We start from the raw sequence: 1,000,040 nt of genomic DNA on the forward strand, positions 1-1,000,040 counted from the left end.
TATGGTTTACTTTATAATAAAAAATATTAAAATAAAACAATAAAACAAAAAACTTAACTATAAATATATTAGACTATATAAAATTAAACGAAGAATCTCGAAAAATAATTATAAACTAGACTTACCACCGAAAGTTAAGCTCTATCTAATCATTTACATTTCATTACTTAAATCAGCAAAAAACACTATCTAAGTTAAAATTAGAAACGAACTAAAAACTAAAGTCGACAGATTAGAAGAATATATCATAGAAGCTATCCTTAATATGAATAAAATTAACAGCAAAATAATATATTTCGTTAAATAGAAAGACTACCTAGACTTAGAAAATACCTAGGAACCCCTAGAATACCTCACTAGTGCATAATGCCTTTTAAAGAACTTCTACTAATAACGCCAAGCATAGGCTCGTCGAGACCAATGGCATTTTAGTTAATCAAATTAATAGCCCCGAGAGAATGCGCTTCTATAACCGCGGATGACTCCTCCTAGAGCTCGCCTGAATCCTCTAAAGCGCGCAAACCATACTTAAAAGCCTTATTACCTCGCGCTTTAAGTAGTCTTTTCTACTTCCGGATACGAGCGAGTTTAGCCATCGCCTCCTTAAGAGTAGCCTCTGCCTTAGCCTCCTCGTCCTCTAGATGCTTGCGCTCCCGGATATTTTTAGCCACTACTAGGATTAGTAAGGCCACTATAAGAAACCAATATACACCTATGGAAAGAAGCCACTCTAGCCCCGTCGCACATAACCTTCGCGTCGATATAATTAGAATAACGGTTAGAATGGCCAGAAACCACCCTGCAGGTCAGACCCCAACGGAAATAGCGAGTATAAGGCATAATTTTAGAACCAAAAGCCTCGATATAAGAAGAAAGGCCTTGCGCTTCAGAAAGTTTACGAAGAGAAGTACGTTTAGAAACTCGGCCTAATATCGCGTTAGCAGGAGATAAAGATTTTTATAAGTCAAAGTTACTCACCGATAATACCTAGTCGCCGAAACTAGTCTTGAGGATAAGACCAACGGAGGGGAGACCTCGTGTTACGGCCATGATATAGGCCAGGCGGTGAAGCCTGGTAGAACACCCTGACTAAGCAAGGGACCGTAGGGACTGAACTTCGTTCCTATTGGTCCTAGGACCGAAAGATAAAGACGACGGTCCTACCCTGGACCGAACATCAGAATGATCGGTCTAGATAAACTATAACGAGTATATAGAACACACTTATTTGCACTTCCTTATGTAGTAGCTACCTTAGCTATTAATACAACTTGGTTATACTTAATACCTTTGAGCATATTACCAGACGTGATACCCCCCTTGTTTAAGCACAGCGCGACTAGTCTATCTGCCAATATAAACCCAGCACGACCGGTTTATCCCTTGGGAATATACATGATCGTCACATTAATAAACTTTAGGAAGACTTTAAAAATCTAAGATTTATCCCTTATTATAATAAGAGTATAATTAAGAAAAATATTTTAAAGTATACTAAAGTAATTACTAAGGAATAAATTATAGCTTAGCTAGAAAAATAAGGGATAGACCTAGATATTTAGTATATTAGGTAACTCTATAGGAGTTTTAGATAGCCTTATGCTTTTTATAAAGGTGAGGCTATTAAGGCGATTAACTAATTAATAAAGAAAATTAAGGATAAATATAGTAAATCACTATTTATATAACGTATATCACAAGCGAGTAGGCCATATAAGCAAGTGGGCCAAAAATCTTAACCTTTAAGATAGGATTCTAGATAAAAATATAGCAAAGTATTTGATTAACTGAAATTAATTACTATCCTCTTCCCCAGATATATAAATAATAATCTAATATATTCTTCTATTATGACCGGCCTTGCCGTATATTCCATAGCGGCCTTCCTTCGGTCGCGACGACCCGCCTCGACTACCACTTCTCGACGATTTAGCCTATACCTATATATTAATATCCATTTGATTAATTGCTTCCCTTGCCTCATCTACAGTCATCTTCCCTCTATCTTATAGGTAGGTTCTTTTTGCTCTACGCTGCTTACTAAGGGCCTTATTTGACCGTCGAAGGTTCTAGACCTTAGACTCTATTAAGGTTATCTTATGTATTATTGCCTTTGTTCCCTTAGTTAATGACTTAAGAGCCTTAAGAATAGATTCCGGAGAGCTGCTTTGATGCCTTCTGATTCGTCCTTCGAGGTATTTAGACTAAGAGCTAGCCTCAAGGACTATCCTTAGGGTCTTTGAGACCCAAGGGTTAGGCTAGCTAGCCTCCTCCTTAAGGGGCGTTGGGGTCCGTAGCTGCATATTAAGCTTTAATATGACGCTTTTAGGGTCTAAAGGAACAAGCCTGGCTCCTCTGAAACCCCCCTTGATATTGCTTATCGTTATAGTAGCCTAGTAGGTGGCGTAAAAGGCTAGGAAGAACTCGGTCTTTGAAATATAGGTAATAGAGCATCTGATTAAATGCTTAATCTCTTGACCATATGCCTTTTTGAGAGGCCCAAAGTACCTAATGTTAAGGGGCTAAAGTAGGTGGGATAAATAAGGCGGCATATAAAGCGTGATAATCTTAGTATCCCTGTAATACTTCTCGAAATCAACTAAATAGTAACTTTCATGGCTATTAAGGATTAGAAGATAATAGCGACTATTTGATCGGTTAGTTATATGCTAATTAAAATACTTTAGCCATTTAAGACCTATCTCGTTATTAGTCTAGCCATTGTGAGTCATAGCGATAGCCCAATCGCCCGGGAGGTTGCTTTCTCGGTACCAGTTAGCGAGGTGATATTGGCCTATAACCATGATGAACAGCTGGATCGCCTAACCTTCCGCATTGATTACCTAAATGACCGTAGCCCATTCCTGGTTTCTAGGCTGGATTAATTTCGGTCTTCTATGCCTTTCTACACCTATAACGACTATTCCGCTTGTAATCATGCCCATCATAAAGCCAGTCTTATCAAAGTTATAGATATTAGCAAGGGTAATACTATATTTCGCGATTATATTTACTATAAGCGCGAACCAATTACAAATAATAATCAGGTCTTTATATTTAGCCCTCTAATAGTTATACTTGCGAAAGAAACGCGTCTTAAGATCTTAATGCCGCTTGACGAAGTTAGAAGCCTAGTTCTTGCCAATGGGTAGCGCGTCGCGGTCGGCGAGTAATTGGTTAGCTATTTCTTTAATACCACATAGTCACGGGGGAAATCCTCGTGAATCTAGGTCGAGAATGAACTGAATAATGATCTGTTCCTCTAGATCAGATAGCTTGCGTGATTTAGGGATCATATCGCATTAAGAAAGAGTGCCTTTTTGCCGGCGACGTAAGGTATTATAATGCATATCATAGCTCTATGCGGCGCTCTAGATACTTAATTTTAGATCATTTTAAAGTGCTTAAAGAATAAGAAGGATATTTACTTCTTTATTTAATTAAGATATCTTTAGTAGTTAAGAATTAATTAATTAATTAAAAAGAAGAGAGATTAAGGGATTTTTAGCCTACTCGCTTATATGGCCCACTTACTTATGATATACGTTATAGCTTTAATAAGGGTATACCTTATTAATTATTATCTAGGTAAAGTAATATACCTTAATATATTAATAATAGTAGAAAAAGATATTAAAATAAGTATATTATATTAATTAAAGAAGAAAGATTAGTATTAATTACTAGAAACTATTAATAAGAAGGTATTTATATCCTCGCTATTAATAGATTAGAATAGCTATTAATTTATTAAATAATAGATCTTAGTAAATATAAAGATAGCCGGCACTGGGATAGCGCTATTATCCCTGTGGTTAAGGACTATAAGGGCTTCCTCCTCTATTGACTAGCCGTCCTTTTATCTATGCTCGGAGATAGAGATGCATAGCGGCGACCTCTGTTCCTTTTGGAAACAAAGGGATGCCTCGATGTTTAGGTTCTAGCGGTTTCTATTTAGTAGCGTCACTACCGTGATGCCTGACTCCCATGGGATCTGCCTATCCTCCCGGTAATAGGTCTTATTCAGCAACTCCAGGTCTAACTGGTCCTATACACCCTGGCGCACTCGCGTCAGCAGCCGCTATAGTTGTGGATCGCCGGCGGCGCGGACTTGTTTGATGAGTATGACTGTTGAGATCCGTTGCTTTGACGGATTAATGGCTATTCCGATCCATTGGTGGCTGGGATGTGGATGTCTTCTTATCTATAGGTTTCGCTGGTTAGCGCTAGTCTTTCTTCTTCTTCAATCAACACAACATGCTCATTTCAACAGGCGGTGGTGGTTGTATAAAATATGCATTGGGGTCTTCGTCCTCGCTATTATTCCCCTCCTCTACCTCCACCTCCACCTCCTCCTCTTCCTCTTCCTCTTCCTCTTTCTCTTCCTCTTCCTTCTCGTCGAGTAGGGATATATTCTCGAAACTATCGTATTGTTCCCTTGCAGGATCATCCCATAAGGTCCCCAATGCCATCCTCTAAGGCTTAGAGGGCATTTATTAATATAGACGCCTAGTTAATATCGGGGGTAGACGCCAGAGTCAAAACCAGAAGCATAGACACTTTTTAAGCAGTTAGTAATATCTTCATTCTATACTAGGCTTAATAACTAGCTCAAATAGGCATTTATAGAGTTAATTAAGATATATACCGCGAAGCTATCGCTAGAGGGAAATATTAGTATACTTAATAATATTATTAGAGTATTTAAATAGATAATCAAGGGCGGCCATTATCTAGGTTAGCTTATATTTATCTTCTTAACTACTTATTAAAGCCTCGTCCTTATAATTAGCAAGCCATAAGGGCCCTAAGTTTTCTTTAAGAGGGCACTAAGCTATCGCGACGATTAGGTCTTATCGCGTATTATAGAAAGTCTCCTCCTAGCTAGTTCGCCGCATCTAGTTTATTATAAGGGCTAGGTCGGTTATGCTTATTATCTGGCCAGTAGGTTATAGTAGACTACCCTATGCTTATTAAGAGAGATATTATTACTCTCTAACAAAGAGTTCCTTAGCAAATACTTATATAGCTTCTAGCGCCTAGTATATAGTAATAGGCATATATAGTCCCTAGGGCTAACCGCGGTATAGATAAACTATCTAGGAACGCCTAATATAGCTTATAGTCTAGGCCTAGAAGCTAAGTTAGTCTAGGATATAATCCTATAGCTAGTGACTCTCAGGGAAGCTACGTCCTCTACTATACTAGATATCCTAGGGGTTAGACTTTATTTAAGTACTAAGAGAGAACCTTAAGGCTAGTTAATTAAAGCCTATAATACTTATAGGCGGCGCCCTGCTAGATATAGAGGTGAGGGTAAGGTAAAGAGCCATCTAACCGCACTAGTAGTATCTTTAGGTCTAAAAGGCAAAGGGTTTAGATAAATAGGCTAAGCCCTTAACGAGCTAGCTTAGAGATGCCATGCCGCTCTCCGAGGTGCCGCGAGATATAATCTCTATTGGCCTTAAGAGCAAACTTATATTAAATGCATAAGATTGCTAGCTCTGGCTGGTTAAGGTAAAGTCCGAGGCGATTAAGCTACTTAATTATTATTTACTTTGGCGAAGAGGATAGCTAATTAGGAAGAGGATTATTACTTAATATTAGGCTATTTAGGAAGGAAGGCTCTCTTCTCTCTTTGACTTACCTCCGCGAGAGAGAAAGGGGGAGGGCATAGGTAGGGATCCCTTGCTCTCTTATGGGGTCTACTTAACTACCGCGATGGCTCCTATGCCTACTCTAGACTTGAACAGAGTGATGATTAGCTGGATTAGTCTTACTAGGGAAAACGGGCCTTATTCCCAAATAATCCCTAATAATTTAGGAAATGAGATAGATTTTGGGAATAGGCCCCATTCCTAAGGCAGTAGTATACAAGGATGGTTAGGGATAGGTGATTGGCGCAGAAGCGGGAATAGGGCGCGTTCCCGACTTGAATACTTGGTAGGGGAAGCCTTAGGTATATCTGCGCCACAAAAGAGGGTTCAAAAATGGGTAGTATGCCACGAACACAGTGCTCAATAGTCAGAACGGGGTGCTTGATAATTTGGCCATGTTGATATTCCAGTTTGTTACATAGATAGGTAGGCTTAGCTCTATTTTGCTGTGTTATTAGAGACAAACACGGACAGGATTGCTGCGTATGCAGCGGAAACAATCATCATTTCCAAGTTAGACGCCCTTAGCATGACTGTCACTACGCAAGCGAACATCACGATAAACACCGAAACCACAGCGAGTTGAACCGTCTCACTGGTTTCCCGGGCCAGTATAGCGAGAGGAACTATCAAAAACAGCACCAAGGCGATGGCGACAATGATGCGGCCCGTGATGTCCGCCAGGAGAGTGGTGTTTTGAGAAGATGGTTTGGACACTGGCCCTCCCTCCTTGTCCGTCGAAACTGCGGCAATCCTCCTGTATTGGAGCATCCTGAAAAGTTTATGGATATACCGCTGAAGGGGATCTTGTCGGGCTCGGGAACCTTGGTCAACTCTCAAGAGCCGGGTCTTGTATTTCTCGTGCAAAGTCAGCTCTGTTCTGAGGCTGGCTTGCTTGTGATCGTCCAAGAGTGACATTGTGTCCATGGACATGATCGAGTTGAACGCGATTAGTGCTTCGTCTGGTCATATTAGTAGAGTCTTATTTATGAAAAGGAGTCTAACATACCGTATTCTCTCAATAAGCGGCGAAGTCTTTGGATCAAATCACGTGTCACCGTGTCGTCGATAGAGGGAACACGGTCGTCTTTTTGGCAGTGTTGTAGGCCTAGCCTGTGACCAGAACAGCCCTCTAATTCCAGACTCAGGCCGAGTTGATACATAAGGTGATCGATCTCATCAATCTCGGTTTCAAGGTATCGTAGGTTGAGTAGATGGGTTGTCTTGAAACGACGAAAGCCGTGGAGGGTGAGGTTACTGTCTGCCGTGCTTATTCCCCAGTGGCGGGGAAACTGTGCAGCCAAGCTTTCCGGATACAGGGTTTCCATGGTAGTGACGGAGACGAAACTGTCTAGGCATTGAAGAGCAGTCGCTGAGCATACTCAAGATATAGTGTGCGCTGAGGTTATGTGAATCATCTGATCCGGTGGCCGCTGTTGACATTGTAAATTACAATGGGTTGGTTGCCTTGTGGGCTGCCTCGTAGCAGCACCCTTGAGATTTCGTGGCAGTGGAGGCTCGGCGATGTTCTTCCTACCCACTGTGCCCAACACACTCACTTGATGAGGAGGAAAGTGGAGTGACTAAGCAAGACTCGCTTGGCAATTCATCCATCTACAGTGCAGCATGCGTCATCAAAGGGGGCAAAGTTGAAATTAAAGGGCAATGAAGCCGTGGGGCAAAGCGGCCATGGACTGCTCTGGGGTTGCCAGTGGATAATTCCTCTTGTCTCTACAGATGGGTGGCCTCAAAGGAGAGGTCTTGAGCACTGCGGCCGGGCTGCTGGGCGGCTTCGCTTCCTCCCCTTTAGTCAGTGGCTGCATAGAGCTGAGCGCAAGATGCGCGATAACAGGGCATAGCGGCTGTGAAAATGCATCTCATTCGTCAAAACCACCATAGCTCACTTGAAAGTGCAATCAGCTGAGCGGAGGCGCAGCATCAATGCCTCGACAAGACCCCAGTGAAAAGCAACGAAACCACAGCCTGATGGAAATGTGACACATTGCCAAGAAGAGGCAACGTAGAGAGTGGAGAGGAGCTTCATCTCTGCTGTCCCCCTTGCTGCCCTCTTCTTCTCTAAACGCCGCTTTTTTTTCTTTGACTTTGCCTGTTGATAAATGACTGATTCCCTTACCCCCTCTTCTTGGCCCGCGACAAATTTCCCTTGCGCTATTTTCGTCGCGTTTTCTGTTTTCTCGGCCTTTCTCATCAATCGTCTCTGAGCACCCGGCATGATGTCGACGAAAAAGAAACTGTCGAGTCCAATCTTCTATACGGTCGCATGGATTTCTGCTTTGCCTATAGAGCGCGCCGCGGCTACTGCGATGCTAGATGAACACCACGACGAACCCGATGCCTTCGAACGAAATGGCAACGATTCCAACGCCTACGATTGGGGCGCCATCGGCCAGCATAACATCGTCATCGCCTCTCTTCAAGCCGGAATCTACGGAACGGCCTCGGCCGCGACCACTGCATCTCAGCTGCTGTCCTCGCTGCCTCACATTAGGATCGGTCTGATGGTGGGCATCGGAGGAGGTATCCCCCAGTCAGACCGAGATATCCGACTCGGGGATATCGTTATCGGCCAGCCTGATGGATCAACTGGTGGAGTGGTGCAGTATGACCTGGGGAGGGCAAAAGCGAACCAAACGTGGGAGCAGAAGGGCGCTCTGAATATGCCTCCCCCAGTTCTGCTCAATGCGCTTTCAAAGTTGCAGGCAAACCACGAGATGGACGAGCCGATGATCATGGGTTTACTCGACGGCATGATCAAGAAAAAGCCTCGAATGAAGCAGCAGTACAAGCACCAGGGAATAAAGAATGATCGACTCTTCTCGCCTGATTACGATCACGTTGGGGGCAACACTTGCGATGGGTGTGATTCGAGTGGCGAGGTGAAGCGCCCAGAAAGAGATTCAATCGATCCTGAGATTCACTATGGCATCATCGCGTCTGGGAACACACTGGTCAAGGATGCTGCCACCCGAGACTCTCTCGTACAACGTGTTGGAGAAGAGTGCCTCTGTTTCGAGATGGAGGCCGCAGGTTTAGCGAACACCTTTCCTTGCCTTGTCATCCGAGGCATCTCCGACTATGCCGACTCGCACAAGAACTTCCAATGGCAGCGTTATGCTTCTGCCACAGCAGCGGCATTTGCGGTAGAGCTTCTTGGATATGTACCTGTCAGACAACTTGAAGAGACACCACGGGCTCTCGAGGTGATGAATACAAGTTAGTCCCTCCATCGCATGTAGTAGGAGTATATGTGGGCGTACTAGACACTTACAAGTCTATAGTTGACCAAAAAATCACCAACTTGAAGTAAGGCCAAAACACCCCTCATTAATGAGTCGCCTTTCCGCCAAGTTGTCCCTGTGCTAACTGGTGTCGCTAGCGAGTCATTTCAGGCTTTCGTTTCCAAGACTGTCCTTAGTCGTCTTCCGGCTGCACGAGGGGCCGCCTATGATTCCTCCGATGACTGGCTTGAAGCGACCTGCATGAAGAATACTCGAGTCAGCATCCTCAACGAGATCCATGAGTGGGCCAACGACCCTACCTCAACCACACTCTTCTGGCTGAATGGTATGGCTGGGACAGGGAAATCCACCATATCCCGCACTGTGGCCCAGCGTTTAGCCGCCGCAGGCAATCTTGGTGGGAGCTTCTTCTTCAAGAAGGGTGAGGCCGATCGATCCAATCCGTCTAAGCTCTTCACTACCTTGGCTGCTGGCCTATTGAGGTGGCAGCCGGCAGTCTCTCGCTATATTGAAAGGGCCATTGATGAGAACCCACAGATCTTCGATCAGATCTACGAAGATCAGTTTGAGAAGCTCATTTTTGAACCTCTTTCAGAAGCCACACCGCCTCCAGAACGCCCAATTGTGATGGTGGTGGACGCTCTGGATGAGTGCCAAAACGTTGTCATCACCAGAATCATCACTGACATCTTGCCTCGCGCCGCTAGCTTACAGCACATTCGTCTCAAATTCTTCCTCACAAGTAGGCCAGAGATGGCCGTCCAGGCGGGGTTCTCGAAGGTTCAGCCTAAGAGCACTTATCGGGATTTCTTACTGCACAACGTATCTCATGACGTGATCAAGAAGGACCTTGAGATATTTCTCACAGCCACCATTGCCCACATCCGAGACCGTTTCAATTCCCTACGCCACGGTTCAAGCATGATCCCGCCAAACTGGCCTAGTCAGGATGTAATCGATAGGCTCGTTGATATGGCGATCCCTCTGTTCATTGTTGCCGCCACTGTTTGCCGTTTTGTGGATGACCAACGACTCGGAAATCCCAAGAGGCAAATAAAACAAGTTCTCGCTCTCCGAGATCGAGAACATGAGTCGATGCTGGATCAGATGTATCTGACCGTTCTCAATCAACAATTTGGCGACGATTACAGTCTTCGGAAGAAGCATCAAATCATCGAAGAGTTTCGCCGTATCGTTGGGTCTGTCATTCTGTTGTCGAGTCCTTTAACGATCCCGGCGTTGGCACGGCTACTACGGAAAGATGGCGACGACGACGACTTGCAATCAACAATAGAAGACAGGCTAGAAATTCTTCACTCAGTTCTGAGCGTCCCACAGCCGGAAGAACGCCCGTGCGTCCCTGTGAGAGTACTCCATTCATCTTTTCGAGACTTTTTAGTGGACCCTCAACATCGAGCCAGCAATTCCTTCTGGGTGGACGAGGCCAAGACACACATGGCCCTTTGGGAGAGTTGCCTGGGGGTGATGAAAGCTGCCTTACGGCAGGACATGTGCGGCTTGGGACTGCCGGCGACCTCTCAGGCTAGCATTGAGCGAGAGGCGGTGGATGACTGCCTGCCACCAGAACTTCAGTATGCCTGCCTTTACTGGATTGACCATATTGAACAAGCAGGAGTTGATTCGGCCACTGGCCTCTCAATCCTCACGTTTTTCAAGGAGAATCTCTTTCACTGGCTCGAGGCTTTGAGCCTCATGGGAAGAAGCTACGAAAGCGTGGACATGATCGAGAGATTGAAGGACATCAGTACGGTATGTTTACAGAACTAGTGCTAGCAAGGCTAAAACCCCCAGCTAACATACAGTAGAATGCATCATGTTCCCAGCTGTCCGACTTTTTGGATGATACGACCCGGTTCATTGGCCACAACAGCCACACAATTGCCACCACTCCGTTGCAGATTTACTCGTCGGCGGTCGTTTTTGCCCCAATGAAGAGTATCGTGCGCGAGACCTTCAAGGCGCATGTTCCTGATTGGATCCTTATTCAGCCTAGTGGAGAGGATCGATGGAACCCCTTTCTTCAGGGACTAGAGACCTGGGGGGAGACGTTTGTCTTTTCGCCGAATTCTAAGTTCATTGCGTTACAGGCCGGCAATATGGTGCAGATTTGGCGGGTTAACACCGGCAAGTGTCTGCAGGTTCTAGAATGCTCCGGAAGTTCCCTGGCTTCCCCCCTCGCTTTCTCGGCCGATTCAAACATGCTAGTCACCCCGTTTGAGAACTGGATACAGGTCTGGCGGGTTGACACGGGTCAATGCATTCAGCAATTCGAGCACCTTGAGAGTGAGGTCTGTTCAGTGGTCCTCTCTCCTCGAGACATCATTGCTTCCGGGTCGAAGAGCGGGGAAATCCGAGTTTGGGAAGCAAAAACTGGTCAACTTCTTTCTGAGCTCAAAGGACACGGACACGAGAAAGAGGTTAGAGCATTGGCCTTCTCGCCTGATCTAAGACTACTGGCTTCTGGATCAGATGATGGAACAACGCGGATCTGGCAGACGGACACTTGGACCCATGTCAGGACCTTGATGGCACCGGAAACCGACTCGCCTGAAGATGACTCGCCTGAAGACGGCGCACCTGAAGATGATTCGTCAGATGATGACTTGTTTGATCGATTCCCCTGGATGAGAACTCCCTCGCGGAAAGAAAATTGGATTATGAAAAGGCAAATCTCTTCCATTGCGTTCTCGACTGATTCAAGATTGATCGCTTCCGCAAAACCCGACACGATTGTCGTATGGGCATCTGACTCGGGTCAGCTGCTTCAGGTAATAACCACTTCCGCGGACAAGGACTTGAAGTTTCTCACCGAATCTACATTGGTCTCGGGTAAATCAGGTAGGAGTGTAGGATTATTAGCTTGGGACGCTGTTACCGGCGAATTTTTGCGTGGGGCATGGGGCGACATCGACTCCTGTGTCTTGGCGCCGTCAGGTTCAATGATAGCGGCATCCGATTGCGGAAGTGGAATGGCGCATATTTTGGAGTTCAGCGATTCCTACGGAGACTGCTTGCAACGTGTCGGTAGACACATTGACGATGTTCGACGAGTTGCGATATCAGCTGATGCAAAATTCATGGCGACTACCGCGAATGAGGGGCTTATTAGGCTTTGGGAAGTACATCTCGACAAGGACGCTCGCCACCTGGATAAATACCAGTTGTGGGCTGGGCCTCGAGCCATCTCCCCGGATCTGAGCCTGGCCGCATCGGCATCCCGCAGCATCTTGATGATATGGCAAACAGCAACTGGAAGGTGTCTGCACGAACTTCAGGTTCAACAGGATAGTATCAGTCGTCTGTCGTTTTCGCCGGACTCGAAACTTTTACTCTCAGTGGATGGCGATGTATTGATCTGGAACCCGGAATCGGGCAGGCAGATCGCAAGAATGCCAGGAGGCTATTCGGCAGCCACATTTTCACCAACCTCGGAGCTGATTGCAGTTGGCGGCGGAGGGGTCATCAAGATCTGGCGGGTTGCCACTGGTGAACGGATTCAGACAATCCCGTTGCCGTTCCAAGAGGACCGCATTATATCCCTGGCCTTTTCGGCTGACTCGACCCAGATCGTATCAGGAACTGTATTTCAAGACAAAGTCATGTTATGGGACATCCCCAGTCGCACGCTTTTACTTTCCATAAGCTGCCGGGATTTCGGTCAGCCAAGCGCAGTAGCTATTGCGACCGACTTGAGCCTCATGGCGGCGGCAACGACTGAAGGGTTATTCATCTGGAGTGCCACTACTGGTGACCGCCTGGAGACGGTGGCCAGATTTGAGCATAACAAGATGTTCTCTCAGCTATCTTTCAACGCTGATAAAACTCGACTCCACACGGATATGGGTGTCTTTGCTATGCAAGCCCCCGACTCTCCCACGCATGGCGTGAAAGAGATTGCTCCAGGGGATGAAGCCCAGCTGGGAATGGGAATAAGCGAGAATGAAGAATGGATCACATGGTGCGGGCATCGTTTGCTTCTACTCCCCCGTGGGTTTCACGATTGGGCGCGGTTTGCAGTACGAGACTCCTTGGTTATGTCTGTTAACAACGTCGGGCGGGCCTTGTTTGTTAAGTTTGATCCCGACAAGCTGGCCAACATTTACCAGGGTTGTGCACAGTAGTGGCAGTTGGATTTCGTTCTTCTGGCTCAGTTAACCCATCAAGGGCCGGGCTTCAACTACAACAAAGAACACATTATCAACACGTCATGGCATCATATCCCAATGCTAAAACAGTGACCTTTTTTTTTTTTAGCCTTTCTGCTGCCTGCAGCAGAAGACTCATACCTACTACTGTACTAATGTTGATCCAAATCGCGCCGCATTATTCAATTTTCGTCCGTGCCAACCCTGACCACTATATAATTCCCCGGTGTTTTCCCGAAAAACCACCCCCAGATTCTACAATTCTTGTCCGTGCACATTGACACAGTAACCAGGTTCGACAAAAACAACCTTTTATTGGTGACCTTACGCAGTCAAGAGGGACAGAGTGTGTGTAGTTTGGCCGCAACAGGTCACCTATCACTGCGGTCTTATGCGTAAGCGTGTTAGACCGCAGTGTCAGAGAGGGCCCAAATGACCCGGGCCAAACTAGGATGGTAGAGGGGACGGTGGTTAAACTAAAGACAGCGGCGCCGGCGAGCCCGTCTAGAACTAGTGGTTAAGCTGATATAAGACTGACGTATTTATCGTGAAATAAACTCTAAATGCCTCCGAGGTCTATCTCCCGAGTATCTAAATCTGGTCGTTAAGAATCCTACTATTATGCGTATATTACGCTATACCTTTCTGAAAGCTATGGCCTAAGTACCTATCTATTTATAACCTAAGAGTTCTTAGTTTAATAGAAAGGGTAAATAAGAAATTACTATAACTAAATAGTCTTCTATGGAAGGAGAATAATGGGGCGTTATGCTCCTTAGGGTCGAGGAGTAATAGCTTTTAAAGCATATTAACTAGGTATACTCTATCTCCTATTCTCGCGAGGATAATCTATACTCTTTCGTAGCGGTAGTCTATCTTATTCCTCTTAAGTATAAGCTAAGTATAGTTAGATAAAGATAAGAATCTAATATCTAAGCGTATTAGTTTTATTGCTAAGAAGATAGAAAGTATACTAAGGTCTTCTCTCTTATATATAAATTCTCTAACATAGAGAAATCTAATAAATACTACTTAGTAGGTAACTATGAAGTTTAGATTATCCCTAAGGTTAATAGTTATCTGCGAGGGCTATAGCGGAAGTATATCTAAGCCCGCGGATAGCGCTATAATAGCCTTACGCAAAATTAGCTTTCTAACTTATACTTTGGCTATTAGGCTAAGTCTTCTCGCGCTATTAATAAGATAGTAGAAATACTTATTATTAAAGAGTTTATTATTAAGAAAGTTATTAATATAATAGGCCCAGAGGGCAGCTAAGTCTGCTAGGGCTATATCTAGCTTAATTAATTTCTAGCTAGAATTATTAAGGAGTTATAAGGTTAGCTATGAGATTAATAAGTACCTTAAAGCTAGCCATACTAGTAAGTTTTATAGCGCATAGTATCTCTCATAGTTATGCTAGGCAGAGAGGTATATAGAGTATGTATTAGCGCTAAGCCTGTTCTAGAGTAGCTTTAGGTGGCCTACATTAAGCTAATAAGCTTATAAGGAGAACCATGTAGGCGGTTTAATACTAAGAGGTCCTACTAGTAAGGGCAAATATTAGTAATCTATTAAAGGTTATTACGCGAGAGCGCGTCTATTAATATATTTTCCTTAGAGGGTAGCTAATATAGCGCGATTTAGATATCCCTCGCCGCGGCTAGGATAAGCAGGCTCTTTAGAGGTATATTAGGCGGACTATAAAAGAAGCCTTTACTTAGTCCTATATGCGCTATAGAGCTATCCATATAGATCACGAGAGTATAATAAAGCTAATATTAGCTAAAGAGTAGGAAGCCTTATAGGATAGCATTTACTTTATTAGTATTAATATATATATATATATCTTAAGTAAGGGCTAATATGGTAGTATTACTTGCATAAAGCTAATAGCAATAAGCTAGTTAGTAGTCTAATATAGACTTAGAAGAAAAGAAAAAAAGCCCCTAGCCTATAGTAGAGGCATCTATATATAGATATGTAATATAGCGGCGGCAAGGGTTAATTAGGAGTATATTATTAAAGAGAGATAAGGAGTCCCTCTATTACTCTAAATCATTATATACCTCATAGGGGATATAGTAGCGCGCGCTCTTCTTATATAGGAAGGCGGCTTAGAAGGTATATAGAGACTATAGCCTTATTCTTCCTAGCCGGATAACTTTTAAGTAAAAGGCTAGTAAGCCTATAAGACTCTTGGTTTACTTAAGGCTAAGACTTGCTATGTTTAGGGCAGCTATGGCGTCTAATATAACGCGGCATAACTTCTCTAGTAATAGGTAAGCTTCTATCGCGATAGAGTTAATTTAGATACCTAGGACTACGATATATGTCCCTTACTTATCCTTTTTAGTATTATAAGGGATGCCTAGGCAGTTAATTATGGTATTATAGACCTCGTCGAAGGTACCTATAGGGTTAAATACTAAGGGCAATCTTATAATAGCGATAAAGTTATCTAGGTAATAGTTTATATAAAATATAAGGAGGAGGCACTAGAGTATCTAGTAGAGAGCCTTTATAAAGAGGTTAAATAGAAATAGGGCTATTACTAGGCTAAATAGGAGGTAGTACTTAATATAGGTAGAATTATTTTACTAAAAGGCTAGGAGGTACTAGTTATCCTTAGCAACGGGGACTATTTAGAAAGCGTCCTTAATATCCCTTTTGATAATTATATAGCCTAGGCCGGCCTATATAACCTAGTTATATATATTATTAATATTTATATACTTAATAGTTAACTAGCTATCTAGTATACCCTGGTTAAGGCCTCGGTCAGGGGGCTATAATAGGTCATAGATATAGTGCTATCCCTTATCCTATTTAGGAACTAACCTAAGCGGCGAGATAAAGGAAGGTTTAGAGGTTAATCTAACCTAATAGAGCCTAAGATCTTTTACTAATTTTTCTATAATAATATTAGGTTTATATATATAGTAGTTAGTAGAATAGTAAAACTACCTCTTGCCTTTATAGCCTATCTAGATACTATGCGTTAAGATGCCTATAAGGGTAGGCCTAAGGTTTCTAGGATAATAGTAGAGGAAGTTATTTTAGCTTTATATATATAATAATAAAAAAAACAACTCTAATTTTAGGAGTTCTAGGTTAAAGACAAGGTACTAAGTGGCTATATTAGGCCTCGCCGGTTAATTATATAGTATTGCGCCTATCGCTAATAAGTAGGAGGCTATCTTATTATTTTCGCTAGGGCTTTTCCTTACTACTTGGCTAGCTTATTATTTCTTCTTGCGATAAGATAAGGCACTATAGTCGCCTAAACCGCATATTATATACTTATAATATCTCTTATAGCCTTCCTAGAGGCACCCTATTATATTAAACTTATCGCAAACCTCTATCTTATTATTTAAAGATCTAGCCTATCTTACCTATTAGGGTCGGGCTATTAGGGAATATAGTAATAACTTAGCTAGTAGGGTAAGGTTATAGTAGAGGTATTTCTCGTGGAATTAGGCTATAACTAAGTAGCTATCTATTAATAGCTCTCCCTTATCTAGTATATATTAATAAAAATTAAGAGTAAATAAAAATACCGCTTTTAACTAATAATAGGTCTAAGCAAAGTCTAAGATCTACCTTATAAATATAAGCATATTAGGGACTACCTTAGGGTACTTATCGCCAAAGAGGTATCCTATGGCTACTAGGTAGGTAAGGAAGTAGCCGGTTTATATTTAGGGGTTAGGGCCCTAGTCCTTAAGTAATAGCGCTATTTTCTTAAAGCCTACTGCTCTTCCTAACTCGGTTATCTTAAAGACCCTATCTTCCTAATCTAGATCGGTGACTAATTTTTCTTTAAGGTATATAAGTTTGGTTACCTTTAGCTTTCTCTTAAAGATATAAGTAAGGAGAGCAGCGAAGACACCTAGGAATATATCGATAAGTAGTTTTACTTTAGGAGGTAGCTTATAGTATTTATCTTAGTTATCCTCATTAATTTATAAGTCCCCCTAAGGCCTCCTCCAGCAGAGGTTAGTCTTAGCTATATCTAATTCTAGACGCCTAGCCCTATCCTGCTATATTTAACCTAGCTAGCTAGCGCGGTCTACGGCGCTTATGGTCTCCTAGATGTGGGGTAGAGGCTATGCGGAGTCCTATGGGGCGGGCGCGACGGTAATAGACTCGCTAGAGGGCATCATCGTATAGCGGGGGGGAGGGGGCAGAAAGGGGGATATATGTAGCCTTATTAGTGCTATAGTTACGAGAGAATGACTTAGAGACTAAAAGTCGAGTCTCGACTGCGTGAGAGATAACAAGATACCTGCCGAGGCGAGCAATTAACTCCCCGTGAGGCAGTTGCAAGAGGGAAGAAAACCCCTTAGTGAACCTTCCGAGCCGGGAAGTCTATTATGCAGTGTGGTCATCACGTGAGGCAACCCCAATAAAACTACAGGAGACCAGTCCCTGCGGGCCCGCCAATGCCTTTCGGAACAAGCCTTAGGATCCTCTGATTTCCCTATAGCTCTTCGATCACGGCTTAGTATATAGATTAAGAGTATATAATATTAAGTGGTCCTTTAGGAGGTAAATAAAGGACAAAGATTTTATTTCACATTATTATGGCTTACTGCCTAGAACCTTATCTACTGTGTAATATAGGGATTTAATACTATTAGGAACTTTAAGAACTTAACTTATTAATTCTCCTAATAAACTCAAAAAGCTTCTAAACTAGTAAATTTATATTATATTCTTATCTTTATTTCTTTAACCGCCTTATCTTCCTTAGGTTATAGTACTAAGCTATTCTCTATAGCGCCAATTAATTACTCCAAATAGGATAACATAGATACTAATTCCGAGCCATAAATGCCCACTAAGTGGGTGCCTCTAGTCAATATAAACCCACCCGCTCTAGCCACCTCATAGTCAACTGCATTAGCATCGATAGCAATATATAGCGCGTTAGGGTCTATCTAAGCCATTATTATCCGGTGCGATATTAAGAGACTTAAATTTATGCCTTAGTCTGCCACGACGATCTAAGTAAATTATCCTATCTTCTTATAGCCTATGCCTCCCGTCCTAGGGCTCATCGAGGTTCCGCTGGTCCTCTAATGCATAGGCACTTAGTCTATAAACCATGCCAACCTTAATAACTAGATCGCCACGTATCTTAATATTAACGCTAAGTCTGGGTTTACGCCCCCGGAGTAGCAGTCCTATGTCGGCACTATAGTAGTCACGCGTAAGGACATAAAGCTATTATTACTATACTATCTTAAGGGCATGTAGATATATTATGACTAAATTCTAGACCTTTTTAGAGAGGGAAAAGGCGTGCTAAGAAGTCTATATAATAGATAGGCCTTCGAAGAGTAGTAGAAGGATTATTATTAGGCATAGAAGGAATTCTAGCTAGGGAAGGGAGGCAAAAAGGATCTAGATAATTAGCAGGTAGTAATATCGCCTTATGAGATATAAGGGTCTTATTTCGCCTTAGGCATATATCCTAAATAATAAAAATATTATATCTCGCTATTAGGCAATCTTTTAGATTAATTTTATATTGCCCTTGGCATAGCTTTATTAACTTTTAAATATCTATCTCGTTTTTAGACTATCTTTAGAATAATCTCTTATAATATTTCTATATAGGGCGGCCCTAACCTTTATATATTTATCTAGTTTTTACCGCTAGGTTCTTAAGTCTCTATATGCTATTAACTATAATCTAATCTAATTTATTACTAATAAAATCCTAGCATTATATAGGACTAAGAAGCCTAATGCCTCGAAGCATTATATACTTAGATAGCTATATATAAAGGCTAATAAAATTATATTTAAAAGGTTTTTTATTAAAGATATAATATCCCTGTAGCTCTAAGAGTATCTCTATAAATATTTTACTTTAGGCTTTATAATTAGTAAGGGTAAATACTAGAATAATAAGTAATCCGCGCTAAATATATTTAGCTAATAAGAACTTAAAGCATAGGTTAGCTAGATTAAGGGTTTATAAGATTAGCTAGATAAGTATTATTCCTACTAGGAGGGTTAGGATAGTTAAGCTTTTTATATCTCTTGACTATAAAAGTATAATAAGAGGAGGGCTAAAGTAAATAGTAATATTATTAGTAAGATAATATACTAGGTATTTATAATTAGGAATAATATCTATAGTAATAAACTCCGCTTTATTTATAATCCTTAACCTAATATAAATATTCTTATTTATAACTATAGGTATCCCCTAGGCATAAAAGAAAATACTAGAGAGATTATAATTAGAATTATTTCTTTATTTAATAGTATAGGTAATCTCGCCTTAGGATAATATGCTCTTTCGCTAGCTATAGGTTAAGATAAAAATAGAAATATATCTCTTATTAAAACACGCCTAGTCTATAATGGCTTCTATATTAAGGCTCCAGCGGTTGCGGTTTAGCGGCGTTATAGCGCATAAGCTAGTATAGAAAGCGATTTAGGAGCGGTTAATTAGCTTAGTATTAAGTAGGTAGAGGTCTTGCTTTGTCTAGAGGCCGGCCTATACTCTATTAAGAAGAGCGCCTAGCTATGGATTATCCTATATATAGACTTATTCTTTAAGAAGGATAATAGTTTTAAACATATATTAAAGAGTATAGCCCTAATAGTAAGAAATAGACTATTAACTAAGGGGGGCGAGAGCGGGATATATTAGTTTACTTACAAGGAGGCTTATCTTATACACCGGGGTAAACTAATAAAAATCTCTTATTAGAAGGATAATAAGAATGCTGCTAAATAGCTTATTAAAGTAATTGTAGAGAGACTAGAGGTAGTGGCTAATATTATATAGAGTAGCTCCTCTTAATATACTAATTTTATTAATAATAAGAATAAGCTTTTACTTCTAGGCCTATTTCTTAGCTTCTAGGAATAATAAAGGTTACTTCCTAGAAGAGTAGTAGGCATCTAGGGCATAAGCTAAATAGACTATTATCCCACCGATCTAGGTTATAATACTACCTAATATACTAACAAGCTAAAAAAAATATAATTAGCCTCTCGTTATAAATATATCTTTTAGAATATTAATAATTCTTAACTTTCTTATACTACCTAGCCTGCTTATATACTAGAGATGCTAGCTAGCTAAGTTTAGATTAGTAGTATATTTATCTAAGAAGCTATAGATAAATTAGAGAGCTATGCTCTAGAGATAGTTAAGTATATAATTAGAGGTAGTAAGGCATCCTAGTTCTATAAAGCCTATTATATAACTAATATTAATAAGGATTTAAGGTATATCTATAGCTATGTCTTGATTTTTAAGCGAAAAGGGAATTTCTATATTATATTGCTGAGCTAGGATATTATCTATGTTGGTATTGCCCAGGGAGTGCATAGCGCCTTAGAAATAACCCTTAATCTCATCTAGTATTTAGAGATATAGTATATCCTAGGCTTTTGCCATAGCTTAAATATCCTCTCTAGAAAGAGTTAGATATTAAGATAAGAGATTACCTTAGTTATAGTAAATTTATTAGTAAAAATCTTCGTAATATTAAATAAAAGGCTAACCCTCTTTAGCATGGTTCTCCTTATATAGGTCCCGCATAAGGCTATATAAGACTAGGGAGTCCCTTATAGTATTAGAATCCCATATAGCATTTTAAAGAGTTAAGAGTAGAGCTATATAGCTTTAATAGCACTTAGCTATTATTACTATGTCTTTACTATAGTTATCTTTATCTAAGGGGAGCTCTATATTAACTATATTATTACCTTTTAACTAGCTAGCCTAGAGCTTTATGTCTTTATATATATCTTTGGCTAATTTTCTAAGAAGAGAGATATTAAAGATATAGAAACATAGGCAGGGAGAGAGAGCTACTTTATAATCTAACCATATATTAGTAATATCGCCCTATATCTTTAAAAGAAAAGCCTCCTAAGGCATAAAGAGAGCTAAGTAAAAGATAGAGTTATTATGCTAAAGGTTAGAGCTAGCTTAGAGCTAGAAGTATAGGACTTAAAAGGTACTATTTAAGGTATACTAGGTGCTTGTTATTATACTCGTCGCTAATAAATCCTTAAAAGATCAGCACGGTATAGTTAGGAGGTTATTAAAGCTTTTATACCTAATTATTATATTCCAGAGAGGGCCCCTTAAGGAATATATAACTTTTATTTTTATCTCCATTATGGTAATATACTAATTTAATTATAGATATATAGTTATAGAGATATAGATCTTTTAAAAGCTAACCTCTATAGGCATAAGCATTTAGGTATAATAGGGTCTAGCTGCCTTCCCTAAGGTATACTATTTTAGGAGGCTTCTTTGTGTCTATTTCTATGCTGGCCTAATAGCGAAGGTATACCTATTGGCAGAAAATAGCCTAATATAGTGCGGTTAGGTTTAAGAAGGATTAATATAGCATATTTATAAAGTCTATCTAATAGCCAAGGAGGTAATAGTAGACCTCTATGGATAAGAGCTATTTCTTAGAAAAGATTTAGTTTATAGCCCTTATTAAAAACTAATAGCTCTTATTCAGCACTGCCGGGCACTAGGCATTATGCTTGGTAGAATCTAATACCTAATGACTCGGCATATTAGATTTACAAAGCTATTAGAGGACTTTAGCAGCGAGGATAATATGTTTTTATATTAGCATATTTAGTTTAATTATATAGTTTATAATATAAAATATTATAGCTAGGCCTTTAGTCCTTATTAAGATTATTAAGATATTATAGTTATACTAGAGGCTAATTGCTATTACTTTATTATACTAGTTAACTAGTAGGTAATTTTAGCAGATCTTAAGTAGGCTATCCTTAGAGAATCTTATTTCCTTAATAATCTTCTAAGGCGCTTTAAACTAATAAGCTATTTATTTATACTTATTTATACCTTATTTAGTAAGTCCCTTAAGAGAATACTTAAGATAAGTAAAGGTATAAAAATAAACCTAGTAATAATATATAATAAAGTTAGACTTATTATTAAATGCCTTAATAAAAGCCTTAGTATTATTTATTATCTCCTTAATAAGGTAAATTAGCTTCTTTTTTTATTAGATAACCTTTTTAGTAATTTTATTTAAGTACTTATAAAAAACTAAGTCTATATACTAAGTTACTTAGGCATAGTATTTTTTTTTATAAGGTTAGCTAGGTTATTAATTAGGGATAGTAATTATATATTATTATATAATTAGAGGAGTCTATATAAATATAAATTACCTTAGTTATTTATCTCTATTATTATATAATAATAGCTAATCTTATTAAAAGCTAATTCTTAGCTTATTTTAATATATTTTTTAAAAAATAAAAAGATTTTTTTATAAAAAAAGATAATAAAGCTAACTAGATTTATAATATTAAGGGTAATTTTATTATACCTCCCCTAAAGATTAGCTAAGAGGCTCCTTATAGTATTATAATTATAAAGCCTATAGATAAAGAGCCTTATCTTTATTAGGTTATTAATATTATTAGGGCTAATAATAAACTAAATCATAGGCATATTAGTCTAAATATTAAGTACTTATATCTTTCTTTATATAAGTAATTAGTTTTTATTTAAGAGCGGCTATATATAGCTAAAGAGGGATAGCTCTTAGAGTAGGAATACTATATTAGAGTTAGTTATAGCCCTTATCTCTTATATCTCCTCCTTAGCTATTTTTAGGCGCTCTGCTATTAGGCTTTTATAGACCTATTCTAGTCTATTAAAAGAGCCCCTTGCTATATAGATTATGCTAATATGGCGATTAGAGGACTAAAGGAAGATATTAAAGACTAAGAAATAAAAGATAGGATAAGTAGTAAACTAGCCGCTATATCGCTATAATATATATCTAGCCTAGTAATTTAGCGAGTGGTTTAAATAGTGCTTAGTAGGGTCCAAAGTGTATTATTAATCGCGGTCTAACCCGCGCAGTGCCTTTAGGCTACCCCTCCCCTATGGGAAAAGCTTTAAGAAAGTTCATGGGAAGAAGTCCTTATATAGGTTATCCGCAAAATCCGCGCCACAGTCGACCTAAATAAACGGTTAGTCTCCCGCCGTGTGGATCATTATAGCGGAAGGTTTAGCATCATCGCTATGTCTAGTCTAGCTCGTCCGCATAGCCTCAGCTAGGAAGGACAGCTTATCAACCTCAGCAAAAGCGGCAGGCCCGTCCAGAGGAAACATGCCAGACGTTAACGTCTCATATAGGATATCATCGCTATGGCTAACACTCCCTAGACCAAGAGCAGATATATAGATATCCTCAGGTGGTAAGTAAGGCTATTCCATCGACGCATTATCAGCTAAGATAAGGGTATCATCGCTTAGGTCTACTCATAGCGAGGTAAGGAGTTCTTCAATGCTTATAAACCTATTCTCCTCTAATCCGCGATCGGTATTCAGGACAATTAGGTTAATATATATCTTTTCCACCGCCGAGGGTTCCTCCCTCTACATCCGCTCCATAAGAACGGCGGGAACTATCAAGCCCTCCGCGTACTACTAGCCCTATATTTCATCTAGGTTAATTTCAATATCCCTATAAAGGGGATTATTCCTCTATAGCCATAAGAGGGCTATGGTTACTTAAGACTTATATACCTAAAGAAGCATCCCTACTTCCGCCGGGCTAGGTCTATTAGCGCTACTCTAAGATATATAGATATTCTTGATTATTTAAAGAAGCAGGTACGAAAGCACCATGGCAATTAGGTCATCTACATTATTCGGAAATACAATAATATAACCCTTCACGTGTTTCTAGTAACTAATACCAGACAGCGTTTTATTATTAATAATAAACTTCATAATATAGCCAAAAGAGGCCTAAAAAGCAATCAGCCTCTCCTCAATAAGGGAGAGGCCATTAAGTTCACGAGGATAATAATACTTATACCTAATATCCATATTGCTAACCAAATATACCTTCGGTAGCTTTTTGTTTTTAAAAACGCCACGGCACTCAAGGCAAATATTAACCTCTATATTACCGCCCTATAAGAGATACTTTTTGCATTTCTAAAGAGCCATCATAGCCTATAGCAACGCGGGGGTTAAGTATATCCTCTAATGGATAGTAATAATATTAGCTAGCGGGCATTTTCTATAGCAAAAAGTATAATAAGAAATAAGTAATATCCTCTTATTAGTAAAGGCCTTATAGAATAACTTCAAAGTCTTAACTTAGAGGGTAAGGGGGACTTCTTTATACTAGGATCTTAATAATAATATATCCCTCTTAGCATAAAAGCATGACTTATAGTATTATAGAATAGGCTTAAGGGACTTTTATTAGAGTTAGGCAGTCTCTTGCGACGGCCTCGGTCTTTTCCGGGGGCAGTCTAGCCTCGTGGGCAGCGGAGTTAGAAGTCCTTCCAGTGATTACTCTCTAAGGCGCTTTTGAGGAGGCGGGGTATGCGGGATTACCTATCTAGGCGGCAGAGGTTAATCCCTCCGGCGGTTCTAGGGAGACGGGACTTATAGAGCGCAGAAGATCCGCTCGGGAGTAGCCAGTGGCTATGTCTATGGCGCCTCTTTAGCTCCTTAACGATCAAGCTCATTAGCCTCCTCTTCCGCTTATAGTTTTGCGGCTCTTACCTATAAACGCTCCTCTGTGTATTATTGCATAATAGCCGCAATTATACGCATAAGTTTATCTTCTAGCACTGTGACGGTATTACGCCGGGCCACTACTTACCGTCGATGGCCTCAATCTTTAGCGCGCTGGCGTTTAATATTAGTATTTCGGCGTACTTTTAGTCTAGATCCTCCAACATATGGCGGGCTTTGTTAAGCGGGATTCTCACCGGCTCCTCTTGGGGCTTGGTCCTAGGCTACTGAGATTCTCTATGTCTTCGAGGGGTATGTCCTCTAGCATATCGGCGGTCTAGGTCTTCCAGCGTACATTAGACCTCGTCAAGGGGAACTCTAATCGGCTATTGACGGGGCTAGTGGGTGTTCTAATATGCCAATGAGCCTAGAATAATCGAGTGAGGCGGTCTTAACCTTCCTCCGGCTCCTTTTCAAGTGCATCGACGATCAAGGTCTTCCAGCATGCGGCGGATTTCATCAATCGAAACTCTAACCAGCTCTTCGCGAGGCATTATATAAGTGGTCATCGTAAGCATATACATTGAAGTAGGAAGGAGAGGGGCAAAATAAAAGCTGCTATGCTTTATATGAACTTCGCTCCTTTAGGCAAAAGGGCTAGACGCGACAGATCAAGTATCCGCAAACGAAGCAAGGAACTAGGAGATAGCAAAATAGACACACAAGGCAAAACAAAACCTATCATATAGGCGGCAACTTCGCGAAGTATACGCTAAGACTCGCATAGCTATTTTTAAGACAAAGAGGCTAGTTTAAGATCGCCCCCCTTCTCTCTCGCAGAAGTAATACTCACGATAGGAAGGTCGGATAGATCGCATCTGGCCGAAAGGTAGAAAGATATAACACACGTAGATATCGCTACGACCAAAGGCCCAGAGAGTAACATAGACCAGGCCTCTGATATTAATATAGACAACGTCGCTAATAGCGCAGAATTCCAGCTACCCTATTTTAGAACATATCATCGCATGGACGGCGACAGTCGCAAGGCAGCGCCTATAACTATGGCAGCTTCTTCGTCATCCAACTAATACTAGGAGCAGATATCTCCGAACCATAAGTCCCAAAGGCAAAACGGGGGGGAATATAACCTCATTTTCCCCCGAGCTATTATGGCTCTTCGAATGTGGCCTACCGATTGTGGCTTAGAAGGATTAGATTATTGAGTGAACCGAGCGTTTGCCATTTTGGGATCTGAGAGAGGGCGCGGAAGAAAGAACCTTTTCGTTCCTCAAAGGCACAGGAGACCGGTCCCTACGGGCCCGCTATCAAACCTTCGGAACGAGTCTTTCACTTTGTGGGTTTGATGAATGAATGAATGAATGAATGAAGTTTATGACGCCCGGGCTAAGCCTAAAAGGGCACTCTTGCTTAATTACATACACTCTTCGTGTCAATTTGCCATGGTCTCCTAAAGCCCGTACATAGATCTGCTTTCCGCACTGCTATTGCTAATTTGGACGTTTTATGCAGGTTCTCGTGGTGTTAGTAGCAAGTGAACTTGAAGACGACTTCTCCAAGTGTTTAGTGTCTTATCTTCAGCGGCTGAAGCGGGACTTACTGTAGTTAGCACGAGGGTGTTAGTATAGGTTAGTCGAGGATGAGTGTTGTGGAGGTGGTGGTCACGATGTTCGCTATCATTCGTCAAGACGGCCTGTAGCTATGGCGTATCCGACGGTTGCTCGAACGGCCTCTACATCAGGTGCCCAGTTTTGGGGATCTGATGTGGCTTTTCCTCCAAGGTAAAACGATAGGTTGCCTCGTCTTATGTCGGTGCATTGCAGCATTTGTGCGCGGTATGACGGGGTTTGATGAAGGTCTACAGTTTAAGATATCGCGGGCATCATGGTTGTGGCTAATAAGCGCACGGACCATTAAAGTGTTTTAAAGATTGTATCTAGCGCACAGACCAAGGAGATTCTCTTATCCCATCTCATCATCGTGATTCCAGTTCAATTCAACAACCATTAATGATATTGAGATAAATACCCTTAAGAACTACGGAAAATCCAAGCAGTAGGCATCACGCTAAACCCCCCCCACAACGCTGATTACCCATCGATCCATGGACATGCATCACATACCGCCGATTCCGAGCTATTAGGATTTCAAGAGATAGCATGGTCCTATGCATCACAAACGCTGGCCCTTATAAATTCATTTCATCTCTACCGCTAATTTCTTAAGCCTCTACGTAGCATCTACCATAGTCTAGTCTAGCCTATTACCAATGAAATCCTAGGGCCATATAGGGCTAAGAAGCTTAATACCTTAAAGCATCTTATACCTAGATAACTACACATAGAGACTAGTAAAATCGCATTTAGAGGGTTCGCTATTAATTATATAATTTCCCCTTAGCTCCAAGAGAACCTCCGCAAATATTTTAGACTAAGACTTATAGTTAGTAAGAATAAAGGTAGGGATAACTAGTAATCCCCGCCAGGTACATTTTATCAATAAGAACTTAAAGTAGGGATTAATTAGATTAAGGGTATATAAGATTAGGCGGATAAGTACTATCTCCGCTAGGAGGGCAAGGACCGCCAAACTCGCCGTCTCGCTCGACTATAATAAGATACCTAGTAGTAGGCCAAAGTAGATAATAATATCATCTATAATATAATATCCCAGGTATTTTAAATCAAGGATAATATCTACTATAGTAAATTCTGCGCCATTGATAACCTTTAATCCGGTATATATATTCTTATTAATAACCATAGGTATCCCCTAGGCATAGAAGAAAAGGCCTAAGACCTTATACCTAGAGTCATCCCCTTGCTCGATCGCCTATGCGATCTTATACTAAGATAGGCTAGCTCTTCTCTAGGTATAGGTTAATACAAAGATAGAGATATACCTCTCATTAAAGCGCGCCTAGTCCATAATAGCTTTTATATTAAGGCTCCATTAATTGCGATTAAGAGGTATTATAGCGCGTAAGCCATTACTAAAGGTAATATTAAAGCGGTCAACTAGCTTTATATTCAGTAGGTATAGATCTTACTATATCTAGGTGCTGTGTCGCACTTTGTCCAGAAGAGCCCCTAGCTCGGGGTCATCTCGTGCGCAGACCTGCTCTTTAAGGAGAACCACGGTCTTAAATATTAGCCAGAGACTAAAGCCGCGGTAGTAAGAAATCATAGCTTAGCTCATAGGGGCAGAGACGGGATTCGCCATTTGGTCTACTAGGAGGCTCATCTCCTATATGGGCGTGAATTAATAAAAGTCACCCATTAAAAGAATAATAAGAAGACCGCTAAAGGGCTTATCTAAGCAGTCACGGAGCGACTAGAGATGACAGCTAGCCTCATATAGAGTAGCACCTCTAAGCATACTAACTTCATTAATCACAAGGACTAGTTTCTACTTCCATACTTACTTCTTAGCCTCTAAGAAATGTGGGAGTTGCTTATCAGGGGAGCGCCAGGTATCTAGTCCATAGGCAGAATATAAGGTTATGCCACCGATCTATGCCGCTATACTCCCCGAGGTTCCCATGATCTAGAGAAGATATGATTAGCCTCTCGCCAAAAAGACCTATTTCAGGGCCTCAATAACCCTAGATTTTCCCATACCGCCCGGGCCCCTAATATACTAGAGGTATTAACCCGCCGATTCGGGATCTATAGAGTATTTATCTAAGAACCTATATACTAGTTAGAGGGCCCTCATCTACAGAGAGTTAAGGGCATACTCTAAGATAATAAGGCGTCCTAATTCTATGAAGCTCGTTGCTATATTAATATCGATAAGTATTTATAGGCCCTATGTAGGTATGGCTTAACCTCGCTATAGGAGGGGGATCTCTGCACCATAGTGCCGGGCAAGCATATCATCTATGTCGTCATTAGGCGTATAATATTAGCCACCCTATAGACCTGCCTTAATCTCGTCTAGCATCTAGAGATAGAGCATCTCCTAGGCCTTTATAGCGGCTTAGACATCCTCTACGGATAGGGTCTAAAGGTGGCATAAGGGAGCGTTCTAAGCGCGGCGGATCTACTAATAGAAGCTATTATAATGCTACATAAAAGGCTTATCCTCCTCCGCCGAAGTCTCTTTTAGAAGATCACGCATGAAATTCGTTAAGACTAGGGAGCCTCTCGTGGCATCAGAACCTCGCACGGCATTCTATAGAGTATAGAGCATAGCCGCAAAATTCTAGTAATACTTAGCGATTATTATACGCTCTTTACTATTATTATTCTCATTAAGAGGGAAGTCTATATTAACTATATCGTCGCCTTCTAACTAGCTAGCCCAAAGCCTCGCGTCTTTATGCGCATTCTTAGCTAATTTACTAAGAAGGGAGATATTAGAGATATAAAAATATAGCTAGTAATAAAGAGAAGCTTCATATCTAAGCTATATGTCGGCGATATCGCCATAGGTATTAAAAAAGAAGCGCTCCTAAGGCACGAATAGGGCTAGATAGAGAACTAAGTTTCTACTCAGTATATAAGAGGAGGCTTAGAATCACCAGTGCGGACAAGCAGTATACCATCTAAAATATACTAGGTGCTCGTCTTAGTAATTATTACTAATAAATCCTTAGAAGATTAGCATAGCATACTCGTGAGGTCAGCAGAGCTTTTAGAACTAGTTATAGCACTCTAGAGAGGGCCCCTCGAGAGAGATATAGTTTTTATCCTCGTCCTAGCCATAGTTATAGACTAGACTAACTATAGACATATAATCATAAAGGCATATCCCTCTTAGGATATGGCCTCTATAGGCGTAAGCGTCTAAGCACAATAGGGTCCGGCCGCCCTCCCTAAGCTATACCATTTCTAATAGCTCTTTTCCCTCTGTTTCCTCGCTAGCCTAGCGGCAGAGGTGCCTCTATCTCTAAAAGATCGCCTAATATAATGCGGTTAGGTTCAAGAAGGACCAATGCGGGACATTAGTAAAATCTATCTAGTAGCTAAGCATATAGTAATATACCTCCACGGCGGAGAGCTATCTCTCGGAAAATATCTAATTCGCTACCCTTATTAGAAACTAATGACTCTAGTTTAGCACGGTAGGTTGCTGGGCGCCTTGGTCGCCTATTGCGGATATGTCATGCCTCGACGCGGCATCTTCGCGAAGCTATTAGAAGACTTCGGCCGCGTGGGCAATTCGTCTCTATATAGGCATATCTAACTTCATAGCATAGTTAATAATATAAAATACTATAGCCAGGCCCTTGGTCCTTATTAGGATTATAGATATATTATAGTTATGCTAGAGGCTAACCGCTATTGCTTTATTATACTAGTTAATAAGTAGGTAATTACGATAAATAATAAGCAGGCCATTATCGCTTAGCCCTATTATATTAATAATCTTCTAAGGCGCTTTAAACTAGCAAGCTATTTACTTATATTTATCTATATTATAATTTATAAGGCTCTTTAAAGAATACTTAATATAAGTATAGGTATAAAAATAGACCTAGTAGTAATATATAATAAAGTTAGACTTAGCATTAAAGGCTATAATAAAAGCCTTAGTATTATTTATTATTTTTTTAACTAAGTAAATTAGTTTCTACTCTTAATAAATAGTTTTTTTAGTATTTTTATTTAAATACTTATAAAAGACTAAGTCTATATAATATATTACTTAGGCATAGTATTTTTTTTCTTAAGGGTTAATAATATTATTAATAAGTAATAATAGCTTTATATTATTATATAACTATAGGAATTTATATAAATATAAACTATTATAATTATTTATTTCTATTATTATATAATAATAGCTAACCTTCCTAAAGATAGATTCTTAGCCTATTTTAATATATTTTTTAAAAAATAAAGATATTTCTTTATAAAAGAAAATAATAAAGCTAACTAGATCTATAATATTAAGGGTAATCTTATTATATTTTCCTTAGAGATTTATTAAAAGCTCCTTTGCTAAGTAATAATTATAAAGCCTATAGATAAAAAGCCTTATCTTAATTAGGTTATTAATATTATTAGGATTAATAATAATTTAAATTATAGGCATATTAGCCTAGATATTAATTACTTATATTCTTTTATATATAAGTAGCTATATTTTATTAGAGAGTAGCTATATATAGCTAAAAATAAATAATTTATAAAGTAAAAATACTATATTTATATTTATTATTATTTTTATTTCTTATATTTTATCCTTAGCTCTTTTTAGCTAGTCCCCTATTAGTATTATATAAACCTATTTAACCCTCTTAAAAGAGCCCTTTACTATATATACTATACTAATGCGGCGGTTAGATAAGCAGAGGAGGATATTAAAAACTAGAAAATAAAAAATAGGATAAATAGTAAACCGCCCTCTATGCCGCTATAGCATATATCTGGCCTAGTAGCTAAGCGAGTAGTTTAAATAGCGGTCGGCGGCCTCTAGAGCTTGCTATTGCTCGCGGTCTGATATGTGCAGCGCCTTTAGGCTATCTCTCCCCTAGGGGAAAAGCTTTAAGAAGGTGCGCGGGAAGAAGTCCTTATATAGGCTATCCGCAAAGTCCACACCTCGTTCCACCAGGATAAACAGATGCCCTCTGGTTCCTTAGACGTACATAGCGCAGGGCTTAGCCTCATCGGTACCTTAAGTCTAACTTATCTAGAGAGCATTAACTAGGAATAAAAGCTTATTGGCCTCTTTAAAAGCCGCCAATCTATTAAGGGGAAATATTCCAAATGATATCATCTTAAGAATAATATTACTATTACTATTGGCATCCTCTGGTCCTAGAATAGAGGTATAAGGATCCCCGGGCAAGGGAAAGTCCTATTCGTTTGGCAAAGTGCCCTCGGGAAGGCTAGAGTTATTACTAGAGTAAACCTGCGCCGACGCAATAATCTCTTTAATAGTTATAAACCGGTTCTCTTCTAAACCTTAATTGGTATCTAAGACTATATAGTTTATTTATATCTTCTCGGCAATAAATAGCTCTTCCCGCTATATATTATCTATAATAAGGATAGGTATATCTAAGCTATCTATATATCGCTAGCCATTTATCTCGCTATAGTTAATTATAATATATTTATAAAGTAGATTATTTTCCTAGAGCCACAAAAGCGCGGCCTAGATATAGGACTTATGCACTTAGAAAAGATACCTAATATCTATAGCGCTAAGCTTACTAAAGTTACTCTAAGAGATATAGATATTCTTAATAGTTACTAGAAGAGGGTAAGAGAGGATTATAATAATAAGGTCCTTAACTTTATTTAGAAAGATAATAATATAGCCCTTTATATACTTCTAGTAACTAAGCCCTAATAGGGTCTTATTATTAATAATAAACTTTATAATATAGCTAAAGGAGGCCTATAATATAATTAGCCTCTCCTTAATAAGAGATAAGCTATTAAGCTCTTAGGGATACTAATGCTTATATCTAGTATATATATTATTAACTATATAGGTTTTTAGTAGTTTCCCCTTCTTTAAAGTAATATAGCATTTATAATAAACCATGGCCTTAGTATTATTACTAATAGGGAAATAGTCCCTATACTCCTAGAGCGCTATAATAGCCTATAGCAAGGAGGGCATTAAGTGCCTCCTCTATTAGATCTTTATAAGCTTAGAAGGAGGTTACTTCTTATAGTAGAAGTTATAATACGAGATTAATAATATCCTTTTATCTATAAATACCTAGTAAAAGGATTATATAGTCTCTACCTAGAGGGCAAGTAAGACCTCTTTGCACTAAGATCTTATAATTAATTCCTTTTCCTTATCGCAGAAATAAGATTTATAGTATTATAAAATAATCTTAAGGGACTCTTATTAAAGTAAGGCGGTTTCTTACGATAGCCTTAGTCTTTTCCGGGGGTAATCTAGCCTTATAGGCAATAAAGTTAGAAATCCTTCTAGTTATAGTTCCTAAAGGCGCTTTTAGGGAGGTAAGGTCTATAGGGTCTATGGGATTGCTTAGGGAATTAGGATTTATAGAGAACTAGAGATCTACTTAGGAGTCGCTAATAATTATATCTTATATACCTTTTCTACTCCTCGATAATTAAGCTCACTAGCGTCCTCTTATAATCATAGTCTTATAGCTCTTTCCTAGAAACGCTCTTCTATATATTATTACATAATAGCCATAATTATCCGCCTAAGTTTATCTTCTAGTACCATAATATTATTATACTAGGCCATTACCTATGCCCAGTGGCCCCATTCTTTAGCGCGCTGGCATTAGATACTATCCCATGTATAAGCAACCTTATTAGGCCGAACTCTTATTAGCTCCTTCACGGGCTAGGCAGGTATCTAAGATGCTAGTTACTTAGCGATAGTAGGGCGGGATGATTTTTATCTTTTATAAGCTAGTATTTCAGCATATTATTAGTCTAGGTCTTCTAATATATATTAGATCTCATTAAGTAGAACTCTAACTAGCTCTTAATAGAGCTAATAGGTGCTCTAGGATGCCGAGGAGTTTAAGATAATTAAGTAAGGTAATCCTAATCTTCCTCTAGCTTTATTTTTAATATATCTATTATTAAGATCTTCTAGCATATGGCGGATTTTATTAATTAGGACCCTAACTAGCTTTTCGCGAGGCATCTTATATATAAGTGGCCTTATTATAAATATATATACTAAAAGCAAGAAGTAGAGGGCTAAACCAAATATAGCTATACTTAGTATAAAAAGGAGCTAGATAAGGGCCTAGAGAAGATATTAATATAGTTAATATTGCTTATAACGCGGAATCTTAGCCACCCTATTTTAGACCATATCATCACAGGGGCAGCGATAGCCTCATAGTAATACCTAGAGCCATCCTAGAACCATAGTAGCCTCTTTATTATCTAAGGCTAGGCAAGGAGTAAGATATTATATTAACTAGATCCGCGTGCGGTATATTAAGATTAGCTTCTTTTTATAATAAAGCGGGAGAGCTTAGGGAACCCTTTAGCTAGATTAAAAGAGGAAAAAAAAAAAAAAAAGGAAAGTATAATAGAAAATCTAATAAAAAGTCTGATAGAAAGTGTAAGGATTCGTAGTCAAGAAGAATCAATTGCTACTAAGGGTTGCGTCCTAAATATATAAGACGTAGCGCAAAGAGGTCAAAAAGAAGGCTAAGATCGGTCTGCCCCTGGCTCAGGGGGAATATCTAATACCACGTGATGCCTCACGTGGTACCCTTGGCACGAGATCACGTGGATTCGTGACAGAAAGTGTGATAGAAAGTTGGCGGCTGACTGAAACCAAGTAGGAATAGAACCTGAACCTGAACCATGAACTAAAGTCGTGGCGGCTCTGAAATTATGGCTCCTTAGATATGGCTCGTAAACGGTGGCGCATAAAAGGGGCTTAGAAGTGCTCAGATCGCCGACCGAACCGGGCGTTGAGGGGTTAGAAGGCGCGGAAGGAAGATCCTTCGTCTCTACGTTCCTCAGGCATAAACTCTCCTCTACTCCAACTACTACCTTTCGCTCTTCTTAAACCACCCCATCCTCTCCATGATGAATAGTGGCGTCAACCCCTTATTATCTCCAGTTTTGGGATCAGATCCCTTCTCAAGTAAGAGTTCAATGATACCTTTAAGCTCGTCCCATGCCTCCCGGTACCGCACATACTTATGCTCATCCTCACTGTAGCCCTTTAATTGGATCATGTTCCTTCCCGCCCCATGCCGCTGTTGTACCGCTAGTAATAGCGGTGTCTGACCAGAGTTGTCCCTGGAGTGGACATTAGCTCCTCCCTCCTCGACAAGGATTCTTACCACAGCCCGCGTTGTGGTCTCGGCTGCCCATGATACGGCCGTCCGACCGTTTTCGTCACGTGTTTCGGTAGTAATTCCTGTTGTGCGGAGCAGAAGCCGTACCAATTCCTCCCGGTTCTCCTGAGTTGTGAGTCCATGTAACATTCCTTGCTCATACAGGGGAAATTCCACACCAATCGCCCATACCAGCGGCGTCCGTCCATTGATGTCCCTCGAGTTCACATCCACGTTACCCTGCTCAAGTAACAGCTTGACCAGCGCTTGGTGACCACTCTCGGCCGCCCATGAGAGAGGTGTCCGTCCATCATGATCAGCTGAGTCAATATTGACTGCGTACTGGGCAAGTAGCAATCGAACCACCAGTTCATGGCCATTTCCTGCTGCCTTCGATAGAGGTGTCCGTCCACTATTGTCTCTAGAGTCTGGATCGACTCTTTTATCCGCGAGAAGCAGCTTGACTGCCCCTGCGAGCCCTCTCTCTGCTGCAGTTGCCAGTGGCGTCGCCCCGAATTGACTCCTCGAGTTAACGTCGGCCCCCTCCTTGGCCAGCAGTAGCTTGATCACCCCCTCGTTGCCTGTCTCTGCAGCTTCCAACAGCGGTGTGCTTCTACGGTCGGCATCCGCATTCACGTCAATCGCATGATTCCCGAGCAACAACTCCACCACCGTCTCATGCCCCCTCCTAGCGGCGACATGTAGCGGCGTCGAACCCCACCAGTCGGCCGAGTTCACATCGAGACCATCTGCTGCAAGAAATAGTTTGACCATCGGCGCGAGTCCAAGGTCTGCAGCGAGCCATAGGGGTGTTTGGTCCTGTTCGTTCCCGATGTTGACGTCCGTCTGGTACGTGTCAAGTATGAGCCTTGCTACTTCTACATGCCCATTCTCAATGGCCCACGATATTGGTACCTTACCAAATGCATCTTGTGAGTTTAGAAATTTTCCATCCTCCAGAGTCTCAAATGCCTTCGAAATACCAAAATATGCTGCCAAGTGAAGTGCCGTCATTCGTGTGGGTTCGATTTCATCACCAAAAGTAGGGTGAAAACTCTCAAGTGCTGATGCCATCAGTACTTGGCTGGACGCTTCAACCTTTGCCGTCGACTTCAGAAACTGCCAAGCCTCATGAGGTAAAACTGATGCTTCGCGAGCGTGGTATCCCCAGTTCATTGCAGCGTAAGGATAGAAGAGGTTCCTCTTACATCGTTCGCGCAATTCGCTCCGGGTTTGGCAGTTTCCGCCCGCAAAAGCATCAAAAGAAAGATAGGTAACACAAATTGAGGTAATATAGTCTTGCGCCACTGGTAGTCGCTGTTTCTGTGATCGTTCGAAGTATTCTTGGACAGTGTAGTGAACCAGCCGGATGATGTTGCGTTCCCGATCCACAGTGACCAACCCATGGCACACGCTGATCACGTCTTCGATCTCAGAGATATTGGATACATCAAGAGCTGCGAGGCCGACCTCAACGGCAAGTGCATGTTGAAGTTCTTCTGTTGCCAGATGTCTCCTCGCGCAGGCAATCCAAGAGAGAACCTGAATGGCAAGCTCGCGTTTGTTTGGATCCTGACCTTCGATACGGTCCATCGCAAGATCGTACGCATGACCGTAAGCATGTGTGCCAGTCGGAAGGCATTTCAAGGCGTTTTGAAAAGCCTTTCTGGATCTCGCTCCAACTAAAGAATCGAGATGAAGTTTTGCGAGCAAGAACCTATTTGAAATCAGCACAATCCTGCTTCTTTGGGAGTATTCACATACATGCCGTCAACAGCTTTGACGATACCAATTTTCATTTCCTCTTGCAGGTCTGGACTCCTAGTGACAAACCTGGGGAGTTTGGTCATGCAGCTGACCACGTAAGCCCGAACGTCTTCCTCTTTTGCGCGAATTTCGAGAGTTTGAGCCCCCCCGAACCTGTCGTGAATTTCTGGAATGTGTCTTGAGGTCGCAAAGAGGTTTGCTCCGCCTTTCTGTTGGAGACTGAAGATGCCGGAAAGAAGCCGGTCTCGGCAGTGCTGATTACATTCATCCAGTGCATCAACGATGATGAACGTGGATGCGGTTGATGCGGTTGATGCGGTCGAAATGACAGAATTCAACGCCTCTAATATATCGGAGATTGATGGATTCCGCGATCGCAATTTGCAATCTTCGTGAAGGTTTTTCACTTTTTGGAGGGCAGAAGCATCGTTGGCAGCAAATTGCCCAAGAATGCTGGCGAGAAGTTGTTCAGGCTCGTACTGCTGCTTGAAATCGCAATAGATGAACGCAACACCCATTCTTCTCCCTTTCTTGCGAAGCCAGTCACTCTGCATGGCCAGTAAATAGTCAACTACGACTGATGTAAGAACAGTCTTCCCTGCACCGGGTATCCCAGGGCAGAAGAGCGTCTGGTTGCTTGCTTCCAACCACCCTTGAAATTCTGGTGACTCTAGAAGCCACTGACCGGTTTGCATTTCCGAGTTCCGATTGCGGGCTTTGTCAATCTGGTGCTTGGTGTGGTTGATCGGGGTTAACCACTCCAATAGCTTTTCCTCGTCTTGACTGCGGTGATGATGGAGAACTTCGGTCAAGTTCTCCTGGAGGTCTGCCATCTGGCTCACAACTGCAAGACATTAGACACATAATTCATGCAAAACACGACCTTTATTGCCAGTCTTATGCAGGAACAGAAAGAATACTGTAAATAGCTACTTACGAGTGTCACCCCACGATGGTTGAGACGCCACCCTATGGGGCTTCACAACATGCAAAAGCTCTCTCGCATATGCTGCTGCCGCCAGAGCCGCATAATTGTGCCATTCGGAATTCTTGTGCGAATCCGAATAATCACATATCCCGCGAATTACCAAGGTGGGTAACGTGTTCATCAAGCCCGCCGCTTCCATTTCAAAGCACAGCACGTTCAATGCTCCATCGTGGGCATAGCGATCTCTGTCCTTGGCATCTTTCATCACAGAGTTGGCAGATGCGATGGTGCCGTAGTGAACAGTGACAGCTCGGCCCGGAAGACGATCCGAACGTTGTATTACCTTGCTGGAATCGCAGCTTTCGCATCCTTCTCCGCCCTGATGTTCGTAATCCGGGAGGTAAAGCTGGTCAACCTTCGGACGTGCATATTCAGGCATATCACCCATCAAAGTCAAATGCTCGGCAATTCTGTCCGGTTTCCTTAGGTCGTTATGCCGACGCTTCATCTCCGTAAGCGCCATGAGAAGTGCCGATGGCGGCGCGTTTAGTTGCCCCGTTAGTTCGAAAAGGCCATTCGATTGTCGCCTGCCCAGGTCATACTGAATAACGCCTCCGATCCTCTCCTTTGGTTCGCTAACCACAACGTCTCCTAGCCGAATATCCCTTTTACCTGTCGGAGCGCCTCCTCCAATGCCCACCATCAGTGCAAACCTCAGCTTGGGGAAGGACCGGATCATGTCCTTGGCGACACCGGTAGCAGAGGTGGTGCCGTATCGGCCACCTGGAGGGGATCCGATCACGACATTGTGTTTGTGGATGCGCCCAAAAACGTAGGTATTGTCGTCGTTTTGCTCAGCTGTGTCGTCACCGTCGAACTCCTCGTCAAGCATTCGACAAGCAGCCTCGTACTCTTCTTGCAGAGCACATATCCAGCCAATGGTGAAATCCTCAATAGCTGGATCTGCCATTGTCGCTTGAAAAACCTGTGGTAGCAGGTTCCGATGCGAACATCGAAAGGCAGGCTTGTTGTCGGCGGTATAATATGGCGACAAGAGGGCATTCGACGCCTGGCCGCCCAGAAGGAAAATAGAATATTCAGCAATTGAACGGTAAGCAGAGAAATTCTCAGATAGTCTCAGTATTTTTACTGAACTGTCTCGAAGAAAGTCGGGGGTACAATGGTGCGCAAGGATGTTTCACAACTAGGAGTGTCAGTGAGGTTGAGCGGTTAAGGAGGCTGAAAGAAAAGTATGAGAGAAATGCCGACAGAAACAGGACTCCACGTCGCCATAGGCATCAATGCATCAATCAGGCGGCCCGCGGGCGCGGGGCGCCCCATAGGTTCACGCCTAGGCGCGATTTTACGTGGTCACGCGAAGGCGCCCAAGGATGTATGAGCGCCCGGGCGCCCATCTATCAGTCGCGCTGTGTTGAGACCGTATGACTAAGATGGTCCGATCTGCTGGTGGCTGGGATGTGGATAATATGTAAGGAGCTGTGCCCCTCTCAGACACATGTAACTCAGACCTTTCAAGAACAACACCTTCTACTCTCGCAGTATTGCTTCATCACGCTGACGATAGCGGTGATTTTGCCCAGCGGGTCCATTTCCAGAACAACATTGGCGGCCCAGCCCATAGCTTGGCTCATGTACTGCATGGTGACCCTTTTCCCGAAGAGGGCCCGCAGCCTAGATAGGTGGCGCCGGGCCAACTGGGACACGTGCGGGGCTAGGTCGGTGAACAGGTTGTTGTTGAAATCATCGCCGGCATCCATGGCGATGCACGGGACGAAAGCAGACTCCGATGAGGAGCTGCAAGTTGTTCGGCGGTCAGCATTTGGCGCTGCAGGAGTCTGATTAAGATATTGGTGCCTGTGCAGGTGTTCTCTCATTCTTCAATGCACTCGGTTCGAGAGTAACCGTGGTTTGGTCGTGCGACAATGACTCGACGTCCAGTCTTGTAACCTTGGAGTGCCCAATTCCAGCCCCATGTTGCCGCACCCCTAATCCTCGGTCGGCGGGCCTAACTCCTCAGGGAGTGCCCGCGCTTCTCAAAATTCGGGGCGCTTGCGAGGTTGGGGCTGCTCGTCGCATCTGGCTTGTCACACGCGTGGGCCGGGATAGGTACGGTCCAGTGCGATTGACCGCCTGAGGAGAACATGGGCTGTGGAGCACTGGACGAATGACAAGAGAGAAACGAGTTGCCGATATGGTGGCGGTAGCCTCGTTGAACAGCAGTCGAGGGCTTCGGCACAAGAATCTGTCACAAATGGAGCTGACAAGCAAGGTGGGGGATAATAGGCGGCAAGAAAAAGTAGCACCGCATGAGGACAGTTGGCCCGCATTTATGCATGCTGATCAGACAGAAACGAAGACGTGAATGGACGATTGCTGGAGCAGCTGAGGGTACAAAGCAAGACCCACTGGCCTGCGAAGTGTGACAAGGTGCAAGACATGGGAAACGCCGCGATCGCCTCTGGGGGCGCGCGTTCAATGGTAAACACGTCAAGCTTCAGAAAGGCCAGCCGTGGGGCTCTGCCATGATTATCCTATGGCAGTTAAAGTAAGGTCCGAGAACAGCTCGCGCCGAGCCGTGCTTTGCGGTCAATCCAAATTGGATTGGGGCCGTCTTCAAATGGTTCGGCCAATCTGAGGCCAGATCGCCAGCGGCGCGAATGGCGATACAAGCAAGACCTGCCAACCGGGCAGCAATATCGTGCTCCCAATGTGTTCAGCCCATTGTAATTCGAGTTTCTTAATCTCAATGCATCGGACAAGGACTGAAGGAGGGAACATCGGTACATCTTTTGAGGTCCTAAGCTCAGCTTTACCTCAAACTTGGGACTTACTGTCTCCTGCAGGGCCTGCCACGTCTCAAAGAGGTTGTCGTTACAATTTATTGTGATGCGTGGCATGAGCCACTTGATCGGATCGATTGCTAAAATGGAAGAAAATTTACTGGGCGATGACCCCACAGGGATATGATCAAATTAAATCCAGTCTACAGATTACACGCCTCTTGTTTCTAATCAAAGACAAAAGCCAGAAACGGCCTTGGTTAGGGTGCATTGCTCTCACATTCGTAACATCGCTCGAGTGCCCTTTGGCCAGCTTCTGAAGCTCTTTAGGCATGGCTTCGACGGGGAGCAGGTGGGTCAGGGACCCTGAGGGGGATGATCTACGTTATCTCCTCTCTGGGGAAAGAGAAAACTGCGTCGATCCATTTCCGTTTTTTGATTTTGATGGAAACCCTTGTCCAAGACAAGTCGTGGTGGGGACACATGGGTATCAGACCTTCCGTTGCGCTTGATCGGCGGGCGGGTGTGGGGGTAAGCGATCCCGAGGCCGGGGAAGCGTTTGTTAGCTTGTGGGTCTCTGGCTGATCGCTTAGAGCCTATTGGATGGTCTGGGTTATCTAGTCGCCCTCAAAGCAAAAAACTTGCTGCAGCATTGCAGGTGTTGGTTGTAACCGAGCCTCCTGTCTTACCTCTCAGAAGACCCATGAGTTTCTGGTCTACTGGCAGCAGCCAAGGCGGATAAAACCGGCAGGATGCGGTGTTTTCTCAGCCAACATTGCCGGAAATGCATTGACCCATTGCTGCCTGATGCTCAAACCTGCAGCAACACCAAAACAGTCATGCACTCTGCCGTCCGAACTGCGCGTTGCTTTGGTCGAGCTGAGGTGGCTTACTGGGGGGTTGCGGGGGCGCGTGATCGGCCATGCTACATTTGAGGGAGGCCCGAGCGGTGGTCAATGATCAAACGACCCTCTTTGCGTTGCTCAAGACGTGCATCCTGACGAGACATTAGATCCGGGAGGGAGACCCTTCCGTCGTTATTGCAGCCTGACAGCTCTTGGTGTTGTGGATAGTTGTGACGGTCAAGGTTCCCAACGTAGTAAACCGTAACCTGATTTGGTTTATGTTGGCAGTTGCAACGGGGCGTGGCGTACTGAGTATAGGGTGGCGAATCACGTCTGATAATGTCAAGGAGTATTCTTGAGTAATCAAGTTGTATTGAAAGCTGAGGTAGCGAGAGTGTCTGTCTACGGGATGTTGTGTGGTTTTTTATAGGTAGGGTCTGGGGAGCATCTCACGATGCCCATCGTGAGATAGTGTTACATTCTCACTTGCCCGGAGTGAGAAAGTAGGTCCCGCTCACTCGCACCGAGTGAGCGGAATACGTTGATCCATACCGTGTGGCGACATGCATTCGATCGCGGCATGGGCCGTGACAGTTTTACACCTTATATTGTGATTTTAAAAAAATCTTTAAAAATTCAAACTAAGCCTAAAATAGTTGTAATTTTAATTATAGACTTATTATATTATTATCAACGAAGACAGAATTTCCTAGAATTTAAAGAAAATCATATATATAGTTATTTAGAAAATAGTTATTCGCACTGTTTTTTTTTTCTTAATTTTATTATTAAGACATTTAATAAATTAATTAAAAATCTAAGAAAATTATTATTTTATGACTTTTTCTTTAAAAAGGCCAAAACTAATTTTTTAAAAATCCTAGAGTTATATAGCCCATTTTGGAAAATCTAAAATATGTACTTTTAGCTGTACAGTATAACTGATCCACTCGCTTGTCTGATCCACTCGCATATCATATACGTTAACAGGAAATGTCTTGTTTTAGCATGAAGAAGAGATGAGTTTCCTATAGAGTGTTCCTTGGATGCGAAAACAGTGACAGTTGTTTGGCTGTGTATTTTTTGTCCGGGCAGTCACAAGGCCGCGACCGCCCCCAAGAGGGATTTTCCGGGGGCTCGATGCCCTTTGTAATACAATGTTTCCTCGTGTGGATATTTCAACGTTTTCCCATCCAGCATATCATCGGCTTCCATGGCTAGCTTATTGCCCGTCGGTGGGAGGTGTAGGCGCGCCAGTAAAGCCGCCATATTAAGCAGACTTTGTAAAGGGACCAGACAGAGAACCTTGGCGCAGGCTACAAAATGAAACCTCAGATAGGTAAAACCCACTGCTCGCAGCTATAACGAAGAAAATATATTATAACAACCTTCTTAATAGACCACGGAAGCCTCTATTCCTTGTCTTCCTGGGTATTAGAACCTGTCTAGTTGCTGCCTCAAAAACATCTCTTACACCCTCCCCTGTTTTTACAGAGCATTCAAAATATTCAACCGCTGCGATTTTTCGTGCGACCTCTTGTCCCTGCGAGAATGATCAGCCGCATAATATTGCAGGAATTAGGTAGATTACCTCTTCCCAGCTTACTGGCTGCTGGTTGGTTGCCTTGAGATCCTCAATCGTTTTTACATCATTGCGAAGCTCCTTCTTTAGCCCAACGAGAAAATAAGGAACGTCTGGGCAAAAGTGCATAACTTCACCGATCCACTGTCCATTTATAAGCGCCATTGCCGGCTTTTGAACTTGTGCCTGCATACCTTTTCTTGTATGTTATGTAGCGAGTCAGGGTAGTCGATCGCAAAGCATATTAGTACGATGTCCGAGTCAGGATAGACAAGCCTCCGTAAAGGATCATAGTCGCTTATACCACTAGTGTCCCAAAGAGCAAGCTCGACATGCTTCCCATCGACCTCTACGTCGGCAACGTAGTTCTCAAACACGGTCGGGATGCATAACTAGTAATATAAATAACGGCCATTTTGAGATTAAAGATCAATCTTACCTCTTTGAAGATGCCCGTTAAAAAAGCACTAATACAGAAGGTAGCGTTAACATACTATCACTTGAAGCATGCAACGGTCACTTACGAAAGAAGGACCGATTTTCCACAGGCAGAGTCACCGACAATTAGCAGTTTCTTCAGGATCTTAGCCTGAGAGCTGGCCCGAAGGGTTTGCGTAGATTCAGCTATAGGTACCACTTTGGCCCCATCCTGGGTGTCGCTTTTCAATTCGGATTTAGTGAAAGATGTAGTTGCCCTCAAAGAGGACAGAGGGCTTCCTGATTTTGTTACGTCGTCTAGCCGGCCTTGTCGAAAAATCGTCACCTGCTGTTCCACGTTTGGAGGGTTGGGAGGTTTGGTTTTGGTAGCTTTGCAGTCCATGCTTAGCGTGTGTTGAGGGGCTCTCAAATAACAGCAAGGAGAGGATTACCTGCTATAGAGCTTGGATCCCGGAAGGCTGCTGAGTCTAATGCCGACTGCGTCTGCTCTAATTCACCAGAAGAATTGTGTTCATTGGATAAGATAACGACTCTGGCGGGTGATGCGACTAGGTTGCAGGGTTTGGGTGTCAACCTATAGGGATCATGTTCCCCTATTGATACTATGGCAGCTCGGGGGGTGTTCACTAGTGCATCGGTGTTCTGGAAAACGGTATCATCAGGCGAATGGGAAACACTGAAGTTTCGTTTCTGCCGGTGGGTATTCGCTGATGCCTCGACAATTGTTGGCCGATGGGGAGGGTCAAAGTTGGTGGGTGTTCGAGAACCTGGTAATGGTGATACCACGGATGAAGTTTCCAGTAGCGCTCGTGAGAGTGAACTGCCGGCCAGTGGTGGTGCATCAAAGCAGACCTCACTCTCACCTTCTTCCATACATGGACTCTCAAAGTGTTGTGCTAAGGAGATGGACTCTGCTACCGAAGCTGGTTCGCCACTGTCAGATACATGGGTGAAAGCACCGGCCTCGGTAGTCGGAGTAGCATCTACAGCAACGACCTGCGGGATGGCCTCGTCGCTGCTGGATTTGGTCGGCAGTCTGATGAAACTGTTGTTGCCTCCCCGCTGAGTGTCCGATGCCGACGGCATACTAGTCATGTCTTCGCGGCTCGACGTACGGGAAATTGCGTGGACACTGCTGTCCGAGTCCCATACAACATCGTTGCAGACCGTCTCCGCATACGAAGTCAGGCCGTCGAGATACTGCTGAAGGACATAGTTCTGACCGCTGGTAGCCGGCAGGATTTCGCCAGCAGCAATAATAGCCCGTAATCTCGTTAACTCCTCAATGATTTGCGGAATATGACTGGGTGTCTTGTTTGATGTCGTGGATGCCGGTTCGAATGGCAAGAGTATCGTCCTTTACTGCCTTGGACAAGGACACCGAAACCAGCTCAAGTACCAGACTCAATGAACCGCGATGCGCTTCTAACGACATTCGTAGACCAGCAATCTCAGACTTCCCGAAACTAACCCATTTTATTACCCCAGCCCTGCCAGCGTGACTCTGGAGTACTGTGTTGATCTTGACAACGACAGCGGAGCAATTCTCAATGATGGACAGGATTTGGACCTGGAGTGATTCAGGTATGATTCGATCGTCGCTCACAGCAGCGTCGTCTTTGAGTAGTTCGAGTACGAGATGTAACTGGGAGAGCTCGCCGGTTATGGCTGCCAGGTCAGACCGCGCTTCGCGACAGTCGCGGACGAAGTCGGTGACGGCCAACGTCGTCTTGCTAACGGCTGCTAGAAGCGCCACGCAGGCAGTGGTAATGGATAACGGGTCCATCGGTCTTGGAACATGCGCTCGTGATGCGCGCAAAAGGTGCCCACAAATGGGATGGATGCAAAAGGGAGAAGAGGCTAAGCGGTGCTGGACCCCTCACACTTGCACCGTGGCTAAGCCGAAGATGAACCGGGTTCTCGCACTAGCAGAAACGCGCCCCGTTTCCAAAAGGCTAGCAAGATGCCAGACGCGTAACTCCTACCATCATCATTTGACTACCAACAAAGGTCACTAAAGGCTCTCATCACACTCTCTTCTCCTAGAAATAGCGTCTCTACCTTCCTACTTACCTGCCCTATGATGGATTTATCACGTAAGGAGCTTCGGTGGTTAGAGAAGCTTGGCCTACACTTCAATGAGCCAGAGCACGCCATCCTCTGTACCAGATGCGGGTTTGCCCTTAACCCCCAGAGCGACCGCGTATCAAGGCATCTTAGGGAGAAACATGATATCCCTAAGAAAGAACGCTGGGGGCTTAATTAGTTTATCTATTCCCTGCAGCTACATGATCCTGCTTTGCTTCCCCTCCGCGTCGACGGCTCGAGGCCTCACCCGCATCTTGCCCTGCAGCGTGGCTCGGCATGCAAGTACTGCGGCCTCCACTCAGTGAGTGAGAAGGTACTCGCCGATCATTTAAGAAAGGAGCACGAGGACAAGGTTCGGCGTATAGGTCGGCAACAGACACGCCACTGGCTGCACGACCATATTCGGCAGGGCATTTCCTTCCAAAGCTAGGCCGCCAGCGATATCAAGAGGTCATAGATCGTGGTCATAGACGATCCGCTCGAGATTAAACGTCACAATACTAACGTCCTCCTGCAAGCTAGCCCCGATGTTATTAGGCATTTCGCAGAGGATTTATTTGCGTAGGAGCGTGCCAGGCTAGAAGGCGAGGAGAATCACCGCTTCAAGCTACAGAGAGCAACTAAATCTATGCCCTCGACTCTGCTAACGAACTGGCTGCATCGCACTGGCTGGCCAAAGCTATTTAAGAACGCTCGGCGGGATGTCCTCGTCTCCTTGACCGAGCTACTCCCTCGCGAGCCTACTTGGCCCTTATCTCTTAGTATCATCGACGGGCAACTCATAAAGAGTCCAATAAGTGATAAGCGGAAGCTAGCTTCTATAATACCGGCAATAAATCGACTACTAGACCAGTGTGGCGAGACCGCTAGAAGCACTGACGTCTGCTTAAGGAGGTGGCTCCGCAGCAGATTTCCAGACCAACCTTATAAGGCACCCTTTGAGCTGGTTTCTAGGCTATCTTCGGAGAAGCTTTATCGGAAAGAGTTAAAACGCTTTGTCTGCTTTTGGCTACGTCTATCCCGCATTTTACCCGCGACGGCAAAGACTATCATGGGTCGACGTCTTGGTCGACACTAACTCAGAGCCCTGTTAGACCTCTGGGGGGATGATATCTGGGAGGTCGAGGATGCTGATGATGATAGAATGAGCGTGATTGATGGGTATGACGAATATGAAGACGAAGCGGACGATGACGAGGAATGTGAATATGAGGACGAAGGCGAGGATCAAGATCCACTTGAGGAGGACGAACTGGGATATGGTGAAGAGTATGAGTCCCCAGACGAGGAGGAAGGCGCCCAGTCAGACACGGATTCAACCTCGACGTGGTCATCAGACGCTACCCAGCAGAGACAACACGGCCATCAGGCAGTTGATCTTCTGCTCCGCTTCTGCTACTTTGCACTTTGCGAAGAATTCGAGGATGGCCTTGCAGGCTCGACGATGCTCGTATACTTCAGTGCAGTCCGTGGGTTATCGGCTCCCAACGGTGACGAATACCTCATGCCTCACCGGTTTACTCCGATATTATCACGGTTTATCTATTGCTCGCGATTGATCTTCCTCGAAGCCGTGCTGCCTCGGTTCTCGCATGGTTACATCGGCATTCCCCGAAGACCTCGCTATGGGCAGTTGACAAGACTTTTGGCTGCCCGACGTCGATACATGTGCGATGGGACTTTGTCAGTTATGGGCGAATTCCTAAGCCTGTTATCATACGGCTCTGCTCTTCGACGGTCCCAGGGCGCAGTATTCTATTTCCATTAGAGCGAGGACGGCAAAGTCCTGTCTTGGGATGGGAATGAACATCTATCGATGGGGAACTTCCGTAGCCTGGCTCGAGGGGTGCTTCAGTCAGCTATCGCTCTCTCCGCTCGACTCATGTACGACTGGGAGCCTCCTGATATTGATATGGCCTCTATTCGGGACAGCATGGCCACGAAAACTTCAGGCTACTCCTTTGTGTCTGATCCCACCAACCAGCTGACAGATGCCTACCTCGAAGTCCTGCTAAGGGCATGCATCTCGCCTGTTAATGGGCTGGTTCGAACACAGGCTAGAACTCAGGGCGCTTGGGATGCCAAGGCTGCCCAGGCCTATCTCGAAGCCCATGATGACTTCCTGAAGACACTTATGGTTCTCTGCAACCTGGATGGTGGCCAATGCGCGCGGATCTCTGAGCTGCTGACAGTGGAGTACTCGAATACCTCGTCGAGGTCTCGGGGAGTTTATATCTGGGGCGGCCAAATATGTTCGGTCACCCGACATCACAAGGCCCGTCTGGCGACGAACCAGGAATTCTGCGTCGCTCGCTTCTTCTCTCAACCTGTCTCTCGCCTTTTACTTCACTATCTAGTCTATATCCGACCCTCATATGGAGAAATGGGGGTTAGGGATGACGGGTGAGTTCCGAAAACAAAATTTGCTCAGAACAGAGAAAAAATGATATGGACAATAGAGCAAGAAAAATGCAATCGAATGAGACTAGTCCTATATTTTTCACTATCTTGTGGAATAAGTTATGGTAGTTTGGAATATTAAATGGGTTGAAGTTTGACAAGTGGGGCCCCATAGGGACACGCCTAGGCGCGCCTCCACTCGCGAACGCATAGGCGTGCAGATTATGTCAGCCCCGCATAGCTGTAATTCCGAGTTCTAAGGTGGTTCTTAAAATCCTATAAACTCTATTACTACTATTGAGTATTAAAATCCTATGATCCCAAATAGTAAGGAATAATTGATTATCTACTTAAATAAATAGCCTGCTGGGCCTCGCTATCTGCCGCTGCCGCCTCCTAAATATCACACATACCTCTTCTACTAGAAAAAGGGATGCATTCCATCTCCGTAGCTACCTAAGCCTCGACCCAGTCATCTTCTACTTTGCTCCAATCTAGGTAGGCCATCATCTCCTCTTTAGTCCAATCTCTAGAGCCAGTTGGCGTATCGCAGCGCTTGCCCATCTATTTCCAATCGAGACACCACTAATAACTTGATTTATCATACCGCAGAGGTAGACCTAGTGCCCTCCGATATTGCTAGTTAGTTTTAATACTGCCACGAGGCTACGCCTTATACTAAGCATCTCGAGCAGTAATATATCTCTAATAGATAGCCCGCGGGTCATTATACCTAGGTGGCAGCACCATCCTTGCCTGAGCCGATAGTGCTGATGATAATACTGCTAGCACTATACTATCTGTGTCATCGATACTAATAACAATGTAGCTAGCACTATCCCTAATTGGCCTTTCTTGCCCTAATAACCCTGAAGATATTAGTCTTAGAGCTTCCCCTGCCTGTAAAGATAGTGCTGATAAAGATGTCGTCGGCACTGATCGTACCTGCCCTGATAATGCCAATGGCAATGCCGCTAGTATTGCCCCTATGTGCGCTGATGATGCTAATAACTATAAAAGTTCTCCGTATCGCTAAGGGCATGCCTTTAAAGTCATTCTATGACCTACTTGGTGGCATCTGCTATATTTGGGTTATGCCTTTGGCCATACTATTGCCTGAACTGCCTTGAATGCACTTGGCTCTCTCTGGGTGCTTGATTGCGGTTTACTAGTAGTTAAACCGGCGATTATTTGATTAGGTTAATGCCGAGGCTCTAGTAGTAATTAATGAACGCTATGGCGATTAAGGTGCTAATGCGTATGAAAATGCTCTAGGCGAAGGGCTTAACCTTATTCTTATAGAGCCTTGAGAGTATGGGCGCAAGGGAGGCTATGAGATTAAGAGAATACGCTGGTATAGCTAGGCAGGTTTTCTTTTAAGAGTAGCTTTTGCTATTCTTTAACTTTATATAAAGCCTCGTGAGATACTTAGCTATGTATAGCACTATATAGTAATCTAGAGAGCTTAATTAGTATTCTTATCTATTGGCTCGCTTAGTTAGATCGTAGTTTAGCTAATTAATTAAGAAGCGCATGCTTCATAGCCCTCTAAGCCTTAAAGAGATCTAGCGTAGATTTCTTAAGGTAGCTCTTAAGGAGCCTATGGATACCCTTAACCCGCGAGGTAATTATATTACTAAAATAAGGGTGCTAATCAACCTAAGCCTTTACTAGCTTTTCCTTATACGGATCGAGCTAATTGGCCTTGATATAGCTAACCTCTTTAATGTATTGCGGTAGGTAGCACCTTTTAAGCTCTTATATGCGCTAATTAAAGGCCTTTTCGTCTGGTGACTTTATAATTAAGTGCTAGTGGTTAAAAAACTTACTCTAATCGCTTAGACCCTACTAATAGGCCTTTGATCCTTATTGGTAGCGCATGAATGTCGGCTAGCAATAGCGGAGGACTGCCTTATTTGCGTGCCATAGGCATAAGAGAGAAATTAAAGATAGGAAGTAGATCTCTGCGGCATTCATATAAGCCTTATCGCGGTCTATTAAGATAACAGATAGAAGCCTTATATTATAGAGTTCATATAGGGACCTAAGCCGGTCTAAGGCCTATAGGTAGTCCTACTTAGTCTCGCTACTAAGAAATGCAAAGGCAATATAAAATAATCGCTAGCAGGCATCGACGCTAATTATATTAAGCAGTGGCATCCTATATTTATTTATCTTATATGTATAGTCAAGGAAAAGTAGGTTTAGATAAGCCTAGAGGTATGCTAATAACTCTGGGTAGGCGAATAATATAGCCGTGACTCAGTTATCTAAATCGAGCTATATCTAGCTCTAGAACCCTTCCTTATCTATCTGGTTAGCAAAGGCGTATATAGTGCTCTATCCCTTATATAGCTCTCATTTGCTATCTACGATATAATTATAGATATCTTACTAGGTTATAATAGTATTTAAGTTCTAATAGATATATATCCTAATATCCTTTAGCGCTACCCCGGCATTTATAAGGCGGCTAATTATTAACTTATCCACATTAGAGAGCTACTAATGGACTAGATAAGCCGATTTATACTAGCTTAGCTCGTAGTTATATAAGGAAAATTAGCTATCTAGACGATGCCTTAAAGACCAGGTCGCCTTATCTAGGGATTCCTTCGCAATAATTAAGAACTAATAATTGGTTTCTTATATAATAGTCTTGCGCTAGCGATCTTTTAAGGCGCTAAGTAGATAATACCACTAATTATATATATATATAATAATCTGCCTACTACTAGTTAATCGCGAAGATCTCTTAGTTATAAATACATATCCTCTGGGTGCTGCCTATTTATTAATAGCTACGAGTAGAGCCTCTCGTGAATTATATATACCCTCTAGCGGGAGTATATCATTAGGAAATGTTACTTGGGCCATAGCGGAAGCCCGCTCCTAGAGACTATAGTTATGTTTAGCAGTAGCAGCAATAGACGGAGCCCCTAAAAACTGCGACTATGGGGTTTAGGCCAAATTGAGGGCTGACATAATCTACACGCCTACGCGTTCGCGAGTAGAGGCGCGCCTAGGCGTGTCCCTATGGGGCCCCCCGTGCTGAGCGACATGACGTCTGAAGCGGGGTTCGCCGTACCAGATAACCGGAGAGATCAAAGGAAGATAAATAAAAGGAGAGATAAAAGGAAGATAGATAAAAAGAAGATAGATCTGAGGGAAGCAGAGCCCCTGCTTCAGATAATCCTCTGAAATAAAATATGCAATGAAATCGGCGTTGTTGAGGCATGGCGGTACGTGTCTCTGAAGCCGCGCCTCTATTTAGGAGCGTTTCAGGCCAATCAGTGGCTAACCTGATTAGGAAATTGTAACGCTCGCTCCAGAGATGGGACTATGCTATAATAGGAAAGTGTAACGCCTCACTAATCATCCACCACCAACAGTATGCCGCGACAGCAATGTAGATCTAATGATAGTAAGGCTTTTTTCTTACTCTTCTTGGGCTACTTAACTATATACTGAGAGTATACTAGACTGCGAATCTCGGTTGTGGTGTTGAAAACGTAAGTGCTTATTGCCCTCTGGAAGCCTGAGAAAAGGAAGAGCAGAAGATCTCATGCATACTGGGAGCTATCGATTGATGCTCGATCGATGTGAGCTCACCTTACAACATACCAGTCGCTTCCTCCGTTGTTGGATCGTCAGCTCCAAACAGGGGAATTATCAGCCAAAGCCATTTGCCCTGATGGCTCAAGAAAATACTCGAAAGGAATACCGAACCCTTTGGAAACGCTTTATCGCATTTGTATTTTGAGCATACTTGATGCCGGTCACTTTAAGAGAACGAGAACTGAAAATACACCTCTCCCTGGAACTGTTGCGACAACTGGGTCGTTTATGGGTACACAAGGCATGGGACTTTACCGATGCCTCCCGATCAAGCCACATTCTGCCATCAAATATCCAGCGGAAAATCTGAACACAAGATTATGTCCGTATTGAGAAACTACAGTAAAAATATATGAATGAGTGCTCGCCAAACGTCGAACAGTGCTGCCAAAGATTGTCCCCTCCCATATCATGAAGGTCAACGTTCATGCGCCTTGGATGCCTTAACCGCTAAAAAAACTTGAATTCAGACACCTTGCCGCCCTCCAAGCAACCCTCTACTATCAAAAGTCTCCTCCCAAAATGGGCTCTTCAGTTTCTCGGCAGATTGCTCTTCTTCTCCAATCATGGCAGGCGGGAAAGCTCGCTGCCACAGGTACCACAGCCCGGAAGTTGCAATAGTTACAGGTATCGCGAAAGCCCAGTAAACCCAGAACTTATCGGAGACACCCCATTTCCCAGTCCCTTCATCGATCTTGAAGAAAGATGTGCTGAAGACCGCCGAGATGAATGTCGCTGGCAGGAAGGCCAAGGTTGCAAAGGCGATGGTCTTCATCGCTGCGCTGTCTGTCTGGGTTGCGCGACCGATCTGGACTGAGATGCGAGAATCGTACTGTGTGACGGTGTTGAAAGTCAATTGGATCTCGTTGAGTAATCGCTCCTTATTGGATGATGCTCGACACTGGAGGCTCTGAATGATGTGCTCGTACCAGAGCAACCGTTCGTGAACATATCGAAAATCAGCTCTTCCCAATCTCCCTCCAAACAGAGCGTCTTCCATGAAAGTATTGTGATGATGTACCATCGACGATACCGTCTTCTCTGATACATTGAGTGTCTCATGGACATGGATGGCGTCTTTGGCAAGATCGTGCAAGCGATCGTAGTCAGGGTCCGGCTTCCCTCGTGGTTCTCTTTCGCGTTCAGCTGTCCGAACGCCATTTCTAATGGTCCAGACAGCAATGTCCTGGAGGCGAGCAAGCTCCTCGAGTAGTCGAACGTGGACCCAGAAGGGATCATTAAGAGGTGCTCTATGTGAGCCGTCTAGTAGGTTCGGAAAGCTTTCTGCCAACTTAAACTGCTTTGGGGACTCAAAGGCAAGAAGGAAAGTCTTGCGAGAAGACGCGATCCATCTGGTGAAGACGTTGAACTTGTACCATTGATGGTAGGTTTCGCTTAGCTGCTTGACCAGGAACCGAGACCATGTGTCTGGACAGGTTAGCATTACTGGCATCAACAAAGCCTGGGCTACATACTGAGCGCTGTGACTTTCCCTTGATCATCTCGAAATGTTTCGCATCCAAAGTAGCCGTTCGATCTTTTAGTGTATTTAGCCCACCAGAGCTCAGGCATCTGGAATTGGTCGGTGAAGCATCGTTGGCAAGACGGACAGTCGCGGACCTTGTCGGCGTCAGCAAAGCTAAAGCATGGTAAGTAACTTGTTGAATCAACAATCCATCAAGTCTCATCAAACATTACTACTACATGAGAGTTGGTGCGTAGCAAAGGATGCGGTTTTGAAGACTCTTCTGTGCTGTAAAAGTCCGTCGGGCGGATCTGGTCTTGGTGCCAAGTGCTTTTGCCTGCAGATGGTCAGCGTCCCGCCAGAGGTTGCTCAAAGCATGGATTGCGTACTCTTGTTCCAAAGCAGTACCCGTAGCGGTACACAGTCCTGGTGTTTTTCTCGTGTCTCTGACATTTGTGATGAAACTGGAAAGCCTTGAAACGGCCAAATCGCGCAGAAGCCCAGGTTCACCCGCCCGATCAGGCGGTGAGGCCCGACGTGGGGGCTCGGGCTGTGCGAGGCTCTTCTTAAGGCGAAGTACATAATGAGGCTCTCGTTTCCAACAGGAAACACGGCGCGGATGTGCAAACCATCAGCTAAAAAAACGTACTCATGCAAATTCGGTCCCGTACGATTATGGATGGGTATTTAAAAAGAATACACGGCCGAACATCTCGAAGCTGAGGACAACGTTGAAGGAATCTGCATATTCATTATGCTTCTCAGGAGTTTACACTCATTCAGTTCCTTCTAATGGTCGAGGCTAGAGGACGAGCCGTGCCTACTCAAGCATGTAGAATGGAAATGCGGCACATTTCCACTTCTGCTCCAATCACAGCCCTCAGATCTCTACCCCCCGTTTCGCTTCCAGAAATGCGCCGCACTTCCAGTCTAGGCATGTTTAGCGAAACGCGAAATGGGGCGCGTTTCTTGCACGGCGGCCTGTGCCAACCCTACTGTACCAATTACCGCTGGTATGGCACCCGATACCATTTTTATTTTTTCTGGTCCGTCACGCTTCTCGGATCTGATATTGGGTCTGACTACAAGAAAACTTGGCCCATGCACCTTCTTCACCAGCTTCCATGCCCCCGGTACTGATTCCCTGTCGCCTCAAATAGGAAGTTGCTTGATCGGCTCGATTTCTAAAATGGAAGAGAAATTACCGGATGATGAGCCTACGGAGAGATGATCAAATTAAACCCGGTATACGGATACATGCATCTTGCTTCAACTCAAAGCTAAGAGTCAGAAACGGCCTTGGCTTGGAGGTCAAACCCTCACCTTCGTACCATCGCTCAAGTCCTTTTAGGAGTCCTTTGAGGGATGATGCACGTTATCTCCTTGCCGGCGAAAGAGAAAACTGCGTCGATCTATTGCCGTTTTTGGTTTTGATGGAAACCCCTGTCGAAGACCCTTAAAACCGCTTGATTGACCGGCTGCAGCCATAATAGGCCGTCGTCGGGCCTGAGTCTGACGGGCGGGGCGAATATGGGCACGAGCCAGGTAGGTGCCTAATTACAGGCAACTGATCAAGTCGTGGCGGGGACACATAGATATCAGACCTTTGGTGGCGCTTGATAAACAGATGAATGTGGAGGTGGGCAACCCTTGAGCCAGGGCAGCGTTTGTTCGGCTTAGAGGGTCACTTACCGGTGCGAGAGGGGTAAGACGGAGTTGCCTTGAAAGAAGATATATGAGAAATCGTGATGGGGAAGTAAGAGGAAGAACTGTCAACTCAGCAGCAAGTGCGACCGGATCGGGAATCATTGGCCTGGTATCTTTGCCTTAGTTTGAGGTGGCACGGAAGGTGAGGAGCTGAAAGTGTGTCGCTTACCCCGCACACCCCTGTCAGCATCATATCGTATAGTAGGAGGAGGGGTAGACCGGTCTGCTCCGCGCAGATCGCTTAGAGCAGATAAGATGATCTGCGTTATCTATCTGCCCTTAGAGGAAAACCTTGCGGCTGCATCGCAGGTGTTGGTTGTAACCGAGCTTCTTGTCTTACCTTTGTCTATCGGCAGCAGCCAAGGCGGATAAAACTGGAAGGGTGTGGTGTTTCCTCAGCTAACGTTGCCGGAAATGTATTGACCCATTGCTGCCTGATGCTTAAACCTGCAGAAACACCAAAACAGTCATGCACTTTACTGTCTGAATTGCACCTTACTTTACTTTGGTCGAGCTAGGGTTGCTTACTGGGGTTGCGGGGGCGCGTGATCGGCCGTGCTACGTTTGAGGGAGGCCCGAGCGGTGGCCGTTGATCAAACGACCTCTTGTGTTGTTCAAGATGTGCATCCTAACGAGACATTGGGTCCAAGAGTGGACGCCATTCCGTCGGTGTTGCAGCCTGATAGGTCTTGGGGCGTGGACCACTGTTGTGGGCCACTGTGGTCTGGGTTACTGAGGCAGAGACAGCCCGAAATGGACAAATAGGATTCTGATCGAAAACAGCGCGCCCGCGATTAATGAGGCCAGACGGCAAGTGGGGCTTAGATCGCAACAGCGCATCCGCGATTACTCTATAATCTAATTAATTAGACTAAGTTATATGATTTTTTTTTATATTAAATAATTCAAGATATTAAGTTAGTAAGTATAAAAGATAATATATAAGCTTCTTACTAAATAAGCTATAAAACAAGGATAAAATAAAATGAAGATTTAATAAAAAGTTTATTAATATAGTTTTTAATAAATTCCTAAGACAGAAAAATAATAAATATAATATATAAATATAATAAGTAACTTAATTAAATTACTAGGAATTCTTATTATTATTAGTACTTTTTTATTAAAGAAATATACTAATTATAGCTAAACTAAAGACATAATTCTCTTTTAATAACTTTTAAAAAGGGGATCTTATATACTTTCTCATAAACTAAATACTATATAAGATATTAAGGGCAAAATAATTAATCAATAGTAATAAAGATCTTCTTAAGAAAGGGAACCCTAAAGCTCCCCGTTCCTAATCTAACCGGTAAAGAAGAAGATCATAATGCTGGTCCGAGCCAGGTGCCCTTGACCCTTTTTCTACGTACAAGAAATTGCCCAATGGCCCAAAATGGCCTAGCACCGTTTCCCACCGACTCAATGAAATAAAGTCATAACTTATCAGGTATTCTTTACTAGCATTATAATTCTTAATTTATGCATAAACCGCCTTGGATGTCCTGCTGCATGAGCCACTCCGCAGGACACGTCACAGGGCATTTCTCAAGGCTTTCTGCTCAAAGCAGGATTTTCTGAGGTTACATAAGGATTCAAAGCTAAGCCGCCATAATAAGTATTTAAGTACGCCGAACCTAACGTGCCTCCCCCTAACTTAACACTGCTTTTTCTTAAGTTCATGCACGCACAATGTCAGACTCGCCACCATTAGCCACCATAGAATTGGGCAGCATTCCCAGCTCCCGTGCCTATGCCCCCGATATGGATAGCCTACAGAGTTTAAGGTTCGTCAGAGTGCGTGACCACGAGCTACGGCACAATCAGATGTTCCTAAAATATCATTGCTTTTCTCATGAAGGAGCAGGTAAAGTCTCTTCCCGACATGTGACAAATGATAATGAAAAATTGGGAGCTCAACTGATGTCAAGCAGAACTTGAAGTTAAGAAGTTCATTGTGAAAGAATTTGAAGAGATGAGGGAATTTCTAGCTTCGCTCGACGGCGAAGACATTCACATCCTGTTAGCGCCAACCTCTTCAGATCATTCTTACATTCTAACTGTAGCACAGAAATGCAACCCATCGTACTGTTTTCTTGCTCTTTGGAAGCGAATTTCGGGAACTATGCAATAGCCTCAACTTCGCGCCATGGGTACCAAGCCGGCTGGATTCCAATGTCCGCAGAGGGTTAGGGCGACGCCTTTACGGCTCATACTACGGTAAAGCACTCCTAGCATGCTCATGAAGGGAGCTGACCTGGTGGTCTTGACAGACATTTGGTTCACTGTGCCATTGATTAATGCCAGTGCGAGGATAGATGATAGTCACGCTCTTAGCCAGGAGCTTTTGGCCCTGCCAATGCACGAAGCTGGAACAACTACCCATTTTCTTGACGACATGGGCATGTTCTACCTCAGTTTTAACACTGATACAAGACAAACTCGGATTCTCTATTCAGACACTACTTCAAACGGCTCAATAGAGCAAAAGTTGCTTGCGACGTGCGAAAGAGCAGCTGAGCTTGGTGTGCGGGATGATCCATTTACCTTTCTCATATGTGCTCTGAGCTCGGTTCTGTACGCACAGAGTTTGTATGCACAGTTGATTTCTCATCCTATTCCCCAATTGGTAAGTGCTTTCTCAAGTTAGAAGGAGAGAATTATATCTGACCAATAATTGGCTAGGAGGACTATAGCAATTCCCTCAAGTTTGAGATACAAGAAAGTGAAGAGAAGAACGTCAAAGAAACAGCGATTAGATTGAGGAAAACGTTACCCTATCTGGAGAAAGTCTTTGAGGCGGTGGAATGTATAGGCCAGGTCATCGAAGATACGCTGAGTGAACACAAGGAGTGTAGAGATCTATTCTCCATTCCTCCACAACAATTCCTCCGCGTTGAGAAGAATTTGCAAACTCTCCGCTCCCAGGCCATTGCGTTCAAAAGCCACCAAGTTTCCCGCATCGGGAGAGTAAACGTCAGCTTGTCTACGGTATGTCTTCACTCTCTTTTGTCTATGAACGATGCATGTTGCTGATTATCTATTGTAGCTCTCATCCCTCTTGAGCCTCAGAACAGATAGTGCTATCAAAGCCAGCACAGAAGCAATGACTAGATTGTCCGAAGCGAATCGAGAAGACAGCTGCAAGATGAATGACATCGCAATGGCCACGAAACTCGATAGCGAGGCAATGATCACCATTGCCAAACTCACCATGTTCTATCTCCCATCAACGTTTGTGGCTGTAAGACGCGTCATATCGGCCCAAGTTAACAGAGGAGTTACTAACATTGATAGACCTTGTTCAGCATGGGAATCTTTAACTTTGACTTCGACAACGGGAAGAGTGGACGTCTCTACATGTCCAGCCAATGGTGGCTGTATATCATCTTTGCGATGCCACTCACTTTGGGGACATTTTACTGGTTTCGTGCAGTGACGAGATCACACAAGAAAGCAAGCGAGAAAGCTGAACGAGAGGCCAAACAGCCTGAATAGATGTCACATTTCTTTATTATTAAGAACAATATAGGCGTTACATAATCATTAAGCATTACAACCCCCGAAATACCAATAACGTGAGAGTTCTCTATTATGCCCTACTATATAATAACTATTAGAACTATAGTAGAGTTCTTTTTTATGCCTTGCTTTATAGGGGGTGGGGTTTATTTAAATAATAGGGGTAGAGTTTATTTACCTTTTTACTAATTATAGCCTTATTATATTTTATATAAGGAGCGTAATATAGTTAATATATTAAATAGGCTTAAACTAAGATAGGATATTTTACTTATATAAGCTATAATAATTTATATTAATAAAAGATAAATCTTATATTATAGAGCTACTTATTTACTTAAAAAGCTATTAGGTATTAGTTTACTAAAAATATTACTGTGCCTATATCTTAGATAAAGTGCCTATTTATTTATAAATATAATATTGAGATATAATACTAGTAGAGCGATATAAAGTAATAAGAGATATTATAAGAATTCCTAGAGTTATTAAAAACTAGCTTATACTAGAGTGGTTTTAATTTCCTTTATTTATAATAAGTAATATCCTTTATCTAATCTTACTAGAGGTAAATAAGCTAAAATATTAAAAATATCTATATATTACTAAGTAGGAAAAAAAGATCTATAAGTATTACTACTCTTATTAAGGTTAGAAAAATCCCTAAAGTTAAGAAAGACCTAAGATGTAATAATGATATATTTCCTAAGGGATAAACCGGTTATACTAGGTTTATATTAGCAGAGAGTACTAGGCATAGTCTAAGTAATAATAAGTATAAGTCACGTCTAGTAATATACTTAAAGGTATTAAGTATAACTAAGTTATATTAATAGCTAAGGTAGCTATTATATAAGAAAGTATAAAGAATATATTCTATATATTAATATATATTACTTAGACTAATTATCCTAAAGCTTAGTCTAAGATAAGATTAATATTTTTATTATTTAATCCCTAGGACTATTATAAATAAAGTTTAGTCCTTTTAGTCTCTTACTTAGTTAGATTATTTTATTAAGCTTCTCTACTTAGCCTATATTATAGCTATAATATAAGGTTTCCCCTTTATTAATTGTATTCTTAAGACTAATTTTAATAACTTAATACTATTAATAAGTAACTCTAACTTATAAAAATTTCTTTTCTTATTAATATAATATTAGGCTAAGTTTCTAAGTATATTTCTTTATAAAAGCTTTTTAAAATATAAAGTCTTTTTATTTATATTAAGGCTTTTAAATCTAAAATTATATCTTATATTTATTATTTCTATTAAGGCTTATTTTATAAGGTAATTTCTAATTATTTTAATTATTATTTTAATTATATTAATATAAAAGTTATATATAATAAGGCTAAGATAGCTTCTTTTTATAAATATATATTAGATATTTCTTATAGTAAATAATTAATCTTTTATAATAATAAAAAATATTTAAGAGTATAAATATCTAAAAGATTAAGAGGCTAAGATAAAGGCTACCCTTAAGGAGGTAATAGCTAAGCTTACTTATATTTAAAAATAAAAGAAATTACTTAAGGCGCAAAGTAATAAGGCCTTTAAGTATAGCTTATATGCTTTAGATAAATTAAGTAAGCTCTAGGAGAAGTTATTTATTATTATAGAGGTATATTCTCTTAGGGCTATTAATTTAATTAATTAAAATACTATTAGTTTTAATAAGTTTATATTTAGTATTATTAATAAAAGTTTTTTAAAAGGTATTATATATTAATAAGGTATTTTAGGGGTTCTTATATATTTTCTAAGTCTAGATAGTTTTTTTATTTAATAAAATATATTATTTTATTATTAATTTTATTTATATTAAGGATAACTTCTCTTATTTATTCCTTTAATCTATTAACTTTAGTTTCTAGTTTATTATTAATTTTAATTTAAATAGTATTTTTTATTAATTTAAATAATAAAATATAAAAAATTAAATAAAGCTTAACCTTAGGTAATAAGTCTAATTTATAGTTATATTTTAAATTTTTTTATTTAATTTTATAAGATTTAATATATTTATAATTAAGTTTTTTATTTTATTATTTTATTTTAATATTTTTTATTATAAGATAAATTATATCTCCCTCTAAGAAGATTAATCCCTTAATTTTTTTCTTATTAGCATAGTTTATTATTTTATTTCTAATAAATTTAAGTTTTATTTATATTTCTTTATAGAGGTTTCTAAGTTAATTATTAATAAAGATTATTTTAGGGTTAATAATTATATTTCTTATTTATTAATAGGTATCTAAGGTAAATTAAAAGTTAATATAAGCTAGTATAATTTTTATATTTTTATTTATTACTATATTATAAACTAATTATATAGCTAATAGCCTTTTAACCTAGTTAGTTTATTTATAATTAATATAGTATTAAAGGTATTATTTTAGTATTTAATTTATATATTTAATCTATTTATTTATCTCCTTATAGTATATAATAAAGAATTTATAATTAATCCCTAAGTATCCTATAAGGCTTTACTAGAATTTTAAAATAAATAATAATCCTTATTTTATAATAATTTTAAATAATATATTATATATTTTTATAATATAAAAATAAAAAAAGTAAATAAATTCTTTAGCTATTATTTATTTTCTATAAGGTATAAAATAAGAAAATTTTATAAGTCTATTTATAATAATAAAAATATTATTATAAAAGTTTCTAATAGCTAATTTTTTAATAGGGGTAGTTTTATAATAAAATCTATAGTAATTAAGTCTTATAATTATTATATAACTAAGAGTAATTATAATTTCCTATAGGGCTTATAGTATTATGCCTTAGTTTTTATATAAAGGTTATATTATTTAATAATTTATATAATAGTGTTTTTTATATTAGGAAAAATAAGTATTATCTTAACTTATTTTAAGGTTTTATTAATTCCTTAGTATCTATATAATAAATAATTATATATTTCTTATATAAAGTTATATTACAGTTTATCTAGGACTTATTACTTTTTTATTTTTTATTTATCTAAGAGTTACCTATTATATTCTAAGATTTATTTTAATAATAAATTACCTTGTTTTATTATATAGGTTATTTTAAGATTTTTTTTATTATTTCTTAATATATTAATAAATAATATAATCCTTTATTTATTTATAGTATTTTTCTAAGAAATTCTCTTTAAGGAACTTATTAATATATATAGCTAGTTATTTAAGATCTCTATATTTATTATTATAAAAAAAGGCAACTATTTATTTTTTATATTTTCTCTCTATAAGATAGCTTTATTACTTAGCTACTTATCTAGCTATTTTATAATATTTCTTATATTAAAATATATATCCTTAGATAATACCTTTAAGTTAGTAGTTATTATAATATTATTATATAGCCTAAGTTATTTCTCTTAGGTTTTTATATTATATAACTTAATAATAATAATAATTAAAGATAATTTAAAACACTTTATTAAGGATAAAGAATTTTCTTTTATATATCTAAAGTCTATCTTTCTTTTATTAATATCCTTATATATAGTTAATAAAATCTATTATATATTAATTATATTTCTTAATAAATATAAGATATTTTAATAAAGGCATTAATTATTAAATTTATGTAATTACTCTTTATCTTAGGTATCCTTTTAAGGTATAATATAATAATTATTCTTTTATTTTAATCTTTTTAGTATCTAAGTTAGGTTATTTATTAATAATATTAGCCTTATTATTCTTTAATTCTTTAATATAAATAATAATATAACTAAATTCTAAAAGGTATTTAATATATTATAATTATTATCTACTAAGTTCTTATATCTTAGTAAAGTAAGTAATATTTTTATAATCTATATATACCTTAATCTAATATTTATTTTTAAAGAGGTAATATTAAAAATTTTTAAAAGTATTAATAATTATAAGGAATTCTTTATTATAAATAAGGTAATTAAGTTTTATTTTATATAGTTTATAAGAATAAATAGTAATAAGATATAAAAGTCTTTTATTATCCTATTATTTAATCTAAGCGCTTAATATAAAGTCTAAGGTATTTATTTTAAGTTTAATTTATTAAGAGGGGTTAAATATCTTAAGTCTTAGTTTACTTAAAATAAGTTTCTTAATAATATTAAAGTCTTTTATATCTTATTATTAAATATAAAAACTTTTTTTTTATAAGGTCTATTAGTAGTATAGCTATCTTATAAATATATTTTATATATTTTTCTTATATTTTAGAGAAGATAAAAATATTATTTAAGTAATATATAATAAATATATTTAAATGTTTTTATAGTATATTATTAATTATTTATTAAAATATAATAAATATATTTATAAGTCTAAGAGGCATAATAAGGTACTTAAATAGTCTAATTTTAATATAAAAAGTAGTTTTTTATTTATATCTTTTCTTAATTTAAATAAAATTATAAGCTCCTTTAAGGTTAAAAGCTATAAAATATTTTATTTTAAAGAATTAATCTTTTAACTTATTAATAAGAGGTAGTAATATTTAATATTTAATTATAACATTATTAAGTATTTTAAAGTTAATGTAAAATTAAATCTTTTTATTTTTCTTTAAAATAAATATAATAAGATATCTAATAAATAACTTACTTTTTTTAATATATCCTTTTTATAATATATCTTTAATATATTCCTTTAATATTAATAGTTATATTTTATTAAGTAAATAAAATTTATTAAAGTTAGGTTACTTCTTATTAATAAACTTAATTTCTAAGTTATAATATATATATTTTAGTAGACTTATTTTAAGTTCTTTCGCAAAGAGTTTCTTATAAGTATAATATTATAATAATATATTTTTAAGTTATTTTTTTTAATAGCTTCTTAATCTACTTAAGGTTTTCTTCTAATTAATAGAGTTATTATATAATATATAATTATCTATTAATTTAATTCAGACGCCAGTTCCGCGTACGCCGTTGTTGTCTCTAGGAGTGGCTAGATTCCCTATCGAATAACCACCCGGGCTACCGAGATATTACTGTCTGCTAGAAGCGGATATCAGTGCTGCCTGAAGATGGTAATGTACTTAATTAGGTTGCTACTGCGGAAGCCACTGATCCTCTTTCGGCTAATTTGGGTACTATGGAGAATGACGATGTTGAGCCAGATGAGGTTGATTAGTCTGTAGTGCTAGATCTACTACTAGAGGATATAGAGATGGAAGCATTATATTCGCACGTTCTTGGCGAAGAGCGTGATGAATTGCTTTCTGTACGACTATCGACACAACAACATTAGCTTGAAATGCCAGACATTCGGAGAATACCGATAAATGAATTCAATTAGTTATAAGCACTCCTGTCCCTAGCCTTTCTAATACTATTTCCTCGTGGTTAAGCTGATTTTATTAAGCCAAGGTTACGGCCTATTAAGTATGCGGACTATATATAGTGTGCCCTTTGATGGCATGATGGTAGATTTGCCTGTTATCTTATATTCCGGTTTGTGGTTTTTAATACGCTAATGCGAGCATAGGTATAGGCGAAAAGTAGCTATTTCGTTAAGTAATACTAATAAAGGCAGGGCCTAATAACGCGAGATGATCTACTAGAAGCTTTCCGGGACTCGGAATCTGCAGAAGCCTAGTAGTTGCTTAAACCGATTAACCGCTAGATAGCATAGCTTCGCGGGATATGCCTATATTGGTACCGAAAGCGTTGAGAGCTTGAATCTTATGCTTATAACCTTGACTGTCTTAGTGCTTTATTACATTCAGCGCGGCAGACTTACACTAGAGGAGCCTCTATTAATATTTGCCCTAGTTTCAAGACTGGTAAGATTTGCCCGAGTAATAATAAATGGGGATGTCTAGTAAACTTCTTAGAGATAACCCATATATTATAGCCTGGCACTTCTATAGGCGGTTTGGTTTATTTAGAGATATCGTCCTTAAGCAGAAATTCAATATTACTAATTTTTGGAATAGGTATAAATAGTAGGGTCGTGGAGGTAGCTATTACTATGGCCTATTCTGGATGGACGGTGCGCCTAGTGTTGACTTAGAAAATGAGCATATATATAAGGAGTTCGCCCGTATCTGGGGATTCTATATCATAGCTTTTAATCCTGAGCCAGCCTGAGTCTAATAGTAAGGAGAAGGTAATCCCTTGGCTATAAATCCCTTATAGCATCCCTTGAGGTTCTAATGGCTCTCATAGGTTCTAAACCGCTGCTAACGCTATCACTGCAGTGAGACATATTGCCTACGAAAGAAGAAGGGTTTAGAAGAGATTTCTTGCCGCTTCTTCTTCCTATGGGATATGAGAGATACGGCTGATATTGTTTAATGATAAGGATAATCCTACTTCTCCTTCGAGGCGGCCAGGAACGATAGCCTAATGAATCACTATAACTGGTATCTTAGTCTTAGCTAGTTAGCCAACATTGATATTTCCCCCTGCACCAGCCTTCAAGCTGTGATTAATTATGTAGCCAAGTATTGTAGTAAGATGGAGAAGCGGACTAATAGTTATGGTAACCTGGGGCGGCAAATCTTGCCCTATGTCTCTCACTAGAACCTACTTCTATCTTTTGCCTCGCGTCTTATGAATAAGTTGCTTGCTAAGAGGGATTTCTCGGGGTAAGAGATCTGCTATGTCTTGCTTAATTGCGAGCTGTAGGAGGGTACTCATGTTATCAGAGCCGTTGATTGCCGTCCCTATGAGCAACAGGGATGGTATCTTCGCCTCCAAGGTGATCACGATGACGCTGAGGTCGTTGGGATATATGATAAGTATCTTTCTTGCCCTCCCCTTTATAAAGAACTTACTTACCTTGATTTCCTAGCTAACTAGAATACTAGTAAGAGGGATAGGAGAGAGTAGATATGATAGGGTCGTTAAGCTAAGCCTCGTGTATTATACTACTTCCCGCGGTATAAGTCTAACCCCTAGTATTACTAATACGATGATTTTTGTCGTATAAAGCTAATACTGGCTTATCCATATCGCGATCCTAATGAACTATGTAAGATTAATGGTGTCGAGTATGACTTATATGCATCTGCTGCTGAATTCTGTTATAGGAACTACTGGCACCCTGATGCTTACTATGGCATACCTAACGCCGAAGAACGTCGACCAGATCCGGATGAGTTCGAGGAAGAATTTCATAAGCCTGACCTTCTGGAGGAGGATTGGCTTAAGCTTGCCCGCTAACTTCCCAACTGCCCACTAAGCCAAGAGGTAATAGATCTCCTGGGTAGATGGGATATTAATATCTAATATGATTAGATACCCTATGTCGGCCGCTATGCTGACCTAGGAATCGTTTAAGGTGATTATTAGCGCTAGTGGATTAAGTAGAATTGTCTTAATATAGATATTAAAGACCTGCCTTTAGAGGTCCGCGATATACTTAACCTAGAGTAGCGGATAGTATATAATATATTTATTAGATACTTTTAATGCGGTAGCGAGGAGTAGATTTTACTTTATATTAATAGTAGTGGCAGGGCAGGCAAGTCCTATATGATTAAAGTCCTATCTTCATATCTTTAGAGGCTCACTAGTAATTAGCTTAGTTTAATCTAGAGAGCTATACCTATGGGTGTTATAAGCAATTAGATTATAGGGATAATATTATACTCTCTCCTCTGGCTACCTATGGATAGGGCTTTCACAGAGCTATCGCCAGTAGATGCTAATGCTCTTCAGAAGAAGCTATAGGACGTTAGGTATCTTATGATTAATGAGAAAAGTATGCTAGGTCTATGTTAGCTTTTGTGGATCGATAAACGCCTCCGCTAAGTCTTTCCTGCTAAAGTAGCTGAATTCTTTGGCGGCATAAGTATCATCCTCGTCGGTGACTTCTTTTAGCTCCCGCCGATTGCGAATAAGCCCCTCTACTTTAATAGGCCACTCAAAGACCTGCATGAGGTTTCTGGCTAGATGGCATATAGGGCGTTTAACCACACTGTCTTCTTGAAGAAGGTCCAGCGGCAATAGGGCGACGACCAGGCTGGCTTTTGTCTTGCGCTTGAAGAATTACGTGGTCTAAAGTTATCCATCAAATCATGGAAACTTCTGAGCCAGCGTGTGCAGGTCAAGCTAAGCCAGCGTGTGCAGGTCAAGCTAAGCCAGCGCGAGGTAGATACGTTTGATGCTGCTCTTCGTATCTATAGCAAGAAGGCTTGTGTTAATGAGTACAACTACGAGCACCTCGTCCGTCTGAAGCACCCAGCAATCCAAGTCATGGCGAAGAACATTGGTAACGGTGCTGAGAAGGCAACATCTGAACAAGCTAGCAACCTGGCTAGCCAGTTTCCGGTATATATCGGTGCTCGTCTTATGCTAACCCAGAACATCTGGCACCCAACAGGCCTAGTTAATGGGGCCCAAGGGACAGTATATGACATCGGTTGGTCCCCTGGCGTTGATGCGCATCGTGACCCGCTATCTGTCATTATGATAGTGATGGATAAGTATACCGGGCTATTATATCTAACCATGGATAATAGGCGCGAGGTAGTGCCTATACTCCCAGTAAAGCGAGACTTCTTTCTTGGGATATCCGCGTATATATAAAAGTAGTTCCCCCTTATAGCATTATATGCTATTACGGTTTATAAGTCACAGAGTATTATAGTGGACAAGATGGTGATAGATCTCTCTGAACGGGACTTCCAGATAGGGCTTAGCTATGTTGCAGTCTCTAGGGTTAAGATGTTAGACGGGTTAATGATTGATGCCCCATTTGAATGGGTATCTCTCCACTATGAGAAGCTACCTGATGGCAAGTATAGTTTAATAATCTATGATTCATGCTTGAGGCTCTTTAAGTCCTAATAATTAGCAGGTGTTTTGATGAAAGTCCGCGACCAGGACCGGCGCAAGCAACAGCAACTTGACCAGCCACTATTCTAACCTCTTTTTTCTTGATGAGGTCGCTATAGTATACAGAGAGGGCGAAAAAAGGTCACAGTCACTCACGAACGCAGGAGAGGAGCATCGTTCACGGAGCACCAGCGCACAGCCAGACTTTTTAGTATGAAATATCATGTCATAGAGATACATCCTTCGGACTGTATTACACCCTCCCCACCGCCGGTGAGGGTGTCAGCATATTTTACGGAGTGATATATTTATTGACCCTGGTACCTTGGGAGATATAGTTCGTAAGTCTTACTACATTGACGAGCCGAAGCCATATGTTCGCTGACTTCGGTTGCCTTACGGTATAGAATGTAATTCTTGCCATTCCTACGAGCTTGAGTAATATGTTCGCTCACCCGGTTGTTTTTCACAATATAGCGTGTAAGTCTTGCTATGCCAAAAGATATGTTTGCTGACTTTGGTTATCCTTGGTGATATAGGAAGTAAGTCTTGCTATGCCGACGAGACGAAGTGATATGTTTGCTGATCTCGGTTGTCTGCTGTGATATAGAAAGTAAGTCCCCAGGCTAATGCAATTACCCAATCAGCTAGCGACGATTATGCCAAACAAACGATCGAACTGAACGTCCTTTTTATATGCATTGACCCAGCTAGACGACAACATCACAGCCGACTACGTCGACGACGAGAATCTAGGAGAGATCCCGATTACGAATACGTACGTGGCTCCTTCAATTGAACGGACGACGGGCTGACCCGGCTCCGGGCTCCCAAAAAGAAGCGGATTGTCTTCATATGGTACTGTTGCTGCTGCCCTACTGCTGGGATGCGTGTTTCGGTTGCCAGCTGCCCGGAATGTGGTGTTCCCCGGTGCCCCCGCTGTCCGGTGGAAAAGAAGACAGTACGGGAATAGAGGTTTTCCGTCAACAATTGGCCTCGGGTTAATTATTGTTAGGATGTGAAGAAAAAAAAGTTTTTTTTTTTTTTAATTTGCCTCCAGTGTTTCTGTTTATGCCCTGTTTGCGTCGAGGAACAAATGGTTTCGGAACGCAAGGTTCTCCTTTCTGACCCAGCGCTCGAACCGCATAACGCCCTGATCCTCTCCAGCCACTACACCGCAGTCCAAGCCGTACCTCGCCCCACATGACCCCTGTCATCACCGAGCGGGGTACCAAAAGCTTTGTTCAATGAAGCATTACAGCTAAATACCATGAGATCGGTCCCGCCAATGCCTTTCGGAACGAGTCTTTCGCGTCCCCCGATTTTCCCCGTTTCAGTGTACTGATTGAGGGTATACTGCGTCTGGTGGTCCTTTGAGAGGAGACTTTGGGAGGACAGAAAGGACGAAGGTTTTCGTTAGGTGTTTGAGATACTGTGCACTGGCCCTGTGGCTTACAGCCCATATATCCACCTTGCTATGTTATTCCCGGACCGTCTTCTTCTCTACAGGACAATAGGCGCATCGGGGCACTCCACACCCCGGGCAGTTGGCAACTGAGACCCGCATCCCCGTGGTAGGACAGCAGCAGCATGACCATATAAAGACGAGTCGTTTCTTCTTGGGACCCTAGCATCAAGTTAGATAAGGCTGCAGGTTCTCAAGATGGATGGTAGCTCGTTTGGATGAAACATACAAGCTGGTGGAAAGGGATCCCTGCCGAATTCTCGTGGTCGGATAGGCTGCTGTCTGATTCGAGCGCCTCAGTCTGTTGTTCTTCTTCGATAGCCGACAGGTGATTGATTGGCTCCATTAGCTCAGGGCTCAATGCTGTGACCTGAAAACGCGTGCCGGTTGAACTGGGACTCATGACAAAAGACTGAAATAAACATCGATATAAATGTTCAGCTTACTTCATTCAACCCACCAGCCCTTATAGGTCATGCCAGAGTCAGGCAGTCAGGGGAGATGAGTGTGCTGCGGACGCTCTCAATTAAACAGGGGTATAGTACTTGCTTTTTCTAATGAAACATTGCAGTTAGCCCTCATCATCATCCGTAGGCACAGCTCGAAGCTCGTTAAAAGCCCACTTCAACTGGCCTGTATTATCAGCAGCCTTGGCTACAACAAAGGGGGGCCAAATGCCGCTATTTGCACGAGCTGTTCCCGTAGCTGCCACGCCCTTTTCTCGTAAGGCTGTAAGCAGCTGTGGTGTCGAAAATAGGTTATCGAAGAAGACGTGATAACTAGCAGTTGGCAGTTGTAGTACTAGGTCAAGGACCACAGCTTGTGTTTCGGCAAGTTCCTTGTCTTTAGCCTTTCTAGCTGCTCGAAGGCCACGAGGCCTTGCAGCAGCTGGAATGTGGTATTTCCATCGTAAAAAGTAGCCTTGTTGGGCTACAGCCCAGATTTTGAAGCCTGTTGGTGTAGTCTTCCTTGGGATCGTAACCTTTGCTTTAGTTATTCCTTTGAAGCGGACCATACACTCATCTATAGCAATAATAGTGCCTGGAATGAAGAGGTCTGTAGAAACGGCTTGTATGTGGTCAGACCACTCAGAAATACGTGAAACCATTCGTTCCATAGCATCTTGAGAGGCCTCAAAAGGCGGAAAAATTCGTATATGCCGAAAAATCAGTTGGAAGCGTGAAAAAGTCATCCATTTGAGGATTGGATGTGTTGGGTGGACTCCCCCCGGCTTAGAAGTCACCCAATGGTCCTTAATCCTTTTTTTGGTATGAATTCCGATAAAAATAAGGACCGAGAGCCAGATGTATACTTCTGCAATAGAGAGCGGCTTCCATCTGCGAATTCGGGCCTCTGGCGACGGGTTTTGTGCTAGCAGATGCGCAACCCAGTTGTTCGCCCAAATAACCCATTTTTCAACTAACGTACATGATAAGCAGATCTGGGCTTGTTAAGAGAGCCTTGCTCAGAGGTATTTATGGGTCTAGCAGATTTAGCCTAATCAAGTGTTACGAAAAGTCATGCCTCCCTAAGGGCCCTGCCCACGTATCAAACCGCCATACCCCCCTATCAGTTCCCTTTGAGAATGGCCGAAATGCATCGTAATATTCATTTTATCAGGTAATTAACGCACCTACTCTTGGAAATAATGAAGGCGATCAGTAGGTTGCCAAACAGCAATGTCTGATACACGACCAAGCACGGCTAAGACCGAGACCAGAACACCTAGGCGTCAGTAATCGGTCTTGCGGGTGCTCGGTTAGATTGAGGTCGAGGGTAACCGTGAGAGCCTACGGAATAGCGAGTCTAAGCTTTCATCGATTGAGAAGCTGTACTGGCTTCGAAAGGAATTATTACGTTCAGGAGCCAATAAGTAAACACCGAACAGTTCATCATGCTCAACCATCGCCTGCTCTCTACAATGAAGCGGCTTTCGGAAAGCTCCGATAGAAGTAGGTCCTTCCCACATCGAGACCAAGATTTGTCTGGTCTCCCTCCCAAGGCTCTCCGCCTCGAGAGACTTGGAATTTGTCAACAAAAAGGGGGTCGCCCTCCTCAAGAACGACATTGATTTCTTCCTTGTCGATGGAATCGATCAACTTGTTCAAGATATTCTCGAGGAATTGGGGTTTCATCGCCATAAATGCATGGCAGATCTCACTCCGTGTTAGCGGGTTGAAGAACAGTTCCGAGTCTGGACTTACAAGTCATGCCATGGCTCCCGATATACGGGGGGCCGAGAGCACCAATATTACTGGTGATACCATGTCGCTCAAAGCAGATTGCTCATGGTTTCGGTCCCGGTTAAAGAATCCGAGAAGGATGTGCTGAGAGGAACTGCTGGTTGAAGAAGTATAGAGTCGCATTCCTGAGAAACTTCATAGTCGACTCGTACGAGATACGAGCTCCTAATCGACCCAAGCTCCTGGGATCCTGTCTTTGAGCTTCAGCGCCTTGAACCCGTACATATACCCAGCTTTGCGCAACTTCTTCGTCTGCTTTCGCTGAAAGCGGCTCTCCATGAGGTCGCACGCATACGTAAACCCATCGACGAGTCTTCTGTCCCTTTCAGTCAGAGGATCCCGGTGCCAATTCAGGGACCACCGCTCTAGAGGGCAACGAACGATTCCGCCGCGGACTTGGATGGGATTTTTCCAAGATCGATGCGGTTGCGGTCCGCCATCTTGAAGGTAGATGTATCCAAAAGATTCCTCTTTGACCAGGTGAGGGAACTCGGAAAAAAGCTCGGGAGCAGCCAGAGCGGTGAACGAGGTGGCCCAGGAAGGAAATTTCCTGCCTTTATACTGCTGGACCCTGAACTCTCTGCGATAAGACGTTTCATCCGGATCGCTCTCGAATTCGTCCCAAATCGAGGCGATGTTTTTGATTTCTTTCTCGAGGTACCGATCAATATCGATGCCAGCTTGTTGTAGCATCTCAACCCAGTCGTGGGCCACACGGAGATACTCATCTATGTCACCATAAATATAGAACAGATTTTGGAGAGCAGACAACCTGTTCTTAGTCGAGACATCGTCCATAATCGAGAAATCATCTTCATACGAGGAAAAAATATCCAAAACGTTGCTGTGGACATCAACTCCATCCGAAATAGCCTGCTTCATGAGAGAAACCCACATGTCGCGTTCCTGGTCACGGAATAAGCTACTAACCTAGCTTATATTATTTTTATAGCCTTAATATAAAGGTAATTATTAAGCTTTAAAATTATAAACTTTTTATATATTTATAGCTTTAATAACTAATAGTATTATATAAAATACCTTAATACTTTAGATATCTTTATATGTTTTTATACTATAAGAAATCCTTTATTACCTAAGATAATTAACTTAATATATTTATTTTTTATAAGTTAGGCTTATTACTTATAGAGCTTAATTATTATATTAATATTATATATTAAGAGCTATTTTATCTTATATTAATTCTAATTTTTTTAAGATTAAAATTATAAGAAAGAAAAAAAAAAGTATTAATTCTTATACTTAGTAGTAATAAAGGCTAGAGCTATAGCTATAGCTATAGTAATAAGATCCCTAGTATTATATAATTTATTAATTATTATTTTTCTAGGTATTATATTAATAAATATTATATTAAGAGATTATAGTCTTAAAAGAAAATAAAAAGAAATAATTTTTCATATTTTTTATATAAAAATTAAAGTAATTAAATACCTTATAAAATAGTTAATATTGTATAATAATTTAATTAGGTATAACTCTTTAATTATTAATACTAAAAAACTTATAAAAAAAAAGCTATTATATTAATATTAAGAAATAATACTATAATATATATATATAGTAAGTATACTAGATAAATAAGTATATTAAAAATCTTAGCCTTTTTAATAAAAATCCTAATAAAAATACTATAAATTATTAAATTAATTAAAATTATTTATTATATTTTTCCCTAGATATTTTAATTATTACCTAATAAGTCTTTATATTATAACTAAGCTAGCTATAAATATTATAATATTAAACCCTTAGTTATATTAATTATTCTTAATTATTATATCTTAATAATTTAGCTATTACCTATATATTAATATTTATTTAATTAATTACTTATTTTTTTTCTTTTATTATTATTATTTCTCTTTTCTATAATTTAATCCTTTTTGCCCTTTAGCGCTAACTTAATATCTTATTTACCTCTTAAAAGTCTTTAATCTTAGCCCTTAATAATATAATCTTATATATATTTCCCTTTATTACTTTTATAAGAGACTTTATAGCCTTTATAATTAACTCTAAGGAGCTATTATAATACCTTTTAATTTATCTTTTAAGGTATTTAGACTAAAATCTAGCCTTAAGTATAGTCTTTAGGGTCCTTAAGACCTAAGGGGTAAAGGGCTTAATCTCCTCCTTAGTAGGTATTAAAGTCTATAGCTATATATTAAGCTTTAAGACTATAGCTTCTAGGTTAAGGGAAATAAAGCTAGCTTTTTTAAAAGCCCCCTTAATATTTCTTTTTATTATAATAGCCTTATATATAATATAAAAGGCTAGAAAGAACTTAGTCTTTAAAATATAAGTTATAAAGTATTTAATTAGATATTTTATTTCTTAATTATAAGCTTATTTTAATATATTAAAATACTTAATATTAAGGGGCTAAAATAAATAAGAAGAATAAAATAATATATAAAGCTAGATAATTTTTTTTTTTTTATAATATCTCTTAAATTTAATAAATTAATAACTTTTATAGCTATTAAGAATTAAAAGGTAATAATAATTATTTAATTCCTTAGCTATATATTAATTAAAATACTTAAGCTATTTAAGATTAATCTTATTATTAATCTAGCTATTTTAGGTTATTATAATAGCCTAATTACCTAAGAGGTTATTATCTTAGTATTAATTAATAAGGTAATAATATTTTATATTAATAATAAATAATTAGATTACTTAGCTTTTTATATTAATTACCTAGATAATTATAATCTATTTCTAGTTTCTAGGCTATATTAATTTTAGCTTTAAATACCTCTTTAAACTTATAATAATTATTTTACTTATAATTATACCTATAAGAAAGCTAATCTTATTAAAATTATATAAATTATTTAATTAGATATTATATTTTATAATTATATTTATTATAAATATAAACTAATTATAAATAATAATTAAATCTTTATATTTAGCTATTTAATAATTATATTTCTAAAAAAAATATATCTTAAGCTCTAAGTATTATTTAATAAAATTAAAAGCCTAATATATATTAATTAGTAATATATTATAATTAATAAGTAATTAATTAGCTATTTCTTTAATACTATAAAGCTAGGGCGAAAATCCTTATAAATCTAAGTTAAGAATAAAATAAATAAAAATCTCTTTCTCTAGATCTAATAGTTTATATAAATTAGGGATAAGATTATATTAAGATTAAATACTATTTTAGTAATAATATAAGGTATAATAACTAACTTAGTAAACCCTTATAGTTATTTAGAGCTTTAAACTTAGGTTATTTTAAAGGGCCTAAAGTATAAGAAGTAATCTAGCCTTATAATTACTAGATAATATATTAAATAGTTAGGAATTAATTAATTAAATAAAGAAAATAGAGATTAAGGGATTTTTAGTATACTCACTTATCCGGTGTACTTACTATATATATATATTAATATATTAAAAATATATTCTTTATTATAGTTAGAGCCCGGCCTTTAATGGGTTAACTAAGCTAGAAGATTGTGTCCTCGCAAATGAGCTCGTAGTCCTCCTGCTGAGTGATGATCTGATAATCGTTATTGCCAATACTTGTCCACTCCCCCCCCCCCTTTTTTTTTTTTTTTCTGTCCAAAAGGGGAGATGAGTGTTAGAACGGAATTTTCGAGGCCATAGCTTCAACAAACATACCTGGTAACGATCGCGAGGGGGAGCATTGAAATGATCAAGCAACACCTGCTGAACCACATCGGCAAGCTTCTTAACTTAGTCGGTGACCGCACCCCTTTCACGATATCGATTCTGACGCGAGGCATGGTTAAAACGTACGATAGTGTTGGGGATAAGGGAGTACGTCAGATGCGCATCGAGCTTGCATCAAGACGCCCAGGAAGGTTGTCAGCATGGTGTTCGAGGACTCAAATAGTTTACTCCCCTTGCTGCTGTCGGCAGTCTATCGGACTCACTGGACAATGGCGAATGTCCTTGGCGCTCGCATCTGTGACACGGAGTGTAGCATGCCGTAAATGCCAGGCTTATGCTAGCAGCAGCCAATAAGGTTGGCTTTGGAAACGCTTTCTTGGAAGTTGTCCCCACCAGCATGCAGCAAGCTGAGTTCCCTCGAGTCATCCGCTATTGGTCATTGACAGAATGCCGAGCTTTGACAGGTTGGCCTCGCTGTGTCTAAGCGCTTATCCACATGATGGTATCATAATGCTCGAAGCTGTTGTCGATTCATCGACTTGCCAACGTCTCGCCCCCTTTGTTAACGTTTATTCTTCTCTGCTATTCACGCCCGAGAATCCTACAGTTTTCACGCATCCATGGGTGACTCTTGTTACCAAGTCACCATATCTCCCCGCCCACGCGCTTCACCATTTCGCTGAAATGGCCAACTTACCAAATCCTTCCACGTCCCTCATGCAACTCGACGATGTCGCCAGGCTTCCCACATTCCAATATTCCGCTCTCTCCTCTTCAACAAGCGTCCGTCTCGTTCACATTCTTTCCTCTCATCCCGGAGTAATTCGCTGCGAAATGACGAGTATTGATATTGGCAACGAACACAAGCCACACGACTCTTCCTTCGTCGCACTATCATACACGTGGGGAAATCCGATTACGATCCACGAGGACCCAGTGTCTTTCCCTGATGCAGCTGGATTTTCTAATTGGAGTTCGGAGCTACCATTTGTCTTCCCGACCATAGGAGTGGGGGAAACGCGCGTCTTCAACACAGATTTCGCCATGAAATACTATGTTGAGAGGCATCCATGGGTTCCTAGACGCAAGACTCCGGAATCAAAGGAGGAACGAAAGCTGATCGAAATCAACGGCTGTTCTTTGCATGTGCAGCAGAACCTCTATGATTTTCTTCAAGACTTTCGTTCCGCTACGTTCGAATCGTCACGTGGATCAGCATCCCAAGATGACGAGGATGAACACTCCCTCAAGTCCCCACCGATATGGATTGATGCCATTTGTATCAACCAGGACGACCTACAAGAAAGGGCCTCCCAAGTACTGTGGATGGGTCGTATATTCAGATCTGCGTCTAGGGTGCTCGCCTGGCTGGGACCGCCTGACAGTTTCACCGATGATGCAATCCACGGGCTGGACACACTTTTCCACTCCGATCTTGGCCTAGACCCAGGAAATGTGACCATAGAGTCATTTCCCGGTATCGACCTTATTCACTGGGTTGCTATTTTTGCCTTCTTCCAACCCTCCTGGTTTCGGCGGGCATGGGTGACGCAAGAAGTTGCTTTTGGGAGAGAACGGCTAGCCATCATCCACGGCGGTTACATGAGAACATGGCACTGGCTCACTATCGTGTGTGTAACGCTGGAGAGTTCTGGACTTCGTTCCAAGATATCGAAATTAGGCTACTCTCTCCTGACCGGCGCACCGCTGTCCGATGGCAATCGACGACTTCGAGTACTGGTCCAGTATCATGACGATCTGCGTGCCATTCCTCTTCCGAACACTGCAGAATGTCTCGACGAAGGTCAAGATGGTGTAGCCTTCATTTCCTCAGTCCGGGCCGTTTTATGGCGTCTCAGGGAGAACGGCAATGATTTACTTGCTGCCTTCCCTCCGCTTCTACGCGTTCTGCAGCTCTTCCGAGGAACACAAGCCACTGATCCACGAGACAAAGTCTTTGCATTTCTCAATCTCGCCTTGGATAAACGTGAGTTGGGTTTGGTGCCTGATTATCACGCCAGCGTACAGTCGGTCTTCAGAAACACCACCGAGATGATCATGAAGACGACAAAGTCACTTTCCATTCTATCCCATGTCCAAGAACCTGGTGACACTCGGATTGAACATCTTCCCGGATGGGTACCCGACTTTAGCGCATGGCTTCGTTATACACCACTAGACACGGGAGACGACGATGTTGTTTATTGTGCGTCCGGACCCGGCACTGCGGCTTGTTTTGAAGTCCTCGATGACGGCACGCTACGGATTCAATCAATCAGGGTAGATGAAGTCATTACCTGCCTGAGATTGGATGGCGACTTTGATGATAGAGTTCATTCAGTTTTGAAAGCGGTTCTCAGAGTACCCCATTGGTATCCAGTTGACAATTTTAAGACCGAGCTTGAGAACTTTAATGACGACACCTGGTGGAATTTTCCAACTGAAGAAATAAAGTGGACCAGCGATAGTGAAACCAAGGACAAGATATTAGATGAGCATGACGAAACCGATGAGGGTACGGAGGAAGAGTATTCCCGTCTGTCGCCGCCAATCCTCTTAACACAAATGTCGTTATTAACCCTTTCATTAGATATCAAGATGTGTCCTAGAAGCAACTTTACCGACGAGGATGGCTTCGATGCCAGTCAAGTGATCCTTCAGCAGTCAGAAGAAGCAACAGAGGACCTGCTTGGCCATGGTGACGGTCTTACATCACTTGAGCATGACGAGATGGCCAATGAGGCTTGTCAAAAAGAGAGCAATGTTGATCTGCAAAGGTCAGGGGATCCTCTTCCCTTCAGTAACGCGTTGGCCATAGCAAGCAACCCTAGTTCAGACAACAGCTCGGGTCCCAGGCCTCCAGAGCCGAGCCGAGCTAGCCCTGATATCCCGAACTCTTCAGTACGACAAAACACTGGGGCAATAACCAGAATCGAAGCTCTCTGGCGTTCTCTAGTAGGAGACGCGCTCCCACACTCGGGTTTTGGTTTCCGCGTCGGATCCGGGAGCACGACCTATCCTGCACCGGAGTCCTTAGGCCGTGGTTTCTCGAACTGGATACTGGCTGGGCTGCTTGAAATGTTCTATTCATTACGTGATTTGTCCAGCTGGACAGACGACAAGGAAAACCCCATCACCGAGGCTGCCGTACAGCGGCTGTTTGGCACGCTCGCTGTTTGGGGCGCACTATACGAGGAGGTGCACATCCCCTTGGTGAGAGATACCCTCAATTTTAATCTCAAAGTGCCAGATATCTCACAGATGGCAGAGATGGAGAGGGAGGAGGCGGAAGGGGCTACAGATCGGACCAGATGATGTTCCTTTTTACCCTCTGCGATACCTGTGGAGGAAGCAATGAACAAGCCAAGGCCATCTGGGGAGCTGAAAGAAAGAATGGGGGAACCACAATCAGCCATTGATGGACTGTGGCGGGACGAGGCCCTGATACAATTCACGGACGGGGAAAGGGCTGAGATCAGCTTGTTTGAGAAGAGAATAAACGCCATGCTGAAGGGGAGATGGCTGTTCTTTACCCATAACGGCCTGATGGGGGTTGGACCTCGGATTGACTTCTCGGAAGTCGGATGCGAATACGAGGTTCATGTGGTTAAAGGGGCTAAGGTTCCATACGTAATGGCCAAAGCCGCTGATGGGAGGTATCGTTTGGTTGGCGAGGCATATTTACATGGTGTCATGAATGGGAGTGTGCCTGGAACGATGTGGCATCAGGAATGGTGCAAGTATGAGGAGGTTACGCTTATTTGAGCCATGACTGTAGCAACTGCAATTTATCATTTTTTTTCCTCGCCCCTTCTGTGGCCCTTCCAAACAGGTGAGCGTCTCCTGTGGAGGGTACTGGAGTCTCCTTGGCAGTCGATATTCTTCACCTGCGCCCTCGAAATATCGGTATTGCGAGGATAACAACATCACCACGCTTTGTATACCGCCTCATTCGTCTCATCTACTCCATTCTCTTGATTCCAGATGCTTTAGACCGCTTAAGAAGGCCTACGGTCGAGAAATAGAGTATTTGGTCAGATGATCTATAACCTACGTTTCCAAGATCGAATTCTTTCCGGCCTTTTACGCCGCCTTTTAAGCCGTAAGGATAGAAAGTAATATAAAGGGGGGTTTTCTAATCCTCGAGAGGAATCAACCATCTATTAGCCGCATTATGTTCCTCTGGCTCTGTGGTACCACGTAGTGTCTTGTACCTCTTTATCTGTTGGGATTGCTCTGTTTCCTTACCCTTTAGAATCCTTATAATTCGCTCTCTAATTTCTTGGCCTTCGAAGTAAGCGCTATGTAAATATCTAAAAAACTTTGCTGAATTAGCCTCTCTAGCGAACTATAACCTATTAATGTTTGCCCGGAGATTCTAGTGCTTCTTAAGAATTATCCCTATGGGCTAGTTACTATATAACCTGTATGACCACCTAAGGCTTCTTATTAGTTGAATTTATATTAAATAAATATAGGTTACTTACTTTTCTATAGTCTAGCGGGGGTATATGAAATCTATGGGTTTAGGGATATATTTATCCGGAAATATAAGATATAGCACCTTTATAATCTCTTTCTTAGTCTTTTTATTAGATTAATGCTTAACCTTATAAGCCTGTTATCCCGTTATAATACTTATAAGGATGTTTAACCCTAGGAAAAAATAGGGTATGCTTAAGGATTAAAATAAGGGGTAGTATCTACGTTGCTCTAGGTCTATATAGAGAAAGTAGTATATATCCTCTGGCTAAAATATCTTATTAAATTATATGAAGATCTTAGTGTATGTTTCTATTTGGAATTGTTTAATAGCTTATCTCTTCTAATAAGGAAGAGTAGGCTTAAAGTCGATGGTATTATTTTATAAGACGCCGATAGAAAAAGTGCAGATAGTATATTCTGCCTTAACATAGCTATCTTCTATATCGACTTTGACTCTTTTAGTATTATAGTAGATCTTCTTAATTATTGTATTTAGGCGAAGTCTTAGGTTATCCTCTCTTAAGAACTCCTTAGCCTCTCTTTTGACCTAGGTATTAAAACCTCGCTAATTAATAATAAGATTTATTTTATCGCTAAAGTCCTTAAAAGTAGTATTCTCTCTGGTAATATTATACTTAAATCTACTTTGCTCGGGGGGAAAAGTAGACTCGAAGTCCTATTTGTACTAATTAATCATAGCTATCTTTATATCCCTTATGGGTTTCTAGCCTGCTAGACTAAGGCCAGTATGTACCGAAGTATCTTGTAGGTTTTCGGTTAAGATATAACTAGTATCCTGTGAGGCAATCTCCTACTTCTTATTAAAGAGATTAATTAACTCGGTATAATCTATGAAACCGTTTTAGTCGTGGGTGAGGATCTTAGTATTATTTATATATACGTTTTTGATCTTATGCTTTTGAGTAAGACGCCAGATTGGATTTAATTTGCCTAATTTGTTCTTAAGACCTTTGACCTAATTGGCGCCTAGCTTAATGGTAAAAGATATACTATCTAATATCTTTTTAAAGGAGGTATGCTTAATATGGCCTCTGATATAATTATTATGCTTGAGGATTAAAAAGTTATTAATAGAGGCATTATATAATGCCTATATAGCTATAATACCCGCTATACCAGTACTGAGGATAGTAACCTTGGTCTTAGTATAGGTATCCCGGCGCGGTATAGTTATTATTTATCTAGAGCCTAGTAAAAGGCCAAAGGATATTAATAAGAGATGAGAGGATAATTATTGCATTCTAAAAGAGAAAAGGCTAATAGCTTAATATAGGTAAAAAATCGAAGTTATTAGGTTATATATAAAAATAGTATTCTTCTCTTTGATTTTAATGGGGATTTATTTGGTACTTATATTTCTTAACTATGCACTGGCCTTATTACTCTCGTTCTTATTAAGTTATTAACCATTAACCATACCATATTTATTTTTGCTTCTCCTTATTATCATAGAGTTTCTTAATGGGACCAAATCGCTATGCCTATTTTCTTTCTGTTTGCGGTAGTTATCCAATTATTCTTAATCACGCTTACCAGGGTTGGCAATTAGATTGCTATGATTATGTGGCGCCCGCCTCTGTCCAGATCCGCTCTATCCTCTCCCGAGATCTCCGCGGAAATCATCGAACCATCAGCCCACTGTTGTAACTAACCTCTACGGTACAACTAATCAACGAATCGCTAGTCCCGGCAGAGCATCGTGTCGGAACTGTGATGATTGTTAGGATCGTTAGACATGTATTGAATAGTGCTTAGGTGTTACGTCGAAGCAGGGATACTAAGATTCCGTGGGGAAACAGTAGAATAATAAATATAGTAATCTGCATTAACTGACCGGATGCATATAGAGTGGGGCACCTAGGTCTCGCTATAACCCCCTTTTTGTTAGTATAATAATTAGTATTATACTACCTCTTACTAAAGAAGGGAATAAGGAAATTAATTATAATATTATTAATTCTTTAATAAATTAAATAAAATCTTTAATATATCTTCTTAAATTAATAAAGATTATATATATCTAATTAAAAGTATAATTATATAAACTAAATAAGATATAATTAAGTTATTAGCTATAACTTATAGTATCTTATATTTAACCTTATATAATTAACTTTAAGAATATATAAATATCTATAAAGTAATAAAATTATTTAAAAGACTATTAAAAAAAATAAAAAGAAAACCTAATATATATAAGATAATAGGCCTTAATAGCTAGATTAGGGTAAAATCATAGATTAAAGGTAGGTCTTTATTATATATAAGACTTTAACTTACTAAGCCTTTTATAATAGCTTAGCTATAGAGCTTTTAAGAGGTCTCTATATATAATAATTAGCTAGGGTTACCCTAATTAGTTAGTAGATTTAATAGCTACTTTATATCTTTATAATTACCTTTTCTCTAGAGATTTTAGTCCTTAAGATCTTTAAGTAAATAAAAAAGCTTTAAATAACTCCTTTAAGTTCCTTAATTTATAGATAAAGCCTTAATAAAAGCTCTTTATTATATTACCTTAAATATTTAAAATTAATTTTTATTCCCTCTTTATTATAATATAAATAATTAAAATACTTTATTAATCTTTTAATATTATTAGCTTTATTAAAGCCTTATTTTTATTTTAGCTTATTAATATTTATTAAATAAATAATATTTATTACTTAATATATTTTATTTTAATTTTTTTTATTATACTAATATTTTATTTTTTTATTAAGGTTTTTTTATATATTTTATTCCCCTTTAATAATATATTAGCTTTTTTCTTATAATATTTATTTTTAATATTATTATTTATATTTTTAAGCCTTATTATATTTTTAATAATAATATTAATTTTATTAATTAATAAGCTAATAATTATTTATATTTTAATTATTTTACTTATATTTATAAAAATATTTACCTAATATATATTATTAATATTAATAATATTATTTATATTTATTATAATTATTATACCTAGAGATATAATACTATAAGTTCTCTTAGCTAATTTATTAGCTTTATATTATTAATTTTTAGCCTAGATTCTTAATAAGCTCCTTAGTATTACTTAGTAATACTAAAACTTTTATATTACCCTCTAAGAGTATTATTTAAATAATATTAACCCTCTAATAAATATTAGCTTAATAATTTCTTATATTATTATTTAGTGCTATATTATTACCCTAAATAATTATAATATTACTTAGAATAATATTAAAAATTAATATATTAACCTAGCTAAGAATACTAATAATTAAATAATAGCTAGCTATTAGCTTGCTAAGCTTACTTTTACTTATAAGCTCTAATTTATTTATATCCTTATAAGTATAAATCTCTTTTTCTCTTACCTTATATTTCTTATTAATTTAATATATAGGCCCAAGTCTATACTAATAAGACTAAGATCTATAGTTTTATTAATATTACTTAGCCCGCCTATGCCTATAATAATATTAAGCCTTATTCCCTCTATTACGTGCTAATTTGCCTTTAATCTACTAAGATTATAGCTATCCCTAATAAGGGGAGAGCTTATTCCTTTTATTATAATCTATCCTAGCCGCTTATTATATATGCCCTTATTAGTATTTTAGCTAATATTTTAGCTATTACTTATATTATAATATATATTAGTATTTCTCTTATTTCCTATAGTATAAAGCGCCCTACTAATAATAATAATAATAATAATAATAATAATAATAACTCTAATAATAATTTATTATTTATTCTTTTTATTCTTAAGAGAGCTTATATTACTTATACTTTTACTTATAATAAGGCTAAGGCTAAGAGTAAGGGCTTAATAAACCCTAGGCCTATTAATAGCAATAAGTTTAATATTAGTCTTTTTAACCCTTAAGTAATTATTTATAATTATAATTTTATTTTTTATAGTTTATATTTTATAGTTTTTAGCTTATATTTAATAATAACTTAATAATACTTAATTTCTTATAGTCTTATTAAATTATAATTTTTATTATTTATTTTTCTTATTTAAGTTTTTTTTATAATTAATATTCTTATTTTCTTATAAATATTTTAACTAAGTATTAACTAGTTATTATTTTATTTCTTATAATTTCTCTTTATAACTTTATAATATTTCTTAATTATTACTTTTATATTTTCTAAGTAATAATTAAGCTCTTAAGTATTATACTTTATTAGCTAGCCTTTTTATTTAATAAGATAAAATAATACTTTATTAATAAGCTTATAATTTATTATTTTTTTAACTTCTTATTTATTAAGCTTAGTCTTAAGCTTTAATAAAGCTTTTAATATTATAATATTATTTAGCTAATTATTTTATAATTTAAGGAATAATATATAAAATAAATTATATATATATTAGTAGATTTCTAATAACTCTATAGTATAGGCTTACTTATTATACCTTATAAAGATTCTTATTTTAATAAATCTTAGAGCTAATTTAAGGTATTTAAACTTTTAATTCTTTATAAATATTTTAATATATTATCTTTAATAATATACTTATAGGTTATATCTTATATTATAATATTTAAATTAGGACTTTAAAATATAATATTAATAATCCCTTATTAGCTTATATACTTAGCTAAGTATCTCTAAGCACTTAATAATACCTTAGATATTTATTTTTACCTCTAAGGGGATATATTTAATATACCTTAGGTAATATTTATATAATACCTTATTAAGAAAGACCCTAATTATTAAATATTAGCTATTATTATATATAAAGGTAGCCTCTAAGAGTTATATTACTTAATAAATAAGCTTATCTCTTATATATATTCTTAGGTATTTCTTTAAGGTTTAATATATTTATTTTATTTATTTATTTATTTATAGGTAATAAGTAATTAATAATTAATAAAATATTACTCTTTTTTTTATTAAATTTACTTAGAATTTATTAATAATAAGTTTATTTTTATTACTTATAATACCTTTAGGTATATTAAAGTAGCTTTTTATATATTTATATAATAATATTACTAGGCCTATAGCCTTAAGTTTTTTTATAATTAAAATAAATATTATATATTTTATTATATAATATATAATAATTAATATAGCATTATAGCTCTTATTATTATTATATATATTTTCTAATAAGCTAATTATAAAATTAAGACTTATCTCTTAAAATAAATATAATAAAAGTAATAATAATTAAAATTTAATATATAATTTATGCCTTAATATATAAATACCTTAATATATTAAGTAGCTCTTAATATACTTATAGATATTATTTATTATACTTAGTTAATAGAATTTCCTTTTTATTAAGTCTAAGGTTTTTAAAGTATTTATATATCTTACCCTTAGATTATTATAATATTAATAAAATATCTTTAACCTTAAGGCTCTATACTCTAAGATAATTAACTAATCTTTATATTATAATAATCTAGGTCTATTAATAATATAGCCCTTATATTTACTAATAGTTTTATATATTTTATTCTTTAGCTTTTTATATTATTAATCTTAGCTCTATAGTTCCTTAATTAATACTTTAAGCTTCTCTAAGAATAATAAGAAAAATATTATTTTGCCTTTTATAAGTTATTTTATAATAAGGCATAAGATATATTACTCTAAAATAATAACCCTAGCTATAAATAGTTCCCTAGAGACTTAATTAGAGCTCTTTACTTCCTAAGTAGTCCGCGGTATAATAATCTCTTTTTACTTAGCTTTTTAGCGCTTAGTAGTAATTATAGATATAATATAATAAGTATTACTCTTTAGTATATACTTATTATAAGGGATAAGGCCCTTTATTATTACTTTAATAATATATATATATATAGTTATAACTTAGGTCTTACCTTTAAGGCTAATAATAATATACTAAAGCTCTAATAATAGCTTATATATAAGAGCTAGCTTCTTAGTTAATATAAGAAATATATCTTTATATAATATTTCTCCTTTTATATAATTTAGTTACTTTAATAAGCTATTAATAAGGTTTTTACTCTTAGGTTAATATTATATATTAAAATTAAAAGTAAAGAGTTTATAAACTTATCTTATTAATTTACCTCTTAGTTCTTTTAGTAATACCTTTATAATACCTATAAAGGCTTAATAATTAATAATAATTAAAAATTTCTTTAAGAGGCCTTATAGGTAATAACTTTAGTATTTAAGATTATTAATTATAGCTAATAACTCTTATTACCTTATAGCTTAATATTACTTTATATCTTAAAGCTTTTATAATTAATAAGTAATAAATTATTATTAAGAGTTTATTAATTAAATAAAGATACTTAAAATTACTTTAATTAATATATTTATTTTAATTTTAATTAATTTTAATAAGTCTTAATAATAAAAAATAATTATAAAATAAAAGATATATTTTAGGCTTTTAAAGATATAATTAGTCTCTATAAATTAGCTAAAGTCTTTTTTTTTTTTATTTTTATTATTTTTTAATTATTTTATTAAAAGATTTATTCTTATTAAATAATATATAATAGATTTTTAATAAAAATTATAAAATCCTAAGAAGACTTATATATCTCTAAAGGAAATTAATATTAGTTATTTCTTAATTAAGTTAATATATAAGGGTTTTATTTAAATACCCTCTTATATAATAATATATCTAAAAAACGTAATATTTTATTAATAAAAGTTATACTTAGATAGCTTTTTATAGAGCTATATTTTAGTAAGCTATTATAAAACCTCTTATAAGTAATAAGTATATTCTTCCTTAGTCTAAGAATATATAAGGCTATTATTTATATATAAGATATAATATATATTAAGTAAATTAATAAGTAATTAATATATTTATTAGTCTAAATAATATAATAATATACTTAAAGTAGTTATATCTTATATAAAAGTAGTCTTTTAATTATTTTTTTTATTAATCTTAATCTTATAATAAGTATTATAAATATTAATCTTAGATATATATTTAGCTCTATAGAGCCTATTTAATAAGTCACTAATACATAAAAAGATATAATAATTTTTAATTATTACCTTATTTAGTCTTTTATAATTTATATAAAGTCTTAGTCTTTTATTTTTCTTAGGGATAAAAAGTATTAAGGCTTTTATTTTATTTATAAAATATTATATATACTTATTTATTAAGTTTTTTATAATATATTCCTTAAGGGCTTAATATTATACCTTATTTATAATATATAATAAACTATATAAGAGTTTTTTATTGTTAATTAAATTAATTTTATATATAGCTTTTATAAGTATTAATATATTTTTTATTATTTATTTATTAAAAAACCTTTTTAGTTTTTTAAATTTTAAGAAGAGCTGTTTAGGTATTTTTATAAATATACTTATTTTATTTTTAAATATTTATTAAGTAACCTCTCTTAATATAAAGAATACTATAATATATAATATATATACTTTTTTTTTATTTTTAATAATCTCTTAAGTAAAAGATATTAAATTAATAATAATAATTATAATATAATATTATTTATTAATAATATAATTAATTATTATACCTTTTTATCTTTTTAATAATAAAATAAAATAATATTATATAAATTATTTTAAACTCTAACTTAGTTAATACTTATTATATTTTTTATAATTTATTATATAAATTAATAAGGAAAAAGGTTAATTAATAAGTATTTCTTAGGTATACTTTTTCTCCCTTAAAGGACTTAAGCCTAAGGGCTATATAATTTCTTATTAGCTTAAGGCTAAGCTTTTATATAAGCTTTATATTAATAACTATAAAGACTTTAATTTTTTTTTTAGTTATACCTTAGAGAATTAATATAAAAGCTATAATTACTTTTTTAATTAATATTTATTTTTATATAAATAAAAATACAAGTTTAGGTTTAACTTTTATTTTCTTTAGTTTTTTAATAAATTAAGCTCTTAGGCTTTAATTTTATTAACTTTTATTAATAACTTATTTTTACTTCTAAGGGGGGTTTAATTTATAAAGAGATTATTATTATTAATATATATCTTAGCGTAATGTACTTAGGTCTTATAGCCTAGATAGCTATACTTAGTATATTTTAATAATAGCTTATTTTTTCCCCTTCCCTAATATAGCGCTAATATAGGTATACTTAAACTACTTATATTATAATAACTTTATTTTAATATAAGGCATAAGAGATACCTAGTAAAAAAACTTCTTTTAAAGCTTTTTTTATAACTTAAGCTATTAAGAGAATAATACCTCTTACTTAGCTATTTAAGATTATCTTAGAATTATTTCTTCTTAGAATAATTATTTTAATTAATAATCTAAATTTAAAAGTATTTAGCTTTTTATATAATATAATAAGGCTTATATAAAAGATATTTTTACTTTTTAAGCTCTTTTTTTAATTTATTATATAAATTATAAAAAAAATAATAAGTTATAGCTTTATTATTTTTTTTATTTTTTAATAAATTTTTATAAAATATATATTAATAAATAAAATATTATATTAATGCCTTATTAGGCTTTTAGCTTATAATTATAAATTAATCTTTTATTTATTTTTCTTAGAGCTCTAAGTTAATATATTATTTTTATATAAATATCTTAAACTCTTTTTATATAAGATCTTTTATTAAGCCTATAATATAATTATATTAATTAATTTATAAATAATAAATAAATTTATTTAATTTATTATTTTAATATTACTTTTATATAAAATTAATTACTTATATTCATTATCTTAAGCTAATTATTAATATTAATAATAATAGCCTCTTAAGTTAAGATCTTATAATTATATCTAAGTAGCCTTATATAGTCCCTTAGCTAATTATTAATTAATTAATCTATAAGGTATTTTAAAATCTTTAATAAAAGGTTTTCTTATTTTTTTTTCTTTATTTATTTCTTTTATTTTTATTTTTTATACTTATAGCTCTTTCTTAATTTATTTAATAAGGTTAAGGCTAAAAATAAAAATAAAAAAAAAGTTATTAAGATTAATTTTTATTTTTTTTTTAATAAAATATCTCTCTTTATATAAGATCTTATTAATTATAATAATTTTAATATTTATTATTAGCTTATATTAAAGAAGTTTATAATATATACTTTATCTATTAGGGATAAGCTATTATGAGATTAGCTTATAGGTAATAATAAATTATAATATCTTTTAATCTCTTAGATTAATTCTTTAAGGTCTTTTAAGTTAAGAAGGTTTAATAAGGTATTTCTTAGGTTACTCTTAGTTATAGCCCGCAAAGTAAATAGCTATCCCGGGGAGTAATAAGGTTCTCTTAACCCTTTTATCTTAATTTTATATTAATTATTTATTAAGAAGAAATTAAAGGATTATAAGATAATAGGCCTTAATAGCTAGATTAAGGTAAAATTATAAATTAAAGGTAAGTCTTTATTATATATAAGACTTTAACTTATTAAGCCTTTTATAGTAGCTTAGCTATAGAGCTTTTAAGAGGTCTCTATATATATAATAAGTAGCTAGGGTTACCCTAATTAATTAGTGGATTTAATAGCTGCCTTATATTCTTATAATATAATAAATTATATAAAAAAAGTAATTAATTAAGCTCTTTTAAAAATATATATTTAAGGATTTATATAATTAATTATATATATAATTAAGAAAAAAAAACGTATTAAATATAAAAAGTATTTTTTAAATTATTATAAAGATATTAAAATAAAGTTAGTATAATTGATTAATATTTAATATATATATTTTATAATAAGAAAAAAGTTTAAAAAATATATAAACTAAGTTTCTTATATTTTTTAATTTCTAGAGATTTAAAATAATAATACTTATAATATTAATAAATATAGGCTTATAAAAAGAGAAATATAAGTTAATAAAATATATAAATGTATTTTTATAAGATATTTTAGTATTATAAATAGTAATTCTTATACCTAGGCTATAACTTTTAAGTATATTAATATAATAGGTATATAATTAACCCTTACCCTTATTTTAACTAATATAGATTTCTAAGGATAATAACTTTTAAGGAAAAATATATTAAATTAATTTTTAATTATTCTCTTATAGGTTAATCAAATATTATTATCTTTAAGAAGTAATTTATTAAATTTCTTTTAAAAAGACCTAATAATTTAATATATATTTATTTTAAATAGCTATTATATATATATATTATAATTAAAATTATATATATAATATAAATAAATATTATTTACTTTATATACTTATTAATATAATTATTATATATTTCTTAGTTATTAAATATAAGTTTATTTTTATTTATTAAGTTTTATTTATATTATATAATTAGGGAATTTATATTATTTAATATTATAGCCTTAATATAAAAGTAATAATTTTCTAAAGCCTATAAATAAGTATCAAATTAAGCTTTAATAAGCTAGAATATATAATTAGAGTTCTAAGCTATAAAAATATTTTTTTTAATAAAAAAAGATTTTTAAATTAAGCTATTAAAACTAAAAAAATATTATTTTTAGTTATATTATTATATATATTAAAAAAAAGGAAAATTAATAATATTAAGCTTTAATATATATTAAAAAGTAAAAAATATTAAGCCCCTAGCTAAGGCCTATCTATATACCCTATAGGGCCTAACTAAGCTATAATCTATTAACTAAGATAGGTATAGCAAACCTTTCAGCCTAGCTAGCTAAGGGTTAAGGTAATTAGGGCCTTGTTTTACTATTTTATAATAAAAAAGATATAAAAAAATAATCTTAATGCCTAGATTAAAATTATAATATTTTCTTATAAGACTTATAAGATATTATTAATTTATATATAAAGAAATTAAATAAAAAATATTATAATTATAGCCTTATAGCTTTATAAAATATTTCTTAAAAAGAAAGTAAAATTAAAAGAAATAATTAAATATAAGGCAATTAATTATAATCCTAATAAGACTTTTATATATATTTTAGAAATTATAGTTATATATTTTAAAATAATATAAATAGCTTTATATTATAAAAAAGCTTATAGTTTTAATCTTTATAATAAAATAATAAAAATTATATAAATACAAAAAGAATTTATATATATTAATTTCTAGCTTTAATTATTTAAATTAATTATTATTTTATTAATAAATTATTAATTAAATATTATAGTATTAACCACCGGTGAGGGATTTAGGGATATCAAAACTGGGGTTATGGCGAGACCTGGGTGCCCCACTCTAACCCTTGCGGCCTATAACTTCGTCTAATAGGGCATGTCGTTCAAATTTTTTCAGCGCCCATGGCCCAATCGTCGTCCATAAAGCTCCTCGATTGGAGCATAATGACTCGACGGGATTTCGGGTTACGAAGCAGCCAATCGCAGGCTAATGTTCAGCTCCATCGACTTCGCAACGTTGCTCGGCATCTTACAAATCAGCGTCTAACAAACTCTGTCAAAGATGGACCATGAGATGCAAGTTTCTTTATTCCTTTGCGCCTAATTGCCGTAGTTAGATTGGCACATGTCGCTAGGAACCCATAAAAGCCTTGGTGATTGCCTCATAACTTTTTCTCTCGGTATCGACTCAATTCCTCGGTGCCCTGAAGCTCTTCTAAGAGTGATATACTATTCTTTACTCTATTCTGCTCGATCTTATCTGCAACCCCGAGTCTTAGTAAAGTACGTATTAGTTTTCCTTGCCCTCTTTTAACCCCTCATTGGTCTCCTATCGCTTTGCCTCGATCATACATAGCCCTGGCTTGCATTCGACTCATGAGCTTCGAAGTGCCTTTCGAGCCTGTGTCCTATGCACAGGCCTTTTGAGGGGCGCTCGGTTGTCTAATCAACGACCGGTCTTACATTGTCCCCGTGTTCCCATGGGCACCAGTTCCGAGCCGTCATTGACTTGGTTATTCGCGGTTCTTTTTTTTTTTCTTCTCTCATTTATACCTGTGGGCTTTGAGATAACCATACCCACTCCGGGGACTCTTCCGCCTCACTTTGCTGAGACTCCACACGCTCATCTCCCCCCCCCCATCAAGTGGTGCATACATATCCTCATGATTTTCATCTTCATGGTGTCCAGCCCGTTTCGAGTTGTCATTTATTCTCCGAGAACTTTGGTAGCCAGAAGCTAATTTTGTCTGACACAACTTTAACACCTGGCGACCTGCTTGTCAAATTATGAAGCTTATATTCCCCGGCTTCTAGACTGCTCTGTATTCCCCTGCCCTATTATATCTTTTTGAATCTCTACATATCTCGACCTTTTTCTTCTTCTACTGGAAGTCCAGTTACGCTTTGTTGCAATCATTCAATACCCTTAACTACACATATATTTTTCGATAAATTCATGTTAACACCTCAATACGGATGCTGACTTAATATATTATACTAGTCCTGCCGCTCGGAATACTTTCAATATCTACCAGGATCTTTGGTCTACTTATCCGTATACTCAGGTTGCATTTAATTAAGATAAGCTCTTAAATGTTCATTATTATAGATAACGCGAAATAGGTATATAAAGAGTCATCTCTAGATAGCTAGTAGATATAATATTATCTTATTTTATTAGCGCCATGTATAGCGGTCTACTATGGCAATAATTCTTACCCTTAATCTCTTATATGTTTTAAATATAATGCTAATTATTAAATTCGTAGCGCTAGAGGGATAATCTTACCTTAAAACCATATATTGCTATGGTCAGTGCTAGGCTTGTTAGTCTTTGATATATAGATATTCTTATCTAAAATGGCTTTAAGGTTACTATTATTAAGGCGCGTAATCGTGTCGGTAGCCACTTATATTAGGAGATCCTCCCCAATAGAAATATAGCTGATATTGGGCCTAATTAGATATATGGCATTAATAATAACCCTATATTTGACCTAGCTAAGCAGCTAAATATTGCTATTAGTAATTGCGATTTAGTGTCTTGTGTTTTTAATAAGTCTGGCGAGCTCTTATTGCTTAAGGATAGCGAAAAGTACTCTAATATTATATAGGAAATCATTAAAGAAGCCTTTAAGTATTCTAGCAGCTACTCTTAAGGCATTGATTCTAAGTAGAGTCTTTTTAACTTCTTTATATAAAAGATAGAGAAGAAAGTACTTAATATTAAGGCTAACTATAAGAATAGGAGGAAACAATGTATTATTATGCAAATATCTAAGACATAGGGTACTTATGTTGGCAGTTCTGCTAATAGATAAAGTTTAAAGTTCTTTTAGCTTAAAGAATGCCTTAAAGAAGGTATATAGAGAAAAATTATTCTTAAGAATAAATAGCTAGTTGACTCTTACTAGAGGATCTATTCTGTATTAGTACTTTTAAGAAGGTTCTAGATAAGGTTATAAAACCTACTTTTAAGGGTACTAAGATTAAGTTCTAAACCAAGGTAGATAGAATATTATACTAAATAAACCCCGAGGGAAAGGTAAAGGTCTAAACATAGAGTAGTTAAGCCTTGGACTTTAATAAGGTTATTATAATATGTAACGAGCGTGTATATTCCCAAGGGATAAATCAGTCATACTAGGTTTATATTAGCAGATAGAGTAGTCGCGCTGTGCTCGAACAATAGGGGTATCACGTCTAGTAATATGCTCAAAGGTATTAAGTATAACCAAGTTATATTAATAGCTAAGGTAGCCACTACATAAGCGAGTACAATAAATATATTCTATATACTTTAATATTAAGCTAGATCGTGAGGATTACCGAGTGATCCTATTAATCTAGATCATTTAGATTACGATGCGATCTAAGTAATCCATCCCTAATTAGATAGCCTAGGGGGCCCACTTATATTACATACTCGCGACCTTTCTTAAGGCCATAATACAAGGTTCCCCCTCTGTTAATCTTATCCTTAAGGCCATATCTATAGCCTATTATTAGTAAGTAACTAACTTAATTCCTTAAAAATTTCTACTAATAGGATATCAGGTTATATTTCTAAATCAAAGAAATCTATATAGCGCTCCCTCCTAGTTTCTTATTTTAATACTAAGGGATTTAATGCTATGCCTTACTTATCGTATTTTTAAACTAAAAAGGTCTATTAGATAATAGCAGGTTCTACTTATTGCTAAGAGTGCATTCATCGCAGCTAATCTTATAATGGTATTAATATATTATCTTTCCATGAGTTACATCTTCTGCCAGTTAGCTTTATATTTAGCTAATTCCTAGGGGCCTAATTTCTAAGAACCTTAATGCCTAGCGCAAGGTGGATATAGATATTGAGAAGGCCAAGGATAAGTTATAAGAAACCTTGGCTCATTTGGCTCATCTTAGGAAGCAGCGTTATCTACTTCGCAAGTGGGGTTCCTAGTTATTTTCTCGTGGGATAAGGGAGTTAGATAAGGATGACGGGGTTTATTCCTAGGAAGAGGCGCTTATCGCCAAGTAGTAGGCGGTAGGTAGCTTATAGGCAGATAGTATATTTAGCGTTATTAATTAATCTACCTTAGGTTTAGATAAGTTAGATCCTATTATTACTAGTAGAAGTTCTTTAGAAGGCATTATGCACTAGTGAGGTATTCTAGGGGTTCCTAGGTATTTTCTAAGTCTAGGTAGTCCTTCTATTTAATAAAATATATTATTTTGCTATTGATTTTATTTATATTAAGGATAACTTCTATAATATATTCTTCTAATCCATTGACTTCGGTTTCTAGTTCATTTCTAATTTTAACTTAGATAGTGTTTTCTACTAATTTAAGTAATAAAATATAAATAATTAGATAGAGCTTAACTTTTAGTAATAAGTCTAGTTTATAATTATTTTCTGAGATTTTTTATTTAATTTTATATAGTCTAATATATTTATAGTTAAGTTTTTTATTTTATTATTTTATTTTAATATTTTTTATTATAAAGTAGACTATATTTCCCTCTAAGAAGATTAATCCCTTAATTCTTTTCTTATTAGTATAGTTTATTATCCTATTTTTAATAAATTTAAGTTCTATTTTTATTTCCTTATATAGGTTTTATAGCTAGTCGCTGGTAAGGATTGCTTTAGGATTAATAATAATATCTTATATTTATTAGTATATATCTAGCATAAATCTAAAATTAGCATAGGCTAATATGATTTTTATGCTTTTATTTATAGCTATATTATAGGCTAGCTATATAGCTAGTAGCTTTTTAACCTAGTTAATCTATTTATAGTTAATATAGCATTAAAGGTATTATTCTAAGGTCTAATTTATATATTTAGTCTATTTATCTATCTCCTTATAGTATATAATAGAGAGCTTATAGTTAATTCTTAAGTATCCTATGAGACCTTACTAGAATTTTAAAGCAAATAGTAGTCCTCGATCTATAATAATTTTAAGTAGTATATTATATATCTTAGCGATATAAAAGTAGAAAAGGTAGGCGAATTCTTTAGCTATTATTAATTCTCTATAGGGTATAAAATAGGAAAATTTCATAAGTCTATCTATAATAATAAGAATGCTATTATAGAAGTTTCTAATAGCTAGTTCTTTTAATAGGGGTAGTTTAGTAATAAAATCTATAGTAATTAAGTCCTATAGTTATTTCGCAACTAGGAGTAGTTATAGTTTTCTATAGGGTTTATAGCATTATGCCTTAGTTTTTATATAGAAATCGCATTAATTAATAATTTCTAAGATAATCTTTTTTATATAAAAAAAGATAAATATTATCTTAACTTATTTTAGGGTTTTATTAATTCCTTAGTATCTATATAGTAGGTAGTAATATATTTCATATATAAGTTCATAGCGTAGTTTATCTAAGACTTATTATTTATTAGTTTTCTTATTATTTAGAAATTACTTATTATACTACTAGATTTATTTTAGAAGTAGGTTACCTTATTTTATTATATAAGTTACTCTAATAATTTAGTAAGATATCCCTATAACTCTATCCTATTTATAAATAGCAGGTTTAGTATTAGGGTTATAGTCTATATAGTTTTATATCTATTATTTAATTTTCTATTTAAACTAGTTATTATTATAGATATGGTTTATTTATTTAAATATTAGCTAGTAGTTTTTATTATAAGGAAATAGATTATAGTAATATTTAAAGATTTCTCTAAATGCTTAGTTAGGAATAGTAATCCCTCTATGGAATATAAAGAGTCTATCTTCCCTTTAGTTATACCCTTATGCGTAATCTATAAAATTAATAATTTATTCTCTATAGTTCTTAATAAGCTAGAGATACTCTAGTAGGGGCATTAGCCTATTATCTCGCTTAGTACTATTAGTCTTTCTTATTTTTTTAATTTTTTTATAATATTTCTTATATTTATATATCTCTCTTTATATCTTACTCTTAAGATTATAGTTATTATAGTACTATTATATAGCTTAGGTAGTTTCTTCTAAGTTACTATAGTATATAACTTAGTAATAATAATAATTAAAAATAATTTAAAATACTTTATTAGGGATTAAGATTTTTCTTTTATAAGTCTAAACTCTATTACTCTATTATTAATATCCTTATATATATTTAATAAAGTCTATAATTAGTTATTTATATTTTCTAATAAGTATAAGGTACTCTAGTAAGGGTACTAGTTTCTATATTTACCTAATAAACTTCTATTTAAGGTATCCTTTTAGTATAAAGTATAGAAGTTATTTCTTAGCTTTAATCTTTCTAGTATCTAAGTTAGGTTATTAGCTAATAGTATCTACTCTATTATTCTCTATTCCTTTAATATAGATAATAATATAGTTAAATTCTAAAAGGTATTTAGCGTATTATAATTATTATTTACTAAGTTCTTAGGTCCTTGCGAAGTAGGTGATATTTTTATAATTTATATATACCTTAATTTAATGCTTACTTCTAAGGAGGTAATATTAGAATTCTTTAAAGGTATTAATAATTATAAGGAATTCTTTATTATAGATAGGGTAATTAAGTTTTACTCTATATAGCTTATAGGAGTAAAATGCGATAGGGTATAAAAGTCTTTTATTATCTTATTATCTAATCTAGGCCCTTAGCGCAAAGTCTAAGGTATCTATTTTAAGTTTAATTTATTAAGATAAATTAAATATCTTAAGCATAGGTTTACTTAGGATAAGTTCTTTAATTATATTAAAAGCTTCCCTTGCCTTATCCCTAAATATAAATAGTTTATCTTTTTTTATAAGATTAGTTAATAATATAGTAGTCTTCCTAAATTTCTTTAAGAACTTATAATAATAATTAATAAAACCGAGGAAGGATTATACTTCCTTAATATTTATTAATTCCTTTTATTCTTTAACTACTAAGACCTTCTTAGGGTCTATATATATCTTATTATAAGAGATAATATATCTAAGGAATTCTACTTCTAAGGCATAGAATTTGCTTTTCTTAGGTTCTACTAGTAACTTAGCGTCTTATAGTATTTATAATACCTTATAGATATATTCTATATGTTTTTCTTTTATTTTAGAGAAGATAAGAATATTATCTAGGTAATATATAATAAATATATCTAGATATTCTTATAGTATATTATTAATTATTTATTAAAATATAATAGGTATATTTATAAGTCTAAAGGGCATAATAAGGTATTTAAATAGTCTATATTTAGTATAAAAAGTGGTTTTCTATTTATATCTTTCCTTAATTTAGATAAGGTTATAAGCTCCTTTAAGGTTAAGTACTATGAAGTACTTTATTCTAAAAAGTCAATCTTTTAGCTTACTAATAAGGGGCAGTAATATATGATCCTTAATTATAATAGTATTAAGTATCCTAAAGTTAATATAAAATTAAAGCTTTCTATTCTTCTTTAAAATAAATATAATAGGGTATCTAATAGATAACTTACTTTCCCTAATATATCCTTTCCATAGTATATCTTTAATATATTCCTTTAATACTAATAGTTATACTTTATTAAGTAGGTAGAGTTTATTAAAGCTAGGTTACTTCTTATTAATAAACTTAATTTCTAGGTTATAATATATATACTTTAATAAACTAGTTTTAAGCTCTTTTATAAAGAGTTTTTTATAGATATAGTATTATAATAGAATATTCTTAAGTTATTCTTTCTCTAATATCTTTTTAATTTATTTTAGGTTTCCTTCTAGCTTATAGAATTATTTTATAATATATATAATTATTTACTAATTCTATTATTTCTATTTATTATAGTATTTATATTATATCCCTTTAGGTAAAGAGGTATCTTATATTTGCCTCTGCCTAACTTCTTTATCTTTTCTAATAGAAGTTTAAGATCTTATATTACTCTTTAAGTTATTATTTATTATAGAGGGTATCTTATTATAAAAAGAGAGCACCTAGCTAGTTCTCTAATTAAAATATAGGTTAAATCAGCATAATTATAAGTACCTAAGTATAAGATTATATTACTTATTTAGTATAATATTAAATAATATCCCTTAGTTCTTTCTTTTAATAAAAACTTTAAGGTAATTAATCTTACTATTAATAATATTATTATTATAATTAAAAGGGGTTCCTTCTAGGTTAATAACTAAGTAAGGTATCTATTTATATCTCTATAATAGCTTAAGCCTATTTACTATTATTAGGTTAAAGTAGTTCTACTTAGCTCTATTATTTACTAAAGCATTTAGCTATTCTCCCTTGACTTATACTTTTAGTTCTAGGCAATATCGCCTATATATTCTATTTATAAAGTATAGGGCCTTCTAGGGTAATATATTCCTATATTTATCTATCTACTGCCCTATATTAGATAGGCTATCTAGTTTTTTAATACTATATAGCTAAAGTAGTCAAACTTATATTTACTATTTATATAGGCTTTATAATTATATATATTATCCTAGCTATATAGCTAGTCCTAGTACTACTATTCTTATTTAGCTCCTAGGTCCTCTTTATCTCTCTAGCTAATTATCCTTTATTAATCTTTAATTTTATAAGTAATTTATTTCTTTTCTTAAATAATATAATAGAATTCTAAGAAGTATTATATATTCACGATGCTAATAGATTTATATTAATATATTACTTTATATCCCTTTATCTTATACTATAAGTAGGGCTTATTATTTAGCTAATATAGTAATACTATAGGGAAGTAGTCTTATTCCTATTTCTCTTTCTAGTATATTTTATACTAATAGTATTAGTATAATATCTAAGAGATACTAATATACTCCTAGTATATTAGGTATATTCTTATATTATCCTATAGGTTAAAAGATACTTCTAGGTATTAGGGGTTTTTAGCTAATTCCCTATAATAGGCTTAAATATAGATTTCTTACTTATCTGCTATTTCTATATATTCCCATGCGGTCTAGATATACCTTTCTTATAGGCTATTTTAGTACCTATGGTTATTTTTATTATATAGTCATAGGTAATTTTTTTCTTCTTATAGTTCTTTATTGCTCCTTTAGGGCTTCTTAGAGCATACTTAGCGTAATTCCTTCTATAGTTTCTAAGTATTATACTTAAACTTAGTTTAGTTAATATTACTTTTACTTACTTTAGTAACCTAGTTATTATATAGTAGTCTACTATATTAATCTACTTTTTATTATTTATAGATTTTATTATATTCTTAGGATACCTTAATCTAATATTAGGGGCATAAGGTATAATTATATCGCGCGGGGTTATCCTATTAGTAGTCCCTACGATAAACTATAGAGGGCATCTAGGTTTACTTATTATATCCTATAATCCATTTCCTATGATTAAAACCTTCTATAGTGGCTTCCTAGAAATTAGCTTATTTATTTACTATTAATAGTAGTTACTAGGCTAAAGCCAATGCTATAGGTTCTTTTATCCAGAGTTCTATGCGTTTAATTATAGTAATAATTCGCTGCTATAGGAGGCTATCTAGGTTTCCCTTCCTACTATCTAGTTCTAATAAAGGGCTCTATATATCTAGGTTAATAAGGTATAACTAGTTAGTTTTTTAGGGTTTAATAGGTTTATAGAGTTATTCCTTTATAATATTACTAATTATATAGTTACTAATAGCTTATTCCTTTATTAAGTAGGCAGCTTAGTAAGGCATAATAATTTCTCCCTGCTATGCGCTAATATAATTATATCCTATCTATATTATCCTAAGTATCTTAGTAATATAGATAGCTATTTAGGGCTTACTATCTACTTAGGTAAATCTTACCTATTTCTTACTTTCTAGAAGGGGCTATTATTAATATAGCTAATAGTATCTTTCCTTAGTATTTTATTATTTCTTTTTATATTTATTAGCCTTATAGCCCTTCTTATAGTAATAATAGCACTTAATATCCTTAGGTCCTTATTAGGCTACTCTTAGTTCTATAGGCCCTAGGTTAGTGCTATATAAGGTATTATTCTACCTTTTCTTGCCCTAGTTAGCATCAAAGCATAGATTATTAGCCTTATTATTATTAAACTTTAGGTTCTATAGCTTCTTCTATAAGAACTATTAGTTATTAATCTTAATTACCCTACTAATATATTTAATAAGGTTATTAGGTTATTCTTCTTTATAAAGTTCTACCTATACTTCTTTCTTAAGCCTATTAAAAAATAGGGATATTAGGGGTTCTTAATTCTAGCTAAGCTTTAAGGCAAGTTAGAGGTATTTTATTTTATACTCTAAGGTAGACTAGGTCTATTAGAGCGCCTTAATTTCTCTCTTAGCTTATGCCTTCTTATTAATAATTCTAAAGGCTTATTAGAGTACTACCTTAAAGGCTTTATAGTCTAAGTAGAGGTAATAGATATAAGGCAAATACTAGCTAGCTAGGGCTATAAGGTATTCCCTTATAATAGGTTTAAACTATATAATAGCATAGTTCTTAAGTCTTCTTATAATATACTAGACCTTACTAGTAGGTAGGGTAAACTATATTAGGTAATATATTATAAATGCCCTTAGCTAAGTAAGGAATATAAGTAGCTTATAGGTAGTCCTATTAAAAGGTTCTAAGGGGTTTAGCTTTAGGATTTCTCCTATATCTCTCCTATTTATAGTAGTAGCTATTATATTAGTAATATTTTAAATATTATCTAGGTATTTTATATTTTAGATATACTAGTTTTCGCCTATCCTCTTAATAAGTTCGCAGAGTCTATCTATCTCTGCGCTTATAATAGTAATTTAGGCTTATAATTATTTATTTTCCTTATTATTAGAGCTATCTATATTATCTATTTCTTTATCTAGGTTAACTAAAATAGGTATAAGTAAGTAATTAATAAGTAGAGCCTACTAGTAGTTATTTATAGGAGTTACCTAGGTAGCTATTATATTTAATATTATTTAAGGTAATATAAGTAATCCTCTAAATAAGAGCTATTAATATATAACGAGCATATATATTCCTAAGGGATAAATTAGTTATACTAGGTTTATATTAGCAGATAAAGTAATCGCGCTATGCTTAAATAATAGGGGTATTATATCTAGTAATATACTTAAAGGTATTAAGTATAACCAAGTTATATTAATAGCTAAGGTAGCTACTATATAAGTAAGTATAATAAATGTATTCTATATACTTTAGTATTAAGCTAGATTGTAAGGATCACCAAGTGATCCTATTGATCCGGATCATTTGGATCATAGTGTGATCCAAGTAATCCATCCCTAATTAGGTGGCCTAGGGGGCCCGCTTATGTCACGTGCTCGCGACCTTTCTTGAGGCCGTGACATAATAGTACCTCTTAGTTAGCTTAAATAGAATCTTAATGCCTTTGAGCCTACATTACTAGCTTAAATAACTAAGGTAATCAATGCTATTGGTTATAGATGCCTTAAGAAGGTTTATATTAATTTTCCTAATACTTTCTAGCTTAGAATAGAGAGTAATAGCTAAAAGGCTAATAGCTTTATGTAATAGCTCTGAACTATATTCTTAATTTAAATCTAAAGAGGTAGAATTAAGAGGCTATAGAACTAGTAAGCCTTAACCCGGAAGTGTCCTATCTTATACTTCTCTTCTATACCTATGGTAAGCAATTATAATATATTACTAGCGAGATATCTAAAATCTCGGATCCGCAAAAGAAAAATAAGTTTCTCCTTAACTTCTTTAAACCTTACTATTTATAATTACCTTATTATTTAGATAGTAACCCTGACTACAAGCTATCCGGATTCTTAGCAATAGACTGGCTTTATGATAAACTTTCCGGTTTTAGAAGCTATAATAATTTCCAGGTTGGCTTAGAGGAGGGTAACGCTGATATCCAGACGATGCGAGAGGGTCTACTGGACTACGGGTTGTGGCTAGCAGGCGAATATATGGCGCCGTTGGCGGGCCTAGGCACGATACAAGGAGCATACTAGAGCGGTAAATCGGTCGGAAAGAGAATAGCGGAGGCTTATAGCCAGGCCAAGTAAGGGATTAATATTTAAAGATGTCTTTGAGGACTAGGCGTCAGGTATGCTATAGATAGAAGAAGTATTACTACTGTTATATTTAGTTAGTATATCTCAGTGATGCAGGAGCATTGCCCTGCCCCGCCCGTCACCGGAACCCCGGTTTACGTAGAAAGTGTGCCCATGCTCGGATCCAAGACATACAACCCATCGACTCACTTGTTCCACCCCGTCCTATGGATCCTAGTAGAACCTTGGAGTCAGATTCAGAAGATACCCCTTCAATTGTCGAGGACCTCCCGCCAGGTCACGGCAGGGGAGAGCAGCCAATTAAAATGCATCAGATCGAAGGTACCTAATCTCCCACGTATTTAATCCTCTGATAGAAGTACCAGCAATCTTTCGAGTTACAAATCGCTACATGACACCGCTCATATAAGTGGTGATCAATGACGTAACGTATGGTTCCCCTCATGTGCCTATCTTCTTGATGACAGGGGTGGTGTGGGGCACGGGAGGTCCTCAACAATTGAAGGGATAATCAGTAACCCTGTTTGTAATGCGGATATCTGATAGATATTTAGATCCTGCAGGCTTGATTAGCTACTCAGCGGCTAGGTAATGGGCCCGTAAGACGCAGTGAAGCTCTTGAATGCTAGGATATTTGCCATTACACATACAGTACTAGATAGGGTTTAGACTATTTTTAGCGGTTATAATCACTACTACATAAATAATAGGACCTTTTATCTGACTGGCATCGTTCTATTCTGATTTCCAGGCCCGGAAATGTAATTGCAGCTGAAAAAGGATTGAGAGGCTTGGATACGATAAAAAGCAAAGTTGCAGGTGGCTAATAAGGGATGCCCAATCAATAAGTTGCATTGGCAAGCCATGGCGTTCTCAAGTCCAGCCAACTATTGGTCACATGGCATCAGGATGCCGGTTAGCCGTGAGACTTTGAGACAAGCTTGAAATTGAAAATCAGCCATAGGAAATGCCTGGAATGTTGGCAGATCAATGGTGCCTTTCACGATAAACACAGAACTGTTCTTATTAAGGACTTTTGCGCCAGCCACAGGTGTCCTTGGAGTACACAGCTTCCGAAACGAATCTACCTCTTGATTCCCTGTTCCTGTACCTGAAGAGCTTCTGTCGTAGTCTTTATCATGGCTGAGCTGGCGTTGAGCATTGCTGGAGTCGCTGGTACTATTGATGTCTGTATCAAGTGAGTCAGCAATCAGCCAAGGAAAAGAATGAGGCTAAGCTTACTGCATCAGGTTCGGGAAAATATTGGTCCAGGCATACAAGGACTATGGCCAGATTGATACAATCGCCGACGAATTGTCGGTCAGAATACAAATATGCTGGTCACGACTTGCCAGTCAACTCGAAGTCATGAGGGAATTAGAAAGTGGAATGACTGATGACCAGCGAGAGCTTCAGTCACGCATCCTACGTATCCTCCAGTCCAAACTAGAAGCTGCTATTCTCGTCATCTCGAAGCCTGACAAACACGCAAACTCCAGAAAGTCAAGGCTCTTCATTTCCTGAATCTCCGGGAAAGCTTTCAAAGTACAGTGGCCGATCTTGAGGCATGGCAACAGCGATTCGAACCATCTTGGTTTCAAATCATCAAGACGAGCCCTACAGCTGTTGATCGGGTGCTAAAAAGTGTATCTCAAGCGAAAGCTCGAGACCCCGAGGAACCAGCCCGCACGGGCTTGAAATTCCGTCAATCTTTTGATATCACTGAGTCAGTCAAGCTTGCGGAGAAAGTACTTGAGAATCTCGAGAGAAGAGCCATCCCATATTGCAAGGCTCAAGTTGGTATCAAACGAAATGAGAACAAACACTTTATCGTCGACACTGTTTCCCGGGATATCGTCGCATTGAGAGATGCTCGGGAACTTGCATCCCGCCTTCGAGACTCAAGCCCCTTTACGTTTGGGACTTTGAAATGCAAAGGAATCGTGCAATCGTCAACAGACCTATCTCTTACCTTTGTATTTGGGGTCCCAGAAGGTTACTCTACCATTCGAAACTGTAGAGAGCTTCTTCTTTCGGGCAGCATTCCCGACTCGCTGACGAAGCGACTCAAGATAGCTCGACAGCTCGTTACCGCAGTCTATTACGTCCATCTGTACGAGTTCGTCCACAAAAACATTACACCGGAAACTATCCTGACTCTTGAACGCCCCGGAAAAGGTTCTGATGAGCTGGTTATGTGTCTAGTTGGATTCCAGCTCTTCAGATACGCAGAGGGACCAACAAATGCTTCCAAAGCAGACCGGAAGGACATCGTGTACCAGCACCCATCACGTATGGGTAGCGAAAAGGTCAACTTTGTTATGCAGCACGATATTTACAGTCTTGGTGTCTGCCTTCTTGAGATTGGCTTATGGCATTCGCTTGTGGATTATCAAGATGACGAGGCGACACTGCGAGGTAATCAAGGTCTCTCGCAGAACCTTAAGCCTGATGCTATCAAGAACCAGCTGATTTTGATGAGCCGGACCCAACTTAGAGCTACCATGGGTGATGTATACAGTCGGGTCGTCGAGACCTGTTTGACCTGCTTGGATGAGAGTAATAGAGACTTCGGTGATCCCAGGGAGTTTGAGGTTCAGGATGGTGTGGAGGTTGGGTCGCGATACGTTAAGAAGGTCATGGACGCTATGAGCATGATATGCTACTAGATGCATTCGATAGGAGAATATCGTATGTCCTGACATAGTTTTAGGACCAATATTTCACCGAAGTCGATATGCCTAATTAGTAAAGCAATACACCCTGGTACTCACAAAGGCGGCACGGCTCACATTTTATCAGCTGAACAGACCGTTCTAGCCCTTCCCCTTCTACGCCAATGAGTTATGAGACGCCACGAAGGGCTAAATAAAAAGTGGCTTATGCAATTATCGATTACTTACGCAAATAAGCAGCCAACCTGTTACAGTGTATTATTTAGTTCAGATTCAGCCCTCGAGGCCAACTGTCTCCAAATGCTGACATCCATTGCTCAAATCTTTCTCTGGTCTCCCTCCTGATCTAGTCGCCACCGTACAAGACTAGTAGCCTAATACTCATGACAACATGGAAGAACATTTGTCTGACATTGTCCGAGACTTGAGATTGTCCACCCACTCCAACGGAATATTTACCATCCACCTCCATAATGACCCTGATGCACCCCCCTCTGCTCCGCAACGACAGGAACATTGGAAGAAAGTGCGCAACATAGGCCATGGTGGCCAAGGCGAAGTTGTTCTAGAAACTTGTGTCAAAGGAAGCCGACACTTCACTGAACGCGCCGTCAAGAAGATTTGGCTCCAGAATAGCGATTCGAAACGTCGCTATGAACGCGAGCTTGCAGCTATCGTCAAATTTTCCCATGACAGAGTATGTAAAGAGCAATTTAATCTCGATATGTTCAAAGATTTTCGTGGAAACTCACCTCCAAGTTTAGTATTCGAAGTATTTTGTAAAGTCGCTGGGTTGGTATGCATCATCAACAAGGTTGTACATCGCCATGGAATATTTTCCTGCGGGCGATCTATCCACCTACGTTCGGAATCTACAAGGCTTACCCGAAGACGAATGTCGACAAATCACGAGTCAGATCCTTTCGGGTATTGCGCTCATGCATGCTGAAGGGTTTGCACATCGTGATATAAAGCCCCGGGTAAGTACGCCATGACACAAAGTAAATCGTATCTCAAGAGCTTGGGAACACCTGACCAACGGTATAAGAATATTTTGATTCACAGACATCCGCGGGGAGTTCCTCCTAGCGACTGGTGGATCAAATTGGGTGACTTCGGCATCAGCAAGAGAGTCGGAACAGATACGAACACCACAGATCTCGCCATTGGTACATGGCAATACATGGCGCCTGAGCTCCTCACTACCGATCAGATGAGTTGCCCGACCAGGGACTACCAAAAGCCAGATATCTGGGCCTTGGGAGTTACCGTCTTCTTCATCCTAACGAATACCGTGCCGTTCTCGAGTTCATCCTCAACGATACAGTTCGCAACAAACCTCGGTGAACCATTCCCTTGTGCTCCTCTGCGCGACCGCAACGTGAGTGAAAAAGGTCAGGCGTTTATTCGTGATGCAATGAAGCCAAAGGCGGAAAGCAGAATGAACTCAGCAACAGCTATGCAACATCCTTGGATTCAGGCCTGGCTGCCCAATTGTCCAGTGTCTGGTACCCACAGTCGGTAGGTTTCAGACCTTTTAAGACTATCGAATGCAGTGACTAATCAACCTAGGACCTCGACAATATCTTATCGTCAAAGCTCCTTGGATGACATGGAGGAGCTCACAACCGAGATCTCCACTTTGGCTTCACGACCAACAACACAAGTACACATGGCGGGACTTACCAGCAATCTTGACTTTCTTCCGCCAACCCCTCGGGGCAAGAGCGTGCCACGACCCGCTGAATACCCAATCCAGATTTTGCATGACGATAACAATGCAACTATTAAGTACGTATTTGCCATCGAATGGCCTCGAGATTTCTAACCGTCATTTAGCATTGCACCTGTGCATGGGCTTGCCACGAACCTAGAGGAATGCTGGGGCTTGCTCGTTACACCTAACAAGGCTCCATCATCCACCTTTGCCGACCTCATTTGCTCGATCTTTAATAATTTCGATAGTATAAACGCCGGCATGCTCTGACCTCATGAACTCTGCGCATTTATGCATGCGGTGGTCACCGCAATAATTCCCACCAATTTAGGTGCTTCTGAGTGACTGTCCTCACCCATGGGGTGCTCTATACTAATGCGATGCCTTTATAGCAAACTGTTATAGGCAGTTCCCATTGGATCACCGGATGGGAACGCGTGAGCTTGCTACAAGCACGTGCCAAAAGTCTGGAATGGCCTCACGGCAACCCCGCTTTTTGCGAAAGTGACTGAACAATCACTCAATCTTCAACCTCCAGATATCAGGCAAAAATGGCACCTGAAGATCGCTCTTTTGGTACTGAAATAAGCAGAAATCGCGTTTCTAACCATGAATTTACTCCCGAGCAAAGAGCAGCGATGATGGCCGAGCTACGGGCCGGCAAATCTCAGAGCCAAGTTACGCGCAATTTTAGCACCTCGCAAGGCACGGTCTCAAAGACCAAGAGACGATGGGAAAACCACCAAGACCTACGATCAAGGCCCCGAAAAGGGCGTCCAAAGAAGCTCTCAGCTTTGCAGATTATGAGGATCAATTCATATATTAACCGGCATCGCGATCTCACATGGCAAGACGTCTTAATTAAGCTAGACTTAGATGTCTCTATTCGCACCTTAAAGCGCCGTCTTCATAGCCATTGGCGCCGCAAATGGCGGTCAAGAAGACGGATCTTTCTATCAGAAGAAGACGCAAAAGAGAGGCTTAAATACTGCCAATTTTGGGTACATCATCTTGACGATTATATCAAGGTTTGAGGCGTCAAAGATAGAGTCTTTTTCCCTTCCTGATATCCCTCGCAGATCTGCTTCACCGACGAAGTCACGGTTCAAAACGCGCCCAATAACCCTGACGGCTAGGTCTTTCGACGGCCTGATGAGAAGTATAGGAAGGATTTAGTGAATATACAGTCTCATGGAAAGCCTTATCAGTCGATTATGATATGGGGAGGCATCGCCGGGGCCAAGAGGACACATATCATCGCTATGACGAGAGATCAACTGGCCAAGAGGAAGGGATATTCATCTTGGAGCTATAGAAAGGCGCTGACAGAAGGTCTCCTTCCTTTCCTCGACGAATTCGAGCTTTTCCAGCAAGACAACGCCCATATTCACACAGCCAAGGGGTCAATGGACTGGCTGCTTTTGCATGGGATCCGGCCCATCCACTGGCCGGCACACTCGCCGGATTTGAACCCGATTGAACATATCTGGAAGGCATTGAAGGCTAAGCTGCGAAGGTTATACCCTCAATTTGTCAGATTACAAAGTAGCAAGGCCGACAGGAAGTTGCTGATTAAATGGATCCAAGAAGCGTGGGAGGCCTTGCCTGACCATCTGATTTTGAAGCTGACGACTTCGGCCCGCAACAGGCTGCGAGCCTGCATCCGGGCGCACGGATGGTATACTAAATATTAATCTACGGAATTAGGGCTTCAAAATGGTATAGCTTTTATCTCAATCTGATTTCTATTTATTGCGTAAATGCGGTGTGAAGATGAAGGTTGAAAATGAGGTGTGTAAGTGGTGGGTGGGGCCATTCCAGACTTTTGGCCTTTAATTTTATATTGGTCCCCATTTAGCCGCACGAGGGTCGCATTTATGCGCGGGACCAGTTTATACACGGACTAGTAAGCTTACTAGTTCTAGTAGTACTAAATGGGATGCCGCTGCTGACATGGCGAGTATTTGAGTAGTACTTTATGTTTATGGCATTGAGAGGCCCTGATGATCTATTTGTTCGCCTTAACTACCTCCTGGGCACCCTGGGTCCTTATCTTAAAGATCCCACGACGGGTCGCCCGTTCGAGGCATATATCCCGCGCTCGTGCTTTCCTCCGGCTCCAGGTCCTGGGGAGCAACAGTGGAGGGTAATGATGGAGACACAGGCGGCGCTGTGGCGAGCAGAGAGCCCTGGTCGCTAGTCCGCGGCGGGTTCACGCTGAACCACAGATCCGCGCATGGAAGTGTGGTCGGGTTGGCGAGGTCGCGTGGGACTTGGTGAAATCACAGACTCGGTAAAAAAAAAAATCTACATTTAAATCCACTAAAAACCCGAAAAAGCTTACTTCACACAAAAGAATAACTTTTTAGGTATAAAGAGAGTCGCTTTGTATGCTCGATCATTTAATTCCTATTTTAATCCTCTACTGTGTGCATTATGCTGGTTAAAAGATCGAATCTGCTGAGGGAATCTAATTCTGGCTCTGTAGTGCAGCTCTTGGGCTACCGGATGTAGTTAGATCCATCTTCGCCAATGAAACTTGCTGTTCGCGGCAACAGTATCCCTGTCAAAGACGGTGGTCCAATGACAGGAGAGGCAAGCCGTGGCTTGCGCATAGAGCCTTGAGGAACGAAGAATGGCTATGGCGCCATTGAAGGCCAAGAGCCTGGTATGGAGATTTTCACAAGCAAGAGATGTGGTCGGTGTAAAGTTGTTGGATACTGTGGGAAAAGAGCACCAGAAGATTTGTTTTCACAAGGCCGGTTAACCTGGTTGAAAAGGCATGCTTGTCACCGTCCTTTGGAGAGACATCGAGGCATGGTGTGGCTGCCCTTGGCCCGTAGGTACGTAGGCCCCACTCTCGGCATCGCTATTGTTGTCTACGATCCCGAAGTAAAAAGCCTCCCGGCTGCCTCGGGATTAACATGATACTCTCGAGAGAATCTTGAGTAAGGGTACCAAGAGCTAGAGCAGCGGCAGGAGAGTTCATTGTTGGAGGGCAGTTTACGAGGGACATAAGCCGAGCTCCAGCACAAGTTCACAACTGACTCGTCCCCTTTGACAGCTGCAAGGCTTGCCCAGCCATCGGCCTGACTCTCTCTGTCGTGTCAACCGCCCCCAATACCCAACCATCAGCTTCTGCTTCTGTATAGAAAGAAGGACTGAGATGAACCCGAAGCCATCTGTTGATAGACTCGTCTGAACGCATTCGACTATTTCACAATATCGCCATGTCTCTGACAGGGAAAGTCGTATGTCCCCCTCTGGTCTCTCCTGGTACCCTGGTGCTGACGAAGATCTTGCCTGCCAGATCGCCATCACGGGCGCCTCCAGCGGGATTGGCTTGGCTACAGCTCGGCTGTTGGCATCTCGCGGAGCGATCCTCTCGCTGGCTGATCTGAACGAAGAAGGCTTGAAGCGCGCTGCCCAGGAGCTCCCAACCACTGGCGGCCAAAGCCACCTGACTACCGTAGTAGATGTTCGCAAGGGTGACCAAGTTGAGGAGTGGATTCGCAGCACGGCTACTAAACTGGGAAACCTCAGCAGTGCCGTCAATCTAGCTGGCGTTGTTACCGACGGCGTGGTTATTACTGAGGAGACCGACGCACACTGGGATATCCTCATGGACGTCAATGCCAAAGGGGTTTTCAACAGCATGAGGGCTCAACTAAAGCATATGAGCAATGGAGGTTCCATCGTGGGTTACCTTGGACTCACGGCCGACCTGGTGCTAACGCATGCAGGTAAATGCTGCCAGTGTCGCTGGCAAAGTGGGAGGCCCGACCTGGTCCATCTATGCGGCAAGCAAGCATGCAGTCATTGGCATGACAAAGTCGGTGGCCAGAGAGGTCGGTTCCCGGGCCATTAGAGTCAATGCGATTGCCCCTGGTAAGGACGACGGTCGTCTCTTTCTTTCGCATGTCTAATAATCTCTTCCAGGAGCTATCAACACACCCATGACGCAAGGCATGGAGCAGCGAGGGTCTCAGGTTCCCACGTCTGCCCAGGCCCTCGACAGAAAGGGGGACCCAAAAGAGGTGGCACAGCTGATTGCGTTTCTGGTGAGTGACGAGGCGAGTTTCATCACCGGAGCGACGTATAATGTAGATGGAGGCCATCTGTGCTAGATAATCCGTAGCCATATCAATTCCAGCCTCTTATATCCTAAATGATCGGTCATTCCTGAGCAATTCCGCCACAGGCTGAAGTAGGGACTCTTTACCTAGGCACGAGATCTAAGCCATACGTCTCTGACATGACTTGCTGAAGAGTCCCATTCCACTTGGGAGCTTTGGGCCCAGATCATGCGAGTGATTGCAACGCAAACCGTCAATGGTACGTTCTTATGTCCAAGAATGATGCAATCTCCAGGTTCAGGGCCTCACATTAATGAGATCTGTTGAGGGAACTCCTTAATTGGCTCTATTGACACTATGAAACCTGAAAACACTCCAGTTCTCTATCTCGCTAGGCCGTCCCTCCCTTTGTCTCAAGTTCTGCCACAATCTCCTGGATCGCTCTCACAATCGGGCCATACGTCGGTTCAGGCTCAAAAATGATGCCCGTATCCATATTGTTGTGGCAAATGGCCACCGAAACATTGTCCCTCAAGTCAGCCCAGGCATAGGAACCCCCGGCTCCAGGGCTGTAGATCACGTCCGGGTGGTTTGGCACCAGAGGTGACGAGGCGCCAGGCTGCCCACCCAGGAAGTATCCGGCTTTGCCACACCATACAGGGATCGGGATAACCTTGTCCGGGTCCCGGGCCCCCTCGCGAGGCTCGGTGAAGGTCTTGATGCGGTCTTTGGACAAGATCCGCACGCCGTCGAGCTCTCCGCCCTGCGCAAGCAGTGCAAAGACACGTGCCATGGCTGAAGCAGTGGTCACGATACCAGCGCCGGGGTGTATCGACTGCTGGACAACTCTCAAGTTGTGCACAGGGGCAGCCGGAAACACGGCTTCAGGGCTGGTGTAGTACTGGTCGTCGATAGGGGCTCCCAGTCCACCCTTGAGCACAGCAACCCTGGGAAGCTCCGAGTCGGGCACTCCCAGGAAGATGTCGTGAGAGATGCCGAGAGGTTCAAAGATTTCCTCGACAACAAATTTGTCAAAGGGTCTCTTGGCAGGGTCCGTGCGACGGACTAGTTCGCCAACGATCCAGCCCCATGACAAGACGTGGTAGGCGTTGACCTTGCCTGGGGCAAACAGCGGCTTCAGGTCTGCAATCCCCTTGACCATCCAGTCCCAGTCCGCCATGAGTTCGGGAGTGACCCCCTGTGGCATCTGGGGGATTCCCGCCCGGTGAGAGAGGGCATCCTCGACCGTCGTGTCTCCCTTGCCGTTGGCCGCGAACTCGGGCCAGTACTTGGCTATCGGGGCTTTCACGTCGAGAAGACCCCGCTCTACTTGGAGATGGGCTGCGAGGGCTGTGACGCCTTTGGTGACAGAGAAGACGGGGAATAGTGTTTCATTGTTGACGGGTTTGTTGTTATCTGGGTCTGCAAGGCCAGCGTATGAGTCGATTATCAGTTTGCCCTTGCAGTAAACGGACACCGCAACGCCCTCTTCCCCTCGGAGTCTAGACTCCTCAATCGCTGCAGAGATACGGGGATCCATGTTCAAGGGAAGTTGAATGGCTCAGAAATTGTGACCTAGCAATTATCCTATAAAGAATTATCAGTACGGCGCCATTATGTACACCAGGTCTCATCATTAAGGAATGACTGTCTAGGGTAAGTCTCGGGCCGAAAATGTTGTTGACTCGCTCCCCTTGACTCGCAAATGCGGGGTTTGACTTGGCCAAGACATGTCAAGAAACGGTGGGAATGACTCCAATTTTGTGGCAAATGACAAGATGGCTGTTATTTGAGGACTTTCAAACTCAAAAGACAATGCTTTAGCAGAACATTGACCACCACCAGCACAAATCAAATCATCATGCCCTACCACGTTCTCATGCTGGCTTACCGGAAGCCTACGCTCTCCCCCAAAGAGTTTTACCACCACTACGAAACCATCCATATACCTCTCGTCAAGTCCTTGGCCGGTGTGAATTTCCCCCTCTCTCACACAAGACGCTACATCCAACGGTCTGGGGCCAAAGAACAGGAGGGGGAATTTCCTGCCTTGCTGCTGAGCGGCAGCCAACAGGACTTTGATTACGATGTCATGATCGAGCTCTCATTTGAGGACGAAGAAGCATTCTACAGGTTCGGACGGACCATGGGGGAGCCGGATGTGCAGGCCGCCGTGGCGGACGATTGCGCCAAGTTTATGGACCAGAATAGGTCGAAGGCTGTTGTACTCGGTAGCATTCAAAGCACGGCGCAGAGTGTTGGCTAGGACTCTGGGAATGAAGAGGAGATGGAGATTCACAATTCAACACGCGTGCTATTATAGTATGGGCTGGGAGGCAACGCCAAACAAATGCGTCCAGTAGTGTAGTATACCGTGCCTGTACAGTAGATCTGATAACCTCGGGAACTGAGCCGCGAGGCGCTACTGTAAAAGCCTGCCATGCTATGATTAAAACGATTCCCCGCATTCTTCCCCGCGTTGTGCAAGTCCATGGGTCCATCGTACCGGACAACTGGTACTCGGTCTCATCTTCCTCCCATCAGCACACCCCCACAAACTTGCACCTCATCTCAACAACTTGACACTGTTCTTATACTAGCCCCATATCTTGGAAACAACTGAGATGCGTCGGCAAGAAGTGTCTGTAGAAAAAACGGCCGAACTCGCGTCGAGACCCAGCGCGGAACAAGACACAATGGAGGAGCAGGCGCCCAAGACTCCCGCGCGAGACGACCAGGGACGTGCAGAGAAGAAGCGCCAGACAGACCGCATTGCTCAGCAAAAGCACCGCAAGCGCCAGCGAGAGCACATTGCGCAGCTCGAAAAGCAGCTGCAGGTCATCCAACAGGGAGGAGAATCCGAGATTGCCCAACTCGTTTCCGAGAATGCGAAGCTTCGGGAGGAGGTAAGCTAGACTGCCTCCGGTATCTGCGTACATGGCGTAGCTCACTATCCTCCGCAAAGATGCAGCAGCTCTACGAACTTGTTGATCGGTTGCAAGAAGTCGTACAAATTGGTTCCGAGATCAAAAGTCGATTCGAGGCTCGCCGCAAAGATCACCATCAGTCACCGGGCCAAGAATGGGCCCTGCAGCATGGCTCGGGGCCATCAGAACAGCTTGTGGTCGACGACAGAGCTACTCTCGACGTCGACACGGAGACCTTGGGAGCGAGTGAGGTTATGCCAGCCACTGGCATGCCAAACTCTTCAACGGAGCATGTCCTGGGCAACATCGATATGATTCTCCCAGACATTACTACCGGCAACGATACTCATCTTGAGTCAACATCAGGAGTTTCAATTGTGAGCTCAACAGGTTCCTCGTCCGACAACAGCCTCTGGAGTCACGGCTCAGCCGTGCACGTGCTCGACCCCGTCGCTAACTGGTGGCTTGATCCTCACCACGGTACGTCCGGCGCCCGTGTCCAACGGCCTCTTATGGCTTCAAGCTATCCTGACCCAGATATCTGCAAGACAGACGTGTGCACGGCCGAGTGGGAGGAATTCCACACCGACGACTCGGGAGTACAACCTGGCGATGGCGCCTCGAACCGAGAGCAAGTCTTCAGGACCTCAAGAACCACGCCCGCCGGCATCAAGGGACTGTACACCGGGAGCCTCGCGTCTGTCTTCTCTGTCCATCCTTGTTCAAAACTGCCATGCTTCATATCGCCGCCGCCGCCGCGCGACGCTGAGATGCACCGCATCCTCAACATTGCCCGCTCTCAGATTTACGATATTGGCCCCCCTACATTCACTGACTTTCTGCTAAGCAACCCAAAGAACACACTTTCCATCGAGCTCAAAGTATTCACCGAGCCGATGAGGCTGATGAAGAAGTCCTCCGAGTTTTTGGCCGCCTACTGGATACTCTACCTACTCTTCCGGGTAAGAGCCGTCTGTCCGCGATGCATGGTCCTGCCTAACGTTAGGGCTTAGTGGCAAGCTACGCTAGACGAAAAGTCATATCACGCTCTGCCGACGTGGTTACGTCCGACACCGTTGCAGCTCGAGGTTGAGCACCACGCTGTTCTGGACCAGGTTCCATGGTGAGTTGGATGTGCTCCGGTTAATGGTTCTTGCTGACTCATCAGGCCCGACTTGCGAGAAGAACTGATTCGGCTGTCCATGAATGATATGAACAAGGCGTTTGAGGTCATGAAGGATATTGGCAAGCATCTTGTCGTGGACTTCCAGGCGTCCCAGAATCTTTTGGATGGGGACATAGGGCGGCTGGAAAGCAGTATTCTGGACTTGTCTAGATGGAAGTTGGAGGCTGAGTTTTTCCGCAAGCATCCGCAATGGTGGTGGCTTGAAGCGCGACAATGATGTTGTCTGAATTTAGAGGTACTTGTCGCTGGCCGAGGCGGCAGAGCGTGCGTATGTCACTTGGGATTAGGTAGTATTACAGCGCGCCCAAGGTAGCCAATGCAGTGCGTGAATCCGATTGGATAAGAGCATCTCCGACTAGTAACCGGCTTCTCACCCTTCTCCTCGCTTCCCCGCTTCTGTCCTCCTTGACCCTGTATGCGGAGTGCATAAACCGCCCATCACCACCCCAGCTGCTGTGTTGCACTCTGCTCCGTGGCCCATGTTCTAAGCATGAAGACGGCACAGAGCAATGCAGCCGGGGAGTCGCCCGGCCAAACCCAGGACGCCAAGAAGCAAAGAAAGCGGGACGCCGATCGACTGGCCCAGAGAGAGCATCGACGTCGCCAGAAGCAGCACATTCAGGATCTCGAAGCCGAGATAAGGCTGCTAAAGGAGCAGCCGAGCCACGGCCAAGTAGTGCAGCTGGTTGAAGAGAACAGGCTCCTGAAAGAAGAGGTGTGTCCGCCGGTGACCTACTAGGACGTGGTCTAACACGCTTGTTTGCCTCAGCTTGCGGCTCTTCGCGGTGTCCTGGAAAGCGTGCGCTCTCTATTGGACATATTGCCTTCCAACAGTCCCGGTATTGGGGCGTTGACGCCTCGTAGGGCTTTAGGTGTCTCACCCTTCGCTGCCCGAGCGCACTTCACGTCGGAGGATGCCCTTCCTGGCGTTGAGCCTGGTACAGCTTCCGGGCCTTTGGCATCAACTCTTCCGTGCCCGGGCACAGCATTTGATTTGCTAGCTGATCAAGATGCTTCATTATTTGCGAGCTTTAGCGCCCCGTTCACACTTCAACCTTCCACAGCCGTGCACCAGAACCATCTCAGTCTTCCTTCTCATTGTCCTTCGAGTCCCGAGGATCAACGCATCGCTACCCTCATCCACAGGGTCAAGTGTGGCGAGTTGCTGCACGCTGCTGACCCTCCGGGTCTGATGGAATACATGCTTGACGGCTCGCGTGATAGCCTGGCCGGCTGTCTCAAGGATTACCTGGAACCACTTAGCCGGGCACGAAAGAGCTTGGAGCTCTTGGCAACATACTGGATTGTCTATACTATGGTCATTGTAGGACTCTCACAACGCGCAGATGTACTGTTCCTGATGATGAGACAGTGGCAGGCATACCAAACCCCAGAATGCTTCGAAAGGCTTCCGCCTTGGCTTCGTCCAACCGAATGTCAGATTGAGGCACCGCATCCAATGTGCATCGACTTCATACCTTGGTAAGTTGGGTAAGGGACATTCTCTCGTTCTGCTAACAAACGTAGGCCGCTCCTACGGGATGGACTCATCAGGATGTACTCGAGCGACTGGAGCAAGGCCTGCAATGTTCTAGCAGCCCTCAGCGAGCATATGGAGTTCACTGCCGATGCTCTGCTCCATCATGACCTCTCGGCTAGTTCGTCTCTGCGCTTGGTTTTTGGTGCTATTGATAACTGGAAACTCGGTGAAGGATTCTTTCACAATTACCCCGAATTCCAAGGGTTGTGCGAATGGTAGTGCCGATGCATCACGTTTAAATAACCATTGGTTAGACGTATGTAACTACCTGCTGCCGTGATATCCTAGTCAGAAGCATCCTTCATGAGCTCAAGGTTCCCTCCGTTAACCTGGATATTTGCCTTTGAAAAGTGTCTTGGCTTCACCCCTTCCCTGAACAGTACATCCAGCTCGTCAACGCCTCTCTTTCGCGTCTCGGGAATGTAAATATATCCAAGTAGAAACCCGAGAAACGTAAGTCCTCCGTAGATGAATCCGACTCTGCCACCGAGATTGGCGGCATCGGGGTTGAAGAGGTATGGAAAAGTAAATCCGATGACCCACTGGATGAGAGACAGCGAGATGTTTGCCAAGGCCTGTGTTCGCGACCGAAGACGGAGCGCGGGAACCTCGGCGACAATGGTGAAGCCGATGGTGCCAATGGTCAGCTGGAAGAAGAAAGCCTGATACCAGTTAGCGAGCCCCGAAGAGCGAAAAGAGCAGACCTACCCAGACAAAGATAAAGGCCACAGCAGCCTTGTACGAGGCTATGCTCCCGTCGATGGAACAGCCCCCGACGACAAAGAGACAGCAAGCCGTGACCAGCTCGCCCCAGACAAACATTGGCCGGCGTCCTGCGCGATCAAGCAGAAACCATGAGAGAACCGTGCCGACGAACATGACAAGGTTGCACATCATGCTCAAGAGAAAAGACGCCTTGGTCTCGTACCCAATCAGCTGGTAGTAGTACGACTGGTAGCCTAGGACAAAAATGCCGCCCGACGCCTGGACCATGGTGAAGGCAAAGACGGCGATAAAGGTTCGCTTTCTGTTCTCCCTGCTGAAGCATTCCATGTATCCCCGGCTGTCGACGGAGCCCTGGCGTTCGTGGTCGAGTGTCTCCTCGATCTGCGCGTACAGGCCTGAGTGGTCGATGATACCGTCGGGCCCGTAGAGCTTCCTCATAGCCTTCAGGGCCTTGTCGCGCTTCCCCCATCGGATGAGATAAGTTGGAGACTCGGGCCAGGCCCAGACGGTGAGCAGCATGAGCGCAGGGACAGCCCACTGCAGAGCCAGGGGGAGCCTGTACGCGAGGATAGAGTCTAGAGGTCCGAGCTCGTAGATGACGCCGTTGAAGGTCAAGAGGCCGCAAAAGAGGAAGAAGTTTGTCATGGCCGTCAGCCAGCCTCGCAGCGGGAGGGGCGCCACCTCGGAGGCGTACAGGGGCGCGAGGACGATCCACGCGCCGATGGAGAAGCCGTTGATGCCCTTGCCGACGGTGATGAGGGGCATGGACCCAAAGGATGCATACTGGAGAGCCACACCCGCCATAGCGTTGACGGCGAAGATGACCTGGGACCACTTCCTCCCGACCTTGTCTGCCAGGTACCCGACGCTGAAGCCGCCGATGATGGCCGTGATCTGGGAAACGCCCGCCCAGATGGAGAGCCAGTCGGCGCTGATGATGTGGCTAACGCTGGTTCCCGTGTCAAATGGTTCGCCGTAGTCCTCTCGGAACTTGGGCGTCGACGTGAGGGCCCCGGCCACGACGCCATCGATGCCGTAGCCGATGATGGTGAGCTGGCAGTAGCAGATCCAGAGGATAGCCCGCCAGTAGAGCTTAATAGCTTGCCTGACCGTGAGGTTCTTCTCAAAGGATGAGTAGCGGGCAGCGAGCTCAGCGCGGGACTGCGATTGCTCCGACCACTCCTCTTTGGCCTTGATAGAAGAAGCGTTGTCAGTCGCCATGATTCGAAAATAGGTTGAACAAAAAGTGGCAGGGAGTCGGTTGTCAGCGGATGGATCTCTGGAGTTGATGCTACTCAAGAAGTGAGCTGAAGTGCCATGATTTAAGGCCTGTCAGACGCGCAAGATCGCCGCCCATGATGGGGCAATAAGCCATGTCACCCACTCTGACAAAACCTAGTCCCACCCTTGCCTCTTGACAAAGCTATTGCGAGTCAATATGTCTTGTACATGCAGGGTGAAAGCCCTAAGTGTTGGGGAAAGTCTGGGGTAGAGAGCTCTAGTCCCCAAAAGGAATAACTCGTCGTTCTAGACCTTGATCTCTTGGTCGCTGACATGAAGGCAACTGTCAGGTCTGAATTGTGTGAGGGGGATAAATGGATGTGAGGGAAGATAAGCGTCGTCAAGAAATGGACGCAAGGAAGCATAAGCGCAATCGCACTTCACCAGCGCCTCATCATGCCTTTCAAGGTCAACGCTGAGCTCGCCGCTGTGCTAGGCAAACTCAGCGGTGGTATTGATCCTCATCCGCCACCAAAGCTCGGCGACGTCAATGCAAGACGTACCCTCATCGCCCCTGGCATCAAGGCCCTCGTAGGGCCCAACTTTCCTAGCGATGTGAGGACTAAAGATTACTATACGCCGAGTCCAGATGGTCATGAGATCCTGCTTCGTTGGTACCACACGGACGAGCAACCACAAAATCCAGCCGTCGTCTACATTCACGGAGGAGGCATGATCTTGGGCAGTGTAGATGACTATCATGTCCTCGTGGCTGGCTACGTTGCCCGAACCCGCGTTCCATTCCTGTCCGTCGAGTACCGTCTCGCACCAGAGTTTCCCTACCCAACTCCTCTGAACGACATCTACGCGGCGGTCATGTGGCTCTATAGCAAGGCGAAGCACCTTACTGTTGACCCCCAGCGCATCGCCATCATGGGGGATAGCGGTGGAGGAGGTCTTGCTGCCGCCACATGTCTCCTAGCACGTCAAAGAGGAGGCCCGAGGCTGGCCAAAATGATACTCCTGTCTCCGATGCTTGACGACAGGACCATCGTGGCGGATGAGCACACCTCGGCCCTAGCCAGCTGGACTGCAATCGATAACGAAACGGGATGGTCAGCCTTCCTTGGGCCAAAACGTGGGCAGCAAGACGTTCCTGAAACCGCCTCTCCAGGACGTATGAGAGATGCCGCTGGGTTACCGCCCGCATTTGTTGAAGTGGGTGAACTGGATCTGTTTAGAGACGAGGTGATTGAATTCGCTGCAAAGTATTACAAGGCTGGCGTGGGCATGGAACTGCACGTGTACCCGGGATGTACTCACGGGTTTGATCTGTTCTCCCCCGAGAGTAGCAGTATTGCAAAGAGAGCATTTGAAGTCAGAGATGCGGCCATCATGGCGATAGAGGCCATTGAATAGTTGGGGACTTGAGTCATCTGGTCTGTAGCTGGTGTTAATAGAATCATGTTCAACTTCTTCCAGCTCTCCTACAGGTGCCTCCAGACGATGGGCCAGGTTAACACGGTACGATCATGGGCCGTCTCGTTCATATCGGATGCTAGTGGATCCCGTCGGATCAGAGTCAGCTTTCAGCTTCTTTTTAGTCTGGATATGCCGCAATGTCCACGTTCGTTGTTGAGTTCAATGACAGCTCCGAGAGGAGTTGTCAGGTACAATATACAAGAACACGTTGATGAACACATAACAGCATTAAAGCTCAATGCTGTGAAGCACCGTTCTCCACGTTCATGTTCGAGTACTCCATGGTCCTGTACTAAACAGCCTCCAGACCCTAGTGGCTAAACAGAGGCCTCTTGATCCAGTCAGGATCCAGGTAAAACGACAAGTCTTGCCCATCAACTTCCTTCTTGGTAAAGCCATTCCCCATAAACTTGAACCTGTTGGTGCCCCTGTACCTGATGTTGTAGTCCTCAAAACGAGGCTCATCCATCATCTCTCTCCAATGCATCAATGAACCGGGGTACTGAGCTCTGATCTTCCCGGAAGGGTCTCCTCCGTTGAACCATGAGCGACATCCAGCTGCCCAGACGCTAGGAAGGTCAGCTAGCACACTAAGTAAAGGAAAGAAACATACGTTCTCTGAAGCCACTGGTGAACATGTTGGTTGTACTCGTCCACGACTTCTTTCTTGACATCCAGGCTTAGGATGTTCTCAGTCTGCAGCTTGCGGATTACTTTGCAGACGTAGTTCTGGGCCGATTCGAGAACAGTGACGAAGGAGCCATGGCCGGCAGGGCAGTTAGGGCCCAGTGAGCCAACTGGGGGCGTTAGATCTGGGCAACTGCTCGTGGGTGCAGCACTCACTGAGGAAATTGGGATACCCCGAAGCAGCCAGGGCGAGGTACGCTTCAGGCTCAGCGCCCCACTCATCGCCTAGCACCCTTCCCTCTCGGCCGATCAACGCAAAGGGCGGCCTGAAACTGACATCAAAGCCAGTGGCACAGATCACAACGTCAAAGTCGATTGTAGATCCATCCTTGCACTTGACTCCGGTTTCAGTAAAGACTTCAATGCCCGAATCGGCAAGAGAAACCTTGGGCGTGTTGAGGGCGTGAAGGAACTCTTCTCCAAGGCCGAGCCGTCTACAGCCCATGGCAAAGTCTGGCATCACCTTTTTCATAAGAGCCGGATCGTTGTTTATAATGCTTGCCATGCGCTCCGCTACTTTCTACACATGCGGTCAGTCAAGATTCTCCCGGGGGGCTGTAGCGTAACGCACCTTACGGCCCACGGTCTGCATGGGATGATCCTTGAGCATGACAGGGAAAGCCCTGTTGATATTGTTTTCCATCTTCTTTCGACATTCCAGGTAGTAGGCTGGGTCATCCCTGAACTTTTTCTTTTGCTCGTCGGTGACTATCCTCAGTCAGCTTAGCATCAACTCTGGTATAGCAGCAGCAGCATACACGCAATGTTGGAGCCATCCGTCAGGCCCTCCACCTGCATTCCGGAGCTGATCCACTGCGGCGTTCGGTAAAAAGATACCACGTGAGCTGCCTCGTCCTTGATGGCTGGGACGATCTGCACAGCCGAGGCGCCAGATCCGATCACGGCGACCCGTTGATCCTTGAGGTCGAGAGAGGTGTCGTAGTTGGCGGAGTGGGTCATTTTTCCCTTGAAAAGTTCCCGTCCAGGAATCGAGGGCCATTTCCACGTGTGCAAGACGCCAATGTTGCCGACCAAAAAGTCGACTCTGTCCTCAAAGACGCGTGTCTCGCCTGACGATAACCTTTCAGTGACGCTGAGGATCCACTGGCCGTTATCCTCGTCCCACACGGCTTTATTGACGGAATGCTTGAGCTTGATGTAGTTGTCGAGGTATCCTCGGCTTTCGGCAAAGTCGCGATAATACCCCTGGATGTCTTGGGCGGACGAGTACATCATCGGCCAGTCTGGCTTGGGGGCAAATGAATACTGATACGCAGGTGACGGGACGTCACATCGGCAGCCCGGGTACTTGTTCGTGTACCAGACACCTCCAGGCTGGTCGTGGCCTATTGACAGTCAACTCGTCTCCGATAGCTCCAATAGCCGCGGTTGGTGGACTTACGTTCGTACACAACCAGGTCGATGTCGTTTCCAAACTCCTTTTCCTTCTTGTAACACAGCATTATGCCCGACGCACCTGCGCCAATGCATCCTACACGGATTCTTCTAGGTGCCCAGAGGAGATGCTCGCCAATGGTATAGTCCTGGGCTAGTTCAATGGCGCACGAGCTATCATTGTGATTGTATCTCGCAAGGGGATCTTCAACTCCGAGAGCAGCCACGGGTGTCGACTCAGCCGCCAGGCTTGGAGGCTCACTGCGAATAGCCATGATGTTTGGGGTTGTTCAAGGAATGCCAACAAACGAGGGATGCTAGGCTGATGCAGGCAGCAGATTGACAGGACGAGTTTGTGTATCCTGTACGATCTGGCTTCATGGTCCGGCCAAATAGTTTGGATCAATGCAGGCGGTTTGGCCAAGCCGGGACTCGGATGCCTATGAAACCCCGAATTGGAGGTCTTGACAAAGGTATCTTGACTCGGATCCTTCCAGACTCTCCCCCACCTTTCTGACTCGGACAGCCCCGCCAGGCTGGCTCGCAATCATGCCACGAGGGGTTTCTCAAGACAAAATAACCAAGGATAGCAACTTGATTCAAGACAAGACTCTTTCTATCCAGCTGCTTGGCCTGTCAACATGGCGCCTTCGTTCCTCATCACCGCGGCTACTGGCAGACAGGGCGGCTCAGCAGCTCGCGTCCTCCTCGCCCGTGGCGCGACTGTTTACGCGCTTGTTCGGAACCGCAACTCGCTGGCTGCTCTGGAACTTGAAAGACTTGGCTCGGTTCTTTTCGAGGGTGATTTCGACAATGTCCCGGCCATACAGGCGGCTGCTGCTGGAGTCACGGGCATCTTTTTGAATCTCTGGCCGACGCCCAACCCAGAAGATCAACTCTCCCAAGCCAAAAGTTTTATCGATGCTGCAAAGCAGGCCAATTCCTTAACAATCGTCGTGTCCACGGCATTTCTCACCGGCCGACCCGAGCTATGGACTGGCGTCGATGGACTCGAGCCCTATTACACCGGAAAGGCCATGGTCGAAGATGTTGTGCGTCAGGCTGGTCTCCCTTCATACTCGATCCTCCGCCCATCGTTCCTGATGCACAACTACCTGATCCCCGACTCTCAGTATCACTTTCCGGAGCTGGCGCCAAAAGGAATCCTCGCTCATGCCTACAAAGCAGGACGTCGCATGCCCCATCTAGATGCGGCTGACGTGGGCAAGTTTGCGGCCGAGGCGCTTCTCAATCCAGGCGCCTTTAACGGACACGAAATCGAGCTCGGATTTCAGAACCTGACCCCTGAGGAGGCAGCTGAGACTATATGCCAAGTTAGTGGGCGAACTGTACGGGTTCATGGGCGCACTGATCAAGAGATCACATCGCAGCGACATCTCCTGCCCACACTGCCGTTTCAAGTGTTGGCGAACGAGCAGGACTTGACAATCGATGGAGAATATCTGCAAAACAAGTACGGGGTCACTCTAACAACGTTTGAAGACTTTTTAAGCAGTGAAGCCGTCCAGCTTCTCAAGTCTTTACCAGAGGCGTAGACTTTTGTCACGGCCACCTTAGAAATACGCGAGGAATACGAAAAGTCTAATTCTAAGGGAAAATGATATAGTTACGCATATGAAACTCTACGCTCCTCCTGAACCAGGTTCCTCTTGTCGAAACACTAGAAATGATTAGTAAGGTGTTTTGCTTATAAATTCTTTATGTGGTGAACTATGAGTGCGACGATCGTAGTATTTCCCGAGGGATAAACCGGCCGTGCTGGGTTTATGTTGGCAGAGGATCAGGTTGCGTACTCTGAGGCGGAGGGTGTAAATCACGTCTGGTGATGTGCTCAAAGCTATTAAGTGTAACCAAGTTGTATTGATAGTTGAGGTAGCTGGTGCATATGAACGTGAAATGAAGGCGTCCTATATACTTTAGTTCGGGGCCCTGATCACTCTGTCTATAGGTCTTGATCACGGTGATCGTGTGAGTGATCACCGTTCTGATTGGTGAGGAAATTTGTGGGTTCCATTGTGCACGTGACAAGTGCATGTCAGGTCGTGACAATGAGTGCTCGCTTATATTTTAGTTATCGCAAGGGATGAATCATTTCTATGGTGTTTTGGACGTACTTACTTTCAGAGAGACCTTTCTGTACCCCTCTTGTACTCACATCATTACGCCGCGCAAGCAAAGAGATAGCCAAAAACGGCGGATGGCCCCCCGAAGTCTAAGGCAGGCCTCTGGGCGACCTTGCCGGCGACCTGGGCCACGCTGACGCCGGGGCGCACCTTAACCCACACGCTTAACTCTGCGCGGTTCATGTCCGTGTACTTCCTCATGGACATGTCGCATGCACATGCTGATTTCAAAGGCGCTGACCGTCCAGAGTGTTGACTTGGCGACATTGAGTCAACGTCTACCCTCACATATCAATCTGCAGGGCCAACAGCCAGGACGGATCCTTCCGATGACCAGGGCTATCTGCCATACTGCATGTACCTCTTTAATACCGTGGCTATCTTGAATATGTGCTAACAACGGCTAGACGAGGGTGTGGCATCTGATCAGAGACGTTGATCATGTCGTTCTATGATATATTTCGATATTCAATACGACGACCATGTCAGAACTGCTCAGCCTCGATCCAATAGGTCATCGTTCAATGGCCCCCAGAACAAGGCAGCTGGCACATAAGGTCTGACCGCCCGTGGCTGCCTCGTAACCATCTTGCAAGACGGTACGCCAAGTCATCCCTCTCGTGTGCACCAACATTCAGCTACCCACCCAGCTACCCCACTTTACTCCACCCTGCCTAACTCAGTTCTGTTAATAGAGAAACATGTCGTTGATGTGGCCGCAAGAGAGCTCAACCTCATTTTGGAGCAGCAATGGGCTTCTCTATACCGGCCGAAGGCTAAGAGCAGAAGCATATACGGAGGCCGCAGGATATGAAGATGAGGCTATGATAGCTAGAGCTCCTACATCAGTGCACAGAAAGTCCAGACCAAGCCATCGTCATAAGGGAACTCGATCTTGGAAGCCTTCTGCATTGGATAATTGCGAGATCACGAGGTACAGGTTGGGTGTGGCACACCGCCTCCACGATTTTAGGTCCTGATATTCTGGAAATCTTGCCTCGGAGTCATCGTCTTATGTGGTAGCATCGCGGCATGGCTGTCAATGTTGATTGAACTTTTGAAGACAAGCCTCTGTGCCTGGCTAGCCCAACCGTTGCGGGTGCCATTAACGCGTCCACCCCTCAGCTGAACACGATAAGTGGCCTATGTTGGAAGCAGGAACTGTAAGGATCCATTACGACCTTGCTCCAGGCGCCATCACTCAGCACGTAGTCTCAGATAGGAAGGTATCTGGAACGTGACCGGCACCCATAGTCCTTGGCCCATGGTAAGCCATAGGTTGAATTGTACACTGGTTCCACATTTTCGCATTCTGAGACTTTTAACGCGCGTAAAAAGCCCTTTAAATAGAAAAAAGAGATTTAAGAATAGCTCTTAAATAAATAATTTATTTAATTAAGTTATAAATAAAATTAAATAAAAACCTAGGTAAAATAAATAAAAGTATATAAATAAATCTTAAAAAAGAAATAATACTTATAAGCTTTTATAAGCCTTTATTAAAAATAATAATTAAATTTTATATTTTTAATTTTTTAAGTTTTAAAAAATTAAGATTTATATTAAGATATATTAATAAATAAAAATTAAAAATAAATAATAAGTTTAAATAAATTAGTTTTTAATAAAAATAAATATTTAAAATAAAGAAAAATAAATATAATAAAACTTATTAATAAAAAAATAATAAAGTTTTTTTTTAAAAAAAAATATAAAATTAATAAAAATTTTATAAAATTTTATAATTTTTTTTAATTAATTTATAATTGTCACGGCCCATGTCACGGGTGGCCGAAAGGACGGCCACACCAAGATGAGTCAGCAGGCACGGAGAATAGTGGACCCGATGATCGGTTTGATATATCCCATATCGCACATATCGAACGTGATCAGTAGTGATATATTCCATATCACTATGATCACACATCGGAGGACAAGTATATAGGACACATTCATTGCACTTTCTTATGTAGTAGCTACCTCAGCTATCAACACAACTTGGTTACACTCAATACCCCTTGAGCACATTACCAGACGTGACTTACACCCCCCCATTGCTCAGACTACGCCCAGCACTCCCTGCCAACATAAACCCAGTACGACCGGTTTATCCCTTGGGAAACACACGATCGTCACAATAATAATATATATAATAAATAAGTTTTATAATTATATAAGTATTATAAAAATCTTAATTTTAAAAATAAAAATTAAAATATTATAAATTATTTAATTAATTAAAATTAATTATTATATTTTTCTTATTAAAATTATAGATATTATTTAATTAGATATTATATTTTATAAGTATATTTATTATAAGCTTAAATTAATTATAAATAATAATTAAATCTTTATATTTAGCTCTTTAGTAACTATATTTATAAAAAGAATATATTTTATGCTATAAGTATTATTTAATAAAATTTAAAGCATAATATATATTAATTAGTATTATATTATAATTAATAAGTAATTAATTAATTATTTCTTTAATATTATTAAGCTAAGAGAAGAATTCTTATAAATCTAAGTTAAAAAAAAATAAATAAAAATCTGTTTTTTAAAATTAAATAATTAATATAATTTCTAAATAATATTATATTAAAATTAAATATTATATTATTAATAATATAAGATATAATAATAAACTTTATAAATAATTATAATTTATTAGATATTTAACTTAGAGTTATTTTATATAGCTTAAAAAGTAAAAAATATCTTAGACTTAATAAAAGCTTATAATATATTATGTAATTAAAAAATAATTAATTAAATTTAAAAGATATAAGTTAAGAGATTTTTATAATACTTATATAACTATAATACTTATATATTATATATATTAATACTTAATAAAAAATAAAAAATATCTTATAATATATATATTAATTACGTTTTTATATTTTTTTTATATTTTATATATAATTTTAAAATAAATATAATATTTAATATTATATAGCTTAAGGAAAGAGCTATTTAATAATATAAACTATATAATTATCTTATAATACTAATTATTTTTAAAATTATTTAAATATATTTTCTTTAATTAAAAATTCTTTTTTTAAAACTTTTATTTCTCTTTAACCTTTATGTGGTGGAATCCCTTGGGCACCACGTGACGAGAAGGGCCGAGGAATTCCCCTACTAAGAGACCTACTTTTCCTAATGGAATTCCCCAACTAAGAGACCCACCTTTCCTAAAAGGGATTCCTAGGGAATTCCTAGGGAACTCCCTATAAGAACCCTTAGATTTCCTAGGTAAATAACTGTTGAATTTTAACCTTAGTTTTCTTCCTTTTAGAAACCTATAACCTATAGAGGATTCGTAATTTCTAAGAGGTGCCTTAGAGGATTAAGATTAAAGGCTTTTATTGCTTTTTCCTTATAGTTTATAGTTTCTTATAACTAATCCTAGTACTTAGATAAATAGTTATATACCTAGGAAGATAATTATAAGAAATAATCTTAAGAATAAATACTAATATAAAAAGATATTATATTATAATATTAGTCTTAGGTATATATACCTTTATAAATATAGCTAATTATAGTTAATAATTTATACTATATATTATAAGCCTAGCTAATACTTAAAATTAAACTTATAGCTTATAACAAGTTATACCTTAGAATTATCAGCTATTATAAAATATATAAAATATATTTATTTATACTTTTTTATATATTAGCTATTATAGGTATTAATATAATTTAACTATATTTAATACTTCTTTTTAATATATACTTAATATAAGTAATTAATCTTTTAGAAAAAATATAATTATTATACTTATAAAAAGATATAACTTATAAGATTTTTATATAGCTTACTTATTTATATAGCTTATTTATAAAGTTTATTAATATAAATTAATATTATTTTATTAATTAATATTAAAGAAATATTAGTTTAAAAATTTAAATAATTTAAATATTTTTTAAAATTAACTTTTAAACCTATAATATTTTTTTTAAAAAAAATAATTATATATTATATTATTTTATCAATTATTTAAAATATATTAAGCCCTTAGCTAAGGCCTATATGCCCTATAGAGCCTAATTAAGCTGTGATCTATTAACTAAGACGGGCGCGGCGGACCTTTTGGCCTAGTTAGCTAAGGGTCGAGGTTATTAGGACCTCTCTTTATAATTATATAATAAAATATAAACCCTTAAAAATAAATAAAATATTTAATTTATATGAAAAAAATAAAAAATTTAATTATTTAAAAAATATTTAATACTAAAAGTTTTTAAATTAAATAAATATAAATATATAAATAATAATTAAAATATTAAAAAAAAATACTTTAAAAAAATATAATTAAATATTTAATATTATAATATTAATAATAAGTATAATTATAATATATGTATTTATTAAGTAATAACTAAATATTTTAAAGTAATAATAAAGAATTTTAATTAATTAATTAATTTATAATACCTTTATATAATTATTATCAATAAAATAAGGATTTTAATAATATTTACTTATTTATAATATTTAATATATATATATATATTATTATTTAAAGTAATATAGAGACTTTTTTATATTAGACTTATTAATATATAATAATTATATATTATTTAGAAAATAAAATAATTATATTATATTATATTAATATAATATAATATAATTATCTTAAATAAGAGCTTATATTTAATAATATAATTAATACTATGTAATATAATTAAGTTATATAAAGAGCTAAGGTAAGTAATATATAAAAATATATATTAAATATATTTTATATACTTATATAAATTACTTAGATTAATTATAAACTAAAATATTATTATATTTAACTTTTAGTAATCTTAGATAAATATTATTCTTAGCTTATAGTAGTCTTAGATTAATATTATTTTAGTATAGTATTAATTTAGTGCTTAATAGATATATTAGGGTTAGGGATTTATAGAAACTACATAATATAACTGCGAGGGTTATAATATAGTTTGTGCAAGAGGGTAAAAAGGATCTAGCTATAATATAAGAACTTATTAAATAATAATTAAGATATCTAAGGAAAAATATAATAAGTAATTTTAATTAATTAATTAATTATTTATTTTTTTATTATTATATTAATATAAAAGATTAAGATTTTTATTATACTTAGTCTATTATTATATGTATTATATATATCTATTATATTATTAATATAAACAATTTCATTTTATATATATTAATAAAATATTAATAACTTAATTAATATATTTTAAAAATAATAAGGCTTTAATTTATACTTTTAATTATTATATAAGTATCTTAATATTCTTATCTCTTAGTATAGTAAAGTCTTTTAATTTAAAGCAACTAGCTATAATTCTTAACTCTATATATAAGAATAGTAACTTATGCTATTACTTATTCCCTGATTGCTAAACGCCTTTCTCTATTTAAAGCTATAAAATGCATTATCGCAGAAAGGAAAGAACAAGTATAATTACCTATATACAAAGCGTTATATAAGCCTTGAGGTACTCGTGTAAGCTAGGCTAGCTACTAGCTGAATATTTACCTTAGTATTTAAATAAAGGACGATGGGAAATTATGCTTTAGTTTTTAGACCTAATTGCCCTTGTCTTATCTATAGAAATAAGGTAATACATAGGTAGGCACGTTGCCTAACACAAGCTTCAGGTTTATTCATTGGAAATCTGAATTCTCTTCTCAAATTTGGTCAAGATAATATGGGAAAGACAATCCAGGAGTTATAACAAGAGGCATCGAGATAGTTACCAGTAATCCTTCGAGCTGGAGCCCCATCACTCCCGAACTCAACTATATAACCTCCATGTTTCCCCTGGGAGTTAAAGGTCGGCCAATCCACAGTATACACCATGTCGGTCCCGCTCTTGAGAAAAGCGAGAAAGTAATCCTGCATAGTAGCAGATGTTTCGACCTCAGCCTGAGGAGTGTCGCCGACCATCTTCATATATGTCCCAAAAATCATGAGGAGATCTGTCCAGTGATAGGCACCCAGCCACGGCTTGGGGCTGATGTTGGAGTAGTTGCCTACACACCCCATTAATGAGATGAAGTGTTATTAGGCATATAACCAAGACATACCAACGTAAAAGTAACGGAAGCTCTCTAATCCAGCAGACTCACGCAGTTTAGAGTCGGCCAAGGCGAAACAGTTAAAAGCGCGGGCAACCTCGGCAGTATGAGTCAAGTTGGGCGAAGGTTCCAGTTCGGTTGCTGTGGTCGAGCGTATGGCAGGTCCCTGTGCCACAAGGTTCTTGGCATATCGATCAGATTTGTTGGAAAAGATGTATACCTCGTCAGCTAGAACAATGCGGCAAGTCAGCACAGACTTTTCCAGTCAACGCCAGATGTTACAGACCAATATAGTTTGCAAAGTCGATGCCTGGCTTCTTGTCATATCTGTTTATGAATTCCTCAATTTGTACCCAAGAAATCTGTCGCATACACTCAAGCTCCGCTTCGTAGTCATCACCGTAGTTGCAGCCAAGACTCCTGGCTACAACGTCAAAGTCGGCATATGGATCCGGGATTTCGGTGGTGTTGATGATGTAATTTGGGCCATTGGAAATGATGCCGAACTTGGCAACGAGTGGTTCTTCCCAAAAAGCCATGCTATACATGTCGACCAATCTGGCACCTTGGGATTCTCCCCACAACTGTACATGCATGTTAGAAGAGTCGAATCATGTTGAGCTTTTGAAGATTACTAACAAGAATATTGTCTTTGGCGCCTCCAAAATACTCAATATTCTCGTGCACCCATTCGACAGCAGCTCTCACATCGAGCAAGGTCAACGACGTTTCTTTCAAAGCACGGGATTTGGGATCTGGTAACAAATTAGCTCGCCAGCCATTAAACCGTGCAGTGAATGAAACCAGCTGAGGCTTCTTACTTCCAAATATGTTTACACGGTAGTTAATGGTGACAACCATGTGCTCCTGAGAGCGTGATACCCACTGCTCCGGCAGCTGCGAGGGCACATTGATCCCACCAATGAGACCACCGCCACCCGTGATAAATAAGGCAACAGGAAGCTGGGACGACTTGTTCGCGTACGAAGGAGTCCACACAGCGAGGGTGAGGCAGTCTTCAGACGAGGACCACGCAACAGCACCCTGATCACGCCGCTCGCCCAGACTCATTAAGGGGTTTGGCGGTGCGTACTGGTTCCAGAAGACGTGCTGCGAGGAGACATACTGTGGGCAGGCTACGAGTGCCCCAAGAGCTATGTTCAGCGATACAGATCTACCGAGAGCTCGATAGGGATCTATTGGACGTACCAGGGCCGATGTGAGTGGAATCGAAGAGTTTAGATGAGCGGGGGAGCTTCCGAGGTGGCTCAAATCGAAGATCACCAATTGGTGGCTACTGGGAGTAAGTAGGAAATGAAGACCAGGTGCAAGAAAAGATATGGTATTGGTAATGGTTTCTGGGACTTATTTCTTCACGTACCTGGGCAAAGGGGATGCGCAGGAACTGGCGCACGTTGGGATATGTATCATTATACATTCCGATAAAGGTTCCCGTATTCGTTTCAACAGTGAGATTATCCCAGCCATGACGTATGGAACGTGGCTGCTGATGGCTAAAATCCGCAAGATATGCGTCAAACTGTTTTGCCTGGGCGATGGCCCACAGCCACAACGCCGCCAGCAAGGTGTAGGATTTCATGGTGAAAAGAATTGATCAAAAATCGAGTGATGTTTTTTAAGCTTCTCGGTTCACGAATGACCATCCTAACGACGTCTAATTATACTACAACGGACCGCCAGCGTGGTATAACGATTTCTCCATTCAACGTCCTCACTGATCCACCCCCAGCTTTGCTGATTCCCCCGCAATACCAAGTCCACGGCTCACGACCACCTCCACAAGAGTTTTCGGTCCGAATATATAGGCTAATCCTGAAAATGTCTGGAGGAAGTCTTCGTGATAGGGGTAGTTCAGTCCTGATCCGGGCCAATATCGGTGTTACCGGTGCAACAGATTAGTCTAATGTATCCATGGTCTTATTAACACCGCTTCCCAGCTGGACCATGTCCTGATCTAGTCGTGTGGTCTAGCCAAACGGCCCGTTTACAAGTTTGTTCGTTCATGAAAGTGGTTCTGCGGAGCGGGTATATCGGGTACAGCGGCTACAACGGTGCGGCAGAAATCGAATCCCATGTCCAAGCCCCAAATCATGCGCATGATTGTGGAAAGTTTGAATGGCTCATGAAAGATATCTCCGCGGAGCAAGTACGTAGTTCTGGCTTCCGACCTGGGGTACTAATGCGCCAGGCTCATGCGAAGGACTTGGAAGAGGCTGAAGAAGTTGAGGATGTATATGATTAGTACGAACAAAACATTCACAAGTTTGGGCAACTTGTTACTCCTGGTCTTCATCTTTCGACCCTTGAGAATGAGGTTTATTACTACTGTTCTGAGTCCTGGGGCTTTACTAGCATCAGCATTGATCCCTCCAACTACCTCATGCCATACTTCTGATCCTGGGCCCCCTACTGTCGACTTATCCAAAGGCACATACAGAGGCACCTACAACCAACATTACCATCAAGACTTTTTCTCGGTATGCCATACGCCAAATCTCCCGTCCATGACCTCCGACTGCGGGTTCCACAGCCTCTTAACAGCACCTGGACAGACGTCCAGGAAGCAACGGAATACTCACCGTCGGGTATTGGCTACGGAAGCGACACTTGGGTCCTGGGGAATCACGTGTCTGAAGATTGTCTGACTATCAATGTCGTTCGCCCAGCCGGCTTACCTGATGGTGCCAAACTCCCAGTGCTGTCTGGATCCATGGTGGTGGCTGGGTGAACGGTGGAAGTTCGGATCCCCGATACAATCTCTCGTTCATGGTTGAACAATCTGTCAGGAAAGGCATGCCCATCATTGCCGCGAGCATGAACTATCGCCTCCACTCTTGGGGATTTCTTCACAGCGCCGAGCTTGCTGCCGAAGGATCAACAAACCTTGGTTACCGAGATCAACGACTGGCCCTACACTGGCTCAAGGAAAACATTGCTGCTTTCGGTGGAAATCCAGAACGGGTCACCATCTTGGGCGAGAGTTCAGGAGCTTTCTCTGTTGGGTCCCAGCTCATCGCATACGGGGGCCGAGATGACGAGCTCTTCAGTGCGGCCATCCTCCAGAGTGGATCACCTTTAACCTTTGGGCTCAAACCTCAGACCTCAAAGACTTGGGAGCCATATTGGGCTAAGCTCCTGCATGCTACAAATTGCTCTGGAGCAGAGTCACTTGCATGCTTGAGAAAAATTCCCACAAAAGAACCCAGCGCGGTCTTTAACAGCTCGTTTGCTTCGCCGCCAAGTTGGGGCCAGGTGGTTGATGGTGACTTCATCACGGCAAGCGGAAGCACACTACTGAAGCAGGGCAAATTTGTCAAGGTGCCTATTCTTATTTGGACTAACTTTGACGAGGGCACGGAGTTTGCTGCTCAAGGTATCAACACAATGGCTCAGTTCGCCCAATACGTCAGATCCGTTGGTGTTTCCAAACAGGCAGTTCGCACCATCGAGAGGTTGTACTCTGATGACCCTACAGTCGGCATACCAGCTACACTCAAGAGCAGACCTGAAAGAGCCCTTGCGCATCTCGGAAAGCAATACAAACGTGTTGCTGCCTTCAGTGGTGATGCATATCAGCACGCCGGTCGAAGATTTACGACAATGTCGTGGTCTAGACGGCATGTACCTGTGTGGAGCTACCACTGGAATGTTCTCGTGGAGAATGTTTCACCAGCCAGGGGCGCAGGCCACTTCCAAGAGGTTGTATTTGTTTTTGATAATATCAACGGCCGAGGCTATGAAACCGTCATCTCCAAAAACCCAATGGCTGGAAAACCCGCCAAGCTGGTCCAGCTGGCGGATGTCATGTCGACAGCTTGGATTAGCTTTATTGTTAATCGAAATCCCGTTAGCCAAGGTAACAGTGGCCTATTCGCGTGTATTTGCTGAGCTGACCAGTTCCCTTGGTGTAGCTCAATCTCTTACCTGGCCTGAATATCGAGATGGGCGTGAGAGAAATCTGGTGTTTGATGTGAACGTAACAGGGCTGGCTTATAGCGAGCCGGATACATTCCGCCAGAGACAAATTGCGTATATTATGGACAACCTGTATTGAACTGGAAACTTGTCGTTTTTCTTTACTTGGACCTTGTCAACGAGACACTGATTTAGCTACTAAAAGAATAGTCAAACAGAAATAGTCTGGTCAAATCAGAAGGAGTAAGTGGGCAGCCCGAGGTGCCCAGATGGAATGACTAGAGCATCAAGTGCGCTGACAGAAACGCTGACCACATGAACGTGATTCCTTCTCCCAGACAGTGGTTAAATCTGACCTGACGCAGACTCTACCAGAGCCATGACTGAGTAGGAGCCGCATGGAAGATCTAATTCTATCTTCCACTTCTGCCAGCTAAAGTCCTTTCTTGTTTCAACTTCAATTGCAATCTAGTTTTTACCATCATCAAAAGAAATGTGAACAGCTGTCACTGCTTCATATCACCACGCCCCACCCTCTATCGCAACTTTTGGCCCCACGAGCACGGCCTTAGGCTTAGGCCGCACAACGATTAAGTTAACTATAACCTCCTAAACCGGCCGTTTTTTTATCCCTTTAGGGTCTTCGGGATTAATTTCTTTATAGAAAGTCGTAGTATATAGTTTTTCTGCCCTTTTATCTTCCAACGTTAACCGGCAAAGCCATTTCGTAGAGTTGGTGCCGAACCACCTAGGAACGACGAGCCTAACCGGGCCTCCTCGCTCTTTCGTTAGTGGCTCCCCGTTTATCATATAGGCTACCAGAACTTCTGTACTTTGGGCTTTGTCTAATAGTAGGTGTTTCTGGTGGCGATCTGCTGCAATATCATAGAAGCTACCGTGCTCGAGTCCATCTAACCATATAAAACGAGCCTCGGGGAGCGGTGAAGCAAGTAATGAAAAGGATACAAGAGGGACACCTATCTAGATAACGTTCCCTATACGCTATACTACCTCTATTGGAGGCTTGATTGGGCTGCCGTAGCATTCGTGAAACGATATAACCGATTTTTATAGTAGGCGTTTAAGCTGATCTAGTCAAAGTGCGAAGGGATTTTTCACTAGTCTAATGACTATTAGGGTCTATTTGTGAGGGTCTATGACTGCCGCGCCCATGTGAATAGCATGGAAGAGTAGGTCGTCTGGGGTGATAAAGTTATTTAGTATATATGGTTTCAGAGGATGCCATATATAAAATCCACGAGGGCTAATGGCAACAAGAGCATGGCGCTCATCGCCTTCTGCTGGCACGGAAGATATGTCGTGGTTTTCCAGCGGCAGCATGATGTTGTTCGATTTGGATTGATTGCAGAGCATTGTGTATAAGGAAAGGGATTAAGGGCCATCAAGTTGCAACGGTTTCCCGAATAACAGCGAAGCCCGTCAAGGTATAAATGCGCCGGGGATGATTTGTGCCTCATGTGCTGGCTTTGTGGTGACAGGCTTGGGGCCACTCCGGTATCCACTTGTGAAGGTCGAACGCCCGGCTGAGTTCCATGCCACAATTCAAGGATTAGATTCTCCACTTTTCGAGTGCCCAGTGTGTTGACGGACTGCAAAAGTGTGTACTGACTAAATTACTCCGGACACTTCCAGCTCTGCTTCAGGGTATATAGCGCGACATTGACACATCCAAGTAAAGATCTCGCTCACTCGACAATGTACTTTCTACAAATGCACTTATTGCATAGCTCTCTTTGGCAGTTTCTTATTTAACATGAAGCTCTCCGGTCGTGGCCAAGCGATAGCATCCAACAAGGGCGGATCCCTCCTATAGGAAGTAACGGCAAACCTTTGGGACGCTATAACAAACCCTTTAGGCTATGTCAGCCTGGGCATGGCTGAAAATGTTCTTATGCAAGATGAGCTATTGCAGCGTATTATTAGTAATATCTCCCTTCAGCCGCAAGCTTTAGCCTATGGCGATAATACAACGGGATTAAAACGGTCAAGGCTTGCCCTTGCGCATATTTCATCAAAAAGCATTTAAATCCTCACAAAGAAATCAACTTAAGCCACATCACTATTACCAACGGGTATAGCGCAGCTATCGAACATATCGCCTAGGCAGCTAGAGATAATAGAGATGGTTTCCTTATCACCAAGCCTTTTTTTCGCGCCTTCATTCCAATCTTCGGCCTTCGCGCTGATATAGAGGTGATATAGGTGCTACGCTATAATATCGACCCTTTCTGCGAGGATATTATCGAAAAGTATAAGGCCAGGCTATAAGAAGCTAAAGCATAAGGAAAGAAGATTGCCGGCATTCTTCTCTGCAACCCTTATAACCCCCTTGGGCGCTATTATCCTAAGGGTGCCTTAGTTTGACTCATGGAATTTATTAGAAGCACTAACTTTACTTAATTAGTAACGAAGTCGATGCAATATTAACTTTGATAAACTATGAGTCACTAAGTACGCTATTTACCTCTTGTCTATCTATAGACCCTATAGGAATTATTGACCCGTCTTTGGTAGACGTAGTGTAGGGAGTCTCGAAAGATTTTAGATTTAATAGTATCTGACTTAGAAGTATTATTTCCTAGAGTAATCCTCTATTGCATAATGCACTTATTCTAGCAGCCTTATATAGCATATATTCTTCCCTCGCTAAATACGCTTTTACGAATATATTTAAAGACGATGCCTAGGTTGATAGCTACCTAGCCAAAAATAGGGCAAAGCTCGCCGAGTATTATAGGCCGATAATATCGTGGGTAATAGAGCATAATATCTATTACTCAAGGGGATTAATTGCGGGCTTTTTCTTATAGGTTAATCTTGGAGAGACCTACTGCCGAAACCATCCTGAATAGGAGCATCTGTAAGCTGGGGTCGGGTAATGAAGCTACTCCTCGAGCAGGAAGACTTTATAGCTCCTAGAGTAAGTTTTGGAGCTAAAGGCAGTGGATGGTTTAGACTTATCTTTTTAGTTGATAAGATGACTCTCTTAGAAGGGCTTACTAGAATTAATAGCATTTTATAGTAGGGCATTTTTCAGAATATAAAATGAACAATTTCTGGAATAATACTGTTTTACTAGAATCTACATATGCTAGTAAGTGTAGGAGACAAGGTTCTATTAACAAGTTCTTATTACTAGGCCAAGGTTCTTTTACACGATCAAGTTGTTATTGTTAAGTAGGAAACTGTAAGACGCTATAAACAGAATCAACGGGTAGGACCGGGTTACACAGCTAAGACAGGCGACACGGGTAAGGCGGTTGACACGGGTAAGGCGGTTGACACGGGGAAGATAGGAGAGATGGATGAGACGGATGAGACGGATGAAATGGAAACGGTGCGAAAAGACGCCGGGGAAGGACCGACAACCAGTAGTCGGCTTCAAAGGCTAATGCACAAGAAGTTTACATTATCCTCGGAACATTTCTTGGGCCACCAAGTTGAAGCGTTATACAACCTCATGGCGGAGACGAGGATAATATAAACAGTTAGTTTCTTGATGGGCAAAGGCATTATCATCCTTTTCCATATACAAACTCAATTCATTATGGCATTATCTTTTGAACTATGGCTAAATGAAGACATCAAAAATCTCGATGTCCCGTCAATAGCAGCTGAAGCTATACGGCGTGATGGTAACTGCATCCTTCCCGCAAGCACCTACCAATCGCGGCTCATATATCGGTTGAGGATCTCGAATCCTTTCCACGTATTTAGGATCGCCTTCACCACTATTCACTTCCCAAAACGCCATCGGGAAGAACACTCTGTTCACCTTGGCTTCTTTGACCAAACTTCCTACATCAATTGCTGCTCTGCAAGTGGTGGAAAACGGCACCATTAGTCTTGGCGATGATGTGGCCGACTTACTCCCAACCCTCAAGCGACAGCGCATTTTAAAAGGGTTCAAGACAGATGGAGAGCCGATCCTCGAGGATCGCATAAGTCCCATCACACTTCATCATCTGTTGACCCATTCGGCAGGTACAGGCTATGATTTTTCAAATGAAGTACTTCGCAGAGTCCAGTCCTTCCTTGGGGAACATTTGAGTTCCAAACCAACCATCGAGCAGCGTTTCAATCTGCCGTTATTGTTTGAGCCTGGGGAAAGCTGGAATTATGGCTGCTCCATTGATTGGGTGGGAAAGCTTGTTGAGGTACTTACGGGCTTGAAGCTCGAAACGTACATGTCAAAGTATATATGGCAGCCACTCGGAGTTACAAGCTTCACGTTTTGGACCCATCGACAGGACGTCGCAAAGAAAGAGTTGGCAATCCTGGCAGAACGAGACGAGGAGACAAAGAAGCTGAGACCAGTTCCTGAAGGTCTCTCTTTGAATATTGGCGTCACTGACTGTTTCGGTGGGCAAGGCGGATATGCCACAGTTCAAGACTTTCTCCAACTCCTCTATTCGCTTCTGGTCAACGATGGTCGCATACTGAAACCTGAGACAGCGGACCTTTTGTTTCAGGGCCATCTGACCTCAACGAGCAAATCTGTGCTGAACCGCAAGATGGAAGATCCATCTTGGGCAGTCGGCGCCTTTTACCCTGGAGAAACCTACAATTGGAGTCTAGGAGGATTGCTCATCGAAACAGCTGGCCATGACTGCCCGCCGTCGCGGGGCTCTAATACACTAGTTTGGAGCGGAGCTGCGAACTTGTTCTGGGTAACGAATCTCGGGCCTATTTTGACTTCAAGGCCAAGCAATGCTGATTTGGAGAATAGTTCATTGATCGTCAAAATGGCTTATGTGGATTATTCGCCACTCAAGTCATGCCTCCTGCTGACCATGTCTCGCAAGGGTTGATCAAAGCATTCCACGAGGAAGTGTACAAACATATTTCGGAAGATGCAGCGCGGCAATGTTAGTTCCCAATCAATTAGCTAGAATTTCATCAAGATCACATCGGCGCAATTGGTGCGTTCCCCAAGCCAGGAATTTTATCTGGAGTACATCAATGCAATGGAAATCTCGACTTGCATCGTTACCAACCGTTGGTCTAATGGGGTCCTTACAAGACATGAAGCCGTGCACTTTCATGCATTGCGTCCTTGTATCATAGATGATCCTTTAACCACGTTACCAACGCTTATGTATCAATGCACCTTGTTCTACATAGCCGTCGCTAAATATCTTTAAGCTTCAATCTTCTGATGTGTCGAGTTCAAGGAAGATTCTCTGGCTTGAAGGCCGCGTGACTTGAATGCTAAAGGGAGAGCAGAGAAATCCTGTTACAAGCGTCTAGGAGCCTACTAAGGACTGGATTTTCGAAGCCACACCGAGAGGTCGTTATATTTCATAAGTTTTCCAACTATCTAGTTGCTTATAGAACACGTGTAAATTACTTTCATCGTCATCGGGCCTTTGTCGCGTTCCAATGAGCCATCGAAGTGGACGATCTCGATGGCCGCTGTGAGACCTGAAGTGAACGGGTAGTTGACAAGTCAATACCGTGGGAACGGATATCGTGGGGGAAATCTCCACCTATGACGACCCCGGCTGCAAGACCCCAAGTTTTGGCTAAGGATGTAGTACTTGAGCATATAAAAGCAATCTTTGCGGAAATAGCAAGATGATTTCCACTCCCTGTTGTCCCAGCTGTGGCGTCGATGATAAAATCGGGGGTCAAAGCAGAACGAACGATTTAGGGTGCGCCACCTTAAAACGCGATTGTATAGAGTTTTGAAATAAGAATAAGTAGAGAAATAAAATAGCTAAAATAAATGAAAAAGAGGCATATATAAATTAATAGTAAATAAATGACAGATATTTTTTCTAGAATTTTTAGGTAAAAATTCTTAGTTTTATATATTTTCTTATAAAGTAACTAATTTCTAAAAATATAACCGCTATAGGTTAGTAATCTCTATATTAAGAATATAAACGCCTTAGCGCTAGAAATATCATATAATAACTTTTTTATAGCGCTTATTTTAACTTTATATTTATACTTTAAAAATAAAATTCTTTTAAAAATAGTATATAAAATTATCTTATTTCTAGTCTTTATCACAGCCTAAGAAACCTCTAGACCATATAACTAAAAGGATCTATATTACCACACTAATTAAAAATAAATTAAGGCAGATTATATCCTACAAACCATAATCCCCCCTAATCTAGCAATAGGATTATAATAGCTTAGGCCCTATAAATCATAATCTATTATAATCTATCCTATTATATAAAGTACATAAAATATACTTAATATATTTTCTTATATAATAATTACCTTAGCTATTAATATAACTTAATTATACTTAATACCTTTAAGTATATTACTAAATATAATTTATACTTACTATTACTTAGACTATGCCTAGCACTCTCTATTAATATAAACCTAATATAACTAGTTTATCTCTTAAGAATATATATAACTATCACATATTAATAGCTCTTATTTAATAATATATTATATACTCTAAGTAATACTATTACTATAGCACCTAATACTAAATTACCCTTTACCTCTCGCAGCAAACTACCTATTACCCCCCAATAAAGATAACCTGCGACTAAGCCAAAGAAACTTAATATCCTAATAAATATAAATAATAATAATAAAAAATATATTATCCTAGCCTTATATAAAGATAAAATCTATAAACTTAAAAATAAATATAACTACCTAACTACCTAGCATAATAGCCTCTTAAATAATATATAAAATAATACTAAGATTACCTAAGAATAACTTATAAGTATAGAAATATTTATAAATAATCTATAAAAATATTTTTACTAAGCTATAAAATAATAATAATAATAATATTAATAAACTATTAATAAATAATAAGACTAAATTAATTAACTTACTATACTTTAAGTATAATAAAATAATCTAGCATAATAATAAGTCTATAACCTTAGTAACCTAATATTTAAGCATAATACCACCGGTATAACCCATAAAGATATTAGCGAGATTATTAAGCTTAAAGACCTAGAGCTATTTAATAGATAAGCTATTTATATTAGGACATTTCTTATATCTCTTAGGGCATATTAATAATACTTCCTTACTTAAATAGCTAATATTAAAAATATGGTCTTATATACTAATAAATATCTTATAAATAATATACTTACTTAATTTAAGCCTAAGCTATATAACTTTCTTAAAAATAAGCCTACTAAAGAAACCTAACTCTTTTTTATTAAATATAAAAATTTTAAAGATATAATTAAATAAAACTTTAAAACTATTAATAAAAAATAATAAGCTATATAAAAACTTAAGAACTTATAATAAATAAAGGCCGCCTTAACCTATATAGCTAAATTTATATAAATTACTTTATTCCTTAACTAAGAAATAAATACCCTTTAAATTATATTTTATAAAAGACTTAAAAATAAGATTAAAGATAAACTCTATAAAGTAGAAAAACTTAATAACCTCTAAGACTATATTAATATAGCTATTAAAATTAATAACTAATAATTTAAATAATATATAAAAAAATCTAATAAAGGATAAATCTAAGGCAATAAAAATAATACTAATTAGTCCTAAAAAAGGGAATAAGCTAAGAGTAATATATCTTATAAGACTTATATAGGACCTATAGAACTTAAAGTAGCCTATAAAGATAATAAAGATATTAAGTATTATTATTATTATAAGAAAGGCTATAAGGCTAATAAATATTAAAAGAAATAATAAGATATTAAAAAAAGGTATTATTAACTAAAGTTATAATAAAACCTCTTAGAAGGTAAAAAATACCTAAATATAATTAATTAGGATAGTAACCCCTAGATAGCTATTTATATTACTAAGATACTAGGAATAATATAAAAAAGATATAATAAAATAAGACTTTAACCTAGAGAAATTACTATACCTTACTAAGCCGCCTACCTAATAAAAGAATAAGCTACTAGTAATTATATAATTAATAATATTATAAAAAAGTAACTTTATAAACTAATTAAACCCCTAAAGGTCTACTAGTTATACTTTATTAACCTAGATATATAAAACCCTTTATTAAAACTAAATAATAAGAAAAAAAACCTTATTAATAAATAATAAATAATTACTATTACTTAGCTAAATAGATAGTATAAACCTATTAATTATAGCTAATACTCCGCGGGAGTATAAGCATAGTAGGAATAAAATGCTATATAAACCCGCCGATAATAATATAGCTAATTTATAATACTTTAAGAAGATAATTATAAGATATTAATTTATAAAAGGACTAGTAAATATTACTAGCTAAGTATTACTACCTAATATATCTAACTAGCTAAAGAATAATAAAATATAAATAATATAAAAGATATCTATATATAGGTATATTATAAGAAAATAGCTATAAACCTAAGATAACCTAAACATTATTATAACCCATGGGATAACCTATATATAATATCTATATACCTATAATATAAAAAAATCTCTTAGGTATTATATAAGGACTATTATTATAATATATATATTATAAATAAATAATAAAATAACTATTTTCTAGTCTAATTAACTTAACCTAATATTAAATATTACTTAGCTTATAAAACTTTCTAATATAAAGTAAAAAAATAATATAAAAGACTTAATATTACTATGCTATAGTTTTATCTTACTAAGGAAAGAGCTATTAGCTTAAAATAATAAATTACTATTGCGATATAGTAAGCTATAATAAAGTAAGAGAAAGCACTTAATAAAAACTACCTTAATATAAAAGCTATACTATGCTATAAAGAAATATACCTATAATATAGATAATAAGTCCTAGCTACCTATGAATAAATAAAATATATAGTAAAGAAAGGATTTAATTTCTTAACCTACTAAAGAAATACTATTAATAAAGAATAATATAAAGGCATTTAACTATGCCTTAAAAAAAACTATAGACCTATAGATAAAGTCCTATAAAAATATACTAACTATATCTAATATAGAGACCTTAATAAGATCTATCTAGAAACCTAATAGCTAGATTATACCTATAATAATAATAAAGCTATAAAATAAAGTTATTAAAAATAAATTAATAGCTAGGCAGATAATTATAACTATAAAGCCTATATAGATAGTAAGTATAAATTTAACTATTATAGCTATATAATATTAAAAAATTAGATACCTTATTTAGTATAGGGCAATAGATAGATAAGCATGGGAAAGAATTACCCTAAAAGGCCCTCTACTTTATAAATAAAGGGCATAAGTAAAAATACCTAGAATTAAAAGTATAAGTTAAAGGAGAATAATTAAATACTTTAGTAAATAATAAAGCTAAGTAAAAATATTTTAACCTAATAATAATAAATAAGCTTAAGCTATTATAGAGATATAAATAAATACCTTACTTAGTTATTAACTTAGAAAAAATCCTTTTTAATTATAATAATAGTATTATTAATAGCGAGATTAATTACCTTAAAGTTTTTATTAAAAGAAAAAACTAAGAGATATTATTTAATATTATATTAAATAAGTAATATAATCTTATACTTAGGTACCTATAGTTATAATAATTTAACCTATATTTTAACTAAAGAATTAGCTAAGTACTCTCTTTTAATAATAAGGTACCCTCTATAATAAATAATAACTTAAGATATAATATAAAATCTTAAGCTTTTATTAAAGATATTAAAAAAGTTAAGTAGGGATAAATATAAGATACCTTTCTACCTAAAGAGATATAATATAAATACTATAATAAATAAAATTAATAAAATTAATAAATAATTATATATATTATATAATAATTTTATTAATTAAAAAAAAATCTTAAGTATATTAAAAAAATATTAAAAAAAAAATAACTTAAAAATATTTTATTATAATACTATATCTATAAAAAACTCTTTATAAAAAAACTTAAAATAAGTCTACCTAAATATATATATTATAACCTAGAAATTAAATTTATTAATAAGAAATAACCTAACTTTAATAAACTCTACCTACTTAATAAAATATAACTATTAATATTAAAGAAATATATTAAAGATATACTATAAAAAAGATATATTAAGGAAAGTAAGTTATTTATTAAATACCCTATTATATTTATTTTAAAAAAGAATAAAAAGCTCTAATTTTATATTAATTTTAGAATACTTAATACTATTATAATTAAGGATTATATATTACTATCTCTTATTAATAAGCTAAAAAATTAATTTTTTAAAATAAAATACTTTATTATACTTAACCTTAAGGGAGCCTATAACCTTATCTAAATTAAAGAAAGATATAAATAGAAAACTACTTTTTATACTAAGTATAGATTATTTAAGTACCTTATTATGCCTTTTAGACTTATTAATATACCTATTATATTTTAATAAATAATTAATAATATATTATAAGAATATCTAGATATATTTATTATATATTACTTAGATAATATCTTTATTTTCTTTAAAATAAAAAGAAATATATATAAAATATATCTATAAGGTATTATAAATACTATAAGTGGCTAAGTTAGTAATAAAACCTAAGAAAAGTAAATTCTATGCCTTAGAAATAAAATTCCTTAGATATATTATCATATATAATAAAATATATATAGACCTTAAGAAAGTCTTAGTAATTAAAGAATAAAAGGAATTAATAAATATTAAAGAAATATAAGCCTTTCTTAGCTTTATTAATTAGTATTATAGATTTCTCTAATAATTTAAGAAAATTACTATATTATTAATTAATTTTATAAAGAAAAATAAAATATTTATATTTAGAAATAAGATAAAAAAAGCTTTTAATATAATTAAAGAACTTATCCTAAGTAAACTAATACTTAAGATATTTAATTTATCTTAGTAAGTTAAACTTAAAATAAATACCTTAGACTTTATATTAAGTGCCTAGATTAAATAATAAGATAATAAAAGACTTTTATACCTTATTATATTTTATTCTTATAAGTTATATAAAGTAAAACTTAATTACCTTATTTATAAGAAAGAATTCCTTATAATAATTAATACCTTTAAGGAATTTTAATATTATCTCTTTAGAAATAAATACTAAATTAAGGTATATATAGATTATAAGAATATTACTTATTTTATAAAAACCTAAGAACTTAATAAATAATAACTATAATATATTAAATATCTTTTAGAATTTAATTATATTATTATTTATATTAAAGGAATAAAAAATAATAAGGTAAATACCATTAGCTAATAACCTAACCTAAATATTAGAAAAATTAAAATAAAAAAACAACTCTTATAATTTATATAAGAAAGATACCTTAAGCAATAAATAATTACTTATATTAAATAATAATTACTATTATATTACTTAATAAATAAATAAAAAAATAAGATTATTATTAATATTTCTCTTAAAAAACTTAAAAGACTTATAATTAAATAAATAGGCTAGGTAGGAAGCTAATAAGGAATAATTATATATTAAAAATATATCTTTATACCTTAGAAATATATAAAAGAATTTATTAAATATTATTATTAAACTATAAAATATAATAAAAAACTTAATAATAGAGATTTCTAGGAAATAATATACTAATACTTTATATAAGAAAACCTTAATATAATACTAAATAACTACCTTAACTATAAAATATACTATAATAATATATAGCTAGGGGATAAAGACCTACTAAAATTATATAAATATAATTAAGCTATAAGGATATCTTATATTACTATTAGAAGTACTTATACTATAAAATAAAGTAATTTACTTTTAAAGTAAATCTAAGAATAGAATATATAACTCTTAGATAATAAAAAAACAAATAAGCAATAAATCCTAGATAAGCTATAATATAACCTTATATATAAAATATATAATTACTAGCTATATAAATACTAAGGAATTAATAAAACCTTAAAATAAATTAAGATAATATTTACTTTTCCTAGAATAAAAAAAAATATCTTAAAAGTTATTAATTAATATAACTTTTATATAAAAACTAAGGTATAATGCTATAAACCCTATAAGAAACTATAATTACTTTTAGTTATAAAATAACTATAAGACTTAATTACTATAGATTTTATTATAAAATTACACTTATTAAAAAAACTAATTATTAAAAACTTTTATAATAATATTTTTATTATTATAAATAAACTTATAAAATTTTCTTATTTTATACCTTATAAAGAATTAATAATAGCTAAAGAATTTATTTATCTTTTTTATTTTTATATTATTAAGATATATAATATATTACTTAAAATTATTATAAATTAAAGGCTACTTTTTACTTTAAAATTCTAATAAAGCCTTATAAGATACTTAAGAATTAACTATAAACTCTCTATAATATATTATAAGGAGATAAATAAATAAATAAAATATATAAACTAAATATTAAAATAATACCTTTAATACTATATTAACTATAAATAAACTAACTAGGTTAAAAAGCTACTAGCTATATAACTAGCTTATAATATAGCTATAAATAAAAATATAAAAATCATACTAGCTTATACTAATTTTAGATTTACTTTAGATATATACTAATAAACTAAAGATATAATTATTAACCCTAAAGTAATTTATATTAATAATTAATTATAAAACCTATATAAAGAAATAAAAATAAAACTTAAATTTATTAAAAATAAACTAATAAACTATGCTAATAAGAAAAAAATTAAGAGATTAATTTTCTTAAAGGAAGATATAATCTACCTTATAATAAAAAATATTAAGATAAAATAATAAAATAAAAAACTTAATTATAAATATATTAAACCTTATAAAATTAAGTAAAAAATCTTAAAATATAACTATAAACTAGACTTATTACCTAAGGTTAAGCTTTATTTAATCTTTTATATCTTATTACTTAAATTAATAAAAAACACTATCTAAGTTAAAACTAGTAATAAACTAGAAACAAAGATTAATAAATTAAAAAAATATATTATAAAAGCTATTTTTAATATAAATAAAATTAATAGCAAAATAATATATTTTATTAAATAAAAGGACTACCTTAACTCTAAAAATATATAAAAACCCCTAGAATACCTTACTAATATATAATACCTTCTAAAAGACTTCTACTAATAATATTAAAAAGGGAAATAAACTTAAGGCTAATAACACTTTAATTAATAATATTTATAGCGCCTATAGACTACGCGGTAATCATAGCCTCTAACTCTGCCTTCTTAGTTGCCTCTAGCTTATCTAAGAAGCAAAGTCCTTAGATAGTTATCTTAATACCCTTAGTATATAATTAATACTTTTAATAATAAAGTTAAATTAAATAAGCTAAAACCTTATTTACCCTTACTTAAGCTTCTTATACCTCCTGCTATAAATATAAAAAATCCTCTTTAATATACTCTTTCTTAGAATTTAGATAATTAAACTCCTAATAGATATAATTTACTTAGAAAATTATTAATAATAAAAACCCTATAAGTAAGAATATATAAATAAATACTAGAGATATTTACTAATATATTATATAAAAAGCTATAATAAGTATACTCTCCGCAATAATTTAATTTTTTAAGTAAGGCTATATAATTAAGGCTATAAGAATAATAAAATAAGTAAGGCATAATTTTAAATCTAAAATAATTAATAATATTACCTAATTTAGTAGTAATTAATTACTTCTTAAAAAAAAAATAATTAAATATATTAATAAAAAGATTTTTATAAGTTAGAGATTAATATATATATATAAAATAACTAAGGTTATAAATAAAGCCTTAAAGATAAGACTAATAAAGAGGAGATATTATATTATAGCTTAAAAAACCATAATAATTATATATATTCCTAAGGGATAAATTAGTTATATTAGGTTTATATTAATAAATAAAGTAATTATATTATGCTTAAATAATAAGTAATATTATATCTAGTAATATACTTGAAGGTATTAAGTATAACTAAGTTATATTAATAATTAAGATAGTTATTATATAAGAATATATAATAAGTATATTTTATATATTTAGGCTTCCTTAAGTAAAGCTAATTGCGAGAGGGCATAATATTATTTTAAGACTAATATAGTCTAAGAATAATATTAATTCTTAATATATTAATCCCGCTATAATTAATAGTTTAATATTTAGGATTTATAGGGAATATATAATATAACTATAAGGGTTATAATATAATATCTCCTCTCTATTAAGTCTTATCCTTAAGACTTATATACCCTTATCTCTTAGTTTTATTCTTAATATATCCTAACTTAGACTTTTTATTATTATATCGCGTGATATTTAACTATATCTCTAAATAGTCTTCCTATAAGGATAAAGAAATTAATATACTTATTCTTTTTATTAAGTTTATTAATAAAGAGGCTAATATACCTTATACTTATTACTTTTATTTAAGTAAAAAATACCTAATATCTATAGATTTTACTTATTATAATAAGTATATTTATAATAAAAAGTCTTATAATAGTACTTATATAGTATTATCTTATAAGTCTAATCTTTTATATTTTCCTTATTATAACTCTTATTTCTAATATTATCTTATAGTTATTAGCTTAATAAAGTAAGAAAGGAAATTAGAGATAAATAAGGGTAAGGCTTGTAATAATTTATTAAAGCTTTATAAGGAGATAGCTATATTATAGTCTTATCTAGCGGCTACTATAGGCTATTTATTACGCATTTATAAGATCTAGGCCTAGGTAAAGGAAAAGCATTTAGAAGCTACCTATTAAGGTCTTTAAGAGGTAGAGTAATAGGATAATATCTTATTTATGCTAGATACTTATAAAGATATTATTATTTATAATCTCTAAGTTAATTATATCCTTAATAATATTAATTAGGTATCTCTTAGTCTAAGTAATAACTTTTTTAATACTTTGCTTTTATTTAGTCTTAGTATTATTAATAGAAATTTTTTAAAAGGCATTATATATTAATAAGATATTTTAATAATTATTATATATTTTTAAAGTCTAAGTAATCTTTTTATTTAATAAAATATATTATTTTATTATTAATTTTATTTATATTAAGAATAGCTTTTATAATATATTTTTCTAGTTTATTAACCTTAGCTTTTAATTTATTATTAGTTTTAATAATAATAATATTTATTAATTTAAGTAATAAAATATAAAAAATTAAATAAAGCTTAACCTTAGGAGGTAAATCTAGTTTATAGTTATATTTTAAGATTTTTTATTTAATTTTATAGGGTTTAATATATTTATAGTTAAGTTTTTTATTTTATTATTTTATTTTAATATTTTTTATTATACGTAAGATTATATCTCTCTCTAAGAAAATTAATCCCTTAATTTTTTTTTTATTAATATAATTTATTATCTTATTTCTAATAAACTTAAGTTTTATTTTTATTTCTTTATATAGGTTTTATACTTAATTACTAGTAAGGATTGCCTTAGGGTTAATAATTATATCTCTGGTTTATTAATAGGCATTTAGGGTAAATCTAAAATTAGTATATATTAAAGTAATTTTTATATTATTATTAATTATTATATTATAGGCTAATTAAGTAGCTAATAGCTTCTTAACCTAGTTAGTTTATTTATAGTTAATATAATATTAAAGGTATTATTTTAGTATTTAGTTTATTTATTTAGTTTATTTATTTATCTCTTTATAATATATAATAAAGAGTTTATAGTTAATTCTTAAGTATTTTATAAGGCTTTATTAGAATTTTAAAGTAAATAATAATTCTTAATTTATAATAATTTTAAATAATATATTATATATTTTTATAATATAAAAATAAAAAAAATAAATAAATTCTTTAGTTATTATTAATTCTCTATAGGGTATAAAATAAGAAAATTTTATAAGCCTATCTATAATAATAAGGATATTATTATAGAAGTTTCTTATAGTTAGTTCTTTTAATAAGGGTAGTTTTATAATAAAGTTTATAGTAATTAAGTCTTATAGTTATTATATAACTAGGAGTAGTTATAGTTTTCCGTAGGGCTTATAGCGCTATGCCTTAGTTTTTATATAAAAGTTATATTATTTAATAACTATTAAAATAATTTTCTTTATATTAAGAAAAATAAATATTATCTTAATTTATTCTAAGGTTTTATTAATTCCTTAGTATTTACATAGCAAGTAGTTATATACTTTGCGTATAAGTTTATAATATAATTTTTTTAGAACTTATTATTTATTAGTTTTTTTATTATCTAGGAGTTATTTATTATATTATTAGATTTATCTTAGGAGTAAATTACCTTATTTTATTATATAAGTAATTATATTAATTTAATAAGGTATTCTTATAATTCTTAACTATTTATAGATTAATAGTCCTTATATTAATAGTTAGGCTTTTTTATAGTATTTTTTATATTAATATATTTTTCTTTTTATTTTACTTCTAAGGTTATAATTATTATAGTATTACTATATAGCTTAGGTTATTTCTTCTAGGTTATTATAATATATAACTTAATAGTAATAATAGTTAAAGATAATTTAAAATACTCTATTAGGAATAGAAATCTTTCCTTTATAAGTCTAAACTCTATTACTTTATTATTAATATCCTTATATATACTTAATAAAATCTATAACTAATTATTTATATCTTTTAATAAGTATAAGGTATTCTAATAAGGGTATTAGTTTTTATATTTACCTAATAAACTTCTATTTAAGATATCCTTTTAAAATAAAGTATAATAATTATTTTTTAATCTTAATCTTTCTTATATCTAGGTTAAGCTATTAGCTAATAGTATTTGCTTTATTATTTTTTATTCCTTTAATATAAATAATAATATAATTAAATTCTAAGAGGTATTTAATATATTATAATTATTATTTATTAAGTTCTTAGGTTTTTATAAAATAAATAATATTTTTATAATTTATATATATCTTAATTTAGTATTTACTTCTAAGAAGATAATATTAAAATTTCTTAAAAGTATTAATAATTATAAGGAATTCTTTATTATAAATAAAGTAATTAAGTTCTACTTTATATAATTTATAAAAATAAAATGCAATTAAATATAAGAGTCTTTTATTATCTTATTATCTAATCTAAGCTCTTAGTATAAAATCTAAGGTATTTATTTTAAGTTTTATTAATTAAAATAAATTAAATATCTTAAATATTAATTTACTTAGGATAAGTTTTTTAATTATATAAAAAGCTTTTTATACTTTATTCTTAAATATAAATATTTTATTTTTCTTTATAAAATTAATTAATAATACTATAATCTTCTTAAATTATTTAAAGAATCTATAATAATAATTAATAAGACTAAGAAAGGCTTATATTTCCTTAATATTAATTAATTCCTTTTAGTCCTTAATTACTAAGACCTTTTTAGGGTTTATATATATCTTATTATAAGAGATAATATATCTAAGAAATTCTACCTCTAAGGCATAAAACTTACTTTTCTTAGGTTTTATTAATAAATTAATATCTTATAATATTTATAATACCTTATAGATATATTTTATATATTTTTCTTTTATTTTAAAGAAGATTAAGATATTATTTAGGTAATATATAATAAATATATCTAGATATTCTTATAATATATTATTAATTATTTATTAAAATATAATAAGTATATTTATAAGTCTAAAAGGCATAATAAGGTATTTAAATAATTTATACTTAATATAAAAAGTAGTTTTTTATTTATATCTTTTTTTAATTTAAATAAAATTATAAGCTCCTTTAAGATTAAATATTATAAAATATTTTATTTTAAAAAATTAATTCTTTAGCTTACTAATAAGAGATAATAATATATAATCTTTAATTATAATAATATTAAATATCTTAAAGTTAATATAAAAGTAAAGCTTTTTATTTTTTTTTAAGATAAATATAATAAGGTATCTAATAGGTAATTTACTTTCCTTAATATATCCTTTTTATAATATTTCTTTAATATATTTCTTTAATATTAATAATTATACTATATTAAGTAAATAGAGTTTACTAAAGCTAGATTACCTTTTATTAATAAATTTAATCTCTAGGTTATAATATATATATTTAGGTAAATTTATTTTAAGTTCTTTTATAAAGAGCTTTTTATAAATATAATATTATAGTAAAATATTTTTAAGCTATTTCTCTTTTAATATCTTTTTAATTTATTTATGGTTTTCTTTTAATTAATAGAATTATTATATAATATATATAATTATTTTTTATTATTATTATTTCTATCTATTATAATATTTATATTATATCCCTTTAGGTAAAGAGATATCTTATACTTACTTTTACTTAATTTCTTTAATATCTTTAATAGAAATTTAAGATCTTATATTATTTTCTAAGTTATTATTTATTATAGAGGATACTTTCTTATTAAAAGAGAATACTTAGCTAGTCCTTTAGTTAAAATATAAATTAAATTAATATAACTATAAATACCTAAGTACTAGGTTATAGCCTTCTATAAGTATAATATTAAATAAGATTTCTTAATTTTTTCCTTTAATAAAAACTTTAAGGTAATTAATCTTATTATTAATAACTCTATTATTATAATTAAATTATTTCCCTTTAAGGTTAATTATTATATAAGGCTTTACCTTATACCTCTATAATAGCTTAAGCTTATTTATTATCCTTAGGTTAAAAAGATTCTACTTAGCTCTACTATTTACTAAAGCGCATAGCTATTCTCCCTCGACTTATATTAATATTTTAAAATATCTTAAGTTAATACCTCTTTTTATAGTATATAAGGCTATTTATAGCATTATAGGTTATTCTTCCGCCTATAGCCCTTTTATAAGTAGATTTCCTACTTTTTTAATAATATATAGCTAGTATAATTATGCTTATATTTATTATTATTACATGCCTTATAGTTATATATATTGTCTTAGCTATATAGCTAGTCTTAGTACTATTATTTTTATTCCTATCCTAGGTTTTCTTTATTATATAACTAGGTTACTAGCTATTAATTTTCTAGTTCTTTTTATTCTTCTTAGCTAACTTACTTCTACTAGTCTTTAACCTTATAAATAATCTATTTATACTTCTAGATAGCGCTATATAGTTCTTTTTTATACCTAGCGTATATAACGCTAATAATATTATATTAATAAAATACCTAATAGCCTTCTATCTTATACTATATATAAGGGTTATTATTAGGTTATGCTAATAAGGTAATAAAAAAATAATTTTATTTTTATTTTCTTTCTTAATATTCTTTATATTAATAGTATTAATAGGATATCTATAAGATATTAAGATATTTTCTATGCATTAGGTATATCTATATATTGTCTTATAGATTAAAAGGTACTTCTTAGTATCGCGGGTTCTTAGCTAATTCCCTATAGTAGGCTTAGATATAGATTTCTTATTTATATATAATATCTATATTAATTATTATTTTTATTATATAACTATAGGTAGTTTTCTTTTATTTATAGTTTTTTCTTACTTTTTTAGCGCTTTTATTATTAAGAGTATTCCTTATATAGTTCTTTTTATAGTTTTTTAGCTTTATATTTAAACTTAGTTTAATTAATATTAATATTATTTATCTTAATAATCTAATTATTATATAATAGCCTTCTATATTAATTTACTTTTTATTATTTATAGATCTTATTATATTTTTATAATACCTTAATCTAATATTAGGGGCATAAAATATAGTTATATCGCGTAAGGTTATCTTATTAATAGTCCCTGCGATAGGCAATAAAGAGTATTAGGAATTACTTATTTTTATTATACCTTATAATCTACTTTTTATAATTAAAACCTTTAGTAGTAGCTTTTTTAAAGTTAGCTTATTTAGTTAATATTAGGGGCGCTTATTACTTTTGCCTTATTAATACCTTCTCTTCTTTTTATTTAAGCTTTCTAGTAATTATAATAATAACCTTTTATTTACTTATAGTATTTAATATTAGGTCTATTTATATTACTAGTTCTAGGAGTAATTACTATTAGGTATCTTTACCTATCCTTAGTAGCTTAGCGATATATCTTACTTAGCTATAAGTTACTCCCTTATTACTTAGTTCTTAGTCTAGTTTTATTTATTTAGGATTATTTTTAATTTTTCGTATTAATATATTATAACTACTTTATAATATAGTAATAAGTTTAGTTATTTAAATTGTAATTTAGGGTTCCTTATCTTTTTATTAGACTTATTATATTATATTTATATATTTCTTACCTTCTAAGAGGGATTATTATTAGTTTAGCTAATAATATTTCTCCTTAATATCTTATTATTTCTTATAATAAACCTTTTTAATATAGTTTATTTTATAATAATATTAGTATTTAAGGCTATAATAGTCTTATTTGCCCTTTTATATAGCTCTAAGTATTATAGGGCTAGCTTTAATACTATAGAAAATATTATTACTTTTTTTTTTTATTTTAATTAGTATTAAACCATAGGTTATTAGCCTTATAATTATTAAACTTAAGGGTTTAGAGCTTCTTTTATAAGAATTATTATTTATTAATCTTAATTACCTTATTAATATACTTAATAAGGTTATTAAGGTATTTTTTCTTATAGAGTTTTATTTATACTTTTTTTTTAAGTCTATTAAAAAAAAAAATATTAGGGGTTCCTAATTTTAATTAAGCTTTAAGGTAAGTTAAAAGTATTTTATTTTATACTCCGAGGTAGATTAAGTTTATTAAAGTGCTTTAATCTCTTTTTTAGCCTATGCCTTTTTATTAATAGTTTTAAAGGCTTATTAGAGTATTACCTTAAAGGCTTTATAGTTTAAATAAAGGTAATAAGTATAAGGTAAATACTAACTAGTAGGGACTATAAGGTATTCTCTTATAATAGGTTTAAACTAAGTAGCGATATAGCCTTAAAGTCTTCTTATAATATATTAGACCTTATTAAATTCTAGGGTAAACTATATTAGATAATATATTATAAATACCCTTAGTTATATAAGGAATATAGGTAACTTATAGGTAGTTTTATTAAATAATTCTAAGGGGTTTAACTTTAGGATTTCTCTTATATTCTTTTTATTTATAGCGGTAATTACTATATTACTAATATTCTAGATATTATCTAGGTATATTATATTTTAGGTATACTAGGTTTCGCTTATTCTCTTAATAAGCTCGCATAGTTTATTTATTTTAGTACTTATAGCAGTAATCTAGGCTTAGAGTTACTTATTTTCCTTATTATCTAAGCTATTTGCGTCCTTTATATCTTTATTAGTTAGGGCGGCTTAGGCGGGCATAGTAAGTAGGTTATTAATAGGTAGGACCTACTAATAGTTATTTACGGGAGTTACCTAGGTAGCTATTATATTTAATATTATTTAAGGTAATATAAGTAATCTATTAAATAAGAGCTATTAATATATAATAATTATATATATTCCTAAGGGATAAACTAATTATATTAGGTTTATATTAGTAGATAAATAATTATATTATACTTAAATAATAAATAGTATTATATCTAGTAATATACTTAAAGGTATTAAGTATAACTAAGTTATATTAATAGCTAAGGTAGCTATTATATAAGAAAGTATACTAAGTATATTTTATATACTTAGGCTTCCTTAAGTAAAGCTAATCGCAAGAAGGCGCGATATTATTTTAGGACTAATGCGGTCTAGGAATAATATTAGTCCTTAATATATTAGTCTCGCTATAATTAGTAGTTTAATATTTGGGATTTATAGGGAATACGTAATATAACCGCGAGGGTTATAACAAAAACCTCCAGACTATATAACTAGAAAGATCTATATTACTATACTAATTAAAAATAAATCAAGGCAAATTATATCCTATAAACTATAATCCCCCCTAATCTAATAATAGGATTATAATAACTTAGGCCCTATAAGTTATAATCTATTATAATCTATCTTATTATATAAAATATATAAAATATGCTTAGTATACTTTCTTATATAATAGCTATCTTAGCTATTAATATAACTTAGTTATACTTAATACCTTTAAGTATATTACTAGATATAACTTATACCTACTATTACTTAGACTATACCTAGTACTCTCTACTAATATAAACCTAATATAACTAGTTTATCCCTTAGGAATACATACAACTATTATAGTCTTAGTATAATTTTTATATTATTTAGCTTAGATACTTATTTATTTTTATTTTTATAAAGTAGATTTTAGTAGGTTTTACATAGCATACTATTATAACAATTATATATATTCCTAAGGGATAAACTAGCTATGCTAGGTTTATATTAGTAAAAAGATTAGTCGCGCTATGCTTAAATAATAGGGGTTATTATATCTAGTAATATACTTAAAGGTATTAAGTATAACTAAGTTATATTAATAGTTAAGGTAGCTACTATATAAGAAAGTATAAATAAATATATTTTATATACTTAGGTATAACTCATAATTATAAGTCGCGGCTCACAGTGAGTTATAAGTCCTTCTATAAGTCTAGGTCAGGCTCATAATATATACCGTGAGTCGCTGACCCTAATTGGTTGTTTTTGTGGAGGCACACGTGATCCGCGTTGGTGCCATAACAACTGTGATATGTTCGTTGTGTTTTGGACCTAAATTTTGCCGGCAAGAAGCTGACAGGTGATCATACTAGCTGCTCCAAGGAGAATGAAAGGACGTCCGCCAAGCCTTTCGATAGCCCAGAAAGATATTCCAAAAAGATATGTTGTATCCCTCTTCGCCCATTACAGCCTGGATGTCCGATTGCAATCAAGTAACCCCTCGGCCTGCTTCCTTACACGCCGGACAATCTCAGCAGCGGGAAGTACTTCCTTCACAAGACCGACGGCGGTGCTTGCAAGGGTATTCATTCGACCATTGACACCATACTTGACCTGTGCGTTCTCCAAGTCTTGCTGATATTGCGAGAAGCTATCGGCTTCAGCCACCTTTCCTTGTGCGAAATCGGAATACGTCCTGTTAATGACGCCGCGTGCCGCGTATTTGGGGGGCCAGAAAATGGTGCCGCGTGCTTTATCGAAGATTGGGGAGCGGATCGTGGATCTACCGCCATCTTGGGTGTCGACAACTGCCTTTTGGTATTCTTTGGTGATCTCTGACTCGAATGACGCTAGAAAGCGCGTGCCCATGGCAACACCTTCAGCGCCAAGCATAAGCGCAGCTGCGATGCCACGCCCGTCCACTAAACCTCTAGCTGCGACAATTTTGGGAATAGGAGCGCGGAGTGGATCGTCGAGATTCCTTGCCACAAGTTTGTCCACCATCTCTGGCACAAGCGCCAGGATACTGGCAGAGGTAGCGAGTCCGTGGCCCCCTCCATCAGTGCCCTAAAGAACCAAAACGTCAGGTTAGAGATGCTTCATAGTATCAGTCGTATCTCTAATATCTCCAACTATAACCTAGATTAATATATCGCCGTCTATCTAGTCATAAATCTATTATACCTATAAGTATTAATTAATAGCGCTATTACGAGGGGTAAAGAGCTATACCGCTATGGGGCGGTACTTAATAATATATAGAAGTATAACTTTAATATTAGTACCCTAATTAAAAAAGCCTACTCTTATAAGAAGTATTAATCTAATATAGAATAATAATATATTATCTTCTAGGCTTTTAGACTAAGCCTTTTATTAGGTAGTAAGGCATTTAGTTACTTTAAATTTACCCTCTAGGGTTAAAATATCGCTGCTAATAATAAACCTAAGCCTATTACCTATAGATATAGCAATAGCTAGAGCTATATTAAAGATGCTATATATAGGCGCTAAGTATATTAATAGTACTTATATCTAAGAAAATATTTATTATAAAGTTAAGCTTAATACTATAATAAGATACTAGCTTTATAAAGTATAATAAATATAAATAAATAAAACTTAGCTAATTTTAATTTTAAAAAATAAATAATTATTTATTACTAAGAGGGACTATAGGGAATAATAATATAATTTATATATTATATCTTATATATTATAGCCTAATATATATTATATTTTATTTAAAGAATAAAAATAAATAAAGTAATTAAATTAATATATAAGTACTAAGGGGATTATTATTAATACCTAAGGCAATAAATATATATATTATAATTTCTAAGTAATCTTATATTAATAGATATAAGTAACTATAAGAGATCTAAACTAATAATTTAATTATATCTATTAGTATTATCCCTCTTTAGGCTCTATAGGCCTCTATATTTAATTTAATATACTTATAGTTATATTTCTATAAACTAAGGAAATATAAGAGAAACTTAAGCTAAGTAAATATATTAATATTATAATAAAAATAATATATTAAAATATATTAGATATTTTAATTAAGTAGTTTTATATATTAAATAATAATATCTAAGAATACCTTTTATCTTTCTTAGCCTATTTATAAGCTCTTTATATCTTATCCTTAATATTATATTTTATATATAAAAACTAATATTATATATTTATTTATAGTATTTTACTTATAATATTATAAATAGCCTATTAAGAACTAAGCCTCTTTATTCCTAAAACTCTAATCTACTTATATATTCTCTAAATAAGAAATAATAAGATTATCTCTAGATACCCTATAGTATTAAAATAGACTCTTAAATAGATACTTATATATAGTCTTCTTTTACTCTTTAGTCTAGCCTTATTAGGAGATTTAAATAACTACTAATTTGCGAGATCTTATAAGACCTAGATTTATATCCTTGCAAATAAGCTTATAGTCCTTATACTAAGTAATAATCTAATAATTATTATTATTAGTATTTATCTACTTTTATTCCCCTTACCTTTATTTTTTTTTTTATCTAAAAAAAGAGATAAATATTAAAATAAAATTTTTAAGGCTAAGCTTTAATAAATATACCTAATAATAATCGCGAGGGAGAGTATTAAAATAATTAAGTAATACCTACTAAACTATATCAATAAGCTTCTTAACTTAGTTAAGTAACTATACCCCTTTTATGATATCGATTCTAATAAGAGGTATAGTTAAAATATACGATGGTATTAAGATAAGAGAGTACATTAGATACGCATCGGGCTTGCATTAAGATGCTCAGGAAGGTTATTAGCAAGGTGTTCGAAGACTCAAATAGTTTCCTCCCCTTGCCGCTATCGGCAGTCTATTGGGCTCACTGGACAATGGGCTACACGGGCAAGTCGTGATATCATTATCATAGCGTCTAGAAAGTACACATAGATCCATTTTGAACGGGTAATACGGCTACGTCGGGATTTGTGTGGCTAGGCTTTGACCCCTCATTATCCCATTGGGTAGTTGTACGTAGTCACTCGAGCGGGGTATTTCTTATCCATCGGGTACAGGCACCAAGCTTTCGGCCACCCTATCTCCTGAGTGCACGTAGCCCATAAAGCAGGGTCGGCGCAGGGCATTATCAGACTTTTCGCACGTGATTTTAGCACTACTATCATATACAGGCACTTGCCTCCCTCCGAGGGAGCGCGGACGGGCCCTCTCTGACGCTGCGGTCTAACACGCTTACGCATAAGACCGCAGTGACAGGTGACCCGTTGCGGCCAAACTACATACACTCTGTCCCTCTTGACAGCGTGAGGTCACCAATAAAGGGGAATTTATTGGTAGTATTAGAACGAATTGATGGTGTTTTGGAGGGTTTCGTACCCCTCACGTACTTCCGGGGTTACCGCGGTCGGGTGGGTCTCGTGACATCTTGGGAGGGCTACGCGCACTTAGGAGATAGAATTTTTACCCCATTCACGTCCATGAGGGGAGACGAGCAGCTTGATATGTATCACACAGTAGCCAACTGAAGTTAATTATCAGGGCCAAATGACGAATGCGTGACTGGTTCGTATCTGCATTGGAAACCTTGAGCCTCCATTAGACAACTTTTAGACTCGAGCTGTCGACAGGGCCTTGTCACTACAGAATCACGAAACGCGCACACGATTTACCACTCTAACCACAAAGTATCCCATCAATTGTCGAAAGGCTCCGCGAAGTAACTTGCCCCAGTGTTATATTACTATCTCCTGCAGGGTTTTTAAGCGGCGATAGCATGCCTATCTGCTATGATCTTATCATTCGACGACTTAGGGGTCGAGCGAAAATTAGTGCTGAAAGAGGTATAGCCCAATGGTGTGGCTGTGATTGGGTTAAACCCCTGGGGGTGACGGCGTCGGAGCCTTTCGACAATTGATGGGATTGTCCTTGGATGTTTGATTCTAACTTGCGATTTCAGAAATAATGCTCCTATTCTTCAGCTAAACTAAAAGGATCTCAGGACGATCTAATATAATTATATACCGGTACTACAAGTGGCTCGTCGTAATTGCCAGGGCTGTTTCCACAGGACGGCGAGGCCTCGGGTTGGCAGAACCGCTAGAAGATATACCAATAACGCCTATGAGTTGTTATAAAAACTCAATAACACGAAAAATGACGTCTGAGTAAGGTTCTCACCACAAGCGGGCCTTCCGCCAGCATTCCCCGTAACTTTAGATTCCTCATTGGGCCCCTGTCCCAGGTCGTCGGTCCCAGCATGGATGACGATGGCTCTCTGATGGCTTGGTCAGTCAAGCTTTTCCTAAACTATAGTTGTGTGAAGGGGGACGTACACCGAGAACGCTCTCTGGGCCGATGAGCTTCACCAAATGGTCTGTCATTGTACCGACTGAGGTGCCGCTCGAATCGGCCTGGAAATTGCCCAAGTCGCCAACATGTCGCTCATGATGAGATGGAGCGCCATGAGTACGCCCGAAAGGATTGACTTGCCCAATGTCAGTCGCCAGTCAGTACAAGGTAGTCAATAGTATAGTCGCAAACGTACAATGCGGTCCAGCAGAGGTGCATCCGTTGGTGTTGTCACCAAACTCGTGGATATGAAATGCTCTTTGGCTATTGGAATCGTTGCCGCGGAGGTTCCAGGAGATTTTCGTCGGAGAACTTTCGTCGAGCTGCTCGAAGGTGATGGTGCCGAAGACGGTGGAATCACCTCGGACAGTAGCAACTGCCCGTCACGATGCGATTTTAGTCATCTGCAGGCTCGAATGATTGTGTGAATCCACTTACTTGCCTTGACCATTCTGACGAATGAGAATTGTTTATGCGATTAGCCGGGCGATACTTTTGCGAAATCTGCAGGTGCAAAAGTCCATGCTATATGATGGACGATTCGGACAGATGGGTAAGTAATGACGTTGTTGAGCGGCTAATGCGGCTATATCGGGATTATAATTGCAACAACTAGGATTGGTCCAGGAATCGGCATCACTCGGTACTTCCTGAATTGTCCCAGATGCAATGCTACACACTTACTGTGCCGGCGCCCTGACCTCTCCGGAAGTGCGAGACTTTGAATCGAGAAACTTGCTCAACCCACTCTTGGAACGGGTATCACGGGGAAGGGGTGTTTGTAAGGGGTAGGGCCCAGATCGTTACCAGAAGCATACAGCTGACTCGGCAGATGCTTTCCGTTTGATTGAAAGTTAAAAAGGCCCAGCTTCAACTGTGCACACCGGTGCTGATAAGGAACATATAGAAAAGAAAAGAAGAAAACCAGCCAATAAAGGCGCGCAATCACAAGCTATACAGCAGATCTTTGGTGGTGATGCCTTCGAAACCATTCCAATACCAACAGTTGCCGCTACTTATAACTGTGAGATGAATCATGTTGACCGAGGCGATCAGTTGAGGGCATATACAAGCTATGAGCACTGATTTCGGCGTGGCCCTTGGCATACACTCCTTTGGGGTTTCCTTCTTCAAGCTGCCCTTGCGAATAGTTTCATTTTACAGCTCAAAACGCCGTGCCCATATTGGAAGCCCTACACAACTCTCAAAGTCTGGAAGAAATGCACCTATAACGCGATTTTTATCACATACGCACAAGAAAGCTGGGCAAGGAAGAGAAATCGCACAGGGAAGGAAGAGGACACTGACGATCTAGCAACACGGCAAAAGCACATACAAAGAGATATCAAACATGCCTATAGGGGCCTCAAATCGGCTTGCCTAGCTTGCAAAGGCGTCAAGCAGGGGCAGCCTCGACCTTTTAAGAAGAGGAATACAAAAGGAAACTATTTACAGCCGATAACGGGAAATACGCAAAGCAAGCAACGAAGGAAGCAGACCCGATACGGCTGCAAAGTGTGTGAAGTAGCGATTTGTAATAATCAAAACTGCGGTGACTTCTATCACCATACAAATTAGTATGTGTAGGGAAGTACCGCTGAGTTCAGTCATTTTGATTGGCCCTACACCCTTGTCGTGGCCTCACTGGAGCCTTGTGCCACTCAAAGAGATAAGTTAGGGCCCGCAGCACATCCCAATTGAGGACAGATTTTTCCTTCCATCTCTCCCGAGTTGATACCAAGTTCTGTACAACCACAGCCCAGAATTTATTTGCACGGCTAACCAACTTAACCAATATGGAACAAGCTCAATCTGTTCCGAATTTGAGGTATACAAAATCGCGCAACGGGTGCACTAGGTGTAAGAAGCGCCGCGTTAAAGTTAGTCTCACTTATTATCATAAGAAACCCGCCCCTTTTCTGATATCCATGCTGAATTCCCAAAGTGCGATGAGCGCGTCCCGTGCACGGCATGTATCCGACATCAAGTGCCCTGTAGTTTGTCTGACGGCCCGTCGGGTTCGGTCGAGCGAACAGTGAGCGACTCAACATTACCCCAAGGAGTAAGCAATCACGCCGCTTGGAAGAGATGCTTGAGGCTAATCCTACCTAATCGGAAAGAGAGGTCGTAGCAGTGCAAGTAGCACTCCGAAGGCATCGATATCCGTGCCCTTACAGCTACCCTCGTCCAGCTTTAGCGATCACGACTGCTTCGTCTCCGTGTCGGAGTTCATGACTCATTGGACGACAAAGGCTTACATGTCCCTTGGCCCTTCATCGGAGCCGGCTAGCATGCAGGCTGTAATACCTCAAATCGGGTTTGCCCATCCGTTCCTGCTACGAGCGATTCTGGCCTTTTCAGCCTTCCATCTTGCATATCTTAACCCATCAGAGCGAGTTGCGTATCGCTATCGGGCGTCGCATCACCAGTATCTGGCTCTACGTGGACTGAGGGAGGCGCTCCAGCACGTCACTTCTGAAAATTGCCATGCCTTGTTTCTGACAGCAGTTTTCGTCTCGGCCAATACCTTCGCTGGATTTCCTAGCTGCGGCCGTCACCCGAGTCATGGCTGTTGTTCATCGATCCAAAACCTTATCGAAGTCTTCTCGGTGTGTCAAGGGGCAAATACAATTTTCGCCATCTTCAGCGAAACCATCGCCCGTGGTCCAGCAAGTTTCTTATTTAGGAAAAGCAACGGCTTTGATTCAGCTGCAAATAGGCTTCCCCTCTTTACAACGCGGCTGGCGGACCTCAAGATGATTGCACAAACCCACTGTGACGGATCTATCATCGTCGAAACTCTGGATGCGTGGATTGCCGCATTGACAAATTTACTGTCGCGGGATTATCCTTCATCGCCTGGCGAGCTGTCACTTCTTTTCGCCTGGCCAATGGTTACCCAAGCTGGTTTTGTAGACCTGATCTCAAAGCGTCATCACGCCGCGCTTTCGGCTATTGCTCATTATTATGTCCTCATCGAGTGGGCTAGGAGGGACTCGTGGTGTTTTGAGGGATGGGCGGGGTCGCTAATGGACGAAATTACCTCAGAGCTGCGGGGGTCGCTATGGGCGACCACCTTGAATTGGCCACTGCAAATGATAGCATAACAAATATCTCCTTAGGTGCGTTAAGGCTACAACTAGTTACTCAACCCACATAATCTTAGTTATGACATAGGTACGGGAGGGGTATAGCATAGTGCTCCATTAATTATTTCTACCTAAAATACTATATAAATCTTTTTAAAAATACTTATAAGCTCCCAATTAATCCCTAGTCAGGCACGAAGGGCCTCTAATCCAAGTATTATAATTATAAAAGATAATAGCCGCCGCGAGCAACTAGCCGATTTTACCTACTGACTTATATTTAACCCGGTCCCTAGCTATAGCACTAATTTCCTCCCAGTAATAATGCCTAATCGCGACCTCGAGGTTAAAGAGCTACCCCAGCAGCCTCTTAACCTCTTCTATTACTTTATGCCTTTTTTCCTAGTCGCTAAATAGGTTAAATATACGAATGAATAAGTTAACCATTTACTTCATAGTCGCAGCTAAAAGCCACGGGCTTAAATTCATAATTAAAAGCTAACCACCGCGCCATAGGTATATCTATAGCTTGCGCTTCTAATTTATATAAGAATTTATAAGGAAACAATAACCTAAGTCTATTAAAAGACTTCCTAGCTAAGGCAATAAGGTTCTAAATATTTAATCCTTAAAGTTATAACTTTTAATTACTTTTAACTACTTTATTAGCGGCTTTAGCTCTTTAACTCCTTTAGCCTCGCTAAAGAGGCTACTAAAGCTAGCTTTATAAATATCTTCGCTGCTATTAATAATTAATCTTAATACCTATAATATATATTAATTAAATTCCTTAAGCTAAGTATAAATTGTCACGGCCATGACATGGGCCAGGCGGTGAAGCCTGGCAGAACACCCTGACTAAGCAAGGGACCGTAGGGACTAAACTTCGTTCCTATCGGTCCCAGGACCGAAAGATAAAGACGACGGTCCTACCCTAGACCGAATATTAGAATAATCAGTCTAGATAAACTACAACGAGTATATAGAATATACTCATTTACACTTCCTTATATAGTAGCTACCTTAGCTATTAATATAACTTAGTTATACTTAATACCTTTAAGCACATTACTAGACATGACACCCCCCTTATTTAAGCATAGCGCGACTAATCTATCTGCCAATATAAACCTAGCACGACCGGTTTATCCCTTGGGAATATATACGATCGTTATACATTAATAGCTCTTATTTAGTGGATTACTTGCGTTACCTTAGATAATATCGAACGCAATAGCTACCTAGGTAACTCCCGCAAATAATCACCAGTAGGTCCCACCTACTAACCACCCACCTGCCGCACCGGCCCTAGCCAACTAGGATAAAGATATAGACGACGCGGATAGCTCTAACGACGATGAAGTCAAATAACTTCGGGCTTAGATCACCGCTATAAGCACTAAAATAGATAGTATACGCGACCTAATTAAGAGAATAGGCGAAATATAGCGAACATAGAACGCCCAATATATAAATAACGTCCAGGAAGTCAATAATATAGCAACCGCCGCCATAAGGGGCAAAGACATAGGAGAAATCCTAAAGCTAGATCCCCCGGAGAAGTTCGACGGAACCGCATATAAGCTACCTATATTCCTTACATAGCTACGCGCCTTTATAACCTATTATCTAACGTAGTTTAACCTGGCGTCTAGTAAGGTCTAGTACGCCGCTAGGCGACTTACTAAGTATACTACGGCCTAGTTTAAACCTATTATAAAAGAATATCTTACCACCCCATTCATCGAACTCTCACCCAAGACTACTAATCTCTATTCTAGCTTTAAGACCTTTAAGGCCACGCTCCAATAAGCATTTAGGATAATCGACGAAAAGGCATAAGCCAAAAGAGAAATCAAGGCACTTAGACAAACCCGCTTAGCCTCGGAATACAGAACAAAGTATCTCTAACTCGCCTCAAAGCTTAACTAAGATTAGGAACCTCTAATATCATTTTTCTTCAACGGACTCAAAAAAAAAGTCTAAGCGGAACTCTACAAGGAAAATCAACCTAATAACCTCATCGACTACATCAGCAGGGTAGTTAAGATCGATAACTAGTAGTTCTCATAGAAGAAACTATAGAACCCTAAGTTTAATAGTAACAAGGCTAACAACCCCCGGTTTAACGCTAATCAAGGAAAGAAAAAAAGTAGCAATACCTCCTACGGCACCAAAGCCAGCCCCATAGTACTTAGAGCCGCACAAAAGGGCAAACGGGATTACCATGGCCTAGAATGCTAATACTACCATAAAATAAACTATATTAAGAAGGTTTATTATAAGAAACAGCGAGACATCAAGGAGGGACGCTACTAGCTAAACTAATAATAATCCCTCCCAGAAGGTAAGAAGCACATAAACATAGCACAATAAGTCCAATAGGAAGATAAAGAACCCCAAACTACGAAATAAATAACCAAGCTCATCGCGATATCGCGAAGTAGATACGACATGCCAGTAAGAAGGGATAAAGATAAGCATAAATAAAAACCAGACACCAAAGTAGCCCACAGTTAGGTAAGACAAACAAGGGAATAGCTAAAGAACACCTAAGACGCATAATAGTAACCACTCCTAGAACCAATAGAGTAAGGAAACCCCCTGCTAGATATAATAAATAGCAGAAGAGTTACTATCGCGGTCACTAAGAAACTTAAATAAAAAGAAAAAATAGTGCTAATAGGGCAAAAGCAATAAGCACCCCTAACGATAAGCAAATAAGCTAACTTCTAGGAAGCCGCTATAGAAGGCTTCCCCCATAAGAAATAGGTCATAGGATATAAAAGAAAGGAATAAGTTTTAGTACCCGCCATAGTCCACTAAAGGGACTATAGATAAGACGACCCCACATAATATAACTATACCCTATGCCCTCGACGCTAGGTTAAGGCATTATAGGAATATAATAAGATTTGCGAAAAGCAAAAAGCAGACCGACGCAGCAGGCTACTACGCAGCGACTAGACCACCAAAGCGAGTAGTAGCGGTATAAACTAAACTAAGTTCGAACGGGATGCCCAGAAACTACAAAAAGAACTACGCAAGGAACGCTCCTAACGGCAGAGGCGCTAAAAGAGCAATAAAGAACTATAGGAAAAAAAGAACTACCTATAGCTCTATGATAAGAACGACAACAGGTACTAGAACAACCTACGAGAAAGGTACATCCAGACCGCACGAGAATATATAGACATAGCACATAAATAAGAAATCTATATTAGAGCCTACTATAAGGAACTAGCTAAAAACCCGCGATACCGAGAGGCACCATTTAACCCCCAAGACGATATATAGACATACCCTACGCATAAGGAATACCCTAGCATCTCATGGATATCCTATTAACACCACTAGTGCGAAGAATACCGAGAGGAGAAACAAGAGCAAGACTATTTCCCCGTCGCCCTACTAGCTTAACCCAATAATAACCCCTATATATAGTATAAAACGGAAGGCTATTAGGTATTCCATTGGTATAATGCTATTGGCGTTATATACGCTAGGTATAAGAAAGAACTATATAGAGCCATCTAGAAGCGTAAGTAGACTATTCACAAGGTCAAAGACTAGCAGAAATAAGTCAGCCAGGAGGAATAAGAAGAACTAGAAGACTAGCAACTAATAACCTAGTTAGAAGGCAAAGAGGACCTAGGATAGGAATAAGAACGCCGATACTAAGACTAGCTATATAGCCAAGACGATACACACGACTATAAAGCATGCGACAATAATAACTACGAGCATAACCATAGCGGCTATATACTATTAAAAAACTAGGAAACCCACCTATAAAAGGGCCACAGGCGGAAGAATAGCCAACGATGCTATGAAGGGCCCTATATACCACAAAGGGAGGTATAAACCTAAGATATTTTAAAATACTAATACGAGTCAAGGGAGAATAACTACGCGCTTTAGTAGATAGCGGAGCTAAGCAGAATTTATTTAACCCGAGGACAACAAACAGGCTTAAGCTATCATAAAGGTATAAGGCAAAGCCCTATATAATAATCAACCTCGAAGGAAAATAATTTAACTATAATAACAGAGTTATCAATAGCGAGATTAATCACCTCAAAGTTTTCATTAAGGGAAAGAACTAAGGAATCTTATTTAATATTATACCCATAGAAGGCCATGACTTAATACTCGGGTACCTATAGTTACGCCGATTTAACCCATATTTTAACTAGAGGACTAGCTAAGTGCTCTCCTTTAATAAGGAAGTACCCTTTATGATGAATAATAACTCAGAGAATAATATGAGATCTTAAACTTCTACCAAAGACACTAAAGAAATTAGGCAGAGGCAAACATAAGATACCTCTCTACCTAAAGGGACATGACATAAATACCATAATAGATAGAAATAATAGAATTAGCAAATAATCGCATATATTATATAATAATTCCATAGGTTAGAAGAAGACCTTAAGCATATTAAGAAGACACTAGAGGAAGAACGACTTAAGAACATTTTACTATAATACCGCATCTATAAAAAACTCTTTATGAAAGAACTTAAGATAAGTCTACTAAAGCATATATACTATAACCTAAAAATCAAGTTTATTAATAAGAAGTAACCCAGCTTCAGCAAACTCTACCCACTTAATAAAGCACAACTACTAATATTAAAGGAATATATTAAAGATATACTACGGAAAGGATATATTAGGGAAAGTAAGTTATCTATTAGATACCCTATTATATTCATCCCGAAGAAAAATAGAAAGCTCTAACTTTGCGTCGATTTTAGAATACTTAACGCTATTATAGTTAAAGATTATATATTATTGCCCCTTATTAATAAATTAAAGGATCGACTTTTTAGTATAAAGTATTTTACTATACTTAACCTCAAAGGAGCCTATAACTTTATTTAGATTAAAGAAGGACATAAATAGAAAACCGCTTTTTATACCAAGTATAGACTATTTAAGTACCTTATTATGCCTTTTAGACTTATAAATGCACCCGCTATATTCCAATAAATAATCAATAACATGCTACGAGAATATCTAGATATATTTATTATATACTACCTAGATAATATCCTTATCTTCTCTAAAACAGAAAAAGAACATATAGAATACATCTATAAGGTACTACAAATACTATAAGACGCTAAGTTACTAATAGAGCCCGAGAAGAGCAAGTTCTATGCCTTAAAGGTAGAATTTCTCGGACATATCATCTCTTATAATAAGATATATATAGACCCTAAGAAGGTCTTAGTAGTCAAGGACTAAAAAGAACTAACCAACGTCAAGGAAATATAAGCCTTCCTTGGTTTCACTAATTACTATTATAAATTCCTTAAATAATTTAGGAAGATCATAGTACTACTAACCGACCTCACGAAAAAAGATAAGATATTTATATTTAGGAATAAGGCACGAGAAGCCTTCCATATAATTAAGGAACTTATCCTAAGCGAACTAGTACTTAAGATATTTAACCCATCTAGACCAATAGAACTCGAAATAGATGCCTCAGACTTCACGCTAGGAGCTCAGATTAGATAACGAGACGATAAAGGATTCTTACACTTAATCGCATTTTACTCCCATAAGCTACATAAAGTAGAACTTAATTACCCTATCTATAATAAAGAATTCCTCGTAATTATTAATACTTTTAAGGAATTCTAATATTATCTCCTCGGAAGTAAATACTAGATTAAGGTATATATAGATCATAAGAATATCACCTATTTCGCGAAAATATAAAAACTTAGCGGATAATAATTACGATATACTAAATACCTTTCGGAATTCAACTACATTATTATCTACGTCAAAAGAACAGAGAACAGCAGAGTAGATACTATTAGCCAATGACCTAATCTAGATACTAGAAAGATTAAAGCCAAAGAACAACTTCTATACTTTATACTAGAGGGATACCTCGAATAGAAGTTCATTAGGCGAATATAAAAGCTAATACCCTTACTAAAGTACCTTACACTTATTAAGAAATATAGACGACGGGTTATAGACTTTATTAACTATGCGCGGAGATACCGACAAAGAAAAAATAGATTATAGACCTACGAAGGAAAACTCTCTATCCCCGATAAAGTATTTTAGACTATCTTTAACTACTATTACCACTAAGTTATATATTATAGGAACCTAGAAGAAACAACCCGGGCTATATAATAACACTATGACGACTATGAGCTCTAGGCCAAAGTATAAAAAAGAATATTCTAATGCAAAAAATATCACAAGGTAGCTAAATAAGTAAGCCAGAAACGGACCTACCTCTCAGAAAAAGAACATAAGGAACGAATTATTAAATAATTCTATGACGTGAACCATAGACACCTAGAAAGATTAGTAAAACATATCAATAAGTACTTCTAAGGAGACTTCTTAGAAGAATACCATAGATAAGCCTAGAACTATACTATCTATAAACATATCTAGAAATAAGGAAAAATACTAACTTATGAATAGAGTAAAATCACAGGGATATCCCATTAGATTAACATAGCCACCTATATAATAGAATAAGGTAATCTACTCCTAGAATAAATCTAGTAATACAATAAATAACTCCTAGATGACAAAAAGACTAATAAACAATAAGTCCTAGATAAACTACGCTACGAACTCATACGCGAAATATATAGCTACCCGCTATATGGACACCAAGGAATCAATAAAACCCTAGAACGAGTTAAGATGATATTTACCTTTTCTAATATAAAGAAAATAGTCGCAGTAGTCATCGAATAATATAACCTTTACGTAAAAACCAAGGCATAACGCCATAAACCTTACGAGAAGCTATAATTACTCCTAGTCACACAATAACCATAGGACTCTATCACCATAGATTTCATCACTAAACTACCCCTATTAAAAGAACTAGCCACTAGAAACTTCTATAATAGCATTCTTATCATCGTGGATAAACTCATGAAATTTTCCTATTTTATACCTTATAGAGAATCAATAACGGCCAAAGAATTCGCCTACCTTTTCTACTTTCACGTCGCCAAGATATATAATATACCACTCGAAATCATCATAGATCGAGGACTACTATTCGCTTTAAAATTCTAGCAAAGCCTCATAGGATATTTAGGAATTAACTATAAACTCTCCACTGCATACCACAAGGAGACAAATAGGCAAACAGAACACATAAACCAAACGCTAGAACAATATCTCCGATACTACATTAATTACGAATAAACCAACTAGGTTAAGAAGCTACCAGCTGCACAGCTAGCCTACAATACAGCAACAAACAAAAGCACAAAGATCACACTAGCTTACGCCAATTTTAGATTTACCCTAGACGCCTACCAACAAATAAGAGATATAATTATCAACCCTAAAGCAATCCTCACCAGCAATTAACTAAAAAACCTATACGAAGAAATAAAAATAGAACTCAAATTCGTTAGAAATAAAATAATAAACTACGCTAATAAGAAAAGAATCAAGGGATTGATCTTCTTAGAGGGAGATATAGTCTACTTTGCAACAAAAAACATCAAAACAAAACAATAAAATAAAAAACTTAACTATAAATATATTAGATTATACAAAATTAAACAAAGAATCTCAAAAAATAATTATAAACTAGACTTACCACCGAAAGTTAAGCTCCATCTAATCATTTACATTTTATTACTTAAATCAATAGAAAACACCATCCAAGTTAAAACTAAAAATAAACTAAAAACCAAAGTTAATAGACTAGAAGAATACATCATAGAAGCTATCCTTAATATAAACAAAATTAACGGCAAAATAATATATTTCGTCAAATAGAAAGACTACCTAGACTTAGAAAACACCTAGGAACCCCTAGAATACCTTACTAGTATATAATGCCTTCTAAAGAACTTCTACTAATAACGCCGAGCATAGGCTCATCGAGACTAACGGCATTCTAATCAATTAAATTAATAGCCCCGAGAGAATATGCCTCTATAACCGCGGATGACTCCTCCTAGAGCTCGCCTAAATCCTCTAAAGCGCGCAAACTACGCTCAAAAGCCTTATTACCTCGCGCTTTAAGTAGTCTTTTCTACTTCTAGATATAAGCGAATTTAGCTATTGCCTCTTTAAGAGTAGCCTTTGCCTTAGCCTCCTCGTCCTCTAGATACTTATGCTCTCGGATATTTTTAGCTACTACTAGGATTAATAAGGCCACTATAAGAAACTAATATATACCTACGAAAAGAAGCCACTCTAGCCCCGTTGCATATAACCTTCACGTCGATATAATTAGAATAACGGTTAGAATAGCCAGAAACTACCCTATAGGTCAGACCCCGACGGAAATAGCAAGTATAAGGTATAATTTTAGAACTAAAAGCCTTAATATAGGAAAAAAGGCCCTATGCTTCGGAAAGTTTACGAAGAGAAGTGCATTTAGAAACTCGGCCTAATATCGCGTTAGTAAGAAATAAAGATTTTTATAAGTCAAAGTTACTTACCGATAATACCTAGTCGCCGAAACTAGTCTTAAGGACAAGACCAATAGAGAGGAGACCTTATATTACGGCCATAACATAGGCCAGGCAGTAAAGCCTAGCAGAACACCCTAACTAAGCAAGGGACTATAGGGACTAAACTTTATTCCTATCGGTCCTAGGACTAAAAAATAAAGATAATAATCCTACCCTAGACTAAATATCAGAATAATCGGTCTAGATAAACTATAATGAGTATATAAAACACACTTATTTGCACTTCCTTATATAGTAGCTACCTCAGCTATTAATATAACTTGGTTATACTTAATACCTTTGAGCATATTACTAGACGTGATACCCCCCTTGTTTAAGCATAGCGCGACTAGTCTATCTGCCAACATAAACCCAGCACGACCGGTTTATCCCTTGGGAATATACACAATCGTCACATAAATATTACTATAGATAAGTATATAATCTGCTATATAGGAAAGTTATACTAAATAATATACGTCCTAAATAAGCTTATCTCTATAGGCTTTAAGATCTAAGCTATAGCATAAAAAGGCCTTTTCTTATAATAGTTCTAGTATAAGTTAAAAAAGAGATATAATTTAATTAGCCTTATAATATAGCTTTAATCTTACAGAAAAAAGTAACTTTTTATATACCTTATCCTAATATAAAGCATAGTTATTATACTTATTAATAAGCTACTAAAAGCTATATATTATATCTTTCTTAATAACCTCTTCTTATCTACTAGCCTCTTTAGAAGCCTTTATTAATATAGCTACGAGGCTATAAGCATAGCCCGCTATAACTATAGTATTTATACCCCCTTTGCAAAGCTTAAAGAAAATAATTCTACTAACAGGAGGCTTCTTTAGATTAATAAGGCTAGAATAGCTCTAATAGTTAATAATAAGCTAGTAAGCTAAGTTAAATTTACTTATAAAACCCCTACTAATTTAACTTAGTCTTTCCTAGGTTAACTAAATAGCATAGAAAGATAACGCCCTTATGCTCTTCTTATTTATTATATTTAAAGGCAATAAGCTTTATATCTAGAAGAGAAAGAGGCTAAATATAGATTAAGCTATGCATAGCTAATATAGCGTTTTTTTAATAATAAAGCTATTAAATTATTTATAATCCCTTCTATTATTGCTATATATAATAATAAGATACCTTATATAAACCATAGTAACTAACTAAGGGCATTACAAGGCTATTATTATTAAATTCGTCGCAGTTCTTAGTAGGCTATAGCTTACACTTTTCTGCTTAATATAGCTCTCCTTAATAGCTATCTTCTCTAGCTTTATAGGTAGCTAAAATAAGAGAAAATATAGTCTTAGAGTAATTAGCAAGGCCGCCTTATAGATAACCTTATTGCGGCTTATTAGACTAGTTATTCTAGGAAGTTATTTTAAGCTAGTAATAAAAAGCTACCTATAGAGCTATATAAATATATTAAAACAAGGAAAAATAGCTATTACCTTACTTATTAAGACTTCTATTATAATTAAATTAAGTTATAAAATAAGAAAAAGCTTTTAATTAGTATTAATATTAATATAAGAAAAAGAAATAAAAAAATAAAATATAATTAATAATACAATACTACCTTTTATAATTAATAAAATAATTAAGACTTACATAATTATAGAAAATAAAAAATAATTAAAATATTTTTAATTTATAATATTTTAATAAAATTAAATTTTTATTTATAAGCTAAGTATAAGCTTAATATATTTAAAAAAAAACTTTATTTTATATATAAATAAAATTATAAATATTTTTAAAAATAAATATATCTTATTTATTAATAAGATTATAAATATTTAAAAAGAAATTATTTTATATTAAAAGTAATTATTAAGATTTTAATAAAAAATTAAATTTTATAAGAATTTATAAAAAAAATAATAAAAATTCTTTTAAAAAGTTTTAATTTAAAATTATTATTTTTAAATTTAATAAATATTTATATATTAAATTTAAGATTTTCTAATATATAAAATTAATTAAACATTATTATAATAGCTTAATAAGAGGCTTATTATAATTAAAAAAATAATATTTATAACTAATATATTCTTAATATATATTTAATCTAAATATATATATTAATACTTAAAGTTATAAATATAATAAATAATTTTTTAAAAACTTATATTTAATTTATGTTTTATATATATATATTTTTTTATATAATATTTCTTTTAATAATACTTTTTTTATATAATACTTTATATATATATATAGTTTTTTTAAATATTGCTTTTTTTATATAATATTTTAATTATATATATATTTCTTTTAAATAAAATTAAAAATTATAATATTTAAAATATTTTTTCTTAATAAAAAAAACTAAAATAAACATTTTTATAAGTTTTTATTTAAGAAAAATAAAATTAAGTATTATAATATTAAATATATAATATAAATCTTATTTTATAAAGAATTTAAAAATATATTATTTATATAAAGAAAATCTTAAGTATATTATAAAAATATTTATTAAATTTAAATAATATACTTAATAAATAAGTTATATAAATAAATAAGTTATATATTTTTCTTAGCCTATAAGATTAAGATTCTTATAAAAATATTATAAATTATAAAATTAATTAAAATTATTTATTATATTTTTTCTTAAATATTTTAATTATTATATAATAAGTATAATAATTATTTATTTCCTAAGAGATAAACTAGTTGTGCTAGGTTTATATTAGTAAATAGTATTAGGCATAGTCTAAGTAATAATAGGTATAAGTTATATATAGTAATATACTTAAAGATATTAAGTATACCTACGTTATATTAATAGCTAAGGTAGTTATTATATAAGAAAATATAATAAATATATTTTATATACTTAGGCTTCCTTAAGTAAAATTAATCACGAGAGGGCATAATATTATTTTAGGATTAATGCGGTCTTAGAATAATATTAGTCCTTATTATATTAGTCTTATTATAATTAGTAGTTTAGAGCTCGGGATTTATAGGGACTATATAATATAACCGCGAGGGTTATAATAATAAGTCTTTATATTATAATTAAGCTAGCTATAAATATTATAAGTTTAAACCCTTAATTATATTAATTTTTTTTTATTATTATATCTTAATAATTTACTTATTTTTTATATATTAATATTTATTTAATTAATTATATATTTTTTATTTTTTATTATTATTATTTCTTTTTTTTATAATTTAATTTTTTTTACCCTTTAATATTAACTTAATATCTTATTTATTTCTTAAAGGTCTTTAATTTTAGCCCTTAATAATATAATCTTATATATATTTCTCTTTATTACCTTTATAAAAGATTTTATAGTCTTTATAATTAATTCTAAAGAGTTATTATAATACTTTTTAGTTTATTTTTTAAGGTATTTAAACTAAGATTTAGTCTTAAATATAATCCTTAAGGTCTTTAAGACCTAAGAGGTAAAAGGTTTAATTTCCTTTTTAATAAATATTAAAGTTTATAATTATATATTAAACTTTAAGATTATACTTTTTAGGTTAAAAAGAATAAAATTAGCTTTTTTATAAGTTTTCTTAATATTTCTTTTTATTATAATAATTTTATATATTATATAAAAAATTAAAAAAAACTTAATATTTAAAATATAAATAATAAAATATTTAATTAAATATTTTAGTTTTTAATTATAAATTTATTTTAATATATTAAAATATTTAATATTAAGAGATTAAAATAAATAAAAAAAAAATAAAATAATATATAAAACTAAATAATTTTTTATTTTTATAATATTTTTTAAATTTAATAAATTAATAATTTATATAATTATTAAAAATTAAAAAATAATAATAATTATTTAATTACTTAGTTATATATTAATTAAAATACTTAAATTACTTAAGATTAATTTTATTATTAAATAAATTATTTTAAGTTATTATAATAACTTAATTACTTAATAAGTTATTATCTTAATATTAATTAATAAGGTAATATTAGCATATATTAATAATATATAATTAGATTATTTAGTTTTTTATATTAGTTATTTAAATACTTATAATTTATTTTTAGTTTCTAAGTTATATTAATTTTAGCTTTAAATATCTTTTTAAATATATAATACTTATTTTATTTATAATTATATCTATAAAAAAGCTAATTTTATTAAAATTATAAAAATTATTTAATTAAATATTATATTTTATAATCATATTTATTATAAATATAAATTTCTTATAGATAATAATTAAACCTTTATATTTAGCTTTTTAATACTTATATTTTTAAAAAATATATATATTAAGCTCTAAGTAGTACTTAATAAAGTTATAACCCTAATATATATTAGTTAATAATATATTATAATTAATATATAATTAATTAATTATACCTTTAATACTATATAGCTATAAAGGAAATCTTTATAAATCTAAGTTAAGAATAAAATATATAAGAATTTATTTCTTTAAATTAAATAGCTTATAAAATCTATAGATTATATTAGCTTAGGCTTAGATATTATTATATTAGCTATAGAATATATTATAATTAACTTAATAAATTAATATAGCGCCTTAAAGACTAAGTTTTAAGTTATTCTAATAGGTATAAAAAGCTAAATAGATTCTAGCCTTTATTAAATTATAATATATTAGGTTAACATACTTAATAAGTAAACTAATTAGATAAGTAAACTAATTATAAATCCTAAACTACCTTAATAGAAATTATAATAAAAATACTATAAATTATTTAATTAATTAAAATTACTTATCTTCCTTCCTCTATTATTATTACCCCTTTTTTCTATAGCTAGGTCCTTTTTGCTCTCTGGCGCTAGCTTAGTATCTTATTTGCCTATTAAAGGTCTTAGACCTCTGCCTAAATAAGAGCTATCTCATATATAACTACCTTTGTTCCCTTCGCAAGAGACTTTAATGCTTTAAGAATTAACTCTAGAGAGCTACTTTAGTGCCTTTTAATCTATCTTTTAAGGTATTTAGACTAAGATTAGGCCTTAAGCATAGTCTTTAGGGTCCTTAACGCCTAAGAGGTTAATTAATTAAAAGCCTCCTTAACTAGTATTAGCATCTATAGCTATATATTAAGCTTTAAGACTATACTTTCTAGATTAAGAGAAATAAGCCTAGCCCCTTTAAATAATACCTTAATATTTTTTTCTATTATAATAGCTTAAAATATAGCATAAAAGGCTAAAAAGAACTTAGTCTTTAAAATATATATAATAGAGCTTTTAATTAAATGCTTTATTTCTTAACTATAAGCCCTCTTAAGTATACTAAAGTATATAATATTAAGAGGCTAAAGTAAATAAGATAAATAAGGTAATATATAAAGCTAGATAATTTTTTTTTCTTTATAATATCTCTTAAATTTAATAAAGTAATAACTTTTATAGCTATTAAGAATTAAGAAATAATAAGAATTAATTAATTAATTAGTTATATATTAATTAAAGTACTTAAGCTACTTAAGACTAATCTTATTATTAATCTAGCTATTTTAGGTTATTATAATTACCTAATCGCCTAGGAGGTTACTTTCTTAGTACTAGTTAGTAAGGTAATATTAACCTATATTAATAATAAATAGCAGGATTAATTAGCCTTTTATATTAATTACTTAGATTATTATAATCTATTCTTAGTTTCTAGGCTATACCGATTTTAGCTTTAAATACCTTTCTAAGCCTATAATAACTATTCTACTTATAATTATGCCTATAAGGAAGCTAGTCTTATTAAAGTTATAGATATTATTTAATTAGATATTATACTTCGCGATTATATTTACTATAAGTTAAAATTAATTATAAATAATAATTAGGTCTTTATATTTAGCTCTTTAATAGTTATATTTCTAAAAAAAATATATCTTAAGCTCTAGGTATTACTTAATAAAATTTAAAGCCTAATATATATTAATTAGTAATATATTATAATTAATAAGTAATTAATTAGTTATTTCTTTAATACTATAAAGCTAGGGGGGGAATCCTTGCGAATCTAGGTCGAGAATAAAGTACTTAAGGATCTCTTTCTCTAGCTTAGATAGCTTATATGATTTAGGGATAGTATCAGCTCGGGCTTAGATACTATTATATTAGGCGTGAAGGGTATTATAAGTAACTTAGTAGATCTTTATAGCGTATTAGAGGCTTAATTTTAGGTTATTTTAATAGGCCTAAAAGGCAAGAAGGACCCTAGCCTCTTTATTAGATTATAATATATTAGGTAGTTAAAAATTAATTAATTAAATAATAATAATATAGGTTAAGGGATTTTTAATTAGTTTACTTATCTAATCGGTTTACTTATTAAGTATATTATAAAGAATTAATTAATTAAATATAGAAGATATAAGTTAAGGGATTTTTATATAGCTTACTTATCTATATAGCTTACTTATTAAGTATATTATAATACTCTTAAATTAATTTTTTTTTAAAAAAGCTTATTATTTTTATTTATAATTCCTTATAAAACTTAGTTTTTTTAATAAAATTTTAATAATTATTTTTTATATAATAAATATATTTATTTAAATATTAATAAGTTTATTAATAAATAATATATATTTATCTTATTTCTTTAAATATATTAAGGCTATAATTAAGTTATAAATAAAGATTTAATTTAATTAAAATATTATAAATTAAAAATATTTTCTTTATTTTTTATTTTTTATAATAATAATTATTTTAATAATTTTATTAATTATGTAAAATAATATTATATTATTAATAATTATACTTTATTTTTTTTAGACTTTTTTCCTTATATTAATATTAACATTAATTAAAAGCTTTCTCTTACTTTATGACCTAATTTAACTATAGGATTACCTTCTTAATCACTGCGATCACATATATAACTCCCGTGATAAAGGTCGTAGAACATGGTGATCCAACGGTATGTCCCCAAGTATATCGTATACGCTCGTTGCACTTTCTTATGTATTAGCTACCGCAACTATCAATACAACTTGGTTACACTTAATACCATTGAGCATATTACCAGACGTGACTCTGGCGCAGGTACTGATGGGCCATGAGGATTAAATGAGCGCTTGATTCTCTATCTAAAGGAGCAATGAGAGTCGGTCTCTTATACCTATTTTCAGTCTGCCGATCCCATAGGCAGCACGCTGTTGCCTGACGCTAATGATGGTGTAGCGTTCACGCTGACCGTGAAGCTATTCACGATGGTTTTGATCCTTGCCCTTGACAGACTCACACCCCGTTCAAGACAACGCCAGCATCCCCTCTGCCAATATAAACCCAGCACGACCGGTTTATCCCTTGGCAACCCTACACGGTCGTCACAACCTGCCGTAGTGCAATCTGACTGCCCTGGTACTCGCCTCTTTCGACATGACTTCTGATTTGCGCAGGAGTCGGGGCCGCCATGTCCTTGGCTCTACCCAATCGGGGAAAGAATCGAGCTGGATGAAATGCGCAAATTATCGTGACAGCGAGAAGAATCATGGCGCCGTCCAGGATGTAGAATAAGGCCTCATTCTGCATCAAAGAACTGCCCCATCCCAAGGCCATCTCCGGAACCCTAAAGCGATAAGATTAAATGAGCTGGAAAGAGTGGGATATCTTGACGTACCGATAGATGCAGCGAATTATGATCAGGATGTATGCGGCAAAAATCGCCCACACAAACCAGCGAAGGTTTCGATATTCAGTGCTATCCACTTGACCATCTTGGACAAGCACATCTCTGCGTTCAGTCTTTGTACCGTCATGTTTCAAACGCTGGTAGCGCTTCCAGAAGATGACCATGAGTATGCCGCATCCTAGCATATTCACGAGCTGAAAGCTCACACCTCCAACAAGAAGGCCTGTGCTTAGATCCATTTTGTCGCCGCCTTGCCCAGCCATCACGGCACCAGCGCCCTGTATAATAATGGCGATTATATCTGTCCCTACGAACACGAAAGGGTACCACCGTGGTCTTAAGACGGACAAATCCGGGCCGTAGTAGAGCACAAGGTGTTTGAAGGCAACGGCGATGGAAGCAGCGATTAGGGTCGGCGCTAAGATGAGCAGCAGCAGTTGCTTCTGGAATGGATCCTTCTTCCAAGGATTGTCGACCATCTCCATCCGAGAGGAGTAACCCACCATCTCGAAGACGGTTCCAAGAATGAGCCATATAGAAAACCCCCAGGCCCGAGACTTGAAGGTGAACCAGATCTGGTAAAGTAAGAGCAAGCCGAATGCCACAGCGAAGAAGATTATGGGACCCTTGGTAAAGTAGTCACCATACAGAGTAGCTTCGACTGGACATTGGAGAGTTACTTCGTCGCACGTCTCGTATCCCGGTTTGAAGTTTGAGTCGGCCATTTCGAGTGTTCGAGGAAGAGATGTGTCGCAAGGGAAGTCGGGGAGAATTAGTTATTTCCAACGAGCTGTGTGGCAAACAACAACGCAGGCGCCGAAGGCTCTTATATAGTTTCTGACGCTCCACTTACGATTGCAGAAGAGCTCGTACCGAGCCTTCGATAGCTCGGCGCGAGTAAAATGAAATCTGCGCTTCTAGAGTGTAGCGCTTTTCTGCAAGGCCGTGGCTTAGTCGGCCAGTAAAAACCTAGACGAGGAGTGGACGGTTCGGTACGAGCACTTCGGTACGAGCATCTCGGTGCGAGTGTCTTGGCACTAATATTTTCGAGGTGGCTGAGCCGATTGATAATACGCCCCCCGCTACTTTTGCAGATCAATGACGGGTTTAGGGTGTTGGATTTCGCTTGTGTTTGGGAGGGCTTAGCTAATAAGATTCAATACTAAGATAATATATATAATAAGCATGCGCCGCACTCTTCTTATACTCTTAAGTTAAAAACCATAATAAAAACATAATAAACTAACTAATTAATTAAAACTAAGTACTATACTCTTTGCTAGAAGTCTTAATTACTACTTAATAAGCTCTTATATTATAGCTAGTCTTTTTATATATACTACAGCGCTAAACCCCGGTTATACTAACCTTCTTTAATTATTACTTTTTAAGGATTTTATTACTACCGATATATTACTATTGTTACGACCTTCGCGGCTTACGTCACGTGGTCCCCACAAATCCCGAGTTCTAAACCACCAATCACGATAGGACCGACATACTAAGGACCGATATTATTCCTAGACCGCGTCAGTCCTAGAACGACATCGCGCCCTCTCGCGATCGACTTCACTCAAGAAAGCCCAAGTATATAAAACGCACTCATTGCACTTTCCTATATAGTAGCTACCTCAGCTATTAATATAACTTAGTTATACTTAATACCCTTAAGCATATTACTAGATATAATACCCCTATTATTTAAGTATAGCGCGACTACTCTATCTACTAATATAAACCTAGCACGACCGGTTTATCCCTTAGGAATATATACGCTTATTATATATTAATAGCTCTTATTTAGAGGATTACTTATATTACCTTAAATAATATTAAACATAATAGCTACTTAGGTAACTCCCGCAAATAACTACTAATAGGCTCTACTTACTAATTACCTACCTATACCCGCTCTAGTTAACCTAGATAAAGAAATAAACAACGCGGATAGCTCTAATGATAAGGAAAACAAATAATTATGAGCCTAAATTACCGCTATAAGCGCAAAGATAGATAGACTCTATGAACTTATTAAGAGGATAGGTAAAAACTAGTATATCTAGAACGCAGAATACCTAGATAATGTTTAGAATATTACTAATATAATAGCTACTACTATAAATAGGAGAGATATAGGAGAAATCCTAAAGCTAAACCCCCTAGAACCTTTTGATAGGACTACCTATAAGCTACCTATATTCCTTACTTAGCTAAGGGCATTTATAATATACTACCTAATATAGTTTACTTTACTTATTAATAAGGTCTAATATGCTATAGGAAGACTTAAGAACTATGCCGCCGCATAGTTTAAACCTATTATAAGGGAATACCTTATGGCCCTAGCTAATTAGCATTTGCCTTATACCTATTACTTCTACTTAGACTATAAAGCCTTCGAGGTAGTACTTCGATAAGCCTTTAGAACTATTAACGAGAAGGCATAAGCTAAGAGAGAAATTAAGGCGCTCTAATAAACCTAGTCTACCTCAGAGTATAGAATAAAATACCTCTAACTCGCCTTAAAGCTTAGCTAGAATTAAGAACCCCTAATATCCCTATTCTTTAATAGGCTTAAAAAGGAAGTATAGGTAGAACTTTATAAAGAAGAATAACCTAATAACCTTATTAAATATATTAATAAGGTAATTAAGATTAATAATTAATAGTTCTTATAGAAGAAACTATAAAACCTAAAGTTTAGTAATAATAAGGCTAATAATTTATACTTTAATGCTAACTAGGGTAAGAAGAGATAGAATAATACCTTATATAGCACTAACCTAGGGCCTATAGAACTAGGAGTAGCCTAATAAGGACCTAAGGATATTAAGTACTACTATTGCTATAAGAAGGGCTATAAGGCCAATAAGTATAAAAAGAAATAATAAGATACTAAAGAAAGATATTATTAGCCACGCTAGTGATAGCCCCTTCTAGAAAGTAGGAAATAGGTAAGATTTACCTAAGTAGATAGTAAGCCCTAAATAGCTATCCGCACTACTAAGATACTTAGGATAGCATAGATAGGATATAACCATACTAGCGCATAGCAGGGAGAAATTATTATGCCTTATTAAGCCGCCTACTTAATAAAGGAATAAGCTATTAGTAACTATATAATTAGTAATATTATAAAGGAATAACTCTATAAACTAATTAAACCCTAAAAAACCAACTAGTCGCACTTTATTAACCTAGATATATAAAGCCCTTTACTAGAACTAGACAATAAGAAGGGAAACCTAGATAGCCTCCTATAGTAGTAAACTATTATTATAACTAAATGCATAGAACTCTAGATAGAAGAACCTATAGTATTAGCTTTAGCCTAGTAACTATTATTAATAATAAATAAATAAGCTAACTTCTAAGAAGTTACTATAGAAGGTTTTAACTATAAGAAATAGATTATAAGATATAATAAGTAAACCTAGATGCCCTCTATAGTTTATCGCAGGGACTACTAATAGGATAACCCCGCGCGATATAATTATACTTTATGCCCCTAATATTAGATCGAGGTATTCTAAGAATATAATAAAATCTATAAATAATAAAAGGCAGATTAATATAATAAACTACTATATAATAACTAGGTTACTAAAGTAAGTAATAGTAATATTAATTAAACTAAGTTTAAGTATAATACTTAGAAACTATAAAAGGAACTATGCTAGGTATGCTCTAAGAAGCCCTAGAGGAGTAACAAAGAACTATAAGAAGAAAAGAACTACTTATAACTATATAATAAAAATAACTATAGGTACTAGAATAGCCTATAAGAAAGGTATATCTAGACCGCATAGGAATATATAGAAATAGCAGATAAGTAAGAAATCTATATTTAAGCTTATTATAGGGAATTAGCTAAAAACCCTTAATACCTAGAAGTATCTTTTAACCTATAGGATAATATAAGAATATACCTAATATATTAGGAATATACTAGTATCTCTTAGATATTATACTAATATTATTAATATAAAATATACTAGAAAGAGAAGTAAGAATAAGATTACTTCCTCGTAGCACTACTATATTAGCTAAATAATAAGCCCTACCTATAGTATAAGATAGAGGAATATAAGGTAATATACTAATATAAATCTATTAGTATTATAAATATATAATACTCCTTAGAACTTTATTATACTATTTAAGAGAAGAAATAAATTACCTATAAAATTAAAGATTAATAAAGAATAATTAGCTAGGGAGATAAAAAGGACCTAGGAGCTAAATAAGAATAGTAATACTAGGACTAGCTATATAGCTAGGATAACACATATAACTATAAAGCCTATATAAATAATAAATATAAGTTTAACTACTTTAGCTATATAGTATTAAAAAACTAAATAGCCTATCTGACATAGGGCAATAGATAGATAAATATGGGAATATATTACCCCAGAAGGCCCTATACTCTATAAATAGAATATATAGGCGATATTACCTAGAACTAAAAGTATAAGTCAAGGGAGAATAGCTAAATGCTTTGGTAGATAGCAGAGCTAAGTAGAATTACTTCGACCTAATAATAATAAATAGGCTTAAGCTATTATAGAGGTATAAATAAATGCCTTACTTGGTTATTAACCTAGAAGGAACCCCTTTTAATTATAGTAATAGTATTATTAATAATAAGATTAATTACCTTAAAGTTATTATTAAAGGAAAAAACTAAGGGATATTATTTAATATTATACTAAATAAGTAATATAATCTTATACTTAGGTACTTATAGTTATGCTAATTTAACTTATATTTCGACTAGAGAACTAGCTAGGTATTTTCTTTTTATAATAAGATACCCTTTATAATAAATAATAACTTAGGGAGTAATATAAGATCTTAAATTTCTATTAGAAAAGATAGAAAAGTTAGGTAGAGATAAACATAAGATATCTCTCTACCTAAAGGGATATAATATAAATATTATAATAGATAGAAATAATAGAATTAGCGAATAATTATATGCGTTATAAAATAATTCTATAAGCTAAAAAGAAACCTAGAATAAGTTAAGAAGATATTAAAGGAAGAATAACTTAAGAATATTTTATTATAATACTATATTTATAAAAAACTCTTTATAAAAAAGCTTAAAACTAGTCTATTAGAGTATATATATTATAACCTAGAAATTAAGTTTATTAATAGAAAATAACCTAGCTTTAGTAAACTCTACTTACTTAATAAAATATAATTACTAGTATTAAAGAAATATATTAAAGATATATTATAGAAAGGATATATTAGGGAAAGTAAGTTATTTATTAGATACCTTATTATATTTATTTTAAAAAAGAATAAAAAGCTCTAACTCTATATTAACTTTAGGATACTTAATACTATTATAATTAAGGATTATATATTACTATCCCTTATTAGTAAGCTAAAAAATTGACTTTTTAGAATAAAGTACTTTATAGCACTTAACCTTAAAGGAGCTTATAATCTTATTTAAATTAAAGAAGGATATAAATAGAAAACTACTTTTTATACTAAGTATAGACTATTTAAGTATCTTATTATGCCCTTTAGACTTATAAATATACCTATTATATTTTAATAAATGATCTATAATATGCTATAAGAATATCTAGATATATTTATTATATATTACCTAGATAATATTCTTATCTTCTCTAAAATAAAAGAAAAATATATAAAATATATCTATAAGGTACTATAAATACTATAAGATACTAAGTTACTAGTAGAACCTAAGAAAAGCAAATTCTATGCCTTAGAAGTAGAATTCCTTAGATATATTATTTCTTATAATAAGATATATATAGACCCTAAGAAGGTCTTAGTAATTAAAGAATAAAAGAAATTAATAAATATTAAAGAAATATAATCCTTCCTTAGTTTTATTAATTATTATTATAAGTTCTTAAAGAAGTTTAAAAAGACTATTATACTATTAATTAATCTTATAAAGAAAGATAAAATATTTATATTTAGGGATAAGGTAAGGGAAGCTTTTAATATAATTAAGAAACTTATTCTAAGTAAACCTATATTTAAGATATTTAACCTATCTTAATAAATTAAACTTAAAATAAATGCCTTAGACTTTACGCTAGGGGCCTAGATTAAATAATAAGATAATAAAGGACTTTTATACCCCATCGCATTTTACTCCTATAAGCTATATAGAAAAGAACTTAATTACCCTATCTATAATAAAGAATTCCTTATAATTATTAATACCTTTAAGAAATTCTAATATTACCTCCTTAGAAATAAGTACTAAATTAAGGTATATATAGATTATAAGAATATTACCTACTTTATAAGGACCTAAGAACTTAGCGGATAATAACTATAATACGCTAAATACCTTTTAGAATTTAACTATATTATTATCTATATCAAAGGAATAAAGAACAATAAAGTAGATGCTATTAGCTAATAACCTAACCTAGATACTAGAAAAATCAAAGCTAAGGAACAACTTTTACACTTTATACTAGAAGGATACCTTAAATAGAAGTTTATTAGGTAAATATAGAAACTAGTACCTTTACTAAAGCACCTTATACTTATTAGAAAACACAAACGACTAGTCATAGACTTTATTAAATATGCATAAGGATATTAATAACGGAGCGACAGAGTTTAGACTTACAAAGGAAAAATCTCAATCCCCAACGAAGCATTCTAAACTATCTTCGACTAAGCGTTTAGAGAAATCTTCAAACACTACCATAACCTATTTCCTTATAATAGAAACCACCGGCCAATATTTAAACAAATAAACTATATCTATAATAACAACCAGTTTGAATAGAAAATCAAATAATAGATGCGAAACTATATAGACTATAACCCTAATACCAAACCTACTATCTATAAATAAAATAAAGTTATAAGAATACCTTACTAAATCATTAGAGTAACCTACATAGTAGAATAAGGTAATCTACTTCTAAAACAAATCTAGTAATATAATAAGCAACTTCTAGATAATAAGAAAACTAACAAATAATAAGTCCTAGATAAACTATACTATAAATTTATATATAAAATATATTACTACCTATTATATAGATACTAAGGAATTAATAAAACCTTAGAATAAGTTAAGATAATATTTACTTTTCCTTATATAAAAAAGATTATCTTAGAAATCACTAATTAATATAATCTCTACGCGAAAACTAAGGCATAATACCATAAACCCTATAGAAAACTATAACTACTCCTAGTTATAGAATAACTATGGGACTTAATCACTATAGATTTTATTACTAAACTACCCCTATTAGAAGAACTAGTTACTAGAAACTTCTATAATAATATTCTTATTATTATAGATAGACTTATAAAATTTTCTTACTTTATACCTTATAGAGAATTAATAATAGCTAAAGAATTCGCCTACCTTTTCTACTTTTATATCGCTAAGATATATAGCATATTACTTAAAATTATTATAGATTAAGGACTACTATTTACTTTAAAATTCTAATAAAGCCTTATAGAATACTTAGGAATTAACTATAAACTCTCTATTATATACCATAAGGAGATAAATAGATAAATTAAATATATAAATTAAATATTAGAATAGTACCTTTAATGCTATATTAACTATAAATAGACTAACTAGGTTAAGAAGCTACTAGCTATATAGCTAGCCTATAATATAGCAATAAATAAAAGCATAAAGATCATACTAGCCTATACTAATTTTAGATTTACCCTAGATGCCTACTAATAAATAAGAGATATAATTATTAACCCTAAAGCAATCCTTACTAGCGATTAATTAAAAAACCTATATAAAGAAATAAAAATAAAACTTAAATTTATTAAAAATAAGATAATAAACTATGCTAATAAGAAAAGAATTAAGGGATTAATCTTCTTAGAGGGAGATATGGTCTACTTTGTAATAAAAAACATTAAAATAAAATAATAAAATAAAAAACTTAATTATAAATATATTAAACTATATAAAATTAAATAAAGAATCTTAGAAAATAATTATAAATTAGACTTATTATTAAAAATTAAGCTCTATCTAATTATTTATATTTTATTATTTAAATTAATAGAAAATACTATCTAAGTTAAAACTAGAAATAAACTAGAAACTAAAGTTAATAGACTAGAAGAATATATTATAGAAGCTATCCTTAATATAGATAAAATTAATAGTAAAATAATATATTTTATTAAATAGAAAGACTACCTAGACTTAGAAAACATATAAGAACTACTAGAGCACCTTACTAGTGCGTAATGCCTTCTAAAGAATTTCTATTAATAATGCTAGAACCAAATAAAGGCGAAGCGTCAAAGAAGTCATCGCCTAGACCAAGAGACGCCTAGTTAATATCATTAGAGATATAATTAACCTAGAGATCATAAATAATAATATCCTCATAAGCATCTAGCATAGATAAGATACTATCTTATTGCTCCACCTTTTAAAGACCCCAATAGGTAGCCTCTAAATATTTCTCCTTTACCTAGGCCTAGATCTTATGAATGCGTAATAAATAGCCTATAGCAGCTGCTAGATAAGACTATAATGCAGCCATCTCCTCGTAAAGCTTTAATAAATTATCACTAGCCTCACCCTCATCCATCTCTAACTTCCTCTCTTACTTTATTAGGCTAATAACTATAAGATAATATTAGAAACAGGGGATACGGTAAGAAAGACGCGGGAGATCAGACTTATGAGATGACGCTATATGAGTACCGTTATAAGACTTTTTACTATAGATATACTCGCTATAGCGAGCAGAATCCGCAGATATTAGGCACTTTTTGCCTAAATAGAAGCAATAAGTATAAGGCATATTAGCCTCCTTATTAGTAAACTCAATAGAAAGGGTAAGCGCATTAATTTCCCTATCCTTACAAGAAGACTATTTAGAAACATAGTTAGATATCACGCGATATAATAATAAAAAGTCTAAGTTAGGACGCACTAAGAATAGAACTAGGAAGACAAGGGTATGCAGGTCTTAAGGATAAGACCTAATAAAGGGGGGACATTGTATTATAACCTTCGCGGCTTACGTCACGTAGTCCCTATAAATCCCGAGTTCTGAACTACTAATCATAATAGGACTGATATACTAAGGACCGACATTATTCCTAGACCGCGTTGGTCCTAGAACGATATCGCGCCCTCTCGCGATCAGCTTCACTCGAGAAAGCCTAAGTATATAGAATGCACTTATTATACTTTCCTATATAGTAGCTACCTTAGCTATTAATATAACTTAGTTATACTTAATACCCTTGAGTATATTACTAGACGTAATACCCCTATTGTTTAAGTACAGCGCGACTATTCTATCTGCTAACATAAACCTAGCACGACCGGTTTATCCCTTGGGAATATACACGCTCGTCACAACTATCTATCTAATTAATTAATTATCTTCCCTCCTCTATTATTATAACCCCTTTTCTTTATAATTAGGTTTTTTTTACTCTCTAGTGCTAGCTTAATATCTTATTTACTTAGTAAAGGTCTTAGACTTTAGCCCTTAATAAGGTATTCTTATATATTATTATTATATTCCCTTAGCAATTTGTTATAGAAATAGAACACACTAACCGCAAAGCCAAAAGTTTCTAACGCGTCTTTCTTTTAGTGACTTTTTCAAAGAGGGATTTCATACACTTTCCCGTGATCTCAATATCATAGAAAATAATAAGGGCAACTGATCAATTGATAGTAATGATAATCACGCCGGAAAAGAAAGCCCAAAGCTCCCCTTTCTCAACCTGACTCGCAAAGATGATGATGGTGGTCAAAGGTCCAAGGCCTCTGACGCCTTTTCTATGTACAAGAAATTGCCCAATGGCCCAATACGGCTTAGCACCCATTTCCCCCAACTGAGCAAGGGCCTTAAAACCTCTTAGAATTAACTCAAGCAGGCTACTTTAATATTACCTAATGTATTTATTAAGCTAATTAGACTAAGATTAGGCCTTAAGTATTATAACCTAATATATACTTATTCTATATATAGCAAGACCTACTACCCTATTAGCTAATTAATAAGTAACTACTCTTAGTACTAAAGTAATTATAATAATTACTTTCCTAATTACTATAATTACTTATATAATTACTATAATTAAGATATATAAATAAGGTAATTAAGGCTAATATTCCTAAGTATATAAAATATATTTATTATATACTCTTATATAATAATTACCTTTGCTATTAATATAACATAGTTATACTTAATACCTTTAAATATATTTTTAAATATAATACCCCTTTTAGTTAGAAATACTATATTTAATCTCTCTATTAATATAAACCTAATATAATTAGTTTAATTCTTAATAAAATATAAAGTTATTATAAATAAATAGCCCTTATTTAAAGTATTACTTATATTACCTTAAATAATATTAAATAAAATAGTTACTTAAGTAATTCTTATTTATAATTACTAATATGTTTTACTTATTAAATATTTACTTAATATATTTATCTTAGTTAACTAAGATAAAAATATAAATAATATAAATATCTCTAACAATAAAGAAATTAAGTAGCTCTAAGCTTAAATTATTACTATAAATACTAAGATAAATAAACTCTATAAACTTATTAAAAAAATAAGAAAAATATAATAACTATAAGATACTTAGTATATAAATAATATCTAATATATTAATAATATAATAATTATTATAATAAAAGATAAAAATATAAGAGAAATCTTAAAGCTAAACCCCCTAGAGAGATTTAATAAAATTACTTATAAGCTAGTTACTTTCCATATATAGCTATATACTTTTATAACCTATTACTTAACATAATTTAATCTAATATTTAATAAGGTCTAATATGTTATAAGGTAGCTTATTAAATATATTATAGCTTAATTTAAACCTATTATAAAAAAGTACCTTATTACCGTATTTATTAAACTCTTACCTAAGATTATTAATTTTTATTTATACTTTAAAGCCTTTAAAGCTATATTTTAATAAGTATTTATAATAATTAATAAAAAAGAATAGACTAAAAGAAAAATTAAGGTACTTAAATAAACTTAATTTACCTTAAAATATAAAATAAAATATTTTTAATTTATTTTAAGATTTAATTAAGATTAAAAACTCTTAATATTATTTTTCTTTAATAAACTTAAAAAAAAGGGTTAAATAAAATTTTATAAAAGAAATTAATTTAATAAGCTTATTAATTATATTAATAAAATAATAAAGAAAAATAATTAAGAATTCTTATAAAAAAAAACTATAAAATCCTAAGTTTAATAATAATAAAGCTAAATAAGATTAGCTTTCTTGTAGCTATAATTATAAATAAAATAATTATTATAAGTTTAAAAAAGTATTTAAAGCTAAAATTAATATAGCCTAAAAATTAAAAATAAATTATAATTATATAAATAATTAATATAAAAAATTAAATAATTTAATTATTTATTATTAATATAAGTTAATATTATTTTATTAATTAATATTAAAATAATAATCTCTTAAATAATTAAATTCTTATTATAACTTAAAATAATTAAATTTATAATAAAATTAGCTTTAAATACTTTAAGTATTTTAATTAATATATAATTAAATAATAAAATAATAATTATTATTATTAAATTCTTAATAATTATAAAAGTTATTAATTTATTAAATTTAAGAAATATTATAAAAAAAAGATTATTTAACTTTATATATTATATTATTTTATTATTTATTTTAGTCTTTTAATATTAAATATTTTAATATATTAAAATAAATTTATAATTAAAAAATAAAATCTCTAATTAAATATTTTATAATTTATATTTTAAAAAGTAATTTTTTTTTAACATTTTAAATTATATATAAGACTATTATAATAAAACGAAATATTAAGGGGGTTTATAAAAAATTAATTTTATTTTTTTTTAATTTAAAAGCTATAATCTTAAAGCTTAATAAATTATTTTAAATTTTAATATTTATTTAAAAAACATTAAACCTTTTATTTCTTAGGTCTTAAGGACCTTAAAGATTATACTTAAGGCTAGATTTTAATTTAAGTACCTTAAAAAATACATTAAAAGGTATTATAATAGCTCCTTAGAGTTAATTATAAAGACTATAAAATATTTTATAAAAATAATAAAAAGAAATATATATAAGATCATATTATTAAGAGCTAAAATTAAAAACCTTTAAGAAATAAATAAGATATTAAATTAATATTAAAGGGTAAAAAGAATTAAATTATAAAAAAGAAATAATAATAAAAAAAATAATTAATTAAATAAATATTAATATATAAATAGTAATTAAATTATTAAGATATAATAATTAAAAAAAAGTAATATTATAATAATTATATATATTTCTAAGAGATAAACTAATTATATTAAGTTTATATTAATAAAAAAATGAAATTATATTATACTTAAATAATAAGAGTATTATATCTAGTAATATACTTAAAGGTATTAAATATATCTAAGTTATATTAATAACTAAGGTAATTACTATATAAAAAAGTATAATAAATATATTTTATATATAGTTTCCCTATATTAATTATTTTAAGATTTAATTTAAGATAAGATTAATATTTCTATTACTTAGTCTTAGGATTAAGAAAAATAAAATTTAATCCTTTTAGTCCCTTATTTAATTTAAGTATTTTATTAGGCTTCTTTACTTAGCTTATATTATAGTTATATTATAAAATCTATTTTTTATTAATATTATCTTTAAGATTAATTTTAATAATTAAGTATTATTAATGAGTAATTATATTTTATAAAAATTCTGTTTTTTATTAATATAATATTAAATAAAATTTATAAGTATATTTTTCTTTATAAGCTTTTTAAAATATAAAATCCTTTTATTTATATTAAGGCTTTTAAGTTTAAAATTATATTTTATATTTAGTATTTTTATTAAGGCTTATATTATAAGGTAATTTTTAATTATTATAATTATTATTTTAATTATATTAATATATAAATTATATATAATAAGACTAAAATAGCTTTTCTTTATAAATATATATTAAATATTTCTTATAATAAATACTTAATTTTTTTATAATAATTAAAAATATTTAAAAATATAAATATATAAAAGATAAAAAGACTAAGGTAAAGATTACTCTTAAGAAGGAAATAGCTAAGCTTATTTATATTTAAAAGTAAAAGAAATTATTTAAGGCGCGAGGTAATAAGGCCTTTAAGCATAGCTTATATATTTTAGATAACTTAAGTAAGCTCTAAGAAGGATTATGTATTATTATAGAGATATATTCCCTTAAGGCTATTAATTTAATTAATTAAAATATAATTAATTTTAATAAACTTATATTTAGTATTATTAGTAAAATTTTTTTATAAGGTATTATATATTAATAAAATATTTTAAGAATTCTTAGGTATTTTCTAAGTTTAAATAATCTTTTTATTTAATAAAATATATTATTTTATTATTAATTATATTTATATAAAAAATAGCTTTTATAATATATTTTCTTAATTTATTAATTTTTATTTTTAATTTATTATTAATTTTAATTTATATAAGATTTTTTATTAATTTAAAAAATAAAATATAAAAAATTAAATAAAGCTTAATTATTAATCATAAATCTAATTTATAATTATATTATAAAATTTTATATTTAATTTTATATAATTTAATATATTTATAATTAAGTTTTTTAATTTATTATTTTATTTTAATATTTCCTATTATATAATATAATTTTCTTTTTTTAAAATATATAATTTTTTATTTATTTTTACTAATATAATTTATTATTTTATTTTTAATAAATTTAAGTTTTAGTTTTTTTTTTAAAGATTTTATAATTAATTATTAATAAAAAATATATTAAGGTTAATAATTATATCTCTTATTTATTAATATTTATTTAAAGTAAATTTAAAATTAATTTAAGTTAATATAATTTTTATATTTTTATTTCTTATTATATTATAGGCTTATTATATAGCTAATAGTTTCTTAACTTAGTTAATTTATTTATAATTAATATAATATTAAAAGTATTATTTTAGTATTTAGTTTATTTATTTATCTCTTTATAATATATATTAAAGAGTATATATTTAATTCTTAAATATCTTATAAGGCTTTATTAAAATTTTAAAGTAAATAATAATTCTTAATTTATAATAATTTTAAGCAATATATAATATATTTTTATAATATAAAAATATAAAAGCTATATATATTCTTTAGTTATTATTAATTCTTTATAAGCTATAAAATAAAAAAACTTTATAAGTTTATTTATAATAATAAAAATATTATTATAAAAGTTTCTAATAATTAATTCTTTTAATAAAAATAATTTAATAATAAAATTCATAATAATTAAGTCTTATAGTTATTATATAACTAAAAGTAAATATATTTTTTATAAGATTTATAGTATTATATCTTAGTTTTTATATAGAGATTATATTAATTAATAATTTTTAAAATAGTTTTTTTTATATTAAGAAAAAAAAATATTTTTTTAATATATTTTAGGGTTTTATTAATTCTTTAATATTTATATAATAAATAATTATATATTTTAAATATAACGTTATATTATAATTTATTTAAGACTTATTATTTATTTATCTTTTCTTTATCTAAGAATTATATATTATACTCAAACATTTATTTTATAAATAAATTATTTTATTTTATTATATAAGTTACCTTAAGGTTTTATTAGTATTTTTAGATATATTAGTAAATAATATAGTTGTTTATTTATTTATAATATTTCTTTATGAAATTATTTTTAATAAACTTATTAATATATATAGCTAGAATTTTTAAATCTTTTTAATTATTATTATTAAAAAAGGTAATTATTTATTTCTTATTTTTTTTTAAAGAAATAGATTTATTTCTTAATAACTTATATAGTTATTTTATAATATTTTTTCTAATAATATATATACTCCTATACCCTATATAAGAGCTTATAGTTATTATAATATTATTATATAACTTAGGTTATTTTATTTATATTTTTATATTATATAACTTATTAATAATAATAATTAAAAATAATTTAAAATACTTTATTAAAAATAAAGAGTGTTTTTTTATAAGTTTAAAATCTATTTTTTTTATTAATATCTTTATATATAATTGATAAAATCTATTATTTATTACTTATATTTCTTAATAAATATTAAATTTTTTAATTAAGGTATTAATTATTAGGTTTATATAATTATTTTTTATTTAAGATATCTTTCTTATATAAATTATAAGAATTATTTTTATATTTAAGTTTTCTTTATATTTAAGTTAAGTTATTAATTAATAATATTAGTTTTATTATTTTTTATTTCTTTAATATATATTATAATATAATTAAATTAAAAGAAATATTTAATATATTATAATTATTACTTATTAAGTTTTTAAGTTTTTATAAAATATATAATATTCTTATAATCTATATATATCTTAATTTAATACTTATTTCTAAGGAAATAATATTAAAATTATTTAAAAGGATTAATAATTATAAGGAATTCTTTATTATAAATAAAGTAATTAAGTTTTATTCTATATAGCTTATAAGAATAAAATATAATTAAATAAAGAAATCTTTTATTATTTAATTATTTATTTTAAGCTCTTAATATAAAATCTAAGGCATTTATTTTAAATTTAATTTATTTAGATAAGTTAAATATCTTAAGTATTAATTTACTTAATATAAATTTCTTAATTTATTTAAAAGCTTTCTTAGCCTTAGTCCTAAATATAAAAGTTTTATCTTTTTTTATAAGTTTTATAAGAAATATTATTATTTTATTAAAAGCTTTAAGGAATTTATAATAATTATTAATAAACCTGAAAAAGGTTTATATTTCCTTAATAGTAATTAATTCTTTTTAATTCTTAATTACTAAGACTTTCTTAAGGTTTATATATATCTTATTATAAGAGATAATATATTTAAGGAATTTTATCTTTAAGGTATAAAATTTATTTTTCTTAAGTAATATTAATAATTTAATATTTTATATTATTTATAGTATATTATAAATATATTTTATATATATTTTTTTTTATTTTAAAAAAAATTAAAATATTATTTAAGTAATATATAATAAATATATCTTAATATTCTTATAATATATTATTTATTATTTATTAAAATATAATAAATATATTAATAAGTCTAAAAAGTATAATAAAATATTTAAATAATTTATATTTACTATAAAAAGTAATTTTTTATATATATCTTATTTTAATTTAAATAAAATTATAAGCTTTTTTAAGGTTAAATATAATAAGATATTATATATTAAAAAAATAATCTTTTAATTTATTAATAAAAGGTAATAATATATAATATTAGATTATAATAATATTAAATATTTAAAAATTAATATAAAATTAAAGCTTTTTTTTTAAAAAAATAAATATAATAAAATATTTAATAAATAACTTATTTTCTTTAATATATCTTTTTTATAATATATTTTTAATATATTTCTCTAATATTAATAATTATATTTTATTAAATATATAAAGTTTATTTAAGCTAAGTTACTTTTTATTAATAAATTTAATTTCTAAGTTATAGTATATATATTTTAATAGATTTATTTTAAGTTTTTTTATAAAGAGTTTTTATAGATATAATATTATAATAAAATATTTTTAAGTTATTTTTCTTTTAATATCTTTTTAATTTATTTAAGGTTTTTTTTTAATTTATAAAATTATTATTAAATATATATAATTATTTATTAATTTTATTATTTCTATTTATTATAATATTTATATTATATATCTTTAAGTAAAAAAGTATCTTATATTTATTTCTTTTTAGCTTTTTAAATATCTTTAATAAAAAATTTAAATCTTATATAATATCTTAACTTATTATTTATTATAAGAAATATATTATTATTAAAAAAAAGTATTTAATTAATCTTTTAATTAAAATATATATTAAATTAATATAATTATAAATACTTCGGTAAAAGGTTATATTATTTATTTAATATAATATTAAATAATATCCCTTAGGTTTTTTTTTAATAAAAACTTTAAAGTATTTAATCTTATTATTAATAATATTATTATTATAATTAAAAGAAATTCCTTTTAGGTTAATAACTAAGTAAAATATTTATTTATATCTCTATAATAGCTTAAGCCTATTTATTATTATTAGGTTAAAGTAATTTTATTTAGCTCTATTCTTTATTAAAGTATTTAATTATTCTCCCTTAATTTATACTTCTAATTCTAAGTAATATTACTTATATATTTTATTTATAAAATAAAAGGCCTTTTAGTATAATCTTTCTTTATATTTATTACCTTATATTAAATAAGGTATTTAATCTTTTAATATTATATAGTTATAATAAGTAAATTTATATTTATTATTTATATAGGCTTTATAATTATAATTATTTACTTAGCTATTAATCTAGTCTTAATTACTTTATTTTATATTTTAATTATTTTTATTTAGTTAAGTAATATTAGGTTTTTCTTATTCTCCTTATCTAACCTATTTTTCTTAATTCTTAATTTTATAAGTAATTTATTTCTTTTCTTAAATAATATAAGAAAGCTTTAAGAAATATTATATATATATAATATTAATAGATTTATATTAATATATTATCTTATATTCTTTTATTTTATATTAAGGATAAGGGTTTTTAGTTAATTAATATAAGAATATAATAAGAAAATATTTTTATTTTTATTTTTCTTTTTAGTAAACTCTATATTAATAATACTAGTATAATATCTAAGAGATATTAGTATATTCTTAATATATAAGGTATATCTTTATATTATCTTATAGATTAAAAGGTACCTCTAGGTAATAAGAGTTTTTAGCTAATTCTTTATAATAAGCTTAGATATAGATTTCTTATTTATTTATTATCTTTATATATTCTCTTATTATCTAGATATATCTTTCCCTTAAACTATTTTAATAGTAATTATTATTTTTATTACATAATTAAGGGTAGTTTTCTTTTTTTATAGTTTTTTATGACCCTTTTAAGGTTTTTAATATTTAAAAGATCTTTAATATAATTCCTTTTCTAATTTCTAAGTATTATACTTAAACTTAGTTTAATTAATATTATTAATATTTATCTTAGTAATTTAATTATTATATAGTAATTTACTTTATAATTAACTTTTTATTATTTATAGATTTTATTATATTCTTATAATGCCTTAACTTAGTATTAAGGGCATAAGGTATAGTTATATTATATAAGATTATTTTATTTATAGTCCCTTTAGTAAACTATAGTAGGCATTAAAAATTATGTATTTCTTTTATATTTTATAATTTATTTTTTATAATTAAAACATTTTATAATAACTTCTTAGAAGTTAGCTTATTTATTTACTATTAATAATTACTAAGCTAAGGCTAATAATATAGGTTTTTCTAGCTTAGCTTTAATATATCTAATTATAATAATAGTTTATTATTATAAGAAAGTATCTAGGCTTTCTTTCTTATTATCTAGTTTTAATATAGGGTTTTATATACCTAGGTTAATAAGATATAACTAATAAACCTTTAGGGATTTAATTAATTTATAGAATTATTCCTTTATAATATTATTAATTATATAATTATTAATACCTTATTTCTCTATTAGGTAGGCAGCTTAGTAAGATATAATAATTTCTCTAGGTTAAAGTCTTATCTTATTATATTCTTATTATATTATTCTAAGTATCTTAGTAATATAAATAGCTATCTAGGGATTCTTATCTTAGTTAATTATATTTAAGTATTTCTTACTTTCTAAGAGGCTTTATTATAACTTTAATTAATAATATCTTTTCTTAATATCTTATTATTTCTTATAATATTTATTAGCCTTATAGCCCTTCTTATAGTAATACTAATATTTAATATCTTTATTATCTTTTTAAGCTACCCTAAGTTTTATAAGTCTAAGACTTATATTATATAAGGTATTATTTTTTTTTTAATTTATATTAAAATAAAAGTTATGAATTTTATTATTATTAAACCTAGGGTTTTATAGATTTTTTTATAAAAATTATTAATTATTCATTTTAATTACCTTATTAATATAATTAATACAGTTATTAAGTTATTTTTCTTTATATAATTTTTTTTATATTTTCTTTTTAAGTTTATTATAAGATAGTAGGCCTCAATGGCTGGATTAGGGTGAAATCATAGATTAAAGGTAGGTCTCTATTATATGTAAGACTTCAACTTGCTGAGCCTTCCATGGTGGCTCGGCTGTAGATCTTTCAGGAGGTCTCTGCACACGTAATAACTAGCCGGGGTTACCCCGATTGGTCGGCGGATTTAACGGCCGCCCTATATCCTTACATTTATTAAAAATGAAAAATATTTAGGGTTTTTAATTTTAATTAAGCTTTAAGGCAAGTTAAAGGTATTTTATTTTATATTTTAAGGTAAATTAAGTTTATTAAAGTACTTTAATTTCTTCTTTAGCCTATGCCTTTTTATTAATAATTTTAAAGGCTTATTAAAATATTACCTTAAAGGCTTTATAATTTAACTAAAAATAATAAATATAAGGTAAATATTAGCTAACTAAGATTATAAGGTATTTCCTTATAATAGGTTTAAATTATATAGTAATATAGCCCTTAAGTCTTCTTATAGTATATTAAACCTTATTAAATTTTAAGGTAAATTATATTAAATAGTATATTATAAATACCTTTTGTGACGATTATGTATATTCCCAAGGGATAAACCGGTCATACTAGGTTTATATTGGCAGATAGACTAGTCGCGCTATGCTTAAACAAGGGGGGTATCACGTCTGGTAATATGCTCAAAGGTATTAAGTATAACTAAGTTATATTAATAGCTGAGGTAGCTACTATATAAGGAAGTGCAAATAAGTGTGTTTTATATACTCGTTGTAGTTTATCTAGACCGATTATTCTGATATTCGGTCTAGGGTAAGACCGTTGTCTTTATCTTTTGGTCCTAGGACCGATAGGAATGAAGTTTGGTCCCTATGGTCCCTTGCTTAGTTAAGGTATTCTGCTAGGCTTTACCGCTTAGCCTATATTATAGCCGTGATATAAGGTCTCCCCTCTATTAGTCTTATCCTTAAGACTAGTTTTAGCGACTAGGTATTATCGGTGAGTAACTTTGACTTATAAAAATCTTTATCTCCTGCTAATACGATATTAGGCCGAGTTTCTAAATATATTTCTCTTCGTAAACTTTCTAAAGCGCAGGGCCTTTCTTCTTATATTAAGGCTTTTAGTTCTAAAATTATGCTTTATACTTACTATTTCCATTAGGGTCTAACCTATAGGGTGGTTTCTGGCTATTCTAATTGTTATTCTAATTATGTCGACGCGAAGGTTATATGCGACGGGGCTAGAGTGGCTTCTTTCCGTAGGTATATATTAGTTTCTTATAGTGGCCTTATTAATCCTAGTAGTAGCTAAAAATATCCGGGAGCGTAAGTATCTAGAGGACGAGGAGGCTAAGGCAAAGGCTACTCTTGAGGAGGTAATAGCTAAACTCGCTTATATCTAGAAGTAGAAAAGACTACTTAAAGCGCGAGGTGATAAGGCTTTTAAGCGTGGTTTACGCGCTTTAGAGGATTTAGGCGAGCTCTAGGAGGAGTTATCCGCGGTTATAGAGGCATATTCTCTTGGGGCTATTGATTTAATTAATTGGAATGCTATTGGTCTCGATGAGCCTATACTCGGCGTTATTAGTGGAAGTTCTTTAGAAGGCATTATATACTAGTGAGGTATTCTAGGGGTTCCTAGGTGTTTTCTAAGTCTAGGTAGTCTTTCTATTTAATAAAATATATTATTTTGCCGTTAATTTTATTTATATTAAGGATAGCTTCTACGATATATTCTTCTAGTCCGTCGACTTTGGTTTCTAGTTTGTTTCTAGTTTTAACTTAGATAATGTTTTTTGCTAATTTAAGTAATAAAATATAAACGATTAGATAGAGCTTAACTTTCAGTAGTAAGTCTAGTTTATAATTATTTTTTAAGATTCTTCGTTTAATTTTGTATAGTCCGATATATTTATAGTTAAGTTTTTTATTTTATCGTTTTATTTTAATGTTTTTTATTGCAAAGTAGACCATATCTCCCTCTAAGAAGATCAATCCCTCGATTCTTTTCTTATTAGTATAGTTCATTATCCTATTTCTAACAAATTCGAGTTCTATTTTTATTTCTTTATGTAGGTTTTTTAGTTAATCGCTAGTAAGGATTACTTTAGGGTTAATGATTATATCTCTTATTTGTCGGTAGGCGTCTGGGGTAAATCCAAAATTGGCGTAAGCTAGTATGATCTTTATGCTTTCATTTGTTGCCGTATTGTAGGCTAGCTATGCAGCTAGTAGCTTCTTAACCTAGTTGGTTTATTTATAATTAATATAGCATTAGAGATATTATTCTAGCGTTTAGTTTATGCGTTCTGTTTGCCCATCTATCTCCTTATGATATGCAGTGGAGAATTTATGGTTAATTCTTAAATATCCTATGAGGCTTTGCTAGAATTTTAAAGCAAATAATAGTCCTCGATTTATGATGATTTTAAGTGGTATGCTATATATCTTAGCGACGTAAAAGTAAAAAAGGTAGGCGAATTCTTCGGCTATTATTGATTCTCTATAGGGTATAAAATAGGAAAATTTCGTAAGTCTATCCACGATAATAAGAATGCTATCATAAAAGTTTCCAGTGGCTAGTTCTTCTAATAGGGGTAGTTTAGTGATAAAATCCATAGTGATAGAGTCCCATAGTTATTATGTGACTAAGAGTGGTTATAGCTTCCTATAAGGTTTATGGCATCATGCCTTGGTTTTCGCGCAAAGGTCACATTATTTAATAACTACTACGACTATTTTCTTTATATTAGAAAAGGTAAATATCGTCTTAACTTATTCTAGGGTTTTATTAATTCCTTAGTGTCTATGCAGCGGGTAGCTATGTATTTCGCGTATAAGTTCGTAGCATAGTTTATCTAGGACTTATTGCTTATCGGTCCTTTCGTCGTCTAGGAGTTATTTATTATATTACTAGATCTATTCTAGGAGTAGATTGCCTTATTCTACTATATAGATAGCTGCATTAATCTAATAGGATATCCTTGTGATTCTGCTCTGTTCATAGGTTAGTATTTTTCCTCGTTTCTGGATATATTCACAAATAATATAATTCTAGGCTTATCTATAGCATTCTTCCAAGAAGTCTCCTTAGAAGTACTTATTAATATGTTTTACTAGTCTTTCTAGGTATCTATAGTTTACATCATAGAATTATTTAATAATTTATTCCTTATATTCTTTTTCCAAGAGGTAGGTCCATTTCTGGCTTACTTATTTGACTACCTCGTGACATTTTTCGCATTAGAACATTCTTCTTTATACTTCGGCCTAGAGCTCATAGTCGTTATAATATTATTATATAGCCCGGGTTATTTCTTCTAGGTTCCTATAACATATGACTTAGTGGTAGTAGTAGTCGAAGATAGTCTAAAATGCTTTATCGGGGATAGAGAGTTTTCCTTCATAGGTCTATAATCCGTCTTTTCTTCGTCGGTATCCCCGCGCATAGTTAATAAAGTCTATAACCCGTCGTCTATATTTCTTAATAAGTATAAGGTACTCTAGTAAGGGTACTAGCTTTTATGTTCGCCTAACGAACTTCTATTCGAGGTATCCCTCTAGTATAAAGTACAGAAGTTATTCTTTAGCTTTAATCTTTCTAGTGTCTAGATCGGGTCATCGGCTAATAGCATCTACTCTGCTATTCTCTATTCCTTTGATATAGATAATAATATAGTTAAATTCCGAAAGGTATTTAGCATATCATAGTTATCATCCGCTAAGTTCTTATGTTTTCGCGAAATAGGTAATATTCTTATAATCCATATATACCTTAATCTAGTATTTACTTCTAAGGAGATAATATTAGAATTCCTTGAAAACGTTAATAATTACGAGGAATTCTTTATTATAGATAGGGTAATTAAGTTCTACTCTATATAGCTTATAGGAGTAGAATGCGATTAAGTGTAAGAGTCCTTTATCGTCTTGTTATCTAATCTAAGCTCTTAGCGCGAAGTCTAAGGCATCCGTTTTAAGTTCTATCAGTCTAGATGGGTTAAACATCTTAAGTACTGGTTCGCTTAGGATAAGTTCCTTAATTACATAGAAGGCTTCTCGTGCCTTATTCCTAAATATAAATATCTTATCCTTCTTCGTGAGGTTAGTTAGTAGTGCTACGATCTTCCTAAATCGTTTAAGGAATCTATGGTAGTAATTAGCGAAACTAAGGAAGGCTTATATTTCCTTAACATTGGTTAATTCCTTCTAGTCCTTAATTACTAAGACCTTCTTAGGGTCTATACATATCTCGTTATAAGAGATAATATATCCGAGAAATTCTACCTCTGAGGCATAGAACTTACTCTTCTTAGGCTCCACTAGCAACTTAGCGTCTTATAGTGTTTATAATACCTTATAGACGTATTCCATATATTCTTCTTCCGTTTCAGAGAAGATAAGGATATCATCTAGGTAGCATATAACAAATATATCCAGATATTCTCATAGCACATTATTAATCATTCGTTGGAATACAGCGGGTGCGTTTATAAGTCCAAAAGGCATAATAAGGTACTTAAATAGTCCATACTTAGTACGAAAAGCGGTTTTCTATTTATATCCTTCTTTAATCCGAATAAGGTTATAGGCTCCTTTGAGGTCAAATGCGGTAAAATACTTTATACTAAAAAGTCAATCCTTTAATTCGTTAATAAGGGGCAATAATATATAATCTTTAACTATAATAGCGTTAAGTATTCTAAAATCAACGCAAAGTCAGAGCTTTCTATTCTTCTTCGGGATAAACATAACAGGGTATCCAGCAGATAACTTACTTTCCCTAATATATCCTTTCTATAGCATATCTTTAATATATTCCTTTAATACTAATAGTTATGCTTTATTGAGTAGGTAGAGTTTACTAAAGCTAGGTTACTTCCTATCAATAAACTCGATTTCTAGGTCATAGTGCATATACTCCGGTAAACCTATCTCGAGTTCTTCCGCAAAGAGTTTTTCATAGATGCGGTACTATAATAGAATATTCTTAAGTCGTTCTTCCTCTAGTGTCTTCTTAATATGCTTAAGGTCTTCTTCTAACTTATGGAATTGTTATATAATGCGTGTGATTATTCGCTAATTTTATTATTTCTATCTATTATGGTATTTATATTATATCCCTTTAGGTAAAGAGGTATCTCATGTTTGCCTCTGCCTAACTTCTCCGGCGTCTTTAGTAGAAATTCAAGATCTCATATTGTTCTCTAAGTCATTATTTATCGTAGAGGGTGCTTCCTTATTAAAGGAGAGCACTTAGCTAGTCCTCTAGTTAAAATATGGGTTAAATCGGCGTAACCATAGGTACCCAAGTACTAGGTCATAGCCTTCTATAGGTATAACATTAAATAAGATTCCTTAGTTCTTTCCCTTAATAAAAACTTTAAGGTAATTAATCTCGCTATCAATAACTCCGTTATTATAGTTAAACTATTTTCCTTCGAGGTTAATCATTATGTAGGGCTTTGCCTTATACCTCTATGATAGCTTGAGCCTATTCGCTATCCTCGGGTCAAATAGATTCTACTTAGCTCCGCTATCCACTAAAGCGCGTAGCTATTCTCCCTTGACTTATACCGGTATTTCAAAATATCTTAGGTTTATACCTCCCTTTGTGGTGCATAGGGCCCTTCATGGCATTATTAGCTATTCTTCCGCCTATAGCCCTTTCACAGGTGGGTTTCCTAGTTTTTTAATAGTGCATAGCCGCTATGGTTATACTCGCAGTCATCATTATTACACGCTTCGTAGTCATACGTATCGTCCTAGCTATATAGCTAGTCCTAGTATTAGCGTTCCTATTCCCATCCTAGGTCCTCTTTGCCTTCTAACCAGGTCATTGGTTGCTAGTCTTCTAGTTCTTCTTGTTCCTCCTAGCTAACTTATTTCTGCCAGTCTTCGACCTTATGAATAGTCTACTTGCGCTTCTAGATAGCTCTGTATAGTTTTTCCTTATACCTGGCGCATGCGACGCTAATGGCGTCGTACCAATGGAATACCTAATAGCCTTCCGTTTTATACCATATATAGGGGTTATTATTAGGTTGAGCTAGTAGGGCAATAGGGAAATAATCTTATTCCTATTTCTCCTCTCAGTATTCTTCGCACTAGTGGTATTAATAGGATATCTATGAGATACTAGGGTGTTTCTTATGCGTGGGGTATATCTGCATATCGTCTTAGGGGTTAAACGGTGCCTCTCGGTATCGCGGGTTTTTAGCTAGTTCCCTATAGTAGGCTCTAATATAGATTTCTTATTCATATGCTATGTCTATATATTCTCGTGCGGTCTAGATATACCTTTCTCGTAGGTCATTCCAATACCTATTATCGTTTTTATCATAAAGCCGTGGGTAATTCTTTTCTTCCTATAGTTCTTTATCGCTTTTCCGGCGCCTCTGCCGTTAGGAGCATTCCTTACGTAGTTCTTTTTATAGTTTCTAGGCGTCCCATTTAAACTTAGTTCGGTTCGCACCGCTATTACTCGCTTTAGTGGTCTAGTCGCTGCGTAATAGCCTACTGCGTCGGTCTGCTTTTTGCTTTTTGTAAATCTCGTCGTATTCCCGTGATGCCTTGACCTAGTATCAAGGGCGCAGGGTATAGTTATATTATATAGGGTCGTCTTATCCGTAGTCCCTTCGGTGGACTATGGCGGGTACTAAAACTTATTCCTTTCTTTTATATCCCACGACCTATTTCTTATAGGGGAAGCCTTCTATAGTGGCTTCCTAGAAGTCGGCTTGTTCGCTTGTCGTCAGGGGTGCTTATTGCTTCCGCCCTGTTGGCGCTACTTCTTCCTTTTGTTTAAGTTTCTTAGTAACCGCAATAGTAACTCTTTTGCTATTTATTATATCCGGTAGGGGGTTTCCTTGCTCTATTGGTTCTAGGAGTGGTTGCCATTGCGCGTCTTAGGTGTTCTTTAGTTATTCCCTTGTTTATCCTACCTAACTATGGGCCACTCTAGTGTCTGGTTTTTATTCGTGCTTATCTTTATCCCTTCTTACTAGCATATCATATCCACTTTACGATATCGCGACAAGCTTAGTTATTTATTTCGCAGTTTAGGGTTCCTCGTCTTCCTATTAGACTTATCATGCTACGTTTATATACTTCTTACCTTCCGGGAGGGATTATTATTAGTTTAGCTAGTAGCGTCCCTCCTTAATATCTCGCTATTTCTTATAATAAACCTTCTCAATATAGTTCATTTTATGGCAGTATCGGCATTCTAGGCTATAGTAATCCTATTTGCCCTTTTATATGGCTCCGAGTACTATAAGGCCGGCTTCAATGCCATAGGAGGTATTACTATTCCTCTTTTTTCCTTAATTAGCATCGAACCGGGGGTTATTAGCCTTATTACTACTAAACTTAGGGTTCTATAGTTTCTTCTATAAGAACTACTAATTATTAATCCTAACTGCCCTGCCGATATAGTCAACGAGGTTATTAGGTCGATTTTCCTTATAGAGTTCTACTTAGACTTTTTTTTTAAGTCTATTAAAGAAAAATAACATCAGAGATTCCTAATCCCAGTTAAGCTTTAAGGCGAGTTAGAGATACTTCGTTCTATATTCCGAGGCTAAGCGGGTTTATCTAAGTGCCTTAATTTCTCTTTCGGCTTATGCCTTTTCATCGACCGTCCTAAATACTTACTAGAGCGCGGCCTTAAAGGTCTTAAAGCTAGAGTAGAGATTAGTAGTCTTAGGTAAGAGTTTAATAAACGGGGTAGTAAGATATTCTTTTATAATAGGTTTAAACTAGGCCATAGCGTACTTAGTAAGTCGCCCAGCGGCGTACTAGACCTTGCTAGACGCTAGGTTGAACTGCGTTGGATAGTAGGTTATAAAGGCGCATAGCTGCGTGAGGAATATAGGCAGCTTATACGCAGTTCCATCGAACTTCTCCGGGGGATCTAGCTTTAGGATTTCTCCTACATCCTTGCCCCTCATAGCGGCGGTTACTATGTTATTAACTTCCTAGACGTTGTTTATATATTAGGCGTTCTATATTCGCTATGTTTCGCCCATTCTCTCGATTAAGTCGCACATGCCATCTATTTCGGCGCTCATAGCGGTGATCTAAGCCCGAAGTTATTTGACTTCGTCGTCATCGGAGCTATCCGTATCGTCCATATCTTCGTCCTAGTTAGCCAGGGCCGGTGCGGCAGGTAGGTAGTTAGCAGGTAGGACCTACTGGTGATTATTTGCGGGAGTTACCTAGGTAGCCATTACGTTTAATATTATCTAAGGTAATGCGAGTAATCTACTAAATAAGAGCTATCAACGTATGACGATCATATATATTCCCAAGGGATAAACCGGTCGTGCTAGGTTTATATTGGCAGATAGACTAGTCGCGCTATACTTAAATAAGGGGGGTATCACATCTAGTAATATGCTCAAAGGTATTAAGTGTAACTAAGTTATATTAATAGCTGAGGTAGCTACTATATAAGGAAGTGCAAATAAGTGTATTCTATATACTCGTTGTAGTTTATCTAGACCGATCATTCTAATGTTCGGTCTAGGGTAGGACTGTCGTCTTTATCTTTCGGTCCTGGGACCGATAGGAATAAAGTTCGGTCCCTACGGTCCCTTGCTTAGTCAGGGTGTTCTGCCAGGCTTCACCGCCTGGCCCATGTCATGGCCGTGACACCTTTAGCTAAGTAAAGAATATAAGTAGTTTATAAGTAATTTTATTAAATAGTTCTAAGGGATTTAGCTTTAAGATTTCTCTTATTATTATAGCTTGGTTACCTGTAATAGCGCTGTAAGCCTTTATATAGGTAGCTAAAGTACTACTATGATTGCTATAATAGCGATTATAGCCTAATCTTTTGCCCTGTGGTGTGATGACTAAGGTGCACTGTTGTATTTATATTTTATTTATTTATAGTAATAATTATTATATTATTAATATTTTAAATATTATTTAAGTATATTATATTTTAAATATATTAAGTTTTATTTATTCTTTTAATAAGCTTATATATATTATTTATTTTTATATTTATAATAATAATTTATATATAAAGTTATTTAATATCTTTATTATTAAAGTTATTTATATTATTTATATTCTTATCTTAGTTAATAAAGATAGGTATAATAAGTATTAATAAATAATTAATAAGTAAAACCTATTAGTAGTTATTTATAAGAGTAGCCTAAGTAACTATTATATTTAATATTATTTAAGGTAATATAAATAATCCTCTAAATAAGAGCTATTAATATATAATAATTATATATGTTCTTAAGAAATAAATTAGTTATATTAGGTTTATATTAATAAGAAAATTAATTATATTATACTTAAATAATAAGAGGGTATTATATTTAATAATATACTTAAAGGTATTAAGTATAACTAAGTTATATTAATAGCTAAGGTAATTATTATATAAGAAAATATAATTAATATATTTTATATACTTATATAATTTTCTTAGACTATTTATTTTAAGGTTTAATCTAGGGTAAGATTAATATTTCTATCGCTTAGTCCTAGGACCGAGGAGGACGAGGTTTAGTCCCTTTGGTCCCTTGCTTAGTTAGAGCGTTCTGCCAGGCTTCCCCGCCTGGCCCATGTTATAGCCGTGACATTAAGGAAGAAAGAAAAGAAAGTGTATTAATTCTTATATTAATAAGTAGTAATAATATTATATAAATTAGTAATATCTATTATTTAATTAATTATAATTCTTAGTATTATATTAATATATATTATATTAAGAAACTATAGTTTTAAAAGAAGGTAAAAAGAAATAATTTTTTTATTTCTTATATAGAGGTTAAAGTAAGGAGTAATTAAATACCCTATAAGAGGCTTAACCTTTTATAATTATATAACTAGGTATAACTCTTTAATTGCTAGTAGTAAAAGGATATAAAAAAAAGAGGCTATTATATTAGCATTGGGATATGATGCTATGATGTATTAAAAATGTATTCTTTATTATAGTTAGAGCCTGGCCCTCGATAGGTTAACTAAGCCAGAAGATCACGGCAATAACAGCAACAGAAGCAATAACGATAGCCACGATAAGAACATTCCCACCCAAGGTCTAAATAGGGACTCTGATATTCATAACGCAATTAAATAGGGAAGGGATCCTACTATACTTATTGCGGAGAACTCTGCCACTTATTATCTAAAAGCACGTCGGGGAGAGGATAATAATTAAGAAACCAAAGACACCTAGCTTTACTTAAGGCATATTACTATCTCCCGGGACTAGATTAAAGCTAGGGTTTCCGAGAAAGAAAAGCTTACCGCGCTTAATAAGGATATTAACGATTTTAGCGCTAGCCTAGTTTCTAGCACTAGCACTAGCATAGCTATCAATAAACTAGACCTTATTAAGCTGCTAGATAACCGGAATATCTTAAATAACTTTAACTTTGACTTATTCCTATATAATAATAATAGAGATAGCAGAATATTTAGTTTCCTAGAGGCTTTCTTAATAGATAATAAAAGAGCGAGCGATAACTACTAAGGAGAGGGTTATAAGACCCCGCCGATAGTAAGAGACGATCATCGAGGAGTAGGTCATAGAACCCCATTGGTATCTACTAGTAACTCTTATGAACCAGGAACATTCGAAGAGTCGTTAAATGCCCTACGGATTATCCAGCTAGAGAAGAATATTTAAGAATTAAGAAAGGGACAAAGGTCTCTGAAATCTACTACCTGGCTTGTACTTCACAAGATCATGGGCGATGAGCTATGTTACCTTCTCGAACCTTCCTGGACATTGGGTCAGGAGCGTCGGCTACAACTCATCGGCAACTCGCCACTCGCCAACGAAGGCAGATATCTCAGAGAGAGACCCGATCTAGCCTTTGTAGTCTACAAGCACTATAAGACGTACGATGATCGGGCCGAGGCCGGGAAACAGACCACAGTCGAAGGTCCTATGCTGGATGCCCCAGTCCCAGCTGGGAAGACAGTTCAACTGCTGTCCGAGCAAATGATCTTGGCGGTAGACGAACTTGTCAACACCCAACCAACCTTCGAGGACTGTTTCCCAGACTGGGACTCTAAGGAACCTATCCACTCCCCCTTTCTATTCTGATACAATTATCGCTCGATGGGCTGCCTGGAGGCAATGCCAGAGCCTCACAGAAGCCAGATGCGGCTGCTCACAGAGTGGATTGATCAGAACTATGATGGCATCTACGCCGAAGCTGAGAGAAAGTTCGAACGTGGCCACGTATCCTGGTCAACGATGCCCTTCTTTGTGCGACCTGGAGAGGTTTTGGTAACGAAGGATGACAAGGGCATCCAGGGGTACATTGCTGAATCGTGGGCCATGGAAAAAGCTGCTCCTCAACCATTTCGATCGTCCTTGCGAGAGGAACATCACTTTGCTGGTAGCTGGTCCGTGAAAGCATGGTCCTACGGATACGATGGTCAATTTTTCCGCCAAAATACTATCCTTGACATCAACCTCGAATTTGATGATATTCACCGTGACATTGACATGGCAGAACTCGCAGTCTTGCCAATACGATTTGTTGACGATAAGTTACGTGCTAAACTCGACTACCGTGGACGGACCATGTGGGCATGTCGAAAAAGGAAACTGATTGCATATCAAGATAGTTTAGGAAATGGGTTGTCAGGAGTGAATTTGAACAAATCACTTTTTGGTCCGGTTAATATGCAGCACTAACATAGAACAGGAAGGCGAAAGATACATGATCGACTTCGGCACCTATAAGCAGTTGTACTCGGAGTCGCCCAAATTCAAGGCCTCGTATCCGTCTTTGACAAGTACTGACCGCAACGAAATGTCTGCTTCGGTCATGAAATGCGAGACTCCGCCTGAAGGCCCCGAATTATTTGTCTTCCCGAGCAAACTCATTGGCTACAATCTCAGGCAGAAACAGTGGCGTGTGTATAACTCATATGATTTATCTTGAGTAGCCCAGCTTGATGATGCTGACTAGATGTTTGCGCTACAGGAGACCTTGAGGTGGACCTGGTTCAGGACGTATGTTGGAACAAACAAGCGTTCGCTCACCTTGTCATCAACGACGAAACTATGGACCCCATCCAGGCTCTAGTCACCAGCAAACTCGAAACTGAAGAGAGAACAGATCTCATCCATGGAAAGGGCAACGGATTAATCATCCTATTGCACGGGGTTCCCGGTACCGGCAAGACATTTACTGCCGAGAGTGTCGCCAAAATAGCTGAAAAGCCTCTTTACCGTGTTACCTGCGGAGATATTGGCACTAAACCGGAGGTAGTTGAGAAGTATCTTGAGTCAGTTCTCTACCTTGGTAAGATCTGGGACTGTGTCGTTTTGCTAGATAGGCAGATGTTTTCTTAGAGCAGCGAACTCTCATGGACCTTGAGCGTAACGCGTTAGTATCTGTGTTTCTGCGAGTTCTTGAGTACTATGAAGGCATATTGGTCCTAACCTCGAACCGGGTTGGTACGTTTGACGAAGCCTTCAAGTCTCGCATTCAGCTCTCTCTGCATTACGAAGCTCTGAGCAAGTCAAAGCGCCGCATGATCTGGAGCAACTTTCTCTGCCGGCTGAAGACACTCGAGAGGGACAGCACCAAGATGAAGCCCATCGGACAAAGGAAACGGAAGTTTGAAGAGCCCAAAGGCATCAACTTTGACAACATTGAGCGTCACCTCGGTGATCTAGCCGAGCATGAGATGAACGGGCGGCAGATCCGCAACGCCATCACGACGGCCCGGCAGCTAGCCAAATTCAAGGGCGATGAAATGGAGTACCGGTATCTAAAGCACGTTATCGAGACTTCTCGGAAATTTGACAAGTACTTGGAGAGTGTTCGGGAGAATTACACAGATGATCAGATTGCACGAGGAGAAGGGTTCCGATGAAGTACGGTTGGGTCAGTTTTATCTTCTGTCTCTTTGGTATCACGGATAGTTTTTATGAAAGCGCCCGTAGGACTTTGGTGACACTACTCGGTGATGGAAAATAACCCTGTTTGCTTTCAGGGGTCGTGTTGCTGAATGAGAGGTTCATCAAATTAGTGAGCATGTCTTACCAGGGGTCGCAGAGTAATAAGAGCATTACTCTGATGATATCAAAGAGCAAGGCTACTCTTGTTGTTGCATTGATCGTCCTCGGACGTTAAACTGGTATGCAGTGCTTTTAGGATAAGCATCAAATCGAAAAGTCACAACGCGATGTCCCGAAGAACTTAGTAACGTCAATGATGTAAAACGAGAACAGTGATTTAGATCTGAAAGAGATTTCCAGGATGCTGTGGGAGATGGATGGCAGAAATGGAGGTCAGGTTATGAGTTGGGACTCCGCTTCCCGCGCAGATCCTGCGGCCAACTAACCAACTTTGGGCGTCCGCGCTTGATCAGTGACGACACTGACTAGGGTTAGCCATCAAGCTTTTTTGGTGCGTTTGGCACATGCCAGCCAGCCCCTGCCATCGTGCCACCCCGTTCATCTGGCTGCGAGTCAAGCCGGACAGTCTCAAGGACCATCCAACAAGAGTTCTCATAGCACCTTCGGTTCGGTCTATTATCGTCCAGGCGGTCTATTATGGATAGGTACTCTAAGACAGCCAGTTACAACATCGACATTAACAAAGGAGAAGGAAGCCGTCAATGACTTCTCCAACGGTCCTGTTGCGGAAGGAAAATCGCAAACTTGGCCGCAAGTGTCATTGGAAAGCTTCTAGGTGAATCATCTGGCAGTCGTCAGTTGCAAACGAGATAATATGCATAGTTTCTCGCAAGACATTCATAATGTTAGACTAACCCTCGATGCAGCGCCATCTCAATCGATCCCCTAGGCGGTATTTCCCGCCTCGACATCCTTTTCTTTGCTACAATTTCAGTAGCGAAGGTCTGCAAAAGACAGCAAAGTCAGTTGTTGCTTGCTGCGTTGTGAATTCTTCCGCCGACATCAAGGAGGTGGACGACAACACTCTTCGGGTGCTGGTTAATCAGTTTTTCGAGACATCGGACCTGAGCTTGCGAAAGGCTATCTATGGTGAGCTCCGAGATGCTCTGTTTTACAGCAAGAACCCGGAGTACATTGCGTCCTTGCGAGAGGCTCAGAGGGAGAACCAAGAGAAGATGAAGGAATGGGCAATCCCAAAGACTGTCACTACTTGACTTTAGGTCCATGCACCACTAGCTAGTTCTCATTATTACTCTTCCTGTATTAACCCCCGTGCAGCCATTCCAAAAGTGCGTCCAAGTGATCCCGCTACCAAAGTCTTCTTGACGGTGTCCTTGATGTCTGTCAACATTTCCCCTCAGCTATTCTAGTTCATGTCACCAGGGAATCTTGCCACAATGTCAACATACTTTTTGTAATCATGTCTGCTATCAGATGGCCATCTGCCCTGAGTTTGATGCTATACCTCGGTATTTGGGAGTTGCTTGAGAACAAAATCACTGATCAGGTTGCATGGAGATTATCGAGAAAGGTGTCAGGGCACTTGGAAACCCCACGATTGTAGGATTTCTTAGATGCCTTGAGATTTCGCCCGGAAACCTAAGCTAGAATACAGGAACCATTCCCTCTAAGAAAGCTTAAAGCCCCCAGGCTGCAAGGTCTGAAAAACGCCCTCTGGGTCATACCTAGAGGCTACCTGCTTTAGGAAGGACACACTCTCCTCTCCAAAGCTTGCGACAACATCCTGTTCCTCGTTTGCGTAGTTCATATACTTTAACGGAACAGACTTGCCGTGCTGCTCAGCTAGGGCCTCAATCTCCCTTCCCAAGCTCTTCAGTAAGGCTGTGACCTCCCTGTCGTCAGCCTCGTTCTCCCACACGATGGTCAACATTATATTCGTCAGTGGTTCATTGGCGCCTTCGAGCCCATACAGATTACCCCTTTCTTCCCTCGCTGCCTTGTTTCTCATGGCCGGAGTGATATGGTTGACATCCAAAGTCAGCTCGAATCGAGAAGCGTGAGGCTTCGTAGTCCGCGCCCAGAGCTCATACACGGACTTGAGCAACTCAATATCGTATTCCATGGCCAACGTCCAATATGTGTTACGCTTTCCTCGCGAGTCAGTGACCTCGGCAACTTCAGTTGCCAGAGAGCTGCAATCACCAAGACGAAGAGTGCTGAAAAGGCTCGGAATGAGGCGCAATCCATCAAAGATAGGAGGGTTGTCGACGGGCTCTGGGTACCCCATGGACAGACCAACAATCAGCCCGTTGTCCCTCCACGTAAAGTCCATAATCAGGTGAGCTTTGCCGTCCTTGATCAATTCATGCGAATACCGATCATATTTATCAAAGACGTCGTCAAAGTGACTTTCGGCAATGGCATGCACGCCTCCCCACATGCCTGTATATGGGTACAGTCTCAAGGTGAGGCTTGTGGCAATACCAAAGTTATGGGCACCGCCTCCCCGCAAAGCCTTGAAGAGTTCAGGGTGAGAAGACTTGTCTGCCGTCACCGTGTCACCATTTGCCAAGACCAGGTCAACGGAGACCAAGTTGTCAATGCCCCAGCCACGTGGGGCGGATAGATACGAAATGCCGCCTGCCAGTTTCATGCATTAGTTATGTTCAACCTTGTAAATACGATATGGAACAAGACTGACCGCCAAAGATGAATCCAGGTACGCCAACGTTGAAGTCACGACCTCCCACGGCCATGACACTGTTCTTCTCAAGGGTTTGGAACAATGGGCCCCATTTAACGCCAGGTCCCACCTTGACGGTTTGTTTGTCGTCTGAAATCTCGACGTGATCGAGATTGGAGAGATCAAATTGAAAGCTGCCCTCACTGCTCGAGCCTTTGCTCGCTGAATGGCCGCCGCCCTTTATCCCAAAGTGGGATTTAGCGCGAACCACCTCAATCAGGGCGGCTTTCACTTGACTCGCGTTCGTTGGTTGAAAGAAGCAGACTGGGGCTCTCTCTCGCTGTCTGGCATCCCAGAACGAATCCTGGGCGGCAGCAAACTCTGAGGAGGATGTTTTAACGACCTGGGCAGGGTAGAGTGCAGCCACGGCGTTACACTATACTTGATTCAGTATTATTTAACTTGACATGATCAATAGAGTGTTTAACTGACAGCTACAACCGCAGGGTGCAGAGTGCTCTGGTTGTCCGTGGCCATGGTGGAAAAAATCTGGGTGCTAAAAATGAGAAAATTGGTAAAGAGCATTGGTTACTGATGGTTCGTGACGTTTTGTGTAGAAGTAGTTTACGAAATCTATATTGCTTACCCAGGCTCTTCTTATATAGGTCTTGAGATGGCCGGATCTACTGGAATCTTTTGTGAGAGAAGGCAATTCTTGGTTCCTGATCTGCGATCTATCGGCCGCCGCGGGTACCCGAGAGCACGTTGTGAAGTATTGTTTGACCTCTCCTTTCATCGATTTACCAAGTGCCAGGCTAAGCCCGACGGCCGTGACGTTGATCGACACATAGAAGACGAGAACCCGAGTGCGAATCAGAGCGCGTGGCAAGACCGGTCGCCGCGGATGCCAGAGCCAAGACCTTGGGTTCCATCTCCGGATTTCCAAGAAACCGGAGGGCCGATCCATATCGGGCAAAGCGTTGAGCGGCCTACCATTTCGGCGTTTCCCCGCCGCTCGCGGCCCGCTCTCTGTTCTCCCCCTTTCATACACATGCCTCCAGTCTCAATCCATTACTGCACTCCGCTGCCCGGTGTATTAGGCAATTAGGTGCAAGGCTTGATTACGATTGGACGCATTTCGGATGGATTCGTTCCAGGAAGCCGGCCGCAGTACGCCGCCGATGAGCGCCCGGCGGACCCATGGACTGAGGGCCAATGTTTGCACGCAATGCCGACGTCTCAAGCGAAAAGTTAACATACCCGCCAATCCGATCACTGAACAGAGACTGATGATCCCAGTGTAATAGACAGACCCCATGCTCAACGTGTATACACCGCCAGATCCCTCATCTCTGCCACCTACCTGCCCCATCATCGATGGGAACATCGCGTCACCGACAAATGCCTTCCCCGCGACATCATGATGTTCATACCAATGACCCCATCGCGAGCATTCAAACGCCAGCGCGGACAACAGAACCATCTACGACCTCTGGGTCGGGCTTCCATTCCTCCCGCATCGGACATCTGCTCAATTCGCGAGGGGCGCCGTCGTATCATGGGGCATCTTACTTTGGTTACCAATCCGCCGCGTCCTTGATATCCATGGAATCACCGGAGTTACCGATAGGCATGTCCTGCATGCCCAACTCCTCCACAAGACCGAACCCTCATTTCCACCGAGATGACAAAAGCCCTTACTCGCATATCTGGGAGCTCGTCGGGTATCTGCCGAGGAGAAAAGAGCTGGTCGATTATCGTGTTGAGAGATTCTTCGCTGAGCTCAATCCGGTCTACGACGCTGTCCACCACGAGACTTTTCAGACAAGCTACGATGCCTTCTGGAACCGCAAGTGGGGTGACGATGACCTGACGGCCGTGGACTTGCGATGGCTTGCAGTCCTTTTCATGATGCTTGCCTTTGCTGAGTTGCTGGACTGCTCCCCTGACGCGTCCCCCGAGGCACAAAGAAGCTGCGAGGAGACTTCAGTGCAGTTCTTCTGGGGATCACGAAAGGCCATCGTTCTCGCGCCCACATTGTCAGGTGAGAGTCCTGACCTGGTACGGGCCGGCATCTTGGTGTCGCGGTACTTGATGTTCTGGGGACGCAAAACTGAGAGCTGGCTTACAAGCTCCTTCGCCATCCGTATGGCACAGGCCCAAGGTATGCATGTTGATGGAGAGTCTTGGGGACTCCCACCAAAAGTGCTTGAGACGCGACGACGATTGTGGTGCACACTCTATTCGATGGATCGGTCAATATCACTCGCGACTGGTCGGCCTTACACCATTAACAGCAAGCACTGCATGGAGATGAAGATACGGAATGTGTGGATTGATGACAACTCGCCTGAAGATGCAGCAGCTGCTGTGGAGAAGCCGATCGAAGACCCAACACAGAGCATCTACTATAGATTCACTCAGCAGCTTGCGACCATCTTGGGTGACATCCACGACGACTTCTTCGGCCTTGTACCAATGACGGCATCCTATCAAACTTATGAAAAGGTCATGGCTTTGGACCAGATCCTCCTGGACTGGGCCGCCGGTCTGCCGCCCTACTTCCGCCTGGACGATGCTGACACCTCCCTGGATTCTGAGCGACCTTTCTTACGGTGGCAGAGAATGTATCTTCACTCGTCGTACCACTTTGCGCGGATTACGCTGCACCGTACTTATGTCCTCCTGGAATCGATTACAGACCGCTTCCAGTATTCACGTACGGCATGCATCTCCTCAGCCTGTGCTGACCTCCGTCAAAAGCTCTCTCTCCGAAACTCGTCCATGACAGATAGACTCCTTGCTGGAGCTGCTATGCACAATCTTTTCAACTCGGCACTCGTCCTCGGCATCATTGCCGTCAAGGAACCACACAGCCCTCGCACAAACGCTATACTGGAAGACCTGGCTGCCTACTGCGAGAAAATGCGCGCCGACACCTGGGCCAACGAGTTCGTCATGGCAGAAGTCAAGGTCATTGAACTATGCATCTATACAGCGAGAAAGACAAGCGGAGGAGGGTCAGAGCGCTCACACTCTACACAGCGCCCAGATCTCGGCAATGCGGCCTGTCAGGATGGCGATGTGAGCTATACTGATGAGCTTGATGTCCATGCCCCCTATGAGAGTTGGCTGGACAGCTGGCTCGGACCCACACGCACGTTTCTCGAGCCGCTAGACTACCAATTTTGGGAGGATCTTGTCGGCACATTGGAGGCAAGATGATGAACTTGGTATTGGTACAACCCTAAAGCTTGATAGATGACACGATCGGGTTTTTGAGCGTGCCGATGCCATGGGAAATGGTGATCTGCAGATCACTGCCAGCCTTTAGATACCGCGGGGGTTTCCTCCCATGCCCAATACCCGATGGTGTTCCGGTCAATATCACCGTGCCCTTTGGTAGGGTACTATCCCTTGAGAGATGCTCAATAATCTCACCCACAGAGAAGATGAACTCATCCGTCTTCCCGTCTTGTAGCACCTCGCCGTTGAGGGTTGACTTGAGACACACGCCCCGGTTGACATCAGTAAACAGCTCACTCCTGACCAGGCAGGGTCCGAGGGGACAGAATCCGTCGAAACCCTTACTGTATCCCCATTGTGAGGTCTTGGACTGGACATCACGGGCAGTCACATCGTTGGCGGCTGTGTACCCCAAGATGTAACGCCCTGCATCTTCACGTCTGACGTTCTTGCAGTCTCGGGCGAGCACAATGGCGAGTTCGACTTCTGCGTCGACCATGTCTGGCGCTGAGCTGGGGAGAATAATTGGCGAGGACGGGCTTGTGAGTGTTGTAGAGGGCTTGGTGAAGACTTCAGGGATGCTGGGGAGGGGGCAGTTGAGCTCTGCTGCGTGATCTTTGAAGTTGAGGCCGATACAGCGGATGGTGGTGACCTCTTGGGTTGACAGTGGGGACAGGAGCTAGCTAGTTAGCAACGAGTGATTCACCGAGCGAGGCAACGTACCGTCTTGATGAATGCAGTCTGGCCAGTGAATTGGCTTTCGTCTACCGCAGAGGGACGGTCAAGCAAGCGGACCTCGACTGACTGGCCTGCGGCGATGGCCAAACCGACTATGACTGTCAACCTTGGCCCCCAAGATCACGGGATATGTCTCACCATCAACATTTTGATCAATTGGCTCTCCGCACAATTCTCGGTCGTCTGTTGAGATGAATCGCACAAAGCGCGTCCATGTCTGTGTGCCGTCAGTACAGTTGTTAGACTATCAGTCTATGAGTGAGTCGGCTTACAGCTGGCATGGAACCCATCTTGCAAGAATCACACTGAGCCACAAAGAGGAGAACACAATCAAGGCATGATAAAGAAAGAGACAAGATAGGAAGTCAACTGATCTTTCGAAATAAATAATCGAGGACTGGAATCCCGTATCACTGCCATGCCCATGCCGATCAGCTTGCCCGCTTTTTCCTTGCCGCCCGCTGCCGCTCGCCGCCCTCTTAGTCGGGGGCCAAACTCTGTCCGCCGATATCAAGGCCCCATCTTCGCCGACGCCAGAGCGTCCAGACTGACTCGCCGCCCACACACACCCTAGTCATCGTTGGTCTAAGCGAGGGATTCGCCGCTTCGCCGCTCGTTATCCGTAGTCTGGTGCCAGCCTTATCGTAGCGTCGTGATCCTAAAGACGGGCAAGGTCTTGATAGGCTTATCGCTTGCCCGCCTCCACAGACCGTTGGTCTTGTGTTGATCTGGATCTGGGGTATAAGTGTCAGGTGTTTCCCCAATGTGTCAAACCTTACCATCCAGGCCATCAGCTCTCGAACCGACTTCCCTTGGTTTGTTTCCTTCAGCTAATAACTTCACGTTACGACAAGACGAGATGGACAAGTCTGAGAAGATCATCGACGATGAGGTCGGCCGGCTTAGCGAGAATATCCAGGATTCCAACTTGTTTCTTGATCCACAGAGTGAAAAGAAACTTGTTCGGAAGTTGGATATTTGGATTGCGCCGGTTATGACCATCATTTTTCTGACAGCCTATCTCGACCGCGCCAACATTGGCAATGCAGCCTCGGCGGGCATGACGGAGGATCTTGGCATGACCAGCGGCGAAATTGGCAGTAAGCATCCTATTCTAACTCCAAAACGATATGAGCATCACTGACGGGACCAGATGCTGTTACCCTCTTCTACGTCACCTACGTGGCCGCCGAGGTCCCCTGCTCCCTCGTCCTCAAGAAATTCCACCCTTCTCGCATGATCCCTCTCCTCATCTTTTGCTGGTCTTGCGTCCTCATTGGCACGGGCTTCATGCACAATGTTGGCCAACTCTACGCCTCGCGCCTCCTCCTTGGTCTCTTCGAGTCGGGCATGTTCCCCTGTCTGGCACTGTACCTCTCGACCTTTTACTCTCCCGGCGAACAAGCTCTGCGCATCTCATACCTCTTCGTCTCCGCTGCACTGAGTGGATCCTTTGGCGGCCTCTTCGCCTACGCACTTCTCAAGATGGACGGTGTCGGTGGTCTCGAGGGTTGGCGCTGGCTGTTTATCATCGAGGGCTGTGCATCGGTCCTCGTGGCGGCGTTTACATACATGATGCTCCCCGACGACTTTGAGCACGCTCGGTTCCTCAACGAGGACGAAAAGTCGATGATGCGGGTGCGCGCCGAGATTAATGCGCGATACAACGGCAAGCCGGACTTTGATTGGGAAGAGGTCATGCGCGCTGTCAGGGATCCGAAGCTCTACATTTCGTGCTGGTCTCAGTTCATGGCGGATATCTGCTCGTTTGGCCTGAGCTCTTTCTTGCCGCTCATCATTCGCAGCTTTGGATACGGAGTTGTTACGACTCAGTTGTTGACGATTCCTGTCTTCTTCTGGGCCAGCGCGGCGTACATCGTGGTCTCGTACCTCAGTGACAGGTGGAAGCAGAGGGCGTTGTTCATGATGCCCGCTGCCTTGGTCACGGCTATCGGGTATGCTGTCAACATCGGTGTGTCCATGGATCAAAGGGGTGTGCTGTACTTTTCGACATTTCTCATTGCGCCTGGTGTGTACATGATCGTGGGATTGAATTGCGCATGGCTGTTGAACAGTCATGCGCCGTACTACAAGCGTGCCATGGCTATCGGTATGAATCAGTCCATTGGCAACACCGCTGGTATTGTGGTAAGTCCTCCTCGTGCAAATTTCCAGAATCGTCAAGCTCACAATTCTAGGTTGGCCAAATCTTCCGCACGAAGCAGGATGGAAAATACCTCATGGGTCTCAGCGGTTCTCTTGCCGCCGCCTTGCTGGCAGTCCTTGGCCATGTCTCACTCTACATCTATCTTAGACGCGAGAACACACGGCGCCAGAATCTCACGGAGGAGCAACGGGAGGCCGAGATTACCGCTGGCAAGAGTGGCGATTTCCACCCTGATTATCGCTATGCGCTGTAGGCTTGATATTCCTGCGTCTGTGGCCTCTATTGATATCTTCCTTACTGAGATCCTAACTTATGAGGGGTTACCTAGGGTTCTTTCAAGGTCATTTTCCTACCCTATCCCCATAACCTCATCCAAGTGTCCGCTTGACCACTGAGATAGACACAACGTATCGCAAGTTGACGGGGAGGGATCGAGCTGCATAGATTTAACTATACAAACAGATAGTTAGGTTAAAATGCATAATTATTACGTGTTACTTCTTAATTAGCTTTCGTGCACAGTGGCGCAGTATTACCATTTTTGAACTAGCTATGATGTGCTTGCTATCCTGCTGAGTTTACCCACAAAGCCTCCACAGCTGCCTGAACCGACTCAATCTAAGTGCTGGGACTGGAAGTGGAGCAGAGGGCTGTTCTGCCATCAGAAGACGCTCTATAGCTGCCCAATACTCACTCCCCGGCGGCTCTTGACTTGGTATCTTGCTCTGTACTACATTGAGGATCGGTATCTTGCCATCAGAGGGCCAATGAAGACACTCCTGGTCTGGAGGTGCTCCACTCTCTAACAAGAACTCGACAGTGGCCAGTCTCTTTTCCAGCGGAATCTGATCCATGTCACTACCAGTTTTCCCAAATATCGCGTTTTCCAAGGGGGAAAGGCATCTTCTTGAGCTCGGACTTGTCAAGATCTGATCCGAAACCTTGTGCTTCAGATACGGCATCACACAGAACCGTGCAGCCAGACCAAAAAAAGTACTTTCATATACGCCACCTTCAATATGCGTGATCCAGGATACGTCGTCTTCGTCATATGCTTGCTGTAGCATGTCGTCGAAAGCGTCGAGTGCCGACATTAGTTTTGGGCGGAAAATTGTAGAGTCCGCAACCCGAGATGCATAAAGCATTGTTCTCTCCGTCAGGCCCTCGCCGGACAGACGCAAATATGCACTAGAGCGTTTAAGGATGATATTAGTCCTCAGAAGAACAAGATTGGGATCGAAGTCTTGAGGAATGGTGAGATTGATCCGTGTCCAGACTTCAGGCTTCGCTGCCCAATCTCGAGCCGTTCGGTGAAGAAAGTCGACAATTCCAGAGGAAGACAGCTCCAGGATTCCCCTTGTATTGCTGCTCAAACGGCGTTTGATGATGTCAGAAATTCTAGACCTTGCACCGTCTCGAGCCAGCACAGACTCTATGTCGAAAGTGAGAGGAAAGCTATTATCAGCCAACCACACCATGAGATCATCTGGAGGCTCATGTGCTGCGCGTACAATCGCCAGAAGCTTTGATGAGTCCGACACAATGTCATCTTCAATGTTGCTCCAGATAGAAGAATACAGATCGGCGATGTTGCTCGGGAGGGCGTTGACAAGGGCTTGAAGGTGGTGCAGGCCACGACCCTGACTGGCAGCATGGAGGAGGCTCTTGACAACGAGGGTCAACCAAAGAAAAACACCATTAGCCTTCCCAAGCAATTCGCCTATGAGAGCTTCAGTCTCTCCGGGAAAGATGAATTGTAGCTCCAGAAATCCGCGAGTAGCTGCCAGTCTCGACATAGCATAATGCTTCATGTCAGGAAACGTTAGGTCTTGCATTCGAAGCTTTGGGTGTTGATGGAGTGCATCATCAAACTCGCTCCACTCACGACTTGCCACGCATACCTTGGTCCCCTGCTGAGTATAAATGACTCGAAGAGGGTCGAGAATTTGCTTCTTGATCTTGACGGGCTCAACTTGGAACTCGTCGAGACCGTCGATGAACAGAGCCAAGGCCATGGTCTTCCCGCATTCACTGAGCAGATATCTCAATGATTCCTCCAGCTCCCACATTTCCCACTTGGGCTGCTCGACGACCCCCCGCGAAATGCGGAGCAAAGACCACCGCCGAGGAGTAACCCAAGGTACCAGTGCAGGGTTGAGTTTGAGTGACTGGAACAAGATCGTCCTGATAAGCCCTTGGCGGGATTTCTGCAAGTCGGACCCAGCATTCCAGGCATAATAGCTTAAAGTCAAGAGAGGGAGCTTTCCAGACCAGTTTTCAAGCTCGCTTGGAAGCTGTGGGTGTTGGAGGATGAACTTGAGTAGCGTTGATTTTCCGGACCCAGGCTTCCCGGTGATCCAATATGGCTCGTTGGTCTTGTCTCTCAGCCATGTTGGAAAGCATGACCATGGCGGACTTCTTCCATGCCCCTCGGCTTGTCTTTCAAAGACCCAGGAGAAGGTTTGCTGATGTGCTTCAGGAATAGCATCCTCTCGGCTTCGAATGTCTCTGAACTTGAGACTGTTGATGATGGCATGGCAAAATGACCAGTCCGTTTTGAGGCGTTGACTGAGCCACTCTTCTGTTTGCACATCATGCCTGGGTTTCCAGTCCTCATCCCATAGGTACTGTACCAGCTGGTCATGTACACGCTTGCCACCCAGGGTAGACGTGTTAAACATGGCAAAAACGGCGTCCATTCCAATATTTCTGGTCGCAAATGCTCCGTGACCCAGATCTTGGCTCAATCTGGTTGTCGCATCCCCATCTGAGTGTTGAACGAAGCGTCTCAAAACCCCTGTCATCTGGTCCAAGAGTTTATCAAAGCGGACGATCCTTGATGGGCCTCCCTCTGACTCTGCCCTGGCTGTGTGTTAGCGCCTCTCGAAGTAAGGTGCTTGAGCGAACTTACCACAGTGAGAAGGGTGTAAACATCATCATCCGGGAGCGGACGCTTCGAAACTCCTCAAGCGCATTCTCCCTCTTCTCAGGGGTCCAAATATTTAAATAGGTGAGTCTCTTTGACACTAGAGAGTTAAATACGGCTAAGAGTTCCCCTACCATATGACTGATGTCCTCCGAGAGGTTGGACATGTCCTCTTCTGTTTTCAATGGGGCCTCTACCTGGCGCTGTGAAATAATATTTTGTACCCATTGGGCGGCCTTATGTAATTCCTTTGAGTGTTCCCTTTCTGGAGTAAGTATAGAATCAGAAATCGACTTATCACAGGTATTAACTTGCCATAGCAGGTAGAAAATCGTGAAGATAATCACTCGACTTTGGACACACTCGAATCGCCCAAAGATGGCCTCGTCTATTTTGCCCACATCATCCCCGATGTTGGACTCGGAGCACAGAGGGTATAATGCGGCCTGGGTCTCGTGATAAATCTGGTCAACTTCCTGACCCAGGCTGTCGATAGCTTTGGTTGCTGTAGTGTGAAAGGTTGACCGAGCTTTCGATCTAGCACTTCTAAAGACGTTTGATCTTCCCCTACGCAATGGTTAGAGAATGTCGATGAGAGGATTCATTGGACCTACTTCGAGTCAAGAATGGCTAGTGAAACGATGCGATGACGCAGTCCTTTCACGTGCTGAAGCAGGATAGTCTTGTTATCATTGCCCAAACGCTCAGTACTCCACATGGTAGACTTGAAGTCGCAACAGACATCGTCGAATTGGATACACAAGTCGCACAAGTCTTTGCTGGCATCAGAATGCGCCGAGCCTTGTTGTATCACATACTTGATCAGCCCAGTTGATTCGGCCATGTCGCCAGGGTTGGGTGCCGGTGGAATTCTGGTGCAGTGTAGTGAAAGAATGCGGGTACCAAAATCCACAAATTCAACCACGGCTCTCAATGGTCCTAAAGCGGGTACTATCGCTTCGGACGATGAGACTACGGCATGGGATGGTTGGTAATAGTTGAATTCTAGCAGTGGCCCAAAGTCAGTTTGATCTTTGATACATTCTCCTCTATGGGTTCTAGCTGGTCGTACCAAAGTTCATTGTGCCCCCTTGTGAGTTGTACTGGTTTGCTCCAAATGCGTTCAGTTGGCTCTGTCCTTGGTTCACCGCTTGATATCCATGCCCTCCTTGGGCGATATGTTGGGCGGCCCCGAATGCCCGTGGGCTGTCAAACTCTGAGTCCCGCACCGATGGTTCAACTTGGGACATCTGATTAATGGAATTTTCCAGTCGACTAAGCTGGCTCTGGGTTGCCATTTTGAAGAGCTGGTTAACGGCCAAGCTTTCCAGCCCCTTCATCAGGTCTTGCATTAGACTCTCGACCTGGTGGCCTTTGCCTAGTCGCAGAACTCTTGCGCGATAGAATTCCACAATTGACCCATTCTTTCCATTCTTGGACTGCTTTTCGATATCCTGGAAGATTTGTAGCAGTGAGTCGGCATTTGTTTTACATCTGCCCACAGTGGTTCGAACTGGGATGACTGCTGATTCGTCGAGAGTGCTGTCTTTCAACTGCTGTTGGACATTCTCCAGGGTTTCTTGTACCAGAGGCAGATGGTGGTGTACCTCCTCGAAGGCTTTTGGGAGCCCTCGGAGGTGTCGAATGGCGTTATATGTCAGAGGAATTGCTTGAACGACGGTTATTGTGGATGCAATGATGCTCAGAGGATCCATTGTCGCCAAATCAACTCGGCTGGCCGTGATGGGTGGGTGTCTAAGTAGCAAGAGAAATGATGACCGTGGACGAGGGAATATATTGTGCCAAAGTAGAGCATCACGAAGATATTGAACTGATCCCTCCAGCCCCGACTGGGCGGGGCGTGATCTTTTTGTAATTTCCTGTCTGACGGTTGAAAATAAGGCTGTGTAATAAAATGGTTGGCCGCCAAGTGTCAGCAAGACGCCACAATATGCACTTCAAAATGTGTTTGCTCCTACCAAAGAGTAGCCCCAACCACAGCTAGCCTAGACTCTGCTGATAGCGGCAAACCGCGGGTTTTTATTGGCACTCTTATTTTAGAACCTGTCGGCTGTCCGAGGTTCGCTAACGCGCTCGTTGGGCAGTAAGTGTAAGTAGTCATTTGATGAGTTACATTCACCTCCCTCCCATGCAGGATGTGACGTGCTTGTGAAAGGCCTTAGTCACATTAGGCTCAGGACAATTCCCTAGCAGACGAACCCTTTACAAACATCATGCTTTCTCCTCATTATCACAATACGGGGACTAGAAAGGGCTTGCCCAAGTGCAATACCCTTACGCAATGAGAGAAACAAGCCTTGGTGGACTGATTTTGCGGAACGAGTCACCGCTCAGATCCCCAGGTCTTGGCATACTCCCCTGCTTTCCAGGAAAGGGGGCATGGGGCGGCTGACTTTCATTATTCTTTCGTTATAGACTGGAGAGTAAAGGCAGGCTTTCGTCCTTTAAGATGCCAGTTGTAAAAAATAGCATGTTTCACAATCTCACATCTTTTTGTAAAAATCAGGTTTATCCAATTACATCCGTCTCTGAACAGAGTTTGTTGAAGCCTCACTCACTCAAGTCCCAGACTAAAGCGATATCCATGATGTTATGAGGTAATACAAAGGCATCGCGCCCCTCTGTTTCATCCCTAGACATCTACTATACAAATCTATATGCTTGAGAAGGTAGATCTACAACTTGCCACATACCCTCAATTTTATCTTAAGCAAAAGGTTAACATACCTGGGAGTTTAATCCCCGACTTGAGACGGCCCAGTTTGTTTTCATATCTCACCAGGGCAAATAAATAACTCAATAGACTTTATAAGCTCTCCTCCACCAGCAGCATGTTCGATTCATTTAAAACCCTGGAAATCACCCTTCTTGCAAGTCCTGCTCCAAGATGCGCCACCTGGGCGTTTCTTGATCCTGCCCACCTAAAGAGAGGAGATTCCAGCTCCCCGTGCAAAGTCAGATGCTAGTCATTCCTTACTCCTTGGCGATTACAACAGTGGTGACTGCATATTGTTAGCCAACTGTTCCACAACCCATGACTAGTTTACCTACCCTCTTGAGAAATGACTGTAATCTGAGGGACCAAGGACTGATCAATAAACTGGGCCAGATCGACGCGGCCAATATCCCGAATGAGGCCGAGTTCGACGCTGCCGAGCGACAGTCTGGACAGGTCCAACCTGTCAAAGATGCCCGTGCTGGCGATCGAGAGGAGAGTTGAGAGTTGCTGGAACTGCAGCAGCGACTCGAGGCTAAATTCCTTGGCAGTAAAGAGGTCCTGGAAGATGATCACGTTAAGGTTGTTCCTGCGTCCGAGGGTCTGGAACAGACGCAGGTCAAGAGAGTTGACCTTGAGCAGGTAGTTGAGATCAATCTGGCCGAAGGCAAGCTCGTTGCCACGTCCGCCCTCCCGACCGTCGCGTCCGTCGCGTCCGTCGCGTCCGTCACGATCCTCATCGCCGTCACGGCCTCCACGGCCATCGCGGCCATCACGGCCATCGCGGCTTTCGTTGAGCGCGGCGCGGCTCTGGAAGGCGGGGAAGCCTGGCGCGGCGGCGGCAAGAGTGGCGCAGGCGGCAACAAAGATGGTGGAGAACTTCATCTTGATGATTTGGGTGATAGCTGAGCCGGGTTGTGAGCGAGTGGGTATCGTTGGAATTAAAAGAATAATTTGACAAGTCGAGCACAGCTCAGAAGATCAGAGAATGTTTGTTGTTGAAGGAGTGGAAGCAAATAATGAGCCCAGCTGGACAAGTCAGTTTTCTTGCGTTCGTCTGATGGTCCGATAGATGGATCTAACTTACCTCGAGAGAATGAATGGAGGCGTTCGACACAAGGCAGATGATGGAGTTGTAGTTCATTTCCAAGACCTCAGGATGAACATGGCATCTTTATATAGAAAGAATCCCGTGAAGTGAATCGCAACATTCCTTGCCCAGTTGAATTTCATCCTCACGTCTAGCACATAACTTTGGTCGATCGCAGGGCTGCGTCAGAAAACGAGCCCCCTCTTACCGGAAACACCAACTCCCGGAGGGGCCCAAGATGGACTACGTATGAGAGATGCACCTCGTCACACTAACAAGTGCACGCTAACAAGGTAAGACACATGGCTACGGGAAGTTCAGAAGCCGAACAAGAAAGTAATTAACCTTACTTGGTGGAGTGCGGCTGGGACGGGGGCACTCGAGGGTTTGGTGGGACGTCATCGTAAGTTGATGGCAGTATCTGATTGCCCAGCCGTTTCACATCACTTCCTGTAATTCATCGGATGGCCGGAACGTTCTGCACTCCACGCCTGCATAATTGTAAGCCGTCGATCCAACAACGGGACGGCACCGGAAGATTGATGTGGTCTTCCCTGAAGTCCCCAGCTATTCCTTGTCTGTCAGCAGGGGTCAAGTCGCACAATGACTCGTCCCGTCTTGGATTGGACGGTTCGCGTTTCGGCACATCGATGGAGAAGCACGGATTGACGCGGAGCAGCATCGCGTGTCTCAGAGCCGCACCAGATGCGACGCTAAGACGGGCTAGGAGTTACGGGTTGGAAATGTATGGGAGTTTTACTCATCCATGATTGCCCACTTACCAAGCACAGCCAGACATACCAGCCGAATAAAGATGGTTCGCCACAACGCGACAATGCGGGTCAAACGCATCCCCTCTGCCACTATAAACCCAGCACGACCGGTTTATCCCTTAGGAATCGTCACGATTGTCACACGTTGATAGCTCTTATTCATGGGATTACTCGTGCTACCTTGAACAATATCTAAATGCAATCGCTGCGCTACTCTCCCGGCGGCAAAGTGTGAAGTAATATGGAAGCAACGCACCCCTGTTCTCATTAGATATCTACTAGATAAACGTATACACTTGAGAAGGCAGGTCCATGATTTGCCACATTCCCTTGACTTTGTTAAGAACTTGGTAACTTGGTTCTTCTCCGTTATCACGTTCGGGCTGGTCTTGATGCTCAGACTTGGCTCTTGTCGTGAGAATACCGTCTCCCAATGTCTGCCCTCCAGCTTCACCAAGTGTCACGATTGGTGCTTGCAGCGCATCGTCACTGCTGTTATCAAGTGGGAGTTTCTCCCTCCTTCGTTTTGTCAGCTTCATCTCGGATTCTTTAGCTGTGGAGCTTGATTGAGCGGCTGGAATGCTGTGTGACTGCGCTTTTTGGACCACCCAGCATACCCTCATGCTCCTCATATCTGGATGTGGCAGGATTTCTCATCCTGAGCTGTAGACAGTCGATACAAAACACGGTCCGTCCCCGTCGAATACAGATACCAGAGTCTCAACACGGGGTTGCTCTTCTGAAAAGTTGTGTACTCCGATACCGGAACAAATGAGGAAAGCCGTCATAGAGCCGGGATTGATGATTGGGAATCCTCGTTGAAGTCCTCCTTCCAGGTAGCTAAAGATGATGTTGTCTTGAGCAATGAAGCCCATCGCTTGTCGGCTCAATTGCTGGCCCAAAATGGAGTCGGCACCCTTGTGCCGGTCCACCCTGGCTTCTGCATTCGAGGAATCCGGATCGTCACTATCTTGGTCTGCCATCATTGTGATATGGTTGGTGCTGCGTTGATAACGACCAACCCAAATTTATCCGTCTGGCATGATGCGGTCAAACAACCAGACTTGGTGGTATTGCATGTCGGGACCCTTGTCCGATTTCAGGGTCTTCAGTGAATGTAAGACAACATCGGGGTGATCAAACAATGCTTCAGTGACTTCATCTGGAAGAGGGGGGCTATCCTCAAGCTCATCGACACGCATGGATTGCCAAATGCTGTTGGCTGTACGGATCGCGCCCGGCATGGTGTCCTGTTGGCCCATCAGACATCGTAGGATGTCAAAGAAGATCCTGCCAATACATCTCTGCTTCTCTGGCTCCGCTTCAACCCGCTCGGCAGGTAAGAGCGAAAAGGCATGGACCCCTGTATGGTTCATTCCATTCCAGATTTCAGAGTCATCAGCAAGAGAGCCTCTCTGCAGGATCTCAAGATTCGCTCTCCTGATGATATCTGACCTCGCAAAGTGCGCCGAGAGTGAAGCACGACGAGATTGGTACGCTTCATCCGTTTCGTCTTTTGGCTTATCGAAAGCCAATGCACTTCATGATTGCGATACGGTCCCTCACATCTCGGCAGCCCCTGATCTTGAGAAGCGTCAATGCCCCAACTGCGTCTATCCGGTATTGTGTGCTCTGGAAACCACTGGTGTGGAAAAGTGAAGCCTTGGTCGGAAGACTCCTCCCAATCATCACAGGTGGAAATAGTTGCCCGGTCTTGTCCAGGACTATCTCGTTGCGCTCCGCGGCAGCTGGGTATTGTCGGCTGACACCAACAGCAAGCCAACATGAACGGCACTGAATGACTTGCTGGGCAGACTTGACGATTTGTTGGAACTCAGTCACCTGGATGCGGAGGACCCTGGACTCAAGACCGCGCTCTGCTGAATCTAGGGAATGCCTCGTGCTTCTCAGGCGGCTGTGCCAGCAGTACGACACTGCAAGGAAATGATAGCAGTTCTGGTTCAATCCGAGCCATGACTGGGGAAAGTGATCCCTCAGCCTAAAAAGGTGGAACTTTTGGGGTTTCCATCTGTAAGGAAACTCTGGGCACCACAGGCAAGTCGGGCACTCGTCATCCTGACTCGTTGTTTGAGTCTGTTTGCCTTTACCCTTGACGTTGATGACTTCGTCTCTCCGTGATATCTCAGAAACATGAACTCACTGTCGTTGTCACCGTTATCATTTGTGTCATCATAGATCAAGAACTTGTAATCTCTCAAGGCCCAGGCGAACGCATCGAGCCTTTCAACTCGAAACTGGGCGATCTGCGAGATCACTATCGATAGCACCATCCGGGTTTATTAATCCCCGGAGGACAGGTCCGTCGCGGTGTATGGCGTCGAAAGACATAGGGACGCTCAAGCCTTCCGTGCATCCGGTGCGCACTAAAGATACGGGGATATTGCCAATGTCGTTCGGTATCAAAGGTCCTTCCGTAGGCCCCAGTATTTGATCCAAAACAATGAAGACGGCCTTGAAGAGAGGCTGTAAGATATACCTCCGGTTAAAAGCTGTAAGCAGCTCGGCTTTCCCGCTCTGTCCCTTCTCTGAAGCCTCTCTGGAAGATGATAAACACCTGGCATCTCGCAGATCGTCTGGGAGACGTCTGAAGATATCTGCTGATATATCTTGACAAAGATTTGTGTGGAAGCCAGCAACATCCGTCAATATTAGTCTAGTTGTGTCTGTATCCCATACTAGGGCTATACCTTTAGCCGCACAGCGGCCGTATTCGATATCAGTCTCGTATACTTCCAAATGCCGTTGAAAAGATTTGATCCTTGTCGTTGAGGATCCAATATAGCGGTGGATTTGTTGTGACAGTCCAGAATGCGTCAAACAGCCAGCCTCTTGACTGGGGTGTTTGATCAAATGACCAAGATATGGGATTTTGTTCTCCAGCTCGTAGTCTGAAACACGGAGGCTCTCCAGAAAAGCATTCGAGCACTACCGCTAGATGTCTCTTTTCTTCCATACCACGAAGCTGATGCAAGATCTGGCCTCTAGTCTTATGGGATCCCTGGGCTTCCCCAAGCCGGAGGCGCCGAAGAGTCATGTAGATGACAGACTGAACTTCCCTGCGATCCGGGGTTTGGGGTGCGTCTATCTAGGCTCAGAGAGATGATGATTTGGGATTCAGTTTGGCATGAGACAAGGCCTAAATTGCAGGATCATATTGAATACATCTCTAGACGGAATGTAAGCCTTGGTCTCACAAGGGGCAGCTTAAGCTGTGGATTCGAACCTTAAGAGCGTCCGAAGGGTGGACAGGAGACGCTTTGCATAGTCCAAGGTTTACTTCCTATGGCTACTGTAAGCATAAGGGTTATCAGATCGAATCTGCTCTCAGGAACCCGATCTACAAGTTGTTTTATCCAGTCCGAGCCCTAAAAAATCACGTGTCGGGGGACAAATTGCCAGTCCAAGGTGATTCAAAATACTACATGCATTTAAAGAAATTGACACAATCCAAGCACCCCCCGACTCGTGTGCGTTTAATTCCTCCAGGTGCGTATTAATTAGAACCAAGTAGATCCACCCGTCTATTGTCGAAGGGAGGTATAGATCTGACTCCTTTAACCCATCAAAAAGTCCCTAAATCTCCTGTCCGAATGCAGGGTATCGAGGTGCGACAATGCCATCGCACGAGTATCGAACGACATATGGGCTAGAAGTCGCCTCGTTGCTAGCAATCACTTGGCCGTTAGGGGTCGTGATAGTGAAGTAGAAGCCACCACCGTACTGGGCTTGGCCGTAGACAAACCGAATGGGCACATAAGTGCCAGCGGGCACATCAACACTGAAGGATGCTGACCCAGCGATGTGATCAGGCTGGTTGTAGCGAGCCTTGGCATCGGCATTAGTCTCAGTCCAGCCAATATAGGCCTTAGCACCAAGCCATAGGTAAACAGCGTCATTGGCGTAAGGGATGTTGAACTGGTACGTTCCTGTTTCACAGGCGTAGATGTAGCCGTGATGGTTCAGGGCGAAGTAGTCCAGGTTAAGGTCTGTCGCTGAGCCGTAGATGGGACCAGGAGCATTCTGAGAGCCGGGTTGGTAGAGACCTCCAACATATGGTGTGGTGCCAACGTAAAGCGGGTTTACTCTCTTGAACGAAACAGGATGAAAGTTCGAGTAGGTGGTATCAGTATTCTGGGCCGGGTTGCTGTAGTAGGCCCAATCGAAGCCGAGGTTGTTGCAAGAGATCGGGGTAGGGCAAGCCGTCGCGGTCGTAGCGGTTGACTCTGCAGTCGTGGAAGCCGATGATGTGGTCTCCACAGCAGTAGTGGTGGTGGTGGCTAGCTCTGATGTCGAGGAGGCCGCAGAGGTAGAGACCTCAGTTGTCGAGGTCAGCTCGGTCGTGGTGTCGGCAGAGGAGATCACGGTCGAAGACGCAGACTCGGTTGATGAAGTGACCGCGGTATCAGTGGACTGCGTCGTGGACGGTCGGCAAGGCCCAGCCTGAACTGCTGTCAAGCTGGCACAGGCCAGAGCGGCGATGAAGCTCTTGGCATTGACCATCATGAATGAAAAGAACGAAAGACAGTAGTTGGGTTAAACGAAAGACGGAAGTTGGTTGAACAAACAAAACGGAAATAATAGGTCCCTTCTCGCAGCTCCTATTTCATCTGGCACAGCCCATCAGAGGCCTGTTGAATTTGATGCAATAGCTTTTCGATAGTGGGGTTGCAATTTGGTCTCCGCATGAGACTATTGAGATTATCGATTTGGGCCGCCTGTAACCCCATCTCAGCTAGGTTACTAACACTTTTTTGTCCTGGTGCATCGCTAGTGTTCAAGCGCTTATCCACAAGAAGACAGCGCTGACTGCTCACCGCTCGCTCTAATTTCCGCCATCGCGCCTGTTGAACGTTGATCTTCATCATGAATACGAAGCTGGCCCAGGCGCTTCTGCTCCTCCACAAGGTGTGGGCAAAGCCTTTGAGTAAGGCGTAGGCGCCCACAAGAACATTCTCAAAGGGTATAGCCTCAACCGTCCGGGAGGCCCGCTGCTTACAGTGAAGAGAAAGAACGGAACAAATAAAGATGAGGTCTGACATACTCACGCGACGCTACATAAAGCTGGGCTGAAAGATGTGATTCTGGCTTGGGTGGATTACATTTGTGTCAAATTACTTTCACGTCCATGTTGTTCCTTTTCTTGTTAGCTTTAGAGTGTTGTGGAGACTACTCCAGTGTGCGGCCAGTCTACAAGCCGTCTTAGTGACTGCCTCTCTTCAGAGTGAGAGACCTTGGCCTCGATCTCGTTGAGTTGTTGCTCGTAGTCGAACAGGCTTGTGACCTGGGAGAAACGTCTTAGGACACGGAATAAAATCACAACCCATCACGACGTAAGTCTGCATGATTCTTGCATTATGAAGGTCACCACTCCATGACTAGAAGTTAGAGCACCAATGTACCGTATTTCATGCATCTAGGCATCCCTACTGGCGGTCAGATCCTACATAGGTTGCTCGGAAACATATCACAATATGCAAACCTTACATGGCTTATCAAGTGATTTGGTGTTTTATCTAGGTTCAGTCTCTAATCGACGCAGATACAGCGCCATAACCACACTCCGGTTCTAAACATTCTTTACCAAAGCCAGCCTACCAGCATCGTTCCTCTCTGCTTGATGGGAACCCCTGGTAGTGTCACCCTATACTCGCTAGTGGTTGTCGCTTATCGTGAAAGTTTGGCAATCATATCTCCCCTCATGGCTCTCGCTCTCACCGCACGCTTACTTTTGGATGGCCGGTTCTCATGATGAAAATGTATTCCATGATCATGAGAGAAGTATTCAAAGGTATTGATGTTACACCCGGCCAATGAAGAAGAATGAGATATGTACACAAGTGGCATCACTTTACAAGACCCAGCCAAGGAAGATCCAAACCATCAAAAGCTTTTTATTAGGAATATCCCTTCCAAAAGCTTGATCACCAGTTTAGTATGTCTGATATGCCGACTCGCCACCTAACAGCCACACCTAACCGTGAGTCTTAGGGCCCCGAGTTCGCTCAGCGCAACCTGATACCCGCTAGCTAGTCCCTCCGTATTTTCAGGTCTAATCACTCCCTCCGCCGACGCGAGATGCACATGCTGTCCAATCCACGATGTCAGTACCGGCGGTCCAATTGCAACGCGCGCAACAGCGATCACGATCACAATGGAACCCAGAACCGTGAAGTAGTCGACGACTTCGTAATAGCTACCCCTCCGTTTCGCATACCGTGTCCCGTCGAAGAAAGGATAGTCGATTGTAGACTGGGTGAGCAGCGAGCGCCAACTGTCATCGGTGTTTTCTGGGCCGAACGGCTCAGTATCCGGCGGTGCGTGGCCAAGACGGATGTCGCTGACATCCAGTTCAGCCAACTGAGCGCCCCAGCCTGCCATCACACCATGAACGAATGCGCTCACACCCTCACGCGGACCGACTTCGTCGCTGGATAGGATGGTATCGAGAAGTTTGTAATTCAGGGGCACAGAACCGTCGGGGTTTTTCGTTCTGATCCGCATCGAGCTGGTCGACAAAATTGTGGGATTGGATCTACCATGTTCGTCTGTTAGGTGCGAGCAAGAGCCGCCGGAAACAAAACGGTGAACCTCTGCCACAACGTAGCGCATGTCGTAGGTAAGTCGCCTCACAACCCGTTGTCGCTCAGTCCCGGAGCTGTCATTTATCCACGACCCCATTTTTTCCCACTGTATCTGTACCTGCCCTGGCTCAACGATGCGGTATTCGATAATGGCCCGCGATCTGCTCCCCTTGATCCAGCCTGAGCTGCCCTCCGTTCTCGACCAGCCCCCCTGCTCTGACGTCACAAAATGCTCGTTGGTATCCTCCGTCAGGTTTGCAACCATAACGATCTCTCGTGTTAACACAAATCCCTCGTCAAGGACATGGAAGGCGCCGCTACAATTCGCCCACCCAACCATGGAAATGTCAAACGGTGGTTCCAAGGAGTCACCTATTTCGTACCCCTCATCGGTCCAGACAGATTGGGTATGAAAAAATGCGCGGTTCGTCCCCGATAGCGGGGTGTCGCCAACCCAGGGGCTTGTGCTGCCATTCTCCAGCAGCCCGCGCACAGGCGGGAGCTGGAGACGCACTTGGTTTGTTTCGACTTCCTCGGATGCCATATATGCTACCTCAATCACAACAAACTTGTACCCGATTGAAGCCGCGATGCCGAGGGTGGCAATAAGGTAGCGACACACGACGAAGACGGGAAATCCGTGACGCAGCCCAGTCAAAACAGGCGCCTGTGGCTGCGAGTTGAGATAGCGTGCATAGTTGAGGCCTGGCCCTGCCACGCGCCGGGCACGCCAGCTGCACCAGTAGTCGAAGATGTGGACGACTGATGTGGCCAAGCCATAGGATAGCGTGCCAAAGATTACACCCAGCACAGCGAGCCAGGACTGCACGCTGAGCTGCGAGCCGACACGGAAAATTGCCTGACGGTAGTCGTTGGGTGCCTCATCGGAGTTTCCCCTTCTGGCGGTATAGATGTTTTGAGCGAAGAGGATAAGGGCGATGCCGCTTGCAAGGAGGGAGGTGAGGGAGAGGAGGCCGACGCGCTGGATGCGGATAATAAGGCTAAGAAATAGGGCTGCCTTGTTATTGCGGAGCTGAAGGTTCCATGATTGGCCTGCTATGCGAAACTGGTTCTGATTCTGCATTAGGAATAAGTATAGAGCGTTAAAAGGCTGGAGCAAATTGATGTATTATTCTGTCCTCGTGCCTGGAACAATAGATCGGTACACGCCTTGACTGCTTCGAAAGCGGCTATTCCTCCTTCTTATCTCAGTGCCCAGAAGGCACAAAAGTGGGACCAAAGGTAGACGGGCTAATGAGAATGCGCAAAAGAAGGGATACATTAGCTGCCACCACTTTCTCTTTAGTGATATGTGAACCAGCACTTGTCACTACTACACAGAGGGACTTAGCATACATTGCTTTATTGATCTAACTTTTCGTACCCTGCTTGTACTGTTATCATCACTGGGGTTATGTGGGGCAGGAGATATTTTTGTGCCTTGTGAGCACTGAGGGGATAAGGTACTACGCAGTGGTTTATTAAATTTCCCGAGCTCTGAGTGGACAAGCTAGGAGGGGACTTCGTGGGGACAAGACGCCACCAAGCCACGTTACCACGGCCAGTGACATTAGCAAGAAAGGAGATCATGCGAAGGAAATTTAGGCGAGGACATCATCACGGGCGATGAAAGAAATAACATTAGTTAAGCTACGGAATTGGCAGAGCTGAGATAAGAAGAAATTTAGTCGAGAACCGCATGTGATTACTACTACTGCTTAGCCGTTTTGGGTCATTGGGCAATTTCTTATCTCTTCGAGTACGGATGAGCTTGTGGGTCACACTAATATAGGGGTTTAGATTAATGTTACGGTTGCGCCGTCTAAAGACGTGATTCCTAGAGGTGCAGGGTAGCCGTGATATACCGCGTTAGGCAGTCATGACACGATACTCTGGTGTTTGGAACTAGCACTTATGGGTATGTTTGCTGCTTCTCTGACTTTGTCGAAGCTAACGCTACACAGTGCTCCCGCTGTGGTATCTGAGCGGTTGCCCAGCGGCACTGAGGCCATCGACGCCATAGATGGGGTGTTGCCATACTTTGGGATCGACAAACCTGGTGCAGTGATTGCGGTAAGCCTGTGTGGGGCTGTGCCATGATCTGACCACTAAGATGATTCATGCAGGACGAGATTGGTGGTATGAATGGCTTACGACCGTTACTGACGTCGATACACTATGACGTTCCTACAATTGACGGCGACTACATGGGCCGTGCATACCCACGCATCTATCACAGCACCACCTATGGTATGTTGCTGTTCTTTGTTGGGATCTCTACTAACCCTGGTTAGTCAACAGGCTCTCTATTGTCCCCTGCGCACAAGCAGACGGTATGGGAAACACAGTGGCCGTGTCCAAATGTGAAGACCCTATTCGACTAGAAAAGCTGCAACGGAAGGCTGCTCTTGAGCTCGGCCTCTTAAGCCAGATGTCCCAGTCTGGCATGCGAGTTGGGGACCTCAAGAAGTATGCTGTTCTAGGCTCCACGTCACTCGCCTGGCATATCGGACATTCCATCTATCAAGCGCGACAGGAAAAGACAAGCATTGTAGACGCTATTGTAAGTACTTTCCAAGAGACATTTGACGGAACTAACAGCTGTCAGCTCCGAGCTCACCATTGTGGACGCCTCTTGTATACTGGAAAGATCATTGACGTCCGTCGTTTTGTCTCTGATGGTGGCTACACTGAGGGTTCCGTCCGACTTCGAGCTATTGGAGTAGAAGAACGCGAGGTAGGAGAGACTGTGTGTACCGAGACTCGAGACATGGCGCTGCCATTCCAAAACGAATACCTCTACGCAGCACTTCAGGATGGGAAGCAGGAAGAGGTGATCTGCACAGTCCCAGACCTCATCAGCCTCATTGGAATGGATGGATACGCTCTGGGAACTCAAGATATCAAGTACGGGCTCAGAGTCAACGTGATGGCGTTTGTGGGACATCCTCATTGGTAGGTTATTCTGATGGCTGATTATTGGCTTTACTAACACGATGATCCAGGTATACTGAGCGCGGTCTTGAACTGGGAGGACCCAAGGACTTTGGATATACGGAGATGAAGCATGTGTCTGTAGCGCCGACGTATTATGACCCTCCAAGAGTTACAGCTATGTTTCGGCCAGGGTAACCAGAAAGATGAAGTAAATACTAGATCTGACTGAGAAACAAGACAGAACAGAGAGAAGAAGGTTAGATTTAAACCCCCAATTGGTGGGATACTCGTGTCTTCCTTAACAAGCTACTAAGCTATCTATCAAGAGTGACACACGTCTCATGTCTTGCCGAATAACCTCAGTCTTGCAGTAAGATACATGCTTGTCATACAACTAGATGGTTGCTATCTTGCTTGAATGCTTATATCATGTAAGTGAACTGTCTCCGATCCTCACGCACCCCGTATGTCTGGGCCAAACATGATCTCGACACGAAAGAAAACAAGCCTCCAGTCACACACTCAAGCCCTGACAACAACAGCTTCAAATAATATACTGGTTGAACGCACGCAGAGAGCTCTGAATGGAAGGAGATCAGCCTCAGCACTCTTTCAGTCCAGAAGAGACATTCCAAGATACTAAATGGCTTTGTCCCTCTGCCACCGGTTTGACCGGCGGGGGGAAGTTCAACACGGACCTTTAAGTAGCCCGAATACGGTCGGTAATATAGTAAAGAGAGTAATTAATAGTGAAAGCCTCAGATTGGCTGCAGGATACAAGCTGGCTGACGTGCCCCCGACCAAGCCCGCGAAGGACTACTTAACTGGGGATGGCAATGCCTGCATTTGTGCTCAGCACGTTAGATCGTGAAAGGTCCGCCACGGCGTTCGTTAGATACAGCTGCACTGCCAAGTTAGCTTCAGTGGTAAGACAAGGCTTTTTTGCGTACTGTTAGACCAATTCTTGCCGCCCCTGCCTTGATCTAGACCCAGCGAAGAGATCACCAGACCTATGTGCCGACAGCGTTTACAATAAAGATCGTCAGTGGTAGTCGCACGGCGCCCAGCTGCACCGGTTAATGATTCCCATGATTAGACTAATCTCTTATCCAGAGGTGTATTTGTAGCATGTCGCTAGCCTAACAGGTCGAGAAGGGACCACGGTAAAGCCGTGATCTTCAAGGCTGCCAATGAATTCCAATGTGTATGTAGCCACGCATCGCGGTGCCCTTGTTGCCAGCTGGAATGAAACTTGGCGGCCCCAAGGCCGGATAGTTTGATCACCGACGGCCCAGGCTTGTTAGGAATGCGCCTCGTTGCCACACCGGAGACCGATCCGTAGTCCTGGGCCCAGTATGATTCCACAATCACAGCCAACCTAAAACATGCATGGCTGCTTGGTGCTTTAGTAGATCTCGGACTTTTTGAGACGTGGCGATCACTGCTATATTCGTACATGTTGAATATTTAGGCAAGTGATTTGACCCTCTGCTGCCATGTCTTTTCGGCCTTATGACTGTTCAGTCCCGAAGCCACGCCTATTGAAGGTGTCATATGACATGAATTTACCTGGGTCTCGAACGGTAAAATTTCAAGAATGAAATGCCTGGCTAATCCCGAATTGGAACCCATGAGCCTTGCGGCAGTGCCGAATTGGCCCCTGATTTCTAGAACAGGGGCGCCCAGGAGAAGCTTTCCTTAGCCGTTAAAAACAGCAGTGGCTGTGCCTAGATCATTCCTGTGATAGATCACATCTGGACTCTTCCCCTGAAAGGTTGAACGCCACGAACTTTCAGATTTAAGCTTCTGATAGGGCTCATTTGTCTCGCTGCTTTGGGCTTAGCATCGCATCAAAGATGCCCATCTCGGCCAATTCCATCGCTATTGGCCGCCACCACAATCTGCCTAGCAATCTATGGCGGTCCTGGTATTGAGAAGTCTTTATCCAATATCTGAATAAATTCATCTGGTCCCCGCACTCCAAAGAGCTCATCACTCAACTTCGTCCAAGCCCATCACAACATGCACTTCTCATCGGTTATCGCTGCAGCCCTCTTGCTGCTCAGTCAGCCGGCTTCTGCCCAAAACATGACGGAAATCTGTGCTGGTGCCCCCGGCATCCAAGATTGTACAGGGGCGTTCAAAATCCCTGTTAAAGCCCAGTTGAAGACTTGTAGAACCAAGTACTACTCGGTATGCACAGCTGTTGACTCTACTAGACCATGGCTAACTTGGACGGAACAGATTGATCCCTGCAAGACCAAAAAGACATTCAGATATCCTTGCCCCACTTGGAGCGACCCATTCAGAATGTGTGATGGCACGACTTGTTTCCCTGGTATGTGTATGCTTTGATGGCGGACTGAACCCGTCAACTCGAGGATCAATCTAACGATTTCCCAGGCCCGGTTGAGAAATGGACAGATGCTCCATGCGGAATAAACGTCATCACGAAAACTATTTCTGTTTGCCAATCCATCCGAGATACGTTGGGCGGCGCCGGAAGCTCTTTTATCGACAAAGCCAACACCTTGTGCAACTGTCTCCCCCAAATGCTCTGGTTAGTCAACTCGGGGAGGTACGACAGCGCATTTAGACCAGACGGTTTGCTCAAGGTCGAGTCGGATGTGGTTACCAATGTTATTCGGCTGCAAAATGTAAGTTTCTCTGGAGACTTTGGATCATTCGACTAACTCTTGTAGTGTTTCCTTGAAAAGGAACTTGGGGTCAAAGACAATCGAAATGAAGTGTATGCCAATGAGCTCACTTCCAAGGACGGCTGGCTAGTCTTTACCGCGCCTGAGGTATGATTTCATCTCCCCCTAGAGTAACACTTGCTCACAACTAAACAGATCACTTCGGCAACCTATGCAGAGTTGGCCGTGGCTATTTCTCCCTGTCTGACCGGTGTTGGGTGCAATCCAATTGCCGTAACTGCCTTTTTTACTAGATATGTCAAATCTGCGGCACTCGGTATGGGTTTGCAAGTAGGAAACTTGCTTCTCGGCTGGGTAGAAACATTTGGTTCCATGAAGACAAAAGTCTCGACGATTACAGGTGCGGCCAACACTATCAAAACGTCCGTTGGTGCCCTTCCTGGCAAGGTCGACACAACCAAGAAGACTGCTTGCAAGGGAAAGCTCTGCTCTGGCCCCGGAGTTTCTGCTTTTTTGAGCAAAGGTATTTGCTGCCCAATCACTTTGTGAATTCACTAACTGTGGATAGTTAACAAAGCTATTACTGCTGCACAATCTTTGCAGAACATCCGACAGTCAGCTGACAAGGCGGCGAGCGCTATCCCGGAGATGATCAGCATTGCCGACAAGGCCATCGAAGTCACCAAGAAGGTTCCGAACTCGAGCTTCTTCATGGACCTTATTCAAAGCGGTTCCTTCACAAAGGTTACAGACATATTGGAATCCATACAGATTGTCAAGAAGCTGCCAGAATCGGTCAAAGAAATCGAGGCTACTGTTGGCCCTATCCAAGAGCTTGTTTCCAAGTATGAGCCCCTTGTCAAAACAGTTTCTGCAACCGTCAAAGAGGTTTCTTCATTCTCTTGGACTCCGTACACCAAGGAACTTCAGGCAGATTCTTCGGGCAAGTTGAGGGGCTTGTTAACTGGGCTTCAAAACACGATCCAATTGCAACTGGGCGAGTCACTTGATGATCTTACCACAGAGATCAAGAACTTGAAAGATGCTTTGGCTACCTTTCCAGTCAGCAAAAGCAAATTCGATTACGACGCTGATGTGACCTACTACAGCCGGTGGTCTGAAGTCTCGGTACCTGCGCCATGCTCCAAGCAGAACAAGGTGAATTTTGAGCTCTCTGGATACAAGACCTCTTATAATTACCCTAGCTTTTACCGTTGCGATTATGGACCTCAGCCAGTTCCGTGGCCCAGGCATTTTGTTCCATATATAAAGATTAAGATGAGTTAGATAGAATAAATGACTTGGAGTTTGTTGTTCTTTGAACCTTTGGCAATCTGCACGTGGAAGCTTTCACAAAACCACACTCACTTGATGCTTCATTTCTGTTTTAATTGAGATCTTGAATTCATCGGTCTCGTCCTAAGACTGCGGCTTGATTACGCTTCTCTCTCGGTACAAGGGGGGCAAGTCCCCAGAAGTGGAAGTTGTGAAACGAGAAAGGAAGAAACATGACTTATTACTTGAATTAAATCAGAGCTTAGCTAAACCAGAGACAACCCCATCATATTCGCATTCTCCAGCCAAAACGCCATCTCCTCGGCACACCGTGCCACAGTCGCACCATCGAGGACTCTGTGATCTGCACTCCAGCTAAACACAGCCTGTTCCTTCTCAATCAGTTGCCTTGTTCCATCCTCACCTGTCTCAAATGCAGGCACCTTTTGTGAACGACCGACGGCCAGAATCATCACCATAGGCGACAAAATGATTGGTGCCACTACTTGTCCTCCGATACTGCCGATATTGCTTACCAGCATGGTTGCACCCTTCATGCTATCAGGGCTTAACCGGCCATCTCTTGCTAGAGCGCTCAGACGTTCGATTTCTGCGGCGAGAGAGATGATGGAATGGCCCTGGACGTTTTTAACCACAGGAACAACCAGCCCTTTTGGAGTATCCATAGCAATGCCGATGTTGTGAGATCTCTTCAAAGCCAGTTGAGGCTTCGCACCCGTCTCGTGTACCAATGAAGAATTGAGCATGGGATACCTGGTAACTGCCTGTGACAAAGCCTTGATAATAAATGGCAAAGGCGAAAACTTCTTGGCACGATTTTCTGTGAGCTGGGCCAATGCCTTGGGGTTGCTGAGAAACTGCTTGCGAAGCGAGGTCAAACCTGTCACGTCGACAGTCTGAGTGTATAGAAAGTGCGGAATTGACAGAGATTGTGTCATGGACTGGTACATCTGATTCTGAACAGGAGTTAGGGGGACAATGACATCCTCTGGTGGCGTCGTGGTACGTGTCTGTTGGATCCCTGTCGAACCATGCGAGGGGCTCTTCGCTGCCAGATGCTTCTGGACATCTTCTTTCAAGACTCGTCCGCCCTTTCCAGTCCCTGTCACTTCGGAAAGGTCGATATTGTGCTGTTTGAGTAGATGTCTCACAGAAGGCAGCATGGTGCCACAGTTCTTAGGTATCGAAGATTCAGACTGGCTTCGATGTTGTGTTGCTGGGTCTGGAGTTGAGGAGGATGCAATTTGTTCGGTCACAGCATCCAACTTCTCCAATATTTGGACAGATCCTGCAGAATTTACCTCCTCTATAGGGAAGCTGGAGGGTTTCGTGTCGTTGGCGGTAAGGTCATCGTGATCGTCGACTTCGATATCCATGAGAGGCTTCAAAAGGGTTAGTACGGTGGCATCTTGAGCACAGGCAGAGTTACTTACTGCACCAACTGCTGCCATGTCATCCACTTCGTAATTAATCTTCTTAATTGTTCCATCGTATCGAGAAGTGATCTGGGCTTCTATTAGCCATTGTTGGTGCACCTAACCCATAATGCTTACTTCGACCGAAGCCTTGTCCGACTGGACCTCGCAAATAGGATCAAACTGCTGTACTTTGTCCCCTGCTTTAACAAACCATTTGATGATCTGGCACTCGGTAATTCCTTGGGTATCAAGTTAGCTCTCCTAGATGGTTGTCTACAATGATTCAGAGGTCTTACCTTCGCCAATGTCGGCGAGAAGATATGGCTTCACCACATTGTGTGTAAGACTTGTGTGAAAGAAGCGCCCTGGGAGAGAAAGACTACCAGCACTGTAGAGTATGCCACGGTGTGTGATCAACCTGCTTGGGAGACTAGTAACAGAACGGCGCAACATTTTGGCACTGAAACCAATTGACGATGTGTAACCAAAGAAAAGTTTGGAATATTTCCTCAATACTTTAACATAGCCAGCTGAATTGATTATGACCTTCTCAAGATCAGCCTCTTCCCGGAAGACCAAGCCAAGACTGACTTAAGCCGCCAACATATGCCACCGCTAACCGTCGGCGCTTTTTTTAATCACCGTCTTTCAGGGGTCCAGGGATCGCGCAACTACCACCGGGAATAACGTCTCGGAGAAAGATATGAATGCCGCAGATTGTTTGATCCTATTACCGGCGCTCCGCATATCGGAAGACATGGGAATTCGCATTGACATGTTGACATTGACATGACAGGTCCTTCTCAGCCGATGTGACCCGCCCTAAGCCGAGGATGACATTTGTAGGGCATTCTTTACAAGTGGAATAAGTCAAGCTCAAGCCGTCTTGAAGTCCAGTTCGTAATATTTGCAGTTGGAACTAAACATCCCAAAATGATAGTCTTGATACGTCGATGCCGTAGCCACTTGGCGAATAGAGGATTGTCAGCGTATTGTCGGACCCTCAACGCGCCAAGATCAGCTCGATGGAGTTCAACGTCGACTTTCACTCCCCAGGATGGCCAGTAAGTGTTGTTCCATATCTGGATTTCCCAGCTTGTACTTTTTGATGATTGACGTTGCAGGCCACGATTCCCCGGCGCCATCAACAGCTCCTTTGTGCGGACAATGCAATGGACCGAACCATCCACGATCCCCACGATTCCGACGTACCGCATCATGAACTCCAACAGCATTATCGAAGATGAGAGCCAGGTTTCATCCGAAGTCACGCCAGAGCGAGTACTCGGATGGTACAAAAACATGCTCACAGGTATGCCTCATCGGGATTCCGCAGCATACGCTAACCATGTAGTCAACATCATGGATGGCATCATGTTTGACGCACAGAGACACGGTCGTCTGAGCTTTTACATGGTAAGTATATCGCGCGTATGTCGCTTCTATGCTTATCCTATTAGGTCTCACATGGCGAAGAAGCTCTCATGGTTGGGTCCGCAGCCGCCTTGGATGCCGCCGACGTTATCACCACCCAGTACAGAGAACACGGCGTCTTTCTGCAGCGCGGATATGAGTTGAAAGACTTTATGTGCCAGCTAGCAGGAAACCACAATGATCCTGGAAAGGGACGTAACATGCCAGTTCACTATAGTGGAAAGAGCAAAGTTAATATTGTGAGTCTTCAAGCCAGCCCCGTTTGATGAAGAAGCTGACGCCCTTGTAGCACGCAGTAGCCTCTACCCTGGGCACCCAGATACCCCATGCCACCGGCGCCGGATACGCTCTGAAGATGGAGGCTCTCGAGAACCCTGACCAGGCGCCAAGAGTAGCAGCGTCATACTTTGGTGAGGGTGCTGCCAGTGAGGGTGACTTCCACGGCGCACTCAACGTCGCTGCTACACAGGATGTTCCTGTCATCTTTATCTGTCGTAATAATGGCTTTGCTATTTCGACCCCAGCATCTCAACAATACCGTGGAGACGGAATTGCTGGCCGCGGAGCTGGTTACGGCATCGAGACTCTCCGCGTTGATGGCACCGACATCTTTGCCGTCTACCAGGCAACGAAGGAAGCTAGAAGGCGAGCGCTTAAAGGAGGCGGACGACCGATCCTCCTAGAATTCATGAGCTATCGCATCTCGCATCACAGCACAAGCGACGACAGCTCAGCGTATCGTTCTAGCAGTGACGTGAGCTATTGGAAGTCCGATGATCGCCATCCCGTCGCTCGGCTACGCAAGTGGCTGGAGCACCAAGGTGTTTGGGATCAGACAAGAGACGCCAAGCTGCGGGCGCAGCTTCGCAAGGACATTATCCTGGAGCTTTCAGAGGCAGAGAAGGAAAAGAAGCCTGCGCTTCGTGCTATCTTTTCTGATGTCTACGCCGAGTTGACTGAGGAAGCGGAAGCACAACGTCAGGAACTCAAGAGGATTATGCTCAAGTACCCTGAAGAGTACGATTTTGAGGAGCATGAGGGAGGAATTGAAGGTTTATAGTTGACGCACATTGTGTCCATAGTCTCATGTTTGTTGAATAGCCTTTGTTTCACAGAAGAACATATCATTTATTTCTCTGCATCAGCCTCACACACCTTCACCAGTCGTTAATTCACCTCCGTTGATAGAAAACTTGGAAAGCCTCTAGTGATGCTCGCATAAAACTCTATTGGCAGCTGTACATATGATAGAGTTGCTGCATTCCCTGCCCGGCCGCAAACTTGGGAGTCTGAAGATTAGCAGTGCACAATGTCTATAAAGGTTCAGTCAGCCCAACAGGGATCGGTGCACGCATGTGAAAAAGCCTGGTTGGATAATTTGAGATTCTGTATCTACAACTAATGAATCGCACGCATTCTAAGAGCCCAAAGATCGCAATAGCCATCAATGCCACTACCAGCCTGACCTACTTCTCGCTACACATTAGTTCTACCGTAGAGCACACTCTAATAATCGTTACTCTCTAGAATTGCATCATATACCCCTGAGAGGCTGTGTTAGTTCAAGCATAGCTCAGAACGAGGGAGAACTTACTGGCAACATCTGGGAAGATATACTTCTCGTAAGCTAGTCCTGTGTGTGTTGTCCATCCCGCCACTCTCTTCACGGGTGCCTTCATTTTTAGTAGATTGTGCTCCTGTATCGTAGCTGCAATTTCAGAGCCGACTCCAAAGTTCACCATACTCTCGTGGACCACCAGAGCACGCCCGGTCTTGGCAACGCTGTCGAGGATTGTATTTCGGTCCCATGGGAAGATGGTTCTCAGGTCAATGAGCTCGATGCTTAGTCCAGGACGGTCTCGCTCGGCGGCCTCAATAGCTGCCATGCAAGTGTATAATGGCCGTCCGTACGAGATGATTGTGACATCGTTGCCGGGCTTAACAACCTCGGCTTTGCTAATAGGCAAGGTGTACGACTCGTCGGGAACCTCTTCGACCGCGGCTCGGTACAGGATCTTGGGTTCCATGAAGATGATGGGATCTTGGGACTCGAGGATCGCCGACAGAAGCAGACCCTTCGCTTGCGATGGGGATCGAGGCACCACAACTCTGAATCCAGGGACGTGGCCAAATAGAGACTCGGGTGATTGCGTGTGGTAGCTGATAAACTCGGAGTCAGATCTGGGGGCCGAGATGTCGCTAAGCTTCAAGTCAGACTTACAGCGCGCCATGACCAACGCCACCACATGGCATGCGGATAACGAGGCCGCCGACATTGCCACCTGTTTTACCTTCGCGATATCGAAACTTGGCTGCCTCGTTGACGATCTGGTCAAAGGCTGGAAAGACGTAGTCGGCAAACTGAATCTCAACCACAGGCTTCATGCCTTCTGCAGCAGCACCAATGGCGGCACCAACAATACCCTGCTCGGTGATAGGAGTGTTGAACACGCGATGTGGCCCAAAGTCATTCTGCAGACCAGTTGTGCAGCGAAAGACGCCACCAAAGGCCACATCCTCGCCGAAGCAAAGAACCTTGTTAGATGCGCCCAGGGCAGTGCGCAACGCGTCGTTGACGGATTGGAACAGGTTCTTGCGTGTAGAGGGACCGTCAGTCGGAAGACCCGGGGTTTGGGAAAGAGTTTCTCGGTTGTGATGTAGTAAAGGGGTCTTTGCGAAATCGATTGGAACATTGAGCCTTCGAGGTTTGGCAGCCTGTGAAGCAAAGCGACGGACGTGCTGAAAACCCATCTTGCTTCGTGACGCCCCAGAGATTGAAGTCATGTTGAAGGTGAATATCAGCCAAGATCAGATTGCAAAAGAAAATATTCAGGAGCTTGGATGATTGTTAACAAGCCCGCAAGTCACACAGCAAGAGTACCCTATATCCATAACATTTCCTGCTTCCCTGCCACCATCCTGTATCCTCATCCTCGGTCCAAGTGATCGGACAAACACTCACATAGCTGTCTCCGAAATCACACTCGTGCCCGGCTCGTGATGGCTACCGACGGTCCTAAGGCCGAAGGCCGGTGTGATCTGCTTTCGTGGCAGCCTTGGTATGTTGGGCCGATTGTCGGTTGTAGATTTACAGATAACATGAGTTGTAGATGTATATAGGGCGTGAATGACAAGCCGGGGAGAGTGTGCGCACTCCGGAGATGACCAGGGTTTAAGAGTGCATATGAGGTGAACCACAGCGACCCGCCCGTGAGACTAGTCTAAAGGCTCGTCCGTGTTATTGGAGCCGACTAGTGGCTGTCATTATCTCGGGACGATGTTTGTTCCCCGAGAATCCTAGTTGACTCACCATCCCTTTCTTGGACTGCCCCGGCATCGGAAGAGAGGAAGTTTATGAGCCTGTTTACTAGCAATCTTTCCTGGAGAATGACAGTTTCTGAGTTCATTGTCATTTTGCCGAGTGCACTCAGTCTTTCATCCCTGCAGCTCACATTCACACTGACGCTTGAGCCGGCAATTTCCACTTTTCACCGACCAGGTCACTTCCCTCCCAGAGACAGAGTACTGTTTGCACAATGATTCCTGGCCGTTGGTCTAGGGTGGCAGCGCGCTCGCCCACTGCTTGGCCCCCGAAACGCCTGCTCCGAGCGCGCACGGTTGCAACTCAAACAGGCAGCACTAGGAGCCCAAACAAGCGCGAAGGACGGGTATGCTGTTCTACTCCTCAAGCCTGGCAGCTGAAAAGATTGTATTGGATTCGCCACTAATCTTGAATGCCAGTTGTTTGAGCATAAGAGAACCTTGGCTTCTGAAGCAACAGCACAAGCAATCCCCCAATGCTATCATCCAAGCAGTGAACACCATGTGGAATCTCTGGACGACTCGTGAGTACTATAATATATAGATGATTCTTCTGGGCTGTAGCTAACCATGACGCCTTAGGTTTATTGGAATGTCCGGAGCCCAAATATTCCACGAGATGATGAAAAGACACAACGTTGAGTGCATTTGTGAGTTAACCTCCAGTCTCAAGTATTCTCCTGGGCTAGTCACTAACAGGTATAGTTGGATACCCCGGAGGAGCCATTCTCCCTGTTTTTGATGCAATTTATCAGTCCGACTACTTCAAGTTCATTCTGCCCAAACATGAACAAGGGGCTGGACACATGGCCCAGGGCTATGCTAGAGCCTCCGGCAAGCCCGGTGTTGTGCTGGTCACTTCGGGTCCGGGAGCCACCAACATGGTCACTCCGATGCAGGATGCGCTCTCTGATGGTACGCCGCTGGTCGTCTTTTCAGGACAAGTCCGAACGACCTCTCTTGGTAGCGACGCCTTTCAGGAAGCCGACACGATAGGCATAACGCGAGCTTGTACCAAGTGGAATGTTATGGTTAAGCACGTTGATGAATTGCCCCAGCGGATTAACGAGGCTTTCGAGATTGCTACGACAGGGAGACCTGGACCTGTTCTGGTCGATCTGCCCCAGGATGTCACTGTCGGTATGTTGCAACGGCCAGTCGCTGCGAAGGCTCATGTGCCATCAAGATCGATTCGACATCAGATGGCGGCGATGGCAAGGGATCATGAGCTTGAGATTGACCTCAGACGCGTTGCTCGTCTGATTAATCTTGCTCGCAAACCAATCATCTACGCTGGGCAAGGTGTCATTCTTTCAGAAGGTGGTCCAGAACTGCTGAAGCAATTGGCCGACCGGTGTTCTATCCCCGTCACAACGTCACTGCAAGGTCTCGGTGCGTTCGATGAACTCGACGACAAGGCCCTTCACATGCTCGGTCTGCATGGAACAGCATACGCCAACATGTCGATTCAACACGCCGATCTCATCCTGGCTCTCGGTGCGCGTTTTGATGATCGAGTCACCATGAACGTGTCCAAATTTGCCCCTGCTGCTTACGCTGCGGAAAAGGAAGGACGAGGAGGTATCGTTCACTTTGAGATGGTACCGAAAAACATCAACAAGGTTGTGCAAGCTACCGAGGCCATAGAGGGCGACGTTGGGGCCAATCTGAAGCGACTATTACCGTTGCTAGATCACTGTGCACCAGAGAGCGAGAAGCGTAAAGACTGGCTGCAACAAATTGATCAATGGAAGAAGCGATGGCCCCTATCCAGCTTTGACCGCGACTCCCGTCATGGCCTCATCCAACCGCAGGTGGTCATCGAGGAGCTGAACAAGCTCGTCGCACATCGGAAGCAAGACATGTATGTCACCACTGGCGTCGGGCAACATCAGATGTGGGCGGCTCACCATTTACGGTGGCGGAAGCCTCGCTCCATGATTACGTCTGGTGGCCTCGGCACTATGGGCTTTGGGCTTCCAGCGGCGATTGGTGCCAAGATGGCACACCCAGATGCTCTAGTGATAGACATTGATGGCGACGCCTCGTTCAGCATGACATTATCTGAGCTATCCATGGCGGCGCAGTTCAATATCGGTGTCAAGGTGTTGTTGCTCAACAATGAGGAACAAGGTATGGTGACGCAGCTCCAAAACATCTACTACCAAGATCGCTACGCACACACGCATCAAGTCAACCCAGACTTTGTGACGCTTTCCGAGGCGATGCATGTGCAAGCTCGGCGCGTATCAGACCCAAAGGAACTGGTAGAGGGTTTGGACTGGCTGGTTCATTCCAAGGGGCCGGCCCTTCTTGAAGTGATAACCGACAAGAAGGTCTGCGTGTTTCCTACCGTTAAATCGGGAGGAGGGCTCGATGAGTTCATTGCATATGATGAAGGTAGGGTACCCATCCGTGCGTCTTAAGACCCTACTGACAGGTGTTTAGAGCAAGAGAAACATCGGAGAGAGCTCATCCGTCAGCGGACGAGTGGTGTACATGGCTGAGCCTGGGCATATGGTAGTGCTGGAACATGAGGGATTGGGAAGATCTGTGCTTCCTGATGCGCCTACACTCTAAATCCAACATGATGGCGCGGAGATTGCTCTAAAAGAAAACGGGTGGGAATTCATTTACTCGGATGTTAAATAGCGATTGAGCATTTAGGAATCACTGATATTTTTGTGGGAATCTGGCACTCTATCCTCATATCACCCCAGGGGAATTAAAGCAGAAGAATGTACAGTTTGCCCAGAAGAGTCGCCGTGGTGCTTTGCTCTGTCATACTCGAGGCTTGACTTGTCAACATCCCCGGGCGACATAGGCCGTCCCGTAATGTTGTCAACCATGAATGTAGGTGACGGGTTGCGACTCTTCTACTGCAGGCAGCAGAAGGTTAAAAAAAGAAAAAGAAAAAACAAAGGCTACTGTGTTAGTATTGGGATATGATGCTATGATGTGTTGACAATGTGTTCTTTATTATAGTTGAAGCCCTGCCCTTGATGGGTTAACTGAGCTAGAAGATCGTAGGTGACGGGTTGGTATCTGGCAGAAGTGTGTTGGTAAATAAGAGCTTGACAGTGGCTGTAGAGAGTTGCGAGATGAAACATTTCAACACAGGATGCAGTCGATAGAGTCTGGCTTAAATAGATAACTGTCAAGTCTAAGGCGGAGGATAAGGGGTCATCTCAAAGCCTGGTCCACACAACCCAAGATCCCAGGATCACATGCCTTCCCGCATTTTGGATTGCCAGCGACAATCCTCGCCTCTAACCTTGTTACTATAGCCCATATGTGCTAGATGAGGCAAAGCCATGGACCCAATTGTTTTCTGCTGGCTAGAGAAGGGGCGAGGTGGTGGCCAGGGTTTCTACATCGTTCGCGTGGTGGCTACTCAAGATGAACCGTGTAGCTAGATATGAGCAAGCTTGCCTAGGATGTCAATTGATATATGGACATGCCTGGTAAAAAGGCATAACTATTCTTGCACGGCACTAAGATACTCGCGGAGATGTAGTGCAAGACAGGTATAGCTAAGAGAAGCTAGCTCACATGACCCTCCTGGCATCACGGATAAGCCCTCATCCCTTGAGTCAGTCCTCCTTGTCATTCTGGGGCAAATATATGTAGATGTGCTCGGCCATCAACGTGATAACAAAGCTAACCACGGCTCTAACCTGGCCTGGTCAAGGTTGGCAATTCCTGGCTGCATTTAGTTCCTGATAATCAGCTTGGATAAGACATATTTATCGTGCTATGCAATGTCATGATTGCAACAAAGAATTCAGTACCAGCCAAACTGGCAAAAGGAGCCCGGGATTGCCAAAGATTCCCAACTTAGCCGTTAGTAGGTTATCTGTGGAAGCAGCAGATTAGTCGGCTATTACTTGACTCGGCGCAAAATAAGTTCGGGGTATTGTCATTACGCCGTCGTAGCAAGTAGGCGCAAGTCTCGGCGTCTTGTTTTTTGCCGAAGCTAGGAAACTGAAACCGCCTAAACCAAGAGAGGTCAGAGACGTGCTTTATTGAAGAGATGTTGCTTCTTACATAATTAAAAGAACTGCAATTATGTCTGTATTGTATAGAAGACCTAATAAATATAGAAATATAGCTTATAAGCATTAGAAATCTCGTTATAGAGCAAACTTGGGATCAGCTACATATCTAAATAGTACTCTATAAAATAGCTACTTTGCATTAGTAGCCTAAACCTAACTAGGTAAAATACCCCTGCTCCTCTCATTCCCGTCTCTTCTCAGCTCTGTTCTCTATCTTTCTACATCCTCTCGGCCAGCTGCACAATGTCGCGATCTTCTGGTTCCAGCAGCGAGCGACGGCTTCGCTCAGCCACCCCATCTTTGCCTCAGAAGAAATCTGTTGCGTAAGATTGCACAACGACAAAACAGACATCAAGCTAACTCCATTGCCCAGCTGTCGCCCATGTCATATCCGCAAGATTCGATGTTCAGGAAGTAAACCATGTAACAACTGCACTCGCGAATCCGAATGCATCTACCCAACGCGAGATCGTCAAGTCAGAGTCCACCAAAGGTACCCTCACCTGTCCGATAGCTCCTCCTATATCCACCCCCATCGGTGTTCTTTGTCATTCCCCTGGGTTGGGCAGTGAAAAAGCATCGAGAACTCCGTTAACATCACCAAGTTTCCTCGACCGCATTCTTCAGGAGAATGCAGAACTACGTGCCCGTTTGCCCCCATCCGAGTCGCCTCCCGTCAAACCTGCCCCGACCCTCTCTCATCATGACCCGATGCCGAACGATGACGAAGACGCTGCTCAGAACCAGATCCTAGAAGAGAGCGACTGGTTTGCTCACACCAGGAGTTCCGACACACCCATATGGATTGGCGAAATTGCTGATGCCGCGTTTGCCACTCGCTTTCGCCAGTTTGCTTCCTCTTCCAAGGCACCGAGTCATATCCCTCGCACTCAGTTTGCTTCTGACGATGCTCTACGTGGTCTCGCGACCACAGCCCCGCCATGGCCTTCGCCTGCTTGCGCCAGGCTCTTAATCGAAACAGCACTCCAGTTTCTACGTCACAACTACCATATTGTACGACGGAGCGAGGTTCTCGCGTTGAGTACAGGTGGCTTTGACCATGTCGGCCACGGGACCAGCCCAGCCTCTACAGCCAAGATGTGGGCGCTGTTTGCCATAGGTGAACTGCGATCAAGCAAGTGCCTAAATATGAACAATAACTTCCCCGGTTTGGCTTACTTTGCGGTTGCGAGTGATGCCGTTCGTATGATCAATGAGAGGCCCCAGCTAGAGCTTATCGAGACTCTCCTACTTCTAGTGAGCCCTAAGCCCTTGGCCGACCATCCCTTGCTGACTTGTATTATTGGCTGTATACTCCCTTGAAACTAACCGTCGGCATTCAGCATGTGCCTTTGTAGGCTCTGCCTTGCGACTTGCGACCATCATGGGCCTCCATGTCAACATCGGCCATGCCTATGTTCCAGATCCCGAGCTGAGGGAGCACCGTGTTCGTATCTGGTGGTCAGTCTACGTTCTTGAAAGGTTTCTATCATCAAAGATTGGCCTACCACTACTTATATCAGATGATGATATCTCGGTCGACCTGCCATCGATGAACCCAGCTCTCAACTCTTCAGACTTTGGTGACCACCTCCATTTTATGGCCGTGGTGCGACTTGCTAAAATCGCAGGGAACATATCCAGATCACTCTACGTCCGAACACCTCAGCGTGGGACGTTCCTTCAACGGGTGGAAAAGATTCGAGAGGAGCTTAGTCAGTGGAGAGACCAGCTTCCCGAACACATGAAGCCCTATTTCACTCGTGGGGGTGGCAGTAACATGTACTCTCAGCCTGTGACGCCTCCTCTACAACTCACATTCAACCAGGTAACTGCTTGAGCCTGTTCTTCCACCCATGCACATTCCGATGCTCGTCTTTGCTATTGTTGTGTATTCTCATATGCTGACCCTTCCAGTTGTTTATCCTAGTAACAAGACCAGTGCTACTCTTCGTATTCCGACGTCACATCGAAGGAAGTGTCGCGGCTACAGCAGACAGCAGCCTTCCTGGCCATGCATTAGAGATTGCTGACGCTTGTATTCACTATGCGAGACAATCCTTCCAACTTTTGTCTCAGTGCTGGGTGAACGGCGACTTTCACGTCTTCAATTACTCTTATGTACAACATCTCTTTTCAGCCGCCGTCATCCTCGCAATAGCTGGTGCTCTAGGTCGACAAAGTTCACAGAACGACAACGATGAGTTCAATCTTGCATCAGACTTCCTCCAACAACTGGAACAGAATGGCCATTTCGCGGCGATGGAGTTTTACTCTCACATCAAGAAGATTCGATCTACTATGGAGACATTGCGTTCAACTGAAGGTCCTCTTGTTGCATCCGACAACTCTGGGTCACAGCCCTCAGTACAAACTTTCCAATCGACTTTCAGTGAGCAGACCATGGCATCAACTTCACATGAAGATGGTCATAGCCTTCAGTTTGTGGATGATTTGCCTTTAGATCTATCGTTCCTTGATGATTGGATTTACGAAAATGCTCTTCAACAACTATGTTGGGAGGAGCAGTTGCCAAATAATGATTAGCTTTCATACAAAAGATGAAGTTTATAGTCTTGGTGTTATCTTTTATTTGAGGTATTTCATGGTGTCTCACCCCCTCCTTTTAAGATGTCCCATCCAAGAGAGCGTCGTAGAGTGGTCGTATTGGCGTGGTCCGTCAGCCGGGTGGATGGTTTCCTCGTGATTGGGACTCAACTCCAATCTTCTATCATAATTGTTCCTTCGTACTGTGCCAGATACTCTCTCTGTCTACGATCTTCTGGCTCAGTTAACCCATCAAGAGCCGGGCTTCAACTATAATAAAGAACACATTTCTCTCTGTCTACGAAAGGTAAAGCGGCCAATGGACAAGACGTTGAAGCGAGGATGGCTTCCAAGGGGCCACTTCGATCACACGACTACCACGACCCAAACCGAGGGGCAAGCAGCAAGAAGCTCTACGAGTGCTGAGAAAGAGATCTCTTGAGAAATGGATGAGATTTTCTTGAGTAAATGAATATTCCCCATCTAAACCCCTTTTCTCTGTTGCTGCATTACCCCTTTCGCTGGAGTGTGTGATAACCAAGCCTCTCTCTCGCCTCGGCAATTGTAGAACCTTGAGATATCATTGATCTGATGCCCTCCTCACTCTTCTCAATTGTCTTTGCAACGGCAGCCACCTCACGAGCCCGGTCCCGCGGCACAATAACAACGCCATTCGCATCCGCCACCACAATATCGCGAGGACTAACTCTCACATTGCCCACACCGATAGATTCATTGACACCTCCAACTTGAATTCGGTCCTTGCCCGTCCGCATCCATCGTCCAGCAGTAAATATCGGGTAGTTGTCGCTAATGGCACGATCGACATCGCGGCACACACCATCAATGACGGTTCCCGCAATGCCTCGCAGGCCGGCGTACTGGGTCATAATGTCCCCCCAGACGGTACAATCAGTGCGTCCACCGTTGTCAATAACAACGAAATCACCAGGAGCCACGTCGTCGATGAAATCGCCAACACTACTGGGAGGGCTGCTGGCGGGCACGTAACGCACCGTGAAAGCTGGTCCAACGGTGGTTTTTTGGTAGTTGGTCAGAGGCATGATATTGAAGGCCTGCCCTGGAATTCCAAGCTTGTCGAGGGCGTCCGAGACTCCAGGGGTGTCAGAATCGGCAAACAGGGCGACAAGTTCTTGGTCCTCAGGGGCGGGTTTCTTTGGATTCCCCTTGGGCGTGTCGTTGGTTGTCTGACCACCCGAAGACGTAATGGCTTCGAATTGCTTGTCATGCATGACTTCTGCCACTGAACGGCCAGTTTGAACTTCTTGAAGCATGTTGGTCTGACGACGATCGATGCGTTCACCCAAATCCAGCACCTCCTCGATACGGTCGGCAGGCACAAAGACAGTTCCGCAATTATCAGCAATGACATAGTCGTCTTGGTTCACCTTGACGCCTCGCATCTCAACTTCGGTTCCAGAGTCAAGCTGGATGAGTCGATTTCGAGCACTAATCATGGTAACGCCACGACCAAAGACGGCGTAGCCAATGTCTCGGCTGCCATCAATATCACGACTCATGCCGTCAATGACAGAACCACGGATCTTCTTGGCCTTGGCTGCGTTGGCAATGATGTCTCCCCAACACGAGATGCCCTCAGTGCCACCGGCAATGACGAGGACACGGTCATCTGTCGTTACCGCGTCTATCACGGGTGTGATCAGATGCACCGTAGGTTGGCTGCCCTCAGTCTTGGGGCCAACTTTGATGGTGCTGGCGCGACCGACAATCTTGGGACAGTCCCAAAGGGGGCGCAGGCCATAAGTGGCTCCAGGGAGGCCAAGAAAGTCTAGCGCATCGGACACCGTGTTGGTGTCAAGCGCGGAAAGACGGTCGAGAGTGTTGGTTGTCATTGTGGACGAGGAGAATCGTATGTTAGTTCGAATTAGATATAATAAGACATAGAAGGCCAAAGGTTTACAACCTATCATCACCTTATATGTCAAACAAAACACATGAGATGGTTCCTGTACCGGGCAAAGGAAGTTAGCCGAATAGTTCAGGTCGGTCAAAAGAAAGTGGCCGATTGGATCGGCGTTGGAAACTAGACTTGGCCGAAGTTTCCACTCACATTCCCGGCGAGCACCATAACTCGCCGCTTGGTTTATCTGAAAGAAATTTTAAACGGCTACTTACCAAAGCCGTATTTCGAGTTGAGTAGCCATCCTACTATAATTCTCCCTATTCAAACATCCAACTACCATGATGCTTCGTGAAACGACGGAGATTGTTTCAATCGCCGTTTCCACAGGGCTTCAATCAATGCCTATAAGAGAAACCCCGAGCTTTTCTCATCGTGGCTTTCAAGCATCTGGATTGTTTTATCCCCCCTATATTCTGTTGATACCCTCCTTACCTATTCGTTTTCACCAGCAACTAAAACCAACGACCCCAGTTACTCCTACAACAGGAAATATTTCCCGGCTGATTACGCTCCTGGACTAACTTCACAATCTATATTTCAAGTGCTTGGACTGAATAAATAACCATCCATGTGACTGGCATTCCACAGCCAAACGCGTCAAGATATTCGGGAAGCCTGGCTGCACCAAGTTTAGCAAGCTCAAAACCGTTAACCTTCAGAGGCATCAGGGTCAGGGTTCTCTAGGACTACACAGACGAGATGTTTTAGTCATTGTTACTTTGAATATACTTCTACTAAACTAGCTTTAACCGACTACCCAAATGTCATCCAAGACTCGTAGTTCTAGACCATAACTCTGCCTATTCTGAGCCCAGAATATCATGCAATGCGGCAGCAACGCTCTCCACATTGCTTCTTGTCACTGAGAAAACGTCAGGAACTAGAACCCTAAGTATAAAGCAAGATACTTACAACCCGTCACAGACAATCTTCCTGATGGGAGGAGATAGATGTGATGCTTTTCTCTCAACTCCATGACTTGGGCGCGAGAAAGTCCCGTCATCGAGAACATCCCGATCTGCAAGTGTTAACGCACTGCTGCATTCTATAGGTAGCCAAACTTACAGCTGAAAGAAGGTGTTCCCAAGATCCCTGCACCGTTCTGCGTTCGAGTTCCTGATACAAACTCAATCGCATGCTCTTCATGCGTTCGCTCATTTCTACTAAATCTTTGAGCCACTGCTTGAAAAGGATCGGATCTCCAAGAATCTCAGCCACGATTCTCGCACCATAAGAAGGGCAAGAGGTAATCTCAGCCCGTGAAAGCTGAGTCAGTAATAGCGTCGTGTTTGCAGCGGCTTTGGCGTCTAGGGCAACAACATGGAGAACCCCTATTCTCTCGCCGTACAAGCCAAAGTTCTTCGAAAAGGACTGCGCAATGGCAAATTCCATGTCCAAGCTATCGTAAAAGTGAGTTATGGCAAAAGCGTCTTGCTCCAGGTTTCCAGAAGCAAAACCTTGGCTGCGAAGGGTCAGCTATCAATCAGGCTTGAGTGCTTGAAGAACTTACTATGCCATATCAAACACGGCAAACAGCCCAATCTCTCTGCAAATGTCGGCAACAATCTTCCACTGGCTCTCTGTAAGGTCGGCCCCAGTTGGATTGTGTGCGCACGCATGAAGTATGACTACATCTCCTTTCTGGGCATCCTTGCGAAGAGTTTCCGTCATCCCTTCAAAGTCGACCTTGGAATTTTTCGCATCAAAGTATGGGTAGAATCGCTGTTGAACATCTGGGCCAGCGAGCTTCCAAATCTCCGTGTGGTTGATCCAACTCGGGTCAGAGATCCAAACCGTCTTGGGCTTCAGCCTGGTCGAGAGAAACAGGGCGGCAATGTGATTAGCCCCCGTGCCAGAAACGGTCTGAATTGAAGCGACGCGCTTCAGGTCCCTTGTTGTGCCAATAGCCAACTCCTGGGCACCTCGAATCAAGCCTGGATGGCCAGTCAGGGGCAGATGTTCATGGTTGAGGCTGGGGTTTGCGTGTATTCGCTCCTTAGCCTGTAGAGGTGAGCCTGGTCCCAGTTTCGAATTATCAGTCAACACCGCACCTGTGCAACCGAGGGTAGAATCCACGGCTTTGCGTTCTCGTCGCGGTAAAACCCTGGGCACAGGTCAACCTTTTGCTCGCATATGTCCGCTTCGTAGGCGGCTACAAGCGAAAAAGCCGCGTCGGGCTGCGTAGGTGGAAGCTTGTCAAGGTACGACATGTCTGCGACTGATGAATGGGTGTCAAGCTATACACAGATGAAAGCTCGCATTGAGACAGGAGAGGTCCAGCGCACTTATACAGAAAAACTGTCCCGGTTGCAAATTCTCGACGCCGAGGTCGGCAGCGAAGAGTAACGGTGATTGATCGGCCACCAGCAGGACGCCGGTTGTCGGCTCGGCCTTGAGCAAGATGCCGACTGGTGGAGTTAGGCAAAGTCAACAGCCATTTCGTCAAAGTTCTTTATTAACCAGCGGCTTGCCCAAGTGTTGTATCAAACACGCACATTATTTCCTGCAATTCAGTCCAATCCAGCGTTGCCCAACACTCAAGATGGACTACCACTCACCCCTCACAACCACCGTTCACAACCCACAATTGCGGCTCCTCAACGCCCTCCGCGCCGATTCAGGACCAATAATGACCTTTCTTGGACTTCCATCCTCTCGTACTGCTCAACTAGTAGCCTCAACCGACCTAGACGGCATCATCATCGATTGTGAGCATGGGCACATAAGCGACGACTCAATGCACAACTCCATCACGGCGATCTCTTCACAAGGCGTCTCCCCACTTGTTCGTATTAGGATGACCCACGCAGATCTGATCAAGCGCGCTCTGGACGCTGGTGCTCATGGAATCGTTGTTCCCATGGTCAATACTGCCGACGACGCCAGGGCTGTGGTTCAGAATGCCAAGTTTCCTCCTCAGGGTATAAGGGGGCAAGGCTCAGCATTTCCCGGATTCGCACTTGGTATTGATATCCCGACATACATGAAGACTGCCAATGAGACTCTTATTACTTGTCTACAAATCGAGTCCAAGCTGGGTGTTGAGAACGCTGATGCCATCTGTGCAGTGCCCGGCGTCGGTAAGAATTCTCCCTCCTCATTCTGTTCGGTTGCCTAATATGACAAGACATGCTATTCATTGGGCCTAATGACCTGGCCCTGTCTGTTCTCGGATATGTTCCAGCCAAAGGAGACGAGCCCGAGTTTGTGGAGGCGATTGAAAAGATTGTCAGTGCTGCCAAGAAGCATGGCAAATGGGTTGGTCGGCTGTCAAATGATGGAGCTTCAGCGAAAAAGCATCTAGAGGTGTTTGATACCGTAGCATTAGGCTACGATGTTCGCGCCATTCAGAATTGGTACAGAGCGGAGCTTAAAACAGCGCGATCATAGAATACACACATCAAGTTAAGCCTCCCATGCATCACCTTGCAGCATGCCCATTTCATACACACCTGTCCCTTAGGTGAAGCAGCAAATGATATCACATAACCTTCTCAGCGGAAATGACGCCTGCGGAGAACAGCCCAATCACCCTTGAGCATGTGAGGTGCTTGGAACACGTGGTACAAGCTCCCCCCCTTTCCTGGATCCCGAAAATTGGTACTACCAGTCTCGGGTCCTCTTTGGGACTCCATAAGACCAATCTCTAGATAAGGAGCCAAAGAGGAAGTGCGGACACTTATGAGCGATGGCCCCTTGTTACTCTGAACCTTGACAAAGAAGGCGTTGGCCTCGGTGAGCGACTCTGTCTTGAATGGCACGCAGAAACCCTCGTTGTTTGGGTCAGCATTTTTGAAGATGCCTCGTAAAACACACTGGCAGAACTCGAACGGATGCATGTACAATAAAGAACGCCCTACGTATTCTTTGTTGGGGACAAGCTGGAGACCCTGGTTTCGCTATTGAATCTAAAGCAGGTTCTGGAACTGGCAACTGATAGTGTCGGGGGCAAGGCTAAGGACCAGGTGCAAAGTTCTATACAGAGGGTGAGCGGGATAGCTCAGCGGCATCAGGATGCCGTCTTTTGACCGGTATCTATTTAGCTTGGATAGGCCCATGTGACTACTGTTTTTCTTTCTCGTCGATCGCTTACCTCTCAGCTTAATTTATCCATGAGAGCCTTTTTATTTATGTGATTCCTCTACCAGTAAATGGCTGCCCAGCAACTCCAAGATGAGGGCTAGGCTGAAACGGCAGGCCTGTAATGAAAGAGATTCTGAACCAAGCCACTGTAACCCCCACCCCTGTACCTTCTCCCAGAGCAATAATTGCAAGACAGTAATATTTCTGCTGACAATACACATTCCATCTTCCTTCTCATTCGCCGAGTCATGTGTCACGGCTGACCCGCATGGTGCTCAGAGTCATGACATCAACGACTCTAGAATCGACCTAAACAACGCCCTAACTGATTCAAACTACTGTACCGCGTGTTCAGATTGTATCAACTGACTGTCTGAATCTTTTTAATCGTCTGACCGTTTATATCTCGCCTCCTTTGCCGTGTTGAAGCGTAAATCATCGAGCGTCATTCTAGAGACCCTTCATCGCACAAGCACGCAAGGAACCACCAGAATGCCCGTCACGCGAGCGATGAAATCGCTCAACACTGGACCAGAATCTGAGCCGGAAGCAGCGAGCAATCCCTCAAATCATCCCTTTCTCTATGGCCTTGATGGCCTTACACTCTACGAAAAGAAATGCGTTCTGGTCAACCGCGAGATTGATGCCCAAGGCATGGGACGATATCAGTGGTACATATGGGGTCTTTGCGGCTTTGGGTATATGCTTGACTTGCTGTGGGCTCAAGCCTTTGGTCTGGTACTCAGCCCCTTGCAGCAAGAGCTGGGGTTTGGTAACGATGAGTCGGGCAACATTTCAACCAGCTTCAACGCCGGACTGACCGCCGGAGCCTTTGTCTGGGGTCTTTTAGCAGACATTATTGGTAAGCCTTCCGGTCTGCAAAGGGACTCAGACTGACTGTCCCACTAACCGAGCAGGCCGCCGTTGGGCTTTCAACCTAACCTGCCTCATCTCATCAGTCTTTGGGCTATGTTTGGGCGCATCCAACAGCTACAACACCTTTCTCGTCTTGACCGCATTTGTTGGCGTCGGTGTCGGCGGCAATATCCCCATTGACACTACAATCACGCTCGAATTCATCCCTCAGGTTGGTGTCCAAGCACCAGCGCATTGAAAATGTTAACCTTTCTAGAATAAACGCTTCTTGCTGGCGTGCCTATCCATCTTTCAACCTATTGGCGTCGTGGTCTGCAGCGCCATCGCGTTTGGCTTCATTCCAGTCTATTCGTGCTCGCCCAACTTTTCAGAGGCCGAGCCACTCCCTTCTTGCAACGATAACGTAACGCAGACACCATGCTGTTCACGTGCTGACAATATGGGATGGCGATATCTCCTGTTCACCCTAGGGGCAATCACGCTGTCTATTTTCATCCTGCGGTTCTTCATCTTCAAGTTTCGAGAGACCCCAAAGTATCTCATTTACCAAGGACGCGACGACGAGGCGCTACAGACTCTTCAACACATGGCCAAGACAAATGGGAAACAGTGCGGCCTTACGGTCGAGATGTTTGAGTCTCTAGAATCCGAGCAGAGTTCCCTTGACAGCAGCTCGAGTGCGAGCCCTGCTCTAGGTGGAACAAGTCGGCACGTCGAGTGGAGAGAGAAGACCAAGTCTGAGCTTTCCCGGTACAAGATGTTGTTTGACGGCTTCCAAATGACACGCCTCACGATCTTGACTTGGTTGACATATATAATGGATTTCTGGGGCTTTACAGTGGCTGGTAAGTGACGATGTCCCATTTTGAACACCACTGACCCAGATAGGATTCTACCTACCACGCATCCTGGCTCTCAAGAATGGCTCCGAGTCTGTCAGTCTATCTTCAACCTATGCGGCGTACATATACACATATGCTCCAGGAATCGTCGGTGTACTTTTAGGTGCCATGATGTATCGTATTCCTGCCTTTGGGCGAAAATGGACCATGGTATTGTCTGCCGCCTTGATGGGCACATCGATCCTTCTCTTCTCCACTGTGGACACGAGGGCCAAGAACGAAGGGCTTTTCGCCATGGAATATTTCTTCCAGTCCATGTTTAATGCTGTTTTGTACGGTTGGACTCCTGAAGCATTTCCAGCACCAGTTCGTGGCACAGCCTGTGGCATTGCAGGATTCTGGGGCCGATTGTTTGGTATCGTCAGTCCTCTCATTGCCCAGCATCTTTACGGTCGATCAACTGGATCAGGAGGCGAAGGAGACATCAACAGTGTTTTGTATCTAGCTGGAGGTGTCATGTTGGGCTGTGTTATCAGCACAGCACTGCTTCCAACAGAGCTGATGGAAACAAAGGATGAGCGTTCTTAAATCGTTGGAGCATTTGACCTTTCTGAATAAGCATATGCTGCGGTTCGCACCGTTATACACAAATGGCTAGTATAGCGGAGGAGATATAGTCTTAGTCGTCTTTTTCTGTGTTATTGCAACTAGGATGCAATCATTTCTCTTTCAACGTTCATGCCGCCGGCTTGAGCATTGGGTCCTGTCATTGCCACTTACGTTTGCAGGTCAGCGCCCCTACCCCTGAACGCGCCGCCCAGCCCATGGTTTCAGCACCACGGACGCTAAGCTCCTGGAATATGCCGGGTCTAGTTCATTCCGGAACGGAATGACTCGAATACAGGCCGGTGCCTGGTGTTCTAAGGAATGGTGGCGCTGCTGGCTTGCTCTCCGTTTTATTGTTGGTCCCTCTTCTTGAGCTACTCTGCACCCGGACAAACTTTGTTTGAAGCTTAGCTGAGGAGTAAGATAATATTGGACCTAATTACAGAACAGATTTCCCCTCGTGCACGTTCCCCTGAGCTACCTCAGCTGTCTCCCCACTCCAATATCATCGCCCACTCATCACCTTTTAACAGAGTATTCATTACATAAAACATCTTTTCCAACAACAGCGCTGCAATTGACGGCTGGAAGTGCCGTCTTCCGGTCGGGATGGGCGATGAACCTCCAGTTCCAACTCCGGTTGGATTCATGTCCCATACGCAGGGAGGCAGCACCAGTCTATTCTATACTGGCGTTTTCATGCCTGTCTTTTCGATACCTATAGTGCTGCTACGCCTATGGACTTCTCAACACGTTGTGAACAAATGGCATAAAGACGACAGTAAGCCCTTGGTCAAGTTGTGGCAGCAAACCGATTGACACCTTGTTTCTAGTCTTGGTCGTTATCGCTACAGTATGTTGACCCGACTTTCGGATTTTTTCTGATCATGATATAGATCCTTAATCTATGCCAATCAGCTCTGGTTTGCATCTGTATGCCTTCAGTTCGAAATCCAGAGGCGCGAGCTAATGTCGTATACAGCAGCTCGGCTCGGAAGTGGAGATCATATCTTCAACGTTTCACCAAAAGAATTCAGCCTGTTGCTCGATGTACGTCAATGGAGAATCTCGACCGACTCTTGACTAAAGCATTTATCTACAGTTAAGCAAGTGGGCAGGTGTTCCCCTATATGCTCTGAGCACACTCGTCATCAAAGCCGCAATCCTGCTCTTCTATTTGCGATTCTCCGTGGATAGATCCTTTGAATTCTGCACGTATACCGTGCTATCAGTTGTTGTTGTCTACTGTTTGGCTCAGTGTATCGGACATATGGCCATCGATTGTTACAAGCCCACTGACTCAGGCTGCCAACCGCTCGCCATTCTGTTTATTGCTTGCGCTGCGTGTAATGTAGCAACTGATCTCGCCATTCTATTCCTTCCAATTTGGATACTGCGTCCAATGAAGGTCCCTACGGGACGGAAGGTTGGGATTGCTTTGATCTTAATGGCGGGAGGCTTGTTAGTCTCCTCTTCCTCGGTATTTCACCTCCCGCACGCTGACATCTTCTCAGTGTATCTGCCGTCAGTATTGTCCGTTTGATATCAACTATATACGTCAAGACTGAGGATCTTACCTACGAATGGGGAAATAGCATTAAATGGAGGTAAGGTGTACGGTTTGTTGACGCTACTAGCTAGTGCTAATCTGCGCAGTCTGATTGAGTGTTGGTCAGGGCTTATATGTGCTTGTTTACCTTGCATCAAGCCTTTCTTCACAAGATACTTTCCTTCCTTTCCTCTATGGAGTTTACTACAAGACAGCAGTGGATCGATGCGACAGTTGAGAACGATAGATTAGTTGCTCAGCCACGGGGAAACAGTTGTGCCAGTGTTACTATTGGAGGGATGGTGGATAATTAAGCTTGAATCCTTGTTTGAACTAGGTCAGAGTCATCTGTTGAGGCGATGGTGCTTTGGTATACGGCTCACTTTCTTGTACAAGGCCGGCAGTTGATGGTGATGATTGAGAGTAACTTTGTCATTATACTGGCCAGTGTCGTAATCGTGAATCTGGCCGAGAGTGTTTCTCATTTATTGAACGCGAAGCTTGTCTTTAAGGGAATTGCTGTCAATGGCACTTTGAAGGGTCAAATTTGCTCACGAGACTATACACCACGACCGAATGATGTCTCAATAGTTCATGTTCTATTTGCTTCTATCCTTAACTAATAAGAATTCCAACTTAATCCTCGCTTTGGTAAAAGTTAGGAAGCTTGAAAAGCTTCTTGGCGTTGTCCTTTGCAATCTTCCTCTTGTCCACATCGTTAATCGCAAGTGCATCGTACCAGGTGCAGGCATCCGAGAATGACTCGAATGGGTAGTCGATCGAGAAGAGAATCCTATCAGCTCCAACTTCTGTAAGACAGAACTGAAGAGTAGATGTCGAAAAGTGGCCGCTAGTCGTGATCCAAAGGTTGCGAGCGAAATATTCTCGGATTGTCAACTTGCAGTCAAGGCCAAGTGGCTTCTTAACATCCTCAAACCAATGGTTGATACGCCACATATCGAAGGGAATATGCTCTCCCAGGTGACCCAGGACAATCTGAAGCTTGGGGTGCCGATCAAAAACACCATTGGTAACCATGCCTAGAGCGTGAAGGCTGACTCCTTGGGCAAAGCTCAGGGGAGGGCCAATCAACCACTTGCGCTTCGCCCAGAGCTTTTCATGGATACTTCCAGTGGGATTTCGGGGATGGAGGTAGAAGGGGACGTCTAGTTCGGTCACCGTGGACCAGAAAACGTCCCATTCCGGTCCGTCATAGAAGATCATATCGTCGCCATCAGAGCCAGCTCGCTGGGTATCGTTGACCAAAGCGCCCTTAAACCCATACTTTGTCACGCATCGCCTCAACTCCTCTGCCGCTTCTTTAGGATCATGCATTGATAGAGTGCTGCGATTGTCAGCGGATGCTTCCAAACAGGTGTGACAAACTTACGCGAAAGCCCCGAGCCGATCGGGATGTTCCTTGATTGCACCAGCAATGTAATCGTTGACTTCGACGGCTAGTGATTGAGCCTCCTTCGGATCATACACATCCTGCACGCCAGGGGCTGTATAAGAGAGAATGGTGTATCCAACGCCATGCTCGTTCATGTACTTGATGCGTTGCTCAGTAATGTCGTTGATCTCGGCAGCGTGCTTATCAGGGTCGACTGCAAAGAGGCCGGCCCACCATCTTGTGCGCTCCTTGAATCGGGGGAGAGCAAAAGCTTCTTCCAAGGCAACTTTTCCGAGCATTGTGATGAGATATAAGATAGATGTGTAGGATATCAGTGGTTACTATGATAAAGCAAACTTGGCACTTCAATCAAGCCTCTTTATAATATTACTTGTTAACATTAATGCCTTCTCCTCACCTACATCGCCGCGTGGTCCAACCGGACAATGCACCAGATGGCGGCACGGATAAAGCAAGGATCGGAGCGGATAATGCACCAGGAGGTCCGGGATTCACCCGCGACCCGATCAACTGCCCCAGACTTTGCGGAAGCGGGGTAGATCGACGCTACCGCTGCCGAGGCGCCACCTTGACACAGACTTCCGATGATGTCTCGGGAGTCGGCAACCGGGATACCTAATGCTTGGTGTCGCAGTACGCCCACCTTTGCTGACGGCCACAACTTTGACCCTTTCAAACCAGGCGTACAGTACTTGACAGTCAAGATGGATGGTTCCTACAGCGTACAGTGTCCTCCGGACCAGTCGGTTCATCCTGACATTGTCGCGTTCCTTCAATCCTTTTACAGCGTCTCAGATACGCCAGGGGAAACCGAAAAGTATGTCGACATGTTTACAGAGGATTCTACTTTTGTCCTCGCGTCCAAAAAGGCGGCCGGTCATGCAGGTTAGACTCTCTCTGGTAGTATTGGGGTGATATTGACGTTGCAGAAATTACAACCTTGAGACAAGGGATGTGGGAGGCAGTAGCTTCGCGTAAACATCAGCTCTTCCAAATCTTTCCTTTTGGCAAAGGTTCCGACGAAGTAATGCTCTACGGCACGGTCGCCCTCCAACTCAAGAATGGTGGCTCGGCCGAGATTGACTGGGCAGCGAGGGCCGAGCTTGTGAGATCGGCTGCCGGCGGAAACTATCGGTTTAAATACTACCAAGTTTATCTCGTGAGTTTTTTACAACCACATGACGTCACTGTGCTGAATTATGCGTAGGACACGGGCGCGGCAGCGGCGTACAAGAAGTAAACAGGATAGCGGCGGTGCAGAGTGTCTGTGTGTGATCCTCTGTCAAAATGCACAACGTTAGGGTAATGCTTGAGTAATTCTCGTGAATGAGCAACATGTTGCTGCAGGCTTGGTTCGCATGAGTTGGCATGGCAAGGCCTCTTCGGAGAAGTTAAACAAGTATAACACACAATACATTGCTCAAGTTAAGCCCGTGCTCCCTGGTAATTAACGCTGGTGTACCGCATTGCTTTTTCTGTAACGAGGTTGTGGCTACGTTTGAAACGGAGCCGAACCTACCCTAGATCTGAGGCGGCAGTAAACTATTTGAGGTGAAAAGGAGCTGGAGAACCCAAGGATCAAACTCGCATATGGAATTAAGTGAAGAAATACTTCGACTTTATTTTAACGATGTGAGCCCATTGATCTCGTTCGAGAAACCTTCACGGACATCCTGGGGCATTGTAGATGATCGAAATCGTATAACTCAACCGCCGCATAATTGTAAACGGTTAAACAGGTGGCATAATTTTCATTACACATACTGTAAGTTTGCCTTAACAGTGAGTGCCCATCAAAAAGATGGCTTCTAGAGTGACCTATCCGTCGCTTTATCAGACAGGCATCCAGCGTGCTCTGCGAAGAGAGAGCCTGGCCTGTGATCTTCCCATCACCCAAATCGGACGATTACCCGATTGGGACAGACCCATATTTACCCCGGATTCTCGGTGGGGCCGGGTCGGCAACGGGCATGGCCGATCGGAGCTGTACCTAAGGCTCAGGATGGCAAAACTGACTGCACCTCGTGGATGATATGGAGGCGGTGAGAGACGGGAAGTAGGAGTATTTGATGTTGGAACTGGCTATTCATTCCTTGGAGCATTGGCAACATTTACAAGCATGGCCGCTCGAGTTATAGCTGGTCAGGCAAACAATGGCGACCTGTTAATGAACAAGCAAGACATGGACAAAAGTTGACTGGATGGGACAAGTGAAGTATGCCGCTTTTATTAAATAATACATCATGACCTAGGAACCAATAATAACACCATTCGGAAGCTCCATTCCAAGAGGGAGACCGCATAGGAACTTGCCCAGATACTTTTCGCCTCGCTTCTTGGCCAACTTCTCCTCAACATCCTTGTACATGTCATACCTTTGAGGGTTAGTCGATTACTGGAATGATAATGATAGATTTCACTTACGCATTCATCTCCTCAATAGTCAACACCTCCTTCTGGTTCTCTACCTTGTAAGTAGGGCAGTCCTTGTTTACGGAGAAGCCTGAATGAGAATTAGCTTGTGAATATAGCAATTGTTAGGAAACTCACCGATTCGCTCGTTGATGTTGTAGGCAGCCTTTGCAGCAGCTGCCTGAACTCGAGTAGCTCGAGGCAGACGAACCTCTTCATAAACAGCAAGAGCCTGAGAAACGTCGCCGTTAAAGTAGCGCTTGTTGAACAGAATACCCAGGGCGGCAGCATCCTCAATAGCCATACATGCGCCTTGGCTTTGATGTGGCATCATCGGGTGTCCAGCATCACCAAGCAGACAAACATTGCCCTTGTGGATGTAAGGATAGGGCTTGTGGACCCAAAGTCTCCATGGTTGGATTTCCTTGCCGATAGCAAGATGCTTGACAACTTGAGGGTCGAGGTTGGGGTATGGCTTCAGGAGCTCCTCAACTGGTCGATCCTCTGCTCCCCAGGCCTGGGTCGTGTAGTCGCCTTGTTCCCTGGGGAAGAAGCAGTAGTAGGATAGTAGCTTGCCACCGTTGCAGGGCGACAGCACGATCTTGTCCCACTTTCCTTCTTGACCACCCCAGTACTCGAGAGCGCTGTCCTGAGAATAGTCGACAAGACCAGCCTTGACAGCATCCTCAGTCATGACGTTGCAGTGAAGGCAGCTTGAATCGGCGGGCTTCTTCTCAGGGTGGATGCCCAAGATGCCTCGGACTGCCGAGCCGATACCATCAGCGCCGATGATCAGGTCGTGCTTGGCAGTAACTCCATTCTCAAAGGTGATTGTGCCAGAGGGGATGTCGATTGAAGAGCACTGAAACCGTTAGTGGAGGCAGGGTGAATGATTTCCATCACTTACACGATGCTTGACTTTGAGCGTCGCAGGTTGGCCTTGTCCTTCTCCCATAGCAGTATCCTTGAGCATGGCATGCATGTATTGTCGATGAAACATGTTGTACACATAGCCCCACCGCTGTTCGTAGTCATCAAGATCGTAGACGCTGACAGGCTCGCCGGTCTTCCAGTCACGGTTGATGAGCTTCTTCAGGATGACAGGGTCACCCTTGGAAACATCAACATCCCACTCGTGAAGCCATCGAGTTCCGTTGGCTGCGCAAGAGACCGAAGCGCCGACTTCTCCAGCAAAGTCTGACCTCTCGTAGATGGTTACATCATGGCCAGCGCGTCGAAGGGCAATTGCTGTTGACATGCCACCGATGCCGCCGCCAATAACTCCGACACTGAGGCGCCTCCAGCCAGGCATGGTTTCCGTATTTGTGTCCTTAATCATGGTGATTGATGTGTGTCTTGATGAAGCTGATCTTGAGGTTGAGTGTTGAGTTGGTGTAATTGATCTGAGCAGAGCATGTGCTCTTGTGTCTTATTTAGCTTTGGCTCGGAGCCATCTCACAAGCAGGTAGAGGCGGGATAAGTTGACATCAATCCGGACAAGTCCACGCGCCGCCCGACCAACTGGAGCAGATCTGACATCGACGCCCATCATGCGCCAAATCCATCCACACCACTTGGTATCGCCAGTCGTTGATCGGGTGCTGACCAGATCCGCTATCACCGGGTACTGTACTGAATGGGTTCTTATCCGCTAGTGTCGGGTAATGCACCAGAAATTTGGCAGGCCCTTTGCCGCCATATCTTTGGCTTGGTGGAATGGCGGCTATGCCCAATAGCGTGGTCTAGCCTTATCAATGCTATCATTCACAGCGGGCTGCTGATCTCAGCGGAACATGAATCTTTAACGGATCAAGTTTATAGTGGTTTATTACAGTCGGCAAGGGTATCTAGATCACGATAGGAATGGAAAACTATCCCACTGCGAAATGTTCAAACTCTCCCAATCCAAGCAGAGATCAGCTCCCTCCAGTTGTGGAAATGACCAGTCTTGTGCTGCCTCATCATCTAATCGCAGGAAAAATTGGCCATCGTTAGGAGTAATCAGTGGCCAGGTTGACTCTTGTGTGCTGGATTCGCCTTGATCCCCTGATGAATCAAGGCTAAAGATCTTGGACACGTATCGACTTCTGCCTGACGACGTCTCTTTTGAGCGACGCTTTGCAATGGCACTAGAGAGTGTTGTCAAAATCTCCAAGTAATGTGCCGCTTGTGGACTTTGCTTGGACAGATGTGTGAGAACTTCTTTGGCTCCTTGAAAGGCAGTTTCGATATCGGAGTCGACAGGGTACTTGGCAAAGATCTCAAACCCTAGAACCAACCCTGCCGCGAAAATGAGAGCCCTAAAAGGTTAGAATAGCGTAAATCGCGCGATATGATCACTTACTTCATGATGCACATGTTTCCCTGCAAGAGGCCGGAATTCAGGGCCTCAACGCATGTCTGAGAGAGATACATGGCAGCGTCAAGACAAGCAGCAGCTAGTTGAGACGGCAAAGCTCCTCTTGGTGGTCGAGAGGTGAGCGCAGAGATAAGAAAAGGCCTCGATACAAGCATCACAGCAAGGTAGTAGAAACAAGAGACATGTACTCTGGCGACTGCCCCATGTTGAGGAGGCAAAGACCCTGGGCTGGCCTGTTCTGTGCACACCGTGTTTCGAATAGAATCAGGTAGATGTCGTTTCCAGTTCTCAATATCCTGCATCAGCTGTTCGACAATCGGTGTTGTGATCTTCTTTTGGTCGTACAGTGTGTCTGTGATGTCGTTGATAATTGTGACAATCTTGTTTGAAGCAACAAGGCAGTCCGTGATGTGATCCCCTGGTTGAGCAACGTCATCGAGGTTATTCCTGTCTGAGCGGATCCCAGCAGTCGCGGATGGCCGGCCCAAGATTGAGTTGACCAGTTTATCAACGATACATATACTCATCCATATCCGTAGTCTGATATATGTTAGCACATGTCTAGATATGATGCTTTAGGCTCACCTGAGCTGGTCAGCAGGTCCAGGCTTCTTTGCGTACGAATCCCGACTGTGCAGACCCAAAGCAAGAGCGGCCTTGGCAGCGATGCCCAGATACATGAAAGCAGCGTTCCTCCGGCACTCTCCAAGCATGTAAAATGCCATGAGAAGAAATGTGCGGACCATATCTATATCAGGATCTTCAAGGAACCCCATAAAGGCCTGGCGACGGGCGTTACGAAAGGACGCCTGTCCGATGCTCTTTGCGCTTGCAAGAGAGTCACACTGAGCGCCTATGGCAATAACAAGGTCAATCGAGGTTTGTTTGAGCGATGGTAGACTACTAATGCCATCGGGGGTCATGATCTTGTCCGGAGACATGAGTAAAGCCTCAAGCTCCGACGGATCAAAGACGTGAATCAAGGCCTCAGTCTAGACTGGTTAGCAAGACCTGCAGTGCTTAGGGATGTAAATGCACTTACGACAGCGTAGTAGGACCTCAAATACCTGAGTTTTTGTTCCCCGTCTAAGTCCATGGCATTGACCTCTGGCTCTGGCGCGTTTGCTTGAGGTGTTTCAACCTCAAGCATTCTGTCACTCTTCTCATTGTGCGAAAAGGCTGAAGGACCGATCTGCTGCGATACCAAGTCCCGTACAATCTGGAGGAATGATATTGACGCAGCGCCGCCAATATAGACTGTTCATCTTAGCAAAAAATGCAATTCTGGGTGCATTTTGCCCGTACCTCTTTCCCCGCGTGAGTTGAGCAGCATGCGTGGGGGATTGGTCGAAGAAGCATCAGTCTGTTCGCTCTGACTGCCCTCGCCATCTTCCTGGCGAGAATCCGAAGGTGACAGTGGTTGAAATACTTCGACTGTGTCGGCATCACTCTGTTGAACCGCATGATTGCTGGCGTGTCGCCTTGGACTTGTGGGTTCTTCTCTAGTCCATGAATTTGTATCGCTTGCAGCTCGGATTGATGCCTCTGCTCTCGCCCTCGCCCTGGAGCCCCGGGGTGCATAGGTTATGAAGCACTGATGCTCCAAACCCCGGCGGAGACACTGAGTGCAGGGAGCCGAACCACTGCACCTCTTCTTTGCCTCACGACAGAGATTACATGCCTCCACAGCCCTCTGACGCTGATGTGCGGGAACTTTGGGACGAGGCATGTTGACGACTGGGTCTCACTGGGGCATGTTGCAATGGTTTTCGGGAAGTGTGATGGCGACTTGGGGGATCTCGGTTCCAGATCAGTTCCCGGCCGAACCTCTAGCCGCTGCAGATAACGAGGTCACGCCAATTGATAAGCAGTGCCACTGAAGCACCATTTTGCGGGGTAGACGTGACCAGGCCAGGGATCATCCAAGTAAGCCATTCCTTCTTGGGAGCAAGCCACGAAGCCAATGTCTCAATTGATGATTGATTGGCTTAGAGTGCGATTCTTTGCCGACTGAGCCCACATTCCGAGTTCCGAACTTCCGTCAATGAATCTGGACCTACTTCCAGCCTGTGGCCTGGGACAGATATGATCTCGTAGCCTCGACTGATACATAGATAAAGCCTTGATTTCAGGATTACAACCATATTTGTAGGCTGTATATATACTGAAGCCTACGGTATCGTCTCACCCATGAAACTGTTGTAGATCCGACATTTAAGCCCGAGTATTTTCAATGATCGGTGCCATTTCAAACACTGTGAGCATAGGTACAATGTTGTTAAACATGATGCACTTGTATCTTGGGCGATTTGTATGTCCTGGCTGCTCGAATATAGATTCTTAAAGTGACAGAGTTATCACTGTCGGGTACGGGGTTCTCCCAGCCGAATGTAACGCTTGGCTTTCTGACTTGCCGAGGTTTCCCCTATCAAGCTTATCCGGACGAAACCCCTCTTTAGAATGCGGAGTAGCTTCGAATGCCCACTTTCGAACCCAGAGCTTCACTGACGCACTAGCTTCACAATCACTTAATAATGTACGCAGACATCACGAAACCTCCTGCGCCGCTGCCAACACCACAGCTGAAGGATATTCGGCCTGGTATATTATTGCTGCCTCCTCTTTCACGCCGTGGTCATGGTCCTGGACTCATTCTTCTGGCCCGCCCCTCGGCCGATCCTTTGAGAATTGACCAGGGCGTCCCATCAGAGCTCGTCAAATGGGCTGAAGAGGGCTATACAGTGGTTAAGCTTGAGCCGAATGCATTTGAGGGCGCTGAAAGCCTAGATGTGATTAATGAGGCTGTTAGGGCTCTGAACCGATGTGGAAAATGCGACAAGGGGAAAATTGGCTTAGTTGGTATGTCAAACACTGTACCATGTTGCTAGTCTAACATCTTGAAGCATATGCCCCTGAGCTCTGAAATAAAGTTGCATCCAGATTGCCTGAGATCCCAGATATCATCTCTGCCATTGTGTACGGAAATGAAGCCGACTCAGCAAGCCTTGCTTCTACAAATGTTCCACTCCTCCGACACCTGGCTGGACAACCCGTAAAGCCTGCCCCTAGCCAAGCCGCCGGCGTTGAATATCACTATCCCAAGGCCCAGAGCTACGCTTTTGCTACACCATTCCATGAGCACTTCTCCTACTCACTGGAGTCTTTGTCCCACACAAGAAATCTTCAGTTTCTCAAACCTCGAATGGAAGGACCGTACTTTGACCTCGAAGCGATTTGGGAGGAGCACACATATTACGAATTCGCTGACCGGTCTGTTGAGCATACCATGAGTACAATGGTCCAAGAACCATACGTTAACCATGTTCCAACAGTAAGTGTGGCGGTTTGGGTAGTTTAAGATGCTAACCCTTTACAGTTGACTGGCGGAGTCGGTCGAGAGAAGCTAACACACTTTTACCGGAACAACTTTATCTTTAACAACTCTGCCGACACTGAGCTGGAGCTTATTAGTCGTACAGTTGGAATTGATCGTGTAATAGACGAGTTCATCTTCAAGTTCACACATGATCAGCAGATTGACTGGCTGTAAGTAATGCCATGGCGGTTTACGATGTAAACTGACCACTTCAGCCTCCCTGGTCTTCCACCCACAAATATCAAGGCCGAGGTTCCCTTTACCGCTGTGGTCAATGTCCGCGGAGACAGGCTTTACCACGAACACATTTCCTGGGATCAAGGAACAGTTTTGCGTCAACTGGGTTTACTCCCAGAGTATCTCCCTTTCCCATATGCCCTTCCTGATGGTCGAACTGCAAGTAACGGCTCGTGTTTTGAATACCGCGTCCCAGTTGGAGGATCAGAGACGGCGGACAAGATGAGGGATCGAAATGGGGTGTCGTCTAACGAGATGTTCAAGTTTGAGATTCGAGAGACGAAACAGTCGACGAAGGAGTGAGACAGATACAAGGTTGTTTGACATAATCCTTCGATAACCGAAAACCCTCTCGTGGCATGCTGGCAAGCGAAAGGCAGTTTAATTTGCAGCTGCATGATCGATCCAGCTGATGAGAAAGGATCATTGCGCTGTGAGCGCGTTTCAGAACGACTTATTCGGTGAATTAAGATTATAGAGCATGTCCACGTGACATAAACTGCAACACTTTCTCATACAGGGTGCTCCTCAACAGCTGAACATTTCAGCACTCCGATCAACACATTATTTGTGCTCGAGGGATTTCTCTTTATGAGCAAGTTTTTAATTATTAACAAACGAATTGTGCTAGTTTACTGCCCAATATCTACCATCGCTTCTTCAAGTAGCACTTGAGACCCTTCTGTCGAGGGAACCAGCTGCCAGTGACAACCCAAGGCTGGTCTGGATCAACCAGTGAGATCTCATACTTTCTAATCAGAGTGGCAACAATCTTGTAAAGCTCAAGCTGGGCAAGATTGCGTCCAATGCATACTCGAGAACCACCTCCAAAGGTAAGGTCTGCAGCATTGTAAAAGCGGAGTCGCTCCTTATAAGCAGCATCAGTCTCGCCTTCATGCTGAAGCCAACGTTCGGGACGATAAGTGTCCGCATCCTCTCCCCAGATGCCCTTGTTTCGACCAGCGACGTATGGGTTGATGCCCACAGCGGTACCAGGAGGGACAAAGCTACCATCAGGCAGCTTCAGGCCAGTCTCGGGCACATAACGTTCAAGGAGCATGCAGACACCAGGGTGCATACGCATAGCCTCGCGGGCACAAGCCTCCAGGTCTGTATTGTGTCAGTGTATCGCTGCAAAGAGGAGGAAAAAGATGACTCACATGGCAGAGCACGGGCAGAACTGAAAGAAGCAACATCGGCTAGATCCGCAGCAAGAATTTCCTCTTCAAGCTTCTTGTACGCCCTGGGGGTATGAAGAGCGTACCAAAAGATGGCACGAATGGTGATGGCAGTAGTATCAGCTCCGGCGAGAAGGTTAACCAGAAGATAGCTCATGATGATACCATCATTGACCAGGTCAGGGTGAGTCTCCTTGGACTCGATGAAGTGCTGCAAGAAGTCGGGGACCTTGGGGTTGTAGTTGGTGTCCTTGCCCTGAAGACGGGAGATCAAGTGTTCAAGGGAAATGCGAGTAATATTACCCAAGTTGGGAGGACCAATTCGCATGACTGGGTTCTTATCAAGGAGGAAATCCAAGAAGGGCATCTGACCGATAGCGGCGAAGCTGAAAGTGTTAGAGAGAAGACATTGAATGAAGGAATAGACATACTAGTCAAGAGCCTTGTCGGCAATGGAAATGGTGTTGTCATAGTCATAGCCCTTGTCCATGTACCCAAACCGTTGGCTGAAGGAGGCAGCACCGTTGGTATCCCAGGAGTCTTGATAGGTTAGCCATAGTCAAGCAAAGAAATGACGTAACCTACAGAAGCCAATCCACTCTCCAAGATCACATGCTGTAGGCTCGGTACCGTTCATGAATCTGTTCTCAAGGTGACCGCAAAAGTCGCTGATGAGCGAGTCAAAGAGGGGCTCGAGGCCAATGACACTGCTCTGGGAGTAGTATTTAACGATGGGGCGCTTCATACGAGCATGTTCGGCCTGATCAGTGGTACTGAAGAGATGGTAGGTGATCTTGCCATTGACGACGGCACTGTTGTTGTGATAGAACTCGGTCTAAAGGTGTCAGCACTTGGCTATTGACCAAGGGACAAGACTAACCTTCTTCCATTTGCCATCGGTGCCATAAAGAGTCTTGATCAACGCGGGAAAGTCAAAGTCCAGAGTGTTGGGCCCGATTCGAACAACAGGGCCATATTTGTCGTGAAGCTCCTTGATCTTGATGTGATAGCTTCCTTTTCTGACCACGGAGAGACGCCAAAGGTTGGTCCAGCCTTGATTACCGAGTTAGTTGGCATTAGTCAATGGATTCCGTGGGCATACCAGCCAGAGTCGGCCCAGGATACTTTCGGAGGGGAGAAGTGAAATATGACACAATCCACCAAGCAGTGATGCTAAGAATAGGCACCACGACAATGGCAGTGGCAAAGCTCTTCCAGTCCAAGCCCTGGATGAGGGCCTCAATGAAAGAGGTATCAATGGAACTCATCTTGGAAATGGGTCCTACTGAAGATCCAAGTTCCAAACTCCCGTATTATCACCGCATGTCAGGTAGAGGCAGAGGACATGCGCATCATTTAAACCCCTCGGAGTGAACTACCCGTGTCAGGTTGGCCAGGGATCAACATTGCCAGTTCTTCAACGTGGTATTAGAACCAACAGAAACGGATGATGCATGCTGTGCCTGTCACGCCCCTTACCTTTTACATCTATGGTGTGAGAATGAAGACCCAAATCAGGAGTGCTTCGCAAGCCAACGCCGCCCAACGCCGATTCTACAGACTTTGAGACTCTTTTTTCAAGGAACCTTGCTTCCACTTGCCCGCGATGTTGCTCTGGGTGGGTTCTGGTGGATCTCTGTAACCGTCGTTGGTTTATCGGGTTAGACAGTGGGCTCCTGGGTCTACTCGTGTAGTCTCGACAGCCGTATCACAGAGGCCGTTTTGTCATCCATGCTAGAGCAGCAAGGTCTCGATCCACAATCAACGGCTCCTAGTAGATGCTCTTGCAAGCCATCGACCTAGGCTAGATATAACCCGGCTTCCGATTGGTGACGACGCGGTACGGACCGGTGCCGCCGCGAAGCCCACAGGGACTAGGGCCCAAGCGAAACAAGCGATGAAACCCTGAACTGCCCAAGGCAGGTTTACGTAGTATCGTGAGGTTGGCCAGTTTTCAGTTCTGACGGTGATTTCCCGGGCCATAACTTGCATTAAAGCGTAGCTGTCAGCCTTGAGGCGTGCGGAGGATTCATGACCTTGTCTACTCTGCGTACTTCTCAGAGGATTGTGCAGAATGCACAGCCGATATTCCATTAGTAGCAGTCATACCTACGTTTTGGAATCTGATCCACTCACGCATAGCAAGATGGTAGACGAGGCCTGAGGCGAAAGCGAGCGAGGCGCAGCCCTGGTCAAGAGTCGAGAACCATGGCATAGATCTTGTTTGCTTCTTGGAGATTAATGATCTGGCATAGATCTGCGGTGGTACCAGGTATTGGGTTATGGGTAATCGAAGCAGAGCAGTGCCATGAGTGATTAAATGCAAGATAAAGGGGGTGATCCATCAACATGGACATGGTTCTTTTGGAATGTTGGCGAATTACCTCCCGCCGCCACCAAAGACTACACAGAATAAGTTTTCTCATCACCTCGGTTATACTGACCCTGTTGAAGAATGACGAGGATAAGTTGAGGCCGGGCTACTTGAGGTAGCAGGTCGCCGAACATCGTATGACTCGTAAGACGCAGGGATGTGTTAGATAAAAGCCCCTTTCTTTTTGTAAATCCCCGCACATTTGAGCGCCAATCTACTCGGCAGTTGGGCCTAGATTCTCCCTCGAGTCCAAATCTTGAGCATGGTTCAACCTTGCTCCGAGTAGGAAGCCAACACGCCCAACGTTCTTAAAGGACATTGATTTTCTGTGAAAACTTCTTCGTTTATGACAACATGATCTAGGCAAGTTGTTGCCGAAGCCCATAATAATTAGGGTTCTGACACACCGTAGACGGGAATAACCGAGTCATCCACTGATGAGCACACGAACGGTTACCCCGGCACCGTTGATGTCTCTTTTCTCGGTCGTGATATGAACAGGGTTCCCTGGTATTACTAGCTTCTTTGATCAATGCCGACGCCGATCATCTGTTCGGGTAGCGGGTCCAACGGGCCTCTCCCGGTAACGTCGCAACACGCGACAGTGTAATAATTCGTCAACCCTTTGTCAGGATCCGTTCTCAGTGTCACTTTGAAACAATACTCCAAAATGGTACAGGCTTGGTGCAGGTCAACGGGGCTTCGCAACACCAGCCTAACCGAGATGGAGCGGCTGGTTGTGGAGTTGCCTCCTGTGGCAAACACGGCTTCAAGAGCATCAGCCCAGCATATGAATGAGTGAGTTACAGAAACGACGACCTTGTTACCCTACCTGCCTCTCGAAATCACCGTACCTGCGCCGGTGGAGTTAGGGGTTTGGCTTTCAGCCTACAGCACCGGCCACCTGTTCCACTGCTAGACGGTTCGTCTGAACTGTAAGACAGGCTGAATCTACTTGTCAACAGGTTGCAACAGTTCCATGCTTCAAATCGACCATGCCTTGATAGAAAAGTACATCTATGCCCGCCAACACCGACACAACGGCTCCGCCGGTCAGCTGACGAACGAATCCGTCTGGTCGGTAACTTGACCCACGATCTCTGCAGAACAACAACTTGATCCCAATCGCAGTGCACCACAGCCACGGCTATGGGAGGGGATGGGCCGTGGGCCATTTCTGTCATGTGGTCATTGACTGCAGTGACATTGATCTTTGTTATACTGAGAGTCTATACTCGAGTCTTTGTTGTCAAGTCTTACGGAGTCGACGACCATGTCTACAATCTTGCATTTGTGAGTTGATTCCTTGAGTTGATGACGCGTTCTGACCTTGTAGGGCTTCCTCTTCTTCTACACCCTCTTCACGACGATTTCGGCGAAATATGGCTTTGGCCAGAACATGAGCGATATCAAAGACCTCGACGACACGGCGCATGCGATCCTATTCGAGGCCATTGGCCAAACATTTGCTGTGGTGGGCATGGCTGTTGCTAAGTGGTCTCTTGGACTGTTTCTGCTTCGACTTGTCAAGGCTCAATGGCACAAAATTGTTATCTGGATATCCATGGGAGTCTTGATGGCCGCGTCTATATCTGTCTGCTTTGTCTTTTGGTTACAGTGCTCGCCGCCCAAGTATTTATGGGACCGTCGCATTCCAGGCCGTTGCCATATTGATTCAACACCAGTGTCGATGCTTCTATGCAGTAAGTGATGGTGAACAGTTACTGATGGCATTGACTGACTGGCTAGTCTTGTGTGTCATTGTCGACTTTTTCTACGCGCTGTTCCCTTGGCTGTTCATCTGGGGTCTACAAATGAATACGAGGGAAAAGATTGTCATTCTGTCTAGTCTTAGTCTTGGAGTCATGTAAGACATGCCATAGCCATCATCGATGCTTGCTGACACCTTCTAGTGCTGGAGCATGTGGTATTAAACGGACCATCGAAGTTCCAGAGCTTTCAAGCCCCAACTACCTGAGTATGTCTTATAAGCGCTCATTTTATTTCTACTAACACCCTCCAGAGGATACAGTTGGTCTCATCGTCTGGTCCGCTGCCGAAATCTCTGTCACCATGATCTGCATTGGCATACCCGTTTGTCGACCTCTTTACAAGAAGTACTTGGAAAAGTTGACCTCTCGCGACGGCAGCAAATACCGCAATTACCAAGATCGAAGCGAAGGAGGATCATACCCGCTAAAGACATTTGGGGGCAGTACAATGAGGCCTGGCCAGGATACCAAGGATGGAGACACCTCTGATGGTGAGGATTCCATCACAAAGGCAGAGCGAAAGCTAGGAATCGGTGGCCCTTTTACAAAGTCATATGTTAGAGGTGGAGAGCGTGTGCGTGGTGACAACCAGAGCGACGAGCAGATTTTGGGGCCTGATTTCCGCCGAAGTCAACGTGACGATCTTGAATCACAAGACAAGGGGATCAGGGTCACGTATGAGGTGACAACTTCGAGGTTGGATATCTGATGTAAATCTGTTACTTCTATGGTGCCTTGGTCTTGGGATAGCTGGCATCATGGTCAATTTAATCCGGTGCCATCCGATCGGTTCCAGCGCGTCTTGGGTTGTGTCATCTGCCAGCTGCTGTTGATCATTGGGCATTGCGACGCGTCTCAAAGACAATAACAGAATACAGCCTACATACGGCATTAAACCCAATGCCCCAAACGCTGTAACCTGAATCTTATTAACCTTCTCGTGGCTTGGCCTGTATGTCACGATATGGCTGTCGTCCTTGGTATGCCTGAGACTTCCCCGCTTCGGACAAACAAATTCCCCTCAACAAAGCTATTCGGCAATCTCTCGGTCCTTTTCGCTCACAATGCCTTAATAAATTTGACTTTTAAGACCCTGAAACATCTGAGCGCATGATCCATGTGTCTTTTCCGCCTGTGCTTTTCCGCATGGTAAAATGCCATCTAAATTTCCCACCAGCAACGTCGCGTTGTTTTGTGGGTCGAATCAAGCTTATTGTAACTCCACTTCCCCGGACTTCCTTTTGGAGGTCTTTGATGACGATCCCTTGTGAGTGAAGAGTCTATCGTCGTTATCAAAGGTGATCCGACCTCTTGATCTCCTGCCAACATTCGGAAAAGCGACTTATACGAGCTCTCGGTATATCTTCACCCCGGAGAAGGATGGATATGTCATTGCCGAGCTGTCGTGTATTTAAGTGCCAAGTTTGCCTGCAAGAGTAGTTGCAGCAACCAGTCTCGCTACATCCATCATGAAGGGATCCCTCTTTGTACTTCAATTCATTGTCAGCGCGGCACTAGCTGCTGTTCAACTTCCCCGTGGGTGGTTCACCATACAACCTACCGAAAAGATCAAGCCTGGCAAGTTTCAAGGCAAGCCAAGATATTTAACATGGATGGCCGACTCCCAAATTCAACACGGCGTTGAGCCCACGCTCGCCTATACGGTGTCTGCCTTTTACTCTGGAGTACTTTTAGCCTATGAACGAACTGGCGATAAAAAGTACTTTGATTATGTCAAACACGGAGCCGACATTCTTCTCTATCCAGAGCATGACGGAACAGTGCTGTTTTACAACAACAGCAACTCAATCGACGATATCCGGATTGGTCATACATTCCTCGACATGTTCAATGCTACTGGCGATGAGATCTACAAGAAGGCTGCAACCCACATGAGGAACCAAATTGACCGAACCGGCCGCACTCCTGAGGGAGGATTCTATCATCGATACCCAGGATACATCGACCAGATGTGGTTGGATGGAATCTACATGTTGGATGTCTTTTATGCTCGCTGGACATATGAGTTTGAACCCGACAACACAACCGCTTGGGATGATATTGCCCTGCAATTCGATATCATCAACAAAGTCACCACTTCAAGTAACCATACCAACGGATTACCAGTCCATGGATTTGATGCCGGCAAGACACAGGTATGGGCTGATCCTGTTACGGGAGCTGCTCCTCATGTCTGGGGTAGAGCTGTTGGGTGGTATATCATGGCCCTGGTAGACACTCTGGATTACTTTCCTGAGAGTCACAGTGGACGAAAGCGTCTAATTTCCTACCTCAAGTCTCTGATCGATGCAATTGTCGCAGCGCAAGATCCGAAAACCAAGGGATGGTGGCTGATCATGGACCCTGAGCTTGCTGGTGTACATGGCAACTACATTGAAAGCTCAGGATCGGCCATGTGCGTCAATGGGCTGCTCAAAGCCCTCCGAATGGGATACATTAGCGGTAAAAAGTATACCAAGGCTGCTTTGGACGGATACGAGTTGATGACAACCTCGTTTGCACAGCCTAGAGGTCATGGGGCTTTGGCTTGGGAATGGACTGTGCAGACAGGAAGTCTGAGTTCCAACGGTACATTTGAGGTGAGTTTATCATACCCGAGGGGAAACTTTCTAAGAGGACACTTTCTAACAATTCCATAGTACTACGCCAGCATGCCGCTCTTCCAAAATGATTTGAAAGGAGTTGCTCCATTTCTCTTTGCTAGCTACGAGTACGAGCTGTTTTCCAGCAAGTCGTAAGCATATGAGTCTTGTTCGTGGCAAGTGCTAACGGGCATTTTTTAACATGGTCATGCTGAAACATTTCTTATGTTTGAACTGCACTCTATGTTGAGACTCATGCCGAAAGCTTGATTGTCCAAGTTTAGGCTGAAATACTGGAGGCCTAGCACAGAAACATTAAGTTTGTTGAAACTTTTACAGCCTTCCCCTCAACAAGAATAGTATTTTTTGTGTTGTTTACATTGAAAATTCTTAAAAAAGTCTATTTTGAAGATCCATATAATGCCAGCCCCCTCCCACCAAGGCGTCACTCCAATTTCTCCATCAACATCAACCGTTTTTCCCGCTCATAGACAACAATTGCTGCTCTCGTCCACTTTCAATCGCTTTACTAGCTTAGCAACATCAATTTCTTCTCTTACTGTCTTCCGTCACCAATATCAGTTGTTTCTCATCATCAACAATCAACAATTACCATCTCTCATCCACCAGTATCAGTTGCTTCTGTTGTTGCCTCTGGTCACCAACATCGACTGCTTCTCCACATTACCAACCATCATCTACACCTCTCGTCCGCCATCAGTCCCGCTAGCTTGCTAACAGCAACTACTTTCTCCACCAACGTTTATTACTGCTTATCAACATTCATTTCTATCTCTCCTCCACCGACATCTCTGATCTATTGCAACTAAAGAACACATATCAACATCAGTCACTTCACAGAGCAGACAGGGTCTCGAACCCTTAGTCTTAAGAATCTTTGTTCCTCAGCGCGACGACTCTTGACACACCTCAGCTCTGCGAGACACCAGACCCAGTATTCGGATGATGCTCCTTTTCTCATTCACCAGCATTACGAATCTTATCATTCAACAATGTCTGAGGAACTCGCAAAGATCTCTCTCGAAGAAATGGTCAACGAGAAGATTGAACTCATCGATAAATACCAGCAATTTCAGCCAGTGACCCTGACCCCGATTCTCTGGACTCCCGCTACCCTCCAAGCACTCCCGAGGGAAGTGTTGATCAAGATTGCCACATACTTGAACGTCATTAACCAAGCCTGCCTTGCTTTCACCTGCCGTCATACTCATCAGGTTTTGAGCGGAGCTTTGAGACTCAATCCAGGCCATGAGCGATACATATTTCTTCGCCGTCTAGAACGAGGCGGAATGTGACTATCCGAAATTCTATGCGAAACCTATTCGAAATTCCACCTTCCAAGAAAAGACAGGACCTGGAATGAGTACGAAGGTCCCAGAAGATGTATCCAGTATGGCAATGGACGGACGCTCGAATACTTGCAGTCTCCCTATCTCCCAAGGCAGGTCCACTTTGACATTGTGGCCGCCATCATCCGGTCTTATCGATTCGACTCGGAGCTGTACGACATCAATTACCTTCTTTCGACTGACCAATACACTGCTGGAAGGGCTAAGATAACCAGTAATGTGTCTACAAGACTTTACAAGGGAACACTTGTTCTGAAGACTGAGCTGGTGCTCTCTGCTGGCAAAATGGCTTTCGCGTTGGAGAATGTGGCGAAGCTAGAGAAGATGCTTCAAAAGAGTACTAAACTCGAAAATGTTTGCCAACATGTAAAGTGGGCTGAAGTTTTGCCGTTTATCTTTCGGCCTCAGCTTCGTACTGTTCAAAAGAACGGTCAGTCGTGCATGGGAAAGCACCCCAGCCAGGAGTGCAAGATTTCCGGCAAAGACCTACACACATGCCTTTGGACCCATAGTCAAAAATGTTGGTCTCGTTGCGATGCATATTCGAGACTGGGGTCTGACCTTCAAAGGCTATGGTTTTGCAATTTGTGCTCTACAGACTACAAAATCAGCCTTTCGCGTAAGCAAGGCAAGAGTTCAGAAACGAACTCTTTGGTCTTTACTTCATGGAAGAATTTGAGTCGATGCACTAGCGTCTACAATGAAGACTGGACAGCTCATATGAATCTTGGCCTGCCTGATTATCAAAAACGGGCAACTGAGCTTTACAATGTGGCAAGGTCATTTGAAAATCCTGCGAAGGGTCTTTTCGATTTTGAGTACTATCCTTCTGTGTAAGCCAGGAGGAACCGTTACTTCCAAAGATTGGGGTAAAACGAAGGACTTTGATTGGGTTAAAACTTTCCGTCAAGACTTAGAAGCAAGAGTTTAAGCGGGGAGAAGCTGCAGGTTTTGTTTATTCTAGTATTATCAATAGACATGAACCATTCGGGATGCAAGAAAGAAGCAGGACACAACCAGTTGTTATTCGCCATTCATGGCATTGGTTTTTAGCCTCCTTTTTATTGATCATTTGGAATGCATATTCAATCCTAAGTTGTTAATGGCACATCTACGAACTATTATAGTAGACAATCTTGTGATATGGTTGGGGAACCCGCTCCCTGAGATCAACCCTGACCCATGTATAGAATCAATGATATGACAGTGATTTTTCTGTCATACGTGGCATTCCTTTTAAAAATCATTGGTGGGCGCAGAAACTCCCTTAGTATACTAGTGGTTTTGGCAGATGTGATCGGGCCTCAGCACCGAGATAAACATAGCCTCACTTGTCTTTGTCTATCTGCGTGAAAGGAATTCACGAAAGAATGAACAACCGCAAGGTTTCATAAGTGGAAATAAGGTTTTGGCCGACTTTCCGCATTGGGAAGTTTCTCGTAAGGCCAGGTTAAGCTTATTGCAACCCCTTTCCTTAGAGCTAAGGGTTAGGGACAGCGACCAACCCCAGCCAGGCCTGTAGATTCCAACTAGACTCACGATGCGAAGAGACCTTCTTTGGAGAGTCTGAAATTTGGCTCAGGCTACTGGTTTGACTCAACGTGCTGATTGTGAGGTGAGATGCTTGCTGTTCTTTTGTTCGGCATCATTACGCGCGTAGAGCTTTCATTCTCCCCAGTACAGCCCTTGTCAAACGATACCTAAGCCCAATACTATAAAGCACCGTATGCTTGATGCTGTTAGAAGTAGGGCACCGAAATACAAGGAACATGACTTTCAAGATGAAGTAATGACACTCAAGGCGGTGATGTGTTGATGGCTGTATGTTGATCCTTCAAGAGAACTTCATTGTCAAAGACCATAATGAGGCGGGTTTCCTACAAACATAACCAGCAACTGTGAATTCTCAAGCTAGATGCTGCTTCGTAGTTTCAGAACCCCGCGAAGAGTTTACAATCGAACTCTACAATAGCCCCATTCTAAGAAGTCGCGTCCCAAACTCAATCAAATAGTAGTCAGCATATACCAACCCATGATCCCTAATCTGTACCATCCCGGCCGGATTATTTGAGACTGTGGCATTCCGCAGAATCGACTCAAAAGTCCTGCCATCTACTGAATCGACTCCAACTAACTCATCGCCATGGATTTCAAGTTCCGCCTTTTCCTGCGAAAGAGAGTATGCCAGAGTGTCCTCGACAATTGTAATAGCAGCTTCGAGATACCTTGAGCTCAAAGATCTGTTTTCCATTGCTAGTGCTTGTGACAGAACAAGCAAACCATTCGCCGCACATACCCCAGCCGAAGTGTCCCTTAGTGGTGGAGAGAACTCTTCTGATGGTGCTGAAAAGTCCCACATTGGTACATATCGCCCGGCCTTTTTCAGACTCCCGTTCGGCCCCTGAATGTCTATCTCAACACAATCTGGGGCTGTCTCCATTTTTAGGAGAAAGAACTCAGCCAATCCGCAAGCCACTTGAAGAAATTCGCTCTTCCTGGTCCACATATAGGTCTGAGCGTATCCAAGGATAGCCCAGGCCTGACCACGCGACCACGTCGAGGTTGGGCTATGACCTTGCGCCGTGAGTCTCTCCAGGACCTCGCCAGTTGACCAAGAAAAGTTAACAACATGGCCGCTGCTGTAGAGCATCCCACCATAGCCATTGCGTGCCGAACCGGGCTCAGGCCGAATGTGAGATTTCAGCAGGGTCCGAGCATGGGTCTCTGCAACCTGTGCCAAATAGACATCGCCTGTTTGCGCGGCTGCGTAGAAAAGAAGGTCAAGATTGCACATGGAGTCAATGATTACAATGTAATCACCCAGTTTCCCTCTACCAGAGGTCACCAGCAACCAAATATCTTCATCCCAAGAACGAATGGCCCCCACTGCTAGGCTAAACCGAGTAGCCAAGTTTCTTGCTGATGTGATGATGCTTTCAAGGGCTTTTTCATCATGATAAAGTTCCCATCTGGGTCGCATATGGGGCAACATGATGAATCCCATATCGTGTGTATTGGTGAGACGGGATTCTCCGTGGATCGGGTCCGACCAGGTACGGGCTAGAGCTTCAAGCCGACGTCGCACAGCGAAGAGATTCTTGCCATTGCTGGTGCTTGACTTCATACTCTCAGGATGTTTGACGAATCGCTCCAAAAGTGAATAAATGCAGCCAGGGAAAAAGCCGCAAGTCCAAAAGTCGATGTCCCGCAATTGGTAGCGGCCATAGTTGGAACCATCCTGGGGTACAACCTCGGGGTACTTTGTAGGAGGGTTCTAGGCTTGTAAGCTATGGTCACTCACTTGAACAAAGAACTTACGTTTCCTTCAAGATGCTTGACTGCAGTTCTCAATATTTTGGCAGTGATACTTTCGTCAAATAGCTCTGGGAGACGCTCTCGTATCCCCTGGGGATTGGTAGTACCGAGACCAAGCAGGTCACTAGGAATTGGATCAATGCTGCCCATTGCGACTGTTGGAGTGGGATAGAGGAACAGACGTACCGGTACTCCTGAGAAAGTCGCGTATGAATCCTTCATGTTAACGTTCGGAAGCCAACCCCGATAACTCTTCCGAACCCCGAGATCATCGCTCCATTCTTGGTTTAGCGGTCAACCACGGCCGAGAGCTCTCCGGGACTGATGAACTTGACAACTTCATCTTTTCATCATTGTATCAGATCCCATTATTGCGATACGCATAGGCCCAAACGTACCAGTCGAAATGCCTCCTCTTTCGGGTTTCAGCGACAATTCGTTCGAGACCCGAGATGATGTCATCCGGGCGGCGGAAGCCCTCATTCGACCACTCATGCAGTACATGTCACCTGGCAAAGGCCGAGTCCGAATCCCCCACTCAACAGGGACGCACTTTGATGAGACTGCTGCGCAACTTGAAGGCTTTGCACGACCGTTCTGGGCCATCGGTGCTCTCCTTATGGGGAGGACTGGCAATATGGAACTCATTCAGCCTTGGTTAGATGGTTTCGAAGCCGGTACTGATCCCGAGAGCCTAGATTACTGGGGACCCATCAAGTCTTTTGATCAACGCATGGTTGAAGCTGAAATGATCTCCTTTTCGCTCTTGGCTTCACCACGGGAGTTACTTTGGGAATGCCTTAGCCAAAAAGCACAGCAGAATCTGATCGCCTGGCTATCTGGCCTCCATGGCAAGGATATGCCTCAAGCCAACTGGCTGTGGTTTCGCGTGTTTGCCAATCTCGCGCTGCTCAAGGTTTGCCAAGTTGATACACCTGCCCTTCGACATCATCTCAAGGAGGATTTGGAACGCCTGGACGAGTTTTATATCACTGACGGATGGTCTGGTGACGGTCTCTGGCGATCTGCAGAGCTTGATCTCCAAGAGTACGAGACATACAGAGAGACAGGAAAGGCAAACACAGTCCGAAGTAGTAGAAATGCTTGTTACTACTCGGGTAGCTTTGCAATCCAGTTCAGTCAGCTTCTATACACAAGGTTTGCCGGAGACATGGATCCTGAGCGTACCAAACGATACCGGCAGCAAGCAAGGGATTTTGGGCGTGGGTTCTGCCGATTCTTTGACAAAGCCGGTAGGTGTCTTTCAGACCTAATGGCCGAGTGCTGACTCTTTGAGGTGCCGCTATTCCTTTTGGGCGTTCATTGACATATCGATTCGCCTGTGGTGGTTTCTTTGCAGCACTTGCTGTTGCCGACGTCCCAGACATGCCCAATCCTTTGGGTAGCCCTGGCGTAGTCAAAGGCTTTCTTCTACGGCACTTGCGGTGGTGGGCTAGACACTCGAGCGAAATTTTCTACACAGACGGCGTCTTGAACTTTGGGTGGATATACCCGTGAGTCTCCGCTTCTACTCTCTTCGCAATTGCTAACAGCCCAGGCAAATGTACCTCACAGAGGACTACAACTCTCCTCAATCTGTCTACTGGGCTCTCAAGTCCTTGATAGTTGTTGGACTCTCAGAAAACAGCGCTTTCTGGAGTGAACCCGAGGCTCCATATCCCGAAGCTCTTCGAGGGGAACCCCTGCGTGTCCTTCCAGCACCTCGTCAGATCCTCTGCAATCACCCAGGAGGAAACCACCATTTCATGCTATCCTTTGCGCAGTTTTTGGCGATTCCATTCAAGGGCATCATGGCAAAGTACAGCAAATTTGCCTATTCCTCAGCTTTTGGCTTTTCCGTCCCATCAGGGGGCAATGGACTGGCCCAATTGGCACCCGACAACACACTTGCCTTTAGTCGAGATGGTATGGAAACTTGGGCTGTAAAATACAAGTGTGCTGAGCCCGAGTTCAAGACGGCGACAGTTCATGCTGCTGCACTCCAACAGGTCCCAGTAGCAACAGTACAATGGTTCCCTTGGACGGACCGCTCTGTGTTTGTCAGTACTACTATAGTTCCTCCAACAACGCGGTGGCCAGACTGGCACATCAGAATTCACCGTGTCAGTGGATATTTGAAGTCGGGCAAAGCTTTTACGGCAGAGGGCGGTTTCGCCATTCACGGTCGTCATCAAAAAGACACTCTTGAGTTGAGACAGCTTGATTCAGCCGACCTACTCACAGGATGCGACTTGGGTGAGGTGGAAGGAGTTTTACAGGATGAAAGATCAGTCCTGATCCTCAGCGAGCAAGGAGCTTCAGGCATCACAACAAATGTCTTGGCTGGGACAACCGTCAGCCCCTTGAAGCCTGAGCCAAACACCAACTTGATGAGACAGCGCACTCTCATTCCTACGATTGAGCACACCATTGATGGGAGCGAGAGCGGGGAGATTATTCTGGTTACAAAGGTATTTGCCATCTCTCGGGAGGCCAACGGAGGTTGGAAGAATCAGGGGGCAAGCCTGAGAGAGCGATGGCTAGATGAGCCAGTTATCGACATGGGAGACACCAAGTCGGATGGTGATTTCATCAGTGTATCATACTGAGTCCGCGTCCAACCAGGGCGTCTAACTCACAGCACTGTGTGCTGCAAATCTCCCGCAGCCATCATATCCTCAAAGCTGATAATTCTGTCCATCTCCAAAAAGTCATTGTCCATCAGAATCTGTGATATTGCAGACAATTCGTCTGCTCTGGCGCTTGATGGGGATATAGAGTCAGCAGCTCTCCACTGATTACCTTGCCCGACAGGGACAGCTGGCGCTACGGCTGAAAACTGCGATGCCAAATTTGCCTGGGCGCACGGTTGGTAAGTATTTGTAGGGTTTGGGATCTGACGACCCAAGGCCACGTCTGTCGACTGTCTTTGACGATCAGTGCAACCCGGTGTGGCCTCTTCAGCCCCTTCAAACTCATAGTAGAGGTTGCTCAACCGATCAGATAGCTGGGAAAAGAAGCATGACTGTTGGTCTTGCATTCTGTTGCCATGCCATCGTCGGGACATTTCTTTCAAATTATCCACCAGTACACTGAATTCTTCAGCCAGAGCCGTCTTATAGTAGCGCCAATGAACTGCAATAGTTAGTTCTGTTTGAACGAAAGGGTGTCACTTACCTAGAAGAACCCGTCCACTAACAAAGGCACATATTCCCAGTTGAGGCGACACAGGTAGTGTTGGTGATGAGCCCTCCAGATACTTGGTCGTCATATTTGCCGTCTCCATTGCAGCATTGTAACAAGTATCAGCACTGCAAAGACTTGGCAGTCGAATGCCACTCAGTTCAGCATCTGGGTAAGCGATTCTTTGGTGTAGAAGAATCAGGGATATGTTGTGGGTTGCATTGGCTACAGTCATATTTGGATCCATGACTCCAGGCATTGTTTCTCGTGAAATTCCCGAATCTTTCCATTGCTGGGGGAGATACATTTTCCAGCTACTTGTGTTAGACCCTTGTCAGGATTGTATTTGGCGGGATACCTACTGTACTAAGCGGAGATCCAGTTCTTTGAACCTCGTTAGCCAGCTTGAAACCTCTTGGCGGTTGTTAAAGTCAATCTTTGTCTGCAGAAAGTAGGTTGTGATCTGGCTCAGTGACTCGATGGACTCGACATAGTATGCAAACGCGCCAACCATGGACATATCCACGGTGCTTGAGCCTTCCTGTCCATGGGACGAAGACTCTGTGCCAGTATTCTCTGCGCCTGCTGAGTGAGAAGGGCTTGGGTAATGTCCTGGAAGAAAGGTGATGGAGTTGCCTATCTTGGCTCTTGAACGATCCCAAATGCCAAAATACGGCGTGACTGCAGGCTCATCTTCAAACCATTTACCACCGCAGATAGGTAGTCTACGACAGACATCTGCAGCAGTCAGGCTCGTGTTCCATCTACATGTGTCAGCGGAGTTAAACGGCTGGACTTGCTTCCTACCCTTTGACGACAGATGAGAACCTGGAAATGTTAGCTGCGTCCCTCATCAAGGGGGGGTTCCTACCTATCAAGAATAAAGATGTTCCAGAAAACCCTCCGTCTTTCTTCTTCCTCAACCCATTTGAGAGGCGGAGGTAGGCAAGTTGTAGACGGTAATACGGCTGGTCGCTGATGACGATCTTCGGCCTCAACTGATAGTTCCATGTACTCAACAGTCCTAGTAAGTGAACCAATTATGGGCCAGGCCTTGTCCAAGTTGCCATCCCCAATCTGCCATGTAAGCGCAGCACAAGCAGACCAATTGTTATTGACTTACATCGGTAAAGGCAATAATGATAAGCGCTTGTAGGTTCTCCACAGTGAGGCCATCCAAAGCGTCCAATAGGACGGTTCGTCTGAGTTTGCAAGTCTCATTCTTGATAAACCCCGGTGAAAGGGGTTCTCCATCAGGCTCAAGATATCGAAGAGTGGCTACAGCCATGGCTTGGAGAACAACCTTGACCTGTTCCCTATTGTTCTGAGCCCGTGCCCTGAAGTCTCTCATGTTGATCATGGGGATCCACGGTTGTACATGAGAAAAGTATGCATCTATCAAGTCGTCAAGGGCCTCATCAATCACGTCATAGCTTCGCCGCGGCTCCTCATCCTCCAGGGGCTCATGTCTTCTTCTCTTCCTGGCGGATGTTTCTTGAATTTGTTCCCTGTTTGGTGTCATATTCTGGTTTAGTTTCTGCAACTCTCCAGCCAGGGTTGAAAGCACAGCTTCAAGGGGAGATGGAACATTCGCCCTGTGAGCAGGCTCAATGTCAGGAAAAGCGGATTCTCCTCCATCTTCGGTATGAGCTTGTCCAAACAAGGCTCTCTCTACCTTTTCTGTCTCTTCATAAGCCAAGGGCACACAGTAGCATAGCATAAGGACATACCTAGCCGTTGATTGAGACCCTCCACGGCACCACTCTTCAACCCTGGCTTGGCCCGCCGTGCTTCATAAACGCATGTCGTTTCTAAACCGATTAGTCATGCCATAACCGCTCCGATAAGACTTACGTAGTCGCTCGCAATTGGAACAAGCCGGTTTCTGTCTCGAGCACTTGAGCTTACGCTTCCTGCACCCGCTACATGATGGGAGCTCGGCCTCGGAGGAAGGGTCGTACGCGGAGTCCATGATGCCGACTTGTCAAGCATGAGGTATTTCCACATCAAAATGGACGCTGATGTTTTGCGGTTCATGGCGCGATTCATTCTCGATTCTGGATCCCCACAAACCGAATCAGTCAGACGTCACTCCACTTGACTCTGATTGGGTGCCTCTCTCATGGGTCGATGATCACGAGGTGAGTGTGGGGAAAAGATGGTGTCGGAGCTCGGATAGCGGCCGTCCGAGACTTGGGCCGAGGTCCGATCTGGTCAGAATCAGGGGTTGTCCAAGCTGGACGGAGAACGGAAGGATATGGACAGTCAAAGTTAGTATCCTTCAGATCATTATAGCAAGCTTGTAAGAAACGAGTGCTCAGTAGAGTGAATTGTCTTGGGTGTTCAATCTCGTGTTGAAGGGGTGGATAGTTAAAAACACATGCGCCTGACAAGTAGCCTATCGCCATTGTTCATCCCAGCACAAATCATCCTACGAGTTAACACTACCATGTATCAGCATGACACGACGGCCAGATCTCCGAGGAAAGGTCCATATCATTCTCCACCAAACTCACACCCCACCCTAAACACGAGGCCAAATGGGCTTTTATATCAAACACCGCTCAATCAAGTGCAAGCGACCAGTCTTCTATCATTCCATTCTTTGTCAATCTCTCAAAATGCTCAAACCTCAAGCCAATGCCTACCGGGAGCTTGTCTCTCTGGATGGCATCTGGAACTTTTCCCTTGCTCAATCCGTCGAGCTAGAGTCTGAACAAGCCTGGAAACAGGCGATCCCACCAACCCTCCAAATACCGGTTCCAGCCAGCTACAACGACATATTCGTGGACCCAAAAATCAAAGACCATGTTGGATGGGTTTACTATCAGAGAAATGTAACCATTCCTCGAGGCTGGTCTGGGCAACGATGTGTTTTGCGATTCGACGCGGCCACCCACAAAGGTCGCGTCTACATCGATGACCAGTTCCTTGTTGAGCATATTGGGGGGTACACACCCTTTGAGGCTGACGTTACGGACCTTGTCGCCCCTGGACAACAATTCCGCCTCACCGTGGCTGTCAACAATGAGCTCGATTGGCACACCATTCCTCCTGGACGTGTCGAGACACTTGAGAATGGAAAGCGGAAGCAACATTATCAGCACGACTTTTTCAACTATGCAGGACTCGCACGATCTGTGTGGCTGTATAGTGTGCCTGAAATCTCTGTAAACGACATTACCGTGGTGACCGATGTTCAGGGGAGCACTGGGACTGTCAAATTTGAGGTGGCGGCCGACGTCCCACTTGGTCAGCATACCTACAAGATCACACTGCTTGACGAGGAGGGCAATGCTGTTGGTCAATCATCAGACCCCAAAGGCTCCATCACTGTTGACTCAGTTCATCTGTGGCAACCTGGAGCGGCATATCTATATCAGCTTCGCGCTGAAATCATCTCCCAGGGTGAGACAGTGGATGCATATGACCTCGCTGTTGGAGTCCGATCCGTCAAAGTGTCTGGCAACCAATTCCTCATCAACGACAAGCCATTCTACTTTACAGGGTTTGGCAAGCACGAGGACACCCCAATCCGCGGCAAAGGACATGACCCTGCATACATGGTTCATGATTTCCAGTTGATGAACTGGACAGGTGCCAATTCTTTCCGCACCTCTCACTATCCCTACGCGGAAGAGGTTCTGGAGTATGCCGACAGGCATGGCATTGTGGTAATTGATGAGACAGCAGCAGTCGGTCTCAATCTCACCATTGTCGCTGGAATCTTTGGATTGAAACCCATTCCAACCTTTTCGCCAGACACAATGAATGGCAAGACGCAAGATGCTCATGCACAAGGCATTCGAGAGCTTGTGGCTAGAGACAAGAATCACCCTTCTGTGGTTCTATGGACCATTGCCAATGAGCCGGCGGCTAGTGAGCCAGGAGCCCGTGAGTATATGGAGCCGCTGGTGGCCCTGACCCGCAAGCTGGATCCTACTCGCCCTGTCTGCTTTGCAAACGAGAAGCAGGCCAGTATCCACAAGGATCTGATCGCCGATCTATTCGATGTTATCTGTCTGAATCGTTACTACGGCTGGTACCTAAATACTGGAGATCTAGAGGCAGCTGAAGAGGGTCTGGAACAAGAACTACGGGAGTGGGAGGGAAAGTATGGCAAGCCCATCATCATGACGGAGTATGGGGCCGACACCCTTGCAGGTCTACACACGGTCGGGGACGTTCCTTGGAGCGAGGAATACCAGAGCAAGGTTCTCGAGATGTCCCACCGCGTGTTTGATCGAGTGGAGAGTGTGGTTGGTGAGCAAGTGTGGAATTTTGCCGACTTTCAGACGCCTTCAACATTCATCTTTAGAGTTGATGGTAACAAGAAGGGCGTATTCACTCGAGATCGTAGACCTAAGAGTGCAGTCCAGGTTCTCAGGAAGAGATGGACCAGCATGGCTCAGAATCGAGCTTCGAAGTGATGATAGCAATAGATTGTGTCCTTGCTTCACAATTCGCCCGTCACCGTGATCGCACTCATGCCTTTGTCATTTGATTGCCGATGTGTTGCCGATGCTGCTGCCGATGCCCTAACATTGCGTGATCCTTGTCGAATGGTTACCCCTGGTCCCCTTGTCCGATCCATCATCTTCATCCCGCGTGACCTATTGACGCTGCAAACCTATCCGGAGTTTGTCCGTACCCTTGGCTCTCGAACACGAGTCGTGAAGAAATCTTGAGTTTAGCTCAGACTAAACCGTGAAGGGTTGGTCGTCCCACACCGGCTCTGGAGCAATGGCCGGCCGACCACTACTCCGAATCCCACACCTACCAACGGGCCCGTGAAATCCTTGTTCCCCCAATAAGCTACATGCTCGAAGCGACGTTAACCTGGGTACTGACAGCTAGTCCGGGGCTATTGACCCATTCCCCACGTTGTTGAATGAGGAGAGAACCCGCCAGGCTCTCCGCAATCAGCTCGTGGCGACATGTGGAGATCCGGGGCAAGTGACTCTTTTGACGAACTTGAACCGTACAACAGACAAGGTCTGTTCGGTCTACTCTCCGAGTTTTTGTGAGTTGTTGAAGCATATAAACAGACCTCACCTCTCTTGAATCACACACTATCAACCTTTGATCCTTCAATCAGCACCAGCATCAACATGAATAAGGAACAAGCAGACGTTGTCCAGGAGGAGCACGGTGAGAAGGGGGCCCATGAGGCCACCGCTGTCACTTCAGCCTTTGCTGGCTTGACCCGTGCCCAATGTGTCAAGAAGTTCTGGAGACTCTACATCACTGGTCTGGGCGTTTCCTTGGCGGGAATGTAAGTTGATCACTACAATATTGAGCCATGCTGACCTCATAGGTATGCTGGCTATGCCAACTCAGTTATTGGTAGTATCATTGCCAATGAGGGCTTCATTCAATACTTTGCAACCGTCGAGGACCCAGACACTGGAAAGCCTGCTCTCAACGCTCAACATATCTCCCTTTGGTCTGCCTGTTACTTTATCACGTCGATTTTGATCCAGACTATTGCCCCTGTCACTGCTGATAAGTTTGGGCGCAAGTTCAACATGTGGGGAGTTACCTTTTTCCTCACAACGGTAAGTTTACAATCAGATCTTTTGACCAGTGCTGATTTGTTAGTCTGTTGTTATCCAAGTTGTTGCTCCCAACTGGTGGGTTTTGTTGATTGCCCGACTTGTGGCTGGCTGCGCTGGAGGCATGTTGTCTACAAGCTGCATGGTTTACATGTCAGAAGTTGCCATGCCTCAGTTTCGTGGTGCCCTACTCGGCAGCTTCTCCCTTTCATTTGCACTTGGCCAAGTGTTTTTAGCTGTGGCTCTCAAGGTCCTTGAGGAGACTGACCACATGGCTTTCCGTCACATCTTTTACTCCGAGTTTGTCTTTACCGGACTATGGCTATTCCCTATGCTCTACCTCCCCGAGTCCCCTGGTAAGTGCCTCGACGGTATATCGATCTCTGCTAACATAGGTAGCTTGGTACGCTTCTAAGGGCAGGGATGACGAGGGTAAGAAGGCTCTTCGAAAGCTTGTGGGAAACGTGGAAGGTTATGACTTTAATCACGAATACTCCGTCTTCAGATACGAGTTTGTGGAATCGTTGTCCATGGCAAAGCACGGCGATGAGAACTCTGACTGGAAGGCCCTCTTTACCAGCAAGACCAACTTGAAGCGTGCCGTCATCTCTACACTTCCTTTCACCTTTCAGAACATTGTCGGCGTCCCGCTCATGTTTGGATATACCACCTACTTCTTCCAGCTCGCTGGTGTTGACGATCCCTTCCTTGGCAACATTGTCAAGCAAATGGTTCTTGTTGTGGGTATTCTGATCTCATTCTATACCGTCGACAAGGTCGGAAGAAGGACTCTAGTCATTGCAGGCGGCGCTGCTATGGCAACCATCTGCTTTATCGTTGGTGGACTTGGCTTCATGAAACAGACCAGTGCATCCGGAATGGCTCTTGTCGCTCTTTGCTCCCTTTGGGCGTTTGTATATGCAAACTCTCTCGCTCCAATCGGTAAGTTTATAAGATTTTTCTTGACTTTTACTAACTGTTCAAAGGTTGGATCAGTCTGGTTGAGATTTCCAGTCCCAGTCTGCGAGCCAAGACGACCTCGATTGCCGTTACTATTCAGTACATGACAGGCATTCTCTTTGTGAGTAATCTCCAAAATATGACTGCGGCATCTAACTTCTGTAGAACTACACTGTTCCCCTGATGCTGTCAAACCAAGGGGCTGGATGGGGTCAGAAGATTGGTTTGTTCTTCGGTGGCATCACTCTGATCTACCTCATTCCATGTGTTTTAATGTTCCCCGAAACCAAGGGACGAACCTATCACGAGTTGGATGAGCTCTTTGAGCAACGTGTCCCGGCTTGGAGATTTGCTTCCACAAAAACCTCGCACCAATTGGAGCTTGAGGCCAAGGCGGCAGGGACTGTGAAGTCTTGAGCAGGTGAAGCAGTCCAGCTACTAGATGGGGTTATGGAAGCAGTAGCTGCTATCAAAGAGTATGGAGTCATGATGACATAAGGGGTAGAGACCGGTCATCCAAGAGGCAGGTATCTCTGATACTCGACTACAAGAGGCCGTTGAATAGATCACGCGATGTGATACGCTTATTAAATGAATAGTGACTGAGTTGAGAAATTAGTTGCGTCATGAGGCATGACAATCTCTATGGCATCAGCCTCAGTGTCGATGCCTTCTTTTAAGAAGTGGTTGATAACAACGCCAGCTTATTCAGTCGCTGACTTCCCCCATGTCCTTAATGTACAGCTTTACGCCCTCATAGCAGCCAAGATACAATCCACTTCCAATTGTAGCCGCCACGCAAGTAAGAGTAAATCCTCGAAACAAACCGGGCATACCATCTGTGTGGAGGGTCTCTTTTGCGATGTTGAGAAAGCTGACAGAGGGTCGTCTAGATCTTTCGAGCGTCTCAACGCCATGGCCTCCAGCGGCAAGTCTCATCCTTGTCTTGATGACATCAATAGGGACTAGGAAACATGAAGTAAACCCACCAGCCAGTCCTGCGCTAAGCGTGCTCACTTGAACCTGCATCGACGTGCTAACTGCCAGTTGAGGGTCCGTTTCGCTTATTTTCTCCAGTATCTGTGCTTTGACGTGTTCGTAGATGCCAAATGTCAAGCAAGTTCCTGGAAGATGACTGGCCAGCAACGCAGAGTATCCCGTCCATAATCTTGCAGGGTGAGCTGAAAAATGCCGGATGGCCTGGACCGTATACCAACCCCACGGTTTCCTTGGTCCTCCGAGTTGGATCTGGGCATTCTGCTTCAGAACTTCTGCAGGGTTTGAGATTGCACAGTTTACAAGCTCAGCCACACCACTGCTGGCTACATGAACTGCCCAAGGGGGGACATGAAGGTATCCTGACTCTTGAAAGGCACTTTTCATGCCTTCGTATATGATAAAGAATGCAGCAGACGAGGGTATTCCAGTGAGTAGAGTAGGCCCAAAGCCTTGATAAAGGCCTCTAAATAAATTCTGTTTGATCCGGCCATTTGATTTATATCGGATGGTATATAGTGGGGATTGAACGCGCGTAATGATTGTTTCCATGGGATGAACGAACAAGTCCGCGCTTAATCCGGCGACGACGGCAGCCTAAACTTATGAGCGTGGTAGATTATCAAGGGGGGCTACTTACCGACCAAACCTCTGCACCAGTGCCAATTGACATGATTGTCTGGCGCTTGAGGACATTGGAGTGATGGTCAATGATCTTGAGAAAACCTGTTGTCGAAGGACACGGATGAGGGATCGGAAGCCGCGGACTCCAAGTCTATTATTAGAAGCTGGAGTAGTCTAACCGAGAATGGTATTTGTCAGACGCACTTTATGGTAGTTACCCGGGACCTTGACGTTTGAGGGGGTTGAAGGAGTTGGTCCCTACCAATAGCCAGAAAGTCGGAAAGCAGCTTATTTCGAATGTTGGGTTAATAGTAGCTTTTTCTTAATCCTACAATCAAGCCTGCGCGAGAAATCATCGTCTTAAGAAATGAAATTTGGACTCCAGAAGGGGTAGAAAGCAACAGCTTACCCCTAATCAATTCAAGCTTTTCCCTTGCCGTCAAATACCCGCTAACTGACTTTTGATCAATGGATACGCTACAGCCAATCACTTTCGGTACTTCTTGATCGTGTCTCCAATGCCCTCTCCTCGCTGTAACGCCTCCAAGGTGTGAGCATCCATCTCGGCACGTTCCTTGCAAAGCTCAATGACTTGATCCATCAAAGATGGGGGCACCACGACAACTCCGTCAGCATCTCCGACAAGAACATCCCCGGGGTTAATCCATAGATCGTCCTTGAATTGGAGTGGAACGTTGATTTCGGACGCCCGAGTAAAGGTATTGGACCCCAAGGTCGAGGTTTCTCGTGCAAAAACCTGAAATAAGCTTAGAACTTGTGAGTGACAAGGGACTTACTGGAAATCCCAGCTCACGATGCTCATTAATATCGCGAATGCGTCCATCTACAACTGCTCCGCCAGCCCGCAAGGCGCTTGCTCTCGTCGACATCAGACCACCCCAACAGGCAGAGTATAGCCCCTTGGGTTGCTGGATATACATGATCTTTCCAGGTTCGTTGCAGTCGGCAAAGTGTCTCTCAGGCTTTGGAGCATCGGTATCGCTCATAGTCACCATTTTGACCGTGATGGCTTGCCCGATGGTCCTGTGTGGCCCAGAGCGGTGTGCGGGGGACCACATGTGGATGCCATCGAGGAATCCTCCGTAGGGATACTTGAGTTTTACCAGCGCATCTCCGATCTAAAAGTGTTAATTGCGTCCTGTATAAAGACTTTGACATACATCGCAAGACGTAAAGACGCTCAGCCGCTTGATAGACGCTTTGAGGCTCATTGTGATGGTTGGTGATTGAGCCAAGTTTGTGCGCGGATTTAGCGATCGGCTTATTCCGCACTACGTCACCATGAATCGCTTTTGATGCGGAGCTTCGGACTTATCCGATCAGCACCTTCACTCCGCCTCTCCTGACAATGTTGAACCCTCGCGCGACAGGCCTCACAAGAATGTCTTTCGAGAATGACGTAGTCCTCCCTCCGATAATTGAGTCGGCTCCAGCCGGTTTTGAACCTGCCGACTCGCCGTCTCCTCGTCGCGGGCTCAAGAGAATCTCTGCTGCCTGTCAGAGATGTCGCCGAAGAAAGCAAAAGGTATGAACCTCGTCCATTGACGTGCCACTGCTTACCATCAAGTGCGACGGAAAACTCCCGATCTGCGGGTCATGCGCCGCAGCCGCAGTCCCATGTCTCCCGTCAGACCGCCTGGTGATCAAAGTGGATAGAGATTGCGAGTGCGATCACCTCAGGAGCCAGGTAGAAAGCCTTAAAGGTCGCGTGAGGGAGCTGCAATCCCAACTGGCCCTGCACAGGGATAGGGCTAGTTCTCATGATCTCCGACAGCCAATTGGCGTGTCTGCCGATGGTGTAGGTAGCTTGGAAAAGTTCTACCGAGGCCGCATGCTTCTCCCGACGTTTCGAGGATCAAACGCTCATAGCCCAGAGGTTGGCTTTATGAGCAGTCCCTGGCAACTCTGGAATGGATTATCAGCGAGTGACGCTCCAACTGTCAATCCGGCTTCATTTTCTCTTCAAGATGATGGCCCAAGCTTGGTTGATGTGTTTTTCGATCGGAGATGGCCTCAATTCCCTGTTCTCCACCGGCCAACCTTTATGGAACAGCATTATCTGCCGTTTGCTAGCGGGCATCCCACGAGCAAGCTTTCGGCTTTTCAAGTCAACATTGTTCTTGCAATTGGGGCTTCAGAAAAGGCCAGGACAGGTTGTAACCCATCCGTGTCTTTTCAAGGATTCTTCAAGGATGCAGTGCGCGAGCTGGACAACGTCCTAGCAGCTGATGACATTGACTGTATTCAGTGCCTCTTGTTACTCTGTATCTTTGGCAGCAATGAGCCTCAATCTGTCAATCTGTGGCAAGCTGTTGGCTTGGCTTTACGGCTTGCAGTCGGCATTGATCTGCATCGACGAGAGGCCCTGGCTGGCAAGTCTCTTCTGGAAGCAGAAATGTGCAAGAGGCTGTTTTGGAGTCTCTACACGATAGATCGAAGCATATCAATCTCCCTGGGCAGACCAATCGGCCTCCAAGACGCCGATATCACCATATCTCTTCCCCTTTTGCTATCAGACGAGAAGCTGTCTGGACCAGCGGAGCAAGCAGTCCCGAACGTTTGTCCAGACGTTACAGACATGTCTGCTTTCCGTCACATTATAGAATTGAGACGAATCAACGCCGATATCTACAGAGCACTTCATTCTGCGGCCGGAGTTAATATCGAGAGTTCCAACTTGGATTCTATCCGACAGCAACACTATGCACTCCTCAATACGTGGCTATTATCAGCACCGCGATATCTTGCACCAATCTCGATGTACCAGACATCGGAATGGTTTCAAATCGCATACCACCAGGCTGTCATCAATGTGTATCGACCTTCACACGCCTCTCCTGTCAGCAGCGCCCATGCTATCCGGCTTTGCGCAGACTCTTCCATCAGTCTGATCAGTTGCTACAACGCATTATATGCCAAAAACAAGATCATCTACACGTTTGTGGCACTTGATTCGCTGTTTATGGCCGCTGTTACCATGCTCTACTCGATAAGAGCCAGCGCTGCGGTACGTCACGAACTTACCAAAGAGGTCGTCGAATCCAATATCGAATCATGCGTTGGACTGTTGTCCAAGATCTCTCACGGTCGAATAGTTGGCGAGAGAAGCATTCAGGTCATCCGAAGACTAGGAAATGCAACTCTCGCTGTATTTGACACTGCATCATCTGCTGAGAGCGACATTGACACAGAATTCATGTCTTGGTTTGGTGTCAAATGTCAAAACCCTCCAGGGCCAGAATATCCTACGCCTAGTATTGACATTGCTTGGAATGATTTGTTTGAGCACGGGTATGATCTCAATGGGTTTTATAATGGGGACTTGTTACTTTAGGATGAATCAGTTAATTGATCAGCATCTCTCACATGAGGTCGGTACAGGGCTGCATCCTACAACCACTTCATTGGGAAGAACTTTAGCAGCAGGTGTCACGTTGTTAAGCTGGGACTTGATAACAATCACAGAAATGGAATTTCAGCATATGGCACTAATCAGGTGGTGCTCATCATAGAGGCGCCCCCTATCTCACGTGATAATGTTGGAAACACAGGAAAATATGGGTTTAGCATAATAGGACCACTGCCCATGCTCATTGCCATAACGGAGTGATGATTGGGTACCAGTTACATCTCCATTACAGGCTAACCCTTTCCACCTATACCTTTCAGATCCACTGGCCATTACCAAGGTGTTGTCATCCTTACAGAATGTCGACACAGTTGAGGAGGGCGACGTTGATGAGAGTACCCTACAAAGTCAGAAAAGACTCAACTGCTTTAGAAGAAAACATACAACAGGGGCAGAGGTTTGACAGCAGTAGGCGCTGCCATCGCAGTTCTTGCCGAGAACCTGGACAGCACAGCTGAGGATGCCGTTACAGCAGACCTGCTGAGCGTTGGCGTTGCAAGAGCCAGCAGAGCCGCCGCCGCGAGTCTCAACCTCGGTGGGAGCGGCAATGGCAGTAGCGGCCATGGCCAGGACGGAGGCGACAGTGGTGAACTTCATTTTGAAGGTTGAGTTGAGTTGCTTAGTGTTTGTTTGAAGTGGTGGAGTGGTTAAACTGAATGGAGATGCTGGATGCTGATGATTAGTGAGTTGAACGAGGAGACGAGGCCTCTTTATAGTTGAGTTTTCAATCATCTCCCGCCGCAAGCGCCTTCATCTTCACCCTCTCGATAACCTTGAATCATCCTTGACTCCAGCCCACTGTCCAACATGAGAGCTCACAAAGTCCTTCCAGCCTCCTATTAGAGATGTTTTACCAGCAGATCAAGGTATCTGTAGTCTTCAGTTAAGCCCCACAAACAATGCAGATCGCCCGAGATCCGGTCGGTAGTTGATGTTCGTAATGTATGGGCGCAGCAAAACCGGTTAGATGCATGCCGGATTCTCGGCATCTTGGACTGGCAAATCCTTACGCAGACGAATCAAACTCGGGGCCTATCGAGCAAAACATAGAATGATAGTTATCCCAAAACCCAAAGAGGATGTACACCTACTCAATAGTCTGGAGGAGGCTTGACTAGCACAACGTTGATCCCGGAGTAAACGGCCCGTCCCTTGGCTCCGCAGAACCACTCCTCGTCATCGATTCATCTCTGTGTAGTACCCAGCGGCTAGTTGCAGAATTCCCTGTCAAATACATGAAAATGGCAGCGGCAAGCTGAGAAACAAGGGATAGGCCCTGAATGAGTGGATTCAAGAAAGTGGGCTCACATGATGTGTAAGAAGGGTCTTGTCAGCCACCTCGTCAATGAAGACTTGGAGTCGCCTCACTTTGCCCCTGCACAATATCATAGGCCAATACCGCGTGGCCTGCAGGACATATCATGCAGGAGACTGCACACTTCATTTCACATACATACGAGACCCACTTGCAAGGCTCCTTGAAAACAGCCGCGCGTGACTGGGATCTAAGTTGTTGCCGCTGCAATGTCGATCACAGTAGGCACTGACTCGTGATGCCGACGGTCCGGGGATGGTGCTTGTTGTGAGTGGCCTTGATCGATTGCGTTGCATTCAAGTCTTGACGAGAAAATAATTCCTTGTTTGACGCATTATTGAAGTTTACATACAGCTGCAGAGCCTTGAAATGGTAAGCCAAGCGATATTGTGGAGAAGGGATTGTCGTTGCATGAAGCTCAACCATCTGATCAGATCCTTGACTTAAGGGCCATGTTGAGGAGAGGTAGGCTGGTAGCCAAGAATCCTTGGAGATGCAGAATCAAGCCAGGCGCAACTGGAGTATCATACGGCCTGCTGGCTGAAAAGTTCTCCTTCCTCGCAATTCATAGACAATCATTGACCTACGGAATCGGCTTCAAGTCGGCAACTCCTGAGATGCATGAGAACCAGTAATCTCGTATCCGGAGAATGCGCGGATGCAAGTATTTGGAACTCAGGGATCTTCACTTTGAACAGGGTATTCAAGCCACTTTGACCACAGCTTGAACTATGCCCTGTTGTTTAGTACGTGGCATGAGCGCCACGCCAAACTTGGCGACAAGTCCTAGGCGTGACGCTTGTTGAGGCCCCGTGGACTATTGCTTGGCAGCCAGTAGCTGAAAACGCACTGCAATAGTGACAGCCACCCTCCTTACTTGGAGATGATCCTCATTGCAGCGTGGATCAGCTTCTTGAGCTCCGTCTATTCACGGAGTTCGGAGTACCTTCTGAGGTAATCCAGGCGGCAGGCTCGGAATCACGATGGCCTCGGTCTTTGGTAGTCTGTACTTGCTCTCAATCCCACAATATTAACATCAACGCAAGTCTCATAGCTGCGAACCAGCTGTTGCTGTAGATACAGTTCTACTGCGCATGTCGGATCTGCCGCTGTATTTCCTATCACATCTCAGGTTTCATCCAGTCTCATCCAGTCCACACTGGTGGGCCTGCTGTGTTTTCAAGTCTCGGCAAAGCGGCAAAGTCTAGGTAGGTCGACTTGGATCGTCATGATCTCCGTGTTCAGAGTTGTTTCGTCTCTTATAATTGTACTCGGCTCATGGAACTTGTTATCCGTCATGTTGTACTTAGGGGCTGTAGTTACAAGCTGCTGACGCCACATTTTGGGGCCGATTCCACCAGATGACTGCCTACAGTGCTGCAGCATGTCTCCAGAAATTGAACTTCCGTGGCTTCTCTATTTCCAGTCGTCTATTGCAGATGAATCATGACTATTTGAAGCACATCAGCTGCCGTTTGGTGTAGCCATGACTATCAAGGATGGCATGCTTCAAATCCGGTAGATGACGCGACGTTGCAGTGGCGTCTGCGATTTTAATACTGGGGCTCGGTTCGACTTGCTCACCGATTAAAATTCTTTGGCATTTGAGTTGAATTTGTAGTTCAAGCTTCCTTCTCGAAGTCGTCATTTAGCGGGTCTCGCAACAAGTGCGTGTTTGTTTACATTGGACTTTGGAGTTTCCAGTGGCACTATAGCCCGAGGTAGTGGTCAAGGTAATGTGGAAGATGAACGGATTTATGACTATGTCATCTTGATATATGAATTTCTACACTGATAATCAAGCAATGGAAATACTGCTACTAGCAAAGAATTCTTCTTCCTCTTCTTCCATTTCTTAACTTGAGACCTCGAACAAACGAGAACTTGAAGCTGCATCTGTCACAAAAGCTTCTTAGTATCTGCTCATCCGAGCCTCATGTAGAGTCAGCCAGCACCAGTCACACCAAACCCGAAGATCCAAACAGCTCGTGCAGTTGGGACTACCTAGAGCCCAATGATTTAGCATATTCTCCATAGTACTTCAATCACAGAGAATTCAGATCCAACGTGTAGGGTTACGGAACAACCATCTTCCCGCTTCTCATTCACCAGTAGTGGGGTGTCAAGAAGCAAAAGCTTACAAGCCACTCAAGAGCCTCGACGCTCTACAAGCCGTTCCCTCTGAAAAGAAGAGAATTTGCCGTATCATCAGTATCATACTTATCTAGTCATCAAGGGAAAACTTTCCATTTACGGAAATTCCTATTCTGGCATGTGGGGCCGGACGCTTAGAGAGCCAATCGTGTGCGTCGCTTGCCGACCGCGGTTATCTCTATTTCGACCGCACAGCGCGCTTTCACCCACTAATTTACAGTGGACATAGGGCATCTGGCCGCTAAGTTACAGTGGACTCTTCCTGTGGCCTGGGCCTCAACATCAAATGCACTTGTGATTGAGAATGAATGCCTGCTTAATCCAGTGGTCTTTTCGTATTGATTCATCATGCTAGACACTCTTCTCGAGTAATAGCGTAGGAAATTCAACGTCTTTAAGTAGTTAGGTCCATTTGCCACATCTCTCCCGTCATCTTTACACCCCATGAATCGTGGTCTTCCTTTTCAACAAGCTTGAATCCTGCCTTCGAGTACAATCGACGAGCGCCCTCCAACATGCTTTGTGTCCAGAGATTGATGCGTGTGTACCCAGCCTCCTTGGCAAAAGTAATACACTGCTGTATTAAGCTGCTCCCCACACCCAGCCCTCTAGCCTTTTCTTCCACCAGCAAAAGTCGGAGTTTGGCAACACCTTGCTGCTTGTCGTGAACCAACATGACGCATCCAAGAAACTCGTCATCTTTTTCGGCAATCCAGCATCGCTCCAAGTTTGGTTGCAAGTTGTCGATAAAGTCTGCCGTAATTCTAGCGATCAAGGCTTCAAAACGCTGATCAAATCCGTATTCTTTAGAGTAAAGGATGCCATGTCGGTGAGTTATAAGACCCATATCTCCTGCTCGATGGGTTCGTATGATTACTTGAGATGAGGGGTGAAGGGAGGTCATTTTGCTGGCTTGAATTGTAGCTGAGTGTATTGAGCGAGGTTATCTCTGGGCACAGTGCTTTATAGCATTTGTTACGGTCAGCGACAGGGCGCAACTATCCTGGTGGGTCCCGCATGTCGACCACAGGGCGTAGGCTCAAATGCCGTATTGGTTGATGTTTGGCCGCTGTGGGTTGAGTGAGACTTGTTTCAGATCACTAGTGACATGGGAGAAAAGCATCAAAAGCGGCAGAAATTTATTCGACTCAAACACTGCATGACCTAGGCTTCACCAAGAGCCAACACATCCTCCATCTTGACAACATCCACAAACTTTGGCAGAACTCTCTTCATGAGAAATTCATGAACCTCGGACTCATCATCAATGATTCCTTCTTCCACACAAATAATGTGATAGTCTAGATCCGCGCCAGCCCTCGCGCTTCCCAAGATGCTCCCCATGGTCGTAAGTCCAACCAAGACAATATGTTTGATGCCACGAGCTCGCAGATATGCAATCAGATCAGATGAACCGAAACAATTGGGCTGTAGCTTTCCCAAGACAATTTCATCCTTGCCACCCCAGCCTTCTTCAGGAACGAGGGCTTCAGGAACAGCGTAGTGTGGATGATTCGGGTCCGAAGGGGCATTGGCGAATGCACCACTGGCTTCAAGTTTCGCAACCCACTTTGCTAGCTTGTTGTATGGCGATACGAATGCATTTGAGTTGATATTGAAGGGCAAGGTATGGTGAATGATCATTGGGACACCATCGTAGAGGCCCGAGTTTGGCTGGGTCCTTCGAGATTTAATCTCTGATCGGAAAAAGGCGACAATCTTTTGGACATTCTCAAGGTAGGCGGCTTGATCAGTTGGAGAGAAACGACCCAGAATTTGGGTCTGCACATCTGAGAGTAGAAGAGCAGTGTGGTTCAACGAAACCGGGACATAGAATTGAGAAGCCATTTTGGGATTTGGTAAGAAGCAGTGATGAGATGAGGAAATGGGTGAGAGAATCTTGATTTTTATAGAACACCCGGGATTTCAAGATCCAGCACTTTTGAAGAAACATATTTGCATCATTGGCTCTGAATGGCTCCAATGCTGTGTTTCGTCAGCTTTTAGTTCACGGATGAAGGCTTATTAGATGACCGCCCGCACAATCAATCCGAATTCAGCGACGGCAATTGCGGGCTTTTGCTAGCGCAGAAGCCATAAATTTTAGTGACTGCAGGCACCTAGTCAGACAGCATTCATTTGGTGACATTCGATTGGCTGATCCAGCTTCTATTTAATCCGAGCATGCTTCGAGCATCTTTCATGGCGAATGAATGCCAAGGGCAGGTGCGAGACTCGGTCTGAGGACACACAGTGTTCAACAGCAGATTACAAGAGAACAATGTAACCGGCTTAGTGGATGCAATATGAGGCAATCGTAAATGGTGCCTATTAGGCTACGGAACTGGGCAAAGCCACGCAGGCAGCAGACCAGGACAACCAGGAACCCCGAGGTTGATCGGGGTGCATGTCGGCTTCAAAGAAGGACCTTGCCCCGGATACTCCGGGCATTGTTTCGAACAAGGATTCTGAATGCTTGGCATTGCCACACTGGATACGAACACTCGGGAACGCCGCCAAAAGCATCACTTCATGAGATGTAAACCAATGAAATTCTACTACCCTAATAATATAAATACATCAAGTTGCTGAAAATGACCAAAATCTAAAACTGAGCGTTGCTACCACAAGAAAACACACCCCGGATCGAGCTGTCATCGGCATTGAAAAGGTCCAAAAGCTCCGTAATAGAGGCCCACAGCCCAGCTGCGTTCATAAAGAGCGAGATGATGATAAGGAAGGCGTTGAGAAGGGTAAGACAGATCTTCTTCCAGTCGCGGAAAAGGTTGTTCCAATTCATGTGGAACCAAAACACGGCACTGAAACCGTAGGTGAACCAAGAAATAGTAGTTGCCGAAGTAATTGAAAGGATAGAATCAAAAATTGGGATGGCGTTGGACAGGATAAAGACAATGATCCAGAAGCCAACAACAGAGGCGAGCCAGACAGACCAGGACCTGACAGTATCGGAAGTGACCTCGTGGACTGCGCCCATCCATCTCATGACGTTGACAAAGATGTATTTGGCACCAATGTGACCATAAGCTAGACCAGTCGAGTAGATGGCAGGGAGAACCACACCGTAAGCCGCCTTGGCAGGGGTGCTAGAGGTTGCACCAAGGATAGGAGAGGTAGTATACTCGGCGCCAAGACAGTAAAAGATGATGGCAAAGGCAGAGTACAAAGTGATGCAGCTACCCTCGAGGAATGCGAGACAGAACTTGAAGTCCTTGATGGGATCCTTCATCTCAGCCATGTAGCCGACGAATGAAAGGTTGGCGGCATAAGCAAAGACAATCTTGAGACAGGCATTGAGACCATCTCGAAAACTTGGGTGTCCAATAACCACGATATCCCTGTGCCAGTCGTCGATTGAGTCAACCTGCCGAGGGCCCTTGATACCCAGGCTGATCATGACCAGGATAGAAGCGGCCAAAACACTGACAGCGTTGGGAACTCCCAGGTTTGAGACAAATTTGGTAGTGCGAGGCAAGCACAAGAGGAAGCAAGCCGCACAAGCCACAAAGATAAAGACAACAGTACAGGTGGCATGGCTGCTGATGGTGTTGAGTGCGATAGAGAGCGTGACAATGGCTGAAGCAGCAACAAAGATGACCTGAATCATCATCATGACTCCAGCAACTCCTTCAAGCCAGGGTCCGCCAACAAATCTCGTCATCTCAACGACATTGACCACCTGTGGGTGGAGTCGATAGTATTGTAGAAGCTCGTATGCTGTGTACCAAGATAGGACACCGATTCCGATGAGGGCGATAAGACCAGGGACGATTCCCAGTGTCATGAGGGTCGAAGGGAGCGAAAGAATACCGAGGCCGATCTGGTTGGCAAAGAGGATAAAGATGGTGTCCCATCGCTTGAGAGTGCGAAAGTTCTTGCCTCCCTGGGAGTAAATGTTGGCATTGTCATCAGACTCGGGAGGAACAGTCTTGAAGTCTTGAGAGCCTTGAGCATTCAGCTCGGTCTTGATGGCTTCACTATCAGAGCCAGAGTCAGGCTGGTTGCCCTTGATAGTGTGGATTTCCTTGGATTCCATGTTGTAGTAAAGAATGATGTCTGTAAGTATAAGAGGATGAGGATGATGGATAAGACCAACTCAAGGCGGACTTGAGGCTTTATATCTAGCTACGCATTGTCCAACATATCATGGTCTGACGGCACTACAATGATTGGGGAAATGGGGTAGAGGATCCGCAAAGTCAGCTCCACGGTTATCACCAAGTCAAGACTCGATAAATCGTGTCAGAGTCCATTTCTCCAATGACCTAGGCGGAGCGGAATCGCGCTCTCCGCTACCAAGACACGGCCCCATGGGGGTTGCCTTGGCGTTCCAGAAGGATACCATTTCGCATCATCATCCACCAGGAGCTTCTTGTTCGGGAGGAGTCGCCTTACTCGGGCCGTGGTGGTGAAAGGAAACCCCTGCACCGCGATGCTGGATACCGTGATGCTTCAACAAAATCCACAAATGGATGAGATCCGGGCCAGTCGGAAGGTTACGAGAAGCGCGTGTCCTCACTCCACTTGTTCGTTTCACTCGCCCCGGCATTTCTTGGCAGGCAATTTCACGACCAACGTGAGGCGGTTAGCGGCTCTGCATTACCTGTGCCATCGGCCTCGCCGATTGACGTCACAGTCCCAGTGCCGGACTGTCGGTGTTGAATCAGCCTCATGAACGCCACCGATATAGCTGCATCGTCTTGAGTCTGATTGAACCGCATTCATGTCTTGAGACATAAAGTCTCGTCTCTGTAACGTGTTATCATCTTTCGATATACGGGGTATATCTTGGCCTACCATATTCTTCTGATTGCGAATTTGATTGCGCGCTTTTCCAACCCATTACCTATTTATTACCCCTTCAAAACCATTTCATTACCCCTACAAAACCTTTCCATTACCCCTTCAAAACTTATTTATTACCCCTTCAAAATACTTCCCTCTCGCCTCTGTCCGAGATTTGTGGGGAGAAGCGGTCCGAGTATTACTATGACTAAAAACTTCCCCTTTCTTGGCTGTTGACAAAATGATCCCCATAAATACCCACAACATGAAGGTCCCTGCATTTGTGCCTCATCATCAGACACGGGGACGACCGGTCTCCAACGGAGTGATGCCGATTTCGAGCCGCGTTGAGTATAACCGGTCAACCATGTTGGATGTCTAACATGCCAGTTCTTGACCGAGCCGGAAAAAAGTGAAGCTGAAGCTCGGAGATTTACATTGCCGCTGGCAGATGGTGGGACGGTCTGTCCGAGATTAGGCTATATGGTCATGGAATTCGCTCTCTCGGTTTAGCGTCTGTTTATATTTCACCTCAATATATGGAAGATCCTACTCTCCCCAAGATCTGGTTGACTGCGGGGAGACACATCGTCGACTCGATTCATCGCGTCTGAAGAATCTCTTACGTTGAGAAACGGATATATCCAGGATTCAAGATTCCAAGTGTAATGAAAACTGAATTCTTTTTACTTGATACCCCAGGAATGATGCAAACTGCCGGGACCATAGCACGCTCCTATTTAAGATCCCGACGTGATACCCGTAGTTAGAAATGGCGTCATGCGCTATTTTCTTCTGGAAGGTGGCTTCTACGCGCGGCCAGCTGTTAATGCCCGATGTTGGTGCATGACAGCTGAGCATGACGCTAAGGCGGGTGGCCCCATTTCTCTGTCAGTTTTACTTTTATGGATTCAGATTTTGTCTGGTGGGCAGTATAGGGTAGCTATGACATGCATTCGGAGTCAATTGCGAGATGGTTCCAAAGGGCGCTTCAAACAAAGGTCGATTTCAAGATGAATAGTTAAACATCTTGAGGTCTTGATACAAAGAGCAATCTTTCCAAATTTCATTGAAGAGGGGAATTTGAGAGACCTAACCAGCTGTCACTGTATCTGGTTGCGTCATCAAGCGAATGCTGGCCATGAAAGAAAAAGGTCAAAGAACAATGAATAGCACAATGAAATAGAACGTCATCATTTTCAACTTAAAGAGCAGTATTAAGCCAGGGTAAAGTTTGCAAATCGAGCAACTTGATGCCCCAACTCTTGGCTTTCAGGGGCCATTGTGGTTCATTTCAAAAGATGCATATCTCTCTTTGATTCATACCCTTGTCCGCTGAGCCAGTGAATGCCAAGACTTTGTGGCTGAAACCCCCAGACGACGCGTCGCGTTCTTCATTTCGCAATCGCGTTCCAGCCTGTGATTGGCCGCGTATTCCGTATTCCGTATCTCGTATCGCTCGGGCTGATCCTCAATGGTGTCTTTCGACATCGGAAACCCCCTCAGTCGGGGTCTTCTTGAGGATTCCAAGACAGTCCTGTAAAAGAATTTCTGATGTAAATTTCTGAGTGGAGTGTAGACACGCTTAGGAACCATCACCGTAAATCATTCCCATCCGTTGCCTTTCTTTGCCATGGGTCTATTGTCAGGACCAACCCTGGGCGTCCACAAGGCATGGAAGCCTTTGGGCATCTGCTTTGTTCCGCCACACCGTTGACACATCTCCTTCACGCCTGGCCTTGTCCATTCTTTGTTTGTCGTACTGAGCGTTTGCGTTGGGCCTTGTAGCGAAACCACTTCATTTGTTCCCAGCATTCGTTCTTCGATGAGATTTCGACTGTCAGTAGCTTTGGCGACAGCTTCTCCAGCCAGGATGGCCAATACAGGAAGGCCTCGCATGAGAGGAGGAAGACCGCCTTGGACGTTGGATAATTTGGCGAGCTTGGCCACTTCAGTTTTGAGACATGAGTTTGAGTTTGACATTGTGATAGAATGGGGTATTGTGGAGTGCGTCTTGCTGGACCAGCGGAGATGAATGAATGAGGAGTGTCAGCAAAGACATGATCTTAGGCTGACTCCATTGAATATGCGGGGTGAGGACCAGGCACACTGCGTCATGTACGGTCGCATGCTACTGTTGAGCTAGGGTGCCCTGGTCAGTCTAGATCAGCTGTGGCTTGGATCATAAATCATTGTTGGCAAGTGACTCTTGTTGTTAATTTCTTAGAAGCTTTAGCTCCTTTGTTCTCATGACTCTCTGCTAAAGTGTTTGAACAAAGACGTCTAAAACTATCTGAAAGACCAGCACCCAAGGCGCCAAAATGGTTAAGACCCTGCACTGTGCGTGCGAGAACAGGAGGGTCATGCTGAGCAGGCTTGTTCGCCAAACTTATTAATGCTCGCCAACCTCCCGTCGCTGTCCAGAAGAAACCGATGACCGAAGCAGTGCGACTGACAGCCATGCCACCGACACGCGTCGTATCAAACACAGAGATGGGGATTCGCCTTGAAGGTGACCAGACTGAGTACGCCCCTGGGGACACAATCGTTGGATACGTCTTTCGCAGGGAACATCTTGTGACTCAGATTTCCTCGTTATCAATTCAATTGGTCGGAAGGACAGTATCCAAAACGGTTATCATCCGCGAAACCGGTCTCTCGAGATATCATGGTGGGTTCAACTTGATACCCCGACATGCCAAACAGAAACTCCATCAAGGGCCACTTCATGTTATGGACGGTGATAAAAAATCCTGGCGTTTTGCTATCACGATCTCTAAGTACGTCGACCCAGCAGACTTCAACGGGGAGAGCCCGGACGAGAGTTACCTGTCGCTCAAGGCGACAAACAATCCTTTGCCCTCGACTTTCACACTCTTCGGCGGTGAACGGACTGAAGCGTTTGTCGAATACTTTGTCAGAGCAAGCCTACGGAGAAAGGGTGAAGACCGTGAGAATAGAGGGCTTGCCAAGCTCCCTATCGTGGTAACAAACCACAGTCCTCTCGTGGGCTCTAGACTCCATACACAGAGCTACTTCTATTCTATCATGTCCTATCGTCTTACTCCTGGGATGGAAGAAACCAAGCTTTCGTTGCCTCAGATCGTAAAGCAAGCCATGGGGATCTCTAGTGTACCAAGATTTGGGTTCAACTTGCAGGTGGATATGCCAGAGGTAATTCAGATCAATGACCCTTCTCCGATCCCTGTTCGACTTCGGGCTATCGTGAACCGGCATTCTACAAGTGACGAGATCAGGAACAACCCCCCAAAGATCAAATTGAAGTGGATATCGATCCAGATCATTGCGACTACTGAGGTCATTTGTCAAGGTGCCCACACGATGGAGGAGGAATCCGAGACGGATCTTGACATCATGAACCAGATATCCATTCAAGGGCAGGATGTATACATTCCGTGTACGGAAGATGGCTCATTCATCGATATTGGAGACCTGATTGATCTGCGGCTGGGTCGATATTGTAACGTTTGTCCCCAGCATCAAGGGCCTGCACCTTTCACGCCGAGTTTTGTGACTTACAACATTCGTCGCTTTCATCGACTAAAGTGGATGGTGGCAATGGAATTTGGGGGCAAGATGATTCAAAAGACGGAAATAATAATGCTTACAATCTTGGGACCAAGTCGTGGGCTGGATGGGCCAATGCCAGGATCGCAAGATACGCATGAATCATGGAGTCAATCGTCCGACACTGACGGGAGAGGCTCTTGGGTTCAGAAGGAAGATTTTGGAACCGGGAAAACACCAAGGATCGCGTGAATATGGATTTGTGATGCTGGTATGGCAGATGGGTTTCGGACGGGCATCAGAGGAGTTGCATGAGTAATATATATTTTTTTCCTACCCGAGTTGAGAGCGTATAGGACATGGCCATGTCTGTAAAATACTCAATGGTTTCTATCTGATTCGTGTTGATACTGGTCTCAAGTTATGGATGGTGGTTTCTATCCAAGGATCACATCGAAGAAGCGGTGCATGACAGCTGAGCATGAAGCCGAGACGGACGGGTGGCCCCACTTTTCAGCCTGGGCAAATATTCTCTGATACATATATCGCTTTAATCCCGCAGCCCAAGTCGCTTCCAAGTGCCACGCTTTACCAGGAGCAAGAATTAGTGGGCGGTCTTTTCCTCAAATACCTCCCGAAGAATTCGATCCTTCTTGGAAATGTCTTGGACGCCGCTCCTGTCGTTGAAGACCTGATCCATCTCTTCCAAAGTCTTGCCGTTGGTTTCAGGGACAGAGAACCAAACCCAGATGAAAGAGAGCAGACAAAACACGGCAAAGAATACATATGCGCCAAACCCCGTCTCACGAACCAGCGGAGGCGTGATAAGGCCAATAATAAAATTATTGATCCAGTCTAGATTGTTAGCTAGGTCATACAACTAGGGTTATAACTTACTTGAGCACGTGGAAATAGCCACACCCTTTGCTCGAAGACTTGATGGAAACACTTCTGATGGCATTGCCCATGGAACAGGTCCCCAGGAAGCACCAAAAGCAAGCATGTAAAAGAGCAGGAAAGCAACGCTCGTCCAACCCTCTGCCTTGTGACTTGGCCAGTTGTCTGAGAACTTGCCAACAAGAGCAGCAATGATAACGTGAGCAACAAGCATGAGGACGCTGCCTAGGAGTAAGATGGACCTGCGGCCAAACCGATCGAGTGTCCAAAGACTCGTCAAGACGCCGATCAACTGCGTGACATTGAGAACGCCCGACATGGTGAGTTGCATGTTAAAGTCGAGACCCATAGTGCCAAAAAGCGTGGGTGAATAGTAGATCAAGGCGTTGATTCCAACAAACTGCTGGAAAAACATGATCCCAGCACCGACAAGGGTACGGCGCCAACAGCCTGGCTTGAGACAATCTGTCCAGCTCACAAACTCGAGACGCATTCTTCCTGAAATATCGGTACGTTGTGTGAGCTGGGGATGTCGTTCCTTGAGGATACCAGTCTGGAATCGTGCCTCGGCAATGATTTCCATCCATTCTCGTTGGACTCGGGGATCTGTCGCAGGGAGAGCTCGCAATTTGGCTAGGTTGGACAGTGCTTCGTCCTCTCTGTCTTTGGAGGCTAGCCATCTTGGTGAATACGGGAGGAAAATTGCTCCAAAGCCAAGGACGAGACCAGGAAGGATCTGCAGGAGGAAAGGAAGCTGCCAGGACCAATGACTGGAGATGTATCGAGTACCATAGGTGATGTAAAAGGCGATGACAATTCCAGCAACAATCGACAGTTCTTCGAAAACGAGCAGTGTGCCGCGGATCTCTGGGGGAGAAATCTCAGAGATGTACAGAGGAATAACCATTGAGAGCCTACAAAGTTAGCTAGGTCAATCATGTATCACATCACTTACTGTCCAATGCCGATGCCACCGATGAACCGACCAACAACCAACATGGCGTAGTTAACTGCAGAGGTTTGCAGAGCTGAGCCAATTGTAAATACCACGACGGAAACCATGATAGAACGCTTCCTGGAGATCCAATCGGCAATCCAGCCTTGATTTATGGCTCCAATAAACGCCCCAAGAGTAATCATGGCAGTCATGAGTCCTTTCTTGAATCCAGCACCGGGTGCGTCATCAGAAACCTCTGGGAATCGATCGAGAAAATGATCCATGACCAGTGTAACGCTAATCACACCTTGGTCATATCCAAAGAGAAGACCGCCAAGGGCTGAAAAGGCAGCACAAAGGGCCACATAGTGAGAGTTGAAGAGACCACGGAACCCTACAAAGTTAGTCATTGAAGCACACAGATCGATCAACATACCTGATGGCCCATATGGCTCAACTGTCAAGCTCAAGCCAACATTTTCTTCAGTGGCGACGCCATAGTCAAGATCATCCTTGACTTTTTCGAGTGTCTTAGCCATGGTAAACAAATAATGGCAGATGAATGTCAATGATTTGGGACGTGTCCCTTAAGCAGTCTTTATAGTTTATCCCGCATAACGGCGTCAACAAGGTTTCATCATAGTACCTGCGCAACGACCAATTGACACAATGCGATTACTTGTTTCTCCACGTCTCCATGGCGGGGAAAATCTGGGGTCTGGGGTATGGTTGGAGTGCATGAGTCAGGTTCCATGAAATGGTCTGCTTTTTTGTCTAGTCACGTTAGTTGGAGAAGACGGGACTGATTTCCGTCGGTGGATACATGTTGAAACATGGATTCGGGCCTTTATTCCGATGACGCTGTCATACGACACGTGGGAGTATCGGGATTACCCGTCCGATGACTACGGGACAAGCCCCGACGCCTCCACTGGTTCTTACCTTATACGCGGAGAGAATACCGTTAGAGTGTAGGATTTGGGCTCGCGGTAACTGAAATTAAGGTTGCTTTGTCGTTGATCTTTATCGTATCTTTAAAGGCTTCTCACGCTGTGGTAATCAAGCTCACTGGCGTACAAAGACAACTCCTAGTCTATGTTTCAAGACAGGTCACTAATAACCATTATGCCAGTATCCTCATGAATATATAAACCTCAATCCGCCACGATGTAATACGCAGCGTGTTATAAAACTCCCCGAAGAGAGCCACATTCCCAAAGCCTTTATCCCCTTGGGCAAATTAATACTGGCCTAGGCCAGAAGGGTGCACCGGAGAGAACTCCAATCAACCAAGCCTAAGTCTAGTGCCAAGCGCTTCCCTTTCAACAATTTCACGTACTTTGGCTCTCTTTCTAAAATTCTCTCATCTTTTAATCGCTAATCATGCACTGTCGGCATTGTCTCCGACAATATTGCAGCCCAACGTCCCGTGGCATGTTGGGGTAAGGCGTGAGGTAGTAATTGCAACGATCAGAGATTTTCAGCGTCGGGTCCGCATGAGAATATGGTGGATCTACATGTCGAGGGACGTTTCGGGCGACCTTGCTATGGACAGGGATGGATACGTTAACGGCGGTATTTTCAACGGCTTTTGGGCTGCGGGTAGTGTGTCTGCCTGCTCAACTTTACATACAGGTAGTGACCTGTCACGCGAGTCGAGAAATAAACGAGACACCAGAACATCAAGGGGATTAGTTATCTAGCTCCTCTTAAGGATAAGAATTAGCTGAAATAAATCATAATATAGGTAAAGCTTTAGATCTTGTTTCTCCATTCTTACTCTTCTTTACTTATTACCTTTAAAGGAGGATAAGCCAAAGGTTTATACCAAGGTTTTCCTCGGTCCCGGTAGCCTACATTCTTTTGGATTATTCAAGTTTTCTCCTTTTTGGGTCTATAATGGCCTACCTGTTTACAACGAGAGGTCCGGATTCTTTATAAATAGTGGATATGCCACATTGTGATCATGCCAACCATCATGTGATTGTTGTGATTGATAACAACGGGGCCCAATCAAGGGCCCTGGACGCCAGTCATGATAATAAGTGTTTTGACACATGCCAAGCATGTTGTGCGGGATGGCTAGAAATCTCCGACGATACAAGTCTTGGAAAGAAACCACCATTCATAACATGACACCAGCAACAACAAGACGCAGATAAAGGTCATTAGGCATTTCAAAGACATAGCCGCGCCCTGTAAGCCCTGAACACAGAGTAGGAATGAGAAATGTACTTGCTCTACGGACATAGCTGAATACCGTCGATGAGCGCCCTTCACCTGATCTACTTCAGCTTCTATATGTACCCAGGCATAGTGGTAGACCTGAGTTGCATTCGCGTCACCTGTTCGCAATGAAGACTCTACAATGGCCTGCGTCATCACGTTGAGAAGGAGAAAGAGTTCCAGAGCATGTATTGCTGCATCCTAGTCCTATTATGAGCCGAAACGATCTATCTTCCCACCAGTATACCTTTACAATCTTCTTATCCGAGCTAGTCTCCTGTCCCGATATTTCTTCTCGAGCGAGACATGGGGGTTCCGCACGCCACGGTCTTCCGGATCAAACTGACGCCGTATACAACCCTCAGATAGGGGCGTGGGAAGATCCTGAAAGCCGTCATAAGAGCGCCCTAGGTCAATGCTATTAAGGGGGGCGTCGCGCGAGTTATGTGCAGTATCCTCGGGGGCCGGTGTAAAGTCGGTCATGTGTTCGTCGTTTCCATCTAGCCTTTCGTCCAAGGGCTGTATTTCCGGAGATGGAGAGCGAGGGGCAGGGGTGGAACCGCCATTGAGGAAACTTGGTGTGGCAGACACGTGTCGCTTGATACGGCCTACGTGTTGCAGTACCTCTTGTAACGTGTCTTCGTTCTTCTTCATCGTGTCCTCGTTCTTCTGCATGTTCTCCGTCATCAATTTGGTCAAGGACTCCATCTGGCTATCCATATAGCGCCTAAGTTCCTCAATTCTGACCTCGGTGGGTTCGGCGGGAGGGGACTGGGGAGCCCGGGTCCGCGACTGAGGGAGACTCGATTGGACCTGTGATGACTGCAGAGAAGTATCCTTAGTCGAACCGGATAAGTATTGGGTAACGGCACGTCGCTCATGTTGCGTTTCGCCGCGCCTGTGCAGTTGTGTTAGCACACGGCGCTCCCACAACGTAGCCCGCTCGTACAAGCCCGAAAACTAGTTGGCTTTGGGCATGTCTAGTGGATTGCTCGCATCTTTGTAGACCTGGTAGGCCGAGGAAACACTACATAAGACCGGGCATCCCTGCCGGCTGTAGGTGTTGAGCGCCGTGATAAGAACATCAAGGTCCTTTACGGTGACGGGGTGCACTTGCATCCCAAAACACTCCATCTCGATCGAGGGCATGGCAAGGTACGGCGCTTTCCCGGCAGTATTGCCGAGGTGCTCAAGGAAATCGGGCATGGCGCTTGAGGGGCGGCTTGGAACACACCTGGACCTGGCTTCAACGTGCATCTCGTGGATCGAGTCGAGCAACTCCGGTGGGGATTCATCCATGGCAGCTGTGAGTGCTCGCAGGGCATCACAGAATCCGGGAACCTGCCAGTGTCTCCGATCGTCGAGGCAGCAGATGACGGCGTACTGGAGGGCGAGGATTAGTCTCACGATCTGAGACTCCCAGAAGGGATGGGACAAGATGGATGCGAGGTTCGTAGAAAACGCCTCCGAGTAGATGGGAGGGCTGTAGGATAAACATGAGTGCTGTGAATCATCGTTGGTGTTTGGCTGTTTGGCTGCCTACGGTGTCCGCCAGCTGCCCAGCAAAGCACTTTTTTTCTTATGATTTTTCAGCAGCCCAGAAAACTCTTTCAAAGAAAAACACACAACATCAATCTCCTGGTGAGTTCTCAAGGCCGCAATCACTTGAACCTGCATTATCTGATGTTACCGTAGGTCGTACGAAGTCACGCGCCCTGTCACGATGGAGTCCGAGGACCTTCGCAAGAAGCATGACCTCGTTACGCAAGCCAGGTCCGTTTCTTGGATCCTGAATCTTCGACTGCCCCCCGTTCCCGATGGGTTGCCTCCGACGTCAGGGCTTGACTGCCTCGTTGTGGCTACCCGCCGCATCTACAGCGCGGCACTGATCGCCGACGATTGCCTCGCCAATCTCAACGGGTTCAAGAAGTCCGAGGCTCAGAATCCCATTCTCGCCTTTTCTTGGCTCATGTTTGGGGAGCCCAAGGGAGCTGAAGCCTGTGCCAGGGCTGTCAAGGTCAAATGCGCTCTCCTCGAAGCCATTCCCGAATCCAAGGCGAGTTTTGAAGCTCTGTGGACGTCCGATATGATGAACCAGACTTGGTGGGGAAAGCAGCTGTTCCACCTATATACGGAAAAAATTAACCTTGCCCTCCAGCCGGGCAGACTTCGTCAAGCCGATCGAGTGGACACGCCAAGAGGTTGCCGAGGCCAGCATCATCAGGCTGGACCGGGCCGCGAATCCCCAACTTACGCTGCAGGAAGCTGTCGACAACTGTTTCGGTATCGAAAACAACACGCTCTTGGTCCCTTACCGACCCCGAGTCATTCGGGTCTGTTATACCCCCGGGATGCGTGACCGTCTTCCTTTCCAGGCTCTGCGCGAGTTCTTCCTCCCACAGGGAAGTGTGCGCACTGTCGACGGTCGGGTTAGGTACATCCAAGACGAGCTGCCTATGCGATACGCCCTGATAGCCGTTGTTCGCATGCGGTCGGGTCCTCACGAAGGCGATAACGTCAGGACTTATAGGGCATGTGGAGCGAACATCGCGGCCCAGTGTGAGCCTCGGTCATACACGTCAGGCACCTGGCTCATCGGGGAGCCCTCTCCTCACAACTTCGCGTTGTTTTTCTGTCTGGCGGGGAATGAACTTCTCATTTCTGAGTACCCTGAACTGCAGAAACCTGCCCGAATGATCGATCCAGAAGAGGAATTGGCAGTGGAAGAGGAACTCGCTTGTGCCCTCCAACGGATCGACTTGGAGGCGACGACGGGATGGGCACCCCGATTCAAAGACCCCGGAACCGAGTCACTTCCCTCGGACCCCCCCAGATCGGAATCCCGAGCCCCCGGGCACCCCTCATCTTCATCGAGCCTACCGCAGGCCCAGGACCCCGCCGCCGAGACTCGACCCGCCGTACCTCCGTTGTCCTCATCCAGCCTACCGCCGGCCCGGGACTCCGTGTCCAAGATCCATCCCCCGAGTGGTCCGAAAGCACGGTCCACTACAAACCCACAGGGCCAGTCGTCGCAAGACGAACAAGTGGCTTCTGCCGAAGACTCGGCTCGCGGGAATCAGACGGGCGCCAATCCCAAGCGAGCACGCCCAAGGGGCAAGGGGAAGAACGCTGCACCTGGCGGCTCCGACCGATCGAACCATCAACACCGCGGTGGTGGCCAGGGGAAAAACGGTTCTGGGCGCGCCAGAAATGCCAGGCATTACTCGCCTCCCCCTTCATCACGAGGTCAAAGGACAAGGGGTCCAGATCGTCAAGACGACTCGAGGCGTGATCGCGATCAGAGCCGTTAGCGAGATCACAGCCGTAGCGCTCGACGTCGCAGCCAGAGTCCTCGACGAAGCCCATCCCGCAGGCACCGTGACCCAACCCCTCGATACCGCAGTCGGACCCCTCCTCGCCGTCGAAGCAGGAGCCCTCGACGTGATTGTTGAGGAGGCAGCGGACAATAGTTGAGGAAGGCAATTGAAGGCATGGATTGGGTCAATAGGGTGTGCAATAGAGTTAATACATTGCCGTTCGGAACACTACGTGGTGACTGTAAACCCTCTGTATCTTTTGTCTACTGGCTACAATCTCTCTTCTTGACGTAGACAGCTCCAGAATTCCAAGCTGTAACCGTGATTGTACTGTAACTGTGAATGGAGACCTGATGACTCCAAGTTGGCAGGGCATCCACTCTTCACCTCGCACAGCTGTAGTATTATATTAAAGAGGGTTGGCTATTCGCATGAGCATACCCCTTGTAATCTAACACTTTGAGTAGTTATTTCTCAAACGAAGCATATGATTAACTAAAGTATTCCTAAGAGAGATCAACTTGGACCCTCTGACGAGGGGACGAGCTTGGAGTAACGGCAACATATTGCATTACTACACCAATGCCAAACATGCACTATGTGATGACTGTATATACTTCACTAATTGCTCTCCTTCTTCTCGATATAGAAAGCTCCAGCCTTCTCCTCAAATCCCGCATCCAGTCGCTCAACCGTGGTCTCCTTAAACTTGCGTGCGCTAATGTGTCGCTCGAAAAGAATGTCCAGCTCTGCATATGTACGTCCCTTGGGCTCAGGCAGACGGAAATATGTCCAAACAGCACATACCAAGCAGGTTCCAGCCCAGAAGAAGCCCGCCTTGGCTCCCCAGTTCCACGCCGATGGGTTAAGCATGCGAGGAGTTATGATGTTAGTGGCGATACCTGAAATGTTGTACAGGTTCCTTGCCAGCACCACAGACTTTGTTCGAAGACGAGTCGATGTCAACTCTGCAACCAGGGAATAGCAGACCGGTCCAACAGTGCAGTCATAGGTAAAAGTGTAGACCAGAAGCAAAGATCCGATTGCCCACTGAGCAGCCACATTTTCGCGACCAGCAAAGGCCACACAGCCAATGGTCAGGAGGAACAGAGACATGAACAGTTGACCGTAGAGGTACAGAGTTCGACGACCGAACCATCCCATGAGGAACCAAGAAAAGACAGTTCCAACAGCACCAATGGCATACTGGCCGAGAGACATGCTGAAAGAGTTCTCAATAGCCATACCGGCCTGCTGGTAAAAGTAGGTCGAGTATCCCATAAAGGTCGAACCACAGAGGGTCTGAATCATCCAGGTAACGCAGACAATCTCGGTTCGTCGCAGACTCACTCCCTTGAAGAGATCAAGGTAAGTGGTTCCTGCCTGGGCCTCCTTTTCCATCTCGTTGGTGTGAATCATCATCGAAATCGTCTCGTCGGGCTTAAAGTCGGCGTTTTCGTTGCGGACAGTAAGGCGCTGGAGAGAATGCTTGGCCTCTTCGATGCGACCACGTCGAACAAGCCACCAGGGAGACTCGGGGGCGAGCCAGATTCCAATGATGAGAGGAACAGGCCACATCCACTGAAGCGCAAAGGGAATCTTGTATCCCCACTTGTCATCGCGGGAAAGCATGGCTCGGAGGACTCCAGAGGCGATGAATTGTCCCATGACCCAGCAGAGGTTGACGTAGGTTGTGAGGTAGGCTCGGAGGTGAGTCGGGCAGACCTCTGCAGCGTATGTGGTGGTCAGGGTCTGGAACACGCCCCACGGAATGCCGATGAGAATCTCTCCAATGAGAAGTTGAATCAGTGTCTCGGAGAAAAAGATGATGAAGATGAAGGCGATGCAACCAATGAGGGCGCCGATGAGTGTCTTGCGGTAACCGAAACGATCGGCAATGATGCCATTGAAGAAGAGACCGAGGATCTGACCACAGAGAGTGCCATTGGAGAGTCCGGATTGCCATGCAGCTGTGAGTTGATAACTGCCGTCTGGCTGTTGAACTCCAAACTTGCGCTGAAAAGGGGGATAGGCGTAGAGGTTGTTCAGGAGGGCATTGTCGAATCCCTCCATGACAATACAAATCGAGATAAACACCGACCAGAAGCAGGCCTTCTTGTAGAGTTTCAGAGATGCCAGCAACCCCATGCCACGCTCAGCTTCAGCCGCAGCTGCAGCCTCGTGAGCGACAGACACATCGACGGCGATGGGTGCGATGGCAGGGGCGATATCGCCTTGAGTCTTTTCAAGGTTGGAAGCCATTGTGATGAGGATGAGTTGGTGAGTTGATGAGTTGAGACCTCACTTGGGATAGAGGGGACATCTTATACTTGAAACAAGGCACTGTTGTACGAGCTACCTCGTCTGTATCACGAAGGCACAACGGTGGCGGCCAGGATAGAGGCCGCAATTAGGCCGATTCCCCAAGCTAACCACAATTTGGTGGTTAGTGTGTAGTTAAAGTCGTCGGTCCGGGCTCGAGCATGTGTTGCTAAACCGCTCAACTGGTCTGCCGAGGCTAGACCCCCGGATTCTCCCCATGGGGATCATGAGATCTGGGGAGGTATCGGGCCGAATTACTAGTTAAAATTTAACGGGTGTTGACGGCTCGATTCAACGACTCGCTTGGCTCAAGACATGCTAACTTGTTTGAGCTGGTGAATCCAATGTCTCGGACCGACCAAGGGCCAATCAATGGAGGGAATTTCTCGGTCCGACGATTGACCAATCGGCTGAATTTCCCATACACCATGAATCTTTCTGCTGACTGAAGGATTAGATTCCACTCGTCGGCCCGACGAACCTGCAGATCACTTGGTATTTAAGGCTCCAAAGGTGCATGGACTGATGTTCAGCAACTCACAATGACGGTCCCCAAGCGTATCAAGCAGTGGTGGAAGCACGCCACCATCTACCAAATCTATCCCGCCTCTTTTTGCGACTCCAACGGCGATGGAGTTGGCGATCTTCAGGGCATCATCTCCAAGCTGGACTACATTGCCAGTCTTGGAGTTGATGTGATCTGGATCTGTCCCATGTACGATAGTCCTCAAGTCGACATGGGATATGACATTTCCAACTATGAAGATATCTACGCCCCTTATGGTACACTTCAGGACATGGAACAGCTGATCCGCGAGACTCATGCCAAAGGTATGAAGATCATGCTGGACCTGGTCATCAACCATACTTCCGATCAGCACGCTTGGTTTAAAGAGTCCCGCTCAAGCAAGGACAACCCCAAGCGTGACTGGTACATTTGGCGACCAGCCAAGTATGAGAACGGTCAGAGAGTCCCTCCCAATAACTGGCGCTCCAACTTTGGAGGCGGCAGTGCTTGGGAATGGGATGAGTTGACTGGAGAGTATTATCTTCATCTCTTTGCCAAGGAGCAGCCTGACCTCAACTGGGAGAGTCCAGTTACCCGCCAAGCCATCTATGCTTCATCTATGGAGTTTTGGCTCGAGAGGGGGGTTGATGGATTCCGAGTCGACACTGTCAACATGTACTCGAAGCTTCAAGACTTTCCAGACGCCCCTATCACCGACCCCAAGGCCAAATATCAACCTGCCGGACTGTTGTACTGCAATGGTCCACGCATGCACGAGTTTCTCCGAGAGATGAACGATATTCTTACTCGATACGGAGCCATCACAGTCGGAGAGCTCCCAAACACGCCCGATCTGGAACGCGTGCTCCGATACGTCAGCGCCGATGAGAAGCAACTCAACATGGTGTTTCAGTTCGATGTCGTCGATGTTGGTTTCGGCAAAACTCACAAATACGAAACGACTCCGAAGAATTATACACTTCCCGACTTGAAGGATGCGGTTGGTCGGACTCAGAGTCTGATCCGTGGGACTGATGCTTGGACCACTGTGTTTATGGAGAATCACGACCAAGCTAGGTCTGTTTCTCGATTCACAGACGACCGCCCTGAGTATCGAGTCGCAGGGGCCAAGCTGCTTGCAGTGCTGCAGGCCTCCCTGAGTGGAACACAGTACATCTATCAGGGACAGGAGATTGGAGCTGTCAATGCACCAAAGACAAGCTACCCTGCCGAAAACTACCTCGATCTGGATAGCTACCTCTTCCTGGACATGGTCAAGGAACGAGATGGCGACTTTGACAAGGCATTCAGCGCCCTGCAACACCTTGCCAGAGACCATGCGCGAATTCCGATGTGCTGGTCCAAGGGAACGTTTGGAGGCTTCTCTGATGGTGCTGAACGGGCTGGAAAGGCCGTCCAAGAACCCTGGATGAAGGCACATCCCCTGGCAGGCGAGATCAACGTTGCCTCGCAGTTGGACGACCCGGACAGTGTTTTGGCATTCTGGAAGAAGGCTCTCAGATTCAGACAAGAGTTTGCTGATCTATTGGTGTATGGAGATTACAAGGTTCTTCGACCCGAGGACCCTGATGTCTTTACTTTCCTCAAAGAGTCTCCTCTGGATGGTTCAAAGGCGGTGGTTGCGCTCAACTTTAGCACAAAGGAGACGCCTTGGAAAGCCCCTGACCGCGAGCTGGGACTGCCAGAAGGAAAGGATGTTACACTGGTGCCCATCATGTCGACGCACACAGGCAAGAGAGGCCAGGAATTGGCTCCTTTTGAGGGACGAGTTTATCTAGTTACGTAGATTCAGCTACAGACCCGAGACAAACGAATGCCAACGTTCACTTGAGTCAAATAAGAAGCCGCCTTCAAAAGAGCCGAGGTCTGATGTAGGATAGAGGATAATCGCCCCACACGCCTGAGTAGCTAGACCATTGATCGGGCCTACGCTGATTAATATCTCTGAGTTCGGCTGCCTAAAACGAAAGAGGAAGATTATATACTACTTGTTGAAATAGCTGCCGAAGAGTTAGGAGACGCCAAGCCTCAAGCTGGTCGCTCCGACAAAGGGTTCGATCATGGTTCTGACGGCCTCTTCCTTGTTATACCGAGAAGTGTGACACAACCCAACAGAGTATGCCACAACAACAAAAAAACATTGTTGCGTCCATCCCGGCATTGGAACTCAATTAGAAAACATCGCGGCGAGTTCTTGGTCGTGAATGGTGTATCGGAAAGTGGACAAAGGCCACCACAGCACAGGATGCGGTTCTCAATAGAGGGCGGTAATAAAAGTATTCTTTGTTATGCAGGGTTAGACCTTGAGCCTCAATCGTACAACACACCGTCCTTAGCCACATTGTGTCGTCAATTATGTCACCAGGAATGCCATCAGACAGAACAGCAAAAGACACAGGTGTTCTCTTCTTTTTTTTCTTTTATTATTACCTGCAATGATGACAAAAGCCGTCAGCCACAACAGCAGAGGACACGGTTATTCTCCTCTTCATTATTATCATCTGCAATGATAAGTCCACGATAGGCCGTTAGGTACAATAGCAAAATGGTATTCTATTCATTTCCGGTAATGCAAATGACGCTTCAAGGGGGCTTATTCATGATGGTCATCAGGATTGCTCACCTCGCTGCCTTGCCAATAACCCTGGCTGGGTCTACGTATAAAGTATTCAGCAACAATGCAATTCACTCCTAGAACGTGGCAATAATTGTCTTCCTTATTATCGCGGCTGATGGCCCTTTTAGAGACGCCATTGATAAGTACAGATGGCCTCTGTTAAATACTATGATTCGCATGCACAATAGTACAAAATATATGGTTTCTTCCCATGTCCAAACAGCTCACTGTGACAATCTTTGCATCATCAACTGAGATGATTTCCACCTTTGGCCAGCCGACGCGGAACCAGCCTCTGGCGATCAATCCTCTCGTGATAAGGTGAGGTGCAGGAGACAGTTCATTTGGTATTGATGACGCAATTGCAACATGAGTGTCAAGTGTGCTTGGCTTTTTCTGTAGTATTTTCTCAAGTCGTAGAGCCAGCATCGTCTTAGTCCAGCCTCAGTGTCGGAAGTCGGATGTTTCTGGAGTCCTGGCTAGCTCTTAGGCATCAGCAACACCGCTGACAACGGGCCGAGAATCTGACAGTCCCGTGGAAGACTGAAAGTCCACCTTCGCGGCAGAATATAGAGCAGCCGAGTGTCGAGCACCCCAACACGTTTGTGGAGCCATTCTTGCGCGGTGAAGGCTGTGTTGACATGGCAAAATTCTTGTAACCTCGGCATTAATGAAGATACCGATGCGTTTTTGCTAGTGGAAATGACGGTACGAGTGTTATAACCTATTGATTGGTTGTGCCAGATATAGAAATCAACTATATCATGTCTCGGGGAAGATAGAGAAAGAAGGTTTTATCTAGGTTTATGATAATAAAATAGAGGGAAAACGTTACTCTGAATAAAGGCCATTGTATAAGATGAGTACTTTGAAAATTAGACAAGGTTAAGCATATCTGAATTGACTTTAGTTATTCTAATATAGATTCATATTATTCTTTATTTTAGTCAGCGTTCTATTACCCCTTCTCCTTATCGCCTATTCACTGTCTATTTAATTCTCATCTCATGAAGTTTAATCATGGAGTTAACGAGATTCTGTTCAGTTGGGACACTCTGCTCATGAGCACTCCGTTATGGCCATAATTGTTTCAGGACTACACGAATTACTCTTTTGTTTGATAAACTCCTGAAAGGGATAAGAATTGGCGTAAGCTCTCATTGTATCTTGGCTGAATCCGGGCCTGACCGGGCGTTCCAGGGAAGTGGCAAGGCTGGTAGTGCAGCTACAGCCTAACATGTTGCCAGACCTCCTCTCGATACTAATCACACTTGCGGCAATTTAATGATACAGGAACATAACCTATAGCAGTCTGGTCATTTACAAAACACACGATTTATGATCGTGCTCTTTATAAGGAGAAGTGAAAGATTGCGAAGCAAACAGAAAATATGTGGCATGGCAGTCCTTGAAGGGAGCACGGCTAACGGTAAATCTGATGCGATTGACCAAGCTTTAGGAGCGAATTGGAGTCCACTCGGCCATGCGATTAAGTCAATCAGCTCAGTCCAGTAGCCCCGCGAATGGCATCAAGGAGAATATTGTTGTAGTCACCGCCAGCTTCGTACGTTGCAAACCCTCTGAGACCATGCTCAATGACAAACTTGCCCTTCTCCCTGAAAGATCGAGCATCATCATATGAAACCCAGATGTTGCTCGTTGCGTTGTACACAATAGGCTAGAGATTGTTAGTCAATAAAGGCAGTCAAGTTTGGTATCTCACCGTCTTGCTGCAGTCATCAAAAGCGTGCGCGATGCCGCGTGCGGGTTTGCCTTTCCTATCAAGGAAGCCGGCCTCAGTGATCAAGCTCCAGAAGGTATAAGTACCTCCAGGAGGCTGAGGGTTGCCACAATCATCCACAGGGGGGTCTGAATCCCAGCTGCTGCCCTGGAAGCGGTGAGATGAGTTTTGAGGAGGGTACTCATTGAGCTTCCCATTAGCTCCAAAGGCGGAGGTCTTGTTGACCGAGAAACCATGCCCGTATGCAGGAACACCGAGAACAAGCTGCGACGAAGGGATGCCGGCTGCTGACCACTTCTCAACAGCCTCATCGCCTGCACCCTGATTGTTTCGAGAGTCACAGGTCCGAGAGAGGGGGGCGTTCGGTCCTCCCGTTGGGGACCACGCGCCGTAAAGGTCATAGTTCTACATTAATTAGCGATGAATGTCTCAAGAGCCAAGGGACTAACCATAATCATAATGTAATCAAGAACGTTGGCAAAACCGTCGAGATCAGTCGATGCAACTCCTGAGGCATTGTTCCAGGGGAACAGAGATCCAGCAGCAGTAAGGTAGAGGTCCTTGCCCTCGGGCTGCTCGCGAAGCTCCTCAAGGAAGGCGAGGAAGTTGGCAGTGTCATCATCGTTGATTGCATTGCAGCCGAGGCCCTGTCTGTTGGGGTACTCCCAGCTACGTCTCATCAGCATCTCACGGTTGATACGGACACTACCACGCACTCAAAGTCGAGGCCATCTAAGCCGTGCTCCTTGACAAGATCGAGGCAAGTGTTGACAAAGGCGGTTCGGTTCTTGGCAGACCCAAAGCTGGTAGAGAACCATCTGCTACCAGTCCAACCGCCGATCGAGATGAGTGCTTTCACACCCTGAGCTAGTTAGCCTGGGTCTCGAAAAACATAGAACACCAACATGTTTCTTTGCGGCACCGACAAAGATGGGGATCTGGTCGGGCTCGGAACGTGAAAGATCCAGGCTTCCATCGGGGGATGTCTCCCTGCTGTCGTCAGCGTTGATCTTCTTGGCTGAGAGGTACATACGCAAAGGCATATTTGACGTCAGTGAACTTGTCCCATGGCATATCCGAAACGGGGAACCCGCGATTCGCATGGAAGCCCGCAAAGTAGGTGGATGCAACAAGACTCGGGCTGCTCGGGTAGCTAGCAGCGCTGGCTCCCCCAAGGCCAAGCAGGCCTACAAAAGAGTGAAGGAGTGTCATAAGTAATGTAGTTGAAGAAAGGAAAAGAAGAGCACGAGTGACCAGTGGTTGTTGGATCTATCCATGATTTAATACATATCTGAGCCATGTCGGAGAGATCAGTTGATCACAATTAAAGAAAACGTACGCGTTCTGCATAAACTGCCAAGGTTTAATGACGTCCGAACAACCCGTGCCTTGACACTTTTATTCAGAGTTTCCTAGCGTGTTCCAGAAGCACGGCATTTACCAATCCCACTTGCGTTTCTCAAGTGCCGGAGAGCACAGCCGGTTGTGGGGTTCTTTTAGGTTTGACACCTTGCTTCTAGAAGACCCCTTAATTTCCGAATGTCCCGGGTAATCTCTTTGCTGTTCGATACTACTGTTACATCTGAGCAGCGTTTCACAGGATTTTGGGCTGAAGTAACAAGGCCCCTTACCCGGAAGACGAGTGATTGCTCCTGAGTTCACGTAGATTCTTCTCACGTACCACTCTGAGCTGATTCATTATTATCGCTTCCACTGACCTGCAAACATCATCGTGGCGCAGTACAGAACGCTATCGTTTCAGATGTATGAGAAATATTGACCGTTATATACAGGATATCACAAATCCATCACCCCTCAGTCAAAAGTGTACGCTGCTAAACTATGAAACCCTGATGCATGCTCCCTCTGCACGGTGTTCACCTTTTCCTTCAGATACTCCTTCTGATTCGGGGGTATTCTCTCAAAACTGAGTAGAAACTTGACGAGAAACAAGAAATCCTCGATCCTTGACTCGGCATCCTGCTCATGACCAATCGGTAGGGCCAGCACATCAGCTACCGTGCTTGTTATGTCAAACAGCTTCTGAAGAATGCCAGATCCGTGAATCCCGATGCTCTCGACTCTGTCCAGTCGCCCCACTAGATTCCGCAGCTGAGCAGAGAGACGTTGCGCCGGAAAGTGCATAGAAAATCCCTCGTGAGAGTTCTTTGGGGGTACAGACTGCAAGAGTCCTTGAGACAGAGCAAGCTGCCAGACCAGAGTTCGAAGCCAGAGTCGAGTAACAAAGAGATCGGCATGTTGCAGTTCACTGAGACCTCCGTATCCTCCAGATACGAGCTCCTTTTCAGTTTCGGCTGCCCCAATCTCATCTTCATCCAGCTGAGCTTGCTTGCTCTCGATCCAATCTGCCGTTATCTCAGGCACTTCGAGGTCTGCGTCTTGTAATGCTCTCCAATGTGACAGAAAGGTATCATCCATGATGAGAAACAGGTGAATGAGTCGATCAAAGCCTGCTTTGACATGTTGGGGAATGCTCGAGTCTGGCAGCGGGACTCCGGTTCCGAGAGGAGGGAGGATTGACGGATAACCTGGCATGATTGTCAAGAACCGCTCATGGATGAATGCTTCCCAGTATAGACGCTGCCTCCTGGCCAACTCTTGATCATCAATCCTGCGCTCGCAAACATTTTGATCAACTTGGAGCATTTGAATCATGGCAATGGCCTCCCGCAGAATAGCCAAGCTTCGATCGAATCGCTTCAAAGCCATGAGACATATCTCGAGAAATATGCACGTCATGATGCGTTTGACAGTTACTGGTAACCTGCTGTCGATCTCGCTGCCGAGTTCTGCTTGCCGATGTGCCCTGAAACTGTGGTGCATAAGATCCGTCATGCGAGTGGTGATATCGTCGTTGAGGCCTTGGGATATCTCTGACAGATTGATGGTCACAGCGCCGAATGCATATACAAGGGCCGAGTCTTCAAAGCTCCGCTCCATATTCTCAACAGCCGCGACAATCTCTGATGACAGAATAATCGGGTTGACAGGAAACACGACCTCCTCGTAGGCAGTCACGAGGTTGAGAAAAAAGTCCGCCGTATACGCCCCTAAGCTCGAGGGTGAGTCTTGGACTTGCGGGGGAGTTGTACTCAATCTCGAATCAGTCGTGCCCTGACGTAATTGGGCAAGTAGACGGCCACGAACCCCAGGTTTCCTCTTAGATGGGGCTGTAGAGTAGATGCAGGACAGGTTGAGGTGGGCACATTGAGAGCAGGGGGTTGCCCCATTGCACTTCACCTTGCGAACACGACATGGCTCGCATGCTCGCGTAGCTCGGCTGCTCATTGCGGAATACCGGGATGAGACTGGTTGATCGCGTTCGCGTTGTCGTCGAGTCGGAGAAGTGGAGTATCACGATGATCAAGTGAGGAGTAACACGTGACATGTTTGTGGCTTTAATTCGCCAATTACGTTATTTCCGGGCGTAACTGTAACTCATGAATGGGTCAGTGGGGAAGAACATGGTCGATGCAATGATTGTCTTACAAATAACAGGTTTCAATGTCTTCATGTATTGATAACTATATCCTTTGCTGCTGTGGCTGATGGTCTCTTGTGCACTCATCATTGGACATATTAATAAAGTAACAAAGGCGAGAAAAAGAGATGATTCTGGATATACTTGTGCTAGACTCAGCCGATACCATAAGACCCAAAGATGGTGAAATAGGGATAGGTAGGCAGATCGAACATCGCGGTTTGATGGATCAAGCGATCTTGGACGTCCAACGGCGCGAGACGCCCAAGGCCCACTGAGCAAGGCCAATCAAAGCCAAAGCACAATCAGCCTGGAGGCTTAAATCGAGCGAGAGGACAAAGATCATCCTGTTCGGAAACACGTCGTGTTCGTTCCAGCCCCCAGGCCAGGGCTTGTCTACGCCGCCCGGTATCCAAGCATGAAGCTATGCCAACCAAAAAAGCCACAGGAAGGATTTGTGGTCTGTCGTTCATCATATATAGCCGTCCAGATATCCCCACGGACAGCGCTGGAAGGGACGGGATCAGAGGGCTGAGGCGGCAGGGCGTCTGGAGCATCGACCGGTCGGGTCGCCGAGATGGCGAATGCACTGGGTGCACGCGTTCCTGGGTATTCCTAGATGTCGGTCGCGTAACTTGCTTGTGCTCATTCGGCGCTGTCGGAACGTCGCATCTGGCCTATATACCCTACATCTGTTAGCAGGCTCGATGCCCATGTCTTTCAGATGACACTCAAGGTGGAAGTTGGCAAGTCATTTCCGTCGCTAATATAAGGGATGGTAATCTCCAATGATCGCAGGCTATATAGAATGTTGCTTGCTCAAAGAGTCATGATCACTGGAGATGGAATAATATACCTACAACATAACCAGCTATTCCAGATGTCGAGGTCGACCAGGAACTCGAAGTACCCGTGGCTGACCCTGGTCTGGTTGTTGTTACAGGGCATGCGAGAGACGCTACGCTTCGCTGAAGCTCTATGGGCGGGGGCTATGGCCTCGTCGTACGTGCCATGCTGCCCAAAAATCAAGCTCATCGCAGTGCGCCTGCTGTGAATGAAGAAATACTGCGTGGAGCTGGAACTCTGGGGGAGCTGGTTGCTGGAGCTCATCTTGGAAGGACCTGCGTGGTTGTGGTTGTGAAAGTTGCAAGTTGAACTTTTGTGGAGCAGGTAGAGAAGTTGTGAGCCTTTTTTTCTCGCAATTGATCAGCCAAGCGCCGCCTACCGCTTGATGGAACGCTCCACTGCTGATTTGGTTAGTTGTGGGCAATATTTGCTGCCAGCTGGCGAGCAGTGACGGATCTGTGAAGGGCTAAAGTAAATCAACACATTGTCCTTGCAGGGTATACTTGTAGATGCAGGGCATACTTTTACATGCAGGGCATACTCATACATACAGGACATCTACCCTGCGCTGTGTAGACATAAGTCACTAGTATTAGAGATAACGTGAATGACCAGGTTCAGGTCTTATGAAATGACTCGAGGACCCTTTTGGAACTAGTCAATGGGATATAATAAGACCCGGGATCTGAATTTACCAGCATATGGCAAGGCGGTAGGAGTCTCCTTGGGCTTCTTTGCATGACCTTGACAAGAAGAACTCAACTTCGACGGTTCCGAGATTATCCCCGGGTGTGAGGCCTCTTGTCTGTCAGGGGCACGTGGTATCAGGTGGTCTATTGAAGAAGTCACCCCGAGATATACCTTTCTTTGGTCTGGTTTTTGGAACTATTCGAACCAAACCGCTTCTCCCTCGAAGCCTGAACCCCGAAAATGAGAGGAGGCTTGATAACTTTCTGGTCAACTGCACGCCCTCACCAACTCAACCACAATCCAACTAGTCCGTCGAGAGCCGGAGGCCACAGTCGCCAAGCCAATTCGTTCTCGTTCTGCCAATTCGTCAGTCAAAGCCTAGTACATCGACTGGAGCCCGAAGACTCCCGAAATCATCCAATTGAAAATCCATTTCGGTCATGAGATCGACCAAGAGTCAAGGCTTACTCGTATCATCTCTCAAGGCATGCTTTAAATGCCATAAACTAGAGAGAGAGCATTATAAACGATCTTCCAGCTCAGTTAACCCATCAAGGGCCGGGCTTCAACTATAACAAAGAGCACGTTGTCGACGGAGAGCATTATAAACAACAATGACAACCATGGTATGGATGGCACCTGGGCATTCAATTTCCTTGCCGGCATCAAACACCAGGGATGAAGAAAGCACGTGCACCGTCGTCGCAATAAACTACACGCCTCCATCAACATGGAATAGAAATAACTTTTCTAGCTGAAATACTTGTTGATCATCACAAGGGTTGAAGAGGGATGGAGGTAGAGGGGATCGGGGCCTCAGCAAAATGAGCGGACGCGGCGTTCATCCCCTGTGGACTTTGTGGGGTTCTCGTTCGAAGTCAGGGGGCGAAAGGGACCGGGCGGGTGAGACGTCCCCAGTCGGCGGGATGCTCTCCGCTCCGCCCCGTCCGAGCTCCGGAATCGGGGGTACCCACCGCTGTTCGGACCTGAGCCGTGCTTATCTAATCCCCTCGGGATGTCCAACGACAACCGGAAACAAAGAAGTCAAAGACACACTGGGTTTCTTTGTAGCCGTAAGTGCTTGAAAAGCGGTGGGCAGGATGGGTCTCGCCAAAAGGAAGCGTCAGACGCCGTTATGAAAACGTCGGAAGCCAAGTCCTCTACCCTCCATCATCTTCAAACCCTGGATGCGCAGGGACGCTCACTTGCTCCCACTACTTCCAGCCCTGGTTCCCTCTTGCGTTCCCTGCGGTGGATTAAGCAACTTAATTTTGCCGCATCATCTATCACATCGCGCTAAGAGGTGTTGAACAGTAATTCTTGGCAGCACGTTTTCATCAAAGTTCACTCAAGGTAGTCTAAGAACCCAGCCCGACCCTCGCCTCTTCATCTCCCCACTCACGTACATTATGATGGCATGATCAAGTATTTAAAATGGCGTCACGAGCAAAGCCTCCGTCGTAACAACCATCGCGCCCGGGCCCGCGAATCCGCGCCAAGTTCCAATGCCAACCCCGACAACATGTCCTAACCCCACCCTTGTTGTCCATCCTGACGTGCCTCACCCCTCCGGTCCTGGGCCGCCAGCTTCTCCTTGTCATGCTAGCTTTCAGGCCCTCTAGCTCTGCGATGCGACGGTTGATCGACTCGACATCTCTCTTGAGAGCTTCGATGCTCTTGATCAGGGCCTCTACGACGCGCTGGTTGTTGGGGTCTCCATTGTTGCCTTTCGGTCTCAAAGGGCTGGAAGGATGGGAGTGGTGTGAAAAAGCGACGCGGGTAGGTGGGAAGGGCGCTATGGATGCCAGCTTGGAGCACTAAAGAGCTGGCTTTGTCGGCGTACCTTGTGCGTTAGGTGGAATGTGTTATTGTTGGAGGTTTACGAAGAGGAGAAGTGGTTGGGCTTGGCTGCGGCGAAAAAAGAAGCTTGTTGGAAGATAAAAACATCGACCTTTGTGGCGCTGAAAAGAAAGAGCCAACCCATCAGGTCAATGGAAGAAAACAGAAACGGCTAGAAAACGGATCCGGTTCTTTTGTCAAGAGTGACGTCGCTGACAGTGAATCACGATCACTCTGTGCGGGTCCCATGAGAATTTTCTCAACAGAGGGCCGCGTTCGCAACGATAAGAGCTTTCTATTACGGCTATCAGTCGCCTGCGCGTGATCATCAAGAGCTAGCTGTTTGAGATTGTGTGCGAGGATCGCCATCCGCATCAAACTGAGGACCAAGTGAACGTTGGACCTCGTACCAAAACCTTTGAGCGTCAAGCAAAGCTGAACACAACGAGAGCTGTCAATCGTTTCTTTCAGCCCCTTGCACAAGTGACCAGGCAGCTGTTATTCGTTTCCTCTTCTCTAAAAAATCTATCGTGGCTAAACGTGGCTGAGTTTGTGACAGGCGTAAACCGTTCTTTGAGGCATGGACCTCACTCCTGGTAACACTGAGTCACTGCGCGCGTCCCTCTCGCGCGTCCCTCTCGCGCGTCCCTCTTTTATCTTATCTTATCTACCCCGCCATTCACTTCTCACTCTCTTGCATTTCTTTGTGCAGCCTGTCTCCTCCTGCCTCATCTCCATCCACAACAAAGCACACCACACCATGGCGAGCGCAATCATCGCGCGAGGGGTAGAGCCTCGCTCTGGCATCTCCCTGGTTTCGCTCAGGTGTGGCTTGATGCTTGAGAAACCAAACAACCCTGGCGCCTTGATGATCTTGACGTCCAACAACTCGCTTTCTCTATCGCTCGTCAAGGAAGGCCCCGAGAACGCCGAGGCATATGTTGGCCTTTGCCTTTCCGTCCCTCGTGATGTCGACACCAAGGTCCGCGCATGGTACTCTTCCAACACTCGCATGAACCCCTCCCGGACACTCGAAATCATTTGCAAGTTCCCCAATCAACACTTCACCATCAGTCATCGCTCTCTCAACGACGGGGAGGCCAAGCACCTCGAGTACGCATTCCCGTCCTACAAAGCGGCCGAGTTCTGTATCGTCTCTGTCAACCTTTCATGCGACCCATCTGTCACTGGCTTCGGCATCCCGTTTCATGGGGAGGAGACCATTGACGGCTGGATCAACAAAGACGAACCGATTCATGGCACCATCAAGCTCACTCAGCTACTCCAACAAAGAAGTTTCATGCTTCTCGTCCAGGCAACCGGAGAACGAGCCGAAAAGTTCTTTGACGTCACTGCCTCGCCTTTCAAGCCCTTTCACTACGGCTATGGTAACAAGTAAGCATTCCTCCGTCTCTACGCGTCAGCCTACTAATACCAATCAGTCACACCTGGGACATGGATCGATATAACCACCAAATTCCACGAAACCGAGGCCGAGAATTTCTGCCCAGGGTCCACTACGATGATTTCAACCAGAGAGACACCGCCCTAACTCAAATGCACGTCCAAGATGTCTGGGACTTTCACGCTGCTCTCAAGGAGATCGAGAAGATGTGGCTTCCTGCTCTGATCTAGAAGGTTGGAGACGAGCCTGCTGCCACCACCGAACGTTTCGTCTGCCTTCTGGAGCCTGAAGGGATCTTTGTAAGTTGTGTCCAGTCCCCTAAGTTTCGGCCTCTAACTTGGTAGTTTCGGAGACATTGGCGCGCCACCCGTCGCGCTCTGAAGGGAGACTTTGCTCCAGCTCGCGTGGAGTTTAACGTACTCATAGAGAACCCGGACGATTCACGTGAACCTCGAAACGTCACCTGGACTGTCGTTCAGCTCACGTACGGCTCTGATCTTCTCCGACGCGTGGATCTCAAGAATTGTATCGCTCTCGGTCTTATCCGACCAAAGTTTGGGAAAGATCGAAAATACACCCCAGCAGCGTCCGAGAACTACAATTCGGCTCTCGAAGAGGACAGAAAGACCTTGAAACTCATTTGTGAATCCGGCATCGCAAACGAGAGGAAGCGCATCGATGCCGTCAACCGACTGAGCAGTTCTGGCACATGGCCTGCTGTGATGTATCAAGACAAGCTCTCAAAGGAAAAGAGAGCGGCCCTGAATGACATTCTCATCGGTCAAGGCCTCTGGGGTGTGGTGAAAGCAACACCGTCCCCCCGCTTCCCCCACTTCGATGTCTTTGACGGTGTCACCGCTGAAGTTCGCGACGCATGCCTCGACTTTGTCTTTGAAGATGACCGTGAGCGAGCCCAAGAGTACTTCGGCAAACTCCATTTCGGTATTGGTCTCGTCTCAGCTGCTCCTGGAATGGGCAAATCACACTTGGCTTCGATCCTCGTCACGCTCCTGTGTTTGAATCCGTCCATCCGAAAGCTTTACGTCAGCGCCGCGTCCAACATTGCTACCGACAACATCCTTGAGAAAAGTAGCGACATCGCCGACTCCATCGTGGAGACACTCGCTGTCGCTGGGCACCCTGTCAAGCGGCTCATGTTGGTTCGTGGCTACAACGGCAAGATGGAGCGTGAGAACTGTCTGAAGGCTTTACTGGGCACTCCTTTCGAAGAGATTGGCATCTGGAATTCTTCTCCTTGGCGGTTTGACCATTCTCTTTGCTGGTGGACCCTCCGCGCCTTGGGTTCAGCGACTGTACCCCCTCTCACCACCAATGATTGCACTGAACTCTGGAATCTTCACCACCACCTCGGCGCCCTGATCTCTAACCCCCAAGTTTTCCATCGAGATTACGCCAAATTTATCCCTCTTGTACGTCTTGCCCGTGGACTAATCACCCCCAAAGGGTACGTCGAAGGCTATGGAAAGGATGTTCAAAACACATCACTCATCGATCTCATGGCACACGTCGTTTCCTGCGCCAACGTTGTTGCCACCACTCCAGCAGCCTCTAGCTACGATCCATACCTCACTTTCAACTCGAAAATGGCGAAAGCAGTTGTCTTTGATGAAGCAGGAACCCTGTTTCGCGCAGACGGGCTCGTGGTATTCGGCAACACCCCTCGACCCATGATTGCCGTCGGAGATCCCAAGCAACTGGCCCCAGTTCTAGCTACAGCGATTGAGAGACTCGATGTTCGACGCGCTGACCGCCACCGAGACCATCCTGACTTGCCAAACAACCGCTTCGTTGGTGAAGCCGAGATTTCATGGCTGTCTTGGTTCATCCACCTCGGCTTTCCGGTTTTCCACCTCCATACGCAGCATCGGATGGCAAAAGGCCTCTTCGATATGATGCTTGAAGCTTCTTACGATGATATCAAACCTTACTTCAATTACAGTCCCCTCTGCCGCCCAATCGACTTTCCCCTCGGCATCAAGGTCGAGCAATATGTCAAGCTCAACCACCACCTCCCATCTGATAGCCCAGACAGTCTCCTCCCCGTGTTTTTCAACACTCTCAGATGCCCTTGCCGCAACTATCCAGACAATCCTTCGAAACTCAACCCAAGACAGGCCCACTGTATAGCAAAGTACCTCGAGCCAATGATGAAGGAACTTTCCATCTCACCAGCTGATGTCGCTGTCCTCACACCGTACCGAGCGAACATGCGAGATCTTCAAAAGAAATTCAGAAAGGTCAAGATTCTAGAGAAGGTCGTATGCACCACAATCGATACTTTCCAGGGACGAGAGGCTGAGATCATCATCGTCGCTCTTTGCTTGACAGGAAGCAAAGGATGGGACTTTGCCGCCGATCCACGTCGCCTGAATGTCGCGCTTACCCGACACAAATCTAGCCTCTTCATCTTTGGAGACATCAATAGCATACCACAGAGTTCCTTCAATGATGAGAACGTCCCTTCGCCTAACGAGGGGAAGACTCTTCTCAACCCAGACACCATAGGTAGAGTGATCGACATGATCAGAGCCAGCCGTCGAATTGTCCCGCTTCTGGGCGACCCAAAGCATGATCCTGACAGCAAGTGGGCCTAGTTTAATAGGGGAACTGATAGGGGATTGCTGGAGAATGGGCGAGTCAACACGGTTAAGGGGGTCTACGGGGACTTTGATGAATTTTGGGTCGAGGATGTACGGAGCAATAGATTAAAAACATGTATTCAACTGATTCCTTTTAATCCCATTGTTACAGTTCACTGTGTTGTCTCTCGTCTGCAGTCCTTGAATCCCATGTCGTAGGCCTGTCCCAGATCGCCGTTGCCAATATCCTCCGCCAGTTGTCCATACAGAGGGGTGAAGTGATGAAATACAATCTTTATCGCCTCATAAATTGTATTTACCAGTATCACTCTCTTTTTTATTTGTCTACACCCTTTACGTTGACAGTCATTAACCAGTAAGACCCCACGCATAAAGTAAGACAAGATAATCGCGCCCAGTCATAACACCATGACGGGATATGACGCTCCCGAAGAAATATCTGGAGCAATAGCAATGGCTTTAATCTGGCCCCACATGAGCTTGATAAGGACACAAATGAGTTGAAGGCTCCAAATCTGTTGCCTGATTGACCACGGCAATGACAGGACGCATCCCTCTATCATGCTCCGGCTCTTTTAACTTCAGTCTAATAACATAAGAAATGTCCAAACCTTGGAGGTATTATCGTAATTTCACGTTAATTTTAACAGAGGATGATAGAAGGCCTCTATCGTGTGTGCCTCCTCCGCAGTCTTACTTTGTTGCATCGCGTTGTTTACGCAGGATGGCATTGCCCAACAGCGCTTTCAATCTGTTATTTGCTCAGCAGCAGGAACACAGCTTGTTGATTGACATTTCGTTTGTGGAAGGCCAACGTACGGCCAAGCATCCTTTGTTCAAACCACGACATGGCCGTGTATGCTGTCTTTGCTGAGACGCGATTGATGTGACAACGTTGACTCTGATGTGACTGTTTCCGGCAATCGCCATCGCAGTCAGGCCTGTTTTCCCACGCACCTGAAAACACCAACACTTGGTGCGTTTGCCGTTGCTGGCACAGACATACAAACCCCCTTTCCCCCACGGTCCTTTCACTTCTCTCCTTCACTAATACTTTCACACATACCAACCTAGTTCTATAAGTCCCCTTGTCGTTTCTTGCCTCCCTCCATACAGGCTTCCATGTACCTATATATAACAGCAGCCTAAGGATCGCAATACTGATGCCGATGGCTGGCCATACGGAGATTCTTTCTCTTGCAGAACCTGTCATACAAACGACCTGCACTCGCCTCAAACCCCTTGCCTCGATGAGAGATAGCGCATTCACGGGCGACATTCGCAAGTACGATATCTTCCCTGCTACTGTATGTATGATCCGTATTGCTTTGTCTCGAAGCTAACGGCAACAAGATATAGAGACCTGAGGCACCAGTCTGACAGCTGGCGTCTGATCTCTCTTGTCGAGAAACACATGGAGAGGTATTCAGCGCCACTGTGCATCTTGAAAGTCGCATATATATACGGACTCTTTGGCGCTGTCCCAAGCTCGTATGTCGGATGACAGAGTTGTTCCATGCTTCGGTCCGACGTCGAAGCCATGTTCTCTTGTATTGAGCCGCCGCTGCAAGCAGATCCGCATGCAAATGCGAATAAGAGTCCAAAAGGCCCGCGAGAAGCACATGGAGAAGCGGTTTGAGAAGATTGAGGCACAGCTCGATGTATGGTCTAGGAGATTCAGCATCTCAAACTTCAGAACCAGGCCCCCCAGGGCATTATCGATCATCTCATGGCTGAGCCATAAGCGCCCGAGACTTCGATAGGCTAACTCGCCGACCTACCTTCCAACCTGCCTTGGGGCATCTGCGATTACAGACATTTATATAGAACAACAAGAGATGTTACGGGGGTACCATCCACCCAAAATCCCCGAGCATAACTTGCAAATTTACGCTGGAGTCGATGGCCTGGAGGAATGCCTTGACGCTGCACCATCTCGCCGTCTGTCCATGTCCAGAACATCCAGGTCGTTTTCGACATGGCTTCATGGGGTTATGGAAGAGAGCTTGCACTCATCTGGTCAATGGCTCATGCTTGGACTATGGAAGCACTCCGCGATCGAGACCAATGAGTTTGAACTTGGCGAGGACTCTGAGTCTGTCCCTGGAGAGCCGATGAGTAGCTACCTGATGCTGGCATGGCTGAGGAAACGACTCCGCTGACCCAGCTGCAACAACACTTGCTGGCTTCTTTCGATTTCGACAGTGGCATAGCCGGCCTGAAGCTTTTGGTAAGAAGATGCATCATATTGCCCAGCCTCTATCCTTGGACTAGAGCATTCACAGTCAATCTTGCTAGAGTCACGGCCACTATCGGCTCTCAAGACAAAAGAGTCAGCCGGTTGCCAAGAGACCCAACGTTTGGCGAAGACGACCTTTGCGTTTATATGCTATCCGGCCACAAGTAAATATATCCCCAAAGACGCCCTCGATATTGTTTCAACTGGGCTCACTCTCCACGAGCCAGATTCGTCTCCCTTATATAGTACGGCAATCATGGCACTTGACTTCTTGTCTCATCAGTGTCAGCTCCTGGTTTCATGCATAACCACAGTATGACCGACTAAGACACTTTAGGAGAGCCTTCGACAAAGGTTTACTGACACCATGGGTCATGTTGCTGCTCGGATATCTATATGCCTTTGTATAAACCGTTACAACGCCATAACATGCATGTCTGACAATCATCGGCTTTATTCGGTTGAGACTGCTGCCCTGGGACTTGTTCTTCGTCCTTTGACTTCATTCTAGTCCTTGGATCTATCATTTGCCTCCCCCACGCGTTTGTACTCAGATTGTTCTCGTCCCTCACCACTCCCTTTAACCTCTGCTCAATATTTAGAGAATGCATAATCTTTCTTGCTCTATATTCCATTCATCCTCCTTCCAGGACATGCCTCAGCCAAGATATCAAGATCCCTCTATACCACATCATTGCTCCCCTGTTGCTTACCTATGCATTACCCATCACTTACCTATCCTTTACCCTTCCCTTCGGTACCTATTACTTACCCATTAATTACCTATTATTTACCCATTGCTTAGGTACCTATGGCTTACCTATTACTTGCCTACTTCTTACCCACTCCTTACCAACTGCTTAGGTATCTTTTGCTTACCTATCACTTACCTACTCCTTACTCGTCACTTAGGTGCCTATCCCTTACCTACTACTTATCTCGTGCTTACCTTTGAACTAGGGTGGAGAAGGGCTAGACGGGATTGTCGGCAGGTCCAACAATCTTAGTCTTGCGCCTCATCCATCTACATCGTCAAGCCAATCCACAAGCATCCCAATGTCCAGATGCGACAAAGAGGACATACGCAGGAGGAGAGGTCACCACCTGACGCCCCTATCGACACCAATGTCTCTGCTCAGGGGTCTTTATCCCTCGCAGAACCATAGACCCTAGCTGGATGCGCCACGGCCTGAAGTGAGTCCGAGTTTGAGCTAGACCAGCCTGAGCCTGGAGATCAGATTGACTCTGTCCGTGGGCCCAGCGATAAGTTTGAGACTGCATCCGTCCTTGGAGATGAGCTGGACGATGTTCTCTATTGATGATGCTAGTGTGAATAGGTGACCCGTTTGTTGACCCCAGTGATGGTAAGGACAGCGATACCATGTCTCTGTTGCTCCACACCTCGTTCGCTATTATCCTGGCGGCCTGATCCCTCCTCCCACTTGGATAGCTATATCACCTCTGCTGGACGCGCCGGCTGCCAAGGCATCCTGCGCCTTATGGAGTTTTGCGATGTTAAGGTATGACGCTGCCATGTATTCATAACTACCTACTCTTTGCTATTGTGGCTCATAGCCTCTTCCAGGCATGCCATTGTAGGCAACAAAGGTAGCGCCCTTGACCGTGCCAAACAGCATCGTCAGAAGCCCTTTGGCAGCCGTCACAGCAAAGTCCATTCAGCACGACGAACGGGAACAATGACGCGCGCTCCTTTGCATCTTCGGGCAACAACAATATGCTCCTGCAGCGAATATCTTGACAGCAACGCGACATCACTCGCCCCAGTAACGCAACTGGATGCACATCCGCCTCGATCACGCCTCTTTCCAAGTTCTCTACTACCATTGTGAGTCCCCACCCATAGTCGCATCCTCTCCCCCAATCATCTCACCTTCTAAGCACTCTAAGATCCGAACCAGCCATGGAGCCTCCTACCGACATCGAGACCCTTGCCGAGAAGGTGGCAGCCCTGAGCGATGAGCTCAAGTCTGCTAATCGTCGTATTGCGCAGCCAGAGCGTCGACAGGAAACCATGCTGACGACTCCAACGAACACGGTTCTCGAGAACGAGGCAAGGAGACATGCCCGCCACCGAGAACGACCCTCTGGCAGCCGCAGACGACAGTTGCTCTCCCGGCCCCGAGATGCTGTCTCGTGACGCGAGGACAAGTCCAACAAGAGAGCGAGTGACCCCGTCGATGGTCAGCTTACTGGGTCATTCCGCCTTGTGTTGATTATTGTGTTATTTGATATTCTGCCTGATTTCTTTCTTAGCGACTTCTTTAATCGCTAAAACAACATGCGAGGGTATTAAACAGTAAAAGGTCATTATACATGGATTGGCCTGTATAAGACTGAACTAGAATTAATATATAAGCCAGCCATATAGACTACCAGGGCTAATAATAAACTACGGCACCTTAATGATTATAAACCACTACTTAGAATTTAAACCGTAATATCTAAATCGCTATGTTTACTAGCAAATAGTGGCAGTGAGGTCACTATGGCATAGACTTGGGCTATGCCGGCTAATGTAATCTCATCACGTGATAGGCGCAGCGATCTTGGTCTATTTACCACCCAGCAATCCGTCACGCCCATCTTTAACTTCGTTTCTCCATGAATTACGCTTAAGAATTCACATATCTCCCTTAAGTAAAGCAACATATCCTCCTCACAGTAAACCCCCGCGAACTCTAGCCATGGCCGATCCAACGGCTCCACGAGCCATACCTAGGACGGAGCCGACGCTCCTCAGGCCCACGGCGAGGCTCACCAGGCCCAGAACGGGGCCGCTCAGGCCCAGGAAGAGGCTCCCCTCGGGCAGGCCGACCAGATCCAAGGCCGGATCGATCAGGTCCAAGGCCAGGTCCAAGGCCAGGTCCAAGGCCAGGCTCATGCCGGGCACCAAGCCCATGGAACAGACCCCGACCGTGCTCGTGGGTCTGTTGTGATGCCGACTCTCGGCGGAGGCTTCGCGATCAGGAGCAGCAACGCCGAGGACGCATAATGCCTCATCGAGAGGCTTCTCTCCCCTCCCAATAACAGGCCCGAGAACTCGGGACCTCGCTGATCTGTCTTCTAGATACCACCCTCGCAGTCCTATTACAGGACTCAAGGTAGCAAAACCCTTCGGTAATTCTCAGTCACTCGATAGGCCAGATTCTCCCGCTATATAACCGGCGCCCCGCTTACGAGCTACACACTCAGTGGCTTTTAAGGAGACAACCCCTCGGCCCTTAACTAGCAATGGGCAAACCCGCCCTATTTGGTATATCAACAATACTTACTTTGACGCGATTTAACTAATATAGTTAAAAACAGGTTTTAGCATTCCTCTATGTAAGCCCCATTTACTAAATGCTTTATTATAAGACGGCATTAACGAGACGGATTAGAGGTATAGGTCAGGTTATTTGGGGTTAAGGTCATATTTATGAGCAAATAAGAATACTTTTGCCTATATGCCGGAATATAAGTAATATAAATAAATGTTTAATTTTAGTGACTATTTTCTTAATATAATACTACTACTCTTATTATTATAAGTTCCTAATAATACTAATACTTAGTATTTGCCTTTGCTAACTAAAGTATAAACCGCCTTCCCTTTCCCTTCCTTGCTCTAGTATACCCTCTAAGTTCTCCGCCCCATGTCTAAGCCACCTGTTACTCAAGGCATCACCTACTATATCACCAATGTTGGTAGCGACTAATATGAACATAATTGCAGCAAGAACAATTATGAACTTGCTCCTTTTTATGCCAAAGCTTCTGCGAGGGCCTTTATTAATGAATTCTGCTGACTCTCTACTGCTGGTCTCTATACCGGCCATATCTTTCTGTCATTTTCTCCTCCGTCAATCTCTTGCGTGTTATCATATGTCATAGAGAGACTGTTTGTATGTTGAGAGTGCCGCTTACCCTAATTGTGACATCTCCCCAAGAGTCGTCGGCTCACAAGAGCTGAGCAGGCTAACCCAGCCCGACCTCTCAACGACTTGAACAAGGGGTATTTACAATTTATAAAAGCGTAAGGTAGTTGACAAACAATAAGTCTATTAATTGATGCCTGTTTCTGTCAACTGAGGTGCATGTGTGATCACGTTGCTCATGGCCCGGCGAAACAGTTTTGCCGCACCTGCCAATCTTGACAACGACCGAAGCATCTTCCACCAACACAACAGCGCATCACACGACTCATCTATCCAATACCCTTGAGACCGACCGATAAAATGAGTTCACTTCGCGATTCCCGACCCCCCGATCCGACTCCGTCGCCGGAAAGACTGGACCCGGCTCCGTTGGTAGATCCCGCTGCCCGGACCGCTGAGATGCCGATGCCCGGTGGGCAAGAACAGATGGATCTGATCAAGATCTGCCAAGAGGATGGCTCTCTATACCCCATGTGTTTAGAGCTTCAGAACCTGGCCGATCGCCTTGAACACAACCAGATTCTCAGCGACAATCAGTTCGCTGTTGTCGAGACGGTCAAGGCTCTCCGCCGAGGGAGGGGTTGGCGGATGTACGAGCTGCTGCACAGCATGCCTCACGACATCATCCAGAGCATTGTACAAGGCACCGTTGCGTTTGACTATTTCAACGACAGTGCAACCTGGCTCCGTACGCCTGACTCGGACGACGGACAGGTCCCAGGCATTTATGTTGTCGGTCTCAGTCGCGTAGACAAGCGAGGCTGGTTCCTAAACATCAAGGAGGTGAAAAAGCTGATCAAAGGCATCAAGCGCTACATAGCAGGTTACAAGACCATCTCCAAGCACATCTCATCCGTCAATGACGGCGCTGTTAGTTTTGGAAACCTAGCAGCCTTCTCGGTCCAAGAGAGGGATGATGTTCAATTTGTTGCCCTTGTTGACGGTGACGCAGACAAGTTTAAGCCTGGACACTCAACGACCCTTCCCAAGTGGGTTACGAAAGATGATGAGTTGCCCAGGTTCGACGCTTTGCTACGAACCTATGAGAGGATGTGCGATGAGGAGCTTGACCCAACCGGACTGGTCCGAATGAGGCAAAGCCCCCTCTACGTGGGCTGTTCCAAAGACCTCCGGAAGCGAATGAGGATGTACAACCGAAAATCCCTAAAGGGAACCAATAGGCATCTCGGGTTGACAATCGACGTCCTTGCCCAAATCTCGCTGAGTGTTGTCGTCCATGTCAGGCCAGTGCTCCTCATCTGGAAGAAGGACCAGCTGCCTCTGGCCGAGCAGCTCATCACCACGATAGCCGGGTCACTGGTTTATCAGTACGGCTTCAACGCCATTGAGACAGGTGGCACAGGTTCAAACACGGTCGTATCAAACGTGAACCTGGCATCCAACGCCAGGATGGTCATGAGCGCTCTGGATGACATGCGCATCAATGTGCGTGAGACTTTGACGAGGCTTGAGGGCCGAAAGCAATTTCTCGGAAGACTGAGGGAGGCCCAGCAGGAAGCAACCACTATAAGCGAGACCATGCAAGCTTGTGTGCGTCAAGTTAGTGGTTTCCCCAACGATCCCAAATGGAATCACATCATCGATGAGATGAATGAGATTGCAGAGAGGATGCAGAAACGACTCGATGATAGAAAGGAGGCTCTACGGCAGTGGCAGCTACTTCTAGAAATCGAGAGGATGCTGGTCTCACCCGTTGGGAGAAGCCATCCATGATGGACGATGCCCCCTCCACCTTTGGATATTGAGCTCCACGAGCCCGGCCTTGCCGCATCCAATATAAAAGTATCCGTTCTTGGAGATCCCGTACACTTGATTCATTGCTTTGACCCAAGCGCGAGCAAACAACGCTGCGTGGAGACCGTCCGTGAGACCCATTCAGTGACAGTGATTCATCGTCGGTCGTGACAATTCACCCGCTCGCAACTGAAGAACTTGAGAACCCGACTGTTCCAGCGTTTCTGTTTTCTTCCATCAATTTCTTGTGTGGTCTTTTCTTCTCTTCTTCACCAAAGTTTCTTCTTCAGCCGCACTCAAGCCCAACACCCTTCTTTCCTACTTGCCCTCCGACCGACGATAACGCTCTCCTCTTCACGTCCGCCATGTCTTCTACCCTCCCCCCCCCAAGGCCGATTCTGACTCCACCGTCAAGGGCACCAACGCCGAGCTGCTTAAGGTTGACCAGTTCAAGGCTGAGCTTGAAGAGGAGCGCCAAGCCAGACTGCAGCAGGTGAAGCGCCATAATCAAGAGGTCATGAAGAGAGTTGGTTGCCCCAGCGCACGGATGCCACGGCTTTCTTCCCCACGACATGTCGAGCTAACGTCCACCACGAAATGATTCCTTGTCTCCGAGACAGACTGGAGCCGCTAGACGATGATTGCTGTGCCAACTGTGGCAGCCTTGACCACAAGATGAATCATTGCCTCCAAGTTCCCGAGGGACTTCTCCATGGCTGCATCCTCTGCAACAACAGGGACCATGACACCGACGCATGTGCCGTATTCACGGCCATGCCTTTCAAGGACCAGGTCCAGCTTCTTGTCTTCCAGCGTGGATCTATGCCAGCGCTGAAGACTGAGAAGCCATGGGCTGAATGGCTTGGAGAGTGGTCTTCCCGACCTGAGTCTCGCGAGGAGGATGGGTCCTTCAGCATGCCCGCCCGTCTCCACTGGGGCAAGGCCTTCACCATCGACCTTGCCTGTGGATCCCACGGTCGCGAGTGCCAGGCCCTGCAGGAGGACTACGACCAGCACAAGGACACCAGTCGTCTGCCAATCAACCCTGTCAGCGTCTTCCTTGGCTTCTGAGAGACTTTCCCATCAGTATGTCGCACCAACATCGAAAAGACGCAAAGGATCAGCCTTGAGGCTCGTGTGGCTGGTCTTGTTGTAAGTTTTCCAATGCGTCGCTCAGGATGATCACTGACTTAGCAATAGAGATACTTGTCTATCACTAAGGGGTACTTGTGGAGATGGTAGAGATGAGGACGAGTGGTAGATGCATAGGTTATACATTCAACAGTAACATGCTATAACCACGTTAAATAATACTGTGCCTTTAATATGTCTTCTTTAAGACTTAGTAAATGTGATATTAAGAATAAGATTTAAAAAGTAAAATATTTTATATAAAATATTCTAAGTAAAATATTATAAAATATTCTAAGTAAAATATTCTACTTAGAATATTCTTAGTAAAATATTCTAAAATATTCTAGGTAAAACATTCTAAGTAAAATATTCTAAGTAAAATATTCTAAGTAAAATATTCTAAGCAAAATATTTAAAATAAAATATTTTAAGTAAAATATTATAAAATATTATAAAATATTTTATTTAAAATATTCTAAGTAAAATATTATAAAATATTCTAAATAAAATATTTTACTTAGAATATTTTAAATAAAATATTAAAAATAAAATATTAAAAATAAAATATTAAATATTAAATATTAAAAATTATATTATATATAAATTTTTATAAAGCTTATTTAATATTAAGTCTTTTATTAAAAGATATTAAGTATAATAACTTAATCATATATAAAATTATATCTCTTTAATTAAGTTATCTTAATTTACTATAAAATATGCTCTAAGGTTAAATTACTTTTTAATTAAAAATTACATCACGAGATATAAGATATTATACAACTTATTATATTGTATTACCACTATCCCACTGCTTCACAACTATCTACCCTCTACCTGCTTAGTTCTCTCGTACCACGCGAAGCCCAGAGCGAAGGCAATGGGCCCAGTGGCTCCCCTGGGCCATCTTGACAGGGTCACTGACAGACATAGCCCAGACTCGCTCAGCGACCGTGATCCGAAGATCCATGTCATGGCCGCTGGCCATGACCCAGCCATCGAGTCGCTCAGTGGCAATCTCGATGGGGTTCTGGAGGATCTCATGAACCTCACACTGCCATCGTTCCATGGCACACTTCTCCTTCCTGGCTGCTTGTTGAGCAGCAAGGGTGTTTTCCTGACTCTCCTTGTAGAGAGCACGGACAGGGTTCCTGGGACCGCTCATGGTGCCGATGACAACAGCATCCTGGCGCGCCTGGTTGACTCTCAGGTACTCCGCCAGAGTCATCGAGGTGCCGATGTGGGCGAGACCAGCCCAGCCAGCAACACTGTTCCAAAGGGCCAGCAGCAGAGATTGGTTGGCTCCATGGGTGTGGTCAACACCCTTGGAGAAGCCCACAATGAGCTTGTATGGGCGGCCCTCGTAGTCCACCGACAGAGGCATACCCTGCCCTCCCTTGACAGAGGTGGGCTTCTCATCTTCCCACGAGATGGCAAGGTCTCTGTGGATGATATCCCGGACCTTTGCAAAGATTTGGCCGTTATGGCCCCAGATGAGCTCTTCAAACTCAATCCAGCAAGGGATGCGGACCTCGAAGGGGCCACAGAACGGCTCGTCTCTGAGCCCATCGCCAAACGTCGCCTTCCACGCATGCTCACGGGCGGCCAGGGAAGGGACTGGTGGGCAGACCATGCTGCCGCGAGGGATGGGAGGAGAGCCCTTGGGCCGCTGGGCGTCCGCAGCGACAAGGAGGGTAGGGGGAGGGGCCCATCGAGACGAACTCAAGCCTTGGGCGGGCGCCCGAGTGCGCTTGGCCTCAGTCTTGGGCCGGAAGACGACCTCATGGGAGGCCGGCACAGAGGGGGCGGAAGCAGGCTCAGGCTCAGGGCCAGGCATGTCTTCGGCAGCGATGGTCTCGGGCTCGGCAGCGTCGGACTCATGCTCGAGCTGGGACTCGGCAGCAACGGACTCAGGCTCGGGCTCGGGCTCGGGCTCGGGCTCAGCAGCAACAGGCGGCTGCTCAGTGGATCCGGCAGCTGGAGTCTCCGGGGCCTTCGAGGCCGTCTTCTCGTCGCTTGCGAAGGCTGGCGCCTTGCCGTCGTGCTTCTCGTCAGGGAAGTTGTCCCTGAGCCACTGGGCGTAGATGAGCGAAAGACCCTCACTCATGTCAGAGGGATCCGGCCTTATTTCAGCCCATGGGCACTCAGGGAAGGGCACTCCAGTGCCTGGCAGCTCGTTGTCTGATTTCTTAGTTAGCGTGACTCAATAGATAGGAAAGTTCAATACATACAAAACATCCAGTTATCCCAGATGGTGAGATCCACCAGGTACTCAAAGTACACCTGGCTCACCCTGATCTTCTTATACCCACGGAGGGCAAAGCAGATGGTGCGCACCGCCTTAGCTCTGCTGGCGGCCATCATCTTCTCGGTGTACGGCCCATGCTGTCTAAAAACGACATCCATATGGGCACGCCTAGCCGCAAGGCTAGGAACGTCGTTGGGGCGGGGGGGGATTTCGTCGCTGGAGCTCATCTTGGAGGAACTTGCGAGGTTGTTGTTGTGAAGATTGCAAGTTGAGCGAAGGAGCCTGTAGAAAATTCGTTGGTATTGTTTTCCCCTCTCAACTGATAAGGCAATCGCCGCTTATCGCCTGAGCGCTGTGATTCTGATGTTTGGCTGGTCATGGGCAATGTTTGCTGCCAGCTGGCGAGCAGTGAATGCGCATTGACATATTCCACTCATTCACACATCAACACATTATCCTTACAACATCCTACTTTCCTCATACCAAACTCTCTCAAAGTATTCTTTCAAGTGGACTACGTCAAGACCATCGCTAACTTACTCTCTGCTACAGGTACTCACCATGTCCTCGTCTGACAACCCAGTCTCCGGCCAAGCCGCCCTCCATCGAACCCCCCCCTCCTCCGATCCGACCTCCGAACGCATCCTTGGTGCCCTCAAGCCTTTCATGGCGTCGATCTGTGGGCCACTTCCCGAGGCTGGAGCCACACGGGCGCGGTTTGGACATATCAAGATCCCGCCCTACCGGCTGCGAGAGCCCAGTCTGATGGAATTGATAGCCACGGCAATTCCATCGGCGGGCTATGCGAGTGATCTGCGTCCGTTCTTTGTCGTTTCTGACTTTGAGCGGAGCGTGATTACCCAGGAGGTACAAGCAGAGCTCAACAAGCGTACTTTGCCACCGGTTATCGCTACTTTTGCCGAAGTCCTACACGCGTTGCGAGGCAGCAGACGTCGTGAGGGGAGTGGTCACGTCTCGTGGGTCCCCTTCAATAATCCCATGGGATGGGAGAAAAATAGATGGATTCCCCGGAGGGCTATCATTGTCATCCTGCTTGACCCGCAGGTCTCTGCTGATTGCGCGCTCGCCCTGATTGGCCTCGTAGAATGGGTGTTTGATGTATGCGTGAACTCAGCAACAAGTCTCCACGTCTTGACAATGTCAACCGACCCCGGTTATAACATTGTCCCAGCCCTAGTCGAGCGTCGATACCCAGGTATCGTCATTGCCGAGCTCAACTTGGCCGCCCTCGCAGACCAGGACCCGTTGGCCGCTGCCCGGGTCATCAAGGACCAAGATATCGCTTCTAGGATTGACGAAGCGATGGCCCGAGGTGCCGGATGCCCTATCGCCGTCATAATGATCGGAGAAGTGCCTGTAGGTCAGTTCTTGCCTCAATCTGCGTTTGTTCAAACAATTCTTCGTGATACACAACGCATGCCACAGTTCAACCAGTTCTGTTACCGGAAGGAAGGTCTTTCAAGCATTTGGGTCCTTGATCTGAATGCCAATTGCCCTCTTCTCCCTACGGCCCTCGAGGGCTATGATGAGGTTCACGTCGTTCTTGGCTCCAGTTATCAGGATGTTGCCTGGCACCACGGCGTTGGGCAGCTTGCTCTCTTCAACCGTGTCACTGCCCGCGATGAGCGAAGAGACCAGCTCTGGTGGGCTCACCAGCCAAATGCAAAGGCAACCTACGTTTACACCGGTGGAAGCAGCATCGAGGCCTTCCTGGAAGCAGGGTACTATCGTCATCGGCTGATCGAGGATGCCCATCTGGGAGGTTTCATAGCCTCAGTCTTCGATATGCAGTCTTGGGGCATCGATGCCAAGAGGGTCGTGAGACGCTGCGTGCGAGCCCCAGCTCTTCATATGACCATGGAGATGTTAGATCGGCTGAGTGTGCAACGCATCATCTCCCAAGATCGGTTCATCCTTCCTGGTCTTGATGCTAAGGCCTTTCGCGCCATTTTGCCCATGGTCAACTACGACCACCGCCTTGCCCTGTTTGTGGCCCTTGATTCTGAAAGCCCAGATATTGTGGTGAAGATGGTGAAGGTCCAATTGGCAGCCCTTGCTACGTTTGGACTTGAACGTGTTTTTTCGCCCAAGTCCCTCGAACAATCTCTGTTGGAGCTGACATTGGCAGATGAGCAGCTATTCTCACTGCTTTTTGAGGCATGCAGGGGGTACGGCCGCCGCCTGGCCCAAACGGGAACTATGTGGCTATCTCTGGGTCTCTGGAAACATTTCCTCAGTGTTCAATCTGGTCTTGACAATCCCAGGTTCAAGGCATTGCATGACATCATTGGCATGGACATTGGGGTTGCCCAGCTGGCAGAGAAGCGGGTGACCGAGATGTGCCGTGCGCTTCAGGCTCAGGGCATCAAGATATCCCCAGCTATGCAAGTGTCCGATGAGAGCACGGACATCGACAAGGATGAAGTGAGTCAGCTTCAAGCTCATCTTCTCCGATCTTTCCTGCATCAGCTCGTTGGGGGGTATTGTCCCAGGGCAAGCTCCGAGCTGGCTCACAAACTGGTTGCCACGGATGCTCAGGTCCACCAAATTGGCTACGACGAGTCCATCACAGGCATCCTCCCTGTCGATCAGATACATGAAGAAGGACCGACCCGATGCCTCTTTGGTATTTGCTACCTTCTGCGCAAGGTGCCGGGGAAAGCCATAATCTTGGCTTGTGACTGGACACAAATCCCAGTCAGCGCCGTCTCCGAATGGAGGGATAAAAATGCGCAAGACACAGGCTTATGTGACGCACTCGCATCCGGCGTTCAACGCCCGCTACATAACCTCGATGAGTGGCATCCCTCCGAGGACCCTCAGAGCGAGTAGACGGGCTGCAAAGGACACCAGGGAGGCCGCAGGAGTATCAGGAGCCAGGAGTTGAGTTGCCGTCATTCAGTTCTCTGGCATTCCGATTACTGAGGTAGCGGACCCTAAAGATGAATTACTATGAATATTCGTCGTGATGAGGTCTATAGGTTGATATGGAGGCTTGAAGACGGTATCAGGGGGGATTGGCGAACGGTCGAAGGATGGGGGTAGAGTTCAAAAACCTTCCCCAAGTGAGCAACTGTCTGGATCTTTATCTAATTCAAAATTGTTCAATCAATATTTATCTTTTCTCTTTTTTGATGTGATTCATTGTTTTCCGTTTTATAAATGAGGTCGACTATATTATTTTCCGTATTCTTAGAATATCTATCCTAACGATATTCTTACTCTGAAGCTTTGCATAAGATCTTCGTAGAATACCTCTACATAAAGCATTCCCAGTCCTTAGAATCCCATTTTCTCATCAAGCTTAGTCCATTGACAGGCCAAATAAAGACTCGATTTGCAAAATCACCTCTGTCTACATAGCCTTGTCGTCGCTGTTTTCTTATTGATCATCTTAGAAACTAGCCATTGCTAGCGTGTCCATCGTTGCCGGCGGTCTTACTTGTAGGCTCTGATTTATCTGATTGATCTGGGCGCGGAGCCAGTCGTTCTCCTGCCGGAGCTGGCGGACCTCGGTCTCGAGTGTACCGACCTTTTGCTCCATCTTTTCTTTCCAGCCGGCCATCACCTTGCGCCCCATCTGGACACGCAGGCTCCCAGTTTGCCGAAAGCGAAAGAGCTCCTCTCGAAAAGCGCAGACGGAGTCGGTAGTCTTGACGGCAACCGTAGAGGCGCAATCCAGCGAGGGGCAAGGAGCAAATTGACGGTTCTCCGCGCTGGAAGGCATGATGAGACCGTGGCTGAATTCATAGCCGGGGAACCTGATATCGGGCCTGAGTCAGCCGAAAGACGACACGATATGCCGATCTCGTTGCCTCTGCTTGCGAGCCCGAGCAATGTCATCCTTGTGTATCGTGTTATTCATAGCCACGTGGCTAGAGGGGTCGTTGGCCATGATGAGGCGGGCGGCGTTATCGGCGATATTGCTCTTGATCACAAAGCCCATCGGAGTAGGCGCGGCGAGGTTGCTCGGAAGGTCTCCGCTGAAGCCGGGGTTGACGGCACCAACGACAAGCCAATCAGTCCGCTCCAACTCAGGTACCATGTTCAACAGAATAGGTGCCATAAACACCGACATTCCCCAAAGGGCCAGTTGATGCTCGCTAGCACTGGCCCTCACGTTGAGGTGGTCTGGTCCATCTGAGCACGAAGCTCGGCGTCTCCAACCGGAGCTGTCGGATCTTGGCCTCCATCGATCTTCTGGCTCAGTTAACCCACTGAGGGCCGGGCTCCAACTATAATAAAGAACACATTTTTAACACATCATAGCATCATTTCCCAATGCTAACATAGTGGCCTTTTTTTTTTAACCTTCTGCTGCCTGCAGTCAAAGAGCTTGGCCTCTATCTCTCTGACCCTTCGGTCCATCTTCTCTCGCTGTCCATCTCGGACATTGTGACCCATGTCGAAACGCACCCTCATCGCTTCTTGATGGCGAGACAACTCCTCTAGAAACTCCTCCCGAAGGGCGCTGACGGCAACGTCGAGGGCGGCCTGAAAGCCGGAATCCTCCGAGGGGGCAGGGGCCGATTTGCGGGGACGGTTCTCAGCGTTGGAAGGCATTATGAGCTATAATATCGTTAGCTTTGCTAGAACAGGTGCCAAAACAGGCCGGTGGGATCCAGCCTTACAGAGTGTTGACCGAGAAATGAGGAGATGTGGAATGGAGAGGATGCAAGAGAAGAGTTTGGAGTTAGTTTCTCTTTGTTTTTGGAACCCAGCTGAATGATCACAGGCGACATTCTCTGAGTGCTCGAGTCCATAGTATGGTATATATAGCCAATTTTTCAAGAGGCCACTACGTCCGATCTGCCCCATGACATCTACAGCTCGGCTGAGGGCTCCAAGGGCGACGGTCGTCAGTCCGACAGATGACGGAATACTGCAGCGCCATGGCCAGTCGCTCAGGGGAGCCTTGCCAGGTTGGATACGTTACTAGAGGTGTAAGCAAGTTGCAGAACTCTCTAGACAGCGTCCCAGGCTGGCTGGGCCGAATCAAGGGCTGATATCGTAGGTTGTTCGGTGGCCAGTTTATATAGGAAGCTGAATTAGCTTATCTGTCTCAACCACGGGTCAATTCTCGTTCTTCCGCGCGGAGACTAACTCGCAAGGAGCTTGTGATATCAACTTACCCGGATGGCTGCGATATATTATTGAAGAACAGTGTAATCTGACCCTTAGCCACCTTGGTAGATATTGGAATGTGGGAGTGAGAAACGAGGGAGAAAGTGTGAGGGAAAGGGGGTTTATATACCTGGCTCAATCAAGACGAACGCGTCAAGTAACGGCGCCCTCAAGTTTGTGGCAGTATCCTTGTTGTTGTTGTGTCGATGCGTGGCTCCCGGCAAACAGTCATAAGATAAGAAAACAAGCCTTCATTGCCACTTCACTTGTACAGTCAGGGAAACGAATTGTTGTATTCCTCGTCACGTTTCAACGGAGCGTATCTGCTATGATAACAGGAAATGGAATCATCCACACATGAGAGACCTTGTTTTCAATGGAGTCTCCAACAAAGCCCATCCACGTTGGAACAGCTGGATGATTGCGCACACAAAGGCTTCTCACTTGGCACCACATGGAAGTTACCTGTTCACATTACATGTTTACCAACCAATCTTTCAGTGATATCAACATGTTCAAGTGCTTTCTCTCTAATGACAAACCGGGGAACAAATCATACAGCCAAGCACTCCCAACCACTTCCTGTCCAAGTCGCCAAACAGATCCATTGGCCGCCTACATGCCAAGTGAATTAAACACCGTTGCCCATCCTGTTGCCTTCCTTGCCGCCTGCCGATTCCCGTTCGTTGATCAATACCGGGACTCCCGTAAAATCCGGAATGACTGCTCCGTTGTGGGGCACCGCCGGACATGGTACCGATGCACGTTCCGGCCCAGGGCAAATTGGCCACCCCAAAGGATGGAGGGCCGAACGCCACAGCACGAGGTCTACCAAGGTTAGCGACAGCCCGCATATGAAAGCCTCTAACTCAACAATACCTAACGTTTTCATCAAGCTAAGAACAGTTAGGTGTCATTCTTTGTGTCATCGTTGCTTCCATAAGCCTGTTTCATGGCACGCTGGGTGGCTGATTGGTAGGGTGGGACGACACCAGAGTCGGCAAGAGGATGGCGGCTGATCTTGGACCCCCTGGGGGTGATGCGAAACTTCTTTGGGCCGGGTAGAGAAACCTCCATTGGAGGTTCCCAACCAGGCGGTGTGTTGAACTCTATATACCCATCTTTGCACACGGGGATCGCGGGTCGGGATGAAACCGTGCTCTGGCTCTCCTCATTCTCTGTGGTGGGAAAGCGAGGTGCAAGGACTCGGCCGTCCGCAGGTTCGCTGTCGGTCTCTCGTGCTCCTTCGTGGTGCTGGTGCATGTCACGCTCGGCGAATGACGGACCGACATCAGGGGCCTGAGTCTGCTTGTTCCCAGCCTCGATGGCCTTGTGGATGGCCGCCATCTCCTTCTTCAGGTCCTGGAGCGCCTTGGTCTGAGCCTCTAACACAGCGTCCTGTGCATCTAGACGCTTGAGTATCTCAGCCGTCTCGAGTTGGACAGTGCCTCGGAATGATGCAATCATTTCAGCTCGTTCCTTATCGAAGCGGTCATTCATTGCCCCAATGACTTCCTGCATACCAGAAGAGGGCACAGGAGTCGTGGGTGCGTTCACCAGAGACGGTGCAGTCATCTGCGGGAAAGGGGAGGTCAGCACGCGGTCACCAGCTTGTTTCTTTACCAGGGTCGGTAGTACCTCCTCAGTGTCGTTTTTGTCCGTCGAAGACTCGGGCTCGTTGGTTCGGGCTGCCTTTCGGGGCCTGGGATGGACTCGATCGCTCGGGCGCGAACCGTCTCTTCGAGTCAAACCCGTTCTCTTCATCTTGTTGTCGTAGGAGTGGAAGGGAATGTTCGGGTATCCGTAAAAGACAGGATGTGTTGTGACAGGGTCCAAATGCAAGAGAAACGCCAGGCTGTTTTCTTTGTTTTTTCTCTGCCGGTGACGGCCGCATCTTGACTGGGACAGTGAATCATAGTCTGCGTTGACAAATGAGAACTGCATCCATTCTAGGCAAATATGACATCACTGAATTGAGAACCTGTTCATCGAGGCCGTCAACACTGGGATTGAGCGTGGCACCCTGGATATGCTAGACCAGAGCCAATCTTGATGATATCGCCTGATACACAAAGCAGGAGAGAACAGCTTAATCTGGTTTATTTTGAGACAAACTGCAAGGCTACTGTCCGTATCTACCGCAACGTCATTACTGCGACGCTGCATACCTGGGCATGCCATGCGAGGTCAATGAAGGCGCCACGTGACCACAATCTTGCGTGAGCCGCGTTTTTCACCGTTTCACCGTTTCACCGTTCCACCGCCAGGCGGAGAATTTATCGACCGACTGATGTTTAATTGCGAACAAAGGTGGTAGCATCGAAGACAAAGTCATCACAGCGGGAGCGGTGTGTGGGTCATGCCGCCTTGTGTTGATTATTGTGTTATTTGATATTCTGCCTGGTTTCTTCCTTAGCGACTTCTTTAATCGCAAAAACAATATGTGAGGGTATTAAATAGTAAAAGGTCATTACACATGGATTAGTCTATATAAGATTAGACTAGAATTAGTATATAAGCTAGCCACGTAGACTACTGGGGCTAATAGCATATTATGGTACCTTAATAATTATAAACCACGGCTTATAATTAAAACTATAATATCTAAATCGCTATATTTACTAGCAAATAATAGCAGTAAGGTCACCATAGGATAGACTAGGGCGCGGTGCTGCCTAATGTAATTACATCACGTGATAGGTGCAATGATCTCGGTCTATTTACCACCTAGTAATCCATCACGCCCGTCTTTAACTTCGTTTCTCAGTAAATCACGTTCAAGAATTCATATATCTCCCTTAAGTAAACTAATATGTCCTCCTCGCAGCAAACCCCCGCGAACTCTAGCCGTCGCTAATCTAATGGCTCTATGAGCTATACCCAGGACGGAGCCGAAGCTCCTCAGGCCCAGGGCGAGGCTCACCAGGCCCAGAACGGGGCCACTTAGGCCCAGGAAGAGGCTCCCATCGGGCAGGCCGACCAGATCCAAGGCCGGATCGATCAGGTCCAAGGCCAGGCTCATGCCAGGCACCAAGCCCGTGGAACAGACCCCGACCATGCTCGTGGGCCTATTGCAATGCCGACTCTCAGCGGAGGCTTCGTAATCAAGAGCAGCAACACCGAGGATACATAACGCCTCATTGAGAGGCTTCTCTCCCCTCCTAATAATAGGCCCGAGAACTCAGGACCTCGCTGATCTATCTTTAAGATAGATACCACCTTTGCAGTTCTATTATAAGACTTAAGGTAGCGGAGCCCTTCGGTGATTCTTAGTTACTCGATAGGCCAGATTCTCCCGCCATATGACCGGCGCCTCGCTTATGAACTATATACTTGGCGGCTTTTAAGGAGACAACCCCCCGACCCTTAACTAGCAAGGGGCAAACCCGCCCTGTTTGGTATATTAATAATACTTACTTTAACACAATTTAACTAATATGGTTATTTAAAAACAGGCTTTAGTATTCCTCTATGTGAGCCCTATTTGCTAAACGCTTTATTATAAGATAGCATTGACGAGATAGATTGGAGGTATAGGTCGGGTTATTTAGGGTTAGGCTTATATTTATAAGTAAATAAGAATACTTTTGCTTATATGCTAGAATATAAGTAATATGAATAAATGTTTGACTTTAGTAATTATTTTCTTAATATAATACCATTACTTCTATTATTATAAGTTCCTAATAATACTAATACTTAGTATTTACCTTTGCTAACTAAAATATAAACCCCCTTTCCCTTTCCCTTCCTTACTCCGGCATGCCCTCCTAGTTCCCCGCCCTATATCTAAGCCACCCTTTACTCAAGGCGATACCTATTATACTACCGACGTTAGCAGCGACAAATATAAACATGATTGCAGTAAGAATAATTATAAACTTGCGCCTTCGAGGCCAAAGCTTCTATGAGGGCCATTATAATCGATTCTGCTGACTCTCCACCCCTGGTCTCTACACCGGCTATATCCTTGTGTCCTTTTCTCCTCTATTAACCTCTTGCGCGTCATCATATGTTGGAATCATCCCGGGGTCTTAGGTGTCGCTTACGACCTTGTCACAGCCGTGGGGTCGACGTCATGATGTGAGATTACAATCTTTATGAATATCAGCTCCGGAAAAGACATGCTTCCACCCTGAGTGTTATCTGAGCCACAGGGATATGTACACTGCCAATAACCCAAGGTATATATACGAAACACAAGCTTCTGCAGAGCATCGACTCGGTGTTTCCCGGCAGATGAATTAGAACACGCGGGCGTACCCGGCCATAACAGGGCTGCGTACGGGACATATGGCATACCTTTGCGACATCCAAGCCTTCCAGAGATTTAATCAGAACCAGAATATAGCCCTCCCAGGGACACAGCCACAGCTAACTACAGAGCTGCCTATGAGACATACGGCGAATACCATGTATATCCTAATAGCCCAATTTAACCAGCCTGCCCTAATCTCTCCTTTGAGACTCATGGATTCTAGACCCAAGGGAAATAGACCGAGGTTTCTCAAACTGGTTTCTCAAACTGGTTTCTCAAACTAGTTTCTTAAACCTGGTCTGTCAAGCTCAGTTTAACAGACTAGGTTTCATAGACTAAAAGAGTTTGATAAACTGGATTGGGTTTCTCAAACTGGTTTGACAGGCTGGGTTTGGCAAACTGGAGTTTCTCAAACTGAGTTTGACAAACTGGGTTTAATAGACTAATCGGGTTTAACAGACTGGGTTTAACAGACTGGGTTTGACAGACTCGAGGTTTGACAGACTGGGGTTTGACAGACTGGGTTTGACAGACTGGGTTTGACAGACTGAGTTTGTCAGACTGAGTTTGACAGACTGGATTTTCGGGGTTTGACAGACTGGGGTTTGACAGACTCGAGGTTTGACAGACTCGAGGTTTGACAGACTGGGGTTTGACAGACTCGAGGTTTGACAGACTCGAGGTTTGACAGACTCGAGGTTTGACAGACTGGGGTTTGACAGACTGGGGTTTGACAGACTCGAGGTTTGACAGACTGGGTTTGACAGACTGAGTTTGTCAGACTGAGTTTGACAGACTGGATTTTCGGGGTTTGACAGACTGGGGTTTGACAGACTCGAGGTTTGACAGACTGGGTTTGACAGACTGAGTTTGTCAGACTGAGTTTGACAGACTGAGTTTGTCAGACTGAGTTTGACAGACTGGGTTTGACAGACTGAGTTTGTCAGACTGAGTTTGATAGACTGGATTTTCGGGGTTTGACAGACTGGGGTTTGACAAACTTGACTAGGTTTCTCAAACTGGTTTCTTAAACTATAGAGCTTAATAAACCTAGCTTAACATTCTCGACCTGGTTTTCTTAGGCTTTGTTATTTTAATTGCGATATTCTTTACTATTTTGCAAGTTGTCACCTAGGTATCTGCCGATTAAACAGCTCTTCTGTATCCTTTCGCTATCATCGCAACTCCTCCCGTTCCTGGGGATCCAGTCTATCAGGGATGTTTACTAGGGCCCCAGCTGTTGGGTTCTAAAGCAGCCTCTCCTCGTCCGCAACTTCACTTTGGAGTGCACATTTCCAGAGTTGGTATACCCCATGATCACGATACTTTGACCTGAACGACTGCTCTTCTTGGATAAAGACGGGCGCAGCGCCGAGGTTGGCAAGCATGCTAATGAATGATCGCTGTTGTTTTCGGTAAAGTCCAATTGGACGAGGCAAGGGATGATTCCTCAGTCCGAAATTGGACCTCATAACATTCAAATCGACTGGCCATCAGGGAGCGCTAATGAAGATGCATTGATGCTGGCTCCCCTTGACAGCAGCTTCTGTATCATGAGAGGGTGGCTGATGTCGTAAAACTTGGTGAAAAGCTCAGGAGGGCAAGGGTCAGGAGCCTCATAATCCGACATGGGCCATCACGAACGCTATGTATTGGCCCGTCATTGAAACAAGCATAGGCTGCCTCGACCCCGTCGTGCAAGGCCATTGCGAAGGAATACGCACCTTGTCTGCTAGGAAGCTCAGACATGTCCAGCAGTTAGCTCTCTGGATTCAAACTAATGGCCCTCGAATCGATACAAGGAAGCAGTGCAGGAGGTAACAGCACGGACAGGGGCAATTTAGAGACCCGGATAAAGAATGAGTTGGACGACAACAGCAAAAAAGAGGTGCTTGTGACACCCGACGGTCGTATCGCAGGATATTGTGCATCGGTAAAAAGGTACTTTGGGGAGCTATACCAACAAATCCAGGCGGGTCTGAAACACTCCATGAGGATGGCAATAAATGCTGTGAGTGGTTGCAGGCTGGCATATTCACAACGAGAACGGACGATTAGACAACTATTGAGGCGCGCTTCACTTTGTCAACTTATAGTGACTATTGTAGTCAGTCTCGACGATTAAATGGTTTGATATTGAGAGGCGTAGAGTGGTGTCCAGGCCGGACAAGATAGCGCGTCAAGCCGTCTCCCACCACCGGAAATAAACCAAGGGCGTCCCTTATCCTACGTTCCCTGGCTTAGTAAATGAAAAATGATAGCTACACATAGAGGGTACTTACAAAGACCCAATGGTATACATGAGAGCCACATTTGGTCAGCTTTCTAGCTACACCTAATGGCCTTGCTGGTTGCAATCAAGGTGTAAACTTGAATGCTGGGTGATCATGACCAAGGCCTTCGTGTTCCCGTGCCAAGCGACTGTCGCGCAACCCCACAGAACGCTTCTTGTTCTCCCTCATAGCCCACAAAGAGTGACAGCCCACGGCGAGGAACAGCACACAAGCACATGCCATATTGATGCTGTGGCCAGTTGGGTATTTCGGAGCTTCCGTGGCAATGTAGGTCCACGTCGAAAGCAACTGACCGAATCTGGAACAAGGAACTCATGTCAGCCAGATGTTGCGCAGAAATCAACAGACATGTTCCTTCTGTGTGGAAGACTCACCCTCCAAGACCAATGACATAGGCAGAAGCAATAGCCTTGACAGCAGGCCCGGAATTGTTATCGACAGACCAACTGAGCAGCAGAGGGCTTGAGCTGAATCCGCCAGACACAGCGAGAAACAAGCCAAAGTACCGCACAGCTACGCTAGAAACGAAATGGTTGAGCGTGAAGCCGATGAAGATGCAGGGCGCAAGAAGGCAGATGAAGAAAATGCCTCTTTTACGTAGGCGGTCTGAGAGTGTAGCCGTCGTGATGCAGACAATGGCCCCGAGCACGTAGGGGGGAACGGACATGAGCTGGGCCTGCTGACCGCTATAACCCATAGACTGCAGCAAGGTTGGCTACATTAAAATGTCAGTTGAACAGTCAGGCAGAAGAAGAGCTCATGCTTACCGTGAAGATGTGCAACGACCCCATGCAGCACAGGGAGCAAATCAGAGCCACGGCAACCAGCTGAGTGGGAACATGCATGATGGCACGCTTGAAAGTGACCTTGTTCATCTTCTCGTCAGGCAGGGCTTTGGCTTCGTCAATCAGGCGAGAGCACGCGTAGATGCGCTCCTCTTCAGTCAGAAAGCTTGAAGTGGCAGGGCTGTTAGGTAGAAGGACAACGGAGAAGCCAATGAGGATAGTGATCAGGCCCTCGAAGAACAGAACATGTCTCCACGTGTGCAGAATCCCGGAGGGGATGCGAGAGAACCCAGTAGCTAGCAGACCGCCAAAGGCCCCGGACAGGGACACGACAGCCGACAGGTAACCCATTCTCGTCGTGAGCTCGTGCCGTCGGTAAAAGCTTGCAAGCGTGAACATGATGCCAGGGAGGACACCGGCATCACACAGCCCGAGCATGATCCTGACAGCTATGATGCCGTGGAAGGAGATTGCGAAAGCCTGACACATGGTGACAATGCCGAAGGAAGTGGTCAGAAATGATAGCCAGATTTTTGGGCCGATTCGCTTGATGACCGCATTGGCCGGGCTAGATAATGTTTAGCACTGGTCTCTGACATTTGTGTTGGTAAGGAGATTCACATCTCAAGGAGAATGTAGGTAATGTAAAACAAAGACATTGCAATGTTGAACCTGTTTCCCGTAAGGTGCAGATCCTCCTTCAGTCCCAAGACTTTGGCGTTGCCCATGTTGGCTCGGTCAATCATGGAGCAAAGATGCATGAGGATGCAGAAAGGAAGCACTCGGCGGTCAAATTTGCGGCTGACAGCCTTGTCCAGAGCAGCACGCGTGTCGTGGGAAAGCGACTCAATGTGTTCCGTGGCGGCATTGGCTCCTTTGGCCGCATCGACCGACGGCTCTTCAAGAACGGCAGCGCTGGTGGGCTTTTCTGAAGCAGAATCCATGGTTGTCTCTGCCATCGATGCAATGAAGTGCAGTGAGATTCGCCGGGTTGATGTCAAAGAGGCAACGAGGATCAAAGGATGCGATGATGGCAGGTGGAAAGGCAGACAGGAAGACTTGGGCGGAATGGCCATGATATACTTTTTCCAAAGCGAATGAGCTCAACTAGCTAGTTCATCGTACCCATTCTCCATGGCTTCTCTTGATTGGTCTCCGCATCTCAAGGACAAGTTCCCCGGATCTCAAGAGTCCCCAGACTCCGGTGTTACCTCCGCATTGAGAAACCGGAAGTCATGTCTATTGGCTCGGAAAGTGGCCAGTGGAGTAAATTTTGGTGGCGACAACGAGGACTGTCCTTGGCCTTCATCAGGCTACCCTGCTTCCGTTCCCCAGCAATGGACAAGCTAAGAGTAAAGGCTACTTTGAGCGACGTGGAATCCGATTGGTAATATTTCGTTCAACACAGGATAATTTTCAAGTTCTCCGCCTCTGTCAAGAGGAAACAAAGAGTTATAGACATTAATCTAATCTCGTTAGGCCTCCCTTTCGTTATGTTCGAAGGTTCTGGATAGAATTCTCCAACTTCTGAACTCAGGGGTGAAACAATATGAGAATTCCCAAACATGTTTGAGGATAGCAGTGATGCTGTGGATTTAACAGTTTGACCAAGATATCTACGGGTCTACATCGTCCCTTTTAGCTCCCAAACATGCCGTCCCCGAAAAGATTAAAGGGATCATCGCCGAAATCCAGGATTGTATCCAGATCAATATTGTTCAAAAGCTGGTAATCTGGTTGAAGCATAGCAAAACGGCCGAAGTCGATTTGCGAGAAGCTGTTGGCTGTGCCATCATTGCACATTGTCAAGTCCATGTTAAGCTCATCCACGCCAGAGCCATATGTGTCTAGATGCAGTCCCGTCTGGGCCTTGTGCGCCAAGGCTTGAAGAATGCAAGACAATTGCCCAGCCCAAGCACTGATCGCTCCGTAGTGTCGGAATAGATTCAACGCGAGGTTCCACGACGCAATGATGGTCGACTTTCCAAACCGGTCGACTACTTCGTCGCAAATGCAGGCCGCGATGAGAGCAGTGCCTGCGCTATAGAGATACAGAACGTTACTCCACCAGGTGTTTGTGAGGTCGCAACCATGCGTATTGGTTGAGGAGTACCCTATAACGTGCGTGGAGATGGTGTCGATAGCTTCGCATGCAGCCGAGGCGCAGGATATTGCGCACTCAACTGCGATCTGATGCGAGAGGTTGGGGTGGTCAATGGGCGGTTGATCCATTCCAGACTGCTGCTTGACTCTGACAAGGTGAGAGAGAACGGGTCGGAGGAGTATTATACGTGACTGTAATGATCTATTCCAAGTTGGAGAACGTCAGTTTGGAGAGACTGAAGTTTTTGTAAGGTGAAGTGAGAGTTCTAACTAGAAGAACGAACCTTTGATGGAAAATAACAGCATGGCGGTTGGAAAGAGAAAACTTCGACGACTCTGTGATGCTGGGCATGGCAAGATGTTCTGGTAGAGATCGTACAAGGGTAGACAGCGACTTCTCATGCATGAGGACACGGTCCAGAGCCACCGAGTCTAGGTGGCCGTTTGTTGAGGGATCCGTTTCCGGTGTTCCCAGGTCCCAGATAGAAAAGTCCTCCAGAGCACGAGCCACGACCGAGTAGAGATCCACTGATCTAGCTAGGAAGGAAGTGATCAATCCCTCATCAGAGCCAGTCCCTGTGGTACAAGACCCAGGTGGTGGGATAAAGTCGAGCAGTGGGACAGATTCGGATTGCTCACGACTGACCATCATCGGTCTTCCGTATGTCATGCACAGGATGCGGTCCCATGCGACGCACAAATACCAGACCCTTCGCAGCAACAATTTAGCTCGGTCGTTCTGAACTCTGGCGCTCAACCTGGCTCGTTGGAGGCCTAAGGATTGTGCCGCCCGAATGGCCATGCCCACGTGCATCCAGCATTGCTGAGGGTCAATAGGGTGAAGGTACTCGGATATGAGAAGAGCTGCTTGAATCGACTGAAACGAGACGCATGGAGCTCGTTGATAGTTCAGCAAGGCCAACGCGCGGCCGCAATACCTGGCTGATGCTTCTTCTCTTGCCTCTGAGCCTATGCCGGTGTCGACGCGCGAGGCCAGGGCAAAGACAGCATTAACGATGGAGAGAAAGATCCTATTCTGGGGGCTAGGGCCTTGACTAATCCACAGCCGAGTGTAAGCTTCCTGAACCTCGAGCGGGTCAAGGGTGGGAAAGATAGGGTGAAAGACATCCCAATAAATGCTAAAGAGTCTATCAGCCTGCGCCCGGCGCGGAAGCTCAAAATCTGCCTCGCTTAGGGAGGGATGGAGGGATGGTTGGAAAATGAGGTCCTTGTGACGGTCAAGCGCGCTGGCAGCAAAGGGGACAACTGATCGCTGACCAGGGGCGCTGTCCCCTGCAGAAGCATTCCGGATGTTGTCTGCCAAGGGCGCAACACTCGCAATTCCGAGAGTGCCCTGCTGTGTGTTTCTTCCTAGTACTTGGTCGATTATCTGGCCAATGTTGCCGTATGACGTGGGACCTTGCCACTTCCCAAAACTGGGAGAGCTCCCACGCTGGTTCTCTCGCGGGCCGAGTTGCCCACTTACACGAGGGCCGCCAATCCCCTTCAAGGCAGAATCTGAAGGGGTAGGCGGCTGCGGAGCAACGCTTACAGGGGAGCCCGTGGAATCCGGGGCATTCTCGTGACCGGAAGCGTCAAAGACATCACCTGGGAGTGGGATTCTCGGTGGCTGGCTGTTTGCCGCAGCTCGCACCCGGGCAGCCGAAGACCTTCCATCGATCCTGGAGTCCCAGTTGCAGGGTAAAGGCGAACCCTTCGGCCCAGGCATTGCACATCGAGAACAGGTCGGCCGCTTGCCATCGCACTTGACTTTCTTTGTTCGACATTGAAGACAAGCAGTCGTGACCCTGGAACGACGGGGGTAGGCTGAACCACTGCCTGCCGTGCCAGCATCGAAAGATGCGGTCGGCTGCTGCTCCATGAGGGGAGGGGAAACGGAAAATGAGGAGATAGCGGAGCTTGCAGCAGATGATAGATCCGAAAGGCTGGAACCGGAATTCAGGGACATATGCGCTCGGTTTTGACGGTTCTCTGCGTCTCGAAAAACACGGAAGTTGAGATGCAGTTAGGCGGGAAGAGGCCGGAAGTGGGGAATGGTGGAGTGGTTCATCGGCAAAGCGACCGCATATATCCGAAGTCCGGGGCCGACGGGCTGGAAGTACATCCGATTGGCTGAAAGACGCCACCTATGGAGACCAGTCATGTCTGGGAGCACAGGACGTACATGGTATATGATACAGAGCTAGGATTGCTACGTGAAGATTGAAACACTTGGAGGCACATTCCAATACCAGTTCGCTCCTCCCTCTTACCCTCTTTTTCTATCGACTTTCAGGACGAGATTGATACATCACAATGACCGTCGTCAAAGCTACAGCTGGGGTCTCGATGGCCGACCTGGAAGATTCCAACACACAGTACGATGTCATTGTCGTGGGAGGAGGATTCGCTGGTGTTGGAGCTGCCATCGGTGCGAGACAAGCATTGCCCTCGGGACGCATTCTACTTATCGAGTCGGAGAGCTGTCTCGGTGGAGCGGGCACTCACAGAGGTGTCTACTCGGTCTGTGGGTTATACACCTGTACCGATAAGCCTAGGCGCACTGTTGGCACCATCTGGGACTCTTTGTACAAGCGCTTGTTGGAACTTGGTGCCACTGACCCGAACCCCATCCGACATCGAGGCGTATTTCAGGTATTAACTCCCTTGGACTTTGACCACGCAAATGCTGATATGGGTAAACTCAAGGTCTTTGAGCCGGAGGGCATGAAGCTCGCTCTCGAGGAGGTTATGGACAGCCACAAAATTGAAGTCCTGCTGCATTCGCCTGTCGTCAGCGCAGAGCGGTCCGCCGATAATACCGTGACATCGGTAACCATACAAGAACGCCGTGGCACGACAACGTTTAAAGGACGGGCTTTCGTGGACGCTTCCGGCGATGGAGATCTAGCGTATCATGCAGGCGCCTCGGTGAGATACGGGAACCACGGTACCATCAACCTAGGCACGCTCTCGACTCGCTTCGGTGGGCTCAAGCACGCCAATCCATCGTCTGCCTTGTGGAGAGACGCCATCATGGAAGCCAAAGCAGCAGATCCCAAACTTGCCTGCAAGATTCAGAAGGTGTCGAGTGTTCAGCTCCGACTCCCCCAGTCTGGTGACATAACGACCTACCTCGCATCCGCGCCGTACGATGCCCGCGATGCTCGGAGCATCACTCAGGCCGAGAAGGAGGGCAAGATGCAGGCGCTTGAGTATCTCAAGATCCTACGAAGACTGCCTGGTCACGAGGACATGTATCTCGTGTCTAGCGGCCCCAATTTTGGCACTCGGGAGTCAAGGCATGTAAACGCAATGTACCAGCTACGTATCGAGGACATCGATGAGTGTACCCACTTTGAGGATGTCGTCGCCATCTGCGGCTGGGGAATTGAATGGCATGACGAGACGGCCGAGAACTGGGCCTCGACGTTCCGTCTGCCTCCGCACCAAGTCTTCGAAATTCCCTTGGGCTGCCTCCGCAGCGTGGACACGGGCAACCTGCTAGCGGCGGGGAGATGCCTTGATGGTGATCGTCTGGCTGGCAGTGCTGCTCGTGTCATGGGCACAGGGCTGGCAACTGGCCAGGCTGCTGGGGTTGCAGCAGGCCTGATTGCTGAAAGGGGGGTTTTTCCTGGGGCTGGGGAAGTTCAGCGCATTTTACTTGAGAATGGTGCTATATTGAATAGGGAGTCCCTACCAGACGGTATCCAGTTATAAACAGGCTGGAAAATTTATCTACATCTGTCTACCGGCGCCTCATGTAGATGGTGTTAAAATAAGCATGTTATATTAATTAAAGAAGAAGAGTAACTAGTGCTAACCAGCGGAAGCTACTAAGTACTATGCCACCCCTTGTCACGGCCTGCTCGATAAGCGCCCAACATTATGTATATCCTATAAACTTTCCCTAATTATATAAGGACCCTTTATAGCTTACCCGCTAAGGGCATAACTTACTTATAAGCCGCTAGAACTTATTATAAGCTTAAATAAAATTACGTATAAGCGTAGGACAAACTCCCCGGTGAGTCATGAAATATATTGTTGAACCTTTGGTGTGTCTGCACGGGGTGAGCTTATTGCGGTAGAGCTAATGAGTTCGGCTCGATGGTGAGATTTGACTCATACTATTGAGTCTCGTGATGGAAACGGTCGACACTAAAATCAGTTCATTCTGGACCTCGTCTTGAATAATGGGAGCAGCAAGGGGTGACTTCTGTTACGATAGGCTATGGTTTGGACTCGAGATTGTCCCAAAATGTGCCAGCTTGTGCTAAAAGGGTACAAGAATGGGCAATTTTAAGCCCCCCAAGCAACCAATGGAACAAGAAAGTCATCTTTCGAAGCAGAAGAGTCATTCGGCGTGGAGGTTGACAGAGTTCAAATGTGAGATGCTATCGACTGGCGCAGTTATCCCATGAAGGGCCGGAATTCATTATAACAAAGAACGCGATATTAACACTAATCGGGGCTCGTTATCTCTATCCATTGCCGGCCGTTATAAGAGTCTTCCCCCAGGTATGGAAGTCCCATTCCGAAGCTATACATAGAGAGCTGATGAGATAGCTCTTAGAAAATGTTGATAGGTTCCTAGAAGAGACTCATTGCCGTCCTCAGGAGAGGTGCATGTTTGGAGCATAGTGGGCAGGATGGCTGCGACGGGCCACGGCTTGACCGTCGTGGATTCTATCTACACAAATTGAAAGCGAATTGTCCCTTCTAGCCACATACAGGCAATCAGATCATTACTGATAGCTTGGAGGCTATTTAATCTGGTTACCGCTAGGAGCATTAGCTCCTGTAACTTCCACGCTGGCCCTCTGTGTGCTAGGGGCGGTTTTATTGCGGCGAATTCCCGCCTTGGTTTAGATGAAGGGTTTACTGGGCAGCCTATAGCGTTCATTTATTTCCTGGGCTTTCAACAAGGGTCTCAATAGCCATTCCGATGCGTTTCAGCACATGACTGGGCTTTCCCTTCGTCCAGAGTCCCTCCCCTTGCAGACACCCATGTTCACTGACACAAATTTCAGCCCACGTGTGACAAGGCAGAACAGGAATGAGGCCCCTACCCACGCCTTACATCTTAGCACGGTGACCTTATCGGTCCTACCACGATCTTTGTGGTGTAGGGCCCCTGACATCTCTCTCGAATCCCGCTGTCAAAAGGCGGAGAAGTGCGGGGTGAAGACGGGAGCGATTCCGGTTTCGCTAAGCGGAGGGAACGTCGCCGTCGGGCGATGAGCTATTTACGGCATAGAGACGCATGCATTGACATATGTCCTGCCCTTGTAATAATATCAGATGCTGGCAATAGGGCCGACTGCGCCAATGGTCTATGGCTAGTCTATAATCTTGGCAACGTTGTGAACATGGCGGATCACAGGATGTCGAGACGGTGTTCCTCTTTGGGAGCTTACTCTTTGCATAAAGTTAAGGGTTTATGAAATCAATGCATTAGACCATTGTGTCTTCCAGACTTGTCATTCGGCCCGTCCCTGGTCAGTGTCACCGAGAGCTCTCAGTCCTGTGTGCTTTAGCGCCTGAGCAACAGGAGACTCCGCCTTCACGATGCTTTCATGGAGTCTGGGTGCATGTGAAAAGAAGAGGTGAAAAGAAAAAGTCATAAAAGGGCCATGTCAGTCTGTCTTGTAGGAGAAAATATCACCAGTCTTCAGCTTCAACCAGTCCATCAGATCGTGCAGTCAAAATCCCAGATCATGAAGTATTCCCAGCTCCTTGCCATAGGCTTCGCCGCTTCAGTCGATGCCCACGGCTATCTAACCATTCCCAAGAGTCGCACTCGTCTAGGCGCAGAGGTATGCACCGTCTCTCCTTACCTAACTTCCTAACTGACTCAAAAGGCCGGCATCGACTCTTGCCCCGAGTGCACCATCCGCGAGCCCGTGTCAGCATGGCCTGACGTAGAAGCCGCGACAGTCGGTAGAAGCGGCCCTTGCGGCTTCAACGCCCGAGTCAATGTTGACTATAATGTACCCTCGAGCAACTGGGGCAACACCCCAGTGGCCACCTACAAGCCTGGGGATGTCGTCGACGTACAGTGGTGCGTCGACAACAACGGAGACCATGGTGGCATGTTTAGTTACCGCATCTGCCAGGACCAGGCCATTGTCGACAAGCTTCTGACGCCCGGATACACTCCTACCGATGAGGAGAAGCAGGCCGCCGAGGATTGTTTCCAGGATGGCCTGCTCCCCTGTACAGACGTCTCGGGGCAGTCTTGCGGCTTCAACCCGGATTGCTCATCTGGGCAACCCTGCTGGAGAAATGACTGGTTCACCTGCAATGCTTTTGGAGCATCGTCCCGCCGCGGTTGTCAGGGCGTGGACAACGCTCCTCTTGGATCGTGTTATACCTCCATCGCTGGAGGATATCCCGTCAGCAAGAAGATCAAGATCCCAAATTACGTCTCGAACCACACACTTCTGTCGTTCCGTTGGAATTCATTCCAGACGGGTCAGGTTTACCTCACCTGCGCAGATATCGCCATCACCGGTAGCGGTACTGGAACACCCCCTCCCACTACGACTGAGAACCCTAGCACGGGCTGTAGCACAGTACCTGTCACCTTTGACCATGTCGTCACGACTAATGTGGGCCAAACAGTCAAGGTTGTGGGATCCATCCCCGCCCTTGGTAACTGGAGCCCATCCTCCGCGCCAGCACTCTCAGCTTCAAAGTATACCTCTAGCAATCACCTTTGGACCACGGCTTTGAATCTGCCGGCTGGTCAGTCATTCCAGTACAAGTTTGTCATTGTTGAGTCGAATGGTGCGGTGAAGTGGGAGAGCGATCCTAACAGGGCTTATGCTGTTCCGAGCAGCTGCCAGGCCGTGACTGTCAGTGGAACATGGCGTTAGGGAGTCGTACGATGTGTTGAGGCCAATGTTTGCATTGGGATATGATGCTATGATGTGTTGATAAGGTGTTCTTTGTTATAGTTGAAGCCGGCCCTCGATGGGATAACTGAGCTCGAAGATCGTGGGACGTGTTGAGTGGGAAGAGTCTCAAAGAGGAGGGGAGTCGGGCTAGTTTTCCAATTTCTGTGTAGCTGAAAATATAGTTGTTGATCTAGAGAATACTGGCGTACAACTAAGTGGCGTATTTTAAATATTATAAGCAAGCTGGAACAACTCCGCCATTTCGAGGCAAAAGAGTCATTCAGCGTAAAGATCAACTGCGAACGTGAGATTCAAAGCCAAGTCTTTTCTCGATAATTAGGTATCTACTGTCACTCAATTCCAACATCCCTCTTAAAAGCTTCCAGCCAATCCTTATTCTCTGCAATTGTCTGGTTGAAAGGGTCATCGCTATTTGTGTTAGTCAAGCTCGTTCCTGGGCAACTGAACTTACTCATTGTAGCTGATCCATCTGGCGTAATGTTGAATCTCTTCATCCGACGGAACGCGACTCGCTGGGTTGTGAGGTGACATGATTGCAGCTACCCATCGACGGAGTTCTTCTGTAAACCATCGCCAGTAGTTATGATCGTTGAGAAACGAAGTACTGGTTTTCATGACGAGTGATCGAGCAGCCAAGAGATGAGCATCTGGCCTCATGCCAGTTTGCGGCCCCCCTATTGGGGCATGTCGTTGTCGAAAAGCTGACAACCAGTAATCGTCGTCTGCTGCAGTGTGAAGTGTCGTATCTGAGCCATGAATTATGACCCGAGCTTGTCGACGGAGATCCTCATCATCCGGTTCAATCCCAATGACCCTCTGCATCTCCAAATATGCGCTCATCTCATGTTCGAGCTTTGTATAATCTTGAATCGTCGCTTCCAGGTTCAAAACTTGTGCTGACGGCAACAATTCGATACCAGCTCGTTGACGAAACTCTGAAAGCCAATCTCCTGGCGAATGAATAACTTTAATCAGCCAGTTGGCGATAAAGTCAGATGGAGTAGCCGAGACTTCTTCCAAACGACCAACAATCCTACAGCATTCCTCCTTCAGTTCGTCGTCTCGTATGCTCATCCCGAGGAGCTGCTTTGCTTGAACAAACTCGTGCAGCTGTATCTCGAAAGGACAGTCTTCAAAGATCTTGTTCTTTCCACTAATCATTAACGCAGGAACTCTACTCTCTGCAGTTGATCGTATAGGACCAAATTGAGCCTGTTGCGTAATGGTAGGGTTAGAAAGAACCAGATCTCGTAGCCATGAAAAGTAGACAAAGTCATTCTGTGACAATGTCTCGGACGCAAAGATGATTCGACAAGCTTCCAGCTGCATTTCTTCATCGCTCGGCATTCTTGCGTTGGTATAAAAGTGATTCTGCATAAAGTATGCGAGTTCAAGCTTTAGCAACTCGTATGCAGTTTGTGGTGTCTCAACAAGAGTCCTACTTCCTTCGAAAGGAAACGGACTATTCCGTTCAGTCTCGATAAAGTCTACAATGTTAGAAATGCAGCACATATGGGAAGATACATACATGGTGGGATAGAGTTTTCACAAAGCTCTAGAATATGCGGCTCAAATCCCCAGTCACCTGTCCAGTCGGCCATTGTTTTGCCAGCTTTAAAGTGATCTGCAAGGTGATGAACTCTATCAGTCCAAGTCTCCAAGGCAAGGTTACAAAAACCACATCTTGAACGGATTGCAGGAGATGGTGCTTTCCACTGTCTCATCGGCCACTCGGTAAACTTGGCATTGTGTACAAGTCGTAGATGCTGGTTCAGATGGTCTTTTCTGTTAAAGGTTCGTTCCTGGATTGGTCGATTCCGACAGGCAGAGTAGTGATGACTTTCAACATGTGCATCATCAGGATCAATTTGACCACAGAATACACAACAAGTATCTTGTCCCTTGAGACCTCGAGGTCCTTCAGGACTACAAACCCATCTCTCAAGTGGAAGATGAAGAGAGTTTTCATGTCGTTGCCAGTCGTGCTTCGCTCGGAATGTCTCGGTGCAGAATGTGCATTGGAAAGCTTTGCGTGGAGTTGCTAGAGACCGCCTCTCTTCTTTGTAGGCTCTTCGTCTTCGTCGAGAACTGCCGCGACTAAACAATTCATTAAGCCCAAACGACGATCGGCTGGTATAGGAATTGACAGAACTGATTGAGCTAGATCGTGAAGTCTCTCCACTTCTAACAGACGGCGTTCGAGAGAGACGAGTATACGGACTCGTAGAGCCTATCACGTTAGACCCTACCCATGTCATTCAATTCGTCACTCACCAGACAACGGTCGTGCACTAGACACGGCTCTCGCAATCGCAGTCACGGCTGCAGGTTCATCTTCTGGAGGTGAATCAACCCATCTCTGCAGAGGATCCATATCCGATGTATTTCTGACAGCCGGAGTCCCTGGCCTTGCAGGAATGTCCATTGCCCTGGATTCCCCATGAGGTGATGAAGCACTCGACGGAATCTTGCCTCGACGACGGGCATTGGCCAACCAATTCGAGATTTGCGTCTTTGTAAGACCAGTCTGCTCCTGAAGCATTCGTCTCTCGGCCTCCCTGGGATAAGGATGACTTTGGTGGGCTGCGAGCCAGTTTTTCAAGATACGGACTGATTCCCTGGTGAACCTACCGCCAACCTTGGCAGGGCGAGGCTGAGGTTGAAGGGGCAGAGCCTCTGCCTCAAAGGGATCAAAGAGCCCTTCGAACAGATCCATATCTGCAAAGCCGTTTTCATTCATGTTGATGCTGATAGCAAATCACTGCGATGGCAAACAAAAACTCGGTCACGATGTCATGGTTAGTCACTGCTGATTGGTCGACACGTTAGCTCAGGTTGTCATCACGCCCTATTATGGGTCCAGGTGAGGGGAAGCAGATTGTACTGTGATAAGCTACTGAGAATTCTTGAGGGTCATACACTCGTGCAACTGTCCGAGCATGACCGATACAGGTCTCTTGTTGATGTAGATGTCGTCAAACTGTTTGAGAATGTCTGGATATCCCTTGAGACAGTCCCTCGCCTCCATGAGGTACTTTTCCGCCTTTGCCAGGTCGCCAGTGTTTTGAAGCATCAGAGTGATTAAAGACTCGTGCTTCTTTCGAGTTTCTTCTTCGACATTTTCCTATTCTGTTAGCTGGTTCGCTACACAGTCAAAGACCATACCTTGATGTCGTAGGTCAGGTTCATGGTTGGTTCAATGACCGACTTGGTAAAGTCGACCTCAGGATGCTCCTCCTGGATATGTCTGGTTCTGTCGATAAACTCTGCAATCGATGCCTCTCGAGTTTTGGGCTCGAGAGGCTTTTCCTGTGAATTCACAGAGTTCATGATGATGTTGATGGAGAATCAAGGAGGCACAGCAGTGACGTAAGAAATTTACTTTTACCGACCGCCAATCCTTCCTCCATTTATCCTGCGAATTACAGAGCTCCCAGCAACAGGCCCTGCAACTCGTCAATGCTCTGCTGACTTGTCTTTTGACTGGCCATGACATAAAACACGTTGCCCAGGACTCTGCTGTGAGCGTTCCACTCCCCAGTACCTTGTCGAAGATGAGCCTGAAGTTTCTTGGCCGCGTTACTCTTGTATCCCACCTCTTCATCGCGAAGACTGATGGCCAAGACACTGCCAAGAGCCCAAACTCCAAGAACTTGAGGGCTGTGTGACACCTTGTTGACAAAGTCACGGGACCAAACAGACCAAGCCGTCTTTGCGTGAGAGTCATCCCAATCAGTTTCTGCTTGTTTCCACACTCCTTGGGCCTCCATTTTTTGCATTTCTCCAACAGATTCAACAGCCACCTGACATCCTACAGCGTGTGCAGTGTAACTGTGTCCGTGAAGTAGTGCATCACTCTTGTCATCACTCTGGAATGCATCAAACACAGTCTCAGATGCCATGGTGGTGCAGAGCGGGACCAATCCTCCAGTAAGGAGCTTAGCGTTGACGGCGATATCGGCATCGGCTCCGAGGAATGAAGCCGAGGTAAACCGGCCAAGCCGGTACAAGCCGGTAAAAACCTCGTCAAAGATGACCGGGAGTCCGGTCCATGAGAGTGGGTCTGTTGGGGTGGACGCGTCTCCGAAGAGATGAGGGGATCGGCGGACAACGTCGATGAGAGCACGTTGGAAGAGGGGATCACTGATGGTCAGCGGAGAAGGTCAAAGGATCAGGGAACTTACACTAGAATCATGCCTCCAGCGCCGAGGACGACAGGTTCCATCATGAGGGCTCCAAACTTGCGACCGGCGGATTGCAGCTTTTTGAGGACGCTCTCAATGTATCGTGCATACTTTTGGTAGGCTTCCGTTTCGAGTCTAGACTGTAGATCGAAAACGTCCGAGATGGAGTCAAGGTTTGCGCCAGTCAAGTCGTCATGAAGAGATTCAGGGACGTCGACAACCCATTTGCCTTTGACGCATTGGACAGTAGGATAGTCGAACCAGTACCCTTTACCTTCATACCATTCAATCTTTTCGTTGTAGACGCAAGGCTCTGCGCAATCCATGGCTCCAATGGTGTCTCCGTGATAGCTTCCTTTAAGGCCGAGGATGTTGACATTGTCGTCTGGTCCCCATCCGTATCGGAGTCTTGCTGCTCTTAGGGCCATCTTGACAGCAACCTCGCAGCCAGTACTTCCATTGTCAGAGTAGAAGACGCGGGAGAATCGGGGGTTCTCAGCTCCCTTGAGAAGCATCTCGGCCAGAGCCAAAGCAGGCTCGTGAATAGCCTCGGCAAACATGACATGTCCATATCGTCCAGCAGCATACGCAGCAGCCAGCGTCAGTCGAGAATTGGCATGCCCAAGACCTTGACTCCACCAAGAAGCAGAGCCATCAAAGGCAGGCTGCAAAAGCTGGTCCGAATTCTTGTTGAGGACCTGAAAGTAATCGCCATGGGCAGAGTCGATGACGGAAATGGTGTCTGCCGTGACAAATTTTTGCTGGGTAAATGGATACCAAATACTCTTGCTGGCCTTTTCAGACATCGACTCGAGACGGTCGATGCGGTCTTTTCCTTTCTTGTCTAGAGTCTCAAGGACTTGTTGAATGTTGCCATTGTTGAGAGACGCATAGTACTCGGTCATTTGCTCGGTTTCCTCGGTTTCATCCGGCTTTCGAGGAGGTGGTCCCGGGATTGTCTCCACGAGGATGCCCTCCTTGGAAAAATAATCCTTCAGGTACTGATAATTCTCATACTGCATGTCCTGGAAAAGAAGAACCGTTTCAATGTTGTGTCCACGGATTCTCAACGATTCATACGCAGCAATTGTTTGAGAGATACCCCCAAGCTTGGAGTCCCCAACTAGAATAACTGGAGACCGCAAGGGGGCATAAAGATCGGCCTGGGGCGTGCCGGATGGACCCGGAGAGTGGACACCACCCGCCGTCTCTAGAAATAGCCACCCTGGACCTTCGGAAGCTCGCCGAGAAACATGGTCATGGATTTTTGCTAGGACAGCTTCATCGGAGGGGATGGGCTGAAATGTTAGTGAAATTCGGCTCGACATGTGAAAACACACCTTGCCAGAAGCTTTAGCAGCCGTGTGTGGGCTACAAGGAATATCGTACTGAAACAATGTCTCGTTGGCCGTCAAGGGAGAATATTTTTGAATGTGACTAAATTGTCAGCGACAGAACATCAACTCTCCAGAATACTTACCAGCTGTCGGCCTCATGGGCTGCCCCCGTAGACACAGGCTTCAAAAACGACGTCTTTTCACCTTTCCAATGCTTGGTTGTGCCATTGCAAAGCACCGTGGTAAAAATCGTCTTGCCCACATCGGTATTCGCCCCGTAGACTTGGTGGACGCGTAGGGATCGCCGCAAAAGAGCAGGCACGGGCGCCATTTCGAGTTATTCCTTTCTAAAGGGGCTTGGGCTGTTTAAATACCTATAAACAGCCCTTAGTCCCGTCGGCATTTCGCTCCGTCCGAGCGGGGAAATATCGCGCTCAACAAATCCCGCAGTGAGAACAACAACAATGTCCAAGTTGGAGGAAGCCCTTGCGGCTCGTCTGAAGGCGAGAGAAGAGAAATCTCAGCTTCGTCGGTTGACTACATTTCCAGCAGATAATGTCGACTTTTCTTCAAATGCCTACCTTTCTCTTTCTCTAGTCCCAGAGATCAGATCCGCCTATCATTCCCTTCTTGAGAAGCATGCATCTCCCCCTCCTTTGTTGGGGTCGGGCGGCTCACGATTGTTGGACGGCAATTCGACATTGGCAGAATCTTTGGAGCGAGACATTGCAGCGTTTCACAACGCCCAGGCTGGACTCTTGTTCAATTCGGGATTTGATGCCAATGTGGGGCTTGTGAGTTGCCTGCCGCAGCCAGGGAATATTATTGTTTACGATGAGCTCATTCATGCGAGTGCTCATGATGGGATGAAGTTGAGCCGGGCGGGAAAGAAGATCCCGTTCAAGCACAATTGTGTTGAAGGAGAGGGAGGTTTGGATGAGGTTCTCAAGGGATTGGCAGATGAGTCTGTGTTTATCCTTGTTGAAGGTGTCTACAGCATGGACGGAGATGTTGCACCGCTTCAAGACATTGTTGCTTGCGTCAAACGACGTCTGAACAATGGATACATCATTGTTGATGAGGCACACTCGACTGGTCTGTATGGAAAGCAGGGAAGAGGTCTTGTGTGCGAGCTGGGCCTGGAAAAAGAAATCTTTGCTCGATTGCACACTTTCGGCAAGGCAATGAGTTCATTTGGAGGTAAGTTGCTTTGCCATTGACAGTTTGGTTCTAACAGTTTAGCCATCGTCCTTTGCTCTCCTACGACGCGAGAATATCTCATCAACTACGCCCGAACCCTCATCTACACAACAGCAATGCCATTCCCCTGTCTCGCCAGCATCGGATTGTCGTATCAGTTTCTTGCAAGTGGCAAAGCAGATGCTCTTTTGAAGCATTTGTGGCAACTCGTCAACCACACGCATAAGCTTTTGCAGTCTTCGACTCTTGGTGTCAACAGAGATGCACCCAAGTCTCCAATTATTCCAGTATTCACGTCGCAACCACGAAGCTTGGCCCAGTTCTGCCAGGAGAGAGGATACACAGTTCGTCCAATTGTGGCGCCAACAGTTCCAAAGGGTAGCGAGAGGATTCGAATCTGCATCCACGCTGGGAATACCATGAAGCAGGTTGAGGGTTTGGTCAAGACGATAAAAGACTGGGAGCAGAATTTGGAGGGGAAAGCTCGTTTATAGGCCCCAGAGAAGCCTGTATACAACGGTTGTCGTGTTACCAGCTTGTTCCCTCATTTGTATTCTATGAACCACTATCGTCCTTTCCCGTTGCTTGACTATAGTCCCAAAATAGACAGTCAACGGCTCAGGCACAGCCTCATTCTACAATTACCGGTGAAGCGTTGAACAAATTACGGCTGTATTGCTTGACACCATCTTATCTGCACTGTTCAGCTTTTGACAAGGGTCTACCCGTTCATCTCTCTCCATTTCTGCCACAACAGAAATACCAAGCTTGTGGCGTTCGTGTTAACTTTTGACCTATTACAGGTCCTGATCGTCTTTGTCATGGCGAATAACAGCTCGAGTTTGAGTAGAGGCGCACAAGATGCAACTCGGATGCATGCACATCGCCCCCATCTCAGAGCCTGATTCTTAAAAGTAGGGTCTCCCGCCTCCCCGTTCTGTTCATCAACCATGCTTGTTCCCTTCTTTTTCTTACTTGGGCTCGCAGCAGGACAAGATTTTGCCATTACTGCTGCACCTACGTTTCTTTTCAAGCGACAACAGCGCATCACTGATTGCGATGGAACGGATCATGCTCTGTGGACCTGCCCGAACGGGGAGTGCTACTGGGGCGATGATGGTTTTGTAGGATGCTGCTCAGTGTAAGTCAATATCTTCTTGGTCGACTAAACTAACTCGGCACAGATCTAGTTGCGCTCCTCGGACCCGATGCATCGAGTATGACGATCTCGAAGACGATATATGCGATCACAACACTGGAGGATGCGTTGTTTGGTAAGAGAGATGGCCGTCTTTGGACGTGGCTGACTCTTTAGCTCCAAATCCGAATCCCCATTATGCGTTTTCCTTACGAATCTCGCCATGAAGGAGTACGGCTATTACTGTGATACTTTACGCCGAACCGGGTCCAGCTCGTTCGAGTACGACCTGCCGAGCGGGGCGGTCATCCGTACAATCAAGGACACCCAGGAGCCACCATTGACAACTCAAGATGCGGAGACTGACTCTGACGATACGGATACCACTGACGACTTTACCATCAAAGGCGATACTGAATCTGAGACCGGGACTGGGACTGACACTGGAGCTACTGCTACCGACGCAGATGATGCTACTTCATCAAGGGGTACCATCGATCCAACTGCTACAGATACAGCTGTAGCAGATGAAAGTGAGCTCACTGAGACAAAGGGCAAGCTTAGGTCAGCCATTGCAGCAGCTGCAGCCCTTGGAGCTATCGTCGGAACCCTCATCATCCTGGCCATTGCATTCATCTGGTACAGGAAGCGTACTAAACGTCAAGAACATGCACAACCGACAAGCCAGCCTATGGTACACTCTCAGCCGTCTTCTGTACCTGGGTACTCGCATCAGTACTATGAAACCGTCTCAAACCCACCTAGTGCATCAGTGTCGCCGCCGAATACATCGTTTGGTGGATCTGCTGCAGCACCTAGTCCAACTTCGAGGGCAGATGAGCAGATGCCTCACATCCCAGAGCTTGGGCGTTATCGTTACTAGCGAATGTCTGTAGGGGATGTCAGTGGGCGGTCGGTTGATGCCATGGTGGCGAAGGAGACAAGAGAATAATACACGATCCGATGGTTTTCAGGGGTTGAAATAATGGCAAGCTTGTGAGATAGTGCTAAATCAATACATGCAAATACACGCACTTGGGAGACAGAGAAACACGCCATTTTCCGCCATCACCAAGTTTATCTATTCGCTCACTTAGCCCCCCAAGGGCTGGGCAAACAACACAATCACCAAGCCTAGATGAGTTAGCTAGCCAAGCGTGGTAAAAGATGGTAGGTAAATATATCTTACCTCTTATTGTATGTTATAGCCTGGAAAGAAAGGAGGTAATGGCCTTAAAAAGAATAAGATAAGTAATATATAATTTAAAGTTACCTATCAGGATAGCCCTGCTTTCTACTGGGAGAAGCCCTATAACTCCCTCTTATTAATTATATATTCAAAACCATACCTGAGTTACTATCTGTTTCCGGGGGAAGGTCCGCACACATCTGACGATAAGAAAAGCATACCTGACATCTTAGACCTTTCTCCAGTTCCTCCTTTTTGAACTTTCTCCTTGTTAGGAAGAATGCCCTTTTTCTCTCGTACTCGTCTTTCCAGGCTTGCCCACGAGGGACCAAATCCCACCAATCCAAGAGTTTCCATTGCGCATCAGTAAGTTGCAACCACACATAAAGATCCTGGCGGCCATCTGACTTGAAGTCCCTCGGTGTATCCAAGGTCGAGATGCCCAATTCTTCGTGTGGAGAGTTGTGTTGGAAGAGGCTTGGCCATAATCGCTTCCTGAGCCCTTGTGATTTTTCGAGCGGCTGAAGATCCTCCGTCTGTATCTCCGACCTCATTTTCCTCTCTGCGTTCATCTTGGCCTCAAGTCCGAAGGTCTGGCAGGGCTTTGGCCACCATGACCATTGTTCTGGATACACGGAAATGGTGGCTTCCAGCCGGGAGCTCACCCAGCAGGTGCGCGAGAAGCCGTCATCTGCCTTACGAGAGCTTCTCAAAGATGCCCAGATCTTGGAATCATCGCATCCAAACTTGTAGCAGGTGAGAATCGTAGCCGTGATGATCAGTACAACAGTAATGATCTGAGTATGAAGAGCCGCAGATCCGATAGTTAGAATGTGGACGGCGAAAGCCAGCCAGCCAATCCAACGGGTAAACGCGTACAGTCGAGGATTTGGAATGTCAGGATTCCGTGTAAAGACACCTCCCATCAGGTAGGCCGGTGCTCGGACGGTGACGGCTTTGGAATCATCTAGAATGACGATGGCTTCTGAAAGTTGGTCTGCGTCAGGTTTCCTTTTGGCCATGGCAGCGTTAATTCGACCATTGATGCCAGCACAGTTTTGCTGTACCAGGATATACCTGACGACGACCGACACAATCATGGAGATGACACTGGTTAGACCGAACCAGTCTCCCGAAAGGATAGTCAAGACGGTTATCATGATGTTGAGAGCCAAGCCAACTGTCAAGGATGGGATCCAGAACTTGGTGGCGCGAGATGGACGCTGGTGCACCTTCCATGTCACAATACTGCGCGTCTGCTCAAAGTCCTGAGCCTTCATCCACCGTGAGAACCACCCGGCAAGTTCGGTTGTCATGATTCCCGCGGTGATGTTGTGCATCTTGAACCCGGGTTGTTTACCGGTGAAGCGATCACCGGCAATCACGAAAGCGCCCAGGAGTGGCAAGAATTCGATCCATGAGCTCTGGACCAAGCGACCTACACTCGCGTTGACTTCTTCCGCGCCTAGGAAGGTCACCAATCCGAGGGCATCGAACTCAAGCTTATTGGATTCTGCCCAAGAGGTGACCCTGGAGAGGGATTCCTTCCAGGGGTACATGGCGAAGTGAAGCTTCAAATGCTGATGGACGAGTGGATGTACCTCGCCTACCATGGAGGCCTGTCCTAGAGCGAGTTTGATCAGCTAACAAAGGTAAGGCTGCCTGTTGTTAAATAACGAAGTGCGTGTTTTAATGCGAACGAGACCAACTGCGGCTCTATGGGCTGACGGTGGAGAGTTGAAAATGCCCTCTTTGGTCAATCCTGCAGGAAGCCCTCAGGGCTATGTTATCGCTTGGTGCAGAGACATGTTTTGTGGGAAAATTGTAATTGTAACTCTGGCTCAGCCCAGGCGCCAAAGCTCTGCAGTGACATGGCATCTTGCGGTTGGTGGACGCTCATGCAGATGCGTCAAGACAAAAGCGTCGAGCTGAAAGGCAACCCTGCTTCCTTAAAAACTGTGCTAGTGGTGACTTTCCGACAGGTGTCTTGCAGAGGAATACATAATAGGCTGCATCGCACTCGGCATGTCTAGTCATAGAGCTGACGGGGAACCAACCGGTGACGAGCATTTAAGGCAGCTGGGTCCCCAGAAATGACTGAGTACCTGGTCGCATTCCTCCCTCTGCAGACGCGAGGTCCCACCGCTTGACATGTCGACATTTGTAGCCGATTGGCCAGAGGCTGTTGCGTTCTTCACAAACTCGGACAGCCCTGTCACCGCCGAGACCTTTTTCTGCATCTCCGACACCCAAGTCATCGAGCTCATTGGAGAGGGCTTCTCTGGGGAGCTAGCCCGCCTCACGAGAGCCTACTCGATTCGAGACCAGGCTTTCACAGTACCTACTACGCCATCGCCTTCGAGGATACTATACCAAGCAGAATACGACGAGGTGAATCGAACGATAGTCGCCGTGCTTGCCCTTCGTTGGATATACAACAATGATTACGCCAGTTTTGTGGGAGCTCAACCAGAGGCCATTCGGCTAACAAGAGCCTCGTTTGACTGGGTTCGGGGACGTCTCGCAGACGCCCTGTCAGAACCAACGGATCTCCACACACTCATCACGCTAGTGCTTATCAACGACCTCGGCAAGGATGCACAGCTGGCCACTGACTACCTCAGCCGCACAGGCAAGGACATCTCGACCCTGAACCACGACGCCATCCTGCTTCGGGCAGCCGAGGCGGGGATGGTGCCCTGCCTGGAGAAGATATCCTCACAACAGCGCAAACAGATCATGGCTTCGCTTGAGGTGGGGTCCGAGTTCAACTTTGGCCAGTTTGCCCAGGCAGAAGATGCTCCAGCGTGCATAGCTAGATTGCAGCAGACTGAGACTGACAAGCACGTATTCGACTTGCACTTTGCGGAGCAATTGCTCGATGTCTCTGGAGCTGCGGGGCACATGGACTGGACATGCGCGAAGAAGCTCATCGAACCCATCCTGGACGCCTACCGCAACGTCTACGGCGTGGCGCTGCAAGTGTTGGCAGGCCAGCTCGAGCCCCAGGCTGCCCGGGATGTCATCCTCGTGCGTCGCGCGCGAAAGCTCGAGGCCAAGGGATTCCGGCAATTGAGCACACAGGAACCCAGCGAGCGGGCACTGATGAGGTTACTGTGTCTAGGCGGCGTTATTGACCTGGAGACGGCTGAGCTGTATGGCGAAGTCTGGGACAGCTTCGTTTCCCACGAGAGATATGGCGCAGGGAGCCTCATTCACGCACTCAACCTTGGTGGCTCAGAGGCAGAGCCAGCAGTGCAACCAACCTACATGCCAGCGTTGCTCGCCCAGGCGCTGGCAGGGGAGGGGCCTGGTGGTGGGCGGTCCAAGACCACGGTTGAGCGGCGGATGGCATTGGAGAGCGCGATGCGGTATCTGGACCGCGTAATGAGTGTGGACCCCGGGGGCTTGACAGGCCTCAGTGGCAAAGCAATAGTAGTGGAGCGGAATGTGGTAGACGTGGTCAAGGGTGTAATGCAGAGCCGCCAGTTCCGGGATGACCCCTCGGTGTTGGATGCGGTAGATGTGCCTGACGCTGTGGTTGTGCTGTAAGGCTGCGGGACGGGTCGGCACGAGCGGGGTTACTAGATGTTAACCTTGAAGGAATCTTAAATTAATGTATCTAAATATTCTTGTCTCTTTATATTGCTTCGGTTAGTGTCGTATTTGCATGAAACGACTCATTTTACCCTGCACCGACCCGCAGTCACCAGCGATGGAGTCCGGCAATGCAGCCCGTGACCATATCGATGAAATCAGGCAGGACAGAAGCCCAGGGCCCAACAAGCGAAACGTCGAAGATCTGGAGAACGCGCTGAACCTGTAAGGCCCTGCTCAAGCTGTCGATATCATAACGAAACTGTCACCGACACATACTCAGGCTCTCTGTGGAATTGTATACCAGCGACACCCACTTTTTACTCGAACTTCTCCAGAATGCCGACGACAATCAGTACGAGGCCTCAAAGCCAACCTTCTCCCTAACTCTCACAGACGACGCCCTTATCACCCACTGCAACGAAACAGGCTTCACTAAACGCAATGTCGAGGCCATTTGCAGAATCGGAAAAACCTCCAAGGTCAAGTCCTCGGCTGGTCGAGGGTACATCGGCGAGAAGGGCATCGGCTTCAAGTCAGTTTTCAAGGTTGCCAGCACCGTCTGGATTTCTTCCTGCGAGTACTCGTTCAAGTTTGAAAAGGAACATCCTCTCGGTATGATCACTCCGATTTGGGAGCAACTGCCCGAGGATCAGCTCTCCAAAGATGCACCAGAGGGTGGCACGTCGATGCGACTTCAACTGTCACATGACTGTGACAGAAGACGACTACGGGAAGAGATGACCTCTTTCGACCCCAACATCCTCATCTTCCTCAGGACACTGGAGCAAATCACACTGACCGTCACCGACTCGAATGGATATTCAAAGAGAGTGCTACGTCGAGTGAGAGAGCCAAACGCCATCAAAATCTTGGAAAACGACAAGGAGATTTTCCATTATGCCACATTCACACACACCGTTCCAATCATGCCTTATGAGCCGAAACGTGAGGGCATCACCCAGTCCGAGATCTTATTGGCATTCCCAGTACAGGACACCCCAAGTCTACCCCCAGCACATCAAGTCTACGCTTTTCTCCCAATCCGTAACTATGGCTTCAATGTAAGAACACGATACTCCGTAGCTACGGCATGTACTGACAAATGATTCAGTTTCTGATTCAGGCAGACTTTTTGCTCACACCCAATCGCGAAGACCTGAATAGCTCGTCTTGGAACAAGACCTTGCGCGATTCGATCCCAAAGGCCTTTGTTGCGGCAGTGAATCATCTCAAGGGGACAAGTCTTCGCTATTCATGGCCACGGTACATTCCCTCATCCCTTCAAGGCCCATTTTCAAAGACTTCTCAGCAGATCGAAAAAAGGCTCAAGAACAGTCATGTGTTGGAATCCGAACATGCATATGGTGGCTTCAAACAGCCATCCTCACTGACTTTTGTTCCCGACTTGTTCACTTTTGAAGACCCCGAGGACGGAATGAAAAAAGCCTTGACTCTCAACGAATGGACTCGATCAAAGTATCTGTCTCAGAAATACTCTCATGATGATGTCCAGCATCTGAAGCGTATAGGCCTGCTCGAGTTAGACTTCCCGACGTTTGTGGAAGACCTGAAAATGCACCTTGACCGGCGAAAAGACGAGGAGAAATACCAGCCAAAGATATGGCATTCTCGATTGGCCGAGATTTTTATCCAGCAGCCCATCGTGTCTCGGTATCCGGCGTCGGTCTTTGACCTGCGGATCATACCGTTGCGTGGAGGACAGTGGATTTCGGCCAACGAAGCCAAGGGCATGCTTTTTTTCCCGTCTCAAGACACAATCGAACTGGACTTGGGGGACACGTCGATCATGGAGATAAACCCGGATGCTTTGGAATCTGAAGCACGGACTGAGCTATTTCGGAGGCTAGGAGCCAAGCAGTTCAACGACCAAGAAATCTGCCAAGCCATCTTTCAACTACACGAGTCCTTATCATCCACAAGCCACCTTTCGGTCGAGAGCCTTGTTTCTCATATCCTCTTTCTCTTTCACCATTCGTGGCAAATCCCGAACACTACTGTGATGTGGGTCGTAACGCAGATGGGACAACGGGTCCGAGCCTGCCAGGTATACACGCTTCTGTTGGAAGTGGGTGACGAGGTTCTTCCAGCTCTACATCGGAGTTATGTCGACAATGTTGATTTGAAAGACCGAGAAAGATTGGACCGCTGGTTTACGGATGGACTCGGTATTCGGCGTGTTCCTCCTCTTGTAGAAGGCTCCACCAACAGATTTTTGCTTTCCAGGGATATGAGTCTCGTAAGAGACAAGTGGGCTTCAGCCGACTTCTTGAAGCTACTGCGAGACAACATGGAAGAGTACTCAGAATGGTTGGAGATGGGCTCAAACAAGTCCAGGGAGTGGATCAACTCCAGCGAAAAGCTGAAGGCATGCCTGGCGAAAACCAAGGTGCAATGCCGTGGCGAGCGCCCCTATGCCCGCCTGAATGAAACCATTCTTCTACCAGCTGGGCAGGGAAAGTGGTCGAAGCTGGAGGCTCACTTCCCCGTCCTCGATGTCCCGGAGCCAGAGAGCTCGTCCTGGTCGTTTCTGCGGCATTTTGGTGTTCGTGACGGAACTAACCTAGAACTCTACCTGGAAATTCTGAAAACTGCCCGAGACGACAAACGGTCGGGGGACTACACATGGGTGTATGAGTCAATACAGGATATCTGGTCACAAAACGATAGAGCTATCGGGTGTGTACTTCCGCAGTTTTGGCAGTAGATCAGGCACTAATTCAGTTCTTACAGGCAAGCCTTCTCAAGACAATCCATCATCTTCATCCCGGAAACTAAATTCACCGAGCCGCAGTGGGTTACTGCTGATGAATGCGTCTGGGCCGGCCCCGAGCTCCTCAGACGGATTCCAGTCTTGAATAGGGTGTATGGATCCTGTGAAGCACTCTTCAAGGGGTTCCTAGGGGTGAAAGGGACGACTACAGAGATTCTAATCGCCGAGGCGAAAAAGATTCGGGATGACGACAACATTGGGTATATTGCCGCTCTGTTCTCGGTCATTGATGCATATGCTCGCCGCGACGAGGAGAGTCAACAGCTAAAACAGCGGTCGAAACATCAGAAACAGCGGCCGAAACAGCTAGCTAAGATGATAGCATCTCTTCAAGACTACCCGATCTTCCCCATTGAGCTCGAGCGTTACAAGGAGGGGGCCCAAGGACGTCACATGCTTCGTTCGTGGACCTCGAAGACTTGGTTCATCGCGGACCGCCCTCACCTCCGCGAGTCCTTGGCAGATGCGGTTCTGCTGCTTGCCTTTGACATAGGTCAGTTCGATCGTATGGAATGGATTCGACATCTGCCGGGCATCGAGGAGCGGCTGCTGTCCAAGGTGGCCTTTTGCCGACCCATGCCTGGACTGCACGCTGTACAAAACGATGCTTACACGAAACTATTCCGGACCAGGTCCAAGTTCATTTCATGGTGCGTAATAACCATTTTCTTTAAGAACCAGCAGTTGAACTGACACTTCATGCCTCCATATCAGGCTGATACCTCGCTCCTGGCCCGAGAGAGATAACAAAGTGAAGCAGCTGAAGTCTGCGGTAGTATTTTGTGCTGATAGGCTGGAGGTGACGTGGGTTGTGAGGGATGGCTCTTACGAATATTACAGTAAGCCTGCCCCTAGCAGGGCTCTGGCGATTCAGGGTGACGATGGCATTCATATCTACATGAATTCCCAAGACGTCATGTCAAGTTCCATACCCCCAGAGGTTGCAGAGTCGCTGTCGGCGGACTGTGGCATTCCAGACAAAGCAATGACTACACTAGTGGTCTTGACCTACAAGGAAGAAACAATCGAGGCCGAGCTGGCACGCCGGGGAGTATACAAGCCATTCGAGGATGATCCTTACGCCGATTTTGGTGAGAACCATACCTATCATGACAAACTTTGCTTCAGCAACTAACGTGCTGTGGTAGGCGAAGACGAGGATGGCGAGGACGAGCAGTGCAAAGAAGGATCGGCGCGAAATACCTCGGTCGAGAAGCCCAAGGTCCAACCGGAGAAGAGGCCGAACCATCCAAATGAGCATCCCAAACTCCGTACTGCAAAGGGGCCTCTGAAGGAGGTAAAGGTCAATGTGTTGGTGCCCTCACCAGCAGACTCAGGTTCAACGGCAGAAGCCGTTGACGAGATGCCATCCCAGGCACGACGCCACGGAAAGAACAAGAATCGCGACTCTGAGCTAAATAACATGTCAGAAGGTCCATCCAAGCCTCGGGAACGAAAGAGTACGTCTCTTGGCGCTCAGATGGAGCCTCCAGTAGGAAAGGAGAAGTCGTGGGCGATCTTGGCATCTCTCAAAAAGAGCATCGGGTACAATATCGACTATGGTTCCCAACATATGACGGAGCAGCATCTGTCTCCCGCCGATACAATCACACGTTCGATGGCCTCGCTTGGTCAGAAAACCGATGCAGCTCGCTCTTCGCGAGCCCTAGCTTACTCGACTTCTGTGGGCAGAATCCCACATCCGCCCAGTTCAAGCGTGCCACCAGCCAAGACGCTCAGCGAAGTTGTAGAATCCTTCTCCCAACCAGCCAATACTGTCAAGATCGAGGACCTCGCCCAGCTGCCTTATGTCCATGGAATGGACAACAAGTTCAGCCTCACGGGTCAAGCCAACATGATCTTCGTTCCCAACCCCCAGGATCTACCCCAGCTCAGCTCGACAGCAAGATCGAACCCAAATGGCTTCACAGTTCTTCCAGCATGTTTGCAGCTCGCCAAGGATGGAGACCGAACAATCTTTATAGCCCGGAACAACCTAGGGACCGACGATCATGAGTTGGCCTTTCTTGGACAAGCACTTGTACGGCTTTACTAGAACAGTGATGATTGTTCCGCTAATGTTGACTGGTTTAGGTTTCAAACAGGTTAAAAGAGCTCCTTGGAGACCGCTACATCGAAGAGAAACACTGGACGAGCCCTATGCGTTGTCGTTTAACCCAGGGCCCATTCAACTTCGAACCAAAGCGTGCCACATTTACTATCACCAGCGATGATGGAGCCAATTTCACAGAGTTCTTAGTTCGTAACTTATACAACGAAGCCATGAAATGGAGAGAGGGGTGCCCGAACTATCACATTGAGGTTCACGCTACGGCTGGCAGCCCAGGATCCCCGTTGGTTATGAGGACGTCGACGATGGAAATGGTTCGTATCTTTCCTACCATGCTGTCTACTCTGACTCAGTACTATAGGCTCGCAAGTACCGTCTAGGACAAACCTCTGCTTTGCCAGATAATGTCTTTATCCTCATTTGCATTTTCAACTCGCAGGCGGAGCCCGAACTACGGCTCTTTGTCGACCCGTGGGCACTCTACGCGGCCGGGGAGCTGGAGCTGGAGGCCAAGGCCGACTATGCGAATTACCATCACGTTATCATCAACCGTAGGAGTGGCATTAGGGACCCCGAATGGACTGGCGCGCCGAGACGCAAGCAAGGATATGCTCAATTGGTTTGGGACTTTTTCCAGAGAGACGGTCCTTCTCGTAGCCTGCCACCACCGGCCGAGTCGTATGTCTGGGAACCATTGAGATTCTCGACAAACACAAGACTGCTTTGTCTTAAGCCGGGCAATGACATTGACGAACTCCGCGGTGAGCTCAAGGAGATTTCCCTAGACCCCAACGTTGGCGTCGAGTATTTCGCCATCTCGTACGCTTGGGGTAGCAGCCTCAAGCAATTCTCCTTACAGACCCCCCAGGGACGCATACCGCTAACTGCCTCTCTATATCTCGGGTTAAAGCGCCTGCGGCGGAAGCATGACGAGATCTGGTTATGGGCGGATGCGATATGCATCAACCAAGACGACAGAGAAGGCGACGACGAGAAGGCGCGCCAGATTCGCCTGATGACCAACATCTTCCAGTCAGCCGCCCGTGTCTACATCTGGCTGGGGGAAGAGGAAGATGAGAGCGACATAGCAATCCAGTTCTTGGAGAGGATTACACCGATAGCCTCGGCAGAGATGGACGGTCAGGACCCGAAACACCTCCCTAACATTGACTTCCCGAAAGTAGAGGACCCAACATGGAGCATCCTAACCAAGCTTCTCGAGCGCAAGTGGTTTCGGCGAGTATGGGTCGCCCAGGAGCTCGTTCTTGCTCAGGAGGCCATTGTGGTGTGCGGTTCCCACCAGATGCCCTGGGATACGTTCCACGCTGCAGTAGAGCTATGCTTTGCAGTCGTCGAAAGCGAGGGGTTTGGCTTTCTTCTGCCTCGGCAGACCAAGGTCGCTGCCGTTCTACACCTGGGAGCATTCCGCCGGTACTACTATAGCGACCGTGTCGGCCAAGACCGTGCCCCGCGTGACGAGCTGCTAACGCTTCTTGAGCGCTTCCAGATGGCAGAAGCTACTCGCCAGCGTGACAAACTGTTTGCTCTGCTGAGTCTGGCCAAGGATGGCAAAGACTACACCCCAGACTACAAGAAGCCCCTAGAACACATCATCTCCCACTTTGCGGGTGTGCTTGTCGAGAGAGGCAGAACAATGGACTTGCTGTATCGGGCAAGGGGTTATTCGGAGCAATTCGCCCAGTTTCCCTCCTGGATCCCCAACTGGATGTCCAGTCCGTTCCCAGACACCATTTCCAGGTGGCCTAGCAGAACCGGCGGCAAGAACTTTGCGGCTGCCACTTCGGTAAACTCGGACACACCGAAGCCGCGGGTTAATGGATCAGCCCTCCACATCCATGGTTACAAGCTGGATTCGATCAAAAAGCTCGGGCAGTGCCGTTCAAACACCAACGAGATCAGATCCTACCTCAACGAGATCTTCAGCACCGTTGACGAGGTGTACTGGGAATTGGCAGAGGATGAAAGGAGAAAGATCAAGTGTCAGCTACCTATCGGCAACGCCAGCAAGGCATCCAGGGACAATTGGCACAAGGGAGATCGTCATGCATCATTCTTGGCCCTGATGGATTACCTCAAGCGTCACAAGGAGCTTGACAAGGCCGAATCCCACAAGCTCCTGAGTCTGCGGAGACCAGACATTCCTACCGTGTCGGACGCGCAGCTTCGCCAGTTGCAGCCTTATATGTTTACAGTTTTGGATTTCGCAGAGCTCTTTTCGTCGGCCGTCGTCGCTGTTACCAACAAGAAGCGGTTGGTGGGAATCGTTCCCGCCACGGCCCAAGAGGGAGATTTAGTCGTCATGTTTGGTGGGAGTGAGGTCCCTTTTCTGATCCGCAAGGGTCTTGAACCTTTTCAGTTTTACTTTGTCGGTGAATGTTATTTTCATGGTGTCATGTACAGGGAGCATGGCATAGGCTCACAAATCAAAGAATTCCAGGTGTGTTAGCTATGGCGTTGGCAGTGGCTAGATAGTCTTTGATCCCTTCCAATTCTTGTTACAAATGTGGGATTTCCTGACTCTCTAGTGATAATCTCGGGTCCGCATGCTGCATCAGTTTCCAGCTTTAGTTGTGTTACGACTGTGTTATTTCCGTTGGGTTACTCAGAAACTCACCCCCCTTTCTTCGAGCCCTTGACCAAGCATCGGTTTCCAGCGGAGCTCCGGTGGCAAAATGCCACGGATTTAAATTCCGACCCCGCAGTCTAAACCTCAATGGTTGAAGCCACATAGGCTAACCTGCCATGTGATAATATTACTGCCACGCCAATACGGCAAACAGAGATTATTTAAGTCGCTTCGAGAATACGAGTTTACTTGTTTTCACTCCATCTCAGACTTGAAGTACAACGTAAATACTAAAGCACAACATGCCTTGGCAAAAAATTGATCATCAGTTCACCCATCCTGAGTTGGATTACAACTCTGACCCCAACTTCCAACCTTGTATCAAAGTCTCCGTCTTTTTCAGAAAAATCGATTCAATCGACTACGATACTTTTTTCGGCCACTGGCAGACTGTGCATGCTGATTTGGCTGTGGCCACGCTTGCATTTCGGAACCACATCGTTCGATATGCACATGTGACGATCGTGTATATTCCCAAGGGATAAACCGGTCGTGCTAGGTTTATATTGGCAGATAGACTAGTCGCGCTATGCTTGAACAAGGGGGTATTACGTCTGGTAATATGCTCAAAGGTATTAAGTGTAACCAAGTTGTATTGATAGCTGAGGCAGCTACTACATAAGAAAGTGTAATAAATGTATTCTATATACTTGGTGGTTGATCTTTGGACCGATATCCTTTAGATTCGGTCCAGGGTAGGACCGGTGTTTTTAATATTTAGTCCTAGGACCGATATGAGCGATATTTAGTCCTCTTGGTCCCTGCTTAGTCAGAGTATTTCTGCCATGCTTCCCCGCCTGGCCTATATCATAGCCATGACACGAGGTTCCCCCTTCGTTAGTTTTATCCTTAAGACCAGTTTTAGCGACTAAGTATTATCGGTGGGTAACTCTGACTTATAAAAATCTCCCTTTTGCTGACGCGATGTTAGGCCGAGTTTCTAAGCGTACTTCTTTGCGAAAACTTTCTAAAGCGCAGGGTCTTTCTACCTATATTAAGGCTTTTGGTTCCGAAATTATGCCTTATACTCGTTATTTCCGCCAGGGCTTATCCTGTAAGGTGGTTTCCGATCGTTCTAACTGTTGTTCCAATTATATAGATGCGAAGGTTATATGTGATAGAGCCGGTATGGCTTCCTTTTGTGAGTGCATATCGGTGCCTTTTCGCGGCTATTAGCTGATCTTCTATAGTTGCGAAAAACATCTAGGAGCGCAAGCGCCTAGAAGATGAGGAGGCTAAGGCAGAGGCTGCCTTAGAGGAGGCAATAGCTAAGCTTACTTATATCTAGAAACAGAAGAGGTTACTTAAGGCGCGTAGTAATAAGGCCTTTAAGCGTGGCTTACGTGCCTTAGAGGAGTTAGGCGAGCTCTATAAGGAGTCGTCTACTGTTATAGAGGCGTATTCTTTTAGGGCTATTGATTTGATTGATTAGAACGCTATTGGTCTTAACGAGCCTATGCTTGGCGTTATTAGTGGAAGTTCTTTAGAAGGCATTATATACTAGTAAGGTATTCTAGGGGTTCCTATGTATTTTCTGAGTCGGGGTAGTCCTTCTATTTGATAAAATATATTATTTTGCCGTTGATTTTGTTTATATCGAGAATAGCTTCTACGATATATTCTTCCGGTCTATTGACTTTTGTTTCTAGCTTGTTGTCAGTTTTAACTTAGATAGTGTTTTTTGCTGATTTAAGTAATAAAATATAAATGATTAGATGAAGCTTAACTTTTGGTAGTAAGTCCAGTTCATAGTTGTTTTCTGAGATTTTTCGTTTAATCTTATATAGTCTGATATATTTGTAGTTAAGTTTTTTGTTTTATTGTTTTATTTCGATGTTTTTTATTGCAAAGTAGACCATATCTCCCTCTAAGAAGATTAGTCCCTCGATTCTTTTCTTATTGGCGTATTCTATTATTCTATTTCTAACGAATTCGAGTTCTATTCGCATTTCTTCATGCAGGTTCTTTAGCTAGTCGCTAGTGAGAATTGCTTTGGGATTAATAATAGTATCTCATATCTATCGGTATACGTCTGGTATGAATCCGAAATTAGCGTAGGCTAATATAATCCTCGTGCTTTTGTTTATAGCTATATTATAGGCTAGCTATGCAGCTAGTAGCTTCTCGACCTAGTTAGTTTGTTCGTAGTTGATATAGCATCAAAGGTATTATTCCAGTATCTGGTTCATGCGTTCAGTCTAACTATCTGTCTCCTTATGGTATACTATGGAGAGTTTATGGTTAATTCTTAGGTATCCTATGAGGCTTTACTAGAATTTTAAAGCGAATAGTAGTTCTCGATTTATGATGATTTTGAGTAATATGCTGTATATCTTAGCGATATGAAAGTAGAAAAGGTAGGTAAATTCTTCGGCCGTTGTTGATTCTTTGTAGGGTATAAAATAGGAAAATTTCATGAGTCTATCTATGATAATAAGAATGCTATTATAGAAGTTTCTAGTGGCTGGTTCTTCTAATAGGGGTAGTTTAGTGATGAAGTCTATAGTGATAGAATCCCATGGTTGTTATATAACTGGGAGTGGTTGTAGCTTACCGTAGGGTTTGTGGCGTCGTGCCTTGGTTTTTGCGCAGAGGTCGTATTATTCAATAATTATTGCGATAGTTTTCTTCATATTAGGAAAGGTAAATGTCGTCTTGACTTATTCTAGGGTTTTATTGATTCCTTAGTGTCTATATAGTAAGTGGCTATATATTTTACGTATAAGGCTATATTATAATTTATCTAGGACTTATTACTTATTTGTTTTCTCTTTATCTGGGAGTCGTTTGTTATATTCTTAGATCTACTGCAAGAGTAGATTACCCTATTCCATGGTATAGGTTATACCGATGATTCAGTAGGGTATTCTTATGACCCTATCCTATTCATAGGTAACAGATTCAGTATTAGGGTTGTAGTTTATGCAATTTCGCGTCTATCATTTGATTTTTTATTTGAACTGGTCGTCGTCGTAGATATGGTTTATTCGTTCGAACGTTGACCAGTGGTTTCTATCGTGGGGAAATAGGTTATAGTAGTATTAGAAGATTAGTCCAAACACTTCGTCAGGGATAGTGATTCCTCCGTAGAACATAAGAAGTCTATCTTTTCTTCGGTCATATCCTCGTGCATAGTCTATAAAATCGATGATTTGTTTCTCATAGCCTCTAATAAGCTGAAGGTGCTCTGGTAGGGGTATTAGCCCGTCGTCCTGCTGGGCGTCGGCGGTCTTCCCTTAGCATCCTCTATATCGATACATTTTTCCTTCTATTTTGCTTTCGAGGTTATGGTCGTTATAGTATTGTTGTATGGCTTTGGTTATCTCTTCTAGGTTACCGTGATATATGACTTAGTGGTGGTAATAGTCAAAGATGGCTTGGAGTGCTTCATCGGGGATGGAGATCTTCCCCTTATACGTCTAGACTCCGTCGCTTCGCCGTCAGTATCCTAGTGCGTACTTAATGGAATCTATAACTAGTTGTTTGTGTTTCCTAATAAGTACAAGGTGTTCTAGTAAGGGTGCTAGCTTCCGTGTTTGCCTAACGAACTTCTGCTTAAGGTGTCCTTCTGGTATAAAGTGCAGAAGTTGTTCCTTGGCTTTAATCTTTCCAGTGTCTAGGTCGGGTCGTTGGCTAATGGTATCCGCCTTGCCGTTCTCTGTTCCTTTGATATGGATAATGACGTAGTCGAATTCCAAAAGGTATTCGGCGTATCGCAGTTATCGTCCGCTAAGTTCTTAGGTTTTCGCGAAGTGGGTGATATTCTTGTGATCTATATATACCTTGATCTAGTGCTTACTTCCGAGGAGGTAGTATTGAAATTCCTTGAAAGCGTTGATGATTGCGAGGAATTCCTTATCGTAGATAGGGTAGTTAAGCTCTGCTCCATGTAGCTTATGGGAGTAGAACGCGATGGGATATAGGAGCCCTTTATCATCTCGTTGTCTGATCTGGGCGCCTAGCGCGAAATCCGAGGCATCCGTTTCGAGTTCGATTTATTAAGATAGATCAAACATCTTAAATACTAGCTCGCTTAGGATAAGTTCCTTGATCTGGTTGAAAGCTTCCCTGGCCTTGGCTCCGAAGAGGAAAGCTTTATCTTTCTTTATGAGTTCAGTCAGTGGTGCTACGATCTTCCTAAATCGTTTAAGGAATCTATGGTAGTAATTAGCGAAACCAAGGAAGGCTTATACTTCCTTAACGTTAGTTAGTTCCTTCTAGTCCTTGACTGCTGAGACCTTCTTGGGGTCTATGCGTATCTCGTTGTGAGAGATAATGTGTCCGAGGAATTCTACCTCTGAGGCGTGGAATTTGCTTTTCTCGGGTTCTACTAGCAACTTGGCGTCTTATAGTGTTTGCAGTACCTTATGGACGTGTTCTATGTGTTCTTCTTCCGTTTCAGAGAAGATAAAGATATCATCCAGGTAACATATAACAAATATATCTAGGTGTTCTCATAGCATATTATTAATTATTCATTAAAATACAGTAGGTGCGTTTATGAGTCCAAAAGGCATAATGAGGTACTTAAATAGTCCGTACTTAGTATAAAAAGCGGTTTTCTATTTATATCCTTCTTTGATCTAAATAAGGTTATAGGCTCCTTTGAGGTCAAGTGCGATAAAATACTTTATACTAAAAAGTCAATCCTTTAACTTATTAATAAGAGGTAATAATATATGATCTTTAACTATAATAGCATTGAGCATTCTAAAATCAACGCAAAGTCAGAGTTTTCCGTTTTTCTTTGGGATAAACATAACGGGGTATCCGATAGATAACTTGCTTTCCCTAATATATCCTTTCCGTAGTATATCTTTAATATATTCCTTTAACACTAGTAGTTATGCTTTATTAAGTGGGTAGAGTTTGCTAAAGCTAGGTTACTTCCTATCGATAAACTTAATTTCGAGGTTATAATATATATGTTCTAATAGATTTATCTTAAGTTCTTCCGCAAAGAGTTTCTCATAGATACAGTATTATGGTGGAATGTTCTTAAGTCATTCTTCTTCTAGTATCTTCTTAATATGCTTAAGGTCTTCTTCTAATCTATGGAATTATTATATAACGCGTGTGATTATTTGCTAATTCTATTGTTTCTATCTATTATGGTATTTATATCGTGTTCCTTTTGGTAGAGAGGTATCTCGTGTTTGCCTCTGCTTAACTTCTCCGGCGTCTTTAGTAGAAGTTTGAGATCTCATGTCGTCTTTTAAGTTATTATCTGACGTAGAGGGTGCTTCCTCGTTAAAAGAGAGCACTTGGCTAGTCCTCTAGTTGAAATGTGGGTTGAATCGGCGTAACTATGGGTACCCGAGTACTAGGTCATAGCCTTCCATAGGTACAACATCGAATAAGATTCCTTGGTTCTTTCTTTTAATAAAAACTTTGAGGTGATCAATCTCGCTATCAATGACTCCGTTATTATAATTAAACTGTTTCCCTTCGAGGTTGATTATCATATAGGGCTTTGCCTTATACCTCCATGGTAGCTTAAGTCTGTTCGCCGTCCTCGGGTTAAATAGATTCTGCTTAGCTCTACTATCTACTAAAGCACATAGCTATTCTCCCTTAACTCATACTAGTATTTTAAAATGTCTTAGATTGGTACCTCCCTTTGTGGTGCGTAGGGCCTTCTGTGGCATTATGAGTTGTTTTTCCCCCTGTGGCCCTTTCATAGGCGGGCTTCCTAGTTTTTTGACATTGCCATGGTGTAGCTAGTGTGGTTATGTTCGCATTCGTCGTTGTCGCATGCTTCGTAGTTATGTGTATTATCCTGGCTATATAGCCAGTCTTGGTATTATTGTTCCTATTCCTAACCTGGGTTTTCTTCGTCCTCTAACCAGGTCATGGGTTCTTGTTCCTCTAGTGCTTCTTCCTGGCTGACTTACTTCTGCCAGTCTTTGACCTTATGGATGGTCTACTTGCGTTTCTGGATGGCTCGGTATAGGTTTTTATGGTATCACGCGTATGCGACGCTGATAGCGTCGTACTAGTGAAATACCTAGTAGCCTTCTATCTCGTACCACATGTAAGGTTGGTTGTTAGGTTGAGCCGGTAGGGCAATAGGGAAGTAGTCTTGCTCCTGCTTTTCTTCCCTATGTTCCTCATACCAGTGGTGTTGGCAGGATATCTAGGAGATGCTAGGATGTTCCCTGTGCGTTAGGTATATCTATATATCGTCTTATGGGTTGAATAGTGCTTCTCGATATCGCGGGTTTTTAGCTAGTTCCCTATGGTAGGCTCTAATATAGATTTCCTATTTGTGTGCTATATCCACATATTCTCATGCGGTCTGGATATACCTTTCTCGTAGGTCATTCTAATACCTATTATCGTGCTCATCATAGAACCATAGGTAGTTCTCTTCTTCCCATAGCTCTTTGTCGCTCTTCTAGCGCTTCTATCATTAGGAGCGTTCCTTGTGTAGTTCCTTTTATAGTTTTTTGGCTTTATGCTCGAATTTGGTTTAGTTGGTGCCGCTGCTACTTGCCTTGGCGATCCGGTCGTTACGTAGTAGCCTGCCGTGTCGGTCCGCTCGTTGGCATTCATAGATCTCATTATACTCCCATGATGCCTTGACTTGGTGTTAGGAGCATAGGGTATAGTTACATTATGTAGGGTCGTCTTATTTACAGTCCCTTCGGTGGGCTATAGAGGGCATTAGGAACTGCTTATCCCTATCGTATCCCATAATCCACTTTTTATAGTTAAAACCTTCCGCTATGGCTTCCTTGAAGTCTGCTTACTCGGCTGGCATTAGGGGCGCTTATTACTTCTGCCCTATCAGTATCACTTCTTTTTGTTTAAGTTTCCTAGTAACCCCGATAATAACCCTTCTGCCATTTATTATATCTAGCATAGGGTTTCCTTGCTTTATTAGTTCTAGGAGTGATTGCCATTATACGCCTTAGGTTCCCTTTGGTTATTCCTTGGTTCGTCCTACCCAGCTATGGGCTACTCTGTTATCTAGTTTTTATTCGTACTTATCGTCGTTCGTTCCTACTGGTATATCATATCCGCTTCGGGATATCGCGATGAGTTTAGTCGTTTAAATCGCGGTTTAGGGTTCCTTATCTTCCCACTGGGCTTACCATGCTATGTTTATATATTTCTTACCTTCTAGGAGGGATCGTCATTGGTTTAGCTAATAACATCCTTCCTTAATGTCTCGCTGTTTCTTATAATAAACCTTTTCGATATGGTTCATTTTATGGCAGTATCAGCATTTAAGGCCATAGTAATCCTGTTTGCCTTTTTATGCGGCTCTAAGTACCATGGGGCCGGCTTCTATGCCATAAGAGGTATTACTACTCCTTTTCTTACCTTAATTAGCATCGAAACGTAGATTATTGGCCTTATTGTTGCCAAACTTGGGGTTCTATAGTTTCTTCTATAAGAACTACTAATTATCGATCCTTACTGCCCTGCCGATATAGTTAATAAGGTTATTAGGTCGATCTTCTTTGTAAAGTTCCGCTTAGACCTCTTTCTTAAGTCCATCGAAGAAAAAGGACATTAGGGGTTCTTAGTCCTAATTAAGCTTCAAGGCGAATTAGAGATACTTTATTCCATATTCCGAGGCTAAGTAGGTTTATCTGAGTGCCTTGATTTCCCTTTCAGCTTATGCCTTCTCGTCGACCGTTCCAAATGCTTACTAGAGCGCGGCTTCGAAGGTCTTAAAGCTAGAATAGAGGTTAGCAGTCCTAGGGGAAAGTTCGGCGAATAGGGTAGTGAGATATTCTTTTATGATAGGTTCAAACTAGGCTATGGCATGCTTAGTAAGTCGCCCTGCGGTATATTGAACTTTGCTGGACGCCAGGTTAAATTGTGTTGGATAGTAGGTTATGAAGGCGCGTAGCTATGTGAGGAATATAGGTAGCTTATAAGTAGTTCCGTCGAACTTCTCCGGGGGGTCTAGCTTTAGGATTTCTCCTACGTCCTTGCCTCTCATAGCGGCGGTTACTATATTATTGACTTCTTAGACGTTATTTATGTACTAGGCATTCTATACTCGCTATGTTTCGCCTATCCTTTTAATGAGGTCGCGGAGCCCATCTATCTTAGTGCTTATGGCGGTGATTTAGGCATGGAGCTACTTAATGTCTTCGTCGTCGTCATCATTATCCTCCATTTCCTCATCGGTTAGGGTGGCCTAGACAGGTATAGGTGGGTGGTTAGCAGGTAGGACCTACTACTAGTTATTTACGGGAGTTGCCTAAGTAGCCATTGCGTTTGATATTATTTAAGGTAACGCGAGTAATCTACTAAATAAGAGCTATCAACGTGTGACGATCATATATATTCCCAAGGGATAAACCGGTCGTGCTAGGTTTATATTAGCAGATAGACTAGTCGCGCTATGCTTGAATAAGGGGGTGTCACGTCTAGTAATATGCTTAAAGGTATTAAGTATAACCAAGTTGTATTAATAGCTGAGGCAGCTACTACATAAGAAAGTGCAATGAATATGTTCTATATACTTAGTGGTTGATCTTTGGACCGATGTCCTCTGGATTCGGTCCAGGGTAGGACCGGTGTTTTCAATGTTCGGTCCCAGGACCAATGTGAGCGATGTTCGGTCCTCTCGGTCCCTGCTTAGTCAGAGTGTTTCTGCCATGCTTCCCCGCCTGGCCCATGTCATGGCCGTGACAGCACAGGTATGCTATTACATGACCAGAAACATTGAACAGACGAACTGATGGTCATGTAGCATCATCAAACGCCTGAGATGAAGGAGCGAGCTAGAAGCCTGGGAGAGGGTGTTTTGGATTATGATGGTTGCGCCCAGCTTTGGGTCAGAACGTGGGACGATTGGCTGGCCTTTTACAACAGCAAAGAATATGCTGCGGCGTTGAGTGATGACTGTAATAGGTTCATGGCGCTACCAATGACATACATGATTGGTTACGAAAACCTCGTGGTAGGGGATGCTTCCAAGTGGATAGGCGGCAAGGATGGCATGGATGTTGAGAAGCTCAAGTAGTTTGTATTGTAATCGGACAACTATGATGCTATGATGTGTTGATAATGTCTTCTTTGTTATAGTTGAAGGTTCGGCCCTCGATGGGATAACTAAGCCAGACGACCGTAATTAGAGAACGACAAGAAGACTTTTTTGAAAAGACGAAGAAATGGCAGTGACTTAAATTTCTAGCAACATAACCGAGCAGCTCATGTGTAGGTATTAAGAAACTATGACTTTATGTATAAAAGAGTCGAAGATTCATCCTGATGAAGAACCTAAACGCAATTTTACCACAGCACATACGCATCACACGAATATGTTCCTCAGGAGATGAGATTCTGGAAACCATATTGACAGAATGTATAAATGTGTTATCATCATAAAAAACGAGAAGCAATAATACTGGTCTCGAGATTCATGAACAATCAGCCATTTGAGACTTTCCAAAGTACCTCGTCGTGCCAGTGTGCCTCATGCGATGGAGCCTCGCAGGGGTCTCGATTTGGTGCCCTTCATCTCTTACAAGTCATAGCTTAGGATTTCTCGACATGCAGCGATGTAACTTCCCCCTTCTCTGCCGCAGCATTGCTTTGCATGACCAACCGTTCCGCCAAGATGGTGTGCTTGACATCTTCCCTGGCAAAGAGCACGTCGATCTCCTCCAAGGTCTTTCCAGTAGTCTATCTTGTGGTTAGTCTTATCCCTTTTCCAGGGCAATGTCCAAATGCTTACCTCGGGACACATGAAATAAACGAAAAAGATTGCCACAAAGCAAGACAAGGCCATCCAAATCCATATCTTCCAACCGACATTCTGAAGTGCGATACCACCAGCAAATACGGTGATGAAAGAAAAGAGCCACTCGCCAAAGGCTCCGGCGGCGGCACCAGCATGCCGAAGCTTGAGAGGCGCAATCTACATTAGGGTGTTAGCGAATCGCATAATGAAGCATAATGACGCCTTACCTCCGGACCGTAAAGCCAACAGATTCCGATCCATCCGTAGCCGAATACTGTATTGTAGACAAAGATGGCGCCGACCGCTGTCCATTGAGTGGCGAGGGTAGGGTTAGAAATGCCAATCATTGCAACGAAAATCACCATGCAGATTGTCAAAACAACTGCGGACCACATGAGAATACTACGTCGACCAAACTTCTCGACAGTCCAAACGAGTGGAACCGTTCCGAGTGCAAAGGCAGTATTCATTATTGCAGCCAGGAGCTGAGCCATGAAGGGTGACAGACCGATTTGAGCAAAGATGACTGTGCTGTAGTAGACGGAAAGATTGATGCCTTGATTTGAATAGATTAGACTTTAGAATCCTTTATAGGCTAGGAGACTTACCCATCATCTGCTGGATGGCTAGAATAAGAAAAGAAATTCGGATGCGACGCCCGACTCGAAGATCGCTACGATCCCAGATAAGATCCAGAAGGTTGAATCCCTTATCGCTCTCAGACTCGAAGGCGATGCTGGTCAGAATAGAGCTCTTCATGTTCTGGACCCTTTCATCGTGGACCTCGGCGTCAAAGATTTGACACAAGGTCTTGTCGCCTTCCGCCTCATAGCCCTTTGCGTAGTACCATCGGGGAGTATCTGGAAGCAGAAGCACGATGCTGCCGGCGCAAACGGCGAATAGAACCTGCAGAGCAACCGGGAAGCGCTGCGATATTTGGTCAGATACCTTTGGAATGGACACCATGACGAGCCACCACTTACCCAGGAGATTTGGTTGTCCATGCGAGTGAACCCAAAGTCGACCCAATACGCGATAGCGGCACCTGAAACCAAGAAGATGCAGGTGACAGCAACATCAGGCCCGCGTTCTTCGTGATGGGTGCTCATTTCAGCTTGGTAGGTAGGGATAGAGCAGGAAATGAACTAATCGAATCAGCGATAAATTCGAGGGATTGGCGTCTGTGCGAGGGCAGAAGGGATACTTACACCAATTCCAATACCCTGCAGAGTGGTCAGTCTAGGATCATGAAATGCAACAAGGGCGTACTCACACAAAGGATACGGCCAACAATCATGTGAGGAACGGACCATGCTGAGGCCTGGAGACTACCACCAATAACAACAAAGAGATTACCCAGGAGGATACAGTTGCGTCGACCGAGAGGCATGCCAATAACCGTTACTGCAAGCGAGCAAACGGTAGCGGCAAGAGTGTAAGCTGAGGCGATCATTGGAATGACATAGGTTCCGGTCGGGTACTGGTGATCATGTCAGGTTAGCAAGGAATCTTCCACTTGATCGGGTTGGAATGGCCACTCACGCCCATGGCATGCAGGAAAGGTTCGGTCTCCTGGATGCCACCAAGGACACCCGCATCGTAGCCGTAGAGGCAGAAAGACTGTAAATGATGTTAGAGTATAGCCTCAGCAAGGTCGCATAGGGGTGTATCATACGATAGCGCAGCTCGTGGAGAGCAACCGCTTGATCGTCTTTCCCCGGATCTTGGACTTTAGACGGGCAAACATGTTGAAGATATCGTACGCAAGATCAAAGAACAGTGTGTTGAGGATATATCTTGTAAAGATTTAGATGGATGTCTCGTTTGTGGAATGCCAACAGAACAGTGTCCTTGACTTGGTCGACCATAGCTGGCAATGCTTGCTGTACTTATGGTACTGCTAAAAGACGCGAAGACGGTCTCGATCTTAACCCTAAACCTGCCAAGACCCACATCCCCAGACGATGAGAGGATCGATCCCCGCACGTTATCTCTCCCCACAATTTCCCCAGACCCAAAGCTTTGCGCCCACACCTGAGTTAGGTCACCTGCCGTGCCTCCCGGCAACCGTAAAGTTTGCTGTTGAAAAGGGAGTGTGCGTTGATTTCCACGGAATCCTTTTCCGTTAGATTACGCAATTGGCTGTTCATGAGTCAGTTCCTACCTCTCAAGAAAAGCTTGACCCCGGACATCACAAGCATGACACATGTACAATTATCGCAAGTACAAGATCTTTTCATTACTTTTACTAATCAAGTTGATGCTCCAAATCTGCGAGTTCTGGGTTTTTTGAGGGGATCCGCCGAGAGCCAAGCTATATAACGTCCCTTGAGGCCTCGCCACTTTATACACTGGACTCGTTATTGGCACAGCAATTCAAGCCAAACAAAATGACAGCAATCACGAAATCCGTTCAATCAGTTCAAGGCGAGGCCAAAGCCTCAAATGGTCTTTCCGACTCTCGGCTTTTTAAACCCATCAAGATTGGCAACATGATGCTTCACCATCGCATTGCCATGTGCCCTTTGACTCGTTATCGAGCCTCGGATGAGCATGTCCCTACACCTTCTTTCCAGGATTATTACGGCCAAAGAGCATCTGTTCCTGGCACACTTTTAATTTCGGAAGGGACCTTCATCTCCCCGGCACATGGTGGATTCGCCAATGCACCCGGTATCTACACTGATGAGCAGATCAAGGCGTGGCGACCTGTCACGGATGCCGTTCATGCAAAAGGAGGATTCATATTCTGCCAACTCTGGGCACTCGGTCGAACTGCTGAGCCCGACGTCGCAGAGAAAGAGGGCATTGAATTTCGCAGCTCTAGCGACATTGCCCCGGATTCAGTCCGACCCAGGCCGAAACCATTCACCATCCCCGAGATTCATGAGTGTGTTCAGGTTTATGCACAGGCCGCCAAAAATGCTATTGAGGCTGGCTTCGACGGCGTCGAACTCCATGGAGCAAACGGATATCTTATCGATCAATTTATCCAGGATCGATGCAATCAAAGGACCGACGCCTATGGCGGTAGCATTGAGAACCGTTCCAGGTTCGCTGTCGAGGTGGTCAAAGCAGTCTGTGATGCCATTGGCCCCGAGCGAACAGGCATAAGGTTCAGTCCTTGGAGCGTTTACAACGACATGCGGATGGAGGACCCGATCCCACAGTTCTCAGATCTCATTGAGAGACTGAAGCCGTTCAATCTTGCATATCTTCACTTGATAGAATCCAGGATTGCCGGCGCACAAGACGTCGAATCTGGTAGCACCGACAAGCTGACCTTTGCCATTGACATCTGGGATGGACCACTTTTCATCGCCGGTGGGTATACTCCTGAGAGTGCACGAAGGCTTGTGGACGAGGATTATCCCACTAGGGATATCGTGGTTCCGTTTGGGAGATATTTCCTCTCTACGCCAGATCTTCCATTCCGAATTCAGAGAGGCCTAGAGCTCAACAAGTATGATCGCGCAACGTTCTACACGCCAAAGGAGATTAAAGGCTACACCGATTATCCTTTCAGCGAGCAGTTCTTGGAATTCATCAAAAGCAATGGTAGTTAGAACAGTGATTGAGTAGAGGTAGTGGAATGAGGAGCTCACTTTCAAGTACTGCTAGTCCCCAAAGGTGTTGACAACTGATGTCATGTAATGTGGTGCATTTTTCACTTGGAATCTCATCAACCAAGAGCTGTACAAGAGAGTTCGGCCGGCCAGCGAGACATAGAATGTTCTACGACCACGCAGGCGCCTGTCCACTCCACGACGCGTTCACGTACCATGGAGTATCTACATCAATCGGCAATCAACCTGCCGGCCTCAATTCTACCTTGTGGTATGGGGTTGAAAATGTTGTAAACGAGTATATGACTTCCTACTTGTGATGGTACGAGGATGACCAAGACGGGTCGTCAGGAAGGTCAAAGAAACCCCCAGTGTCAACAGGCTACATTTGCTAACAAAGACCCTCTAACCCTAAGTGTTTGGCCTTGTTGACGTGTGATAGGTTGGCATGGCCTAACTGCACCGAGGATCTCGGGCCGCCTTGTCCCAGAGGAATCTTGATGCCGCGGACTCTAAACCCGACATTCGATGATCACGGAAGTAAATTCCGCCGGAAAGTGATGGCGAACACGCCATCTTGGACCCCAGATTTCCCCGCTTTCTGATAGCCAAGCGTGTAGTCTATCAGTTGTACTTAAACTATGCCGGCTTGGAACAAGTCTGTCATGGCAACATTAACTGCGTCGCGCAAAACCAGTTGCGAATACTCACCTCCTTGCCCCCATTCTGTTACATATTCAGCCTTGAAGCTTCTCACGATGTCGACTGAGAAAGTCATCATCATCACTGGCGGTGCTTCGGGGATGGGTTTGGCTGTTGCCAGATCGCTAGCCTCAGCCGGTTGGAGAGTTCATATTCTAGATCTCAACGAAGCTGCCGGTGCAGTTGCCGTCCGCGAGAACCCAGAATTGCGGTTCACTCAAACTGACGTCAACTCTTTCGAATCTCTGTCTTCCGCCTTTGACAATATCTTCAAAGCTGAAGGTCGACTTGATGTGGTGTTTGCCAATGCCGGCATTCTTCAGACCGACAGCTTCTACGAGAAAGCGAGCTCCTTGCCCCCGCCAGAACCACGTCAACTGAGCATCGACATCAACCTGAAAGCCGTCATCAACACTTCGTATCTTGCACGACAGTATTTCCTAGCCCCTGGAAACCTTTCTCAAGGTCCCGTTCTAATAATGACAGCCAGCATTGCAAGCTTTGTATGTACCTCCTGACATCAAAGGTTAGAGTCACGCAGAACTGATATAATATAGTATGCTCAAGAGTTCAATCCTCTGTACACAGCCTCCAAAGCTGGTGTTCTTGGATTCATGCGGTCGGTGGCTTATCCGTTTTTCAAGGATGGCATCCGAACATATGCCATCTGCCCGGGGACTATCCGCACAAACCTGTTGACGAGCGAGATGTGGAGGGCGTTCCCGGCTGAGCACCTAACCCCAGTTGAGACTGTGGTTTCCACTGTTCAATCTCTTATCGATGGCGGAAGTATCATTGATTCCAAAGGCAGGGAAGTAGCCGAGGATGAAAATTATGGGTTAGCGGTCGAGATCTTTGGCGAGAGTATCTTTATCAGGGACCAGATGGAATATAGTCATGATGGTATAAGGTTGTTATGTGAGGCTGCAAGTTTAAAAAATCAGCAGGCTAGTCTAGGAAGTAAGAATTAAAGAGGTCTTATTATAAGATAAAATAATACATTATAACTCTTATAAAGATACAGAATTATATATGACTGGTATTTACTTCGTTCCACCGTCTTGATCATCTGGCTGTTCATCCTTTACTTCGTATGCCTTCAACTCTTCAGGAATATCCTCGTACTTGACTTCCTCATCCTGCCAAAATAGTGCATCTAGTCTGTCAATAATATTTTGAGGCACTCCATCATTAATACGGAATCTATGCCCATCGAGACAAACGACATCAGGTTTGACATTTTCCAATTGCCCTCGCTTTTCTATCACATCCTGAGCTTGGTCTATAGCTTGCTGATTGGTGGACATGATTTATGTACTGATAGGTGAAGCCTATTTTTAATGTCTTATGAGTAACTGCATGAATTTTAATGAATTATACTACTCACTGGTTGTTTAAGAATTGTCTTGCCCAGATTGTAAAGCTTACAAGGGTTTGAAAGGGAATCATTGCAGCCTTGTGAGTCCTGGGATTGGTTTTAACGTGAAACTATGCTGATATAAATAAGCTTAATAGCTGACGAATAGCACATACTCCTAACACTGCCACCGCCGCCTGGTCATGAACATGAGTTATTAGAGCAACGTTACGCTTGGATGACGGAAGAGGAGGGGTTCAATGTGGCGAAGCAAGCAACAAATAGGCTGATTTGTACTGGGACGTTCGAAAGGATGCCACCGAAAGGGGAAGGAGGAGGCATAGCAGGGGTTAAAATGTACATGATACGCATGGGAGCCAAACAAGCATGTCCAAAACCCCTCACCCTACAACATGTAATATCTGATGCCGGAAACACCGACCAAGTAGACTGGTAATTCAGACTAAGCGGTGAAGGAGATCTTGCCCTTGGACCCAGCGCTCCACATTCTCTGCGGTTTCAGCGTACCAAGTATTCATCAAAGCCTCATCAACATATCCCATGTGCGGCGTTGTAAGAAGAGCAGAACGTCCGTCTCGACCCCAATAGTTAGCTCGTCTCCACGGGCTAGTCAGCGGCAGTGGCTCAATATCGAAAACGTCCAACGCAGCTCCTCGAATCCCGCCCCGCTCCAGCGTGTTTAGTAGGGCCTCTTGGTCAATCAGTGGCCCGCGTGATGTGTTGATAAGCAGCGCTGACGGCTTCATGTGCTGGAGTTCCTCCGCGCCGATGGTGTTGCGTGAACGGTTGCTCAGCACGTAGTGCATGCTCACGACGTCGGCACTGCGGAAGAGGTCTTCCTTGCTCACTGCCTGGAAGGTTTTACTGCCCTCGATTCCACCGTCAATGGGCAACCCGACGGAAACGGCCATCTGGTCAGCCTTTTGCTGCGTGAGATTCTCGCTCCAGCATACGACGCGCATGCCCCAAGCGAGGTGGGCGACACGGGCCACAGCCGCGCCTAGACGGCCCAGCCCGACGACGCCTAGGGTCAAACCAGGGAGACCAGTCGCTAGCCCGCTCTGCCAGCCAGTACCGGCCTTGAGCGCGGCGTCATCAGCGGCAACGTTGCGGGCCAAGGCCAGGATAAGGGCCCAGGTGTGTTGTGTTGTGGGATGAACTCCGCCCTTCTTGATGTTGGGTCGTACGGGTCCGGTCTGATCAGTGCGGCCGAGACCAGGAGCAGCGACAACTGTGATTCCCATTTCTTTGGCGGCTGCAAGATCGAACATCTCGAACTGCGTGCCAGTGGCCAGGAGAAGCTTCAGGTTGGGCAGCTGGCGAAGCAGAGAGCCTGGGAAAGCGGTTCGTTCGCGCACTGCAGAGATGAGGTTAAAAGTACGGAGCCTCTCAACTAGACGCGCTTCCTCGGCATCATTGAGAGGGACAATGGTGTCATTGAAAGTGGTGATGCGTAGCTGTGAAGGTGGTATGTTGGCGAAGTGCGGTGCTGATGTGTTCAAGTAGTCGTCGATAATGGCAAGCGACGGGGTTCTTTGCTGTGAGGCGCCCCGTGTAGCTATGCCCCGTCTTACGAGAAACGGCTTTAACAAGCGTGAGGTCCTAGGCGCCATGATAGCGATTTGTGAGATGGTTTTGCGATGAATGCTGTGGTTGTCCGAGATGTTTGAGGGCGCGATTTGGCTGCGGGGTAAATTATTCTTTCCTCAGGATAGGAACAAAGGCAGTCATGGATGAACCAACCATTTACAAAGAGCTGTTTCGGAAGTCTGACGGCGATCAGCACCTGAGAATGCCTACCAATCACAGAAGTCCTTCTCAGTCAGGTTTTCGGTAACCTTCCTTCCCGCCTTGAGGCCATCTGTTAATGTATCAAAGAATAAAGCAGACATGTCTCAAAAGCATACATAGTATGGCACTAGCTTGTATGAACATGCCCCTTTAGCGTAGGCAAAGTAATCTAGGTCTTATTTAGTCTTCTACAACTTTCTCCAAGACCCTCGTCGCACTATTGGAGACAAGACCGTGGCGCATTTCGAGTAGGCACAGCTAGCGGGAGAAGCTTGCACAGTTAGCCCTGCTTGCACACTCGGCTCCTGCTCGTTCCGATCCACTTATGCAATCCATTTCAAGATATTCTCCAAAATATCTAGGTTATGGCATTTTTTCAGTATGAAATCTCAATGCTGATATGAATGAGGATTTTCTTGTTTGTTATTTCTGGTTAATGTCCCTCTTCGGAGACGTCGTTATAATCAACAAATAATCTCTCCCAAATGTTTTTGGACTTTCATCTTCCCAAATCTCGTTTGGTCCAGGGTAACGGCTGGGTAGCAAAGACCCTATTGTTAGGATCGTGAATAGAGCAAAGGATCTCTCCGTTTCCTGACGCCGCTTACATAAAGATCTTGGTTTCAACGCCCCTCAGTCATACGAGCCCAAAGGCGATGTCCTCGGGATGGCCGTCGATGGTTAGACTCGACGCAAAAACCACTCATCAGGTCTCAGACTCCTAGCCTAGGCAAAAGTGCCATTACGCGTCAACTTGGCATAATAACCGCCTGGGGAGAAAGTGAGAAAGCCTAATTTCCATAACCCCGTGGCGCACCGGCTAGCCCTATTTCAGGTTATGCATATACAAATAGGACCAGTGAAGTTGTGAGAGTTCACGCCGCGTCGGTTCCGCGTAGTTTCTAGGGTCGAATACGAGACCTAGAAAGGCCGAGGTAAGAAGTTAGCCTGCAGGGACCATACGGCGGTGCATGCACAAAACAGCACGGAACTACACCATTAAGGACTAGCTTGACCGATCAAATCTAAGCCGGTAGAGAGCCATCAAGCTGGGTCGGCTCTTTCCGGTGGTTTTACAGGGGTAAGCAAGAAAGCAGAATATCATCGACCTTGCAAGTGCAAAATCTAACGACCGCGATAAACCTTCCAGAGTTAGTTTATTGTCTCGGCAGATGTAGATTGTCATGTGTCATCATGTCGGCATCTGCACAATCTAAAGATTGTCCTCTCGGCAGATTACCTTGTATCATATTGTATTCTCGGCAGATGGTACCCCGGACAAGACAGCATATCAAAGTAAACCAAGTTCTCATGCAAGCACTGCTTGAAACATCTATAAAGCTGGCATGATCACCTCGTCAAGGACAATTTTCAACAGCAACACCCTTTTCAACTTCCTCGTTCTACCTACTCAAGACTCCTTCCACAAGAAGCTATCTCCTCCAGAACACTCTGTCATCCTTCACAGCAATCATGAAGTTCACCTCTGCTATTTCTATGCTCGCCGCCTTTCCGGCTATCCACGCCTTCAACGTTCACGTCAGGAGCAGCGATGACCTGATTGACGTTGGAGACCTCGATCTTTTCTCTCATACCTGGCAGGCCATCTACTCAGCCGCCGGAAACAAGGAGGCTGTGACCATTGGCCCTCCCGCCATCGCAACCCAAAACAAGCCTTGCCACTTCAATGGCCACACCGACCACTCTGTTACCCTCACCATCGAGGGACATTGGGATGATGTCGGCGGTAGCAAGCATGAATACCGCGACGCCTTGGTTGAGGCAGCGTGGGAGTCACTTCGACGACTGGCTGATCAGAACTCGTACAACATCTGGAAGGACTGCTGTGCTGAGACCATCTCCACCAACTGCCCAGCTGTTGGTCCCAATGGATGCGGTGCAACAAACTCTTGCCATTGCCCCGACGGACCCAACTCCCGATGCCGCACCCTCACCAAGGGCCACAAGGTTCCATCCCTCATGAACGTCTCCGTCACCAAGAACGGCGCCATCACGGCCAACTCTCTGAGGATTGCTTTCCGATCCGATACCAAGGAGCAGCAGGGTGCTTGCGGTGCCGTCGAGATCGTGGCCAAAGCTGTCTCCTCGTTCCTTTTTCCCCCTGCCGTTGCGACCCTCGTTGGAACCGGTATCGATCTTCAGTGCGCCTAAATCAACGTCTCAGTCGCCTGTGTCTGAACATGCCACTCGCACAACCCGAGCGAACATTCCATTCTACAGAGCTTTTTTACACTATTAATTTCCTGTATCTTCCCTTATTTTATGAGTTCCGTTCTTAGATGCTGAGAGAAACTATATTAGCACGCCAGTTAAACAAGACCAGAAACTATAGAGGGATTCATTTACATATTTACACGTTTCCATATGCTTCGTATCTAGCCATACCAGAACGAGTCCCATGCCTCCTTGCACAGATCATTCCGAATCTGCCGCAACAACTCTTGAAACTCAACTGGTTCCTCTCCCTCAATCATCACCTTGCCATCCTTGACACCCTTCCATCCTTCAATGGGCACCTTGATGTACTCATGGTCCTGTCCACAGAAGTGACGGCAATTCAGGGGTTCCCCCTTGTTTGCAGCTTGTCTCTTCTCATAACATTCCTCACAGAGAAATCCGTCAAAACAGATCAAGCACTGATAAGCAGACCTATCCCCCCACCAGAAAAAGTGCTTGTTGGGGATACACGGTCCGTCACAAGTTCGGAGGCCAAAATCTCCGAGGAGATCTCCTTCATTGGTTGGCAACTCCAGTTCCTCTTCATCCGAGTCTTCTCCAGCAGGCTCTGCATTCTCATCAGACTCTTCAGACTCACTTCCGGATTCATCTCCAGATTCGCCATCCTCACTTTCGTCCTCTGGGTCAGGGGTCAGACGACTGAATTGAGCCGAGACAAGAATCCGAGCCATTCTGATGAGCTTGTCCCCATTCTTGACAGCCCCAGCCATGATGGACAAGGCTGTTGCAAGAAAGACCAGGTTAGGCGAATCGTTCCATCCCACTTTGTCGCTCAGTGCATCGATGCAAGTGTCGATAACCCCCTGAAGGTTCTTGTGGGCCTCCCTAGCAGGCCCCATCTTGAGATACATGCGTGCCATGGTAACCAGACGCAGGAACAAAAAGGTGTCAGAGTTGGAAGGGACATCTAGAGGAAGAGGCCTCGTCAGGAGACCTTCAAGAGACTCGAGAAGTTCCCTCTTGACCTCTGGGTCGCGGGACTGTCGGAAAAGACGGTAGATCATCTCTGACTGGTGACCGACAGCTCGCTCAAGAGTCGACTCCGGGAGTTCATCCGTCACAGCATATGGCCAGCCTGTGGATCCACTGTCGAGGACCTCATCTAGGACCTTTCTGGCCGCCGCAGGATCATCATGAACCTCGAGATGAGCGAGTGCAAGGTCACAGCGTAGAGGGGCTGCTGCGTTGACGTTGTCAAGGTACTTGATCGACTCCTCATACATCTGAATGAGGAAATCCGTTTCACCAGCCTTGATAGCGGCGTCTCGAATGACACTATGTCGATCAGGGCCCATCGCCTCGTGTTGCCATGCCATCCATGTCAATCTCTCCAAGGGGCTCCATTTCTTGAGAATGTCCATGAATCCTTTTCTCTCCTGGTCCTTGGAAAAGATGGCGATTTCTTCATCGAGGACGTCACCAATCGTCAATCCATTAGGATCAACCAACTTGGCTTGAGTATAGGTCTGAGCAGCTGCCTCAAACTTTTCCAGCTTGACTTCGATTCTAGCTTTGGTGACGTTGGACCAGCGTTGAACCCAAGGAGGCATCGACGAATCGAGGTTTTCAATGCAGAGATTGGCATACTCGTAGGCTTTTTCGGGGTTTCCTTTGATCAGGATACGTCCCATGGCTGCATAAGAGTTGACCTTTTCCAAAGGATCCTCTGCTTTCTCGATAGCCTTGAGACAGGTCGCTTCAGCTGGTCCGTAGTGTTTAAAGGTGAGGAGGACCGTAGAAACAGCACGGTAGCCGGATGCTCCCATCTCAATGTCTTCAAACAGATCCTCCAAGGCTAGGGAAGCCTGTGCTGGTGACAGAGGCTTTGAGGTATTTCCAACAACGTCTCCAAAGTTCTTCTTGGCTTGTTCAACAAGTCGATCGTTCATGTTGCTCTGCTGCCGTTAGTTCTGAACGTCAACTAGGGCATAAACTTACAAGCTGCAATGCATCTCTCACTCTGTTGAACCGTGTGACGGCCTCCTTGGTGTTTATCGCATTGTACAAGCCCTTGAGGTGAGCTTTGGCGAGCGGAACTAGACAGTTTCGAGGATTCTCCGCCAAATCAGCCCACCACTCGGCAACCTCCTGACTGAGGGTGACCTTGAGCTTTGCCCACTGAGAAACCTTGTCAAAGGCGTCATCAGGGAAGATGTCCTTGTATGCAGCCTCTTGCTGTTCCAACAAGCTGGCATAGGAGTACTTGTTGAGAAGAGCCAAACCAAACGCCTCCATAACTTCAATCTGCTCTTCAGCCGAGTGTTCTTCGAGCTTGATGTTTCTCCAGTGGCTGATGAGATACCGAGTGGCATACTGTCGCAGCGACGGAATAACAGTGCTATCCTCGCGGGCTATCTTGGCACAGTCAAGGAACAACTGTCTGTGTGCTTCGGACGGCTTCCATCGTTGAGTCTCTTCCTTTCGAGGGGCCTCGCGGAAGAAGGATCTCATTGAACGCTCATGAAACTTGACAGGAAGCGTTCCATCATCGTAGATGGCATCAGGGGTAGCATCTTGAGTCTTTTCGAGTTGGTTCACAGCAGTGCCCCAACCTCCTTGAGACTGGATCTTTGCTCGAGCCTCTGCATCAGCTCCAGGGTCTCCAACTCGGATAAACTTGGTCAGGGGTCGAGGGATCTCTTCAATATCGGATTCACCTCCTTCAGCCCAGCAGCTCAGTAGGGACACCACTTCGTTGAGGGACAATGGGCGGAAAGTATAGGCAACCCAGTGAAGAAGTCTGTTGACCAGAAACTCGTGGTTTGAGGCAAGATGGCGATAGCATTCTGTAAGAAGAGCCTCATAAAGGTCATGAACATCCCCTGGAAGTGGCTTATCGAGGCTTCGAAGAACAGCGCCCTCCCGGCCGAGATCGTTCAACTGGAGCAGCATGTGCTCAGCATAGAGCATGTCTAAATTGTTAGCCACGTCATGTAACAGAGGAGCAACTTACTTGGTGCAAACTCTTGAACCTTGTCAGCAATTCTCTGCTTCACGTAGCGGCCAAAGTTGCGCAGAGCACTCAAAGAGTTGAGACGGTTCCAAACCAGTTCCTTGAGATCATCCAACTGCTTCTCCTTGTTGACCTCAATGTTGAGAACAGAAGCCACCTCGGATAACTTGGGCAGAACATTTGGTCGAGACGTAGTGACAATAGAGATTCTAAGCTCTTGCTCCTTGATGACCTCCAGAAACTCAATGAGCGTGTCCATGTCCTGCAGCTCATCGATACCGTCAAGCATGAGGTACAGGTGATTCTTGGAATTTTTCTTGAATGCAGGAGCCAAGAGCTTGCGCATAAGATCATCCCAATGCCAGACATTAATAGCCACCTCATCTTTGAGCCACTCTGTGTTGATGAGCTCACAGATTGGTGCATTCTGCTCGACAACCTGGTTGATGACGGTGATCAGAGCATAGATGAAGCCTGAAAGACTCTGACTCTGCTCTCGAAAGTAAAAGTGAGCCGCACAAGTATGCTTTGAATCCTTTCGGGCCTCCTCGAGAAACTTCTCGTACACGGTAGCTCCGATATGACTCTTTCCCGTGCCAGGTTCACCGGTAATTGCCAGAAGAGAACGTGACTCCTGGGCCATCCATTCTTCCCACTGTGCCTCGTTAAAGACCCAGTTGCAAGTATCCTTGACGATAGTGTCCTTCAGGATGTGATACTCGTGGTCTTCACCCTCAACTTCAGGCAGAACGTTGCGGATACGTTTGGCGGATGGTGGCTTGCTTTGGTCGACAACCGCGGTTCTTCCCCGCTCACCGCCCTTTTCCTTCTTCTGCTCATTAAACGCCTTAAGCAGCTTAGCCATGTCGTTGCGGATGTTCTCCGTAGTGTCTCGAATGGATCCCATGACCTCCATTTGTTGCTGGAGCATGGCGGTGTGCGAGTCTTGGTTATTCTTTAGCTCCTGGGACATCCGCTGAAGCTCTTCAGTATTCCCTAGGATGGCAAACTCGGTGGCGTTTTGGAGGCGCGCAAGTTTCTTGTCCATCGACTTTCGGGCGCCTCCAAGTTCGCTATCCTCGCCATTGAGGAGATTGGAGATCCATTTCTCTGCAATGGTCAGCTCTGTTCACTCCGGTGCCTTGTGACTCACTGAATCGACCAAGCTCAATGTACTTGTGTGCATAACCACACATCTTGAGAAAAGACGTAAACACATCCATCAGACAGTTCTGGTACGCCTTGTACTGGGGCAGCCTGGTCTCGAGAATGACGATCCGCTGAAGGAAGCTGTTCATGTCCTCAAAGAACACAACAACAACATCATAATCTGCAGAAACTTGACGACATGCCTGAAAAGTCAGCTCATTCTTCAAAAGGTCATAGTACTCACCCCCAACATGTAAGTAATGGCAGTGCCGATAGCAGCTGCAGGAGGAAAGGCTGGAACAGCGGCTGCAATAAGCTGCTGAGCCCCTTTCTCAATGTAGTCAACATTCGTCGCAAAGAGCGTCCTCAACTTGTCAACTTTCTTCTCGTTGTGTCGAAACTTGTGAAAATTATTCATCTCATGGGTCCCCTGTTTAATCATGGCCTCCACATTGTCAAACTTCTTTTCAAGGTCAAAACCCACAATACCCTTGTAAGCTTTGAGGGCATCTTTCCACAAGTCGGCGACATCTCGATTGTCGTCCTTGAGGTCGTCTGGAAGGTTGGGTTTCTCAGGAGCCATTGTATCTGACCAACACATAACCATTGACCAACACATCGGGGAGCAGAGCGGTTATAACCATGGTGGTCGCAGCGGGGTCAGCCCTGTTGGATCAAGGATTTGTCGCACTATCATCACTAGTCTCTATCCAAGTGTCATGATTGGTGCGACTGTGATGACCAGGGTGAAGCTGAACAGCCTCTCCGCTGAGATGCAGGTCACTACTACAGAGGAAGGCTAGATCACTTGGCGATGATGAGTTGTTCGAATCTTACCACCAACAAGAGGATAGCCGGAATCATTCGATATGAGGTCAAGCGACCCTCACAGCCCTACAGGGACAAGTCCGGCATCCGCGTATACCGTACACGTCTGTGGGGTGAGGCCACGCGTCCTCTCATTGGATGACCTATTCCTGGGTCTGGACCGCCGATCTTTACGATCGCGTGTTACTAAGCAGGATGCATTTATCTCATCTCCACCCGGTTCCTCACAATCCAGTGAATCCACCAAGTGATGTCCACCAAGTGATGAGCAAGACTCGACGTGATTAATCATGCCTAGGCTGGGATACAAAAAGTCCCGCAAGGGATGCCTAAGATGCAAGCAGAGACGCGTCAAGGTATGTCATTCGCTCTCCTCACTGCAGCTGCTAATTGTTAGTGTGACGAAAAACAACCATGCTCCGCTTGCTCAAGGCACGGCGTTGCCTGCGTCTTTCCGGAACACCCGGATGCAGCAAGATCGTCTTCTAGATCTCGGGATTCTGACAAGGTTGGTGATTCACTTTGTAAGGAGTCGATCTAACTAGAGCAGAATGGCAGTCAGACAGACCTCCGCAGAGACTGGGTTTCTCCATCCATGAGCCCTGACCCCTATCCTTACTTTGCAAAGTTTGTCACAGGCCAGGAGCCAGTGGAGAAGAGTACATGGCTCACTGATCTTGAGCTGATGCATCACTACACATTTTCGACCTATTTGACACTGCCGAGGGCGAATGAACTGCAACAAGTGTGGCAGGTCGAGGTTCCAAAGTTGGCTCTCGCTCATGTCTTTCTCCTCCATCAGGTTCTCTCAGTCTCGGCACATCACCTTGCTTATCTTCATCCTGATCGACCGACTCTCTCGATATGCGCCTCTCAGCATCAGAACAAGGCCGTGGTAGGCCTCCGAACGGCAGTCCCAACCATCAGCGAGGAGAATTGCCCGGAAATCTTTGTTGCTTCTTCGTTGCTGTACATCTGCGCCTTTGCAAGCTTCAGTGCACCAAGCCGAGATGAACAGCCACGAATCGATGATCTTGTCGACGTTTTTCTCCTGGTTCGAGGCATGAGCGATATTCTCAACTCTTATAACGACGCTCTGAGAGCCAGCAAGCTTGGTATTCTCTTTCTGAGGGGCGACGCGAGTGAACCATCACCAATTCTATCAGCAATGGTTGAGAAACTCCGCCAACTCGAGATACCCAACGCATTTGATCCGGAAACGACCAATCTATGCCGCGAATCAATCCTATCAGCAGTCAATTGGATTGAAAATTGTGTCACAACAACCCGAACGCCGGATCTTCGAGTCGCCATGAGTTGGTCCTTGTCTTTGAACCCAGAATTCATGGACCTTGTACGACGGAATCATCCGATTGCTCTTTGCGTCATTGGGCATTACTGCGTCATTTTACATCACACTGGGCAGGATCACTGGTTTTTGAGGGGTTGGGGGAAACCGATTCTCTCCGATATCATGGAAAAAATCGATCCGGAGTGGAAGTGTCTGCTTGAATGGCCATTGGCGGCGATTGAAGCTGATATGGGGCAAATGGCATGAGAATTTAGGTATAGATAGGTAAAGGGTTCAGAACCAATGCAAATCATCATATAAACTAATAAAAAGAACGCTACTTTAAAGACAGTTGTATGACCACTCTATTTTATCCATGATTCCAAGTCTATACCCAGTATTCATCAGCCTTATTTCTACTTCTGAATTTCACGAATGGTGGTCATGGACTCCTCGTCTTGAGTCTTTTCCAGCTTGGTCCCACGAGGCACTCCGTTCTCCTTGAAATATCGCCAGTCCAAGAAGCCGACCACAGCGACATATTTTGCCATGATACTGACAGGTTAGCCAAGTACAAATGGAGAGTAATGAGACATACCTCATGCAGATTGCCAGCACACACACAACCCAGCCAATAGCGCAGCTTGTACCAATACAAATTCTTTGGTTACCCTGGATCATCATGAATGCAACTGCTGCCCAGAAAACAATTTCCATGGCATTGAGAATCCAGTAAGCCTTGAGGCTTCCCCATCGTTTGAGACGGTCAACATGCTCGGTTAGGAGCTGATACATGATGATGACAATGGATTTGGCACCCTGAATTTGTTAGAAATGACGATAAAAGTGGAGAGCACACACCATTCCCAGGCCCATGGTTGTTGAGCGACCACGTGGAGTATTTTTCATGAGAAGCCGGGCTCCAGACAGGGCAACGACAGCAATGACCAGTACAAGTTGGGCAAGATGAATTGGCAGCTTGGACCTGGTAGGGAAGAAAGGTTCCATCTTCTTGAGTGTGGAGGCCATTGTTGATGCAGATGAAGATGCAAAAGGTATGAGATGTGATGTGAGGATGTGAGGATTGTTGATGTGTTCAAATCCAGGGAAATGTCCAGTTTTTAAAACTCATACTCGGTGAAATCTACCAACTGACGCATCTCGGTCTCGATTTGCAAGATACGCCTAATCTTGAAGCAACCAGCCGCATTGCCAGGCTAACGACTCAGCCCAAGCTAACAGCCCTGCAAAGCTTGTTACGTGGACCGCTCAGCCCTATAATTGGCCAAGAACAATCGGTCCCGCTCTCGGTCTCGGTTTCGCTCCCGGTCTCTCCTAACTGACTCCCGTTCGGCATTTGGCCTGTCGACTGCCTGTTTACTCGTAATCTACGCGTGGCCGTGACGTTGATCTGCCCCTGATACTAGCCTTACAGGGCGATTAACGTATCGGATGTGCCGGTATATTTAGTACATCTCGGACTCTTCCGATGTCCGTGGATTTATAATGACCATCCCTTATCTCATCTCCTATACGACCGGTCTGGGTCTGCAGGCCAGGTCTTAAATGGCTGTCCCCCATCTTAGACTGTTTTTCCTTCTGCAACCTGCAAAATGGATCCTGAAAGAACCCTAAGGTACTTCCATTTCTCCGATCATGGCACTCGCTGACTTGGTAGTCCTCAACCTCCGCCAACCTACTCCGAGGCGACCATGTCTGCCCTCACCTCGGATGGGTTTGCTGTCTCTCCAATGTCGGAACGATATAATCCTCTATCCCAGGTGACCGTTTCACCACTGGGGACGCCGATACCTCCATCCGCAGATACCTTTACAGCAAAGCCTGGGGTCGAACACGAACGCCAACCGATCGAAAACGAGAGTATCCGCGGAATCAATGACGACTGTCTTCCAGAGGTTGTTTCAAACGCTGTTGTCAGAGTCGAACCTCCAGTAGAGACACCAGACAATCGTATTGAATATGTATCAAGTCTAGAAGTCATGTCAATCACGCCTCGATCGGTTACACCCCGAACAGTTACACCTTTGCATATGCTTGGAGATCAACCCGAATCAATCGATTGTCCGTTCTGCCATCGACGTACCGAGACGCGTGTCAGCAAGAAGCCTTCAAACGCAACACAGTGAGTTCCCTGGCAGTTTTTAGAGCGAAGCTGACATCTCAGTCTACAAGCGGTTCTCCTGTTATTTACCACGGTCTGTGGAGTGGCTGCTCCTTATGTAGCCGGATGGTCGTTCGATATTGAACAATATTGTCAGAATTGCAGCAACAGAGTGGCATACAAGGCCCAAGGGAAGGAATTACACCTTTGTAAAGCTCCCGAGTCCTGGAAAGAGCCATCAAAGTTTCCTGATGCTGAGTGAGATTTGGACTGTCAACTGCAGGTGTTTTATGGCGTTGGTTAGGTGGGCTTGTACACAAGTATGTTAATCTAATATTCCGGGCCTGACATGCCCACAAAAGCTGGTGTATATCCATAGAAGTACATAACATGAATTTAGACGTTGTCTGAACTGAGCTCGTTCCTTCCACTTTGAATAAGGCAGATTCAAGCTTAAATCCCGGGCCAATGAGAGATTCTAGGATTTCCGCATTTGGCGAAAAGGGGAGCTTCATATGACCAGGCTTAGGGTACGTAGTGAGGCAGATGAGGTTATTCGGACTTCAACATGGGTACGTATCGGACACGGCTGTGGGTGAACAAGGAATGGTTATTTCGGACTTTCTAAGAAATTATTGCAAGTTACTGTTTGTGAAACTGATACCTAGTTGCTGTAGCCTACTGAAAAATTCGACAGCCGTTGAAACAATGGTATTTGAGAATAAAAACGGTAAGGCCTTGAGATGAATTGGACACGGAAGACAAAGCTTCGCCGTGGCATTAATTGCATGCCAATCACCCTATACCCCCACGATTTTGAGTCAATAAAAGAAGAATTTGTCAGATCATGATTGATCCAATAAACGCGTATTCGTTGAGCCCCAGTCTCAAAACGCGTAAACAATGTGGCTTGTAATACGCGTCTGAAACAAAAATAACTTGAACTTTACGCGAACGTTCCTGCATACGGAAGCCGGCAAGTTGATTGCCTCTAAACTTACGCATTGACGGATCCCCTGAAGCTAACTTGTTCGAGAGCAGTCTCTTTGCATTCTTCGGCGAAATATCGTCACCAAGCAATCATCAGATTAACAAAAGACCGTTGAGGCGCAGTCTGGGGTTGCAGCCGAGAGAAAACGTCGCATATCAAGATTTACACCAGCACCACCAGCACCATCGTGGCCCGCGGTCAGGTGGTGCCAGAAAAGCTTGATAGGCCACGTGTGGATGTTTTGTTAATATCTTGGGCTTTGACCGCGGCTATCGGCATTTATCGATAATGATCGCCCTCACATAAGCCCTTGGGGTCACATCGTTACTACCGGCGAGGTAGTAGTGAATTTCGGCCTACGGTGAAGCTACAAATTGGAATGCCTCAATAATTTCATGATGGGCCGCGATTGAGTTCAAAGACACGCATGAGGACAATGCGGTGTTTCATAAGATCTGGCTGTATGCCATTTGTTTTGGTAATTGTTGGCTTCAATGGCGTTCTTTTTGGTTCTTAGCATCTTTGTTGCTGTTGCATCGGCACTCTCAGTGTCGAGACAGATTCAACTGGGACATCATGAATACTTTGTCCCTCCCACGGCATCCTGGAAACTTGAATCATGGGACTACGAGGCTAGAACGGACGAATTTGTTCCCCTAACCGTTGTTCATCTGAATGACACGGTCAATGCAGCCAGTGTTGCCTCGGCGTTGGTTGAGTACGAGAAAGACGACGTGTGGACAGCATCTTTTGCCGAGGGTAAGCTTCAACATCATTTATCCATTCATGCTAACAGCTCAAGTCATATGTGTCAAGTGCACAGAAACGACAAGCGATTGGGTCAAGGATCTACCCCCTGATTACAATGCATCGGCTGTCTTTTACTCAGAGACCGCTCCTCCCGGGCCGTACTTTGTTCACGCGGCTACTGGAAACGTGTATCAAGCGTATCGGCTTTACGCAGATACAAATCAAGCTTTCATTCAGGTATTCTAACGCGCCAAGTGTCTTCTTCGCTAACAGATTAGGCTTCTTATCAAGATCCTTCAGGAACGCATCATCCTCTCCGCGCTGGGAGCTTCTCTGCTGGAGGGCTTACCATCGCCGTTCCTTCTCGACTCTACTTTACCCCGACACCCGAGAAACCCCTTGCTGGTGTGAGAATCTCTGTCAAAGATCTCTACGATCTCAAGGGCCTCAAAACAAGCGGTGGTAACCGAGCATTGTATGAAATCAGCGACATCAAAAACGAGACAGCATTTGCAGTTCAGAGACTCATCAACGCTGGTGCGGTTGTTATTGGTAAGAACAAGATGTCCGAGTTTGCATTTGCAGGTAAGTACGTGACGGAACACATCGATTACCTTCTGCCGTTCAATCCCCGTGGCGATGGGTACAACTCGCCAAGTGACAGCTCTGGAGGTTCAGCTGCGGCTGTAGCTTCTTATGACTGGCTTGATGCCACCATGGGGAGCGATACAGGTGGAAGTATCAGGGGGCCAGCTGCAGTCAATGGCGTCCACGGAAATCGACCAACCTACGGAGCTGTGAATCTTACTGGAGCACTTCCTTTGTCAACAGCAATGGATACCTCCGGAATCCTTGCCCGAGATCCTCTTCTATGGTCCAAGGTCAACCGAGTTCTCTACTCAGAAACAAAAGAGTACCGCAAGTACCCAAAGACCATTTATCTCGACCCAGAAAGCAAGGCGACGATATCCAACTTGCAAGATTACTTTTTGGAGGTTTCGGAGGCTGCCCAAAACTTCCTCAACGCCTTGACCAAGCTCTTGTCAGCCGAAGTCAAAACATTCTCCCTCGACAAAGCATGGGAGAAGTCAGGGCCTGACCCGGATGACTCGCTTTCAGACATTACTAATTTTGTCTACCGGAATTTGACACGATACGAGCAGTGGAGCAAGTTTGGGAAGGAATACGTGAAGAAATACAAGGCTTCTCATAATGAAGAATTCCCTCACATGGTCCCCCACATTCGAAGCGGTTGGTTGATGGCGAACAAAACAATGACTGAGGAGACACACCGTGAGGATCTTGGGTCCAAGAAGATGGTTGAGGACTGGGCCGCGAAACATTTCTTGTCTCATGACAAAGAGACGTGCTCAAACGCTGTCTACGTCTACTTTTGGACCCCATTGGCAAATTACAAGCCAGATGTCTCCAAAGAGTAAGACACCTCTCCTGTACTGACATCGCTAACCTTCTCAGCACTTCCAATCCTTACATTTCGCGCTTGGCCGACATAATCTCGAATCAACAGGCGGCAATTCTCGAGTTGAACAAGACTATCAACTGCAATACTACGCTTGGAACCCCTGAAGCCTGCAAGTTTTCCTTGGAAGCCCTTGGAGACAACGACGACGACTCTGATGATTCCGTTTCTCCCGGTCGTCTTGCATCTCTTGCCGGTCTTCCCGATTACGCCATAACCCTTGGAAGCTTCGACTTGGGAGGGGTAAACTTTTCCAATTCGACCCTGAAGAACCAGAGTCTACCACTGGCAGTGGACATTATGGCCGCCAAGGGATGTGATTTTGTCATTCTGGATATTGTTGAAGCATTGTACAAAGAGGGGACTATCAGAACGGTCAAAACTGGGCCAGTTGTGTAGCTCTAGACCTGAATATTACATGGAAAGACGATGGGGTTGCTGCGAGCCTTTGTCGGTGCAGAACTGTGATGTTTGGCAAGATATTCCAGAGGCTAGAACGTGAGGTTAATAATCTTCCGTCTAGCACACTGGATTGAGCTATTAATCGTCAACGTTCGACGGGCTTATGTCCAAACTCAGAAGATCCTCTTCAACCAAGTACTACGTAATCGGCCGCTAACCATGAAAGGAAGAGATTTGGAGCGCCAATGCTTGGCCTTTCTGCCGAACAAATCATAAAGATCTGATAAGATAATCTCGATGAGAAATACGAAGCATCTTTCTCGCCAAGTCACTCACGATGGTGATCTAGACGGTTTTCAGAGTAGGTCAAAGTCTAGTTCGTCTCATGACACAGCTTGGCATGGGGGTCCCAGCCTGTCGGTGCACCTTTAAATCTAGGAACCCCAAGCAAATTTGCGTCTACAAACCATTCGCAATGTCTGAACAAAAGAACAATATTATGTCCGCTCCGCGGGAGCCATTGGGTGATGGCGGACGCACAGCGGAGAAGGCTGGAGTCGACTCGGAAGATCAAATGCACCATGCAGCGCCTCCTACAGAGGCCATCCGCAAGATCTGGACGAAATCTCCGCTCATCGTCGCTTTTGCCGGGTGAGTCGGATGCACGCGCAAGAAGCAAATGCTAACTCTGCTCAGTCTCTTTGTTATGAACTTTGCCATGATTTTCGCTGCTTCTTCTGCGGGCGTCTACGATCCCTACGCCACGAGCCATTTCAAAGGCCATTCTCTCATTGCCACAGCCAATATCATTCACGGCATTGTTCGAATTGTTGCATATCCCCTGCTAGCAAAAGTTGCAGATGTAAGTAGCATCCGAAGACAGTAACGCCAGACTAATGGATTAGCACATTGGACGACCGCAAGGATTCGCAGGGTCGGTGATAAGCATGGCTCTAGCAAATGTGCTCTACGCTGCGTGTCACAACGTAGAGACATATCTTGTAAGTTCGCAGTTATTCCACCGTTCAAGTCTAATATTTCCAGGCCGGAGGTATCTTTGAATCGTTCGGTGATACTTGGTGGACCATTACCGAGCAAATCTTTATCGCCGAAGTCACCTCTCTCATGAACAGAGGTTTTCTCTTTACGCTGCCCGAGTCGCTGGCTGCCCTTCCCACCTTGTACGCTGGCACGTATCTTGGTGAACACATGCTGCTCGAGTCTTCATGGCGCTGGGGGTTCGGTATGTGGGCTGCCATTATGCCCTTCTGCGCACTCCCAACCATTGCCATCATGGTGTTCATGGAGTTCCGAGCTCGGAAGAAGGGCATCTACTATAAGCGAGTTTCACTCCGTGCTACTTCCGAGATCCCAGAGGGTGCATCCTGGACAACCAAGGTCCGCCAGGTTCTTTTCGTTCAGCTGGACATTGTCGGCGCATTTCTGTTGCTCGCTGGTCTTGCAATGACTCTATTGCCACTTTCCATCACAGGAAGGAGAAACACTGAGCGGTGGACCGAGCCGTCGTCTATCGTGCTTTTGGTCGTGGGAGTATTGACGTTTTTTGGCTTCTTGGTTTGGGACGGACGATATGCAAAGAAGCCTATTGTTCCGTTCCGTATGATTAAGAACCGCAATGTCATACTTGCTTGTGTTTCTGTCTGCATTATTGCCATGTCGGATTCAACCTATAGGACGTTTGCACCAAGCTTTTTGCAAGTGGCTGGGGGTTACTCGCCTGGACATGCAGTCCGCATCGAGTAAGTCTTGTCACACATGGAGAATTCGATCTAACTTGTACAGCAATGCTCGAAGGGTTGCCTTGAACCTTGGTGGTCTTGTCATTGGTCTGGCCATCAAATTCGTCAAGCATACCAAGCCGTTCATAGTTCTCGGCTTCTTAATGGTTGCTCTAGCTAATGGACTACCAATCTACTTCACCAACATTGGTGGATCTCGAGTCGCCAACGAAGCAGCTCTTACCACTGGAAAGGTGCTGCTTGGTCTTGGTCGGGGTTTTGCTCAGGTACCGCTTCAAGTCGCTCTGCAGGCTGCAGTTCCGGATCAAGAGATTGGTATTGCAACGGCCATGTTTCTCTCTTCGTCTGGATTTGGTGCCAATGTTGGCAACAGGCAAGTTGCTTCACTCTCTTTGTGACATAACTAACACATACTAGTATTGGTGGTGCTCTCTGGAACACCCTTCTGCCCCGACGGCTCGCGACAAATCTCCCAGAGGTTGACAAGGCAAACAGCACCGCCATCTTCCGTTCCATCGTGGCGGCGCAGAGCTACGAGCCGGGTACCGCAGCCAGAGATGCCATTAATCTCAGTTACCGCCTGACACAGCAGACACTTGCAATTGGATCGCTTTCGCTTTCCATTCCTCTTCTGATCATCATGTTCTTTTTCCGGAATGTCAAGTTGGAGAAGGAGGATGAGAAGAAAAATGAGGTCGCTGAGCAGCAGCTTGCCGCGGCGGGACAGGGCATTTCCACTGGACAAAACACTGCGACGGAGAAGAGTTAATCAGAGCTGCATCTTGCTCACCACGTGTTACAGCTGCACCAAATGCCCAATATAGCTACCGAGGTTAGAGAGCGGCTTTGTAAGCTTGCCAACCTCGATGCTATAAACAACTTGCCAAGCTGGCCCAAGTGCGGATGTTTCAACAGTTCTCACAGTCTGACTTCATCGAACAAAAGTTGGACCAATTAGATAGCTCTTATACATGAATATTACACCTAAAGAGACAAAATACGCGGGGTTGTGTTGTGCGGAGAAGTCACGAGACCACCCATATCTCGGATGTGGTCAATCTAGTTACCTGATCCGGGTTAGCCAGCACGTCGGTTGTTTGTGGCTGTTAAGGAAGGTTTTCGGACCGCCTTGGTTGTCCGAAACTCTTGCACTTTTCATATCGACATCGATGTACTTAAACGGTCCATCTTGAACCTCACATTGATCAGGGCACTTCCTTTTCAAAGGACACCAAGTATCGTATCGAACACCGTCAACTATGCCTTCGCTCCTTGAATCACTGGGACTGCGCCCGGATGTGGCCTTGGTCGCCTTTCTGGCCATTGGCGCATGTTGGCTGCTCTACTCGTACAAATTCCAGAGCAAATTCGGTATGTCCGTTGCCCTCTTTTTTCACCACTGCTAACCGGTCAGTGACTCCTGAGCCTGACGTCTTCAAAACTCCCACGCCGAAGCCTCTTCCCGACTTTGATCTGGACAGCACCAAGCCTCAACTGTATCGTCCATTCCGTCATGGCAAAAATCACATCACTATGGGAATCAGGAAACTCGACTGGGATAGTTGGATCGAGATGGACTCCAACTTTCTCTGGTTCCACGACACCAAAGTATCCGAGCTTGAAAAAGACCTCAAAGCCCATGTTCAATACGTCGACAACGCAGTGACTCGAGACGCCTGCTTTGAAGTCTTGGAGGAGCTGACCACTTACTTGACTGCTCGCTACCCAAAGATCTTTCAACTTAAAGGGGGTGTCTTGCACAACACTCTAACTGGAGAAATGTTCAACTATCCGGCTGGTAAGTAGGGAGCCCCTTTTTTGACTTGACTAACAAGGTAGCCAACCCAACCGATGCCATGACGATCGCAGCCAAGTTGGTACAAGATGATCTTATCATCATGGTCGAGAATGATGGTATGTCACTCCTTTTGTCATTGACTCAGCTAATCCCGTAGATGGTCAATACCACCTCGACGCCGGAGCTGTTTGTCTACCCGGCTTCTGGCGGCTAAGAGAAAAGTTCAACATGTCCCTTGATACCCTTCACATCGAAGCTGGAGTTCCTCATTACCAGGCCAAGCTCCAAAAGTCGATGAATCGGTTCTTCAAGAGCATGCTCCCTGAGAAGGCAGTGATCCGGAACAATGTAAGTAACCCGCATGTGATTAGACAAAGCTAACCAGTTAGTTCTTTATTCAACTTGACGACGGACTTCATTGGTCTCACAGAATGGGAAATCAAGACGGAAACGAAGTTGCATGTAAGTCATCCCTGAATCGTACCCCTGAATCGTACCCCTGACACCCTCAGCTTGGGCCACGGCAAACGATGTTGGCTTGACCATTGAAGATCTCTACTTCCGATCCGAAAGACAGTCTCTTCGACGACTCCCTCGATCCAAGGCGCTTTTATTCACCGTCCGCACGTACTTCGAGCCGATCACTACAATCGCCAAGGAACCACACGTCCCAGGTAGACTGGCCGAAGCGATTGAACAATGGGATGAAGAGACGTCAAAGTACAAGGGAAAGCATCATTGGGCGGGTATTCTTCTTCCTTATTTGCATGAGCAGGACCAACTTCAGAAGGAGTCAGGGCTTCTTGAAAAGGTGGCTGAAGAGGCATATCCTTTCTAGTCAGGTATTCGGACGATAAAAGCATCGAAATACATCTATCCTCCTTTGATATCTCTGTCCTTAACTCAGTCGCCGCGTTTCTATAGCTTTCGCTCCTTGAGAAGTGAAGCAGTGATGAGCGTAATGCTAGCAAATATAATTGAAAGACCTGGTCTGTTAGCTACGTATAGACACTTGGAGAAAACATACCATGACCGTATTCAATTCCCTTAACATATCCCTCAATGAGGACCTTTTGAACTGCCCCGGTGGCATGCTCAATGTAGGAGACGCTCTCTGAAGCTTTGCGGATGATCTAACAAATTAGCAGAGCCAATAAAACGCCTATCAACTTACCTCGGAAATCTCAGCTTGGGACATGCCAAGTCTGGTCAGGTCCAACTGCACGCTATACCTCAGATATCCCTGGATAATTGCACTGGTGCCTGCCATGCCAATGATAGTTCCCAAGGTAGTCGTCATAAACAGACCTGCAGCGGCAGCAGCTTTGTCCTTGGGATCGATCGAAGCTTGCAGGGAAATGAAACCAGCACTAAAGGCAATACCAGTTCCCAAGCCACTGCAAGGGTCAGCTTTGCTTGATGAGGGTCAAAAGACTTACCCTGGGAAAACGTAGAGAGATTCCGCCCAGCTCGTATGTCCATGCCATCGTAGAAGCATCAATGTGTAGCCAGTGATGGAGGAAATGGCAGCGAACACAAGGAGAGCCTTGTACCGGCCGGTTCTGCGACAATCAGTAGCTGCAGTTGATCTAGACAGTGGAGCTTACCTGTTGATGATGATGCCTGCAGCAATTCCACCAATTGTGTTTCCAATGACTGCTGGAAAGAGATGGGCTCCTGCAATCGTGCTCGAGACACGCTGTGTGACTTGAAAGTAAATGGGAACGGTGTACATCATCTAAATTGTCAGCATAGCCATTATTGCGATTGGGAACTTACTGCAAGCTGTGCTCCAGCCTGAGCTGCAACCATTAAATACGACTTTGTAACCTGTGCATTCCGAAGGAGTCGAAGAGGAAAGATTGGTTCCTTCGCCCAGCGTGACTCGACGAGTACAAAGGCAACAGCGAGGACAATGCCGGCTGCAAATAGGGCAAAGATAATTGGGTGACTCCAAGGTATTTTCTGACCTCCAATTTCCAGGGGCATCATCAGAGAGAGGACAGTAGCGCCAAGTAATAGAGCTCCAAGTGCATCAATCCTAGCAAGGCGGCTGCTGATTGAGCTTTCTTGGGTGCCGTGAGACGTTGGAGGGAGGAGTAATCCACAGATGACCATGGATGCGGCAAAGATAGGGGCTTGACCGAGGAACGACCTGACTTGTTAGTTTAGCCTTCTGGGCAGGGTGCTTTTGATTACCATCTCCAGCCAATTGTATCAGCCAACAAGCCTCCAAGAGGGCCTCCGATGCTTCGGCCAACCGTGGCAATCACATTCATGTAGCTTTGCCAAGAAGCAACTTCTCTCAGGGGAGCGAGGTCTACGTGGTCAGCTTGGTCTACCGACTGTTGATTCACATACCTGTGATGATTACTGAGGCCATTGCAGTCATGCCAGCTCCTCCTGAGCCAGAAATGACGCGTCCCAGAATTACCTGCCACATAGACTGGCCAATGCCCCTATTTCTGTGAGAAATGATCACGATTCGAGTGATAAACTTACACTAGAGCACTATTACAGTTAGAATGAGTCAATTGATATCGAGGAAACTTACCATCCAAGAGCAAAGAGTCCATAACAGAACATCAAGATGGCCTTTCGACCAAAAATGTCGCTGAGTTTTCCGTACTACAACCTTAGCAATGCCCATGCAGTCAATTCGGCTACTTACCACTGTCTGTGAAGCTGCACCAGCCAGCATAAAGCTGATAAAGAGCCAGCTAGAGTCTGCCAAGTCTCCAAACTCGGATGCAATCACAGGATGAGTTGCCAGGACCAGTGAACCGTCGGCATTTGAAGTAAAGACACCTAAACCGTTAGCGAGAACAACCCGCAGGTAGAGACATACCAATGAGCAAAGCAATCACAACTCTGGCGATAAAAGCATGGCTATAAGGCTTCGGCTCTTCCGGCTGAGGAGCGCTTTCACAGTCTGAAGCTGAACCATATCCATCTCGCTCAGCGGGTAGGAGTCGGGACGACTCTGTATCATTGGCCGTGGCTGTCATCTTGTGGCACAGTCAGTTTCAGTAGAATGTTGAACAGTTCAAGTTCAGTCAGAGGTTTTCGACTCAATTGCCGATCCGAATTAGGGGTGATGTGATTCTAGTCGAAAGCACATCATCGACGCCCCACCAGTTTCTGCACCAGGGAACGAATGATGATGGGAGAGAGCTTATCGATACGAGGGTTCTCATTAGATCGGAGATATTAATTACACGAATTGTCAAGAGCTAGAGGGGGCAGAGTCGCAGGTTAAGTTGGCCCAGTGAGGGCTGAAAGGTGGTCACAGGGGACTGGCTCTAACCAGGAACCTGGATACAACCATTCCTCATAAATCAGGAACCATAACTTCTCTGGATAAATAAAGTCTCAATTATAGGAGTATTAATTGACATACATGATGACTACCAAGCATACCTATCTCATCTGCAACACGATGCCTCCGAGAACACAACTCTTGAGACACAAACCGTAGATGATTCAGTTATGAATATAACGCACAGCATAAATAAAGCATAACTATCGATCACATGCATAAATCGTCGGTGCTGCAATCAGACCCATCGGCGCACCCCGGTCTGAAACATTATTTCCGCTGCGGGCGTACATGCGACCACTATCTTATCTACCAGACTACCACATACAGTTCCTCCCTTGACTACTCTTGTCTTCCATAACCATTGTCCATAACCATTGTCCTCCTCAAAGACAATAACTATATCCTCAAACGTTCTGCCCCGTGACCTCATCAGCCAATGTAATTACCTCATCAAAACTCAATTGTGGATCTCCGCCCTTTCTCGACATGTTCCGAGTCTTTTCCGCGTCCCATGACCTTTGATCCCCTCTCGACATCATGGAAGAGCAACTCATCATGGCGGACCAAGAGTGGGAGGAGACCTATAGGGCCATTTCTAGGTCACTAGGTACAAGTCCTGATACAAGTGCCGACTTTTCACTGCCTCTTCTCGACGTTGGACTGCCAGAGTATGGACAGGAAGAGACAATCTCTCCGAGCATACTCCAAACGTCAACTGCGCCACCAAAGATTGGCAATCGCTTCTCCTCAGAGGCTGTCAAGATCTTGAGAAATTGGTTTGCAAGCCATGAGCGACATCCTTATCCAACGGTTGAAGATATCCAGAATCTACAGAATCAGACTGGTCTCGGTCGCCAGCAGATTACAAACTGGTTTGCAAACACCAGGCGGAGAGCCAAGGCTCATCTTTCAAGGCCTGCATCCCCAATGTTTCGAAATGATGAAGAGGGACATTCGTCAGGGCGTCAGACACCTATCGATACGCCTCGTCGCCGACCAACACCAGCACCATTCGAGCATATGAATCCTCTACAACGATGGGAGAATTCACCACCTGAACACGAAGCAGCTACCGTTCACGATATCTCTCGCGCTGTCGCAGCCTTTTCTGGACGTCCACGTGGTCGCATAAAGTCCCGAAGCAATGCTTCGTCTGTCAGCAGCACGGGAACATCTGGTTCAAGTCGTGATTCTGGTTCTTGCAGTTCAGCTCACTCTCATCCGTCGCGTCAGTCTTCTACGTCTTTTGACCTATTCCAGAGACGCCACAGTCGACGACGAAGAGCCAGGCTAAGGCGTCAAGAGGTCAGGACAAATCTGTTGCAAGCTCAGAACACATATCAGTGTACTTTTTGCACTGAAACCTTCAAGACAAAGTACGACTGGCAACGGCATGAAAAGTCTCTGCATCTGTCTCTGGAAAACTGGGTATGCTCTCCAAAAGGACCTACAGCTATTCATCCTGAGGAAGGGCTGCTATGCGTGTTCTGTGGCATCAAAAACCCAGACAAGACTCACCTGGACGGACACAATCAGAGCGCCTGCATTGAACGACCGATTGAAGAGCGAACATATCACCGAAAGGACCATCTTCAACAACACTTGAGACTAGTTCATGCATCCAAGTTTCTGAAATGGCCAATGGACGAATGGAAAGTCATGACACAAGAGATCCGCTCTCGCTGTGGCTTCTGTGGGATCAATCTCATGACATGGGCCAGTCGAGTTGATCATTTAGCGGATCATTTCAAGGCTGGAAGCACAATGGAGCACTGGAAAGGAGATTGGGGGTTTGATACCAAGATTATTGACAGGATCGACAACGCGATGCCTCCATGTAAGTCGTCTTCATCTGAACACCTCACTCGCTCCCTCCGTCCATGCTGACCACCAGACCTTATTCACCATGAACGCAACTCTCCGCTTCCATTTGCTGCAACAAAGGGACCAGCAGATACGCCAACAAGTGCCTACGAGCTGATCAAGCTCGAGCTTGAGTATTACATGAGAAACACGTTCCACGCATTCGGCAGTCTACCTCAAGATGCCGAGCTTCACTTTGAAGGATGTTCAGTCATTCTAGGCGCAGAAATCATCTCTCCAAACCCAGCTTCTTCTGCTCCGTCGTGGCTTTGGGATATCTTCATGTCCTGCACAGAAATTGCCAACCAAGCAAGGCTACGACCCACGAAACAGCTTGCGGAATCACGACTCAGTCAGCTCAAGATCAATGGGAAAGGCAACATATTTGAGAATTGCGAACTCGAAGCTGCGTTGCGGCAATACATGGCAGCTCATGCAGCTGTAGGACACTTTCCATCCGATTCAGAGCTCCAACAAGAAGCCTGTAACGCTCTTAATCGCATCGAGAGCTCATCTCCCAATCCTTCGAGGCGGTTCCTGGACTTTTTGATGAGACTGGTCTGGAGTTCCACTACTTGGCTGTTACCTCTACGGCAGCGAGCCCCTGTCGTTGCTTCGCCACCTCTGAATGATCAGGCTCTTTTATGGCCACAGAATCAAGCTCTCGAGAATGTCAACGGTGCTGTCTTAGGAGACATGAACGTGGATCTTCAAAACCTCAGCAATTCCTGGATGCCCCTGACAGAATCAGACATGGCTCTCGAGAATCGATCCCTGTCTCCCGGAATATCAGAAGGAATCCCAAACATGACGTCTCCTCTGATCAACCAAGAGATGCCGTCGCGCGATTCTCTCGACAGGGCTCTCCTTCGTGACAAGGTCCGAACAGCGACTCCATTCTTTATCAACGACAACAACAGCTACCGTCGACTCAAAAGAGAACTGTCGAGATTCGTCATGACTACAATGTCACAAAACAATCCCAACAGACACATTCCCAGTGATGACGAGTTGAAATACCAAGCCCGATGGATATTATACGACGAGTAAGTTTCCCGAAGCAGTTAAAGTCCAGGCTAACAGTTCAGTGACGATCCATGGAACCAAACACCAGTCGACAATGCAGAATGGCTACGAGAGTTTAAAAGAGATGTTGGAATACCAGACGGACAACTATCAACTGGTTCATAGACTAAATAGACACGGGGCAAGATCCCAGGTTCCTCTTGACAGGCTCATTCTCAATAGCAATGTCAAAGTCAAAAATATCCATCGGTATACCCAGAGTTGTGCAGACATTTGGAATGTCAACAATCCCAGCTATCGTACCTCTCACAGGTGCACTAGACAACAGGAGGTAGATTTGCTCTCCAGAGTAGCCTAAACAGTCAGCATAGTCTGTAATCTGGTAGAAACACTCACCATATTGCTTGAGGTACTCAATCGCTCGAAGACAAGACTGTCTGTATGCCACAGTTGCATCCATAAAGTGCTGCTTCCCTTGTTCATCGACAGAGAATCCCTCAAAGATGAGGTATCGGGATGGTCCGTATGAAGGTCCCATGTCTCCTGGCTTGAAAACTGGACTCTTGAGTCCTCTCGTCTTCATGCCGTTTTTGATGAGATCAAACTTGATGGTAATGATGCCGGCCTAAAACGTTAGAAAAGTCTCAAAGAAGCAGGAGACTTACCATTTCAATAGCACCGCAGAAGCTAATCTCTCCGTCACCCTGGCTAAAGTGAAGGTCTCCCACAGAAAACTTGGCTCCGGCAACGTGAACAGGCAGATACGTCGTAGAACCTCTCGAGATGTTGTTGATATCACAGTTACCTCCATGCTCAGGACGTCCAGGAATCGTGCGAGCTCCCTCTCGAGCAATCTTCTCATACACATCACCACTAGCCTGTCCAGCGTGTGCATTCTGTGCATTCGGGGGCTGTGCAACCACCTTGTTTGGATGCGAATGAGCCATAGACGACCCCAGATCAGCCTCTCGACGATTCCATTCTGCCAAAACTTCAGCAGATGGAGCACATCCCAAGATTCCAGGGTGAATCAAGCCGGCAAAGCGGACCCCTGGAATGTGTCTGCTCGTACAGTAGATGCCGTCAAAGTCCCAGATAGCCTTGGAGGCATTGGGATAGTGTTCTTCCAAGAAACCACCGCCATTTTTCTTTGCAAACACTCCAGTAAAACCCCAAGGCGAGTGATCAAAGGGTTGGACATCCGTGATGTTGACAACTAACAAATCTCCAGGCTCACTGCCCTTGATATCAAAAGGACCAGTGAGGTAATGGATCTTTGTCAGATCAACGTCACGTACGTCATCTGCGCTGTCATTGTTCTGTATCTGGCCTCCAGTCCAGTCCAGACATTCAATCCTGACAGTCTCTCCAGGCTCAACAACGCCAATGCTTGGCACTTAAAGGTCAGCAATGCCTCTATTCGGGTCGATTCATACCTTCTGGATGCCATCGATTGTGCAGATAGGGCTGCTCCGAGGCAGGACGGTCAAAAGAAACAGACTGAGCAGTACGGATCTTGCGAGACATGATGGCTTGAGTTGTGTCTGTCGAGGACCTGATGATTCTCTTTTATCTTGACAACCCAATTCCCCTCTTGATAAGCGCTGCAGGCCGTCGTGTGACTGTCCGGATAAAGAAAGTCTGCCAGGGGTGAATGCATCAAGATGATTAGCCCGCATCAAAGCGCCAGATACTACGTGCCGCAAGATGCCGATACAACCCCGACCCCGCGTTTCCATTGACGTGGGCGGACTTAAAGATTGCCCTATCTCGGTGTAATGAGCAGGTATCATCAATCATCAACATGGAGGGCATCAAGACTTTTTCTCTGGGAGATTTTGAGCTCCAGAATGGAGTTCTCCCGAATGCTTGGATCGCTTACAAGACGTTTGGCGATCCATCTTTGCCTGCAGTTCTTTATCCTTCATGGTTCTCTGGAGCTATCTACGACAACGAATGGCTTATTGGAGACGACAAGACATTGAATCCAGCCAAATACTTCATCATCATTCCAGCTCTGTTTGGAAACGGCCAATCCACAAGCCCATCCAATTCGGACATTAGTCCATTCCCTCAGGTCTCTTTCTACGACAATGTACGAGCTCAGCATCAGCTTGTTACCAAGGGACTCGGCATCAAACATCTCCATGCGGTTTTGGGATGGTCCATGGGAGCTGCTCAGTCTTTCCAATGGGCCACACAGTTCCCCGACTTTATGGACGTCGTTGTTCCCTTTTGCGGGTCTGCCAGGACATCTTTGCACAATCAGGTCTTTCTCGAGGGCGTCAAGTCTGCACTCTTGGCTGCGAAGGGTACCTGTTCAGCCGGTAGTTGCAAGGACCGACTTGAGGGGTCACACTTGTCGAGAGTATGGACTGACAAGGAGAAAGAGGTTGGTCTGAAAGCATTCGGCCGAGGGTACGCAGGCTGGGGTTTCTCTCAAGCATTCTACCGTCACGAACTCTTCAAGAAGCACTACAACGCTCCCGATCTTGAGACATTCATGAGGGAATTCTGGGAGAAATGGGCCCTCAGCAAAGACCCTGAGAATCTCCTTGTCATGCTACAAACTTGGCAGAGCGGAGACGTCAGCAAGCAAGAGCCATACAACGGCGACTTTGAAAAGGCAATGGCCAGTATCAAGGCAAAGACTCTGGTTCTCCCAAGCAAGACGGACCTCTACTTTCCGTAAGTACATACCCCCACGCAAGACGAAGCTAACAATTCAGTCCCGAGGACTCCGAGTACGAGGTTTCCTGCATGAATCCCGAGATTGCAGAGCTCGACGTTTATCCGTCTATCTGGGGGCATTGGGCTGGAGGACCCCCGGGAAACATGGAGGATGTCAAGTGGCTTGACGAGAGATTGAGGAGAGTGTTTGGTGATTCTGTGGAAGGTCTAAGCGAGGCAACCGCTAGGGTTCAGATTTGATGTCAGATAGTTGATGTGATAGTTGAAGCATTATCAATTCGTTAGTCTCGGAATCCTTCGGTCTCGGCATCAATTGCCAATCACCCCCGCACTTCCAGGGGTGTTATCTATCAACGTGTTCATGTTCTCGTAAGGCGTAGACCCTGCATCAGATCAAGTGCATTAACCACTCGTTAATTGGACAACTTGACCAGATACAGCAGGTCGAGATACGGCGTCTCCAACATGTTGATTTAAGGCGGAGCTACTGTAGCTTGTCAAGCAAGGGCGGATGTCAAGAAAAGGCGGAGTACCCCACACACCACCACCATCAAGAACAAACAATCAAGGCGGTGTGATTGGTCACCTGGTTATCTAGATGGTGGCTGTTGCCCTCGTGACACTTGAGATCTTGTCCTCTGTACGCAATAATGAGAGCATTGGTTTGGACACGGTGTAAGAGGTAGACTTTGACGGTGGTTACACAGAACGACTTGCCATGATAATACAATGAATACTCTAATTCAACGACCGTAATTACTGAGATAATACAGAATACTGCCTACAGAGTACCACAAATCCGATCCAATGCCTAGATACGCGGGGAACCGTTGACACGGACTTGCTCGGCACTTCAGACCCATCATGCACAAGACCACGGTCCACCCAGACTATTTCTAATAGTAATTCCAGGATTGGACATGCAGTTGTCACATTGTCCTTCAGGGTATCTTCGGGTGCGCTCAAGGCCGGAACTCTAGGTCAACTCGAGGCCGGAAGGGTTCCGGCCATTGTCTATATAGACAGAGTTTCCAGCTCACTCTAAACACATCATCAGTAACAGCAACACCGACAAAATGGCAGCAGTCAACACCCTCTTCCCCTACCTCCGCAAGGACCCCTCAGAGTTGCCCGCGGGCGAGGATCCTTTCACAATCACGACCCGCATGGGTTATCTCCCTTTTGCTCTTCCCCTCAAGAGACTTCCCTCTCAGTTTGATGCCCTCTACAACATCCTCAATGACATGCCCATTCTCAAGGAAGATGGTGCTCCTGGGTTGCTTGCTACCTTTGAGCTTGGCCCTCTCATCGACAACGGGGCTATCCCTGATCTGACTGCCGAGATTGACAAGCTCGTCATTCCTGGCACAGACAAGCGGGATATGGCTGCCATTACTGCTGCCTTCCGCGACTACAGCTTTGTCGCTTCATCATACCTCCTTGAACCATGCTGGGAGACATACTCTGCTGACCGTAACAATGGTTATGGTCTTGGCCGAAGGGTACTTCCCAAGTGCATCGCTGGACCTCTTGTCAAGTGTGCCGAAATGTGAGTACACCTTCTTTGTCTTTTGGTGGCACGCTAACAAATCAGTCTTGATATCCCCGCATTCATGTCGTATGCTGCTTCATACGCCCTGTACAACTACTGGCTGGTCCATCCTGAACAGGGCCATGACGATTACAACAACATCCGCCTTGTCCGAGCCTTTGAGAAGGGTCTTGACCCCAAGTCCTCCGAGGCTGGCTTCATCCTCACTCACATCCACATGGTTGCTCAGACTGGTGGACTGATTGAAGGCGCTGTCGATCTCTTGGAAGCTGTCGAGAAGGAGCCCAAGGACGGAAGCAAAGACCCCAAGACCATCACGGCTGCCAAGGCCAGTCTTGAACTTATCCTCAACGCCATGCAAATCATCGAGGCAAACATGGAGGGCATGTGGACTCAGTCTCTTCCCAAAGACTACATGACCTACCGAACATTCATCTACGGCATCACCAACCAGTCCATGTTCCCCAAGGGTGTTATCTACGAGGGTCAGTACGATAACAAGCCCCAGTTCTTCCGTGGAGAATCTGGAGCCAACGATGCCATCATTCCCTTGCTGGATCACATTTGCGAGATCCCCATGCCCAAGAACCCTCTTACCGATATTCTGATTGAGTTCAGAGAGTACCGCCCAAAGCCTCACCGGGCATTCCTCAAGTACGTCCGCGAGACTGCTTCTGAGCTTGGTGTGCGCAGATTCATGACCGAATCTGGAGATTTGAGTCTGGTCGTTTTGTATCTTCGCGTTCTCGACCATGTCCGAAGCTTCCGATGGAGGCACTGGATGTTTACTCGCGAGTACATCATCAAGCACACTCTTCATCCCACAGCCACAGGAGGAAGCCCAATTATCACTTGGCTTCCAAACCAGCTTGGCGCAGTCATGGATCTGATGGAGGAGGTCGCAAAGGGATCTGGTCTGTGGGCAGTCTTGGAAGAGGGTGTGTGGAACGGAGGTGGATCATTGTCTGAGGAAGACTTTATCCTTGTCAAGAAGATCATGGACAATGTGGTTACCAAGAAGGCACAGTTGAAGAAGGAGGTGGCCAAGTATTGCCAGGACCGAGGAGTAGAGTCGACTGCTTAGTGTTAGATGGACTGTCAATGTTATTGCTATGGACTGTCAATGTTACTGCTGGAATGCGTTGCTGTGTTACATGGGCTGCTGCTGCATCTGCCGATTACTCGTTCCTGCACCCCTGCATTTACATGCCGTGACCCATGTCCATCACAATCTCCGCTCCAATCGCGAGACATTTTAAAGGATCGTCAGCAAATTGTCATTGGGTGGCTTTAAATGACGTAAAGACACATGAGCTGTGGGTTCGGCAAGATCAGTGGCAACGCCGCAACGGACACGCCGGCAGATCACGGATTTAACAGTCAGAGTCAGTCACAGAGTCACACAAAGTTGAAGTCAATAAATTCATCAATTATGTACGCTAAACAAATTGGTATCATCGCTTAAGCAAGAGGAGCACAAGTAAAAGCTCCACGGACATCGCCGTTACGGAACTTGATGATCTGGTCTGGTTAGCGAGGTCATCAGAGTGAGAGACAGAGACTTACAATGTCGTCAATGCTGGCATAGGTGCCGCCGACAAGAACAATCATGCCAATGATGAAAATGATTCCATTGGCAATGCTCAGAGGAAGGTTGGCCTTGGAGTACCAAGGTCCCTTGCGGATGAGCATGAACCACATGATGGCAGGGAAGTAAAAGGTGAAGCCCGAGATGAAGAGTGACGAAGAGATGGACAGAAGATCGTTGAAGAAGGGGATAGCCTCGGCAATGACCCAAGCAACGATCGTGATGATGGTGATGAGAACCAACCAAGTGATCCAACCCATCTTGGTGTTGATGAAGCGGATGACAGAGTCCTTGTACACACGGCCGTGGATATAACGGGCGACGACCGTGGTGTTGATGGAACCAGAGATAAAGATGACTGGGAGGGCGATACCAAAGGCAACCTTGGAGATGAGGTTACCAGCAGACAGAAGAGCAGGCGACTTGACCTCAGGGCCGACAAAGGCATACACGAGAGCACCGGTAAGGGTATAAATGGCAATCTCAATGAGACCGAGAGCCCAGATAGACTTGACAAAGTCGCGGGGAGTGTGCATCTCATCCATGAAGCTGAACTGGCAGACAGCAAAGGAGTAGGCAAAGACAATGTTGGTGATGGCAATGAAGGCCTCAGTGAAGCTCAGGTCATCCTTGGGCCAGGCAGACCAGGCGACAGACGAGAGACCGCCGTCAGAGTCACTAGCCTTGATGCCAGTAGCGATAATGGTGATGCCGACAGCGAGGGCGATAGACACAAAGTCGATGTAACCAAGGATGGCAACCTCTGCAAAAGAAGGAGGGACAGCGACGATGAGGAGGATAATGGCAGACACAACACCAAACACCAAGGAGCAGGCGCCATTGTCGGAAAGGTTGAGAAAGGCAATGGTTCCGGTGAGACAGTGAGAGCCGACGAGGAAGATGAGCTGAAGAGAGAACATGACACCGACGAGCTCATAGCCAAACCTGCCCATCATCAATTTGCCAGCATCGGCATAGTGAGAGACTTCAGGGAAGGCCAGCTTGACCTGACCGACGACGTAGGAGGTGTAGATGGCAACCAGACCAATACCAACAGTGAGGATGGTTCCGGCAACCATACCCAGGGTGGCAAAGGCAGAGGGAAGACTGAGACATCCGAGAGCAATGGCCTCGACGATGAGGACAACGGTCAAACGCTTCCATCCAAGACGGTGGAAGTGAGCGTTACCCTCGGCGGCCTTTTGCTTCTCCATGTCACGTCTCTCCTCAAACTCGGACATCTCGCCAATGGCAGTGTTGTCAAACATGTCCGGGACAGGCTCATGCTTGGTGTCAGACTGGGCCTGGTTGGCAGAGGGGTTGATGTGGTCGGCCATGTTGAAGGAATAAAGAGTAATGATGTGAGGATGAACAATGGCAAAGAGGAGGGGGAAGAGAGGCGTTATGTAGGCGAGAGTTTGGCAGAGAGAATGAGAGGAGGACCCGAGAGTGACGCCGACAAGCAAAGCATCAGTGGGTCAATATGGTCCACCAAGAGCTGACAGTCTAGAAGGTGATGACGGACGACTACAAGATCCCTGAATCCCCTCAAGCTTACATACCCCAGACCCCAAACGGTCCCCACAGACTCTCGTCCGACACGATGATGCCCTCGCGGTGCCGGATCCCGACGTATCTGTGTGGTTGTCCGAAGGTCGAAGCACATCCAGGTGGATCACCATTTAGAGCCTGGATTCGCGTTACGTTATGCGGGACCGGCATTCCCAGCACAGAGCCTCAACTCGTCTTCTGCTTGGCTGCGGGCGGGTTGCGATGTGTCACCGAAACCACCGAGGACGGGGCTTCACCACTCTCCACGGGCACGCCTGGGGAAGTCCGGCTGTGCGGCAAAATAGGAGAAACGAACGACTCGTACGGTGGGTTCTTCGTCCCCAGGTCTCCATACTCTTGTCTTGAGATTCTCCGCAGACATGAGAGATTGGGTTGAGGAGACGACTGGATCTTTTACGTACGAGCAACTGAGAGAATGCGGAGCGGACCATGTCGGGCATTTGGAGAGGAATTCCGGGGCCAAGACGGAGGGTACACGGAGGATGACCGGGAGAACCGGCGACGTGCGTCCGATTGTTGAAGAGCCAAGACGGACCTACGACCGCTCTCTACAGTAGTCCTCCGAAAAAAATTTTACCGGACAGCCCGATATTCTTTGTATCTCTTCGGCCAAGGGCTCGAATTGTTCTCGAAGCAGCGCTAGCCAGGGGTGGGTACGGGGAGGAGGGTCAGTGGATAGTGGATAGTGGACAGTGGGACAAGGGGTGGTTATCTCTGGTTAGCGCATTGACGGTAAGCAGAGAGCAGAATCTTGCAAGGACTGGGTGGCGAGAGTATCTTGCGTCTGTTTGTCCTGTGACTACAATACTGGACAGCCAAGAACAGCGAGACAGCCAGATAATGATTCGGCAGATGGTACGATACATACTCTCTCACAGACGCAAACCTTGCACCTTACGGAGTAACGTACAGCTTGCAGCATTACTCGTCACTGCGTCTGAGTGGACAGTCCCCGAGCCAAAGGGTTACTTGAGCCACTTGCGTAAACTGCGCGTTTTGCAGGGGTTACGCTCTGTTGACTCGCTGGCTACTCACGACCCGCGCAATAAACATAAGGTAATAGCCGGGTTTACGGTTCCGCAATTGCTGCTCTAGCTGCCGTCGGTCGCGCACCGAGGCTTCCAGAAGGCGTCGCACTGCAGCATCTCATGCATCCAGGCTGTTTGAGGCTGTCGGTGGTTCGGCATCCGCTGCGTCCGGCCCTACTGCGTATCTTTACCTGGTGGAGGCCTATGGAGAGCGCCCCAGGCCTTGATATCCGTCATCGAAACGCGTCCAGTTGGTCAAGCCTCTCGTATTGGCCAGACGACCCTGTGGAGTAGAGTTTACCCACCCACCATCGATCTGTGATACCATGTAATTTCTAATGGAATTGTATGAGTCGAGGCACGGCTGACCCCGACTTGTTGGGTGTTTCAACACAAGGGATCCCAGCAAAGGTCGTCTGCCGACATTGGTCGTCCGCAGAGTTTGTAGATGCCCAATCGAGTCCCTGCAATCTATATTTCTCACTACTAAATCTCTTACATGTGCTCTGTGCTTGTCTAGGTTCCCCTCTCTTGTGAGCTGCCTAATCTGGAGCATCTCTTGGCGAGCGTCGGAGATGACTGCATGCCCGTGCAGGTTCCGGCAAGGTGAGAGTATTCATCTTGGCGATGAGTTGATCTCGATTGGCTGTGTAACAGGAGATACAGGATAGTCCTGGATAGTGTCTGCCTGGATAGCCCAGCTCGCCTATTCTGCTACTCTTCTATCGTGTAGCGTGGCCAGATTGCGATGAAATTTCTCCGATGCTGTTATCGCCAAACTTCAGACTCAACGTCCCGCGTGTTAGCAGAGCCAGGTTTACAGTCGCATTGGCTTGTAACGTTTTCTGGGATGCTCAAAGTTACTTTTATCCATTCAATTGACATGTGGTCCAACTTCAAGGGCCCATATTGCTTGCAGCTCGGTCAAGGTTCCCGTCCATTGAACAAATCAGCCCCGTTGACTCCCTGCTACCGGGTAGTCCTGTCGAACCTCCACTGCTCACGAAGATGGATTATTCGTGGATAACAGCGTCCATTCACGTCCACCAATCCACAAGTTTTAGCAAAGCGACCGCTTCCATCGCGAAACAATTAACAGATACCATCAAGACTCACTTCCCACCCTACACCTCACCTCCACGACGTCGAAATAGACATCAACACCCTGCAGCTCTCCACTCAGTCCCATTTTCACTTGGCATTATTCACAGTCTCTAAAGATTCACCTAGGTTCATGCAGAGATCGACTAATCTGGGGTAATAGACAATTCTCATTACTATTAATAACAAACCAATCAACTTTTCTATAAATGAATGCTCCCTGGTATCTTGAATCCATCGTAACTCGTTCTGTAGTCAAACCCAAGCGCCTGTAGATGATGCAAATATCAGAATAGACTCAGTCCATGACCACCTGCACCGGAACCGTCAGTTCCACCTTGGTGTCGCCCTCCAGAACCAGTCGAGCCGTGTAAACTCTGGCGATGATGCACGAGTGAAACGTAGGGATAAACATCTTGTCCGCTGTTGGCAGCTTGAATGGAACCTGAATGGTTGCAGTGTGAAAGACTGGCGACCCCTTATCAGACTGCTCCATGTCGACATTCTGCGTCCACTCCATGCTTGTGTTTGTCTTTCGCAGAGATACAGATGCGGGATATGCAAAGTTGTCGGTCTGTCCGCCTAGGTTTGGTAGACGAGTCATCGGTTGATCGCGGAACCAGGTGTGCGCCTGGATCTTGATAGAGGCTGAAGTGAACTGCGGGGGAATGACATCGGCTGCAGATGGTTCGAATGTGAGGCTGACAGGAATCGTAGATGGGCTGGCTTCGTGACCTTCCTTGCTGAGGTGGATGGCGGCAGGCTCAGCAGCCACAGCTGAGATGCGTCCTTGGACAGCTGAAAACATGTTCTTGCGGACATTCTTTGTTCGCTCGAGAGCATACAAGTTGTCGCTCTTGGTGATGCTCAGGGGTGGCTCCTCAAAAGTCGAAGGCATCACATTGATGGGATGCGAGCTCTCAGAAATAACCACAGGACCCTGCTTGGAGTTTTTCAGAACACAAGCCCTGATGCTGTAGCTGATGCGCGCCATATCCGGAGCAAGATCGTCCTTCTCCCAGCCTCCAACAGTCGGGGGCAAACACATGTGCTTCTCCCAGACATGATCCGACTCGACCTTGTGGATGCAGGCCTGCGAAGTGAGATGGGCGGGAATGTTAAAGTTGAAGGCAAAAGTGTAACCCTTGCCAGCCTCAAAGACGTGGTTCGCTGGGTACTCGTCGTCATCAATGGGCATCTCCAACCGGAGGAACCGATGAGTCGTCAGGTGTGTGATATCGGGACCATCGCGGCGAGTCTCTCCTGATCCAACGAGAGAGATATCGACTCTGTCGAATTGCATGTTCCTCGAGGGCGAGATGGTGACGTTTCCAGAGACCTCAGAGTCGGTGGTGTAGACCTTGGAGTTAAAGTGGCCATTGAGAGAGACGTTGACCTCGGCCTTTTTGGCCCGGGCACGCAGGATCGAGGCCAAAGCATTCGAAGCCATTCCCCAAGGGTGGGAAGTTCCACCGCGCCGGATACCAATGTGGTCATACTCTGGCGGCGTCATGGGCAGCTTTGTCTGGGAGTCGACAAAGGTCGGGAGGGACTTTTCAGCGATCATGGTGACGATTTCACTGAGACTTGATGATATGAATGAAGTTGATCAGGAGAACCAGGCAGAACAACAGCAGCTCTTATTATACTCTGTTGACTTGTCAACTTGTGCGCCCTGTTGTGACGCGACCCATCACGACCCATCGCATGGTTGACCCACGGGTTGACAAGTTGTAGGGCGCATGGTGACATCGGACCCCGGGAGTCATCATCGGGAGCGAATCGCAGCAAATTGACGGAGGTGGCTTACAGGTGAGATCTAGCTCTGTAAGCACCGTTAACCCGGCTTACTGGTAGCTTTTTTCCGGGGAAAATAGCATCAAAGACCATGTTTTTGACCCCGAATTCTCCAAGTCCTCCGCAGTCCCACTGTAAATAAATCTGTATACACGGCGGGTCTTCGTGGATCTGCTACTTAATTTGTACGTAAAAGTCGGGTGAGGCTCAACAAGAAGAGATTAAGTACGCCTTGATCTCTTGACATTTACCTCTCCTTCACTTCGTCTCGATATTCTCACTCAATTCCCCTCTGACTTCATCTCTTCCATCAGCCTCAAACTATCGTCTAGCGCATTTGTCAGATCATCGCTTACACGATCCGACTTCGGCTCCTAAAGGGCGACATTGACACCTGAGTCACCTGGCACGAATAGAACTTGGATAGAGCAAGCCACAATGAGTCGAATGAACCCTTGGAGAACCTCGTGGGGAAATGTCCATTATTAATCCACTGAGAGCACGCCCTTCATGTCGTTGGCGCCCTTGTCAAATTTTGGAGGTCAAGTGTCAACGCCCTTTTGCTCAGCTGGTCCATGCCCCACACACCAGCTTGATTGATAACGTGTTTTTGGGCATGCCAATTGTGAGATGAAAAGATATTTGACGTGATGGGTGTTGTCATTGTCGAATTAATTGACGGCAGTTGATGACAAGGGATCGCGATCAGATCATGCAATGTTGACACTGTATTTTATGCTGTTGCTTATGACGATTTATGAGTCTATCAAGGTACCATAATTATGAAAAATGAAGAAAAGAAATTTCTTATCTAATCTTATCTTATCGTAAAAGTTTGCCCCGCGTCACCACAAAAAATATCACCAAACTATGCTGCCTTGAGGAACAGCAACACCATCAAATCCATCATGGCCTCCTCAGAAGAGCTGAAGCCCATTCACAGCCTGGTCCTTGATACTGGTCCTTTGATCAAGAACGATCCCCCCGCGAATACCCTCCGCGCCAAGGCCGAGCAGCTCTACACCCTCCCCTGCATCATCTCCGAGATCAAGGATGCAGCCACACGGTCCCGGGTAGAGACGACTCTGCTGCCTTTCGTTACCCTGCGATCGCCCAAGCCAGAGAGTGTCAAGGTCATTCGTGAATTTGCGCGGAAAACAGGCGACTTGGCTGTTCTGAGCAAGCCTGATATTGAGGTGTTGGCTCTAGGGTATGAGCTGGAGATCGAGCGAAATGGAGGAGACTGGAGGTTGAGGAGTGAGCCTGGACAGAAGGGGATGAATGGGAGGCCACCAAACAAGCCGGTCGAGGGAGACGAGGAGGCTAAGGAATCTGAAGCGACACTGGAGAACGAAGTCGAAAAGCTGAATCTCGAGCAACCAACGGCCGAAGAGAAGTCAGAGGACAAGCCAGAGACTGTGCCTGCGACCAAGCCAGAGGTTGAGAAGCAGCCAGAAGCGACTGAGCAGCAGCCCGATGCTGAGAAGCAAGAGACCGAGAAGCAGTCCGAGCCAGTTGAGCAACAGACAGAGGCCGACAAGCAAGAGTCTGTCGAGCAAGAGTCCGAGCAACAGCCAGCTGAAGACACACAACCCTCCGAAGACGATTCCGAAGCCTCCGATGACGAGGGCGGCTGGATCACTCCCTCCAACCTCAAGAAAAAACAAGCCGCAACGTCTGGCTCTACCCCCTCTGCCCCGGTCCAAAAGACCCTCCAGGCCGCCGTCCTCACCTCCGACTACGCCATGCAAAACGTCGCCCTCCGCATGGGCCTCAACCTCGTCGCACCCTCGCTCGCCCGCATCACCCACCTCAAGAACTGGGTCCTCCGCTGCCACGGCTGCTTCAAGATCACAAAGGACATGTCCCGCCAGTTCTGTCCCTCTTGCGGTCAGCCTACGCTGATGCGTGCTAGCTGTTCTACGGATCAGTTCGGCAACTTTACAATCCACCTCAAGAAGAACTTTCAGTGGAACAACCGTGGCAACGTCTACAGCGTTCCCAAGCCAGTCCACGGCTCTGCAAACGGTCGTCTACCAAAGAACGCAGGAGGAAAAAACAACTGGGGTAACAATCTCATCCTGTCGGAGGATCAAAAGGAGTTTACAAGGGCTTCGGATGATCAGCGCCGCCAGCGAAAGAAGGACATTATGGACCAGGATTATCTCCCTGACCTCCTGAGCGGTCACAGATCTGGAGGAAACGGCAAGATTCGCGTGGGAGCAGGACGCAACGTAAACTCGAAGCGAAAGCACTAGAATTGAATTGAATGAATCAAGTATAACTCGATCGCGTCTATCGCAGGACTCGGCCACTCTCCATTGTCGTCTAGAGGCGCACTCAACTCGCACTTTTGTCCCAAACGCCGTACCGTAACGCCATGCCGTTGTCTATTCCTCCTCTGCAGGTTGTTAGCTGAGTTACAGCCCATGAGACTTCTGGTACTCACTCTGCTGGGTCAGGAGGAGCTCGAATCGCCGCTTGAGGGTGACGCGCTGTCGCGACCACTTGTCGTCGGGGGAGAAGCGCGCAGGGTGCGCAGACTTGGTGACCTGGCCGTGGGCAACCTTCTTGAGGGTGTACAGACGGTTGCCGTTGGCGTCGAGGGTGTACATGAGATGCATTTTGGCGGTTGTTGTGAATTGGCTGTGGTGTTGCTGTTTGCTGGTGCAGGCTGAAGAATTGTAGAAAATTTTGGCTTGGATCGGTGATCACGTGCAAGGCTGAGCTCGGACCAGCGGTCAAGAAGTTGCGAGGAGGGTCATGATGAAGCATCACAAATAGCATCAGAAATGCAATTAAAATACAGTTAAAAATAAGTTAATTGCCATAATTCGACTTCAATTCGGTCACATGATGTTGCGCTTCCTTTGACTTCATGGCATCATTTACAATTGGTTCACGTATCCCAGGGTCAAATCGGGCGCAGCAGTCAAAGCAATACATTCATACTATCTCGTCCAAGGTCCAATCCAAGGCAATCCCTGCCAATCCAAGCCGATAAGGGACGTATAAAGTTGGTTATAAACAATACAAAAACACAAACATTTACTTGAGAGTAGGGCTGGCGGGCTCACCAACTCGCGCATTCTTGGTGCCGGCCCATCCCTCCCGTTCGTAGAAGCGAAAGACGAGATCGTAGTCCTCGAAATCGTGGACAATACGATCAATGCGTCGGTATCCCCGGACAGGATCCACCAGACGGTTGGCTGCCCATCCCTTGGTGTCATCGTCACCCATACCATAAGGGTTGTGAGCCTGAGCCTTGGCCTCAAACAGGGTCACGCTGAAGCGACCAGGCTTGAAGATGTTGACAACCTGCTCAATAATCTCGGTCGTGGTTCGTCCGCTCTGACCACCAGGGACGTTGGTCTCGAACGAGGCAAAAGAGCAGTGAGGCTCAGGGGTGACGTGGACGGTAAAGTAATGCTCAGACTTGGCCCCTTCAGCCTGAGGAGGAACAACTCCGTTGGCAGAAAAACCACAAGGGCTGAAGAGGTAGGCATCGACACGCGCATCAGGGTAGTCGGTGGTCGGGTAGACACTGGAGAGGCCGCAGCTCTCCGACACGACAGTTCCCAGAGCGTGGCCCTCGGTCGTCAGAGCCTCGGTAGAGTCGAGCATGGGTTCCTCATCCCCGTTGCAGAAGACGTCCACTTCGTCAACTGGATCAAGCCCGCCCAGGCTGTTGATGGCCTGTCTGCGGGCATCCTGAGCCTCTGCAGCCAACTTGTCGCTAGCGACCGCACTCGCGTGCGACAAGTAAAACTGCTTGGCATTCTCAGGATCGAGGTCCGTCATGAGGATTTCGAGCGTCTCGTCGTGATGACCGCTGGGGCCAGTACCAAACGATGTCCCGACGGGGATCTTGGCCAGAGGACCGTTGACCTCGGACTCGGGGGTCCTTGGAGGAGTCAAGGCCTGCTGGTTCGGAGACGTGAGGTACAGGTACCAGTGGTCACCGTTCATCTTGCCCACCATATAGGCACTTCCACCGTCAAACATGTCGTCGAGGTACTTGACCTCCTGCTTCCAGCTGCGATGGGGTCCCTGCTGCTTCTCGGGGAACAAAAAGTTCTTGCGGCTGTAAAAGACGCGGTAGGGTGTAGCAGCAGCACGGATATCGTTGACAGAGCTGGCATTGTGGAACGGGAACCCGTACTTGGCCGCAATGTGAAGCATTCGCTGAAGTCCCAGAAGAAGAGTCGTAGTGCCGCATGTCTTGAGGATGATCTTGTGAGGAAAGACAAACATGCTAGACTCGGACAAGAGATAGGCATCCATGTTGTCAGAGTCAAGCACAGAGAGAACCTTGCAGTTGACCATGTCGAGCATTGGGACCCAGGTATCGGCAGGAACAGCCTTTAGGCCATTGGCGGGAGCAGTTGGGGGCAGAGAAGTCGGGCTGGGGGCGAACCAGACTTCAAGAAGCTTCTCGGGGCCCTCGAAAGCATTGGTCGAGTCGAGATCGGCGGCCACATCATGGTTGATGGTCAGATGGGGAGTGGCCGAGGCCGGCGAGAAGGTACAGTTGTTGGGAACCGAAGAGGGAAACATCCTGTGGACTGGATGAACTCAAGGTACCGATTGTTCTTTGCCCAGATGGCAGAGTCCGCGGAGCACTAGCTGCCGCTCAAACAGACTATGCGGCGTCTGTTTGAGAGAGTAGGCCCACAGGTACGGGGACTTGTCAGATGCTGGCGGAGCCAGCAGCAATCGGTCGAGTTATGGGTAGGCTAACGTCTCTCGAGGGGACGTTAAGGAGGGCGGAAGCAAACGGTGTGGTGGAAGTTTTGTGACGGAATGGTGAGTGTGGGATGCGACTCGGTCGGATCGAATCGGGTTTGAGATGTCGACGTTTGTCGACTGCTATGTCTGTAGTAGGGGGTGCTATCGGGGCCTGGAGTCATGGTTAGAGAGAAAAGTTATCACGAACTTGACGAAAACCTACTTGGAAGGTCGCGAGAAGAGGAAGCGCAGAAGATCCGTCGGCCGCATAGAAGCCCAGAGAATAATACCGGAGAAGTGTTGTGACGGTCGATTACGGCCGTCGAGTGTCTTTTGGACTAGAGATTATATGCGTTTATTCGACATTGAAGTGTTGATGGTTGTGATGGAAGCAGACGGTCGCGTGAGGTCTTGCTGAAGTGCTGGACGTGGAGAAATTGCCACGAGAGCACAAGAGTTCAAAGTTGATAGAGACAAGAGCCCAAATCTCGATAGAAGACAGAGTTTTGATGTACCAAGTCGGTGAGAGAATTTTGGGTCTTGATCGAGGGGCTGGTGGGTTGTTTTGTGAGGAAGCAAAATTTCAAGGTGTGCTAAGGTCTCCGGGAGGCGGTGCGTAGGTGGCCAGGGTCAAGGCTCGGTAAGTTGGCGCTGGAAGCAACTGCGGGAGGGTTCCCCGGGGGGAGTCCCCGGGTTCCGGGGCTTCACTGGTGGCTGTGGTTGGACATTTTCAGTGGATGCTGCAGTGAATGGCTGCCGGCCTGACCATTACTGGCTGTTGTCTGGTGATGCCCAACCAGCCAGGTCTGAATCAGCCAGGTTTTCAACCTTGGTCACCCACACTGTCTCTTTTCGTTCAGGGCTGGGCTTCCACGGCCGACTTCGACTGGCTTCTGTGAAAAAATCTGTGGGGCAGGGCCAAATCCTTGCATTTGGCCACAATTTATTTCGTCATCTCTATTTCAGGTGCCGTCTCTATTGGCCTGAGGGCTCGTTCTCCGTCTCGGTGATGCTGCCGCCTGCCGCCTGCCGCCTGCCGTCTTGTACCTGACGCCGGGTTCCAGCAGAGAGGTACCGTGAACTCGTGTCGTCTCGGAACCAAATGTCGCGCATGCAGGTCGGAACGATGATGACCCCTTGATGATGTGTCCCAGACTCGCTTGCCGACCCGTAATATTGCTGACCTGGCGTGACAACATGCAGAGCGTGGTGCAAAACTGGCGACGGCCCGAGAAAGGGGCGGAGTTGTGGACCACCAGACCATCCGTTGCTTGGCTGCTAGGGCATGACACATTGGATCCAGCTCAGGTCTGCGCGTTGCTGGCATTGGCCCTCACCTTGTCAGTGATTGCTTCGAAAACATGGAACAGTGAGCAATCCCGGTATTTATCAACCAAGCTCTCCCCTTCCCCCTGGGGAGTGGACAGGTCTTTTCCGTTGACCGTGGTCCCTGAGGGATATGTTGGCCGTCTTCCCTCCTCAACGAGTGTGATGAACTGAGCGTCCATGGGTACTGATCCTAGGAATGGAACGTTGAACTCTTCGGCCATGGATTTTCCGCCTCCCGATCCAAAGATGTCGGTGCATTCTGAGCAGTGTGGGCAGACGTAGCCGCTCATGTTCTCGACGACTCCAAGGACACGGATGCCTGTCTTGGTGCAAAAGTTGAGTTCCTTGCGAACGTCTGCTGTAGCAACGGCTTGGGGAGTTGTCACGACGACTGCGCCCGCGACCTGTCCTGGTCTGGCATCTCTCTGCAGTGTCTCGGCTAGCGAGATGTGTTCGTCGCTTGTTCCGGGCGGCGTGTCAATCAGTAGGTAGTCTGTCTCGTCCCATAGCACATCCTTGAGGAATTGTCGGATCATGGCTGTCTTCTTTGGGCCTCTCCAAACAACTGCATCGCCCCTCTTTGGGAGGAGAAACCCTAGACTCATGGCATGAAGACTGCCCAGGCCTTTAGACTCATCGGCTTCGTGCACGAGCACTGGAGCCCATCCACCAGGGACCTGGGTGACCTTGGATGCTTCGATAGACAGCATGCGGGGAATGGACGGGCCTGTGAGATCGACATCGAGGATACCGACAGAGTGACCAGAAGAAGCGAGAGATAGAGCGAGCTGGGTAGTGACAGAAGACTTGCCGACTCCGCCCTTGCCCGAGAGGACCTAACCAGTCAGCGGAATGGTGGTATAGGGTAAAGAGACTCACCAGGACGATGTTCTTGACCTTGTCGAGGCTCATGATGATGCTTGAGGCAGACAAACGGCAGAGTCGCGATGCTGAGTCGAGATTTGATGGTGTTGATTAGAAAGCTGCTTCTTTACTAAGCCTCGGGATGGATTGGCCGATCGGAGTACGGTGCGAATTCGGAGAGTGAGGGGGAGGGGTAACTGACGATGTCATGGTGGATGCAGGTACGGTTCACAGTGTGTGCATACAGTACGCATAAAACGGCTTCAATGCATCTGCATTATCAGGTCACTTTATGTATTATGCCTACCACGAACTCTTGCATGGATTGCTGGTATTATTATCTTATTGACTGGGATGCTGTAGTTACACTTGCTTATCTGCATAGAGCCCATAAGCTCATCTCGCTGCATAGCTCACCTAATGTCATAGCTTACGGGATCACCGTTATCTCGTACTTCACATCAGCCTCAAAGCTCAGCCTGTCGCAAACGATTATTTACTAGGGTAACGTATAATATGGGTATCTATCTAAAAGCACTTTTCCGTACCGACCAGTCCCAAGCCTGCCCGACCTCGGAGTGCCGCCTCCATCCAGGGCCCATGCCCATCCGCCGCCATGCCAGTGATGTCCCCCAAAGAGATGAAGAATACAGAATTAGAAGAGAAGAAAGCGCTGACCAAGGAAAAGTCCATCTGACGAGTGCCCGTGGGCGATACAAAATACATGTGAACAGTTAAAAGAAATAGAGTGCCACCAGTGCCTCTCCAGCCTTGGCTGTACGCCTTGCTGGGCTCGGCTTGGCCACGTCGCGACGTTTGTGCTCATCGTGACTCTGTAGGCCTGACGAGCACGAGGTGCAACGAGTAAACTCGGATCCTCTCTCAGTCTGGGCTGTGCTGTGGTAACGCCACGAGTCGGTAGTTGTGTGTTCTGTCAATCTGTTGTCTGACGCTGAGGCTTCTAGGGGGTTTCCTTGCGGCAGCTCGGGGCTACCGAAGGTGCAACTGTAGCAGGAGAATCCATCAAGAATTGCACAGACTCTCGCTTGCAAATGATGATGGGTCGCTTCTCAGCACAGTAACCAAGAAGCTGTGCGTGCTCTGGGAGAGTCTCGGGAACAGAGTTGATGAAGCGGACGATTGGGCCCCCGTCAAACGTGAGCCCAACCACTTCTCCCTTGTAGTCATTGTCAGAGTCAGACTCTTCATCGGGGTTGACCGAGATGGTGTTACTGTCTATGTTAGTTGAGCCTCGTATCGATGATCATGGTGCTTACGCTTGACTCATGGGAGGACCGATGTCAAAGTCCATCTTCTTGCGCTGAAGCTTCTTCTTAACACGCTTCTTGGTGCAATCGTGGAACAGATGGAGGACACCGGCGATGACAAGCACCGGAGTACCGAGAGCAAGAGCCCATGGTCTGGATGGTTGGATGGTTAGCTGGGTCAGTCTGTGGATGCTTCCGAGGGACTTACGGATGGCGTCGGCCTCTGAGCGAGTGAGCAAGGGCAAGGATGATGCCCATCATGGCGATAAGAGATCCAACTTGGATCATTGTCCAGGTGGACCAGTAGAGGGAGATGAGATCTTCTCCATCACAGAACTGAAGAGCAAGGATGGAGTAGGCTTCCATGACGACGATGACGGTCGAGACCGAGACACAGCCAAGACACATAAAGATGGACTGTCGTAGACGTTTCGTTCGAAGTCCGGGGTTGTGGGCAAGTTTTTCGAGTGCTGCTTGACCTCTGCTACATGTTAGAAAGATACAAACAATCAAACACAAGACATACCTGATGTAGGTCCATGATGCCACAAACAAGACCAAAAGATTGGACACAAACATGACCCAGTAGATAATCTTGAACTGCCATCTCACCATGTGCGAGGCGAACTGAGCATACTTCTCGCACAACTCCTGGTTAGGAGCCTCTCGTGTGAATAGGGAAGACATGGTTATCGATGATGAGTCTGGGTCTGGATGGTCTGGACCGCATAGGGCGCATCCCCAGATCTAAATAGTTGGCGAGATGAAAGACATGGGGCAGTGCAAAGAACCTACAGTGAATCCATTGTGCCATGGCGTACAGACCCCCGCCAGACGACACGCAATGCCGGGAGCATATGTCGTCGCCAAGAGCCCAAGGCGACGATCACCCTGGCGGTTTCGTCTTGGGCTCAGGGAGAAGTGGAACTTGGCGCTGATTGTGTGTCTTGATTGTTCAGACTTTCCACGGTGAGCTCTCGCATCCCGGTTCGGCCCCGACAGCTCACCGCAGCCGGAAGAGGTTCCCGTCGGTAAATGAGGCTCTGTGCTTTTTGTGCCAGGGTGAGTTGGGCAATGATAGTTAAAATTCCATCAGGCTTCGACCACGAGGGGGCAGCAAGGTTGTGATTGGACGTGCCTGGGCTCCAGGAGGTCTGAGATCTGAGATTATGTGGTTGCACGAGAGATCGGGCACCAGTCAATCTCGCAGCGCCGCTAAGCTTTGTTTGCGCCAAGGATGACTGCCGGGGGTGCCCTTGCGCCAAGATAAGAGGCGATATTGCCAGTCGTACCTATTGAGGCAGTGAGAGAGGGTGAGACGCACGGGAGACCAGATACGTGCCGTGCCAAGCCGGGGAAGAGCTTACCCCCCTGTCGAATCTTGGCCGGGGGCTCTGGTCAGATCCGTTAAGGAGTCGTCCCAGGCGTTCGGTTAAGCCCAGTAATTAAACCATTCCCATGGGTCAAGTGCATGGACGTTTTATAGGCTTGAAAAAACGACAGAAAATTCTGTACCCTGAATAAAACACTGCAAATCGAACCATGGCATGGCTACACGGGCCGTTGGGCACAATTGTGACTCCCGACCTGTTGGCTTCCCTGCATGCGGCATGTGGTAGGACAGGGATTCCCATTCGGAGGCCGCCAAGAGATGGATTGTGACTGTTTGCTCTTCAGTGAGACAGTGCACAAACATGCATACAGTAAGATGCATCCAGTACAGTATCTGGACGATCAGCCAAGACTCAAGCCTCACCCGTGTGGATCTCGGTACTTGGCCGCCAACAAGCTGAGTGATCTGCAGCCTTATACACGCCGTCTTTTACTGGTTACTGACTCGATCCTACTGCTAAGCCCCTCGATTACGACTCATCGCGTCCTGTTTCACCACGTCTTGGCTTGACTGACTGTGAATGTTGAATCTCAACTCTTATCGCCAAGCTCTACACAGGAATGTACAACCTGACGCGTCATTGGTTGAAACAAAGGATCACAGATACAAACGGAAGCTCCAGGCTAGCTGCATCCTCTGCCAAGCGACGGTTGGACGATGGACCTCGAGTTAAGTCTATTTACAACCTTAATGGCTGTATCACCGACAACTTCACGGCGTGTTCGGTCAAATTCTTGCAAATTCGCAAGCTCTACGTCATTCTGCGGATAGTCGTCAAGAAACCCCAGTCTTATCGTGATCGTCGCGAGATCCATTATTTCATGGGGAATTCCCCAGCCAAGCCTCGTAATAGTCTGTAGAGTTGTCGATCGCTGGATAGACACTGATAGCGTCAGTATTGGTCGAAATTGGTTGAGGTGGCTGTGTTTAGGAGATTGAATCACACGCGTCGTCTGAGACAGTTGACAAGAGCAATGATTAAGCTTATCTTGACCGCCAGGAGATCCAATCACCGAGGGTCGATCCCCATGTGCGTTTGTCTATCGCTCGTAGTACGACTGCGGGCGTGATAACGTCATCTGGAGTTTGAGTCACTCAAAGGAGGATCTGCTGGTATCCGTATGACGCGCAATTCGGGTTCCACAGACGGATAGAGTCTCGGTTGCGAGTTGAGTAATCTGTTCATTGCCGAATCTGGTCTGGGGATGGATCGAGGATCGAGGGGATCGAGGATTGCGGAGGATGTGGAGGATGCGGAGATGGAGATGGAGAGGCGGAGATGGAGAGACGAAGGACGGAGGATCCGGAGGAGACGTGGAGCGTCAACTGCCGAGCCAACAGGGTGCCCACTTCTATTGAAATTTCGTTCCACCTCACAGTTCATCTGGTCTAGGTTAGTTGAGAATGTCACTGAACGATGGTCTCATTGTTGGCTGCATGCTCTCTTACCCTACATGCATTGATAGAGTGGCTTGAGACAGCTCGAACCGTCCTTGTTAAGGAGCAGGTGCTAAATGCATGCATTGTGGTTCGTTCGCTGCTCTTATCCATTGTCATTGTTGACCGTCTTTTCGTCAGCTGACTAGAAACTTTGTCTAGATAATCAAGCTGAAAGCTTTTGGCCACTTGTCATCTCCCAAGTTTCTGTCACTTGTCAACTTGGACTTTACTGGTCTGGAATGGTCTGAGCATTATTTAAAGCCCAACAATGGGTCCTGAGCCCTTGAGGCCCAAGGGGCACAAAATCGATCAAGCAAAAATCACACAAAAATCATTCGAGATAAGGCCATCTATTTATCAAATACCAAAATTGAGGCCAGCCTGACTTATCACGGCGAAAAGAGAAAACAATTGACATGTGAAACCCATGCATCAAGCTGACATGTGCTGAAACCAAATCCACCACTCAGGCTGACGCGTCGACCCGGCTAGTTCTCATCCGGTTTTAGCTGTCGGGTTCTCAACTCCCCGAGGGTCCATTCATCCGTCCGGGCCAATAGACATCCCGGCAGCTTCATTAGATAGGCTGGCGGCAGAACGTTGCACCGGCGGTTTGACCAGGGTTTGTGGCTGTGTAGTCGAAACGTTGAAGCCTCCGTGTTGAGAATTAGATAAAAGCGATGTGATGGGCGATGGAAAAGAAAACTCAGTAGACAAACGCAAATATGGAGCCGATACTGAAGACCAAGAGAACAGCTCATGAGGCAGACAAGTCAATATCTTCTCGGTTTATTGACCTCGTCAAGGTAAGATCCATGTCAGTTGCACGGCCCAACTAACAAATTAGTTCTTATCAACCCTCAAATCAGATCTAGATCTCGCCAATGTCACTGCTCCGCCTTTCTTCTTGGCCCCCTCTTCAGTTGTCGAAAACCCCGGCAGCTGGGCCCAACGCCCATCAATATTTACAGCTGCTGCAGTCGAGCCAGATCCAGCTAGGCGCAGTCTATCAATACTGCAAATGTTCCTGGCTGGCCTACGGAACCAACTCTACGTCGGAGGTGCACCAAATGTTAGCATCAAGAAGCCCCTGAATGCATTCCTTGGAGAATTGTTTCTTGCATCATGGACCGACTCAGATAGCACGGTTAGACTGGTTGTCGAGCAGGTTAGTCATCATCCACCGATCACGGCAATGCACATTGCCAGCAAGGAGCATGGCATAAGAGCAGATGGCTACGGAAGGGTGGAAATGACGTTTAACGGCAACATCAACATTAAACAAATCGGTCACGCGATAATCCACATTGACAAGTTTGACGAGGACTACTTGGTACCGTTGCCAAACGTCCTTGTCCGCGGCTTTCTATCGGCCTGTCTTTATCCTGAAATCATCGGCACATACAGTATCGTTTCGAGTTCTGGATACGTGTCAGAAATCAACTTTTCCGGCACAGGCTTCTTTCGAGGAAAGAGAAACTATTTCGAGGCACGAGTCTACCACAAAGATAAGCCCAAAAAGTCATGTTTCAGGTTGTCAGGAATCTGGAGCGACGGTTGGAAGATAACTGATGGCGACGGGAAACTGCTGGAAACCTATGACGCCTCAACCGTCCCTGTACCAATCAGCATCGACCCTCTCGAGGAACAAGACCACCGGGAGTCTCGGAACGCATGGAAGGACGTCATATCGGCTCTTGAAAGAGGCAACTATCGAGCAGCGTCTGCAGCAAAGAATGACATCGAGGAAGCCCAACGACAAAAGAGAAGAGAAGAGGAGAGACAGGGAAAGACATGGAAACCTTTGCTATTCAGCAGCATCCCCGGAGACGAGCATCACATCTTTCACCGTCTGGCAGAGGGCACAAATTGGCAGCTCCTAGCTGAACAAACCAAAGGCGTATGGAGGATCGACGAACCGGGGAATGGCTTGGCAGATGTAGTTGCGGAACGAGTTAGATAAGGTTGCCCGGCCATTAGGCCTCTATAATGTCTAGATGAATGCTCCGCACTCAAGCCTCATGACTCGCAACGTAGGCCAGCTCAGCTATTTTCTTGGCAGCAATTTCCCGTCCCTCCCCACCGGCATGGATCTTTTCAGCCAGTTTCTTGGCCTTTTCCCGCATAGATAAGCTTGCTTCTCCGCCGTCGAGCACCTTGAGTAGGGACTGGCTTAGATGATCGACAGTCCAGTCGGGGTTGGTGCCTCGGCATGCCCAGACTCCGACCCCAATGTTTTCAGCTAGGGCAGCGTATCCGTATAGGTCAGCCCACAGGGGGATGATGATATGGGGAACTCCAGCACTGTGGGGGTTAGCAGATGACGTCTCTGGGGGCTTAGACATACTAGATGGCTTCGTTGTAGCAGTTGGCTCCTCCGTGGTGGACCGAGGCTGCAATGTATCCTGAAGAAAGGAGAGAGGTTGGATCAATGGTGAGCCACTTTTCCATCTTAAGTCGACCGCTGTCAAGATGAGGCTTTAGCTGCGCAAAAATGTCGTCCGAGTAGTCTCCGTGCTTGTTAAACTTCCACAGCACCTGCACGTCTGTCTTGTCGAGCAGGGTTGCGAGGGCTTCTCCCATTATGGAAGCCTGTGTTTCCGACCACTACTTTTGTTAGAATAGTCTGCTCGTGGGGGATCTACTTACAGAAACTGTGCTTCCTAGGTTGACCAATAGCGTTGGTGCCTTCTTCAGCCACTCGACCAACTTGGGGTCTTGCTCCTCGGCTGGGGCTGCTGAAACTACGATTGGTCCAGCAAGAGTGACATTGGGCGGGATATAATCGACCGGGATAGTAGCTCCCTCTGCCGTCATGCTGATCCAAGGTGCATCCTGTCGATAAATGGAAAAGAAGTTGATGGGATCCTGCAGGCCCTTTTCTCGGAGGATCTTGCGCTTGGCGCTGAGACCAGGAGTCATGACGACACTGTAGATGAATTTCATGTTGAGGTAGATGTTCTCAGGAAGATTCTTCCAAGGCACAGGGAAATCAAAGCCTGATGACATGCTGCAACAGTTAGAAGCGTGACCGGGACAATGTGAGCCACTCACGCTGGATATTTCCAAAACATGCTTCCATAGGGCTGATCCCCCAAAAAGTTGTCGACAACAGAGTTAGGACTGATGATGGCATGCAGGCGGTTCATGTCACGAGCCGCATCTATGCCAGGTCGAAACAGTGTATCCAGTACGACAACGGCAGGGTCAACGTCTTTAATGATGGCTTGCATCTCTTGATACAGTGAGAAATGGTCCTCTGCCGACCACGGAGAGATCCATAGCTGCATATCCTCGCACAGATGATCAATGCCAGCCATACCCGGCGGGTGAGGGATGTTGTCAAGTGACTTGCCAACCTGCTCTATCGAATCGGCGTACGAGGGTCCACTAAGCTTGTGAAACACGACACCTCGGGACTCGGGATTGTGTTTTCGTGCAAAATGCGAGATCCTCTCTAGCTTGCTAGCAATCTTGGAGAAGGAAGCAAAATGAACCTCGATATCCGGGTGCTTCTCGAGTAATGCTGACGCCGTAGCGATGTGCACGTTTGATAGGCCATGTTCCTCGTTAACCAGAAACAGAGCCGTCTTATTCCGGCCTTGAATGGGTGTCGGATGCTGCGGGGAGTCCTGAGCAAAGAGCAGGGCCAACGCTGCGATCAGCAACGAGCCTAGAAGAAACCGTTTGAACATCTTGATGATTATGATGAGGGATTTTGAAAGATCACAGACCGTAAGATGCGGAAGAAGCGAAAGTAAGATGTGATTACGAAACGGGGGTTTTGTAACGCGACAGGGGTTCGTGATCCTTTGGGTTACGCTCTCTCGCACCGACCACGCAGATTAGTTTCCGTGTTATTGGGTTGTCCCCACCGCTTCTTTGAGAGATTAGTTTCCGCATTTGGCATCTTACGAGTGGGATCAAAGGCTAGTCCTGTGCTGAGCAGTTTACCTATTGGAGCTGCGATAGAGCCGAATCTCTTGGACTGGTTCAGTTCATCACTCAACCACCGTCTCTCGGAAGTCTCGGCCACTTGGTGGAGCAGTGATTATCTGGAACCCACCTTGATGGAAAGCATGAGCCCTCGTTTGGAGAGGGCATGAAGTGTCACTAATATCGGACAGGAGATGGGCTAAGCAATGATTCAATGCTCCTGGGCTTTTTAAGGGTCAATAGCAGACCATATGGTATTATGGACAACCTTGGAGTTAGAACGTATCAGTGCAAGCCTCTAGTTGTGTTGATCGAAACAGATTGATAGGGACGAATCCTATGATGTTCAGCAGCACGTGTCAGCGCCTCCAAGTCATGGAAACTTGGTAAAAGCTTTCACAAAGCTTGCTTCTAGCTCGCCATCGTTTAATTGGCGCCAGGTAGAAATCTGCTCATCCGGCTCTGATTTAGGGGCGACAATGCATCATGTGTTCAAATCATCTGGTGGGATGCTAAGGTCGCTGAATAATTTGACAGGCTATCATACACTCACATCTCAGGCTCCCTCTCCCTGTGTTGCCCCAAAGAACTGCGACGACCAAGCCATGGAATCAATAATCTCGGCTGGCCAGTTTTGTGGCGTTGGAGTTTGCTCTAGTGTTAAATCCCCCTCTAAACTAACGTATTCCAGGGCTGGCATTTGTGTGGGCATTTGGATCGCATTAGACTGCAATGTCTGTGTGATCTCTGGTTGAAGTTGTTTGCTGTGCTCTTGAATGTGTTAGCAAAGAAATGACTGGTTGAAAGTACTCACTCTTCCACTCGAAGCCACATTGCTTCAACCCCTTGATCATATCCCTTGCTACTCTTGCACTCTTGGAGTTGACGCTGAGTGCTTCAAACATCTTGAGGCACGTTTCAGCATCGTCTCGAAGACCTTCGCTGTCAAAAACGCTGTGGTCGTCAATAGGGGGCTGAACAAAGATGCTCGAAACAAGCAGGATGGAGCCAGCGCATATCAGACATGAAATCATCTGCCACCAAGGAAACTCGTGGACCAAGTCCTTTTCGTCGGATACGTGATGCAAAAGACGGGCAGTCTCTCGTGCTTCACTGGCGCATGTCTTTTCGAAAAGAGTCAGAAGTGGCCAGTCCAATGCCACAGACGAGTCGTCCAGTTGTCGGAGAAGAGGGTAGCAGAGGTATGGTCGGTGGATGAGTGCGCGAAGATGGTGATATTTGATGGCGAGCATGTTTCGCTTGGCGTGTTAGCGAGTGTAGAGAACCATGGTTTCAACTTACCTGTCTTCTGAATGCAACACTGGGATCAAATGCATGCCCGAGATCAAATCGAAGCTTTCGAGGGAGATTCATCTTCCACTCGACGAGCTGTCGGTCTAGAACCTGCGTACATATCATCATCTCAGCCGTCGGTCTTTCGTGCGCCGGTCCGTAGATGTCGCTCAGTACACGGCCAACAATGCGAGAGAACTCGATGACTGCGACAAAGTAATCACCAGTCGATGGCCCTTCAACAGGCTCAATGATGCTTGATGTCCAGTCGATCTCGCTGTCCCCTCGTCGGGACGGCATGGGCACGCTACAGTCCTCATCGTGTATGGCCGGTGGACGCCCGAGCTGGAGAGACAGCAGACGATCAAGGACATAGATTGAGTACCATATTCTTCGTCGTCTCTCAAGCTCGACAGGTCCACGAGGTTTTGAAATCTTGGACTCAACATGCAGCCCAATACTCTGGGCTATGCGGACTGCTTGACCCAATGCAATCCAGCAACTGCAGCTGTTAGACATGTCTGATAGCCGGGAAAGAACTTACCTGTCTGTCTTACAAATCGCAAGGAAATAGAAGCACTGCACAAGCAGCAATGTGACTTGATTGATAGAATGATGCTTCCCAGAGTGAATGACAGCACATCGAAAGTAGTGTTCGTGGCTTGTGCTTGAGTCCCGGCCTGGGAACGAGTTGTAATATGACCCAATTGCACAAATAACGTCTAAAAGGTTAGTAGGTTGCAGGATATGCGGATGGATACTCACATAGAATAGCCAGGTCTGTAGAATTGTGATGCGTCTCACTCAGGGGCCCCTGAAACCCACCCCACGTCTCCATAAACAGAGACTTGGGAATAAAAGGATACGCCAGATGAATCGTCTCAAAGTAAACCTCACATAGTCTTCTCGCCTCATCTGGTTCTGGCAGAGCAGTCGGTCTACTCTTGCCAACTGATACATCACCCTCCTGCTCGTAACTGTCAAAGTCTTGCTCGACGCCTGGGCTTGTCTGCAAGAAACGCTTGACCAAGTTAAAGAAATGAACATCGCTCACTTCTCCAAGATACCGATGCTGGTTGGGATCTGAGAGTTGAGTGGAGGGGCCGGCATCGGTGTCTTGCGTGAATCCATCTAGAGCTCGTCTTGCTCGTTCTTTTACCTCTTGGAACTCTTTGACATGGCATTCTTTCTGGGGGGAATCAGAAAGAAGCCTATCAACAAGTCCCTCGTAGTGATCGATGGTATCTCGAAGCTCTTCAACGTCGAGGTTCAGAGCATCGCGTTTTTCTATACCGGGACTTGGGTTCCAGGACCTGCCCTTGGCATAGGAACATGTGAATCCATAGCCCAGACACCGGCCACATTCGGGTCGCTTTCCGTCGCACTAAAAGGTCAGCTACAGTTTGGACTGCTTGTGTTAGACTCACCTTGGATTTCATCGCCCGGCACGTTTGGCAAGCCTGTGCCACGCGTCTTCGCTTGAAAACGAGTCCATCTCCCGAGATACCCGCCATGTTGTTTGCTAGAATGATGAACAAAGATGGAGAAACGATGGAGACAGGGGTTTAGAAGTTGATATTGACAAACAAAGTTGTGACGTATCTCCACTCCCGCATCCGAGTTATCCGGGAGATCCGGGTTACCCGCTGGGGCAACCAATCGGCTCCAGTGGACGGGCTGGGAGAAACCTTGCAGCAACAATAAGATTTGGTGCCGCCGCCAGTTTATTTCACATGCTCAGCCCATTGAAAAGAGAATGGCTGTGTAGAGCCTTGAAGAGCGGCTGGAACCGACAGAATGAGTTGGGAGCTTTGGTGGTGGCTTAAGCCAAGTGAGGGGATGTCTCGCCGTTTGAGTTCATCACAGGGAGCCCATGAATAGCGATTGACAAGCTTTGGTCTAGACCATCCGTGACAGTGTGAGTAAACTGAGGGTTGCTGCCGTATGAAGCTTGATTTGAGAGCCAATAGAGGGCGTCCCAAGCACATGTCAACTAAACGAAAGGATTGGGTTTATCAGAGCTTAGCAAATACGTTTCAAACGTTGATCAAACGGCTACCAAATCCCCATCATACTCCATGACCAATCAGTCAATACTGAGTCAAATCGGCTGTGAAACGTGGTCTGTGTGCTATTGTAATTGCGCGTACTGGATGTTGCTGGGTTCAAGGCGACACGTTCACTTGTTGATAATGACACATCTGGCATCTATGCCTAGCAATAGATAGTGAGCGTGATTGCATGGTCGCAGAGACCATTCTGTTTGAGAGGAGAAAGACGCAGATGGCAGACATCCAAACACAAACTGTTTATTCAACCACAAAGACAATACTCAACAACCTCAACATGTTGGGCTTGGATCAATGTTGCTGTTGGTTACACAACACTCATGTCCATCTATAAAAGGAGCTCTAACCACGGGAAGTTGACAGAATTTCTCCTCTTGCTCATACGTGTTCATACAGAGTTCTGGTGATCCTGAGACAACATGGCGACTCTCGACTTCCTCAAGAAAGCCCTTTGGGAGAAAGGAACCGGGACAGCGTCTACTACTCCACGACTGTCTGACTCGCAGTACCTTCATGGCTTCAGTATCTTGGCTCGAGGATCAAACGCCTACCAAGACTTCATCATCCCTCAGCTGGCTCAGCTGGCTCCTCTTGTAAACTCAGATTCTCCCATCTCAGTCCTCGAAATCGGCCCCCGCCCCAAGAGCATCCTTGGATACCTGCCTGAGCACCTGCGAAAGAAGATTGGGAAATACTCCGCACTCGAGCCCAACCAGCTGTTCGTTAGCCAGTTGCAAGACGGGTTGAATGAATCTCTCCCCTGTCTGAGCAGCCCCCCTTCATGGCGGCGAAGCGATTTCCGACGTGGCCGAAACCGCCACTGCCTTCGGATGTCGAGGCTGGATGTTTGCCTGTGTTATCACTGCTGTATGGCCCTGTGATCAGGACGGCACCAAAAAAGCTCGAGAAGCTGTGCAATGGGTTTATGATGCCGAGAAGTTATTGCCCCTGAGCGCCGGAGTGTATGGGGCTGATCTCGGACCGGACCCGAGAGACAAGACACTGGCAGCCTGGGCTTTTGGACCAAACCGGACCCGTCTTGCAAAGCTCAAACGCCGCCTGGATCCGGGCAATGTTTTGGCATATACCTGCCCTTTCCTGGAGGCACCAAAGCAGAAGCTTGTGATCCTCGTCACGGGCGAGAGCGGTTCTGGTAAAGACTACTGTGCCGACATCTGGGCCTCTGTCTTCGTCATGAGTGCAATCAGAGCTCGTGTTGTCAGCATTAGCGATGAGATCAAGCGAGAATACGCCGCTGCTACCGGTGCTGACCTGGGACGTCTCCTCTCGGACCGGGCTTACAAGGAAGAGCATCGACCAGAATTGACCGAGTTCTTCAAGGAAAAGCTAATGAAACGACCTGAGCCCCGAAAGGAACATTTCCTGAAGGCGATGAAGAACGTTGTGGATGTGGACGTGTTGATGATTACTGGGATGAGAGACGAGGCGCCACTGGTAACCTTTTCACCTTTGTTTCCAGATATCAAGCTGATTGAGATTCGTGTTCAAACCAGCCAGCGGATACGACAAGTTCGCCGAGGGTGCCAAACGCCATCTACTTCCATTCTTCCATGAAGATCTGGAACGCCTGGCCAGCATGGTGCCCACCATCCCGGATTATCCAACCCCAGTTGACTTCCGCCACGTGCTTAACATTGCCTCGAGCCCCAACGGACTGACTCTGTGTACTTCTTTGTTCAAGACTCACTTTGCAGGGGACTGGGCCAAAGTCGATGCCATAGCTTCCTGCGAAGTTGGCGGCTTTCTCTTTGCGTCGCCCTTGGCCCAGCAGCTCGATAAACCCTTGGTACCGATCCGCAAGGCCGGTAAACTGCCTCCGCAAGTTGTATTGGTCCCCAAGTTGTCATCGCACGTCTCGTCTTTGGCGGAGCGTTATTCTACAGAGCAGGGGATTGAGGTGAACCCAGATTTGATCTCCGAGGGTGTGTCAGTTGTGGTGGTTGACGATGTACTTGCCACAGGGACAACGCTTTGTGCTGTGCTCCAACTGCTGTGTAAAGCTGGAGCTCGCGTTGAGGACATCAGCGTCATGATTGTGGCCGAGTTTCCCTATCACGGTGGTCGAGGATTCTTGCAGAAGCATGATTTTGGAAGTGTCAACATCCAGAGACTTTTGGTCTTTGGCGGTGCGTAGGCGAGGAGATTGGTGATGGAGATGGATTGGGATTTGGAATTGGGATCTCTGCTACGGTTTTTGACCCTGGACTTGTCGTATAGAACCTTGGACTTCGTCATAGAGCCTTGCGATAAGGCACAGGAACATAGTAGCCTTCATAGTGCGGAATAAACGATTCAGCCAGAGAAGATGCCTTATCGGCGCACGTCTCAGTAGAATTCCAATGTGTGCCAACGACGGATGCTGTTCTAGCACGTTTCCATCAGCTCTTTAGGAGCCAGCCCAATGACATTGCTGCTTATCCATGCAGGAAAAGCCACTGATATCCAGACCGGACTACCTCGGTCGACGAACCAATCATTTCCAGAGCAACACACTTATCTAGGCTGTGGTCATCCCCGCACAAGCACCACCTCTAAGGGGATGTTATCCGCGCCGCCACTGAAATACTGTCCGTACAAGGTAATTATACCCTTATCTTGACATGTCTCCAGTTATAATTAGAGTGTCAAGCCTCTCCCTGTTCACGGGTCAACAACAACCATGGGTCGCTACAACCTTGAATATCCCAAAGACTCCACCAATACCATTAAACGGTACAAGGTTCATGGAGTCTATGAACTTGAAAATGTCCACCGTATTGTCAATTCTTGTCCAATCCTTCACGTCTCATTCAACTCGCCGTCTCAGCCTTTCCCAGTCGTGCTGCCTATGATTGGGCAGATGGGCTCGTTTGAACGTCCCAGTGCCGATCTCAGCGATCCCCTGGACCTTTACCTTCATGGCTATGTCTCTTCACGGATCATGAATCTGTCCCAGACTACCGTTGTGGATGGACAGGAGCATCAGGGCATGCCGGTGTGCGTTGCGGCATCTCACATCGACGGCCTTGTCTTGACACTCACGAGCTATTCTCACAACTACAACTATCGCTCGGCGGTCCTTTTCGGCTATGCAAGCATTGTGAAGGATGAGGAAGAGAAAGTGTACGCAATGGAACTCATTACCAACAGTGTTGTCCCTGATCGCTGGAGACACACTCGTCTACCTCCATTGCCAGCTGAGATGCAGAGCACCAACATTCTCAAGGTGCGAATCGCTTCAGCAAGCGCCAAGATTAGTGCCGGGGGTGCGACAGATGACAAGAGCGATATGAGTAATGAAGAGCTGGTCAATTCGACGTGGACGGGTGTGTTACCAATTACTCAGACATTTGGTGATCCAGTGGCGAGCCCCTACAACAAGGTCAAGCTTCCAGAGTACATTGCCGAGTTTACAAAGGATTCAAATGATGAGAAGAAGAAGCTGTCTATTGATGCGGCGCAGGGAGAGCGAAGGGCACTGTAATTAAGCAATTGTTGAATTGATGTGTTTATGTCTGAATTGGGACAACCCCACAAACCGTTGACGGCACGGAAAAACTACCCCCGAACTCTTATGCCCCACGTCCTCATCGTGGCCACAGCCAGCATTCAACATCGTGATACCCCGCGACAGCTCAGTCGCAACAGACGCCATGGTTCTTCAAGATCTCGGCCGTCGCATCAATGCGGCGGTCAATAATTTGACGCGCGAGCAGAATCTCGACGAAAAGGCAGGTCTCGTGACTCCCCCTCTGTGCCCTGCTAACCTCTCAGGCCTTTGATGCCATGCTCAAGGAGATTTGCGCCGCCCTTCTCGAAGCCGATGTCAACGTGCGACTCGTTGGACAGCTCCGGAAATCGATTCGAGCCACCGTAAACTTCAAAGAACTTCCCCCCGCCGTCAACAAGAAGCGCCTCATCCAGAAAGCCGTCTTTGATGAACTCGTCAAACTCGTCGATCCCCACGCCGACTCGTTCCGACCGAAGAAGGGCAAGAGCAGTGTCATCATGTTTGTTGGTCTGCAGGGTGCCGGTAAAACCACGACGTGTACAAAGCTGGCGAGGCATTACCAGTCGAGAGGCTTCAAGTCTTGCCTGGTGTGCGCCGATACCTTCCGAGCCGGTGCCTTTGATCAGCTGAAGCAGAACGCTACCAAGGCCAAGATCCCATACTATGGTTCTCTCACGGAGACGGATCCTGCTGTTGTTGCGCGGGCCGGTGTGGAACAGTTCAAGAAGGATAGATTCGAGGTTATTATTGTTGATACCTCGGGTCGCCACCGTCAAGAGTCTGCTCTGTTCCAGGAGATGATTGACATTCAGAATGCCATCCAACCAGACGAGACCATCATGGTTCTTGATGCTTCTATCGGTCAGCAGGCCGAGTCGCAGGCCAAGGCTTTCAAGGAGGCTGCTGATTTCGGTGCCATCATCATTACAAAGACGGACGGTCACGCACACGGTGGTGGTGCCATCTCTGCGGTCGCAGCGACACACACTCCAATTGTCTTCATCGGTACTGGCGAGCACATGCTGGATCTCGAGCGATTTGCTCCTCAGCAGTTTGTGCAGAAGCTACTGGGCATGGGCGATATGGCCGGTCTGATGGAACACGTCCAGAGCCTGAACCTCAACCAAAAAGACACCATCAAGCACATCCAAGAGGGTATCTTTACGGTACGCGATCTCCGAGACCAACTATCCAACATTATGAAGATGGGACCTCTATCCAAGATGGCTGGCATGATTCCTGGCATGAGCAACATGATGCAGGGCATGGACGACGAGGAGGGAGGCGCCAAGCTCAAGCGCATGATCTACATTTGCGACTCGATGACGGACAAGGAGCTTGACTCTGACGGCAAGATCCTCATCGATCAACCGACTCGAATGACACGAATTGCGCGAGGTTCAGGAACATCAGTACGCGAGGTTGAGGATCTCCTTACTCAACAGCGCATGATGGCTGGCATGGCCAAGAAGATGGGTGGAAACATGAAGAACATGCAGAGGGCACAGCAGGCTATGGGAGGTGGTAACAAGGCACAACAGCTAGCCGCGATGCAGAAGCGACTGCAGAGCATGGGCGGCGCTGGAGGTGCCGGAGGTATGCCCGACATGGGTAGTTTGATGAGGATGCTGGGAGGCGGAGCAGGTGGAGGTATGCCTGGAGGCATGGACATGCAGGCTATGATGCGACAGATGGGTATGGGCGGCGGCATGCCTGGTATGCCCGGAGGAGGAGGCCGTGGTAGGCGATGAATACAATGATGATCGACGGCGTTTACTGCATGGACTGGCGTTGGGGAGATGCCGGCGTGGCTTAGATACCGCGAATACACGGTCGTTCACGTCTTGAAGCACAGTCATGTTCATCTCAGCCCTGTCAGCCGTCTCCATATTTTGTTGATTGGCGAGCAGCCCAATCACAACCCCTGCCTTGCTCACCCTGCGATGGTGATGTTACCCACTTACAGTAAAGCATTGCTGACAGCAATGGATGGACTGTAGGCCATGCGTGTATATAAAGCAAGTTTTGTCTGGTTCATGTCAATCAACTCATCATCTCTTGTCTTCTGTCTTTGTCTTTGTCTTGTCCTTCAGCATGAAGCTTACCTCTGCCCTCGTTGCTGGCCTAGCCACGGCTTCAGCTGAACCTCTCACAAAGGTTGCTCGATCTGCAAAGCCCATCAAAGTGAAGCTCAACAATTGGTGGGACGGTACCGACTACCAGTGGTACGGCAAGATCTCTGTCGGCACTCCTGGGCAAGAATTGTAAGTCTGCCAGACGTGTAATTGTTCCCTACTAACAGGTTAGCAACCTCCTCTTCGATACCGGCTCTACAGACCTCGTCCTGCCCAAGAAAGGATGCACATCCTGCAGCAACTACACCACCTATGACCCTTCAAAGTCATCCACGTACTCTAAAGAGCCCAACTACCAGTACGAGGCTAGCTATGGTACTGCTGGCAACGCCGAGCCCCTGGCCAAACCTGTCACCATGCAAGGTCGAATCGTCACGGACGTGGTCACCATTGGCGACGCCACAGCCGAGAACCAAACCTTTTTCCTCAGTGACGAGTATCCCAAAGAGCTTGGCGAGAACCCTCTGGGCCCCAACATCGATGGCATCTTTGGTCTCGGCCCCCCAGGAGCATCTGTGTTTAACCACGAGTTTAACAAGACCTTTACGACTTCGTTTTGGAACCTCGTCAAGTCGGGACAACTTCCGCCAGTATTTTCACTGTTTCTCAACTCTGGCCGTGATTCTGCCTCTGGTGAAGCCACACTTGGCGGCATCGACTCTTCCAAGTATGAAGGAGAGTTGATCAAGGTCCCATTCAACGCTACTGTTACAGCAATGGTCGGAGAGTGGTTCATCGATAACCCTACCTTTTATATTGACAAGAAATCCGTCAAGAACTCTGCCACAGGCAAACCATTCACGCAGGCTGTGTCTCTTCTCGACACTGGTACCGCGTTCATCATGGCACCAGATCACCAAACTGCCAAGGATATGTATGCTGGAATCAGCCCTGAGATCAAGCTCCTCGACAAGCTTGGCGTCTGGGGAGCTCCTTGCAATGTGATGGAGAAGCTCAAGCCAGAATTGACCTTTACTGTTGGATCTGGCGACAAACTGGTCAACCTCACCATGCCCGCGGATGCCTTCAACTTGGGAGAACATCCCGATCACCCCGGAAAGTGTCAGGGTGTCATCCTTCACTCTCCCGAGCCTATCAGTGAGCTTGCAACCGTGTGGGTGATTGGAAGTCCTGTTCTGAAGGGCTACTACACTGTCTGGGATGGTCAGAACCTGGAGCTTGGAGTGGGAATTCTGAAGGAATCTACTGGCAATGCTACAGAGACTAGCTCTCCGGCAAGCACACCCACCTCTGAGGCTGGAGTTTTGGAACCTTACTGGGGGCTTTTTGCGGTCTTGGCCGGGGTATTCTTTATCTAGACATTGACAACTATCTTCTATTCTACCTATACTGTATTATATAGCTATGCACTACTCTAAATTATTACCCCTTCTTAGAGCAGAATCTTTAGCCACCCACAACGCAAATAACTTCTCCGTCCCCGGTAGCTGTCGCTTAGCATTACCCCTGTTGGAGAATCGACTGTCAGCTCCAGCCCTCACAGAAAAGTCAACTCACCGTCAGCATTCAACTCTTGCATGTGCCCAAGATGGGATACAAACATCTCCCACTCCAGCCGAGATGCGGTGCTTGCGGAGACGCTGTATTTGAGGGTGAAAGAGTTGTTACGTGTACTTCCGCCACTGACCTGTTCTTTGTGCTAACAGCGGTAGTATATGGAAACGATGATTCCATATATTCCCATAGCTCCAGACGATCAAGTAACCGTCCTGGGGTGCCGGTTGACTGATAGGGGCTTCAACATGCTCGTAAGTAATAGTATCGTCGAATAAAACAGCTTATTGACCTCATAGGCTCGCCTGGACCTTGCTGGCGAAATCATGATAGGGCAACTAGGAAAACGAGTTAAACAAGATAGCCTGCTAGGGTATGGAACTCTCCTCACAATGATTTTCGGAGAGCCTGCGGGATAGTAGCTAGTTCTAGTCCTTGGGGCTCGTCATGGCACCTTAGGGAGAGACGAGTTCGCCGCGACATTTTCGATGCAGGACTTCAACCCTGAGGTGGTCGATGGTTACTTTTCATGGGCTCCCCTGGACGGAATTCAGTCCATCCACGGATTCTACGACAAGGACACAGGACTTTGCCGAGGCCTCATTTTCCAGTACGAGAGTGGCGGGCTTCGTGCCGTTGGAGAGTGCCGCAAACACGTTGATGAGAGCGTGCTTGTGGTCAAACCATCCATGCTCTGCTTTCGGCCCACGCCAAACTTGGCCTCCGAGAGGGCACCAAATGAAATTAGTGTGCGTGTAGAGCTTGGGAATGATACAGAACATGAACACGCAGCGGAAGGATGGGAGTGTCTGCGTCTTGGATATGGTGTCCTCACATTTTCCTTTACGGATGATTCGTCCTCAATCTCTCACCGAAGCCATTTGACTTGAGACCTTTTCTGTCATGTTATTTACCTAGAAGAACTTGTTGGGTAGTCTATTGTGGAATAATGACAAATAATGGAATAGGGGTAGCGAATGGCCATGTTAGTATTCATTGACGCATCTCCCCAGATTCCCTGACTGGCCTGGGGTAGCGGGTCCAAAGTTTGACCTTCCAGAAGGAATCAACGGCATTAATAATGAAAACCACGTATCGAGCTGCTACTGGGTGAAACTCCGCAAATGGCGCGACGTGCGGAGCGTGACTCATAAGATCGGAGCTCATCCGTGAGATTTCGGATGTTTGGCCCGAGATTTCGGGCCCTTTTATATTCTGTATGATGCAGACATTCACACTCATCATACTAAAAATGGCTTCTCAAATGGATCATCCCGTTGTCGACCTTCTCAAGTCGCTTATGTCAATTGTCAGCACTAGCGAGCTGGAACTCGATATTGGTCTCTTTTTGGAACAGCACCTCCAAGCCCTTGGATACACGGTTGAGCGTATTCCTATTGCACCTGGATCTGATCGTCACAATGTCTACGCTTATATCGGTTCCTCACGCAAGACACGCATTCTCGTCACAGCACACATGGACACGGTTCCACCGCATATTCCGCTAACCATTGACGGTGACATTATCCGCGGAAGGGGATCTTCTGATGATCTAGGCCCACTGGCAGCTCAAATTGTCGCTGTGGAAGAGCTGAGAAAGGAAGGAAAGCTTAAAGAAGGAGACGTCGGGCTATTGTTCGTGGTTGGCGAGGAGAATGGCGGCCATGGAATGATTGCTGCCAATGACATGGGTCTAACCTGGGAATCTGGCATCTTTGCTGAACCAACAGAGAGTAAACTTGCCAAAGGACACAAGGGACAAGTGGCCTTTGAAGTTATTGCCAAGGGCTTTGCCTGGTAAGTCATCTGAAGCTTCGTTGAACATCCAACTAATGAACAGTCACTCTGGATACCCTCATCTTGGAAAGAGCGCAACTTCTGCTCTTCTAGCTGTGCTCAACGATCTCTCTGCAGCAACCTGGCCAGAATCTGACCTCCTTGGCCCCTCCACCTTTAATATTGGAACCCTGGAAGGAGGTGAGAAGCACAATATCGTCGCCCCATCAGCCAAAGCTCTCTGCGAAGTCCGCATGGTCAAGGACCTGCCTGGTATCAAGGTCAAGGTTGCAGAAATTGTCTCCAAGCACCCAGACATTGAGCTCAAATGGGTCTTTGAATACCCCGAGGCTCTCTTAGACTGGGAGATTGACGGCTTCGAAGCTGCCCCAGTGGCGTTTGGAACTGACGTGCCTCGACTAAGGGACGAGTTTTGTGACAAGAGAGTCTTGTATGGACCAGGATCTATCCTGGTAGCACATGGACCGGACGAGTTTATTCGTGTGCCAGAGCTGGTTGAGAGCATATCTGGATACAAGAAGTTGGTCCTTCACTTCCTCCAGTGAGGCTTATGGCTGTCGAACGATGGATCGCGAAATTGTTGGAGCCCCTAAACTCAAGTTGTATAATTATCGAGGCTCTTTGTGTAGATGGCGCCAAATAACCGGAAATCTCAAGCTATCTGCAGCGCATTCTCAGCGCCTCTTCTGATCATACCGCAGTACAGCCTGACACAAAACCTCGGCTCCAATAGCACATTCCTCTGGAGTAGAGTACTCTTCCGGGTTATGACTGACACCTCCCTTGCAGGGGATAAAGATCATGGTGGTAGGACAGTGCTTGCTCGTATGAACGCTGTCGTGACCAGCACCGCTCGAAATGTCAATCATGCCATCCTTAGTTCCGAGAACAGACTCGGCAGACTCTCGAACCGCCTGGATGCAGTCTGGGTGGAACTTGGTAGCCGTAGAAATGGTATCAGTCTGCCAGGTCAAGGACAGGGGCAAGCTTGGAGTTGAACCGGCGAGAAGTCCATCAACATCGATGCCCTGAGCGAGGAGGTCAAAGTCTCGCTTCATCTCCTTTTCAACTAGTTCCACAGTCTCATCAGCGGGCGCTCTGATATCCATGGTGAAGCTGACATGTCCGGGGATCGTGTTGGTACTGCCAGGGGTAAGGTTGAGGATACCCGTCGAAGCAAGGGCATTGTACTTTGTGGCAAGGCGATGGGAGTGTGCGATGAGTCGAGAAGCCAGAAGAAGAGCATCAGCTCGATCGGTCAAGGGGGTAGATCCAGTGTGCGCGTCTAACCTGTTAGCTTTGCTTGGACTGGGGATTACTACTCACCTCTTCCTTGGACGTCAATTTTGAACCACCTGTAAGCCTGAACACCTTGAACAACGCCAATATTCTTCCTTTCTCGCTCAAGGATAGGGCCCTGCTCGATATGAAGCTCAAAATGAGCACCAATGGGAGTTGATTTGTAGCTGGCGGGAGTCTGGCCTAGGTATCCGATCCTCTCCAGTTCGGACTTGACTGTCGCATCTCCGCCGACCTCTTTGGTGTTGTGAGCCTTTTCAAGGGGAGTTGCCCCAGCCCAAACACCAGAAGCCATCATGCTGATAGGAAAGCGAGCACCCTCCTCACTGTGCATGTTAGATGTGGACATTCTGGGCTTGGAGACTTACTTTGTCCAGTTGACAACTCCCACGGGAAACTCGGTCTCGACGTTATGCTGCTGGAGTAACTTGAGCATCTCAATGCCAGCTGTTACACCCAAGATACCATCGTATCGACCACCTGTTGGTTGAGTATCCAGATGAGAGCCCGCCAGAGTAGGAGGTCCATCTTGACGTCCAGGACGAACAGCAAAGATGTTTCCAATGGCGTCGACGGTAATCTTGCAGCCAAGGGACTTTGTTGTCTCGATGAACCAGTCACGGACCTTTTTGTCGTCGTCTGAGAGAGCCAGACGGGACATGCCTGTGTCCGTAGGGTTGCTACGTCTTGTTAGAGCCATTCGCTCGTCTCAGATCACACTTACCTCCCCCATCTAAGTCCAGTTCCCCATGAGCATGTATGGTGAAGAGTATCCATCATTCGGGATTTGTCGACCTTGAGCTTTTCAAAGTCCTTGGCCGTCATGTCTCGGGTCGCAATATTCCTCCGCTGGTAGGACATTAGAGTGATAGGGTGCCTCACAGAGGCTCTGGTTGCTCTGCATTGAACATGTAGGAGGGACACACGGGTGGCCATGTTGGGCAGATCCTGGAACAAGATTGACACTTGATTGAAGATAACTACAAAGAAACAAGTTCAATTCATCAAACCGCCATTTTATCCAAGTGAATGTCGTTGGAAGGTGCTTCGTCAATGTTTTCAGAGGGTGATGATCACGCCCTCTTGTGACTGGATAAGAAGCACCCCACTTCCCCAAAGAGGGAATGGCTCAAACTGGCAACTCAAGACAATGAGGAGATGGAGGCAAACTCTGTAGCCGATGCATAAGGCAAACAAAGAAAGAGGCTTGCTTTAATTACTTGGGTATCTCGTGATTGAGGGAGCCAAAAGCCACAGTTCCACGCCCTCCCGAAACACAATCAAGTGGCTGTCTGAATGTCAGTAATGGCGTAGCTGTGCAACTCTTTCGGCTTTGTTGAACGCAATGGTTTAATAGCTTTGTGAAACGTCATCTTGGCATTCAGCCCGGTTCCTGAACCGTTCAGCCAACGGTGGAGAAACAAAGTATAATCGTTGGCAAACTCAGTGATCTGCTCCGGATGCGGACGCCAAGCAACGGCTGTACCTGTTGGTGGAGTACCATCCTGACTCCTGGAGGATCAACGTCAATATCCGTGACACCGGATCTCAGCTCACGGCGCAGGATGTGGCCCTGCCACGTGGGGATTTGCGATGCCAGAATTGGGTTGTTCTATACGAGACATGAAGGAATACGAACCGCAATCCCGGCAAGTAAAGGTCTAGAACCAAAATAGCCACCAGAGCGGCCCTTAACTCGTCGTCTCGTATCAAGGGTTCGGAACTCACCCCACTTCAAGACGCGTCAGGGAGATAGCTTAAACGGGAATGCAGGTTGCGAACAGTCAGTACGCTCCATCAAGCAACGTCTCCGCGACTAGAGAATCTGGCCAAATGCCGCACAAGACAGCTGTGCCACATGGTACCGATCCTGACGTGTCGCAGCGCCGCACATACCAACTCGTGTACGGAAGCAGTGGCTCCGGAATAGCTGAGACTGGACCACCACCAACAGACAGTGTCCAGATTTTGCCTTTCTTTGTGCTCTTTACTGTACCCCTGTCGGTTGTTTGATAAAAGAACGTGGCTCCCTGGTTGTTTCTCGTTCTCTCCACGTCACGTCAAGATGGGAACGCTTTTACGGTTGCAAGATCGCCACAGGCTTTTGAGGCTTGCCCTCTCTGTCTGCTGTTTACTTTCATTTACCGGGTTTCTCATACAAACTCTCCTTTCCTTTCCCAGGGAGTGGGAAGTTACACGGCCAGAACACGTGCCTCCGCCAGATGCGCTTGTGAAACCGAATGTCACCGTGAGCGGGCTGGTCTTTTATGGCCGTAAGAGCAGAGTGGAAAGTATGAGGTGTTACATAGAAGTGAGTATCGCAAAGACGCCATGGACTTAATTAACCCCTGCAGCGAAACTTGGTAGACAACGGAGGTTGGCTTGACGAAGTCCTCTGGGTTGTCAATACAAAGAATCAGGATGATCTCTTTTATCTAGACGAAATAGTTGCCAGCAACCCGACACGACACAAACTGCTGATACCCGAAGGACACCTGGCGACGTACACATATTGGAAGGCTTGGCAGCATCTGGAGCGTGACAAGTACTACGTCAAGATTGATGATGATATTGTATGTGCAGTAACCTCTTGACATGCATCTGCTAACTAGTCTAGCTCTGGATTGAGGACGGTGCCATCCCCAAGCTTGTCACCCACAAGATCGAAAACCCAGACACATTCGTCGTCTCTGGGAACATCATCAACAACCCTCCACTCGGCTTCATGCACTACCGCATGGGTGCCCTTCACCCATATCTGCCCGAACTCGAAAAGCCAGACCACGTCATGAATGCCAGCGATTTCTGGAAGCCCTCGAAACACCCCTTTTGGAACGGTCCCAACGACACTGTCTGGAATCCTATGCGTCCCCCGCCCGAGCATGAGAACGTCAGGTGGCTCAGAGTTGAAGATGAGAAGATGATGTGGCAGACTCCGGTTCACCAGCTTACATATGCTGTCTGGGGTGACAGTTACAAGAGTTGGGCTATCGCTTCCCAGATGCACTATTCACTGTTTGAGAATATCGAGAAGGATACTCTGGATCTTTACAAGTTCGAAAAGCCTTGGACGATGCATGGGGATCGCATACGGATCAACTTTATGTGTGTCTATGCCAACGATATCCTCGACAACGGTGTTGGACACTGGCCCGGGAATCGAGGCGACGAGGACATGATCGTTCTAGATCTTCCAAATACATTGAGACGACGTAAGTAAGCCGCCAGACTCATGACTTGTACTAACGGTTACAGCTGTTGTGATATTGGGGACTGCATTGGCATCCCATTTTCAGTACATGGATCAACCAGATCTGGCAAAGACGGATATTCTCTCACGATATCGATCCCTTGCGCAGGATAGAGCCTGTGATAGGATGACATCCAAGACATGATCTTTCCTTTGTCTGTTATTTTAGTGTCATCACTCTAGTAAATAGGGGTTAATATGGAGCAGAATACCATCTCCCTTAAAACGGCAAGCTTTTGCGATATTCGGTGCTGAAAAGTGAAATTCATCTCGATTACGGTAAGCAGTGCGAAGGATTCATGAGCGCCGAGATCGGCCGGTGATCAGGGGAGTAGTCCATAACTCAAGAGCGGGACTATCGTTAACCTGACGCTGTAGCTTCTCTTGTTGGTCCAATACCTGTAGCTAAATCCTTCGAGAAATGTTAGTTGCAGTCAAACTCGGTACAACCTCAACACTTTTTTTTGTAAGACTCGGCAAAAGTTCAAGCCTCTTCGGATTGCATGCTGTTGACTTGACTGACCATCACTAGCGCTTACTATCAGCCACGAACCCGGTTGTAATCGCTTTGTTTTTTATTCAATTGCAATTATCAGGCGGTGAGATTCGTTAAAAATCCCCTCTCTCAGCATTCTTTGACTTGTTCTTTTCATAATCCTAAACCCCAATACCTGCTACAGCTCCACCATGCCGTCTTGTCTTCCCACTTGGCCGTTGGCGCTATTCGGCGTCATTGAGCCCGCAATGCTGTAGGTCTTTACCAAAGAATGCCTTTCTTTGCTAATTAAATAGCGTCTGGGCATATGTCAACTTTCTCACGGATCCATTCAAGTACTTCGCCGACCAGGCACCCTTTTTCGCTGCAACAGACGACCACTTTACGCCACAAGCAGTAGCCTTGTCCTGGCAGATGGCAAACGTTCTGCTTCTTCTAGCACCGATAGCTCTCATCTGCTGCTGGGCCCAACATCGCGAGATTGCCATTGGATATCTGGTTGCGGTTGGATTCGCCGACTTTGGTCACATCTACGCCATCTATAGAGCTGGCCCCGAGTATTTCTGGGACGTTGGTTCTTGGAATGACATGACCTGGGGAAATGTCGGCGTGAGCGCGTTTCTCAATGTGAATCGATGGCTGACTGTGTTGGGAGTCTTCGGAAAAGTTGGCAGTGTGGATCGGACCAAGAAGACGGTTTAAGGAGCCTTAGACGAATCATAAGGCCGGATAACTATTTACTGTTCAGGCCTGTCAGAAACTTGAAAGGTTGTTCAGTTTCGTAAGAGAGTCTGTAGGCCTAGCCGCTGGTGGCTGTTTATCGGCGCTTAGAGGCGACGGTGCATTGGTTGATGATTCGCGTGGGTATTGAAGATCTGCGGGCTGGAATACTTGGAGGGATTCTTTTTTTATAAAAAGCAAGACTGAAGCTCACCGAAACATGCTCAAATAAAGCAATGTTCATGCAACTGTCAGATTTCATGAAGCAAACATCGTTGGCACACCTGAACATCACGAGCTATGGTCTCACTTCACCACGATCGTTACGAACGTCTCGTACCCGAGGATACCACACTCCCCCTTCATCAGCTCTGTCCAAGATGCGACAAACTCACAAGCGAGTCTCAGCTCCTGAAGGATATGGCTGAAGAAGTTGGGATTATAGCTGGGACGACCGAAACTGTCCATTTTTGCGCTGCGGATGAGCTGAAATCTGGTTACTTGAGTGGCTGTCACCTCTGCGCGCTGTTATGGACCAATTGCATGGGTGACCTGTTGAAAAACAACTTCAGTTGTCCGCATAATCCAAAGGAACGCCTCATGCTTAACATTCATGCGAGGGATTTGGGTCCGCCAGCGCACGCAGGGACAGAAACATCTGGTCAAGGTCGCCAAATGTGGGTGATCAGCGTAGTTAGAAAGACACGAAAGCTCACCAACGATAGGGGAAGGTTTGGCACGGTTGTCATGTTCTTCGCAGCTGTTCGTGAGCACGAGGATCTACTCAAGAAGCCTGGAGGGCGCAGTGAGATATATGTCCTTCCGCCTTCCTGTGAGTGTTTTGTGCCAAAGCTGGAATCCTGCTAACTCAAGCTTAGACCCAAAACTCAACGAGAGAACGCTGGACTGGGATTCCGTCACCATCTCATCCAAAAGTGAGGCTGGGCTGGCACAAGTCAAGAGTTGGTTCGACAGCTGTGCTAATGGCCACACAAAGTGTGGTAACTTTTCCCACTTGGTAGCTCAGAAGGGCGAACTACCCTCCCGCTTCCTTGATGTCAGTGGCGGGGCTATAAAACTAGAATGCAGACCATCTGTCCTCAAAGGTGTGCGATATACAACACTCAGTCACAGCTGGGGCAAGGATCCGTCGTTATGCCCCCAGCTCAAGCAAGCACTCCTGGAAAGCTTCAAAACCAGGATCCTAGAGCCTGGACTGCCCGCAAAGTATCTGGATGCAATTAGAATCACTAGGGATTTGGGCTTTCGGTACATCTGGATCGACTCATTGTGCATCATCCAAGACTCTGAGGAAGATTGGAAGAAGGAATCACTCAAGATGGCGTCTGTTTATGGACGGACGAGCTGCAACATATCATACATGTACCCCCCTCTCGACGAAGGACAGAAGAGGTTTCTACGCGATCCTCGGTTGGACCTGCCTTGCAAGATATGGCCCACGCTTTCGCAGACAAAGGGCAAGCAAAGTACTGGAAAGACATCCAAATATGTCCTGGTTCAAAACGCCCCTGGATGGATAGGCTCAAGCTGGGCATCCATGACACAAGACGACCTCTGGCCTCTACTATCTCGAGGGTGGGTATTTCAAGAACGAATTCTTTGTCCGCGAAACGTTTACTATGGAGGCCCTCGATTACTCTGGGAGTGTTGCGAAGGGGTCAAGGACGAACTACTTGGACAGCCAGTCAATGTGTCCAGATCAAAACAGGACTTTTACTCGATATTCTCGGGTTTTGAGACCATCCTCCATGGTGTTGACCAGTTTGAAACATTCAACGGTCAGTGGTATGGCCTGGTTCAAGAATACCGGCTAAGAGACCTCACATTCGAGAAAGATCGAGCCATAGCCTTTGCTGGGGTGGCCAAGGCCATACAGAACAAGACGAAACTCACTTATCTCGCTGGTATGTGGAAAGAATTTGCCGACCTACAACTATTGTGGTCCATTGATCACACTCCGGAAACAAGAGAGCTTTGTCGGAAGGAGTGGAAGAGCAGGCCGGATTATATCCCTTCCTGGTCTTGGTTTTCTGTTCCTCGAACTCCGGATCCTCTCTCAGAACGAGATGCCGTGAGCTTCCAGATCACCATGGAGATGTACACACAGCTGCGACATGCAACCTATCGGGCGCAAGTAGTATCATTCAATCATCCCAAGCTTGGATTCTGGCCTTGGAGAAACCAGGATGTTCTCTTCCATGACTTCCAAGGTCTCTCGATTACACTCAGAACACGAAAAGTACCAGCTACACTTCAGTGGGACGACGAGACTCTTCGGATCTTGCCATTTGGGCGTCATGAGCTGGGAGAATCTGCCTGGGATCCAAAGATAGCCATGGTATATGCGCATGACGATGTCGGTGTGACTCCTGGGTGTTCTCTTCCCGGCGATATATATATGATCTTGTTGTTGAAGGAAGCGTGGTATATGGGAGCCGGGAGAGAATACTCATATCAGCCTTCTGAGAAGCAAAAGCACGGCGACTATGGGAATGGAAGAACTGTGTGGCAGTACACGGGGCTTGCAGTAGTCCGTTCAGAGACCAACAATGGAAGAAGCTGCTGGAAGCGTCTCGGGATTTTCTTTTTTGCAGACAGGGTAACAGGCCTAAAAAATATCACAACGCCGTTCACGAAGGAGGGTATCAGGGACGAGGACGTGGTGTTGGTCTAGATGAACCTATGGGTTTGATGTACTTCCTTCATTTTCCTATTCTTAGTTAATCATATCTACAAAGAGGCCGTCAACCAGAAGATTAGACCATTTATTAATTGATTCCATCATTAAAATCCAATGCAGTAGTGCCGTACAAGACCGCAGTCTGGTGTTGCCATCGAAGCTTGAATGAAAGACAACTCAGCTCCTGCGTTGGTATTTCATAAATGGCCATGTATTCCCTTCTAGAAAACACCGCCACGTGAGTATCAATGAACATCCTATCCTCATTCGTGCAACCATGTTGCAAGATTAGGCCAGGTCTAATAGATGATCAGATACGCCGGTCGCATGGCTCGTGATGTATACACAACACGTTCATCCGTGTTGAACTGACTGTACGGCCCCGGCCTCGCGTAAACCTGCGTCCGTTAGAAGTGATCATTCTTTTACAATAAACTGACCGAGTCATATCCATGTGGAGGCTGTTGGAGATAAGGCATCTCGTGCTCTGTGACGTACGAATTCCCTAGCACGACTCGGCAGAGCATCAACGCATGGACATTGGAGGGTACTTTGTTAATGGCATATTTTGCAGCCCTGTTGAGGTGAGCGATAACATGGATAGCTGGACGATGCGCTTACTTGGACGTGCCGTAGGTTGAATAGAGGCCAGGACCCAGCCTGGTGCCATGGCTATTCAGGTCAGTCATTGAAGAAATAATATCGACATGGCTTACTATCCAGTACGTCGTTTGAGATCCAGATATGGCCTGAATCCTTCACGAAGCGCCTCACAAAGCTTACAATCACCGTTGTAGCACATTGTGACGTTGCCATCCTCGCCAATAGTGCAAGCTCTCTCGGCACCACGGAACCGTTTCCGCTCGTTGCCTGCGTACTTGCCCATAGCGATAAAGTTTCCACGGCTCTCGATTTGGTCACTATGCTCAAATGAGATGTGACACATGTTTACTTGGAAGAGTCATACCGGTACGCCTCAAACTCATTACGAGACTCTCGGGTCCAGGTGACTAGGTAGATGGTCCGAATAAGTGGCGGGGTTCCGTTCCAACCTTCATAAAAGGCGGAAGCGGCTACAATTACTGAGCTTGAGAATACACAGCCAGAGATAGGGACATACCGTTGAGGTACATGACATGGTCACTTGGAATCTCAATCAGGCTTGGGGCATTATTGGCAGCGTTTCTAGCGCAGTCTTTGCAACAAAAGGTATGTGCCGGGTCTTTGGGGTAATAGCGACATTGCAAGCAGACGTTGGACATGGTGGTCAAACAGTCAAGATGTCGTGCTCGGCAATCGACAAAATTGGGCATTTCTTACAGAATATATCTACATTATCACGCAACAAACCGGGCGACAGCCTCATGCAGTGAGATGTCAGGCAAAAGGTTGCCTCAAGAAACAAATGCAGACCGTATATATTTGCCAATCGCACGCCAAACAGCTCTGGAATTCAGCCGCTTCTTATCGTGGCTTGCCAGCCAACAAGGATCTTCACCGCAAGTGAGTCAGCTGGTACCACGCTGGCCCATCAAATGCACTAAATCACAAGGCGGACAGCAAGGCAACCAACAGCCTGCTGCCTGATCGAGTCAAAATGCTCAAATATCGCATCTCCACCGTCAGCACAATCCTTCGACACCACCCTCCACTTCATCTCTTTTCAACCATGGCAGTCGAGCCCAAGTACGTCGAGCGAACCTCCGAGACCGTCCGCGATGTCGCTGCGGACGTGATCCGTCTCCTCAAGAAGGCCGGAGAGACAGTCGGTGTGGCTGAGTCGTTGACCGGCGGAGGAATCATGGCAACAATCACCTCTGTGTCTGGAGCAAGCTCCGTCTTCCGAGGCGGCATCGTTTCTTATGCGACACCTCTCAAGCAGCATCTCCTCAAGGTGGATGGAGACCTCATCGCCCAGCACGGCGTCATCCACGAAGACGTAGCCCAACAGATGGCGGCTGGTGCGCGGACCGCAACCAGCACAGACACACCGACGACATGGGGCATCGGCACGACGGGCGTTGCGGGGCCGGATTCGCAGGATGGAAAGCCAGTGGGTATGGTATTTATCGGTATCGCCAGCCCCGAGCAGGCCCGAGGACTAGGTCCGTTCCATTTCCCGGGCGATCGGGACCAGGTCCGACAGGCGACAATCTTGGAGGCCCTAGCGCAACTGCGAAAGGAACTTCTTGCGAGGGAGAAGAGCAACTAATGGAAAGGAGTTGATTGGGTTGACTAGAAGAATATAAGCGTCTGCTCACCACCTACTTGTGAAGATTACCTCGTCGCTTCGGTGCCTGATTTATGAGACAATCTCAACCCCGTTATTCCGGCATGGTCGTTTAGTACACTACAGAGATCCAGCATAAAGCAATCATCAATTCATCGTTACCAACTTAACTCCTTAAGCACCAACCCCCAGTTTGACCATGAGTGCCCCAACAGAATGTGTCGAGCTTGGAATCGTTGGCATGAACGGTGGTGACGATGAATCCGCCGACGTCACATTTGAGTACAATCGCAGACTAATCACTTTGTCCCTCTTTGCAAGCCCTAACGAAACCCAAGAGAACCTGGAGGATCGAATAATCCGTCTTGTGAATGAGGCCATCTTTGCTGACGACGAAGAATACAATGCCATCACTGATCAAATCTGCGATATTATTCTGGACCTCGGACGAATCCCTTTCTCGCAGATTGCGCCCTTGAACACCACCTTGCCCAACAAGGATCTTCATTCGCTTCTCTACCCCGAAACTCTCAATTACCGTCTCCAAACCGTCGATGGAAAAGCCACCATATTTCCTATCGATCCAGAGGAGTCGGTTTCCGTCCCCAATACTGGGCCGAACCCTGCGGTTGTGACTGAATTCCAGGCCATCAAAACGATGCCCCGATACTCGTCTAGGGACGTACATGTCCAGGAAGTTCTTGTCAGCGGTTATGGCACCGTATGCAAAGCTCGTGTTGGGTCCCAGACCATGCTCTGTAAGGCTCACAGCCAAGGGCTCGAAAACCCAAGCCTTGAAAGAGAGCTGGTCGCCATGCAGAAAATATGGGATGCTTGCAGCGGCCCTGCTGTGAATATCCGCGTCCCTCACCTTCAAGGATATGTCACATTTGCGGATTCGGGAGATATCATCGGTCTATTACGCGATTGGGTTCTACCCAGCTCCTACGGCAGCACTCTACGAGATATGGATATTTCAGCTGTACCAAAGGAGCTGAAGAAGAAGTGGCTAGATCAGATATGCGAGACGGTAGATAAGTTACATGAGCTTGGTGTAGTTTGGGGCGACGGCAAGGTCTCTAATGTGGTCGTTGATCAAGAGAACAACATCTGGCTTATCGACTTTGCCGGTGGGTGGACTGAAGGATGGGTAGACGAGGAGCTTGCTGATAGCGTGGATGGCGATAACCAGGCTGTAAGAAACATCACAAGATTCTTGGGTGTGGAGAAATAATCCTTGATAGAGGCACTCACTTCTAGATTTGAAATGAACTCACTCGGCTGGAGAAGGGGAGATGCAAAAGAGATCAATACTCAACTCCATCAACTTGATTAAATGCTACCTACTTACACACCTTCCAAATCTCTTCCTTATTCAGACACTAAGGCAGTGAAGTAATCCATGATATGAGATGTAGGCGTCTGCTTTCGACCAAAGAACTCTCGTGCAGTTAATAAGATCTCTCTGAGACTTCCTTTCCGTGGACAAGCCACCCTGTAACCTGTGTAACTAGCAATATCTTTCATCATGTAGATTCTGAAGTCTCCCAAAACCACATCCCCCGATCAACCCAAATTACGTTCTTGAATTTCAATTGCTTCTTTGTATTAATCGCGTTTCGTAAGTATATGTGTTGACCTTTTGAGAGCCTTGGGCAGCTGTGCTGCTCAGCTGAGCGAGAGCTCTGAGTTTTGAACAAGCCTCTGCGCTATGCGCTCTTGCGGCAAAGGATGTAACCTGACTTTCATGTAGTAACTTTTGAAAGGTATCTTTCGCTTTTGTCGAGGTGCCTTCACGACAACTCTGTTGCCACCAAGTCGCCGTTTTGCGAGTGACGGGCTATGAGTTCAGCACCGATTAGAAATTTCTCTTGATGGCACGGCCAGATATTTCTCAAATATTCTGTTCACGTAAGGGTGTTTACAGCATTGGTTTTTAATGCTGTTATGTGTTGTTTAGTGTGTTCTTTGATCTTGTGTATGACGGAGACGTCATTGAAAACTAAGCATGCGGTTCATCGGTACGAGGGTGGGTTCAGCGGCCCTTCGCCCTTCGCTGTCAGGCAAAGCGTGGCAACAGATTTGGACAAGGGGGTCGTGCCAAGCTTCATCTCTAGCCGAATAAGATACCTCGCGGAGTCTCCTCAGGCCTCCGTGGGGGTAGAAGGTAGTAATCACCTTTCGGAGCAGGGTGATAGGCTGAGGAAGAAGATTGTCAACTGCCGTCCCCTAGCAAGTGTGGAAGGTAGTCCATCCAAGAGCTGTCAACCCAATTCGCAACAAGTGCATCGCAGTCTCAAAGCCATACCAGAATTGGTTGGCTTTGGCATGCGAGAAGGGCTGACCCCTGGCTGTAGCCAACCTGAAAGGGGGGGGGGACCGTGCAGTAGTTTGATAATCCACGTGGCATCCTGTGTCCACACTCTGGATGAACGTCCGAGTTGAGATGAAAACGAGCTCTGCCCAACCACCGAACTACCTTGAGGGAGGAAAAATCTCTCTGGCATGCCATCTTCAACCCGGCTCAGCCGGATCCAGCCGGTCGGGCCTGGAGGGTGGTAACAGACAGGGAGGTAGCCTTGAACGACGAATCAGAGGCAGAAAGGTCTTCTAATTCCTTGGCTATAAAGAAGCAGCGGTTATAACTCTTTTGATCTTCCCCTGCGTTAGTTCAGTATCTTTCCCTTCGCCTCGTGGCTGGCTGGTGGGGAAGACAGGGTTCCAGACGAACTCTAGATACCTAGCCCGCAAGCTGGAGTAACGTCAAGGTAAAGAGACACGAGACTCTGATTCGAACGGGAGAAACCCCTGCCTATATAAAGTTGGATATGCCTCTTCCCAGCCCCCTTTTAAAGCAAGGCACAACCCTCAACACGGGCCAACCCTGTTATGGTCCTGACGCCGAACTAACGACTCTCGGATGCCGTTAGCGAAATGGCCTCGTCATATGGCCACATGTTTTAGTCTGCAATTTCGTTTCGACATCTGTTTCGAGTTCATGTCACATTCCTTCGGGTGCAGCCGAGGGCGGGCCGGGGACAGAACCATGTGGCATCCACTTGCACAACACCCATTCTCACTTGCCCCTTACAGACGCCCGCGGAGATACATCTTGATAGGTTCTCTGGTTGCCCTAGCGGAGTAATAAGCCCGGGGAGAAGATAGAAGAGGTTCGCGTCAGATCTAGCCACCCCAGTTCATGCAGGGCCAAGATCAAGCTTCTCGCTCTGGTCTAGCTTGACGTATCTCAACATCAATCCATCCAAAACATCAGGCTATTCGAGCACCAACTAGCCCACAGTGGAGAACTCAAACCTCCCTGCTTAATCGACCGTATTCCACTCCAAGTCTACCCGGTGGTTTGTTAAACTCCCACTCTGCTCACCGGAGAGGTGGTATCAAAACCCGCAATCGCGGTGCATGCCTAGCCACTGTCCACTGATCGGGAGTTGTCTAGAATGGCAAGCATACCGGATGACGCTACCCATTTCTTTTTCAAATGATGATTCTAGACCCACTGTTGGACCAAGTTACGGGTTTGACACCACCTCTCCGGTGACGAGAGGCGAGAGCTCAGCGTCTGCAGGCCATCAACCCACTGGCAGATCATATGTCTCTATCTCGCTCCCTTTGAATGATACCGTCATTTTTCAATCTGCCAGGAGTGGATTTGCGAGTTGGATGTCTCGGTCTCGCACTCATTCCATCTGACGGTATATCTTCAAGGTAAGCCCATCGATGCATTCTCGACAAGAGTCATGTGTGCACTGGTTTTATCAGATTCCTTTCACCCCTCTTGGGACGTATCCTAAACATTCTTGCTTCTCACCCACTTATTTGTCTTGAAGAATTCATATCCGACTACAAACAATACTTTACTTCTTTCATCAAACCCAAAACATCTCCCTTCACAATGGCCCATCAATTCAAGTCAGACTTTCAATTTGAGATGGACAACTGCTTCAGTTACACTCAGTCCTTTTCATACCCTTACACCTCAAGTTTCTCTTCTGCCTCCTCTTCTTACGACCCTTTCACTCCTACATCTCGATTTTCATCGCCCTATGAGTTGTCAGCTTTAGAACCTGACGGATCCTACAATATCTCTCACGGCGTTGATGCGGCTCCTCGCTCGACTGTGGGCGACTTTATGCTTGACGCTGTCGTCGAGACGAAGTCGGAGCATATCCCATTTCCTGACTGCCCCCCAAACACGCCAATGAAGCAGGAGCTCGTGGGTTTGCACTACAGAGAGATAGACATGGAACATAACGGCTCTATGGGTTCAATAACGCCATCGAGTCCTTGCTTTCCAATCTCTCCCGGGGCAGTCATTAGCGCTACCTCCTTCGTCATGACACCCACCCAGATGACTTCGGGTTTCGAGGCGACTGAGATGTATTCACCCTGGTCCTGCGCCAGCGACAGCCCGATCTCTTACCCACAATGCAATGGCGAGGTGCTCCACATCGACCACCAGTCAGAGGCTCCCTATTATGTCCACGACTCCTATGACCATGACTCGATTTCACCAAAGCAACCTCGATCCCGGCAGATGGTGGTGAACGATATTCAGTGCAAGACGGCTGAGCTTCAGCATTCTCAAACCCGAAGACCCAGGAAACGATCCGTCAAGCCCGACCCTGCCCCTGCGGATCCGGTCTGGAGCAGTTGTGACTATCCAGGTTGCAACAAGGCGTTCCGGCGTAAAGAGCACCTCAAGAGACACAAGCAATCGTAAGTTTGTAGACGTATTTTAAGCCTCATCACCACTAATAGATTATACAGCTATCACGGCGAGGGCCCCAACCGTTTCTCCTGCGAGTTCTGCGGTAGAGGCCAGTTCAACCGAAGGGACAACCTCAACAACCACCGCAGGCTTCACACTCGGCATAATAGCCGCAACCGGGGCGTCGAGTTCGTCCCTGGTGCAGTGATGGTTATCGAACAAGAAAAACTCAGACGAACACCGACAAGGCGGAGGAAACAGGGAGTTATTGGAGGAACTAGCCACCGTGAAATACCAACACAGTAATGTATTTGTATAGAAGCATCAATCTTGTAATCTATGTAGTTTTCAGTCATTCTTCTTCTCCTTCTTTTTACCTTTCATCTTCAAGGCAAGGCCACTGTGTTAATTGGGATATGATGCTATGATATGTTGATATTTTGTTTTTGATATCGTTGAAGCCCGGTCCTTGATGGGATAACTGAGTCAGAAGACCCATCTTCAAGGCATGCGGTGGCTAGTCAGAGGAAAGAGGCACCAAGACTGGGGAAAGAGAAAACAAATGTCAACTCTGCTCCAATGCGGAGCTTTTCCTTGTTTCGTGCATGTTTCCCACGTTTTGTTTTACCGTAGGATCTCGGTTAAAAGTGGAAAAGTGGAGGAGTTGGAATGTCTGGGTCTCTCGATGCTACGGTAGACATGTCCCCTTGTTGTTTGTCAGACTCAAGTCACCGTACAGGGGTTACAGCGGGCGACACCGAGGCTTCCGACACGAGGGTAGTTACCCTAGCTTTAGCAAGGGGGCTTATACCAGTCTTGCCAGGGGGCAACATATGCCGTCTTGGAATATGCCCCAACACCGACGAGAGGCTAAAAGTCACGCGGTGAAAATCACGCAAGCCCATCTGCCGCTTGTTCCCTTCCCTTATTGCGGTTCAGCTTCTCCCCAGTCACGGTTTTCTGGCTCATTTATCCCATCGAGGCCGGGCTTTAACTCTAACAAAGAACATAGTATCAACACATCACAACATCATATCCCAATACAAACACAGTGGTTCTCCCCAGTCACATTGTCAACCACTGGGTAAGCCTCTTTGTTCTGCAGGTAGCTTCAATTGGCGAGCGCCAGAGAAAGTGATAATCATCAAACGTTTTCATGGTCGAAGAGGTAGTATTATATAAAACAATGACTGGGAATGACCTGAACCAAGGAGCGGCAACTCGGGGAGAAAGGAGACAGAAGCCACTTTACCCTGCTGTTCTGGCAGTATGAACATTGCAAAGTGCCTCTAAATACACCACAAAATAATTCTTTTGTGACAAGCAACTATTTCCGTACCTATACGAACATTCCAGGGATCTCACGGTAGTAGGTTGGCTAACTACCCTGTTGTGCTGTCCTCTGGCTCAGTTATCCCATCAAGGGCCGGGCTTTAACTATATCCTACCCTGTTGTGCACATCATGATAACACAGCGTTCCACAGTGCGCCATATGCCCATCATCCTCTCATGCGTGATTTATACATGGGAGTTGAAGCCTAGAAGGCTATATAAACATTCAACTGCCTCAAACGTCATGCAGATGGTCCCACCAAGCATCGGCCGCCGTCTCCGAAGCCAAAGCAACCCCGCATGGATCTCACATTTCGATCTCAGAAGGTAGAGAAGCTTGCTCTTTAGATCGGAGATGACGTCCGATAAGGTAGATATAAACTTCCGAGACAAAAGGCAGCTCAATAACTATCCATATCCCCAACTCGTCATCTCACCTCCCCAAAGTGCTCAGCCATGGCTTCGACTCAGTACACCAACAACCTCCTCAGATGCGTCACCCGCAAAGAAGTCTGCAAGTCATTTGGTATAAAACTATCAACAAATCCTCAAATCGTTCAAACAGCTCGACATGCCGGTTTTGACTCTCTCTTTATCGATCTCGAACATGCCTGGTTGACGCTTGCTGAGGCAAGCAATCTATGCAACATCGGCCATCTCGCAGGCATTACTCCATTCGTCAGAGTCCCTCATCAATGTGGCAATGGTTTCGTTCAACGGGTGCTTGATGGAGGTGCCATGGGTGTGATATTTCCTCACATTGAAAGCGCAGGTAAGAACACTGTCAGTATCCGACTGGACAACAGCTAACCCACGGCAGACGAAGCAAAGGCAGCCGTGAAAATCTCCAAGTACCCTCCTCATGGATGCCGCTCAATGACAGGCGCCATGCCTCTATTCAACATGCGACCAACACCTCTAAACGAAGCAATTGGGTTTGGCAACAACTCGGGATCAACAGTCTTTGCAATGATCGAGAGCAAAAACGCTGTCAACAACTCTGAAGAAATCGCAGCAGTTGATGGCGTCGACGTCCTTCTAGTTGGATCATTTGACCTGAGCATTGACCTAGGAGTTGGTGGCAACTGGGACAGCAAGGAATACAGAACTTCAATGGAAAAGGTCAGCCAAGTGTGCCGAAAGCACAACAAGATCTTTGGAGTTGCAGGTGTCTATGATAACCCCACACTTCACGAGTGGTTCATCAACACTCTGGGTGCTCGGTTCATGCTTGTTCAGCAAGATCTGTCTTTGATAGCCGGCGGAGGACAGAGAGCTGTTAGAGCCATACCCCCAGTGCGTCTGTGATAGCGTGACAGGGGGGCGATCTTATCTCCAAGTCCCAATTTTGCAATCAAGCCATTCGTCAACGAGTCATTTGCCCGCCCCGCCTGTGAGATAAAAGCCTCGGCGGCCCCCTCCGAACTCAATCTTGACCACATTTCTTGCACTGCCAATGCCTCGGAGCCCAGAAACGTGGAACCTGACCCTTCAGACCTTATAGCAGAAATTACACTCCAGTAGGATTTATCGAATTCTTCGGCTACTCCACACAATGTCGGCTTCGCCAAGACGTGCTGCAAACCCTTCAAAGCGGTCAAGGAATTCCGCCCAAAAGAGCACAGTTGTAGTTGCGTCAGTCTTGACCTTTTCTTATTTCAACCGCAAGCCGAAAGTCTAACAGCTCAGTTGCCATACATGTCGTTCGAAAAAAGTCAAATGCTCTGGCACCGCGCCATGTCAGTACTGCTCGAAGCGAGGACTGTCATGTTCGATTAGTCCACTTGGCCCGCGGCGGATATACTCGGTGACGTATGAGTTACCTTGCTGTTATTGATCTCTTTAACATTTTCATTAGCAAGATTGCGGAACTCGAAAGCCGGCTTGCAAGATATGAAAGTGAGGGCATAGAGCCGCTCTCCAGCAATGGTGATTTGAAGATTCCAGCTCCATCGAATCCTGCTTATATGAGTCAAGGGACGAGACCCAGGTCAGAGTCTTTGGGTCTGCTTAATCCTGGATCACCAACGCCTGGACTCAGCCTAGGGAGCCCTGTCTTGGACGCAGACATGCCAATGGCTCATGGTCAATCAACCACCCCGAGGAGCAGCACGTCACAGGCCCCTCATGGTTCAAATGAACAACACGCCCTGCCAGAGACACAGACTCGAACGCCAAATCTAGAGTCCAGATCCCAATATCATGCCCCAACCATCGCTGCCGAATCGTCCTTGAGTTCCAGTAACGAATTCGGGAGAAAGGTTCATGAAGTACTCACTAATTCCGGTCCATCGAGTGCCAGAACAATCCCCATATCCCCAAATCCTGTACAGCCTACGATGAATCATTCTCCACCTTTCAGAGCGTCTACTCAAGCTATTCCACAGCTACCCAGTGAAGAAGAAGCCTTTCGACTCCTCGAGACCGTCGGATTTTATATTGGACAGACGCAGTGTCATTATGACCTTCGAGGCCTAACTGATCGCATTGGGTGGCTGTACGAGAACATGGATGATCCTCAGATTCATGAACTATGGTATATGCAGGTTCTTCTTGTTCTAGCCATTGGACAAATCTTCCGGGCTGGTAATGGTGAGGAGGGAGAAGATTTACCAGGAACTGCGTTCTTTGAATTTGCAGAGACGCATCTACCTACAGCAAGCGCCCAGTATAGGCTTGGGAGGCTGGCAGTTGAGGTCAATGCCCTCATGGCCATGTACCTTCAGATGGCCCACCGCAAGGAGGAGGCCTATCTTTATGTGAGTACATCAGTTGCTTATCGACTGCGACTAACTTGACTAGATAAACACTGCTCTCCGACTGGCCATTTTACACGGGTATCATCAGAAGGATTCTGAACGGAACCTTCTTAGGTCAGAAAAGGCACAGATCAACCGACTTTGGTGGACTATATACATGCAAGAGAGGTAAGCTAGATCATTTAAAAAAAAAAAAAAGACACCACTAATAAGTCAGACGCCTAGCCGCAGCAAATGGAAAGCCATCAGGGATCATTGACAGCGCCATAAGCATACCCCTACCTTCTGAAGCCCCGGGATTTCCAACTGGCGCTGCCATTCGCACAAACATTAAGATTGCTCAGGTGACTGGGCAGGTGATAACAAGTAAGTCGATGCCTAGCTTGAATTCAAGTCTGACCTCAATAGTCTTGTATGGCACCAAGTTCAAGAAGGAGCAAGATTTTGTCTCCCACGCTCAGCAGATTATCAAGAGCTTGGCCGATATTGCAAAAGAGATCCCATCAGAACAATCCCTGAGTCTTTGCGGGAACTCGGAACTCGCACTCAGGACGTCTGCATCTTTGCATCTCATGCTCTATCAGGTACGGATACACGTTATGTGTGTGAATTAAGCTGACTATATAGGCCACGCTGTTAACTATTCGCCCTCTCATGCTTCACGCCGCACAACTCATCTTGAGCGGCCAACCCTGCGACGAGCTCGAGGGTGGCTCACTCGACACGCTTTCCAAGACCTGCTCAGAGGCTGCGAGGCGACTTCTCGAGGTTGTAATTGCTCTAAAGAGAAAGGGAATACTTCGTAAGTGGCATCTCTTGTGGAGAATTGTAACTAATTTGACCCCAGCAATATTCGGCTTCTTTGACTGCGACGCCGTCTTCTCAGCAGCTTTCATCATGCTTCTCACCATGATCTTTGATTCAGCTTGTGAGCCAAGCCAGAGACTCAATCCTACACCAGGCCTCAAAGATGCAATGGATATGTTGCATTACATGGCTGAACATGGCAATACCTTTGCAAGGCAGAGGTTCCAAGAAGTCCAGAGCGTGCGAGATCATCTTTCAGCTACTCTGAACTCTCGCGAGGCCAACACACCCACATCGACTAATCAGACAACTGCTATATCGAATCCAGAGCACCAAGGATCTGACACAAGCGTCGTTCACAGTGCCCACCCTCCACATGAATATCCTCATTGGTATCCTCCCGTATGGGACATGTCAGATCAATGGCTTCACCCTGTCGATTTAAATGGCGAGCTTGAGGATTTGCCTCTGGGAGACTCATTTGATCAATATCAGTCACTGCTTAATGATCCAGACTGGAGTTTGACAGGGCAAGACGTGGGAGATTTTGCAGAACTACGAAGATATATACAAAGATTAAATTCATAGAAATGAAATGACAGACCAGGTATAAGCAACAATGAGGATCTATAGTTCCAGAACACCACTCTCTTGGCATCTAGCCAAGGCATGGGCAGAAAAACTTGCGCGCTGCCGCCTTGAGAATCTTATTGCGCAGCCTCTTACCCCTCGCCTTGTACTCTGCAGCGTCGTTGACATGTGGAAAAGGCACGTCGGGAACTTCTTTTCCCAAGAAACGACATAGCGGCTCCCATCCATCAGTGAGCTTAAAATCGAGGAGCTGATCGCTCGGGACTGCCTCCCGCACGTACTTGTAGTGCCTGACATATGTCGTCTTGAGGTTCTTGACAACATCGTTGTTTGACTCAGACCTCGTCCAGCCCTGCTGCATCCGGAAGCAGGCGGGGGCACTGGTGTAGCCGGTGTAGTAAGAGACCTTGGTCACAAAGGCCCTGAATCTGGGGTTTGTCGAGTCCTTGACAACAGGGACCATGCTGTTGTACCATTTTTCAATGTCGCGCTCCACTAGAATGACCTTGGCGTCTGGGTAGGCAGGGATCAGAGATTCGGCGTAGTGAGAGGCAATGTCGGACACGGCATCGTACCGGCCAAAGACCTCATCCCATTCATCTCTTGAAAAGGGCGTGCCCCGGTATGTCGGAAGGTTTGGAAAGGTCGCGTCGTTGGCCCTATCGAAGATGGGCCATTGCCATTGGAGGTCGTATTCTTCACAGGCGTCCCATCCGTGATGCACATTGGGGTATCCCAGGATCTGCAGGGCCTTCATCAGGGAGGCCGTCCCGGTGCGAGGTGCTCCTAAGCATAGGATTGGTGGCGATGAAGCAGGCTTGCCCCGAGTCTTTTCGTTTTGCTCAGGTGCTCCCTCAGGAGCGACTCCAGCTGAAGGATCAGTGCCGTTGGGTTTCTTGGTCTCCTCCATCTTGAACTGATGAATTTGAAGTTGAAAGTGAAATCTCACTCAGATTCGGGGGGCCAAGCTCTAATAAATCTTCTCCATGGCTATTGGCTAGGGGTCCGAGCTGGTGATCCGAGCTGTTCATTTAGGGCGGCCCGTTAATTTTGGATCGGCAGCATGGTCAGCATAATATCGCCGAGTTGGGATGTAAGCTGACGGCGGCGCTAGCCGGCAAAACCCCTGAAACGGACTCTACCGAGCTCCCGAGGGTCCTTATTGACTTGAATCTCGGATGTCGGTCCTTGAGCCGAAGGCCGGTGGTAGTTTGGACGATTCATCCCAAATAGGGGTCCAACTGTCAGGTCCAAGCTATTGTCTCACCCTACAGACAATTGGTCAACTAGGTATATTAACAGAATGCAAGCAGAGCCAATCGCGCGAGGGCATAACTAGAATACAAAATACTGTCCAGTTTCGAGATGCTATCTAAGAACATGGTCCAAGTCATGTCGCCCTAGAGGACAAGCGCCCCTGTCAACAGATTTTCTCAGCCTGTGCAGCTGGTGGTTCGAGGCCAGCCGCAGTGGCTAGGATGACTGACCAAAGATCCAAAGACATCAAAGACCGCAAGGACCAGGACGAGGACAGCTGCATTCTCAAGTCTGGGCAAAGTGTTCCTACACCGACTTGCTGGCAACCGCTGAGTCTAGGAGTCGCCCTGTTTCATGACTGCGAAATGCAGGAACAGGACCTCGGACTGAGTTAAATTACAGTCCGAGGCTCTATTGCTACATGCACAAGTCCGATCAAGCCAATGGCAGAGCGCATAGTCCCACAAACCAAGAACAACTTGGCTTGATCAAGTTAGTGTCTATCTTGGCAAGTAATCAGTCAATAAACTTTGTGTCACGATTCTGGTCCAAGCTTGCATTTTGATGAAAGTCCTCATTTCCGGAGTACAATCATTGTCACTGGTGATGAACCATTTTCTGTGGATCTACAGGAAATATATAAGGATGCTCCTCGATGCTCTTCATTCTTGTAGCTTCAACAGAATCAACAGCTCAATTCTCTCTCAATCATCACTTGTCAACTTCAAGACTTCAAGATGCGCTTCATTTCCGTCGCCACCGCCCTCTTTGCCCTGACCAACGTGTCATCCGCCTGGACTCAAGATGCCAACAAAGTCTGGACCGCCAACAACAACTGGTACTGGATTCGAGGCGGTAAGTTGATTCCCTTCGGATGAAATACTACGCCTTCAAACTCTGACTTGTGGTATAGACTATGTCCACGAAGCATGCACCAGAATGAACACGGAGCAAACCCACGTCGGACCTTGCGCCTACTTCACCAACAACCGTGGTGACATTTTCCGAGGACGTAAGTATTGCATAGCAGTTCATTCTCACTCAAAAAGTTTACTGACATTGCACGTTCTAGACTGCGCGGTTGTCCTGGGCCACAACCACAAGGAGATTCACTGCCGATAAGCAGTTTCAAGACGTGGGAGACTTTTCAGGTCTCAGGATACAGGTCTACGACTGAATCTATAGAAGCCCATCTGGGCACCTTCTAAATAGAGCCATGGGGTTGTTGAATTAAGGTTGTTTTATCATCATAAGCCTGGTACATGTCCACGTGTCTTCCCGTCTATCTACCTGAAGAAAAAATCACCTATAAGGGGCAACCCACTATAAGCTCTCTAAATCCCTGGTAGATGCTTGTGCTATTGTCTCGTCTTTTAAGACTGTCGATGTGCTGGATTTACAGGTTTCCCATGCAGTGTGTAGCTGGAAGGGCTGTATCAACAGGCCTACTCCGTTGCATAGCGTTGTCTTTGCGATCAATGTGTCCCTTGACTAATATCCTCTCTATGTAAGCATGCATCACAAAACAGGATGATACGTATCTTTCGGTCAAGGATGTTTAAAATACTTCAAGATCAATCCTTTCATCTATGCTTCAGTATAATTCCATTCGACAAATCAGTCTGGTTTCCTAAAGAATTGCCCACCGCAACTGTATATCTACGCACTAAATATTCAGTTAGTCAAAATCAAACCTGGCTCAGGGCTTTGCATACCAATCAAAGATAGTTCCCCATTCTTACATCTCATGATTCCCAACTTCATCGCATCCCCCATTCTTGCTTTACTGTAGGATTCTGCACGGCGCATGCTTGGAGGCCCGAAAGCCACGCACGAGCAGCTTCAGCGTGGGCATAATCCTTGACATCCTTGGCATGGAGAGCTGTGATATCAGCAATATCGAGAACGCTGCGTCCTTCTCCGTCTCGCGCATACACGTTGGCCCCAGCTTCCACAAGCGCTCTAGTGACGAGTTTGTGGCCAGTCCTCACCGCGATGTGAAGCGCCGTCTCCCCCATGCGGTTTCGCGCGTTGACGTGAGCGCCTTCTTTCACTAATGTGGCGATGATCTGGCATGGTAGCCTATAATCATCGTCCTCTGGAAGATGTGCCGCAAAAGCCATGAGTACCGTGTTCCCATCTCCGTTATAGTGGTTAGGGTTCACGCCCGCCACAAGCAGTTTTTCCATCAGACTCTTGCGCTGGGAAAGCATCTTGAATGAGCTGTCAGTTTGAGGACGTCGGTCACTGCGACTGAACTTGCTGCGACCATCATCTCCAACCGAGGCCCCGGGGTTGTCCTGAAGCATGTCCTCTGAAAGAATTGCATTTGCAAGGAAATGCAACCCGTTCCGGCCAGATGAGTCTTCCAGTAAAGGGTCTGAGATTGCAGCACGCACTCCCGATAATAGCCGTGCATTACTTGTCAACGGACTGTTGCTGGATGATTGCTCAGTTTCCTGTTCAAGCAACGGTATCGGGTAGTCCTGTAAACCCGTGGGAATCATCCCAAACGCATCGCGAGAAGCAAGATTCCCCCGGCCGAAAGCTGTAAGAAGATCCTCCATAGCGGATTTATCCGGTAGAATAGCCTGGTAGATATGGAAGAAATTGCGTCCGTAAATATCACGGGCACAAATGTCAAAATTCCGAAGGCTCAGCTGGTACAAGAGTCTTGGAAGCAAAGCGCCCTCGGAGGTTGCTTCTTCGAACCAAAAAGTTCCCAAAACATGGAGGAAAGTCTGATTCGCCGTGTTAGCCGCCGTCAAGATCGAGTCTGGTACCACGGCCACCGCTCGTATGAGGCACTGTTTCGTGGCATCTCGTGCAGCCAGGAGGTGCAACGTTGTGTTTCCGAAAGAGTCGGCAAGTGAAAAGGCGGGGACGGGCATCTCCATGGTCGACGAAGTCAATATATCGGTCGCCTTTGGCGTTGGACCTGATGCCGTAACCCAGTCATCAGTGCTCACTTCATCCCTCACGCGGCAGAGGCACGATCGATGGCCATGCCGGTCCAGTCCTTGGCCACAGGGTTCATGACCGACGAGCAACTCATCGAGGTGGAGAAAGTCTCCTGGGACTATGTTCTCAGAACGCCCGGCAGCAGGTGCACTGCCATTAAGCCAGTTGTCGTGGATCGAGACGCCAATTGGCGACCGCGTCTCGTCAGAGGAGTCTGCCTCTGCGTCCAAAGTTTCCTCTAAGCTGTAACGGCTCATCAACATCTCGACATTGTTGACATAATCTGGCGAGTAATCTGAGAGGATGCGCATGATCGAGGACTTCGTAGGACGTGCTGTTGATCTCTGCGAGGGTTCGAAAGAGGGGCGATGCTCGGATCCCTGGTCAGTCGGTACGACCCCAGATACATTGCGCCCAGAGGTACTCTTGACATCAGGGTTCGATCCGTGATGCTTCTGTTTCTGGCGAAAAGGTGACTTGACCAGCTCTCGTAAGCGAGTTCTCATATCGTCTCTATCTCGCGGGTGAATCCATCTGGGCTGCTTATCGAGCAAGGTATGGATCTTTTTATTTGCCGATTCAATTCTAAGATGAAACAAGAGTTAGTTAGCTATTTCAGGCAAAGGAAGTCCGGACATGGAACTTACCCGGGCACAGGATCCGCATGGTCATGGTCACTATATATTACCTCCATAATCATGGCCAGGGAAAGCGTAGTGTAAGAATAGAGTCTTGCCATTTTTCGCATATTGGAGGCCTTCCAAAGAGCGGGCCGAGAGACTCTCGGGGCCAAGCTTACCATACTGGCCGATTTGAACCTTGTCCCGCCAGCAATAGTCTCTGAAGCTCCGGGCTTGAAACCACCTCCCCCCCAGTTCGTGGAGCTGGAGGCTGCAGTGGTCGTGGAAATTGGTTGAGAGAATACCGAGGCCGGTGGCTCGGTGCCATCAATCGTGCTAGTCCCAGTCACGGAGTTACTGCCGTATAAAGTTCGATCATAGGCAGAGGGGATAGTATGGTGGGTGTCCTCCCAGTGGGCCACGGATTCTCGAGCTAAGGACGGTTTCATGGCCTCATCCTTCGGGTGTAACAGATGATCGGATGGAAACTGAACCGATACTTCAGAGAGGCGGCTTCTGATATCTTCGATGATATCGACCAAAGGGATAACATAAGCACCCATCAGGACATCAGTAGCTACCAGGTGGCCGTATACTTCAAGTGTCAGCGGATCGACAACCCAAGACCCCGAATCGCCTCGGTGAATGTCTGTGGCGGCGGTTAGTTACTGCTCGATAAAGCTCGACTTTTTTAGTGTCCATACCGGAATTTGTTTGCAACTCTACCGTGAAAGCCCATACAAATGCAGTGCCCGGTTTGAGGAGAACACGGCTAAGGCAGGGTGCCAAGGTTGCCCTCTTCAATCCAGAGCCCGTGATAATTTGAACTGTCCGGCTCTCTGAAATGTCAGCCAGCCCATCTGGCATTCTCAGTGCCTTGGGTTGTTGTCCTTGGAGCTGGAGCATGTTTGGTTTTGGCTTCAGGTCTCTGGTTGGTAGGGGGAATAATGCCCAGTCGCGAAATGCACCATTTTGGGTATTTTCCAAAGCCGATAGCTCCACGCGTGCCATGACAGGCTCGAGATCATCGACTTCTGAGTGCATTTCCTGATCGTTTCGTGTGGGAACATCCAAGCATGGCCCCAGATCAAAGTCAATTTGGACCATGGTGGCGGGCGAAGCAGGTCTTGATGAAGAATCGCCATAGTCGCTACCTCCGTCTGACATGGAGGTATCGCTGTCGTCAGAGTCCCTTGGGTCTATGGCGCCGTGCTCGGCAGTTAGGCCATACAAGTCGTTGGTGCCATCTGGAAACTCTAGCCGCAGGATGCCCCCCATTGTCGCAAAGTGCTTCTGCTCGCTTTTCTCCTGGATAAAGTAGATAGATGTCCCACAGAGAGTGCACGTAGATGTCTCGGGTTGGCGGTTGTTTATAGGGATACCGACTGCAACACCGGCCTGTTCACTCGGCGATGCGCCGACGACGTGGACATCAAAAGAGGGCTCCGAACTGTCTCGAGGCTGGTACAGTTCCTTGACAAAAGATTTACGAAGGAAGTCTTTGATTTTATCATGAGCTCCGTGACTGTCAGTACAGAAGATGACCAGGCAAGTCTTGGCATCCTCTTCTGTTGTCCCAAGCACAATGGGTCGTATTGACATGGAGGGGGGGTTACGCTTGGGCCTCGACAGGTATCTGTAGCGTTTGGACTTCACCATGTGCTCTTGCAACAGTAGGCTCATCTGCTCGATGACATCGTTGGCCCGTCTCGCCGTTGCTATATCGATTTGTTTCTTAATCGGTCGTATCCGGATTAGCTGTGGTTGCGGCTGAATCGTCCCGGTGTCGGACGGTGGTTGAGGGCGAGAGCAACTGGTAGACGCCGTGGAGCTGGCTTCGGGGTCGAGGTGGTCATCATGTGTCTGGAGACTCGCGTTACTCGAGCCTCCATATCCAGAATCGGTGTCGGGCTGTGTCATGGCACAATCTGCCGTGCTTTCCTCTGGCGGAAACTCTGGTTGCGCATCCTGCATGACTGGAAGGAAGTGATTGAAGACGGAGAGTTGGAGCTATGCAAGAACCGAAATCCTCATGCTCTGGCGGTCTCAGCCGCAGGGCGGGCGGGGGGGTTTCAGCATACAATTAGCCGCCGAGGCGTCGCCAAGGCATATTCGCTGTTGGTTGCAACTTGTCAGTGGCTGTGTCAACCAGGGAGGCAACCCCCAGGCCGCGGCCCCTCGTTCCCTCTTCACGCTGACAAGTTCGAAACTTCATCTTCTCGTAACAAACAAATCTGCCAGGCCCACAGACTAAAGCAATGTTCGACATTCCCTCACCTTATCCCCTTCGAAATGTCTCCGAGGAAGATCTTGTGGGTCTCGTCAAGACCTTGTGGAATTGGAAGCTCTGTGAACCCTGTCGCCTCAAGCCTGGTCAATCACAGTGCTCGTCGCAGCCTTGTCCGGGATTGCGATGGACTCGGATGAAGCCCTTCTTCGACCACTACAAGAACATCACGGCTGCCTACGTTCCCGATATGGTTGCAGGAACCCCTCCGGCTTTATCAAGTCACAACGAACTGTTCGCCATTATACAGGTTCTCAAGGATTACCCGGATACGAAGCGATCAGATCTAACGTCTACCCACTTTGAAAATCGTGGCGGCCAAGCCCCTACGCCCGATGATCAAGATAGAGCTTTCAACCTCGCCTTGCGGGTCATGGCCACAGTGACGTGCTGTTTGGACAACCGCTCAGTCGACACATTAGAGGCCGGCCTGCAACCAATACCTTGGCGGGACGACACGACATGGACGCAGTTCTTATCTACCGCATTTCCGGTCATTGACCTCGATCCCAGCGACAGCCGAGATGCGACATCCCGTCGTATCAACGAACTAGTCACTGCGCGAAGATTGATGAAAGTAGCCCGGCTTCGTTTTGTGCCTACAGATGAGCTTAGGAACCACCTCAAGTTGAATCAGCAAGACGGCACAGTCGAGTTATATCATCACGCAGCTTTTCTCAAAGAGAGCCTCATCGCTAGTAGAAAAACCAAGGAGTAAGTTGCAATTCCAAGTCGGAGGTTTACTAATACATCCTACTAACCACTTCAGGGGTCATCTTCCCCGACAACTAGCTATAGAGGTTCTCAACTCGATTCAAAAGACTCTTTTCCCTTCAACGGCCGATGCGAGAATTCTCTTGAGTTCATTGGTTTCAAAATACAGACTCGACCCTGACTGCCTAAGATTTGAACCATCAAGCTATCTGCTCGAGGGAGAGGGAGCATCGACGTATCACTATCTCGAGTCAAGACTGGTAGAACTTTACGAAGAGCTGGACAACCCAACACCACGGGGATTTCTTGAGAAGTGGCTTGAGCGCAAGAGTGGAGCGAGGTATGTGATGATGGCGACTCTGGGAGGTGTAGCTATTGCAATACTTCTAGGGGCGTTGGCATTAGTCGTTTCCATATTCCAGGCTTGGGTTGGGTGGCAGCAGTGGCAGCACCCAGTTAGTAACTGATGAGGTGCTTAAGCAGTTGAAGGTGTTATCAAAGTAATAAATGATTAACCATCATGCGCTATTTTCTTACAACTTTATTGAGTCCCGTCTCAGGATACCAACAACTATAAAAGAGTTGGCAAAATAACTACCTCTCGAGAAAGCTAATCGACCACAGTGCCCGCGAGTGCGTCGCACATGGCCTTATCGCGCCATCTCAACAGCCAATCATCTTCTCATGCAGGTGCCCGCATTGCATCGTCACTGACTCAAATCACTCGCCAACACTTCGCCCTTCCCCCATCACAACCATAACCCAACATCCCCAAGGCACACCCGATTGTCCCATCAACTTCAGCTAGCGGTAACCATCCCAATCTCGAGGATCGTCACACGGAACGCCGTTCGCAATCACATCCCTTGAGCCATTTCTCTCAAGCAACTCCACTTTAGCCATGTCTCACAAAACCCAAGAGCCCGTCATCACCAAAACCTCGGACCTCCCAGTCGATGAGGCCAGGTGGATAACCCTCAAGAAGATCGAATATGTCGACCAAGTCGGCAAAGCCCGAACCTGGGAGGTAGCCACGAGAAAGACCAGAGGCAAAGCTGGCGTGGACGCTGTCGCAATGGGGAACATTCTCCTGCATCCCTCCAAGCCCGCCTCCACCATGCTCGTCATCCAGTACCGCCCTCCTCTGGATGCATACACCATTGAATGGCCAGCCGGTCTCATAGACGCCGAGGAGACACCCGAGCAAGCCGCGGTGCGTGAGTTCAAGGAAGAGACGGGCTACAACTGCAAGGTTCTCAGTGTCAGCCCTGTTCAATCTGCGGATCCCGGAATGTCCAACGCCAACATGCAGCTCGTCATGGTCGAAGTTCAACTCAACGAGGATGAAGAGGAGCCAGAGCAGCGATTAGAAGATGGAGAGCATATCCAGCGAGTAGTTGTGCCTCTTTCTGAGCTGTACGATCGCCTGGTCCAGTACTCGAAACAGGAGCGGACTGTGGTTGCTGCAAAGCTGTTTCACTTTGCTGCCGGCATGCACTTTGCCCAGACGCAAAAGTACTTCTAAAGACTGATTGTCACAAGACATGGCTTGGAGTTGGGATGGAATAGATGGCTCTGAGGAGAAATCCTTGCTCATAGAGAGTTCTAGAAGGCGGCAGGGTGGCTTCCAACTTCATCCTTCACCATTCCTCAGCCACAGCTGGAATAGAAATAGAAAAGGACATCTTTCAAATTAAGACAATTAAGCTCATAGTCAATATCCAGGTTGCAACGGATCGGAATAACAGCAAACCGAACCAGGTCTTGTAGCGAGTTGAACCAAGAAACTTTCCTCCATTCACACTCCTCGTTCAAGAACCTTGACCCTTTCCACCCATGTCTCCAACGAAATCTTCAAGATACTCGACTTCTCGTCAAAAAGCCTGCCAAGCATGTTCAGCCGCCAAGGCAAAATGTGACCGCAGACCTGACACCTGTGGCCGGTGCGCCATGCGAGGTCTGGATTGCCACTATGCTCAATCAAGGGCATCCAACTCAGAAAGCCGAGACACGAGTCTTTTCGATGGGAATGATACCACCCATTCACTTCCGGAGGTTCCCTTGGAGAGTCTACACCTAGCTGCTAGGACAGACACCCCAAGTTCAACTGTCCATTCAATAGAATCCATCGCTGGCAACACCCCTGGCAGTTCAGCTGCAAACGCCCTGTCACTCAACGCTGTCGAAACAAATCCTCCTAGACAACCAGATCTCGACTTCTCAAGACTGGAGCTTGTGTGCCCCATCAACAGTGACGACATCAAGAACCGCTGGCTCAACACCTATGTGCCGTTCCCCGGGCAGACATTGAAAGACTATTCTCCCAGTGTAATGGGCTTTGTCTACAGAATCCTCAAATCATACGCATCCGTTGTGGTGCGAGGCCGTGGGATTCCTCCCTTCATCCACTTCTCACATATCACGCCAGCAGCAGTTACTCGTCCTCTTTCAACTTGCCTCAGCCTGGTGAGGATTTGCGAAAACTCTCTTCCTGGCAGCGAGGGGACTGCCACCGATATCCTGCAGCGGGAAATGACCAACCTCTACGAGCAACACGGAACATATGACGGCATTAATCTCCTCGCCGCATTTCAAGCATACTTGATCTATGCACTGGTTCTGTACTTTCATCTCACCCCCAGTCAAGGGCCTGCTCCCTTTCTACGGCAAGCCATCATTAACCTCCAAGAAATCGCATGCACAAGCTCCCAACGAGGCCTTGTCTGTGTAGCAGAGCAAGACGGTATCCGACCGAGGTGGGAAGCCTGGGTAGTTGCAGAGGCGAAGCGGAGAACGCTGTACACAATGTACTTTCTGGACAACGTTCTCTCAGCTCAGGATGGGCTTCCAACGTATCTGGGCAGCGAACTACGAGGATTGCCAGCACCCTCAAGCAAGGTTTTATGGCAATCACACAGGCATGGCTGGGAAGCGGCATATAATACCCATCTAGCTGAATGGGCAGAAGGGAACTTCCGGATCGATGAATTGTGGCCTCTTTCGGAAAACTCAGAGAGCTTGGCCGAAAGACGAGCCAGGGTGGATCGCTGGTTAGAAGGCGTCGACGAGTTTGGGACGATGCTCTATGCAGTGACTAGTTGCACGCACGGCACTTGAAATCTGAGTTTCTCATGTCGTCATAAGTCAACATTTAGTGATAAATCAATCATAAATGCCCCGTCCGGCGTCAAGGTGGCACCGGAGCTGAGAGCTCAACTCCGGAGGCAGGGTCTCAGCTCCGATGACATGGTCTCAACCCCGGAGTCCAAACTTAAATAAAGCTCCTATATAAACAGAACATGTCTTGATCACAAACAGTTAAGACAAACACGACAAAATACATCATGGCCTCCGATTCAAATGCACAGAATTCTTCCAGCCCGGGGACTACCGAGCAACCTTATAGCATCTTTGACAAGCGGCAGAAAGCGTTGATCGTTCTCATTGTCTCTGTCGCCGCCACATGTACGTTACTCAACTACCATCCGTCCATCTACTAACCATACAGTCTCTGGATTCGCTTCCAACATTTACTTCCCGGCTCTCCCTACCATCGCGCACGATCTCGACACCTCGATAGAGCTCATCAACCTCACCGTTACCTCGTACCTCATCTTTCAAGGCATCGCACCTAGCTTCTGGGGTCCAATCTCGGATGTCAAAGGGCGTCGGGTCGCATACTGCTTCACTTTCATCGTCTTCTTAGGCGCCTGTATTGGACTGGCAGAGGCAAAGAACTACGCAACCTTGCTCGTCCTACGATGCCTCCAGAGCACAGGCAGCGCCAGTACCATCGCCATTGGATCCGGGGTGATTGGAGATATAACCACACGTTCTGAGCGAGGAGGTCTCATGGGTATCTTCCAAGCAGGATTACTTATGCCAGTTGCCGTTGGTCCTGTCATCGGAGGATTACTGGCTGGATCCCTTGGTTGGAGGTCCATCTTTTGGTTCCTGGCCATTTATAGCGGTGTCTTCTTGGTCTTTTTGGCACTTCTGCTCCCCGAGACACTGAGAGCAATCATTGGCAATGGCAGTCAAACGCCTTCAAACCCAATGACCAGGTTCCCCCTGACTGTCTATCAGAGAACGACAAAGGTACAGTGGGATCAGGTGCCCCAAGAACCAACACCGAGAAAACATATCGACATCACTGGCCCTATCCGGATCCTCATCAGCAAGCATGCAGCTCCTATCATTCTCTTCCTCGCCATCTACTATGCCGTCTGGCAGATGAGCATCACGGCCATGTCCACTCTATTCGAGACGAAATACGGCCTTGGAGAGACCGAAGTCGGCTTGACCTTTATTGCCAACGGGGTAGGCTCCATCATTGGGACTCTGATCACAGGAAAGATCCTCGATATCGATTACCGTCGTGTAAAAGCACAACATGACTCTTCAGTCACTGACCCCGAGGCCAATCAATCCGAGTTTCCTCTCGAAAAAGCACGCCTTCGCCTCGTGCCTCTCTTCTCCCTCCTCCAATGTCTATCCATCATCCTCTTCGGCTGGACCATTCACTACCCTCATAAAGTCCACATCGCCGTCCCTGTTATATCTACCTTCATAACAGGTTGGACGGCTGTCTCGACACAGTCCGTAGTCATGACCTATCTCGTCGACGTCTTTCACGACCGCAGTGCCGCCGCGAGTGCAAGTCTCAACCTCGCAAGGTGCCTTTTTGCCGCAGGTGGTACTAGTTTTGTCATGCCAATGATCAATGGCATTGGAGTTGGACCGGCCTTCACAGTGTGTGTTGCTGTGCAGGTTGTAGGGTTACTGAGCTTGGGTATACAGTTCAGATATGGCAGCAAATGGAGGAGAGAGTCAGAACTATCAGAGGCCGACCGGGTAAAGAATTCCAGGTGATCAGACATCGTTTCTTGTCAAGATAAGCCACCTACACGCAGATAGAGAGCACTGAGACACCAATTGACACCTATTCAAAGCCATGCTTCCAGTACACCACAGAATAACGTCAACTAGCGTTTCCAAAGCTTCTAGAAATAATCCATGCTCAACATCCCGAAGCAATTCGATGAAATCACCTCGGAACATCTCTCGACCGATCACTTCCACGTGAGGATAACTGCCGTTCTAGTGCCCGTCCGGACTTGCCGTGAGGGGTCAAATGTCACCGCCAAACGATAACCGGCCAGCGCCTCGATCCCTACCGAACGCCACCATCGAAGCACGACATGAGGGGTTGAAGCAGCGGAACAAATCCCCTTCGATGCGGGCTGGAGGATGCAAAGTGTCAAATCATCTGGCTGCTCCTCAGCCCGTTAAAGGCGTAGGTTTGAGTTCTGGGCGCCGCTCGAGAACTCAGCTGAGTTCGCCGCCAGCCGTTAGCCGCAGAGTAGATCAACGGCGGATCGGAGGCTTGTAGATGTCCCCAGATCCAAGCCCACGGAGTACATGGGTGATTCGGGGCCTGCTAGTGGAACCATGTCTTCGGCTGGACCGCTTCTCTGATAAGCTGCTGGACCGCACATTGACGATCCGCCACCGGCAGATTCTTTTCATCTTTCACAACCGCCATGGACAATCTCTAGACAGTCGATTGCCATGACGATAACACCCCCCCCCGAGACCATCACCGTCTTTGCCGTACGGTTGAAGCCATGTTCAATGCAACAGGCCCCGACTCGAATCGAAATGCACCTCCAGGTGTCGTGCCCGACTTTGACAACCCCGAAGATGTATTCTGGACGCTCAATGTGGTCATGATTTCGATATGCGTCTCCTTCGTTGTCATATTCTATGGTATTCGGTTGTATGTCAAGCGCACCATTACCCACAAGATATTGAAAGAGGATTGTAAGTGCTGTCGTCACGATATTGATGTAGCTAACAATTGTAGGGACCTGTAGTATCGCATTCGTGCGTTCGTCGATCAGTAGTTGTTCTTTACTAACCTTGATAGATCTTGATCGTGTTATATTGTTTGACCGTCTTTATGAGTACGTATTTCCTGTCAATTGCTGCCAATTGCTAACACAGGCAGTGGCACGATATGGAGCAGGATACCACGCATGGGAGATTCGCAAACCAGAGTACTACAACTGGCTCAAGGTGAGTTAATTGGCTCCAATTGAGACCTGGCTGACATTCTCAGTGGTTCTACGCAAGCACCGTCATCTACTGTCCTGCCGCCTTCTTCACGAAAGCCACCATCCTCCTCCTCATGGCGCGCGTCTTTGCGGTCGAACGAAGAGTCTCCAAAGGCATAAGGATATTCATATGGTGTATACTCCTGGGCTACGTCCCCATAGAGTTCCTGCGGATATTCACCTGCTTCCCGATTCGCACATATTGGGATCCTTCGGTCAAGAATGCCCACTGCCTCAACCAGCGCAAAATCTTCTTCTCAAGTTTGTCTCTGTCGATCGTCACCGACTTGATCATCTTGATCGTTCCGATACCGTTGACTTGGAAGCTACGCATGCCTTTGCGCAAAAAGATCAAGATTGTCATGCTTCTGGGGGCTGGAGGAGTCGCTACTGCGTTGACAATGTATCGGACATCCAAGGCGGTCCAGTTTCTCAATTCGGATGATATAACGGTCGACTATACTCCAATTGATATCTTGACGTATGTTCCCATGTTCTTGATAAGTTATCGGGACTAAGTATTGCCAGGGCCCTTGAAATCACCATTGGTTTCGTCTGCGCTTGTCTCCCTTCCCTCAACCTCCTAATCGAACACAATATCCGCAAACGCCGTCGTCAGAAGCAAAACCCCAAGTGGCCACGCCAAAGAAACGCAATTCCCTCAATCAAGAGACATTTCCGCTGGGTCAGCTCGTCAACAGACCCATCACTCCAGCATCCTTCCAGGGCCTGCATAAAGAACCGCAATTCCGACCGAATGATAGATTTCGACGTTGAACTGGCCATGCTCACTGGGCAGCCCGTACGTATGGGATCAGCGGAAGGCGTGAGCGCAGATTCTGTAACCTGTCGACCCCTGGATCACAGGCTCAGCTTTGGGGATGGTCAGAGGGAGGGATGGCTGTCACGAAATCACAAGGATAGTGACGATCAAGATGCCAAGTTTATTATGAAAATGGTTGAGAGCTCGAGGATACGGGCAGAAGAGGGGTCAAAAGAGTCTTGGTGTCCAGTCTGGGATGGTCCAAGAGACCCATTGGCCAGTGCAAGAAGCTGGCAGCGCAGTATACCCACTTGAGGATAGCATTACATAGACATAGACTTGCATGGTGATAGAGTAATGCAGCATCTATTAGTCCTTTGAATCATCAGAAAAGCGTCTTCCAGGCTGAATCTTTTGTGGCTGGATGAAACCTTGAAGTGAGTTGACAAGTGATCATTTGTATCTAAAATACGAATAAATTCAAGCCAAACTTTGTGATTTGTGATAAAGAAGCAGTCAATGCCACAGTCCCCACAGCAGCACGAAATCAGGGTTGCACAACATGGCAGATACCCGGATTAAGGGGGAACGGCAACCTGGTACAAAGATTTCGGTGTATCTACATCCAGGGTTAATAATAAAAATACACCATATTTTAAGTGATTCATAAATTCAAACACTTTGAGAGTTAGAGATGCCCTGCCGTTATTCGCCTCATGACCTTCAAAACTTGGCTACGAATCTATTCAATTCCCGAGCCGTATCCTGCCACGTCAGATCAAGGTGCCACTGAAAACTCAGGTTTAGCCGAGAAACCTGCATTTCAGTTCAGCTGCTGTTGTTTTTCCTGAACCGAGACAGCCAATGGCTGAGTACATATAATTGGGATGCAGGAAGAACCGCCAGCCTGATTACAGTTCTGCACACACAAGTCGGACAACATGCACAGCTGAGCGCTTAACTGTTTCAGATATTCATGTCTCTCAATTCTTTATTTAGCTGAGGGATGATATTCGTTGGTTCGGCCCAAAAAGAAATGCGTTTACTGCAAAAGTCCACCTCCAACCCAATAAACAGATTCCATAACCGCTCCGACTTTTCGGGACATTTATGCAGCACAGATGCATGTTTGACTTGCAGCCGCTTTGCGTTACTTTCCTAAAGGCCCTATTGTTGGTATATACACCCTTTTTCCCTCTTCCCTTTGCCGCCCTTACCGCCGATAATCCTCCTTCTTGACCTTCAATGTTAACCATCAAGACCTGTCTTTACCACATGCTACCCCTCCCACAGTTATCCCATCGAGATCTGCCTTATATTGAGAAGGCACAATGTTGGCCTGTCTCGACAGCAGCAACAACGAAAACGTCGACCTAGTCCCCTGCGATCCCACCGGCCAGTTCAAATCATGCTGTTCAAGAGGAGACTCCTGCGCAAGCAACGGTCTCTGCGTGACGCGTGACGAGTACGCTGCTACTCGCTACTATATCAACGGATGCCTGGTCGAGGATTGGGACGATCCATCTTGTCCAACACAATGCTTCAACGGTAGGAACATGTTTCATATGTCATCTATTGGGTGCTAAGCATCTACAGTCAGCGGGAATGGCGTCAAACCCTGTGGAAAGGGCCAGTTTTGCTGCTTCGGCTCCAAAGGCTGCGACTGCAAAGAAGATGAGGTCTTTAACATGGAGCCCGTCCGCATCATTGCGAGTATCCCTCTCGAAGCAGCACCATCAATTGCCATCGCCATGACGACCATCAGTTACGAAGTCTTCTCCCCCGCCGATACAACATCACTCACTCCATGCACCTCCACTACCGACGCCCCTGTTCCCGAACCCCCTGAAGACAGCAATAACCTAGATTTACCAATTGGATTGGGGGTAGGGATCGGTACTGCAATCGCCCTTTTTACCCTGGGGACTGGTCTTTTCTTCTACATATTGAAACGAGCAACCAAGTTGGAGGCAATGTCATCCAAGAACTCTTCACAGCAATCATTCAAGTCATATGAGGATGATGAAAAGCACCTACTACCAAGCGTACCTGTGGAGCTCCACTGCAAACCAGCCAGGGCCGAGTTGCCTTGAACGGGTGTGCGAAAGGGGGTTGGCATCCATGTTCCTGATGAAGGTATTGAATGTCTGGCTGCAACATTCATGTGTTTGACTTTACATATTTTAATTCAACGTCACTCGTTTGCCTTATATAGTCTACCCATGCACAGATTTAGTCTTCATTAACATTTGTCTTTTATTTTTGCTCCTTTTTTCTTGCTACTTTTAATTCAGAAACGGCACAAACCGTCTCCCTACCTCCCTCAACGCCTCCAAAGCAGTCCCCCTCGTCCTCGCCACAGCATCCTGGTTCTCCTCAGCCCTTCGAAGCATATACAGGAGACACTCCTCAAAAGACCCCCAGATAGTATACTTGTACACTCCAACAGTCGGAAGAGACTCCTTGGGGACGCTGTCAGATGTCCAGGTGTGGTCCTTCTTGTCGGCCACGAGTCCGAGAGATACCTCATCCGCCATGCCCATTAGCTGAGCAAATGACAGGCTCTGGACTGTTCCTCCGTTTGCGTTAGGTGTATCAGTCAATGCACCGCCGCTCCTCCAGAGTGATAGAGCCTTTTGCACACTCGCATCGTTATGAGTAGCAAGCATAATCTCTGCATTCCAAGGCCGTGTCTGTCCAACGGTCGAACCACTCTCTGAGCTGTCAACCTTTCCTCCAAATAGGAACCTGACCGAGTTGTCGTAACAGTCGTCTGTGTCTTGCTTGCATTTATGAAGAGCTTCGGGTCGGGCCTCAACGTGGAGGTATGCGCCACGAACCATCTTGATTCCAATTGTGAAGTTTCGGTCTTGAGAAAGGCGGATGTGCTTGATCATCTTGGAAGTTCCAGCTTGTAGATACCTAACCAGTTAGTTTTTGTTAATAATGTGGCAATGCTGACTTACATCTGATAAGTGTTATAGATGACGGCTCGTCCATTTCGGTTGAACTTGGACATGACAGACTAGACAGTTAGCAGAGAACACAAGACAGATGGATCATAGACATACCAAGGCAACATGATCAATGGCAGCTTGGTGCAGAGAAGACTCGGCATCAATAAGAATCCTCACCCCCTTCTTCTCAGCCTCAGCACAGATCCGAGTAAGAGCATCCTCAAAGACTCGCAGAGTCTCAAGATTATCCTCATACTCCTTTGTACCAGGTGTAGAAGCTGAAAACGCATCAAGAGCAGCCACAGCAGCAGGACCAGCTCCCGTACAGCGAAGTGCAAGATAATCTTCATCTGTCAGATTCTGGAGTGTCTCCATGTTCATGGAAACCCACTCCCGCAGGCTGGCGTTGGTCTCTGTAAGAACATTGGTCTGTTCTTGGTCTCCAATCTTTGTTTCTCTGGCAAAAGCGAGGACAATGCCATCAAGGCCCATCCCCCTCAGGGACTTGATGTTCTCCCTAATCTCCGCATTCTCCGAGCCAATGCAAAACGTGTTGTAAAACGTTTTGTGTACAGGCCACCGGAGAAGCCGAGAGTTGGAAAGAAGCTGACTGTGCCTCTTTGTGATTCTGATAATGACCGAGAGAATACTCGACGGCAGGGCAGCTACCGAAAGAACGAGGAGAGATCGAAAGAGAATAGGAAGAGGAACATCTCTAAGAACCCTCGGCACCTTCTGAGGAGCCTGAGCGGGGATGTGTGACGACTGAGACAGCCCTCGGCTTTGGAACCCGAGACTACGAGACCGGCATGACACAAGACTTGTGTAGGCCTGACGAGTCTCGAGAAGGGAAAGAGTATAACGACAAGGACGAACAAGACCGACTCTAAAGGCCATTGTAAAGAATCAAGTTGCTATGTAGAGGTGAAAAATCGTGAGAAACACGATTGACTTTATCCTCACAGCCTCTGATAGCGCCTCCCTCCAGACTAGACCAAAAGCTAATCTCCCATCTCCGACAACGGCACCCTCTCGGCCTCCTCGGTATCTGGTTTCTATCGGCTCTGGTAGGTCACAAGGACACAAATCGTCGATAGAGCACCGGCTCCTATCGTCAACTTGGGAAACACAACGACACGCCACGCATGGGTGGAGGAGGGGGAAATGCATCTGGGGAGAGATAACGAGTGCGGGGAATCCAGATCTCGCATACAGAACCCGGTTAGCGTAACCGCTAGATCTCAAGCCCGTGGGATGCCGGTTCCATCGAGTTAGCGTAGCCGCAGATGTGATCCACAGACGAGCTTCCAGATCTTTTTATTGAAAGCCACGACGGGAGCCACCTGACCAGCTTTGACCTTCAGCTTATTCCATCTTTGCGAAAGTGTAAGATCATGTCTGCTCTCACTTCTACTGCTCGGTTATCCCGATCTCGACTGTTGCAGTCGGCAAAGACTGTCAGGACAATTGCCACAGCTGGGGCTTACAGATTGCCCGGTCCTTACAATGAAGCAAATGTGAGTCCATCCTCTCTCAATTCTATAGACCCAACTAACATGTCAGCGCGACTTTACTCGAGGCTCCCCAGAGAGAGATGACCTCCTCCTAGCCCTCAAGGAGCTCCGGGGCAAGCTCCCAGTCTCTGTCCCCAACGTCATCTCTGGCGAGAAGCGCACTTCAAGCGAACGTCTCCCAACACACATGCCCTCAGAAAAGGACCAAACATTTGCCCAATACTCGCCTTCAACACGTCAAGATGTCTCAGACGCCATCAATGCCGCCCTCGAGGCCAAGCAGCAATGGCAGGACATGTCTTTTTCCAACCGAGCAGCCATCTTCCTCCGCGCCGCAGACCTCGTCACTGGCAAGTATCGCGATGCTCTTCTAGCTGCGACAATGCTGGGACAGGGCAAAAATGCTTGGCAGGCTGAAATTGACGCTGCGGCTGAGCTGGCCGACTTTTACCGATTTAACGTATCATTTGCGCAAAAGATCTATGAGACACAGCCCACCATCCATTCTCCTGGACAGCACGGGTAAGATTTATTAACCTCTGGACTCAAATCAAGCTGACCAGATAGTCGAACCGACTGGCGACCCCTCGAGGGCTTCGTCTACGCCGTCTCGCCCTTCAACTTTACCGCAATCGGCGGCAACCTCATCTCAGCGCCTGCAATCATGGGCAACGTGGTCGTCTGGAAGCCATCTCCCCACAATATCTATGCCAGCTACCTAGTCTACAAAATCCTCCTCGAGGCCGGCCTCCCTCCCAATGTGATCCAGTTCGTCAACGGTGACGCCGAGATGATAACTGACGTTGTCTTCAACGACCCCCGATTCGCAGCCCTCCACTTTACCGGATCCTCTGACGTCTTCCGATCGCTATACCAAAAGGCTGCCGACGGCATCGGCAAGAAGGTCTACCGCGACTATCCCCGACTCGTAGGAGAAACATCCGGCAAGAACTTTCACCTTGTCCACAACTCGGCCGACATCAGCAGCGCAGTCAAGCACACGATCCGCGCCTCGTTTGAATACGCCGGCCAAAAGTGCTCTGCTTGCTCTCGTCTGTACATCCCCGCCAGCAAGTCCAAGCAGTTCCTCGACGAGCTCAAGACAGAGCTGAGCAACGTCAAGGTCGGGGCCCCTGAAAAGTTTGAAAACTTTTACGGCCCCGTCATCCACAAGGGTTCGTTCGACAAGGTCACCAAGGCCATCGACGAGGCCAACAACGATCCTTCTCTCGAACGAGTCTTTGGAGGTACATACAGTGACAAGACGGGCTACTTTATCCAGCCATCAGTCTACCTCGCCAAGTCTCTCAACCACAAGATCTTTGAGCAAGAGTTCTTTGGTCCTATCTTGGCTGTCCACGTTTACGAAGACGCCGAGTTTGACAACCTCCTAACAAAAATTGACCAACAAGGCGGCGGTTTCGCCCTGACCGGCTCCATCTTTGCCGCCGATAGAACCATTGTCCAGAAGGCTGAGGACAAGCTTCGGTACGCCGCCGGCAACTTTTACGTCAACTGCAAGACTACAGGAGCCGTTATCGGACAGCAGTCATTTGGAGGATCTCGATCGAGCGGTACCAACGACAAGGCGGGCAGTCCGAACCTGCTAATGCGGTTCACTTCACCGAGGACGTTGAAGGAGGAGTTTGGGCCGTTGAAGAGTGTATTGTATCCTAGCAACATGTAGAGTGCTGAAAGTAAACAAAAGTTGTGAATAATTATGCTTCTCTAGCTTGACTAAGTGCTTCCATGCCTTAATCTCCTTTGATTTCAGTTTCAACAACTCCTCGATATCACTTTCGAATAATGCTGGAGAGTCAACCTTCGAGCTTGTGAATCGTCCCCGACTCTCAAGGACCTCCTTCAACCCCGTCAGCAACTCTACTCCTGAGTAACACTGCGTCTTCAACATCCCCGTAGACAACCTAGGAGCAAAGCATGCCTGACCAATGCCCCCACGAACCAAAGCCCAACACTCCAAACCATTGACCAATCATCCAAAGATCCATATCTGTATCATGCAGCCCCCAACCCCAAGCCGACGCAATCCGTCCCCGCATCTAGACTCCGCACCTCCTCCAACCGAAGGTTCGCCTCCGGGTTATCAAGGCCCGGTCTCGGATGCCGGGTTCGGTAACTGACATATCCCACGTGCCGTAGAAGCATCTCCCCCAGGTTAGCTTTGGCGTCAACCGCTTACGCTAGCCATTAGCCACTTCTTGTCTCTGCGATCCTCGTACAGCGCGTATCAGTCGCACCACGATGGCATCACAAGTCCTCGGGATACACCGAAGAGCAAAGGATCGACATGTATATAAAGTAGCGTAAAACAATCCTCTAACCTCACTAATTCCACAATAATCCATCACAATGTCTCTCCTCAGCATGGACAAGACCTCTCCCATCGCCATCGTCGGTGGCGGCGCCTGGGGCCTCTCGACGGCCCTACACCTCGTTGAATCCGGCTACACCAATATCACAGTCTTTGAGCGGGATGAGAGGATACCTTCACAGTACTCTGCTGCGTATGACCTGAACAAGATCATCCGCGCAGAGTACGAAGACCCCTTCTACACCGAGCTCACCTTTGTAAGTGATCCAACTCGACACCATCACCCAAATGCTGACAGACATCCAGGACGCCATTAAAGGCTGGAAGACCCCGCTCTTCGGCCCCTACTACCACGAGACGGGCTACATCAACTGCGTATCCGGAAAAGCCCCCGAGAAGGCCGTCGCAACCCTCAACAAGAACCGATCCTCAGTCGAAGCCCATCCCGGCCTCAGAGACGGCGTCAAGTCCCTGAGCTCCCCCGACGAGTTCCGAAAGTATGCCTGGCAGCTCACTGGTCCCCTCGAGGGCTTCAAGGGCTACTTCAACAAGACGGCTGGGTACGGACACTCGGGAAATGCTCTAAAAGCCGTGTATAACCACTGCGCCACTAAGGGTGTCAGATTCATCCTGGGTGAGCAAGCCGGCAAGGTCACCTCGCTGTCCTATGACGGCTCTGGCCGCTGTACCGGTCTTGAGACTGCCGATGGCCGTAAGCACTCGGCCGCTCTGACCATCTGCGCTCTCGGGGCCAACGGGGCATCTCTCGTCCCCTCACTGGGCAAGTTCACTGTCGCCAGGTCCTGGTCTGTCGCCCACGTCCAGCTCACCCAGGAGGAATGCGACCTTCTCCGAGGCATCCCCGTCACCAACGTAAGAGATCTCGGCTTCTTCTTCGAGCCTGACCCAGCCACAAAACTCTTCAAGCTATGCCCCCTCGGCGCTGGCTTCACCAACACCAAGAACGGACTCTCTCTCCCTCCTGCAAACCCCTCATCTGGACCTCTGCAAGATTTTATCCCCTACGAGGATGAGCAGAAGCTGCGCCAACTCTTACGGGAGACGATCCCCTGGATGGCTGATCGCCCATTTGTCGACCGCAAGTTGTGCTGGTTCAACGACAGCACGGACAGCGAGTACCTCGTCGACTTTGTGCCTGGCACCGAAAAGACTCTCGTGATGCTCTCCGGCGACAGCGGTCATGGCTTCAAGATGATGCCCATCTTTGGAAAGTGGGTGCTGGATCTCGTCAACAACGGCAAGCAGAAGCTGCAGCGCTGGCAGTGGAAGGACAGCGAGCAAGCCGGCTGGGGCAACGAGGTGAGCTGGCGAGTGGGCACTGCCAAGGAGCTGCACGAACTCGAGGAGGAGAGCAAGAGGATACTAAAAGCCCGTCTGTAATAAAGGCACTTGATTAGACGTTACGATAGAGACAGTTTCCAGCCAAACTTGTGAATAACATCCCTCCAGTCCTGATTTGTGCATGAAGTCGAAGACGAAATCAAATCCCTTGTATGCCATACAGTCCGAACAGCTTGAAAGACTGCCGAAATGTTGCTGATCGGCCACTTGCTGTCCAGCAACGTAAAGTAGTCAAGAACCGGTTTGCGCTGCTCATCTGATGAGCATGCACAGCCAGCCAGGAAGAGAGGCCACATCGGAAACGACCGCCTCGCTTGTCTCTCAGAGATGATATCTGACAGACACGAGAGGAGCGCCTCGTGAGGCTCCAGAATCGATGGGTGGGTGATTGGGGTATTGTAGCAGACCAGCCTGAGGTAGATCTGTGCTGCAATCCTGAAAGACTCTGCACTCTTGAGCAGATATTCGTCCGTGCTGACGTCCTGGTTCGAGAGCTGGTTGATACGGTGTTCCAGCTCTTGACCCTTCGTATATAGATGATCCTTGGACACGGTGTCGTCGTGGCCACCCGAGGCGAGTGACAGAGCAGAGATTTCATTGATAATGTCGACGAGGTCCATGGAACAGCCAATCTGCTCATCGATAATACCCCGCGTCTCCTGGAGTTTGGGAAGGGTAACCTCGGCTCTAGCTAGACCAGCCATCGGCAGGTCAACTGAGTCAGTGGCTTCCTGTGGCCGTCCGGTAGGTTTTGTCGTTTCCATCAGGACGTAGCGGAAGCGGAAATACTGTAGCGCAAACTGTGCCACGCTGGGGTCAATGGTTGTTCCAAAGCTGTCGATGAGAGCCAGTGCGCCTTGGAGATGACGCAGCCAAGCTGGGCGGGATCCTTGTGCAATCTCTAGAGAAGCTAGGAGGACGCAAGTCAAGAGATTACCCTCGCAGCTTTGAGGATCTGGTAGAGTATGCTGCAGCTCTTGAAGGGCGCGAACCTTGTACTGCGTCGACAGCGCACGGTAGTCTCTGCCATCGACAACAATATCGTGAGCCCACTCTGCAGCGCTCATAGCTAGGACAGCTGAGAGCAGAGGTCCCTGGTTGTACAAAACTCGAGGGATGACAGAAGTGCGGAAGCCATTGCGTCCTGTCTGCACATAGACTCTGCTACTGCTAATGACTTCGACATCTGCAAGAGTCAGCAACGTCAGCAATCGACAGATGATGCTTACAATACTGCACAAGAGCCGACTCGACGGACTGGCCATCATACTGTCGACCAACGGTATATGGTGAGATGACTCGGGGAAATGGAACAAGAGACTGAATGTCTCGAGTGTCCAAGACCTCCTGAGATTGCTGCTCTTGATCCCCCTGGATCTTGTTCCAAATGGTGGCAAGCTCCCTGGGAGACAGATTCAAGAAGCTGGCGCCCTTGTCTGAGCCTCCAACAGGCACAATGTAGTGATCCGGTGAAGCCGCAACAACAAACTTGAGAGGATTCGACGCAGAAGCAGGCTCCGGGAACACGCAGTTGTCACCCATCTTGCGACAGCGGCGACAAACGGGCTTCTCCTCATCGCATCGTCGCTTGCGCCTGCGACAGTTGAAACAGCCGTCCCGGCTGCGAGAGCCGTTCCCCGGCATGGTGCATAGTTGCGTGATGAAGCTTGGAGAGTTGTCAAGTCTTATCAAGTGTTAGTCGTGTTGGAGAGAAGTTGGTGGAGGAGTGGAGGAGTGGAGATGTAAGGTGGAGTGGACTGTCACTTGGTGTCCACGTGACAACTGCGATACCGCTGAGTGCTTATCACCAATTGTGTGATACTGACTCTTCATTGATGTTCAGTTGGCCATGTCTAGGCGTATCTCGCATAGAACTACCGAGTCATGCTCACTTACACCTTATTAATACTCCAGGACTATGCCTTTGTGAATAGCTTCAATTAAGGCAGTGGTAAACACCATCGGATTAGGACGACGTCCACGTAATACCCCAAAAAGGAGCTGTGACGTGCTCTTTTCCGCCATTAGAGAAGTCACGCGCATCCCTACGAATACCCAGCTCCTCCACATCCTTGTGGAACTTCTCCGCCTCCTCGGGACTCTTCTTTGTCGCGTGCAAGACTCCCCTTATCCCGCCATTCCAGAACTCGAGCTCTGCGACCTTCTCAGCCGTCTCATCCGTGCGGAACCGCTGGGCTCTAAAGTCGTCGGGCGAAGTGTGCATCATGGCGTACTTCTTCATGTCCTCGAGTCGCGCCTTGGCCTCCAGAGTCTGACGTGTGAATTGCCTCACAGAGCCCTTTGCCTTGATGCAGTTCTTGGGGTGCTTCTTACACAGCTCGTCGTATTCGAGTCGCAGTAGGCCTGATAGATACTCGGGCGAGTAACCCCTCAACCCTTCCCCGGGCGAGCTGAGGCTCACTTTTCTCAACTTCTTCTTCTCTAGCTTCTTCTTCTTGAGTCTCGATTCAATCGGGCTGGGCGCTCCCCACCATCGAGGTACCCGGGTCTTGTGTTGTAGCTTGGCTTGCTCCAGGAGATCCTCCAAGACCTCATCCTTGTCCATAGCCACTTCGCCTTTCTCCTTGGGTATCTGGGGCTTGACTCGTTCCTCAACTTTCTCGATGAGGTCCTCGAGGAGCTCCTCATCGGCGCCCTCGGTCGCTTTGTCTTTGTCTTGAGAGAATTTCGGTGTCTGAGGCTTGACTCGCTGCTCAACGTTGTCAATGACATCCTCCAGGAGCTCGTCATTCTTCTCCTTGTCGCAATCCTTCCCGTTTGTCGTCTCCTTGCCATGGTTTTCGGTTCCCGATGCGTCAGATCCCTTGGTTTGCTGCTCAATCTTGCCAATGAGACCCTCCAGGAACTCGTGTTTGTTCTGTTTGGGCTTGCTCTTGGGGTAAATGATCACCCTTTCATTCTTCTTGACTTCATTCTCGTTGGTTTCATTCTTCTTGAATCCGAGGTTCTTGGGAATCAGAGGCTTGTATCGTTGCGCGACTTCGTCGAGAGGCCGGAGGAGGGGCGCAATCGCATCCTCCGACTCATCAACATCAACCTTGCTTGGGTCAGGTCCTTTTTGGCGCTTCTCGAGAGAACGAGGAACAGCTTTGTGAACCTCGATGTGAGAGTAGTGCACACAATGGTCAGATTCCTCGCTCTTGTATTGCGCGCTCGTACATCCCTCGACATATGGAACGGGTTCATTCTTCTTGTCTTCAGGAGGGGTGATGTGTTCTGGGAGTGTCTTGGTCTCGAGAAGCAGCTTTGGCCTAGACACAGTAGGGCGCACCCCATACGGCTTCATGAGCCCCAACTTGATCACATCGATTGGATCAGGTTTAGAATCACTGGGGACGTAGTAAGGATCCTTGACGTAGTAGCCGCCATCGTCACGGTGTGGTGGATATCTCTGGGCATGGTTGTTGGGGATATACAGCGCATTGGCCGTCGAAAAGACGGCCGTAGCTGCGGCGACAGTGATGAGCTTCATGGTGTTTGGTGGTGATTCTCGGGAGGCAGCCTGCGTGCGCGAGCAGAGGGCCAGGTATTATAAGCTGGAGACACATTCATCCTGTCACTCGGCCCGCAACTCTAAGGGGCAATTGCGGACAGCGTGTTTATATCTCACAAACTGAGTCTGTTGAGTTGACCTTAATCGGCCCTCTCCCAAGTACACGCATGAAGCCATCACCACTGAACCTAGAGTATGCACCTTGACTCTACCCTGGATCGAGCCACTTAACCTGCGGGACTGGGTATAAGCCGGTAATAAGCGGTCAGAAATAGCATCATCAAGTCATGACTTGCACTGTAATCCTCTATAAAAGCGTCCCTACAAATAAATCTGTCCTTAACCGGCTCAATTGTCCTCGACTTTACCCTCAATGACTCCAAGGAACTTGCCGAGTCTCCCCCGAGGGGTCCGGAAGGGCTAGCCCCAGTGGGGTCGATGGATGAATCCCCTCAGCTCGGAGTCATACCTATACGATACTTTCAGCCATGCCATTGTACTCTCCTCCTTCAACAATAACCCAGTTTTTGACCAAGCCCTCTCTCAACGCCTCCCATTGCCTTCAACATGGCCAATGATCACATCCTCACCCTCTCGTGCCCCGACAAGTCGGGCATCGTGCACGCCGTGACGGGCATCTTTGCCTCGCACAAGCACAACATCCTCGACCTCCAGCAGTTCTCGGACCCCGTCTCGGAGCGCTTCTTCATGCGCGTCCACTTCGGCCCTACAGAGACCGAGTCGACCGAGCACCTCGTCGAGCCGTTTGACAAGCTCGCCGCCGAGTACAAGATGGACTACGACATCCGCCCCGTCGCCCGCAAGATGCGCGTCCTCATCATGGTGTCCAAGATTGGTCACTGCCTCAACGACCTGCTCTTCCGCATGAAGACTGGCCAGCTGCGAATCGAGGTCCCCGTCATCGTGTCCAACCATCCCGACTACGCTCCCCTCGCCCAGAGCTACGGCATCGAGTTCCACCACCTGCCTGTTACAAAGGACACCAAGGCTGAGCAGGAGTCTCAGGTGCTTGATCTCGTCAAGCAGCACAACATTGAGCTCGTGGTTCTTGCGCGATACATGCAGGTCCTGTCGCCAACCCTCTGCGAAGCCATGTCTGGCCGCATCATCAACATCCACCACAGCTTCCTACCATCCTTCAAGGGAGCCAAGCCTTACCACCAGGCCTACGACCGCGGAGTCAAGATTATTGGTGCGACGGCGCACTTTGTCACTGCGGATCTTGACGAGGGTCCCATTATTGAGCAGCGCGTGGCCCGTGTTGACCACAGCATGAACCCCAAGGAGCTGTCTGAGGAGGGATCCAACGTAGAGAGCCAGGTTCTTGCTGCTGCTGTGCGGTGGTATGCCGAGAGGAGACTGTTCCTCAACGGACACAAGACTGTTGTATTCAACTAGGCGTATAATTAGGCGTTAAAAAGTCATGTTCCTGCTTGTATCTTGATGTGTTTGGTATAAGTGAGATTTGGCCGAAGTGATGTATCACCGTGAGTGTAAACGACAAGCCATTGAAAGTGACCAAAACTCATGTACAACCAATCCTCGTCATGATGAGACATTTACCATTTCCTCGGCCTCATCTTGACCGACAAGCGAGCCCATCTCCATGTCCATCCCCACAAACCCCCCCCCCGGCTGCATAGGCGCCAGTATCTCGCCCGTCGCCAACCAACCACCAATCCCCCGAGTAGCTCAGCTGGAAGAGCGTTCGGCTGTAACTGATAGAAATGTCACCGAAAGGCCACCTGTTCGAGCCAGGTCTCGGGGAGTTGCTTTCCTTTTGCATTCCGTTGGGAAAGGTTGATATTTTTGCCCCTCACCCCACCAGTTTGTGCGTCAAGGGTCTAGATTTTTGGAGGGGGATGTATCATGGTGCTAAAAAGGATGACGAATGAGAGTGAGACGGTGGGTGCAAAAGGAAAGCAGAGCTTCTAGAGAAGAAAAAATAAATCCCCGAGACCTGGCTCGAACAGGTGGCCTTTCGGTAAGATGCGAGATCAATTACAGCCGAACGCTCTTCCAGCTGAGCTACTCGGGGAGGAGCAGCTATCGGAAGATAGGGTGTTTGATGACAAAGCGGTCGCTAATACAGAATATGTAGTCGAGCTGGGGGAGGAAGAGAGGAAAATAGGGTGTCTTCTAAGCTTCAGCAACACAAGGAAGCACTGGGCATGACCGATTAGAGTTATACGTGCTGAGAATTCTTCCATTAGTGACATTGTTGTGCCTTCTTTAGCTTGTGCTTAGGCCTCTTTGTAAGGGTCTGGTGGCCTGTCAGGCCTAAACAGCGTCCAGATTGGCCATGTAAAGCTTTTGAGTTGTTTGAGAGATAGCTATATTTGAAGCAAATGGGGAAAAAGGCCCAAAATACTGGTATTCTCAGCGCTCTATATACGCTATCCTTCTGTGGTACCCTGATGGGCAGAGATCAAATGCACACCTTTTCCTCCCATGTTGTCTAAACGGGAAGCAAAGATGGAAACATGAGACAGTGCTCAGCTCGACTCTTTTGCAAAGACTCTCTGCACAGTACCAGGAATGACTTGAAACAATACAAAAAATAGCAGACTCACCGAAATTAGTCAATTATTCATCCAAACAGAATAAGCCAGGCTTTGTCCATATGTGTTGCTGTCATCTAGTCCTCTCAACCTACCCTATTTCCAAAGAATCGTCCATTTCCGCTAGCATACTGTATGAGCCCAATTCCGAGACAGTCCACCAACAATCCCTCTCTTCTACTGAAGCCCCGAGTAGCTCAGCTGGAAGAGCGTTCGGCTGTAATGGATACAACGTTACCGAAAGGCCACCTGTTCGAGCCAGGTCTCGGGGATTCCTTTTTTGCTTTTTGTCTCATTTTTCAAGTCTACCTTCAGCATGGCCATGATGCGTACAGACAGTTGATGTATGCTGTCTGTATCCAATCATTTTTTATCCTCTCATCGCTCTTGGACAAGCGGGAAGCAATCCCCTGGTTGTAAGACGCGGTACCTCACTCAAGCTCGCTGCTTTAGAGTTAGCGGTGAGGCCTCTGTGCTCAATCAAGAGCAACAGCCTCCATAGAAACACATTCCATGCTCGTCATACTGTACACATCCATAGTGCTCATTGCCCAAATAAAAGCTCCTGATATTATACTCAAACACCATCCCCAGCTGTCAGAGTTTCACCATCAGCTGATGCAAACCTGGCGCGCCGCACTGTGGCCTCCGCCCACACCAAACCAAAACCAACCTCGGGGAGCCACCCACAGTGTGAATTCGCCCACCCACCCTCAAATCCACCTTTCCCCTCAGCTTCCGGGTCAGATCACGGCTCACAGTCCTCCGCGAAGAGTAAGACACAAACAAGAGAGACTCAATGGCTTCCATCAACGACCTCGCGACAGCCGCCATCGCGAGCTCCTCGGGGCCCGAACCCGCAGCCGGGACATCCCCCGCCCCCGCCTCCTCGGCAGTGAGGGGCGCATTCATCGTCCTCGAGGGGTTGGATCGGAGCGGCAAGACCACGCAGGTCAAGCTTCTGGAGCAGAGATTCGTCGAGGAGGGTAGCAAGGTCAAGGTCATGAGGTTCCCGGGTGAGTTTACCAAGTAGAGCATATGAACCGAAGCTGATTCTAGATAGACAGGTCCACGCCCATTGGGCAGATGATTGATAGCTATCTCAAGAGTGATGTCGAGATGGACGACCATGTCATCCACCTCCTCTTCAGCGCAAACCGCTGGGAAGCAGTGTAAATACCCTCACCTAGGAGTCCTAAACATCCACTAACAAACCCAGTAAACAAATCCAATCCCTCCTCGCAGCTGGAACAACCATAGTCTGCGATCGCTACTACCACTCGGGCATCGTCTACTCGGCAGCAAAGCAGAACCCCTCCCTGACCCTCCCCTGGGCGCGCGCCCCAGAGCGCGGCCTCCCGCGGCCCGACCTGGTCCTCTTCCTCGACCTGACCGAGGAGCAGGCCCGGTCGCGCGGCGGCTGGGGCGGCGAGGTGTACGAGCGGTCTGAGATGCAGCGGCGAGTACGTGAACTCTTCTGGGGTCTGAGCATGGGCGGAAGGGATGTCACGGCGCAAGGGCTGGGGCTGGACGAGGGGGAGGGGTGGAAGCAGGAGGAGGAGGATCTCGTGGTTGTGGATGCTGGAGGAAGTGTTGAGGAGGTGGCGGAGGAGATATGGAGAAAGGTCAAGGGGAGGGTTGAGCAGGTTGAGAGGGGCGAGGTTGGAAGGACAGTGAGAGTTGTGAGATGAGCATTTCCTGTCACTTGCCTGAGTGAGCTCTCATTCATGATAGCCCTACAGGCCACAGAATAATTAATTGCACAATACACATCACTTCCAAAAGAGTACGGGATTTCAAATAAATGTGAAATTAATTCAAATCAAACAATGCAAAATGCAAATCACAAAACCGATAACAGTATCCCAGCTCTTGGTAGCCTGCAAGAAGAGAATCCCAATTCCTGCGCCATACACCATTATACTCCAGACCCCGGCATCAAAGCATTAAACTCGTACACACTTTTGTTGCGTTGTGCTATGAGCTTGTCGCTGGTTCTGCCTCGTCCTTGGAGCTTCCGCTTTCCCACAGCTCAAAGCTCTCGCCTGTCCCCTCGATGGGTTCTAGCACAGCAGCCTTGGATGATCCCTCTGTTGGCTTGGCCATGAGGGCCTCAATCTCTTCGGTGGGCTCTTCGGCCTTCTCTTCTGGCGCATACGCAAAGTCCTTGGTCATGTTGGACACCTCTGGCTCCGGCACCTCATCCTCATCCGCAGGTACAATAATGACAGAAGTCTCATCGCAACCCTCGGCGTAAAAGTCGGCAGTGTTCATTTCACCCAGCGCAACGCGTTCCTTCTCGACAACCATGTCGTCGGCGCTGACTCGCGCGGACCGGCGGGATGAGGTCTGAGATACGTCATCGGCGGGGGGAATGTTTTCCTTGTCGCGGCCCTCGGCACGGTCCCTGCTGCGCTTGCGTTCACTCTCCTCATCAGACGAAATATCGAGAACGCAGGTGCTGTGCTGGAGGAGGTTGGTCATCTCCTGCTCGGGGGTATCCTCGTGAATCTCAAAGAACCAGCTAGCCTTCATCTCTCCCTCGCCGAGAGCACTCAACGGCTCCTTGGGAGCAGGCTTGGAAGATCCATAACCGGGAATGGTGCCCTTGAGAGCGGCATCGAGAGAAAAGGGAGCAGCAGAGCCGAGGCTGAAGGAAGGGGGGTCCACGCGGGTGTAAGGTCCAAGGGCACGTCGGCGGCTCGAGGCCAGACCGGAACGCTTGGTTCGGGTGGGAGAGCGACCAGCGGGGGCGTAGAGGGGAGACGACTTGGTGATGCTTCCGGTGCTGAGCCTAGAGGCGGGAGACTTGGGCTGGAGGGTGCGGCGAGTCTTGGTTGGGCTGGTGAGGCGATCGGGAAGAGCAGAGGGAGCGGGGATGGGAGCAGCCTTGAGTACAAAGGCAGAGGGCTTGAGCATGTCCTTGGAGGAAGCCTTGGAGCGCTTAGCAAAGACGGATGGGTCAATGTTCTCAGAGTCGTCGGTGTCGATCAATTCGGCCTTGCGCTTTCCAGCAGTGGGAGGAAGAGCTGAGGGATGTTGTTAGAGTGATACTGGTATAACGTCCATGAATCCACCACATACCATTCTGCCTGTTCTTGAGACTGGTGAGGTTCTGGAGACGAGCCCCATCAAGGGGAGCAAAGGGTTGACGAGTGACGGCAGCCATGGTGACTGTCGTGTCGTGTCGCAAGTGAGAGGAGTGACTGAGTGAGCAAGGTCCAGTGGGCGGGGGCGAGTCCACGTCGAAGTGAGGCAATGCAGGAGGTGGACGATGCAGGTCGGAGGAGTTTGCTGAGTGTTTGTGTTTATTGATCGATGGCCGCGTCGATGTTTATGAGAAGCCCGTCTCAAAGAGGTCGACGTGTAAATGAGTGAGTAGAAAGGTATATAAGACCAGAGTCAGAGGGAGTGCTCGGGTAGAAAAGAGAGTGGATTTTGGTGTGTGAGGGCGCGTGCGGGAGGGAGGAGAGTCGGTAATAAGGGAGGACGCGGGCGTGGGCGGGCACGTCCACTACCTGGCACTACCCGCAGCACAGCTCGTACCCACTATCCACTACCCACTGTGACAGGCTCAGGCTGCGGCTGCAGATGATCCAATGGTCAATCCCCGCCAAATGAGACGGGAATGGAATGATCAGATTCTCTCTAGAGCTATTCAAGTCGTGTCGTGTCGTGTCGCTCTCGTCGTGGAATGTCTTGAACATGATAATCAATCCAAAACCCCTTTCCAAAGCCCAGAAGAAGCCTCTCTCTCTCCCATCATCAACCCTCAAAACCTCAGGCATCAACAACCCAATTCCCCCTCATGCCACTCAACGCGTCTATCCCCTGTACTGTCTCCGTAGGCCCCCAGCTCGCCTCTGCCCGTGTCACCGCTCCACTGCCAAGTACGGGCGCATCTCACCTGGCGCTGCTTGATTCGCCACACGGCCTGGCCTTGCGGGACGTGGCCGGCATGTCTCCACCGGCATCACGGCCAATCGTCGCGTCCATCTGTTGATGTCGCAAAAGCAAGGGAGACAGTCCAATGTATCTCTCACGCCAGTCAGCCCAGAGGTACTTGTTCGTCAAGTATAACACATCAGACACTGCACGGCTCGGCCCCGAAATAGCCTGGGCGTAGAGTCGACGCGCATCGCGTAACAACACTTTGATGCGTTCACGATGCGTCCACACGATTCCTATACCGTTGCACCACATCGTCAGCCGCCTGCCGTGCCGTGCCGTTGAACTGGTGATGCTTGCAGTACCCAACCGTCAAGTTTGCCCGTTGACAATCCATTGTTCCAATTCATTGTGCATCCATCTTATCTCGATGCCATCATCTATCTAGCTCTACCTCTAGTCCAATAACACGGCTGGTCGCGTCGATGCGGCCTCATCACAAACCCCATCACTCAATATACACCATACCTCCTACAATTGGCCCATCTTCCATCCAGCTGATCCACGGACACACCGCACCTTGGCCCATACAACTCCAGGCCTGGTCCCGGTCGAGCCGTATACACAACAACCCCTTCAGCCTGCCTACATAACAAGTCTCCTCCCCGATGCATCTTGTTTCCATTAAAGGGTCCGGCCACCCGCGTCCCCTAATAAACTTCCTCATCGCGTCCATTTTGTATCGTCGCGACCGTGTCCGTGTCGCATCCGCGCCCGAGGTGCAACATCAGCTTTGCCTAATGCACTCCTTTACATGCAGCCTGGAGGCTGGGGATGGGACCGCAACATTCGTCCCTCAGCCAAGTTTCTCATCAATGACCATCTGATCAGAAAATCTTCTGCTGTTTCTGCTGCGCCGTCGAGACGCCATCTTGTCGTGTTGGCCGTCATCAATACCTCGTCCGGCCACCTGGCTGCATAAGGGCAAGGGCATCGCCACGGTTTGCAGCTGGATTACTTCATCAGCCTGGCACAATTTCTTATGCTTTCTGTCTCTCCTGCTCCTGGCCCTTAGCCACCGTTACAGGTCCGAGGCCTGCATCTGGATCCATTGGCCCAGCGCAAAGCACCATCTGCCATCGTCTGTCCATCAAGTGATCGACCTGCCCTCTGGCTACTCAGCATTGGATCGACTTCTCACCGAGACATTGGCCCAGCCTCGAACACGGCGTTCATAACTGAATATCATTGAATAACTACCTTGGTCTATGGAGTGATAACAATACTGGCGTGTCTTCAGGTACTAATCGCCATGTAGTCTAATCATGTTGGTCCACCGGGGCCATCCGTGGCCCGTCCTCGACCATGCTCGTCCGCATCATCAGCCCGTCCTGTCATCCGTGTCCAAAGTCCCTCACTTGTCGTGCTGGAGATGGTGTGGCCCTGGGCCCGCGGACCTACTCGGCACCGACTCGTCCACCTCGAGGGTGTGTGGCCGGGGTGATTTGGCACGAGAGTTCACCGCATCATGTTGCAAATGATGAGCGTTCGAAGGCGGAGACCTTCTGGGAGAAGGGTTCGCATCATCTTGCAAAGAATGAGCAGTGGGTGATGGAGATTTAACTCGGGTCGTTGGGTCATGATGGAGATCATGTCCGGTATCCGAGGCCCTTCGTGGACGGAAGGAATCGACTTGATCATGACTCGAGCCATGGCCTCTGTGCCGGCTGGGACGAGTGTCAGTCCTGGGAGAGGTAACCTGCGCCTTGGTGTCGTCCCTGAGGTGATGGGTAGGAGGTGGATGCGTCAGGGAAGCCGGGTCTTTGCTGAGTCTATGGGGGGCTGAGTGGCCCTTGTACATGGCCGGCGTAGTTGGGTCCTGGCTGAGTTCGTGGGCGTTGACGAGGGTCGCATCTGTGGGCGCGACTGGATCACGGGCAATCGATCTCTCCCGCCTCCGGCTTGCGCTGGTACGGCGACTGCTCATCGAAGATGGAGTTGTAGTCGAACACTCTTCTGGGATGCATGGGAGTGGCTCATCGCATTCCGTGTTGGGAGTGGTTGTTTGACTTGTCGAGCTAGAACTCGAGGAATAAGTCATAGGGGAAGGTGGGATATACCCAGTGGAAGACGAGGCTCCGCTGGTTTTTCGAGACCTGGCTTGTCGAAGAATGATCTCATTCTCGGTTTGGATCAGAGTCTCGCTGGGACAGCAGCAGCTCACTGCCAAGTCCCGGCTCTTGTCGCCCTGGATGCCGTAAAAGTCTCGAACTTGGCCTCGAATGGCAGAGATGAAGCATCCGTAAACTGACTGCGTTAGGCTGATCACCAGAGAGGATCTTGGTACTCACAAGGCAAGCAGGATGCAAACATGCAGCAGTTGGACGACAGGAGGCGGACTTGACGTTCTGTGATGTCCTGGCCATCGCGTTCGTCAGAGGCGATCTTGAGACGAAGGTTGGCACGGCCGTAGACGATACAAGGGCAGCAGATCGATTCGAAGTAATCGCCACAGGCGGGCGATTCGGCGTTGTATTGCCATTCGCGTTGGTAATCCATGATGAGTGACGATGATGATGATGTGGAAGAGAAGATGGAGAGATGATGGAGGAAGTGAGTACGAGTGTACGCCGTACCTAGTTGCGGGAGAACCTGTAATGGTTGGCAGCTGCGGAGGAAGGAGCCGCAGAGGAAGGAGCAAGTGCATGGATGAAGGCATCTCGATGATGGGAGAAGAGGGCAGTAGCCAAGAGTTTGGCTGGGGAAGGAACCTGAAGTGGTTGGAAGCTACCGAGGAAAGAGCAAGTGCATCAGACGGAGACATCACCAGGAGTAACCGATGATGGCAATTGGGCATGTAGACCAGGTAGGTAAGGTTGTTCAACTTGACGATAATATTGTTCTAATCAATTGCAGTCTATTGATTTCAAGACCAGCTCGAGTGCCTCGCGTCTCCTTCACAGAATTGTAGAGCAGAGAGCTCTCATTACCTACTTCCACGACCAAGCAATGGGGGAAGAATCGAGCAAGAGGGAAGGACTACGGCATCAGATGAAGACGTTAGGAAATCACGGATCAGAGCAATTGGATAAGCAAGTAGCTACCGAGGTAGGTAGACCAGGCGAAAGGCATAATGAAACGGTTCAATTGATTGTAGCATAACTATCTAATGGCTATTCAGGTGCCTTTCCTCCTGGAGCAAGCATTTGAACACAGGAACTCTCATCAAACCGGCCATCCAGCATCCATGGCTACCATCAAGCAATTGTGGAATCAATCGAGCAAGAATGAGACATCACGACAGACGTGGGCATCGACCAACTCACAAAAGGTCCATGCAAGTTCCTTCCCGAGCTCAAACACGAAAGCGCGCCTTGGCTCAATGCCCCATCTATCTGCGACAACGGCATGAACGACCAAGGCATTGAATACAGGATCGATCATGGAAAGCAGAGCCTCACATCGAGATCACGTATCAGAGATTCAGATTTTGACCGACAGAAGGACAAAAGGGAAAACCAGAGCAAGCAGCCTCAAACCTTGTGCATCATTGGTCGCGGAGCAGCCGAAACATGCTAGAGGACGTGTTCCTGACGCGATGACTGGAACTGTGGACGACTGGAACTGTGGCCAACGCGATGGAAGGGTTGGATCCCAAATATTGAAGCTTCGTAGATAGTGTAGATTCCCTCCCGACGGCCGTGATTGACATCCGTCGATTGACAGCTCCTCCCGTTGGCTGCGCCACCAGACGCCCGCTGAACCATGCCAGTCTCGACTGCTCCCGATGCTGCGAGTGCTGGGGGACCCTGCATTAGTTCACCCGCGTTCTAGACCCTCGTCACACTCGTCGTTGCCCACCGGATGAACTCTCCCTCTCGACCAAGAGAGGAAGCTGTTGGCACACGCACACCAGTGACCTTCAAAGGAGGGGAAGAAGCATCGACGGAAGATGCCATCGAGCAAACTGTGTCAAACTCTGTCGCGTCGTGTCGGTCATTATCTGGTTCGGATAATGGATCGTCGGCAGAGGGAGGTGGGAAATTAGCCGCAATCTCTCCATCTCAGTGGTAGAATGGGATTTGCATAACGCTGCAACACATATGGGAACCGACGTAATGCCTCAAATAGCACCCTCTCTGATACGCGGACGATGCTACGCCATACGCGGACGCCATGTAGACGCCCGTACACGGCGCATCAGTTCAGTTGGGCACCCACTGAGACAAGAGCCTATCTTTCGGTCTCGTAGCGAGCACTCTCTTTACCGAGAAGACGAACGCTCAGTGGATGCTGCGCCCCAGAGTTGAAACGCAGCGAGATACGAAAGCGCGCAGGGAGGTCCAAGCATCAAAGGACGCGCGGATGTTGGCCGCTCGAGTTCGTTGCGAGGATAGGATTTCCTCCGGACCAACTGAGCGGGGTCCACGACGAGTTGAATCCAGTTGCACCATGCCAAGGAAGCATCCTGTTGCATCGGTGGCTGCGTTGGTCCTGTCAAACGTCGAGCAGAGTTTCCTTGATTCGAAGCTTGAGCTTGCTAGCTTGGAGTAGACGACGGCTACGGGCACGATAGAGGGCACAATGACAGTCCAGCAATGACATGACGGCAATGGAATCCCGTGGCGGTTCACTCCCGTTGGTGAACCTTGCCCTGTGCCTGGATCTGGATTTACTCATGAGGCTGTCTGTACCTTGCATCCTCATGTGGTTTCGGCTGTTGAAAAGTCACGGGATAGGCATAATGACCCCGAGTCTTGTGGTCAAGTCGAATGTCGCAGTCATGTCATGGATGGAGTCAAGGGAGAGACACGGCAGAGCGTGATGTGATTGATTGTGCGTGCTTTTCCAACGATATATCGAGATGCAGCACACGACTCGTCCCCCCTCCCGGCTGGTCGGCCCCTGGCCAAGACGGATGGTTCCCTCTAGGAGTGAAAGATGGTGGGCGAGTCAGTTCGTTCTCGGGTTCTTCTCCAGATGGATGGACCCATCTCGGTGGCGCTCGCACCGGCCAAGAACCATGGCGGATATCGGGTGAATAGCCTAGGCCGCCGCTAGACTGGAGGAAGAGGAGAAAGTCGAGTGAGCTATATTCCTTGTTGAGAGGGGATTCGTGGATTTGATTCGGTCTGTAGGCATGCGGCCATGCCACATGGGCGAGAATCTTGGGGATGAACGGGTCGTGACGCGCGTGACTCGACCTGACAGCGTTTGGCACTGGATCTGACCTTTGTAACTGGAATCAGGGTCAATATTGATACCGAGTGTAGAAGAGATGGACAGCCAAATGATGCCATCCTGTGTCCAGTGGCGATGGATCTAATCCATGGAACGCAGCGGCAGCGTCCCATCGCATGGAGTCAAGGTTAGGGGTAGCGTAGCGTAGAGGCCCCCCGCTGGCTGCGCGTTCCCGCCAGGCCCAAAAGCGGCAAGACCGCCCCTAGCGCACCCGCTTTGGGCCCAAGCGTCCAGGCGAGGTCTTGGAGATAGGCTCAAATCTCCCAGCGGGGGCTGCAGCACCTGTTTCTGCCGGGGGTCCATCTCCAAGGAACAAGGAGGCCGAGAACAGGGCCTGAACGAATGCCCCTAAACTCTCAGTCCCGTCCTCGTGGGCTCGTTCTTGTCTGGTCTGTGGCTTGAGGGTGCTCCTGTTTCTATTCAAAACCACAAGGTCCCTGCCCTGTCCGGGGTGATTCTGGTGTCTGGTTGTACTCGCAATCTCTCATCTTGCCCCTTGAGAACGACCTTGAACTTCTTTCTCCTTCAACCCTCCTGTCTCCATTGTTGGGAGGAAGAAAAAAGAGAGAGTGCAATATTCAACAATACACCATCTCCTCTCTTTATTGGCAGCTGATTCCCCTTCCTTTTGGCTCTCCTGACTCCCTCCCGGAACCGTTCCACTAACCGGCCGGACTTGAGCGAACCGAATCGCCAAAACGACCCATGCTCTGAGACCTCCCAAGGACGAACCAGCCCATCATCATCTGGCTTTGCCTTTCTTTGCTTCCTTTTCTCTAAGGATTCATTCTCCTTCGCCACCTCCCCAACGAAATAACGAAAGGCATCATTCTCTTGGCCTTTTTTACGGATACTCTCCTTGACCCATCATCTCCTCTGTTCTACTCGCCGCTCCTTTGCGAATACGATTCAATTCAGCGACTGCATTCTCGCCCTTGGCGTACGCGGCCTCCAACCAACCTCTTCCCCAATCGTCTCGGCGCAAACTTTCTCCCAAGCTTTGCTATTCAACGTCCTTGTGTCTCTTGACGGGTGATACAAAAAGGTATGTTCCAGTCCTCGCCCGTTTTGGTGCGACTGCCCCAGTCGCACGCGCATGTTGATGGTTCCATCTCCTTGGACACGCTCAACATCAACCTCGATCGCCACATTCGCGTCACCTGCAACGAGACTGACTGAAAATAGCTGCCGTTGAATCAGCTCAAATCATCTTGATTTAATTCATCGCCAATTCCTCGTCCTAGCAACTCTACTTCACCCTCTGGAACACATTCGCATTCACATCCATCACGATGCCTTCAAACTACGAGAAGCTCTCCCGCCCTAGTGGCCCCAGCATTGACACCCTCGCCCTCCCTGAAAAGGCCGCCTTCTCGACAAATACCACCGTCTGCCCCGACGACACTCCCACACCGCGCTCCGACCGGAGCACCAACCCCTTCGACACCGACATCGAGGCCATGGTCCCTACCCACACGACCGACTCCTCTTGCATCCAGCACAAGACATCTGCCAGTCCCCTCGCTAGGAAGAGCGACTGCCAGGTCTGGCCTGGCAAGGACCACTGGAAGCAAAAGGCCAAGGCAAACAAGGCAAAGAACCGCTGCACCTGCATGGCCAACCTCAGCCGCCGGAACCGCATCATCGTCAAGGTCCTCCTGGTGTTTCTCGTCGTGGGTATCGCCGTCGGCGTCGGCTTTGGCGTCAGCAAGCCCTTGAACGCCCCCATCTGGGGAGACAGGGACAACAAGCACTAAAGCACCTTTTTTCTCGTCTTTGGTTTTCGGATTTTCGATGCATCTTTAGATACCCCCATCGGCAAAAGCAGCAGCTACACCCGCCAGGGACTCGTCGACTGCGGCCCCTCGAGATCAGAACTCTGTACATGTAATCACCGGGACTTTCTTCTTCTACTATATTCTTTAGCGCGCTGGGGCTTTTTCACTCTTTTCATCATGAACGGCGTTGTGGTGTTTCTTATTTCTCCCTGTTGGAACCGGCGGGCATTCTTATATGGGACGGATTGAAGGAGTACAGAACCTTGGGGTCTTTTGTTCTTGATTGTTACTTTCTCGCTTCAGGTCTGCTCGTGATCATCTCGAGCCGGTATAGAGGTAGACCATAGAGTCAAAATGAAATACCTGCTCACTTGGCCAAGTGGCAGGAGGACATATGTCCAGTTTCAGCGAGAACACTTGAAGTACCTTCGCAGTCTGCCATGAGTTGATCACCTCTTACACCGAGATCAGAATGCTTACAGTGTAAGTCAGATTATGCATCTCATGCAGCCACGGCCCTTGTACGGCTCCACCACATCAAGCCAACATGCACCAGATCGTCAGGAACGAGATCAAGCTAATCAACCCAGATTGCGGGGAAATCAAAAGGACCCTAGATTCTTTCTCGCATTCCCGTATGCAGAAAAGGAAAAGAAGGCTGGAAATGCCGTCAAGTGGCCTGTCGAGCTCTGATGGAGGGGATCCACAAGCTTCCGCGGGTTCCGGAGGTGGGACGGTATAAGAGGAGCAAGACGCCCGGCTTACAGCGTGGAGCGGTGAGCCCGATGGTTACCGTTGTACAGCTTTTACTCGACTGGCTGTTTCTTTGGATGTTTGTGCTGTTCACCGCAGTTTGTGCTGCTATGCCGGTTGTGTGGCTATTCTCGACTACACCGCTGGAGACTCGATGCTCGTGACACTGGAACTGCAGCATCACATGGTTTGAGCAAACTTGGATATTGTGATGCTAACACGCCTTGGCTGTCATTCACACAGCCTCCTCATGCAGACGCACATTCTCCCCACTCATCATTGTGCTTCCAGCTCGTCCGTCTGTTCCCCGATCCCCATCCCGTCCCTCTCGGCGACGTCGGCAGCAAAGGTTCAGCGCCGTCATCTGTAACCAACTCCTCCGTCTCCCGAAGTGCGTCCTTCCACGGAAACTCTGCTCTCTTGATTCGAAATGGTCGTTGTGTAAGTTGGCGTCCGACTAGTCGTGCGTGGCGATCACGCTGGAGGGCGATGGAGATGGAGAGGATCCAGCAGAGGAGGACCACGTGGATGATGATGAAGCCGGCCACGACCCAGCGGTTATATGGTTGAGGATCCATGTCGCGTAGTGGTGAGTGTGTGAGCGTGTTGAACCGATGAGGACGGAGGTAGGTGTTTTGAGTCTTGAACCTCATGTTGCTGGATTTTATACACTGAGGCTCTCGGCAGGTGTAGCCCGTTATTGTCGATGTAGCCCGTTCCTCACGGCTCGCTCCGCCTGTGAATGGGATCGCTGTCAGTGATTCACAGCCGGAGGAAGCACCGTGATCTACATGATGGGAGAGTCAGGCTCCCGCTCACACGCATGCCTTCCTCGTGGTGTCGTAGTCTGAGACAAGACCGCACCCACGGCAACATGGCCGCGGAGAAGTCCGCGTGCCATCGACCTGTTCTGGATATGGTGTCTTCATTTCTGAATAGCGGTATCATCCACCTGGTGTAATTCATGGACCTTGGCTAGGTGTAATTGGTAGCCTTTGTTCAGTCGGGTCTCAAAGCGCAAACAAAGCACCTGGTCACAAAGACACAACAAAAGAACGACCTAGACAGGACATGAAAGGCCCAGCAATTGCTCCACTATAAATATTTAGCACATCGTTTACGCAATTCTTGCTTGAATACTAACTTAGAAAATCACCACTCTCAGATCTGTACAAAATGACACGGTTCACTCACACTCCCTCATTCTCCCACCTCCTCTGGCCACCAACCAGAGATGTGAGCAGCCTCGCAGGAAGGGAAGAGTCCAAGAACAGCTCTACAGCATGGGCTATTGTCGCCGTTGGCCTGATTATTGTACTCCCTCTCCTTGGGGGTGGAGTCGTCAAGCTCTACCAGCATGTAAAGAAGAAGAGGGCTCGTAGGGCGGATGTTGAGCAGGGCACGGCCAGTGCATAGAAGAAGTAGAATAATTGAGAATTCGTGAGACTCCCGAAGTACAAAGTTTTGCTCAAGATGGCGCGAGTGTTGACATTTGCCTTGGTTAATACACAGGAGTTTCGATGCCTACCTACATACTAGACAAAGAGAGCTATACAAGTGGACGAACTTCACCACAAAGAGCTACGTAGAGCAGGAATAAGTAGATTGTACCATGCCTCACCTCCATGAAGAGCCGCCAAAGTTGCTGTGCACACTGAAGAGTCCTAATTGGCCGACCTAATAGGTCTCGGTGTGGGTTAAATTTGCAGTGAATGGGCTCACAACTGGTCGCACACTTCTCACATCTGTGCAGCACAGCCTTCCTGTCATTTCTAAGGGATCTATGTCAGTCCTCCATGTTGACCGCAAAGATCCATCCATCAGTGGGCAAATCTGTTGATAATTCCGCGTTCAAGAGTACAACATCGCCTAACTGTGAAACCGCGTTCAGTAGGGTCAAGAGCCGAAACTTGAGTTCTGATTCATCATGCCTTGTCATTAGCCATGCTCGAAATTACCATGTAGTGCAGTGCAGTGAGTGTACCATGGAGGGTACAGGCGAAAAGCCCTGTTCGTTGGGCCTCGGCGTGGGTTAGTTTTGCAGTGCAGAGTGGCCTTCCTTGGTGCTTTGACTAGTTGGGTAACCTCCCTCAGGCGTTAGTATCATGCAGTTAGCAGCACTGCCTATCTTTAGTGAGGCTATTGGCGCCATTGGTCGTCTTTTCCTCCCAGTTTTTGAGACTGTCGAAGTAGAATGTTTTGTTTGAGATTACGCGAGTGCTTACTTGTCTTTTAGTCTATACACAGGAGTTTCAACGCCTAGCTACCTAGGTAGAGAGTGTTGTTCAAGGGGCTGAGTTCGTTTTGATGAGTAGGACTACGGATGCTAAAGTACGCTTCACCTCCATACAGAGCCGCCAAATCTGCTGTGCACGTTGGATAGCTCTAATTGGCTGATTTACTAGGCCTCTGTTTGGGTTAAATTTGCAGTGAAGATGGATCCGTGGCAGCATCAGTTTGACTGACAACATACCTAAGGCCGTGATGTGTTCTCATTGATGGACTGCGAAAAGCCCTGTTCGAGGGACCTCGACGTGGGTTAATTTTGCAGTGCAGAGGGGCCTCCCCCAGGCGTTAGCATCATGCAGTTAGCAGCACTGCCTATCTTTAGTGAGGCTGTTGGCGCCATTAGCCGGCTTTTCCTCCCAGTCCTCGGTGAGAGATCCATCTCGGCCCTACGAGTTGACAATATTGGCTTGTCCAGCACGAAATGGGCGATGAAATCACCCCAAGTTTAATAAAGAGATGGCCCGTCCACATGAATAGATATCCGTACAATGTAGTACGACACCATGAGTTTACTGTGGATGGACTGGGTAGGCGAAAAGTCCTGTTGGGGGATCTCTGCATGGGTTAAATTTGCAGTGAAGGATGCACAACGACTCGTGCCGCCGTAGGCAGTACAGGTCGCCTCCCTACCCTCTTCGTAGGATTCCTCTTAATCACCATACTGTCTCAGATTCTATGACCAAGGCTTGGTGGTCCTCATGCAGTGTGCCGTCTGCTCAGATAGTGGATAAAGTCATCTGTCTAACAGAGAGTAGGCATATAGTTTGAACTTCTGTATCCGAAAGCAAACCACAGGTTACAAGCGCTCTTTGTTCGCTCCGGAAGATGCCTAGAGATGACTGCCACTCTGCATTCTGCCTCATCTTTGTGAGCTTCAAGTTTCCATGAAGATTGAGCGGTTCTAATTGGCTGCCTAACAAAGCCTCAGGGCGGGTTAGGTTTGCAGTGAAGGGCCGGATGCCCGTTCCCGTCCCCTTCGCGCCTGACCTTTTTTTTGCTGACCACCAACCTTAGTAGCTTGTTCCTTACACACGCAGCACGGACTGAGATTTCCCTGTTCTTTCCAGGGATCAGTATTGACCCCCTTTACACTGGGGAAGCCTCCTCTGTCACCAGGGCTTGATATCCTTGTGCCAGCTAGTAGTGAGTAAAAGGGTAAAATGCTTCCATTTGATACGAAGCTTGCTACAAGGCGCAAATAACACCGGGGTAACTCCATCACGGTTCAAACTGTAGCAAATACGGAGTATAAGGTACAGGAGTCATTCGTGAGGCTTGTTCTTGGCGATTATTGTATCAGGCCCATGAGAGTTGCTGGAAATGCTATGTAGCTACCTCGAACGTTCACAATTGGCCGGCTTATTGATGTAAAGTCCCCCTTTGGTTGAGTTAAATTTGCAGTGAAGAGGCAGCGTCGGGATGATGGCCAGGAGCACAAGATGGGCCTCCACTACGCCAGGCCTGACCACCGTAACCAGGATGGAACGATAAAGCCGACCTCCCAGGGCTTGTCTCACAACACTGTCTACATGGCGCTATGGAAACTGGCGCTGGTCCTCAGCGTGGATCCTCACCCGGAAGTGCAACGAGAGGCGACCATCGTGGTCGACTTCATCCACCATGCCCTCCTCAACTCGAGTGTTGGCGCCCCAGCACAGCTAGTCATGGCTGAGATCCAGAAGCGTGCTTCGAGGTTGGCACACCGTCACACGCCCAGCGCCAGTCAACGGACCAGCGCCGCGGGCCCTCAAGTTACGCAACCACTGCCTTCCCCTGGACTGCTCCGTAGGACTGCCAGTCTCCTACTCCCTTCGTTGATGAACACCGAGGACAGGTCAAGACCATCGACACCGACAACACCAACTCCACCCATCGAGCATCTGCATGTGTTCGCGACCTAGCTCGGCCGCTCATTCGGCAAGCCGTGCAGTTTAGGCCACCTCTTCCTCATGTGTTTCCCAGGGATGCATCTTTGCCCTCCCTTGCTACTCTAGGTCAGCGCCTCCGATCACTAGGGCCTAATATATCCTCATGTAAGTCTGCCGTCTGCTGGGATAATTGGTCTATCATCTATCTAGTAGTGAGGAAATTGAGTTAAATGTCTGCCCCCAGAACCAAGCTTACTGCAAGTACGTTGTATTTGCTATGAACAACAGGGAAATGGGTGTTGTCGTGTTATGCCTTGCCTTGGAGAGCTCAAGTTGCTGTGTACGTCCAACTGCTTTGATTGGCCGGCCAAGAAGGACCCTAGGCGTATTTAATTTGCAGTGAAGAAATCCTGAAGTTATTATCTTAAAACATAACGAACGTTCCAACCGGTCGGTCGGTTTATTGAAGTCGAGCCTCCCTCTACGTGGTTTAATATTGCAGTGAAGGCGTCGAGACGACTGTCCCGATTGCCCGGTTTGCTAAAGCCGAGTCTCCCATAATGTGGGTTAAAATTGCAGTGCAGACCAAGGCCGACCAACAAAACTTTGGCCTCCCTCCGTGCGGGTTAAATTTGCAGTGAAAAGAGGTTCGCAGATGTGATGGCCGATGTACTCGCCAAAGTTACAGCTAAAGTTACAGCTGGAGTAACACTCAATGTTTGCCCTTCATCCAATGATGGCTGAGCTTCTGCCATAGGACATTGACTCAAGCGCACCGAAATGGAAGCCACCCATGGGTGAGACACGCTCATTTCAGCTGTTCTGAACAATCGACAACATTGACAAAGGCCTGGGAATTCTCATAGTATAGGCCTTGGTTGCCCACAACCTTAACTTGGTGGGTAGATCCCCAATCCAGGGTTTGCTGGGTACTCTCTAGTTCTATGTGCCGTGTAAACAATGAGAAATGAGTTATCTGCTTAAAAGGTTATGTAAAATTGAAAGGGATCCGCGGAGGGCATTGTTGTGCTTGGGTTAAGCTTTGGGAGTTCCCATTGTTCTCACTCTACTGCCAAGAGTCCATGTTCTACTGAACATTCTTGAGAATACATGTTTGTGGGTAATGTTCTGTACTCAATGACGCTTGTTCTCTAACAAACAACCTTCATTGTTCCTCAACCCACTAAACCACTACTCCTATCCCTATTTAACTCTCCAACTACACATCCTGAACTAACCATCACAGCCTCCAAAATCTCTCCGCACGAGAGATCAAGGTAACTCCCATGGCCCCCTGCAACACACACCAAAACACCCCTTTTACACCCCCTTTCCGCAAGATCCCCTCGTATCACCACCTCACAACTCGCGAGGAAGAGTCCCCAACAGAATTTCACATCATCGCCTTGGTAGTTATCTTTGGAGTCGTAGTCCTCCTCTTCCTCTTTGTCTTCATCATGTCCTTCGCCCCCTGGCGCAAAATCTCCAGGAGGGCACAGTATGAGCAGGTTGATCAGGAAGAGGCACACGAACTAGAAGGGAACGAACGCCAGGACTGGCCTCTCATCGTTGACACCCATCCAGTGAACCCCCGGCGTCCCTGTTTGGAGGAACAGATTCGCAAGCTATGGGAGTCTTCACGCGAAAAGCAGCGTTCCCCCGCGCGAGTGGCAAAGACTCGAGACTCGATGGACCTGAATGACTTTGATGATGTCGACTTGGCAACTCCTTGGAAGAAGGATCAGACGTATGACCCAAAGACAAACTACAAGGACGATGTGGAGGACAAGGGGGAACGAAAATGGGTTAAGCAGCCGGTCAAGGGACAGGGAGCTAATCACAAGACTAGCGATGAAAACGCGAGTAACAAATCGACCAACGCCAAGAAATTGGCTTGAACTCGTATCAGACCGCATAGCCTATTATCTTCAGGGCCTGTATATTAGCAATCGACTCTTTAACACCTTGTCTCATCTTCGCACAGCAACCGCTCATTCCTCATCTAATGCTACCTCGTCTCTCATCCTAGCATACATCATCCCCCTGAGCCAACAATACGATTAACGTTGCAGCTGTTTCATGATATCCTTCTGATATCCCCTGTAGCTCCTCCAGGACAGCAATAAAGGCAGCTGAGCACACCCAGCAGGTAATGTAGATGCGCACCCGCGCGCCAGAAGATACCCATGTGATTTATCTATCCTTGAGAGGTTATCCCGACCTCTCCATTATCCGTAAAGTATAATAAGACAATTGAGTTTAGTGCAGAAGCAGAGTCAGTAAGCAATAAGGAAGGGAAGGGAGTCGACCCAGTGGTGTGTAAGACAAAGGGAAAGTCGCGCGCATCAAAGGCAAGTTACAAGGACAGTTTTACTATTTCATTCTTCCTAGCTGACTGTAGATAAGCCGGCCAGTAGGCGCATCATGTGGCGCCTGCGATGCTGTTCTTCCAGCTCGCGGTGTATGGTTCGTCATTGTTGTCGGGTATCTCGACGTGATAACATAAGATGGCCTGTCTGAGACATGGTCTAGACGTAGTCTTGGTAGGATGCGTATCATCACACAGACTGATATAACAATAGGGGCTCGCCGACGTTTTCGATTTCGGGGATTGTGCACTTGAGGTCGAATGCCTTGGATAGTACGATCTTGAAGATCTATAATGGTCAGTGGTGCATCAATGGAAACCTTACGGGACTCACCTTTTGCACGTTGATGCTATGACTTGTACTTGAAAAGATCAAGGCTGCTCTCATGGCCTTGGCAAACCGTCTCGCCTATTTCCGTTAGTCAAATCAACATGATGGACCGCCCAACGCACCTGATTTGAGATCTCTTCTTGGTCCTGGGGAGGAAAGTTGACAAAATGATCATACTTGGTTCCCACAAGGATGGGAATTGCCGTTTTGTTGAAACCCCGTCCCTGGCGATACCACTCCTTGATGCTGTTCAGGGTGCTCTTGCGTGTGAGGTCAAACATGAAGAGTATGGCGACGGCGTCGTTGCATACTAGCGGCAGCATGTTGACGAATTCTCTTTGACCGCCCAAGTCCCAGATGGAAAAGGTGATTTCTGTATTACGGATGGAAATTGTCTTTTCCATAAAGTTGACGCCCAGGGTCTGAATGTAGTCCTCGTCCCAGCTGCCCTCGACGTACTTGACCATGAGCGACGTCTTGCCGATCTGGGCATCGCCCACCATGCCAACCTTGATCACAACATGGTTACGGCCGTTGGATGAAGGTTCGCCTGCGCCTTGCCGATAGTCATTGTAGGCCTGGTGTGCGGGGTTGGACAGGCCGCTAGCTGGTCGGGAGATTGGAGGCGCCGGTTGGACAGGAGGGGTGTATCTGGCCGAAGGATCCTCCTCTGGTTTGGGACTATTGGCGAGGCCCTGGTCGAGGGATGTGCTCTGTTGATGACGGAAACCGTTGCTGCTGGAGGCGACATGCGGAGAGCCCTCGATACCGCCTAGAGTGTCGTCGGGGACTTCACGTGGGGGAGGAACCTCGGTCTCCATGGTGTCGACGGCGATGACGGGAGCGTCGGGAGGGGGAGGAATGGGGTCGGGGATGGTGGCCGTGGCCGCGGTGATCGTTGAGTCGTCCAGGGTGAATAGCAGTCGATGTCGCGATGGGGAGAGTAGTGGTCAAGGCTGAGTGAAGCAGCGGTTGGATGGAGGCGAAGGAGCGTGTGGGGGGTCGAAATGAGCGAGAGTCAAGGTCGGTAGAGAACGTGGTTGGAGCGGACGAGGCGCCTATAGCGGTCGGAAGAAGACAAGGACAGACTGGTCAAGAGCTTGTTCGAGGCATGAAGCTGAGATGGAGTCGGCAGAGTAGCGTAGCGTAGCAGTGGGGAGTAGTAGCGGCGGCAGTGGGAGCTGAGCTGAGGCCCAGGCCAGGCACTCGTCGGTAAGTGGTCGTGTGTGCTCCGAGAAGGCTGTCGGTGGCGGAAGCAAAGAGACTCCACGGGATCGTGTCTGGGGCCTAGGGACTCGAAACGAAAAGCCACCCGACAGGCTCAAGAGGGGGAAAACAGACAGGACAGGCTGTAGGGAGCCGACGTGGTGGCGGACCTAGTGAGACAAGGTCTCGGAGGGGGTTACGAGGAGATGATGGATCCAGGCCTGGAAGGTAGACGGCGGTAGGGAGAGAAAGAGGGAGACGCCTGGACTGACAGTCAGTCAATCTCTGGCGACAAGAACTTGAAGTGAAGGGACCGAAAGGGACTGACAAGGGGCGAGGGCGATGGCTATTCGTCGCTGGGCTTTTGGAAGAGGTGATGGTGGTGAGCCTCTCACTTGGCCTGGGCGGTTGCGAGTCCCGGGACGGAATTTCAAGGCACCGGTTAAGCCACACGGGCAGGAGATTTGACTTATGCTGCGCTGTGATGGAGTCGCTGCAGCAGGAAGAGAAAGAAAAAAGAGAAAAGAGAAGAGAATGGAAATTCAAGACACGGCTCTCTCTCCTCTCTGATCCACCCCGCCCGAGTCGGTCGATTAGAGTTGGCTAGACCTTAGTTCAGCCCGTGTTGTTAATGATGGCGGCCTTTGACCTCTGGGCCATGTGGAGTGGAGTTTTTGCTGCTGTTTAGTTTCGGGAGACGACGCGTTACAGAGCTAAACGCTCAGGGCGCGTCTGCGACGAATGGTTGGTTGAGACACGGGGCAGATGGCTGGCTGACGAGCAAACAATGATGCAATTGGAGCCAAACAGTCTGGATCACAATGACTCGGTTTTATCTGAGCATTGTCTCGTAGCAAACAACTTTGAGCAGACAGCCTTTACATGCTTTAGAGCACGGATAGTGGCTATCCTTTGGGTATCATTTACCATCAGCCCAACTCATCATGCATCGTCAGTAAACAAGCAACCAATGTTTTCATGTTGTTTGTTTGCATCCGCCTGTGCGACATCATCGCTTGGTCAATTGGCCCCATGCCGCACGTACATATAGCTGCCTGCCTCCACGGATAAGCAAGAAGTCTTGATCTCGGGATCATCGTCATGCAGAGCCAACTCATCACAGCTGTCACTCTTGATGCTCATCAGATCTAATCTTGACTCAAAAGACCCTTGACCCTGCATCTGTTTATACATGTTGCAAGTAAACAACTTGACCATGTTGACTTGTGAAACTTGTCCATTGTCCGATCCCTGATTGGTTCAGCTCACTCCGTCAAACATGTGCATCATGAACAAAACTCACACACACGGGTCCCGTGCTGACTAAGCTTCCGGGTTCAACCTCCGAAAACCTGCCGCTCGGCCCTTGTTCTCCGTAGTGCCGTTCCATTCGGTTGCTTGCGGGCAGAGCTTGTGAGAACTTGACTGATATCACCAACTCGGCAGATCTCGTCCAACCCCTCTCACCAACCCATCCACTCTCCCACACTCACAATGGCCTCAATTGCCCGGTCCCTGCGCGTCGCTGCGCCTCTGGCCAAGGCTTTTGCCCCTCGCGCTGCTCCCATGGCCCGTTCCTCCATGCGAGCATTCTCCACCACCAAGCTGAGTGAGTTGCGCCCATCTCTCTACAATTGCGACAGAACTAATTGAGGACAAGGCCTCGCCCGTAGGTACACCAAGGACCACGAGTGGATCGACCTCTCGGCCGACAAGAAGCACGGCTTCGTCGGCATCTCCGAGTACGCAGCCGAGCAGCTCGGCGACGTCGTCTACGTAGAGCTCCCCGAGACTGGCGTCCTGGTCGAGCAGGGCGACCAGGTCGGCGCCGTCGAGTCGGTCAAGTCAGCCAGCGACATCAACGCCCCGATCCGACTGCGCGTCACCCAGGTCAACGACAACCTCGAGGAGAAGCCCTCCACCATCAACAAGGTCCCCGAGGACGACAGCGCCGGCGGCGGCTGGATTGTCAAGGTCGAGGTTGACGAGGAGGGCGCCAAGCAGTTTGACGAGCTGATGGACATTGAGGCCTACAAGGCCTTTGCTGGCAGCGACCACTAAAGAGTCAGTTCAATGGCTATCACGGAAATGGGTTACGATCGGATACAAGAGAAAGGAATGAAAGACAGTTCAACCTGCAAGCATAGACAGACGTCAGGTGTACCAAATGGTGATTCGCGTCCCGGGGGTATATTGGGTTTTATTTTCATGTGCCGATTCACGGCTATGCATTCATGCCATGTCCTCGTCCAATTTTGTGTCTACTTGACCGTCTCAGGCACTTGCCTCTTCTCGTTGATGGCATCAAGGATCTTGCTAGCTCCTCGGTCCACGAGATCCTTGGCCACCTTCTTGCCAAAGGTGTCGGCCTCCTCTTGTGTCTTGATCTCCTCCGTCATCTCAGAGTCGACACCCTCGTCGCCCCGCAGAGAGACGACGGTAGCTCTGAGCCGTAGCTTGCCGTCCACCCACTTGGTCTCGACTCCGATGGGAACGCTGCACCCGCCCTCGAGCGCCCTCATGACGGCGCGCTCCGCCTCGCACGCCAGCATAGTTTGCTCGTTCTCGATCGTCTTGAGGAACTTGAGCACCTTTTCGTCGTCCGCCCGGCACTCGACTCCCAGAGCACCTTGGCCGACGGCGTGCAGGATGCCTCCTGTGTCGGACTCGAGGAATTGGGAGATGTGATGGCCGAGATCCATGCGCTGGAGACCAGCCGCGGCAAGAATGATGCCAGTCAGCTCCGGGTCGTCCTCGAGCTTTTGCAACCGGGTCTGGATGTTGCCTCGGTGGTCCTTGAACTTGAGTGTGGGGTACCGTCGGACCAGCTGGGCGATGCGACGCACGCTGCTGGTGCCGATGATGCTGCCAGCCGGCAGATCAGCCAGCGTCTTCCAGCCGTGCTTCTCCTGCAGACTCTTCTTGATCACCAGTGTGTCCCTCGGGTCCTCACGGGACGTCACACATCCGAGAACGCAGCCCTCGGGGAGGGTCGTCGGCATGTCCTTGAGCGAGTGAACCACAAGGTCAAGCTCCTTGTTGACGAGCCTCTCCTCAAGCTGCGACGTCCATAGACCCTTGCCTCCAAAGTTGTACAGAGCCGTGTTCTGGTCTCGATCGCCGGTCGTGGTCATACCGTGGACGGGGAATTCATGATCGGGGAACTGGGCCTTGAGGGCGTCGACGACGATGTTTGTCTGAGCCAATGCGAGGGGCGACTTGCGCGTACCGACGTTGATGACGTTCTTGGGGGCAGACTCGGACATTGTGAAAGGCTTTCGGAGGACGAGTTTGCGGATTCAAGGATGGCTGAGCGGCTGAGATGCGCTTGGAGGGGCAAAGTTATCAGCTTTTCGGAGCACAACGGGTGGTGGGGTTGATACAGTTTCAATGGCACAGTGCGGAGGATTAACACGGTACAAATGCCGATGCCGGCTGGGACCTGGATGACGGTCAATTCCATGGTATGGAACTTGTTTTCTTTCTGAAAGTTTGTTATCCTTACAAGTGTTTGCCTTGAGTGTATACTTACACTGAGAGATCAGTTGAAGCAAACATCTGCAGGTGCATATCACACAGTTGTCGCACTCTGAGAGTTCCATGTCCCACTTACAACCGAGCCATCAATCAATCTGAGAACCCCAGGAACAGCCTTAATCATGACAGCAGACATGTACGAGATGTATAAAGTGAACATGTGTCTGTCATCATGATACCTCTGTCACAGTTCAAAAGCTTGATCGGAGATTCTCGCCTCGGAACTCGCTCATACCACTTACAACTCGTCGTGATACTAGACCAGGAACAACACCATGGACTTTACTTCACGTTTGACCATCGAAACTGGTCCGGACTGCCGATGGCTCCACGATGTAGGACGCGCGACGTGTTCGCAATGCTATTGAAGGAAGCCTTCGTCAACGAGCAAACGTTTGCTTCTTGGGCGACCTGGACATCGGATGTCTGCCAGATATAAGGATGGATAGCCAGCATCTCAGACGAGCTCAGCATCCCGACAGACAAGTCCGTACCTGGATAGATTAATCCTTCAAGCCAAACTATCGCATTCGTTACCAACATGAAGATATACTTCATCCTCCTCGGGCTGCTCGCCCTGGTCATGGCAAAGCCCCAGGTCCCTCCACCTTCATCCCCTCAGCCTGCGCCTGTTCCTCCGCCATCTCAACCACCAGCTCCTCCAGCCGATCCCCCAATTCCCCCAGCTGAACCGCCAGCTGAGCCTCCAGTTCCGCCCTCTCCACCACCTGCTCCAGTTCCTCCTCCTGACGAACCGGCTCCCGTACCTCCACCTTCTTCCCCGGCCCCTGTCCCGCAACCTCCGGCTCCAACGGATCCGGCCCCGGCCCCACCAGCTCCGAACCCTACGGGTGCACCACCTCCACCAATTGAAGGACCAATCTGTGAATGCGGGTATACTTACTGCGCAGAGGTCCTCATGGCAATGGGTATAAACACTAATCCCCAAGTCACCGTGGAAACGCTAACGCCTCAGCAGCAAAGCCTTGGAATGAAGCCCAACTCTCCAAGGCGTACTGCAAGACGCCAAACGCCAACTGCCCCCAGGGCTCTCCAGCCACCAGCGTCGACTCGGCCCTGTACATCTGCCTCTGCGACCAGATCGACCAAAAGGTCGGAGACCACCTCGAGCTACTCTGCGGCTGTGATACGTGCCTCAATGTCGGGCCGGACTTTAGAGGGCGATGCAAGACGCCCTGCCTGCCTGGTCACGGTGGAGGGAGCGGGGCGGGTGATCCGAACACCAAGGAGGGAGACAAGGGGGAGAGCCCGATGCGAGGGAGTGGTCGGCTGGGGAGATTCCATATGTAGGATGGCTGTGGCTGGATGTTGTTGAACAGGCAGACTGCAGCGGTTAGTGGATGAGATGAATGAGGTTTCTGGAAGTCACTCATTAGATTCAGTATTGTCGATCCTTTATTGTAGCAAACATCAAACTCATGATCGTCCTTTGTCGTGATTCAAACTGAAGCAGACCTGCAACGCTACTAGACCAGGCTCTAGCCAACATCAGCCACTCCATCCCAGTGACTGGAGCGCTAGAAACATCGGAAACGCCCACAGCCCACCCGCTCATGTTGCGAATGCATCATGCATCATGATCTCGGCTCATCTTGAACCGCCCATGGCCGGACTCTGAGGCCGGACTTGCAGGTCCGAGTGAGGGGAACCCGGCCGCCAAGTCTTAGGGAGGGCACCCAACAGGCAAGTCCGCGGGATGAGCAGCCCTTCAAGATCTCGCTATTGCAATTCCCCCGAGCCATCCGCCGTCTGCCCATGATGATCCTATGAGAAACCACACCCTGTTCTTCCATGGAACAGTTAGAACCCCCCGCGCCCAAGAATTGATGCCCCGCCCCCAGATTCTAGCGGCATTAGCGTCCTCGGGTCCCACTATCAGCGCCCCGTGGCCCACTGCCCGGGGCGGCTAATAGAACCCCGGGCCAGGGCTTCTAGGCCCGAGCTCCAGCGGGCGGGCGGTGGGAGGTGACTCGAACGAGGAATGCCGAGTGACGTCCCAGACAAGGAGGGAAAACACATGACACGGAGACGAGGTCAGCCCCTCTTCGGATGACCCTTGATGTCTGTCTTCTTTTCTCTCTCTCTTTTTTTCTAGATTTTTTCTAGCTGTTGTCCTTTGTGTGTTTGGAGACGCAAGTCTCAGAGAGTACTGTACCCGCTAGAAGCAGCTCTTCTCCGATCTCGCTGCTGGCCTCCATGGGCTTTCTCCATCATGGTAGCCAACATGCTTCGCCCGCTGGCCACGACCGCGGCTCCAGCCTCGGCTTCTGAGCTGTGCGCTTCCTCCTGCTTTGTATCAAAGCAATTGAAGCGTTACAAAGTCCGAGGTGAGCTCTCTGAAGCTGCTGGAAGCTCCATTGACCCGAGCTAACTAGAGCTTTGCTCCAGATGCCATCCTTTCCCGTCGCAAGCAATGGCAGAGCACGTTTGCCTCGTCTCGCCAGCGCGCAATTGCTCCCGCAATCTCGAAGCCTCTAGCATTGATTCGTCATGTCTCGGTTCCTGTGACTCCTCCTCGGACTTATTCCACCGTGGTGCTCCCCAAGACGACTCCCTACGATCACCTCACTGTTGGCGTCCCCACCGAAGTCTTTCCTGGAGAGCGCCGAGTTTCTCTGACACCTGCCAATGTAGCCCTCTTGAAGAAGAAGGGCTTCAAGCAGGTTCTTGTTGAGCGCGGCGCTGGTACATCGGCAGACTTCCCCGATGCCGCTTATGAAGCGGCTGGCGCAACTCTCGTAACTGGTCCCAAGGATGTCTGGTCCAACGCCGACATTATCCTCAAGGTTCGCGGTCCTGGTCTTGGTGAAGTCGACTGCATGAAAGAAGGCCAAACCATCATCTCTCTGCTTCAACCCGCTCAGAACAAGGAACTCGTCGAAAAGATTGCCGCCAGGAAAGCCACTAGCTTCGCCATGGACATGATCCCCCGTATCTCTCGCGCCCAGGTCTTTGACGCTCTCAGCAGCATGGCCAACATTGCTGGCTACAAGGCTGTCCTCGAGGCTTCAAACGTGTTTGGTAGATTCTTGACTGGTCAGGTCACAGCTGCTGGAAAGATTCCCCCCTGCAAGGTTCTGGTTATCGGTGCCGGCGTTGCTGGCTTGAGTGCTATCGCTACTGCTCGTCGCATGGGAGCCATTGTCCGTGGCTTCGATACCAGATCTGCAGCTCGTGAGCAGGTTCAATCTCTTGGAGCCGAGTTCATCGAGGTCGAGCTTGAAGAAGACGGATCTGGCGCCGGTGGCTACGCAAAGGAAATGAGCAAGGAATTTATCGAGGCCGAGATGAAGCTCTTCAAGGAACAAGCCAAGGAAGTCGACATTATCATCACCACTGCATTGATTCCCGGAAAGCCTGCCCCGAAGCTCCTCAAGAACGATATTCTCGATGTCATGAAGCCTGGAAGTGTGATTGTCGATCTGGCTGCTGAGGCTGGAGGAAACTGTGAAGCTACCAAGAAGGGCGAGCTGGCTGTTTACAACGACGTCAAGATTATTGGTATGTGACTCGTAGAGAGTGAAGTATTCTGCTAACTTGTACAGGATACACTGATCTGCCTTCTCGCTTGCCAACTCAGTCTTCTACGCTCTACTCCAACAACATCACCAAGTTCCTTCTCTCCATGGCCCCTGAACCCAAGGCTTTCGGTATCGATCTCTCGGATGAAGTTGTCCGAGGCGCCATCGTCACTCAAGACGGAGACATTCTCCCACCGGCCCCTCGACCTGCACCTCCTCCCGCGCCCGTCAAGACCGAACCCGTTGAAGCAGCCCCTGAACCCGTAGCTCTGACCCCCTGGCAAAAGAAGACCCGTGAAGTCGCTGGCGTCACAGCCGGAATGGGCAGCATCATTGCCCTCGGAAAGTGGACCAGCCCTCTTCTCATGTCCAATGCCTTTACTTTTGCTCTGGCTAGTCTCATCGGTTACCGTGCTGTCTGGGGTGTTGCGCCTGCGCTGCACTCTCCTCTCATGAGTGTCACCAACGCCATCTCTGGTATGGTCGGTATTGGTGGTCTGTTTATTCTCGGAGGTGGATTCTTGCCAGAGACTGTTCCCCAGGCTTTTGGTGCTCTGAGTGTTCTTCTCGCCTTTGTCAATGTTGGTGGTGGTTTTGTCATTACCAAGCGCATGCTGGATATGTTTAAGCGTGAGTTACTCAAGACTCTTCAGAACTTGGCTAACAAGGTATAGGACCTACTGACCCTCCTGAGTATCCTTGGCTGTATGCTATCCCCGCTGCTCTCTGCGGTGGAGGCTTCGTTGCCGCTGCCTCTACTGGAGCCGCTGGTCTCGTCCAAGCCGGATATCTCATCAGCTCAGTCCTCTGCATCGGTTCCATCTCCAGTCTTGCTTCTCAGGCTACTGCCCGCATGGGAAACATGATTGGAATACTCGGTGTCGGCACTGGTGTCCTGGCTAGTCTTCTTGCTGCTGGCTTTACCCCTGAGGTTCTCACACAGTTTGGTGGTCTCGCCGCTCTTGGTACCATTGCTGGTAAGTATTACCTGAAGTAAGGAGCATGGTTTCTGACAGTATAGGTTTCCTCATTGGCAAGCGTATTACTCCTACCGATCTCCCCCAAACTGTCGCTGCTCTTCACTCCGTCGTTGGTCTTGCCGCTGTCCTGACCAGCATCGGTAGTGTCATGGCTGATGTCATGGATCCCTCAACACTTCACCTCGTAACAGCCTACCTCGGTGTTCTCATTGGTAAGTCCACCGATGCTGTATCTTATAAATACTGACCGTTTAGGTGGCATCACCTTTACCGGTTCCATCGTTGCCTTCCTCAAGCTCGGCGGCAGGATGAGCTCCAAGCCCAAGATTCTCCCTGGACGTCATGCCATCAACTCTGGGCTGCTGGCTACCAACGTTGCTACGATGGGAGCCTTTGTTACAATGGCACCAGGAAGTCCCATGATTGCAGCTGGAGCACTCGCTGCCAACGCTGCACTGAGCTTCATCAAGGGATACACAACTACCGCCGCCATTGGAGGTGCTGATATGCGTAAGTAGTTAAAGACTCTTGCGCGTCAAATGCTAACCGTTCCCAGCTGTCGTCATCACCGTCTTGAACGCTTACAGCGGCTTCGCCCTTGTCGCTGAGGGCTTCATGTTGGATAACCCCCTCCTCACCACCGTCGGAGCCCTAATCGGCGTCTCCGGTTCCATCCTCTCATACATCATGTGTGTCGCCATGAACCGCTCCCTCACAAACGTCTTGTTCGGAGGCCTCGGCACACCGACAGCAATGCAAGAGTACAAACCCCAAGGTGAAGTTACAACAACATCTGTAGAAGACCTCGCAGATGCCCTCCTCAACTCTGAAAAGGTCATCCTCATCGTCGGCTACGGCATGGCTGTGGCAAAGGCCCAGTACGCCTTGTCCAGCATTGTCTCGTCTCTGAGGGCCAAGGGTATCACTGTTCGCTTCGCCATCCACCCCGTTGCTGGCCGTATGCCCGGTCAGTGCAACGTGCTTCTCGCTGAGGCTAGTGTGCCTTATGATATCGTCCTGGAAATGGACGAGATCAACGACGACTTCCCCGACACGGATCTTGCTGTTGTCATTGGTGCCAACGACACTGTTAACCCCATTGCCCTGGAGAAGGGTAGCTCCATCGAGGGCATGCCTGTACTTCACGCCTGGAAGGCCAAGCAGGTTGTAGTGATGAAGAGGAGTCTGGCCAGCGGCTATGGTGAGTAATTCCGGTCACTTTAACTGACTGAACGCTAACAGAAGCAGCCGATGTCCCCAACCCCATGTTTTACATGCCCAACGCCAAGATGCTTTTCGGAGATGCTAGAGTCACTTGCGAAGGTAAGTATCTCGTCCATCTCCAAGTCCCTCGCTAACGTTCCCAGCCATCAAATCGGCCATCGAGTCCAAATCGTCGTAGAAGCAATCTGAGTGATTTTTATATATAGTTGATCGATTTCTTTACAGGAAAGACCATGTGGAGGAGCTCATAGAGTGCGAATGTTTTGCTAGATCCTATACCATTATTATTCACTGGCTGCAAGGGTCCGCCCATGCAGCGGCTCGATTGATCTGAATGAATTCAAGACCCTTTTTTTCGGGTTCGTCTTTTTGACAGTTTAATTGTCTAACCGAGATTCATATGTACAGTCTTCAACTCGCTCATGCCCGGGGAGCAGCCACGGGCTCCCATGCCGTGATCTTGGACTTGGCCCTAGGGAATGTCAGCATGCCACCACCCACACTTTCACATCGTACGCACGTGTTGTAGGTCTTGAAGGCTCCTCGGCTCTGGGTATAGTTGGGGATGGCCTTGGTGGGCTCAAAGTGGCGGGTACCCGGGTTCAACAGAGCATCCTCGGTCGGGGGCTTGTCGACGCCGTAGCTGATCCACAAGTGCCATCCGGGCTCGATGTGGGCGGCGTCGTAGTCGTGCTTGGCGTACTCGACCCAGCGCGTTCGGAGGGGCAGTTCCTCGTTGTTCTCAAAGTACTTATTGCCCGCGCGATCGGTACCGATGAGACGACCGTACTTGGTGTCACCTGCGCTGGTCAGAGAGAGTCGAGGAGAGTCAGAATTGAAACGTACCGATGTACTATTCGTAACAGACAGACGTCGTTAGTCAAGCTCGAGTGGTTCGGTCGTCGGCACATACCAGCATCTGTCGGAAGTAATCCTACTCAGGGTCAGCATTGAAGCTCAATGGCGGTTTTTGGAAGGACTCACCTTGATTCCAACCTTTCGCAGGTTGGACAGCGTTCGCGTAATCGTCGACATGGTTGCGGTTCAGCGACAATTGACCTCGGCGTGCAACGAGGGATTGAGGGTCTTGATCGGTCCTCTGGCGATGAAGTGGTTACCGGGACGGAAAAACGTCGGCAGAACCTCTTTGTGACGGCATGCAGGCACGTACCCACAGCTTCTGAACCAGAAATATCCAGGCCATTAACAAGCAAATCTTCAACGCCACGTCAAGCTTCGACAGGTACCCAATTGAGCTCCGAAATGCTCGCACGGAGCTGCGCGCGATGCACGACTAGGCTCCGAGCCGCACGTCCCAAGCCGAGCGTCCCACGACCGAGGATTCAGCGGAGACAGTATGGAATGTCGGCTGGTGCCCCAGCTCCGGCACCGGCGTCGAGCACTGCGAGCGGCGTAGGTGCTCTGGCGCCGTTTGTCAACGAGTTGGACCGTCTTGCGCCGAGTTTCGATGTTCAAGGGGAGCAGATACAGATTATTAGGACGCCGACAGAGTTCTACGAGACGCTCAAGGTGTGACTGTTGATTCTGTGTAGGGGAATATGGCTGATGGGATTAGGATCGGATACGAAAAGCCCAGCGACGCATCTTTCTGTCGACGCTATACATCGGAAAGTCCGAACGGGAGCTCATCGAGACGTTACAAGAGGCACTGAGGAAGAACCCCGAAGTTAAGCTCAGTATCTTGACTGATGCCCTCCGCGGCACTCGAGAGGCCCCGAACCCGTCATGTGCGTCCTTGCTGGCACCGCTCGTGCAAGAGTTTGGAGCAGACCGAGTCGAGATTCGCATGTATCACACGCCGAACCTGACAGGGCTGAGAAAGGAGTACATTCCAAAGCGTATTAATGAGGGATGGGGGCTTCAGCACATGAAGCTATACGGAGTCGATGATGAGATCATCATGTCTGGGTAAGTCACCAGAGGCATTCACACGAACTTGACTGACTTTTTAGGGCAAACTTATCTACCGACTACTTTACGAACCGTCAAGATCGCTACCACCTGTTCTCATCCAAAGAAGTGACGGACCACTTCTGGAAGATTCACTCAGGGGTCACATCGTTCAGTTTCCTGGTTCAACCCTCAGAAGAACCAGCAGGCTTCACCCTCTCATGGCCAACAACAAACTCGGCCCCTTCACCTCTCGAGAAGCCTCAGTCTTTCATCAAGCGTACCACATCAACGCTGCAGGCCTTGATACATCCCACCTCTAAGCCAGTTCAGGATATTTCAGATACGAGGGTTTACATGCTCAGTCAGATGTCCCAGGTTATGAAGCCTGATACATCGACTGAACTCCCCATCATTACTCACATTCTCAAAACCCTGGCCTCACCCGCATATCGCGACTCTTCGTGGACATTTACAGCCGGTTACTTTAACCCTGCTCCCTCTCTGACAAAGCTCCTCCTCAGTACCGCCTCGACTTCAAATACAGTCATTACCGCTGCCCCAGAAGCAAATGGCTTCTACAAGTCCAAGGGTGTCTCTGGACTCCTCCCGGATGCTTACACGCTTCTTGCTCGTCGCTTCGTCCACCGCGTGCACCACGAAGGCCGCGATGAAGACATCACCCTCAAGGAGTGGCGTCACGGCGTGGTTGGCCAACCTGGAGGATGGACATACCACGCAAAGGGTCTTTGGGTAACCATGCCTGGCGATAAGTACCCTGCCATGAGCATCATCGGAAGCTCCAACTACACAAAGCGAAGCTACTCTCACGACCTCGAAGCTGGTGCCCTGATTGTTACTCGCGATGAGGGTTTAAAGGCCAGGCTCGCGAACGAACAGCTCTGGCTTCAAGAGCACGCGACAAAAGCGACAAGAGACGACTTTGCCAAAAACGAACGAAGAGTAGGACTCAAGGTCCGAGTCGCCATGTGGATTGTCTCCCTAGTTGGTGGAGCGTTGTAAACATATTGTAACATACTGTAACACTTGATCTTGTAGAATAGACAGTAGATGGAGGCGTTGTTGACGGGTCTATGACATGATACCCAACTTCAACCTTGCTCGAATCATATCTTTTGACGTTCAGGTTGTATACACAATAATACAAGGCTATTCCTACACGGCTCTTATGCCCCAATCACCCTCGTCCCCGTCGCAGGTCCTCCCTTGATGAGACCTTGCATCACGACCCGGCTCACAAGGTCGCTCTGGTGCTGCTCAATCATCTCCTTGAGCACGCTCCTCTCCAGCACCACCTTGCCCGTCTCCAAGAGGTCCTTGACATCCACGTCCTCGAGGTCCAGTGCTCGACCCTCCCAGGGGACCTGCTCCATAGCCTCGAAGAGGGCCTCGCGGCGGTTGCCCGTCACAAAGAGAGTGCGGCCGCTGGCCCGGCCAAGGCCCAGGTTGCCTAGCATGCCCGTCATGTACTTCTTGAGATATGTCTCCTTCATCCCATCCTTGAGGTACTTTCCAGCAAGCAGCTCAAAGTCGGTCGGCAGAGCAAGATCCATACCATCCTCACACACAATCAAATCTCCCTTTCGGTAACGGTAACTCAACGCAGTGCGCCAAGCCTTGTCGTAGACCTTTCGGTTAAGGCCGGTTCCAAAGTCGCGGGGCTTAGGTCCAAACACCTTTCCACCGCCTCGGAGGAGGGGACTCTGCTTGGTGCCGAGACGGGCGCGGCCAGTTCCCTTCTGAGGTCGCATCTTGCGGTGCGAGCCGTTGACCTCCCAGCGGTTCTTGCTCGAGGCGGTGCCCTGACGGGTGTTGTCGCCCTCGTAGACGACGGCGAGATGGAGGATGTCGCGGCGGAGGGGGAGGTAGAGGTGGTTGACGGACCATTGCTCGAGGGCTGTGGGCTCGAGGGAGGGGAAGCTGTGAATGGTGAGGGGGACGGTCGAGACTGGGTGTGTCAGTAGAGGTTGACTGCAACGTTAGATAGGAGACTGACTGGGCCTCCATGACTCTAGAATACCCTGAGGAGTATCGCCAGACTTAGGGACAGCAGAGGCATCGGTAGAAGACACCTCTGTAGCCATTGACCTTGTAAACGTCTTGCTAAGAGCAGCCGGCTACAGAACGTTAGATGCGAATACCATGAAAGACTCTTCCACTCACCCTAGCAGACACCCGCAGCGCGCCCATGGCCTCGGCCAGGCAACCAATTCCCTTGCCCGCCATTGCAACAGATTCCACGTATGGTCTTTTTGTCGTGGATTGGCGTCGGCTTGCAATAAGGCCAAAGAGTGATGCCGATGTTGGTTCCGTTTCTCAAAAACCGTGATGCTCGAAAAGTGGTTCGGCATCTTCCGCCTCCGGTCCCCGACTTTTTTGTGGGGCTGAGCCATTGCAAACCATCCCCAAGCTTTTTCTCGATATTCGAGATATCCAACCGAGAATCGACGACCGCCAAATCAACGACCTCAACATGTCGCGTTGCCAGGCCGTCGTAAGGCCGCTCGCCCGGCAGCTGCGGCCGCAATGCGTCGTCCGACCCTTCACCACCGCCATCCCCCGGCCCGCCGAAGTCGAGACGACACAGACTCCCACCGAGACAAACCCGCTCGACTTGGATCCCAATACCGTGCTCCCCGAGTTCGAGGCGCAGGTCATCAAGGCCGGAAAGATGCCAATTGGCTCCCGTCGTCGCCGCGTCGCCATCCGCACCACCGGCGACCTCCCCTTTGAACACCTGCCCTACCAGGCTTTCCAGGAAGCACGCAAGATTCTGGCCGCAGACCGGGAGGAGAAGCTGGCCAAGATCACAAAGGAGGTGGAAAAGATTGCTTTCCTTGAGAAGAAGGATCCCAGTGAGGTCCAGGGCGGACAGAAGATGAAGGATGTCAAGTTGGCTAGTCTGCGGAGACATGTCGACAAGCTCAAGATTCTCGCCGACGCCAACGATCCCATCGTCAAGAAGCGATTCGAGGACGGTCTGGGTATGCAATTGAGCCATTGAAATACTGTCACAGTAACTAACAACCCCAGGCGACATGAACAAGCCCATCTACCGTCACTATGCCGAAAAGAAGTGGCGCTCCTACGACCACCGCCTCATCACCCAGCGAATCAAGCAGTTCAACATCGTCCCCGACGTCCTCCCCAAGCTCGAGCCAACCGCCGACGTCCAGCTCTACTTCCGCAAGCTCAAGATCCCCCCGGGACAGATCGTCGACAGCCTCGTCAGCGAAAACGCCCCCAGGCTGCGCGTGCAGGTCTTTGACAAGGGAGAGCGTCTGGTCACCGTCGTCGTCGTAGACTCGGACGTTCCCGACCCGGAGAGGGACACCTTCTCCAAGCGCTGCCACTACTTGGCTGCCAACATTCCTCTCAGCCCCGCAGACACTTCGCTGCCCCTGAGCAGGATAAAGGCCGAGGACCAGCTCGCCGTGCCCTGGCTGCCCGCCTTCTCCCAGAAGGGTGCCCCCTACCACCGTCTGGGCATCTACCTCCTCGAGCAGAAGCCCGGCGAGCGTGTCGACGTGGCCAAGCTCAAGCAGCTCTACTCCAAGCGCGAGGGCTTCTCCCTCAAGTCCCTCCGCGACAAGTTCAGCCTCACCCCCTTCGGCTTCAACCTCTTCCGATCCGTATGGGACGAGAACACGGCATCCGTCATGAAGCGCCACAACATCGAGGGCAGCGACGTCGAGTTCCGACCCACGCGCGTGCACAGCATGAAGCCACCCGTCAAGCCTCGCGGATGGGAGGCCAAGCGCCAGGGACCAAAGTACCGCCACCTCTGGAAGTACACCAAGAACATCAGGGGCATCTCCAACTCGAGGGGCTGGATCAAGAGGAGGTAGAGCTAGGGGATTATGTGTATCATATCACTGTACATTTAGAAGGAGTCAATGTAGGACTACAAGACGAAAAAAATATGCAACTCATGTGCTACGATGAATGGAATGGTGTCAACAAGCATTCTTGTTTTCCATTGACGTCTCCGTGATGTATTGTATCCAGTTGGTAATTGTTGCTCAACAAAGGGACATTTACCAATATCAAAGACCAAAGATATATCGTATTTAGAGTTTAACCCCAAGCATATCAACCAGTAATCGTCTCTCAATCTCATTCTCCTCCCAATCAAACAGTTTCAACCGCTAATCATACCGTTTCACCTCTCGGAAGCTTCCCTTTTGATAGAGCTCCCCCGTGGCAACCATCTCGCCACAACCACCTATCTACCTGTCAAACAACCCGGACAGACAGAAAATCCCGAAAAGGTCGATCAATATCCTATTTCATCTTAAAACTCCGGGTCCGTTAAGGCCCAACGAGGGGTCCAAGTTTGTGGCAAAATAGGGGTTTGCCACCCACCATCAAAAGGTTGATAAATCCCATATTCCCGGGGTCTAGGTCTAGATTCCCAACTCCATCCTCACGTGGACACCATCATCTTCTCCTAGAACCGGCAGTTCTCATCGGCTTCAGTTGTCTGGTGGCAAGTTGTGCTTGTCTCCCGTGTTCAGTGCTGATGTCCATCACAGATTGTCTGAATCATGACAATGCATGGTAAGGTTAGACCTTTCCAAAGTTGGAGCCTATTTCCTTTGTTGAATATTCGAGACTGTTTGCACAATCGCCACATACTACACATCTACCCTTGTCTTTGAGTTTTGATTCAAAGACGAGAGACTCTTCCCCAGTCTCCTCGTCCCTCTTCAGTGTAGCCCTTATCCCCCCCTTGACTCAGTCATGTCAAGAAATAAGCTCCATATGAGGCCTGTTGGCCACCCGTCGTGGCAGATAGCACACTCCACACAAAACACGCCAAATCAAACTCAAACATTCGTGAAAGCATCAAGTCATAATCCATCACAACACACCTTACCCCCTTTCCCAATCCTCATACTCATCCTTTTATACTCGTACTTGGCAATCATCTTCCAGCGAAGTCGCCAAGGGTATAAAACGCCTCACAGCAGAAACTCCCGTGACAGAATTTCATTTAGAAATCTGCCCGCTGCCCAACTCCGTTTTGACATGGTATTCCGTCTTGTCCCCCTCTTGTCCAGTACCCTCTATAGTATCATTGTTCGTGAACCGTTTAGAAGGGCATGTGCCCATCTTCTGCTTCTGCTCCCATTGATTTGCCCTAGCATCAGGCGTTGCTTGGGAAAATCAAAGAAACATAGACGCTCGAGTCGTGATCGACATATTCGCCGAGTCTAGTGGGGTAGAGTCAAGTAACCAAGATAGTTATCTTGTTCCACCTCGCCTCCTAGCTGCTTGATTGTTGAGCATCTTGAAGCAAGTGCACTGCCTTTCTCATTACATCGTCGACTCGTTATCGTTCATGGCTCTTAATCCAACATGTCGTCGGGCATGTGGTCATAGTTGATCTCTGACTCTGTCGATTTCGGTATACTTGTCATGACTAGAGCACAGCACAGTTAGCATTATCCTCCGAGTCTGGAAAGGTCGACTCACCACTTGAACTCCGACGACGGTGATTGTGGCAGCAGTTGATACCATTACAATGCCCATGGCCCGTTTGGTACTCGGCTGCCGTCCGTTGAACAAACTTTCTCGCCTCATTCTCTATCCACTGGTTGATGTTGGAGTCGTTGCAACCAGCATGCTGCATCAGTTGGTTCTTCATCTTGCTCACTTCCCCGAGGAGATCGTTGTATTCTGTCTGGAGGGTCGAGTGTTGATGCTCCAGTCCATGTCTCGTCTCCTCCAAGTTATTCACCCACTCCTTTTTCTTCTGTCGGCACTTGGACGCAGCTATCCTGTTGCGCTTCAAAAACTTGCTCCTTTTTGACGACTGTCCGTCATCCATATCTTCCTCCTCTTCATCTTCTTCGACAACTGGTTCTTTTGCAGCTCTTGGTCGGCGTGGCGGAGATGCGGCTGATGCTCGTCGACGGTGCGAGTTGGTGCTCCTTGTGCTCTTCCGAGCCTTGGTATTCGTCTCGCTCACAATCGAGTTGATAGATGGTATGGAAGACTTGCTCGAGGTACGTGATGTCTCGAAAATCGGTTCGCTTGATGTGGTTCCAGGCGATGACTGCGCCTCGGTCGGGGGTCTCGGACTATCCGTGGAGGTTGTCGGTATCACGGTCGACAGCTCAGGGGGAAAGAAGCCAACGGGGTTGTTCAGGGCTGGATTCCACATGGCAGGATTCATCATGAATTGAGTATCCATGGGCCTGGAAGGGTTTGGGATCGGGCCCCCGGTCGTGCACGCGTTGAGCATGGGGTCGATGTTCGCGTCGTCCGTGGCAGCCAACATGTAGTTGTTGCCAAACTGGTTGGACTCGTCTGCAAAGTTGTTGCTGTTGTTCATGATGACTGTCCTAACACTCGTCTGAAAGGCCCGTTCAACGTACTGTTCCTGGCGTGGTAGCCCAGGCCCCAAGGGCCGAGGTTTGACTTTCTACGTTCAGAGCGCGCGATACTATCGCGGCAGATCTCTTAAACGATGTCAAGCTGATGTTGTCTCAGGCACAGATACAGTTCCCGATCGAGCTTCGCGGTACCGGTTTGGGTCGAGGACACAAGAGGCGGATAGGGAGGGGTGTGTGGTGGGTTTCGATAATGGCTGAGCGACCAGCTGAGAAGGGTAGAATCCAGGAACGGGTGGCAAGGTTGGCAAACTAAAAGGGGCGATATTGTCGATTTATCGCCCGAGATATTGGCCGAGTTTGGGTCCAGAGCCCGTTGTTGAAAGACCAAGAGAAAAGGATGCAGAGGGAGGGTTGTGTCGCAACTTGAGAGGGTGGAGGAAGGCCACAGAAGCCAACCAGGCTGAACCAGGGCCAACGCCAGCGGAGAAATCGATCCGGCTCAAGGAGACACCTCCGATGACCGACGAAATAGTCGATTCCCAAGGCACAGGTACCTTGAATAGAACGGTTAAGCTTGTACTTCAGTTGGAGGCGAATTTGCCTCGTTTCGTGCTTGTTGCTGCTGTTCGATTATTCGTCCGGAGAGGCCGTAGACGTCCGCCACACAGCCAATCGTCAACAACTGAAGAGCTATTGGCGAGATAGATTTGAAGATATGATTAACTGAAGCCACACGGCTAAGCCACGAACTCCGAAAGAGTATATGTTCTCGATCGATGTTGCTGGGTAGAGGTGAGTATGATGCATAAGCTGGGACTGATGTAACAAGTCGACGGTTATATCATGTTCACGCGAGACGCGACCATTAGTAACGGGTGCTTGCGTCACTGGGTCTCTAGTCTTGGAGATCGGTGGGCGGACTGGAAGAATGTATCGATTGATTCTTTACAGTGACAACCCGGCGTCGAGGGAGTAAAGGTAAGGGGGTGGCGGCCCAAGATACGGATACTGTAGAGCAGCATGCACAGTCGAGTCAACCAGTGAGGTCTGCAAACGGGGTATGTCCGGGGACTACCATTCGCAATTGATGGGGAGAGCTTCTGGAAACGAGCCAGGGTGTGGTGGATGTACTCTATAACCGACAGTGGGAGTTGACTGTGGAACGTTGCAAGTGACTTTGAAGGCCGGATGCCCCGCTTTGTTGACTTCTTTGCCGGCGAATGACAAGCAGAGCGCAACAATTACTGTACTGTCCAGTACTGTACGGCGAGGAACAAGCAGGTAGACTTGGCTGAAGATGTCAGCTTCGAGAGTGGCGGTCCGCTAATGGAATGTCATCCCGTCTCTGTTCGCGGAGGAGAAGTGGAAACGAGGTGATGGTCTATCTAGATGATGGCGAGCTTGGTGCTCATGACGGAAAGGTGTCGACGCTAAAGCTTTCCCGGCAGAATAAAGAGAACCACAGCTAAACGGTTAGCAACTCATCTCTGGCGGTATCTTCACCAAATGTACTGTGTCTGCATTTCTTCCAGCCAGTAACACAGGACGGAGCCCCCTCCGTGGAGGTGTCGGTTCCTGGAGGCCGATCAATGGTTAGCCTGGACAGTGCGGGAGAGACTGGGCTCTCAAGACTCGTCGCCCATACGCGGCTCAGATCTGAGGGTGTGGTTACATCCTCGGGATACGGCCCTTCAGCTGTGGCGTTCAACATCTTCGGCCCCGTCTCAAACGGCGCTTCGGGTCAAGATGTCCTCATGTCCGGCGTCCGGATGGTTATCCTCCAAGATGAGGGGTACATGTTCCCAGACAGGGAGGCCCTGGGTAACTTGAACAGTGTGTTTTCGACTTGAGCTGCAATTCTTCCATCCAGGCACAAGCTCAGGGTCCTTTTGCGGCGCAGTTTTATGTCCGAATTTAACTCTTGGACACGGTCGCCAAGAATTCTACAGTATGCACAATGATGTAGGTCTCAAGAAAAAAGTTGACAGCTGCGATAAATCTTTGCCATCTGAGAGGTGGGTTTCCGAAAAAAGAAATATGTCTGCCGTCATACCCATGAGCAATTCTCCTGGTCCTGTGTGCCTGTGTTACCACGGTGTGACACTTTTCTGGCCGACTGAGAAATAAGAGCGGTCGATCTTCAATTGGCAGGTTTTCAACAGACGCAACGAGTAACGATCGTCTGAGGCCGCCTTTTCTTCAGACTGAACTGCGAGGGGGTCATCATCAGATGCTTCTCAGTCAGATGCAAAAAACCGTTTTCAGGGTCCATCCAACTCCCTCCTAGGATGGTGGCACCCTTGAGTGAGCTGGGTTTGCTGTTGAAACGGTCCCTGTACCGTTTCTCCTCTGTGGCTAATGGAACCAGGGGCAATCGCAGAGCCACCTGTTCATGGGCAATTTCGTACGCACACGCCTCTCGTTACATCGTTGTAGATGCTCCAGCTTTTCAACAAGAAAATTTCGAATTGTTTGCCGTGGAAAATGGCTGATCGCACTCAATCAGGCTCCGGAGGTTTTGCTCCGGAGTGTTTGCTCCGGCGAGTCTCTGCACGCGGTGCGGGGTCCAGTTGAAGCGACGCCAGGAAGGCAATGCTGGAAAGACAATGGAAAAGTCTGCAAAGAAAACAGGGAAAACAGGGAAAACAGGTTATCGAGCGGCTGACATGGCTTGGCTAGCGGGATTATCGGGGAATTGGTTAGAGCCGGCCTTCAGGGGGAGACGGTCAGCCCTCCGAGGAGATAGATGCCTGGGTTGGTGGTTTTGATGCGCTCGCTTTTCATGCCGCAACAGGCAAGTACCAGGTCATCCATGACAGGTTCATATTTGCAAGATTCGTGCAGATCTGGGCATCGACATTGATTCTTGATGCTTGAAGATCCTGTGTTGAATGGCGGCTGTCTGCCTTGGAGCATCAGGGTGCTCTTGGAGGTGCTGCACCACGTGCACAGTCACCTGACAAGATGTACTCTCAGGCATTCACGCCACGTGACCTCGCGACATCCTCAAACGCGTTCTGCCCCTCCCACGGTTATCGCCAGCAGCCTCACCACTTTCCTTGACGCCCGCGCACTTTCTCGCCCACAGCTTTCATCTTCTTCCCGGCCAAACGTGTAGAGCCGCTCTCTCGGGCTCTTCGCATGCTCTTGTTACTTTTCCCTTGATATCCATTCTTCGCAGGCGAAAACCAAACGCAAACATGGCCGAGCAAATGTCCACCCCGCGCATCACTGCACCATACCTCGACAACTTTGTCGGCCGAGTTATCATGCTCGTTGGCAAGGTCACGCAGCTCCGAGGTGACCAAGCGACTCTAGACTCAGATGGCACAGTCACTGTGTTGCTGAACAGGGTGCGTTGAGCGATCCGTTCTCAGCTTCCCGGCAGCAATGCAACCTCGACATGGAAAGCTAACAAACACTCCAGGATGCGCATCTCGCCAATGGAAACTCTGTCCAGGTCATTGGAAAGGTCAACCCGGACCTGACGATCAAGGTTTTGACGTCCCGGGATCTGGGGAATAGTGTGGGTAAGTACCATCATCTGTCGTCACCATGACCGTTGCGCGCTTCTCAGCTGCGCTTCACGCATGTCTACCTCGACACCTTTCTTCATACCCCAGTGTGACATTCTGTATGAAAGCTCTTGTAGCTAACTGGCATAGACTTTGGCCTTTACTCCTCTGTCGTCGAGGCTACACATCGACACTCTTCCATCTTTGTTGGGAATTGACTTGGGCAACCAGATCATGGCCCTTCCCAGTCACAGGCTTACACCACCCGTGTGGCCATGGTCTGGACCTCCCCTGAAGAGTCTGGGACTCTCTCTTCCCCCTCCCACCAACGACAAGCTTCTTACGATGAACGAAACGCAAATTCAAACACCATCTCCCCTGGCTCCCCCTCAACCTCCACTATCAGATCTTCTAGACCTGCCCGCGAGGCGTATGCCGCTGCCCAGAGATTGCAGCGGACGACGCATGGATACAGCAGACCATCTACATCAATGTCCTTTACAACTTCGAGCTCCGACAGGATTCTTGGCCGCAGCTTTGAATCTCGATCTCCCAGCCCCTCTCCATCATACATATCTCGAACACCAACTCCAACGCCGCCACAACCCCTCTTACCGTCCCTCCCCTCCCCTCCAGAAGATGACGGCTATCCATCGTATTCGACAGACAGATCGCAGACATCCGCCTTTACTCCGCAGTCGAATCAGAGCCAACAAACCTCACAGCAAAGTTACCAACAAAACTCCCAGCAAAGCTCTCAATCTATACCCTCCGCTCAGCCCTATACCCCCGTGGCTCCTCTCTCCCCTCAGGCAATGTCATCTCCAAGCCTCCTCCCCTCCCCGCCCATGACACAGCCACGAGACGACCCCTTCCGGACCTCTTACCCGGCGCCAGTCCCCGCAATTTCTCTCCTCTCCCCGCGACGCCACCCCCGTCCGGCTGCCCGCCGGTTCCCCGCCGGCCCCTCGACGACAACTCCGAATCTCAACGACCCAGACTCTGCGCTGCTCGACTCCGTAGTCGAAGGAATCGGGCGAATTCATGTGACAATGGGCAGAGACGACGCAGGGAGGTGGCGAATTAAGAGACCGCCGAACATGAGATCATAGCATGCTCCCCGACTCGGTCCTATTTGCCACCTTGTGTACTGGGGGTCCGGAAGATTTTGTCAGTAAACATGACACAGTATGCACTGTTCTCTCACCTCCCTCGAATTTGACAGGGCCCCGCGTCGAGGCAAGAACGATGCTAAGAGGGATCGACACTCGAAAGCCAATCATTACTCGTCATGCGCACTCGAGAATTAAGGGTCCAGTTTGGAATCAACAAATGGGTTATCAAAGTCGATTTTTTGGCATGGCATTTGGGACCGGTAAATGCAGAAAAGGGATGGAGATTTCAAATATCCCAAGGGGACCTGTCACAAAGACGTCCCTCCATGTGCATACTACACAGTGAAGATTGGCTTCTACGGTTCCAGAACAGATGACAACCATTGCAGATCCTGCATTGATGATGAATGAAAAAGATTATCAATTTGCCCGATGGCAATACTTGGTCCCAAGTCTTGATATCCATACACCTCGCCACCTTCTGACCTTGATGCTCTAGACTAATGTGAATAATCAAAATGTGCCTGCTATAGCCGTGACCACCAGGGGCTCATGACCAATTCAACGGATCTAGACCCTTCCTGCGCCTTGAAATCCCTCCATTAAGACATCTTCCTCGATTGGCTGCCTCCCATCGTGTGTCAAACGCTGCCCCTGTTCCTCCTCGAGCTGCAATAGTTCCTGTGCCGCCATCCAAATTTCAACGGCACTTTGGTTGATATCCTTTGCCGCTCTGTTAGAAGCGTTCTGGGCCCGTCTAGCTTCAGACAATGGAGGACTGTCCGGAGCGCCATCCGTCTTTCCCGGGCCATGCAGACACTTGCGAATTCGGGCCGTGACAACGCCAGCATCCTCTGTTCTCCTAGAACCGTCGCTCTCGTACCTCGTAGTTCTTCTTCCCAATAATGTCTGCCCCTCTCTCGATTCATCCTCGTGACCCGTGTCGAACGCGTCGTCGCTCAAGTCGTGTGGCTCTGTTACAGTGGCTGCTTCTTGAATACCCCTGAGTCGAGCTGTGAATCGTTCAAACACCTTGATCCTTCGTTCTGCAGCTTCTGCCCTCTCCTTCCACATCTGTGCCTCCCTTTTTGCCTCTCTCAGTTGTTGACTTAGTGTTCCCACATCAGCATCTTCTTGAACCTCGAGTTGTCTTCTTAGGTGAAGTGTTTCTTCTGTCTTCTGGTGCAGCTGGCGTTGAAGGGTTCGGATCTGTGCAAGCAGAGTTGTTGCACTTCCGGGTCGTGAGATGGGGGTTGAACTGTCATGGGTGCTCCTGGAGGTGGATTGGCCGTCTTGGAGGTTAGAAGACGATGATGAAGGCCGGACAAGGTTGAGGTGGTGAGCAATAGGGGGTTGCTCAGGGTGTGGGATCATGGTCCCCAAACTTGGTGGGTTCTGCAAGGAGACCTCGGGTGTGTTGTCTCCTGGCACAGGCTTTCTGGGTGGAATCGTCTGACGGTTTGCCAACATTGCAGGATGTTCAGACTGTTGAAGTTGGACTGCTCTGAGGGCCGCCTTTTCACCAATGGAGGCTCTTAACTCGTAGTCGCGAATATTGGGGCATTCTGATGGGTGTTGAGAGTGGGTTGGTGTCGAGATATTGGGCAGACTGTGCCGTCCCAATGTCGAACCCGAGCTTGAATGGCGCATAGTCTTGGCGGGAGACGATTGCGAAAAGCGAGGTATGAAGCTGTGTGTCATGCTTTCGGACTTCGTTCTCGGTGGTGATGAATCAGTAGAGCATGTGCCACTTTCAAACCTAGCAGCCATGGCTTTGACGCTTCGTGGTTTTTTTGCCGCTTCAGATGCACACCGTCGCAGGGACGTCAGGGGTTGTCTCTTAGGAATAAGAGAAACCCATGAGGGAGAGTCCGGAAGAGGTACTTCCTCTGGTGGTTTGCCAGAATAGTCTGTCTCTTGGTGTTGAACATCTCGAATAGCTTCGTCCAACTCACCAGTGTGTTGGGCCTGAGTAGAGATGCTTGATTCGTGAATCTTGGGTAATCCTCCCCCCGGTGTTCCTGGAAAGGCACTCTAGGCCGCTCTAAGAACCTCGGGAGAAGACACCCCATGACACGAAACATTCTCTTCGGTCAGAGTGAGAGGTGTTTGCATCGGCGAGTAAAACTCCCTCGGCGTTGGTACAAGGGAAGCATGGTCCGCAGGTGCTTTGCTGTCTCGTTGTGTAACCACATTTGAAGCAAAGTAAGTGTTCTCGCCGTTCTGAATGGACTCTCCCATCTTGATGTCCGGAAGTCCTTGCCTCTCAGTGTGGTGACTGGCAACAGAGTTTCTTTGCTGCTCTGCTGCATCCAACGCCTCCAACTGCTTCATCTCCTCGGCATGAGCTTTAATCGCTGCCTCCAGGGCCTCTTGTTCTGACGAGAACTCGAGATGAATAGATTGAGAGTCGCGAAAGTCTGTCGCTGTTGATGATTCGGTAGTTGTCTCTGGCCACTCGACAGCAATTGGTTGATGACCAGATTTCTTTCGATGTTTATCTTTTGCTGGGTTCTTCTTCCTTCGTATCGCATTCTTTCGCTCAATGGGAACATCCTTGGATGCTTTGGGGGGCTTGGGTTTGGAGGTATTCGTGGTATCTGGTCTTTGCTTCGATTGCAGGCGAGAAGGCAAGCTGGACCTTCTCGAGAAGCCCAGCAGTGTCGACTCCCCCAGCTTGCCACTCAGAACATCTGCTAGGGTCTCTCCAGTCTCTCTAGATCTAGTAGAGCCGGCTCTCTGCACAAGAGGTGGCATGGATTCTGGTCTCGACGAGGTGTTGACATGCCCAGGTCGACGGTAGGGCGTGCCATCCTTCTCTTTACCAGGGACATGGCGTCTGGCCAGGCTCTTTGCATCTCGAGAACTACCATCATCTGGGCTGGTCTCTTCGACAGTCGGACTGAGAATACCAACGCTAGGTCGCGTAACAGGTCTCGTTGATCTTGGACTACTGTGGCTCCTCGATCGTTGTCTTGATACTCCGGGCGTTGGCGTTGCCAAACTTGGACTTCCCTCTTTAGGTATCTCTTCGTGTCCGCTGCTCCAGGTCTGATCCCAGCCTCGAGGTTTGGTAAGGACGAAGTTGGACTGTGATGATGGCAAAGGCTCGTGTTGCCGGCCAGGGTTGGGCAACTCTTCTTGTCGATGAACGTCCAGAGACTTCATCTGCCGTACCACATCCCTCCAGTTGGAGATGAGCATCTCTGCAATAGTATTTGCAATGTGGATCTTGTCTACCGTGGGAGGGCGTGAGTCCTTGGTCTCTGATGCCCTTCCCCTGCGGCGGTCTTTGTGTAGTTTCGGGGATCTCAAGGGAAGCACCAATAGTCCTGATTTCGGGGTGGCCAGTTTCATGGTGTAGTGTTCCAGCATGTCTCCCAATAGGAGTGGCCCAAAGACGATGCCAAGCGCATTGTATCCCATCAAGTCTGTAGTCGGCAATGGATGTCCTGATTCATCTTCCCTTGGTGTAGTCTCGGCGTGTCGTCCAATCAAGCTGAGCAACCCAAATACAGCGCAGATGAGCTCTCTTCGAAACTGCGACTCAACTGTTGCGACGGCCAGTGCAATAAGTCGTGCCCGTACCCGAGACTGTTTCGTGCGAGTGAGCTCAGGATCTCCTTGGAGCTGGGAATTGACGGCAACAAAAGCATCAAAGAGAGATAGTGACCCCAGAATACCACCAGGTATGACCGAGAGAAGACGTTTGAAGGTTGAAGCGACATCGTTGACAGAGGCATGAACATGCGTTGGCAGAGTAGGACATCGGACAGTGCCCGTGATGCCAACATTGCCATGTTCTATGCAACAGTAATAGTCGTATAGGGTATTGACAACCCGAATGGACCCTGGAATGCGAAAGATGCCTCGAGTCGGAACATTTTGAGAGAGGTAATGCGCAGTAGCACGGATGCTTGTCGGTAGGATGAGAGCAGACGGGGCGTGCTCGGAGGGAAGATAGAGCGTACTCTTGCCGCAGATTCGTACCATTGTCTGGAGATCAAGCCTCTTGGGGGATTCGTTGCGGTGTAGCAGACTGTGGGCAAAGTCCGAGACGCTTCGCTTGTGACGGGGAAGTTGATGTGCCGGTGGCTTCATCGGCGTGGGCTGACTAGAGACGGACCGTAGGATGCGCCGGAGCCATGATGGTTTGCGAGGGCTTGTAGGCTGGTTTGTCTGAGTGGTTGTCAGTCTTGAGTAGCAAACAGGGGATGGAGACTTACAGAGTTCCGAAAGTCAAAGTCCTCAATGACCAAGATCCTTACCCCGTGCTATGGTCGTCAGGTATATTGATAGCCCCATATAGAAAAGCTCCTCACCTTGGTCGCGAGGCGATTGTACTCTTGGACAAACGATGCGCGGTCTTCCCATTCGTCTGTATCACTCATGATACCATGATCGCCACTGCTGGTCGTCCATGTTCTGCTGGTATGCAATGTCGGTCCTCGATCCGCCCGGGAAATAGGGCCTTGAAGAGACCGGACACTCCTTGACGGCATCAATAGACTCCGGGGAGCATCTGGAGAAGAGTCACGGCCCAGAGAATCTGGGGAAGGTTGATCCATGGGTGGCCAAGATAAGGGAATCCAACACAAGTAATATGCGGCTAAAGCTGAAGATTGGGCGTAGCTGTATTAAGATATCGCGTCTCGATGCGCGCAGAGAAACAGGGACAGGTCAGTTGGTGTTGAGGGACGAAAGAGGCAGGCTCATGTGTCACAGCGGCGATGCGGAGCTCGAAGTAATGGCAGCTTCATTGCGAATAGAATTGGGAAGGCGCCGACAATAGCGAAAGAACAATAGCAATAGCTTCAAAAATGGGTGCAGCTGCTGCCAGTGGCTTGACAGTCTATTGCCAGCAGTTGCGAGCAGTGAAGAGAGAAAAAAAAAAGGGCAGACGACGTCAGCGATAAAAACCAAGAAATACCAGCAGACGACGATGGGGGATTGGAGGGAGCACAAGGCGAGAGACGAGCCACAGACGATGAGCGGCAGGCGAGGTACAAGACACTGACGTGCACGAACGGTTGCGAGTTGATGATGATTTGGGCTTCTCTTGATGGCTTCTGGAAGCTGATAGATCAGAACAGTCATGACGAGGTTAGGTTCGAGATATAAAAAGAAGAGGCGTAGGTCGTCAAAATGCAGCCACCCGAAGACAAATCTATCGACGGCCCGTTAGGTACCGTCCGTCACTCGCTCACTCAGCTCCAGCTCACGTCCACCACCTGACCAGTACTGTACCCCTCAGACGGCATCCCTCCATCCCTCCATCCATCCATCATGAGGCCCCAACCAAGCCAAGGTTCCATTACTGCGGCACGCTTGAGCTCACATGAACCGAACCTAACCTCTCGGCCTCTCATGGCACGTGCATCGCATCAGGCCGTATCGTGGTTGCCTGCAAGTCTATAGGTAAGGTAGATAAGTAGTCAAAGAAATCCATATCCACCATGCAGCACCATCCATCCATGGTATTCATTCCATCCACATGGTTCCCCTTGCGCCGTTATATGCTTCCCCATCCCGACTTCAGTGTCGCACATAGTCGTGGATAACATGCAGTCGTTGGCTTCATCGTCGTCTTCAGCATAGACATGTCATGCTCATGCAGGTCGTCAAATCAGAGCCAGTTGGTCGTGTCCTCCACCCCGTGCAGCAGCACATACTTGAGAATGTCCGACAGAGAGATGATGCCCTTGAGCTTGTTGTCGTCGTCCACCACGATCAGACGGTGCACTCTACTCTTGCGGATCGTGTCAAAGATCGAGTCTAGCCGGTCCTCCTCGCTGCACGTGTAGATGCCAGGGCTATCGTCCGACCTCTTGCATAGCGCCTCGCCCACTGAGCCGTCCAGGTCGTCATAGTTGCCGCTCTTGACACAGGGGATCACATCAACCGCCTCAAATACGTTGAGCACCCGGTTTTCCGCATCAACGATGGGGATGCAGCTGATGTTGCGGTCAACCATGAGGTGGACAACTTGGAGCACAGAGCTGCTCATGCGGGCAGTGACAATGCCTCCTCCATAGGTGCCCAGACCGATATCGCGAACCGTCTTCTTCAACAAGACCGTGTTGTGCTCGTTGTTGACGGCAATGAACTTAAGGATGCGGTACTGCGTAATGACCGAGACAACCATCTCCTTACCCGTCTCGCTGTCGACGTCTATGAGGGGAATACGCCGGGCGCGGGTCTTGAGCATGCGACGGCATGCTTCGAACAGTGGCTTCGAGGGGTGGACCGATACGGTCTCGATAGGGATTGCGCCGATGGCCTTTTCAATATCTACTCTTATTTTAGCGACGCCGTACATATCTGGGCCCGCGATGTGGACGGGCGAGTTCGGACCGACCTCGCAGACTGCTCAAGCGAAACTGATCGAGCTTGCTAATCTCGTCGGGAAACTGGCAGTAGTATTGAATCAGATTGATAAAGTCGGTGCTCGTAAGGATACCGGCGAAGCGGGAGATCTTGGAATCCCATAGGGGAGCTGATACGATAGCTGTTGTCGACCTGTTCAGCATGGACACGCACGTTGGGTATCGGGCGACGCACAGTTCTGGGTCAGAATGCCGATACTCTTCTTGATGAGTAGGTCCGTATCGAGGACGATGAGGCGGAACGAGAGAGGCAAGACATCGTAGCTAGTGCGGACCTTGAGGAAGTCACGAATGGCATTCTATCAAAACATCAGTCTCCTAGCCTGAGAGGACGGAGAAGGCTCCGGCGACAGCCCCGCGGTGGGTGATGCCACCCGGCGAGCGCAACGGAACGGGCAGACGGAAAAAAGACTTGGCTCAGGTACACGACACGAGACAGCCTCCCTTGTTTTGGCAAGGGCACGAGGAATACGGGCACATACCAGACCCTGCAACTGGTCTCTGTCCAGCGGGCTCGGGGGCTTGGGCTCGGTGGGCGCCATTGCGCTCCGGTTGGAAGTCCTTGGTCGGAGGTAGGATGACGGAGCGACAAACTGAGGGACGAGGCCATGGCCAACGGCGGTGGTGGAGGTGGAGGTTTCTGTGGAGGGGCCAGTCCGCGTCCGCCCGGGAGCTGTTGGAGTCACAGCGACGGGGGGTTCTGTAGGCGCTGCGCCTGCGCCTGTGCCTGTCGTGTCTGTCGCTGCAGCACCATCATTGGGGTTGGCGCCGGCGCGGGGCACCTCATCGTCACCCTCTCCGTCGCCGTCGGCTTCGGCCTCATCGGCCGCGGGTTCGATGATTTGAGGCTCGGGCGGAGGCTGCTGAGGCTGAGTCTCGATCTGGTCCTTGATCCACGACTGCACATGAGCCTTGGCCGGGTCGTCTTCAACCGCGTCGACATGGACCTGCACTTGGTCTCGCGTTTGGGCTTGGTTCAATTTGTCGCCGCCCGCGCCCTCGAGAGAATCATGCCCGCGCGCGGGTTCGGTTTCTGAATTTCCCTCCATTCCAAGCAGAGCCCCTGTTTCCTGGTGTTGCACAACGTCGCCGCAGTAAACCGTCGGCGTCGCGCACCTTTGTCTCTGTGGTGGTCAATTCGGAGGTGATGGCAAGGGGGAGATTGCTGGGTTCTGGTCAAGGGCCAAAGACGTGCGCCAAGTTGCGACGCATCACCGCCTCAAGTGAGGTTGAGGAGGCAGAGGTAGAGTGAGGTGATGTAGCCAAGTTTGTGCCACCACGGCTGGAGGATGGGATGGGAAGGGGGGTCGTAAGTGCAAGTCACCTACAAGACTTCCATATTATTAAGAAGTTGGGTTAGAAAGTCTGTCTAACAGGAACTGGGAACATGGAGGGAATAAGTACGAGGGCAAAGCCCAACCCAAAAGTAACGGCTGGCCTCTGACGTCTCTGGGCTCCAATGGATTGGATGGATGGATCTCTGCTGCCTCTGCCATACACCTCCAGCTCTTATTAGCAATCGCCCCGGACTCGGGTCGGCCTCACTCATGATTTCTGATAAGAGAACCACCTCGACAGACAATTCGTCCAACATGCTTTCTACGGCTAAGTAGCCCGACCCTGGCATCCACATGCTAACTGCGGATACTGTACGGACGGACGAGGGCGTCATGGAGGGATCGACGATGAGCTCTTGCGTCTTGGCATGCCCTTGGTGCTTTAAACGTCCTTTTGCCGCTCATTTCTCCGTCCAGGGATTGGTCGGCGTCGGTTCCGGCTCGCACGACTTGGTCTGTTTGAAGGCGTCTGCAGACGGTTCTTCTCAACCGTCGGTACCATTATCGTCCGTCATGGCTCGAGTGAGTTTATTTTATCATTTATTACCATGACACCAAAATCCCGCAACGTCCGTTGCATTCGACTCGGGGAGTCGGTCTAGGAGCTCTACCAAGGAGGGATCGCCAAGTTTGACGCCTCATGTCTGACATTGCAGCCATTTTGAAGTCGTGTTTTGTTGGTTGCTCTCCGAATTCTTCCTCTTGGCGAATTGGACAACAGGCAAAAGTCTCAAATGCCATTCCAAAGGCGACATTGGGGCTGCCACGTTTTTAAACCGGTTGTGTTGGGTTGTTGATGGGTGGCGGCTAGCTCAACATTGGTTTGACATTGTCTGGCATGAGTAATCGTCGTGTGCTGATACTCTAATCCATCTTCATATTCCATGGGAATCCGAGATAGGCGAGTCAGTCATGACAATCGACCGAGTCCAGCACCACAACCCACCATCACGGGCTGTCAACGTGTTTGTGCAGGGTAGATCGGCAGCTCCTGCAGCTGCGGTTCAGTCGAATGCGGTGCAGACCGTCGCAGGGGATTCATCACAGCATCCAAAAGCAATATTGAGGGACCTCACATTACCCATGACAAATCGAGGAGTTGGTTAGGTTCATAATATGTAGTCCATCTGTTGGGTCATTATTGTATACTGTACCCATGCTTAGCTATTGCAAGCAAGAGCACCATACTAGCTAGATTGGATGCCATCCGTGCTTTGTTTGTTTGGGTTGTGATACGCACTATTCTTGAGGCAGCATTGCTCGAGCCAGCTCAACCCCAAACCCCTCTGCCGCCAGTTGATGACCATGTTGGTTGGCCTCCAAAGCATCCTAGGATTCCCATACACAGATACGATAGGCCTTCTGGTCTTGGCAAGTCTTGTAAGCCTTTTGAAGTATCGACAGCGGCGATCTGTCCAGGATACAGGTGTTCAACATGGACCGCTTGCTCTCGCATGCGAATATCCTCGCTTACTCCAAGAAACTTGAAAAATGAGGCGTTGGAATGACAGAGATTGGGTCAGAGGGGGGGTTCCAGGATGGCCCCAGCTCTTTGGACGACCCACACAAGCACCGTCCGTCCGACAGGTACCTGCAACCGCATAGCAGCGACTGCGCTTCTTTAGGTACCCCCTCGGCAGCAACCTGCGTCCCCTGCCCGGCGGTCCACTGCGACGGTCCATCTCCAGGGCACTAGAGACGCAAAACAACAGCGCACGTCTACCGCCATAGCGTCCCTGCGGTGGACCCTCCATCTTGAATGACCCTCTAGTGAGGTCACTGCAACGACCTCGGAAATCCCTGCAGCTACTTGATGGGGCACGCGCCGGGACAGCTCGAGCTTGTACCCCCCAAGTAGCGCTCTTCGGGTTCTCGTACCTGCCTGACCGTGCACTGGACTTTCAGGGTACCTTCCTGGGCCTTTACTTGCCTCACCTGCCCAAACAGCTTGCTTCCACTTGGGCCTGGAGCTCTCCAGCAGGTCCTGCCCGGCCAGTCGCCTGTCCGTCCTGTCCGCAGTGCCTGCCCTCCTTGCTTCTTCCTGGCGCGCGTCTCTTGATTCTCCATTCTTTCCCTCGCCAACCAACTGCAAGGCCCGGATCAACTCCTCTCGAATTCATCTCTCACTTCTGCATCCGCCATCCAAATTTCCCTCCTCCATCCCCGGCTCGGCCTCCCTTGACTCTTGTCGTCGCGCCGTTAATTGGCCTTGACCGTCCCTCGCGCCTTCGCTTCGACTCCTCCTCTCCGACTTGGGGCCTCTGCCTCCGGATCTTTCTTCAACCCGCCAACCGAGCCCCCCGATCGTCGTAATTCGAATCCCGTCTGGGTCCGCGTTGCCGTGACGTTATTTCCGACAGTGGCATCTCGCTTCGTCAACAACCGCATCATCAACGATTCTCCATAACTTTGAGAGCTACCTGACGCCGTTGCCCTCGCCGACATCGAGACCTACCGAGTGACGATACTAGAGGCTTTGTGCCATTTGTCGAGGCCATGGGTATCTGCAGCTCGTCTTGCTGCGGAGGTATGCTCCATCACGTCCCATGACGATGCTTGTCTGACAGCTGCCTAGGACGGTCCCGCGATGGCCTTTACGAACCCGTCCTTGCTGACAGTGAGCGGGAGGCTGTGGCCGACCTGCTTCAGTACCTCGAAAACGTACATACCCACCATTCATTCTACCGATGTCATACTGACTCGATGCCAGCGCGGCGAGACCGACTTCTTCTCCGGCGAACCCCTTCGTGCCTTGAGCACCTTGGTCTTTTCCGAAAACATCGACCTTCAACGTAGTGCCAGCTTGACATTCGCCGAGATCACCGAACGAGGTATGTGATGGTCGTCGAGACCGAATGCTTAGCGACCTTGCTACGTGTAGTATACTGATGCCGTTTCAGATGTCCGCGAGGTTGACCGTGATACCCTCGAACCAATCCTCTTCCTCCTCCAGAGCCCCGATATCGAAGTCCAACGAGCAGCCAGCGCCGCCCTAGGGAACCTGGCCGTAGACAGTATGTTTCTAAGCTGACCGACCTTTCAGCAACTGACATGTGCTGTAGCCGAGAACAAGGTTCTCATTGTACAACGCGGTGGTTTGACCCCGTTGATTCGCCAGATGATGTCCCCCAATGTCGAAGTCCAGTGCAATGCTGTGGGATGTATCACGAATCTGGCTACCCACGAGGAGAACAAGGCCAAGATTGCCCGCTCCGGCGCCCTGGGTCCGTTGACGAGGTTGGCCAAGTCCCGGGATATGCGAGTTCAGCGGAACGCGACAGGCGCTCTTCTCAACATGACACATTCGGGTATGTTGTAATGCCTGAGTGAAGGGGTGTTGCTAATGAACGTAGACGAGAACCGACAACAGTTGGTCAACGCTGGAGCTATCCCAGTGCTGGTTCAGCTCCTCTCTTCGCCCGACGTCGATGTCCAGTACTACTGCACCACAGCTCTCAGCAACATCGCTGTTGACGCAAGCAACCGACGGAAGCTGGCACAGACTGAGCCCAAGCTGGTTCAGTCATTGGTTAACCTCATGGACTCGACATCCCCCAAGGTCCAGTGCCAGGCCGCCCTTGCTCTTCGAAACCTTGCCTCGGACGAAAAATACCAGCTTGATATTGTCCGAGCCAACGGTCTGCACCCACTTCTCCGTCTCCTACAGTCCTCTTATCTGCCGCTCATTCTTTCCGCTGTCGCCTGTATACGAAATATCTCGATCCACCCTATGAACGAATCTCCTATTATTGAAACCAACTTCCTCAAACCCCTCGTCGACCTTCTTGGATCAACCGACAACGAAGAGATTCAGTGCCACGCTATCTCGACTCTCCGAAACTTGGCTGCTAGCTCTGATCGCAACAAGGCTCTCGTTTTGGATGCTGGTGCTGTGCAAAAGTGCAAACAGCTGGTTCTGGATGTCCCGGTTACTGTTCAGTCTGAGATGACGGCTGCTATTGCAGTTCTTGCCCTTAGTGATGACCTCAAGTCTCATCTGCTGAATCTGGGAGTGTGCGCTGTTTTGATTCCGCTGACGCATTCACCGAGCATCGAGGTCCAAGGCAACAGCGCTGCTGCGCTAGGCAACCTCTCCTCTAAAGGTTAGTGACAGACAAGAATGCCATTTTGACGATGACTAATAATAGTAGTTGGCGATTACTCCATCTTTGTGCAGAATTGGACGGAGCCTCAGGGCGGAATTCACGGGTATCTCTGCCGTTTCCTTCAGTCCGGCGACGCGACTTTCCAGCACATTGCTGTCTGGACTCTGCTCCAGCTGTTCGAATCTGAGGACAAGACTTTGATTGGGCTCATCGGTAAGGCCGAGGATATCATCGAGCACATTCGAAACATTGCAAACCGTCAGATCGAGCCCAGCGACGAATTTGAGGATGAGGACGAGGGCGAAGTCGTCAACCTGGCCCAGCGCTGCCTGGAGCTTCTGGGACAGAGCATGTCCAAGGCGCATATCGAGGGCTGATGTGTGGTCGTGGAGGTAGATGTTTCTTTTCTCATGTCAAAAGCGAAAGCGTTTACGGAAGGTTCAGCAAGGCACGGCGGGACGGAACGGTGTACGGCGTCTTGTACCTTCAAGAATGATGTTTGGTTCTCGGGGAGCGGATCGTTTCTTTATAGGGTTGGCATGACCCATTTATCGGGCTTGTTTTATCAGTCTGTTTCTTTACCACGTCCAACCACGGTGTTTGACGGACACGATGTAGGGAAGGGTGGGAGGGTGATGGGACAGAAGCAGGAGGGCCGGGGCTTTTATTCTCTTTGTACTTTTGACGACGCGTATGTGGCGGATATGGCTCCGCAGGTTCAGTGATTGGGAGGAAGACGAAGTGGAAGCGGAAGATGGGAGAGTAGTTGTAATTAGACAGGGAGACAAGTTTCTATACCCAGATAAGAAGATGACTTGCATTATTATACATGGATTCTAGATGATAGGGAGATGATAAGTAGTTTGAGGTTTAGTCTAAATCTGGAGGGGTCTCAAGACCATTCTTTATCCATTTCCGCTCGTTCCATGGCAGGACCTTGGCGATGGTGGTGCCGGCGACGAGAGCTAGAGGCAAGGGGCCGAAATGCCTCGAGTCTCGAGAAGCAGGGAGGTTATCTCCTGTGATCCAGCAGTGGCCTTCAGGGACCTGGAAAGTTAGTATTGAAGAGGCTGGAGGGGAAGTTGGGAGTACCTGGATCATCAACTCTTCACCTGGATCTCCCGGTGTCCCTACTGAGACGTAGTCACCCGGCATGCCCGTTACTCGCTTAACACCCCATTGGTTGGTAAAGACGGGGATGCGGTAGACAACAAGATCTCCGACAGAGACTCCACGGCCATAGCGACGGGTATGATCACATAGAATCCAATCGCCATCGACAGTAAAGGTCGGAAGCATAGAGGGACCTTGGGCTGGACTGATGGTGTAGCCGTAGGTGATGCCGAGGTGGACGAGACAAGCCGCCTTGACAAAGGATACCGTTGCACGCACCGGACGGCGCGCAAAATGAAAGGCCATTGAGGGAGGATGCCCCGACGGGGGCCCTTTATGTGATGAATTCGAGTATTAGCTATGAAGCCATTTACACGGGGTCGCGAGGGTATGCGACTCGGCCGGTTTGGTGTTGAGATTTGACATGTCTGTAAGAGCTCAGATCGAAGGGTCTCGTGAGCTTCTACGCAAATGATTGGCTGTGGTGTCTGATGTGCCCCGCAGTGACGTTTCTGCCGAATCCAACCGCCCAGTGCATCTCCAATCCAAGACGAGGGCGAGCATCAGTCAGTCTTGGTACACTCCGTGATCGGTCTCTTGAACAAGGCCATTGCCAGAGATACACACTCTTTTTCGACTGTACAATCACACTCCTTGCACGAAAAGGTGCTGCCGTGATCATGAGCAGCTTCTCGTGCCTTCAGAGCTCCCGCAGAGCTCTCTACCGGGTCTTTGTCTCCCCGCATGAAGCGCTCACCCGCCAGCTCCTCCCAGCAGCTGGAGCGACACTCTCGCCAATCCGCCAGAACCGTCTCTTCTCAGCTTCGCCTGCTCAATTGAAAGCTGTGCGCGCCTCCGAGCCCACAATCGTCGACCCCGATGAGCGAGGCTTCGACCGTCGGTACATGACCCAGCAGGACTTTGTCAAGTCTGGTCGCGACCGTCTCCCGCAGGACTTTGAGATCACGGACCCCAAGATCATGGTCTTTGACAATGGAAACTTTGACGGGCCCCTGCTCACGCGGCACGTCATGAGCCGCATCGACCCCTCCGAGTCGCTCCGCATGATCCAACCCTACGTTCCCGCCGACAAAAAGGAGAACAAGCCCGTGCAGTACGCCGTGTGCAAGGTGGTCAACAAGAAGGAGGAGTACGAGCGTCTGCGCGAGAAGAAAGAGAGAGCACGCGTGTCTAAGCAGACTACCCCAAAGAGCAAGGAGCTCGAGCTTGGCTGGGGTATCGGGGAGCACGATCTGTCGACCAAGCTGCGACAGCTAGAGCAGTTCCTCAACAAGGGGATGAAGGTCGAGGTTATCCTCGGGTACAAAAAGAAGGCACAGAAGAGAGTTGACGAGGCTGCGGCCGCCGACGTGCTGACCAAATTGAAGAAGGGGATTGAGGAGGTTGGCGCGAGGGAGTACAAGGCTCAGAGCGGAGACGTGGGACGGACACTACGATTGTATGTTGAAGGCAAGGCTAAATAGGTTGGGTTCTTGGACTGTATGGATTGGGACGTTTAAGAATTTGTGAGTGAAACTCGCAAGTTTGATTGTATCACTAGTAACTATATCTGGGTATCTCTGACCAGATGACGAGTCTATAAGCTTGAGAAAATCGAAAGAAAAGAAAGTTCATCAGGTCGTTCCAGGACCAATTGTTTGAGGAACCCAATTTTGCACACCTAAACTCCAGAACCCATGTCCCAGCTGTCGTGATAGCATGTCGTCGTCCTCATAGGATCTCGTCGTCGTCGTCCACGGGCAGAGGTACTGCAGCCGGCGCAGCATCTGGTACCACAGGCGCTGTCAAGGTCTCCTCGTCAGCACCACCCATATCCTCATCCAACTCGACGGCCGCGTTGCGCTTCTCGACCTCATCCCCTTCGACCTCTCCCTCAGTAGCAGCAACCTTGTTAATCTCCTCCCAAGCCTTACTCCTAAGCTGAATATTCCTCCCCCTTCCCTTGCTCTTCTCAACCTTGCTCTTTGTGCGCTCAATGACAGCTTCAGCCATCTCGAGACCCTTCTCGTGGCGTCGACGAGCCTTGGCCGACATGGCGGTCTTGCGCTTGGATTTTTTCGAAACGCCGGCAGAGTGCTGAGCAGCCAGGACGGAGGGGCGGTGAGGAGCGCTGCGAGGAGGAGGCTTGACGTCTTTTAGAGACTTGTCGGCGTCGATGCTCGGGGAAGTTGCGCGACGGGCGGCGCGGGAGTGAATGGAGGGTCCTGGTAACTAACTGTCAGCATGGGCTTTCTAGTTATCTATATAAGTTGACGTACCTCTCTTCTTGGCCATTTTGATCGTGTGTGGGAGTTTGAAAGGTTGTGATGTTGAATCAGTAACTGTTCGGGTTTGGTAGGGGTGGAGGATTGGAAATTTTGATACCCCACAAAGATAAGAAATGCTGACCGAGACTGACCGAGCTCACCGAGGGTGGGAGTTGAGTTGATGCATTCAACGAAGAAAGGATTTAAAGAGAACTTTGAATCAAATCTCGGACTAAGCTATGGTGTACTACAATCTAATTTTAGCTATCAAATGTATTCTATATCATCGATATTTGACCCTTGGTAAGTAACCCAGCATGGATAGCCCGTCTTGATGGTTTCCTGGGCTACCCGCTCATGTCTCACAACTTGCCTCCATCAACAACACATCTCATCCCTGCTTATTTGCGCCACTTCTGCTATTTTTCCAATACTCGTGTGCTTGTTTGATATTTAACAAGTGGATTGCTCCAATTTATAACGAAAATGCCCTTTCGAGATAGCTCCGAGTCCTACCCTTGACCGTTCATGACCAGCGTGCTGCCTAGGTAGCCAAAGACAGCAACGATGCTGCCCTTCACCATATGTGTCGTCGCTGGGCTTCAGTATCTAATTCATCCTCAGAAACTGGTGAATAGCTGGCACAATTCGCGCCTAATTCCGGAAAATCATGCTGATCTGTGCAAGGGATCCATCCAAGAAACCATCAACTCTGATGCCATCATTCCCATCACTCTGCTCACGACCGATGAGGTCTTTGGTGACCTTGAAGGAATATTGCAACTGTTTGACTCTTATGACGACGTATTCAACTTAGAATTTGGGTCTATCCTCGTGGAAAAGCCCGGGAGTAGCGGCAACGATGTTGTCAATACGACCATCACAGGGCAACAGGTCTATCATTTGGATCAGATAACGGCCCTCGAGAATATAGCAGAGCTCCCATCTGGGCCATACTTTTTACATGGACCCAACCTTCATCAGGCATGGCGGCTGTATGACGACGAGTTTGGTGCCTTTACTTTTGGCGTGATACCCGACGACCTCCACCAGCCCGACGAGTATGTTGTACCTATAGAGCCTGTATTTTGCTGACATGTTCCAGATTCCAACCTCTCACATCCTCGTCTCTTCAAGGAGACTCACAGGCAATACCCGTTCCCTCGCGTCTCTACCATCCTCGGCCTTCTCCCCGGAAACCCCTCTCCGGTATCCGCATCTCCATCAGCGACACAATCACCCTTAAAGGCACTCATACCACATTCTCTAGCCGTGCCTGGAAGTCTCTCTACAAGAAGCCTTCAGATGCAACAGCCGAGTATGCACGCAAGCTGCTGGATCTCGGCGCTGTTCTCGTTGGGAAGACCAAGACGTCGCAGTTTGGTACTGGGGCGGAGTGGGTTGACGAGCAGGCTCCATGGAGTGCACGAGGTGATGGATATGAGAGGCTGAAGGGTGTATCTGTTGGAGCTGCGGCTGCGTCGATTGGTTATGAATGGCTCCAGCATAGTATTAGTGTTGACAGTGAGTTTGTCTATGCTTGAGAGAGCTGGGACTGACGGTGACAGATGGGATGATTGTACCCGACGGAGGCATCTATTCGATTGCCACATCCCACGCTTCCACTGATAATATGTGGACGACTTCTCAGTAAGTGCTCAATATAAGGTGTTGAGCTCATCTGATAATCGCAGCTTGGACAGAACCAGGTTGTTGAGCAGGAGTCTGGAGGATCTGCTTGATATCACGACCAAGACTCTTCACCAACAGCCCCAGGAACCCGAGTCTCCAAAGAGAATTCTCTATCCTGTTGATCTCATCTCAGTCGATGAGACACAACAAGGAGCTCTCGACGGTTTTGTGACGACCCTGGAGGAACTTCTGGGGGTTGAAGCTCAAAGCATCGATATTGGTGCAGCCTGGGCAGAAAACCCCCCGGATGAAGCCTCGGATGAGGACATGCAGGCATACATGAAACATGTGAGTATTCACCCCAGAGGATATCAACTTTCTAACATTCTAGGCACCTTTTCGGTCATGGTGTTATGAGTATTATCACGCTTTCGACGAGTTTCGACACGAGTACCGGCAAAAGACCCAAAAAGAAGCATTCGCCGAGTCCACGCCGCAATTCTTCTGGTCCGTCCACCCCCTTTCAGCATCAAACGTAACTCACCATTACCCAGGGACAAATGCAAAACAACAACGGAGACGGAACACCGAGAAAACCTCAAACGGCTCGAGATATACCGGCAATGGTTCCACGAAAACATCATGACCCCCAACGCCGACGCTATCCTCGTCCTCCCGTGCGGCAAGTCGTCTCGGGTTGAGCATCGGGATGAAGCTGTGGCGTATGTGTAGTTGCTTTTTTGTTTTTGCAGTGGTCTTGGCTGACGGGCGGATTAGTCCACCAACCATCTCTGAGGGAGTCGGACCTGAGATCCTGGCTTCCATCTTGGGGGTGCCGCATCTGGCAGTTCCTTGTGAGTTATAGTTTGGTCAATATTGCCGGAATGGTGCTGATGTAGGCTTGTAGTTACCCAGGTCCCCTACGAGTCCCGTATTAGTGGAAGAACCGAGTATCAGACTGTATGCGTCTCCGTCATTGGACCTCAAGGAAGCGACACGGACATTATCCAAGTCGTCAAGCAAGCATTGGAGAAAGCACATGTCCGAACAAGGGTAGAAACCGGCCGATTCGCCTTTCCAGCCGACACTCTCAGGAACGGCAGATATCCCAAGCCTGTGCCTCAACCTCCGAGCCTATCGGATGAGCTCTAACATATATGCTCGCCCCCAACGTCACACCACCAGGCGGGGAGCGGTCAGCTGCAGCGGGCGTCAACAGGAAATTTCTTTCCCCCAGATGAAGGTCCCCTTGCCTCCCCCACACGAGATTATTGTACGACGGCATACGGTTCGTTTCCTCTGCAAGTTGTTTGGGGTCCCCGGACGATGGATGCGGCCGGTTAAGAGAAGTCCGGGGCCGGGTCATGCGGGGGGGAGATACTCCCCGCTTTTGTGTCGGTTGTGTTGCTGGCATGATGGTGGATATTTGAGAGGTTGTGCTTAGTATTGAACTCTTGCCGTTGTTTCGAGGCCATCAAGTCTATAAAGCTAGTTGACAAACACACAATTGGCCTAGTCTCAACTAAACAAACACACACCTCGTCTATAAAACCCGGCGCTTATCCCGGTCCCCTCTACAAGGGTCCCGCCGTCAAAACAAGCCTCAGAGCTGAAGGGACCGGCGTCCGGGGCCCGGGCCGTGGGGGTCACTTATTTGGAGAAACAAGTGAGTGTGCCCAACCAAGGTGGAGAGTCTTTGTGCGGCATCGCTCCACTTGAGGCCCATCGCTGAGCTGGACACCTTGTCTGCGGCTCTTGTCCTTGTTGCCGCAACTGGAGTTGATCTTTCAACTCTCTCAACTCTTGCTATAGCTGTGCCTCACCAATCTTACGCTCACTTACTCACTCACTATATAACCTACACATCTCCCGTCATGGCGGAACCAACAAACACGCCGGTACCGGCTTCTACACCGCGAGCAACATCTCCAGCGCCTCCCGTCCCCGTCTTCTCCCACCCCGGCTCCCCCTACCAAACTAAGCTCACCATGTCTTCTTCCACCTCAAGGCCCCGGGTCCTGCACATCGGAGACCCAATCAAGTACAACCCGGACACGTACATCCGCTTCATCGGCCAGTGCGAGCTCGTGAGGCCCTCTGCCGAGGAGCGGCAGCGCCCGGCATTCATCAAGGCCCTCAAGGAGCGCCGATGGGGAGACTTTCAGGCTATTTTCCGTCCCTTTTGGGGTACTGGGGGTGAGATGGGGAATTGGGATGCTGAGCTGATTGATCTTTTGCCCGAGAGTGTCAAGGTGTTTGCGAGTGCAGGCGCCGGGTTTGACTGGGCAGACACGAAGCTCCTAGGCGAGCGAGGTGAGTTAAACATGAGCCGTGACTTGATCAACGGCTGATTGGAGTGTAAGGAATCATCTACTGTAACTCTGGCCTTGCAGCTGCCGAAGCAGTAGCCGACTTTGCCATTGCCGCCATCATCTCTACATTCCGTGTTCTCCCCTGGTGTATCTCGGCAGCTATGTCAGGCGACGAGGAGGCCTTTCAGATCAACCACCGCGACGCAACACTGCAGTCGTATAACCTACGAGACCAAGCTCTTGGACTTATCGGCTTCGGCAACATTGGCCAGCAGATTGCAGCCCGCGCATTTCACGGCTTCGGAATGGACATTCATTACTACGATGTACTCCCCAAGCCAGCACACGTTGTAGCTCCCCTGAGAGCCACACACCACGAGACACTCGCCAGCCTCCTAGCTAAAGTAGACTGCGCCGTGCTCTGCACACCCGCCGGAGACGGAACCCTGATAAACGCCAAGACCCTGCCCTTGTTCAAGCGCGGCTCCCGCTTCGTCAACATCGCCCGCGGCAGCCTGGTAGACGAAGACGCCCTAACAACAGCCCTGCAAGACAACCACATCTCCAGCGCAGCCCTTGATGTGCATGCCACAGAACCCAAGATGCACGCTGGTCTTCTAGAGTTGGCCCGTCAGGGAAGAGTGCTGCTGACGTGCCACAATGCGGGCGGAACGGTGGACACGCACAAGGGGTTTGAGGAGCTGAGTATGAGAAACATCATGGCGGTGCTTTCGGGGGGTGAGGCGATTACGCCTGTGAATTTGCAGTTTTTGAAGAAGTGAGGTATTGGAATGGGTTTGAGGTAGGCGTTTTGGGCCGTGTATTGGTGGGAAAAGAGGTATAAGGGTAGAATCTAGGAATAACTGTATATAAAGTATCACTTTCTTAGAATAAATGAGATATGTGTGTTTGCTCATAGGTCGCCTCCAACAGTGTAGGAAACAAGGGGATATACAGATGTATGTCATGGGCTGTTTGCCATCCAACATAGTGTAGCTGTCAACTCATCTCATTATACAAACTTGTCAAAGAACAACCTGGCCACCTTTTGACGAGCATTCCAACTTGATCTTAGCGTAAGAACTAAACCAGGATTCAAAAGGGTCATTCTAAGCTCTATTTTACATTGCGCCTCTTTCCTCTTCTCTTGAATTGCCATTTCACCCATGTAACACAAAGGAAAATGATGTGGGTTTGCCTAGGTAGGCTTGATGACTTTGGGAGTATGTCAAATAGGTAGCTAAGTGAGTTTGTTAAATATCCGCTTCCCTTTGTTCGTCTGTACATTGGCTTATTGAACAACACTGGCCTATAAGCTCTCTTTCTTGGAACCCGAAAGCCTCCTCTTTGCACTTTCTCGACAACCCTCCTCCGGGCTGCTCAAATGGATACTGTCGCTTTATGGCATTTACCCTCTCACATGGACTTGACAAGAAATAGCCATGGACATCCCAACATGTGCCTCGTTCAAGACCTTTCACAGAGAAAGCTGTGCCTAGGCGCCCTCATCACGTCTCTGGGGGGCTAGAATGCATCTCGCAAGGATCTCATCAGAGGTGGCCCCAATGATGCGTTTTTGACGGGCTCAGCCGGGGTTTTCAGTTCGTCATGGTGCGCCGCACTTCTTGAGCCTTTTTGCAACTTGCACATGGACTTCACTGCAATTTTAACCCCCTCAAGGGAGGAGTTAACTGTTATGAATGATACCAGGGGGATAGACTCTGACGGGCTGTTGAAAGTCAGATAAACGTATGGCATATGCCAGAAGAACAACTTAGGGGCCATCTAAAATAGGACTTATTGTTGTTAGAGATATTTTTGATCCCCCTCCTTTTGTTTGTCTGTATGTCGACTTGTTGAACATGGCCAGCTTGCAATCCTGTTGCCTCGAACTTGACGGCAGCCTCCCCACATTGGTGAGTCAAGCACCGCCCACCCGAGACCTTTGCCCTCTCTGGTGGCCTTTGCAAGAGCTTGAAACTCTTCCATGTATGTGCCTCGTTCAAGGCCAATCATTCGGAAGGCCCTGTCTGCCCAAGCCACGTCTCTTTGGTGCAAACGTATGCTTCGCAAAGATCTCTTCCAGGGTGTGTCACCTTGCTGCGTTTTTGACTGGCTCGGCTGGATTATTAATAGCTGTAGAATCCTAGCTGTCACACTGTGATACCTGTAAATTTTTCACTGCATTTTTAACCCCCCTCAAGGGACGGCGACTTGGTTGCGACGAACAAGCCAAGACGGAGGTAGCTTGCAAGGATATCTTCTGGAGTGGCTCACCTTTTCGTGTTTCTGACTGGCTCGGTTGAGCTGTTGCATAATGTCAGTACTGGGGCAACCATTTCATTTCACTGCATTTTTAACCCACTTCTAGGGACAATTTGGCCGTGATGAACAATACAAACCGGATGTGGCAAAGGACGCAGCCTCCCCCTATGGTTCGAGTTAAGGATCTCAGGTTGCCAGGTAGGCATAATAGCTGTCTGCCGTAATATTAAAATAACGCAACCCACGAAATATCTAAGACGGCGCGGAGTTATTAGTTAGATGGGATTCTTGACCAGCTTCCCATAGTGTATCTAGCTATCGACTTGTTAAAGGAGATTACCCTGGAATCTTCTTCCTTCAAAGATTGGTATTTATCCACCATGAATGTCATCTTTCTAGGCTGGGCAAACAGGCCTACCCAACAAGGGCTCATGCAAGGCGATTTGCACAGCCTCAATTATTCGCCCTTCACTGCATTTTTAACTCACCTCAAAGGGCGGGTTGAGTATGATGAACAGACCAATAGCTCGCAAGTATAGATTCGCGGCTTACTCGCTGCTGTATGACTGGCCTAGCAGAGCCGCATGGATTTGCACTGCATTTTTAACCCAACTCGAGGGATGATTTGACTATGATGGATACACCAATAGCTCGGGAGGATGTATTGGTGGCTTCCATACCTTGCTGCTTTTCTGACTAGCACGGTCGTATATTGATTGGCTCGCCTGCGTGACTGCAGAGCAGAGCTACGCCCGATCAGAGGTCATGGTAAGGCTAGCTGCGCTCCATTTTTAAGAGATGATGTGGTGGCCACGATCAATGCCAGGCAGAGTCGACAGAGTGGGCAGGTCTCCCTCAAGACGTTCTGGTCAAGTAAGCTCGGCTTTCTTGCTGGGAATGTCTCAACTAGCGGTTTGGGTCTTCACTAAAGCATAGGGGGGGACCTTTAAGGCGGCTCTTTGCCATTAGCTGACTATGATCTTGGCCAACACATCAACCAAGGACATTGGTAAAGCAAAATAGTTTATATCACTTAAACAAGGCTCTTGCTTCCTAGCCAATACTATCCAAACTCCAAGCTCATCCCATACCCTATGTGTTATCCTGTCCAACGCCCAGATCCAATACAATACTAATACATCCTTCACTCTTTGGACTTCTTCCTCACAAGTCCAGCAGAAAGTACATTAACACCAGCATCCTCCTTTGGCTTCTTCTTGACCAATCCCGCTGCAAGGACGTTAACCTTGCCGGGTCCATCGTCGGTGGTCGAATCCGTTCTCTTCCTCTTGACTAGACCGGATAGATTGTTGACCTGCTTATCACCAGCAGCCTCAATCTTCACAGGCTCTCTTGTGCCCTTGACGAGAACCCCCCATTTGGCTCTTCCGCCAACCTCACTGACCCAGCGACGGGTGCTACCCACAGCCTTGTTAAGGGTCGCAAAGTCCAGGTGAAGCAGCAGTTCCACGATGCGCTTGTAGTCATTCTCATCCACAATCCTCTCACCACGACCCTCAGGTGTCCACGAGTAATAAGCCGTCGTAGTAGGCTTGTCGAGGAGGTAGTTCCGGCTCTCGGTCTTGATACGAGGTTGTCGAGCAATAACCGGGCCCTTGAGAGTCTTTCTATTGGCCTTCTTCTTCTTCGGCTTGGACCTTTCCTCGGTATCGGTCTTCGAAGGGAAGAGCTTCCTCGGGGTGGTGTTTGGTGTGATCTGAGCGATGCGCTGCTTCTTCGGTGTCTCTGGTGCTGGAAGCGTCGACTGGGACGACTCGTTCGACTTGGGAGGCTGAACTTCTTCCTCGTCACCAAAGACAAGCCAGATGAAACCCGTCATGCGTCCACTCGAGCACTCCTGCCTATACGCCATCATCTCCCAAAACATATCCAACGTCTTGACGCTCTTCCAGCTCCCCGTCGTCTTCATAGCCTGCGAGCTAGCAGCCTCCTCCTCAAGTTCATCCCAGAACCTCGACTTGGGATCATCCGGAAAGTGAGGGATGAGACACCTTGGAGGAACCCAGTCAAACTCCTTGGAGTAGTGCGAGATGCGCTCCAGGGGATGGGTAAACTCCCAGCGAGAGTCGGCGCTCCGTGGTGTCAGGGCTCGAGTCTCGTACGTCTCCAGACCCGGGACGACAATGTATCCCTTTGCGCTCTTCCATGTTTTTGTACTGAGGAGGGGATCCAGCACGCGACACCACCACTTGATAAGACCTCGATCGTCCAGGACATGCTTCCCACTGTAGTCGACACTTCCAGGAAAGAGATATTGATCCTGCGCGCGGGCGAACAAGTTGACGACGAACTGTATATCCTTTCTCCTCCGCTTCCCAATCAAGAATCCAACAAACGCAGCGCATATTTCCCTAATCGGGCTAGAAGTTCCCTTGGGAAGCTCCAGCAGGTTGAGGTACCCCGTAGAGTCGGCTTTAGAGACGAAGAGGGTGGTCGATCGAGCAGTCGTATAGATAAAAACCTCGACGCCAAGAACTAAAACCTGCTTCTTGGGCTCATCTGCAGCTTCAGCGCCTTTCGATTCGGATGCTTGCGCGGGTGCGTCAATGGACACGGCAAGAAAATGATTCTCGCAGTAAGTTCGTTCAGGGCGCTCGTTCGGGGGAGGAGAGTACAGGGGATCGGTCTTTGTGGGAGGCGTCGAGATGTGGTAGATGGAAAAGTCATAGCCTGACGGGAGAACAGAGGCTATGCGACTCTGGAGATCGCCGTCGACTCGCTGTAAAGAGGCCATGTTGGAGTTGACGATGACGCAGGTTCAAGAGCTTGAGGTTGAGATGAAATGCAGGTCCAGAGTTGTTTAGGTGGTTAGTCGCTGTAACGGTCGCTGGGGCAGCAGCGCGCGGCGGGGTTTAGCGGCCCAGATTCAGGGGCTTCCGTCTGGGGATCCAGTAGATTACAGGGGTCGGTCACTAGGTGCAGAATTTGGTGGGTAAACTCCACGGATCAATTCATTATCGACGGGACGTGTAAAACTCAGCCTCATCCTCACTCACTCTCACTAATACTAGAATCCTCATCATCAACCAAAACGGACCAGATTTTTGCCCATTCAGTTTCCTTCAACACACACTCCTTGCACGCTGGACATGTGCAGGATGCACACCAAGGGCATCCGCACGAAACTGGGTACGCATGGCTGCCTGGTCCATGTTGGATATCGCTGTTCGTTGTCGTTTTGTACCATTTCTCGACAGACTCAAAGAGGCCCTTCGTAGCCATATGCGGTTTGATCCAGGCCAGGACGGCAACTTCAGGCATTGATTCGTCCGGAGAAGATGGGTGGGCGCCTTGTGCCAGACGAAATATCCTGACCATCTCCCCAACCGGCCCATCATCATTTGCCATACTTTGGCAACACCCAAGTCGATAGAGGAGCTGATAGACCTCGATTGCATCATGGTCGGATATCGAAACGAACCATAGTTGGCCAAGGCCAAGACGATAATCATTTATGAGCCGACGATCCCAGGCCTGGCAGATGATCCAGGCAAGGAAGCAGATGCGGTAGACACCTCGCTTCGTTTCAATGTCGCCAGCGTCATTTTGCTCCTAGATTGACCGGAGTCCTGCCCGTTGGTACATGTTGAAGAGTGCACCCCCATGAACTTGTCCCCAAAATGATTTGGCACAGTACATTTGAGCCAGGGATCGGTTGACGATATTGGCCATGCCAAGAAAGAGGGACAGCATCCTCTCGACGATATGCTCAGCAGGGACTTTGGCCTCTGACGCGAAAAAATTTCCATCTTCCCATGTCTGCAAGGCACGGCTAAGATTTGTACCATCACCGGGGTTGAAGTAACTGCACTCGCCATCCAGGTAGACACACATCAGGAGATCGTTGACGCCACCTGGGCCTAGGAACTCGAGGAGATGTCTCCAGATGATGACCGGTTTGTCCAACTCGTAGACGTCGCGCGCGGCGTAGGATGAGGCAACTATAGAAGCGAGGTCTTTGATGGTCGCAGCCTGGTGGAGTTCCTCCCGGAGCATCTCATCCTCTTCCGGAATAGGAGTCGATTCGCGAGACTCGTCGACGCCGCGAGCGTCTTCAGAGGCAAGAGCCTGAGAGAAGTCGCTGAGGCTCTGTCTAAATTGGGGATCGTTCATGAAGATTTCATTTCGTGTTGGATTAGGATAGCCGGGATCTTGAAAAGAGATGCAAGCCTCTCCTGTGTGAGGACTTTCTGGAGGTGTAGGCTCCATCTCGATGATGGGCATGTTGGGTTACCCAAGAAGACGACGTACCAAGAAGATGGTGTAGACGATGTAGATGTAAATGGTGTTGATGTGAGGTGGTGTGAGAGGTGATGTGAGGGAGAAAAAAACGAGCTGGAGAAGTACAGGCGATGGTAAATAGAAACACCAACTTGAGGAAGGAAAGACTGCATCAATGGAGGAACTGCAAGGTGGAAGGTGAGTTGCCATAAGGAGTCGTCACAGCACCAATAGTCCATTAGGGAGAGCATCAAGTTCAATTTAAATACACGGGCCCTATGGGAAGAGCAGAACAATATTCATCATCCAAGTGAAGCCAAAAATGCCATCATCACCAACCATTTTTGGTGTTGAAGACTCCTGGCCCAGCGGAGCCAAGCCGGAGTGGGGCCGCCGAACACGGAAGTTAGCGGCCCCAACACGTGACCTTGAGAAAATGTTCGCCATGAGCTTCAAGCATGGCAAGCCTCTATCCAGCGCAAATCCGACGAAGCCTCCCGCCAATTCCCACCCCCGCCATGGCCCTCCAACCCTGCCGCTCCGGCCTTGTGCGGAGCAGACAAGCCGCCCGCTCCCTCATGCCATGCCTTCGCACCTACGCCACCGACTCGACGACCACAACTCCAGAATCGTTCAAGACGCCCGCCGCCGGAGCACAGAAGCCTGTCCCGAGATGGAGCCAGACGCCCGCCGGGATGAAGGCACCCGTGCAGCTTGACTTTGCAAAGAATCCCCACAACAAGGTCTGGACCGTCAACAATGACCCCAGGAAGCTGGACGAGGTGTACGAGCGCCTGCTGGGACAGGGCGGTAGCAAGCTTTTGCCCGAGGAGCTCAAGTGGCTCGCCGTCACGCACAAGAGTTTCGACCAGGGAAGGAGAGGGTTCAACGACCGATTGGCGCTGCTGGGTAGGCATATACTTTGCAATTGAGGCGGGGAGAGACCAATTGGCATGCTGACGCCCGCTAGGCCGAATGACCTTGATCATGGAGACCACCAAGTCGATTGTGGCCAAGGACCCCATCCCCGGGTCGATTGTTCCCGACGAGTTCGAGCGCACACCGTTTGAGCACCCTCAGCTACAGTCGCTAGACAACTTGACCATGGAGGGACCGAGGGACGTCGCCGGCAAGGACAAGCTGTACCACCTGGCGGCCCAGGTGGGCTTGATTGATGTTGTGCGGTGGAAGCCTCGATTGGTAGGTGGACAAGTCTATATAAAACGTACCCCGCTAACAACTCCAGGTACGAAAACTCAAGGCCTCGGGTCTCGAGGTGGTGCTCAACGGAGCCATCATGGCCATCATCGGGGCCATCACGCTACAGCACGGGGCCGTGGTGGCATCACAGGTGGTCAGGGAGCGGATATTGGCCAGGCTGCCAAAGGATTGAAGAAGGGCGTTGAAGCGGGACTAATCTGTATCATATATCTGTACTGTACCATTTGGGGAAATAGGCCTGGGAGCTGTACAAAGCGTGACGAACGTCTCGACTGAACAAGACTTGTAAAAGAAATGATTGATGCATTAACGTGATATATCGTTCTATGGTTGTATAGTGTATCTTGTGGGTTAACGTTTGCCTTGCTATTGCAACAAAGGCGTCTCTTCATCAGCAGGCTCAGCATTCTCCTCAGACGCCTCCTCGTGATCATGAATGAGCTTCTCTCGATAAATCCAGCCAATGCAAGTTCCTGCACCAGGACCAACCAAGACGGTCGTGACAGCCGTAGTCAAGGGAACCCTCCATCCAACCTCGACGAGCATCCAGTATAGAACGGTCCAAAAGATGAACTGGGTGTCCACCTCGATAAACACAATAGTCGACTTGGTCATCTCCTTGCGGTCATCGGGAAGGGTGAGGCTCCAGATGACGAGGATGTGAGCCAGGATGGAGCAGATGACGGGCAGGGCGTAGACAAAGATTAGCGAGAGTCGGCTTGACGCGAGATGAATGGTTGTGGGGTCGGCTCTCTTGACGAGGTTGACGATCTTGCGGGTGGCCTGGCGAATGAGGGATACGTAGATGGGGAAGAAGAGCCAGATGCCGATAGAGACCGGGGACGTGAAGAAGAACATGAAGAGAGACGGCAGAAAGTATCCGAGTGCGACACTGACGGGGATAGCCACGAGCTCGCTGTCAGGAAGATGGCGACTCGTGACATCGCGAGATTCCCCATCCTCATCTCGTCTCTCCTGCTCAGCAATGACCCTCCTCGCGCGATGCAAAAACGCCGGAATAATAACAAGCTCCCAAACAACAGCACCACCCACAAGATCAAAGACAAGCCACGGGCCCGTAGGATACGCAATAAGCACATTCGGCGCATTACATATCCTCGCCGCCTCAACAGAGCTGACGGTCAACAAACCGCCCACAAACGCGAGCACGACGGCCATGACGGCCGAGCTGCGGACCGAGTGCATCGCGGCGCGGAAGAAGCTCACGACGTAACACAGAGGGGTCCCGATTCCCGGGATGCGGCTTAGGCCTGGGAGACGCGCGCGTGAGTGGCATTGCGACCAGAGGAGAGCGGCATTGACGTCGGAGTGGATGAAGAGGGCGATTATTGTTGCTAGGGCGAGGAGGATTGGGGGGATGATGAGGTAGCGGTAGGAGAAGCGGTGGATGGGTGCTTTCCAAGGCATGATGCTTGCTTCTTTTTGTTTTTTACATGCGTAAATGTTTTGTATCTTGATAAGAAGGAAAAAGAGGTGAAGCGAGAGGGAGACGGTCTTTGTGAGACGAGGGTGTCATGTGGTGAGGTTGAAAGTGGTTCCCGTGATATTATCGGAGCCGCCTGGGTGCCCAATTAGGAATGAAGCCAATGGCACGCGCTCATGACAGGGGATTGGCAAAGAAGTGGAAAAGACGCATTTGGAGTATTTGCAAATTTCTGTTTCATTTTGATGATCATCTATTTCTTTGACTTGATATTTATCAAAGGTACAGCGAGGTGAGAAGAGCATCTCGCCTTGCATCAAATAGTGGCCGCATGTATGGCATGTCTTGTCTTGCTTTGGGCTCCAGCACACAAGATCGACGCCATAATCTTTCACAATGGAAATATTTAGCCATTTAATCAAGCTGAATCACCACTATTTCTATCGCTGTTATGATATTTATGGTATGCCGCCCATATTCGCAGAGCGGCAGCCCAAGTTCGGCCCCTGCAAACAAACCCTTATCCAGCAGTTACCAGCAACCGCATCAGAGATAATCAAATGCTTAGATCATTATGTTAAGAATATATCCCAGTTGCCGCACTCGTTTCATTTTTGCCGTTGTACTTCTTTGAATTGAAATCCGTCCAAGGTGGCATGAGATAAGTTTGGCATTTTGAGTTCCACAGTAAATAGGGTGGTCGACAGTATTTATATCCCCAAGGAGCCAAGCTTCTCTCTTCCATACTTGAATTGATATCACGCCATCTAATTTATATGATCCATGCAGTAAACTCCCCATATCCGCCAGATGACAGCCTCAAGGCAGATCCGCCATACAAGCAAGCTCTTCACCAACACATCAACGGTCGCAACGAAAATACTCTCAAATACATGACTCCCTATATCTATAGACGATGCATCTCTCATCTAATCTTCCTTGCCCTCTCCTTCACCGTCGAAACAAAGAGATCCAGCGCCTCCTCGTCCCTAGCCCTCAACCCATCCTCCATCCTCCAAAGACCAAATCCCTCCTCATCAGTATCCCACTCCTCCCCCTCTTGCTCCATATGCGCAATATAATTGCGGCGCTCCTCTTCCCACTCCCTCCAATCCACCCATTCGTGAGTGCGGTACATGTATAACAGCTGGTTGCGCCTCTCCTGCGAGAGACCTAGTCCGAACCTAAACATGTCCTCCCCGCGGGTCTCTGGCTCGGGGCAGTCAAAAGTCCTGAACGCTTTTTGGTCCACCCAGTCGCCGCAACCCATCTTGATGACTCGTAGGTTTGTCATGGTCTCTCGCCAGCGGGAGAGTATCATGTGCCAGCGAAGGCTGGTGGGTGTCGTGACGTACGCCTCACGAGGTCCATTAGGTTCGTCGTCGTCATTTATCGACTTATAGTATCCTTCGTTGGAAATAGATATATCGTTGCCGAAGTCGTCTTGTCCTATTATAGTCTCACCGCGATCCATATCCGACGGTCGACAGTCGTACTGATGCAGGACAGCGCAGTCGTCCAGGTAAAGCTTCTCCAGGTTCAGCGAGCCAAACCAATCGATCTGCCATTCGTGACTAAAGGTGTATTTTCCCAAAGCGAGCGCCTTGAGGTTGGGCAACCCTCTCCCTTTCCCAAGCCGGCGAAAGTCCATCCTCGGGCTGAAACCCCACGGCTCTTGACAGTAGAGGGAAAGTGTGTGAAGGTTAGCGACGATATCCGGGCTCAGCCACGTGGTATGCAGATTCTCGAACGAGATATACTTGGTGATGGAATCGTTTTCGGTGTTTCTCTCTTCCCCTAGAGTCTCAGTCGTGATGTGAAGCCTGAGATCACGGAGCGCCGGGCCAACGACCAGCTTGAAGGCTTCTGAAGAAGTAACCCGTGGCTCGTGACGGTCGCCTAAGTTGCGGATGGTCAGACTGGAAAGCTGAATAGGAGGCCCGTTTATGGTTGGGGGCAGCTTCTCCTCGGGATAAAAGACAAAATCCGCCAGGTCCCCAACTAATCCGGCAATTCTCTCCTTCTCCTTGGACCAGTTGCCTGCTAGGGACTGGAATATCTTGAGGAGCATCTCAAATCGATCATCATTGGATTCATCAGCGTCGCCTTCTCCAAATTCTGCACAGTCCTCGTGGAATCTGAGGTGTAGACGTTCGAGACTTCGAAAGCAGGACAAGAACGGGAAGCAATCGACGAAATCTTCTGGCAGCTGCCAGACATTGTGCATTCGATATTTAAAGTCAGGGCCGAGCCAGGTGTCGACTGTCACATCTTGGACATGGACACGAAGATGTGAATCGGCCAGGGCTCTGAACTTTCTGGAGCTGTCGCCGTAGGCTACCAAGCGGATGGAGCGAAATGCGCTGCGTGTAGCCAGGGAGTTTAGGTGATGGTTGACGAGTCGCGTTTGAAGCAGGGCGTCTTGAGGCAAAAAGGATACGACATGGCTTAGAAGCTCTAGAGGGAGAGCGCTGAGATGAGGGATAGATGGCATCTTGATGGGCAGTAGGCAGAGCCGAAGGTGAATTGTTGGCAGTCACCTTGGTTGTCGTTTACTCGGAGCAAGTTTGTTGGTTGAAGGTAACACAAGGTCATAGACCATCCCTGTCCCTAGGTTTGTCTAGTTGGAATATAGGGTAAGCCATCTCGCAATACTGCATTGGGATAGAGTCTTGGTAGAGCACGTTTGGGACTTATGACTAATATTTAAGAGTAAAGGTCTATGATTTAGTGACTGAATGGCCGTGAGAAGCTATCTTATAGAAGAGTATGCTGTATTTTCCGTGCACTGACAGGCGTTTATACTGACACACCGTAGCGCCCAGAGACCATCTATGCCAAGGAGAGGCAATAGTCTTCTAGGCAGTGGCACTAGATTATCTCCCGCTTACTGTCTAAGAGAATCTTAACCTATCTTCTTGATCTTGGTCTTGGAGTGCAACCTGCATGGGGGTTGAGGACAAAGTAAAACAGACACCAGAACGGCGATTTAAGTCTATACTCGTAAAGGATCATGCCGAAGTTTATAAAGAAATATCCTAATTTTAGGCTCTTCTTTAGATTATCTTGTGCTTCTTCTACTCTTAGGAGGGGAGAAGCTGATCTTTATCCTATCTTCTTTACCGACCTATGTGCCAAAAGACAGCCAGGACAGCCTCTGCGTGCTTTGCCATTACAAATATGAAACAGCGACTCAGCCAAGTGTTTCATCTCTCAGCTCAAGAAGCATTCAATGCCTTCACCGCTTACAAACCTCCATCGCCATCTTAACGTTACTCGAGTCCGGCCCCGCCACGGCCGTGCCGAGGCCCCAAAACTCCCCACCCGGCGAAAGATGACCCTTTAGAGCCGGCGCTACGAAGCGGAGACTCCTTCGGGGCTGCATGCCGAGAAGGGACGGCTACGCCCGCGTGTGTGACGTCAGCTTTCTACAAGACTGCTCAATGGTTTGTCATGGCCGGGTGAAAGAGTTGTCCCGAGTCCTGCAAGGATACGAGAAAAAAGTTTATGAAGCGGTGGAGGATATGCAGGTGGTTATATAAAAGGTGTGGCAGTCCGTAGATCAGCAACATTATCGACGCTTACAACTCTCCCTTCATCTCAATTCATTACATCTACACAAAAGCTACAAGCTCAATCTCATCAAAATGGCTCCCAAGGTTCTCGTCGTTCTCACCTCCCGCGATAAGATGGACAATGGCAATCCCACTGGCTGGTATCTGGTAAGTTTCACCCCGCTTTATACGTCACACAAAAAGCTCACACCTCCTTAGCCTGAGTTTGCCCATCCCTACTATGACCTCGTCGGCGAGGACGAGTCCAACCCCAAGGCTGAGATCGTCGTCGCTTCTCCCGCCGGCGGCAAGGCTCCCCTGGATGAGGTGTCCATCAAGATGTTTGAGAACGACCCCGAGTCTGTCAAGTTCCTCAACGAGAAGAAGTCTCTCTGGGAGAACACGCGACCTCTGAGCGAGTTCCTCGGCAAGGCTTCCGAGTTCGCCGCCATCTTCTACCCCGGCGGCCACGGCCCCATGTTTGACCTCGTCAAGGACGAGACCTCGATCAAGCTCATCGAGGAGTTCTACAAGGCCGGAAAGCCTGTTTCCGCCGTCTGCCACGGCCCCATCGTCTTTGTCAACGTCACCATCGACGGAAAGCCTCTCCTGCAGGGCCGTGAGGTCGCTGGTTTCAGCAACTCTGAGGAGGACGCCGTGCAGCTGAGCAGCGCCATGCCTGCTCTCCTCGAGGATGAGATCAAGCGTGTCGGTGGAAACTACGTCAAGGGCGAGGACTGGGGTGAGAAGCTTGCTGTTGACGGACTGGTCATTACTGGACAGAACCCTGCTTCCGCGCATGCTGTTGGCAAGGCTCTTGCCAAGGCCATTGGTGAGTGATATGGCATGTGTGCTTGAGAATGAGTTGCTAACGTTGTGACAGGCATTTAAGATGTCGAGATCTTTAAGAGAAATGAGCTGCACAGATTAGCATGTTAATGAACAAAATAAAGATGAATACTCATGCTATAACTTTCTTTCGCTCCATATCAATGTGTCAACCCATTAGAATGAGTATCTTGTAGGCTCTCAATAGTCTCCTTCCATGTGCCACCGTAATTTGGACCCATGTGGCGATATCCTTGTCAACCTCAAGCTTGAAGATTGTGTAGATCTCGTGGCTCGTTCGACTGCCGAGATAAGAGCTATAGTGGAACTCGTCGCCGGATCTCGTATCAATGAGTTACATCGAAGTTGTTGATCACTTCGGAGCACCCGAGGACAATTCCAAATCAACAATTGTACTCGCAATTTCTGATAATGCATACGTGGAAGTCTTCAGGGACGTCAAGATGGCCCAATAGCCTACAGGTTTTGTCCGCGGAACGCGCGGAGGTAGCAGGAGAGAGCCAAGGCGATTAACTAGTGGAAATTGAAGTACCGCGAGAGGCGCGCACGACAGGCGTAGGTGACACCAAAGTACCGAGAGGTTATTCATTAGCAGTTGGATATGGCCTTCAACAAGTTCAAACCTCGGTATAAAGGCACATGGAAATATCGTGTAAGTGGATTCATCGCTTCCCCTGGCTGCGCGCTTATTTAGGAAACCGGCTCGGTAGATGGCGTGGTGCCGGCATATAGAAGCCGACTAGAAGCTTGTGGGGAACTGCCTGGTTCGAGAGTGACGTAGGTCAGACTCAACTCGAGTTTGCATACTCTTTTATATGAACTTGCATGGAAGGATCTTACAGGGTAACGAGCTATCATAATGAGTTGTGACAGCTGAGTGAAAGCAACATGATCAGAACAACGTTCTATCAATTGTAGCATGTGAATACCTAGGCTGACAAGACATACTTCTCAATAACAGGATAAATCTCCTCATACAACCTACACCGCTCATCCAAAACCGTCTCATCAACAACCGTAGCCCCCGCTAGTCCTCCCTCACCCCCCAAGCTCACAACATCATACGGCGCATACTTGGACCCGACACCCGGCCATCCCGGTCCAGCAGCTGGGTTCCTGATGAACTGGCCAGCTACGCCACGGAGGTACTTCGCAAATGTGTATAGTTGAGGAGTAAAAGGTATTCCACCTGCTTCGCCTTCAAAAGTAGGGGTGCTGAAGAGGAGAGTCACATCGGAGCCGTGGAATTTTCCCATCCACGAGTATTTTTCGCCAAAGAGGCTTGTTATAGATGTGTTGAAGTAGAAGCGCCATGTTGGGTTGTCGACCGAGGCTGAGATGTTGGCCAGAATCCCTTGAGGCTGTCACATATGTTAGAAATGACTGTTCAGGAAGAGGTGGATGGTGGGCACTTACACACTGCCACAAAAAGTCTGTGTATATCGCCGCAGCAATGTCAAAATCATTCTTCAGCTTGGGATCCGCTTCGTATACTTTGAGAATCGCCTCCTGCTGCTTCTTAGTGGCCAATGGCTCAGCGAGATACGCATCCAGAAACGTCTTCATGGTGATGTTCCGATTCACCAGAGCCCGTCCCTCTTCGGCAATCGTGCTCATCAATACCGGAACCTTGACATTTTTTCCCTCCCGCCATCTCTCAGCTCGTCCACTAGGAAGAGTAACGTTATCAGTCACTGGGAGAAACGCCACCTGCGCTGTGCTCATGGCTTTGACGAGGTCCTTCTCTGGGACATCTTGCATACATTGCAGCTGGTTCTCTGTGTCATTGCATCCGACCACGGCGGCTAGAGAGTCCCAATCGGTCGTGTCCTCAGGATTGGCTGTACTTCCCAGAAGTCCAACCGACATTTGTCCTGAAAACATCATTGCGCCGCGGAAAGGAGGTGGTGACTTGGAGCTGTAGGCGTTGACTTGAATATCGACCGACATGGAACCAGCTGACTCGCCCCAGATAGTTACCTTGCTTGGATCGCCTCCAAAAGCACGAGCATTGGACTGAACCCATTCGATAGCGAGTTGCTGATCATACAGACCGAGGTTGGTGTCTTCAGTCGGTACATCAGGGGAATTAGGGAACCCAAAGACTAACACTCCATCAGTCAAACCTGTCCAGTAGAGATTAACTAGAAACTCACCGTTCGTGCGATAGTTGAAAGCGAACGCAACAATGTCTTCATACCCAGCAAAGCCGCTCAGGTCGATCTGCCCGTTTCCTTGCTGCCAGCCCCCTCCGTGGATGAACAGCACAACAGGACGGCCCTCTGGCGGCTGAGGGCTCGTTGGCGCAAATGCGTTTATAAAGAGACAATCTTCACTCTCTTCAGAACCAGTGCCGAAAAAGTCCTTGAGAATGGCCAACCCAGGGGTGAGTTCTGTCACCTAGTCAGATTCCATCTTTACCTAGAACAGTGATTCACTCACCATTGTCAACAAACAACTGCGGACATGAAGGTCCAAACTCGGAAGTATTCAACGGTTCCGTCCAAGGCTCAGGTCTCTTGGGTCGACTGAACCGCTCTGGCTTGGCGGCATAGGGAATGCCTAGGAACTTGTTGACGGGGGCAATCGCTGCTGGAAGAGTGGTGGTCTGGCCGACGACAGGTCCTGAGTCGAGAGCAGCTGTAGGGAGAGAATGGGATGTATAAGTCGGTTCTCCCTTGGCGCCGACCAAGACTGGGAGTGTAAGGGGTGTTAGAGTTGCAAGAGGCTTCATGGTGATGCTGTTGGCTTGACTGCCTTGCTTCTCTATCTAATCCCATGCAGGAGCCCATCACTTATATAGTTTCAGGCTTCAAGTAAAATAGTCTTATAAGTCCAATTTCCAATTACATAGCCCCGCCGTCAAGGGTCGGAAGATTCTCAGGACGCGCAAGTGATTCAGCCCTGTCCCGGCTGAGCAATCGCCATCCGCCTTACTGTCTTGAAGCCGTTCCGGAAAATTGCAACGCTCTTACTGGCCGATTCATCTTTGCCAGTGGCTTTGCACAAAGTAATAACCAGGCATGACGTGGGATGTTTTCGTTTCATGGCCCGTATCCCTCGCTTCCCAGGCAGACTCAAACGGTCAAGTCAGATACGATGAATGCGAGCAACATGGTACAACGACATTTGGTGGAGAAGCCCCCGGAGAACCAATTTGCGGGATTCGATCTGCATGCTACGCAAGAAGCCCAACCAGAGTCAATGTGGCTTGAGTGAATTCAAGGGCCAAATGCATGGCGATCCCTCGGTGTGGAGAGGCGCACTTCAGCTCAGACAAGCTGAACCAACCGCGTCGATATAGCAGCTCCCCTAGCCGTTGATCGCAACAGTAGCCAACGCGACATCATTCACGTGGGCAACAAGAAATGTCATGGGATATCATGTTGAATAACAAAGCTCAGAAACTGCTCGCTACAACATCGCCATGAGGCCTCCCTGCCGAGACAAAGTATCAACCTTGTTGATTAACCTCCTCTGCGACTGTCTTGTTCCAGCCAGGCAGCCCAGCCAGAAACAGTCAGCCATCGTGTAGCATCCAAGACCATCAAAAAACAACCCGAGACTGCAAAGACAAGACAAGACAAGACAAAGCAGCTCCCCAAGTCAAAAGTCGTTGGTTTTTGCTTCCACATCCAAATCAAATGGAAAACCCATCAACACTCTCCTGAATACATCTCCACAACACTCCTTGTCTCTTCCATGTTATCAATCAACCAGTAACGCCCTATTACCTATACACCAGGACAACCAGATAATACCCAAAGAAAAGTGTCGGTAAGACAGTCAGCTATAGTCAGCCCCATCGCAACCCCCTGCTCATCGTTTCCATCCATCCAGGGGAAACCGTTGTAAAGGAACGCGCATTCTCCGCCTCTTGCGGGACTGTTTGGTATCAAATCATCCGCCCATGTTCGCCAGTCGCCTGTTCTTTTGCCCTCGAATTCACATCCTAGAAGCTCCAGGCTTGTTTGCGATCCCCTTATGTTTTTGTTTTTCCGTTTCCATCATCACAATTCCATCGTCTGCGAGCATTGTCCGCCAGAATGCGGCTTCAGCCCATCTTGACATCACCATTATACTCGGGTTCAGTCTTGGGCAACACGGGCTTCTCCTCATCCTGCTTCTGCCTTCGCTTGCCCATGCGATCCAGCCACTGTTCGGCGCTGACAATGGTACCATCGACAACACCGCTCACTTGAGTCACCATGTCCAGACCCTCCTTGGCCAGGACAAGAACCTTCTGCGCACTCTCAGTAAGGGCCGAGTCGCTGGCTCGTTCTCCATTCTGGGAGCTGTTGTCCGACTGGGTAGCGACACGGAACCGTTGGGGCAGGCTGGTCAGATGACGGCGCACAAGAATTCGTGCGTTTTCGGGTAGAGCGCCACCTGCATATTTTGACACAGTCAGGATGGCATCCTGAAGAGTCTTCAAGACGTCGCCCTTGAGGGTAGAGATACGGGCGGCGAGCGCGCTTCGAGATTGTTGCTGTGAGTTGTCAGGCGCTTCATTGTTGGCCTCACCCTGCAAGAGCTGCTTCTCTGATCCATTCTGCTGTGCGGCAGATGGGTTGTTTGCCTGTTCGTACTGCTCGAGAGTAGTCTTCAGGGCGCTGATTACACGAGCGATGTGGCCATTCGCCCACCGGAGCCATTGCAGACAATACTTTAAGCTGCGAAGACTCTCCTCACTCATGGCGACGCTCAACCCCGACGTCGACATGATCAGCCGAGATTGCCAAGCGCCGCTGGACCGCGAGGTTGGTCGCGATGAGCTTTGAGTATCAGCTGTTTCGGTGTAGGCCGGGGATCGCAGCTCATCATAAGCCGGGAGGGTGTCAATGGTACTTGTTGTCGACATGCGACGAGAGCTCGCCCTGGTAGGGGGCGAGAAGGGCTCTTGTTGTGTTTCGGCTGGAAGCTGCTGAAGGCCAGCAATCTGCTTCATGCCTTCACCCTCAAGGCGTTTGTTGCTAACCGGTTCACCCTCGTTGTCCACCTTTCGTCGCTTCTTGCTGTTACCGGCCTCCAGATCTGACGCCGAGCTATTCTGCCTCCGACCGGCACCCAAAAACCATCGCACACCACCTTCAACACCTGTTACTCTACCGACAGAGCCGACAGTATTGGCGATAGGCGTCAGGTAGCCTTCGACGTATTCAGCTCCTGATCGGAAACGTGGAGAAAAGTTCTTGGCGCCTCCATACGCCGAGGTGGCGCCCTCAATGGTGCTTGCCAACAGGGGATGTGTCGTTGTAAGAAGGGACAATAACGGTTCCGGTTGCGGGGACTGTGGTTGAGTTCGATTCGACGACTGGAAACCGTGAGAGGTCGGAGGGCTCACAGGAAGCGATGTGTTTCTGTGAGGGGGTGACGATATGAAGTCTATGGCAATTATCAGTCGATCATGGTCCACGCGTCGCGCATCGCATGCATGAGGAACACAAACCCGCTCTCAAATCGCCGAGAGCCTCGGCGGCTAATCGCACGTCAGGGTCATCAAGACTGACGCTGCTTGACCTCGCATCAAGGAGCCGATCAGGGGATGGAGCGCTGACGACGCTGTTACTGCTCGCATCGAGATCCATTCTAGTCGGGCTATCCATAGTTTGAGGCCCCAACGGTGCCAGGGGATGGTATGAGTGAATGGGGTTCAACGGAGGCCAATGGTTCTTGGGAGGGTCGAGGGCCATTTCGCTAGTCAGCGAACTAAGCGACGGTAGCTTGATATCGTTGTCGGCCTCGAGATGTGACAGTGGTGGTAGCTCAGTGTTGGGAACATCGGGGAGCTTTATCGCATGGGCGGAATTGGAATAAGCTGGAGGGGAAAATCCCATGAGAGAGGGCGGCGGTCGAGCTGGCGGTGGCCCGAGGAGGGCTTCGCGAGAGGAGGAGGTCTCGCGATCGCTCGTTGGGGCAAGCATGTGATTGCGCTCCATGGCGGCGCTGGGCGTCGGTGATAAGACGGCTACGTCAATCGGACATCGGGACTGGATACGAATAACAGAGCGGCCACGGGCCGTATACGCAAGCGTGAGGTCGTCGAGACGAAGGAAAGAAAAGATCCGGCGATTCGGTTCTCTTATGGTGGAGAGGGAAGAAGCGGAGGAGAAAATGGTTGGGGGGGGACGAAGATGGGAAGGGCGCCTCGTGTGGTGGATGAGGTGACGGCAATAGGAAGGGGAAGGAGCGATCGTGGGGGGGAGACACAGAGAGAGAAGCAGAAAACGTCAGGCGCCCACGGGTCGCTCCAGCTGCAGGGACCGGCTGAGAACAGGCGCGCGAGACGACGGCGCGAACCCACTAAAAACCGGGCCGGGCTTGAAGGGCTTCAGAGGCTTTCAGAGAGTGGGATGCCCGTGACTCTTCGCAGTGGGTTTTGCTTGCAAGTTCAGTGGGGAAGAAGCCTCGCTAGAACCTGGAAGCCTGTGAGACGGTCAATAAAGGATGGACGGGAACCTGTGTCGGTCTCAGTCAGCAGGTACCGCAGGGGTAGACGACCAGGTTATCGGGGCGACAACACTTGCTCCGCAGACGACGTTTGAGGCAGGATGATCTCTCAAGAAGCAGGGCAAGGGCAGTGGGAATATTAACGTTCCTGACCATCACAAGATTTAACTCGCATTCTTCTCTCCTGGCACGAAATACTGGGCCTGTACCTGAAGAGGAGGACCTGGGCGGGTCTCCCACCTCGAGCACGTGTCAAAGCCCGGGGCAATGATGATGATGGCGGCGTTGGAGCGGGAAATCATTTGCGGTTTGGATCACATGCAAAGACTAAATCTGCGTCGAAGTACGAGCCTGCCGGGTAAACGTTGGTAGGCCGCCCGCCCGAGTCATGCCAGAGTCGCTAACAGGATCAACTTGCCGAATCTTGTTCCCTTGGACGCCGTTGCAACTCAACTTGCTGATGTACGCAACACTCGTTATCCCGCGGAGGATCATATCCTCGTTCAATCAATGCGCTAGAGTTCATTAGGTATCCTGCCACCAATCCTGTCGCAATGCCAGTCGAGCAACTCTGCTTGCTCATGGCTTGCTCATCTCGGGCTGAGCTCTGTCCGTCTTGACGCTGTCACCGTCCACGTCCAATCCCCTCGAGAATCACACAAACCAGTCGGCATTCGGCCCGCTTGGCAAGTCTCTACTTTGTGCCTGATGCCCCCTCAGCCAAGATACATGTGCCCGGGCTGCCGGTCTTTTCTCTTGGGGGTGGAGGGCTCACATCGTCAAAGTCCGACTACACCACACCAAACACATGTGAGGCATCTGACATGTGCCAACGGTGGCAACTCACATCCAACAAGGTCGTGGCCGCAACACACCTCGCTGTCGCAATAGGAAATTTCGTGACATGACAATTAATCAACGTGCAAACTCTGGTTCCCTCCAGCCGAGGCCGAAGCTCTACACCATCACGGACTTCAGTTCTGGACAGCTGTTGGAGTAAGCTTCTTGTTTAGGTTTAGTGGGGTCGAAGCTGATGCCGAGGAGATGGTATCGCCATCCATTGTTTGGCGAACTGAGTGCCCGATACGGAGTGCAACATGCGAGACGTCGACTGGCCCCCGGTCGATGCCGTGGGAGCATCTTTCACGATACAATGTGCTCATTCCAGCGGTCGACGCTCGCTCACCGAGAGATCTATTCCCCAACAAAAGGATTCCAATGGCGAGCTAAAGGTCGTGTGCCTTTACCACATGAACGGGCGCCACCCAGAGGCTAGGGGGTTGATGAAAGTTTGCAGCCCATGTCGACACTTCGGATCGCATCCCGGCATTGTTGTTCGAGGTCAGCTATAAGCTGGCTTGATAATGCCCTCTCCGGATGCCAATTGGCAGTCGTCCAGATGATCCATGAAGCTCAACAACTTCCATCACATGATAAATTGTGTTCTGTTGAACTGAAAATGTCCGGCTCCTCTGACACCGCCCAAGCAACGAGAAAGGTAAATACTCGGGCAGTTCTTAATGGAACCACAATGTCTCCTTCTCCGCACCACGAAATCGCAGCTTCATCAACGGCTCCACGGCTGGTATGACAGAATGCCACCCGGTTGCGGGCTAGATGATGGTCTGCACTGTCTAGAGGGTGCGTTATAGAGAAGAAAGAAAAGAAAAGGTCTGGCTGGTAGCTCTGCAAGTTTTTTTTTTCTACAGTCCCGCAAACAGCTCCATCACGTGATTGTACGGAACAAGCTACCCCACCACATCCGACATTTTACCGACCTCATCCACGCCAACACCCTGTCCGTCAACGCTCGGCCAGGCTGCTCCCAAAAGATGCCAGCGAACCTCTGGCTTGAAACTGACCAATACCATATTGCGCTGCGGACAATCATGACTGCCTGTGCTCTTGTATAACCCCCTAATTCTTCTATTCCATTCTCTCTTTTCTTGTGCTTCGCCCTCTGTATCGTCGTCCCAAGTTCTAGATCCTCCTGCTCGAGCTGTTCATCCTCGCGCTTCTCCTGTCGCATCACCAATTGACGATATAACGACCTCCTTTCTACCCCTCCGACCTGCGACCTTGAGTTGACTTGTTTCTCCTCCAACATAACGACCTCTACTGCTCCTCCCCCATAAGCTCTTCATCATGGCGTCCGCATTATTCTTCCTCGACCTGAAGGGCAAGGTGCGTCCAGCTTATCCCCTGTCGCCGCCATAACCATCGCCGCCGACATGACGCTGATCTGGCCTTGCGCAGACCCTTCTCGCCCGCAACTACAGAGGTGACATTCCCATGTCGGCCGTCGAAAAGTTCCCCGTCCTCCTCTCAGAAGCCGAGGAGGACTCGTCCGCCGTCCCGCCATGCTTCTCCCACGAGGGCATCAACGTGCGTCATCCCCTGGAGCTACAGCTGTAGCTTCGCTGACCAGCTCCCCAATGCAGTACCTCTACATCCGCCACAACAACCTCTACCTCCTCGCCCTCACAAAACGAAACACAAATGCCGCCGAGATCCTCCTATTCCTCCACAAGGTTGTCGAGGTCTTTACCGAGTACTTCAAGGCTCTAGAAGAAGAGTCGATCCGCGACAACTTTGTCATCATCTACGAGCTCCTCGACGAGATGATGGACTTTGGCTACCCCCAGACCACAGAGTCCAAGATCCTCCAGGAGTACATCACCCAGGAGTCTCACAAGCTCGAGATCCAGGCCCGCCCGCCCATCGCCGTCACAAACGCCGTGTCATGGCGTTCTGAGGGCATCCGCTACCGCAAGAACGAGGTCTTCCTCGACGTCGTCGAGTCCCTCAACCTTCTCGTTTCCGCAAACGGCAACGTGCTCCGCTCCGAGATTCTTGGCGCCATCAAGATGAAGTGCTACCTGAGTGGTATGCCCGAGCTACGTCTGGGCCTCAACGACAAGGTCATGTTTGAAACAACGGGTCGGGCCACCCGCGGCAAGGCTATCGAGATGGAGGACGTCAAGTTCCACCAGTGTGTGCGTCTGTCGCGTTTCGAGAATGACCGAACCATCTCCTTCATCCCTCCAGACGGCGAATTCGAGCTCATGTCCTACCGCCTCAACACGCAGGTTAAGCCCCTGATCTGGGTGGAGTGTGTGGTCGAGTCTCACTCGGGTTCCCGTATTGAGTACATGCTCAAGGCTCGCGCCCAGTTCAAGCGCCGCAGTACCGCCAACAACGTCGAGATTGTCGTCCCCGTCCCCGACGACGCCGATAGCCCCCGTTTCCGCACCAACATTGGATCCGTCCACTATGCGCCCGAGCAGAGCGCCATTGTCTGGAAGATCAAGCAGTTCGGTGGTGGCAAGGAGTTCCTCATGCGCGCTGAGCTGGGCCTGCCAAGTGTGAGGGGTGATGACGAGCAGGGAGGTGGCATGATGGGTGGTTTCGGTGGAAGCATGGGTGGTGTTGGAGTCGGCAAGGGTGCAAAGCGACCTATCCAGGTCAAGTTTGAGATTCCTTACTTCACCACCAGTGGAATCCAAGTGCGGTATCTCAAGATTACCGAGCCCAAGGTACGTAACTGTGATAAATATTCACGGATCATACTAACTGTCCTAGTTGCAATATCCCTCTCTCCCATGGGTGCGATACATCACCCAATCTGGAGACATTGCTGTGCGACTTCCTGATGCCGTCTGATTTCAGTCTTGAACGGCAGAGACAAACCATTTATTTACACATAAACAACCTATCCATCCAACCGAGCCGTGCCTCTCAAGCATGCCCATCTCAGCGTCACCGACATGTTTATGCGATTGCTCAAGGCCTGCATCGAAAGCGCAAGGACCCTTTGTCCGAGGTGATCAAAGGTGCATTGAGATGAAGGAGATGGACAACTGAAGGGAGCTAGCTGCAAGAGCTGAGTAGGAAAGGGGACGGGACCATTTTATACCGAAAACTCAGCGAGAGGAATGAATAATAGAAACCACAAGATCGATCTTCACACCGTCGTCGTCAATCTGATTTCCATCATGGCCGAAATAACCACATAACGTATTTAAAAATTCAATAAATCAGCGAGAGGCAGGGCAATCAAGTTACCAGACCCGGAGACTGGGCAAGAAGTCCAGAGTGCCATGGTGCAGAGTTGGGCATGAGTCTCACCGCGATCCGCTTGACGATGACGACTCGCGGACAACAGCAGAGTGCCATTCAAACAACAAGAGGGATTCTTCTGTACTCGCCGGGTTTTCTGGGTCGAGAAACACCTTGACGAGGAAGATGCATGGGTCGTCCTGGGCGGTATCTGGATCTATGTAGATCAAGTCATTAGTCGCTAGGTACCAAACGAAGCAGACGGGCAGGTACTCACAACCACGTGGTGTGTCGCCATTCCTCCATTCATTCCGCCGCCATGCGCACCGCTCTAGAAATAGCTGGTTCACGGGCTCATTGCTACTCCGATCCTTCTCAGCGCACAGCGCCATCAACCCCAGTATGATGGGCAACTCTCCCCCCAGGCCCGTCGAGCCTGGTGAATGCGAGTGGGGTGAACGGTACGTCTTGGGTAGGAGACCGGGCATCCAGCTGGGTGACTTGCCAGCAACATAGCGGACCGGTGCTCCCCCTTCTCCCATATTGCTTTCGAGCGTGACAACCTGGGAGAGGCCGCGGGAGTGTGGAGGGTGGAAGATGCGCAAGAGCTCCCAGTTCGTTGAATAGACCGAGGGGTCCGAGTCGCCGACCATGATAGGGAGTAGAGGATTGCAAGCAGCGACAGAAAAGGTCTTGTACTCCTCGGCGCAGACATAATTTCCTGTGTTTGGGTCCGACATATAATTGCCAGCGTAGTCAAGTCGAAAAAGAACCCCAGGGGTTCCCTGTTCACGATACCAATGATATCCCCCAGCTTCCGAGATCTCGCCGTTGGAGTACCGGAACACCTTGCTCGGAAGCTCAGCCGAGTACATATGTGGCTGTCGAGGCGGGATATGGTGATGGTAATCATCTCGTTCTGGTTCCTGGATCACCAGTTTGTTGATGAGAAAGAGAAAGCCCACAGGGAGTGTGTGATTCCCGGAGCTTCCTTTTCCACGGCTCGAGCCGCCGTGTTTGGATTTGCCCTGTTCACTATTAGCTTATGCCCTGTAAGTTGTAAGAGCCGCATAGTACTGTTTTGCCAAACATGGTCAAAGTTAGAAATGCCTCTTGCGAATAGTCCAAGATAGTCAAGGTGGTGTATCGTGCTCGCCCTCTCCCTCAGCCTCGTCAACCCCCGAGTAAACCTCCATCTCTTTATGTCCTCTCGAGACCGGATCCGCTTCAACTCGGCGGCAGAGCCGCAAACTTCGCTGCCCAAGAAACGTCCGCGTGAGGCCGGCCAAACTTGGGCCGCCATGCTGTGTCCGCCGTAACCCTTGACAGCAGAGGGCATCCCAGGACCGGCCAGCTGCTCCACCTCCCCTTGACGATGGAATACAGCTTCAGAGGCAGCAGAAAACGGCCGAGTGAGGTGCATCACTATGACGTTGCCCCACGTCGACCCGAGGAAAACTGTCAGCTCGACGCCATGTGTCCGCGTGCATTGTCTGCCAGACATCCAAGAGGCATGGACCGATTCGGCAACTGTCGACAGCCCTGCCGTACCATTGGCGAGCAGGGCCCTGGTCTTCGTCTCAACTTGACCCCGAGGATTGGTGCCACGCCTGCTCCACGCTATCTCTCCGACTCTGGTGTGTGCGTGCGTCCCGCAGCCCAGCATGTGTACGTGATGGGGGAGACCAAGCCAGACCCCAGTTCATGCGGAGCGGCTGCGGGCCGGACCCTCTCACTTGTTCTTTTGTCGACACCGGTCTCCCTCTGTTGCTCGGCAAATGTGGTCGGGGGGTTTCTCGAGCTGAAGAGGACACCAGAGCCTGGTGTGTGGCTCCAGGTAATGCCAGCCCTTGCTAGACCGGTTGAACGAGATGCAGATGCGCTTGCTCGCGGACCAATGGAGCCAACCTCCAGATCTTTGGCCGTCGATCCATTGTTGGCGCTAGCACTCTTGCTTCCCCAGTTGATGGCACCATGGTGTCTTGCTTGCTGCTAGGTTCTGCGGTCATGGTGGCGGTTTCAGTTCAAGATGGGAGCTGAGTCGCGTTTGAGGCCAGAAGACTCCCATGTCCAAAAGGCATGGATGCATGGGCATGGTAGATCTTCCCCGGGGTTGAAGCACAACAGGGTCATGAGTAGTCTGACCAGAATCTCTTGGTGAGGGACTTTCAGCGGGTAACCCTTTTGCCGAAAAAGCAACCAACAACCAAAGCCCAAGCCTAAGCCTTTGAGCGTGCGTCGAAGCGCGGAAATCTAGCAATGACATCCCGAAGGCAGCATCCCGAGCCGACCTCGGGATAGTCCGTGTCGAAGCCAGCCGTGAATCCCTCGTATCCCAGTTGCAGCTGGCTAGGTTGTCAGAGGGGGGCACAGCCATAACGACTGTTGGTAGCATCCACACCATCGACCAGAATCTCGGACACTTTGAGGCACCCGACGGTAGAGGTTGCAGCGGTTAGATAGATGATCAGTTGATTCCAAGACTAGGTAGTGGGCAAATCATCTTGAACTGGCAACGTTAGCGAGGCTGCATTTATCCTATAAGCCATTGGTAACAGCAGCACACTCGTGCTCGTCGTGACAGCCAATGCCGACCATGCTGATATGCAAGACGTGGTTGCCTGAGATGATGAGCCGCGGAAAGCGATGGATTAAGGTCCGTCAGGTGTTGCTAGCTATCTCGGGCAGAAACAGATCCACCCAATGCTTTGTAAAAGAGACCTTGCTCGTGTCGGGAGACTATCCGTGTGCTGTTGACAGCTATGTCAAGCACTAGTACTAGCCGTCGGGTTCCAATGCAGCCTATGGTATTTCAAAAGAAGGGACTTTGGTACACAGTCTATATCTTTTGTCGTACCGCATGAATTGCAACTTGCTCCTGTTTCGAACGACGACGTGAAGATCATGGCCTGCTGTCGGTCGCCGTCACTTGCTGTGATTAGAGTCGTGAGTCTAGAGTGCAAAGACGCAGGAATTTTTGGGGCAAAAGGTTATTTAAATAGGAGAAAAATGCAGTCGCGTCGATTGTATTTTGATTTAGTGCTTGTTGCCTCGTCGCGTTAGGCGGATGGTTCGCATTTGGTATTTGATGCCTTCTGCGCCTCTTGCATGGGTTGCGATCCCATAGAACCGGAGGCTCAATCACAATCTCGGGATGCTCCAATTGCCCGTCGATCGACGGCGTTCCGTTTTAAACGGTTCAGTCGAGGAATAACACGACCTATGTTCTTTGTTAACTCGGGTTCATCCTCAACCCGACCGTTTTGCCCGCTTCGCTGGTCCAGATTCATCGTCAACTGTCATCTCAACGTCAACCGAGGATGTCGACGCGATCGCTTCTTGGAGCAACTTCTTCTCTCCCAGTCTGACCTCGATAGCCATGCGGGTCCGCTGGCTGAGGTCCTGTGCCTGGAGCATGATTTGGTCCTCCGAGGTACTTGTTGGGTATCTCGACGCAAGAGCTTGCAGTGTCTTGGCCAGCACAGCATGATGGATTTCGTCTCGCTTTCGCTTGTCGGGAATAGCTTCAGGCTGAGCCTTCTTCACCCCCTTGAGGAACGTCTTGAGCTGCTCTTGGAGGTCCTCAGGCATGCTTTCGAACCGGGCAGGGCCTGAAAAAGTGCCATCCGAGTTCACCTCTCCAGTTTCACGCTCCAGCACAAATGTGTCTTCAAACTCCTCCTCCTCTTCGAGATCGTGACGCTGGCCCAAGTTAGCAAGTTGACGTTGATTTCATTTTCAAGACATACCAGTTTTTCCAGTACTTGGCCGGAAATGCCAAAGTTGAGCCTCATGACTGACTCCACGACGTCCCAAGGAATCTCAACAACGTCATAACGAGAATGTCTCTCAGTCACGTAGCCGTATCGTCTGAGCAGCTCCGAATTGGGATGCGGCCCGTAGTAATTGAGGATCTCCTCACCAGCCTTGATTGGCCTCAAGCTGGTCACCGTAAGGCTCTCTTCTTCGTGGTTCACATGCGCCTATATCCAAGTCAGCTGTGTCACTCTCACTCACTCACACCGACACATACATTGAATTCCGCATCGGCATTCAAGATGTCAGCCATTGGTACCATGCCCATCATGGATTTGCCTTCTCGGTCCTCCACCCAGCCATCCGCCTCTTCCTCTTCCTCATCCTCATCGTTCTCGAGATCAAAAGCATACGCCATGATGGTGCTGCCCATCCGGTGCGCAATCTCGACAAGATCATCGTCACTTCGGTTCTCGCCGCCAAATACGCTCGAGTTGCTTCGAATGATGGGGAGAAGAGTCTTGCGGAACATGTTCTCCGCGTCCGCCTTGCCGATTTTGTGACGCATGTGACTGGCCTGTAGCTGGTCTAGTTCGCTCCCGGACCAGAACATGGGCGTATCAAACGAGGAAGGGAGCACGTCAAAGTAGGGCTTCCACTGTGACTTTTCACCCTGCAGGTACTCGTACATCATGACGAGGATCAAAGAGCTCCATGAGTCTAGTCGCGGCGCCTCATCATCATCATCATCAATGGGCTTGTCGAGATCAAAGACGTCGGGAAGCTTCTTAGGCAGCTCTGACGTTTCAACATTGATGATGCCCTTTCTCGGGATAGTGAAGAGTGTCGTCTCAGCAGGAATATCCTGCAGGGCAACTAGAAAAGTCAGTGTCGCTGTATGAACCAAGGAACATCGACGTACTTATACCACGGCCCGCATTGCGGTCTCGAAGGTCAACAATCTTGATAGCGTCGGAGAATGAAGCCCCTGGGAGTGACTTGAACCAGAGAAGAAACTTCTCACTACCTGCATTGAAAGATTCAGAATCCATTGTGCCTTGATTCTGCAGCGAGACACAAGAAATTTGTCGGTGTGAGGTTGGAAGAGAATATTGCAGGTGATGGTCAAGTCTGAGAACAGTGTAAATAAAACTTTTTCATAAGCGTGTGCTCGATCTGCACTGTGTATTCTAGGGTAGACACCAACAAACCAAACGAAATCGATCCAGGCTGTTCGTGAATAACCTTATTGTTACACTTCTCTACCTAATCTTAATGAACTCAAGCATAATTCATTGCTCTTAATATGCCCGCCATTAAAGGCTTTTTAGAGTCACAGCTATTGATACAAGTCTCGCAACACCACCACGTCCAACACCGATGCAAAACAAGATGACGCTCTTCCATATGCCCGTTTGTTCTGTCCATGATCCAACCGAAAAAAAAAAAAAGGCAAATCCTCATTACTGATCACTTGGCTTGTCCCTCTTGATCTCTCTCTTCTTAGGCTTAAGCCACTCCTCCATGCCCTCAGGCCAGTACACTCTGTTCTTGGGCCCTCCCATACCAAAGTCCTCGGGGCTCACAATCTTCTCAGGCACCTCTATCCCATCTTCTACCTCACCGTTGACGCCGGTAGTCTTCTTCTTTCCCTTTTTGAGCTTCTTCTTGATCGCCTTTCGTGGCTCATCTTCGCGCTCGTAGGGAATAATGTCATTGAAGGTATCCCATCCTGGTAGCTTAAAGTTGCGCATCAGCTCGAAGACGGCTTGTTCCTTGTCCTTAGCTTCAATCATGAGGTCCATATTGTGAGCGCAGGGCGGCAGTGTCTTGACTCGTGCAGAATGTTTGCGACGCTCTCGTGGAGTAACAGCGCCGGCAGTCTGCTCGCTGTAGTGCATCTTTTGGGTGATGCCCTTTCTTGTCCATGTCTTTTTGATGCGGTCATAAAGACCTATGATGTCTTGGGTGCCTTCTCGCATACTTGAGTCGAATATGATGTTGTGGTGGTGATAATCCAGTACTAATGGAATATTGAGCTCCTCGCATATAGGGAGTAGATCGTGGACGCTCCACGCAACGTCGTCATTCTCCAATACCAGTCGCCGTTTGACGCTATCCGATAGCTTGACGTAATTTTCGCGGAACCGGTTCAAAGTTGCTTCCTTGTCGCCATAAGTACCACCCATGTGCAAGATCATGACTGCGTCGCGGTCCATTTGATCAGGGAGCTTGAGCAAACTGAGCATCTCATCGTGGTACTCGAGGTCGCGAATGGCAGCGGCAACAACTTCCTTCCGTGGGCTTCCAATCTGGGTAAACTGGCCAGGATGTGTTGTAAGGCGATGTCCTAGTTCTGCTGCAACTTTGCCAGCCTCGGCTAGGACATCAGCTGCAAAGGGCGCCAGCTTGTACCCATATTCCTCGTGGCTTGCAAAGGGGAACATTTCGCTGCTGAGCCTCATGAACTTGATGCCGTACTTGTGATTCCACCGAATCATCTTGACAATATCTCTCGCGTTGGCCAATCCTAGCTCTTGCACATACTTTAGCCCTCGCTCGGGATCCGCTGGTTTACTCTTGTCGGGTCGATTCTTTGTAGGGTGCTCAGGCTCTGAAGGATGTTGGAGGGGATGTCGATGGTCGAGGATGGACGCGATCCGGCAGGTTCTCGACGAAAAGACAGGAGGGCTTGCATTGCGCAGATATGTGTTTAAGCAGGCCTATGCGAGTCAGTCATCGTCGTGTCTCTCACTCAGCTGGAGTGAGCGGCAAGATCTTGCCTTATGGGGATGCGCTCACATAACCAAGCCGCCCCGACCACGGCAAGGGAAGTCTGTCGCTGTTGACGGGGGGAGATCTGTTTGCGCCTCTCTCAAAACCCTCATCGTCGGCCTTGGCGTCAACAACATCGCCTGCCGCCAGCTCGGCCTGATAGCCGTCCATGGGGGCCTTTTCAACGTTCTCCGCATTTCGTCCGCAGGTGGAAGGGATGGTGTCATTGGGTGGTGGCGTGTGCATCTTGGGTCGAATACCTCGGTCCATGACCGACTCTACTTTGACATGAAGATCTGAGGATTCAACCGCCTGTCGTTGTCTCCTCACGGCGTTCTGTAGTTTGTGTTCCATCTCGCTCAACTCGCGCATGGCTTCCTCAACGCCCTCTCCTGTATCCCATACTGCCTTGTGCTTGCGTTTGTCGGGGATTTCACACTTGATTTTCTTGCTGTCCTTGTCAATATCCATCTTGTCGGGTGCGAGATGATCAGCCGTAGTAGCAGCGGCAGCGTCCCTCAGTCTTCGGCTACTTCGTCTAGGGGCATCAGGTCGTTGCGGCGCTGGAGGAGAAGGATGAGGGCCGTCTCTCTTTCGTTTCGGCGTCATCTTGGCGAGCCCTCTGCTGTGTCGGTGCTTTGGTATAGGGGCAAAGATGCTCGCAGCAGCAGAGGCGAAGAGGCGTGGTCGCATACAGTAGCGAAGTCTCAATGTGAAGGTGACATGCAGGGGCAATGTCTGAGATGGATGCAATGGATCGAGGGCCTCAAGTGGTTGTGGAAGGTAGAGGCGACAGTGAATGATGAAGGAGCAGTGAAGATCGTAGTTGCCTTGTACCTTGTTATGCGTGCATGTCTCTCTTGTATCTCTCAAGACCTCGAGCTATGAGGTTGTAGTCGGAGGAACTGGCCCGAAGAGCCAATGACGCACGTCGCGTCATGCATGGATTTTGGGGCGACGATGTAATAATGGAAGGGCATAGGGCTATCCGACGAGAGCCCCAAGGATGCGATTGGGGGGTCTTTTTTGGTGCAGTGTGGTAGGGGCATTTCCGGGGCAATGAGCCCGCTGCAGGGCCAGCCAGGGGCCAGCCAGGTGTCAATTAGCAGTGGATGAGTTTTGGGTTGCCTCCCGGAGCTCCAGTTCCCGGCGCCTGCGCTGTGCTGTGATTTGCTGTTAAGCGCGGGCGAAATCGATCGTTGACCGGTTTTCTCGATCGAGGCTCGTTTGCTGGCGATGAAGTCATCTCGACTTTTGGTGTGTGAGGTCACGGATCGCCGATCGCGGGCTGGCCAAGGGTACGTACCCCGAGGGCGTTTGCTCCGCTGACGCCTTTTGCCGGGTCCAAGCGGCAAAGATCTTCGGCGTGAAGAAACGAAGAGGAAACAAACGTCCGAAGGTCTGGGAAACAGCTTGGCAAAGCATTCAGAGAGCTGGGGTGAGCCAATCGCAAGCTCAGGGGGCGTTCCATCGTGTTGGAAGAAATGCTGCACCACTCAAGCCCGAGCTAGGTGTGAAACATGTCGCTGATATTTTGCATCGAAATGAACTCAGAAACCTCCCAATTGAGCAGCTAGCAAGCTGTCCAAGCTCGCGGCTGGCTGGTGTGCTAATCAGCTTCCTTGCGTACCTGGTCTACAGGCCTCATGCTTGTCTCCATGTTTGGTTAAAGAGGTCTCAGTCAGCACCCGGAGAAGCATCCAACATCAACTAGTGCTTCGGATGTTGCCCTAGCACACGACTCGCACGAAAGCCGCGTCCCGTTTGTCGTCCCGTCTGTGCCATCATTGGCCGCCACTGTGTGGTCATGTTGTGAGAAGCTGCAAGCCATTGACTGATGCATCATATGGCTCCTGAAACAGAAATGGGTGATTAGTGATTAGTGATCTGAGAGGATGGCCGCATCCCTCGTGACCGAGATGTCTGGGTGATCTCCTGACGCCAGTCGTCTTTGTTCATCTTGCCGTGGATCAAAAGAATGGCGGCACTGTCAAAGTTCGCTCGCGCCGCGGACCTCCCTTGTAATAGGCCGCCCTACATACAGGGCAGTCGTGCCGCTCGATCAAGAACCATGATGAGAGACATTTGGAATGGAATGAGTGACCGCAGGTGTTTAATGTCAAGATTTCATCGTCTTCCATATCCAAGTTGGCGTTGTTAGACTGCGCGGCCGTGCCCTCTCCCTCGTTCCGTGACTGGGTCCTAGAAGCTACCGTTGAAGCTTGATCAAGAGTTGGGGGCGGATCATTGCCAACGGTATGTGCGGGTTCCGGCATCAAGGGACCGACCAAGGGAGCGATGCAAATAGGGCTGCATGATATCAGCCATGATCCGTGGACAAGTGGAGGGCCCGCCGCCGAGGAGCCCCGGCCGAGCCGCAGGGAAGCGGGTCAGCCGGGCCCTCGGCCCCGGGAATGCACTCACCATTCGCCGAGCTCGGACGCCGAAGCTACGGCTTCAATATCGGCATCTTCAGACGGAGTAGATCGCTGAGCGGCCGATGAGCAGGTTGTCACGGTGCTAAGCTTCCGGCGCGCGCGATCCAGCTGATCGGGTTGCGGATTGTAAACCTTTTCCTTTTCATTGCGAGATCCCAACTTGACGCATGTTCTGGTAGATTGGGCAGACACTTAGTCGAAGTTCACAAGACAGGGATGCGATTGATACGTACATAGGACCGATTATCAGAACGAATAAGAAAAGAACGAGAAGAATTATGCCGACGGGTTCCATTTCGTCGCTCGGTAATGAATTCGGATTCGGTATCAGTATCAGTGACTCGGGGTGGTGCGATGATTCGAGGTGTCGTCACCCCGCTTCGTGGGGTCAAGAGATAGACAGCGCCGGCAATCAACGTCGTCTGGCAAGAGTCGACCCGAGATAAATTGCGAAAAGTCAACAATTCATGCGTTTACATGATGCGTTGTTATCGCAACAGAGATGGTGGCAGTGGTCAGTTATAACAGCCGTGGCACCGGCCGCGCGGAGGCAATGATGGGCAACGGAACGGCGTGTCCAGGCCTCGAACGATGATGAATTGAACCACTAGACCCTTGGTGCAGTGACAGTGGCTTGCATGCCCAGGCGACACACACGGCCACCTAGCGAGGGCCGAGAACGCTATTCTCAGGTGCTTTGCCTGACTTTGGTTGCGCGGTGTCTGGTTTTGGCAAGGGAATTTCTTGGGTGGCATCACGCAACATGGGGCTATGTCGGTGACTGACCAAACCAGAGCTCAAGGTGAAGCAAGATCAAGCTTTAGCGGGGATGACGAGCAAGCAGCGATGCTTGCTTGGCGGGACTTGGCGAGAACCATCTTGGTCGACGACTTGACAAGGTTGACTGACATTGACCAACGACTCGACAAGTGCTGAATGACACTGAGGGCGGGCGCTGAGAGTTTGCTTGGTGAGGGGAGGGGATTGTGCTTGGCCAGACAGTCATGGCAGATGACAGCCACTAGGAGACGGACTGATGCAACCTTATCGACAGAGACCCTGATTTCCGTGATTGTCCTGATTGCAATGGGATGCTTTCTCATGTTGTTTGATGATGGAGTTGTAGCAGTGCTGTACGGATATCATGACGGTTACTATTGCCGGTTAGGTCCTCTACCTGAACGGCTGCACATCACGGCATGCATAACTGCACAGAGTCCCATGGCCAAATCACCTCACATCACCGCACAGCGAATATCCATGTGAATGTGAATAAAGAGAGGACTCGACTTATCTCGTCAGTTGCACAAAAAGCATCCATCCAGCCGACAAAGGCAGACTGGGGTCTAAACCAATAATGGGAGGTCCTTTACTTGGTGTAATGCATGTGTCATAGAATAAGAACACGATGCTACCAAGTTTGCCGGGGTATCTGATAGTGCTCTAGCAGTGGAGCCGATATTCTTGGTTAGAGTCTTGGCGTTCTGGAGGAGATAAGAGATGGCCGCATCCATCGTGAAGCCGGGAACAGCGTTTTTGCCACTACACAGTGCAGGAGTAATCTCAAGCTCACATGAAAAGCAAAGCCAAGTACGGATACAGTGCCCAGAAACGCCAAGCCTTGCCTCAACACCATCACAATCTCAGCCCATGGATTTTGCATGCCCACGTGCCCAACCCGGCAGCGTCAGGTTGGAGAGAGATTGGGAGAATACCGCTCGGGGCGGGGGACTCCGGCGGCCCCACCTAGCAGCTGGAGGACATGAGCGGTCACAGGGGGTCTCAGGGCCTGTCTCCACTGGCTCCTCTCTCCCCACGCCGAAAGCAATAAGCTCAAAATGAAGAGCGTCGCGTAACCCGGGGTTAGGTGATGTGCGGTACATTGCCATTGCCCTTGAGCCAATACGACTCGCATTTGCCGAGCCGAGAAGCGTCCAAGCGGCGGCATGACGTCGGGCTAAATGTTTATCTCCATCAAAGAAAGGCCCGAGGCAGGTTGAGAGGCATTACAGTAGCATTAGCCCCCTAAACTCAATTGAGACGGGACTCGTTCTCTGTTGCGTCAATTCCTTCTGGAAGACCGCCGCGCAGCGTCACGGCCTGACTTCATCTTTGTAGTATACCGGTCCGGCTGCCAATTCCTCATTGTTCTCGCATGCGCACCTGGTAGGCATATCTCGGCTTTATGCCTTCCGCTCCGCCCCCCCCCTTCCTCCGCTCTTGATGGCGACTACTGCGATTCCGCTCCACACTGAAAAATTCTCCTCCATATAGATTCCTCTCCTGGCAAACATACACGGCTAGTGTAACATCTTCCTCCACTCCGCCTGCACCTTTCACTGTTGGTCGGTCTGGGCATCTTGGCGTCTGTAAGATTTGCATCATGGCTCCTTCCTTCTTTTCCTGCTCTTGAGTCGGATTGCCACCTGCCATTGGCTTCTTCAGCTCCCGAGTTCCACCGGCGTCATTTGCCGGTGTTGACCGGCTGAGATAGAGAGATACCTAGTAGATCCATGGCTTCGAGGCCAACTATAAAAGCCATCATCTCCCTTCCGCTGCCTAGTCTCGAGACTCCTTTCTTCCTCAACCACTCTCGATCGCACTTGGATCTCTCATCATGAGCCAGAAACTGATCGAAGAGGCCGCCCATGTCTCGGGCCAGGCCAACACGCCCATGACAGCTCCCGCCCACGCCCTCACCTACGAGCAAGTGGCCGAGCAGCTTAATGCCAACCTCGAAGATGGTTTGACCTCTGACGAGGCCAAGGGCCGTCTCGAACAATACGGACGAAACGAGTTCGGCGCCGACAAGGGCGTCCAACCCTTCAAGATCTTTATCGGGCAGATCGCCAATGCCTTGACTCTAGTGAGCTGCCCCATTAACATGCATCCCCCCAGACCTGGATTCCCCCCCAGGATGGTTGGGATTGCTTTTGAGAAAATGGTAGAGTCGCTCATTTGCCGTTTGGGGGATAGGTTCTCATCCTCGCCATGGCTGCCTCACTTGGCATCCAGTCATGGATCGAGGGTGGTGTCGTCGCCGCTGTCATCATCCTCAACATCGTAGTGGGCTTCCTCCAAGAGTTCCAGGCTGCGAAGACTATGGACTCTCTGCGCTCTCTCAGCTCTCCCACTGCCCATGCTGTCCGAAACGGTAACAATGAGGTTGTCGTGACTGCTGAGATTGTACCTGGAGACTTGGTTGAGCTCAAGACCGGAGACACCATTCCTGCAGACATTCGTCTCGTTGAGGCCATCAACTTTGAGACCAACGAAGCACTTCTCACGGGAGAGTCCCTGCCTGTTCGCAAGGAGGTCAACACCACCTTCCCTGACGACACTGGCCCTGGTGATCGCCTCAACGTTGCCTACAGCTCCTCAACTGTCACCAAGGGTCGTGCTCGCGGTGTTGTCTTTGCCACTGGAATGTACACTGAGATTGGTCAAATCGCTGCTGCTCTCCGTGGCAAGACTTCCAAGCGTCGACAGCCCAAGCGTGATGCTGATGGCAACACCAACTTTGGTCGCTGGATGCAGGCTTGGACTCTCACCTTCTCCGATGCTACTGGACGCTTCCTGGGCGTCAACGTTGGTACTCCTCTTCAGCGCAAGCTCTCCAAGCTGGCTATCCTTCTCCTTGGAACTGCCATTGTTTGTGCCATCATCGTCTTGGGAGCCAACGAGTTCAACACCAAGAAGGAGGTCATCATCTACGCTGTTGCCACTGGTCTTTCTATGATCCCGGCTTCTCTCATTGTCGTTCTTACTATCACAATGGCTGCCGGAACCAAGCGAATGGTTCAGAGGCATGTCATTGTTCGTAACCTTAAGTCTCTTGAGGCCCTTGGTGCTGTTACCAGTATGTGGACCCACCCCTGATATGCAGACTATCGCTGACCGACCTTTAGATATTTGCTCTGATAAGACTGGCACCCTGACTCAGGGCACCATGATCGTCAAGAAGGCTTGGATCCCTGGTCGTGGTACTTACTCCGTTGGAGCTACCAACGAACCCTTCAACCCTACTCAGGGACAGCTTGGGCTGGTTGAGGCTGAGCCCAAGGACATCAACTTCCAGAGCGAGGATGCTGAGGGAACACCAATTGATCCCCAGGCCCTTGTCTCCCAGGATGCTGGTCTCCAGGAGTACCTCAACGTTGCCTCCCTGGCCAACCTTGCAACAGTCCACCAGGTCGACGGCGAATGGCACGCTCGAGGTGACCCCACTGAGTGCGCTATCCAAGTCTTTGCTTCTCGTTTCAACTGGAACCGCGCCCGCCTGTCTAGTGGAGAGAAGGCCCGCTGGCACGAGGTTGCTGAGTTCCCCTTCGACTCGGACGTGAAGAAGATGTCTGTCATTTTCAACGACAACGAAACTCAGAAGCAATGGGTCTTCACCAAGGGTGCTGTCGAGCGTGTCTTGACCTCGTGCCCTGTCTATGCTATCGGAAACGAGACCAGGCCCCTCACCGATGCCATCAAGGATGACATCATCAGCAACATGGAGTCTCTTGCCCGACTTGGTCTTCGAGTGCTTGCCCTGGCCAGCCGAACTGATATCGAGCATGTCATCGACAATGAGGCTGAGCTTGACCGCGCCAAGTTCGAGAGCGACCTGATTTTCCGTGGACTGATCGGTCTCTATGATCCTCCTCGCCCTGAATCCGCCCCCTCTGTCGCCAAGTGTCATGAAGCCGGTGTTAGCGTTCACATGCTTACTGGTGACCACCCTGCTACTGCCCGAGCCATTGCCCTGGAAGTTGGTATCCTGCCCACCCGAATGGCCGAGATCCCTGAAGATGTGGCCCGGTCTATGGTTATGGCTGCTTCCGAATTTGATAAGCTGTCGGATGAGGAGATTGATCAGCTTCCCCTTCTGCCGCTCGTGGTTGCTCGCTGTGCTCCCCAGACCAAGGTTCGCATGATTGAGGCTCTTCACCGTCGCAAGGCCTTTGTTGCTATGACCGGTGATGGTGTCAATGACTCTCCTAGTCTGAAGCGTTCCGACGTTGGTATTGCTATGGGATTGGCTGGATCTGATGTCGCTAAGGAAGCGTCTGATATTGTCCTGACCGATGATAACTTTGCTTCTATCCTTAACGCTGTTGAGGAAGGCCGTCGCATGTTTGATAATATCCAGAAGTTCATCCTCCACGTCCTGGCTGAGAACATTGCTCAGGCTTGCACCCTTCTGATTGGTTTGGCTTTTAAGGATAAGAACGGACTGTCTGTGTTCCCTCTGGCCCCTGTTGAGATTCTCTGGATCATCATGATTACCTCTGGTATGCCTGACATGGGTCTCGGATTCGAGATTGCGGCCCCCGATATCATGCAGCGCCCTCCTCAGAACGTAAGTATTTGTCCTCGCTTTTCTCAGAGCATAGCTAATGGTTCCTCTAGTTAAAGCAAGGTGTTTTCACCCCTGAGCTGCTGATTGACATGGTGGTCTATGGCCTCTGGATGTCTGCGCTCTGCTTGGCTTCGTTTGTCCTTGTCCTTTACGGATTTGGTAATGGTGCTGCCGACATTGGAGAGAACTGCAACAACAAGTACAGCGAGGACTGCAGGGTCATCTTCCGTGCTCGTTCCACCACCTTTGCATGCCTCACCTGGTTCGCCCTCTTCCTGGCCTGGGAGATGGTCAATATGCGCCGGTCCTTCTTCCGAATGAAGCCCAAGAGCAAGAAGTACTTTACTCAGTGGATGCACGATGTTTGGCGCAACCCCTTCCTCTTCTGGGCCATCGTCGCCGGCTTTGTCACTATGTTCCCCATCATCTATATCCCTGGACTCAACACTGTCGTCTTTAAGCACGCTCCCATCTCTTGGGAGTGGGGCATCGTCTTCATCGAGGCCATCCTCTTCTTCCTGGGCATTGAGTCTTGGAAGTGGGCCAAGCGTATCTACTTCCGCCGCCAGGCTCGCAAGTCGACTGGTGGTGTCGAGGACTTGGAGACACGTGTGTTTGGCAAGTTCTACAACATGGCTGGTGGAAGCCAGGACGAGGAAGCCGGAGCTGGAAACCGGGAGAAGACTGCAGCTTAAAAAAAATCCACTGGGAGCCTGATGGTGAGCAGGCGACTCGAAGAACTGACTATGACCAAGGGGCACTCCCTTGGAGGGTAGAGTGTCGCCGCGGTCTAGGACACGAAAAGGGATACTAGTGTTTGGACCTCAGGTAAGTTGTCGTATAGGACTAGCCGTAGATAGAAAGAGGTCTGGTCTACACATCTGTATGTAAGACGTATGTCACAGATAGATAGACTTTATACCTTTTCACCTTATTTGGCCAGACTTGACATGATTTGTAAACAGCATTTCCATGTGATGGTGTAGTATTGGATTGGTGCGCATGTTGTGTTGTTCATCAGTGCATGTCTTTGACTAGTGAAGAAACCGTTGAAAACCGTCGATCAAGCGGGGACTGATCAGCGTGGGCACTATTCCTTTGACGTAATCCAGGACTCTCGATCTAGACCTTGAATAAGCCCGAGGAGCTGCCTCTCACCGTCAGAATCCGTCGACCAAGCTAAAGAAGGACTGATATTGAGCCTCGCTCGGGCTTGTTCCTCCGCGTGGATAGAAAGCTTGCCTTCCCTGACAGAAAAGCTTCTTCTGGCTGGAACCCTCTAGCGCGGCAAATGATTGTCAAGTGTAAACCTGTTACGGTCTAGTACATACCCCCCGAACCCCCTGTCCTTGACAGGATTGCCAAATGCCCAGGCACCGGAATCCAGGGTTTGACACTCCGACGGCATTTGCCGTTGAACAGACGCAGACTCAGCCTTGCTGGGTTTGTTTGCTGTCTCACTATCACGAGCTGTTGTTGACTACTGTTATGCAGTTGGGCTGTGGGTAACACATCCCTGCCTGGAATGCGAGAAATACGCTCATACGCTTAGCAATCCCATGGAAAAGCAACACTGCCATGTTTTACCCGCGCGGATGTAACCCCTTCGAGGCTTAAGGTTTCGGCTCTTTTCCTGTAATGCTGGCTAGTCCTCAAACATCATATCATCAGTGCATATGGAGGGCCACTCTGCCTACCTATTCAGAGACCAACCTAGTAACTAAAGAAGAAAAGAACCCCAAGCCTCGCTGCGCCCAAAAGGGCCCAGGCTTGGCGGGTAGAATCCAACTCAACCGCCACTAAAATAGAAGCAGGGCGCTAGAGCGGTCTGAGCAAAGCTCATGGTCCCGAGCGTGCCGTGGTTCTGCAGATTGGCGATCTGTGACCCGACTTCTTTGTCAAGTTGTTGTTGCATCGTCTTTTGCTGCAAACCAGTGGGGACAACAAAAGATGGCTGTAGCTCTTGGGTGCATACCTAGTTAATATAGAACGTAGCAGCCGGAGACTTTTTTTTTAAACTCTACCATATTTCCCATCTTTGAATCTCGATAGTTCATCTCTTCCTTCAAAGATATCCATCTCGCATATCGTTCCCCCCTCCCCCCTCCACTTTGTGCAGATCTCGCCCGCGCCGATCCATTTCAACGTTGAATCCGCCTCACGTCCGGGAAACTCTACAACGTCAAAATCAGTCTATTTCGTCTATCGCCTGTCGCCACTAGGTCTTGGCGGATCCTGGCCTCTCCCAAAAGCAAAAGACTCCTTGTGCCTCGGCTTAAACGGCTGTCAGAGGCCAAGGCTTCAACTCTTACAAGCAGGGTCTCCCACAGATCCCTGCTCTCAAATTGCAACGAACCACAAGGGCCCGAGTGTTTTGTCAGCCAACATCTCGAAACAACGGATATCCCCTTCTCTAACCCTCATTCAAACCTGTTCGTCCTTGATCTCGGATGCCCATGGAACTAGCTGCGCAGCTCGTTTGCTCTCTACCAGCTTCCCCCTCCGGTTAAACCGCCTCGAGTCTCCTGGAGGATCTCAACCCCTGGATAACCCCCCCTTGCCTTCACCTCCTTGTTGGCAGTCTTGTTTCCTTTATTATCCAAACCCTCAGCAAGACCCGAGCAAAAGGAGCCGAACAAATCTCAACCCCTGTGTCTGTTTCTCACTCTGACCCAGCCCAGATCTCCATTTGTCAGACAAAAAGAATCCTGCTTATCCCTCCTTCGCTTGTCAGACTCAGCCTTACGCCTCTTCCCGCCCCAACCCCCCTGGCTGGCTCGCTTCCCGCAGCGGGCCGCCTTTACTCAAAGCAGACATGCCGCAGCAGCGCGAGGTCAAGACGTGCGATCGCTGCCGGCACTTTAAGCGCCGCTGTGATCTCGTCAAGCCCTCGTGTTCTCGCTGTCTACAGGCCGGTGTACGATGCAGCTTTGATACTGCCGCTGCTTCTGTGGCTTCTACATCTCCTGGTGTCTCCACCATCACCGTCCCCATCATTGATATCCCGTACTCGGCGTCTCCTACTCCAGCCTTCATGTCTACCACAACGCCCACCTCGGGTCCAGCTATTTCTTCAACATCTCCCGCTCAGGACTCGCAACAGAGTCTTTCTGCTGGAAATCCTACCCCTCCAACCACATCGACCGATAGCCCGGCGTCTTCCACCCAGGCTTTCGGCTCCGGTGAGGCCGGGGCGGACCCGGTCACGGAACCCGATGGCCCGGAGCCCGGAGAATCAAGCATGCCCTCCGCCCAGCGCGTTGTTCGAAAACGCAAGCGCAACTGTCTCAGCTGTTTGAGGTGTCACCGGCTCAAGGTTAAATGCGACAAGGAACTTCCATGTGGACGGTGCAAGTCGAGCGGTAATGGCCGTGACTGCTATTACAGCTTCAACAAGGGGCCAAATGGGGGCAAGTTTCCCTGTCCAACAGCCCCGGTAAAGGGCGACGAGAGTAAGGGGCCTCAGGCGGCGTGGCAGATTCAGCACAAGGTTCGGGGATCTAGTCATTGGAGGGATCTAATGACCAAGGTATGCTTGCTGCACTCATGATATGACATGCACTTACATGGATGGTGTAGATCGGCAAACTGACAAGCATGGACTCAACACCACTCGCATTGGCTCTTGAGGATGTTGGTACCAACGCTTGTCTGGCCAATTTTTCATTACCGGGCAACTTTCCCTTTGGTACACCTGGTGCAGCCAAGTATTTTACCCGCGAAGCTGTCGTAAAGCTTGTTGAGGGAGAGAAACCCAGATGCCAGTCTTATATCGACAGATATCTCAACCTGCTGGAAACAGTAAATCCAGTACTTGACGTCGAGTTGTTCAGTCGAGAAGTGGAGCAGTACTGGCAAGATCCTTATTCTGCTAGTCTGGACTGGATGTCGCTGTTCCTTATGGTGCTCGGCTTGGGGTGTTTCTCATCCGTCGAAGAGCCCCATCAAGCGACAGAACTTATGATGGCTGCTGAGGCCTGTCTGGTACAAACTCCCGTCATGTTCCGACCGACATTCTTATCGCTACAAAGCCTGACTTTGATGGTGGTTGCAAAACACATATGCAACCCCACGTGTTGGGCCATCGACTCCTGCTGGACTCTGCTTGGCATGGTGGTGAGAACAGCCTTCATCTACGGACTACCGCAGGAAACAGGCGCCGAAGACGGCGAGGCGCTTGATGTCAGCGAACGAGACGCGAGGCGGAAACTGTGGTTGACCATCCTCTACCTCGACATTAAAGTCTCCATGTGCAACGGCATGCCGCCTGTAACAAGGCCAGAAGATCTGTGCAGTATCAGGAACACGCCTAATTGGGACCAACCCGATAATCTCCACATGGTTCTCTACCGAGCTCTTCCCCTTGTGCTGGAGATTTTGGCGCACGTCAACTCCAAAGACAGTCAGGTCTCTTACCCAGAGGTGCTGCGGTACAAGGTGCAAATTAGGGAACTCATGGCATATGCCAAGCGAGTCTGCAATAGTCAGCTCCAACGCATCACGGTGGATATCTTTCTACGGCGATGCATCATGGTTTTACATCGACCATTTGCCATGCACCCAGAAGGTCCTAGTATGTTTCCAGAGTCATACTGGGGATCTCTCGAGTGCTCTCTCGCCCTACTAGTCCACTATCGGGAGATGTGGTGCAGCGACAAGAGCCTGCGCCTTGATCTGGTAGGGAGAGCCTTTGTGCTCGACTTCTTCTCTGCCTCACTGACGGCGTGCCTCCACGTGCTGAGAAAAGATGCGCCCCTGGCTGCGGCGCCAGTCATGGACTCGCAGATCCCACCTCGGCAGATCATTCTCGACACGCTGAGGAGTTGCTTCGAGATCTGGAGTGTTGAGAAGGAGTCGAGTGTCTGCTATCGAACGGGATATGCGATTCTGATGGCAGTGTTGGAGGTGCTTCCCGAGACATCTGAAACGAATTAAGGCATCTGCGGAAAATCTTTACGAGTTGGGTATTAATTGAAGCGCGGAGCGGCTATGATTTGATGTTCAATCGCCTCGGCCACACTGTTAGACATACAAACGTATAGAGTCAAGGGCCTCATGGATGTGCTGGCATGGACACAGACGAGTTCGTGCATATGGAGTGCATTCTGCAGATGCGTATCGGCCCTTGTTCCGGTAATCTCTGAAGTGGCTGCTAAGATGCATATGTCGGCTGATGATGAAGCATTTGGTGTGCGTGAGCGATTTTCGTTCGTGGTGAGATTACCCAGGCGATATTGCCCCTTTGTCAATTGACAATGCATTCTCTGGCGTTGGACATGCCTCGATTCCTATACTCTCATCAATGACGACTTGTTTGTTCAGCGTTACACTGCATCTAGCCAAACGCCTTACACAACCCATCTGCCGTGTGACGACCTCAGATGCCCTTTCCGCTCTGGGGATGTCGCTTCCAACAGATGACGTCTTTCGAGGCCCGCGATCCAAGGCCAGGCTGGACAAGAGGGTGTAGGTGGTGTGACGGTTTGGGTATAGATCCTTCCAGGCTCACGATGGTCTCCGACAACACATGTCACTGAGGGTGACGGTCAAGCCACACAGTTGGATGGATGGAGTGGCTGGAGCGGAGGACGCCGCAACGACCTGCTTATTGCTCGCTGAGAGGTACCTGCAGACAGTGGGTTTGACAAGACGCGAGGTACTTTTGCCGCAGTATCAGCCGCCTGAATTCCAGTGTAATATTCTATCTCACATGAGTCCCCTTTGTCTGCTGTCTACCTCTTGTCCAAGTCTCTTTGAGCTTCCACTCTGGCGGGCCGACCCAACTGCAGCGAACGTTGAAGACTGGTACGTACCTTTCACCGGAAACTGGAACCCCTCCAAGCTCAGGCCAGTGCGTCATTGGGCCTTCCACTGGACGACCTTATCCTCCCCGCTGCCCGCCTCCCTCCGTGGCCTGCTCACGAGGATTCAACCTGAACACGCTGCCTTTTTTCTGCATCTCGCATTTGACCTCAGGACTACATCACAAGCGCAACAAAGCACACAAGATACACCCACAGGGTCTCTCTGCTGCTCCCCTATTGACTCTTGAACCGACCTGCTGCCATCCTTCACTTTCGCCTTGCACCCGCACCAACTGCACACACGACCGCCGCCTCTTGAAGCCCGAGCTCACCGATAAACCCTCCACGACCTAGCCTCGTCCGCTCGACCAGATACCAAAATGGCTTCAGTTGTGGAATCTCCGCCGGTGCACTCGCCTCCCGATCACCCCGCACAGCGACCTCGAGGTGAGCTTATTCCCGTTGACACCATGGCGCCATGTACTAACAACGTCTCGTAGGTATCCTCAAGAACTCGTACCAAAAGTCTCCCCCCACCTCGCCAAACCAGGAACGCTCTTTGACCGACAAGGAGCTCACCATCGCAAACACCCAGATCAACGCCGGCCACCGTCGTTCGTCTTCGGGCGCCCACCCCTCCGGGTCTCGCCGCCAGTCCGGCTTCAGCTCCATCGACGATCCGCTTGAGTCCTCTCAACGCCTCAAGTGGGACGAGGCCAACCTCTACCTCACCGAGCAAGAGCGCTCCTCTACCATGAAGATCACCGAGCCCAAGACTCCCTATGCCAAACACTACGACCCGTCCGAAGACCCGTCTGACGACGAGGAGGATCCTCTGGCGAACGCTGGTGCTCGTCTTCAGAATTCACGTCCGGGCCGTGAAGATGACATTCCGGGCCTTTCTCTGGGCGAACCGGAAGAGGCGATCTCGGAAGCGGGCGCGCCGTCGCCCCGCAGCGAAAAGAGCGTCCACGTCGACGACGAGAGCAGCGTCGGCCACAACGCCGAAGAGGAGCTTGCGGGTATGTCTGCCGAGGAGCGTGAAAAGCACCGAAAGTTTGAGCAGCTCCGCAAGAGACACTACGAAATGAAGAATGTGGCCCAGCTTCTGGGCCACCCCGAGACGATCCCCGACGACGAGGACGAGGAAGATGAACAAGATAACGGCGGTGCCGTGCCGCCTGTGCCACCGCTGCCGCGCATGCCCAACGGCTCTGCGTAGACGGCTGCTCGCTGGGAGGAGAGGACACGACAAGGGATGTGATTTGGCTGGAGGGTTGTCTTTGAACCGGAGTTTTGCGGAAATCATCACAGGGCGTTGGCACAAGAGGGGGCAACGTGGGGGGACAGTGGGTTTATCAGACTACTCACTCGCTTTGAGGATTTTGGTGGATGAGTATCGTCACCAGAGACGGAGAAGGAGGAAGAACAAGGGCATATCATGGACCCGGTTTAGCTTGCACAGCAGATGAGGGATATCTAGCATTTCCATTAGAATTGATTTATACCTTTCAGTCTAAATGACGAATAGTTGGCGCATTCCCAGTCATATGCGCCAGAACTCGATCGTTATTCATGCCCGCTCTTTTGTACCATTTCGATGGATTCACGCTTTCGAAGTAATCCATACTCTGCTGTCGACATCATATGAATCTGGACATGATGCACATCACAGCAGACCCTTTCGGGCCAGCTCAAGCTTGCGCGCCGTCTCGCCCTCGCGGAACCCGCCACGAGAGACGCAGATGCGCTGGCCCTCAGCCAACTCGAACTTTTCCTGTTGCGCATCCCAGGCGCAGGGGCAGTGGTGGGGGAAGTGGACGCAGGCGAGGGTATCGGGGCAGAGGTACTTGTCGCAGACGGCTGTTGGACTGTTAGCCCTGTAATAGACAGAGATGCCATGATAGGCATGGAACGGCGCATGAAGATGAATATCTTGTGAAAAATAGGACTGAATAGGGGGTACACACAGTTATCGTACTGGTTGCGGTAGTGAGAAGCGTCGCTGGGGTTGTTCTGAGGCTGGCCGTGGTGCTGCTCGTGGCCGCCCTGTTGACCAAACATTTGGTCAAAGAAGCCGCCAAACTGGGCGTTAGCAAGGCTCAGGAGGGAGAGGATGGCGATGAGGTAGCGCATTTTGGCGTTTAAGTGCGCGAATGGCGCGTATATAGTTTTTAGCCCTCAATTCAGGAAAAATCGTATAAAGAAGCCGTGAAAATAGCCAACAAAGCAGGTAAAGAGCGTCGTGTCGAGTGTGTGATGCTGTCCACATTGCTCCCCATGGAACCTCTTATCGATAAGCCCAGTTCCAAGGTCCCGCGGATGACTAATCGCGAAAACTCCATCCATCCAGAATTGCACTCTTGCGGGAACCATCACCGCAAGCTCAACCCACCTCAGCCCACCTCCGACGAACGGCCATGCGGTTCCTCACGATACAGCGGCCGGTGTTGGCTGCTGTGGCCGGCCTTGCCCGTCCGGCGTTTACGCCCATCGTACCATTGGGCGCCCAATTGGCGAATGCCCTCGTCGAGGGTCGAAGGAATGCCTCGGTCAAGACGCAGGGAGCGTATAGGAAGAAGAGCAAGAGAGGAATTCCTAAGAAGCTGGGTGCCAAGAGGACAGGAGGTATGTTTGGCTGGGGATTTTAGAGGTTGTGTTGGGTCAATTGAGGTTCTGACGGTTTGGCAGATCAGTTCGTGATCCCCGGCAACATCCTCTACAAGCAGCGCGGTACGCATTGGTGGCCCGGTGAGAACTGCATCATGGGCCGAGACCACACTATCCACGCCATGGCGACCGGCTACGTCAAGTACTACCGCGATCCCGCTCGACACCCCGACCGCAAGTACATCGGCGTGGTGTTCAACAAGTCCGACACTCTCCCGTACCCCCAGCACGCCGAGCGCAAGAGACGCCTCAACATGACCATGTTCCCGATCAAGGAGGCAGCCGCCAAGCCCGAGCTCTCACCCTCAGGCATCCCCTTCCAGGTGACCCGAATCGAGGCGGGCGAGCCGGACCGTCTGCTCAAGCTGCGCAAGGACTACAGCTACCGCGAGGACAACTGGGCGATCGGTCAGCTGGCCAAGACGACGGGTCTCAAGACGAAGCGGTTCAGGACGCGCAAGCAGTGGTTCCGACACAGGAGGTGGAGGCGTGAGAGGGAGCTCGAGGGTCAGAGGAAGGCGGCTGCGAAGAGGGCCGAGAGCGGTGGGGATGTCAAGATGGCCAAGCCTATGAGCAAGAAGGCGGCTAAGAAGGCTGCCAAGAAGGCCTCGAAGAAGAAGTGAGCGTGCCATACTGCATGAAAGAGTTATCTGGGCATGTAGGATTTGTGTAGTTACTGTACAATAAGACAAGACACTCGAGGTGTCTATCCAATCATGATGGATGCATATGCAGTTCATGTCAGTTTGCATGTCATTGATGATGGGGAGCAAAGTACTCGAATACTTATAGGGAGCTGATTCAACACAGATAGCGCACAAGGATTTGAACCAATGCTTGGTCAGAAGGTACTGTATTAGGACTCCTTCATCAGTACCGTGGATCTTTCTCTTGCTATTGGATTTTTATGAAATAACGTGATAAAGTGGAAATGGTGAGAATGTGCATTGAAAGGTCATTTGGGCCCAATGTCTTCATTATCTATCTGGGCGTGTTGCGATGGACTTCCATCGGTATGATACAGCTATAAATCAATGCTATGGCCCTGAGAATTTAGGGGCTCGGGGGGTTCTAGCTCGTGGGGTCAAGTACTCCCCACCTAATTCCAGCACTGAGCTACCTACCCTCCTCCCACCACCACCGCGCTAGCCTTCCACACCTTGATCGCGTCGGCGTGTCCCTTCCACTTGCTTTCACTTAACTTCAACGACAACTTGTGCCTCTACCAAGAGCTTCCTTGGGGGAATCTCGTGCAAGCGATTAATCGAGGAGGCTTATAACTTCTTTCTATTGCAGACACCGGTTCGTTTGCACGCACCAACAGCCTTTGAGGCGCTTGGCGTCGAGTCTTGATGCAACCTACCTTGCTCCCATCTCACATCTACCTTTACCTCCAACACTCACTTAATACCCTTCAGATCTGAACCCTTCAACTACTTGGCTCTCCGGGCCGATGCTGGAAGATAACTCTGGCCAGCCCAACATGGCCTCGCAAGAGGATCCCGCAGCCAACAAGATGAAGCGCACCAGTTTCTCACCTTGGAGCTCTGGTATGATGGGCAGCCGGCCTGGCACGGTGCCGAAAAGCCACGCCCAGGGCCCGGAACCACCGCGAATTGTGAGCGACATCCTGGAAGGCGCCGCGGTAAAGATGTCTGCGGTTGGGGGATTGGCCAACAATGCCAAGATTCAAGCTCTGCAGAGACAATGGGAACAGAATAATGTTCAGGCTCAAGGTGAGATGGTTTGGACTTTATCTTGACGACTGATCACAGAGACTGGATGAAACACCCGTCGAATGTTTGCTGACACAAACCAATAGAACAGTCCATGCAATCTACAGGGCCTTCTCGGCCTTCTTCTACAGGGCCACCTGCAGTGCCCTCACTCAGGCCTCCCCCACGTAAAAGGGACTCACCAGCCTCTGACACTCCTGCGGTCAAGAAACAGGCCATAGGTGACAGACGTCCTTCTCCTAGCAGCGCGTCGGATGGAGGAGCTCAAATGGTTGACAGCCAGACTCGTGCCAACGCCCGTCGCTTTACGGAAGCAGAGGTGGCAAGGCAAATGTCAGAGCTCACCGGCGCGTCCGTCAAGAAGAGCGCCATGCAACCCGCCCCGGCCTTGACGGCGACGGCTGGACCGCCGAGGGCGCCGGCCAGACACTTTCCCACCGGAGGAGAACTACTCAAGAAGATCATGGATGCCCAGGCAGCTTCCAGTCCTTCTCCAGTTCCCCGGGCAGAGACCTTGACGCAACCCCCTCCAGTACCCGCGCCAGCTCCCGGAGATAGGATCGTTGCGATTACCATGGCTGAGCCAAACCGGGCCTACGTCAACTATCTCTGTATGATTCCCTGGAAGCATGGCAAGGCATGAACTGACACGTCTAGGCCCTGATGGTACGATGGTCTCTGGGCGCGGTGCCCTGATTCCATCTAACTACAAGTTGTACGACAACAACGAGTATCCTTTTGTCTGTCCTGTGCGGGACTGCCGTCGCCTCTTTGCTGGGCTAAAGGGTCTTGGCGGACACTTTGGAGCTAGCCACTGCTCAACAACCTTCAACGACAATGGTGATGGAACGCTCACCAAGGTTAGTAACTATGTCAAGCACGGAGGCGGTGGCTCTCCTGGTATCGTCATCTCGAAGCACCCACTCCCATCGGATGCTCCTCCACCGACGGATGCAGGTCTGCCGTATGTCACTGCGGCTCAGAAACGGGCCTCAGGTGTTGGACTTCCGGAAGCGCCTGAGAGGAAGCCTTCTACCAGACTGAGCGATGCTATTCAGCAAAAAGCAGCCCTGCCTGTGCTCACATGGGACGTTAAAGACTATCTGCACCAGTTTCTGAGTCCAGCCCAGAAGCATCACCAGCGAGAGGATGTCACTGCGATGCTGAGCCTGCCACGAAGACGAACCCTCCCTGACACCTGGATCCAGAATCACCGTGGGGGTGATGTCGACATCAACCACTACGCATGTGCTTTGGCCTACCTCACAGGAAAGGAAGTAACGGGACCAGAAGAATGCGCGGCCAATACTCGATCTAGTTCACGACCGTCGGCACGACTTTCTCACCCCTGCATCGCTCTGTGGCCTGGCATGCCAGCGTCTGCCAAACAGGCCTTCTTCGGTGCGGAAACTTGTGTAGGATGCAGGTACTGGTGTCATCTTCAGCGCCAGCGGAACTGTTGTGACTGGGGACCTGAGTCCAGGTCTGGACGGGCATCAAGCGGGTCGAGGTCTTCGTCAGGATCTGAAGAGGCTACCACCAGGTCTGATGCCATGGAGGTCGACCAGGACTATCAACCTGAGAAAGTCAGCCAATCTAGGATGGTGACCGAGACGGCTCCGGAGCCGAGACAAACCAAGAGGGTTCAGTCTCAGGCTACCTCAACCGGACTCACGATGAGAGAGCAGCCTATGGCCGGTGTTGTAGGTGGCCCAGGACAGATGGGGGGCGTTGAACTGGAGATGGAGGACTGGGAGGTTGCGCCGGGAAGAGTGAAGGACGAGTCATCCGAGAGTAAGTCAGCCTTTGCTCTACCTACTCGAAGCGCTAACATGATGTGCAGACGTTGCGTTCTCCAACTCGTACCTGACTAGCGGACAACCCATCACCGTTTCTGAGGACGTCAGTTTCAACGTGCTTGTCATCAAACCCGGCAGCGCCAGCCACTGGAGTGTGGAGGACGATAAGCTACGAACCTGCTCAGTGGCGGCGGGCAAGATCCGGGTGACGATGGGCGAGAAGACATTCCAGCTGGGGCCTAACGGCATGTTTGTTGTGCGACCAGGACAGGCGTGCAAGGTCGAGAACCGGCTCTACGTGGATTCCGTTATCCATTGTACGACCATTGACAACTTCTCCCTTCAGTAGAGAGAGGACTGGGACATGGGATTAGAGGCAACGGTGTACGAGAGGCTGGGGTTTTTGGAATGGGATACAGGCTAGGCATTGCCTGGGAGTTTAGGCAACAATAGGGTCCATCAGCATTTGCGTTTCGGGCATTTTCAAGACTTGCTGAGAGCACGGGAGTCGGGATATTAAGCGGCATATGGTTTCTTTGGTAAACAGCATGGGCAATAATAGCAGTGTAGAATAGGGTGATATTTGGTGGTATTAGCCTGCCTTGCCGCGGATCGCGAACAGAGTTGACGATATTAGGCAGATGCGGAGATGGTGGTGGGTGATGTTCATGTGCCACAGTCACGATGAGGTTCTGTCTCAGATATTAGCTCACGCACTAACAGAGCAACAAGTCAGCCACGGTCGATAACTCGAGCCCATCAGCATTTCAAGGAGACATCGCGCATTTTCTATTTTCAATAATGGGGCTCTTGTCACGGGGGAGAGGCGGAGTCGCAAGGTGCAGGCAAAAGGTGAAGCTCGTGAGGGCGGTTGTGGTGGGCTAGGTGATGTGCCTTGGTGAGAATGTGACTTGCACATGATGATGCTTTGAGCTGACGACCTATGAAAGGATACGAGAGCTTGTTATTATTTTTTCCATGAGAATGGAACAAACGTCTGAGATTTCATCTTTTCTCAAACAAAGACTGAGCGGCATTTTCCCATGTCTCAAGTCAACCCGCGCACAACAACCCCCAGAGAGCAGCGGCAGGAGAATTACAGGGCCTCTACCGCCATGGCTCCAGGCGGTTTGCAGGCATCGCCTGAGCTGAGCAACGACAGGGACTCTATCAGCGTCAACCCGGGGAGTCCGCCGAGTCCGCTCCCGCCGCTGGATGAGTATACTCTTGGGAAGAAGAAGGAGAGTAGCGATGAGACGGCTGTGGAGGCGGATGCAGAGGTGGAAGTGAAGGGGGAGGAACAGGAGCAGAAGCAGGAGGAGAAGCAGGAGGGGAAACAGGAGGGGAAACTTCCTTTGCTTCCGAAGCCCGAGAGGGGAAAATTCATCTTGGATCCTGAAGGAGAACTCACTCATGATCAAACTACCGTCGACATCGTCACTGTTCCTTGTCCTGGTGGTGATCCCCTCCGGACGTGGAACCGCGATGGTCTAATGGGTCGCTACTTTGGCGCCCTATCCATGCGTGACGCCGAAGGCTCTGCAAATCCCGACCAAGACCGACCAGCTCCATCATGGGTTCGACAGGGAATTCGGAGAGAAGCTGACCGTGCGAGGATATTGCTGTATGAACATCCGCCTGCTGAGGAGGGCGCTACGCTAAGTTTGCTGGCTGACGCCTTGCTGGAGGAGTTAGAGAGGTTGAGGACGAGAGAGGATCAGAATAGACCGGTTGTTTTTGTGGGACATAGTGTTGGGGGGGTTATTGTCAAGATGGCTTTGGTGAAGGCGAGCAAGGATACCAAGTATGAGGGTATCTTCCGGCAATGCTATGGCGTTGCATTCTTTGGTAAGTCGTTTGATGATCATCTTCACAAAGTAATCTAATAGTGTACAGGAACTCCTCATCAAGGATCAAGCTACTTTGCCATGCCCAGTCTGGCATCTAGCATTCAGACCCTTCTTCAACTGTCTTCTCCCCTACCGGCTTCAGTCACCGACGAGCTCCGGGTTGGAAACAGCTTGCTCCTACGCCTTGATGATGACTTCAAGTGCATTTCCCACGACTTTCGCATCTGGACGCTCTACGAAACCATCGACTCGCGGCTCTCAGGCAGTGGATCCGGAGATGTTTACTTCACAGCGCCCCTGACGTCCATCAAGTCGGCCATCCTCGGCATGCGTCAGGAAACGATTCTTCCTCTGCAGAGCGACCATGCCAATATTGCCTCGTTTGGCAGGCATAACGTTCACACACTGCGTTTGTTCTTGAAACAACTGTCGGCTCTAATTGAGCGTGCTGACGAGTACTCGAGCGAGGATGGCCATTGGGCACTGGACCTGGAACAAAAGGTGAATATCGAAGTACACGGCTTCTTTGAGGATCCTGTTGGGCCTTTGGAGGTAGCGACTATCAGAGCGTGGTCCACAAGATTACCCTTGAGGGAATTTCTCAAAAAGGGACCTGAAGAGTGTCTGGCTGATCGGTTGAATGAAGTCGAGAGTGTTGAGGAGGGGAGGTTCCTTAGGGCAAGGGGGAGGACTTCTCTGATACCAGACACCGAGAGGAGGGAGAGCAACAACGTGGTTTCTGGAGAAGCAACCAGAAATCCCCTGGGAATTAACAACCAAGAGGGGGCATATCAAATGTCTCCCCCAGCTTCGCCCATTATACGACCAGTGGACGCCGAACCTAGGCCACGAACAGAGTCAGCTCCTCAACGGCTACCAGGAGGTCCGCTTACACCTCCATCACGCGCGACATCACCACCAACGCACTATTCAACTCCAATGCGTCGTCCTTCGCCTTTGATCCGCGCAAACTTTGACCAGGACCTCGCCGTGGATCGCCTCTCACCTCCTCCGCGTGGAAGAATGGGCAGATCGCTCAGTCGGTCGCTAAGCATGGGAAGTCAAGTTTCTCAGTACGAGTATCGTGACTTTCCACCCTTTTCACAGCGCAGTCGGAGTACAATTGAACCCAACTTTAGTGAAGACGATGACGGAGGACTTGAAGGATCGCCACGACTACCAGAAGCTGTCATTGCTATCCGCAAGGTTGCAAAGAATGGAGAGCGAAGAGCAAGCGAGACGGTGGTTGTGGACGAAGTGCCGGTTGCGTTTACAAAGCCAGAGGTTGATGCGAGAAAGTTTGTGTGGATTCACCTGGCGTACAATAATCCTAGCTGGGTTACGGTAAGACATGAGCCTTGAACGATGTGATAGCTACTAATACTTGGATAGAAAGTGTTTGAGACTCTGCAAGTCTCGTACAATCGCAGCTTCACGCCCCTTTTTAGCTCCGACTTTTGGGCGACGAGGCATACGCGTGGACGGCACTCACAGCACTATGCTTATTTTGCGAAGCCGGGTTGCTATTTCTCTGCTCCGCATCACAGTAAGTTTCCTTGACTACATATCTTTGAGTCACCTAACACTGGCAGTGTCTCCGCGAGGTCGTTCCTCCAAGGGATCAACATCGTTGTCGCCGAAGCCTGATGGGGGTATCTATACCTGTCTCTTCCTACCGTATCTGCACTTTGACAGCTACAAGAGGCTCATTCGTCGACGTGAACTTATCCTCGAACGTCTAAATCACGGAAGAGCTCGTCCAGTTCCTGAATCTGTCGCCAAGTCAGACTCGCTCGAAGCACAGGTGATTTGGGAATTCCTAGGTCACGATCCGCCGCTTAACACACGACGAACGCTTGATCAGTATGGATATCCTTCACTTCGAGACACGCGGTCAAGGGACGACGACCAGATGCTGTACAAGCTGACCAAGGAGCGGACCTGTCTTCCTGGTCTGGGACCTGGGCTCCAGGGGCAAGTGTCGGATAGCAGTGCTGGTAGCGGTAGTCGAAAGTCTAAGGCGAGCAGTCAAGATGGGGAGAATGAGGAGGATCCAGAGGATGTGATTCTCAATGGGAATGTGCTCATGGTGGACCAGATTTGGCTGTGGGCGATTGATTCTCGTAAGTGCGATCTGTTACTTGATGAACCAGAGACTAACGAGTTAGATACACTGCTTTCATTCTTCCCCAGGAGAGAAGGCGATGCTATTGAGGGGCCGCTGTATCAGCAGGCCGATCTCAGGGATAGCATCTTTAACGAGGTCAACGTGGATCTTACGAGGCAATGCGAGAATGCTCTGGATCTTGCTGCATTGGCGGTGCTGCACGCAGTCACTGTGCTGCTTGATAGGTCATCGCATCCTGACCTAGAAGTATTCCGCATCTTTGAAGAGGCAATCAGTGTCCTGGTGAGTATATGCACAACAATTCTTTGAGCTATGTTGACAAACAGCTAGACTGAGAAACTCACATCATCACTCAAAACCTTTCGAGCCGAAGGTTTCAGAGACAAAGCCGTCGCATACGAGCCTGTAGAGAACAAAGCCCGTTCCATCAGAGCACGACACAAAGCCGAAGGTCGACGAGCAGAAGAAGAGAATCGCGACAACACATCAGCGCTCCTAGAACTCCGAGACATTGAAGATGAACTCCTCATCCTTCTCCACCTCTTCGAGCGACAGTCCAAGGTCGTAAGCTCCATGCTCTCAACATTCGCTCGCCCCGAGATACGCGAAAGGACTACGAACGGGAGAGTATTTCTCAGTGAAGCACTCAAGAGGCTGTCCGAGTATGCGCATCAAGCTCAGGAGATGATACAGCGGGTGCGGAATACGAGGAATGACTACGACAAGCTGCTTCAGATGGTGCAGCGTCAGGCGCAGGTTGATGAGGTGCGGCTTAGCAGGTTGCATGCTGATCTTGCGAGTGCGCAGAGTCGGAGCGTCATGATTTTCACGACTTTTACTGTCATTTTCTTACCGTTGACTTTCTTTACTGGTTTGTTTGGTATGAATACGCAGGAATGGGGTGGAGAGAATAATCTCCCGCTCAAGACCATCGGGGCTATATCGTTACCCTCAAGCTTGGCTCTCATTGCACTCTCACTCATCGCAGCCTGGAGCACCAATGCCCGACGCCTCATCAAGTGGATGATCCGCGCCACCTTGAGTCTATGGACCAAGTTTGGAGATCCAGCAGTAAGGGCAGCAGTGAGACTCATACCACAGAAGGGAAGGGGAACACAGGGGCAGAGTCAGGATAAAGAGTCTTGGGGGAGGAAGACGGGGTTGGGAGAGGAAGTGAGTGACTTTTGGGAGAGGCATAGACTAGAGAGGGAGAGAGGATACACGGTGCCGGATAAGAATAGGAGGATTGGTAAGGAGGGCAAGACGAAGTGAGGGTCATGGTGTTTCGATAGATGATAGAGTAAGAATACACAACTGACATTGAGATATTCTGATTGGTCACTTCATCCGATGTCAATATTGACACGACTTATTAAAACTCATGATCTCGTATGAATCATCATGAGCTTCTGGAACTCGGATCGTATCCTGCATGCCCCAAAAAGCAAGCCTCTAGAACAGGTGAAGACAAAACAAAGCAAATCCATCCAAAAATCACGCTACATCTGATATTAAAGTGAGATGCCGCAATCTCAGATATCCATCAAGAGGGCAATGGCTCATCAAAGGATGGCGTGTTTTTCTAGAGGGCGAAATGTCTTGCTTATCGGATACTTGCTTTTTACACACACACACATCTTGAGGCCTTGAATAAATGCCGAGTCAATCGGCATTCCTCGGGTCCGTGGGCCTCGTGGCGTCCGAGCTGAAGTTGTCGCCTGAGATGTATCCTCCTGGGTATGACCTTGCAGGACTTGGTGTGACAAATGTACGGCGAGGTGCCTTGCTATCTATGTCTGTTGTCGTGGCTGGTCAATTGAGCTTTCCCAATAATCCATGTAGATCTTCCTTGACCTCTGCGATGCCACCTCATCGAAGCTCAACTTCTACCCCGTCTACAAGGATCTCCCCTTCTTCAACACTAAGAATGCACGTCATCGTTGTTCGGGAGCTAGGAAGTTTTGAAAAGCTGTGTGTAACGCGCGCTTCAGCTTTGACGAATAATGAGACGAGACAGAGACACTCTGTGGGGAAGAAGCAATGTCCTGCATGCCCGGGCATTCCCGCTTCGTAACTACTCCGTATATCTGCTTCATATATGTCTCTGTGAGCGGCAGCCTCCGCTTGCCTGCCCCTGAACACAGGGATCTAGGCTGTTGCGCAAGCAGAGACATGCATCACCTTGAAGCTGAGGGCGGCAACTTGCAGCAAGAGGCTGTGAGCTGTGAAGGAAAAGAAAAAAAGAGAGGTATATATGCCGCAGCAGCTCATAACTCAAACTTTCCTCTTCTTCTTTCTCTTCTTTGTTTCGGTAGCTGGGAGTTGTCTGCCTTCCCTTCTCCTAACCTATCTGTATCAACTGGACCGTCTTTTTCCTTGCCTCTTGTGATTTTTTTAGTTCCCTTTCATATTTAACTAGCAACAATGGAGGACGCCCCTGATTCCCCTCGCTACGCCATGGGCACAATGGCCTCGAACCGCCGTACGAGTCCCATCCGCAAGCCCCAGCCCGACCGGCCCGGGACCCCGACCCGTCGCCCGACGACACCCACCCTGGGCCGCCGTCCCACGACCCCGACTCTCGGACGCCGGGGCTCCAACGCTTCGCTGCGTAGGCAGAGTTCTAATGCTACGCTCAATCGGCCTGTGACGCCTACTGCCCCCGAGTCCCCCGAGGCTCCCGCTGGAGACCCTGTCAAGGCTGTTGTTAAAGATGTTCCTGTTACTCCGGCGCCTGGTAGCCCCGAGACTCCGGCCCGTATCCTCCCGGCCATCCCCGAGAGCCCGTTGGTGATGCCCTCGCCTCGGTCCCGACAAGTCTCCCGAGTCGGCGGCCCAACTCCCCGGTCCCGTCAAGTCTCGAGGACCGACCTCCCGGCTCCCCGCTCCCGACAAGTCTCGCAGACCCTCGAGGCCCCTGCTGTTGAAGCCACGCCCGAGGTCGCAAAGGCGCCAGCCGTCGAGGCCACTCCCAAGGTTGAGGCTACTCCTGAAGTCGAGGCCACTCCGGAGGTTGCCAATGCTCCTCTTGTCCGAGCGACTCCCGCCGTTGTCAACGCTCCCAAGGTCCGATCCACTCCCGCTGTTGCAAAGGTTCCTCGAGTTCGCTCCTCCCCGAGCCTTGCTCTTGTCCCCTCGGTCGCCAAGACCCCGAAGGCTGCTCGTGTGCCGGCCATCGCCGCAGTGCCTACCGTTCGTTCCCAGCCAAAGGCCGCTCCTCTGCCTGCCATCCAGCCAACCCCTGCGGTGCGACCTCGACCTGCTGTCCTCCCAGCCCCCGAAGTGGCTGCCCAGCCCGAGATTGCTCCTCAACCGGCCGTGAACTCGGCCCCGACCGTGGCCCGAAGCCCCGAAGTGGCCGAAGCTCCGTCCGCGGGCCCTATCCCGCTCCCGGCTTCCCGCCCTGAAGCCGCTGCTCTTCCTATCATCACATTGGCCCCCATCGTGGTCAAGGCCCTGGTCGCCGCTCTCGCCCCGGCCGTCGCAGATGCTCCCAAGTCTGCCCCTGTCCCTTCAGTTGGTCGCCTGCCCTCGACCCGCAGCGCTCCCAAGTCCATCCTCGCTTCAAGCTCTGGAAGGGCTCCCAAGTCCCTTGCTCCTCCTCCCACTCGCTACCTGATTACCCAGGCTTAAGCAGTCAAGGAGTGTAGCATGTGAGGGGCTATCTGTGCTGGTTGGTGATTGTCAGGGTTGAGAGTGCCTATAACTGGGTACCTCGAAACCAGGCATTCGAATACCATCTGCATTGAAACCAATGACAAAGTGTAAAGCTTTGGTTATCCGAGATTGGGTTTGCTTGTTATGATTTATGATTTTTTGCAATAGTTAGCCGTGTCCAGTTGTTAAACTATGTCTTTTCTTTCAGAGATTACGCTCCGTCTCATCAAACATGCTCGTACTTTTTTCCAAGAAGTGAATTTCTTGTATCATCTACAGGTCTCTCAAGCACACAACGTCACATCGCCAGCTTAAAGACCCAAGTTCTGATTGCTTGCAGTTGATAGAACACTAAAACTCATACGAAACAGACGGGTCACTACTGTCACCGCAACTGGTGTTTTTCATCGACCAGTCAGAAGCTCACAATCACATTCTTGTCCGGAGAGCTGAAAAGGCCAAGGAAGATAGCTTCTGCAATAGCTGCAACTCTGTGGCCTTGTTGGTGGCGGGGAAGTAGGAGAGATGCACCCCGGGGGCTAGTCTGATGTCAACCTCCCGCTTTGACATGAGACTCCACTCTTGAGCTATAGGTTGACATGATTTTCTTCTATATTAGCCAGGCTGTGACCCTGTCATCAATATTACATGAAACATGGCCTGATAGGAGCCGGTTGAGGGACCGTTGGTACTATTGGTGTTGGATATCATGTTCCATCGGCGTCGGGGGGCATGTATCAGGGAGGCTGGGCGCTTTTTCACCCTTTTTAACTACAAGAGCGCTTTATGTACTTGTATTCAGCTATAGCTGTAAACCTAGGGTAATGGAAGTAGAGATCAGGGCCAAGTATTGGGAGCACTCATGGGACGTATGCTAACGGCTTTGCGATCGCGCGCACCCTATAGTTAGGACAATAACGATATCAAAGTATTGTCCTCGTCTATCTTGAAAGGACACAGAGAAACTTGTAAGCCGATTATATGCCTATCATGAGGGCGTTGGCAGGTCTCCTTCATGGCTTAGTGCTCCATCTAGTTCACATTCACTCCGATTTCTCAACACCGGGTTCAAACAATGCAATTCCATCCTAGTATAAGTTGTTGCTACAGTTGCAATGAAAGCCTTGAGAGCTCGTTAGCAGTTGGTTTCAGGACATATGGTCCCGGAAGCTGCCTGGTTCGTAGTCATCTCGTGAGGCAAGTCGACTTGGGCGTCCACTTGGCATGCCTTTCGGTTACAATTGAACGTGCTCTCTTTCGCTTGTGAAGAAGTTCTTCAAATGAGATGGCACTGTTAATCGGGTACATACTTACATTTCTTTGATGTGGCTGAATGAGAGCATGCCATGGCCTAGGTTCTCTTCATGCAGCTGCAACTGTCTTGTGCAAACTCTTGAGCTCTCGGCAACTAGTTGCTAACCGTTTCCCCAAAATCATAGTCGATCAAGAGACAAGTCACTAAACTCATGTCGCCATAATCCTCAAGTTGATGCCATGAAGATCTACACCGGGTATCCCACCCGGAAATAGTCGGGGGCGGGCCGACCCCGAAAATCACTACCAAAAAGAGGTTCACCATTAACAGTCAAGGAATTTGTCACTCTTTCAAAAAGAAGTAGTCATTACGACCATCTAGTCTTGCGCGACTGGTGGATTAATGACCTAGCCATCCACCCTCTTCTCCGCCTTGAATTTGTTGGCGTCACTGGCACTCCTCACGAAAGGCTCCAGTGGAAACACCGTCTTTTCCTCCTCGATTCCTTCGTAGACGTTGTCCCATCTGCGACGGAGGGCGTCTGGGGTCTTCCATGCGAACTCGGGGTCTCGGAGCCATAGGCGGACGAGATGTCGCCTGGATCTGGTGAGTCTGTGGTTCGCATCCTGGAGAAAAGGTTCACTTACTGCTTCTCGGGAGAGTCCTTGAATCCTCCACGGGCGTGGAAAATACTCAAATTGTTGACGTATTGGATATCGCCCCTATATCATGTAAGTTTCTACCAACATGTAGGGGAACAGTTTCTTCTCACTTGTGAAAGTCCAGCGAAACTGCATGCTTCTCAGCAAGGAAATGAAGAGTATCCAGAGCCTCGGCCTGAGCTTCAGTAATAGGTGGAATATCAGAAGATCGAGGGAGACTCCAGTAACCCGTGTAGCGGCGACGAGCGTACTGGATAATCAGACGCTCCGGGTCTTGCTCTGTCGCAGGCTGGTGGTACAGAAGCGGACGCAGCTCGAACCGCTTTCCAACCTTGCCGAACCTAAACTCACGGTCATTATCTGCTCTTGTGAGTAGTCATCATCGGAGAACTTACTCCTCGGATACCCACTGCTCCGTCAACGTGTGGATGAGATCTGGTCTGGTCTTGGCAAGCTGGTTATAAACATTCCAGCTGCTCGACAAGTAACTCTGTCCCCCCTCTTCAGCCTCACCAAGAGCAAACAGAGCAATCACATCACCCGAGTCGGTGTGAAACACCTGCTTCTCAGTCGTATAAGCAGGGGCACCAATTCGGTGAGCATCAACCTCTCGGGTAATGTCCTTGATGTGAGCTACAGCCACGTCTGCCCGCTTGCCCTCGTACTGGTGGTCCTGACGGCCGCGGATGGGGGCGATGTGGGATGAGATTCCGGCGTAGACGATGATGTTTTCTTCTCGGGTGTACTTGTCCACGGGGACGCCTCTGACTACCTTGAAGCCGTGGCCCTGGTGGATCTCCTTCGAGATGGCACGAAGCTTGTCGTGCAGCTTTGGCAGGACAAATGTCTTTTGGCTGATGTATCCCAAGGGAAGGTTGAGAGCTAAACGTTCGACTCAGCATTGTCCAACCTCAACAAATCCCAAGTCAACTTACATTTAAAGTTCTTTAGAGCCTCATCAATCTCCTCAATATCAGCCTCTGTCAGGTGGTAGTTCCAATCATACTTGGCCGCCAAGTCCTTGCCATCCCACACAAGGTCCGAGACGAGCTCCTCCGGGAACCCCTCAGGCAAATTCGTCTCAAACTTTTCAGTCTCTTGACGTCTCTTGACTCGGGCTAGATACTTGTCAAGGTTGGGAGTGTATCCAATATCTGGCTGGCCTGGGGGACCGGTAGTAAGAGGAGGTTGAACTGCTGCTGCCATGTTGTAGAAGAGTGATTGATTCGCGTAGCTTGTCTTGAGTCGTTGCAGATCAGCCAACGCATCGCAAGGGATGACCTCTATTTGAAGTCAGCCATATACTCCTATTTCGGGCAGATCCCATTGATGTGTCATCTTGACTACATTCAACCCCGCGTCGTATTGCTTCTCAGAAGCCATCCAACGGCTTAACACGCATATTTGATGTCGTCATCTGCAATCTTCATTCTGCCATGGACGTTATACCCGTAGTAGCACCATCAAAGGATGCAGTGGCGTCATCGCCTTCGAATCAAGACTGCAGTATCTGAAATGCATACCACCGTAGAGTGTCACTCAAGGGTCCTTTATCGGCGGTTCCCCGACCAAGCTGTCCCATGTCGGGGTTTTTATTATGACCTCGGTAGATGGGTCGGCGCATCGAGTACCGAGACGTACATCCAGCTTCTCCGCGGGGCGTTATTCCCAGAGTCTGGGGTATTTAGGGCTGAAGCTGTCTAGCGCTCCAATCAGTGTGATACCATTGGGCGAAATGTCCGAGTTGTGCTATGCAGACGGATACATGCTTCCTACTTGACCAAGTCATGCTTCTTCGCCTCTAGCCCGCCTCTACTTCTTGTTGCATATTACTTAGGCATGGGCTTTAGAAGTTCCAGGTCTCTCTCAACGCTGAGTTTCGACACACAAAGTCTTTGGTTGGTTCCCAAACTTGGATTGGGGGTGCTTCGACTTGCCAGTGGGTATTCAAGGCAACTTTACTCCATATCTTTGTCTGCCAGTGACTTTCGTCGTCCTTTTAATATGTTATCCCCAAGTTATCATGGAACGCCCAGTAACTAATTCGGTCCCCGTAAACACGCACGCTATATATCATTTTTCTTCTAATCAACAGCTATTCCACAGTCTGTGCCAGAGACTGAGCCCGAGCCCGAGCCTCATCTTCCTGATGTGTACGCCATCCTCCCACCATCATCGACACCCAAAGAATATTCCACCGCGGTCCATCCCCAAAGCACACAAAGCTCTGCACCAACGCTTCAACCAATGGCGTATACTTGGCAAGCGAAGCCCCTGTTCCCCGGCCTTCAATCAGAGCCTGCAACTCGACGATTTCTTCGGGTTCTAGGTGGCGCTTCACAAACGCCTCGACTTCACGGGGCGTCTTCCACCACTCCAACGTCTCTCCCCTTTCAGCATAGTCCCGCTCAATCTTGTTGGATAGATCTGGGACGATCTGGTCCCATTGTGCCTGGGTTGCGGTAGGTGGAAGGTGAGTGTACCCCTTCTGGTGGTATTCTAACCTTGCAAGCGCCAAAGATACTAAAAAGTCATGATCGCTGAGATGTTTGGAGTGGTTGAATAATCGGTCAAGGTTCGACTCAGTGCGCGCCACCTTTCCCATCAAGCTCAGCTGTTTCGCCTGCCAGAGAGAAACCGTATTCTTCGTGCAGGCCCAGTACAACGCCCCTGCAAAGGTAAAGAGGTTATCCCCGAGATACTGCGCCGCATCCATGGGGGCCTCATAGATACGCACCAAACGGTCCGTATCGAGCCACACTTGCTGTGGCAGCCCAAGAGCTTGCACGTTTAGGTGGTTTCCATTTGCGACGCTGAAGAAAGCCGGCTGAGCATTAAACATGGCTCTTGTTGATGCTTGTCTTGCAGGGGAGATGGTTCTTTGTGATGGAGAGGGCACTCGTGTCAGAGCGCTGCTATCATCATCCTCAATGTCCGCAATTTCTCTCGCCTCTGCCAACGCAACCTGGAGCTCTCTATCATGGCGTGCGCGCTGCGAAGCTATCCGATCAATCTTCTTGAGAGCATTCCGAAGCCTCCGATTCTCATCCTTGAGACTGGAAAACTTGGACGCATGCCGCTTGCGATATTCGCGCTGAGCGATTCTACTCCTCTCTCGCTTGGGCTGTTGTACAGTATTTAAGTCAGTTGAAAAGGCCAAAAATCAGAGACGACTTCAACGTTGTCCAACAGGCGGGATTGGTAATCGCAGGTAAAGGCCCACTCACGTCTGGGGTGTCTCTGCTGCTGCTCGACGGAGGCATCTGCGGCTGTAGGCAATATCGGGAAAAGGTACCAGGTTGTTATTTCCAGGGCAATTGGCTCGTTGATTCAAAGATGAGGAGACATTGGCAAGTTGGAGTGTGGTTGTTGATGGATAACGTTATTGTTGGTGGTGGGATAACGTTATGCGCATTAATAATCCGGGGGAGCACTAACAACACCAAGGGCCAGGCCGTGAACCACGGAGATAAGGTGGAATTATCAGGACTTTAAGCCTCAGTAACGTTGATCGTAGGGAACATGATCCTGCGATAACGTTGAAAAGGAGATATTTCGGCCTCAATTAACGTTATTCGAACAGAAGGATTCGGTTGGTATCAACAAGATGTTCCTAGCTATGGGACCTGATGGCCTCATCACTGCGATACAAATAGGCCCAGGCGAGAATGGACAGAGAACACAATAATTGAGAGCAAAGCAGCAACATTCAGTATCTTGTCAAGATTCAGCTCACCACTGTAAATATGGCGCCCATTCCCATCAAGACCGTCCACAACACCACCTACCCGGCTATCTCCCCAACTCGCCCCGAGCTATCCACCAAAGGCAAGAATGCTCTAATCACCGGGGGCGGTTCTGGCATCGGCGCTGTCATCGCAAAGTCTTTTGCAAAGTCCGGCATTAGCGACTTGGCTCTCCTCGGCCGCACAGAAAAGACGCTCCTCGAGAGCAAGACCGAAATCGAGAGTCTCTACCCTGGCACCACCGTCTGGACGTACCGTGTCGACATTGTAGACCGCGAGTCTACTCTCTCGGCGGTCCAGTCATTTGCAAAGTCGACAAAAGGGAGCATCGACATTGTGGTGGCCAACGCTGGCTACATGCCCAAGACAAACAGCATTGCTGATTCGGATCCCGACGACTGGTGGCTCGGCTTTGATATTTCAGTCCGTGGAAACTTCAACCTCCTCCAAGCCTTCACTCCCCTCGCGGCCCCCAACGCCTCCGTGATTCACGTCTCAACCGAGGCGATGTACATGCAGTACATGGAAGGTTTCTCAGGCTACCGCGCATCTAAACTTGCCGCCTACAAAGTCTTTGAGTACTACGCCAAGGAAAACCCCGACAAGACTGTCATTCAGTTCCATCCAGGTCTAATTGCCGACACTGGCATGACCAAGCCGATCGCAGGCTTCATCGATGCGTTTGGGCTTGTTCCCGACGATGTAACCCTTGCTGGAGACTTTTCAGTATGGGCGGCGAGTGAGGAGGCCAAGTTTCTGAGTGGTCGCTTTGTCTGGGCTGGATGGGATATTGATGAGCTCAAGGGGCTCAAGGATGAGTTGAAGAAGGATGATAGAAAGTTCACGATTGGACTGTTGTCATAAGCATTTTGTACAGCTGCATACATGGCAAGTCAGTCATGCCGGAGTCTTAAGATCATAGATAGAAGGATTAACTTGCATCAGAGTTAGATCAGCGTTTAGACATGTTTTCCAAAGAATGACCTCCAGCTTAGGAACAACTTTGTTCCCGTTGCTCCCCCATGGGTGACTTGTAACATACCAGGCAATCAAGTCACTTCAGCATCAAAGTCGGACCTTGAGCAACAAGACAATCTTTAGACCTCCCATAATTATAGCAAGGGTCTATAAGCCCCATTATCTCCCTTTTTTGTCAGATAAAGCGGCCTCATTCAAACGTAGTGGCATAGTATCGTCTAGGTGACCATGGTGACATGCTCGATATACCCTACAGACTCGAACAGGGAATCCACTCGAAGGCTGGCGGTTGCATGTCAGCTAGTTAGGTCTCGTTATTGCTGTATGTATTATTTTCATCCTTTTCCATTAGGTGCAGGAACGAAATCGGGGACATTGGTTGGGTAGGACCAGCCTCTATTTAGTGTCGAGTCTACCAAAGTGCACCTAGTTGCAGTACAGTTCTCCCATGAGTCCTTGAATCCCTCCAACATCTATCAAACATGAATACACTTCCTCCTTTATCGTCTCGATACAGCTACATCTCGATGAAGCCTCGAGAAGAGCAAGCGCTTACTCTCTATTCGTCGAATCCCGTGTTCATGTCGTCCGCCGAACGCCGTACTCCTGTGTTGTTTTGTTCTTTCAGGCCTCATCCCGAAACCAAGATCCACATCCATCCCTTCTGTGTATGCGTGAGCCTTTCGTTTATTCCGTCTATTTCATGGCCGACTGCGACGAGTACGCCGAGCTGTTCATGGCGTGTGTAGGGAGCGCCGTCCCACGAACAACACCAGTACTCTTGAAGTACTTGTGATCCTTCCAGCAGATGACAGCTGCCCAGAAAGATGTGGCCCTGGTCAAATATTAGCTTCTTGTCTCTGGTTTGTGGTGGGCAGCGAAGACATACATGAGCAAGAAGCCGTTGAGGGCGACGAACCACGCAAAGGCGCAGCTTGCACCTTGACAAAACCTCGAGATACCCATAAAAGTTATAATGACTACAACGAACCAGAAGACAATCTCCATGGTGTTGAGGATCGCATACGCCTTGAGGCTCTTCCACTTCCTGAACCGGTCGACTTTGTCGGTGAGCAACTGGTAGATGAGGAAAACGATGCTCTTGACAGCCTATTATTCTCAAACTGTTAGCCTCATTTTTTTTTTTTTTTTTTTTTTTTAAAAAGTCGTATACAGCGGGCTTCATACCATCGTGATACCCAGCGTGTCGGACCGTGTGGTCGGCGTGCCCTTGGGTTTCGTTGCGATACGGGCACCAGTGAGGGCAATGACAGCGACAATCAGGACCATCATGCCGATGTGAACCCTCGTCTTCCAATGCGGGTCGAACCAGTGGCTGCCGAAAAAGTCTCTGACTCTGGACATCATCTTGGAGTGGTCGTTCCGGTTTGTTTGGGCGCTAGGTTGTCGCAGCTCGGGACGTCAAGTTTGGAGGTTCCTGCGGGTCCTGTTTGCCCGGCCTTGAGGAAGAAAGAGAAGATCAGCTCGGGAAGCTGGCGTATACTGGCAAGAAAATGGTCTCTTCATCTCTGTTGTTGAAAAGGTATTGTAGTCGTATATAAACCCCACGATGCTAGACAAGCATACAAGCGTAATTCAGCCGCCCACGTATGAATGTGGAGAGCAGCCGCGAATCCTCCGCCATCCGAGACCCTTTATTACGCGTCCATCTCCTGTGCCTCATCCTATCGCATGAAATACGGCTTCAGCCCTTTGGTTTCGTTGTCATGACGGCTCACAGTATACGCGTATAACGTATTGATGGTCGCCGTATTTAGAGACCCACTTTTGGTGTCTGTGGTAAGAGCGTTTAGATGAAATGCGGCGCTTGCGAGGTCGACATACGGTCTCAGCAAGTTGGTGCTGTAATGTGAAATATCCTCTTTGAGACTCACAGCCTCCAACCGAATTCTCTATTTGTTTATTTAGCCGTTGTTTATTTCTGGAATAGGAAAGCCATTGTAAGAGAGCATTCACCAGCCACAAACCTCAGTTCAACAATCGCCCCACACCAACTTAGGAAATTTAAGATGTGGCGCACCCCAGATTCAGCCACACTTCAATCCACTGCTCTCTCAGCCTCGCGCAGCTTCAAGAAAGCATCACACTTAGAAACCACCAACATCCACATCGTCACACCGATTGCAGGCTTCTAGCAGCAGTCATTTCGAATACGTCTTGATCATCGCGAGCGTCACAGTGCGCTCATCCCGCCGACGCCATGGCCGAAACCCCCAAGCTCCTCTGGAACCCCGAAAACGTCAAGGACGTAGCCGAGTCGGTCGGCATCAGCTCCCTTAACGATGAAGCTCTCAAGTGCCTGACCCAGGACGTCGAGTATCGTATCGGCCAGGTCATTGTCGAGTCCCTGCGCTTCATGCGCGCCGCCCGCCGAACCACTCTCACTGTTAACGACATCTCGCTCGCACTCAAGGCTCTCGACGTGGAACCCCTCTACGGCTACGACTCGACGCGTCCTCTGCGCTACGGCGAGGCCAGCCTCGGTCCAGGCCAGCCGCTCTTCTACATTGAGGACGAGGAGGTTGATTTTGAAAAGCTCATCAATGCGCCTCTACCCAAGGTCCCTCGCGACATGGGTTTCACCGGTGCGCATGCCTCTCGGCTTGCGTGAATGCTCATGCTAATCCTTCCTAGCACACTGGCTCGCCATCGAAGGTGTCCAGCCCTCTATTCCCCAAAACCCGACGACATCCGAGTCCCGATCGCAAGAACTCCTCCCCAAGGGTCCTGGAGCTAATCCCGCCCTCTCTGCACTCGCCGGCAACGACAACGTCGCAATGAAGCCTTCCGTCAAGCACATCGTCAGCAAGGAGCTCATCCTCTACTTTGACAAGATTCAAGCCGCAATTCTGGACGATAACCCGGACGAGGAGGTGGTGCGACTCCGACAGGCTGCTCTCGGTTCCGTGAGAGATGATCCCGGTCTGCATCAGCTCATCCCATACTTTATCAACTTCATCATGGATCGTGTAACGCACCACCTGGACGACACCTTCACTCTTAAGCAGATGATGGAGTTGACCAATGCCCTTATCGAGAACAAGAGCCTCTTCCTCGATCCCTACGCCAGCCCTCTCTCTGCGCCAGCCCTGACTTGTCTGATGGCCCGAAAACTGGGTGCCGACGAAGGAGTTGATGCCATCAAGGAGCAGTACGACTTGCGACAACTGGCTGCATCGCTAGTTGGACAAATCGCCCGCAAATATTCGGCCTCAAACACTCTCCTCAGGACAAAGCTCACACGAACATGTCTCAAGTACTTCCTCGATCCCACCAAGCCACCTGCCGTCCTCTACGGCGCCATCCACGGTCTGCTCGAGGCTGGTGGACCCGAGGCCATCCGAGTTCTGGTGCTGCGAAACCTCAAGACCTTTGACACTGCTATTCTGCAACCACTCAAGGAAAAGGCCGAGGGCACCATGGACTACGAGATGCTGGTACAAGGCATCGTGCAAGCCGTCGCATCCCTGTCGGAGCGGGGCGAGTCGAGCGTCAACGGCGTCAACGGCACAGCCAACTTGGAGTCGGAGGTCTCGGAGCTGAAGGAGTTCATTGGAACAATCGTAGGAGAAAAGATTGCCTCGTCTGGCAACAGGAAGCTGATCCGGGCGATTCTGGATGCTCGGTTCTTGGAGTAGGCAAATATTCCAACGTGCTTGACACAAATTATAGCAATGCGAAGGCGAATGGCGTTTTAGGCTTCGGGATACCTCACAAAAGGGCATTTGGGTAAGAGGGTTGGTATACATATAGTAAAATTGATTTGCTCAAAATCAGGAATGCCCTCCCAGGCTTATTCATACTTCTACACGAGTACCTCGTCTCCCATTTCCAGTACTCTTCTCAATCCCTCACGGCTTGGTGTATTTCATCCACTGCTGTTGCTAGCCCAATCTACTTCTTCCTTCTTTTTTCATCTCTTACACAAAGGCAACCAGACCAATGGCGCCAAGGATGCTCGCAGCCCAGAGGATGTTGTCAGTCTTCTTGATCGTGGTCTTGGCGAAACCCTTGCCCATGTCGTACAGGAGGTGCTTGAAGCCGTTGATGAAGTGGTACACGAAGGGGAAGCCGAGGGCGAACTTGAGGCCGCCCTTGACGACGAGGGGCAGGCCGCCAAAAGCAGCAGCGACGCTGGCGGTCTCGAGGTGCAGGCCGACGACGGGGGCGACGAGGTAGGCGCCCATGAAGGCGTACATGGTGGCCGAGAGGGTGCATCCGGTGATTCGGTTCCAGGCCGAGCTGCCGAACCAGGTCTGCTCCAGCTTGTAGATGCCCAGATGGGGGGACACGGGACGGTTCAGGCGCTGGTTGACGAGGAGCTGGCGTCCCTCCTCCTGGGAGAGCTTGGTGCTTGCGACGGGACTGGGAGCACGTGTCAGGTCAAGGAAGCATTTCGCGATGCTTGTGCTTGAGAGCTTACCGGGAGGGAGTGGTCGAGATGCCGGCAGTCAGGGCAACCTTGGGCAGCGTCTGGGAGAAGAAGACGCTGCTAGGCTTGGCCGCACCTAGACAATTGAGTCAGCATTGCGCATCCCATGAGGCTATTCACTGTTTTTTTCGCAGAACCCGGCATCGGGGATTGCTTCAATTGACGTACCTCGGCGAAGGGCGGCGACGCCAACACGTTGAGCGAGCATCGTGGCAGAAGAGTATCGAGGGAATCGAATTGAGAGGGCGGCCAAAATTGTTCGTTCAACGATATATCGTCGGCGTCGTTATTACCACTGAAGGGGCGGTTCGTCGTCGTTTGGGGAATCGATGATGATGGATTTCCCGATGCATGCTTCGCCATGCAAGTATCGGAACGGGCTCCCTCGGCTTCTCGGTCCAGTCCAACCAATCACCGTATGCGAATTCCTCATCTCGGGATACACGTGACCCGGTATTCCCTCCGCCTCGGAGTCTTCATCACGTGACAGAGCAAGCATCTCGCTGAGTCAGCAGAAGAAATCAATCCAACCCTCTGAAATACTCCGCTCAATCTCGTCTTTTTTATTCTGTTTTTCCTTTCTTTCTTCTTCAGATAGTCAAGAACGTCCGCCGCACGCTGTCCATGGTGGGCAGCGGTTGTCCGGCAGGGTCTTTGGACTCTTGGACTGATCTGAGAAGAAACAAACTGGTCCGTCGTTAATCTCGACATCTAGCTCTTCCTCCGTCTAGGTGTCGTTTCATTTTGAGATCTACATTCTTTCGCCCATGTTTTGAGTGCATGTTTGCTGTAGCCAATTGAACGAGTGCAAGTCACTTGCTCCTTCCATGAGGGTTTCGTAGCAGTGAATCACGGCGGTCGTGTTCACAACATCTCCGCCTCGTCAGCCTAAAGCTGGTCACGTCAATTCATCACGCCTCAACCTGATCTGCCCTCAGCTGCACAAGCGCTGAGCTGTGTACACAAAGGCATCAACACCGTCGCCATGGAAAAGCTCGGTGCTTCATTCACGTCTTTCTATGGCGGAGCAAGACATGTTCTGCTCTCTCTCGTTACATCCTCCAACTCACCTAAGTGCACCAGCTTCCCTTGGGGACGCCTGTTCGATGTTGACCAAAGAAACCCTCTCAAGACAAGCGACGCTCTCCAACGAATCCGTCATCGCATCTACTCGTTCGTTTGGTCTCAAGACCGTCAAGACCCAGACGATGGAGACTTCATCGTGACTCGCTGGGGTGTCCGTCGCAACCTCAGCCGTCACTACCCTCGATCCTTCATTGATGTTCGCCATGGCCTAACTCTCCTCCACCACGACACCGGACTCCTCTTCGCCAATGCCGCTACCTCCAAGGACTTCACCGAGTACATCTACGGCGTGAGCAAGGTCGAGATTCCCATCACAGCCACGTACGACACCATTCAAAGCGTCCAAAACGGCGGATGGCGCCCTCACGACGACGAGGACATGCTAGTGCACAACCTCTACACCAACAAGCGCCATTTTGAAGAACACGCCAAAAACGTCGACGTAGTCATCATTTTCCAAGAAATCACAAACGACGGAGCCTTCTACGACGCAGACATGCACCTCGATGAAATCCGTTATGTCCTCAACTACTGGGACATTGGTGCCAAGGGTGGTGAGCTCCGCGTCATTGTCAACTACGCTACCAATCACGTCACAGATCTCGAGCTCGAAACCGCTGCGTTTCCATTCTTTCCTTTGGCTTTTACTGGCTAGAAGCTGTATAGCCGATTTGGACTTGGGCCTAAGGGCACCTACGAGTTGGACGATGAGCGGGTTGGTAGGTGCATCGAGGCGTACCTTCGAGGGGTGGTGGATTCGTCGCACGAAGAACTGGGTAATTAATGACTCGGGGGTATTGCGATGGTCATGAGAAGATCAACAGTTGTACAGTAGTTACTTAATTGTTCCTATCTACAATCCTTTGGGGCCATAGACAACAAGTCATGGCCACACTCCTAATGACACACACCTAAGAACAAATACTCATCATCCTTCAACACTTTATTTCAGTGACCAATGTTCTATTCTTGCAAAAGATGCACAATTGCACATTCACTACAACCTTGGACAATGACAATAACTTGATCAAACAAAGAAACAGTGATGTACACGCGGAAAGGGCCAAGGCCACTGCACAATGTGAACGAACAAGATAATAAGCCTTTTCTCCTTGTTCAATTGTTCTCAACTTTTTGGACATTGCACGTTGGGTACCACTGCTACTTGGACATGAAGGCACTGCAAACGCATAAGAGGATCACGTCGCCCTGCAATTAATCCTCTTCTGGCCAGACACGCTCACACTCAATCACACAGCAAACACAGGTACGTTCCACTCTCGATCTTACTTGCTAACACTTTTCCAGCTTTTCATCACAACTTCTTCTCATACTACAGCAATCATGGCCGACTCCTGGGATGCCCCAATCCAGACCCGCCCCGACAACGGTGGTTCGTGGTTCGAACTCTCCATGGAGCCCAAGAGCCTCATCACGCTTACCACTGCCGTTGTCCCAACGGTACAGCCCACTGCACTCGCCGAGGAGACTCCCTCCAAGGGCACCACACCCTGGTTGTACGCCACGGTGGGATGTATCATCGTCATCGTTTTCCTTCTCATCTTTATCTGCATCCAGTGGATGGGACACAGACAGGTTCACAGGGAGGATAAGAGCCGGAAGCAGGCGGAGCGCCGAGTTGAGGCCATCATGAGGGACAACCGTGAGTATCAGAAGGATGAGGAGGAGGGTGCTCGTCCCTAAGTGCGGAAGGGTGGGTAGGATGTGTTGGTTTCATAGAGTACAGAATGTGTTTGTTTAGTCGCTAGATTCAGAGTAGACGTTGCTAGATCGTAGTCGTTGCTAGATTGTAGCCGTTACTAGATTGAGTAAGGTAGAGTAGCCAGTCTCTTTTGAATTGAGTTAATTATTCTCTCTCATTTTTATGGTTCCTGTTCTTAAGATGGTGTTTCGACGTTTGTTCAACCTTTTACCATCTTATCGTGATATTCAAGTGCCAAACGCAACTTGATCATCCCAATTTGGCCATCATCTCAAATCTTCAAACAGATCCCTTTCGTCTCATCGTTGCTTTATACTTACCATTCAACTTACATCGCCGTTCGTCCCTCTATTCAACAATGCTTCAACTCAATTGTCCTCTTTCTCGGCGCCGTTTGCACACTCCCATATATATACCATCTCTTCTCTTCTCACGTATCAACTCTTCAACATCTTCTCTTCATCCTTTCATACAGCTACAGCTCGTATCAAAGGACGAAGCCCTCCAACCGAAACAACAAAACCACAACGAAGCTCGACAAGCACCAAGTGGTATGTACTGATGTTGAACTACTTCAAGCTCAACAAGCACTAACTTGCAGGAGAACAACCATCAACATGTCGGTTCACGTCATGCCCCGTTCTCTCCCCGAGGACAACAACAGCACTATCATGGTGGTTACCGTCAGTGCCGGTCTCATGCTCATCGTCATGGGCATCATTGGCTATGTCATCTTCGTCGCTAAACCCCGTCCCGTCCGCGACAACGCCAACGACAACGCCAACGGTGGCCGACCTGCTCGCAACGGTGCCAACCCCATCCGCACTCTCTACTACACCAACGGGTCTTGGGAGCGTTTCCCCCAGGCTCCCATCAGCGAGGGTTTTGCTGTTCAATACCTTCGCTACATCCTCCAGCGTGCCCGCGCTGTCACCGGCCGTGACCGTGCCCCCGACAACGAAGCCCAGGACAATGATGAGAACCAGAATGTCGGTGCTCAGCAGCAGCAGAACGCCAACGGCCCCCGCCCGGCTACTGCCTAAGCACAAACACGACAACCTCCATTGAGCAGCAACAAGACAAGCCAATCTTTCTCGATGGAATCAAGTCAACGCCTGTGGGACGATGTGAACATGGGATGGAAATGGGGACGACAGTGAGAGAGCAAGGAACATATGGGGTCTGAGTGGACAGGGGGAAAGCAAGGTTCATCTCGATCAAGTAGACCGCCAAGAAAAGTCATTGACACACTTTGCCTGACTGTTGTGAACTGATATCTCCGTTACTGATACATACAAGAAGCATCCTTCCGAAGCGTAGACTGTCCTATCCCGAGTGTTCATTAAGTACATGTAGGAAGAAGCATCCCTGCCCGAATATGCGTGTATATGTCAACCATCTATTTAGCCTACCGGCGCCCAAACAGATCGCTCTATGTGTAATTGTACAACCGACTCCGTGGAGATTCCCATTTCATTAGCCTCGTACCAGCCGCGCCGTTTTTCCAAGATGATTAATTCATGTGCATTGAGACCCCTCAATTCATACTCCCCATGCCAAAGCTGCCAAACAGTGAAGAAGGAAGCTGATTCTGTGGTTGGTTCATGTTCCCCCACATATCCCAGTTGAGAGTCGAAACGTCCAGATAGCCACCCAGGAATGGATCAAGGTCCGTCATCTGGGCCACCGACGTTGGAGGTTGAGTCGGCGGCGGCTGAGGTGGTGGCTCAGAGCTGCGTCCATTATTGGTGAGGCATTCGCGGAGGCGGTACACAAAGCTGGGGCATTCAACGGGTTGACCTGCCTGCCGGAAGGCTTGCTCGCGGGCTTTCCATGCCTTCAGGACAGTCTGAGCTTGTATCACGTACACCTTTTGATTCATGTCCAAGAGCTCTGGGTGAAATCGGTAAATCTTTTCCACCATACCCCAAGCGCGGTCCGCAAGAGAGCCAGTCGGGCGCTGGGTGAGCTGCTTCGTCATGACGGTGAAGATGTCGATCTGGAAGTGGAACTTGACAAACCACAAAAACCCTGCGTGCTCCATTACCTCGTAAGCGTTGGTGCTGTGTTCGTTGTTCATCAGTACAATCTTGAAGAGGTTGTCCTTCTTGTTGAGGATCTCGGTCCCCCATTCTGGCTGCTCCCTCATGGGCACCAGCATCTCTCTCATCTTGCTGGTAAGCATTGGGCGTATCGCGAGGGCTGCAAGGTGGACAGGTCCAGCAGAAGGGTCGATGTAGCGGGCTTCAACCTCCAGCAAGCCTTTCTCGAGGTCGTCGACAAGTTCTCGGTACTTTTCGATGGAGGGAAACATGTCGGGATCTCTGTCCTCGTAATCGTCGCCCATAATGGCAGCTTCCAGTCCCGGGGTGCCGTGGAGGGACTCGGCGTGGACCAGAAACTTGGCAATCTGGTAACCAATCAGGCAGAATGCCATCTCCGTTGGGCCCTCGCGCGGTTGAATGGGTTCGTTCGATCCAGGAAACAGGTCCGCGTCGTTCACATTCTGTGGCATCCTTGTGTCCCAGCTGCTGGGGAGCATCGAGTGGCTAAGCCCGGAAACCAGGGCATTCTTGGCATCATGTAGAATGATCTGCCACCACATTCGTCTTCGCATCTCGGTTTCAAAGGCGTTGAGGTTCAAGAGTTCGCCGTCACGGTGATATCCCATCTTTTGGGCGATCCGGACAACCATTCCGCTAAGAATCCAGGCGGCATGCCTGTCGTAGCGATTCTGAAGAGAAAACTATAACCGTCAGCACGCATCAAGACTGTTGAAGCGGACTATCTCACTAGATAAAGCAGCAATGCCTGCAAAGCTACCATGTCGTAGTTTTTGAGAAAGTTGAATTTGGTTAATGCCATCTTGGTTCCAATGGTGTACTTGCGCAGAGCATCGTCGCGCGAGCATCCGAGCATCTGCGTCGCTTCGGCATCGGAGAGAGACACCGCAGCCATGGTGAAGATAGAGAACAAGAGAGCCTGGTAGTTTAACGGAATGTTGTTCATGTTGGTCGCCGCTTCCATCACATATGGCTGTACCGACGGGACGTGGATGATTTTGGTCAAAGGGTTAACGCGGTCCACGAACAACTGCCAGAGTCGAAAGACATGGACGGGATCTGGCTGATGATCCTCGTTGGATCCGCTTGAAGCATCCGAGGGTAGGAGAAGGTCGATGTTGTAGTCTGGGCTCAGATCCTCAGAGCCCATAACACTGCTGTCTTCGGGGTCGTCGGTATCGACAATCTCCTTCATCGCTTGGAGCTTGTGCCGAGCGTCAGTTTCGCAGACTCATTGAGACACATTGGACATGCTCACCTCTTCATGAATGTTGGCCCACAGGTAGCTATCCATGAATCGCACGCCACCCTCTTCCTTGACCATCTTGCCAGCCGGCTTCCATTTCGTCTGGGAATCACAGTTGTTCGGCGTGCTGACCATGACATCCGACATGGCACTGTTCATGGCCGGTGAGGCCTGCGCCGATGGAGATGGCACGGTACCATCAGCATACTGCTTCAGCAACTGCTCACATCGAGCGAGCCGCTCCTGAAGGTCTTGGTTCGGTCTCCGACGCTTCCTTGCGGGAGCTGGAGTGCTTGGTGTGCACGTAACATTGGCCTGGCTTACTGGTAAGTTGAAGTTCATGGAACCTGAGGCACAAAGAGCACAAGGACACAAGGCAGACACGGAAGGCATCAAGAAGCCAAACAAAGGGCGCGGGCGCGATATGGATAAGCGAAATGCAGCGGGACGGGCTAGGTAGCTGACGCACCTTGATGCAATTCGAGCAAGGCGTGTTGCGGTCGCATTTGATCTTGCGATGCTGACACAAGACGCAGGCCAACACTCTGGGCGCCTTGTGAGATCCAGGCGTCGTCGTTGTCGACATGTCCACAGAACTCGATGCGCTTCACTTCAAGAAACGTCTCACATGCCAAACGGTAGGTGTTGTCGCGGGAAGATAACGTTAGATCTCAGAGTAGAGGCCCTATGACGCTGACAGGAGCTCCACAGGGGCTAGGATCATGAGAGGGTGAGGGGGAGGGGCAAAACGATTTTTGCAAGAGCCAGGAGGGTTCGTACGGGACGGGACGAGACAGGAGGATGATATGGAAGAGCCGGCTTGTCCGTACCAGTGGCGATATCTAAAGGCCAAGCTGGCGCGAAGCTGCGGAATAGTCGCACAAAGCCGGTGCCTGGCGAAGGGATGGATGTTGCAAGGTAAGGTGTCAACCAGGCAGTGCCGGGTCCCCGGGGAGTGTCTGTCAGTGGTAGCCCGTAGGTAGGTAGGTGGTGTGCTAAGCAGGGGCGTCCAGTCTCATGCGCCGGAACCAGCGCCTCCCGTCAATCAATCAGATGAGTTGACGACAACTTGGGCTGCGCAGAGGAAACAATTACGGGGGTGTGTGAAGATCAAGATGAGAGAAGAAGGCTTGAGAAGAAGCTTGAGAGGGAGCCAAAGAGCCAGGGACCGAGAGACAGGTGAACAGGGTTCGCCAGGAGGCTCTGGGACTCTGGAGATGAGAACAAGAGCTGCGTACGTATGCGACAGACAGGGGTTTTCCGAATCCGTAATGCGCGTGTTCAAAGGCCGATCCGAAAGAGAAGGATGTTTCGGCTGCTGACAGATTGCCAAGGGGGATGGCTAGACGTCGTTTGGCAATATGGTGGGAGGTTGATGGATGATGTGAGCTTGTGACGACAGGACGGACGCCGTGATCTCCGGACGCCGACTACCTGGTAGGTATTTTTACCTTGGGCCTGCCGCTTTTCGATAAACTGCGTGACTGAGTCCAATCGAAGCTTCTAGCCTGGATGGGCCAATAATGCGTCTGCCTGCCAATCCCTGTCTGTTCCGAAAACGAGGTGCCGCAGCGAAATAACGGAGGGCAAATCAACGGGGTTTCGGCCGTTGGCGGCGGAGGTGGAGGTGGAGGTCGGCGGAGTTGACAGCAAAAATTCCGTCCAAAAGGGAAAATGCAGGGGGCGTGAAAGCTGCTAACTTGGTACTCCAGCCGGCGAGGAACGGCGGAAGAAACGAGTTGTGATATACTGCGGACTTGGGAAGTTTCTGCAGACTCGATCAAATTTGCGCCGTTCAAATGAGTCAGAATGACTCGAGCCCCGATACTGTCTTCAAGCCCTGGCGTAAGATGGCGTTGGGTTCGTGACTCGATGCGACAACTGAACCTCCGCCAGTATCACAAAATGCGCGCTCGGAAAGACTAGGGACAGATGCCAATAATACCTGCGGCCCCGTCGTCGCCGTTCGGGTTCAAAGATCGTCCTCTCAGGTTGGGTAGTAAGAAACTAGAGGGTTTTCGGGCACGTGCGCCGAGATGCTATCAGTTCAGCCAAGAAGCCACAGTTTGGGAAAGAGATGATTCAGGAACTCGATTCAGAGTTTCCAGAGCTGGTTTTCAACTGTCAAAAGTCCGCAATGAAGTACGATGACGTTGAATTGCTTGGTCAGTAAAGATAGGAACTTGGATCTTATGGTTTTTCTTAAAGTTGGCAGGGCCCAGGAAGCAAGTACGGCAGGCAAAGCGGGAACACGGATGCTTCGGAAGCTTTGAGCTAAGTAGACACTGTGAGAAAGCTTAATCTGCCACCCAGTTTTGCCGTATCAGCCAGCTCTCCCACAGTGCTGATCCCTTTGCATGACCCCATCTTTTCGCATTAAAGTTGCAGTTTCTGCGTTTTGGATAGCGCCATGCAAGTAAAGCCATAGGCATCTAACGGGGGCGGACGGATCTTCCATTTCCCCGGTCGGTAGTGCTTCGGCCAATGGCATGTGCCCGAGTTCGGCTGATTTTACCCCACGCAATTTTTTTGGCGAGTGCTGTTTTGCGACGACATCTGGGGCCGACCATCGGATGAAGCTATCCACAACTTTTTTCAACGTCGCTCTTTGCAACAACTCAAGTTGTAGCTGCCTATACAACTATTGTTCCTCATATTTATTTCTTTAGGATATCAGGGCTGTATAGGATTGACAAGCTTCATCATGACACCAATTGTAAGTTGTCCACCCGTATACTCACTGCTCCTTGACTCACATGCGCCAACTTCAGCGAAGAGCCGTCGCTCTCTCGACCGTGTCTAGGCTCTCGAGCCTCTCGAGACAGCGCCTCGTCGTCCGGTCTCAGTCTCTCTCTGCTGCCGTCTCTCAATTCCACGCCTACTCGACGTCTCGTCCTCTCCGACAACAGGCATTCCACTCGCAGCTTGAGAATGCGCCCAACGCCGCCGACCTCCTCAGTTCCCTCGATGCCGCCTCAGCAACAGCTCCCTCGACTCCCCAAACCCTCACCGAGAAGATTGTACAGCGGTACTCGGTTGGCCTTGCCCCTGGCAAGAAGGTCAAGTCTGGGGATTATGTGACTTTGCAGCCTGCGCAGTGCATGAGTTCGTCTCTTCACTTCCCTCCAGATAAGCCTAGCTAATTACCCTCTAGCACATGACAATAGCTGGCCTGTCGCTTTAAAGATGATGTCTATCGGCGCCACCCAGATCAAGAACCCGTCACAAATCGTTATGGCAAGAAACTCGACTATTCCGATACACTACACCGGTTGTTAATTACTGACAGGCTCTCAAATTCATTAGACCCTTGATCACGACACCCAGAACAAAACTGAGGCCAACCTGCGCAAATATAAAAACATACAAGAGTTCGCTGAGAAGCATGGCACAGCATTGTAAGGAGGCGGTGGAACTGTTGCGATAACTTCCACTAATTGGCACTAGCTACCCAGCAGGGCGGGGCATTGGCCACCAAATCATGATCGAGGAAGGATATGCTTGGCCAGAAAGCCTTGCTGTGGCATCTGATAGTCACTCGAACATTTATGGTGGAATTGGGTGCCTTGGGTTCGTCCATGAATTCGCGGAGTGGACCTGGACTAACATGATACAAGAACCCCTGTCGTTAGGACAGACGCCGCCGCCATCTGGTCAACGGAACGTACCTGGTGGCAGATTCCCCCGATCGCCAAGGTCACGTTCACCGGGCTCTTGCCCCCTGGAGTTACGGGAAAGGATGTCATCGTTGCCCTCTGCGGTCTCTTCAACAAGGACGAGGTGCTGAACCATGCCATCGAGTTTGCCGGATCAGAACAAACAATGCACAGCATCCCCATCGACGACCGTCTCACAATCTCTAACATGAGCACAGAATGGGGATGCCTCACAGGTTTTCGACCCTTGTTCCTCGTTGTGTGATTTGACTAACTTTATTAGGGCTGTTCCCTGTTGACGATGTCCTCGTCTCGTGGCTGCGTGCCAAGGCCACCACTGCTGCCATGCTCAGCCCAAACTCTAACGAGAGCAGGTTCACTCACAAGCGTATAGATGACCTGGTCGAAAACAGGCTCACTGCTGACCAGGGTGCCACCTACGCGAAGGAGCTCTACCTGAACCTTTCAACCCTCTCTCCCTTTGTTGCTGGTCCCAACTCGGTCAAGGTTGCCACTCCTATCCGAGATCTCGAACCTCAAAGCATCTCCGTTGATAAGGCTTAGTAAGTCGAGATGGCCCGTGGTCGAGTGAAGGCTACTAATATGGAATTAAGTCTTGTGTCATGTACCAACTCCCGGGCCTCCGATTTGGCTGCCGCCGCTCGCGTCTTCCGGGAGGCCGCCCAGGAGGGCAAACCGGCCAGGGTTGCGCCCGGTGTCAAGTTTTACGTCGCTGCGGCATCCATCTTGGAGCAGAAGATCGCAGAGGAGGCCGGCGATTGGGACGTTCTTCGCGAGGCCGGTGCTGAGTTCTTGCCTAGCGGCTGTGGCCCGTGTATCGGACTCGGGACAGGTCTTCTTGAAGAAGGCGAGGTTGGCATAAGCGCGTCCAACCGGAACTTCAAGGGACGTATGGGCTCGCCGCTTGCAAAGGCATATCTCGCCAGCCCAGAGATCGTTGCTGCCAGTGCCATTCAGGGCAAGATTGCTGGACCCGGCTGGTACCAGAAGCCCGAGGGCGTCGAGAAGGTTATCATTGGAGAGGGCAGCGGAGATCATGTGGCAGACAAGGCCCTCTCCATTGAAGATGCTCTCGACAAGATCATTGCAGAGGCCGAGAGCATGATTGCTGTTGCTGAAAAGGACGGCTCCGGAGCAGAGGCCGAGACCGCTGCTCCTGCTTCTGAGGCTGAGGGGGAGGAGACACTCACGGACATCATCCCTGGCTTTCCTGAGAAGATCGAGGGTGAGATTGTCTTTTGCGACGCCGACAACATCAACACCGACGGCATCTATCCCGGTAAGAGCGAATCGTCGTGCTAATATAGTGTATGGACTAACAGATGATGCAGGAAAATACACTTATCAAGATGGCATAACGAGGGAGCAGATGAGCGAGGTGTGCATGGAGAACTACGACCCCGAGTTCCGCAACACAGCTCGCGCAGGTGACATCCTCGTCGCCGGCTTCAACTTTGGCTGTGGCTCGTCCCGAGAGCAGGCTGCCACCGCCATCCTGGCCAAGGAGATCCCATTGGTTGTCTCGGGAAGCTTTGGCAACATCTTTAGCCGGAACAGTATCAACAACGCCCTCCTAGGTGTCGAGGTGCCGCGCCTCGTGGAGCGCCTCCGCGAGACCTACAAGGACGACGCCGAGAAGCCCCTCACGCGCCGCACCGGGTGGAAGCTCCTCTGGGATCTCCGCCGCAGCAAGGTCGTCGTCACCGAGAAGAGCGGCGAGACATGGAGCCAGAAGGTTGGCGAGATGCCGCCCAACGTCCAAGAGATCATTGCTCGTGGTGGCCTCGAGAAGTGGGTCAAGGCCGAGATTGAAAAGTAGACTGGGAATCAGGGAGACGGCGGTGCCCTTTGACCTTGGAGTTGGATACTTTTCTCATCGGGTACACAAAATTAACTGGATGGGGTCCAAGGAGGTTGTGCTCTCTACATCTTGAACCAAGGTGAAAAGGCGTCGTACGTGGCTGTGATGGGAATCTCGGCCTATTCATGAGAATGGAACATGTTACTAGAATAAAGTGTTAAAGGAATATGGGTATTTATTTTGCTTATCTATGCTTGACCAAGACTGTAGTCGCGACGTATTAGCTACGTCTCCGAAAGATTATAGATGTGAATAATCGAGTAAATCACTTCACCACATCGTTTTTCCATCCCAAGAATCAGGTCTGCCGACAACACATGCTAGTGAACAGCAAGACAAGCCTGACGCCCGACGAACGAACCTCCTGCATCGCTGGCGATGAAGAAAGGAGCTCTTTACATCGACATTAAGACCTGTGACGGCGTCGCTACCGCTTCCATCGCGCGTGTGTACACTCTGGACAAGGCTGAAAAGGCATTGGAGGACCTGGACTCCCCGCCAGAGTCCGGGAGAGACTCATCCACCGACAAAGTATCGTGACAAGAAAGAGAAAGGTGCCACAAACCAACAGACCGCTGGTTACATATGCAGATTGCTTCACGGAACCCAACCCCAAGGAGGGGATCTTCCCTCAACATTTATTGGTACATGATCTCTCCGGCAACATGTCTGCAGAATACCCATGATTCTCATCCCCATAACCAACAGAGGGAGTGTCGTCGATGCTCCAGAACTGGGACCGGCATATGGAAGCATCGGAGCACTGGGAGTGATGGGCACACACGTTTCTGGCTACAAAGGCGGCCATCAAGTTTCAGAATGCATTCCCAACTTCCGACATGAGTAAGCGGAAGCTTAAAGAGAGCGGATCGACAAAGGCTCGAGTTTTCAGAGCGAACCAGCACTGCAAGGATCTCGACAAAGCCGTGGTGAAAGCTGTCAAGGAGAGCGAGAAGCCCCGACACCCAGTCAAGCGGAAGTTGACCATACCCAAGCACACCGAAGACACTACGACAAAGAAGAAGAAGAGCTCTGACAAGGGAAACAAGTGGGCGAGGCAAGCAGCAGTCAAAGTAAGGACGTCGACGCTCATGACAATGCCGACCACTTGGCAATCCACGAGGGGCTCAAGGGGCTCAAGGGGCTCAAGGAGGAGGTAGCGAATGCCAAAAAGGTCACCGAGGAGCTGGTGCGACTCTCTGACAAATGTATCCTTAATTTATGAGGACATTGGGAAAACAAATAGAGAAAACTTTGTAAAATTTTATCAAAATTTTACGAAGATACGATGTAACTTAAATAGTGATAGATGAATTGCACGACAGAAGGAGGTTGCTGGAACGAGCCGGCGTCGGCTATAGCATCTGAGGATGCCCAACGACACGATATGAACGCTCAAAGTCGGCGCGATGGCGATACCTGGGGAGACGGGCATGGGAGGAAAGACAGACATGAGACGGGACATTCTTATGGGTCACATATGGGATGATATTGATGGAGGAGACATATTGGTATCTTACGCGACTAAGACAGGTTGTGAATTTATATTTGTCATTTCCTATTCTGAAAACATGGATCCTATCTCTGGACCAGAATCCTCTTCATCAACTTTTGCCGATTCGCCATCTTCAGGCTTTTGCTCCACTGGCACAAGCGACATCCTCGCCTTCTTGCGTACCACCCGACGATGAGTAGCACTCTTCAAGTGTTGCTTCCAAGCCTCCTCGGTCATCAAGACGGTGTGGCATACCTCGCACATGCGTTTGCACGGCGTTGCCTTTGGAGGTGGATTACCCACCTGCGTGAGAACCTCGTTAGCCAAGGGTGAGATCTCAGTTGGTGATGGGCGCTCCTCGCCACGGAGAAACTGCTTTGCCAATCGCACAGCAGGTTCGACAACGTTTTGGCCGTATTTAGAAACATCGGTGCTATCGAGGAGATAAAGGCTACCCATCGCCTCGGGTCCAACCTCTCGCAGCCGAGGTATCTGCTTGAGTCTAATCCAGCGAGTCTGGTAGACGGCATACCGTCTTGTGGCCGTCTTCATCTCCTCAAGTGCGGCATTCTTCAGCTTCTCAAGCTCTGAAGCCTCTCGACCCTCGTCCACGGCAGACAAGTACGGCTCAAACTGCTTGTATCCGATTGACTGCCAAATGCCCTTTGTCATGTCGAGTATTCGGCCCTCAGCCTCCTTTTTCTGCTTGAAATCATAGAGTTCTCGGACTTCCTGCATGAGCCCACCATTTTGCATCTTGTCAACTCGTGCATCCAGACGCGCGCGCAGGACTTCCCGCTCCGAGTAAACCCAAAAGAGAAGATTCTCCCAGGGCCGCCTGCTACCGTCTTGCTGCGCCACCGATTTGCGAGCCTGTTGCTCCGCATAATATTCAGAGGCCCGCTTGCCGGTTCTCAGATAAATCTCCAGAGATCGCTGGATCTTGCGGCGATCATTGGGATGCCAACGATCAGCCATCTCGGGGTCAACCTTGCGCAGCTCATGAAGCATGACTTCGCCTGACTCTTGCAGGATTGGAAATGACGTGGACGTGTCCAGCTCAATGTCCTCCAGGATGACCTCTTCAAAGAGGATGGGGTCAACGTAATACTGAGAGCCGCCCACAAGAATAGGCAGACGTCCTCGACCACGAATCTCCCCTATCACGCGGTTAGCCTCTCGCCTGAAGTCGTCCACGTCCCATGGCTGCTCATCCAGTGAGATATGGCCCAGTAGATGGTGAGGAACTCCACACTGTTCCTCGGTTGTGATTTTGTTAGTGATGATTGGGAGTCCATTGTAAAGTTGCATGGCATCGGCGTTGATGATTTCACCATTCAGCCGAGTCGCAAGCTCGACTGCTAGCTGCGGAACTTGTTAGAAACTCCAAGAATAATAAGCATGATATTAGCCAACATACCTCAGACTTGCCCGTGCCCGTAGATCCCAGCACGACCACGAGGGGTTCAGCTGGAGGTTTTGAAGTGGCCATTGTTGCAACATTGCGTCTTAGCAAATGTCCCATGCGTCTCAGCATTTAAGAAAGAAAAAATAGACTTCAACAGCGCATTGCGCGTGCCTATCTTCCCTTAAACTCAAGCCCCAGAGTAACAACTTATTAAAATTGGTGCGTCTCCAAGGATCAAAATGCCACAGCCAGTGACCGGGATATGTTTAGGCGCAATGTTCCAGAACAGGGGGAAGCGGAGACCATTTTAACGGAAAAATTGCGGCGGCCCCGTGAAAGCCACACAAAATGGCTGAGACCCCTTTTGTGCCTTCCGTTGTTGGACGCTTGGAAGGCGGAGGAAGCACCAGCCAGCCAAGGACAACTGGCTAAGGTGGGTCACGTGCTCACTCCACTCCCAATATTGGACACATCTACATTTTGGCCATTGAAGCCAGATCGCCAACCTCCGCCCCCCAGCTCTCCTTTAATTCTCCCATCGACCCTTCAAATCGCCTGGGCTCTGCAAGCTAGGCTTCCTCTTCCTTTTCTTTCTTTATTCCTTCCCTTGGATGAATTAATCCAATTCTTCTCCTCCTTCCTCTTTGTCGTCTGCCGTCGTCACCATGAGTTCCCGTAAGTTGCCTCTCCTGGCTCTCCTTTGCGCGGAGCTCCCAGCTTCGCCAGGCGAGCATGCGCGACAGCTGAGGATGCGCGCAATTGGCGATTCGCATCGCGCAGATTGAAATCAAGCTAACCTGCCTTTCTCGCGACACAGTCCGTTTCCTCGATCTGGTCAAGCCGTTCGTGCCGTTCCTCCCAGAGGTTCAGCAGCCGGAGACCAAGATCCCCTTCAACCAGAAGCTGATGTGGACCGCCCTCACGCTCCTCATCTTCCTGGTCATGAGCCAGATGCCCCTTTACGGCATCGTGTCCTCCGACAACTCGGACCCTCTATACTGGCTGCGAATGGTCATTGCGAGTAACCGTGGAACCCTGATGGAACTGGGTATCACCCCCATCATCTCCTCGGGCATGGTCTTCCAGCTCCTCGCCGGTACCCACATGATCGATGTCAACCTCGACCTCAAGTCGGACCGCGAGCTCTACCAGACCGCCCAGAAGCTCCTTGCCTTCATCCTGTCCGCCGGTACCGCCACCGTCTACGTCTTCAGCGGTCTCTACGGTCCTCCTTCCGACCTCGGTGCCGGTATCGTCTTCCTCCTGATCCTCCAGCTGGTCGTCGCCGGTATGATTGTCATTCTCCTCGATGAGCTCCTCCAGAAGGGTTATGGTCTTGGCAGCGGTATCTCGCTGTTCATTGCCACCAACATCTGCGAGTCCATCATGTGGAAGGCTTTCTCTCCCACCACCATCAACACTGGCCGTGGTCCCGAGTTTGAGGGTGCCGTTATTGCCCTCTTCCACCTCCTCATGACCTGGCCCAACAAGCAGCGCGCTCTCCAGGAGGCTTTCTACCGCCAGAACCTCCCCAACATCATGAACCTCCTGGCCACCCTTGCCGTCTTCGCCGCTGTCATCTACCTCCAGGGCTTCCGCGTCGAGATCCCCGTCAAGTCCTCCCGCCAGCGTGGTGCTCGTGGCTCGTACCCCGTCCGCCTGTTCTACACCTCCAACATGCCCATCATGCTGCAGTCCGCTCTTTCTTCCAACATCTTCCTTATCAGCCAGATGCTCTACTCCCGTTTCTCTGAGAACCTCCTTGTCCGTCTCTTCGGTGTCTGGGAGGCCAAGGACGGTTCCTCGCAGCTCCACGCCGTTTCCGGTCTTGTCTACTACATGTCTCCCCCTCAGAACCTGAAGGAGGCTCTCCTCGACCCCATCCACATGAGCGCCTACATTGTCTACATGCTCGGTGCCTGCGCCCTCTTCTCCAAGACCTGGATTGAGGTTTCCGGCTCCAGCCCCCGCGACGTTGCCAAGCAGCTCAAGGACCAGGGTCTTGTCATGGCTGGTCACCGTGACCAGAGCATGTACAAGGAGCTGAAGCGCATCATTCCCACTGCCGCTGCCTTTGGCGGTGCCTGCATTGGTGCGCTCTCGGTCTCCAGCGACCTCATGGGCGCCCTGGGCTCCGGTACCGGTACTCTCCTTGCTGTCACGTAAGTTTATCAATACACACAGATCAAGACACACTCACTAACTGTTTGCAGTATCATCTACGGTTACTTCGAAATCGCCGCCAAGGAGGGAGATCTTTCCGGCATGAAGGGCATGATTATGGGCTAATCTCAGCCACTATGAAGCCAATGGAGGGCACGATTGATTCAGCCTTGGCATTGGCGCCTGCTTCAGACAGGCGAATGTGTATTAACAGAAAAGAGGAAGAGAAAGAAAATAGTTATACATGGTTTTTTGTTTCCTTTTTACCACCACGAGCCAGAGGAGTCGGGAGAGTGAGGTCAACTTGGATTGGAAATGGCATTGGGACGGCGATCAAGGGATGTCGTGTCAAGATTAAAAACCACACATGTCTAAATATCTTGTGTCATTATGGGTTTTTTCGGAGGGGGTGGCCATGTATGTCGAAGGCCACGCGTTGGTGGACAGGGAGGCCCATTGTACCTAACTCGAACGATCTATGAATGACAAAACTTAATGCTACAATGTGTACGAGTCTCATCATACCATTGTGTATCATGTCTAGAATTTGGTGTTTGACAGACAAGTATGACGGGCTGTTGCAGCTATCATGACTACAGGGTAGGGCATGTGAAAAACATGTGGTAGATGAGACTCATGATAGCATGGGTGTTTGGCAATAGAATGAATATCAATTTGTTTGATTAGCATATATCATGGGGATGGATGTCGAATTTATATAACGATGGCTTGTCAGGATTCCTCTTAGTTCCTCTGTTCCTGGATTAAGATGTAGGACCAAAGGCGCCAACACCAACCAAGTTGGTCGACCAAACATGTGCTGCAACCATGTTCAGCCTAGATTTTGCTCCGCAACTTGTATATGTAATCATAGAGCTAGACCACGGGGCTTGGACAAGTTCAGAGCTACATGGTATCATCGACTGATCAAAGAATGACCCCCGGTACTATAGGAACTAGAGGCAGGTGAAGAGCATTAGTTCGAGAGGGTAACCTGCATACCCATGGGGCAGATAATGCAACAAACACAATCATGTTGGTCAAAAGCAACTCCTCTTGAGTATCGTCCCATGATGCAAGCCCCCAAGTCCCACGGGTCCTGCATGAGTGAGGCCAGGTCGGAAAGCCAGAAGCAGCAACACGAGCTACCCTGAGCCAACGAGACGACCCCCATTAGCACAAGCAAAGGGTGATTAAGAGCAAAGTAATCGGCGCGCGTTGCATCAATTGGCCGAGCTTCTCTGAGCGAGGTGATGTATGCAGGCATGAGGCGGTTACGCGGAAGAGGAGCTGCATGCAACCCACACAGGGAGCAAGGGGTGAACCGGAGTGCAACGCGGGATCGATGGTGTCAGCGCCGCCAAACGCGATGACTCTTATCCTGACAGGCGAGAAACCCAATTGGCGAATAAAACAGGCCCCAAGGCTGGAGGGATCATGAGGAGCATTATCCCTCCGGCGGTGAGTAACGGCTTGTAAATGCATGTCAGGTTCAGGAAAAGCGACTAGGGATCACTTCCTAGGGGCCGGAAGAGATACCCGAAGAGAACCAATTACGAGAAAAGGCAGGGTGACATTGGCCAGGGGCCAGGTGTTGAACAGAAAGCAAGACCAACTTGACGTTCGGAATCACCAACAAAGAGGTAGCACAGATCTAGGTAACAGGCGGAGAAAGATCAGCAGTGGTGGCCCTCAAGAAACAGCCCTTGGTAACGTGACAAACAAAGGGCATTGTTTATCAATGGAGGTTAGCTTGCTGGCAACGGCGGGCGACAACGGTCCAATGGGTAGGGCGGGTGTTGAAGAAAAAGGTGGCTGGGAGCTAAAGAAGGCCTTCTTTTCACGTTTGACGCAGAATCTGGTTGACGTCAGAGACTGAGGAATTCTGCGTGACTCGAAAATGTGCGCAGAAAAGAAAGAGCCGCTGCTGTAGGCTGGGATATGGTTGGGAGAGAGTCTCGCATTTCTTGGAGTGAGGCGCGAGCTGCACATCATCACCACCCGTCGCCAAACAGAAAAGCTTGTGACACAAGTTCCGAAGCTGCTTCTTCGGTTAGGCTGGATGCGAGCCTCAAGAGGTGCTTACGCTCAGGCCACGGAGCGGCATGTTCACCCTCCTCTACGTTTTAATCCCTGCTCATCCTCAGCTTCAACAAAAGGGACCTTTCACCGGGTCTTAATGGCCTGCAGCAATCGTCCGGTTCTTGAGTGCATCCCATCGTGGGGTTTCGACTGTGGGGAGTGACCCCCCCCCTCATTCCTCTCAGCGCGAGGGTGGCAGCTGGGAGTTTGTGACACTGGAACGCTCATGGTACCATCGAACGTCTGAACAGAGTGACCGAGAGACTGGCCCAGCTCGCCTTGGCGAGGAGGATTGGCTCAGCAGTTAGTGTATCGACCGAGGTTCGACATTGTATATCCGTGGTACCAGGAGAATTTTCTGCAGAGCCTCGTGGTGGCACCCAACCCAACAGCCGGCCTGTGACGATGGTGCCTGTCCTGCCATTTCGGATGCCGGCGCCTTTCTGAGGCTAGTGTTGAACGAATACGACCAAAGCATATCTACCGTCAAGAGCCAGAGCGCAAAATGACCTTTGTTGTTTAGCTTATCAAGAACAACATTCGCGACGGGCCTGCTAGTCACGGCCGAGTTCTTGACACGAGGGATAAGAGAAAAGAGAAGACACAAGGGGGGCACTAGAAAAAGGGCGCCGCCTCGGCAGAAGAATGAATAACATCTGCCAAGAAGACAACACCAGACGAACAAGACATGGTGAGACCGATCTCGATCCCAGCTGGCCGGTCGCCGAGTCTACCGACTCCAAAACGTCTGTGTGTGGAAATTAGACATGGGAGAATGGCATTCCTCGTGGCTCATGTTGCCGTCCTAACCACGTTCCTCAACTTGCAGAGTAGAGCTCTCGTGCCCTCGGTTTGTCTCAGCTATCATTCTCTGGCTCTGTCTCTGCCCTCGGGGCATCTCGTCATGACCTCTTTTCCTCGACTCGGCCGTGAAAGCCTCGCCCTGGACTGCGAGTCAAGACAAGGACGGTAGCTAATTTGCTTTCTTGTCCCGTGCTTCTCTGAAGAGGGAGGGGTACGTCATCTACAGATAAACTCATTGTGACGAGTAACCTTTTGATCAGGCCGTGCTGTCATAGTTGGGTTAGGTATTCATCTCAACGTGCGCTAACAAAAAGCCGATGGTCTTTTTTTCCAGGAGCTCGGTTCGGTTCAATTCGAGAATTTGACATTCATGGATTCGCATGTCCCGGCATCTCAGCCAGTGAACCCTTGTCCCGCCAGTTCTTTTCCTGTGAGCATGATGACGCGCCGTGATTGGGGAATCCCTCCTGGCTGGAGCAACAAGGATTCGATTTGGTTGCCGTCAAACAACAAGTGACTTGCTTGGATGGATGGGATGGAAGGCTGCAGTGCGACATGGTCCTGAAGAATTGCGAGGCTAGAATCTTGAACAACGCCTCATTGGAGCGGAGTTTGACGGCCTCGATTTGTCCCCGCAGCCCCATTCACAGTCGAGCTGGGGGCTCCGCCTTCGCATCATCTGTTGTTTTGAAGGGAACACGCCGGATAGACAGACGCAGGTTCCATTGTTTACCGGGTAGAGCGAGAGGGCAATCTCCAAGTCAGAGCTAGCAACCCAAAGCTCCAGATGCCAGCCTGACTGACTGACTGCCGTAAAACAGAACATGGAACAACCCAGACCTCGAGGTAGTAACAGAGCTAGAGAAGGTTTCGCGTGCTCCATGGTTGCTTGGAAGCCCCACCTGGAAGCTGGCTACGATTCATTACTCCGTAAGGTACTGTACTCCGTAGCGTCGTTACTGGCAGCTAACGTGCTCTGCTCGCTCCCTGGTTAGCAAGGGAAGGCGCCGTCCCGTCATCACTGACCGACCACCCAACAGAACAGTTCTTGGGTCCATCCATCCACATCCATTGTTTAGCTTCTACAACGGCCGTACATTCTTCCCGCCTCTTAATACTCCCCCTCCCACCCACTCGCAGCCTGGCTCACTCCTCTCCCTCTTCCTCTCTAATCGTAAAACTTTATTGGCAGATCTGTTGTTCTTCTTCTTCTCCTTCCCTTGTTCATTGGTCTCTCTCTTTTCTATATCTTAACTTGGCTGCAGAGCTTGAGCTGTGTACACGACCGAACCCCGGGAAATCTGGACCGTCATCCCCATCCCCATCCCCATCGCATTGTGCTGCTCGAGAGATCCAGATCTTGCGAAACTTGGGGCGCACGCGTACATACACACTATCTATCGAGAGCTCTCCGCGAACGGCCTCTCCATCCGGGTTCTGCAGCAAAAAAGAAACGTCACGCCACGCCCAGGCCAATGCTGCTTCTGAGTGGCAAGTGAACTGATACTGGAGACTCCCAAGACTCGACCCTGGTTCCTCAACCCGGCGGAGACCCCAGCAAGGGACTACTCGAGAAGACCTCCGAGGCCGCAGCCACAGCCGCAGCTGTTGCTGGTCCCGCGCCTGCAACCGCCTTGACGAAATTCCCATCCGTACCCGCGCCAGCCCATCCCATCGTCGACGGAAGCAATTCTTCCAAAAACTTGCCACCCCAATTGTCGCGATTCCACCTCGAAACCCGCTCCTCCTTTCGGCTTTCGCGCCTGTCTCTCACCCCAAGCTTCGAGGTGAGCTTGACAGACGCTCCATCTCAACGACACCATGGGATTCGCCCAGTATGACGGGCCCATATGGAATCCCCAAAAGGGCGACTTCAGCCTGCGTTTCCAGCACGAGTATGTTCTGTCTCACCCCCGCTTGTTTCCACTCCCGCGCGTTTCCATGGTTGGCTGACTCGATTGCCGCGCTGTAGCTACCTTCAGATTCTATTCCCTCTGATCGCCCTCGTCTTGTCCGTTGCGCGCCTCTCTTGGCTAAGCATATCCCGCATCCTCACCTCGCGGTCCGCCTCCAAAGTCAGGTATAGCCAACTTTCTAGCGAGGACCGCCGCCATAGTCACACCGATCTACCTCCCGAGCGCGACCTATTCAATGACGACACCGACGACGATGACGAAGCACTCGAGATTAACGGGGGTCGCCTCGCCCTGGTCAAGACCACTACCCGCGGCTCTATTGTCCAGGCCGACAGCCCGCATGGTCAGCGCCTTTCGCAAGTTATCGAAGAGCTGGCTGTCGCCTGCCTAGTCGTTCTCAATGCCATCAAGCTGGTTTATCACATCGACTCCAAGCACAACGGCCAAATCGTCGCTGTTGCTGGTCTCATCAATTGGTCCTACATCCTGATCCTCACGACCCTGCGCCTATTTTTCGGTAACACGAAATGGCGAATCCCGCATCTCTGGAACCACACTGCCTTCCTCTATGGCGCCAATTGGCTGTTCTTCCTCTTTGTATTCCGCTCTAGCGTCATCAGAGACCTTACACAGCTCGTCCGCGCTGTGTTCATTATCGAGTTTGCGCTCATTTCCCTGCTTTTCAGCATGGCAATGACCACTAGGAAGGGCAACAAGACGGTTCTAATGGAATGGGAGGACGGTATCGAGCCCTCGCGCGAGCCGCTCGCCAGTTTGTTCTCCCTTGCCGTCTTTGGCTGGGTTGATGCGATCGTCTGGAAGGGCTGGCAGGCTCCTATGGAGATGGAGCATGTCTGGAACCTGCTGCCCAAGGACAAGGCTGCCGCTGTTGTGGCCGACTACCGCGCAATGAAGCAGACGGGCTCACTGGCGATTCACTTGCTCAAATACTTCAAGAGCTTGCTCTTAACCCAGTGCTTCCTGGCTGTCGTGGCTGGTATTTTCACCTTTGCGCCCACTTTGCTCCTAAAGGAGATTCTCCAATACGTTGAAGATGACCAAGGAAGGCCAAGAAATGTTCTTTGGCTTATGGTCATCGGACTTCCTGTCCTAGATCTCGTGCGCTCTTACGCCGACAACGCCGCGCTGTGGATTGGCCGAAAGATTTGCATTCGAGTCAAGGCGATCATTATTGCTGACATCTATGCAAAGGCCCTCCGTCGCAAGGCCGCTTCGGGCAAGGACAAGGTTTTGCTTGATTCTGACAAGTCTACCAAGAAAGATGAGCCCCAGAATGGTGCTATTAGCAAGATCAAGCGAGCTCTGAGCATGAAGAAGGACGATAAGAAGGCCACACCCGACGATGCCGAGTCCGCCAACGGTAGCATCAAGGATGATAAGAAGGATCCCAGCGCGGACGAGCAGGCGAACTTGGGTACCATTATCAACCTCATGTCGGTCGACAGTGTAAAGATTTCCGAGGTCACGGCTTACCTGCACTTCCTTTGCGCCTCTGCGCCCACGCAGCTGATTGTGGCCATCGTTCTTCTCTGGAGGGTCATGGGTCTGAGTGCCATTCCTGGTATCATCGTCATGATCTTCCTTCTGCCCGTCAACTATGGTCTTGCCAGAGGTTTCACCATCACCTCAAAGAGGATCCTCGCTGCGACTGACAAGCGTATCAACGTCACCAACGAGGTCCTGCAGAACATCCGCATCATCAAATATTTCGCCTGGGAGGAGCGCTTCGGTCGCATTATTGACGAGAAGCGTCAAGTCGAGCTCAAGGCTTTGCGTTCGAGGTTCATGGTCTGGGCTCTCGCTGTTGCCATCTGGAACTCGGTCCCTGTTCTCATCACCTTCTTCTCCTTCCTCGTCTACACTCACTTTGAGGGCAAGGATCTTCGACCTTCAGTCGCCTTCACGGCCATCTCACTGTTCATGCTGCTCCGTGTCCCTCTTGATCAGTTTGGTGATATGTTCGCCCATGTTCAAGAAACCAAGGTTTCTATTGAGCGTGTTGAAGACTTCCTCAAGGAGGAAGAGACGGACAAGTACATTCAACTCGGTCTGGACAACGTTGACGAAGATGGTGTCAGACGTATCGGTTTCAGTAACGCGACCTTCATCTGGGGCGGTAAAGATACCGTTGCCGAGGACGGCTCCCGTGCTTTCCGTCTCATGGATCTGAACATTGACTTCCAACTCGGCAAGCTGAATATCATTGCGGGACCAACTGGATCTGGAAAGACGTCGCTGTTGATGGCTCTTCTGGGTGAAATGACGATGATGGAGGGCAGCGTCTACTGCCCCGGTGGACGCAGCCGTGAGGACGTTCCTACAGACCCCGAGACTGGCCTTGCCAACACGATTGCTTACGTCGCGCAGTCTGCGTGGCTGGTTAACGCAAACATCCGGGACAACATTCTCTTCGCGACGCCCTACGACGAGCAACGGTACCGAAACGTTATTGTCGCCTGTGCGCTTGAACGGGACCTTCAGATTCTGGACAATGGCGACGAAACTCTGGTTGGAGAAAAGGGTATCACGCTCTCGGGTGGACAGAAGCAACGTATTTCCCTTGCTCGCGCGCTCTATTCCAACTCGGCTCACCTGCTCCTCGATGACTGCCTCAGTGCTGTCGACTCTCATACCGCACAGTGGATCTTTAGCAACTGCATCAGGGGCCCGCTCATGAAGAACCGTACTTGCATTCTCGTCACTCACAACACCACCCTCTGCGTTCCTTCATCCGACTACGTCGTGCTGCTGGAGAACGGCCGAGTTGACATCCAGGGATCTTCCAAGGATGTTATCGCCTCGGGCAAGCTTGGCGAGGAGATCCAGAAGTCGCGTCCCGGTTCAGCCAACCCATCACGGATCCCGTCTCGTGTGCCATCAAGCGTTGGCGATAACGATACCATGGTCAATGGACAGGGCGATGCTCTCGACGGCGTGGACAGCTCTAAGAAGGACGAGAAGAAGAAGCCGAAGGACGCCATGGAAGAGACCAAGGCCACTGGATCCGTCAAGTGGCCCGTCATCAAGTACTACCTCCAGTCCATGGGAGCCTGGTGGTTCTGGATCGTCGCCTTGTTCGTCTTTACTACGCAGCAGCTTTCGGGAGTCGCAACAAACTTTTGGGTTCGAGAGTGGGCGAACCAATACGTTCCGGATACAGAAACACAAGGAAACTCGTCAGAGCAGCAGATGGCTTGGAGCCTCCAGTCCAACTCGCACACTACCTCGACCTTCTCGACTACGTCATTTGCCAACGTGGTTCGACTGGGCAGCTCGCATGACCAGTTTGCTGGACAGAGCATGGCTCCGGAAAAGCCTGTTAATGTCATGTACTACCTTTCCGTGCTCGCAGCTATTGGAGCTGCAGGCGCAATTGCGGCTTTGATTAGGGATCTCTGGGTATTCCTGGGTTCTCTGACGGCGTCTGGTCGTATTCATCGCCGCCTGGTAGGATCAGTGACGCGAGCTAGGTTCAAGTTCTTTGATGTCACGCCGCTGGGACAGTTGATGAACCGCTTCAGCAAGGATCTGGAAGCAGTTGATCAAGAGATTGCGCCTGTGGCGATTGGTGTCATCAGCTGCAGCATCTCGCTCGTTGTGACAGTCGGTCTGATTGCATCCATCACGCCCATGTTCCTGGTTGCCGCAGTCTTCATCGCTCTTCTCTTCTATCTCGTGGCCGCGTTTTACCTGCGAGCATCCCGCGACTTGAAGCGTCTCGAATCAGTCCAGCGCAGCCCTCTCTACCAGCAATTTGGCGAGACTCTGAGCGGCATGACAACAATCCGTGCCTACGGCGACGAGCGCCGCTTCATCAGGGACAACTTGGAAAAGGTCAACACGCAGACCCGACCCTTCATCTACCTGTGGGCCTGCAATAGGTGGCTGGCTTTCCGGGCAGACGTGATTGGTGATTTGGTAGCCTTCTTTGCAGGCGTCTTCATCATTCTCAGCCTCGGTCAGGTCGACGCTGGTGCGGCTGGTATTTCCCTGAGCTACGCATTGAGCTTCACTGAAAGCGTCCTGTGGTTGGTGCGACTGTATGCTGTTAACGAACAGAACATGAACTCGATGGAACGTATCAAGGAATACCTGGATGTGGAGCAAGAGGCCGACGCGGTTATTGAGGACAACCGACCACCCAAGAACTGGCCTCAGAGCGGATCTGTCGAGTTTGTGAACTACACAACGAGTTACCGCAAGGAGCTCGACCCGGTGCTTCGAGATATCACGCTCAAGATTGAGCCCCGGGAAAAGGTGGGCATCGTCGGAAGGACAGGTGCGGGCAAGAGTTCTCTGGCGCTGGCCCTCTTCCGAGCGCTAGAGGCGGACAAGGGCAAGATTCTCATCGACGGACTGGAGATTGGCAACATTGGTCTCCAGGATCTGCGAGAGAATATCACGATTGTGCCACAGGACCCGACACTGTTCCACGGAACGATCCGAAGCAACCTGGATCCGTTCAAGATGTACGAGGACAAGGAGATCTTTGACGCACTCCGGCGGGTGCAACTCATCGGACCCGACGAGCCTAGAACGGTGCCGCCAACTCCGACACAGACCCCCAACTCACCAAGTTCGCCTGTGGCCAAGACCAACAAGAACATCTTTTTGGATCTTGAATCACCCGTGACAGAGTCAGGATCCAACTTGTCGCAAGGACAGCGACAACTCTTGTGTCTGGCAAGAGCAATGCTCAAGGCCCCTACAGTGCTGGTGATGGACGAGGCGACAGCATCCATCGACTACGCGACAGACTCGAAGATCCAGGAGACCATTCGAGAGCTCACGGGCACGGTAATTACAATCGCTCACCGATTGGCAACGATTGTGGATTACGACAAGGTCCTTGTGTTGGACAAGGGCCAAGTAGTGGAGTACGCCCATCCTTGGGAGTTGATCAACAGGGAGGATGGCACATTCCGAAGCATGTGTGAGATGAGCGGCGAGTTGGAAGTGCTCATCAAGGCAGCCAAAAAGAAGTGGGATGCCGGACGTCTAATCGACGTGGACTCATAGGAGAGGAGGCAGAAGAAGATGGAAGAAGAAAAGTGCCAAGTGTGAGCTGAAATGAAAGAAAAAGGGAGGCTTCGTGTACGATGTATGCATGCATTGCAGAGCCGGTGGGGGGTTCGTGTTCATTGCAACTGGATTCCTTTTTATTGAACAATTACAAGCGACAGGACGGCGTGGTTATAGAGGATACCACCTAGGTCTTGGATAAGTAAGTAATAGACAGTAGTTATTATTTACTAGAGCTATTTCACGTTGATTCATTCTATGGCGTTTTGGTGTTGAGTTGATGCTCCGAGCTCGGGGCGGACCGTGAATGTGGAGGTGGGGCCGAAGCGGAGTAAGGTTAACCACGACCTCCGCAATTCGGCATGTCGACCTTGAAGGGTATGGGTGCTTGCATGAACTGGCTGAGAATCAGACAATATCTGCCTCTAGAATGTGATGCTCTCAGGGTTGCTTCGTTCGTGAGGCGGTGGTTATTAGGCAGGCCATTGTAAGCGCTGCCTTTCTATGGGCTTTCCCGCGGCAACAGCCACGTAACCTGATTGGAATGAGGACAGACGCCGAGGCGCTCAGGCAGAAACAGGAGCCAGAGTACGTAACTCGCTAGGGCTTCGTCACCATATGAACGATTCGTTGTCATTGACGATCGTGTCAACAAACTTTTTCTCTTGATTTAAACAAGAACCTGGCCTCTTTTCACGCTCTTTGTCTCCTCTTCTCGTCATCTGGCTGCTTACTGGCGAACAGGCGGTGTCGAGGTCACGCCTTTCAGCTGCATCTTTACCTTCCCTTCGTAGTGGCGAGCTTGTGCACGTGCTCAATAGCCACATCCATCAGTCAGTCCATCTACAACCTCTTCTCTCCCTTGCACCATCCCACTCCCACTAGACAACCTCGCCGAGCTTTTGTACACCAGCTCTGGTATTCGACATGGGCGACCATCCCGACGGCGTGGGAGCCACGCAGACGCCCCCGCCGACGGGCGAGGCTTCTAGCGTGGTGTCGGGGCAGACGACAAGCTCCACGGTGCCGCTTCGTCGATATCCCGACGACGAGGAGGCCGCTGCGCCGTATCGAGACCACCCTGAAGGAACCTACCATGACCTCGCCCAGGACCACGACGATGACCCCCCTCCGAGCTACACCGTCGTCGACAACGAGGGTCCTTACCCCAATCCGTTCGACTTTGTTGGGTCCAGCCTCGGACTGGAACCTTTTAGTGAAGACTCGGATCACAGAACCGTCTACTACCTCGACAAGCGCCTTGACACGGACCCGACTTTTCTGGAGCAGCACATCAAAGACCTAGCAAAGGAGCCTCCTCGACCATATGTTCGCATTCAAGGACTGCATCGGGAGTCGAAGAAGTCGGGCAAGGAGCGAGAGGACAAGAGCGTAGTCGACTTTGACTTTCACATCGACTTGACGCCCCTGCTGTACGAGGAGATGGCTACCCGACGCTCCTGGGAGAGATTGCTGGCTGTCAATAACTTTGACAAGGTCCGTCGCGGAACTGTCATGACGACTAGGGCGCCGGGTTTTGGAGGCAGTGGACCACCTGAGGATGGTACACCCGGCGTTTCTGAGTGGTGCGAGCGTTATTGCAACAGCAAGGCGGGCCTCAAGGCCTTTGTCCTGGAACGCCGCATCACAGGCTGGGACTTTGCCCTCGTGGGATCCAAGCTCAACAACCTGGTGAGGGCCACAAACTACCGAGGTCAGCTTAACATTACGTTCCCGACAACACATGCGCGCGTTGAGCTGTACAACGACTGCCGTACCAACCGCTGGCGCCTAACGCGGTGGGTCTCGCTGGCTTTTTACTTCACCTTCCTTTGGCTCTTTTCGTGGCCTTGGCTTGCGAGCAGGACAAAGTGGTTTGAGACGGTTTACGTCGAGTGGCCCATGAGCCAACCCGACAGGCAGGGCACGCTGCGATACGCGTGTATGAGTGAGGATCGATGGTACCGTCTGTGGCGCCGTCCGATAGAGCAGGCGGTACTGGCACGACGCCAGGGAAGACTGAGCCAGGACGATATCGACGAGGCCTATCACGCGCCAGGGGCAGATGACTTTGCCAGAGGCGTGAGGGCAGGACTGGAGGTTGTGCAGAGGACGTTTGGTTGGGGAGGCGACGTGGACAGCACCTGCAACTCATCCTGCAGCATCAGGAGCTGACGAAATGAGTTTCCTTTTGTCAATTGTTTTGGCGCATTGTTTGATCACCACTCCTTTGTTGAAGCGTTGGCGTACAAAGTTTGATCTTGAGAGAATGGATGATTGCTCGAGGCCCGGGGGGTTCAAAGCAACCCAACACAACCGTAACACCACTGAAGCTAGGGTGTAGACTTTAGTTGGTCGGGGAGAATGGATGCAAGGCGATGTGTTATGATATGGAAAGAAGTTGATTTGGGCAAGGAGTTATTTAGCATGATTATGTTACAATAAGCTCACTCTGATGTCATATCATCATCAATTATTAAGGATCTACACCATCTATTCTACTTCAACTGACACCTATCAATCAATGCCTGTTCATCCAGTCGGGAGGAAATATAAGAGAGACTGTAAGTTAACCCGCTCTAATTACAAGCATGGAAAGAGAAGATTTTTATCTAAATGATATAAGAAAAATAGAGAAATATCTCTATGAAATAAGAATGTAATTATTATCATTATTTACGACCTCTTAGTTTCCTTATTCTGAAGGTCAAGCTTTTCTAAAACCGCTTACCCTCGTTGCTGCAGGGTAGGTGACTTACCAAGCATTGCCAATTGCTTATCTTATCATGGACCCTCCACCCCCACCATCACTCACTCATTACGAACCTGTAAACCATCCCTTCAACTCAACTACTCTTTCTTAGGACAAAACACTAGAGAACCAAAGGCAACAATGGCAGAGGAAGAGATGAGCTCTGCGTCGAGGAGGATTCTGGCTGTGGCGCTGGAGGGTGAGACGGCTATTCTGTCGAGTGTGGTTAAAGGTGAGTTGTCCTTGTATATCCGAGTTGCCCAGGATACATCTTCACCCACTAGGTCTTCACTTACTACCCAGTGAGTGAAGGGTAGTTAAACATTCTCACACACAAATTGTACAGCAGAGACTGATACTATATAGACCTCACTGGGTCATCCCCTTCACCACCAGCAGATCCCTCACTCTCACTCGCGGGAACAACACATTCCCTCCACCTCAAAACACCCTACTACACCACCACAGTCCCCATCTGGCTCGACCTCATCTCTTCACCCTCTGAATGGTCCTCTTCCTTCCTCTCCCCCGAAGCCGTTGAAGTCCTCGCCGTCCTAGGAGGTGTCGTGGTCATCTTTACCGCCGGCCCCGTCTCTACGGCAAAGGAGCATCCCGGGCGGAGCCTTATTGAGCATGTTGGCAAGGTGCTTAAACAGGGACTGGGAGGATGGGACTGGGATGGTGTCGGTTTGGCTGTTGGCGTAGGAGGCGATGGAAGTGAGGAGGATTGGGACGAGATTTGCGCCGAGGCTGGATTGGAGTTTGTATCTGTCGGCGGCAAGGGTGATACAGGTCGCAATGAGTTTGGAGGTATGTTCTCACTCATCCCACCAAGGGCGTCACTGACAGATGAGACAGAAAAGACAGGCATCGCACGTGTCAAGGAGGCACTCGAGGCAAATGACTGGTCTCAGCTCGAAGTGCCACTATCAGACTCCGACTTTGGAGACTTTGAGACAAGTTCCGCCAAAGCCCACGATGATGATCACGACGACGAACTGGACCCGCAAAAGATGGGTTTCGGATTCGACAGGTCCGACTTTGAAGGGCTTCGTCGTGCCATCTGGGAGGCCGGGCAGGACATTGAAGAGCCCTCGGGATCGAGCAAAGAGGCTGACAAGAAGGACAAGACTTCAGAAGAAGAAGCCGCCGCTAGAGGAGGTTTCGAGGACCTGGATGATGAGGATATTGCCAAGGTGGAAAAGATGATGAGAAAACTGCAGGCTGTGAGAGAGGCGGGAGAAGGGATGGGAGAGGAGCAGAGGAAGAGGATGGCGGCGAGAGCTGTCGAGGAAGTGATGAAGGAGCTGTAAAACTGGATCAAGTTGGGGTGTTGAGTGTCAAGAAGGCAATAGATCCAGAGACTTCAGCACGCAGAAGATCCCCGAGAACCGTAGTGGAATATCTGGACTCCGTCATACTGGCCACGCTTGACATATAGCTCTGGCTCCCGTGGACCGACTGTCCCATCGGGGGCTGAACCAGGTCGCAAAGTCTTTCAAGTTGCCTCCGTAGGGTAGTTGTCATCTTTGCCCACACCGCTGCCACGCATTGCAAGTGCTAGGAGCTAGACCAGCCAGTATCGCATTGCAAAGCCTGGCAATCTTCAAACTTCCCCTGGGTGAGTTCTCCGAGGCGAACTGTTGACGGGGCCGCTCGACGTCATAGGAAGTCTTTGACTCAAGTTCAATGCTTCACAGACCACCATGATAAACCTGCGTCGTCCTCATCAGGCAGCCGCTTCAAGAAGGATTATCCACCTTGGGCTTCCACAAACGCCTCGACAAGGTCTGCTTGTCATGCTGTTACGCGACAGAGTAACATCGCTCGACCCAAGAATCGCGATTTCGCCATCTGCCCGTGGTACCGAATATCCTGGCCTCTTCCCATCTCTCTGGGCCGTCCGACGCACTGATGAATAGACTCAACGTGAACAGTTTCACCTTGCTTTTGAAAGCACCAAACTGCCGGTACCGTCAATGTTAAGCCAGCCTCGTATCCGCTCTGATAGGTCCACAGGCATGACCCTGCATCGACGTTGCTGACTGTTACTGCGCTCTGCTTCGTAAGAGAGCCCTTTCAGGAGCCCAACTGTGTAGCATTACTCGGCAGTGAGATTTGACAAATGGTGTTTATGCTCATGCACGAGCACACTGCCATTGTATAATGCATAAGTAAACATTGCGAGACCCCTTTTTAAACGTCCAAGAACTTCCTCTGGGGATCGGTGTAGATCGCTGGATCTGGATCACGAAACTATTGTCAAGTCCCTGTCCCGGCGGCGACTTTGTTTGAGTCGGGTCGGTCAGGCGAGCGAGCGTCCGAGAGGTAAGAAACCACTAGCGTCGATCGAGCCTCGGGGGGCGTCGCCGCGTTATGCAAGGGGGGCTCGTCCGAGAGAGGCTTCAGAGCTGCCCTCATCCGCGGCGTCGAACGAGATGTCATAGCCTGGTGTTGGTCTGTCCGACTCTTCTCCTCTCCAGAGTCGGCTCCTCGACGATCGGTCGTCGACACTGTTGAGACAGACACCGTCCGTGGCTGGAATGGAGCAACACCAGAAGCAAGCAAGGGTCCGACGTTTTAACCAGATCGGGTGTCAGTCGAGAGGCCTTCTCAAGTCCCCTGAACGTTGATGGACCACGACGGCCGTCTTGCCATCGACACGCTGTCTCCATAGCTCTGCTTACCATCCGACCCACGACTTGCAACCCTTGATTGGCACCTCGTCCGTGCATCGTGCCAGACAGGGGAGCGACTCACGTTTCAGCGCGTCAGGCTAGGAACGTGCTTTGTCTGTGCCTCACCTATTCTGTGCTACGTACAACATCCGTTTAGCAGTCCGTCACGTCGTAAACCCACGGGGGCCAGCATTAGCCATGCCTTGGGGAAAGGATCCGCTGGCCTGGGCGTGCCAGCAAGCCGCCGAGGCTTTGAGGGAGCCTTGGTTTCTTCTCTTGGTTGGACATGTCAGGGTCCAAGGGAGAGCTGAGAGAACACCTCCTGAGTGGTGCATGTCGAGCCGGCTGCAGTTGTCGAGAATCAAGTGGTCAAGAGACGCGCTCGGCGCGCTGTCATCCTTGTGTATCCGCCCCGAAGGTTGCCGCCATTGGACGCTGCCTCTGGCCCGCCATGCACAACCGGAAGGAGAGTACCCGATGACTGCACAGCAGTTTGGTGAAGAAGAACAACGGCAGCGGGATGCCTGCAAGCCCTACTCGCAGCCTGGGCCAGACTCGATCGACAGTAGGGTTTCTCGAACTGTACGGAGGTACCTGGAGCCCCTTCTGCTCCTTGCTCGTACCTCGCCTGTGCCTCAGCAAGCCCCATTGACGTGGTCGATAGTATTCGTAATATTCTCTTGCTTGCGCCTCCAAGTGATAGATATGCTTGCTTTCCTTTCCACTATGTGTGTCAAAGCAGACAAAGAAATTGTTTCCTTGAAGATTGTTGATGCGCTGCTCAGAGGTTGCGTCCACCGCAGCCACGGCGTGCTCGACTGCATGTCGCACAACGTGACAAAAAAGGGGTCACGCTCATGCCCCAAAGATCCCCCGATCTCTTCCGCTTCGCTCTGGGCCTATGCAAGGTGGGAAGCTGAGTCAGTTCGCGGGGCATCCATGCCTGGCTGCAGTAGAATCGTCTCCCAATGGATACGAAAAGGCCTCCTTCTTGTCGCCCCTGTGCGCCGACCACCGCGCACAATCACCTTCGTACGATCCTTCCGGACGAGAGACCACGACGCAGTGAAAAAGAAAAAAGGAACCGGCATCTGACGGGGCGATCGTACACCTTAACTCGTTTGGGCGAGGTAAAACCGCAACACGATGTGGATCTGATGGCATGTGGCCGCCTGGCGGAGACGCGAGTCCGTCTTGGTTGGCTGCTTGATGATGCTGATCCTACAAGGTACAAGGGTTCGAAGCCATCGCAGGGGTCTAGGTCAGGGGTAGCGGTCACGACCCGGCAAACGGGAGAAAGAAAACTCTCATCATGATTGTGTGTGCAAGATGTCTGGTGTTTTCTTCCCCTGTCGGAACCGCCTGTCCAACGCTGGGTGAAGCACCAAGTGGATTCGACTGGACAGAGAGTCTCAAGACTCGGAGCCGGTGACGCTGACCTCCAACACTGTGTGAAGAGCTCCAAGCGCCAATGAGAAGCTTGGTGTGAACCGTGGGGATCTATGTTCCCCAAATAAACTCTTTCAGCTTCGGTCCTGTCGAGACTCTCGGGGAAGCAGCCACAAACGTTGAGGCGTTGATGGCGAACAAAAGGCTTCCATTTGCCCAGCTAGCTAACCCGCTATCGCGACCGTTCGTGGCTGGCCACAAATAGTGACTGTTAGAACTGAAGCCATTCCCTCGACTCCTTCTTTCACGCCAAGTCTCGAATCAACAGATAACCCGGCGAAATGATCACGCCCACGTCGGTCGGCAAACGCTAGATTCCCCAAGTCGTGACCGACTTTTGGAGCTAATGTCAAAGGTCCGAAGAGAAGCTCCAAGCTTGTGCTTTGTTCTCCTCACAGGGGAGAATCCATGCCGATCGCAACTCATCCTGAAAGATCCTGCAGAAAGACCACAGTGAAAAAGGGGGACATCGAGAGGCTACGCACAGTAAGCCTGGGCCGGCCGAGTGGCCCGCCGCATGACGATGGGGTGCAAGACTACTGCAGGAACAGGGTTCTGGTGCACACCTCGGACGGCGGCTCGTGTGCGTGCAGCTTTGCAAGAGGCGCCACGACCTGTGGCATGATCCTTTGGCTGGTCTCTGGTCTACTGGAAGACTGCGATTGTTGTGAGTGAAAAAGTCGCGGCGGATGCACAGCCCCTGTGTTGATACTCTGTCCAGCCTCACTCTTGCAGTCTGAAGCTTGTACAACAAAGTTTCTAGTGTACGAGTTAGTAGCAGACGCGCTTCTTGTCAAGGTCCCCGTGTCGAGGGCTTGGCAGCCCCCTATTCCTAATTCGGATCCCGTCCGTTCGGTCAGGCTTCGGAGGGTTGTCAGAGGTACTTGGGGTCTGCAACGTCATGATGTATGGACTGCGCGGCTACCGGTACTTGCTGGTCCCATGAGTCAAGAGTAACCACAAGGCTCGCGAGGCTGACTAGGAGTAACGAGTAACATGGTGAGTCGCTTATGGCGTCCCTGGTCAAACAGTAGAATGCGAAGCAGCTGTTGGTTCAACATGAGTGATAGCATGATAACCGAGGGTCGTACGGCATGTTTCTCCCTTTCGTCGAAACTTTTTGTGGGATTTCTCAGTTGTTGCTGGTCGGCTGCTGGGGGCATGTGTCAGCCACCTCATTGAGTAGTCCCCATACGGCACGGCAGAACGGTAGGCACCACCATCCATTCAGAACCTGGCCAATGTGTGGCACTCTGGAGAAGGATTTGGACGAGGAGGGCAGCGTGTGCTGTCTCACCAGGAGCATTCGCCTGTCCTATGTCGTAGCTCAAGGTCATGGGTATCTCAACGGGCTGCTGACAGTAGAAAGGCTAAATGAAGCCAAGATTCTTCAGCAGCAAGTGCCTCACAGCGATGCAGTCAGCTCTTAACAAGGGACTTGTGTATCGAGGTCGAAGCAATGTACCCCCGCGGCTCCATCCAGAGCACATGTTGGATAACGGGGAGCACAAGGTTTGCTCCGACAGACTCCGTCATGTTTTGCGGGCCTGCTCTTTGGGATCAGCACTCACACTTTCCTGTCGGATACAGTAGCGGATATCTCGTGCTTTTCAAGCGGGACAGCCAAGCAACCGTCTCGCCACTGCCGGGCTGTCACTTGTCTGTCGACTGAGGTTCGGTCAGATCTTGATTATGAGCTGCCAGACGAACCTGGATCGGGTGACAACGCGAGAACTGCCGCAGTTTAAAGACGCTTGATAGTGACGCTGTATGTCTCGGCGGGGGTCAGCGCACAGGCACCAAGGGCCAGACGCTTGACGCAAGCGAAGTCGCCCAAGATCAAGACATGACGGGGCTTCGCGTCGCACTCCCTGTGACGGAAGAGAAACGGAGCTAGCGGATCGGATGGAGAGTCCAAGGATGAATTTAGCGAGCCCCGTGGATGTGGTGCGTTTATGCCTCCCCTTTGGATAAACGGTTCGAGATAGGGCAAGAGCGAACGGTTTCGTGGTTTCCTATTTTGGCAGGCAGTGATCCAGGCAGTGTGTGTCGCGGATTATGGACTGTAAAGCCGCACTGGGCTTGGGGGATGCTGAGCATGGAGACGGCCAATAAAAGAAGAGGTTTCAGAACATCAACACCCTTTCCAAGCTCACGTTTGGGGGCCAATTGCTTGGTGTGCTCAGCACGCATAAGACTGGGCCGCACTGTGCTCCCGGCGCGTACCTTGCAGTAGGCTGTCTGGGGCACGATGCATCAGACCTTCCCCCTGACGCAGGTACCGTGCGACGATACCACCCGGACCCGACTCCACCCCAAACTCTCGCTCTTCCTCTCCACTCCCGTGCTGCCGTCCGTCCAGACGTTCCGTCTTTTCTCGCCGCGACCTTGCGCCTTGGGCTTGTCTCTCTCTGAGTCGACAGCAGGGTCAGTCAGCCCTTGCCGACCAGGTCTGCGTCTCGCACAATGATTCCTGTTGCATGACAAACACCCCGGCCCTGACGTTTGGAACAAGAACGCCAAGCAAGTCCATAACGTCAGACTCGTGCTGGCGATGCACAGAGGAGGAGGACGAGGCCCACAACCGATAACCGCTTTGTGGAACGTTTTGCGACGGAATCTCGAACAGCGGGTAGTGAGTTTAGGGAGAAGGGAGGAAAACGGAGTAGACAGAGGCTGACTTGCGACAAGACACCAGCAAGCGTCCCCAGCACGGCGGGAACACGGCCAAGAGACATGGAAGCACAGAGCACAGATCATCCAGGCACAGGCACAGACAGCAGGCACAGAGCACGGTCGAAGCCTTTCTCCTCCCCGACGGCAGTCTCGCGTGGGCCCCTGGATGGCCTCCAGGATGGATGCTGGGGTTTCTGTTGGCTTGAACGTATGCATGCTCTGCTCAGCTCAACGCTCGAGTTTGGCTTGTTGCACCTCGCAGCGCCCATCCTTCAGGACCCTCTCCAAGACATCGACCAACTGCGGTCAGCGGCCAGTCTGTGGCCACTTTTTCAACAATGCTTGGATGCCACCCAAGCCAAAGGCGGCAACGAATCGACATATCCTGAGGCTAAGATGCCCCCAAGTGACGGTCCGAAGTCCGAAGCAGTTTAGGGCATGAGACGGCAGATACGAATAGGAATCGAATCGGCCGTGACCGCCTGAATGGATGGACGGATGGATGTCTTTGTTCGGCGCGTTGGGGAGCTGGGATGTTTGTGGTGGTGCCGGATGTGGGCTCCCAGCAAGCATGGACGGGTCGAGTGGGTGTGGACGCCCTCCCACGGTGGAGACCTGCGTGCGCGCCTAGTGGCTCTCGTCAGTGGCTCGTCAGTGGCTCCTCAGCGAGTCTTTGCGCAGCTGGCCCGCTATGGCCTTCCACTCGCTAGCCTGGCCCCTCCCTCGTGCACGTCGTGCGGGCTGCGTCCAACACGGTCGCGTCTTGCACAAGGAAGGGGCCTGCTCAGTGGTGAAAAGGCTCTTCAGGTGAAGTGCTGATGTGACCAGGCTAGCTTGAGTTGCAGAGGGCGAGACACGAGACAAAATTCCAGATTCTGGACGACAACTCTCTGTCTGTCGGTTAGGCTCAGCAGCAAAAGTCTCCTGAGTAACTCTATTCCAGAGACAGGGCTGAAAAGGAGGTCAGGTCGAGCAACAGATCCATTGCCCAACTGCGGAAGGTCTGGAGCTCCGTCGACGGTCGTGGTGCTGGCTGACCTCGATGGTGTTAGCCCCAAGTGCTTGTGCTGGGCTAAGAGTCAGGTTGGCGTCGGGCGTAACGTGCTCTGGGGCGTTGATACGTGTGAGAGAGAGTTGAGAGTGTGTTCCAGCTCACTCTGAACAGTCCAACTTTGGGGGCAGCGGGACCAGGGGGGCCAACGCGGAGCTGTGAATGGCTCAAGCCGGCGCCGGCTACGTCGACTTCAGGGCTGCAATGCGCTGCACCACCCCCCTAGTCCCTAGTCCGCGACCTTTTCTGCTCAGCGGCGCTGTGCTTTGCAACGGCCGCTGCCCGTTCTGGCGCGTTAAGTTGTTGTCTGCCCTCCACTGAGGTGCATCGCGTCCAGTCGGGCGACAGAAGTACCTGGGGCCAAGTAACTCTGTCAAGCCGCCTCTCAGGTACCCGCAACTCTGTTCCTGTGCCTTGCCTGTTCCTGGCGCCAGGCGCAGTGCGGAACAACGGCCCAAGGTACCTTCGGAGGCGTTCTGGGGAGGTCCCGTCTCTTTTCTTTTTGCCAGTTTCTGGCCCTCTTTTGGTGTGTGGTCCCCTTCCCGTCTCCCCACGCCCACGACGCGAGGTACCTCTTCCACCGCCACAGCCAGGTACCTCTGCCCAGGTACCCGACCCAACTGCCCGCGCCCTCCTCTCCCCTCTCCTCTCTGGCAGGGCCAGGCTCCTGACGGCTCTTGTCCTTCCTTCCTTTGAGTGTCTTCCCCCCATCCCCATCCCCATCCCCCCGTTTCTCTTTTTCCATCTTGCATCGCCAGTCCGCTCCTTGTGACCGCTTCTTCCCCTTCTTTCGCCCTCGCCCTTTTTGTTCATTCTTTTCTTTCCTTTAAGTCACTCTCTTGAATTATTCCATCTTTAGCCAACTTGGTACCCGTCACTCTTTCCGGGACCGTTCCTTTCCTTGGGCTTGACTCTAACATCTCGATCCTCTTCGCGGCCGAAACGTTTTGTTCCAACGTCGCCAACGTTCGAGACCACCGGCCAATCCGCCTTATACGATCCTGTATCTTTATACAGCCTCCCCTTCCAGATATACGGAATTGGGACTACACTCATTACTTACTACCAAATCTACCATCATTCTCTACGTTCCTTGTACCGATCATTGTCGACTACTCGGCCCCGTCGCTGTCTCATCCACCTCCGATAATACTCGTCGCAGCTTGACACGCCTTCCCGTGGATCAAGCACCCTCGACGATATCCGGTTGCAATTGCTCCGACTCGACACTCACCAGTTTCGACATTCGTTTGAACCCATTTTATAATCCAACAAGAGGGGATTGCCTAAAAGCGATCATTTTTAGCAACAATGGCCACCGAGGTTGAGCAACCCGTGGCTTTGTCCACTCCTGCCCCTGGGGTTTCCACCCCCAACTCTACCACCTCCGCCTCCGTTCCGACTCCTGTCTCTGCCGGCATCAAGAAGGAGACCCCCTCTCCCTCAGCAAATGGCAGTTCACAATCAAGACGGCCTCCCCGCAAGAGCACCCTAACTCAACAGCAGAAGAACCAGAAGCGACAGCGCGCCACTCAGGACCAGCTAACGACTTTGGAGATGGAGTTCAACAAGAACCCTACACCTACCGCTACCGTTCGTGAGAGGATTGCTGAGGAGATCAACATGACCGAGAGGTCTGTTCAGATCTGGTTCCAGAACAGGTATGAGTGGATTTTGCGTTGACCCATTTGCAGCCCTGCTGACAATGAGATAGGCGAGCCAAGATCAAGCTGTTGGCCAAGAAGAGCCTGGAGACGGGCGAGGACATTGACTCGATCCCCGAGTCCATGCGAGCCTACCTCGCCATGCAGGCTATGGAGTCTGGCAAAGGACTCGGTGGAAGCTATCTCGGACGAACTGGACTCGTGCCTTTTGGCCACGGCAACATGCTCCTCGGCGGTGACCAAGGCGGCCAGGGCAAAGTTTGTAAGTTGCGATTAAGAGTGTGATGTGTAAAAAGTTGAGTGCTAACTCGCACGCAGTGATTCACCATCTTACTTGCCGGTCTCTCAGCATCGGAAAGTGGACTCGTGTGGGACAGAACACGATGGATCTCATCATCTTCTACTCTCCTGACAAGTGCACCATGACCTACTACATCAATAATGAGCAGGCTGGGTACAAGATCGAGTATCCCTTCTCACACATCAAGAACATCTTCCTCGAGAACAGCGAGGGAGACCCTACGAAGCTCGGCGGGATTGTCATTGAGTTGAACAGGCCCCCGAACTTCTTCATGGACTCTTCGCCCACCACCAACGGCTTCTTCCAGTGCGGCGACTTCACCGAAGACCTCCAGGCCACCCAGTGCCTGGTTCACCACCTCGGCGGTAACCCCAAGGTTCTCAGCGGTCAGCTTGCCAAGCTTGTTTCTCTTGAGTCCTTCATGAACCGCCACAACCCTCATCCCTTTGGCGACCCTCATGCGCTGTCCGTCTCGGCCCCTGTCTCGCCGACTGCCCGTCCCTCGTCGCAACCCAGCTTTCAACCGCACGTGGGCATGTTCCAGGAGCAATGGGGAATCCACCAGATGCACTCGGGTATGCGTCCTGGTCCTGGACACAAGCGCCAGCGTAGTCGATCCGTCCCCGGCCCTGTCGATTTTGCCATGTTCCAGAACCAGCCGATGCCCTCGTTTTACATCCAGCCTCCCGGCGAGATGGCTCCTCCTCAGCACAACCCCAACATCTTCGCCCCTATTCCTCAGCCTCCCACTAACAACATGGCTCCCAACCTGCGCATCGATACACAGGCTGGCTTTGGCCTGGACATGCGACAGTACCCCATGTCGGCCACCACTGCGTCCCCCGCCGAGTTTCCTCCCAGCCCAGGCTTCTTCCCACCTGGTCCGGATCCCAGCGGCATGCCCCAGTCGAGCTACAACACACCTTACAGCAACGGATTCCTTTCGCCCATGGTCAACCCTGACACGGGCGTTCCGACATCTGTTTCGCCTCTCCCCTTTAACAGCCCCGGCGAGCCGTCCATTGTTGAACAGTCACCCCCCATGACTATGATGGGCCGCCCCGGCTCGGCTGATCTCTACCCCGTCAACGACGGATCGTGCGCTGTTTCCGAGGATGGCACGAGCCTCAACGAGATGTATTCCAAGCACACCATCAACCTGCCGATGCACACCGCATCGCCTGGGTTCGGGCAGCCCCAACAGGCTGAGCTGGACATGGACCAACTTGTCCAGTTCGATGCCGTGGACCCTGCAAGCCTGTCCCCTGAGGCAATGCCCCCAGTTCCCCAGTGAGCTGGAGGTATTGTGATGCTTGGGTCAACGATGTGTTTCTTTTGTGTGTCTCATATCAGGGCGTTTGCGGCAACTTATACCATTGGGATCTCCTTTTTCTCGTTTCACGCCCATTATCGGGGCGGCTTTCCTCGTTAACAACTATCCTCTCCCCCTCAAACCATTACCAGGTCTAATACCGACTGTGTATCAAGTCTGGTTCGATTCTCCTCCCCCAAACCACGGCCATGATGAACTTGCATGACGATACATTTCTTGGACATCGGTCATGTATGTCGGGCACACCACAGCGATCGTACATTTTCCGTCTTTTTTTACCGCGTCGATGCTTTCGAATTGAATCTTCTGCCGCGTTTTGTTTATTTCCTGGGTGGTCTTGTTCAACACTTTTTTTTTTTTTTTTCCGGCGAGAAGTCCTTTTGTCATGGCGCTCGGCCTTTCATCAACCTAGAGGGGCGTTGCCTGACCACCGCACGTCACCGTCTTGGACCTAATCTATACGCACACATTGTTACTGGAGAAAATAGGGGGCTACGATGTTTTAATCCGTTTCTTGGTTACTCTTTTCACTGCGTCATGTCGGATATTGGGGAGAAAGCCCAGGAGGCTTGGCTAGGGTCCTTGGGTCGTACTTAATGGGGGACTTGGCTTTTTTTACTGTCTGAAGGTACACTGCGAGTACCCAGTGGAGGAGGTTCATGAGCAGCTGGATTGCTGTCCGGGATGGACGTCAGCGAGACGTGCCGTTGCGGAGAAGCCTACAGTTGGACACGAAGGTATGGACTTGGTCGAGGGTGGAACTAGTTGGTTATTAAAAATGGGTTTCATGTTCACTTGAATGGTACCTATGCTGTCTGTGTGATGTCTTGTGTTGACCGAAGTGGTGACGACGTCGTCGTGGCGTTGCTCTGAGCTGTTGACTGCGTTCGCCGTCACTCTTGGGGCGCTTGCACCGTCGGATTGCTCGGAACTAATATCGTACTTATTTAAGAGAGGGACGACGTCAAATGCTACGAGGCGCAGCCTTGAGTGATGGCGCGATCGGCAGACAACGGGCGCACAGTGTTCTGAGAGGACTGGGCCGTGGGTTTGCGTAGTGCGTAGTTACGAGGATGGCATTTCGGTAGGTACGGAGTAGAAACATATGGTTTGTGCGGAAGCGGCTGAGCGTGCTAGGTGAGAAATGCAAGCTGGGTAACATGTCTGGGCTGTTTGGTTGTGGTTCGGACGGTCAAAAACGAAGCGTTGAGCACCTATATCTATACTTGAGCCTCGTTATGAGTTTCAGAAAGAAGAAACCGTGACAACTGGTTCCCATTTCCGGTTTCAGGGTCAACAGGAGCTTGATCGATTGGCGACGAGACACAAATGAATGGTAGGACACAGCCTTTCGTTTTCGGTGCCCGCGGGCCGTGTAAGAGGCCGGGATGGTGGAGCGCGGCGTGTCGCCGAGGGCTGGGCATCTAGGAACGGATTACGGAGTACAGTCCAGATGGAGCTCCCGTTGGCTGGGAACTGTTTTTACGGATTGACTTTAATTTTTTCTTTTTCGGGCTTGGGACAGACAAAGGGGGGGACGGAGGAGGATTCGGGCACGGTGGCTGGCGGATTGATTGCGTGGATTTCGAGGCGCAGACAAGCCTTGGGGTTACACGTGCGAGAGATGTGCAAGAGCGTTGGTCAGTGCTGGCAATTGAGGCTGCGAGAGATTGCCTGGGTGACAATGGGCGATTGTGAAGGCGGTTGACGCTAATGTTATTATCAAGACGAGTTTGTCAAGCTTCTTTATGTCATTGTCTTGCTGGTCGAGTCTCAATCATGTCGTGTAGCCTCTATCAAGTTGAAACTGGGCCAGAGCTTATTTTTGGGTAGCGAGGAAAATAAGGTGTAATTTAGCGACCATCAAGACCCATCACAGCCAATGGAGTGGCCTCTGTGTGATGTCGGGGGCATGACGCATGTTTAGCGGCTGTCAATAAGCCCCCGGGAGCCCGATGGATGCGTTGTTGGATGACGGGTTGTCTCTGCTGCGCCTCGCTCTAGGGAAGCAGGCTCTGAGGGGAAACGAAGGGGGCAAAAAAGAGGTGTCTTGAAGTCGTCGCGTCCTTTGTTCTACCCGGATACTTGGGTCATGCTTAATCAATCTATCAATTAAGGATATCCTATCCTCCATGCTTAAAGTGTCAAGGTGGAGGTGAAATTACGAGGGAGCCATCCGTATCGAGCCGGCGCATGGATTGCACTGACCATTGAGCTTGTCATCCCCGTACCTGCTAATCTAAAGCTCGTGGTGCGAACGTCCCGTCTTCCGCTCCGGACAGTACCATCGGGCTGTCAACCTCCCTCTGGGTTCGTACCCCAACCTCAACTTGACATCTCGTCACGATCCTCTTCCTTCTCCCTTTGACCTTCTTCCCGCTTTCGTCTGCTTTGAGTGGTGTAGCCGTGAGCCCATCTGACAACCTTGGCTTCAGACCCGGCGCGTCCACGACCTCATCCTCCGCATCCACGTCCATTCCAGATGCCGCTGATCTAGGGGCCTTAACATGGCTCCCAGCCGCAGAAACGACCCTGGGCGGCGGCTGTCTCACTCGCGAAACGACCCCGACGACCCTAGCGATGAGGCAGCTCGCGATCTCGCCGCCCTCGAGGAGCGCTATCCTCGAACCTCGACAAACTTCTCCCGACCTCGAAACTCGCGCCGCTCCCATACCGACCCCAACAATGACCCATCTCAGCGCACCTCTACCGATTCCTACGTGAGGTCTGGCCCCCACCGCCCTGATAACGAAGGTCCGCGAGCGAGGACCGGCGACCCTTACGAGTTGCAGCCGATCCCATCTAGAACTGAGCTGTCCGGCGACCTGCCGCGCGTTCCGCAGTACTCGATGGACCGGACCGACAAGTCTCTTACCTCGCCCGCCGACAAGGCCAGCTTGAACTTTAACGAGACGACTAATACGAAGTCGTCGGTTCGTGATGACATCAAAAAGTACCTCCACGAGAGGCGCCAGAGGAAGTTGGGACCTAAGGCGAAGCCCACCTGGAAGGATCGCGCGCGCAAGCAGCTCGGCGAATTCCACCAAAAGGTCATTCTCGAGACGATACTCCGTCAAAAACCTCTGGAGCCTCTACCAGATGGCCGTCATATCCCTCTCAACCCCGATCACCGGAAGCCAGAAGGGCTTACCGACGAGCGCTCTGGGAAACCTTATATCAGCAACTTTATCCGCTCCAGTCGCTATACTGTCTATGATTTTGTCCCGAAACAGCTCATCTTTCAGTTCAGCAAGCTCGGAAACTTTTACTTCTTGGTTGTTGGTACTATTCAGATGATTCCTGGTCTCAGTACTGTTGGTCGCTGGACTACAATTGCGCCTCTCGGCGTGTTTGTCGCGTTCAGTATGCTTAAGGAAGGTTATGACGACTACAGGCGATATATCCTTGATCGCGTCGAGAACCGCAGCGAGGCTTGGATTCTGGGCGACCGTGTTGGTGAAAAGGGTCGAGTCAGGCATGCCGAGAAGATGAGGAGAAAAAAGAAGGAAAGGCAACCTGAAAACGGCGAGGAGCACATGCTTGAAGACATTGAAACCGGCACGGTCAGCACAGCAAAGACCAGCGACGACGGCGAGTGGACGTCCGTTCAGTGGCAGAATGTCCGTGTCGGCGATGTTATTCGCCTCCGTCGAGACGACCCTGTGCCCGCCGATATCATTCTCTTGCACGCCACGGGCCCCAATGGCATTGCCTACATCGACACCATGGCTCTTGATGGTGAGACCAACCTCAAGAGCAAGCAGGCTTGTTCCTTGCTGGCCGAGCGCTGCAGCACGATGGAGGGATTGCGCTCAACCCAAGCTACTGTGGTTTCTGAGAACCCCAACCTGGACCTCTACACCTACGAGGGCCGGGTTACCATTGATGGCGAGACCCTTCCTACATCGCACAGCAACATTGTCTTCCGTGGATCTACCCTCCGGAACACTGTCGAAGCTATCGGTATTGTTGTCAACACCGGTGAGGAGTGCAAGATTCGCATGAATGCCAACAAGAACGTCAAAGCCAAGAAGCCCGCCATGCAGTCTGTCATCAATAAGATGATTCTGGTTCAGATCTTTATTGTCCTCATGCTTACCATGGGCCTGACAATCGGCTACTACCTCTGGAAGGACAGGGTTGAGGATATCGCCTTTTACATCAAGCGACCTGGTATTTACAATGCCAGCGTTCCCTTCAAGGAGATCTTCTTTGGTTTCCTTATCATGTTCAACACCCTGATTCCTTTGTCACTCTACATCAGTCTCGAAATCATCAAGCTGGGGCAGCTTTTGCTGCTTCAAGACGCCGAGATGTACGACCCGGCCACTGACACACCCATGGTGGCCAACACAACCACGATCCTCGAGAACCTGGGACAGGTCAGCTATGTCTTTTCGGACAAGACGGGAACTCTGACGGAGAATATTATGCGCTTCCGCAAAATGTCTGTGGCAGGTGTGGCTTGTCTCCATGACATGGACATCCAGCGAGAAGAAGAAGCAATGCGCAAGCGGCTTCAAGAGTTGGATCGGCCAAAGAAAGGCAAGTCTAAGATGCGAGGCCAATCAAAGATCAAGGGTTTCGATGGCGAGTACGACGACGATGCCGCAGGAAACGGATTACAGAGGCCACAGCCCTCTCGTACCCTTTCGACCAGATCAGCCAGCCACTGGAGATCCTCTGTTCATATCGCCGATGACACCGACATGAAGACGGAGGACCTGCTCAACTACATCCAGAGGAAGCCCAACTCGACGTTTTCACGAAAGGCCAAGCACTTTTTGATGTGTATTGCCCTTTGCCATACTTGTCTCCCGGAGAGGACGGACGACGGCGATATTGCGTACCAAGCCGCTTCTCCTGATGAGTTGGCGCTCGTGGAGGCTGCCAAAGACCTGGGTTTCCTGGTCATTGACCGGCCTGCACAAGCCATCAAGCTCGAGTTCCGAGACGCGGACGGTAATCTTCAGACAGAGACATATGAAGTCCTTGATGTGATTGAGTTCAGCAGCAAGCGGAAGAGGATGTCCATCATCATCCGTATGCCCGACGGCCGCATCTGTGTCTTTTGCAAGGGTGCCGACAACGTCATCATGCAGCGCTTGAGGTTGAACCATCTTGCCGAGCAAAAGATGAAGGATATTGGCCGTCGAGCGAGTGTGCGTAAGATCTCGGAGCAGGATAGGGCCCTGCGACGCATGAGCACCCAGGCCTCGAGTCCTTACGGTAGCCCTCGCAACAGCTTCGGTTTCGCAAGGGGCGAGTCTTCCAACCGAGAAGGCCTCAGATTGAGCTTGGGCAGACGGTCGACCGACTTTAAGCAGTACTCGCAGCAGCACATGGCCTCGCCTCGGGAATCTGTCGACATGGCGAGCCCGAGGCAGAGTCTGGGCCGAGCGCCGTCGTTTGACGAGGTTGATCGTAGGATTGATGAATCAGTGGCAGCAAGCGAAGGCGCCGTATTCGAGAAGTGCTTCCAGCATATTGACGATTTCGCGAGCGAAGGTCTACGAACTCTTCTGTACGCGTTCCGCTACATCGACGATGACTCGTACCGACAGTGGAAGGCGCAGTATAGGGAGGCTGAAACGAGTCTCGTGGATCGCCAGGAGCGTATCGAAGCTGCTGGAGATCTCATTGAGCAAAAGTTTGAGCTGGCCGGAGCGACAGCCATCGAGGACAAGCTCCAGGATGGAGTTCCGGATACCATTGACAAGCTGCGTCGGGCAAACATCAAGGTGTGGATGCTTACTGGCGACAAGCGTGAGACGGCTATCAACATTGGACAATCTGCTCGCGTTTGCAAGCCTTGGTCGGAAGTCTACGTGTTGGACGCGACTGTCGGCGACTTGAAGGACACCATCACAGCGACCCTCAATGATGTCTCTCGCGGTATGGCCCCTCACACGGTTGTCGTTGTCGATGGACAAACACTTGCCAAGATTGACGACGATGACGACCTCTCTCTTCTCTTCTACGACCTCGTCGTCCGTGTCGACTCTGTCATCTGCTGCCGAGCCTCTCCCTCGCAAAAGACCAACTTGGTCCGCTCCATCCGAAGATATGTTCCCAAGTGCATGACCTTGGCTATTGGAGACGGAGCGAACGATATTGGTATGATCCAGGCCTCGCATGTGGGCATTGGTATCTCTGGTCGCGAGGGCCTCCAGGCTGCTCGTATCTCGGACTTTTCAATCGCTCAGTTCAGATTCCTGCAGAAGCTGCTCTTTGTTCATGGCCGCTGGAACTACATGAGGACAGGCAAGTACGTGCTCGGAACGTTCTGGAAGGAGATCCTCTTCTTCCTCGTCCAGGCTCACTTCCAGCGCTTCAACGGATACACGGGCACGTCGCTCTACGAATCATGGAGTTTGACTGTTTTCAACGCCGCGTTCACGTCGCTGCCGGTTATTCTCCTCGGTATCTTTGAGAAGGACCTCAAGGCGGAGACGTTGATGAAGGTGCCGGAGCTGTACACGTTTGGTCAGAAGAACCTCGGATTCAGATTCACGCAATACTTTGGATGGATGGTGCAGGGTGTTGCGGGGAGCTTCGTCATCTGGTACTTTACGTTTTGCGAGTACGACAAGACGCTGTTTGACGAGGATACGAGTCTCTTTGCCATGGGCATGGTTGGCTTTACCGTTGCCGTGGTGTTTATCAACATTAAGCTCCTGTGAGTACTCATCGATAGTGGCAAGATTGTATACTGACGGTTACTAGGATCCTTGAAGTACACACCAAGACGATCATCACGTTTGGCGGATGCATTATCTCTGTGGCTGGATGGTTCTTCTGGATGCTCATCAACTCGGCGTTGTATTCGGAGCACATTGGCCCCTACATTGTTCGAAACGCCTTTATCCACAACTTTGGGCACACCCTTGCGTGGTGGACGTCTGTCTTGCTGCAGCTCGTGGCACTTGTGGTCATGGATCTGGTGGTCCAGGCAATCCGACGCGTCTACTTTGCAGGAGACCAGGACTTGATGCAGCGGATTGAGAAGGACGGCAATGTGGACAAGATCTTTAACCCTGCTAGCCTTGAGGATGGCGATGAAGAGCAAAAGGTCCAACAGGAGGATACGGCTCCCCGTGCGCGGGAGGACCACCACAGGCCAAGGTTCACACCGCCGGCCGAGGAGCGGGAGAGTTCTGCGGACCAGTGGCGTCGTTGATGAATGGGGTTTCATTTGTTTTCTTGTGGTTGTATATCTTATTGCTGGGGATCTAGCAGTACATGGGGACTGGCATGGCGTTTTTGGCGGACAGCAGCTGGAGTTGAGTTGGGTATTGGGTGAGCGCGCATATTATTAGAAATAGGCATATGGGCATGAATTATGGACAGTTATTATATGGGGGATCCTAGTGTGTATTGTGTGTTTCTGATCAAAAGTGTGGGATGTCTGGCTCCTGATCTAGTGATGCCGGTGGGAGGTAGCAACTCTTGAGTATCTACCCATGTATGGAGAGACTGAACCCGACATGGGAGGCCTGGTCGCAACGGACCTTGTCGATGGATGAACTGCCGTGACTGCCGGATCAAGGAATGTGTCGAATCTCGGAATCTCGGTATGAGCTTGTCCGAGGCCCTGACCGCAACCAACTTGTGCAATACTAATACAACGTTATGCAAATTATGCCCACCAGATAACGAGACCCATGTCGGCACTGCTTGCGTTAACTCCCGAAAGAGCAAGTCAACCAGCAAGCCTTGCCTTAAAGACGGGGCCGAGTCATGCGGGGAAAGGGAGGGAGAGGGAGAAAAAAAATGTCATCATCAGAAAGTGGGAACGGGAATTCGACAGCGACAGAAGATCGGAGTGTCGACCGAGCACGCCGAGGCACGTGGAGAATGGGGGATATGCAGCGTTAAAGACTTGGGGGGGCTGTGACCTCGATGAATCTCTTCCTCTTTTTTTATTGTAAACACTATCAGAGGATCAATATTATTAGAGAATGTGAATAACTCTTTCTTCTCAATCGCCCTTTCTCACGTCTTCGATAAAAACCATATTCCATCATGGGCACCTCTTGTCCTCCACCATCCGCTATGGCGACCCAGCAGCACCCCAACTCAGCACCCAGACTCAGCAGCCTCCCCTGCGCATCGTCTCTGCACCCTGCCTTTTTCACCGACCGGCTCCGTCGGGCGCCCGTGTCTTTTCCTTCTGGGGCCATGATGGAGAGTCCTGTTACGCTGGGATATGTTTACCAGGAGAGCGAGAGGAGGAAACCAAAGTTGTGAGGGTGCTCGGGAGGGACGCCGAGATGATTGCATTCGACGACATGGAGCACGATTGAGCGACGAAGTTTATTCGATAAGCGATGCGATATGCAATGATACCCGGCGCATCATTCATGCGACCAAGTTTGGAGGTTTTCCGACTATTTCTGGATGGAGATCCAGTTTGAGGGTGAGATATGGGCGGAAGAAGCAGCACGTGAAAGACTAGGCGAGTTGGACAGAGACAGCTTCACGACGGATACAGACGATTCAACAAGAGAGGAAACAGGACAGCCGAGATTCAAATTGGGTATCAGTTGATTCAAAAAAGAAGACCTTGTTGCATAATTACACCCTTCGCCTCGGTTCTTGTCCTCAGTTCGCCATAGGAATACAAGTTGTTAACAAAGGAAATACAAAGGAACGGCCCCAACGCTCAAAAAGCTCAGGTAAAATGTCGCGCGCGCGTTAATTCGACCCATTCTTGACCGCAATGACAATCGCCATGATGATGAGGAATACCACCAGCGCAAGCAGACCCATGAGCTTGACATTCTTCCACCACATCTTGCGCTTGAGACCCCGGCTGCGCACCCGGAACTCTCGCGCGCTGCCCCCGAGACGGTCCGTCTTGTCCACCAGCAGGTCCAGGCGCTCGCCGCGCTCGAGAAGGCTCTCAATGTTCTTTGTCATGATGCCTCTCACGTCGTCAATCTCGCGGCGCGCGTTGCCGATGGCGTCGTCGCGGCCGCCGCTCGTGGTGCCGTAGTCCACCATGAGGTTCTTGAGCTCCGAGTTGAACGACGCCGCGCCGTAGTTGGGCATGTCGGAGAAGTCGCTGCTCTCGTGGAACTGCTGGAAGAATCGCTTGCGGATCTCGAACAGGAAGCCAAACGGCACCCTACGGCCGAGCGACGAGTCGGCGATGACGAGGAACGTCAGGCCGCCGGCTGAAGGGGAGTCGGGGTGCTCAGAGGGAGCTTCGGCGACATAGTGGATCTGGTGCTGGCCGTGCGTGTAGGTGAGCTTCTGAGGGTTGGTGTGCTCGATCTTGGGGAGGATGAGGGAGGCCAGGGACGACGCCTGCGAGGATGCCGAGGTGGTGCACTCGGAGAGGATGGTGGTGTTGTGCGCGATGCACGAGCTAGAGATGGTCAGTTGAATTGTTTACTTGCCGTTGAGAAGGGGGACGAACTAGAGGAGAGGAGTTGCTGGAGTGGATGACGACGCCATGATGGACGCGGGTTTGCTGGACCACCCAAGCGATGAGAATGGAGGGTATTCACAGGCAATCTGCCGAAAGGGCCAGGAGCTGGAAGCGAGAGCTTCAGAAGATCAAAGGCGTTGAAAGGAGAAATAGGGATGGATGTTGGCGATAACAAAATGTACAACTTCCGAAGCTCTCGAACCAAGCTACAGTAGGTATCAGAGCGTCATCAGCATGAAGCCCCACTCGATGAACTGGAACCGGATCACGGCGGAACAGATGATCCGGATCTTTGGAAATTTTATGAGAAGGCCTTCTCATGATGGCAAATTTCAGTCGCATCTGCCAGAGGTGACGAATTGAATGCATCCCCCGGCAATTTTCCAGTGCTTCTTTCAAGGGAGCATGTTTGGATTATTCGTCAGGCCGTCGTCATGAGATTTCCGCTCCGACCTGGGGTTGTGCGGCCTCCACTATGTCACATAACAGCAACACGGCGGTCGCTCTCGACGACTCCGAGACTCTGGGATGATGCGACCAAGACCAAGACTGAGCCACCCAAGAAAAATCCCATGAGCAGAGGCAAGCTCAAGGCCCTACTAGCTGCGTCTGTAAACCCATATCAGAAAAAACCTGGCAAAGGCTTCCGGCCTAGTCAAGTGAGTTGACTTTTTCATACTTGATGCAGAGGAACTTAGGACTTACACTTGTTAGACAAACCATGGCAAGGGTTACAAGCCGAGGATGAAATGGGAGGCGTTCAAGTCTGGGACTGGCCGCCATGCCATGTTCCGATCGACGGTCTTTAACCGCTTCGAGGCCGTCCTCAAGAAGTTTTCCCTGTCCAGCGTCTCTGTCACCGGCGTCGGGGAGGATGAGCTCGACAAACAGGCCGCTCTGTTCATGGATGTCTTGGAAAAGGCGTTTGTCATGGCTGAGCAGAACATCACCCAACGAGACCGGAACCCGCTGTTCTGGAACCTCCGCGACGCCTTCATCTTGAAGGATGTCAAGGGTCTTAGCAACGAGCTTCAGTACTCGTTTCAGTCGTTCCTCATCCGTCAGCGATTCTCCAAGGGTTTGGAGGAGAGCCACAAGCGGCTTCTGGACTTTCGGTTCCCGTATGAGTGGTTCCCCGCGACCAGGACGATGCAGCGAACTATTCACCTTCACGTCGGACCGACCAACTCGGGCAAGACGTATAGAGCCCTGAAGGCGCTGGAGAATTCCAAGCGAGGAGTGTATGCGGGTCCGCTTCGTCTGCTGGCCAACGAGGTCTACCAGCGTCTACAGGCCAAGGGCCTGCCGTGTGCGCTGATGACGGGAGAGGAGGTGCGGATACCACAGGACACGGATACCTACTTTACGAGTTGCACGGTTGAGATGATCCCTGTCAACGAACCCTACGACGTTGCTGTCATCGACGAGATTCAGATGATTGCGGATCCTGATCGGGGCAGTGGTTGGACAACAGCCTTGCTAGGTGTCATGGCTAAGGAGGTCCACCTCTGTGGTGAGGAACGAACAGTCAAACTTATTCAGAGCATATGCGCAGCCATTGGCGACGAGTGTATCGTTCATCGATATGAACGTCTCAGCCCTCTCGAAACCATGAGCGAGGCCATCGACGAAGACTACAACCGACTTGAAAAGGGTGATGCTATTGTGGCCTTTAGCCGCATGAACCTACACGCCCTGAAGACGACGATTGAGAAGCACACTGGACGAAGATGCGCCATCATCTACGGATCACTACCCCCCGAGGTGCGCGTTCAGCAGGCAGCTCTCTTCAATGATCCGAACAACGACTACGACTTTATTGTTGCTAGTGATGCCATTGGTATGGGTCTCAACCTTGAGATCCGACGAGTTATTCTCGACTCGGTCACCAAGTTTGATGGAAACCAGAACCGACACCTCACATACCCCGAAATGAAGCAGATTGGCGGCCGAGCTGGACGATACCGCACTGCGCGACAGGCTACGGAAGCTGACAATGGAGCTGATGACGGCCGCAAAGTTGGCTATGTCACAACAATGGCCCGACAGGATCTCAAGAACGTGCATCGTGCGTTCAAATCCAATGTCGACGATATTGACACCGCATATGTTACGCCTCCTGCAGCCGCTGTCGAGCGTTTTTCGACATACTTCCCCAAAGACACGCCGCTGTCCTTTATCCTGATGCGCATTCGAGAGCTTGCGTCGGTGAGCAAGAACTTTAGACTCGGCATCTCGTCAGATAAGCTCGAGATTGCCGATGCTATCCAGCACATCCCACTCACCATCTACGATCGTCTTACCCTCTGCCACTTGCCGGTGTGGCAGCGTGCTGAAAACTCGATGGAGGTCCTGCGAGCTCTCGCCACCATCATTTCCGAGAACGGGCGTGGAGATTTGTTGTCCATCAAGGAGATTCCCCTTGAGAGCTTGGACATTGACCTCAGAAACTTCAAAGGCACGCCGATAGATTATCTCCACAAGCTCGAGTCGCTGCATGTGGCTATCAACCAGTATGTCTGGCTATCGTACCGTTTCAGCGGCATGTTCCGTGACCAGGCACTGGCTTTCCACGTGCGCTCGCTTGTTGAGCAGAAGTTGGTGGACACGCTGGAGAGGCTAGACTTTACTCAGTCAGATCTCCAGAGCATCCGACAGAACAAGCGACTCATGGCGCAGTCGCAGAAGCTGTCGCGCAAGGTGCTCGGAGAGGGCGATCTCAAGGACGTCGAGCAGGAGATGGACGACCCACCTCTGGATCAGGACGAGCACTGGGAACCTCATCAGTCGTCGGAAGAGGTTGCCGCCACGGCATCAGCTCCCTGATGTCCTGTGTGTGTACATGCAAACAAGAAGAGGGAAACATGGCGTTGGCTTGGGTTTGTTTGGATGATGAAAAAAATGCATAGAAGCGGACATGAACAAACGATATTGGACAATGCATGTATGTAATTGTAGAGTGTATCAACATCTTATCCTGTACAATATGAATGAACCTACGATAACTAGGGGCTCACGGGAAGAAATTGGCGGCTCATTTCCGCTTGGGCTCACTCGTTTCATCATGTTTGTGTGTTGGTCGATACATCCTGTTGGTTGAGATGACAAGGCGTAAGATGAAATATTTCTGATACAGAGCCTCGAACAAACAAAGGAGAGGCAAACAGTGATGTGCCCCTGGATCTAAATGGAGTGGCTGACGGTTGGCGTTTGTCTTTGAGTTTGATGATGGAAGCATTCCATTCGATGGGAACCCCTGACCATCGCTCGTAGGGCTCATGAGTGTTCCCCACTAACGTCATTAGCCGGCCCCTGTAAGACGGCGAGTGGGACCCTGACCGAGCGGTCAGCTGAGCCCCGCCTGAAATAAACTGCCCGCCTGCACTGCAACGAGCGCAGGCAGACCAGGCTCCAATGCGCACCGGCCCGCACCTCAGACTTAAGTTGACTCGTGGGCACTCCCTTTGCACAACGTCACCTTTTCTCAACTTCATCTTCTGCAAACTTCTCGGGACCACGACGTTCTTTGTACCACCTCGTCCGCTACGGCGCCGCAAAGAAACAAACCCCCTTCAAGTTTTCACACGGGGAGCTCCATAGATGGAGGACGCGCGCTCCGTCGCAAACATGGCGGTCCCGTCCGCTCCCTACACCTTTCGACCTCCGAGCCCTCCATTCATCCACATCCCCCCCACGGCGCACGGCACAGGGGCAGATTCGATCCCGGGTCTCCTCCCTTCGTACGAGAACGTCGATCCGCATCAGCTCACCCCGAGGGACGTCGCCATCATCACCCAGAACGTCACCCACGCCCCCACCGACCGCGCTTCGGACTGGTCATACGAGCAGCGGAGGGAGGCTCAGCCGCTGCTCAACTTCTTGTATCTCGGGCCAAATAGTGCCGCGCGCGATGGCGAGTTTCTGAGGAGCGAGGGTATCACCATGGTTCTGGTTGCGCGGGATGCGCGCATGGCTGGCATGAAGCTCATGAGCATTGAAAACGTTGCTCAGACATTGGGCATAGTGGTGCACTACGTCGACATGGACGGCTACGACAATATGATTAGCTCGTTTTCCAACACGATCCGAGCAGTCAACGACCACCTCCTCGCCATCTACCACAGTCAAGCGCAGGGCAGAAGCAAGGACGGCAGCCTGGTCGTTGAGCCCGCCACGTTCCGCCGGGGCAAGGTTCTCGTGGCATGCGAGACGGGCAACGACCGGTCAGCCGCCATGGCAGCGGCGTACATCATGGCGCTCTTCGGAAAAGACATGATTACGACGATACAGTTTATTTCCGTGCAGCGGTTCTGCTGCTGCTTTGACGAGGACGTCAAACGAAAATTGCAGAGCTGGGAGGATATCCTGAGGGCGCGGTCACAGGTTGCTTCACAGGCCAAGATTGCGGGGCATGGAAAACGCCACATTGACGAGGTGATGGAGACGCAGGGAAATTCTGACCAAGGAGATGCTGTTGCCTTGGACCACGACCGGTTTCAAGGGCGAGATGCGTTTGTGCCCTTCATGGACATGTAATCACGGGGAGAGAAAATTCTGGTCAAGGTTGTAATTTTTCGGTTGGGGTTGACATTGATGGCGTCAAGAAGGAGTTGGGGATAGGTGTCTTGTCCGGTGTTGTTGTTGATACCCTGTATACCTTAGATAAGGTGTCTGTAAGGCTATGAAGTCATGTGTGTTCTTTTGCTATTGAGTTTATGGAGTTGCATCAGGTTGTCACGGTGATGCGTTTTTGCGTTTCGTTGAGCTGATGACTCTTTTTGATGTTTTAGGAATATGGATGAGAGAAGTGTCTGGCAGGAGGATAGAAGACCATGGAATGTCGAGATCTGACAGCATGATCAGTTTACAGTTCTCGATGGCTGCTTTCATTTGTGGTCTTTGATATTGCGGCCGACGGAGACAACAACAGTTCTCGATGGAATTGGGACTTGACGACGTAACCAACTGTCAGAGTTTTGCGGAATTGGGACGTGACGACACCCCCTGATGGATCATCTATGCAAAGAGGAGTGCGTAGTTTAGGAATTGATACTTGACAGTCGACGGACTTGGACAGCTCTTGGATCTGATAATGTAAGTAGTCAGTCTGCCGCGTGCTCCGAGATCGAGGTTTGATGACATTTCCCAATTGAGTCTTATGGGTAGTGAATAGAGTAAAAGGAACCAAGTTTACAATGGACAATCAGTCTCTTTGAAACCCTGTGGATCTGATGAAGCAATCAAGCCCATTGATTCTTTGAAAGGGGAGTGACTATCACCATCAGTGAAGGAATTAAATTACGGTTTTATCAATTGAGTTACAGTTTCACAATACTCATGCTCAATTCCGTTGCTGCCTTGAAACAAAGGCCTCACATGTCCTCGTGTCCCATTCTAAACGTCCCAACGAGAGGCAATCAAGCCAATTGCCTAGACAACAACGGGGACACTTTCAATTAATCCTCCACAATGTCCTCTGCATACAGGGGGGGAGTCACAATCTGCAAGACCCTGAATTCTAAACGGTTTAAGAGCATGGCTTAGACATTGTCGACCAATGACGGTCTGAGTCGTCCAACGGTAACCGGCGACACCTTGCATATACCTTCTTCAACGGCGATGACTTCTTTTCTCGTTGCTGTGGTTTCTGTGATTTCTGTTTACATCGCGAAATGTTTGATTCTGTTGTTCTCCGAGTGAAGATGATTGCCATGCTCAAGTTTTAAGACATAAAAGAATGGACGACCTCTCTCGTTCTCTTGTTTCTTTCTTTCCTCATACACACACACACTCTTACACTCGATCAGCCAGCTTACTTCCTTTTCTTCAAACGAAATCACCAATTTTTCATCTCGTAAGTTGGATTTCCTCTCCATTGCTTTGGTTTTGTTTCAACTTGCTTGATATTACTTGGCTGTCTTGTTACCTAGTCGAGTGTCTTGGCTTCCTTTGATTGTCTTGAACACTTGGTTGAGTCTTTCTTTCTACTTTGATTGTTATTTGCTTCATGTTTAGAACACTCTTTCCTACTCTTGACTCCTCTTTTCACCCTATCAGCAGTGCCATTGAATCACTGTTTGATATCCCATTGCTAACCACTATCTTACAGAACAGTCAACCCATTTTTTTCAACAACCGTCGAGATGAATCCCACCAACGTTCCCGTTCCCGTCAGCTTTGCTGACCAGACCTCGGTCGCCTTCCAGGCCGTGGCGTCGGGGAGACTGCGCTCCGTCCAGGTCATCCCGAAGCGGGTGGCCAAGCCCAAGAAGGCGGCCAAGGCCACCGCCGCTCCCCGTCCCGCCGTCGCCTCCGGCCGGGTCACGAAGAAGAGGGGCAACAGGACGGCGAGGGCTAAGACCCCCGTCCAGACCGCGCCGGCAGTTCCTCAGGGGACTGCCGTGCCCCCTCCTCCTTTCGGTAAGTTTACTCTTTCAATGTGTTATTGTGTTGAGCTTGAGACTAACAAGAAAATAGTGCCCGCCGCTCCTCAGGGGATTGAGACCCCCCTGTTCGAACAACCTTTCCCCCCTCGTAAGTGAATCACTATCAACCTTGGCTTGTTAGACTTGCTAATGGTAAACAGTGCCAGCTCGGTACCTCCTTTATGAGGGCCAGACTTCTGGCGTCACCGTCCCTGGGGTCCAACCCCAGTCCCTTTCCGTTCTTCCTCCCCGTAAGTTCACTACCTTCAAACTTGGTTTATTAGACTTGCTAACAGTAGACAGCGCCACCTCAATGCCTCCTCGGTGAGGGCCAGAGTTCTGGCATCCCACCGGTCACTGGGACCGCCCAAACCCAGCTTATCTCCCCTCCTCCTCCTCGTAAGTGAAACCACCTTGAATATTTTTCGACTCGACACTGACAAGTTACTAGCCCAGCCGCAATATTTTGATAACGGCTTTTTCAATTTGAGCAGCCAGCCCAACGCGGCGGCTGCTCTGCTTTCTCCCCCTGGCTGTAAGTGAATCACCAATACTCAATCTTGGACTTGAAACTGACATACCACCAGCGCAGCTACCGACACAGCCTACTAGTGGCTACTTTATTCCCCAAAGCCAGCCAATTTTCCAGGCTGCTCCTCCCGCCCCCCCTGGTAAGTGGATCACTGACCTTGTTTGCTTGTGCCCTGACACTGACAAACCAGCAGTGCCTCTGCCAGATGTCGGCACTGGCCTTTTCGATTTCGATGGTGTGAACCTCAACTTCGATCCCGATACGACCTTGGGTGTTGATTACGGCAACATCTTTGATTTCGAGAATATTTTCCCTCCCTCTTCTTCTGGTAAGCGAATCACTCACGATGCAATGTTTGTTTACCTCGCTAACACCAACTAGATCCCTCTCAAGATCTTCCTGCTTCATCGCAAGCTCTCCTTACTCCACCCGCTCAAGATCTCCTTGCTTTGCCTTCGCAAGATCTCTTTGCTCCCTCACAAGGTCTCCTCGCTCCCTCGCAAGATCTTTCGACTCTCCCACAGGATCTCTTTACTCTTCCAGAGGACCTCTTTACTCTCCCTCAGGATATACTTGCTCCCCCACAAGGTCTCCCTACTCCTCCGCAAGATCTTCCTGCTCCCTCAAAGGAGCTCCCCGCTCCCCTGGAGAACTTCCCCTCCCCCCTGCAAGAGCTTCCTGCTCCCGATCCAACCCCCGGCTTGCTGAGCGACGAAGAGTGGAAGGAGATCCTCAAAGACATGGACGTCGACTTTGCCGCATGGGATACCTTCAACGCCGGCGGCAACCCGACATTCACCGACATCTTCTCGACCAACATGCCTCCGCCTCAGATCTAGGAAGATCTGTCGTGGGGTGTCAGGTGGATCATCATCCGGATCCTGAACGATGAGGACCGCTTCGCCAAGGTTGTCACCTTTATCTTGCGCCTGTCGCGTCAGCAGGTCCAGGAGTTTCTCGAGATCTACCTGAGAGAGGAGTACGCGTGGCGTGTTTGGGAGGAGTATGCCATCACGATCCCGCACATGCCTTTGCTTGAGCACGCACTTGAGAAGAGGATCACCGTCCCGGCCCTTCTACACTATAACCGTCCGGCACTTCTTACGGACAACATTTCTCTAGAAGATGAGGAGCGCGGAGTATTGTTTTTGCAGGAGAGGAGGATGCACGGTTTGGTTGCTTTGTTTCGTTTGTTTTGCGCTGAACCCTACAAAGACTTTTTGCCTCTGCGGATCGAGTGGGAGATTTTCCAGGACGGTATCGACAAGCAGATCATCCACCAGGCCGTCGAACTGGGCTGGGCCAAGCCCGAGTTGTTGAAGGTTCGACCTGCTGCGCCAACTACCAACGTTCCTGTGGATGATTCACCACTACGGTATCAAGGGAGGTTTGCGCCTCTTTTCGAGGCTGTTGGGCAGCGTGTGCCTTTGCACCGTAAGGAAGGGGGAGATGGTAATGACTTTAACGTTGACTATGACTTGAATGAAGACTATGATTCAGAAGAGACACAAGATGACGATGAGAAGACCCTGTCTCCCGACAAGGCCGACATGACCCATACAGGCAGCAGATCAGCTATTGATCAGCCTAAGGATCAACCCTCTTCCACCTCAAACACCCATGATCAACCTACTACGAACAACGGCGGCAACGTCCTTCACGCCCCAGAACCCCTACCACCTCTGCCCTTCCTGCCAGGGCCTTTTGGATTCCAGCCATGCCAAAAGCAGGAACATTTCCTAAATTTCGCGTTCTGCCGGCGGCACCCCCGGGCATACAGACATGTCCCCGGATGCTTTGCCAATTCTCTGCTGGAAGAGGGGCGCGACTGGGTTCCGTGCAGAGAGGCCTGCTGGCCTCGGGGGGCTTACGTTCAACTGGGACCCCGTACTCTTCAAGCATACGCGGACATCATTGTCGAGTGCGCTCGCCATGAGGCTGGTGCAACTGGGAGTATGGCAGCTCGAGGTATGCCAAACGTAAGTCACCGTCCGGTCACGAACGGCAGACAGACAGTGACGAACGGACGGGTTCATCAGTGTGAGGCAGCTGCAGCTCATCACGCAAACAGCTCTCCCCAAGAAGACCCTCACCAAGGCTCAGCCAAGAACCTCTCCAACTCTGCTTGGTACCGGAAGGCGTATGACGAATACATGGCCTCGAGCATGGATGTCGAGGAGGCTGACCAGCTCAGCGATAATGGTTCATTTGTCGACGAAGAAGACGCCGACTGCGAGATGTTTGCAACCCCGAGTGTTTCGACACTACTCGAATACCGACTGGCCATGCTTGGAGGCTTCCCGGACACCACCAATACTACCCAAGACCTTTCCGAACTGGCACCATCTGTTCAACTTCGTCACCACCTCGATACCCACTTTGCTCACTACTTGACCAAGAAATCCACCACTGTGAGAAGAAGTTCCACCAGCCACAATCGCAGTCGCAAGAAGCAGTCGTCGTCGGAGATCCTTGCGGAAGATTGGGAGGGAGGCTATGATCTCGTTCTCCCAGAGGCCGAAAAGGATACGGCATACTGTCCCAAACGAGGTGATCGGAAGAAGAGATCCAGAAAGGCGATTGACGGTGGAAGACAGAGGAAGCCAACCGTCAAAGACATTGAGAAGAAGAGCAGTGAGGCGATTGTGGCAGAGGGAAACGGAGACGAAGGCCCAAAGGATGGGCATTCTGCTCTCGAAGCCCATAAAGAGAGCAATTCCGAAATCACCGAAGCACAAGGCACTGCAAACACAGATACACCCGTTCAGAAAGAGCCCTCCAACATTACAAACAACGGACCAGCATCGTCTAGTCGAATCAAGATTGTTCTCAAATCGTCTTCACATACCCCGACCAGTCCCGCCGAGAGCACGACAAAGAGCAACTCACCCATTTTTGGAGTCGACCGCAACTCAATCGTTGCAAGCACCCGAGACAGAGTCCAAATGACTCACTACGCTTGGAGCGCTGAAGAGGCCACCTTTGCTTCCATTTCCACACACGCACGATTCGCACATACAGCCGATCGCATCGTCAAGCCGCCCTCAATGGGCAAGATAATCTCCATCGACATCTCTGCCGAGTTGAGCGAGCTTCAGCGACTTCAGACGGCTTTTGAAAACATAGAGGGTGCGCAGAAGGCGCAGGGGGCTCAGGATGCAGAGAGGGTGGAGTTTGCTGGGTGTGCGGATAGGGCCATGTATGCGGTGCAGGCGGAGGCTGCTTGCTTTGCGGTTGAGGTTAGGGATAAGGATGGGGATTGTGAGATGAAGGATGCGGAGTGAAGGGTCTTTGTGCTTTGTTGTTTGATGTTTGTATGAGCTTGATGATTATGGATTGCTTACATGTAGCTACAGGTCATTGGGAAGTCCAGTGAAGATAGGAACAGGTGATTTCACAAACTACTGGCTACCATTGAAGTGAGTCTTGACCCTGATATCACCGTGAAGACTAGAAGGGACTTTAAGTGAACTTTAAAGAGTCTAGTCACCCTTATCAGAGAAGCAGCAGATTCCCGTCATCGTTGTGCTATCCCTCACAGGTGTGGCATGCAAGTTGGCTCAATTGCTTAGATCAAGGCTGCGAAGTTATCAAGCAAGAAAATTTGCTTCGAGCATGAACAAAGCTCTCTTTGTTTGGTTGATGACTCGTCTAGGGACTCATTTCCTTGTTTGTGGACATGGTCACCGATTCTTGGGCGGTTCATGGATGGTGACGCCCATGGGGGCAAACAAACTTACCGTCGAGATCAGATGAGTAGGAGTAATAAAGAATGATTAAGGATGATTGAAGAGAATAGAAGAAGCCTTCAAGATGAAGACAAATGAATGGACCGAAAACAGTGACGCAATGTCAAGGTGACTCGCTTCTCATCTCTGGACCGTTGGTACGGGATGTGAAGACACAATTGCCAGTCGTCAAAGTAAAAATGGCGTCAAATTAAAATAAGTATCGTCCATTGCCTTCTGTTTTTCTTAGCTCATTCGGGTTCAAGGGCAGTGTCTGTCAATTCTTCTCTCAAGCATATCTGCCCATCCTACCAGATCAAAAGCTGCTCGATGTCCAAGATCCCATGAGCATTCATGTCAGGAGTCATTACTTTTCATCTTGCACTGAAAGATTGTACAGAAGCTGTGAGACTGAACTTCGAAGACGAGATGACGGGATCGAGATTGACTGTGGTGAAGATTTGGAACTTGAGTACAAGTCTGATGCTGCTATCAGCACAGCACGAGACCCGATCACCTACTTGCGCCTTTCTAATACTCAAGGGGTTCTTTGGAGTCTTGTGATATATTTTTTTTCGGGAATCAGTGCTTTAGGTAAACATCCTCTTTCGACCTATGTCTTCCCCTTCCACCCTGATCTCTTTCGCCTCTTCTCTCACGCTTCTCGCCTGCCATCCGTCAACATCAACCACCAGCACAGCACCCAATCGAGAACAATCGGAATTGCCCTTCAGGATATTTCTGGGTTCGTCTCACGTTAAGCCTTTGTAGGACAGCCTTCAGAGTTAGCTAGGAGATCCTGTTACCAACGCGACACGAACAATTCTCCCCCTCAACACTGGCAAACATCAACTCATACAGACCATCAGCCATCACGCAGCTGCTTCTTGTGCATTCAATTCTCCCGGTCGCTTGACTTTACTCACCCGGCCGGCCATGACTACTAACGCCGACTACACCTTCACGCCTCATCCCTCCCCCGAGGAGATCCAGGATCAGTGGAGCGTGCGGCTGCTTCACCTCAACGACGAGGGCGATAACCACGCCATAACCACCCGCCTGAGATCTATCTGGAGAGATAACTGGTGGAAGTACCCCGACGACATCAAGTTTTCCTTCGTCAGCGCCACCTTCAAAACTGCCATCACCAAGAGCAACGCCAAAAGCCCCAGCGCCCACCTCCTCTACAAGGCATCCGTTAATTGTAGCAAGCGGGACTTTGATTGGGGTCTGTGGCTCGTCCTACGAGTCATCTACTACGACGTTCACCAGGACTTAACGGACTCGAAGGCCCGGCTGAAGCGCCTCAACTTTCGAGGAGGCGATGCATGCAAGTTGATCAGACAACGATACCCAGATGTGGATGTTCTCCGCGAAAACGTTCCTCCTACATTCCCTCCACGACCTCCTAGCTGGACAAGCTTGGGTGACCGTGGCCCAGGTAGTTCTCTTCGACCTGAAACGGGCTCGACGGACAACCGCTCTACCGGCAATCAGGCATCAACTGGCGAGAGCGATGAGATTACAGACTCTGGAACCGATTCCGATGATGAGACGAGTGTTGATGAGAGCGATGACTCACCCCCTCCGGACTATGCCTCGAGAAAGGTAAAGAAAGAGGCAAAGGCGCACACTCTCACGCCTGACCGAGACGGTGGCTCGCCTTCCCGTGAGAATCTCGTCTTGCCCCCCTCAAACCTTGATGCTGCCGCCGGCATCGCTCCTGATGACAGCACTCAGCACGTCAACTCAAGCACTAGCGATTCCAGTCCGACTTCGAATGATGACACGAACAAGGTGGCTTCAGAGCAGGGCCCAGTCGGCGAGAGTGACCATCACCGCGAGAAGGCAACCGACGCATCTATCGAAAGCAACGGGCGCTCAGATGAGTCAATTGGCGCTCCCAAGAGCCTTCCAAAACGGAGCAAGTCCGACGAGGAGGAGGAAGACTCTTCATGCGGTGAACACACTCAGAAGCGACGGTGTACCTCGAGTGATCAAAGCCACCCAACCGAGTCTGAAGCGATGCCAAACAGTGACCTTCAAAAGGCCACATTCGGCGAGGACCTAGATCGCATCCACGAGCTATGGAAGAAGACTTTCAACGAGAAGGTGGCCGAGATTGTCAGCCAACAAGTCGCCCAGCGAACCGAGGGCCTACAGCCACGGATCAAAGATGAGATGACCCAATTTCTCTCCGAGGAGATTTTCGGAAGCACCGAAAACTCTGGGCTCAGCAATATTGCCCAGCGAGTCATCGACACCCTGGCTGAACAGATGGCCTCCAAGATGGCCCAACAGGTCATCCAGCAGATTACCCAGCAGCTCACCAGGGAGTTGGCCTCTGAGCTGCAGCCAGAGGCCGACCAGCAACTGGCCAATTGCTTGACTCAAATCATGATGGACAAGCTGTTTGGCTCAACTGGCATCCCTGGGCTTTAGGTTGACACCGTAGCTCTGGGAGGTCTTGTCCAACCCCCTTGGAGGGGCTGGGGCGAGTAACTTGGGATTGATGGGCGCATCATTTGGAGTCCATTGCGCTGGTTTCTTTACGAACAATACAATTGGAAGTGAGTCTGACTTTTTCATCCACATTTGAAATGGCAATGGGTCTGGGGTCTCTTAGCGACTGCTTACATGGGAGAATGGATTTGTTTTGGGCAAATAAGGCCTCGCACGTACTGGGAGCGACATGATGGCGCACAACTACAAGGAATCATGGAGCATGGCGAGCATGAACAGTTAAATGGGACAAAAAAGATAGTTTTGGAATTTGCTTGATACAATCTCTGAATGTTCCGGGTGCGGTGCTTGCGTGAATGATGATTTTAAAAGGTGACAGGCGACCGTAGAGAAAGCTCAATATCAAGGGCAAGGAAATGCCTGGAAAAGCGCCACTGACATATATGGGATCTGATGATAACGGTTAGTCCCAAGGTATTCCTGCAAGTGATAAACTCAACTCGTCCAAGCGACGGGTGGGCTGCGTGCGGTGGTGTCACAAGCCGGGAGGCCGACCTGGCATCACATGGTGCGACGAGGGTCTGGCCACCTACTTGCAGTCCTTTCTCTACTTTATGATAATAAAGTAGTACTTCAGATCTCTTTTATTTACTTCTTTTATAATACATACAGCTAGCCTTAGGGGGGACATACCAGTATCTTAATGTGTCTCATCTCGCTGTCAGCTAAAAGTGTTTGGGATATTAATTAAAGCCGGGTATCGTGATACGATCTTTAAATCCCCGTGTCGATCTGAACCTTGGCTTCCACTAACTGCGTTGGCGTTGACAAACACCAATATCTGTTTGCTTGGCGTAGCGGAATTTCACATGAAAACGCACACGGGATCAACCGAACCAAAACTTTTGCAAACATTCCTGGGCCTGTGTAGAATTGACACTGATTGATTGTGCAGCTCTTACCACTGCCGGCCTCGCAGCCCGTCACACTAACGCATCTACCCGCACTTTTCAACCTCACTTTCCATCTCAGCCTTCTTTCCTTTTCCACCATCTTCACCTGGCAAAGCAGCTTGAATATCGTCACAGCATTTTTCACTGGCCAATATTGTTCTCAAAAAGAGTCTTGCGCTGCGTGGAACGGTTGGTGCGACATCTGTGACGACGCCTGCCGTTCAAGATGGTCGTGGACATGGGTGCCGGCGCCCTGCCTATCAGGCCACTACCATCGGGCGCAACGTTCAGTGGCGTATCCCACGATTCAGATCTATTGAAAGAGCATCATTCAAGTCATACCGAAACCCAGGGACGTCCTGATGCGACAGGTGAAGAGACAGCACCATCCCAGGAAGAAGGCGCCGGGCCTGAGCACATCGACACCGATGACGAAGATGATATCTATCGACTTGTCATCAATCCCGAGAAGCCTCGGAAAATCAGTGAGAAGAAGCGCCAGGACTCTGCTGCCCTGAAAGAGTGGGTGAGCCAGAACCAGCGCGAGGTCACCAGGTCTTCGGCTGCCGCTCTCAACGACCCCAATTATCAGTCGGTCGCGCACCTCATCAAGACGAGCGAGAGCAGAAAGATCATCGCTACACCTCGAGAGTATCAGATCGAGCTCTTTGAGCGGGCCAAGCAGAAGAACACCATTGTGGTTCTGCCCACGGGTAAGTTCCCTGCTCTGCGTCGTGAGCCCGCTGACAGTGGCAGGTACTGGCAAAACACTCATCGCCGCGTTGCTTCTTCGACATTACCTCGAGCAGGAAGTGGAGGATCGAGCTATCGGAAAGCCCAAGAAAGTCGCCTTCTTCCTGGTCGAAAAGGTTGCCCTCTGCTACCAACAATATGCCGTTCTCAACTGCAACCTTGGGGAGCACCCCATCACCAAGTTTTGGGGCAACATGAAGGGCATGGTGAGGAAGAAGCAGTACTGGGATCAACAGTTTAGTGAGAACATGGTTGTTGTCTGTACGGCCCAGATCCTGATGGACTGCCTTAACGATGGGTTCATCAAGATGTCGCAGATCAACCTCCTCATCTTTGACGAGGCGCATCATGCCAAAAAGGATCACCCATATGCCCGCATCATGAGAAATCACTACATCCGCTACCAGGGAGAGCGACCAAGAATTCTCGGTATGACTGCTTCGCCTGTTGACTCGCAGACAAAGGACGTGAAAGCAGCTGCCCTCGAGCTGGAAACTTTTCTTTGCAGCGAGATTGCTACTGTTTCCAACGAAGTGTTGATGGAAGCCATGTGCCAACAAAAGCAAGTCGAAGAGCGAGTCAACTACGAGTCACTGGAGTTTCCAGAAGATGCAAAGACGCAGCTGTGGGACTTGATACGGGCCCAAGTCCTCCGTAATTCACAGTTCAAGGCATCGCTCGAATTCACCAAGGAAGCTGCATCAACACTTGGAAGCTGGTGTGCCGATCGATACTGGATCCTTCTACTCACTGACAATGAGACCAAGCGGCTTGTGGCCAGGACTGATCGCGACTTTTCTAGGGACTTTGCGACAAACCAGGCAGACCACGCAACAGAGGCTGTTCGACGTGTCCGAGACATTGTCAAGAAGCGTGAACTCCCCCCGATTGAACCATCTTCACCTGAGCTATCTCCCAAGATGAAGAAGCTGCACGAAATTTTGCTGCATGCCTTCACGCGAGATGGCACCAAAAGGTGCATTGTATTTGTCGAGAAGAGACACACGGCTTGGCTTCTTTCAGACCTGTATCAGCAGCAAGGAATGAGGATTCCGGGGATGGTCGCCTACTACATGGTAGGTTTCTTAGAAGTAGCCATGTTCAAGAACTAACATCCATAGATTGGTTCCCAATCAGCTTCGTCAACCCACAGCAACATGTCACATCGCGATCAAGTTGTGACCCTTCAAAAGTTCAAGCGAGGTAGCATCAACTGTCTCTTTGCAACTACTGTCGCCGAGGAGGGCATCGATGTCCCGGACTGTGATCTCGTGATCCGCTTCGACCTCTACAACTCAGTCATCCAGTATCTACAGTCCAAAGGGCGGGCAAGACAGTCAAACTCGAGATACACCACCATGCTGGAGGAAGGCAATTTGGGACAGCTCAGAAGCCTGAAGCAGGCCGAGAGAGACTCTACAGCGTTACAAAAGTTCTGTTTATCCCTTCCTGCCGATAGAAAGCTGGAAGACGATGTAGTGGACGCGGTTCAAGATGAACTGCTGGTCCAGAAAGTGTACGAGATACCTTCGACCGGGGCTCGACTTACCTTTGCTCACAGCATGGACGTCCTCTCCAAGTATGCTGCATCTATCACGCCAGGAATTTCCTCCAAGGTTGAATTCACAGTCACCAAGCTTGGCCCAAAGTTCATCGCCGATGTCATCCTCCCAGACGCCTCGCCCCTCAAGGCAATGTCAGGATTTCCGCAGCGGAGCAAGCTACTGGCTAAATACTCTGCGGCCTTTGAGGCTTGTGTGAAGCTGATCAAGGACAAACACATCGACGGACATCTTCAGCCCACTCTGAGCAAGACGATCCCCAGGATGCGGAACGCTCGACTTGCTGTGAGCTCCAACAAGAAAGCCGAGTACCCTATGCGACTTAGACCCGATGTTTGGAAGTCGCTTGGGGACTGCAAGGAGCTCTTTGCGACAGTCATTACGCTTGACAATCCAGGAGCTGTTGGAGAAGACCTTCTTAGTCGACCACTAATGCTTCTTTCGCGAAAGAAGCTTCCAGAGCTCCCAGGAGTTCCCCTGTTCTTTGGGAATGGGCGCTCGTCTGTGGCCAAACTGACAGTTTCCGAAGAGCCTCTGAGGCTAGCTGCCGAGGAGATTGACTCACTCACCAGATTCACCCTCAAGGTCTTTTCTGATGTGTTCAGTAAAGAATATGATGTCAACGCCGACCAGCTCCCTTACTTTCTAGCTCCTTGCAAGGATGGCCACAACTCGGTTTCCCAAGCCGTTGACTGGAGTATTGTCGAAGCCACCAAGAACGACAGCCTCCCCTGGGAGAATGCCCCGAAAGAGTTCTTTGTAAACAAGTTTGTCACCGACCCCTACGATGGAGGACGCAAGCTTGTCATCAAAGGAATTGACGAGTCGAAGAAGCCTTCTGATCCCACGCCCGAAGGAGTGCCAGAGTCGAGAAGTCGATCGTATCGTCAGGTGGAGCCCACGATCAAGGAGTACAGCAACAGTCTCTACTACAACACTCGTCTCAAGGTCAAGTGGAGAGAGGATCAACCTGTTGTCAAGGCACAGCTACTATCGCTCCGACGAAACTACTTGGACGAATTCCAAGTCGATGAGGAGGTCACCAATGATTGCTTTGTGATCTTGGAGCCTCTTAAAGTCTCGCCAGTAAGCAATCCCCTACCTTCATCAGCCGTAGCTAACGAGTAAGATACCCCTCGACGTGGCCTTTATGGTCATGGCGTTTCCGGCTATCATCCATCGCATCGATGCCGCCCTCATCACCCTTGATGCTTGCGTCATGCTGGATCTTCCTATCCCACCTATACTAGCTCTTGAGGCCATGACAAAGGACAGTGATAATTCTGGGGAGCACGATGAAGAGCAGGTCAACTTCCAGCCTGGCATGGGCAACAACTACGAGCGATTAGAATTTCTCGGTGACTCGTTTTTGAAGATGGCCACAACCATTTCTCTCTTTACTCTCATTCCTGAGAGCGACGAGTGCGGATATCACGTTGAGCGCATGATTCTCATCTGCAACCAGAATCTCTTCAACCACGCTGTTGACCGCAAGCTCCACGAGTACATCCGATCTAAGGCGTTTGACAGACGTACATGGTACCCTGATCTTCCGCTGAAGAAGGGAAAGGCACCAAAGACGGAGATGCGGCACAATCTGGCCGACAAGTCCATTGCCGACGTCTGCGAAGCGCTCATCGGCGCTGCTTACCTCTCTGGCAAAGAGGGCAGTATGGACCTGGCGGTCAAGGCCGTCACGCGGATGGTCAAGAGCAAGAACCACAAGATGGAGAAATTTGAGGATTACTTTGCCGCCTTCAAGATTCCAGCCTGGCAACAAGCCGATGCCAACGTTAACCAGCGCCGTCTGGTCGACTGTGTAGCCGATGCTGTTGGATACCGCTTCAAATGGCCAGCACTTCTCCGGAGCGCATTCAAGCATCCTTCTTGGCCTTATGATCCCGTGCCAAACTACCAACGCCTCGAGTTTCTAGGCGATGCCCTGCTGGACATGGCCATTGTCGATAACCTGTTCCAGCGGTTCCCTCAGGCGGATCCTCAATGGCTAACTGAGCACAAGATGGCCATGGCTTCGAACCAGTTCCTTGGATGTCTCTGTGTGAAGCTCGATCTGCACAAGCATCTTACCTCTACTACATCCTCATTGATCGGGCAGATAAGTTCGTATGCGAGTGAGCTTGAACTGGTCGAAGAAGACGCGCGTCAAGAAGCCAAGGCGAACAAGACTGCGATGCGCAAAGATTTCTGGCTCAGGGCATCTGCGCCGCCCAAGGCCTTTGCTGATGTCATGGAGGCTCTCGTCGGCGCCATGTTTGTCGACGCCAACTACGACTACACGGTTGTCCGCAACTTCTTTACATGCTTCATCGAGCCGTACTTTGAGGACATGGCACTATATGATTCGTTTGCTAACAAGCATCCTGTCACGTATCTATCCAAGAAGATGCAGCAAGATCTAGGCTGCACTAACTGGCGTGTCAGCGCGGAGAATGTTCCTTGCGGTGTGGAGGAGGGTATCGCTGCCCTGACAGAGAGCGATGTGGTGGCTGTATTTATGGTACACCAGAAGGTCATTGCCAACGCGACGGCCAAGAGTGGACGTTACGCCAAGATTGCTGTGGCGAAGCGGGCTCTCGCTATGCTTAATGAGCATGAGGGCGACTTTGAGACCATGAAGCGTGCTCTAGGATGCGATTGTAAGCCTGGGGCAGTGCAAGATGATGTTAATGATCATGGAACAGCAATCTAGATTTTAGATTGAAGGGATATGAGAGATGAACTGGCTGGGTTAGAGGAGTCCGGTGGGTGTCTGGGACATTGGTTGGGCTGTGTCACTTGGGCGCGTATCAGCGATTGTCATGGTGATGACTGAATCACCTTGCACGACTCATATCACTTTAGAAGCGAATGCAGCGTTCACTCTCACTCTCTTGGCCAATATTCCTCGTTGTGTTGCACAAACCTCGCGTCAGAGCTCCACGGCCAGCCCTCATAACACCTTTGCCCAAGCCCCTCGGTCATCCAAGCAAACCACTAGCCCTGTTGGCCAAATGGTAAGGCGTCGCACTCGTAATGCGAAGATCAGCGGTTCGATTCCGCTACAGGGCACGTGATGAGGAAACAAGCCTGACAAGGGATTTCTTTTTTTGTTTTTGAGACAAGTTTTTGGTGTTGGTAGCTTTGGTGATGGTCGTTGTTGGTGTTGAGGCGTTAGGTGAAAAGGTTTAGGGGTTTAGGGGTTTAGGTTGTCTTTTTTTGGGGGCGGGCACGTGCACGATTGCGGGATGATGTCATGGGGTTGGCATTATGGGAAGGTGCTTGTTTTTGCTTTTGAAGTCGTCGCGTCATTAGGCTTTGATGCATAAAGTGGTGATGCTCTTTTCAGGCATTGTACAAGAGTAGTCAAGATGGAGAGTTAGATGGTTAATTCTAGGGAGCGAGATTAATGGGCTTAAACTGAGAGCTTCAGCTGGGTGGAGATATCGGGGAGCCGGAGAGAGGTGTTGAACGGGACGAAGATGGGCAATCTTGATCAGGCGAACCGGGGGAGATTGATGGGCCAGGGACCTCCGGTAGATGAAGAAATACCGAATTGCCACTATGATCAACATGACCCTTGCCAACCGAGATGTCTCTTCAGCCAGCCCGCATCTACCTAGCTACCTAAGCGCGATGTAGAGTAGGTGAAGGACCGTGGCCTCACGATCTCTTCAGATATTTTTAGCCTCATCTCCAACCGAGCTCAACGATTTGTTTCAACATCTTCGCGTGGCTGGGGCTGAGCCGCCCGGGGGGCGTTCGTCATCTACCGATCTAGACTCTTGGAAGCAAAGATTTTCAGCTGGCAGCGCCATGTTTGCTTTTTTTCTCATCTCGATGGCGGAGCTGAATCGGAAAGTGAGGCGGAGATCAAGGTCCGTGCTGTAGATTTGGTTTCAAGGATCCGGGTAGTAAAGGTTTGATGTTTTGAATGTTACTTGTCCATTCATTAGATGCTTTGGGTGTCCTCTCCCTATGCCTATTCGACTGCGATGCTCGTTGTGCTGTACATATCCATGCGCCTATTCCATGATACAAAGGAAAAATAATTAAAAAGGGACGGAAATCGTCAAGTCGTCTAGCTTTATGTTCCCAAATCATCTTGCCATGAAAAATACTCCATACCTCATATGTCTCGTTAATCCTCTACATCCGCCTCGTCAGCATAACTCCTTGTATGTCGTCGACTCTGAGTCTCCATCTTGCGTCGGCGCATCTCCTTTCGTAGCTTGACTGCCGTGTGAATGTCAACCTTGGCGTCGTCCTCCTCGGTGAGACCGTATTGGTCGAGACCCAGGTGCCGCAGGTCGATGCCGAGGTCGGCTAGAGAGACAAAGCTCGGCCCGTGGGGCATGTCGCGCGCGCGCTCCCAGAACGAGTCGGAGCCTTCGTCGTCTGAGGATGAGCCGTTGCGGGGCTCGCGGCGCGGTGGGGAGAATGTGCTTGTGCGGCTGCGGCGGAGATGTTGTTGGTGTCGTGTCTTTCGCGGCGTCGACTTGTTGCTCTTTGTGGTGCCTCTTGTTGTTGGGCGTTTTGGGCTCTTTGGCGTCTTTGGTGGCTTGATGGGCGCTGGTGGCTCTGCTGGGGCCTTGGGGATCGGAAGAGGTTCGAATAAGCCGGGGAGACCACCTCCTGCGATGCCGTAGTCTTCCTTGTACAATAGACCTTCCTCTCCGCGTCGCTTCTCTTTCCAGGCGACGAAAGAGTCGACAGAGTCCTCGCTGGCATCCGAGATGTAGTACTCAGCTTCTACGCCTGCGTTGATGGGATGGCTTAGATCCTGCTCCAGTTCCCGACGTGAGGGTACAAGAGTATCGGCGGAAAAGTCGTCCTCGGCGGCGTTGTAGTAGCTGTTCTGGTTTCCAAGGCTAGTCATTCCGCCGCTTTGTTCGCGCTCGTGGTTAATCTTGATTGACGGAGGAACAGATGCGTCGATGGAAGTGCTTGGTGTGTGCTGGCCCATAGACCTCGGGAAAGGATTGCTGGAGTAACCGGACGACATGGTGGTCGGTGTGATGCATGGCTGGGACTGGAGGGTTAGAGATGACGTCCGAACAGGAATGTGTTCGGTGATGTTGTCGAGGCGTTGGTGTCGGAGAAGTGAGGCGCCGCCAATGGAGCGATTGCGGGGTGGTTTATCCATGGACGAAGAGCTGGAAGGTCGTGAGGGTTGAGAAATGTCGCTGCGGGGGTAGAGAGAAAGAGTTGATGAGCCGTGATACGTGTCGGGGCGGATGTGAGAAGAATCATGACGAGGAACAAGAGGATCATGGCGAGGAATTGGTGGATCATGACGAGGGGGAATGAGATCTTGGCGTGAAAGATGTGAATCGGGGCGGGAATATGAAGGATGCTCTGCCTGTTTGAATCGCACAGGGATGGCTATTTCGTGTTAGTTTTCTCCTATAATTTGGTGGAAACGACATACTCGGACACGGTGCTGGTGCATCAAAAGCTTCATCAACCAGACTCTCAATCTCGACCATCCCAATACTTCGCTGTCGACTCCGGCCTTCACTCGTCTTTGGACGAGACTTGGGCATCGTCGGCGGCGGTGACAGAGGCGCCGAATAATTAAAATTTGATAGTGAAGGATGCAAGCTGAGAGGTCGCGGTTTAGACCTTTGCGGTTCAGGTGCAGAGGCGAATGCGTTGAATGATCTCCTCCGGTTCTTTAAAGACGCTGCTGTTTGGGACGATGTCTCGGGGCGCTTGTCTAGGCGTCGTTGCGATTTGCTGGATCTTAGCATCTCTCCGCCAATTGAGCCTGAAAATGACCTCCATGCTGTTGATGAACTCGTCGGCCTTGAAGATTCTCGAATCGTCCCTAGATCAAGATGAGGAATGCCAGGCGGCGGAGCGCAATCGTCGTCATCGTCGTCAAAGCCATCATAATCGTGAACAGACAGTCCACCACTGTCCGAGGTCTGCAGCGTCAACCTCCCGCTACCGGAGAGACGGTAAAAGGCCTTGACGGCAGGGCTGTTAAGGTTCAGACCGTTCTCGCCAATGTTGCGCTCGGCAACGTCTTCCCCGTACTCGCGGGCGCCGGTGGCTGCGACGCGCGAGCGAAAGTTTGACGGCCTGATCTCGCCCTGGGCGTCTAGAACGTCGACGAACCGGCTGCCGTCCTGGAACGAGTCGACGGAGCTCTCGCGGCGGTGGTGAGAGGGGATTGAAGGGACAGGAGGCGGCCTCTCTACTGTGCGCACGGCGGCGCGTGTCTTTTCGGGGACGCTCCAGGCTGAGTTTGTGCTACGGATGCTGCGGGCGACGGACCTCGGACGCGAGGATAGGCTGTTGGCGTGAGCTTGGTTTGGGGCTGTTGTTGGACGTCCTGGGGAGAAGCTGCGGAAGCGCGGGACCATTGGGGGAGGCGCGGCAGGATCAAGGTCGATATCGTGATCGATTACAGAGAGTTGAGCCTGGCTGCGCTTCCTTGCCGCCTGCTGCAGCTGGTCCAGCACGTTGGGTCCATTTCCAGCGACCGGATAAGTTCCTGCATGGGGCCGGTGTGAGAGTGGCGCCGTGATCCTTTGAACGAGGAGCTCACCTTGGATGGGAGGTACTGATGCGACTGTCGATTTGTAGGATTGGCCCTTGATCTGGTTCTGATTCTTGTCGGAGGAAGTCTTGCGCGTCAAGAAGCTAAAGAAGCCCATGATGTCGTTCGACAAGATGAGATTTTGTCTGCTGGTTGCAGAGAGAGAAGCAGCAGCAGTTTAAAGGAGAGGCCTCAGGGGACCCGCCGCGAGCATTCTGGCGCTCACGGGGAAGAGTAAAAATGATGGAATGAAAGGCTACGAAAGGGAAAAACGGGTGTTGGACCGTTCTTTTTGTAAAAGCAAGGGAGGGAAGAGTAGAAGAAACCTGGGGCGAACTGTTTCGACAGCCCACGCGCTGATTGGGGAACAGGGCCTTAGAAGAAGAAAAGGAAAAAGGAAAAAAAAAGAGATGGCTTGGGCTCGGTAGGTAGGGTCAGTCTATTAGCTGGAGATCTTGATCCACGGAAGCGGATACATGCATATTCTCGACGTTCTCTTGGAAAGACAAAGCCAAAAAAGGGAGAGTCAGTGACAGGAGAGGTGTGCGTCTGTCTCTGGCCAGCCCGGCGGTAATCATGACGCGAGCCAGAAAAGATCCGTGCGGACCGACAAGAGATGGGGGACCCAAAACCTCCATGGCATGAGATGGACAGGTACCCGCTAGGAAATAGGGAGAAAGGACCCGATGTTCAATCGTTCAAGGATGAGGTGCAGTAGCGGGCTTTCTCCCCCCCTCTCTAGCGGCCAAGCCCACTTGATTTACAATTGACAGCCTGGCCCGTGGCAGCCTGTGAATGGGCTATGAAATGCATGCAAATGCCATTCGACACTGTGGTGGTAGATTCCTCAATGAGACATGGCAGCCGAGTTGTGTCTCAGGACAATCTATCCACCCACCGCTTTTCCCCTCTTTCTCCAGCCCAACGAGTAAAGTCGACAACTGACAGGGGGCGTTTGACTTGCAGCCAAGAGGGTGGTACCCCTGAACTCTAGACCCGCCCCTTGAAAGGGAACCAAGAACGAAAAAGCTGACGCAGGGACCAGGGGCTCAGACAGGACCGGACTATTCAAGTGCCACGAAGCAGAGATGACGGCGGGATTTGCTTGGACGAGACTAGTTTGACCTGAAAGGACGCCAGAGTATGCCTTGCAGGTGCTGATCTATGGAAAGCCGTCAGTTGTCTGGATCCATCCATCCCCTCAAACGTCTAACGCCATCAAACTGCTCGCTAGAAGCCCATGAGCTCAAACCGCTGCTCCGCTCAGGGACGAACGAGCACGAACGGGTCTCGGCCTCCGGGGTCTTGGTTCGCCGGTACGTGCGCGTGCGCCGTGCTACCTGACACTTCTCCCACTTTGGCGAGCGAGGGGGTGTATTGGAACCCCCAGCGAGTCATGTCTCGAGTCCACGTGGAGGACATGGTGATGGGGATTCTCCCGTCTAGCGCGGATCCAACCTTGATACCAAATTGGGGGGGGATCCGTGCCACTCTCCTGGGACGAACGGTAGGAGTTCTGTGTCTGTGATTTGTGTGGGTTTGCCATCTTGAAGTCTGTCAGGAGGGTATTTACGTCTGTGTGTCAGTGTGGCAGATGTGAGCACCATTAGCGAGAAAGACTCGTCTCTGAGACATTGAGGAATCGACAAGCAGCTACCCGAGTCATTCTAACCTGGCTTGCAAGGTGGTAATATCGCCTGCTACCGTCCCAACCAGGGCGGATTCCTCCATGGTTACCTCGTTACGCGAAAGCTAGCTAGCTAGGCTGGTCATCAACTTGCGGGAACGGCCCGTCCATTGTTTTGCCCTTGATGCCGGCAGCCGGGCGTGTTTGTGTTTTTTTGTTTGTGCTGTGTAGTACCGTGATACTCTTAACACGAGGAGTGCACCACAGTATTGGATAGATAGCAAAAAAATATTTGCACGTCACATCGTGAATAGCGATCTTAATCATGGGTGGAGGTACCCTCCCAATGATTAACGTCGGCGGTCGTCCGGAAGGCTGAAAGCGTCGGGGCCAGATTGCGACCCCCCGTTAAAGAAAAGAAGATGAGATGAGATCGCGTCCAGGCACGTGCAGCCCGCGGAACCGGTGTTGCGGGTTTTGTGCAAGACCCCGAGGCCATCAGGAAGAAACCGTTTGTGGACTAGTGGATAACTGAGCGGTTGAGGCTAGACATGGCAGCTGTAGATCAAAGGGACTAGCGAAACTTTGGGTGACAAGTGTGAGTCGAGAAAGATGGTTGGAGAGATGTGATTGGAGAAGCTAAAAGGGGAGGAAATGAGGTTGAGTTTGTTGTTGTTGGAGATGAATAATGGTGTTGAACAGGTTGGAACGGTTACCCTACAGCTTCGCAGAATCGAAAGATGCCAAGAAGAATACTGCCCCATGCAATGCTACCCTTTCCAATAACACCGTCACTTATGATACAACCGGTGTTAATGCTCGCAAAATGCAACGCCTTAAAAGTGCAGATATAAACAATGAGGCGTGTTTTATCTTGATGATCCCCCGCTCAAGCCCTGAGCCACTCGCTGCAGGCAGTCGGTGGGCGACGTCATGGCAAACAAGAATGCCCCGCGTTTTTGGCGGGGGCCAAGAGTACCAAGTTTCAGCTTCACACTCAGCACATTCAAGCTTCATCCTCCATCAACAGCTCGCTATAGCTTCACATACGGATACGCAAACCGCCCACCATGTCTTCCACAACAGACCCCAACCCCTCCGACGCCCGCCCGGCCTTTATCCCCCTCGAGGCGAACCCCCAGCTCATGACGACGCTCATCCACAAGCTCGGCGTGTCGCCGGCCCTCGGGATGCACGACGTCTACTCCCTCACCGACCCGGACCTGCTGGCTTTTATCCCGCGCCCCGCGCTGGCTCTGCTGCTCGTGTTCCCCGTCAGCGCCGCGTACGAGAGCCACCGCATGGCCGAGGATAGCTTGGTGGACGAGTACCGCGGCAAGGGCGATACGGAGCCGGTGCTTTGGTGGCCGCAGACTATTCGGAATGCGTGTGGACTTATGGGGCTCTTGCACGCTGTGAGTAACGGAAATGCACGAAACTTTATCGGTAAGATTATTCCTATGTGGTTGTCTAGGTGTGCATGTCTAACGCGCTGCAGAGGAGGGTTCCACGCTCGACACGCTCATCAAGAAGAGCATCCCCCTCGGCCCCGACGGCCGCGCCCGCGTCCTCGAACAAACCCCCGACCTCGCAACAGCCCACAAAGAAGCCGCCTCCCAAGGCGACACGCCCGCTCCCCCGGCCGAGGACGACGTCGAGTTGCACTACGTCTGCTTCGCCAAGGGATCCGACGGTGGACTCTGGGAGCTCGACGGACGACGCAAGGGACCGATCCGAAGGGGAGATCTGCTAGAGGATGAGGATGTGTTGAGCAGCAAGGGACTTAGTCTGGGGGCGTTGAAGTTTTTGGAGAGGGAGGGTGGTGATTTGAGGTTTAGTGCTGTTGCGCTTGCTGGGTCTGTTGATTAGACGGATGGAGTTGAGATACCCAAAATACAAGGATGCCTAAATGGTAGGACATGTCTTGCGAGCTGTTGGATATGCCTGCAATAGTTGTCTCAATCTGCGATAGCCACAGAGGTCAAGAGCAACATCTCTACTGCCCAATCTACAAAGAAACAAAAATAGCCAGTCTTGCATCAATAGCAAAATGTCAAAGCCACACTCGTGTCAGGAGTTGCAAGCCATTCTGACAGGCTGGCGTCTTAGGCGCGTGAATAGTCGACGACAAGGCAGATTCTTGAAGCCACGTCTTTGGAGACATTAGCAGCTCCCCACTTTGTGAAGGCAGCGACTTTAATATCAACTCATCTTTTCCCGTGCCGATTCTTCTTTCTTCACAATTGATCAATTCTGACAAAATGCGTAAGTTAGGTACATATTGATGTTGAAGGTGGACGACGCTGACCGTGCTAGGTATCGCTCGCTGGCTATTGGGTAGAGGCCCTGAGCACAGTGGCCTCATCATCGGCAATGATGCGTCTGGAAAGACCACCATGCTCTACAAGCTGAAGCTGGGAGAGATAGTCACGACAATTCCCACCATCGGCTTCAACGTGGAGACACTCGAGTATCCAGATGGCGGGAAAATTACCCTCTGGGACGTCGGAGGTGAGATTTGCCTGTCTTGGTTTGGATCGCGTACTGACTCTTGCAGGATGCGACAAGATCAGACCTCTCATCCGACATTACATGCAGCCAGATCGCTTCCTAATTTTTATTCAGAGTTGCGGCGATTTGGATCCCGACAGGATCGAATTCTCTCTTGAGTATCTCCGCATGGGCTTGGCCATGATGGCAGACCAAGGCTGCCGACACATGTTTATCCTCTTCAACAAGCAAGACCTCCTCCCGCCCAACGAGAGAGATTCCATCATTAAAGGCATAAGAGCCCAGATTGAGACAGAGATTGCTCCTTATCTTGGGAACCACGACATCAGGATCTTGGATTATCCTGGTTTGTGCGCGACGTCTGGTGAACAGCTTTATCCTGCTATGGAGGAGATTAGACAGACGATTCAACAGATCAAGAAGCCGGCTCAACCAGACACAAAGGCTCAAGTAGCAGAGTTGGAAAAGGGTCCCAGCGACACTGAACTCATTGAGCGCGTAAAAAAGGCCAATGCGGACGCTGTTGATGCCGAGAGCTTCTGGACGTCATTCATGGACGGCAGTCTGGACTCGTGGGATCACTACACTCATCTAAGAACCGGCTTCTTCGTGTTGCATGATTGCTTCGCCAGAGGATTCGGCCTTTTGGAGTGTGCCGATGAGTTTATGGCTCATCTCAATCGTCTCAGACAGGGAAACCCAGAGCGATTCCGCAACACTGCGCACAAGTACGTATACCTTTCCCGACCGTGAATGACTTCTAACGCGAATAGGACCATGACTATCTTTTGGCTTCATCAGATTCAGATCGCTGCTGTCAACTACCAAGCCAACAATGGACAAGACAAGTTCCCAGACAGAGGTGAATATGCAGAAATCGCTCTTTCGGCGCCGTGGCTTATGAACTCTGGTCTTTGGAGGTCGTACTACTCCAAGGATATGCTGTTCACGCCCGAAGCTCGAGAGAATTGGCATCTCCCGGATCTGCAACCTCTTCCGACCCCCACTCAAGCCAAGGTAGAGGAGGAACAGCCGAACACCCAGCGTCCTGGGAATGATGTGGATAGACTGCCCCGTTTTGCATTCTCGGTTGTGCAAAAGACGCTCACGTCTAAGCTCAGACGCGGAGGAGTCGTGAAGCAAGCACTAGAGGCTTTGCAGTCGTCTACAATCCGCCTTCGCGCATCTGATTCGTCTGTGTTGCCATACTCGGAGACCCAGGCGTATTTCTGGATCCAGATTGTCCACGCGTATTTACGATCCTTGGAAACTGAGCCATCCAAGGCGTCAAAGGGTACACAATTTGAGGGATCGGTCACGACGCTCACTTTTGGGGCATTCAAGGCTCTCTTTGACATTACTGGAGACGAGTGGCGCCAGTACTACTCGCCTTCTGTATGGCAAGGCATTCCCGCGAGGATGAGCTTTGTGAACCCCGACAAGAAAGCTCTTCCCAACGTCTTTGGCATGCCTTCCAAGGCAAAGATTGACCTCGCCCGGTCGCAGATGGTCAACGCAGTCAGCCGTCGTTTCACTAAGCCCTCAGGCCTACCTCCACGCGAGGACCTCGACTTTTGGGCTGCGGTTCTTATTGATGAGGCAAAGCTCATACCTGAAGAGGAACTCATTGTTGAGAGCCATGCCAGCCTGTTACGCTTCCTCTACCAACGACTGAGCAAGCCATCTGAGGAAAAGAGCTCTACGGCCGCGGCGCGGACGGCGTTGGAGCTTTCTTCAAGCATGGGCTCTACACAGAGCATGTTTTGGGTACAGCAGGTTCAGCTCTGTCTTGCTAGTGGAAAGATGGCGTCGACATTTGAAGAGTTTGTTACGGCGAATGCGCATCTGGCGTATGAGGATCTGCCTTTGGTGTATTACTCGCCTCAGCTGTGGCAGAGCGCTGAGGTGAAGGAGGTTTACGTTCCGCCGGATCGTCATTCGCTTTCGAGTATTGTATCTAGTGGGAAATGAGTGAGTGAAGGAGGTTGACATGATGATTAATGAGGGTAGGGGTGGCCATGTAATGTGAACAGTGTGAGTCGGGCGCAACGCGAGAGGCTGACAGGAGCTCATATTGGCACACTTTAGTGCATAGCCTGGCATAAGGATTGGAGAAGTAATTACAAGAGACCCAGAGAACTCCATTTTATCTTAAATCTCTTTCTAAGATTAGTATTAAATACCTTTAGGAAGAGATACTGATAAGGAGTAACTAAATGTAGGTAGCTGGACGCCGCCTTCGATCTCATAATCTACGATCTCTGGCTCATCACGGAATGCTCGTTGTGCTTTCTCTGCGTCTTACTCACCACTTTCCAACAGTAGCTTAATATCTTGGGCTTCCGGTAGAGTATTTGATGGTCGCTGATGATCGCCTATGGCTCTCTACCTCAGTGACTATGCAACCGAACCGAAGGGCCACGAGATGCTGCTTGATTTTGTAAAATACTGTCCCAAAATGCTTCTTTGGTGCCCGTGGACGAGTACGCGGCGCGTCTTAGCTACACCATCAAGCACCGAAGGCAACAAAAAGAACAGAGGGAGACCAGCCTCGTCCCCACCAGTCAAGCAGCGTCGGGCTCAGACAGATCATATTCCATACGTGGTCAGATGAGCTGGGTTCAATGAGGGAATCGAGAATCATGTGAGTGGCATGGCCGTGAGAGAGGCCGAGGTATTGGGCTAGGATTGGTCTTAATGACTTGATGAGGGCTCGATGGTAGGCCGAAGAGCAAGGAACGATGTGACAGACGTTGGGATGCGATGCCTCTGTCACAATGCAGACACGTTTATCCAACGCCAGGCAAAGATATTTCTGGTTGTCGTTCCGAACCTTTATTGTCTCTGAGGCAACGCTGCTTCTGGAGGCATTGTTTGAAACTTCCTCTGGGTTAAGATCTATTATTGTTAGGTAAATGGTATCTATGCTGCAAAATGAAAGATTCACCCACAGTAATCTGTCAAGTCTACGAAGCTCTCGAAATATGCTTTCACCTGATAGGGGTCGAGACGACATTGTTCGGCCGTTATCTGGTTGGATTCACCTGCCTTGACCGGCGTACTCTCGTCATTGTGTGATTTGATACTCTATATTGAACTGTGAGTAGTACTGGGGAGCGTTCGATTAGTTTATGCGTTAAAATTTGCTCTTGTAACGACTCTGGTAGAGCGTTTCTGTTTAGAAAGCAAGACAAGGGGCTGGCCCTGGTGGGAAGCAGAAGCAGGCAATGGACAACTAGTTGACAAAAGGTTCTTTTGGACTACGCTCTTATCCATATACACGTGGATTATGATCGCAAATACCTGCACACGGTCTCCCCCCACCTCGGTGCACCCTTGTAATCCCACATTTCCGGAACATTGCCCTGCCGGATGCCCTCGATGGCCTCTGCAAACTCGGGACCCTGACCCTGCGCCTTGACGTCGGTGACCTTGTACAAGTAGGTCTTGAAGCTGAAGAGGATGGCTTGGGTGTTTGGGAAGCGAGTTAGGGTTTGCAGCTCTGATCGTAGAAAAGTCTGAAGTCTGTTAGCAGGGGGTGTCTTGGAAAGCGAGTGTTGGGGAACTTGCATCTTCTATGTTTGGTTCACCCGGACCGTCGTAGCTCTTTATTCGGTGGTTTGCTTCGCAGTCAAACAACTCGGGGTGAGCTTGCACCGACCACTGTGAAGTTGCTTTGTCAGTCTCCGAAAGAGTCGCCTGTGTGATTTGATACTCACGTTCTGTCGTTTGATCGGGCTGCCAACTTGCAACTTTGCAAAGAATCGTTCCATACTCGGCCCAATCTTTTCATATCCCGGAACAGGCTTGTGAATGTCCTTCAGGAGTAGCCCGAGCTTCTCTGCTGGATCAAAACTTGACGGGAAGCAACAGACGTAAGCAACGAGTCGGTAACTGTCAGAGTCTGGCATGAGCAAGAAGAGCTCCTCTTCCACAATTTCACCGAGATTGAGAAGCGCAGATCGGACGTCCTGGACCTTCGTGGGGAAGGACCGGTTGGTGACGAGATTGTTGAAGACGGTTCCACCCTGGGAGAGCTGGAACATGGTGGGATATCGAACAGGAAGATACTCTGTAAGAAAGTAGTCGTAAATCTCCAGCACAGCCTGTCCTCCCCCTGGCAAGAATCCACAGACTGTATCTTCATGCTGCCTGAGAATCTCTCGGCGCTGGTTTACGCGATCCAGGTAGTCGTGGTCAATGGAGAGTAGCTCAGAGGGAGTATCACGTCTGATGCCTTTTCACATGGTCAGCCGGCGCTCGGAAGGCAGTATGAGATACTCACCCATCGAGATATTGTATTTAGGCTTGAAGCCTCTGAACTGGGGCGGCTTCTTTGTCCTCCAGTCAAAGTTTTCCAGGGGCGCGATGACTGCTGGCTTTTCGTCTGGACATGGCAGATCTTGAGTTGACAATGTTTGTTTTCGACGGCTCACCCAACTCTTGATCGAAAAATTCTCAGCATACTGTACTTGAGGTCTTTCAAAGAATTTTGTTACCTTGGCGTAGATCAGGCAGATGGCGAGCAAGATGCCCGCCACGAGTATAGGAACTTGTATCATGTCAGGGAGGGAGTGTACAAGAGACCACGAAATAATCTCGTTCTGATGACTTGAAAGGGATGCCTTTTCATTTTTACTTTTAGGAGTGCGCAAGGTATTTATTTATCTTACTCCGTCATCCACCTTCAGACCCTCCTCTCTTCATACTTGGAGGTTGTCTTGTACCGATACCGCTCCTGTGGAGTTTTCTCGCGGGGCCTGCTGTTTTGGGCATAGCGTATTGACTCAAGAACATCATCTCCATCACGGGCTCGTCCGGACCTTTGATATGCGTCTACAGTTGTACAATATTACGTATTTTGAACGATGAATTGCCGATTATTGGAACCGGATTAGTGCATTGCAAATTGTAGATGTCTTGTCGAGTTGTGGTAGGTGAGCTCGTGATATGACAGCGTCGACGTCTATCTAGATGTTGAACTTGGTAGGGATTCCTTGCCATTATTCGACGGTAGACATGATATCTTACTCTCAAAATTCTCTGCCGCCTGGCATCTCTTCGCATCTCCTGGTTCAAGTTACAGACTATGAGCATGAGTAACTGTCAACATTCCCCTGCTTGTTACAATTGCGTTGACGAGGCTCCAAAGTACCTGAGGATCCTCGCTTGCATCAGTCTCCACAAACGCTATCTTTAAACCGGCCCGGGTCAAAGCCAAGAGCGCAGATAACCGGCCAAACAAACAATGACCATGTTGATGTATCTCGAGAAAACAAATCCCAAAATACCAGGCTTCTGATTTGCACAGACAAACAACATGTTCCGCTCGACAGTCCTCGAAACGCCATGACTTCACACAGAGGTGCAGATGATGGCCATCAGATGACTCCACGTTGCCCGAGCTAGGACTGATGTGGGAGGTGGGGGGAGAAAGTAGGCACCTCTATCAGCTTTCTTTAGCTGTGGGCTAATCCGAGAAGAGCAGTCCTGGCGAGAAACTTTGTTCCTGTGTGGCTTGGGTCAGTCTTTGCGAGAACGATACCGGGAACCCGGAATCTGGAATGGGTATAAGAGATAGCTAAGATGGCTGGTATAAATCATGGGTAAACTGTTGGTAAACGAGTGCAAACGACTCTCCTTGTCCTTCTTTTGGATTGTCGCTGTCTGGGATTTCCATCATGTCTTTTGCTGTACAACCGCCCTTTCTCTTCTCAGGGGTTCTGTCAACAATCTGCTACGTCACTATTGTCCTCTTTGCTGTCTACTTCATTCGAAGACGCAAAAGTGCCAGAGAAGAGAAGGGTCTTAGCTTGGCAGCGAGTCCAAAACGCTCCAAAGCCGGGCAAGATTATTCTGATGTGTTCCCACCATCGCAGCGCCCGGTTCTGAGTAGCTTCGACTCCCGATTTTCTCACGCCCATCAGAATGTCGACATATCGAAGTTGTCGAGGCTGGTTCTCAGAATGGACGAAAACTACACAACTGCAAGCCCCGAGCGCTTTATATACAGCGGGTTCACCGTCGGCGATGTCTCCAAGTTGGGCACCTTTCCCGACTACGCGGCCTTGTCAGAGGTTCCGTTGCCAAAGCCAGTGGTGGATTTTGACATCAATACTGCCCAACCTAGACCTTACAGGCCGCTGAGATGGCCGTACCACCAAACTATGTGTAGGCATCCCTCTTTGACCGGAATATACATGCTGACCTTGATGGTAGCCTTCCAGAAGATGGAGACAGATTACTGGATTGAGCTTGACAACACGTACCATCGATATATCCAGGAACGAAAGAATCTCTTCGCCAAGAACGGAAAGGATATTCTTAATGCATTGCCTGGATCACAGTTGGCTTGTAAGGAGCTCATGGAGATGGTGATACAATTCCTTTGCGCCCGGTATCCCCATTACTTTCGGCTAGAGGGTAAAACCTTTGTCAACGACATTCTGGGCACCAAAGTCGACCTTTCAACGGTTGATCCCCTGCACGTTTTGTTGGAAAACGTCCCTGAAGACTTTGCCATTATGCTTCGAGACCCTCAGACTGGGCGATACCACTTCCGCGCTGGCGTCATCTGCGCATCAACTGGATGGAGTCTGGGAACGAAACTCGGCTTGGGTCTACCTGAGATCCATGAACCTGTCCCAGATTATAGGGAGAAGATGCAGCTTAGTATGGATCGGTGAGTACTTTCGTAAATGCGACCAAGTGGGAACACCCCATCTGATCTGACATTTCCAGATTTTTCACCAAGATGCCGGTGTCAAAGCCCATTCAGAGAGGAGCATGGGGATTCGAGGTTGGCCAACATCTGTACATGCCTCCCGAAGACCCTGGCCTGAGTATCCGGGATTCCCAAGATCCGTCTCTTCGGCTTGAGGATCTATACTTTCGCGTCGATTGGCAGACGTTGCGCCGACTCCCGCTGTCAGGTGCCATAGTCTTCAACTTCAAAGCCTTCTTCACCCCAGTGACGAGCTTGAAGGATGAGCCGTACGTTCCCTCGTTGAGCCTCAAGGTCATCAGTGATAGCAAGGAGAACTTGATACGGTATAAGAGTGTGTGGCATGTTGAACATATACTCAAGCCCGCTTTAGCCGAGTATGAGAGGTATCAGATTGAGAATGGAATCATGGAAAAGGACTGGCAGCACCAAACGTTGCCCGAGAGTCCATTCTTTCGGGGCTGGGAGGCAAAGTGGAAGCAGCCGAACTTGGCCTCGGATCGATGAGGTTTGTCTCACAGTTGAAATAATCCCAGTCGCTGAAAAGAATGTATTGGACACACATGGCCAAACCGCAGCGAGCATATAGGGTTGGGCATCTCTTGGTGATGTTGAACTCTGTACATGAAGTCGAGTCGGTCGCCGCTAATGTACTCCTGACATGCTGAACATCGCTCGGAGACAGTAAATGAAATAAAGAGGTGGCTCAAAAGGCAATGAAGGTGCCAATCCGTTCCTCATTCTCTCGAGCATATTGTATCCAGTTCATACCCATTTCATACTCAGAGCTCCCCCACAGAGTCGTGAGAAACTGAAGAGCGGTATGGTTGCACCAGAGTCCCGTCACAGACAGAGAGTCAAGAAACAGTTTCTCAATAATGGACTGCCTCAGCTTGTCTCCACGACACTCGGTGCCAGCGATGAAGCATGGAAGAAACAGATCGTGGGAGAAGGTATGTACATGTCCTGCTAGGACGGATTGCATTTCGCGGAGGAGGATGTCGATAGTGGATTTGACAAGTTCTTGGACTTTTTCGGCGGGAGCAAAGGCTTGGTAGCTGTAGATGATGGTGGCGTGGTAGTGTGCCGTGACAACAGCCTGGAAGCACTGTCGCATATCCTGGTCCTCAGAGAGTGTGTTGGCTCTAGCAGACACTTCAGTATAAGCATTCTGAGCCCTTTGGCGCCATTCTTCCATGTTGATGTCTGACAGCTGTTGACCTTTTCGTCGAGCATGGTGACGTTGTCTCTCGACAGTTGTAATGTCGTTTATCACACCCGTAAAGGACCATATTCTGGTATCGCCGAAGGGTTCGGATAATGATGTCGAGTCGTTGGTAAAGACGGAAATATTGCATAATGTGTCGAGATCGGCTACTTCTTTGAGTATGAAGCTCTCGATGGCGCTTGGTGTTGTTCTGCGGCTCCGTAAGTTGCCGAAGTTGATGAGCGTTCGACAGGCACGCAGATGCAGTTTCCAGTCCCTTGATCCGGGGATAAACGCCTCTGTGTAGCATAGAACCAGCATTGCCGTGAGAATCTCGACAAAAGACTGGCTGGTTTGTGCCTGGACTGTTCCGTGGGCTGGCTGTAACTCAAGTCGCATCTTTTGATTCAAGACCCGAAGACTTTCATCCCTGAGCCATGTCTGCATCTGGAGGAGCCGGGCCGTCTGATCGGTAGTCTCGGTCGACGTCGTATGTATGTGAGCAGCTGCTAAACTGCTGATCGCGAGGCGGAGGCAAGTCGAGTTCTGGGCTAGAGGTAGAATCGTCTTCCGCCATGGACTGCCGGGGAGGTCGATCCAGGTCAGCCGAGGGATGACTCTGGTGGAGAAGTGGTTTAGGAGACTGTTGGAAAGTGTGACTGATGAGATGCTATGAACGAGATCAAGGTCTTGAGATGGATGGGGGACGTCTGTGGATGTTTGTAAATCAAGGGTTGTTTCTGGTAATGAGGATGGAGTGTGTTGAGGTTGAGGACTGTTACAAGAGACCTCGGCCTCTACAGTTCTTCGTTTTGAGAGTTTGTGCTTCGTTGACTTTCTGTTGTCTTTATCTAGAACTGGAGTTGACTTTCCGGCAAACTTGCCTCTGCTTGCCACCCCTTGGTTCCATCTGAGCGGAACAGGATGATAACCAGGACAGTCCAGGTCTCGGCTGGCGCACTTGACACATGTCGGTAGGCTTCGATCGCACTTGATCCGTCGTTTAATACAAAGAGGACAGTCTGTTTAGTCAAGTGAGAGTTTGTATTGACAACTGTGGTTTTGGTAGACTCACCTTGAGTTGCTACTTGTCGGTTAGGACAAAGAGAGTCGAAACGGATGTTTCTTGCAGTCATGGCGGTAACTCGGACCAAGGGACAAGCGGAGCGCACTCGACAGTTGGTGTCTCGGATAATTCCGCCAAGCCCATCTACTTGTCTGCCTGGAAATCCTCCGTCTGCAGGTTCTCAGTGGTAGAGTCATGAGTTGTCAAAAAGAAGAGGGGCTCCAAGGGCGGCTAAACCCGGATCTCGGCACCCACGTGACCTAGTTCACATGTCATGTCAATCGAGACAATATTTTGCGCCCTGCAAATGTAACGAAACATTCAACAAGAGCCAATTACGGTATGAGAATCTCCCCGATCAACAGTTCAAACTGAATAGCGCTTATTTCCTCCAAAGTCATGATTGAATCTCGGAGGCTTGGCGGCCTCTTTAGGGTTGCTCTCGTGTTGGTGTTGGTCCATGTTGCACGGACGATGCATGTCAAACGACTCAGACGGTGAGGCAAAAGGACTCAGGGATCCAATATCTGAATAGGAGGTCAGTCGAAGTCTGAGTTATTAGCTGAGAGAAAGCCTTGCCTTGAAGAAAGCTGCCTAGAGCCAAGCCTCTTGGCATTCCGAGATAGCCATGTTCTTCAAATGACGGAGCTGCATTTATGGTTTCAGCTCGATCTTGATTACGTCGTCTCCCACGTACGCCGATCAAAAAGGGGATGTTTTCATTATTTAAACTGGCCGAGACAAGAGACCCGTTCGTGGAAAGGTCCAGACCACACAGCCACGCCAAAGACAAACGTCCCTGTCACAGGGCTGAAGCCAAGCACTGTCACTCAGCTGGATCCTTACCGGAAACGGCAAAGTATTCGTATTCTTTACGGTCCAGCCAATGGCGTCGCTCACACTCGGCAGACCCGCTATGTCTCCGGGATCATGTCCATGGCGCCCCCAAACCATTTAACCATCGAGGCAGCGCCGCCAAGGGTATCGTGTGAATTTCCCGAATATTCTTTATGGCCGCTGCAAGTCTGGCCACGCGACAGGTGCACCTCTTCTCTAGCCTTGATTGGGCCGCTCGTAGTTTCGTCCAAGATGGCTCCGCTTGAGCCTCAGCAACCACCACGCAAGAAGTGGACAAGGGCAAAGGCGCCGCGAGTGAGGACTGGCTGTAAGACTTGGTATGTCGTCATCATTTGGTCTGTAGTGTGTTAATGGCCATGTATGCTAACACCCCCTGGCAGCAAGTTAGTTGTGCAGATAAACTCCCCGTGGTACATCCCTGTGTACTGATCCCGCTCTATAGAATCCGGCATTTGAAGTGTGACGAACAGAAGCCAGTATGCCAGAGATGTCAGAAAGATAGACAGAAATGCGACGGCTACGAAGATCCAAAAGCCCCCGTCGTCAAGGCAAAGAAGCCGTTGAAGCTGGTGCAGTACCAGTCCAAGCCCAAGCTCCCAGACTGCCGGGCCCTCTCGGCACTGAGACCTGCCCTGTCGATCGAGAATCTCGGCTCCCCATCCGACGCCGCCCTCTTCTACCACGCCCGGGAGTGTACCATTATGGATTTCGACGTGCTCTCCGGGTCCCTGTTTTGGCGCAACTTTGTGCTACCACTCGCCCACACCGTTGAACCAGTCAAGCACGCACTCTGCGCTCTTGGCGGAGCACATCGTCGGTTTGTGGCTGGCTATCAGGGAGACGCCACATCGTCGTCATTGGCGACCGAGTTTGAGTATGCCTCTATTCAGAAGTACAACCAGGCCATACTACACATGAAGCCACTCATGGAGGACAACTCTGAGATGAACCTCCAGACTACGCTCATCTGCTGTGTCATCTTTATCTGCATTGAGAGTCTACACGGGCGCTACACAGAGTCGATACGACACCTCAAGGCTGGGTGCCAGTTACTCAACTCTTTCCGTGCCGAGATGAAATTTGGGAATGTTCCATCATCCCTGTTTCAGCCCACGAATGGGAAAGAGGCCGAATATAGCTTGTTCGACCTCGTCACCGAGATGTTCTATCGGCTAGGACAGAATGTCGCCATCTATGTGGGAAGCGACACATTTCACGATCTTGTCCTACCTTTTCGCGCCGGCCACATGGGTGACCCCAAGACACCCTTTTCCGACCTCGTCGAAGCAGCCTTCTACTTGGAGCGCGTCGATGAGTTCTACGACAAGACTTATATCGAATTTGTGGCAGGCCCCCAACCAATCAGGCCTCTAGAGACCTCATGTATGGGCATCACGGGATGGGAGTTTGATTACCAGGCGGGAAAGGCCGCCCTCAATGCTTCAAGACGGGCATTTGCGGTATGGGATGCCCGCTACGAACTCACCAAGCGTGAAGAGAGGTACGCAGAGCCATCACCAGAGGAGAAGAGCGCCTTTGCGTCTCTTGACATGCACCAAGCCGTCTGGCAGGCGCTGGTCAAATTCGAGACGATCGAGCAGGTGATTCCGAAGGATGACGGTGAAAAGATCCTGAAGCGGGCAGAGGTGCTGGTTGAAATTGAAAACCGAAGACCGACTCCTGTATTTGCTTTCAACGGCTACTTGATACCGCTCCTCTCCCTCGTGTGCACGTATTGCGAGGATGTCGATACACAGTTTAGAGCGATATCCCTGCTACGCGCCGTTCGTCGGAGAGAAGGAATCTGGGATAGCCAAGAGGTTGCAGGTATATACGAGACCATGATCATTGCCAGAAAGCAAAATATGGTGTCGTGGGAGAACCTCCCTTGGGGGATACCGCAGTTGGCAGCAGAGCTGTCTTCCTTGAATCTATCTGACAGCTGTGGTTCTACTCCGTCGAGTACTGGCAGTTCTTGTTGAAAGGGAATTACAATGGAGTTTTGGGTAGCGAAAACTGAATAGGTTTGAATACATTTATGATGGATACAGTCACTGTATGAACACATCATTATGATACGTCCAGTCGCTGCCACCTTAAACATTATTATTGAAGTACTGCCATGATGGCAACTGGAAGCATCAGTCCAGCCCAGTCAGTCTTGACGCCGGTCGCTGCATTTGTTATGCCTTCATCCTCCTCTGTTTTGTTCTCTACCCCTCCGCCCGTCTCCTCGCTCTTGTAAACCCCCGTCTCGTTTCCCTTACTCTTGTACTCAAGAGAACCAACACCGCCTGTAGACCCTACGACGCAAGTCCCAGCTCCCCAGATAGCCTCCTTGGCTGCCTTCCAGATCGTATGCGGGCGGTAGACGTTTTCCACGGTGTAGTAGAGGCGGCAATCACTAGCCTGGTATTGAAACTGGAGGGGTAAGTCGTCTTCCCCCTCCTGGTATGCGTTGCGGAAGTTGACGTTTCCTCCATTGATAGAGATGGGGAATTGACCAGGATCTTGCGGGAGCACCTCTTTCAATCTTTTGATCTCCTCCTTTGATAAGAAATTAGTGCTCCCATCAGGCCTCACCGACTGGCCTAGCAACTCCAACACTTTGCTCGTCCATTGGGCGAGACCTGAAAAAGACTGGGACTCTGCGCCACGAACACCTCCCATGAGTTGCATCGGCTTCCCGTTTGGACGTCCACCGAAGGACACGGTGCGGACACCGCCAACATTCGTCATCAAGTTGACAAAGGTGGTGCAAGTCGAGGCACAAACACCGTCGCCAATGATGATGATATTCTCTGCTTTGAAAGGCTGCGTCATGTTGATGGGTTGACCTCCATATCCTCGTATCGGAATGGCTTTGATCGAATTGGACGTATAGTTGTAGTTGGCGTAAAGCGAACTAACATTGCCTCCCAGCTCTATGTCGTCACCGAGAAACTCTTCCACAGATTCGAACCCGACCTCTTGGTCTGGTGTGACTTGTCCAGCGTAGGCCAAGGGGGCATTCATCTGAGCAGCGTCCTTGCTGATGGCCCCAAATATCTTCACTATGCCCTCAGATGCCTCGTGTCGTCGAAATCGGGTGGCCGAATAAGGTTGCTTCGATGGAAAGAAAAGTTTAAATAGGTCAAAAGCTCTGTCTATCTGCCCGCCTGAATTTCCAGATACATCGATGATGAGTTTGGTGTGTCCTTTGGCCAAAGCATTTGAGACGATCTCGCTTGCGGCCTCGGCAAACACCCGCGTTTGGTTGCCAGGCAGGCCACCCCCAGCGGTTGTGAAAGTGGTGATGAGCATCACTGTCGTATCGTCATCCAGGGCGTAGCCGTTGATCTGACTGTAAGGATCACGGACCAGAGGTTCAGGATATCCAGAAGGCCCCGACTGCTTCGGAGGTTGTATGTAGGGCTTTAACTCGCCAGCATTCGCGGATCTGTGCTTCAAAGATGGATATTGCTGCTTGTTGAGGCAGCAATCATCAAAAACATCACTGCCATCCCTTGCAGAAAAATATGACTTTTTGAGAATTGCAAGAGTATTTAGTGTAATACTTGACCCGTTCCGGAACTCGATCGTGGTGACGTCGGTGCCGGGATACACGCCGTCCCTGTCGATAAAGGCTCCGGTTGGTGAGTTGTTGCCTGTTGCTAGGCTGGGGAGAGAGTAAAAGACTCGATTATACCGAGCATCAGGATCTCGACTTTTCATGGGACTTGCAATCTCCTCGAGGTACGCGTTGACTTGCTTGCCATTGATCGACACGACAGGAGAGACCTGAACGACGGTGCTATTGAGAAGCATAGAGTCCGAAAGAGTGTACACTTCAGGTGCTTGGATACCGTCCGTTGAGACAGATACTAACCCCGCGCCTTCCAGACAAAAGTCGAATATTGAAAGCGTGCAAGGGAATATCGCTAGGTGACCATCGTTGGCGCTGCTGAGGAGGTTGGAAATGGCAACATCAAACTCGTAATGGCTCGCATAGTTCGTCCGACCAATCTTCTCCAGACCACCCAGAATGTCGGTAGCCGATGAAGTATACGTAGCCGGGGGATCCTTGAGGGCGTCGACCGTGGAGTGCCATTGGATGTGTTTGGTGATCTCCTGAATAAACTCGCTGGCAAGATCTGAGCGAAAGGGTATGGACAGAAGACATTCGTGGGCCAATTGAGCGGGGACTTTAACGATGGAACTCCCACTCTCTTCGGATATCTCGGTAACGAGTGCACACGGTTCAGGCGAGGAGGATGCCACCAGGAGCGGCCATCCTAGAGGCAGTATCACCGCGAGCAGAGACCGCATTGTGAACGAACGAACGAACGAACCACCGCTGACAGCAGGAACGCAATCCAAGCGCCAAAGCCGACAACAAATAAAGATTTATTACGCACAGTGAACCCGCTTCCTTTAAAACATGGATCCTACCAACAGAAGAATCTCCACCGAGGCACCAGTTTTTCCACTCAACAGCTCCGCCACCACGTGTATCCCTCATCCCTCGCAAAACCAGTTCCTTGTCCAACGTGAAAAACCCTGATGTTTATCAGAGGCTGGGCTGTGGAGCAAGGAAGCGGTATTACGTGAGACCAGACCCGATTTGAACCACAAAGAACCCTCGTATCGGTGCCTCGCCTAAAAGTCGAGATGACATGCCAAGACAGTAGCCAAATCTGAGTATATCTTGCGCCACCGAAACATTGTAACCTGATCGTGGAATGGAACGGCGAGAGGGGGCGAACAAGGGGCTGAGGTTTGAGTGTCTCCACAGATACATCTACAAACATGACGGGACTTTGGCGTGATCGGTGCAGATAATGCAGAGGCAGGTATTCTGATAGGTTGGGTTAGATTCACGAAGCAAGGGTATGTGAGCACGCATCCGAGAGTTCCGATGGCACTTCACGGTTGTGGGGAGAAACATCTCCATGCCACTTATGGATCGCAACGACTCTCAGCAACAGCATATATCGACACTGCAGTGGTCTAACTCGTGACCAGTCAGAGACTACAATTAGGGTTTATCGACTCAGTCTTCTCAAATCACAGCCTTGGTCTCAGCTCAGTTGCCAAGCTGACCACAATGTCAAGGATCTCACTCGGTTACGCAGCTACTTGCTGACGGCATATGTACACCGGCACAGCCCATGCCAAGTGAGCTCGTCTCTATTCCTCGAATGGAATAAATCATGCGAAATGCCCCCAAAATAACCACGCATCATGATGAGGGACAGACTGCCAAGGGATAAAGATAAGCCTTGTTTCTCGACAGGTCTCCAAGTTTAAGCAACCCTAATAATATTGAGCACGTGGCTTGAGAGGGCCAGGATCCCTCAGCCATGCTTCGTGTTTCTTCCGAACGACATCCCACAGTCCGCCATCGAGCGCCTTTTCCGCGATCCAGTACTGACAAAGGTCTGCTGCAAGAAGAGGCCATGTCTCGATAGCCCCGTCGTAGGCCTTGACAAGGGGTGCTTGAAGCGTGAAATTCCGAATATTTAGTCGGTTTTTGGGGTCAAGCTTCTTCCATGAAGCAGCAAACCTTCTCAAATCAGCCTCTTTACCAATGCAATTAACTAAGACCAAGGAAAGCTTCCGTGGGTATCTTCGTTTTCCGGGTAAGTTCTCGAACCAGAGTCCCTTTATGTCCCATACAGGCGCCTGGTAGTAATGCGGAGTTGGCCCTGAAAGGACGACAGTTTCCAAGTGACGATGATGAGCCATGGTGGCCCAAAGTTTCTCATCAACCTCCTGGCCGAAGAGACAAAGACGGCGCAACTTTGGCCAGCACGTGGACCAGACGTTTTCTTCCATTTCAGGATCCAATGTGGCGTCGAGGAAAAGGTCATCATGGACGCTGACAAATTCCTCTAAGTTAACCAAGGCTTCGAACCCTCGTCTTAGAATTCTGCGGATGCCTTTTTCGTCAGCAGGAGGATGGAGAGATCGTAGCGGCATGTCGATGATTAATGTCTTTAGTATCGGCGCCAGGGTGGCGAGAATCCCATGTGCAGTTCGAGCTGTCTCAAGGTCGTTGAGAGGTGATGGTGGATACCGAAAGATGAAGGAGCGGACAGAGGAGTCGTCTGAGCTATCACTGATCTCCGAGCTATCATCCGAATCGGCGGGATTCATGGGTCTGCTCGGGTTGGATCTGTGAATGGGCGGCTCTTGAGGCTCGGTCGCCTGAGGCTCTGCCTCCTCGACGGGGGCGCTTGGCACTTCAGGCTCAGTCTCTTCGTTGGAATCCCGGGATTCAATTTTTTGAGGAAATGGGGCGAGGAATAGCCTGGCTTCATCACGCACTTTCCAGGGTTCCCTGCTAGGGTAGTAGAGCGGATTTGCCAGGAACCGCATGAAATCTAGAGCTCTTTGCTTTGAGTCTATGCAAAGACAATATCGCCAAAGAAGCTTTGATGCCGTGGGATATGTCGCCTTGCAAACTCTGGTAAACGCCAAAAGCCACTTCGTGATGGGGTCAGAGGCTCGCAAGATGGCCTTGGAATCTTTTTGAATAGGGAGCTCAATGATCATGACAAGAATTTCTATCGGTAGCCGGACATGCCTTGGCCGTTCGACTATCTGATGAGGGTTCATCCTGGAGGTGTAAAGACGGCTGAGTATTGAGATGGTGCCACTGTGCGGATATCAGTGTTAGTATTCGCTTCAGACGCGACAAGGAATGTCAATAATGAATCAATGGTGCAAGACTTCTCGAATGAATGGGAACATATGAGTGGGGATTGTTCTCAAGTCAAGGACCAGATAAGACGCCACGAGTCCAGATGAATGACCGTGACGGAACCCCAGGTGCAGATTGATGCTTGATAGACATACGTACCTATGCCAGTTTATACACTGATCCGTAAGAGTATGCGACTTTTGAAGGAAGAGGCTGAACCTTGAAGCTCAAAAGTCGATGTGTGAGATGTGGAGGGAGAAGATTGAGTCGTTCTTCTGTTCGTGAGACGCGGCGCGTCACCTGAGGACGATGACTAAGCATAGGGAAACCCCTAAAATACCTACGCCGTAGAGGAGCACTCATACGGCGCATGAACAAGGGCACTGGCCGGGTTTTAGTTAGTGTGTGGGCATCCATAGTAAAGGTAAAAAAACTCAAATGATTTGGATGAATTGCGCCCGGGAGAGTGTAGGGTGGGTTAAGATGGCATCCCTGACCCCAACCATTGAGGTCGGTGGGATTCGAAGTTGCCCTTGCGTCTGGCCAAAGGGGCAAACACGTCTTGACGATCTTCTGGCACCAACCTTCTTTTTCAATTTGACCTGAAACCTTTACAATACTTGTCATTTTTCTCTCCCTTTACAGTTTAACCATGAGCTAAGTTCACCGTCATCATACGTTGTGATGTTTTCTTGAGTCCGCATGCATATGTATGTTGGTTTTCAATACAGGGACCAGCAGCCCAGCCCATCACTGCTATTCGACCAGAATGCCTCCCATCAGGGGCCCATCCCCGCTGAGCATGCGGAAGGTAGCAAGAGAGGAGAGTCTTGCGCATGCGCGAATAAACAATCGTGCTTGTCATAAATACCAGGACTCGCTCAAGTGTGTTTGAAACTCCAAAATCGACTTAAGTCATCCTGGTTACACCTAACATGGAGCGCCTGGAACCCGAGAATCTTATCGTGAGTCAAAACAGATTTAATTCTCTGGTTGTACTGACTGCGATAGCATGCCGGCGATTTTGAGGACGGCGATTCTGTTGTATCAGTGGTGAGTTTCTCCATGTTCACCTGAAACCAAGTGATGTCACCATCATCTTTAACGAAGAAGTGGTCTAACTTGGACAAAGCCACTGACAGATTCTCTTGTATCTCTAAGATCGAGTATTCTGCAGCATCAGCTTGAGAATGGGCGAACCTACCACTCCATGAGCGCTGGGAGTAAGACCCATGTGCCAGACCACTGAACTTTGACTGATCTTGTAGAATACGCATACCCCAACGACAAGAGCGAAAATGAGCGCCTGGGTATAGAAAAACACTTGATCCAGCAATGATCGTGGCTGATGGGGTTTATCAGAAATCCAGCATAATGTCTGGCTGTTGACGCTTCAAGGGTCTCTCGCCCTCTGTCCTTTTGGAGAGAAGGGTGCTAAGCGAGTTCTTGATTTGGGCACTGGAACTGGGTGCTGGGCTATTGAATACGGTCTGTTACTGTTGAAGGTCTGATATTTGGCTCATCGTTAATGCCCATAAAAGCCGACGCCTTTCCCGGATCAGAGGTTTCACCCGCTGCTCCTCTCGTAGATGACTAGCTGATTCTTGGAATAGGTGATCGGTGTGGATCTTAGTCCAACGCAGCCGAGCCTGTAAGTTCTGCCTTCACAGGAAAAGCCTATTCACTAATTTGGCTATCCAAGCGTCCCTGTCAACTGCTCTTTTGAGATTGACGACCTCGAGAAGGAATGGACCTGGACCAAGCCTTTTGACTTTGCCTTCAGTCGTGTCATGGCTGGGAGCTTCCGAGACTACGACTCCTACATCCAAAAAGCATACAAGTGAGTGTGATTTTGAATGATCACGAAGCTCAGGCCATTGATTGGGTCCAAAGCTGTCTCGAGCCAGGTGGTTGGTTTGAAATGCAGGACATTGTCCTTCCTTACACAAGCGACGACGACACACTCCCTCCCAACTCAGAGCTATGCAGACTCGGCAACTACTTTTGCGAGACAAGTACTCTCCTTGGTCGCCCTATTGATGTCCCTCTCAAGTACAAGAGCATGATGCAAAAGGCCGGTTTTGTCGACATCGTGGAGCGCCATTACAAGTGGCCACTGAGCGCCTGGCCCAAGGATCCTCACTACAAGGAATTGGGCGCGTGGACATTTGCCAACTTGGACGGCGGCCTCGAGGGTTTGACGTTGGCGCTCTTCACGAGGGCGTTGAAGTGGAGCAAGGAGGAGACGATGGTCTTTTGCGCCGAGGCGCGGAAACAGCTTCGGGATCTTCGTATTCACGCCTATCTCCCTGTGTAAGTTTACGAATGCTGCGTTTCGCCCTTATCTAACCATGTGGTAGCGTTGTTGTGTATGGGAGGAAGCCCGAGTAGAGCGAGCCTTAGAAGGGATGTGGATGGATTCTGTCGTCTGACTCAGTTATCCCATCAAGGGCCGGGCTTCAACTATATCTTCCGGCCCTACATTTTCCTTTAACCTCAAAAGTCCCGGCAAGGATTTAGGACTTCATAATTATCATCATCCCGACTGCCACTGAGGTCATGAACCACAACAACAAAACACACGTTGCAGGATTTATGAGTACATAATTGAGCTGGCCAGAGGTGCTTCGCGGGCCAGTTACCATCGTTCTACTTGTTTAAGTGTATGTAAGCGCGCGCCAAACCCTGGGTCTTGGAAAGACGTTCAAAACAAAGAAAACATCCCCCCTTTCACCATCACCGGACATCTTCCATCAGCCTAGTCTCGAATCATGGGAGACGCTATTCAGCCAAGCGCAGGGGCTTATCACGCCGTCTACGCGGCTAGTTTCAGAATGTGGTCACGATTACGCCGCCAAGCCAAGGCTGAAATGTCATTGCCACGGTGCGCTCTGCCACTCAGCGACGCATTTCTTCAACATCCTCACTTTCCATCTAACGTCAAGGTCGAGTATGCCAGATATCGGCGATATAGCCGCGCATATGTCAAAGGATCATCGGAATGGGGGTCTCCGCTAGCAGGGTGCCGCCACCATATGCCTTCCTTTCATCAGTCTGTGGACATCACAGTCACGACCAAGAAACCGATTCCCCTCTCTATTCAGGGTGATCCCGAGGACAACTACATGAGCAGCTGGATTTCTCCACAGGATCAAAACCATGCCTCAATCCTTACCTTGGCATGGACCTATGTTCTATCAGCCCGCTGGGCTGAGCTGCTGGCTGGGGAATGCTCCATCACTTACGCTGATGCTCAAGCACCGGGGGTGGATAGCGTCAGAGCATAGCTCAAACAGAACTCCATCCTCGAAGTTTACATGGGTGACCACAGCCCCGAAGAAGCTCGCTGGTGGGCTGCAGTCCTGGCATCAGGCAGGGGGTGGCATGCAACGATGATGATGGACGGGGATGAACTATTGACTCCATGGTCAACTTCATTGGAACAGTGTCCAATTTTTGCTTTATCCGGCCAGTCAGACCATTCGTCTTCGCTTCCAGCGCAACACCTTGCCGCATCTTCCACCCAAGCTTTCCGGTTTCTTGACAAGTTCTGCCAGCTTCATCGCATTGAGGACCAAGGCTTGGCCGCTCCAGCCGCAGTCCTCCTGCAGCCCTCTCTGCAAGGAACACGATCTTTGTCTTTGCCAACACCAAGGCTCAGCCCTCAAAAACATGGATCCAAGTTGACGTCGACTTCCAGCCCAGCGACAGGCCCCGCACATCGACAACTTCAGCATCTAATCCAGCACCAGCACCTAGACAGATTACTCGCCTTGAGCTGCCACACCAGAGGCATTGATTGTATTCTTTTCGGCGTCTTCTTCGACCCCGAAATAGAATGTAATAAAGCTGGACCATAGCTGCAAGGAGCCCTTGATGTCATAAATCCAATGGTTACGAACGAGCCTTGGATGCTCGGACTGGTGTTCATGAATCGGTTGCCCTAGGCGGCCCCGCTGTGGCTGGGAGCAATCATTCTCGGGCTTCAAGGGAAACTAGTGCGGCAGGTTGGATTTGGCCAGATCCCGACAGATCTTAATGCTGCTGCGTGGTCAGGCACAGTTCAGTCCTTCGTCCAAATGCCCGTCTCCGACCCTTCTCAGCGATCAGACTTCGTGTCTCGAGCAGACGAATGTCGCCTTCTTTTTCTTTTTCAAATAGACTCTCACTCCCGCGCTCCAGTCTGCCAGTGGGCTCCGTTCGGCGAGACTTCTATTGATGAAGCGGATGTTGAGGTGCGACTACACAAAGAATGCAACGGCTATATGCTCCAGTACAAAGGGCTTGTTTGGGACTCTGGTCATACCCAGCGTGAGATGCCTGTCTTGATGGATGTCTACTGTGCTTCAAAATCCGACGCAAATGTCGAACCGAATGGACAGGAGCATAATCTGCCCACGCCCGAAGTTTTAGATCATAGCAAAGAGTTCATCTCCGAAGTTGCGACTCGGAGTATATTCAACTGGCTGAGGCCAGACGGTTGTATGTCCCGGGAAAAGGAGCTATGGAAGCATGACTGGCTGGATATGCCCCAGAGCGACGAAGATGAAGAGCCTGAGCATGGAGAAAGTGAGGAAAAGTTTTGTTCTCGTGTTCGTTCGTGGATTGAAGGTCTAAAGGAGGACCCGTATCCTGAAATCTGAGAGTATCTTACAAGAACCTATTAGACGAGAAGATACTCAAGAAAATGCTCACTCTACGAGGCATCTTCTCACAGAGTATTAGTTCACCCAATGTGTGCTTTATTGTAGCTGAAGCCCGGCCCTTGATGGGTTAAATGAGCCAGAAGACCGTATTAGTTCACCAACGCCATGCTCGGCTATCAACTCGCTTAGCCTAGGCGTAACCCCAGACTTTTGTGCAGGCCATGCCTCATGGCCTTCTGACCAGGCAGCGAGAGACTATATCAGCCGGTTGTATTCCCATGCTGCCGGGCCGACCAACACCCGGCTACTATGAGTGGCTGGCTATCTATGAATAAGAGAGACGCCTTGGTCGTGGGATATGGTTTAGAGGGTGAAAGACATTATTTTCCCGAAACTACAAATATATATCTTTCAACCATCTGAATCCATCCACATGGCCACTGTGTCAGCATTGGGATATGATGCTAATATTGCGCTTTTTGATATAGTTGAAGCCCGGCCCTTGAGGGGACAACCGAGCCAAAAGATAGTGAGGGTAGAAGGCTTATTAGAAAGTCTTTGTGAATAGTTAAAATTTATTACCCTTACGAATTTGATTATCTCTTATTAAGATAATTACAATTATTCGCTTTGAGGACCATGTGAGAAAAATCTTAATATGCATTGTTATTAAAATATAAGAAATATTTATATCCCGGTAGCTGATATAATGCAGCCTGATAGGTCAGACCCTCGCGCGACTTATGGTCATGTCAGCCAACATTTCAACCTCATTCTCAGATCAACTTCTTCACTCCTATTCCACCATCTTCTTCAAAGATATGAGACTCCTTCACACAACTAAGATAACCGTCGTCGAGTTCATTGGCGCTCCTCCGCCATACGCCATCCTTTCGCACAGATGGGAAGATGAAGAGGTTACCCTCCGCGACCTTGAGAATGGGCGTTTCCAACAAATGAAGGGCTATGAAAAACTTCAGAAGAGCTGCGACCTTGCATCCGAACACGGGTTCGAGTACATCTGGATTGATACATGCTGTATCGATAAATCCAGCAGTGCAGAGCTTTCCGAGGCCATCAACTCGATGTTCAAGTGGTATCAAGACGCCGTGATTTGCTACGCCTTCCTCAGCGACGTGTCTACAAGCACTCGCGCTCCCACCACCTCCCGCCAGGATCTGCACGAGATAACTGCCTCACAATGGTTCACTCGTGGCTGGACATTACAAGAGCTGATTGCTCCTCGGGCTGTCCACTTTTATAGCCAGCAGTGGGACTTTCTTGGTTCAAGGAACGCGGCCGCCGAAGCTATTCAGCTTGCCACTGGAATCTCTACTGGAGCATTACTTGGGCAGGACCTCTTGGGTATATCGATCTACCAGAGGATGCGATGGGCATCGACGAGAACGACAACACGACCTGAGGATATGGCATACTGCCTTCTCGGGATATTTGATGTGAACATACCCCTCTTATATGGCGAGGGCAAGAAGAAGGCATTTGAAAGACTGCAGGAAGAAATTCTCAGGAAATCTACGGACTTGTCCCTCTTCTTATGGACAATACCCCGAGAAAGGGACCAGGGCCCTGACTTGGAGTTTCGAGGTCTCCTCGCCGAGGACCCTTCGTGGTTTTCCCCACTCGAATTTCATGGGTTCGACGAAAGGCTGCGCCAGAGCAACTCGAGTATCACATCCTTGCAGGATACGGCCATGGCCATCACCAACAAAGGCATCAGTGTTCAGTGGACAATCATGCCAGTTCCAACTGACCCTTCCGGGACGCTCCACCTTGCCATGCTCGCTGGATCTGATGACGTGACGGGCGGTATTATTATCCAGCAGCTGGATCAAGAAGCCACTCAGTTTTGCCGCGTACTCTCCGATGAGGTTATCTGGGTCGAAAGGAGGGGGAATGAGACCGTGCTTTGGAGCCCTGAGTTGTTGGGGGACCCGGAAAGTCTACTAAATGTCTCTCTCGACTGTGGGCCGAGGTCCTTCTACGTGAGTCCGCACTTCGGCTCGTCGAACAGGCCGTCACTTCCTGGCGTGGGCTTCTCCTTCACCAAGTACAAGTGCATTGAAGGAAAACCCCGTCTGAAGGAGTTCTGGGCTGAGGTAGAAGGTGCTTCTGCAGAGTTCTGTCAAGACTTAGGTTCTGAAAGCCCGACTTGGGTTGCACGGTTTGGCCCTGAGCAAATTTCCGAATTATTCCAGACTTCCCGGAGAGCAGGTGCGTCAAAGGCATTGGGAGCCTTGGCTATATCAGTTAAAGCTCGAAGTGGCCATGGAACATACATGTACAAGGTCAAACATGACCATTGCGTTGTTGTTGGGTTCGACATTTTGCCGCAAACAGTCATCGGCACCATGAACACGTTCCTCGAGCCATGGATCGTCAACACCGATGAGGCAAACCCAGAGGAGGCTATCCGAGATGTTAATTACCATCTAAAACCGGGAATGTGGAGGCAGGCTGACGTTGGTGAGGGAGATTGTCGGTGTAGCCTGCGCAAGCTGACACGGGTTTCGGGACTCTGGTATGATATCAGAATCACATTAGAGGGTGAATGGGATGATTGAGAACTACATATGACTGTTAAGCTACGTAAGCTACTCATAAATGGCTGGATTCTCTCCCTTGTCGTTAGTCTTAACGCTGCGCTTAACCGTGGCTATTTATACGCAAATGAACTGCAGAGCTCTCCTTTTTTTTCATCCTGAAAAGATGAATCCATGAAATATTTCTTGTGATCACCTATCCTGTTCCGCAGCTTTGGCTGCTTGTATAATCCCATCGCCGGTCTCTCCCAGCTAATACCAAATTCATATGCCCTACAATGTAAAATAAACAAGAGAGTGGCAAAGGAAAGTCTCATTCATCCGATACTTAGAACTTATCCTTTCCCAAAATGACGTTCCAGTTCTCGTTGCTGAAAAGCTGCCCACTTATTAGCCACATTCTGCCGCTCAGTTAACCTAAAGATACCTTGAACCATAGACTCCCCAAAGTCCCAAGTGTAGCACTCATCGTGGATCCCTTCAGCGAACACGGAGAGGAGTCACGCTCAAATAGCAACCATGAGATGTTTCCAAGGGTGGAAATATCTCTAGACGTTCGGCTTTGTGCTAATCACGAGTAGGTCTTATATCTTGACGGTTAGGGTTGTGAACCAAGTCTATTCATGTGGAATTGGATGGCTTGAAAATAAGGATTCATGGGCAAAACTTTTGAACATTAGAATCAATGGCTAAGCTTGAAAGTAATATAGCCACCTATGAATTTACCCTAACAGATGAATCTCCTTTAATGCCCTTCACAGTCTTCTTTCGCATGCCCTCTGGGCAAGCAAGCTTGGAGGTGCCAATTTGTGACTACTCGATCGTGAGGCGAGGAATCTTTCTAGGGCCTTTTCAACCGGTGAAAGTGCGTCCATGTGATATAGGCCGAATATACTGAAACAAGAGCCATGAGTAAGTGGTATTCGTTTGAGTAGCTGAAAAAAGGGTGTTCTGCTCTTACAAGTTACAGACTAAAAGGGTCATATTCGTTATGCCTAATGACATGGCTGTCCCAGGCACCGTGCCAGCCAAGCCCTGTACGCCAGATAGCACGGAGAGCACACCACTATACGCAGAATTAACATAGATTCACAGGTACGGGGAGTTTTACTAACGTTGAAAGCATGGCAAAAGCATCCGTGGCTTCGATGAACTTGAGCCTAATTATCCCATTCTTGTCTGGCTTGATCGATAAGAGAAGGACCCCACTAGTGACGAGAGCGGGAACGGAAATGGCAGTCTCAAGACAGAGTCCCAAATGTTAAAAAAGGCCACAGAGTCTATAGATTTCTTGGTGACTTACAATTATGCATCCCGCGAGCTCGTCTGCCTCTTCACGGTTGTGGTGGAAGTATATGACCAGCGAGATAGCGAAGGAGCCCCGGCAAGGATGGACATTATAAAGGACAGCGCAGCAGCTGATCCCCTATGCTCAAACAACTTTTGAGCTGGTGAAGAAGGCATTTCAAGTGTTAGGAGCCACCGGAGTGGTATTGTTGTTCGCTGAACAATTAAGAAAGATGCTTACAAGGTTGATGAGAATCAACAGGGGGAAGCCAAGCCTATTTATGCCTGTTTCACTCATATCTAGACTGGTAAGCCTGAGAGACCGCCTTGCCGTTATCCACATGCCAGACTTCACAGATCTGATACTATTGAAAATGCGCAGACCAAACGAGTCTAGCCGCAGTCGTCATCTTTTGCTCGCCACACATAGCCTGATTCAGGCAGAGGCCAATAGACTCTCAGCTGCAAAGCCATCGAGGTTAATGAGAAGAAAGCATGGTCGTTTTGAGTCTAAACCTTAATGCTCAGCATCCGTTAGCACATCCAAGTACTTGATGCCTCCTGGTCCGCCTTCTTAAGGCGACGATGTTGCTAAGATGTGGAGAAACTTCTTCACGTTTGGGCTCACTTCTCGGACCTTGATGAAAGTTTCAAGACGAACTAATACCTGAAAGTTTGAGACTTACTTCAGATTCAATATGAAGTTATACTATACCGTAGATTAATATATCTACTCGCGCGCCTGTATCTCAGGGTCCATCCAGTCCTCATCATAGTCTTCAAACCCTAGAGCAGCTAGATTCTTCTTGTACCTCTGCTGCACCATCATTTCCTGTATCTAGTTAGAATGTGTAAATTAGGGCTTGTATCGGGGGCTACATACCACTTCTACTGTGTCATTGATGATATATCTCATGACACGAACTTCACTCTCCTGCCCAAGTCGGATGGCTCGAGCAATTGCTTGGTTCTCGACACTTGGGTTCCACTGGAGTTCTGCGATAAAGATTCGGTTTGCACAGGTCAGGTTAAGTCTGGACAACGGGTCAGTACAAATATTGAAGGATCGGGTATTACAGTCTTACCCAAAAGCTCCGGTGCCCGTCGTCATGATGAGAACCGGGATGTCATCGTCTCTTGCAAACGCGTCTAGCTTTTCCTGCCGTTTGGGAATCGGGCAATCGCCATCGATCTGGTGATATGGGATATCGGCTGCTTCTAGATGCCTAGACAAGAGATGAAGAGTTCGTGTCCAGCAGGAAAAGATGATGCTGTTCTGGTTAGGCAGTTGATCTGATTCGGTTCAAAGGAGAAACTTACCTCTTTGTTCTCCAGAGATCCATTCTTACGTCCCTGATGATGGCTTGCATCTTGGTTGAGACGCCATCGGTGTTGAAGTAGTGTTTGTGGTCATCCTCGGCTGATGACTTCTTGACTGGAGCGTCGGACATTTCAACATCCTGATCTGTCCCGCCAGCATGGCGACTGGGCTGACTCCATCTCACACACACTGGGCATCGTCCCGGAGGAACTCCAGAGCCTGCCCAGGTTGACTCATCTATGCACTCGGAGCACAGTATGTGCGCGCACTCATCCTCAAACTTGCCTCCCTCTGCCCAGTTTGAGCCCAAGATTGGCACAGGCTGTTGACAGCCAGCGCAGGTCATCTCTCCATGTCCTCCGAAAGATCCTATCAGTGCCTCCTTTTCGTCTTGGAGACTTCGGCGGTGCCACGAAAAGGCCTTCTGGTACGTGCCGTGGTTGCAGAGAATACGGAGCTGTAATCTCATCTGGAACAGGCCAAACTTGGAACTGTTCTCAATCTCACCAACACGGTTCTTGATGGTGCGAATTAGGATATTCTTTGTCTTTTCATATTGATCGCGTTCCTCTGGGCTAAAGTCAAGACGTCGGACTGTCTGCCTCGTGCTGGGAAGATTCAAAACTTCCCGGGTGCGACGCAAGCAAAGGGCTTGTAGAAGTAGAACGAGGTGGTTCTTGACCTTGTCGGGCTCTTCTACTGTCTGCTCGTACGGAGCCTCGATGTACTTGCGAAAGTCGCCGGGCTGTTTGAAGGAATCGGCTTTGATGAAGCTAAAAAGGGTTCCAATGTCGGCGAGCTTGTTTTGGATAGGAGTGCCAGTCAGACACCAGCGCGAACCAGCTTCCAGAGAGTTGCAGGCGCGGTAGAATGTGGTTGTTGGACGTCGAATGATGTGAGCTGCCCGTCTTAGCTTTATCGCCAACATCAAGGCGCATAGGAAACTCACCTTCATCCAATACGACCCGATACCAGCCAATCTGATGGAGGGGAGAGGTTCTTCCTTTGTTTACCTGGTACTCGGCAGAGAGTGTGTGGTAAGTTGTCACGACGATATCAGAATCATCGATGTCTGTCAGATCCTTCCGCGAATTGCCATGATACTTGATGACCCGGAGACCCCCCTTGAGATGCCTGGCAAAGTTAGCATTGGGATCGCTCATGATAATGTCCACTTACTTCCTAATCTCATTGATCCAGTTATCTATCAGCACTACATCCTCGGCGTTAGTATCTATTACATGGTTAGGCTCTGATAGTGTGGGCTTACAGGCAGCCGAAACCACAACGAGCGTGGAGCGGGAAAATTTGACGGATTTCCTGTCCTTGTGCTCTTCATTCTTCTCGTCGGCCCACTTTTGGCCATCATCCAAGGTTCTCATAACCAAGGCTAGGATGGAAAGCGACTTTCCCATCCCCATCTCGTCAGCCAGGATACCACCTCCCTTTTCGTCTGGTCTCTGAGATTTCTTCTTCCTTGTGATTCTGTGCATGTACCTAGATGGGATAGTTAGTCTTGAACAGTGGTTCAAGGACGGCAGACCGACTCCACGGCTCCGTCAGCGTGACGGATTTCCCTCCACAATAGGTATTTTTCGTCGATGTGACCAGACTCTCTCTCCAGCATGAAGCCCAAGGCTTCCTTTTGGTGGCTACCAGAATGTTAGTATTTTGTGCATGATATAATAGGCACTGGAAAAATACTCAAGTAGCTCCCGAGTCACTCGACTACCACCCTCGGCCCTGTCCACATCACGATTGCTACCCACTGTCTTATACACCTCCTCCACCATCTTTCGCAGCTGCTCTTCTCTTGTCTGCTTTCTTGCAGCGGCATTATTCACGATCGGCTGCGAAGGCTGCACGATCTCAGCCTCGTTGCCTCTGATTGTGATGCGCAAGAAATGGGGGTTGTGATACTCGATGTCTGGGTTCATGATGTGACTAGTGTCTGATCGTTGCAACCACAACTTGGCTTTCGAGAGCTCTTGGCCGACCCTCTTAGCCGAGTTTCGCGGCCCGTAAACGTCGATGTTTACCTTGACGATCGCATCGCCAGGCTTGCCAGCCCTCTCGATGACCTCCCGGAGCTTAACTGTTTCGCCTATTGGCTCGAACTCGACATGCGGTTGCAGCATGAGAGATAATAGGACTTTTCCGATACCAGAGCGGAGGTGTCCAAAAGTTAGATGATCAGAGAAACAGAGGAAGGCATGTTCTCGATGGTCCTTCTGCTCTTTCAGAGTGAAACGCTGGTACCGATCGCGACATGCCTTGAGTCTCTCGTCTACCGTGGACATGTTGCCACCCATCTTGACTTCGACATTGTACAGCTAGCCACAACCAATTCAATATTAAATTACCACGAGAAAACTTTCAGACCGACTCACCATGCCATAACAGATCTTGGCATCGCCATCCTCAGCCTGTGAAGCGTCGGTATGTGAGGAATCTGTCCGAGGGGACCCATCTGTCCGAGGCGAGGCAGCGCTCGACTGACTGGAGATGCCCACTACTGATGAGCTCAGGGAGCCCCCAAATTGTGTGTCTGGTGGGGAAAGTGATGAAGCCGTGCTGTCGACGATGTTTGGCGGCGATGACAGGAAGCTATTGGGTGTGCCGTCTAAGAAGGAGACGTCAAAGTCGTAGTCGAACCCTCCCATGTTTGGCAAGTCTTGATCCAGGTCAATTGCACCGACATTGATCTGGCTAAAGATATCCGCGGGTGGGCCTTCTGGAATAATAGGAACCTCACTTCGTTTGGTTAGCAATGGAAATGCGTGTAATGCATGCTGTTTCACCTTGCTGGGTTTATGAACCCGGGCCCGAGATTCTGGCTGACTCGAGGCATGTCCCCATTGTAGTCGGTTCCAGTACTCGTTGTATTGTTGCTGTAGAAGTTGGATCTGTCCATGAAGGGGACATTGAAAGTCGGGTCGATTGGAAGATCATCGTCACCGTCAACCGGATTGAGCAGGCGCTTGAGGTTTGCCATGGTTGCCCGTTGTCGAGTCTTGTCAACTCAAACTGTGCTATTCTCACTCATCAAATGGAAAAGGGAGAGAAGTCAGCCACCAGACGCGATCATCAGATGATGGGTCTTTCGTAACCCCCCCAAAATCAATTTACAATCAGGCTGTGGTGAGGCCGCCAACAACACACCGCAATTCTTGTGGCGCACAGCCAACAGCAAATGAAATTCTGCATGTATGCGCGTGTGAGACGAGCTGATACGGCAAGGCAACCAGTTTGGTTGTTACAAATGGTTCGCGGACGGACGATCTCGACCTATGGTTCGCCAATTTGGACATCAGGCTCCGCCACTGTGCAAAACATTGTGGTTGCGCCGAGGCAGAAAAGCCTCTATTGCCTCTGCAGCCCTGCCTTTTTACTTGGCAAGGCATCCCGGGCTGTAATTTCAGCTGCGCCTTCATGCGGGCCTCAGTAACCGGGCGGCAGCGCCGTTTTCTGGTCAGCCCAATATTTTGCTCCTGTTTTCGTCATTTCATGCTTTCAACCTCACTTTGCTTCAATCTGCAAAGAGATTCTTGGGATACCAGGTCCAGATCGTCAAGATGGACGAACTCAATGAGGAGGCCGAAAGGTTCAAGAACATGCTTACAGGGTCGGACCAAGACCAATTTGCCGCAACCAAACTTGATGACATGTCGGCGGAGCTTCTCTTCATCCAATCCCAACGGGATGCAACCAAGGAAATGATGAGCATGAATAGATTGCAACTGTTCATGGACAACATGACCGACTTTGGAGACACTCTTGTTGACCTCGACTTTCCAGAAGCCAAGCAAGTGATGGCATATGTCTGGGGATCAGTTCGATATCTTCTCAAGGTGTGTGTGATAGTCTGCGCTGTTTCTTTTCATGCTTAACCAGATCCCTATCAGCGCACGAATCCCACAGAAAAAGCATTCGACAATATCCTCGAAACCTACGAGCTCCTTGGTATCAACCTCATCAAAGTATCCGAATACACGAGCTTCTTTCGTGAGGTTCCGGCAGCGCAGGAGTACTTGGTCAACATCTATAAGGATGTGCAGCACTTTCATTCCCTGGCTTATAAGCTCTTCTTCACCTTTCGCACGAAACGTGAGTAGATACCAATCTACCATCGCCCAGGTCTTGCCTCTAATTGCATCCTCTATAGTCTGGCAGAAGCTACACAAGCCCATCTGGAAAGACCTCAGGACCACCTTCAATTACATTGCTGAATCCTTGAACTTACACGCCTCGAAAATTCAAGAGTATGGCAAACCGTTTCGGGACCCCGAAAGCTATCGCCCGGGTGCACATGAGCGGACAGACTCGGGCATTGATCCAAACCAGGGAGTCAATCCTGACCAGGTCCGGAGAGACATGTCTTATTACCACGTCGCCTTGAACAAACTCCGCGATGATTTCGAAGACAAGGAGGAGAAGAGGAAGAGAGAGATGAAGAACAATGCCATTACTTGGATAGCATCTTCGACCAAGATTGAGAAGTTGCAAAAGGACTTCCGTGAGATGAGAATCTGCAATGGTACCGGCCGCTGGCTTTTTAGGACCAAAAAAGAGGTTTCGGAATGGCTCAGCGAGGATGGTGGAAAGGACGGGAGCCTTTCGCAGTCAGCCATTTGGCTACATGGTAACAGGGGTTTTGGTAAGTGCTAACTTGCTATCTTTGAGAAACCATTTTCTGACCTAAGTGCAGGCAAAACGATCCTCACCTCACTTGTCATCGACGAGTTGGAGGCTCGCAGAGAGAAACAGCCACCATTGGTTCCCCCAAACAGCAAGACGTACTACTTCTACTGTCAGGAGGAAGATCCCGAGCACAAGACTTATCTGGAAATCCTCAAAGGCATTCTTTTTCAGATGGTCAATCAAGATGACTACATCGTTCCCCTCTGCCACGAGAAGATGGCCCAGGGAGGATGCACCTCTCTTTCTGACGCCGACACAGCCAAGTCGCTCATCGAAACCATTGTGCAGTACAACCCCAGGCAGTACATCATCATAGATGGCCTAGATGAGTGTGAGCCTGCCGAGGTTCGACAGACTGCCGATTTCTTCACCAAACTCGTTGAGACGTGCGATAATGCGAACCAGGAGCATGGACAGTTGAGGCTCATGCTCATGAGCCGAGACGTTACAGAGATCAGGAAATACATGACAGATAGCGATGGAATCATTCCACTGAAACCCACTGACAATGCTGGAGACATCAAGAACTTTGTCAACAAGAAGCTAGAGGGGCTTTCGAGATCTGACAACAGCGCGGGCCTGAATCTGTCGAGAGACGACAAGGCTTCAATTGAAAGTTTGATCTGTCGCCGGAGCGAAGGTATGTTCGCAAGTGAGACCCAAGGACTATCCCTAACTCACTTGTTTAGACTCATTTCTTTATGCGCACCTCGCTATTGCGAGTCTTTCTCAGCATATCACGAAAGGCGATCTTCTGAGAGAGATTAGGGAAGAAGTCCTGCCGGAAGAGCTGGGTAAAATGTGCGTTAACAACGTCCCCGAATATACCGAGGTAAAGCTAACAGCTACAGGTACGAGATGCTCCTCGGAAAGGTTGAGGAAACGATCAAGAGACGGCCGGGGGGTAATCGCGTGTGGGACAAGTCAAAGTTGCTTCTAGGATGGCTTGTCTGTGCAAAGCGACCACTAAAGTGGCATGAGATGCAAGCCATACTGTCTTTTGATGCTCAAGAAGCGAGGGTCGACTTTGACAACAGGATGTTGACGGACGATGTACGCAAGTACCTGGGTTCTCTAGTACATGTCCTTGACGGAGACCATATCCGCTTGATTCACACGTCGGCACGAGAGTAAGTGTTCTGTGTTCATGCATTTGCAGTTCTTAGCTTACTTAGGAACCAACAGGTATATTGTCAGCAACAGGCACATTGACGACAAGAAGGTCCAATGCCAACTAACTAGCCTCTGCCTTCGGTACCTGTCACTTCCTTGCTTCACCAAGAACTACCCATCAACCCAGCGACGAGAACAGGCCAAAACCGGCTGGTTCTCCTTCCAAGACTACGCCTGCTCCAAATGGCAATCCCACATTGATACTTTTATCAGAGAATGCAGCGTGCTTTTCGGAGATGGTGTTATCTGGGAAGAGGAACAGCGTGATTTTGAAGCAGCTCTTCAGTTGTTCATTGACACACACAGCGAAGAGATCAAGGTTAGCAATGACACAAACCATGAGACAAGCGACCTTGAGAAGTTCAAGGACCTCGAGGTCAATTTTTACGACAACCTCAGTACCTTGTGGAGTCACATTCACACCCATCAACAGAGCAAAGACGAGGAAAGGAACAAAGTTGGCATCCCCCAGATCAACAAATCTCTTCTCGAAAACAGAGCCGCACTAGAAGAACTCAAGCCTGACGACCAAGTCCTTGGTGAAAGGTGTATCAAAGACTTTTACGGCTCAAACCTCTTTAAGTGTCGTCGCACTCTCTGCCGCTACTTCTACATTGGCTACGACACCGAGGCAGCCCGTAAAAGCCACGAGAACAGGCACGACAGACCATTCCCCTGCCCCGTGAGCTGCAACTCGGCACCCATCGGCTTCTCGACAAACAAGGACAAGGATCGTCACGTTCGCATCTACCACCCTGATCTTAGTGAGGGGCCAACGGTCTTTGAGGCGCTGAGTCGCCGCCAGGTGACGGGACCTACGCGGTTCACGTGTCATATCTGCGGCAAGAACTTTACGAGGAAGATCAATCTCAGCGGGCATGAGAGGAGTCACTATGGTGATAGGCCATATCAGTGTTCGTTTTGTGACAAGGCTTTTGCGAGGATGAATGATTGTCGGAGACACGAGAAGATTCATAAAAAGGACAAGTAAAGGGTATTATGTGTATACAAAGGGAAAACAGATTCTATGGAAGGAGGGAAGAAAAGCTATTTCACATCATTGCTTTGGTTCAAACTCAACAGTTCGCCGTTTGACCTTTCTGCTCTTCCAGATTGACATGTCGGGAAACACCACCAGTCCAATTCGTCGGTAATGACCGCTGGGGACTTGGATCACAAGGAGTCCTATTCCTAATCCTTCGCCGCCATGATCTTCACCTTTCGCGGTACCTAGCAAAAGATAAAAAAGGTCATTATCTCCTACTTCCTCACTCCAAGCCTTGCGCGCAAGATCTGGCCGCTCCGAAACGGACACGTTGGCGGCATCGTCAGCGTTGAGAGTCCTGCAGGATAGTACCACGCTTGCGGCTGTCAGTGTCTTTATCTCGGCATCTTCAACGTCTATAGTAACGTCTACCGGATTTTGGTAACGAACTACGCCGCCGAGAGAGGCCCAAGACCAGCTTGGAGCTAGGCTGAGATTTCTTTCATCGACCCTGTCAGCCTTTTCCTTGTACCATGCCAACAAGGGAATGAACCACTGTCGCCATAAACCCCAGATGTTGGAGTCTCGCCAGAGCTTTTCCAACTCTGTGGTTACCCCTGAAACGGCCCGTAGCCTATCATTTGGGTCTGATAAGTTCCTTTCGGTGTACTGGCGGATGATGGTCTTCCACATGTACAGCTTCTCACTGCCGGATGTTCCAAACCGGCCCTCCTCTTCTTCATCGAAGATTGTCCAAGGCAGAGATTCCAGCGGTTGTTGATACTCCAACCCGCGGTTGTCACCCGTCACACTCCGTAGCTCGGCTTCCTTGCACTGCCACAGGAGTTGGTAGTCGGAGAAGATGAGCATGCGAGAAGACAGCATGAATTCTTGGAGGGTCCAACCACGCTTGTCCAGTGGGTGATCAGGTGCGTAGGGCCCAGCTGAGAGGTACACATTGCCCATCTGACCTTCATGCTCCATGGGGATCTGGAACTTGTACTCAGGCAGATAAGCCTCGGGTTTTGAGGCCGGGTTGCCTAAAAAGCCTTCAGATGCGCTTTCCGCGGTGCCGGCCGCCAACGTGATAACGGCATTCTTGTAGATGGTAGCCATCCTAGAAATCTCTTGATCTTTGTCCTTCTTGTCGTCTTGAATGATGCACAAGGCGTCGACCCAGAGGTATTTGTAGCCAAGCTTCCGGGTGACACAGATAGCGTCGCGGATAGACTGTTGCAAACTTCTGGGCAGGATCTGGGATGTCAGATCATGCAAACTATTTCTCCGTAACAAGAGCGGTTGAAATGCTGGTTCCGGACTTGGCTTCCCCCAGCAGTAGCTCAGGGCCAAGTATTCGCCAGGGGTCTCAACCTCGTTGACCTGCAGCCGCACAGGAGAGTCGGGATCACGGGAATTCCCGACATACAAGACTCGAGTGGGAAGGATGGTGTCTCTAGAGTAACGGCATAGTTGATGGCCCTCGCTGGGTTTGTCCGGCCTGAGACAGGCGTGGATGAGCTTCCGGGCAGCGGCAAAGACAGCAGCGCTCTGAACGTCTCGTTGTACTGGTCGTCGCGGAATGAGCGTGGCGAGAGGATCATCTGATTCGTATTAGACATGAAACTGTATGATGGAAGTCATGAATGAGTGTCGTGCCTCCCTTGGTGAACGGATAAATGGTCAAGACTTCGTCAGATCCATTGATTCTGCCTCGTAGTCTCGTGAGTGTGGGAGGCTGATTTTCCGACCCAGACTGGTCTTCGAATACAAGACGATCACCCGCGGACCACTTGTATTTTTCAAACTTGTCCTTGCCAAACTTGATTTTGCCAACCTGGACAAGAAAGTCGCACAACGCGCAGCCCTCTTTGGCTGAAGCCTCGGCCTCTTGGCGTGTGCGGTGAGCGTAGCCGTCCTCAGACTGGAGCTCTTGCAGGCCTCGACTGGAGAAGAGGCCTGTGCATGCGGCACACCGACTGTCATTTTCGGCTACGCGTGCTCTTTTTCGGCTGGGTAATGATACTTGGGCCATTGTTTGTTGATGAATGAAGGAGACGTGCGTAGTCAGCTGAAGAGGGGGTGATGGAGCCTTGCGACAGCTGGGGGGGGTTAAAAATGCAGTGAAGAAATACCATAGCCAACTATGTTCATGCTTTGTAGCCGTGCGCTTTCACCGCAAATTTAACCCCATTTGAGGTCGAAGGAATATCACAAGGAAGGTAGAGTAGTTTTTAATGACAAAAATAGCACGACCTGACATAACAACCGATCAGCCAAGTCCTCTGTCTACACTCTTTAGCTTTCTTCGTTCTATATGTTACTCAGGTAAATATGTCTTTTTCGTGGAATTCTCGACCCTTTCAAGAATAAAAAAAGCCATCAGCCACAATAACAAAGAACACTGTTATTGACACATGTCGGCATTAAAACCCAATCGAAAAACACCACAACCTAAGGTCCTTCCTTTCCGAGCCAAACAACCTTTGGAGTAAAGCCAGGCATCTTAGCATACTCCTCCTCGGCCACCTCTTCTCCAGTCTCTACGTTGGTCACCACAATCTCGACACCAGATTCTCCCAACAGCTGCTCCTTGACTTTCCCCGCGGGAAGAACTCTTGTTGCAGCGGGTTTGCGACACCGACCAGAGTTGGGCGGCCCCTTGCCTTGTCTCCCTCGCCCCATGCCAATCCGTGTAACCTGCCCAATGAAATTTGGATTCGTCGTGACATCTGGTACCAAGGACTGTGCACCGGCTGTAAATACATCAATCCGGTAGCTCGAAGTCGTACAGCCGACTCTAGTAAAAACCACAAACGGTTCCTTCTCCACTGGAGCTGTTGTTGCAGCCTTGATGACTTCGTTGCCGTGTTTAGCCTCTGCTTGGTTGGGAATGCCGGCTGGTAGACTAATAGCCCGACCACCGCTGGCACGTGGCGATGCAATGCCTCGTTCCGCTGCCGATGCGGGCGTAAAGACATCCCGGCGTTCAGGGGCAGCGTACATGTATCCCAAGCTGCGCGTGTCTTTGGCCATGTCGCCAATCGTCGTGTAGCGCCATCGACGTGGATCATCGTAGCTAACATCAGTGCCGTTGTTGATGAAAGGCTGGAGTGGGAATCCAGAGGTAAACTGGCTCTCGGGGTGAGCGTCGATAAAGATGCCCGCAAGACGGTCCATGTTGGCGTGGTAAGACAGGAAGATGGGGTCGAACGCAGTGTACGTGTTATCAGCCTGGCTCTTTGTCAGTAATTCAATTACCAAAGCAGCTTGCAGAAAACATCATACCATATCTGGACCAACCCAGCCGTGGAAATTGTCGTGGACTTGCTCAAACAAGCCGTCAAAGTCAAAGCGGTACGGGTAAAGGCAATCCCGTTGATCCTCTGAGAAAGTGGTAATGTTTGCCCAAGGCACTCCAAAGTGCTCGGCCGTTTCGGAGGTGGTATAGGTCGACTGCTTTAAAGCCTGCTCTATCTGCTCATGGTATAGCTTGAACAGCCCAATCTTCCGGTCCCAGTCCGGAGACGATGGGCCTTCCGTGAGCGTGGCAGAGCGAGTCACAAACTCGCTTTCACCGGATTTCGACCGACCATTCAAAGACAGCGCAAACTTGAGTGGGTTCGGTCGTTCACTTCCATCTGCTGGATGGATGTACTTGTCTTCGAGGAACATGGGAGGAATGCCTGCAAACTCTGACTTTGGATCAGCAGCTTCGGAAGTGTATCCATTCCAGTAAGGAATTGGAAAGCCGATAAGCTTCTCCACGTAGAGTAGATAGGCCCGGTGCCAAAGGAAGGTTGCCTCCTGGTAGTGCAGGCACCAGTACGCATCTATAACCAATGTTAGTAACAAGAACAAGAGACCTATTCCAGGTGGGTAACTTGCGCAGCTGTCCAAGCTCCTGCCACTTGGACCCGAGGGCATCAACCTGAAGAATATCATCCAACTTGGATTGGTAAGTTGAAAGCTCTTCCCTGCTGAGAGTCATGATGTCCCTCCTAATCTTGAAAGACTCAGGTGCGTCTATCGGCTTCAGGATGAGAATGTCGGGGGATGGAGAGTCGGATGAATCTCGTGGGAATCCTGCGTTTACCCATGTTCGAAATGTTTCCAAAGCATCCTCAGGCCAGTAGTTTTGAGGATCCCGGGTGATTGGCATGGACTTGGCCCGGAGGTGTCGGTAGATACCGACAGCTTTCTCCTTGACATCCTCGTAACTCGTAAGGTTCCACTGACCCCATTCCACCATCTTCTCAATCCAAAGGTTGCCCGTAGCCGCAGGGTCACCGGAGACCCAGTGCGGGGTTTGGATGAGAGGTAGAATGTCATCGGTCCAAGTTGGGCTTCTCTTTGGTGTAAGAGTAACGAGCTCAAGCTTTGTAGAGGTCCTATCGCTGGTGGTTTTGGCGGTTGATTTGGCAGACATGAATGGACAACCCTTGGTCACAGGGGCAGGGCCCGGTCCTCCTTGAGAGACGGTTGCTTGGCAGGGTGCAGCAAGCCGAGAGGGTCTTGGCAAGGCATCGATGGCAACAGGAGCCTGGGTGGGTTCAGACTCTGCGGATGGAAGTATCTGAGGATCAAGCCCAGACAAGGTGCTTGTCCACTTTGTCAAGAATGTCTGGCCGCGTGATGGAATCTCCCGAATTGTGGCATCCGGTTTCATCTCCAAGTACATGGGCACATTGACATCAGGATACTTGAGGGCAAAGGACATCGTGGGGCCAAACTCGTCCAGGGGTAGGGGTCGGTAGATACGTCGTCGGGATTCGGCCAACGTCAAGTAATCCTCCAATGCCGCCACGGGTTCACTCTTGATGCGAGCCTGAATAGCATCAAAGTATGCACCGATTGTCTTCTGATGCGTCTCAAGTTTTGTCTCGAGAAGCTGAAGAAACTCGTACTCGGGGGTGTCCTCGAGCTTGGCATTCGGAGAGTTCCTGACCTTTTCAACGAAGCGAGCGTCCAAGTCGTACTCTTTTCCGTCGAATGTCGTCTCGAGAGGAACATATTGCATCAGGATACCGCGCTTCCAAGAGTAGATGGGGTTCCAGAAGTCAACCATCATGATGGCGTTGAACGTCTGAGCTGAAAAGAGACCGATAAAGGATGCGGGGACCGTGTGGTCTGGGTTGGGCAACTTCTTGATGCTTTGCATCTCTTGGACTCCAATGGCGTCCTCGTACGATGGATGGAGGATATTGAATGGCGAGAGTCCCTCACTATTCTCTTGGAGCTTCATGAAGCGCAAATCCTTCAACTCTGGGTCCTCTCTTTTGTCACCCCCAAGAGCATGCCAAGGGAGGACGACATCAGCCACATCCTCGTCGCGTGCAGGCATGAGAATGCATAATTGCAAATTCTTGACAGCTTTCTTATAGTCGCTTTCATCAAACAATATTGGTGAAAGTTTTGGCTATCCGATATTAGTCACAACAGTTACAAAGGTGGAGAGCCAACTCACCATCAGGTTTGTAGACACGGCGCTCAACAGCTCACTGTCATAGAGGTGGTTTGCAGGAAGTATGTACTTCCCCGTTGGCCCGTCGGATAGAGCACATCCAATGTTGATGGTCGTAGTGAGGAACAGATGAGCAACCCATCTCGGGATGTTGGAAGGATTTGTCTTGACTTTACCGCTTGAGAGGTAGTCAAGCGACTTGCGAGTGTCAAACCAGTGGTTGACTCCTTGTTTAATGGCCTCTTCCAGGACGCGTGGGCTGGTGTTGATTGCAGAGAGAACATCTCCACCTTCTTGTGTAATCCAGCGGAGATCTTGAAACTCTTTGATATCGTCTGCGGAGAGGGCGTCTTTGAAACTGCCCGTTTCCACCCCCAACCAATGAATCCAAGGCCTATCTAACTGTCAGTAACTCTAGCTTGATATGGGGATGGATGGCACAACGCATGTAGTTCCTTCATAATGCACGCTCCATTCACGTGTCCGTTGAAGGGTCCAAGGTAAGAGGAGTCGCCGAATGCGTCTTGAGAGTGGCCAAAGTAGTTCCAGGCCTGATATTCCGCCGGGGTGTCTTCTTCAAAAGTGTCCCTCTAAACAAAGGTTAATCGCGATCTTCACATACAAGTGGTAACCTGCCTGGTAAAATCTGAAAGCGCGTCCATCCCATGACGCCACTTGCAAGAAGCTGTACTTGTCTCTGGGGCGGCTCCCACCGACGATGGCGAGACTCCACTCATCAGGCCCGGCATCGAAATAATCACTGTCACTGGGCTTTACCACTGTTAAGAATCGTATGAAGGGCCTGAGCCATTTCCAGTCTGGATGCTTCTTCCGGCTGAACCAGCCAGCATCCGCCACTGCGAAGGTGTTGACTTCGTACGCAGGATCCCCGTCTTCATTCTGTACATCTACTCATGGTGAGCCAAGGGTCTTGAGCAATTCAATCCAATTAAGAATAGAGAGAAGGAGAACAGAGAAAAAAGCAGCGCAGTAACGAAACTACTCACCCCAAAACTTCATCACCAGGTCATGGCAGGTAATGACCTTGGAGTTTTCTTCATCCTGCAGCCATTTCCCAAAGAAGTCAGTGAAATTCTCAGCGATAAACTTTTCATCGGCCAGGGTATTCTGGTCAGCCGTCCCGTCACGGGTGAACTTTCGCCAATAGAGTTGTGGTGGCATGTTGGCTCAAGGTTTGGCCTTGATATGGTGCAGAGCATGAAGTTTTTGACGTCGCTTTTATGTAGCCTGCTGCGTAGGGAGCATTAAACGGGCTGGCCATTCATGACGGTCTCTTTATTAAGTGGGACGAGATTGGCTAAGAATCTTGGATGACAATGGCGAAGTACGAATAATCTGGTGCGTATGGATGGCTGAGACATATTAGAGGGGGTATTTTCGAATTCGGTCAAGTCGTCAGCAGGAAAACATCACATGGCTTCGGCGGAGGAGCTGAAGTGCTGCTGTTGTAAGACACCCAAGTCTCAACAACATGATGGTTGTCTGCATCGGGGAAAGACACCGTTGCAATATTGAGCTGAAGTTCCGTATCATTACTGCATTGGTTGTTAGACTGCAGAGAGCTCTCCTACCCCGCTTCAAGGGTGAGAAAACGGCACGCTACTGCACCATAGTCGACGTAAACCATCCTCAGCCCCATGCGGGCCGTCCCAGCCATGACCTCAACCGGCGTTCCCGACTTCCTTGGCGCATGTCTCACTTTTGCGTTCCCATAGTCTATGATTGGGCGTTACCATCTTCTGCTCAAAGGCTGAGCATCTAATGGTCCAATAAGTGTATCTTGTGTTTGCGGGGCTCCTGAGACTCGCATTTTCAGCTGCCGCCAATCTCACGCCGATCTTCAGGTTCAGCCAGCCTCTGGCTTCAAGAGCTGCCGCGTCAATTTTGAAAGTGCTAGATTCGGACATTGGTGCATCGAAATGTTGGATTCACACGAAAAGTTCGTGATGATTGCATGAGCACCCCAGGTTTAGGGCTACCGTGTCCTTCAAGTGACGGAGAAGTAGAAGCAAATTCCCAGCATTTAGACATATAAAGCGCCCAGCCGACCTCATATGAAATCAACAACTCCCCATACAACTCCCTGAGCATCTCTTCCATCTTCAAGTGTATCACCGTCTCTCTCACCATGTCTGAAAACTTCACCTCTCAAACCATTGCCTCCTTTGACCCTCCCGGGTTTCCCGTCCAAGATGACAGGCTCACAGAGAAACAAAGACAAGAGTGGTCCGACACCATCTCGTTTTGGATAAACCAGGAGATCAACGCTGGCTATACGGACGAGGACGGTGTCTTCCAGCCGCTGCAGGCAGGCAAGGAGGGTGCTATTTTCAACCGTACACCGCTGACTCAATTCTTCAACGGCCGGCTCACTCCATTCAACGTCAGCCAGAAGCCAACAGCCATCACCTGGTCTGGCTTCCCTCGATTGGTACTTATGTCAACCTGTGCGACAGGTCACGAGGCTAACATATAGCTGTAGGTCGAGATTAAGTGGCCCGATCAAGTGGACCGATGGAAGGACGCAGATGCCAACCGTGATCTCCACGACGAGTACCTTGAATGGACCGTGAAGAAGAACAAAGATGGTGATATCACTTCTGTGACGTTTACATGCGAAGGTCCTGAGGTAATATGGCCGCCATCCAATGCAGCCTCAAAGACTAACATGCATCCTCTTCTAGTACTGGGATTTCCTGGCTCAACATGACCAAGACAAGCTGCTGTCCATCTACAAAGCATGCAACCCAGAGTATGCTGACAAGATCAACCTCGAGGACATGCTGGACAGCAAGGGCAACTACAACCCCTACAACCAATGGAATGGCATCAAGAGTCTCAAAGTCCCTGGGGACCCTAGTGGAGGCTTCGAGACCACCAACCCAGGCTGCATCATGCATCTCGCGCAGGCCAACAACACCCTGGGAGCTGAGGTTGATATCGCAGCCCAGGCGACTGTGCTTCGCAAAGACTCGGATGGAAACGACATCACTGATCAAACCAAGCTCTGCAACTGTTCCAAGTATGGTCAACCCCAGAGACACTCGGACCCTCAGGTCAGTGACCACATTTTCCTTGGAGGCTTTGAAGTTGACTGTCTGTAGATCGGAGTCTCCATCAACGGGCTTGCTCGCGGCGGCAACAGAGTTTCGATTGCGAACCCTGTGGGCATCTACATGTATTCGTTCGAATCCAAGAAATTCAAGCTTGAGGACGGGTCAGGGGAGCTCAAGCCCGTTCCCGCTGGGACCTTTACTTGGGTGAGAGGCGATATCCGCAAGCACATGGGCCTGCGACTGCACATCGAGGTTCCCAAGGGCACCATGGGTACAGGCGACAAAGAAGGGAAGCAACTAACCGTCTTCGATATTGTCGACGGGAAGGAGCAAAACATCATATACGGTGGTCAGTTTGCTGATGCCATCATGATGTGTGTCAACGGCGTCACGATTTCGGGCGGTGACCCAGCTCCTGCTGAGCCCTGCCCATGCGGATCCAAGGCGCCGGATGATGGGCGTTCAAGGGTGGCCATGATGGCTACTACTCCAGGCAAGGAGAAGGGTGCTAAAGGTCGACTCCCCTTGATCAAGACCAGGTATTAGTGAGCCTAATTGGGGCTTCGCCAAGTACCTTGGAGTGTGAGAGAAGATTATTGAAGCGTACATGCCTACGTCCATGAGTACGCGAACCAACAAGTAGTTTTAGTGCCCTTGATCCCCCATGAGGGATACGTCATCCCAACTGCAAACAGCTCTGTTCATTAGTGTTGTCCATAGCCTCGAGCCCACCTTTCCACATGCTGTCTGTGTTTGATTATCGCATATCTTGACCTTGATACTTATATATCTTTGAATGAAGATCCTCATATTACCCGGTGACCTTTCTGGTTCTATAAAACTCCTTTATGGGAGTTTACGAACCAGGCTACGGTATTTCCGGCATTAAGTCGTAATGCCGCCATGCATCAACAACTGTGTTCATTGCGACTGTCGCTATGTCTTCTTTTGGAGACGCCACTGAATGCATGTACAGGAGTTCACACGCAAGGATATGTCAAGTAGTTAGTATTAACTGCAGAATAAAACTAGAGCACGTTGCTATCGAAAGTAAAGAGATGGCATAACCTTGCCTCAGGGGCTGTTGACATTTCCAGAGGGTGTCCAAGGGGTGGGGTTGGTTGTGCAATCACGCGCCAGCGCTCTCACATATGTCTAGGCCTGCTCTTGATACTTTAGCTTCGAAAACAGTCACAGTTCATCCATACCGACCTGGTGCTTCCGTTGAACGCAAGTGAACTTGCCGGCTTTCTTGACCCTCGCAAGTGGATACTGACAAAGAGGTGGGGGTTTCTCGCCATCCTCGTCTTGCCCTAGAAGGGTCGTTTCGAGGGTCTTGGGTGCAACACCATCCTCTACCCAATGTCGCAGGGCATCCAGAGCATGCAGGGGGTATCCCACGTCTGCTGGCGTCAGACAGTGCTCTCCTCCAGGAACCTCAAAGTATCGGTAGTAAGACGCCGTGTCGACGCCTCGACTCTTGTCCAGAGCCCTCACAGTATCGTAGAACTGCCTCATGGCGTTGATGGTGACGGCTTGGTCGTTGATGCTATGCCAGGTAATCATCTTCTTGTCGCCTCGGCGGAACCACTGGAAGTCTGGATCGTTGGCCCCAAACATGCCGTCGTAATCGCGTCGGCTGGCGTGAAAAAGCCGCGAGTACTTCTCGTATGTGAGCGTCTTGGGGTCGAAAGAAGGATCCTTCTCAACAAGCAGTCGGATCCAGTCAGTCGCCACTGAGAATGGCGCGCCCTCGCATTTTCCGTCTTTGCAAACTGTGCCTGCAAGTGCTCCGGCCGTGGTGCCTGGCGTCGATCCTGGAAACAAACTATTTCCCTCTCCATCATGGGGTCCTTGGAACATGGCCTTCAGGACCTCGGCCGCTTCCTTGGAAATATTGCACTTGGCTCCCCCGGATTCGAATTCTTTGCCGACAACGCTGCTTGGGTCGAACTTGCAGAGATCGTCACGAGAGATGATGCCATCCTTCGCTCCGTCCAACTTGTCGCATTCCTCAATGGCGGCGGCCTTCAGAGCATCAAATTGACAGACATCTGGGTAAGCTCCCAACTGGTTCATGACGAGCTGCGGCCAGTACAAAGCCAGCAAGAGTGATGGGAACTCGACGCCTGGGCAGCTGGTCAAGATGCCGTCAAAGTCATCAGGGTACAATAGGGCGCTGGTGATGCCCTGACGGCCGCCGGTGGAGCACCCAGACCAGTATGAAAAGGCAGGGAACTTTCCATAGTAGCCCTGCGCGATATGCTTGCCGATTATAGCCACCTCGTGCACGGCACGGTTTGCGAAGTTGGTGAGGAGGGTCTGGTTGACGTTGCCTGGGTTTGGCATCAGCCAAGCTTCGGCAGTCGACAAGGGGTCATGCGTGTAGCCAGCATCCGTGGCCGCCGTTGCGTATCCCTTGTAGGTGAGGGCTGACATGACGTCCTCGCCAATCTCTCCACCAATCCAACCTCCACCTCCAATCCCGACTAGTCGGTTGTTATAGCCAGAAAGGGGTAGCCACACGTGGGCGTGGACAAGGTCTTGGTCGCCCGGATGAGAGTACGACACAGTGACATTGCAAAAGTTGACGCCTTTGCTGTCAATCTCTGATGACTCTGGTTTAACCTTGGGAAAGCCAGTGTAGCCTTCCACCTTTGATGCTGTTGTCAAGACATGCTTTGTGCCCAGGATTTCCGGAAACGTAAAGGTGTCTGGCGCACATGGCTCTGCGTCAGCTTCAACTAGGGCAGCACTCAAGAGAAGGGCTAAAGAGAGATAAGGGGGCGTGGGGGGGAACATTGTGAGTTCGAGAGCTAGCGTGGCGTGCTGGCGGATGCCCAAAAGCCAAGGGCGTACGGAGCAGTTAAAGAGCCACGAAGGACAAGACGGGGTTTGAGCAGGTTATTTAAAACGTGCTCACATCGCGGTATACATCCTGGCTCGGACAAATCCACAAGATCCTTGCCAACGAGAGGATCCACTAGGATGCAGGCGGCAGCCATATACTTGCGACTCTTTCGCCCGAACGCAATACATGATCAACATAAGATCCTCTGGAGTTTCTGGGGAAGGATCATTTTTGGAGTCCGAGGACCGAGAGGCCAGATCAGGGGTCCTACAATGATACCCATCGTGACGTGAGTACGCAAGGGCTCTGGGACGACCAAAGCGGGGAGATGGGACAATAGATCTTATCAGCTGATTCCTTGCCCTTCGCAACTCTCGATATCTGGACTGCTTGAGACGCGTCTATACTTACATCCTTTTACCTAAGGCTGATCATCGTTCTCGACCTGGAAGTGAAGGGCATGCAGGAGGGGGTTGGTCAATATGACCAGTCACCAGGATCATAGGACGTTACCAACAAACCAATCGGGACGGTTTTTGGGCCAGGGACAGACACCATCATGTTTCTTTCCAACAATCAGCAACCACCTTTACCGCCTTGGACCTCTTGCGCCTGCATTAGCATCACCCCTGAACAATTTGAACATGGCCACAGTCTAGCAATTTTGAGCAGGACGGAACATATGGAGCTTGGGAAGAGTCCCGGAAATGGCAGAATACTCAATTGTCTGTGACCGAGGATGAACCACCCATGCTCGAAATTAAACATGGCGTCTTTCGTGGCCTTGTCGGGAGATGACCTTCCAGTTCTCGACTCCCACTTTTTCTCGCATTCGTTGCTGCATTTGGCCGAGGCAAACGAGGCTGCCGACCGATGGATCGATATAGGAACAAATATAGCTTGTCCCCACTCCAGATCACTGCTTCCTTTTCAGGACTGGATAAAGTGAGGGGTTTATGAGCTGCAAATTGTCTTGAGGGGGATTTACACGTCAGAGCAGGTCTTTTATCTAACTATTTGGGCTATTAGGAGAATGATAGCATAAACAAGTGATCGTTGCTACCGAGGCATATTAGATGACGAAAAATCAGGTAATTGATACATCGTTTGATAGAGTTTAAATATATTACTTAAAATAGAACGGAATTTGGTTTGCAAAATTTCTACATTCATTCTATGGTCAGTGAAGCCAAGTTGCTTATTCTAGCCGGACCTCGGAGCTCTCCGCCACTTTTATGATCTCTTGCATGTTCCTGACCTTGGCCCGTATCAGACTATCCTCCTCATCGTGTTGACAGGCTAGGACTGCCAGCACTGATGACTTCCATAACGGGACGTTGCGCCTATTGCCAACAATGGTCAAGACAGTCAGGATCAGACCAGCGAGCTCTATAGCGACCGGCCCAACCAGCCAATGCCATCGAATCGAGACAAAGATCCTGCTCTCTATCCGGTCTCCTCTGGCTGGCATCCTGCTAAGTCCATTGGGTAGATAATCAGTCATGCTCATGGCCATCTGTTGAAAGGCCTGAGAAAGGTCCACATCTCCTCCAAGTACAGTACGTAAACCAGGGTTTGGATTATTACCATATCCCTCAATCCACCGTGATTTGAAGGTGGCTGAGAGGAAAAATCGACTTAACGTCTCCATCTCAGTTACTGAGAAGCTCAGTGTTGGCGAGTTCTCCATCTTTGATCCGTTGGACATCACCTGCCATGTCCAACAACCCAAAAAACCCCCACCACCCCCTGCACATTCATCATGGTCCCCGTCAGTAAGATCGACTTGACGGATGCTCTCGAATGAAAAGCTGCTTCCATTTGCCTGAGCATTCTAGTACTCGTATGCGGCGAGCTGGAGAGTGCAGTCGGTTATGTTGACACCAGAGCTATTGAAAAAGGACAAATCTGCGGTTGCTCGATAGATAGCCAGTTTCGCGACCTCCATGTCACGGTAGCTGGTATTAGCTTCAGCAAGAGCTTCAGCAATGTAATCTGGAACTGTAGTGTTGATCTGGAACGTAGTGTGGCCTTCTGTAGGTGCGAACCATGTTGAAAGGCCCAGCCCTGCTGGGGTGGTCAAGTTGCATGAACGAGATCCAGGTTCATTGGTTCTGCCACAGCGTTGGTGTTTCAATGCATAAGCCATCACATTTGTGCATACGCTCTTGAAGCCAAGTGAGATGTATGATCCATTCCAGCGACAAGACCCGCCACAGGTAAACTTGGGCTGACTGTTGAAGTTGTAGAGGCCCCTAAGAATGGCGGATTGAACCAAAGTGTCCGGCGGTAGAGCTTGAACATGTTAGCAACGTCCGTCTATTATAAAGGGGCTGCGGTAACTTGCCAGCGTTGACGTAACTCTTGTTCCGATCATATGCATGCGCGTATCCAAAGGTTGCACCGTCGTCCGGTGTGACAACGTCGCGTGGTTCAAGGCTAACGACCTGTTGAGCTAGAGGTGCGAGCCCAAGTCGAAAGATGGTGACCAGGGCGCCGATGGTGGCGAGATTCCATCGAATGGTGAATAGGAATTTGATTGAACCATAGGGCCCTCGGCTGGCCTCATCAAAAGATTCGAGGCTAAATAGTTTCCGATGGCCGCTTGCAAAGTGTAGCCATTTGAGCTGGCTAATAGAGGTACTGACACCGTGCATTATCGCCGCGCCGCAAGCAGTCGTGAGGATGGAGATTGTCGCGTTGAGTGAGGTTGGAAACCGCCAATCGGAGAGTGGTTTATCTTTCATATAGCAGAAGATGGAAATGATGCCTCCTAGCAAGATTAGGCTGGCGAAGCTAGAGAGAATCTCCAAGGCCCAGCCTTCTTCTGACAAAGACTTGCATCGTTGATTTTCAACGTGACCGGAGTTCTCCCTCTGGACATTAGAGTCCGACGATTCGTACCCTGCATCATCAAGCTGTGGCGTCGGATGATATGCCAGTGGTTTGAGACTTCCGTGATCGCCGGTCATTTCAATTTCCTGGGTTGCTTGATACGGTTGACGATGGAGGGCCTTTGAAACCTGGAGGACAAGAACTAAGAAATATGTTGGTCAACTTTCAAAGATGAAATTAGTCCCTCAAAACGGGACATTTTGTAATAGCAGCTGGTTGTACGAGGTCACGAGGGGCTGAATCTGATTCATTACACAGCAGAGCCTCGGCTCGTGGCTGATTAGATGACCTTGGCTAGAGTGGATTTAAGGAAAGTATGAGAATAAGATCATAGAATGATGCATCACTAGGTGATAGGATGAGCCATAGTAAGAGCCGAGAAAAAGCCTAGTCCAGTGACACAACCGTCGTTTCAACCAGACTCATCTTGTCCTACATTACATCATATCACGGCCTTGCCTCCCCTTAGGTTGCACAGCTGGGAGGAGAGTTGCCTTTGCAGGCGAAATTCGAGCCAATACCTTGACTGATGACTCACAGCCTGTACCATCAAACTCGGAGACGAAACTCACACACGCTAAAATTTATTTCCCTTTCTAGAACTAGACACATGGGGAGCAAAAGCACTTCTCAAGATCAAGTCTACCGGGATGGAATTGGTCTGAGGTTCTGAAGATAGCTTGAGGCTTCCAAGTGACGTGTTGTCTCGGGCTCACGATTCAGGACTTTGTGAGCTAGCGGCCCTATAAGATGCGGGTGCTTCATCCGTTGCAAGGAGCTCCAAATGGTGAAAGACCTTGCCTTCAAGCGTCCGCATAAAGAACTTGACCCTCGTCCCTCGTATTTTTCCCCCATATACCCCAGCTTGAGCACTTTCCGAAGGCTCTGCTATGAGCCGATGGATCCTTCGTTCTTCTGGTGGCAGCCCAGGACATGCAACCGGCATTGGTGATAGTTGTCCCTGGTCATCCAATATCGCACCATGCTCGATTTCGATTAGCCGTCGTCCAATGGCATGCATTATCTGGCTCTCCCAGAGGCTCTCCTTTGGCACTCCATGAACCTTGATCAACCGTAGGGCTTCTAAACGTGTGGTCAAATCCCGACACTTCATCACGATGGAGAAGAGCATTGGTGTGAAGGCCATTTCGAAGCAAAATACCAGCGAGCGTTTGTGATTCGTTTCGATACGTGCAGACTCTTCAACTATACGTTTGAAGTTGTCCACGTGTTTGTCGTAGCCCGACTCCTCGGGACAAAAGGCCATTCGAGCCCAGATCTGACAAGTCTGGTGTCGCATGACGAGGAAACTTCTCTGGATATCCGTCACGGCTGATGGTGCCGCCTTGCTTTCCCACTTGTCAAACAGGGTCTGCCATTGAGCCAGAAGCGCCTCGGTTCTTTCTTGTTCTTCGAGGAGGCGAGGATTTACTTCCTTATGCCTCAAATCGCCGACGCAGTACTCCTCGCCCCATCGAACGAGGCGCACCGTACGGTTGAAAATATCGTCAATCATACCTTGAGCGTCTGAAAAGCTAGAGAAGTCTGCTTCTGTCGGCATTGGATATTTCAGAACATTCAGGTCTGGGAAGTTGGCAAAGTCCCCGCCAAAGAACAGTGGGACTGCACATAGTCGTCTGAACATGGGTGCCAGGTGTTCCGTCACCCAGGTCTCGGATATGCACTGCTTTAATATGGCAAGGCCGTGGTTGCAATGTTGGACAGCCAATCCCTGGTTCGATTGGAGGAGTTCCATACAGACGAAAAGAAGACAGACCAACAATACCAAGGGTTGGTTATCCATTTTTTTCAGCTCTTGTATTGCCGTGTTGTAGTGCTTCAGCGCGACGGCATGTTGTGGTTTCTTTCCGGACTGGACCTCAGCTTCTACTTCTTCGTAAAAGGAGCTGATTGCAATAACGGAATGTTTAACAGCCGGTTGAGAACAGCAGATCTGCATGACAACCTTGGTCCAGAATGAGGGCTCAATAGGCCCGGAAAGTGATGGCCCTGCGACTTCACAGAAAAACTGCAGGGCTCTCACTTCGACCTCGGTTCCGCCGTATTGGTAAAGGGATCGAGAGTCGGCGGGATCAGGGGTCCATGGCAGTATGTACCTGTCACCCCTCCGTTGAGAGTCATCCAGATTAGGGGTCCATGGCTGCATATATCCATCACACTTCCGGCCAGTCTTTTCACACCGCTGACAAAATGGCTTGGCCTCGTCACACTTGACCTTGCGTATTCTAGAAGGGGATCGGTGGTTAGCTACCTCCTCCAGCCATAGAATGCACAGAGATCACTTACTTGCAGGTCAAGCATCCAGTGCGGACCTTGCGGCTGCCTTTTCGCGCCATGGCGTTGAAGTGTCAGTTGAGTCCGAACGAACCTGTGAGACCCTGCCGACAGCGAGGGGTATATATGCGACGGAGACGGAGCTCGGGGTCCAGTTGAGCTGCCGAGCCAATCATGACGGCTAATTTTCTAGTTTAAAGTGCGAGGACGAAAAGGATAATTAGAGTCCGAGGTGGCCAATGGGAAGTTAAGCACGCCTGCCAAGACGACTCCACAGTGAAGGATTCGGTGACATCGCGTACGAGAAGGAACTTCTGTAACGGTCAAAGAATCTCAATCTTGTTTAGAGTATCATAATTGGAAATAGGCTCCAGCGGGAAGACGGTTTTTGTGTTTAGGCTGCCAACAAAGCCATCACAGCCCTATGAGAAGTGGCTATCTAGGTTTATCCAAAGCCTGGAGAAACCCCACCTGCCTTGACGTCTCGGAATGTAAATCCGAACACACAGGGCAACCAGGCCGAAATGCTGCGCTCTGGTCACTTCACCTCAGTCTTTCTTGGCATCTTGCGACTTGAACAAAAAGCCTTGAGTCTCTTCGTATTTGATTTGGAAACATCACAATTCGCCCCATCGACGAGCGACTTTGACAAGGAAACCAACAGAGATGTAGGAGCCGTTCGCATTTGCTTGCGTAATCCGGCAAGTCCAGCGCCGGGAGTCGACCGGAAGAGCCACATCGAACAAGGAGGTATGTACGTGTACTTGCAAAGAGAGATGATCAAACACCTGCATTCACGCCATCAGAGGACTGAGTTTCTTCTGTGAAGCTACGTCCACCCAGTAGACATCCTCATCTCCGTTGTCGATGGCAGTCCAGATGTCCTTGACGAGCTGGTAATGCTGCTGAACCTTGGGAAGAGGAAGGACGTGTGTGTAAGCTGCCAACCGCGATTTGACAAAACTTCGAGCGCGAGCTGTCTCTATCGACGCACCGAGTATCGGTCCGGAACCAGGGATTTGATCGTTGTACCGGAGTTCGCCTGACACTGCAATCATGACGAATGGTTGGATGCATCCCGTAAGAGACTCGAAAGGAATCTCTTGCGGGATCTGGACGACGTGGGCGGCCAAAGAAGTCAACCACGCACTTCTTTCGCGCCTGGTGGGGATTTTTGAAGCCTCTAGTGGTAGAAGGATCTCGTCTTTGTTCCAGGGCCTGTAACGTCGCGCAAGCAACTTTGGGAAGACGCGGTATAGTTGTAAAAGGCTCGTGTATCGAAAAGCTTCGTCCATGTGCTGGAAATGCGTCGGTGGGGTGTTGGGGTCGCCAGGGTCCACAATGCGTGAAGCCTCTGCCGCAACAAAAGCGAGGAGTTGCTGCTCCAGGCGACCAGCCTTCTCCAAGGTGTCTCGAAAGAAGTCGATATGACGCTCATTAGCGAAGAGGACGTTTGGCAAACTTGTCCGCACACTAAATACCAACCGCCCTACATCGGTCATCAGTTGGACTATCTCGCGAGAAATTCCATTCCAAGCGTGAGGAAAAGTGCGGTCAGTCAGTTGAGAAGGACTGACGCATGTCTGCCGACCTGGGTCTTTTCCATCGGCCGTCTTTGTGGTAAAGGCAAGAAGCATCTTCCAAAAATCCAATGCCTCCTCCAAGGATGACCAGCTGAACTCGCTATCCGGCAAGGACCACGATGAGATAATTTTTCGGCCTCTTGGAGCTTGTCGGCTGCCAGGTCGTGCGGGTCAAACCAGCTCGAGCTGTGGCCGAATAAGAAGGTGGCCAGGGCTTGCTCCTCCTTGCATGAAGGGGATGTTGAGTTTTGTTGCAGGTATTCCAAAGCACAAGAGCGTTCTCCGGATGCTGTAGAGGCAAGATGAGGAAAGCTCTCTGATAGGCAGATGGCTCCCATGCTCTACATGGTGTGATAAAGCGCCCCGGAAGATTGCCACATCCTTCCAATCATGATGCGTAGTGAGTTGAAGCTATTGTCCCAAGTACAGTACAGCTTGATTACTTCTTTAAAGAAGTAGTCTATGAGTGCCGAAGGTATATGTAACAACTCAGTCAGACGAGGTGGTGAGTGCTGATTAGAGGTATTGGCTGTGTTATCTGGCGCAGTTTGGGAACCCTGCACAGCAGAGCTGAGTGTTTGGTTGACCAAGTCTCCGATATCAAGGTCAAAGCATTAATCAAGGGGGTCTTGGTTGCCGATATGGGCCTCCTCTGGCAAGAGATCAAGCACGCCGTAATGGGTCTCAAATGGCAAGGGGTCGCCCATGTAGGGGAGGTCGAGGCCGGAAGGGAAAGATCGGAGCACTACAGAAGTCAAGTGAGGGTGATGTGGGTTGTTGAAGAGAGGTGGTGTCTTCTGGCAGTGTCCATTGTGGAAGTGTCCGAAAGGGATTGCCAAGTTCGACATTTCCCATGGCCGAAGAATTCTGAGCCGGTACTTGAAGGATCTCGCTTGACATAGTATGAGGAACACTAGTTCTAGTTTGACAAGATTCATCAAGTGCGGTACTGATCAAAAGGGATGCTGATGGAGCTTCTGGCCTCCGAGAGCGTAGTCGTGGTTGGCTGAGTTGGAATTGATGCTTCTGTGACCAACGAACGTTGAGCGAGTATCCGGGACATGGCAAGTCTTTTTCTTGGCAGCGTGGACAGCCTGGCTTCTTCTCTTCACGCTTGATCTGGTAATAGATATCGAGTCAGATGGCGATCCCTGGCCGTTCTTGGGACTCCATACCTTCTTGGCCTTGCACCGGAGATAACCATGCCTCGATTTGCGGGGAGGCGCGTGCATGGCAGTTTCGGATGCGATACACTATGTGTAAAGGAATGGAGGCATATATTTGAAGACAATTGAATCCAAGTTTGGCTGATTGAATGGAGGATGTTGTTGCCAGAAATGAAGATGCTCCGGCTCGCCTCTATCGCCGAAACCACCGCTGATAGCTTCCCTGTTACGTGTCCTCCCCGAGCTCGCTCCGTCCAGTAGCCATCTAGCACATGATGGAAATCCCTTCATCTAAGGCCATTACTATGAGGTTTCATTCCCAAGCAATTTACCAATTTCCTCAGCTATCGCCATGGTGCGTTCCTCCGTCAGTCTTCGTCCAATAATTTGCACGCCAACTGGTGCGCCATGATAGGCCTCCGGATCGTCTGTTCAGATCAAAATTAGCAGGGCCCTCGACCTTTCAAACGGAAAACTCACATTCTGCTTGAACCGTGCTGTCAATATCTGTTAGGGGACTGAAAGACTCATTCTTAACGTCGACAGCTTTGTCGGCAAAAGTAACTGGCACAACAACACTCGTGAAGTCGAGCAGGTTGATCACACTCGCATACCCGTAATACTTGAACTGATCGTGCCGGATGGTTGCCGTGGGTGTGATGGGCGCTATGATGGCATCCAGCTGCTTGCCAAGCTTCTCTTCCAGGGTTCGAATGGCAGTCAAGTATTCGCGCTGGTAATCCCACTTCTTGAGGTTTGCGCTCCAGAGCTCGTTCATGTCCAGCTTGGGTAGGGACGGATTTATCAAATCGGCAAAATTGGGGATGTCGGGCTCGCCAGAAACCTTCAGCGTCTCAAACACGTCCTAAAAGCCAAGTTAGACAAGTGTCGATGAGGATTGGGGGAGATCCTACTGTTCCGCCATCCGAGGCGTAGATCTTGTTGAGGAGATCTACAGCATACGAGTGCTTGTATGGTTCCCAGGGAACAACCGTGTGGCCTTCTTCCCTCAGTTTGTCGACAACTGTCTGCACACCGCGAAGGATGGGAGGGTGAGGGAGGACCTAACTTATTAGCTGAATGTGTCGTCCATCTAGAAAGCCGAACTCACCACTCCATCGCAGTTGTAGAAGCCCAAAGTCAAGCCCTTGGATGAAATCTTGGTCTTGATGGCATCTTCTTCGGCCTGCCGCCATGGCATCGGGATCACCTTGGAGTCAAACTCCCAGGGTTGTTCCGCTAGCACAGAAGTCACGAAGAGTCTCATGTCCTCCACCGAGTGCGCAAGGGGTCCGCAAACGGAATGAACGGTTTCCTGTCCTTCCATGCTGTTGGCCATCTTTGCGTAGGGCAGACGCCCGTGACTGGGTCTCAGGCCGTAGAGAAAGTTGAACGCAGATGGGACCCGAATGGAGCCACCTTGGACTATCAGCACATATACTGCAAGAGTGAGGAGGTGAAATATACCGATATCAGTGCCAACGCCGATGAGACTTCCACGGAAACCAACCAAAGCGCCCTCTCCTCCGGAACTGCCTCCACAAGACCAGTTCTTGTTCCGGGGATTCAAGGTTCGCCCGATGATATTGTTGATAGTCTCGCATACCATAAGACTCTGAGGGACACTGGTCTTGATGTAGAAGACGGCTCCAGCTTTGCGTAGAAGGCTAGTTAGAACCGAATCTTCCTCATCATACTTGCCCACCCAAGCTGTGTAGCCCATGGTGGTTTCAAGGCCCTGGCGTCATTAGAGACATCGACAGGAATATTCGAACTGAAAATTACCTTGATTCTGAGTTGGTCCTTTAATGAGATGGGCAACCCGTGGAGAGGCCCCACGGTCGTCTTGTTCTTGGCAAAGTATTCATCTAGCTCGCTGGCTCTCTTGAGGGCCATCTCCGGGAAGAACTCGTGCGCGCAGTTAACCTAATATGTATTCAGCACCGTGTTTCAATGCCCGACAGGCTCTCAGACCAACCAATTGTTGAGCGAGCGCAGCTCTCTTGCAGAACGCAGTCGTGACGGCGACAGATGTCAGCTCTCCCGCTGCCATCTTGTTGACCAGTTCAGTTGCGGAAGATTCGGTAATTACAAGTTCTTCCAGGGTCATGATGCCGCTGTCTTTGGGGAAATTTAGCATCGAGCCATCGTACGCGGGTATCTTAATGCGCCATTCCGTTGGAATGGACTCATCAATACGGCGCTTCTTGTCCTTGGCTATCGTTTCCCAACTCATTTTGTCTAGCGCGCAGAAGTAGTGTTCTGAAGCAAAAATGATAGTGTGTTCTTTGATCGTGTGTACGATGGAGACGTTAATGGAAAAGCAAGCAAAAATGATACGGTCGATCCTTCGAAGAACAAAATTACAGGAGAAGGATTTAATCGAGCCCCTGGGGTCACAGAACTTGCTTTATACCTTGAGCGTTCTTGGTAATCGCACATTGACTGATAAACACCCTGATAACCCCGCACTTGTTGTCATTGCCCATCACTCTTGATATCAGGACGGACCGGGCCGGCAAGGTGCAACATTTCCCTGGAAGGGCGCTGTACATGTCATTAGTCGCTGACTTTTGCCGCAAACCCCGCTCTTGATGCGCCGCCCGCAAGAAACTGCCTAACAGAGACAAGACGCCCAGGTTAGTATGGGGACCGAGGAGCCGTCATTGAGCAATTGGAACAATACACAGATGGTGGTATACTTAGAAGAATTACAAGCACGCAGTTGTATTAAAGGCACGAGCTAAGGATCTCACCCTTAAGAAATATGAAGCGCCCATACAAGACATTGATTCCATAACTACAAATTTACTCAAATGATCCCTTATCTGAAGACTTTCCAGCTTTGTTTAGATCCCAACGCACTACAGTCCATTCTTTTGAATCCTCTAACCTTTCAAAACATGTTGGACGGCCACTGGACACCTAAAGATCGTCAATGGAATCAGGCTGCACAAGTTGGCCTGAGAGGTGGGCGCATAACCAACGAATAAGAAGACGGCTTGGCTTTGTTTTCAGCTGAGAGCCTGATGGTATTTTTTCTTCATTTTCTACTCCCGCAGCCTGGCTTGAGGCTTTTTTGACACTGGCAAGCAAGCTTCTCAACTGTGAATTCGTTCTCTTCCCCTCGAAGCTCTCCATGGATACAATATCTCTCTCGGAGTATGCCACCGAGATCGATGGTGAAACCATCACTGGTCTCGAACATCTTAGCCTCGAGGAACCCCGCCCGGCTGAACTAGTCAGTGGTGAGCGTCCGACATGTGTCGATTGCAACAAGAGGCACATTCCGCGCCGATTTGTTTATTGCGTTGACGGAACCTGGATGGTCGAGGATGGCCCAGAAGGTAGCATTCCATCATCTCTGTGCCCTTTGGTCTAGTACTCACTAATATGGCAGTAGGCTGCTTTGAGAAGAACCCCTCAAACATCTTTCGCGTGTACCTAGCAGTCAAGGAAGGCCGGATCACAGGCCAAGATGGGCAGGAGTGGGAACAGGTATTTCAAAGTCAGGGCGGCTTCTTTCCTCTCTAACGCTCAGGTCAACTATAGAAAAAGGGATACTACAAGGGCCTAGGTGCAAGACAGCCCAAGTGGAAGAAATACTGGCAGGGAGGGTCAGGCGATGGGTATGAGGAATTGATCGCGGAAGTCTACGAGGTAGGATATCCCGGTCCCCAACTTAGCAGTTCAGTACTTACCTGTTTCTTGTCTAGCATTGTGCCAAAGCATGCTGTCCCTCTCAGGATGAGCTGTTCCTTTTTGGGTACAGTCGCGGCGCCTGTGAGTTCCTCCGCTCCCTTCTCTGTACGGTCATTTCCTGACTGGTGCAAGTCGTGGTAAGAGCAGTGGCCGGGCTTTTCAATGATTTGGGAACTCTCAAACCGGGCGCTGAAGACTGGGATGGTAAGTTAGTCAAGGCGATTAACATATATAAAAGGCGCAGAGATGAGGGGAACAATATCTCCCAGCCACACTCCGTAAGTTGCCTGCCAAACTTCAAGAGGCCCAGGAACCTAACGGCGTTGAACAGGACTTTCATTTTCTGTAAGAATTACGGATAGAGCCTACCTAGGTACTCGATGCTGAGATACAACCAACAGCTCCAGACATACCGCAGATTCTCCCCGAATCCAGTTTCTTGGGCTTTTTGATACCGTCAAATCCGTTGGCTTCTTGGATCCCGACGGCACTTTTAGCTGGCTCAACAACGCTGTTACCAAGCCACTGTTTCAAAGTTACCACTATGACGTTCGCCAAACCAAAAACACTCATCACGTCCGACATGCTCTAGCACTCCTTGAAAACCGCGATGCGTTCAAGCCAGAGAGGGTCACAAACTCTCAAGGAGAGAGACTTCCGGCCAATAACGCCTCAAGGACCTGCCTGGAGGCATGGTTCCTGGGATTCCATGCAGACATGGGAGGTGGCTCAAAGAAGGACGGTCTGTCGCTGTGGCCCCTTCAGTGGATACTGAGTGAAGCAGCTTGCTATGGCCTCTTCCTCAAGTTCCAAGCGCCGGAACGACTGGTCGAGGGAATTCAAGACCCGATGGAGTATACCATGCCGGAAGGCAGAGACCCTCATCAGATTCCCTTCAAAAACGGGGCTACGGTCCAAATGTGGGATCTGAACGAGGAATTCAACTGTCCAAACTTGCAACCAGCCGCCAATGAGCCCTCTGGGCCCACGGCCCGGTTGAGCACCTCGGAAAGGGTGGTATCTACTGACGACGAAACCGCTGCAGGTGGGCAATCGATCTTTCAATCTCTCCTTGACAAGTTATAGGCGTTAATTTGGTTTCCCAGCTACGATCGTTCATCCATCGGTGTTTTGGGCAGATGACGTGACTCCTCTTGGGATCAGGTATCTCAACCCTCTAAGCTGTTCCAACAAGGTCCGTCAAACAATCAAGGACATCAACATCCGACCGGAGTCCTTGTATTGGAACCTGCATCATACTCGAGTTGTCGGTCTTAAACGCAACCGTCCTAGAGTCTTGATATGTGGGCCTACTGGTGTCGGAAAGTCCACCCTTGTTAACGAGGTACTTGGCGAGGAAGTGGTAGGTTTGGTTTCGCACCCAACTTCGCAATCTTGTATCGATAATAACTCGAGCACTATAGTCACTTACAAGCTCTGGTCTCAACTCTGTCCACCATGAGATCGATACTGAGCTTGCCAGCACTACGCCACGAGAAAACGGCAGCAATTTCATATTTCACGATGCAAATGGCTTTGAAAGGGGGCTGGAGGAAACCCTCAGAAGGGTTCATGGCTTCATAGAGAAGCGTCAGGAGGCGACTACATTTGAAGAGCAACTGCATTGTATCTGGTGAGTAAACCAGTAATCAGTGCATGCCAAGGCTAACCTTTGCGCACAGGTACTGCTGTAGTTCCGTTGCTCGCATGGAGGAGGCTGATCGCGAGTTCATCCGGTCAACCAGTTCTCGTGGTGTCCCCTTCATCGTCGTCTTCACCAAGTATGATTCCTTAAGACGGGATTGCTTGAGCGATGCATGTCGTCAGTACTGCCAAGAGCATCCAGATCAGCCGGCATTCCGATCCAGTCGAATCCCAGCCGATATCAAGGCCGATGTCGAGTCCCGCCGAGATTCCATCTTGGACTCGCGGTGTCAAGAGCGACGGGATCTGGTGAATGAACTATCAACAGGACAGTGCGAAATTTGCTTTGTGACTGCTGAAGGTATGTTCTTCTCTGTTCCAACACTCATGCCTCTGCTCGTATAGCTAATTTACTTCGAATGAATGTACAGATGAGGATGCATTTCAACTTATTCAAGAACTATGTCATAAGACACAGGCCTGCTTGGTGGACGATATTCTTATTGGAATTCACGACAGAGCAATGATAAGATACCTGGGGCAGGCTCTGCAACAGGCTTCTCCACGACTTGCAGAGACAGCCAAGCAGATATACAACATACATCAAGGAGATGGAACCAACATCGCGAGCAGTGATTGGTCACTCATTGTACGAGGCTTTCAAGAGAAAATGGACCTAGTTCTGCCTCCAATTTACCGTCTCGATGTGGCCGCAACGCTCAGCGTCGAAGGAGCCCTCGGCTTGTTTTCGGCGCTAGACGCAATCAACCGGCCATCGACATGGTGGGGTCCCGACCTCGGTCTATCTGATCTTCTTGTTGTCACTGCGGTGGGTGCCGTTGGTGCCGTTAGTGCCGCTGGTATCGCAGCCCTGCTTTTTGGGGGCGGAACCGTCGTGGCTGGTAGCTCCGTGGGTTTGGTCCACCTCACAACACTCGCCTTGAGTCGCTTTGTTTCTAATGGCTCCCTGCCTCGTAGTCAAGCGTTCAGGTTTCTGTTAGTACAGGCGGCATGTGCAATTCTGACTCATGAGAAGCTGTTTTGGCTGGGAATCAAGGAGATCCGCTCGAAGGAGATACTCGCGCGAGCAGTCATCGAGGTCGTGAAACAGTTGCAGGAGATGGTTCTGTCTTTAGAGCAAGTGGACACCAGCAGTCTCAATGACTTCGAGGAGACTCTATCGAATTTGGTAGCGCAGATACGTCCCAACTTGCGTATTGTGGCGGAATAGAAGATCGAGCTGGTTAGAAAGGATCGATTATCGATTGAATTGGATGAGTTCATCATGGTGCGGGACTATTTTCTTCTGAATATAACATACTGTTACTTATTTTTCAACTGCCGTGGTCTCCTTGTTGTAATACTAGTTATAAACCAAGGAAGTTGATGTTTTGAGATTTATCTTGATTAAAATCGAGATGCCTATGAACGCAATGATGCAATGCCCATCAAAGCTCGATTCCCGATCTCTAAAACAGAAATCAGTTTCCAGAACCAAATCACAGCATCAGACTGTGAATTTATTCGATTCACAATAACTAAATTGACCCTTGAGATAGCGAACCTTTGAATCACATAAGCAAGACGGGGGAAACCCAGGTCATCATAACCGCATCATACGTGAATTGATTCTCATGCTACTCTACATCATACTCATTTCTTATACCCCCAAACTCCAAATCTTGTACACTTCTTCGTAGCCAAAACGGCTCTCATAACTTTTCCCAGGCTTACTGGCTGATACCACCGCAAGGGCCACTGTGGGTGTGAGTGTGCTCGCTGGACCTCTTGAGCATCTGGGCCTTGTCGGCGTCCCATCTCCGGGAAGCCTTGTGGACCTTGGGCAGAGTCTTAAAGCTCTTGGCGTACTTGGCGACAGAGTTGGCGATGCTCTTGGTGTTCAGGAGGTAGGCCTCCTTGTTGAGGTTGGCGATGTTATCACCGGCCTGATGGTAGTTGACATCGTATGCGACACCGGCCTCGCCGCCGAAGAGCTTGGCCTCCTTCTCGGTCTTGAGCTGCTCGGCACCAGTGAAGAGACCACCAGAGGGAATGCCATTCTCGATGAAGGCGGCGTAATCAGATCGGCCGCTGAATTCAGAGGGGACATAGGGCTTGCGGTTGGTCTTGAAGAACTTCTCAAAGTCCTTCTCAAGGACTTCAGAGCCAGCAGGGCCAGTGAGGTTGAAGGCGTTGCCATCACCGTCGTAGATACCATAGACGTAGTTGGGGCTGGCAATCTGGTACAAGTTAGTATAGATTTAATCAAAAGGATGAGAGTCAACCTACCATATCAAAGTTGAGGTAAGCACGGATCTTGGAGATCTCAGTATCAGAGCCGTTGATAGACTTGATGTAGTGGTAGGATCCAAGAAGACCGAACTCCTCGGCGCTCCAGAAGCCAAAGCGAACGGCGTTCTTAACGCGGAACTTGGAGAGAGCCTCAGCAACCTTCAGCACGCCAATAATACCAGAACCATCGTCGCTGGGATATGGTTAGTCAATGACACCATTGAATGTCTCCGTAACACTTACTTGATACCAGGGCCAGCAGCCACAGAGTCGGAGTGACCTCCCACAACGAGGACGTTGTTGTGGTCACCTTCCTTGGTCTCGGCAATGACATTGTAGCTGACACGGTTCTCAGTGATAGCATTAATGTCAAGATCAACAGTAACCTTGCCGGCCTTGATCTTCTCGAGGATAGCCTGGCCCTCCTCCTGGCTGATGCCAACAATGGGCGCGTAATCGCCGAAAGCAGCGCCGAGCGTACCAGACAAACTGCCGGGGACATTGTTGTACACGATAACACCGGCAGCACCGGCCTGCTTGGCATTGGTCGACTTGAGGGCAAAGGGGCACTCGCCTCGTGACACAAGCACGACGTTGTCCTTGGTCTCGGCGGGGAAATCCCCGACTTCGCATCCGAGGTTGGAGGCAACGACCAGAGGTCCCTCGACGGCGCCGCCGGGAGTGTAGGTCATAATGGAGGCATCGAAGTCCTCTCCGTTGACCTTGAGGGAAGCGGTACCCTGCGAGTAGAGCTCAGTGAAGGGCTGCTTGACCACATCATAAGTGCCGAGTTTCTTCAGGGTGTTGTAGATGTAGTCGACGGTGGCATTGTGACCACCGCTGCCAAAGGCACGGTTTCCTCCATTGGCATCAGCAAAGTCCTGAAGCTTCTGGGACCCGGCGAGAAGTCCGTCAATGTTTATGAGCTTCTGCAGCTTCAGCGAGTTGACCAGGGGCTTCTTGCTGCTGCCGGCGCTGACCAGTGAAGGCGCGGCCAGGGCGTAGAGGGAGAGCGAAAGAATAGAGGACTTCATGATGGGCTAGAGACAAGATTGAGCAGCTACCTTCAGAGACAGGAGAGGCAGTGATGAGCAAAAGGATTCACTCGAGCGTGAGAAAAAGGCCTTTTATAGGTGATATTCTGTGTTATGCAGATAGCTACAGCACTCTCATCTCAACTATCCTCGGTCAACGACCTTCTTGATGCCCTGCATGGCACTTCTGCATAGCACAATATATGATTACACCAATCACGTCAACGGCAGCGTCACGGCGACCATCCCAATGGGGCAGTTGTAGGGATGCGCGGGACGATCGTTTCTTGGCGAGCGAATCGATTCCCCGCCGCAACTGCCTCTTCCAGGAACTAGCGCCGGGCTCAGATCCCACGTCGCGTGGAACTTTTGGTGCATTCGCAAGTGTGACCTTGGTTGATAAGGGCAGGTCGCAAGGCCCTGGTGGCTAGGCGCCGAGAGATAGGCGTGCGGTGGCGGTGATGTGAGTGGCTCAATCCGTGGGCTGGTCGCTTTAAGCATCATTGTAGGGTTATCTGTTGTCACCGCAGGGGTCTTGTCGTCACCGCGGAATGGACTGATGTAGGACCGGGCGCTCCGAGCGGAATCTTGGGAACTCTTGCAAGCCCAGCCACAGCATGGTTCCTTTGTTTGCACTAGACCTTTCGTATCTCAAGGCCCTAGTCACTTTAGATACGCAAACTTTGTCTGAACACATCGACCTGCCTTGATTGTATGATGCTTTGAAAGCTGCTTTGTCTTGGCTCGAGCACAAACCCCGCCTGCTTTATTCCTCAGGACCTCTCGATTTGTGGCTGGTGAACAATGACACCCAGGGTCTTGTGTGAGCCTGAACAAGAAGTCTTAGGCATTTCGCCACCTTGGCATCTATGAGGCGAGTCCAACCAGGATGTCGTGATAGTGCCTCAGCAGACCTCGGTTGGAATGTCTCTCATGAGAGAGCGCGTCCAACACGCAAAGGCTTAATGGAGAGAAGACTGTTTAAAATCGAATAAGTCAATGACCATGATTCTCGCTCTCAGCCCGACATCAACCACCTTGCGCGCCGCCTTCATTCAGATACGTAATGCAATGATCAGTGATTTCTTCACAACCGAAAAATAATTCACAGATGCCCAGTGTTCTAAATCAGTGTAGGTTAGCTATGGTTTAACGACCGTCATCAACTGACTGGGCTGGTCGGTGATCGCTTGTTCGGCGATGCGTCTAGGGTCGCGCGTCCAGTTAAGCTTAATTCAATAGCTTAACCCAATTCTATATCTAGTCCCATGACCACCAGCACTAGCCAATAGCCATACGCATATCTTGCAAAACATCATCTCTACAGACTCGCGCCATTTATACATTCACGATGTGTTCCTCCGCTCAGTCCAACAAGGCCACCTGCCTAACCAGAGCCGCCGAAGCCCCCGCGCCAGTTGACATGGCTAATCCTATGTGTGCATGCCCTTGCGGCTGCCTCGTGGTCGTCAAGCCTCCTCGAGGCAACGTATGTGGTTGGTGCCGCCTTTATCACGCTCAAGATTGAGGCTAGTGTTGAAACATATGACCCATGAATGTTCTAGAATGAAGGACCAGGCAGGGTGCATAGCAAGGTGCATATAAGACATAGACAAATCAAAGCTCTTGAACCTACTATTCAACCTAGGTATTCCTAAAGATACGCCAAGGAGTTTAATGCACGCAAGTTGATCAAGATGCAAGATTGGGTATTCCATGAGTTCAAGAGAGTAAGGTTGGATATCTCCTAATCCGTCAATAGAAAAACCTGAATATCCTTTGTTTCCCAGGTAGATGAAATGGTTTAGAGAAGAAAAAGCTGGCCATGCGTTTTATACATCTAGCCGATTTCATTCACTGTATGATAAATGCTCCACAATGCATAAAATTGATCAGCGCCCGTCGAAGGAATGCAAGCCAGTTTGAATATCTCCAGAAGTCAACAGGCCATTGAATTGGGTGGAAAGAGTACTAGGCTGTTTTGAGCCATTGGGCAATTTCTTGTACGTAGAAGAGGACCAGAGGCGGGCTCGCCTCCAGTCATCATCATCGCCTTCGTCACAGTCAACGAGAAAGGAGCAACTTTTGGGGCTCTTTCTCAGGCTAAATCTTCATTTCTATTAATTGATTAATTGCCCTTACTATTTTATATTATATTTGTCTCACTGAGAAGTGCGTGAGACCTCTCTTTCAAAAGCCCCTGAAATCTACAAAGGCGTTTTCATCTGGCTGTGGTTGGGTGTGTGCTGTTTCTCCAACAAACCATCACAAACTCTTGAGGATACCTGGTTAGACCCTTTTAAACCTCATCAGAGTAGGTACATTGTAAATATGACAGTCTGTGATTTGGGCTATTCACTCTAGAGCACGTGAGCATCTGCCTTATTGAAAGTCTAACGCCCCCAACATTCAAATCCCCTCACGTCAGAGTCAACGCCGCCATTTCAGTCAGGGTTGTTCCTTTTCAACCTCAAATTTTCGGAACATCGATGCCCCGTCACCTAAAAACACAAGTCAGTTTCCCTTCGAAATGAGCGCACAAGAGCCCAACCGAACAAGCCGCGGCAGCTGCTCCACGAGACTTTGCGCGAGATGCCAGGGTGCTTGCTTCGATGACAGCCGCAACGGAGGCTTCATTTCCCTGTCACAGGGCGGTGAAGAGATACTCGAGATTCCCTCAAACTATAAATCATACTCCGCAGGGAGAGGCGCAATTGTACCGGCCAATTTCAAACTCTGTGACTGGCTGCCTGGATTGCCTGTCTTATCCGCTTCAACGGAATGCGATTTCTGTTGCTTCCTCAGGTCGGCTATCGTGGAGTCCAAAATAGGCTGTCAATTCGAGGCACAGGAAATCCACCTCAAGTTGTCCTATGGGTGGTGGCCTCGGAACTTGGACTTGGAATTCGCTCTGTATGGCATGTGTATGGAGATATTCCTCCCTGGCGACGAGCATGCCCTCCAAGCGTTCGTTCCCTTACACCAACCACAGTTAAATAGTCGACTAATCAAGGCGCCAGACTACGGTTCACTATTGACTCGGAAGATGGTGAGGTCCACAACTTGTCAGTTTGCCCGTGACAAGGTGCTGATACCAATGATGCGCCTAGAGCAATGCCAAAGATGGCTACGAGTGCACCCGACACCATCTTCGGATTTTCTCAATCAGCAGAAGATAGACGAGATAAGCGCTAAATTCGGTCAATATCCGTTACCAAACTCAGACTTCTTTCCAACTCGCGTCATTGACCTTGGCGCCGATCCAGAGGGAGAAGAGCTCAAACTTGTGACGAAGCATGAGTGTCTTCACCAACAGTACGCTGCTCTTAGCTATTGCTGGGGCACTCCCGAAATGGCAGAAATGCAGTTCAAAACTTTGGGATGCAATCTCCAGGACCGACACTCTGGCTTCAAGCTCTCTGAGGTATCCCCAGTGATCAAAGATGCCGTGGCGGTATGCCGAGCTTTTGGTGTGAGGTACCTCTGGGTCGATGCCGTCTGTATCATCCAGGACGATGATTACGATTGGGAACAAGAGTCTGCCCTCATGGCCATGATCTTCAGGAGTGCTTACTTTGTGGTCGCTGCAGCCGCATCCGACTCGTGCAACGAGGGCTTCCTCTCCTTGACCAAGCCTTTCATTCATTTACCGTTCCAGTCAAAGCTCAAGCCAGACATTCAAGGATCATACCGCCTCTTGCCACTGCCAGCTTATAACGACTTCGGGGTCCCGTCCGTTTTCTCCAATCTTGCAACAGAAGATTACCTATCATCTAGGTGGCACAACAGAGCCTGGGTCTACCAAGAAAGAGTGGCAGGGCAAAGAATTCTTCTCTTCGGGCGGACAGGACTTTCGGCTCAATCCCATAAAGATACGAACACTCTCATCTTTGCACACGCAGGAGAAAGGAACCTCAACCACAAAGGATGGTTCCGAATAGTGACAGGCTTCTCAGGGACTCGATTGACACGTCGAACAGACAGGCTCCCGGCCATATCTGGCTTGGCCAAGCTATACCAGGATGTCCTCCAGGACGAATACCTTGCGGGGCTATGGAGAAATGATCTTTACAAAGGTCTTTTCTGGCAGTCCGAATTCTCAGATCGCCCCCGTCAGGAGCTCACCGCTTACTTGGAGTCGCCGGATCCATACATTGCGCCCTCATGGAGCTGGGCCAGAGAAGGTTATTCTATATCTGTTTCTTTAGAGCACATTCTTGATCTTCGGCAAGAATTTGAAGTGCTGCAACAAGAATTCGCACTCCTCGATGCCAAGATGGATACAGTCGGTTCCAACCCGTATGGTCAGCTAAAAAGCGGCAAGCTCACTTTGCGATCAAGAGCTTCAGAGATTCCATCTAGTTGGGACTTTGTAGATGAACTTGGCTACCTTGATGGCGAGGAGAGAATTCAATTACGGCCTGACTGGAATTGGTTTATCAAGGGAGAAGGGAATACGGATGGACTCACCTTGTTTCTTCTCGGATCTTGCATCATGGAAAGACCACAGCATTGCTATTGCCACGAGCTCAGCGTCAATGGGGGTAGCTTGAGCGACGAAATACTTGGCAATGCAAACGCCAAGGAAGAGCAGGCCTTGGCAGGCCTTGGAGCGTTGGACCTGGGAGATTTGGATCGCGTTGAGGAAGACGATCAACAGCTGTGTTTGCATTGCAAGAAGCAACTCATCATGTACGGGCTCTTGCTACAGCCTGCCAAAGAACCGGACAAGTTCTTTCGGGTAGGCATCTTTGTTTCAGACCCCAACACTCATGTTCTTGGGGGCATGAACCTCTGTCAGGACTGGGAGACCAGAACAGTTGAGATTATCTGATTAGGCGGTGCCTCTCACACACTTTACAAAGTTCAACACTTCACAACTCGGTATTTCAATAATGAATTTGCAGTGAAAGTAATTCAGCTTTCTATTTTGTAAACATAGGGCACTTGGGGGCATTCGATTTCCCTGGCGACGGGGCTTGATCTTGGCGTATTCTGTTCTCTCTTTTGGCGCAGTTATCCCATCAAGGGCACAATATCAACACATCATACCATTAGATCCCAATGCTAACACGGTGGCCTTTTTCTTAAACTTCCTACTGCCTGCAGTAGAAGACTCATACCTCGCTGGCGTATTCTGTTCAATCTGTGGCACGCCGCCTAGAGTTGTTGGTATCAACTTCGTCAGCAATCACATCTCGGGTATTGAAAACTCACATCTTCCAAGCCCTATCCTCCAAGCCATCCGGTTGTCCCATGTGCTCAAGCGACTGCATAAAGTTGGTCAAGTCTTGGTGCAGCCTCATAGCCGCCGCATTCAGGGCTTGCTGGTGCATAACCAAACGATCCACGAGTCTCGTCTGGCCTGTTCCTTGAAGGGGTCGAAGGAAGCAGTCGATAGCTTCAGCGGACCTCAAAATGTCGTAAATCTGCTGCTGGCCGTCGAGGCAGACATCCATGTATGAGATATTCTCGTTCATGGTAAGAAGGGTTCCTTGCATGTTGACTGGGAAGAGAATTTCGATCTGCCTCGTCATCAGTTCGAGCTCACCAACTTCCGGAGCGGGTTCTTCAGTGAGTGGTAGAGGGTTAATCAACAAGTTACGCTGACGATCGACAAGATCGACCTGGTGGTTAAAAGCCATTGTCAGTAGTTGTGCGCTGGTGGAGTTGGGTGGATTAGTTGAGAAATTGTCCCGATTTGTGAGATGGTTTCAAGTTTGCCTCGACACCTGTGCAGGGTGGGATGCTCTTTATAGACCCTTAGAAAGAATGTCATTGACTCAATGAATGTGAACAAAGGAGCTGGACAAATGGAAGTCTACTGGACCGTGACACAGGCCTGGGCGTGAGCTGCTGAACATACTCTACATTGGGTGATAATTTACTTGGTACAGAAGAACAAAGCCCTTCTAATCCAACCCCAGATATAGTGCAACAGGGACAAGCTTTTAGTTCAAGATGGAGCGGATGTTCGATGCGAGAACAGAATCACCCACACTGCTAACACTAGAGGCACATTGGCTTGCACCGCATTTGAGTCAGCCGGTACACTGAAGTCAGCACGAAGAAATTCTTGTTGCCAATGAATGAATCACTGATCCAGCTATGGGCAGAACTGCTCGTTGACAGCCGTGATCAAAGAACATTAGCTCTTCAAAATTTGAAGCATTGTGGAAGCGCTCTGCGTTGTTACTGTTCTCAGAAGAATGCCTTTTCACGAGGCAGTTCGACCAGGTTTGCGCATGATGTGTGATGGTGTCTATTCATATATGTACAATCCACTGCTCCTTCACGTAGCTCATCTCCAGCATCTCTCTGTCCCAAGACAGCAAGCAGGAAGTAATTAGAAAATGGTATAAACGAGGCGCTTCCAAGCAGGGAAGCTGGCCAGCTCGGCGCGGTAGGCACGGATAGCCTCCCAGTCGTGTTCACGTCGACCTGTGTCAATGTCGATCTCCTCAATCTTAATCCACTTTGTTCGCTTCCAGAGCCATCCTCCGGCCCAGAATAGAAGCACAATGGGGAAGGAAAGATACTGCTTGAAGAAGCCCTCAACTGTTCCCATTCCTGACTCTCCAGGGGGGGCAACGATAGCAGTGTAGAACTGGGAAGGCTGTTAGCTTGTGTATCTTGACAATGGATTTTGAGTCTCTTTCTTACCTGAGCCATCATAACGATGATGACAAAAATCAGACCAAACCATGAGCCGTAAACACCACCAATGGCCTTGAAAGGAATCTCATCAAGGCTGCGGCCGTTGTGCTTCCACGCAGCTCGGAAGCGGATGTGGGCGACACAGATGGAAGCCCAAGTGACAAGCATAGACAGACCAGACAAGGCCAGCAGCCAGTCAAAGATGACGGGACCGGCGGCATCCAGGTTGAGGAAAGCCAGAAGACCAAAGAGAATGATGAAAATAACTGAGGGAAGAGGGCGACCAGCTCGATCAATCCAGGTAAAAATGTTGGGCGCGTATCCCTGCTGCGCAAGAGCAAGGAGCGTGCGAGAGCCTCCATAAACTGAAGCAATACCGAGAGACAGAACAGCCGACAGGATGACAGCGTTCATGTAGTGGTCGAAGCCCTTAAGGCCAGAATACTTGCCAACAAGGACAAAGGGCGACGCCTTCGTGCTGGAGTAGGAGCTAGAAGATAGCAGAGACTCATCGTTGCAGTCGATCAGGAGACCGATGAAGAACAGAGCAACGATATAGAAAAGGCAGATTCGCCAAAACACCTGCTTGACGGCCTTTGGCACCGACTCGGTAGGGTTACGAGCCTCAGCGGCAGCCAAACCGATCAGTTCAGTGCCAGCAAAGGAGAAGGCGGCAGTGACGAAGACAGAACAGAAGCCCTTGAAGCCGTTCTTGAAGGCACCTGGGTCCTGCCAGAGCTTGAAGCCAGAGTATGTGTCGTATCGTCCACTCGAAGGACCTCCACCACAAACAAGGACAAGAGCGACAATCATGAAAATGCAGACCGACGTGAGCTTGAAGCACGCAGCCCAAAATTCCTCCTCAGCGTATCCAAGGGTGCCGAAGACGTTGAGGATGATGATGGCGCCGAGGAAGACTGCAATCCAGACGCCGGGAGAAATATCAGGGGCCCAATATTGGATCGTGATGGCGCAGACGGTAAGCTCGAGGGGGAGGGAGGCAGCCCACTGGAGAACGTAGTTCCAGGCCATGGCGAAACCGAATGAGGGCTCGATGAAGCGGGTTGCGTAGGTGTAGAAACCGCCTGATACGGGGTACATGACGGCGAGCTCACCAAGGGCGTAGACTACAAGTGGTCAGTCGATATGTACGTGAGCAAGACAAAATTTCTTGACTTACCAACGTTGAAAACCATGATCCCGATGAGCAAGAAATCGAGGAATAATGTTCCAGGTCCCTACACGATCAGCATATTGTCAACCAGCAATGAGATGTCGTCACTTACACCCTTGGCCAGAGCAGATCCAGATCCAACAAAGAAACCAGCTCCAATAGATCCTCCAATAGCAACCATCTGCAGATGTCTCGGCTTCATCTTTCGATCAAGCTCGACAAGGCCAGGGCCGTAGTGCTTCCTCTGAAAAGACCTGGCGTTCAAACCAGTACGTGTCAAAAAGTCCTCCTTCTCATACTCCTGTCCGGTTCCCACGAGGCCCTCATTTCGAATAGAAGGGGCCTGCTCCTCGGCAAAGGCACCGTCCTTTGCCACGGCCTTTTCGCCCGTGACGGGGGCTGTGTCGACAACTTTTTCGACCGACATGGTGAATGGTATACTCCAAAGACGGAGAGATGCTGTGAAATAAATCCGGTATCTGGATCTCCCCCAGAAGATGAGCTTGAGGAGAAGAAAAAAGAAAAAGACCAGAGCTTGACTGAACGGGGCGAGGGTATTAGTACTATCCCATCCCATCTCTAGTCTCGGCCCCGTCAAGGGCAAGAGGACGCTACGCGATATCTCCACACATGGTCTCACAAAAAGAACAGTCTGATTACTCCGCGTTTTCCAAGATATGACAGTTTTTTCTTTATCCCCGGATTAAAGGAGTCGATGGTTTTACGTAAATCTCCATGGGGAAAAACTGTCAGTGGTTCCCAAGTCTATCTTGCATCTTGAAGAAGTCAATCTCTCATGCACTGACAGTGGAGCGCGAACCTGTGTTCTCCAAGTCAGCTTCAGCCGACGAAATCCGCCTACTCCGCACGGATGCATTCTCCACTGGACAGGGAGGGGGGTGCAAAATTTTGGAGTTCATGGACAGGCATGTGGCCGAGGAACCGAGTGATTGGGAGGTAGAATGGGTCATTTTGAGCCTGTGATGGCTTCTTTGGCATTTGCAGTTTATAATTGTTTATTCAAATTGTTATCAGACTTGATTGTGGGTGCTTTAAAAGGTTCATCGCAGGTTGTTGAATGCATGAAGTTGCGCGACTCCTCACTTACCCCAACACCAGCCAAGCCATCATGACCATACATGATTCTCGAACGTTTCCTTGTGCGGCACAGATCAATTAAAAAAACCGACACACACTCATCACAAGCCATCAAAAAGATGCCTCAAGGAAAGAAGCCGAGATATGAGCCAAGCAAATTTATCACGCCCTTTGCCTTGTCAAATCTCGAGTCATGCCCCGTCGAGTTTCTATTTACATTACGTTAGTATTATGTTTGAGAAACCAGGGCCGGACTAGGCCCGCGCGCCCTCCGGACCTCGTCGGCGGCCCGCCGTCCCCGCCGTCTCCGCCGCCGCCGCCGGGTCGTGTCATGTTCGGCGCCGCCGGTCAAGTTGACCTTGCGCCGACGTCGGGGGAGAACCACGTGTAGGAGGAACTCTCTCATTGAGGCTCTTTGTATTGAATCTGCAGATGGTATCAAAGGTTCATGCGGAGTAAATGAGCATGCAGTCTGTCTTCTAGAAGCACACAAGCCCATGTGCATACATCTATCTTATCAGCAATTAACTGCTTCAAGCTTCTCCATTGTAATTATTCCATATTACCAGTCAAATCCATTCCCGTCAAGTTTGTTGTTGATCATCCACTCGGCAACTAACCCCTAGTTTGGCCGGCGGCGCATCGTGGGCCTCACGTCAAAGTCCGCATTAATCATCAATATCCATTCTCACTCCCTCTTTTACCCCAGGTCAATCAATCTTGCAGTTCCCATTCCAGACCCCAGATCTCCATGCGCTACCGTTCAGATTATTTGGTAACAAAAACATTGCGTCTCGCGGGGTTTTCCCCACGGAATCCATCTAGATTCTCCCCCCCACTGAGGAAACCTGGAGTAGAAACCTGGGGCTGACGATGGCGAAGGTTTGCGCCCTGTGGAAGACGCTTTCAATCTTTTCCCGTGGGTAAGCGACCCCATATTATGTGTCCCAACCAACCGGGCCAAGGGGAAGTCTTGATCAGACCGCGGGGAGATGCCGAGACTGGACATTAGCACACTCAAGTCAGCTAAACTACTACATGTTGGGAAGAGAATTGAATTTTGAAACCACTGAGGCGGAATCTGTCCGATTATCCAGCTCCGCAATCACTCCAGTTTCTGTCCACTGTCCGGGGAAGTTTCAAATTCCGTAACAACCTGGTATGTCAGCTCTCTTTCGACATGCTCCCCTTCCTAATGTCTACCGACAGAGTGTAGCGCATTACCAAGACAATCCTGAAACCACAGCCTTTAGCCCTACTCAACAGCTACGTTGTAGTTGCTCAACGTCTCCACCCAACCTAGACTATCTCAGCCAAGTAAGGGATGCCTACCCTAATGGCAGCAAAAGTGACAACAACGAGAGCCCCGGCCTGCTTTCTGCTAGATCATTTGAGGCTCAGGCAATCAGTAAATATTAGAAGCATTATGAAAAATAACCAAAGGAGGGAAAGCCACTGGAAACCTTAGCGTATAACATCTTAAGCCATGGTTCACGAAATGCTTTCACAATAAAAACCATATGACAGTCCCAGGAAGTACCACGAGAAGGCAACCAGCAACAAATCATAGGCTTACGTTTGTGCTCGCTGACATAAAGGAAGTATTACCAGTCCCCGCCGATCCCGGATATGGCCATCCGTAAGGGACCACTATAGGCCGAGCCCCGCGAGTAATGGAAAACTTGGCTCGTTCTCGAAAGAATCCAAAGGTGGTCTCGTGAGGGGGGACCCCCATTCATTCCTTCAGCTTGATACCGCTTCTCCAATCCAGGGCAGACTCGACCAACATCCGACATCACGTACGAGTACGACTCCAACAAAAGGGCCGAACTTAAGCGATGCCCCATAAGTTTCAAATTTGCAAAAATATTCGGGGTAAACACCAACGCCAAGTCGCATCATGAGCCCGTTTTTCCTGACGAGTAGCAAGATGCCTGCGAGAAGAGAGGCTGATAACCCACCAGGGGCTAGGACGAACTCGGCAAGAAAATGCGGAACCCCTGTTGCGCCCTTTGTCATCTGCACCCTATGCCGGGGGCCGAGTTGGGCTCCAATATCGAATCGAGTGTTATCCAGGGAGGTTATCATCGAGTGTATGGGGTGCACATTTGGTCATGGCTCCTCAAATGATGATATTGGGTACGGTCGTTTGCCAGCCGAGAGCGATAAGCATGTCTTTAATTTGAATTAGTGCTGTATAGCCTTACAAATCCGTTCCTTCTTCTTATTCTTTGAGATGTCTGAATGCCTAGATACCACCCATGAGGGATAGACCAGCTTGATCTGCTCTCGGGCCACGACGTGAATGGCCTTCTGCCTCACTCCCGGTAGCACAGGTTCCCTACTGTTATAGTACATGAAAATCCTTCCGTTGAACAATATGAATTCCTTGTGGAGTGGCATGGTCAGCAGCCGGCACCACCAGAGGCCGACATCAACCGTGCATGCGATCCACCAGACTTGAACTTTAGAAGGAGTTTTCACTTTGACAAGACCGTATAAATGAAACTGGCAAACTATTCTCAACATGACACTCCAACGGTGTGATTCTAACCCTTCTGTTCATATCGACGTCTCCCAAACTTCTGCACCTTGCCGGCACCGTATCCATACATCCCACTAGATCCTGCTTGGACAAGCCACCGGGTGCGGCATACTTGTTGGCGATGCCAGCAGAAGTGTCGAGATAGTCCAGGTCGAGATGGATCACTCTAGGAGAGGCGCCTTTCTGGATCAGCAGCGACTGGAGCTCGTCTTTAAAGTTCACCTTTTCTTCTGTACTCCCCCGTACGACGGGGAAGCCAGCGTGAACGACACGGTGTCTCTGCTCCTCAGTGACATCGCGCATGCCGCAGTGAATCAGCTTTCGCTTCAGATTCAGCGGTCTGAAGCCAGGAATGGTCTCAAGAAGTGCCTTCCAGGCCTCCCCCTCCAGCATAGCAATACCCATAGCATCCAGGTAGCAGCTGAGAATTATGTCAGGAGTGTTGTAGCCATCATGGGCATCGAACCAGAGACACCCGGGGAGATCAGCATCGCGATAGAGCCGCGAGTTGGCGATGCCCGCCATGACACCAACAGTAGAGCTGCTATTCCCAGAGAGGATTAGTGGGAAAGAGTTACTCTCAACAGCCCGAGTAACAGCCTTGGATGTTCTCCGGTGCAACTCAAAACTTCTACCGATCTCACCCTCAAACTCGTCGACGGGCTCAAGCACAATTTCGTAAACGACGAGACCCAGCTGACGCAAAGCCTCGAGCAGACCAGCTTGTATCAGTGCATCGGGACCGCAGGCGACTTCTTTGTCGCGAACTCCCATGTGGTATGGTGATATGATTGCGGTGATGGTCTTGAAGACTGGGGGAGTTGGCTGAGAAGAGCCAAACAGGTTGTCTATGCCAAGGGAATGAAACCTTTCAAATCCATTATTTCGATTCGTGAATATTTCTCGGATACTGCCAAAGCAGCTGAGACCACAATCAATGTCATCGTCATCATGGTAGTAGGACATTGTAAACAAAGGGATAGATGAGTAGATGGTGATGAAAGTGTTGGGGGAGGGGTTTGATAGAGAATGAAAAGGAATAGAAACAGGAAAATATATGCCCAAACTTTATCCTTTATAAAGAGTCCAAGCATTCGAATCTGTGCCTCTAAAGTTTAGTCATGTCGTTGAAAGGGGTAGGGCGATGGCCAGAGAAACTAAGCCTCTAAAGTTGATTGAAGCGAGGAATGCCATGTTTGTGAACAGCCCAACATAATCCCGCACCTTGGGCAAATTTCCAATTAAAATTACAATACAGAAGTCTTTTGAATCACAATGGTCTCAGACACTGAGTAATGAATACAAAATTATGGAGAGTTCGAGAAGGTTATAGTTTGTCCGAGTATGTGATCCAGGGGTTCCCGACTATCTCGCACAAACAATTTCTCTGATAACTTTACCCAGCGCAGCACCACATAAAACTTTCAACCAAAGCTCCAGTTCCATAAGTTTCTTAGGGCCGCTTTCACGCATTCTACTCGTGCTTCTTGAGCGTGACATACCACGCACCGCTCTCCTTTTCCATCCACGGCCCCAGCTTGTCCATCTCCTCGGCAAATATAGCAGTAGTGCCAGCATCTTCGTGGAGCTAGTAAATTTCTCAGTCAAATTCCTTTGTTTCTGGACTGAGGATGCAACATACCTCGACACTCTCCCATCCGAGAAAGTATATCGCAAGCCTGCGTTGCTCGCCTTGGAGCCGCCCTTCAACCAAATCCACATCTCCGCCTCCAGTAGAGTTAGTATTGACCGCATAGCCCCAATCGCCTCCCACAAAGCCCTGCATCTGGTAGCAGTCGGTATACGTCTTGTGCATCGATATGTCAAGTGGAGGGTCCGAAAGAGCCGCATCCGGTTTCATTCTCATTGCGACCTGCAGCGAGATGTTAAATATTTTGGCATTCGGCACAAGTATGAATACCTACCACTTCGCAAATAGGCGCTTTCAACGCGGTCAGCAGATTAGTTGGGTCGTCATGCGCAACCTCGACCAGCAAGTTCGTGGCGCTGTTCTGTGACAGCTCATCGAAAGGCTCTCTGAGAGCGGGTCGCTGAGATAGATCCAGATTATCCGACCATTCTATCAAGAATCTTGTCAGCGATGTTTACAGTTCCGTGAGTTTGACGAGGTCACATACGGATTATCCAGGACACTTCATGCTTCTTCTTGGGCAGAGACGCCGCTCGAGTTTGCACCGAGTAGCCAAAGTACTGGATCTGAGCGCCAGCTGTTGCCACAGCTTTTCTGAGGCTCGAAAATGCAGTGCTTGAGATTGTGGTGGAAGTGGGGAGTGTGAAGCGAAGAATCTGCAACAACATTTTGACCGTGTGTTGATGGTCAAGTTGTTACTGGGCACTTTGCGGTTGCTGAGACAGAGAAGATACAAACGCTTTATACTCGATTTCCATCAACGCATTCCCTCTCAAACAACCCGGAAGGATCGCATCTTGGTAAGCAACTCACAAGGGTTGAGGGCAGCTCGGATGATTTGAGTTATAATAGGTCCCCTGAGAGCCGCACTCCTGCAACATGCTTTATAAGACACTCCTCAACAACAGAACGGGAACAGATATGGCCCTCTTCATGCCTACCCATGCATTCAACCCATGTTGTCGCTGACCATTAGCGCCAGGACGAAAGACGCTTTACCCTTCTCGGGCAGCGCGCGTCTCTACCCCTGATGAAGATCCCCCACTCATTCTCACCACCTTAATCACGGCGCAGCATCAGCAAACTTCCGTTAACGCCGTAATTCACAACATGTCATCACCGGCCTGCTGGACGTGCCGCCTTCGGAGGAAAAAATGCGACCGAACCCGACCCATCTGCAGTGCATGTGCTGGTCTGGACATTGACTGCCACTACAGCGCCGTGAGGCCTGAGTGGATGGATGGCGGGCAGAAGCAGGATGATATGACAAAGGCTATCAAAGCTCAAGTGCGACAAGGCTCTTCATCACGTCGCGACAAGGAGTTCTCTGTCCAAGTTCTTCCTCTTGGAGAGTCTTCTACCTCTCTCCAAGCCCCACCCTCGATTGACAGCCCAGCGTCGACTAGCTCTGCTGCGCCAGTGCACGCAACCGGCCAAGATGAGACGGATGATTTCCTCATGACACTATACCTAGACACAGTGTTCCCCTTCTTATTCCCGTGGTATCAGCCCACAAGCATAAGCGGCGGACGCAGCTGGTTCTTGGCCATCCTCAAGGGTCAGCTAGGCATCAAACACACTGCAATGAGCATCAGCGCCTATTACTTCGCGCTGAGTCTCGCCCAAGATGCGAGCCATACGCTACGTACACCGTGTGAGCAGCATGTGTGGGATACACTTGCGCTTCACATGAAGACTTCCCTCAAGATTATTAGGCAGGACATGGATGGCCTAAGCAAAGCCCCTCCACACACCAAAGCCGATATCTTCCGCCAAACGCATGTCTTGGAAGGCATTATTCAGCTATTGATCTTTGAAACAACCATGGCGAGAGGTGGCGATTGGAACATGCATCTGACGGCCGCATTGGCCTTGTTCAATGACATTTTCGAGACTCATGGCATGAAAGACGGGCAACATGATCTGGGTGTCGTGTTGAGAGCCATGGATCAAAATCGGCCTTTTTTCGACGGAATCAAATTGGGGTTCAGTGTATGGACAGCTGACCAGGCCTCCTTTCAATTCTTTGCCGCATTTCTCGTCTTTGCGGACATCATATCCAGTGTCTCCCTCAAGACTCCTCCCCGCCTTCAGCACTACCATCGCTCTCTCATTGCTGATCGTCATCCTTCTGTCGACTATTCACATGACGAAACTCGAGGGATCCGTATGGGAGACTACGTCGGGTGCCCTGGGTGGGTTCTCGTAGCTCTGGGAGAGGTTGCAAGGCTAGAGTCCTTGAAGCACTCAGCTGAACCCACGCAAAGGGCAGCCATAGCAGAAGAGGTGCGAAACCAAAGCATAGAGCTTGAGCGGATGCTAGAAGATAGTCTAGTCACTACTTCGAACTCGGCAAGCCAAACTCAAAATCGGGTTCCCGTGGTGGAGGCATGGATACACGCTACAATGCTCTATCTCACAATCATTATAGAAGGCTGGGACCCATCACACCCCAGAATCCTCCACGGCGTACAACGCATCCTGGAAATCATTAGCACAATGCCCTGGAAACTCTCCCTCCGCAGCACCATGTGGCCGTTCTGCGTTGCCGGCTGCCTAGCAGCATCGGAGCAGGAGGACATGTTCAGAAGCGTCGTGTCGGCGATGGGACCCTTTCAAGCATTTGGCACAGCTAAGGAAGCTCTCGGGCTGATGGAGCGGATCTGGGGACTTCGAAACCAGCTAGACAAGGATTCATGGAGTCTTTGTCATTGCTTTGAAGTCGATGGTGTTCACTTCCTGTTGATATGACCGCAATAGCATTTGCAGGGTTCCCTAAATAGGAAAGCGCGCGGCCTCACGCAGGGAGACAGTCAAGGTACCATTGTTTGAGCTTCGTCAGCACCAAGTGTTCACCAAGATTCCACTCATCATAGCACGTCTTAAGTGAAACGATTCGTGGACATAACGGGCTTACTATATAGAGGCTCACTTCCTCGCTCCTGGCGAAAAGTTCCAACCCAGACACCACAACCTCAGCTTTCTCCTCACACAACGTCACACTCCCTCCATTTCTCTACTCTTTCAACATGAAGGTCATCGCTATCGCAGGTGGCACAGGCCATGTCGGCCGCACCATTGTCGAAACCCTCGCCCAGTCTCCGTCATTAAAGGTCATTGTCCTGGGCCGCAAGGTGAACCTACCACGACTATCTGTACTCCACGTTGCACTCTGACCCATGTTCCAATAGGCAAGTCCTAGTAAACCCGGAGAGCCAGTACATGTTGTAGTAGATTATGCCAACGTTGCAGCTGTGGCCACTGCCTTGGAGCAACACAACGTACACACAGTCATATCCGCTATCCAAGTCGCAAATGAGGAAGCCTCCGCAGCCGAGACCAATTTGATCAGAGCCGCAGGCCAGTCTTCTTCCGTGAAGCGATTCATCATGAGTGGCTGGGGATCTCTTCCTAGCGAGATGTGAGTGTCCCAAGCCACCGACGATCTTAAAGCTAACCACAGTCAGGTCTCCCACATCCATCTTTCAGAAAGCCTCCCTCGAAGCACTTCGCAAGACAGACCTTGAGTGGACTCGCTTCGCAGTCGGCTACTTTCTCGATTGCTACAGCTTGACCTCGCTCAAGACTCATCTACCTCCGTTGTCCTTCGCCATCGACGTGGCAAACAAGAAAGCAGCCATCCCTGGGACCGGCAATGAGCCCATCGCGTTCGCCTACACATACGACGTGGCCAAATTCGTCGCCGCTTTTCTCGAGGAACCCAAGTGGGACGAATTGACTGTTTGCTACGGAGAAAAGACGACGTGGAACGAGTTTGTCAAGGTGGCCGAAGAAGTGACAGGTAAGTCATCGACCCACTCAATTGTAAAGCCATCTAACAACTCAAAGGTTCCTCCTTCGACGTGACCTACGACCCTCTGGAAAAACTTCAGAGGGGCGAAACTACCGAGCTCCCCGCGCAAAAGGCAGAGCTCGCCCTGTCGCCCTTCCCTGAGGCCTTGACTCGACAGCTTCTGGCTCTCCTGGGCATCTGGTCCGTTACGGGACAGTTTGACATACCACATGATGGCTCCCTCAACACCAGGTATCCGGGCATTAAGCCCGTGACTATTCGAGAGGCACTGCAGAATGGGCGGGAACGTTAGGATGGTGACAGTCCTTCCGCGCCATGCTAGCACAATCGCCTCTCATGTTAAGAGGCAGAATGTAGATTTAAACCCCTCAGCAGAGTACCAATCACACTGCCTTGATTTGTCAGGCCCAAACAGTATTCGCGTGTATCCATATTGAATATCAAGTAGCCACCCAAGAGGCAATACAATAAGGAGGGAGAAGCCTACGTATGGGCTTTCGCTGCAAAGTGCTGAGAACATGACTGATAGCTTCGACATCGGCCGGATCTACGCAAACAGCTGGATTGGGCAAGCAAGTATCGGGTGTTGGCGAGGCCGGGCAACACCAGTCTAACTAACGAGCTTAACAAATACAGAGTATATCAACACCAAGCCCACAAGGGCAGCGCTATTCATGCCAGGTCACTTAGCTGCATGTGTTCAAGTCCACAGGAGAGATGAGGACCTCACCCCGGTCTCGCTGCCTCATCGCACCTTGCTCAAACAAACGGATCAGGTCTCGGACCTTGTGCTGCACAGGGTCCAGCCTGTTGACCCGGGGAGGTTTCCGGACGATGCGGAAAATGAGCAGCAGGGCGCCGGCAAGGGTGCCGGCAAGGGCGCTGACCTGTAATAAGGCCCAAGGCACCTTCTTGGGTAGACCCAAGGCCAGAACAGAGCATGTACAAGTCCTAGGTCGGGTGTTAGCGAGAGAAGTTGATCCCAAGGTTGCCCCGAAGCTTACCACAAAACTACGGCTGGAGAAACGTCTCTCACTCGCGGTTTTTCTTCACTCTTGGCTTTGTCTAGAATCTTGTCTAGCGCGGCGAGATCCCGTACCGCGCTGTCATGTGAGATCTTAAGCAGCCAGACATCGCCCTCCGCATCGGAGTTTTCGCGGATGGCGACTTCTGGATGGACATGAAGATTAGCTGTGTAACTAAAGTCCAGGAGCAACCTGACGCACCCTGTGAGTGACCACCCGCGTTGATTTCAGCGCTAGAAGCCCGTAGGCGGTCCAGACAGTCGAAGTACTGGTTCATGTAGCGGTTCGCCGATCGACGATAGACTTCAAACAGTTCCCAGATGTCGCCTTCGTTCTCGGTTGGCGACGCTGTGTTCCAGAACGGCGCAGCCGAGGCCCGTCTAGCTCCGACATGTTGCTGGTGAGGGCCGGCAAGAGCTGTGACTTCATCGACCTCGTTCTCGCTCTGATCCATCGTGTCCGCTCTGATGTTTGTTGATGGTGATGAAGGGAAGTTGTGGCCACAGCCTGATTGATATCTGGGGGTTGACGTGGATGCAGATGAGTGGGCCCCTATGAAACTCCACGGCTTACAGGGCGCTGCAGATATCCCGGTCGCTGCAGTTAGAAAGTACTTGTGCTAGAAGACAAATCTCGTATCTTCAGAAGTACTCCTTATCAGCTGCTATCCTGGCTGAGTAATGCCAGCTCCCCTTACACGCCACAACGGGTTACCATCCCCCCTGATTCGCCCATGAGTTATCAACGCTTTATTCATAGGCACCCAAGACTTGCACTTTGTTCAGCTCATATCTCAAGGTGTATGCCAAGATTGCACACCATGACAAATCCCCCTCGTAATGGAGTTCTGCCGAGACACACCATTCGTCAGGCCCCAGCCGTGTTTCTCGACCAGCCCTCACTGAGGTGCTTTCTGTTGGCCGCTCTGTGTCGTCCATTGGTGCCATATCTGAGAGCCTGATTTCCAATATTACCTTGGGCTCGAGTTGATAAACCCCGCGCCCCGGAGCCGTAGAGTCATGCTGACATCCTGAAAACCCACCTACCCTACCCCTGGTCCCCATGTCTTTCTTTGGCTTCGGTCTCAAGTCCGAAAAGGGCCCTCGGGTCACTGTTCGTCTGCAAGTTTGGCACTACCATGTTCGGGGTCGATGTCCCGAGTTCAACCGCAATCTAGCAGAGTTATTCACTCACAAGGCTCTGCAAACACACTGGAGGATCCATCCAGCTGAGGTGGTAGAGCCCCCCAACGTCTCCAGCCGGGATGAATATGCTCCGGTCGAGGTAGGTTCATTAATAACCTACTTACCTTGAGTGGTCCAACCACACTGACTTGGCAGGTCGATTTTGTACACAGGAAGGCTACCTACGCCGAGCCGGTAGGAGATCCTCACTCTGGCGTCCGAGACATTTTCAAGCATATCGCTCCCGAAATTGTGTACAATTATTTCGTCATTGGACTGCAGAGTGCCCCTCATGCAATGAACATCTTCGCAACTGTAGGCGGCGAGGAAATGACGGATGAAGACATTAAGCGTCAGTATGCCCACAGCTTTATCTTCTTCCCATTAGAGCTTCGCCTGCAACGAGACCTGAGGCCAGACCCGATATCTCAAGGGGACAAAATGATGGAAATGTAAGTACTTAATCACCTCTACCGCCCCGACGCTAACTGAATTGCGCACATAGACTGCAGGCGGGGGTCATAACTCTCAGCACGTTGAGGGCGCTTGTCTGCGCCTTCAAGGTTTTCGAAGGGGGAGACATATCAAAGGCGGGCGACGTACTCGCTACCACTGACAAAACCCTGCATGAGCTCACTTCTCAGCTGCCATGGTTGAAAAGTGGTCTTGAGAAAGTGAGTGTTGCTCGTAGCCATAGTCGGTCATATCTGATACGTGCTGACATCAGATCCAAGGCAAGAAAGACCGTCCAAGGAGGTGAAGACGTGGCATTCCCGGATGAAACCTCGGCCGTGTCTCCCGTCCCAGTGAACAACGCAGCAAGTTCGTTCGAGCAGCTCCGCATCATGGCCAGGAATCTTGAGCCCAGGCTTACCCGGCTATCGAACGGAGAGAGTATGTCTCAGATCAACATGTTACTGCGTCTAGGGCTAATGCATCATCTCAGACCTCACGAATCAAGGCATCGTCGATACAATCCTAGACTTGCGCCAAGCCATGGTCCATCTCTCCAGATACGAGCAGTCGATGCAGGTTGTCGACAAGGAGGAATTTACCAAGTGGGACCGAAAGGTGATCAAGCATCGTACCCATCAATACGCAGCAACTGCCATCGGGGTTCTCGGTGTGGCTGCCATTGTCATCGCGGCCATCTTTCAACCCGACATCCTCACCAACCTCCTGGTAGATACTCTAGCTGGGGGCAGCATTTTGGGAGGCGGAGGCGTCACGTTGGATCAGAGAGCGAAGAAAGAAATGGCCTTGGTAGCGCACCAGAATGCCCAGGCTAGGGCCAGGAAGGGACGGATCGCGCTGAAGGAGGTCAAGAAGGCCCTTGAGGAGGTCCGAACCGACCTAGCCACCATTTTCATGGTGCAGGTGATGCGGCAACACGTCCAGGGTCCATCCATAGGACGTCACGAACTGGAGAAGGCGGTTACGATGCTGGGGGGCGATTTGGGTGCGCTGGGCGAGGGCGGTTATGACCGAGCCCTGATTGCGGATAGGATGAGGAATCTGGTCGAGAAGAGTCTACAGCTGGATGAGGTGTATCAGCAGACGGTGATGGACCTGAACTTGGTCATGGATGAAATAGGAACGGTACAACAGCCAGCGTAAACAGACGAGTCAGTGGGTGGTGTTGATACAAACCTAGTCAGCAGTGTTATGTTTGAGACCACCGTGTTGATGAAATTCCTTACTTTCCAAGGTCGACTTTGTCAATATCGACTCGTGTACATACTTGTGTCCAGGAAGTACCCAAATATCAAGCCTATGGCAATTCAAGAAACATTGCAAAGTAGACAGGGACATTAAAGATATTGAACTGGTACTCACTCACCACAGGCCAATTGCATCGAAATAGACTTTGTAGGATTCTCTCGGAACATACCGATCCCTTCATTGCTCCCCCACACCCCACAACATCCATGCTCAAGACAATGCACAATTTAAAAGAACGCCAGGGGTCCTTATCGCGCGCCGTTTTTAATTATAGCGGTCCCAGACTGCCAATTCTTGTTATAGCAAACATCTAATGCACAATCTCTTGACTCTCCCGCCCCAAGAGCGTCTGTGGTCCAGATTGGTGAGAGTTATCCTGCAAGAGCCTGAGCTTTCTTGCGAAAGCAGCCACACATGGCATTGCTCACCAGATCCTTTAAACTGCATCTATTTCCCGTTCCTGTCGTGTAGTCCTTCAGCTCAGGCATCGGCCGACCCGGTTCCAACATGCCAAGCCGGTAACAACAATCTTGCAGAATGTACTCGGCGATAGCATCCAAGTTGACAAGCCTATTGTGTTGAAACCACTTGTGCACCATGAGCCCGCACATCTCGGGAGCCTCCATCTTGAAATACCTTGGGATCATATATGGGACATCGTATCTGTCCTCGAAGCACTCAGGGTGGAAGTATCTAGGCTTTGCCGCGAGGATGCACACTCGGTATCTGCTCGTGACCAAGGGCCCATCAGCCTTGCATCGGTCATGCGACTGGCAAATCTCGGGCCTCGTCATCTCTCCCGGGACAGCGAATTGTAGAAATGCGTGGTAGTCGTTTCTGTGAAGTGTACACGTTCGATCGCGTTTGACCTTCTTTTGCTTTGCCATTTCCCATTTTCGTCTTGCTTCTCGCGCTGAATCGATGTTGGACGTGGACATGGCTTCAGCGGCCTCGGAAGGTGTGGTCGTGAGCTCTAGACTTTTGTTTATCTCTGACATTTTATGGTGATGTTATTGATGTCGGTAAACAAAAGCATAATGTTCTCTCTTCTTCCATGCCAACTTGACAGGAAGTACGAGCTACCCGATACTAACAGGTGGCGTATCACGTGTGACCCCAGGCAGCTTCCCGAAGGACCTGCAAGATGCAGGCAATCACAGTCAGCTCTACAAGCACATGTTCAGCTACCTGGTTGCCAGTTCAAAAGAAGTAACGCCAAGCAAGAGTGCCATTTTGACCTGACGAGTAAAAACCAATCTCACCTCATTTTCAAACGTGGATGCCACATGGCCTCCCCAAAAATCAACCAGTAATCTCATCTTTCTTTGTTTATCTTGCACAACAGTCACATCCAACCAGACAACCAGCAGCCAAGCACCTAAACACAGTCATCACTTCGCAAGTTCGTATTAAAATGCCGTGAGCAATCAAGCAGAAAAAATCAGTCCAAATTAGTCTCCCATAGTTGAAACAAATAGTCTCGAGATAACCAGAGAACTAACTACCCCCCAAGCCCGAGACGATCCCCCATGTCCAAGCTCTACGGGCCAATCCCCTAGAAACCACAGAGCACGTCATATTACCGGTCGTCTACTAGAATGTCCCTTTCCATCTCGAGTGTGGCTTTTGGCCAGAGATTCCCATGGCTTTTTCCCACCACGGCACGCTTCGTCCCGACGCCTCCTCTCGAGTGGGCGAGAAGAAAAAAGCCACATGAAAACCCTCATTTCCACATTTGTCAACCTAGTGATGCAGGTCCCGGTTTCTCGGCATTCGCTGAACGTCCCAGGGGCTGAAGGCTGAAGGGGTGGGCTAGGGGCTGTGGCGCTATCGAATCTGCTGGCGCTTATTCGATGCGGGCTTTCCCAGTTCCAGGCCTTCGGGTATGTCACCGGGTGGGGGCCGAACATGACCAACGTCCCAGGAAGAAGCAACGGTCTCTAGTCTAGAAGATCCTTGCTGAGAGAAGGAGGAAGAAGTCCTAGGGGTGGGTGAGACCTGTGGGTAAAAGCTTGGGTTGTGATCTTCGATGCGGGTCGCAACTCTCCCCAGAGTGATAGATCTCAACATGGGCTTGGCTTTCATGACAACTTACAATCTACACAAAATGTTACAAAACGTTCAAGCAAAATGCCACTGAGGCTCTGTCTGACTCCTTTGCTTCTTTTTCCGCAAGCCACGCAAAAATGGCGTTTCCTTTACGAGGAATCAAGCCCGTCGCCTTGCGGATCTGGCGGCGCACTTAGACTCAATAGCTTGGTCAACGGACTTGAGAGGCGTCAGCTGCGCCGCCAGATTAGGATCATCTCCATGACATTTACGGATCCTGATAAACAACTACGGAGTAGCTTGACAATATTGACAAAAGTTAGGGGCAGTTTAGGCAGACTATCGAGGGGGTCTATTGAGGAGTCTGGTCATCGCCCAATATCGTCCGTCTTGGCTTTGGTATATATCGCTCCTTTCTCCCCTCTCTCCCGTCCTTCAGGAAGAGAGGTTTTTGAGGCTTCAACCGTCCAACTCGGCCATTCACTCGTTCTACTCCCTCGTTCAGTCGTTCATTCATTCGTTAATTCCCTCCCCTCCTGCATCATGCGTTCCTTCGTCGCCTTGGCGGCTCTCGCCCTCTCGGGCAGCCTCGACCTTGCTGCCGCCGGTCCTTGCAGACCTAGCAACACTGTGTCTACTTCTGCCACTGGCTCTGCCACCGAGACATCCTCTGGCGCCTCATCGTCCTCGACTGAGACCACTGGCCCTCGCATCATCAAGAACCTCTGCCAGAACGGTGGCTTCCATGACATCGACCCCGAGGACCCCAGCAACATCCCCAACTTCACCACTGAGGGTAACACTGAGGGCAGCACTACCGGAGGCTACAAGGGTGACGGAAGCAACGACAACAACTGCGTCAAGTTCACTGTCAGCTCAATTCCCACCAAGCACAAGCGAGCTGTCGGCGACACTGCCAGCCTGAGCCAGGAGCTGTCCGACCTCAACACTGCGACTCCCTACACGGTTCGCTTCTTCTACTTCATCCTCACTGCCCCCACCACCCAGAACATCTGCACTCTCGAGGGTTACATTGGCTCTCAGCAGTTCTTCACCACCTTCATCTACAGCACCGGTGCCTCTGCCTTCTACAACACCGCCCTGGTCTCGACCAACGTCCCCTCCTCCGTGGCTCCTCTGTCCATCCGCGCCAGCTGCTCGTCTGGTGGTCTGGCCTCCGTCTTCGTCGACTCCATCTTCATCTCCAACCAGGTCACTCCCCAGAACATCAACGACTACAGACTTGACTTTGGTGATGGTGATATCCGTGAGCCTGTCTCTTCTCCCACCACTGTCGCCACCACTCAGTCCGCTTCCGAGACTGCTACTGAGTCCGCTACCGAGACTGGTACCGAGTCTGCCACTGAGTCCGCTACTGAGACTGGTACTGAGTCCGTGACTGAGTCTGCTACCGAGACTGCCACAGGCTCTGCCACTGAGTCCGCTACCGAGACCGCCTCTGAGACCGAGACTGCCTCTGAGACTGAGACTGCTACCGAGACTGCTACTGAGTCTGCCACTGAGACCAAGTCGGCCACCGAGACTGCTACCGAGTCTGGCTCTACTACTGAGTCTGCCTCCGCCACCGAGTCTGCCACCGAGTCCGGTTCTACCACTGAGGGTGCCTCGACTACCGAGACTGCCTCTGCCTCTGGTTCTACCACCGAGACTGCTACTGAGTCCACCACGGAGTCCGCTTCCGAGTCTGGTTCTACCACTGAGGCCGCCTCTGCTACCGAGTCCGCCTCCACCACCGAGACTGCCTCTACTTCTGAGACTGCCTCTGAGTCCGCCTCTACTTCCACTGAGGCTGGTTCTACTACCAAGTCTGCCTCTACCACTGCCTCGGAGTCTGCTTCCTCCTCTACTGAGTCCGGTTCCACCACTGAGTCTGCCTCCACCACTGAGTCTGCTTCCACAACCGAGAGCGCCTCTACTACTCAGTCCGCTTCCGAGTCTGCCTCCACCTCCACTGAGTCGGCCTCTGAGACTGCCTCTACCACTGCTTCCGAGACCGCCTCCACCACTGCGTCGGAGTCTGCCTCTTCTTCCACTGAGTCTGCCTCCTCGACTGAGTCCGCCTCTACCACCGCTTCTGAGACTGCCTCGACCACCGCCTCCACCACTGCTGCCCCTACCACCACTGACTTCACCACCACCACCAGTGCTGAGTCTACCACCACCACTGCCGAGTCAACCACCACCAGCGATGCTCCTGCTTGCTACACTGCCAACGCTGTTGACGCTGGTGGCTTCGAGGGTGACGAGGCCTTCACCTTCTGGACCTTCAAGGCCAAGTCTGGTGTTGTCGCCAACTCCAAGAACCGTCCCAGCCACTCTGGTGATAGCTCTGCGTAAGTTTCACCCTTCTCTCTCTCTTCGATGATACAAATGCTAACATCTCGACAGCTTCGTCCGCTGGCCCCAAGGCAACAAGAAGGCCAGCATCACCCAGACCGTCACCGGCCTCGTCCCCGGCGCCACCTACAACCTCGGCTACTGGTACCACGTCGCCAAGGGCGAGCACCTCCCCTTCTACGAGTGCGACATCCTCGTCCGCTTCGACGGAGTCAACTTTGACGACTTTGACCCCTTCTACGACGCCAACGCCTGGAACGAGTACGTCCAGCGCTACAACACCGTCGTCCCCACCAGCGACACGGCCGTCCTTTCGTTCGAGCTCTCTTGCAAGAGCAACCCCGACGCCTTCTACATCCAGCTGGATGACGTCCATCTCAACCGCGTCTGCCCCAACGGTGGTGATGACGAGGAGGAGGAGTCCGAGTAGATGGAATCATGATGACGCCTTTTTCTTGAGGATAATGTCTTAAACTTCTTCTTGTACTTAATTGGATAGACCACTCTAGATATCTTGGACAGCCATAGGCCATCAGTACATGTTGTTCCTCACGTCCAACTGTTACGAAACTATGATGCTATTTACTCAAAGTGAATTCCTCTATGTGCCTATCGTTCATATCAACCTTGCTAGTTCATGTACAAAACTTCACCACCACTTGGTGTCCGTAGTGCGCCACGTGTTGGTGCCGCAGTGAACCTCTCCCATGCCCAGGTGATGCGAGAACCAGTCATCCTGAAAGGTCACGTTGAAGCTGGCCCTGGCATACGTCTCCTGCACAGCCTTGGCGATAATGTCCTCGCCGTCAATGACCGGACCCCAGGGGTTAGGAGCGAGGACAAATGAGTCTGCCAGGACAACGCCGTTGACGGTTCCTGGGTAAAAGGCAACGAGCTGGGTCTCGGGGTCCACCTCACGTCGTCCAAGCTGAACAGGGCCATGGGGCTGAGCTGCCTCAATGATGGACTTGGCCTTGAAGACCGGGCCGCCACTAACAGCCTTCTTGCTAAGAGAAGAACCAGCGCTGAGCTTGGAAGGGCTTGGGGTTGAAGAGGGGCCAGGAGTCGGGATGGCACTGGGGCTGGTCGAGTTTGGGCTGATACTACACGTCCAACCCTCGGCAAACGCGTAGTAAAATGTCGCAGGAACGCGAAGAATCTCATCATCGGTGAGACCCGTCTCACGCTTGAGGATAGCAATGTTACCCTCAATGCGCTTAGCAGCCATCTGGTTGATGCTCTCAAACTTCTTCAGCTTAAGAACTTGGTCGATGGTCTCCTTGGGAAGACAGTACTGTACTGGGTCCTCACCAGGGAGGTGAGGCCTCGAGAGAGCCTTCGTGCTTCCATGTCCATCCTTGGAAGCCTTCTTGAGAAGTTCCACACCAGCAACGGGATCATCAACCACAACAACCCATCCTCGCTCATTGTCAGCGGGCAGGAACTGAAGAAACTCATCAACATGACCGACAGCGAGCCAAGCCGTGTCGAGAGCAAGGGGATCCTGAACTTGCTGGGCCTTGAGAAAGTTGAACATGAGGGGCTTTCGTCCCTCCCACTGGCCCTGGATGACACGACCCGCGGGATAGCTCTTCCCCTTGTACTTGTAAGGAGGAATCGTCTCCAAGTTACCAGTAGAGTCGATGGTGTCGCCGTCTCCGTGGTGCTGCACAGCACCAACTTTGTCGTTGCGGAGCTGGTGGAAGATATCCCGGCCAGAAGAACGAGAAGCTTGCACAGACCGGATCATGACTCGAAGAACAATAGGTCCATCGGGTCCAGGGATGCTCGTGTAACCAGGTTCAAAGAAATCCTGGGTCCAGATATCGCCATGGCCAAACAAAAAGACGGGTTCATCAATGCCCGCGGCAGCAGCATTATCTTCCAAGTCGGCAACGAATCTTCCTTGAGCACCGTCTTCATCAGCACCAGTGCTAAACACTCTCTCGGCGAGCTGCGCATGGTGATGCGTCAAGACAGGAGCAACACGCAAAGCAACAGAGTCAGTCGCCTTTTGACTTCCATCCGAGACAGTAAAGTGAACCTGAGCTTTACCGTCCCAACCCTTGGGTCGACGGACATCGCGAGCATCGATGCCCAGCTCAAGACCGCCCCTGAGGTCCTCAGCTGTAAAGGTGTAGTTGGCACCCACGAACGTCCACTCACTTCCCTCCTTGACAAAGATGCGAACCTTGCTAGCGGCAACCTTGTTCGTGACATGGACCCTGCCCTTAGCAGAAGCTCTGAGCTTCGCAATAGGGAGGGTCCGCAGGGGAGCGAGGTACTTGGGGTTGCGCTGCACGTTGTCGACAGCATCGTTACACTCATCCAAGTAGGTCTCGCCATCTTCAAAAGGGATTTCCTGGCTGGGACCCCATTTCTTAGAACATCGCTGGTTTGTATCGCCAATGTTGGCGAGAAACAAGGCTCCTCTCTCAGGCGTCCAAGTGGTCTTAGCCTTGATGTCGGAGTCGCCCTTGACGTCAACCTTTCCGTCGCGGTTCGTATCCGCCAGGATGGTTGCCTTGAGACCGTAGGCGTAGGTGGACTGGCATAAAGCTAGAGTCACTGTCAGCTAGTGTTTCTCTAGGAAGATAAAGAGCCACATACCCAAAGCGAGAACCGCCACTTTGCCGGTGGAGAAGCGCATGGTGAAGTCGCCAGTGAAGAAGAGCAAACTTCTATACAGCTTTCTTCACAAAAGAGTCCAAGTCGAGGACAAGAACCGATCGTCTTATATGTGCACCGTTCCAAAGACGATCCTCATATCAGAGCGTTACATGAAACCGTATTCCACCTCCCCTGCCCCCAGTCATAGTTTACATGGATATAAATGGCCTGCCCCCATTGTTTCACAGACAGTGCCGACTTACGAGAGAGGCAACCTCCGAAAGAGAGAAACAACGTTATGTGATTCACGATCGGATCAGGCGGGGTTGAAAGTGAGGCAGGCATCCGATACAGCCACCACCTTGATGGGCCTCTGAAGCAAGTCCGGAAGAGCGGGACGTAAGCAGGCTACATGGTTGGCTATCCCGTAAAGATCCCTTGACGATCCTCGACCATAGATCAAAAAGTGTATTCACCCCGTGTATGGCCTCACGGTGCTCAGCATAATCGGCTTGCATCAAAAACGCAACCAAGCCCCTTTACCAAACAATCATATTGTTTCTTCCCCCCTTTCACATTACGTACAACTTCCTTTCCGCAACGGCACGGCGGATTCGACTCTGCACTTTTGAACTTTGCACTGCCTCGAGCAGGGATGCGGGACGAGCCACGCGCTTACGCGAACACGGTTACTACCCTTGTTTGCCTTTTAAGCATAATGAGATAAATTTAGTGTCTTCCGAGCTACACAAGGATTTCTTGTTTAATTTGCCGTGTAGCACGGCATACTCAAGTAGGCAGGAGGACTGCGAAAGGGTTGACGGGATAGTCCGTTGAGAAGCGGGAGGATGCCAGTGAGAGCCAACGGCAGAGTTGCGTACGCAATAGGATGAGGCTGAAGCAAGACATGACATGCAAGTCAGCAGGCAGCTCTCGTCTAGATCCATACCAACAGAGCGAGAGTCGGCAAGTCAGGCTTCTTGGCTTCAACCACGCCTGAGTAACTCGAGTTTGAGTAACTAAACTCCTACGACCAATACTCAACTCACTCGTCCAAAGAATACGCCAAAAGATCAATAATTAAAAACAAAACGCCTGGCAAATGATGCCTTTGAGCAGTTCAAGCTCCCCACTCAAGCCAAGAGCGTCTGTCTACACCAGCACTCCCAGATAACGTAAATGGCTATATGTACAAGGGTATAGGTCGTCATCTCATCCATCCCGATTAACATTATCCCCACTGCCGACATTGCCCTCAAGGCTTGGACGCCCGTGTATGTTCCTCGTAAAACTCCAGCGTCAACGCTGCCAAGAAGCCTGGGATGCACCCCTTTTCCCTCACCCAGAACCCAATCTGATCACTGATCCTTCTCGCAAACGCGCTTCGCGGGCCGCCTCCCACCTTCATAGTTCCCCGCTCACCGTCAAAGACGATTGAATTCTCATGTTCGTCTGTTTGTGAGGGGTAGAATGTACTCTCGACCCGCATCTTGCCGTTCGGGATAAAGGTGACGGTCCAGCCAAGAGTCGAGAAGATGGCTTCCTTGAACTCTTGCGACTTAGATCCCCAGACTTCCTTAAGGCGCCGCGCGGACTTTTGGGCCGACGCGGTTTCGGCCTTGGCAGCCGCAATCTCACGCTCCATCGCTGAAAGCACAGAGGTGGGAATCATGGGGACTGACGAGTTGCCAGTCTTGGAACGAAGGGTTGCCAGCAAGTCTTGGTTCTCCTTCTGAAGGGCCTCCAGTGTAGACCGCTTTATGGCTTCATAGTCCGATGTCGGGTTGGACTTGAGGGAAAGAACACGAGTCTGCGTCTGTTGCTTAGCAGCCTTGAGCTGCTCGCGGTTGGCTGACAGGTCCTTCTCCAGCAACGCCACCTTGGTCTGGAAGCTAGACAGCTCCTCCTGCAGCTTGCGATTCTTGCGCGCAAGCTGTCCAAGCTGCTCGTGGGCATTGTCATCCTCAGGTCGGGAGCGTTTGCTGCCAGTTGCCGGCTGTGGTGTGCCTGTAGCAGACGGTTCCACGGATGACAGCTCAGCGTGCAGACTCTGCACTTCCATCTTGTACTTGTCCACCAGATCCTCGAGTTCCTGGACTCTCTTCGCGCGGGCTTCATCAAACTGTTCTGGTTGGACTGTCTCGTCCTCGGTATCAAAAGTCTTGAGCTGAGCTCGAAGGTATTCCACCTCCTTGACAGCCAGGGCGCGTTGTCGTTCCAGTCGTAGTCGAGCCTTGTCGGTGTTGTTGGCGTTTGCTGATGTCTTTGCATTCTCAACCTCGGTCTTGAGCTGAGCCTTTTCGTCTTGTAGCGTCTGGATGGTGTTCTGTGCTGCTGTCATCTCGGCCTGAAGAGCGCCCAACTTTTCCACATACGACGCCGTAGTCAGACGCTCCTGGACAAGCGCCCTTGCCACAGCCTCTGGGGAATCAAACTCGTTGTCGCCAGTCTCGGACGCATTCTTCAAGTACGCCGACCAAGCCAATCGCTCATCCTCGAGCCTCTGTCGCTGAATACGGGCTTCAGCAAGCTCTGCCTCGACCATTTCAGCAGCCTCGAGCTTGCGCTGCAGACTTCGCTTCTCCTCCTCGACGACCTCGACTGCCTTGCTCAACGCTCGTAGGTGCTTGAGTTCGGAAAGCTGGTCGCGATTGGTCGCTTCAAGGTTTCGAATATGATGGACCTGCTCCGACAGTTCTTGTCTGATTATCTCCATCGTTTCGGCATCTCCGCTCTGTGCCTTTAGTCGTAGCACGTCCGCCTCGAGGTTGCCGATTTGTGCGTCCTTCTCCGCCAGCTGAGCCTGGGCTTGTTGAAGGACATTTTCTCGCTGGTCGATCTCCTGCTCGTATTCTTGTAGCGACTTTTGCGATGCGGCAATTTGCATTTCCAGGTCGGTAACCTTTCGATCAGCAATGCGCGCAGCCTCCTCCTTGGCTGTGGACAAGTCCTCCAACTGTTCCTGCAGTAGGCGGGCTTCGTCCTCTGCCTCACGGGCTTTTCGCTCCAGGGCTTTCTTGTCGCCTTCAATGTTCTCTTTCAACTCTTCCAATTCCTTTCGAAGTGCTTCGGTTTGGCCTGCTGCTTTTTCGCGCTCGGCCTCGGCGGCCTGGCGCTGCTGTGCCTCATCCTGCTCTCGTCGGCGCGCTTGCTCGAGCTTGCTGTTGTGTTGCGACAAAGCAATCTCCTTCTCTTGTTCGGATGTTTGCATGCGATATTGCAGGGTGCCGATCTCGGCCTTCAAGGCCTCAATCTCCTTCCTGTACTTTTCATACTCGTCGGCATCGGGCGGCGCCATGTTCTCTTTAAAACTGTCGCGTGAACCCGGGCGGACAGACTCGGCGGTGTGGCCTTGTCGGGAGGAAGGACGGGGAAGGTTTGATTCGCCAGTGAAGAAGTTGTATGTCGGCTGAGTACTCGCTCGGAATGAGGATATCTACGAATGCCCCAAGTCAGAATGCTGATGGTGGTGATAATGGCAAAACTAATGTTTGTTTTGTTTGGAATGTTGTTGACTTACCCTGGACTCTCTTAGAGTGGTCTGAGGGCGCCCGATGGCAGAAGTGCTAGCTCGAAACCTGTTGCTAGAAGAGACCCGTCGGCCTCCAGAGCCATCAGGCGTATGGGCGCGCATTTTGTGGCGGGTGGTGAGGTTGCTTCTTGTGAGACGGGAAGCGCGATCCTTGAATGCTTTGTTTGCGATCACCACAGCAGCTGGGTGGGTCACGTGATGTTGATGATCCGTGTTGAGTGGGCAGCTTGCCAGCAGCTTTGTGCTGAACGAATGATGGGCTTCATGAATCTAGGGATCATCCAGAGCCAATAAATTAGGTTAGAACACTTTTATCTCCAATTGATATTGAGAGTAATACAGTAGACAGGTTGACATGGGTCCCAGGAATAGCTTCCATCTCAAATTCCGTTCGCGCCATTAGTCCAGGGTAACAACAGCAGGCAGTTCCGATGAAATCGGTATCCAGCTGGGAGCGACCTAGAACGAGGAGTTGTTTTGAAAGTAGCTTTATACATGTTTCAATACTGTATGAATGCCTATTCCTCTTTCTTTGGTGCATGTACTGGTCTTGCTTTGCTACATAGCTAACGTAGATCCATACCAGATTGTTCAGGTTTGCAATTCAATTGCCTTTTGCCACGGTGCATGATCACAACCAACCTGTTGAGCAATCAACACAGCATATCTCCCCCCATAATCGTCCCTGTGAGAGTGACCAATGACTGTAAATGCATTAAACATGGAATTGGCTCCGTTCATTGGTCTACAAGGGCTGAACAAACATGGCAACGAGACATGAAGCTTCAATTCCTTATACTCCAAAGCTTCAAGCTCACTGCCCTGTTTTTGAGCTGCGATGCATTATGTCAACCACGTGGATAAAAAACAAACCCCTTTCTCCCTAACCCAATCAGCGAAGCTAAGCACAAACCAGGAACCATCTCTCGATCAATGACGCATCTTGTTTACCAACTCTTCCATCTCATAAGCTCCGATCTGCCAAGGCCAATCGCCAAGTGACGTAGCATCCATCATCCCGCCTTTCTCGGCCAGTAGCGGTACGTACCTGGGCGGGAAGGGGATGGGGACCCTGTTCCCCTAAGCCAAGATGGCACGTGATTGGCCATCCCGCAGCCGTTCCTTGTGGCTCGTGACCCACATCTTTCCATCCGCTCGGCATTGGAGGGGAGAAGTGACGGGTAATGTTGAGTATTTTCATTCCATCGCTTGCAGAAAAAAGCTTCCCCAGCCCCGACGATCTTTTGCAGTCTCCGTCTGTTCTTGCCCAGAGAAGAGAGGCTCTTGTCTTGTATCCACTGACGTATTCTTCTGCGACTGCCATTGGGGGACCTTGCTCTGAGATCTCTTGACCCTCCCTTCCCCGACTCCGGATCGAGTATGCGACTAGGTAGTCGCAACGCCGCCGCAGCTTGAGCTGCCCTTACTCTCCCTCAACCTCATCTTGGAACGATAATCGTACCCAGACACTTTTTGTTGATAATAGATTTCATCTCATCATAAACAATGGCCTCAATTGGCCTCAGGGTGAGCTCCAACCTTGCCTCCTCCAGTTCTCCCCTCTAACAGCTTCCTCTAGTCCTCCGTGACCACCCGAGCTCTATCCCTTCGAACCCTACGCGCCCGTCAACTCTACTCGAAACCATCCGCCTCGTCATTGATCTCGTCACGATGGTCGTCAACCTCATCGAAGCGGCCTGACAGCCCCAGCGATTCCGAGAGTTCCGCAACTTCGACGACAGACTCCGACACGTCCGTTTCGAGCAGCGCATCCTCGACTTCCAAGTCCAGCAGCAATATTAATGTCTTTAGCAGCGACTGGGAAGACCTCGACACATCTATAAAGTCCTTTGACGACCTGCCACATCGTCTTTTCGGCGCGAACCAACACATGATCATTAATTATGAGCTGAAGGAGGCTTTGCGTCTGATGCTTCGGCAGTTCAATGCTCCCATTGTCTATTGCTTCGCATATGGCTCTGGAGTGTTTCCTCAAGAGGCTTCCAAGCCGAGCATCTCCGATGCCGCCTTCCGCGCTGTCCACCCCAACCCGCCTGAAGCACTCGTCAAGTCGCAAAAAGGCTCTCCCAAGATGATTGACTTCATTTTTGGAGTGACGCACACTCAGCACTGGCATTCGATCAACATGAAGCAGCATCGGGATCACTACTCCGGTATCGCATCTTTGGGGTCCGGTTTCGTCTCGCGCGTGCAGAATTGGGGCGCTGGAGTCTACTTCAACCCGTACATTGAGATGAACGGAATGCTCATCAAGTACGGCGTGACAAGTATTGACAACCTCGTTACCGATCTTTCTTCTTGGGAGAGTCTGTACCTTGCAGGTCGTCTTCAGAAGCCCGTCAAGATTCTCCGTGACCATCCCCGTGTACGACTTGCGAACCAGCACAACCTCATCGCCGCTGTTCGAACTGCCCTCCTTCTCCTGCCCCCAAAGTTCACAGAGGCCGAACTCTACAGCACCATCGCCGGCCTCAGCTACCTTGGCGATCCTCGCATGGCTCTTCCCACGGAGAACAAGAGCAAGGTGACAAACATTGTTGACAACAACATTGTTCACTTCCGTCGCCTCTACGCGCCCCTAGTTAAGACACTTCCAAACGTCGACTTTTCTGGTCCCTGCCGCATCGACGACCAAGACTGGATCCTCAACCCTGAGGCGGTTAACACCCTCGAGCAGGATATGGATCCCGTCCGTCGCGGTAACATGGTGCGGCGTCTTCCACAGACCTTCCGCTCCCGCCTCTACTTCCAGTACCAGAAGAAGTTTGGCATCCCTCGCGGCGAGTTCAATAAGTTGATGAAGGCCACTTCCGACGAGGAAAGTCACGCTGTTCATCGCATGCAGGGAGGCGAGTTCGAGCGTCGCATCGCTACGGATGACCCTGAGAACCTGCGTGAGACGGTGCGGACCGTGGTCAAGCACACAGTCAACTGGCCCAGCACAACGCAGAGCATCAAGGGACTAGTGATGGGTGGCTTTTCACGGACGTGGCGATACCTCGGCGAGAAGTTTTCCAAGTGGAAGAAGGGCCAAGAGAGCCAAAAGGCCAGGGAAAATGCTGACAAGTCTGAGTAGACAAGGATCGAAGCCCCCTGAGTCCTTTTGATGCCTCCAGCCATCACGCTCACACCTGTACATATCACCAGCGTCGTCCACGACGCGCATTCCATTTTGTATCCCAGATCTATGTATAGCCCACTTTACCGCTGTAACAGCGAGAAGCAAGGGGCAACAACGCACAGCGTCGTTTTGGAGTATTTCGGACCGGAGCGTTTATAGGCAGGGTCAAAAGGAAGGAAAATAGTATAGACGTAGCGAAAGCCAATATGCAAAGTACCAAACAAAATAGGCCGTGTTCTATATGTTACAATTGGACAAAACCAAGCAAGAGTCTTGATATTGTCGAGATATAGACATTGTTGTTGTAGAGTCATAGAGACTACAGGGTTACAGCTTTTCAACAAAAAAATACTACTACTGCCCTTCTCACGCTCCAACCCATCCAGCCGTCAATAACCCATACAAAAAAGACAAGAGACAGTATGACATACAAAGATAAAAAAAAAAGGAAAAGTATAAAAAAAGGAGTGAAAGTAAACCCAAGAAGGGGAGGCTATCCTCCCATCACGCTCGCTATTCAATGCGCCGCCCCAGGAACATTTTTCAGTGTCCCCCTCGGGCCTCTATCCATGCACTTTGGGAATCACACCTCAAGGTTCAGTTTCTGGCTCATGACCCCTTACCGACCCTCGTACTTGCCACTGACGAGCTTTCTCACCACCGGCACGTCTACCCACTTCTGCTCAGTGCTTGCGCTGTCGTCGGCGAAGGGGTCATCCTCTGTAAGTTCCTTCGCCTTGCCCTTGCCCTCGTCAAGTCTCGAGATGGAAATGCCGCTTCCTACCACATCGTCTCCAGAGGGAGTGTACTCCCATCTGGCCTCAACATGTCCTGGCTTGGGCTCGGTGCCCTCGGCGCCGATGATACGGCACACAATCTTGTGGGGTTCGTTGGTGAGCGTCACATCGCCTACCCGCCAGTACACCAGGTGCTTGTCCTTGAGGTGTGTTCCCACAGGCTTCGTCTGAGCGCCGCTTGATCGGCCCTCGTACGTCGCCACGATGACCACGTTGTGTAACGTTACAGGCGCAGAGAACTTGAAGGATGGGTTGAGCTGGTATTGTAGTAGCAAGCCGAGCTTGTCTCCTTGAGGCTTCCAGGCAAGCTTCAGGAGCAAGGGCGCATGCTGACCGAGCGCGGGGCTTCCAGAATCCTCAGCAAATACCCGATAGGAGAATGCCGTGTTCGTCTTGGTGAGATGGGAGACGTCGAGGGAGAACTGATCGTGGTTTTCAACTGATGAGTTTTGCACGAAGATGCGGTTAGGGCCAATGCGCTCCAGTGCTGCGAAGTTGTTGATACGGATGGTTTCGTAACCTGCTTCGTGTGAATACATGTCCTTGACGAATTCATGTTGCAACTTACTCTTTGCATCGCCTGAATCACTGGGGTTGTTGACAAACGCAACTTCACCAGTGATGGATGCAGATTTAATGCCACCCTCTTCAAAGACAGCAGAGACACTCTCAATGATGGATGAGTTCAGACCAGGGGCCGTCATATCAGGATGCTTGGGGTGGGCAAGGCTTCCCAATGAGTTGCCCGATCGTACAGACTGCGTATCTGAAGTTCCAGCAATGCTAGCCTCGGATGCTAGCGCAGCGACGGTGCCGGACTTTGTGAAGGACGTAGCGGGCAATGAAGGCGACACAGGGAACCCGCCCACGGAGGAATCAGTACCGCTCTCGGGCATACTAGGCGGTGGGACGTAGACGGTGTGCCGGACGTCACGGCGACCTCTTACGGTGCCTGTGCGACGAGTGGCCGGTCCGATCTTGAGGCTGTTGGCAACACTCGACAACGCGGCGAGCTTGGCTTCCGGATCCTCTTCCTCAACTGGTGTCTGCTGAATGTTGACCTTGAGCAGTTGCTCGGGGTCTTCACCTGCTTCCTGCTGGGCCTCCCTTTGAGCTTGCGAGATGGGGTCGTTCATCGGCGGTGGCACAGTGAAGCCTTCTGAGTCCTTGGTTCCAGCAGTGGCTGCAGCAGGGGTCGATTGCTGCTCCTCTGGCTTGTGCGAAGGAGGAGGGCCTGGGGGCGGCTGAACATCTGACAAATCGGGCTCATGGTTGCCATTGACTGTGCCTGCAGTCGTTTGTGGGATCGGGCTGTCCATAAGACCTTCATTGTGCGACACTCCGTTCGTGTTCTCGTGCGGCGTGGACTCGGGCTTGGATGGTTGGTCGATATTCGCGGGCAGCTTAGGCACATCAGGTGCTTCTGCTAGAGAGGACAGTCGATGATGCTCCTGCAGATTAGTCGAGGAGCCTCTTGGTGAGACACCGCGGTCATGCTGACTGTGGCTGGTTCCCAACCTGCCGAAGCTAGAGCCGCCCTTTTGAGGGGATAATTGGCCAAAACCGGCGTGCATGCTCTGTCGCCTTCGTCCACCAAACATGGTACCGAGACGGCGAAGTTTGCCGCCTTGAGGATGTTAGCTAAGCGTACAACATGCCAAGGGTCGACTTACCTGGCTTGGGCTCTTGTGGAACCGAATTGTTCTCGCTCACATCGTCGTCGGGAACGGTAGAGGAAGCGGCAGCAGGGGTAGGAGGCGCCTGGACGCTTGGTGTGGGCGCATTGGTGCTACCGGCAGTGCTTGGGGGCACTGGCGTCGAAGGCGTGGTGCCGACAACGGATGACTGTCGCGTTGAAGTCCTCGTGGGAAGCTTGGCCCTGCCTTGGGTGGCCCTGTTCACAAATGACTGGATTTCCTTGTCCGTATCGATTTCGAGCATGAGCGCAAGCGTTTCGACGGCATTCTCCTGAACGCGCTGGGCTTGGTCGGATTCGTGGGTCTGGTACTGGGTGAGGAGGTCACGTAGATTGTTGACCCGCGACTCGTCGAGGGCTTGGAGGGACTCGAAGATGAAGGGCGCCTGCGACTCCCACTGTCCGCTAGCAGCCTCCAGCTTAGACGAGGCGGCGTCGACCTTTTGGGTATTGGCACGACCTCCCTTCTTGCTCAGCTTGTCGGACCGCTCCTGAGCCTCCTCAAGGTCCTTTGCCATGGTAGCCAGGTTGTTGGACATGGTGTTCATGTTTTGGAAGTCCTTGCGGATGTGAAAGTTGCGTAGAGGGTGCTCAATGTCCTTCTCGATGCGATCGGCGAGCTGATGGTGGAAGTGGGCGATGCTCTCGACCGAGTCGATGATTCGGTTCCATGGGGCCTGGAAGACACTATGGCAACTGTGAGCCTGCGAGTCATCATGGTACTGCAGAGCGGCCAGACTTACCCTAGCTCAGACTGGGCATTGGGCACCTTGAAGGCAGTGAGCTTGCGCAAGCCCTGAACATACTGTTCCTCGACGCGACGGCGCTCCTAGGTTGAAGGTCAGTATGCCGTCTGGATGGAACGGGATGACCCCAAGTCTGTGCGTGGGCATTGGCATCCATCTCGAGAGGCCGGCGTACCTGGAGCCAGTCGGCAATTTCGACGTTGATGCGGGACATGCGCTTTACTCGTTCTGAGAGGGTATGAGCCGCCTGGCCGGGCTGGAGAGCTGCCTATGAGTTGCGCAAAGAAGCAGATCAGTAAAAGCTCGACACCAGACTCTGCGTCTTGCATTTTGCAGCGCTGCAGTCTTGGCTGTGGACGGGGATTGCCTCACCAGCATGGCGGGATACTCGGCCCTTGCCATGTCTTCCATGGTGGACCGATTTGGGGAGCGGCGCGGCGCAAACGGATGGTGGAATTATATATAGGTGTGGAAGTAGGGGGGAGATGATTAAGTATACGATTAATGGCTCGAGGAGAGAATGCGCATGGCGATGAGGCCGAGGGCGAGCGAGAGGGGTCGGTCAAGCTTCGGGGTTGACGAACAAGGCGACAGGGAGGTTTTGCTTGGTTCGGTGATGATGGGTCGGCCGGTTGGTCGGGAAGCAAGCAAGCGCAGTGACGGACAAGACGGCTAGGTTTGTTAAGAGACCAGAAAGGTCATGTCGCAGGTGACAATGTCGACGGGAGGATGGGACGAGTCGGAAGAAAGGGGAAAGCTATTACGCGGCTCTTGTGCGTTGATCCAAGCCAAGATGCGGTGCGATGCGAGGTTGGAAGAATAGAATCTTGGAAGCAAGACGGAGCTCACTGGACGGACCTGACAACAGACAGAGGGACAAGGCCAAGGCGAAGAGAGGCGGCTGGGGCTGGGCTCTGGTTCTCGGCTGGTGACTGGACCTCGCCTCGAATGGGCTTGACCGGGCTGGCAGCGGAGCAAAGCGGTGGACCCAACGCTAGAAGCTTGGGTGCCGTTGGTTGGGTGAAGCTGTTGGATGAAGCTTTTGGTTGGTGGGCTTCGAGAAGACGGGGAGAAGATGCGGGAGCACGGGGGGAGCTTCATTCACGGGCAGAGTAGAGCCCGAGCCGAGGTCACGAGGACAGAAGCATGACCTCACAACCAAGGTACCTCCTTGTTGTAGCTCTCACGATAGCACTGCACCTACACCGCGAAATGAAGCTTCAATAAGGGCATTACAGCATTATTCTTGACGCTGCGACAAGCAAACAGACGGTTTCAGGCCCTACACCCCTGTTCCTGTCTAATCTTAGGGCCTTGTTTCTGCTGGATGAAATTGCGGGCCTGCTCCCGCCTCTTGCTTCAGCTCTCCGGATACATTCACAAATACCTTTCCTACGCACTACGTCAACGCCTTTAAGACAACCCCAGCTAGGCCGATCTTTGCCCCTTGTTCATCTGCGGGAGCGATTGAGCCGTCAAAGCGGGGGAAATTGGGATTCTCTACATTGTGTCGACCGCAATTGACCGGATGCTCAATTGCGTGCCGTTATACGGGACCACGCTTGACCGTTGAAGAGTAACACCAAACCTTTGAGACACGGGAGACCGGGTGTAGGCCTAACTCTCTAGCCAACCAACAATGGCGTCTGTCGGGTTGCCTGAATGGAAAGCCGCGCTCTCGGCCTCCCAGCGGTACGAGACCATCCAAAAGATGTAAGCAGGCAGACCCCTACCAGCGCATGTCACAGACCGCTTACACGCACTCCCCAGCCAAGAGTCGTTAGCAACGACTAGCATGAGCGAGGCCATCGCCATAGAACAGGCCGCCTACCAGATCTCTTCTACTCAGGTGCGCTGCGATGCAGCCTCTCGCGGCAGCCCAGGGCTCGGGAACCGCTGACAACGCCTAGGAGGAGTACAACCTCGCCTGTCAGCCTACCTCGACACCGCTGCCCAGACAAGATACCCAAGAGTATGATGAGGCTGAGGTTGAGGAGGAATCTGGTGTTCGCATTGGCCCCTACCGAAACTGCCATCCCATCTCTGAGGGCGTCACCTCTGAGGTCTATCGCTCCGGCGACAAAGCTCTGAAAGTCATTGTCGCCTACCAGAACATCGAGCCGCATAATCCCCAACGAGAGGCTAAGATCCTCAAGACTCTGCGGTCTCCCTGTATTGAACTGCTCGAAACCTTTCGCGACCAAGAGCAGCAATTCGTCCTCGTCTTTCCCTTCATGCCTTACACTCTCACCGATCTTCTTGACAAAGGGTCCATCCCTTTGGACGCGGCTCGTTCAATCTTTAGAGACGTTCTTCAGGGGTTAAAGGATATACATACGCAGGGAATCATACATCGAGATATTAAGCCATCCGCGATTCTTTTAGCTTCTCCTACCGGCCCAGCTTATCTCTCCGACTTTGGTACTGCATGGCACCCCGAGTTCTCGGCCCAATCTGAGCCACATGATGACAAGATTCTCGACATCGGGACAGGGCCTTATCGAGCGATAGATGTTCTCTTCGGGAACAAGTCGTACGGGCCAGAAGTCGACATGTGGGGGGTGGGCGTCATGATTTCAGAGGCCATTCGAGATCCGCCCAAGCCCATCTTCGAGTCTCGTGCCGTGCATGAGGATGGAAACCAACTGGGACTGATTCTTAGTATCTTCAAGACCATTGGCACACCTACCCCAGAGACTTGGCCTGAGGCAAAGGAGTTTAAGATATCTCCTTTCCAGCTCTGGACAGTCTTTCCTTCACGCCCCTGGGACGTGATCCTCCCAGACGTGGATGCTGAATTCAGAGAGCTTGTTGCTTCTTTAGTCCGTTATGACAGCCAAAGACTCTCAGCTGAACAGGTCAGTTTCCGCTTGTCAATTCCCGCATGCGCAAACTAACAAATACAGGCCTTGAATCATAAATGTCTTGACACGACACGTTGAACATGCCTCGACTTGAACAAGGTTTATCACCGTCACACTCGCCTTCCATCGCAGCCCTATTTGGCATGTTCACCTGATCTCGGTCTCACAAGCCGACAACACCTCTACACGCTATCAAGCTGTGTCAACCAAATATTCACTTTCGCATCTTAAACATATATAACTCGTTTCCATGCCAGCCATCTTCCTAAGCTCTACAAGCTATCCAAATTATGTATTCTAAAGACCCAAACAAAAACAATCAGCTTGTAGTATATATCAAAATGCCCAACCCACGCGATAACAAGAGTAGGCCCCAATCTTGTTCTCTTTGTTACCCTCCTTCTGACCATCCTACAGACAAGAAGTCTGCTCCCATCGATATACCCGCTGGTGGTGGCGTCAAGGACACAGAAGAGGGCGAAAAGCGGGAATGAGAAGGACAAGGATAAGGGAGGGGAATCAGGATACGAAGGGGACGATGAGAAGAAAAAGAAGAACAAGAAGCAGAACCGCGACAAGGATGGTGATGTCGACATGGATTAGTTGAGCGTGTTTGGTACTGTGGGAGTGGTTAAGTAGCTACGTAAAGAGATATCGCTTATAGCGTGGTAGGTGATAATCGAGTCATATTCAAGCCACCTTTCTAACTTCTATACCATCTATTTCACTCCTTTTGAAACTCTGAATACTCCACACACTTAAACCTGGCGCCTCTTGGCCGTGTCCGCCCCAATGTAGTCAATAGGATTTCTGCACAGCGGGCAAGTGTTCTGGTTACTCGTCTGGAACCACTTGTACAAACACGTCCGATGGAACAGGTTCTTGCAAGTCGAGCACCGCTTATCAGGCATGCGCTTATCTGTAGAGATGATGCTGTAGCAGATGGCGCACTCGCTCTGGCCCTTGAGGGCGCCGACAATGTTGCGTTTGAACGCCTGCAGACCGTCAATGATATTGCCGTTGGAGAAGGTGATGACGCCCTGCGTGGTCATGACCCAGCTCTGCCACTTCTTCTCGCTGACGGCGACGCGGTTGAGGCCTTGAACCGAGACGTTTTCGATGGGGAAGTTGGCTGGGATCTTGATTGTGATGGCGGCTTGGCTTTCGTCGACTTCGTAGCTGGCTGTTACTTCTCTGGCGGCTCGGGCTACACGCACAACAAGTTCTTGCTCGTCCATGGCGGGAGGTTCTTGGCTGTCTGCCCATTGCTGGACATCGTCGAGAGCATCCGAGACGATGAGGGGCGAGAAGTACTTGGTTGTCCAGGACTCGACCGCGATGCGTGTTCGCTTCGAACGGCAATCGATGTACCAGGCGCGGAACAAGCCAGGAGTATACTTGTGAATCAGATAGTAAAGATGCACAAGGAGCCACTGCATGTTCTTCTCCTCAGGCTCAGACTCTGCGAGCTTCACATCGTAGTTCTGGATCTGCTCGACTCCGAGGTTGGCCTTTTCCAGCTTGAGAGCCTGTGCCGCAGAGTGTCCAAGCACGTCAAACATAAAGTCGAGCAGTGGCGCAATATAGTTGTCAGTCTTGAGGTTCTCGGTAAAGTCGTTGCGGATCTTGAAAGACGAGGTCGAGTAGGCATCAAAGACCAACTTCCAGGACAGGAGGTATGAGCGGATGGGAGAGGGGAACTCTGCCAGCATCTCGTCCGAGTACTTTTCAAGGGTCGGAGCGTCGAGAAGCAGGGAGAGCAGTTCATCAGGCAGCCGAGCATCTACAAATGTTAGTGGCAAAACCTATGGGCGGCTTTGAGGGACTCATACCTGTCTTGTCTAGCAGAGCATCAACAGACTTCTGCTGCTGCTGCTCGGGAATAGCTCTGTGAAGCAAGTTGAAAGCGGCCGTCTGAATATCTCGAGAATCAGAAGCCACCAAGGCAAAGATGTCGGATAGATCTGGGACCTGTCGCAGAGGCATCTTTTCCACCTCACGGCAAAGCATGGCATCCACGATCTCCAAGGGCTGTGAGCTGGTGTCTCGCGAAAGTCGAAGTAGCTCAACAAGTGCCCTGGGCTTGGCGCCTGCGTACTCCTTAATTGCATCATCAAGATCGTCGTTGGGCTCCTGCAGTGTCTCCAGAGTCTTGTACAATCTCAGTGACGAGTGAATGAAAGGGAGAGCAGTGTCAAGCTCGAACTCGTGAGCGCGATTCCAGAGCGAGATGCAGAACTCAATTGCCTTCTCCCAGTAAGATCCATAGACGTCCTTCATGCATGGCATCAGCTTGTTCAAAGCACGGCAAATCTCAGCACACAGAGCTGGACTCAGATCCTCAGGCTCATCTAGCCACGATGTGATTTGCCGGACTGCAAAGACAATGCGGTTGTTTGCCACAGGCATCTCGCCGGTTTCGTAGACCTGAGCGCACGATGAAAGAAGCACAAGAGTCATCAGAGTCTTTTCACCCTGAGCTTTCAGTCCCGCAATCTCACTAACCACTCGGTTGCAAAAGGTGTTGAGGGCCTTGGAAGGCTGAAGCGTCTCCCCAAACCCGGCAATAAGTGCCGAGGCGGGCAAGACGGTCGCGGGACCAACTTTGAGAACATCGGGCTTCAGAAGAGTATCCTCAAGGCTTGGAGAAGCTCCATGGGCCTCTGTGATAGACTGAACCAGTTCGGAAAGCGCTCTTGCACTGTACAAGCCTCTGGGTGTCAACTCATCCGAGTGTTTGGTTAGCAGATGGATCAGATCGCGGACCAGGCATGTAGAGTCGTCATCAGAATCTAGGGTCTTGACATCAGAGGTCAAAGAAGTCAGAACTCCACGTGTCTTGGAAACAAAGTCCTCGGCCTGGCTGATGGCCTCGGCCGGTTTCAGAGTCCTCCATAGACGGTTATCCTCCATGCATGTGATCTGATCCGAAATGAGTTGGACTGTCAGGCACTGAAGATACAGGATCTCTCGCTGGAATGGCTGTGGCAGCTGCGAGATTGGAAGCTTGTCGGAGAGTTGAGACACGTAGAGTGCCATTCTCGCAGGAATGGAGCGTCCCTTTCTGTCTCTGTGGACTCGGAGCTGGGTAGTTCGAGGTGCGCCCGTCACCAACGCAGCAGCACCGCCGAGGCTGTTGGTAATCGATATAGATGGGTTGACGGACAGCTCGAGGAAAGGAGCGAGCTCCTTCATCCACACATTGGTACTCGGGAAAAGCTCCTCTGAAGGAATGTCGCTCGAGGAGGCATTTTCGGCCTGTGCCACGAGTGTCTTGATACTAAAAACTGGTCAGCAAAGTCTGAGATAGGTCAGAGGCAGTCTTACTCAAGGGATTGTGGCCCAGCCCTCTCAAGGTTGGCTTGGATGACGGCAACAACGGGTAGCTTCCCGCTGGAGTGGCTATCCAAAAGCGTACGAATGGCGGTTGCTTTCGAAGAAACAGTGGTATTGTCGAGCTCGGAAAGTCCGAGCAGGAGGGCAAGCAGCGTTGTATGAACGTGCTCATCTCGGGAGAACAGCTCCGGTCTGCCCTTAGCTGCGATCTCCAAAGCCTGGAGGGTGGGTTCTGTCTGCTGAGGCTCCTTTTCAAGAATCTCCACAAGAGTTTGAATGAGTTCTCGGTAGTTGGTGTCAGTCAGTGTCTGGTAGGTGACAGCAGCCTCCAACAGCTCCCAGGAGGTGGCGCCACCGAGAGCTAGAAGCGTCGCCTGCCCAATGATATGCTTCTGTAACTCCATATTGCCCTTTGCGAGAACCGCTCCACGATCATTGGAGATGAGAGATGCAAGCGCCGAGTCGCGGTCAGTCTCCGACTCAAGATCAAGAACAGCTTCGACCCAAGAGTTCCAAATAGGAGCAAATTCGGTGGACACCGAACCAAGAAGATGCAGACAGGAGAGGAGGTACCGAGAAGAAGGAGAGGCAACAGCTTTGGCGGCATCTTGTTCGACCAGCGATGAGAGAAACCTGGAAAGCTTCTTGGCCCCTTCGCCATGGAAGAGACGAGGAGCCGTGCTCAGAGCAAACTCGAGAATCCTAGCGGCTCCATATGGCTTCAGATTGCGGCTTTCAAGAAGCGAAATGCTTTGTGTAATGACCTTGAGTGAAGGGTCGGCCGTGTGGTCGGGGATACCCTGTGCAAGCTCCAAGATCTTGTCCTCAATCTGCCCAACGAGGCTGAACCACCGTCGGCCCTCTTCCGCGATCTTATCCTGTGACTGTTGGTACTCCCGAGACACTTCGGGGAGAGATCCAGAGATCTTGGCGCAAAAGATGCTCGCAAGTCTGTTCCACTCCTCTTCGGATGCGGAAACAGCGGGAGGCGATGCCTGGACAGTGGCAACATATGCCTCGACGAGAACGGAGACGGCATTCGGGCCGAGAGGGATCGCTGGCGTCTTTTCGGACACCGAGAAGAGGAATTGTTCGATGAGAGGGAAAAGATGTTCCTGAACAAAGGGCAGCTGGTCGTCCGAGGGCAGACTTCTCAATAATCGCTTTGCCGTATCGATATAGCACTTCCAGGCGAAAGAAGTATTCGTTCGGGGTTCATCCCTATGTGTAATGCCCGACTTGAGAGAAGTCAAGAACTGAGAAGCCACCTCGGCATTGATTAGATCCGTAGGCAGAACTGATAACAGCTGGTCCAGGCATTCCCAGAACTTTGGCTGGCTTCCCTGAGAACCCTTGGCAACAAAGGCCTGTAGCCTACCCAGAGGTGACTTGGGGTCGCTCGGAGGTTTGGATGATGACCAGACGTCTGGATAGACCTGGGTCAGTTTTGTCAGGGCTCGAACATACTCGAGAGCAGAGCCGGCTTGGTTTGTCTTGAGGCCACCGGTGATGAATGCCTGCTTAGCCTTTGTTGACTCTGCATAAGGTAGCTTGCGTTCGATGGAAGCAAAGAGAAGTTGGCAAACAGTCTTTCTCACTGATGAGTCCTTAAAGGTGATGGTTTTCCAGACACTTTCCTCCCCAAAGTAGTCGTCGTATCGGGACTGTTGCTTCTCAAGATTGCTTGGTTCGACCTTTTGGAGCAGGCCGAGAACAAGTGACAAACTGGCTGTGACAACCCGGAAGTATTTAGCCTCGGAGTCCTCCGGCGTTGTTGAACGCTCATCGCTCAGGGTGTCCTTTGTCTCTTGGATCGCCTCGATGGCAAAGTCAAGGATCTGAGCTTGACACTTATTCCAGAAGGCGAGAACCTTTTCGGGAGTGGAGAGGAATGAAGTTAGGCCGTCGCTGGCTGCCCTGGATACCACGCGATCGCGATCATACAGGCCGGCGAGCCATGCGGCGACGACCTTGGGCAGATGACGTTCAAAGCGCTTTCGCGCCGACTTCATCAGCTCAAACTGAAGATTATGCGTAAGCTCACGGACACGGCGTGAGTTGTCTATCGATGTGCGAGGATACAATTGAACCTGTCAAACTATGAGCCACACTGAGCACTCTGCTATCAACCCATGTCCCACTCACCCAAACCTCGAGAATAGCCTCCTCTACCCCGCCATCCTTGTCAAAGGGATGAGCCTGCACGTAGGCAAGGAGGTCCTCGAGCGCCTTGGCCTTGGTAGTGCTGTCTTTCTTGAGGACATTCTTGAGAGACACGACCACGTTGGGGTCCGACACGGCCGTGAAAGACGGGGGTTCGGCGAGGTAAGACAGGGAGGTGCCGGAACCGGCGGCGCCAAAGCCTCCGAAGGCCGCGAACCCGGAGCGGGGTCCGTCAAAGGCTTTGCCCTGAGTCCGCTTCATGGCTGCGAGGAACCAGATGAATCGTAGAGGTCCAGATCCAGGTCCAGGTCCAGGGGCCGTCAAGCGGAATGCAGGTGATGGTAGATGCGGTCTCGGCTTTGTTGGGAGCTCCGAAAGGCAGAGGTAGCTGGTATCTGTGATGATTGATGAAAATGTCGAGGGAGGAGTGATGTCACAAGAGGGACCGAATCTGGTTGGCCTTGGCGGGGACAGGTGGGGCCGACAAGTCGCTGAGCCTCAGTTATTGAGATCAGAAAACAGGAAAGACACCAAAGAATGGGTAGAGGATGAAGTAATGAAAGATCCAAGGGAGTATATCTTGATGTTGATCTTGGGTGTTTACTATTTTCAAAAGTTTTATAACAGGTTTATCGTGTTGTACGACATCTTCTCGCCGTTGGCTCATTCGCTGACACGCCGCCTTGAGTCACGCCGGTCGCATAAGCAACTGGACGGTTTGCCTGCAGTTGAATCCCGTTATTTGAGCAGAAAACTGTATTTCCCTCCTTGCGTCTAAGAGTATTTGTGCCTGAGAGAAGAGAAATGCTCTACTCAACAAAAGAAAAGACATTGAGTGAAACAACATGATTATACCTACCGAACTGAGGCTGATTGATTACCAACCCACCACATGGCTCAATTGAAAAAGAGGCGTTGTCTAAGTACCTATTACAAAGAATGATGGTTATCCGCCCCCATGATGGTAATAAATTCATAAGAAAATGATATCAAAGATTTGGCGACTATCGTCTTATTTTATGATATTTTCTACAGATTTTATGGCAATTGCTGGCCATCAAAGACAGTATTTGATAAGTATTAGGCGTGTCTACCCTTGCCCTTCAAGTGTGTGTCTCACTTATTTCTTCACTCGCGTGCCCGCTTGCTCGCTCCGCTCTTCAGCCGCTCAGCCGCTTCATCGTCAACTGGAGCCGATGTCAACCTCTCCTCTGGCGCCTCACGATGTCAGCCGCCGACGAGACACGGGAGGGCAAAGATTCACGGGCAGTGCCAATCGGTCAGACGGGGTCCCCTGTAGCCACCTTCTGAAAGCATCGAGTTACAGCACGGGGCGAAGACGCTAGCGATTCCAGGATCCAGGAGATGACTCGTCGCCCGCAAGGCGCGGAGTTGTTGGAGGGATTGACGTCGAGTTGAGGGACGGGGGAAAGACGCTTATGGCTTCTGTCGCTTCACAAAGGCTCAATGACAAAAAAGAAAGCAACAGACACATCAGACGCGTCCTTGCTTCATACAGTCGAGCACATGATCAGCTCAGAGTCACCGAGAGCATCATGGCCATTACAACTTGCATCAGATCGCCGCTGCGAGTGAGCGTGTGAGGGCGACCGTGGCAGCCATCCCTTTCGTTCCAAGCAACAGGCGCGTGATTGGGTGGATGAATTCTAGGTAGGATTCGGCTGTTTGATCAGCATGCGCCGGTGCAATTAACCACCAGCCAAACGAAGACGGCCACTGTCAAGGTCTGTCAGATTGATAGAGTTGTTCTGGGCCCCTCGTGGCATCAGTCGTTTCGCGCGCCTCTCTCGACTCGGCTTGGCCTGATCTCTCCACGGGGATTTTTCGTCAAGCTATCCCCGGATCTCGTCCTCTAGCAACTCCACCCGGGTTTCTCCATTGCTCTCATGATTTGTGCCGGCAATGGCGTCTCGTAATAATTCTGCTTCCGTCCGTCCAGACGGGATCGGTTGTCGTATGGGAGCCTAATCAGAGACAAGCAAGATTTGCCCCTGGGCAAAGACAAGCCCTCCTGATAAGCAGACAAGTTCCCGGACCAGGCACCCCCGCCTCCGCGAGCCGCCCGCCTCAACACCCAGCGGAATTTCCTCTTTCGGTGCTCACGATGGTTGCTCATTGACGCTGAATTGGGTCATCCTGAGGATGCGAGAAGTGGAAACAGAAGGAAAAACAGGTCACTGATAGCTGTGATTGGCGCAGCTGGTTCTCGGGGAGCTATGCCGAGGCATGCCATGAGATCCCACAGAGAGGGCGTCGCAGCATGCAGCGAGTGTGTGTGCGGATATCCTCATCATCACCCTCGCAGCGGATTGCCGCTTCACAGGGGTTCTGGCTTGTGAGGCAGACGTCAGCGGCTGGGAAGTCCCAGGTTCAGCTTGTGAAGTCGGCGGGGCGGGACAGTATCAACTTGCCCCATTAGGCGATGCCGTCTTCCCCGCAAAGAGAGTCGCCCCGGGGGGCTTGGATTGCCAGGGGGTGGGATGTGGGCTCATGCAGCTGGAGACGCCTTTGGAGCCTTTGCAGCGAGTTGCAGCTGGTTGCAGCATTGGCTGTAACCACTGAACCTCTGCGAGCAGGCTGTTTTGGGAGTCTTGTCGCTTGGTCAGAGTCCCGTCCCTTCCGCCACGCCTCGTCGTCAGGGAGTCATTGGCCTCTTGAAGGGTATTCCTTGCTTTGGTTTGGCGTCTCCATGCGGCACAAGCGAGAGACTGGTCCCCGGAAAAGCATCATGGCCTCCGCCGTGTCACAGTGTCACCAAGAGCCAAAGCCGCCCCTCCAGCTCCTCCCCATCTCCGCAGGTGGGAAGAAAAACGTGGAGCAACTTAAGCAGATTGAAGAGTGAGACTGGGCGTTTACATGGCCAAATGAAGGCCGATAAGAGTGAACACTATATTAAAATAAAGTACAAGTTTTGTTTGTTATCTATTCCCTTTCTTCACATGTAAACGCCCGATTCCACTGCACAATAGCCTCGCGAATACCTTCTGCTGTTCCGGCGTTTCCTTCAACCCTCCGCCCGAGTGGCTCCTTCCCTGTACCCTCCCCCCAACTCCCCAGGGTCCCCACTTGGTCCCTCACTTGCCCCGGTCTCTTGTTGAACCTCAGGACCAAACAGGCCCCGTTGCAAGTCGTCACTCTTGCTTGTCCCGTCTTCGTTATCTTTTAAGGTCCCTGGCTTTCCCCTCATCCTTGGTCGCGTCTTTCTTCTCTCCTCATCGCGCTCTCATTATTCTCTGTCTCACTCTATTGACCTTCACCACCACTTACACCCGCAAACAACTCAATTTGTGAAGCCCTGCCGTGCTTCACTCTCAGCTGCCGAAGGCCGGTTGATTCAGCCGCTGTGTGTCCTGCGCGCCGTCAGCTCGACTTCTTAGTGGCAGCTCCGGGTTTCTGGCTCGGGTGCTTGCTTGGTTGATCGCTGATCAGTTCCTTGTTTCCGTGGTACGTTTCATACTCACAGTCTATTGATTTCTCGATGCTTCGCTCCTCTGCGACGCCTGGAGCCTTGATTAGACTTGAGTCCGCTTGTTGCTTTCAATGCTGACCCCAGGAACCAGACTCCCCCACCTCTTACACCCTCCCCTCGTCCCCACACAATGCTGTTGACGGCTTCACGTACCTCGCCTAGCGCGAGACTACTCCAGACCCGCGCTGTCGGTTCCAACGTCCTCACATCTACCGCTTCGCTACAGTCCAAGTGTGCCTGTCAAAGCCGCGAGTTTTGCTTTGGCTCCTGGTCATCAGCACCTCAAACTCAACAAAACCGTCGACATCATGGCAGGTTCCGTTATCGGTACATGGAATCCTTGAACCGCAATCTCTCCTGGGAGAACAACGCCAAGGATGCTATCAAGAAGGCAATGGCTAGCTTTGGTCGCCATGCTGACTCGAGCAAGTACGCCAACATGGATCAGGTCAAATCCTGGTCAGACGATCTTTCGGGTATCCGACCCGGCATGAACATCGAGGATGTGGAACGAAGTGCAATCGATCACTTGATCCGAGGCGATAACAAGGCCAACATCCGCAAAACCACCCTTACTGGTACACATCACTTCAGTCGCCCACAAGGCGCAAAGAAGACGACACCAGCCGACGTCTTGAAAGCCACCACGGAAAATGAAGACGCCACCTTCATTGATCCCATCACCAACCGCCGGAAGTCCAAGTCATCCATGACTGGACCTGCTGCTCGATATGAAGACTTGGAGGGCTACAAGCCTACCGACTTTGTTGACATCACAGCAGAGGCAGACTCTGCTCCCAAGTATGAGGATTTGGACAAGTATGGCCCGATCAAGGATGGCAAAGACACCAGCAAGCCTGCTCAAGAGCCAAAGTACAACGACTTGGACAAGTATGAGCCTGTGATTGACGAGACGCCCATCAAGGATGAGTCGTCTGCATACAAGGATCTCGATAACTATGGCCCTGTTCGCTGGAACGAGCCCGATGGTCTCCGAAAGCCGACCCCCGAGGAAGATTCCAAGGAGTACAACGACCTCCACAAATATTCTTCGGCCAAGCTTGATGATCCCTTCACTCAACGGGAATTAACCCCAGAAGAGCAGTCCAAGATTTACGATGACCTGGACAAGTACAAGCCGGTTCACTGGAACGAGCCAGACGGATTGCGCAAACAGACTGATGAGGAGTTGTCTAAGAACTATGACGATCTTCACATGTATGGCGCCGTTTACTGGAATGAACCCGATGGTCTGCGGGAGCCCACCGCTGAGGAAGCTTCCAAGAACTACGGAGACCTGGGTTTGTACGAGGCTGTCACTTGGAACGAGCCTGATGGTCTGCGACAATTGACGCCGGAGGAGAAGTCGAAGCAGTACAAGGACCTTGACGCTTATGCCGCCCCCTTCGAAGTCAGCAAGGCCACCCTCAAGGCCCACGAGGAATCTCAGATGGATGCCACCCCACGTGGCAAGCCCCTCGCCCCCAAAGTGGATGCTCCGGTCGAGAACTTTGCCCGCAAGTACAAAGACCTCGGTCAGTACGGACCCGTCCGTTGGAATGAACCAGATGGCCTCCGGAAGCTCACGCCAGAGGAGCAATCCAAGAACTACGATGATCTCCACCTGTATGGCGCTGTCCAATGGAACGAGCCTAACGGTCTCCGGCAATTGACCCCAGAGGAGAAGTCGAAGCAGTACAAAGACACTCGTCAATACGCTGCTCGCGATTTGTCCCCTCGCGTGGTGCGTGTCCACCCTGAAGAGGCCTCAAAAGAATACAAGGACTTGACTGGCTACCGTCATTTCGAGAACGGCGACGCGACTACCCCACGAGTGCACCCTGAGGAAGCATCAAAGCAGTACGCCGACCTACACAAGTACTCGGTCTATGACAACGACGGACCTGAAACGGAGCGCACGCATCCTGAACAAGCATCCAAGCAGTACCAAGATGTGTCCGAGTATCCCTCTGCCGGCTATGAGGAGCCTGCCAAGTTTGAGCACGTCCACCCTGAGCAGATTACCAAGAACTATACGGATCTTGACGGCTACAAGCCTGCTGGCTTTGTCTCTCAGGCCCAGGCTTACCCTGCCCACCCTGAGGAAGCCTCCAAGGTCTACCAGGACCTTCACAGATACAAGGCGTTTGGCCACAACGAGCCCAACGGCAAGATCTCTATTCCTCTGGATGAAGTCGCCCGCGGCCTCCGAGAGTTCGATTCCAAGGCAGGTTCTCAAGATGTCACGGATGGACCACCAGTTACTTATCAGCGCGAGAGGAACAGGTTTTTTCCCGACTTTACGGAAACTAGTATCGATACTGTCGACTCTCGGAATGCTGAGCAGATCCGGGCTGCAACCTTGCGTAGAGCCCATGAGAGCAGCCAAGAGCAGAAATCGGCCGAGACCAAAGATCAACCGATCGTTGTGGAAACTGCAGCAGAGGATGGGAAATCTGCTGACACGCCAAAAAGTCAGAACCTAACGGGAAACTACACTCGGGACTTTCCAGAGGAGTTTGCGGCATCATGGGGAACCGAGAATTCGGCGTCTAAGTCGACACTCCTCCCCAAGAACACAGCTGGGGGGACGGACGTTGAAGGAGTAACATCGAGTGTTGACATTGACAGTGCAGAGGCTCAATCTATGGACGAAACCTCTCCGGCCGAATTTACGAGACTACAGCCTGCTTTGGACCGGTATGGAGACAAGATTACGAAGGATGCCTATTCACATGAACCCCAGGGCCTGCAGACAAGCTATTCAGAAGAGTGCGGGAAGTCAACGATGCCCATCACAGAGAAGCATTACACATCGAAGAAGCCCGAGACAGCCTCGTACAAGATCCTCGCCTACGACCCAACGTCGCAGACAATGAACGTGGCAGAAGCTACCTCTGCACCACGCGACGAGGACTCGCCAATGGCTCTCTCGGAAGTGCTTCTCCAGCTGTCAAACCCCGCCAAGTTTCTCCCTCACTTCAAACCTCTCCAGAGTCAAGGATACGAGGTCGTTTCGGGCAGTGGCGATGTACTGATCTTTCGCAAGATGGGACCAGCCACTGCACAGAACGGAGTAGAGGTGACGGAACGCATCAATACTGCACGAGTGAACCCGATTGACATGATGGGCAAGCCTGCGACTGGAAATTTTGCAAGCCCTACCGGGTTTGTCAACTACGATACGCCCTTTGAACACATGGATAAACCGGCTCCGCCTTATGGATGGAGAGCAGACCCCGAGGATGAACTAGCCTGGAAGGAATTTATGGCGACCAAGCAACGAAAGGAGATGCCGACGAAGCAACGCAAGAAGAGAAGACTTGGCCGCAAGCTCGTTCTGGGAACGGCAGGACTTGCGGGAACGGCATATGCTCTGGCAGTATCGGCCGAGTACATGAGTACCAAAGGGCTGGACCCTGAGAAGTCGAGGAGACGACGCCAGTAGGTGGCATTGGAGAGTATGATTGATGGTCATTATTGAGGCGTTTTGGTATTAGCACCCACTTACGGGCTACGCGGGAAGCATTGATTACGGTTTGGAGTTTGGACTGGACAGTGAGGGACAGATTGGATCATGTTGAACCTCAAGTTGACGACCATTCTTTCTTTTGTCGGTTTGTCAACGAGCATATGGGGAGTATCGCGTTAGGACACATTGACGATGACATGGAGCTCGGGAGTCAAGATACCTCGGCACACTGCTTTTATTGCACTCGGAAGCCATGAATAGGAAGCCATTCGCTTATATCAAACTGAATACTCTTGTTTCATTCTGAGCTTGTTTTGATGTAGTGTACAAGTGTCTGTCGCCTTGCCTGGCGTTGACGTTAATCCAGCCGTTTTCCCAACCCTGACATTAATGATCCATTATTGACCCATTGTTGTACAGTCTTTTTTGTTCATTCCGATGCGTTCAGTCTTGTTACACTCGTAAAAATCATGCGCCCTGCCTCTCCGAGAAGCCTGGACCAGTGGCTACATGGTCAATCTTGGCCATGTGCAGCTGATGCTTCTGATCCTCTGCGCTCCAGCTCTGACGGCGCTGGACGGGGCCAAAGTCCGGAGTCCAGCTGTTGGTGTGGCGCATGCAGCGGTCGGCGCCGGCCTGGGCGGATGGAGACACGGGAGCTTCAACGAGGAAGGACAGGTTAGCCATGATTATTGAGGAGTGGAGATGGTGGTTCGTCTCACTCTGGGTTGGGGATGTTGGGGACTCGGTTGATGTGTCGAGTGCGGTTGGTTGTCGAGACATTGTGAGTGTGGTTGTTTGCTTGCAGGGAGGATGTTGTAGAGGGATGGTTTGTATAAGTAGGTAGGTATGATATGATGGTGTCTAGAGCCATCGACGTCAGTGTCTTGCTCAACAATATTGCACTCCAGTACTTACCTTTCTTTACTCAAAGGCAGGAGTAGATTGTGTTTGTGTGTGTATGACTTGCATCCTCGAAATCAAGGGTCCTTCCCTAATATATCCCCCAATCCCTTCGGGATCATCACGCACCCATGAGCCGAGAACAGGCTAGTTCGTTCAGCTCGCCAACCCCGCGTGCTCAATGATTGGCGGTGGTGGCAAGTCCGGGAGCATGATGGTGGTCTGATGCGACGGGTTCGAGGCTTTGGTGTACTGTACCAAGGGGGTCAAGAAATAAACCAGACACCAGAATGTGAAGAGAGTTACTTAACTCCTCATAATTATCACGGATAAGTCTAGATAAAATACAATAAAAGAACTAAGAGATATATCATAACAAAGGTAATACTTTAAAGTCTTTTTTTTTATTACTCTTATTACCATCTTTAGGAAGAATTAGCTTATAGGTTTACACTGGTGTCCTGTTTTTTCCTCGACCCGGGTGAGTACCTCTCCAGTTTCTGCTTCCAACTGTTCCGGTGATGCATGAGGCGTCTGCCCCGTTGCGTGATGCATGAAGTGCTTGCTCTGATGATATGATCCTGGGGAAAAAGAGAGTTTGCGATGACCAAGTTGTATTGAGGGTCCCATTGCGTGAGGATCGTGTGCTCCGAATATCGGATCTGCTGGTCTGCCTCGGTCAATCTACGCAAGTCATCTACCGACGAAACCGGAAAACCCAATTGCATCTCGAGATGTGCAATGCTTCTGGCAATTTCGCCTCATGTGTCCTGCAGTCGATCAGACCAATGGAATTGCCGTTGAGCCACATCTTGACTTATCAAATCATGAGTGCAAGTGGTGTTCTCGACCGTGACTGGTTGAAGCATCAATTGGCTGGCCTCGTCGTGACGCGCCGTGCCATTCCTCGCACCATCCATCACGAAGCGCGGACAGGACGCGTCTCGTGAACCTACACCTCAGTTCCAGTATCTACCACAATATGTTGTAAGCAATTGGACATATCACATATGGCACATAAATATTGATTATCACAGAATTCCATTGTGTGCTTCAATTCATACAAGCATGCCCTCCCTACCAGACATGGATATCAACCCTTCCACGCCAACCATTTCCTTTCCTTTCCTTTCCTCTGTCCCAGTCGTTACCATATGCCTTGAAATAGAAAAGGCACCTCCCGAACCCTTTATATCCGTGGGACCTCATGTTCCTCAAATTCCCCCCTTTCGTTATAAAAACACACAGCTTGACCTTTTTTTTCACCCCTTTCAACTCCCCATCCCCAATGCAGCAAGGCTTGCAAAAGATGACAACTCAAACAAGAAAAGAAAAACAAGACGCCTTGGCTATGCACATGTCGAGAGAGGGGGGTTCGATATCGGGAGAGGTCGTGAATCTAAAATATGAACAATGAAGAAAAAAGAAACTCGACTGAAGAGTGGGTATAAAGCAAAAAAAGACACTTCCGCCGCCTTGATTCGTTGTGATATCATTGTGTGATGCTTCTCATCTCCCAAACTGGAAACGAGTATGTACGAGTATTAGGAAATTGTTTAGGGGGTCTTGGGACGCTTCCAGTAGTATTGCTGTTATATAGTGTAAGCCTCGAAGCCACATCGGAAGATCATGTAGGGGAAAACAAACCTTGTGCTGCTTGCGACAAGCGCGGAGACTGGGCTTTCGAAGGCCATCGACAACAGCCGCTCGGCGCTGCTCATCGTCGTCCTGCTCAGGGACGTAGTAGTACTCGCTCTCGAGAGGCTTTCCGGCGGCGTCCTTGCCCTGTCGCTTGATGATGCCGATGCAGGGCGTGCTCTCGATCACGTCGCGGAGGTCAGACTTGTCCAGACCCTTCTTCTCCTCGGTGGGGAGGTGCTGCATGATGGTCGACAGGGGAGTCGAGGACAGACGCGAGTAGGCGAGTTGGTTGATGACGTGGTTGGCAACGATGGGGTTGGACTCATACGACATCTTGGTGGGTTCAGGAGTAGGTGTAGACACGCGAGGAGGCGAAGAAAGAGGAGACTCGGGCTGAGGCTGGGGCTGCTTCCGGGGAGATCGAGGAGGCGCGGGAATCTGACGAGGAGCAAAGAGGTCGGCGGCAATGGCGCTGTGGAGGGGGTTGGACGCTCGCTTGGCACCCTTGAAGATCTTGGGAGACTTTGTACTTATCGAAGCCAACCGGCAAGAAATGTCGGCACCGAAGGGCCCGAAGGAGTGCACGATGGGGTCGTTCTCCTCATCAGGGTCCTGGTCCTCGGCATCGCTGTGCTGCTCGACGCTTTGCACGCTGCTGAAGCTGGCAGTCACCTCGGTGTTCATGCTGACGTTAACATCCATGTGCTCAACTTCAGGCTCGGGCTCTCGCTTGGGTTCAGGCAGCTCAGGCTCATCGTCCTCGTAAATGTCAATGCCGTGGTCTCGGTGCCCGGGAAGAAGAGCCTGGAGGCGGCGGGAGCTGGACAGGGTCACGGGAGTAGGGCTCTCAGGAGAAGCGATACGGCCGGTACGTCGAGGAGGGGAAGACTGGAGAATGGCATTGGGGCGGATCTGGGGAGGAGAATCGTCCCAGGTGGTGTCGGAGAGGTTGTCAACGGCACGCTTGGGCCATTGAATAAGAACGCGAGCATCTTGAACATCAACAATAATTTCAGAGCCCTCGGTCTCGCTCGTGAAGCTGTCGCCCTTGTACAGCTCCCAGGTGCGACTCTGGCAGTGGAGCTTGAGGCCGTTCCAGCCATTGCAGATGATCTCAATCTTGCTGGGCTCGAGGGGGCTCGGGGCGGCGATGAAGCGGGCCTTGACGTGGACGCGGGACACGAGGCGGTTGGCCGAGAGCTGAAAGTGCGACGAGTTGGAGGATCGGCCCATGATGAGCGTCTCGCCATTCTCGGACAGTTCGACGGCGGGGACTGCAGAGAGCGGGGCCCGCTCGGTAGCAGCCGAGGAACGCTGGGGCGGGGAACTCGAGAGGATACCGGTGCTCGACGTCGGCACGGGAGTCGGGTACTTGAGGTGAGCACGAGAAGAAGGACGGCCGGACACGGGGCCGATGTTTTGTCTCTTGACAGGTCGCGGAAGGTTGGGAGACGAAGAAAGCGGCTCGAAGGGCGGGAGAAGAGTCGGGGCCGGGCGCTTGGAGCCGGCGAGGGTGATGGGCTTCATGACGGGGAGCGTGGGCTCAGCCGAGGAGCCCTTTCGCGGTGAAGAAGCGAGAGAATCCATTTGTAGAGTTTGAACCGACTTTTGTATCGGTTTATTCGTTGTTGTAGAGTATCGACAAAAGTCGAGGGTCGAGGACCGGATCGCGTCCAGATGCGCGAATGGGGGAGGACCAGAAACACGCGTTGAGAGTCGAGACTCAACCTGGTTCCTTTTCTGCACCAAGAAACGCTTCTTCCTTTTCTTTTCCTTGTTCGAGTTTCTTTTTCGTAGTTGTTCTTGTTCTTCCCAGCCAACACGCGAAGACGTAGGAGTAGTAGCGGTAAGGGTTGGTCCTTGAGGAACAGACGACGATGACGAACAAAAAAAGGCGGTCTCGTACACGGTCGGGTTCTTAAAAGAAGGATGATGTCGAGGCCAGAAATCGAGGCCCGGTCTAAAGAAGTGAGAGAGAAGGTTGGTGGTGGAAAAAGATGTGAGTGAATGACCTTTTTTGTGTGAGGGAGGGCGTTTTTTGGTGGTGGTGGAGGTATTTAAAGAGGCTGCCCGCTTTGGCTCTTTAACCCGGGACGCGGCCAAGAACGCGGGCGTAGCGTAGCGTGGCCGCGTTGAGAGGTCCCGGGTCGTGTTGGCGTTTTTTTTGTGCAAGCCCCGTTGTGCAGCGGTCGCGGCGTCGAGTTATAGTGGACGATGCCCTGTAACTTGGCGGGTGGCAGGTGCTGGAGGGGATAATTATAGCGAAGATGTGCAAATGCGGGCAAAGGGGTTGCAGCAGGTGCTTTACGCGCCCGCGTTAAGTGGTCCCCGCTATCGATAAGGGATGACGTCCGCTGGAACGCGCTGTAGCGTGGACCACTTTAGCGAGCAGCCATGTCTAGGATCCCTTGCCTGACAGGTTTGGTGACAGATGATGATTGATGAACAGCATTGATTTAGATATTAATTCTCTTTTGGAAGTATGATGCCTTTGAGATGCTTTGCTTCTTCTTCGAATCTGAAAAATGAAAACTCTGCAGGAATTCCATAGAAATCCCTCGTCTTCTTAGCCTGAAAGCAAACCCAAGAATCCAGCCTCCTCTACACGTTCCCCCGCCGATGTTGAGTCTCCACCGCAACCGAAATTCCTACATCGCGTTTTGCAGGCCCAATCCCTTGTCCGAAAATTACGTCTGGCTGGGCACATTTCCCTTTTCCCGATTCGTTTTTCGGAGGACGGATACATTGTGGGCTCTTACCCATTGCAGAGCTGCCTAGTTTTGTATGCATGTTGCAGTGCCACTTGGCAAGAGTCTCATCGCCGATACATGGCAGCCAAGGAATAATGGCCGAGGCGCGTCAGCACGTCACGACTACAATAAGCCACCATCGAGTCAATGCAACGCCTCTCAAATTGGAAAAAGCCTATTGTAGTGTCTGTTGGCTCATGTCAATAACTATTGTCACCTTCCAAGATCAATTGTCAACCCCTGACCTTGCATTGTGCTAATGCCAGAGATCAAAGAACATCCCTGGAACCTTGCTGCATCTCCATCACCAACCGTCTCAACTGGCAGCCATTCATGTGTCTTTTGCTGCGTGATACAGCCCATTCTTTTTACGCCTGCCGCGCTTTTCTCGTGTCAGAAACTTCCATTGGAGTAAACTCAATCCCATCAGCTGCCATGAGCCACGACTCTAGCCACATCTTGATACGCGTCGCTTCGTGGATCCCTTGAACAAAGACTCCCTTCTTCCACCACAACGCGAGACAGTAACAATACCTAGAGTCGCGAAATGTTCCAAACAATATTAGCTTTGCATAAAAACCTACACTATAATTTCCCTTTGTCAACTTCAAGTCCAACCTCAAGGATCTGTCAGCTCACGTTTTGGGTTCTTCTTCTTGCCCCTGCACTTCTCGCACTGGTCCTCGGGCACCTTTACTCGTTTGTGATCAGTTCTAGGCACGCACTTTTCACGCAGGCTCTCATTCTTGCTCGTGCTGTACGCGCAGGGCTGCTCAGAGGTTTCGAGCTGGACGCACGAGCCGCAAGCCCGACACATGTAGCCTGTGCTGTAGAACGTGCACATGATGCCGTTCCTTACAGAGAGTAGTGATAAGGGGGGGGGTTAGGTGATCAATATGCGTTGAGGTTCGTGTTGTAGGTTGCTTGGGTATGTGTTAGTAAAGAGTATCGCGTCGACGCAGGCTTGAGCAGGTGCTCTATGTGTACGTATTTATACTCGCCAGGTAGGGGTGTCAACCTCTCACATACTCAAGGCTAGCTATTCACAAGATATTCCACGTCCAAGATACATACCAGAACCAATTTGTTATAAAAAAAAAACCGCAATCTTTAATGCGAACTGCCTCGACCTTCAGCGACTCAACCGGGCAGATGCCATACTGTTAGCTGACGCTCTCCCATCACTACATGATTCAGGGACCAGTCTCATATCAAGTGCTGCTCTGAGTCACATGGCGCTTCTTATAATCCCATTCAATTCCTAAGCAACAAAGTGATGGATCTCAATCTGAACAGCTCTTTCACAGCGTCCGCCTATGTATGGCGTTGGGCCATTCACAACCATTGGTAGGCCTTTGTTGCTGCTTACACTTATCATCCCTGAGCCGTCTCCTAAACACGATTCTCAATTCATTGTTTCATTTTCAGAGTCAAAAGACCGCCAACTATTGCTTTTCTTCACAGAGACAGCAGCGATTGTGGTAGGTTGCTTAGGCAGCCTAGCCTGCCCCCCCACCCTTCCGCTGGGGCGGGTGGCTGAGTTAAGGAGGATAGCCAACGTCTCCTATATTGGGATCCGTATCAGCCAAGAACTAGAAGACTTACTGAGGATACTGTAGTAGTGGGATGCCAAGAAATGGCCCCTGGGAGGAGTCACTGCTACCGTATTGGCATTGATCAATAGAGGACCTGTCAACCGAGATGCAGCAAGAACGGGAACCTGGAGCAACTAAGAGGAGTGAACTCAAGGCCTAGCTACCTTGTTAATATTACCCTCTGAGCTGTTTCAAGCTCAGAAGAAATGAAACATGAACCACAACTCCCATACATCTATCCCTAGCTACCTTGCCGAACCCGCAGGAGGAACCCCAGGCTCGCGTCACGGGAGGGAAGCGTGCAAGCCGTTGCAGCAAGCTCCTCAAGCTACTCAAATAGCCTGTGCTCGTAGTTCCCCAGTCTCAAGGGGTGCCGACCCGGTCAGCTAGTTTAGTTGGTAAAGTTGCGATGTCCATGGGAGTATTCACCACCGGGTACTGGCTCATGTTTTACTAAGGATGCCTGCGACGATGTTATAAGATGTAGAAAATAACATGTACAAATCTTTGGAAGAATTGTCTGTCCTTGCGAGAATTTCTTATCATTTACGACTTGCTTCACTCAAATGCGGTCAAAGTAAAGCCAAAGAATTTGATCGTGACCGTAGTATCCGTAGTATCTCAGCTATGGAAGGATCCCCCTTTCAGTAGATCACCGTGTATCTGAGATCAGAGCATCCCCTTGCTCATGTAACCTCCACCGGCTGGATGAAACCAAAAAGAGAGAAAATAGCAATCAACTTTTACCCCGTTTGCGCCCCATCATGGCATTACTTCGAGAAGAAACGGCTCAGGCCTTCTTCTTCTCCTCCGCCTTGTCCTTCATTCCCCGGGCCTTCGCATCCATGTCTTGGATCAAATCCTCTTCAGTCTTGTCCGAGAAGAGCCAGCGGAGTGACTCGCCTTCCGAGAAGGTGATGAGGTGACCGTCATCCTGGAGGGCGCGATTGACGATGGCTTCCTTGGCGTTCTGAAGGATGTAGAGGCGTTCGTCGATGCTGCCTCTGGCCAGGATTCGCACAAGATGCGTCTCCTTCTTCTGCCCGATTCGGTGAACTCGCTTGAAGGCCTGCTGCTCGACCGTCTTGTTGTACCAAAGGTCGACAATGATGACACGGTTGGCTACAGGCAAGTCCAGCGCTTGCCCACCGCATTTCATCGATGCTAGCTATTCCCTTGTTAGATAATGGACGGGTCTGGAGGATGTAGAAAGCAAAGAACCTACAAAGATCTTTTGTTCAGGGTTCTCGCGGAACTCGCGCAAAGCCTTGTCTTTCTGCTTGGCATTGGCCGTTCTGTTGTAGTACAGAAAGTTGAGCCCCATCTTCTCAAGGATGCACCCCAGTGCTTTCGCAGTTCTGGTGAACTCGACAAAGACTAGACAGATAGTTAGAGACCAACGGTAGAGTTTCCAGCCGGATATCTTACCAATTATCTTGTCCTCGGGCGCTTCCTTGACCCACGTCAAAATCACCTCCATCGTGGCTTTGACCTTGGAGCCCAAAGGCATGTTGACGGGGCCGTAGTGGATGTCGTCGCGTCCGGAAGTGGCGAGGAAGAAGGAGGTGCGTCCGTCGCGATCGCCACCCCATTTGGTTCCAATGCTGTCTTTTCCAGGTTCTTGGAAGGTCTTGAGTACTTTGGCTCTGTCCACTTCTGTCTGGATACACGCAGGTGTCGTCAAGCTCTCTCCAACGGCCAGTTTGGCGAAGCATTCAGGATTAGGGCATTTGAACCCGAGCTTCACTGACCCTGTCGCCTTGGAAACGCCAACAATAATGCACTTTTCGCAAAAGATATGCTCGCACTGTTTTCTATTAGCATCTGAACCCACGGAATCGGAGTTGGCACATACATTCGCATTTCGAGTTGGGTCCACAGGAGGTGTTGCCTTCTTACAAAGGCCGCAGGTCACCTCTTTGACTTCATGCTCGTTGGCAGCAAGGGCGCGTAGCTGAGCCATCTCTTCAGCACCACCGAACCAGTCCTTGTACAGGGTTTCGATCTGATGGGCTCCTGCGGAGAACGTCTCTCGACCGGCTTTGTCCTGTGCTAGTTGTTCAGCGTGGGCCTCAGCCTTGTCAGCATCATTCTGAATCGCTTCAGCCTCTTCTTTGAGTCGCTCCATGGCCATCTGAATACTCTCCTCACGGTCGCTCTCTCGAAGAAACTTCTCGAGATTGAGTGGGTGGGATACCGCTTGACGAAGTCTCACGAATCGTTTCCATCGGATCGCGGTGGCAGACTGGGGCTTGTGAGTATCGTCCTGTGCATCGGCCTCGTCATCTTCTTCCTCGTCAGCGGTTCCATGTACTTGGTCGGTATTCTCGGTTTTGTCTTCATCTTCTTGTTCCTCATCATTCTTCCCCTCGGCAGGTTGTTCCTTTTTGTTCCTTTTGTCCTTTTCGTCTTTTTCGTACTGATTGTCCAGTGCCCTTTGGATTTGTCAGTGTTGCGCCTTGAGCTCAAGATGAATAAACCAACCGCATCATGGCCATTTCCCAATCCTCAAGGGGGGCCCATAGGTCCTGGCTGTGGCTATCCGGAAGGCTAACGATCCTGCGTCCCAGGAAAGTTTCATCCTGCTTGCTAGAAAGAATCAGCGGACGTTTCCTCACTCTGACCCCTAGACTTACCGTCTGTACATGACCAGGCTAACGAGGGCTTCGAAGTTCTCGGTTGAATTTCCCTGACCATTCATTCAGCAATTGTTGCATTGCTCCACTGAGCTGAGCTTACCCCGTCCAGGTACTCGGCCTTGAACCTTTTCAGATTCACAGCGAAACGACACCCAAGGAATCTCAGGTAGGGATAAAACTCTGGCCATGTAAGTATGAGCCATGGATCTTGCGGGACAACTTGCCTTCTACCGTGTTTGAGATGGGTGTTCCACTGACTACCCATCGAAACTTGGCACTCAGTTGCCAGCAAGCGAGAGTAGCTATTCCATGTCAGCTCAAGCAACAGAACCAGTTCAAGTCACTCACTGCTAGATGTGCGATTCTTGATGGTATGGGCTTCATCCAGGACGACTCGATACCAGTTGATCTTGAAAAGCTGCCCAAGATTGCGTTGCAGAGCTCTCTCAAAGCCCGCCGAGTCGCCAGCCCATTCTCCTCTCAATGCCTGAATGACACTCTTCTTGGGGAACTGCGCCACTAGCTCCTTGTAGGTGGTGATCCTGCATCAAGTTAGCTCTCTTGGCAGGTTGAGGACATTGCGGACTTGCACTATGTTGCGTCGGCCCCATTGTTCCGCTTTCCAGGGGATCTTCTTGGAGTAGATGGTTGTCTTGGAAAAGAACTTTTCGTCACAGTGTCTCTCAGTTTGGTCAGACCACTGCTTTGCATCTTGAGGGCCACCCACGACGACAAGCGTCGCCCTGCTGAACTCATCACGATCCTCCTTCTCCGGGGGATGGCCAACAATGCAAGCAAGAGTTGTGATTGTCTTGCCCAGCCCCATGTCATCGGCCAGCAAACCCCCGGCGGGGTGCAGCTCTTGAGCTTCTCTCTTGGCCATCCAGGCTGAGGCGACAATCTGCTGGTTCAGGAGGCCAGTGGTCATGCCTTTAAGCTTCCACGTTCCGTTGAGGGCTTCAACCTTTCTGTAGCCGAAAGAAGATTTGGCTTGTTGAACATCTTTCGCCTGTGTCCTGGTGCGTCTGGTGTCGAACCCTTCTGGGATGCCTTTCATGATTTGCTTCATCTGGTCGCCATGGGTGCGAGCTTGAATGGCGCCCATAGTTGGCACATTCCCATCTTGGATGCTTCGATCCACATTGACAAGACTGTGCAACATACTCGCTCTGTCAGCTGAGTGTTTGGCATTTTGTTTCCGAGTGGATTCAGCTGCTGTCTTTCGGGCTTTGTTGGAACCCTCAGCCTCGTCTTCACACTTTCGCTTCTTTTCTTCCTGTTCTGCCTCTCTTTGGGCCTCTTCTTCGAGCTCCCTCTGCCAGTACTCTCGAGCAGTCTTCACCACTCTTCTTCGCTGCTTCTTCTGTGTCGCATCTTCCTTCTTGATTGCCAAGCCCTGGTCGAGCTTACTCTGAGCCTCCGAAACCTGCTTCTCCAGGAGTTCCAACATCTGGGGCTCATCGCCTGTCAATCCTTCCGTCATCTGCTTAAAAAACAGCTTGTTTCGCAGATTCTCGAGTTTTTGGAGGCTTGTCGGGGCCTGAGGTGACGAAGTGGTACCAGGTTTGGCACGTCGGTGTTTACCACGTCTACCAGCCTTTTCGCAGCCGTCAGAGTCGGAGTCGCTTTGGGAGTGAAAGTCCGAGTCATCTTCATTGTCGTTTTCGACTTCGGATTCGTCGACGTCGTTTGCTGTAGAGTCAAGCATCTCTACATCGCCAAGGCCATCCGCTGATGCGTTGTGACTCCCTTCACCCATGACTGAGAAGTGTTTGCCAACGCTGTCTTCGTTCTTGACAGAGGCCAGAGTGCTTCTCGTTTCGATCCTTTCGTGTCTCAGGTGGTCTTGGAGCTTGAGCAAGTTCTCTTCAGATGTGTCGATGAGGGGATGAGACAGGTCGCGGTTAGAACTGGAAGGTTGGGCTTCAGCAGGCCCAGAGGGTGCCTGGTGTAGAGAAACCCGAGGCTCGGTCACGGCCATAACGACGGGAGACTTTTCTTTCTCGAAAGGTTGAGGAGCTGGAGGGCTACTGGCATCGGCGCCAGGCCCCGAGATGGGAGGCCCATTCCTTGGTGAGGGATTGGTGCCCATGAGGATGAATGAACCTGAAGCCAATTGTCAGTAACCAACTTGTTTAATGTTGACATGAGTGATCAATAGCGGCGGGGATATAGACGAAGATGTGCCGAAGGGTAGAAAATGCGTTGAAACACTTACCTGTTCAACCAAGAGAAGGTTGCATGTGGTGTGGTTGGGGATGAGAGTGGTTTGGTCGCGTTGTCTTGGGAGAGATGCGAAGTGATTGGGCAACGTAGATTTGCTGATGTCTGGCAACTCTCGATGGCAGCAAGAGATTGTGGTAGTAGGCGATGGGGCCAGAGAGATGAGATGGAAGGAGGTGGCAAGATAATGAGAGTTGATCTTCGTCCGATGTTGAGTAGCTGAGACGAAATCCTTGACGGCGCTCCTATGCGGCGAAAGAAGCAAGAGTCGGAGTTGCGAATGAGGGAAGTGGATGAAGTTGTTTCGGGTGGGGGAGGAAGAGAAGTTGAAGAGGTGAGAGGTCGGGGTGGTACGCAATGCTCGGAGGAGAGCAATGCAGATCGAGTTAAAGGTAGGTGAAGAAGAAGAGTTGATTGAGGGTAAAGATGAAGGTGAGAAGAGGAAGAGGCTCTCTTGAGAGAGAGGTTGACTGGAAGGAGGAGAGGTTGCAAGGTGGAAGGGGATGAAGAGGAAGAGTTCAAGTTGAGTGGAAGGATGAGAAGAGGGAAGGTTAAATAGAAGAAGGTGAAGAGGGAGATGCGGATGGAAGTGAATCACTGTAGTTAAAAGTTGAGTAGAAGCGATCAGAAGAGGGTGGTTAAGAAGAGCGAGGTGAAGAGGTGAAGAGGTTCGATGGAAGGAGATGAGGAGGCAGACAGAAGGAGAGGGGGGAAGAGTCTTAGGGCTAAGTGAAGAACTCATCACAGCAGCTTGGCAGTGATACACAAGGAATGTGAAGAGGTAAACAGCGAGAGAGTGCAGAGCATCTGACTGCTCTACTCCAAGGCGAAAACCAGAGGCGGAATGCCCTCTCCTTACTTGGTCTACAACCCAATCGTCCTCATCCAGACCAAACGAGTCAACCTTTCAGAACACGCAATGACAAACACCCACGCCAATCCTTATAGATTAATTCACCCAAGCTCATATCCTTAGATCATTCAGGGCAATTATCGGTTATGTCTATTTCTCGGTTGGAGTTGTGATGTATAGCGACGGCCCGTGTCTAGTGGCCAGGACACTTGAAGAGAACACAACCAGGCAAGACAGAGCTACAGGGGAATCGACAGAGAACTTTCGTGAAACAGACACAGAGTCTATATTTCTTCTTTTTACTCCAAGTTGTCCAATGGAAAGGCGAGTTGGCCAGCGGCAACCTGCTGTGAAGCTGTCATGGCCCGCCTAGCCTGTATCCCGACATGAAGCAAAACTGTTTCACAAGTTACTTGTCTATCCGTCATCAATCCATCTTTCATAGGCTACTCTAATGACCAATCAGCTCGAATTGAGACTTCCGTAGTTATCGTGTCCATCTTGTCGCATCCCCGGTTATGCGCGTCCAGTCACATTCCTCAATGGCTACAGAGCCACATCCGGCAAGCCCAGCAAATCATGACCCAGTCCAGTCACATAGCCGAGATACAACATCATCACAAACCAATAGAAACAAAAGACGCACATTCACATGGGAGAAGGGGAAAAAAAAATCATGCCAGTACCTGAACCATAAAAAACAAGACTCGCGCGAGAATGTCATCCAACGTTTGAAACAACGTGCCAGAAAAAAACGGCCAGTCCCGGACCCTACTTTACAAGTCAAACTAGACTCTCGCCCGAGAACAAGATGTTCTAGCGTTGTGGTCCGCCAAGCGGAATCTTCTCCCGGTGAAGGAAGCTTTCCAACGTTTCAGCGTGTCGGTGTTTGTTTGACTCGCGCTGGCCTCACTATGCATGTTAGGTCCAACGGCCGACTCAGGGAGCGAGTCGTGCGTGCATTTGTTGATCGTCGGGCGAAAACTTGCATGGGAAGGGGAAAAAACATGGGCCCTGGGAGAAAGGCCACGAGGTGAATGGATCCCCCTGGAGGGTGAATGCTTGCCAGCGCATTTTCCTCAGTTTGATGCAAGATCAGCAGCGCTTTGGATCATCAGGGTCGTCAATGCGTCAGCCTGAAAGCATGACACTTTACGTTGCAGATCTCTCTCTTCTCACTGTCGACGCTGGAAAGTTAAATAGAGTGTCATGACGCATCTAATAAAACAGCGTAGTATGGCAATCACCCCAAGGGTCACCCATGCTCTCCTTATTTCCACATCCCGACGGTGAGGCTCTCATGTTGCTTTTTCCCTTCCCGCACGTGCCCCGATAACGCACACACACATCCATGATGCGAATCTGTGCGTCAAAAAGCAGCAAAGAAAAAAGCAAAGAGAGAGCGCCCGCCGGCATGAACTAGGGACCAGCGCGCGAAATGTCCGAGCTGTCAGTGTGCCTGTGTGCCTGTTGGTGGAGCGAGCCGGCTTTGGAAGGATTCCAGCTGCGCGGGGAGGGGCTTGAGTTCCAGTTCCGATTCGCGAGATGCAGTCAACGTCAAAGGCGGCAAACTCGTTTTTTTCTCTCCCTCTGTGTCGGGTGCTTCCCGCCGCTCTAGAAGGCTCTAGAGGTTCGTGAAGGCTGTCGCTTTGCAGGAGGGCATCTCCTGACATGGCGTGACGGAAGCGACATTGGAAGCTACCTATTGTTTCTGTAGCGAGCGGTCAAGAGTAACAGGGCCCTGTCAGGAAGAATGCCTTGCAGATGTCAAAAGACGGGACTTTCTTTTTTGCTGCGAAATCCTACTTTGCAATCAACCAACTGAAACCAACATGACAGGGCTCGCCAGGTTCCCGGAATTGTCTCGCGGCCGCCATTGACGGGGGGTTTCATCCATGGGAGGGGACGGTTTGACAAATACAGGCAGGACACCCATCAACCAACAGAAAAAAGGATGACGGCGTGGCCCCATGCACGACAGACCCAAACGCCAGGTGCCGACCAACACAACAAGCACAAGCCGCGGGCCGACGCGTATGGGATGTCTCTCAAACACCTTCGGTCCCGGGCTGTTTATGCGGCGTACGCAAAACAAACACCAGTGCACGTACACTTTATCTTCGCCGACGATGATGTGACGCTTCTTTCGTCATGTGCACCGCCCAACGCCCAGGACAAGGCGGCATCTCTTGATTGCCGCAGGGATGATAAAAAAGAGCAATCGTCTATGGCTGGGTTTGCGCGGACAAGGGGGCATGGACCACCCAGTGATCTCGCTGCAAACCCCCAGCAGCAGCAGTGCGAAGTCTGTGGGCAAGAAAAGAAGCTCCAGTCTGTGGGCAAGGGGGGCGGACAAAAGACGCCATCACGATATGGCCCTCTTAGCAATTTCCGGCTCTCTTCGGGATCAATCAAAGCCGATGCACCCGGGGTTTTACTCTGTCTCTCTCCATTTTCTTCAGCACAAGATTAAAAGAGCCGGGGCAATGTTTCAGATGAATGACTCTCGAGCCCCACAAGATACAAAGAGGAGAGAGAGGAGGTTTCTTCAGCTCGTGAGCCCATCCACGACCAGACCCTTGACAGAGCCAGACCCCTGTCGACCTGGCACTAGTTCCTTGGTCCGCTGAGAAGAGGGTCAAAGTGTTTGCAGGAAGCGTCAAAATACGGCAGCTGGGCGGAAAGCACCAGAGCAGAGATAAGAGCACAACAGCATAGCTCTCGAGACCGAAGGAAGATCATACCCGGAGAATCATTCCATTCCGGCTTCTCCGTTAGACGCTGAAAAACTCAGTTGAAAAAACGCCTGTTGGCTTGACTCGGAGGAACGTTCTCCCCCAAACACACCTTGTCCATGTTCCCGGATCGCAGATTTCTGCGCGCACCGGATCGACGCCTTCTTTTCAGCCACGACAAGCTCTAGACTTATCAAGGGGTGGGACACTCTCTCTTTCACTCTTTTTCCTTCTTCTTTCGAACGACGCCATCTCGATAGTCTCGCATTAGGAACAAGGTCCGAGTCCCCCTTAGCTTTCTAAGCCAGGCCAAAGTTGAAGAGAGACTCCCGCTTGTTGGACCACTCACGGACCCCTGTCCCGGGCCCTGTCCGGGTCCCCGTCCGAGCAAGCAGGGAAGGGTTCAAGGTCCCATGGACCTGGTGGAGGATTTACACGGCCGCAAAGTCCTCCAGTGACAGTGCCCTCTGGCCCGCCCCCGCAAGACCTGAGTGTAGCGTCGCCATGGCGTCGACGCCCGGGTCTCCACCCGTCTACATACCGAGCGGCGGTGCCCTCGAGTCAGTCGATTGCGCTGCTGCTGCTACACTGCTCAGAGCGAAAGTAAGAGACGAGCGAGGTATTAAGCCATCGTGGGCTGCCCCAGCTGGCCCTCCTTGGGGAAAAGAAGCCCGGGCCTTGGATGTTTGTTTCTCTTTCTCTTCTTTCGCCGCCGTCCAAGGTGCCTATCTATTCCTATTTCTTGCTTCTGTACTTGATCTAACAACCTCCCCCCCCCCTTGGAAACTTGACGATGCCCCTGTAAAACGCTTCAACCACTGTCGCTCCCAGAACAACAACAACAACAAAACTACAAGTCATTCTCTCGAGTCTCACTCTGGCGATCTAATTAACTACCTCCCCCGGTCTCATCGACCGCAGCCTGCGCTGCTCTGTGCCGCATCGCATCGCATCGCATCGCATTCCCCCACTGAGACAATCCGCCCAAAATGCCCACCACCGTCAACGCCCTCCGCGCCTTTGAGCCTCCCCCCGTCCCTCCATTCGCCGAATTCGAGCGCCGCCGCTCCACGGCCTCTTCCATGTCCAACAGCAACAGCAGTGGCGGCCTTCAATCCCCGCCTCCTCCCAAGACGAGATCGGGTGGCAGACCCCGGAGCGCAAAGTTCTCGGCGTACCGTCTGCGCAGCAACTCGGGCCTCTCGCTGCACACAAACGAGGACATTCTGCGCCAGTACACGGACTACTACCCTGATGGCTCCCCGCGCACCGCCGGTCTGTATGGCAGCGGGCAGCAGTGGTCCGGCGAGAGGCTGAGGAGCATCGACTCGATAGCTTCGAGCCAGAGGTCCAGCATTGCGTTTACGGATTCGGATGGGTCTGGCGATCTGCCGATTCCTGACCTTGTCGGGCGGGACATGTTTGACCAGGTCATGAGTGATCCGGCTGCTAGTAGTCAGCTATGGAAGTTTGCCGCGAGTCGGGGAGTTGGACAGAATGTCGACTACCTCATGAAGGTGAGGCAGTCGACACATTGATTTATCGCATTTATACTGACTCTTTTAGATCCGCGATTACATCCACTCACTGGAGCAAGTCGTCATCCAGCTCTCGACGATATCAACCTCTTACACGTCCATCACAGCCACATCGCCCATCAACCTCCCGCCCCCGATATCCCGGGCCCTCAACACAAACATCAAGCACCTGACAACCTCTCTCATCCCGAGCCTGGAAAACATGTTTCTCGAGTCCAAGGCCTACGTCGAGCAGCGCATCGTGAGGGAGATCTTTCCCGACTTTGTGAAGCAGCAGCTCTCCCAGTGCACCAGCCTCGCCCTGTCCCTCGACGTCGAGGGCGACTCGCCGCCGAATCCGTACCCCGGTCTCAAGGGTTCGTTCTGTCTCAGCGATCCCTCGCGGTCGGGGAATCCTATTACTTTTGCGTCGGATGAGTTTGAGGATCTTACGGGCTACTCGCGCAGCGAGGTGCTCTCCCACAACTGCCGCTTCCTGCAAGGCCCGCAGACGGATCGCGAGACCATCTCGAGGATGCGCTCGGCGATATGGCGCACTGACGAGTGCACCGAGCTTATTCTCAACTTTCGAAAGGACGGCACGCCATTCTGGAACCTGCTCTTCCTGTGCCCTCTCGTCGACACTGCTGGAAAGCTCAAGTTCTACCTAGGCGCCCAAATCGACGTTTCTTCACCCATTGAAGGCGCTGATGATCTTGTAAAGATGCTCGGCTACGGTGCCGCAGAGGAGGACAAGGTATCAACCGACAGGAACAGCTCACGCTGGGGCGGTAGCGACGGATCTCAATGCGACCCCGAGCCCGAGGACCCCATCGGCATGAAGCCCATACAGCTCAAGGCCCCCAAGAAGGGCGGCTTCTTCAAGTCGTTCAAGAAAATACCCCCTCCGCCTCTATCACCACCGTCCAGCCCCCGCAGGAGCTCCGACAGACCACGATCATCCGCCGGTCCGATATTCGAAAAGACGTACAGCACACGGACAGTACTCAAGCGCCTATCAACACAGCCCGACATGCTCATGACGACCTACTCCCGCTACATGATTCTCGAACACGTCCCCTCGTATCCAGCATCACTCGGCGCAATGCCCCTCGACCAGGAGATGAAGTACCCTCCCAAACTGAGCATATCCTTCTTCTCCCCCGCCATGGTCGAAGCCCTAGACCTCAACATGTCTTCCGACGCCGTAGTAGGCAAGGACGTGTTCGACGTGCTATCCGAGCAATTGACGCTCCCATCAGTGACGAAGGCCTTCAAGTCAACAGTAAGAGACCTCGTCGTGCGCGACGGAAAGTCAGTGTCCCTCGACCTCGCCCTGGCAAACCACATCCCGCGAAGAGCAAACATGACGCGCGTCATGAGCGGCGAAAGCGTTAGCGAGAAGAAGTCAAGCAAGATGATGAGCCACTGGACGCCGCTCAAGGATGGCGAGGGCAAAGTCAAGTTTGTCGTCATGGTTGTTTCGCCAATCTAGACGTATAAAAACAAAGGAGTAAACGACAAAGGAGTTTATTATGGGAAGGCTATCTATCTTTTTTCTTGTATAATGCATTGCTGGGTGTAAGGATATTGTATTTAATCTAACGACGGAGAGAATGATACCACGACTGTAAATCCACACGATCCAACATTTGGACTTGCAAATCTACCTGCTCCACCAGACGTCAACATGTCACAAGCGATGATAACAGCTCCGCATAAACACATCGCACCATAGCATTGACACGCTAATGTCAGATCTTTGTTCCCCGCTCGTTCCGTCTTTGTGCAGCTCCGATGGAACAAGGTCTTGACCGTCGTTTCAGAGCGAGCAACGGCGCGCTCTCCACCAGGGCTCGGCAGCTGCATGAAACGGGGCCACACAATTGTTCAGCTTGCAAGTGATTTTTCCCATCATTAGAGTTTGAGGCTTACACAGATACAGCAGGTCGCGCCAAGGAACACAAGTACATGCATGATTCAATCAATGCCCTTTGACGAGTTGCCATTGTCAGGTCAGACACGCACACCAATCTATTCGACAAGAGTAGCTGGAACTATCTTCCCTGCGAGTTCACGGCCGACACCTGAAACCCGTACAAGATAATCTATCATCGACTCGCTGCCAAGTCGAGAGTGCCCGCACCTGTCACAGCCGAATCTGTACGCCGCCTTGCGTGGGCCTGACCAAGGCCTAGTTGCCGTAAACGGTCCAGAGTGGGCTTCTAACTCGATGTACTTCTTTTCGTAGTATCGACCGACGAGAACCCATTGCAGAAGCTTGGGATATACCCTTGTTGCTTCCACGACAGATCTAACCACCTTTCCGCCATGTCTGTCGGTGGCAATGTAAGATAGTCGAGCGCCATGGCGGACAAGCAGTTTGAACGATTTCGAGGCACCGATATAGCCAGCAAACATCAATGCCGAACCCTTGTCACACCACTCGCGCTCAAAGTCGAAGCCAAAGTTAAGAAGCTGCTCCAAGAGACCAGTATTCTCCGACCGGATGGCCATGCATCCCGCGCTGAGCCCGGAATCAGGCTGAAAGTTGACGACCTGGGAGCAACATTCCCCCGGGACACGTCGCAGGACGGCCTTGAGGCCCGAGAGGGAGGGCGTCTGAATCATCAACTTGATCAGAAAAGACGGCTCGTTCTCTGCGAGTCGGTAAAAGTCAAACTCCCCGTTCAGAGCGTACGTCCTCGAGACGGAACTCCCGCTGATCACGGTCGACAGCACGCTCGGGTTACCCAGCATGGTGGAGTAAGGATTCAAGCCCAAGCCAGTCAGCTCCCGCAGCAAGTTCAAGTCGGATCCGGCACTTCGGAAATCCATGCCGTCAAAGGTTTGAGGATCGCCGCCGTACTTGATCAAGCTCTGGATCATCTCTATGTTGCCGACAACGGCTGCTTGACCCAGTGGCGTTGTCCCCTCAAAGTCTCTAGCGTTGGGGTCAGCCCCTGCCTCCAGGAGTAGGTCTACCATGGGTAGAAGATCGTAGTCGGCAGCTGAGTGAAGGGGCGTCAGCAATTCCGTGTCCCGAGCGTTTACGTCTGCACCGTGAGAGATGAGCATCCGAGCCATGTTGTAAAAGGGTGCAGAGTCAGCGTCAAGAGAGTCGTCCCTCGCACAACTCTGGACCAGCACATGCAAGGCGGTGGAATGGCTGCCCCCATAATACACCGATCCCATGTGAACCTTGCTACGCGCATTCAAAACGAAGCGTAGGAGCCTCTTTGTAGTATCTCGTTCATCTGTCGAATCAGACAGACCAGGAAGTCCTGATTTCTCCACCAACGCCCTATCTTTGTTAGCAATGGCCTCCATCCCTGGTAGAAACACTTACCAATACTCATCGGCATGAGCTACAAGGTGGTCGATGAAGATCTTGAGGACCTTTTCTTGGTGCCCAAAATCCGGTCCCCCGATAGTTTGCTGGTACTGACAAATGGCATGGATCGGCGGTTGCGAGAGATGAAACCACAGCCTGCCTTCAGCCAGGTACGCGTCCAGACACTTCTCAATGAAAGAGTACACCTTCTTGGGCGCCGTAAAGATGTTGACCTGGAGCAGTTTCTGAATATGGAGACAGCCCTGAAGGAGAGCATTGTATCCATTCGGCCAGTGTTCCTTGCAACCAGCCACAAAGCCCGTGAATCCAAGCTCCAAGAGTTCGACCATGGGAGAAATGAGGGCCTGCGATGCCGTGTAGCTGAGAAGAGTGCACCCATCACAGGGCAGGATGGCAGACTCCAACTCTTCCCTAGAAATGTGGTTGAGAAGGGAAGAAAACAGGCCGCCGGAACTCGGCCGATGACGGCCGATGGTGTCTGCTATCATGCTGCCAAGTTTTCTCTGCTCCAACAATCGGGTGCTCTCAGGGGTCCGGCCGTGGAATGGACGAGAGACCAGTTCTTGAACATCGAGACCTGTAGAGTCCGGGTTAAGCACCGAAATGCCATAATCCTGCTCCCGCTCTTCCTCGGGGTCCAGAAGTGAGTCCTTCAGGTATTCAACCACCTCCGCGTTGCCCCTCAAAATAGCCCAGAAAAGCGGCGACCTCCCAGATGAATCCGTAGCTGTCAAGTCTGCCCCAAACTTGGACAGTACCTTGATACACTCCAAAGATCCAGCCTTAGCGGCCAGATGGGCGGGTGATAGTCCGTTCTTAGGGGTGGTTGCGTCAATCTCATCCATCAAAGGCGTCGCCAAGATGAGGGTCTCCAAGATGTCGCGATGCCTGTTTGCCGCAGCAATCTGAAGGGCGTTGTAGGTGACCCCGTCTTCCCCTTCGTAGATGCACTTCCAGTCTAAGTCATCCTCCCTCTCGATGATCTCCTCCAACACAACAACTTGGCCATTGTGACACGCAGCGATCATGGCATTGTATCCATCAGAAGCAGCCAAACCCGGATCTGCGCCATGGGTGAGCAGCGCACAAGCTATCTCGCTTTTGTGTTGGGAGATTGCCTCGGTCAACATGGACCAGTGGAATGACACTCCTTTTGACCCATCCTTTCCCGACACATTCTTGGGCAGTCGATTAGGATCCATTCCACGCTCGATCAGTTTAGCGATGACTGCCACAGCGAACGGTGTATCCAGCAGAACATGGAGCTTGTCAAAGGTTTCGAATTGACGAGCTACCACGTCCCTTGGTCTGGACCTGCTGAGCAATGTTCGTACCATTGCAAGATCCACATCATCTAGCAACGCAGCCTCGAACAGCGACACACCGAGAAGCTGATCCCATGTACGATGTACGTTAACACCGGCGTTGACGAGTAATCTGACAAGGTTGGATAGCTTATGATGCACTGCCTGCTGCAACAGCATCACAGCGGGGAAGGATACCGCGAACGGGTTCGGGCCATCCAGATTTAGGGACGGTAAATATGACGGTGATGACGCCGAAGCGTCCAAAACGGACGTGATGAAGGGATACTGCCAGCCTTGCCAGTATGGCTGGCTGTCTGTTTTTTTCGCCTCTGCGATGTATTGAATCGCACACTTGCCAGTCTCCCTTTCATAGTCGGCAAGGACACCATGCTCGACTAGACATCGGACCGCCAGGTTAATAAAGCCGGACAGGAAATACAGAGAGGAAGGATGAGTGGTGGTGCCAGTTCCAGATAGCAGCGGAAGAATGCTGTCGCAGAATCGAACCCAGAGGTGACGGTTGGCTATGTCTCGCGATTTCAGAACCTCGGGTGTGAGAAGCCTCTCGTAGTCTTCCCGCTTGACGTTGGGGAAGCATGACGGGTGTGCCGTCGGAACAGAAAATGCACCATACCGACCAGCAGTGAGCTTGGTGTTGGTGATAATAGTCTCGACTACTGTAGTCCCATCAGAGAACTGCCAAGGCAACTCTCGACACTTGTCCAGAACCACGTCCAAAAGCTCGGTTGAAGCAGACAAGTTGAGGTACTTGAGCAAGGATCTGTTGATCTTGATTGCTTCGGGGATGAGCTCAAACACCTTTTTGACGAGATTCGCGTCGCCCCATTGAACGGCATACTCGGCGAGCTGCTCATTTCCTTTCAAGGAGATGTTTTCGTGACAGGCATCCAACATGAAACGAGCGGCTAATGGAGCAGGCTTCCGTAATCCTCTGGGGGGCTGTGCAAGAGTATCGATAAAGGCAAAGGATGCTACCAGAGGAGTGAAGCCAAACCGATCCTTCTTGCGTAGATTCTCATCCCTGAGTGGATCATGTTCCCAAAGCCACTTGAGGAGAGCAACATCGTTTGTAAATGCACAAAGGTGCCAGATTGTGCGTCCATCCATGTCTGTATCAGTCGTTGAAGCGCCGTGGTCCAACACCAGCTTTGAAAGAGCTGAAAGATCTTCGACTACCATGATTGGCGTGCGCTTGTTGGAGTCTCTTGCCCCCATGTCTGCTCCAGCAGCGATGAGAATGTCCATGATCTCAAGCTGCGAGCCCTCGGTGGCTGTGTGAAGAATAGTGCCAGCAAGCCCATTCTTGCCGAATGGTAGGTTAGGATCAAATCTAGGGTCGCTAGTGAGGCGCTCGATCAGAGTCACATCAAAATCCAGCACCGCGTTGCGTGTAACTTCGGCAATATGATTGTCGTCCAAAGTGGTGATCTTGCCGGACTCCTCCGAGAAAGAGAACTTGATGTTGGCGTGCTTCATAAGCTGAGACACCGTCCTCTGGAGCTCCCCATACTCCACCGTCTCGTTCACGATGTCAGCCAATGTCAAGTTGACCAATGTCAAGTCGTAAACAAAGGTGAGCAGGCGTGCAAATCTCGCCTTGTGAAAGAGACCACGCATCACCAGCGTCTCTCGTTGCATGAGCTCGAGAAAAGCGCCATCCAGTTTGCTTCCTCCCTTCATGATGCGGGTGAAGATGGCCTCATGCTTAGTCGTCATCGCAACCCAAAAGGCCAGGCCTGCAAGCGATACCTCATCGGCGTTCTTCCAATTATACTTGTAGGTGCAGTCAGCGCCTTCGTCAAGGAGGTGAAGGATGGTGGCTGCTCGTTCCACGTCGGAGTCTCCGCCAACAAGCAAAGAACCCCATGACTCCGGCTCAGCGCGTGTTGCAAGAACCTTGGTGCCCATAAGAGCGCAAAACAGAGGAGTGCCGAGAATGCTGGTCTGATTGATGTCCGCACCCATAGAGAGGAGGTCTCTGCAGAGATTCGGCAAGCCAAGCGCGGCAGCGATGTGAAGTGACGATACTGACCCATCGCACAGGGCATCTGTGAGCTCCAACAACAGTCTCGGCGAAAGCGCCAAGGGTCCCAAGGCTCTTGGGAATGTCTCCCTAGCGTATTCCAAAACCCACTGCACAAAGCTGTATGATCTTTGAATCCGGAAGAGAGAGCAGACCTGTGGCCGCAGCTTCTGCCAGTACCTCTCAGCATATTCCGGCCAGCGCGTCGCTGCTGTTCGATAGTTTGTTGTGATCCGACGTGATTGCACCAATGCAATCTCTTTGTTATACTCTGCCGGTTCGCGATCGTTGTCGGAGGAGTTGAGTATTGTCAGCCAAGCAGAAACCTCCTCGGCGCTCGGCTCAGTTTCGTCTCGTGTCTGTGCCGGAGATTCGACCATCTCAGTGTCAACTCTGTTCGTCATGAGCCGAGGGATCGAGTTGGAACCCAAAATGGAGAACTGCAGCGCGATATCTTGGAGGGACTCCGACGATCCCAGAACAAAACCAAGCTTGGAACGATTGTCCAGGAGGGATGATCTGGCAGCTTTGAGACCATCCGGAGTCGCATAGGTATGGACAGACTGAATAGCGCTGATCAACATCTCACATCCGTCCAACAGCGGCCACTCGGTGGTCTCGGTAACAGGCATGTCATTCTCGCTGTTTTCGCCCAGCTCAACGATGAGCGACTCGAGACTGAAAAGAGCACCAGCGAGAAGCCTCAGTTCAACTATCAACGGTTTCAGATCACTCTTTAGCGGGGATCCTTCTCTCAGGCGGGTGCTGATGCTCGCGCAGGCAGCGAGTGTCGACTCCTTCAGCTCGCTGATGCGCTTCAGCATGGTTGATTGCGTCGGAGACATTTTGCAAAACACTGCGCGATGGTTAGAGACTATTCAATCAAGTATCATGTGGGCTTCACGCACGTCTTCGTATCAACTCTTACCCAACAGGCTGGTATTTGTGTTGGGCCAAGTGAATGCAAGTCTGGCCGCAGGCCGCTGGGAGTCCAAGCACGAAGAGCTCAGGATGGTATCGCCCACGAAGCCAGGAGGCAATGAAAGCTCAATGCCCAAAAATGGGCATGGCTGGATTTAGTGAGCAAATAAAGTGCACAGCAATAGAGTCGGAAGCTCAAGAGTCGATTATCGTGTCCGAGAGTGCTGATACTAGGCGATATAAGGATGCGACAAGAAAACAGGTCGCCAGACGAGATCCAGAGAGATCATCTATAGGAAAAGATATAGACTAACGTTTCGGAGATGAAAGAAGCATTACCCCAGAGTCATCGGGAAGATAAGAGTAAGAAAGCGCGCCTCCGTGATGGTTGAGAGGGTGAAATTGTGTGAAGCCGTTGGTCGGTTTGGCATCCTCTCCAAATGTCATCAACGCGGGCAGGGGAACGAACAGAGTGGTGCTCGGACCATCCAGTGCGAGGCTACTCATTCACTGTCCAAACGGTGATGAGAATATTGCCTTGGAGAGCGGAGAATAACGTTTACATGCGTATCAGGGCTTGACAGTGAATCACAGGTACAAGGTGACCCGTTAAATCATTGTCTCCTCTTTTCTCCTTGAAATTTCCTCCAGTCAAGGGACAGCTTTAATAAGCCACTGCCTCAAACACAGTGTATATTCACCTCGCCAAGGATACAGTTTCAAGGCACCAGTTGCAATGAACCACAGCTGACGTTACAATCAACAAAAACCATTCATGCTATAAAGATATCGAGAATATGACTATGCAATTGTTTGTGGCTAGTATAGCATCTAGTTGATGTCCCATTCAAACTCCCAACTCCAACCCAAGTTGTCAGGAGTTGACAACTGTAATCATGACAGTTTTCTGAACCAGGCACCCATTATCCCCATGTTCCGCCGCCACCACCGCCTCTACCTCCCTTCCTCTGTGCACTCAAACGCCAATCATCCTCGTTTGCAAACTTGTTGTACAGTGGCTGGATCCTCTCTGCCTTCTTCCTCTTGCTCAGTCGATCCGTTGGTGCAACCTTGAAGAAGGTCGGCGCAGCCTCCACGAGCCACTTTGGCTCGATGCTTGTCGTGCAGTGCATGTACTCCTTGGTCGTCAACACAAGCTCATGGTAAATCACCCACTCAGCCTGCTTGCCAAACAGGGCTGAGCTTGGATGCAGGTATACAGGTGTACCCTCTGTCAGCGTCTTGTATCCCTCCTGCGGGTCCTTTCGCGCCGCGTTGCGGAAGAAGCCTGCGCAGAGAGCACGGCGAACCTTTTCGGTTGCGCGTCCGCACGAGGCGATAGGATGTTTGTACCGATCCATGATCTTAACGATTTGGTCACGAACATCCTTTGCACGACGCATGGAACGCGCCTGGATAAAGTTCTCAAAGCACCAGGGGGCTGAGTATCCGCTGTGCTTCCATGAATTGTACACGTTGAGCAGGGTGAGGTGGTCGCCATGAGGGTCGTGGAACTTTGCCTTCTTCTGATCGGCTTGTGACTGCTTCTCCTTGGGACGATAAAACACGGTCGAGATGTTGAGCATGGAAACAATGCTGAGCACTTCTTCGGCGCACTCGAGCTCAACGGCAGCGATGAGGACCTTGGCAAGGGAGGGCTCCATGGGGAAGTCGGCCATCTTTCTGCCCAGCCGAGTCAGGAGGCCTTCATCGTCCAGGGCGCTAAGCGCATACAGCTCCTCCAACGCGGTAAGCATGGTGTTGATCGGAGGGGGGTCCATAAAGTCGAAATGCAGCAGGTCGTTGATGCCCATGGCCTTGAGCATAAGAATCGTCGTAGACAAATTCTGTCGCTGAATTTCAGGGATGGTAGTCGGCAACATCTCTGACTGATACGCAGCTTCTGTGTACAATCGGAAACACTTTCCGGGACCGGTTCGGCCAGCTCTGCCGGATCTTTGGTTCGCCTGAGCCTGCGAAATAGGGGTAACCACCAGAGAGTCCATTCCCAGCTTAGGATCGTATGCATTCTGCTTCACGAAACCGGGGTCCACGACGTAGTAGATCTCATCGATGGTGATCGAAGTCTCAGCAATGTTGGTGGCGATGACAACCTTGCGGCTGCCAGGGGGCGCTGGCTCGAAGATTCGACTCTGCATCTCGGTGGGAAGCGACGCGTAAACAGGGAGAATGATGAGTTCAGGCACGTTAGGCCCTAACGCCTTCATTCTCTCGTATAGGACCTCGCAGGCTGTGTCGATTTCTTCTTGACCTGTCAAGAACAGCAGAATGTCACCCTTGGGCTCGGTAAGGTGAATCTGCATCACCGTGACCAGAGCCGCATCCAAATAATCAGATTCAGGCTCCCTGGAGTAGAGAACTTCGACAGGGAATGTTCGGCCGGGAATGGTGAAGATTGGACATTCGTTAAAGTAAGCCGAGAACTTGTCGGCATCGAGAGTCGCAGAAGTGACAATCACCTTCATGTCGGGTCGTCGTTTGAGTGTCTTCTTCAGCAAAGCAAAGAGCACATCGGTAGCGATGGTACGCTCGTGGGCCTCATCGAGCATGATACACGAGTATCTTGATAGGTCTGGATCAACGAGAATCTCACGTTGAAGCATACCATCCGTCATGTACTTGATTTTGGTGGCCGGGCTTGTGCAGTCTTCGAAACGGATTGTGTAGCCAACCTCTTCTCCAAGCTTGCAGCCAACTTCTTCAGCGACTCGCTTGGCGACTGACATGGCAGCGACACGACGAGGCTGGGTGCAGCCGATCATGCCATCATTGGCAAAACCAGCTTCAGCCAGGTATTGTGTCAGCTGTGTTGTCTTTCCAGAACCTGTCTCTCCGACAACAATCAAGATTTGGTTCTCCTGAACGGCCTTGATGAGTTGACTTCGGAAGACAAAGACGGGCAAGGACTCTCGTTGCTCCTTGATGCTCAGGTTTGTACGCTTGCCCAGGGACTGGCCCTTTGGAATGACGGCCTTTTTCCATTCGGGAACCTCTTCTGACTGTTGGTTCTTTCTCGCGTTCCTGAGGTCGCTGGCAAATTGTCGCTTGTCGGGGTCTGCCATAGGATCCTGCCACGCGGTAGCAAGATTCTCCTTAGGCTCCTCCTTAGCAGCAACTTCAGCTTCCTGTCGCTTCAGTTCCTTTCGCTCCTTGGACAAGGCAGTTCCTGACATGGCTGCTCGGTTCATGGAGCCGTCCGGTGCCTTAACGACTCGAATTGGTGACAGCTCAAGCGATTGCTTGGTTTGGCCAGCCAGGAAAGGAGGCTCCTCCTCGCGCACTTCAATATCGACATCCTCTTCCAGCTCCATTTCGCCATCGCCGCGTAACGTCGCGTTGTAGTCTTCCTCCAGGTCGGGGTAGTCAGAAGCCTTGGCTACTCCTGATGCGATCAACTGTCTTATCTCCCACCTCTCTGGTGATGTCATTCTCTTCTTTTGCCGTCGTGGCGGGCCCAAGTTGTCTCGTGGCCCGGCTGATGGGTCTACGAAGCCATTTCTTGCTCCTCCTCCCAGTGCTTCCATGTTGGCACCAGTTGTCATGCGAGCTTGCGGTTCCAGATCTTGACCATTTTCTTGATCAACGTCCTTCATCGACAATCCAACTCTGCTCCCTTCGATGCTTGTAACCTTCACCCAGACCTGTTGTCCTCGTGTCAAGAGATCAGAGGGGTGACTGACTCGCTGCCCAGCAACCATGCGCGAGACGTGGACCAAACCGTCGACTTTGCCCCTAACATTATGCAGGTTGACAAAGGCGCCAAAGTCCTTGATGCCTGTAACATGTCCCTCGTAGACCTTGTGTAATTGTGGCGCATCGTCCATCTCGGGCGCCGGGGCGTTGCGGAAGCGGTCGTCGTCGTCGTCGTCATATCGTCGACGACCTCGTCGGTCCTTGCGCGAATCGCGATAGCCATCTCGCCAGTCTTCGTCGCCTCGTTCTTGCGACCGCGATCGCGATCGATATTTGTCTCGCCTGCGCCGGTCTCTCGAGCGCGATCGGTCTCTTCTCCTGCGCCTTGAATCTTTCTGGTCGTCCTCAGGGCTTCGACTCCGTTTCCTCACGCTCTTGTCCTTTTTCGCCTTTCCTTCCAAGCCTTCGAGAAGCGCCAGGGTATCATCGATCACATCGGCTCCACCGTCAGGTACGGGGTCCTTATCCGGCAGCGCAAGCCCGCTGAAGACTTTCTCCTTCTCCTCGAGCGTTCGCGTGTGGTGGTGTTCTTCGTCTTGGGCGCCGTTCTTGCCCTTGAACTTTGGGTGCATAGCCAGGACAAGGCGGTCAAGGCTCTCGACTAAACTGGGCGGAAAGTCCGGGGCGATGCCCGCGAGTCTCTCGCGGAACTCGTTGAAGGAACTGCATTCTAGACGCTGCGCGATCAGGAACTCGGCCAAGGTTTTGTCGCCGACACCGACGTGGTTCTGGAGTTCCGACGTGACCTTTGAGACGAGCGACAAAAGCTCAAGGTTCAAAAGGTCGTCCATGTTAGAAAAGAGAGACCGATCCTGCGACCTGGCAGGATGGTTCAGCAATGTAAAGTGAAGGTGCACGGGAAAAGTTGTAGGATTCTGACCGTGGCAAAAGGTCGGCTCACCTTGGCGGGTTTCGGTGAGGCTCGGTGAGGGCTGGTCACCCTGTACCCCAGCTTTTGTCATGCAATAGATGTCGTTTTAAATGTGCACTAGATGAGGAGAGGAAATACTTGCATGCTTGAGGCTCTATGCCGCTTTTTGAATCGGGGCTATTATCTTTCACTCCGTTTCATTCTTTCTAGCTGCGATAGGTAGATTCACAATCCATCTTAGCTGAGTTTGCTCAGCAGCGTCCCAGATACCACCATTTCTATATCTATCCCAAGCTTCACAATTGAGAAAGGCCATGGAAAGCAGACAATATTATCGTCAAAAAGGTACATTTGTCAAAAATAGATAGACAGCCCAAACTATCCCACCCTCCTCTCACGTCAACTCACAGCCACCCTCTAACTCACTGTTGGTGACCAAAGCTTCCTCTTACCGTGCTGTTCTGGGTGATAGCTCAACTCCAGTTGCAAACGGCAAAAAGAGTGGACAATGGTGGATTTAAACCACCTGAGTTGGACGAACAGGGAATCGAACCCTGGACCACTCCCAGAGGCGAGGATCTATGAGAAGAAACTTGCTAAGGGAGTATTATACCACTAAACCATTCGCCCGGAAAGAAAGGATAAGGTACAATGGCGGGATGGAACCACCATGGCTGGACGAACAGGGAATCGAACCCTGGACCACTCCCAAATGCTTGAATCATTCAGATGAATCATGCTAAGGGAGTATTATACCACTAAACCATTCGCCCTTGAAGGGATTTGATGGGTGCAGCCTTTCGGATGCGCAGCCATGAGGGGATCGTGTTGCGCTTCGAAGCTCGCGATCTCGCGGAATGCGTCAATAGTGTGTCGAAGAAACCTTGCATCAGACGAGCAGAGATAAAGCTTGAGAACCTGCATTTCAAACCTTGTTTAATCTACTCACTCCCTATCCTCCTGGCAATGTCCGGCCTAAACCCAGCCGTATAAGTCAGTTGGGTGACGTACACCGGAGGAGTTGCGCTCCGAATCTGACAGGCTCAACCCTACAGGGCAGTCCCCGTTTGACAATCCCAGCCAATGACTCGATAATGGAAGCCTGGCCTAGTCTCACAAGGAAAAAAAGGACGAAGCTGCAAGATAATTCTACTGCGCTCTGTTGGATGCTGTGGCTGTAACTGTTGGTGGGGTTAACTGATGTCGCCCTGGGTGTCCAATCGTGAGGCCTCGAGACCTGGCCCATTACGCAAGCCCCTCGCTTGACTCCTCACCCCAGAGAACGCCACCAGGTGACCTGCTGCAGAGCAAGAGAGGTACGTACCTGAGCTTCGGCGTCATCGCCAGCCGCCTCAGCCTCAGAGTTCCCGAGCAGTCACACGCCCTCTTACTCCCTCTTCCTCCCTCCATCAAAGCCAAAGCCCGCGCGATAATTCACCTCTAAAGAACATCCGTTTTCCTTTGAGATTTTCTATTTTCTAGATTCCCTCTAGAGCTTCACCTTTCTCCTGTGCAGCCATGTGCTCCGCCGACATCTTCCTCGCTTTCCTCGCCGTCCTCTTCCCCCCACTGCCTGGTAAGTCGCCTCCGTCCATGTCGCATGCATCATTGCGCATCAAACACGACATTCGCTAACTCTTCGTCTTTAGTCTGGGTCAAGTGCGGAATCTGCAGCGCAGACTCGCTCATAAACATTCTGCTCTGCGTCCTCGGATACATCCCGGGCCTCCTCCACGCTTGGTACATCATTGCCAAATTCCCCGAGCCGCCCTACGAGTACGAGGCCGTCCCTAATGATCGCGAGGGCGGCCGTGTTACCTACGTCTACGTCCAATGCCCGCAAGGCCACCACCAGACACAGAACCAGCAGCCTAAGCCGCAGCCTCAACCCCAGCACGGTGGCAACAACATGAACTACGGCACGCAGAACGCCTCGGCTTCGAGCCAGGCCCGACCTGCCCCTCAGCAGCAGGGTGTCACGAATGCTGGCGAGGGCAGCTCTGATAACCACGGTGTCCCCCCTTCGTACGCCGAGGTCGTTGCTGGAGACCACAAGATTCAGTCGAGGGATTAGATTCTGAACTGGATATCGAATTGAACGGGTTGACGGGATGACTTGCAAAGCCCGTCTCTGTCGCCACCCAAGCAACTTGAGCCGCTTTTGCAGAGCGGCCCTCAACAATCAAGCGGGTCCTCAACCAAGGACCTCAGGTGAGATGGCCGAGTTGGTTATGGCGTCAGGTTAAGGTCACCTTAACAACCTACAATTCCTGATGGAGCAATCCTCCTGGGTTCGAGTCCCAGTCTCATCAGATCATTTCTTTTTTTTGCGGCTCTCCACGATTTTTGTTTCGGTTGCAACTTTTGTGGGAGTGACTGGGAGCCTGGCTGTGTAAGAGTTGTGTGGTTGTGGGAACCCTCGGAAATGATGCCTATGAACACAGAAGTCTCTTTTTCCCTCGACGGGGATTATAATAGGAGTTCAGGGGCATGGATCTTGTGTTTTGCACTGGAGGATTTATAAGGATTGTTGGCGTTGGACTCGCTTTTGGACGAAGCACATGTACCTTTCGCACAGTTTATTGTGCTCAAACTTAAATTCCATTGATTCAAGATCTTGGCGTTTATCTTTGCTAACTTGTGAGAGTCTACAATCATTCACTTTGCCCATACCCAGCCCAATCGGCTTCTTCTCTAACCCTCCTTTGCAGCTGCGGCATGCTGTTTCTCCTCTGCATCCGGATCATGGATGGACGGTGCTGGACGGTCCGAATCCCTAGGCTCCTTGTAGCCTCGCATCAACTCCTGAGGGAGATAGGTGTAAAATGAAGGGACGATGATCTCGACCGACTTGACGAATCTCAGACCAGCGTCCAGCTCGTAGATGGTTGCGGTGGCCTTCATGCCCGGCGCCATACACTCCAAGATGTTGTCGTCAAAAAACAGCGTCATGGTATCCTCGGCGATGGGCCAGGGGAAGACGGGCGTCTCCCAGTCGTCCTCGATGGTGCCCTGCTTGAAGATGGCCTTTCCGACAGGAACGTGCTCGAATGGGTTGTCGCCAATGACGAGTGACTTGACTCTCTTGATCATGTCCTCGCTGGGACGAAACACCTCGACCAGTTCGATAGTGCAGGTAAACTCTCTCTCGAGCTTGGGTTCCTTGGTGCAGATGCGCCCAAACAGCTCTGGCTCGTCCATCAAGGCGATGGCTGAGAAGAAGACGGACTTGTGGTCGAAATCATCGGGGCGCTTGTAGTGTTGAAAGGCCCATGCCTCTTCGGCGGTTTCTGCAGGACAGAAGAGATCCGCGGCAGCAAGGTTGAAGTTTCCAGGTAGGGCGGTATAGAGCTGCCGAACCATGGGCCACTCGACGCAAGCTGTATCGCACACCCGCAGAGCGGCTTTGATTTCATCCTCATACTCTGGACACACGTCGTGATGAAGGATGTATCGGAGGAAGTTGACAACGGTGTCGATGCCCGTCATCATTCTCCCGTGCTCAAAGGACGTCAACTGTACAAGAGTAACCGAGATGAAGCCAGCGGCAACACCAGCAAAATCGACAGTCCAAGCATCATCATCGCCGTTGTAGAATCTGTCACCAGCTGCCGTGGTCCCGTACACAATATCAGTCGCAGTCGCCTCGCGACGCTCAGCAGGAGTCAGGTCCTTCAAGTCCTGACGGCCAAGGCCACCAAAGGCGCCAGGGTTGCAGTCGACGCCGCCGAGGAACAGATACTCATTGAAGTAAAGAGTGCGGTCGCCCTGGAGACGACGGCGCGAGCGGAAGCGCTGGATGCAAGACTGGATGCGCCTGAGAGGTGTCAGCAATGGAACTTTGGAAGGGTGCTGAGCGTAAGCGATCTCACTCTGTAAATGGAATGTACCTCCGGACATGTTAGCTTCTCATTCGACAAAGATACTGTATTACCGACAACTTACAGGGCATAGATCTCGTTCTTTTCCTCCTTGGCTTCATCAGGGGTCATGGGCGGATCGGCGAAATACTCTAAGCCTGCGTCAGCTTACACTCTATCGCCAAGTGTGTGGGTAAGGCTATAGCATACCTTCAAAGCCATTACCGCGGTTCTTGGGTAGTGCAGTAGGACCCCGGTTTATCAAGGTCTTTCTGCCCTTTCTGCCCTTTCGCGGCTTTGCGATTCCCTGCAGTGAGGCTGGCAAGGCGGGAGGCGGACCAAGGTCGGCCTCTGGCGCCGAGGACTTTTCGCCCTCCACTGCGGAGGGTGGCTCAGGCCGAGGTGATGGGGACGACATTCCGAGCGATATGCGAGCGGTGAAGATGTTGTGATGGTCAAGAGAGAAACGGGTTGGTGTTGAGGATCTGAGATGCTCTTGATTGTGATTCACTGACGAATTTGAGAGAGGCGATGGTTAAAAATCTGGAATTTGAAGTAAAAAAATAAAGTAGGTAGCTACTCAATACATTAGGGAAACCTCATCATTTGTTCAAGTTTGCACGGCAGCTGGCGACAGCTGGCTCGCAGCGGCTGTTTGCTTCGTAAAATGGCAAGCAGATGGGAAGCTGCAGGACATGATATCCATCTACCAGCGTTACTTATTTGACGCTCAAAACCGATATTGATACTGGATGTATTACTGCCTATGGGAGTATTTGATACTCAACTCCTGGATGAGATGTAGTTTGCAGTTGGTGTAACCATCGACGGACTTCAAGGAAATCAACACACAGCAAGCAAACCGGCGCAAAAATCCAAGACCCGTTACTCAATCCAAGTTCAAGACTATCGCCTGATAGCTTGAGGCTAGGTGCATATCTAGTGCTCTCTCAACTCCGTTTGCTATCTGCACCCAGCCTCTTCACGACTCCCGGCTTGAAGAAGCAAGCGCCCGTAATACCCGCCCTACCCTGATGCCTCAGCAACTCCATCAGGCAATATCACATCGAGACTTCTGAGGCTCAGTAGCTTTAGTCCGCAAAGTCTCCGCTTGCACTTTGATAACAAGGCAACCAGTGCGGGGTCGGAGTTGGGTCCAACGGTAGGGCTCAAAGCGAGGCTGATTTTCACGATAGCTTCTCCCCCCTCCCCATCTCAAGGCGGGGCTAGATGTTGTTTGTATCGCACATTAGACACACCCATCAAGATACACCGCAAACTTGACCAACAAGATTCCGGAAAACACGGAACGGCCCATCCCGGCCAAGAAAGGCGCCAGATACTACATTGGAGCTTGTCGTGAGCCTGCTTCGCGAGAAAAAAGCACCAGTTGATGATGTGATTCGCCAAAGGGGGCTGGGCGTCGAGGTCAGTTGACGATGATCACGGGCGGTCTAGGGCTGTCGGTCCAAGCTCAACACTCCCAATAGGAGGAACCTGGATGAAAGGTGACGGTGAGACCTGAGTCTCTGAGTTGCACGACTTGTTGTTTGTGTGATTGCACGTTTGTAGCTGGAATACGAACTTACAACCTTGTCAAGTGGCCCAACCCAACTCAGGAGTTTCGCACGTGGGCGGACATTTCAGCAGAGCCCGGTATATGGGGCTATGATGTAACTGCCCAGCCTTCATTTCACGATGCACGGGCTAGTTGGAAAAAAAAAACAAAGACGAGGAAAAAAACGTGCAACGCTGCACTGCATGTACGGGTCTCAATGTGATTCCCGACGGGTTGGTTTGGCATGTTGGACTGGGTCGTATTAAGGATGACGTGACGAATCCCTCTTGATTATTCTCAAAAGTCCCCTGCTCTCATCTAAATTACCTATAGAAAGCAACCTCGAGTTGATTGTGAGACTAGGATCAAGTGGCTGGCTAGTCCCGTGAAGGCACTGTTTCAAGACGTGCGAAACACACCAAAGACTCCGAGGACAACGCACAACCAACATAGACAACGCATATGATACCCCATCTTCTGGATACCTTGTGTCCCTTGCATAATAAAACACCATGCCAGTTGCTCCGGACTGGACTGGCGATGGGAGGCGACGTGTAACCAACCAACCCGGTCACTGTTGTCGACGGTGAGACAGAGATGATGTGGTCGCCTTGCTTCTAGCGGCTGCACGAGCCCGCCCTAGGCGCACTTGGACGGCTCCCCCTTTCGCAGAGATGTCGAGAGCGAGTCTGCCCAGCGGGTTCCGGAGGCGGCTCAGGGCCGGGGTGAGCCCCCGTCTCCCCTGGGGAGGTCGCCTTCTGACAGGCCTGACGTTGGTGTGGCTCAGCGGCTGCCGCAGCTTGAGGCAGCGCACGCGCTCTGGCTCTGGATAGGATACGACGCCGGACTCTGGCGCTTCATTTGGGTGAATCAGACATTGCCGCCATGGTCTGTCCCGGAGTGATTTGCCTTGTCCAAGGGGGGCTTCGTTATCGGTCTCGCCATCGCCTTTCGCCTGCTCGCACTTTCTAGGGACCACGGGAGGTACCGCCTCCACCTGGGCTGGCTGGCTGGCTGGCCACTTGGCTGTGTACCTAGGGCAAACGTCTTACTGGGCTGTTGTTGATGATTTGATGTGATTGCTTGGGAGTGGGATTTGGATGGCCTTGTCCTGTGCCTGTGCCTGCCTAGCCACAATCCCCCTCTTTCACATTTTCCCCATCTTCTGTTAGTCGACGGGGATGGGGACGGGGGGGGGGACATTCTAGTATAAACTCCAAAGAGACTCCGCCGTGATCACTGACCATCTCGAACCTCTTCCTGTCTCCCCTAGTCTATCCCACGATACCGCGTCTCGCCAGCCGCCGTTTGAAGAATATTATTTGCTGGTTTTGCGCCGCCGTCCTCCAATTTCCCACCTCGCTCCGTCGCATCCGCCACCAAGAAAGGCAATTCGCAAGGTTGACCTTGACCTTGGCTCTCACCGATTTAAAAATTGGATAGAAAAGTCGCCACTCGCGCGCTCCCTCGCTACCCTCGGGCCAACCTAAGCCAACACGACAAGCCTCTCTCCCTTCCTCCCTCGACTCGACTCGATTCGACGTCAAGGAACGAAACGGATCTGACCCTCCCACCACTGGAGCCCGCCCACAGAACAAACACACACGGACACGAGACTCGGCCTTGACGTGTCGTACCTTGTCAAAACCGGGGGCTGATCCTGCGCTGATCTGCAATCGAAATCCCTTCTTTTTTTGGCCTGCCGCGCCCCTGACTTTTTACGAGTCTGGGTTTCCCCTTGTTGTTCCTTTTTTTTCGTTTATCTTGGGACCTCGTTGATCCTACGTATACAAGAAGGGAGTCAGCGTCAGCGGCCAAACTTTCTGTCCCAGTATCCATCTCTCCACTCCGTCACAGTCAGAAATACGCTACGCTTTGCCTTGCGCCGAGAACTTAGCGACAGTCTTCCTTCGCCTTGCTAGCCTTCGAGCTTCGGCCTCTTTCAGTTCAACGCACTCGCCATTGCTCTTCATCCTGCTCGTACTGGTCAGCTCACCGCTCTCGCTCGACTTTTGTCGGTGCTTAAAGCCCGCCTACGTCTGTCGCTTCTGGTTGCTGCCTGTCTCTTGTCTTCTTGACTTGACTCGCTTGGTCTGGTCTATCTTTGCTATCGCTACACCGACTGCCGGCGCGCACCCACCGCCACAACCCCCCATCATCAAGATGGGATCCAAAGGAATGCCTAATCGCCACGAGCTTCGCGACTACAACTACGCTGTCGCCGGCCAGTGAGTGTTCAGATCCCCTTGCGCTCTTTATGCGCTGCACCTAGCCCCCTGTCTTGTCCTGCTGCTCTTGTCGCTTCGCGCCTCGTCGCGCATCGCGCATTTGCGTCACCATGCCTCGGTCCCCCGCCGCACTACAAAGGCTGACCTTGCTCCTCCAGTGCCGGCACGCTCTGTACTCCTAATGGCGAGCTCTTTATCAAGCCCTGTACCCAGTCCGAGATTGATTTCTACCAGTCTGCCACTCGAAGGCACCCCGAATTCGCCGAGATCATGCCCTTGTTCATGGGCTCCCTGATGCTGAGCGACCCCGCTGACTCAACAATTGACGAAGCTGTTGCCGGCGTTATTTCTCAATCTGGAGATGTCAAGACGTCCAAGGAGGAGATTGTCGCCTCTGTCCGCCAGCAGGTCGCCGAGGCCGCTGCGCAACCGCCCAAGGATACTGTTACTTGGGTCCCTAGTAAGGACAACAAGATCAAGACCGACAAGGCGGTTGTGCTAGACAATGCGACGTATGGGTTCAAGAGCCCTAACATTCTCGACGTCAAGCTTGGTGTCAGGCTATGGGCCGATGATGCCCCTCTGCAGAAGAAGCAGCGCTTCGACAAGATCTCGGCCGAGACCACCCATGGCAGCTTGGGATTTCGTATTGCAGGCATGCGAGTCTATCGCGGATCAGAGGATGCTACTGAGCTGGACGAGGAGGATTACAAGATCTACGACAAGGATTATGGCCGAATGATTGTCAACAAGGACAATGTTGTGGACGAGTTTCGAAAGTTCATCTTCAACAAGGCCGCCGGAATCGACGAGGATCTTGGAAAGGCTGTCTGCGCCGCCTTTGTACGGGACCTGCAGAGGGTTGAGGAGGTTCTCTCAAGTCACGAGAGCCGTATGTACTCATCTTCGCTCCTGTTCATCTTTGAGGGTGACGGGAAGGCCCTACGGAGTGCTATTGAGGAGAACAATGCGCTCATTGATGCGGAGGCTGGCATCGGCCAAGCGGCTCGAACTACCAAGAGGGTTGATAGTGGCATCGCTCTGGACGACGACGATGAGCTGGACGAGGACTCAGACCTCGAGGCTTCGTTGCCGCAGATTTACGGCCTGAAGCTCATTGACTTTGCTCATGCCGAATGGACGCCCGGCCAGGGACCTGACGAGAACTCACTGACTGGCGTAAGGAGTCTGCTCCGCATCTTTGAGGAGATGGGACAATAACCTTAGACACTCACGCCTTTGACGACATGATGACAAGGAATGATTCGTTTTACCGACCGAAGGAAAATGGGGAAAAGAAAGAGAGCATTTGCTAGACGGAACGAACGACTGGAACCCCGATACCCATGTGTGATGGATCGAATGGAACATGTAGAAAACCTCCTCGGCGGAGACGATGGCGCACGGTGTCCACGATGATGACCATTTTATTTTTTCAAGCTCGACAACAATGGGGATCTTGATTTTGCGTCTCGAGATTACACTCGAGGCAAAGGGACAGGCGTTGAGGCAAGGCTGGGAGCATCGGGATGTAAACATATTACCTGGCAATAGAGCAGGACATCAAGCCTGGGGAACTCTAACAAAAGAACGGGACATCAGACCCTGAGCTGTCTGACCCGAATGGAATCCGATTCCTATCAGTTGATTCATGACCATGAAGCGTGAAGTTATTCAAGTGAGACAACGATGACCGTTGGAGGAACAGGACAGTTCCTACAATGGCTGTCTGTGCGTGTCTCGGTTTCTCTTCCGAAAGCTGGGGGTTGAACTCATGCAGGATCTCGATCTAGGAACATTTCGAGCATTCACGGTGGAGGCCACGAGGTGGTAGAAACACCCTCTGGTGTTTCTTGCCCAAAGGCGAGGTGACAGAAATGTCCCCAAGTTTATAGGAGAAAATCTGCTTGAGTATTTATGTCACGTGGGGCGACCCCAGCTTTTGGTGTTTTTCCCTTCAGACACCATCCCAGCCCCGGCCACACACCCTTACATTGAGCTTCTGGAAAGCTTCCATCGCAAGGGCAGCCCCACGCACAGACGCGCACGCGCGATCGCAGGACGACTACACTCACTTTCTTTGTTCAAAGTCGATGTAGCCGGCCATGTCGATTCCAGGCCTGGGCCAGATCCCCTCGCAGGTGAGTCTCCTCCGTCAACGATGGATGTCAGACGGCTCTATCGCCGCTTTCCAGGTGTCTCGACAGCTTCGCTAACTTTTCAGCCCACCGCCTCTTCTACCCGCGTCCTCGCCCTCCGTCCCGTCTGCGAATGGCGATTCCAAGTGTCCCACGGCTCGTCCGTCATTGTCAAGGTCCTCTCTGGCACAGCTGAGAAGGACGGCGTCGAGCTAGCCCCCCGCAATGCGTACAACTTTTCCGGCGTCAAGTCCAAGATCCTGACCTGGCACGGATGCGAGCTCGAGATTGACGGCCGCTGCGACAGCGAATCCATCGCCGACTACGGGAACCCGACCGAGAATGTCGCCAATTCGCATCTGAACCTGCATGGGCAGCTTAACGATATGCGCCAAGCGGCGGCAAGAGATGGAAGAGAAGGACCGAGGGTTCTCATTACAGGAGGAGTCAACACGGGCAAGACGACGCTGGCGAAGACTCTGACGAGCTATGCGACAAGACAGGGCTACCAACCTCTGGTGGTGAACGCAGACCCCAAAGAAGGGCTGCTTAGTCTTCCAGGGACGCTGAGCGCCAGCGTGCTTGCGACTGTCATGGATCCTGAGGCAGTGGACGGTTGGGGTAGTACGCCAACGAGTGGTCCAAGCAGCGTCCCGGTCAAGCTACCTTTGGTGTTCTACTATGGGCTAGAGTCTCCCGAGGAGGATCCCGACTTTTACCGTGAGCTTGTCAGTAAACTGGCAGGTAGCGTGAGTGGACGGTTGAACGAGGACGAGAATGTGAAGAGTTCAGGTGTCATCATCGATGGCACGGGTCTCCCCGAGCAGACCAAGGACGGGTTTGACCTTGTTGCGCATATTGTGGATGAATTCTCCAGTTGGTACTTCCATGAACCTGATCTTGAACAGCATGCTGACGTGGTTATAGTCAATGTTCTCATTGTGGTTGGCTCCACGCATCTTGGTGGAGAGTTGACCAAGCGCTTTGCAAACGAGCGGACGAGCCTTGGAGAGCCTATCAGTGTGGTGCCCCTGGACAAGTCTGATGGCGTCGTTGAGCGTGATGAAATGTTTATGCAGCACGCAAGGGAGGCTGCTATCAAGGAGTACTTCTTTGGCGACTCGAGACGGACCTTGAGCCCCCTGATTCAGCAGGTAGACTTTGACAATGTCGTCGTGTACCATACACCAGAGCGTATGCTTGACCCTTGATCCTACATGCGACATGTTGCTAACGCCCTACCAGAACCGACCTACAACGGCGAGACATTAGCCCGCGAAGAGCCGTCGACCCCAATGCAACACTGGACGCTGGCCATTATGCACGCGACACCTAAGGAGTCGCCCGATACGGTCCGCGCCGCAGGCGTCATGGGTTTCCTCTACGTGTCCGATGTGGACGAGGAGCGACGCAAGATCAAGCTACTCTCGCCGGTGAGCGGGCGGTTGGGCGACCAGCCACTCGTGTGGGGGAAGTGGCCGGAGCCGTACATCAACCTGCTCGGATGAGGCCATCTTTCATGCTTTGTTTGCGTTTGCAGATCTACTCGTGGTCCTCTATTCGTCACTTTGGGTTATATGACGGGAAAACTAGGCTCACAACAATGCACAAGTGTCTGTGCGATTGTGTATCTAGGCAATTGATAGCTATAGTATTGGCAAGCTGTGCCGAGATGAAGAAACGGATGCGTGGCATTGCCTATCTGCCGTTGGCTCATCGCTCCCTCGGTGTTATCTAGGCCGGGAATCACCCGATTGCTCTGTTCCTGGTGCATGGCTGCTTGTACGTAGAGTTGTATGGAGGCGCGTGGCGTCGGAGATGAGGCCCTTGATGTCTCAGTAGCATCCATCCATGCAATTGAGGGACTTTCATCAACATCTTGGTGCTGCAACGCCATGACGAACCGCTCAACAGCTACTAGAAACATCTACCGTGTGCCTCCTCCAAGCCCACGTGCCCTGGCTGCAGAGTCGGCATTCCCTAATGTGGTAACTTCCTGGCTTCGCGGCACCCATCCGCCGTGAGGTCCCTAATTATCCCGACAATTGGCGTTGCTTTTTTTGTTGAATTCTCCACACCATCATCCTACGGGGAGCGGTCGAGAATCAGCAAGTTCATGGCGCACCCCGCAAAAGCCGGGGGATGGTTCTTGAGGGATGTGAAGTTGTAGCTGAGGTGGGGGGGAAGGGAGCAAGGGAGGATGAGACGTGAGAATGAGGAGAGATCGCTGGATGCGTGGTGTGATGGTGGGCGCGGAGATACGAGAGGATGGGTTCGGTGAGCGAGAGGTTGCAAAGAATATCCGTTTGCCTGTACGGATAGTTCTCCGTACCTGCTTGGAGATGCTACGTCGGAGGGGATAGTGTCAACGGGTACGGAGTTCCGTGTAAGTTTACGCCTGGCCAGCGCCATTACCCGTCTACTTTCTTTTTGTTCAAGCCTCCTCTCATGGCTATTGTTTTCCTCTTTTACACCCGTCTTGCCCTACAAACACCCGAGTGACTGCCGCTGCTGACCGTCTCGGCCGTCGGACGACGTCTGGTCTCCCCGGGTCATCGGCCGGGATATGGCATACGCACGGCCGGGCCGGAGTCCAGAAGACGGCTCCGACTAGTCCGCCTCACACTTGACCCTTGACCGTAACCTTGCCGTTCTACACAGTGGGAGAAAAGACTCGCAGCAACCAGGTTGAAGATCAGAGGATCTTTCCCCACTGGCTAAAATTACGTAGCCTGCGCATTTATTTCCCTCTCTGGGGGAGGGTCCAATTCACACCTCCCCATGCACAAGTTGATGTGCTCGCCCCGGTGAAATGGCGGTGATATTCCACAACAGCCAAGACTCACCGAAGCATGGTGACGTCCACAGACGCATTACAAGACCGGAAGCAGAAGAAGGGCCTTGGAATAGCCGTGGGACCGGGGTTGGGGTTGTTGTTCCAAGGTGGTTTGAAGCAAAGGCCCCTGCTTAAGCTTAATTATTAGCGCCCTCTTGTCTCAAGAGCCGCGACGGCCATGCCTGGGCCAGACCCTCTGAGGAAAGGCTCAGAGGCAAAATAATCGAAGAAAAAGCTGGGGGACTCGATAGGTACAGGGAAACGCGCGGCCAGAGGCAATGGAGGCGACGGAAAAGGGTCATCTGGTCGGAAAAAAAGAAGAAGACGGAATAATCGATTGAGTCAAGCACATCAAACACTTGCCAAGTCTTTGACTTTTCTTGGACTGGCAGGTGATGGGTCGTCGTCTTGGCTGAGGCGAAGCAACAACAACCACGCAATAATGGCAAAGCGAGGCCTTGTACACTGGTGTATCGCCAAGCACAAGCCCATTGCCAAGGGCAAACAAGCATTCGTCCTGATCAAGAGGGAAGCGGCAACAGCGAGACGACAAGCGATTGGGCGCTGGGGGATTGATGGGGATGCATCAGCTAGGGTCGTCATGTGGATATAGTCCAGCTTGGCATTGGATCTTGTCTCTAAAGGTAGCGCCTCGGTTTCTCTGGATTCCTGGGATACACACGGCCTCCCACACATGGCTGTTGGAACATGGACGCTAGGGAGATAGTGTGGATGGACAGCTCGGTATCAACGGGATCTCACTGCCGTTTGAGTGTGCCACATACTGAAAGGGTCAAGGAGAGCCCGTTTGGGCGCATCTGCCCCTTGGAATGACCTCCCAGTTTGCACCGACTTGCCATGGATGCCATGGGTATGAAAGCTATATTCCCCCGCATTGTCTCACAGTCTTTGCGCTTCGAGTCGTACAAGCCAGGCCCTCGTCTGTAGCTACAACCCCGCGATGGGCGGCTAATTTCGTCCGTTCCCTAGGTCGCTTCCATCGCGTGCTGCATTAGCCCCAATTACTCTTGATGACGACAATGAAACAGGCCCGAACGGAGGAGGGGAAGAAGAACAAACAGCACAACAATGACGATCCGACTTTGCGCGCCTTGGTCTCCCAATCCCGTCCCGTCTCCCTCCCACTCGACATGGACCTCGTGACCTTGGGGGTGTGCACCGACTTGATTCGCCCGCGTGCGGCGGTACTTGGAGATACATAGATCCCCACTAGATCACTCAGCCACTGCAGGCAGGCTGGCAAGTCGCGGCAAAGTCTCCCAGCCAGTCACAAGCTGGCCAGACATGGGTTCCACGTCTTCCCCCAGGGTGTGTCGACCCGCTGTAGCCCACCAAACCTAATCTCGACGATGCTCGTGCTCGATAACTCACCTTGGCTTGCAAGTACACGCACACGCACTGAGAAGAAGGAAGCAGATGCACCCGTAGTGGGGTTGTAGCCATAGGCACAAGCAAATCTGTCACCAATGGTCTCTGACGGGCGCATGTTCCCTATCTCCAGCTCACAGTAGTTGCACAGTGGGAATTGAATCACCTGCACTCCCCCGCTGGCCGGACGCCGGCATCCCATTGCGAATCACTTCGGCCTCCACTTGTAAGCCAACCCCCGGGAGACCGTTTCCATCGGAGCTCCCACGTTCTTCCCAGGCTGTGAGTGTGAGAGCGAGAGGGGAGGCTTCGCTTGCCGTCCGTGATTCTTTGCCCCTCCCGTCCCTCCTTCCTCCCCGGCCTCCCGCGGATAGATAAAGCTGCCTTCCTCTCCCTTAATTCCCCTTCCTTCTCTCACCAGGTCCAGCACCTTTCACGTATCTTTATCCCCTTCATCTTACATCCCTTTGGGACTGTTTGCAAGCCAACCTACCTTCACTAAACCTCTCCTTGGTTGTCTCGTCGAGCAGCCAGCCCCAAGAGCCCGTCGTCGCAGCTCCCCCCATCGCCGCCCGGCACAACAGCCTTCGCTTACACCAACACCCATTCGATGGGAGAAACCGAATCTAAAGCCGCGAATGGTGCAGTTCACGCCACTACCACCACGTCGGACTCGTCGACCGTCACCGCTGGACAGGACGATCAGCCTCCTATAGCGGAGCCCCCAGACCTAGCCATAGAGAAGCCGAGATCTCCTCACACCCTCTCTGCCCACGCCGTCGCGCTTGACCTCAAGTCGGACGTCGACGATGGGTTGAATAGCGAGGAGGCTGCCGCCCGCCTGGCTCGGGACGGCCCCAATTCCATCAAAGGCGCAAAGGGCATCTCTCTGTACGAGATCTTCATACAGCAGATCGCCAATGCCCTGACTGTCGTCCTCATCGCCGTGACCGCCCTGTCCTTTGCTATCTCGGACTACGTTGAGGGTGGCGTCGTCGCCGCCGTCATTGTCCTCAACATCGTTGTCGGGTATGTCTTTGCCGCCGCGCCTGCTCAGCCAATCTGCTGCTGCCTGGTCGCTGCCGCTGCTGCCACTCCCTACATCGCTGTCGCATATTGCTATGCCCCTTTCTCTGTCCCGTTTACTTGTCCCTCTGCTGCCACACGGTGAAGCCTGTGATTTTGCCATGCGTAAGGCCAGAAGCCCCAAGCACCGAGGCCGAATCCTGAGCCATATCCTGAAGCTGCCATGGCGTCTTCAAGCACTGCTACCCCAAGCTCGCACCCTGCTAACATGCAACGCTTTCTAGATTGATCCAGGACTACCGCGCTGAGCAGACTATTCAGTCCCTCTATGCTCTGTCCACTCCCAAGTGCAAGGTCATCCGAGATGGCCAGAGTGAAACTGTCAAGGCCGAAACGCTCGTCAAGGGCGATATAGTCTCCCTCGTCACTGGTGATGTCGTACCCGCCGACCTGCGCCTTGTCCAAGGCATTAACGTTTCCACCGATGAGGCGCTCCTCACTGGTGAATCTGTTGCCATCAGCAAGAAGCCCGAGGCAGTATTTACCGATCAGGATATGCCCATTGGCGACCGCGTCAACCTGGCCTACTCTGGAAGCTCCGTCACCCGTGGACGTGCCACCGGTATCGTCATCGCCACTGGTATGGAAACCGAGGTTGGCCAGATCGCTGAGCTCCTGCGCAAGACCAAGACCGACAACTCCGAAAGGGGTTTCCTCGGTCGTGCCCTGTACAACGCCTACCAGTTCACCCGCAGAATCCTCGGTCTCGAGGGCACTCCTCTCCAGGTCACTCTCAGCAAGTTTGCCCTGCTCCTGTTTGCCTTTGCCATTCTGCTCGCCATCATCGTCTTTTCCGTCAGCCTGTGGAAGATTAGCGATGAGGTCCTGCTCTACGGAATCTGCGTTGGTGTGGCGGTCATTCCCGAGTCACTGCTCGCTGTGTTGACCGTCACAATGGCTGTTGCCACCAAGGCCATGGTCCGCGGAAATGTCATTGTTCGTCAAATGCCTTCTCTCGAAGCCGTCGGTGGTGTCACCAACATCTGCTCCGACAAGACCGGTACCCTGACCCAAGGACGCATGATTACCCGCAAGGTTTGGCTTCGCGGTAACCTCTCGGGAACCGTTGAAGGCACTGCGAACCCATATGATCCCGGTAGCGGCACCGTCCGCTGGGACGCCGACCTAGCTGGAAGCTGTCTGAACGCCTTCCTCAGAACCCTTACTCTCTGCAACAACGCCACTGTCACGGACGGCAAGAAGGAACCGGAGACCGACTCTAGTAGCGTCATCACCGCTTCTGAAGATGCTGAATGGAAGGCTGTTGGTGAGCCCACCGAAATCGCCCTCAAGGTCTTTGCCATGAGATTCGGGCAGAACAGGGCTCCCAACGATACGCTGGTTGCTGAGCATCCCTTTGACTCGTCTTGCAAACTCATGAGTGTCGTGTACGGCAACGAGGTCGAACAGACCCGTCAGGTCTACACCAAGGGTGCCGTTGAGGTTCTCTTGACCAAGCTCAATGAGACGGAAGAGTTCAAGAAAGAAATCCTCGCCAAGGCCGAGGAGCTTGCTAGTCAAGGTTTGCGAGTGCTGTGCATCGCCACCAAGGCTATGAATGGCAATGTCCAAGACTGCCACGAGCGAGCCAAGGTCGAGGACCAACTCGAGTTCCTTGGTCTCGCCGGTCTCTATGACCCCCCTCGCCCTGAAACTGCCGGAGCTGTGGCCCAGTGCCGCGCTGCTGGTGTGACTGTTCACATGGTCACTGGCGACCACATCAAGACCGCCACGGCCATCGCGTACGAGGTTGGTATTCTGAACAAGGACGTTCCCCTCAAGACCAACACCGTCATGGCGGCGGCCGACTTTGGTGCTCTTAGCGACGCCCAGATCGACGCTCTGGATGAGCTGCCCGTCGTTCTTGCTCGCTGTAGCCCCCTGACCAAGGTCCGAATGATTGAGGCGCTCCATCGCCGCAAGGCCTTCTGTATCATGACTGGTGATGGTGTCAATGATTCGCCTGCCCTCAAGCAGGCCGACGTTGGTATTGCCATGGGAGACCGTGGCAGCGATGTAGCCAAGGAAGCTGCCGACATGGTTCTGACCGATGACAACTTTGCCTCCATCGTCACTGGTATCCAAGAGGGCCGACGGCTTGCCGACAACATCCAGAAGGTGTGTTTTTCAATCCCATACTCCCAGACTCTGCTAACAGTTGTAGTTCCTTCTGCACCTTCTCACATCCAACCTGGCGCAAGTCATTCTCCTTCTTATCGGACTTGCTTTCAAGGATGTCAAGAATGTCGCCGTGTTCCCTCTGTCCCCTCTTGAAATTCTCTGGGCCAACCTTGTCACCTCCTCACCTCTTGCCCTGGGTCTCGGCTTGGAGGAAGCCTCTCCTGATATTCTCCGTCGACCTCCCCGCAGTCTTCGCTCTGGCGTCTTTACTCGGGACTTGGTTCGCGACCAGCTCGTGTACGGCTTCTGCTCTGGCTCCCTCTGCCTGTGCGCCTTTATGCTCGTCAACTACGCATCGTCCGGCAAGGGTTATCACTCTATGCCGGCCGACTGCAACGAAGCTGGAACAGAGGGCTGCGATCTCGTGTACCGTGCTCGCGCAACTACCTTTTCCACGCTGAGCTTCCTCCTCCTGGTGACGGCGTGGGAGGTGAAGCACTTCCACCGCAGTCTCTTTGCGATGGACGAGCGATGGTCTGGACCGTTTTCGGTTTTCAAGACCATCTACCACAACCGATTCCTCTTCTGGTCAGTTGTTTTTGGCTTCGTCATGATCTTCCCCGTGGTGTACATTCCCTACCTCAACACTGAGGTGTTCAAACACAAGGGACTCACCTGGGAGTGGGGAGTCGTGGCGGGCTGTGTTGTCATGTACATTGGTCTTTTGGAAGTCTGGAAGGCGTTCAAGCGACGAATGGGCCTGGGAATCGACACGCATCCCATGGCTCAGGGTCAGCCTGAGGTCTAAGCCTCGTGGTTGACTCGAGTACAAAGAGGAGCGGGATGAGTTGAAGAAAAAGGGGGTAGGTAGTCGTGAAGAGTTGATGGACAGGTTTTAAGGATATGTGTCATGGGTCTCAGAATGTTCACTATTATGCTTATCGCTAATATCCTCTTGTCAATACATTTTCCTGTCAACAAAAAACAACTTGTATGCATCGCTGTGATTATAAAATGTCTACTTGATTCCTCGTCAAACTTTTCGTAGGAGCCCGAGGTCTGGACAAAGCCGAGGGGTCTCCGTGATGATGCCGGCATCAGAAGGGCCGTTCGTGATTGTGAGCGTGGGCCCATATTGTGTGTTTGGATTGAAAGGGTCGTATCATAACGTCAAGGCTTACTCGCCCTTGGCCTTCTTGATGGGGTTGCCGTCCTTGTCGACGAGGCCCTTTTCGCGCATGACCTTCAGAGCGTCGTGGATGGGGTCGAGCTCGGGCATGGGGGGACGGTGCGAGTCCCAGTAGTTGTCGGCCCAGGTAAAGTACTGGCCGTAGTTGCAGGTGAAGAACATGTGGTGGAGGGTGTGGTGGGCGGGAGAGTTGATGAACTTTTCGAGCCAGTGGCCGGTGATCATGTCGCCGTCGTGGATGAGGATAGTCCAGACCTGGACGAGGGCGAAGAGGAACATGTAGAGGTGCTTCTGCATGGGGCAGATGTAGACAAAGACACTGCAGGTGTTAGCGGGTGAAGCTGTCGAAGGGTGGCAGGGTGCTTACTGGTAGGGGAGAGACTGGAGGTATCCGTCCACGGGGTGGAAAGCGATGGCAGCCCAGGGCGTGGGAACTGATGTTGTTAGCTTGATTCTCATGATGAGAGAGGCTTGACTTACTAATCCACTTGTGGTGAGGCTTGTGGACATACTTGTAGACACTGGGGTGATGCTCCAGGCGGTGAATCCAGTAGATGCCTAGATCGTTAAAGACCATGTAGAGAAGAGTAGACACGCCGAGCCACCACCAGCCGTACTCGTCGATTCTGGTGTACAGCAGACTCTTGCCGCGGACCTCGCCGAGGAAGAAGGGCAGGGTGAGGAGGTCGATAATGGGGATGGCGAAGAAGCTCGACTGGATCTCCTGACGGATCTGGTTCTTGAGGAAACGCGGGTGGTACTCGAGACGACGGTCAAAGATGAAGTAGTATGACAGGGCGGCCGAGATGACGTAGATTATGGACGCGCCGAAGCCGGCGATGAGGAGGATGGAGGCGCACTGGCGGTAGATGTTGTCGCGCGCGAGCGAGGAGCCAAAGTTGAGCGAGTAGGCATCGTCGTAGGGCGTCTTTGAGGTCGAGTCGGTGAAGCTGGTCGTGTTGCTCGAGAATCCGGAAGACGCCGGGGAGGATGAGGATTGTTGGGGGAAGAAGTAGGCGTATCCGTAGTCGAAGACGTAAGGGTCGAGGATCTCGAGGAGGAAATCCATGATGGGCGACGCAAACACGGGAGAAAGAACCAAAAGCAACACAATCCTCACTCAATTGACTCTGATGAAATGAATTCAAGAGTGAATTGTTCAAGTTAAAAAGGGTCGCCAGTTTTTTTTCTTTATTAGAGGCCCTTCTGTTTTCGTCCGGAGCCGGGGTTTGGCGGTGTCCGTTCAATTAATTTCCCTGCACTGGCCCACCAGGGGTCGTGCTTTGAGGGGGCAAAGCATCTCTGTGCCTGGATTTTATCTTGATCTTATCTAATGATTGGAGCGGGGCCTCGCCAACCCGAATACGAATTAGATGCCGAGCGCAGATCCAGCCAATCATTTTTACTCTTCACCTCCGGAAGCTGGGCTGCCGGATCATGCAATCCTCCTCCTCGTAAAGGTCGCTGCACGCCGCTACAAAATCAGGCCCGAGTTTCTCGTCGAGCTTTGCGGCTTCTCCCGCCCACCGCGCATTGTCCACCGGCCACGTCTTTCCCAAGGAGCGGAATCCGTTTCTGAGGTACAGGCCGTGGCCCTCGGCCGACGACGTGACGAGGGTCGGAGCCGAGTCGGCGTCGGCCTTGGCGAGCGCGGAGCTCAGGAGCCGGCCTCCGACCCCGCTTCGCTGGTGGGACGGGTGAACCATGAGTTGGAGTACCTCTAGACTACAAGTCAGTAAATAGCATCCAACGGCATTTGTAGATGGAAACGTGCCGTAATGTTTTTGTCCTTTGATAGCTTCTTCCTTGCACTTGTCCATCTCTGCATTCCTCTCATTGAACCGATCCCACAACTCCCTGAGGTGCTCCTTCGGCTCCGAGATGGGAAGCGGAGGTCCATCCCTTGTATCATCCTCGCTCTTGTTCGAGTTCGAGTTCGCGATCTGGTAGATTATGAACCCCACGATCTCTCCCCCCTCCACCTCTGCCACCACCACGGTCCTCCCTGGATCTTGGATTGCTCTGCGGTCTGCGATGCGGATGATGTCGCGTGGATGTTTTTGGAAAAATGCGGCGTAGAAGACGTGATATCTGTTGAGGGCTTCGTAGTGTATGTTGGAGATGGCGTCGCTGTCCGCGAGGGTCGCTGGACGGAGGGTGATTGAAGGCATTGTTACTCTGGTCGTGGTGAGTCAATGCTGTGAGAGAATGTTCTACTTTGTGAGAGGATATCCTACTTTGATACTATTTTATGTAGTTTTTCCTGTTGCGCTAGATTGAGGCCTTGAGATCAATGTCGCGTGGTTCCTGATGAGGAAGCTGGTTTTGGACCCGCATCGGTCCCGGGTGAGTCAATCGGTGAGATCTAAATAGTCGGGCTTCCAACAAGAGCAAATGTCAACTGAAAGGCGTAGAAATTTGTCAAGGGAACTAGACACTTGTAGAATCTATTTATTCCAAGTTCAAGGCATCTTGGGGGAGTTGTTGCGACATGAGGCATTGGATAGAGTTGACCAAGTGGAGCAACCGATGACTTGCTTCAACGGCGACTAATTAGCTTGGCTATGGTGTCTTCCCCCAGTCCCTCGAGTTGTTTGACTAGCATTTAGCCAGGCTAGCTAGCTACTGGGTAGCCTATGTTGTTGTATTCTGACCCTCGGCATACATGGTGAAGAGGCGCCTCAGTTTGGCTTTAAGAGATGAATGGTTCGTAACGCTCAAGATAGGCTTGGAACAGGGATGGCTGATACTTTCTTGCGCCTATTCACAGCTTTGCGCATGGAGAGGGAGGTGAGGTATACATACACACGGTCCTTGAGAGGCACTTGTACGAATCTTCCGGGATGGACTGGGCCCGGCAGTTGGTTCGCATGAAGGTAACAGACACGCTCGAAATAACATGCGATTAGTTAAGCGGTGTTGTATGATGCTGCGTTTTATGCTATCCTCTGATAAAGACCTTTCTATTTGATTGGTATTTTCACCGATGCTCTGCTTGTATGAAGAGAAATAGTGATCGAGTGTGAGCCAGTCAGGGATTTGAGACTGCTGAGGCTCACCGATGCCTTGTTCAATACCCGAGCGGACAATATGACCACTTATAGCTACATCTAATAGCATTCGTAGCATCTATCTAGCCTAAATATGTAACATGAGCCTCAAACGAGGAGCTAATTGCTACCTTTGGTAATTGTCTGTAGTTCCAACAGAGCCGCAACCGGTGACCTGAATTGATTTGATGTGGGCGCTCACTGAACCAGTATCTAATACGATGGGAAGACGGTGATACGAAAGCAACCGGCTGAAAAGCTGCAAGAATACAAGGGTTCTACCGCTTGAGATTCAGGTACGTACGTAGGTAGATACACTAATAGGAGTGGGCCGCTGGAGAGGCATGCCATTACTTTGATCTGGATAAAATGAGGTGTTTTTGCTGACAAGTTAAATTCAGCTGACACAAATGGGCAGCTAAGAGGTAGGAGTCAACGAAAGGAGTGAACATACCAGCACCTCAGTTTCCCAACTGTGCCGAGCAGCTTTGGCTTGATCATCACTACCAAGACAGGGACGAGCGCTAGACGGCATCAGTTGATTTACTGATGAGCTTGATCATCCATTGCCTCCCTGAGCAGAACTGCGGGATAAGCCTTGTAGCATGGTCGGTTTGAATCAAGGTTTGGAAGACTAGGAACGTTAGGGGGAAGTCTCGAACTCGGAGATCCCAACGTGCTTCCGCCGAACAGATCAACTACGGAGCAAGCATTCGATAGTCATGTAGCCACGATGTTCTCAACGGCTTGAAGGAAAAGAACAGCGGTATACTAGGCGCTGTTATAGCCGTTTCAATCTTAGGCAGCCCATGATTGGCTTGGCTCTCGGTTCGCTTCCCAACTTGGCAATTCACAGAGATCCTGGGCTAAGGGTAGGCCCTTCTTGAGAGAGAGAGCCAAACACGCGGGGTTCTGAGGCACTGGGCTTGGTTCTGTGATTCTACATATCGTGGTGGTTGAGACTTCAACATGGGATTACATCACATCGGCCTCTCACGCAGCTTTGAGAGCGTTGATAATTACATCTCGCGAGAAGATTTAAGAGGCCTCGTCTATCTATAGGAGACGGCAGAAGAGAATTCTACCGCTTCAAATTCCTTCTTTCCCCTGTAATTTCACAGTAATGCTTGAGTCGGCAATCAGTAGTTAAGCAAGGCTCAGGCCAGCCTTTGCAATGTCCACAGATATCCAGCAGCTAAGAGGCATTGTATATAAGCAATAGCGGCACATTATTCGTACATGGTTGTAGAAAAGGAAAAGGAAGCCCGGATCAATGTACTTCTGGGGATTCAACGTTCCAGACGGCGTGCTGAGGGTTGGGACCAAAGGTGTTGGCTGACCTGCAACGACCATCTGGGACGATGCTCTAGGGGATGAAGAAACCAAGGGTTGTCGAAGAAGGACGTAAAAAAAAAAAAGGAAGTAAAAAAAAAAGACATACAACACCGGGGATTCGCTGGTCGTCACCGACCCAACTACTAATCCGGCGCTTCGCAGCTTGACTCTGGGGGAGCGGACGGGACCCCGTATTCTCTACGAGCTATGGTCGTATGTGGTGGTTTGGTTGGGGGAGTCGTCTTAAGAATGGGAGTCGATGGGGTGTTGTATGCCGCGAGAGCCTCGAAGGATTTCAAAGGGCGAGGTGAGGATCGGATTGGGACGGTAGTCAACACCTGTTTGAAGCGCACTGCGGTTGGCCAGGAAAGACTCGTTGTTGTCAACAGGAGAAAGAGGTGGGAGCTGAGACGAGACTGCGAGATATCCTCTTAGTATACAGAACTAGAGGGAGGATAACTATGACGTAGATGACGATCGAGCAGTGACTAAAGCGGTTGTCTGATAATAGCCGGGCTTGTATGGATCTTGGGAGGAAGGGACTACTTCGGAAGCTTGGACAAGCCTGTTCAGGTCTCGAAGCATTCGAGTAACTCTGGGTCGGGTCGAGTATCCGAAAACGATCGAGGGTGGTCGACGTCAAGGAGGAGCCAGGGTTCGAGTCTGGATGCTGCTGTGCCACAACCGGTCAGAATGCAACGCATCTGCATCAAAAGAACAGTTTGATTCTCTCATATCGGTAGGATCCCGTGCCTTGCATGCTGTACGAGAGATGTGATCAAGTCCGGGGGCAAACGCATTCGATCTGGGGAAATGGTTGCAAAGATATGGGAATGCCAAGTCGGGAAAGGGGGAGAAGCTAAGTTGATATAGGCATAGAACAGACTAGCAAGGGTCATTATATTTGTTCGACCAATGTTTTGTTTCCTGTTTCCAAAGTGTTTTTGGTGAGTCGAGTTTCCAGCGGCTCTTACGACCCCAGTACGAGTTGATAAGCCTATTCCCTGCCAAGAACAACTAGGTTTCGCGAGCAAGATAGTCTTACCACTCTGCGCCGTAAACTAATAAAATCACTCCTACTGTTAACAGTAATTTTTGGTAAGAAAGATAGTAAAATACATCAACTCTGTAGCAATTTTCTGCATTTTTTAGAGTATTTCTGCATCGCACCACTAAGAACCGCGCGTGCTCCCATTTCTCTCGAGTGAGAACCCGGATGGACAGGCGCGCACCTTGATGGACACCCTGATGTCCTCTTCTCCTTGCAAAACACCACCCCAACACCACTCTTGCTTGTACAACCGCACCCAAAATCGCCCACATGAGGACTTTCTGGTGATGGGCGTGCATTTCATTGCCTCCGTAGATCCTGAACCGGCGTTGCATCCAGGAAGCAAGCCACGACCCAGGGGTGAGGGGGGAAGGATTGATAAGGCTGAGACTGGTTGTCTTTGTTGGTAAAGTGTGAGTATAAAGAATGAGGCCGCCCCGAGAGGTGTTTTTGTCTCGCTTCTCTCCGGGGACGAATGTTGTCGAGCTTTTACCAAGTACTTGTTGGATGGCCTATGGTTTCTTGGGCTTGCTCTGGGGAACTCACCTTGAGGACCATCTCTTTCCTCCCGACCCTTCAGTCAGGACAACTCGGACAAGAATCATGGATCGGTCAAATCGACACAGGTCTCCGATGAGACTGGCTCGTCCTCAACTCGAGGATGTTTGCCCATCGCCACGAGCATCTGACGGTCACGAATTCGCAGGACCTCTGCCCCCTTGACATCGAGACGTCAACATCCTTTTGTTCTTCTCGTCGTTCGGGAACTCTCCCGGGACGAAAAGACGGTATATGCCTCAATCCACGTCGACTCGCATGGTCCAAGGACCCTATGGCCCCATTCACACGGACGTGTTGCTCCCCCGAGTCTGACGATGAAGGCTGAAGAATTTTCTTCTCTTCGTTTCTCTTACTCTCACCGTCTCGCAGGCAGTCTCCCCCACGAAAGAAGAGGATCCCGGCACGGTGTATCCGCGACGCGAGTTACAGGAAAAGAAACGTATCCCACGTTCTGTACGCGTTGACGGCTGCCTTCCGGAACGAGTCGAGTGTCGCGTGTCCTTGTCGATCGGGTTTGATCCGGGTCGTCTCATCGTGATGCCTGCCGAAGAACATCCCAGACCCGAGAATGGCCGTGGTGGTTGGAGATGTGACGCAGTTGATGATGAGAGGAGCTGTTGTTGACGTTGTTGTCGTGGCTCACAAGCCGTAGGAAGTCAAGGAAGCAGACACTTGTCTAGAGGCAGAGGGTTTGCCTATCAGCAAAGGTCGACCATGAAGCCATGTACGCCTCGATGGATGAGCATTTCTCTCACGCCGAGGTAAGCGCCCTTTGCCATATCTCCTTGTCATTGTCAGTCTTTTGTCAAGTTCTTCGTTTCCAGCTTACCCCCATCTCTCTTCTTCCTTTGGCTTCGATCTTGTTTCTGGTCACCTCTAGCCTGACCTCCCCTCCCACGCCCGCGTGGGTCATGGCGGCCTTGTCCCCTTTCCCATATCAGCTTTCTCCCCCAACGCTGCGATCCTATTCACTCTCCCACGCTGGACCGCCCACACCACCCGATAGCCCGGTGGTTTCCCATGACTAAAATCCCATCACCGGGCGGCGTGGTAGTCCTACGCTTGTTGGTTCATCACAAAGTCACCCCCCGTTTGTCTCCCTAAAGACGACGCATCCCTGCTGTCGTCTCTTCTCCCTCCCTCGGCTTTCCCATTACTGCTCGTCGTATACACGCACACCGTTAGAGCCAATAGCTCCCGGGCGTCTCTTGTCGATTATCGACCCCAAGTACCTCTGGTACAACACACCACCTGCCCTCTCTCCCAGTCCAGCTAAAACCGTATGCGTGGGATGCATGCATAACGGATCCGGGTTACTTGCTGAGTCGTTCGCTCTGAGCGGTCCATGTCCTGGGCTTTTGTGGTCCCATCCACCTTGGGATTCTCCATTCCCCGTTTCCCAATTATCCCTCATCTCATGCTGCGGCCATGTCACTCCTCACACTCCCTCTTCACATCACGTTGGCCGCGTGCCCATCACACTGGTTCGTCACGCTCTGCCGTCGTGATGTTGACTGGTTCACGTCGTCGAGCTAGTCGAAGTGTTTGCTGCCGCTGCCACCACTATTGCAATAGCGTTCATCTCGACGGCCGCAACATCAATTGATGTTGTCGTCCTTATCGTGGTTATTCACGACTCCGGCTTCACCCATCATTGACTCCGCCGTCCCCAGCACAACGGCTCCCATCCGGAGCTCCACTCGGCGGCTGTCGTTACCAGAGTGTAATCCACACTCACATGTTTTGTCCTACTTGATCCCCATGTCCATCTTTACTCTGGTCCAATCTCGTCGACGTCTACTCACCCTGATCTCACCCTCTTACACGCCGAGCACGATCCACTGCAACACCCACGCCGTGTTGCCCCCCCTCATCCGGCATTCGAGGCCTCCTCATTTGTCCACGTACAGGACGAGCCTACCCGTCATGCCGAAGTGGGAACTGTGCCCCAGCCCGCCACGCAGGCAGGGTCTCCAAGTGTAACAGAGCTTCACCACCATGGCACGCCCCAAGCTTCAGCTTGTATTCACCAATGTGGACGACAGATACGAACCCATGTCTCTGCTCGGTACCCGGCTCTATGAGAACCGGGTTCCCATTGACGGCCTAGTCAACCCCCACCCGGAGCTTACAAGTCCCATCTCCATGTCCAGGTACCGTCTCTCGTACCTGGCAGCTAGCCTGAGCTATCGGAATCCGGACTCAGCTACAGGCGCTTCGATACCTCGTTTTGGAACATGATCCCGGCCTTGGGGCAGCCCATACGTGGCCGTCCCCCCAACTAGATCCCACTTAGAGGTCAGCAGAAGGCCTCACTTGCACGCCAATCACACCAACTCGAGAGATCCGGATAGACTTCGTCCCCACCCGCGAGAGATGTACTCGGCATGGACCGTTCGATTCTGTAGGATCAACGCTGCAGTGCGACACAATGCTCACGACGGTTGGCCGGCCGGCAACTTTGACAAGAAGCTCGTCATTGAGGGAGGCAAGCTCAACGCGGAGGACGCTGAATCTGGACATGAGTAAACAGAGCTTGTGTGGGAACTCGAAACATGCTGGGTAGCTCGCACTGCAGAGGTGTGCTGTGGGAAGCTGTGCTCGAAAGCAGCATGCATGGCCCCAGCCAATTACGGGAATAAGCCCTCCTACACTATACATGTGTATGCGGGGTGGGAGGCGTCGGTGCCGCGTGACATTGGGAGAGGCCCCGGGCCATGGTTGGACATCTCTTACACTCAAAGACGGAACTTGTCCTTGCACGGGGAGTGGAGCACCTCCCACTCCGACCTCCCACGCCCACGCCAGCATACGATGATCAGGCAACGGAAGAGGATGGATGCTTGAGATTCGAAGAGAGAGTGGGATGAAGGGGAGGTCCTGCTCCGTCTCGAGCAGGTATAAGAAGGGCTCGTCCTCCCCCTCCAAATCGAGTTTTTGTTCTGCATCCAACAAGCATCCAGCACTTCAACACTCACATCAAACACTTACAAACATTTTCGAAGACTTTTCTTCACCAACCATCAACATGTCTCCCTGGTGAGCACCTCCTCATCACTGGCTCCTCGAGTCTCCTTGTCTCTTGTACAGAGGGCCTTGGCTGAGTGCCTTGGCTTCTGCAGAGCGCCTGGGGTCGACTGGAGATGCCATCCAATCTCCTGATAATCTGGCTAACAGCCTCTAGCTCCTGCTGCAACCACGACAACTCTGCCTGCAACACCTGCTCTTGCTGCAAGGTGAGTACCCAGCCAGTGTCTTACTCTACAGTCACTGACATTCACAGCACTAAATTTCCCAACTCCATTCAAACCGACAACACTCGCCTCTGGAAGCCTCCAGGCCTTTGACGACCATGTCTCCCACGGGTACGCAATAGGGGAGCATCCCTTCAACCGAGCAGAGTCGGATTGGCAATCAAACAATGGATTGGATTATTTGGAAGTGGCACAGAGACGTGCGAGTGAGCGACTGTGACCGCCATGGTTTTTCGAGGTAGCGCAGCGCTAGATGTGAATTGAGCCCGCATGCCTGAGATTCTTGACTCTCTCTTCTGTGACTTTATACTCTCATGTGATAAACTCTTCGGCACATCGGCCTTCGGACCGGCTCGTGAGAAGATCTGCCTCGTGGCTTCGAGATAGGGCGTCGTTAGCAGATGAGCTAGCGACGTCACACGGAAACGTGGAAAGAGGGCAGATGATTGCTGATCTGAAACGAGGACCCGAGATTTGGCGATTACCGCCGCAGCCGGGAGACGAACTACTGGGGGAAGCTAGTCTGATAGAGGAGAAGAACGGTGCTGCTTGGCGGATGACGTGGGGGGTGGACGGGAGGGAGGAAGGGCCGTGTCGGGAAGTGGAGAGGAGGATAAGTGCCGAGATGGACGGTTTGGTGTTGAAGATTGATAGTGAGGAGTTGGTTAGTGGCTGTGGTGGTGAGTGACGGTTGATAGACTGTCGTTTCAAGTGTCTCTTTGCTTACCCACCCAGGTGGACTATACTCTGTGGGCATATATATGTAAACTCTAGAGATATCATATCGTCCATTTGGGTTAATCAGTTTGCTCGACTACCCTGTGGCTATGAGCCTTGTCATACAAGTGTAAGCTTGGGAGTGAATACGCCGTGAATCTACGGGTATCTTGGTGAGCGGTTTAGGGTATTCATGACAGGCACATTCCTTGGCAAGGCAGATTCAACTGGTTAATCCAGCTAACAAAAGATATTCTAGAGATGTCTTGTTCGTCAGAGAACTCGAATATCTAAAAATACCTCGTCTAACAAATGGGCGCAGAATCGCTGCACTTTTGGGCTGTGTTGGGGCCAAGAGCTGAGATCAGCCGCTTTTGGGCATGTTCATGTTCAGCCGCGGGCGGGGTTGAAACCAAGGCAGCGACTGCGCCTTTCAGCAGGATTTGCACAATTTGCCCGGTTAAAGACGCAGTTGTTGGTGGTGAAATCACAAATGTGTTGATCTCAAGTGACATGTCCGTGATCAGACTGTTGTTCATGGTTGACTTTGAAGCGCCCGGCTACGTCATAAGTTCATCCTGAGAATAGCTGCACTGCACAAGAAAGGCGCGTCTGTGTCCACATGATCATGCCCGTGACTTTGAAACACGGCCAAGGCTTGGAACTCTTCACCAAAAAAAACATGATTCTTCAAATTTGAATCCTTGATGATCAAATCAGACGCCAAACAACGCATCCTTTTGCTCTCGCGCCTCAATTGAGGCAGTGTCATAAAAGCCCCAGCCTCGTCCACCCAGGGTTGCGCGATAGCCTCAGGCGGCTGCTCATACATGAGCATAGACACACCAACACACCGCCAGCTTTTCGACCAATAGACACTGACATTTGTTGGCCTCGTCGGTCGCTGTGGGTTGTCTCAGTTGGCGCCATTCGACCAGACCACCAAGATTTCCTTCCTTCGGGACCCAGACCCCAGGGGGAGGATCCATATTGTGTGAATCCTTGCTCTCGTCATCTCGCAAACCAAGGCGAGCCAAGGCAAGGCACGGATGGGATATTGTCTCTTGTCAAAGGCGACGAGACAAGGCAATCGCTTACCTTGAACTACTTCATCTCTCTCGAGCCCGTCACGTTTGAGACAAAACTTCTCCTCTCCCTTCAGCTTTCGGCCCCCAACGTCTTGTCCTCCAACCCCGCCTCACCACCCACCTCCATCCAGCGGCAAGCCCAGCCTGCACCGCCTTCATCTCGTTTGTCTCCAACGCCGTTCGCTTCACTAAACGCCGTTGGCTCTGGAGAAGCCTTGTCCGCCGGGGTAAAGGCCATCATCTCCCGCCCCTCTTGTTTTGACAAAACCATCTCGCTTGCTTGACTCGAGGCTCTATTCTATTGCCGTCCTTCTTATATCGCCCCCCGACCGCGCTAGATTGCCCCCTAAAGCCCCTGTCTTTTTTCGGCGCCGGTGGGACAAGCCATCAATCTCAGGCAGAGCCAAGAGTGGGACCCCGGAAAGCAGGAGCCGAGACGGGGGGTGATAGCCGTGAGACACCACCGGTTCGACCCCGAGAATCACGGAGCGTCCACGGCGTCTCCTTTGACTACAGTACTCTTCCGTCTTCACTCCTTCCATCTGACATCATTTGTGTGCGCTCTGAAGCATAGCATCCGCCATCATGCCAGAGACGCTGGAGCCTGGCTCGCCCTTCACCACGCCACCGGTGTCGCCCGGCGGCGTCGAGAAGCGGCGATCACGGAATCCTCTCAAGAACATGATGCAGCATCTCACAGTGGATCCTCCTCCAGAGGATGAGGACCGACAGCCACGGAGAGCATCTCTCATCCGCCGCATCAGCTGGCGAAAGAGTCGCAGCCCTTCAGCCCATTCCGACAGGTCGGGCGGTCAGCCTCAGGATCCCAACCTTTGCAGGGCGTGCGCTGGCTGGGCGGCTGATATCGACTCTACCTTTGACACCATGGACGACTTTTTCATGAGGGCCTTGGATCCGGCAGCGGCAGACACCTTTGAAAACAAGGAGCACTCTATGGGTCGCTTGAAGGAGCTTGAGGAGAATCGCTTCATCACAAAGTGCCCTCTGTGCAAGCTGTTTCTGTCCGTGCACATTCCCAGCGAAGGAGAGGGCGATCTGTACCTCTCTGGCTTTTCGAGCAGAGACACCAACTATCTCATTGATAATCACATCATGTTTGAGCAGGGTCATGGAGCAAAGAACAAGAGCAAGGGACTCAGCCCTGCCTTTCTAGGCGTTGTACCCAAGAAGAGCGGCGACGGCGCTCTCAGCTGGGATGTGAGCGCCGACTGGTTCCGCGACTCGGGCATGCTTTACCGGACCATGCCTGACACAGCCCCGACTGAGCTTTTGAGTGCGCGATCTGAAGGGAGGCATTCGCGGGCAAGCTCATTTACCGACACGAGTGGTTGGTTGAAGCGTGGAATCTGGGGTCGTGAGCTTGAGCAGACGATTGACATGTCCATCGGTCAGGACTGGCTGCGATTCTGCGAGTTCTATCACCAAGGTCGTTGTGGACGAAAACCCATCACACATGAGATGCCCGGATTTCGACTTGTCGACTGTGCAAAGAACCCACCAACAGTAGTGGACGCATCCATCACGGATCGATATGTCGCTCTCAGCTACGTGTGGGGGAACAAGAAGTCAGCTCCTGGAAGCTGGCCCAAGGTGATTTGGGACGCCATCATCGCTACCAAGGATCTCGGTGTCAGGTATCTATGGGTCGACAGGCTATGTATCGACCACACGCGGCCGGCCGAGAAGATGCAGCAGATTGCGAGGATGGACGAGATCTTTGAGGGCGCTATCCTGGCTATCATCGCAGCATGTGGTGAGGACGCCGATTATGGTCTCCCCGGCGTGGGATCGAGGAATCGACCCCCTCAGCCAAAGTACGAGTTTGTCAACTCGGACATTACCCTCGTGTCGAGTCTTCAAGATCCTAGACTCGCTATCAAGAATTCGGCGTGGTACCAGCGAGGTTGGACGTATCAGGAAGGTCTTCTGGCGCGTCGACGACTCATCTTCACCGACCAGCAGATGTACTGGGAGTGTGAGGGCATGTGCTGTCCCGAGTCACTTATCCTGCCGCTCGAGTTCTACCACGACATGGAAGAGCAGAGAATGTGCGACTTTATGAGGCCGGGTCTGTTTAATGGCGTGTCATTCGTTGATGGCAGCTGGGAGCGATGGAAGAGATTGCCCGGCAAGGCGGAGGACCCGAGCACGCTGAGCATCTTCCGGGAGGCGGACCAACATATCGGCAACTACACACGACGCGACCTGACCTACGACCAGGACTCACTCAACGCCTTCCTTGGTATTATGAGACGGCTCGAGACTACAGTTGGTCCTGGCAAGATGTTCAACATCCTGGGCATCCCGGTCTGGGCACCTCAGCTGGATCAGGTTGTGCCAGCCACAGGTCTCCCACGCACTCGCGACATGTTTGCCCTCTCGACGTGCTTCTGGCATCACAAGGACGGCGTGGTAGCTACGAGGCGTCCCCACATGCCCAGCTGGACATGGGCTGGATGGAAGGGCCCCGTCGACCTGTATTCGTCCATCACTGTCGTGGACCCGGACAGCAAGGCTCGGGAGCGCAAGTACAACGCCCACCACTACGTCACGGCGACACACGTGTCCCGCAACGACCCCAACTCCATCCGCTGGACGTACTCGCCCAACATTGTCCTCGTCAACCAGGACGGCAGTGTGGCGTACGACTTTGGAGCCTCGGCCCTTGCTACGGGCATGCCTCCTGCGCCGCCGTCGCTACCTATCCGCCCGTATGGTATTCACGTGCCGAATCCGTTTGTGCTGGACCGGGTCAAGGCGCGAACGCACCCCGAGGGCTGGATCTTCAACCGGGTAAGCGTCGATGTTCGGCTGAGCCGGGGATCTGGGTCGATTCGGGAGTACATTGAGCGGCATGCCAAGGGAGAGCAGATGACGGTGCTCTGGTTCGTCGAGGAGTCGCTGGTGATGCTTCTCGTGGTGGAACGGACCGAAAGGAACGGACGAGTTGTGTGGGAACGCGTTGGACGCATGCGCATGGGCTTCTCGGAAGAGTCCAAGGACGTTGTCAACACCTTTGGAAGTGTGGAGAAAATGGTGGGCGAGCTACCCCTGAGAAGACTCGGGGAGGATATCGTGATTGAGTAGGCGGTCATTGAGAAAGGGGTCAAAGTATATACATGGTTTTTTTTTTATCTAGGAGCATTGTAATAGTATGGCGATTCATTTTCGGATAGGAGAGTCATTCAGTCTTGGTTTGACTGCGGGTGGATAGCATAAGATTGTAACTCATACCTGGGGTAGAGCATGCGTCACATGGACTTGTGGCATTATGGATGGAACAAAAGGATGGTGCTGTGGCAGTTTGTTCTATTGAGTTGAATGAGCGTGAAAAAGGGGCGATTGGCATTGTCCGCAATGTCGTGACACGAGGGTCTCCCCAGACTGTAGGGATGCCTGTTGATACAAATACGTTTCTATCGCAGCAATGATGTGTAATGGGTATCTATCCTAAATAAGCTAATCCCAACTGACCAATTCGCTGAAGGACTGGGTAATGACCAAGCAAAACTCGAAGGCTGTTAGGATCCTAGCACGGATACGAAAAGACAACCCAGAGTTATCCAGATGAGGTATTGAAGCACAAACATGGCAACAGTGAACCAGTCGGCGAAAGTGAAATCACGATGACCCTTGTTCGCCATAGATTCCTGTAAGCTGGGTTCAACGCCCACGATCTCCGCTGTAACGATGCTGTCAGGGGCGGGAGTATTGCCAATGAAGGAGTGACTGTCATGGTTGAGGAGCTTCCGGCTGGCACTGACAGTGCGACCAAGTCGACACAGTTGAGTCTTGAGTGTGATGCCGTTGGATCTGCACAGACTGTGGCGGAACCTGACCGAGATGGGAGTCTTTCTGATCCTGGCTCTGGCTTTACCTGTAACGCTGAAGTGGGTTCCTTGCCTTGCCATAAGTTTTAGGATAGTATTCTGTCGTCGAGTGTTGGGAGAGGTCACAGCAGGACTGGAGTGGACTCTGACATCGAGAGACGTCCTCTTTCCAGCACTGCCCCTGGCCTTGGTGCCGCAGACACCCTTAGTAGTGAATGAAAAGGTGGTGTTCTTCAGCTGAGAGAGTTGAGTGGTAGAATTGGCGATCGATGAATCTGTGTCCTCAAGAAAAGAGTCAAATTCCGCTTCGCGACTGGCCTTGAGTCCGGCCCTGAATCTGGCCACGGCCTCGACGCATGCCTGTCGCTTAGCCTCCCGCTCGCGATCATTATCTTCCTCGAGTGCAAAGCGACCCCTGACACACTGGGACTCAATGCTCTCTAAAGGCCTGGGGGAGGAAGCTGAATGCAGTGAACGAACGAGATGGCCGTGCATGTTGGTGTATTTATTGGCACCCCAGTTTCTAAAGCTGTGTGGGTTGCTGTTATAGTGGCCGTCGGACCGCTTGCCACTTTGGTCACCTCTCTGCTTAAAGATACGCATCTTATGGAGATTATTAGTTGGAGAAGCAGAACGCTGTTAGATGTAGCCGTGTAGCAGAGGCCTGCAGAGCAGAGATGTGTAGCAGAGCAGTGCAGCAGCCAAGATGACGAGACCAATGTTAGTTTGGCGATGATCAACGAAGAAAGAAAACTTCTGGAGAAAACACGAAAAAGGATCATGATGTAGATAGAGTTGGAAAAGTAATAGACATAAAAGTATAGGTTTGGATGTGTTCCCTGAAAGAGTCATCTGCCTCCTGATGCATACGTCTTGAGTCTATTTTGACTTTCCCTGACAACTCTGATCCTGAAGATACTCTGTGAAATCTCTACGGCCCCCCTTTGATGAGCGCTTTGAGCTCGTACCTCAGCGTTCCTCAAGAAACCTAGACCTGGACTTCTTGGATTCAACATCGAGGTGCTGACCATGGACTTGCACAGCCAAGCAAGGATCACGCAGATATGGCACAGCAATTGAACCAATGAGAATATGATCCCGGCTCTGGAAACAGCTAGGAGACTATTTGACCAGGATTCCAAGCTATTCGAGTTCTATGAGCAACTTATCCGAGCCCATGCCTACCTGCCCAGAACACAGTTTAAGGCGTACTATCTCCCCGAGAGGCACAGGCTTTGCCATGGAATGAAATATCTTCGGCTCTCACAAATGGAAGAATTGATAGGGCTGTGAAGTTTTAGAAAGTTAATTTGGGTTGACGGGACAACATCGACAAGGCACAGAGACCTGCGCCTCTTTACTCTCGCAGACGAGGTCTCACATCGGCCCGAGAGAATAGATTAAACTTGGCTACGTGCGCCCGTACCGAATTCATGAGGCATCAGTAAATACTTGTTCAATTGTAGATTAGTCCCCTGAGGTGCCTGCTCAGTCACGTTGTAAGCGAACATGTTGTCTCTTGTTCACATCCCCTCCCCGAGACGATGTATGCAGCCTACCAGGTGCCTACTGCCAAAGCTCAGACAGAAAACTTTGTCCAGATTTACTAACTGCATGTGAATCTCGAGAAATGTAAACGACAAGCAATTGCAGCCTGTGGAGTGTTGAAGCTGAGATCAAACCAGTCGGAGAGAAGGCCGTGGCTCAACCCTAACCCTGACGATGCTTCCTTCGGCAACATGTCCGAAGTCCACTCCTCGGTGTGGCACTCGCCCCAAGCTTCCCCGAGCGGATCCTGGACCTTGACTTGGAGCATTGGGGTCCGATTGCGGGGGACGAGGAAAGTCGAGGGGTGGCTTATAAGCAAGAGGCCGTAGCCAGGCATCATGACTTGACTTTAGGACAGATCAATTGAACTGGTATTTCCTATTGAGAGGCAAGAGACCTTGTTCAGAAATTGTCTTGATCTTTAATTTCTTCCAATTGTAAAGTTAGCAGTTATGAGTGACCTCGCAGCAATGGAGTCTGAGACTCCCAACATCCCACCCCCGAGAGGTTCGTGAAGCCATCACCACCAATTGACCACTCATCCACTAACAATTCACTCCGTCACAGTCGTCGAGCTTCCCCCCGATGTCCCACAACTCGAAGAGATACTCTCCGCAAACGACTTTGCCCTCGCCGCCCAAAAAGCACTTACACCAAAAGCCTGGGCGTTTTACTCGTCCGCCGCCACAGATCTCATCACTGTGAATAAGAATCGCGAGCTTGTTAGACGAGTCATGCTTCGGCCGAGGATTTTGAGAAATGTTTCGAGTGTTAGGATAGATCGCAAGATTCTGGGTCTTGATAGCAAGGCGCCTTTCATCATGTGTCCTGCGGCCATGGCGACGTTGGCGCATCCCGATGGTGAGCTTGGATGGAGTAGAGCTGCCGCTAGCGAGGGTATCTTTGAGATTGTAAGTTCTGAGCCATCTGGATGAGACAATTGGCTGACGTTTTCAAGATCTCTAGCAACGCCTCCTACTCCCTCCCTAGCATCATTGCCGCCGCTCCTCCCGGCCACCCCTTCTTCCTCCAACTCTACGTCAACTCCAACCGCCCCAAGACAGTCGAACTCCTCCGCCGCGCCCGCTCCCTTGGTATCAAAGCCATCTTTGTCACCGTCGACGCACCCGTGCCCGGCAAGCGTGAGGCCGATGAACGCGCAGCTCAAGACGTGGTGATAAAGTCTGAGATGAGCGGGAGCGAGAGTAGCAAGGATAATAAAGGTAGTGGACTGGGTAGGTTGATGGGACAGTATATTGACAAAAGTCTCAATTGGGAGGACTTGAAGTGGATTCGCGAGGAGAGCTCGGTGCCGATCGTGCTCAAGGGCGTGCAGACTGTCGAGGACGTGAAGTTGGCTGTTGAGTATGGCGTGGATGGTGTCATGCTAAGCAACCACGGAGGAAGGTCACTTGATGGGTAAGTTCTACCGTGAAGTTAAAAGGCGTGTGCTGACCAGATTCATAGCGCCCAAGCATCCATCCTCATCCTTCTCGAAGTCCGAAAGAGGTTCCCCGAGGCGTTCCAACATCTCGAGATATTCATCGACGGCGGTTTCGAACGAGGCTCTGATATTCTGAAGGCAATTGCCCTAGGCGCTACAGCGGTTGGAATCGCGAGGCCGTTCCTGTATTCGTTGGTGTATGGCCAAAAAGGCGTGGAGCATCTTTCGCAGAGTGAGTTTCCAGATCAGCTGGAGTGATAAGCTACTAATCATATATATTAGTCCTCAAGGATGAGCTCGAGACGTCATTGAGGTTGGCTGGTCTGACGAGTTTGGATCAGGCAACGCCAGACTTGGTCAACACCCTGGACGTGGACTATTTGGTTCCATCTGGGGGTGCTGAGTCGTGCCCAATGTCGGGGATGAGGGCGAAACTGTAGAAGAGAAAGTGGATGATAGGTGATAGACATGTGAACTAGACATAGAAATAATAGGCAGCGACATAAAAGTAGTCTCTTGGTTCACTATTGACAGTATCTGGTGAATATACATGTGTGATTGGTTAACCCGATTTCGATATCTGTCAGGTACCTTGCTAATTATATAAAGAGTGTATATGTAACTGAAATGCATGCTAAAGAACGAACATGATATCATGGTCTTGTAGGAACCCATAATGCACCAAAAAACGAGCTCTATCCCAGCCTGGCCTTGAATGCCTTGACAGCGTCAACCAGCGTCCCATCCGCCTCCAGACCCAATCCCCTGGCCCTCGAGTCATCAAACCACGGCGGCCAGCTCTTCACGATCTTGAAAAGCGCCTCATCCTCTTCATCCTTGACGAGTTGCACCGCCTCCTTCCCGCCAACCTGCTCCACGGCATCCAAGATCTCCTGTACCGTCACCGTGATGCCCGGGAGATTCACAATCCTCGACTCCCCAAACTTTTCACCAGGAATCTCCTTAACTTTGATCAAGTTCTTGATCACCGTCGCAGGACTACAGATCCACATGGCAATGTCGCGGGGCACGGGGAGGATGTTGGGTATTCCCTGCAGCGACTCACGAACGATGCCTGACGCAAAGCTCGACGCCGCTGCTGACGGTTTACCCGGCCGAACCACCACAGTTGGCAATCTGACGATTCTCCCATCTAGGAGCCCTCTGCGGGAAAAGTCGTTCAGCAGTAGCTCTATGATGAGCTTCTCTGCGCCGTAAGACGACCTCGGTTGAGGTACAACCCCCGCTTCTGTGACATGTCCATCGCAAGGTCCGTAGACAGCGCAGGAACTCGAGAAGATGACCTTTGTGCCTGGCCAAAGTGTCCTCAGCGCATCGAGAACAGATCTGACTGAATCGATATTGACTTTCAAGCCAAGCTCAAGGTCAGCCTCTGACCCGCCAGACATGAGCCCGTGGAGGAGGTACACGGCCTCAAAGCGGCGAGGCCTGATGAGCTTGTCAACCACATCTGGAGAAGTCAAGTCTGCTGCCAGGCTCGTGATACGTCTGGCTTCACTCGCCGCAGCCTGAGGAACAGGTGGTTCGACAAGGTCCGTGATGGTGACATGGATGTCAGGCGACGAAGCCAACAGCGGAGCAACAAGCTCCTGTCCGATGAAGCCTCCGGCTCCGGTGATGAGGATGTGCTTCTCGTTCGTCATGATGGCCCGTGTGTATTCCGAGATCGGATTGATTGATAAGATCTAGTGGCGTTTAATTCTCCAACTTGATATCTTTGTTAGATAATGGTCTGTTGTTTGTATCCACCAAGTTCAGGTGAAAGGATGGTCCACTATCGCGGGGCTTATGATGCTCAGGCGGTTCAGAATCTCCGCAGCGGCCTGCATGCGGAGAGAGGATCGGAGAGAAGTCCGAGATGGTTTTCCGAGCCGACATGACTTCCGACATCATGAGACAAGCCCTGCCGTCACCGAGGAGGGAAGATCCAAGTTGGAGTAGAGGTTGTTCATGGTGGAGTAGCAGAGACGGATGAACTTGGGCCTGGACGGAGTAGTCGGCGGATCAGTCGAGCCATGGCTCTAGATACTGCCAAGTCACACACATGGTAACCAGTCCGGAGTGACACTCGACCATGATCTTTCATTGACGTCAGTGACTGATAAAGAAGTCGTGTATGATCGACCACTCTACACTCAATCAGTAGTTTAGCCTAGATCAAACGGCCTTCCCTCCGTAGATGACTTCAAAAGGTTCATTCTGCCACATTTTGACTTGAAACTTGATACCTTGCAATAATTATCCGTCAGACCCATTGTTCTGCCTCCCAAATTTGTATGATACATCCAATATCCAGGTATTCCATCACTCCAAGCGACTCACAAACCAAGCTAAACGCCCACGCCAAAACAACTTTTCATTCCCTTAACTGCCCCTTCAAGGCAGCGGCCTCATGCCATAGTCCGCCTCTGGATACGTTGGCAGCGACTGTCCTGACGCGTCCATGGTGAACATGCTTGGATCGAAGCGGAACACGGGCGAGAGACCGAAACTCATGTCGTAATCGAAGAACACGTCACCGTCCATGTCGGTAAATGGACGATCTCCCGGCGGCATCTGGTTGGAAAGATCGATATTCTCGTTGATACCGTTCCCGACAATGACCCCGTTAGGCGCTTGACCAACTTGCCCTGGCGCAACCGAGTTGAGCGTCCCCGTCATCCGCTCCAAGCCACCGGCCATGAGATTCGCAAGATGCCACTTTCCGGCGTTGAGAGACCGGAATCGATGCACCAGACTGGTTGTCAATTCATGCACCCTCTGACGCTCGATGAGATCGCCGCCGTACTTGAGGGCAACCTTGATGAGGAACATGCAGGCAAATGCTGTCATGGAGAGCATATACGAAGGCATACCCACGATTCCTACAGCCACGTCGGGGTCGGTGATGATGAGATCAATAATGGCGGTTGCGGCTGTGACTGCTTTGGATGCACAATCGAGGAAGTAATGAGGAATCGGGTCGTCGCTGGCGAGTCCACGGAAAATGTGCGAGTAGAGGTGAATTTGGGCAAAGTTGTAGTGAAGGATGGTGCCCTTTCGCGGGAACGATCCGATTTGAGGCCATTGTTCTGCTTTTGTCAGCGCAACTTTCTTGCTCAACTCGATGGCCTACTCACCTGGTAGTTCCTTGAGCCAACGATCATACCATTGATCCAACTGTCGCCGGAACTGTGATATGTGGCTAAGGTAAACCCTCGAGATACGCTCTCCCTTGTCGGTACCAAAGAGCTCTCGAATATTCCGTAGAATGCTAACCAAGGCCACCTGTCCAGTAAGACGCTTATCCTCCTCGGTAGCAACGGGAGACTCAAGAAAGTTCTCCCATCCCTGGATAGACGAGTCCTCCTGGACAATAGATGGTCGCCCGTAGAGAGTCGCGAGATGTTGGTCGCAGATGTAAAGGATATACCATAACCGTGCACAATCTGCCGCCTCCTGGCTCTGCTCCTTGATGGCCTGGTTATAGCTATTATGTAGATTGCACTCAGCAGCACGTCGAATTGCGTATCCCGAGAGCATCCACGAAAGGTCACTGAGCCAATAAGAGGCTACACACATGGCCCGTAGATAGTCGCGGTCAATGCGCCGCTCAAACATAGACTTCTCCATCAGTCGGCGGAATTCGCTGCTGCAGATGCCGTAAATGCCATCAGCCTTGGGGTCGTGGAGCGCAGCTACAGTCAAGGTTGCGGCTGATAAAATCGGACTCTTCCGCCTGAGCTCGTCCAGTGTCATGTACCGACAGCCAATGCCGTACATATATCGATCAAGGCGATCGCGGTATAGAGCAAACAGGCTCTCCGCGTCAGCCAAGGCCAGTGCTCCACGGGCAATGAAGTCGTCAATGGCACGACCTCGTTGAGCTTCCGAGTTATCCGGTGAGCGCAGAGCACTAAGTTTGGTGAGAGTATATAGAGAGTGAATAGGCACATATGGAAGGCCTTCATCTTCAGGGGTTGCCTTTGGAGAATTGTCGCATGAAGGACCATGATGCTCTTCTTGAGAGGCGGAGAGTCGATTTGTCGCATTAGCAGGGTTGTCTTCCTTGGGAGGTGTTCCCTCTGCATCTCGGGAATTGGCGCTCTGCAATGGCGGAAGTTCTGGAAGACTCAGTTTCGTCATGACCTGCCTGAGGGCGGAATGTATCTGCTCAAGATCCTGGACCACCGCTTCAGAGAATCTGCCAACGTGTTAGTCGCATGGCGATGAGACGACAAATCTCAGCTCGAAATTGAGCGAGTGAAGGGGCGCGTACTGTGACTTTTCATCAATGATGGTCTGCAAGCTCTTGCTCAAGACACACCCCAAATTTCGCTCAGAACATCTCCGACACGGTGGACCACTCTCATCCATCAAACACTTGATCTATTGGCAGTGAGTGTCAGTTACAGTCTCAGTCTGGGAAGCGGCTAGATATCACCTTGTGTTTCCGACATGCCGCACAAGCCTTGATCTTGCGAGAGATCTGAGGGATGGGGAGGTCATTAGGTACGAGACCAGTGATGCTCTGTCGGCTCCCGCTCTGTCGCGTGCCGTTGCTGTTTCCATTGGATCGCGCAGGCGTTGCGGGCTTGATATTGTTAGTTGTGTCTCTGATGCTCGTTGTTGAGGCCGGTTGAGAACCTACCACGGCTGGCGTCGCATTCGCATCGGCCGCCCCAGGAGGAGCTGGCCCGTTGGAGTCTGACCAGGATCGTTTCGCCATGTCTTGTCTCAATGCGCCAGCGATACTGTCCCTGGTTGTTTCTTCTTAATGCAATGTCTCTTTGCTCCCCGACGAATGGCCGAGTCCTTAGTATTGGTGGGTGGGTGAGTGATGTGCTGGTAGATCCCTGTCTCAGGCGATTCTCCAAGTGATGAGACGAGTGTGAATGGAATGTCTTTGGCCTTGCGACGTGCTCAGGAGTAATGAAACCGAGGATCAATCTGATAAAACCTTCATATTTACCGTCTTTTGCGCCTCTTGTTTTGTCTCTCTCCTTTTCCCCAGGAGAAAGCGACCGTCAAATGCAGCCTCAGGCAAAGAGGGATTGTGTTCACGCGGGATGGAGAGATGGAGAAGGCGCGATGGTCACTCACTAAACAGGGAAATTTCCCCCGGAACACAGTGAAGGGTGGCACCGTCCTGGCCAATCACATGCCCTCCATTTCCCAGAAGCCCACACTAGAGCCAGGGTTGCATGACTCAGCAGACCAATTCTTTTGCCTCCCCGCAAACCCGACCGGCCTCGTTGACTGGCTGGGGGACTGTTTTCCTGCAAAGAGAGGGAGGTTGAAGTGCGGGGTAAGGGTGTTCTAACCGGTTGAGAATTGGTATGAGCGTTCTTTGGCTTGGAGATGAGGATAATGATGGAAAATATTCCATCAAGGTCACATGTTTTCCGCTGGGCTAGTCCCAAACTCGTCTCAAGCCTGGCGGTTTCGGCGAACGGTGACCCGAGTTATGGAATAACAGCTGACCGAGTAAAGACGAGAATGTCAAGGTTTGTTACAGAGATTGGAAGCTCGGAATGAGGCTGCCTACATGATAGACCCAGTCCAACGTTCAAGGTTGCTTCGGCTAATCCTGCAAGATGAGATTTGGCTGGCGACCTTGTCCATGCGGCACATCTTGGCAGGAGATTGGTTCCGATTCTGCAGCCTATTTTTCATGATAGTCAGAAACGGTTCAGGGCCTATTATTCATGACGAAATTTCTCGAGGCAGCAGTTTGTCTTGTTCAGACGAGTGCCTGGGCAAGGCACCGACGTCACGACGAGCTTGAAACCCCCACCGCGGGGTGATACAGGGAGCGCTAAAGAAAAGTCCTAGATCGGCGTCATCCAGCATCAACGCTGCTATCTTCAACACCGTCACCACGTCCTCAAATACAAGACTTTCGCTCCATATTCACTCGCTCTATTATCCAGTGCCAAATATCGCGACTGTTTGTTAGACCTGATTCAAGATGCCCAAGAAGCTATCCAAAAACCCGCTCCCTCAGAGCTCCTCCACCATATCCTCCCTTTCGACGATAACCACCTCGTCAACCGCCTCAGGAAACCCCATCAACCCGGCTCTCTCTCTCCTCCCGCCCTCCCTCGCCGACCCGTCTCTGCCACTTCCAAAGCTCATCGTTTTCGACCTCGACTACACGCTCTGGCCGTTCTGGGTCGACACCCACGTCACCCCTCCCCTCAAGCCCAATGCCCAGCACTCGAGCGCGACAGACCGCTACGGCGAGGACTACGGGTTCTACTGCGATGTGCCCAGCATTCTGTACACGCTCCCACGTGCGGGACCTAGGATCGGCGTCGCATCGCGGACTTCTGCGCCCGGCCTTGCGCGCGACCTACTCAAGATGCTGCACATCCCCGCTCCCACGCCCTTGACAGACGACGCGACTCCCGCACCACCAATGGGCAAGCCCGAGAAGCCGAAGCGCGCGCTGGAAGTGTTTGATGGGCTGCTGGAGATTTACCCGGGCAGCAAGATACGGCATTTTGAGAGTCTACAGAAGCGAACGGGAATTCGGTACGAGGACATGCTGTTCTTTGACGACGAGAGCCGGAACCGCGATACGGAGAGTTTGGGGGTGACCATGTGGCTTGTGAGGGATGGTGTTTCGTGGGGAGAAGTCGAGGCTGGAGTCAATGAGTGGAGGAAGAGGAGGGGATTTGCCAAGATACCAGATGCGACAGAGTTGCCTTGATAGACTGAAGGTTTGCTTTTGGAGTTTTAAGAGATTGGATTCAAGATGATAGATCAACATGGGGCTCGTAAAGGAGATCAGGTCGCTTGGGAGCACAACTAGACGGAATAATAATCAAGACGGGTTGATTAAGGTTGAGATGGGTACAAAGACCAACCGCATCGTTTGTCTCGCGGTTCTAAAATAGAATGCCGATAACAGCGAAGCAATTAAAAACGCCATGTTGCCGAGTCATCCAAACTTGCAGGTCACCCTTCTCTTTCCCAAATTTCTCCCCATCGCCGCTCGCCAGGGTATGTTAAAATATTCGTCCTCCGCTCTATGGTATATATGTAATGTCTGATTATGCCGTGGTTGTCTGCGCCGCGGCAGGCTTGTCGTCCTGGATCTTGAGCTTCTCCTGGACGTCGTTCATGAGGGCGTCGTCGGTTTGGGCGCCGTCGTCGTGGGTCTCGACTCTTGTGGTTTGAGTTCCTTCTGCGATGTCATGGTCATGAGCGTCTGTGCCAGTGCTGACGCCATTGACGCCATTGGTCTTGGCCTCCACGGGCGCGATACTAAAGGTCTTGGGAATGGTGCAGACTCTCTCATTCCGGGGCTGGCCACCCTTATATCCTCGGGCGACACAAGCCAACCTGTCGCCTTCGATGTCCTCCCACAAGAGCGGTCCGCTGGGGAAGCCCTTGTAACCATTCTCCCACTTCACAATGCCATCCCAGTGCGGGTCAGGAATGCTCAGCTGTCCAAAAGTGTAGTCGAGCTCGCCACCGTACTTCTTAGGAATGTTTCGAGGCTCGATGTACTGCTCAAGGACAGACTTTACCTCGTGGCTGCCCAGGATAAAGATCTTGGAGACGGTGATGGGGTCGAACCAGCGCTTGATCCAACCCCAGACAGTGCTGAAGAAGACGGGCGCACCAATGATGAAGATGCGATCCAGAGTCTCGGGGTAGTGCGCCGTGGCGAGTTGCGACGCAGCCTGCATATGCTGCTTCAGGTTCCAGAACTGCTTGAGCCCAACTCCCGAAATGTCGACAATGTTGGTGCTCAGCGTGATGGGCACCTCGGGGTGTTCACGGTCGTGCAGCTGGGTGCAGAAGGGCATGTTGAACCGGGTCAGGTTCTCGTATAGCGCAAACAGGCGCAACAGACCAGAAGGAGTCTTGCCATCGGCCTTGGCCTGGGAGAAGGTGGTGGAAGCGCCGACCTTTTCGTACTCGTGGACGGTCTTGTTGTCGAGAGTCTTCACCTCGAAGACGTAGACGGGGATTCCGCGACGATCGCGACGGCCTGTCCATTGGGGGTACTAGGAAATGTCAGCACCAAAGCATGTCAGACCGAGCATCCCGGCGGGGAGCGCATACCAGACGACGACTCTGCTCGTAAGCATCGAGGTCAATGGTGTTGTAAAGCACATCGAGGTCATTGGCCTTGCGCCATTCCTCCGTGTCCTTGAATTGTTGGTAGGCATCCTCAACCACCCATCGTCGCGCGCGCAGATACCGGCTGTTGAATTTTGGTGTCAGCACAAGCCCAACCGCTTATCAATCATGGATGCCCAGCTGGAAACCAAACATACAGCAACAGAGGGTCGTCGTGAGAAGCTGGAGGGCCGCGTTTCAGCAGGCCCCGCTCCTCGAGGACTTTTTTGAATTGAACAAAGGCTTCCTCCTGGCCTGGGTTCAGGTGTCCAAGATGGCCATGCGGATAAGTATGGTCACCGATGGTCGAAGCCGAAGACTTGACGCGGGCGGCCGGAGCTCCATTAGCATCATGGTCGGTCGTCATATTGACAGAGATCCAGCTTCTGCGAGATCGGAGACAAAGACAGACAAGAGAGGGAAAAGAGGGTATTCCGGCCGGTCAACGTCCGGGGTTGGATGGGAGGGAGCAAAGAGAAAGAAAAAAAAAAGTGAAAGAGCTTGCAACCGTAAAGAGACATGATCGGAAGCGCCGGAAATCGCACTTTGATGACGAGCGAAGCGCCGATGGAGCTTGACGGGGGGGCGCTCTTTAGGGCTGTTGGTGGGGGCCGTGTTTCGTTTTAGTGGCGCTTATCTGACGGCCGGAGCGTTCGGCCGAAAGTGGACCGACGTCATCGACGTTAGCTTGTGCCTGTCAAGATCTTGACAGGCAAGGTCATCATGGCGATGTAGAAGAGGTGAAGACAAAAAAGATTCTCATGAGAGGAAACATGGTGGTCTTTTAAACGAGCTAGTAGGGTTCTGGTTAGTGGAGATGCTGTGGTGCGGGCCGAGTATCATGCGACTCGAACGTTATCCATCTCAACGGTAACTTTCACACACTCTCGACCCCAGTTGGCCGGGTCGTACTCGGAGCTGGGCTTCGAATGGGCTAGCTCGGGGGAACTGAGATGGCTGAGCCTTGCTGCAATCGGTGGGCCAAGCGTTTGCTCCCCGATTCGAGGTCAAGCGTGAGGGTCGCTTGCTGCAGGGACATCCGCCTCTGGGTTAGGTGTGTGATTTATTGCCTCGCTAAGGGTGAGTGATTCACGGTCTCGACACCAGTTGTGTTTGCGTAATTATGGAGACCCTCACAGGCGCTGTCGAGTGCATGAAAGCGCTGTGTCTGTCTTCTGAGAGCCCCCGTACCCTACATCTGATGTGGGAGTGAAGCTCAAGCTATGGCCGGATGATCAAGCGACCAGAGTTGTTATCTCGCCTTATTAAGCCGCTAGCTAATATCAGTAAAGATTAAATAGAATTAAGCGTTAGATAATTTCAGCACTTCTCCCTAAATACTCTTGCACTTGGTATTCTTTTTGACAGTGGGATAAGCATCCCAGGTATAGCGAAAGCTCCCTAGAGTCTCTTCTTATTCTTTTCCAGCCAGGGATTCATATTCAAACAAGTAGAATACTACTCGGCAATACATACTCTCATTATTACTGAGGTGACGTGGTTCCATAGCATTCACATCAAGCCAGGCGGCTGTGGTGGTACCAAGCACACTGCGTCTTGTTCTCGAGCACTTACACCAAGACCCCAGTCCCTCAACCCGACCTCAAACGACGACACATCGTCTGGCATAAATCTTTTGGTCTTCCTGCAGCTCTGGCACTGTCTGGCACTGTCAATAGAATTTACAACCGACGCGAAGGACTGCTAGCTTGACGGCCGGCTAGCAGTGATCGCTAGAGAGCACACAAAGATAAAAACCTCGCCTCGATTTTTCTCTTCTCTCTTTTCTTCTTCTTCTCCCTTCATCATCATGGAAGCACCGTACCAAGAAAAACCCATCCATCAGTCGCTTGAATATCCCAACAAGCGCCCCATTGATAGGGCCCTCTCCACGTCGCCTCCTCAGGCCATCAAGCGAGTCTGCCTTGAGCAGGACCTTCAGCAAGACGACCGCCTTGTGAGTACCTACCGTTTCATTCCCTATTGTCTTCCTTCTTCTATTCATGGGCATCTTTATCCTCTGCTTATCTCGACCCTTTCATTTTCCTGCTCTCACCCTTTCCCTCACCCTCTTCGTATCAGTTTGCTCTCTTCCTCTTTTATACCATTACACTCTCCTTCTTCTTCTTCTTCTTCTTGTCTTGCTTATCTTCCTCTTATCTTCTCGTCTTCTCCTTCTTCTTCCTCTGACTTTTCTCTTCTACCACATCGTCGTCTTTTATTATCCTATGTCTCATATTATCCCCTCGTACTTCTTCTCATCCTTCCATTCTTATCGTCTGTCTGATCTTATTGTCGCCCTCTTTCTATCCTCTTCCCATCGTCTGCATTTTATTATCCCACCTTATCTTCTTTACCTTCCCATTCTCATCCCATCCCCTCTTCCTGCTCTCATCCTCACTCCCATCATATCGTCTATCACTGACATCCTGTCTCGAAGATGATCCATCAGCCTACGCCCCGCTCACCAACATTCTCAATCGTCCCTTTTTTGGAGAATCTGACTGCTTCGCAGCCTAGTCAGCCAATTGACAGGGTTGGAACTTGGCTCGAAACCGGCTACCCCTTTAGTCGAGACGAGGACGTTCGCTCTGACGGTTTCGTTCAACCTTTCACCACAGCGGATCCTCGAAGTGTTCAGTCAGCTCCAGCTACGATCCTCATGGCTCCTCCAAGCCGCCCCGGGAGTGGCCTCCCTCCTACTCCCTCGTCTTACGGCCGCGGAGGCCCCTCGAATGCAGGCCCCTCCGGGTCTTCAGCCCGAACCGGGACCCCATCTGGTATTTCAGCCTCTGGTGGTAAGACTGGTTCTCTGGTGGAGAACCCTTTGTACGAGGACTTGAACCTCGCGGCCAACAACATTTACTACCGCGATCGCCGAGAGCCACTGCCCCAGCATGTTGCCAACCTTGTCCAGAGAGTTCAGCGAGAGCGTACCTCGCCCACTCCATCCATCAGCGATATTCTGGCTGATGATGGTCTGGCTGCTCTCGAGAGAGGCGCAGGCGAACCTACTGTTGAACAGTACTTCCAGAACAACCTGGTTCCCCAGCCCCCTCGCAACGATCCCCTGAAGCGAAGCGACAAGGCTCCCTTCCAGAAGCACGCGGTTCCCAACACTGGAACCCAGTACCGAGTCAGCAACCCTACTCCGGACGTCACTTCTGGTTACAACCTCAGCGCTTTCACCACGGCCCAGAAAATGCAGCTTGGCAAGACGCCCAACATGTCTGCAATGAACAACGAGGGCATGTGCTTCCCGTTCTTCATTCTTGAATTCAAGGGAGACGGACCCTCAAGCAATGGGAGTCTGTAGGTCGCGACTAACCAATGCTTGGGTGGCTCTGCCTCCTGCGTCAACGTTGCTGAACGCCTCAATGAACAACTCCGACAGTGTCGTCGACAGGAGGTTCGCCAGATCGATAGTGCCTCCTTCAGCATCGCTATGAACGGTACCGAGGCTCGTCTTTTCATCTCGTGGAAGCAGCAGGACTTATTCAACGTCCAAAAGGTTCGAAGCTTTGCTCTTCAGGAGCCCGATCACTTCATTGAGTTCCGCAAGTATGTTCGCAACATCATCGACTGGGGCCGCGACGAGCGCCTTCGAAGCATTCAAGCTGCCCTGGACACTCTGATCGAAGAGGGACGCAAGGCTACTTTGAAGGCTCGACCCCCTCCTGCCCGACCCGGGTCTTCTCTTGGGCCTGCCAAGCGACAGAAGCCCTGGTAGAGGCTTTTCAACCAACGCCGTTCTGGCGCCTGAAGTTCTCAAACCCGAGAACGGAGGCTCTTTTCCTTACATATGTACGAGATCAAGATGTATAAGACAAGCCCGAAGGTGAGTATCTCTAAGATGACTAAAAGCATCACACTGACAGCAATCTTCAACCAGACCGAAATCGGAAACGCGAAGCATGATGAGACCGCAGGCATTAAGGAACCGACACAACTGCCAAGGGGCCCTCAAGCATTGCCAGACTTGCATTACCATCGCGTCCTTACTCTGTCCTCTTTACTTGTGGACTATGGCAACAGTACTGATAAAGCCAGAGAGGCATGGCAAGGATCGAAGCGAGCAATGCTCAGGCTGATAGTTGATTGACTGGTAACCAACATGTTCCATTTGATGCTAAAAGGGAGCGCCGAAGGGAGCGCCAAGGGCAACAACGTACTGTTTAATAGAGCTTCATAGCTTGTAGTGTACAGATCGAATAAACTCCAGAAAGCACCTGCGCCTGCGCCCCTGCTCACTTGACTCCCCCAGCGAGGCAGCCAGGGGTCATTGAATATGAGCGTATGCACGATGTCCCACTTTCGCGTCGGTGCCAGGAGGACGCCGAACTTGCAAGATTGGTCGGCAGACAATCCCTCCAGGTCTAAGGTGAGGGTTCGGACTGCTGTCATCCGGGAAAGCGCGTCGACGATCGGCGACCCGACTTCTTGAAGCAGTGAATACGGTTTCCAGTTCTTCGGAAGGAAATAAGACGGCCATTCGTGTCTTTGACTACCTATCAAAGAGAGAAGTCCACTCTTCGCATCAGACTTGGTCAACATAATGTACTCCTTGGAGTCGAAAAGCAATTGCAGCCCTCGCGCCATGACAGTCGGTTGGTTCTGAACTTTCGACTCGGGTATATGCTGATAGGCCCAGCATCCGTTCTGGCGCGGCTTGTATTTCATCGAAGAGCTCGGTCTGGCAGGAGGATGGATAGGTGGAGGGGCAGCATTGGTGTTCTCTTTTCAGGTTCATGTACTCAAACCCACTGCCGTTGCTTGGGACGGGATTGATGAAGCCATACTTGGTCCTGGTAACATTCATGGAACTTCAAGAGTTTCCAAGGTATTTAAAGTGTGCTACAAGTTGGCAAGTTGACTCATTGGGTTCTTGATACATTCTGGGCGCCTTCATGCCCAGACCATCTCCATCTCGGCCTGAAGCCCATCCACTGCATGTCAGAACCCAGCATCATCACCAACGACAGCGCACCGCCATTTCACATACGACCACAGCCCTCAGAGAATACAGGATCCCGTCTGCTCTCCGGTTGTCAAGCTGAGGAGCGCTCGAGTAGTAGTTGGGTCGGTGACGACCAGCGAATGCCGGGTGTTGTATGTTTTTGCCCCTTTCTTTTTGACCATCGTTCCATTGACTTGGAATACGAAGGAAAGGTGGCAGAAATTTCTTGTTCCACAAGAAATATGTCATCAGTACTGAAACCAGCCCTATCAAGTGTCTTACACACCATGCGGCAGATGCATGGCTATGTCATGGCTGAGCACCTATCTGAAACACTTGTGAGCTGATCCGTGTGCGGGAATACGCGAACCAACAACTGCTGCATAAGATCATCATATCTGACGTCTCTTACTAGAGAAGGTGAAATCAGGCGCCCAATAGTTTCTGTATCTATATCTGTCAAAATGCCTTCCCGTCAGCTCTTACGTGTCGAACCCGCAATTACTGAAACTAAAGCGTTTACTTACATGCCGTCTCCGAGTAACGTGGCTGTAAGCCTCAGCCAGTATTGGCCGATCACTCGTTCTAGACATTCTCTCGGGAACAGTTTTATACCCGTCAACGTCAGTGGCCGTTTCGTTTCCTGACCCAATACCACGGGATCAAGCACAACTCTGCCGCAAAGGGACAAGACCGCCCGCCCACGACTCGAGTCCAACCCATCAGTGGTTCCGGGGACCCAGCTGGACGGCTCGCGGCCGGGGCTGAGGCTGATTCTGGTGATACTCTTGCGGATCTTTCCCCACGTAAACCTGGGGGTGTATCCCCGCACCTTGGACGATCACATCTGTTAGTCGTTGGTCTTGCGGGATGCTTCGTGTTCATCAAGCTGGGACTGCGCAACGGATCGGCAGGATGTGAGCGGAAATAAGCGGTGTCGAAAGGTGGTGTTCAAAAGTGCTGTGGCTGTGGGAAGTGCATGGTGCTACTGGGTATAAAGAGCAAGAGAAGACTCACTGTATTTATCTAGCTTATTCTTGGCATCAATGAGTGAGTAACTGTAAACATGGTGATCTTCTCTGTTATTCTCTTGGCGTCAACGCTACTCTTGTCTTTTGTTCATGCAGTCGACCCTTTAGTCGACCTCCAATACAGCAAATACAGAGGAAAGGAGCTCGGAAATGGTGTCACGCAATGGCTCGGCATGCGATACGCATCACCACCTCTCAAGGATCTCAGGTTCAAGCCCCTAAGAATCCTCTTTCGACTCGTACAGTCCAGGATGCAAGTGGTGTAAGTCCCCTCTTAACCTCCTAACGGCACTCAAAGCTGACACCCTCAGTTTGGTCTAAAATATATCGGGACAAAGACCAAGGCAGAAAATATCGGCAAGATAGACTCCGAGGACTGTCTCTTCATCAATGTCTTTGCCCCGTCGAATGCCTCCAGCAAGGATAAACTCCCAGTCTTCTTCTTCATCCAAGGCGGGGGCTTCAACTCCAACTCGGACCCCATCGTCAACGGCACTGGACTCATCAAGGCTGGAGATATGGACATGGTGGTTGTGACTCTCAACTATCGCGTCGGCGTATATGGGTTTCTCAACGATGGCGACCAAGTGACACCCAACATCGGCCTCTTAGACCAACGTAAGGGTCTCGAATGGGTTCAACGACACATCTCCAAGTTTGGCGGTGACCCTGACCACGTTGTTTTAGGCGGTGACTCAGCTGGTGCTGCGAGTATTAGCCTTCATCTCAGCGCCTTTGGAGGAAAGGACGAAGGGCTTTTTCATGCGGTCGCGGCAGAGTCAGTCTCCTTTGCCACGATGCTGACAGTCGAAGAATCCTTCTACCAATACGAGAATCTTACCAAGAAGCTCGGCTGTACCAGCAAGGACAGTTTATCGTGCCTTCGGACAAAGACGGCCAAAGAGATACAAAAAGTCAACTCCAACATCCCCTATCCCGGAGGCTCTCAAGCGCCTCTCTTCATGTGGACACCCGTCATCGATGGAGACTTCATTCCTGACCTTACATACAAACTCTTCGAGGGGGGCAAGTTCATCAAAGTCCCCGCTATTGTGGGCGATGATACAAATGGCGGTACCATTTTCGCACCCAAGACAGCTTCAACGCGAGCGCAGGGCGAAGAATTCCTCAAGGCGCAGTTCCCTTACTTGACGGCAGATCAACTGAGCAAGATTGGTGATTTGTATCCGAACCAGAACAAAACTTGTCCCAATGCCGGTTGTTACTGGAGACAGATCAGTGATGTATACGGGCAGATGAGATACATGTGCCCGGGCATATACATATCGAATGCCTTGACTCGCTACGACATGCCGGAATCGTGGAACTACCTATACAACGTCGAGGATCCAGATGCAATGGAACAAGGCCTCGGAGTTCCTCACACAGTCGAAGTACACGCCATCTTCGGCCCTGGGCTTGGAGGTGCCAACCCGCCAGCCAGCTACCTCAAGGGGAAGAAGAATGCGCCAGTGATACCAGTGATTCAGGGCTACTGGTCAAGCTTCATTCGCTCATATGACCCAAACAAGTATCGCCATGAAGGTTCGGCCAAGTGGGAGGCCTGGACAGACAAGAGGAAACAACGCATCGTGTTTGAGACGGGCGGGGAGACGAGGATGGAGAGGTTGAGTCGAGATATGCAGAAGAAGTGTGCCTATCTCTCGTCAATCGGTCCTGATATTAGACAATGAGCGACTGGGCACAACAATGAGAAATGACATTGGACTACTCCTGAAGGGCCAAGGGAGTTTGTATGTAGCTATACAGTATATAACATAATTGGGCATATTTCTTTCCCTGAAAGAAATTTTATTTCCACTAGCTCTACGTAATGGTCAACAGGAATGTTTCAAGTATTGAGAAAGCCATCCTTCATTCCGAGGTATCTCAAAGATCATATCCAGCCCCCTATTGCAGTCCAAGCTTATACCTCCTGACCTAAAAGCCTATGGGTATCAATCTCTTTTAAATACCACCATCTCGCTTCCCCTGATTTCCTTCCTTGCAACTCACCCCTGCCAGGCCTCATACTCCTCCTGAAGCGACTGGAGAGTCTTCGTGGGCGGACCACGAGTTCGAATCAAAGCGGTCAACTCATCAAACACCTCAGGGTCAGAAAGATCACAACGTAGAGGCGAGCCATGTACCCGAGTCCAACGCTGAGCCTTGTGGAGACGGCTACAGTCAATGCGATTCTCGATGGTGTCCGTATCCCAGTCGAGCACCGAGATGTTCGGTGTCTCAAACACAGTCTGGTGGACGCTACGGTAGAGGAGAAAGCTGAAGAGTAGAATGTCGGCGCTACAAGCAACGTCACCGTCTGGGAGGAGAAAGCCATGGGTTGCGATGTAGTTGTAGCGCGCCGTCAGGATGGCCTTGACCAGACGGATGAAGTGGTGTGGAGGGATGGCCTCTTCCCATCCTCTGGAGACTCTTTCAATAGCCGAGACCCAGAATGCGTTCTCGTTAAACAAGACCATGGTCATGAACTCGACGTCGCACTGCTCGAGCATGTAGTTGACTCTGAACTCAACCCAGGCTGCAGCAGTTTGGCGTCCTTGTACATCGCCGAGGAGCTGTCCGATTTCTAAACACTGAAGGTTTTCTAGAGGGTCCCTAAATAGGAGGCCATGTGTGGCGTACAAGTGCCGGACTGAAATAACGGAAGACATTTCGGTGACTGCACGGCTTGATCGCCGTCTTGTTCAGGATCTCTTCCGGTTCGAGAGAGGTCTTAGATGTCGAGCTGGGGATCGTAGATTGAGTGGTGTTGAAAGTTCAAAGTTCTCACACTCTGTTGCGTGCGAATAAATACACAGTCTTCTGTTGTATCTCAAACAATCGTGTAGTTGCCGTTGGTACAACGAACGGCGCCTGCCAGGGCGTTGAGGTGGGCGTTTTCATAATCAATGCCACCACGAGCCATGCTGATGTTGAGCAAACAGCCTCACTTATGACTTCCCTTAGAGTGTTTACAGTACTTTCTTATCGATACAGGGCTGTTTGGTTGGCATCTGGAGTGAAGGGTTTACTCTTCCTTCATCGAAGATCGCCTACATTTAACGAGGAGACCAAACATATCGCAAGGTGGGAGACACATACTCCGTAGACAAGATATAATTCTTGAAGCGATATTAAGTCATTAATAAACGACACAATGTCTGCAGGAGTCATGCCCATGTTTACACACCCGTCATCATACCTATCGAAGCATGTTTAGCAATAGCCCCTTGCTCACAACACACTGGTGTACCCAACACATTATGACAATGCTCTATTCGCAGAGATAGCGGCTACTCGCATAACTATTCGAGTTACTGCGCGAAACTACGGCGCCCGATTCATTGGCTGCCCTCCAAGGTTTGGTCGCATGAGCTTCAAGTGACTGTGAGGCTCCCCGATACAGCTACGGGTCCAACGAAGCCACTTCGCAGACCGCAACTCCGAATACAAGAAGAAATAAGCCAGAAGTATTGGCCATGGGGACATATTGAAGTGGGCATCACATGTTGGTTCCCTCACAAGCGCACCCATGACCACTATGCTTGCGTTGCGACTGAACAAGACACAGAACACAGCCAACGTCCTGTCCCTGCATCAAGGATGACCAATACGGACTGTTTATCACTACTAAATAAACATCTCAGTCACACTGTTCATTTACAGAACATGGCTTGTTATTTCCAAGTCTCCCTACAGTCATCATCTCCTTTTTGTCACCTTAACCCCAGTGACAAGACATAATTGTATGGAGCATCTCGGGACACGTATCAAGAAAAGATTAATTGAATTCCAGAAAAGCAAGGGATCTGAGACAGTTTCAAGTGAAACCCTCAAGGTCATGAAAGTTGGCCTTTGATGGATAAATTGGGAAGTCAAAGCCTCGGGGAATAGGCAGCCATCTAACAGAGACGGACGCAACAAAGTTCAGCACAGGCTTCGCTTGTGGGTGGATAAGCTCGCGCTTGGGTTGCGATTTGAGGTTGCAGCTCTGGTAGCCAATCAGATGCATCAAGTTGGCGCTTGTCGCATGTTGGAGAGGTTGATTGCCAAGGGACATTGTGCAACGTTGAGCTTCCGAAACTTGGGAATATCAGCAATGTGGCTGGAAGCTTACGAAGGAACAGCAGTTTCTTCTTGCTTGTGATAGAAAAGAAGAAGCTCTCAAGTCGAATCCTTCGTCGGTATCAAAACCTGGTTCAAGACGCAGGTTTCGCAGTTCTACCCACCCATTCTACATTCACGCCTCGTCCGATTGGTCGGGCTGCGGTTCGTCCTGTTCAGCTAGGCAGGGGCTCGGACCTGGTTTGACCAAGAGAGCTGGCGATGACGAAACCAAACATCCATCGAATGCTGGAGCAAGCTTCTGAGGGGAGTGACGAATTCGATCGCCCCCATGAGCACGCGAGTGTTGCAAGGCAAGTTGGAAAGCTGGCCGGATGAGAAGCAGAAGCCAGTGTCGCGCGTCGATGGACGGACGGACGGCCTTGGTTTGCGTGTTTACACGTGCTTTGTGAGTCAAAGGTTGTCGTCATCGAAGCCATCGTCACTTTGTAGACATGTGTCCTGATTGTTTGGCAATCACCCAAGGGCAGCGCTCATCAGTTTATGAGAATAGCACAATGTGAATAGCTTCATCAACTTCACAAAAGCCAATCTCGCACATTATCCCCCTTCCCAACCTCCTCTTGACCAGCCTCCTTGACCATCTTCCCCCACTTCTAGCTCCCTCCCGTCCATCAGCCACCCCTGTCGAGGATCCCCACCGTTAGTGGCTTAATTAGCGCCTCTCCTGCTGGAACACGCTGGAAGAGGCCACTGAAACCTTGACCCGAGGCCTGGAGCTCAGGGCAGTTCCCGCTCGAGGCGGGGATGGGTTCCGTCACTCACTGCCACTCAACTGCACCTATTGCATTCCACGTCTGCCTTGACTTGCTTCTTCTGCCCACACCACAACCCACAACTTCTTCCTGTCCCTTTCCCTTCAGCTAGCATCGTCATCCGTCACCATCTTTGCTCCCTCCCCCTCCAACAAACAACAAAAAGGACTCGCCCGTCGTCTATCGCACCCGCGCGCGCGCTCTTTCCTTCGCTTCTTCTGTATTCGTATCATTCTCGTCCATCGACTTTCAACGCCATGGCCCCTCCGCCAAACCCCAATCTTCCTATCCAGGAGAGGCTGATTGCCCTCGCCAAGACCCTGCAGTGTACGTGGTATCTCCTTGGTCCAAGTTGCGCGCGCATATGCCAACGAGATCGCTTTGCTAACTGTTGCTTCTTTGCAAAATAGTCGCTTGGTTCGTTGGGTATGTCTTGTCACCGTCCCAGTCCTTGTTCCGTCCACTGCCGGCGCACCGAATGGCCACGATAGCTCCTTGGGCAGCTCCATGTCTCCCTCTCGAGCTCGCTTCGCTTCCAATTTTGAGTCGATCTGTGACTAATCAGCATGTTTCGACTACAGACACATGACCCTAATTCTTACCACGATTCGATATGGCTTCTCGTGGCTCCGAATGAACTATTACTCGGGTATGGCCCAGTTCTCGTATCGGACCGCCTTTATCGCCGCCGCTGCCACCTATGGTATTGTCGTCTACAAGACTCTGCGCGCCCGCGCAAAGACTGGCGCTCGCCCTGCTCCCGGCCCTCTGGCCCTCCTTTCGGATGAGAACATTCAGTACCTCAGTAAGGACAACCTTTGCCGACGGATTGGCTCTTATCTTGCAGCAACTTGAAGCTGACATTTCCCAGTCATGGCCCTCGTGTGGCTCTTTACTCCCCAGTACCCCCTCGCTCTGCTCCCCTACTCGATCTACTCGGTTTTCCACGTTGCTACCTACACCCGCGCCAACCTGATTCCCACCCTCCTTGCGCCCAAGACTGAGCCGCAGCCCGAGGGCTCTTCTCCCAGCCGCCGACCCGTGGTCAACAGCCCCCTCGCTGACCAGATCGGTGCTTTCGTCAAGGAGTACTACGATGCTTCCATGTCCATTGTCTCGTCGCTCGAGATTCTTCTCTGGTTCCGCATTCTGCTGTCGGCCATCTTCTTCCAGCGCCGATCTTGGATCCTGATTGTCCTCTACACTGCCTTCCTCCGTGCTCGCTACACCCAGAGCAGCCACGTCCAGAACTCGTTCGCCCAGCTCAGCACCCGTGTCGACTCTCTGGTCGCTTCCCAGGGAACTCCCCCTGCCGCGCGCCAGGCTTGGCAGACGGCCAAGGAGGCTGCCAGGCAGTTCCACGATGCCACCGATGTCGGTAAGTACGTCAGCGGTCCGGCCAAGAAGACCTCATAAGGCAAGATGCGCAATCGCGCGACTCGGACATCTACGAAGATGCGCACGAGCCGGTGTGCGCCTTCCGAAGAAGCTATGTGTGCTTCAACGAGACATGACAATCTAAAAAGAGGACCACGACGCTACGAGTTGGATCCGGGCTGTCAATCAGCCACTGCGTGAGGACGATCCCAGGTCCATGGAACAAGAGACAAGGATTAGACGTTACGTCCTGGGAATCGCAAGTTTGAGGCACGGTCAAACGATGGAGAAAAGCCGTGTCTTTGTGTCAATAGTTTTGTTTTATCCTATACTGGGGGGACTTTTCTTGTGCGACTGTTCCCACGTCTGTCTGTTGGAGGAGTTTGGTGGGCTGAGCATTTCGGCTTGGTTCGACAAGCAAAGGAAGCTGGTTTGGACTTGATCGGGCGGGACATCAATGGGAGGAACAAGGACGAAGACGGGGAGGAGACTGAACTAGGTCAGGGGTTGCGGGATGGATTTCCTGGTGTTATAACTCCGCTGCATTGAATTTCAAGTTATCGTGCTATTCGTTGATCTTGATGCTGGCTGAACAGGTCAGCTGCGAAACTAGGATGTGACTATCCAATTGAAACCTGTATAGCTTCGAAAATATCATGAATGCATCAGAAATATGTGCCGGATTGCCGTGGCCATGATCTGAGCTGGCCCGCTAAGAAAAATATCTTGGTCTTGACGTCGTCAATGATGACGATGAGGCCTCATTCCAGATAGCGATAGTAGTGGGGCCCTCAGCCATGACGTCGGTACCTCTGGTAGGTACTGTTAGCATGTGGTGACCACGTCTTTCAACCTTGCAACTTCAGCCTTTCAACCTCCATCGCCTCCTGCTCCCCGTCCAGGCTGTCTACGAGCTTGTCCTGATACTCTCTTTAGCCCTCAAGTTCCCGTCTGTCTCTACCTCTGGTGCGCTGTCAGTCATGGCTTCGCTCTTGCGACAGATTGTCGCGGGGCCACGCGCTCGACATCCTGAAGCCGGCCTGGACCTTTGTTACGTTACGGATCGCATCATTGCCACGTATGTCACAAGATGATCGTTGGATTCCTCTATTTCCTCCTCAAATTGCTGAATTTCGCTAACATCACCTGCCCCCAGGTCCGGCCCCTCGCAAACGTACCCGCAGCTCGCCTACCGAAACCCCCTCGATCAGCTAGTCAAGTTCCTCGACTCCAAGCATGGTGAAGACTGGGCGATATGGGAGTTCCGCGCCGAAGGAACCGGATATCCAGACGAATCCGTATACGGTCGCGTGAGGCACTACCCATGGCCAGATCACCATCCCCCACCCTTTCGCCTCATGCCGATGATCTTGGCCAGTATGCGCAACTGGATGCACGGCGGCGATCTCGAGGGTGGACGAGTTACAGAAGATGGGAGACCTGTGTCTTCAGGGAAAGGGACGGATGATGCTGCGCGGAGGGAGGAGAAGCGCAAGTCGAGGGTTGTGGTGGTGCATTGCAAGGCTGGCAAGGGACGTAGTGGGACTGTGAGTTGCAGTTACCTCATTGCTGAGGAGGGCTGGAAGCCTGAAGATGCACTTGCGCGGTTCACTGAGCGGAGGATGCGGCCTCGGTTCGGAGCTGGTGTTTCTATACCTTCGCAGTTACGTTGGATCAGCTACGTCGAGCGTTGGACGAAAGGCGGCAAGAAATACATCGACCGGCCGATTGAGATTGTCGAGATCCATGCCTGGGGTCTACGGAATGGTGTCAGAGTCGACGTGGAAGGTTTCGCAGATGAAGGCAAGAAGATCGACATCTTTCACACCTTCAAGAAGGAGGAGCGTGTGCTTGTCGATCCTGAAGCGCCAGAGGAGAGCGGTATCAGCGACATGATATGGGAGATGGCCGGATACTCGGCCACCAAGCAAAAGGAAAAGGCTCCAGATGAGGCGCACTTTTCGGATGCGACGAACCCTGGCAACGGCGAGGCTTCGACGAATGAAAAGGACGCCAAGGGTAAGAAGGAGGTCATCAAGCGCAAGGGGACGGAGCTTCTTCACAAGGTGTCGCCGGCGAGTTCACGCAAGTCGGTCGCTTCCAAGAGTGCATCCGCTCCTCCAAGCGCTACCTCTTCCAAAACAGAACTTACCGATGCATCCTCGGAACAAGAACCCGGGGGCATGGCCGTTATTCTAAGACCTAAGGAGCCTATCCGCATCCCCAACAGCGACGTCAACATCTCGGTGGAGCGTCGTAACAAGACGACCAAGAGTATGGGTCTGACCATGGTAACAGCCGTCGCACATGTATGGTTCAACGCCTTTTTCGAAGGTCAAGGCCCTGAAAACGACGGCAAGCCCGCCGAGAGCGGCGTCTTCAACATCGAATGGGACGCCATGGATGGGATCAAGGGCTCCAGCCGCAAAGGCTCCCGGGCCATGGACCGCATCGCCGTGGTGTGGCGCGTGGCCGGTACCGATGCCATGCCCGAGGAGGTGCTGGAGCCTGACGAGGGACAGCCGGTGCCGCAGGTGAGGGCGGCGGACTGGAAGGGTGCAAATAAGGAAGATCCAGATGCTGAGAAGGATTTGGGGTTGAGAGTGCAGAGTCCGGTGAGTGCGGATGTAAGCAAGGCGAGTAGTATCAAGAGTGCAGAGGGCACTATTGAGGAGAAGAAGGGGGAGAACGTGGAGGATATAGAGGGTGTCAAGTCGACTGGACCTTCAGGCGAGGATCTGACGATTGGGGAGCATGGAGAGGATAAGACGAAGGAGACAAGACAGTGAAGAGATGGAGATTGGGGGGTAGATAATGATGGGCATGTTCTGAGACCTAGCGAGCATAGAAACCATCCATGATATCCATGCACTTGTTCTACACCGGAGCACGAGGGGTGCGACTGGCCAAGGCATCTTGTACCAGTGCCACTGCCTCTTCAACGAAACATGTGAGAATGAACGAAGGCTCGAATGACAAGAAGATATGACCAGGAGCTATAGCTAGCGGAGGTGATCCTAGCTATCCCGGCATCTTCATCCAACTACTATTAGTACCCTCGCCCAGTATACCCAGCTCAGACTTCAATGCCTCGTTTCAACGGGCTACAGCCCTGGATCAGTGCCAAGACGACGCCGGCATGACTCGAAAACCACGCCAGAACACAACCAACACTGAATCATTCCTCCAAAGCTCAAGTTTCATGCGGGACGTGGCGGCGAGGGACCCTTGCTCGGAGAGAAAGCTGATTCACCTTTGTGGAGAGGCTGTACATGTAGGGAGACAGATCATCATGCACATCAGACGGGATTCCACTGATCTGGGGCTTGTGCTTTGGAGGGAATACGTGGGAGGTGCAGACGGGGAGCTTCAGAGGATGTAGGACATGAGTTGGTATGCCGATGGGTTGTATGCTTCTTGCTGTCATCTTTGCAAGTCGATGTACCGATCTCAACTCAACCGACACCCGAGATCTTCAAATCAGTGACCCGATGGTCCGATAAAACAAAACAGTATATCCCCTGATATGAACAAGGGGAGACCCTAGGATCTCACGCTCGGATGCCGCTGTGGAAATCTAGAGCCCCGAGAGCCGCAACCCCCGAGGGCCCGGGCCGCGATGGTCCGCAAACAAGGATATCCTAAGAAGAGGATATCGCACGACAGGTTTCATGGAAGGATGGCTGCGTTACGAGGTGCAGGATCGTCGCGGGGTTGATATCAAGGGGCGTCCTTGTTAGAGTGTGTGAGATGGCAGTTGGAAGTTGGTGGAGGAGAGAGGGAACAAGACGCAGCCATGTAAGTCCTATAAAGCTCTTGGTTCCTGCTCTGGATACTGTGAGGTTTTGTAAGAGCCAAGCAAGGCCATACTCATATCCATCATCATGTCGCGAATGCAAACCCTCGAGGAGAAGCACCCGGAACTCTTCCAGCCAGACCTCAGCATTGACCGCCGCAAGTGCACAAGAACAGTCCCCATGGAAGTCCTCGCCCTCGGCATGTCACGAACAGGCACATCCTGTAAGCACCAAGACACCTCCGTCCCAAACCCACCAGCTAACATCTCCAGCGATGCAGCGAGCCCTCATGATCCTCGGCTACAACGAAGTATACCACGGCTTCGCCATGTTCGCCAACCCCTGCGAGGTCGAGCTCTGGAAGGAAGCATTCCATAGGAAATACGACCTCCAGCCCGGCCAGGAACCTCTCGGGCGCAAAGACTTTGATCAACTCCTCGGACACTGCGGTGCCATCTGCGACTATCCAGCCAACTGCTTCGGCCCCGAGATGCTCGAAGCGTACCCAGAGTCCAAGGTCGTACTCGTCGAGCGCGACGTGGAGGCTTGGTACAAGAGCTTCAATGGCAGCATCATCAGTACCATGTATAACCCGTTCTGGCGGTTTCTCGCTGCCATTGGGGCTAGGTACGTTTCCGAGGTTGACGGCTTGACGACGGTGTGGTTCAAGTACCACTTCAAGGCGACGACCAAGGAAGAGATACAGGCCAATGTGCGAGAAGGATACAAGCAGCACTACAAGAACGTGAGAGAAACCACACCCCCTGAGCGGCTTCTCGAGTACAGCCTCAAAGATGGGTGGGAGCCGCTATGCAAGTTCCTGGGCAAGCCCATTCCTGAAGTGCCGTTTCCGCACATCAATGATCAGGAGTCGTTCCACGAAAAGTTGACCATCATCATGAAGAAGGGGACCAAGGTGTTTGCGCGCAACTTGATGTATGTCGCTGTGCCGAGTATCGTCGCGACAGCGGCATATTACTTTGCGACAAGTGACATGGGCAGCGGGTTGTTGTCGTCTATTCCAAGTCAGGTCGGAAACTTGGGTGTTGTGAACTGAAGAGATGATTGTGACATAAATCGAGTCCCAGCGTGGGTTGATTGATGAAAGGGTATCTATAGATTGAATGGACGTTCCTTGGGGTAAAGAGAGCATCAATAATGTCTCCCCCTTCCTCTGTAATGCCGATCTCCTCGATATCCTCCATATGGTCCTCCACGTCGGTGGTCTCCTCTATCCCTGTGACCATGGTACCCTCCACGCCCGCCTTCGTGGTGAGGTGGTGGAGGTACAGGCTCCTCGACCTCGACTTCATACTCCTCGTACTCCTCTCGGAAGTACTCCCCTGTAGTCTCTTGCTCCTGTTTCGCACTTTCAGGGTCAAACACAAATCTCATAGTTCCATCCTGCCCCCGAGCAGTCCTACGTCCAGAAGCATCTCCAGGCCAAGAGTTAGAAGTCGCTGGGGATGTGGCCGAGGCTGGTGTGAGAGGTTGAGGATCTTCAGCCTCGCAGCGGGAACAGAAGAACAGATGACGCGGCTCGAATGCCTTGTCAAGATCGTTGTTAAGCCGGATCTTGATATCGATGATCTTGTTCTGGTCAAACTGCGGCCCAAGCTTGGTCGACTTTTGGTGCTGCACGTAGAGATCGAGGATGTCGAGCATCGTCTCCATGACGGCACCTCGATGATATTGGGGCTTCTTGGCCGCGTATTCTTGCACCCTTTCAACATGTTGTTCTGTCATCAGAGCCGTAAGCTCCACCACGGCCATGACCATGGAGAAGGTTGTGCGCTTGATGGGCACAAACGTCTTGTACATGTCGATGCACATGGCGTATGCAGTCTCAAAGAATGGCTTGCCCTCTTCCTTGCCCAATATTTCCCGTACCACCTTGACGAGGAGCTTCTGAGGGTATCGTGTGCGAAAATCGAAGCCGATAGTTTCAAGGATCAAGCGTTCGAGGCAGATGATGATTTTGCCCGGAGAGTCAAAGATCTAGGACAGGATGAGAACATATTCAGAGCACAAGAGTGTATGGGGTTCGTACCTTGTCGTCGGAAGCTGCTGGTTTCTCTGGATTCTTGACATTATACGCCGCGGCAAGGATTTCCTTGGACTTTTTGATGGTATCCTCCACCTTGCACGCTACAAACAGAGCGGCCAGCGCTGCGTCCTGGTAGTTGTACTCGGCGTCGCGAAAGTTGAGTCGAAACTTGTGGAAATACGTGCACGCAGTATCAAACGTTCGAACAGGCCTAGCTATTGTCAGAGTCGAGGCAGAGAACTGAGCGTCGTGTCCAACTCACAGCTGCAAGTACTCTCTGACGTTGTCAATCAGCTGCACACCCTGCAGTCGGTAATTATCCTGCCTTGCTGGGTCGCAGCCGTTATCCTTGAGCATTCGTCGGAGTTTGAGCTCGGTTGTGTATTGGTTCGAGCTCGAGATGAAGCCTGGATGAGGTCCAATCTTAGGTATCGCGTCGCCGTTCGTCGCCGTGGCGGCTCGTTCATTGTTTGAGGGGGCCATTTCGGTGGCTGCTGCGCCGAGACCAGGCTCAGCGGGTAAAGGATGCGGCAGGAATGTATGCGGTGATCGAGAGTACTACGGGAGGTGTCGTGTCTGGGGTGTTGCTGGTCGTAGAGGATACTGGATATCGCTTGGTTCTTAGGCTTCGAGCGACGGAATCGAAGGATTATCGTGGAAGGAGTTGATCTGCCAACCCGAGGCGCCGCGGGCCGTTCTATGTAGTTTAAACACGGATACGAGTGGAATAATTCTTGCAGACGGTGGTCCGGCAGTTTATTAGTAGAGGAATCCAGGTATTTTGTGTTTCTGAAGAGCTTGAATCGGTTGGCGATGGGAGCTCTGATGCGACAAGGCTGAGGCTGGTGTGTGGCGCAGTTGCACCAGCCACAGTTCGTGGTTAGGTATCTTGAATCCGTCTGCGCAGCGACAACTTTGGGAATGAACAATCACAACTTAAGCGATTGGCTCACCTAACGAGTTGGTGTATAATTTTATGGTTTCTTGTTTGCTTATGACTGCCGTTTATTTACAGTGACATTGGTATGTGCAGGTTCTAGTTAAGTAGTTGTGCCTCCCTTAATCACCATTGATCCCCAGTTCAAAACGCCAATGCCCAAATCTCAGCAACATTGTAAAAGAAACGACGAGACAGAGTAGTTCAGTGATTATCTTCTCTCCTGCTCAGGCCGCTGTCAGTTTTCATATTTTAATTATCGTTGACTTGGCACGGTTGTTACCTTCTAGAGTAAATTGACATTTCTTTTTCGCCTGCAATAGGGTAACCCGACATCCCACCCGTCACAACCGAGACAGGGCCCCATTGCAGTCGGCATTTCTGAATCGATGTCTATTCCAAATCGGTAGATGCGATAGTAGGAGCGTGATGGAAGTCACCGTCCGCCTCCTTGAAAGAGGGAAAGGGGAGGGCAGCAGCCAGAGTGGCGCAGGCGACGACGAAGAAGGTGCTGAAGTTCATGTTGGAAGTTGGTGGGGTATGGATTGTAAGAAGGTACTAATGGAATGAGAGTGCAGACAGGATCGAGTGAGTTTTTGTAGATGGTATAAGTAAAGCAGGAATAGAGAGAATGGAGACCAGCTCAGCTTGATGTCAAGGAAGGACCAATGTTTGAAGGAACAATGAAGAATGGTTCTTGGGAAACAAGTGGTTGAATCAATGGCTTTTGTACCATTGAGGGATTGTCCCTTTCAGCAAACTCAATCACCCTAACCCACTAGCATCAGCCCGACTGTCTCGAATGATTCGCTATCGCTCGAGGCGTCGTCATCCAGAACCGCATCTTTCCTTCGAAACGACCGATCGCCAGGGCACACTGGAGTCTTCACGTCCACCAGGGGTTTTACTAGTGACGAATACTTCGGGTAGTGGGCGCTGGCGAATCGCCGGAGCAGGGGGGATCTGCAAGTCAGGGAGGTGGGGAGGTTCAAGATGGAGTCACTCTCAACTTCTTAGAGGGCAGATTCTGCAAGGCCCCTTGCTTGTTTCCGACGGTCCGTAAGAAGAGACAAACAAGCCCATGATTTGATGTTGCCCGAGTTCCGTGACTCGCGAGTTTCTGTCTTCATGGTGAAACTTGTACTTGTTGAGGCGGAACATCTTCATGCCGCAGTGACCAATGAGAAGCTCTCACCATAGGAGCTCATTCCCATTACGCCCACCCCCGCGCTCCTTCCGGAAGCACGGTTGGTGGAGGTATTAGCTCGCGAGCTGACGTCTTCAGCCCCAGGCAGACTCTCCATCTCCAACATCGAATCCAGCATCCACAGCAGCTCATCACACGAATAAACCATACTTTTGGCATCTGCATTTGCATTGGAGTTTATCATCGTTCATCATCATGCTCTACCCTTCCTTGCTCCGTCTTGGATTGGCCACGGGGCTTCTTGCCGGCCATGGCTACGCCGCGCCCGCCCACGCGACTGACGATCTGGACGACACTCCACTTCCCGTTGTTGTTTGGCATGGTCTTGGTGACTACGTCCACAGCGAAAGCATGAAAGCCGTGGAGGAACTCATCGAGTCCGCCAACCCTGGCACATTTGTCTATGTGATTGCTGTCGACAAGAGCTCCGAGCAAGACCGCACCGCCACCTTCACTGGCAACGTCTCGGCCCAAATCGAGCAAGTCTGCGAGGAGCTTGCCAAGCATCCGATCCTGTCTACGGCACCGGCAATTGATGCTGTCGGCATCTCCCAGGGTGGCCAGTTCCTGCGTGGCTACGTCGAGCGATGTAACTGGCCCCAGGTCCGCAGTCTCGTCACATTTGGCAGCCAACACAATGGTATCTCCAAGTTCAGAGTTTGCGCAGACAACGACTGGATCTGCAAGGGAGCTATGGCGCTTCTTAAGTTCAACGTCTGGAGCAGCTTCGTGCAGTCGCGTCTTATCCCCGCCCAATACTTCCGTGACCCCCAGAACCCAGACTACGAACGCTATCTCGAGCACTCCAACTTCCTGGCTGATATCAACAACGAACGCGAGCTCAAGAACGAAAAGTACAAGGCGAACCTTGGCAGCTTGACCAACTTTGTCATGTGGATGTTTGAGAGCGACACCATGGTTTCCCCCAAGGAGTCGTCCTGGTTTGAGGAGGTCAACGGTACCGAGGTCACCCCGTTGAGAGCCCGCCAGCTCTACCGCGAGGACTGGCTCGGTCTGCGTGAGCTTGACCGCAAGGGTGGTCTTCGATTCCGAGTTGCACCTGGTGACCACCTCGAGAACATGGGCGAACTTCTCAACAAGACAGCGGCTGAGTTCTTTGGCCCTTGGCGAAAGACGTTCAAGTCTGACATGGAGAACCCTACGGGAGACGGTCTCTTTGAGGCGGAGGAGCTATAGCGTTGCACCGAAGTGACTACTACCGAGTGTTCTGGATTTTATCGGGGTTATTCTGCACATAAAGCTGGGTTGAAGGGAAAGGCGAAGGCAGGGAACAAGGCGTGAAATTGATATGTCAGGAACAAGGTCATGAATGGGTTGGCGTGTTTATGTAATACCACTCAACAGGACAATATTGATATTGGATGAATGCAAAGGCACAGTTCTATTTATTCTTATTTTGCCGCCGTTCAACGCCCCAACACCGGTGCCGAGAGTAATGCAAGGTATCAGTTTAGTTGTCAATGGCCTTCTTTGCTTTGGCCTTTTGCTTCTTCAACCGAGTCTTTCGGTCCGAGATTTGCTTGTCGAGCTTGTCGTCGTCGCCCTCGGGCACGTTCTTCTCCTTCTTGGCCTTCTTCTTGGGAGCGGGAGACTCGGCCTCCTCGGTGGTGTTCTCGAGCGACTTGCGCTTCTTGCCAATGTTGGCCTTCTCAGCCTTGAGCGTCTTGGTCTCATCCTCCTCGGCAATGACATCGTTGTCATCGACCCAGAGCTCGTCGGCCATCCAGATGGGCAGGGCGGTGGTCTCGGGGCCCTTGATGTAGATGCTCCTCAGGTTGCGCCACTTCTGGGGAACCCACCTGTCGATCATGGCGGTGACGACGGTCTCGACATTCTCGGCAATCTGCTCGGGGGTCCAGCCAGAGTATCCGACTCGCACGGCAGTGTTGGTGGTGGGCGAAAGGCTGACGAGGGCTGCGCCAATGGCCTTTTCAATCTCCTTGGCGATCTCGGCGGGTGTACCAGCGTTGACGACACCCTCGGTCTTGACTCGCTTCTGTCGCTTGCCGTCGACCTTGGGGGCCTTGGCCTGCAGGCTGACGGGGATGGGTCGCTTCTGAGTGGTCTTGTAGAAGGTCTTGCCCAGGACCTTGGGTAACCGGTTGACGATTCGGTCGTCGGCGAGGAAGATGTCGCACTCGGAGTAGAGTTTCCTCTGGGCCTCGTACTGGCTGTACTTTGCCTTGAGCTTGCCGTAGTCGATGACGCGGGCGATGCGCTTGGACAGCTCGGCGGGGAACTCTTCCGAGGCGACAATGTCCTTGTAGGCGCGCTGGGGATCGGCGGTGATCAGGCAGATGGTGGCCGTCTCGTCGGTGTTGAGCGAGTGAGGGAGGACGATCTTGCCGGGCTGGAGACGGGCCTTGTCGGCGATGTGGCGCTTGGTGGTCAGGGTGAGCCAGATGGGGGTCTCGGTGGGCTCATCATCGTCGTCGAGGAGGTTGCGCTTGCCGGACTCGTCGGCCTTTTGCTTGGATGCCTTCTTGATGTGTGCCAAGAGAGCCTTGGAAGCTTTGAGGGTCTGGATCCAAGGGTTAGGGGGAGACGATAATGCTGTGAAGAGACGTTTGACAAACCTGATCAGGGTCAATGGCAGCTACGGTAGTAGAGCCAGCGGCGACGAGTTCCTTTGAGGGCGCCATTGTCGCGATCGCAAAAAAGTTGTCTTGGGAGATGCAAGAAATGTCGAAGTTTCTCTGATAGTGGGGACTTTTTTTCTATCAGTATCAGCGAGGGAAGTCCAGAAATTTTTTTTGTCGCCGGTGGTTGGGCGGTCGGAATATGCAAGCCCCGGGCTCCGGTCTTGGCGCGACGAGATGAGTGAAGTGTGGCGGAGCGGGAGCGTCGGGGGCCCACATTCTCACGACTGACGCGACGTAGGCTTACTTACAACATGCTCATCATCATCTGTAATCTGACGACGAAGAGCTTGCTTCTTTTTTTTTATCGAGGGCTGAAGATATAGGCGGTGCTTTGTCGGTTTCATCATGACTTCTGACTTAAGTGATCCTACCAACAGGAGGGCCTCCTGTGATCAGTGCAGCAAGTCCCCTTTTGGCTTACATAACCCTACCGCGTAGCCATACTGACCGAGTGCAGGACAAAAGAAGTTGAAGTGTGATGGTGAATATCCAGAATGTGGAAGATGCTCTGGTATGGGTGAGCCGTGCAAGTACTCTGCCCGGTTACCCATGGGCAGGCCCAAGAAGCGAAAGATGCAGCACGAGAACGAAGCTCAAGATAACAGCGCCGCCACCTTTTCAAGCGGTGTGTCAACAGCGACACTTGAAAAGAGCGTCTCGAGCGAGACGATAAGCGATCTAGAGCCGATTGCTTTTGATCCATGCCTACAGCCTCCCAGTGACTTGACGGCCGATGTGGTATCTTGGGGGTATGTGAAGCCCCTCTTACCTTGATGACCCGCTGCTGACAAGCCTAGATGCGAGACCAACGTCGACCCAAAACTGTTGGCGGTTGAGACAGACCCTGGACAACAGACCTGCGCTTGTCTAGCCAACCTGTATTTATCCTTGGAAGAGGTTCGAAAAGCAGACAATTTACCCTTTGCAGCTCGACTTTCACTTCTGCGGGATCTCACAGCCAACGCATCGAGTATCATACAATGCCAAGTGTGTCCGACCAAGTTTCTCTGGGCGATGCAGAATGCGCAACTCCTCAACACTTTGATAATTTCAATCGCAGAGGGATACAAAAAGATTGTGAAATCGGTCGAGGATGAGGCGCAACGTGCTCAAGAGGGGAACGAGTCCAAGCTTTTGTTCATCGGCGACGGTGAAAAGTATGAGCAGACTTCTCAGAACAGCAACGCTTCCTACGGTCAATCTGGATTTCCCCTGAGTCTGGATCCCCTGGTTTGGGAGAATATCGCGAAAAAGGCCATCAAAGCTGAACTCTTTGGCACGAAACATTCCATCTCACCCTCGTTTACAACCATGCTGCAACATATGGAGGACCGTCAGCAGGGCTGGCACTCGGGTAGTCTCCCGGTCACCTCTGGAATTGGGTGCCGACTGCCTCACCAGGTAAAGGACAAGGAGCCGCATTGTGTTTCATTGGTGAAGCACACAAGGGGCATGGTCAGCCAGCTTCTGACCGACATTTGATTTGGACTTGTTGCGCATATGATACGTTCGTTCGTGTTTAGATACCCATTACTCAATGCCTTGGTGTAGTTTTCTATCAATTGTATTTAGCAACCCCGTGTGGGATATACACGAGCTTGGTGGTTGATGCGGCTAAACCTATTCCGGACATGTACGAGCTTGACTCCATCCCCACTCCTCAGGGAAGGGGGTGTAAACACTCGGTGCCTATGCCAGGCTCCCAGGATACAACGTAAAATGCTAGAAATGATGAAGTGATGTGTCCTGGCGCTTTTTAGATTTGCATCTCGAGTGGTCGGAGCCCCTAATAATCGGGTTCTTTGTAAAACCCGTGTCCGTTGGCGCTTGAACGGTCCCACGGTCCCGCGGCCCCGTGGTGGCCAACGGTGTTGAGACGACATATAAGACCAGTGGCGGCACCATCTCGAGAGCCTCAACTCACCAAATTCATTCAAGTAGCAACATCATTTCATCTTTTTCCACTATTTCCTACATAACTCGACAAAATGGCCTCCACTCACATTGAACGTTTGACTCCCCTCGACCACCTCATGCCGAGAACCTATGTTGGTGTCGTCTTCTCCTTCCGAACCACTGAATCAACCACCACCATCTCTGCACGGCTACAAGATGGTCTTGCGAGTCTTTTGAAGCAGCTGCCCTGGCTGTCTGGTCGAGTTTTCCCAACAACCAGAGCACGAGAGGGTGGTGAAGTTCCCAGCCTCGAGATCCGATGGAGTGATGATGATGCCGTTCCTACCATTCAGGATAAGGGCGTCATCGATGCTTCTTACGACAGTGCTGCTGAGAGTGCCATGCCTCCCTCGGCTGTTCCAGCGGACATGATGCCGGTGCCCGCCATGGTAGACGAAGCTACATTCAGCTCGGGGATTCCCATCTTTGGTGCTTCCGTCTTTCAATTTGCCGACAAGCAGGGTGTGGGATTGTTCGTTTCGATTCACCACAATGTGGTTGACGCCGCTGGATTTGCGCAGGTTGTGAAGCTCTGGGTTCAAAACCTTTCGGGAACCGAGCCGAATGGCGAGAAGCTGGGCCTTGATAGATTCACCCGGCTCTCTGAAGCTCTCTCTGAGGATCTACCTGCCGTTTCAAGCCAGTCGACTGCTGAAATCTTTGCGGCGCATCCTGAGCACTCGAGCGCTCCTCCCGCGTTCCCGACCGAGTTTTCGCCCGCGACGTCAAAGGTGTTTACGATCCCTATTGGTCGGATCAACGCCATTAAGGAGCAACTGGAGGGTCTCGTGTCGACTCCCCCAACTACCAATACTATTGTTTCTGCCCTAGTCTGGTCTGCCGTCACCCGCGCGCGGGCTCAGCGTAAATCGGATCTGCAGGGCCAGACGAGCCGACTTGCCATGGCTGTGAATGGCCGACGACGTCTGGGTGAGGGATTCTCAACTTCTGAAAACCCTTACTTTGGAAACAATATTCTCTACTCCCTGGCCAAGACAGAAACTGAAAACCTAAACACCTCTTCCGACTTAGACTTTGTCAAGAAGCTAGCCAAGGTCTGTGATACCATTGCCGAGTCCCAATCGCCAAACAAGATCAACTCGCGCCACATCGCCGAGATCTACACCCTCGCAGAAAAGATGGACGACTACCAAATGATCTTTCCCGGCTGGGATCTGTTCTCCTCTCGTGATTTTACCCTCACGAGCTGGGCTGACCTGGGCCTGTACGAGCTGGATTTTGGAGCGGGTCTCGAGAAGCCAGAGTTTGTTAGGGCGCCGCACTCTGAGGCTGACGGTGTTGGTCTTGTCATGCCGAGGAAGAGATCGGAAGATGAGGTACTGGAAGTTATCGTCATGTTGAGGAAGGATGATATGGAGGTTTTGGAGAGCAATGGCATCTGAGATGTTAAGGGGGTTTCGGGATAGGTGTAGAGGAGCGTCAAGTTCGAAAGGAGTAGAATTTGAAAATAACTCCTGTTGGGGATGGAGCTCTAAAATAGTCATCAAAAATAAAGTCTGCTTGCTTTCTTCACATGGCGCAGAAATCAAGCGTACTGCATGCTTGGTCGGTCTGCGTAGCCGGAGTGTTTACATGTAGATCCGGCTTCACATCCGGAGCGGCTGTTGTACCCGATGGCACTACGGCTGATTCATCCGCCAGACAACTGCATGTATATTAATATAGTTTGTGATAGGCATTGAGAGCTGCAAAAGGAGTGAGGGGGGTCGGCATTGAGCGTTATAAAAAGGCTGGTCTCTTCTTGTTTTGCCAGACCAAGCTGAGAAGCAAGCTCATCCAACACCTAAACCTCTGAATAATATCACCAACTAGTTGACGTTCAACTATAATGCACATCAACGAGATCACCGTCTTCACCTACGATGCCAACTACAATTATGGCACGTACACCATGTCTGGTGGTCGGAGTGCTACCGGCCAGCGGTCCCTCGTCGTCCGGCTCCGTACCGACGACGGCCTCGAGGGCTGGGCCGAGTCAGCGCCCCTGGGCGGTGACTACTTGCCGAGCTTTTTCAACGGAGAGCTCGCCGCACTCAAGGAGCTGAGTCCTCATGTCCTAGGCTTGGACCCACGCTCACCGGCGGCTGTGGGTGCTGTCATGGACGGAATCCTCTTGTCAGGCACTGCTGCCAAGGCCATCATTGATATTGCCTGTTGGGACATCTTGGGCAAGGCTGTGGGACTGCCAACTTCAGTACTCCTCGGCGGACGTCTGCAGAAGGAACTGCGAGCCTTTTCGGTCGTTAGCATTGGAGACCCAGCAACCGGTGTTGAGAAGGCTCGCGCTGAACTTGACAAGGGGGCCAAGGCGATGCAGGTCAAAGTCGGAGACGACCCGTTGAGTGACGCTCGCCGGGTTGCAGCCATCCGCGAGGCTCTCCCTGACAGTGTAGACGTCTGGGCTGATGCCAACGGAGGATGGAACCTCAGTCAGGCTCTGACATTTGCCCGCGCACTCCCACAGGGCATGACGGTGGCGATAGAGCAGCCGTGTGCCACCCTCACAGACTCCGCCGAGGTTGGCCGCCGCACCGGCCTGCCAATCGCCTTGGATGAGTCTGTCGTCACCATGAGCGACCTCGTCTCTGCACACGCCCTCGGTATAACGGGAGTCAACATCAAGCCCTCGCGAGTTGGTGGCTTCACCAAGGCTCGCACCCTCCGTGACGCGGCCGTGGCCCTCAACATGATGGTCACCATCGACGACACCTGGGGCTGCGCCTTGACGACAGCGCAGAACTTGCAGTTGGCGGCCTCCACGCCACAGAAGCACATGAGGGCGGTTGATTTGTTTGCCGAGTGGACGAATCCACTGATTGCAGAGATACCTCGGTTAAAGGGAGATGGACAGATAAGCGCCACAGACGTGCCTGGCAATGGATTTGGGGCTGTGGATGTTGCACTTTTGGGAGAGCCTCTTTTCGAAATTAAGGCTTGAAGGGTAGAGGTGAGTTTCCTGAGCTGAGCGAAGGTTGCATGAGGGAATGGGTGGATTGTAGTTGGGCTTTTGTCGTGTTGCAGACTGATCTCAGCATCTCTTATCTGCTATCTCACAGCCTTAGCGAAACGTTTAGTATCAGGTGGATCGTTGATATAACAATATTCAATAACAAGTGGATGAGAGGTTGCTCGAAGAGTTGCGTGACCACAGTTGCGTAAAAGCCAAACAGTATTCTCGGTACATAGGTGTGACTACAGGCTGCCAAATTGCCTGCCAGTTATTTGTCCCAGTCAGTTGCCTGCATACAAAATGTGAAAACACCGAGCCTGATTTTCAGCTACGGAGTATGCAAATGCGGAAATTATAGCCTCATGTGAGTTGTTTGCAGCATGTTTCAGGGGTAATTGGGGGTGGCGTTCAGCCAAGCTCCAATCGAGTGACACCCTCCCAGATACAGTTGCCGCTCACACGACTGTGGTTTGTCTACGCGTTGCGAATACGGCGCTTAGGATATGCAGCCTCGTCTATCTATATCGGCCGAGACTCTGCTACGCCTTGGTTGTGTAACCCTCTTATCAGCCGGGGTGGCACAACGTTGAGCTCTCATACGCTTGTTCCTTGATTCAAGGACACGAGCAGGCACATTTCCTACTCAAACTGAAATATGATGCCTGGCTTTTGCAGTTCTGCCTTGATGTTGCCTCTTGTCTCGGATCATTTCAACCCATTGTTCGGAAAACAATCATCGGGTATTTGTTGGCCTCTCTCCACCGGCTCGTCACAGGTGTGAGTGCGCAAAGTGCAATAAATGTAGGCTGAGCTCAGCCGTCAGGGCAAGTTGGTCGTGAGGCTGAGCAGCAGGTGTGATGTGTTGCCTCCCATATGCTCAGGTATTTAAGCGCCTTGTAAGACTGCGGGTTGACTGTGGTTCGACCAGACAAGACAAATCAACAACAGTAACCATGTTTCTTCCACTCTGGCTGGTCTACCTCTTTATCGTCCTTGCCTGCGTTGTCGCTGTTAGTGCCCAAGACTACGGGTATGCAACATGCTGGAACAAGCTGGACGCCATTATGGTCGGAAACACGACCAAGGATGGGGTCAACAAAGAGACTGTTTTAGAGTATCTCTGGAACGGGGCCATTGCGGGGTTCAGGGGAGAAGACCGCCCCATTGCTCTCGGGTATGAGGGTAAGTTGTGATGCTCCTTTTTGTTTTGCTACATATTGCCCGCGCTTTATGCTGACCATAACAGGCTGCCTCAAGATCTGTGAAGGACGCACCGATCAAGTGACTACCAGGTCGACTCTTGAAATGGTAACAACCTGGATCTTCCCCCTGGCCATCGTCTTCAACCTTCCCTACGATTCACTCCACCATCACAAGATCCGCAGAACAGCCCAAGCAGTACTGAACTGGGCCGGCTCTCCACAGACTGCCCTGACACATACCATCTGAAACGTGCGACAGATCAGGCATTGTCATCGTATGTCAAAGTCAAAGAATACCTTGACTAACGATGCCTTTTATGTCTTGAGTTGCCTTGGCCAGTTTGAACTGCCCAGCAGCGAGAGGTTCTACACAGCCCTTGTCTATGGCCTCTTCCGACCTCTTCCACAGCCTGACACAGAGTATGATCCTGATCAGCACTACACTGCGCAACTGCTCTCAGATATGGCCTTTCAACTGCGCATGCTGAGACGTCGTGGCGTTATTCCGACTCTTGCTAGTCTCGGGACCTTTATCACGGCCTTCATCTTCTCTATCGTTCTTGCTTTTGATGAAGAGGCGGGAAACAGAAAGGGATCGCCTCTTACCCTCGGACTCCTTTACTGCTGGCTGCCTCTTCTGGTCATCTTTACTATCATTGACCGTAACCCCGTGTCGGCAGATCGTTCAGCGTATGTTTTGACCAACTCCTCATGAATATTATTAAACACTAACATGCAGGTAGTGCTCTGATATCGCGCTGGCTCTTCAATGTCGACGCTGTTTTGGCTTCTGCGCAAGCCGCCGGAGCTGACTTGAATAACATGCGACCGCCCGTGTGGTGGTCACGGAGTAGGCCGCAGGACGATCTGAGAGTATTCGAAGTTCAAGAGTTTATCGGACAAGGTCGCAAGGTCAAGTATTGCGGCCTTGCTGACGCAGTGATCCGGGCCCAGAAAGCCCACACGTTGCGTAAACATCTTGACCAGTACAGGCTTTGCGCGCAGACGGCCCTGACGCACCTCAATGGGAGAAGACCAACTCAGTGGTGGTTCACGGCCTTTGCATCGCTCTTCTTGGTTGTGTTTGAGGTCATGATGGCGTTCTTGATTGCTTTCTGTACGCCTACCTTTGGCCTGGGTTGCTGGTCAGGCGGTCTGCTCCTGTATGGCATCTTGAGCACTGTGACTTGGGGGATACACCTTATTTTCAAAGCCCCGGGAAAATGGGTGCAATTTGTCTGCAGCTGTTTCAACTTCCTCTCTCTTGGGTGGATTATAACTCTGACAGGCTTTGTGGTAAGCATCCCCTCCCAGCACTTAAGACACCGGCTGACCAGTCCAGTTGGCGGGTGGGTTCAGAACCTGCTGGTGCAGCACCGTTAAGCTAAGTTCGGGGGGCTACATGATGTTTGAGAGTTTTGACTACTACGTCGAGAACTTTGCAATGTCTGGCCCTTGGATCAGCGCCTCGGTTCTCGGAGGATTGGTTCCCGGTGCGGTGTTGGTGACGGCAACTGCATGATGGATGAAGTGCCAGCATTCGTGGTCGACGGAAGAGACCGAGCCGGTTCAAGACTTTGCACTTGTTAATGTTAGATTCAGGGCTGACACGTCATGGTTGAGGGCTTAAACTTTGAGAGGTTGAGTGCTGGAGTGGCTCTGGCGGCACATTTTGGAGCATGGCTTTTGGTTGTATCTGCTGGCTGAGGACATGAATCTGTGTTTGATAAGCCGGATCAATGGAGCTCAAGTGTACAATAGATAATTCGGATATATAGTGAGTATAAGAGTTTGTCATTTGGTCTATTATCTAAGAATCTAGTAATTAGGACGACTTTTCCTTGAAAGACAATCATGCAAAGAACTTTTCAACAGCCTTGGTAAACTGGTCAGGATCTTGAAGCGGCGCAAAGTGACTGACACCAGGCAAGATCTCCAGTTTGCTGCCCTTGATCGCCTTGTGCAGCTTCTCCGGGACATCCCGGTTGACGGCCTCCTCATGCTCGGCACCCACAATGATAACTCTGCTGCCGTCAATGGTGCCAAACTGCTCATCTGTCATCTGTGGGAGAGTGGCTTCCATGGTGCCGACCTTGTTGGCAAACACGCTGAAGTTTGCATTTGGCTGAAGCTCGGCATACTCGACACGACAGCGAGAGACAAACTCGCTGAAGATGGCAGTGTCGGAGAAGGTGGCATTCGTCTGTTCCGGGTTGGCAGATCCTCCGAAGATGAAGGCCTTGTGGATGGGCACGGCCAAGGTCGGGTTGATGAGTGCAGCCAGAGTCGTTATGGCACCGTCTGACCAGCCGACGACGTTGTACTTGGACACGCCAGCGGCAGCCAGTTGGTCGTGAATGTCGTCCGCCATCTGGTCGTAGGTGAAGACGTCGTTGGTGTTGAAGGTAGAACGACCGTGGCCTCGACGGTCAACAGCAATGACATAGTGTCCCTTCGCAACGAGGCGAGAGATGACGGATCCAAAGTAGGCGGAGTAGCCTAGACCGCCGTGGTCCATGACGATGGGGATTCCTCCAACATGCTCGTTGTACTTTTGCATCCAGAGTTGAACTCCATTGATGAGAGTAGTCTTGGTGTTGATGGGAGATGGCAGGTCGGGCGTTGGTGGGAGAGTCTGCCAGATGGGAGTGTCCTGGCGGATGGCCAAGCCATTGGCAACGGCGGCAAAGGCAACAAGCTGCTTGAACAACATGGTGATGATGAGTAGAGGTTGTAGATAACGATCTGAGAACGGGTAATGCCATACCTATATATATTTGGCGATATATGTAGTCCGAAGCTGCCGGAATACGAGAACCACAGACCACGTCCAGGATGCCGGTACTTTCGAAACTCCCGACAAACCTTCAATGCCGTGACGGCCAAGTTTAGGTGGTTAATGCCTCTGTGTAATTAAATGACAGTGAGTATTGCTTGCGTTGACGACCAGGGGCACCCTGGATAGTTGCAAACCTTAATCCTCACACGTGGAGTTGGCACTGCCTTGAAGAAATTGCTGTATTTATAAGCCCTGCTATAGATGCCTGGAGACGGCCATGGTCAAAGTTTAAACTTGATGAGATTCGTATGCTCTTTTGTTTTGTTCTTATTGGGGTGGAGTCGTTCGAGCAGTGTTGAAGGCGAAGAGGAACCGTCCTCGCATAACTAAGGAGCAGACGCAAGTAAAGAGAACCAAGACTAAGGAGGGTCGCATTTACTTCAAGAGATGGTCTTAATCAATTGGTCAAATATTGACAGCTTCGAGGTTGCATAGTCTTGATCCGTCTTGACAACCAGCAAACTAGTCCCTACACATCCGCCAAGTCTTGGCCTCTGCTCTATCCGGGCTTCCATTCCTCAAAGAGGCCCCCTTGCCGAGGAGGCGCTTTTCTCCCAACATCACTGGAGGAGGGCCACAAAATGACCAGGGTTGCCTCGTCGGAGAGTCAAAGGACCCCGATTCCTCCGGACGAGTCTCCGCTCCCGTGCCGCTCTCCCCAAGATGGCAGCAGTGAGCTGATTGAATTCCAGCCCTTTGTTTTTTTTCCCGCTCACCACCAACGAGCGGAGTCGCACGCGCACAACATCGGCCACTGTGTCTCAGCTCGCTGGAGTCTCACCGAGTAGCGATCGCTGATCTATCGGCACACCTACTGCACAAGATACAGGCCCTTTGCCTGTTGAACCCTCTCCCGACACGCCGGATTGACCCACTGAGGCCATCCATTTCCAGGCAGGATCGGCTGTCTCCACGAGCTTCAACAAAGAACCCCCAGCCAACATGTGCCAAGACGAACAGGCACCCCGTGCCCCAGAGGCAGAGGTAAATTGACCCTGTCAGTGGGGGATCATAGACGTTAATTCTTCAACAGACCGATGGCGAGAGCGTCTACTCCGAGTACGCGAGCGACGTATCTGAGACGACCAGTGCGACGTCATCCATCTTTAACTATCAGTATGAGAATGGCCGTCGCTATCATGCGTATCGGGCTGGCCAGTACCTGCTGCCTAATGATGAGACTGAACAGGAGCGTCTTGACATTATTCATCACATATTTACCCTCGCTCTGAAGGGTGATATTTGCAAGACGAAGCTTGAGAATCCCCAAAGCATCTTGGATGTGGGCACGGGGACTGGACTATGGGTGAGCGAGCACTGTTGAACACACGAAGTGTGAGACATACTAATTTGTCTATAGGCCATGGAAATTGGCGACCAGTATCCCTCTGCAGAGGTCATTGGAACTGACCTGAGCCCTATTCAACCCCAATGGTACTCTCACGCCTTCTCACCGTCCAACTGCATGCTAACCAGATCTCAGGGTTCCTCCCAACGTCAAATTCGAGGTTGATGATGCAACCCAAGAATGGACATATCCTAAAGACAAGTTTGACTTTATCCACGCCCGCACCCTTGCTGGCGCAATCCAAGACTGGCCCTCGTTCCTCTCCCAAGCCTACGACCGCTGCAAGCCCGGCGGCAACATCGAGATCACTGAGGGCAGAGCCAATTTCTTCTGTGACGATGACTCGCTAAAGGAGGACTCTGCGACGCACAAGTGGCTCACCGAGTTCCGCCGTCTCAGCGCCCCCCTCAAGTTTGACATTGCTCCCGAGATGCCTGGTATGCTCAAGGAGGCTGGGTTTGAGGATGTCGAGTTTACGCAAAAGGTTGTGCCCGTGGGAACGTGGACAAAGGATCTCGAGCTCAAGGAGATTGGACGATGGTTCCGTGTGCAATTTGTCGAGATGGCACTTGAGGCTTATTCCCTTGCTCTATTTACGAGAGCTGGTGGATGGTCGAATGAGGAGGCACAGGTGTTGTTTGCCAAGGTCCGAGAGGAGCTCAAGTCTAACAAGATTCATCTATACACTTACTGGTAAGTGCGGCATACCGAGGGGCTGAGACCGATGCTGACGTTTCTCTAGCTCCTTTGCTACCGGAAAGAAGCCCAAGGAATGAAGACTAGGACCTTGGAATTGCACAGGAGCTCTTTGATTTCTATAGCCGCCGAAAGCTGTCGAGTGGGAGTCCTTACGAAGTTTTATAACTAGAAATACGTCCGCATCAAGGCATTAACATTCACTCTTAAGAAACCATATGAGACGAGACATCCAAGCCTGAAATGAATTTGAAGTTATCATTGTGCGGTGATTTTGCTGACTGAGGAGACGATGCCACGACATCCAACGCAACGTCCTCGCTAACACGTGTGTGCAGGGTATCACGCTGCTTGGAACCGAGGCTCCCATACTATGCAGATTGTACAGGGATTCGATAGGACTGACAACGTCTTCAACGACCCATCCTACTACTTTGGGGCATCAACCCCGACACTATCGGGACCCTGAAGAAGCCGGCCCCGCGGGACACCCGGTTAAAATAGGATGCGTGGAATGAGTTCCGCGTAACCTCGACCCCTCAACCTCCACCGCCCGCATCTACGCCGAGAAGTTGAATACGTTGCCGATATGTCTAATAGCAAGGCCACTGACAACGCCGTGCCGGCTGCTGACGCGTCTACTCTCCTGCCCCCTGAGCATTGGGCGCAGGTAGCCGAGGTAGGTAGTTATAGGATGGCTGTCGCTGCGAAATCGCGCGGTTTACCAACATATATGTTAGGAGCTAGGCGCTGATAACGATGCCGATTCTGCTCTCGGGGAGGACGCTGCCGAGTCCACAGCCTCTATCACGTCAAGCATTCTTCAGTATAGAAACATTAGTGGCCGCACTTATCACAGAGATATAGGCAATGCCCAGTACTGGTTGGTGTGAGAAGTCGTCTGTATCTTGAGGTGGTGATTGACATGAAATAGGGGTACAAATGATGAGCAACAGAACGAGTCTATGGATATTAAGTAAGAGCATTGAAGAAGTGCTACGAGTAGCCGCTGACTTGATGTAGCCACCATGTCCTGACACTTGTTCTCGATGGTGCTCTCTGCCTTGCACCTCTCTCCAAGGATATTAAGGTTAGTTGATGAGGTGATAGAGATTAATTACTCCTAACTTAAACATAGAAAGCAATCGATGTCGGGACAGGTACTGGAATTTGGGCTATGTACGAAAGCAGCTGAGGCACATGCCAATACAATACTAATCATCACAGCGACTTTGCGGAAGCCTTTCCCAAGACCGAAGTTATTGGCACAGATGTCTCGCCCATTCAACCCAGCTGGGTCCCGCCAAACCTGCGATTGTAGGTCTTGCAGAATATTCTCTTGCCAATGCGAAGCTTACATGACGTAGTGAGATTGATGACTGCACCCAAGAGTGGACCTTTGCTCCTAACTCTCTAGATTATATCCATATGCGTTGGCTCGTCGGAAGCATCGTCGACTGGCCGCAGTTGTTTAAGGAAGCTTACAAGTGTCTTAGGCCGGGTGGTTATATCGAAAGTCACGAGGCTCTTTCGAGAATGGACTGTGATGATGGGAGCATTCATGAGAAGAGTGCTATGCACCAGTGGGGCAAGTTCTTTGTCGAGGGCGGCAAGAAGATAGGCCGGTCATTCACGATTGTCGAGGATGAGGTTCAGAGGAAGGCAATGGAAGAAGCAGGATTTGTCAATATTGAGGAGCGTAACTTCAAGGTAAATCTCCCCGATCCAACGAAGAGCCCAACTATAGCTGACGAAATAGGTCCCCATCGGAGGATGGCCTCGCGATCCCAAGCAAAAGGAGATTGGAAGATACGCCCAGGCTACTCTCGAGCAGGACATTGAGGGCTATGTCCTGTTCATGGCCAACACGGTGGAGGGGTGGTCCAAGGAAGAGATTGAGGTTTACATCAGTTTGCTCCGCCGCGAGCTTCATTCTGGCAAGATGCATCCATATTACCTTCAAAAAGTTGTTTGGGCCCAGAAGCCGAAAGAGTAGGACCCAAAAATGCATGCATGGGTGAGGATGACGAGACGGGTGAGAAGAATAAGCATAGCTGCTAACCCTTCTATGTTTAATAGACTTTGCAACTCGGGGGCCGCTATTTTTAACCCGAGGTGTGAGAATTCTATATCCAATTTGTACTCCTGTGATACGTATGCTGCCCAGAATACATGTGTCTGATGCCCTTCAACGGGTACTGAGGATCCCGGAGAGTAATGTCGTCACATATCTCGATGGGATACTTCCATGTCGTACAGAGACTTCGGACCTCTGTCTCCGTCGGAATGGCTAGCATTGGCCAAGTTGATCATACAGCCCATGGTAGGACGTCATGCAAGGTCAGCTGTGCATGAGGATCTCATCGACACACATGCCTACTCACGGGCCGTGCTAAGCGGATCTCGTAGGCTGACAGGATTGGGGCCGACTTCCGAGACTTGTTTCAAGCTTGTAGGGCTATGATCGTCTTGCCGATCTATGGAAAGTGTGACCGAATGCTCCACTGGAGCTGGCTAGGGTATCTTACTGAACGAGCTGCGAGTCTTTTCAGCTTAGCATCTCCTACCATTAATGCGTTTAGCTTTACCTATCAATAAAGATAATAATAACTTATATTAAAGCTTTTTTCCATCTTATTGTTTCACTAAAGATATACTTTGGGCGGTGCATGTCCTGCCCATGAATCCATGTGGCTTTGACCAGTTGACTGCGCCTCGCTCGGACAATCCTCCTCGGACTTTTGCAACTCCACTTCTACTCGGACTCTATGTTTTAATTATAGAATTCGGACAGGTCTGACTTGGCTTCGCATGATACGTTGCACCTGGAATTGGGGTCCGAAAACTGTTTGTAATTGATTGGCCATCACCAGTTTTCGCATAGTGCTGATCCTGAGGAACGTCATTTTTCGGGCATTGCCTTGGAAATCCCCTGGCGATTTATCCACCCATGGGGCTGAATTGATGGACCTTGGAGATGATCATGACGCTTGGAGCTTGAAGAAGGCATTGTTACCTTGTGATACCTTCAAATCGGCTATATAATTCTTACGCCCACTGCCCATCAATTCGATCTTCATCAAGCCCAGTAACTTCAACATTCACCAACCTCGCTTTCGCAAACAGCTCTTTTACTGCATCATTACTTCAAAACATCTTCAACATGCACTTTACCAACAGCTTTGTTCTCGCCCTCGCCACCAGCGTCGGCTTGGTCTCAGCTGCTCTCCCCAAGGCCAATGAATACAAGTCCAACGACTGGTAAGATAAATCCCAAATGCTGCTAAATAGAAGAAGAAACTGACAGATTTGATAGCTCGGGTGATCTGAACTATGGACACCACGCCTTTGACCTGCACATGGTTACCATGGACGACACCACCCACTCAGTCTACCAGGCCGGCACCTCATGGTACCTCTTTGACGGCAAGACGGGAGACGGAGGCCGCTGCGAGGGCGAGTTCCTAGGCCAGGTGTCGGGAGACACTTCTCCTTGCTTGGACCTCGACAACACGGTGGCTGGCAAGCGCATCAGGTGTCTGTGCAACCCCCTTATTGGAGCCAACACAAACGGCATCAACTCTTGCCAATACGTGTAGAGAGTATGACTTGAAGGAAATCGGACTGGACGGCCAAGGAATAGAACAAGCTGGAACACTCTCTCCTGGGTCAAGGAACAAGAGTCGTTGTCCATCTATCTCGGTGCGGCGTTGATGGCATTGGTTGCACGAACAGATTTGGCTTCTCGTACACTAGTGAAGAGCAAGCCATAAATATTAAAAGAAAAGAGTCTTGTTAGAATGGGAGCGCCCTTATTCAGTATGGATGCAGAACTGATACGTTGGATGTGACCCTTATGGCAAGCTTGCAATTAGAAAAGGCGCAGTTATTATTGACGGCTTCGTCTATCTGACTTGTGGGTTTACTCTGTCAAGCCCCCATACTACCGCATTGATTCAGTCTACCCCTTCAGCGGGATGCCTATCGCAACCATCACTGACCTTGAGACGGATCAAACTTGTACTGATAAAGTTATCCGACCACGCTTGCCATCATGCACATGTACTGGAGGGCCAATCGCAAGGTTATGGTAGGAACGGGAGAGGGCAATGCTGTTGACGAGAAGCGATTTGATCTGTAGAGCGTAGTCGATGTAGCTTCCTTTCAATGTGGTACATCCGGGTAGTCAATCCCAGAGCCAGTCTTTGTCATTCTCCAGGATTCTAATTGTGAGCCGAAAACGAATTTGTAAACACAGGGATCCGGCCTTGACTGTTTCGTTCCACAAGGGCCATCTTCCTCATGATTTCAATTATCGGGGAGAATAACCGAGTATTCGTAGTGCTTTTCAATCCTGTTCTATCCAGTCTTTCCATGGTCTTCATCGTGCGTGTGTGGCTTATCTGTGCGAGGAATACTGGCTAGCTTAGTAGACACAAGATTCTTTCTACAGAGGCAATCCGATACACCCATTGGAGGTTTTAAACTGGGAAAAGTTCCTACGCCACTTAATTAGACTCGGCATATCCCGTGCTTGCTTGACACAGAAACATCAGACGCTAAAACCATTTCCCAACTCCGCCGGTGGCAGCACGGAGCAGGGACATTCCAGCAAGCAGCCATGTATCACTTAGCACGCGGCTGGGAGCATCAACTGTTACAAGCAGTCTTTCCGCTCACGAGAGCTGCGCTTCTACTGGCGCAACATTCACAGCCTCTTCAAGTCTGGCGTGGCCCTAATTTACTGCATCCGGGCGTCTGCCCTACAACAAATAGCAGAGCTTAACATCACCAGCTTAATAGACACGGTCAACTCGTGTTCGTCTATAATTTGGGCCTTGGTCAAAAGATACCCCCAAGCGCAGGCCTATCGGGACGTCTTTGAGAACCTTGTCAGCTCTGTCTTCGGCAAGGACGGCAATCAGTTATTAGTATTATAAATTAGATAAATTATACCCTATAGGCTATAATCCCCTTTAATCCCTTAAATAAGATTATAATAGCTTAGGCTCTATAAGCTATAATTTATTATAATTTATTTTATTATATAAAATATATAAAATATATTTATTATATTTTCTTATATAATAATTACCTTAATTATTATATAACTTAATTATACTTAGTACTTTTAGATATATTATTAAATATAATAACCTTTTTATTTAAATATAATATAATTAATTTTTTTATTATTAAAATTACTATTAAAATTACTATTATTTATATATTTATATAAGCTAAGATATATATATTATATATTTAATTAGATAAGTTTAATTAATTAAACCTATAGACCTCTATTATTAGGGAAATCCCCGGGAACCATATAACTAGGAAATCCCTAAGAAATCTCTAGGATTTCCCCGGAAGGTTAGACCTATTTTTCTAAGTAACCTCCTAGAGAATTCCCTTATAAGAACCCCTAAGTAGACTAAATAATTCCCTATTAAATTCTTATCTTATTATTATCCCTTTTAGAAATCTATGCCTTCTCTAAGGACCTATAACTTCTAAAAGGCCTAGTAAAAAATAACTAAATATTACTATTATTATTTTCTTATAAATAATAATAATTAATAATACTATTACTTATTATTAAATTTTTATTTTCTCTTATTTATACTTAAAGAGGAATTATTTAAAAGGTATTTTTATTTAATATATAAAACTAATAAATACTTATAGAGCTTTTTAGATTTTATTATTAAAAAGCTTAAGAAATATAAAGACTTATAGGTAATAGATTTTATTTATCTTAAGAATTAACTTTCTTAAGGTATCCTTTTATTTATAATTAAATAATAATACTTTAGGGCTATAAAGTAAATAATTTTATTTACTTCTTAAAAAAAATAACCTATAGCTATAGCTAAGAATATAAAATAATAATAAATATATTATTAATATATATATATTTAAAAAAACCTATAGAAATAAATAAATAAAGATATAGCCTCTTAGCTAGAGTAATTACTTATATTTCTTAGGTATTTTTTATTATTAAGATTAGCCTCTCTAAAAATAAGACCTTATTATAAATCTTAAGAAACTAATAATTCTTTTATTAATTAATTTATATAACTCTCCTTAAACTAAAATTACTTAGCTCTAATTTAATTTAATTAATTTATTAAACTTTATTTATCTTTATAAGTATTTAGACCTAAAACTCGGTTTAAATAAACTAATAAGCGCGAGAACTTATTAATATCCCTATTACCTTTAGAAAGTATTCCTTAGATTATTTCTTAGTATTAATTTTAAAATTAGTTATTATAAATTAAATTAAAAAAATTAAACTTTTTAGGCTTACTTATAATAATTACTTAAATTATAACTTTTAAAATAATAAAAAGTCTAAAAATAAAATCTTTTAGTAATTATAATAAGATAATAATTACTTAGTTATAAAAGTAAAATATAGCTTCTTAGTAAGCCTTAGTTATTAATAAGAGTAATTAAAATAATATAAAAATATAACTATTATTATAACTAAGGAATATATTAATAAATAATAATAATAATTAGTTATTTATTAATTTTATTCCCCTAAGTTAAATTTATTAAAGCCTAAGCCTAAATAATAATAATAATAATAATAGCTAGCTATAGCCCTTATTAGTATTATATACCCTTAGCCTAGATTAAATAAAATAATTAATAAGTATTATATAAGGATCTTATTAACTCTAAGTTTATTTTTATATTAAGAATATAAGAAAATTTTAATTAGTTAATAATTATAATTAGACTTATAATAAGGTAATTATTTAAGGTATTTATATAATTTTCTAAAATATAATATAATTTATTAATACCCTTAATTAATATTATACCTAAAGCTAAGAGTATATTAAGGCTTTTATACCTAATATTTTATTTTTATTTCTTAGGATAATATTAAAATAATATATTAATAATATTAATATAAATAAAAGATATATATTATAAGATATATAGAGCTTTTAGAGATAAAAAAACCTTTTCTATAAATAATTCTACTTATAATTAAATATAATACTCTAAGCCTTACTTAAAGAAAGATTTATTATTAATAATATTTATAAAAAATAAAACTTTTATAGCTAAGTAATCTCCCTAAAATATATAGAAATAAAAGCTAAGTAGCCTAACCTATAGTTAGTTATATAAGCCTATATCTAGCTTAATAATTACTTAAAGAAAAACTTTTCTTAATTATAGCTAATAAACTCTTTTAATAATTAAATAAAAAATTATAAATAAAAAATATTAAATATTTATATCTAAGTAATAATAAGAGATTAAGCTAATTAAAAAAGCGCCTTAACCTAGTAACCTATAGCCCTAGTAATTATATAGACCCCTTGCCTTCTTAATTTAAAAAAAGCAAATAAGGATACTAGGTAAGTTTATATATCTAAGGCCTAAATAAGCCTAGGTAATTACTATAACCTAGTAAGCCTAGCTAAGAGCTATTAACCCCTAGATTATATAGGGAATATATATAATATTATGCCTTCTAAGAATAATACTTAGTAAAATATTTTTTAAGCTTTTATATTAATAACTTAAGTATTTATTATTATTAAAAAAATATAAAAAATATAAAAAATAAATATTTTTTTATTAAAAAATAATAAATTACCTTATAAGCTATTATTAAGAGTAAAAAAACTATATATATTTTACTTAGGTAATATTTAATTATAATATTATTAATAAACTAAATAAAAAAGTAATTAACTAAATAATAAAAGCCTTATTAATAGCTAAGATCTTAGAAATTATAAATTTTATACTTAATAAATAATAAGTAAAATTTATAATAGAAATATATAATAAGTTAACTTTTATTATTATAATAAAATATAAGCCTATATATATTATACTAGGACCTAGCTAATTAGCTATTTATATATTTATATAGATATAAATTATAAACTCCTTAGGCGGTAAAACCTAGAGAGAAATTTATATTAATATAAGAATTAAATAATTAATTATTAAATAAGATTTTCTTTTTTTTTAATAGATATATAATAAGACCTTACTTAAATTATTATTCTTTATAAAGTAAATTAATTATATATTATTAAATAGGCTAAGTTTATCTTATATATCCCTAGAATAAAAGATAAATAGCCTATTATAGCTAAAGCTAAAATAAGCGCTTAGATTATAAACTAACTTAATATAGGATTACTTCTAAGATAAGAATTTAATACCTTATATAAATTAAATATCTTTAATAATAAGAATTATATCTATATTAGATTAACTAAAAGAATTCTAATCTTAATAACCCTAGGCTAATCTAAATAATTCTATGCCTAATAAATTAAAGCCTAGGTAGCTATTAATATATTAGCTTATAGCGGGGTATATATCCTTATAAAAGCATATAAGGCGAAAAAAAGTAATAATTTCTTTTTTAAATTATATATTAAAGGTAATATATTAGTAATAATATAAGAAATTAATAATATTTTCTTTTATAATAAATCCCTAGAAGCCTAGATTATTTATTAAGGCTAAAAGATAAATATCTTAAGGCTAATTAATATTAATAAGTACTTTAAAAAAAATACTAAGTATAACTTTTAATAGCTTATAGAGATATTATATTAGATAAGTAAATATTTTTATAAGTAATAATATTTAAACCTAGTAAGGGATTTATTATATTCCTCGCGAAAGGCTTTATTAAATATATAATTAAGTATAAGCTAGCTTATAAAACTATAATTCCCTAGGGACTAAATGCCCCCCTATATAATAATTAGCTTTAATAATCTAAGTTAGATCTAAGATTTAAGCTAAGAATCTCTTAATTAAAGAACCTCTTAGAGATTATTATTAACCTAAGAGTATAAATCTATAATTAGGGTAAATTAATTATTAATATAATCCTTATATTACTTATAAAATTCTTAACCTTATAAGAAAATATAAAATTAATTATTATTAATAAAAATAAATAAATAAAAATCTTATTTATTAATAATTAATATTAATAGAAGCTTAGGTCTTAATTATACTTATTTAGCCTAAAGGCTAAGAAATTCTTAAATAAAACCTTTAAAGCCTTTTATAATTAAAATTAAATAGAGTTTTAATAAGAACTTATATTATTTATAAGCCTTATATTTATAATCTAATAAGTAATTAATAAAAAAAAAAAAAGTTATAATAAACCTCTAAGTATTAAATAAAGCTATGCTTATTAATATATATTTAATGCCTCTATAAAGTAATATAATAAATAAACTTAAGAAAAAATAATATATTAATATAATAAATATTAAATTCTTTTTTTATTAATTTTTTATTTATATAAAATATTAAGATTATTTTATAATTATTAGCTATTAAGGGCTAGAATAATCTAAGATTATTTTTATAGGCTTTAAAAACTTATTAGTATATATATAAAGATTTATAAATAATATCCTTGGATTATATTAAAAATATATTATAGCCTTTATTAATAATATTATAATATTTTTAGATATAATAAAAAAATATCTTTAATACCTTTATATCTTTTTTATTTTTTTTAGAGATTATAATATAACCTTATTAATAAATAAATCTTTCTTAGCTTACTTATTAATATAATTATTTAGTTTTAAGATAAATAATCTAAGATTATTAAATATTAATAAATAAGTCTAGGCCTTATATAACTTAGAATTCCTTAAAACCCTAATAGATTTAAAAACCTAGATAAATATAATTAAATAGCTTTAAAGCCTAATTTCTTAGTTTTTTAATTAAATTAAGTTATTATAAAGGCAAAAAGTAAAGCTATTCTCTAAGGGATATAACTCTAGGGAGCTAAAATCTAGATAATAGCATAAGGGATATATTTCCTTAATAATATAAGAGAGTATAAAAAAGAAAAAAAAGGCGTTTACTAATATAACTAATAGGCTAGCTAATACTAGTACTATATAATACTTTAACCTAGATTAAAAGCTTTTAGCTATATTAGATATATCTAAATAAGGGTTAAGAGCTATTATTTTTTATTTAGATCTATCTTATATTTAAAATAAAATAAATTATATCTTAGGTATAGTAATTAGGCTAATATTATATCTAAGCTATGCCCTAAGGAGAGCTAAAATATAATATTAGCCTATAAAACTAGAGACTATATACCTAGTATAGGTATATAAGAAGTTATATATAATTTTTTTTTTTAATTAATTTAATAAAATATAAATCTTTATTAAGTATATTATTATTTATAATATTATAAATTAGCTTATAATATTCTTATTAAGCCTATAAGTAAATAACTAATTAATCTAAGTATCTTAATATCTTAGTTAATACTTTATTATAATTTAATATATATTAAGAATTATTAACCTAATTAAAAATATCTTCTTATAGCTACTAGGGGCCTAACTATTATTAAATAATAATAAGAGAGAGCTTAATTAAGGATAAAATACTAAGGGATTATATAATATTATTTATTATTACTTAGAAGTATTAATAAGCCTTATTATTAAGGATATTATCTTATAATAATATAAGACTAGAATATAATAAAAAAGTATTCTTAAATAACTAAGAGACTAAGATAAGCGGGATAGTCTTATATTTATCTAATAATATAGCTTATTATACCTAGTTAAATATAATAGCTATTATTAGCTCTATATTCTTAACTAAATAGTAATAGACCTAATATAAGATATATATAACTAAAAGTTCTACTTAGGTCTTAAAATTATAAGAGAAAACCTCTAGAAGTTTTTTATTATTAATTATTTTAATTATAAGGTTAAAGATATATAAAAATAATATAATATATATATATATAATAAGACTAATAAAAGTATACTACCTAGGGAACTTATACCTATTTAAACCCTATTAATCTTATTTTATATAATTATAATAGATTTTATTACTAGGCTATTAAATATATTTAGCGAGAAATAACTATAAATAAACCATAGCTTTAATACCTTTAATACTTTCTTTATAGTTATATATAAGTTTAGCTATATATCCTTAGTTATTTTAGGCTATATAGAGTTTATAATAAAGTAATAAGCCTTATCCCTAATAAATAAACTAAGAAAATATAACTAGGGCTTATTATAAGTAATTATTTTAGACTAAGACCTAAAGTTCCTTAATGCCTTTTAGTAAATACTTTAATCCGCTATAGGGATAAAGCTATATATATCTATAATATAGTATCTATAAATAGATAAGGCTATAGAATAATATAACTAGGTAATTAAGATCGCCCTATAATATTAGATAAGTAATAACCTAATAGCCCCTTAAATAATAGTAATTATATTACTTTAATTTACTATAAATAATACTTATATTAATATAATCTAAACCTCTCTTAATAAATTTATTACTAAGTAGAAAATAAATAATAGCTTTTAGTATATAAGAGATATAATAAATTAACTTAATAAAGCTATACTCTAAGAAGATATATATTAATTTATTGCCTTTATTTAGGCCGCTATAAAATAAGTATATAATAAAAAGTATTACTTTTTTTAATTTAAATTAAGAGATTAAGTATTATTATAAATAAAAAAAAGCTATAAGGTAATAAATAATAAAATAAAAAAGTTTAAAAAAAAATAAATTAATTCTTATTATATTATTAAGTAAATAAAAAAGCTAATATATTACCTTAATATAAAAAATAATTTCTTTATTTATTTAATAATCCCTATTACTTATTTATTACTTATTAATAATTTAAGAAAATAATTAGGCCTTATATTAATTAAAAAAGATATAAGGAAATAAAAAAATAATTATTAATACTTTAAAATAAAATAAATTATTAATATAAGATAAAAAAAGTTTAAATATAATAAGCCTAAGATAAAATACTTAGTAATCTAAAAGGGGTACTTAAGTAACTTTAATAATTAGATTAATAAGGATATTATTAATACCCTAGAAGTAATAGCTAAGTTTAAATAAAGAAAAAATATAACTTAGGCGCTTATTAATAAATCTAAGGTATATATATAAAAGGTATAGGCTAAGAATAAAAAAGTACTTATTATATTAAAGTAATAATACTTATTATAAGAATATTTAATAAAAGAACTAAATATATAAAAAATAAAAGAGCTAGTAAAAAGAGGGCTAAGCTAATTATATAAATATATATAAGGGAATTCCTAGGGAAATCTAAGGGATTTCCTTATAATTTCCTTATTAATATATAATTAATATTATTAATTTAATAATTAGATATTACTTAGGTATTAATAATATAATTTATAATAATAATAAATTAGCGCGCTTAGTCCTTAAATATTTATTTTTTTTCTTTTTTTTAGCTCTTTAAGGCTTACTTTTTTTTCTTTTTTTATTACTATAGCTAAATTATAATAAGTAAATTATAGCCTATTAAGTATTTTTCCCCTTATAATACCTAAGCCTATTTAGCTAAAAACTTAATTTATTATATCTTATTCTCTTATATTATTACTAAACTAATAGGTAACCTTATATATAATAGGTATATCTAAGTTATTTAGATTTATAACTAAGAGGCTTATATTATTAAAACTTAAAAGGCTAGCTATTTTAGCTACTAGACTAGCTATAACCTTAATATTTATATTATATTCTAAGCTTAAGTAATTTAAGATAGCTATAACTTTATTATAAGTATCTTTAATCTATAAAAAAGACTTTATTTTTTATTTAAAAACCTTTATTATAATTATCCTAAGTATTAATAAATAAAAAAAAATAATTTTATTACTTATAATTAGTTTTTTATATTAATCTTATTTACTTTATATAAGTAAAAAATTATAATATATATCCTAAGTATTTAATTTTTTAAGGACTTCCCTAAGACTAATAATAATAATAATAAACTAGAAGTTATTCTTATTTTTATTTTTATAATACTATAAAAATAGCCCTATAATATAAATAAATAATTTAAGAAAAAAAATAATTAGCTCTAAGGTAATTATAAGCCTAAAGAAGGGAATATTACTAATAATATACTAGGATTAATAGAAATAGCTTATATCCTCTCTAAGGTTATTAATTAACTTACCTAGCCCTAGGTCTCTAGTAATCTTATTATAGCTATAAAAGATTAATTAAAAAAGCTTAGAAGGGCTAAGGGGATTAATAAGTTTTATAACTAGGTCTAGAAGTAATATAATATTAATAATACCTAAATTTCTATTCTTATTTTTAGGTCTTACTTTTAATTTACTAAGTAAACTAATTATATTTCTAGATATTATAATAATATACTTATTTTTTTTAATATTAATTACTTATAAGTAAAGTTATCTAAGAAAGGCTACCTTAATAAAATAAAAAATAATAATAATAATACTTTTATATAATTTATTAAGTATTAAGCTATATAAAACTAGGGCATAGCTATAAATAATAAAAGAAAGTTCCCTATAAGGTATATAATTATTAAGGATTAATATAATATAAATAACTAATTAATAGCTTACTTTTAGCTTATATTTACTAATTAGGCTATTTTTTTTTTAATTAAGTATATACTAAGGGCTTTAATATTACTCTTAAGATAATATAAAATAAAGCTAAGAAAAACTTTTTTTTTTAAGGCTATATACCTCTTTAAGATTAATAATTATTTTATATTAATAATAAACTTCTTATTATATAAGCTATAAATTACTTACCTAAGTATAAATAAGCTAATTCTTAATATCTTAGATTAATCTATCTTTAATAACCTTAATAAAGGGCTTATTTATTTCCTCTAGGCTATATAAAATACCTAGATTACTAACTACTATATCCTAGCTATTATAAGTAATCTAATCCTATAGGGACTAACTAAGAATAGTAATATATTTACCCCGGGGAGACCTATACCTATTATAGCTAGCTATAATAGCTAATTTTAATACCCTTATTATACTATAAATAATAGTAAGTTTATATAAACCCTAGAGATTAACTACTAGGCCTAATATAACTAAGATACTTATAATATTAAACCCGCCTAGAATAATAATAATAATAATAATAATAAAACCCTAATAGGTAATAAAGGTAATAATACTTAAAGGGGTATATTAATAAGGCGAGATAATACCTAAGGGAGCTATAATATATAATAAGAAAGAGTTTATATATATAATAATAAAGAATATAAGGTATATAAAGAATAAAAGGAAAATATATTTATAGGATATAACTATTATAATAAAATAATAATTTCTTTTATTTATTCTTATTTTTATTAATATTTACTTAATATTATAATAATAAAAGCTATTATATAGAATATAGCTATATAGAGGGTAGATACTAAGGATAGCGCCTATCTTAGTTAAGGGGACTTATTAGGGAAATCCCTGGGAATTATATAACTAGGAAATCCCTAGGAAATCTCTAGGATTTCCTTAGAAAGTTAGACCTATTTTTCTAAGTAATCTCCTAGAGAATTCCCTAGGAATTCCTTAAAAAATCCTTAGGGGAAACCTAAGGGAATTCCTAGGGAATTCCCTTATAAGAACCCCTAAGTAAATTAAATAATTCCTTATTAAATTCTTACCTTATTATTATCCCTTTTAGAAATCTATATCTTCTCTAAAGACTTATAACTTCTAAGAGGCCTAGTAAGGGATAAATAAGTATTACTATTATTATTCCCTTATAATAAGTAAGCTTATTTTTTATATATATTCTTAGGTATTTCTCTAGGGTTTAATATATTTACTTTATTTACTTATTTATTTATAAATAATAAGTAATTAATAATTAATAAAATATTACTTTTTTTTTATTAAGTTTACTTAAAATTTATTAATAATATATTTATTTTTATTACTTATAATACCTTTAAGTATATTAAAGTAGCTTTTTATATATTTATATAATAATATTATTAGGCCTATAGCTTTAAGTTTTATTATAATTAAAATAAATATTATATATTTTATTATATAATATATAATAACTAATATAATATTATAGCTCTTATTATTAATATATATATTTTTTAGTAAGCTAATTATAAAATTAAAGCTAATTTTTTACATAAATATAATAAAAATAATAATAATTAGAATTTACTATATAGGTTATACCTTAATATATAAATACTTTAATATATTAAGTAGCTTTTAATATACTTATAGATATTATTTATTATACTTAGTTAATAAAATTTCTTTTTTATTAGGTCTAAGGTCTTTTAAATACTTATATATCTTATTCTTAGATTATTATAATATTAATAAAATATCTCTAACCTTAAGGCTTTTTATTTTAAGATAATTAATTAATCTTTATATTATAATAATCTAGGTTTATTAATAATATAGCCCTTATACTTATTAATAATCTTATATATCTTATCTTTTAGCTCTTTATATTATTAATCTTAGCTTTATAATTTCTTAATTAATACTTTAAGTTTCTTAAAAGGTAATAAAAGAAGTATTATTTTATTTTTTATAAGTTATTTTATAATAAGGCATAGGATATATTACTCTAGAATAATAATCTTAGTTATAAGTAATTCCTTAGAGACTTAATTAGAGCTCTTTACCTTCTAAATAATTTATAATATAATAATTTTTTCTTACTTAGCTTTTTAATACCTAATAATAATTATAAATATAATATAATAAATATTACTCTTTAATATATATTTATTATAAAAAATAAGGCCTCTTATTATTACTCTAATAGTATATATATATATAATTATAACTTAGGTCTTACTCTTAAGGCTAATAATAATATATTAAAGCTTTAATAGTAACTTATATCTAAAAACTAGTTTCTTAGTTAATATAAGAAATATATCTTTATATAATATTTCTCCCATTATATAATTTAGCTACCTTAATAGGCTATTAATAAGATTCTTATTCTTAGGCTAATATTAAATATTAAAATTAAAAGTAAAGAATTTATAGACTTATTAATTTACCTCTTAGCTCTTTTAATAATACCTTTATAATACCTATAAAGGCTTAATAATTAATAAGGATTAAAAACTTCTCTAAGAGGCCTTATAAGTAATAACTCTAGTATTTAAGGCTATTAATTATAGCTAATAATTCTTATTGCCTTATAGCTTAGTATTATTTTATATCTTAAAGCTTTTATAATTAATAAGTGATAGGTTATTATTAGGAGTTTATTAATTAAGTAAGAATACCTAAGATTATATTAATTAATATATTTATTTTAACCTTAGTTAATCTTAATAAGTCTTATTAATAAAAAATAATTATAAAATATAAAATATATTTTAGGCTTTTAAAGGTATTATTAGCCTTCTTAGATTAGCTAAAGTCTTTAGTTTTTTTCTTATTTTTATTACCTTTTAATTATTTTATTAAAAAACTTATTATTACTATATAATATATAATAAAATTTTAATAAAAGTTATAAAATCCTAAGAAGACTTATATATCTCTAAAAGAGATTAATATTAATTATTTATTAATTAAATTAATAAATAAGGGTTTTATTTAAATATTTTTTTATATAATAATATATCTAAGAAACTTAATACTTTATTAATACAAGTTATACTTAAATAGCTATTTATAGAGCTATGCTTTAATAAGTTATTATAAAACTTCTTATAAATAATAAATATATTTTTTCTTAGTCTAAGAGTATATAAGGATATTATTTATATATAAGATATAATATATATTAAGTAAATTAGTAAGTAATTAATAAATATATACTTAAAAAGTAATTAATATATTTATTTATTTAAATAATATAATAATATACTTAAAATAGCTATATTTTATATAAAAAGTAGTTTTTTAATAGTTTCTTTTATTAATTTTAATCTTATAATAAATATTATAAATATTAATCTTAGATATATATTTAGCTCTATAAAGCTTATTTAGTAGGTTATTAATAAATAGAAAAATATAATAATTCTTAATTATTACCTTATTTAATTCTTTATAATCTATATAAAGCTTTAGCTCTTTATTTTTCTTAGGAATAAAAAGTATTAATATATTAGCCTTATTTATAAAGTATTATATATATTTATTTTCTAGGTTTTTTATAATATATTTCTAAAAAGCCTAATAGTATATTTTATTTATAAAATATAATAAATTATATAAGGGTTTTTTTACCCTTAATTAGGTTAATCTTATATATAGCCTCTATAAGTATTAATATATTTTTTATTACTTATTTATTAAAAAACCCTTTTAATTTTTTAAGTTCTAAGGGGAGATCCTTAGTTATTTCTATAAATATACTTATTTTATCCTTAAGTACTTATTAAGTAATTTCTTTTAATATAAGAAATACTATAATATATAATATATAAGTCTTTTTTTATTCTTAATAATATCTTAAGTAGAAAATATTAAATTAATAATAATAATTATAATATAATATTATTTATTAATAATATAATTAATTATTATATCTTTTTATTTTATTAATAATTATAATAAGATAATATTATATAAATTATCTTTAAATTTTAACTTAATTAATACTTATTATACTTTTTATAATTTATTATATAAGTTAATAAAAAAAAATTAATTAATAGGTATTTCTTAGGTATATTTTTTTTCTTTTAAAGGACTTAGGCCTAAGGGCTATATAGTCTTTTATTAGCTTAAGGCTAAGCTTTTATATAAGCTTTATATTAATAATATTAATTTTTATATTAATATTTATAAAAACCTTAATTTCTTTTTTAGCTATACCTTAGAGAACTAATATAGAGGCTATAATTACTTTTTTAATTAAGATTTATTTTTATATAAATAAGGATAAAAGTTTAGGTTTAACCTTTATTTTCTTTAATTTTCTAATAAATTAAGCTCTTAAGCTTTAACTTTATTAACCTTTATTAAGAACTTACTTTTATTTCTAAAGGGGGTTTAATTTATAAAGAGATTATTATTATTAATATATATCCTAATATAATATACTTAGGTCTTATAGCCTAGATAGCTATATTTAATATATTTTAATAATAACTTATTTTTTCCCTTTTCTTAATATAGTATTAATATAGATATACTTAAATTACTTATATTATAGTAATTTTATTTTAATATAGGGCATAAGGGATAGTAAAAGAACTTTTTTAAAGCTTTTTTTATAGCTTAAGCTATTAAGAGAATAATACCTCTTACCTAGCTATTTAGTATTATCTTAGAGTTATTTCCTCTTAGGATAATTATTCTAGTTAATAATCTAAATCTAAAGGTATTTAGCTTTTTATATAATATAATAAGCCCTTTATAAGGGATATTTTTATTTCTTAAGCTTTTTCTTTAGTCTATTATATAGATTATAAAAGAAATAATAAGCTATAACCCTATTATTTTCTTATTTTTTTAATAAGCTCTTATAAAATATATATTAATAAATAAAATATTATATTAGTGCCTTATTAGGCTTTTAGCTTATAGTTATAAATTAATTTCTTATTTACTTTTCTTAGAGCTCTAAGTTAATATATTATTTTTATATAAATACCTTAAATTTTTTTATATAAGATTTTTTATTAAGCTTATAATATAAATATATTAATTAATTTATAATAAATAAATAAATTTATTTATTATTTATTTAATTTATTATTTTAATATTATTTTTATATAAAGTTAATTACTTATATTAATTACCTTAAGCTAATTATTAATATTCATAATAATAGCCTCTTAGGTTAAGATCTTATAGTTATATCTAAGTAGCTTCTTATAATCCCTTAGCTAATTATTTATTAATTAATTTATAAAGTATTTTAAAATCTTTAATAAAAGGTTTTTTTATTTTTTTATTTTTATTTATTTCTTTTATCTTTATTCCTTATATTTATAGCTCTTTTTTAATTTATTTAATAAAGTTAAGGCTAAAAATAAAAATAAAAAAGAGGTTATTAAGATTAATTTTTATCTTTTTATTAATAAAATATCTCTCTTTATATAAGATCTTATTAATTATAATAATTTTAATATTTATTATTAATTTATATTAAAAAGGTTTATAATATTTATTTTATTTATTAGGGATAAATTACTATAAGGTTAGCCTATAAGTAATAATAAATTATAATATTTTCTAGTCTCTTAGATTAATTTTTTAAGGTCTTTTAAATTAAAAAGGTTTAATAAGATATTTCTTAGATTATCTTTAATAATAGCCTATAGAGTAAATAATTATCCCGGGGAGTAATAGGGTTTTTTTAATCTTTTTATTTTAATTTTATATTAAGTATTTATTAAGAAGAAATTAAAGAATTATAAGATAATAAGCCTTAATAGCTAAATTAAGATAAAATTATAAATTAAAGGTAAGTCTTTATTATATATAAGACTTTAATTTACTAAGCCTTCTATAGTAGCTTAGCTATAGAGCTTTTAGGAGGTCTTTGCGTATATAATAATTAGCTAGGGTTACCCTAATTAGTTAGTAGATTTAATAGCTGCCTTATATCCTTATAAAAATTAAATTAAATAAGCTAAAACCTTATTTATTTTTACTTAAGTCTTTTATATTTCTTATTATAAATATTAAAAATCCTTTTTAATATATTTTTTTTAAAGTTTAAATAATTAGACTTTTAATAAATATAATTTACTTAAAGTTATTAATAATAAAAAACCCTATAAATAAAAAATATATAAATAATTATTAAAAATATTTACTAATATATTATATATAAGACTATACTAAGTATACTCCTTATAGTAATCTAATTTCTTAAGTAAAGCTATATAATAAGAAAGACCTATCTTATTTTATTAATTATAAATAAATTAAATAAATTATACTCTATAGGCTATAATCCCCTTTAATCCCTGAAATAAAATTATAATAACTTAAGCTCTATAAGCTATAATCTATTATAATCTATCCTATTATATAAAATATATAAGATATACTTATTATACTTTCTTATATAATAATTACCTTAGCTATTAATATAACTTAATTATATTTAATACGTTTAAGTATATTACTAAGTAAATAAAATTACTATATTTTATATATTATATTATTTATTTTATTTATTTTAGATTCTTAATAACAAGTACTTAAGCCTACTTAAGAAGGCATATAATTAAGAAATTAAATATCTAATCTAATACTTAATAACTTATATTTCTAAGACTAGGTTTTTTTCTTATTTTTTATATTATATTTTAAGCTATTATAATAAAAAAAGATATTATAATAGCTTTTAGAGAGGCTAAGCTTATTTTATTTAATATAAATAGTATAATTTTAAAGCTTAATATATAGCTATTAACCTTAATGCCAGTTAAGAAAGAGGCTACCCCCTGATTATATAGGTTTTAAAGATATTAAAGACTATTCTTAATGCTAAGTCTTAGTCTAAATACCTTAATAGATAAATTAAAAGGCATAAAAGTAGCTCTTTAGAATTAATTATAAAGGAATTAAAGCCTCCTTCTAAGGGAATAAAAGTAATAATATATAAGAATATCTTATTAAGAGTAAAAAATTATAACTTTTAATAAGTAAATAACTTATTAAATTAATACTAAAGAGTAAATAGGACTTAAGTATGAAAAAGAAAAGTAATAATAATATAAAAAGTAAGGGAAATAATTAAGTAAATTAATATAAATAAGTTAATAAAGGGTAAATTATTAAGAGATAATAATTAAGGAGGGTTAGTAAGAGTAAGGGGAAAAGTATTATAGAGGATATAAAAAAAAAAAATATAATATAAAAATATATTAAATAGTTATAAAAATATTTAAAAAAAAATAATAATAATTAACTTTAATTAATTAGGTAATTTATTATATTTTTTTTTAGTAATTCTTATTTTAGGGGTTAAGTTTTTTATAAGATAGTAGGCCTTAATAACTAAATTAGGGTAAAATTATAGATTAAAGGTAGGTCTCTATTAGGTATAAGACTTTAACTTACTAAGTATAAGGATATAGGGCGGCTGTTAAATCCGCTGACTAATCGGGGTAACCCTAGCTAGTTATTATATATGCAGAGAGCTCCTAAAAGCTCTATAGCTAAGCCACTATAAAAGGCTCGGTAAGTTAAAGTCTTATATATAATAGAGACCTACCTTTAATCTATGATTTTACCTTAATTAAGCTATTAAGGCTTACTATCTTATAATTTTTTAATTTCTTCTTAATAAATAATTAGTATAAAATTAAGATAAAAGAGTTAAAAAAACCCTATTACTTCTTAGAATAATTATCTATTCCGTAATTTATTATAGAAAATAACCTAAGAAATACCTTATTAAACTTTCTTAATTTAGAAGACTTTAAAGAGCTAATCTAGGATACTAAAGGGTATTATAATCTATTATTATCTATAAGCTAGCTTTATAGTAGCCTATCCCTAATAAATAAGGTAAATATTATAAACCTCCTTAATATAGATTAATAATAAATACTAAAACTATTATAATTAATAAGATCTTATATTAAGAGAGATACTTTATTAAGGGGAAAATAAAGGTTAACTTTAATAATTTCTTTTTTATTTTTATTCTTAGTCTTAACCTTATTAAATAAGTTAAAAAGGAGCTATAAGTATAAAAAATAAAGGTAAAAGAAATAAATAGAGAAAAAAAAATAAAAAACCTTCTTATTAAAGATCCTAAAATACCTTATAGACTAACTAGCTAATACTTAGCCTAAGGATTATAAAAGGCTACTTAGATATAATTATAAGATATTAATTAGAGAGGCTATTACTATTAATATTAATAACTAGCTTAAGGTAATTAATATAAGTAACTAGCTTTATATAAAAATAATACTAAAGTAATAAATTAAATAGGTAATAGATAAGCTTACCTACCTATTATAAATTAATTAATATAATTATATTATAGGCTTAGTAGAAAAACCTATATAAAAAGAGTTTAAGGTATTTATATAAAAATAATATATTAACCTAGAGCTCTAAGAGAGGTAAGCAAGAGATTAACTTATAACTATAGCCTAAAGGCCTAATAAGATATTAATATAATATTTTGCCTATTAGTATATACTCCGCGAGAGCTTATTAAAAGAATAGAAAGATAATAGGGCTATAGCCTATTACTTCTTCTATAACCTATATAATAGACTAAAGAAGGAGCTTAAGAAATAAAAATACCTTATATAAAAGGCTTATTATATCACATAGGAAGCTAAATGCCTCTAAATCTAGATTATTAATTAGAATAGCTATCCTAAGAGGAAATACCTCTAAGATAATAGTAAATAACTAGGCAAGAGGCATTATTTCCTTAGTAGCCTAAGTTATAAAGGAAGCTTTAAAAGAGGTTCCTCTAGTAGGTATAACTTATGCCTTATATTAAAATAAGGCTATTATAATATAAGTAGTTTAAGTATACTTATATTAGTGCTATACTAGGGATAGAGAGGAAATAAACCGCCGCCTAGGTATAGAAAATATAGCTATTAGGGCTATAAGACCTAAGTATACTACGCTAAGATATATACTAATAGTAATAACCTCTTTATAAACTAGACTTACCTTAGAAATAGAGGTAGGTTATTAATAAAAGTTAATAAAATTAAAGCCTAAAAGGTTAATTTATTAAAAAACTAAAAAGAGTAAAAATTAAACCTAAACCTTTATCCTTATTTATATAAAAATAAATACTAATTAGAAAGGTAATTATAATCTTTATATTAATTCTCTAAGGGGTAGCTAAAAAAGAAATTAAGGTCCTTATAGATATTAATATAAAGATTAATATTATTAATATAAAGCTTATATAAAAGCTTAGCCTTAAGCTAGTAAGTAATTATATAGCCCTTAGGCTTAAGTCCTTTAAAGGAAAAAAAGTAAATCTAGGAAATATTTATTAATTAACCTTTTTTTTTATTAATTTATATAATAAATTATAAAAAATATAATAAGTATTAACTAGGTTAGAGTTTAAAAATAACTTATATAATATTATCTTATTATAATTATTAATAAGATAAGAAGATATAATAATTAATTATATTATTAATAAATAATATTATATTATAATTATTATTATTAATTTAATATCTTTTACCTAAGAGATTATTAAAAATAAAGAAAAGGTATATATATTAAATATTATAATATTCCTTACCTTAAAGGAAATTACCTAATAAATATATAAAGCTAAAGTAAGTATATCTATAAAAATACCTAAGAAATTTCCTTTAAAACTTAAAGGACTAAAAGGGTTTTTTAATAAATAAGCGGCAAAATATATATTAATACTTATAAAAGCTATATATAAGATTAACCTAATTAAGGGAAAAAAACCCCTATATAGTTTATTATACCTTATAAATAAGGCATAATACTAGGCCCTTAGGGAATATATTATAAAGAACCTAGCGAATAGGCATATATAATACTCTATAAGTAAGGCTAGTATATTAATACTTTTTATTCTTAAGAAGGATAAAGGGCTAAGGCTCTATATAGATTATAGAAGGCTAAATAAAGTAATAATTAAGAATTATTATATCCTTTTACTTATTAGCGACTTATTAGATAGGCTCTATAGAGCTAAATATATATCTAAGATTAATATTTATAATACTTATTATAAGATTAAGGTTAATAAAAAAAATTATTAAAAGATTACTTTTTATATAAGATATAGCTATTTTAAGTATATTATTATATTATTTAAATTAATAAATATATTAGCCACCTTCTAAGTATATATTTATTAATTACTTATTAATTTACTTAATATATATTATATCTTATATATAAATAATATCCTTATATACTCTTAGACTAAGGAAAAATATATTTATTATTTATAAAAGGTTTTATAATAACTCGCTAAAATATAGCTCTATAAAAAGCTATCTAAGTATAACTTTTATTAATAAAATATTAAGTTCTTTAGATATATTATTATATAAAAAGGTATTTAAATAAAACCCTTATATATTAACTTAATTAAGAAATAGCTAATATTAACTTCTTTTAGAGATATATAAGTCTTTTTAGAATTTTATAACTTCTATTAGAAGTTTATTATATATTACTTAGTAATAATAAGCCTTTTAATAAAATAACTAAAAAGTAATAAAAATAAAAAAAAAACTAAAAATTTTAGCTAGTCTAGGGAGGCTAATAATGCCTTTAAAAGCTTAAAATATACCTTTTATTTTATAATTATTCTCTATTATTAGGACCTATTAAGACTAACTAAGGTTAAAATAAATATATTAGTTAAAGTAATCTTAGGTATTCTTACCTAATTAATAGACTCCTAATAATAACTTATTACTTATTAGTTATAAAAGCTTTAAGATATAAAGTAATACTAGGCTATAGGGCAATAAGAGTTACTAGCTATAGTTAATAGCCTTAAATACTAAAGTTATTACCTATAAGGCCTCTTAGAGAAGTTCTTAATCTTTATTAATTACTAAGCCCTTATAGGTATTATAAAGGTATTATTAAAGGAGCTAAGAGGTAAATTAATAAAATAAGTTTATAAACTCTTTGCTTTTAATTTTAATATCTAATATTAGCCTAAGAATAAGAACCTTATTAATAGCTTATTAAGATAGTTAGATTATATAAAAGGAGAAGTATTATATAAAGATATACTTTTTATATTAACTAAGAAGCTAGCTCTTATATATAAGTTACCGCTAGAGCTTTAATATATTATTACTAGCCTTAAGGGTAAGACCTAAGTTATAACTATATATATATATACTATTAAAGTAATAATAAGGGGCCCTATCCCTTATAGTAAATATATACTAAAGAATAGCGCTTATTATATTATATCTATAGTTATTACTAGGCGCTAAAAGGCTAGGTAGAAAGAGATTATTATACCGTGGATTACTTAGAAAATAAAAAGCTTTAATTAAGTCTCTAGGAAATTACTTATAGCTAGGGTTATTATTCTAGAGTAATATATCTTATATCTTATTATAAAATAACTTATAGAGGGCAAAATAATACTTTTTTTATTACCCTCTAGGAAGCTTAAAGTATTAATTAAGGAATTATAAAGCTAAGATTAATAATATAAAGAGCTAAAGGATAAGGTATATAAGACCGCTAGCGAATATAAGGGCTATATTATTAATAGACCTAGATTATTATAATATAAAGATTAGTTAATTATCCTAGAGTAAGGAGCTTTAAGGTTAAAGATATTTTATTAATATTATAATAATCTAAGAGCAAGATATATAGGTACCTAAAAGACTTTAGACCTAGTAAAGAGGAAATTTTATTAGCTAGGTATAGTAAATAATATCTATAAGTATATTAAGAGTTACTTAATATATTAAGGTATTTATATACTAAGGTATAAGCTATATAGTAAACTCTAACTATTATTACTCTTATTATATCTATTCTAAGAGATTAGCCTTAACTTTATAATTAGCTTACTAAAGAATATATATAGTAATAATAAGAGCTATAATACTATATTAGTTATTATATATTATATAATAAAATATATAATATTTATTTTAATTATAAAAAAGCTTAAGGCTATAAGCCTAGTAGTATTATTATATAAGTATATAAAAAGCTACTTTAATATACCTAAAGGTATTATAAATAATAAAGATAAACTTATTATTAATAAATTCTAAGTAGACTTAATAAAAAAAAAAGTAATACTTTATTAATTATTAATTACTTATTACCTATAAATAAATAGGTAAATAAAATAAATATATTAAACCCTAGAAAAATACCTAAGAGTATATATAAGAAATAAGCCTACTTCTTAGGTAATATAACTCTTAGAGGCCGCTTTTATATATAATAATAGCTAATATTTAATAATTAGGGTCTCTCTTAATAAGGTATTATATAGGTATTACCTAAGGTATATTAAGTATATCCCCTTAGAGATAAAAATAAATATCTAGGGTATTACTAAGTACTTAGAGATACTTAGCTAAGTATATAAGCTAATAAGAAACTATTAGTATTATATTTTAGAATTCTAATTTAAATACTATAATATAAGGTATAAGCTATAAGTATATTATTAGGGATAATATATTAGAGTATTTATAAAGAATTAGAAGTTTAAGTATTTTAAATTAGCCCTAAGATTTATTAAAATAAAAATCCTTATAAGATATAATAAGTAAGCCTATACTATAGAGCTATTAGAAATCTATTAATATATATATAATATATTTTATATATTACTTTTTAAATTATAAAATAATTAGCTAAATAATATTATAATACTAAAAGCCTTATTAGAGCTTAAGGCTAAGTCTAATAAGTAAGAAATAAAAAAAATAATAAATTATAAGCTTATTAATAAAATATTATTTTATTTTATTAAATAAAAAAGCTAGCTAATAAAGTATAATACTTAGGAGCCTAATTATTACTTAGAAAATATAAAAGTAATAATTAAGAAATATTATAAAGTTATAAAAAAAAATTATAAGAAATAAGATAATACTTAGTTAATACTTAGCTAAAATATTTATAAAAAAATAAAAATATTAATTATAAAAAAGACTTAAATAAGAAAAATAAATAATAAAGATTATAACTTAATAGGACTATAAGAAGATAATTATTACTAAGCTATTATTAAGTATAAGCTAAAACCTATAAAGTATAAACTATAAAGAATAAAAACTATAACTATAAATAACTACTTAAGGGTTAAAAGGACTAATATTAGACTTATTGCTATTAATAGGCCTAGGGTTTATTAGGCCCTTACCCTTAGTCTTAGCCTTACTATAAGTAAAAGCATAAGTAATATAAGCTCTCTTAGGAATAAGGGAAATAAGTAATAAGTTATTATTAGAGCTATTATTATTACTATTATTACTATTATTATTATTATTAGTAGGGCGCTTTATATTATAAGAAATAAAAGAAGTATTAATATATACTATAGTATAAGTAATAATAGGAGTATTAGTTAAAGTACTAATAAGAATATATATAATAAGTAGCTAGGGTAGATTATAATAAAAAAAATAAGCTTTCTCTTTATTAAGGATAGCTATAGTCTTAGCGGACTAAAGGTAAATTAATATATAATAAAAGAAATAAGGCTTAATATTATTATAGGTATAGGTAGGCTAAGTAGTATTAATAAGACTATAGATCTTAGTCTTATTTATATAGACCTAGGCCTATATGCTAAGTTAGTAAGAAATATAAGGCAAAAAGAAGAATAACTTATAATTATAAAAATATAAATAGATTAAAGCTTATAAGAAGAGGTAAGCTTAGCGAGCTAATAGCTAGCTATTATTTAGTTATTTATATTCTTAGTAGGATTAATATACTAATCCTTAATATTATTCTAAGTAATATTATAGTTATTAAGGGTAATAATATAGCGCTAAATAGTAATATAAGAGGTTATTAAGCTAATACTTACTAGAGGATTAATAATAATTAGGTAATACTCTTAGAGAGTAATATAGAAATTCTAGTATTACTAGGTAGTATTAAAGAGCTTATTAAGAAGCTAAGCTAGAGGTTAATAATATAAAGCTAATAGATTAGCTAAGAGAACTTATAGTATTATATCTCTAAGTATAATAATTATAATAAATATAAATAATATTATTAGTATTAATAATATATACTAAGTAAATATCTTTATAGATATAAGTAAGATAGCTAAAATATAAGTAATTACTAGCTTATTAATTAATAAAACTAATATTATTATTAAAAGTATAATAAGGCCTAAGGATATAAGTAATAATATTAAAAGTAAATATTATAGAAAAAAAGCTAATATATTATTAAAAAAAAATAAAATATATAAAAAAACCTTAATTAGAAAATAAGATATTATTATAATAAAAAAGATTAAAATAAAATATACTAAGTAATAAATATTATTTATTTAATAAGTATTAATAAGCTAAAGTAAGGATAAGGCTCTAATAAAGCTAATAATATTAAAGGATTAATAAAGTATTTTAATTATTTATATTATAATAAAGGGGGAATAAGGATTAATTTTAAATATTTAAGGTAATATAATAAAGAGCTTTTATTAAGGCTTTATTTATAGACTAAGGAACTTAAAGGAGTTATTTAAAGCTTTTTTATTTACTTAAAGATCTTAGGGATTAAGATCTCTAGAAAGGAGGCAATTATAAGGATATAAGGCGGCTATTAAATCTACTAACTAATTAGGGTAACCCTGGCTAGTTATTATATATGCAGAGAGCTCCTAAAAGCTCTATAGCTAAGCCACTATAGAAGGCTCAGTAAGTTAAAGTCTTATATATAATAAAGACCTACCTTTAATTTATGATTTTACCCTAATCAAGCTATTAAGGCCTACTATCTTATACTAAGCTTTTTATAATAGCTTAGCTATAGAGCTTTTAGGAGGTCTTTATATATATAATAACTAGCTAGGATTACCCTAATTAGTTAGTAGCTTTAATAGCTGCCCTATATCTTTATAATTTTTAATAAACTTACTTATTTAATATATTTACTTATTATATATATTATACTAAGCTTATATAATAAAAAGGCTTATATAATACTTATTTTATATAGTTAAAAGATTAAATTATAAATATTTTAAAATAAGCTATATAGTTTTAAAATTTTTAAAAAATAATTAAAAATATATAATTAAAAAAGTTATAATATATTATTTTTTCTAGATTTTTAATAAAATTATTAAATTATATATAAATATAAATAAGAAATAAAACATAGTATAAATAAACTATTTCTTAATAACTTTATAAATAATATTATATAAACCTTTATAAAACTACTTTATATTAATTTAATAACTAAATCTTATAATATATATAATATATAAGTGCACCAAACAAGTAAGTATACTAGTATACTATATTGCAAAATATAGCATACCCTTGTCGGAAAGCATGTGTGGCACTAAGATGACTATAATTATGTTATCGTTCTTGTTTAGTTCAATCTGACTATCTGAGGTTATCGCCACTTATGATATACGCAGTTCCCCCTCCTTCCTGCCTAATTGGGCCAATTTCCTTCTCGGGGTTCCACGTGAGCTTGTTGCGTACAGGGCCCAATTCAACAATATCACGGTCGTAGCTGCCGCTGAATAAATCTCGCCCGTAAGGCGAACCTGGGAAGCACGCTTATCTGTATCGCTCTGGTTGATACACAACGCGTCTGCCTAGATCAAGCGTCGGTATCGTCGGGACCTAATGTTGACCAAGGGCATTGTGCAGACTTGGGCCAATTTCGACCGCACGCCTAGAGCAAATGATTCTCTTTCGCGGAAGGGAATAACCCTAAGCTTATGAGAGAGTAGAAAATTCGACAATGGGGATAGTTTCTAGCAGCACCGTTCTCAGTTCCGCAATAAGTTCGTCGTCACCAGATCCAGTGTGGGGTAATCAATAAGATTCTAAATCACTAATAACCTTTCTAAATCAGAGGGTATAAAATTTAAAGAATATTTATATTTTTATTACTAATACTAAACCTTAATAGTAGCAATCTTATTCTCCCGAGCTATATAAGTGCCACCCAACTATGTTTTCCAACATAGCACTCCAACCCAGTTTTCGTCACATACCCCAGAGCAGCTCGACGGAAGAACCCGCGCTCACGAACTATCCACAAAACAATAGACATGTCATTATCTTGATCCACCACGTGCATAAAGCCTTGCGAGAATTGACCCAGCCGACTATAACGATTCAGATATAACACAACTTCGGCAGATGGAGACGAAAAGTCAAGCTCGGCGATCGGCAACAGCTCTGCTGTGTTAGGCCGATTTCCTGGCCATGTCAATGCCTCCAGAGTTCCAGCGTCAATCTTGAGCTCACCAATCATACAATCGCTCTTGCTATCAAGGATGGAGAAGAATTCCAAGCCTGCACGATTCGCGAGCTCGGGGCCTTCGATGTGCTCGATGTGAACGTTGTAGATGCGTGAGCAACAGCAAAGAATAACAGGGTCAAGAAGGAAAGGGTTTGAGATGGAGATAAACTCCGTTGCTTTCTCAGGCAGATAGCTGGTTTCTTCGCCGAAGGATAGGTATGTTCCTATCTCGAAAGCTTGCGTTGACCATTGGGTAATCTTTGGTGTCACATTTGATCTGACAACCGCACCGACCACGTCAAGACCAATGTGCCGTCTGTGGTTTTGGTCTTCCACCATAGGTGTACACAGAAACCATTGAATGATTGGTCGGATGCTTGAGTCGGTCATTCGGCTGAAAGGGAAAGTGACTGGGCCCGCCCAACCAGCCCAAGACCATGTAGGTTGTGGTTGGTTTGTATATGAAGCTGTTCTTCGCCTCAATTGCCCACTTGGCTGCCACATAAGCCCCGATTCGAGAAAGTTGACGGGTATACCGGCTGCGGCCGGCCCCAGCTTCTGCTGGGCGAACATGTTATACATGCCGGATAATGCCCTTAGCACATCATCGTCTCTTGTAAACTGCCGCCGGGAAAGCTGCTCCGCCATTTCGATGTAGCATTCCGATGGGTTCTCACCGTGAAAAAATGCTGCGACTTTCGGGTCCTCATCTCGGAGGCTCTTGTAAGTCTCGGCCGGAATTGAGGGGTCCAGCGGGAAATCTTCATTCCAAGAGCCGGTGTTGCAACTATAATACGTTCTCTCAGGCAGAAAGTACACGATCTTGGATGAGCAGTTGAGTTCTTGTAGAGTCCAGCCTCGAGTGAACCATGTCGTGAAATTGACCAATGGTTTCAGCTCCGGACGGTCAAGGCAAAACTGTTTACCTCCGATCGTATGATACTGGTTGGAGAGCTGGTCTGCTTCGATATCCAAGAGAGGCACCTGGGCGCTCGAGCCTGTGGCAGCAACAATAGTCAACGCTGCGTTGGCATAAATCTCATGCATGCGCCGAATCTCTTTCGTCTGGTCATCTCGATCATCTTGCTTGATGCAAAGGCTATCAATCCAGATATATCGATGCCCTAGAAACTTTCCAATCTCTATTGCGTCTTCAATAGTCCTGGGGATGCTAATGGAGTCGTGTTGAAGAGAGTTGCGACGCCTGAGGGGCTCTGACGTGGTGCTTGTTAAAGTAATAAAGGGGGCCGTCCCCCACACATAACTGAGGGCTATGTAATCGAAGGATGGACCTTGCGAAACATCCATGACTCGCATTTCCAGCATGTCCACCAGCCTTGATGGCATTTCTGAATTTCTCGAGCGACGACAATCCACATGATGGGCGTTGCAGGAATGATAACAATCCCGCAGCAGATCCAGGTTTCGACATGTCCCATTATCTGGTTGGGGGAGGGAAACGTGGCTTGGAGGATCACCGAACATGTCTCTGTAGTCCTTTGGGTGCATGAATAGTTGGGACTCTTCATCGTTGACCTCGTCGCTCTGTTCGAGTGGCAGCCACACGGACATGGCTCCTGTAGAGGGGATTGCATCTACTGAAACCTGAAAGCGACCGGCGTTCTTGTACTGGATGTACGGCCCATTGGATTCAGAGTCACGGCTGCCCTCACAACCTTCTGCTTCCACTGAGGTCGACTCGGCGTCGAAACCATCCTTTTTGTATAGACTGAGTAATCCGTTTTGTAAATCAGCCGTTGACTTCGGGATGACACCTATCGTCTTGAATTTTTGGAATAGATCCTGTTGCTTTAGGTTCAAAACAAGACGGGTCAACAAGCAACACAGCGGGCAGCCAGGATGAGCCAGAACATGGCTCAAATTTCCGAGAACAGTGATATTGGTGCTATCTCGCGCTCCGCCGTAAAAGCCCTCGCCTCTGGCTTTGAAGATTTCATTCAGTCGAATCTCGACGGGTTGACACTGAGCACAGAGCGAAGCCAAGGGGCTGGTCGTGGCAATGAGTTCGTCGGCAGAGCGGGCAACTAAGCGCTTGAAACTCTCGATGCTCAGCTGCGACATGGTGCTCGATTCTGTTGATCACGCTGGAGCTACACGGACGCGTACACTGCTTCGCGGGGGCATAATATGTGGTAGATACGTTCTGTGGGATGGCAGGCTATGTCGTATCTGGTCCTGCAGAAAGCAAGCTTCTACGAATGGTCTGTTCAAGAATGAAGACAGCTGTGTCGGGCGGGGTATAGAACGGGGAGCTTATTGATACATCATGACTAAGCGCATAAAACAAAGTCAGTCGGGAGACAAGTCGGCCCGAAATCCGACCACCCGGAGGACAAAAGCAATAACCCTATTTCCTAAAATTTACACCATATGAGGTCAAGATTTAGCAGTATACAAGTTTAAATATTATAAAAATCTATTTAATTTCTTCTCTGCAAGGTATAAGTTTAACGCTTATTCTCTAATATTTAGTTTATTTACTAAGTAATATATAGTATAAAGGTAAGTTATAGCTAGCTAGAAGTTATTACTAAGCTACTTATAAAGCCTTAATAAAGTATAAATAATCTTATAACAGCCTAGGAGGGTTTTAATATCTCTAATAATAAGGCCTTTATAAAGAGTATAAGTATATTTATCTTAACTTTAATAATCTTAAAAGTAATATATATAATAAGTATCACAGCCTAAAAGACCTCTAGGCCACGTGATAAGAAGGACCTATATTATCCTACTAATTATAAATGAATTAAGGTAAATTATACCTTATAGGCTATAATCCCCTCTAATTTATTAAATAAGATTTATAAGGAAGTGGGTCATGTGACCACGGAAGAGCCTTATAGATAGAGGTGTGGCACGGTTCCGGCACGAAGTGCCAGAACTGGTTGATCTTTTGCAGGTCTATTGGCTCAATTGGCATGCCACCTAATTATGTTACAGATTATAATAACTTAGGCTCTATAAGTTATAATCTATTATAATCTATTTTATTATATAAAATATATAAGATATACTTATTATATTTTATAATATAATAATTACCTTAGCTATTAATATAACTTAGTTATACTTAATATCTTTAAGTATATTACTAGATATAATAAGCCTAATTATTTAAGATAGTATATTTAGCCCTTTTATTAATATAAACTTAATATAATTAGTTTATTTCTTAGGAAATATATAATTATTATATATTAAGAGCTCTTATTTAAAGAATTATTTATATTATTTTATATAATATTAAATATAATAATTACTTAAGTAATTCTTATACATAACTATTAGTAGGTCTTACTTATTAATAAATTACTTATTATATTTATTTAGGCTACCTTAATTAATATAGAGATAAAAGATAAAAATAATAATAATAAAAACATTAAATAATTTTATATATAAATTATTATTATAAGTACTAAGAGAAATAATATATATAAACTTATTAAAAATATAAATAAAACTTAATATATTTAAAATATAAAATACTTAGATACTATTTAAAATATTAGTAATATAATAGCTATTACTATAAATAAAAGAGATATAAGAAAAATCTTAAAGCTAAACCCCTTAGAACTATTTAATAAAATAACCTATAAGCTACCTATATTCCTTACTTAACTAAAGGCATTTATAATATACTACCTAATATAATTTATTTTAGCCTTTAGTAAGGTTTAATATACTATAGGGAGGCTTAAGGGCTATATTATTATATTACTTAAACCTATTTTAAAAAATACCTTATAATCTTAGTTAGCTAATATTTACTTTATATATATTACTTTTACTTAGACTATAAAGCCTTTAAGGTAATACTTTAATAAGGCTTAAGGACTATTAATAAAAAGGTATAAATTAAAAAAGAGATTAAGGCGCTTTAATAGATTTAATTTACCTTAGAGTATAAAATAAAATACCTCTAGCTTACCTTAAAGATTAATTAGAATTAAAAACTCCTAATATCCCTAACCCTAAGAGTAATAAAGAATTATAAAAAAAGGAAAATTACCTTAGGTTATATAATAAAAATAATAATTAATATTAAAATAACTTAAAGAAAAGGTATATTTAGATAGTATAAAAATATATAAATACTATAAATAAATAAGAAGTCTATATTTAAGCTTATTATAAGAAATTAATTAAAAACTTATAATACTTAGAAATATTATTTAATCTATAAGATAATATATAAATATACTTTATATACTAAAAATAGCTAAGTACCTCTTAGATATTATATTAATATAATTAATATAAATAATATTAGGAAAAAAAAGAAAATAAAATTACTTTCTTATTATATTATTATATTACTATAATAATAAACTTTATTTATAATATAATATAAAAATATATAAGGTTTCTTATTAATATAATTCTATTATTATTACTTATATATAATATTATAATAAATTATAATATATAATCTAAGAATATAAAAAAGTTATATATAAAATTAAGGATTAATAAAAAATAATTAGCTAATAAAATTAAAATAACCCTAGAGCTAAATAATAATAATAATATTAAGACTAGCTATATAGCTAGAATAATATATATAACTATAAGGTATATAGTAATAATAAATATATATATAATTATTTTACTTATACTTTATTAAAAAACTAGAAAGCTTATTTATTATAGGGCTATGGGTAAAGGAATATATATAATTACTATAAAAAGTTATATACTTTATAGAAAAAAGAGATAAGTAAGAATACTTAGAACTATAAATATAAGTTAAAGAGAAATAATTAAAGACTTTAATAAATAATATAGCTAAATAGAATTATTTTAACCCTTAAATAATAAATAAACTTAAATTATTATAAAGGCATAAAGTAAAGTTTTATAAAGTTATTAACCTTAAAAAAGCTAAGTTTAATTATAATAATAGTATTATTAATAGCGAGATTAATTACCTTAGAGTTTTTATTAAGAAAAAATTATAAGATTTTATTTAATATTAATATATATATATAGCAAATATAATAGTTAATTAAGTATAATAGAAATCTTAACCTTTTATATTAATATAGTAATAAAAATATAATAAATTAATTAATTAATTAAAACTACTTATTATACTTTTCCCTAGATATCTTAAGTACTACCTAATAGGTCCTTATATTATAGCTAGGCTAGCTATAGATATTATAATACTAAACCCTTAGTCGCGCTAACCTTCCTTAATTATTATATCTCGATAATTTAGCTATTACTTATATATTAGTATCTATTTAATTAATTACTTACTTTCCTTTCTTTATTATTATAACCCCTTTTTTCTATAGCTAGGTTCTTTTTACCCTCTAGCGCTAACTAAGTATCTTATTTGCCTCCCAAAGGTCTTTATTCTTAGTAGCTAATAAGGTAACCTAATATATAACTACCTTTATCTCTTTCTTAAGAGACCTTAGGGCTTTAAGAATTAACTCTAGGGAGCTATTTTAATACCTTCTAATTTATCTTTTAAGGTATTTAGATTAAGATCTAGCCTTAAGTATAATCCTTAGGGTCTTTAAGACCTAAGAGGTTAAGGGCTTAGATCCCTCCTTAGTAGGCGTTAAAGTCTATAGCTATATATTAAGCTTTAAGATTATAGTTTTTAGGTTAAGGGAAATAAGGCTAGCTTCTTTAAAAATACCCTTAATATTTCTTTTTATTATAATAGCCTTATATATAATATAAAAGGCTAGAAAGAACTTAGTCTTTAAAATATAAGTTATAAAGTATTTAATTAAATACTTTATTTCTTAATTATAGGCCTTTTTTAAGAGCCTAAAGTACTTAATATTAAGAGGCTAAAGTAAATAAGAGAAATAAAATAATATATAAAGCTAAATAATTTTCTTTTTCTTATAATATCTCTTAAATTTAATTAATTAATAACTTTTATAATTATTAAAAATTAAGAAATAATAAAAATTAATTTATTAATTAATTATATATTAATTAAAATACTTTAGTTACTTAAGACTAATCTTATTATTAATCTAGCTATTTTAAGTTATTATAATTACCTAATTACTTAAAAGGTTATTTTCTTAATATTAATTAGTAAGGTAATATTAACTTATATTAATAATAAATAGCTAGATTACTTAGCCTTTTATATTTATTACTTAAATAGTTATAATTTATTTTTAGTTTCTAAGCTATATTAATTTTGGCTTTAAATACTTTTTTAAGCCTATAATAATTATTTTACTTATAATTATACTTATAAGAAAGCCTATTTTATTAAAGTTATAGATATTATTTAATTAGATATTATACTTTATAATTATATTTATTATAAGCTTAAATTAATTATAAATTATAATTAGATTTTTATATTTAGCTCTCTAATAATTATATTTATAAAAAAAATATATTTTAAGCTCTAAGTATTACTTAATAAAGTTTAAAGCCTAATATATATTAATTAATAATATATCGCGGTTAATAAGTAATTAATTAGTTATTTTTTTAATATTATAAAGCTAAGAAGGGAATCCTTATAAATCTAGGTTAAGAATAAAATAAATAAGAATTTATTCCTCTAGATTAAATAGGCGATATAATTTATTAAAGGTATTATATTAAGATTAGATACTTTATTATTAGCGCTATAGCCTTATTTAATAAATATTATATATCTTTACGGCGTATTAGAGGCTTAATCTTTAGTTATTCTTAAGGGCCTAAAGTATAAGAAGTAATCTAGCTTTATTATTTAATTAAGATATAATAAGTTATTAAGAATTAATTAATTAAATAGAGGTAATATAGGTTAAGGGATTTTTATTATACTTAGTTAACTATTATGTTCGCTATATATATATATTATACTTATATAAGGCTATAATTTAATACTTAGGTATTTATAATTATATTTATATAACTTATATTTTAATTAGAAAATTAGCTAAATATTTTTTTTTATAGTAAAATACCCTCTATTAAAGATAATAACTTATAATATATAAGATTTTAATTTTTATTAAAGATATTAAAGAAATTAAGTAAAGGTAAATATAAGATATTTTTTTTTACTTAAAGGGATATAATATAAATATTATTATAAATAAAATTAATAAAATTAATAAATAACTATATATACTATATAATAATTCTATTAATTAAAAAAAAAGCCTTAAAATACCTTAAAAAATACTAGATAATAAATAACTTAAAAATATTTTATTATAATATTATATTTATAAAATACTTTTTATAAAAAAACTTATAATTAAATTACGAAAATATATCTATAATAACCTTAAGATTAAATCTAGTAATTAAAAATAGCCTAGCTTTAAGAAACTTTATTTATTAAATAAAATATAACTATTAATATTAAAGAAATATATTAAAGATATATTATAAAAAGGATATATTAAGGAAAATATATTATTTTTTAAATATCTTATTATATATAAGTAATCTTATAAAGAAAAATAAAATATTGAAATTTAAGGATATAATAAGAAAGGCCTTTAATATAATTAAGGAATTTATCTTAAGTAAATTAATACTTTAGATATTTAATTTATTTTAAGAAATCAAATTAGAAATACATACTTTAGACTTTATATTAAGCGCTTAAATTAAATAATAAGATAATAAAAAATTTTTATATATTATTATATTTTACTTATATAAATTATATAAAATAAAATTTAATTATTTTATTTATACTAAAAACTCTTTATAATTATTAATGCCTTTAAGGAATTTTAATATTACTTCCTTAGAAGTAAATATTAAATGAAGGTATATATATATTATACTAATATTATATATTTAATAAAAGCTTAAAAACTAAATAAGTAATACATATAATATATTAAATACCTTTTAAAATTTAATTATATTATTATTTATATTAAAAAAGTAAAAAACAATATAGCTAATATTATTAGCTAATAGCCTAACTTAGATATTAAAAAGATTAAGATAAAAAAATAATTTTTATAATTTAGGTAAGAAAAATACCTTAAGTAATAAATAATTACTTATATTAAGTAATAAATATTATTATATTATCTAATAAATAGATAGAAAAATAAAAGTATTATTAATATTAATTAAGGAGAACTTAAGAGACTTATAATTAGATAAGTAGACTAAGTAAGAAGCTAATAATAGATAATTATATATTAAAAATATATTGATATATCTTAATAATATATAAAAGAGTGTATTAAATAGTATTATTAAAGTATTAAATATAATATAAAACTAAGAAATAAAAGCTTTTAAGAAATTATTTATTTATATTTTACTTAAGAAAGTCTTAGTATAAAACTAAATCATTAATAATATTATATAATTTATTAAGAAAATAAATAATTAAGCCTATAAAAAAGACTTAATATTATATATATAATAAAATAAAATAGTTTATTTAGATAATAAATTAAGAACTATAATAAAAAATTCTTAAATACTAAAAAACTAAGTAAATAAAAGTCTTAGATTAATTATAATATAACTTCATATATAAAATATATAATTATTAGCTATATAAACATTAAGGAATTAATAAAACCTTAAATTAAGTTAAAATAATATTTATTTTTTTTTAGAATAAAGAAAATTATTTTAGAAATTATTAATTAATATAAAATCTATATAAAAACTAAGGCATAATTTTATAAACCCTATAAAAAGCTATAATTACTCTTAATTATATAATAACTATAAGATTTAATTATTATAGATTTTATTATAAAATTACCTCTATTAGAAAAACTAATTATTAAAAACTTTATAATAATATTTTTATTATTATAAATAAATATATAAATTTTATTATTTTATATCTTATAGAGAATTAATAATAATAAAAGAATTTACATATTTTTTTTATTTTTTAATTATTAAAATATATAATATATTATTTAAAATTATTATAAATAAACGGTTATTATTTATTGTAAAATTTTAATAAAGCCTTATAAAATTCTTAAAAATTAATTATAAACTTTTTATTATATATTATAAAGAGATAAATAAATAAATTACATATATAAATTAAATATTAAAATAATATCTTTAATATTATATTAATTATAAATAAATTAATTAAATTAAAAAGCTATTAATTACCTAGCTAGCCTATAATATAATTATAAATAAAAATATAAAAACTATATTATTTTATATTAATTTTAGATTTATCTTAAATACTTATTAATAAATAAAAGATATAATTAATAACCTTAGAGTAATTCTTATTTATAATTTATTATAAAACCTATATAAAGAACTAAAAATAAAACTTAAATTTATTAAAAATTAAATACTAAATTATATTAATAAAGAAAAATTAAGAAATTAATCTTTTTAAAGAGAAATATACTTTTATTTATAATAAAAAGTATTAAAATAAAATATTAAAATAAAAAACTTAATTATAACTATATTAAACCTTATAAAATTAAATAAAAATCTTAAAATATAATTATAAATTAGATTTATCTCCGAAGCTTAAGCTTTATTTAATCTTTTTTATTTTAATATTTAAGTTAATAAATATTATTTTTATTAAAACTAATAATAAATTAAAAATATAAGTTAATATATTAGAGAAATATCTTATAAAAGCTATTCTTAATATAAATAAAATAAATAAAAAAATAATATATTTTATTAAATAAAAAAACTACTTAGACTTAGAAAATACTTAAGAGCTTTTAAAATACCTTATTAATATATAATATCTTTTAAGAAACTTTTACTAATAATAATAAGGTTAAACTTACTTAAACCTAAGGTAATTTAATTAATAATACTAAATATACTATTTACTTAAAAGTTACTTATTACTTATTACTTAGTAATAAGTATCTCTTCCTAGGAATAAACCTTATATTCTTTATCTAACTTATATATTTTATAAGAGAAAAGCTAAGAATCTTATTTATAAAAGAAATAATATTACTGTTTTAAATAAGCTAAATACGCTAGGGTTTCTTATAACTTATTTTTAGCCTTTTTAATATTTATATTTACCTTATACTAAGTATTAAGGTTTTTAATACCTAAGACCCTAGGGAATTAATTAAATATATTTTAATTAATAAAAGATATAATGTATAAAAAAATAATATATTAATATTATTATAAGATTAACTATAATAAATACATTTCTAGTAATAAGTAAAACCGGCTATTATCTAAGAGACTTTCTTAATCTAAAAATATAATAAATAAGGTATAATATTAAACCCCTTAGTCATTACGACCTGGTTAAATCAGGCTCAAATAGGCAGGACACCGCCCTACTATACCTAACTAATCTAGGGTAATATTAACTTACTTACTCCTATAACTATAAGTTATTATATATAACATACTATAAGGACTATAAGTAATTATAGATTATTTACCTAGGCCTTAGTGAGTTATAAAGTATATAAAATATATATATTATACTTTCTTATATAATAGCTACTTTAGCTATTAATATAACTTAGTTATACTTAGTACCCTTAAGTATATTATTAGATATAATTACCCTTATTACTTAGATTATACCTCGCGCTCTTTGCTAATATATACCTAGTATAATTAATTTATCCCTTAGGAAATATATAATTATTATATATTAATAACTCTTATTTAGTAATATATTATATATTTTAAGTAATATTAATATTATAGCACCTAATACTAAAGTATTTCTTATTACCTATAGTAAACTACTTATTATTACTTAATTAAGATTATATATAATAATATAAAAAAACCTAAATATCTTAATAAATATTAATAATAATTAAAAGAGAAAAAATATCTTTATATTAGATATAAATAAAATCTATAAACGTAAATATAAATATAATTACCTTACTACTTAATATAATAGTCTCTTAGATAGTATATATAATAATACTAGGATTACCTAAGACTATCTCGTAGTAATAAAAAATACTATAAATAATATATAAGAATACTTCTAGTAGACTATAGAATAATAATAATAATAATACTAATAGACTATTAATAACTAATAAGAATAAATTAATCACCTTATATAGCTCTAAGAATAGTAAAATAACTTAGCTAAATAATAAACCGAGGATATTAATATTACAGGCTTGGTCCCCCTGTAAGCGACAGGCTCTATAGGCAGTTGAAGCACCTTCTGTAATTGCTACAATAGCGATTATAGCCCAATCTTTTGCCCTGTGGCGTGACGGCTAAGGTGCACCGTTACAATTAATAACCTTATAATAAGGTATTATATTATTAATATTACTTAATAAGATATTAATAAAATTTTAAAACTAAAGGATCTAGAAGTATTTAATAAATAAACTTATTAAGTTAGGCCTTTCTTAATATCCCTTAAGGTATATTAATAGTATTTCTTAAACTAAATAATTAGCGCTAAAAGTAAGGTCCTATATATTAGTTAATGCATTATAAGAAATATACTTACTTAGTGTAAGCCTAAGCTATATAATTACCTTAGAGAAAAAGCCTCTAAAGAAACCTAGCTCTTATTTAAGAAATATAAATAATTTAAAGAAGCTATATAAAAGAACTTTAGAATTATTAATATGGAATACTAGGCTATATAGAAACTTAAAAACTTATAATAAATTAAAGCTACCTTAACTTATATAGTTAAATTTATATAAATTATTTTATTTCTTAATTAGGGAATAAGTGCCCTTTAAATTATATTTTATAAAAGACCTAAAAATAAGATAAAAAATAAACTCTATAAAATAGGGAAGCTTAATAACTTATAAGACTATATTAATATAGCTATTAAGATTAATCCCTTTATAAATATATAATTATTATATTAATATTAAAATAAAAAACTAAGATAAAGCAGTATATAGATTTTTATAACTTGGAAATATAACCTAATATCTTATTAATAAGAGTTTTTAAGAAATTAAATTAATTACTTACTAATAATAGGCTATAAATATAGCCTTCAGGCTAAAACAAATAAAAAGAAAACCATGTATTATAGCCTTAAGAAAGGTTAATAATATATAATATAAATAGACCCTAGATTAACTAATTAAGTATAAGTTACTAAGACTATATTATAATTTAAGTATTTTAAATAAATAAGATTACTAGGTAGTTTTTATAATTTAATTTAATACTAAAATACATAAAATATATTTATTATATTCTCTTATATAATAGCTATATTAGCTATTAATATAACTTAGTTATACTTAATACCTTTAAGTATATTATTAGATATAATATCCCTCTTATTTAAGCATAGCGCAATTAGTCTTTTTACTAATATAAACCCAGCATGACTCGTTTATCCCTTAGGAGTATATATAATTATTACAGCTTTCTTCTATAAGAAGTATATACTAAGTAGGAAAAAGACGAGGTATAGGGTAGCTAGTAGAGATCTTAGATAAGGGGATATTAATACCAGGGTATTATAGTATTAATTATTGCTTATATATATATATATATTATCGCTAGAGGAGGTAGAGAAATTATTTTTTAGGCTTAGGTTTTAAAGAGAAAGGGGTAATTTCAATAAGGAGAGAACTAAGCAATAGGAGGTATAGAGATAGATAGGGAGGCGGATTGACTGGAGTGGGTTATAAGGATAGAGCATATATAGGGTCTATTTATATATGGTAGATACTGGGGAGCAGATATAGGCAGGTAGAATAGGGGAGTAATATAGGGTAAGAATATTCTTAAGTCTTAGTGAAAGAGAGGCCGCTACTAGCAGAGCGGTCCTCTTAAAGGAGAGGCGTTTTATGACGATCATGTGTTTCCCAAGGGATAAACCAGTTATGCTAGGTTTATATTAGTAGAGAGTGCTAGGCGTAGTCTAAGCAATAGCGGGTATAAGTTATATCCAGTAATATACTCAAAGGTATTAAGTATAACTAAGTTATATTAATAGCTAAGGTAGCTACTATATAAAGAAGTATAATAAGTATATTTTATATACTTTATGCAATAAGGCAGATTATAATAGATTATAACTTATAGGGCCTAAGCTATTATAATCTTACTTGCTAGATTAAAGGGGATTATAGCCTATAAGGCATAATCTATTTTAATCTATTCCTAATTAGTGCGATAATATAGATCCTTCTAGTCATATAGCCTAGAGGTTTCTTAGGCTATAATATAATATCTTCTCTTTATTAGTTTTATCCCTAAGGCTATATCTATAACCTTAGTTATTTCGCGTATATATATTAATCTTTAACCTATAAAAATCTTTTATTAATATATCTAATTATCCTTCTCTTTCTAAAAAGTAATTAGCTATTATTAAACTAGGTAATATTATTAATTATTTTAGATTTATAATTATGCCTTGCTTATTTTATTATTCTTATAGCTTTTATTATATAGCCTTACCTAAGAAATTAAATCACTATAGAGAATATACTTATTATAGCCTTTTATATAATATATTAGCAAATATCTTTAGTGCCTATTTATATATTCCTACTTATAGGGTTTTTATTATTAATAATTTCCTAAGTAAATTATATTTACTAAGAGTCTAATTATCTAGATTCTAAGAAAGAGTATATTAAAGAGGATTTTTTATATTTATAGCAGGAGATATAAGAAGCTTAAGCGAGGGTAAATAAGGTTTTAGCTTATTTAACCTAGCTTTATTACTAGAAATATTAGTTATATACTAAGGGTATTAAGATAATTATCTAGGGACTTTATTTCTTAGATAAGCTAGAGGTAACTAAGAAGGCAGAGTTAGAGGCTATAATTACTATATAGTCTATAGGTATTATAGATATTATTAACTAAAGTGCTATTAGTCTTAAGTTTATTTCCCCTTCTAATATTATTAATAAAAGTCTTTTAGAAGGTATTATATATTAATAAGATATTTTAGGGGTTTTTATATATTTTTAGAGTTAGGGTAATTCTTTTATTTAATAAAATATATTATTATATTATTAATTTTATTTATATTAAGAATAGCTCTTATAATATATTCTTCTAGTTTATTAACTTTAGTTTCTAGTTTATTTCTAATTTTAATTTAAATAATATTTTTTATTAATTTAAGTAATAAAATATAAATAATTAAATAAAACTTAACTTTTAGTAATAAGTCTAATTTATAGTTATTTTTTAAGATTTTTTATTTAATTTTATAAGGTCTAATATATTTATAATTAAGTTTTTTATTTTATTATTTTATTTTAATATTTTTTATTATAAAATAAATTATATCTCTCTCTAAGAAAATTAATCCCTTAATTTTTTTCTTATTAATATAGTTTATTATCTTATTTTTAATAAATTCTAGTTTTATTTTTATTTTTTTATATAGGTTTTTTAGTTAATTACTAGTAAGGATTACTTTAGGGTTAATAATAATATTTTATATTTATTAATATATATTTAATATAAATCTAAAATTAATATAAGCTAATATAATCTTTATACTTTTATTTATAGCTATATTATAGGCTAGCTATATAGCTAATAGCTTTTTAACTTAATTAGTTTATTTATAGTTAATATAATATTAAAGCTATTATTTTAATATTTAATTTATATATTTAGTTTATTTATTTATTTCTTTATAATATATAATAAAGAGCTTATAGTTAATCCCTAAGTATCCTATAAGGCCTTATTAAAATTTTAAAATAAATAATAATCCTTAATTTATAATAATCTTAAGTAATATACTATATATCTTAATAATATAAAAATAAAAAAGATAAGTAAATTCTTTAGTTATTATTAATTCTCTATAGGGTATAAAATAAGAAAATTTTATAAATATATTTATAATAATAAAAATATTATTATAAAAGTTTCTAGTAATTAATTCTTCTAATAGTAGTAATTTAGTAATAAAATCTATAATAATTAAGTCTTATAGTTATTTTATAATTAGGAATAGTTATAGTTTTTTATAAGGTTTATAATATTATATCTTAGTTTTTATATAAAGGTTATATTATTTAATAATTATTAAGATAATTTTCTTTATATTAGGAAAAATAAATATTATTTTAATTTATTTTAAGGTTTTATTAATTCCTTAATATCTATATAATAAATAATAATATATTTTATATATAAGTTTATAATATAATTTATCTAAGACTTATTATTTATTAGTTTTCTTATTATCTAAGAGTTATATATTATATTCTTAGATTTACTTTAAGAATAAATTACTTTATTTTATTATATAAGTATTTCTAATAATAATATAAGATATTTCTATAACTTAGTTATATTTATATAATTTTAATAAGTCCTTATTTCCTAGCTATATATTATTATAATATATTTTATAATTATAATAGCTTTTAGGTCTTATATTAAGGTTTTCTTAATAAAAATATTAATATATTATTTCCTAAAAATCTCTATTATTAAGTTTTTTATTATATTTTATTATCTAATAGTAATATTTAATAAATTCTTTTATATATTTCTAAGATATAAAAATATATTTCTAATATATAATTATTCCTTATTAGCTTCTTACTTAGTCTACTTATTTAATTATAAGTCTCTTAAGTTCTCTAGGGGTATTATTAGTAATAATCTTATTTTTTTATTTATTTATTAAGTAATATAATAATATTTATTACTTAGTATAAGTAATTATTTATTACTTTAAGTATTTTTTTTATATAAACTATAAGAATTATTTTTTTATTTTAATCTTTTTAATATCTAGGTTAGGTTATTAATTAATAATATCTATCTTATTATTTTTTATTCCTTTAATATAAATAATAATATAATTAAATTCTAAAAGATATTTAATATATTATAGTTATTATTTACTAAGTTCTTAAGTTTTTATAAAATAAGTAATATTCTTATAATTTATATATACCTTAATTTAGTATTTATTTCTAAAGAAATAATATTAAAATTCCTTAAAGGTATTAATTATTATAAGGAATTCTTTATTATAGATAAGGTAATTAAGTTCTATTTTATATAACTTATAGAAATAAAATATAATAAGGTATAAAAGTCTTTTATTATTTTATTATTTAATCTAGGTATTTAATATAAAGTCTAAGGTATTTATTTTAAGTTTAATTTATTAAGATAAATTAAATATCTTAAGTATTAGTTTACTTAGAATAAATTTTTTAATTATATTAAAGGCTTTTTTTATTTTATCCTTAAATATAAATATTTTATTTTTCTTTATAAAATTAATTAATAATATAATAATCTTCTTAAATTATTAGAGGAATCTATATTAATAATTAATAAAGCTAAGAAAGGCTTATATTTCCTTAATATTTATTAATTCTTTTTAATCCCTAATTATTAAGGCCTTTTTAGGGTTTATATATATCTTATTATATAAGATAATATATCTAAGGAATTTTATTTCTAAAATATAAAATTTATTTTTCTTAGGTTTTATTAATAACTTAATATCTTATAGTATTTATAATACCTTATAGATATATTTTATATATTTTTTTTTTATTTTAGAGAAAATAAAAATATTATTTAAGTAATATATAATAAATATATCTAGATATTTTTATAGTATATTATTAATTATTTATTAAAATATAATAGATATATTAATAAGTCTAAAAGGTATAATAAGGTATTTAAATAGTTTATACTTAATATAAAAAATAGTTTTCTATTTATATTTTTTTTTAATCTAGATAAGATTATAAGCTCTTTTAAGGTTAAATATTATAAAGTATTTTATCTTAAAAAGTTAATCTTTTAACTTATTAATAAGGGGTAGTAATATATAATTTTTAATTATAATAGCATTAAGTATTTTAAAATTAATATAGAGCTAAAACTTTTTATTTTTTTTTAAAATAAATATAATAAGGTATTTAATAAATAACTTACTTTTCTTAATATATCTTTTTTATAATATATCTTTAATATATTTCTTTAATACTAGTAGTTATATTTTATTAAGTAAGTAAAATTTATTAAAGCTAGGTTACTTTTTATTTATAAACTTAATTTTAAAGTTATAATATATATATTCTAATAGACTTATTTTAAGTTTTTTTATAAAGAGTTTCTTATAGATATAATACTATAGTAAAATATTCTTAAGTTATTCTTCTTTTAGTATCTTCTTAGCTTACTTAAGGTTTTTTTTTAATTTATAAAATTATTATATAATATATATAATTATTTATTAGTTTTATTATTTCTATTTATTATAATATTTATATTATATCCCTTTAGGTAAAGAGATATCTTATATTTACCTCTATTTAACTTCTCTAGTATCTTTAATAAAAATTTAAGATCTCTTATCTAAGTTATTATTTATTATAAAAAATACCTTATTATTAAAAAAAAATACCTAGCTAGTTTTTTAATTAAAATATAAATTAAATTATTATAATTATAAGTACCTAAGTATAAGATTATATTACTTATTTAATATAATATTAAATAATATCTCTTAGTTCTTTCCTTTAATAAAAACTTTAAGGTAATTAATCTTATTATTAATAATATTATTATTATAATTAAAAGAGGTTCCTTCTAAGTTAATAATTAAATAAGGTATTTATTTATACCTTTATAGTAGCTTAAGGTTATTTACTATTATTAGGTTAAAGTAATTTTACTTAGCTTTATTATTTACTAAAGTATTTAATTATTCTCTTTTAATTTATACTTTTAGTTCTAAGTAGTATTACCTATATACTTTATTTATAAAGTAAAGAGCCTTTTAAGGTAATTCTTATTTTTATTTATTTATTTATTGCCCTATATTAGATAAGCTATCTAGTTTTTTAATATTATATAGCTAAAATAATTAAACTTATATTTACTATTTATATAGGCTTTATAGTTATAATTATCTATTTAGCTATTAATTTATTTCTAATAGCTTTATTTTATAGCCTTATTATTATTATAATTATAGTCTAGCTATTAGGTTTCTAAGTAAACCTTATTAAGGTCTCTATATTAGATATATTTAATATATTCTTATAAGACCTTATCTATAAGTTTATAATCTTTTCTAAGGTATAATTAAATACCTTTATATTATTCTTTATTAATAGTATTTCCTTAGTAGATTAAGAAATTAAATCCTTTTTTTATTATATATTCTAGCTAATTATATATAGCTAATACTTATTATTTATATTATAGGTATATTTCTTTATAGTAAAAGGTTATTTCTATATTAAGATAGCTTTTATCTAGTATTTCCTTTTACTTTATTATAGTTTATTATATAATAATAATAATCTATTACTCTAGGCTAATAGCTTTTTCCTTTAAGGGATAAAAGTATAATATAGTAATATTAAGTCCTTTATATTATTTTTTTACCTTATATTAAAAGGTTTTATAGGCTAGGTAGGGTTTAATATTAAGTTAGGATAATTAAATTAGAAAATAGTTATTTTATTATTTATTTGCGATATATATGCTATAGTAGTAGTTTTTATATAATACCTAAGAGATTTTTTTATATTATAAGTATATAGATATTATATATAGGTTATCCTATGGGTTATAATAGGGTTTAGGCTATCTTAGGTTTAGCGCTATTTCCTTATAGTATACCTATATATAAATATCCTCTATATTATTTATATTTTATTATTTTCTAGCTAGTTAGATATATTAAGTAGCTATACTAAGCTAATAGTATTTATTAGTCCCTTTATAGATTAATACCTTATATTTATTTTTTTAAAGCGCTATATATTAGTTATATTATTATTTATAGATTTATATAGCATTTTATTTTTATTATATTTATACTCCCGCGGAATATTAATTATAATTAATAGGTTTATAATATCTATTTACCTAAATAGTAGTAATTATTTATTATTTATTAATAGGGTTTTTCTTTTTATTATTTAATTTTAATAAAGGGTTTTATATATCTAGGTTAATAAGGTATAATTAATAGACCTTTAGGGGTTTAATTAATTTATAGAATTATTTCTTTATAATATTATTAATTATATAGTTATTAATAGCTTATTTCTCTATTAAGTAAGTAGCTTAGTAAGGTATAATAACTTCTCTAAGTTAAAGTCTTATTTTATTATATCCTTTTTATATTATTTTTAGTATTTTAGTAATATAAATAATTATCTAGGGGTTATTATCTTAGTTAGTTATATTTAAGTATTTTTTACTTTTTAAGAGATTTTATTATAGCTTTAATTAATAATATCCTTTTTTAATATCTTATTATTTCTTTTAATATTTATTAGCCTTATAGCCCTTCTTATAATAATAATAATATTTAATATCTTTATTATCTTTTTAAATTATTTTAAGTTTTATAAGTCCTATATAAGTCTTATAAGATATATTATTTTTAGCTTATTTTTTTTTTAAGATTAATTAATATTATTCTTATTACCTTAGATTTATCCCTTATTAGATTTTTTTATATATTATTTAAATTATTAGTTATTAATCTTAATAGCTATATTAATATAATCTTAAAGGTTATTAGGTTTTTTTATTTTATAGAGTTTATTTTTAATTTTATCTTTAAGTTTTTTATAAAATATAATCTAAAAAGCGCTTATTTCTTAATTAAGAAATAAGGTAATTTATATAAACTTAGCTATATAAGTTAAAATAGCCTTTATTTATTATAAGTTTTTAAGTTTTTATATAACTTATTATTCTTTATTAATAATTTTAAAATTATATTTAATTATATCCTTAAAGTTTTTATATTTAATAAAAAAGAATTATATTTCCTTAGTAGGTTTATTTCTAAGAAAGTTATATAGCTTAGGCTTAAACTAAGTAAATATATTACCTATAAGGCATTTATTAATATATAAGACCTTACTTTTTATATTAATTATCTTAATAAGGAAATATTATTAATATACCCTAAGGGATATAAGGAATATCCTAATATAAATAGCTTATTTATTAAATAGCTCTAAGTCTTTAAGCTTAATAATCTTATTAATATCTTTATAAGTAATATTAATAATATTATACTTAAATATTAAGTTATTAAGATTATAGATTTATTATTATATTAAGTTATTTTATTAGGCTTAAAGTATAATAAGTTAATTAATTTAGTTTTAGTATTTATTAATTATTTATTAATATTATTATTATTATTATTTTATAGCTTAATAAAAATATTTTTATATATTATTTATAAATATTTTTATACTTATAAGTTATTTCTAAGTAATTTTAATATTATTTTATATATTATCTAAGAGGTTATTATATTAAGTAATTAAGTAATTATATTTATTTCTAAGTTTATAGATTTTATTTTTATATAAGGCTAAGATAATATATTTCTTATTATTATTATTTATATTTATTAAGATATTAAGTTCTTTTAGCTTAATTATAAGTTATTTTTATTAGGGGGTAATAGGTAGTTTACTATAAGAGGTAAAAGGGGATCTAGTATTAGGCGCTATAATAATAGTATTACTTAGAGTATATAATATATTACTAAATATGAGCTATTAATATATAATAATTATATATTTCCTAAGGGATAAACTAATTATATTAGGTTTATATTAATAAAGAGTACTAAGTATAATCTAAGTAATAATAGATATAAGTTATATCTAGTAATATACTTAAAGGTATTAAGTATAACTAAGTTATATTAATAGCTAAAGTAGCTATTATATAAAGAAATATAATAAGTATATTTTATATATTTTATATAATAAGGTAGATTATAATAGATTATAATTTATAGGGCCTAAGTTATTATGATCTTACTTGCTGGATTAGAGTGGATTATGGCCTATAAGGCGTGATCTATTCTGATCTGTTCCTAATTGGTGTGATAATATGGATCCTTCTGGTTACGTGGCCTGGAGGTTTCTTGGGCCGTGACACGTTTACTCTGAGACACAAAGAGGCATTTTTATATAGAAGCGAAATAGCTAAGATGTAATAGGTAATAAGGTTTTAAAGAGCTATTAGAAACCGCTGCTAGAAGGCGTGTTTTCTACTTAGAGCGGTATATTAAGAATAAAGGAAAAGAAATATTCTTTATATTAGCCTTATATAGCCCATAAATATAAGATATAGTTATATAGTAGCTAGTAGTAGTAGCTTTTTTTAACCCTTTCTAAGTAGTTAGAAGTTAGAACCGCGAAACCTAGGGAGCATTCCCTAAGTAACTAACCTAGGTTTTTAGCTTAAGTTAAAAGTGCTAAGATAAAACGCGGGGGCTTATATATAATAGAGTTTATTGATCCTTAACCTAACTTTATAAAATTAAAATAGCTATTCTTTAGGACTCCAAGGGTTAAAGATAGAATAACTTTAACTTTAGAGCCTTTTATATTTATTTCTTACAGGTTTACCTTCTAGATATAGACTTATCTTA

The 1,000,040-nt window shown here is 46.7% G+C and overlaps 274 protein-coding genes and 9 pseudogenes across 283 annotated transcripts, besides 9 other annotated features; 156 read left to right on the forward strand and 127 right to left on the reverse strand.

Moving 5' to 3' along the window:
• Positions 1-6,095: 6,095 nt before the first annotated feature.
• Positions 6,096-6,985, reverse strand: NCS54_00986200 (Hypothetical protein; the record flags this gene model as incomplete). Its single annotated transcript, XM_053155191.1, has 2 exons — positions 6,096-6,619; positions 6,667-6,985. The coding sequence occupies 2 exons, from the start codon at positions 6,983-6,985 to the stop codon at positions 6,096-6,098; spliced, it is 843 nt and encodes a 280-aa protein (XP_053011166.1).
• Positions 6,986-7,891: 906 nt separating this feature from the next.
• On the forward strand, positions 7,892-13,059 carry NCS54_00986300 (Hypothetical protein; the record flags this gene model as incomplete). The annotated part of the gene is made up of 4 exons (XM_053155192.1): positions 7,892-8,891; positions 8,957-8,981; positions 9,055-10,687; positions 10,744-13,059. The coding sequence occupies 4 exons, from the start codon at positions 7,892-7,894 to the stop codon at positions 13,057-13,059; spliced, it is 4,974 nt and encodes a 1,657-aa protein (XP_053011167.1).
• Positions 13,060-34,100: 21,041 nt separating this feature from the next.
• Positions 34,101-38,059, reverse strand: NCS54_00986400 (Hypothetical protein; the record flags this gene model as incomplete). The annotated part of the gene is made up of 4 exons (XM_053155193.1): positions 34,101-35,240; positions 35,310-36,111; positions 36,159-37,005; positions 37,099-38,059. The coding sequence occupies 4 exons, from the start codon at positions 38,057-38,059 to the stop codon at positions 34,101-34,103; spliced, it is 3,750 nt and encodes a 1,249-aa protein (XP_053011168.1).
• Positions 38,060-42,147: 4,088 nt separating this feature from the next.
• On the reverse strand, positions 42,148-44,541 carry NCS54_00986500 (Helo-like-N domain-containing protein; the record flags this gene model as incomplete). The annotated part of the gene is made up of 9 exons (XM_053155194.1): positions 42,148-42,162; positions 42,210-42,278; positions 42,327-42,461; positions 42,512-42,709; positions 42,757-42,784; positions 42,842-43,124; positions 43,187-43,243; positions 43,619-44,066; positions 44,227-44,541. The coding sequence occupies 9 exons, from the start codon at positions 44,539-44,541 to the stop codon at positions 42,148-42,150; spliced, it is 1,548 nt and encodes a 515-aa protein (XP_053011169.1).
• Positions 44,542-45,894: 1,353 nt separating this feature from the next.
• On the forward strand, positions 45,895-47,250 carry NCS54_00986600 (Hypothetical protein; the record flags this gene model as incomplete). The annotated part of the gene is made up of 3 exons (XM_053155195.1): positions 45,895-45,898; positions 45,938-46,526; positions 46,677-47,250. 3 exons carry the CDS (start codon positions 45,895-45,897, stop codon positions 47,248-47,250), a joined length of 1,167 nt encoding a protein of 388 aa, XP_053011170.1.
• Positions 47,251-51,327: 4,077 nt separating this feature from the next.
• NCS54_00986700 (Hypothetical protein) lies at positions 51,328-52,779 on the reverse strand (the record flags this gene model as incomplete). The annotated part of the gene is made up of 4 exons (XM_053155196.1): positions 51,328-52,289; positions 52,337-52,500; positions 52,555-52,663; positions 52,716-52,779. 4 exons carry the CDS (start codon positions 52,777-52,779, stop codon positions 51,328-51,330), a joined length of 1,299 nt encoding a protein of 432 aa, XP_053011171.1.
• Positions 52,780-55,728: 2,949 nt separating this feature from the next.
• On the forward strand, positions 55,729-57,534 carry NCS54_00986800 (Hypothetical protein; the record flags this gene model as incomplete). The annotated part of the gene is made up of 7 exons (XM_053155197.1): positions 55,729-55,903; positions 55,968-56,058; positions 56,108-56,256; positions 56,310-56,665; positions 56,722-57,027; positions 57,086-57,280; positions 57,334-57,534. 7 exons carry the CDS (start codon positions 55,729-55,731, stop codon positions 57,532-57,534), a joined length of 1,473 nt encoding a protein of 490 aa, XP_053011172.1.
• Positions 57,535-74,801: 17,267 nt separating this feature from the next.
• Positions 74,802-77,072, forward strand: NCS54_00986900 (HET domain-containing protein; the record flags this gene model as incomplete). The annotated part of the gene is made up of 2 exons (XM_053155198.1): positions 74,802-76,272; positions 76,348-77,072. The coding sequence occupies 2 exons, from the start codon at positions 74,802-74,804 to the stop codon at positions 77,070-77,072; spliced, it is 2,196 nt and encodes a 731-aa protein (XP_053011173.1).
• Positions 77,073-101,722: 24,650 nt separating this feature from the next.
• NCS54_00987000 (Het-s domain-containing) lies at positions 101,723-103,252 on the forward strand (the record flags this gene model as incomplete). Its single annotated transcript, XM_053155199.1, has 3 exons — positions 101,723-101,781; positions 101,834-101,903; positions 102,083-103,252. 3 exons carry the CDS (start codon positions 101,723-101,725, stop codon positions 103,250-103,252), a joined length of 1,299 nt encoding a protein of 432 aa, XP_053011174.1.
• Positions 103,253-103,649: 397 nt separating this feature from the next.
• On the forward strand, positions 103,650-105,245 carry NCS54_00987100 (Camk kinase; the record flags this gene model as incomplete). Its single annotated transcript, XM_053155200.1, has 6 exons — positions 103,650-103,955; positions 104,176-104,238; positions 104,307-104,639; positions 104,739-104,779; positions 104,831-105,049; positions 105,098-105,245. 6 exons carry the CDS (start codon positions 103,650-103,652, stop codon positions 105,243-105,245), a joined length of 1,110 nt encoding a protein of 369 aa, XP_053011175.1.
• Positions 105,246-108,205: 2,960 nt separating this feature from the next.
• On the forward strand, positions 108,206-109,102 carry NCS54_00987200 (Oxidoreductase; the record flags this gene model as incomplete). The annotated part of the gene is made up of 4 exons (XM_053155201.1): positions 108,206-108,226; positions 108,286-108,672; positions 108,719-108,863; positions 108,915-109,102. 4 exons carry the CDS (start codon positions 108,206-108,208, stop codon positions 109,100-109,102), a joined length of 741 nt encoding a protein of 246 aa, XP_053011176.1.
• A 340-nt stretch (positions 109,103-109,442) lies between these two features.
• On the reverse strand, positions 109,443-110,591 carry NCS54_00987300 (Beta-lactamase/transpeptidase-like protein; the record flags this gene model as incomplete). Its single annotated transcript, XM_053155202.1, has 1 exon — positions 109,443-110,591. One exon carries the CDS (start codon positions 110,589-110,591, stop codon positions 109,443-109,445), a length of 1,149 nt encoding a protein of 382 aa, XP_053011177.1.
• Positions 110,592-110,912: 321 nt separating this feature from the next.
• On the forward strand, positions 110,913-111,317 carry NCS54_00987400 (EthD domain-containing protein; the record flags this gene model as incomplete). Its single annotated transcript, XM_053155203.1, has 1 exon — positions 110,913-111,317. The coding sequence occupies one exon, from the start codon at positions 110,913-110,915 to the stop codon at positions 111,315-111,317; it is 405 nt and encodes a 134-aa protein (XP_053011178.1).
• A 2,337-nt stretch (positions 111,318-113,654) lies between these two features.
• On the forward strand, positions 113,655-114,923 carry NCS54_00987500 (Hypothetical protein; the record flags this gene model as incomplete). Its single annotated transcript, XM_053155204.1, has 4 exons — positions 113,655-113,879; positions 113,934-114,488; positions 114,537-114,646; positions 114,692-114,923. 4 exons carry the CDS (start codon positions 113,655-113,657, stop codon positions 114,921-114,923), a joined length of 1,122 nt encoding a protein of 373 aa, XP_053011179.1.
• Positions 114,924-114,988: 65 nt separating this feature from the next.
• NCS54_00987600 (MFS domain-containing protein) lies at positions 114,989-116,651 on the reverse strand (the record flags this gene model as incomplete). The annotated part of the gene is made up of 2 exons (XM_053155205.1): positions 114,989-115,366; positions 115,413-116,651. The coding sequence occupies 2 exons, from the start codon at positions 116,649-116,651 to the stop codon at positions 114,989-114,991; spliced, it is 1,617 nt and encodes a 538-aa protein (XP_053011180.1).
• A 456-nt stretch (positions 116,652-117,107) lies between these two features.
• NCS54_00987700 (uncharacterized protein) lies at positions 117,108-118,070 on the forward strand (the record flags this gene model as incomplete). Its single annotated transcript, XM_053155206.1, has 1 exon — positions 117,108-118,070. The coding sequence occupies one exon, from the start codon at positions 117,108-117,110 to the stop codon at positions 118,068-118,070; it is 963 nt and encodes a 320-aa protein (XP_053011181.1).
• Positions 118,071-118,443: 373 nt separating this feature from the next.
• On the reverse strand, positions 118,444-120,490 carry NCS54_00987800 (Putative sterigmatocystin biosynthesis monooxygenase stcW; the record flags this gene model as incomplete). The annotated part of the gene is made up of 6 exons (XM_053155207.1): positions 118,444-118,702; positions 118,747-118,930; positions 118,977-119,340; positions 119,392-119,528; positions 119,579-120,166; positions 120,223-120,490. 6 exons carry the CDS (start codon positions 120,488-120,490, stop codon positions 118,444-118,446), a joined length of 1,800 nt encoding a protein of 599 aa, XP_053011182.1.
• Positions 120,491-128,064: 7,574 nt separating this feature from the next.
• Positions 128,065-130,044, reverse strand: NCS54_00987900 (Hypothetical protein; the record flags this gene model as incomplete). Its single annotated transcript, XM_053155208.1, has 7 exons — positions 128,065-128,399; positions 128,454-128,672; positions 128,731-129,028; positions 129,084-129,199; positions 129,266-129,598; positions 129,654-129,738; positions 129,826-130,044. 7 exons carry the CDS (start codon positions 130,042-130,044, stop codon positions 128,065-128,067), a joined length of 1,605 nt encoding a protein of 534 aa, XP_053011183.1.
• Positions 130,045-131,231: 1,187 nt separating this feature from the next.
• On the forward strand, positions 131,232-132,353 carry NCS54_00988000 (Carboxylic ester hydrolase; the record flags this gene model as incomplete). The annotated part of the gene is made up of 1 exon (XM_053155209.1): positions 131,232-132,353. The coding sequence occupies one exon, from the start codon at positions 131,232-131,234 to the stop codon at positions 132,351-132,353; it is 1,122 nt and encodes a 373-aa protein (XP_053011184.1).
• Positions 132,354-155,086: 22,733 nt separating this feature from the next.
• Positions 155,087-155,626, reverse strand: NCS54_00988100 (NMO domain-containing protein; the record flags this gene model as incomplete). The annotated part of the gene is made up of 1 exon (XM_053155210.1): positions 155,087-155,626. The coding sequence occupies one exon, from the start codon at positions 155,624-155,626 to the stop codon at positions 155,087-155,089; it is 540 nt and encodes a 179-aa protein (XP_053011185.1).
• Positions 155,627-158,668: 3,042 nt separating this feature from the next.
• Positions 158,669-159,441, reverse strand: NCS54_00988200 (Superoxide dismutase; the record flags this gene model as incomplete). Its single annotated transcript, XM_053155211.1, has 5 exons — positions 158,669-158,760; positions 158,820-158,916; positions 158,975-159,126; positions 159,187-159,366; positions 159,429-159,441. The coding sequence occupies 5 exons, from the start codon at positions 159,439-159,441 to the stop codon at positions 158,669-158,671; spliced, it is 534 nt and encodes a 177-aa protein (XP_053011186.1).
• An 18,439-nt stretch (positions 159,442-177,880) lies between these two features.
• NCS54_00988300 (Hypothetical protein) lies at positions 177,881-178,921 on the reverse strand (the record flags this gene model as incomplete). The annotated part of the gene is made up of 2 exons (XM_053155212.1): positions 177,881-178,133; positions 178,185-178,921. 2 exons carry the CDS (start codon positions 178,919-178,921, stop codon positions 177,881-177,883), a joined length of 990 nt encoding a protein of 329 aa, XP_053011187.1.
• Positions 178,922-208,109: 29,188 nt separating this feature from the next.
• Positions 208,110-208,472, forward strand: NCS54_00988400 (Hypothetical protein; the record flags this gene model as incomplete). The annotated part of the gene is made up of 1 exon (XM_053155213.1): positions 208,110-208,472. One exon carries the CDS (start codon positions 208,110-208,112, stop codon positions 208,470-208,472), a length of 363 nt encoding a protein of 120 aa, XP_053011188.1.
• Positions 208,473-208,487: 15 nt separating this feature from the next.
• On the forward strand, positions 208,488-210,262 carry NCS54_00988500 (Hypothetical protein; the record flags this gene model as incomplete). Its single annotated transcript, XM_053155214.1, has 4 exons — positions 208,488-208,895; positions 209,083-209,293; positions 209,365-209,685; positions 209,736-210,262. 4 exons carry the CDS (start codon positions 208,488-208,490, stop codon positions 210,260-210,262), a joined length of 1,467 nt encoding a protein of 488 aa, XP_053011189.1.
• A 1,673-nt stretch (positions 210,263-211,935) lies between these two features.
• Positions 211,936-213,489, reverse strand: NCS54_00988600 (FAD-binding PCMH-type domain-containing protein; the record flags this gene model as incomplete). The annotated part of the gene is made up of 3 exons (XM_053155215.1): positions 211,936-212,909; positions 212,971-213,388; positions 213,445-213,489. 3 exons carry the CDS (start codon positions 213,487-213,489, stop codon positions 211,936-211,938), a joined length of 1,437 nt encoding a protein of 478 aa, XP_053011190.1.
• A 1,095-nt stretch (positions 213,490-214,584) lies between these two features.
• Positions 214,585-216,177, forward strand: NCS54_00988700 (Fungal-trans domain-containing protein; the record flags this gene model as incomplete). Its single annotated transcript, XM_053155216.1, has 1 exon — positions 214,585-216,177. The coding sequence occupies one exon, from the start codon at positions 214,585-214,587 to the stop codon at positions 216,175-216,177; it is 1,593 nt and encodes a 530-aa protein (XP_053011191.1).
• Positions 216,178-216,199: 22 nt separating this feature from the next.
• Positions 216,200-217,226, reverse strand: NCS54_00988800 (FAA-hydrolase domain-containing protein; the record flags this gene model as incomplete). The annotated part of the gene is made up of 4 exons (XM_053155217.1): positions 216,200-216,877; positions 216,922-217,028; positions 217,075-217,153; positions 217,209-217,226. The coding sequence occupies 4 exons, from the start codon at positions 217,224-217,226 to the stop codon at positions 216,200-216,202; spliced, it is 882 nt and encodes a 293-aa protein (XP_053011192.1).
• Positions 217,227-217,795: 569 nt separating this feature from the next.
• NCS54_00988900 (MFS domain-containing protein) lies at positions 217,796-219,356 on the forward strand (the record flags this gene model as incomplete). The annotated part of the gene is made up of 3 exons (XM_053155218.1): positions 217,796-218,036; positions 218,090-219,084; positions 219,135-219,356. The coding sequence occupies 3 exons, from the start codon at positions 217,796-217,798 to the stop codon at positions 219,354-219,356; spliced, it is 1,458 nt and encodes a 485-aa protein (XP_053011193.1).
• A 605-nt stretch (positions 219,357-219,961) lies between these two features.
• On the reverse strand, positions 219,962-222,043 carry NCS54_00989000 (SesA domain-containing protein; the record flags this gene model as incomplete). The annotated part of the gene is made up of 3 exons (XM_053155219.1): positions 219,962-220,050; positions 220,101-221,965; positions 222,015-222,043. 3 exons carry the CDS (start codon positions 222,041-222,043, stop codon positions 219,962-219,964), a joined length of 1,983 nt encoding a protein of 660 aa, XP_053011194.1.
• A 2,980-nt stretch (positions 222,044-225,023) lies between these two features.
• Positions 225,024-225,651, reverse strand: NCS54_00989100 (Hypothetical protein; the record flags this gene model as incomplete). The annotated part of the gene is made up of 2 exons (XM_053155220.1): positions 225,024-225,052; positions 225,102-225,651. The coding sequence occupies 2 exons, from the start codon at positions 225,649-225,651 to the stop codon at positions 225,024-225,026; spliced, it is 579 nt and encodes a 192-aa protein (XP_053011195.1).
• Positions 225,652-230,223: 4,572 nt separating this feature from the next.
• On the reverse strand, positions 230,224-231,150 carry NCS54_00989200 (PA14 domain-containing protein; the record flags this gene model as incomplete). The annotated part of the gene is made up of 1 exon (XM_053155221.1): positions 230,224-231,150. One exon carries the CDS (start codon positions 231,148-231,150, stop codon positions 230,224-230,226), a length of 927 nt encoding a protein of 308 aa, XP_053011196.1.
• Positions 231,151-238,190: 7,040 nt separating this feature from the next.
• Positions 238,191-240,112, forward strand: NCS54_00989300 (Hypothetical protein; the record flags this gene model as incomplete). Its single annotated transcript, XM_053155222.1, has 6 exons — positions 238,191-238,361; positions 238,413-238,506; positions 238,572-238,825; positions 238,871-238,972; positions 239,021-239,348; positions 239,394-240,112. The coding sequence occupies 6 exons, from the start codon at positions 238,191-238,193 to the stop codon at positions 240,110-240,112; spliced, it is 1,668 nt and encodes a 555-aa protein (XP_053011197.1).
• Positions 240,113-240,366: 254 nt separating this feature from the next.
• NCS54_00989400 (Dihydrolipoamide acetyltransferase component of pyruvate dehydrogenase complex) lies at positions 240,367-241,992 on the reverse strand (the record flags this gene model as incomplete). Its single annotated transcript, XM_053155223.1, has 4 exons — positions 240,367-241,503; positions 241,555-241,626; positions 241,675-241,778; positions 241,836-241,992. The coding sequence occupies 4 exons, from the start codon at positions 241,990-241,992 to the stop codon at positions 240,367-240,369; spliced, it is 1,470 nt and encodes a 489-aa protein (XP_053011198.1).
• A 765-nt stretch (positions 241,993-242,757) lies between these two features.
• On the forward strand, positions 242,758-244,033 carry NCS54_00989500 (2-oxoisovalerate dehydrogenase subunit alpha; the record flags this gene model as incomplete). The annotated part of the gene is made up of 4 exons (XM_053155224.1): positions 242,758-242,851; positions 242,894-242,955; positions 243,000-243,212; positions 243,263-244,033. The coding sequence occupies 4 exons, from the start codon at positions 242,758-242,760 to the stop codon at positions 244,031-244,033; spliced, it is 1,140 nt and encodes a 379-aa protein (XP_053011199.1).
• Positions 244,034-244,479: 446 nt separating this feature from the next.
• On the reverse strand, positions 244,480-245,757 carry NCS54_00989600 (Transket-pyr domain-containing protein; the record flags this gene model as incomplete). Its single annotated transcript, XM_053155225.1, has 3 exons — positions 244,480-244,517; positions 244,568-245,133; positions 245,195-245,757. 3 exons carry the CDS (start codon positions 245,755-245,757, stop codon positions 244,480-244,482), a joined length of 1,167 nt encoding a protein of 388 aa, XP_053011200.1.
• Positions 245,758-246,796: 1,039 nt separating this feature from the next.
• Positions 246,797-248,801, forward strand: NCS54_00989700 (Acetolactate synthase; the record flags this gene model as incomplete). The annotated part of the gene is made up of 4 exons (XM_053155226.1): positions 246,797-246,822; positions 246,877-246,944; positions 247,000-248,694; positions 248,743-248,801. The coding sequence occupies 4 exons, from the start codon at positions 246,797-246,799 to the stop codon at positions 248,799-248,801; spliced, it is 1,848 nt and encodes a 615-aa protein (XP_053011201.1).
• Positions 248,802-250,595: 1,794 nt separating this feature from the next.
• Positions 250,596-252,899, forward strand: NCS54_00989800 (Fungal-trans domain-containing protein; the record flags this gene model as incomplete). Its single annotated transcript, XM_053155227.1, has 4 exons — positions 250,596-250,675; positions 250,958-251,649; positions 251,696-252,180; positions 252,270-252,899. The coding sequence occupies 4 exons, from the start codon at positions 250,596-250,598 to the stop codon at positions 252,897-252,899; spliced, it is 1,887 nt and encodes a 628-aa protein (XP_053011202.1).
• Positions 252,900-253,408: 509 nt separating this feature from the next.
• Positions 253,409-254,773, reverse strand: NCS54_00989900 (Hypothetical protein; the record flags this gene model as incomplete). Its single annotated transcript, XM_053155228.1, has 1 exon — positions 253,409-254,773. One exon carries the CDS (start codon positions 254,771-254,773, stop codon positions 253,409-253,411), a length of 1,365 nt encoding a protein of 454 aa, XP_053011203.1.
• Positions 254,774-255,644: 871 nt separating this feature from the next.
• NCS54_00990000 lies at positions 255,645-257,081 on the reverse strand (annotated as a pseudogene). The gene is made up of 5 exons: positions 256,896-257,081; positions 256,355-256,845; positions 255,910-256,306; positions 255,757-255,862; positions 255,645-255,706 (listed from the first exon to the last, which is right to left on the reverse strand).
• Positions 255,645-257,081: a sequence feature.
• Positions 257,082-257,386: 305 nt separating this feature from the next.
• NCS54_00990100 (HpcH-HpaI domain-containing protein) lies at positions 257,387-258,234 on the forward strand (the record flags this gene model as incomplete). The annotated part of the gene is made up of 2 exons (XM_053155229.1): positions 257,387-257,924; positions 257,972-258,234. 2 exons carry the CDS (start codon positions 257,387-257,389, stop codon positions 258,232-258,234), a joined length of 801 nt encoding a protein of 266 aa, XP_053011204.1.
• A 1,185-nt stretch (positions 258,235-259,419) lies between these two features.
• NCS54_00990200 (Hypothetical protein) lies at positions 259,420-261,233 on the forward strand (the record flags this gene model as incomplete). The annotated part of the gene is made up of 4 exons (XM_053155230.1): positions 259,420-259,789; positions 259,845-260,014; positions 260,060-260,648; positions 260,692-261,233. 4 exons carry the CDS (start codon positions 259,420-259,422, stop codon positions 261,231-261,233), a joined length of 1,671 nt encoding a protein of 556 aa, XP_053011205.1.
• A 666-nt stretch (positions 261,234-261,899) lies between these two features.
• Positions 261,900-263,038, forward strand: NCS54_00990300 (Hypothetical protein; the record flags this gene model as incomplete). Its single annotated transcript, XM_053155231.1, has 8 exons — positions 261,900-262,032; positions 262,085-262,104; positions 262,148-262,184; positions 262,234-262,301; positions 262,354-262,712; positions 262,766-262,858; positions 262,908-262,918; positions 262,974-263,038. The coding sequence occupies 8 exons, from the start codon at positions 261,900-261,902 to the stop codon at positions 263,036-263,038; spliced, it is 786 nt and encodes a 261-aa protein (XP_053011206.1).
• A 398-nt stretch (positions 263,039-263,436) lies between these two features.
• Positions 263,437-264,492, reverse strand: NCS54_00990400 (2,3-dihydroxybenzoate decarboxylase; the record flags this gene model as incomplete). Its single annotated transcript, XM_053155232.1, has 2 exons — positions 263,437-264,145; positions 264,191-264,492. 2 exons carry the CDS (start codon positions 264,490-264,492, stop codon positions 263,437-263,439), a joined length of 1,011 nt encoding a protein of 336 aa, XP_053011207.1.
• A 402-nt stretch (positions 264,493-264,894) lies between these two features.
• Positions 264,895-265,454, forward strand: NCS54_00990500 (Hypothetical protein; the record flags this gene model as incomplete). The annotated part of the gene is made up of 3 exons (XM_053155233.1): positions 264,895-265,099; positions 265,144-265,373; positions 265,422-265,454. The coding sequence occupies exons 1-3, from the start codon at positions 264,919-264,921 to the stop codon at positions 265,452-265,454; spliced, it is 444 nt and encodes a 147-aa protein (XP_053011208.1). The 5' UTR covers positions 264,895-264,918.
• Positions 265,455-266,462: 1,008 nt separating this feature from the next.
• Positions 266,463-267,965, reverse strand: NCS54_00990600 (Hypothetical protein; the record flags this gene model as incomplete). Its single annotated transcript, XM_053155234.1, has 4 exons — positions 266,463-266,589; positions 266,639-266,717; positions 266,765-267,488; positions 267,534-267,965. The coding sequence occupies 4 exons, from the start codon at positions 267,963-267,965 to the stop codon at positions 266,463-266,465; spliced, it is 1,362 nt and encodes a 453-aa protein (XP_053011209.1).
• Positions 267,966-268,478: 513 nt separating this feature from the next.
• NCS54_00990700 (Zn(2)-C6 fungal-type domain-containing protein) lies at positions 268,479-270,714 on the reverse strand (the record flags this gene model as incomplete). Its single annotated transcript, XM_053155235.1, has 5 exons — positions 268,479-268,926; positions 268,971-269,525; positions 269,571-269,977; positions 270,028-270,242; positions 270,291-270,714. 5 exons carry the CDS (start codon positions 270,712-270,714, stop codon positions 268,479-268,481), a joined length of 2,049 nt encoding a protein of 682 aa, XP_053011210.1.
• An 805-nt stretch (positions 270,715-271,519) lies between these two features.
• NCS54_00990800 (Hypothetical protein) lies at positions 271,520-272,901 on the forward strand (the record flags this gene model as incomplete). The annotated part of the gene is made up of 4 exons (XM_053155236.1): positions 271,520-271,844; positions 271,916-272,316; positions 272,362-272,531; positions 272,577-272,901. The coding sequence occupies 4 exons, from the start codon at positions 271,520-271,522 to the stop codon at positions 272,899-272,901; spliced, it is 1,221 nt and encodes a 406-aa protein (XP_053011211.1).
• A 343-nt stretch (positions 272,902-273,244) lies between these two features.
• On the reverse strand, positions 273,245-275,059 carry NCS54_00990900 (annotated as a pseudogene). The gene is made up of 6 exons: positions 274,879-275,059; positions 274,657-274,829; positions 274,362-274,611; positions 274,208-274,316; positions 273,759-274,162; positions 273,245-273,708 (listed from the first exon to the last, which is right to left on the reverse strand).
• Positions 273,245-275,059: a sequence feature.
• A 2,240-nt stretch (positions 275,060-277,299) lies between these two features.
• NCS54_00991000 (Hypothetical protein) lies at positions 277,300-278,631 on the forward strand (the record flags this gene model as incomplete). The annotated part of the gene is made up of 5 exons (XM_053155237.1): positions 277,300-277,443; positions 277,487-277,853; positions 277,900-278,017; positions 278,064-278,128; positions 278,174-278,631. The coding sequence occupies 5 exons, from the start codon at positions 277,300-277,302 to the stop codon at positions 278,629-278,631; spliced, it is 1,152 nt and encodes a 383-aa protein (XP_053011212.1).
• A 760-nt stretch (positions 278,632-279,391) lies between these two features.
• Positions 279,392-280,681, forward strand: NCS54_00991100 (Hypothetical protein; the record flags this gene model as incomplete). Its single annotated transcript, XM_053155238.1, has 2 exons — positions 279,392-280,522; positions 280,583-280,681. 2 exons carry the CDS (start codon positions 279,392-279,394, stop codon positions 280,679-280,681), a joined length of 1,230 nt encoding a protein of 409 aa, XP_053011213.1.
• Positions 280,682-281,538: 857 nt separating this feature from the next.
• NCS54_00991200 (Hypothetical protein) lies at positions 281,539-282,732 on the forward strand (the record flags this gene model as incomplete). Its single annotated transcript, XM_053155239.1, has 3 exons — positions 281,539-281,837; positions 281,889-282,415; positions 282,494-282,732. 3 exons carry the CDS (start codon positions 281,539-281,541, stop codon positions 282,730-282,732), a joined length of 1,065 nt encoding a protein of 354 aa, XP_053011214.1.
• Positions 282,733-283,858: 1,126 nt separating this feature from the next.
• NCS54_00991300 (Hypothetical protein) lies at positions 283,859-285,360 on the reverse strand (the record flags this gene model as incomplete). The annotated part of the gene is made up of 2 exons (XM_053155240.1): positions 283,859-285,169; positions 285,214-285,360. 2 exons carry the CDS (start codon positions 285,358-285,360, stop codon positions 283,859-283,861), a joined length of 1,458 nt encoding a protein of 485 aa, XP_053011215.1.
• A 256-nt stretch (positions 285,361-285,616) lies between these two features.
• Positions 285,617-287,819, forward strand: NCS54_00991400 (Hypothetical protein; the record flags this gene model as incomplete). The annotated part of the gene is made up of 3 exons (XM_053155241.1): positions 285,617-286,463; positions 286,508-286,724; positions 286,769-287,819. 3 exons carry the CDS (start codon positions 285,617-285,619, stop codon positions 287,817-287,819), a joined length of 2,115 nt encoding a protein of 704 aa, XP_053011216.1.
• Positions 287,820-287,845: 26 nt separating this feature from the next.
• On the reverse strand, positions 287,846-290,365 carry NCS54_00991500 (Zn(2)-C6 fungal-type domain-containing protein; the record flags this gene model as incomplete). The annotated part of the gene is made up of 8 exons (XM_053155242.1): positions 287,846-288,345; positions 288,388-288,707; positions 288,756-289,157; positions 289,201-289,221; positions 289,265-289,470; positions 289,517-290,073; positions 290,124-290,204; positions 290,248-290,365. The coding sequence occupies 8 exons, from the start codon at positions 290,363-290,365 to the stop codon at positions 287,846-287,848; spliced, it is 2,205 nt and encodes a 734-aa protein (XP_053011217.1).
• Positions 290,366-291,014: 649 nt separating this feature from the next.
• Positions 291,015-292,823, forward strand: NCS54_00991600 (Hypothetical protein; the record flags this gene model as incomplete). Its single annotated transcript, XM_053155243.1, has 1 exon — positions 291,015-292,823. One exon carries the CDS (start codon positions 291,015-291,017, stop codon positions 292,821-292,823), a length of 1,809 nt encoding a protein of 602 aa, XP_053011218.1.
• Positions 292,824-293,504: 681 nt separating this feature from the next.
• NCS54_00991700 (MFS domain-containing protein) lies at positions 293,505-295,325 on the forward strand (the record flags this gene model as incomplete). The annotated part of the gene is made up of 6 exons (XM_053155244.1): positions 293,505-293,668; positions 293,711-293,951; positions 293,995-294,304; positions 294,348-294,890; positions 294,935-295,029; positions 295,074-295,325. 6 exons carry the CDS (start codon positions 293,505-293,507, stop codon positions 295,323-295,325), a joined length of 1,605 nt encoding a protein of 534 aa, XP_053011219.1.
• Positions 295,326-297,015: 1,690 nt separating this feature from the next.
• Positions 297,016-297,781, reverse strand: NCS54_00991800 (Hypothetical protein; the record flags this gene model as incomplete). Its single annotated transcript, XM_053155245.1, has 3 exons — positions 297,710-297,781; positions 297,326-297,667; positions 297,016-297,285 (listed from the first exon to the last, which is right to left on the reverse strand). The coding sequence occupies exons 1-3, from the start codon at positions 297,758-297,760 to the stop codon at positions 297,016-297,018; spliced, it is 663 nt and encodes a 220-aa protein (XP_053011220.1). The 5' UTR covers positions 297,761-297,781.
• Positions 297,782-297,915: 134 nt separating this feature from the next.
• NCS54_00991900 (Zn(2)-C6 fungal-type domain-containing protein) lies at positions 297,916-299,883 on the forward strand (the record flags this gene model as incomplete). Its single annotated transcript, XM_053155246.1, has 2 exons — positions 297,916-298,074; positions 298,117-299,883. The coding sequence occupies exons 1-2, from the start codon at positions 297,931-297,933 to the stop codon at positions 299,881-299,883; spliced, it is 1,911 nt and encodes a 636-aa protein (XP_053011221.1). The 5' UTR covers positions 297,916-297,930.
• Positions 299,884-300,250: 367 nt separating this feature from the next.
• Positions 300,251-300,594, reverse strand: NCS54_00992000 (Hypothetical protein; the record flags this gene model as incomplete). Its single annotated transcript, XM_053155247.1, has 2 exons — positions 300,343-300,594; positions 300,251-300,298 (listed from the first exon to the last, which is right to left on the reverse strand). The coding sequence occupies exons 1-2, from the start codon at positions 300,553-300,555 to the stop codon at positions 300,251-300,253; spliced, it is 261 nt and encodes an 86-aa protein (XP_053011222.1). The 5' UTR covers positions 300,556-300,594.
• Positions 300,595-304,591: 3,997 nt separating this feature from the next.
• On the reverse strand, positions 304,592-305,275 carry NCS54_00992100 (Isochorismatase domain-containing protein; the record flags this gene model as incomplete). The annotated part of the gene is made up of 1 exon (XM_053155248.1): positions 304,592-305,275. The coding sequence occupies one exon, from the start codon at positions 305,273-305,275 to the stop codon at positions 304,592-304,594; it is 684 nt and encodes a 227-aa protein (XP_053011223.1).
• Positions 305,276-306,032: 757 nt separating this feature from the next.
• On the reverse strand, positions 306,033-307,481 carry NCS54_00992200 (Aa-trans domain-containing protein; the record flags this gene model as incomplete). Its single annotated transcript, XM_053155249.1, has 1 exon — positions 306,033-307,481. The coding sequence occupies one exon, from the start codon at positions 307,479-307,481 to the stop codon at positions 306,033-306,035; it is 1,449 nt and encodes a 482-aa protein (XP_053011224.1).
• A 4,881-nt stretch (positions 307,482-312,362) lies between these two features.
• NCS54_00992300 (Hypothetical protein) lies at positions 312,363-314,131 on the reverse strand (the record flags this gene model as incomplete). Its single annotated transcript, XM_053155250.1, has 4 exons — positions 312,363-312,613; positions 312,656-313,569; positions 313,611-313,986; positions 314,029-314,131. 4 exons carry the CDS (start codon positions 314,129-314,131, stop codon positions 312,363-312,365), a joined length of 1,644 nt encoding a protein of 547 aa, XP_053011225.1.
• Positions 314,132-317,541: 3,410 nt separating this feature from the next.
• Positions 317,542-319,129, forward strand: NCS54_00992400 (Hypothetical protein; the record flags this gene model as incomplete). Its single annotated transcript, XM_053155251.1, has 2 exons — positions 317,542-317,921; positions 317,977-319,129. 2 exons carry the CDS (start codon positions 317,542-317,544, stop codon positions 319,127-319,129), a joined length of 1,533 nt encoding a protein of 510 aa, XP_053011226.1.
• Positions 319,130-319,756: 627 nt separating this feature from the next.
• On the reverse strand, positions 319,757-321,397 carry NCS54_00992500 (MFS domain-containing protein; the record flags this gene model as incomplete). Its single annotated transcript, XM_053155252.1, has 1 exon — positions 319,757-321,397. The coding sequence occupies one exon, from the start codon at positions 321,395-321,397 to the stop codon at positions 319,757-319,759; it is 1,641 nt and encodes a 546-aa protein (XP_053011227.1).
• Positions 321,398-321,999: 602 nt separating this feature from the next.
• On the forward strand, positions 322,000-323,772 carry NCS54_00992600 (Glycoside hydrolase family 13; the record flags this gene model as incomplete). The annotated part of the gene is made up of 1 exon (XM_053155253.1): positions 322,000-323,772. The coding sequence occupies one exon, from the start codon at positions 322,000-322,002 to the stop codon at positions 323,770-323,772; it is 1,773 nt and encodes a 590-aa protein (XP_053011228.1).
• A 2,329-nt stretch (positions 323,773-326,101) lies between these two features.
• NCS54_00992700 lies at positions 326,102-327,613 on the reverse strand (annotated as a pseudogene). The gene is made up of 6 exons: positions 327,378-327,613; positions 327,250-327,334; positions 327,061-327,206; positions 326,794-327,013; positions 326,327-326,749; positions 326,102-326,281 (listed from the first exon to the last, which is right to left on the reverse strand).
• Positions 326,102-327,613: a sequence feature.
• Positions 327,614-328,159: 546 nt separating this feature from the next.
• On the reverse strand, positions 328,160-329,653 carry NCS54_00992800 (Zn(2)-C6 fungal-type domain-containing protein; the record flags this gene model as incomplete). The annotated part of the gene is made up of 1 exon (XM_053155254.1): positions 328,160-329,653. One exon carries the CDS (start codon positions 329,651-329,653, stop codon positions 328,160-328,162), a length of 1,494 nt encoding a protein of 497 aa, XP_053011229.1.
• Positions 329,654-333,981: 4,328 nt separating this feature from the next.
• NCS54_00992900 (AAA-12 domain-containing protein) lies at positions 333,982-337,241 on the forward strand (the record flags this gene model as incomplete). The annotated part of the gene is made up of 4 exons (XM_053155255.1): positions 333,982-334,616; positions 334,664-334,793; positions 334,857-334,925; positions 334,971-337,241. 4 exons carry the CDS (start codon positions 333,982-333,984, stop codon positions 337,239-337,241), a joined length of 3,105 nt encoding a protein of 1,034 aa, XP_053011230.1.
• Positions 337,242-341,283: 4,042 nt separating this feature from the next.
• On the forward strand, positions 341,284-341,644 carry NCS54_00993000 (Hypothetical protein; the record flags this gene model as incomplete). Its single annotated transcript, XM_053155256.1, has 2 exons — positions 341,284-341,332; positions 341,406-341,644. 2 exons carry the CDS (start codon positions 341,284-341,286, stop codon positions 341,642-341,644), a joined length of 288 nt encoding a protein of 95 aa, XP_053011231.1.
• Positions 341,645-343,724: 2,080 nt separating this feature from the next.
• On the forward strand, positions 343,725-345,158 carry NCS54_00993100 (Hypothetical protein; the record flags this gene model as incomplete). The annotated part of the gene is made up of 1 exon (XM_053155257.1): positions 343,725-345,158. One exon carries the CDS (start codon positions 343,725-343,727, stop codon positions 345,156-345,158), a length of 1,434 nt encoding a protein of 477 aa, XP_053011232.1.
• A 696-nt stretch (positions 345,159-345,854) lies between these two features.
• On the forward strand, positions 345,855-346,250 carry NCS54_00993200 (Hypothetical protein; the record flags this gene model as incomplete). Its single annotated transcript, XM_053155258.1, has 1 exon — positions 345,855-346,250. The coding sequence occupies one exon, from the start codon at positions 345,855-345,857 to the stop codon at positions 346,248-346,250; it is 396 nt and encodes a 131-aa protein (XP_053011233.1).
• Positions 346,251-347,154: 904 nt separating this feature from the next.
• NCS54_00993300 (Hypothetical protein) lies at positions 347,155-348,788 on the reverse strand (the record flags this gene model as incomplete). Its single annotated transcript, XM_053155259.1, has 2 exons — positions 347,155-348,494; positions 348,545-348,788. 2 exons carry the CDS (start codon positions 348,786-348,788, stop codon positions 347,155-347,157), a joined length of 1,584 nt encoding a protein of 527 aa, XP_053011234.1.
• A 334-nt stretch (positions 348,789-349,122) lies between these two features.
• On the forward strand, positions 349,123-351,414 carry NCS54_00993400 (Hypothetical protein; the record flags this gene model as incomplete). The annotated part of the gene is made up of 1 exon (XM_053155260.1): positions 349,123-351,414. One exon carries the CDS (start codon positions 349,123-349,125, stop codon positions 351,412-351,414), a length of 2,292 nt encoding a protein of 763 aa, XP_053011235.1.
• An 8,907-nt stretch (positions 351,415-360,321) lies between these two features.
• Positions 360,322-361,987, reverse strand: NCS54_00993500 (MFS domain-containing protein; the record flags this gene model as incomplete). Its single annotated transcript, XM_053155261.1, has 4 exons — positions 360,322-360,556; positions 360,633-360,973; positions 361,026-361,611; positions 361,665-361,987. The coding sequence occupies 4 exons, from the start codon at positions 361,985-361,987 to the stop codon at positions 360,322-360,324; spliced, it is 1,485 nt and encodes a 494-aa protein (XP_053011236.1).
• A 6,879-nt stretch (positions 361,988-368,866) lies between these two features.
• NCS54_00993600 (CBM20 domain-containing protein) lies at positions 368,867-370,027 on the forward strand (the record flags this gene model as incomplete). The annotated part of the gene is made up of 2 exons (XM_053155262.1): positions 368,867-368,965; positions 369,011-370,027. The coding sequence occupies 2 exons, from the start codon at positions 368,867-368,869 to the stop codon at positions 370,025-370,027; spliced, it is 1,116 nt and encodes a 371-aa protein (XP_053011237.1).
• Positions 370,028-370,398: 371 nt separating this feature from the next.
• Positions 370,399-372,740, reverse strand: NCS54_00993700 (Hypothetical protein; the record flags this gene model as incomplete). Its single annotated transcript, XM_053155263.1, has 4 exons — positions 372,344-372,740; positions 371,598-372,299; positions 370,521-371,556; positions 370,399-370,477 (listed from the first exon to the last, which is right to left on the reverse strand). The coding sequence occupies exons 1-4, from the start codon at positions 372,609-372,611 to the stop codon at positions 370,399-370,401; spliced, it is 2,085 nt and encodes a 694-aa protein (XP_053011238.1). The 5' UTR covers positions 372,612-372,740.
• Positions 372,741-372,962: 222 nt separating this feature from the next.
• Positions 372,963-373,399, reverse strand: NCS54_00993800 (Hypothetical protein; the record flags this gene model as incomplete). Its single annotated transcript, XM_053155264.1, has 2 exons — positions 372,963-373,193; positions 373,235-373,399. 2 exons carry the CDS (start codon positions 373,397-373,399, stop codon positions 372,963-372,965), a joined length of 396 nt encoding a protein of 131 aa, XP_053011239.1.
• A 92-nt stretch (positions 373,400-373,491) lies between these two features.
• Positions 373,492-375,921, reverse strand: NCS54_00993900 (Bifunctional dethiobiotin synthetase/adenosylmethionine-8-amino-7-oxononanoate aminotransferase; the record flags this gene model as incomplete). Its single annotated transcript, XM_053155265.1, has 4 exons — positions 373,492-374,212; positions 374,254-375,551; positions 375,594-375,690; positions 375,734-375,921. 4 exons carry the CDS (start codon positions 375,919-375,921, stop codon positions 373,492-373,494), a joined length of 2,304 nt encoding a protein of 767 aa, XP_053011240.1.
• A 124-nt stretch (positions 375,922-376,045) lies between these two features.
• On the forward strand, positions 376,046-377,284 carry NCS54_00994000 (Aminotran-1-2 domain-containing protein; the record flags this gene model as incomplete). Its single annotated transcript, XM_053155266.1, has 2 exons — positions 376,046-376,790; positions 376,833-377,284. Exons 1-2 carry the CDS (start codon positions 376,055-376,057, stop codon positions 377,282-377,284), a joined length of 1,188 nt encoding a protein of 395 aa, XP_053011241.1. The 5' UTR covers positions 376,046-376,054.
• A 456-nt stretch (positions 377,285-377,740) lies between these two features.
• NCS54_00994100 (Hypothetical protein) lies at positions 377,741-378,811 on the forward strand (the record flags this gene model as incomplete). The annotated part of the gene is made up of 3 exons (XM_053155267.1): positions 377,741-377,931; positions 377,975-378,064; positions 378,106-378,811. 3 exons carry the CDS (start codon positions 377,741-377,743, stop codon positions 378,809-378,811), a joined length of 987 nt encoding a protein of 328 aa, XP_053011242.1.
• Positions 378,812-381,268: 2,457 nt separating this feature from the next.
• Positions 381,269-382,669, forward strand: NCS54_00994200 (Hypothetical protein; the record flags this gene model as incomplete). Its single annotated transcript, XM_053155268.1, has 1 exon — positions 381,269-382,669. The coding sequence occupies one exon, from the start codon at positions 381,269-381,271 to the stop codon at positions 382,667-382,669; it is 1,401 nt and encodes a 466-aa protein (XP_053011243.1).
• A 163-nt stretch (positions 382,670-382,832) lies between these two features.
• NCS54_00994300 (HET domain-containing protein) lies at positions 382,833-390,046 on the forward strand (the record flags this gene model as incomplete). The annotated part of the gene is made up of 8 exons (XM_053155269.1): positions 382,833-382,939; positions 382,998-383,778; positions 383,829-385,414; positions 385,469-386,158; positions 386,223-386,599; positions 386,657-387,549; positions 387,603-387,893; positions 387,941-390,046. The coding sequence occupies 8 exons, from the start codon at positions 382,833-382,835 to the stop codon at positions 390,044-390,046; spliced, it is 6,831 nt and encodes a 2,276-aa protein (XP_053011244.1).
• Positions 390,047-398,775: 8,729 nt separating this feature from the next.
• Positions 398,776-399,215, forward strand: NCS54_00994400 (EthD domain-containing protein; the record flags this gene model as incomplete). Its single annotated transcript, XM_053155270.1, has 2 exons — positions 398,776-398,889; positions 398,943-399,215. 2 exons carry the CDS (start codon positions 398,776-398,778, stop codon positions 399,213-399,215), a joined length of 387 nt encoding a protein of 128 aa, XP_053011245.1.
• A 515-nt stretch (positions 399,216-399,730) lies between these two features.
• On the reverse strand, positions 399,731-401,682 carry NCS54_00994500 (MFS domain-containing protein; the record flags this gene model as incomplete). Its single annotated transcript, XM_053155271.1, has 9 exons — positions 399,731-399,877; positions 399,930-400,112; positions 400,163-400,491; positions 400,544-400,862; positions 400,919-401,080; positions 401,144-401,158; positions 401,209-401,415; positions 401,478-401,555; positions 401,611-401,682. 9 exons carry the CDS (start codon positions 401,680-401,682, stop codon positions 399,731-399,733), a joined length of 1,512 nt encoding a protein of 503 aa, XP_053011246.1.
• A 643-nt stretch (positions 401,683-402,325) lies between these two features.
• On the forward strand, positions 402,326-403,501 carry NCS54_00994600 (Oxidored-FMN domain-containing protein; the record flags this gene model as incomplete). Its single annotated transcript, XM_053155272.1, has 1 exon — positions 402,326-403,501. One exon carries the CDS (start codon positions 402,326-402,328, stop codon positions 403,499-403,501), a length of 1,176 nt encoding a protein of 391 aa, XP_053011247.1.
• Positions 403,502-404,259: 758 nt separating this feature from the next.
• Positions 404,260-405,767, forward strand: NCS54_00994700 (Hypothetical protein; the record flags this gene model as incomplete). Its single annotated transcript, XM_053155273.1, has 3 exons — positions 404,260-404,706; positions 404,761-405,106; positions 405,730-405,767. 3 exons carry the CDS (start codon positions 404,260-404,262, stop codon positions 405,765-405,767), a joined length of 831 nt encoding a protein of 276 aa, XP_053011248.1.
• Positions 405,768-406,018: 251 nt separating this feature from the next.
• NCS54_00994800 (Hypothetical protein) lies at positions 406,019-407,194 on the reverse strand (the record flags this gene model as incomplete). Its single annotated transcript, XM_053155274.1, has 1 exon — positions 406,019-407,194. The coding sequence occupies one exon, from the start codon at positions 407,192-407,194 to the stop codon at positions 406,019-406,021; it is 1,176 nt and encodes a 391-aa protein (XP_053011249.1).
• A 1,651-nt stretch (positions 407,195-408,845) lies between these two features.
• On the forward strand, positions 408,846-409,544 carry NCS54_00994900 (Hypothetical protein; the record flags this gene model as incomplete). Its single annotated transcript, XM_053155275.1, has 1 exon — positions 408,846-409,544. The coding sequence occupies one exon, from the start codon at positions 408,846-408,848 to the stop codon at positions 409,542-409,544; it is 699 nt and encodes a 232-aa protein (XP_053011250.1).
• Positions 409,545-409,768: 224 nt separating this feature from the next.
• Positions 409,769-414,377, reverse strand: NCS54_00995000 (Goodbye domain-containing protein; the record flags this gene model as incomplete). The annotated part of the gene is made up of 6 exons (XM_053155276.1): positions 409,769-411,526; positions 411,570-412,543; positions 412,585-413,694; positions 413,738-413,936; positions 413,978-414,288; positions 414,338-414,377. 6 exons carry the CDS (start codon positions 414,375-414,377, stop codon positions 409,769-409,771), a joined length of 4,392 nt encoding a protein of 1,463 aa, XP_053011251.1.
• A 474-nt stretch (positions 414,378-414,851) lies between these two features.
• On the forward strand, positions 414,852-416,119 carry NCS54_00995100 (Hypothetical protein; the record flags this gene model as incomplete). Its single annotated transcript, XM_053155277.1, has 3 exons — positions 414,852-414,917; positions 414,959-415,069; positions 415,112-416,119. 3 exons carry the CDS (start codon positions 414,852-414,854, stop codon positions 416,117-416,119), a joined length of 1,185 nt encoding a protein of 394 aa, XP_053011252.1.
• A 149-nt stretch (positions 416,120-416,268) lies between these two features.
• NCS54_00995200 (Hypothetical protein) lies at positions 416,269-416,881 on the reverse strand (the record flags this gene model as incomplete). The annotated part of the gene is made up of 3 exons (XM_053155278.1): positions 416,269-416,407; positions 416,451-416,671; positions 416,714-416,881. The coding sequence occupies 3 exons, from the start codon at positions 416,879-416,881 to the stop codon at positions 416,269-416,271; spliced, it is 528 nt and encodes a 175-aa protein (XP_053011253.1).
• Positions 416,882-419,459: 2,578 nt separating this feature from the next.
• Positions 419,460-421,594, forward strand: NCS54_00995300 (Amidase domain-containing protein; the record flags this gene model as incomplete). Its single annotated transcript, XM_053155279.1, has 4 exons — positions 419,460-419,724; positions 419,768-419,952; positions 419,994-421,150; positions 421,192-421,594. 4 exons carry the CDS (start codon positions 419,460-419,462, stop codon positions 421,592-421,594), a joined length of 2,010 nt encoding a protein of 669 aa, XP_053011254.1.
• A 478-nt stretch (positions 421,595-422,072) lies between these two features.
• Positions 422,073-424,126, forward strand: NCS54_00995400 (Hypothetical protein; the record flags this gene model as incomplete). The annotated part of the gene is made up of 6 exons (XM_053155280.1): positions 422,073-422,248; positions 422,294-422,459; positions 422,503-422,598; positions 422,642-423,357; positions 423,401-423,730; positions 423,775-424,126. The coding sequence occupies 6 exons, from the start codon at positions 422,073-422,075 to the stop codon at positions 424,124-424,126; spliced, it is 1,836 nt and encodes a 611-aa protein (XP_053011255.1).
• Positions 424,127-424,601: 475 nt separating this feature from the next.
• NCS54_00995500 (Hypothetical protein) lies at positions 424,602-425,993 on the forward strand (the record flags this gene model as incomplete). The annotated part of the gene is made up of 6 exons (XM_053155281.1): positions 424,602-424,728; positions 424,772-425,155; positions 425,197-425,271; positions 425,313-425,503; positions 425,545-425,617; positions 425,668-425,993. The coding sequence occupies exons 1-6, from the start codon at positions 424,617-424,619 to the stop codon at positions 425,991-425,993; spliced, it is 1,161 nt and encodes a 386-aa protein (XP_053011256.1). The 5' UTR covers positions 424,602-424,616.
• A 160-nt stretch (positions 425,994-426,153) lies between these two features.
• NCS54_00995600 (MFS domain-containing protein) lies at positions 426,154-428,163 on the reverse strand (the record flags this gene model as incomplete). Its single annotated transcript, XM_053155282.1, has 11 exons — positions 426,154-426,288; positions 426,330-426,552; positions 426,595-426,717; positions 426,763-426,893; positions 426,935-427,310; positions 427,355-427,475; positions 427,517-427,614; positions 427,658-427,666; positions 427,710-427,783; positions 427,827-427,963; positions 428,004-428,163. The coding sequence occupies 11 exons, from the start codon at positions 428,161-428,163 to the stop codon at positions 426,154-426,156; spliced, it is 1,587 nt and encodes a 528-aa protein (XP_053011257.1).
• Positions 428,164-429,032: 869 nt separating this feature from the next.
• On the forward strand, positions 429,033-431,390 carry NCS54_00995700 (Hypothetical protein; the record flags this gene model as incomplete). Its single annotated transcript, XM_053155283.1, has 2 exons — positions 429,033-430,314; positions 430,372-431,390. The coding sequence occupies 2 exons, from the start codon at positions 429,033-429,035 to the stop codon at positions 431,388-431,390; spliced, it is 2,301 nt and encodes a 766-aa protein (XP_053011258.1).
• A 142-nt stretch (positions 431,391-431,532) lies between these two features.
• On the reverse strand, positions 431,533-432,893 carry NCS54_00995800 (Putative formamidase; the record flags this gene model as incomplete). Its single annotated transcript, XM_053155284.1, has 4 exons — positions 431,533-431,720; positions 431,763-431,991; positions 432,032-432,762; positions 432,803-432,893. 4 exons carry the CDS (start codon positions 432,891-432,893, stop codon positions 431,533-431,535), a joined length of 1,239 nt encoding a protein of 412 aa, XP_053011259.1.
• A 277-nt stretch (positions 432,894-433,170) lies between these two features.
• Positions 433,171-434,297, forward strand: NCS54_00995900 (Hypothetical protein; the record flags this gene model as incomplete). The annotated part of the gene is made up of 2 exons (XM_053155285.1): positions 433,171-434,054; positions 434,096-434,297. The coding sequence occupies 2 exons, from the start codon at positions 433,171-433,173 to the stop codon at positions 434,295-434,297; spliced, it is 1,086 nt and encodes a 361-aa protein (XP_053011260.1).
• An 836-nt stretch (positions 434,298-435,133) lies between these two features.
• Positions 435,134-436,693, forward strand: NCS54_00996000 (Hypothetical protein; the record flags this gene model as incomplete). Its single annotated transcript, XM_053155286.1, has 2 exons — positions 435,134-435,606; positions 435,652-436,693. 2 exons carry the CDS (start codon positions 435,134-435,136, stop codon positions 436,691-436,693), a joined length of 1,515 nt encoding a protein of 504 aa, XP_053011261.1.
• Positions 436,694-437,070: 377 nt separating this feature from the next.
• NCS54_00996100 (N amino acid transport system protein) lies at positions 437,071-438,534 on the reverse strand (the record flags this gene model as incomplete). The annotated part of the gene is made up of 2 exons (XM_053155287.1): positions 437,071-437,130; positions 437,176-438,534. 2 exons carry the CDS (start codon positions 438,532-438,534, stop codon positions 437,071-437,073), a joined length of 1,419 nt encoding a protein of 472 aa, XP_053011262.1.
• A 2,662-nt stretch (positions 438,535-441,196) lies between these two features.
• On the reverse strand, positions 441,197-442,465 carry NCS54_00996200 (Arrestin-N domain-containing protein; the record flags this gene model as incomplete). Its single annotated transcript, XM_053155288.1, has 1 exon — positions 441,197-442,465. One exon carries the CDS (start codon positions 442,463-442,465, stop codon positions 441,197-441,199), a length of 1,269 nt encoding a protein of 422 aa, XP_053011263.1.
• A 1,138-nt stretch (positions 442,466-443,603) lies between these two features.
• NCS54_00996300 (20S-pre-rRNA D-site endonuclease NOB1) lies at positions 443,604-444,953 on the forward strand (the record flags this gene model as incomplete). The annotated part of the gene is made up of 1 exon (XM_053155289.1): positions 443,604-444,953. One exon carries the CDS (start codon positions 443,604-443,606, stop codon positions 444,951-444,953), a length of 1,350 nt encoding a protein of 449 aa, XP_053011264.1.
• A 132-nt stretch (positions 444,954-445,085) lies between these two features.
• On the reverse strand, positions 445,086-445,319 carry NCS54_00996400 (H/ACA ribonucleoprotein complex subunit NOP10; the record flags this gene model as incomplete). The annotated part of the gene is made up of 2 exons (XM_053155290.1): positions 445,086-445,096; positions 445,145-445,319. The coding sequence occupies 2 exons, from the start codon at positions 445,317-445,319 to the stop codon at positions 445,086-445,088; spliced, it is 186 nt and encodes a 61-aa protein (XP_053011265.1).
• A 424-nt stretch (positions 445,320-445,743) lies between these two features.
• NCS54_00996500 (Adenosylmethionine decarboxylase) lies at positions 445,744-447,252 on the reverse strand (the record flags this gene model as incomplete). The annotated part of the gene is made up of 1 exon (XM_053155291.1): positions 445,744-447,252. The coding sequence occupies one exon, from the start codon at positions 447,250-447,252 to the stop codon at positions 445,744-445,746; it is 1,509 nt and encodes a 502-aa protein (XP_053011266.1).
• Positions 447,253-448,727: 1,475 nt separating this feature from the next.
• On the reverse strand, positions 448,728-449,664 carry NCS54_00996600 (Cytosolic Fe-S cluster assembly factor CFD1; the record flags this gene model as incomplete). Its single annotated transcript, XM_053155292.1, has 2 exons — positions 448,728-449,588; positions 449,632-449,664. The coding sequence occupies 2 exons, from the start codon at positions 449,662-449,664 to the stop codon at positions 448,728-448,730; spliced, it is 894 nt and encodes a 297-aa protein (XP_053011267.1).
• Positions 449,665-450,577: 913 nt separating this feature from the next.
• Positions 450,578-451,698, reverse strand: NCS54_00996700 (Hypothetical protein; the record flags this gene model as incomplete). The annotated part of the gene is made up of 5 exons (XM_053155293.1): positions 450,578-450,848; positions 450,894-451,037; positions 451,093-451,365; positions 451,411-451,588; positions 451,680-451,698. 5 exons carry the CDS (start codon positions 451,696-451,698, stop codon positions 450,578-450,580), a joined length of 885 nt encoding a protein of 294 aa, XP_053011268.1.
• Positions 451,699-454,430: 2,732 nt separating this feature from the next.
• NCS54_00996800 (Hypothetical protein) lies at positions 454,431-455,680 on the forward strand (the record flags this gene model as incomplete). Its single annotated transcript, XM_053155294.1, has 2 exons — positions 454,431-454,523; positions 454,565-455,680. The coding sequence occupies exons 1-2, from the start codon at positions 454,443-454,445 to the stop codon at positions 455,678-455,680; spliced, it is 1,197 nt and encodes a 398-aa protein (XP_053011269.1). The 5' UTR covers positions 454,431-454,442.
• Positions 455,681-455,729: 49 nt separating this feature from the next.
• On the reverse strand, positions 455,730-457,412 carry NCS54_00996900 (Hypothetical protein; the record flags this gene model as incomplete). Its single annotated transcript, XM_053155295.1, has 4 exons — positions 455,730-456,021; positions 456,065-456,324; positions 456,367-456,727; positions 456,772-457,412. 4 exons carry the CDS (start codon positions 457,410-457,412, stop codon positions 455,730-455,732), a joined length of 1,554 nt encoding a protein of 517 aa, XP_053011270.1.
• Positions 457,413-458,209: 797 nt separating this feature from the next.
• On the reverse strand, positions 458,210-460,475 carry NCS54_00997000 (Zn(2)-C6 fungal-type domain-containing protein; the record flags this gene model as incomplete). The annotated part of the gene is made up of 6 exons (XM_053155296.1): positions 460,374-460,475; positions 459,712-460,330; positions 459,491-459,668; positions 458,956-459,448; positions 458,468-458,912; positions 458,210-458,424 (listed from the first exon to the last, which is right to left on the reverse strand). The coding sequence occupies exons 1-6, from the start codon at positions 460,458-460,460 to the stop codon at positions 458,210-458,212; spliced, it is 2,037 nt and encodes a 678-aa protein (XP_053011271.1). The 5' UTR covers positions 460,461-460,475.
• A 959-nt stretch (positions 460,476-461,434) lies between these two features.
• Positions 461,435-463,170, forward strand: NCS54_00997100 (Phosphomevalonate kinase; the record flags this gene model as incomplete). The annotated part of the gene is made up of 3 exons (XM_053155297.1): positions 461,435-461,737; positions 461,901-462,470; positions 462,547-463,170. The coding sequence occupies 3 exons, from the start codon at positions 461,435-461,437 to the stop codon at positions 463,168-463,170; spliced, it is 1,497 nt and encodes a 498-aa protein (XP_053011272.1).
• A 525-nt stretch (positions 463,171-463,695) lies between these two features.
• NCS54_00997200 (Hypothetical protein) lies at positions 463,696-464,499 on the forward strand (the record flags this gene model as incomplete). Its single annotated transcript, XM_053155298.1, has 1 exon — positions 463,696-464,499. The coding sequence occupies one exon, from the start codon at positions 463,696-463,698 to the stop codon at positions 464,497-464,499; it is 804 nt and encodes a 267-aa protein (XP_053011273.1).
• A 169-nt stretch (positions 464,500-464,668) lies between these two features.
• On the forward strand, positions 464,669-466,277 carry NCS54_00997300 (Signal recognition particle 54 kDa protein; the record flags this gene model as incomplete). The annotated part of the gene is made up of 2 exons (XM_053155299.1): positions 464,669-464,746; positions 464,790-466,277. 2 exons carry the CDS (start codon positions 464,669-464,671, stop codon positions 466,275-466,277), a joined length of 1,566 nt encoding a protein of 521 aa, XP_053011274.1.
• A 343-nt stretch (positions 466,278-466,620) lies between these two features.
• On the forward strand, positions 466,621-467,980 carry NCS54_00997400 (Peptidase A1 domain-containing protein; the record flags this gene model as incomplete). The annotated part of the gene is made up of 2 exons (XM_053155300.1): positions 466,621-466,790; positions 466,834-467,980. 2 exons carry the CDS (start codon positions 466,621-466,623, stop codon positions 467,978-467,980), a joined length of 1,317 nt encoding a protein of 438 aa, XP_053011275.1.
• A 1,352-nt stretch (positions 467,981-469,332) lies between these two features.
• On the forward strand, positions 469,333-470,518 carry NCS54_00997500 (annotated as a pseudogene). The gene is made up of 2 exons: positions 469,333-469,973; positions 470,017-470,518.
• Positions 469,333-470,518: a sequence feature.
• A 129-nt stretch (positions 470,519-470,647) lies between these two features.
• NCS54_00997600 (Hypothetical protein) lies at positions 470,648-472,208 on the reverse strand (the record flags this gene model as incomplete). The annotated part of the gene is made up of 4 exons (XM_053155301.1): positions 470,648-471,258; positions 471,300-471,598; positions 471,641-471,952; positions 471,997-472,208. The coding sequence occupies 4 exons, from the start codon at positions 472,206-472,208 to the stop codon at positions 470,648-470,650; spliced, it is 1,434 nt and encodes a 477-aa protein (XP_053011276.1).
• A 1,129-nt stretch (positions 472,209-473,337) lies between these two features.
• Positions 473,338-474,667, forward strand: NCS54_00997700 (Hypothetical protein; the record flags this gene model as incomplete). The annotated part of the gene is made up of 4 exons (XM_053155302.1): positions 473,338-473,583; positions 473,627-473,845; positions 473,890-474,484; positions 474,528-474,667. The coding sequence occupies 4 exons, from the start codon at positions 473,338-473,340 to the stop codon at positions 474,665-474,667; spliced, it is 1,200 nt and encodes a 399-aa protein (XP_053011277.1).
• A 1,818-nt stretch (positions 474,668-476,485) lies between these two features.
• Positions 476,486-478,433, forward strand: NCS54_00997800 (HET domain-containing protein; the record flags this gene model as incomplete). Its single annotated transcript, XM_053155303.1, has 2 exons — positions 476,486-476,570; positions 476,617-478,433. 2 exons carry the CDS (start codon positions 476,486-476,488, stop codon positions 478,431-478,433), a joined length of 1,902 nt encoding a protein of 633 aa, XP_053011278.1.
• Positions 478,434-478,738: 305 nt separating this feature from the next.
• On the reverse strand, positions 478,739-479,701 carry NCS54_00997900 (PARP catalytic domain-containing protein; the record flags this gene model as incomplete). Its single annotated transcript, XM_053155304.1, has 6 exons — positions 478,739-478,837; positions 478,880-479,015; positions 479,061-479,111; positions 479,156-479,359; positions 479,407-479,512; positions 479,560-479,701. The coding sequence occupies 6 exons, from the start codon at positions 479,699-479,701 to the stop codon at positions 478,739-478,741; spliced, it is 738 nt and encodes a 245-aa protein (XP_053011279.1).
• A 407-nt stretch (positions 479,702-480,108) lies between these two features.
• Positions 480,109-480,651, forward strand: NCS54_00998000 (CinA domain-containing protein; the record flags this gene model as incomplete). The annotated part of the gene is made up of 1 exon (XM_053155305.1): positions 480,109-480,651. One exon carries the CDS (start codon positions 480,109-480,111, stop codon positions 480,649-480,651), a length of 543 nt encoding a protein of 180 aa, XP_053011280.1.
• Positions 480,652-480,868: 217 nt separating this feature from the next.
• On the forward strand, positions 480,869-481,903 carry NCS54_00998100 (Protein kinase domain-containing protein; the record flags this gene model as incomplete). Its single annotated transcript, XM_053155306.1, has 1 exon — positions 480,869-481,903. The coding sequence occupies one exon, from the start codon at positions 480,869-480,871 to the stop codon at positions 481,901-481,903; it is 1,035 nt and encodes a 344-aa protein (XP_053011281.1).
• A 2,679-nt stretch (positions 481,904-484,582) lies between these two features.
• Positions 484,583-485,704, forward strand: NCS54_00998200 (Hypothetical protein; the record flags this gene model as incomplete). Its single annotated transcript, XM_053155307.1, has 2 exons — positions 484,583-485,406; positions 485,458-485,704. 2 exons carry the CDS (start codon positions 484,583-484,585, stop codon positions 485,702-485,704), a joined length of 1,071 nt encoding a protein of 356 aa, XP_053011282.1.
• A 1,483-nt stretch (positions 485,705-487,187) lies between these two features.
• On the forward strand, positions 487,188-488,039 carry NCS54_00998300 (HpcH-HpaI domain-containing protein; the record flags this gene model as incomplete). Its single annotated transcript, XM_053155308.1, has 2 exons — positions 487,188-487,503; positions 487,552-488,039. 2 exons carry the CDS (start codon positions 487,188-487,190, stop codon positions 488,037-488,039), a joined length of 804 nt encoding a protein of 267 aa, XP_053011283.1.
• Positions 488,040-489,070: 1,031 nt separating this feature from the next.
• NCS54_00998400 (Zn(2)-C6 fungal-type domain-containing protein) lies at positions 489,071-490,885 on the forward strand (the record flags this gene model as incomplete). The annotated part of the gene is made up of 6 exons (XM_053155309.1): positions 489,071-489,490; positions 489,534-489,658; positions 489,708-489,856; positions 489,899-490,074; positions 490,118-490,292; positions 490,338-490,885. The coding sequence occupies 6 exons, from the start codon at positions 489,071-489,073 to the stop codon at positions 490,883-490,885; spliced, it is 1,593 nt and encodes a 530-aa protein (XP_053011284.1).
• A 70-nt stretch (positions 490,886-490,955) lies between these two features.
• On the reverse strand, positions 490,956-491,798 carry NCS54_00998500 (Hypothetical protein; the record flags this gene model as incomplete). Its single annotated transcript, XM_053155310.1, has 1 exon — positions 490,956-491,798. The coding sequence occupies one exon, from the start codon at positions 491,796-491,798 to the stop codon at positions 490,956-490,958; it is 843 nt and encodes a 280-aa protein (XP_053011285.1).
• Positions 491,799-493,905: 2,107 nt separating this feature from the next.
• NCS54_00998600 lies at positions 493,906-497,736 on the reverse strand (annotated as a pseudogene). Its single transcript has 3 exons — positions 496,431-497,736; positions 495,754-496,375; positions 493,906-495,691 (listed from the first exon to the last, which is right to left on the reverse strand).
• Positions 493,906-497,736: a sequence feature.
• A 233-nt stretch (positions 497,737-497,969) lies between these two features.
• On the forward strand, positions 497,970-499,194 carry NCS54_00998700 (annotated as a pseudogene). Its single transcript has 2 exons — positions 497,970-498,727; positions 498,783-499,194.
• Positions 497,970-499,194: a sequence feature.
• A 434-nt stretch (positions 499,195-499,628) lies between these two features.
• NCS54_00998800 (Nudix hydrolase domain-containing protein) lies at positions 499,629-500,252 on the forward strand (the record flags this gene model as incomplete). Its single annotated transcript, XM_053155311.1, has 1 exon — positions 499,629-500,252. The coding sequence occupies one exon, from the start codon at positions 499,629-499,631 to the stop codon at positions 500,250-500,252; it is 624 nt and encodes a 207-aa protein (XP_053011286.1).
• A 425-nt stretch (positions 500,253-500,677) lies between these two features.
• Positions 500,678-501,844, forward strand: NCS54_00998900 (Zn(2)-C6 fungal-type domain-containing protein; the record flags this gene model as incomplete). Its single annotated transcript, XM_053155312.1, has 1 exon — positions 500,678-501,844. One exon carries the CDS (start codon positions 500,678-500,680, stop codon positions 501,842-501,844), a length of 1,167 nt encoding a protein of 388 aa, XP_053011287.1.
• Positions 501,845-502,071: 227 nt separating this feature from the next.
• NCS54_00999000 (Hypothetical protein) lies at positions 502,072-503,599 on the forward strand (the record flags this gene model as incomplete). The annotated part of the gene is made up of 2 exons (XM_053155313.1): positions 502,072-502,192; positions 502,236-503,599. The coding sequence occupies 2 exons, from the start codon at positions 502,072-502,074 to the stop codon at positions 503,597-503,599; spliced, it is 1,485 nt and encodes a 494-aa protein (XP_053011288.1).
• A 755-nt stretch (positions 503,600-504,354) lies between these two features.
• NCS54_00999100 (Hypothetical protein) lies at positions 504,355-505,921 on the forward strand (the record flags this gene model as incomplete). The annotated part of the gene is made up of 6 exons (XM_053155314.1): positions 504,355-504,550; positions 504,594-504,613; positions 504,657-504,693; positions 504,738-504,805; positions 504,849-505,324; positions 505,372-505,921. 6 exons carry the CDS (start codon positions 504,355-504,357, stop codon positions 505,919-505,921), a joined length of 1,347 nt encoding a protein of 448 aa, XP_053011289.1.
• Positions 505,922-506,937: 1,016 nt separating this feature from the next.
• On the forward strand, positions 506,938-507,699 carry NCS54_00999200 (Hypothetical protein; the record flags this gene model as incomplete). Its single annotated transcript, XM_053155315.1, has 2 exons — positions 506,938-507,154; positions 507,203-507,699. 2 exons carry the CDS (start codon positions 506,938-506,940, stop codon positions 507,697-507,699), a joined length of 714 nt encoding a protein of 237 aa, XP_053011290.1.
• Positions 507,700-507,891: 192 nt separating this feature from the next.
• Positions 507,892-509,460, reverse strand: NCS54_00999300 (Proline dehydrogenase; the record flags this gene model as incomplete). Its single annotated transcript, XM_053155316.1, has 3 exons — positions 507,892-508,528; positions 508,573-508,631; positions 508,678-509,460. The coding sequence occupies 3 exons, from the start codon at positions 509,458-509,460 to the stop codon at positions 507,892-507,894; spliced, it is 1,479 nt and encodes a 492-aa protein (XP_053011291.1).
• Positions 509,461-509,957: 497 nt separating this feature from the next.
• Positions 509,958-511,764, forward strand: NCS54_00999400 (Multifunctional fusion protein; the record flags this gene model as incomplete). The annotated part of the gene is made up of 3 exons (XM_053155317.1): positions 509,958-510,080; positions 510,127-510,599; positions 510,645-511,764. The coding sequence occupies 3 exons, from the start codon at positions 509,958-509,960 to the stop codon at positions 511,762-511,764; spliced, it is 1,716 nt and encodes a 571-aa protein (XP_053011292.1).
• A 683-nt stretch (positions 511,765-512,447) lies between these two features.
• NCS54_00999500 (DAO domain-containing protein) lies at positions 512,448-513,810 on the forward strand (the record flags this gene model as incomplete). Its single annotated transcript, XM_053155318.1, has 2 exons — positions 512,448-512,666; positions 512,716-513,810. 2 exons carry the CDS (start codon positions 512,448-512,450, stop codon positions 513,808-513,810), a joined length of 1,314 nt encoding a protein of 437 aa, XP_053011293.1.
• Positions 513,811-513,830: 20 nt separating this feature from the next.
• On the reverse strand, positions 513,831-515,463 carry NCS54_00999600 (Zn(2)-C6 fungal-type domain-containing protein; the record flags this gene model as incomplete). Its single annotated transcript, XM_053155319.1, has 2 exons — positions 515,001-515,463; positions 513,831-514,957 (listed from the first exon to the last, which is right to left on the reverse strand). The coding sequence occupies exons 1-2, from the start codon at positions 515,413-515,415 to the stop codon at positions 513,831-513,833; spliced, it is 1,542 nt and encodes a 513-aa protein (XP_053011294.1). The 5' UTR covers positions 515,416-515,463.
• A 274-nt stretch (positions 515,464-515,737) lies between these two features.
• On the reverse strand, positions 515,738-517,264 carry NCS54_00999700 (Hypothetical protein; the record flags this gene model as incomplete). Its single annotated transcript, XM_053155320.1, has 1 exon — positions 515,738-517,264. One exon carries the CDS (start codon positions 517,262-517,264, stop codon positions 515,738-515,740), a length of 1,527 nt encoding a protein of 508 aa, XP_053011295.1.
• A 588-nt stretch (positions 517,265-517,852) lies between these two features.
• Positions 517,853-518,704, forward strand: NCS54_00999800 (ACT domain-containing protein; the record flags this gene model as incomplete). The annotated part of the gene is made up of 1 exon (XM_053155321.1): positions 517,853-518,704. The coding sequence occupies one exon, from the start codon at positions 517,853-517,855 to the stop codon at positions 518,702-518,704; it is 852 nt and encodes a 283-aa protein (XP_053011296.1).
• Positions 518,705-520,666: 1,962 nt separating this feature from the next.
• On the forward strand, positions 520,667-521,558 carry NCS54_00999900 (DTMP kinase; the record flags this gene model as incomplete). Its single annotated transcript, XM_053155322.1, has 3 exons — positions 520,667-520,883; positions 520,931-521,039; positions 521,087-521,558. The coding sequence occupies 3 exons, from the start codon at positions 520,667-520,669 to the stop codon at positions 521,556-521,558; spliced, it is 798 nt and encodes a 265-aa protein (XP_053011297.1).
• Positions 521,559-521,844: 286 nt separating this feature from the next.
• On the reverse strand, positions 521,845-523,036 carry NCS54_01000000 (Hypothetical protein; the record flags this gene model as incomplete). The annotated part of the gene is made up of 2 exons (XM_053155323.1): positions 521,845-522,896; positions 522,952-523,036. The coding sequence occupies 2 exons, from the start codon at positions 523,034-523,036 to the stop codon at positions 521,845-521,847; spliced, it is 1,137 nt and encodes a 378-aa protein (XP_053011298.1).
• Positions 523,037-525,217: 2,181 nt separating this feature from the next.
• On the reverse strand, positions 525,218-526,314 carry NCS54_01000100 (annotated as a pseudogene). The gene is made up of 2 exons: positions 526,107-526,314; positions 525,218-526,062 (listed from the first exon to the last, which is right to left on the reverse strand).
• Positions 525,218-526,314: a sequence feature.
• A 3,974-nt stretch (positions 526,315-530,288) lies between these two features.
• Positions 530,289-530,753, forward strand: NCS54_01000200 (Hypothetical protein; the record flags this gene model as incomplete). The annotated part of the gene is made up of 1 exon (XM_053155324.1): positions 530,289-530,753. The coding sequence occupies one exon, from the start codon at positions 530,289-530,291 to the stop codon at positions 530,751-530,753; it is 465 nt and encodes a 154-aa protein (XP_053011299.1).
• Positions 530,754-536,970: 6,217 nt separating this feature from the next.
• On the forward strand, positions 536,971-537,582 carry NCS54_01000300 (Hypothetical protein; the record flags this gene model as incomplete). Its single annotated transcript, XM_053155325.1, has 1 exon — positions 536,971-537,582. One exon carries the CDS (start codon positions 536,971-536,973, stop codon positions 537,580-537,582), a length of 612 nt encoding a protein of 203 aa, XP_053011300.1.
• Positions 537,583-538,242: 660 nt separating this feature from the next.
• Positions 538,243-539,204, reverse strand: NCS54_01000400 (Septum-promoting GTP-binding protein 1; the record flags this gene model as incomplete). Its single annotated transcript, XM_053155326.1, has 3 exons — positions 538,243-538,341; positions 538,387-538,461; positions 538,506-539,204. 3 exons carry the CDS (start codon positions 539,202-539,204, stop codon positions 538,243-538,245), a joined length of 873 nt encoding a protein of 290 aa, XP_053011301.1.
• A 1,879-nt stretch (positions 539,205-541,083) lies between these two features.
• Positions 541,084-541,650, forward strand: NCS54_01000500 (Glycine cleavage system H protein; the record flags this gene model as incomplete). The annotated part of the gene is made up of 2 exons (XM_053155327.1): positions 541,084-541,198; positions 541,250-541,650. 2 exons carry the CDS (start codon positions 541,084-541,086, stop codon positions 541,648-541,650), a joined length of 516 nt encoding a protein of 171 aa, XP_053011302.1.
• Positions 541,651-541,850: 200 nt separating this feature from the next.
• On the reverse strand, positions 541,851-542,855 carry NCS54_01000600 (Porphobilinogen deaminase; the record flags this gene model as incomplete). Its single annotated transcript, XM_053155328.1, has 1 exon — positions 541,851-542,855. The coding sequence occupies one exon, from the start codon at positions 542,853-542,855 to the stop codon at positions 541,851-541,853; it is 1,005 nt and encodes a 334-aa protein (XP_053011303.1).
• An 812-nt stretch (positions 542,856-543,667) lies between these two features.
• On the forward strand, positions 543,668-544,437 carry NCS54_01000700 (Hypothetical protein; the record flags this gene model as incomplete). Its single annotated transcript, XM_053155329.1, has 2 exons — positions 543,668-544,055; positions 544,106-544,437. 2 exons carry the CDS (start codon positions 543,668-543,670, stop codon positions 544,435-544,437), a joined length of 720 nt encoding a protein of 239 aa, XP_053011304.1.
• Positions 544,438-545,359: 922 nt separating this feature from the next.
• On the forward strand, positions 545,360-549,050 carry NCS54_01000800 (Proton-translocating NAD(P)(+) transhydrogenase; the record flags this gene model as incomplete). Its single annotated transcript, XM_053155330.1, has 9 exons — positions 545,360-545,474; positions 545,536-546,648; positions 546,693-547,298; positions 547,343-547,645; positions 547,690-547,860; positions 547,904-548,158; positions 548,205-548,849; positions 548,897-548,971; positions 549,016-549,050. 9 exons carry the CDS (start codon positions 545,360-545,362, stop codon positions 549,048-549,050), a joined length of 3,318 nt encoding a protein of 1,105 aa, XP_053011305.1.
• A 242-nt stretch (positions 549,051-549,292) lies between these two features.
• NCS54_01000900 (NADH dehydrogenase [ubiquinone] 1 alpha subcomplex subunit) lies at positions 549,293-549,907 on the reverse strand (the record flags this gene model as incomplete). Its single annotated transcript, XM_053155331.1, has 5 exons — positions 549,293-549,344; positions 549,393-549,672; positions 549,719-549,725; positions 549,786-549,806; positions 549,857-549,907. The coding sequence occupies 5 exons, from the start codon at positions 549,905-549,907 to the stop codon at positions 549,293-549,295; spliced, it is 411 nt and encodes a 136-aa protein (XP_053011306.1).
• A 228-nt stretch (positions 549,908-550,135) lies between these two features.
• NCS54_01001000 (CDP-diacylglycerol--glycerol-3-phosphate 3-phosphatidyltransferase) lies at positions 550,136-551,806 on the forward strand (the record flags this gene model as incomplete). Its single annotated transcript, XM_053155332.1, has 3 exons — positions 550,136-550,402; positions 550,449-550,801; positions 550,846-551,806. 3 exons carry the CDS (start codon positions 550,136-550,138, stop codon positions 551,804-551,806), a joined length of 1,581 nt encoding a protein of 526 aa, XP_053011307.1.
• A 164-nt stretch (positions 551,807-551,970) lies between these two features.
• On the reverse strand, positions 551,971-553,099 carry NCS54_01001100 (Hypothetical protein; the record flags this gene model as incomplete). Its single annotated transcript, XM_053155333.1, has 3 exons — positions 552,968-553,099; positions 552,801-552,921; positions 551,971-552,752 (listed from the first exon to the last, which is right to left on the reverse strand). The coding sequence occupies exons 1-3, from the start codon at positions 553,028-553,030 to the stop codon at positions 551,971-551,973; spliced, it is 966 nt and encodes a 321-aa protein (XP_053011308.1). The 5' UTR covers positions 553,031-553,099.
• A 178-nt stretch (positions 553,100-553,277) lies between these two features.
• Positions 553,278-554,652, forward strand: NCS54_01001200 (Hypothetical protein; the record flags this gene model as incomplete). Its single annotated transcript, XM_053155334.1, has 2 exons — positions 553,278-553,788; positions 553,838-554,652. 2 exons carry the CDS (start codon positions 553,278-553,280, stop codon positions 554,650-554,652), a joined length of 1,326 nt encoding a protein of 441 aa, XP_053011309.1.
• A 1,503-nt stretch (positions 554,653-556,155) lies between these two features.
• NCS54_01001300 (BZIP domain-containing protein) lies at positions 556,156-557,144 on the reverse strand (the record flags this gene model as incomplete). The annotated part of the gene is made up of 2 exons (XM_053155335.1): positions 556,156-556,229; positions 556,283-557,144. 2 exons carry the CDS (start codon positions 557,142-557,144, stop codon positions 556,156-556,158), a joined length of 936 nt encoding a protein of 311 aa, XP_053011310.1.
• A 3,201-nt stretch (positions 557,145-560,345) lies between these two features.
• On the forward strand, positions 560,346-560,878 carry NCS54_01001400 (Hypothetical protein; the record flags this gene model as incomplete). The annotated part of the gene is made up of 3 exons (XM_053155336.1): positions 560,346-560,498; positions 560,573-560,675; positions 560,811-560,878. The coding sequence occupies 3 exons, from the start codon at positions 560,346-560,348 to the stop codon at positions 560,876-560,878; spliced, it is 324 nt and encodes a 107-aa protein (XP_053011311.1).
• Positions 560,879-563,809: 2,931 nt separating this feature from the next.
• On the reverse strand, positions 563,810-566,343 carry NCS54_01001500 (Rho-GAP domain-containing protein; the record flags this gene model as incomplete). Its single annotated transcript, XM_053155337.1, has 3 exons — positions 563,810-565,954; positions 566,002-566,049; positions 566,098-566,343. 3 exons carry the CDS (start codon positions 566,341-566,343, stop codon positions 563,810-563,812), a joined length of 2,439 nt encoding a protein of 812 aa, XP_053011312.1.
• Positions 566,344-567,401: 1,058 nt separating this feature from the next.
• Positions 567,402-569,210, reverse strand: NCS54_01001600 (Hypothetical protein; the record flags this gene model as incomplete). Its single annotated transcript, XM_053155338.1, has 4 exons — positions 567,402-568,066; positions 568,134-568,283; positions 568,337-568,460; positions 568,644-569,210. The coding sequence occupies 4 exons, from the start codon at positions 569,208-569,210 to the stop codon at positions 567,402-567,404; spliced, it is 1,506 nt and encodes a 501-aa protein (XP_053011313.1).
• A 2,784-nt stretch (positions 569,211-571,994) lies between these two features.
• NCS54_01001700 (Vacuolar protein 8) lies at positions 571,995-573,981 on the forward strand (the record flags this gene model as incomplete). Its single annotated transcript, XM_053155339.1, has 7 exons — positions 571,995-572,025; positions 572,074-572,159; positions 572,209-572,329; positions 572,399-572,512; positions 572,561-572,806; positions 572,852-573,601; positions 573,650-573,981. 7 exons carry the CDS (start codon positions 571,995-571,997, stop codon positions 573,979-573,981), a joined length of 1,680 nt encoding a protein of 559 aa, XP_053011314.1.
• A 493-nt stretch (positions 573,982-574,474) lies between these two features.
• On the reverse strand, positions 574,475-575,023 carry NCS54_01001800 (Mitochondrial inner membrane protease subunit; the record flags this gene model as incomplete). Its single annotated transcript, XM_053155340.1, has 2 exons — positions 574,475-574,651; positions 574,697-575,023. The coding sequence occupies 2 exons, from the start codon at positions 575,021-575,023 to the stop codon at positions 574,475-574,477; spliced, it is 504 nt and encodes a 167-aa protein (XP_053011315.1).
• Positions 575,024-575,301: 278 nt separating this feature from the next.
• Positions 575,302-576,201, forward strand: NCS54_01001900 (IF3-C domain-containing protein; the record flags this gene model as incomplete). Its single annotated transcript, XM_053155341.1, has 1 exon — positions 575,302-576,201. The coding sequence occupies exon 1, from the start codon at positions 575,398-575,400 to the stop codon at positions 576,199-576,201; it is 804 nt and encodes a 267-aa protein (XP_053011316.1). The 5' UTR covers positions 575,302-575,397.
• Positions 576,202-576,448: 247 nt separating this feature from the next.
• On the reverse strand, positions 576,449-577,012 carry NCS54_01002000 (Hypothetical protein; the record flags this gene model as incomplete). The annotated part of the gene is made up of 2 exons (XM_053155342.1): positions 576,449-576,942; positions 576,997-577,012. The coding sequence occupies 2 exons, from the start codon at positions 577,010-577,012 to the stop codon at positions 576,449-576,451; spliced, it is 510 nt and encodes a 169-aa protein (XP_053011317.1).
• Positions 577,013-577,551: 539 nt separating this feature from the next.
• On the forward strand, positions 577,552-579,768 carry NCS54_01002100 (Amidase domain-containing protein; the record flags this gene model as incomplete). Its single annotated transcript, XM_053155343.1, has 8 exons — positions 577,552-578,045; positions 578,090-578,508; positions 578,553-578,634; positions 578,679-578,964; positions 579,008-579,123; positions 579,171-579,338; positions 579,394-579,470; positions 579,524-579,768. 8 exons carry the CDS (start codon positions 577,552-577,554, stop codon positions 579,766-579,768), a joined length of 1,887 nt encoding a protein of 628 aa, XP_053011318.1.
• A 722-nt stretch (positions 579,769-580,490) lies between these two features.
• Positions 580,491-581,710, forward strand: NCS54_01002200 (Hypothetical protein; the record flags this gene model as incomplete). The annotated part of the gene is made up of 2 exons (XM_053155344.1): positions 580,491-580,929; positions 580,980-581,710. The coding sequence occupies 2 exons, from the start codon at positions 580,491-580,493 to the stop codon at positions 581,708-581,710; spliced, it is 1,170 nt and encodes a 389-aa protein (XP_053011319.1).
• A 2,627-nt stretch (positions 581,711-584,337) lies between these two features.
• Positions 584,338-585,960, reverse strand: NCS54_01002300 (Histone acetyltransferase; the record flags this gene model as incomplete). The annotated part of the gene is made up of 1 exon (XM_053155345.1): positions 584,338-585,960. Exon 1 carries the CDS (start codon positions 585,946-585,948, stop codon positions 584,338-584,340), a length of 1,611 nt encoding a protein of 536 aa, XP_053011320.1. The 5' UTR covers positions 585,949-585,960.
• An 806-nt stretch (positions 585,961-586,766) lies between these two features.
• NCS54_01002400 (Hypothetical protein) lies at positions 586,767-587,438 on the reverse strand (the record flags this gene model as incomplete). Its single annotated transcript, XM_053155346.1, has 1 exon — positions 586,767-587,438. The coding sequence occupies one exon, from the start codon at positions 587,436-587,438 to the stop codon at positions 586,767-586,769; it is 672 nt and encodes a 223-aa protein (XP_053011321.1).
• Positions 587,439-587,893: 455 nt separating this feature from the next.
• NCS54_01002500 (RNase III domain-containing protein) lies at positions 587,894-588,828 on the forward strand (the record flags this gene model as incomplete). The annotated part of the gene is made up of 3 exons (XM_053155347.1): positions 587,894-588,344; positions 588,406-588,635; positions 588,682-588,828. The coding sequence occupies 3 exons, from the start codon at positions 587,894-587,896 to the stop codon at positions 588,826-588,828; spliced, it is 828 nt and encodes a 275-aa protein (XP_053011322.1).
• A 194-nt stretch (positions 588,829-589,022) lies between these two features.
• On the reverse strand, positions 589,023-590,177 carry NCS54_01002600 (Hypothetical protein; the record flags this gene model as incomplete). Its single annotated transcript, XM_053155348.1, has 1 exon — positions 589,023-590,177. The coding sequence occupies exon 1, from the start codon at positions 590,082-590,084 to the stop codon at positions 589,023-589,025; it is 1,062 nt and encodes a 353-aa protein (XP_053011323.1). The 5' UTR covers positions 590,085-590,177.
• Positions 590,178-591,025: 848 nt separating this feature from the next.
• Positions 591,026-592,594, reverse strand: NCS54_01002700 (F-box domain-containing protein; the record flags this gene model as incomplete). Its single annotated transcript, XM_053155349.1, has 1 exon — positions 591,026-592,594. The coding sequence occupies one exon, from the start codon at positions 592,592-592,594 to the stop codon at positions 591,026-591,028; it is 1,569 nt and encodes a 522-aa protein (XP_053011324.1).
• A 1,153-nt stretch (positions 592,595-593,747) lies between these two features.
• NCS54_01002800 (DJ-1 protein-PfpI domain-containing protein) lies at positions 593,748-594,545 on the forward strand (the record flags this gene model as incomplete). The annotated part of the gene is made up of 3 exons (XM_053155350.1): positions 593,748-593,822; positions 593,874-594,486; positions 594,538-594,545. The coding sequence occupies 3 exons, from the start codon at positions 593,748-593,750 to the stop codon at positions 594,543-594,545; spliced, it is 696 nt and encodes a 231-aa protein (XP_053011325.1).
• Positions 594,546-595,432: 887 nt separating this feature from the next.
• Positions 595,433-597,237, reverse strand: NCS54_01002900 (Carboxylic ester hydrolase; the record flags this gene model as incomplete). The annotated part of the gene is made up of 4 exons (XM_053155351.1): positions 595,433-595,864; positions 595,920-596,608; positions 596,660-596,896; positions 596,946-597,237. 4 exons carry the CDS (start codon positions 597,235-597,237, stop codon positions 595,433-595,435), a joined length of 1,650 nt encoding a protein of 549 aa, XP_053011326.1.
• Positions 597,238-598,557: 1,320 nt separating this feature from the next.
• On the reverse strand, positions 598,558-600,442 carry NCS54_01003000 (Hypothetical protein; the record flags this gene model as incomplete). The annotated part of the gene is made up of 2 exons (XM_053155352.1): positions 598,558-599,888; positions 599,953-600,442. The coding sequence occupies 2 exons, from the start codon at positions 600,440-600,442 to the stop codon at positions 598,558-598,560; spliced, it is 1,821 nt and encodes a 606-aa protein (XP_053011327.1).
• A 2,656-nt stretch (positions 600,443-603,098) lies between these two features.
• Positions 603,099-604,616, forward strand: NCS54_01003100 (AP-1 complex subunit mu-1; the record flags this gene model as incomplete). The annotated part of the gene is made up of 4 exons (XM_053155353.1): positions 603,099-603,137; positions 603,210-603,338; positions 603,395-604,489; positions 604,536-604,616. 4 exons carry the CDS (start codon positions 603,099-603,101, stop codon positions 604,614-604,616), a joined length of 1,344 nt encoding a protein of 447 aa, XP_053011328.1.
• A 461-nt stretch (positions 604,617-605,077) lies between these two features.
• NCS54_01003200 (Hypothetical protein) lies at positions 605,078-606,104 on the reverse strand (the record flags this gene model as incomplete). The annotated part of the gene is made up of 3 exons (XM_053155354.1): positions 605,078-605,229; positions 605,290-606,040; positions 606,090-606,104. The coding sequence occupies 3 exons, from the start codon at positions 606,102-606,104 to the stop codon at positions 605,078-605,080; spliced, it is 918 nt and encodes a 305-aa protein (XP_053011329.1).
• Positions 606,105-608,261: 2,157 nt separating this feature from the next.
• NCS54_01003300 (Ribosomal lysine N-methyltransferase 4) lies at positions 608,262-609,820 on the reverse strand (the record flags this gene model as incomplete). The annotated part of the gene is made up of 4 exons (XM_053155355.1): positions 608,262-608,714; positions 608,762-608,995; positions 609,046-609,644; positions 609,691-609,820. The coding sequence occupies 4 exons, from the start codon at positions 609,818-609,820 to the stop codon at positions 608,262-608,264; spliced, it is 1,416 nt and encodes a 471-aa protein (XP_053011330.1).
• A 411-nt stretch (positions 609,821-610,231) lies between these two features.
• On the reverse strand, positions 610,232-612,236 carry NCS54_01003400 (UV-damage endonuclease; the record flags this gene model as incomplete). Its single annotated transcript, XM_053155356.1, has 2 exons — positions 610,232-611,491; positions 611,571-612,236. 2 exons carry the CDS (start codon positions 612,234-612,236, stop codon positions 610,232-610,234), a joined length of 1,926 nt encoding a protein of 641 aa, XP_053011331.1.
• Positions 612,237-613,513: 1,277 nt separating this feature from the next.
• On the reverse strand, positions 613,514-614,276 carry NCS54_01003500 (RING-type domain-containing protein; the record flags this gene model as incomplete). Its single annotated transcript, XM_053155357.1, has 3 exons — positions 613,514-613,853; positions 613,968-614,153; positions 614,215-614,276. The coding sequence occupies 3 exons, from the start codon at positions 614,274-614,276 to the stop codon at positions 613,514-613,516; spliced, it is 588 nt and encodes a 195-aa protein (XP_053011332.1).
• A 2,322-nt stretch (positions 614,277-616,598) lies between these two features.
• NCS54_01003600 (Cation-ATPase-N domain-containing protein) lies at positions 616,599-620,026 on the forward strand (the record flags this gene model as incomplete). The annotated part of the gene is made up of 4 exons (XM_053155358.1): positions 616,599-616,847; positions 616,958-617,840; positions 617,890-619,331; positions 619,382-620,026. 4 exons carry the CDS (start codon positions 616,599-616,601, stop codon positions 620,024-620,026), a joined length of 3,219 nt encoding a protein of 1,072 aa, XP_053011333.1.
• Positions 620,027-622,146: 2,120 nt separating this feature from the next.
• On the forward strand, positions 622,147-624,266 carry NCS54_01003700 (Hypothetical protein; the record flags this gene model as incomplete). Its single annotated transcript, XM_053155359.1, has 2 exons — positions 622,147-622,860; positions 622,911-624,266. 2 exons carry the CDS (start codon positions 622,147-622,149, stop codon positions 624,264-624,266), a joined length of 2,070 nt encoding a protein of 689 aa, XP_053011334.1.
• A 1,249-nt stretch (positions 624,267-625,515) lies between these two features.
• Positions 625,516-626,357, forward strand: NCS54_01003800 (Hypothetical protein; the record flags this gene model as incomplete). The annotated part of the gene is made up of 2 exons (XM_053155360.1): positions 625,516-625,582; positions 625,636-626,357. 2 exons carry the CDS (start codon positions 625,516-625,518, stop codon positions 626,355-626,357), a joined length of 789 nt encoding a protein of 262 aa, XP_053011335.1.
• A 447-nt stretch (positions 626,358-626,804) lies between these two features.
• NCS54_01003900 (Long chronological lifespan protein 2) lies at positions 626,805-627,271 on the reverse strand (the record flags this gene model as incomplete). The annotated part of the gene is made up of 2 exons (XM_053155361.1): positions 626,805-626,998; positions 627,106-627,271. 2 exons carry the CDS (start codon positions 627,269-627,271, stop codon positions 626,805-626,807), a joined length of 360 nt encoding a protein of 119 aa, XP_053011336.1.
• A 230-nt stretch (positions 627,272-627,501) lies between these two features.
• On the forward strand, positions 627,502-628,428 carry NCS54_01004000 (Hypothetical protein; the record flags this gene model as incomplete). Its single annotated transcript, XM_053155362.1, has 2 exons — positions 627,502-627,763; positions 627,827-628,428. Exons 1-2 carry the CDS (start codon positions 627,556-627,558, stop codon positions 628,426-628,428), a joined length of 810 nt encoding a protein of 269 aa, XP_053011337.1. The 5' UTR covers positions 627,502-627,555.
• Positions 628,429-629,258: 830 nt separating this feature from the next.
• On the forward strand, positions 629,259-631,689 carry NCS54_01004100 (C2H2-type domain-containing protein; the record flags this gene model as incomplete). Its single annotated transcript, XM_053155363.1, has 4 exons — positions 629,259-629,541; positions 629,628-630,152; positions 630,199-631,335; positions 631,385-631,689. The coding sequence occupies 4 exons, from the start codon at positions 629,259-629,261 to the stop codon at positions 631,687-631,689; spliced, it is 2,250 nt and encodes a 749-aa protein (XP_053011338.1).
• Positions 631,690-632,383: 694 nt separating this feature from the next.
• On the forward strand, positions 632,384-636,590 carry NCS54_01004200 (C2H2-type domain-containing protein; the record flags this gene model as incomplete). The annotated part of the gene is made up of 6 exons (XM_053155364.1): positions 632,384-633,188; positions 633,237-634,534; positions 634,583-634,736; positions 634,783-635,313; positions 635,359-635,600; positions 635,649-636,590. The coding sequence occupies 6 exons, from the start codon at positions 632,384-632,386 to the stop codon at positions 636,588-636,590; spliced, it is 3,972 nt and encodes a 1,323-aa protein (XP_053011339.1).
• A 1,152-nt stretch (positions 636,591-637,742) lies between these two features.
• NCS54_01004300 (Hypothetical protein) lies at positions 637,743-638,951 on the forward strand (the record flags this gene model as incomplete). The annotated part of the gene is made up of 1 exon (XM_053155365.1): positions 637,743-638,951. The coding sequence occupies one exon, from the start codon at positions 637,743-637,745 to the stop codon at positions 638,949-638,951; it is 1,209 nt and encodes a 402-aa protein (XP_053011340.1).
• A 1,686-nt stretch (positions 638,952-640,637) lies between these two features.
• On the reverse strand, positions 640,638-642,173 carry NCS54_01004400 (annotated as a pseudogene). The gene is made up of 5 exons: positions 641,828-642,173; positions 641,288-641,774; positions 641,003-641,233; positions 640,878-640,952; positions 640,638-640,827 (listed from the first exon to the last, which is right to left on the reverse strand).
• Positions 640,638-642,173: a sequence feature.
• An 814-nt stretch (positions 642,174-642,987) lies between these two features.
• On the reverse strand, positions 642,988-644,155 carry NCS54_01004500 (Hypothetical protein; the record flags this gene model as incomplete). The annotated part of the gene is made up of 2 exons (XM_053155366.1): positions 642,988-644,016; positions 644,120-644,155. The coding sequence occupies 2 exons, from the start codon at positions 644,153-644,155 to the stop codon at positions 642,988-642,990; spliced, it is 1,065 nt and encodes a 354-aa protein (XP_053011341.1).
• Positions 644,156-644,638: 483 nt separating this feature from the next.
• Positions 644,639-645,502, forward strand: NCS54_01004600 (Hypothetical protein; the record flags this gene model as incomplete). The annotated part of the gene is made up of 1 exon (XM_053155367.1): positions 644,639-645,502. The coding sequence occupies one exon, from the start codon at positions 644,639-644,641 to the stop codon at positions 645,500-645,502; it is 864 nt and encodes a 287-aa protein (XP_053011342.1).
• Positions 645,503-646,312: 810 nt separating this feature from the next.
• On the reverse strand, positions 646,313-646,984 carry NCS54_01004700 (Hypothetical protein; the record flags this gene model as incomplete). The annotated part of the gene is made up of 3 exons (XM_053155368.1): positions 646,313-646,451; positions 646,506-646,726; positions 646,805-646,984. The coding sequence occupies 3 exons, from the start codon at positions 646,982-646,984 to the stop codon at positions 646,313-646,315; spliced, it is 540 nt and encodes a 179-aa protein (XP_053011343.1).
• Positions 646,985-647,837: 853 nt separating this feature from the next.
• On the forward strand, positions 647,838-649,275 carry NCS54_01004800 (Hypothetical protein; the record flags this gene model as incomplete). Its single annotated transcript, XM_053155369.1, has 2 exons — positions 647,838-648,222; positions 648,272-649,275. The coding sequence occupies 2 exons, from the start codon at positions 647,838-647,840 to the stop codon at positions 649,273-649,275; spliced, it is 1,389 nt and encodes a 462-aa protein (XP_053011344.1).
• Positions 649,276-649,557: 282 nt separating this feature from the next.
• On the reverse strand, positions 649,558-650,277 carry NCS54_01004900 (Hypothetical protein; the record flags this gene model as incomplete). Its single annotated transcript, XM_053155370.1, has 3 exons — positions 649,558-650,002; positions 650,061-650,145; positions 650,238-650,277. 3 exons carry the CDS (start codon positions 650,275-650,277, stop codon positions 649,558-649,560), a joined length of 570 nt encoding a protein of 189 aa, XP_053011345.1.
• A 777-nt stretch (positions 650,278-651,054) lies between these two features.
• Positions 651,055-651,810, forward strand: NCS54_01005000 (Hypothetical protein; the record flags this gene model as incomplete). Its single annotated transcript, XM_053155371.1, has 1 exon — positions 651,055-651,810. One exon carries the CDS (start codon positions 651,055-651,057, stop codon positions 651,808-651,810), a length of 756 nt encoding a protein of 251 aa, XP_053011346.1.
• Positions 651,811-652,499: 689 nt separating this feature from the next.
• NCS54_01005100 (Hypothetical protein) lies at positions 652,500-652,859 on the forward strand (the record flags this gene model as incomplete). Its single annotated transcript, XM_053155372.1, has 1 exon — positions 652,500-652,859. The coding sequence occupies one exon, from the start codon at positions 652,500-652,502 to the stop codon at positions 652,857-652,859; it is 360 nt and encodes a 119-aa protein (XP_053011347.1).
• Positions 652,860-653,495: 636 nt separating this feature from the next.
• NCS54_01005200 (Hypothetical protein) lies at positions 653,496-653,921 on the forward strand (the record flags this gene model as incomplete). The annotated part of the gene is made up of 1 exon (XM_053155373.1): positions 653,496-653,921. The coding sequence occupies one exon, from the start codon at positions 653,496-653,498 to the stop codon at positions 653,919-653,921; it is 426 nt and encodes a 141-aa protein (XP_053011348.1).
• Positions 653,922-654,415: 494 nt separating this feature from the next.
• On the reverse strand, positions 654,416-656,773 carry NCS54_01005300 (Zn(2)-C6 fungal-type domain-containing protein; the record flags this gene model as incomplete). The annotated part of the gene is made up of 4 exons (XM_053155374.1): positions 654,416-655,624; positions 655,672-656,145; positions 656,200-656,502; positions 656,657-656,773. 4 exons carry the CDS (start codon positions 656,771-656,773, stop codon positions 654,416-654,418), a joined length of 2,103 nt encoding a protein of 700 aa, XP_053011349.1.
• A 2,118-nt stretch (positions 656,774-658,891) lies between these two features.
• On the forward strand, positions 658,892-661,683 carry NCS54_01005400 (Homoaconitase, mitochondrial; the record flags this gene model as incomplete). Its single annotated transcript, XM_053155375.1, has 9 exons — positions 658,892-658,903; positions 658,959-659,292; positions 659,342-659,424; positions 659,494-659,585; positions 659,635-659,757; positions 659,805-660,079; positions 660,127-660,406; positions 660,458-661,143; positions 661,196-661,683. 9 exons carry the CDS (start codon positions 658,892-658,894, stop codon positions 661,681-661,683), a joined length of 2,373 nt encoding a protein of 790 aa, XP_053011350.1.
• Positions 661,684-663,283: 1,600 nt separating this feature from the next.
• Positions 663,284-664,712, reverse strand: NCS54_01005500 (TRNA dimethylallyltransferase; the record flags this gene model as incomplete). The annotated part of the gene is made up of 2 exons (XM_053155376.1): positions 663,284-664,585; positions 664,641-664,712. The coding sequence occupies 2 exons, from the start codon at positions 664,710-664,712 to the stop codon at positions 663,284-663,286; spliced, it is 1,374 nt and encodes a 457-aa protein (XP_053011351.1).
• Positions 664,713-665,293: 581 nt separating this feature from the next.
• On the forward strand, positions 665,294-666,917 carry NCS54_01005600 (Hypothetical protein; the record flags this gene model as incomplete). The annotated part of the gene is made up of 3 exons (XM_053155377.1): positions 665,294-665,303; positions 665,446-666,790; positions 666,842-666,917. 3 exons carry the CDS (start codon positions 665,294-665,296, stop codon positions 666,915-666,917), a joined length of 1,431 nt encoding a protein of 476 aa, XP_053011352.1.
• Positions 666,918-671,498: 4,581 nt separating this feature from the next.
• On the forward strand, positions 671,499-676,633 carry NCS54_01005700 (Hypothetical protein; the record flags this gene model as incomplete). The annotated part of the gene is made up of 2 exons (XM_053155378.1): positions 671,499-671,572; positions 671,650-676,633. The coding sequence occupies 2 exons, from the start codon at positions 671,499-671,501 to the stop codon at positions 676,631-676,633; spliced, it is 5,058 nt and encodes a 1,685-aa protein (XP_053011353.1).
• A 930-nt stretch (positions 676,634-677,563) lies between these two features.
• NCS54_01005800 (Hypothetical protein) lies at positions 677,564-678,811 on the forward strand (the record flags this gene model as incomplete). The annotated part of the gene is made up of 1 exon (XM_053155379.1): positions 677,564-678,811. One exon carries the CDS (start codon positions 677,564-677,566, stop codon positions 678,809-678,811), a length of 1,248 nt encoding a protein of 415 aa, XP_053011354.1.
• A 718-nt stretch (positions 678,812-679,529) lies between these two features.
• Positions 679,530-680,701, forward strand: NCS54_01005900 (Hypothetical protein; the record flags this gene model as incomplete). Its single annotated transcript, XM_053155380.1, has 3 exons — positions 679,530-679,620; positions 679,755-680,198; positions 680,247-680,701. 3 exons carry the CDS (start codon positions 679,530-679,532, stop codon positions 680,699-680,701), a joined length of 990 nt encoding a protein of 329 aa, XP_053011355.1.
• Positions 680,702-688,553: 7,852 nt separating this feature from the next.
• Positions 688,554-690,501, forward strand: NCS54_01006000 (Homeobox domain-containing protein; the record flags this gene model as incomplete). The annotated part of the gene is made up of 3 exons (XM_053155381.1): positions 688,554-688,903; positions 688,957-689,168; positions 689,225-690,501. The coding sequence occupies 3 exons, from the start codon at positions 688,554-688,556 to the stop codon at positions 690,499-690,501; spliced, it is 1,839 nt and encodes a 612-aa protein (XP_053011356.1).
• A 2,546-nt stretch (positions 690,502-693,047) lies between these two features.
• NCS54_01006100 (Phospholipid-transporting ATPase) lies at positions 693,048-697,720 on the forward strand (the record flags this gene model as incomplete). The annotated part of the gene is made up of 2 exons (XM_053155382.1): positions 693,048-697,219; positions 697,267-697,720. The coding sequence occupies 2 exons, from the start codon at positions 693,048-693,050 to the stop codon at positions 697,718-697,720; spliced, it is 4,626 nt and encodes a 1,541-aa protein (XP_053011357.1).
• A 1,517-nt stretch (positions 697,721-699,237) lies between these two features.
• On the reverse strand, positions 699,238-700,002 carry NCS54_01006200 (Synaptobrevin-like protein YKT6; the record flags this gene model as incomplete). Its single annotated transcript, XM_053155383.1, has 2 exons — positions 699,238-699,913; positions 699,965-700,002. 2 exons carry the CDS (start codon positions 700,000-700,002, stop codon positions 699,238-699,240), a joined length of 714 nt encoding a protein of 237 aa, XP_053011358.1.
• Positions 700,003-700,410: 408 nt separating this feature from the next.
• Positions 700,411-702,802, forward strand: NCS54_01006300 (RNA helicase; the record flags this gene model as incomplete). Its single annotated transcript, XM_053155384.1, has 2 exons — positions 700,411-700,635; positions 700,691-702,802. 2 exons carry the CDS (start codon positions 700,411-700,413, stop codon positions 702,800-702,802), a joined length of 2,337 nt encoding a protein of 778 aa, XP_053011359.1.
• A 774-nt stretch (positions 702,803-703,576) lies between these two features.
• NCS54_01006400 (Tyrosine-protein phosphatase domain-containing protein) lies at positions 703,577-704,512 on the forward strand (the record flags this gene model as incomplete). Its single annotated transcript, XM_053155385.1, has 1 exon — positions 703,577-704,512. One exon carries the CDS (start codon positions 703,577-703,579, stop codon positions 704,510-704,512), a length of 936 nt encoding a protein of 311 aa, XP_053011360.1.
• A 1,607-nt stretch (positions 704,513-706,119) lies between these two features.
• On the forward strand, positions 706,120-710,217 carry NCS54_01006500 (Hypothetical protein; the record flags this gene model as incomplete). Its single annotated transcript, XM_053155386.1, has 10 exons — positions 706,120-706,396; positions 706,454-706,510; positions 706,563-706,652; positions 706,705-706,800; positions 706,853-706,936; positions 706,989-707,072; positions 707,127-707,261; positions 707,315-707,709; positions 707,773-708,912; positions 708,973-710,217. 10 exons carry the CDS (start codon positions 706,120-706,122, stop codon positions 710,215-710,217), a joined length of 3,603 nt encoding a protein of 1,200 aa, XP_053011361.1.
• Positions 710,218-711,597: 1,380 nt separating this feature from the next.
• Positions 711,598-713,103, forward strand: NCS54_01006600 (Hypothetical protein; the record flags this gene model as incomplete). Its single annotated transcript, XM_053155387.1, has 1 exon — positions 711,598-713,103. One exon carries the CDS (start codon positions 711,598-711,600, stop codon positions 713,101-713,103), a length of 1,506 nt encoding a protein of 501 aa, XP_053011362.1.
• A 1,200-nt stretch (positions 713,104-714,303) lies between these two features.
• NCS54_01006700 (Dicer-like protein 1) lies at positions 714,304-719,102 on the forward strand (the record flags this gene model as incomplete). Its single annotated transcript, XM_053155388.1, has 4 exons — positions 714,304-714,790; positions 714,834-715,906; positions 715,952-717,478; positions 717,522-719,102. The coding sequence occupies 4 exons, from the start codon at positions 714,304-714,306 to the stop codon at positions 719,100-719,102; spliced, it is 4,668 nt and encodes a 1,555-aa protein (XP_053011363.1).
• Positions 719,103-720,530: 1,428 nt separating this feature from the next.
• NCS54_01006800 (Hypothetical protein) lies at positions 720,531-723,054 on the reverse strand (the record flags this gene model as incomplete). The annotated part of the gene is made up of 3 exons (XM_053155389.1): positions 720,531-721,774; positions 721,821-722,891; positions 722,946-723,054. 3 exons carry the CDS (start codon positions 723,052-723,054, stop codon positions 720,531-720,533), a joined length of 2,424 nt encoding a protein of 807 aa, XP_053011364.1.
• Positions 723,055-725,633: 2,579 nt separating this feature from the next.
• Positions 725,634-726,432, forward strand: NCS54_01006900 (Ubiquitin carboxyl-terminal hydrolase; the record flags this gene model as incomplete). Its single annotated transcript, XM_053155390.1, has 2 exons — positions 725,634-726,009; positions 726,062-726,432. The coding sequence occupies 2 exons, from the start codon at positions 725,634-725,636 to the stop codon at positions 726,430-726,432; spliced, it is 747 nt and encodes a 248-aa protein (XP_053011365.1).
• A 392-nt stretch (positions 726,433-726,824) lies between these two features.
• On the forward strand, positions 726,825-729,045 carry NCS54_01007000 (Hypothetical protein; the record flags this gene model as incomplete). The annotated part of the gene is made up of 4 exons (XM_053155391.1): positions 726,825-726,828; positions 726,880-727,074; positions 727,121-727,802; positions 727,848-729,045. The coding sequence occupies 4 exons, from the start codon at positions 726,825-726,827 to the stop codon at positions 729,043-729,045; spliced, it is 2,079 nt and encodes a 692-aa protein (XP_053011366.1).
• Positions 729,046-730,361: 1,316 nt separating this feature from the next.
• Positions 730,362-731,636, reverse strand: NCS54_01007100 (Hypothetical protein; the record flags this gene model as incomplete). The annotated part of the gene is made up of 4 exons (XM_053155392.1): positions 730,362-730,592; positions 730,645-730,737; positions 730,794-731,311; positions 731,360-731,636. 4 exons carry the CDS (start codon positions 731,634-731,636, stop codon positions 730,362-730,364), a joined length of 1,119 nt encoding a protein of 372 aa, XP_053011367.1.
• Positions 731,637-732,755: 1,119 nt separating this feature from the next.
• Positions 732,756-734,305, forward strand: NCS54_01007200 (Hypothetical protein; the record flags this gene model as incomplete). The annotated part of the gene is made up of 3 exons (XM_053155393.1): positions 732,756-733,245; positions 733,294-733,756; positions 733,816-734,305. 3 exons carry the CDS (start codon positions 732,756-732,758, stop codon positions 734,303-734,305), a joined length of 1,443 nt encoding a protein of 480 aa, XP_053011368.1.
• A 199-nt stretch (positions 734,306-734,504) lies between these two features.
• NCS54_01007300 (Zn(2)-C6 fungal-type domain-containing protein) lies at positions 734,505-736,141 on the reverse strand (the record flags this gene model as incomplete). The annotated part of the gene is made up of 2 exons (XM_053155394.1): positions 734,505-736,027; positions 736,081-736,141. The coding sequence occupies 2 exons, from the start codon at positions 736,139-736,141 to the stop codon at positions 734,505-734,507; spliced, it is 1,584 nt and encodes a 527-aa protein (XP_053011369.1).
• Positions 736,142-737,160: 1,019 nt separating this feature from the next.
• Positions 737,161-738,911, forward strand: NCS54_01007400 (Hypothetical protein; the record flags this gene model as incomplete). The annotated part of the gene is made up of 3 exons (XM_053155395.1): positions 737,161-737,246; positions 737,310-737,312; positions 737,372-738,911. The coding sequence occupies 3 exons, from the start codon at positions 737,161-737,163 to the stop codon at positions 738,909-738,911; spliced, it is 1,629 nt and encodes a 542-aa protein (XP_053011370.1).
• Positions 738,912-739,035: 124 nt separating this feature from the next.
• On the reverse strand, positions 739,036-741,237 carry NCS54_01007500 (TSPc domain-containing protein; the record flags this gene model as incomplete). Its single annotated transcript, XM_053155396.1, has 1 exon — positions 739,036-741,237. One exon carries the CDS (start codon positions 741,235-741,237, stop codon positions 739,036-739,038), a length of 2,202 nt encoding a protein of 733 aa, XP_053011371.1.
• Positions 741,238-742,224: 987 nt separating this feature from the next.
• On the reverse strand, positions 742,225-743,289 carry NCS54_01007600 (Hypothetical protein; the record flags this gene model as incomplete). Its single annotated transcript, XM_053155397.1, has 1 exon — positions 742,225-743,289. The coding sequence occupies one exon, from the start codon at positions 743,287-743,289 to the stop codon at positions 742,225-742,227; it is 1,065 nt and encodes a 354-aa protein (XP_053011372.1).
• Positions 743,290-744,549: 1,260 nt separating this feature from the next.
• On the forward strand, positions 744,550-746,005 carry NCS54_01007700 (Hypothetical protein; the record flags this gene model as incomplete). Its single annotated transcript, XM_053155398.1, has 10 exons — positions 744,550-744,579; positions 744,626-744,667; positions 744,747-744,837; positions 744,883-744,924; positions 744,977-745,102; positions 745,156-745,178; positions 745,228-745,265; positions 745,317-745,454; positions 745,508-745,927; positions 745,975-746,005. 10 exons carry the CDS (start codon positions 744,550-744,552, stop codon positions 746,003-746,005), a joined length of 981 nt encoding a protein of 326 aa, XP_053011373.1.
• A 3,004-nt stretch (positions 746,006-749,009) lies between these two features.
• NCS54_01007800 (HET domain-containing protein) lies at positions 749,010-750,842 on the forward strand (the record flags this gene model as incomplete). The annotated part of the gene is made up of 1 exon (XM_053155399.1): positions 749,010-750,842. One exon carries the CDS (start codon positions 749,010-749,012, stop codon positions 750,840-750,842), a length of 1,833 nt encoding a protein of 610 aa, XP_053011374.1.
• A 1,996-nt stretch (positions 750,843-752,838) lies between these two features.
• NCS54_01007900 (Hypothetical protein) lies at positions 752,839-756,424 on the reverse strand (the record flags this gene model as incomplete). Its single annotated transcript, XM_053155400.1, has 11 exons — positions 752,839-752,940; positions 752,992-753,142; positions 753,194-753,379; positions 753,429-754,329; positions 754,379-754,563; positions 754,609-754,642; positions 754,700-754,926; positions 754,977-755,081; positions 755,134-755,762; positions 755,820-756,183; positions 756,231-756,424. 11 exons carry the CDS (start codon positions 756,422-756,424, stop codon positions 752,839-752,841), a joined length of 3,078 nt encoding a protein of 1,025 aa, XP_053011375.1.
• A 580-nt stretch (positions 756,425-757,004) lies between these two features.
• On the forward strand, positions 757,005-760,294 carry NCS54_01008000 (Hypothetical protein; the record flags this gene model as incomplete). Its single annotated transcript, XM_053155401.1, has 7 exons — positions 757,005-757,280; positions 757,335-757,536; positions 757,595-758,086; positions 758,138-758,770; positions 758,820-758,931; positions 758,982-759,260; positions 759,316-760,294. 7 exons carry the CDS (start codon positions 757,005-757,007, stop codon positions 760,292-760,294), a joined length of 2,973 nt encoding a protein of 990 aa, XP_053011376.1.
• A 66-nt stretch (positions 760,295-760,360) lies between these two features.
• Positions 760,361-762,271, reverse strand: NCS54_01008100 (HET domain-containing protein; the record flags this gene model as incomplete). Its single annotated transcript, XM_053155402.1, has 2 exons — positions 760,361-761,889; positions 762,142-762,271. The coding sequence occupies 2 exons, from the start codon at positions 762,269-762,271 to the stop codon at positions 760,361-760,363; spliced, it is 1,659 nt and encodes a 552-aa protein (XP_053011377.1).
• A 468-nt stretch (positions 762,272-762,739) lies between these two features.
• NCS54_01008200 (Tyrosinase-Cu-bd domain-containing protein) lies at positions 762,740-766,931 on the reverse strand (the record flags this gene model as incomplete). Its single annotated transcript, XM_053155403.1, has 7 exons — positions 762,740-763,519; positions 763,574-764,118; positions 764,174-765,704; positions 765,753-766,143; positions 766,194-766,339; positions 766,467-766,657; positions 766,757-766,931. 7 exons carry the CDS (start codon positions 766,929-766,931, stop codon positions 762,740-762,742), a joined length of 3,759 nt encoding a protein of 1,252 aa, XP_053011378.1.
• Positions 766,932-767,898: 967 nt separating this feature from the next.
• Positions 767,899-769,372, forward strand: NCS54_01008300 (Hypothetical protein; the record flags this gene model as incomplete). Its single annotated transcript, XM_053155404.1, has 4 exons — positions 767,899-768,201; positions 768,253-768,399; positions 768,455-768,826; positions 768,875-769,372. 4 exons carry the CDS (start codon positions 767,899-767,901, stop codon positions 769,370-769,372), a joined length of 1,320 nt encoding a protein of 439 aa, XP_053011379.1.
• Positions 769,373-769,981: 609 nt separating this feature from the next.
• NCS54_01008400 (Carboxylic ester hydrolase) lies at positions 769,982-771,628 on the reverse strand (the record flags this gene model as incomplete). Its single annotated transcript, XM_053155405.1, has 2 exons — positions 769,982-769,987; positions 770,039-771,628. The coding sequence occupies 2 exons, from the start codon at positions 771,626-771,628 to the stop codon at positions 769,982-769,984; spliced, it is 1,596 nt and encodes a 531-aa protein (XP_053011380.1).
• A 3,656-nt stretch (positions 771,629-775,284) lies between these two features.
• On the reverse strand, positions 775,285-776,929 carry NCS54_01008500 (Zn(2)-C6 fungal-type domain-containing protein; the record flags this gene model as incomplete). Its single annotated transcript, XM_053155406.1, has 2 exons — positions 775,285-776,818; positions 776,880-776,929. The coding sequence occupies 2 exons, from the start codon at positions 776,927-776,929 to the stop codon at positions 775,285-775,287; spliced, it is 1,584 nt and encodes a 527-aa protein (XP_053011381.1).
• A 732-nt stretch (positions 776,930-777,661) lies between these two features.
• NCS54_01008600 (Hypothetical protein) lies at positions 777,662-778,369 on the reverse strand (the record flags this gene model as incomplete). Its single annotated transcript, XM_053155407.1, has 1 exon — positions 777,662-778,369. The coding sequence occupies one exon, from the start codon at positions 778,367-778,369 to the stop codon at positions 777,662-777,664; it is 708 nt and encodes a 235-aa protein (XP_053011382.1).
• A 1,550-nt stretch (positions 778,370-779,919) lies between these two features.
• NCS54_01008700 (Amidase) lies at positions 779,920-781,960 on the reverse strand (the record flags this gene model as incomplete). Its single annotated transcript, XM_053155408.1, has 7 exons — positions 781,595-781,960; positions 781,402-781,542; positions 781,084-781,354; positions 780,728-781,035; positions 780,531-780,680; positions 780,097-780,481; positions 779,920-780,044 (listed from the first exon to the last, which is right to left on the reverse strand). Exons 1-7 carry the CDS (start codon positions 781,850-781,852, stop codon positions 779,920-779,922), a joined length of 1,638 nt encoding a protein of 545 aa, XP_053011383.1. The 5' UTR covers positions 781,853-781,960.
• A 750-nt stretch (positions 781,961-782,710) lies between these two features.
• On the forward strand, positions 782,711-786,193 carry NCS54_01008800 (annotated as a pseudogene). The gene is made up of 12 exons: positions 782,711-782,864; positions 783,020-783,114; positions 783,169-783,276; positions 783,363-783,399; positions 783,451-783,522; positions 783,588-783,663; positions 783,720-784,363; positions 784,425-784,681; positions 784,743-784,951; positions 785,001-785,323; positions 785,394-785,872; positions 785,999-786,193.
• Positions 782,711-786,193: a sequence feature.
• Positions 786,194-786,692: 499 nt separating this feature from the next.
• NCS54_01008900 (Peptide hydrolase) lies at positions 786,693-788,288 on the reverse strand (the record flags this gene model as incomplete). The annotated part of the gene is made up of 3 exons (XM_053155409.1): positions 786,693-787,202; positions 787,252-787,447; positions 787,498-788,288. 3 exons carry the CDS (start codon positions 788,286-788,288, stop codon positions 786,693-786,695), a joined length of 1,497 nt encoding a protein of 498 aa, XP_053011384.1.
• A 2,926-nt stretch (positions 788,289-791,214) lies between these two features.
• On the forward strand, positions 791,215-793,122 carry NCS54_01009000 (Hypothetical protein; the record flags this gene model as incomplete). Its single annotated transcript, XM_053155410.1, has 3 exons — positions 791,215-791,255; positions 791,309-791,337; positions 791,399-793,122. 3 exons carry the CDS (start codon positions 791,215-791,217, stop codon positions 793,120-793,122), a joined length of 1,794 nt encoding a protein of 597 aa, XP_053011385.1.
• Positions 793,123-793,501: 379 nt separating this feature from the next.
• NCS54_01009100 (Hypothetical protein) lies at positions 793,502-793,933 on the reverse strand (the record flags this gene model as incomplete). The annotated part of the gene is made up of 1 exon (XM_053155411.1): positions 793,502-793,933. One exon carries the CDS (start codon positions 793,931-793,933, stop codon positions 793,502-793,504), a length of 432 nt encoding a protein of 143 aa, XP_053011386.1.
• A 701-nt stretch (positions 793,934-794,634) lies between these two features.
• NCS54_01009200 (Amino-acid permease inda1) lies at positions 794,635-796,546 on the reverse strand (the record flags this gene model as incomplete). The annotated part of the gene is made up of 4 exons (XM_053155412.1): positions 794,635-794,895; positions 794,952-796,072; positions 796,126-796,183; positions 796,232-796,546. The coding sequence occupies 4 exons, from the start codon at positions 796,544-796,546 to the stop codon at positions 794,635-794,637; spliced, it is 1,755 nt and encodes a 584-aa protein (XP_053011387.1).
• Positions 796,547-799,339: 2,793 nt separating this feature from the next.
• On the reverse strand, positions 799,340-800,728 carry NCS54_01009300 (Hypothetical protein; the record flags this gene model as incomplete). Its single annotated transcript, XM_053155413.1, has 2 exons — positions 799,340-799,392; positions 799,831-800,728. The coding sequence occupies 2 exons, from the start codon at positions 800,726-800,728 to the stop codon at positions 799,340-799,342; spliced, it is 951 nt and encodes a 316-aa protein (XP_053011388.1).
• Positions 800,729-801,236: 508 nt separating this feature from the next.
• NCS54_01009400 (Hypothetical protein) lies at positions 801,237-802,081 on the reverse strand (the record flags this gene model as incomplete). The annotated part of the gene is made up of 4 exons (XM_053155414.1): positions 801,237-801,350; positions 801,405-801,635; positions 801,688-801,842; positions 801,901-802,081. 4 exons carry the CDS (start codon positions 802,079-802,081, stop codon positions 801,237-801,239), a joined length of 681 nt encoding a protein of 226 aa, XP_053011389.1.
• Positions 802,082-802,523: 442 nt separating this feature from the next.
• On the forward strand, positions 802,524-804,164 carry NCS54_01009500 (Zn(2)-C6 fungal-type domain-containing protein; the record flags this gene model as incomplete). Its single annotated transcript, XM_053155415.1, has 1 exon — positions 802,524-804,164. The coding sequence occupies one exon, from the start codon at positions 802,524-802,526 to the stop codon at positions 804,162-804,164; it is 1,641 nt and encodes a 546-aa protein (XP_053011390.1).
• A 278-nt stretch (positions 804,165-804,442) lies between these two features.
• On the forward strand, positions 804,443-805,519 carry NCS54_01009600 (NAD(P)-bd-dom domain-containing protein; the record flags this gene model as incomplete). The annotated part of the gene is made up of 4 exons (XM_053155416.1): positions 804,443-804,547; positions 804,605-804,834; positions 804,881-805,215; positions 805,263-805,519. The coding sequence occupies 4 exons, from the start codon at positions 804,443-804,445 to the stop codon at positions 805,517-805,519; spliced, it is 927 nt and encodes a 308-aa protein (XP_053011391.1).
• Positions 805,520-805,913: 394 nt separating this feature from the next.
• NCS54_01009700 (Hypothetical protein) lies at positions 805,914-806,733 on the reverse strand (the record flags this gene model as incomplete). The annotated part of the gene is made up of 3 exons (XM_053155417.1): positions 806,454-806,733; positions 806,232-806,397; positions 805,914-806,178 (listed from the first exon to the last, which is right to left on the reverse strand). The coding sequence occupies exons 1-3, from the start codon at positions 806,704-806,706 to the stop codon at positions 805,914-805,916; spliced, it is 684 nt and encodes a 227-aa protein (XP_053011392.1). The 5' UTR covers positions 806,707-806,733.
• Positions 806,734-807,314: 581 nt separating this feature from the next.
• On the forward strand, positions 807,315-809,053 carry NCS54_01009800 (Hypothetical protein; the record flags this gene model as incomplete). Its single annotated transcript, XM_053155418.1, has 5 exons — positions 807,315-807,536; positions 807,593-807,888; positions 807,942-808,110; positions 808,171-808,330; positions 808,383-809,053. The coding sequence occupies 5 exons, from the start codon at positions 807,315-807,317 to the stop codon at positions 809,051-809,053; spliced, it is 1,518 nt and encodes a 505-aa protein (XP_053011393.1).
• Positions 809,054-811,750: 2,697 nt separating this feature from the next.
• Positions 811,751-813,995, forward strand: NCS54_01009900 (Hypothetical protein; the record flags this gene model as incomplete). Its single annotated transcript, XM_053155419.1, has 2 exons — positions 811,751-813,561; positions 813,617-813,995. 2 exons carry the CDS (start codon positions 811,751-811,753, stop codon positions 813,993-813,995), a joined length of 2,190 nt encoding a protein of 729 aa, XP_053011394.1.
• A 219-nt stretch (positions 813,996-814,214) lies between these two features.
• NCS54_01010000 (PAD domain-containing protein) lies at positions 814,215-816,215 on the reverse strand (the record flags this gene model as incomplete). Its single annotated transcript, XM_053155420.1, has 2 exons — positions 814,215-816,124; positions 816,176-816,215. 2 exons carry the CDS (start codon positions 816,213-816,215, stop codon positions 814,215-814,217), a joined length of 1,950 nt encoding a protein of 649 aa, XP_053011395.1.
• Positions 816,216-817,430: 1,215 nt separating this feature from the next.
• NCS54_01010100 (Spindle assembly checkpoint component MAD1) lies at positions 817,431-819,809 on the reverse strand (the record flags this gene model as incomplete). The annotated part of the gene is made up of 2 exons (XM_053155421.1): positions 817,431-819,611; positions 819,696-819,809. The coding sequence occupies 2 exons, from the start codon at positions 819,807-819,809 to the stop codon at positions 817,431-817,433; spliced, it is 2,295 nt and encodes a 764-aa protein (XP_053011396.1).
• Positions 819,810-821,213: 1,404 nt separating this feature from the next.
• Positions 821,214-822,804, forward strand: NCS54_01010200 (Phosphatidate cytidylyltransferase, mitochondrial; the record flags this gene model as incomplete). The annotated part of the gene is made up of 2 exons (XM_053155422.1): positions 821,214-821,234; positions 821,287-822,804. 2 exons carry the CDS (start codon positions 821,214-821,216, stop codon positions 822,802-822,804), a joined length of 1,539 nt encoding a protein of 512 aa, XP_053011397.1.
• Positions 822,805-823,468: 664 nt separating this feature from the next.
• On the reverse strand, positions 823,469-826,499 carry NCS54_01010300 (MHD domain-containing protein; the record flags this gene model as incomplete). The annotated part of the gene is made up of 6 exons (XM_053155423.1): positions 823,469-824,166; positions 824,215-825,273; positions 825,320-826,029; positions 826,086-826,171; positions 826,264-826,356; positions 826,461-826,499. The coding sequence occupies 6 exons, from the start codon at positions 826,497-826,499 to the stop codon at positions 823,469-823,471; spliced, it is 2,685 nt and encodes an 894-aa protein (XP_053011398.1).
• A 1,228-nt stretch (positions 826,500-827,727) lies between these two features.
• NCS54_01010400 (Protein kinase domain-containing protein) lies at positions 827,728-829,555 on the forward strand (the record flags this gene model as incomplete). Its single annotated transcript, XM_053155424.1, has 4 exons — positions 827,728-827,801; positions 827,859-827,937; positions 827,999-828,946; positions 829,370-829,555. 4 exons carry the CDS (start codon positions 827,728-827,730, stop codon positions 829,553-829,555), a joined length of 1,287 nt encoding a protein of 428 aa, XP_053011399.1.
• A 155-nt stretch (positions 829,556-829,710) lies between these two features.
• Positions 829,711-834,838, reverse strand: NCS54_01010500 (E3 ubiquitin-protein ligase listerin; the record flags this gene model as incomplete). The annotated part of the gene is made up of 4 exons (XM_053155425.1): positions 834,434-834,838; positions 832,280-834,378; positions 830,785-832,232; positions 829,711-830,735 (listed from the first exon to the last, which is right to left on the reverse strand). Exons 1-4 carry the CDS (start codon positions 834,710-834,712, stop codon positions 829,711-829,713), a joined length of 4,851 nt encoding a protein of 1,616 aa, XP_053011400.1. The 5' UTR covers positions 834,713-834,838.
• A 3,233-nt stretch (positions 834,839-838,071) lies between these two features.
• On the forward strand, positions 838,072-841,389 carry NCS54_01010600 (Hypothetical protein; the record flags this gene model as incomplete). Its single annotated transcript, XM_053155426.1, has 1 exon — positions 838,072-841,389. One exon carries the CDS (start codon positions 838,072-838,074, stop codon positions 841,387-841,389), a length of 3,318 nt encoding a protein of 1,105 aa, XP_053011401.1.
• Positions 841,390-841,881: 492 nt separating this feature from the next.
• NCS54_01010700 (Hypothetical protein) lies at positions 841,882-842,529 on the reverse strand (the record flags this gene model as incomplete). The annotated part of the gene is made up of 4 exons (XM_053155427.1): positions 841,882-842,072; positions 842,136-842,277; positions 842,332-842,335; positions 842,486-842,529. 4 exons carry the CDS (start codon positions 842,527-842,529, stop codon positions 841,882-841,884), a joined length of 381 nt encoding a protein of 126 aa, XP_053011402.1.
• A 1,343-nt stretch (positions 842,530-843,872) lies between these two features.
• NCS54_01010800 (FHA domain-containing protein) lies at positions 843,873-845,967 on the reverse strand (the record flags this gene model as incomplete). Its single annotated transcript, XM_053155428.1, has 2 exons — positions 843,964-845,967; positions 843,873-843,905 (listed from the first exon to the last, which is right to left on the reverse strand). Exons 1-2 carry the CDS (start codon positions 845,542-845,544, stop codon positions 843,873-843,875), a joined length of 1,614 nt encoding a protein of 537 aa, XP_053011403.1. The 5' UTR covers positions 845,545-845,967.
• A 3,125-nt stretch (positions 845,968-849,092) lies between these two features.
• On the reverse strand, positions 849,093-853,033 carry NCS54_01010900 (Hypothetical protein; the record flags this gene model as incomplete). Its single annotated transcript, XM_053155429.1, has 10 exons — positions 849,093-849,470; positions 849,528-849,679; positions 849,731-850,109; positions 850,158-850,737; positions 850,787-850,891; positions 850,939-850,991; positions 851,042-851,121; positions 851,166-851,243; positions 851,290-851,483; positions 851,532-853,033. The coding sequence occupies 10 exons, from the start codon at positions 853,031-853,033 to the stop codon at positions 849,093-849,095; spliced, it is 3,501 nt and encodes a 1,166-aa protein (XP_053011404.1).
• Positions 853,034-857,741: 4,708 nt separating this feature from the next.
• NCS54_01011000 (PAC domain-containing protein) lies at positions 857,742-859,764 on the forward strand (the record flags this gene model as incomplete). The annotated part of the gene is made up of 2 exons (XM_053155430.1): positions 857,742-858,269; positions 858,319-859,764. 2 exons carry the CDS (start codon positions 857,742-857,744, stop codon positions 859,762-859,764), a joined length of 1,974 nt encoding a protein of 657 aa, XP_053011405.1.
• Positions 859,765-860,303: 539 nt separating this feature from the next.
• NCS54_01011100 (Hypothetical protein) lies at positions 860,304-865,820 on the reverse strand (the record flags this gene model as incomplete). The annotated part of the gene is made up of 2 exons (XM_053155431.1): positions 860,304-861,573; positions 861,619-865,820. The coding sequence occupies 2 exons, from the start codon at positions 865,818-865,820 to the stop codon at positions 860,304-860,306; spliced, it is 5,472 nt and encodes a 1,823-aa protein (XP_053011406.1).
• A 999-nt stretch (positions 865,821-866,819) lies between these two features.
• On the reverse strand, positions 866,820-870,446 carry NCS54_01011200 (Pre-mRNA-splicing factor ATP-dependent RNA helicase prp22; the record flags this gene model as incomplete). The annotated part of the gene is made up of 1 exon (XM_053155432.1): positions 866,820-870,446. Exon 1 carries the CDS (start codon positions 870,399-870,401, stop codon positions 866,820-866,822), a length of 3,582 nt encoding a protein of 1,193 aa, XP_053011407.1. The 5' UTR covers positions 870,402-870,446.
• Positions 870,447-871,999: 1,553 nt separating this feature from the next.
• Positions 872,000-872,555, forward strand: NCS54_01011300 (Hypothetical protein; the record flags this gene model as incomplete). Its single annotated transcript, XM_053155433.1, has 2 exons — positions 872,000-872,057; positions 872,131-872,555. The coding sequence occupies 2 exons, from the start codon at positions 872,000-872,002 to the stop codon at positions 872,553-872,555; spliced, it is 483 nt and encodes a 160-aa protein (XP_053011408.1).
• Positions 872,556-873,175: 620 nt separating this feature from the next.
• On the reverse strand, positions 873,176-874,759 carry NCS54_01011400 (Hypothetical protein; the record flags this gene model as incomplete). Its single annotated transcript, XM_053155434.1, has 4 exons — positions 873,176-874,298; positions 874,354-874,371; positions 874,427-874,493; positions 874,552-874,759. 4 exons carry the CDS (start codon positions 874,757-874,759, stop codon positions 873,176-873,178), a joined length of 1,416 nt encoding a protein of 471 aa, XP_053011409.1.
• A 3,303-nt stretch (positions 874,760-878,062) lies between these two features.
• Positions 878,063-879,348, forward strand: NCS54_01011500 (Kinase; the record flags this gene model as incomplete). Its single annotated transcript, XM_053155435.1, has 2 exons — positions 878,063-878,127; positions 878,286-879,348. 2 exons carry the CDS (start codon positions 878,063-878,065, stop codon positions 879,346-879,348), a joined length of 1,128 nt encoding a protein of 375 aa, XP_053011410.1.
• Positions 879,349-880,232: 884 nt separating this feature from the next.
• Positions 880,233-881,773, forward strand: NCS54_01011600 (MRNA cleavage and polyadenylation factor CLP1; the record flags this gene model as incomplete). The annotated part of the gene is made up of 4 exons (XM_053155436.1): positions 880,233-880,268; positions 880,352-881,141; positions 881,193-881,459; positions 881,511-881,773. 4 exons carry the CDS (start codon positions 880,233-880,235, stop codon positions 881,771-881,773), a joined length of 1,356 nt encoding a protein of 451 aa, XP_053011411.1.
• A 3,327-nt stretch (positions 881,774-885,100) lies between these two features.
• NCS54_01011700 (Hypothetical protein) lies at positions 885,101-888,505 on the forward strand (the record flags this gene model as incomplete). The annotated part of the gene is made up of 3 exons (XM_053155437.1): positions 885,101-885,519; positions 885,801-887,694; positions 887,741-888,505. 3 exons carry the CDS (start codon positions 885,101-885,103, stop codon positions 888,503-888,505), a joined length of 3,078 nt encoding a protein of 1,025 aa, XP_053011412.1.
• Positions 888,506-888,874: 369 nt separating this feature from the next.
• Positions 888,875-889,955, reverse strand: NCS54_01011800 (Hypothetical protein; the record flags this gene model as incomplete). The annotated part of the gene is made up of 3 exons (XM_053155438.1): positions 888,875-889,205; positions 889,254-889,320; positions 889,367-889,955. The coding sequence occupies 3 exons, from the start codon at positions 889,953-889,955 to the stop codon at positions 888,875-888,877; spliced, it is 987 nt and encodes a 328-aa protein (XP_053011413.1).
• A 340-nt stretch (positions 889,956-890,295) lies between these two features.
• On the reverse strand, positions 890,296-891,057 carry NCS54_01011900 (N-acetyltransferase domain-containing protein; the record flags this gene model as incomplete). Its single annotated transcript, XM_053155439.1, has 1 exon — positions 890,296-891,057. The coding sequence occupies one exon, from the start codon at positions 891,055-891,057 to the stop codon at positions 890,296-890,298; it is 762 nt and encodes a 253-aa protein (XP_053011414.1).
• A 5,824-nt stretch (positions 891,058-896,881) lies between these two features.
• NCS54_01012000 (Hypothetical protein) lies at positions 896,882-897,412 on the forward strand (the record flags this gene model as incomplete). The annotated part of the gene is made up of 2 exons (XM_053155440.1): positions 896,882-897,036; positions 897,292-897,412. 2 exons carry the CDS (start codon positions 896,882-896,884, stop codon positions 897,410-897,412), a joined length of 276 nt encoding a protein of 91 aa, XP_053011415.1.
• Positions 897,413-900,527: 3,115 nt separating this feature from the next.
• Positions 900,528-903,050, forward strand: NCS54_01012100 (Hypothetical protein; the record flags this gene model as incomplete). The annotated part of the gene is made up of 1 exon (XM_053155441.1): positions 900,528-903,050. One exon carries the CDS (start codon positions 900,528-900,530, stop codon positions 903,048-903,050), a length of 2,523 nt encoding a protein of 840 aa, XP_053011416.1.
• Positions 903,051-903,484: 434 nt separating this feature from the next.
• On the reverse strand, positions 903,485-904,396 carry NCS54_01012200 (Hypothetical protein; the record flags this gene model as incomplete). Its single annotated transcript, XM_053155442.1, has 1 exon — positions 903,485-904,396. One exon carries the CDS (start codon positions 904,394-904,396, stop codon positions 903,485-903,487), a length of 912 nt encoding a protein of 303 aa, XP_053011417.1.
• A 1,397-nt stretch (positions 904,397-905,793) lies between these two features.
• NCS54_01012300 (FMN hydroxy acid dehydrogenase domain-containing protein) lies at positions 905,794-907,225 on the forward strand (the record flags this gene model as incomplete). Its single annotated transcript, XM_053155443.1, has 5 exons — positions 905,794-905,848; positions 905,909-906,252; positions 906,300-906,760; positions 906,809-907,017; positions 907,068-907,225. The coding sequence occupies 5 exons, from the start codon at positions 905,794-905,796 to the stop codon at positions 907,223-907,225; spliced, it is 1,227 nt and encodes a 408-aa protein (XP_053011418.1).
• Positions 907,226-907,480: 255 nt separating this feature from the next.
• Positions 907,481-908,449, reverse strand: NCS54_01012400 (Epimerase domain-containing protein; the record flags this gene model as incomplete). Its single annotated transcript, XM_053155444.1, has 1 exon — positions 907,481-908,449. The coding sequence occupies one exon, from the start codon at positions 908,447-908,449 to the stop codon at positions 907,481-907,483; it is 969 nt and encodes a 322-aa protein (XP_053011419.1).
• A 733-nt stretch (positions 908,450-909,182) lies between these two features.
• NCS54_01012500 (Zn(2)-C6 fungal-type domain-containing protein) lies at positions 909,183-911,514 on the reverse strand (the record flags this gene model as incomplete). Its single annotated transcript, XM_053155445.1, has 5 exons — positions 909,183-909,877; positions 909,926-910,989; positions 911,065-911,174; positions 911,230-911,379; positions 911,437-911,514. The coding sequence occupies 5 exons, from the start codon at positions 911,512-911,514 to the stop codon at positions 909,183-909,185; spliced, it is 2,097 nt and encodes a 698-aa protein (XP_053011420.1).
• Positions 911,515-912,756: 1,242 nt separating this feature from the next.
• On the forward strand, positions 912,757-913,500 carry NCS54_01012600 (Hypothetical protein; the record flags this gene model as incomplete). The annotated part of the gene is made up of 1 exon (XM_053155446.1): positions 912,757-913,500. The coding sequence occupies one exon, from the start codon at positions 912,757-912,759 to the stop codon at positions 913,498-913,500; it is 744 nt and encodes a 247-aa protein (XP_053011421.1).
• A 343-nt stretch (positions 913,501-913,843) lies between these two features.
• On the reverse strand, positions 913,844-915,288 carry NCS54_01012700 (CRAL-TRIO domain-containing protein; the record flags this gene model as incomplete). The annotated part of the gene is made up of 3 exons (XM_053155447.1): positions 913,844-914,806; positions 914,865-915,006; positions 915,080-915,288. The coding sequence occupies 3 exons, from the start codon at positions 915,286-915,288 to the stop codon at positions 913,844-913,846; spliced, it is 1,314 nt and encodes a 437-aa protein (XP_053011422.1).
• A 1,443-nt stretch (positions 915,289-916,731) lies between these two features.
• Positions 916,732-918,651, forward strand: NCS54_01012800 (Hypothetical protein; the record flags this gene model as incomplete). The annotated part of the gene is made up of 3 exons (XM_053155448.1): positions 916,732-916,878; positions 917,437-918,233; positions 918,348-918,651. The coding sequence occupies 3 exons, from the start codon at positions 916,732-916,734 to the stop codon at positions 918,649-918,651; spliced, it is 1,248 nt and encodes a 415-aa protein (XP_053011423.1).
• A 2,421-nt stretch (positions 918,652-921,072) lies between these two features.
• On the forward strand, positions 921,073-922,603 carry NCS54_01012900 (Carboxylic ester hydrolase; the record flags this gene model as incomplete). The annotated part of the gene is made up of 2 exons (XM_053155449.1): positions 921,073-921,171; positions 921,221-922,603. 2 exons carry the CDS (start codon positions 921,073-921,075, stop codon positions 922,601-922,603), a joined length of 1,482 nt encoding a protein of 493 aa, XP_053011424.1.
• Positions 922,604-922,921: 318 nt separating this feature from the next.
• Positions 922,922-923,584, reverse strand: NCS54_01013000 (Hypothetical protein; the record flags this gene model as incomplete). Its single annotated transcript, XM_053155450.1, has 1 exon — positions 922,922-923,584. One exon carries the CDS (start codon positions 923,582-923,584, stop codon positions 922,922-922,924), a length of 663 nt encoding a protein of 220 aa, XP_053011425.1.
• Positions 923,585-925,890: 2,306 nt separating this feature from the next.
• On the forward strand, positions 925,891-927,208 carry NCS54_01013100 (Hypothetical protein; the record flags this gene model as incomplete). The annotated part of the gene is made up of 4 exons (XM_053155451.1): positions 925,891-926,119; positions 926,203-926,218; positions 926,374-926,597; positions 926,664-927,208. The coding sequence occupies exons 1-4, from the start codon at positions 926,050-926,052 to the stop codon at positions 927,206-927,208; spliced, it is 855 nt and encodes a 284-aa protein (XP_053011426.1). The 5' UTR covers positions 925,891-926,049.
• Positions 927,209-928,149: 941 nt separating this feature from the next.
• Positions 928,150-929,958, forward strand: NCS54_01013200 (Hypothetical protein; the record flags this gene model as incomplete). The annotated part of the gene is made up of 2 exons (XM_053155452.1): positions 928,150-928,247; positions 928,326-929,958. The coding sequence occupies 2 exons, from the start codon at positions 928,150-928,152 to the stop codon at positions 929,956-929,958; spliced, it is 1,731 nt and encodes a 576-aa protein (XP_053011427.1).
• Positions 929,959-931,053: 1,095 nt separating this feature from the next.
• On the forward strand, positions 931,054-932,023 carry NCS54_01013300 (Hypothetical protein; the record flags this gene model as incomplete). The annotated part of the gene is made up of 2 exons (XM_053155453.1): positions 931,054-931,189; positions 931,239-932,023. The coding sequence occupies 2 exons, from the start codon at positions 931,054-931,056 to the stop codon at positions 932,021-932,023; spliced, it is 921 nt and encodes a 306-aa protein (XP_053011428.1).
• A 95-nt stretch (positions 932,024-932,118) lies between these two features.
• Positions 932,119-933,496, reverse strand: NCS54_01013400 (Cyclin N-terminal domain-containing protein; the record flags this gene model as incomplete). Its single annotated transcript, XM_053155454.1, has 3 exons — positions 932,119-932,964; positions 933,017-933,224; positions 933,276-933,496. 3 exons carry the CDS (start codon positions 933,494-933,496, stop codon positions 932,119-932,121), a joined length of 1,275 nt encoding a protein of 424 aa, XP_053011429.1.
• A 1,856-nt stretch (positions 933,497-935,352) lies between these two features.
• Positions 935,353-936,354, forward strand: NCS54_01013500 (Palmitoyl-protein thioesterase 1; the record flags this gene model as incomplete). Its single annotated transcript, XM_053155455.1, has 1 exon — positions 935,353-936,354. The coding sequence occupies one exon, from the start codon at positions 935,353-935,355 to the stop codon at positions 936,352-936,354; it is 1,002 nt and encodes a 333-aa protein (XP_053011430.1).
• Positions 936,355-936,628: 274 nt separating this feature from the next.
• On the reverse strand, positions 936,629-937,820 carry NCS54_01013600 (Hypothetical protein; the record flags this gene model as incomplete). The annotated part of the gene is made up of 2 exons (XM_053155456.1): positions 936,629-937,699; positions 937,755-937,820. The coding sequence occupies 2 exons, from the start codon at positions 937,818-937,820 to the stop codon at positions 936,629-936,631; spliced, it is 1,137 nt and encodes a 378-aa protein (XP_053011431.1).
• A 345-nt stretch (positions 937,821-938,165) lies between these two features.
• NCS54_01013700 (Zn(2)-C6 fungal-type domain-containing protein) lies at positions 938,166-939,302 on the forward strand (the record flags this gene model as incomplete). The annotated part of the gene is made up of 3 exons (XM_053155457.1): positions 938,166-938,220; positions 938,278-938,569; positions 938,618-939,302. 3 exons carry the CDS (start codon positions 938,166-938,168, stop codon positions 939,300-939,302), a joined length of 1,032 nt encoding a protein of 343 aa, XP_053011432.1.
• A 506-nt stretch (positions 939,303-939,808) lies between these two features.
• Positions 939,809-941,179, forward strand: NCS54_01013800 (Hypothetical protein; the record flags this gene model as incomplete). The annotated part of the gene is made up of 1 exon (XM_053155458.1): positions 939,809-941,179. The coding sequence occupies one exon, from the start codon at positions 939,809-939,811 to the stop codon at positions 941,177-941,179; it is 1,371 nt and encodes a 456-aa protein (XP_053011433.1).
• Positions 941,180-941,625: 446 nt separating this feature from the next.
• On the forward strand, positions 941,626-942,735 carry NCS54_01013900 (MR-MLE domain-containing protein; the record flags this gene model as incomplete). The annotated part of the gene is made up of 1 exon (XM_053155459.1): positions 941,626-942,735. One exon carries the CDS (start codon positions 941,626-941,628, stop codon positions 942,733-942,735), a length of 1,110 nt encoding a protein of 369 aa, XP_053011434.1.
• Positions 942,736-943,700: 965 nt separating this feature from the next.
• Positions 943,701-945,471, forward strand: NCS54_01014000 (Hypothetical protein; the record flags this gene model as incomplete). Its single annotated transcript, XM_053155460.1, has 5 exons — positions 943,701-943,929; positions 943,994-944,145; positions 944,209-944,639; positions 944,693-945,245; positions 945,292-945,471. 5 exons carry the CDS (start codon positions 943,701-943,703, stop codon positions 945,469-945,471), a joined length of 1,545 nt encoding a protein of 514 aa, XP_053011435.1.
• Positions 945,472-945,801: 330 nt separating this feature from the next.
• Positions 945,802-946,662, reverse strand: NCS54_01014100 (AB hydrolase-1 domain-containing protein; the record flags this gene model as incomplete). Its single annotated transcript, XM_053155461.1, has 1 exon — positions 945,802-946,662. One exon carries the CDS (start codon positions 946,660-946,662, stop codon positions 945,802-945,804), a length of 861 nt encoding a protein of 286 aa, XP_053011436.1.
• A 1,068-nt stretch (positions 946,663-947,730) lies between these two features.
• Positions 947,731-948,912, forward strand: NCS54_01014200 (Hypothetical protein; the record flags this gene model as incomplete). The annotated part of the gene is made up of 5 exons (XM_053155462.1): positions 947,731-947,772; positions 947,822-948,094; positions 948,149-948,222; positions 948,272-948,829; positions 948,879-948,912. The coding sequence occupies 5 exons, from the start codon at positions 947,731-947,733 to the stop codon at positions 948,910-948,912; spliced, it is 981 nt and encodes a 326-aa protein (XP_053011437.1).
• Positions 948,913-949,421: 509 nt separating this feature from the next.
• Positions 949,422-950,828, forward strand: NCS54_01014300 (Hypothetical protein; the record flags this gene model as incomplete). Its single annotated transcript, XM_053155463.1, has 8 exons — positions 949,422-949,511; positions 949,573-949,715; positions 949,767-949,808; positions 949,856-949,922; positions 949,971-950,011; positions 950,060-950,149; positions 950,200-950,542; positions 950,592-950,828. The coding sequence occupies 8 exons, from the start codon at positions 949,422-949,424 to the stop codon at positions 950,826-950,828; spliced, it is 1,053 nt and encodes a 350-aa protein (XP_053011438.1).
• Positions 950,829-951,995: 1,167 nt separating this feature from the next.
• Positions 951,996-952,431, forward strand: NCS54_01014400 (Hypothetical protein; the record flags this gene model as incomplete). The annotated part of the gene is made up of 2 exons (XM_053155464.1): positions 951,996-952,093; positions 952,149-952,431. The coding sequence occupies 2 exons, from the start codon at positions 951,996-951,998 to the stop codon at positions 952,429-952,431; spliced, it is 381 nt and encodes a 126-aa protein (XP_053011439.1).
• Positions 952,432-1,000,040: the final 47,609 nt, after the last annotated feature.

Source organism: Fusarium falciforme, chromosome 8 (genome assembly GCF_026873545.1).
Source record: "Fusarium falciforme chromosome 8, complete sequence".
Classification (NCBI taxonomy): Eukaryota; Fungi; Ascomycota; class Sordariomycetes; order Hypocreales; family Nectriaceae; genus Fusarium; species Fusarium falciforme.